This window comes from Tenrec ecaudatus, chromosome 4, assembly GCF_050624435.1.
Source record: "Tenrec ecaudatus isolate mTenEca1 chromosome 4, mTenEca1.hap1, whole genome shotgun sequence".
NCBI classification, from domain to species: domain Eukaryota; kingdom Metazoa; phylum Chordata; class Mammalia; order Afrosoricida; family Tenrecidae; genus Tenrec; species Tenrec ecaudatus.
The window spans coordinates 170766898-171920330 of record NC_134533.1 but is presented as its reverse complement, the minus strand read 5'-3'; the positions used below and the strand labels follow the sequence as shown (position 1 = coordinate 171920330).

Genomic DNA, 1153433 nt, shown 5'->3' with positions numbered 1-1153433 from the left:
AAACAAAAACCATCCTAGTGTGGGGATGGCGGTAGCCAGAGAGGATCAGCTCCTCACAAAGAGAAATCAGTCTCATAAGGAGCTTGTCAATGGGTTGCTCAAGTTACCAAGCTTAAGAATGTTTAAAAGAACAATTCCCACTCGAAGATAACAAATAAACGGGGAAGTTGTGCCACTTTCTTATCCTTAAAATTTGAGTGGACAGCCTTCTTTGCCTTCAACAACTTATAGTCATGCAGTGCAGTACTAAGAAAGTTGGATCGATGCCTATGAGGACACAGCAGAGACAATTACAGGATGAGAAACACTAGCGATGTCTTGTGTGTGATTTTTGCTTCTACTTTGCCCTCATTAACCCTACACTGTATTGAGTTCAAAAGACCCTGACCTCTCAAGTAGGGGTGATAAGTTGGACACTTTTTTCTGCCACATTCTGTCTAGCCTCTGTTGCCTACCTAATGCAATCCCTGTCAGACCTGTGAAATGAATGAGGATCCCACTTGCAACCCTAGGCAAAAACCATGAGCACATCCAGAGGAAGAATACAAAAGGGACCATCATGGAACCCAGGCCTGACATCCTTAAAAGCTTAAACTAGGAAAAAACAGAAATTACCTTAACCAGTAGCTTTTCTTTGATGGATCTTGAAACATATAAGAAAAAAATACAGGCACGCTCAATGCTGAGATGGGTTTATGATGTGTGTAGGTGCATGGAAAGCTTGCCAGATGATGAGGCCTACAGCTAACGATTCCAAGGAGATCGCAAAGCCTCACTTCAGAGCTCAAGAAAGAACCATAGGTCCCTTAGCTACCTGTGAAAACAAACAGTGCACCATACCAAGGCACATAGAATGTCCATTCATTTCTTTACTGGCGATGCTAACTTTGACTGCTTGGCTGACGTTCATGGCAGAGGTTCGTTTCTGTGCATTTCTTCCTCTTCTTAAAAATGTAGTTGTTGAAAAAATAGAAATATCTCTATGTCTGTATATCTATCTAACCTACTATATAAACCAAACCAGTGACTGTGACGTTGCTTTGCCTCCCGAGGGCCCCGTGTACTGTGCAGCAGAACTGGGCTCCATGGAGCTTTCCTTGGCCACGCTTTCTCAGAAACAAGACCTTCTTCCGAGGCGCCTGTGGGCAGATTCTAATCAGTAGCCTTTTGGTTAAGAGCCTAGTGTTTAAGTGTTTGTGCTATTGGGGCTCCTAACTCGTATCTATAGACCTCAAAAACTCTGAGAGCCAGACTGGATGAGATGATGGCCTTGCGTTTCTGGGTCTTACAAGTTCTCCACCTTTGATAGTACATAATCTTAATGCTTTTCCATCGCTCACATTAGTGGAAAATATTTGAGTTTTCTCTGATAGGTTTCCACCATGCACAGTTTCTCGTTTTTGCAGATCTGACTGTGTGTGTGTGTGTGTCCAAAGTGTGATTCCTGGGGTTTCACTGCAGACACACACGGCTTTATTCCTACCAGAAGGTATCTAAATATGTCTCCTGATCAATGGATGGCTGCAGTCAAGTTCTACTAGTAACACATCGTCTTAGTCTCATTTGGGTGCCTTCAAACAAGGTCCAGTCACAACAGTGGCATCTGCTGGGCCATTTAAGTCAAGGCAGAGGAGGTCTTGGCAGCTGTGTTTTGGGAATGGGCACTATCGATAGATTGGGTTCAAACACACGGATGGTCACAGGGACTTCTTGTGAAGATATTTTTTAGAAATAGAAAACTGGGGCCGGGCCGAGGGCTCCCGGCCGCACCTGACGCTCTTGCTCTGCTTTTTGCCTCCGCCCGGGATCTTCTCCCAGACCTTCCTGCGAGTGCGAGCCAACCGGCAGACCAGGCTGAATGCTCGGATTGGGAAAATGAAACGGAGGAAGCAAGATGAAGGGCAGGTATGTCCCCTGTGCAACCGCCCCCTGGCAGGATCGGAGCAGGAGATGAGTAGGCATGTGGAGCATTGCCTTTCTAAGAGGGAAGGCTCCTGCCTGGCTGAGGACGACGCTGTGGACATGGAGCATGAGAACAGCACCCGCTTTGAGGAGTATGAGTGGTGTGGGCAGAAGCGGATACGGGCCACCACTCTCCTGGAAGGCGGCTTCCGAGGCTCCGGCTTTGTCATGTGCAGCGGTAAAGAGAACCCAGACAGTGACGCAGACTTGGATGTGGATGGGGATGACACGCTGGAATACGGGAAGCCACAATACACGGAGGCTGACGTCATCCCCTGCACTGGCGAGGAGCCTGGGGAAGCCAAGGAGAGAGAGGCCCTATGGGGCGCAGTCCTAAATGGCGGCCCTCCCAGCACCCGAATCACCCTTGAGTTCTCTAAGTGGGCCAGTGATGAGATGCCATCCACCAGCAACGGGGAGAGCAGCAAACAAGAGGCCATGCAGAAGACCTGTAAGAACAGCGACATCGAGAAAATCACCGAGGAGTCCGCTGTGACGACGTTCGAAGCCCTGAAGGCTCGGGTCAGGGAGCTGGAACGGCAGCTATCTCGTGGGGACCGTTACAAATGCCTCATCTGCATGGACTCCTACTCGATGCCCCTAACGTCCATCCAGTGTTGGCATGTGCACTGTGAGGAGTGCTGGCTTCGGACTCTGGGCGCCAAGAAGCTCTGCCCACAGTGCAACACGATCACAGCGCCAGGGGACCTGCGGAGGATCTACTTGTGAGCGCACCCCCTCTCCAGCCTCGCCTCCCGCAGCCCCACCTGTCCCAGCCTCTGTGACAGTGAGCCTCTCCCCGTGTACATACTTGCACATACACACACACACACACACACACATACACACAGGACTCTGGAGCCAGAGTGGAAGCTGCGGCCTGGCCCTGCCGGCTGTTCTAGAATGCCCAGGATGAAGCAAGGGGTGGTGGAGGATAGGGGAGTAAGGCTCCTGAGATCCAGCCCCCAGACTGACCAGATGGACAGACAGACATGCAAACACCAGACTGAAGCACATGTAATATAGACCGTGTATGTTTACAATGTTGTGTATAAATGGGACAACCCCTCCCTCCACCCCTTGGTTGTATGATTTTTTTTTTAAGAATATCTGAAGCAGTGCCTCCCTCAGGGCTGGCTGGGGGCTCGGCCCACCCACCTCTTGGGGTGCCTGCCTCCCCGCTCCCCTCCATGGTGTCCCTCCCTCTCCCATGTGCTCGGTGTTCAGTGGTGTATATTTCTCCTCCCGGACATGGGGCACACGCCCCCAGGGACATGGTCCTCTCCTTAGTCTTAGCTCATGGGGCTCTGTTTCAGAGCTGTGGGCAGGGATGGGCACCGAGCTGAAGCCAGGGCTGGCAGTACAGCTGGATGCGGGTGCACCTGGCTGCCCAGCTCCTCCCAAGAACTGCCCCTGGGATCAGAGCTCTGCTCCCAGGAAGTGTCTCCTCTCGGGGCCCCATGGTGTGATGCTGTGTCTGTATATTCTATACAAAGGTACTTGTCCTCTCCCTTTGTAAACTACGTTTGACATGGATTAAACAAATATAAACAAACAAAAAAAAGAAATAGAAAACTATACTGGTGAGGAAAAGGTCAGAACAGCTGTGTCCACCCCCGTGGTGCGCCTACTCATTCTGCAAGGGGATCTGGGAGAATTTTGTCCTAGAAGAATTTTGCTAGGAAAACGTAACCCACCCTACAGCCTGATTTTTTCCCCCTACAGACTTCACTTTGTTCCCTAAGACTCAAAGAACAATGAAAAAAACAGAACTTGATGCCCAAGCTACCATTTGATGTGGTGTAAATCGAAGATGACAGAGTTCTTTAGGGAAGGTTAGAGAATAGTAGCACTATTTTACTACAGGAGTGTACAGGATAGATCTGGCGAAAAGGTAAGTCAATCTCCTCAGAATACCTGGAGCCAAACATCCTAGAACTCTTGATGTAGAATAATACCGATCTTTCTGAAAGACTTACACTTTTAGTTCCTTTACTTTTGATACATTATTACAGTCTCTGTAAAGGAAATAGAGATGTGTATGGAGAGATTCTGGTTGCTGAAGGGAAGAGTTGTTTGATGTTAATAGCTAGAAAATATAACGTGGAAACAAAGGCCAGTTACTGTGGAATGGCCTCCGTCAGGACCCCTTGTGGGTCCCCACCAGGGATTTGATGCACACCTGTTATCTTTATTTCAGATGCAGTAACTGGTTCTTAAGGAAGCAAGCATTTGCATTCCTCATTTATCATTCTTTCTTCAACATTTTTGGCCATAAACTTGTGTTTTCCGTTTGAAGAACGCATCTCACATTAAAATGCATGTACAGTTTTATTTCCACTTCTCACAGAGTCCATAAAAAGTGATCCTGCAAAAGTTATCAGTAGCTCTATTTAGTGTCAAGTAAGTAATTATGTTCTTATCTCTTTCAAAAGAAAGTTTCCCACAGCATGAGAGGTGACCTACATTAGCTACAAAACAAAGTCTTATGTTAGGACCAGAGGCAGCAGCAATAAACCTCGTTCTACTCTGAATTCCAGGGCACTCTCACTGGTCAGGCGGCCAGAATGCAAAACAGCATGTCTTTCTTGCAGAGCACCCTCCACGTGTCCAGCAACCATAAAACATGCACGATTCATTATGCTGAAACATGCAGCACATTATAAAACCCTCTGGCGAGACCAATACATCTGCATTTATTTTCCAACTGCAGCTTCAATTTAATCAAATTCTTTCTCAGATCTAGATCTTCAACCTTTGAATAAAGCTGACAAATCATTCGTTTTCTTTCTCTTGGTAATTTTCTTTGATAGGATGCGCTTGGAAAGGTTTCAGGACAAGAGCAGTCCCTGTCTGGAGAGGCCCAGCAATGGGGTGGGGGGGGGGTGAGGGGGGGTGTACAACATCCCAGGCAGAGCCTTCCTTGATTTTCAGATTTGTTTTCTTTCCTACCTCACACCTTCCCTACGGATCCCTGAGGCTTACACACCGGGGAGCAGGTCAAATACCAGTTACTGTGCAGAGAAAGATGAGGCTTTCTTTTCTACTCTAGCAAAGATTTGTCGTTTTAGAAACCCTCTAGCGGGCTTCCTTCCACCGCGGCAGCCATCGAAGAGCCGCAGCCGTGGCTGTGCGCTACCACCCTATGGCCGTCGCCAAGGGCCACAAGGTGACCGAGAACGTGAGCAAGCCGAGGCTCAGCCGCCACCGCGGGCGCCTCACCCGAGCACACCAAGTTCCTGCAGGACATGATCCGGGAGGTGTGCGGCTTCACACCCTATGAGCGAAGGGCCATGGAGCTGCTCAAGGTCTCCAAGGACAAACGGGCGTCAAGAAGCGGGTGGGCACACAAATCCGGGCCAAGAGGAAGAGAGAGGGCTGAGCAACGTGCTGGCCGCCATGAGGAAGGCCGCTGCCAAGAAGGACTGAGTGCCGTGCCCCCATCTCCCCAACCCCCAAAATAAAGTCTTTCCAGAAACTGGAGAAAAAAAAAAAAAGTAAAAGAAAAAGAAACCCTCTGGAGGATTACTGTGAGTTGGAATCAACTTGATGGCAGTGGATCACGTCTTCCACAGATACCAATAGCGTTGCTTTTAGAAAGTGGATTCTGACTGTAATAGATTGAATAAAAACCGCCAAAGATATCAAGTCTTTGTATCTGGAGATGGTAAAGTTTACCTTAGGTGGAGGGAAAAGGTTTTTGATCAAGTTCAGGATTTTGGTATTATCCTGGGATTGCCCTTCTGTTCCTCCCGGTACCCCCAGTGTATTTTATAGGAGAAGCAGAGGGAACGCCGGTCTGATGGCCACGAAGAGGGAGGCAAGTGGTGACGCTGGAAACCAATGCATGCGAGCAGCCTCCAGAGCCAGAAAGGCATGCACTGCGTGCTCCCCTAGAGCCTCTGGAGGCAGCCCCCTCCTGCTGGCTCCCGGCTTTCAGCCCGCAATAGTGGTTTCAGGCTCTCGATTTGCAGAGGATAAACGTGCATTGTTTTAAGCCACCGACATGATCAGTTGATACAGCAGTCATTGGAAATGCCTACCTGCACTAACTTTCCAGTGACTTTTGTCAGAAAGTTTTTTCTTGCCTGCAAATTCAGAAGGCACTATGATTCTTTCTGAATGATTTAGCAAAACTGGCCTATTTTTAATAATATACTAGAGTAACCCAGATGGACCTGGGGGTCCAACAGACTGACCTTGGCAAATTGTCAAATAGGCAAAGTTTGCTTCCAAATAACCTATTTCCATCCATTGGTTAACACAGGGTTTTCAGGTTGTGTAGATGGAAAAACAAATGTATTTAAAAATATTATGAGACCACTGTCATAAAAAACAAAATCAGGAAAAGATGTTCACACTTAGAGAAACAGACTGCTGGTTCCAGGGATGGGTAGGAAAGAAAGGTAGGAGAAGGAAGTCCTAGACTAGAGACCAGAGAGGTGTTAACTTGGAGGACAGGGAAGGTAATCTTCTACAAGAAAGAGATGGGCAGACAATGGCAGAAACGAGCAAGCCATTGGGAGGATTGGTAAACTGTTGAATAAAAAAAATGATGACCTGCTCTGTAAACTCTCACCTCATTCACAATGAAAAGATTAAATGTGTGTGTGTGTGTGTGTGTGTGTGTGAACTGCTTTTGGTGGAAGGTTACACAACAAAATAGGTTCCCATTCAACAAGTTCTGCCTAAATGGCCCAGTGACATTAGTTATGTTGTCCACAATGTGTCATTCTCTTTTGATGACTTCTGCTCATTTTACTTCCAGTGCTCTAGTTTCCCTGCCCCCTTATCTTCCTGTCCTGGCTTTAGAGTCATTTGTTGACTTACGAGTCTCATCAGCATGGGGAACTGATCACAATGATCTACCTATAACCCCCTCCCTGGGGGATGGACAATAGAAAAGTGGGTGAAGGGAGACATTGGTTAGAGTAAGACATGAAAAAATAAGAGCAATTTATAAATTATCAAGGGTTCATGAGGGAGTGAGGGAAAAATGAGGAGCTTATACCAAGGGCTCAAGTAGAAAGAAAATGTTTTGAAAATGATGATGACAATATATGTATAAATGTGCTTAACACAATGGAGGTATGTATGGATTGTGATAAGAGCTGTATCAGCCCCCACTAAAATGATTTTTTTAAATTAACCACCAAGGAGCACAGTGCTATGAATCAGAATCCACTCAATGGTAATTAGCAGAATGGTAGACAGGATATCAATCTACCTTTGAGTACGGAAATCTATCATTGACCACTGCCTCATTGTGTGACATTAGTAGGACCCTCGTCCTCTTCGGGCTCTGGTTTTGACCCCTGAAAATAACAGGTTGGACTAAATAGTATTGAACACTCCCAGCTAGTTTTATGTCCAACAGTTCCATAATTAATATCAATTTTTATATGCCCAGTGTAATTGTGAGAGGCTGATAGTGAGAACAGATGTGGCTTTTGTTTTGTGAATCTCTCCTTTGTCCCTTGTCTTTACAAATGAGCAGTGGAACTGCGATTAGGCATAGTTGTTTAGAATCCCCCAGTGTCTTTAACTGCTCACCTCTCCTGACATGGTCCATTCCACACTCACATTTTCATCCTAACTTTCCTGCTGACTGTCTTTTGCTACCTACCTCATATTGATCTCTCTGGAAAAACCAGACTGAAGCACAGTTTGTAGAATCTCCTTGGTGCCCAGCGCCAGCTTCTCCTGGAGGCTAGAACAGGACAGATGTATATGGGCCCAGACCCCTTGGATCTTTGACCATTCCTAGACCCATGGAGACCAGAAACTCAGTCTGAATCCAGCCCTTAGACCTCAGTTCCACTGGAGGGAAACTTGTTCAAAGAAACAGACAGTAAATTCAAAATGCCCTCTAAAGCAGTGAGTTCCCACTTGTCTGTTAGTTTGTTGTACCCTGGCTGTGTTATGGGATGCTGTGATACCAGGAACTAAGTCATTGGTATTTAAAATACCAGCAGGATCGCACATGGTGAACAGGGTTCAGTGGAGCTTCCAGAGTAAGAAAGGCTTGAAGGTAAATAAGAAGCCATCTAGCTTGGAAGCAACAAAGCCCACGGGGAAGAAGCACACCAGTCTGTGTGATTACAAGATGTTGAAGGGATCAGGTATCAGACACCAAAGAACAAAAAGCATCATTGTGTGTTCACCTTCCCTATATAAATGCCGAAGACAAATGTGTGCATAAGTAAGTGTGGTGAAGAAGGCTGATGGTGCCTGGCTATCGAAAGATATAGCATCTTGGATCTTAAGGGCTTGAAGGTAAACAAGAGGCCATCTAGCCCAGAAGCAACGAGCCCACATGGAAGAAGCACACCAGCCTGTGTGATCACGAGGGATCGAAGGGACCAGGTATCAAACACCAAAGAACCATATCATCGTGAATGAAGGGAATTGCGGGATTGGGACCCAATGCCCACCTGTAGACAACTGGACATCTCTTGCAGAGTGGTATTGGGGAGATGAGTCACTCAGGGTGCAGTGTAGCATCGATGAAACACACACTTTCCTCTAGTTCTTAAGTACTTCCTCCCCCCACTATCATGATCCCAATTCTACCTTACAAACCCAGTTAGATCAGAGGATGTACACTGGTACAGATAGGAACTGGAAACACAGAGAATCCAGGACAGATGGACTCCTCAGGACCAGTGGTGAGAGTGGTGATACCGGGAGGGAGGAGGGAACGCGGGGCTGGTTAGAAAGAGGAACTAATTACAAGGATCTACAAATTTATTGATTTTTTTAACTTTAATTTTTTTACTGCTTATTTTATTTCCTAAAGCATGAATTTATCCCAAATGTAAATTAGGATGATTACATTAAAATTTCATGAAAATAAATAGTATTTTTAATCAGCTTTACAGAAACTTGAAAAGGATTATAAAAGAAAGAAAATAAGCAAGCTTCACCTTTTATAATAAATAGTAAAATCCTAAAAATGCCAAATTTAATTGAGAAATAATATATAACAATAATAGTATATTATGAAAAAATCAGGTTTCTTTACCAAGAAATTTAGATTGGTTTAAAATTAGAAAGAAAACTAATGTAATCAACTGCATTTACAGATTAAAGGAGGAAAAGCATATGACTATTTCAACAAAGAAGAAAATGATAAGGTTCAATATCTACTTATAAAAATTCATAGCAAACTAGAAATAGAAACCAACTTTTGCAGTACAATAAAAGAGGTCTACACAACATTTGTGATCAGGAAAATTGTCATAATTTGCAAGTGAATGGTTATTTACATATAAAATCCAGAAGATCTTCAAATAATAAGTTACCAGTTATTAAAATAAATATAGAAAAACCAATTGTATGCCTGTATACCACCTATTAGTTAAAAGAAAACAATATTAAAATATATCATTTATAATCTCACTCAAAATTCACTGCCATTGATTCAATTCTGATGGTCTAATGTCTAAAATTAAGGTGTTGGCAGTGTTGTGTCCCCACTGGAAAGTATAGGGGAGACATTATTCTTTGTTTCATTGATTTTCTATCCTCTAGAGCAGTGGTTCTCAGCCTATAAGTTTCACAGAGGTCACCTAAGACTATTGGAAAACATATATCTGATGGTCTTAGGAACCGAGGCACCGCTCCTCGGATAGTCTCCAGGAGCGTTCACCAACATGCAGACACAGCCACATACAAGTACCCAGCTACTTCTATGTGCTACACCATGCTTCAAGACAAAATTTCATTTATTTGTAATTAGAAAGAAATATTTCACAATACATAATTACATATTGTTTTGTGATTAATCCTTATGCTTTATGTTCAGTTTGTAACAATGAAAATACCTCCTGCATATCAGAAATTTACATTACGATTCATAACAGTAGCAAAATTGCAGTTATGAAGTAGCAACAAAACTAATTCTATAGTTGGGGGACACCACAACTGAGGAACGGTATTGAAGGGTCGCAGCATTAGAAAGGCTGAGAACCACTGGTTTAGGCAATTTACCAAAAAATTGAATAAATGCCAGAAAAGGAGGTGGAAGTGGAGTAAAATGCACTTGCTATAGAAATCTCAGGGCTTAGCACAGCCTGCTAACATGTTCATTGGGTACAAGTCTGTGCTTTAAGCTGAAGCCCATTTGCCAAGAGCACAGAGAATACCTGTTACATTCAACTGGAATTGCCTGAAAATATGTCACAACTCTCAAACTATGGGAACATAGAAACACATTATAGTAATGATTTATTTTTAAATAATAAAAATATAAGCAAATATGAAGTATTCATTTTTTCTGTTTTTCCCTCTGGGACAAATAGCATTGTAATAAATCAGTGATGCATGCGGCAGCATATAATGGAATATGCTTGCATGTATTAGAAGGCAATAATAAATAAGACACGTAAAAAATCTGAGGACCTACAGGTACCTGGGTAGTGTTAAGTATTGAATGTTTTCCTGACCTGGAACTCTGTGGTAATAAGCTAGCCCCGAGGAACAGAGCTTCTTTGTTACAATAATGAAGTCATGAGGTTGGGACATGTTCTAAAATTAGTCATTGCTGACATATTTTTAAAAGAGCTGATTTGATATAAATGCAAGCCCACACACGGGACAACAGATACTTCCTGACCTGGGCTGGAAGTTAAGGGGCCATGGGTAGAGGGCAAGGGGAATGGCCAGGGTCTTCTCTGATGAGCCCCAGTGGCCACTGTGGCCACGGCCTGCTCATCCACAAGTCTCTGTGGGCACAGTGCTCAGGCTCCACCAGTACTTTCAGGAACCCACAAAATACTTTAATTTAACAATATAACCTTTTATATTTAAAATCAGGAAGAAACACTAACTTTATGAGAGCTGAGATATTTTAATATACAGCATTCATATATTCATCTTTATACCAGAGCGATGCCAAACATACTTTTCAATATTTCTGCATCGAGAAAGGGACCCACAAAGCAAAAGTCATGTTAGTTGGAATAATCAACTATTTGAGATAAAAAAGGCAGCATTTACCATGGGTAAAGTTCAGAAGGGTTATGAAAACACCAGAATGAAGTGGGATAAATGGCATTATGTTGAGGGAATTGTCATGAAGCTAATGAAACAAAATGTGTATGAATTGTTGAATGGAAATCTAACAATATGCTCTGTAAAGTTTTACCCCATTCATTCTCTCTCTGTCACACACACACACACACACACACACACACACACACGTGCACACAATTTAATTAAAAAACCACAATATGTCCCTGGTTGTGGTTCAAAGGCAGTCCTTTGATCAGAGTGCAAGATCTGAAGTAGAAAACAGAGAGAGATGACAGAGAAATGGCCTCTTTGGGTTTCCCCTATGAGACAAAGGACCAAGCTTCAAAAAGCACCTCCATCAATGAAATCTTCCTACCCCAAACCACAGGGCAGACACGGCTAGATAGGTGTTTCCAGCTCAGGGCGATGGCATGCCTCCCACAGGGGAGTTGGTGGGGCTGGGGAAGTCCATGGGATGCTCAGATGCAAAGGAAAGCCCCACGCAGGGCTTACACTGGCAACATGATCAGAACGATTGAAAGAAGCAAACTGAAGGTGGCGATTTGCCAGAGGAAAGTCTGAGAACTATCTCATTAAGGACCCCCCCCCCCCCCCCCCCCCGATCAGGAAGGCAATGGAGCAGATTAGTGGAGATGCTCCCCGCCGTTGAGACAGTGCTGACTCATGACGACCTCCTGTGGGTTCTTGAGCCTATGACTGTTGATGGGAGTAGACAGTCCAGCCTGTCTCCCGCAGAGCTGCTGATGGTTTCAAACCGCCACCATGAGGTTCACAGCTTGATGTGCCCAACCACCATGCCACCAGAGCTCACTCAGCATATTGCAGACCTGTGTCTCTGGATGAGCTAGTCCATCTTCTCAGAAAGGAGATGAATATCAAATGCTAGCACAGTAATCCAGACAGGAAAATTAAGGCTCAAAGTGGTTAAGTAGCATGATTCACACATTCTGTCGGTAAGTAGCATTGCTGAGATTCAAGCACGGGCAGCCAGGCTCTGAGATTGGTGTGATTACTGGTCACTGAGTAGAGGAATTGGCAGTTGAACTGGAAACTACTTTTAGTACAAGACCTGCCCTAGGGAGCCATATAGGGAATCTGCGCATTTTACTCACAGTGCCATTTGGGACTTCCTCAATTCTTTCCTTGTTTTATAAACGTTTACGGGAAAAATTTAAAAGTTCCACTTCTCTATCATTGAATTCCCAATCTTTAAGTCCTTGGTGGATCTAGCAATTTATCTGGAGGTAACAAAATAGAATTACCTTATTTTAAAAACATCAGCCCAATTGTTATGTAACTAATTTGTTCTTTATTGGAGTTGCCAAATGTGTTGAAATACATTTGGATTGACTCACTTTGTACACATTTACTCTGTGTTTGAACATGTTTTTCTTCTTCCTAGTACTGAGTTATAGAAGTCAGTTGAAGTAGATTTTTCAATAATTGGCTCTGAACATAAGGACTTAGCTCTATACCAACTTTCCCTTAAAAAGAAAAAGATATTAGAAGCCTGTTGCTTTTGCTCTGTTTGCTTCTTCTAGTGCTTTGCTGTGAATGAGAGCAGCCTGTGGTCCCTCCCACCAGCCTCTCACTACGCTGTCTCCAGTTCTGCTCACACACTGCCCTGAGCCACGCAGCTCTTTTCTGTGTCTCCTGACCCTTCCCTGGTCCTAAGGAGAATTTTATTTCTCAAGAAAAATGGCTGTCCTTGTGAAAGCATTGCTCTGTGTTAGGTTTCAGCCATCTGGAAAATGCGGGGGGATGTTTTTATTTGAAGGCTCGCCTCTAAAGAAAACAGTCTAAACATGAATGCAAGAAAGAACAATAGACTATTTCCACTGCTCTGCCCAATTAAAACAAAACAGGATCCATGACAAAAACTGTGGAAGTCTGTGAGGCGAAGTGGAACTCCGGACAGTGCAAACAGCACCATCATCGCTTAGCAAACTTGGATGCTTCCTGCTGATAGGATGAGTTCTGAGTCCATGCAGAGGGGTCAAGCTAATATTTTCCCAAATGTGTTTCTGAACCATCAGTCACCGAAAACCTTGTGGACGGTGGTTTGTCGTCATTGTAACTCCTTGGCAGCTGGCTCCTTTGGGGGAGGGGCAGCCCTATAGTACAGGTAGAAAGGTCACGTGGGTTTCTGAGATGGTAACTCTCTTCGGGAGCAGAAAGCCTCACCTTTCTCCCTCAGAGAGGCAGGTAGTCTTGCCGTTAACAGCCCAACTCATAATCAAGATGCCGCCCGGCCTCCTGATATATATCCATAGCCATACAGGGCCATATCAAACGATCATTTTATAGGTTTGAATCCTGGGATATCAGCAACTGTATGTTTCGTGCTAATTATCTTACGCATTGCTGGATTCTTGGGTGATTTCTGATTTTTAAAATCTTATAAATAATGAGTCAATGAGCATTTTGCACATGAATTTCTTTGCAAAACTCTGTCTGAGCATGCATTCCTAGTAGTGAAACTGCTTGATCAAGGAGGATGGGTGTTTTATGACCTTTGGTACATGTTGACAACTTTCCCTTTATGGAGCACTGACTTCTCATCTCTGGCAATAACACTGCTATTTTGCTACACTCAATATGCTGTTCAGCAACTTTCATAATAATAACATGAAATCACGAGACTGTTGATTACTTGCATAGCTCAGAGCCTTTGCGGGCTCTTAGTTATCTGCATGTGAACCGGCTGGAACTGACTTCGTGAGAGCTGAGCTGAGGAACTGGAGGGACTGTCCCATTTCCTTCGCAAGGCACTCTTTCGAGACTGTGTTCCTGGGCACAATTCCAGACACAGTGTTCTATGTAGGATTGATAGTGATTAAGGACACTTCCACCAGAAGATGCAGATGTTGTCTTCTATTTTGGTCTGTCTCTAGGATGTTGTAGAAGGAGAGGGTGGATATAATCATCAAAAGCAGAGGGACAGGGCGTGGGTGGATGCATGGATCTATAGGTGTATGGAGGAGTGCCTTGGAGGCATTCTTGGGAAGGTGTTAGAGTGAAACTGAAAGGTTGGCGGTTCAAACCCACCAGACTGTCCAAGGGATAAAGATGATGCCGTTTGCTCCTGTAAAGATTTACAGCCTTGAAAATCCTGTATAGAGTCTCTATGGGTCAGAATTGACTCTTGGCAGTCAGTTCGGGTTTTGAGTATATACACCTGAGTGTATATGAGAGAGTCCTCATTTCGTTTGCAACTAATGAGTGGCATAAAGATGTTAGCACCTGCTTCCTTCCAAACACCAAGTGCTTTAAAAAAAATTCAAAATCATACAGGGTCATAAGTTCAGGGGACAGAATCTGCATCTCAAAGACGCCTTGATTTCAAACTCCTTTGTGCTTTGGGAGTTACAGTAAGAGGCTTAGGATGTGGTTGCTCTTGACTTGAAAAATGTTATCCAAAATATTTTTACCAAGTGGACATTCAGACAATTTATACTCAACAGCTTTGCAACAAAAGGAAGCCCAAAGCAATTTCTCTTCCACATGTTGTCTAGGTGAATGGCACTTCAGTTGCCACTTTCAGAGCTCTCAGAAAGTCTTCCTGATACCAATCATATCACTTATCAGCCCTGAAGGTCTTATTTTTGCCAGTGGGCTAGATCTAGTAATTGCTAGTTTTAGAGCTTTCAGCTGCTTTGGGGAAATTGCTTTTAGGATACAAGGAAAGTCTGCTATGATCTTTAGACTCAGATTCAACTACCTAACTTTGAAAGAGAATCCTTCAGTAGAAGGCTTACAATCTACTAGAAAATATATCTGTATGATGTGCTTCTACAGGATAGAGGCAACATGGTTATTGAGTCCAAGCAAGAAATTCCAGTCAACACAGTCTTTCTCACTTCCTGGAATAGGCTAAGCCCTACTGAACATGTTTCTACCAAAGAAATAAAGGTTGGCAATCATCTGCACCTCTCCCCTTTCCCTTTGTAAATCTGAAATAACAGGAATGACTACTGTAAGTTTAAAAAAATACCCACATAAATAATGTACACACATAGAGACCACATAAATAATCCACTTATAAATATAGTGAGGGCAAACAGAGAAAGAGGGCTACAGCTGCCAAAACACTGCCATGTGTGATGAATATGTATCACATGTCTATTGTGTAAATATATGGTACTCTGGTTACCAAGGCAGGAATGGAATGTCTAACTTAAAGTGTGTTAATACAAGACGGAAATAATAATTTCCAACTACATACAGACTTCTTGAAATAAACTAAAATGTTCAAATGAGATTGGCACGCTTAAGCAAGTGTTGGTGATGCTGTGAATTAGTATAACCTTTCTGAAAACAACTCAACATTATGCTTTAGTAAAGTTAAAATGATGTCTTTTAACCTGAGCGTTCCACTAAAGTAAGAAGGCAATTAGATGGGTGGGAAAATATTTGTGTATAAAATAAGCAATCACAAATCATTTTGGTTAAATAATTTGGACGCAATCCAAATGTTAAATAAATGGCTGACAATGTTCTATGACAGAATATAAATACACTATCTTCAAAGAGCTTTGTTTCTTAAAATGGAAAATGAAAATACTAAATGGTAATATGAGGACTGTTAAAACATATATTGTGTATACATAGATTACATATACATTACATATACTAGAAGAAACTAGTATTTGTGTTAGGCAGGGTTCTCTAGAGAAACAAAACCAGGATACTTATGATTATATATGTAGATAGATATAGATACATAGATTTATACAGCACGAAGGAATATAGCAGCTAATTAGTACAAACAGCAGTATAGAGGGCTCAGTTCAACTTACTTCCATGGAACAGTTAATGTACTGGAAGTCCTTCAACTCACACGGGTTGCTGTGTCCAAATTTAAGGAAGCAAACATCTGAGTCTTTCCTCAGGCAATGCAGGTAGTCCATCCACAGGCAGCAAACAGCAGGTCAGGTCAACAACAATTAGCAGGCAGAAGCTTAGCAAAGCAGGCCTGATGGGATATCAAACTCAAGCAATGCAAGATGACAGGATGCACCAGCCTCAAGCTCAAGTGATGTACACACCAGCAGCGTGGTGAAACAGGTCTAGAAGGAGCCTCATGCTCTAGTGATATGATCCACAGGTTGACTGTCCCACAAGTAGTGTAGCTCACAAGGCAGAGAACTAGCTAAAGCAGCTGCAAGCTGATCACCAGAGAGCAAGCGAGAGAGGGGCAGACCATGACAAGCCATTTATCTCTTTGCCCTCCAACGAAACTGTGACCTGATTAATCCCACATGTTCCTATTGGCCAGGTTGGCACAATAAACCTATCTATCACAGTGCTGAAGATGAAACTAAAAGGAAATATAACTCCTTCCCCACCCACACACCCATAAAAAATAGCAACAACAAAACGATGATGACTATTGCTTTCTGTCCTCTATTTTTCTATTTTAGTTCCCATTCCATGAATGTATACTTATTAGTTTTCATAAATAAAAAATATCATGAAAACAAGTAAAACAAGAAAAAATTTTTGGCTTATTGAATGTGGTAGTACAGAGATAAATATTCCTCTTGAGAGAGAAAAACATGACTTGATGGAGAATTAGCACTCACGGTTCACATTTGGTAGGTACTAGTCTCTGTTAAAAACATAAGAGGATGGGATCAGCATGGAAATAGACATGTTTAGTAACTTAAAACTGTGGCTGTCAGCTACTTTGAATGTAGTTCCAGGTTTGCCCTTCAGTGAGGCCCTTATCAATTGGGGTAGCATGCCTTTGCTGAATGTCTGGTTTGGGGTTCTTTGGACAGAGTTTACTCTATGTTAGCTAGGTCACCATTTATATATTTCTGTGCCTGTTACTTAGCACCTACCATTCCAGTTGCTTGATTAAATTAACAAAGCCATGTGTGTTAGCTCAAGCTATTGGTTACAAAACTAGATGATGCTGTTCACTGAGACAGAAAAGGAAATCATTGAGAGCATCTTGGTTTGCTAACCAAACTAAACCAAACCAAACCAAACTCACTGTCCTCCAGTTGATACCAACTCATAGTAACCCTTTAGGACAGGGTAGACTGTGCTGCTGACAGGCTCATGGAAATGCTAGAGATCAAGATACCCTTGGTCGACAGCCAAGATCTCATCACACATATGGTCTCTTAGGAAGAACGTCTTCACTGCTGTCATCAAAGGCATCCACTGCTGGCCAACTCTCATCTCACCGGTGCGGTGTGGCAGACTTTCCACTCTTGATGCTGGACACAGCTCATGATTACAGCTGCACTGATGAATAGCTATCTGAGCCTACCTTGAGAATCGAGTACTGGCCACTCACTACCAGAGACAGGGGTAATGTCATATGCATCTCCCTCAGCTTTGAACATCAAAAGGAGGAGGAGGAGAAGAAGAAGCAGAAGAAGAGAGGAGGAGAAGGAGAAAGAGGAGGAGGAGGAGGTGGAGGAGGAGGAGAAGGGTGCTCAGATGCAAAACAGCCCAAATATCAAATACCATTTTAAACAGTAATGATGATGAAATTGCATATCTTGGGTTTTGCCTCTGTAAAATAATACTGTCTGATTTAACACATTTAAAAGACACACATGAGTGGGGTGGTTGGAGTATCTGAGTGTTAGAAAGATGATGGAGAAGAGAAATCTTAATGCACAGAGCTCCAGTACTGTACCTGGTCATGAACTTAACATGAAGAGGGAGGGGGTCTGAGGTTAGGATATACTATGATGCAATGTCCAGTGGCTTGATTAGTCAGAAATCTGAAAGAAGCAAGATTGTAAAGTTATAATTCAAGAGGTGAGAGGAAGAAGCAAGTAGATTGGGCCTGTGAGAGCATGAGAATTTTTGTTTCCTATGTTAATGTCCACCAGAAAGCATCCATCACTAAAGACACACACACTAAACAAAGAAGTGGATCAGATGATCCAGTCATCCAGCCAATACAGGTGAGCCTTGGACACCTCAAGGCTTCACCGCCATGGTGGTAGAGAGGAAGGATATTCCTGGGCCCAAGAACAGGGACTCCCTTTCTTTAAGACCAACCTAGCTGCTGCCAGCCCAGAAATAAATACCGAACCCTGACATGACACTGTCCCTCAGAGAGATCACCATTCATTGGGGGTGTACACTGATTATGTCCAATTTCTCTTACCCCAGAAAGAGCGATGATTCTTCCTGATTGAATCAGGATTTGGCTTCCTTGTCTATAATAGCCCAGCCAGTGCACCTTCTCAAGAGCTAATCCAACAACACGTATCTATTCATCACATCACCTTGCTTGCACCGAGGGATCCCTGTATAGAACAGCAAGTAAGTTTGTCTGAAAATGAAAATTGGATCATTGGTGGGACTCAAATAATTCAACAACCAATTTTTTTCCCTAATGACTGTTTAAGTATAAAAAATAAAAATAAATGATATACCAATAGGTAGTTTATTATTTCATACAGTTAATACTTAAATAAGAACAATAAAAGAGGTACATACTACTAGATTTGTTGGGAGAATTTTAAAATATTATAGAAGAATATGAAATAACACCTGACAAAAACCAATAAAACAGCTCTTAAAACTATCCATATATCAATGTATCAAGCCTATTTGTACATATGTTGCCATCGTCATTTCCAAAACATTTCTTTATATTTGAACTCTTGGTATCAGCTCCTCTTTTTTCCTCTCCTTCCATCCCCTCCCACTTTATTTTTATTTATAAAAATAAATTTTTATTTTCATATTTTATACCATCAGCTGTCTCCCTTCACCCACGTTTCTGTTGTTCATCCCCCTAGGGTGAGAATGGGGTGTCATATGTCAATCATTGCGATCAGTTCCCCTTTCTCCCTGTTCTCCCCCCACCTTCCCCCTACCCTCATGGTATTACTAATCTCATTATTAGTCCTGGGGGGTTTATCTGTCCTGGATTCTGTGTGTCTAGAGCTCTTATCTGTACAAGTGTACATCCTCTGGTCTAGACAGATTGGGTCATGATTGTGGGAGGGGGGAAGGGGAAGCATTAATGAACTAGAGGAATGGTGTGTGTTTTGTTGGCGTTATACTGCACCCTGGCTGTCTTGCCCTTTCTGTGAGAGATAGCCAATTGTCTACAGACGGGCTTTGGGTCTCCATTCCGACCCCCCTTGTTCGCATCTTTATGATAGTTTGTTTTGGGTCTTCTGATGCCTGATACCTGATCCAATTGACACCTCATGATCACACGGGTTGGTGTATTTCTTCCATGTGGGATTTGTTGCTTTCCTGCTAGATGGCCACTTGTTTAACTTCAAGCCCTTAAGACCCCAGACGCTATATCTTGCAATTGCCGGGCACCATCATCTTTCTTCACATTAGCTTATGCACCCATTTTGTCTTCAGTGATCATGTTGGGAAGGTGAGCATCACAGAATGCCAGGTTATTAGAACAAAATGTTCTTGCGTTGAGGGAGGACTTGGGTAGAGGCCCAATGTTAATACTCAACCTACAAATATATATACACAAACCTGTATCCCTATCATTATGAATCAATATATTTACATATGTATATGTCTGTATTTATACCTCTATAAATGTCTTTTGCCTCCTATTTCTTTCCTCTATTTCCATTTACTTTCTTCCTGTCCCACTGTCATGCTTGACCTTCATTCATCTCTCTGTACTTCCTCTCGGCTACAGTACAAGTGATCAAACCCCACCAGGCATTCTATGCCTTCCTTGCCATCAATTTTAAATCTCTTGTTGTTCCCTTGCTCCTGGGATTGTTGGCTCCCCCTCCCTTTCCTCCACCTCCTCCTCTCTCCTGCCCCTAGAACCATTGGTCTTGTTGTTTTTTTCCTCAGGTTGTTTATCCTGCCTATCTTACAAACTTAGATATGGGGGGCGGGGGTGGGGGTGGGGAGCCTATGATTAGTTCTTGGTCTGTCTGCTGATCCTTATGAATGTTTTCTGATTAGGTCTGAGAAGGTGTCAAGCCCTGTCCTCTGTGTCCGAAGTCTGTTTTCAGAATTACTCAAGGACTTTATTGCTTTGTGCCCCTTGCTGCTCTGTTGCGTGCCCTTCCTGCTATGCACTGGAGTGGCGGGTGGGGGGCGGTGGGGGGCAGACTGGGAACAATTCTCACAGTAAGGGAACATTGTATCTCATGGTGAGGCCAACCCTACCTATGGCATTTTCTTTGCATTGGTTGCTCTGAGCAAGAATGTTGTTCTTGGAGCTTGGTGGGCCAGGATTGCTGTTCTCACTTTCTCTCTCCCTCTCCCTCCTAGTTGTCTCCCATGTGCTCTGGGCAGACCTGCCACTCTCCCTCAGCTGTATCTTCAGTATTGCTCTCTGTAGTACATTCTTCTGGGGAGGGGGTATAGGGGCTGGGCCCACAGACCTCTCTGTTAGTTCACTGCTTCATGCTGGTATGCTGCCCTCAAGGCTTGATGCACCAGGTTAAGGTTTGGTCCCTCTCTCCTTTTCCTGTGGACACATAAACAATACTCCCCCCGTGGTGGATTAGTTCCCTGTTCCCCACAATGCCTTTGTCTTTTCCCTTTTCTTTTTTTTCTCCCCACCTGCTCTGCCCCTCTTTTCCTTTCTTTATATTTGTGTGCTTTTATGCATCATTTAGCTTGGTCTGTCCCTTGCCTGTGTGCCTGTCCCTCAACCCATAAATTACGTATTATATCGTTTTTATTTTGTTCCCACTGTGTTGATTGGACCTACCTCAGTGGACTCATCTAGTACTTGTCCATTTGTGTTTGGCTATCTTCGCTTAACATAATTTTCTCCAACTCTTCCCATGAGACAAGTTGCTTCAAGTATTCATCACTGTTTTTCAGGGATGTGTAGTACTCTAATGTGTATATGTGCCATAGTTTTCTAATCCACACATCTATCTATGGAAATTCAGGTTGTTTCCGGGTCTTTGCAATTGTGAATTAGGCTGCAATAAACATTGGCGGGTAGACACTGGTCATAGTCTATTTCTTACTTCTTCTGGATATATGCCCAATAGGGGGATTAATGGGTTGTAAGGTAGCTCAGTTTCTATTTGCTTTAGATATTGCCAGATCGCTTTCCACAGTGGCTTACGTATCTACAAGACCATCAGCAGTGGATGAGATTTCCTATCTTTCCAGATCTCTTTCAACATTTGTTGCTCTCTTATTTTATGAACTGGTCTATCCTCAGGTGTGTTAGGTGTTTACATCTGCATTTCTCTGATGGCTAATGATTTTGAGCAGTTTCTCATATGTTTACTGTCCATTTGGGTTTCTTCCCTGCTGAAACTTCTGTTCAGGTTTCTGCCCAGCATCTCAGTTTTTGTTGTTGTTATTGCAAACTATTAAGGCATTGTATATTTTAGTAATAATCTCTTTGTCTGATGTGTCATTGCTAAAGATCTTCTCCGGTCTTTGGGTTCTCTTGTTATTCTCTTGGTGAAGTCTTTCAATGTACACAGGTGTTTTATCCTTAGTATATCCCATTTGTCAATTTCTGCTTCCGTGTGTGCACCCTTCCCTATTTCAGTTAACCTATGTATTCCTGTCATATGGTTCTCAGGTTTGTCCTAACTCTTTAGTTGATGGCCCTAATAGTCTGGGGTTTTACGTCGAGGTCTATTATCCACTTTGAGTTTGTTCTTGTACATGGGATGAGATAAGGATCTTGCCCCATTTTTCTGCATGTAGATATCACTTTTTTTCCCAGCATCACTAGTTGAAGAGGGAATCTGTTTCCCATTTGATGTTTTTTGGGCCTTTATTGAAGATCAGTTGTCTATATGCTCCTGGTTTTATTTCTGGGTTTTCTGTTCATATCCATTGGTCTGAGTATCTGTCATTATACCGGTACCACATTGTTTTATCACCGTGGCTGTGTAGTATGTTTAAAAGTCAGGTAAAGCAAGCCCTCCGATTTTGTCTTTCTTCTTGAGGAGTTCTCTGTTAATTTTAGGCTTCTTCCCTCTCTATGTGAAGTTGACAGTCAGTTTTTCCATTTCTTTGAAGGAGGTTGTTGGTGTTTGTATTGGTATAGCATTAAGTTTATATAGTACCTTGGATAGGATTGACATCTTTATTATATTGTGTCTTCCATGAGCATGGGATATTCTTCCATTTGTAGAGGTCACTTTTGGTTTCTTATAGTAGGGTTTTGTAGTTTTTCTTATACAAATATTTTGGGTTTTTTGATTAGATATATCCCTAGGTATTGCCTATTGTAAAGGGTATTGCCTTCTTGAGCTCCTGTTCTGCAAACTTGTCTGATGTATATAGCAAACCAATAGACTTCTGTTTATTGACATTGTATCCAGCCACCCTTCGACATCCCTATACTGCTGCCAGCACTTCTATTGTGGAGTTTTTGGGATTTTTCAATGTATAGAAGCATGTTATCTGTAAATAACAATAGTTTCACTTCCTCCCCCAGATACATGTCTCTAATGTCCTTCCATTATTGTATGTTGTTAGCTAAGACCTCCAGTATGATGTTGAATAGAAGTGGGGGAATTTTTCAGTAGGATTATTTTCACCTTTTCTCCATTGACTATGGTGTTGGCTGTTGGTTTTTCATAGATAGCATTCTCTGCTGCCTGCCCTCTCCCTAGTGCCAATGCTACTATCTGGCACTCCTGCCAGGCCCTTTCCAGCTATCTTTCCCTCCATCCCTCCATTTCTTTCCAAACACCTATTGATTACCTATTAAGTGTCAAGAGCTAAAATAAAGACATGGTCTCTGCTAGTTAGGAACTGACAGGTCTGTGGGGCAGTCAAAACCATACACACCCAAAATGAAATAGAATAAATTTGCACCATTTCACTGAAAACACAGAAATGAAACACAGAGGTTCAGAAAGGAGGGAGGGAAAATGATGGAGCCCCCAAAAGAAGTTACACTTGAATGGTTTTCTTCTTCCTTTCACCAAGGAAAATTCCTTATTTATTATTTCCTCGGGGTCAAACTCCCCGAGTCTCCTAAATCTACTAGCCTTCTGAGTCAAGTACTAATAACACAAGGACTAAAGGAAGGGAACCTTACTCTTACCTCGTTTATATTCTCAAGTCTATTCTGAATGGGGAGTCCTTGCTGCTTTGTGTCACTCTCCATTCTGACTCATAGCAACCAAATAGGGCCAGGTGCAACTGTCCTGCCGCACTTCCTAGGCTATAATCTTCACGGGAGTCATCTGTCAGGTCTAGTCTGTAGAATGGCTGTTGGATTTGAACCCCTGACCTTTCAGTTAGAAGTCAAGTGCTTAACCATTTAATCACTGGGACATATTGAATGATGAGTACTAGTCCAAATGTCAACTTTCAGAAGCAAAATTCGAGATCCCAAAAGTTAACTGAGCTGCCGAAAAACCACACAGCTTATCCAATCTCCTTTTGGAATGGGAGGGGAAAAAAGCAATTAAAGAGTCTTACAGGGCTCCTTTCACACACCCAGCCCTTCCTTCCGACCATGCCCACCTGAACTCAGCCCAGACGAAAATAGCAGCACCAGGTGGGTAGCATCAGCACCTCACTGCAGCCTGGAGTTGGTGCGGGCTCTGCCTGGGTCCAGGGCCAGGTGGGAGGCTGCAAGCATGGACCCAGGTATGCTCCACGTGGTCTGGCTGCGTAAGCACTCTGCCATTGTCCTCAGTCAACCTTGGCACTGTGACCCTGTACTCAGCCTTATCTTAGCTTGTACTGACTCCACCATGCAGCACGAGTCAGGCACCAAGCTCTCAAGGCCTCGGGGGAAGGAGAATGACAACTAGATAAGATTGGATCCCGGCAACCACCAGTAGGGGACATGAGGCCTAGCACTTGCCCACTACCCATGAACTACAGTGTCCTCACAACCTGTGTCACAGGGCAACATAATGTGGTTTGTAATAACAAACAGATACAACTTAGTGATGCACATGGGAAACATTATCATTACTGTATCATTGTGTTCAAGGCTCTTCAGTGTCTAGAAATGTGTCTTGAATGCTTTTATGCACAGAAAGGCATATTATATCTTATAACTAAGCTAAGTATTCGACTCACTGGCTTTAGATAGGAATCATGCCTAACCATGCCTGTGTAGGATAACGTGTAAATTCAATTTCAAGACGGTCTCAAGTACAGAACTCATTTATAGTGTGTGATTTTTCCTGTGTTTGTGTATCAGAATTTTGGTATTAGTGTGAAGTCTAGTTACCTCCCTGGGTGGTGAGACCAGTTAAGCATGCCACTACTAACTCAAAAGTTGGCAGTTCAAACACACTAAGACATGACTTAGGAGAAGACCCGATTATCTGCTTCCAAAAGGCTACAGAGTCTTAAAAACTTATGGAGTGGTTCTAGTCTGTACATGTGGGGTTTTCCTGAGTGGAAACATTTGTGGGAAACTACTCTGTAGGTTAAATCCAACCCCAATCAAAATATCAGCAAGCCCCAGCAGCCACAAGCCTGCCATCTCCCTGCCTGTCTGGCATATATCTGACCCACAATCTTCGAACACGCCTGCTTCTGTAAATGTGTGAGTCATTGCCTTGATATAAATTTCTCTCCAGATAAACATCCTAAAATTCACTGCTTTTACTTCTATAGAAAATCCAGCCTAAGAGAGAGATCACAATATTACAACCACTTACAGAAAATGTTTGTAGTTTCTTAAAATGTGTACATATGTGATCCAACAGTGCTATGATAAGGCATTTACCCAAGAAAAAAAGATCATTTATTCAAAATATTCAAAGTAGCTTTGTTGATAATTAACCAAAATACAGGTGACATTAGTGGCCATAAACAGGAAAATGGCTTAGCCAAATCTGGAGTACTACTCAACAATAAGCCAAATCTGGAGTACTACTCAGCAATAAAGAAAACACAAACAATAATGATGAATACAAAAATGGGATCAATCTCATAAACATTCTATCAAGTGGGGGAAAGGAAGGCCAGACACAAAGGCATAGATACTGTGTGGTTCTTTTCAAGAAATCCAGTAGACAAAACCATGCTTCTAGAGCTCAGAGTTGTTGTCTATGAGGTGGTAGGGTAAATTAGAAAGCTGCATGAGGGGTCTTTCTGGAGCAAAGAAAATGCCCCGTATCTTGGTTTGGGTTCTGGGGATACAGATGTATGCACTTCTTCATCTGAATACTTACACTTGTACATTTATCACTAATGTTAATTATCATACAAACATTCTGTACCTTCATTTGGGTAACATAAACCAGGCACAAGAGAAGGACACTGTATGCTTTCAACGATACCAAGTTCTACACCAAAGGCTAATCCTTGGTACTAGAAATCAGAAATGACTGCTCTGAGCATGTGATGGAAACTGATTGGAAGTGGAGGCAAGATAACTTTCTGGGGCTATCGCAATGCCTGTACTTTGGTAGAAGTGATGGTTACATAATTGTATAGGTCAAATTTATTGATCCTTATACTGAAAATCTGCACTTTGTTATGTTAATTTTATTATACTGAAAAAAAATGGGATGAAGGAGTTGGGATGGTCCACAGAAGCATGCCTTTCTCACTTTCAGATGTGAACAAGAAAGCACAGAGCCTTGATTTGTATTGATGTTTATGATACCACTCTGATAGGAGCAGGTTCAGGGAAAAGCCAACCTATGGAAGAAGAGCATGAAAAGGGAAGAATTTGCCTCTGGATGACATCACAGACTTCCAGGACCCACCACCAAGGGCACTTGCCTGATGTCTAGGGTCAGGTGAGCCAATAAATTCCCTTGTCGGAAGTGGGCACATGTCCTTTGCTTTGGTCGTCCAGTGTGCAACTTTCATCCTGTGCTGGGATTCCCCCACCTTATGTGTCAGAGCCCATGTTTCACTAGAGAAGTTGAAAATGTCATTTTCTCATCTGCCCTTGAAGCTAGAGTGTTGCATATGATGTTGGTAAGCAGATGCACATGCATGGGGACACACACACGCACGCATAAGAAGCTGAAATTCTATTCTGCCTCGTGTGGTCAGTGACCACAGAGACAGCAGAATCTGTACTTCTCATAACATCTGGTGGCTAGCATAGGTGGCACCTCTGGTTCAGCTGTGGTACCTTGATCACGATTACCGTATATACTCGTGTATAAGATGAATTTTTCAGCATATTTTAATGCCGTTTTTGTGGTAAAATTAGGTCCCTCAGCTGATATTCAGGTTGGCCTATACTCAAGTATATATGGTATATTGCCATCAGATGGCTTTGTTGATGGATTTTGGTCTTGTTCCTAAATCTAAGGCTTCCAGGCCCATGTTTCTAGCCATCTCCATTTGCACTAAAGTTCCTGTAACTACCTACTTGTCATATCTTTTTTTATAAATGCTTTTTCTATTTTAACTTGTCTGCACCTGCCTTAGCATCAATTATTTGACACTAACACCACAATTGAGATTTTGTTGAGGCTCTCTGAAGTACAGTTGTCTGTTTACTTTGCATTTCAAAGTATCCTAAATTATCCCCAGCCCTAGCCACGGTCAGTTACTTTTTGCCATAGCAATGTGCTGTAGTCAATGCCCCAGTGACTTAAAATATTTGTTCTTGTTTACATGCCTTTGAGTTGCCTGGTAAACAGCTAGGCTGTATCCAACTGACCATGTCTCCAAAATGTAGATTGGGTCTAGTTAAATTCCATACAATTCTCCTCTTGGATTACCCCAAGTTTTGTTTGTTTTGAGATGTTAGAGTGCAAAAAGTCAAGGTCAACAGGAACAAGTATAACTTAAGCCTTCTCATATCAGATCAGTTGCTGGTCACAGGTTTTCAATGACTAGATCCTCTGAAGTGGGCAGTCTGTTCCTTCTTCATAGTCTGTTCTTCTGTAACATCCATTGAAGCCTGTTCACCTTGGGTGACCCTGCTGGTGTTCATTCAGGGGATATACTTTCCAGCATCTACATCCAAGCCACCACATTACTACAAACTGACAGGGAAGTGGTGGTGCAAAGATCTGGAATTAAAAAGCTAGAAAAAGAACATGCTCAGCATGTCAACCTGAAACAACTGAAAAACAACAACAACAAACTTCAGCCCTTGTGTTGCAATATTGGGGGATTCTATGGGCAGGAATGGGCAGTGTTTTGTTCTGTTGTACAAGAGTTGCTATGAGTCTGAACTAAGTTGACAGCACCTCAAAACAACAATATTGAATGACACAGCAAGCATCAAAAGAAGATGGACAGGATATACATATTCATTGCACCCAAGAGCTGTATCCACAAGAATATTCAAACATTTTAAGAGGTAGTATAAGATTAAGAACCGGGGGACTTGCGGGAAGATGGTGACGGAGTGACACATACCAGAGGGACTCCGCAGAATCCAGCCCAGGAAAGTTGCTTAGAGGGAAATTCAACGCTGCTGGATTGCAGGAGGCGCATCATAAAGATAAATAGGCACAGACCCATGGGATTTTGAGGGGCTGGGGGCTTTTGGCTTACGTCAGTGGAAGCCGGCTGGGGCTTGACCCTAGTCCAGCTGCTGGATCTGCCCAAGCCAGGACCATTTGGAGCCTCTGGCGGGGCTTGGTCTCAGCACAGCCACAGTTTTCCCCTACCTGCTTCAGGGCAGGGACAGGACCCTTGCAGTTCCACTGGCAGGTATGGGGGGTTCAGCTACATTGTTGCTTCTGTTTGCATCTCTGCTCTCTATTCCCACACAGCCTTGGAGGGCTGCGCAGGGGCTTTTTCACGGCACAGCCACAGCTTGCCGCACCACGTTGTCTGAGCAGGGACTAAACTCAAACCCCCACAGCTCCATGGGCAGGGATCAGGGTTCAGCTACACTGTGGCTTCTGTTAACATCTCTGCTCTCTGTCCCCCCACTTCTCTGGGGGCGGCTCAGCAGCTTTCTTTTTACTCTTCTTGTGGTTCAGCTGTGGACTGCCACTGGGCTTGGGGCAGGGAGTAAACTCTTGCAGCTCCACAGGCAGGGAGTGGGACTCAGCTACATAGTTGCTTTTGCTTCCCTTAGTTCCCTATACCCCTGCACAATCTAAACGGTCTTACATTTTAGTTTTTCTCCTTCTCCTTATTCCTACCCTGCTCTCTCACACTCCATTGCAGACTTACGGGGCACTCCCTTTGCCCTAGGGCATTTGCGCCTGAGCCACACCCAGCTAGGTGAGCTCCACCCTGCATAGAGAGCCCAAGACTAGGGAAAGGCCTGCTTTCTCTCCAGGGGATACTCCCCTGACTTCTCACCAGGGAGTTCCTGCCTGTGTACCTGGGAACATAAGGCAGCTCAGCCAACATTTATCAACATTCAAACTAGTAGCAGGAACTTCAGCCAAGCCTCTGCAACACTGGGGCAAGCTGCCGACCTGCAATCTGGGGCACTCCCCTGATAGGGAAGCCACAGGAAGATAAAGTGGTAGGTTAATCCCATAGTAAAATCAGCTGTAGGCAGTTCGAAGAAGCATTCCTATAAGTCTCCCAGAGAGAGCCTAGAAAATGGAACCTGTCCCTCTAAAACAACTCAATGCAAAGAGCGATCAGCCCCAATGACCTCAACGAAAAAACAGGAGAAACAAAAGGCAAAGGCAGAAGATGTCCTGAACATAACAACATACATAGAAGAAGCAGACATTGAGATACCACACAAAGAAATTCTCAGAATGCTGCTTGGAGCCATGCAGGATATGAGGGAAACAATACAGAAAAAGGATGAAACGATAGAGGAGATAAAAGCCATACACCAAAGGGAAATATAGGAGCTTAGTGGGGGGGATAACGAAAAACAATAGCAGAATCACGGTCCTTGAGAATCGATTGGAGGAATCAGAGAACCGCATCAGTGACTTGGAGGACAGCCTAGCAGATTTTAATAAACGTGAACAAAAATCTAATAAGATCATCAGAGAAGCTGAAGAAAACCTAAGAGCTATGTCTGATGCTATGAAGTGGAACAACATTGGAATTATTGGCCTACCAGAGGAACACACAACAAAGAAATCATCTGCAACAATAGTGAGAGAATTCTTGGAGGAAAACTTCCCCAGCCTAATGAATGAAAACCAGGCAACCATCCAGGAGGCTGAAAGAATACCAGCATGACGGGACTCCAAGAAGAAATCACCAAGGCACATAATAGTTGAATTATCCAACTTTGAGGAAAAGGAGAAAATCATGAGAGCAGGTAGGGAAAAACAATCACATATAAAAGTTCCCACATAAGAATATGCTCAGACCTATCAGCAGAAACTATGAAAAAAAGGAGAGTGGAGTAACATATTAAAAAAATTGAAGGAAAACAACACAAATCCCAGTCAAATTATCTACCCAGCCAATACTCTACCCAGCCAAATTATTGATCAAGATCGATGGAGAAGTAAAAGTCTTCCCAGACAAGGAAAAACTAAAAAAAATACATTACAACAAACCCAGCCCTACAAAAGATCTTCGCCGACTCAGTATGGGCAGAAGAACAACACTCACCAAGCACAAACAAGAGACCGTCACATAGAACAACCTCACCCAGAGGACAACAAAGAGAAAACAGACACCAAGATAGCAATGGCTTAAGGATGGAAAGAAGTCAAGAATGATACACACACAAAACACACACTAATGAGAAAAGAAAGTAGGAAAACTCCCAACACAAAAGGTATAAAATGACATCACAGAGTCCGCAGATGGCTATAATAACCCTGAATATCAATGGCCTGAACCCAGGCATTAAAAGACTGAGATTAGCAGAATGGCTTAGAAAACACAACCCATCAATTTGCTGCCTACAGGAGACACATCTTAAGGCTACAGACAAAAATAGGCTGAGAATCAAAGGCTGGAGAAGGACCTACCAAGCAAACAGCAACACAAAAAAAAGCAGGGGTTTCAATCCTAATCTCGGATAAAATTGACCTCAAAGTGCAAACCATAAAAAGAGATAAGGAGGGACACTATATAATGCTCAAGGGAATGATAGACAATGAACCACTAAGCATTGTAAACATATATTCCCCGAATGAGAGACCAGCTCAATACGTCAACCAAACACTCCAAAGATTAAGAAAGAAATCACAGATTCGACAATTAGAGTGGGCGACTTCAGCACACCACTCACTGAGAAAGATAGATCACAGGGAAAGAAACTCAAGGAAACTAGAGAGCTAGACTCCACAATTAGACAATTTGACCTAATAGATATTTACAGAGCTTTTCATCCAAATACAAAAAATTTCATATTCTTTTCAAGTCCCCATGGCACATATTCGAAGACAGACCACATGCTGGGGCATAAGGCAAATCTACATAAATTTAAGCACATTGAAATAATACAGACCTCTCTCTCTGACCACTGTGCCATAAGACTGGAAATCAACAAAAGGAAGACAAAGAAAATAAGAGCAAATAATTGGAGGATGAATAACTCTCTATTGCAAAAGGAGTGCATACTGGTGCAGATCTGAGACGAAATCAGGAAATTTCTAGAAACCAACGAAAATGAGCACACAACGTACCAAAACTTATGGGACACAGCAAAGGCAGTCATCAGAGGAAGGTTCATAGCAATACAAGCACACCTGAGAAAGGAAGAGAGAATCATGATGGATATGCTGACACAAAATTTACAAAAACTAGACCTGAGTCAGCAGGACAACCCTACTAATAGCAAAAGAAAAGAAATTATAAAAATCAGGGCTGAGATTCAGGAGAGGGAAAATTAAAAAACTATGGAAAAAATTAATATCGCTAAAAGTTGGTTCTTTGAAAGGATAAACAGGATCGATAGACCACTGGCAAACCTAACCAAAGAAAGGGGGGAACAAATCTCAATAGCAAGAATAAAGGATGAAAGAGGGGTCATTACAACAGACCCTAATGAAATCAAAAGGATAGTTACACAGTACTATGAAGGATTGTACTCCAATGAATTCAACAATTTGGAAGACATGGACAAATTCCTGGAAAAACAATCCCTCCCTAGACTGTCCTTGGCAGACATCAAGAATCTCAACAGACCCATAGCAATAGAAGAAATAGACAAGGTTATCAAGGGATTACCAACAAAAAAATCTCCTGGACCAGATGGCTACACTGGAGAATTCTACCAAGCATTCAAGGAAGAACCAATACTAATCCTACACAAACTTTTCCAGAACATAGAAAAAGATGGCAAACTCCCGAACTCTTTCTATGAAGCTAGTATAACTCTGATACCCAAACCAGGCAAGGATCCCACAAGAATTGAGAACTACAGACCAATATCCCTAATGAATACCGATGCAAAAATCCTTAACAAAATATTAGCCCACAGAACACAAAAGTATATAAAACAAATAATTCACCATGACCAAGTGGGATTCATACCAGGGATGCAGGGATGGTTCAACATACGAAAGACCATTAGTATTATTCGTCATATTGACATGAAAAAGTATAAGAATCACATGATTATATCAATAGACGAAGAAAAAGCATTCGACAACATCCAACACTAATTCCTGTTTAAGACACTAGTGAAGATAGGAATGGAAGGAAAGTTCCTCAAGACAATACAAGCTATATATGAAAAACCAACAGCCAAAGTGGTAGTCAATGGAGAAAAGACTAACACAATCCCACTGAAAAAGGGGACCAGACAAGGATGCCCCTTGTCTCCACTCCTATTTAATATCGTGCTGGAGGTTTTAGCTAACAGTATAAGGCAAAGAAGTGACATCAAAGGTAGTCTGGGGAAGGAAGAGGTGAAATTATCGTTATTTGCAGATGATATGATTTTATATATGGAAAATCCCTAAAGTTCCACAAGGGGAGTACTGGAAGCAATAGCGGAGTTTGGCAGAGTGGCAGGATACAAGATCAACAAACAGAAGTCCATTGGACTGTCATACACATCAGATAAGGCCACAGAAGAAGAGATCAAAAAGGTGGTACCCTTCACAATAGCCAAACACAACTTGAAATATCTAGGGATACACCTGACTCAAAACAAAAGATCTATACAGGGAAAACTAGAGAACACTATTACAAGAAACCAAGAGCAACCTCAACAAATGGAAGAATATCTCATACTCTTGGATTGGAAGACTTAATATAGTTAAGATGTCAGTTCTGTCAAAAGCACTATATAAATTTAATGCCATCCCGATACAATTACCATCATCTTTCTTCAAAGAAATGGAAAAATTGATTACCAACTTCATATGGAGAGGGAAGAATCCCAGAATCAGCAGAGAACTCCTCAAGAAGAAGGACACCGTGGGAGGGCTTGCTTTATCTGATTTTGGCACATTCTATACAGCCACAGTTCTCAAAACTGCATGGTATTGGTACAATGACAGATACTCAGACCAATGGAAAAGAACTAAAAACCCAGAAATAAAAGCATCAGCATTCACACAGCTGATCTTTGACAAGGGCCCCAAAAATATCAAATGGGAAGCAGATGCCCTCTTTAACAAGTGGTGCTAGAAAAAATGGATATCAACATGCAGAAAAATGAAGCAAGACCCTTATCTCACTCCATGCACAAGAATAAACTCAAGGTGTATCATAGACCTTGAAGTTAAACCCCAAACTATTAGGGCCATCAATGAGGGAATTGGGACCAACTTGAGAACTTTGGCACAGGGAATACACAGGCTATTAGAAATAGGGAAGGACACAAACACAGAGGAGGCACCAATTGACAAATAGGATATACTGAAGATAAAACACTTGTGTACATCGAAAGAATTCACCAAGATAGTAATAAGAGAGTCCACAGACTGGGAAAACATCTTTAGCAATGACACCTCAGACAAAGGCCTTATTACTAAAATCTACAATACTCTGCTAGCTTCCAAAAAGAAAAAAAACTAATAGCCCACTTGAGAGGTGGGCAAAGGACTTGAACAGAAGTTTCACAGGGGCAGAAATCCGAATGGCCAACAAACATATGAGAAAATGTTCCCGATCTTTAGCCATAAGAGAAATGCAAATTAAAACAACAATGAGGTACCACCTGATACCCTCAAAGGTAGCCCAATTAAAAAAATCAGAAAGCAACAAGTGTTGGAGGGGGTGTGGGGAGAAAGGAACTCTCATCCACTGCTGGTGGGACTGTAAGTATGTACAGCCACTATGGAAATCAATCTGGCGATACCTAAAACAGATGGAAATAGAGTTACCATATGACCCAGCAATCCCCCTACTGGGCATATACCCAGAAGAGGCAAGAAACAAACCAAGGCCAGACATCTGTGCTCCAATGTTCATTGCGGCACAATTAACAATTGCAAGGAGCTGGAAGCAACCCAAATTTCCATCAACTGACGATTGGATTAAAAAACTGTGGTATATACATACAATGGAGTACTACGCATCACTAAAAAGCAGTGATGAACTTATGAGGCACATAGCGGCATGGGAAGAACTGGAGGAAATCATGCTAAGCGAAGTAAGTCAAGCACAAAAGGACAAGTACAACATGAGCCTGCTGAGGTAAGTATTTAAAAAATGCAAAAGGGGCATAGGGGAAAAAGCTACTGTATACAAACATTTGTGGGGTGAAGACTGTGTAGTATGGCAGAGACCAGATCAAAACCAGGGATGCACATGGTAGACAAGGGTGGAGGAGGGGGGGAAAGGAAAATAAAAGGATGAATATAAGGAAGAAAAGGGGAGTGGGGGCATGGGGCACTAATCCACCCAAGGGGAGGGTATTGTTTATATCTCCGCAGGGAAAGTGGGACCAGACTTCAACCCAGTGCCGCAAGGTGTGAATGCAACATCCCGGCGTGGAGTAGGGAACCAGTGGAGAGGTCTGTGAGGCTGGCCCCAGCACCAAAAATTATGTGGATTCCGGCCCCTCCCCTGAGAAGAATTTGTTTCAAAGGACAACATCGATTCTGCAGCTCCGGGAGATGGACATATCTGATCAGAGCACATGGGGGCAGATGAAGGGGCAGGAGGAGAGAGTGGAGAACAGCCTGGCCCATCAGGCCGTGAGTATGATGCTCCTGATTAGAGCAGCCAGTCCACAGAGAGAACAACATGGCTGGCCCCACTATGAGACATGATGCTCCTCAGTGACCAAGAGTGATACAGGACACAGCACTGGAGACACAGTGTGGGAATTGCACCTGACCTGACCCCACCACACCGAGGCAAAGCACTGGGGAAGTGCAGCGGAACAGCAAGGGAATGGAGTGGCAAGGTCCCCAGGGAATGCTGAAAGTGGACTTTGGGGCCAGGGCGTGATGCCCCAACAGACTGGACTGGAAAACTTTCCTAAGGGCCAACAAATGATCCTTGAACTAACTACAAGCTTTTCTTTCTTGATGTGTTTTGTTTTGTTCTTTGTCAGTGGTTTGTTGTTGTTTTGTTGTCTGGTTGTATACTGTTGCTTTGTTTTCCTCTGTCTTGTTTTTGTGCATGTTATTGTCTCCACAGGTCTGTCTAAATAAGACAGGCTGGATGAACTATCTGGAGGAAAAACAACGGGACTGACAGTTCTAGGGGGACTTGGGATAGGGGGAGGTGGGGGGGGGGTAAGTAAGTGGTGTTAACAAACACAGGGAAAATGGAATGACATGGGACCCAAAATGGTGGTGAGGGGGGAGTGGCAGGCCTGGTGGTCAATGATCAAGGGTAAGGTTACATAAAGAAGAGGTATAGCTATAACCCAGGTGGGGACGGACCATGGTAGTAGGGCAGGAGGAAAGTCAAGGGAGATGGAGGAAAGAGCTAGGAGTCAAAGGACATTTATAGAGGTCTATACAAAGACATGTACATGCAAATATATATATATATATATATATATATATATATATATATATATGGATGGGGAAATAGATCTATGTGTCTATATTTATAGGTTTAGTATTAAGGTGGCTAAAGAACCTTGGGCCTCTACTCAAGCACTCCCTCAATGCATGAATACTTTCTTTTATTAAATTGGCACACTACGATGCTCACCCTCCCGACGCAACTGCTGAAACCAAAGCGGGTGAACAAGTAAATGTGGTGAAAAAAGCTGATGGTGTCCGGCTATCAAAAGAGATAGTGTCTGGTGTCTTAAAGGCTTGAAGATAAACAAGCGGCCATCTAGCTCAGAAGCAACAAAGCCCACATGGAAGAAAACACCAGCCTGTATGATCACGTGGTCCCAAAGGGATCAGTTATCAGGCATCAAAGGACAAAAATCATATCATTGGCTGCACACCTCCATGGTACGATCACCGAAGACAAACGGGTGCATAAGCAAATGTGGCGAAGAAAGCTGATGGTGCCCGGCTATCAAAAGAGCTAGTGTCTGTGATCTTAAAGGCTTGAAGGTGAACAAGCGGCCATCTAGCTCAGAAGCAACAAAGACCACATGGAAGAAGCACAACAGCCTGTGCGATCACGAGGTGCCAAAGGGACCAGGTATAAGGCATCATCCAAAAATATATATATACCATAGTGAATGAAGGGGCAAGTGCAGAGTGGAGACCCAAAGCCCATTTGTCGGCCACTGGCGATCCCCTCACAGAGGGGTTTATGGGAGGAGATGGGTCAGTCAGGGTGCGATGTAGTACCAATGAAGAACACAGCTTTCCCCCAGATCCTGGATGCTTCCTCCCCCCAACTACCATGATCCAAATTCTACCTTGCAGGACTGGATGGAGCAGAGGTTGTACACTGGTGCATATGGGAGCTGGAGGCACAGGGAATCCAGGGTGGATGATACCTTCAGGACCAGTGGTGTGAGGGGTGATACTGGGAGAGTAGGGTGAGTGGGTTGGAAAGGGGAACCGATTACAAGGATCCACATGTGACCTCCTCCCTGGGAGATGGACGGCAGAGAGGTGGGGAAGGGAGACTCCGGATAGGGCAAGATATGACAAAATGACAATCTATAAATTATCAAGGGCTCATGAAGGAGGGGTAGCGGGGAGGGAGGGAAAAAAAGAGAACCTGATACAAAGGGTTTAAGTGGAGAGCAAATGCTTTGAAAATGACTAGGGCAAAGAATGTACGGATGTGCTTTATACAATTGATATATGTATATGTATGGATTGTGATAAGAGTTGTATGAGCCCCTAATAAAATGTAAAAAAAAAAAAAGATTAAGAACCAATGGTATTGTGTTAGACAGGGTTCTCTAGAGGAACAAAACCAGAATACTAATAATTATATATGTATATTTATACAGATAGATAGATATATAACATAAGAAATAAACCGTTAATTAAATTATAAAGCAATGCAAATGGCTCAGTGCAACTAACTTCCGTGAGGCAGTTGTGAGACACTGGCAGTCCTTCAAGTCTTGGGGGTTGCTGGGAAGTCCTCTGTAGAGAGATTCAGGCTATCCAAGCACAGGCAGCAAACAGCAAGGCAGGTCACCAACAGTCAGCCAGATGACAGGGTCTGACAGTCCCCAGTTCAAGAGATGTAAATTCCAATGGTGTGTTGAAGCAGGTCTTGAAGGAACCTCAAATTACAGCAACACAGTCCACAGGTTAGGTGTCCCACAGGTAGCATAGCTTGCAAATTTAGGCAAAGAGCAAGCAAGGCAATCATACACTAGTCGGATGATCACAGAGCAAGAGACAAGAAAGGCAAGGCTCACCTCTTTACCCTTCAAGTAATCCCACATGCATTTATTGGCCAGATTGGCACAATAACGGAACTACCTCAGGTATATTGGACCTGTTTGGAGCTCACCCTCATGAAGAGATCACTGAAGAAATGGGTGCCATAGCAAAGTATACTGAAGGAACTAGATGGTGCCTGACTATAACAAAGGATAGGAGTCTTATTAAAGGAAACTTTCAGGGGTTTTAAAGTCATCTCTTCAAACAAGTAGCTATTTCCGTGAGGTGTCAACTAAGCCCACAAGGAAGAAGCACACTAGCCTGTGCAATCCATGGGTTATGAATAATAAAATCAAAATCTGAAGAAGTGAACGGTTTCAGAACTTAAAAAAACAAGAAACAAACAAACAAAAACAACACTGGCATTTAAGTCAGAAGTCAAAGGTAGAATCAAGGCATTAGCAAACAATAAAGCTCTAGGAATTGATGGACTATCAGTTGAAATGGTTCAACAAGGTGATGAAGCATGGAAGCCAAAAAAATCTGCAAGCCACTTAACTGACTAACTGTCATGAAGAGATCCATATTTATACCAATTCCAAAAAGGGGGGACCCAACAAAATGTGGAAATTATCAAACAATATCATTAATGTCATATGCAAATAAAATACTGATGAATATCATTCAACAATGGATGCAGCAGCTCATCATCAGGCAGGTACCAGAAATTCAAACTATAGTCAGAAAGAGACATGCACAAGGGATATTGCTGATGTCAGATGGATCTTGGCTGAAAGGCGTTTTCTTGTGTTTTATTGACTCTCCAAAGGCTTTGACTGTGAGAATCCTAACAAACTGGAGGTAACATTAAGAATGGGAATTCCAGAACAGTTCATTGTGTTTATCTGGAACCTGTACAGCACTCTGGCTCTACTTCTTCAATAACAGATCACTTTGTCCCTTTAGCAGTTCATGGGACTTGCAATATTCCTCTCCAGCACCACAATTTTAATGCTTTGGTTCTTCTTTGATCTTCCTTATTCAATGTCTAATTTTCACACACAGATAAGGCAAGTGAAAATATCATGGCTGGGGTCAGGTGCACCTAAGTCCTCAAAGTAACACCTTTGCTTTTCAATACTCTAAAGAGGTCTTGTGCAACCATGGCCGTTACATAAGCTGTCAACTTTTGAAGTGGTGGAGTCTCACTTGTCAACCAGGTCATAGCCAATGAGGCTTCTGTGTGGGCATGGCCTTCTCCTGAAGATCCTGGGGACTCCTGTCTTCCTCCCTGGAGGTGGGACACACACTCTTTCTGTGAGACGTTCTTGTTGACAAGCCACATGGAGCTACACTGATGGAGTCAGAGCCCTGGAGCTGGAGGAACCACCTGGAGACCCACGCCAGCGCTGAGATACTTCCACCACCACTGGATCCACAAGACTTTCCACCCACTGGTCTGTGATCTTCCAGCATTCAGGGTCATTGCCTGTGTCCTGGATTTGTTTCTCCAGCCAACCCAGACTAACACAACAACAGATTTACCTAATGCAACATGTCTTTTGATCTCTTGACTGCTGATTGCATGAAAATTGATTATGGATCCAAGCAAGACAAAATCCTTGAAAACTGCCATCTTTTCTACATTAATCATGATGTTACCTATTGGTGCAGTTGTGAGGAATTTGTTCCTCTTGACAATGAGTTGTAATCCACACTGAAGGCTGCGATCCCTGATCTTCATCAACAAGTGCTTCCCTTCTCCTTACTTTCAGCTAGCAAGGTTGTCATCTGCATCCCTTTGGTTGTTAATAAGCCTTCCTCTAATCCTGATGCCAAATGCTTCTTTGTATTGGAAAGAATAAGATGTCATCCTCATCTCTGTTAAAATGTCACTGATTTTTTTAAAATCAAAAACAGAAAGTATCAAATGCTGGAGAAGATGTAGGGAAATTCAAGCACTTATCTAATGCTGTCAGGATTTTAAAATGGTACAATCATTATGTAGAGAAGTATGACACTTCCCTAAAAAAATTAGTCATAGAGCTGCCTTTGATCCAGCAATCCCACCCCTGGGTATATATTCTAGATATCCAGTAACTGAATAAGCATATGCATATCTGTGTCCATTGTAGCAAAACACCTGTGGTCACAATAGAAAAAAGATGGAAACAACCTAAGTGCCTACAAATGGATGAATGGCTAAGCAAAACATGGGGAATATAGAGATATATGGTCATAAAAATGATCCTGAGTCCTTGAAACATCTAACATAATTTGTCTGATGAACTTTATGCAGAATGAAATAAGTCAATCACAAACACAAAAATTGTATGGTAAAACTTTTAAAAGAAGACAAAGATAGATACTTATAGAGACCAAGACTCACTGGGGGATACCAGGGATGAGGAGTGGTGGAGAAAAAAAACATTCTCAAGAGATTAGACTTTTGTTGTTTTTGGTGGAGGGAATATAGTGTATGTATCTGACCAAGGAAAATGATGTCACTAAGAAGTGCACAAGGGGAAAAGGACATTTTTGGGTAAAGGATGTGAAAAATACAATTTTTTTCAAATTTACTTATTTTATCTTTTAAAAAACGTTTTTATTTTTAAATTTTTTATTTATCTTTTATTTATCTATTGACATGAGATACTCTTTATACAGAGGTTATCCTTTGAGGTCATCTTTTGGATACAGGTTAATTCATAAAATAAATAACATAACTTGTAAGCAATGAAATCCTTAAAAATTAAAAACAAACAAACACCTGTATGAGACCAAATGGTGCAAATTTACTCTAAAGCAAAAGTGAGCAGGTAAAGACAGAATGGACACCAGATACCGGTAATGGTGCAGACAGAACACAAAGAAGGAGAATGACACATGGTCAAAAATGTGACCAGTAGCAGTGAATAATTGTGTTCAGTGGGAAACTCGTTTGCAGTGGAAATTTCCCCTTCAGACTCAAACAGAAATTCCCTGACATGGGGTCCATTCCTACTCATCGCGACCCGTGAGCACACAGGAGAACTGCCCCTGTGGGTTTCCAAGCCCGAAACTCTTCACCAATAAAAAACCCCATCTGTTTCCCCCCAGAAAATTTTACCTTAAACACATAAGACATTGTTTTGGCAAAGTTTCTACAGCAAGACAATAAGCCAGGAGAATACATTTTCCTTACCCATTTTCCCACTTCTGATCACCAAAGGCACAATTAACTGGGAAGTTTCCAGATCATAAGAACTATCTTTGAGTTTAGAAAATAGCTCTGTTTATGATAGCTAGGCCATGAGGCTTGGAGCTCTGTGATAGAACAAGGACATGTCTCAGAAAAAATTGTCAAAGCTCACCTTTCAGTGGCTGAGGGGATTGGAAAAAAGCACAGCACACATACCCCCTCCCACCTTTTAACCTTTAGAAATTGGTGTCTATTTTCTGTCAACCTCATTTCCGTTTTCTAGAAGCCAGTGGGAGAACAGCTTAAGACCACTCAGTGGTTTTGTTCCTACCCACTCAGTGAGCAGAGTAGAGGGGGCTGCAGACCCGTCTTCCTTGGCCACAACTTTCCATCTCTGGGTGTTTGCAGAAGTGGAGATCAGGTGCCCCAAATGTGCGGAACTTCCTGGGTCAGCTGCCACCACAGCACACCCACCAACTGAGCTCTTTTGTTCCTACATGGGATGGCATTGTCCACATAGCATAGAGGAGAATCTGTGTTAAATCTAATGAGAAGCTGGTGGTCAGCCCTGGGATCAGTAACCATCAGAAACCATGGCTTCCAGAAGGCTGCCTGGATCTGGTTAGTGAAGTTTCCTGAAGTGAAGTGCCCAGCAATCGGAGTAGCTCCAGTGGCAGCAGCGAACTTTAGCACCCACCTCCCCTCTCACCCCCAGCTATATTCCTGGAGAATGTCACACTGACACTAGCAGGGTTTTCAGTGGCAACCATGGTGGGATCTCCCAGGCCCCCTCAGGTTTATGAAGAAGATGTAGGTGCACTGCTCCACCTGGAAGTCAAGGTTAGCACCCCCAAAAGGGTTCCTGCTGCGAGGAATTTGAGGACACCCTCCTCTTCAGATTTGCGGGGGGAACCAAGAACTCTGGACATTGTGGAAATTTCCCCTTTAAGTTGCGATGGGAAACAGGGATCTTCTCCTGGAGCATGGAAAAGAACCTCCTTCTTAATATGGTTGAATGATTGCATTGCATGTGTTAATTAATGGTCAATAAAATTAATTTTTTAAATGACTTAAACCCACTCAATACAATACATGTTCTCATGGAGATTCATTCTGAAATCTCATAGGAAAAACCAAAAACTCACAGGCATCAAGTTTACTCTGACTCAGAGAAACTCTAAAGGACAGAGTTTCCAAGTCTTTAAAATCTTTATGAGAGAAAACAGCCTCATCTTTTACCTGCAGAATGACTGGTAGATTTGTACTGCTACCCTTGCCGTTAGTGACTTGATGAATAACCTTCCATGTCACCAGGACTACCACTTTTAACCATGCCCCGAATTTCTACCATCCTCACTGGAAACTGTGTCTTTCTCTCCTCCTTCCTCTTGCCCTCCCCTGGTAGCCGGTAATAAAATTTCATCTCCATACATTTGCCTATCCCAGATAATTCATCTATGTGGGATCACACAATATCTGTTCTTCTATGACCAACATTTTACTTAGTATAATGCTTTTAAGGTTTTTCCACATGTAACATTCTACTGTATGTTTATACCATTTAGGCGGTTTCTACTCTTGGCCTATTGTAAATAGCCTGCAATGAACATTAGTGTCTAACTATTCTTGCTCCTCTTTTGAATTCTTTCTAGTATATGCCCAGGAGTGGAATGGCTGGATCTGATTATCATGAAGAAGAATGTAACATTAGGATCAGAGGAAGGCTGAAAAACAACCTGTGATATGCAGATGACACACCTTGCTTTCTGAAAGTGAGGAGGACTTGAAGCACTTGCTGATGAAGATCAAGGACTGCAGCCTTCGGTATGGATTACAACTCAATGTGACGGAAAACAAAATCTTCACAACTGGGCTAACAGAAACATCATGATAAATGGAGAAAAGATCAAAGTTGTCCAGAATTGAATTTTGCTTGGATTCAATGTTCATGGAAACAGCAGTCAAGAAATCAAATGTTGTATTTCACTGGGCAAATGTGCTGCACAAGACCATTTTAAAATGTTAAAAGGTAAAGCAAAAATCTCACTTTGAGGACTCAAGTGCACCTGATATTTTCAATGACCTCATAAGCATGTGAAAGTTGGACAATGAATAAGTAAGACCACAGAAGAATTTGTGTCTTTAAATTATGGTGTTGGCAAAGAACATTGAAAGTACATTGGACTGCCAGAAGAACAAACCAATCTATCTTGGAAGACATGTATCCTGGATGCCTTTTGGAAATATTCCGTCTCACGTACTTTGGACATGTTATCAGAAGAGACCAGTCCCTGGAAAACAACCATCACCCTTTGTAAAACAGAAGCTCGGTGTAAAAAGGAAGACCTTCCAGGAGATAGATTGACGCACAGTAGGCTCTAACTTAAGAGCAATTGTGAGGATTTGTTCTGTTGTACAAAAGGTTGCTCTGAATCAGAAGTGACTCAATCACATTTACTAACAATTGTGTTTTGTATAACTTTTCGAAGAATTACCAAGGTGACACTATTTTAATTTTACCTACCCACAAGCAATGGATTAGGTTTCCAATTTATTCATATCCTCATCATCTGTTGTCAATACCCACCGCGTTCTAATTGTGTTTGCGCTCTTTTGTTCGTTTAAAATCATAGCAACCATAGTGGTTATAGAGTGGTTTTGATTCACATTTTGGGGGGACTGATGTGCAGCCCAGGCAGTGTAATGGCTACAAGTTGGATTGCTAACCGCAAGGTCAGAGTTTAAAATCACCAGCTGCTCCTCAGGAGAGAGACATGGTTTTCTACTCCCATAAAGAGTTATAGCCTCAAAAACCCACAGGGGCAGTTCTATCCTGTTCTCTAAGAGGTCACTATGAGTTGGAAAACACTCAATGGCAGTGAGTATTTGGAGTGACAAAGGGCATTTAGCATCTTTTATTTTTAATCATTTTATTAGGGGCTCATACAACTCTTATCATAATCCACACATACATCAATTGTGTAAAGCACACCTGCACATTCATTGCCCTCATCATTCTCAAAACATTTGCTCTCCACATTATTATTTTGTCATACCTTGCCCTGTCCAACGTTTCCCTTCACCCAGTTTTCTGCTGTCCGTCCCCTAGGGAGGAGGTTACATGTAGATCCTTGTAATCAGTTTCCCCTTTCCAACCCACTCTCCCTCTACCCTCCCAGTATGGCCATTTACAACACTGGTCCTGAAAGTATCATCCGCCCTGGATTCCCTGTGTTTCCAGTTCCTATCTGTATCAGTGTACATCCTCTGGTCTAGCGAGACTTGCAAGGTAGGATTGGGATCATGGTAGTGGGGGGGGGGGCAGGAAGCATTTAGGAACTAGAGGAAAGTTGTATTTTTCATCGTTTGAACATCTTTTCGTGTGCTTTTTAGTTCTTGGATTTCTTCTTCCATGAAATGTCCACTCAAATCTTTAATCCGGTTACTTGACTTTTTGTTGCTAGAGCACTTTTTAAAAGTATCTGTGTTTTAGTTTCCTCCTAATTCTAGTGGACTTAGCTTCTGGGGTTGAGTGTGGCAATGTGGGTGGTGGTTAAATTCAAGGCTCTGGAGTCAAACCGAGTGAAGTTAGAATCCTGGATCTAGTGCCTTACCATAACAGTGGTGTAGTGGGTTTGGAGCTGGGCTGCTAACCATACGTCAGCACTTTGAAACCACCAGCCACTTGCTCCACAGGAGGAAAATGAGGCTTTTCACTTCTGTAAAGATTTACAGTCTCAGAATCCAGTAGGGGCAGTTCCATTCTGTGCTATTGGGTCACTGTGAGTCAGAATCAACTCAGTGGCAGTTCTGAATGTAACTGTTTAACTTTGGGAAAATTTCAAAACTCTAAGCCTTAGTCTTCCCCTGGATAGAATGCTGTGTAGGAAGACAATCTGTATGAACATGCCCAAGACTTGGGGAGGGCTCTTATGCCATCTATTTATTCATCTATTATTCATGCTTGCTGATAGGAAAATATTTTAGTCATTTTCTGAGATGTAGAACTCCAGAGGTAGGTTGTGTTCACAAAATGTCCTCTAAGAAGGAAAGTCACTGTCACACACTGTAGCTCTGTGTCCATGAAAGAAAGATGAGGCTCTCTATGTGTATAAATATTTAGTCTTGAATATGGTGCTGAGGTACAGGTGACCCTATTAAGAGCTCTATGTGTGATTGCTATATTTGGGAATTGAGAGACTGTGGGTGGGTGGGTCCGGGATGCACAATCAGGCATCACAGATCTCCAGGGCTCTGCTCCAGTGTGTGGGGTGACCGTTTCCACAGCTCTGGTCTGCATTGTCTCACCATCTGTGCCACCAAGCTGCTATGGTTTACAACCTGATACCCTGGCCCCCCTAGCCTGCAGCACCTGCCGAGCCTGAGCAGCCTGCAGATCCATTCAGCATGGCGTATGCCATTCATGCCACTGGTTCCACACAGGGCTCACAACAGTGGCCAATCTCACCCCTCTGCCAGCACCACCTATTCAGCCTGAGCAGCCCATGACTGGTGGCCCCTGCATAGCCCAACCCAGAGCCAGCTACACAGCTGGTACAGCGAGTGACCCATAACTGCGGTCCACCATGACCCTCTCATTTTTGACACCTGTGCTATATGCTGCCTGTTTTCCAGGCCACACCAGCTGACACCACAACACACTGCTCATGCTGCCACACACAGACCCAGCCAGCTCTGTCCCCTGCACCATATGCACTGCATGCAACATACGACCTCAAACTCCACCAAAATGCTACACAGACAACAACTCACATTATCAGCAACTATAAGAAAGCAAGATAAAGAAATTTCAATGTCAGAGAATGACATGAACCTAGCAAAATACATAGAAGAAACAGAGTTTGAGTTGCCACAGTAAGAAATCTTCAGAATGCTGTGTAGAGTCATACAGGATATGAGGGAATCAATACAGAAAATGAGTGAAAAACTATAGGATAGAGCCCACATACAGAATGGAAATACAAGAGTTAAGGGATGATGCAGCTGAAATGGAGAAAACAGTAAAAGACCTCAGAAATAGGTCGAAAGAAGCAGAGAACCAAATCAGCAACCTTGAAGATATCCAATCAGAATACAACAAATGTGAAAGACACTCCAATAAGCTAGTTAAAGAAGCAGAAGAAAGCCTGAGAACAATGAGTGAAGCTATGAAGAGAAACAATATCTCAATAATTAGGCTATCAGAGCAGGACTTAACAAATGAACCAACAGCTAAAACAGCAAAGAAATCCCTGGAAGAAAATTTCCCCAATATAAAAAAGGATAATCCAATATTTATCCAGGAAGCAGAGAGGGCACCAATTAGATTGAATCACAAGAAGAACACACCAAGGCATATCATAGTCAAATTATCCAACTATAAGGAAAAGGAGAAAATCATAAGAGCAGCGAGAGAACAAAATGCAATGACTTATAAGGGTAAGCAGATAAGAATATGCTTATCAGCAGAAATCATGAAGAAGAGGAGAGAATGGAATAGCATCTTCTGAAAGTTGAAATAGAATAACTGTAACCTGAGAATTCTCTATCCCACCCAAAACTCCTTCAAAATAGAAGGTGAAATGAAAGTTTTCTCTGATAAGGAAAAATTCAAAAATAAAAAATAAAATAAATATCCAGCACTACAAAAATCACCTTCCAACTCACTTTGGACAGAAGACCAACATGAGACCACTGCACAGTATAACACTATCCAAAAGGAATCCCACTGAAAGCAATAACCAAGAGTTCATTGACCCAACAGATAAAAGAAGGCAAGAATGAATCCCCCACACATACATAACACACAAGTAGTGAAGTAGGAAAATATTTATCACAAAAGGTACAAGATGACAGTAAAGAATCTATAGATAAATGTAATTACTCTGAATATTGATAGTCTGAATGCACCTATTAAAAGATAAACAGTAGCAGACCGGATTAGGATACAAAATCCATCAATCTGTTGTCTGCAAGAGACAAAACTTAAGCTCACAGACAAAAAGACTTGAGGGTCAAAGGATGGCAAAAAGTACATCAAGTGAATGGCAATCTTAAAAAAAGCATGAGTTGCCATTCTAATCTGTGAAAAAATCCATCTCAAGGAGCAGGACATAACAAGAGATAAACATGGACACTACATAAGGCTCAAGGGATCAGTAGACCAAGAGTCCATAAGCATAATAAACCTACACACTCAATGAGAGATCAGTGAAATTCTTCAATCAAATCCTTCAAAAGATGAAAAAGAAATCACAGGATCAACAATCATAGTAAGAGACTTCAATACACCACTCTCCAAGAAAGACAGATCAGTGGGAAAGAAGCTCAACAAAGAGGTTACAAAACTGAACTCTACAATCAGACAACTCAATCTGAAGATCTATACAGAACTTTCTACCCAACTGCAAAAAAATGCACATTTTCCCCAAGTCTGCATGGTACATATTTTGAAAACAGACCATGTGCTTGGACACAAATCAAGCGTGAGTAAATTCTAACATATAGAGGTCACACAGACTTCCTTGTCTAACCACTACGCCATAAAGCCGGAAATCAACCAAAAAAAAAAAAAAGAATAAAATTACCAAGGCAAAAACACAGACACTAAATAACTTCTCAAATAGGACTGGGTATTAGCCCAAATTAGAGACAAAATTAGGAAGTTCCTAGAAACTAACGAGAATGAAAATACAACATATCAAAACCTCTGGGATATAGCAAAGGCAGTTAACAAAGATGCTTGATAGCAAAAAAATGTACATATGAAGAAGGAAGAGAGGCTTATGGTTGACACCTTATCACAAAACCTTCAGCAATTGGAGCAGAGTCAACAGAATAATCTTTCTAATAGCAAAAGAAAAGAGATCATAAATGAGTATGAAAAAAATTGTCTTAGCAAAAAGCTGGTTCTTCAAAAATATTAATAGGATTGACAAACCACTAGCAAACCTAACAAAAGATACGAAGGGGCAGACGTCAGTATCCAGTATAAGGGATGAGACAGGAAAATTACAATACACCCAACGAAACTAAAAGACTAATTACTCAGTACTACGAAACACTGTATTCGAATGAATTCCACAACCTGGAGGACATGGGAAAATACCTGGAAAAACAATCCCTCCCCCAATGATCTCAGATGGACGTCAAGAACTCGAACAGAGCCAAAGCAAAAGATAAGGTAAGATTATCAAGGAACTCCTAACTAACAAAAGCCCCGGCCCAGATGACTTCACGGCAGAATTATATCAAGCATTCAGAGAAGAGCTGACACTAATTCTACACAAACTTGTCCAGAACAAAGAAATGGACAGTTAACTCCAAACACATTATTTGAAGCTAGTATAACATTGAGGCCAAAGTTGGGCAAGGATCCCACAAGAATAGAAAATACAGGCCTATATCTCTAATGAACATAGATGCAAAAATCCTCAACAATTCGTGGCCAATAGACTATAAAACTACTTTCAAAAAATAATTCTTCATGACCAAGTGGGATTCATACCAGGGAAGCAACATCCAAAAAGCCATCAACATCCATCATAACAAGGAAAAGAACAAGACCAACAAATGCGGAAAAAACACTCTACAACACTCAACACCCAATCACAATTAAGACACTCAAGAAGATAGCACTACAAGGAAATTACCTCAAGATGATAAAGGCTATGTATGAAAACCAACAGCCAACATTACAATAAGTGGAAAAATGAAGAAAATATTCCCAATGAAAAAAGGGATACAAAAGGTATACTTCTTATCCCTACACCTATTCAACATGTTCCTGGAGGTCCTAGTGAGTAACATAAGACAACAAAAGGACATCAAAAGTATATGACTGGACAAAGATGTGAAATTATCTCTATTTGCAGAGGATATGATTTTATGTATTGAGAACGCCAAAGGATCCGCAATAGGGTTGCTGGAAACAAGAGAGGAAGATGGCAGAATGGCAGAATATAAGGTCAACAAGCAGAAGTCAATTGGATTGCTGTATACCACTTATGGGATACAGAAAAATGATATCAAGGAGGTAGTACCTCTCACAATAGCCAAGCATAAATTGAAATATCTATGGGCTATCCTAACTTAAAAAAAAAAGATCTGTACAACGAAAACTACAGAACATTATTACAAGAAACCAAAAGGGCACTTCACAAATGGAAGAATAACCCATGCTCATGGATCAGAAGACACAATATTGTAAAGTTGACATTCTTGTTTAATGAGATCCTGATACAAATTCCAGCATCATTGTTAAAAAGAAATGGTAAAACAGACTACCAACTTCATATGTAAGAGAATATGCCCAGAATTGGCAAAGAACAAACTGGGTGGACTTGCACTACCTGACTGTAAAACTGATTATACAGTCACAGTTGGCTAAACAGCATGGTACTGGTAAAATGATGCATACGCAGACTAACGAATAAGAGCAGAAAATCCAGAAGTAAAAACAGCAGCATAGAGACGACTGATTTTTTAAAAGATCATTTATTTGGGGGCTCTTACAGCTCCTTTAACAACTTCTACATCAATTGTATCAAGCATATTTGTACATATGTTGCCCTCACTGTTTTCTAAATATTTATACTCTGTTTGAACCCTTCATATCAGCTCCTCTTTTTACTCTCCCTTCTTGTGACCCTTTGATAAATTGTAAATTATTATTCACTTCTTATATTACACCAATTGCTGTCTCTCTTACCCTGCAGTTTCTTTCTCCCTCCTTACCCCAACTTCCCCCTGCACTCCAGATATCACTACTCGCATTTCTGTTCTTGAGGGGTTTATCTGACATGGATTCCATATGTCCCAAGCTCTTATCTGTACATGTGTACATGCTCCAGCCTAGCTTGCAGTGAAAGGCAGGACTGGGGTCATGTTATTGGGGGTGAGGAAGCCTCAAGAACCTAGAGGAATATTATGTGTTTCCTGGTGCTATACTTCACCCTGGTTGACTCATCCCTTCCTTGCGAACCTTCTGTGAGGGGATGTCCCATTGTCTACATATGAGTTTTGGATCTCTGCTCCAACCCCCCTCGTTCTCAACAATATGTTTGTGTGTTTGTTTTGTATCTTCTGATGCCTGTTACCTGATCCTAGAAACACTCATGGTCACACAGGCTGCTGTGCTTCTTCCATGTGAGCTTGTTACTTCTCTGCTAGATGGTCGCTTGTTTAATTTCAAGCCTTTAAGACCCTAGATCTATATCTTTGATAGCCAAGCACCATCTGCTTTCTTCACTACATTTGCTTATGCACCCATTTTATCTTCAGCTGTTGTGTTGGGAGGGCGAGCATCAGAATTCCAGGTTGTTAGAGCAAAGTGTTCTTGTGTTGAGGGAGGCCCAAAGTCTGTCCACTTCCTCAATGTATTGCCATATACATATATGTACATAGGCCAATACCTCTGTTTTTATGAATTAATGTACTTACATAAGTGCACACCTATGTTTATACCTCTATCCATAGCTTTGCTTTCTAGATCTTTCCTCTGTTTCCTTTTATCTTCCTCCTTTCCCACCATCACACTCGCCCTTCCCTCACCTCTTAGTAATCCCTCTCAGCTAGATTGCTGTTGCTTCAACACTACCAGGATCTCTTTGTCCTCCTCATTGTTAATTTTAATTCCCTAGTTGTTCCCCCGTCTATGGCATTTTTGCTCACTGCTCCCTTGCCCTGCCTCCTCCCATAAGTCCACCCGGAGCCTTCAGTCCTGTTTCTTTTTCCTTGGGCTTGTTTCCCATGCCTATCTTACATAGGTAGGCAAATCAAAATTAATGTAGAGAATACAAAAAGAAAACAAAAATTGAATAAAAAGAGAAAAAAAGGAATAGAATTTTATATGTATATATGAAAATAATAATAACTAGCAAAACAAACAAACCCCAAATCAAAAAAGCATAGATAATTCCAGGTCTGTCCACTGACCTTTATGATGATCTTTCCATTGGTTCCAGGAACTGCCCCTCCTAGGCTGAAATATATTTTGGGAGCTCCTCAGGGACTTTGTGGCATGACTTTGCTCCTGTTGCTGATCTGTATGTTCCCTTCTTGGTTTGATCTGCTGTGGGGAGTTCAGACTGGACTCGTGCCTGCCGCGGGTCCCCAGTAGTGTCCTCTGTCGTGGTATGCTTCAGCAAGTGGTCGTCATGTCTCAAGCTGTTGTCGGCCCTACAGTCCTCTCTGGGCCTTAGCAGCTCTATGCAGGGACATCGTCCTTTGGGTTTGATGTGCTGATATGGGGTCTAGAACCTCACTCTCTGGCTGGCCCTTCTCCCCTGCCTGTAGAAAAACTGGTCTTTGACAAAAGCCCCCCAAATATCAAATGGGAAGCAGATGCCATTTACAACAAGTGGTACTGGAAAAACTGGATATCAGCCTGCAGAAGAATGAAATAAGATCCTTCTCTCACTTCATGCACAAGAACAAATTCAAGGTGAATCACAGACCTAAAAAGTAAAGCCCCAAACTATCAGGATCATCAATGAGAAAATTAGCACAAAGCTAAGAACCTTAGCATAGGGAATACATGGACTATCAGAACAAAAGGAAGGATATACACCCAGAGAAAGATAAAATAGACAAGTGGGACCTACTAAAGGTAAAACACTGGTGTACACCAAAGACTTCATTGGGAAAGTAGTGAGAGAGACCACAGACTTGGAAAAGTTATTTAATAACAACATAACAGACAAATGGCTTATTAGTACAATCTAAAGAATTTTGCAAGTTTACAACAAGAAAAAAAATGAATATCCCATTGACGGGGTGGGAAAAGGACTTGACAGAAATTTCCCAAAGGAGGAAATTCAAATGGCCAATAAACATGAGAAAATGTTCCCAATCATTAGCCATGTGGGAAATGCAATTCAAAATAATTCTGAGATATCATCTAACACCAGAGAGCAACAAATGATGGAGGGGGTGTGGTGAGACGGAGCTCTTATTCACTGTTGGTGGTCTTGTAGATTCATACAGTGGCTGTGGGAAGCGATTTGGCATTACCTAAAACAGATGGAAATTGAGCTACCATATAACCCAGCAATTCCACCACTGGGCATATACCCAGAAGAAATAATAGACCATGACCAGACATCTGCTCTCCAATGTTCATCGCTGCGCAGTTTACAGTTGCAAAAAACAGCTGAAATCTCCATCAATAGACAAATGGATAAAGAAACTCCTACATAAACACAATGGGATATTACACATACCTAAAAACAGTGATGAAAGTATGAAGCACCTCATCTTGAGGAAACATTTGGAGGATGTTATGCTGAGTGATATTAGCCAAGTATAAAAGGTCAAGTATAACATGAATCCACTGAGCTAAGTTCAAACAACAGAACAGGCACAAGGGAAATTGCACATAACACACAATCCCCAGGCTGCAGACCAGATATTCTGGCGAGAGCCAGACCAGAGTCAATGATCCATCTGCAATCAACACCAGATTCAGTTAACACGTAAGCAGAAAGGCATCTCCCCTCCCCCCCATGCCTTTAAGGCCCACAGAGGTGTGGTGAAAGAATAATGATGGCAATTGGAGTTGGGGGTCAGGGCACTAACCCACCAAAGGGGAGGGTCTTGTTTATATTTTCACAAGAAAGGGGGAGTGAGGGTAGACCTAATTCTGGTGTGCCAATTCACAAGAACAATGTTACTTTGCAGAGATGACTGTGGGGCTGGTCTCAGCTCAAGCCATGGCATCCTTTTCCTAGATGACAGTGCCACAGAGGACAGCTCTGAAGATTCAGGGAGAGCGACCAGTCTAACCCAGCCACTTAGGGCCAAACCAAGATGGGACAGCAACAGACCAGTGATGTGTGTGAAACCATGAAGACCCAGAACAATCCTGAGCATAGACTTCTGACTTGGCGGGGCGAGGGGTGTGGGGGGGGAGGGGGACCCACACTAGACCGCTCCATCCCTGATTGCTGGAATAGCAATGTGGACTTACAGGATGGTAACATTTCAGACATGATTACTGAAGACTAAAAGGATGCATGAGTGGTTTGGTAAGTGGGAGCCAAGACAGGTAACCCTGAAAGAAATGGGGACTGGTAATAGTATTTAACATGTCCTTCTCTTTCTTTCTTTTTTAAAAAAATTATTTTATTTATTTTTATTTTAAAGTTTTTCCTTCTCTTTCTTTAAACATAGAGGTATTTACTTCCTCTGTGTAATTATTCTTGTGAGACTTGTATTAGTATATATATATATATATATATATAGTGTGTGTGTGTGTATATTTAGTGTATATATAATGTTTATATACACGTAATCCAAGATAGGCAACCTTATGGGTACAGCGACTGGACCAGTGGTTCCTGGGGAACACAGGAGGGGAAAAGAAGTTGGGGAGCAGAGCAGGTATCGAATAATGATGGGTACAAGAGAATAGTAAGTGTTCTAAAATTGGCAGCAAGGAGTGGGTAGCTTTTCTTGAAGTATTTGAATAATTGAATTGTATCTGAGAGGAATTACTGAGAGGTGAATGATGGGTAAAAAGAACTGTGGGGTAAGAGGGGGGAAATAAACAAAATATATAGGTAACAAGGAAGCAGATAGGTTTTGGGCTGCTACTGAAATTCAGCCTCAGTACAAGAACAGTTTGTTCTAATAATGTGGCACTGTGTGCTATTTACCTTCCCAACAAGATTGCTGAAGACAAAGCAAGTGCATAAGCAAATTTAAGGAAAACTGATGGTGCCCAGCTATCAAAATATATAGCATCTTGGGTCTTAGAGGCTTGTAATTAAACAAGCGGTCATCTGGGAGGCAACAAAGCCCACATTGAAGAAGCATGCCAACCTCTGTGATGATGAGGTATTGACAGGAAGATGTATCATAAGTTCAAAAGCAAGCAACCAAGTCAATGTGAAGGGGCATGGATGCAATAGAGACCCCAAAGCTACCTACAAGGTAATTGATCAGCCCCTCCCATTCAGGTGTGGCATGGCACTAATGAACCACAAAATTATCCACATGTTCAATATTTTCCCCTTACTATTAAGGCTGTTATTTGTTTTATCTCATAATTCATATTAGGTTTGTATATATTCATTTGTATATTTAAGATGGTTCTGTACATGAACGTCAAGATATATACCACTGTAGAATCAGTACCCTGTTTCCCTGAAAATAAGACAGTGGCTTATATTAATTTTTGCTCCCAAAGATGCACGAAGTCTTATTTTCAGGGGATATCCTACTTTTCCATGAAGAAGAATACAGTATATAATTATTGTTGAACAACAAAAAAGGAAATTTATTACCTGTATACGATATGGTAGTAGTTGTCATCACAAACCAGTATAACCAGACAAACTGTGAATCCTACAGCATCAAGAACTTCTTGTTACTACCATTATTCCCATGAACAACAATCTATGGTACACTTACTCATAATCTATGGTACATTTACTCGCACTTCCTGTCTGCTCTGGCTGCGCTGTGGCCAACAGTGAGCTGTGCGGCGGCACCCGCCCCTACCGTCCAGAGTCCAGAGTTACAGTAGCTTCAAGGGGGGGCTTATTATCGGGGAGGTCTTATGTTTGGGGAGGTCTTATTTTCGGGCAATGCCTTATATTTCAGCGAGAGGCAAAACTGTAAGTAGGTTTTATTTTGGGGGGATGTCTTACTTTCAGGGAAACAGGGTAACAGGAGCAATGGTTCCCTGAGGGTGCGGGAAGAGAGTGTGGGGGCAGGGAGGGGTGTGGGGGTGGAAAAAGGGAACTGATAGCGTTGATGATTGTATAACTATTCAATGGGATTGAACAACAGAATTGTACATGAATGGATATATTGGGTTGTATAAGATATGTCAATAAAGCTTTTTTTTAATAAAAAAAAAGACTTACCGGCTCAGAAACCCTTGGGGCAGTTCTGCTCTGTCTGATGGTGTCACTGTGAGTTAGAGCAGACCCCATGGCAGTGGGCGGGGGTAGTTCTGTCTTTCGCAGAAGCCCTTTGAAGCATATGGTTGAGAATAAGCAGCTCCAGGTTTCCACTTCCCCCAACAGGATCAGTGGTGCTGTCCCCACAAAGGAAGAAGTTAATTAAAACCCTGACAACATGTCAGTTAGCTGCATGCCACCATTTTCAAAGTCAACAGGGAGAGCATAAATGTGAGCCTTCCAAGAGGCCGTGAGGAGCGCAGAAGAACGCAGAGGGCAGCGTGGGGGTGGGGTGCTGTCCTGTTGAAAAGGCTCCCCTTCCTCAACAGCACCTCTCAGTGGTTCTCCTCACCACTGCCCAGCTCTGCTAATCTTCTTTGGAGAGGAGGCGAGAGGAAGTCAAAGATGGCTGCTGCCAGGAGCTCCTATTCTTGCAGGCAACCTACTCTAAGCATCTCTTTGTTCTCCCTCAAAGGCCATCTGCCCCAGTGGCACCAGCTGCCTGATAATCTTCTAGATTTGGGTGGGGAAGAGCATGAGACAGACTGTGTTTGTCCTATGTCCCCACTGTTGTATGCTCTAAAGTAGTGGTCCTCAACCTTCCTCAGGCCACAACCCTTTCATACAGTTCCTCCTGTGGTGGTGACCCCCAACCATACAATTATTTTCGTGGCTACTACATCGCTGTCATTTTGCTACTGTTATAAGTCGGGTGACCCCTGTGAAAGGGAACCCAAAGGGGTCACGACCCACAGGTTGAGAACCACTGCTCTAAAGCAGAAGAGAGAGAAGCTCCTTCCCTTTGCTCCTCCACAGGGCAGCTCCAAACACATCTCTGAGCTTCACCCGAGAGCCTTTGCTGGACTCTTCATTCCGGGAGTCAATCTTTTCACACAAGAGAAAGGTGACGTGTAAGACTCCAGAGGTTGGAAAGAATACAGCCTCTTGGTTTCAAATACTGCCCCAGCTCCAAGCGCAGCAAGATCCTCAGAGATGTGAAATTGGACATGTGCTGAAACAATCCTGACCACCCACGCAGAGCAAGGCCATACTAATCAGCCAACACCACAAGCAACCCAGCAACTGATGTCCGTCCGAGGACCTTAGTTTTGCACTGCCCAGTCCTCTGGTAGATTTGCTATTGTAGTAGTGCAGTGCAGCTGAATAGTGTGGATCAGAGGTGCACATGAGTCAGGGGGGCCAACTCTATGGTAACTCATCGCATGACCACCATGTCTTGGAGGGAAGAGCCTTGTCTAGATACCCCCAGACTTTGGACTAGTCTCACTGTCCTCTTAGCGTCCTGAAGTCTGTGGAGCTCAGCATCTGGGCACTAAAGAGGGAGATGTCTACATAGGAGACTGAGATGTTGAGGGCTTTCATGATGCGCTGAGGACACAGTGGGGGCCTTCAAGAGGTGCCCCAAACCCCCAAGTCACAGTTGGAGCGCCAGGGGGAGGGGACACACGTGCTCACTTTCATTCTGTACCTGCAGACTGAAGAAGTCCATCCAAAGTGCCCCTTAGAGGTAAGGATGGCAAGGCTTTGTCTCACATATTTGGGACATGCCGTCAGGAGAGAGCAGTCCCTGGAGAAGAACGTCATGCTTGGTAACGTAAAGAAAGGGGCAGCACACAAAGAGAGGAAGGCCTGCCATGACATGGATGGGCACAGGGGCTGCAACAGTGGGCTTGGCAAAGGAACAAATGCTGGTCATCCTAAACACAGGGGATAGGTCTTCAGCTAGAGAAATCATTGTCTTGTCGGCAAGACTACAGGGAAGGTTGGCAGCTGTCATTCATTCATCATTTCTCCTTTCATAAGCAGTACTGTCTAGACACCTGACCTAGTGTAGGCACAGTGAAGGACACAGATTCTGGACACCTGCTTGCCAGGCAGGCTGTGTTTGGTACACGCTGCAGGGAGGGGGCTGTTGCAAAGCAGGAGCACCGATCCTATTCATGTTAAGGTGCAAGCCAAACTCAAACCAAACTCACTGCCATCGACTCATAGCGACCCCTGTGGGTTTCCGAGACTGTAAACGTTTATGGGAGCAGAAAGCCCAGGCTTTCTCCAGGTTAAGCAGCAAGGCTCTTAGGAGACCAGCCACAGTGCCAGGAAACCACAGCAACAGGCTGTGTGCCTGGGTGGTCTCTTCCCAGTGATCAGCTCTTGAGGTGACTGGGATACAATGGAAGAACCTAGAGTCTGCCCCAAGAGGGCAACATGCCCCGTCTCCTCGCTCCTGGGAGGAGCTGTTGTGTTCAGTCTCACTTACTTCCTTCCAGTATGTTTTCAAACTCGACTAACAGAGAATGATTGGTGTCTCTCTGGTTTCTCTTTCATTTTTGGATAAACATCGAACGATTCCCTCGAAATGAAACAGTCTCTGAAGTGCTCCTCGCCTGGTCTCAGTTCTCTCACAAGATCCAAAGGCAGCCTGGCTTTGTGGCAGTCAGACCTGACGCCCAGGACTATGACCAGTCAAATCTTCAAAGCTGAGGGGCTCAGTTCTGGGCAGATCTGCCTGCTCATCCTGATCTCCACCGTGCTGCTGCAGTCCCTGTGTTCAGCTGTGACTTACATGTACTTCACCAAGGAGCTGAAACAGGTCAGTGCTGTTCCTGCGCCGCATTGGGGGGACTCACGGCAAGCCCTGACTGATTGCATCTCTTTGAGTTGACTTGGGCAGAAATCCTCCCCTTTCTCTGTTTTGTTAATGCATATCATTGCTGAGGAATTTGCAAAGCTGTACATTCCAAGGACTGTGTGAACCGAGTGCATTTACGGAGCCAGCTCTGCCAGTGACTAGCAAACGCAGGCAATGAAACTCCTAAGGGACTTTGTGGTTGTTGTCTTAAAAGTACATCTATTTTCTAATATTAGCAGTTGCTACCAAGGATTGAGTGCTGTCTGCTAGGTACTTTGTAGCTGTGGTCTCAGTCCCCCTTGGCAGTGTACGCATCTGCACGAGGGCAGGGGACGTGTCTGTTTTGGCTCACTGTTACTCCTCCAGGACCTCACAGATGGTTTGCACACTTCATAACAAATGCTCACTAAATACTTTCTGGATTAATGAGCAACTTTCTCAACAAGTGGATGAGGTAGGTACAGGGACAATGCTGGAAACTACTGAATGCTGGTGCTTGATATATTGGCCAGGGTTAATTCCAGGGATGTGCAGACAGACATCTGCAGACAGAAAACTTCACAGACAGAGAGAAATGCTCTTTAGGCATTGTGTGTTTATCTTCAAACCTCCTACTCTTAACCCCTTCAAGCCTCTTCCTCCCACCCCTTTCTATCTCAAATTATTTGACTGGAAAGACTCGAGGGTGGAAGTGTCAGCTTTGTCTTTTCTCTCTGACTGTGAGCATGAAATGAGGATAAACTCCATCTATGGGAACTATTTTGGGTCTAAGCTGTGACATTTTGGTATTAACAATGAGAGACCACGGGAAGGGCTGGCCTGTGTATGTACCCTGGTCACAGATATGCGTGACATCTGTAGGAAAGAGGTTACCAGATGGATTCAGCAGTCTACTGTTTCAGATGCGATCATTGAGAAGAAAGGTGGCATTGTAGGCTCGACAATGACCCATGACATCTGACAGAGGAGGAAAGAAATGTGTGCCGCCTTAGTTAATATATTTCTCTCTCTCTCTCTCTCTCTCTCTCTCTCTCTCTCTCTCTCTCTCTCTCTCTCTCTCTCTCTCTCTCTCACACACACACACACACACACACACACCTGCAAAAAAACCAAACTTCTGTAACTATGAATGCAAATTGGTTTAAAAGAAACCAATACAACTTCTATTGTACTAGTACATTGACCTGTATTCTGACTCTGCATATACTTATGTTATGTGACTATAACAAGGGATTGCAAACCTGAGAGACCCAGGAAGACCCCCCTCCACCTCCAGTTATTAGATGCAGAGATTGGAGACCCTGTTATATAAGGATTAGATATTTGGGCTCCTATAATATGTACTGGGCTCCTACCCCTCGAACCTGGAGATGTAAACCTGCTCAGAAACAGACTTTTCTGAGTTGTGTCAATGAGGACACACAATGGTAGGATGTATCATAAACAAATCATCCCTAAACTATGAAAAGAGCAAGTTAGATGCAAGATAGAACTCACTAGGATGGACAGATGCCTTGTTTTATTCTGTACAAGGAGTGCTTGGGAGGGCCTCCAGCGAAGGAGTCAACATGATCTAACTCTAGAGTTTGATTTGGATTTTCAGTTTCCAGAACTATAAGTAAATAAATGTCTGGCTTTGAGAGCCACACCTTTGTGATATTCCCGTAACAGCAGTACAGGAAACTAAGACAGTCTTAGAGAAATGACTTACCAACAACGAACTAGGGCTTACACCCAGTCTGTGGGCAACTCTGCAAGCTTCTTCCCTCCCAGGCATGATGGTCATTGTGATTCGTTGCCATTGCTAAGCCCCGATTGCCCATTTTCACCTTGAGATACACCCTGTCTTCTGTTCCCTTGGGATAATGCAACATCCAATCTGCCAGCTGGCTCAGAAATGTAAGGCAAAGGTTCTAGAAAGAAAATAGATACATTGAGCAAAAGCCATAGTGTTTGGATTATCTGTTAAGGAAAATCAGTTTGCATGCCCCATTGGTGTGTAGATTTGGTTCTCTCTATAGGTTGCAAAGTTTTCTTCTGAAAATGGATGAAGAAGACTCCTGTTTGGTTCACAAATAGTTATGCATACTATGTGGATTAGATAATGAATATGAACTTAGAACTATGCACATTAGACAATGAGGGGAAGTCAGCTTTATTTGTGGATCACATTTAGAAAGGCCTGTAAATTTGTAAGGGGAAAACAATGAGCCTAAGTAGAGCCATGTTTTTGTTCTAAGTCTTAGTGAGAAGACTTAGAAAACAACTGTTTTCTAAGAAACAACTGTACTTATTAGATTGGGCTCACTGTACCCTAGCCTTTGGTCACATGGCATCATGGACACCTGGGGCCCCTCAGTTTGCTAACTTTTCAACTTTGCTTCATTTTAAAACTAGATGAGCTGGTTCATTAATGATTCATGCAACCTCTGCATGTTTAGCCAAATGGCAGTTGCAAATCAAGGTTAATATCCTGATTGTGCAATATATTCTTTGATTGCATATTGACATCTGGATACGTGTATGTATAGACATGTAGAGGGATGGGCTGAGCTGGATATGTGTATGTATGGACATGTAAAGGAATGTGCTGAGCGTGCTTCGAAGAGAGGAGAATTGAGCAGCTATTGAGCACCTGCAAAATCCCAGGACTTTCGCTAAATGTCACCCTGCCCACCAGCGTCATGCTGCTAGAATTAAACCAATAGAAGCGGGTGAGTTTAACTTACAGGAGTGTATTCTCTCTGAGAAACGGAGATGGACTACGATCTTGGTTCTTCCTTTATTTGGCTCCGTGGCATTGGGTCACCCACTTTATGCCTCTGAGCCTCAGTTTCCTCACCTGTGAAATGAGAGGAATGTCACTTGTTCAGGAGGTGCGTATCCAAGCGTGGGTATAGGAATGGTTGGTGTCAATGAAGCGCCTATTAATTACGGCCACTCTGACTCCTGTTAAGAAGTCTCTTGAAGGAGCCATTCTCCTCCCCACCAATAATCTCTCGAAGGGAAAATAGATCTGAATTCCCTTGGGTGTCAGTGTAGCATATTCATGGGAGAAATATATTCGATATATTCACCAGCTCCCTCTTAGCTGGTGAAAGGCTACAGATGATAGAAATATCAAGGGTTTTAGGTGTATGAGTCTAAGAAAGCATGCGGGCCAAGAAAGACAAGCAACAAACGGGGAGTCTGAGTGCCACTGAGTCCGCTTTGGTCATAGGACAAGGGAACTGTCTACCTCTGTGAAGCCACAGGTGGAGAGGAAAGGGGTCAAGATGTCCCTTTTTCACCGAATTACACTGAGGATCCTTTATGCCAGTCATTGTTTTCTGACAATGATTGTCTGAGGCTAATGTTTGAGCAGAACAGGCTAACACAGTTAGTCTCCTAGTTTACCCTGACTTAGGCAATTGCCCTGTTTGCAGTTGCTGTTGAAATACACTTCTCAGAAACCAGGAAAGAAAATAGAACTCAGAGGTTCATCTCAGGAAAAGTTTGAGCCCAGGCTAAAAGGTGCAGTTGCAGGAAGCACATCTAGGTAAGTGAAAAGGATGTGGACAGCCAGGTGTGAAGAGGTGGGGGAAGGTACGTTATGCTCATTTTTCTTGGAATAACCACAGCACCCATCCCTGCCAACACCTCCACTGGCCACAGTCCATAGAAGCTAAAATATATATATAATAGTACAAGAGATGGGAGGTGGGACGAACAGAGGTAGTTAGGGCTTCTCTGGGTTCATAGTCTGCAGAGAATCATGTTCCTATCTAGAAGGAGAAAGGTCAGAAGGCTGAAAACTTTGACTCCTAGATGAAAAGTAGATGAGTAAGTTATTCCTTTTCATGTTTCTATTTTTCTTTTACAAGAGGAGGCCCTGGTACAACAGTGTTGAAGCATTCCCCTGCTAACTGAAAAGGTCACCACCAGCAGTCATTCCATGAGAGAAAGTCAACTTCCCTAAATATTAGAGCCGTGAAAACCCTATGGGGCAGCTCTACTCTGTCCTATAAGGTTGCCATAAATGTCAAAAGCAAAACAAAAACATGAAACAACGATATGTTCATGCATATCTGCTTTTCATGCAGATTTAGGAGCGTGACATTTTCCCAATGCTGCACGCACAGTCCGATCTCCACTCTGCAAGCAGGTTTGTCTAGTAGGAGAGATTATTCAAAGGTTAACCAGGAGATTAACCTTTGCTTCTCTAGGAGGTGGCATGATGGTGATTTCAGTTATCTTCCCTTTATTTCTTTATTGACTTCAGACTATCTGTGTATTCCAAATTCATCCAGGTTCAGGACATTTTAGGCTATAATGAGGGCACATTAGCTCCTCAACTTTGCCCAAGCATTCTAGAACCCTACTTGATGTTCAAGTTTCTCACATGCTCTCCTAAGTATTGAAGGAAAATTCCAGGAGGGTGTGTACCAGTGCCAGCCTGCACTCAGTCCTGACCTGAGCTGGGCCCTGCTACTAAAGGCCCATTTTCAAGTCCTTTCAAATTCCATTTGGTCCATGCTTGACCTGGGTGTTTCATAACTCTGCTTCCTCCTGCCTGTGACCCTGTCTTTCTTTGTCCTTGACCCCTTACATGTGGAGACAACTCCCTGCTCCTGTGAGGAAAGATAACAAACGACTTATTTCCCCACAAGAAGTTGCAGAGATTAGTGAGCCTGCTGGTTTATTTTCATCCAAGTCTGAGCCTGACCAATGCTGGCCTGCAACAGAAGCCAGTACACATTAGCAGGCTTTGCTGGAGCTACCTCGCCTCTTGAAGTTGAATCCAGCTCTTCTTTCTTCCTACCTCCCCCCTGCTTTTTTAAAAAACATTTTATTAGGGACTCATACAACTCTTATCACAATCCATACATATACATACATCAATTGTATAAAGCACATCTGTACAGTCTTTGCCCTAATCATTTTCAAAGCATTTGCTCTCCACTTAAGCCCTTTGCATCAGGTCCTCATTTTTTCCCCCTCCCTCCCCACTTCTCCCTCCCTCATGAGCTCTTGATAATTTATAGATTATTATTTTGTCATATCTTGCCCTATCTGGAGTCTCCCTTCACCCCCTTCTCTGGTGTCCGTCCCCCAGGGAGGAGGTCACATGTAGATCCTTGTAATCGCCTACCTCCCCTTATCCCTCCTCTAAGTTCATTAGACTTGCTCACATCCACATCCCAGGAGGTGTCAAAAGCTACTGGAAGGAATACGTACTTTATGGAATTTGTCCAGGAGCTTTGGAAGCACACTGGTATAACTGAGTTCTTTCCTTGCTAAGTTTTTTCAACTCCTAAGTAAACCGTAGGTACAAATGGATGTGTACTCAAACAGAAGAGTTTGGGGAGGGGAGGGACATGGAAGACTGTCTAATTCCATATCTCAACTCAGGTAACCCCATCACATCCACAAAGACAGCACCATACTTTTGTAATTAAAAAGAAAAAGAAAGATGTGACTGTTCTATACCAGGGTTTGTGGAACTAATTCATTAGCTCTGGTTTATATCCTTGTACTTGAGGGTCCCTGATCCAATGTCCAAGGAGCATACTACTGGATACAGATCCATGTGACTCTGGCTATGACCTCTCATAAATGGTTCTTTTCATTTGGAACGAGATTGCCATTTTTATAGGAAAGAGCACATCATCATTCAATTTGATCTCTCCTTTTAACTTTCCAAAATAACCCTTACTGCTATCAAGCCAATTCTGACTCATAACAACCCGATGGACAAGGGAAAATTGCTTCTTGGGGTATCGAGGCTGCACCTCCTTCTAGGAATAGAGAATCTCCCCTGCAGAGCAACTGGTGGGTTCAAACTGGAGGTTAGCAGCCCAACACATAACCCATTAGGCCCCCGGGAACTCCCTAAGATAAAATAATAGATTAAGACAGGCAATTGTGTAACACCTAAAGGGAAAGACCATCTATTTTAATCAAGGTTGCTTTAAAAACAAAACAATAAAACTTTGGCCTTGCATGAGCTTCCTGCTTTTCTTGGCACAAGGTGTGTGTGCATAAAACAACAGTCAAGGATTTGTTGACAAGGGTGAGACTCTGTTGACATTGTTTTTTCCATTGCAATTATTTTCTATTTTAATCAAATCAAATTAATTGTTACTGAATTGATCCTAACTCATGGTGACCCCAGTGTGTCAGAGCAGAACAATGCTCCATGAGGTTACAAGGGCTGAGTTTTTTCAGAAGTGCTGCACCAAGCCTTTCTTCAGAGGCACATATAGGTGGCCTAGACCTCTAACCTTCTGGTTAACAGCCAAGTGAATTAACTCTGCACCACTCGGGTAGTTTCGTTTTCTTAGAAATGCGATCTTTGCAATGGAGAGAAGGGCGTAGTATGCCTAGTGGGGCTCAATCAAGGGCAATTACTAAGCAAGGAATTGCTAAACCCGAATGAAGGCCAAACGGAACAAGAAAAAAGTAAAAGGAAATAGAGGAAAGAACCAGGAGGCAAAGGACATTTATAGAGGTCTAAAACAGGCATGTACATATGCAAATATATATAATGAGAGGGGAATAGAATTATGTACTCATATCTATATGTTAAGAATTAAGGTAGCAGGTGGACATTGTGCCTCGACTCAAGCACTCCCTCAACACAAGAACACTTTGTTCTAACAATCCAGCACTCTGTGATGCTCACCTTCCTGACATGTTCGCTGAAGACAAAATGGGTGCATAAGCAAATGTGGTGAAGAAAGCTGATGGTGTCCGACTATTAAAAGATATAGCATCTGGATCTTAAAGGCTTGAAGATAAACAAGCGATATGGAAGGTGCACACCAGCCTGTGTTATCATGAGGTGTTGATGGGGTCAGTTATCAGGCACCTAGGACCCAGAACAAAATCCTACCCAATGTGAATGCAGGGGCCAGCATGGAGTAGAGACCCAATGCCCATCTGTAGACAATTGGATATCCCCTCATGGAGAAGTCACAGGGAAGAGATGAGCCAGTCAGGGTTCAGTATAGCCCCGATGAAACACACAACTTTCCTCCAGTTCTTTGGTGTTTCCTTCCCCCACCCCCCATCGTGACCTCAATCCTACATTACAATTAGGATTAGACCAGAACATACACACTGCTACAGATAAAAGCCTGCAACACAGGGGATCCAGGATAGATAAACCCCTCAGGGCCAACAAGGACGGTAGAGATACCAGGAGGATTATAGGAGGGTGTGGGGATAAGGAGGGAACCGATCACAAGGATCACTCTATAACCCCTGCCAGGGGGATGAATAACAAAATGGGTGAGGGGCGATGGAGGATGATGTAAAATAGGAAAATGATCATCTATAACTTATCAAGGGTTTGTGAGGGAGGAAGGAGGAAGAGATGGGGAGCTGATATCAGGGGCTCAAGTGGGAAGAGAATGCTTTGGAAATGATGATGGCAGCATTGACACACCGGAGGAATGTACGGATTGTGGTAAGAGATGTAAGAGCCCCCAATAAAAGTAAGAAAAGGGAAAAAAAAAGAAAGAAACGGGACCTTTGAAATCTAAAATAAGGAAATGCCCTTCATGGACTCATGTTAACCCAAATTTCTCTAGTAATTATCATAACCTGGAGGTTTCTAACATCTCAGACAACCAGGCTATTCGGGACGAGCGCTGTAGAATGGCTATATTTTTCTGGCACCTTCAGCTACAAGGGATTTCTTAGACCTTACGTGTGAAATGAGCTTGAATTTTACAACGAACCAGACCTGCACTGCAAATCCTGTTGAACTGTCCAGCAGATAAATTCCTAGCTCAAGTTGGACAGAGTGGCAGCGTGGTCCAGATTCTGCTGTACAATGTAGAAAGCACAAGAACTGGAATTTATTTGAAGCTCCTGCACACTGTCCTTTAGGTTTAGATAAGAGACCGGCTCTTATCTTACATTACTAATGGGTTTGAGGGGGGAATAGATCTGTAAGGAGAAAAATTTATATACAAAAAGGACAGCCAAAGTTAGAGCACAGGGGTTCTCTGCAGAATAGACACTCCAGGACCACAAACTTCATTAGGGGCTGGCTTAAACGCATTTTCTGCATGCAGCCTGCAATACATGACAGGGTCACACAAAAGGTCAGTTCACATTCAAAGGTTTACCAAAAAGCATTAATACATCAGCCAAGTTGTTCACAGACGAGAGGGGAAAATGAGGCTGGGAACATGAAATAACTGATCAGTTTTCAGGCTGCTGCCTTCTGCAGCTTTAGTAGGAGAAAGGGGGGAAAGTGTTTGCTTATCTCAGGCAAAGACAGGCCAGCCACTGGCTGAGCCATCTGAATTGTCCTTTGGGCCATGAATCATGGAAGGTGGTAGTCAGGTCCTGTTTGCCTAAGGAGCAAACAACACCCACCCCCCATACACACACACATACAGTGTCACCACTACCACCAAGGGGGTGGGGGGTGTCGGTCGGTGGTGCATGAAGAGGTATGCCTGGAGGGCTTGACAGTGCTGAACTGACTTTTTGAACTTCTTTTGAAATATGACCTGCAGAAAAGTCCAACACTGAAAGTATACAGGTAGCTGAGCATCTCCACAGTGAACCTATCTGTGGAGCCAGACAGGGAGCCAGAACATTGCTTGCACTCTAGACAGTTGGACCACTTTTCATTTTTTTGTTGTTTAAACATTTTATTAGGGGCTCATACAACTCTTATCACAATCCATACATATACATACATCAATTGTATAAAGCACATCCGTACATTCTTTGACCTAATCATTTTTAAAGCATTTGTTCTTCATTTAAGCCCTTTGCATCAGGTCCTCATTTTCCCGCTCCCCACTCCTTCATGAGCCCTTCATAATTTATAGATTATTATTTTGTCATATCTTTCCCTATCCAGCATCTCCCTTCACCCCCATCTCTGTTGTCCGTCCCCCAGGGAGGAGGTCACATGTAGATCCTTGTAATCAGTTCCCCCTTTCCAAACCACTCACCCTCTACTCTCCTAGTATCGCCCCTCACCCCCTGGTTCTGAAGGTATCATCCATCCTGGATTCCCTGTGCCTCCAGCTCCTATATGCACCAGTGTACAACCTCTGCTCTATCCAGACTTGCAAGGTAGAATTCGGATCATGGTAGTTGGAGGGGAGGAAGAATCCAGGATCTGGGGGAAAGCTGTATTCTTCATCGGTGCTACATCGCACCCTGACTGACTCATCTCCTCCCCTAGACCCCTCTGTGAGGGGGTCTCCAGTGGCCGACAAATGGGCTTTGGGTCTCCACTCTGCACTTCCCCCTTCATTCACTATGGTAAGATTTTTTTTTTTTGATGATGCCTTATCCCTGATTCCTTTGGCACCTCGTGATCGCACAGGCTGTTGTGCTTCTTCCATGTGGGCTTTGTTGCTTCTGAGCTAGATGGCCGCTTGTTCACCTTCAAGCCTTTAAGACCCCAGACACTAGCTCTTTTAATAGCTGGGCACCATCAGCTTTCTTCGCCACATTTGCTTATGTACCCGTTTGTCCTCGGTGATCGTATCATGGAGGTGTGCAGCCAATGATATGATTTTTTTGTTCTTTGATGCCTGATAACTGATCCCTTCGGGACCACATGATCACACAGGCTGGTGTGTTCTTCCATGTGGGCTTTGTTGCTTCTGAGCTAGATGGCCGCTTGTTTATCTTCAAGCCTTTAAGACCCCAGACACTATCTCGTTTGATAGCCGGGCACCATCAGCTTTCTTCACCACATTTACTTGTTCACCCGTTTTGGCTTCAGCAGTTGTGTCAGGAGGGTGAGCATCATAGAATGCCAATTTAATAGAAGAAAGTATTCATGCATTGAGGGAATGCTTGAGTAGAGGCCCAAGGCAGTTGGACTACTTTTAAGGTTAAGATCCTGGAATTAAGCTGACGGGACTTGAAAGGGATCCATAGCTTACCAGAGCAGAAATGGACCTCAGAGATCACACCAAGGAACCGGCTCCACCCTCTGATGACCAAAGAAAAGTGGAAGCAGATTGCCAAGCCAGTGGCACCGTGACCCTGGGTGCCTGACCCGCACCTGTACCCTTCCCATCCCATCTAATTGAAGGGACAGAATACACCATGCTCACTTTTCTTCCAAGACACGAGCTTCTCCTAGGATGCTGAGATGTCTCTGAATCAGTAACTAGTCTCTGCTTTTGTTGTTGTTTGGAAGGCTGTCAATCTTTAAAAAAAACAAAAGGTTGGCAGTCTCTGCTGTTTTAACTTGTGCATGAACAAATATAAAAAGCTCTGTAGATAATACCCTGTCATGTTCCATCCCAACCCAGATGCAGGAGAAGTACTCCCGAAGTGGCATGGCCTGTTTCTTACAGGACAATGACAGCTCTTGGGACCCCAGTGAGGAAGACAGTCCGAGCAACCCGTGCTTGCAAATGAAATGGGAACTGCAACAGATCGTAAGGAAGGTAGGTGCACTGCCAGGTAGCCCAGGCAGTCTTGCCTGCAGGCGTAGGAGGCCAGGTGGCAAGGAAGATCACCAAGGTTAGATCCCACAGTTTGCCAATGAAAAAACTGAGTCCCAGAGCTTATAAGCAATTTTCTCCCACATTTCTAGAACCAAGAAAAGGTGGCACACCACCAAACATGGGTCTGAGTCGGCCTCTCGACTAACACTAACTCTTTATCCTCTTCACCTAGTCTGGCCTCTTTATCAGACCAGGTCGAAAGGAGCCACAGATAAAACAAGGTCACATACGAATAAAGGATGGCGTGTATTTGTTTGTTTTTTAATTCACAAGACACACAAAGTCAACTCATAGTTTTCATTGCTTTATATTGTTTCATAGTTTTATAGTTTTCATAGCTTTATATTATTTTCAAATAGTTAATCTCTGGAGTTAGGCGTATATTAATTTTTGTATGCATGTAGAAATGAGAGAAGCCACGGTGGAGCTGTGGCTAACATACTGCTTGGCCACTAACCCAAAAGTCAGGAGTCCCAACCCACTAGCCACTCTCCTAGCAGAAGATGGGTGAGTTCAATTCCAAAACTATTTCCAGTCTTGGAAACTCTGTGGGCAGGCCTCCTCTGTCCTGCCAGATTCTTACGTGTCCAAAAATGACGTGACAGCAATGAGTAAGAGAGATTAAGAAAAAGAAGAGGAAAGAGTGAGAGAGACTTTAAGAAATTGAAGATGATGACATCCTAACTTAAACTCAGTCAATGATAAATAACATAGGAACATCATTATTTGCGGTAAAAAGCCAAACACTGAAAATCGAGTTGATGCTCCCTCATCCCGACCCTCAGATGTCCCTGAGACTGTCCATATGAGAGCAGACAGCATTGCCTTTCCCTCTCTGAGCAGCTGGTGGGCTGTACCTCCACTTTTGAGGTTATCAGTTCAACACCCATGGGGCAGTTTCATCAGGGAATAGGCATTGATGGAAATACCTGTGTACAGATATCTGTGTATAGACACTGCCTCAACAGAATCTGTGATAGAAATGTGTTGGCTAACAGCTTGTTTCACTAAGCATTCCTTTTGGTAAGATGATATTTAATAATATTTGCTTTCTGCCTGCCTCACAAAGGACAGATGAGAACGCAGTTGTAAAAAGGCTTCTCTTAACTGTGGAGCATCCTCCCTGCCATCATTGTGTTCAATGTGTTGGGAAAGTCCCAGGGTATGTCCATGTGCTATGTCAAAGGCACGTCTTAAAGGCCATGTTTGGCACTGAGGATCTGCTTGGCCTTAACGATGTGTGTGGGTGGTTAGGTTTGTAGTGTATAGCCCTGAACAATACTCACAGTAGAACTCAGGCACCTGTTTCCTTTCCACAAAAAATGACATCACAACTCCAGTACATCGGTTTCTGGACGCGTGGGCTGGGCTGAGCAACTCACTCCCTACAGGCGGTTCCAGAGCAGCTGAGATCCTAAATGACAGGAGCAGCTGGCAAGGACTAAGAAGAGCTCAGGGCTAGGGAAGGGCGCCGAAGGACCTGAGGACGGAACTCCACTCCTCAATGGCGTTGCAGAGACAGTGCAGGCGGCACTGTGGGTTGGTGATTAGGGAATTAGGGAAATAGTCGGAGTAGGATTTACATTCCTCTTCCTGCTATTCTTCCTCTCCTTCCGCAATCAATCGCACATCTTTCCACCAACTACACTACAAGCGAGAAGACACAAAGGAGGTAGGTGAGCGGATGGGAGGGAAAGAATTTCTCGTGGTTTTTTTTTCACACACCATACCTTGAACGAGCTATCTCTAGTAAACATCAACCTATTTAATCCTGTTACCAACATCATCCTATTTAATCCTCGCAACGGCGCTATGACAAAGGATTTGTTGTTATCCTGATTTCGGAGGGGGGGGGGGGGTTGACAGATGAAGCAGACCACTTGACCAAACATTTCACAAGGTCGTGGTGGACAGAGCAGGAGGCAGAGCGCGTTACCACGGTTGCAATCTCTCTCACGCTGCCTCCCACACTGGAAGGGTCACATGCTCCTTTCTGTCGCTTCTCCTATTTCCTTCCTTCCTTTTTCGTCCACGAGGGAAAGAGAAAGGGAGAGACTTCCCCTTCTGGTTTTCCCTTTCAGCACACCACAGCCCTTCCCATGCCTGTTTCCTCCTTATCTAGAATCAGAGAGAGTGCAAACACGTCCAATGTGAGGCACACCAGAGTGAGGGTAAAGGATAGCAGAGCCCTCAGGGTGGCAGAGCTGACCCCAAGGACAGTCAGAAGCCAAGGACGGGCCAAGTCCAGGTCTGCCTGCTCAATAGAGGCTCCACCTCCACTAGTTCTCGCTGGTTTGTTATGCTGCTTAGTAGAAAGAGGAGGTCTTCCTAGCACTTAGCCCAGACATAAGAACTTGGCAAAAGAGGTTTCTATGGAAAACGCCTAAGAATCTCTTGGAAATGAAAGAATGGCACAGTGTGTCCTTGTGCACAAGGAATTGGGGGGGGGCTGCAATTACTCGTTAGGCATCGTGAGCTGGGGTGGCAGTGCAGGAGAGTGACTGGGGACTGGATTGGGGAGCTTTCCAGTAAATTAAGGTTAGTGGGTCCTGTTACATGCTACATGAAATATGTACATGCATGCAAAGGAGCTCCTGTGTGGACAGCTGCCCCCCCCCAACACACACACACACACACACACACACACATACACACACACACACACACATACCCCAAACAGCAAAGAAAGTGAGGTGAGGTTGTTGCCAGGTCCGTCAGCCACATGGAGGCCTCCTGAGGAACATTCAGACGATAACTTGGCAGGACACCTGGCTCCCACGCTGCTTGTTCCTTGGTGCAGCCTTTGAAACCCTTCATTGTGAAACAGACAGAGGACCATCCTGCTGTCGCATGTAAAACAGCTGTGTCCACATGCACCAAGGCACCCACTCCACCCCACCCAGCCCCTAGTCTTGAACAACTGAAAGCTGCCCCCATCGATGGCAAACATAGAAATTGCCCCTTAGATGCCAAAAAGAAGAGTCAGAGACAGTCTATGGCCAGCTTACATTTTCAGGGAAATTAACAAGCTTTATTCAATACTGTTTGCAGATGTTTTTGAGAGCGTATGAGGAAACCATTCCTACAGGCCCAGGTATTGTTTTTTGTTGTTATTGTTACTTTCATCTTCAATCATCTATTTTGTGATAAACAGCTCTACCTCCTCCTTCTCTCTCCTCCAGTCACTCACCGATCTCGGAACTGTCTCAAGTCCCTTGTGAGTCTCTTTCCTTGTACACTGGCAGCTGGAAAGTTCAGAAGCCAATCTGTAGCTTACTAATGACCAGAACTTTATTTCTGTTTAACCTTATTCTGCCAGTCTGGATTTCCCTTTTATCTCAGTCGGTCCACTTACTTAATCCTCTCATTCTAAAAGCTGTAACATCTCTGGCTGACGCAAACCATTTGTATTTAACTACTGGCCTAACAATTGACTGTTCAAATCCCCAGCCCTCTGCCTCTGCAAAGATTGTCCCCATGAAAGTCTGATGAGATGGAATTGACTTGACTGCTGTTTGTTTATTTGGGGATTGTTTGGGGAGGTGGTGGTGGTGGTTTGGTTTAACATGGAATAAGTAAGTCACCTTAAATCATTTCAGGAATGTGGCAGAAAACAAACTAAGGTCACCCCAGTTACCACCTTCTCTGCTTCTGGGCACTATGAGGTGGTATGCCTTTCTTTTTGCATACGCTCCCAGCTCCATCATGCCGCTCCCATTTTCCAGCCCACTCCCAGTCCTCATCCTGGGCTTCCCACAGGATGGCATCCTCCTGTCTTTTCTTAACCCACTCCTTCCTTCAGTGGCCTCTTCCTGCATGCATCACCTCCTCACCATCTCTTCCGAGAGACTGTCCCTGATCACCTTTCTAAGAAAGGTTTCGCTCTCCATTATTTCTACCATCATTTCTTTGCGTGATTCTTCCCTTCTTTTTTGTAATCTGCATCCTGGTTGCTCCCCTATTATAGACCCATGAAGACAAAATTCACATCCGCTTCCAGGGGTGTCGTTTGTGGTGCTCAGATGGCACAGGGAATGCTGTTACAGATGTCATACCGAAATGATTGTCTGTAAATTTTGCGTGCTGCGTTTCAGCGGAAACTTATTATTCCTATGAAAACATCACTATGGTTCATCAGAACAGCAGAAACATTTTTCCTAAGCTTATTTGTCTCAATATGCCTCCAGGGATAAAAGTCTAGGCTGATTGACATTTTAACCTCTTAATGCATTCCAGTCAGAGCTGCTATAATTGTCAAATTAAAGTGATACTCAGACCACATGGCTTCATCCGCATGTGCTACAAGCAGCCTGTTATCTTCATAGTGCAGGTGTGTTCTAATCACTGACTTGGTTCGATTCTCTGGTTTTTTAGCTACTGTACTGTGGTAAGTAGTTTCTGTGAAACCATGTCAATACTTTTTTGGAGAACAAAGTAGTAAATAAAGAAAAAAGGAGAAATATTAAAATGACTGCTGCCCCTTCTTGATACAATTCAATGTAGAAATATTTCACCAAAAGAAGTTAGTGTGCATATAATCTAAAAATTATTCTTTAATCAATTTCTAAATATATTAATCACATATTATCCTGTGATAAAAATTGAAAATAAATATTATAAAATATTCTGTATGGTCGGATATAAGAAGAGGTCCATGGGGGCAGAGGAGAGAGTGACAGCCACCCTCGTGGCATTACTGTCTCGCTCACCTTTCTGTACCCAACACCTCATTTTATCATTCACTGCCATTGAATCGATGCCAACTCGTGGCCACCCTATAGGACAGACTAGAATTGCGCCTGTGAGTTCCCAAGACTGAAACTCTTTATGGGAGTAGAAGGCCCACTCTTTCTCCTGAGGACAAACTGGTGGTTTTGAATTGCCAATCTTCTGAACCACAGCCCAATGCATAAACATTATCCCACCAGGGATCCTCACCTAATTCTACAGTAGATTCTCACTATAAGTCTTTGGAATGACTAAATAATTAAGCAAATAAAAGTACTGACCAAAATTTGCTATTGTTTAGCATTTGACTCATCATCTCTCTCAATATGTTTTCCCAAATCAATGGGTATACAGTCCTGGGGCAGAGAAAAAAAATTAGCTATTTGTATGTGTGTGTGTAAAACTCATTCATAATTTACAATAGTCAGATGACTCCTTGCTTGCTGAAAGCCAGAGGACTTGAATTACTCCCTGGGGGGGATCACAAACACTACAGCTTTCAGTATAGATTACTCCTCCAAAATCCCCACCACTGGGCCCACAACCAACATCATGATAAATGGAGAAGAGGATGAAGTTGTCAAATATGTCATTTAATTTGAGTTCACAGTCAATGCCTATGGAACCAGGAGTCAAGAAATCAAATGACGTTGCATTGTGCAAATTTGCTGCAAAAGACCTCTCTTCAGTGTTAAAATGTCGTTTTGAAGACAAATCAATATATTTTCAATCATCTCATATACATACATACCATAGCTGGGCAATACAAAGGGAAAATCTAAGAAGAATCAATATCTTTGAATTATGGCATTGGCAAAAATATCGAATATACCATGAAATGCCAAAACTACCCCATAAGGATCGATGTCCCAGAAATCCTCTGTAAACTTTTTACAAGTCAAAATTGATTTGAATGGCAGTTGGTTTGGGTTGTCGTGGAAGAAACAAATTTGTCTTGAAAGAGCACAGATGTGAAATAGCTAGACTTCAGCTCATAAACTTTGGACATGTTATTTGGAAAGGCCAAATCATAGAGAAAATATCATAATTGGTAAAGTAGATAATTCACTGTCATTGAATCTATGCTGACTCATAGCAACCCTATAGGGCAGTCGTTCTCAACCTGTGGGTCACGACCCCTTTGGAGGTTAACAACCCTTTCACAGGGGTTACCAGATTCAAAACAGTAGCAAAATTCCAGTTATGAAGTGGCAACAAAAATAAATTTCTGGCTGGGGGGTCACCACAGCACGAGGAACTGGCATTAGGAAGGTTGAGAAGAACTGCTATTGGATGACAGGGTAGAGCTGCCCCTGTGAATTTCTGAGACTGTAACTCTTAACAGGAGTAGAAAGCCCCATCTTTCTCCTGCAGAGCAGCCAGTGATTTCAAACTGCTGACCTTGTGGTTAGCAGCCCAACTCGTAACCAGTACACCACTAGGCTTCTTGGGTAAATTAAATGGATAGTAAAAAATAAAGAAGACCCTGAAGGAGCTAGCTGGACACAGTGGCTGCAACAGTGGACTGCAACGTAAGAGTGATTGTGAGAAAAGGACAGGGCCAGGCGGTGTTTCGTTATGTTGTCAGGACCAACTCAAGGGCACCTAACAGCCATTGTCAAAGATGCTTTCCTACACTTTATATTCTCATCTGTCTTATGCAGGCTTCTCTAGAGGAGTGTGTCAGTCTGGGTACTTTAGAGAAACAAATCCACAGAAACTCATATGTATAAGAGCGTTTTATATAAAGGGTAAGTGCACATCAAGAAAACATCCTAACCCAGTACTACCCAAGCCCACAAGCCCAACATTAACCCATATGTCCAACACCAACCCACAAAGTCCTCCTCCGTCTCATAAAACAGACGCAATGATGTTGACTGTAGGAGGAAAGCCAAGTCAGTGAATGTGTAAATATCTCAGTGCTGGCAGGGGTCTCCACACGGCTGCTCCAGCACTCAGGGCTGCATTGGGGTAGGTCCGTGTGGCTTTTCCTCAGGGATATCTTGCAGGAAGTGAGCCTTGCTATCTAAAACAGGGAACTGGCTTAGGCAGCTGCAGCCTGGTCCAACCATCAGAAAGCAAGAGAGCCAAGAACTAGAAAGGCGAGGTTCACCGAGCCATTTATCTCTCCACCATTCAATTAACCCCACATGTATTCATCAGCCAGGTTGGCACAATAAACTAACTACCTCAGTCCACCACTTGCCAACTTTGCACCTCTACATAATTCTTTAGCTTCACAATTACAATTAAGTAACACCCACACCTCAATCCTATAATCCTGTGAATATGTTCCCCCACCTATAAGTTTGTAACCCAACCACTTTTTTTTTTACTGCTCACTTACACCAACCCAGTTCTCTGAGAAGACAATCATATTCTTTGACACGAAGAGTCTTCATTCCAGTTGGAACCTTGTGAAGGCTGCATCCATAAACAAAGCCAAATCTGGACAGGCCATCCATGAAGTCAGCAACAATATGCACCAGTTCACAGGCTCAAAAATCTCTATCTGGTTGGGTTTTGGTCAACTCAATGTGGGCTGCCTCACTCAACCTCCACAGGGTGCCCATTGGTCACTTTGCCTTTAGACCATGGGCTCTCACCAATACTCAACAAGCCTAGCCCCCTCGTGCTAGGTCATGAACTTTAGACCAGTCCACCCACTCTCAAATTCTCCTCTTGTTCCTGTAAACCAAGTCCACAGGTGTCAGTGGCCACACTCAACCGTCTCTTTATTGCTGCATTTCTCCCACTTCCACTCAACAAGTAAATCCAGGTGGTCACCTAGCAAGCATTTTAGCCTGCTTTCAGGCTCCCTTTAACATTCAGTCCTAGAGGGGAGTTTTCTTCATGGTTCCAGATTTTTCCAGATTCTGACAAAGACTATTGGTTTCTGAGTACTCCAAAGTACTGGGCAGTGCATATATGTTCAGCATGACCTAAACCCACCTAAAGATCAAATTTTAGTGGCTGAAGCAAGTGGGCTTACAAACTTTCTATTTTCATACTTCCAATATTTTTCCCAGAAAACAACTGAGTAAATAGTGTGGCTTTATCTGACCTCTGGCTAGGCAAAGGAGGAAAACTACTTTGAGGGAGAGATCAAACAAACATCTACTCTCCATCTTATGATTTGTTTCTCCCGGACCCCACTCCTGGTACCATAATGTGTTAGTCTGGGTCCTTTAGAGAAACAAATCCACAGAAACTCGTGTATAAGAGAGAGTTTTATATAAAGGTTAAGTGCACATCAAGAAAACATCCCAACCTAGTGATGCCCAAGCCCACAGTCCAACATTAACCAATATGTCCAGCACCAATCCACAAAGTCCTCCTCCATCTCACAAAATAGATGCAATGATGCGGACTGCAGGAGGAAAGCTGAGTCAGTGAACATGTAAACATCTCAATGCTGTCAGGGGTCTCCACATGGCTGCTCCAGCACTCAGGGCTGCATCGGGGTAGGTCCGTGTGGCTTTTCCTCAGGGATGTCTCACAGGAAGTGAGCCTTGCCAGTTGAATCAGGGAACTGGCTAAGGCAGCTGCAGCCTGGTCCAACCGTCAGAAAGCAAGAGACCCGAGAACTAGAAAGGCAAAACTCATCAAGCCATTTATCTCTCCACCCTTCAATTAACCCCACATGTGTTTATTGGTCAGTTTGGCACAATAAACTAACTACCTCAAGGAGCAAACCCTATGGAATAGATATAGCTATACATAGTGATAAAGATTTCAGGGGAAATAACTCACACAGGTGTGGAGGCTGACAAATCCTAAACTCACAAGTCAGGTATCAGGTTGGAGGTTTCTCTTGACACACATGGTTGTAGGGACAGGTGAATTCAAAATCAACAGGTCAAGTGAAGACTCCTGGCTCATGTTCCAAGAACGATAGGTCAGAAAATGAGGAGGCAGATGCAGAATTGAGTGAGGGGCCAGCTTTGCCACAACATTCAACCACAAATTGTATGAAGGCCACACCCCAAAGGAAATGCCCTTACATCTGCTCACAGCTGGGAACAATTACACAGTACTGAGAATGTGACCCAGGCACGTTTACACATATCATTAACCATCACTGCACCTGGTGCAATAAACGTCCTCAGCATTTGACAACCATCCTTGTCCTTTGTAGACATTCTACTGAAAGAGAAGACTTCCCTAAGGATTCAAGCATTCTCTGTGATCATTTTCCATAAGGTGACATTGGTTGAATGCTCTACACACCAGGTCCAGCCTATAGTACATGCATGCATTCCTTTCAAAGTTGGAAGAATAATGTTTTTTCTTCTTTGTGTAATAAGACATAGAAATCGTGAACATCTCTATGCTAGGGTGTATTCAGACATCATATACACACATTTTCATATTTCTGACTCAAGTTTACTCGAGCCAGCAAGGTATTTCTTTTCTTTAAAATTTGCTTTCAAAGCAAGCCTTTCCCATATTCTTGCTATGACTCCAATGCAAGGTAAGTCTAACTGGATTCTGTTCTTGAATATTTTAAACATTAAGTATAAATGTCTAGGGGAAGGTAAGATATTGTGAATTATTTAACAACAGAGATTAAATGCAAATGAGCAAACTAACTTGGGGAACTCATTTGCTCATTTATATCCCCATGCCATGGCTAGTCTTCAGTACACTATGCATGAATAATTGATTCCAGATAGATGAGGGAGATCCTCATTGCCCATTCATTCCTTCTCTGTGGAATTTTATCACCTCGTTTCAGATCCTTCTTCTACTGCTCTCAATGAAGGTCTCCTTTCTTCAATCTCAACCAATCATACTAGTCTTATAACTTACCTGCCCAGTCTCTCACCTTACCTGCTTTCCAGCCATCAAATCTTACTGTTAGATTGTCCTAAAAGACAACCTGTACCTCTTCACCTCCCTGACCAAAACATGTCAGAGCATCTCCTGTCCCCACAAAGTTCAGACTTCTTAGCTTTCATTCAAATTATTTTACCATTAAATTTTTTTCCATTTACCTCTTTTAGCTCAGAACTAAATTCCTGCTATACCTGTGTCCAGGAATTACTCTGTGCATTCTGTCTCAGCTCTTGGGGAATACCTTTCTTGAGGCCCTGTGGTCCCCAAACTGCCTGTCCTCCTCATAGTCAAGCATTTATCCTTGCACTTTGGACACTTTCATTTGTTGGTGTTGTTTCCCCTGGTTTCTAAAGAGTGCTTGCTTACTGCAGATTTAGTAGGCACTTCAATTGGTTGACTAAGGACCTTAGCACCATCTTCTTCACAAACCCTCCTCTGACCTTCTCTCCTTCCTTTCTCCAAACAGCCATCACCCTTATTTTTCTTCTTTGTCGGTAAGTGTTCACTTTCTAAGTCTTCTTGTTGCTGAGAGACTGCTCAGCTGCTTGAACGCTCAGCAAGTGTACTCAATGTCTGATCCCAGCAGTGTTGCTTCATGGGAAACTATGCTTTATCTGGCTCCTGAGATACTTACCTGATTTCTTTATGATTATAGCTTGATGGATTTATATAAGTAATTTATATAAGTAATTTTTATAAGTAAATGTTCATTGCTTATTTTGTTGCAGCGACTCAGCAATTTATATGCTCCTATATTGAACATTGTGACTAATGTGTCAACCTGCACTCATTTGGGGAGGGGAAATGGCAGTTGAGTAGCAATTTGTAGCACAGATGGTCAATAGTTATCATTGTTGTTCCTTTAGAATCCGTAGTAGTCAAAAAAGAGGAAATAATGATTGAGATGACAAAAAATTAATAGTATTCTGATTGTGTCTATATAAAATTCAAAGTAGGATTTAACCAATAATTGGTTATTTTAGCATTTTAGAGCAGTAAGCATGACTACTATAGGTCTAAAGTTATTTTTTTTAAGAAGCGGAATCTTCACTTTGTCAATATGTTGTTAGCCTCTAAGATGTGGATATGTTGTAATCCAGATGATGGCTTATCCTTTTCATCTTTAAAATGTAAACAGAAACCGAGTACATTGGTCATCATATTTAAATGTAGGTGCATGACAGCCTATCAGTTTGGGGATCTCATCATGCTCATACAGCTGTGCATATCTTCAGAAAGCAGTCTAGCATGTGTTGGTGATACTCGATCGTTTCTCTTTTAGAAATGCAAAAGGACATCCCTTACCTAGGGAGGGAAAGAGCTCTTCCCAGAGTAGCAGCTCACCTCACTGGGAATAATCAGCGATCCAACCCATTGTCAACACCAAGTAAGAGAAATATCAAATATATACTTTAAGAAAAGCTGATGGGAAAATTATTCCAAACTGTCTGTTTCACTTTTACCTGAACTTGAAACACTTATGTTGCAATTGACAAAACAGTCAGTGGTCATCAGAGTTGCAAACTGATTATTTTCAGGGGCAATCACGTCCATGGACTCATTGGCCCCAGAAATAACCAAAGAAAGAACTTTCCTTTGTGGTTTCCAGGGTCCATTTTGGCATGTCTTCTTCTCTAGGTAGTTTTATCTCTCTTGTGACTATTTCCTTCATTGCATTCCCTTCAATGATAATAAAAATAAATAACTCATTTACTTTTACCATGGAACACAAAATTATACCTGAGTCGCATTTGTGTTAAGATGCACAATAGGAAATTACTAATATTTGACCACTTTCCCTTGCAGATCTTGGTTTCATGTCCAACTCAAACAAATTCACTGCCATAGAATCAATTACAACCCACAGCGACTCTGTAGGACAGGGTAGAACTACTCCTGTGGGTTCGTAAGACTGTAACTCTTTACAGGAGTGGAAAGCCTCGTTATATCTCATTTTAACTGTAGAGTGTTTTGGTGATGTGGATGAACTTTTCAGTCTGAATATTCAGATTTAAATCAGTTCCTCCTCAACTATAAGTTTTGAGTCAATTATTTGATCAAATTAAGCTTCAGTTTGTTCATTTACAAATGGAGATAACTTTTAACTCAAAAAGTGGCAAAGATTAATAATAAATATACAAAATATGCAGTAAGTGCTCAATAAACACTTCTTATTGTTATTGGAGGGTTTGTCCTAAATTCTAAAATAATTAAAAATATTAGCAAGTAGGCAAAAGGATTTATTTCTAGACAGTTGTCTTGTGGGTATTCATAAACTCATGTTTTCTAAATGGTTAACTGATTTTATCTGTGATTAAGATCATTATAGCTATGTGACTTTTGGTCATGCGTACTCACTGTCACTGAATCAATTCCAACTCAAAGTGACCCTCTGGGACAGGGTAGTACTGCCCTAGGTTCTGAGACTATAACACTTTATGGGAGTGGGGAAAACAAACAGAAAAGCTCCTTGTCATTAAATCAATGCCAACCCATAGTGGCCCTAAAGGACCAGCTAGGATTGCCCCTGTAAGTTTCTGTGACTGTAACTCGGTCTGGGTTTTGAAAGCCCCATCTTCCTCCCACACAGTGGATCATGCTTTTGAACTGTTGCCCTTGTTGTTAGCAACCAACACATAACTACGATGCCATCAAAACTCATTAACAAATTTATTAGTTGTTTCAAGTTCTTGAAAAACTATACACATATTATGGAGATGGACTCAAAGTTTACGCAGACATACACACGATTGTTTCATTCAGAGTCTCTGGAAAAAAAATTTAATAATCAAGAATCTGGAGATTTTTAAATCTTGGTAAGATTTTCCAAACATATGCTTTCCCTTATTTTGGACTAGGGATCCTCTCTGCTTTGACTCTGAAAATTTGAGAAAGAGCAAGGAAGCATCCTAGAGAATAAATAGCATAAAGCCCCAAGCTCTGGGCTCGAAGCATTAGTTAAATTTATTCCTGCTTCCTTCTAGGTTCATTTCAGAAATCCATCTGTCAGATGTGACATAATAGCAAACAAATTATAGAAAATCAAGGAACTCCCAATAGTTTGCAGTGATACAGAAACCAACCAATAGATTATGACTAGAATTTAGAATCAACCTAAGATAGAAAAAGCAAGAAGCTTTCTATTAGTCTGATATGCTTTGTACACACACACACACACACACACACACACACACACACACACCAAATACTGACCACAGCTGCTAGGAAATTCTTTGCTTTGTTATAAGTTCCCTTCTGATCTGTTAAAATAGATTTCTTTTTCTCTCTAACCATGATCTAGCTTCCAGAAACGAAAAGGCTTTCGGCAGGAAAATCAGGATCTGGGAGTCATCGAGGGAAGGACATTCATTCCTGAAAAATTTTCACTTGAGGAATGGAGAATTGGTTATCCATCAAACTGGGTTCTATTACATCTATTCCCAAATATATTTCCGATTTCAAGAAGAAGAAACAGCAGCAAACAGAAGGAAGAGTAAACAAATGGTACAATATATTTACAAATACACAAATTATCCTGACCCTATCCTACTGATGAAAAGTGCTAGAAATAGTTGCTGGTCTAAAGATTCAGAATATGGACTCTATTCCATCTATCAAGGAGGAGTTTTTGAGCTTAAGGAAAATGACAGGATTTTTGTCTCAGTTACTAATGAACAACTAATTGACATGGACCAAGAAGCCAGTTACTTTGGGGCCTTTTTAATTGCCTAACTCATTGAAGCGAAGTGAATTCAGTTAACAGCCAAGTCCCCACTACCCTGCATTTCCTGGAAAGTAGTTCAATCTCTTAAGAGTATCCTTGTAATGGAGATGCAATGAGGGTGAATAATGGCCTGGAAAAGTTATAAAGGAAAGAATTTCTATGGCTCAAAGTTCAATTCAGTGTCTTGAACACTAATGTTAGTTGATATATTCAGCAGACTGCTTGTTTTTATTATCCACATAACACTTCTTTCACAAAAGGGAAACAGTTAACAACTGAGACCACATACACACTATGAATGTAAGTGATTTCCAAACTGTCAGATGTTAAAGATCACCTCTGGGCTATAAGACACCAGCCTCCCTGACCTCCCCCACTCCAAAAAAAAAAAAAAAAAAAAAGATCAATTCCACTGTATTGGATTATATTTAACTTCAGAATAGAAGATTTATTTTTTTTACTCACTATTTTTGTATTTAAGTTTTTAAAAAATCCCATTAAAATCTGTACTTTGGTTTTTATTTGTGGGTCATGGAACGACTTGTGTTGTCCCCAAATATGTATCTCTTGACGGAGCCATGAATTTCAGTTGTTTGACTGTTTGCTATGTAGTGATGTGGAACGTGTCCTTTGGCCTAAGGATATCTGTGGCAGTTACATAATCTCCTGTCAAATTGTGAAGGGGTGAAGTCTAGCCTGTCAATCAGATCATAGCCAATGAGGCCTTTGTGTGGGCATGGCCTTCTCCTGAGGACTCTGGGAACTCCTGTCTTCCTCCCTGGAGGTTGGACACACACTCTTTCTGCTTGGACTTCATGCTACATGGCACTACAGCTGATGCAGCCAGAGCCCTAGAGCTGGAGGAGCCACATGGAGAATCCTGCCAGAGCTGAAATGCTTCCATTGCCACTGGATCCACAAGACTTTCCACCCACTGGCCTGTGATCTTCCTTTATTCAGCATCATTGCATGTGTTGAGTGGGTCTGAGGAAGAATTTATAGACTGTTATTGGACATAAGGCCTAATATGGAACTCATGGACTTGATAAGGACTGAGCTGGGATGTTTTCTTTCTTTCTTTCTTTTTTTAATCATTACATTGGGGGCTCGTACAATTCTTATCACAATCCATACATGTCCGGAGCTATGAGGCCCAGCCATAGCCTTGATCTTTGGTGCCTGAGCCTTGTAAATTTCTATTTCGCCATTTACTAGTGCTGCCTGTTTCCTTTTAGAGAAGGGGCTGAGTGGTTTTTGCTGACCTTCCACTCACAGGAAGCAACTCACTTCGCGGTTTCTCACTTGGGAACACTTTGTTACTATCTCTTGCTCAGTCACCTATATCCTGCTTCCCCTTGACTGGGTAAAAGATTGTCTTTTCCCTATTTACATATCTAGCACCTGCACTTGATTTGCATAACATGATGTCACTCTGCATACCTGGTTGAAGACTGAAAGCCGTTACTGACGTCACCGGCAGGGCGTGCTCCTCCGAACTCCCTGATTGGTCTATCACAAAAGTGGCCTGATTTACATGTGTGATGGGTGTTTCCCTTTTCCTGGCCTATATAAACTGTAGCCTTTTACTCAATAAATGAGACTTGATCAGACTACTGTCTTGTCTCCATTTCTCGTGTCTCTTGTCTCCTCAATTCCCACTCCATCCTCCAGGGTCCGCGATGAAGTTCCTGCTGGTTGGGACACATACATACATCCATAGTGTCAAGATAGGATATTTTCTTAATTTACAATTACTCTTTGATATAAAGTTCTCTATTACATGCATATGTGTGTCTATGAATTTGTTTCTCTAGTCAACCCGGACTAACACATCCCTAAACTCTGAGAGAGTAAATTTCTGTTTATTAAAAGCATCCACTTGTATTTATCTTATATCAGCACTAGATAACTAAGAAATATGGTTACCAAAAATGGGGAAAGGATTTCTAATCTCTGTCTTACTATTGTTTATCTACTGTATCTCACTGATAAGTAAATGGTTTACTTTTTATTTAATAGGGAAAATTGTCAGAAATTTTCATATCTCGTTCAAGACATCTTTCTCTATTGATATCATGAAATATAAGCATACATTTTTATAATATGTTAAAAGATGGACCTCTCATAGTTTTAATAGTGTTATTCAACTGTCATTTAGATTGTATGAAATAAAGATTCAGTTTTATTTTTTATCCTTTCTTTAACCACATGTCCACCACTGTGTATTGGATAAACCGATTGCCACTGCGCTGGAATTGTCAAACTCATAACAACTCCCTAAAACAGAGTAGAAAAGCCATATTAGGTTTCAAGGCTTCCATAACATTTTTATTGCAGGAAACTGGAACATGGCTCTTCCATGAAGCAGTTGATGGATTTCAACTGCTTGCCTTTCAGATAGCAACCAAGCACTTAACCAATGCACCACCAGGGTCCTTTCGTTTAGGGAATAGTTCATCCTTTCCCCCACTCATTATTATGTCTCTCCTATTATATACCAATCTCCTCTAATTCTGTTCTGTGCCCTTCCCTCCCCATCTCCACCCACCCATTGATCTAGTTGTCTATCTTTATGCGGAGACCATCTAGTTTTCTTGCTTCCTACTTTATTACAAATCTTGATGTCAGGCATGCCTTCCCCTTTGTTAGACCGCTGTTTCAAAATAATCTGGGCCATTCTCAGGCCCATTTTTTCCTACAAGTTTCAAAGTTGCTTGATATATTCTTTGTCACAACAGCTCAACTTCATTATTTTAATAAGAAGACAGCCTTAGGAAACACCTAAGTGAATGGTCATGTTCCAGTAAGCCTTATTTACAGGAAGAAGAACTGGCAGGATACAATATAAGCAGTTCTATTCACCTATCCTCCCACAGAAACTCCAAAAAACAAGCAGAAACTGACAGAAACAATTTTGTTGGAGCTCTGGAAACCAGTCAAAGTTTTACTGCAATCAAGCAAATGCCAAATCAAGAGAAAAGAAACAGAAACTTTAAAATAGTAGAAAGAATAAGTGGTATTTTCCTAATAACCCATGTTTCATTCCCTCTCAGGTCAAACGGTGGTCTTAAAGCTACAGTGGAACTATTGAGAGGGATCCCATGAAAGGCACCCTGGTCCCTGACTCCAGAAAGAACAGAGTTGACCATTTCTGCAAATTATTGTGTGTATTTTTTTCTAACCATTCTGTAGAGTACCTAAAGGACTAACCTCTCACTTATCTCAGACCTCATGCAGGGAGAAAGAAAGAAAGAAAGAAAGAAAGAAAGAAAGAAAGAAAGAAAGAAAGAAAGAAAGAGAGAGAGAGAGAAAGAGAGAGAGAGAGAGAGAGAGAGAGAGAGAGAAAGAAAGAGAGAGAGAGAGAGAGAGAGAGAGAGAGAGAAAGAAAGAAAGAGAGAGAGAGAGAAAGAAAGAGAGAGAGAGAGAAAGAGAGAGAGAGAGAGAGAGAGAGAGAGAGAGAGAGAGAGAGAGAGAGAGAGAGAAAGAAAGAAAGAAAGAAAGAAGGAAGAAAGAAAGAAAGAAAGAAAGAGTAGCATGTTTTTCTCAATTCCTGAAACCAGGAGCAGCTGTGTAGGAACTGGTAGAAGAATACGGGCACAGAGGTTCTTAGGGAAATTAGGGTGTTCAAAAATACTCGGGTAAATGAGGAAATTTAGAATGTCACCACATGTCTAGGGCAAGATGCATGCCCCGACAATTTGATTTTCTTTTGTTTATTCTTGATACTTTCACCTTGGGCTGATTCCTACATGTCTACCTTAGTTTGATCTCTAGGTTCAGTGTAGTCTTGGCTAAGTATTGAAAAGTGCCACACCACGAGGACTTCCAGGAAGATGGTGACTGAGCAACACATACCAGAGGGACTCCGCAGAAATCAGCCCAGGAGAGTTACTAAGAGGGAAATTCAACACTGCATCATAAAGTAGGCACAGATCCACAAGGTTTTGAGGGACTGGGGGCTTTTGGCTTACCACAGTGGAGGCCGGCTAGGGTTTGAACATAGCCCCGCCATTCTTGTCTGGAGCCAGGACCATTTGGAGCTGGCACAGGGGCTTTATTTCAATACAGCTACAGCTTGACACTGCCTCCGGTCAGGGACTCAATGCTTGCAGCCCCACAGGCAGGGGCTCAGATACATTGTTACTTTTATCACCCCCCCCCCTCCAAGTCTCAGCTGGCTTACTTTTAATTTTTTCCCTCCTCTTGTTGTCTTCCCTGTTTAATCACACGTCACTGCAGACCTCCAGACCACTCCCCTTAGCCTAGGACATTTATGCCTGTCCTCCACACAGTTAGGTGTACTCCAACCTGTGCAAGTAGCCCGAGGCTGGGGAAAGCACAGCCGACCTCCACCAGAGGATACTCCACCCAACTTCTTTGGGAGGAATTCCTCCCTGTGTGGCTGGGGGAGCACATATTTTCGCTCTGCTATCCCACATTACCGAGGGAACTTCCTCCTGCCTACCTTAATGCCTCACATGGCCTAAGGCTGCTCAGCCAACACTAACCAATGCTCCAAGCTGCTGCAGAAACCTCTTCCCAACCTCCACAGTAATCTACCTGGCCAGGGAAATCCCACCCACCATTCGTGGTGTTCTACACCAAAGCAGGCAACCCACCAGCTTTCTGGGTCACTCCCCTTGAGAGTGAAGCCACAGGAGGATAAAGTGGTAGGCTAATTCCATAGTGAAATTAGCTGTAGGAAGTTCGAAGAAGCATTCCTAAGAGTCTCCCAGAGAGAGCTAGAATTCTTTGACTCCCTCAAAAATGGCACCTGGCTCCTCTAAAACAACGCAACACAAACAGCAATCAGCCCCAACTATCTCAATGGGAAAAAAGGAGCAACAAAGGGCAATGGCAGAAGGTGTCCCGAACATAATGACATGCATAGAGTAAGAAGACAATTGAGCTGCCACACAAATACATATTCAGAATGCTGCTTGGAGTCATACAGGATATGAGGGAAACAACACAGAAAAAGGATGAAACGATAGAGGGGATAAAGGCCATACGCCAATGGGAAATACAAGAGCTTAGAGAGGAGATAACAAAAACCAGTAGTATACTCACGGACCTTGAGAATCAACTGGAGAAAGCAGAGAACCTCACCAGTGACTTGGAGGGCAGCCAAGAAGACTTTAACAAACACGAACAAAAATCTAAACAGATCATCAGAGAAGCTGAAGAAAAACTAAGAGCTACATCTGTTTCTATGAAGAGGAATGACATCAGAATAACTGGCTTACCGGAGGAAGACATAACAAAGAAGTTATCTGCAACAGTAGTGAGAGAATTCTTGGAAGAAAACTTCCCCAGCTTAATGAATGAAAATAAGGCAACCATTCAGGAGGCTGAAAGAAAACCAGCTAGACTAAATCCCAAGAAGAAGTCACCAAGGCACATAATAGTTAAACTATCCAACATTGAGGAAAAGGAGAAAATCATGGGAGCAGGGAAAAATAAGCAATCACACATAAAGTTTCCCAAATAAGACTATGCTGAGACCTATCAGCAGAAACTATGAAGAAGAGAGGAGAGTGGATAACATATTCCAAAAATTGAAGGAAAACAATGCAAACCCAAAATATTCTACCCAACCAAATTATTGATCAAGATAGATGGAGAAGTAAGAGTCTTCCCAGACAAGGAAAAACTCAAAGAATATGTTAGAAGAAACCCAGCCCTACAAAAGATCCTTGTCAACACAGTATGGGCAGAAGAACAACACTCACCAAGCATAAATAGGGGACCTTCACATAGAATAACCTCACCCAAAGGGCAACAAAGAGAAAACAGAACCCTTAGCACTGGCTTAAGGATGGAAACAAGTCAAGAATGACACACGCATATACACATACAGAACACACTAATAAGAAAAGAAGGTAGGAAAACATCCAACATAAAAGGCATAAGATGACATCAGAGTCCACAGATGGAGATAATAACCCTGAATATCAATGGACTGGACACAGGCATTAAAAGACTGAGGCTAGCAGACTGGCTTAGAAAACACGACACATCAATCTGCTGCCTTCAGGAGATATATCTCAAGGCTGCAGACAAAAATGAGCTGAGAGTCAAAGGCTGGAGAAAGGAATACCAAGCAAACAGCAATAAAAAAAAAGCAGGGGTTTCAATCCTAATCTCAGATAAAATTGACCCCAAAGTGCAAACCACAAAAAGAGATAAGGAGGGACACTATATAATGCTCAAGGGAATGATAGACAAAGAGCCACTGATAATTGTAAACATATATTCCCCAAACAAGAGAACCACTGAAACACCAACCAAACACTCCAAAAGATGAAAAAAGAAATCACAGCCTCAACAATTATAGTGGGTGACTTCAATTCACCGCTCTCTGAGAAAGATAACTCACGTGAACAGAAACTCAACAAGGAGGCTAGAGATCTGAACACTACAATTAGACAGTTTGACCTGATAGATATTTACAGATCTTTTCATCCAAATACAAAAAAAAATTCAAATTCTTTTCAAGCCCACATGCACATATTTAAAGATAGACCACATACTGGGGAATAAGGCGAATCTACATAAATTTAAGCACATTGATATTATACAGACCACTCTCTCTGACCACTGTGCCATAAGGCTGGGAATCAACAAAAGGAAGACAAAGAAAATAAGAACAAACAATTGGAGGATGAATAACTCTCTATTACAAAAAGAGTGCATTACTGGCACAAATCAGAGATGAAATTGGGAAATTTCTAGAAACCAATGGCAATGAGAACATGATGTACCAAAACTTATGGGACTCAGGAAAGGCAGTTCCGAAAGGAAGTTTCATACCAGTACATACACACCTGAAAAAGGAAGCGGGACTCGTGATTGATATGCTAGCACAAAATTTACAACAACTAGAGCAGAGTTATCAGGAAAATCCTACTAATAGAAAAAGAAAAGAAATAATAAAAGTCAGGACAGAGATCCAGGAGAGAGAAAATAAGAAAACTGTGGGAAAAATTAATTCTGCTAAAGGTTGGTTCTTCGAAAGGATAAACAGAGTTAATAGACCAGTGGCAAACTTAACCAAAGAAAGGAGAGAACAAATTTCAATAGCAAGAATGAAGGATGAGAAAGGGACATTACAATAGACCCTAATGAAATCAAAAGGATAATTACACAGTTCTACGAAGGAGTGTACTCCAATGATTTCTAAAACTTGGACGACATGGACAAATTCTTGGAAAAACAATCCGGACCTAGACTGTCCCCAAAGGATGTCAAGAATCTCAACGGACCCATAGCAATAGAAGAAATAGACAAGTTTATAAAGGGATTACCAACAAAAAATCCCCTGGACCAGATGGCTTCACTGGAGAATTCTACCAAGCATTTAGGGAAGAACTAACACTAATCCTACAGAAACTTTTCCAGAACATAGAAGATGGCAAACTCCTGCACTCCTTCTATGAAGCTAGTTTAACTCTGATACAAAAATCTGGCAAGGATCCCACAGAATCCACAACTACAGACCAATATCCCTAATGAACATGAATGCAAAAATCCTTAACAATATACTGGTCAATAGAATCCAAAAGTATATAAAACAAATAAATCACCATGACCAAGTGAGATTCATTCCAGGGATGCAGGGATGTTTCAACATATGAAAGACCATTAGCATCATTCGCCACATTGACATGAAAAACTAAAGGAACCACATGATGATATCGATAGATGCAGAAAAAGCATTCAACAACATCTAATACCAACTCCTGTTTAAGACACTTGAGAAGATAGAAATGGAAGGAAAATTCCTCAAGACAATACAAGCTACATATGAAACACCAACAGCCAATGTGTTAGTCAGTGGAGAAAAGACTAACAAAATCTCACTGAAAAAGGGGACCCGATAAGGATACCCCTTGTCCCCACTCTTGTTTAACATTGTACTGGAGGTTTTATCTAAGCCTAAGGCAAAGAAAATACATCGAAGGTATCCGCCAGGGGAAGGAACAGGTGAAACTATCATTATTTTCAGATGATATATATTTTATATATGGAAAATCCCAAAAGCTCCACAAGGGGAGTGCTGGAAGCAATAGAGGAATTTGGCAGAGTGGCAGGATACAAGATAAACAGAAGTCCATACACATCGGATAAGACTACAGAAGAGGAGATAAAAAAGGTGGTACCCTTCACAATAGCCAAACACAAATTTAAATATCTAGGGATATACCTGACTAAAAGAACAAAAAATCAATATGAGGAAAACTAGAGAACACTATTACAAGAAACCAAGAGTGACCTCAACAAATGGAAGAATATCCCATGCTTGTGAATTGGAAGACTCAATATAGTAAAGATGTCAATTCTGCCCAAGGCACTATATAGGTTTAATGTAATCCAGATACATTAAAGAAATGTATCTCAAAGAAATGGAAAAACTGATTACCAACTCCATATAGAGAGAAAAGAATCCCAGAATTAGCAGAAAACTCCTCAAGAAGAAGGACATAGTGGGAAGGCTTGCTTTACCTGACTTTAGCACATACTGTACAGCCACAGTTGTCAAAACCGCATTGTATTGGTATAATGACAGATACTTGGACCAATGGAAAAGAACTGAAACCCCAGAAATAAAATCATCAGTATGTAGACAACTGATCTTTGATAAGGGCCCAAAAATATCCAACGGGAAGCTGATGCCCTCTTCAATAAGTGGTGCTGGAAAAAATGGATATCTACCTACAGGAAAATGAAGCAGACCCTTATCTCACTCCATGCACAAGAATAAACTCAAAGTTAATCACAGACCTTGAAGTAAAACCCCAAACTATTAGGGCCATTAATGAGGGAGTTGGGACCAACTTCAGAACATTGGCACAGGGAATACATAGGCTATCAGAAATTGACAAGTGGGATATACTGAAGATACAACACCTGTGTACGTAGAATTCACCAAGAGAGTAAGAGAGTCCACGGACTAGGAAAACATTTAGCAATGGCAAATCAGACAAAGGCATTATTACTAAAATCTGCAATACTCTGCTAGCTTTGAAAAAGAAAAAAACTATTGCCCACTGATGAGGTGGGCAAAGGACCTGAACAGAAATTTCACAGAGGCAGAAATCCTAATGGCCTGTAAACATGAGAAAGTGTTCCCGATCTTTAGTCATAAGAGAAATGCAAATAAAAATTACAATGAGATCCCACATAACACCCTCAAAGATAGCTCAATTCAGAAAGCAACAAATGTTGGAGGGGCTGTAAGGAGACAGGAACTCTCATCCACTGCTGGTGGACTTGTAGGTATGTACAGCCACTATGGAAACCAATCTGGCGATATCTAAACCAGATGGAAATCGAGCTACCATACGAAGCAGCAATCCCCCTACTGGGCATACACCCAGAAGAGGCAATAAACAAACCAAGGCCAGACATCTGTGCTCCAATGTTCATTGCGGCCAGGTTCACAATTGCAAGGAGTAGGAAACAACCCAAATTTCCATCAACTGACAAGTGGATTAAAAAACTGTGGTACATGCATACAATGGAGTACTATGCATTGCTAAAAACCAGTGATGAACATATGAAGCACATCACCACATGGGAAGAACTGGAGGAAATCGTGCTAAGTAGGCCAAGCACAAAAGGACAAGTACAACATAAGTTTGCTGAGGTATGCTTTAAAAAACAAACAAACGCAAAAGGGATATAGGGAAAAGGCTGCTATATAAAAATATTCCTTGGGCAAGGACCAGGTGGTATGACAGGGGCCAGACCAAATCCAGGGATACATGTGGTAGCCAACTAAAAAGGAGGTGGGAAAAAAAGAAATAGGTAGCAGGGACACAGGGCTGTAACCCATCCAAGGGGAGAGTATTGTTTATATCTCCACAGGGAATGAAGGGCCAGACCTCAACCCGGTGCTCCACGACGTGAAAGCAACATGCCGGCGTGGAGTAGGACACCAGTGGAGAGGTCTGAGGGGCCGGCCCCAATCCCAACTACATGGACACCTGTCCCTCCCCCCAGAAGAATTCATTTCAGATGACAGCACTGAATCTGCAGCTCTGGGAGAGGGCCATGTCTGATCAGAGCACATGGGAGCAAATGAAGGGAGAGGAAGAGAGAGTGGAGCACATCCTGGCCCACCGAGCCTTGATGATGAGATTCCCGCTCAGAGCAGCCAATCCAGAGAATATCACATGGGTGGCTCCACTATGTGATATGACATCCCTCACTGACCCAGAGCCCTACAGGGGACAATACTGGAGACACAGTATGGGAATTGCAGCCGATCTGATCCCACCACACCAAGGCAAAACACTATGGGCATGCAAAAGAACAGCCAAAGGAACAGAGCAACAAAGTCCCCAAGGAATACGAAAAATAGACTTTGGGGCCAGGGCTTGGCACCCCATCAGACTCAACCAGAAAACACTCCCAAAGGCCAACAAACAGTCCTTGAACTAACTGTAAGGTTTTCTTTTTTTGTTCTTGTGTTGTGCTATTTGTTTTGTTTTTGCCATTGGCTTTTATTTGTTGTTTTGTTTTCTTTTCCTTTGTTGCTTGGTTTTGCTCTGTCTTGTTTTTGTGCCTGTTATTATTTCTGCAGGTCTATCTACATAACATAGGCTGGTTGAACAGTTTGGAGGAGAAAACAATGGGACCAACAGTTACAGGGAGACACTGGAGAGGAGGTAGTTGGGGGGAAAGAAGTGGTATAAACAAACCCAGGTACAAGGGAACAACAAATGATCCAAATCGGTGGTGAAGAGTGTGTAGGAGGCCTGGTAGGGGCATGGTCAAGGGTAAAGTAACCAAGAGGAATTACTGAAACCCAAATGAAGACTTAGCATGATAGTGGGACAAGCGGAAAGTAAAAGCAAATAGAGGAAAGAGCTAGGCAGCAAAGGGCATTTATACAGGTCTAAATAAAGGCATGTACATATATAAGTATATTTATATATGAGGATGGAGAAATAGATCTATATGCATATATTTATAGGTTTAGTATTAAGGTAGCAGATGGACATTTGGAGTCCACTCAAGTACTCCCTCAATGCAAGAATACTTTGTTCTATTAAACTGGCATTCCATGATGCTCACCTTCCCCACACAATCGCTGAAGACAAAGCGGGTGCATAAGCAAATGTGGTGAAGAAAGCTGATGGTGCCCAGCTATTAAAAGGTATAGCATCTGGGGTTTTAAAGGCTTGAAGGTAAACAAGCGGCCATCTAGCTCAGAAGCAACAAAGCCCACATGGGAGAAGCACACCAGTCTGTGCAATCCCAAGGTGTCGAAGGGATCATGTACCAGGCATCATCAGAACAAAAAAATCTTACCATAGTGAATGAGGGGGAGAGTGCGGAGTGGAGACACAAAGCCCATTTGTAGGCCACTGGACATCCCCTTACAGAAGGGTCTCGGGGAGGAGATGAGCCAGTCAGGGTGTGATGTAGCAACAATAAAAAATACAACTTTCCTCTACTTCCTAAATGCTTCCTCCCCTGCTCCCCCACCCTATCATGATCCCAGCCCTACCTTGCAAGTCTGGCTAGACCAGAGGATGGACACTGGTACAGATAGAAACTGGAAACACAGGGAATCCAGGGCAGATGATCCCTTCAGGACCAGTGGTGTGAGTGGAGATACTGAGAGGGCAGAGGGAGGGTGGGTTGGAAAGGAGGAACTGATTTCAAGGATCTACATATAAGCTCCTCCCTAGGGGATCGACAACAGAAAAGTGGGTGAAGGGAGACATTGGACAGGGCAAGATATGACAAAATCATAATTTATAAGTTTCAAGGGTTCATGAGGAAGGGGGGAACAAAGGGGGAAGGGAAAAATGAGGACCTGATGCCAGCGACTTAAGTGGAGTGCAAATGTTTTGAGAATGCTGAGGGCAATGAATGTACAAACGGGCTTTACACAATTGATGTATGTCTGGATTGTGAAAAGAGTTGTATGAGCCCCTACTAAAACAATTTTTTAAAAAGCCTGTTAGATATTTTTAAGAGGAAAGGGGGAAAATGAAACTAAAATAAATCGGGAAAATAATATATGAAAAAAGAGAATAAAACGAAAGAAAATTTTTAAGTTAACAAAAAGAAACCTTGGAGCTAAAACGTATAAAAACTAAAGCAAAGAATTTATTAAAGGAATTCAACAGCAGGTTTGAGCAGGCAAAGAAAAAAGTCAGCAAATTTCAAGATAATTAAAATTATTGTGTCTAAGGAGTTAAAAAGAAAACAATCAAGAAAAGTTAACAGAAATTAAGGAGTATATGAGGTAATTATCAAGTCTACCAATGTATACTTTAAGAGAATCCAAAGACAGAAAGGGGAAAAATGAATACTCGAAAAAAAAATAGCCCAAATCTTACTAAATTTGAGAAAAGACACGAATCTACCCATTTAAGTGTTATAGAATTTCAGGTTCTTATCTTTCCAACAAAATGTTTATTTGCAAGATATAGAGTACTTGGTGATAATTTTATTGAACTGACTCCTAAGAAGAAGAAACTCTTCCAGCCAACATGGTTGGCCTCAGTATTTCTTACTTCCCACAGGCAGCCACAGCCTTTTAAGCAGTGAATCCCACAAGAGAGTCGCTGAAAATTTCCCTGGGGATAAGCAAGGGGTTCTGGGAAAATATTGTCATCGGCTTCGCCCATGAAATGTCCAAGTCTGCCTTGCCCTTTCTCATTTTCCCTCAAAGAGATTTAATACTTACAGTTCTTTCTGGGATCAGGGACAGGGGGCTCTTCTTCTGTAGCTACGTTCTGCTTATATGGAGTGTAGCGTAGCACCACCTTGAGTGGAGATCTCTCCCAATTTCTCCTAGCTCTTTCAGGTGGAAATACTGGAGTGGTGTCTGTGAGTCAGCACAGGCTTGTTCCTGGTTTATAATCTCGGGTTCTTCAGTATCAGGTGGGTCTGCTGTTTCGGAATATTCTACTCACAGTCAGCTGTGAAGGTTGTCCTAATGAACCAGAGGAAAACAGAAGTGAGGAACAGATTGGCACCCGCTAGTGTCATGTCTGTCAAAGAACAATACAAGACTGAAAGCACGTGTTGCTATATGTTTCTCCCTCTTCTTCTTTGCTCTTATGAAGTCCTATTCAGACTCACAAAACACATGTAGATGCCAAATGCAGGAAGATCACAGGCCAGAAGATGGGAGTCTTCTGGGTACAGTGGTGGTGTAAGCATCTCAGCCTTGGCAGGGGTCTCCATGTGACTTCTCCAACTCCTAGGATTGCATCAGAGTAGGTCCATGTGACTTCTGTCAGGTGGAGGCGGGAGTTAGCAGGGCAGGCAGGTGAGGAGGGTGAGGAGATACCTGAAACTGGTGAAAACACTTCAAGGAAGTTGCAAGAGGCCAGCCCCCTCCCCCCGCTTCAGTGGCCTTCAAGCCCAGATGCAAGGAGCTGGCAGTTTCAGATTACATTGAACATGGTTGCTTAGCTCTGGATTTGCAGACAACAAAGTTGTAGTGGAAAATTCCCCAGCGACCCCTTTCTTCCAGACTTAAGCTATAAAACTCCTCACCTCTTGGCCGGGACTTCTCAGGCCCCCAGCTGAGGACCTGTGAGCCTGGCCTGGGAGCTCAGGTTGCTCCCATCCCTTTCTTTGCTTTCCCCTCCCTCCTGGGCAGTTCGACTTCTCTGGCCCCAATTCAGGGACCCGTGAGCCTTGTCTGGGAGCTCTGAAATAAACCTTTGAAACTGTTTTCTATCTTTGCCTTCTTCCTTTCTTTCTTCCCATCGCCAAATCAACCTTACAGCTTCTCCTCAGGGATGTCTCATAGGGAAGTCAGCAAACAGAAAGAAGTCTTCTGCCTCCATGGAGGGAAAACCAGATTTCCCAGAATTCTCAGGAGAAAGCCATGCCCACACAGAGGCCTCATTGGCTATGATCCCTTTGATGGACTAGACTCCACCCCTTCACTCTTAATCTTCTCATGTCCAAAAATGACACCAGATTATGTAACTACCATATTAAGTTTTAAGTTCGCAGACAGATATTGGGCCTCTACTAAAGTACTCCCTTAATGCAAGAACACTTTGTTCTAATAACCTAGCATTCTGTGATGCTCACCTTCCGACACGATCGCTGAAGGCAAAATGGGCGCATAGCAAATGAGGTGACAGAAGTTGATGGTGCCAGACATCAAAATACATAGTGCCTGGGGTCTTAAAGGCTTGAAGATAAACAAGTGGCCATCTAGCTGAGAAGCAACAACGCCCACATGGTAGAAGCACACCAGCCTGTTTGATCATAAGGTGTTGATGGGATCAGGTATCAGGCATCAAAGACCCAGAACAAAAAAACACATTGATATAAATGAGGGGAAGTGTGGAGTGGAGACCCAAAGCCCATCTGTAGGCAATTGGACATCCCCTTACAGAAGGGTCACAGGAAGAGATGAGCCACTCAGGGTACAGTATAGCACTGATGAAACAGAACTTTCCTCTAGTTCTTTAATGCTTCTTCCCCCCACTATCATGACCCCAATTCTACCTTACAAATCCAGCTAGACCAGAGTATGTACACTAGTACAGATAGGAACTGGAAACACAGGGAATCCAGGAGAGATAAAACCCTCAGGACCAATAATGAGAGTAGCAATACCAAGTGGGGAAGGGGAAGGTGGGGGAAGAAAGGGGGAACCAATCATGATGATCTACATATAACTCCCTCCCAGGGGGACAGACAACAGAAAAGTGGGTGAAGGGAGACAATAGCTGGTGTAAGATATGAAAAAAAATTATTAAGGGTTTATGAGGGAAAGTGTGTGTGTGTGTGTCCTGATTTTGTTTCTCTAGAAAACCCTGCCTAGCACAATGTGCAATGGCACTATGCAGAAGATGGTGACAAAACCACAAAGAATAGCCAGCGAAGCCACTGGCTGTCACCAGCTTCACATAACTTGTGGGCAATGCAGATACAAGCATAATGAATATCCCTGAACATGACGGCAATCTGACAATAAACTCTTCTTTCCCACATGGTCTGATGCTTCATTTTTAGTTATATTTCTGTCTTAAAGCATTAACCCTTTCCCCGGAACATTTATGGGAGTTTTTTCATTCAGGAGTTGATATGGCAATGCTCCCCCCCCCCAAAAAAAATAGACTCTTTATCTGGTCCTGAAAAGGACCCTCTGCCACATCATCACCAGCCACAACCAGTGACAAATATGGGGCAGCATTGGTCTTCATCCCCATGCCTTTCCCTCATTTTCTTCTAGATTCCATCTCTGTTTTGTAAATATAAGCTGGGGTATGGTTTTTTTTCTTTGCTTATTTATTTTGTCTACAGTTTTTCAAGCTCATTTATTTATTGAGACATTTAAAAATATTATTTTATGGTCCAGCGTACAAAATGTACATGTTACTGTATACAAGTTAAAAACAACATGAGTTGTTGTATGACCTGGGTTTTCAGTACATGTTCTTAAAAAAGAAAGAAAAAGAAAGAAAACATTCGCCAATAGCATGAGGAACATGACATGACAGCATGCAACACTTTAATCTTCCATTTCAGTGGAACCATCCGTGTGTCCCTGCTGGAAGCATGCCTCCTTTAAAAGGAAAACAAACTTCTGACCAGTGAACATTCGAATTCTTTGGAAAACTTGTTAAAACACAGATGGCTGTGCACATGTTCAGAGTGTTTGATTCCATTGGTCTGATATGGGCCTAAGAACTTGTCTTTATGACTAATTCTGAAGTGATGGCCATCCTGCTATACCTTTTGCCAAAAAAACCCCACCAAAAAAAACCCCAACAACAACTGTAAATCACTGTCAAAAGGCTAGACTGTGAGACATTTGAGAGCGGGTCATTAAACACAGCTCAAGCCATCTGACCTTCTTTTCTCTGAAAAATGTATTTACTACACCATCATGGCCTCTGAAATACCATTACCTGTGATGAATAAAGGCACTGAGAAACGAGGTAAGACAACAGGGTGTGTATGTGTGTGTGTGTGATCACCGGTCTTATCATATGGCCCATTGTCTGAAAACAATGGACTCTTCCAGCAGTGAAATGACTTATGGAAGACCCCAATATTGGAGCAACCCGGCAAAGTCTTTTGAACATGGATTATAGGCTTGTGGGAATACAGGACAAGTGTAGGCGCTGACTCAGTAACCAATCTAGGAGTCTGATGCTACGATTCCAACATGTGGTGTGGAGCTGCTCATTCAAATATAGGTACTGTGGGAAAGGGAAGGGAGGAGAGGAGAGGAAGGAGGAAAGGAGGAAAGAGAGAGAAAAAGAAAAAGGGGAGAAAATAAGTTTGAAGAAGGAAATAATAGAAATGGAAAACAATAAGCATAAATGATAATTTTATTGGCTCAGCAAGTGAAAACCCTGAAAGAGCCTAAGTTGGTCCTGGGTCTGCTACCTTTCTCTGGGTCTGAATCAGAAGTGAGAATAATGTTTTAAGATCTGTATCTACTTTTCATACAACATAGCTGTCAATGCTAGTCCGCTCTATAGTCCGGTTCCTTTGTTCATTAAAACCTGTGACATTCAAAAGCCTGTTGCAAGAAGAAAAGTTCCAATGCTTTTGCACTAGATAACAATGGTGACGGCATCTGGTTCAAAGCAGAAAACCTTCAACACCCGGAAAAACAAGGCAACCCCACCAAGGTCTTGCTCTCAGGGTTTTCGCTGTACAAGGATATTAAACTTTGAAGGTCAATGTGTGAGCCAACACCAGTGATATTCAAATTTACCACTGAAACCCCCCAACAATCTTGTTTAAATCATTATGACCTGACGTCTTAGAGGCTGAAAAATAAGAATCAAGTTCTTTTTTTAGCATCTCCATTTTCCTAGGGAAATGGAAACCCAGGCTCACTATGCACTGAAAATAGCCATCGCCACCAGCTGCCATCAAGTCGTTTCTGACCCCTGGAGACCACGTGGGTGTCAGGATAGAACTGAGCTCCATGGGGTTTTCAATGGCTGGTTTGTAAAATGCAAATCGCCAGGTCTTTCTTCCGAGTTGTCGTTGGATGATCTCAGACCTCCATCCTTTGGTTAGCAGCCAAGTGCACCAGCCACACACACCACACAGTTATTCTGGGACTTGTAGAGGGCTTGGGTGTGGTAGTTAAATAATCTGTCATCAATTTGAGACTTAAGGGTGAAGGGGTGGAGTTTAGCCTGCCAGTCAAGTCACAGCTTGATGACCTTATTTGGAAGTTCTAAGAAGATACATAGCTCACTGAAGGGAGGGCACATGCTCACTCCCTGCAAGACATTTCTGTTGACAAGAAACATGGAACTACGCTTGAGCCTGGAGCTGGAGGAGTCACATGGAGACCCCTGTCAGGACTGAGAGCATTACAATGCCACTGGATCCACAAGACCTTCCACTCAATTGGCCTGTGCATTCGGCATCATTGCATGTGTTTTGTGAGTCTGAAGAGGACTTTATAGATTGGTATTGGACATATGGGCTAATATTGGACTTACGGACTTGATCTGGACTGGGCTGGGATATTTTTTTCAATATTCAACTGCTCTTATATATGAGGCTCTTTCATATACACATATGAGTGTCTATAAAAGTTTTTTTCTGGTCAACCCAGATGTGTTAGTCTGGGTACTTTAGAGAAACAAATCCACAGAAACTCATATAGAAGAGAGAGTTTTATATAAAGGTTAAGTGCACATCAAGGAAACATCCCAACCCAGTGCTGTCCAAGCCCACAAGTCCAACATTAACCCATATGTCTGACACCAAGCCACAAAATCCTCATCCATCTCACAAAACATACACTATGATGCTGACTTCAGGAGGAAAGCTCAGTCAATGAACGTGTAAGCATCTCAGCACTGGCAGGGGTGCCCACACCGCTGCTCCAGCACCCAGCGCTACATTGGGGTAGGTCCATGTAGCTTTTACTTGGGGATGTCTTGCAGGAAGTGAGCTTTGCCAGCTGAGGCAGGGAACTGGCTAAGGCAGCTGCACCCTGGTCTGACCATCACAAAGTAAGAGACCCGAAAACTAGAAAGGTGAGGCTCACTGTCTCTCCGCCTTTCAGTTAACCCCACATGTGTTTATCGGCCAGGTTGGCACAATAAACTAACTACCTCACCAGCCTAACACAATGGGCTTCTCTCCCTTCTTCCGCAGCCCACTTCTTTTCTATCCCTCCTCCTCCTTTCTCTCCCGCCCTGTTTTCCTCTCTATCTGCTTTCTTCCTGCTGCTGTTTGTCTCACACTTTTTTCACACCCTCCCTCCAAGGTGCACAAAAGACAGACAGACAGATAGAGCAATGATTTGCCTTCACTGGCATAGACATTTTCCTGCTTTTCCTGACCACAATCCCTGTGCTGGCAACAGCTTAGCATTACAATGTATGGTGTTAGACACCCTGCAGTGAACTTGGTGAACTGTACCCTGGAGAGATGTAGATGGAGACAGACTCAGAAACAGGACTAGAGGTGAGAGAGAGCAGTGATAATAATCTTGCTGGGTAGCTACAAGGTCTGCCCAGAATGTTTATTGGAGTCAGTGGTGATGTCCAATTCGGTCTTGAAGAAAATGAGGGTTGACTTGATGCAGAAATATGAAAAAATGATAGAACATAGAACTTGATTCCCAATAAAAGGTCTACTACTTTTTTCAGTGTTTGACCTAGAGGCTTACAAAATAGACGTCCTACACCCATTGACTGAAGTTCCATCATCAGACCTTATTTTAGCTTGATTTGTTTCCTTCCCAATCCTTGCCAAATTTGAGTGTCTATACATAATCATCTTCTTCATAAACATTAGTAGAAAGATTATTCAATTAGATATTAACTTTAGTCATCTAGCTTAACAACTGGTTGCTCACAGATGTTCTGTTGAGTCTGCTGAACTTCTGAGAATCAAGTTACTTGAACGACTGGGGACTAATAATGGGAGTAGCAAGTATTTACATCCTATTGTGAATTAGTTTCTTCTCATGGTAGGCGTTGATGGAAGCTCAGGGGGGAAACCGTAAAGAACTAGGCAGGTACAGAAGAATGCTTGTAACCTGCGTGAAGAGTCAGTTTCTTTCATTAGACTGATTTATTGGCAATGATACAAATGTTCTGTTGTTATCCACAATAAAAGCTGAACTGATAGAAGAACTGACACATTTGAGCTGCGATGTTGGAAAAGAATATTTAATATACTGTGGGCTGCCAGAAAAACGAACAAGACAGTTTTAATGAAATACAGCCAGAACACGGATCAGAATCAGGATGGCCATCAGGAGAAACGGATTGCTAGAAAAAGAACTATCTCAGTGAGTTGGTTTGACACAATGTAACAGAGAACTTTATATCAAAGAGTAATTGAATATTAAGAAAACATCCCAGCCCAGTCCAGATCAAGTCCATAAGTCCAATATTAGCTGCATGTCCTATACCAGTCTACAAATTCCTCTTCAGACTCACACAACACATGGAATTATGCCAAATGCAGGAAGATCACAGACCAGTGGGTGGAAAGTCTTGTGGATCCACTGGCGGTGGAAGCATCTCAGTGCTGGCGTTACTCTCCATGTGGCTCCTCCAGCTCCAGGGCTCTGATTCCATCAACGCAGCCCCATGTGGCTTGTCAGCAGGAAAACCAAGAAGAGAGAGCATGTGTCCCACCTCCAGGGAGGAAAACAGGAGTTCCCAGAATCCTCAGGGGAAGGTCATGCCCACACAGAGGCTTCATTGGCTATGACCTGATTGACAGGTTAGACTCCACCCCTTCACAAGTTGACAGGAGATTATGTAATTGTCACACGCAATTCCTGCAACCATGGACAAGCATATCAACAATTGTGAAGATGGGATGGGTCTGGGGAATATATCTTTCTGTTATACATTAGGTTGTCATGAGGTGACGATATCTATGGCAACAACAATCATAGCAATTGCATGTGTGTTTAAGCACATGTAATTGTAGCTGTAAAATAATTCATTCCTCTCTCCTTACGTGCTTGGATGGGCCCTGGCCGTGCTGCAGTCGTTCCTTCAATCACAAGTTAAAAGGTGGACAGGTTGAACCTACTAGCTACTTCACGGAAGATAGATGTGGCAGCTTGTTTCCGTAAAGATCACAGCCTGAGAAACTATGTAGGTTCTTCTTAGTCTGGCGAGGTCACCATGAGCTGGAATCAATTCAATAGCAATGACTTTTGAATGTGCCAGGCGTTATTTTAAATGCTTGACAATTACTAACTCATTTAATCTTCCCAGCACTTAACCTCAGTTTCTAGAATAACCTAAAGTGCCCAAAGCTACAAAGTGAGTAACTGGCAGAGCTGCATGTGAGCCAAGCAATCTAACTCCAGAGTCAATACTCTTGACCCCTGCATGCCGTACATCAACACCCGCGTCTGCATAAAGCAAAAGCAACAGGGGTTGACTGAGGGAGAGAGGCAATCCCACTACAGAACACATACAACCAATTCACTCTGCCCCACAGTGAGGAAGAAAACATGTTTGTGTAATTGGAGCAGGAACTAAAAGTTATAAAACCATAATTGGCTGAAAAACAGTCAGGAGCATCAAAGGCAGGTTATGTAAGCAGAGATAGGTGGATAGCATTTTTCTGGGATTACATGATTGATTACGAGTATTGATTGCCAGCATATGTGCTCTTCAGTTTAGTACAAGTTGGTCTCAGACAAAGGCAGGTCAGTGTTTTGGGTTTATTTTGGTAGCCTGCTGTAAAAATGGCTTTCTCAATCATGTCTGTTTCTGGGGTCCATTAGAGAGGTTGACTGAGAACAGTGTGCATCTAGATCCTCACAGGCTGTCACATCTTCCATCTATTTGATCATCACAAAAAGCTCCCCTGGGAATAGATTGTGATGCCTTGCATAGTTTGACTTCAGAGCACAGGATGTCTTCTTTGGGTTATATGGTTAGGTGGACACCAAGGTTAAAGGAACTGTTATTAGAAAAGGCAGCTTTTAAGATACAACCTGGGTTCTAGGCCCATGTCGAGGTTTTAAAATGGAGTTAAGGCCCTGCTTTCTGACTGCTCTATTTACACACCCCTCTGTTTTTTAAACATCTGCACAAAATCAAAGAAATAAGGGCAAATAAAACAGGACAATAATTAGTGCTTCACGTCTGAGTTTAGCCTATCCTTTATAATCCCAGCGGCGTTGGTAATGATGTCAGCTGAGAGATTGGGGGGAGAAATATGAGAATAAGTAAAAGAACAATTACCAGGATTCCAGTTTGTACACACACGAGTTTATTGCAAACAAAGTGAGTTTGGATATGTCTGTCTGCTCAGTAGATGGCCACAGGCAACCTCTCTCAGCAATACACTTCTCTTAGTCTTGTTAGGCTGCCTTCCGACAAAAGTTCTGTTCCAAACAGTGACTTCCCAGGGGTTCTCCTGGGGCGATTAAATTCAAGGCAGAGAGGTCAGCTCAGAAGGCGATGGTAAGTGGCTGTTTGGGGAATTCTGAAGGCATACTCTTGATAGATCTTCTTTAAGGGCACAAGGTGATCATGGGGGCTTATGACGTTTTAAGAATATTGAAGCTTCCTCGGCAAATACAGCTCAGGAAAGTTTCACTCGGGATTTTTTCCCATCGTGACAATGCACCTGCTTCGTTCTTCAAGAGGAGCAAAGGCTCTTCCTTGAACTTCACTGGGAAACCCAACTCCATTCACCCCACACCCTTGATCTTGCCCCGTCTGCATCTTATCAGGAGCTCACAGAATTCTTTGGGAAGCAGGAGGATAGAAACACTGCCTTAAGAAATGTAGAGAGGAAAAAGAGAGAGCAAGGGACTAGACCTCGCATTGACACACCAAGCCCTGAGGATGACGTCCCTGCACGGAGCTGCTAAGGCACAGAGAAGACTGTAGAGCCACCAGTTCCAGACATGATGTCCCCTCCTTGCAGCATACCAAGACAGAGGACAATACAGGGCATACATGGCAGGGAGTGAGTCCGGTCTGACACCTGCCCCCACCCACCCACACACAGTGGGTGAACTACGAAAAGAACATAACAGATCAGGAATGGGAGTAAAACAAAGCCACAAAGCCCCCGGGGAGCCCCTCAAATAGACTTCAGCTCAGGAGGGGAAGTTCCCCCAGGATCGGTAGAGAGATCATCATAAAGGTCAGCAGACAAACCTGGAATTATTACGCTTTGGGATTTGGTGGTGGTGGTGGTGGGGGGGGGGGGGTTAGCTAGTTTCTTTTTTCCCTCCTTTTATTCAATCTTTTGTTTCCTTTTGTTTTGTCTCCATTGTTGTTGGTTTCTCTACCTGTATAAGATAGACATGGAAGCAAGCCCAAGGAGAAAGCAATGGGACCCATAGTTCTGGAGGGACTTGGGGGGAGGAGGAGGTGGGAGAAGGGAGCAGTGAACAAACAACGTCATAGACAGGGGAACAACCAGGGAATTAAAATCAACTATGAGGAGGATGTAGAGATCCTGGGAGTGCTGGAGCAGCAGGAATCTAGCTGAGAGAAATTACTAAGAGGGAGTGTGATGGTAGAGCAGGAGGAAGGTAAAAGGAAGCAGAGGAATGATCTAGGACGCAAATCTATGGATAGAGATATAAACATAGGTGTGCACATATATTAATACATTAATTCATAAAAATATAGATATTGACCTTTGTGCATATATTTGTATGGCAGTATACTGAGGAAGTGGATGGATTTTGGTCCTCTGCTCAAGCTCTCCCTCAATGCAAGAATACTTTGTTCTAACAACCTAGCATTCTGTAATGCTCACCTTCCCAATACAATTGCTCAAGACAAAATGGGTACATAAGCAAATGTGGTAAAGAAATCTGATGGTGCTTGGCTATCAAAAGATATAGTGTCTGGGGTCTTAAAGGCTTGAAGTTAAACAAGCAGTTATCTAGCAGAGAAGCAACAAGCTCATATTGAAGAAGCGCACCAGTGTGTGGATCATGAGGTGTCAATGGGATGTGGTATTAGAAGACCCAAAACAACAAAACAAAAAACCATATTGTTGAGAATGAGGAGGGTCACAACAGAGACCCAAAACCCATCTATAGGCACTAGGACATCTCTTCACAGATCAGTCATCAGGAAGGGATGGGTCAACCAGGGTGCAGTATAGCACCGATGAAACACAAAATATGCCTCTGGTTCTTTGAGTGTCTTCACCCACCACTATCATGACCCCAGTCCTGCCTTTCAGTTCTGGCTAGACTGGAGCATTTACACTGGTACAGATAAGAGCTTACCACAACACACGGGATCCAGGTCAGATAAACCCCTCTGGAGCAGAATTGGGAGTGACAATGGAGGGAAGGTAAGAGGATGAGGAATGGAAGGGAAACCGATTGCAATAATTGATGCATAATGCCCCCGCCCACCCCAACCGAGAACAACGAACAACAGGAACTGTGGATGAAGGGAGATAACAGTAAGTATAAGATGTGAAAATGATAATAATTTATCATGGGGTCATGAGGTGGATGGGTGGGGAAGGAGGGGGCTAAGGGGAGCTGATACCAAGGACTCAAATAGAAAGTAAATGTTTAAAAAAAATGATGATAACAACCTATGTACAAACACACTTGATCTAATTGATGTATGGATTGTTATAAGAGCTGTAAGAGTTCCTAATAAAATGATCCTTCAAAAGAAAGAAAGAAATGGATAGACCTAAGTAGAAAATATATCAAGAAACAATAACTTCACAGTTTGATTTTTTTGCTTAACAAAGATTTCTGTTATGTTGCAGCAATGCTTTGGGACTTGCTCTAAAAATGATGTGGTGGCAACACAAGGGTGTTTTGTTTTTTTCCCCCCACAAGGTTGAAGGATAAACCAACTCAACATCAGCCGAAGGCCAATCCCTATGAGGCGGGAGCCAGACATGCCTCCACTCCCAACCTTCTTTACCAATATTGATACCAGCTATCCCTCCTATGGCACTGTCTTGGGGTTGAGAATTCATTTCAATGAGCACATAAAACTCACAGACAATATTGACTATTTTGAGGTTAGGGAAGTTATCAGGTTACATTTCAAGATGAGGAATGCTTGGTGTACAGTTATTCTTTTCAGGACGGTCTGCTCTCTCCGCTGTGTCTGCAGGGATGACTCCCTCTGGTCCTTAGCCACTCAACCCATTGGCTTCTGCCCTGCTTAACCAAATGTTAACAAACTCCTTCAGTGCTGCCAGTAAATATCCCAAATAGGCACATCACTCCACCATAACCCTCAGCCCAAAGGAACTTGGCACTAGCTCCATGGTTCAGTAATTAAGTGCCCAGAGGCACCCCACTCCAGTATGCCTCAGCCCAAAGGCACTCAGCTCCACTTCCGTGGGTCAGCAAGTCCTACTTCCCCTTCAAGCATCCACAGCACTTCACTCCCCAAACCAGCCGGCGGCACAAAAACCCTGCTTTAATTGCTCTGTGGGTTGGGAAGTCCACCACTCTGTTTCATGCGGTGCCCTCTGGTTCTGCTGCAGCTCCGCATTTGGACCCAGGAGGTTCACTGCACAGGAATCTCGAGTCCAGAGGATGCACTCCACTCCTGGTTCTTGGTGGCAATGAGGTCCCTCTTTCTGCTTATCACAGGGCTCACTCTACACAGAGTAAGATGCTACTGCAGAGGCTCCTACGTGAAATTACTCACAGGGGAATACTTTCAGTATCTTTCCCTCGCCTGCTTACCAGACGCATTCAGGGAAAGGTTGTTTGGTGGGCAGTAGAGACTTTGGCTAGACAAGCCACCTTCAGTAAGTCACTGCCTTGGCTACAGCACTGTCTCCTGGATTAAAGAGGTTCAGAATGCCAGAGGATCCACTCAACTCTTGGGGCTTTCTTGAAGGCAATGAGGCTCCTCCATTCCTGCTTCTGAGATGGTTCACTTAACACCCAGTGGGGTGGCAACACCGATGGATCCTCTCGTTAGAGAACCAGACACCTTATTTGCATAAACCCACTCAGTCATTTGGTGGGAGTTATAGACTATGGCTAGAGGAGCCATGGCAAGTAAATTCACGGCACTGTTCTAAATGTCAATGGTGTTCTTTAACCTCCAAACATTTTCAAAAAAAACAAACCTGAGGTAGTTAGTTTATTGTGCCAACCTGACTGATAAACACATGTGGGGTTAATTGAAGGGCGGAGGGATAAATGGCTCAGTGAGCCTCATCTTTCGAGTTGTCAGGCCTCTTGCTTTCTGATGGTCAGACCAGAGTGCAGCTGCCTTAGCCAGTTCCCTGCTTTTGATGGCAAGGCTCACTTCCTGCAAGACATCCCTGAAGAGAAGACACATGGACCTACCCTGATGGAGCCCTGGGTACTGGAGCAGCTGTGTGGAGACCCCTGCCAATGCTGAGATGCTTACACATTCACTGACTCGGCTTTCCTCCTGCAGTCAGCATCATTACATCTGTTTTGTGAGATGGAGGAGGACTTTGTGGATTGGTGTCGGACATATGGGTTAATGAGTTAATGTTAGACTTGTGGACTTGGGCAGCGCTGGGTTGGGATGTTTTTATGATGCACACTTAACCTTTATATAAAACTCTCTCTTATACACAAGTTTCTGTGGATTTCTTTCTCTAAAGTACCCAGACTAACACAAAACCTTTATTGCCTCTTTTGTTAGAGATGAGGCAAGAAGGAGGAATGGAAATGACAAACAGGGAAGAATGGAAATGGCAATCCTCCATTGCGGAGATGGCAGTGAGTGGCTTGAAACAAAATGCTTATAAATTATTGAATCGAAAACTGGATTGGTAACCTTCATACCACCCACACGTGAAAGCAAAATAAATAAATAGTTGAAGAACAACATGCTGCTTGTGATGAGTCAAAGGTAGAATTGTACAAAGAAAACAACCACTAATCAGTAATTCCCAGAATGCTTCCCTCGCCAGGACATAAAAATGTTAAGATTATTGTATGCACTTTCACATTTTCCTTCCTGCTCACACAGCACACATTCTTTTCTTTGTACAAATGGCAGACAGACTTTACACAGCTACTTATTCTTTTCATTAAATAGTATATGCCCCCCCCCCTCTAGACCAAAATACCTAGGTCTAACAGATTCTTCCTAAATAGGCATAGTATCTTGTTGAAGAAACAGATCATAATTTATTCTACCAAGTTGTTGTCTGTAAATGTGTTATAATTAACCTCTTTGTCTTTGATCCTTGTATTGCTGTTGTGTGCTGTAGAGTACAGTAGAATGAAACTTTGCCTGCTCCCATGCCATTTGAGTTATGCTCAGTGAATATGGTGCTTCTAGCCTTATATGACGTGGCTTCCTTCCTTAGAGGATATACTATGGTTCTGGACTTTATAAGCCTGTGGCTCTCATCCTACTTTGGAGGACCCTCTCTACTATGTTGGTGGACAGGAGTGGGGTCACGTTGAGATCTGACCTTGGTGGAGGGTGTGGGCAAAGCCACACCCTTTGTTTCCCTGAGGACATGCTTGATTTTACCTTGGCGGAGGGTGTAACTGGACATTTGTGGGGCATAAATCCTGGCTCTAACACACATAGCCGCACTTCACCTGGGAACCAGGCCCCTATTTCCCAACAAAGCAGGAAGACGACCTGCTATGGCTTCTGGCTCCGGACCCTGCATTTGGTTCCCTTCTGCCTGATCTTTGGATTTGGGACTGAACAGCCCCCACCCCCACGAGACATTTCCTCACATTTTAGTGTGTTTCTGTGGGATGTTCCAGCGATTCACAGAACCCAGCATGTCAGGGAACACACCCAAGGGAGGAGTTGCAGGGAAATGGAGCAGAATAGCGTCTTAGAAGAGTTGGACTTTGGGGACATCATTGATCCCCAATCCCTTGGGACTAGTCTGGTATTTCTTCTTACCAAGCAACTTATAACCACACCTTCATGATTGTTGCTATGTTTGGCTCCACTGTTGTGACTATTGTCAATCATCTCCTAAAAAGTACCCTCTTTTTAACTTGTCCTCTAGTTTACTAAACATGATGTCCCTTTCCTGTCCTGGTTAGAACCAAAGGTGATACCCGTGTTAAACATACCTGTCTGTTCACTCTCTTATCATCTTCTAATGTTAGGTATCCAGGAACAAGGGGGCTGTCCTCCCATGCCTGCAAAGGCCCACGTGGAGGAGGGTGGGAAGGAACCAGGTGACCATTAAGCACCTATGAGGACACCATAATTGAGCCAAATTCAAGCCGCTGAGCCAGGTGGGAGGCACACCTGGGAGGCCCAAACTAGACCCAGGCCCATGACATCACCCTTCTGGGCTTAACACAGCCAATGGGGTCGAACAATGCCATCAACCATGCCTCCCCCAGGCAGGGGGTGGGCCAGAATAAAGGCAGGAAACATGCTCCAGGACTTCCTCTTAAGCCTTTGACGCTGCTCCTGGTCAGAGGCGGGTTGGAGGCAGGCCTGCGTGGGAGCAAGAGTCTCTTGCTCTCTTCCCCATTGCTCTCTCATGCCCTGCCCCTACTCGCTCTCTCTGGCCTCAGGTCCGCACACGTGGGTGCGCTGTTCCACGAGGTTGCTTGTGACCAGCTGCAAGCCCCAGCACAGCTTCTGAGCGGCTTGGCGAGTTTCCCTAAAATAGCATGCACCCTTTGAGACTGTAAAGCCTGAAACTTCTCCCGTCCTTCTTAAAAACCCACTTGGATCACAAACGGGCTTCAGCATGAATTCTTTCTCATGCAAAGCCAAGAACCGAGGAGTTGCCCCCTCGAGAACCCTTGCGGCATCATTTCATACTCTCAGCAGTACGAAATCAGACTGCTCTGTCCCTCGCATCCTCACTGGAAGAGAACACTTACAACACTTTCTTTCTGTTTGCCATTATGATGAGTAAAATTATCAGCTACAAGACGTCTTGTTTTAGTCGCCACGATCTTTATCTGACGGTGTTCATAAGGTCAGCAAAGGTGGTGTAGACACAGTGGTGCCCTGAAGTGATCGCTTCTCAAGTTCTTCTGTGGAACATTTACAAATGCCGAGGCCAGGGCTTCATCAAAGACCCATTGAATCAGAATCTTTGGAGAAGGCCCGGATCTTGCTAGGTTTGCTTTCCTTTTCATTTCTGTAAGTGGTCCTGATAACAGCCAACTGGGTACATGGCCACAAACTAGCACTGGCAAATCATGAAATCGAGCCCATTTAGATGAAAAAAAAAACTGAGATTAAAAAAAAAAGATTTCAGTATTAAGTTAAGAAAATAATGAACATGGATAATCAATGTGACTCAACATTCAAAATGAAATTTCCATGCACCATCCAATTTCATGAATTGTGTACAATAAGGGATATCTGTGTGTTGCTTCCCTGTTTTCGAAATAAACCCAAGATGCAGGAGATGCGGAGTGGGCGTGTCAGAACGACCATTTTCTGGTCCCTGGTGAAGCCTTTCTTTAGAGGGCATGAATACAAATATCTGATTGCTTTGACAAGGAGCCCTGCTGGCGTGGTGGTACGCAGCGGGCTCTCTATGCCGGGAAGAGTGCCAGTCTCAGAAGCCCACAGGGCCGTTGTCCCCTGTCCCTGTCCCGCAGGGTTGCTATGAGTCAGCATCCACTCGATGGCAGGGAGTGGGGGTGGGGAGGGGGGGGTGTTGGTATTCTGACCTCTTGTTGCATGACTCTGTTCCAGGCAACCTCCTCAATTAAGAAACTAGAGGGGGGGAATGCAAAATCGACTGCTCAAGGTTTTGCCGGTCTGGAAATGGGTAGAGCGACGGGCTTTAAGAGACCCGCTGAGGAAGGTCCTCATCTCGGAGACAAGCCTGCTGAGGTGGAGGGTGCGAAGCCTTTGCCTCTCCTCCCTGCTCAGTGTCACACACGCGACAACCACCAGGTGGCAAAGTTTTCTTATTTTCCTCAAAGCCCAAATCCGCCGGAGGGAATACAGGACTTCAGCATCATTCTTTGCTTAAAACAAACGTGAAGGCGAATGGCTTGCATTTGGACCATAAGTAACCAGGGGCCCCAACAGAAAAGAACGTGTCCTGGTTGAATCTCACTAGTATAACCACAGCGGCTAAGAGTGTTGGGGCCAAGGGGGATGCTTTGGACAGCTCCCTGGGCTCCCTGTGCCTACCTAAAGATAAGAACAGACCCTCACAGTGAGCTCATGAGGTAATGATTCGTGTCTGGGAAGTGCCAAGACCTGACCTGGCGGGTTCTAAGACTCCATATGCTGTTGCTTTTAGAAGCAACAATTCAGAAGACGGCTGGCACTACAACTTTGTTTTAGCTATTTTTACTTCGAGTTCTATTTCCAGTTTGTCTTTATTTTATCATAACCCTCTTGCATCAAGTCAACTCCAGCTCAGCGCAAGGCTACGTGAGGTTTCTGAGACTGCCAGTCCCATCCCCAGGAGTTGAAGGCCTCACCTTCTCCAGTGGAGTCGTTTATGACCTTGAACCTTGCCCTTAGCAACCCCACGTCTAACCCGCAGTGCCTCAAGAGCACCCGACTGCGTTTTCTTAAAATCCTTAGAAACTCCTACCTGTGTACTTCCGAATGTACTTCCTATTTTGAGCAAAATCAGCATACAAAACTCCTGATGTTTATCAAACGGATGCATTTGAAAGATTACAAATGAGACTAAAAGAGATTCATCATAGGATTGGTTAGAAAGTAAGTTTCATTTCTGCACCAAGAATTTTAAAAATAGTTTCATTGAGATATAGTTAATATAGTATGCAATTCCATAGCTCAATCACATGAAGCAGGGTTGTATAATCATCACCGCAATCAGCTTTGGAATGTTTACTTCCTGTTTGTACCCTTGGGTGTTGCCTCCCCATCTGCTGTTGCCCCCACTTCTGTGCCCCCAGGTAAATATTAGTCCTGTTGCTGTCTTCCCAGATCCACTCGTCGTGATTGTCTTATACAGAAAGCATAGGAGACAAAGACAAAGACCAAAAAAAAAAAAAGGGATCTGGCAACAAGACCAAGTAAAACAGAGAAAAACTTATATTGAGGAGAAAGCAAGAAACATTTTCAATGCTCCTGATACTATCCACATTCCTAGACCATAGTGTGGGGGATGCCTGGAGACTTCACCCACATATGGATTTTGGGCTTCCACTGGCACCCTTAATGTTCTGTAAACCAGCTGTTACATTTGAGCCTCTGGTACCATTCCCTCCTCCAGGTTTGGATTTTATTATTTATAATCTGTGGCAGGCACAGGATAGTGTACTTTTGTGTGGGCTTTAGCTGACGCCTCACTTAGATGACTGTTTGTTTTGAGACCAGAGTATAAGGCCTCAAGTGCTATTTTTCCTAATAGCTGGGCACCATCTGATTTCTTCACCACTTTGCTATGGCACCCATGTCTTCAGTGAGCTCCTCGTGAGGGTGAATACAAACAGGCCATGTTGAAGAACTAATTTTTCTTAGATTAAGGTCACGATCAAGTGAGAGCCCCAAATGTATTCATCTATCTATAATTGACATATGCCCCTGGTTCACTTTAAGGACACCATTATCAGTTTATTGGAGTACATCATCAATCATCTCTCTGAGGTTATCCTCTTTTCTCCAAAGTTCCATGACACCCACCAGCCATCAGGTGCCTTTGTTTTCAAATCTCGTCAAGGGAGGGTCTAGACAATGGATGAAAACTGGGGGAAATCTAATACATTCCATTTTAAGAGTAGACAAGATAGAATGTTGCCCTGTCCCTGCCACCACCACCCTATAGGATTGGGACTCTGGAAAGTGACTGGCATGGTGTTGTTGATACTTGGCCCTCCTTTTGGGGGGCAGGGTGCCTTTGACTACTGAGAGATACTGATTATGTGAAAGATGAGGAAAAGGCAATTATTGAACACTTCCTTTGAACTGAAGTCACAGAAGTTGTTGATAAAAGAGTCTTGGGTTTGTCTAATTCCACAGCTCAAGGGTAAGTCACTAATTCACAAGCATGTAAAGTTCCTCTGGAAATATACCTTTTTAAAAACTGTTTGCAACAGTACATTGACAGGGAACTGCCAGAAATGGAAGCCGTATTTAGAAAAGATCCTGCACCTAGAGGTACCATTGCTGATATCAAGTGTGTCTGGACTGAAGGCAGAGAATACCAGGAGATTTACCTGTCTTTTATGGACTGTGCTAAGGCACTTGACTGTGTGGATCATCAAAAATACGGACACCATTCTTTTTTTAATTTTAACAACTTATTAGGGGCTCATACAATTCTTATCACAGTTCATACATATACATACATCAATTGTATAAAGCACATCTGTACAGTCCCTGCCCTAATCCTTTTTTTTTCTTTTCTTTTTTTACATTTTATTAGGGACCCATACAACTCTTATCACCATCATACATATACATACATCAATTGTATAAAGCACATCCATACATTCCCTGCCCCAATCATTCTCAAAGCATTTGCTCTCCACTTAAGCCCCTTGCATCAGGTCCTCTTTTTTTTTTTCCCCTCCCTCCCCTTTCCCCCCTCCCTCATGTGTCCTTGGTAATTTATACCTCGTTATTTTGACGGACACCATTCTTATGAGAAGTTCAGAACTTAACTGTGCTCAAGTGGAACCTGCACATAGAGTGAGGCAGGAGAGAGAGCAAGAAGATACGACATGGTTTAAATTCAGGAAAGGTCATGTCCGGGTTGTGTCCTCTCACCATATCTATTCTGCATGCTGCGCAAATAATCCGAGCAGCTGGACTATGTAAAGGGGAGGGCCCTGTCGGGATTGGAGGAGGGCTTATTAACAACCTGCGATATGCAGATGACACAACTCTGATTCCTGAAAGCCAAGAGGTCTTAAAGCACTTCTTGATAAAGATCAAAGACTACAGCTTTGGTATGGATTGTATGTCCATGTAAAGAAAACAAAAACCTCCACAGCTGGATTAGTAAACAAAATCATGATAAACAGAGAAACTATTGAAGTTGTCAAGGATTTCCTTTTGCTTGGCTCCACAATCACTTCCCTGGGAAGCGGCAGTCAAGAATTCAAACAATCTATCGCACTGGGTAAACCCACTGCAACAGACTATTTTAAAGTGTTAAAAAGCAAAGGGATCACTTTGAGGACTAAGGTGTCACTGCCTGAAGACATTATAGTCCCAATCATGTCATAAGCTTGAGAAAGCTGGGCAATGAATACAGATCACTGAAGGATGTATGCCGGATGTATTTTCATTGTTATAAACTGAACATAATTAAAGCATAGTGATTAGTCACAGAAACAATATGTTATTATATATTGTGAGATATTTATTTCTAATTAAAAATAATGAAATTTTGGCTTGAAGCATGGTGTAGCATGGGTAACAGTCTTAATATAATAACAGTAAACTACATTTTGCAACAGTATGCGTAAAAAGCCAACGTCAGTGCGAAGGTTGAGATAGCTTCCTTCTCAGCAGATCAGAAATTCTCGGGACAGTCTTTGCAAGAGCACAACGAAGATCATCTTCCACAACAAGTCTACTTCTGTATTTAGACTTGATAACCAAGAAGCTGGAAAACCCTGTTCACAAAGATATGCTGTTGGAAATGGAAGAAGAAGGCACAACACAGTCTCAGACAGAACAGGACGTGACTACAAACACTTGATCCAGAATTTTGTAACTGGCATTGTCAAGAAATCAGTTCTTGCTGCATCGCTGTTACTAAGTTCAATGAACTCCTCTCATGCTGTCTCAGGAACATCTTCAACTCTGACTGTGAATGGGCTCTGGCAAGTGCAAATGGGATGTTAGATAGATTTGGAAAGTACGATGAAATTTTGTCTGCAAGCATGTGCAAGTGTTCTTTCACAGAAATTATCATCGTAAACCTCTTGTCTGGTTCAATGTCATTTCTCTCCAAGAAAACAGATAAGGTAAGCAACATGTAATTTTATTTTCATCCAATATTTTTTTTTTTGGCCAAAGCTGAAGTTTCATTTGGAATGATCAGATCTTTTCAGACAAACCGAGGCAAGTTGCATTTGGTCCTTGCAGTGATAAATTTAACTCATTCAAGATGGCTAAGTTGTCAACCAAGTAAGCTATTTTCTGCAGTTCACTTTTATTGCTGAAAAGTGCTTTGAACTGCGGTCTTGCTTTTTGATTAAAAAAATGTTTTGAGTTAATCTCGAAGCTCAAAAACATGTTTTAAACCTTTTCCTCTTGACAACCACCTCACTTCAGTGTGAAATAGCAGAGCATCATTCGGCACATCCAACTCATTCACAGCTGCGAAAACTGTGGACTGTTTCAAGTGCTCGCCTTTACAAAATTGACAGAACTTATGATGCTTTTCGTTACTTCTTGGAACTCTTGTGGCAGCGTCTTCACTTCTAATATTTGCCAATGAATCATACAGTGAGTTCTGATGACTTTTGGTGGCTCATTCAGTACCCAATGTTGAAATACAGATTGACGTCCTAGCATAGTTGAGCACCATCTGTGCAAACACCACAAACCTTTTCTCAAGCAATCTTATGTTCTTTCAGAAATGAACTATGTCAGATACATCACATGCAGTAGCTATCGTTTCAAGGTTTGCAAAAAAGAAACATATCTTTAAAGTCACCATCATTAATATATCTCACGTAAACCAATAACTGTGAACAGTTTGCAATGTGTGTAGATTCATCAAGCTGGATGCTAAATATGGAAATGGAGCAGATTTAATTTCCTGGATTATCTGATCAAGAATATCAGCAGACATGTCATCTATTCTTTGCAGACTGTGTCGCTAAATAAGGAAATTGCACTCAGTTTTGATACAAATTCGTCTATGATCGTAACTTGAACAATGTCTTTGACCACTGTCAACAGTACATCCTCAGCGATGGTGTGAGGTTTCATAGCTCTGGCGATTCTGAGTGCCATCAAATATGAAGCTTCAATGGCTGCTACATTTTTTCTGTGACACTTGCCACCAGTGTCAAGTCTGGCTTTCTTGAGTCCATCAGCTTTGCTTCTAAAATAGTTGGTATCCTTGATGGCAAAGCTCAGATGCTTGCTATCAAAATGGCATCTTAGTTTGTTCGGCTTCATATATTCGGCTGATAGAACTTCACAACAAATAACACATTGCAGTTTTTCAATTCCTGCTGTAATTATTGAGGTAAAGCCATCCTGTAAAAGATACTCATTATATTTTCTTAATGTTCTTCTCTACACAATCGATTGTCATGGGATGGTGTGCTAATAAAAATCATATATAACAATAGCTTTAATAATACAAAAGATGATACTTGGCATAGTTCAGTCACTGCAGTTCATGAAAGCTTCCTATGATTTACCATTCTGTGTTTTTTTTACATTCCTGTTACTATCACAAGGGGGCAGTATTCACATCAACCACAGCTGAATATAAAAAGACCGATCAACATATAGATTAAGTTCCCATGGTATAGACATATATATTTTTTCAGTAGTTAATGATTTTACAATAAATTATTTTACATTTACCCAGTAATTATAATTCATAAAGTGTTGTTTTACCTCTAATACTGCTGCTTTCAGCACAGTAGCTGCTTTTAACAGAGTGGCTGCTTTCTACACAGTAGCTACTCTCTACACATGTGTGACTGGTTTACATAAGTACACTATGGCGACAACCCTGTCACATACACTTGTATTTGTACGGGGTGTATGCAATGGGGTTGGCACGATGACATTATCACGCCAGGTACTCGTATGTGGGTATATCCACATGTGGGCAGACTCACCCGGAGACTGATAGAGGAGCAGTGTCTTAGTTCCTAAGACCATCAGAAATAGTGGTTTCTGATGGTCTTAGGTGACCCCTGTGAAAGGGTTGTTTGACCCCCAAAGGGGTCTTGACCCACAGGTTAAGAACTGCTGTGGTAGAGACTATGGCTCTGCTTACTTCCTTCTGAGCCCTCACTAAAATTGCCTAGGATGTCCATAATTCTACCAACAGTGTCTTCAAGGCAATCTAGTCTTTTACTACTACTGTTGTTGCTGTTGTTACATGCCATCGAGTTTCTTCTGACCCACAGCCGCCCTGTGCACAGCAGAAGGAAACACTGCCAGGTCCTGCACCACCCTCACAATTATTCTGTGCTTGAGCCAGCAACACTGTTGCGGCCACTGTGTCAATCCATCTGGTTGAGGATCTCCCTCTCTGTCACTGCCCCTCTACTTTACCAAGCATGATGTCTTTCTCCAGGGACCAGTCTCTCCTGCCACCATGTCCAAAGTATGTAAGACAAAGTCTTGCCATCCTTGTTTCTAAGGAGCAATCTGGCTTCACTTCTTCAAAGAGACTTGTTTGTCATTTTGGCAGTCCATGCTACTTTCAATATTCTTCTCCAACACCCCAATTCAACTACATCAATCCTGCTTCAGTCTTCCATATTCAATTTCCAATTTTCACATGCATATGAGGCAATTGAAAATGCCATGGCTTGGGTCCAGCACACCATAGTCCTCCATATAGCATTTTTGCTTTTCAACATTTTAAAGAGATCTTGTGCCACAGATTTACACACGGCAGCACATCTTTCGTCTCTTGACTGCTTTTTCCATGAGCATTGATGGTGGATCCATGCAAGACAAACTCCTTGACAACTTCAATCTCTTCTCCATTTATCATATTACCCCTTGGTCTAGTTGTGAGAATTTTGGTGAGGATACTGGATTCCAGAAAGAAGAATGTGGCATCAGGATTGGAAGAAAGCTTATTAGCAACCTGTGATGTGCAGGTGACATAACCTTGCTAGCTGAAAGTGAGGAAGGCTTGAAATACTTGCTAATAAGTATCAAGGATTGCAGCCTTCAGTGTGGATGACAACTTTCACTATTAGATGCCTAAAAATTCCCCCCCCCTCGCCCCATCCCATTACTCAATTTCAAAATGACTTCTGCACTTCAGGTATTTGTTAGAACAGCACCCCATCCTCTGGTACTAAATGATCACACTTATCTAGTGCTGCAGTAACAGAAACACTGTAAACAGGTATAGTAGGAAACAGTAATCTATGTTTTCACAGTTTAGAGGCTAGAGTTCAAGTTCAGGGTGTTGATGTAGAAGTAGGCGCTCTCTGTCGGCTCTGGTGAGAGGCCCTTGTCTCATTTAAGCTTCTATTCCTAGATGATCTCCGTGTGGCTTGGCATCACAGTTTGCTCAGGCTGCTTCTTTTATGTCTGAAAAGAGGTCTCAGACACCTTCTACGCTAATAAAGTCTCCTTCACAAAACAATGAAAATGCATTCCCCAGTGGCGTGAGAACCACAGGTGGACGATTGTTTCTAGTTGCTGTCCAGTGGGCTCTGACTCATTGCTACCCGACGCACAGCAGAAGGAAGCCCTGCCCAATCCTATGCCATCCTCACAGTGGCGGCTATATCTGATCCCATTGTGGCAACCACTGTGTGAAATCCTCTCCTTGAGCGCCTTCGTCTTTTCCCCTGACTTCTTTTTTTAACAAGAATAATGTCCTTCTCCAGGTACGACTACCTCCTCACAATATGCCTAAAGCAATTGAGATGAAGTCTCGCCACCCTTGCTTCTCCTTTCTATATGTTTTGTTTATTAAAGAAATATATACATTCACACAGCACAGCTCAAGAAATGAAACCAGCAACTATATCCTATTAAATCCTGCATATGTGTGGTTCTTTTCCTACCTCTGCCCCCCTGAATCTCTCCTCCCTCCCCACTCAACATCACATCCCTTACCTCTTCCTGTTCCCTACTGCCTCCCTAGCAAGAAATCCTTGTTTTTCTTTCTTTCTTTCTTTCTTTCTTTCTTTATTTCATTCGTTCTTTTTATTAAAAATCACTTTATTGGGAGCCCAAACAGCTCTTATCACAATCCATCCATCCATTCATTGTGTCAAGCACATTTGTACATCTGTTGCCATCATCATTCTTAAAACATTTTCTTTCTACTTGAGCCCTTGGTATCAGCTCATTTCCCCCCTCCTCCACCCTTCCTCCCTTATGAACCCTTGATAATTTATAAATTGTTATTATTTTTACATATCTTACACTGACAGATGTTTCCCTTCACCCACTTTTCTATTGTCTGTCTCCCAGAGAAGGGTTTTATGTAGATCATTGTAATTGGTTCCCTCTTTCTCTTCCAACCTTCCCCTTCCCCTCCTGGTATCACTACTCTCATTATTGGTCCTGAGAGGTTTATGGGTCCTGGTTTTTCTCTGTTTCAAGCTCTTATCTGTAGCAGTGTACATGCTCTGGTCTAGCCAGATTTGTAAGGTAGAATTGGGATCATGATAGTGGGGTGGGGATGGTCACACAGGCTGGTGTGCTTCTTCCATGTGGACTTTGTTACTTCTCAGCTAGCTGGCTGCTTGTTTATCTTCAAGCCTTTAACACCCCAGGCACTGTATCTTTTGATAGCCAGGCACCATCAGCTTTCTTCACCACATTTGCCATGTACCCATTTTGTCTTCAGTGATCGTGTTAGGAAGGTGAGCATCAAGGAATTCCAGGTTATTAGAACAAGTGTTCTTGTGTTGAGGGAGTACTTAAGTAGAGGTCCAACATCTGTCTGCTACCTTAATACTTAACACATAAATATAGTACATAGATCTATTTCCCTATCATTATGCATAAATAAATTTACATATGTACATGCCTGTATTTAGACCTCTATAAATGCCCTTTGCCTCCCAGTTATTTCCTCTATTTCCTTTTACTTTCCTCATGTCCCACTATGATGTTCAGCTTTCTTTAGGGTTTTAGTAATTTCTCTAAGTTACATTGCCCTTGCTCAAGCCCTACCAGGCATCCTATGCCCTCCTCACCATCGATTTTAGATCACTTGTTGTTCCCTTGTCCCTGGGCTTGTTGACACCCACTTCCTTTCCCCACCTTCGCTCTCCTATGTCCCCCTGGAACCATCTGTTCTGTTGTTTACACCTCTGAATTGTTTATCCAATCTATCTTATCTAGATAAACATGCAGATACAATTATAACACAAAAACAAGGCAGAGCAAAAGAAAACCAAAACCAACCAAACAACAACAAAAAAAGAGAAAAGCCTGTAAATAGTTCCAGGTCTGTTTGTTGATCTTTAGGAGTGTTTTCCAAAGAGTCTGATGGGGTGCCACACTCTGGTCCCAAAGTCTATGTTTGGTATTCACAGGCACTTTATTGCTCTGTTCCCCTTGCTGCTCTGTTGCGTGCCCTTAATATTTTGCCCTGGTGTGGTGGGGTCAGAGAGAGCACAATTCCTGCACGGTGTCTCCAATGCTATCTCTCGTAGAGATATGGGTCAGTGAGGACCATCTTGTCTTATGGTGGGTCTGGTCCTATGATCCTCTCTGTGCATTGGCTGCTCTGAGTGGAAATATCTTCTCAGGGCTTGGTGGGCAGGCAACACTTTTTGTACAGTGGCCAAAGACATGTCTAAATCATATTTAAATACTTTGTGGAAGGTAGAACTTGCGAGGGATGAACTTGGATATTTGGCTGGGGAGATTTCTTAGCAATATCTTACAAAAGCATCATGGCTCCTCCTTGCTACTTAGAGTAAAATTGGGGGAGGAAGCAGACTTAAAATGCACTATGAAAAATGAAAAACAAAACACAATTTGGAATATCCAGTTGTACAAACTAAAGACACATGTTCTAAAACTCCCACCAATGACTTGGTGACCAATATTTTACAGGAGAGGTTAATCGTCTGTCTGATGGCAATTACTGGGGTAGGAAACTCATCAGCTTAGACTAAAGGAGACAGCTAGTATGATAGGAAGGGAAGTTGTCGGCCGCTTAGAATTCTACAAACCTGAAATAAACCAAAGGAGCAACATCGATTGTCCATCAGAAAAAAAGGAACCTCCCTGTAGAGGTTTGGAAATCCAAAGAATCTTTCAAAGCAGTATGGAAAACAGGAATGTTCCGGATTCAAAGAACATTCCTGACATCTAGCAGCTCTGCACTAGACCAACAAGTACAGTGTATGCAACAGCACAGAGAAGAGGCTCTGCACAACATGGATGACATGCCTTTTAGATTTCAAAGAGACAGATCTTCACCATTTGGGGCTCCAGCCTGTAGGACTGCCAGTTAAGAGTGCCAAGAAAATGGGGCCACTCAGCTTATATTCGAGTATATATGTATTCATATAAGATATGTCCATCTTTTTTTGAGATGTAATAGAAGATTGAAAAAGTAGAGGTGAAAAATAGAAAAAGTAGAGATGGAGAAAGGGGGAACCAATCACAAGGATTTACATATAACCCCCTCCTTGGGGGTTGGACAACAGAAAAGTGGGTGAAGGGAGATGTTGGACAGTGTGAGACATGACAAAATAATAATAATTTATAAATTATCATGGGTTTTGGAGGGAGGGGAGGGAGGGAGGGAAAAATGAGGAGCTGATACCAAAGGTTCAAGTAGAAAGAAAGTGTTTTGAGAATGATGATGGTAACAAATGTCCAAATATGCTTGACACAATAGATGGATGTATGGATTGTGATAAGAGTTGTATGAGCCCCCAATAAAATGATTTTTTAAAAAAAGAGAGACTCAGAGCCAGAGTGCCTAGATGTGAAACCTCACCCACTGTGTATTACCCATGCGAATTTGAGTGAATTCCCTAATCTCACTATGTCTCAGTTTGTAGAACTGAATCTTTAATGGTTAAGTCAGTGATTACATGTAAAGTGTTCTCCAAAAGTACCTGCACATAGTACATACTCAATGAATATAAACTAGTCATGGAAAGCTGAAACAAGAAAGAGAGAGAGAGAGAGAGAGAGAGAGAGAGAGAGAGAGAGAGAGAGAGAGAGAGAGAGAGAGAAAGAAAGAAAGAAGGAGTAGAGATGGGAGAAGAGATATGAAAAGTCACATGAAAATCAGTCCAGGAAGAGAAGCTTAAAAAAGACCAGGACCTTCCTCAAGAGCCAACAGAGACCGAAAACCTTCCCCTATAGCCCGCAGCCTAAATTTGGGCTCCTCGTCATGGGGACACTGTTAGGGTAAGCACTGGATTACTAGCCTCAAGGTCAGGAACTCAAAACACACCAGCCACTCCATGGGAGAAAGATGAGGCTATTTGTTCCCATAAAGATTTATAGCCTTGGCATTTATAGAGGTCTAAACACAGGCACATACATATGTAAATATCTTTACATATGAAGATGTGGAAATAGATCTATGTGCATATATGTATAGATTTAGTATTAAGGTAGCATATGGATATTGGGCCTCCACTGAAGTACTCCCTCAATGTAAGAACACTTTGTTCTATTAAACTGGCATTCCATGATGCTCACCTTCTAGATACAATCACTGAAGACAAAGTGGATGCATAAGCAAATGTGGTGAAGAAAGTGGATGGTGCCCAAGCATCTGGGGTCTTAAAGACTTGAAGGTAAACAAGCAGCCATTCAGCTCAGAAGTAACAAAGCCCACATGGAAGAAGCACAACAGCCTGCGTGCTCACAAGGTCCAGAAGGGATCAGTTATCACGCATCATAAAACAAAAAATTTATATCATTGTGTTCTCATATCCCCGATATAATTGCTGAAGACAAATGGGTGCATAAGCAAATGTGGTGAAGAAAGCTGATGGTACCTGGCTATCAAAAGATATAGCATCTGGGGTCTTAAAGGCTTGAAGGGAAACAAGCAGCCATCTAGCTCAGAAACAACAAAGCCCACATGGAAGAAGCACACCAGCCTGTGTGATCACGAGGTGTTGAAGGGATCAGGTATCAGGCATAATCAGAACAAAAAATCATATCATTGTGAATGAGAGGGAGTATGGAGTGGAAAACCAAAGTCCATCTGTAGACAATTGGACATCCCCTTACGGTCGCTGGGTGCAGACGAGTCAGTCAGGGTGCTGTGTAGCAATGATGAAACACAACTTTTCTCTAGTTCCTAAATACTTCCTCCCCTGCCCACTATCTTGATCCCAATTCTACCTTACACAACTGGCTAGACCAGAGGATGTACACTGGTACAGATAGGAACTGGAAACACAGGGAATCCAGGGCGGATGATTCTTTCAGGACCAGTGGTGAGAGTGGCGATACCAGTAGGGTGCAGGGAGGGTGGGGTGGAAAGGGAGAACCAATTACAAGAATCTATATATAACCTCCTCCCTGGGTGACGGACCACAGAAAAGTGGGTGAAGGGAGACGTTGTACAGGGAAAAATATGACAAAATAATAATTTATAAATTATCAAGGGTTCATGAGGGAGCGGAGAGCGGGGAGGGAGGGGAAAAATGAGCAGCTGATGCCCGGGGCTTAACTGGAGAGCAAATATTTTGAGAATTATGAGGGCAATGAATGTACCAATGTGCTTTACACAATTGATGTATGTATGGATTGTGATAAGAGTTGTATGAACCTCTAATAAAGTGATTTTAAAAAGATGCATAGCTTTGAAAATCCTATGTCGGGCCACTGTGATTCTGAATTGAGGAACATAAATTTCTGTTGGTTAAAGCCACCTTTTTGTGGGGTTTTATTATGGTGGCACTAGATAACTAAGACAACATCCAAAAATTTTAACACACTGAATGCTTTTTACATTACGGCAAATTTACATTACATACCATACTGAAGGTTATTTGGATTCAAAATACATTAGTGTTCATATTTTTGTCAACAACCAACTATTTTGTATTTTAAAGCTGTGACTTATCTTCAGTCCTGTAATAAACACAGTCCGCGGCAAGGATTTACGTTTTCTCAAGAGACTTAATCCCACAGAAGCCAGAGAAAGCAAGGAAAGCAGGGTGAGCATTGTAAAGGAAGCATTGTTGAGCTGACTGACCACCGTAATAAATGGAGCTCGTTACTTCATTGTGCGAATTATCCTCAGAAAGCCTATAATCGGAAACAGTCTGGGGACTGATGAGGGACAAAATAAAAGGATAATTTACCTGCTAGCTCCTTGCGCATCCATTCTATCTCTCACTCATCAGTGGCTGTTCTGTCCTTTCTGCCTGGGAAGTGAGGCAAATTGCCAAAGGCCAAGGATGAGGACCAAGGATGCAGAACAAAAGCTGCATGTTTCTGAGCTGGGTACATACACTGAGTTCAGTACAGGGCTGAAATTCTGGGTTTCGTTTTATTTTAAGGCACATGGGTACCCAGAATTCAGTTGATCATATTCTTGGCATCCTTCCATCTTTGGATCCTAGGCTATTTTTCATTTTACTTTATTTTTTTCCTTTTCACTTCCATTCTTAATCCCATGTCCTTTCCCACCCTACAGTGCGTTTCTACAATGTTCTTTCCATTCTACAATGTGCTTCTAATTCTTCTACCATACAGTTATCTGTATATATACTTATTCATAAAAGTGTATATGTTTTAATTTGCATATATGATGCTGTGTAACATATCTCATTCTGGTCTTACTTTTTCAGCCCAACAGCTGTAGTTGAGATACAGCCATGTAACTATTTGTAATGGAGTACATTACTCAGGTGCACAATAATTTGCCAAATGCATATAGCATCTTTACTTATCTTTGGTCTATAAATAATCTTTATCTACTTATTTAGTGAATCAATTTAGTAAACTTATTTTTGTTTTATCTTTAGAAACAATTATGTATTGTTAAATTCCTTAATTCATTAAATTCACCAATGTGAATCACATTGATAGATTTATTTAAGTCAATTTTGAGTCAACTTTGTATTTCTGACTAAACCCTATTGGTCATAATTTTTATTTTTGATTTTACTTACTTATGTTATTTTACAAGTACATCTATGCTGAAAATTGAAATTGGCCAGTATGTATTATCTTATATCGCCCCTATTCCTGTGGGAGATCAAGCATATGCTAACCAGAAAATAAGTTGGTGAGCTTTCCAATGTTTTACATTTTTTTCTTCAATTTTTTAGTATTTTGTGGGCAGAGGGGACAACATAAAAATTATTTGTCCTTTCATAATTGTCAAAAATCCAGGCATTAAAGTCTGCTGTTCCAAAATACTTTGGGGAAATCATTTCAAATTACTTGAAGTCATTTGTCTGGTTTTATTTCCGATACCTTCTTGAGTTCTTTTGGCATTGCAAAGTTTTGGAATTCAGCCATTTAATGTAGATCTATTTGTTTGTTTTTCTCCTGTATAGCTATAATTATTTCTTCTTTTTGTTTTATTTACACTGGCTCTTATTTGTCTTCTTTTTGTCACAGGGTATCTATCTCACTAAGCTTTTTAATTGTCAAGATTTTGGTTCCATTAATTGCTTCAAATTTTTTTCTGTCTCCTATTTCATAGCTGACTTACTTTATATAATTTTCTTTTTTGTTTTTTCTATTTTCATCTTTGTGAATTGAATATTTAGTTAATTTGTTTTCATCTTACCCTTTCTTTAGTAGATGAATTTGATCATATAGTTTCTAAGTGATTTTAAGTGTTCACCATACAACTTGACATAGACTTGCTATCACTGGGCTCATAATTTGCTTTATGAGCTACTCTTGAAACTAAGGATTAAATATGAGATATTTCTAATTATGAGCCAAATTAAAATCTTAAGCTATACTTATTTATTTTGTTTCTAAGTTAAATGCAATGAGATCAGAAATCATTATTTATGATATTGATTATTTCTAATTTTTTGGTGTCTCTTGTGAGCTAGTATCAAGTTGACTTTTGTGAATGTTCAAATTATACTTTAAAAAGATGTTTGCCTCACTCCCTCAATGCATGAATACCTTCTTTTATTAAATTGGAACTCTATGATGCTCACTCTCCCGACACAATGGCTGGAGCCAAAGTGGGTGAACAAGTAAATGTGGTGAAGAAAGCTGATGGTGCCTGGCTATCAAAAGAGATAGTGACTGGGGTCTTAAAGGCTTGAAGATAAACAAGCGGCCATCTAGCTCAGAAGCAACAAAGTCCACATGGAAGAACACACCAGCCTGTGTGATCAAGTGGTCCCAAAGGGATCAGTTACCAGGCATCAAAGAACAAAAAATCATATCATTGACTGCACACCTCCATGATAGGATTGCTGAAGACAAATGGGTGCATAAGCAAATGTGGTGAAGAAAGCTGATGGTGCCCGGCTATCAAAAGAGATAGTGTCTGGGGTCTTAAAGGCTTGAAGGTGAACAAGCAGCCATCAAGCTCAGAAGCAAATAAGCCCACATGGAAGAAGCACACCGGCCAGTGCGATCACGAGGTGCCCAAGGGACCAGGTATAAGGCATCATGCAAAAAAAAAAAAAGATATAAGTGTGTGTATGTATGTGTATATGTATATATGTATGTGTATATGTGTGTATATATATATCATATTAAATGAAGGGGGAAGTGCAGAGTGGAGACCCAAGGCCCAAGTGTCGGCCAATGGAGATCCCCTCATAGAGGCGTTTAGGAGAGGAGATGGGTTAATTAGGGTACGAGGTAGTATCGATGAAGAACACAGCTTTCCCCCAGATCCTGGATGCTTCCTCCCCCCAACTACCATGATCCGAATTCTACCTTGCAGGGCTGGATAGGACAGAGGCTGTACACGGGTGCATATGAGGGTTGGAGGTACAGGGAATCCAGGGTGGATGATACCTTCAGGACCAAGGGTGTGAGGGACGATGCTGGGAGAGTGGAGGGTGAGTGGGTTGGAAAGGGGGAACTGATTACAAGGATCCACATGTGACCTCTTCCCTGGGAGAGGGACAGCAGAGAAGCGGGGAAGGGAGACTCCGGATACGGCAAGATATGACAAAATAATGATGTATAAATTACCAAGGGCATATGAGGGAGGGGGGAATGGGGAGGGAGGGGGAAAAAAAAAGAGGACCTGATGCAAGGGGCTTAAGTGGAGAGCAAATGCCTTGAGAATGATTGGGGCAGGGAATGTATGGATGTGCTTTATACAATTGATGTATGTATATGTTTGGATTGTGGTAAGAGTTGTGTGAGTCCCTAATAAAATGTAAAAGAAGAAAAGAGAAAAAAATGATTAGGGCAAGGACTGTACAGATGTGCTTTATACAATTGATGTATGTATATGTATGAACTGTGAAAAGAATTGTATGAGCCCCAATAAATTGTTAAAATAAAAAAATTAAATTAAATTAAATAAAAAAAAAATGTTTGCCTCAATGTTTTAAAAAATTGACACTCAAGCTGAAAAGGTGTGGTGTGTTAGGCTGGGTTCTCTAGAGAAATAAAACCAGTAGCACTCATAAATGTGTCAGACAGACCTTTATATCAAGAGGTCATTTTATATCAAGAAGGCATCCCAGCCCAGTCCAATTCAAATTCATGGGTCCCAGGTTAGCTCTCTCCAGACTCACATAGCTGCAGGTCGATGAAATAGAAAGGTGAAGCAGGAAGCAGGATGAGCACAAGCCAGAGAGAACAGATTCATTAGATCCAAAGTTGGTGAGACTGTGGCTTCCAGGGTCAGCTGCCTACATGGGGCCAGCCCTGGAGATAGACACAAAAATTCAAACAAGGAACAAAGTGACGGGCAAGAGAGAGCAAGAGAGTTTCCTAGCGTCTCACTTCTAAAAGTGCCACAACCCAATCAGCAGGCTACCACATGATTGACAGGTTGGACTCTACCACTACCTCCCTAGGGACCATCTTTGGCATAAAATATAATCACCAAAGGTGGGGAGGCAAATGGGATGAAATCCACAGATTTGTATGTGTGTGTGTGTGTAAGTTTGACAGAATATTTCTACGTATGCATTGGGCATATGTGCTACAAATATACTCATAAATATAGTCAAGCATATACAAGGCACTGCTATAAAAACCTCTTTGCCATAACCAAACACCTTGAGCTCAAGACCATAGTCTCAGTGGACACCAAGGTCAATTGACACTCCATAGTCCACAAAGATGGTGCTCTGTAACCTACTTTGGTGCATAGCAACTGGGATCTTGTGTTCGGCCGAGTTGACTAGATAAACAAATCCAGAGACATTCATATATATGTAAGAAAGAGCTTTATATCAAAGAGTAATTGCATGTCAAGAAAACATCCCAGCTCAGTCCAGATCAAGTCCATTAGTCTGATCTTCTCCTGGAAGTCTGATATTAGTCCATGAATCCCTCTTCAGACTCACGCAGCACATGCAATGATGCAGAATGCAGGCAGATCACAGGCTGGTAGATGAGAAGTCTTGTGAATACTATGGCAGTGGAAGCATCTCAGCACTGGCATGGATCTCCACATGGCTCTTCCAGCTCTCCGAGTGTGGCTCTTCAACAAGAAGGTGAAGCAGAGATAGAATCTCTCACAGGGCTCAGTAAGTCTCTTCATGGCTTGTCAATAGGAAGGCCAAGGCAGAGAGAAGGGAAGTTCCCAGAATCCTCATGAGAAGGTCACACTCAGAAGGTGGCATCATCAGGATGTGACCTGATTGACAATCTAGACTCCACCCCTACACTCACTTATCAAGTTGACATGAAATTGTGTAACTACCACAGATCTCAAAAGCCTGCCAGTGGCCACCGAATATACCACCATTGGTCTTTCCCTAGCTGGAGCAAAGCAAAGAGAAGAAAATCAAAGACTCAGGAAAAGGATTAGGGACCACCTGAAGTCAGGTTTATGACCTTGAGATCGCAAGAACTACAGAGTACCAGTCTACCACTGCCAACCACTGTGAAAGGATCAAAATAGGATGTCTTGGATACAATGGGGGGAAATGTGGAACAAACTTCAATCTAATAAATTTTAAAAGGCCAGGCTTACTGGCCCAAAAAAGATCAGTGAAACCCCAGAGACGATGGCTCTTTAGACACTTTTCAGACCCAGGACTGAACTCATACTCCTGGCTCAACTTTCAGCCAAGTCACGGTCCTTTAAAGTAAATAATAAAGGCAGGGTGGTAGGCTGAGCTCATTAGAAAAATCAACACATGAAGTCAAAAGGTCACATTTATCTGGGCATAAAGTTCAAAGGGCAACAGGAGACAGGAAGAATGATAAAGGGAAATGGAAAAGACAGGAGGAGGTGGGAAGGGTGCAGCTACATTGTGGGAATTGCAATCCATGCCACAAAATAAAATGTGTAGGAACTGTGGAATGGAAAACACAGTCTCTGTGCCTTTTTGACCCAAATTGCAATATATATATATATATATATATATATGTTCATTGAATCTTCTTGTTCCTTTAATCAATATTTAACAACCCTGCTTGTCCTTTATTTTTTCATTTGTTAAATAAAACTGATGACTTTTATTTCATGTTTTACCTTTCCTGGTATTATAATTTTTCAATTCCCTTATTTTTAACCTTTCTTTATATCCTTGTTTTAAATATATATATTAATTGAAAACTGCTTTTTTAAGCAATCTGATAATCACTGCTAACTTGATTAGTGAGTCTAACTCACTTCCATTTATTCTAACACTATAATAACACTATAATTCTTACACTATAATTCTTACTTCTGGGTTTCTTGTTACTATGCTTGTTTAAGTCTTTCATTCTTTTAACTTCCACTGGATAGGTTTTTGGGTAAGATATGAAATTAATAATAATTTAAAATTTATCAAGGACTCATGGGGGGAGAGGATAAAAGGAGGAGCTGATACCAAAGGCTCAATAGAAATTAATTGTCTAGAAAATAATGATGGCAACACAGGTACAAATATGCTCGATACAACTGATGATGTATGGATTGTCACAAGAGCCCCCAATAAAATGATCTTTAAATAATAAAAATGACTAAGCATTATGTTGATATCCTCAATTAAAGTTTAAATACTACTCATCTCTGAATCTTTTCCACCTGTACCCCAAAGCTAAGCATTCTAGCAAGTTTCCCATGTTTGTACCATATGAGCTTGTCATACTACATCACATTTTTATTCTGTTGTTGGGGTTGTTGGGCAGTTGCTTATCTATACTTTAATAAACATTGACCAATTTTTCATTCTTGCCGGTGAGAGCAGCAGATTTATCTAGCTAGCTCCTGCCTACTGTTGCCCCACCGCGTTGGGCCGGCCTGGAGGGTTTCTGACCCAAAGTGGAAGGCAATTAAGTGGCCCTCTCAAAGTGGGCTCTTCCACTGAATCCCTCATCTGTGGTCCCAGGACCTCAACTCCGGGCCTCATTCCTGGATGCTAATTCCCCACCTCAGACCCCAGTCACCTTCTTTCTGTCCCTGTAAGAGTTTTTACACTCGTACGTTGATTGCTAGACGTGGCTGATCTCCACAAATCTCCCTTTAACACCTCAAATGTTGGTGTGGGCAGTGGGGTCTGGGAGGAGGGTCAGGTGGTCTGTGCTAGTTGCCATATTTTTGAAACTAGAAGTTTTACCTCTGTTTTATGTTCATCGTATGGCTATTGGACTCGAGATAATATCTATGAACGTTCTTGAAAACTATGTTACACAAAGGTTCACTATGTATTATTGAGTGGTACTTTTTTCTGTAGACTTCTGAATGGACAAGGAAATTGAAGGGGAAAAAAGCAAAAAGGTAACTAGTTCATGATGGCAAGTTTGCACTTTTGTCATCTGGCAGACTTTGAGGTGAGTGACATATTCATGACTGTAATATTAGAGAAAGCCTTTCCCCTTTCGCTCTTCCCCATTTAGAATTCTAATTTGGAATAATGCACAATGGACTCAGGAACACGTGTCTTCACCCTGAGGCTTCAGAGACCTGTGGAAAGGTCAAAAGTCAATGTGACTCTGCTCTCCATGTTCCAAACTTGCTCTCTCCCATGTTGCATTGACAACACACTTCAGAGAGAAATTAGGATGGATATGATCTTAACTTGAGGATGGATCCTGCTTGTATTCGTCAGGAAGAGAACTAGACCCTCCCTCTCAGTATTGTTCTGGTCCTTTCTAGAAGAGGCTTTCTTTCAAGCTGAAGGAACAGCACAAGGGAGATGGCACATGTACATCATCTTGGTAATAATCCATCATTCTATCTAATTTTTAATATGTGTAAGTATTTTTAGAAAGTTTCCCTAAAGAATTAAACCAAATAAATGTAAGAATATTCCAGCATATCTTTACTTTTCCATGAATTATCACTAAAATAAATGGTGGTCATTCACCATTCTTTTCAGGTGTTATAGAGAACCATGATCTTTGTCATCTGTTATGCTATTGATGGAATGGGAGAAAGATGGCCTTTCCACTCCTATAAAGAGTTACGGACTCAGAAACCTACAAAGGCAGCTCTACCCTGCCCTATAGGGTTGCTATGAGTCAGCACTGCTTCAATGACAGTGAGTTAGTGAAGGAATAATATTTTTATTAGTCTCTGTAATAATTCAATACAAAGTCATAACCATCACAGTTACCAACTCTAAAATACATTCCATCATAAAGAATAAAAGTAAGATTTTTTTCTTTTAATGCTAAACAATAGAAATAACAGACCAGCTCAGAGGATAGATATATTTTTAAATAGGCTACATCAAAGTAGGTCTTAACTAAAAAACTGACTGCTACTTCTAAGGTTGTCTTGCTTTGCTAATTAAAGATTGTGTAGCTAAATAAAAACAAACTCCCTGAGGATTTGAGTGAGGCAGTAACAAAGCCTCAACTTCTCTCATAATACATTTTCTGTTTATTGAGACGTAATTATTATTTTAAAAAATCATTTTATTGGGGCTCGTACAGCTCTTACACAATCCATCCATCCATCCATGTGTCAAGCACATTTGTACATTTGTTGTCATCATTTTCAAAGAGTCCTAATTACTTTTTTTAACTTAAAGCATCTTATTGGGGGCTCGTACAACTCTTATCACATCCAAACAGACATCCATGTGTCAAGCACATTTGTACATTTGCTGCCATCCTCATTCTCAAAACATTTGCTTTCTATTTGACTCCTTTATATCAACTCCTCATTTTCCCCCCTCCCTCCCTGCTCCCCTTTCCCTTTATGGACCCTTGATAATTTATAAATTATTACTGTTTTGAGAACTAATTAATGCAGCCTCTGGTGCAAATCCACCACCACGACCACCCCACCCCCTTCCCCCCACACACACACACTCACACCCCTTCACCTGCCCCACACCCACACAGTGCTCATAGGAAACTAATATGGGAAAGGGCTCTTTCGTTTACCAAAACCATATTAGGAGGGTATGGTTAGCATTAAAATATGCCTTAAATTCTCATTTGTCCTAGATTGAAAACATGTCTTCATAGATTTCTCTAAATCGTTTATCGGTGCCTGGCATACCATCGCAGAGAGAGATCAGTGCAGGAGGAGCTGCTTACTGATTCTTCTTAACCTGCTGAGACAAGTGACGGGACCCAGGTGCAGAGTGCCCAGGGGAGCATGTCAGTGAGAATTCCCGCTGGTATCATTCCAACAGCATGTAACGAAAGCCCCAGCTTAACTGACACCAGTCACTTAAAATGCCAGAAGGAGGGTGATTCCAGGCTTGGCTAAGTCTGTGGCTTTATCGTCACCATCTTGATTCTGTTCCAAGGTGCCCCTCCTGTTGGCTTCGGACCTCGGGCCTGCAGCATGGCTGCTGTAGCGACAAGCACTTCATGACATGGAAAGGCTCCCAGGCATTCTTTCTCTAGTGTGAGAAAGACTCTCCCACACTGTCTGGTCAGAATGACAGCCATGCCCATCCCTCAGTCATTTCCTGGCAAGGAAAATGGAATGTCCATGATTCCTTTGAGTTAACCAAGACTATGCTCCCCAGGGCTGGGAAAGACCCAGCCTTTCCTACAGTGCACAGTCTCCTGAGAGATGAGCACAATCACGGTTCTGGTTACAGGGAAGATGGGCAGGCAGGATGGCTGCTGGGTGGGTGGTCCCCAATGTCTGCTCAATTGAGTAGGAAGGGGGAAAACAACCCACAGTAGGGCTGAGGATTTCAGAATATTCGTTTACTCCAGGGAGAATACATATTAAAGAATAACTAAGGCGATGCTTCCTTTTTCCTGGATTGACAGAGCAGCCATGACCCCGAATGATCAGGAAAAGGTAAATTACCAGGGAAATTCAAAGCATCCATGGGGAAATGGATAATGGGACTTTTCCATGAACTTTTTGAAGCCTAGTCGTATGGTGATCACCCCTCTTATAACTGGAAATAAATACCGAACTGTCTACCATCTAGTTGATAGCAACTGATACTGACTCTACAGGGCAGAGCAGAATCCCCACCACCCCCAAGCCCCCTGTGAGTTTCTAAGACAGGATATCTTTATGAGAGTAGAAAGCCTCATCTTGCTCTCCTGGAGCGGCTGGTGGTTTCAAACCGCTGACCTTTAGATTAGCACCCCCAAGCATAACTCACTACGCCACCAGAGCTCTTCATGCCTCTTATAAAAAATGAGAAATTCCCCGCATGGAGGATCCAGTGGTTCAGTATTCCATTTGCAACAAAAAGAAATCGGCGGGTGGAAGCATAGTTGAATCTATGAGGAGGCCTTCAGCTTCAAGTTACAGGTGTCCATCCCCAGCAAACGCACCAATAAGAGCCTTCATCTTCCACCACAGGCATCAGTGGTAGTGCAGGCTACAGGGCAGTTGGTTTGGCTTTTTCCATCTCTTGGCTCTGCCTTTCTCAGTGTTGGATCCATTATCAGGCTGGAGGCTAGAAAGGTGTAGTCAATGTTGGCAATATCCAAAAGACTGGCAGCTGCCATTAGGTATGGGAGACTTCCCCAGAAGCTCATAGCATGTTTCTGTTTTCCTGGCCAACGTTGGGCAAAATCTTCATTCCCGAGTCAACCGTTGCCTGGAGGATTAGCTTCATAAAGATCTCGGTGTGAGGATTCCTTCGACAAGTTTGTTTTATTGGTGATTGGGTTAATCAGCTACCCCTTACATCAATAACTCTGGTGAAACTAGAGGGCAGCAAAGGTGTCTGGGCCTCCCTGTGTTTTCGTACACGACGTTTTCAAAGCTGGAACACTCTGCCATCCATTTCTTTATGTATTGCTGATGGCTGTCGTTGGCACACGGAAGAGCTGATTAGCTGTGAAAGACTGTATAACTTGCAAAGCCCAAAATATATTCCACCTGGTCCTGTACAGAAAAAGTTTGCACACTCTCATCTAGCATCACCTGCAGTCCGCCCTTGCTTGAAAGCACATTCTGAAAACGTGCTTTGTTATTCTAGGAAGAAGGAAAGCTATGTATCATCTTATCTGTAGTTGGATGACTACCTATGGTAGCCATTTCCCCGTGTGTTTTTACAAATTGAAGAAACCTAATAGTCGTGATGAAATAGCTGGGGGTGGGAAGTTGCAAACAGTTCCTTGTTAATCAAATGGTTGGAAGCTGGAGTTTCCCCAGAAGAAAGACCTGACAGGCCACACCTGAAAATCAGCCGCTGAAACCCTCAGTAGCAGTTATCCTTTTGACACATACAGAGTCCCCAGGTGTAGGACTCCGACTCGATAGCAACTGCTTTTCTTTGTGGTACACCTACCCAGGGAAGGCATTGCCCTTCCCAACACATTCATGCCGCTTACTCTGTGCTCCAGCCAGGGGAGTGCTGGCTGCAATTATCACCACCGTTCACAGATCTAGCTGCTACCTGGGATAACAAACAAAGCCTTTAGGTGATCCAGACGTTGCCAGTCCACTCGTCATTTGAAATGACTTTGCATTCTAAAATAATAAACAAATAACACCCTCTTGCTAGTCATGCAAATGTGAATCCCATATTTTAAATATGACCTGGTCTTAGATTCATACAGGATATTTTTCTTTCTTTTTTTAAAATAATCATTTTATTGGAGCCTCCTACAACTCATCACAATCTATACATGCATCCATTGTGTCAAGCACATTTGTGCATTTGTTGCCATCATCATTTTCAAAACATTTTCTTTCTATGAGCCCTTGATATCAGTTCCTCATTTCCCCCCTCCACCCCCCTTCCTCCCTCATGAACCCTTGATAATTTCAAAATTATTTTTTTTCATGTAATACACTGACCGATGTCTCCCTTCACCCACTTTTCTGTTGTCCATCCCCCCCATAGGGGGTTATAGGTAGATCATTGTGATTGGTTCCCACTATCTCCCCGTACCTCCCCCTTCCCCTCCTGGTATGGCTACTCTCAATATTGGTCCCAAGGTGTTTATCTGTCCTGGGTTCCCTGAGTTTTCAGCTCTAATCTGTACCAGTGTATATGCTCTGGTCTGGCCAGATTTGTAAAGTAGAATTGGGGTCATGATAGTGGGGGGTGAGGGGGATGAAACATTAAAGAACTAGTGGAAAATGTTATGTTTCATCAGTACTATACTGCACCTTAACAGGATATTTTTCTAAGTAAATTCTCACTGTTAGGGAGATTTTTTTCCAGTAGAAAACATTATCTCTTGAAAGCTTCTAAAGCCACTGGTGTGCATGCATTGTTGAATTTATGTAAATAACTTGCATGAATGTGAAGTAGGAATCTACCTATTGGTGTATGAGGATCAAGCGCTCTGAATACACTCATTGCTGTGGGCGTGGGCTCACTGAGATCAAATTAGGATCTGTAGGCATGCGGGGCTGCTACTCGGTGAAAGGCCCAGCTTGAACTGCCTTTATCGAAAAGTAAGGTCATTCATTTAACAAATACGTATTAAGCATCCATGAAGTTCTACAAAGACTTGACTTTTTACCTGGGCCTTGCATTTCAGTGGAGGAGATCAGCATTTACAAAGTAATAACATTAATGAGTACATCACTGCCAACTGAAGGAATAAAACCCCAAAACCCAAATTCGAGCAGATGTCGACTCACAGCAACCCTGAAGGACAGGGTAAAGCTGGCCCTGCGCGTTTCTGAGACTGTAACTCTTAATGGGAATAGATGGGCCATTCTTTCTCCGGAGAAGCAGCTGGTGGTTTCCAACAGCAGGCGCTGTGGAGCTCAGGATTTGGCAAGCATCGGGAACTGACACAGCCTTGGTGAGCACTGACGTCAGCCACTCCATGCGGAATGCAGTGGGTTCTGAGTGGAAGTCTATATTCCAGGAGAATCGATTTTTCGGGAAATTCTGGAAATTGCCCGTCGTTTGAGGGAGGGAGCCATTGCAGTGCTTAAACCAGGCGGATGCCTGGTCGGATTTGCACCTAAGGTTGCAGAGTGGCAAACCGGCTGTGGAAAGGGAAGACTGTACCGAGGGGAAGCCAGAGCCTTGGCCGCTGCGGTGGATGGGTGATTACAGATTGGCGAATGGAAAGCGTGAGAATAGTCAGGGGAAGCTACCTCTCAACGGAGTTGGCTGTCCATAAAATATTTAAATTGCCTTCAAGGCAAGTTTCCTATACCTGGGCAGGGGTCTCAGAAGTGCAAAATCCCAGAGATCATGTGATAAGGAAGTAAACTGTGAAGTTCAAACTCTGATGGCATAGGGATTTGAGCAGGCAATCAGTCTGCCTTCTCGTGGTTAGGATTTGGATAGAGGGGACAGAAAAAAAACAGGTGGCAAGAGCTGCCTCATGACCCAAAGCGCAGGCCTGGGCACTCATGCTGGGTGAAGGCCGGAGGTCATAAAAGCAGAGGCAGCAGGCATGTAGAGAGGAAGAACAAGTATCATTGGGTGCCAAAGGTAAGAACTCTGAGAAAGTCAGTGTTTAAAGGCTTGATATGTTATTTTTTAAATGAGCCAATAGAAATGTTCTTCATAGGAAATATATGAGGAAAGCAATATTCAAAGAAGTTTAGGTGGGCCAGGCTCTCGTGGTTAAGTTAGACTTGGAAGAATTATTGTCTGCATTGCTGTTGAATAAGGGATCGGGCTTAGCTGGTGGCAAGTAGTCATGGAGAAGCAGGATCGATATGAGAAACACCCACCAGGATAGGATAGTCATGACAGGTTCTCCTTCAGTCATCGCATTGAGCTTGGAGGATGATGAGTTCTCTAATACTAATGTCCAGTAGGTCACATGGACCGGATAATTTTATTTTATTTCTCTGCATTGTTTTTGTTACTGGGAGCCCTATTCCCAAGCCGACACTGTAAGAGAGGGATCTTACCATTGATGAGCAAAAAGTCTAATCGGAGAGTCTGCAGATGGGATGGATGGGTCTCCCCAAACTAAATATTGCTATAGTTTTTAAAGGTTTTTGGTGTGAAGGGACATTGTGCTTGTCGTAAGGTAGATAGTGATTCCCAGGACAATAGCGTCTTAGGCTTGGCCATGTTAATTAGGGGTGCACACAGAGGTCTTTTCAAGGTGAATGCTGTTGCAGGTTCTTCAAGAAATGATGAACAAACTCTATTCTGGGATGTCATGTCTGTGTGGTTGGGTTCAGCGGTGGCCCAGGTTCCAGAGGATCATGCTGGTGGGGTTGTACCCTCCGGGCATACTCTGGTTGCTGAATCAACTCAATTGTCTGCAAGTCACCCTAACAAGAAGTTCTCCAAGCCACAATGGATATCATGAGTATTGCCATTTGTATAAGCCATGGCCAACTTCCTTCAAACTGATCCATCGTATAGAGGCCGTTCACAAGGAAGCTGAATGCCACAGTGTATGTCACAAATATCATCATTCATATAGGCAGCAGCTGAGTTATTTCTTATTTGATTTAATTGGCCCGGGGAATTGGCCAACTCTTTCAAAGGGGGATGAGCTAGCTCTGGTCACCTGGCTCACTGTCAACAAAAGAGGTACCCCAATGTTAAAACAAAGATCGTTAGAGTTTGATTGCTCCTTGAATATAATTTTAGATTGTTGGTCACCTTTCTCACTTAAACCAAATGGAAAATAGGATCAAAGTGACAAGGAGGAGTCAGCCAGTCCTGCTACCATGTCTCCTTTCCAGTCTCCTGTTGTCTTCTATCATGGTTGCTGCTGCTGTTGTTCAGAGTCATTGCGTTAGCCCCTTGCTCATGGCAACACCGTGTACAACAGCACCAACCTTGCCGAGGCCCGTGCCATCCCCATGACTGATTTTCACAGTGTTATTTTTGATAGTAGATTGCCGACTGTTTCTCCTAGTCTATCTTAATTGGTAAACTCTGTTGAAACTCATACAAACCTCCATTGGCGATGAGGTGGCTGGACATGAGATGCATTAATGGGAGTCAAGCCTGAGGCTTCAAAATGGAACGGAGCGCTCCAGCTCTCCACCAGCACCTGCCTTTCCCCAAAGGACTGTATCATGAGTTGTCCGAAGGGGAGAGGCTGCTTTCTCCAGTGCTTGGTGACACAAAATAAAATATTTGGGTGCATTCTCTTATATTAAACAACATTTGAACACAAAAATTAATTGACAAAATTTCATAAATGTGTTTAACATCTTTTACCAGTTTCAGAAAGTGATTGCTGTTGTTTTACAAACTCTGAAAATAGTCATTTTAAGGACTAAAGTTAAAATCCCATTTTAATGAGTTTTGTGAGAAGAAAAATCATTTATAGTGTTTAATTCCCATCAAAATTAAGATATATTATAGTATATAATAAAGAAGCTTTAGGAGGTACGAATCATTTTTAATCAAAAGTTTACTGTGTTTTCAGTAACATTTCACACAGCAGGTAGGTTTTCATTTCACAATGTCTATACAACTTGTTTGATGGCATTGGCTACATTTCTCTTAATGCTCTAAAAGAAAGCAGAAAATAATAAAAACTAGACCAAATTAAGAATGGGTTAAGCAAGAAAACAAATGAAACTATATTAAATTTTAACCTAATGATATCTGCAACAGCCTAAACACAACAACAAAAATTTCTTGGTGTTTAGGCCTGTCCCTGGGGTTATTTTGGGGTACTGATTCAGACAAATGAATTGAATAGACAAGATCAACTCAGGTTCGTTCTATATAATTGAATTTATGAAATGTTAGTCTGCTCTTTAAAGGATCTCCTCTGCAGAATCGGAATGTCATGACAAGCTGTCTTATTTGAATGAGAAATTATGTATTTAAATGACTCACGTTTTTGGTGTGTCGAATGCATTTTGCTTTTCAGGACAGCTCATCTCCTTTCTTTCCTACAATGTCCCCTGCTCTGCACTCACATCCTGTACCTGGTGCTCCTTTCTGTGAACTGCCACAGCTCTCAAAGGATGAGTCTTGCATGTTCCATGTCCCACAAGGTCAAGAAAGTGCGGGCAGAGACAGTGATTTCCAAACAACTTCACATATGAGCACTTTGACCCAAATGAATTGAGCAATCTGATCAGGGACCTAAATCTTTCCAAGGAGTCTTCTAAATTGCTTATCATTAGACTAAACAAAAAGGACATGTGGTAATTCAGTCTGGAACAAAAATTACATTTTGTCAAAGGAGACAAAGGGATTTGCTGCCATCCTCTACCAAAGACAACAACTTACTATTCGGCAACATCAGAAACCTTCTCAAGAAAATTAGTCTTTCAAAATAGAAACCAAGTGAGTTTCATCTTTTCACAGACAGTTCAAAATGTAGTTTGAAATGTGTTCTTTCAAATAATGGCAACAAATTTGATTCTATTCCGATTGGTCAGTCGACTGGGATGAAAGAGGAATACAAGGTCAACTCTTTAGCCTTGGAAGTGATAAATTGCCAAGAACATCATTAGGTGGTTTGTGCAGACTTGAAACCGGTTACTTTTCTTCGTAGTTACACAAAGAATCCTTTCTTTTTATGCCTTCGAGACAGTAGGGTCAAGCATACACACTGGGCCAGAGAAGATTTGCCTCCCAGGGACTCCCTGGTGGGTGAAAGACAAAATGGAATCAAGGAAGCTTGGGTAGTATGAGATGGCAGGACACTGCCACCGCTGCACACAAGTCTAGGCCTGCGGAAACAATCTGTAAAGGCTCTGAATAAAGATAGTTGATGCATTGAATACACAGTGCATAAATTACCTGGACTTACCATGGAAAAACCAATGATCCACTTGATCAGACAACGTATAAAGGACCCACACTTCATAGCATCAGTGAATGAAATCAGATCATGTGCTTGGTCTTCATTTGTTCTTGTTGTGAAAAACGTCCTTGACAACAAGAAGGTGGACAACCACACCCGATTAGTAGAGGATGCGCTTTCCTTTCCACAGCCTTGCCTGTGACATGAGTGTTGACGCTCATCATCTGCAGTCACTTCGATCGCTTGGTGGCTTAAGCCAAGAGCAAGGTGAAAGGTTTCACCAAGACATAAAAACAACGGAAACCAGGTGCCAAAGCAGACGGGATACACACATGATGGCCAACGATTGTTGGAATCTTATGCAAAATTGGATTGCCAGATCCCACTTTTGCAAGTTTGACAAAAGGGGCTTGGTGTGCCAGATGACTGGAGAGCTTATATCAGAAATATGAGCTTTTGGCATGAAATACGTAGATTTTCATGTAGTACGCTTTTATTTTATTTTTTAATATCTCCTTCATGCTTAAAAGCCATTCATTTAAACACTACGTTAAGATATCTTGATGTTTTTATGGGGAAGCATAGGTATATGGCATATGTTCTTAGAAACTAGAGCTGATATGGGAAAACTGGTGCCATTTTTGGAATTAGCAAGTCAAATATACCGGCAGGGGGGCTGGGAGGGAGCCTAACATTTAAGTCACCATAATGTGTGTTGGCCAGTGGCTCGCTTGCTGATGAACTCTGTGGGCAGGGCTTGTCACATCCCTCGTCAATGCTCTGAGGGTAGTCAGCGGAGGTTTACTCCCCACGGAGTCTCAGCAAATGGATTTGGGTTTATTATTCACTTTTGTAAAACAACTCAGACACACACATTCCATTTGGGAATATTCTCGGGGTTGTTAATGACCTCCCCTGTGCCTTTTTGTCTGAGAAGAAATTATTATTCTTATGTCTCCATCTTCCTACCCTGAGATAATGCTATCACCAAAATACTAACATAGCTTTGTGTAGGACATCTGAAATTTCAAGGTTTCAAAGACACCATAAATGGAAAACACCAAAATAATGATATATTGATAAGCGATTAGCTTCAGAGAGGGTAACTGCTGTAGACATCTGCTAATAAGATTTTTAATTTAATAGAATGTGTTGAACTCTGTATTAGCCAAGTGTAATTGTTATGCACCATCTGTTGAGGTTTCCAAACTGTCTTACTTAAATAAAACTGATTGTAACAATTGTACCCATTAAAATGACCATGTTAGATGTCTGCCCTAGTTTTGTATGTTTATCTGTATAGAGAAGCCAAGATGGGTGGAATTGGACGGATGGAATTCCAAAGACAATCGTTGGACTGGTGATAGCTTGGGGGCACAGAAGGGGAAAGCGGGGGGGGGGGGGGGGGGGGGGAGGGGGGGGAGGGGCGTGTAGGTGTCAATGGTTACAAAAACAAAGAAAGGTTCTAAAGTTGATTGTCCTGATGACTGCACGAACTGTCTTGATAGCATTGATCTATTGAATCGTGCTCTGTTAATTGAGCCTCAATAAAGTTTAAAAATAAATGGGCACTGTTGGTTACCTAATGCTGCTGTAAGAGAAATGTCACAAACAGAAAGCTTTAACAAAGAAAAAGGTCTTCTCGCACAGCCTTTGTTGCTCTTGTTCGGTGCCATCACATCAGTGCCAACTCATAACAACCATATGTACACAGAACGAAACACTGCCCAGTCACGTGCCATCCTCACAATCTTTATGCTTGAGCCCACTGTTGTAGCACAATGTCTGTCCATCTCCTGCTGGGCCTTCCTCTTTTGGCTTCACCTCTACTTTATTAAGCGTGATGTCCTTTCCCAGAGAATAGTCTCTCCTGATAACAGGTCCAGAGTACCTGAGACGAATTCTTGCTATCCTCACTTGTAAGGAACATCCAGTCTGTACATCTTCCAAGACAGATTTGTTTGTTCTTCTGGCTGTCCATGGTACTTTCCACCTTCTTGACCAGTGCCATAATTACTGCCATCAAGTCAGTTCCGATTCATAGCAACCTGATAGGACAGGGTAGCTGTGCATGTGTGGACTTTCGAGACTGTAACTCTGGACAGGAGTTGAAAGCCTTGTCGTTCTCCTGTGGAGTGGCTGGTGGTTTTGCACTGATGATTTTATGGCTAACATCCTAGTGCATAATCACTATGCCAACAGGGCTCCAAAATTCAAATGAATCAATTCTTCTTCAGTCTTTCGTATTCAATGGCCCACTTTCACATGTAAATGTGGTGATTGGAAATACCATGCTGTGGGTCAAGCATACCTTAGTCCTCAATTAAGATCCTTGCTTTTTAACACTTTAACAAGGTCTTGCTTGAGCAGCCGACTTATCCAATGCCACATGTCATTGAATTCTTGACTGCTGCTTCCATATACATTGAATGTTTATCTAAGCAAGATAAAATCATTGACAACTTCAATCTTTTCTCTTTTGTTCATGATATTATCTGTTGGTGCAATTGTGAGGATTTTGGTTTTCTTCACATGGAATCACAATCTAAACTGAAGGTTGAAATCCTTGATTTTCATCAGCAAGTGTTTCAAGTTCTCCTCGGTGCCATATTCCTCTTCAGAGTCCAGCTCCTCGGATTATTTGCTTAGCACACAAACTGAATAAGTATGGATACAAATACTTCTTCTGATTTTACATTATTCAATATTCACAGTTTAGAAGGTGTGCATATATATATGCTGAGAAGGAATATTACAGCTAATTAGTCCACACAGCAGTACAGAGGGTTCCATTCAACTCACTTCCATGGAACAACTCACATGGGCTGCTGGGTCCAGGGTCAAGGAAGCAGAGAGCAGAGTCCTCCCTGTGGCAAGGCAAGTAAAGTCTGCCCACAGGCAACAGGGTGGATCACCAACAGTCAGTATCTCAGGAGTAGGCCTGGATGGGATATTGAACTCAAGCAGTGAAAGCTGACAGGATCCACCAACATCAAGCTCAAGCATTGTATGCACCACCAACATAGCAGCAGGTCTTGAAGGATCCTCAAGCTCTAGCAACATGATCCATGGATTGGCCTGACCCACGCATGGGTAGTGTAGTTCACAGGTTGAGGCAGAGAACTAGCTAAAGCAGCAGCATGCACGCTCTGATCACCAGAGAGAAAGAGAGAGGGGATGGGCCTTGCAGAGCCATTTATCTCTTTGCCCGCCAATCAAACTGCAATCTGATTAATCCCACATGTTCCTATTGGCCAGGTTGTCACAATAAACCTACCTATCACAGAAAGCTAGAAGTTGGAATTAGGAAAATACTGAAACACCCCAATCGGAGAGGGAGCAAAGAATGACCACCCCACGACTGTGGAAATTGTGGTCGTTGGACACCTTGGGTGGGAAACCTAGCTTAGTGGGTGTCAAATGAAAGGGGACCCAGAACCACCATGTACTTAGTATCTCAATGCACTGCATTAAAATGACAGGTACTAATCTGCTAGGCTAAGACCTACCCTTGTAAGGAAGGTTACAGGAAACGTTTCCCCTAGTACCATCTCCCATACTCAATGTAAATGGAGGTCAATCAATTAAAATATCAAACTTGGGCCCATAAACTTCATACTTCATTCTCTCTTCCTGTTCTCCATCATGGCACAGGATCAAGGTGAAAAAGGAGCCCCACATCCTCACATCTACATGGAGGAGAGTGGAGACAGAGTGACCTGGGCAGCCAAAGGCAGCTCACCGACCAGGCTCCCGTCTTCTCCAAAGCCAGATACAGAGTCAGATCCTTTGGCGTTAGGAGAAATGAAAAAAATTGCCATCCACTGCACAGTCCACAAGGCCAAGGCAGAGGAAATCTTGGAGAAAGGTGCAGGAGTAGGAGTTATGGAAAAATAACTTCTCTGCTACTGGAAACTTTGGATTTGGGGCCCAGGAACACATTGATCTGGGATCAACTATGACTCTAGAATTGGTATCTACAATTGGATTGGACTTCTACATGGTGCTGGGGAGGCCAGGTTTCAGCATAGCGGACAAAAAAAGAACAGGCCGCATCGGGGCCAAACACAGAATCAGCAAGGAGGAGGCCATGCGCTGGTTCCAGCAGAAGTATCATGGGATCATCCTTCCTGGCAAATAAATTCCTGTTTCCCGTAGAAGTTTACAGTGAGGTGGGGAAAAAAAAAGAAAGAAAAGAAATCAATCTGCACCTTGCTATTGGACTATATATAGTCACATAAACTGCTCATATCAACAGTACCTTAAATTCTTAGTCATTTGATAACTTATTGATGCTGTCAGTGTGATCGCCCTATGCCTCAGGGAGATGATTGACAGTGTTTTTTCTTCTCTGTTTTTTTTTTTTTTTGGCAATTTGTATATGTGTGTGGGTGGGGTGGCATTCAACCGTGTTTATTTGTTTTATTGTTGTTCTTCTTCTTCTCCTTCTTCTTCGTGGTTTTTGTTTCTGTCATAATATGATGGCCACAGTAAACCACAGTTGTTCATAACTTGTGGACGAGCAGATTGATCCTAGGCTCCCATAGAATTCCTGTCCCAATCCAAGAACATAGTTCTTTTATTTCCCCCTTTAAAAAGAGTTGTATTGGCATATAATGCACATGTTTAATCACACTGAGTTGTACAGTCATCAACACCATCAGTTTCAGAACATGTTAGTTCTTATGACATGGCCCTGCTCCGTACTCGCCTTCACTAAAGACAAGGTGCTACAGCAAAGTGTGGTGAAGAAAGCTGACGATGCCCAGCTATCAACTGGAATAGTGTCTGGGATCTTCAAGGCTTGTATTCAAATGAGCTGCCATTTAAGTGAGGCTTCACCTAAGTCCACGTGGAAGAAGTGCACTAGCCTGTGTGATCCAAAAATGACAATAACAAAATCCGATTTGATGAAGAGAAAAGGACCAGAGCTTAAATTGTGAACGCCCAATTTGTAGAAGGCTAGGGAGGACTCTGGGAACCTAAGATCCATCTGCACAGTGCCTGGTCAGAGAAAGCCCACGGGTGAGGGACTCAAACATCTTTACTAGCAGACAGAGATGATTATAAACGTGATTATGTTGGATTGAACCATGATATAATATGATATTTGATCAATTGATGTCCCTTTTGACCCGACCTGAATATGCGGTAGGCTTAAAAAATTTCTCGCTTGTTCCATGACAAAAGTTTCTTCTCTGGCTTTTTAAGTATTTGTGTATTTATATTATTATTATTTTCTTTCTGTTTCATTTCTTTGTTTTTCATTGTTTCTCTTGGCTTTCCCAGCTTATGAAGCACTGAAGGAGTAGTTTAATAGAGACAATAACTGATATGGTGGAGGAAGATGGGGTGGGAAGACTGAGGGGAATCAGGGAGCAAACAATGGATTTAGGAGGGGGAGGGAGCACTAGGGCTGATTGTGAGAATATGTATACAACTCTTCTTAAAAGCAATTTAACTATGGAAGTATATGGTAAGTGAATATTATATCCAAAGAACTACTTTAAAAAGAAGGAACCAAAGTTGACCAGTGGTTCCCATGGCTGAAGGAGGAAGAGTTTTTGCTTAGGGGGCACTGAGTGTATGTTCATGGTGGTGGAGTAATTTGAAAAAGGAGATCAATAGGGTTGTAAAACACAAAGTGTGTAATCAATGGCACTGAAATAAACATTCAGAAGTTGCTGAACTGGAGAATGTTTTGTTGTGTATGTTTTTGCTGCAATTAAAAAATAATAATTACGCAAATAGCAATGAGTCCAAGAACGAAGATGTTCTAGAATTGATTGTGGCAATGCTTGTACAACTCTTCTCGATAGGTTTGAACTGCTGAATTGTGTGAGGTGTGGATGAAGTGCCACTAGAATAAAAAGGACACAGGGGAAGTCCGAAGACTGAAAGAACCAAAGTAATGGTGAGTAGGAGCCAAATTATTTGAATTTGCCGTTCTCTGTACCTCTACATCATCAGAGACGGAGTCTCCAGCATCCATGGCACGCTCTGGGACGGCCTGGAGTGTGCAGGTGGGAGCAAGGAAAAGTAGGTGCTTCAGGCAGGTTCAGAAGGTGGGGGTGTACAGATCATCCTTTTTTCTCCCCACATTTGTCCCAGAAAGTCACCTAGAGAAGTGGCCAAGGGATCCTTCAGGACGAAGGCTTCCCTAAAACAAGCAATCTCATACCAATTTTGTCCTAAAGGCACACATTTCATGCTTAACACCTTGTGTTCATTAAGAAACAGGAGAAAGTAATTCAGGCAAAAATCCAAATCTTCTGCCATTGAGTGGGTTCTGACTTATGGTAAACATTAAAGAGTTTCCATACATCGTTACAGGAGCGTACAGCCATCTCTTTCTTCCATGGAACTCTAACTGTGCATCTTGTAGTTATCAGCCCAATGTTGAACCCACAGTGTCCCCAGGGGTCCTTACACTAGTTTCATCTGTATGTTATTATAAATGCTTCGTACACGTTTCAATTGCCCAAAATGGAAAACTCAGAAGTGTCGAATCAAGTTCATCGTAAAGATGTTTGAAGCCCAAACTTTGAATCAGCTGTAAGTTTGACTTTCCCCCCTCCACTTGTCTTCTCACCTTTTTCTCAAACTCGCTCTTCCTGCAAGATGGCAGCTCCAGCCGGCAGTTGCACCTCCAGTCTTTAACACCGGGGAGTCTTCCACTCACTGCTCCATTCTGGGCTTGAGCAAGATGAATTTGAGCAAAGCGTTGGGACAACAGTCAAATTAGAAAGGGTTAAAATTTGAAAAGGGTGGAGACAAAGAGGTTGGATCAATTTGGGATTCAAAGAACAAGGAGGAGGATGTGTTATTTTCTACTTGGAAAGTCTTGAGATTCTTTTAAAGCAGGGGGGAAGAGAGGTAAGCTATAATAAAAATCATATTAGATCATGTATGAGTTTTGAAAAGAGGCAGAGGATGGGTTTCAAAATAAAGGTAAAGGAAATGGTCTCAGAGAGGACAGGGGACAGTGTGCCTAGTGACGGAGGAAAGAATAAGGTATCAGGGTACGTGGAACTAAGTCTACATGTGAATAATTAAGAGTTTGTGTTTAGTGACTTTCATTTTCTGAAAGTATCAGACTTAGTCTTCTGCTGATTAGGGTGGGGTGGGGGGAAGAAGGTGGGAAGGAAATGGTTGGAAGCCAGAGAAGCATGAAGTTCTTTCAAAGTAGTTAAAAGAATAACAGAGAGTGAATGGGTGGGTAAAATGTAGTAAGATTTATAAATAGTGTTGAGGATCTACTTGGAATCAGTGACTACAAATTTAGGTAGGTACCAATCTGTCCTTTACTGGAACATTTTCCATGATCCCTGGGATGCTTGAATATAAGGAGGAGAGAGAGAGAGAGAGAGAATTATTTCTAGGCTCATACTCTGGCCTTTTACCAGAGGAGTAAGAGGAAAAGATGGTGAATCAGTGAATGTAGGATATTGATGAGAGTGTTATTGAAATAATGAAGCATGAAATCCAATCACAAAGTGAGGGAAATAGGGGAGAGCAGGTGTGAGGGATTAAGAGGAAGTGAAGAGGTCAGTGGCAAAGCAGTATCCAATCAACACAGAGAAGTTAAAAGTCATAGGGCATGCATGTCAAAATATGATCACTGAAATTCAAAAGCAAACCATTTCCTTAACGGCTGACCTTGAGGTTAGCTGCCCAATTTATAACCACTACGGCATTCCTAAGTTAACACATCCAACCTTGAGCTCTTAACCTTCCTTTCAAATTTTTTTCATGTCCAATCTTTTCCAGGTAAGTTAATAATACCTGAGAACTTACAGATGCAAAATACTTGTATTTCTGTTACAGAAGCGTAGCCTGAAGACACCACCTGCCAGAAGTCAAGAATTAAACTTTTCACCACTTCCACACCACTGCTTTAGTCCAGATAGCTAACATCTTTTGTCACCATGGCGTTTTACCTGAGTCATTACAATCCTTTCCTAAGTGCTCTCTTGCTTCTGCCCTTGCCTCCCTCCAGCCTATGTTCCAAACAGCAGTCGGAGGGATAATATTAAAGTCTGAGCCCAATCATATCATGCTTCTGCTAAAAATTCTCTGGTGACTTAGCATCTCAGAGTCAAGGCCAAAGCCATCCCCATGATCTTCAAGACCCTCATGCTTTTGCCTCGTTAATTCTCTTAACAGACCCCTACTTTTCTTGCTCTTAATCACTCCACTACAGACATATTGGCCTCCTTGCCATCCCTCCAATAAGCCAGCCCCTAGCCCGCTGTGTGAATGTGTGTGCTCAGAGTAGCAAATCTACTAGGGGTGGTACAAGGGGAAGAAATATATTTTATGAAATTGACCTAACACAATTGAGGTAGTTGTTAAACGGATTGAAAATGATTGTTCACATCTGGGGCTACGTCTGAAGAAGACAGCAGAGCAGAAAGCTGGGAAGAAAATATAGGCATCAAGTGGAATGATCAAGGGCAATGAGGGCCTATTGGTGAAGAGCTATGACCCATGAAGATGAACTAGAGCCAACATGTGTTTGAACATACTGAGCGGAGGATAACTTGATGAGAGTTTCATAGAAACTCGGCGATTGTTACATGAGTGGTTATAACTCCAAGGTAAACCAAGAGGAATTCGGAAAAGGACCAAGGTTTGGTTTTACTAAGATCTACACTAGCCCAAAAATGTGAGATGTTGAAGACAGATCCAAAATGATGGCATTTAGAAGATGAAGGGACAGGAAGTTGTGTGTGTGTGTGTGTTGTGCACACGCAGGTTATCCGGGAGGTAAGATAAAATGTCAGTTAGCCTTCCTTCATGAACAAGTTAGCGTGGGCCTGGTCCAAGAAACCTTGAATAATTTTTGAAATTATGAACTTGCATATAACTTCCATAATGTTAAAGATAACTTTTGAGACTAATTAGTTTGAGATGACGAGGTTGAAAGTAAAGCTGGCCATCAGATACTCATTGTATTAATTATTAGTGGTACCATAATGTTAAAGATAACTTTTGAGACTAATTAGTTTGAGATGACAAGGTTGAAAGTAAAGCGGGCCATCAGATACTCGTTGTATTAATTATTAGTGGATATGTACCACTTGGCATATATCAATGGAATATCTAGAGGGGGGAAGTGGGAAAACTGGATATACGGAATTTTTTTTAACATATCAAAGTTTTTAAATATACATTTTACTTCTAGGATAATAAAGCCATAAATATTTTAAAATTAATGTCTAAACTTTATAATTATATATTTATTGTAATCGCATGTGATGGTGTCTAATTTTCTAATAAGAAAATGTCTTTTTAGGTGACTGAATGCTAAGATCACTTTTTCTCCCCCAGAAATATAATCTTTCTACTCCTCCGGATCGTTACAGCTTATTGGTCTGAGAAGAGTGATATTTTTTTCACTTTGAAATATGTGCATGATTTTATTTAAATGAGGATTCATGATGCGGTGGAAAGAGTATGAGCAATGGCATCGAACACACTAGCACACGGCGTACCCGCTCTGAGTGGGGCCTTAAAATCCATGATGTCTTTTATTAGAAAAGCACAACGTGCCATTTAAATATACTTCTGGTGTTCTTATATGCCCTGTTTATATTTGTAACTTTAAATGCAATATAAATTTGACTAAATGAATACACGCTTATTTTATATGCTTTACTACCTGTGAGACCCTATATTTGCTTTTATGGTTAATTTCAAGAAAAAGCATTTTCGCTCTTAAGCTGCTTGCAGTCGATCTCAGAAAACAGAGTAATATGATTTAACCAAATCCCAAACTCTGGGAGTGATTGTGTGTGCTGCTCTCATCCAGCCTCCCGTCGGGTTGGGACTGACCAGTGGGATGTGCGGGAGTGGTCTCTTCTCCTTTGGCTTCCTCTTTGCATGACACACCTGGATCACTGCACCTGCCTTGGATCATGACGTAACCTTGGGATGGAAGCTATTCACGAAGACGGGGGAGTGGAAGGTTAGAAGGATCATGCCATAGGTTTCTGAGGACATCATACCAGCATTGGTCACCCTATCTTCAGATTCCTTTCAGAAGAATAATAAATCATAAACTTCTCTCTTGATTCGGTCTCTATTTTAAAGTTCCTGATGTATGTCTCCAAATGTTTTCTTCATTAATACAAGAAATAAGGCACAAGGAAATGAAAAGTTTAAGTTTACGAGGAACATGATGATATAGTTTAATGGCAGTGTATCATTCTTTGGCAACTACAAATAAAGTATGGAGTAATGGCATAAAGTTGTATATAGAGTCTACGTGTCGAGTCTGGGCTCTGAAAATATACATTGAAATTTAGTGTGAGATCCAGCATATGTAGAAATTGAGTATAATACTTTGAGACATTTCATTATTTAGGAAAAGGTGAACAGCTCAATAATCATTTGGAAAATGGTAAAAATTGAGCCACATATCATTCCATATACTAAGATAAACTGCAACTAGATCAGAAATACAAATGAGGAGGGGTGAGAGCGGTTCATGGAGACAGCTGAACAAGATGAGGAATATACTTTATGTCACTAAAGTATACCTATGAACATTGTTTAAATGGCAAATGTTCTGTTACTTACATATTTGCCACTATTAATAAGCTCCACAAAATAATAAACCAACGTATGGGTCCATTGCTTCATAACTTTGTAATAGCAAAGTGCATGTGCTTATGATTCAAAATCCAGGGAAATAAAAATAACAATCACAACTACAGGAAAGACTGATATCCATTTTATGACATAAATATTTTAAGCCATTGCATGTAAAAGAATAATGAAGTTGAAGAGACAAGGGAATTGTTAGGGAAAATGTTTCCAATGTATATTATTCTAAAGGGCTGTCTCCCTGACTCAAAAGAGCTTTCAAAAATTAATTTACAAAGTAGACCATCAACTCAATAGAAAAAGTGAAAGAAAGTCAGAGCCAGGAGTTTACACAAAGGAAAAGCAAGTAGTCTTTAAGCGTATGAGAAGACATGCTATCTCACTCATAATGAAAGGCTACAAACAAAAACACAATGAGAAACCTTCTCTCGCCCAGCATATTGTCAAAACTCCGATAGTGGGACCCCATTCTCAAATGCAGAGGCTAGACTCTCGCCCATTGCTGGTGGAGATGCAGTTGGATACAAACGCACAGAGGAAAGTGTGGTAATATATGAGCAGAACAAACGTACAGGTACTTTTGCCCTGTTCAACAATCCTATACGATATGATGGATCTAGTGGAACAATATACGTGCAGAACTATAAAATGTAATGCAGTGCTTTTTATTACAGTACAAGACTGTGTCAGTAAATAAATATCCGTTTAACTTTTTCCCAGAGGAGTCTATTACTCACATTTTCCCCATCGGTTTTCACATGAAGGACCCCTGGGGGGTAGTGGCGTATGCACTCGGCCTGACTGCCAGGAGGAAGATGAGACTCCCCCCTCCTACAGGTAAACAGAGTGGGAAACTCACAGGAGCAGTTTTACTTGAACCTGTATCATTGCCATGAATCGGAATCGCCTGTTGGGCCGGCGAGCTAGGGCTTTCCGGAGCGTGATCATTCGGTGTCTCTAACTAAACCCGCAAAGTCACCAGCAGCCAGTCCTGACGGATGGTGAGTCCTCGTGCCCCGGAGTGGAAGTGCACTCTGTGGTAGAGGGGTGTTGGCTGTAGTCCGAACAGAAGCAGATAGTCACACCTTGCTTCGTGGGTTTGAACCAACGCCCTACCGGCTCCAGGTGGCCACGGAGCTTCTTAAACTGTGGTTCATGACCAACCCCACACAGGTTTGTGCAACTCTATTTAACATCCAGCGACCGAAAGTTAATTCCGCATCAACAGCGCTCACTTGGAATCGTGGCAATCACTCCAACACCGTCCTGTAGCCAGGCTCTCTGCCAATCGCTAAGCTTTCGCTTTCATTTGTTTGCATTTTTCACCCGCATGGCCCACACCCTTTGCTACCAGGTCCACTCTCATGCATACCCCAAAGCCTCTTAAACTCTTCCCCATGCGTGACCTCTTTTCTCAGGAAAGGGAAATTTTCACGCAACCCGTACAACAGGTATGTAAAATACGTATAGAAACCAAACATTGAGTTTAGTTGACATTAATGATAACGACATCATTGTGAAGCACAGCATCTAATTCGGTGATTTGCTGTTGTTTGGCTAACAGCGCATATGGTGTGTTCTGAACAGACAGTTCAGGGGTAGAAACGTGTTGCATTCGTTAAGCACTTGATTTTGAATTATTTTGGGGTGATTGTGCGTTCAGAGGTGTCCTGGTGGCATGGTGGTTATTCACTGGGCTGCGATCTGTTAGCTCGCAGTTTGAAAGCAGTTCTGAGGGAGAAACACGGGGCTTAAATCCTCCTCAACAGTTGCAGTCTCAGCAACCCACAGGGGAAGGTCTTCCTGTCCTACAGAGTCCCTATGGGTCAGAATCGACCTGCTGGCAGTGAGTTTCCTGGTGCGTTCCTTGTACTGTTGCCAAGTGCTTCGCCACCCCAACATTTAGCTCCTGGACCCCACATGGGATCTTGAACCACGGGGTAAGCAGGTGGCCCCCTGTAGGCCTCTTGTGCCACCCCAGGGCCTTGTATCTAATTATCCACACACTATTTCCCCCACCCCCTGAACAGGCTGAGAGTAAGTGGCACACGCACATCATAGTTCCGTAGGCATTGCATTTTTTAATTAAAAGATTATGCATGGCATTTACAAAGAATAAAAATATTATCTTTCATACCGTTACCAATTTCAGACAGCTTAACACAGATTTAATACCCGTATCTAATATTCTGAATATATATTTGGTTCCTAATCTAAATGTGTTAACTGATCCACAATGTCTTACCCGCTTCAGGAGCCAATCTAAAATCAAGTATTACATTTAGTTGTGATCTATGGTTGAGTGCCTTTGATCTGGAACATTTCCTCAGTTTTATTTTGGTCTTATGGAATTATTTTTGAAGGATATTACAAATAAGCGTACTCCTCATTTTGAGTCTATCTGATGTTTCCTTGTTTTTGAGATTGTGGTTGTGCACTATTAGCTGAAATACAAGTGACAATTGTATCATCCTGGTGATGTTAATTTTGACCATTTGATCAGGGGGTTTCAGATTTAAAATCAGAATAATCATCATAATAAAACCCTCACGATTAAACAAAGGCACATAGCTTGGCACTGTCCACAGAAAAGGCCTAGTGGACCATAACCCAGAAGCAGTAACTACTGCCGAAATTTAGGTCTCCAGATGCCACCTCAACAAAGCACCAGAGATCCCTGGAGCGCTGACGGCCTTCAGGTCTGAAATAGGGAAGATTCAAGGTAAGTGCCGGTATCTTATGGTGTCCAAAGCAAGATATGGGACATACATGTAAGAAAATCATGTCCAAGTGACTGGAAACCGCTGAAAGAAGATTCCATTGGCCATTGCTGGGTCGACGTGAGCAGTAGAAAGAAAAATGGTCATAATTGATTGGTATACAACATTGATGATGTAACAATCCATACACAATATCCCTCATATCATATATAGCCCATCAAAACATTCCCCATATAATACACAGCCCATCAAACATTCCTCACATCATACACAGCCCAGCACAGTATTCCCCATATCATACACAACCCATCAAACATTCCTCATATCATACACAGGCCACCATTGCATTCCCCATATCATTCACAGCCCATCACAATATCTCCCACATCATACACAGCCTGTCACAATATCCCCCATACATACACAGCCCATAGCATTCCCGTATCATGCTTTTGTGTTCCTTTTCTGGACATCTGGGCATGCTTTGCTTCTTTCAACAGGCAGAACTCAACTTTCAAGATCCATTCATATACCACTTGTTCAGAGAAGCCTTTCTTACAGCTTCCATGTAGCTCATTGTTCCTTTTTCTTCAATCTAGTAGAACTTGAACATTCCTCTTTAAATGCACTTATCATACTATACTGGAGCGTTTTGTTGACTTGCACTTTCTTTCTGGACTATAAGCTCATAAATACCGAACCTATCAGGGTCTTACTTATTTTTGTATTTTCAGTACTTAGCATATATGATATGCTTTAAAAGATAGTAAAATATATAAAGTGGCATCATTATTTGCTGGTAATTGATGGATCTGTTTCTTTTTGATCACACAATACTATTTTGTCTGTATATGAGACAATGATTGAGGACTCCCAAATAGCTGTCTACTTTAGCCAATATGTAGATGTTAATCACAATAGGGTTTTCCAAATAAAGATTTTCATCATTTTTCAACCTTTGGTTTAGGACACTACAAATGTGCCCCTTAAATGTTTCTGATATTTATTCTTAGTCAGGAGCTTCAAATTTCTTGGTTTATCCAAGTACCATATATACTCGTGTATACACCGAGTTTTTCAGCACAAAAAATGTGCTGAAAAACTGGGGTTTGGCTTATACATGGGTCAGTGGTACCCCAGCGAGGTGTAACATCTCACTGCCCGCCCCCCTCCCCCAGGTAACTGGACGAGCACCCTTTATCTTGCAGGTGATTGCCATTTCTCAGCTGTTCATTCAAAGCTCTGCTGACACTGCAGGGCTTTGAATGTTTGTTTACTCACATCTAACCAATCAGAGCCGTCCTATGACGTGGATGGCTCCAATTCGCAGAAGCACCTGTAGTGATTCACTTGCTGGCAACTGAACTGGTAAGGATGTGTCTGTGGCTGCGCTCAGTTTCTCCCCTCTGGTCTCTGTGTTAATTCACATCCTGCATCCCCCGCCTGCATGGACCCCCCACCTCCTCCCGGCTAACACGTCCCAGGGGGAGGGGGGAGCATTACCATGAAAGTTCTTTTTCAAAGTCTTGTTTTTTAATCCTTTTAGTTATGGATACTCTTGAACCAAAACAAAAACGCCGGTCATATGAGGCTGGTTTCAAAATGAAGGTTGTGTCAAGAGCAGAAGAGAGCAATAACAGTATTGCAAGTAGGGAATTCTGTGTTGACGAAAAGCAAGTGAGGGAGTGGCGGAAAATGAAGGCTGACCTGGAACAGATTCCAAAAGCTATAAAAAGCTCGTCGTGCTTTAATGTCTTTTTATGGGGCTCTAGAGAGTGAATTGCATAAATGGGTTATGAAGTGTTATCAAACTGTTTACTGCATAACATGCATGGGAATCTGCCTACATGCTCTACAAATGGGTAAGGATGACAAATATAAAGCACCAGGCATTGAAAAATTTGCTGCATCAGCAGGATGGTGTACCCGCTTCATGAATAGGTTTGGCCTATGTTTGAGACAAAGAACAAAGATTTCCCAGAAATTGCCACAAGACCTTGAAGAAAAAATCAATGTATGTCATTCCAGTCATTTATTATAAAACAAAGAAGGATGTATAATTATGACCTGGCAGATATTGGGAATATGGATGAAACTGCCATGACTGTTGATCTTCCAAGCAACAGAACTGTGGCAAGTTTAGGAGAAAAAAACATTTTCCTCAAAACCACAGGAAATGAAAAAAAACCACTTTACAGGTGTTCTATCATGTTTGGCTAATGGAAGTAAGCTTGCGTCCTGCCATTATTTTTAAAAGAAAGACCTTGCCTAAAAAATCAATTTCCCACCAAGAATTACTGTGCATGCACATGTTAAAAGATGGATGGATGAAGACGGAACAAAAAAAAAATGGCTGGAAGAAATTTGGAACCGACGACCAGGAGCAGCCTTAAAGAAAAAGCCATTGTTACTTGTTTGGAATATGTTCAGAGCCCACCTATCAGATGACATTAAAAAAATTTGGCAAAATCTAGTAAAGTTACTTTAGCCATTATTTCAGGTGGGTTTACATCTGTACTGCAGCCTCTGGATGTATCTTTGAATAAGTCTTTTAAAGACTGTGTGCGAAGGATGTGGCATGAATGGATGTCATCTGGTCAAGCCCGACTAACAAAAGGAGAAAATCTCATGAAGCCTGACATAGAGTTAATAGCAAAGTGGGTTCAAGATCCATGGGAAGACATTCCAGAAGACATGGTGTGACGTGCCTTCCAGAAATGTAGTATTAGTAATGCTATGGATGGCAGTGAAGACTGCGCTTTGTATGAAAATGACAGCAGTGATGGTGATGATGGCGATCTCAGTGAGGGCAGCGTCTATGATGACCTCACACCAGCTGAAGCTCTGCTTTGGGATACGGATGATGATGAGGAATCCAGTTTTGAAGGATTTTAACTCTTTACATTTTAGCTTGGTTGCTGATTGAGCTCAGGGAATAGTAAGTACTCTTAAGGTATCATTGTTGATACCTTATTGTTTTTGTTGAACCTATTTTCTACTTACTGTGCTGGTTTACTAATGTTAACTGAGTTGTCCTTTTATTTATGTTTTTATTTAAAATAAATATTTAAATACATTACCCCACTGATGTCTCATTTTTTAGTAAATTTATTTTCATTTGTTTTATTGTTGAAACTCACCAAGCGCTTCTGCATTTTCCACCCTAGGCTTATACTCGAGTCAATCAGTTTTTCTGGTTTCCCAGGTAATAATTAGGTACCTCGGCTTGTACTCGGGTCGGCTTATATCCAAGTATATACAGTATGTTTTTTCTTCCTAAAGATTTGTTTACAGAGTGGGAAGTGTTAGATCAAATCATTAGCTTAAACAGCCAGTTTGTAACTCTTGATTTGACTTAGTTGTAATATTAAATTAGTTTGAAATAAAACATTTAAGTAAATTCAGTTCTTCAAAAAGGTAAGCATACAATAACCAGGTGATCCAGCAAGCCCAATCCTAGCAAGATACTGACAAGATACTAACGTTCACAATAGCCCCAAATTGGGGGTAGGGGGAAGACTAAATGTTTACCAATAGATGAATGAGTAAACAAAATGTGATATGTCCTTACAGTGGCATATTACCCAGCTATGAAAGAGATAAAGCCCTGGTATGTTGCTGTAACAGACTCTGAAAGCATTATGCTTGGTGAAATTAGACAGGCACAAATGGACAAATATTTTATGATCCCGCTTATATGAAATAAGCCAGGGCAGAGAAAACAATGTTCATTAGTGGTAACAGGACTGGAAAGGAAGAGGTAAGGAGAGTCATTGTTTAGGGAGCATTGTTTTTCTGTTAATGGTGGAATACTTGGGAAAAGGTGATGATTGCACAGGATGGACTTAATTAATGTTACTTAATTGTTCACATTAAAAATGGTGCATTATGATTGGGACAGGGAATGTGCGGATGTGCTTTATAAAATTGATGTATGTATAGGTATGGATTGTGGTAAGAGTTGTATGAGCCCCTAATAAAATGTAAAAAAAGAAAAGAGGAGAGAAAAAAAAGAAAATGATTAGGGCAAAGAATGTACAGATGTGCTTTATACAATTGATGTATGTATATGTATGGATTGTGATAAGAGTTGTATCAGCCTCTAATAAAATGTTTTTTAAAAAATGTTGCATTATCTAATGGTTTTATATGTTTGTATTTTTTACCCCAGTGAAAACGTCAGTTTAATCTAACATCTGCTACAGGCCATCAGCACCCACAATACCCAGTAGTGTGCCGATGTCGAAGCGTGTTCATGCAGTCGCTGACTGTGTGTGGAATCTTAATATATGCGCGCGTGCATAAAAGCAACCCTATGTCTTGGTGGACTTTGGAGCGTTCGTAAATTCAACTGGCAGAGATGGTATAAGCCATTTGTGAACGGCATTCAAGCATGGGAAAGCTCTCTCACCCAGTAAATGGATTCTCCTAGGAGAGGGGCTTGGAGGTGCAGGTGGGTGTGGGCACTCGCTCCCTGTCTATGATGTAAGCGAATCCGGTCTTTCAGGCGGAGCCGGACCACCAGCAGCAGGAGGCTCTACTGCAAACAGGTAATTGGCTGCGCCACCGCCGCCTGGTGCTGTAGGAGGAGCCGGGCGCTGGCCAAAGTGCTGAACCCCCCTCTGAAGGCTTCATGGAAGTTGGCAGCCCTTGGGTTTGTGTCTTAGAGGGCGGTCTCCAGTCGCAAGAGTTCTGGCGTGGATTCCTGCTCCCGGAGGAAGTCGCCATAGGCGCAGTCCAGGGACCTGGCGAGTGGAACAGCGGCCTGCGACGCATTTCCACGGAGCGCCGCTCGGCACCGCCCTCACCGTGCTTATTTTTTGAGCACCTACTCTGTCCCTGACCCTGGGCATCCCCTTCCAGGTATCTTCACATCGGCCTCACAACGCATAGTCAAGAAACTCTTTTGAGGAGAGAGGCTAGGGAAGGCTTTGAACCAGGGAAACCTGCTATTATCTAAATGGATGATTTATTTCCATGGTTACTTGAATATTATTACTGCACTCCCGCGACGTGCCAGTCTCCAACCTCTGCCTCTCCCTTCAGACCGCTTTTCTTTTGCCCCTTGTTCCTGAGGCTTGGGTCAGCAAAGGAACCTTCTGGGCAGAAACCCATGCGCCACCACTAACTTAGGGGAGTTACCAACAACTTCGACCCGGGGCAGGGACATTCACAAATCACCCTCTTGTCTCTTTCCGCCCCAAGTGTTCCCAAGCCTGAAAACAGGTGGGAAATCGAGTCAGGTCCTTGACCCCGCGACTATTTGCGAGACCTTTCGAATGTGACCCTTCTTCTCGGAGTCGCGGTTTCTGCTCGCTGAAAGACCAGTCGATGCTTGATGGACTCTTTCCTGTCGCACACCTGTCTTCTCTACCGTCCCCCAAACCAAACAAGGGGTTCCACTCTCTCTCCCTTGCTGCTTTTCCCAGGCAAGGTCCTAAGCTAACTCAATCTCTCACCCTGGAAGGACGCCCTCGTGTACCCCTTATAACTCGAGCCCCCGCGGTGACCCGAATTTCTTGGCCACTGTGGCCTGGCGGCGCCTAGGCTCAGGGTGCAGCGCTCGGAGCTCTGGGCTTCCGCGCGCCGGTTCTCCGCTGCGCACCACCAAGCGCGGGATGGCGCGGGAGCGAGAATGCGCACTGGCGCGGCGGCGGCCTTTGCGACCTGTACGTGAGTGGGAGCCGACCAGATGTGCCCTTGGGAGAGCAGCACTTTAGGGGGGAGGGCGGGGTCGAGGGGGAGGTGCCAGAGAGGGCGGTGATAGCCACTGGGTCACTCTGTCACTCGCTCCCCTCTCTCTCCCTCTTCCCCTCTCCTGCTACCCAATCTCTCGCTCTCCAGCGCGCGTCTCCCTAGGCTCCTGCCCCTGGCTTCCCTCTCATCGCCAGCGTCCGCCCTCCTCGCGCCCCCAGGCTCCATCTCCAACTCTCCCGGGAACGTAGAGCAGCCGCGGGGTGCAGCCGGAGCTCGAGCCCCGAGCCTGCCAAGCGGAGGCAGCAGTATGTGGAACGAGACGCAGAGCGAGGAGCCAGGCGCCAACCTCACTGGGGCCGACCTGGCATGGGACACGACCCCCAGCAACTACTCGCTGCCCAACGACCTGCCGCCTCTTTTCCCCGCGCCGCTGCTGGCCGGGGTCACGGCCACTTGCGTGGCGCTCTTCGTGGTGGGCATCGCGGGCAACCTGCTCACCATGCTGGTGGTGTCGCGCTTCCGCGAGCTGCGCACCACCACCAACCTCTACCTGTCCAGCATGGCCTTCTCCGACCTGCTCATCTTCCTCTGCATGCCCCTGGACCTGGTCCGCCTCTGGCAGTACCGGCCCTGGAACTTCGGGGACGTGCTCTGCAAACTCTTCCAGTTCGTCAGCGAGAGCTGCACCTACGCCACGGTGCTCACCATCACCGCGCTCAGCGTCGAGCGCTACTTCGCCATCTGCTTCCCGCTGCGCGCCAAGGTGGTGGTCACCAAGGGCCGGGTGAAGCTGGTCATCCTGGTCATCTGGGCCGTGGCCTTCTGCAGCGCCGGGCCCATCTTCGTGTTGGTCGGGGTGGAGCACGAGAACGGCACGGACCCGCGGGACACCAACGAGTGCCGCCCCACCGAGTTCGCCGTGCGCTCGGGGCTGCTCACGGTCATGGTGTGGGTGTCCAGCGTCTTCTTCTTCCTGCCGGTCTTCTGCCTCACGGTGCTCTACAGCCTCATCGGCAGGAAGCTGTGGCGGAGGACCCGCGGCAAGGCGGCAGCGGCGGCGGCGGGCGCAGTGCTCCGGGACCAGAACCACAAGCAAACCATGAAGATGCTCGGTGGGTCTCCGCGCAGGCGGGGGCTCTCTAGGACCCTCGCCTTTCCCCTATCCCGCCCCAGCCCCCACCTTGTTACTTCCTTGAGTCTCCTGTCTTTCAGTCCTGGGCTTGCTGTGTGTCTCTCTTAACTGTTCTCCCTCGCTCTCGCGCTCCTGGCTCCTGCCTCTTTTTCTCTGCGTAAAGAGCTCTCTGTGGCGCTGTTGGTTAAGGGTTGGGCAGCTGACCACAAAGTCTCAGGTTCAAGCCCACCAGCTGCTCTGTAAGAAAAAGAGGAGCCTGTCTGTAGTGTTGAGGAACACTTATAGAGGTGCCAGGGGCTCTGTGTTTTGTATGTTGGCGTTTCCCCATCTCTTCGCTTTTCACTCTCTCCTTGCCCCTCCCCTTCTCTCTCAGAGTGGCTCCCCAGTCTCTCTTGCTTTCGGCTGGTGGGTATCTCTGCTTCTCTCACTGTTCTGACTGTCCATCTCACTCCCTCCTTCATTCTTTCCCTCCCTTTCACTGTCTGATCTCTTTTGGTGTCTAACTCTGCGTGTCCTTTTACCTGCCTATTTCTCTAAAATGGGGGTTTTTTATATCCCTAAAACTTTACTTCAAAACCGAGAATTCCCTAACAGTAGAGTGTTGCCTTTCAGCGCCAGTGGGAGTTCAAGCTTCCTGCCTCTCCCAGAATGCGGCCCTGTGCATTATGTTGAGAATAAAAGAGTGTTCAGTGGAAAATTTAACCAAAGACATAATCGATTTGGATAATTCTGTCAGAGATGATTCATTTTTCTTTCAATATTGCGATTTGTCTTCTGCACCACAATTCTCCCCTGCCCCCCCCCCCACCAAGATTGCATCAATTGCTTACCCTGGCTGCTATTTATGTACCTTTGGGAGGAAATCGGTGATAAATCAGCGCAGGAGTTTCCTGATCTGTTTTCATGACCCGCCTGTCTCTTCAGGTAGTATACACTAGGATGAGGTAGGATAGGCAGGCTTTCAAAAGAGACTTGGTGGAAGTTGACAGTACATTACCAAAGGCCTTTCAAAGATCATTCAGGGCAGTATCACAGATAGGGTATGCTGAATATTTACTGCTTGAATTCAAGCTATTTTAAGTATACGTGTTTACTCCAAATGAATACCAAATGTGCTCTCCTCTAGACAAAATATTAACTTTACATATTGTTTCAAAAACAAAAGTTTCAACATTTTATTATTTAGGCATTAACATAACCATTGTTACTTATTTGCATATTTAATTCTTCTTAGTGGTCAATCCAGGATCTTCTTACATTTATAATTTTTTAAGTCTTAGAATCCTACATATTAAATTGATAGCACTTACTCAAGAGATGACAAAGGTGCTCAGTGTCTAGGCCAGTGATTTTCATGAGATGACTTGTGGCTCTCACCTATAGAGCCTCATGCTGTTACTGTGAAGACACGTTGCTACTGTGCATCTTAGGTGTTTTTAGTTATTTTTTCTTGTGAATTATCTCTCCTAGATATTTACATTTAGAGGAGCTATATCCATGGTGGTGGAATGGGTTACAAAGTCAGCAGTTCAAAACCACCAGCTGATCCACAGGAGAAAGATGAGGCTTTCTGTTCCCATTATGATTTATAGCCTCAGAAACCCACAGGGGCAGTTCGATTCTGTCCTGGAGGGTTGATATGGGTTGGAAATGACTCCTTGACAGTGAGTTTGGGCATTTCTAAAGTTAAGTACATAGAATGTATATTTTTAAAAGATGTTTAAGAAATTTTAATACATAATTATGGTTAAGGACAACGATTTGTACCTCCTCTATAGTTGGTTCCAGCTACACACATAAAGTGGCACGATGTTGTGAATAAATAGTTTATTCTGTTGGGCCAATTCGTTTACTCAGTCAAAGCAATCACATCACCTAAATAATTGCTAAAGATAAATGACTAAGAGGCTCAGTAAAAACAGATAAGCAGCTGATCCAGAGAATGTCAATCTAAGTTAAAATGTAGAAAGAGTGTTTCGCTAAGTCAATGGTTATACCATAGATCACCAAAACAAAAATGATTTGGTAGAAACAGAATGTCATTTGCTCTGACATTTCCCAAACAGGAGCTCACTCTCTCTGTCTCCCGTTGTGTTTTTAGCTGCCGTGGTGTTTGCTTTCATCCTCTGCTGGCTGCCTTTCCACGTTGGACGATACTTATTTTCCAAGTCCTTCGATCCCGGCTCCCTGGAGATTGCCCAGATCAGCCAGTACTGTAACCTGGTGTCCTTTGTCCTCTTCTACCTCAGCGCTGCCATCAATCCCATCCTGTACAACATCATGTCCAAGAAATACCGGGTGGCTGTGTTCAGACTTCTGGGACTCAAACCCTTCTCGCAGAGGAAGCTCTCTACTTTGAAGGATGAAAGTTCTCGAGCCTGGACAGAATCTAGTATTAACACCTGACTGAGCACACAACTGAGTCAAGTCATCATTTACCATTCTATTCTGGAAGCCATTGACAGCAGAACTTGGGAGGAAGGAGCAGGTTCACTTTGGAACTAGGGAGACATGGATCTGGAGTCCACTGGAAGGGAATCGAGGATAGGGTGGGATGGTGCACGAAGTTTGATCTGATTGCACACTTATCAATGCGCTCATCCACTCACTACCCGTGCATCTTCACTGCCTATGTTTTGCATTCCGCAGTTGCTGTTGGCAAGAGATTTGAAATTTGGAGAGAAACTTGCAGAATAAGGCATTAGGGTACCTTTTTTGTGAGTAAATATTCTGACTTCCTTAGCTATATTGATAAAGTTAGCTAATTAAAAGAACATTAAAATTAAAAATGTTAAACATGAGTTTCAAATGAACAAGTTTTACATAGCTCTACAGCAGTGCAGTCCAGGAAAAGGATAAAATGAGCCCTGTAGGCCATTGATCTAGAAATTATGAATGAGATATTTTGCTTTTTTTTTTCATATGAAGTCCTTGAAATCTGTTATTTTTTCTTCTACTCCATGTCAATGTGGGCATTAAATCTTTATCAATAATATGTGGTATATTTAGAGTTCATAAACTTTGAAGAAAGTAGATTCATGTACCATACGTTGTGCAACAAACAAGCAACAAGAACAACACAAACCCATGCTGTTGCCATCCAGTAGAACTGCCCTGTAAGTGGTCCGAGGCTCAGCATCTTTGTGGAAGCGGACAGCCCCATTTGCTCCCATGAGCGTTTGAACCGCAAAACTGTCAACCACGTAAACACCGCAACCCCGGGCTCCCTCTTGTTCAAACACACAATTTTCCAATAAATGAAATGATTCTACATTGAACTTGTAATTACTATTTAAAAATTCAGCCGCTTGGTCAACGGTAGCCACACATCTGGAATTCAAGAGCTAATTGCCTGGTGGCTGTCATGTTGCAGTATTCCTCTGGAGTATATGCAAAACGATTGTTTAAAATGACATACAATTCTTTAAAAGATGTGCTTTCCAGAAGTATTTTTATAATGAAATCGGCATAATATGGTTTGAGAGATAGAAATCCTAAAAATAATACTTATATATTCTGTGGTAGAAAATGTACATGGGATAGATGATCTATTTTAAAATTGCGTTGAATTGCAGGCACTGATATTCAGAAAATGAACTGCTAATAAAGAAGTACAGGTAATTGCAAACTGCCTTCCTTGGCTTAACAGAAATATTTAAGTCAGCCCGAAGGCTATAATTCATGATGTACTCTGGAAAGTTTACAAGATTTATGAACACAAAGATCCTGGAAATTGTTGAAGGTATTCCCATGTGAAAAATCCAGAATCCCTTAAATACCACTGCTCATTGATATTCAAGACTTTTCACAATCTTGTAATCATTTATTTCAAAATGTCTAAGGCCTTTCCTGTCTTGAGATTAGTTTTGTGTTTACCATTTCCCTGCTTATCTGATAGATATGCTTACAGGGCTTTCCAGTCTCCCTTTTAGTCATAATTATGAATGGTTAGACACCTTCAACGAATATTAAACATTTGATCTAAAATCTCAAAATCTCATGTATCCTGGCATTGCTCTGTGCATAGTCAACAGCTTACGTATTAAATATATTATTCCAAAAAAAAGATTTTTTTAAAATCCTGCACACTACTAAATTAGTTAAGTAGTTGCAACTCGGCAGTTTGGGTTCTACTATGGATCTGATTGAGAGGAATCATATCAAATCTCCAAATTTCCTCAGCGAAGGATAAGATTCATGGACACAATTGTGACAATAACTTTCTGTATAAACTTCTCTGAAATGCATCTGACGATAAACCTTCACTGTCACTTTTGTTTGTCTAAATGCAAAACTTTCACAAGCTGATTATTCAGTAAACTCTTGTAACACCATACAAATATGTTTTAAAACTTACCCTCATGCACTTAAGTCCACAGTTCATTAATTAGGCATTTAGCACTAATGTCAAATAATGCTTCGCAATGCACAAAGAAGAGATTCAGCTTCCTAAAGTCTTAGAAAGTTAGTTGCAAATATGAATTGATTCAAAGAGGTCATGAAAACACTCCATTGTCTTTTAATTCAATGTTTCCAGGGGCGTTCTGAAGGTCCTTTAAACATCTAACTTGGAGGAAACAAGCTAAAATAACTGTTACCGCACAACTGATTGCTCTGGATACAAACAAACCGAACTCAATTAGTTACTTAGCCTATTGCATAGTTTCCCTCTCTGGTGGGTTCATGTTTGTAAACTTGTTCAAACTCATTTCCAGGAAACAGTTGATAAAGCAAGGTTCATCCTTGTTCTTCACTAATGTTAACCTGGGATTTCAGGGGGATGTGCTTCAATAAAAGAATCATTCATTTGCCCTCTTTTAAAGCCATTGCTTTGTTCTTTGTAGTTTTATTTATAGCCTCATGTTCCAAAAATTATCTAAGACTCGGGGAAAAGAGGACCTAGCACTAAGAAAAAATAACAGTTTAAAAGTTCATCACTACAAAAGCGTGTATGATATGTCAGGCACGTATGTGGGACTGACAATCCAAAGGCTCTGGACTATGTGTGTGTCCATGTCCCTGATGATCCAGAATGAAGTTCGCATCACCCCAGCTCACACTGTCTCACCAAGCAAGCGCTGGGTCATGTTCATTACAAGAACTCACTTCTAGGTGAGCAAGACATTTCTAATAATTGTTTTAAAGAAAATACTCATTGTCCTGTGCTACTTGGAACTGGATGTTTGGAGTAATGGGACAGAGAGGCAGTTCTAGTGTCTGGCTGGGCCCTGAAAGGCTTTACTGAGACTGAGGGTTTCTCTGGTGGAACTTTACCCAACATTTCAACCTTTCACTCCACTGCTTTTGCTAAGAGCCCAAATTACTGCACAATTGTCGTATGTCTTTATTTCAACATTGACAGTAGGCCTTAGTTATATTGTTTTGCTGCTTTCATCTATGCATAAACTTGAATTTAACATTAAAAAAAGAATGATGGCAACATAGGTACAAATGTGGTTGACACAATGGATGAATAGATGGATTGTGATAAGAGCTGTAAGACTCCTCAATAAAATGATGAAATAAATCAATAAACAACAGATTCGAAGGGGGCAAAGGGCATACATAGAGGCCTAAATATAGGCATGTACATATGTAAATATATTTACATATGAGGATGGGGAAATAGATCTATGTGCATATATTTATAGGTTTAGTATTAAGGTAGCAGATGGACATTGGGCCTCCACTCAAGTACTCCCTCAATACAAGAACACTTTGCTCGATTAAACATTCCATGATACCCACCAGGCCAACACAATCACTGAAGACAAATGTGTGCATAAGCAAGTGTGGCGAAGAAAGCTGATGGTGCCTGGCTATCTATAGATATAGCGTCTGGAATCTTAAAAGCTTGAAGGTAAACAAGCAGCCATCTAGCCCAGAAGCAACAAAGCCCACATGGAAGAAGCACACCAGCCTATGTGATCATGAGATGTCTAAAGGATCAGGTATCAAGCATCAAAGAACAAAAACACCACATCATTGTGAATGACAGGGGATTCAGGGTGGGGATCCAAAGCCCATCTATAGGCAACTAGACATCCCATTTGCAGAGGGGTAGCAGAGAGGAGATGACTCACTCAGGGTGCAGTGTAGCATCAATGAAACACAATGTTCCTCTAGTTCTTAAATGCTTCCTCCCCACCCTCTATCATGATCCAAATTCTACCTTACAAACCTGGCTATACCAGAGGATGTACCCTGGTGCAGATAGGAACTGGAAACACAGGGAATCCAGGACAGATGAACCTCTCGGGACTGGTGGTGAGAGTGGTGATACCAGAAGGGTGGAGGGAAGGTGGGGTAGAAATGGGGAACCGATTACAAGGATCTACATATAACCTCCTCCCTGGGATGGACAACAGTAAAGTGGGTGAAGGGAGACATCGGGCAGTGTAAGATATGATAAAATAATACTGATTTATAAATTATCAAGGGTTCATGAAGGAGGGAGGAAGTGGAGAGGGAGGAGGGAAAAGTAAGGAGTGGATTCCAAGGGTGCAAGTGGAAAGCAGATGTTTTGAGAATCATTAGAGCTACAAATGTGCAAGTGTGCTTGACACCATGGACGTATGTATGAAGTGCGATAAGAGTTGTATGAGCCCCCAATAAAATGATTAAAATAAAAAATTAAATTCCGGACCAGTAAAGAAAAGAAAAACATACAACTGTGAGTCTTTTTTTCTCAACAAAACAGATGCTTGAAAGCACTGCTTTTTCTTTAAAAAGTAGAGTGTTCATGTTAACATATGAAATGCATATTCATGTGTAGCAAAATTTCTCATCACAGTTGCTAAGTAAATAGAACAGAGCTTTCTGTTTGAAAAGACACAGATCATCTGGAGTAAAGAATGTAAATAAAATGTGAAATATCAACCAGACTTAACACTAGAACTCTGAAAACTATTGAAAAACAAGGATGTTACTTGGAGGACCAAGGGGAAGCTAACCGAGGCCCCAGGATTTTCCGTCACCTCCTAGCTGGGTCTGTCTGGGTACTGTAGAGAAGCAAATCCACAGAAACTCATGTCGAAGAGAGAGTTTTATTTAAGGGTGCACAGCAAGAAAACATCCCACTTCAGTGCTGCCCTATCCCACATGTCCAACATTAATGTCCAACACCAATCCACAAAGTTCTCCTCCATCTCACAAAACAGACGCAATGATGCCGACTGCAGGAGGAAAGCCAAATCAGTGAATGTGTAAGCCTCTCAGTGCTGGCAGGGGGCTCCACACAGCTGCTCCAGCACCCAGGGCTGCAACCAGGTAGGTCCATGAGACTTCTTCTCAGAGATGTCTTGCAGGAAGTGAGCCTTGCCAGGTGAAGCATGGAACTGGCTAAGGCAGCTGCACCCTGGTCTGACCATCAGAAAGCAAGAGACCCGAGAACTAGAAAGGCAACTCACTGAACCATTTATCTCTCCGCCTTTCAATTAACCCCACATGTGTTTATCAGTCAGGTTGGCACAATAAACTAACTCACTCACTATCCTTGTGAGAATTGGACATTGCACAAGGAAAGCTGAAGAATTGCTGCATTGGAATTGTAGTGCAGGTGGAGAATATTGTAAGCACCACAGATTGCCAAAAGAATGATCCGAGCTGTCTCGGAAGAAGTACAGCCAGAATGTTCTTTAGAGGCATGGATGGACAGACTTCTTCTCACTTTGCCTTCTCCAGCGAGACCAATCCCTGGAGAAGGACATCATGTTTGGTAATGCAGAGGGGCAGTGAAAAGAGAGGAAGGCCCTCGACAAGACAGACTGACACAGCGACTGCAACAATGGGCTCACACATCCAACCATTGTGAGGCTGGCACAGGACCGGGCCGTGCTTGGCTCTGTGGCACGCAGGGTCGCTGTGCATCTGAACAGGCATGACAACAACGAAATGGCTCTCCATTATCCCATGATCCCCTAGGCTTTCTTTGCCATTTAAATTGCAACACAAGCCCGGATCAGTGAAATTGTTACTTAACTAGGTCATCATGACTAATAATGGCGGAAACAATTTTAATCCAGGTACAGAGAGCAATGTGCCCTGAAGTACATCAAGTTCATGTGACGTGTATGTTCACATTATGTGAATTCAGTCATGTTAATATGGGGCAATCACATGCGTTTGAAGCAGGTGTGCAAGCAGGGTTAGCGGAAACTTGTATTTATGTTTTATGCCTTTCCTGCTGAACTCAAACTCTTGCCGAATGATGGAGGCTAGTTTAATCAACTGGCAGAATTTTCATCGCCTGAACAAAACCAGGGTTGTCATTTTACTTGTCCCTCCCAATTACCTGGATATTTGCTGGAATTCTAATGAATATGTTAGGCTCTGAACCTTTTCCTGAGAGACTTGGCTTCCCTAAACACTGGCAAACCAAAAGAGGCCTCTCAAAGTCTGCCTCATGGGAATACTCGTAAAGATCTAACAGAATGTTTAAAATTGCTCTTTCCAAAAAACTCCTCGCCTCCTTCCCTGCACAGAAAGCACCGGAGTAGAATCATTTGCAAGATTTTTCTGTGGTCTTATGATCCTTAATCCAAAACATTTCTCTGGCTCAAACAACAAAAATGCTGAAGTCTATTTTTAATATCTAGCCCTATAGGTTTAGTCTGCACAAGAACACTCACTCAGGAATATATGCTCTTTCCCTAGCATATAATCTATATAGTCTTGGTCTATATGGAAGTTAGTATTTAATGTTATAGCATGCATAAATATTGATGATAGTGTATAGGCTCACCATTCTCCTCACTGAAGGTTTTTGTGAATGTTCAAGAAGAGATTGGTGTCTTATGAAATGAGGTGTTGGTTTTCCTTCCTTTGGGTGGGCTTGACAAAACAATGATCTAATACATATATTTTTAAGGCGTATAGCTCATTTCATCCACTTACTGCTAACTTTCTGTCTGATACTTTACTTTTCATTGTGCCCTAGAATCGATTCTATGTTTTTTCCTTTTAATTTCTGAAATATGTGTCTTGAGGATTTGTGTGCTTTGTCATCAACTCAACACAACCTCTGCTGTAGAATCAACATAGACTCACAGTGACCTTGTAGGACAGGGTAGAACTGTCCCTTTGGGTGTCTGAGATTTTAAATCTTCACGGTAGTAGGCAGCCTCATTTTACTCTCTCAGACCAACGGGTGCTTTTGAACTGGTGTCCTTTGGATTAGCAGCTCAATGTACATTGGGTCAATTTTGACTCCGAGTGACCCGGTGTACAACAGAAGGGTCCTGCATCAACCTCACAATTGTTCCTCCGTTTGGGCCCACTGTTGCAGCCACTGCATCAGTCCATCTTACTGAGAGCCGTCCTCTTTTTTGAGCCCCCTCTACTGGACCAAGCCTGTTGTAGGGCTCCAATATTTTTCCATGAGTTTAACAACCCCTCTACATATTAACAAGTGCCAACGACCTCATGGTGGGCTGTGCTCCTCCCACCTTTCCCCACAGAGCACATACTCCCTGTGGGATGCTACACTAATGTCTGCCTTATACTCTTTGAGACAAGGAGGATCCCTGTTCACATGTTGCTGTCACTCACAGAAAAGTGGCTGGACAAATGGCCATCCAAAGACTGTCTGTGTCCTGAGCATTAGCTTCCAGACACCAATCAAATGGACAGCGAAAGTGAGGGAACCAATAAGATGGCCAGCTGTTATTTGCCCATGAAGGGACTTGAGAAGAAGCCCCACCTCTCATTACCACCAAGAACATGAGGCACAAACAAAAAGAGAAAAAGCATCAGGTTGGAAATGATAGTCACAGTGCAAGCGTTCAACATATTACAAAACCGTGTATGTAAACGGTTAACAAGGCGCCCTGGTGGCACAGATGGGCAAGTGCTTGGCTGATAACTGGAGTTAGCAGTTTGAATCCACCTAGTAGCTCTGCAGGAGAAAGACACGGCAATCTACTTCAGGAAAGAGGACAGCCAAAAAAAAAAAAAAAAAACCCATGTGGCAGTTCCGCCCTGTCATACAGGCTACTATGCATCAGTTCAACTCAAGCACACCAAGTTTTCATGTCCTGGGAGGCCTGGGTCATGCACATGATTAATGTGCTCAGCTGCTTACCGAAAGGTTGGGGGATCAAGTTTGCCCATAGGCACCTTGGAGAAAAGGGCTAGAAATGGCAGAAGATCTGAAAATAGTGGGATGAATTAAAACATTTTAATTAGAAGAAAAAGCAGGAAAACAATTTCATTTTCCCTGAATCAGCTAACTTTATGAGAAGGAACCATCAAAGATGTCAGGAATTTCTAATTTATTCATCACCAATGTTACATAGAAGAAGAGGAAAGGTAACTTCATCAAAATTAGACAATAGATTATGCTAAAGATGCATCTTCATAAATTACCAGTAATAGAATGTAAAAAGTAGATATGACAAAAATGCTTACATTTTTCTCCCCTTAGACTTCCTCTTTCTTCCCATTGCCTGTAGCTTAGACATATCTACCAATAAGTTTTTTAGTTACGTAATTTTTAAACCTTCAGAAAATCAATATAGAGAAAATTTTTTGTTTTGCTTTAGTATGATGGCTTTTATTTTTAGAAAGAACTTGGAAAGTAGTTTATGAATAGAACTGTTTTGTAGTTCTTTCAATATAACAAAACCAATTTGTCAGTATATAAGTATATATTTCAATAATTATATGTTCTATTTATTTTTAATATGTCCTTTCCCACCCCCAAAGAGTGAATGAATGCAATGAGTGGATTTCATGGTCCCTCTAACTCTGAAGTATATCTGACTGCTGCAGTAAAAACTGCCATTAAACTATTGGGGACATTGGCTGTGAGTGATGGCAACAGTTTGCAGGCATTTTATAAACTTTTTTAATCCAGCATGTACTCAATGCACTTCTAAAATAATACTTGATCCTGTTTGGTGTGAAGGTCTACATAGCAGTGACATTAATTAGATCCTCTACCCTGTGTGGTGTGAACATTCTCATGATTTCTAGTCTGCTTCTTTCATTTCTAATCATCTAGTAGTTTCCATGGCTGCTTATATTTTCATCTTTGTTTTGTGATTTTTTTAGGGGAGCAAGTATTTATGGGTGATATTTATTTTGTGAGTCAATCTGTTCTTTAGCTACAAGGTAACCTTGGGAGTTAGTTTCAGTTCAAGGTCTGAAGAGCATTATCATCAGTCTAGGCAGTCCACCATCTCAACCAGCTCAGTAGGTTTAGGTTGTTGTTTGTTTTTTTTTTCCTTTTGTAGGAATTTGAGGTTCTGTTCCTCATATTCTCCCCACACCCCAATTTCATCAGGCCCCATCCATTATGGCCCCGATTAAATTAATTGACCCTGGTGGCTAGACTCTTGTAGTTTTTAAGGTCTCAGTAGATGAGGCCTTGTTTCTAGTGAATTATTTGTCATGTAGATTAGTTTCTTCTTAGAGTCTTTGGACTCCTTCTTTCTCTTTTGCTTCAGAGGACTGGAAAACTATTGATCTTACTTAGTTGACCAATTAGTTGATTGCTCACAAGCGTCTAAGACCCTAGGTGCTATTCACCAAACTATGAGATAGAGCATTACTTTACAAACAATATTATGGCAATTGACTGAGTTGTCCCTTGAGACTATTGTCCTCATCCTTCAAACCCAAGCCAATCTCAGGAGATGTTTGGTTTTGTCTAAGTAGCATCCATAACTGTTCTTTTCATGGGCTTTATTATACATATGATTATATAGTCACACAGATGCATGTCTGTATACATAGAGACACTTTCTAATTGTGATGACTCTTTCTGTAATAATTACTGTATATTGACCCTGTATACTTCCCTGTATGAAGAAAAAATGCTTACATGTCAGTAGCAGATCCTATAAATGGTCTCTCATCACACAATTATTATAACAAATACTTTCATTTAGACTCTGGAGCCAGGACCAAGAGTTAGAGATCATACAAATGTCTATGCCATCTGAATCCTTTTAGTTCAGTGAGTTATATAACCCTTCACACTGAATGTGAAGAAACCCCTCAGTTCCTTGATTCCTTTATTCTGTTTATCTCATACCTGTTGGAAAGAGCCTCAAGAAATAGAGAGTTGATAAGTAAAGAGAGAGCGAAAGAGAGAGAGAGACAGAAAGAGAGTGAGAGAGAATGAGAAACCCTTCCCTGTGGTACCTATGAGGTAACTGTGTGGGGAATCACTGCTGTGATTCAGGGAAGCCTGAATCCAGTAAAGGCATTTGTTTACCAAGTTTGGCCCCCATTCTTGTCCCCCCCATCCCAGACTGAGCACCACAACCCCACTTCAGCCACACAAACCTAGGACGCTGAGTTGAACTGTTGTGTGCATGGTCCTCCCAGGGAACCTTGTAGTTAGATATCAGTCTCTGGCTACAATCTCCTACCACGCCAGGACGCTCAGCAGTATTCCTTTCAAGGAGAATTGTTCAGGCTCTTTACTTCCTCCCAAGGAGTTCGCTCCTGTTTCCACGAGCTTCATTCAATCCACGAGCCTTCATATAACTGGCTGCTTTTTGGTCAGTGTTCTCAGTTCTCCCCCCAGTGGTCCCAGACCAAGCCAGTTACCCTCCTTAGCTTTGAATAACAATGGAGAAACATTTTTTTACCCAAACTCTGGGTTTCTCCAAAACATCCTGGTAAACCAACTCTCTCGGTCCTTAGTATTCTGTCTCCCAATCAGCTCTCTTTCTTATTCTCCACAGAATAGATATACTTCAAGCTTTTTCCCATCTCTTGGCAGATACCTTTGTCTCCTACTTAAAGGAGTAAAAATGAAGACATCAGCTGAGAACGCTGATGGCATGGTCACCTGGAACCACACCTGTCCTCTTGTCACCATGTCAGCTGACTACGCAGAGCCCACTCCTTCCATCCCTGCTGTGCATCCTTTTTCCTCCCTGTACTTATAAATGAGCTCCACTGGGTCCTGCAGCATCATCCTCTCTTTAATGTCTTCTACCTATCAGAATTTAGCCTGCTTAGGATTTCCAACACAGAGATCTGCTACAGGGAGGAACAGTGAAAGCACTATGCAAAGTCAAATAAGAATGACACAAAAAGGACAAATCTTCCATAATCCTGCTGGAAGCACTTACTCATCTATGTCCCCCAAATTTGGAAAACAACTACCTGGCCAACCGAGTTGAAGACATCATATTTGTGTCCATTCCAAAGAAAAGTGACCCAATAGAAGATCAAGGTAATGGGACAAAATCATTACTATCACACGCAAGAAAACTTCCTCTAAAAACTCTTCAACGATTGTTATAGCAGAACATCAACAGGGAACTTCCAGAAATTCAAGCTGGTTCCAGAAGAGGACATGGCGTGAGGGGCACTGCTAATGCCAAATGGTCTCGGCTGAAAGCCAAGAACACCAGAAAGGTGTTTACTGGTGTTTTACTCACTAGGATAAGGCACTTGGCTGTGTGAATCAAGAGCGATTGGAATTCCAGACACTTCACTGCATTCATATGGAAGCTGTACATGGAAGAAGAAGCAATACAGGGGAATCCTGCATGGGTTAAATCAGGCAAGATTTGTGACAGGGCTGTATCCTTTCACCATGCTTACTCAATCGGTGTGCTGAGGAAATAATCAAGGAAGCTGCACTATAGGAAGGACTTGACAACAGGATTGGAGGAAGGCTTATCAACAGCCTTATCGATGGGCAGATGATACAACCTTGTTGGCAGCAAGTGAGGAAGACTTGAAGCACTTGCTGATGAAGATAAGGAACTGAGACCTTCAGTATGGATTACAACTCAATGTAAAGAAAACCCAGTCCTCACAACTGGACGAAAAGACATCATGTTAAACAGAGAAAAGAGTAAAGTTGTTTTCATATCACACACCGACCGCTGTCTCCCTTCACCCATGTTTCTGCTGTTCATCCCTCTGGGGTGGGGGGTGAGGATTATGCATCGATTATTGTGACCAACACCCACCTTCCCCTTCCCCTCCTAGTATTGCTACTTCTATTTCTGTTCCTGAGGGGTTTACCTGACCTGGATTCCGTGTGGTGTGAGCTCTTATCTGTACCAGTGTACTTGCTCCGGTCTAGCCAGAACTGAAAGGCAAGACTGGGGTTATGATAGTGTGTGTGTGTGTGTGTGTGTGTGTGTGTGTGTGTGTGTGTGTGTGTAAAAGCCTCAAAGAACCAGAGAAATGTTGTGTGTTTCATTGGTGTTACACTGCACCCTGGTCGACACATCTCTTCCTTTTAACCCTTTTGTGAGGGGAAGCCCTATTGTCTATAGATGGGTTTGGGGTCTCTGCTCCAGCCCACCTCGTTCTCAACAATATGGGGTGTTGTTGGTTTGTTTTCGGTTTTCTGGTGCCTGTTACCTGTTCATTGACACCTCAAGATAGCACAGGCTGGTATGCTTTTTACGTGTAGGCTTGTTGCTTCTCTGCTAGATGGTCCTTGCTTAACTTCAAGCCTTTAAGACCCCAGATGCTATATCTTTTGATATCCAGGCACCATAAGCTTTCTTCACTCCATTTGCTTATGCACCTGCTTTGTCTTCATCGATCATGTCAGAAGGGGAGCATCACAGAATCTCAGGTTAAAACAAAGTGTTCTTGTGTTGAGGGAGGGCTTGAGGAGAGGCCCAAAGTCCATCCACTTCGTCAATGTATTGCCATCTAAATATATGTATATACGCCAATGCCTCTACTTTTATGAATTAATATACTTACATAGGTGCACATTGATGTTTATACCTCTATCCATAGCTTTGCTTCCTAGATTTCTCCTGTTTCCCTTTACCTTCATCCTGCCCCACCATCACACTCACCCTTCTTCTGCCTCTTTGTAATTCTTCTCAGCTAGGTTGCCTTGCCCCAACACCTCAGGAATCTCTACGTCCTCCTTGTTGTTGCTTTTAATAACCTAGTTGTTCCCCTGTCTATGGCATTGTTTGCTCACTGCTGCTTTCCTCGGCTTCCTTCCCCCACCCCACCAGATCCTTCTGGAACCGTCAGTCCCATTGCTTTCTCCTCGGCCTTGCTTCCCATGTCTCTTAATTTTCTGATGTAACAACAGGAGCATAGGGCAGGTGATTCTACCTGAATATCATCTTGACTCCCCCCTTCAATATATAATTACTTCTTAATACAACACTCTCTCTTGTAGATGTGTGGCTGTCACTGGATTTGTTTCTCTAGTCAACTCAGCCTAACACACTCAGGACACAGTTTTCCAGTCAGGTCATGCTACCAAGCTCTTTTCGGGCTGCTACTCAATGTCGAAGGGGCACGTCGCTGTGATGTAAACCTCAGTCAGCAGCCACTCAGTCCTATGACGCTGAGGTGAACCCTGCCCAGGCATTTAGTGTCCTCAGGCACTGACCTCCAAAGCCAACCTCTTGCCCCAAAGCACTCAGGGTTCCTGGGAAGTCCACCGCTCTCATGCGCTGGCTGCGTCTGCTGCTGCTTCTCTGCCACTCCTCTGATAGCAAAGGGATTTTCCTGGATCGAGGAGGAGAGCTCTGGAGGTCCAGAGGATGAGGTCCACTCTTGGCTCACTGGTAGTGAACCCTCCTCGCGCTTATGAGATGACTCATTTATACGCAGCAGAACGGCAATTACTCACAGCTGGTTAGTGCAGTCACCTTCTCACCAGACCCATCAGAAACACGGCTCATCTGATGGGAGTGAGAACGCTGTGGCCAGGTTTCAGGCATAAGGAAGAGACCATGTATAGGAATGAGCTAGGGAGGAGCATGATAGATTTGAGAATCCGAAAGAAGGATACAGTGGGGAATAGGAGGCAAGGGGGAGAGTGGGCAAAGGTGGACACTGCCCAAGAGATAGGCAAGGTCTTGACATAACAAGAACTTTGATAATCACAAGAGCTACGTAGAGGCAGTTTATATGGAGGGGTGTTAGTAGGAGAATGGAGGGATAGCGTTGACATTTAAAGAGAGCTATCTCTCGGTTTGCATCTCATGTACTTTGAAGATAGGTCTCTGGAGAAGGACATCATGCTGGGTGAAGTAGCAAGGCAGTGAAAAAGAGGAAGAACTTTGACAAGATGGATTGATGTAGTGACTGCACCCATGGGCTGAAACTTAGGAACAACTGTGAGATGGCGCGGGACCGGGCAGTGTTTCGTTTTGTCGTGCATGCATGTTCCGTGCACCAGAACCAACTTGGCGGCTCTTAAGAGCAACAGCATTCTATCATTTGATGGAAATGGTTGAAGGAGTCAGGAGAAAGTACCAGAAAAGCTCTCTTTAATAAGAAGTAAGCTCCTACTTATCAGGGGGGAAAAAGTCTTTTGACAATGCTGAAGTATTTTTTTAACACATGATGAGATTAAGGCTTCTGTTGGTCCCCAGTATAAAAAGTGCAAAGTAGTAGCATCGCCAAAGACAAATTATCAGGAGGCAGTTTCTTCTTCACCTCGGGCGGTGAGCCTATCTGGAGTCATCTCAGAGCCGTCCGTCTTCCGCGGTCACCATGGCAGCCCCGGGAGAATCAGGACAGCAGATGGTGGCACACAGATTGCAATGGAGAAATGGAAGTGCGTTTGCTTTGTATTGGGGGCCTCTATCAACCAGGGAGTGAATTTCAAGCCCTGGAGCTCTGGCTGGTTTTAACTTCCCCATCCATTAGAAGCTGGGGAGCTGTCTGAATGTCTTCTTTATGGAGAGCATTTTCTTTGTTTGTTTTGTATTACGAGGTGGGGAAAGTCATTCTGAGATCTTTCTTTAACTGCTCATCCCACTGAGCAACGGCTACCCGCTGCCTAAGATGCAGTCCAGGGTGTGGTGCTGGTGTTCAAGGCCCTGCCCAATCAGATCCGTGCAGTCTTCTCCAGCTCCATTACTTCCCTGTACGTCTCTGAACTCCCTGCGGGAGCTACTTAATCAGTCCTTTGTATTATCTTCTTTCTTTTGCTCATTCACTAGTTTAACAAATATTTATTGCACGCAACAGTGTATCTAGGCAACAAACCACTTAGGGGTAAAGTAGTGAACAAGCCACCGTCCCAGACCTCACAGAGTCTACATCTAGTGAGAGAGGCAAGCAATACGTATCATTCCATCATCTCTACTTTCTGGTGTTTTTTTAAAACACTTTTATGGACATCATTTATATATTGTGCAATTCAATGGGTTAAACATATTGCAATCATTACCATCATTAATTTTATCTCTCTCTTCATTCTTGTACTCATTATTATTAGTTCCCCTTTCCCTGCTCGGCCCCCTCCCCCCCCCACCGGCCAACCACCCCTGCAATAACTCTACGATACTATTAATCTAGTTACTGTCTCCATTGACTTACCTATCTTGGATTTCATATCAAATTAAACATCTAAAACTGATTGAACTATTGAGTTGTATGATATGGAAACTACACTCCAATAAAACTGTTGAGGGGTGGGACCCAACACCAATGACACACAGAGGTAAACAAAATAAAAAGCAGAAGATAATAAAAGTAGAAGAAATTTAAAATGAATGGAAAGGGAGATCAAATGATATGGTGTTGAATCTTCACCTACCTACCTCTGCATGAATCCGCTTTTCAGGGCACTGTCTAATAGGAAGGCTAGGCACATCCCTGGCCAATGGTCAGAGGGGATTCACTGGAAACTTAATCCACATAGGGACCCTGCAAATGGATTTGGAGCTGGCCTTGTCATTCACAGCCTTCTGCAAACCGAGTGTTCAGAATTTAAACTTTAACACCATTCTCTCCTCCACTCTTGAATTTCATTATTTACAACCCTTGGGTCACATAGGCCGTGGGCTTCTTCCACATGGACTTAGCTGACTCCTCACTTAAATGGCTGTTTGCTTTAGAACAAGCTTTTATGACCACCGAAGTTACCTTTCTGATAGCTGGGCACCATCTGAATCCTTCACCACACTTTGCTATAGCACCCAAGTGTCCAGTCATCGTTTCATGAGCGCACGTGTCAAGTAGAGCCTTGTCCTAAGAGCATTAGATTAGGGTTGTGACTCAGTAAGTACAAGCTAAAAACAAACCATCTACCCATGGTTTATTTATGTCTCTGGTATACTTTAAAGATATCCTTATCATTTTATTGGGGAACATTATAAATAATCACCACAAGGCATATGATAATTCTCTCGATAGTATCATTCATGTAGCCAATGGTATAGAGTTTAAAATACTGTTGAGAAAAGGAAAGTATACATGCATAGGACAGCTTTTATGAACTAAAATACATGGAGAGTTGACTTGTACAGGTTAAAACTTACCGTAAGTGACTGGACACCATTACAAACAATGACTGTTGGATATAGGGCAACACTTGATACAATGCTCACGCACAAAGACAAGAACAATGCCTGCAAGACTATCCAGGGTGGATGATACCTTCAGGACCAGGGGTGGGAGGGGCGATACTGGGAGAGTAGAGGGTGAGTGGGTTGGAAAGGGGGAACCGATTACAAGGATCCACATGTGACCTCCTCCCTGGGGGACGGACAACAGAAAAGGGGGTGAAGGGAGATGCCGGATAGGGCAAGATACGACAAAATAATAATCTATAAATTATCAAGGGCTCATGAGGGAGGAGAGAGCGTGGAGGGAGGGGAAAAAAGAGGACTTGATGCAAAGGACTTAAGTGGAGAGCAAATGCTTTGAAAATGATGAGGGCAAAGAATGTACAGATGTGCTTTACACAATTGATGTATGTATATGTATGGATTGTGATAAGAGTTGTATGAGTCCCTAATAAAATGTTAAAAAAAGAGCTGTAAGAGCTCCCAATAAAATGATTTTTCAAAAAAAAAAAGCAAAGAGTATGAAAATAGAAAAATACGGTAGTCTGAAGTTGCCATTTATTGGGCACCTTTAAAGCAGGGCAATCATCTGTACTTTGGTGTATGTCTGAAACTAAAGTCCGTTGAAAATTGCACCATTAACCTCAGATGTGTCATGTCATTGGAGTCACCCTATAAATTTTTGTTACATATTTTTCTGTTTTCCAATATATATAACCCAGGATTGATGAACCTATAGGGACAGCATGTAGAATAAGGTTGTCTGGGGGTTCAGTGGTGATGTTTGGGGGGTAGAAGGGAGCTGATGTCAAGGAGTTCAAGAAGGAAAATAATGTTTTGACACTGATTATAGTAGCGATTGTACAGTACTGCTTGGTGTAATTGAACTGCAGAATGATATGATATCTGCATTAACTAGCAATAAAATGGGTGTTTAAAAAAAGAAAGAAACCATCAGGTGAACATTTACATGAACATTTTTAGATGTTTCTATTAATGTATACGGCTCCCAACACACACACACACACACACACACACACACACACACACACACAGAATTTTTCATAAATAGGATAAATTACACACTTGCTTGCTTTCAATTCAAGAAACTATCAAGGAACCGTCCCGTCACTGAGTCCTAATAGAGACCCTCTTTTAAAATGCCTATACCAGCATAGTAAAGTCTATTAAAGAGATCAACTATCATATTCTTTTTATATTAAATTGTTTTGGGGGACATATATTTCATATATCTTATAACTCAGTCATTCAATCATTTTAATAAGAGTTGTACAATCATTTCCACAGATAACTTTAGAATATTTACTTCTCCCATGCAACCATTGTCATAGGTCACCACCTCCCCAAAACTTCCCCTCTACACCCCTAAAAACCATCAGTGCTCTCCCCCTCCCAGGTTTCTTACATGGAAAACCAAACCCAAGTGCAGGCCTGCACTGTGCATGATAGCAAGGCTATGCACAACACTGGACTGTGGTCAGCTGTCATTCATTAGAGTCTTCATCCAGGTGGGGACCCTGCAAACAGAGTTTGGGCTCCCCTTGCCATCCATAGCCTTCTGATCAACTCCCATTCTCAATCCTCTCTAATTAGTCTTTATGTTGTTCATTTCTTTTATATATATATTTTTTTAGCTTCAGAAGATTTTATTCATTAACGGATGTCCATATGACTTATATCCTTAGTTGCTTCATCTCTCTGTTCCAACATTATCTTCTCAGAAAAGCCTTTGCTGAGCAGTCTATGTGAACCAGCGCCTCCTTATTCCTCTTGCTCCCAGCCTTTGATGTACAAACGGCATAATTTTACTTCCTGAACACAGTGACGTGAAGCACGCACTAGAGGTGGGAACCCTCAGGGTGGCTTACACTGGAAAATCTTCCCAACTACTTAACATCATAAACTGTGACAAAATGGGAGTTATCGACTCCCTGCTATTTGGATCAATAACCAATGACCATAGAAGCAGCTGTCAAGAAATCAGACACCTTTGTGCACTGGAAAAATCTGCTGCAAGAGACCACTTTAAAGTTGAACGAAGCAAAGATGTCCCTTTGAACCACGTCAGAGTTCTTAATCACCTCCTATGTGCACAAAAGTTGGGTCATGAAAAAGGAAGGCGAATTGAGGCATTTGAATTGTGCGTTGGCAAAGAAAGCTGACTGCCAAGAGGACAGCAACAAATGAGTCTTAGAAGGAACATGACTGGCTTGTTCCTTTGATTCAAGGATGCAAGACTTCCACTTGCTTGCTTTGCACATGCCATCAGGAAAGACTGCTTTCCAGGAAAGGACATTGTGTCTAGTGAAGTCCAGGGTCAATGCAGATGCAGAAAACCCTGAAGGAGACAGACTGACACAATGGTCCCAACCAGGAGCTCCAACACACCAACCATCATCAAGACGGACCAGGCGACACGCTTCTGTCATACATTAGGTCACAGGAGCCAGAGCCCATGTGACAGCAACTAACAACACCAACATTCCTTCCTCTGCTCGGTTTCACTTCCCTTCAAAGCAGAGACCTGAAGGCACCAAGGGTTTGTGTCATAGAAATATCTGCTAATAGGAATGAACGCGCACCTGGGGATGGAAACATCTGGAGAAAACTGTAGAGAAGCTGCACTCTACAGAGCGGCTGGCACGTAGCCCGGGTTCCTTCTGACGTGGACACATTCCCCCTCTTTAAAAGTGGGGAACTGAGTCTCTGCCAAGAAAGAGCTCACATCTCATAGGACACACAACCACCCCGCCCACGCTGTCACGTGGACAGTGTTCTTCACATTCGAATGTGCACGTAATCACCTGGAGCTTTGGTTACAATGTATCGTTCTCATCCAGAGAGCCTGAGGTGAGGTCGGACGGTCTGCATTTCTAAAAAGATGTCAGGCGTTACTAAATGGCGCAGTCCGTGGACCATTTGTGTCGTAGTGGCAAGAATTCAGAAGTTCCTAAATGGCCTAAGTTTTAGAAAGATGCCCAGGTTGCAGCGGTATTGCCTCTCTCATCAAAATCTCACCAAGCAAAACTCCCTTCGGGTTCCACTGCTCTCTGCTTCGTAGTGCGGGGCCCGGCTGACGTGAGCATGACGTCATGCTCTCGGTCCGTCGACCTTCCCCAGTGCTTCCTCCAGTCCTGCCCTTTCCAATGCACGGGACTTCTTTGCCCAGATCAAAGGTTTGCACATGTACCTTCCCCAAATGCACTCATTTGCCACTAGATGTTTTGTTTTGCTTTTTAAAAGATTATTTTATTGGAGGCGTTTACAGCTCTTATAACAAACCATCCATCCATCGCATCAAGCATATTTGTACATGTGTTGCCATCATCATTTTCTAAACATGCACTTTCCACTTGAGCCCTCGGTATCAGCTCCTCTTGTTTCCCGCCCAGCACTATACGCTTATTGACAACCATGCGTCTCCACCTTGACTTCACATTAGAGTGACCCGAGGAGACTGAAAAAGTACCATTGCCAGGATCACAGACCGAATCGATGACATCCATACTTTTAGAAGAACCCACGCACTGATATTTTAACATTTCTCAATGATTCGAGCATAGAGCCAGCACGAACAACCGCTGTGGAATACGGCTACGAACGGAAAGGTCAGTGGTTCAAATCCACCCAGTGCCACCCACGAGGAAAGTTCTGGTGTCGACTGTTGTGAGAGCACAGCCACGGGAAAGGCCGCGGAGCGCCGTTCTCTTCTCGCTCGTGGGTGTCAGCATGCACTCGTGGCAAAGCGCTCTGGTCGCTGTGCTTAGCTCAGCTCTAGGTCACTCTGGAATGTCACCTGTCGCTGACGTGTCTCACTGAAGCTCCCCACATGAACTACCCGCACCCCAGCTTTCGGGAAGTTGCACAGGCACACAATAAACTACGCATATTTACAGTGTATAATTGGATAAAATTTGAAATACATAGGCACCCATGAAAGCGGAATCACACACAAGATAATGAACATAACCAACACTCGCAGACGTTTCCCCGCCCTTGGTACTCCTTTTCTCCTCTGAGCCCAGCAACGGCAGACTGAATTATTTGGATTTTCTCTAACTGGATTTTCTATCATTTTAGATTTTTCTCTAACTGGAATCAAACAATGTGCGCTGGTCCCCTCTAGGCTCTTTTAATTATCTTAATTTTTAAAAGCGTAATCCAGGTTGAAAGTATCCATTGTTCATTCCTTTATATTGCTGTGTGGTATTCCATTGAGTGACTATATCATACTTTGTTTATTTATTCACTTGTTGATGAATGTATTCATTGTTTCCAGAGTTTGGGCTACTATTGTAAATGAGGCAGCTATGAATATGCATGTAGAAATCTTTATATGGGCATATACTTCTATTCTTAGGAGTGGCATGACTGGGCTGTTTGGATGCATATATAACTTTTTAATAGTTTCCAAACGGTGTGCTAAAATACATGTAACATTCCGTATTCCCATCAGCAAGATAGGTTAGGTGGCTCCTAGTTGCTCCATCGGCTCACCTGATCTGGCATAGCCAATCCTGCATAGGGAATCTTGGTGTAGGCAAAGACGGGCACCAAGACCATACAATAATTTGCCTCAAATCAAGTAGCTGACAGGTGATTTAACAATCCATGAATAGAGGTTTTCTTGGTAAAACCCCCAAGTTGTCCCTACCAGAACTGAAGCCCCTTCTCCTATAGGTGTCAAGGATTTTGTCTTGATTGGCTCCATCCAAACTCATGGAAGCAGTAGTCAAGAGATCAAACATTGCCTTGCATTGGCTAAATCTGCTGCACAAGACCTTTCAAGTGTTGAACAATGAATATGTTACCTTGAGGACTATGGTGAGCCTGACCCAAGCCAGTGGATTTTCAATGGCCTCACCTGCAGGTGGGAGTTGTACCATGAATAAGGAAGACCAAAGGACTGATGCATTGGAATGGCGGTGCTGATGAAACATATTAAACAGGCCATGGACTGCCAAGACAAAAAATGCATCTGTCTTGGAAGAAGTAGCCAGGATGCCACTTGAAGCCAAGATGACAAGACTTCATTTCATGCTCTTGGGGCATGTCATCAGGAGAGCGACGGGACCAGGCAATGTTTTATTCTGTTGTATATGCGAGGAACAGGTTGCTCTGAGTCCAAACAGACTCAAGGGCCCCTACCCACCACCACCACCACCACCACAGCTGCCCCCACCTCACCACAGCATCAGCAAATCCAAGCCAATGCTCAGGAGCCCCATTCATGCTGTGTGGGCCACTTTGAGCATAAGGTGCACTCAGTGAGCACCCAATTGCACCGAGGAAAGCCGCTCTTGTTTCAGCGTGTACATAAGAAAGTCAAGCTATCCTGTGTTCTCTCTTCCCAGAAGTTATCCACGCTCCTGGACGCCATCGCGTCCCTATGTTTAAAGAACCTGTCTTCTTGTCCCTACCTGTCTCTGCTGTCCCATTCCCTCCAATCACCAGTGGTAAAAATGACTCCCAGACAACCTGCCCATGACCAAAGCCTCGGAAAGGCAGTGCAGAGAAGGAGGAACACAGCGACTCCCTCGGGGTGTCCTTTCAGAAGGGGTCCCTCTCTGGGGGGAGAGGCATCAAGAGCAGTCATTCTGAGAATAATAGGTTTGGGTCTTGTGGTCTTTTGTCATGAAAGACACCTTTAGAGAAAAAGAAGTGTTCCTTTCTCCTATTTGTTCTTAATAAAAAAAAGTAAATTACTTCCACTGTTTCCTCCTGTACTTGGAACAATTTCCACAGCAAGAATTCCTGCATAACAAGCCAATAATAATACAGTATGAGTGATTGATTTTAATTGTTATTCTTGAATTCTGAGAATATATTGATTACTTATTTTATAAAGAAGAAAGAAAATTCAAGAGTTGGGAGATCGGTACACTACATGATTACAAAAGGCTTCCTAATACATGGTATACGTCTCCTGGGAAAGAATTTGAACATCTTCAACATTACACAAATAGGGTTATACATAAAGCCCCATAGAAGGTATGTTTTACAGGCTTTGTTTGTGCTGTGAGCAGAGAGGAGTTTCTCCCACCAAAAAACTCTTCAAAAAAACCTAGTTTGAGCAGCCATTAATTCTAGCCACAAATGATTGGCCCAGGGTTAATTACCTGACCCACGAGTAATTAATTGATAGAAAAGGGAGGATCAGAGAAGGAGGAGGCAGAGAAGAACAGGGAGAAGAGACTCAAGGAAGAGGAGAAGGGAGAGAAGAATGATGCCCAGAGAGATGCCCTGGCTCTGAGCATTTTCCTACCTCTGTTTTATTTGAGGCATAGCTGTCCTGAGCTCTTCTGTCCATGAGATTGCATATTGCATCCTGATTAGTGAGCCTACTTGAGAATATATCTGATTCTCACACTGCCAGGTTGAAGTTCACCTTCATGGCCCCTAAAATTGCATTCATTACTGTGAGAACACTCTGCCTCTACGGTGCATGTTGACAGGCAGTGAAGTAATCCTGAAGGAGCTTATTGCTCTTTGGTAGACCAATGAGATTCGGTATTACTATGTGTACCTTTTTTAAAGCACTGTGTTCTGGTCTTGATTCCGTTACTGTTTGACCCTCCTTTCCCTTTTTGCCAAAATGAGACTGAAAATACTAGATTGAATACTTAACAGCATTAGGATGGTGTTCAATAAAATGGTGAGTCATAGCACTTTTGAAACTATAAATTGGTATGACAAATCAGAGGAGTGATAGGAAATGGCCGGAATACGAAGATTATCGGGAACAGGCCACCGTGAAGAATGGGTGGATTTCTCTGAACAAGCCATGTGCTTATTAAAGTCAATCTTTTCCTCAGTGACACAGCTGTCATATTTCCTCCTGCGTCCCCCTGGACTACAAGGTTAAGGTGGCCTTCATTTCTGTGGTCCCCTCAGTATCTACAAAAATGCTTTTCACATCGTGTGCCCAGCAGCAGTCTCTTGATGGGTTGGACAGCATTGGCCACGGCAGATCTGTATTAGCGACATACAAGTAGCCCTTGGAGAAAGGCTGATCATAATTAGATGTTCATTCCAGTTCTTCTGTGAACACACAAATGTCAAAATAAAACTCCTTTGTAGAGGAAATGTTTGAATCATCATTCCTAGGGAAACATGGGGAAATCAGTGGAGAACATCTGTCTCGAGTTCTTTTGGTCACTTCAAATTATTCCCATTATTTTAAGGATTGTAATCTAGAGTGTCCATCTGAACTAAAATATCAATAGTCAGTTCCCCCATGTGTCAGTCTTGATGGTCTAGAGAAAAAAATCCAGAGAGATTCATGTATGCATAAGAAAGAACTGTATATATAAGAGCAACTGAATATTGAGAAAACATCCCAGTCCAGTTCAGATCAAGTCCATAAATCCAGTATTAGCCCATATGTCCGATAATAATTCATAAATTCCTCTTCAGACTCACACAACACATGTAATGATGTTACGAATGCAGGAAGATCACAGGTCAGTGGGTGGATCCAGTGGTGGTAGAGGCATCTCAGTGCTAGCATGGGTCTCCATGTGGTTCCTCCAGCTCCAGGGCTCCAGCATAGTTCCATGTGTCTTGTCCACAGGAATGTTTCGCAGGGAGTGAGTGTGTGTCCTGCCCCCAGCAAGTTACTTGTCTCTGTAGCACCTCCAGATGAGGTCATCAAGCTGCGACCTGATTGACAGGTTAAACTCCACCCCTTTACTCTTAAGTCTCCAATTGACAACAGATTAAGTAACTACCAAGCCCCCTCTCCACTGATTCCTACATCTTGTAAGAAGATGTGGGGCTCTTGGTAAAAGGTTAACATAATTCTTCATAACGTGAGGAACCCTGAGTCAGTTCTCCTTCATTTTCCTCCCCCGTTCAGCATCCTACTTGGCATTCTCACAGCCAATGTCTTTCCTCCTCATTCCTGGCTGGAATCTTCCCTCCAGGAGCTCTAATACCAAGTAGAATGGGATGAACTCCCTCTATTCACTCATAATAATTTTTTGCCCCATAAAGTTGAGGAAGAGGTTAGGCTGTCTTATTTCACCACTTATCTTCTATTTAGTGTTGTATGGGAAGTCCTACCCAGTATAATAAGGGGAAAAAAGGAGAAATATAAAGCATATATATTGTCAGAAAAGAAGTAGGACTATCCTTATTCACAAGCAACGTGTTCTTTCACATAGAAAAATCCCAAAGAATTTAACACAAAATAGCTACTAGAATTAAGAAATTAGTTTAGCTAGATAATGGGATACAAAATCAATAGAAAAATAATCAAGTGACAAGACTAATAGGTAAGCAAATGTTTTGAGAATGATGGTACAAATGTGCTTGACATACAATAGGTGCATGTATGGATTGTGATAAAAGTTGTATAAGCCCCCAATAAAATGATTAAAAGAAAACCAAACCAACAGGTGTATTTGGTTAAAAAAATACCATATATACTTGAGTATAAGGTAAGGCACCTAATTGTACCACAAAAAAATGGGGGCTTTTTCAGCATAAAAAATGTGCTGACCACTGGGGCTACAGCTTAGGAAGAGGGATGTTTCTGATTAGAGCATAGGAGAAATGAAGAGGGATGGAGAGGGAGAGGCACACATCCTGGCCCTTCAAGCCCTAAGGATGATATTCCTGCTAAGAGCAGACAATGCACAGAGAGGACCATAGGGCAGGCCCCACCACGAGACACGATGTCCCTCACTAGACCTGAGCTCTGCGGGGGACCATAAGGGAGACACAGTGCGGAAATTGTGCACAATCTGACCCCATCACACTGGGGCAAAACACTAAGGGCATGCAACAGAGCAGCAAGGGGAGAAAGTGATGAAATCCCCAGGGAATACCAAAAATAAACTTTGGACACAGAGTGTGGCACCTCATCAGACTCAACTGGAAAGCACTCGTAAAGGCCAACAAACAGACCTTGAAGTATTTGTAGACTTTTCCATTTTTGTCAGTGACTTTCTTTTTGCTGTTGTTGTTTTATTGGTCTTGACTTCCGTGGTTGTTTTATTTTGCTTTAATGTATCTGCATGTCTGTCTAGATAAGATAGGCAGATGAATAATTTGGAGCTGAAAACAGGACCAGTGGTTCTGGCGGGGGCGGGGGGGACGGGGAGGGATACAGGAGAAGGGGAGGTGGGAGAAAGGAAAGGGATGGGAACCAATTCAGGGACAAAAGACCAAGTGAACTAAAATCAGTGAAAAGAAGGGTGTAGGATGCCTAGTGGGGTTTAATCAAAGGCAATGCAGCAGCGAGGAATTACTAAACCAGAATGAAGGCCAAACACGATGGTGGGACAAGAGGAAAGTAAAAGGCAATAGAGGAAAGAACCAGGAGGCAAAGGACATTAATACAGGTCTAAACACAGGCATGTACATATGTAAATATAGATATAATGAGAGGGTAATAGAACGATGTACTCATATCCATGTGTTAAGAATTAAGCTTGCAGATGGACATTGGGCCTCGACTCAAGTACTCCCTCAACACAAGGACACTTTGTTCCAACAATCTGGCATTCTGCGATGCTCACCTTTCTGACATGATCGCTGAAGACAAAATGGGTGCATAAGCAAATGTCGTGATGAAACTGATGGGGCCCAACTATCAAAAGATACAGTGTCTGAGTCTTAAAGGCTTGAAGATAAGCAGGCGGCCATCTAGCTCAGAAGCAACAAAGTTCACAGGGAAGCAGCACATCAGCCTGTGTGATCATGAGGTGTTGATGGAATCAGGTATCAGGCATCTAAGACCCAGAACAAAATCATACGCAATGTGAATGGTGTGGGGGCATGGAGTGGAGATCCAATGCCCATCTGTAGACAATTGGACACCCCCTCCCAGAGGGGTCACAGGGAAGAGATGAGCAAATCAGGGTGCAGTATAGCACCGATGAAACACAACTTTCCTCTAGTTCTTTGATGCTTTCTTTCCCTTAATATCATGACCTCAATTCTACCTCATAAATCAGATTAGACCAGAACATGCACACTGTACAGATAAGAGCCTGAAACAGGGAATCCAGGATAGATAAACTCCTCGGGGCCAACAATGAGAGTAGAGATACCAGGAGGATTAGGGGAGGGGTGGGGAAGAAAGGGGGAATCGATCACAAGGATAAATCTAGAACCCCCTCTAAGGGAGATGAATAACGGAAAAAAGTGGGTGAGGCGACGGAGGACGATGTAAGATATGAAAATAATAATCTATAACTTATCAAGGGTTCATGAGGGAGGGCAGGTGGGTGAGGGACGGGGAAGAAATGGGGAGCTGATATCAGGGGTGCAAGTGGGAAGAGACTGTTTTGAAAATGATGATGGCGGCATATGTACAAATGTGCTTGACACACTGGATGAATGTATGGATTGTGATATGAGATGTAAGAGCCCCCAATAAAATTATTTTTTAATTGTGCTGAAAAAAACTTGGCTTATACTCAAATATATAGGTAGTTAAAAATCACTTAGATCACAAGCTACAAAATCTTGAAAGTGTAAAAAATCCAGGTTATGTGCGGGTGGTAGGGAATTTTACAAGCGTTACCACGTGTTAGGATTGCCTGCCAATCCAGCTCTATGTCCTGTAATGCTGCATTGTGTGCGCATGGCTTTTGATGACTCTCCTTTGTATTACAACTGATGCTTTGATTTCCTGAAGTGGCAGTTACTTTCATTTTTCTTACACCAAAAGGTATTCAACAAATCATAAATTTCAAGGGCGTAACAATCTAAACGCATGCTGCTCCATCCTGAAACTTCCAGCTCTGTCTTTTTAGCACTGGCTGTCCGAGACGTCGACGCTCTCGAGTGTCAGCTCAGAGATTTGGGTTTTTACCAGCCTGTGGGACCACACTTTTTCCTGAGCCTTCTCACGGGCCTCTGCTGGGTCCTCTGAATGCAGCTAATAATCAGAGAGCTGGGAGAGGCTCCCAAGAGATATTCTATAGCCAACTGTGAAAAGGACACATTCCACTTGCTGATGTTCCATCAGCTGTTCACAGGTCCCGACTTACTTGTAGTGCAGTCTTCTAAACATGAGCAGGAAGAAGCATCAGGGTAAGTGAGTGGCCATCATGATAGTGGGCAATAGTGCAGAGAAAGATTCCGATCTCCAAAGCATGATTCATGTTTTTGCTCTTGGTCACCATGCCTTGCCGTGAAAACCCAGCATTCTAAAACGCAGTAAAAGGAAATATGAAAAATCAAGAAATCAAGCAGGAAATCTGGCATCCAGCGCCCAAGGGCATCTTTGAAGAACTGAAAGCAAAACAAGACTCATCTTTTTTTTCTTTTCTCTTTGATCATTTTATTGGGGGCTCTTACAGCTCTTATCACAACCTATACACACAGCCATTGTGTCAAGCACATTTGTACATTTGTTGCCCTCATCATTCTCAAAACATTTTCTTTCTACTTGAGCCCTTGGTATCAGTTCCTCATTTTCCCCTCTCTCCCTCCATCCCTCTCCCCTCTCCCTCCCTCATGAACTTTTGATATTTTATACATTGTTATTATTTCATGTCCTACACTGACCACTGTCTCCCTTCATTCACTTTTCTGTTGTCTGTCTCCCTGGGAGGGGGTTATATGTAGATCATTGTGATCTGTTTCCCCTTTTCCTCCCCACCTTCCCCTTACCCTCTTGGTATTGCTACTCTCATTATTGGTCTTGAGGGGTTTATCTGTCCTGGATTCCCCGTGCTTCCAGCTCTTATCTCTACCACTGTACATCCTCTGGTCCAGCCGGATTTTTAAGGTAGAATTCTGGTCATGATAGCGGAGGGGAGGAAGCATTAAAGAACTAGAGGAAAGTTGTGTGTTTTGTCAGTGCTATACTGCACCCTGCTTGGCTCACCCCTTTCTTGTGACCCTTCTGTAAGGGGATGTCCAACTGTCTACAGATGGGCTTTGGTTCTCCACTCCGCCCTCCCCCTCTTTCACATTAATATTATTAACAAGACTCATCTTATCATAATTAAAACAGATAAATCAGAACTAGCCCAAAGAAGTCACATAACCTGTGATATGTTGGCCCCAAATCTCAACTGGTGACAGAATAAACATCTAATAATCACGTGTGAGAAAAAAAATACATCTGTGAATTTTCCTCAAGATTTATTTTGTTGATGATTATCAAAAGATGTTTGCTATTGTGCAATAATATATCGATCACACCTTAAACAACTGATTGGTAAATCCGCTGCTATCCAAGGACGAACAGGGACGAATGACCTATGGATTCAAGGAGAGCCTCGTTTTCTTATCTCAGTAGAAACAAGCAGGCCCTTAGAATGCTGAAGCAAACCAGATCTGTGTACAAGCTGCCTGATCTCGGTGTGGCTTAGATTTCAGTTCAGGCTGTGTGACTTCGCTGGGCGGTGCTAATGAAACAGCGGGCACATCGACTCATTTCTGCTTGACATTTCATTTGCGTCCTGAGTCCTGACGGGTAAGTCCTGCTAGCTGCGGAAAGCAGGATTTTCTAGGTGAGTAGCGTCTTCACAGGGCTGCTTTGCTAGTTAAAGCAATGTCATGCTGATGAGCACGCATTTAAAGGCACCTCGAAAGTATCAGGTCTAGCTTCTGTAAAAACCTACACTTTCTACTCTCTTTAGTTCACGACTCTCTCAGTCATAATAGACCACTCCCAGTCTCAGTGTCTATTGTAATTTTGGTCTTTTTAAGTTTAATATGCCTGATTCAGAACAAAAAAAAAGGAGGGGGGATAAATAAGAAGATTCGGGTAATTTCTAGTTAATAAGTATCAAAGGAAGATGTGATAGTCTTTTTCAAGACTAGAACTTGGAGTCTTCTTTACTTCACAATGCACAGAGGTAAGTGTGCGATTGAGGAGAAGGGGGCTTCTGCTCCCATAAAGATTTAGCCCCCAGGAACCTTAAAGAGGGTTGCTAGGAGTTGGAATTGACTCAGTGGCAGTGGGGTTTGGGAATGTGATAAAAAAATCTTTACATGCTAATAATTTTACCAGTGTTGAATATGCTATATCATGTAAGTGTACTAGGCAATGAAGAGAAATACGGGAGCGGAGGTGAAATGTTTATGCAGCATCTCCTCAGAGGTAGGAACTAGGCTAGATGCAAGGGATATACAAAGAGGAATATCATGGATTTCAAAGCTTTTGGACGTGGTGGAGGCAGCAGACCCACCAGAGGCCACTGCACCAAGACCATGAGAAAGAACAGAGGAGCCACACAGAGACCATGAGACAGGTGAGAAGAGACCAAGGGAATACGTGGCTTAGAAGTCAAGGACCAGTGAGAAATGCACCTACAAGCATGGTTGAGATGAGGAAGTACAGACAAAAGAGCTGTATCCTTAGCATTTTGTAACCTATTAGCTTCCCAAGTAAACTCTCATCAGCATATTCCCTGTGGGTTGTGGGTGGCCATTGAAACAGATGGACCAAGTAGAGTGTAGTGAGAGAGACAGACGGTGTCAGACTGGGATACAGAAAGGTGGCGGGTAGAAGGATGTCTAAGCTCTGACTCACAGGACTCTTCCTTGGACAGGTGGTGAATTGGATTCTCTTCCCTCTTATGTATCCAGAGATCAGACACAGGCCCCATGCCATTTCCTCACTACTCCATATTGTTTTCATTTCATTTTCAGATTGTTCGGCAGTATACAGAAGCACACTGGCTTTTGTATACTGATCGTCTATCCTATAGCCTTGCTGCAATCATTTAACTACAATGGGTTCCACGGATTCCCTAAGATTTCCTAGCTACAAGATAAAGTCATCTTCAATAAGATGGTAGTCAAAGAGTTCTAAGAGACTAATCCATGATCAGTAAAAGCATTGTCCCCTCTATCCACGCTCAGTCTACCTGTGCGTGCTAATATGTACGTGAGGCTTCATCTGGAGCACTGCCTGAGGCAGAGGCCTTACAAGACATTGCTGCAAACTCCCAGAGAACACCACTCACGATTGCGTCTAGACATATCACTAGATTTAAGTCACCGCCAATCCCCAAAGATGAGTCCACATGGTGATCCAGGTAGAGGTGCACTATACGCCTAAAGCGTACGTCCCGGCAGAAACCTAAGGACTATGTGGGGGAGTGGTTATCAAAGGGGTGGGGTGAGGTCAGGACCATAAGGTTGGATCCGTCTGAGTTCCATGGTGTGGGCCCACTGAGCACAGCTTCTTCATCCAGTGCGTCCGCTGGAGAAATGAGACTTGCTAAAGCATGGTCTGCTTGATCTCTAATAAGTCATTAATGTGCTAGATCTATCCTGGTATACTGTAGAAGGTCACAAAACCTTAGGGGAATTGCCATGTTGAATGGGTTTATTCCGTTGAACCGCACATCGGAGTGCTTTGAGGACACACCTTTTATTCAAAACGGTAAGGAAGGCATCTCTGAAGATTTCTTTGGGTGTTATTTTATATCAGCCAAGTTTGAGAGTGGGAACTGTCCTAAATGCATGAAAACATTTGTCTACAATAGGGCGGTTTGCTCCCACGATCCCATCCCACCACCCCACCCATTCCCGTGAAGGTATGAGCCAATGGCAGCGCTGAATGAACACACTCAACGTGAGCAAGGTTATCATGATGAAGAGCAGAGTCAAAGTAGGCATCAGAATAGCCTAACTCATGTAGAGTTATGGAACTGGCTGCTTAGGCAGGGTGTCCCTAGGAATGAAATAAATGGGAAACCTACTAGATATTTACTTGATGTATAAAACTGGAAGAATTCTAAATCAGGTGAATGGCCAAAAAAGGCCCCCAAAGCAAAAGAAAAAAAAAACACCCCACACTCACTGCCATCAAGTCAATGCCAACTCATAGCAACCACATAGGACAGGGTAGAATTGCCCCTTTGAGTATCCAAGACTAGTTGTTTACAGGAGTAGAAAGCCCTGACTTTCTCCCACGGAGCACCTGGTGATTTCGAACTGCTAACCCTGTGGATTGTGCAGCCCAATACATAACCAGTATGCCACTACCAACAGTGTAACTCGAATTACCTGATTGCAGTCATGGTCCCCAAGTCAGACCCCACTTGTTGTCAGTCTTTTACAAGAGTGACTTCACTGTTCACTGGGGAAAGGAAATCATCAGAATTTCCAGGGATTACTTTACACTGGCTCAGAACTGGCATTCATTCCAGGAGACCCAAAACGTTTTGAAGGCCTGCCAGTCCTAGGGGGGACATATGGTGATCAAATTCTTAATGGAGTCTTGACTCAAGTTTGTCTCCCCATGGCCCAGTGGGTGCCTGAGCTCATCCGATGGTAGTTTCTTCACTTCTGAAATGCATTATTAGAAGAGACACACTCAGCAGCTGGCAGAACCCCATGTGGAATCCCTGACGTGTGGAATAAAAGATATTATGGTAGGAAATGCCAAGGAGAAGCCATTAGAACTGCCTCTGCCCAGGGAAATAGCAAACCCAAATCAATACCACCTCCCTAGAGTGTTAGTGGCACTCACTGCCACCGTCAGGAATTTGAAGGATGCAGGGGTGGTGATTCCCACAACATCCATTAACTCACACGTTCAAACATCAGCTGGAGCTTAGAGAATGAGAGATTATTTTTAACTTCACCAGGTGCTGACTCAAAACTGCAGCTGTTGTTCAGCTGTGGTTCCATTACTGGAGCACATCAATACTCCAGTACCTCGTGTGTAGCTATTGACGTGGCCAACGCCTGTTTCTCCATTCCAGTTTTGAAGGAGAACCAGACACAGTTGGCTTTCGGCTGGCCAGGGCAACAGTACACTCAGTTTTATCAGCTTGAGGTAGTCAAAGTTTATTGTATCAACCTGGTCGAAAAACACATGTGGGGTTAATTGAAGGGCGGAGGGATAAATGGCTCGGTGAGAATCGCCTTTCTAGTTCTCGGGTCTCTTGCTCTCTGATGGTCGGACCAGGGCGCAGCTGCCTTAGCAGTTCCCTGCTTCAGCTGGCAAGGCTCACTTCCTGCAAGACATCCCCAAGGAGAAGCCGCATGGACCTATCCCGATGCAGCCCTGGGTGCTGGAGACGCCCTGTGGAGGATCCCTGCCAGCGCTGAGATGCTTACATGTTCACTGATTCAGCTTTCCTTCTGCAGTTGGCATCATAGTGTGTGTTTTGTGAGATGGAGGAGGACTTTGTGGATTGGTGTCGGACATATGGGTTAATGTTGGACTTGTGGGCTTGGGCAGCACTGGGTTGGATGTTTTCTTGAGGTGCACTTAACCTTCATATAAAACTCTCTCTTATCCATGAGTTTCTGTGGATTTGTTTCTCTAATGTACCCAGACTAACACACAGCTCTCCAACGCTATGCCATAATGTAGTGGACAGGGAGCCCTGGTGGCATAGTGGGTTATGTGTTGTCTGCTAATGACATGGTCAACAGTTGAAAACCACCAGCCTCTCCATGGGAGAACGATGCAGCTTTCCACTCTCACAAACAGGTACAACCTCAGACACCCACAGAGGCAGTTCTACTTTGTCGTATCAGGGCACCATGATAGACTCCAGTCAATGGCAATGGATTTGGTTATTTGGATTAGGGACCTTGATCACCTTTCCCCTATTCAAAATGTCACACTGATCTATGACGTTGGTGACAGTGGTGATTACACCTAGTAAGGAAGAAGTATGAATGGCTTTAGACTTATTAGTAAATCATCCATATACTAGATGGTGGGAAATTAACCAGATAAAAATTTGGGTACCTTCTTTCTATCTCCGTGATTAAAAAAATCATTTTCTCTATTTTAAATTAATTAAATATGAAATAATTAATTAAATATGCCAGTCTTTTCCTATCTAGCTTCTAGCCTTTGTTTTATGCCTAGTATGCTAACCCAGGGCCAGATTTTTACAAACATCTACATATTTTAGAATAGTGTATTTATTTTCTGTTGCCATGATAGAAATGACCACAAGCCCCTCCCCACAGAGCAAGTTGCCTGAGCTGATCCAGAAAGATGCTTACAAGTTCTGCTAAGAAATCTGATCACTGATCGAAAGAAAGAAAATCTAGGGACTAGTTCTAGAAGAATTGACAACGAGACCTTAGGAAAGGCAGGCACCTGGGTGAACAAGTACTTTCCGGAGAATAGCGTTCCTTTGCTACAACCTAACAGGGGATGAGATGCTTGTCCTTGCCGTGCATCTTCCGAACTCCATCTCAGCACCTTGCTTACAGCTACCCCTTAGCGTCTTATAGGTAGAAGCCCGAGTAGTGTAGGGGGTATGCATTGGGCTGCTGATTGCCAGGTAAGCAGCTTGAACTCCACAGCCACTCCTTGGAAGAAAGAAAGGGCATTCTAGTCCCGTAAAGAGCTACAGTCTCAGGCACTCCCAGGGCAGTGGTTCTCAACCTTCCTCCTACTGCACCTTTTCATACAGTTAGTTCCTCATGTGGTGGTGACCCCCAACCATAAAATTATTGTTGTTGCTACTTCATCACTGTCATTTTGCTACTGTTATGAATTGGGCGACCCTGGGAAAAGGTCAGTTGACCCCCAAAGGGGTCGTGACCACAGGTTGAGAACTGATCCTGTAGGGTTGTTCTGAGGCAGTGTTGACTGGACGGCAGTGAGTTGTATCTTGTTTATGGAGCCCTGGTGGCAAAGTGGGCCATCGGTCGAGTGTTGACCTCCAGATCAGCTCTTCAACATCACCTGTCACTCCATGGGAGATAGATGAGACTTTCTACTCCCATAAATACCTTAGTTTCAAAAACCCACAGGGGCAGTTCTACTTAGCCCTGTAGGGTCATTATGAGTTTAGACTGAGATTTATGGCAGTGAGTTTGGTTTTATCCTATGTGTACCCTTTTCTAGACTATTTAAAATTTTTTCTCAATCATAACCTTGCAGCATCTGAAGTAGGCTTGTAGAAACATGGTGTGTTTCTTGGGCAGTGGAAGGACTGGAGTTGCTGGCCAACTCTGCTACCTGGCATTTTAGCAATAGAAAAGCCAGCTTTTCACCCATGCCCGGAGCCAATCTCCTTGTCTGCAGTTGAAGACTGCGCTGTGAGGAAGCACAGGCAGGCAGCCCACCCACTCTTTGGTCTCCCCTCTTCCCTGCCCATCCACTCATTATCTTTTGCTACTTTCCTTTTCCTCATGAACTACATTTCCATGGAACCGATTAATTCTGAATATCCTTCTTAAAATACATTTCCCCATTCTTTTCACAGCTCTGTTGGCCTACGCAGACATTCACGTTTTATGACGACCACTGCTTTCATTTTATCCCTTCTTCTTCCCCAGTTTAATCCCCAATACCCATCTCTTTCCTGCTTCTCCATTTCGTTACAGTACGTCTTCCTGATTCCTATAAGACACCGCCACTAGACAGAGCCAACTAAGCTTTCAAACGGCACTAGCTCACACACCACTAAGGGCTATGCCATGATGCAAAGGGCACAGCGGGCAACCACAGAACACGCCCCAAATCAAGAAAAACAAACACGGACGACGGACAATCCCCCAAACCCAATGGACGGCTCTGACTGAGGCCCTGCAACGACTAGGAACAGAGTTCAGAAGAATGGCATTTAGGTCCTTTCAAGAGGTGTAGGGGGCACTTGTGAAAACAACAGAGGAAATTAAATACTAAAGCTCGTGAACCAAAAGGTATTCCAGAAGATAAAGAGATAACAGAATGGGGTGGCACAGTAAGAGACCTAAGGAATATGAATGGAAAAAGGGGAAGGACCAAATAAATAAATGGGAAAGGGACACGCTCTTCAACAAATGGTGCTGGAAACATCAGATCTCCATCTGCATAAATGAACCAGGAATCACACTGTTCCCCGGCACAAAAAGAAACTCAGGGTGGATTAGATCTAAATGTAACCCAGAGCAAGAAGGACCATCCATGTGAAAACTGGGACAATTGCAGAGCCTACACAGACGACCGACTATAACGACGCGCACACAAAGGGAGACAAAATAAATCACTAAGACCTATTAAAAAGAAAACACATTAAAACACATGACGGGATTCATTAGAAGCATAAAACTAGAGCCCAGAGATTGAAGAAAAGAATTAACAATGACACGAGACAAATTGCTAAAATCTATAGACTTCTTTAACACCTCAGTAAGAAAAAAATCCAAATAATACAATTAAAAGGTGGGCATAAGGCATGGATAGACACTTCACAGGGAACAACATTCGAATGGCTAACACACACATGAGGAAATGTTCACAACCACTACCCCCTCCCCAAGAGATGCAAATCAAAACAACGATGAGCTACACCCACAAGGATAGCTCAATTAAAAAACACAACAACAACACAAAAACCAGATAACAACAAATGCTGGAGTGGGTGTGGAGAGGTTGGAACTCATACATTGCTGGTGGGATTGTAAGTGTGTATAATCACCATGGAAAGAGATATGGGGCTACCTAACATATCTGGGAATGTATCTTAGTCTTTGCTGGGCATATATCCCCAAGAAGAGTTCGAACATGAACAGACATATCCTCTCTCATGCTCACTGCAGCACACGTCACAATACCAAGAAGCTGGAAATAGCTCAAGTGCCCCTCAATAGAAGAATGGATTAAGAAATCTGGTACAAACAGACAATGGGCTACTATGCAGCCCTGAAAAACCGTGATGAAACTCGGACACACCTCACGACATGGAAGAAGTTGCAAAGTCTTATGATGAGTGAAGTTAGTCAATCTCAAAGAACAAACATAGGATAAACACTAAGACATAAACAGTCTTCTGCTTTTAGGTCACGTAATCTAATCTGGTCTCCCAGGCAAAAAGGCCTGCCTAACATCCATAAGCCATCCATCACCACTTTATATGAACATCTTTAAAGAAACCACTTCAACAGAAGGGACCGTACCTCAACGGGGGTCATTTTTTTAACAAATGTGCATGGGGTGGTAGGGAGAGGCAGATCATTCAGTTACTGCCACCCAACATCATGCTAAGGGCACCCTAAATCAACAGACACGCCCACAAGAGTGCAAAGGGAACCATACTGAATATACAAGTCAGGATGGGGGAGCGGGACATGTATGTCTCAGAGAAGACGGCATACTCAGATTGAATACTGCTGGTAGATAAACTGAGAAGGGCAACCTCCCACCCAGAAAAAAAAATGCTTAACAATGCCTATGGAGAACCCAAGGGGAGAAACGGCCCAGAATTATGTTCCTAATTGGACACTTTGGATCTAGTTTCTATCCAGCCTTTAGTGACCCAGACCACGTGCTATAGATTACTGGGACGTTAGAGGCCGTCCTTGGAGGCATGCTTCTTCCACAGGCCATAGAGATGTGGGAATCTCACTAAGCGAAAGGAGCTTCACCTCAGACTCACCTGTAGTGGATTTAAGGAAATGACACACTCCTTTGGACTTGGGCTGAACCGTCCTAGTGTGAGATGATTGTTATCCCAACATTATGACATCTGGGGAGCTCGGCGTTGGCTTTGATTTCTTGCTTCAAGGGTGCCCGATGAATGGTAGCCCAGACTACCATGTATTAAGTCTTCTAATGCCGCCTTTGCTTTCGTATGACATGTATTAGTCTGGTGGGCATGGTTCTGCCTCTGTGAATGAATATTATTGAAAGTTTTGCCCTATCACAATTCCCCATTTTTTGTGAAGTATCCAGCAGCTTATATGTTTAATTTGTACAAGTCAACAACGAATGGACTGTGGTCTGAAGTCAGCCTATCCTTGTGTAATTTCCTTTTCTGAAGTGTTTTAAAATTCTATTAAAAATTCTATACCATTGGCTAAACTGACACTATCAAGAAAATTACTTTATGCCCTGGGGAATGATTTAAAATGTTCTCTATCGTAAAATGATAATGCTCTCTCTAAAGTGAAATATATTATATATTATTATACTATATATAAAATATATAGTATAATAATATATTATTATTATACTATATTATATATATAATCACTCCCTAGGTGCCTGAATGGATTTTGGGCATGCACTTAATTCTAGCCCCCATCTAAGTACAATTAGTTCTTCTGACATGGCCCTACTCAATACTTGTCCTCAGGGGGAATCACTGAAGATCTGGGCAGTGAAGTGTGATGAGGCAGTCAGATGGGGCCCAGCTATTACAAAGAATAGCATCTGAGTTCTTAAAGGCTTGTCTGCAAACACGCATCCATCTTCAGTGAGGCATCAACTAGGTCCATGTGGAAGAAACGCACTAGCCTGTGTGATCCAAGGATTGGAAATAATAAAACCAAATCTGAAGGAGGGAATGAGCTTAAATTCCGGAGCTTACATTGTGAATGCCTGGCTTGCAGAAGTCTAAGAGTCTCAGGATGGCAGTGGAGGCTCACATCCCATCTGCAGAGAGACTGGCACAGTGGCTGCAATAATGGGCTCAAGACGGTGCAGAACGGAGGGTCGCTATGAGTATGAGTTGGAACTGATTAGATGGCACCTAACAAACCAACCAAAAACACATAGATCAAACCTCCGATGAGTTCCCTCTGGCCACAATCCAAGGATGTCAATAGCCTTGCTGGCAGGCAAGAGAAGCACCGTATAGTCCAGTGCAGTAGCTGTAATTAAAAATGTAACACCTTACACCAGCCTGTGTCATCATGAGGTGTTGATGGGTTCAGGTATCAAAGACCCAGAATGAAAAATCTTATCAATGTGAATGAGGGGGAGAGCGGAGTGGAGACCCAAAGCCCATCTGTAGACAATTGGACATCCCCTTACAGAAGGGTCACAAGGAAGAGACAAGCCAGTCAGGGTGCAGTATAGCACCGGTGAAACATACAACTTTCCGCTAGTTCTTTAATGCTTCGTCTCCTCCACTATCATGACCCGAATTCTACCTTATAAATCCGGCTAGACCAGAACATGTACACAGGGAATCCAGGACAGATAAAGACCTCAGGACCAATAATGAAAATAGTGATACCAGGAGGGTAAGGTGGGGGAAGAAAGGGAGATCCGATCACAATGATCTATATATAACGCCCTCCCAAGTGGATGGATAACAGAAAAGTGAGTGAAGGGAGACATCGGTCAGTGTAAGACATGAAAATGAAATTTATGCATTATCAAAAGTTCGGGGCGGGGGGAAGAGCTGATACCAATGGTTCAAGTAGAAAGAAAACATTTTGAAATGATGGAAACATATATACAAAGGTGCTTGACATAATACATGGATGTATGGATTGTGGTAAGAGCTGTATGAGCCCCCAATAAAATGATTAAAAACTGTAATACCTTATCATTTGATTACTCTGTTGGAACATTTTCAAGTTGCTTTTGATTTGATGGTTTTCTGTTTTATCTAGTCAATGTTGTTGGGTTCTCTGGTTTACTTCCTATTTGTTTCATATGATTTTCTATATATGAAATTCCGGATAGGTAAATCTATAGACAGTAACTGATTTAATAATTACCTAGGGACGTGGCAGGGGAGGTTTTGGGTAAATGGCGATCTGAAATATGAGAAGAAAATGTTCTGAAGCAGATTGTCATTTTCGTACAACACTTAATTTGATTGAACAAGTAAATGGTGACATGCGCAGTATATGCCAACAAAATTGATTTCTAAAAAGTTAAAATAGGGAAAACAAACAAAAAATAGAATCTGTCCCTTGTTCCCCCAAACAATGAGTAGGAAGCAAATGCACTATTCAATTGACTCCGAGTGACTCCATCTAGGGCTTTTTAGCTGCAAATTGGAAGGGAACGTTCTGTTGGGTAGAGAGCAGCGTCAACAGGACAGTGTGACAGGCGCTCCTTCCCCAAAGTAAACTGCAGATTTAGTGATTAGGCTTAATTAGTCTGAGGCAAGCTATCCTGTGGGGGTTTGTTTCAAATAACCGTTTGTGTGTGTGTGTGTGTGTGCGTGCGTGCGTGTGCGCGCGCACGCACGCGCATGAGCAGCAGAGGGAAAAATCTTTTCCTTTCAAAATCTTGTATTGCTTTAACTGACTTTTGGCTTTCAACATTCCAGGCTGAGGAGTCTGAAAGCCATCCTGATTCCGCATGTGTGCCCTGTTTATTGTTTTACAGTTTGGGAGCTTCTCCTGGCCTACGGTCTGGAAGTTTCCAGATGGCGGATCCTGGGAGAGGTGGGATTTTCATCGATGGATGTGTTTTCATTCTGGAAATTCACCTTTTCCCTTTGGTTCAGTAGTTCTCCTCTGGGTCTGTGGTCTCAGCCTGATCTTAATCTTTGCATTCTCCCTCCCTTTCCATTGTTAGGGTTACAGTAATTTTTAGTCCGTTGAAACGGAGCACTGGGGGTGGAGGGTGGGGGTTGGGGGCTGCTGCGGCCATGTCAGCAGTTTGAAACCACCAGCTGCTCCTCAGGAGGAAGGCGGGGTTCTGGACCCCTGTAGAGTTAGCCCTCTCAGAGACTCACAAGGGCAAGTTGTAGCTTGTCCTATAGGGCAGCGGTTCTCAACCAGGGGGCCGAACGGCCCTTTCACAGGGGTTGCCCGACTCATCACAGTAGCAAAGTGAGTTTTGACATAGCAATGAAAATAATGTTACGGTTGGGGGGCCACGACCACATGAGGAACTGTACGAAAGGGTCTCAGCACGAGGACGGTTGAGAACCACTGCTCTAGGGTCACTGTGCGTGGGAACTGACTCGATGGCAGGGAGGGGTCAGCATTGGCTTTAAATCCTACGGTCCTTTCGTCCCCATTTCGTCTTGTCCAAGTGTCCCTTTTCCATGGCCCATCCTCAACTACAGAGGGGTCTCCTGCAGCTCTGCTGAAGCGGCTTCTCGCTGTGGTCTCTCGACGCTTCGATGCGGCTGGTCTGGGTCTTGGCACGCCCCTTCGCAGCTTCCATCAGGCGCCAGCTTAACCTTCGATGGCCGACTGAGACACTGACTGGGATTGCGGCTTGCTTCTGTTCAGGGCAGTGCCCCTCAATCATGGCTCTGCGCACTCTCTTGGGAAACTACAAACACAGACACCCCAGAAACTGTCCCTCGGGAAACTACAGACACCCCAGAACCAGCCCTTACTCAGCCTGCGTTCAGCTCGGGTACAGTACGGTTAACGTGCAGCTAATGTCACGCAGAACTCCCAAGGGTGATTGGCTGAGGGACTTCATGGGCGAGCTTTTTGGTACCACCAGGTTCTTGGGGTGAGGTGCTTGACGCCCCGTATGCTTAGGTTCCTGATGCCCTGTGGTCTAGTACGGAAACGACGGAGAGCGTCTCCCAGCACAGGGACCTTCTATGGTAGCTTTCCCTTTCAAAGTCACAGGCTTCTGCATGTGATGGGGGCGAAGCCGTCGGTTCTGGGACTCTGCCGGCTTCAGCCATTTGTTTGGGCCCCTTGTGGCACCACTTGAAAGGGACGGGCTGCCGGGCGTTGAGCCTTCTGGGTATCTGTGTTTAAGCGGAAATTGGTACTCAGTTTTTCCTCTGCCAATTTATCATTCAGCTTTCTTTGGTCACGGTTCCAAAATCTAGTGCAAACGACTCCCCTCCCATTTCTATCACCTTGAGGGCAGTTGGGACCGGAAGAAACAGTTGTCTGTAGAGGAATGTCAGGAGCAGTCAAAATCTCGTGAGCATGCTGTGTTTACAGATAAGAACGACCACCAATCTCTACACGTGAGCTTCAAGTTATAAGCAGTACATTCTCCAATGCTTGGGGGTGGGGGCGGGGGCGGGGGGGAGAAACAGGATTTCTAGCAAAACCATCTAACCTAATGGTGACATAACTCCGGCCACTGTGGAAATGGTTTTAATGCTGCTGCATCTGGACTGGGCCTCAGGTGTACAGAGGGCGCTGTGGACACCTGAGTTGTTATAGAGATGAAATGCTAGGCAATGGGGAACACAGACCCTCCACACACACGGTGTGGTGATAAATGGGCAGCCCATCGATCGGCCTGTGTCGTCCACGCCACGTTAGTGGGCACACAGTTGGCGAAGTGTTGCAGATTATGTACGTATGCCCTTAGGAGATTTTACAGAGAGATCTGTAATTGAAGTTCCTTTTGAAATATCAGTCCATGCGATGATGGGCATCGGCTCTGCCATGCCTCAGCCAGCAGGAGGCGAGTTACGGCTGCTCCTTGGATGGCAGCTATGTTACGTTCTGCGAGGTCCCTAAAGGTCTGTCAATTTGCAAAGCTGGAGGAGGGTGCTCCAGTGTCTAGAAGCTAACAGTAGCAGTCAGTCTACAAAAGGCAGAAAAACCCAGTCAGAAAGAATTAAAACATTTATTGGGCATAAATATATTACATATACACTACAGATACAGTTAGGTATTACATAGAGCATAATATTTGCAAAATCTATACATTAAAATTGATACGACAGTTTTAATACAAGGTATAGGAAATAGTCTTAAAATTTACAATACAGGAAAGCATGATTCTTTATCTTTCTTTCTCCCCTAAAGTTGAAAAGCTTGGAATGTGCGTCCAACAGTGAGGTAAAACATTCTGTTTTTCCATTTAAAGACCTGTGCAAACACATTCTGTTAGGGCACTTTTCAATTCTGACATGAACACTGACGTACTGTAGCCAACAAAACAAGGGTAGAAAATGCCAACGTTTCAAGTGGATAAGAACAAGGCATATGACAAGGAAAAAACAAAACGTTATTTCAAACAAGTTTTCTTTATAAAAGGTTTCTTGGAGAACCCAAGGCCGTTAGCATCACGTGATACGACTGGAGTTTCTGGGGCCAGGGGTGAGCCGGACACGGAGAGAAGCCGAGCATAAAAAGACAGCTGCTTCCTCCTATTGACCACGAGGAAGAAGTTAAGATTCCTATAACACTTTATTTTATTGTTCATGTGTAATGGCAGTGTATAGTCACAGACCGATATCACATCTGCGTGACAGAGCACAGTGCCACATACAGCAGTTTTCTGAAGAAGGGATTCGAGCAAATACCAGAGTGTGGAGAGCAATGAAATAAAGTGCCGTCAGCTTGTATTTCACACGCTTCCGCTTCCTGCTGGTCGAACAGACAGTATGAAATCTCAGAAAGATCAAATCTTCCTAACAAGGTTGGTGTAATTTCACGTTAGGAAGGGCAATCACCAATTCAGAGAATTCCTTCACAGCAGCCATGCTGAAGCGCTCCCCAAAGGGCTATTTTTCTTTGCAAACAGTAGGGATTTTGTACTCGGTTGACTCTTCATCCCCTAAAACATGCCCTTTTCCCGAAACACCTGCGTGAAATCGTATCTGAAAACGCAGATGCTGTGTCAGAGAGGGTCACACCACACATTTCCTTAAACAGATGGGTGAGTTTCAGAAGAACTTCCGCAAAAATATATTTACCTTGGTGCCATTAGTTTGCAAGGCGAATTAAACCGATTATAGTCAGTAACAAAATACAAAATTCTCTATTATTTACTACATCAATATAGGCACATGGAATAATTCATTGATCTAACCACTTTCAAGAGATGATTATGATTTTTTTTTGGGGGGGGGTACATGTAAACGTTTCAATCACCGATAATGGATTTTTATTTTTGGCATTTAATGCACTAGATGCTCTTCTCCTTAAAAATACAAGAAATTGTCAGGTGATTAATACTACTACAGATGTTGCCAAAGAACAGAGTGACCTAGAATTACAAAAGTATAAAACACATACCAAAAACATAATAACAATAATAACATGCTACAAGGGAAAATTAGTACATAAGTACATTTTAAAAATTTTACAATAAATAAAGATTGCACTGTAATTGGCATTTAAAGTACTGTATGCAGAATATAGTATAAATAAACCAAAAAAACCCCCAAAATAATGTTGGTTTCCCCATGACTTTGGTATGGGAATATTATACGCTAGTACAGGATACTGCATCTTAAGACAACATAGACCAAGCACAAAGGAGCTATGATTGAGAAAAACCAAAGAGCAAAAATAGACAAAACTGACGCAGGGGGATACACCGTGTCTGTCACACCCTTTTGGAATATGTTTGCACCTCCAACTCCATAGTGTCCCTGAGGTACGCGGACATCATGGTCTTCGTTCAACTAATCCAAGGACTTTGGGTTAAAACGGATGATCTCGTGACTCCAAAGAAACATGCAAGAGGGACATTGACACTGCAATAGCACCTGTGGGTCAAGGATCTCAAAGCACTTACAAACATTTAGAATCCCCATTTTTACTGTATCTTTTTAATGCATGGGAAAACTGAGGCACAGAGGTAAAGTGACATGTTTTGGTCACGCAGCAAGTTAGTGACAGGTCCAGGGAGAGAATCGAGGCTTCTTCACCCCCAAACACCCTGTGCTTACCGCCTAATGCCGTCCCTCGCCCTCTCCACACCTGGCCTGGTCAACCCCACACGCAGAGGAACTAACCCTTTAGACGACTCATTTTGGGGGCGTTATCCGTTTTTATCTGCTGTCACGTTAGCGTTTTGTGCACTGAGTGAAGGTACTGAAATCCAATCACTGCATTGATACCTCAAACAACGGCCTAGCGGCAAATCTTTCAGAAAGAAGGAGCTGACGTGCAGGAAGCTCACTCATCCTTAGTGTGAATTGTGGACAATGGGCAGAGGCACTAACACCGTCACCAGTTGTCATCACATCATTCTGGTCAAACATAACAGACTATAATTAACTCTAGTGATTAGATTAGAAGCCGTTATATACAGAGACACATACACAAGTTAAAGCAGCGTTTAAAGTAGCGGAACAAGGAAAACAACTAACTATTGCACAATGCCCTCAAAGTTACTGCTAGGAATCGACGCGGCCAAAACCTACAATGCTCCATCACCTAGAGGTGCATTTTGGTTACTTGATTTTGTAGACAGGCAGCTCATAGTGTTAAAATCATAAGAAATACAGATTATTAAAACATTTTCGGGTGAAGTACACATTTTAATTTAAATGAGCTAAACAATTCAACAACTGAGTGACATAGCACGGAACGCGTTTCAGGCAGTCGTGTCTTAGTAAACTTGAGCTTCTGTAAGGTACGGCGCTGGCAACGCTCCGACACCACTGAAGTCCCAGCCCTTCACTACCCAACTGTGATTCAGGTCTACACATACACATGGCCACAACCTAAGTGACTGGGGAATATAAATTACTAAACATTAGAAACAAAAACCAAAAAACCCCCCAAAGGCTTGCAAAAAAGACATCAGTGAGAACAGAAAAAACAAAAAAAGATGAATGTGAAAACTTAAAAGAAAGCTAGCTTTTGGTATCTGGCTTGTTTGTGTGTGTGTGTTTTCTTCTTTTAAAATCCAGTTTAACCTCTTCCTAGTCTTGCATTTCAAAAAGGTGCACCAAAACACTGATATATAGATATAATATATATTTCTCCTAGCTAAATCTGTAAAACAAGAGAAGCGTATAAATCAAACAACAACAAAAAGACGTAAAGGGAGTAGCCGAATAAATGTGTGTACTAAAATGTGTAGCATTAATGAAATCCATACCTCTAAGTTTTGTTGGGTGTGTTTACTTCATTAAGAAGTACTGTAATATAAAGGCAAATAAAATAGACAAAGTTGCGAAGCCAGCCACAATGAGGGCTGCAAACTGTTCATCAGTAGGCATCATGCTCTTCATTTTGGGGTCATCTAAGCTCCCCATGTCCCCTGTGAGCATGACCTCACTTCGCTGTAGTACAAAAGCCGCAGAGGGGCTGAAAGCTCCGCTTAGCTCCTGAGAGGTGTCTAAACAGCGACGGCTCACGCACACACGGAACCTGTAGTCCACGTTGCTCTGGAGGCCTGAGATGTGGAACGTGGCGTCTTCTCCCTTATACACCTTCAAGAAAAGGGAGAGTCCGATCAATGAATTTATTACAAGGCTTTAACATAGCAACACTGGGGCGTCGTGAACACTGGCTTGGTTTATGAAGGTTGGAATAAAACATGACATACAAAGTCAGCGGCTCTGTTGACAGTCAGTCACTTTAAATAACAAAGGCATACCTAACTGTAATAATTCAGGCTATGAAATCAGGAGATGATTTAATACTTAAAGGACTCGATTTGGTCTCCTGAGCACAGCACCATGTTAAAGGATTGAAGTATAATGTGTAGACAATAACAAAGTGTCTGGCTAGATGGTTTCTAGCAATTGACTACACCAGGCAACACTCCCCAGTCAAGACGCCACACCTGCATCCCCCCTCTGTCCCTAGCTGGTCTCCCTCGCCCTAAAACGACATACAAATGGACTTGTACAGGACATGGTCTTTGTGACGAACTTCCTCCGGGTTGCTGAGTGGCTGAGAAATTCATTCCTTTTTTTGATGGGCAGCTTCACTTCATTCATTTTCCTTTTGGCGAATGCTTGGTTATTTCTCGTTTAGATTTTTCCTACGAAGACTGCTAAGAACATTTGGGGATAAACCTTTGAGGATCTGAGTTTTTCTTTTTCTCGCGCAAATACGGAAGAGAAGTGCCGAGTTAGAGGGAGGCTCTATGTCCAACTCCATGAGAAAGTTTCCCCAGGTGACCGGAGTGCTCTGCACGGCCATCAGTGAAGGTCAGATCGCACCTGCTCACATTTCACCTGCACCCATTCTGCCAGGCTTCTATAAGGTGAACGGTATCCTCTGTATTTCCCTGGACACCCACTGATACCGAGCACATTTCAGGGGCAAATGGGTGATCCGTCTCCCTCCCTTTGTTAATCTTTTGTTCGTCTTCAAATTGGACATTTTATCAGGGCTGGCTACACATGAGCGTTGCAGGAGTCAAGTGCAGCCAAGCGCTGGCGCTGGCTGGCGTCAAGGGCCCGATGTGTGGCGCTCACAGCCCAGCGGTCTGGAGGAGCTGCTGCTTCTCTGGCCACATGTGGTCACCAGGCTGTGCACAGCCGCACCACCAACGAGGGGGGACTTTCCCGGGACTGTGCTGCCCTCCGCATCGGGGTAGTGGGCCATCCTACCTCTGCCTGCATGGTCATTCATGTCCACGGAGGACCTCTGTGGGGCTTTCCCTGCCGCCCCCATCCAACCCACTTTAAAAGGCTAAGTTCAGGTAGGAGGGTTTTTTTTTTTTTAATTGAAGTGACCCATTTTAGCATCACAAGAAGCATATAGGCAATATTATTTTTTTCAATTTGTCTTTGATCTGATGAACTATGTAATTCAAAGTAATTCTGACACGTCCATTCCAGGGTATGAAGTCAGAGCCAGATGACGGAAAACGAATAGTCCAGCATCCTCCATTCAGATTAACACTCTGCTGGAGAGGGTCGCCGGGGAAAGGACACACTGAATTTCTGGAGGGCCACGGCTGCAGCTCTTCACGAAGGCTCCCCACCCCCAAGAGCTAGCAAGGGGCACATCAGTGCGCAGGCCGGCTGTTGGCTTAGCAGTGCCTCCTCGTTGCTGAAGCGCTGTCCTGAATGGTACAAGGAGCGAGTCGAGGCTCGGCAAGCCCGGCATATGCCTCCAATGATTATAGGATGACAGAAGGCAGCAGGGGTGCTGGTGGCACAGTGGCCACGTGCTTGCCTGCTGACTGGAAGGCCAGCAGTTCAAATCTACCTGTTGTTCCAGGGGAGAATGATGTGCAGGCTATTTACACAGTGATTACCGCCGAGGAAGCGCCCTCTGTCCCAGAGGACTGCTGAGCGTGGAGCCGACTTGACAGCATCTGCCACCACCGCCCCCACCCTCCGCATTATACAGGGGTTCTAAAAAGTGATACAGTATTTGTATTGCAGCACCTTTCCTAATTGCCAGGAAGTGGAAACAAGCTAAACATCCGCCCGAGGATGGACAGAAAATGGAAATGCAGCAGAGATACATACAGTGGAATATTCCCCAGGCATAAAGGGATGTGAAGGTCCTGATACATGCTCCACATGGTTGAATTTTGAAAACATGACAATGAGTCACTTAACGGCCAATCCCCAAAGGGCTAGCACTGTATGGGCTGGGGAAAGGGGCCCATGTGGCACTGAGGGTGGGGTGGCGATGAGCTTGCTGCAGCGGAGGGAGAATCACGGGGAGGGCATCAGGGCCGCAGAGTGAGGAGAGCAACCCATGTCGCTGAACGCGCCTGTGTCAACTGCAGCCGCTGCGGGTGTCATGCTGTAGGGACTCGCATCCCGCTAACGCGGAGGGATGCCACCCGGGTCAATGCAGAACGCGACAGATTAGCAGACGCTTGGAGGGCTTTCTTCTTAAAGCCATAACGCTAAGATGAGCCATCTGTGACAAAATTCAAACTGCCAACACGATGCAATTTCTTCACGTTTGCTGACTCTTTTTCCACCTTCAAGGCTTCTATTTCTTCTTTTTGGATTAAAATTACTGTGGTCTGTGTAGGGCTATGGAGTGAGTGTGTGTGTGTGTGTGTGTGTGTGTGTAAAACACTGTCTTTACCCTACACCTTTTATCAGATGATCAGTTGTAAGCCTGTAGGCAAAATTAACATTTTTCAAATAAATGTTTTACAATGAAAATTCCTGGGAGGCAAGGGGGTGGGGGTGGGGGGAGCTTGTGCTTGGAATATTTATGAGTAGTAGAAAAGTCAAATCAACATCTGTACGCATTTTAATGCCCAGTAATATTTTATGGGTAGATTTACGATTTCCCCACAAGTGGAGTGAAATTCAGTCAATCAGCAAGAATCAAGGCAAACTTAGCATCAGCATTTCAAGCAGCTTCTTCAGGCTCAACCTTCTGCAGAGAGCTGCATCTCCCGCCACCCCCACCCCCACCCCCACCCCCACCCTACTGAACTAGTCTCTTCATTTTAACAAGATGCCCAGGTGATACAGGCTCTTTAAGAATCCCCGGGGATTGTGTTTAACTGCAGATTCTGATTTAGTGTCACCGAGTTGGGAAAGGGGAATTCTTCCAGGGAGCTGAGCCAGAATGAATTTGGAGGCCTGGTTTCATTAAAACACAGAAGACAAAGCGAAACAGAACAACACGCAGAGTCTCGACTTTTGGGGAAGAGGATGGTGTTTACACGGAGGTTACACCCGTCACCTGTAAATACAATCCACGGCGACGTCTATTTTCAGTCCCAAAGCAGCCATAACCCCGTCACTTTGAAACTCCGTACTGCATGCAAGCCGCGCTTACAGAGTGAGTACTACAGGCCGACCAGGGGCGGCGAATCATGAATAACGAAGCTGCATAAGTGGGTGCTGTCTGATTAGAACCGTAATTGAGCTATGCGCCGAGCACTCCCAGAGAGCCATTCGCTCTGCTGGGGCAGATGCACAAAAATGATAGCTCCTCATTTCCCTCTGCTCACTATCCCTGGGCTATAATAATTATTTTAACCATTGCTTTGCACACATGACATCAATAGGCTTCGTTCCCCATCTCGTGTCCAGAGCAAGTGAACAAGGTACTCAAAACACCATGTCGAAGTGACTGTTTACTGAATCGGGCGAAGCAAAAACACAGAGTACAAATTGTCCCTGACTCCACGGTGGCTTTTGATGAGCCACGACTTGCCGTAACCATTTCTGGGTAAACATAGGGAAGACACGGTCATGTGAAGAGCACTAATCCCCGGCGACTAAGCCTGCCCTGCAGGGTGGTTGTTTTATCTCCAAGCGTTTCCAACAGGAAACAGAAAAAATAACCTGTAAGGCCTAGATTTAATTAAAAGTGATGATATTAGTATTTAGATGAGAGGGCTTCAAAAAGTTTGTCCAAAAAAAGCCCCCCAAAAATTGGTGGCATTTTCCCACAAACAAACTTGACTTCCCTGATAGGCCCATTAGTCTAAAAATATGTAACATTAAACAGCAGATTCGAACACAGCCAATCTTGCCAATAAAAACCAGACTGAACGAAACTGTATTCTATAGCAATGTCTGCATATAAACATACTGAGCCAATCATGCTTTTTCAATGCATGGCATCAATCACTGGACTCCAAAAAGCAAAACATTTACTCCTCAAAGGGTAGAACTAGATGGTCAGAAGAAGAAAAGGCTTCAAACACACAGTGATTGTGCAGTGACTGTACTACGAGGAACAAATTCTTGTTACGTCCAACAGCCACAATGTACGTTGTCGTAACGGTTCATCTTTTCATCATGTTTACATGGAACAGAACAAATGCTACTCACACTTACACGATGACTAAGTCTCGTGGGAGAGCCCCCTACTTTCTATTTGATTTGGGAGCTGCACAATCCTCTTATCTCTAGGGCCGTGGTTCTCAATCTTCCTAATGCCACGACCCTTTCATACAGTTCCTCATGTAGTGGTGACCCCTCAACCATAAAATTATTTTCGTTGCTACCTCATAACTAAGTTTGCTACTGTTATGAATCATCATGTAAATTTCTGATATGCAGGATGCATTTTCATCGTTACAAATTGAACATAATTAAAGCACAGTGATTCATCTCAAAAACAATAGAATTATGTCCCGTGAAATATTTATTTCTAATGACAAATGAAATTTGTCTTGAAGCATGGTGTAGCATGGGTAACAGTCTTCACGCCAGGTACTCGTTTGTGGGCGTAGCTGCGTGTGGGTGGGCCTGCCTGGAGACAGTGGCTCATTTCCTAAGACCACCGGAAATACGTGAAAGGGTCATTCGACCCCCAAAGGGGTGACGATCCACTGGTTGAGAACCGCTGCTCTAGACAGGATCTACAGCACAGAATGGACTGTGGGAAAGAGAGGGAGTTAGGACGTCCTCACTCTGACGGGAAGTGTCCTGTGTGTGGCTCAGTGAGTACAGCACTCAGCTGCTAATCATAAGGTTGGTGGTTCACATCTACTAGCGTCAGGAGAAAGCTGAGACAGTCTACTTCTGTTGGTGTTTACCATGCGGCAGCCCTCTGGATGACAGCTCTGGCCCGTTCTACACAGTTGTTTGCAAGTTGGCATTAACGACGCAGCAGTGCGATTGGTTTGGGTCACCAGGGAGCGCCTTTCAAACTTTACAACTGAGGCATCTGGTATGACTGTGACTTCAGACTCCATTTTGTCTGCTTGGCTCCTGCTCAGAAGTTTTTTCCTGGAAATTCTCAGGAAGGTTGTTAATATGGTTGAATAGGCAATAAAGTTCTTTAACAACAACAACAAGCGGGTTCAGTAAACACCTGGTTACTCTGTGGTCAGCCATTTTACGAAGATCTCAAATCTAACCAGTTAGAACCACTTGCTAACTTCGTACATGTCAACCCACCAAATGCGTATCAGTTTTGATCTCTGAGTAACTCTTTCCTATCTCTTGACTTTAGAGTACTTCGTGTCCCTTGGCCAGATCGAGCTTTCCCCTGGTTCAAACCGGGCAATTCCTTTAATAAAAACGCTTTCCTTTGATTCCGACAGAGATCCCAGTACTGTTGTTCACTGATAGTTTCTTGGTGTCAGAAGTGGGGTTTGAAGGTGGGTTGCCTGCAACCACCCCCGACGTCTTGGGGACTGTTTTCACGCCAACGGAACTGTCCAAATAGATTGTTCTGCAAATATTTTGGGAGACACAGCCAGGTACATGAGCCCTTGGATTTTGAGATTCCTCTCTTTGCGTAGAGCACTCTGATGCTGACTAAATAATCTGGCTTTGTGTTGTCTTATCTGTTTTCAGTTTGGTCTCAGAAGAATTAGTCTCCTCTACTACTGGCAATAGCGGAGATATCCCGGATTTGCGTACATTGTTGTCCTAGCAGTTTTTAGGATCGTGGGTCACATAAAGCCACGTCTCAAGAACGAAGGATCCAGGTTTACTGAAGAAACGCTACCAATCCTTTCTTAACATAGTCAGCCAAGTCCACACGGGACTATGCCAACCAGTGTGATCACAGGATTATGAATAAAACACATGGGGGGGGTGTGTGCGCACACACACCTGTATCAGAGCTTAAATTCTCACCACCCAGTTTGAAGAAGGCGATGGATCACAGTGAAAGCCCAACCTATATTGGCAGAGCCGGCATGTGGATTGAGCCCCTCTACTGATTCCCTGGGTCCACTGACAGATGAGGTGACGCGTCCTCCCCTCCAACAGTGTCCTGGAGGGTGGATCACTGCAGATACAGTGAACAGCTTACTGATCATTTTCCCTTTTGACACCTTTATAACTTGTTCTCCTTTTAAGTATTTTCTGCTTCCTTTTGCATTAAGGTTTTTCAGTGTTTTATTTCGTTGCTGTCAGGCTTCTTTGGTATGCTTTTCTTTATATGAAATTCAATGAACTATTCAGACAGTTAACGAGACCCGTCCTTTGTTAGGATGATGATGGGGAAAGCTGGGGAGGGGGAATAGGGAGCTAACGATCATGAATACCAGAATGAGGAACATGTGCTAACATTGACTGGGGTGGTGCTTATATAACTCTTTTACACCTATTTAAACCATCCAGTTGTATGGTACATGAGTTATAAGTCCATAAAACCGTCAGGGTAAAAGCAACTAGGGGTTCCTGTTGATTTCCAACCTCAACAACAAAAACAAAAGAAAGAAGTTGTGAATCACAGAAAGGGGTGAAAGGATCCTGTGGGAGGATATGGTGATTCAGAAAATGGACTAGAAGCCATCAGGTTGCCTGCCAATCACAACACAACACCTCTGCTACTTTCAGGAAGGTACTGGTTGAAGCAGTTACCTGTCCAAACCCTGTTAGAATATTTCTGCATCTGAGAATGATACAATTCACATAAATGTAAACCTTCTGTGAAAATGTGGGATGTCTGGGATCCTCGCATAACATACAAACACCGCTCTGCCACCTGTTTGTACTCACCTGCTTGTGGGGGAATCTCACTCAGCAGAGTATGACAAATACGCGGCTACTTTGAAATTTTGGGTTTTTTAAAATAATCAAAATTAAGTTTTCTGAGCAGCAAAATAAAAAATGGAAAGGTGCCTGATTTATGCAAAAACAATGGGACACCTATTTTAAATGATCCTTTGAAATTTCTAGAAGATGTGATGAAAACAAAATTGGTTCCCTGCAGGATAATGGTTCCAAACTGACTGAGCAGAAGAAGGATCCGACATCTTCTCTCATAACCCTGCAGTGGTGATCTCTCGATCTTCCCCATTTGCTATTCCTCTGTGAACTCTCTGAACTCTCTTTCTAGTCTTACTTAAAAATACAAACAGAAAAGCCTATCACTGTTGCCTTTTCTGAGATGGCCTTTAAGGGAAACCCAGAGAACCGGCAGGACCTTTACAAACTTGATTTTACCCAAGGTCTAAATGAGAGCTTCATGCCACCGTAAAACAAATTCTCGGGTCTCACAAAAGCCCTCATGCCATTTTAAAATAATCTAGATTTTCAAGGAAACCTATAAAGCTTGGTTGTCAGATTCCATCAATTAACAAATGTTAGTGGGAGACAGGGAATCCAATTGTGAATAGAAAAAGCACCCAGAGAGATGTCTTTGTGGGAGCAAGCGTCTTTGGGATGGAATCGGCGAATATAAGTCAAGAATATACAAGTTATCTTTTAGAGGTCACACCTAAAGTGTTTCCTGGACAAAGGAATTTGGCAAAAGATTAAAGTTATAAACAAGGAAAGGATGGGAGCATTTCTAATTACTGAGATTGTTTGACAAAAATTTCTGCTGAGCAGCCTATTAGTCACGGAAAAGGAAAAAACCTTAAACTCCATGTTTATAATGCAGTACACCGAGAGCTGCCTGAGTTGGCTAAACGCCCCAGATGAGCCTGAGAAACCATCCCATCACGGAATGAACTAACCTGATGTATAAACTCGCCCAGATTTTACAGCAGAGGAAACAGACTAAACAGCAGTCTCAAAAGTTACAACAGTGACCGTTTCCTATTTGACTAAATCAACAATGCTTTTAGGGCTCTCGAAACCTAAATGATTGCGAGAAGCCCGGGGCACTGGAAAAGAACCGGTACCAATTAAAGAACTACCAAACCTGAGGCCCCTCAATCACACCGGGCGTTTCATCCCTGAAGGAAAAACACAGGAGCTTGTCTCTCAACTAAACTCACGATGGACAGCTGCTGGGCACATCAGTGGAGGGCGTGGCAATTTGTAATTTCGAATCCAGGACAAACTTCCACTCATTCTAAATCTGTTCCAATATTCCTGGGACCCACTCAAGATTTACATCCACCCAGCCTCCACACGCCTGTCAACTCGCTGGGGCCACCGACTCACGCCTGCTATTTACACTTGTCGGCGATCGGGCAAGTAGCACTGCGGTAGTTTGAGCTGCCATTTCCCCTCGTCTGTCATCACCCCACTAGTACTGTAGTTTTCAAATACACAGGTACTCTGATGCGTGTAAACGTCATTTCCAATATAAAAAATAAATAAATACAGGACTTGAAACCTAACTTTTTTCAAAGCAAGCTCTGCTTGAAAACTGAGCATGGAAGGTGAACGCCCGTGATACAAATGAAGTGGAAACTGGGGCTTCGATAAGCTGAAGATGCAGGTAGCACCTTCAGGCGGGTTTTTTGGAGAACGAGAGCTCACTGAGAGCCACTTGTGTCCACGAACAGAGGCTTGCAGTGTGGTCAGCGAGATGCGGGGAAGCCACCTCTCTGCCATGCACAATGGCTCTTTCTTACCTGTTTATATTCCGATTCTCTTCCAACCAGTACCTGCAGGATGTAGTTGACAGGATCGCCTTTCATTGGTGGTACCGTCTCCCATAGAATTTCACATGAATTTCCTTCTAACTGGGTCACTCGGGGTGCTGAAATATAAACCCACAGGCAAAGGGTCAGATTTCAGAGTATCTTGTCAATAATTAATATTTCAATCGCATGACGTGAGATCCCAGAGCCAGCGGGGAGCACATCTGTGTGTCCTTCCCGAGAGGGGAGCTGCTTTGCTGAGGCTCTTGGTGAACCGGAGGGTGCGGTGTTGGCATGAGAGGCTACCCCCAGAGTAGTCGGCTAACAGCTACATTGGAGGAAGGGGAAAATTGGTTAAAAAAAAGAGAAAGAAACTGTTTCAAAGAATTTAAAATTAGTTGATAAACAGAACAAAAATAGGAAACAAGTAGTAAAAAAGGAACAACGTAAGCAGGTTATTAATATGAGAGGTGTACATAAAGAACACGCTAGGAAGCTCCAGGTAAGAGAAAACCACATCCAGTTAAAGACAAGTTTGCAGAACAGGTAACACTTTGAGGGAAGTCCCAGAGGACGGGCCTCACCGACAGCCTTAAAAATGGAAGTATCTTACAGGTGCTATGTAAACGTCTGAGCTCCGTACTACTTAAGATTAATTTGTAGAGACACATACTTTCTCCTTGTAGATTATTTCTAGGATACCGTTTCAGCGAAATAATAACATCAGCAATAACAAAAACTAGTCTGCTGTTATCACTTGGCCCAACCTCCTCATAGTTTATGGGAGAATGGAGCAAGAGACCCTGTCAGCCTCAATAGGGCCCCGGCTGAGACAAGACTTCCCTGAATACCCCAACAGAAGAGGAAGAGGGCGGACCACGTGGCAGTGCGAGCACCCGGGCCCCCCTGGAATCAACGGACGTGCTCTCAAAGGCACGTTCTAGTTACTCTGAATGAGCCCACCCCCCAAACCACCTTGAGAAACAAAGTTAGGGCTCCTCGTACCCGAAAGACCCTCGAAGTGTCATTGGGAAACGTGGTGGCTTTCCAATGACCAACAGGGCAAGCAACATCAGTGGGTTCAGGAATCTTTTCTGATCGGGCAAACACTCGAAGCTGTATTCAAGGGCTGGGGGGCTCTATCATTACCAAAGTGACCCCGTACTACTGTCTTAGTTGGACAGAGACTCGATGACTACGCACCAGCTATGATGTATTTGCAACGTTTCTGCACAGGTGTCATTCTGTGATCCGTAGTGCTTTGTTACTCAAATTACAGTCCGTGGGCTGGCCACATTGGTATGAAGAGTGGGAGCTTGCTAGCACTATGGCTGGGGCTGAACTCACCCTCCACAAGGCCTGCTTCCTTCCCTGCCTCTCTTTCAGTTCACCAACCCCTTACTCTCTAAGAAGCAGGCAGAGCACGCCGTCCACGCACCTTTGATGGCAGGGGGGACACTTTTGGTGGTGCTGAAGGTATAGGGTTCTGAGAAGGGCCCTTCGCCGGCATCGCTCGCTGCCTGGATTCGGAAGGAGTAGCCCATGAACTCCGTCAGCCTCTGGACCTTGTAGGTGTGGCTGGGCCCTCTGTAGATTGGAATAAACCTGGAGGAAGGAGCAGAATCCATTAGCCAGCTGCACTTTTAATGATGACAAGAAACTAATGATGATGACACGTCGCGGCGTGGATGAGGCCAACTCGGTAAACATTTCCCCCCCTATAGTGGGGGTACTGCGTCCGTTGCTAGGTTATGGTTAAGTTTCAGTATGTCGACTAGTGCGTGTCTACCTAAAAGGAAAATATCCACGTAGGCGCATACAAAGCTGGGAATGCAATTCCTTTCATTGTAGCCTAGGGTCCGTAAACATCAGTCGCTTATGTGTGTGTTTGCTACTACAATCAGGTATGTCACCTTAGCGTTGACAGCTGATACTGCTGTGCGTTAGGGAAGGAAGTTAATGTGCGTTAGATACTGACAAAATAAAATATCTCTTTACCTGACTTTTCTGTATCAAATTTTCTATATCAGAACAGTATTTCAAAGTTTGACCCCCTTATCCATTTTTCTGTGAGATTTCTGTGAGAAGAAGGTCCTTTTCCTAAATAGGTAAGAAATAGGGATCTCGGAGGAAAAATGAAAGCTATGGAGCTCAAAATCAGCCATCCGATCAATGCAGTAACAGACGGTGGACTGGTCCGCTTGGACGAGGAGCCTCTGGAGCCCCTCCCATGTGACCCACAGGGGGACTCTGCCCTGTGACACCGTCTCAGTAAGATACATGAGGGCCAGCCAGATGAAGCAAATGATGATCTTCTATTTCAGGAGTTTCCTCCTAGGGTTTGGGAAGGGAACACGTTCACAATGGAACGGGATTGTGAGTCTTCTAACTACAAAGCAGTAGATATAACAGAATTTTCCATACTTCACTCAGGATTTTCAGCAGTTGCAGGATCTGATTCAGGCTGGGCCAGAGACAAGCTGACCGTGGCTGCATTAGTCCATGCAGCTCTGTCAGTTCTCCCTGCTCCTAGGGCTCTGTTATATCCAAGGACAATTCGTTTCTGCAGCCAAGTAGAAGTCGGTTGCTGACCAAATCATGATTCAAAACGCCTGACTCATAGGCCGCTTTGGCTGACGGAGTCAGCGGAATATACACGTGTGTGCTAGCAAACATTTATTGAACATCTCCCGTGGGCTAGGCACTGTGGATTCACAGACGAGTAGGCCTGCTGATGTGGCTGGTACTGTTTGTGGACAGGGTCCTCTTAGGGGCAGTAGTAGCTTTCCCAAGTGCCAAGGAGGGCCTGGTTGTGTGGGGTGTGCTGGGTGGGCATGCATGTGCGGAACAGCACCAATTCCCCTTCCCTTGTAAGCTCAGCCGGCTCTTTCTGCTCTTGTCCCTAACGCACGGCTGTCTTCCTCTGGTATCGGTTAATCAAAAACCAAAACCAACCATCCAAACAAAAAAACCCCACATTTACTCCTTTCATTAGCAACTACGGTTTGTTGGAGGGAAGGGAGCCCTGCTGGCCATATGGCTATGTGTTGGGCTGCTAAGCACGAGGTCGGCAGTTCGGATTCACCAGCTGCTTCTCTGGAGCAAGAGGAGGCTCTCTATCCTGTGAAGGTGACCGTCCCAGATGCCCACAGGAGCAGTTCTACGCTGTCCAAAAAGGTTTCTATGAATCGGGATTGGCTCGATGACAGGAAGAGGTTTTTATTTGGTGGGGAGGAGGTGCAAAGTGAAACAACTATATATATTTTTTCTCTCAATCTTGAAACATCTTCTCTTCTAAAACTTGTCAGCATCCATCACACTAATTTACAATATCCCCGTGTGCCATAATCCTTACACTCAACTTCCTCAGCCCACTCGTTTCACCTATCTTATGTTCTTTCAGCTTTTCTGTGTCAGGAAAGGCCTTCGACCGGTGGCTGGGCAGTTTTAATTCCCGGGAACATCAAGAGCCCAGCTGAAACTCTCAAATACCATGGCAACCTATTTAGCGCTCTCGACACAAAACCACCTTAATGAAGATACCCTGGCTAATGTCAGAGGCACACAGCTACTTATTAACTCAGCCCCACCTGGGCCAGAGTCTCCGAGGGGAGTCGCTGCCCTTGGCTAGACCACACGGTCCACGCGGCACCCGTCTTCATTAGAAACGCCAGAGAGAGCCCGGCTTTTAAAGCAACCTCCGAGGACCAGGGTCAGGGCTGGCCCCCTTGTCCTGCCGCCCTCTGGGCAGAGGAGTTCCTTTTGACAATGAACTTGGCGTGTGATCTAAACTTGGCAAATAGCAGAGAGATGGATTCTCAAATACATCAAACCTCTGTTTTCTTAAAGTTCTTCCAGACTACTCCCGTAAAGCTTTAACACTCACAGGGGCAGTTCTACCCTGTCGTGTAGGGTCACTCTGAGCCAGCAGCGACTCAATGGCAGTGCATATAGTGTTGAAGCCCCAGTCCCCCCCAGAATAGCCCTCAGATACGAGTCTGAATGTCCTGCTGGGAGGCTGTCACATCAAATGTACTTTCTATGTCCACTTCCCTCTGCTCCTCGGATGACCAAGAGACCCATGAACCTAACAAAACACACACACGGCAGTGCCAAAAGACGACCGACTCGCTTTTAATGCCACTTCTCAAACGGTTTCCCATCATTTCAAGAAACCGAAGAAGGAACGATCTTTCCTCAGGAGCCTACGAGGTTGTGGCCAGTGGTGGTGTGGCCTCTCGGGGAGGCGCCTGTGGGTTATTGGCCCCCCTCCCCCTCCACCCATGGCTACATCTGCTCTGGGAGAAATTAAAAATATTTATCAAATATTTGTTCTACGAAGATGAACTGAATTACTTTAAAAGTTCATGCTCATTTTAAAATTCATTAATAAGCCAGAGGCCTTTTGTGGTGGAATTAAGCATATTAAACACTCAACGATTACATGGTGGTGAGTTCATTTTAAATGGCAACAAACCAAGGATCCTGAGTTTAGAACAGGCTGTCTGGTGAAGCGCAGGGTGGCCCCATTCAGGGCACCCTTCCCTCACAATTAGAGCACCCGTGGTCTTTGTGGGGATCCCATGCACTTACCCAGCAGCCTCTGGGGTAGGGAAGCACAGCCCCCTGGAGCAGGCCCTGTGATCTAAGGGCCCTGATCTGGACAGAGCTAGGAGCAACTCCACTCCCTATGTAACCACACTGTTGGGGGGAGGTGGTGGTGGGCAGCCTGCCCCTAACTGCCCACTCACTCACCTCTGCTAAGTGCCAGCTCTTCCTGTGCCCGACAGCTCTACCTGAGGGCTGTTTTAGGAGTCCTAAGAAATAAGGTGGGTCCATGGCTTAGCAGTGCGCCCAAGGCTCGGTGAGAGCGCTGCAGGTGATGAAGGATTAGCATTGCTCCAATGCCTCTGAATATGCCGACATCAGGATGCGGCCTCTCAGGGGCCTGAGCCCAGGTGAGGCCTCCGCCCACCACGGTGACTCTCGGCTCCTGCCACGCGGCCTCTTCATGCACACCTGCAGCTGCTGCCGCCTTATGCTCCAGCAGGTCAGGGGAGCCTGGAGGTGGGACACCGTTTGTACCAGACATTTGCTCTCCCTCACATTAGTGACCAGTCTCATTTGATGGTCAAGCAGTGGGGTGACATGCTTGCGGTTACCGGTTTCATCTCCCCTGCCCGACGAGCAGGCATGGGGACATGCACATTCCTGTATGTGTCCAGGATGCATTCGAGTAAGACCCCGAGTAGCTCAGACTCAGTGAGGCCTACGCAGTCTCAGGCGTCACCAGTGGGGCCCTCTAGCTCCTTAAAGGGAGCCCAGGAGCCCATACTGGGTTCCATACTGGCCAGGGTGCCTAGGGCCCTCTGTGCCACCCACGGCTCCTGCACCTTGCCGGGGCTAGAAACTACACTGCGGATCTTATGTCGCTGGCACCGGAGTGCTGCCAGAAAGGGCGTGGAGGATGAGCATGGCACATCAAGCCAGGCAGCTCCACTGCCCACCCTAAGTCCTGAACGCTGAGCCAAGCCAATGCCCTTGTCTAGAGACAGGCGTTCATATGGGTCCCCCTTCCTTTCAGGATGACTGTTAGCGCCTGGGAGAGGACAGATGACCCTGGGGGGGCCTCACTTATGTGCCGACATGGGTTCGCGGCCACTTTGTGGGGACTGCAGACTGGGTTAGCATTCAGGCCCGAGAGCCGGGCAGTCTTGGGCTCTGCAGTCAGGGAAGGGAATGCTTCCTCTCTGAAACTGGTCTAGTCACCGTGCCTGCCTCACAGGGCTTTGGGAACTGCAGGGAACACCCGTCGCCCAAGGCCTCGCACACTTGTCTGTGCTCAGTAACTATGAGCGGTTACTGCCCGTCACCACGCCTGTTAGCTGTAACAGAGCCCCCCGGCTGATGAACGCTTCCACTTTTTCAAAATGAGAGACACCTTCGCGAGGTCCCCAGAATGGGACTCCTCACCACCGAGATTCCTAGAGGCCTCCTCGAATTGGGGAGAAAGCTGGGCACATCGCCAGCATGCATCCCCCTCGTCCTGGGGAACGCTGGCCGTGTGCTGCCACGGGAAGTAGGTGGCGCAGGCAGTGGCAGGCCTGGATAATAACTGGCATCCATGGCACGGACATGTACATTTCTATAAAAGGAAAAGAAAACTGGGGCGAAGCGCTCCCTAGTGCTCGGAAAGGGGCAGCGCATCAGGGCAGGTGGTCGGTGGACCACTGAGCGTTTACTGACAACACGAGTTTCTATGGCTCTACTGCCGTGGCGCTGTCTGCTAAGCCGGTCATCTCTTGCCCTCGAGGCGGGTCTGACTCCCAGCAACCACCGAGGGCAGAGCAGGACTGCTCGGTCGTCCTCTCAGAACTGGGAGGCTCAGGCAGGAGGCCTTTGGTTAGCAGGGGAGCACTTGAGCCTCGGCACGACCAGGGCTCCTGGGTATACGGTGGATCCCATCCACCCTGACCATCAGATCGAGGCGGACTCATAGTGACCTTACAAGCTAGGGTCAAACTGCCCATGTGCTTCTGAGGCGGTAAAGCTCTCCAAGGAGCGGCTGGTGAGTGTGAGTGGGTAGTGCAGTCAACAGTCCGCGGTGTCACGGACTAGGTCACATGAATATCAAGCTGCCCACTAACACGAACTCCTCGGAATGACCTGGCCTGCTGACCTAAGATGGCCCGTAGCTCAGTAACGGCCTACACGGGGCGTCTTGCAAAACACGCTACCAAAGATCAGAAGCCGACAGCTGTGATATGCTCAAGTATGACTATATTCATTACCAATGACACAGCACTGCCTTTTCCTTTCCCCTTTAACGTCCTGGGGCGCCACGGCTCGTGCCTCCCCCCTCCTGTGAACGGCGGATGCATAGTCCGCGTCCTCCCACTTGGCCTTTTACACACAAGCCGGCCAAAGCAGATGGCCGCCTGGGGACCCCCGACCCAGGGAAGATGCGCTGTCTCAGTGGATTTTTATGTCGGTGACAGGTTCCTTGCTTGCATGGAAGTGCTAAGGGCTATTTACACAGAGCAAATGTAAAAGGGGTTCAGTTCTTATCCCCCTATCTCCACCGGCCTACACAGATCTTTCCGTTTGTGACTGATCAAGCTGCAACGCGTTTTGAGTCACAGGTTGCATTTTTCCAAGACAACGAAACCGCAGCCATTGGCGAGCAAAAGCTTACATGTGAAGGAATAAGAGAAAACTCATGCTGTCAATTACACTCACACTTCGGGAATTGATGCGCAAACAAAAGTTTACCCAGTAAACGTTAGGTTTCCATGTAGTGACTACTACACCCCTTGTCACACTTTCACCATGTGGACACATTCTTGATTCCTTCTTCCATCCCAAGCTTCATCACAGTAGCAAAATGACAGTTATGAAGTAGCAACCAAAATCATTTTATGGTTGGGGGGGGTCACCACAACATGAGGAACTATACTAAAGGGTCCTGGCATGAGGAAGGCTGAGAACCACTGGTTTAGATAGCAGCTTGATCATTTGGGTTTCCTGGAGGTAAGTTCTTAAAGGTGAACTTACAGACGAGGGCTCTGAATCTATGAATCTTTATGGGAACGGCAACCCCCTCTTTCTCCCAAGGAGTGGTTGTTGGGTGTGGTTGGTAAGCAACCGTTTGTCAATTTGAGAAGATTAAGAGTGAAGGGGTGGAGTCTAGCCTGTCAATCAGGTCACAGCCAATGAGGCCTCTGTGTGGGTATGGCCTTCTAGTGAGGATTCTGGGAACTCCTGAATTCCTCCTTGGAGGTGGGAGACTCTCTTTCTCTCTGCACACTCCCTGGGGAGCGACAAGACACAGAACTACACGAGTGCTCGAGCTGGAGGAGCCATGTGGAGACCCCTGCCAGTGCTGAGATGCTTACACGCCTGCCACTGGATCCACACGACTTCCCACCCACTGGCCTGTCATCTTCCTGCATTGTGTGTCACTGCATGTGTTTCGTGAGTCTTAAAACAAGCAGTCATCTTTAACCGGGTGTCAGCTGAGTCCACACAGAAGCACACTGGCCTGTGTGATCCAAGGACTATAAATATGGTAATAAAATCCATATCCAAAGGAGGGAACCAGGTTTGCAGAAGGCTGTGGGTGACAGCGAAAGCCCCAAATCCATGGTCCACACCTAGATGGAGCAGAATTCCCCCTGTCCACACTCCAGGGGTGTGACCCCCAGCTTTGCGATCAGCCAGCGAACACCAACACGTCCACTATGGCATAGACAGTTAGGGGAAAAGGCAACAGCTTATCTTTGGGTCTTCCTTTTGACCCTTTGTAAAATTGTTTCCGTTTTTAATATTTTCTGCTTCCTTTTGGGTTGAGGTTTCCCCCTTTTTGTCCCCATAGTTGTTGGATTTAGTTTGTTTGCTTCCTGCTTAATTTTGGAATGATTTTCGGTCTATGACATCGAGGATAGGAAAATCTGTAGAGACAGTCACTGGATTTCATAATTACCTAGGGGCATGGCAGGGGAGGATAAGGGAGGATGGGGAGCTAACCAACCATGAGTCCAAGAAGAAAATGTTCCAGAATTGATTACAGTGATGACTGCTCAACTCTCAATATGATTGAACATTGAACTTACACGGTATGTGCACTGCACGCTAACAAAACGATCCCAAAGAAAAAGAAGGCGAGGGATGGAATGGTTAAAAAGTGCCTCCTTGATAGTAGGGCGCGCTGGTGGCATCATGGCCAGGTACTGGGTTGCAATTGAGGTTCAAACCGCCAGTGGTACCAAGAAAGACGGAGTTTTCTCCTCCCCCATAGTCTCAAAATCTCACTGGGGCAGTTCTACCCTGCCCTACAGGGTCACTATGGGTGGACATCGACTTGTTGGCAGTCACTTGGGTCAGTCTTTGATAGCAGGGTTTTATTATGCTAGTGAAGCCACATCTGTGTAGCTCTTACTTTCACCCAGTTGATTCTGACTCAGAGGCCCGGTAAAGACCCAGGATAACTGCCCCTGTGGACTTCCCAGGTTGGACACCTTGCCAGGAACTGTTAGTAGAAAACCTCATCTTTCTCCCTTGGCGCATCTGGTGGGTTTGAACCACTGATCTTTTTAACTATTACATCCCTCGCCTTCTTTTTCTTTGTGATGATTTTGTCAGCAGCCGAGTTCCCATAGAAAGCATCTACACTAGGCATGAAAATTCACTTCTTCCTTCGTGCTCAGTTATTGGAAGCCCTGTTTAAATTGTTATATATCACTCACTGCCATCGAGTAGAATCTGACTTACAGCAACCCTGTAGGGCAGAGTAGAACTGCCCCATGACTATCTGAGGGTGTAAGTCTTTACAGGAGCAGACAGCCTCATCTTTCTTCTGCAGAATGGCTGGTGGTTTCGAACCACTAACTTGAGGTTCAGCATATAATCCACTTTGCCACCAGGTGACTCTAAGTCAACATTCCCCAATGCGATGCCTACCACATCTACCAGTTTCCCTTTCAGAGTGACTCCACACACATTCCCTGTCCTTTCCACAACCCCCATTTTCCTGGAGCTTGGCTTTAAAAGGCATTGGTTGTCTGAGTGAACCCTCAATAGCAGATTGACTATATCTGAATTCCTGGAATTTAAGTTCCCCTGCCTCAGTGCTACATACAATTATGAGGGAGCACAGGACCATCAGGGCCAGGACCAGAATCAACATCCACTCAAAATGCTGCGAGGGCAGCATACATCTCAGAGTTCACTAGCACAGGGCTACACGACAATCGTAAAACACGGGAGCTGGCCTTGTTTTTCTGACCCCTGCATTCGGCTAATGCGCCGTTATGAAACACTTACTTTGCCTCCACGGGAACCACAGACATCAGATTTGCTTGGTGTGCCATCTGGGAAGAGCACCACCCTTCATCACGCTAAGACCAAACAAATCTGAGCTGTGCTTACACGTTGGAATTAAATAAACGCTCGCGTACGGTTTGCTTATCACTTCACATTAAGCTGTTTCCGTGGAAAAGCGGGTTCCTTATAGATGGGCTACAGGATTCACATGGCCTGCTGCATAGTAGAAATCCAGGGGAAAAAACAGCTGATTGGAGGCTTGCAGTCTAATTTACCAGCAATGAACCCGTTCCTATGAATATAGAGCACTGCCCGGGGGATGCTACATAAATATGCATCCAGTGCCCTTGGCCTAGGACGCAAATGAGTCAAAGCCTGATACAGGTAAACAAACATGGGGGTGGGGAAGCCCAGCGACTCTAGATGATCTGGACCCATTCCACATGGAATATCTTGAGGCAAAGGGATAAGGAAGATGTCCTTTGGGATTGCTTCTATTCTTATGAAATAGGCCCAAATTTCAGGCAACTGAGTCAGAACAGATCATGGTATTTACTTGGAGAGAGGCCAAGCTTTGTGTTATCAATAACATCCCTCCTGAGACTCATCTCCACAGGGCTACAAGACTGGGGTCCTTTTTTAAGACACATGGAAGCTTTTAAGTGTCCCACATCAAAACAATGGCTGCCTCCCCTGTCTACATGAAACCAACTCTCCTTGTCCAACACCTCCTCTCTTCTTTGGGGCTTTTGCCTTTGTCAGAGCATCAGATTGAACACTACAGACGTGGAAGGTTGTTGTAGTAGATACATAACCTGCTGTCAATGTGAGACTTAGGAGGGAAGGGGTGGAGGTTAGCCTGTCAATCAGGTCGCAGCTTGATGACCTCATTTGGAGGCGCTAAGGAGATAGCTGGCTGGAGGTGGGTCACGGGCTCATTCCCTGGGAGTCATTTCTGTTGACGACACATGGAGCTACACTAGAGCTCTGGAGCTGGAGAGCCACGTGGAAACCCCTGCCTGTGCTGAGATGCTTACACCACCACTGGATCCACAAGACCTACCACCCAAATGTGATCTTCCTGCATTCGGCGGCATTGCATGTGTTTTGTGAGTCTGAAGAGGACTTGGTATCAGACATATGGGCTAATACCGGGCTTATGAGTGTGATCTGGAGTGGGCTAGGAGGTTTTCTCAGTACTCAGCTGCTCTTGTATATAAAGCTATATATACACGAGTGTCTAAGAGTTTGTTTCTCTGGTCAACCCAGACTAACACAACTGCTCAATTCGAGGCCCATGACACAACAATACTTGGTGTTTTGACCAAACCTATTTTTTCATGGCTGCCCCACCCCCACTCCCTGCCGTGATCCTTGGCATAGTATTGGGTGGGAAAAGGGAGAAAAGAATGGAGGTGGCACTCCCCTCCCCATGCCTGGGAACCGTTCTAGGGGGTGGGCTCCTGAGCAGATGTTACAGCAGAGGGCAGTATTCCTGCCTGTAGGAATTGCTCTCCTTGCTTCTGGTCTTCTGCTTTTTCTATGGTCAGCCAAGACAACGTGGCAACGAAGAAGGCCACCTCGGGATGTCGCAGAGCCTCCCAGAACTTCCTGTTGGAGTCCTCAGGGGGACTGGAATTTGCCACGTCATATTTACTTGGGTAGGGTGTGCTGAGGCCGAAAGCCTATTTTAGTATCTCTTTTAAGAAGAGCTGTGGGTCCAACTCCATTCTTATGAAACGTGTGACTAAATGTACAGTTTGGACATTAAATGGGCCCACTCTGGAGTGAACTTAATTAACCTCTCATTATTTCCTAACCAGTTAAATTCAAAAGCTCTCTATCTCTCTCTCTCTCTCTCTCTCTCTCACACACACAATGTCCACCCTCATCATTTACAAGGGACACATTTTTCAGCAAAGGATTGAGCTCACAAATGAGCTACAAAGTTTCTTCCCTTTTGAGTGGAAATGGAGGCAGGAACAAGAAGAACCTTCCAGTAATTCTTTTGCACTTGAAGCAAAAAAAAAAAAAAATGAGGGCCTCAGTTTAGCAGCCCAAATCTCTCCAGTTCTTTCATCCGACCAGCATGGGCTCATTAATTTTCAGTGTGCTGATGGCTGGCTATAGGACAGCTGTACCACCCAGGCACCGCCCTCCTTTGAAAGGTCCCCGGCATCCCCTTGGTGAAGTGTTCATGGCAAAAGAGATGCTCTGAGAGCTGACAGCTATGAAGATAAATCCAGGATTCAATGTCTCTTTGGTGCTCACTTTGGACCCAATGGGATGTGTATCATGTTGGGGTCAGATCTACACTTGCATCCATAGGACGAGCAGTTGAGGAAATTAACACATCTTCCCAAGAATCGGTGCATTTCCCCCAAGTGGAAACCGTGACGGCAAGACACATGCAAGGGACAAAGACAGCTGCCATTTTGAAAGATGACACTGCCCCTCTCAGTTGGACAGGTCAGGCCCAAAGCCTTAAAGACATTCAGGGTACTAGGATTGACCAAGACTGCCTCCCACAAGGGCTGTGGTGTAACAAACTCAAGGAGTTTCCACTTAGACTCCGGAGTCAAGGCCCAAGTTGCCATTTACTACCAAGCTCAGATGCAGGACACCACGGAAGGTCACCTTCAAACTGACATCGGGCCATGATGCCATCCCATTAAATCCCGGGGAAATGATTCTACAAATAGAACCAGAATTTATTATGATCTCTTGTCTCATCACTTTAATAACTTTCTGAGAGCATGGACAAATCTAATTTTGACAAGATAAATGTGAATCGCAGCTTCTGAAATTAAGAAAAATATTGTTCCTAATGGTAAGTTTCCTTAAATGGCCACTTACATTTAGGCAAGTGATTGTTTTGATCAACAAAGCGGTCCTTGGGCATTGCTTAGGGAAGGGAGGGCAGGTATTGATTGCTAGATTCGGCATTATTTTTTCGTGGCATATTTATGTCTCATTAGAATCTGCTCATTTGGTTAAGTGTGAGCCCAGGAACCACACCATATCATGTAGCTACTTGGGTTGGACCTGTCTGGGGCACTCTGGCCACTGCCCCCACTAGGGCTGAATGCAAGGGGGGGTTGGGTTGTTTGGGGGCCACTGCTCTCCCCCAGGTCCTGGAGAAACAGTAGCAGCAGCTCCACTGTGAGTCGGGAGGCACTGACTCTCCAATGGTACAACTACAAGATAACCTCTGTAGGTCTTCTCTACCACCGATGGAAGCCAAGAGCTGAGGGGGAGGGGAAAGGAGAGGAAGAGATTGGTTTGCAAATTTCTCCCCATGGTAGTTTTCGGTCATGATCATGGTTTCTGTTAGTCCACACTGCCTCTTCTTACCGGTTGGCTGCAGGTAAGGAATCCCTTTCCCACGTCAAATGGACAGTCCATGAAAACTCAACCAAAGGTAGGCGGCGCAGCACAGAGAGACGCTCTGTGGGTGGGTATGAATTCAGCCCCTAGTGGACCTTACTTTCGGTGTTTTCTCCACCAGCACTTGTTCCCCAGAAATGCGGTGTGCCCAGTCCTTCAACATCAAGTTCAAATGTCACATACTTTAAGTCTTTCCTGAGTTTGGCAAACAGATGGTCTCCGCCTCTTCCAAACTCCCAGAACATTTTCTACAGTGGCTAGAATGTCCCAGAACTGCCTGTGAGTCGATAGGCTGCTCCCCAGAGACAAAGCCGTGTGCTTCCTTGAAGCCCGGTCCCTCTGTGAGCCGCCGGGCCTCCACTTGCAGGAAATGGATCCAAGCACTAGGACTGGAGTGGAGACTGGGCAGAAATGCTCTAGTGCATCAAGGGAAGACAAGTATTTCCACATGAACACTTGTATCACCTTAGTAAGCAGTGTGTGACTATCCCACCAGCTGTCCTGCTTTTATTATGTGTGACTTTTGGTAACAGAACATTCTGTCACCTTTAACTTCTGCTCTGCGTTTAAATTATTCCTAAATACAGTTCAGCTGCCCATCTTCTGGCTGGCCATTCTCAAAGCAAACGAAGTTAGGTTAAAAAAATACGAAGTAAAAGGCCGGGGTTGATTTCTAGAGCCAAGAGTGTTTCCTGGGCAGGGAGCCTTCTGAAGAATCTCCTCTCCGCTCTGGCTAATTTGATAGCACATTGCCCATAGTTACAGAGAACAATCCCCATCTGTACATCACCCACACCGATTTCAGATGGGTAAACATGTTTGTCCTGAATGGTTACTGAATATTTAAAGAGGTAACATCGCTCCCAAGTCTTCTTTTCCTCCACTGCTGTGACTAATCAGATCCTACGGCACAGCACGGTCTTGAATGTGCCCATTTTCCTTTCAGATGTTCTCTCTCCATTGTCTGGCTTTAGGAAAAGGAAAGGAGGTGGGGGACACCCATAAACCAACACACACACACACACAATCTCACACATGTAGGGAAAAGCAAGGAGTTTCCAGAGTGTTTAGTTTAGAGACTCCAAGTGGAACATGGAGGGCTAGCAGTGCTTGGGTCTAAAAGGCAGGACCCCCAAGCACAGAGAGATTTTAGCAGCCTGGAATGGTGCTTCCAAGGAGAGGGGAGCAGGTGACACTGCGTCCCGTGAGACACAGCCACGGCATTCCCGCCTCACCTCTTGTTCCGGTCCTCCAGCTGCAGCGTGTACACCACGTCATCGGCGGCATGTGTCTTGGCGTTACCGTCCCCCCACTTCAGCTTCAGGCTCTGAGGGCCAGCTGCAGCACACTCCAACTTAGGAGGCAAGGGTGGTAACGGCCGGGTCTTTGCCTTAATGAACTGACTAAAGGGTCCAGCTCCAATTTCATTGATAGCCTGAATTCTGACCCTGGAAAAACAAAAAACAAACAAAAAAATTGAAACTAAACAAAAACAGCGCAAGTTTCAGATGCAGCCTAAATGCTCTATGGAGTCTTTCTTCCCTGCAGTCCTGGAGGATGAAGAAAAACACAAGCGACTCAAAACCGAGGGGGACCTGGGCTGCTTGCAGGACACTTTCCACGGAACATTTAAAAGCAGCCCCCCGTCCCCTCAAAAGCACATTAGGAAGGGACCCCTCAGTTCTTTAAATTAAAAATTAAGCATTGTTGTCTGCAAGAAGGCACCCTGGAACGTCTTTGCATTTTGTTTCAGCCTCCCTCCGACACCCCCGAACCTGCTGTGGTTGCGTGGATTCTGACCCCAGTGCACCTCTACGGGCTCCCAATGTGCACATCTCTGTGTAGGCCGCCACCTACGTTTGTCTCCCAAAGAGTGTTTAGTGAGTAGGTTTCAACTGCTGACCTTTCGGTTCATGTCCAAGTGCTAACCGCTGCGCCACTAGGGGCCTCATACATGGCTTTGGAGGTAGGTGAGGAGGAAGGCAAACATACTGGAAGGGAGTGGATGCGTCGCATGGATGACGGATCGATAGGCCCTTTCCCCTCCCCTTCCCTCTCCCGGCCTCACTCACCGACCGCAGGTTGCTCTTACCCACAGCTACGTGGGCTAGTCCCAGGGTGTCCCTCAGACATCCAGACAGCTGAACGGGTTATTTAGTAGACTTATGGGTAATAAAGACACAGCAACATGACCATACGGTCTTGGGGAGCTAAAACAAATAGCTTAATTGCATGTGTAAAGTAACATCTGATGGTTACCCTCTGCATGCCCTGCAGCTTACGTTCATTTTCTACATTGTCATTAATTGTCACCAAAAAGGAAAAAAAAATATTTCCCTGCTCCAGCTTTGTCCCCAGTTCCCTTCCAGCAGTGACGGCATGTTCCGGACACCTGCTCTTTCTGACATCCTTTGGGAAGCCCCAACAACCCCGCCACTTCCTGTCTCCGACCAAAGGCTTCAGCCCCCCCTGCTGGTGGTTCCTCTGTTTGCGGCACGATGCGGTCATTCAAGGCACCTGCCCCATTTCCACAGATTCCCTCCCGTGGAAGGACATAGCTCCCTTCTAATTTCTTCTTGCCCCGTGTCCAGCCCTCGCGCAGAAATGGCCGTGGATGCTGAGTGTTTAAACTTGATGTGAATTTAAAACAGAGCTTCAAGACATGATAATCAACACGTTGGAAAAGATGGTCAACTGTTAGGCAAGAGGTCAGTTAACATATTCTCCCCGTTCTGTTTTACAACAGTTCTCACTTAGATTAAATAGAAAATATTAGTATGGTAATTAAACTTATCATGCAATCTCCAATTAGCCTCCATTCTTCCAATGTCACCAATTTAAAGATTACATCACCCAGCTCTGCAGGACACGGTAAGGCTTTCTGCATCCATAACAGTTATAGTCTTAGAAACCCACAGGGGCAGTTCTACCTGTTCTACAGGGCAGATCTAAGACGTACCTAACCCAATAGCCGTGAGTTTGGTTGTAATTTATTTATCCACTTTTGGGTCTCTTGTTCATGTGCTTTCTTTTCTCCATTCTCTCCGGCGCGGTCCCTAGGCAGTGCCACGATAGCAACCATCTCAAGGAGGAAACCACAGGATTATCAATTGCTACAGATACTGACAACATTCAACATCTGTTCACGATTACAATTCTCTGGCCACTAGGGCTGAAAGGGAACTTCTGTAACCTGAAAAATGCCACCTACAGGAACACCCACAGCTAAACGCATTCATCACGGGAAGAGACAAAGTGCTCCTTCTTTAGGATCGAGTTCAGCTGAGAGGTTCTGCTGTCACCACTCCGTTCAACATCCCATAAGACAAATTCTAATGAGCACACCCCCCAGAAAAAAGGCCAGATGAAGGGGGGAGCAGGATAAACAAAAAACCTAGCAAACACTGGTGAAAAACAGCAAAGAAAATGTACGTCGGCAGAGACCTATGGGGCTTGCGGACAGAACATCTTTAATGGTAACAATGTCAATTTTCCCCCCAGATTAGTCTGCAGTCACAATGCGGTTCCACTTAGTCGTAGGCAGAGGCAAGAGCTGACTCGGAAAGCCATGTGGAAAAGCAACGGAACTAGGAGGGTTACAGCAAATTGGAAAAAGCGAGAAGAAAGTCCGACTTATTGTAAAGCCGCAGTAATCAAGACAGTGTGGCTCTGGTGGAGAGAGACGCGCGTGCACGATCAATGCAGCCGAGTGGAGACTCCCAAAATAGACCCACACAAATACGGCCCATTGATTTTCCTGGACAACGGCGCAAAAGCAATTCGCCGGAGGGAAGGCAGTCTTTTCAACCGATGGGGTTGGGACACTTTGATATTCATAGGAAAACAAATGAATAAATACAGAAGCCTCAACCTGAATGTCCTGTTTTCTATCAAAATGAACTCAACATGGATCAGAAACCTGTGTGTAAAATACAAAGCTTTGGGAAGAAAGCATAGAAGAAATCTTTGTTAATTAGGGACACGGTTTTTAGCTACGGCACCCAAAGTTTGATCCACAAACGCAACCGGGCTTCATCAAAGCCAGTCACCTTGGCAGCGGAGAGAATGGTGGCAAGCTGCAGTCTGTAAGGAAGCATTTTCAAATTTCATAGCCGACAAAGATTCACACCCCAACCCCAGCCCCCGGGATACATACAGATGTCTGAAACCCGAGGAGTATGAGCAGCCCACGTCTGAAAGAAAAATGGGCAAAAGATCAGAAGAGACACTCCATTGAAAAGACACACACACGGGAAATAAGCAAAGGAGGAGATGTTCAGCACTGTGAACCACTCAGGAAAAGGCAAATTAAAGCCACCACGAGAAGAGCACTATCTCCCAATTAGGGAACCGAAAACGCCCAGCCAACGGAACAACAGCAAATGCCAGCGAAGGACACTGAACCACTGCCAGTCTCCTATCTTTCCGGTGAGAAGGCACAATGGTGCCATCTCGTTGGGGAGCAGTCTGGCCATTTCTTACAAAGTACTTGCGTCAGGTAAGACCCAGCAACCCCACTTCTGGGTAATTGCCCTAAAGAAACGAAAAGGTATGCTCACTCAAAGTTTGCCTGCAAATACGTAGCGCAGTTAGCTTAGTTCTGGTCACAATCTCCCCAAACTGGATCCACAGCTGCCTCCCAGGCTGGAAAACGAGCACTTACTTCTGATAAAGTCCACCTGAACTTCCCGCCCCAGGATCTATCATACAAGGGCCCCACAGGACCTTCTGAAGAAAGTCAACGGTAGTCTCTCCGCCCAAGACTGGAAAACTAAAAGAAGCCCTTCCTGCTCTATCAACATAAGTCTTATAACTACAGCTCCTATGGCATTGATGGAGTAGGGCTGTTTCTTTTCCCTGAGATTGGAAAGCGAACATTTTTCTACACAAGGTAGCCATCTAGATTTAAAAATAAACTTAGCTTGAATGTTTTACTTATTTTGCAAATTTACACACTGCTCCAAAGCCTTCAGTGCATTTTAATAAATATGAGGGGCTTCCAAAGCCCTTGGCATCGGTTCAAAAAAAATGCTATGGCATTCTCAGGAAAATTATCTAACGGTGATAGTGTTCTTATCAATAAAAATGGGATAGGAACATCCTACTGCCTTTACAAACAGGATCGCTAAATTATGATAAGGGGGTATAGGAAATGCTTTGTAATGTTACATGTTTTTAAACTCTTACCACCCAACCAGGAAAAGAAAGAGCCAGTGTGCTAAGCATTGTGGAGAACGCGCACCTGGTCACTCCTCCTGGGCCGTCTGTTGAAGGCATGTGCCGACATCCCATCGGGAAGGGAAGCACAGGGCACCCCAGCCTCGTCTTCCGTATTATGAAAGGACTGTCACCCATCTTATGACTCCAGTAACTTACTGATACCATCCATGTCTGCTCTTCCTCTGCCCGTGGCCCAGGGCCCAGGAGTGGTCAGGGGACTGGCTTACAGTGACTTCCTTTTACATGTTAGGAAAGAGGGTGAAGCAAGGAGCTCTGGAAGACGTGAACAGGCTATCAACAGAGACACGCAACATGGAGAGCTTGCTAAGTTCAAGAGTGTGCGCTATGGGAAAGGAAGTATTGTCATCTTTGATTTTTGAGATGCAGCAGCTGGAGGTAAACCAAACAAGGTCAACGAACCTGATCGAAACGGCATGAGGGAGATCAGCCTGGAATGGGTGTAACATTAGTACCTCTGATTTCCACATGGACACCAAACCCAACGCCAACCAACTGCCATTGGGTTGCTTCAGATTTATAGTGGCCTAAGGATAGAGTGGAGCAGATTCACAGGGTGTCTGAGGCTGTAAATACTTACAGAAGCAAACCATGTTCTGTCACCTTTCTCCCACAGAGCGACTGGTGGGATCCAACAGGGGACTGTTCCCTAACCCACCGTGCCACGAGGGCTTCTTAAGTTAGGAGTTACTCCGTCTACTGTACAAGCAAAGCAACTAGGTCTGTGTGGGCTCCCCACCTGTGCTGATGAACACAGTGGGGAGAGAGGTCACACAGGTACACCAAGCTCCCGGCACTCAAGTAGGATCAAACAGCCACAGACTCAACAAGATCTTTTACTCAAACTACACTTCCAATTCAACAACTGCCTCCTCTCAGGGAAATAAGTTGTTAAGTCAACCAAGATTATTTCCATGTTATGCTGTTTGGGATCTTGGAATCAACTACCTAGTTTGACACTCACTTCATTCTGACTTATCTTACATGATCACAAAAGCACAGTACTGCCGTGGGAAATATATGATACCACCAGCATTAGTTCTAATGATAAAGCAACACTCAAAATTAAAATAGAACAATGGACCTGATACAAGAAAATTAGAGGGCCTTATTGCATTCTAGTAAAACATGAAGTGTGCACAGAGTAGGAAACTGAGAAACTTGAACTAGGACTAAGGAGTTACTGATTGTGTGGTAGTGGTGAAAAATATAGTGTGAAAATAATTTCTAATTTTAGGGAAAAGGGACACATGAATAAACAGAACAGGCAAAATAAACACTAACTCATGGAATAATTTTTAAGGATGAGCAAGAAAAATTTTTAAGAAAGTCAAGAAAAACTGACTTTCAAATATTTTATTAATTTAAGGCTACTTCAAACCCACACTTGAGAAGTTTTCTTTTTAACCGAATAAAACAGGTAAACTTGAAACCGAGATAGAATCTACAAGGTTTTGTTTTTAATTCGGATCGCATCAGTCCCTGAATTCTTACGTTCTACAAATTAAGGGCAAGGTAGGCGTGGGTTACTCTACGTGGGCCGGGATGAGATGGAAAATCACTTCAAATTGCCAGAAGAATCGTATATACTAATGATCTTAAGTGAAATAAGCATCTTCTTTACAAAATTTGAAAGAAAAAAATCCCGCTATTAAAATATCGACGGTCTGAGAGTCCCCAGGTGACGCCAATGGGTGAGTGAGTGTGCTTGGCTAACAAGCGAAGAGGACGGTGGTTCTAACCCACCCTAACCTTCCAAGGTGTCTTGGAAGGCAAGTCTGGGGATTTGCTTCCTCAAGGCCAGAGCTTTGAGCACCCTACGGAGCAGTTCCATTCGGCACACACAGTCAGCACTCCACGCCAAGTCACAGCTGTGTAACTCTGGAGCCTAACACATTCCTGCTTCAGAGCACCGTGCAACACACACACACACACACACACACACACACACACACACACACACACACTCCACCCCCCCACCCCACCCCGACACTACCTATTTTAAGAATGACATTCAAAACGACAGCTCTTCAATGTGGAAGACCACTCTCCTTCAACGCTCAGGGTGTTGTGGGGTGGGGGGTGGGGGTGGGGGTGGCTGACAAGAGAACAGGGGTCTCCAGGCTGCAGGGTTGGGTAGGAAGAGGCCTACCATGCAAAAGATGAACTTTATTTTTACACAGTTTCTTTCATCTAAAGCCCACCATCTAACTAAGGAGAGAAAAACACGAGAGAAGAAAGCAGTCAGCTAACTTCGGAAGTAAACAGTTTAAATATAGAAAACCCTTTCGCAAGGAAATGATGTGCTCGGAACGATGCTGCCCGGGGAAGGCATCCTGGAGGGATGGCCTGAGCTGGCTCTGGCCTCATCACACACTTCAACCACGCACCTCATCTCGGCAGCTCCTTGCTTTCTAGTGCCACCAGGCAGTAGTTTGCTTTTCTCATGCCCTGCCTTAATACACACGCCCTGCCTGAGACACAGTTAGCTCTGGTGGTTAACGAGTTCAGTTGCAATCAGCAAGGTCAGCAGTTCGGAACCACCAGCTGCCCCTTGGGAGAGAGATGGGGCTTCTCTCCTCTGGTAAAGAGTGACAGTCCTGGAAACTCACAAGGGCAGCTCTGACCAGTCCTATCGGGGCACCGTGCGCCAGCAATTCACCGAGTCCTTTATTCCTCACAACCATGACAAAACAACCAAACTCACCACCAACGCTCCCTCCCCCTGTGGTGAACAGCCCAACGCCTACCCACTGTGCACCCGAGCTTCTCGTTAACGACAGTATGTTCTGAGTGTTTTCTGAGTGGCAGGCCCCATCCTCAGCACTTGACGTCTTACTTAAAACAACACAGCAACTCTGTCATGTAGTTAAAACTACTACCCCCACGGTGTAGATCAGGAATTGGAAGCACAGACAACCCACCTAACTTGCCAAGAGGGACAATACATGTGGCGCTGTTTGCCCCCAGGCTGCTCCTCTTGGAGCCCCTCTGAGCATTCCGAGGAAGGGCTTACCGCTCACTTCCTGGCAGTCTAACAGAGCCTGGCTTATCGTGAGGGCGGCACATGATATTTTCCTCCCTTTTTACCTAGCTGCAGCAAGAGGACAAACGAGCAAAACAAATGTACCTTAGGCTTTCGCTGTTTGCTAGCTCAGTATGAGTCAGGCATATAATGAGGTTGCCAAAAAAAGGTATCTTCGGCAGCCTTACCAACTGCTCACTAAGGACAACAAGCAAGGTGACAGTCTTGCTCTGCCCCGAGCCAGCCAGCCAGACTATTCCTGGAGGTCTGGGCACCACCTGCTGAAGAGGCCATCAAGAAACAGAACTCGCTCTGTGAAGAACTGGACGGAAGGAGTCCCAGCACACGCAGGGGAGTGGAAGCGGATCAGGCAGATCCGAACCAGGTGGAAATGCCCAGGCAGCGCACACAGGGCTTTCTAAAAGACGAGCATCTGCATTTCCTTACAGGCTTCTCCAGGGCATTATAATAAGTACTCACGCATTAGTAATATCAACCACAGCTTTAGAACAGAGGCTCTCACACTTAACAGGAACCCAAATCTCCTAGAGCAGCGGCTCTCAACCTTCCTCATGCCTCGACTCTTTCATACAGTTCCTCATGTTATGGGGACCCCCCCCAACCATAAAATAATTTTCATTGCTACTTCATAACTGTAATTTTGCTACTGTTATGAATCGTCGTATACATTTCTGATATGCAGGATATATTTTCATTGTTACAAATTGAACATAATTAAGGCATAATGATTAATCCCAAAACAATATGTAACTATATATTGTGAAATATTTATTTCTAATTACAACAGACATGAGTGTGGACCCAAAGTCCACACGCAGCCTCCTGGAAGGAGTGTGGCATTTTCATAGATCTCCTGGCCCGACGGATCAAGGTCAGGCGGTATTTTGGAATGCTAGTCTCCGAAACAGCTGGGTGATGACATTCACTCAGCCTCTTCCCCTCGAGGTCTACCTCAGGGCCCGGTTCTCACAGAGCATGCTCACCAGGGAAAGTCCCAGAGGCTTAATCATGTCCGAATTTCCTCTGGGCACAAGCGGCACTCAATATTGGTTTAGCCAACAGGAACAAAGAACACTGGTTCTGGAGGGGCTGGTTTAGAAAGCTAAAATGATAACATGCCTTTATATGGTCTCTTTGGCTAATGTTAAGCCATAGCTCCTTTAACCCAACCTCCTCTTCCAGTCCCTCGTCCTTTCTCCTTCCTTCACCACTTTGAACCAGGATGCTCTCAAATTCAACAGAACTTGGTACACAAGTGACATTTTCACCCCGTGAGGTCATGACCCCCTGCCAGCTCGGATCGACATCTAAGTGTTCCTTAAATCTTGAGTACTCTGGAGGAATGAATGCTTTATCATTATTTCATATTCCCATGGTGTATGCTCAGTAGACACATCTTAAAGAATGAAAAACAAAACAACTCTCATTGTTTTAAAAAGCGGAATTGATACCAACTTATTCAAAAGAGATGTGGTAATGGAGAAGAGAGCAGAGATAATGTAACCTGTCAGGACAGAAGCATTTTTATAATACAGCTATTCTTTCTTGAGTCTCTGGGAACAAAGAGAGTACTCACTCCACCAGACTACGATTCGACAACACTGTAGAAAAAAAAAAATCCCATGGACTAACACTCGTTTTAGGCAGCGAGTTTAGTGGCTAGCCTTAGCCGGACCCCAGAAGGAAACCGGTTTCAGATTCGGATCTGGAGGAGGATGAAAATGGCAGACATTGCTTATCGTGGCTCTGCTGCACGTGCTTGTTACGCACTATGTGCTTCCTCCTCATGGCACCCTTACGAGGTCCCTCCATGACACAGAAGAAAGTAAGACACAGAGAGGCGATGGAAGCGACCTGTAGACACGGCTGCGGACTGCAAGGTCAATCTGGGCTTTGGAATTTCCCCCTTGAGAAAAAAGAACTCAGCTAACCAAAAGGAGATGCCCCAATGGTGCACACACCCTGGTATCACTGTAGGTGCTTTCTGCACTGTATCCCCAACCAATGATCATCTTTTATTTTGAGTGGGCCGAGGCAACATGGGGGACGAAGCTGAACCATTTGAAGTTCTGAGGGGCCACGCTGGGAGAACAAATGGTGCCAGAGAAGGAAGGTGAGCTGTCTGGATCCTGGGCGGAACTTGAGGGGGGGAAAGAGAGAGGTGACAAATGTGGGAGTCGACTGAGTTTTTGTGGGGGTGGTGTGTGATGGAACTTCTCTGGCCCCCCGTGGAATTCTACGTCAAATCTACCAGACAGGTGTGTTGTACAGTTGTCCCTGCTTTGGGGCCACCGGAAGGATGGCGGGCGGAGCCCTGCTTCGAGGTGGGGAAGCACACAGCCAAAACAGCAGCTGTCCGCTGAGTGACACGCTCCCAGGGACAAGACTGAGTGGCTGTCAAGGGGAAGAACTGACCCCCCAAGTGGGAGGCAACACTGGCCCATGCAAATCAGGAAGTGTGGAAATTGCAATGGCTTCCTATGTCTACAGCAAGCACACCCTAAGTTTCATTTCATTCAGCAGTGTTTCATATGATTAGGAGTGGCTAGATCTCAGCCTACTAGCCTTTGGGAGCTGAAAGGAGTGTCGCCGTGTGTGCTGGGATGTCTGAGCACTGCCGGGTCTTTCTCCCCTTGCCATGGACTGCACTCACCTGTAGGTGGTTTCCGGAAGGAGATCTCTCACCACGTGCGTGGTGGTATTGCCCACGGAGATGCACGTGTCTCCAAGGTCAATGTTGTAGGCAAGGATCTCCGACCCGTTACTGCACGGCTCTTCCCAGGTCAGTGCAAGGCACACAGAAGGTGAATCAGGACAGGCGCTGGTGGGCCCCTCCTCTAAGATAGAGAGCGTGGAGACAGGATCCGGGGCAGACGCTGGTGTCTGGCAATGGATGAGCTCACTGTACGGCCCTGCACCAGCTTGATTGACAGCCTGGGAACAAAACAGCGAGGCAAAGTCCCCATTACACCCAGCATACATGCTGATGAGTGCCTCCATCTCTGTGAATGCTATTAATAACCCTCACGTGAGACCCAATCTACCTCCAACATAGGGATCAACCCTGGAAATGGTCCCCTGCGATCTGAAGCCTACCTTGCAGAGAATGGCAGACACATTTCATCAGTAAAGCCTACGACAACAATGTGGCGATCACCATCTCTTTGGAAGTGCCATTCTACATGAACAGTGTGTGTCTGCAGGGCCAATATCAGCTTATTGATTGTGGTAACAACCCGGAGGCAGGCATTCTTATGCATCTCACCGCACCGGATGGGAATACCACAGAGTAATTAAGCATCGGATGACATGCTGCAGGCCCCAGATTTGGTGGTCAAGATGGCTCTGGAAATTTGTTGTCCTGAATTTTAAGCCAAGCGCTGCACGCGGACAGGGATTGTTCCTTAAACACGAGCCAGAATCATCTCCACAAATCCCTTCCACGTCCTTGTACTTCATGCAGCACAAACGTTAAAGTGTTTCCAATAACCTACAAGACCAGTCTAATCTCACTACCTCCATGCCACCAAACCTCCATTACCATTGATTTCCATCGCCTACTGTTCTTCCCTGTGACTCACTCTCTCCACGAACCGGTTCTTGACATTGCCCCCTCGCCAGGGCCTTTCGACTGGCTCCCCCTTCGTCCAGAGAGCTTTCAGGCCCTGACGTCTTGCGGAATACCTCAGCCACCTGCTGCAGGCCTGGTGTACCTCTGTAGTGAGCTCTAACTGAACACAGTGTACGCTGTCACGCCTCTCTTGTCCAGAGCCCCGCAGAGCTCATTGCTATGTTCCTACAGAGCATGTATCACCGACATGACATCTCGTTTCTTTGTTCGCCGGATCACAATGCGATTTCCAGAAGGGCAAGTTTGATGGTCTGGCAGGTTCGCTGTTGTCTCCTGAGCACCTCGAGGAGAACCCGATACAGTTCAAAGAGTCGTTCACATATATGTGGAAGGAAGAGAAGACCCGGCAGTGTTCCAGCACAGCGAATGCCCTGAAACTCGTAGGCAGAAGGGCAAAAGGCAGACTTACAGGAATGTTGCTCGAGTTCTTCCACCGAAGGTCTTCAAAACCTACAACGCCTGCTTCCGATGATTCATTTCAAAGCAGCCGGAGAGCATTGAAATCAACTTTGAAACGATTTTGTAACTTTTTTGGTCCTAGCCGTGTCCTGCTTCAGGATGAAAGTTCTTTTTGGTAACACATTAAATATCACGAATCATTTTAAGTGTGTACAGTTGGGGATTCCCCCCCCTAAGTCGCAAGTTTATCACGGGAGGAGAAACGTAAGCTCTGGTGGCAGCCAGTGGTGCCATCGTCTCCCGCCTCCCATCACTGCACCAGGGGAGGCAGCGGCTGCGGCCACGGCTTGAAGAGGCACAGTGCTCGTCTTAGTTCCATCATTTACTAGTCATGTGATCTTATGCATGTTCGCGTCTCTGCGTTTATTTTCTCAGCTGCAAAACAGGCGTCCAAAGACCCAACCCCCCCGCCTTCAAGTCAATTCTGACTCACAGAAAGCCGAGATAGGGCTTCCGAGGCTGTAAGTCTTTACGAAAGCTGAGAGCCTCATCTTTCTCCCCTGGAGCAGCAGGAGGGTTTGAACCGTCGACCTTGTGGTTAGCAGCCCAATGTGTAAATAACATCAAAGACTAAACTGGCTAATATGTAAAACTCGGGCCAAGTGTCTGGCCAACATTAGGTGTTTTGCTCCCACCTTCCCAGTGGGAAAAACCTAAATACAATACAGTGAGACCCCTGAGCACCAACTTTGGGCAGCACTGCCCTGGAGAGGGAGGGTGCAGTCTTGTCACTGTCCGTCCCGTGTTCCAGTGGGAAATGTTTGAGCTTTCCTCCTTGGACAGGTCCTGGCTTTCCAAGCTTTACTCTAACATTCGTCGACTTAAAAAAAAAAGTTTACAACTACACAAATTTTCAACTTACAAAGATGTAGCAAATATGTCCTACCACATAGGGTTCTTTTTGGGTTCCAGAATCGGACGCAAGACTTACTTCCTTTTACCAGCTTGTCTATACGGAAAATGTTTTCTTGCCTTAACCGCTCGTTCAAAGGTATGCTTCGTTATGTAATACTATCCCTATCGTACACAACACACCTCATGGGACTAGGATTATTTTAGCATCTCCTCGTCAAAATATTTCCAAGGAAAACTGGAAAAAAAATTTTCTGGGTAAACCTACTGAACAAGTCTTCGTTCCTTTTTTAGAGAGCCAAATTGTACGTGTTCACACGCTCCAATTTCTAAAGTGTGACGCGGTCCAAGGCACATTTGGGCTTCACCTGACTTTATCATAATGGCAAATGAAAATAATTCGCCTTGGGTCCGTCATGGCAAGAGATCAATCCGGGTTCAGGTCTTCCTCCTGGGAGCATTTCCTTAGCAGCGTGAGTAATGGCGGTCTCCTAGGCACTGTCCTCCTCACACTGTCTGCCTGGTTTTAACGGCAGGTATAGGCCTGTGAAATTCTTTTTCAACTCCTGGATGTAAAACTAGGGGGAGGCGAGAGTCTTATGCGGACGTCATTTCTTTTCAGGACGTTTCAGGTGCAATTTGGGGAAGAAGTCAGTGCTCAGCAACAACGTAGCTGGGGGCAGGAAGGCACAGAGCAGGCGAACATTTGGGAGACTCAAAATGCAGAGAGCAGAAGACCGCGCGGCTACTCCCTGTGGTGGCAGGCTGCTCTTCCATTCGGAACCTGCCTTGCGCCACAACAGGGCAACCTTTTTTCCCCAGTGACTCTGCTCCACGATGGGAAAGATCAGGTCAGGTGCAGAGGCCCTGCCTCGGCGACACAGGATTAATTATGGCCTGTGTCATCAGATCAAGAAGGGAGGAAGGATGGTGTAAAGATGATAACGCAGGCTCCATCATTTAACAGACAAGCTTCAGTTACCTGGAAAAATGAATGGATGGAGGGGACGCTTTCTCTGCAGAGGACAGAGAAATGGAGCGCTGTACTTGGAATGGGCAGTGTGAGCCGGGCCTTAAATCAGGTGGAAACCAAAATCTCGCATCTTTGTTTCTTGATGGAGTTGGAGGAATTATGGGTGAAGACAGACTATTTCAACGCCAGGCACCGCATCTGAGATTCATTTGTGTCTCCTGAGCATCTTCAGCATCCTTAGTTCCTGGCCCAAGGCAGAGCTCAGGAAATGTTACCGGGCATGTGCAAACAAATGGGCAAAGACCCCAATTTTGTCACCGGAGAGGAAGACGACACAGAGCGGGGAGAAGTCCTGTAGCCAAGCCTGTAAATGAATGACCAGTAAGCCCACGATCACTGTCGTTCTTAAAGGGTAGGCAGGCGGATAGGGCGGTGAGCCAGCAACTTTTATTCTTGACCGGGCTGTTTTGCTCTCCACCATGGAAGACGAAAGATGACGAGCCTAGATAACAGTCGCTGGGTGTGAGGCGGGGGCCAGTCCAATTTAGTGTCTGTTTGGGGCTCTGCTTAGCCAGCTGGCACATGAAGCTTCCTTCCCTGCCAGTTCTGTCTCAGAGGCTCCCACTGCAGTGAGCATCTCAGGGGGGATCAGAGAGAGGCCCCCATCCCGGGTAGAACTGGGCCCGTCTTTCCCCCGTGGGGGTCAGCATGTTATTCAGTGACTTGACGAGCCAGATGAAAGGACACTTGGATGTAAAAGAGGGAAGAGCAGGGGGTGGGGTGGGGTGGGGGTGGGGCTGTATTGGATTTTCAGGATAAAAAGCGATGAATGGCAAGAGATTAAAACAGCTGAACTTCTCCTAAGTGTGAGGGGATGCTTTCCCCACTCCTCCTAGCCTGTCAGGGGCCTGAGAGTCAGGCTCCCAATGGGTCCCTGTGAGTAATCATGCCAACCTACCTGGAGTCTACAGCAGTACTGTGCCGCAGGCAGCAGGTCCCGGATTTCGAAGCATGTCTCCGTCCCTTGATAAACGAGTTCTAAGGAGTCTTCATCTTCTCCCCACTCCAACCTGTACTCGGAGATGTCGGCTCCAGAACTTTCCGGGCTCTGGAAAGCAGACATTTAAAGCTGTTGATAAATCCACCTGGTGGCCATGCCTGCGTTGGTGTTCAACTAGGGACACCGGAGAGAGATATTGTCTGGGATATTTCAGACACATACAGACGGAGTGAGAGGGACACTCTATTCTCTTTCAGGAACGGCGGCCAGGGGTCACGCGGAAGGAGCAGAAACAGCTGCCGAATGAGGGCCCGACTTACCTCCCAGCTCACCACGATCCATCCGTCTGGCGTCAATGAAATACAAGGCGCTCGGCATTGTCCGGGGGGGCCTGCAGCAGTGGTGATTTCTGACACGTCCGAATAGGGACCGTACTGGAAAAGACACACATACACACACACACAGCTTTGTATGGGCACCTTTGTCAGTTCCTGTGAATACATTTGCATGTAAAGAGCTCATAATCAAATCAGGGTGGGGGCGGTGGTCTGCTGTCACCTCGCTGTCCTCCAACACACGGGGACGCCATGCGCAGAGGAGCAAAGCGCTGTCCTGTCCTGCGCTAGCCCGGGTAATGACCGGTCATCAGGCCACCGTTCCGAGTCCATCGTAGTGTGGACATGCCACTGCGCGAGCCCCCACTCAGAGGGCTGCTGGCTGAGCTACACTGGTGGGGACTTGTGCACGCACAGCGAGGAAGAGTCCCACGGCACCATCCAAACCGTCTGTCACAAAATACCGCCTGATGACGTTTTACGGGGGGAAAGGGCGGGCTTTCCAGTCTCCGCGACACTCAAGGGGCAGCTCCACCCCGCCTTATGGGGCAGCGATGAGTTGGTTTTGACTTGTAGCAGTAAGTTTGTTTTAACAACTTTTACTTTCAGCTGACTGTGTATAATTCCCTGTGGGGCCACAATTTATCATATACGTACGGGGAGGCTTCAAAAGATCATGGAAAAATGAAAATGATACCCATCGATTTTTTTCCCCCATGAACTTTTTGAAGCCCTCTTGTGTACATCTGTTTTTATCCACAGTATAAGATTAGTTGGTTCGCCAACCATTTTTCCTTTACTGTGACATCAGAAACAAAAAATATGCCCATTCTGATAGACCACAGCATCCTATTTTAAGGTTTTATCAAAGGGTATCAAAAGAAATGAAGTCAGAGGCAGACTTAAGTTTAATTTTATCATGCACAAAATCTACCGGAACTGTCAGCAGATTATCAAATTCTGGATTTCCTTCTCAGGATTGGTAGCGCCTATGGTGAAATTGAATGCTCTGTTCAGATTGTTTCAGCGTAGTGTCTTCAGCGTCCTGGGTATGAAAGGTGTAAACTTTCACTCGCTTAATATAACCGAGCTGCCCACTGCTCAGAACCAACAGCCGCTAGAGACTCACACCTTCTCCAGGGACTGGCCTCTCCTGACACCAGGTCCTAAGGATGGAAGACAAATTCTCACCACCCTTGCCTCCAAGGAGCACCTGTGGGCAGGCTTCCAGGAGGTCTACTTTCCTAAAACTGATCAGTACACTCAGCTGGAGGACAGGAAGTTATCCTGAGCACGGCCCAGTGTGCCTTCAGCGGCGTGATGCTCTTATTGGCCTTGAGCTCTTATTGATCTTGAGCTCTTATTGGTCGAAATGAGGACAACAGGAATGCAAATTTTCTAGGGCCGCGTCTTCGTGACATCACCATTCAGAAATAAGATTTCTAGGCACTTAATGGCTGTCCAGTTTGGACAGGTGACCGACGATCAATGCTCCAGCGGGCATTGGCTCAACCTTGACAGTCGGTAAAGAAGTGACCGTGAAACCCTTTGGGAAGCCCCGGGGGCAGAGGCTCAAAAAGTGCCTGGCTGCTCGTGTGAGAGCGGACCTCGCAGCTGTTCTGCGGGAGAGAGGGGTTACAGACATCTGCTTTGGAAAACCCGCTTGGCAAACCCTACTGGCCAGTCTGCTCTTGCCCTCTGGGGAGCAGTGAGCTGGCAGTCGTTCAAAGGCAGGGGTTTTTGCGCTTTTCTTATGAAGCACACGTCAGGCCTGGGACTTACCCCTCCATCATTTAGAGCCCTCACCCGGAAGCGGTACACGGTCCCAGGAAGCAGGTGCCCCACGGTGCACTCCAGGTCGGGCCCGTGGTACACCTCCGAGGCCACGTCCTCGGGCTCCGTCATCTCCACACTGTACTCTGACACCTCGCAGCCACTCTCGGAGGCAGGGACATCTGGGGACGGAGAACGACTCTTCAGAACATCGTTGTGCTTCCAGTTAACCACAGCTCACCTGGCTCGCTACACCTTTTACAAAACGGAGGCGCCCTGCCCTGGGTCTCTCTCTTCCAAAGGCAAGCCCGCTCTAGCAAAAAACGAAACGAAACCCCCAAAAACAAAAAAAAGGGAGGAGAAACAAAAGTAAAGGCCCGGATGGTTCTGTTGTCCATACGTTCTCCGAATCACGGGTCACTTTAAAAAATGAAGTATATGTATGAAAAAAGTGATTCCAAAGAGAACAGCAGCATTCAGCGGGTGCCCTCTGTCCTCAGGGCACAGACGGGGCAGGGCGGGGAGGGGGGAGGATGGAGGTAAGAAACGCCTCCCTTTCACTCGAAGCCAGAGGTCGCTCACATTGTTTTGTTACACGAAGCTACTGGCTACCCAACTGGCACAACATCTCAGTGTTAGGCAGGAGTGCTAGTGCCCTGTGGGTTTGTACGTACAATTCCCCATGATGGAAGCTGCCAAGAGGCCAGGATGGCAACGATCCCGGGACCCACGCCACAGCGACGCAGGGTCGCTGACCGAGGCAGGGAGGACATGAGCCGTGCACCCTTCCCAGGCCTAATCTCCACATGGAGCACAGCTCCCCCTGGATGAGTAAGACGATGTCATCCGGAAAGGGGGCTGGCTGGGCTGCTCCGCAGCATCCTCTTGCCAGGGGAGGGGGCAATGGCTGTGCCTGACACTCTCAGGAAGGAGGAGCAGCAGAGGACAATACAAAGCCAAGGCAGCCCAGCTGCACCTGACCATGAGCGTTCTCAGTCGGGAACCAATCCCCCCGCCCCCACCCCCTCCAAAAACACCACTGCCAAAGCAGGGCGTCTTCAGCACGAAGGTTTGAAAATGAACGAGACGCCACTGAGCCTTGAGCTCAAAGGCCAAGGGGAAGATGCGTTCACTCACCCCACTCTAGGTGGACTTCTTTGTGCTTTGGTCGACCCGACACCCTCGGCGGCCGACACTGCCCGGGCGCAATGCTTAGTGTGCGGACCGGGAGACTTTCAGAGCACTGCAGGAGAAACACCGGAGAGAGAACCGTCTCTTAGTGCTGTGACCTCGTCAGACTGCCACGTGCCGGGCCGATCCCACCTGTCACTGCACATGTTCCCCAAGGGGCCGGTCCTGAAGACGCACGCACCTTCAGACACCCGTACCCTCTACCGGGGCCACACACACTGCGTGTGCAACTCGCGAAAGTCAGAAACGATGGCGGCTCAAGTCAGGCCAGTGTCTAGGGAGGTTACAGCCCAGGCCCACAATGATTTTTCCTCCACACGTGAAATGGGAAAACCTTCAAGAAGAAGGCAAAGGACACCCCAGCCAAGGCGTGACATTCTGAAACGGTGTCACACTGGCCAACCAGCTGCACAAACGAGAAAAACCAACTCAGTATGAGTCGACCGAGTCTAGCACTAGCCAGCAGGTTGGGTGACAAATAGGGAGGCTTCTTCTCTGGGGGTTCTGGCTCTACTCCCCCAGAAGCTGACCACGACTGACATTCTGAGATGGGAAGACAGACAGCCCTCAGGAACTCAACCCAAACCAAACCACCTTCCTCCCCAGGGGAGGCGATGTCGAAGAGATGTGTTTTTAAACACGCAAGCGATGCACACCCCCTGGGTCACCTCCCACAGGCCCACCTACCCAGCAGGGTCTCCCAATAGCCCTTGGGCTTTGCGTGGGTTTGTCACAGCCTGGGGGAGCCTTTTGCAGAGCTCAGGGACCCTGTGAGAACAGGACAACCGGACGTTCCCTCAAAGGTGTCTGTCGGTCTAAACGCGCAATCCTGATGCCACCGCCCCGCTGCCCGTGGCAGCGACAGGCAGGAGCAAAGCAAGTCAACGAGAGGCAGCGCCAGTGTGTGACTGGTCAGGCGCCCAGGTAGAGAGAGAATGGTTGGGAAATTGATGGTGGGAACAATTGTACAATTCTACCTGCCCATGATGGAAATAGGAAACTATTCGTGACAGGGATTACATCCCGATGAATAAAAATACACCAACAAGGAAGCTCAAAGTGCAAAATACAAAGTAGATAGCCCACTTTGTGCCAGGCACCCTCCTGGGAAGCTTAGCCAACGTGTGACTAGAAGCCAGCTGTTCTCTCCCACGACACAGCGACGATTCTGAGACAGACGGCTAACTCTGTCTACGGCGAGAATGTTCTTTCACCTTCTTGCCTTGTACCCTGTGCTGAAGCGAAAGCCGTTCTGAAAACCATCGCCTGCTTCCAGTAACCTCATGAGGGACTCAGGACTTGTGGTCGGCATGGGGGCGGCAGCTCCCGCATGTCATCATGGGCTTAAAGCGATTCCGGTGGCAGACAACAGACGAAGGCTTGCTGACAGAACTCCAGGAAACCCCCACAGATGGTCTACCCTGGGACAGCTTTGACCTTCCTCCCCCAGATGACAGTAAGTGACCTCCAGGAGCGTAAGCTCAGATTCTCACGCAGGTGCCAGCTAAGGTACCTGCAGAGCTGGGCAGGAGGGCCTACGCTCGCCCTTCACGGCAGTAACTCAGCGAGCCACCCCACCCCTCACCCACCCCCTTTCCTTAGCTAATGAAAATCCCAGACAACGCAAAACTTCCCAAGGCCAAGCCATAGTCTCCCGAGCCATGCCTAAATGACAATTGTATCTAAAAAGTACCGCAATTCAGCGGAGGATCAGTGGGACCTATCTTTTCTGTTTTCTAAGGTGCAGTTGCAAACAGCTCTTATTTCCCACTCCCTGCTGTGGTGCCGGGGGGCAACTGCATCTTCCAGCTGACGGGCTAGCCCACGATTCTCCGTGGCTGCTAGAAACACGACCAGACGCGTAGGTCCAGGCGATGACCGATGCGGTTCACCTTAAGGGAAGCAGGACCAACCTGACTGTGTCCGCCAGTACTGATGCAGCACGCTCGGAGCCGGTACAAAGTGCCTGGCTTCAACTGGGTGAGGGTGTGCTCTGTATCCGATCCACTGTAAGCCACCTCCCACTGACTCGCTGTAAAACAAGACGCGAGTGTGAGTTTGTGCCTTCTGCAGACATGCAGCAGGACCAACAACCCATTACAGATGCGAAACAGCCCCAAGTCATTCCCGTGAAAACCAGTATTCTCGACTTGGGGCTCATCCCCCATGTCCTTGACTGAGGTCACATGGGGCCATTTTTTAATACTTGGGACTATGGGCTGGATTACTTAGTACAGCAGTTCTCAACCTGTGGGTCTCGACCCCTTTGGGGGCTGAACGACCCTTTTACAGGGGCCACGCGATTCATCACGGTAGCAAAATGACGGTGACGAAGTAGCGACGAAAATAATGTTATGGTTCGGGGGTCACCACCACAGGAGGAACTGTATGAAAGGATCGCGGCATGAGGATGGATGGTTGAGAGCCACCGACAGCGTATCAATGGTACTGCACTTGCTGGCTCAGAGGTCTCTCTGAGGAGGGCCCTGGGCGTGGGTGGTAGAGGGGAGGGGAGCGGAGAAGGAATGGTGCTGAGCCAAGGATGACCGGCTCATGGGCCCCAAAGCTAGCCAGGTACACTGGTGCCTGCTGGGCCACGGGCCTGCCATCGGGCAGGTGTGGAATACTGTTCTCCCTCCACCCGAACATCCACTGTGTGGACGCCTCCCATCGTTGACTCTATCCTTTGGGTATGGGCCTGCCATCTATGGGGAAACCCAGTTAAAAACTCGCTGAAAGTTTTACCTTCGGAATTGCCATTGGTAAACTCCAGCAAATACTTGAGGATTTCGGACCCCCCATTGTCCTTCGGAGGCTCTGCAGAGGAAGCACAGGTGTCATGAGTTTAAAAAGAGCATCGATTTCCTTGTTGGCGAGAAAGCACTGAAATACGGGAAGGAGTACAACATTAAAAGGTCTTCACTCTGGGTATGAATCAAAAGGCACAGTAACTAATTTATCACTTCACCCAACTCCTTGCTTAGAAAAGCTAAACACCACACACACACACACCCCGCCCAACCTTGAAAATGACATTATTCAAAGTTCTCTAGAGCTGGAACATTCAAGGCACTAGTATCGAGTTAATAAACATGACCGAGTTTAAAATGCGAGTGGATTTTTCTACCAGGCATTTGGATGAATTATTAACTGAGAATTTTAAGCGCTTCCTTTTAATATGCGGTGATTCTCAGAGATTGAATTGTTTAGATATTTCCTTTTCTTCTTGTTGGTTTTTCTATTTCACTATTTCACCCGAAAAGCTGGCCAGCTCATTTTATTTTAAGTTTATGTTTTTAAATAAATTTACTTTTTATTTTTTTGTTTCTTAAAGATCGTTTTACTGGGGGCGCTTACAGCTCTTCTACCAATCCACACACCCATTGTATCTAGCACATCTGTACGTATGTTGTTGGCCAGCTTGTTTTGAGGACTGGAAAAAAGAAGCAAAGGATGAAATTCATTTGGGGGGCGGTGGATGAGAATGAGATAAATCTATTTCATCATCACGGTTTTCAGTGAAGCAATCGGCCCACCCTACGTGAGCCTGCCGTTCACAATCAGAAACGGGAGCGAGCGCGCAAGGCCGTTTGAGACAGGAGGCTCCGGCACAGGACGAACACCACAGCTCCTGGGCTGTTCACGACCTCCGTCAGGCCGCTGTCTGCCGGTGTACTTTCTAAGTGTGGTGGCGCAATGGTCCAAGTGCTTAGGCTGCTAACCAGAAGGTTGGCGGTTCGAATCCACCAGTGGTGTTGAGGTGGAGGTGACTTGGGGATCTGCTCTTAGAAAGACGGTGTCTCATGAGACGGTGTCTCGTGTGGGGGCAGGTCGACTCCTCATACAGGTCGCTACAAGTCGGAACAAACCGGTCAGCATACAACATCGAGTGCCCTCGCGGTTTGGCGCACAAAGCCGGCGGCGTTCTGTGCAACAGAATGGCACGCTGCTTGGGCCGGCTCCGTTCTCATGATCCTTGTTGGGCAGCCAGCGCGTCCATCTTCCATCTGTTCAGGGACCCTCTCCCACGCCCGGTGTCCCCCCGCAGGGCTAGGCCCTCCTGGCAAGATGCGCACAGGGCCCGAGAGGGTGTCTTTCCATCTCCCCTTCCAAGGAGCACTCTGGCTGTAGCTTTTCCAGGACAGCTCTGCCGGGCCTTCTGGCAGCCGTGGCACATTCAGCCGTCCTCACTAACACCGCAATTCCCGAGCATCCTCCTGCTCCAGCCTTCCCATGTGTACGTGGTGGACGAACACACCAACGTTCTGAGTCGGGGGCCCCGGAGGCCTCAGTGTCACCTGTGCTGTGAAGCACTTTAAACGGGCCTTTCGCAGTAGACGTGTCCCGTGCACTACACCATCTGCTATTCCACCCGCTGCTTCCAGGGACACTGTAACGTCCTACATCCCAGCGACACGAGACCACCGACATGCTCAGTCTCTTGCTGTCGTGAGGTTGTTCGACTGTGAAGACGTTGTTTGCTTTGGGCTGAGCAGTCTAAAGGCGTTGATCTTCATCAGTAAGTGATGCTTCAAGACCTCTTGGCTGTCTCCCCTCCTGCGATCGAACGTCTCCAACAGGGCCTGCACTTGCTTGGGTAACGGATATTTTACAGTGGCCGTTATATAACTGAATAGCAATAGCGTATGGCTAATCAAAGTCTTCCTCCGTGCAGGCAGCCATTTCTAGGATTTTCTGAGACCGAAGCCCTACAGCCCAGGGTCAAAGACATACTGGAGCCTGCCGTAGTTCTTCTTCACGATTCCTGTATCTCCCAAGTGGAGATGTCCCAGACCTCTGTCTTTATGATTATTAGGTGGCTTCAGTCTTTGATCTTTAACGAGTTCACCTTATATTACTTGACTGCTTGGTAAAATTTCTCTTTTGAATTTATATCTTTTTTTTTTGGGGGGGATGCGAGTTAACATTGCATGGCATTAATGATAATTATACATATCAGAACAACCTGACATACCATGGCAAGTGTGTATCAATATTTAATCACGTTCATTTCATGGAAATAATCCACGAGGGAGAGTTGAGGACCATTTCCTTCTACCAGTTGTCTGAAAACCAAACACCTGCCGCCCCATGACGTCAACCACAAAAACAAGGATAACACAGAGCAAAACCCAAATGCCTCTAACCCATGTCACCATCAGTGCTCTTCACACCCGAAACCACTGGGGCCGACAGACTTCACTTTTAAAATTTTAGTTTCAAGCACATGTTTTGAGACTGATGATGGCAACAAACGTTCCAATGTGCTTGACACAATGAGTGGATGGATGGCTTGTGATAATAAAAAGATTTTTTTAAAAGTTTAGTTTCAACCTTGACTTGGCAAACCCATCTTTTGGAATATCAAATGAGGTTACATTTCTCGAGAGTAAGCGGCAGAAGGAAACAACATATAGTCAGAGATTGTTACAATCAAATCAATAAGTAACTTAGAACACGGAGATAAACACGAACGACAACAAAGTAAGAAAATAAATGAAACGACCCTAAAATTCGCTGCCCTTGTTACTCACTGGTGGGAAGTCTTAGGGTGGTTCTAAGCCATAGGATCCAACTGTAAGACACTCACACAAAGGGGTCGTCCCGCCCCCCCACCCTGCGTCACTCCTGACATCAGCCCCGGTGCACCGAGCAGCGGCCAGGAAGCATACCCCAGGTGACACTGAAGCCTTGGGATGTCACCGGTCCTTTAATCAGAGGTCTTGTGGGAGGTCCAGGCCTGTCGGGACTTGTCGTGCAAACCAGGACTTCACTCGGGCAGCTCTTCCCTTCCGCATTCGAAGCAGTCAGCTGTAGGGGCAACCGAGACGGGGTTAGCTGACACAGCCGACAGAACGCGGACAACTTCACAAAGCACACCCCTCGCCCGGTGGACCCGAGGGCGGGGCTGCACCGTGCCGAGTGAGGCCAGTTAAGCATGGAAGGGCAAATAGTGCACGGTCCCTCTTTTACAAGACGGCAAGAAGAGAGGAGGGGAGTGAGATGGATGCTTACTGGTGGCTACTTTGGTGAGGGAGTGGGGTGGGGAGTGGGCTTTAGATGGCAGAAGGGTGTTATGTTGGGTCACGAGAAGAATGGCATTGCATGTAAAAGCTGTGAGCCTGGCACAAGCCACGCAAAATGCCGTGTTGGTGCACCCCGAGCGGGTAAGGCACATTGGTCTGTGAGCTGGTACCGGTGTGGACATCGGTGAGAACAGAAGTCTCTCTAGAAGAAAGGAGACATCCAGCAGCAGCAGAGACCCTACAGCACAGAGGAGAACTGCCTGACAGGGTTCCGGAGGCAGCCATGGTTAGCAAGGTAGATTGCTGTGTCTTTCTCCCTTGGCATAGCGTTTCCTTAGCAACAACAGCCTCGTCTTTCTCCAGAGCTGGTGGGTTTGAACCACTGACCATCTGGTTAGCAGTCGCATGCTTTTACCCCTGCGCCACCGGGGCTCGTCAGGGGCACAGTGCTGGTGTCGGCAGGTAGGTGGCAAGAGCTTTATCCACTGAGCCACCAGGGCTCCCCAAAGTATAGACCAAATCTAAACCACACTCACTGCCACTGAGTCGATTCGGACTCACAGCAACTCTATGGGGAGGGTAAAACTGGCCCGTGTGGATTTCTGAGACGGTAACTCTGCAGGAATAGAAAGTAATCCTCTTTCTCTGGAGGAGCAGCTGGTGGTGTTGAACTGATGACCTGGCAGTTAGCACCCCAATGTGTCACCACTACGTCACCCTGGCTCCACGGAAGTATAAACCAGTGTGCATGCCAACACGCCTAGGCGGTGCAAGCACACACTCACTGAAGACACAAATGCAGACACGCCTCAGCTACAACCATGTCCTCTCCCAGATGGGCTTTCTGGGCTTGGAGGCCCAGGGCCATAGCTTCCAGAGTTGACTCAGTCAGTGAGTGGGCTGACTAGTCCATCAACACCAGGATCCGTATCCAAGTGCAGCGTGGAACTCTTTGAGACGCAGCCAGGGCACTCTGCTCCCCAAGAACCAAGAGTTCGTGGAGGAAGGCCGTCTGCACAAGCCACGACCTTCTCTCCCGAGAGCCCAGAACCAGAGGGCCACGCTCCCACCGAGAGCAATGGGCACAGGGTCCCAGTAGGAGGTCGCGACAGAATGGGAGAAAATGTGGCACGGCTCTCCACTTCTTAAAAAAGGAGGAAATCCCCAACACCTTGGAATAGTAGAGAACAGAGGACTCCCCAGGAGAATTGCCCTGGAATGCTCTTTAAACCTAGAACACGAGCTATCCCGAGACCGCCTTGCAACGGAATAAGCCAACGGGCATCCTCGACAGAACACGACTGACTGGAGGGACCGCGGGCACCCTGCCGTCAATGTAACTGCTGTCCCGGGACGGTGGGGGCAATTGCTGAATAGGAACCCCTCTTACTGTGTAAACTTGCCCCCGGAACTCAAGAAAATAATAGGTTTTCAAAAATCAACAGACTTCGGTATCAGGGACTCAATTAACATTTACATTTTAACATGACAAACGTCAAGGCATCCACACACACACACACACAAACCCAGAACTCAAATTCAAGTACTGAGTCACAGCACTTCTCTTACCGAGCATTTACTTTCTGCAGAGTCAGCAAACGAGATCATAAAGTGAGTTGTAGCTCACGGCACTGCCAGCACGTTGCCAAGCAGGCTTGTATTGCTGGATGAGTACAGCAATCTCCCACGTTTACGAGTGGAGAGCATTGCCACCTTGTGGACAAATGCTAGTAGTACAACCGTGTGCTCACAGCCAGTCACTGCTTTTCTCGAAGCTACATAACCAACGGGGCAACAGAGTCCATCTTCAAATATAGGGTCACAACAAGTTAACTAAGGTCAAAACTCTCATGCTCACCCGCTGGGTGTGACAAACTGATAGGTACTGATTAAAATCCACGGTGGCGGAATTGATTCTGACTCACAGCGACCGAGAGCAGATGGTCTCACATTTTCCTCCCAATGGAGCGGCTGGGCGGTTTTGAACTGCTGATCTTTGGATTAAACCGTCACCACCAGGATCTCTCGGCTACTTATGACATGGGCACTCCCTACACAATGACACGACCTGGTGCTCAGGTGGCAGGAGCAGGGTGAACTCAGAGAACGTGCCCCTCTCCCGGGTACACACAGCCACCTGAGACGGCCCCCGGGTCAGCAGGCCGAGCTCGGCACACCAGGCAGCATACTGCTTTTCTCCCCTAGTGACAACCAGCATTCTTCTTGCGTCCTGCGTATCGTTGGCTTTCAACCCGGGGCTCTGAAACAGAGGCCTTGTGGTGGCATCGGTGGCGGCTGTGTAAGAGTTGGCATACTCCTCAGCTCTTACGGGAAGGCTGGAGGCTCGAAGTCACTTAGCAGAGCCTTCAACCCCCCTGGGGAAGCCAGTTAGCTTTGGGCATCAGTGCTGAAAGCCGGTCACGCAGTTCTAATCTGACGCACATGGGGTCGCTATTGAGTCGGAACCAACTCCCATGGCTCCTGGGCTTGTGAGATCACAGCACAGTCTAAATAGGGGGCACGGAGCATGGCGGGGGGAGGGGAAGAAGGGGACTGGGGTGAGGAGGCAGAAACGGGTGGGAGGGCAACGGAAAACAGAGCGTGAAAGAGATACCTGATCTGACAGAGAAGTGCTCAAGAGATAGGTATGAAACCCAAGTGCGAGATAGGTATGAAGCCCAGGAGAGAGACAGGTATGAAGCCCAGGGGAGAGAAAGATATGAAGCCCAGGGGAGAGACAGGTATGAAGCCCAGGAGAGAGACAGGTATGAAGCCAGGTGAGAGATAGGTATGAAGCCCAGGGGAGAGACAGGTATGAAGCCCAGGTGAGAGACAGGTATGAAGCCCAGGGGAGAGACAGGTATGAAGCCCAGGTGAGAGATAGGTATTAAGCCCAGGTGAGAGATAGGTATGAAGCCCAGGTGAGAGATAGGTATGAAGCCCAAGTGAGAGATAGGTATGAAGCCCAGGTGAGAGATAGGTATGAAGCGCAGGGGAGAGACAGGTATGAAGCCCAGGGGAGAGACAGGTATGAAGCGCAGGGAAGAGACAGGTATGAAGCGCAGGGGAGAGACAGGTATGAAGCGTAGGGGAGAGACAGGTATGAAGCGCAGGGGAGAGACAGGTATGAAGCCCAGGGGAGAGACAGGTATGAAGCCCAGGGGAGAGACAGGTATGAAGCCCAGGTGAGAGATAGGTATTAAGCCCAGGTGAGAGATAGGTATTAAGCCCAGGTGAGAGATAGGTATGAAGCCCAGGGGAGAGACAGGTATGAAGCCCAGGGGAGAGACAGGTATGAAGCCCAGGTGAGAGATAGGTATTAAGCCCAGGTGAGAGATAGGTATGAAGCCCAGGTGAGAGATAGGTATGAAGCCCAGGTGAGAGATAGGTATGAAGCCCAGGTGAGAGATAGGTATGAAGCGCAGGGGAGAGACAGGTATGAAGCCCAGGGGAGAGACAGGTATGAAGCGCAGGGGAGAGACAGGTATGAAGCCCAGGGGAGAGACAGGTATGAAGCCCAGGTGAGAGATAGGTATTAAGCCCAGGTGAGAGATAGGTATGAAGCCCAGGTGAGAGATAGGTATGAAGCCCAGGTGAGAGATAGGTATGAAGCCCAGGTGAGAGATAGGTATGAAGCGCAGGGGAGAGACAGGTATGAAGCCCAGGGGAGAGACAGGTATGAAGCGCAGGGGAGAGACAGGTATGAAGCGCAGGGGAGAGACAGGTATGAAGCGTAGGGGAGAGACAGGTATGAAGCGCAGGGGAGAGACAGGTATGAAGCGCAGGGGAGAGACAGGTATGAAGCGTAGGGGAGAGACAGGTATGAAGCGCAGGTGAGAGATAGGTATGAAGCCCAGGGGAGAGACAGGTATGAAGCCCAGGTGAGAGATAGGTATTAAGCCCAGGGGAGAGATAGGTATGAAGCCCAGGAGAGAGACAGGTATGAAGCCAGGTGAGAGATAGGTATGAAGCCCAGGTGAGAGACAGGTATGAAGCCCAGGTGAGAGACAGGTATGAAGCCCAGGGGAGAGACAGGTATGAAGCCCAGGTGAGAGATAGGTATGAAGCCCAAGTGAGAGATAGGTATGAAGCCCAGGGGAGAGACAGGTATGAAGCTCAGGGGAGAGACAGGTATGAAGCCCAGGGGAGAGACAGGTATGAAGCGCAGGGGAGAGACAGGTATGAAGCGCAGGGGAGAGACAGGTATGAAGCGTAGGGGAGAGACAAGTATGAAGCGCAGGGGAGAGACAGGTATGAAGCCCAGGGGAGAGACAGGTATGAAGCCCAGGTGAGAGATAGGTATGAAGCCCAGGGGAGAGACAGGTATGAAGCCCAGGGGAGAGACAGGTATGAAGCCCAGGTGAGAGATAGGTATGAAGCCCAGGGGAGAGACAGGTATGAAGCCCAGGGGAGAGACAGGTATGAAGCGCAGGGGAGAGACAGGTATGAAGCCCAGGTGAGAGACAGGTATGAAGCCCAGGTGAGAGACAGGTATGAAGCCCAGGTGAGAGACAGGTATGAAGCGCAGGGGGAGAGACAGGTATGAAGCGCAGGGGAGAGCAGCATGTGGCCCAGGCATTCCTGGGCTGGGTCTCAGCTGCGCTAGCATGCACTCTCTGACAGCGGGCTTTTCTCTCGGACAAATCTCCCCCAATGAAAGCACTTTGGAAAGATCGTTTTGAGAATGTACAGTGCTGTGGAACTTGGAAAATAAAAGCTATATATATATCTTATACATCGATACAACTGCTTGAGATAGGAAGTGCGTGGAACATAGAAACAGCTTCAGGCTTAAGCGGTTCGGGTACCCAAATAACTGACTCACCCTGAATTTATACTGTGTGCTTCTTTTGAGATTTTTCACAGTACAGGTTAAATCCTCTCCAGTGTATTTTGAGTGGAAAAGGTTATCCTGAAAAGGCAAAGCCAGAAAGAAAAACAAAAACAAAAACAGTATTATCAAATCTGGGCATGAAGTACCTCAGTATATAGGATTTTAAAAAAAATTTGCCTCTTCCCACGATCACCCAGCGGCTAGAGGGTGGGTCGTTACTATTAAAAAAGTAATAATTAGTTTCAGAGGCCCATGGTGCTGTGGATAGCACTGGCTTCAGGTAAAAATTCAACTCTCACCACACTGCTATTGCCCTGGGCCGGGCCCACTGGATGGTAGGCGCTGGGTCCAGAGGCGCGTGGTCCTCTCTGTGAACGTGTGGGTTGCTTTGGAACCGATGCCACCACGTGCTTTCCTCCCAGAGCAGACTGGCCAGCCCACCCAGGAAGCGTTTCTAAGAAGAAGCTAACCACCAAGTAGTCCTATGGGACAAAGCAGTATGCGTGGCCGTCACGTTTGCTTGCCGGGGCCGCCTGCAGGCAACGAGCGAGCAAGAAACACCCCTCTGCTGTGGAGGTCACCATTGTCAAGCTGCACCGGGCTCTGCAGTGACCGGAGGCTGAGGGACCCCACAGCGGCCTGCCTCTCTTCGGGGCCACGGAGTAAGGGCAGGCTGAGCAGAGGAGGCGCATGTCCTGCTGGAAGATGGAGGAGGGCATTCTTTGCCATCCGCCCTTCACGGGGCCACTTGGGCATCGAGGCGCACACAGAGCACTCAGCACTGCCCAAGCCAACCCAGCCGGGTCCACAAGCCATGTGCATGCCAGCAGGATGCAGCAATTTTAAAAAAATGAAAACAACCACAAACAAACAAACAAGAAACATCCTGTTTTCTGAAGCGCTGTGCAGTGAACAGAGCTGCAGATAAAGCTGAGTGACGTGTAACTCCCCCCCCCACCCCCCTGGGGGACGAAAAACAGAAATGTGGGCGAAGGGAGATGGTGGAAGCGTAAGATATGAAAATAACAATAATTTATCATTTATTCGGGGTCTATGGGGGTGGGGAAAAAAGAGGAGCTAAGACTAAGAGCTCAAGCAGAAATAGAATGTGTTGAAAATGATGGCCATGGATTCACAGATGAATTTGATATACAATCATTGTATGGACAGTCATAAGAGCTGCAAGAGCTCCAAATAAAGCAATAATAAATAAATAAATTAAAAAATAACAAAAATAAAGCCAGGTCAGAGGACAGTGTGCTGCAATGGAGTGAGGGGCTGGGTTCTGTAAGCAGAGGATGAACCACAGTGGCCACCGGCAGCTGTTGACATTACATTACGGTAAAATCTCAGCCACAGAACAACCAGGTAATACATTGCAAGTGCTCCAAAGCCACACGTGGCTGGGGGGCTCTAACTGACGAGACAAATGATAGACTCTTCTCCATCATCGCAGGAAGTTCTTATTGGACAGTGTACTGTTTGTTCTACAGGCTGGTCAGGGGTTGGGACTGCCCCTGCGGTGACATGTGACAAGACACCTGAAGGAAATGAGGGAAGCGGGTCAAAGGTATCTAGGAGAAGAGCGTTCTTCCCAGGGGGCATAGAAGTGCAAGGGCCCTTTGGCCAAAGCATGCCTGGTGGGGGCCAGCAACCACCACGAGGCACACGAGGCTGTGGTGGAAAGGGAGGGGCAGGGATGGGATGGGCAGACCAGGAGGGCTTGGTGAGAGCTTTGGCTTCTACCCTGGAACATATGCCAAGGCACGGAGGGAAGGGCTGAGCACAAGAGTGGCGTTATCTTATGCATACGTTGGCGAGACCGCCGTAGTGAATGAGCACCGGCGATAAAGGGCAGCGCACTGTTCAGGAGGCCGCCGGAATAGCCCTGGGGAGGGGATGGCGGCCCGTGAGAGCTCAGTGGCTCTGGAGGTGGTGCACACGGTCAGACACCTGGATGTTTCTTTGAGAGATGAGTTGTTGAAATGTTGTGGGTTCTATGTCGGGTCAAGGATGGAGTGCAACTTCTGGATATGGCTCTTCTACCCACGATCCCTTTAGCCATGAGCTGTGAATCCGAGCCTCCACGCCGGTGGCGATGACCCCCGTTTCAGAGGGAGCTCACTGTTAGGCGCTACTGGCCAGGGCCAGGGTGGGAGGCATTCCGAGTCTCCACCTGACCAGAGGGGGTGCATCGAGCCACCGCGCCCCTTTGTTTCCTTGGGGGTTCGGGTCAGCGGAAAGATAGAAACCCTGCCTTCCCTCCACGCCTTTCCTCTGTGTGTGAGAGAATCAGGGTAGAGGCCGAAAAAAGAGCCTTCCCGGGGACATCCAGGGAGAAGGGCCACCAGGGAAGCAGGCGCAGAATCGCTATGTGAAGTGGAGGCAGCCGCAGGGGCTGTGCCAGGCTGAGATCGGAGGGAGGTCACGTCAAGGCCATCCTGAGACAGAGCACAGAGAAGCCCTGAGATGCAGAGACAGGGAGGCAGAGCACCGAGGGGGCTTCTTGGCCCATGGCATCAGAGGCCAGGAAGCCCATGGCTGAGTGCCTGAGGCCCAGAAAGAGAGACTTGGCTGCTGGCTAAGGAGAGCTGTGTGTGCCTGAGTATCTGTAACGCTTTCTGATCCTGGCTTGTGGTCCCACCTGCTAGCTTCCCTAATCAAGAACGACGTGTGTTGCCTGTGAGTTCCATCTGCCCGCGGGCACACAATGTGGGAGCACGGAGACCAGGGGCGTCTGCTTCCCCAGCTTCAAGGAGGAGGAGAAAACGGGGCAGAGGAGGGACACCGGTAGAGAGGCACAGTGTGGTCTCGGGTCTGTGGCTCGTCTGCTCTCTCGGGGCCCGGCAGCTGGGGCAACACGGCCTCATTCACGCAAGGCGAGCGCACCAGCAGAACTTACATTCTCATCTTCCTGAATTTCCAAGGTGTAGGTCACCACTTCCTCGGGCGAACAGCCTTCTGGTTTATTCCACTGCAGCGTGACCCAGGTGACTCCAGCTCGCACAAGCCTTGGCGCAGAGGGCACCTGAGGAATGTTTCCTAGGGTGTAGCACACGACCTCTTGGCTGTAACCACTGCAGGGGGAGAGAGAGAGAGAGAGAGAGAGAGAGAGAGAGAGAGAGAGAGAGAGAGAGAGAGAGAGAGAGAGAGAGAGAGAGAGAGAGAGAGAGTTAGGCATACGGTTCTTGGAGGCATTACCCAGGGCTGTCTCGGAGTTCTAGGAGCAGGAAGGATAAGCCGACAAGCTGCTCGGCTCGGGGTTGACAGTGGTGCCAGGGCAGGATCCGTGAACAACGATGGGCAAGACGCCTTTGGCTGGCATTCCTGACCACAATCTCCCCTGCCCGGCTCTGCTACTAGGGAAGCCTCGTCCGGGAAAGCACACGGGATCACAGCGCAGGATGTCCTCAGAATTTAGGTCCCTCCCCAGAACCAGCCAGCAGCAAGCCTGGCACAGCCCAATGCTTAGACCACATCGATGAGGGTAGAGAGAACCCTGCTTCGAGGTGAGGTTAGCACTAACTAGAGACGATGCTGCTTTTAAAGTTTGTGGATAATTCCCATTCCGACAGTCACAGAAGCCTTTTATCAGAGGCCTTCTCGACCAGCAGACTCTCAAACCAGGGTGACTCCTGTGGGCAGGGGGGCGACCTGCAACAACTGTGTGATGTTCAAGAGACCACCTTTAGGCGAGAGGAAAGGCTGAGCACTAAGGTTTGCGACGAGCAGTGTTGAGAGCAAACGCTCTCCCCTTCCCACAAGAGTGTCGCCCAGCAAGTGACATTGGAACGCAGTCTTCTCAAAGCACTTTCAATCCATCGGCACTAGCCCGTCGTCCGCCTGGTCTCGGCTTCTCCTGCAGCGGGGAGGCCCGCGGGCCCTCTCCTGATTCGGGCAAGTGTTCTCTGATCTTGTGGTGCCTGCCCTGACTTGAAGCCAATGGCTGGCCCAGCACCCGAGTCTCTGTCTCAGGAAACACACGGGGTCGTTGAAAATGTGTTTAACGAGCAGCTTGCTCAGGGGACTCCTGAAGGGAAAGGCCCGTGTTGACATTAGGGCATCCCGGGAGGGAGGGAGGGATTTCTTCTGAAAATCTGTACCGATTCCTTTGTCTTCATGCGCTTCGTCCCCAGGGAGCCCAACTGGGGGCCTTCGCATTGCTGCGTGAACGACTGCAAGGGGGGGTGGGGTGGGGAGGGTGGGGTGGGGGTGTGTCAGGCCCTTTGCCCCTCAGAAATGCCTTCCTCCTTTCCTCCGAGTGGGATTCCCTCCCGGAAAACCTCTCATTGATTTGTGGAGCCAGCGGGTTTCCACAAGCCCGCCAGCACCCTGAGAGAAGGCCCAGGATCAGCGCCACCGCTTCCTGGCGAGGGCATCGAGACGCATCCTACCTGGTGCCGATGTCGTTCCGAGCAGCCAGCCTGAACGTGTAGCCCATAGCCGGACACAGCTTTGTCAGCTTGCAGTGTCTCTGGTTCCCAAAGAAGCACTGTCTGAAGCCACCGTTCCGTTTCCCCTGAAAGAAAACAACGCAACCATCAGGGACTCTCTGCAAACCGCCGCGGGGACATCGGAGGCGTCCTGAACCGCATGGCTTCCTAGATCAGATGAACCAAACCAACAGCGTGGCTGTCTAGAGGGCTTCAAACTGGTTCAGCCGTGGCCAACGCGGCCACGTCGTGGAATGGATGACAATTTGCAAAAGGTGGGTGTGTCCTCGAACAAGAATTGGGCAGAAAAATTTTGGCCGATGTCCCGGGATGGGAGATTCCCACGAGGAATGAGGGAGCCCTTTAAGAAACCAGTGCAGGAGACTCCACTATAGCTAGCCCTGTGGGAGGGCTTGGTTGGCTGCCAGTTTTGAGACGGGAAGTGCTGTTTCTGACCCTGCTGCTCAAGAGCTTTGGGTGTGATGTAGTACTCCGGCTGCCCTTGTTTTCTCTGATGGAGCTGTCATTTCCCCTGTTCTGCCACACACCCACATTCTCCTGGTCTGGATCTGTTTTGGTTCGTTTCCTCGGCTACGGGTGACCCGGGAAGTACTAGGCTGTTTGCCCGTTTATGGGACGAGCTCACGCTGCACGCGTGGTGCTTCATGGTGAAATCTCACCTCCACCTAGAAGTGCTACAGAAGGCAATGCGTCCTGTGCACGTCCGTCACTGACTGCGGTGTTCCCAAAGGGGCTTTGGTTATCAGGAAAATGTAGGTCTTTTCAGATTCAAGCTAAGGAGGACAGCCCAAGGCCTTCTTCCTGAAAGCCGTCAACTTTCACTTGTGTTACTCAAAACTGTCTAGTCCAACCCACCAAAAAGCACGCGTTTAGCCAAGAGGAGCAGCCAGCCCGTGAGCAACGGCTGGACTAGTTGAGACAACCTGCATCACACCTCGTGCTCACGCACGCCTGGCTTTTCTCCCCCCACGTGGCATTGCCAACGGGGAGCAACATGTTCCCGGATCCCCAGTGATGCCAAACAACTGTGCATCCTGTAACCGGGCTTTGGACAATCTGGGAGGTCAGCGTACCCTTGCAGACCTGAACTGTCTACCAAGCATGTGGAACACAGTGAGTTCATCTCTGCACATTAAAGCCACTCTAAGCTACGTAAGAAACAGAAATGGTATTTTCACGGCCCTCCTAGGCCTGACATGACATCTCTAGCTCCTTAAGGTGAAATGGTCCCCCTCCAGTGGGTGCTCTAGACAGACCCCGTGAATGAAGGAAAGGCGTGGCGGACATCGTATGCGCTGCCCCGGGGATGCACTGCTCAGCAACTTGGGAACACAACTACGTCCTGCTCAGAACTCACCTGTACTTGACCTGTGTTCCCACGGAATAGAAACCCACACCCCAACAGTCCACGGATCTCAGCTCTCTGACCAGCAGCAGACTTATGGACCCATAGCATTCGGGAATATGTTCCAAGTTCTGTTTCTACTTTAAAAAAAGAGGAGCAAGCACACCCTCCTGTGCACACCCCTCTGCCCCTCCCCCACCCACAAACAGTTAAGCGTTTCCTCCCTTTCAGCAGGCGTCCAAATGCTTACAAGTAACACACAGCTCAGGTGAAGTGTCATTAAAAATAAACACCCAACTAGCTGAAGAAGTGTCCCCAGGGACAACAGATGAAGAGAAAGTACACCCACGCCACATTCATCTCCTCAAACTAGGTCCTCTCACTCTTCCCTCTACAACCCCCCTACCCCACCCCCTACCCCGCCCCAGTCACTTCTCTGTGCCCGGGTGGTGCCTTTACCAATGCAAGGGGAGTGAGTGGAAGTCCGAAGACTCCAATCCCTTCGGGTGCAACGATGAGCAATGGGCAGTGAAGCTTAACATTCTGCAGCTGCTGCTCAGGTGCAATCACTGCATGGTAGGCATAGCACGCCCTTCCGTTGATTTAACCTTGAGCGCGAAGGTGGATGTGGATGATTTATTCATAGAAACCCACTTATGCACACATTTGCATAATTACATCCAGTGTGTCTGATTGCACTCCAAGCCGAGCTCTGGGATGTTGTGTATCCATTTGGGGGGAGTAGCAAGATCTAACTTTTTTCCTCCTCTATTTTTTTAAAATTCAGAGTAAACAGCAAGAGAGACGCTTCATCCCTTCCAAACCCGGCGTGGGCTCTCTTTCTGAGCTGCGTTTTCTTTCATTTGGTCTCCTTTGCCCTTCCCCGGTGCAGAGAACTGGAACCAATAAAGAGCATTCAGTCTGTTCCCTACTAGGCTGATTGACTTGAATAGGATGAACACCGGACTGTCTGTGACTTCAATAAGAGATAACAGTTACTAGGTTTTTTCATTTGTGTACTTCAAACTAAAAAAAATATATATTTTTTTAATTTCCCCCTCCTCTTCAGTATCAGGAAGAGTTCCTGAGTAACTCCAGTTCATTGCAGGCAAAGTATGCCAGCTTTCTCTTCTTTCCACCTGATCAAAGGTACCCAGGCCTCAGGAACACAGTCAGGGATGTTGGAAGCTCCAGCCAAGCTTCAGGAAGTGTCTACAGCGTCTGGTATGGGTAAGAGAACCAGTATTGCTAAGAATGACAGGAATAGAGGCTTTGGGCAACATTTTAGACGCCCCTGAGACTAAAATCAAAGACAGGGGGATGAAGTTGAGCTGAGCATTTGGGGGAAACGGCAGAAGCTTTGAAATAAAATATTTATGTATGACAAGGCATTTAATATCGAAGGGAAATCTGGGAAGAAAAACAATGAATATGCACAAAGCTCCGGTAGTGAGACATGATCTATGGTCAGCGAGTATGGACCCAGACGTCTTCTGTCCCCAGGATCTGGGCCGCACTGCACAGTACCCTGGTCTTCCCCCAAACACCCGTGCCTGGCCATGCTCTCAGGTGGCTCTGGTTTGTAAGCACTGGAATAAAGACTCAAAGGTACACAGTGGTCTGGAGAATCCGTTCATAAACCGGAATCTCAGCTGCAGATAACATTTATAAATAAAATACTACCTACCCAGCCAGGCATTGGTAAGACACACACACACACACACACACACACGCACACACAGGTGATGCTTTAGAAGATTGAAGAGAGTGCTAGGAAATGATAGTGTGATGATGTGAATGTTTATCATGAATTCACTATGCCTGAGTGGTTACTATCAGTCAAGCTGAGTCTTGGATGAACGGCAACTTTCAGATCCTACACAGGCAGCACAGCTCCAAGCGATTTAGAGAGTACAGTCCGGGCTGGGTTTCTTCTTATAAGATCTCACTGAAGCTGCCGAAGATGACTGCATGGTACTAATTCTACTTAGGAAGGAAACTTCTAATCCCACCTACTACCCACAAGCTGATTCCGACTCAGAGACCTTGCTTAGGGTGTCTGAGACTGTACATCTCTCTTGGAGCACACAGCCTCCTCTCTCTCCCCGGGGAGCAGCGAGTGGGTTTTAAACCCGGCCCGTGTGGTAACCAGTCCCAAACTTAGTAGACAGTGCCACCGGGGCTCCTGTGGCCGTAGCAGACACGAGTAATGTCCTGATACTGGGACGGTCTGCTGGCACCCACAGGGGGCCAGAGAGGGCAACACCAGGGCCCAGGCCTCATCGCTGGCAGCTCACGCTCCTGGGCCAGCTGGGGCACAGAGCTGAGCTGGGGCACAGAGGAACCATCGTCACATCCTCTAGGTGCCCAAGAATGCAGGGGTTCCTGCTCTCGGCGGGGAGGGGCAGCACACACTCCCCCCTCCCTTAGGCAGTGGCACTCTGGAGCAGGTCTATCTCATCAGCTGCTGACCTTGTCCGACATGATCTGACACAACCCCCAGCTGGGTTCTCACCTAACTTCCTGCTGCCCGCATCCAAGAGCTACAAAAGGGGCAGCGTTTTCAGGGTTCGCAGGCTTGTTTCCACTGAGCAATCCTGGGCATGCCCAGACGCTGGTCTCCACAGCACTCGGTGAGTTCAGGCGGGGACAAGGTTCATCTGGACTAGGATGGGAGGAGCTACTTGGGAGTAAACACCCAACCATGTGGAGGGAAGCCTCCAGGTCTCCATCTGGCCCGGGGTGGGCAAATCTATCGTCTTCCCACACCCACCCAGCCCTCGCCACTGGCAAGCACCACGCTGGCACCCGGGGCTTCGGGAAAAACGGCACTGCTCTCCTCTGTCCGGAGGCCCAGCCGCTGGTCCTGCGCTCCCGGTGAAACGCATCCGCAGTGCAGCGCTGCCCTGTCTAGAGACTCGCTCCTGTTCCTGGCATCGCATCGGGGAGATGAATCCTGTCCAGTCCCTCCCTCGCTCGCTCGCCGCCCCGCTCCATCTCGGCCCCCTTTCTTTTCAGTGTACACACACACAGTGGAGACCCTGCCGGACCAGCTTCTGCCCCCTGCCGCCCCCCCACACCCTGGGTCCTGTGACTCTCGGCCGCCCCGTGTCCCTGCATCAGTAAAGCCCATCGAACATGGGCCCTTGGCAATGAAATGTGGGGACGGACTACAAACACGACAACTTTCCATCTTCTCAGGAACAGCTTTTGCTTTTTTACTTTCATGTTCCCTTCTTTTTACTGCCTCCTTGGATCCTGTTCCTCCCCCCACCCCCTACCCATCTGTAGTTTAAAAACGAGAGGAAGAAAAGCAAATGCACTAGTGAGTAATGGATATAAATATATCGATTACCCCCCTCCCCAGTAGGAAAAACACTTTAATGCACCGGGTGAGTCACTTGACAGAACAGGACATCTTCTCCCAGGTTTTCGAGCACAACAACTGAGGCAGTCAGTGTTTATCTCGTGGGTTCCTTTCCCTAATCGCAAACCGAGCAAGAAGGGCAATTTCTCCCGTCTGGTAACAGGGAATAACAGGGCCAGTGAGTTACATCCTGCTGCCTCACAGAGCAGCCCTAGGTGAAGGTTCCGCTCTGTGCCCATCGCCGCCTCTCGGGGGTCAGTTTTCTGTCTTCTCGCAACACTCAAAAGAGAAACAAGGGCACGCAATGTACCAAACAACAACAACAAAACAAAGAAGCACACCAGCCTGTGTGATCACGAGGTGTTGATGGGATCAGGTATCAGGCATCAAAGAACAAAAAACGGAGTGGGGACCCAAGATCGATCCTGTAGGCAACTGGACACCCTCTTACAGAAGGGTCACAGGGAGGAGATGAGCCAGTCAGGGAGCAGGTTAGCAACGATGAAACGTACAACTTTCCTCTAGTTCCTAAAAGCTTCCTACCGCCCACTATCATGATCCCAATTCTACCTTACAAATCTGGTTAGACCACAGGATGTGCACTGGCACAGATAGGAATTGGAAACAGGGAATCCAGGACAGATAAACCCGTCAGGAACAATAATGAGAGTAGAGATACCAGGAGGGTAAAGGGAAGGTGGGGGAGAAAGGGAGAACCGATCACAAAGATCTACATCTAACCCCCTCCCTGGGGGACAGACAGCAGAAAAGTGGGGGAAGGGAGATGTCGGACAGTGTAAGATATGACAAAATAATAATTTATAAATTATCAAGGGCTCATGGGGGATGGTGGGCAGGGAGAGGGCAACAAATGAGGAGCTGCTACCAAGGGCACAAGTAGAAAGCAAATGTTTTGAGAATAAGGACAGCAACAAACGTACACATGTGCTTCACACCATGGATGGATGCATGGATTGTGACAAGAGTGGTACGAGCCCCCAGGAAAAGGATTTCATAAAAACAAAACTGGGCGGGGTTGTGTACTGGCCAACAACTGAACCAGCCGCAGGCACAGCACCTCTACAACTGAAGTGCTACACAGACACACACACACACACACACACACACACACACACACGCAAAGTGGCTACACTGGGCAGAGGGCTTCTCCACAGAGATTCCAAAGCAGGGCTGAAAATTCCGACACCTTTCCCGTTTTGAAGAGTGGAGTCTGCTCCATCCTCGCCTTTGGGCCTCGGTGGGCTTGCAACTCCTCGGTAGAGCAGAGTGGGGCCTGGGAAGGCCATGTGGTTCTGCCTTCCCCCAGGCACTCACTGAGGGCAGCCAGGTGTCCCTGAGGCCGCCCTGTTATGAGGGAGCCCAGGCCATGTGAAGGGGTCAGATGGGGACAGCTCCCCAAGAGGTCCCATGTGAAGCCTTTGATCACTAGACACTAGATGTGTGTGCAAAGACGCTGCTGGGTGAGTCTGGCTCCCAGCACAGAGAGTCCCTCAGCTCAAAGGCTCCAGACTCCGGAGCTCAGCCCAATCACTCCCACTGGGCTGGGCTCAGATCTGAACCCTGGAGCCAGGAGCATCATCAAGTGGTCGCTTGAAGCTGCTACATTTGGAGTTAATGTGTTACCCTGGTGAATCTGTTACCCTACATTACGCTCCTGTTTAGAAATACATGCACACTGGGGACATGAATTTCACTCTGGGTTTCAGTAGTTTCAGAGGAAATCCCTCCTAGACTATAACTAGACCGGAGGGGAGGGAGGGGAGGTGTGTGCGCCAGCACAGAACAGGATAAACGCTCCCCCCCCCCCATTTGTGTTCCTTTCCCTCAAAGCCATCTATTAAACTGGAGCCTCTTTGAAAATCCTTTAAAAGTTATGTTTGTCGAAGCTGAACACAGGGCCAGAATCCTAGACCATAAAAATTGACCAACTGCTAATCAATTGCAATGCGTTGACTTAAATCCTCCAGAGAGAAAATTAAGCTTTTTAACAAGACTGTCCCAGGTTGTTGAGAACCTTGTGGAGATGTCAGAACAGACGGGGTCGTCCTTTAGGAACAGCTTAGCTACGGCATGACCTAGCCCCCAGAGTGAGCACATTAAGTCATGTTCATAAAGAGGCGCATTTTACCCTCTTGGTATTTGCAAAAGTATGTTAGTGAAAGATTGACTCCCTACCACCTTCACCCACCCCTCCATTCGCTCTTTACCTACTATATTAACTCAAGTGTCTTCAGGGAGTTGTCCTCAGGACTTGCATAAGTCGATCCTCTAAGTGAGCTGGTCTCCCCTTAAGGCACTGAACATACCCACCTGCCAATCCTACACACACAAGCCACGCACCTCCGGGATGAAGCCAGACTCCCGTGTTTTCCTGCCAGGAGTAATTCTGGAGCCCGTGGGGGCCCTGCTTGCTCTGGCAAACATTTCTAATTACCCTGGCACTAACAACCCTGAAAGCTGGCATTTCCAACACGACTGGCACTAATAGATGCGAGTTGGCTGATATTTTCAATTGCCTTCAAATTAATAGATTGGAAATGATCCTTCCTGTTCCCCTCTTTACAAAAACAACAACAAAGTAGTGCCTCATTCCTGGCACGAGAGAATGAGCCTGGCCACCACACAGGTACTGGCATTCAGAGGGGGGTGGTGAGCTCCCTCCGGCCCAGTGAATGACACTCTTCCCAAAGTTTCACCTGTGGCCTCCCCCACATAGTTCTTTCGCCATCACACTTACTGTCCGTCCGAGCTGCCCTTCCAACGTAACAGCTGCCTGCTAACTAGGCTACGCGTCTGTGGTGTGGTCCCAGGCCACTCATGGGATGAGTGCTTTGGGGCTGGGCAGCATGTGGGCACGCTCTGCCTACCAGAAACGGCAAGGATAAATGAAATGAAAGAATGAAGTTTTACTGCCCAATGCAACTATGGCCAGACTCAAAAGATTTGGTCGGCAAGTACGTCTATGCTTAGAAGCTGTTCTGGCACCGGCCTATCCTCGGGCAAATCAAAGACAAGTGCTGGCCTGAGAAACACACGGGCATCTGCATGCTCCACATAAACATCTGGTGAGGGGTTTACACAAGGAGGTGGGGAGGCTGAACATCTGGGTAGATTCGGATGTCCCTCACACCAAACACCACTCTGCCCACCACCCCCGTATCCCCTTTCCTTTTCACAGTGCATTCTGGCACACGCAAGTCTCCAATGCGAGAAATAGAGATGAGATGGGTGTACGGTTGCATGCGACTAAATCAGTGTTTCCCACAGTGGGTGATACTGCCCCCTGGAAGGTGCTGGAGTGACAGGGGAGGGGGGAGGGAGAGAGGAGAGGAGGCACTTTATCCTGGATTATGGGCTACTACATACAAGTTTGTTTTTTTTTAATTGAGAGGAGTGTGCTGTACTGTGTGTGCGCGCACATGCTTGTGTTTGTGTGTGTAACTGAAAATGGGGCCATAGGCCCCAGTACACTTGGGAACTTGTTTACTAAACAGAGCATTGTTTGCACGTTATCCTCCGGCATCTTAGTTTGCTCCCATCAGAGCCTTGGCTACCTGAAAAAGTCGAGGATGGTCTACAGTCTTCCAATGGCGGAGGGAAAAAAAAAACACCCCAAACCCATATGTCACTTCCCAGCTTGTTAATATTGTTAGCTGCTACCAGGTGGAATTAATCCACGGGGTCACGGGGCCCCAGGTGCAGTGGGATCACACGGCTGTGATCCAGTTGGTCTCCAGTGGTTGATTTCCCCACATAGACCACCAGGCCTTTCTTCCTAGCCTGTGTTACTCTGAATGCTCCCCTGCAACCTGTTTAGCACCAGTGGCTGGGAACTGAACCCAGGTATCTTTCTGGAAGGCGAAAATTCCATCCATGAGCAATTTTCTTATCAATTCCTCCAAACGGTAGATAGGTTAGTGAGATTGTCTTTTGAGAACCAATCAATGCCCCTGGAAGCAGAAGCTAACAAATCAATCGATGTACTGAAATGGGCAAATCTGTTGCAAGAGACCTCGTTCAAGTGTTAAATAACCAAAGATGGCCCTTTGGACCAGCGGTTCTCAACCTGTGGGTCATGACCCCTTTGAGACTCCAATGCCCCTTTCACAGGGGTCACCTGATTCATAACAGTAGTAAGATTGCAGTTATGAGTAGCGACAAAAATGGTTGGGGTCACCACCACATGAGGAACTGTATTAAAGGGTCTCGGCACCCAGAAGGTTGAGGACCGCTGCTTCGGAAGAAGGTGACAAAGTCATGGCACTTCCAATTACCTCACGTGCATGCAAAAGCTGCACAGGGAACCGGGAAGAGCCAAGGAGAAGGAATGCCTTCCGATTGTGGTGGCAGTCAAGAACGAGTTGTTAACTCAGGACTCCCGAAAGGAGGAACGGTATCTGACTTGGTAGAATGCTCCTGAGACTATGCAGGGGACCAAAAGCAGATGGCGAGATCAGAGACAAATCTTTTACACACGATACTGCCTCAGAGACCAAGAACTACATCTGGCCCCCAGCATTACCCTCTCCAGACCTCTCTGCCCTGGTGGCATCGAGTGAGAACAGAATGTCCTGTCCCTCAAGTCCCTAGAATCTTGCACACATCAAAGGAACCAACATGCCTCTGCACACATGTGCCAATATGTTGACTGTACTGGTTATGGCTCTCCCTCCCAGAACTCCCTGATAAAATACCCAGGACTGCGTCTGAGTCTGACCACGGGACTCCTCCTCATCATCAAAGACAAGGACTTAATTCCACTAGCACATAGTTGGAGGTCCTCTTTCATCTGAAAGAGGACAGGGAAATCCGGGGGGCTCAGACTCCCACGACAGTTGTTTGAGGTGCTCTCATCCCGTTCAATTACGCAAGGGAACCCTTCTTGCCCGTCTCTTGGTCTAGCGACCTGGACTTATGCTCCAAGTTGATTTAGCCACACCTACTCAGGGCATGTTCCCCGGAGGGACCAGGCCCCAGAGGAGGAGAGGGTCAGTGGCGGCCAGAATGGGCTCAAACCTAAGCTTGATTCTGGGGAGGCCCAAGGTGGCTGTGAGACAGGACTGACTCACGGCACCGAATAACCCACACCTCGTGCCCCAACTGCCCCGACAAACAGGCCTTTATTTTCATTCAGAGCTCCGATGAGACCAGCGTGCTGACGTTGCCCCAGGAAAGGGGGAGATAGGGGACTAGGAGGGGTGGTTTTCAAATAGGCTGCCCATTGGCAAATGGATGAAAAGGATGGGCTCTCTCTTCCAGCTGGCAACCAGCAGGCATGACAAACAAGAGCAGATAATCAGGTGCCAGAGGCTGTGGGAGGGCCGAGTGTAGCTTCGCCTTGGCCAGAAGCTCCCCCAACAAAGTGGGCTGCCCAGGAGCCTAACTCCTTCTCATACACGTTGATAAATGGTAACAAAAAACAAACAAACAAAAAAAAAACACGAGGAGAGAGCTCTCCACTGGAGCGTGGCTGTCTGGGGCTATGATCTCTAGAGAGGACTCCGTTTAACTCAGTCCTTTGTGACTGCTGGCCCCACCGGGTTCTCAATCTGTCTGGCCTACTTTCCTTGAATAACGTGGCTCAATGACAGACTTGTGGGGGGAAGCTGTTCCCCACACTCTCTGAAATCACACGAGTGTGGCCAGGATCTGAGGTATTCCAAATCCTCCTGCCCTGCCAGGTCCCTATCAGTTCTGAAGGCAAGTGCACAGAGGACTGTCTCTGCCCACCGCTCCCCACCCTGCAGAAGGGCACGGCCGGAGAACAATCTCCTGAGTAAGGAGGCCTGGGCAGGTGGCAACTTCCCACGACACATCAGCCAAGCAGGGGGAGCAAGCAGGCGTGTCCTGGTTTTCCTCATGCTTTTAGGTTAGACCAGCATGTGTTGCTGGTGTGACACCTCAGAGATGCAGGCGCAACCCGACCCCTACAGGTCCTTCCCAGGAGGTCCTGCGCTTTCTGATGCTGCGGCTCCTTTTATTCGAGCAGAAAAATCACGGGCAAATGCTTTCATGCAGGTGGGAAATCTGCAGGACGATCCATACTAACTATTGAACATTTGGGCTACATAGTTGGATCAGGTTATCAAACAGATATTGAGGGTGCCTCTGAATGGGCCAATTTTTCAATGAGCTAACTTGGCCTCTCTTGGACTAGATGTCCCAGAGCCAACTGGAGACCACTGGCTTCCAGGAAGATGCTGCAGCAGCAACTGCTGGGCGTGACCTGTCCTCCCAGTGAGACCCCAGCACCTCCTGGGTGTGACCTGCTACTTGCTTCTTTGGATGTCTGTGGCATTCCCTTCCAAGTTCACTGCGTTTTACAGCTGCGTGGCCTCGTTAATCACCAGGGGAAACAGATGTGAAGTTCCCACTTGGGTGAGCTGAGTCACGCATGAAGGGAATTTGTGGGAACTCGACCGGTCATACTCTCAGAAAGTTCTTTTCCCAGGTGCTTCCCTGAATTCCCTACAGAGCCATGCCGGAAGCTACATCCATGGCAAAGTAGCATCTACATATAGCGTAGCCATCAATTTTCTCTACTCTCCAAACAGAAGGATGTCCTATTACTTCTACACAACTCTTCTTCGTCTTTCTCCCACAAGCCCACATCTTGACACCTGATTAGGGGGTTCCCACTGACTACAAGGAATAATCACTATTGTCTCTTATAATCCTGGGCTGTCCAATCATCCCAGAGCGTGCAGCACCACCAGCAGGAGGCTCTTGTCCAAGTGTATCTCATTCAATCCTCACATATCTCCCAGACAGCAGGCTCTGTTTCTCTGGAGGAGGTGGGGCTCTATGGCAGTTACATAATCTCCTGTCAACTTGCAAAGGGGTGGAGCCTAGCCTGTCATTCAGGTTGCAGCTTGATGACCTCATTTGGATATAAATAACTCACTGGAGGCCAGACATACTTTGTCTGCTTTGTATTCCTGCTGAAAAAGACACATGGAGCTATGCTCGAGACCTGGAGCTGGAGGAGCCATGCGGAGACCCACGCCAGTACGGAGAGGCTTACACTGCTACTGGATCCACAAGACTTTCCACACCCACTGGCCTGTGATCTTCCTGCATTCACTGTGATTGCCTGTGTTTTGAGTCTGAAGAGGGATTCAGATTGTCATTGGACGTATGAGCTAACATTGGACTATGAACTTGATCTGGGTTGGGATGTTTTCTCAACATTCACTTGCTCTTGTATACAAAGCTCTCTAATACATTTGAGTGTCTGTGAATTTGTTTCTCTAGTCTACCCAGACTGACATAGGCTCGGCGCTTAGGGGACATGTTCTGGGTGCCATGACTGGGTAGGAACGGCGCAGACACATGAACCGAGGTCTCCTGAGTTGTTCCTCACAGTCTCACAGTCACGGTTTTCTCACGCATTGCTTCCAAAAGCTAAGAAGGTGTCTCACTGCACTTACTCACTATGACATACAAGCAGCGAAACCTCGTGCCAGACTGTTTGTGAGTGATATCCAAGTGCATGTCATGCAGCAGTGGGCGACATGAACAACCCTGAACTTGGAGAGGTGAGGCACAGGCTCTGTGGGGCACTGCTCCAAGACCCTGCTTTCTGCTCTCCACGGAAGCCTGTCTGCCCTCGTGCTTCCGATAACACGGGCAGGCTGCTGGCTCCTGGCTCCTGGCTCAGGTGGTGATATCCAAGCAGGCGAGCTCAGGGACAGCATCCCAATCCCCCCCTTGAAACCGGGCTGGGCACTGACTTGCCTCTCCGGTGATACGCTTCGGTTCCCGATGGCTGTCTTCTAGAGGCAGGGAACCTGAGCGTCAGTCATGCCCTGGGCTGCGCTCACCCTTCACTGACCCTCTCCAACATTTACACCGATCATTTTACTGCCACGGTTTCCTCAAATGGAACAATGAAGTATCCCAGCAACGACAGCCACTGCTGTGTGCCGCCACAGATCCAGGCTTCAGCTATGGTGTGTGTACATGCCAAGCAAGGAGCCTCAGAGCAGAGACAAGGCTGGGGAACGCGGTGGGGGCACTACTGCTTCTGAGACGCTGAGTGGGCCTTCCCAGGCTGTGAGGTGCAACTCTGGGTAACCCACCTTCTTTGCCCTGAACTATGAATTTGCTTCTGCAGTTTCCTGGGTAACAGTGAATTTATGCTGTCTGCATGGGGCAGATGGGCTTAGAGGAAGGTGACCAGATTTTAACATTGGTAAAGCGGGACACCAGCGGGACACCATTGATAAAACTCATATCCTGGCAAAATAGCCACACGGCAGCCAAAAACCGCATACCCTAGCTTGTCATGCATTCTTTCCAAAAATTGGGACTTTTTAAAAACGCCACGGGACGCGGGAAAAATTGTTAAAAAGCGGGACTGTCCCGCCAAAAGCGGGACGTCTAGTCACCTTAGCTTAGAGGGAAGAGTCAAGGGCAGGTTCTCTCTGGGGAAGGTGGGCAAGAATGATGGCAGCAAAACGCTCCTTTCCACCCTCCTGCCCCATGGCACGCTACCACAGCAGGGTCTGAACAGTGCCCGGGACCGGGTACACCGGGTCCCACAAGTTACCAGCAGAAGGCTGGAGAAGCACAGCCAGAGTCCCGCCCCACCCCACCCCCAACCCGGGGTCCACCCTTCCTGCAGGTCTGGCTGCGGGGACTCCCCTATGGGTACTTCTTTTTTTCGCCCCTAAATTCGAGGCCTTGGGTGACATGGAAATGAGGGACACAAAGACTGATTCAAGCGAGCTCCCCACAAAAACCAGCTCACTGACTGAGCCTCGGACTTAGAAAACTGCAGCCTGCTAGGCTGTGGTGTCAAAACCCCATTTATGAAAGAAGACCTAGTCGGCGGGGATGAATCTGTGGCTTCTTGCTGTTTCCTCACTGGCATGAAACCCAAGCAGTTCTTCCAACAGTTAAGTGCCGAGCTGCTAACCAGAGGCTGGTGGTCTGAATGCACCCAGAGGAGCTTCGGATAAAAGACCTGGTGAACTCTTTCTGACAGATTACAGCCAGCAAGTGTCTGATGAAGCAGTTTTCTCATACAACCATTTTTATTTTTAAAGAGATGAGAGAGGTATAACATAAATCCTGGAGGTTGCAGTGTGCAGGGGGGAGGGGGATGAAAGAAGCACCTGGTTCAGTTTGTTCCACTTTATGGACCACATCGGCTTTTTTTTAAACTCTCAGAGCTAACCTAGTCACCATTTCACAGGTGGGCAAACCATGGACCAGAGAGGTCTTGGTCTCAGAACTGCCCAACAGGAACTCAGAACTAGAATCCATACGGCCCAGTGTTTGGTGAAGATTCCGGCAACGTTCAATGCCGCGCTTGGAAGGAGACCCCACTTCTCTTAACCCTTGCCCTTGCCTTTGATCACACCCCATTGACAGGAAGCTTGCTTGCGGGACCTGAAGGCAAGGGAGCTTTGGAGCCAGTTTTTCTTGGAGGTGAGTCTTAAAGCCAGAGGCCAGAAGGATTTTGTGTGGGTGAGGAAAACCCCATGCCTTCCTGGGGTGTGTGGGGTCCATTAACAGACTCCCCAGCAAAACTCGGGTGAGTGAGCAGGTGCAAGAAGTTCTAAGTTTGGAGAGAAAATGGGGTGTTAAGGGGAAGGCAGAAGACCTACGCAGAGAGTAAGGGAGAGAAGACGGAGTCTAAGGAAAGGCCCAACGGAAGGTAAATAGCAGGGGGAGGTGCCAAACACATCCCTGAATGCTTTCTGAGCTCTGCTCCACAGTGGGTCCCACTGGCTTTAAACGGCCTTCAGACCTGGCTTCACCTACTCACTGACACTCGCCCCCCCCTCAAGAACCAGGTGAGGGCGCTTTCATCTCAAATTCAACAGGAAAGGGGGCCAGCCACTGAGTCATCGCCACCATCATTTCCTGCAGCACCTGAGTTTTCCTTGGACATTTCCCATTCAAATTCTCAACCTCTCTGGTCCAACGGATAAACACCTCGTCCAAGGCAGACAAGCTGTTTTTAAAAAAATAAAGCCTCTCCCCACTGTTTGGTTAACCTGATCTTCGTATAACCTACCCCCCCCCCCCCAAGATAGCAGGAACAACATCAGGTCAGTGTTTAACAAACCAACACTCTGAATGTCAGACTCCAGGACCCTCTTCCTCGGCCTTCTGAGAGCTGGTACCGGGTGCTTTACAAAGGTCAGCCAAGTTCCTTTCCAATTTCCTTGGCTGTTGACAAGGATCTTTTCCCCACAGGGGCCCAAGAGGTGGTTTCACTGTCCAATCAGACCACCTTGAGATGAAATTCACTTAACGTATAAAATGTTCTGGCCAAGGCTGAGATTTCTCCCTTCTATCCCTCTATCCACAAAAAGGGCTCCCAAGAACAAGAGACCGTGGTCGTGGGTCACTTGCAAGTCAAGCTGTGCAGGCACCACCCAGAAGGCAAAGCGCGCTTCGGCAGATCGAATCCCACTCTCACTTCGCATTGGGCTGAAATCCTTTCCCCGCCCGACAAGTAATTGGTTCCTATGCCTTCCTTCCTAACCTTCTCTGACCTCCTAAATTTAAAGTCTACGGGATTACTTCACTTACATTTCGCCCCCACGCCTACCCCCAAGTCTTCATTTCCTATTTTCATGCCCTGTGCCTAAGCACAGAGAGGACACAGCCAGGAACCGCACCCCCACCCCACAAGGGCAGGCTCCTGCATCAGCCTTTCCTGGAAGCGACTCCGGGGGCACTGACAGGGCGGAAATGCACGGAGTCACCACCCTGCCACGTGGCCTTGAGCATGAGGCCACTCCAGCTGGACAGCAGCCAACCCTCTGCCGTGGAAATGGCTAAGGTGGCAGCTGCGTGGTCAATCAACAGGCCGATCCCACAGCGGGGAGACTGAGACCTACACACACTGCTCCACTCTTGGATGTGCAGCACCGGGGCACACCCAGGACAGCCCCCGAGGAAGCAATTTATGCTTCCCAAGCCACCACACTGCTTATCTTAGCAGAACACGCAATGCAAAATGGCCCCGGGGAAGTGATCAGGTGACAAAGCAGCTGATTTTTTAAAAATTTAAACGTAGAAACGGAATGGCTGGTTAGACCCTGATGGATCCCGACACATGTAAGATACTTTCTTCTCTTTCGGTAGCATTTCTTGCAAGCAAGCCAAGGACATAAATATATTTTAGTGTACAATTCATGACCCGACGTCAGTTTCCCTTCATCTTACCCAGCCAATAGCCACTGGCTCCCCATTGCTTTCTCCACATACAGTCCTTGGATCTGTTCTCTAGCACACCTTACACACCTATAAAGTGGACTTTTCGCAGCAATAAATACCATTATTTACTCTTGAAATGATATTTTTGGGTGAATGGCTAAAAAGATGCTTACCTCATCCCATTCTAAAAGGTAGTTGGTGATTTTTGAACCATTGTCAACTGGTGCCTAAAATAATCATAAAATGAGATTAGAAAAAAGCATCCATAAACAACATTTGACATATACAAGGTCCCAGCAGTTCTGTGTCCCCCCCTTATGGGGACGGACCTGGATTTCCTTCATCAAGCATTATCACAAACCTCCCGACACAGCTCGACTGCAGGGCGAGAAATCAATTCCCACAGACAGCCGCACATGCCTTCCCCATCACTGCTTCATGGGGCCCTCTGGGCTATCGGTGTGAAGAGGCATTGAAATTCCAGAGGTGAGGGGGTGGTTGGGGGAGAGAGCCACAGTGGTTGCACCCCCAGGCACTGCTGGGGGTCTGATGAGGTGAAGCAGACCCAAGGAGGTTCCCAGTCAAAATTAAGCAGTTTTCTATATACCATTTTGCACGTTTGTTTTTTCGGTTGTTTTTAAGTGACTAAACTGAGAAAGCCATTTGTGGTGGCACTGAGAGCTGCCCTACAAACACACTGCCACCGAGTTGATTTCGGCTCACAGCCACTGTCCCTGTGGGTTTCTGAGACGGGAGCTCGTTACGGGAGTAGAAAGCCACATCTTTCTCCCACAGAGGGTTTCAAACTACTGATCTTGAGGCTGGCGGCCCCACGTGTCACCGCTTTGCCAACAGGGGCCCTCTAAGAGCCGCCCTGCTGGTGGTGGTGGTGCTGGTGGTGTTTGAGGAAAATAGGCTCCTCAGGGGATGAACCAGGGAATATCAGCCCCTCATGTGTTGACATCATGTAGTTTTATCATAGCAGGCTGGGGTCGGCTTCTCAGAGGAAATGGGTTTTAAATGATGGAACAGAAGGAGAGAGCTGTGGAGGACGGAATCTTTGTGGGAGCAGGTCTGCCAGGGTGGGGTGCATCACAGTGGGCTTGTGTTGGCACGGGGGTAGATGAGAGAGGTTTAGAGGCTGGGGAGGCCAGAGAAAGAGGAGCAGGAGGGGGTCTCCCAGGCCAAAACTAGCTCTGGCTCTCCCCAATGAAAGCACAGGAGATCGACCGATAGCCCAGAGCGTTGGCCCAGCAGAGGCAGCACAACAACACGGCAGCACAACAGTTCTTCCTGTGTGGTCTGATGCTTGATACTGACTTGACCAGTTAATGCCCTGCCATCGCAAGTCAATTCTTCTGCCCTGTAGGACATGGTAGAACTGCCCCTGTGGGTTTCTGAGACTTTAACTCTTAATGGGAGTAGAAAGCCCTGTAATCTTACCACTGTCTGATTTCTTATTTCGGGAAAGGATGTGTCATAAATAACTGGGAGGTTATACATTGAAGTCGTCTTTCTCTCAATATAGATAGAATACATTTAGTTTGGTAAATATATGGTACATATTTTAATAATATCAATAAATAAAACATAACCAACTCTATTTCGCTGACCATATATCATTTAACAAACAGGAACTGTTGCTATTATTGTTAATAATATAACATTAGGGGCTGGTTAAATGTTAATAAGTTCTTTTCTACCTTCTCCCTTCTTTCTCCCATTTCCCATTTGAGTCGTTTGAGCTCTGCATCCAAGTGCCTCCCTGCTCCCTGGGAAATACTCCACATTCTCCGGAGCTGTAATGATAGGCTACTGTGGGCTGGCTTCAGGGGACAGGGAAACCGACAGAATCGAAGCGCTCGGCAAGAACTCATTTCTAACACGAGAGTTGTACTTAGTATGGCTGAGAGAGTCCACCAGGATCAGGAGTTTCCTCAAAGGTAAGGTTCTAGAGGCAACCTGCTGTCCTGAGTCCACTCTGAGCCAGTGACCCTACAGGATGGCCTGGGACTGCCCCGTTAGGTGTCCACAGCTGTTGCCTCCAGGGAAGCAGACCGGTTCATCTTCCGCCAGCAGAGCCCTAGTGCTGTAAGCCACAGACCCTCGGTTGTCAGCCAGGCGTCTTCACCACGGCACCATGAGGGTCCGTCTCTGCCCCGCCAATTAAACCCTCAGCTCCTTGAGGGGGAGATGCCGAAGGAGGTGTTGGAACAAAGACCTTTAGCTCTCTCACTGTCTCCGTGGACGCAAGGGCAGGTGACGGGCAGAGAATGGCTTCCCTGTCCTGCTAGCCACACCTGGAGCACTGCGCTCAGAGAAATTGCTCGAATGACATCCAGGTTAAAACTGAAACTGCACCTGGAAGTTTTCCTCATGACTACATGCACCCAGCGTGTGCTTCTGATTTATCCGCACATGGAGAAAACGTGCGATGTTCTCAAGAGACCCGAATTCACCCAGGAGGTTTTCAAGCAAGAGTGTGCAGCAGTGATTCCCGGAGTCCTGCCCACCACCCCAAGAAGATGGTTTAATCTTTTTCTGTACCGAACGGATTTCTCGCTATTTCCTTAAAGAAGGGTCTATTTCTGTGTGCACAGGGGACGTGTTTTTGAATGAGTGCATGTGCACCAGAGAACAAACTAATTAACCGGTTGGGTGACTCTGAAAATGTGGGGGAATCACTGACCTGTATTAACCCTGGAAGCCAGAAACGAACATAAGACAGTTGCGTTTTCACGGCAGTTTCCACTGGGTCTGCCTCCCACACTCAAAGTTGGCCTTCTGCTACGACAATGCAGCTGCCCACCGAAGGGCTGAGTCTGGGCTCGGCTGCTAACCACTCTTCGCCACTTCCTTTATCAGCTCCCTGCCTCCATCTGACACTCTTGTTGACAAACTAAAACGCCAAAATTCTTCTTCAGGATGGATCTCCCTAGCCATGGTTTTCCTTCCCCTAGCGAAGCTTTTCTATCCTCACGTGTATGCCATTTGACATGTTACATTGTACACTCTATTTCAAATTTTGTATCCGGAGATGTAATTTCTATAGGATGAACGACATACAGCTGCTACTTTCTTGCACACAAGATGTACACCCGTACATGGATGATACAATGGAAGAGAGGCTCCATGGGCCATCTCAGGGGCAGCAGTTAGCCAATGGAGACTATCATTGAACTTGGTTTTTTCTTTTTTAGATACTTGGTAACCCTGACTTAGCAAAGGCCTAGTTATTGAACACTCCTGAAGCCCAATCAGAACACTCAACACGCTAGGCAGGTTTAAAGGTTGCGGCTCGCCAGTTACTGCAGCCCACGGGGCCACACCGCTTCTGCTATCGAAATCGTTCTTTATAGAACTTGTTTCTGAAGCCCTCAAATGCTGGCCGAACTGAACTATTAGGCAATGGTGAAACATGAGCACTTTCGGTATTTCTACCACATATCGAGCGCTGCTAGCTGGGAGCATTTACCAAACAGTCCCACTAAGAGGGTGAGAGTTGGATCTTGAAGTTCTCTCCTCCCACCCTGTGGCCCAATTTGACCAGAAAAGTGACATTTGGTACCATAATGATTTGTTTGATGTAGTGACTGTGTAGAAGGACAGGCGATAAAAATGTTCCAAGCAGCTAGAGACCAGCATGACAGTACCTGCAGGCTGTTCTTCACACACACGTGAGCCACTCACCTTCCACTGCAAGGTTAGGGAACTTTTGCTCCTGTAGGTCAGCTTCGGCGGAAACGGACAGTCGGGCGCACAGCTGTGCGTGGTGAAGCTAACTGCCTCGGAGCAGGATCCCCTTACAGAGTTGTACATGGCGTAGACCCTGAAAAGAAAACCAGCTCGTTCAGTGGCAGGGACTCGACACAGAAGAGCGTGATTTCCAGTGCCGCTTTGCCTCCGGGCTTTCTGTACGCCAGGAGAACTCCGGGTGTGGCGTGCTACCGGGTTAAAGGGGAGCTGATGTCACGGGGCTCAAGGGGGAAGAGAATGCTTTGAAACTCAGTGTGGTAGCAACTGCACAACACTGCTTGATGTGAATGAACGAAGGAACGGTACCATGTCTGTAATAGCTCCCAATAAAGTGGTTTTGAAAGAAACAAAAGAAAATGCACCTTAATCCTCAGAATGGTCTCCAAATACACATTCTGAAATCTAGAATGAGTACGTTGGGCTAATTAAATTACAAACTGAGCTGCTCTTGGTTTGGCTTTGTCTGGGGGGAAAAGAAAGGCTCAAGGTCTAGAGTTAAGAGTTAGATGAAGAGGGATATGAAGCAGTAACGAGAGTCTACACACTGGAGCAATACTACACACGCACACAGAGCGGAGCGCATCTTTCAACTGTTTATTACACTGCATGAATTTACACAGAAATATGGATGCACGCAAGTGTGCTTCTGCCAACCACGTTTCCCATTAAAGCAACAAGAAGTTTATCTACGTGAACGGTTCACTATTGCACATGACGTCCAGATTACAGGTGTGAGGTCTGCGCATCAGAATGCCTGGCTCCATAGTACACACATGTGCCTGACTTCTGCAGAAAAAGCTGTTAAAAGCGTATGAAGTGCTACCATAATACCACACCCTTTCCAAGCACCGTAACATAGGATTGTTGATTTTTATCAGTTTCCTTTCTACTCTTCCACCTCTTTTCTATTGGTCCTTTAAAAGATGATTTGGAAATATATGCTTTAAAATAGGCAACAGAGTATCTTTGCTCTGCGATGGAAAGATTAAGCTAGTCACAGAGCTGGTGGTGTAAGAAGACATGGGTGGAGCTTAGCCTGTCAATCATGCTGCAACCTGATGACTTCTCTTGGAGGTGCCACTGAGATAGATAGTTCTCTGGAGGCAGGACTCTCTCTCTCTGCCTTGACCTTCCTGCTTGCTGACCTTGAGGCCTGCTAGAGCCCAGTGATGTTTTCTGCTGACTACGGCTCCACAGGATTCTGCACACACCGGCCTGGGATGTTCTGTATCTTGCATATGGCTGTGGCGGTATGAGTCTGAGGAGGGACTTATGGACTAGTATCGGACTTCTGGAGCTCAATTGGTCTGGGCTGGGATACTTTCTTTATATCTAATTACTTCTTAATATAAAGTTCCTTCTTACACATATATTGGCTGTACCTAGATTTGCTTCTTTAGGCAACCTGGCCAAACATATATAGCTAACTCTTAATTCTTAATTCTTATAGCCAATTCTTAATTCTTATGAGGCTGGAAACTCTTATGACCCCATTTCTGACAGAATGAAACTAAGAGTCAGAGAGGTAAAGTCAATTTCCAAAAGTCACATAGCTAGAAGTCAAATCAACCCTATTTGTCTCGGAGTATGTAATTTAATCTGAAACTATAATCACTATATTCTACTGTCTATTGGCCTTGCTTATCCTGCAATTATATTTCTCTACAAATCCTCTCAATTCCAATCGGTGAAAACATCAGCTAAGGCAGCGGTTCTTAACCTGTGGGTCACGACCCCTTTGGGGGTCGAAGGACCCCTTCACATGGGTCTTCTGATTCCTAACAGTAGCAAAATTACAGTCATGAAGTAGCTATTAAAATAATTTTATGGCTGGGGGTGTCGCAACAACATGAGGAACTGTATTAAAGGGTCATGGCATTAGAAAGGTTAAGAACCATTGAGCTAAGGATACGTGTTGGATTTAGAAATCCTTTCTCTTCAATCAAGATGAACCGTCCAGCACAGAAAATTTTCCGGAAGCTAGTAAAATGCTTACTTTCTATTCCCCAAAGTGAAATGCACAAGTAGTATGCTTGACTCAGCAGCCTTGCGGAAGGACCCTTGGGCACCAGAGCCAAAGGAACAGAGCTTATGGTTACTTATGGCGGTCTCCAGCCTGAAGGGAGGCCTCCCTTTCGATGCACTGAGGCTAAACAGGGCATCCTGTCTGCAGGCCAGTAAGAGCAACGCGCTCCAGCAGATGGACCGGCACAGAAGCGACCACACTACTGACGGTGATGAAGATGCCGCCCTGTTTCGCTGTTCAACTTGAGGCTGCCAAAGCCAGAGCCGCCACCACAGCACCCAAAACACTGCCACCACCGATGTAGGCACGCAGTCATACCCAGCTCCAATGGCAGATCCAGCAAGATCGTTTCCAGGTGTACAGAAGGGCTCACTGGGCAAAGGTTCTGTGAAGTGAACCTTTGAACATCCCAGTCATGAGCAGGCCGCCTCCAGCCTGGACTCTGACCCAGCGGGATTTGCCAGCTGGTGGGTGGGTGGGTCACGGGACGAATGTGGCCCAAAGAGATGCTGATGTGTGCTTGTATGTCCTAAGTATGTTTTAAACATGAATGGGAGGATAGAGGCAAAGTTCATCACAGAGAGGAAAAAGGCCCGGCACGGAAGGACCACGCTACCGTAACCTATGAAAACACACTCCTGCCGGCAAAATGGCCCTTGTATCTGATGAAGCCTCCTGTAGCCCAGGGGACAGAGGAGGGAAATGCTATAGGGCCAAGATGTTCAGCCAAGTTGTAAATGGGTTAAGAAAGAGATGGAGGGGAATCTTAAAAATGGAAGGAAGGAAACGAGAGAGAGAGAGAGAGAGAGAGAGAGAGAGAGAGAGAGAGAGAGAGAGAGAGAAATTATAATATGCAGATCATGTTTGAGTTCCAGTGACAACAGATCAATTGAGCAAAGATCTTTCATTTACAGAACAAAGAGGAACTGAGAACCACCTCTGGGTTTTCAAAATGCTAATTCTTTATTTTTATATTTTTTGGGGTGAAGAACATTGAAAGTACCATGGGCGGCCAAAAGATTAAGGGATCCATTTTGGAAGCAGTTCAGCCAATGAACATGCTCCTCATGTACTTTGAAAATGCTCTCAGGAGGCCAGTCCTTGGAGAGGGACCTCGTGTTTGGTACAGTAGAGGGGCAGTGAGCAAGAAGGCGGCCTCCCGAGGAGCTGGAATGGCACCTTGTCTACAGAATGGGCTCAAGCGTCGGAACAATTGTGAGGATGGTGTACGTTTGGGCTGTTTTGTTCTGTTTCGGTCATTCTGAGTCAAAGCTGACTCAATGGCACCTAACAGCCACAAGATATTTTTGGATGAATGTGTACTGATGAGGTTGCAGTTAGGATTAAGAGACGATGGAGGAGCCTTGGGTTTTACAGAGACTTTCTGAAATATTTGCAGGTGAGATGAGGTCAGGTCTTCAAAATAACAACGGTGAGGTCGAAAAGAAGATGGGCGATGAATACTTGGAAGCTCACCAAAATTACCCGTCCACTTTTGAAAGTAACAAAAATGTTGACATGAAATGATGCTAAAAACAGTAACGACCCACAAACCCCCCAAGATGGAAGGCAGCCTGGAGATGGGTAACTGAAAAAGAAACTTGGCTTCTCTCAAACTGGAAGCTCTGGAACGTTAGCATGCACAGGTGCACTGTGCTCCACCGCTGCCCCGTCACTGTCTCCCTCGCTGCCCACAGGGGTACAGTATGTACGTGGAGGGTGGCAACCACTGAAGAGACCCAGAAATCTCTCAGTGGTGCCAAGGAAGAAGGGCTGTTCACTGGGAGCCGTGAAACTAGAACAGCCTGAACAAGAGCAATGACGTGTCCATTTACTACAGGAGGGGCCTTCTACTTGAATTACCTTCCTTTTATCCTTTATTGTCCCCTTTCACCCTACCTGTCCCCTGGACCTGCTATGTGCCATGCAGACACAGCTGCCAGAGGGCCATTTAATCCTGAACCCAAGGCCATAGCTCATCTCATGCCTGACCGGTTGATTTCGTAAGTGATTCAGGCCTATTGATCACGCCATTAGAAATGCCTGGTCCAAACTCAGACCTCATCAAAGAGTGAACACGGTGGCGTCGCAGGAACAGTGAGCCCACAGGCGTACATTATAATGACTAGATAGAGCCCAGGGCCCTTTCCCCTTTAAATGGGGCAGAGGCTGTGCCGCTGTTCACCAGACTCTCCATCATTCCCTACCCCGCCTCTGCAGTGACACTGCTCACCCACAACTCAGACGCTCCTGACCGCCAGGCAGGATGGTATGTGGAGGTGGGGGTGATTTTGTGTGTGTGTGTGTGTGTGTGTGTGTGTGTGTGTGTGTGTAAAAGCAATCCTGATAACCAAGTGAGAATTTGAAGTCACTGACGACAAGCAGCTGATTAGGTCACGTGGACGTAGGACTTGTACCTGGATCAAGAGGCAGTTATATACTAACAAAACAAGGGAATACTGCTGGCTTAAAGTCAGGAAAGGTGTGCATCAGGGTTGAATCTTCTGCCCATACATGTTCAATCTGTATGCTGAGCAAAGACAGAAGCTGGATTAGATGAAGAAGATGGCATCGAGATTGGAGGAAGGCATATCGACAATTTGTGATATGCAAGTGACCCAACCTTGCTTGCTGACAGTGAGGAAGACTTGAAGCACAAGCTGATGAAGATCAAGGATCATAGACTTCGGTATGGACTACAACTCATGTAAAGACCAAAATCCTCACAACTGGACCAATAGGTAACATCACGATCACTGGAGAAAACACTGAAGTGGTCAAGATTCTGTCTTGCTTGGATCCACAATCAGTGCTCCTGGAAGCAGCAGTCAAGAGATCCAAAGACACATCACATTAGGCAAATCTGCTGCATAAGACTTCTTTAGAGTTTTGAAAAACAAAGATGTTACCTTTCAGGACGAAGGTGTGCTTTATTCAAGCCAGGGCATTTTTCATTGTGAAGGTTGGACACTGAATAAGGAAGACCAAAGTAGAATCTCTGTGTTTGAATGGTGGTGCTGGAGAAGAATATTGAAAGTACCAAGGACTGCTCAAAGGACAAACCAATCCGCATCAAAAGAAGTTGGACCAGAGTGCTCCTTACTGGCACAAAGATGGGAAGATTTTGTCTTACATACTTTGGACATGTAGTCAGGAAAGACCAGTCCCTGGAGAAGGACATCATGGTGGGGAGAGTGGAGGGGCAGGGGAAAGGAGGTAGACAACAAGAAAGACATACACCGTGACTGCAATAATGGGCTTCAGCACAGGAACAATTGTGAAGATGGCTCAGGACGCGGCCGTGTTCCGTTGTGCTGTACAAAGGTTCGGAACTGACTCAAGGGGAACCTCGTAACAACAACAATCCCCAGTTCCCAGGGATGTCCATTATGCATCCATCATCCTGCCTGTTCAAAGCCACCCAGTGCACAGGGAGCTCAATGCAACCGAGATGGAAGCGTGACCTTCGAGCACAGAGAATGAAGCAGGATGGGAAGATCTAACATGAAGTGATGTATAAGGATAGAATGAGGTGTCTAATGCAGACTGCGGACTAAGAAAAGAGCAAGACAGCTAAAGTTTCACCTGCAGGTACTTTTACGCGGATTACAGGATGGACAAAACTTTAAAAAATACTAAAATAGACCATCTCCAAGGGGAAGCCAGACTAAATCAATCCCGGCTGCCTCCTTGGGCTTTACGCGTGTGGTGCCACCTATACATTTTAGGTTCCATACATGCTACCTGTGGTCTTAAATAGTTTAGGAGAAATCCTGGGTGCAAACCCCCCTACTGCCTAAGTGGGATCCACTTGCCTGGAAATCCAGGGAGCTCACACAATCTGAGAGCAAAAAGTATTGTTGAGCAAGTTACCTTAAAATTTACCTTTTGGAAGAGGGGTATAAGAAGGCAAAAAAACTAAAAATAATGGGTAAGAGTCAACTAAATACTAGTAGGAACATAAAGAGCAGGCTTTTATGACATCTCAATGTCTTAAAAATGGTATCGCAAGCATGTGGATGGGCGGAAAATAAACTGGAAAAAAACCAAACCTTTGGTAAAGCAACACCCAGAATTTTTCGAAACATTATGGAGGGAAAAGGACAACAGTTAATATTAACGTGGTTCCGAACTACATGTGTGTATTTCTTTTGGTTGGCTGTTAAGTCGACAATTGTGAAGAACGGTTAGACCCTTTTTATGATCCCCTAAGCTTCACAGATGGCTGGTAGAGGTTGTGTGAAAAGTTCAATGTTTGGGTTGAAGCTAATGGAGTCAAATTCAAAAGTTTTGATGGAAAAAGGAAGAGACTGCAAAAGGGTGATTAGCTAAATAATCCAGTAACTAAGTTGATGTGCACTTTATGGCTGACTATAAAACACCACCTTGCTCTTACATAGTTAGTGCTTTCAATACCGCTTGAAGCACAGTGCTTGGAGTAATACAGCCCGAGCACGGCCTGGCTTCCCTGCATTCCTAACTGAGAAAACTGTGGCTGGAGCAAGGGTTCCGGGCACCCTCTCAGTAGGGTGTGCTCTTCCTACTGCGCCATCCTGCCTCCAGCCCGTCACAGGGAATGGTCGGTGAGAATCAATCTTCGAAAGGTGTAAGGAAGGGCAGGTGCATGGGGCTGCCAACCTTATCACACAGTCTTGATGGACACACAAAGAAAGGCACAAGAACTGTGTACTCCAAAAGATAAAACTGTATCTTCTGATAAACTGAAACATGAAATAAAACAAAAACAATTTAAGAAACGGTTATGAGCTGTATCCAAAAGCCTGCCCATTTGCAACTGAATGGATGTACCGATCAGGCACTGTTAAAATTTTTATTATAGTTTCCTCCTCACATGTCTAAGGTAGGCTGGATTGCCTCCACAGGTAAACTAGCTCTGTGCCTTCCAAAGGCATCTCCGTAAAGGTTCTGGATTATGTATTATACCACACGAGTTCACTGTTTGGCCAAATTGGATTAAATTTATGTCAGAAATTATGTGCTTTCCATCACTTGCTTTATTTTAAAAACTCATTGGCATTTAAGCCCATAGGTGTTATTCTGACTGAATAGTTTTTATATAATATATACTCCAGTCTAAGTCGAGGCACCTAGTTTTACCACAAAAAAATTGGAGAGCTTTTTCAGCATAAAAAAAAAGTGCGGAAAAAAACCTGGCTTATACTGCAGTATACACAGTAAATGATCTCTAAGATGAAACAAAAAAAATCCTTGCCAAAAAGCGTTTCTTTTAAAAGCACGTGTATGTATGCAATATTAAATATTAACTCACGCAGTCCAAGTCCTAGAATACCACATGAAATTAAAACAGCTCAAGATCATTAAAAAGCCCACTCAAGTATCACCTCCAGTTCTACGCCCCTAGTCACTATGGCCTACCGTGAAGACACTATGAGTGGCCTAAGAGCCACACTGTAACTTTTAATGAGACAAGTGCCACTAACCAAGACCTTTAGCAAGGCTCATAGGACTCATGTCAGCGGGTCTGGCTTCTCGAACACAATTCCGTTCTGATAGGCTGAGCTTACCTCACATGATAATCAGTCGCTGGCCTCAGATCTCTCAGGCTGCATTCTAATTCTTCTCCACTGCAGACAGAGAGAAGTCAACCATTAGTTCAAGGTACTTCAAAAGGAGAAGGGTTTCTGGATTTGGGTCTCAGAGCCAAGACCCAGGAATGAGTCAGGAACTATCAGGTCTCTATTCGACTGTAAGCCAGAAATAAACTTTCTTATTTGTTCTTACTGTATTTTTCGGACTAAACAAAACAAACAAAAACAGATTCCTTTGCATGATGTCAGTCCGAGTCGTAGACAATGGCATGGTGAACCTACTCATAAAATGTCAGAGCATAAGCAATTTAACGGGTTCTCCTTCCCTGGGAGCATTTGCTCAAACCGGAAGTCAAAGGAAAGCAGCATGCCAGCCACCAGCCGTCATTCGAGAACTCTCGCTCACTTACCTGGGCAGGGATTTCGACCGCCAGACTCTCCTGGTGAAATCTCAACCTAATTCCCTGGCACACCAGGGTACTTACAATGAAATTATTTAGAAGATGTAACTGAACTTCTACCTAATCAATCACAAGGAAACAACAAATATAGATAAAAATATTCCATTAAAATTTTTAAAAAGTGTGAGCGCGGGGAGGAGGTTGTGGGCTGTGGGCTGTTCTAGAGAATGCACACTCACTATTTGGTATGCACACTCACTATTTGGTAGTGAGGGACCGTTACTTCCACAGCTCGTGGGACATAAGATACAGGAAGAGGAAGGAGGGAGGCAGTCAGAAGCTCAAGCCAATAGGGCAGAATGTTTCTAGATAGAAAGGTCTGAATGAAACCGATACAGGGATCCCTGGATCTTTCTCTCTCTCTCTCTCTTTTTTTCATCTTTTCATGAGTTTGAAATTATTTCCAAATAAAAAGTTGTAATAAAAATAGGTACAAACTAGGGGCTCACTGCCCACACTTCGCCTGCAGCTCTGTTCTTTGAGCTGCACTGTAGCTTGTAAATATGTTTCATCTGCTGACACAGTTTATTACCAGGACCCTTTACATCATCATTCAGAATTTTAGTGTCTCTTGAAAAAGAAAAAAAAAATCCAAATACTTGGCAATTCGAGGCGATATTCCAAACCCATTTTAGCCGATTATCAGCTGTCCCTGGAAGGTTCAACTCACTCACAGACTTCCCTTGCTTGACCTGACTGGTCCCTCTTATCACATGGGACCCTAGCTCCTTCCACCAACGCACCTGTTGTACTAACAGAATCTACCGATTTGTTTCTTGGTGTGCGGGGAGGATGTAGCTCTGTATTTCCTTAAGGTTTCTACTAACTCAGATTTTTCAAAATAGAACCAAGTGGTCATATGCCAAAATAAGAAGTTTGGGATTTATTCACAGTCTGATGGGGCTCACAGGAGCCCCCTGCAGAGGCCGAGGGAGGAGACCACGGACGGTAAAGGCTGCGAGAGGACAGCACATCGAATGGGCTTCCTTCATCCTCTCCTTTTGGCAGGAAGACAGCACAGAGCTGGAGCAAGAGAACCAGCGACGCAGGTCACGGGGCTGCCCACTGACGCAGCCACGACGCCAGAGGACAGCAATGGCAGGGAGGGCAGTGGGTTTATGTGACCACGTCGCCCTGGGCCGGGCCCGTCTTCCCTGGGGCCACTCACAGGAAGGTCAAACAAGGAGTTACAACAAAACTCACTTCCTGATTCCCCCCCCCCCCCGGGCAAACCTGAGATATGCCCAACAATGGAGGGGGGGGGGGAAAGGACCTGACCCTGAAGAACATTTTTGGACCCCGTTTAGAAAATGAACAGAAGTCATTTGAAGAGTGAGTAGCTCGGAGTTCACTAAACGGAAGGGGCAGTTTAGAGGCTGATTCTGTGTTCTGTGCAGTACAGTTTTTGACCATCTAAGAAAGCCTGGGCACAAAGCTTTTGAAGTAAACCTTTTGAAGTTGCACGATGGGAAACTACTTAGAAAGTAAGAAGGTGAATTGAAAAGACTGACACATCAGAGACTTAAAAAAAAAGTAGTCACATTTTACCTTCATAGGCATGAATAGGAATGAATTTTTTTACCAGTGAGATATGACAAGTTAACAGAACCTAGGGCTTTATTTCACCAAAACCAAACAGCGCTACAAAGTTGTTATTGTCAGTTGCTGTAGGGACAATTCTGCCTCGTGCACAATACTGATATCTACTTAATCATTACATTGAAATTAACAGCATTATGTAATTATTATGACTGTTAGTTCTTCAAATGAGCTAATTAAAGGAAAAAAATCATAAAGCTATTAACATTTTCCTGTTTTTTAAAAATTTTCCTAGCCCAACATCAAAGCTCAGCAGCTCAGAAAAACACATGGAACCAACCATAGGTTACCTGTAAATGATCTTGTACTTTCCATCTCGCCCTTTGTCTGATAAGGCTACCTCATAGCTGTAGGGGAAGGAGAGACTGCTGTGGGGTCCACAGGAAAGCCCCACTGGGGGAGCCCAGGACAGCACAACCGCTCTTGCCTGAATATTGGACACCTGAGGATGAAAAAAAAGAGGGAGGGGAGTCAAATGTGTTCAAATTCATCTCACCTGGACCAGATGCTGCTTCCTCCAATGGTATTTTTGGGACTTCTCTGTGGTGGCACAGAACTGATGCACACTTAATCCAAGGCCAACCATTTCACTCAAAACAAACGATATTCTACATGGTGCTCTCTTGTCAAAACCCTGAGACCCAAAATACAGCTCCTGTAACGTCTGCCAGGATACTGCAAACTGGCATCCAAGTCTAATGCAATGCCCACTCAGTCCTCCAGAAAGTGGGCTGTCCGTCATGCTGGGGCTTAAAAGCAGTAATCATAGTAAGGGAGGAAAATTACTGCATGATGCAGGGATCTCCAAGATAACCACTGTAGATGAGGAAGGCGTTGCATTTGGTGCTGCTTGCTTGGTCTGTAAGTATTGCTCAGCACCGTCACGCCACGCTCCTGGAGTCCTGCAGGTGCCCAGCACAGCTCCATGGGGAACTGTGGAACCCAGCGCCAGGCTGACGTGTGGGACAGGCATTTATGGGCCGCACAGGGATGTTCCACCCCCCAAGCGCTGCTTGAGTTTTTGGTTTTGTTTCTTGGTCAGGACTTCATTCGAACAAAGGGGTCTGAGTCTTAAAAAAAAAAAAAAAAAAACTAAAAACTGGAGTTTGAAAACCCAGGATTGCCATGTATGAACATTGACCATAAATGTTTCCTTCGCCATGTGGTAGCCGACCGTTCCATTGAAATCCTTCATCAGCTGACAAGGCATCATGCCACGAAGCAATCTCCGTTCATTTAGATGGGGAAAATGCCAACTGTGGACAGGCCCCCCAAATAACCCACCAAAGCATACCAAGTAACACATAAACCCCCCAATAACAGGGAATATATAGGATCGCAGACAGCGTTCAAAGCTACAGGGGGCTGGATGCTGAGGGACGGAGGGAGGGGAGCTCGCAGGCCACTCTTGTAGCCAGGTGGACGCCGCCCCTCTCTCCAACCACTGTCTGCCAAACAAACACTGAGCACCTGTGCATCTCTCCTCTCTGTAAAAGTGAAAATCCTCTCCAGATTTCCTCGGCTTAGCAGAAACAGACACGAATGTGGAGCTTACGTAAAATCCAAGCGCCACAGAGAAAATCGGGGTATACCATACTACCTCTAACGCAACGCAAAACTCAGATGCAATCACAAGCAAATAATAAGACAAGAATTCCCTTGACCTGTGCTTGGGACAGACAGGCACGTAACCCTCCAAGGCAGGGGCTGGTGAGGAAGTCTGCATACCGTTACGCAGTCCCATCCTCAGGGAAGGCTCTCTAACACCAAAGCTTCTTCAGCTGTGAGCTGCGATTCCATATGGGGTCATGGAACCGGATGTGAGGTCCCCACATGATGACCGACAGTGTAAGGTTTCTGAACTTAGTTCAAAGTCACATGTGCATTGATTTTGAGGTCCTTCTGGCACTGCCGCAAGCCCTGGATGCAAATTCCTGGTGCCAAGAGGGCTGTTTAGTATCCCTGCTCCCTACTCTCCGGGCGGATGAAGGCCTAGCTGGCCACGGCAGTGCCAGGCTGGTCACAGACCGAGCAATGGCTTCATTTCCTGTTTCAAGACCCACTTTACAGATGCCGCTGCTTTCTAGGACACCCCCAGGGTAAACGCAAACCTTAGTTTCAAGGCCTGTTTCTGGAGAAAGCCAACCTAAAAGCGGGTCCAATTCTTTAAAGCACACGGAACCCACCAAACCGAGAGCAAACTTGCTCCCATGGAGTGGATGCTGGCTCAGAGCAAGCCTGGGAGGAACTGCCCCCGTGGGCTTCCAAGATGGTCACTCCACACGGCAGCCGGAAGTCCCAGCTTTCTCCGGAGGAGCGGCTGGTGTTTTCGAATCGTTGACCTTGCAGTGAGCGGCGTAATGGGTAACACTTTCAAAACATTTTCTTTCTGCCTGAGTCCCTGGTATCAGCTCCTCTTTTTTCCTCCCTCCCTCCCCTCCTCTTCCACCCTCGTGAGCCCTTGATAAACTATAAACCCGCGGTTTTCAAGGTATGGGTCCCGACCCCCTCGAACGTGCCTTTTACAGGGGTTGCCTGATTCATAACAGTAGCAAAATTATAGTTATGAAGAAGCAACAAATATAATTTTATGGTTGGGGGTCACCACAACATAAGGAACTGTCTTAAAGGGTCGTGGCATTAGGAAGGTTGAGAACCCCTGCTCTAAATTATTTTCCTATCTTACACCATCCGTTGTCTCCCTTCACCCACATTCCTGTTGTTCATCAGGGGCTTAGATGTCGATCACTGAGATCAGTTCTCACTCTCTTGCCCCACCTTCCCTCTACCCTCATGTTATTGCTACTCCCATTGTTGTGTCTGAGGGGTTTATCTGTCCTGGATTCTGTGTGTTGAGAGTTCTTATCTGTACCAATGGACATGCTCTGGTCTAGCCAAATTTGTAAGGTAGAACTGGGGTCATGGTAGAGGGGGGTATTCAAGAACTAGAGGAATGTTTTGTGCTTCGTCAGTGCTATACTGCACCCTCTTCAGCCAATTCATCCTTTAAGACCCCAGCCAGGCCTTTCTGCCATACAACCTCCAAGCAGCCTAGCCTCTGTAACGATGAGCTAGACTCCACAGAAGCACTGCATGGGCCTTACCCTCTCTGTGACACACACCTGGTTGGAATTGCGGTCACCGTGCAGGACATTATAGCAACAGACTGTAAGACTCACACAGGACAGGGCCCAGGCGTGCTCAACGGCAAGGAGAGGCTGTAAATCAACTGCTTACTGAATGGAAAATAAAACTTAAGAGAGAGGACGACAGTCTGAGTCTCTGAATCAGGCAACACAGTGAGAGGTAGGTGAGGGAGGTAGGGGAGAGGAAAAATAGCATTACACCCTTCTTTTAAAATCTAAAGCACCCATGTTCCTGAGTCAAACCCCACACTTCTTAATATGGCCCCAGGCTAGCTGCTCCTGGTCACCTTCCTCTCACTGATGTGAGCCCTCTGTAAACACCCCTTTGGGGCGCCATGCCCTCCCACACTCCTCTGACTTTGCTTTGACTTCCCTTGTGTTAGACTCTATTCAAATGCATCTTTGTTCATACCTATAATCACCACCGCTCGGCCTGTACAGCGGCTGTGGACACATAGTGATTAAAATAGAATTTCTGCTCTTAGGGAGCGTAACCATGGTGAGGGGAGACGTGAGCGGGACCACAAGTGGTCTGATACGCCCTGGTCGGGACTCCATTGGTCACTTCCCGGCGCTCAGGCCACACGTTACTGGTACAGTGATGGGAATGAGCAGCACTAAGTTCCCTGTGCCGTTCAGTAGGATCTGCTGAGCTGCGTGCAGCTTCCCTGGCTAGATTGTAAGGTGTCATGACGTGGGCACACCGCTGTCTTTGCACAATGCCTTCACACATATTCTGGGGTGTCATGTTGTTGGATCATTCACTGGAAAGGCAAACTTCTGCTATGAGAAATTCCATTTGCGTGCAATTGAAAACAACAAAAACAAAAAACTGATTAGGTATTAAGGTGGAGACGTGGTCACCCTGATTCTGTGCTGCTACATCACGTCTCAAATAGCCCAAACCCTAGGAGTCTAGATCCCAAGCGCATCTCCCTAAATGCAGGCTCCCCTGACACCCCACCTTTTTCAACAGCTATTAGGATTTGTTTTGCTCCTTGCCCCTTAAACCTAAATTATCAAACCGAACTAGAATGCAAAAAGCACCCACTAAAATTGCTTTTACTGTCCCCCCCTGGACTCCCAAAGCAAAATGTGAGCTCGACTGTCATCAAAAACAGCTACCTGGACAGACGCAGATCTCTGATATGCTAGTCTATCAGGAACGCATTCAGAACATTCGGCATCTTCACCAGAAGACAGCAAGCGCTCTCTACAAACTCTGAGAACAACAGGCCACCGAGATTGCTACCAGGGCCCAGGGGCCCAAATCCCTACCCTGTGTCCTACTGACAAAACTCACAGGTGCTGCCATCAAGTGCATGTCAGCTCGTAGCGACCCCGTAAAGACAGGGCAGACAGTCCCCTGGGAGTTTTCGAGACGACCCCTCTCTACGGGAGTAGAAAGGCCGTTTTCTCCCTCGGAGCCGCTGGTGGTTTTGAATGGCTGACCTTCCGGATTGCAGCCCAGTAGTTACCCATGACCCACCCGGGCTCCCTTTCACACTCTGCAGTCTCAGGTTTCCTTTCTGCAGCAATGGATTCCCGAGAGAAACCGAGCTTTCTCTTTGCTGAGAACTGGGAAGCCCCTCCCCTTTCTGGGCCGATTCCAGGAACTACGTCTGTCCGCAGCGCCTTCCGAAGGCGTGCCAGGGAAAGGTGAGTTTGTCCTCAGCACTCGACGCTACAGTGAGGGACTCAGGACTGCAGGGGCTCTGCCTGGGTTGAAGCCTATTTCTGAGTGAGCTTCAGTGGGACGATCTCACCCCTTGGGACCAACGAACTGAACTGGGGCACAATCAGCTCAGCACCATGGCTGCTGTCCCTCCCCCAACCTCGCCACCCCCCCCCAAATCGAAAGCCATCAAAGGACGGACTTTTTCATGTCTGATTAATCTGTCAAGACTAGAAGTGTCTTTGTAAGGATGATAAACCTGAGGATTTCTGAATTAGTGATTTACATGGGCCTGTTGTGTAAGATACTCCTGGGAGGCTGCATATTCATTACTTCACACTGAACTGTCTGAGTACCTTCAAGATCTCATAAAGCCAGTCTAGATCTAGATCAGTGATTCTCAAAGTGGGTGATGCCAGTCCCTGGGGCTGCTGGAATGATGGGGTGGGGTGGGGGGGCGTGTTGCAAAAGCAGGCAGATACCTATATTTTATCCTGGATGATAGACTCCAGTACAAACATTTGCCAGGATGGAGCCGAGTAATGTCGGTTTGTTTTTCCCCGAGAAGGGGGCGTTAGGCCAAACAAGTATGGGAATCTATGGTCTAGAGCAGCGGTTCTCGACCTTCCTAAGGCTGTGACCCTTTAATACAGTTCCTCATGTTGGGGCGACCCTCCACCCCACCCCCCAACTGTAAGATTACTTTCATTGTTACTTCTTAACTGTAACTTTGCTACTGTTATGAATCAGGCGACCCCGTGAAAGTATTTCGACCCCCCCAAGTTGAGAACCGCTGGTCTAGAGGATTATCCACTGATTAGCAGCCATTCCCGGAAGTCTCGACTACATTCCAACTTGAAAAATTCTTTTGAGTTAAGAGCTTATATGTGCGCGCGTACTGAAACATGGTAAGACAATGACGGTGCTGCTTTCTGATGCAGAATCTTCATTCTTCATTCTTCCTCCCCATCACAGGAGTTTAATATTACTCTGTGAGATTCTCCTATCATTATTCTCATAGCGTTTTATATGCAGATGGTATTTGTTATTTGGAACAGGTCAACTAGTTCGATTATAAAGTTACTAGACTGTTGTTCTCATGCTCAAAAATAGGAGCTTCTAAATTTGGCCTGGCCTTTGGACTGAACTATGTGGGAGGTCTCTCATCCAGCTAGAGTCCGTTAAGGAATTCCAGCAGACCAGAGAAAACACAGCTTCCCAGGATGGCACCACCACGAGAAACAGTAGGACAAAGAAAAACAAACCAGAAAGGAAAAGGTCACAGAGCTCACTGCTCAAGGAAAAGGGTACCCAATGGGGGCATGCCACAATCAATTGCTTCAATTAATTCTGTCAATGCTCACAGCTTCAAATTGGTTCCCAGATTTATTACTGTTTGTCTTTTAGGAAGTTGCTTGTTAGGATTTACTCACTTCTCCAGTTGTCTCCACAAGTTAAACATGAATGATGGAAACAATCCTGAAAACAAATGCTCCAAGTAGGTGTGAGAGCACTTCTAGCACCACCACAGGTGGCTCCGCTGACAAACCTCCCTAAGCACCTACCCGTGAGAAGTCCCGGGACAAACCCGTAGCCTGGTAGCCTGGCTGCCCCGGTTTCATTAAAGGTCTAAGTATGCGAGTCTCTGCAGTATCTGGGCCGCTCCATAGTGAGCAGACTGTCCCAAGTCCTAAAAGATAGAGACGTGGGGCCTGTGCGTGATAGCTTCATCACGATCATCAGACATGGCAAAGAAGACTGTGCGTGCCATGAACCGACAGAAGAATCCACCATCTGTCTTGGAGAAGTACCGCCAGAATGCAGGACGCTCCTTGAAAAGGCGATTTTGTCTCACATACATTGGACGTGGTATCCAGAGGGACCAGTCTTGGTCGCGACCCCCTTCAGGGGGGTGCGGGGTGGGAGGGTGTCAAACGACCCTTTCACAGGGGCTGCCCGATTCCTAACAGTAGCAAAATGACAGTTATGAAGTAGCAACAGTTTTATGGTGGTGGGGGGAGAGGGTCACCACAGCATAAGGAACTGTACTAAAGAGTCGCAGCGCCGGCAGGTTGGGGACCACTGCTTCAGAGAAGGGCATCCTGCTTGGACTATGAGAGGGTCCGAGAAAAAGACGAAGACCGTCGATGGAAAGATGGGCCCAGTGGTTGTAGTAATGAGCTCTCACAGCGAGTGATTGTGAGGTTGGCACAGCAACGGACAGTGTTTCATTCTGTTGTGCACAGCGTTGCTCTAAGTTAAGCTGGGGGGGGGGCACTAACAACAACAACAAGAACAATGGAGCTCTAGGGAGGTAACTGGAATCCAGGAGAACTGCTTTTGCACTGCAATAGAACTGCAAAGGAAATTGTATGCATTTTATTTGCCTTGCTACCAGATGTCCTTGAGAGGGGGGTGGGGGCATTGGACAAGAAGGCAGCCATCCTTTTTCCAATCGTGTGCCCAGCTTCTGGTTCTGCTCCTGGAAGGTGGCTTGCTGGTCCTTCCCATTGCAGAGTCTTGATATGAGCTTTTGCTTTCCCTTAAAGGCACACTACCAAGAGAGAGGCGAGCATCTTCCCAAGTAGTCTATCAAAGTATATCATTTACTTCTCAGGGAGAATGTGCTCTCACCCCACCATCACGGCTGCGGGCATGAGGGGACTGGGGTTCAAGGAGGTTATGCAACAGGTCACACAGATGTGACAGCTGGCAGGCTGGGCGCCCCGCCCAGAAAGACCAGGTTGTAAAACATAAGGCTGCCTAGTCCTGCTGCTGCTGCCTCCAATTCTAGTATCAGGGCTGCCTACCCCAGCATTCCACCTGCCTGTGCTGGCCAGCCTTTGACCCCCCCCTCCCCTTTGCCCCCCGCCTAGCTCCTGCTTACAGCCACTTCAGTCTGCCATGCGCTTATTCAGCAAGACTGTGCCAGGCAGAGTGCTCAGTATGCGTTAGGGGGCAGAGATGAGTAAGACACGATCATAAACAGGAAATTCCATGGGGGAGGGACAAGATGAGAAGGGGAAAGGACAGGGAGAGAAATAAGGGGAGGTTTAGAGGGGATGGAAGAAGAGGAGACTGGCAAAAGAGGGGAAAACAAACAAAACCACCCTAAAAGCAGTCAAACAACTACCTAGACTGGTCTGAAAAAATGAGTGTATTGAGGAGGCTGTATCAGAGGGGCAAGAAGCCAAAGCATGGCCCTGGACCCTGTGACGATGTCACCTTACCTGGTACAGGGGACTTTGCAGATGTACTTAAGGTACGCATTGTGGGATGGAAGACCCCAGCCCGCTCGGGGGACCCCAGTGAGCCCACAAGGGTTCTTAGAAGTGAAAGGGGAGCGGAAGCGAGCAGGTCGGGGTCAGAGAGGAGGTGTCGAGCTGCGGGCATGGAAACAGAACTGAAGACTGTACTCTGCTGGCTTGGAACCCGAGAACAGGGGCCGCGGGGGAAGGAATGAGGGCAGTCTCTGGAAGCTCAGTGAGGAAAAGGAAGTGAACCGTCCGCCGCCTTGCTGACACGTTGATTCAAACCTGGTGGGGCTCCGTCTGGACCGTTAGCCTCAGGAACTTTAACATCACACATGTGTGTTACAACTTTGTGGTTGTGTGCAAGAGGAGGTGGCCTGCGGGAGCCGGGCACTAAAAGAGCTTTGCTGGTCTGGTACACCTTCTGCCCTGACGACACTGCCACCCGCTGCCTGGAGCTACCTGCAGACCGGTGAAGCCACGCCGGTGGGTGCAAACTGGCAACCTTTCAGTTAACCCCAGCACCAGGGCTGCTGACTGCAAAACACATCCACCACCAAATCCCACTGCCATCGAGTTGACACAGCAGGCTGAGAAGTGTCTCTTTTGGGTTTCTGAGGCTGTAAATTAGTAAGGGAACAGAAAGTTATCTTTCTCGTCAGGAGCACCTGGTAAGTTTGAACTGCTGATCTTGTGGCCAGCAAGCTGACGCGGAATCCACTAGGCCACCAGGACTCCTTCTGCTGGCTATAGGTAAGCTGAACGATTAAAAGGCTTCCGAGTAGATGCCATACAAGAATAAAGGGGCCTAGCCTACATGATGAGAAGGTCTTCAGGTCTGGGCCAAGATGCATACAGCCAAGCGTCGTGTGAGAAGGCAAAACTTCTCAGACAACAGACAGCCTTAGAGCTGGGGTAAGCCGCCTTTTTCCTGCCAAGGGACATGCCGATATCTAGAACATTAATCTCGGGCCATACAAAATTAGCCACTTAAAAATTAGCCTTCTGTATTTGGTTTCACTTTTAACGAACTCCGCCCAATGGGACGGCTGGTATCGCTGGTTTGGCGAGCGTGTGAGGTTGTAGCTGGTATGGATGACTGCACGGGCCTTACCCAGTCCTCAGGCTGGATAGTCCCCACCCCGCCTTAAAGCCTCACCAAACCCACATCAGTCTGTCTGCCCTGCTCTAAAAGGAGTACCTTACAAAGAGCTAAGGGCCCAGTCAACTCCACATCAAGGAAAGAGCGCGTGCATCTGAGCACAGGGTTTGTACAATGTCTCGGAAGCAGAGATGCGATCTCGTGTGTGTGCGTGTGTGTGCAGGAGCAACACGCACCAGGAGAAGCTTCATGCCTGTATCGAAGACCCGGGGCTCTACCTTCTCTGATAATGCCTTCCGTTTTCCTAGTGCTATTTCTGCCTCCTGCTGCGTTCATAGTGCTAGCTTTATCTTTGAGTCCGACCTCAAGCCTCTTTCCGAATCCCTAACGACACTCCTCTACCATCCCCTCAAAGCTATCACTCTGCCTACAGCTCCCGACGTGCGCGCGCGGTCTCCCATCACGGCACTGTTCTTTCTCTCCGGACATCTGGGGCGGCCACTGTGTTTACATCTCCCTGAAGGCTCGGCTCGGAAGACAGACCAACGTGTGCTGGAAGGGCACTGGCAATGCAGCAGGGCCCGGGGCATGAATGTCCTGGAGGGGTGCTCACATGGAAGTGGCAGAGACCTAGAAGCAGCAGAACGACTCCACAGCAGGGGGAGAGGCAGGGAGGACCAGGGGGAGTCCACATGGAAGTGCTGAGTGGACAAGCATACTGGGTGGGGGTGGATACCTGGGGAGACATTCAACAGGAAGCAACGACCGGATAGGGCATCTAGATCTCAACGGCATGACCTGATACGCCTTTCTCGCTAGAACAGCGGTTCTCAACCTGTGGGTCGCGACCCCTTGGGGGGGGGTTGAATGACCCTTTCACAGGGGTCGCCTAAGACCATCGGAAAACACATAAATATTTCACTATAATTACATACTATTTTGTGATTAATCACTGTGCTCTAATTATGTTCTATTTGTATCTATGAAAATACATCCTGCATATCAGATAGTTACATTACAATTCATAACAGTAGCAAAATAACAATGATGAAGTAGCAATGAAAATAATTTTAGGGTTGGGGGGGTCACCACAACATGGGTCGCGGACTTAGGGAGGTTGAGAACCACTGCTCTAGAAGGAGAATGAAGTTCCCTAGGAGCCCGAGTGGGAGGGTGGTTTTACACTGGGATGCGAATCCCAAGATCAGCGCTGGAAATAGCCAGCTGCTCCCACGAGGCCTCTACTCGCGAATGAAGAGTTGCTGTCCGGGGGCCACGGGGGCAGTTTCTGCCTTGTCCTATGGGGTCGCTGTGAGCTGGCATCCACTCGATGGCAGTGAGACTGGTCTTTTGGCTTATCTTCTCCGTGCCATAGCTGAGGCCCCTGCCCGAATGCTAGCTCCCCGGTCCTGTGCTTCTCACCCAGAATGACAGCCACCTGTCCTGTCGCTTCTCCAAGGCCCATTGCTGTCATTTCCCTGCCTTTCTTCTGCCAACGAGCCTGTCAAAAACGCAGCGCCGAGGGCGGGAATTTCTTGCTGGAGAACAGCCCATGGCAACTGGCTCTCACCAAATTCAGGACGGACTTCCCGGCACCAACAAGCGCCCAGTTCTTCTCCATCTCACCTCATGTTGTCATCGTCTGCGCTCAACTAAGAGTGACCTCGTGTTCATCAGGGAGACACTGCGCAGTCCTTAACGGGTTACGGTGCACTCAGCCCCCTGCTCCCAGGCCTCGCGGAAAAGAGCCTCAGGATTAGAAACCCAAGCAGACGCCAGGTTTCCCACCCCGCTCTGCGACCGCGGGTGAGAGGGCGGAATTGCCACCGTCAAATGTTCACTTGGAACCCAAAGCACGTGGTGAAATCCAGCTTAGCCTCACCATGCCACCGCTCCGGGCCATTTTCCCCCTTACTGCACCGAGTATTCGAGACTGACTTTTCTCAGCTAATATTTAAAGGTTCCTGGCTTTATTTTTCATTTTACCCGAAAAATTGCCTGGGAGTACTGAGGTTTTCAAAACTTATTTTTACTATGTTCGCTCAGGTAAAAAAGAACCTTACCAAAATAAAACTGCTCTGTAGACCCGAGAAAAAGGAAAAACAAAGTCATACCCCAGGAAGCTGCAAAGACTAGCTACCGCGACCGCAAATTAGGACCAAGCAGAAGGCTGCTTCCATTCTGATTTCATTCACCATGAACGACCAAAGAACCGCCCAAGTCGATGAATAATCGGCAGCAGGAAGAAGTCTTTCTGCATACCTACGGCCACATGGCAAAGAGAAGCCAGCAGAACATACCGAAGTGCCATTTGTGCTGAGAAATCGGAAGACGTACCTGTGGTTTCTCTATTCCTGACAGTAGGTCTTGCACCCTCTTTACTTCCAACTCATACTCTGCATGGCAAAAGAGAAAAAGCACAGGAAAACCAGTTAACACCACTTGATAGGCTGCCATGTTTCTCCCCCCGAAGCCTTGGGCGAGGGCCACCATTGGGTCTGTTAGTGCGGGCTGCTGAGGTCATACATAGGATGCAAATCAGGACGGGATGTCTTCAGCAGACACCTGACAGGTGGTTGCGTCCACCTGCCACGGGGTCGTTGTGGTCTACACAGTGTCAATCAGATCAACACTTGGTCTCTGTTTACGAATTCAACACAGGGAGCTATTTACCCGGCACCTGTCACATTCTCCATATTGTGTGAGGCTCATCAGAGGAGAGAGGAGCACATCCAGGGCCTGCCCTCAGGGAGCTTCAGGGTGAGCACAAGGGGGTCAACCAGAAACACAAAGGCAAACACAGCTTCTGAAAGGACCATCCTGGTCTCCATTTGTTCAACCAACACTCACTCCGTGCCTTTTTATGCCAATTTCTGGATGGTGAGGAGTTTAACCCTCTTGTGACTTGTTTCAGCAGAGAGAATCAACAATAAACAAACCAACAAGTAAGTGAACAGATAAATAATTACCAGCTAGAGGGTAAGAACAGAATGGAGGTGTGGTGAAGACTGACTACCTGTGGGTTAAGTGCTAACAAAACAGTTAAAAAAATGACTTCAGATAAGACAATCAATGCAGATTGTTCTGAGAAAGAGAGAGAGAGAGAGAGAGAGAGAGAGAGAGAGAGAGAGAGAGAGAGAGAGAGAGAGAGAGAGAGAGAATAGAGAGAGACCCATAAAGCAAGCAACGTGGTTCAAAGGGGGAAATAAAGGCCCCTAAGGGGGTGCGGGTGGGGCAGTGCGGCTGGAGGCTGAGGGGAAGAAAGAGAAGCAGTCAGTACTCAGTTCATTAGGCAACTGTGGTGGCCAGACCACAGAACCCATTTGTATTCTGAGTTCAATGGGCAGGCACACTAGAGTGTTTCCGTGGGGAGGCGAACAGGATCTTATTTTGAGTTTGGTCTGTGTGTGAATGACAGATGATAAGAAAGGTCAAGGGCAAAAGCAGAAAGATCGAGGCAGTCCCATCCACTGTGCTGTAGGAGGTCGTGACGGGTTTAATTGGCCCGAGCTACAGTTGGTGGTAGAGATGGTGAGGACAGGAGAGACCTCAGCTGCGATGTTGGTGGGCAGATAAGTGAAGGAATGAGAGTAGAGGGGGCTCCTAGTTTGGGTCTGAATCCACTAGAGGATGAGTGTTATCTTTTACCAAGAGAGAAAATGGGTATTTAGGAGATGGAGCAATAACCCTATTTTAGAAATGAGAGGGAAAGTGCTAGAAGCAGAGAGAATTGAACAGGACTAATATGTACCCCTACCCCCTAAAAATATATTTTTAAAGACAAATGGTGACCGGATGAATGGAATCTAATATTCAGTTTATAACTGTAAGTAGTGGCTAAAGACACATACGTCCTAAGACAAGTCCTGGCTCTCAAGTAGCACAAATCTAATGAAGGAACATGGAAGTCCGTAACAGGCAGTGATAACATCAGGTGGAAATGTGGTGTTAAAGGCAATGCAAGAGAAGGCCGGGAACAGGCTGCCTAAGAGTTCTCATCTGGCTGGGGCCTGTGGAGGTGAAAGAGGAGGAAGAAGCAGAGAGTGAGGGGTTAGTCGGCCCAGAGCTGTACAAGGTCAATCATTCCCTCAGCTATAGTCTAATCTCAAAGTCACCAACTTCAAGGAATCCCATTCCAACTCTACCACTCTCCCCAGCCTCACCCCCGTCCTTATCAGTTATCAAAAATCTGAACATTAATTTTCATGGGTTTTGGGTTCCCTGGTGTATGATGGTCTTTCCCACTAAATGATAAACTTCAGGAGCATACAAACTTTCTGTAATGAGTCAGAGAGGGAACATTTTTAATTCTCCAGGCCATTTATCTTCTTTTGCTTGTTTGCTTGTGCTGTTTTTGCAACGTTTCGCAAATGTCAACACCACCTGAACTTGTGAGTCCAACAGTGAGAAGAAGTTCGTAGGGCTGGCTGCAGTTTGCTGACCCCTTAGACTCACGCTACACTAAGGAGCCATGGCAGCTGCTAATTCACAAGGCTGGTGGTTCAAACCCACCTGCCACTCCATGGGTTACAGAAGAGGCCCTCTACTTTACTAAAGAGTTCCTGCCTCGAGGACCTCCAGGCCCCAATTCTATCTGCTCCACGGAGGCACTCTGAGTCTGAAGGGGTTCAGGGACAGTGGGCTGTTTACGTTAGCATAGTCCAGGGAGTCTGAGAGTTCAGTGGGAGAATTCTCCCTTTCCAGGTGGGAAGCCTGGGATTGATTCCCGGCCAACACTGAACCTCACGTGCAGTCACCGCCTGTCCGTCAGTGACAGTCTGAGTGCTGTTATGCAAGGCCTGAGCTTGACTTTCAAACGTCAGCCAATGCCAACACTGAGGATCACAGAGGTCTGATCTGCAGTCCAGCTGGGGCGGGAAGAGGGCTGAACAGCATTGCGCTCCCCAGTGCACGGGACACCAAGAGTCAGGGGCCGGCTGGAGGGCAAGCAGCAAGGACGACTGTAGGCCACGCAGGTCACGCACACTGTCTAGCCTGCAGCTCCGAGCACACGTTCCAGCATGCCCTGAAATGAACCGGTGAACAAAGCCCATCGAGCAATAACAAAACTGTCTGGTTTGTAAAACTTCAAACTAATAGATTAGCTTTTTCATTTTTCCCTGTCTGGTTTGCAAAATCCCCAAACTTAACAGATTAACTCTTCTTTCCCTGCTTCATTATACTCTGTTTAGTAGAACATGTTCACCTTTATTTTGGTAAGTGGGGGAAAAAGGTGGGGGGGGCGATAAAAAGATTGTGGCAAGATCTTATTTTTAAAAACTCTAATGAAGATCCAGGCTGCATTCAAAAATGCCAAATTCAAAAAATGCCAAATGCTACAAGTTCATTAAAACTGTGCGTTCACCTAAACGCAAATACACAATGGCCTACCCAGTAAGTCAAACGTTTAAGTTTTCTGGAAACCCCTTCCTTAAGTAAACATCATGTACCCCAGAAATTAACTTGCATGAATCACACGCCATTAACCCCTTGTTGTGAAAAGGTAGCTCAGTCTCTGGTTACGCTAGACTTTGAAGGACTCCACGTTTCAAAAACTCACATGGTGAACGGAATTCACACAAGGAGCCGAAGGAGGTCATTGTGTCCTCTGCCATCACTGACACAGAGGGCCTCGGAAGGACAAGAAGCCAGGCTTATCCGCGAGGTCATGAGGAGGCTTAGATTAGACCAGGGGTGACCGGCTATTCAACAAAAGAAAGAGGAAGTGAATGAGTCTGTAAAGGAAGACTTCTTTAGGATTATGCAGTGGACACAGGGCATGAAAGGAAGGAGAGTTTTTTTTTAAAAAAAGCATTAAGCTGATGCACAAAAACTGGAGACCGTCCACCTCCCTGGGCTTTCAAGCACAGATGATAATAGACATGATTGTGCTTTTGAAACCGAGAAGAGGCTGGCTTAGAAGGGAAAAAATTCTGTTCAAAACCGAAAGGAACGGGTTTCAGGTCTGAGGCAAAAATACAATGGAAAGGTTCTGACCGAGGGAGAAGCAGTGGTCTTCCAAGGGAGGGCAGGCAGGGCTATCCCTGTCGGCCTGCCTTTGATTACAGTGGGAGAGGATGGGGCCTCCTCTGAGCTCCCAGGCCCACGCTGGTCAATGCACCTCACACCCACCCCCCTGCCCCTTTTGGCTAATCCCTCTGCCAGCTTGACAGACACCGGGCGCTCTAGTTCACAGCCGTGGGCAGCACCAATGTCCATCCTGCACGTCAGTTTTCATCCCCACAGCAGGCTCCAGCGCCTGAAGGTGTCTTTGCGGGATGGATGAACGAATGGCTGGAGCTCAGAGGAGGCATGACCTCCATCAGGTCACACGTCCCGTCCAACAATGTGAGGCAGGGATGCAAGACATGGTCTAGGTGGCCTCAGAGCCGCTAAAGCTTTGGGCTGTATAGTGGAAAAAATGAACGAATGACATCCTGGGGGCCATGAGCAAAACATGTGGAGCGAGAAGGGAGGGTTGGGGGCGGGCGGGGTAGTGGCACTGAAGTAGCTCTGAGACTGAAGGTAGCAGGAAAGACTCTCTAAGTGTCCTCTGAGCCATGGAAGGGAGCTGTTGTTGCTGCTGCTATATATTTTTTTTAACTCAAAAGAGAGTCGGATGAAGGTGGCCCATGGGCTGGAGAGGAGGCATGAGCAAATCGTACACCAGAGCACATGGACTATGAATGGGGACGGATGGTTCTGAGGAGGTATTAAATATTAAAAGGGTGAGATGTAGGGAGGGAGAGTGGTGACCGGATGGACAATCACAACCGTATTATTAGGGGCTTCCAAAGACAAACCAAAAAGCTTATGGAAACAAGGATTTAAAAGGAAATGGAAAGCTTCCCACTAACTTCTTGAAGCCTCCTTGGCTATCAGGAAAAACGTGAATCCGAGCTAGAACTGGAACGTTTTTCTGTTTTTGCAAGGTTCTAGATTAGCAGTTCTCAACCTGTGGGTCACGACCCCCTTAGGGCTCAAAAGACCCTTTCACGGGGGTCGCCTGATACTAACAGTAGCAAAATGACAGTGATGAAGTAGCAACGAAAATAATGTTCTGGTTGAGGTCACCACATGAGGAACTGTAGGAAAAGGTTGCGGGATTGGGAAGGTTGAGAACCACTGTTCTAGATGGTAAATACTGAAAAAGATGGGGGAAATGAATTTGTAACACCATTATTTAATGGCCTAGCCACAGACTAAAGGGGGGGAAATGTAAGTAAATTTCAGGTACACGCTTTTTGCAAACAAGGGAGAAAATAAAATCTGTTGGATGCAGCCAAAGTGGCCGTTACCACACATAAAACAGCTCTGAGTGGAACGCTAACACTGGTATGGAAACATCAGAATTCACATCTCATACTAGCTAAATAACGGATTAGCTCAGCCCAGGGCCTGCCTCTCCCCCAGCACGCTCTCAGCGCGCCCGGAGCAGGCTTTGAGAGATCGCCTTCTTTCCCAGAAAGCAGCTCTACGGCCCAACTACGCTTAAAGGATTCGGGAGCCTGTGCCGTGCATCTGTGTGTGCATTTTTGAGCTCTCTCTCTATACACACACATTATACAGTCTTCAGGGGAAGACAAAACGCCAATCCTCTCAAAAAACTGACAAAAATACAGAAAGAATCATTCTGGAAAGTTGCCTTTAGAAATTAAAAAATTTTTTTAAACCATCAAGTTTAAAAACAGTAAGTAAAGCAAACAGACATACACTATCAGTTTTTCTCCTCTAAGACCTTAGTGTGTTAAAAAAAAAAAAAGACCTTAGTGTGTGTCTGGCTCTCCTAAAAGAGGCAAAATACAAGATTTTCATGCAAGGTCTGAGGTAGAGATCCTTGTTTAAACTTTAAGAAGAAGCTAAAAGGGCTGGTCTCAAAGACTCTGTCACACCTCTATCTTGTTAGCATCAGAATTATCTTCTCTTGTCATTAAAAAATAAACCAAGATCAAGAACTCTGAGGACAATTAGGGGGCAGCAGGGAAGAGGACATTTCCTGAATAGGAGGGAGGATAGGAGCCTTTAGTTTGAACACGCCCTAAAAAGTTCAGCTTAGCCCTGGGGGCATAATGGTTCCGTGTTGGACTGCCACTTCAAGGTCAGCTGTTCAAAACCACTCGCTGATGACGTTTTCTACTCCCACAAAGAGTCACAGTCTCAGAAACTCACAAGGGCGCCCTATAGAGTTGCCATGAGCCAGCATGGACTTGACAGCACTGAGTGGGATTAAAAACAAAACAAACAGAAAACACAGTTGTTGAGAACCAGCCTATTAGAGAATGCCAAAAAGGGGAAGGATGGGGGAACAGAAGAGGTGGGGGTGAGGTGGGGGTGTGGTGGGGGGTGTCAGCTCAGTGACTCAAGCCATTCCTTCCCCCAATAAACTAATCTCCTGGAAAGAAACTAAAGCTTATTTGGCAGAAGAAAGGTTAAAGTGAAAATACACAGGCAAAGCAATGTATAAAAGAAGAGAGAGAGAAACCACACACATAGAGGGGAAGATGTGTCATATGAAATTCAAACTTTCCACAAATAATGGTTTTCGTGTTTGCTTCAAAAAAGAACCATAAGCTCAGACTGTTTGAATAACTCTCAGGCCTAACCTAATTAAAATAGCCCTCTTTATAAACACAATCTGCTTCTTTGGGTTTGCATGGGTTTGCTTCACATTTTTCCTGCTTGAAGGAGGAATGCAGCTAGACACTGTATAGCTAGCTGCTAGCTACAGTCACTCTTCCAGCAGCCCCCTCATTCCAAAGGAATGACATCAGCATTGTTTCTCTGTCCACCTTCTGTCTAGCTCCAGTCCGGGGGGCTCCCTGCTTTGCAGCTATCCCCGCCACAGCAGATTGTGCTTCCCGGGATGTGCCAAGGAGCTAGATGCTCTCTCACAAGTCACGGGAGATACAACACGGAACACGAAAAAACTACACACTTCAGACCAAGCCTATTTCTGGGACACGAGGTTTAAAGTCGGTTTAGCATATTATCCAGGCATCCTCAAACTACAGCCCCTGGGCCACATGCGGCCCTCCAAGGACATTTATCTGGCCCGCCGGGTGTTTTTGCCCCATTTGCTTTTTTACTCCAAAATAAGCTATGTGCAGTGTGCATAGGAATTTGTTCATTTTGTTAAAATAAACTATAGTCTGGCCCTCCAACAGGTCTGAGGGACAGTGAACTGGCCCCCTGTTTTAAAAGTTTGAGGACTCCTGATATAATCAATTAAAGAACTACCGTATATACTCGAGTGTAAGCCAAAATTTCAAAACATTTTTAATGCAGTTTTGTGGTAAAATTAGGTGCCTTGGTTGATATTCGGGTCGGCTTCTACTCGAGTATATACAGTAAGTAAACAAAAATACAGACTTTGAGGTGAAAGGCAAAAATACATCTCAAAGACTGGATAACTTCACAGTCCTTGCTTACTGATGGCAGTGAGAGCGAAGTGGGGGAGAGAAAGCAATGGGAAGAGCGCTCCGCGAACAGCTGCTCCACTCAGAAAAATAACCTGGGTATTTTCATTTCAGAAATATGACTTATCTGGTGGGGAGAGGAGGCATTAATAAGTGCACGCAACCTTAGGATCAATTACCTAAGCTACTCCATTTAGTGAGAAGGAGTCCCAACTAATGGTTCTTAATTGCAAACCTGCAAGATGTCTAAATTCACAAGGCAAGGAATGCATCTGCATAAAAGAGCAATGCTGTTAATCCAAAAATATATATATTCCAGGAATATCTCGGGCTAACAATCATCTCGGGACTGCACATGCTACAATAATATCTTGTTTCGCCCTGGAGCTATTTTAAACGGGGATGGCCATTTGAAATGATGGAGGAGTGCCAGCAAAGTACCAGACGGTGAACACTGAAAACGCTAGCTGCTAACACAGTGTTTGGGGAGGCGCGCCCACCCACAGGGGCCTCCAGAGGAATGCCTGCCAACCTACTTACTCCGGAAACCCAGTCCCTGAAAGCCCCCCCGGAGCACCAGGCCAGCACAGGGTCAGCCTGAGGCAGAGGTCACCTGATGGCAATGATTTTAACACAGGAAGGCGAAGTGTTCTCCACAGAGCAGCAGGCAGGGGACCATAAATGCTATGGGAAGTTGCCTTCCAGTCGAGGAAAATAATTTCACAAGTGATCTGCGGTTCTAGAATGTTGGCTAAAGGAGAGGCAAAGAATGCATTTTCATGTGCAAGGAGAACTCCCTGCTGGACGGGAGGGATGGCCAGAGAATGCATATGGGGCTTGATCTCCTCTGCGCTCTGGCTGTGGTTCCTAAAGTGCAGCAGGAAAGAATGACTTTTCTTTCTTGCTCCAAGAGTTGAACCAAGTCTTACCATACGCGTTCACAGTAATCCACCTGCAGAAGGCAAAGCAGGTCCCTGGAGGGGACAGATTAGGTAATAAGGCAGATGACATGGGAGGGGCTAGATCTGTGCATTTGATAAAAAGACCAGCCAGCCAGCCTCTTGAGTCCTAGGTCAACCACCTTTCTGAATCATCCTTGGGTTCCATCTGAAATAGGATATTAGATTCTATGCTCATTTAAGTCAAACTCTCTAAGAAAATTCCTTGTGTTGAACTCACAAGACAAGAATCATGTATGTGCGTGTGTGAAAGTGCACAGACACAGCGAATATTTGCTAAGAGCATCAAAGTCAACAGGATGCATGGCTGTTGGGTAGATGTGTTTGCCTGACAGGCACCAGTCTTTCCCCTTTTTCTTTTTTTCTGCAAGTTTGAACTGTTTCACTGGCTGAACCCCAACCTGTGCCAAATACAGCTCTTTGATCTGGGGGTGGGGTGGGTGGGAGGCGTCAGTTCAACTCCATGATTATGGAGACAAGAGCTGGGACCCTCCATGGGTGTGTAACAGGGAGGCAAGCACTTAAACACAGGATAGACAGACTTACAAAGGTAATCGAAGTTTATACACCACCGTCTGCACTGACATCTATAAAGTTTCCACACAATCTTTTTTTCATTAAGATTTGGCATCGCACATTGAAAACTTTTCAAGCCGCCGGTTCAATAGTTTCACAAGACTGACAACGGATAGGCAGGATGCACAACAATACAACACTAACATTTACCTTACTTGGAATGAAAATTTTATGATCTATATAGCATGTTTTCACATCTACACGTCTTAATTTGGGTCTCTTATGACTACATTGGAATCCCTGGGCAGAACAGCTAGTTCATGTCCTGGGATGCAAAACAAAAGTTTGGTGGTTCACATCCACCCAGAAAAGCACCTTGGAAGAAATGCCTGGTGATCCACACCCCTAAAAATTAACCACGGCAAACCCTAAGGAGCGCAGTCTGACTCCCACAAACACAGGGTGGCCACAAGTCCGAACATCAACTTGAAGGCACAGAATCGGCTTCTGCCGCTGAGGACAGACACTCATCTCTGGCGGAAGAACTGGGTCACAGCATCAGCTTCTCAGAGCCACTGCCTCCAGAGCGAACTTCACGGGAGCTAGCTCCACGGAAGTCCCGGGCTTTCCAGTGTATGGAGGGGAAAAATCATTACCGTCCGCAAACAATTTATCCTCCAAAGGAAATTAGTCAGCGTGGCATGTATGGGCACATATTTAAATGCCTACTGCTGTGGGCAGGGAGTGAAGCCGCTGAGTTATAGGGCAAAAGGAAAGGGGAAATTCTGGACAACTGATAAAGGGCCCATTTAAAGGAAACGGGATCTAGTCAACTATTACCAGGCTGAATCATAGGTCTAAGATGAATAGTCTCATTTTCCCGAAGCCTCTGGACATCCGGACTTTTCCATGAAGTCACCAGCTTTGCAAAAATATTTCTTCTGGAACACTTTCAATCTATAGAAAAGTTGAAGCAGTAGGACTACAATAACCTTTATCCCATTCACCTAAATTCTATCCACCGTTAACACTCTGTTCTCTTTGCATACTTTTGCTCACGCTAATACACACACGATTCGAACCTTGGGCATTGTGGAGGGGATACTTCACTCTAAGAGCTTCTCCTCCACACATAAGCACTCTAACACCAAATGCAGCACCCACAGAATACCGTAGGCACTCGTGGATAAGCCACGTTTTTCCAGCACATTTTTAATGCAGTTTTTGTGGTAAAATTAGGATTTGGGGATCGGCTTATACTCAAGTATATAAGGTAAAATAAACTCTGATGTGCAATAAAGATTCCATATTTCCAAATGATCCCAATAATGTGTTTTGTAAAAAATACTGTGTTTGGGGTCAAATTTTATACAGCCAACCAGACTTTCATTCAACAATTCATTTACGACTGGTTTCATGGTACTGGTTCCAATTACCACACACCCGTCCCGTAGCGCCAGCCCCACATTTCCACTCCAACAGGCTTTCTTCCCATCCTTCCACTGTTTCTGCCTTCTCAAACTTGCTTTGGGGTGCATGCTAGCCGTTTAGTGGCTTCCTACAGCTGATTGTTTAAAGGAACACATTCTTCATGAGCCTCACTGTGAAGTTTATAAGCCAAGATATTAAGTAGCTGGTTGAGAGGTGGCATCTGGGAGTGACTTTAGGACCAGGTTCAAAGGGGATGTTGGGGCGGAGAGTCTTGAAGGGTCCTCTCTTCTCCAACAGTCAAGTAAGTATGGTTGGTTGGTTTGTTTGTTTGTTAAGAATTTGAGTTCTGTTCTCTGTTTCCTCCCATCACTAAAGGACTTTCTGCTGGGTATATCTGTATTTAGTTCTCCTGGTCTCAAGGCAGAAAAGTGTGTGGCTCATGTGGACCACCAATGCCAGGACTGATTTCTTGTCTTCACTATCCTTAGCTCCACATGGGAAAAGACCAAGACATGTAGCTTACGTGGCCTCTTGCACACTTTTGAGGCCCCAGATGCCACATATCTAGGATGTAGGACGTTATTTCAGGTACTATGTTGTGCCGGTTGCCTTGGTAGCTCCCCAAGACTAGGGACATGAGCTTCCAAATCTAGCAAATACATCCTCTAAGGTGTTTGGGTATGTCTCATATGTATCCCTAACTGCACCCCTTATGTGCTTGACTATATGAATACATATGTAGCACAAACCAACACCCATAAATACAGACTGCCAATCGGGAGTACTGGGCTGCTGACCACAATAGTGGCAATTCAAGACCCACCAGCCACTCTGTGGCAGAGAACAAAGACTGTCCACTTCAACATGGACTCAATGGCAGCGGATACACACACGTACTCTCACACACCTTCCTACAATTAGGGAGCACACATATCTACCTATATAGCTGCACACACATTTTTTTTGCTTATTACTACTATTGCAGAATTGTATATGGTACAGAATTGAATAAGCACCGCTATCAAGTCCATCTGAAGTATATCAACCCTACAAGGACAGAAGCCAAAGTGTCCCTCGGGGTTTTCTGAGGCTGTAAATCTTTATGGGAGCAGACAGCCCTGGTCGTGATTCCTAGGAGCAGCTGGTGGTTGAACCACTGACCTGCCAGCTCCCCAAAGGGATTCTGGGTGACTCAACAACACTGGGTTTCGTTTGGGCCACAAGATCCAGGATGAACTTGAACTTGCCCCATGCTTCGACTCAGCCAAGGCAGGAAATGGGATTCAGAAACTAAGTAATGGGGACAAAGATTTCTCTGGCTTGGGACCTACCACTGGCTCTCGGTCACTCTACTGGCCTGAGCTAGAAAAGATAACTTAAAATTCGACCACATCTTCTATCATTCCATGTTTGCATTTGTCACATCCTTCAACAAAAAACCTGATTCTTAAGAAAAAAAACACCTTGATTGTTTTTGCAACCCCCTAAAGAAAACTGGAGAAAACCCCAAACTATTACTGCTGAGTCTGCTCCAACTCAGAGGGACAAGATAGGGCGGAGGAGAACGGCCCAAGGCTGTAACGTTCATGGAGGCCAGCAGCATGGGGGAGCTCATGAACCAATGTCCCTCCTCCGGCAGCACCTGCACCACCAAGGTTCCTATTTTTAAGTACAGTCATTTTACAAAACAAAACAGTCATGAAATCCCATCCTCTTTTGTGAGATAAACACAACACCTCGGCAGACACAATCTGACTAGGAAATGCTGATTGGTGACTTTTCTTTCGGAAGTATCTCAGAGAGATCCTTGATCACTATCACTCGGTTAAACAGTCATAAAACATCAGCTTCTACCTTTTCACTCTACTCAAGGAATTTCTTACTTAAATATGATTAGAACATTCCCCCAAAGTGTAAGACACAGTCAACCAATAATCCAAGGGCCATTCTTAAAGGACATCGTTAAAGGCAGTACATTTAAATCCTAGGACCTCAAAGATGAAGAGTAGCAAACTTTAAGTAGAAAAACAGAAAGCATTTGGATTTTCCTGGTGTTTAAATTCCGCTCTCAATTGAATCTGGTCGAGTTCCACTCCTCCTCCTTTCTAATCCACATGCCCCTCCCCCTTTAACAACAGCTAATCAATACAGACAGCACCATCTGCCCCAGACAAGAAAATACATGCCTTCTAAATGCATTGAACTGAGAAATGAACTAAAATGAGAAGTTAAATCGAGCCAGTCAGCAGGAAATGTTTACATGAAGGATGCTATGTGTGAGAGATTTGTCTTCTTTCTCTCTCTTCAAAATGGGCTCTACTCTGAGGGCCAAAAGCCATGTACTCCTACCTTCTCCCATTTCATTTTCTGAAACATCTGGAATAGAACAGATATCCACAAAGCCACAATCAAGCTGGAAGAAGTCTTGCATTAGTTTCAAAGAAGCTATTGTACAGCAATGTCGTAAGAAGCCTTGGTGGCATAATGGGTTACATGTTGAACTGCTAACCACAAGGCCAACAGTTCGAAACCACCAGCTGCATCGAGGAAGAAAGATGAGGCTTTCTACTATTGTAAAGAGTGTCTTTGAAACCAGCAGGGCCAGTGCTATTGTATCCTATAGAGTTGCTGAGTTTGAATCGACTTGATGGCAGTGTTTTGTCATTGTTCTTATATCCATGTCATGTACATTGATTTAGCAGCCTCATGCTGGAGTTGCATAAAGATTTAGAACTTAAATTTATTTTTTTCCTGAATAAAATAAAGGACTCTATTTTATTCTAGCTGGTTACCTCTGTTGTCCAAAAAGATGGTTTTTCAAAACATAATTATAAACCTTGGCAATGTCTTTTTATAAGCATGTTTCCTCCTTAGAGTGAAACTGGTGATCTATTTAAAAATCAAGTACTTTCTGTACAGGTATATTACATTTGATTTCAAAAACAGCTCTGTAAATGGTACCTTTGACCTGACACCTTCCAAAGTCTACAGATGCCAAAACGCGTTCACCTGGGGCCACGGGGAGCCCACCAGGCCTGGAGGAACTGTATGGATTGAACTTGAGGAGAAATAAGAAGGCACAATCACAATAAGAAAAATGTGAAGGATAAGGGGGTGCAGAAATAAACAGAGGCAAGCCAGCTTCTTACCACACAGAAACTCGAGGAGGAAAGCAAGGAGTGGTGGAGAAGATTCGAAAGGAGGTTCTTAGCAAATACCCCAAGCTGTGCACTCCAACCAAGGAAGAGGCTTTACCACAACTGTATAGAGTTTCCATAATGGTCCAGTTTGTTGCGGCTCCTGCACATCCACCCTCCACCCCCCATGTAAACACACATCGCACTGTGTGAAAATCCCGGCTTCCCTGTGCACTTCCCACGCCGTCATAAAAAGTAAGCTTCCCGGGTCCAGGAGTCAAGCCCATGCTGGGTATCCCTGGATCTCCCAGGGACCGGCAGGCACAGGGACGCTCACTGAACGCCTGGCTGAACAGACGACAGAGAAAGACTACTAACAGCGCCTGCTGGGCTTTCACGCCTCGGTACTTGGAAACAAATTCCCCACCTCCCGTGTGCTGGAGTGGAGCTCAGTGGTGGTGTGACGGGAAAACATACCCCACCCCACCACACTACCACCACCACCACCCTGACTGTCATGGAGTCAATTCGGCCTGACAGTGACCCTGAAGGACCGGGTAGAATGTGTGTGTGTGTTTTGAGTATTGTATTTATGTGAGGATGGGTGGATGAATCACCCACTGTGCACAGGCTGGTACAGGGCAGGCTGTGGAAGAGTGTTGGCAGAGGACTGGCGGGCCAGCAAGAGGGACGGAACTCACAGCCCTGCCCTCCTCCCCTTTGGTTACTTTTCATGAGAAGATCTCAGAAGCAAACCAAGGTTGGGGTGGGGTGTGTGTGGAAGAAAAGAGGCAGGTAAGTAGGCTCGAGAAGCTCAAAGGCCCAGCCAGGGCTTGGAAAAGCAAAAATTAACAGTGGAATAGCGTGTGGACAAATGTCGGCAGCCTTCTGTGTGACTTACCAGGAGCCCGGTGGTTACAGTCCTTGCTTGCTAACCAAAGGTTGTCATTCCAAAGTCACCAGTCCCTCTGTTCCCAGTTCCTGCCATGACACTAGGGCTCGTGACGGGAATAGAAAGCTTCATCTTCCTCCCAGGGAGTGGCTGGTGGATTCGAACGGCTGAGATTGGGGTGAGCAGCCCAATGTGCGGTGGGTGACACACCAGGATGGTACAGGGAAGGGCCTGGTAAATGAGGATGGTGCGTTGAGAGGAGGAGTCCTTGGGTGGCACAGTTAGGCGCTTGTCAGCGAGTCAAAAGGCTGAAGACAGGCCTAGGGCTCAGCTTCCAAAACGTCACTCCCAGGGAAACCCTCTGCCACTGTTCTATTCTGCACCCATGTGGTCACCGGGAGTTGGAATCGGCTCCACAGCCCAACCGCACGCAGTGACACCGGATTACACTGTCAAGAACGTGCACCTCTCCATTTCTGCACCGGCAACGAGTAGACACTCTGACTTCAGCAACAACCCTGTATTTGGTACGGATCAGACGAATATGCAGGCTGCTAGTGCTGCGTGCGCATGCCAGTGAACTCCGGAACGTCAGCACGTTTGCTCCCAAATTGAGAACGCACCTGAGCGCGTTAAAAGGAAACAGCAGGGAATTCTCAAATCCCACTCCCCAAAGTATCCTCAAAACGAATGGCAGAATGGCACATTGCAGGGCGCAGTCGAGAACCGACAAAACACTTCGGGTGGGGGGGCGGGGCTTCCTTAGCCTCCACTGTCAGGACCCCAGTTCCTGCCTTTCACTGCGGGCTACACGAGGGCATGTGCACAAGTACAGACAAGAGATAAGAGCTCAGGACACAGGGAATCCAGGAACAGGGAAGGGAGTAGTGATACCAGGAGGGTAGGGGGAAGGTGGGGAAAGGAGGGGAAGAAGGGGGAACTGATTGCTAGACACACACACACACACACACACACACACACACACACACACACGTGGGGGAGGGGGCGAACACCAGAAACCATGGGGAAAGGGATACAGTGGTGTCAAATATGAAATAATTTATCAAGGAGTCACAGGGTGGGGCGGGCAGGAGCTGATACCAAGGGCTCAAATTGAAAGTAAATGTTTAGGAAATAATGACGGCTACATGTAATCCAATATGCTTGATACAACTGATGTGTGGATTGTTGTAAGAGCCCCCAGGGAAATGATCATTTAATTCAACAACAAAGAATGGCGCATTTTGTTCACCTCCTGGAGGTAACTTTTTAATTCCTTGCAGACTGATTTCAGAGAGTTAAGCGGAGATGCACAGTGACTTTGGCTGCCTTGGTGCTGTTTAGCTAAATCCGTGTTTTCCAGCTCTCCTGACCCGCCCACAATCGGTTCCATGTTTTCCAGCTCTCCTGACCCGCCCACAATCGGTTCCGTGTGTGCACAACACGTGTTCTCTGAAGAACGATTGGAGATGACTCTATTATGCCTATTGAGCAATTAATTACTCAGCCAGAAAGGAAAGTTTGACCAGCAAAAAGGACTTCTGTTTTTTTTCCCCCCTGAGTTTAATGCATGCTTCCAACTGCCCTGGCTACCCCCTTTCCTTTCTGCCTTGGAGTCTGTGACCGTCTGAGAGCCTTTCTTCCCATAATTAACAGTCCGCCAACTGGAATCCTGGCGGACGAAGGCTCAGCATTCTCCATTGTGGGACCTCATTCCTTACACTGTACCCTACATGCCCAGGCCCACAAAGCCTGACTTGGCTTTACTTGGGGGCTTGATGCAAGAGTTGTCCTTATGGCTCAACTCCTTGCAAGTTAGACGCTGGGTATCAAGCAGCCCCCGGCTTAGGCTTTCAGCATTTATATGCCCTCCTGCGGAATATTAATTTACCTTTCTCTGGCAATCAGCAATTTGACTCCCTCAATCCCCACCCGCACTCAAAACATCCCAATAAACTCTAGAAGAGTCACGCAAAAAAAAAAAAAAAAAAAAAAGCTACGAGACAGGCACCTGTGACGTGGACACAGCAGCTCCATTTTATTGACAGGGCTAATGAAGCTTCTTTTCACTTGCAAATTCATTTGAAGGAAGGGAAAAAATGAGCTGAAAACCCCGGGGTTTTATAAAGGAATGACTTTAAAAGAAAAAAAAGCAATGTATCCATTCAAATGAAAGTTTCCTAAAATATTTTTCATAGTAATTCAAGGAATAATAAACCATAGGAATAGAAAGAATGATTTTTCTATTTGGCTAGTCCTCTATACATACAACTGCAAATACACAGCGGGGGGGGGGGGGCTTCCAAAAGTTTGGGGGACTAAAATGAAAACATACCGAAAGTCTCCCACACAGTTCTTGGAGCTGCTGCTGGTCTGCTGGGTGGCAGATTGGCTGCAAAGGGCAGGCTCCATAGTTTCCACCAGACCGACCCTCAGCAGGGGAGATACCCCTTCTGCTCCCGAAAAGGTTTAATGCCTCTGATGCCCACAGGGCATGACACTCTAAGGTCACCGTGAGTCAGCACTGGCTAGATGTCTCATATATATCTGATATTAGCATGCCCATTTACTAGACAGGCCCTCCCTCCAAGAACCAAACCAAAAGCCGCCATGATTTTGCTCAGTCAGACCCATCTGGCAGATGAGACGTCTCAAGAATGTGCTTAAGGCCACACTGGGGAGAGAGGGTCTTAGCGCCTTGGGCCTTCCGGTTCCCAGTCTGCCTCCACATCTTCTCTGTGAGTGACCCTTTCGAGTCTTCATCAGGGGAGCTGGGGACGAGGGGTGGAGGCGCAATCTTAAATAAGCAAATCTAGTGGCTAGAAAGGGAATGCTAGACTACTTGGTTCGGGACAAAACCATTAAGCTGGATATTAAACCGTGTTTATACACTACTGCTTCCATCAAAAGGTCACATCCAATTTCAAAAGATCGACTTGGAAGTCCAATGAGAAAGGCTACTGAGATTCTTTTAAGAAGCTAGTTAAAACAAAAAAACAGGGTGTGTGTGCTATTTTCTACGGTAACTTTAAAAAGTAGTGCTAATGAGTCAGCCAAATTTCCTCCCTCCGCCGCCCCCCCTCCCATGTAGAACGCTAACATTCAGACTGTTTTGAGGTTAGAACACTGAGTATTAGGCAGTAATTGCTTTCAAAACACATGTTAGGATATTTTTGCAGCCGACTGCAGCTTTGAGAGAAGCAGCCCACACGATCCCAAAGCACAGGGAGGATCCTGAACCATGAACTCCAGCTGTGTGCTGTTGCCCCACCTGAAATCTCCGCGTTTTCTTCCCCAGCAAGCTAGTACAGAGTGTATCCAGACCACTTAACATATTTATGACTCCAGCTGGTTGGTGTGTGTGTGTGTGTGTGTACGCAGCCAGTCAGCGTCAGCTTGCAGGAAGAGCAGCCATCTCTTTGAATGAGGGTAAAGATGTGCTGCCCTGTACAGCGATGCTCGCCTGGTCTTACATATACTGAAGTACAAGGGAGCGTCTTTGTCTTGGCAAACTGGGGCACCTAGGTGGATCGTCTTAACAACTGCTGGACAGAAGTCTTGCAAACACCTTCCCTGTAGAGGAAACATAAATCCACCAAGAAATATGGCCCAGTAAGTAATGGAACTCCCTGCTTGTCAGACCTGCCAACTAGCCTTTGTTGTTCACATTGAAAATACATTTCTAGATCTTGAGTTGTAAATGTTCTCTCTTCTACCTGGTGCGCTTCTCGCATGATTAAACAGGGGGTTACTCAGATGCGATGCTGAGTGAGAAATTGTATGACCATCGAAAGGAATGGCCGATTAAACAGCCCACCACTCAGGACAATTAAAGCATAGCAATTTTCTCCTGGGTGATATTCCAGCAGGATAGACTGAAATGGACTGGAGGAGAAAACCCCCCAAAATAATTAACAAAAACCAAGCAGGCTTTGTGCAAATCTTGAGTTTATAGCTACCTACGATTGTGAAATTGTAAGCATTCCATCTGCTCACCAGCTGTGGACCCTAATCCTCCTTAATAACTTCAGCTTGCACGACTCCATGAGAATCCAAGCGTCTTCAAATTCCACTTTCTATTAGTTGCCAGGATTGATTTTTAGACCCCAGTCTGCAGTGAGAGCAGAATACCATTGATTGTGCTGGCAGGTGTTAATTTTCAGGGAAGGTGGGGTTGGTTTGGAAAAAAAGTGGGACGAGAGGGCCAGAGAGGGAAGAAAGACATTTACAGGAGGCTCCAAGGTCATCCAAGGGAGTCCTCAGGGCACCGGATTCTCAGCAAAGCCCAAAGGCTGCAAGCTGGGAATACAATGAAAAACACTGCCGAAGACACAGGAAAAGTATCATCTAAAGGCACAGGGGACATCCAGTCATGTCTAAAACCAGGTGGTGACTTCCTCTAGAAGTCCCTTCTGCCCCACTCATTTGTCGCTGCCCACTGGCCAGAGACAGGCACCGTGCTGTGAACTGTCTGTGAACCATTCCTCCTTGTCACGATGCTCCGCTGGTTTCCCCTGAAGATGTTTGACGGAGTTTCTAGCTGGGCTTCAAAACAGGGGGTCACCAAAGCCTAGAGCAGAAAAGTTAAAAGGCAGAAACAAGAAACCAAACTCACTGCCACGGGCCCCTAAGGACCGCCAGTGGGTTTCTCAGTGTCATGGTTTGGGGGAGTAGAAAGCCTGCTCTTTCTCCCTGGGAGCTGCTGGTGGTTTGAACTGCTGACCATGTGCATTACAGCCCAACCTGTAACCACTGTATCACCAGGGCTCCTGGAAGGAATAAAGTTCTATCTTAAATACCCAAACTGCAGTGACGACGCGAGCATGATGCCTGGCTCTATGTTTTACGACACTTAAACTCCGAGTCAGTTTCTCCATACCCTCATACTATAGAGAGTACTGCATCTAGGAAGAGGGGGAAGAATTCCTTTCTGACACGAGGGAGCTCTCCGAACCAAGAGAAGTCGTGCTGAAGAATGGGTTCCTCAAGGTGGGAAGTTCAAACCCACCAGCTGGCTCCTCAGAAGAAAGAGGAGATGTAAATCCCAGAAAGATTTCCAGCCTCAGAAACCCAATGAGTCCGCGAGTTGACCCCTCCTGTCGGGTAGAACTGACTGCGAGGTAGAATTGACAAGACAGCAGTGTGGTTTTGGTTTCCTCAGAACCAAGACGGCAGACAAGCGTCTACTCTTACTACAAATGGTCTATGGACGAGCCGAGTTAGAGAGCTTTCCTGTGCTGATGGTGCTTTCTACCGGCCATTCGCTTCAATTAGAAATTCTCACCTGCTGCTCTGGCTCCCGCTCACCATTGGGAAGGGGCTGCCCTTATCTGCAGCACAGACGTGAAGCTTCCGTAAGAACGCCCTCTTACGCACACGGCAACCAGGTCAGGCAGTCTAATGGGAACTGAGTGGGTTTTGTTGTTGTCTTCTCTCTTTTCCGCCAACAGGGCAAGAAGATGAACAGGCTGGGTCCTGCACACTGCTCCACGATTAGGTTCCACTACTTCCAAGTCAGCTTTCGCCAGACTTCGAGCAAATGCAATTCTATGTTTAAAAGGTGCTGAGTACCATGAAAATGATGAACTATTTCTTTAAAGATGCTTTTATGAAGAACGCTAAAGTAATCCGAACTACAGAGAGCTATTGTCTGAAGGTGTCTTCAAACTGTGGGGAAGATGTCACTCCATTAAGTGAAGACTTACACTACCAGTCATCATTTGCCCTTTGAGTAACACATGGTTTTAACCGGGCTTCCAGGAAATGCTGACGGGTTAATGGCATTCTCTGGAGCAACATTCCACCAGAAGATAAATCTTCCTGAAGACTAAATATTAATTTTTTTAAATGTGCTTGGCAAGACACGTAGGCAAATAGTTTTCAGGAACTCAGTGAACCTCAAATATGGCATTTTGCCATCTCTCTTGATTTCCAGGATCTCGTTCCGTGTGCAAATTTGTGTCACTTGAAATAGTGGTGGTGGAAAGGTTACTATAGGAACAGTGGCAGGAATACACATCTGCATACCTTATCTATGACTTAAAATTCATAAATGCCTCATGCTGATCTCATACCCGCAGCTGTCAAGTCGATGCCCACACTCTGTGGCCTCATGGGATAACACAGAACTAACAGCTCCCAAGGGTTCCTGAGACTGTCGGTCTTTCAGGTGACTCTCTTCATCTTTCTCCCTTGGAGCAGCTGGTGGGTTTGAACTGCGGGCCTTGAGGTTAGCTGCCCATGCCAAAGCCCCTGGACCCCCAGCACTCCTGCGGCTCTCAGAGAGGAGGTCTACTCAGCAGCAGCCAGCCAGCCTGGCGGGCGTTCATAGACCTGCCATCCATACTCCTGTTCTTCATCGAGAAGGCAAGTCAGCATTTCCTCATTTGTTCCTCTTCGGAAAGAGCTGGCTGCATTTTCAGATAAGCTCGGTGGTAAGAGGAGTCTCCAATGGAAGCAGTCTGTTGTAATAAAGGCACAGCATCGCCCAGTGGGTGAAGGGAACATGGGCCCCTTACAGGTTTGTTTTATTTTTGCTTTTTATCTGAACAACCCCCTTCTCAAAATAAAGGAAAGATTTCAATTCTTAAGCATGTGAAACTAAAAAACTACAGAGCGCTGAATAAAGCATACTACTGCTACTTCCTCCCCCCCTTCAGCCCCCCCCCCCCCCCAGCTCTATTTAGGAATTCACGTGCTCAGCGAAGACCTCCTGGGAGTTTACACCAGCAGAGGAGGAAGATGAAGCAACAAGAGGCCCACCTAGGAAATGCCATTCCCATGGACCGCTGTTCAAAGTGGACCAGCCGGTCAGCCCTCACAGACCACAGCAGGCACGATGGTGGCCTAGTGGGCAGGGTGGTGGCTATAAATGTGGGACCACAAGGCTCTTCTCTACTGCCTCTGACTTTTTCCCCAGAACCTCTTTAATCTCGAGTCCATTTAATCTTCCCTGCCCGCTGTGTTTTTCATCCCGTCAGCCGCTGGGTTTCCTGTGGCTGATGACCAGTGTCTGTTTCCACAAGCCACCCCCCCTCTGAAGTCTGCTTTCTTTCCCCCCTTCTCCAGTTCCCTCTGAACATCCCACCAATTTCCCCATCACCTGCTCTCTCGGAGCACACCATCCACGGCGATGGGAAGTCCCATTCCTGGGACGCTGGAGAACAACAGTAACAGGCTGGGGTGAAAGCATGTGTTCCAAAATGTAAATTCAGCAGGACTGGGACAAAAAGAAGGCACTTTCCGAGTCAGAATCGATGGCAGGGAGTTTGGCTTACTGGTTTTCTGCTTATCACGAGCACTGAGATTCTATCACAAGGACTTCCCACCCAGGGACAGTGCCCATTTCTGATTTGTGTTCTCCGCTCCATCTTTAATAGCATGTCAAGGTCTTATTAAAGCACTGACCATCGAAAAATATAATGTAATCCGCTACCCTGGGTGCTTGGTTGGGCAAGCTTAGTCTAGATTTGGTTAGGTTTCTGCTGATCACACGGACCTAGAATGCGAACATTTGCAAGACTGCCTACAAGGATCATTTCCCAACACACAGAAATGCCGTGGTTTTTCACACACTGGTTACATGTCAGATCTCAGAGCACCAGAGATGCACAAACAAAGCCGGCACTGACCTAAGAGCCTGGGGCATTGCCAAGATACCATCACAAATTCTTAGAAATGGTAGCTGGGCTCCATGAAACTCCCGGCTGCTCCTGTTCTTTTACATCTCTGTGGGATCCATCCACAGTGTATCAGGATGAGCTGGGCAATGGATAAAATGCAAATAGACTCCTGTAGAAACGGCGGTGGATCTCCCCAGTGAAAGCAAAAAATGGGTAGGGACCTGTTTGGCCCGTGATGTATTTTTGTTTATTAATTTCAGCATTCCTTTCTGACTATAAATGAGTGGAACAGTTTGAGTTCTCTTCAGAGCCCCTTCACTGACTTTGGCCCAAGTCCACTGCATATCTGTATACACGGCACAGTGTTAGCCTTTCGTGAACTGAGCTTTAAGAGATGGGAGTCAGGGAAAGATTGCAGCTTCTTCTTGTTCTGGGACAGCTCACTCTGGGGGACAGAAGAAGGCATTCGGAGGATGCTCAAGCCAGTGGGGCGGGGGAGGGGAGGGTGGCACCCATCTACCAAGGGACCACAGCCTCTTTCCAAGTGCCAGGAACGACCCTGAAAGTGGGTTCTACAGCCCAGGCAAGCTTTCAGGTGACTAGTTCCCACTGTCCTCTGTCCTCTGAGACCCCAAAGCCAGAACCATTTGACTAAGTCATGCCCAAATCCACAACCCATGTAAATCTAATTAATAAATGTTTTTGTTTTGAGCCGCCATGTTTGGGGACTAATATATTTACACAGTAGCAGTTAATTCAGGAAGAAGGAGGATTTTCTCTTATATCCAAATGCAGACTCACTGCCACTGAGTGGATTCTGACTCACAGAGAACCTGTCCCTCTTACACCAGTGCGACTTAAAAGCGGGGTCCAGCTCGAGCAGTCAGAATAGGTATCTCCGAAACTCAGTAAGGCCCTCCAGCTAGGAAGAAGGGCGTCTGTAAGGGACAGAAAAGTCGGTGTTTACCAAAATCATCTCCAACTAACCTTTATACATTCTCAACACTTCTATATCTAGCAGACGAAGTCAAAGCGTCAATAACGATGAGTCATTTCACAGACAGAACCGAGGTAGCCTGTAGTCTCCACTCCTCGACGTCACCCAGAGATTAATCAGCCCGCAGAGGAAACGGAAGGGAAATCAGCCAAAAGGAGGAGTGGGGATTTTATTCTTGCCTCCAAGTCAGCGGGTGTATTGGTGGGACAGGCAACAGTCGGTGAGTCTGCAGAACTTCCTGCATCTCCTCGGACCTCTAGAAATTGGCATTTAATGTCATAGTGCACTGCTCCCTTCAGCCTGGGACTCTGCTGGCGGCAGCCCACTGACAGGCAGCTCTCATCAGCTGGAAAATATTCTCTAACAGGGGAAATTTAAGTGCGGGGAATATTAATAAGGGCTCGTGATAACCATCTGAGGAGACATCGGGGCAATTAATTTACCTCCATTTTATACATGTATGAAGAAACTGAAACGTTGGGAGATTAATTAACTTGTCCAAGGACCAAACAGCTCACAAGTGCGAGGGCTGGGACAGAGCTTGGACCTGCCGGGTCCGAAGCCTGTCCTCTGTACGTCAAGGTGTGTAGCTTACTTCTGAGTACGGCGCTATGGTGTTGACGAGCTGAACCCAGGTCCCATCAGACGGCAACTTATGAGGGAACATGACAAAGTCTCAATGCAATAAAATGGAAAGTTAGAGAACACACACCCCCCACCACCACCACCCCCCAGAAACCAACCCTGTCATCGCTCATGCCGCTGTTTAAAAGGGTTCCTTGGGATGACACATATTTTACCAGCGTGGATTTTGATGTCATCTGAACAAGCTCTGTGATCGTTTCCCAAGAAAGCAAAACGGCAGAGAATACGGGTTCACAGAGCTAAGTGCCATGTATGGTCCAGGAAGCTCATCAAAATGCTGGCCTCCAACCTCTGGTGAGCGGTCATTACGAAAGGAAGCACGAGGGGTGTGCTTCCGGTTCCCCTCCTCCTTCACAGACTGTCTCTTCACATGGAAGTGAAAAATGAGACTTCGTGGGTTAAGCTTTCATAAATCAACAAGGGGAAGCAGTATCGCATCCTGCCTGTTGAAGGAGGCACACACCTTAAAAATACTCCTGAGCGCAATGAAGTATAGGGGAATGTCAACAGGCAGGGTACTCCACATGACCTGTCAGAGACAGCTGCACGCCCTACTTATTAGGGACACCCTGGGGGCCACGGGAGTTTCTCCCTCATTGAGGTACAGAACCTATTTGTCTAAGGATGAAGCCAACCCCCTGCGATTGGGGTAAGGGGGTGGGGGCGGGGGGAGGCTGGTCACAGTGTGATTTTCTCAACCCTGGGACCCAGAGGGTCATGCTCAAGTTGAAAAGCACGTGCTGGGGAGAAGGGCACACCTAGTGAAAACAGGCCCCAGGTGGCCCCAAGCTCGCTCCGGGCTCCGGGCTCCCTTCCACAAGTCCTCGGTTAGAGTCCATGGCTAAGGGCCCCTCAGATTGGAAGGACGGGACCGCTGGCAGCCTACCTTTGGAAAACAAATGGAAGAGAGTGTGCCAATGGCCGTTTCCTGCCCAGGAGAACGTTCGTTGCTTTCTGACCCCAGCCTCTACACTATTCTTTCCCAAAGTACAAAGTTACACGGCCCGCTTGGCCCATTTTCACTGTTCAGACTGTGCTTAGCAGCCAGGTGAGTGGATTCCAAAGGCCTGAGCTCACTTTCCATTAGAGTGTGTGCTTTCTTCTTACACTCCCGGGACACTAGACTCAGGCGCGGCTGGAGGGAGGCGACCACCCCGGGGGATTTATCAGGAGCCGCACGCTGGAGACACCAATGCCATCAAGTCTGTTCCCACTCACAGCGACCCTCGGGATCGCTAGGCTGCACATCTTCCCAGGAACAGACCACCTCCTCTTTCTCCTGCAAATCAGATGGTGGGTTTGAACATCTGACCTTGCGGTTAGCAGCCCAACGCTTACCTGACCAATGCCATCTAGTGATGACACCGTTTGCAACATGGGAAGGAGAGCTCACCCCCTCTTGGTGCAGAGAGGTACCCTGGCCCTTCTACAAACTGGGACCTACAGCCAGACCCTCTCCAGTCTTGCAGAACGGCCTGCCTAAGCATCTTGGTAGGAATGCACCCAAGACAGAAAGCAGAGCAAGTGAGAGCCAAGATCACCCACTCCTGCCATGAAAAGCCCCCTGAATACCCGCCTTTCAACCAGAAAGCTCTGGGCTTCTCTTAGCCGGGAGCCAAGACCTAAAGAAAATCTGTCCTGACTCCCAGCATTCCAGATCTTATTAGCATTCATCACGTTGCTGCAAACAAAGGCCACCGCTGTCTGCCTGCACAGGTGGACACAGCTATTCCCTCCCCACCCCCGGTCCACCCACGCAGCTGCAGGACAGGCTCCAAGGACCCGAGAATGTTCACAAGCTCAGGTCTCCCGGGGGAAGGTGCCATCACAGATCTAAGCACCGCCAATCCTTATCTACAGCATGAAGGGGCACTTGTGCTAATTCTGGGCACAGCGGAGTCAGGGGTCAATGCCTGGCTCCTGAGCAAATGATAGCAAACTCTTGAGAGGAAGGGGGGGGGGAAGCCAGGGAGGGGCACCTAAGGAAAAATACAAGGGGTGCAGAGGGTACCATGCACTGTTGCATAGCGCCTTCCTCGTAGGCTTCAGAGTGCCAATGACTCCGTGCACTGGAATTTGACCTAAAGTGTAACTGAATTTTAGGATTGTCAACAATTCCAAAGGCCCAGCACCGAAAGTATGTTGTATCTTCATTTTCTTCTATATTTGGGATGCTGACCATTTTATCCCAAATTCCTTCGTGCACGGCCCTGCAATTTGAAGAGGTCTGCATGCAAGCTAGTCCTTAGTAGAGGAGGGCGACCGGAAAGGAGCTCTCCCTCCCAGGGACAGGGACAGCATGGCTAGGCTTCCACTGGCAATGCCTGCAAAGGCCCCTGGCGATGGCTGGTTCGGCACACCGCTGTCGAACACTACTGGCTGCTCCAGATGCGGCACTTGACTTCCACAGAGACCATTACAGGCTGAGAGCTGTCCGACAGAGGGGCTAGGGGTCAGGGTCAACTCAACAGCAACGGATAAACATTTTAACGGGACGGTTCCTCTTCACAACCCCGGGTTCAAAATCTCCGTTCACAACTGGGCAGGTGGTTCTCCAGCCAAACCATCACCTGGATGGGCCGACAAAACACACCGACGGTGGGGCTCCACGTCCAGGGGCGGCTGGTTCTTCAGCAGGTTGGAGCAATCACGAAGGCAATATTGGTGTGTTGCAGATGCTGCTGGTCTGAGAGCGTGGAGCAGCCAGGGTGGAGACAAAGGCTTGCGCCCTGGAAGAGCCTTGCGGAGGAGACAAGGGGCCACCACTTCCCCACTCACGAGGTGCGTGTGTGGGTAGGGGAGGAGACCACAGGGAGGACGGAGAACATGGGAGGACAAAAGCGTGAGACTGGCATGGAGGGAGGAGGGAGAGCAAGAACAGGAGGGAGGAGTGTTGGTAGGAGCAAAAGGGTCGTGTCTTTAATTGGGGTCACAAGTTACTTGATGGATCAGATTTAGAAACCGCTCACCCTCACCCACCCATTCATTCGATGAGAAGATTCACTGAGGCTTAGTGAAATGATTTATGAACCAGGTCATGTTAACGTGCCCAAGTAATGCACACAAGAGACATCTGTCCTCCTCTTGGGACAAGACTCAGGAATGAGGGAAAGGTTAACAGTGGATGTCATGCACACAGAGGCCTTTAAATGAAAGACATTTTTCACATTTTTGACTTCGTACACTTGATGTACTCCCACTTCACCATCCCCTCACCTCTCTCCACACCCCCCCCCCCCCATAATTAATGTGTACATACTGGGCAGCATGTCCCCATCAAAGTTTGGTGTGCACCCCTCCCTACCCTTGTGCCGTAAGCCCCCTCACCCTTGCTGGACCCAGAACTACACGTAACTGTACCCTCTTCTTAGCATACATGACACCTTGGCCTGAGAGATTGGGCAACTCTAGTTACAGGCTTGGATTTTAACTCACTGTGCCTGACTGGAAACTCAATGGTCGATGCTTTCGTGGTGGCTAAGGATAAAATGGAAAAAATAAAACTTTCTTAAACTCAGTGAAGACCAACAGAAATGTCTTAAGCCCGTGTGATGAAAAGCAACCTGAGAGATCTGACTGGGCTTTCACTACACACGGGCTCCAGGCCCGGCTCTGGAGGAACCTTGCCCCCCATTCCGATCCCTGAACTCAGACTACTGTGGCCGTGGTGCCCAGGGAACCCATTTAAAGTCCAACACTGGGAAAGAAACAGAACAGAGAAGGGGGGAGCCCTGGAATGTTTTCACCTGTCATTCCTATGTCTGGGTGAAACACCCGGGCGTCAGAGGATGGGATATTGGAAATGGCTCCGGGTGGTCACGTTGGAGTCTGCAGAGCAGAAGAATGTGGGAAGAGCAAGCTCCAAAGAGAGACTGAGGCACGTTCTTGAAACGGGGCGACCATGGCAGGGCTGGTGGGGAAATCTGGAGCATCGCGAGCTGAGCAGGGGCTGGTTTCAGTGGTTTAGACATCGGGGAACACAGGGCCGTGGGGGAGAGGAATGGCAGGCTCAGAACTGCTTACACTTCACCACAGGACAGAAGACGATGGAGGAGAAAATAGATGGCACCTCTTTAAACACAGGTGCTCCCTCATGAAGCTGCCTCAGGAGTCAGGCTGGGCAAAGGAAATCTTGACTCGGGCTTATCTGGCAGGTAGGAGCAGCAGCCTAAGAAGAGGGACCAGGATAGAGGATACCCAGGAAGACTATGGTTCAAGCTGTCTTTGTGAATTTGTGGGTATCCCATCAGGAGGTGTTCATTGCCTCTCGGTACCTGTTCACCAGAGAGGGCCCTATGTGCAAGCTTCAGAGGCTGGGATGAAAGGTTTAGCTGTTCATGGACAGTGGGCTGAAGCAGATGGCAACCCCTCTGGGCTTCCATGAAGAGTATGAGGGCCACAGGAGGAAGAGGGAGCGCGATCTGAAGGGAGGGTAGAAAGGTCCTAATTTTGAGACGGGAGTATGTCTTGGAAAAGAACTAATTAAAAGAAAACAGCAGCACTGAAGATTAGGGAGACAACTCCCCAAGGCACACCCATCCCTCATTAACCCACGTGGCCAGGTTCCAAATGCCAGGGCATTGGGAAAAAACAAAAACAAAATTGGGAGAAAAATGGAAGATAACCACATCAGCTGACAGTACTTCATTACATAACCAACCGCCAAAGCCTGTCATTCCGTGACCGACGAATCGTGGAGCATCATGGCCTGAACCACGACAGCAGTCATTCTGGGGCTCACCCTTGAGCAGCTGCCAGGCGGACGGACATGCTGATGGACAGAAATGATAAATGCCGGCTAACAAGGTGTTTGATAAGTTTAAAGTCAGTGCAGTAAGGGCTACGACTATGTGTAAAGCATATGTAAGGACACCTGTCCGAGGTCTTGTAACATGACCTATGAACTATGACCTATGACTGTGAAGAGCCCAGGTCCTGTGGAGTACAGGTTACACACGGGGCTGCTGACCGCTCTCACTTGGGCAGCACTTGAACACCGGCAACAGCTCCACGGGACACGGTGAGGCGCTCTACTCTTATAGAGCTGCAGCCTCGGAATCCCACGGGGCGGTCCTACTCTGTCCTCTGGAGTCGCTGTGAGTTGGAATGGACTTGATGACAGAGACAGAGAGAGAGACAGAGACAGAGACACACAGAGAGGGGGGGCATAATTTTGAAGTAATGAATGGTTTTAGAGAGCACAACCTGGCCTTTGTTCTTGGTGCGTGAGGCCTGATTTCCTCAGCCCTGGAGGGGCTGCCTGGTGTCACATGGTCCTAGAGATGACACTAGAGGATCTATGCTAGCAAGTGGTGGGGCTGGCCAACCCCAAAGGAAAACCTCGCATGGCCTGGCCTCAGCTAACCTCTGGGAGAGAAACATGATTCAATAATGCACATAGGCAATGAAGCACCCAGCATGACTGTGTGAAGCCAACAAAGGCCGGGCAGGTAGAAGGTGGTGGTATCCCCAGGGTCATTGGAGCGCGTCAAATTGGTGGCCGCCAGGTCCGATGTTAGGGTGCCTGTGGCCATCCAAGCTTGCAGCTGGCTTCTGGCCAGTGTCCTTTTCACCTGCGAGGGCTGCCGCAGCTCTGGGTGGTTAGACTCAAAATGCCATCCATGTAGACTGCTGGCCACACGGAAAACTGGGCACGTGGAGCCTTTATTAATCCTCACAGTTTGGAGATCAGGATTGTATCAATCTTTATATAAAATTATACAACATCAATCTATTACATACTACTCTGTAGTACAAGATTAACATACCGCTTTAAAGACAGAAAGGTTCAGGGTGTGGTAAAGTGAGATTTCTTAATTGGCTCCTCTATCCATTTCTTTATACAAATGATTAGGTGGGCCCACGTGAATTAGGTTAGAAACCTCTAACTCAGGGATGGATTAGCCAGTCCAGGATCCCTCGTGACTTTCAGAAGGAGACATCTCAGAAGCAGGAAGAGAGAACTCCTGGGGGCCATTCAAAGAAGAGCAGCCACCAGGGAAACACAGTTGAAAACGGCCCGAAGTGTCAGAGGCAACCGAGGCCATGCCACCCAGGGTCGAGAAGCACTACAGCAGAGGAGCGCAGCACTGTGGCCAGAGGCCGTGCCCCTGTGAGGCCAAGCAGCAGGTGGGCTTCCCAGCCCAGAGAAGAAGTACAGCCCAGGGCATCTATTGGCTGAGAGGCCGAGGACCAAAGAAAAGAATTAGCTGCTGGCTAAGAGGTGCTGCTGTAGACTACATACATGTGCAAATGCGCTTGACACGATGGATGCATGCATGGATGGATGGATGGATGGATGGATGGATGGATGGATGGATGGATGGATGCATGGACGGATGGATGGACGGATGGATGCATGGATGGATGGATGGACGGATGGATGGACGGACGGATGCATGGACGGATGCATGGATGGATGGATGGATGGATGGATGCATGGATGGATGGATGGACGGATGGATGGACGGACGGATGCATGGACGGATGCATGGATGGATGGATGGATGGATGGATGGATGGATGGATGGATGGATGGATGGATGGATGGATGGAAGAATGGATGGATGGATGCATGGATGGACGGACGGACGGAAGGATGGATGGATGGATGGATGGATGGATGGATGGAAGAATGGATGGATGGATGGATGGATGGATGGAAGAATGGATGGATGGATGCATGGATGGATGCATGGATGGATGGATGGACGGATGGATGGAAGAATGGATGGATGGATGGATGGATGGATGGATGGATGGATGGATGGAGGGATGGATGGATGGAAGAATGGATGGATGGACGGACGGATGGATGGATGGTGATAAGAGCTGTAAGAGCTCCCAATAAAATGATTTTTATAAAAGCAGAGGAAATGCAAACCATAGAATAAAACGATGGATGTAAATCCAAATATCCAAGGAATTATTTTTATAAAAATGAGCAGAATGTTCTAATAACAGACTAACTTAAGTTTTAGAAATATAATAATAATAATAAAAAATACATGCTTAAAGTTTTCTAATCCTGGTTTGTGGTAAAGTGTTAGTGTCCCTAATAACCTCTCATAATTATGAAGGTTACCTGTGAGTTGTGCGTGGCACGGAAATGGATTATTGAGCCCAGCAGATGACTAGAGTGGCAGGGGGAGGGGATAGTGAGTGTCAGAAGTCGGAGAGCGTGAGAGGGGGAGTGCGGGCTTAGCTGACCTCTGCCCAAAGGCTATCCTGGGCCAGTGTGGAGATGGACTCGCCTCCTCCCTACTCAACCTGGATGAGGAAACATAACATCCACCCATGAAACAAATCAGGTCTGTTTCACAGGTTTTTAAATCATATATACATTATAGATATTTGTATGATTAAAATGATTTCTCATATATAATTTACAACCTTTATCAAATAAATATATGATTTGTCTTCTATAGCAGTGGTTCTCAACCTTCCTCATTCTGCAACCCTTTATACATGTTGTATTTCTCGTGTTGTGGTGACCTCCCCAACCATAAAATTCTTTTCGTTGCTACTGCATAACTGTCATTTTGCTACTGTGAAAGGGTCAATTGACCCCCAAAGGGGTCGCGGCCCACAGGTTGAGAACCACTGATCTATGTGATTTAAATAGTAAATCATATATACAATTTGAATAATGAATCATACATATATGATACAACAGGTTCTGTGAATCAGTATTTTTTAAAACTTCTGATGTGTATATTGCATCAACCAGGTCTCAAGAGCATATGTAAAACGCCTCTATCTTTTAATATATTTGTTTAGATTTAAGGAACCAATTTGCAGATTTTACACATGTTCTGTTTCATCACAGAACCAGGAACCAATGGAAGAGTTCCCCTTTGTTTTTTAACATGTCTTTTTCATGTCACAATGCAAGGAGATTCCCTCCAAACCTAGACAGGAGACTGAGGTTGAGCGATTGGACTCCACTAGAAATGTGGGCGCTCAAAAACAATACAAGCCACGCTGCCTGGTTCGGTGTACATCCTATTAGTGTGCAAGTCACAAATGGACGCCAACAAGTCAGCCAGGTCGGCCTTAACCCCAGTTTAACATTCATCAGATGGCTTTGTAAACCAAGAAGCCTTCAAGAAGCTAATTTCCCGGGAGTCAGAAATCAGATAAAGTAACTGCAAGCAAGAGAGACTAGAATGCTCACATGTACGAGAAGGCAGAAGGAAGTCTTGGTGTCATTTGGTGCAACGAGCGTATTCCGAGGCAGTCTGGCTTGGAACAGGAGCGCAGAGAAAGGAGCAGACAGGCTCCATGAACAAGCCATACTTGACTGTTCCGGAACTTTACCGATCATGTTTCCTCTTTGCTTTGGCACCCAAAGCTTCCTATGAAGCGCTCTGCAGGAACCTGTTACGTAGACCCTATTCAGGGCCTCACCTCTTTGGCCTCAATTTCTTCACAGATGATCTGTATAAAGGATGCATTAAATGCTCCCCCACACCCCCAGGCCCGCCCCTCCTATTTTCTATGTCATGGTTCAAACACACGGTAAGTTGCACTGTCTGTGATTTTTCAAACCCAAACCAAACTCACTGCCACGGCCTCGATGACGGGGACTCAGAGCAACCCTGAAGGACAGAGCAGAATGGCCCCCGTGCCTTTCCCGGATGAGAACTCATAACAGGAGTAGAAAGCCTGGCCTTTCTTCCAAAGAGAGGCTGAGAGTATCAAACTGCAGAGCCTGCAGCTCACAGCCCAATAGATAACCACAGCCGGCCGCAGGAGGCCAGATGAGGAAAGGCACCACACAGAGCAGCAGGTGTGAATACAGATGTGTGTCTGGCTCTTTTCATCCAGAAAATCTGTGACTGCAAAAGCAACCTCTCTGCTACCTAACACAATCACGTGTTTTTTCCACAAGGCCAAGAGCTTAAGATGCTCAAAATAATATTACTCTCTCTCAATCCAGGCAGGCACTCGAGGGGTGGGGTTCTGAAAAGTTCGTGGGAACATTCCATTTGTCCACCTTTTGAAACTTCTCATCTATATCTACACTTACCAAATATTTCATGATAAATGTCAATGAAGATCTTTTCACCCCAAAGCTGTGGAAATATTAAAATACAGAGTTGCTTGCATATTTAGGCCTGCGTGATAGGAATTATCTGCCTATCTGAGGAAGCCTATTTCTGCCATGACGAATCCTTGACTGCGTTAACTTGAGGTGCTAACGCTACTTCTCCATCATTATTTCCCATGCTTTATTATCACTCTGCCCTTTTAAATCTCCTATTTAGCTTATCTGCTTCTACTACCATCTTCTCTGGAGCAGGCATAGGAGGAGTTCAAAGCTCATCAACTCTCTGATGACTGCTAAGCGTTCTGATTGGTCTTTTCTTTGGACTAACACTCTCCTGAGGAAACTAGGTTGCACTGTGTGCACATGCGCTTTCCAAGGGAGACTTCAAAAAGCGTGTGAAATTCCACTTTTTATAGCAAAGTTTTTGACAACCCCGCTAAGTAAACGAATTTTGAAGACAACGTATAGTATTGTTTCGCTATAAATAATTTTATATGGCAGGCCTTTAACTTTCAAGAATTGTTTTAAAGGTCCTGATCCTTGGCTCTGACTTATGGTTCTTGCATATTAAATAATAATGCTAATTCTAAGAGGAAGAGGCCTGATCAGAAGACCCATTAGATTTGCCTACCCAGAAAAACAACTTTTCACGTTTTTTCTCAATTTTGTCTTTCATGCCACAATCACCCCTGAGCATCAGCATCTGTTTTCCTCTGCCCTGCCAGAGGCCAGTCTGTCCTGCAGCCAGATCTGCACATCTGCACTGGCACAGTCCTCCAGCAAATCCAGCTCATGGCACCAACTGTGCCAACCGGCCTCAAGAGACTATGAACATCTATTTCTGATACTGAATTGTGTGGTGGGTAGCAAATCCCATTCCACATTCCTTCCCCTATTCAGTTCACACCCAATGCCCACACTTACTTCTCTTACTCCAGCCACCCAGAGCTGGGTCAGTGGGCACCAGCTGCAAGCTCAGGAGGTGTGCAGGACTGTCCCCTGGTGCCGACTGAAAACCCAAGTATCCCACTTTCTGCCATCTAGTCTATTCCTGTAACAGTGACCCGATGGGACAGAGCAGAGCATCCCCATAAGGTCTCTAAGACTGTGGTCTTCATGAAACTAGACTTCCACATCGTTTCCACATGGAGTGGCCGGAGAGCTCAACCTGCAGACCTTTCCAAGAGCGGCTAGGTGTTCACCACCAACATTCCTTCCCTTCAGACGACACAACCCCACACCTGGAGTTCTCTTCTCTACCCTCGGGGTTCTGGTCCACGTGACTCCTTCTACTTCAAGCCGCCCATCGAGCCCTCTGCTCTTTGGATCCCAAAAATTCACCTAAAGAATTCACAGAGCAAAGAAACGCCATGCTTTCAAGGGCAGCCTGATCGAACAAGACAGGACACCTGTCCAACCAGTCCTGAGTGAGGTCTGCTAAGGTCCACAGCATGAAGCTCCCAAACCCCGAGGAGGAACTCACTGCCCTCTCCCACACATGGTCACCCACTACCTGGCGAACTCCCAGACAGAGCCTCTATCAAGCTCATCTCATGGCCATGATCTCACACGTCATGGCTGGGAGGAGGAGTCAGCATGGGCACCCAGAGGCTCCCCCAGCACTCTTCAGCCCCTCAATCATTAGCTTCACCAGTGGGTCTGGCTCTCAAGCACCAAGACAGAAAGCCAAATAGCTTTCTGAAAGGTGAGTCCACACCAGACATTTGCATTTACAACCCCGGTCTCATAGACGTCGACCCCCGTTTCTATCCGGATGAGGCCCCATAAGGAAGCAGCAAGCTGAAGGAGGGTCAGAATCAGCGCTAATTCTGCCTATCACCGTGGTTCCCGCCCTCGTTCTTCAGTCCGTTTGTCTCTGGGGACTCACGGAACCCCTCGAAATGTTGCCCTCTTTGGCTTCCCTGGCGCCAGTTTTCTTCGTGTCTCTGGTCTTTCTTCCTGTGACATCAGAATAAACTCGCACTCACGGTCACGAGTCAATTCTGACTCAGGGAGACAGGTCATCTCTAAATCTTACCCTGAAACTTCTGCCCGCCCAGTATCAGTAGATCTACAGCCCCAAGAGTCATCCACCAAAGAACCCCATCCCTTCTGAGCTGATGACGCTCTACGTGCGATGACCGTATTAGTCTTCCCGGGAAACGTAGCTTGACATTCCATAGAGTGGTGTCATTCCTAAAACGGATAACTCTAACGAACGCAAGCTCGGGCTCTTGGAGATGAATCCTGCGCCTCCAGGATGCCGAAGGCAGCAGGAAACAACGGTGTCTGAGATGAAGCAGAAATGTATTCTTACGAAGACAAATTTCACTACCGAATGGAATTACTTTGGGATTTAAGAACAAGAATGATCGTGGGACTTAAACTGGCCCCCCACTTCTTAGAAAGATTGCTTTGCTTTGAATCTCTTCCAAAGCTATTCAGAGTAAAACAACAGGCTAATGTGGGAACACTTTCACATAGTTGTTAAAGAGATAAAAATAGGTAGAAAAATACAAACCATATTTTTAGAAAAAAATGTTTAAAAACCCTGCTAAGAAGTTTCAGTAACAAAAATTTAGAAACAGATTGTGGTAGCAATTGTACAATACTCCTTGATGTGACTGAACTATGGAATGATAGGATAGCTGGATGATCTCCCAATAAAATGGTTTCTTTGAGGGGGGGTGGGGGGGTAATTTAGACAAGGCAATATTCTTTCCCTATTAAGAAAGCGCAGAGAAGTCCTACTCAATCATTTCTAACAAACAAAACAAAAAACTTCCACCACAAAGCCTGATGGCCACGAAATAACGTTCTTATATAGACGCCGTGCCCTCTCGGATATGCCCTGTCTCCATCGATCGATCACTACGGCAAACAGCTTGGGCATTACCTTGCAAGTCTGAGTCATTCGACCTCGGGCTGCATCTTGCTCGCCGCTCTGTTTTCTTAATTCCCGGCCCGCCACTGCTGCCGCCTCCCCCGCCTCCGCAGCCGCCACCACCGTGGCCCTTCCCGCAGCCATTGTACACTGATGTGCAGTTGCTTTTGTAGACAGAAGAAGGAGGGCTATTGAGGCGGTTCTGGCGGTCAATCTGGCGGTCTTTCAGTTTTTTGTGCGGAGGTTTGCTGTATTGGTCTTCCCGGGTAATGTAGCTTGACATTCCATAGAGTGGTATAATTTCTAAAATGGATGATCATGACAAATGCAAGCTCAGTCTACAGTCTCAATAATAAAGAAGAAGTATATGGTCAAATGCCCTGAACAATGGAGGGAGAGTGTTAAAGTAGTATAAAAACACAGTACAAAATGGGTTGTTTAAAAAGTAGTATACATACATTTGCAAGTATTGTTTAAAATATACCTCTGCATTTCGCATCAATCGAGGAATAATCCATTGCGATAAACTGAATCGAACTTTCTGAAATGGTCCAGAAAGTAAGGGTAAAATTGGAGGAGACAAAGAGATTGTCCTTACATTGTTCTTAATTCTAGTGGATTTACATCTAAACTTGATTCTGCCTATCAAAATGTTTTCAGGAGTTCCAATTTGAACCGCACCCACCCCTCCTCCCCAAATAAAACAAAACCCCCAAGCCTAGCCTCTTTAAACATACAAAGCACTTAAAAAATCAAGATACTTTAAAAAACATTACAAACGGAACACTATCCCTAAGAGAAAGGATGCAGGCATCCAAATAGATGGAGTTACTTGTGGCAGCCGGAAGAGCCAGTATTTGTGCAGACGTACTAGAATAATGAATGCGAATGATGGACTCTAACAGAACTCTGGGAGCTGCCCAAGGAGCGCCTGCAGGGCAAAGCCAAGGCCTGTCCCGCCCTGGCGCCCAACGGTCAGCTCCCGCCTTACACTGCTCTCTTGGAGCCATCCGAGGCAAACAGACCGCCTAGCAGAGTATCATGTGGCTTTACACTGCATATTTGAAAGTGTTTGTTTAAATTAAAGCCTGAGAAATAATCTTACTATCATTTCAAAGTTCTAAATCAGTTAAAATAACCCCTAAGCATAATACTCAAATGGTAATAACCAATACAGATGTTGACTCCTTAGATCGTTATTTAAAAAAGAGAGATCCCCTAACATGGGGCCCAGGTAAACCTTAACATGTTAGAGGTGCAAAGGGGCGGGATGAAACATCTTTCCGAGGTTAGAGAGGCCCTGACACACCCAGGAACACATGCTCACCCTGCATAATTTAACATGGGATACCTGAATTACTCAGTGGTAAAGCAGTGCGTTCTATGTTCTTATTCACACTTCTTAAAGAAGATCTTTAGAAGAAATCCATTCCCCGGTCCCGTGAGAATGTGCAAAAACACCTTCCATTCCAACAGAATGCCCAAGTACATGGTATCAAAATATACAAGGAGGTTTCGAAACGTTTGTGGGGAAACTCCATTTTGTCCCAGGAACTCTCTGAAGGACTGACTGCTTGTGCATGAAGCAGATTTGAGTTTTCAAGTGATGATTGACAGCACATTGCTGGCTTATGTGAAATTGCCAGGGGTACAATTTAGAAAATAGTGGCTAGTTGGGATACTATTAACACAAGCCAAGTCTGATACTCCTGAATAAAAGATACATAAGTAGCCAATGTGTTCCCCAACAGCATCATAACTCGGATCCTGAAAACCCGGGCAAACAATCAACTATTTACTGTAACTTGTGTCACACTGCTGATTACATATTTTAATTGCTCGCTGATTTTTTTTAAGTTTTTATACAAATATTCTCATGGTATAGGCACACTACCTGATATTCATGGGTGTTACATTAGGCAAAAGAGATCATCTTAATAAGTGAAGCCTCCACAAGTCATGAAATATTCATTTCATACCTTTGCTATTCTCTCCCTGCATCCCAATATGATAACACCTCATTATTCTAAATTGTGCTACATTTCTTTCCGATTACTAAAAAAGCAACCAATGAAGTTCTGTAACTAGATTACAACAGAATACTGCTCCGGACACACTCATCTCAAAACTGTGTCTGTTAACGAGACAAAATGTGAGCTCAGCGGAGGGCAGGTCAGTGAGTGAGTGAGTGTACGTGTTTGATAAGCTCGATAGTAACTGTTCAACAATTCTATAACAGACCTTTCAAATAGAGAGTATCTAAACAAACATAAAAAATGTGCAAAGCAGAAAAATGTTTCAATTCACAGAAGCTGAGGAAAAGTTGACTTTTAAAAATCCTATAGGGTAACATTTAACTTTTAACTTCCTTTATTTGGTTTCTCTGTGTCCACTTGGATGGAGACAAGATTGAGACTAAACTAATACCACAGGCAAACTCAAAAGACCTAAAATAAGTGGCTCTGCAGCTCTTTTCCCTTCAAGGTAAGTATCTGCTTCATCACCAGTAAAACTGTGGCTGCCATGATGGCTATCGTTCAAACTAAATACGGGGTTCCGAAGGGCCTAATCCACAGCGAGGGGATTCTGAGTTCTGCCAAGACTGCACCATGGAACATTCACATCCCCCAAAGGCTACTGACACCTCCCAGCACGCTAATGGTGAAAACGGGGCACTTCAGACTTTATGCCTCCCTTATTCTGTTAGACCAGGTGGATGCCCAAAACGAATATGCCAAGTTGGGTCTCAGGCTACTCTCATGTAAAAATGGTTACAAGACATGGGAACACATGACAGACCATGTTAAAGGGGCGAGTCCACTCCTTGATGTTTGTGGCTTTGGGTGGGGCTACAGAATCAAGAAGATATGAGAGCAAGATAGAAAGAGAGAGAGAGAGAGAGAGCTGGAACCCACAAAGTAATCTTAGAAGAGAGAACCAGACAGAGGAACACCGGGGACTTCCCATGAGGTATGTACCACACAGGCCCTTTCCTGCCATGTTAGTACAGACAGACATGGGGAGCTCTCTCACACCCCTGCCTGCTGCAGCCATCTTCCACGGCTCCGGATGAAATACTCTACTCACCTTGCTCGCCGTAAATGGTGGGGGGCAGATGATGCTGAGGAAAGAACTGAGGTGGCATATCTCCAGGTCCAGTCACAGGAGGGTAATACGCGGTGTGTGAGTTATGAATAAAATGCGGGTGGTGAGTCATGTAGGGGGGAAGGTGATGGGTTGGCGACATGGCGGAGGGGTAGGTCGGGGGATAACACTCAGGAGACTGAGGTGTGACCACCACCCGGCGGACTCCAGTATTATCTTCAATCACCTAAAGAGAGAGCACAAGGAAAGAGTGTAATCTGTGTTATCAGCAAGCATCCCGGGAATGTACCATGTTAAAAAAATTCCTCCCGCACTTTCCTTTCTTTCGTCCCCCATAGAAAGGGGTCTTTTGAGTGCTGGATTCCATGTGCCTGATTCACCAGCAAGGAGCCGGGCACATCGGGCGACAGCACATCGAAATGCACAGTGCTAGAAACCAGGCGGCATAGTTCCACTCCATCCTACAGGCCCCCAGAGTGAGAAGCCACTGAGGGTAAGGGGGTTTACAGTGAGCTCAACCAGCTCCAGTCCTCGAGTCCTGTACGTGACAACATGTAGCCATGCGAATTCCGGACACCACGAAGTGTCGACCAACCGTTACTTTATAACCACTTCCTAAAACGTTTTTGGAAATACTGAAAGTGCATGATCACTCTCAACATCCTTTTCTCATGGAAATTTCACCGGCTGCATCCAAGACAAGTAAACAGCATGTACGCTTAAATGAATTTCGGGGATCACCTTAAAAACTCATGATCGGCTCAGTAGTGACCTGGAAAGAAGAGATGTCCTGAGTTTCTGGATCTGAGTGGGAGACACCACCTCGCCCCTTCTGGTGCCGGCACGCCTGGCTCCATCATCACAGAACTTTAGGCACGACAAGAATAGTAGCACCAGAAGCCACTCATGTGTCTTAAGTGCCACTTCCTCTGGGGCTGGAACGTACACGAAATGAGGGGATTGGGGCCAATGCAACGCTTGGGCAATCTTAAATCAGAATGGAGCTCTCTGCTTTCAGGGTGTCCTTTCTGACCGTGTGCAGGGTGGAGGGGGCATGATTTGGGTGTCCCTAGGGCGTCCAAACTGCTGTTTTGTTGTGGTAGGAATTGAAGAATGTAGAATTTTGGAGGACAGGGTTAGGGAAACGGAAAGACCATCTTGGGCAGTACAGAGAGCGAGAGGAAGGTAATGTCAAGAAGGAAGAGGTTCAGGTTTCGATGGTTTTGTTGAGAGCGGTTCCTATCACTTTGTAGCCATACTTTTGGATGGACCCTCACAGATCTAACAAACATCTGAAGACACAGTCAAGGAGCAGCCAGCCCAGTAAAGGGAGAGAGTAGGATAGTGGGTGCATTGAGGGGGCTGTAATGAATGAATGCAAACAACATGCGTGTGCACTGTCACACATACAACTGATGATGTAAGTTGGGGGTCCTCAAACTTTTTTAAAAGGGGGTCAGTTCACTGTCCCTCAGACCTGTTGGAGGGCCGGACTATAGTTTTTTTAAAAAACTGTGAACAAATTCCTAAGCACCCTGGTCTACCAACTGGTATGCATGGATTAGTTTGCTTCAGCAGTTGGGAAGTGGATGCGAGCACCCCTGGGTTGTATGCAAGGAGCCCAGTGGTGCTGCCTGGTAAGCCTGGACCTGTGAATTCCAAGAACTGGGTGGGACTGGAAGGCTGTTCCAACCGACATCCACCCGGCCAGAGAACGATGAGGCTGTCTGCTCCCGAGAAGATGCACAGCCTCGGACACCCACGTCAGAACGCGCTCATTCCGAATCGCCCTGAGGACAGTGGGTCCAGGCTCCTGTGAAGGAAACTAGGCAGGGTGTGGCTGCGTTACAGTTAAGTGGGACAGCTGTGGCCTTCAAGACTGGCCCACCTCCTACGTTTCATTACGTGGAGAATTCCATGAAGGTTAGGGACGCAGAGAAACAAATGTAGAATCCACAAACACGAACTGGGCTAGGAAGAAGTGATAGAAGTCTGTCCCCACCCCCAGCCAGTCCAGGCTCCAGGGGAGTCCCTCTGGGACATGGGGGTACAGTGAATGGTGTGACTCTTTGCTGGGCAAGCCTACACAGTAGGGGATGCTGCCCCCCCCCTAGGTTTTCCCAATATGGGCTCCAATAAATCTCTTCCCTTTTGCTTAAAAAAAAGAAGTGACAGAAGCCAGGGGACACTCCACACGTACCGAGTGCCTGCTTTAAGATCGTCTCTCAAAGAAAGCCACCACAAATTACGTGCCAGGAAGAATTGGACACGTCGTCCCAGACAAGTAGTACCAATATCTTACTCGGCCCCACTCCTGTTATCATTAATTCACCTCGTGAAACCCCCCGACGACACTGTGTTGCATACACACGGCTATTCAGAGAGAGAGGAGGGTCAAAGGCCATCAACATCAAACCAGTCTACCCAAAGCTAGAGCCGGCACAAGGGGGTGTTGAGGGTGAGGAGTGGGTGGGGCAGACGGACTGTACGTTTAAAAACAAAAACATAGCTCATAAAAAAATTCATATTTATGAGTGGTTTTCCGCTTAGTCAACAACGAAGAAAGACAGTCCCCCTGGACTGAACTGAAATGCTCCACAGGAATTTTCAGTGAAAGTTTTCAGCTCCTGAAAAATCTTTCCTTAAACCCTATGGAGCTGTGAGCCACAAGAATCAAAAGAGGAACTTAAAAGGCAAGAGACAAAGGGAAAATGAGAAAGCGCTGCGGCGGATGGGCAGGGACCATCCAGGAAGCGGCAGCGCTGACGGTGCACAGGGACACGCGGGAGCCCACATCCATGTCCTCCCTCGAAAGGGAATGCGTGGCGGTCAGCTTGCTGCGGTGACCAACACTGAGTGAGCTGGCTACGCACAGAGGGCTGGGACCGCCCGAGTTTGTGCACGTCCGGCTCGAGTTCAATTGTCTCACTGCTGTCGCAATGTGACAGCCCGCAAGCGGGCTCCTAGAGCATTCTGGGAAGGGAAAAAGTCTTGGGGATAAACGGATCCCACAAGCAGTGGACAGGAGGGAAACTGGCCAAATGAAACAACTAAAGAAGGGATGGGGAGGCAGCGAGTCCAGATTGCTCAGACCCAGGTGGGTGGTTCGCTCTTCCACTTGAGACCGCATCACCCCACTGCAGGTCCCTCCCTCTGGGGCAGACACTCAGCAGATGCTGGGGGATGCAGATGTGAATGGGGATGCGGCAAGGAGGAGGGAAGAGAGATGAAGAAAGCGTATCATAATGTCTGCTAAGAATATTCACTCACTATCAAACCGTTCTCCCCCCACCCCACCCCCAACTCGGGCAAGTACCTGACATCTGAGTTTAATTTTCAGACACTTGGAATCTAATTAATTCCGATTAATTCTCAACCTTCTTTTAAAGACACCCTATACAAATTGAAGTCGACTTTTTTTTTTTTCCCTACTTCAATCCCAAATGAAGCTGAGAGGCTGGAATGCCTTCCTTGGCAGTCAGTGATTACAGAAGCACTTGCTTTCTCTTTCTGGACGAACTCCTCACAGTGCCACTGTCTACACTAGGAAACCAAACTGGGAGAACGGGTGCAGTCTGTGCATAGGCTACAGATCCAAAACACAACAATGGCACCTCCCCTCCTCGATCGCTTTCTGCTGCGATGGATGAAGGTAACGCTGCCGTCACCATCGCCCAAGGAGGACGCAGAACTAGGAATAAAGGTCGACAACAGGAGTAGTAGAACTGCTACAGGAAAGTTAGAGGTTTCCTCTAGCTCTTAAATGCTTCCTCCCCGCCACTATCATGATCCCAATTCTACATTACAAATCTGGCTAGACCAGAGGATGGACACCGGTACAGATAGGAACTGGAACACAGGGAATCCAGCAAGGATGACTCCTCCAGGACCAGTGGTGAGAGTGGCGATGCCTGGAGGGTGGAGGGAATGTGGGGTAGAAAGGGGGAACTGATTACAAGAATCTCCGATTGCCTCCTCCCTGGAGGATGGACAGCGGAGGAGAAGGCAGGGCAGATGGACAGTGTAATATATGACAAAATAACTTGTGAATAATGAAGGGTTCATGAGGTAGGGGGGAGTGAGGAGGGAGGGGGAAAGTGAGCAGTGGATATTACGGGTTCAAGTGGAAGGCAGACGTTTTGAGAATGATGATGGCAACAAATGTACATATGTTCTTGACACAATGGATGGATCTATGGATTGTGATGAGAATTGTATGAGCCCCTAATAAAATTATTTCAAAAAAAAAAGCAAGAAAGAAAGAAATGCTACAGGAGCCGGTGCTCACGCTCTATTTCATGGATGAAGTTAGGCTACTAGACTGAACCATGGTGACTAGCCTACACACATCACACACCCAACGCTCCTCGCTTTTCTGTCTTTTCAACTAAATGATTCACATTGTGGCTGAACACCTCTCACATGAACTTAGCAGTCTCGTTGCTTATTCCATCTGTAACGGTTAGCAGCTTTTCTCCCCGGGATTTCCTGATCAACACCCTGACACAACACACCATTCTATGGTTAGGGCCTGGGTGGATCTGTTGCCATATGATGTGGTTGCTTCTGTGCTCAACTAGAAAAATACAAGATGATTTTAAGCTTCTAAATATCCGTTATTTAACATCAAAAGGGTTATAATGAACAGAAGTTATAACTTGGCTTTATGATAGATACACTTTTACTTGCATTAAAAGAAAGTCCTTGGAAATTCCCATTGTTTTCCTCAAACAGTTCTTGCCAATGTTTAAATCCAACCACAGAACTCCACCTGCTTTGTGGGTAACCAAAGCAACGCTCCAGGTAAAGGATGATTCATGAATGGACAAACCATCCTCACACTTTACCTGCACAATCACCTAAACCAGCGGTTCTCAACCTCTGGGTTGTGACCCCTTTGGCGGTCAAACAACCCTTTCACAGGGGTTGCCTGAGATATAACAGTAGCAAAATAACAGCGATGAAGTAGCAATGAAAATAATTGTATGGTGTGTGCGTGGGGGGTGGGGTGGTCACCACCACAAGAGGAACTGTATAAAAGGGTTGCGGCATGGGGGGTGGGGTGGTCACCGCCACATGAGGAACTGAATGAAAGGGTTGCGGCATTAGGAAAGTTGAGAACCACTGATCTATACAAAAAAAAAAACAAAAAAAACCCCAAACCCTAAAAACCATCTCTCAGTGCTGAATTTGAACCCAGAGGCCGACCCTAGGCAATGAGTAGGACACAATCGGACGGGAGATGCACATCACACATCTGGTGCTGCTGTGTAGGAGGAACGTGTTAACAATGGGGAGGAGTCAGTAGTCTTCAGCACTCTTTAGAATGAAATTGTATAGCCTATTCCCATCTAGCCGAGATCTGAAAAGGAGACACCACCATAAATGGCCATCTCCCCAGGCTGGCTTCATACATGCCCAAACATGTGGGACAAGGACACACATGGATGTCCAAACAGGTGGGACAGGGCACACATGGATGTCCTTAGGTCGCTCTTTCTTCTGACAAAAAGAGCACATCTTGGGTATACAGAGATGAAACTGCAGGTGCCCTGGTGGGTCCACGGTCAACACACTGGGCTGTGAATGACACGCTCCTCTGTAGGAGAGAGACAGGGCTGTCTGCTTCCAGAAAAACTTCCCATCTTGGAACCCTACAGAAGGATGATTTCCAAACAGGCACTGTGGCAGCGAGTGATTTGCTTTTGTGTGTTTGGGGGATTTTTTTCCCGGGGGGAGTTGTTGAGTGGGGTACTGGTGGCCATTTATTAAGACCACTCAAATTAGGGAGGACTCGCCTCCATGCCCAGAGCTGCAGACCCAAGCCTGGACCTGTTAGCTGGCTGCACCCGGGCCGTTTTCGCCGCACGCTCCCTGCTTCAGCTTGGGGATTCCATAGGGAGAGGCTTCCCCCAAAGAGCAACGGCTCAGCTTCCTATGATAGAGCATAATTTCAGAGGCCTCTTTTTCTGAGTATGGCATTACTGAGAAATAGACTGTAAGACACTACAGTTAAAAGCCAAATAATAATTTGATTAATTTTGTCAAACAAGGAAAATAGTAATTTCCTCATTTGTGTCTCAGGTAATAGTCTATAAAGTGGGAGCCAAGGAATTTAACGTGCTTAGTACTCAGAAGATCCACTAAACTAGGCAACATCATATAAACTAAAGATCCACTAAATGAGGCAACCCTGTAAGTCGCTATCAGTCATCTTGTGGAATAATTAAGGAATACAACCTAAACTCAAGCTAAAAGAGTGGACAGATGCATGCCTACATCCTCTGACCAGAAAGCCTGTGCTTTGTCCTCCCATTCCTTATTGCATATGTATATGCAATATATACATATATTTATATATATATAAGTTGGGGGGGGGGGTCAAATCCAATCCTCCCAACATGTGTGCAGCATGGAATAAGCTGCATCCATAAAGGTTTCAGCCGACGAGAAAACCAGCCAAATTGTTATTTCCGACTACAACGAAATGCCCTTTTAGGGAACAGATGATCAGGAACAGATTATAAGTATAGATACGATGGTTTCATTTGAGCGAAACCATGCTGCCTCTGAGAAACGAAACAAGTTAAAACCAGAGGGAATCTGCGGAAAAGAACCTGTTTCTCTCTAGTACCCGAAGCTGTCCCCCCCACAATGAGCCAACATCAAACGGCTCAACTGCATCTTCTCAGTCACACCATGCTCAAGGAACCAGGTGAGTCACTGTAGTGTACTGGCTCAGGGGACAGAGCCTCCCGTGATTAGCCCACTGGGCCACTAGCATAGGCCTCACATGAAGTCTTCCCTTGCCTTTATAGAAAGCATGTTCCACCCTTCCCTCCCCAAGTCTCACAGACCTATGAGAAAGGCAGTCTTCTCCCCACAGTAGATGGCTACATCTTCCCAGATTAAGGAGTTGGTTACTGAACTAGTTAACCTATTCCTCACTAATAATCAACAATGTTATCTGGCATTTCACATGTATGAAGATGCTGATAAAAGTCTCAGCACATCCGAGAGAGAGTCTGGGCAAAATGTGAGGCTGCAGGCAGGCCCTGGGTGCCCTCCACTGAGCACTCGAACCCAATACCCCAGGCCACGAAGGGAGAGTGGCCGAGTGGCCAGGGGAATGCTTTCTCAACATCTTGGACCAGCCGTGAAAGGCACAGGTCTATGATGGGACAATGTGAGGACACAGGAGAGCAAAGGTGATGGGGTGAGGACCTAAAGGTGCCAGCCAGGTTGCTGGGGAGAGGCAAGAAGCAAAAGGGAGGGAAATGGGCCATACAGGGCTGTGAGCCCTCAACAGAAAGAAGGCAGGTGGTAGAAGTGGATGGGCAGGCAAGGGTAACAGCTGACCACGAGCATAGCACACCCCCACCCCTCAACCCCTACAGGCTCTGCAGTGGTGGAGCAGGTGTGGTAGAAAAGGGGAGTCCAGCCCTGCCTCTTGCATAATGCTGATTTCCCATCACAATCAAGTCTTTGGAGCCTCACCATGTGGGCAAGTGGATAGGGCCAACCCTAAATCCGGGCTACTTTGAAACCCCTGTGGTTTGTACTCCTGCACTATCCTGCTCCAATTATGTGAGTTGGGTCTGAGCATCCAGAAGGCGTCACACCAATGACAGAGCCGTGGTTCTCAGTTTCAATACACCCCACCACTCAACATCCCACCAGGCTCTGGAGCCCCAGCCCCAAGGATAAGCTAGGCAGACTTAAGGGGGCCATAAACTCAGGTCAGAAAGAACATGGTTTAGTTACAGTTATTTCCAATAGAAATGTAGTAGTTAATTATAAATGTGGAAAGCCAAAGACAGGAGTACTACACCTGACTTTGTTTTTAAAGAAACCGGTATTCCCCTTATCACATTAAGATTATGCAAATAGTAACATTTGCACTCATAGCTATTTAAAAAATATTTCAGTTATTGGACCTGCTGCTAGATACAGATAATAGGTTAATAAAGAAGCTATCACAATTGAGGTCCTATTTAAAAGACTGGGGCTATTTTATGGCAAATTAATTGTACATATGAATTTTCTATTTTAAAATGCTTGAGAAATATGCCTAGAGATTTTATATCATAAAAAAGAACTCATGCATTTGTGCCAACAAAAATCACATTGCAACTAACTTCAGGAGGAAACACTTTTTTAAAAACACCTCTGATTCCCAGTAAGTCCAAGTTGGTGATCCAGATTTCAAAGAATGCATAGAAATATAAAATGAGCCTACCCTTGGTGAAATTTTATTATTCGGCGGGTCCGATGTGCTTTCCCTAATTCATATGCCAAATATAGGTTGCTAGTTTAGAAAAAACAGAATAAAATCAAAGGCAATGTGGGTGAGTCAATCCTCAAGGGGTGATTCAAAGTCGCACTTGCTGGTACACTACCTCAGTATTATCGTCGTAAAAATTAACTATCAGTTCTATGATTGAAGACCTGGTTTCTGTCAACAGAATGTCAACCACCACTGCAGTGCGCCTCGCTGTTTGGTATGGATTACCTTAGAAAACTTAAAACTGAGGTCCCCACTTTATCTCTTTTCTAAGGTACAAAAGGAACCGGAAAAGGGAATCCCAAATTTTAGGTCAAAGAACTTCAGATATCATCAAACATTTTCCTTTTCCCTCCTCCCTCCACAAGGTGAAAATTACTTAACTATCCATCCATCCGTTCATCCAACCACCCACCCACTCCCCTTTTCTTAAATGTCTATTAAGTGCCGGGCAACATTCTGGACACTGGGGTTCCCATGATGAACGAGAATAAACAGTACATGGAGTTCCTGGCCTTGGGGAACTTAAGTTCTAAAGGAAGAAAGCCAATAAATACACAGGTAACAGTCCAATCAATAACTCGGTAATATTCCTAAAACCACAATAGGAAGCTGGAGGCAGTGCCCCATATGAGCCGGTTTTAACCTCCTGTCAATTCTACACTCTGCTAGGTCACAATGCCAGGATATCAGAAACCAAGAGATTAACCCAAGAAAAACTTCAAGTTGTGGCGAGAGAGACCAAGCTCAAAAGTACATAATAGAAACTAAAACAACAGAATGCACATCTAAATGCTACGCTCTTTTCCACGGCCCCTCTCCAGCCTGCACACATTTATGCACTCAGACCCTTTCCCTAACTTCCAGTTGAAAAAGTATCCAGCCAGGGGCCCAAATTCAGCCTTGGAACCGATTCTCTGCCAAATGGATGTGATGCTCAGTCTGTCTTGGCACAGGGTAATCCCCAGGCTCCTTCCTGCGGGCCATTCACACAACGCCAATGGCAAAACAAAAGCATGGATTTAATCTTAGATCACAATCATGCAAAGGAAGCAGTTGAAGCAAATGTTTGTAATTCAATTGGCTTGGCCAAGCAAATATGGTGAAAAGTATTCCCTGGCCTCCAATTAGCAGGCCCCATTGGTTTCTCACAAGAACTTTTGCTTTCTGGCCTACAGTCCCTGTGGCAGCTACATAATCTTCTGTCAACTTGAGAAGGGGTGGAGTCTAGCCTGTCAATCAGGTCATGGGCAATAATGCCTCTGTGGGCCTGGCCTGCTCCTGAGGATTCTGGGAACTCCCTTCAGGCGGGACACACACAGTCTCTCTGTCTTCCCTTTCCTGCTGTTGAGTCACTCAGATCGCTGGAGGAAGCACGAGGAGAGCCATGCCAATGTTAAGATGCTTCTACTGCCATGGGATCCACAAGACCTTCTACCCACTGGCCTGTGATCTTCCTGCATTCAGCGTCATTGCATGTGCTGCATGAGTCTAAAGAGGAATTTATGGACTAGTATCGGACATCTGGGCTAATATCGGACTTATGGACTTGATCTGGGCTGGGCTGGGATGTTTTCTCAATATATAATTGCTTTTATAAAAAGCTCTTTCTTGTCCATATATGAATGTTCTATGAATTTGTTTCTCTAAGCAACCCAGACTAACACAGTTCCATTGGGGAATGACCAAAAAATTTAAGTGCATTTTTCACTACACTACCTGCCACTCCCTGGGTCAAGGGAGATGAGATATCTCTATCACTTCAACAAGTCCTGCTCCGTAGCTAATCCAAAGACCAATGACATGAGGTAATGTGTCCCACTGGTAGAAGAACAAAAACATATTTGAACTCCTATTCAAAATGTTTAGATTGCATCAATAAATCTGGAAAAAGTTTCCCAGATGGTCAGAGCATCAACTTGTATGTTCAGTTTTCTATGTTTTTTCCATCTTTGAGATCAACATGAAGTTTTTCCTATAACATTTGAAAAATGTATCACAAACCTAGCATGGAAAATAAAACTCAAGGCATCTGCTGAAGAGATTTTTACATACAAATTATTCTAAAAGTTAATGACCATGTTTCAAAAATAGTTTGAGAAGAGCCATGGCTGGTATATAGGGAAAGGAAAATTTTTGTTCATATTGAGTGATCTCAGTCTGTATTCAGGGAGCCAAACCTTCACCGAAATTGCTCTTTCAGACAGTCATTTCCTGCACTATAAGCGCTATCGCATAATTAAATGCCTTCTCAAGTAGGGGAAGCACCTCACTTTACATTTCTTTTCATCTTTATCCAACTAATTCAGATTGGTTTCCAGGTTTATCCATGTATACTATGAAACTTACTTACACAAGGGGCCCAAGAAGCAGAAGGTGAGCCTGGGCCTGTCCAAGAACACCCATGCTCTTCTTCCCAATACCACTCCTAGGGTGTGGTAACCACCTAATAAACACTGCCAAATGTAGTTCCTAACAGATGGAGACCCAGCTGGTGAGGACCATAAGACAATTCAACCTTGCCCCATTACCCAGGTTTTCACCGCTCAAAAAAGACGATGAAAAATAATCCCTTTTTTAAAGCCAAAACAAATCAAGCTACTTTCCCCCAAAACCTTTCTGTTTCTCCAAAGAATGAAATACAGCAAACATACGCTTATCTCAATTCAAAAGGGCTTCCAATATCAGAGCTCCTCAATTTGAAATGAGTTCCCAGCGACTCCCCAAACGGAAGTCCGCAGGACCTTCAGCCCCAGGCCCAGTCCTCTCAAGTACGAACCCAGACTGTGCTGCAGGCGGCATGCCGTGAGCTGTTGGTTTTGATCTTGGTCCAAACGTAAGATTATATTACTGGCATTTCTGCTCTATCAAGTTTATTTGCTTCATTTTATCAGTTTTGCATGAAAGCCCTGCCAGCTATTTATTTTATTAATCATTTTATTGGGGGCTCGCACAATTCTTTTTTTTTAAGTTTCTTTCTTTTTTTATGCTCGTACAATTCTTAGCACAATCCATACTTACGTCAATTGTGTCAGCCAGCTATTTAATTATATAATGAATTTACCACAATCTAGCTTACTCCACCATCTCAGCTGCGTTACGGCTGTTCAATCTTTGCCTACTCACCTGTCTCCATCAACTGACTTACAATTTCTCTTAAAATGGGTCATCCTGTAAGCAATTGGAGCTTTGCTATTGGAGAGGCATAGATAGGTAAGCACACTTATGCGGAACCTGTCATAAAGTAATGCAAATGCACCCACCAGGACAGGTGTGTTTGGGCCAGTGCCTGAGAAACCACAGCAGGGTGGGAATTAGGTCAGAGTAAATGAGACCTGACTTGCAATTCTGGCCTGAAGAGGCGCAGCAGCTTCTTTGTAGGTAAAATGTGACAATTGTGAAAATTGGAGACACCAGTCAGTAATTTAGCACCGCACATACCATACTGAGCAGGTTTTAATGTCGCCACCAAACCCAACAAGGTGGACCCGCTATCCTCCCCCCGCTGTTCCAATCACAAATATTGTTTGCTGATTAAGAACTGGGGCTGTTTTTCCTCTCTGTGTGTAACTGTTCCAGTGAAATATCATTCACACACCATCACATTTACCAACTCAGTGGTTCGCAGGATATTCCAGGATTTAGTAACCGATGTCACTATCTAACTCCTTAACATTTATACCAATCCCCTCTCCAAAACACACCATGCCCATTAGAGCCAGTCCATTCATTAACTTTTAGTCCCTCCCCCAGAACCTGCAAAACACTCGTTCTTTATCAGTGGTCACGGAATACAATCAGAGTCCCTTGAAGATGCCAAAATTGTAGTTTTTGACACGAGGTAAATAAAAAAATGCAAACTTATTTGGGGGAAGGTTGAGAGGGGGGAGAGTCCCACTTTCAGATGTGTTTGAGACCTCTACTGAGGGTGTGTTAAGAAGCAGGTTTCACATTTGAATCTGTCTACTTAATAATGTAGCACGGCAAGACTTTTTAACACACAAGGACCTTAGACCATCACTTACATTTAAAAACATTGTGAAAGTACATACTATATCCCAATCAGAATTCTAGATGCTGGCACACAAACCCCAGAGACACAAAGAGATCTGGGGAAATGGTCAAAGGCACAGTGCTTCATGACAAAAATGGGGCCAGAGGGCCAGAAATGCAGGGGAGGAAAAAAAAAAATCAGAAGCGCCATTGTTAGCTTAGAAGTTCTAGTGGAATCACAGTGAGGAGGACACTTAAATGGAAGAAAGATGCAAGGGTCAAAAAAGGGGTTCTAGAGTATTTGAGGCAGTGGGGCATAATGTCAACCAGGAGAGGTCTGGGATATGGGTCAATAGAAGTTCAACAAGGGAGCACTATGATTTTTTTTTTTTAAGAACATGTGAGGCAGGCTGTAGAAATACCTAGCATGGGGCCAGACTAGCAATTGACACATTTTTACAGAAGCCCAGACTGGAGGACGGGGGACGGGGAGAGAGAAATTCTTCCCACAATTACAGGCGAACCATAGGCTCTGCTCCTTAGACTGCCGAGTGATGACAAGGCGAAGGCATTTCATGGTTGGCTCCCCCTCCTAATTTCTTTAAAGATGCTGAACACAAATCTTTTCTGGTTTTCAATTAGATTTTCTTCATATATCCTCAGACATGTCATGGCCACATTCTCGTTAAAGACGTCATGCCACCATCGACCGTCCTTTAACTCTGAGCTCAGCATCTGTATGGGAGCCCGGTGAATCGGAAGGTGAAAACAATCCCTTTAAAGACTGCTCCTTTCTCTCTTTCCATTTAGGCTTCTTCTTCCATAATTCTCAGTTCCACCAAGTGGTCATCACTCGTTTTCTCAGAGTGAATTTATAGCTTGCCTTTGCCGTTCCCTGACTTGACTTCTCTATACAAGTTTCTCAGAACCAGAAATACACCAAAGCCTGTAATTTTCCATTTTCCCCTTTTGGCTTCAAAATAAACACTTTGCTGTTAATAGAATCACAGCAACACAACTGGCACGAAAAAGCACACTGCCGTTTCTCCCCTAGACTGTTAACTCAAGCACCACTGGGAGGGAGTGGATTTGGACACAGAGCTACGCAACACTGTAGGACTCGCCCGGGCTCCTTTCGCATAAAAAGGTGGTGGCATTTCCGCTACTGCAGTGGTGAGAACTGCACCCTGGCTATTCAACACCATGAAACACTTCCTCAAAATAAAGGAATCGGAGACATAATGAAATTCTACAGTCCCTTTCTCTTTTCTGTTCATGGGTGACACGAATGTGATCCATCATTGTGTCCCTGCCGGAAGGGCCTGTTTTATACACCCTTTCCTCCCTCCAGTGATTCTGAAGTACAAAGAGACTTGTGTAAAACAAGCCGTCTCTTTACAATAATGGGAAGACTGGCCAACAATCTGACCAAGTTAGGGGAAAAAAAACGATGTCAAATTGGCTCACAGAAAAGTAGGGGTGGAAAAAATGAAGCCATAGAGGCGATACATGCCGGAGACAGGAAAGAAATGGGTCCGCTTTTGCTTCAGAGAAGGATAAATCTATGATTCTTGCCTGCACTTTAGCAAGTTTTCCTATGAGGCTTCCAATTTTTTTTTCCACTCTAGCAAAACTGTTCAAAAGTGACCATTATAGATTCATAAACCACTTTGAAAATTGAAAGTATTTTTAAAAAATCTGGAAGGATAAAACCTTTTTTAATAAGATAACCAGGGAGATCATCTATCTCTCTGAGTAGTAAAATTAAACACACTGTTTTTATAACTTTTTAAGAGGGGCATACAATGCTTTCATAATCATAATTTTAAGAGGGATCATGAAGGTGGTGAGGGCTGGTGGGTAGTTCCTTGGGGAGCTGGCTGCGTGGGAAGCATCAAGAAGGTGCGGGCACTGAGCTGAACCTTGGGCAAAAGCCAAGGGAGATCAAGGCAGCAAGTACAATGCGGGCATCGCTGAGCACTTTATCCCTTATCTACGCAGGTGAGTGTAACTTTATCCTTAAGGGGAAACAAAACAAAACTTTTTTTTCAATCTTTCCAACATACCTCTGAGATAACTGTTACCATTATTCGACTTAAGAGAAAAATCCAAGTTCAGAGAAATTAAAGTAGAAGAATCAGGCTTCTACGCCATGCTTGGTAATTCACAAGGCCCGGCCATCCTACGTGATAAAGAAATGGGCCTCCTGCAGCATGAGCGAGCCCTATTTACCCAACAGTGTCTTCCTCTGGTATTTTCATGAGCCTATATGATCCGAGTGTGGTACAAATGTAAGGAAATCCATGAGAAACCCCATGAACAAATAGCAAGCAAATGGTCAAAAGTGTGAAACTCCCTGTGTCTGAAAGCAGAGCCCTCCCTCCCTGGCTCTGTGGCATGCCGAGTGGCAAGGTGCAGGAAGAAGAGCTCAGTGGTGTTCTTTGCTGTAGGCGGACTATGAAGTGCAGGGTAAGACAGTGATTATCTCTCTCATCAAAAACAAGATGTCAACCCTAGCATGGGACTAACTAAATTAACTCCTAGCCAATGCAGAGAGTTTAAGCCTTGACCGATCATCTTTAGGAAAAATAAGAGCATGCATGGCAAGCAGAGGTCGGGTGTAAAGCTCACCTGTGAAATGTAACCTGGAGGTACGTGGATAGGAGGGATGGATCCATTGGGTGACATCATTGGGACTTCGGCAGGTCCTAGATGAGGTAAAGTGAGGTGTTAATAGTTGAAGAAACGTACAGTATAAAACAATCATGGCTGCTTCTAATTTAATATGAAATGGAAGAATAAATCCCTTTTACGATTTCCTCTTCAGTAGTCGGCACACGTAGGCTTCAAACTGGACCTGCAATCCTTGATGAAAAAGAGTTCCCCAACTTTGGAACCCAAGACAGAACTTTTCCCCCTGAAAGAACTATGCGCATCCTCATAAATAGTTAGTGTTTCCTATAGCCTCAAGGTGCATACATCCAGTCTGCTCAGCCACTGGGAAGATTAGATGTGAACCTGAGGAGGGAGCAGCAACTCATGAAAAGGTGTGAATGATTATACCATTCAAAGCATCATCAATGTCACTAACCTGGTACAGGGAAAAAGTGTTACACTGCAGTATATTTTGCTATGAAAATTCTCAATGACATCAAAATAGTAAGTCAATGTATGGGGCCGGGGGTAGTGTCATGGTTTGCATTTAAGAGAATGTATATATCCCATGGTGATTCTAGACACCCCCATCCCGCCCCCCTCCAGTCTTGTTACAATTAAGGTTCTGATTCCTGGAGAGCCCTGGTGGGGCAGTGCTTATATAACCGTAGGGTTGCTAACCGCAAGGTCAGCAGTTCAAAACCGTCAGCTGCTTCACAGGAGAAAGATGTGGTTTTCTACTCTGGTAGAGTTGTGGTCTCAGAAATCCACAGGGGCAGCTCTCCCCTGCCCTCAGGGGGGCTTCTCTGCGTCAACACTGACAGGGTGGCAGTGATTTCTTCAGGATTCTATCTGGGGTGGAAAGGCACATTCTTTAGCAGGAGGTCAAACCGGGAACGATCAGTTTCATAACCCTGATTTTGAATTGATTCCAAAAGCTCCTAAAGATTTGGGGCCTGTAATTTTAATTTAGATGGCAATTTTCATAAGTTTCTATAACATGCCATTAATTTGAAATAGCAGAGCCTTTCAACTGAATTCCGCATGTGTCTTACTGCAAAGAAGCAGGGAGAGATTTTAAAATTAAGCACTATCAGAACTCTCAGGTCACAATTTCTGAATTGCTTCAAAACAGATGGCTAAATTAATAATAAAATGTTAACTTTAAAATGCAAGTACCTCCTACTAGTTGCCCCTTCACATTTACAAAAGATCTACCTTAAGGACGTATTCGCTCTACCCATGAGAAATCCAAACAGGATTTTCACTTTGACAAAAAAATACGCAAAGCAAACACTAGCGTCTGTTTCTTGGTTTTACACCAAGCTGTTACAGAGGCCAAGCACGCCTAGGCAAAGTGGAGCCCATGCCAAGTGCCTGACCCTGGAACTATATGCAGCGTCTCAGCACTGGGCCCCCATCGCTCTGAGCTCTGCTATGCACACTGTGTGTTAAGTGTTATTTTCAGGCTGTGTGTGTTACTTGGTATGACTTCATAGGTTGTTCTGTGGGGCCTGAGAACACTCAAATTTTCTTTCCCAGATAAATTAATCGTAATTGCTTCTTTATGCCATTTCTTCTAAACACTCTACTTTGGGACAGTGGGAGAAAGCAACATTAAATTCAAAGAATGTTAATCACATAAGTAAGGCAAGCCAGTTAACACTCATAGTAGTTACCGAAGACTGGTTTGAGTTAATGAATTATAAAGAAACTGTAATGTTAACTTCTATTTATGACACCGTTCCAAAAATTCTACGATTAAACTTAAACAACTGCCGTTTCTAGAAGTTCCCGGACCGCCTAGCCAGTGGCTTTTCCTTTGGTAGCTGGCAACCCCCAGCCCAAACTCAACTCAAGGCTAAGGGTTTCTGGTTTGAGATGAGACTTCATGGCACCAAAGTCCCCGTGTTGTTTATTTGCTTTCTCAGGATGTACACTGGGCTGTCAGCGATGAAAATTGCAGACTTGTGACGAAAACCAAGAAAAACACAACACTTTTCTTGGCAACAGAAGACAGATCCTGCCCCCCTGTACTAATTAATTAACATCATGTTGTGGAGACACAACATACACAAGGAAAAAAAATAGTCCCAGGAGAGAGACGGGAAAGCTAATATCCCCATCATAATCTAAATTACTCGTGTCCCATATAACTTCATAAATAAAGCAAAGCAGCAAACTATCTGCGAGTCTTCATGCACTGACAAAACCAGAGGTCCCTGCATACCAACATATCGGCAATCCTTTAGACAAAAGCGTGTCAGGGGAATGGGAAATGGCATGATACCACTTTATTTACGTGTAATTTATATCTCGATCACAGAAGGTACTAGTTTCTAAACCCAACTTTCTGGTCAGCTGTGGCATTTCGCTACAGCCAAGAAACAATTGTAGAGGTATTCACTTAACCCAGCCAATGCCCACCCACTCTCAAGAGTACCATATCTGTGAGTTCGCCTGCTTGCAAACATGTATGGGTAAACCTCAAGATCGATACCTAGCAGCACTTTCACAACTGTTTTCAGACACACACATACACACACATTTGAATTATCGAACTGTAATCACGTTCATTTTTGAGGTCTATTTAGTGTCGTGTTTATCTCATTTTGTGCTTTTTCTTGGTGATCTCACTGTTACAAACCCCCATGCCCCAAGTGTCGTGTTGAAATTCAGCCTAATGTTTTCAGTCACAACAAAGCTTATGGAGAAACTAAGCATTTTAGAGAAGCTTTCTTCGGGCCTGAGGCATAATTGTGCTACTGGGTATGAATGCTAAATTGATGAATAAAAAGGAAATAAGATGCACTGAAACAAAAACACACAGAAAACAAAGTTACATATCTACTAACTGAAGGGAGAAAACTTCTACCACCAGAGGCTTGCAGGCCCCAACACTCTATTCCCCTAAGAGCACCGGTTCATCGCAACTCGACGGAATCTCCATGTAAAATCAGTGTCAAGAACAAAACCAAAGCATAAATGACCCTTCTGGCTCAGCTTGAGCACTACCAAGGGTCCCTACAGGAAGCTCAGTGGAACAACAAGCACCAGAAGCATGTGTTCTGCTCAGGACGCACACCTGCTGTGTGACCTTAGACCACTCACTCAGCTTCTCTGAGCCTCGGTTTTTTTCAAGGGGAGTATCTGGGAATAATTATAATTTCTACCTCAGAGAGGCATTTAGGGATAAATTTGATAACCACGTGAAAGTGTTTAGAGCAATGCCTGACATAATGATCACTCCTCATCAACATAGGACTGATTATCCAATATGATTCTTCACATTTACTTTATATTTTACTTGTAATGTGTTCCTTTGTTATGACTACATTTCAACTACTGTTTTTGTTTTGTTTTTTTGGAATGTCTGTGTTGTCTCTATAAAATAAAAAATATATATATATTGTCAAATATTGACTTAAGAGGCAAAAACCTTACTCAGGTTAATAAAAAAAAATCCATTATTTCCCAGTTCACAGTGTGACCAGAAATGCTACTAGTTCAATGAAGTATTGTTTTTTAATCACCGAAATGTATAACAAACAAACAGGCTCTTAACCCTGGGCATAACCCCTAAAACTGGTAAAGTCATTTATAGAAAATGCTTCAAAGAATGTAGGGCAAGGAAGTGATTAACAGTTAAAAAATGTTCTCTTCCCTACTTTGACGTCCAGAATAAGCAAATGACTTTACCGTGCTTCTTCCCGCCATCAAAGTCCTTTCAAAGTCCTTTCAAATACATACAGCAATGGCTCCTGAACCTTCACTCGCAAGTCAGAGACCTCCGATGGGCACCTCCTCTCTGAAATAAGCCACTGCACAGGACTTTCAACGCTAGCAAAATACAACTTCATCCTCAATGCTGGGAACAGAAAAAGTACCACCTCCCTCTGAGCAAAGGGCTTCTCTTCCTAAAGACTTACCACCCAAGCAGAATGTTTACTGCTTCTGATCAAGGATGTGGGGATGCTCTGGTGTTACTGGAATGGACCACAAAACTCCTCCTTCCTAGGATCAGCTTCCTTTTGTTTTTATGAATTGAGACACACAAGACTAACAGAGCTCAGCTTTTAAAACATGGTGAAAGGGTCACTTCCTACTGAAACTGTTAACAAGGGCTAACAGTCACTGCTGCCACTGCAGGGAGGTAGGAGCAAGCCACATGGCTCCCAACGCAAACTTCCTCCTCAACTACCTTGGGGAATCACTAGGCCATTATATTTTGGGGAAAAACAGTTTTTGTTTTGTGTGTGTGTTTCTTTCTAAATCTGGAACCTCCTTTAATCGAATGCATTGGTTACATATAGGTAAATGGATCTATGCAGATCTATGCATAGATTTAGACAGTTTGAAAACGAAACTACACAAATATATACTTTCAAAATACTGTCAGTGAATAAGATATTACTTTTGAGAACGATATTAAGGAGCTCAGCTAGAGAACACATGAACCCTTTCACAGGCAGATGAAAAATGTCAGATGCACAATTTCTGGAACTAGAAATAGAATGTTTGCTACAAGTCCAAAACACCAGTCAGGGGGTTAAAAAAAAAGTCTTGGGCAATGTCAATGTCAGCTTCAGCCTGTGAACGGTACATTCAAGAACGCCCAGTTCCATGGAGCAAGATGTGAAGCAAGAACTCCGGTTAGTTTTCTAGTCATTAAAATTTTTTAACCATATATGGAAGCTGACTATTTGTTAATGAATTCATTTTTCATTTACCTAGGCCCGGCGAGATGAGCCATTCACTGGGAGAAAGACCAGGCTTCTTCTCCCATGAAGAGCTGGTCTCAGAAACCTGCAGGGTAGCTCCACCCTGTCCTATAGTGGGGCTACGAGTCGGAATCTACTGGATGGCAGTGGGTTTGGCTGTTGTTTTAAGTAGCAAACCCTGAACCACAAAGGTTACAGAGCAGCTTCATTACTTGGCCAACTGTAATTCATGCGACAATCCTACGATTTCATTCCCACATCAAAGGAACGGAAGGCAGGTCTGCCACTCTGCATCTCTAGTTCCTCTTGAGCTCCGTAATGCCCCCTGGACCAATCTGCTCCCCTGTGCTGCTTCTAGCTACCCCACATCCGGGCAATTCTTGCTCCAGAGGGAACTGATGCAGCAATTGAAATCACTCATCCCTTCTGGCTGGAGACAAGACTGGATAAAAGCAAACAAATGAGGTTTACAAATATCAAAGCAGGGGGCACTGAGATATGAACTGAGCTCCTCACCAACCACAAGGTTAGCAGTTCCAACTCAGGAGCTGCTCTTTGGGAGAAAAATGAGACTGTCTGCTCCTGTCAAGATTTAAAGTCTTGGAATGCCAAGGGGGCAGTGCTACTATTATATACTGGAGGGTCACGATGAGTCGAAATCGACTTGATGGCAATGAATCTGTTTTTCGGCAAGATGATTAATAACAGCATGCGCTCGGCATTTTTAAGTGCTGAGTATTCGCCACTGGCTAAGCTGCTATGAAAGTGAGCACAACTAATGTACTCATTCATAAGCTATTTTCCAATAAGAGACTTTAGCCGCAGATCATATCCTTGTGAGCTTTGTGTAAACCATCTTATTCAAAAAGGATGAAAGGGGCTCAGAATGCAACATCGGATACAATAAAATTAAGGAGAAAAGAAAGCAAAGGTAACACAGCATTATAATCAAAACCAGGATACTCTATAAAAGTGACCCCTGAGTCTTTAATAGTGCTCCAAGAGAAATTATGTTTGGAGAAAAAGACACAAGGAAAGGCCAGAGCCAATAGGTAAGCTGATAATTAAAGTAAGAACAATAATCAGAACAGATGGTCTAAATAGAGGCGCACGACTGCTGTTCACTCGCTGTGGGACCGGCGCAGAGTAAGAGGGCCTCTGAGGAGACTGGTGAAGGCCCAAGAGTGGGCCTCTTACTGTTTACCTGAACCTGTTAGGTAGGTACTTGGGGAACCTGGATCTTTCTTTTTTAGTTGAATTGAACACCAATGCACCCCACAAGGGAACTAAACGGAACACAAAGATAATAAATCATTGGTTCTGCCCTGAGTGCACTGATTCTCAAAGTCAGTGTTCAGCAGAAGCACGTGGAAGGATTGTTAAACTTACGAACTACTGGGCCCTCCCCTTCCAGGAGTGTTAGAGTCAGGTGGTGTGGGCTGGGGCCCATGATTAGCATTTCTAGCAATTCCAAGAAGACCTGCTGGCCAGTGCACGTTGGAGAACCATACTCATGCAGCTGAAAGAGGCGCGCCATCTAACCAAGGGCAGGCCAGGGCCTTACTCGCCTTTAACCAAGGTTAGGCTAGGTTGCTAATAAAATACCAAAACGCGATGGAGTCGTGCACATGTACATTCAGATGTGGGGAGAAGCTATTTCCAGAATCTGCCCTATGGCGGGTCTGGTTTGGTCCACTGCCGACCTTCCAGGAACGAATGGTGTCACCATGGGGATGCACACATATTAACAAATAAACACCAAGCGGCATTTCAGGCACTGTGTACATTTAGCAAGATTGTAAAAGATTAACATTTTGTAGCAATGCTAATGATCACAGGCCTGAGCAGCGACAAGTAAATTCAACCCAGGGACAGAATAGAGGGTGCGTTCTCTTCACATAGAAAGTGGGGTCCAGAGCAAGCTGACCAATCCAAGGACTGCCAGGCGGAGGACAAAACAACGGGGACAGGAATTCATCTCTCCCACCTTTTTTAGCCCAACGTTGGCTTGAATTTGAAGAAGGATTGGTATGCCGATAGGGACAGCCATTCGAACCCCCCAGCTGCTCTGCAGGAGAAGGTTGGGGCAGCCGGCTTCCACAATGACAGCCTAGGAAACCCTGTGAGGCAAGTGCTCCCAGCCTCCGAGACTCAGTAGGAATTGGAATAGACACTAAGGTAGAGAACGGGTTTCTCATTCTACTTTCCTTCAACAGGATCCGCCGTTCCTTAAAACAACCGACTGTCCCAAAATCCCTTGGTCCCAAGATGTCTTGTTGACGGAGATGTGGGGTATAGGTGGCACATGCCTTCTTCTGGCTCTGGTGAAACACTAACAGTACACTGGTCCCCCTAGCCTAGTGGTTCTCAACCTTCCTAATGCTGCAACTCTTAAATACAGGTCCTCATGTTGTGTTGAAGCCCAACCCCCCCCCTTGTAAAATTATTTTCCTTGCTACTACATCACTGTTATTTTGCTACTCTTATGAACCGGGTGACTCCTGTGAAAGGGTCAATTGACATCCCACCCCCCACCCAGAGGGGTCGCGACCCACAGGTTGAGAACCTCTGCTCTTGCCTGTAATTGCCTCCTCTCCCACTTGTTTGCTGCCAGAGGAGCCAGGCTGGGAACAGAAGGGCCTGGAGTAAGTTGGAGAAAGGGGCAGGCACGGGTCTGACTCTGGACTGTCCTACCTTGTAGCATGACCTTGGCCAAGTTACTTAAAACCTCTCTGGCTGATAAAAATGAGTAACAAAATCATCATCGCAGGTTTCTTTTGGGAACTGTACCCCTTGACCTATGAACCCTGCTAATCATTTGCCAAGTTTACTGAGATCCTGGCGAACTTCCAGGGCTGAGAAGAGGTGTTCTAGAACGTTTCCAAGCAGAACTGATGGCGGGTTCACACTGCAAGCTCTTCCGCTGGCAGTCAAGAACTTAACAACAGCACCACCAGGGCCTCTCCGTGCCTTGACAGACAGTAGTATATGAAAAAGAACTTTATCGTGGTGCAAATGGAACAAAAGTACAGAAAGAACAAAATTAAAGTGTGACGATTTACCACAGAGGCCAAATGAAGAATTACTGCTGCGGATGGGGCTGCCAATTCGATTTCTGATTCATAAACACCCCGTGTGAGGAAGAGAACTGCCCCAGAGGGGTTTCTCTGCAGGTATCATCATAGAAGGAAGCGACTCAGAAATCTTCCTGTGAACCGGCTGGTGGGTACAATCTACCAGCCTTCCCGTTAGCAGCTCCGTAAGGCACCTTCTGAGACCAGGGCTCCTTAAACGATGGATTACATGGTTATCAGTGTGTAAGCTGTTTGGTCAGCATATTGAAAGAAAACAAAAACATGTTCCCACCTTCTAGCTTGGCAAGAGTAGTCTATTTCGGAAAATATAATGATAAGTCAAAAAGCATGGCCAACAAAATGACAGAAGCCGTCACTGAACAATGTGAAAGTATTCTGTTTCAACATTTCTATCCTCCATTCCTCCTGAAGCCCAAGTTTCCTATCTCTAACCTTTTCCCAAAGAACTGGGCACTCTCCCGTTTACTCCTGTTGGGGTTTCTCTGACGGATGCAAACTGTGTTCCTTTTCAATGTTCTTTGAGTTGGGGTACCAAATAAAGAGGCCTGAAGGGGCCAGACCAGGACTGTGAGGTAGACGGGGTAAAGTTTCTTGACCAAATGTTCTGAGGCCAGCCCTTGCTACTCTAAAAGAATGAGCGGGCGCACAATTCCCCCATGTAATTTTCCTGGCCCGTCACACGTACAGCTCTCAGTTCCATTAAAACGTCTTCTTAATAAGCCTCGTGATGGTCCTTTGGGAAAAACGTCTTTCGAGACCACCCCGGCGCAATTGCCAAACACTGTCACACAACTTTCTTAGCTAACCTCTCAGATTGGAATTGACCTGGTCTAGCCGAGCCCTTCGAAAGCTGCAGTCAGGTTTGCACTTTCCTTCGGAAGGCACCCTAATGGGGCTCAGACAGGTGCACACCGGGAGACCACGTCTGCAGCCACCTCTGGTTGCAGAGACATAAAGAAATACACACATATTGTTTGGCATAAACTGGCGCGAGTATGGGCTGGACACACAGCAGCAATACTCTGACAGCGTAAGATATGATACAGGACACACGGATTTGGATTTTAGAGGATAGGACATGAAAGGGATGGATGGGATTTTGCCTGCTTCCACATTCCTACTCCCAGCCCTCCATCACTCTCCCAAAATTACCTGTTAGCTTTCCCCCGGTTTCTAGGAAACCTTAAAAAGCTGGGTTTGCCTAATTTACAAAATGTCCCCAGGCAGCTCTGAGTCAAAGGATCAGCTCAAGATGAAAATGGGCCACTTACATCTCTCGGAGGTTGAGACAATTATAAGAATTTCTAGTCCAGCCCAGCCATTGTCTTTAACAGTAGCAAGTGAGCACAACAACATATTGTACCTGGGCTCCCCACACACAGAGGAGATGGGACCGCCCTGCAAAACACGACCAAGGACCAAATGGTAGCTGGGACTCCTGTGTAATAGTTCACTGTGACCTTATTTGAAAATACAGTTAACGCAGCAATGCATTGGATAACGAGGGTCTTGCCGATTCGAAATGCAAGCCTTTCTAAGTGCTATTCTTCAAAATTGTTTTTGCAATATTGCTGTTAAAAGGACATCCGGATTAACGTGTCACAGGAGGTTTAAACCAACTTAAATCCCAATTTCCCCCAATTAAAAACAATCACACACACACACACAAAGTTTTCTAAGCTAGCTACCCAATCTACTTCATCAAAGGTTTGGAAGATTTAGAGGTCAGTAATCTGCACACACACTATGGGGATAGATCGTGCGATACTTTTACGAGTGACTATATTACTGATTCAAGTTCAACAAGTACTCACTCGATACCTGCGCTGTGGTAAGGAATTAAAAGCCACACAGAGGAGTTTACCATTCACTGGAAAAGGACAGATAGAGAACTATGACTGTGTAAAGAGCTTTCATCTTCTTGGTGGCCAACAGCCTGGGAGCTGGGCAACGGGAATTAGCCGACAGTGGGACAGGGAACATACTGAACAACCTCAGCCACAGGAGTGGATGTTTAAATTTTTTTAAAAGTTGGTGAATCCACTCACAATAGCCTTGACTAAGCTCACGCCATCAATTTTTAAAGGAGCGTAACATGCAGGGCAATAAAATGCAAGCCCCAAAGTTGCTAAAGAAGCTGGGTGCCAAGAGAGATGCCCGTGGCATAACGTGTGACTGTTGATTTTAGAACTCTGGGCAGTCGCTTTGTTCAGTTCAGCAAATCTTGACCGAGTCCTTCTAGCTGCCCGACCCTCATGCGGGATGCCAAGGACACAACACATTGAAGAGACAGAGCATTTCTGTCCTTAATTACAGAGTGAATGGCATGCAGAATGAGTAATGCACAGGTGCACTGAGTTGCCCGGGGCTGGGCACAGAGCCGGAAGTCTGGGTCCTGCTTTGGCCCAGGGTTTGTGTGACAGGCGGTCTAGCTCAACAAGGAGTCACATGGGCGCACAGCCCACCCGTCTCAAGCAGTAGGAGCATTTGGAGGAAGACTTGTCTAGCAATGTGAGAAAGGGGCGTGAGAGAGGTGTCTGGCCACCTCTGACTTCAGGGGACAGAATCACCAACAGTTCAACAAGGCTAATGCCGAAGATGCTCAAGTCCGACACACCTTCTCCCCCCAACCTTTTTACCCATTCTGAACCCAGCCAAACGTTGCTACTTCTCTGCGGGCCACATTGCACTCACAGACAATACTCATATTTATGGAATTTATGAAGGAAATAACCGGCTACAATTCAGGATCAGAGATGACTCAGCATTCCATTCTTCCACAAGAGGTCTCCCTCCTCAGCCTTGTCCACAGGTAGTCCTCTTTCTGGCTTTTGCACCCACCCCTCTGAGGCAGCCTGGCCTCTGCCTGCTTGGGCAAATGCTCCAAGGCTCTTTGGCTCTGCCAATAAGTGCCTTCAGGCCTTCTACTCCACCAGCAAACCTTCCTGAAGGGATCCAGCCCTCTCTCTCTCTCTCTCTCTCCAGGAAGTGGCAATGCCAGCCTCCTCCTCTTCCTTCCTCGGTTTCTCTGCCTTGCTGCTACTTCTGTTTCTTGTTATCTCTGGCACTACTGTTGTCTCCTGTATCTAGGAAATTCCCAGGCCAGAGACTCTAAATCCCAAAGATGCACCCCACTCCACGCCAGTCTCTCCTTAGGGGTGGTAGTCAGGTCTCTCCTTCGCACCTCTGTGATGGCTTTTTTCAAGCCTAGTGGGATGGCACACCTGACCTGTCTCCTATGGAAGATCCATCTGTGGGTCTTTTCCCTCTTTTCTGCTGACCCTCTTATTTTACCGAGCATGGTGTCCTTTCCCAGGGGCCCCCTAACGATACGTCCAACGAAAAAAGCAGACAAAGCCCTGCAGGCTTTATGTCCAAGAACATTCCGGCGGTTGTACTTTATCCACACACGCTTGTTCATTCTTCCGACACGCCACGTTCAACATGCTTCCCCCACATTACAATTAAATGCACACATTCTTCTTTAGTGTTCTTCACCATGCGGTTTTCAAAGCATATGCGGTACCTGAAAACACCATGGCTTAGGGCAGGTGCACTGTAATCTTCAAAGTGACATCATTGCTTTGCTACCATCTGCTTAATGTAATACACTGCTCAGTTATTTTTTGATTGCTCCTCTCAGGGCAGTGATCATTGAGCCACGTAGAATGGATTCCTCCAGTACTTCCATTTCCTCACTCTTTAGCATGATGCTGCCCCTAAGGGTCCCAGGGTGAGAATGCACCCCCCTCCACTCCCCACACACAATTTTCAGCTGAGCCTTTCAGGTGGTCCACTCTTTTAGAATAAACATTCCCACAAATGTTCCTAATTGGGATAAAGGCTATTTTACATTTCCGTTTAAATGTCCTGGGTTGAAACAGATTGACATTGCATGCAACTCTGACAAGGGCAGGGAAAGCAACTGAGGAATGTGCCAGGGGCAGAACTTGTTGACCACGGTGTGTTCAGTGGGGTGTGCAAACCCACGCTCTCCCAGTCTTCTCAGCTTTCAGAACAAGGCGTGGAAACCGAACCAGGAATGGATAAACCCTAGGCCCTTTTTCACTCCCATTCCATTGGCCTGGCCTGAGGCCCACTCCTCTCCAGGTTAGACTACTGAGTTAGCCAGGGAAGAACGCCTGTATCCTCCTAAGGATGCTGTGCAGAACCCAGGCCCAAACACCTGTGGTTCTAGTTTACATTGGCAAAGTCATGCTCTACGGAGACACATTTGAAATTTAGCTCTGAAATTATTAACCAGAAAACAAAATGTGATCACATTCCTTCCAAGGCCTGTGTTGTTGTACTGTGCTGTCCTGGTCAGTTCCAACTCTTAACAAGCTATGCACAACAGAACAACTGTGCAGTCCTCCAGCACCTCCACAATTGTTGTTTGAGTCAGTGTTAAAACCACTACGTCAATCCATTTCCTTAAAGGTCTTCCTCCTTTACTAGCTCTTTTTCACTGAGCACAATGTCCTTTTCCAGGGACTGACCTCTCCATAGCATTCTGTGTGGTCATCTTCCAAACGCTACATTATTCGTTACAAAGACATGAACACTCAAAACACCGACTATAAAAAAAGTATTACAGCAGGGATACAACAAACTCAGGGATGAGAGAACAACAGATTTCTAAAAATGATGGCGAGGAGGCCTGGTAGGATTTGATCAAGTGCAATGTGTCCAAGAGGAATGACTGAGAGTCCAGTGGAAGGTGAGCATGACAGTGAGACAAGAGGAAGGGGACAGGAAGAAGAGGAAAGAAGTGGGAAGCAAAAGCTCTTTACACAGGTATAACTATAAGCATGCATATATGTAAATATATTCATTTATAATGAAAGGGATAGAGGCCAATGCACATATATTCATATGTTAAGTATTAGGATAGCAGACAGACTTTGTGCCTCTACTCAAGGACTCCCTAAACACAAGAACACTGTGTTCTAATAACCTGGCACTCTTTGATACTCACCTTCCCGGCACAATCACTGAAGACAAAATGGGTGCATAAGCAAATGTGGTGAAGGAAGCCGATGGTGCCTGGCTATTAAAGATATAGCATGTGGAGTCTAAAAGGCTTGAAGTTAAAGAAGCAGCCATCTAGCAGGGAAGCAACAAAGCCCATGTGGAAGAAGCACACCAGCCTTTGCGATCAAGAGGTTATCAGGTATCCAAGGATCCAAAACAAATTATATCGATGTCAATGAGGGGGGTTGGAGTGGAGACCCAAAGCCCACCTGTAGACAGTTGGACATCCCCCACAGAAGGGTTACAAGGAAGGAACAATTCAACCAGTGTACAGTACAGCACCAAAGAAACACAGAACATTCCTCTCCAGTTCCTTAATGTCCCCTCCCCACCCCACCCCCCGCCGCCCCCGCAGCTATCATGCCCTGGTTCTACCTTACAAATCCGGCTAGACCGAGTACATCCGTTGGTACAGATAGTGCTCTGGACACATGGAATTCAGGACAGATAAAACCCTCAGGAACAGTAGTGGGAGTATTGATAACATGAGGGTAGGGGGATGGTGGGAGCGGGGTGGGGGAGAAAGGGGGAACCTATCACAAAGTTGAATATATAGCCCACCCCCAGGGGGACAAATAACAGAAATGTGGGTGAAGGGAGACAACAGTGTAAGACATGAAATAACAACAATTGATCTATAATTGATCAAGGATCCATGAAGGTGGAAAGGTGGGGGAAGGAAGGGGGTGGAAAGAGCTGATATCAAGGGCTCAAATAGGAAAAAAAAAGTTTTGGAAACGTTGAGGGCAACATATGTACAAGTGTGCGTAATGCAATTGAAAGATGCATTGTCATAAGATTTGTAAGAGACCCCCCCCAATAAAATGATTAATAAAAAAGGTTTACATATAATAGTAATAATGACAATAGCTTGTCGTTATTTACCAACATACCATCTACTCAATGTCTTGAGGGGGCTTTTAAAACGTTTGTGGAAAAATGGGATTAAAAGGTATTCAGATTCCCGCCCCCCCTCCACACACACACACACACACACACACACACACACTTTAAGTCCCCTCCTAGCTACACAAGGTCAATGCCTTGTTGCATGAATGAGGCTTACAAACCAGAGGATCCCTGACCACCTGAGGGCTGGCTCTTCAGCTGTCCCTGATAGAGTGCTGGGCACTGCAGTGAAGCCCTTGATCTGTCTCAACGGCCTTTTATTGACAAGTTCCCAGCACGGTTCATGCATGTACTGCAAATCCAAAGGCAAACCGGAAATGCCTGGGGTTCACAGAATAAAACAACTAAATCAGAACAGTTAATAGGGGAATGGAAAGCAACTGAACCAAGCTTCCCAAGAAACACAAGGTCGCAAATTATGTATCCGAAGTTGTTTCTTCTCTAATTCAGAAAGCTGCTCGCTCACACTGACAACCTTGCCACTGTGTCGGGGTGCAAGTTGTCAACTCTGAACCAAGGCCCGGCAAATGTCTGAAATTAACTTGAACTTGACAAAGGGTTGGCTGCTAATAAAAATCATCTAAATTGTCTGGTGGCAAGGACCTAATAATCAGCTTTGAAAGGACGCGTTCAATGGATAGTTCGTCTCTGCCTTCACTAATCCGCACGGCGGAGGGCGGCAAGGAAAGCCAATAAAGCCGTTCCCAGAGATCAATCATGTTTGCACAGCCTGTTGCCGTCTTGGCTCTTCTGGTCTGTCCGTGAAAGGCAACAGGGGGGCTGAGGACCGCCAATAAACAACAGCTACACACAGGTTTGCCTACCCCCCACCCCAGCTCCCAAGCCCTTGAAGTGTGATCAAGGGTGGTCAGTAAACAACTGCAAGTTATGGGGGCAGGCTGTGTCCACATGAACTTTTTTTTTTAAGCTTTGAAAATGAGCTGAAACCGGTACTGTTGAGGGGCTGCAGACTGGTTACGGCTGGACTTTCTAATCTGGGCACACGGGTTCCCCAGATACAAAGTTATTGAACAGGGTACTACAATAGTACCGAGGGTACCGGGACAGCCGGAAACGGAGGGTCTGGTCTACATTTCAGGGAATGGCTAACAGGCAGAGCGATGTCCCCAGATTCCGTGTTTCTCTCAAGCTGCAGAAACAGCAAGCTTTTCATGAGAACACAGACACTTCAAACATATTATATCCAGGCACAGGCCCTTCGCATGCTAGTCGGCTAGTCAGGAATGGCCAAGACTAGACGGGCACTACTGACTAGGGAGCTGACAATTAACTGAAAGGTTTGGGGTTCAAACCCAACCTCAGGCTGCCCCGAGGACGATCCCCGGGGACCTGCTTCTTAAAGTCCCCAGCCCTACAAACCTCATGGAGGGAATGGCCAAGAGCCAGAGTGACCTAAGGAAACTGGTCAATGCCCTGAACTACACTCAAAACATCAATTACCAAAAGTATTACATCTACAACTACTAACAGTGTATAGCTTGTTGTTATTTACCAACACACCATTTACTCAATATCCAAGGGGGCTTTAACCAGTTTGTGAAAAAAATGGGATTAAAAGGTAATGATATATATTTTTAAGTCCCCTCCTATCTAGGCAAACTCAATTACTTACTTGTTGCTCAAATGAGGTTTACAAAGCAAACCAGAGGATCCCTGACCACCCCTCAGGACTGGCTCTTCAGCTACGTGTGCTAGAGTGCTGGACACCGAAGTTAGAGCCGTGCACTGTCTTGGAGGAGGTTACACCATTGACTTTATATTCCACCCCATCCGCGATGCCACTATGCCAACAATCATTGCCTCTGAGAAACATCTGTCTTGCTTTATGACTTTTCACGCCTGTCCATCCCCATGTTCATCTCTTCTAGATCTGGGGGGCAAAGGCGACTCACTTTCAGCTTCATACTTAGCTACGGGAAAGCAGGGCCTTTCAGAAAAGTAAAACAATGTCAAACTATCTCATAAAACACTGCCTAGCCACAAACTTGAGGTCAGACCTCAAAAGACAATAAAGAGAAAGAAGGGTTCGGGGCTGAACATCTCTGAATCCAGAGTAGAACACCCGGCCTTGTTATTCGCTTCACAGCTGTTGTCCACGCGTCGCTGAGATGCACGCACGCTCATCAGAATGACAGCTCAGGAAACACACCGCAGGAGCCAGAGGCTGGCACCTGGTAAACTTCAGCCCTTCTCCTTGACCCTCTCCTGTCTTTAGCCCCAGGCAGGTAGTTCAGTGAGGGGTGGGGTCTAGTCTGTGTGGTCTCTGCCAAGTCATTTTACAGCTCCAGTGAACAGCATCACATTCGACGTGAAAGCCAAGGAATCGGAAGATTTCGTGCCGCTTGTCGAAGAATATGCTACCTAGTATTGATGTCACCTAAACCTGGGCTTACCTATTCTAGAAAAGAGCTGTGAGCAGACAAGCAGTAATCTTTCCGGTGGTGATTTTCAGATACATTAGAATTCCTTGAGCCTGCAGATTTCCGGGCTCTCAGATCTGTCTGTTCTTTTGCTCTTTAATCTCATAATATGTCCTGTATCATGATCTCCCCAAACACACACACACACACACACACACACACACACACACACACGGGTGTGTTTACTACACAGGGTCTCTGCATTGAAGTGACTTGAAGGCCCCTAACAACAAAGCAGCATAAAACCACATGACCCGAGTCTTGGTCTCATGGGCAATGGATACAAGATGAAATAAGTAAATAGAACAGCACCAAGCCACAAGAGTTCTACAGATTTCTGTTAACAAATCCTTAAATGAATGTTTCCATGAACAAAGATGATTTTAATAGACTGTCATCAAAAAGCAGCAATGATCGGACTTCCATGGCAACAAAATGATCACCGGATTTTGTAGGATATAGGATAATAAGCACTATTAAGAAGCAGTAAGTGCAATGGTGACATTTATTGATGATCACTGGCCATCAGCCTGACCGTTCAGTATTGAAGTGTATGCATCTATGAATCGGCAAATAGGTAGAACGGGAATGCAATCCGCGAGTGCAGCAGCAGAAAGCCTGCATGAGGGCCGATGGGGTGAGGGTGGTGTCAGGGGCCAGCAGCGGCAGGATTTAAAAGGCATCCAGTCTTATTCTGTTTTTGAAGGTTCGAATGGTTGAGCAAACTCCTTAAGCCAACAGGCACATTTCAGAAAAAGGACAGAGTTCACTTTCCAGGCAGCACATTTCTTTCTTTTTGATACAACCCTAATTGGTAAAGAATATAATCAGCAGAAGGATGTAAATATTTATGTTTTCTCATAGACAAGGTATTAAAAAAATTTTAAGCCATAAAAATCACAGAAGTCTTTACCCAACCAAAGCATGAAACAGAGGAAACAATTGCTTCCTGGCCTGGCATCTGCTCTAACAATCCTGAGGGAAGGCTGGTTTCCTTTCCTCTCATCCATACATTCCCAGGCGGATGTGGCCTACTGCCTCCTTTTAAGGGGAAAAAATCCACTCCGTGTTCTTCTGACAATGACAACTCTTGGTAGCGCTGCCCACATCCAGGATAAAGTGTAGGCAGCTGCTTTGCAGCCCCTAGATCGGCTCTACCCAGGAGGCAGTAGGGCCCCGGTGGGAAAACACTGCAGTCCAAGTCGTCCCTGAAGACTCCCGGGCTCTTCAAGTTACACGGAGCCAAAACAGCAGTTTTGGTTTCCTCAAGGGACTCCAAAATAATGTCTTTACACTGTGGATTTTTTTTGGGTAGGGGGTGCTTTGTTTTAGTGACAAAAAGAGTAGCGCTTCCCCACAGTTTTCTTTTTATTTTGAGTTGGGTGCACTTGCAGAGTGCGTAGTTTTCATTTGGCTCCAGGCCACTGATTACACTCCCCCCAATGTAACATCAAATAGCCCACCTCCACCTGGGGTTCCAGATTCTCTCTCCAGCTCCTTCCTTTCTTATCCTTTAATTGTGTCCTTTTGATCTCAAGTGGTTGTCAATTCTCAGTTGTTACTATTCCCCCTATAGACCTGTTCAGTGTGAGACCCGAGGGGTGAGATGAGATGCGCTGAAGAGTGACTAAGGACCAAGTCTCTTCTATCTTCTACCATTGATCAGTAAGCCTTGTCCATCGAAATCAGTCCTGTTCGTGATTTTGAGTTCGGTACCACATTTTTCTGCCGCTCTCTCTTTTGAGTTCTGTGAACCACCTGAATTCTGAGCAAGATCAGGGCTGTAGGGTCAATGAGCTAAGGCGTCCCATCAGGATTCGCCTACAGGACCTCGAAGACTGACCAGGATTCCTTGTCTGGGTCGGAAAAAATGACTTTGTGCAACGTCCCTGGCCCTTTGTAAAATCAACAATACAGATTTCAGTTTCCATAAAATGTCTTTCTAATAAGCCCACTGTGAGACTATAATTTTTCTTTCAAGAAATTCTATAAAGATTACCCCTTGGGACTAAAACAAAAACAGAAAACATTTACCATAACCTTCTAAGTCAATACTTTGCCTTGGATTTGGCAAGCCAGACAGATCTCCTTGGAAACCACTGTTTGGACTGGATTTTCTCAATGTTTCTGAAAGTACTCTAAGGACACTGAGGCAAGTGTATGACTGAGAGAACTTGTCGGCAGCTGTCCACTGCTAACAGAGACCTGTTGAAACACATCTTGCTTAGACTAAGTCCATGCATGCATGCATGAACTTGGACCCTGGAGCAATTTTTTTAAAACTTACCCTGTAAATATGATGAGTAATTTGACTGTGCTACGTAACAAATGGTGGGGCTGCGGGAGAAGTACTGGACAGCTAACTACCTAGTCAGTTTCAAATGCATTGGCCGTTCCATGAGTTTTGTCTGCTCCCATGAAGATTGAGTCTTAGAAATGCTAAGGAGCAGCTCAACTGTGTCCTATAGGGTCATGATAAGGTGGCATTGGCTCAATGGCTGGGGGCTTTACATGAAATCGGATGGTACATTCATGTTTCCACCTGGGGACACGTATACTATCGTGTGAAATCCACATTCACTTCCTATTAATGGTTCTATTATCTGTGGATCGAATCCATGGTTTTTCATAACAGTAAAACAGTCAAGCATTAAAGAGCAAGACACAAGCCACATATTTTCTAGTTTGGAACCCACTCTTGAAAAATGTATCAGAAATAAAAATCTCAGTTCAGAGGGTGAATTAAAATAACGCCTATGATTCTACATTTGGGTAGTACATCCAAAGCAAACAGACTTCTCAGTTGATAACAAAGCTCACACTTCTGCCAATAAGACATTTCACCCCCTCTAAAATAAACCTTAGCATCTTCTTCTAAACATTTATGCCTATTCATTACTCATATGTAAATCTCATTTTACAGTTGCTAAAATGTTGGAAATAATTATTCCAAATATCAGGACTCAATAAAAATTAAGATGTATGTCTCCCAAAAGTCTAAAAAATCTTACAGAAACATTAATTTGTGGTAAACATGACAGCCTTTAACTTTAAAAATAATAATGTAGCAGGTCATAGCCTAGAAAGAATGTTTATAAGATATATACTCCAGAAGTCAGAATCAGTTCAACAGTAAATAACAACTCTCTCCTCCTCAGTTAAAATGTTATTAAGAAAAAAACCTGTCAAAAAAGGGCAAAAGAAACCTGTCAATATAATTAATGAAATATTCTAGAAAAGGTTTACTCAGCAAGGCTTTTTTCTGCTGGCTTTTGCGGTTTTATGATAATTTCTCTTTGTGCCCATTTTCAGGGGCACTATGGTGGTGTACTGGTTATTTGTTGGACTGAAATCCTCCAGATCGGCAGTTCCAAAGCACGGGCTCTGCAGGCTAACCTCAAATGCATCATTTCACCACTAAGCCATCAAGGAGAGCGTTAGTATCATCTTATCATCATGGCCCTGGAGGCACAGAGGTTATGAACTGAGCCGAAGCTCCCAAGGTCAGCAGTTTGAAACCGCCCATAGCCTTACAGAAGACATCGAGGACTTTCTACTCCCGGTTCCAGTTGCAGTCTTGGAAACTCGAAGCTTGCACACTCAAAGTTCCCACACTTCCCAACAGGGTTGCTATTTGTGGGATCATCAGAGCACTGGCTCCAGAGCGCTTTCCCACTGGGCTGCAGTTCGAAGCACCAGTTCGTTGCTCCTCAGGAGAAAGAAGAGGCTTTCTACTCCTGTAAACCATCTTGGAAACACCCAAGGGCAGTTCTCCCCTGACCTATAGGGTCTCTCCGAGTCAACATCAACTCAATGGCAGTGGGTATATGATTGAGATGAAACGGTTTTGCTACAGGCTTCTAAGATAGGTGGACTGCCACAAGGATTACCCACTCAAAAAAAAAAGTGTTTCTTAGAAGTGACCAGCCTTGAGATTCTTACTGTGATTCAATAGAAGGCCAGGAGGGAGGATGTAAGAGGAACCTGTGTTAGTCTGGGTAGACTAGAGAAACAAATCCAGGGAGACTCACATATATATAGGAAAGAGATTTATAGCAAAGAGTAATTATATATCTATATATTAAGAAAACATCACAGCCCGGTCCAGAGCAAGTCTATAAGTCCGGTATTAGCCCATATGTTCTTCTACAGACTCACGCACACATGCAATGATGCCTAAAGCAGGAAGATCCCAGGCCAGTGGGTGAAGTCTTGTGGAAGCATCTCAGTGATGGCGTGGGTCTCCATGTGGCTCTGGCTGCCATCAGTATGACTTCATGTGGCTCGTCAACAAAATGTGAAGCAGAGAGAGAGAGAGAGAGAGAGAGAGAGAGAGAGAGAGAGAGAGAGAGAGAGAGAGAGAGAGACCCATCTTCAGGGAGGAAGACGGGAGTTCCCAGACTCCACAGGAGAAGGCCACACAGAGGCATCATTGACTCTGACCTGATTGACAGGCTAGACTGCATCCCTTTGCTCAAGTTGACAGGAGATTATGTAACTGCCACAGCATCTTTTTTATGCAAAGTAGAGTCATGGTTTCACAAAAATTATGTTTCCTGACCTGTGCCATACAGTCGCACATTGTCAACATAATTTTGTACACGACTGGGGAAAAAAATCAACTAACCAACCAACCCATCAATCAATGTTACATTCATTCCACTGACTTTGTAGTCAATGAATTTTACAATCTACCCACTGAGAAGATGTTATATGAAATGGAGAGCTTGGGAAGAAAGAATCCTGTAGCTCACCTGTCCAATGGCCCCAGGCCGCAGCCCGGTGGGTGAGAACGAGTTGATAGAGTCACAAAATTCTCATGAGCGAGCCAGTAGGGATCTCCCGCCTCCATGCCCCAATCGAAATCTAATATCTTAAAATCTGTAAATATTCCTTTCCTACACAAAAATTCACGATTATAATGAGAAAGTAGCCGATCGAAGGGAATGCATGCTATTCCTTACTCCATTTCACTCCACAATTCATACCCTTTGTACCTTCAAATGACTCACTCATTTCCTTTACTTCAAGCAAATTCTGTACAAAACAACGGGAGCACTGTCGCGGAACTTATCCCCAATTTGCCTAAAGGCAGGTGACCCCTGGCCCCTTAAAGAAACATGTAATACTGGGGACAATTTCTAAAATCAGCCCTGTGTCAAGCCCCCTCGGCCACTCCACATCCCAAAAGCATACAGCCACTGGCACAGAAAATTTACTTTTTTTAACATTTTATTAGGGGCTCATACAACTCTTATCACAATCCATACATATACATACATCAATTGTATAAAGCACATCTGTACATTCTTTGCCCTAATCATTTTCAAAGCATTTGCTCTCCACTTAAGCCCTTCGCATCAAGCCCTCCTTTTTCCCCTCCCTCCCCGCTCCCACCTCCCTCATGAGCCCTTGATAATTTATAGATTATTTTGTCATATCTTGCCCTATCCAGCGTCTCCCTTCATCCCCTTTTCTGTTATCCGTCCCCCAGGGAGGAGGTCACATGTAGAGCCTTGTAATCAGTTCCCCATATCTAAACCACTCATCCTCCAGACTCCCAGCATCACCCCTCACACCCCTGGTCCTGAAGGTATCGTCCACCCTGGATTCCCTGTGCCTCCAGCCCCCATATGTACCAGTGTACAACCTCTGCCCTATCCAGCCCTGCAAGGTAGAATTCGGATGGTAGTGGGGGCGGGGGGGAGGAAAGCATTCAGGAACTGGCACAGAAAATCTTGGGGGACATGCTCAACCACCTGAAAAAACTCACTTTAAGATAAGGAGTTTCTGCACAGACTGTGCACAGTGCTAGCAAAAGGCAGGGGTTCAACCCCACAAATGTGAGTATACACCTGATTTGCATGACGATACTGAGTCTAACAGATACATGTTCTACAACATAGCCTCAACAACATAAAATAAATGGCTCTATTCTGTGTTGTGAAGAAGTCCACATTCACCCTAACCTCAATGATTCTTGGAATGTAAACCAGCAAACAGTTAACTTTCCACTAACAAGAATATGGAACAGACCCATACATGCACGCAGACATGTAAACACTCTACCATTTTTCTCCTATTGATCTTATATCCCTTCTCCACCTTCCCCTCCCTCTGAAAAGGCTGTATCAGAGCGGCTTAAAACCTATGAATGTATTGCTATGCGAGTATGAAAAGCCATTTCTAACAAGTATTATAAGTACATCACAAATGGAAACTTCAAATTATTATTGTTCTCTGGAAGTCAGAGACTTCTGTACTTCATCCCAATCTTTTATTGACTTTTCTTTACGTGCAGTTGTTCACATCACAACAAGTAAATCAGCTCCTCCTCCCTGGGAAAAGGAGTATTGCTAATGCAGAAGTTTCAATGCGCTCTCTTTAGAGGTCCTGATTTTACAAAACTCACGACTCTCAAAAAGGCTTAATAGATCTGAAGAGTCTAACCTAGAAAAACCCAGCCCAAAGTGACCCAACCCGACCAACACCACCCTGTAGGGTGCTCTGATCATGTTTTCTCCCTGAAAAACCTATTATTTATTTGATACCCATGTCCATTTACTCTCAATGGTTGAAGAACAAATACTAATCATGCAATTTAAACTCCTAACTTTAAACTGGGTATCATGCAAAAATAATACCAAACAAAAAGTTCAAGTTTCCCCACAAATTAGTATTTTGGCTCCTTTTACAAACTCTAAGCTAGATAGAAGATACTACCAACAGCTAAAGACTACTCGGAGTGGGGGAGGGGGGAGTCCCAGAAAACTAAGAGCAGGGAATTCTCGGGGTGTGAAGCCAGCCACTCCTCTGATGGAGTCTGGGAGGCCTTCAAAATCTGGTTCGAAACAGTCCCAAAGATACCCACAACCAACAAAAACAAAAGCCCAAACAGAAACTTCTATAAACAATTCAGAGAGTTGGAAAGGAGAGCTCTTGTCTGTCACAATTTTGCTCACAAAGAAGGGACAGGCTTAACCAAACACCTCGAAACTCAATTGGTTTCCTGGGTCTGGGGCAATGTAGTCTCGTGGGCGATCTCAGTCAGCAAGCATCACATCATAGATTAGGTTTAGGTTTTACATCTTTACTTGACAGGGAGTGTCTGGGGTCTTCAAAGTTCACAAATGACCCCGTGGGACACGAAGAGAAGAAATACACAACTTCATGGTCTCTACTCATCCGGAGCAAAGAGAAAGAAGGAACTAGTCTACAGCACTCACAGTTGGCATGACCCACTGCCGCCTCTTCTCTCCTGAGACCAGAAGGTCTGGATACCTGCCTAGTGACCACGACTGAGCATTCTGAGGGAGTGACGTCCGATGGACCCCGAGAGGACACGAGGAAAATGTGCAACAGAACCTCAAATCTCTACAGCAAAAACAAAACACAGATGCTCTGGACTGGCTGAGATTAGGCGGCTTCCAAGATTATTGTTCTGAGACACTCTAAACCCTGAACTGAAATTAATCTCTGGGGTCACCCCTTAGATAAATAACAGACTGGACCACACAGTAAAAATATATGTAGAACTCATGAGTACGGTGCATGATTTTAAAAGTCATCTACATGAGACCAATGGGCCAAGGATTACTTTAAAAATGAAATGAGAATGTGAAATGGCAGGGAAACTAGATTAAGGGAAACAGAACCACCTGAGGAGAAACAGTGAGCATGTTCATGTACCGTGAACAAGGTAACCAATGTCATTGAACAATCTGTATAGAATCTGAATAGGAACCTAAAGTTGCTGTGTGAACTTTCACTGAAAATACAATAAACCGTTATTTTTTAAAAGAGAGAGTGAGTGAATGAGAGATAGACTTGGTCACTTTTATTTTAGAGCAAGCCCATTCTTGAAGTTTTTCCAGTGATTATTATATTTGCAAAGATTTTAAACTGAGTTGGTGTTTACAAATTGCCTATACATCACAATACAGTGCCATCTATTTTTATGTAATAACGGATTTTTCTGGAATCTCCTTCTAAAAAAGCTCTCATTTGGTTAGGGATCTTGACATAAATGACAGAAGTAGGTGCTACATTGTAGCATTTATGCAAAATTATTTTCGGTCCTACTTCTCCAGCAATGGAGTCAGACCACCTCCTCCTCTGCTTCTCTTGGTTTATCAGTTCAGATGGCCCTCAACTACTAAATCTAACACTAATGATGATTATCCTGACATTTTAAATCCTCAGCTGTCCAATCTCAACCAGCCCTACAGTCCTAAAGAGAAAAAAAAGTATGTCTTAGTATCTTAAAACCGATCTAAAAGCATTGCCCAAAACACATACACCTTCACCACATCACTGCGAAGAAATGCACGAGTGGATTATTAGACATCCCCCTTTCACGTGAAATCCACGTATATTTAAAGCACGCCCGACGCCATGCTGCTCTGCCACAGTGATTCACTAGCCCCAGTTTTAAATCGAGCTGACAACAGCGCTGCGCCATCTTTCCGAAGTGACCTCAGCGTTGCTAACGCTGACTGTCCACAGCTTTAAGCACTTCTCCAAACACCAACCCTCCACAAGACAAAAACCAAGAAGCCAGACTTGCTGCTATCGAGTTGACTCTGACTTACCAGTGACCCTGTAGGACAGATTGGAACTGGTCCTTAAATCTTTAAGAAAAATCTCCTCTCTCTCCCCCAGGGGGGCTCGTGAGTTTGAACAGCCAGCCTTGTGCTTAGCGGCCTCATGTCTAACCCACTCCACCCCCACAGCTCCTTCCAAAAAAAATGAAAGATAAACTCTGCATAGAACCCAGGTTCATTTGCCCGCCCAGTGAAATAGTGATGACAGCTTCCGGGCTCCCGATCTTCTGGCTTCAGTGCCAGGCTCTGTCAATTTCTCCTGGGGTGATCTTGGGCGCACTGAACTCTGAGCCTTAAAATCCTGACCCATGATGTGAAGACAGGATTAGTACCTATCCCACAAGCCTGTTTAAGAAGTAGTTAACTTAACCAATGTAAACTGCTTAGAAGACTGCCTGGCACGTGCTTGCACGCTGGATGGATTTGCCGGGCCCATTACTCTTATCCCACCGCTCCCCAATGCCGCTGAGTTGACTCCTATTTCGAGGGACCCTACAAGCCAGAAAGAACTGTCTTCTTACACAATCTTCTTACGGTGCTCCGACTACCAGTCGTTACTGGAGCAGGCAGCCTCACCTTTCTCCCCTGGAGCAGCTGATGAGTTTGAACCAGCTCCCTTGCAGGGCTACAGCAAGCTGGGCTCTAGGTGTCAGGAACCGGCTCCCCACTCAGCCCTTGGTTCCCCTCTCCACTCCCCGCTGCCCTTCGACAACGTACACAAGTTCTGACCTCAAGGCACAGCCCCCACCCAGCTGCACACCAAGCACAGCCAGCCTCCTGCATCCAGTCACTATGGCTCTTGGGCTTTGTCCAGCAGGGTGCCGTAGGTTTTAACGTTTTTGGCTTTCTGGCCTTTTAACTACTGACTGTCTGAAGTATGGATTGCAACTCAAGTGTAAAGAAAACACAATTCCAAACCACTGGATCAATAGGTAACCTCATGATAGAGAGAACAAAACCGAGGCTGTCCAGGGCTCTGCCTTGCTTGGATCCGTATCAACTGCTCACAGAGGCGGCAAGGCAGTCAAGACGTCAAAGGACACGGTGCATTAAGAACGTCTGCTGGAACAAGACTTCTTTAAAGTGATGAAAAGCAAGAAGGGAACTTTGAGGACTGAGATGTGCCTGACCCAAGCCACGGCGCATTCTATCACCTCGTGTGCATGCTGAAGGTGGACATGGAATAAGAACACCGAAGCAGCAGGGGCACCGTGGTGCTGGTGAGGGACACGGGAAGTACCACCGACGGCCAAGGAACAAACAAATCCGTCTCGGAATGCCCCGTACGAGGCAAGGATGGAGAGACTTTAGGCTCACATACACTTTAGACGGGTTGTCAGGAGAGACCAGTCCCTGGAGAAGGACATCATGCTTGGTAAAGTGGAGGGGCAGCCAAAGAAGAAGACTCCTAACGAGATAAATTGATTCCCTGGCTACACGCAGGGGCTTCAACCAAAGAACAATTGTGAGCGGGTTGCAGGACTGGGTGGTGTTTCATTCTGTTACATGTACACAGGGTCACAATGAGTCAGCATATAATGTGGTGGGCACACAACATCCAGGGCACGCACAACACTCACCATTATTGAATGGTGCATATACTTGTATTCCTGAACCATCAGTTTTAGGCAATAAGGTTAAAGATCCAGATTATCCCCCCAGGACTGGTACCCCAGGAAGGAGAAACTGCCCCCCTCCGGAATTAATCATGGAGAGCTGGGGTGGTGGTAAGGAAGTGAGGGATGCTGATGTTTTTTAAGCCTTTATCGGGTTAAGTCAGAAAATCATTAACTCCATCTGAGCTAATCAACGTTGATTTCTCATTTACTGAAGCAAGGCAATATAGTTTATTGCTGCATGGAAATCTCCATTTCCACCCCTTAAAGCATTCCACCCTTCCCATCAACTACAACAAACTCTCATTTCCCCCACAAAGTTTGCCCAGCCCCTCGCAGACACTTGATAAACAACTCATGGATCAGGGCCTTGTCCATACCAGTCTGACAGTGGCCCTATCAGTCAGTTTGCTTCTGGTCTCAACCAGGGTTTCTAAACCTTAAAACAAAACAATCCGTTATTGCAAGGAAGGCCTGCTCTCCTGCGAGCAGGGTCATCGGCTTCTGCCGCATATACCGAGGCTGGCCCCAAAGTACAATGCACTGTCAACTTACAGTTCATAAATGGCCCAAGAACATCACACACAAACGTCTGTTCTATGCTGACTTTAATAAGAGTAAGCTTGGAATCTGAAATTCAACGGCAATTATACAGTAATAGAAATTCCAGCATGTCAATTAATCTTTTCTTAAAGAACTATCTGGGTGGAACAAAACGATCATCCATTTAGTAACCTATTAGGAATGCGTCGGACTTGATGGACCATGGATTGGATGGAAATCCCTGCCCAAAGAGTTTCGCTGGGGGTGGGGGCATAAAAAATCAGAAATATTCTCACACCTCTCTCTATTTACCAGGGCGGCCTGGCTTGTTTACGAAACCTGGCCACGAGTCCCCACAAGAAAAGCATTTGAATGGGGCTGTCTTTTACTGCATTCCCTTTGGCTCTGGCCCTTTCTCACTCTCCTTTAAGAAGCGTCTCTGGTGCTTGCCTGCTTTCTAAAGGTCGGATGGTGCTCTCTGGACGGACAGTGAATGCTGCAGTCTGAAAGAACTATCTCTTCCTCTGTTTGAGTCAGAAAACTCAGAACACAAGAAGATCCATTCAAAGCATGATGGAGTGCCTCACAGAGGCGCAATATGTTCACAGTTGGCAAACAGAGATCTATTTGGACAGTGAGTACAGCCATCCGCTCGGCAAACACTAGCGTTCCTATTAGTTCACAGCAGAACGACCCTTCTTTCAGAACCCAACACCACGTTGGGGCAAACCTTCTATACAAAATGCCTTTGTCCGGCAGTCACAAATCAGTGGGTCCCAGCGGCTTTCCTATAAGCTATGCCTGTTCGTGATTGCACTTGGGCCCCCAAAAATCGTTTGTAAAGGTTTAGAGGAAGAAAGCGATAGGAAATATTCCCGTCTCCATGTGTAACAGACTCCGAGAGACTGGGTGCCTTTGTAGCCATCAGCAAGGGCAGTGCACCAAAGGCTGCATGAAGCGCCTGGTGCTTCTCCGAGACCCTTGCTCCCCAGAAGATGCTTCTGGGCACCCGGAGGTTGCTTCTACTTCAGTCTGGAGGAACACCAAGCATGATCTTTCAAAGGAACCCAGAGAAAGGACAGAGCAAATCGAGCGCAGGCGTCCTGTGGAAGGCGATATCCCTCTCCATCTTTTGTCTAAGCCAAATGCTTAAGGTCAGTGGTGAGAGGCAGTCAAACCGATGTTCCCTTAAAACCAGACTCCACCAAACTCTCCACGTCACCAGTGAACACAAGGACGTAGAGACAAACCTGGCTGCCTTCTCCTTGAGGGTCTGAGCTACCACCGGATGTCACTGGTCTAAATACAAAATCAAGTCTTTCTAAAAAAATTTTTTTAAAAACAGTACCCAGAGAAGGCTGGGTGAGGGTTTCTTCCAAGATATTTAAACTCATCATAGCTCATTATACAAACATCTTCTTATTCCAGGTAGTCCCCGACTTACAACGTCCACCAGGACGCCAAACCTCACTTAGGACCATCTGTTTCTGTTTGTTGTTTCCGTACAGGGCATCATCAGTAATGTGTGCACTATATACGGTGATGAAGTCTGTAGCTGGCTGATGCGTCACTGTCAGTTATCCACAGCGTTCAAGTTTATGATTTATTGCTCAAAGCACTGCTCTAGTGACTTGGTTTTCTAAACTAAATCAGGGATTTCAGGTGCCTGAAACTATGGTGGATCCAGATGCTAACCACTCTGCCAAAGCTGATAGACTGACTCGGTGAGGAAGGAGCTGACACCCGGAGAGCTGAAGGCAGCTTCAAAATGCTCTTGGGGAAACTCCCATTGCGTTTCAGAAAACATTTTCTCCAGACGGTTTGAAGCTTCCTTGTATACAGAACAAGCAAACAGGAAAGGGGCCGTACAGATTGTTTTTATTAATTTTCAGCCTTGAGTCACTATCCTCCTTCTCAGGGGTAATCCAGAGGGCCCAGAACCTTCTACAGGTGGAGCTATGAGGACCACTGAGAAAGTGCCAGTCATTGTCGGAGTAAAATTTTCAGGTGATTTGTGTTAGCTTGTATGTGTGTGTTAAAAAAAATGTATAAGTTGATATCTCTATAAATTTTCCAATGCCCAAGGACAAAGGGAGACCATGTTTTTAAAAACCAGTACTAATAAAGGGCAATTAGCAATAACTAAAACCCTATTTAGCATAGGTTCGGGAACCTTTGGTCTGCCATGCTCTTTTTTCGGGGGGCAGCCGTCTGACAATTAAAAGTTTTGCACGACAGCCCTCCTGGATTGTCCCAATGCCCCCCTCAGCGGAGCAGGGGGGTAAACGTGCACTTTGGGAAGCACTGCTGTTTGAGTCAGAATGAAATTGTTAGCAATGGGTAGACTTATGTCACAACTGACGATAAAGTCTTTGGAACAGAACCCCATCATAAGTCAGGGACTGCAATCTAAATATTCATTAATATCTATACATATGTATTACCTAATTATGACCCCTCCCACATGTGGAATCTCAGAATGCAAAGAACTCTTCAACTCTTACATAGGGAAATAGTGCATACTCGGGGAAATTCATGCTGAGCCCTGGCCGACCTGTGTACAAAGCATGAGCTCAGAATTGCAACGGCTTCCATGGAGGGTAAATCAGATTTGGTCGTGTTGTCTATAGGGCTCCTCTGAGTTACACCAGTGACAGTGAATGTGAGCCCAACTACAATCTTTCCCTCTACGGAAAATCCTTGCTGAGACCTGCAGTCCAGGGCCTCGGGTCTTAACACCTGGTTCGAGTCCAATAGAGAATATGCAGTCAAATCATAAATCTGCTTTCAAATCGTCCCTTTCCGGCACAGGAGCCAGAGACTGTGAGGAAGATGCATGAGCGCGCGGGGCAGAAGGCCCTAGCACATCCTACTCAGCAACAAGACGGAGATCATAATTCTAAGACTTTCCAAGCAGCCTGGGTGTCTCCGTGGCAGAATTCCTGCCACTGATGAGGGAGACCTGCGCCTGAGGCCAAGTCAATGAGCCTCTTGTGAAGCCACCTTCTATCAGTCAGAAGAGGTCTCTGGGCTGCTATGATGCTGTCCAAGAGTCTGTGGAGCTTCCAGACTCAGATGGACTAGGAAGGGAAGCCTGGGGATCTATCTACTTCTAAAATCCAGTCCATGAAAACCCTTTGAATCACAACAGCCCCATCTCTGGAGCTGTTCATCTCTGGAGCTGGGGACCGACAGTTGGTGACCGGCCTTGCTGTTTGCTGCCTGGATATATATAGCCCAGCTCTCTCTACAGAAGGGGACTGGCAACTGGCGGCTCTCAAGCCTTAAAGGACTGCTTGTGTCTCACTGCTTTATAATTTAACTGTTAATTTCTTATATTATCTATCTGTATATAATTTAACAGTTCATTTCTTGTATTATATCTATCTTTATAAATATATTTATATATAATTACTAGCAATCTGGTTTGTCTCTCTAGAGAACCCTGTCCAACACAATGGGCGTCTGGTATCAGAAGCGGGTCTTTCTGTAGAATCTGCCAATGGAAATGCTGATCAAATGAATGGCAAAGCATGGAAGACGGCTCTATTACATGTTTCCCTTTTTATCCCCATGTGCACAAATATGATCCCAACCAGACTAGTCTGCATGCTTTTAGACACCATACATTTTTCAAGGAATAAAGGAAAGAAATTTTTTAGAACACCTAATTTTTAGCCAACAAACTGAAAAGTCATTAAAAGGCGAGTGGATGGGGGAAATAGGGAAAATTCCTTCTGTAATGTGAGTTTAAAGGGGCACAGTCTGAGGACTGGCTTTGGTGATTAACCCGCTCAACTGCAGTTCAGCAGCCTTTGAAAGAAGGTTAAGATTAAACCCTCAGCTCAAGAACTCACTTGTACTTCTTGAAAGCAACATCATAAAGGTCGCCGATTATGGTTTGAAGCCCGCCCACATTTCAGGAACTGCAAACACCAACATGGTATCAACCAAGACAACAGGCATCCACGTGACTGCATCGGGCACAAACCCACGACGCTCCAAGGCAGGGTGCGGCCAGTTAAATATGAATTTCAGACACACACACACACACAGTAAGCTGTAAGTGAAGGATGCCTCTGCAGCAGTAAGCACGGCATACTAAAAATTCTTTTTTTTAGCTAAAATTCCATTTCACTTGCAGCTCTATTAGTCTAGCTGGTGAGCTAATGATGACAAACCAAAACATTGCCAACAGACCAGTGAAGCTGAAGTCACATAACGCTATAGGGCGGCGTAGAACGACCTCGAGGTCGTCCAAGCTACAGCAGTCCCAGATGCAGGCCACCCCATCTTTCTGCCACTGGTGCACCGCCAGGGCCCAAGGAGGGACCCCAAATCGGCCAAGGGGTCACCATTATATAGCACCCCCTTATGGCTCATGAGCGGGAAACTGGCACACATGCCTTCGGGGTTTTCCATGCGTCAGAACCCTGCTCAAAGATGAATCACGGGGAACTAAGGCCTCCAGGGGAAGTTTTCTCCGGGAAGAGATGCATCTTAGAGTGCGCTGTACTGCTTTCTGCTCGCTCTCTCAGACAACCTGCAGGAGAAGCCCATCACTGAGCAGCTGGCTAAGGACACAACCGCATCCCTAAGAGGTCCAAGTAGTCGTGGGACAATTTTGTTCAAAAGGGAGGAAGAAGAAGAAACCTCACCCACGTGCACTAAAAGGCTTGGAGAGCAGCCAGAGCAGGGATGGAAGCGCCCCGCCCTGCGCTTTCCCCACTGGGGCTGGGCTTTCTGGAGAGGGGCATGGGCCCCGGCCACAGATCGCCTGTGGAAGCACGAACAGGACTTCCCAGTGGGAGCTTTCAGAGAGGAACTCGGAAGGCATGGCCGCCCGAATGTCCTCCAAGGGATCGATCATCGGCGCAGGAATGCTGAAGCACTGCGCGAGCAGGCCACGGGGACACTGACCTTCGTGAACGCGTGCTGTTGAAACGCCAACTCTGTCCACGTACGCACATGGCAGCGATCGGGCGCAACCACGGCTCCAAATTTGGGCGCTTTGTTCAACACTAAAGGACGAGGTATTTAGGTGTACTTAAAAAAATCTTTCTTGAAATGACCCCCTTTCCTGTGCAACCCAGAAGATCCCTTCCTTTTGGGGGGCCCAGATCCCTTCCTTTTGGGGGGCCCAATTTTCTGACATCACTTTGTTTTACGCTCTAAAGCCACTGGACTGATGGGTCCGTATACCAGTGGCTGTTCAAATCCTGGCTCAAATCTCGAAAGCTACATATACTATACGTGTGTGCATGTGTTTACCTTTCGTCGTGATTAGCACCAGCGTGTTCTCAAAAAGGGAACATTGCTAACCACGTCTACTCCTTCACTCGGCCTGTTAAAAATGCCTAAGTGGTCCTTCCCCTGCGTCTTTTCTTCCTACCCCCAAGGCTAGATGCTGGGGCGGGGGAAGGGTAAGAAGTTACAGGTAAAAGGGCAGTGTAGCGTGGGGTGTCTCTACACAGGGGTGTGCTAGCATAAGGATTGGGAGGGCAGGCAGGCTGGGGAAGATATCACACCTGGGGACAACCAGGCATTGAGAGCCAGAGTCTGAGCAGGGGAATCCAGGGAGAGGGGAAGTCTAGGATGACTCTCAGAGCCCCAAGGTGGCATGGGGGATGTACTGCAAGTCGGCAGCACCTAATGGAGTCATACTTCTCATGGAAAAGGAAATTGTACAAATACAGAAAAAAGAACTTGAGTAAACCCCTTAGCACTAGATTCGAATCTAAGGTCTCAGTGGCAACTCCCTTTGATATGTATAGGAAGAGAGAGACAAATAAGAAATAAAATGTGTGTGTGGCTCACCCAAGTTTGTAGACATGTTCAAATATATATAAAGTATTTTCCAACTCTGTTACTGGAAGTCTTTGTAAAGGCAAACTCACTAGGGATGGGGTGGCCAAACCACCTAGATCTTGGCTTCCAAAACCATCCTTGAGTGTCGGAGTTTCTCAGTGCTGCTGTAGCCAAAGCGAGCAGCGGGGGCTAGTAGACAGGAATTTATTTTCTCACAATTTAGGCTAAAAGTCTGAATTCCGGGTGACAGCTCTAGGGGAAGACTCGCTCTCAGTGGGTTCTGGGGGAAATCCAATGGTCTTTTCAGCTCCTATTCCTAGGTCCCGTGGCGGTGGTCATTTCGGGAACTTTCTTACCTCATCCATACTTCCTTGTTTCTTTGCCTGATTGGCTCTTTTATAAATTATCAAAGTGATTGGCTTAAAGCACATCCTACACCAGGGGTGGAGAGTAAGACCCTCCAAAAGTCATCAATACCTGCTAACATCACAGGCCTTGCCAAAGGGATCCCGTCCCAGCCATCACATCAGCAGTGAGTCAATTAAAAGTCTGACCAGTGTGGCTCATGAATAATGCTAGAAATGTGCAAATGGCCCTTGGCAGAAAAAAAAGGTTCCCCACCCCAGAGAATGACATCGTCACCATCAATGAACCATCTGTTCTCATGTTCCTTGGAAGCCACAAGCAGAGGGGTTGGGATTGACAACACATTCAATCTCTAACATCTACAGAAAGAATCTAACACGTCTTGTGGAAATGGTTAATCACAGAACCAAGCCAATAAAGGTACAAGATAAGCCTGGAACATCTTTTTGTGTCAGAAAGAAAATGCTAAACGAATGATATGGGCGTGCCAAAAGAACACAGAAAATAACCCCAAGGCAAACTCACACCTTCACCATTAGTAAAGAGGGACAGAAAAGCAGCAACACTGAGCCATTGAGAGGCAGAACACTGGCAAAACCCAGAAAAATGAGAACACACACACACAAACAAAAACCAACAACAACCAGTCCACTGCTATCAAGCTGACCACTACTCACAGTAACAGTATCTATGAGTTTCTGAGGTTGTATATCTTTCTCCAGAGGAACAGCTAGTGGGTGTGAACTATTCAGCCTTACAGTTAGTTAACAGTCTGATCAGATTCCAGTTCTCACAGGTTTCACTGTACCTCCCAGTCAAATACTTAAGAATGACAAAAAGAAAATGAGGAACGTTAAGATGGAGAAGTTGGGCACGGTCACAGCTTCATCAAGTGGTCAAGTGGTGAGATGAATCACAATGGTGAGCATTTAACAGGATGCCAGGAAAACACAGCATCGTGTATGTGTGCATGTGTGCATAGGCACATACACACCCTATATGTAGGCTCCTGTCAAAGGCTCATAACCTGAATCTAAGGAGGATGATCGGCAAAACAAAACAGGAAGGCATTCTACAAAGTAACTATCCAAGACACGCCAAGGTTAAAGCCCTGTGAGAGAGAACATATACATGCTCCAGTCTGAAGATTACAGAAACAACTGAAGGCCGCTCATGACTCTAGACTGGATTCTCCTCAAATTAAACCCAAACCAAAGCTACTGCCTTTAAGTCCATTCTACCTCGTAGCGACCTCACCCTCTAGGCAGGGTAGTGCTGCCCAATAGTTTCCATGACTACAATCCCCCTCACCCCCATGCTTAAAGGGTATTTTTATGGGATTTAACAAGCTGTAATACCAATGAGAAATTCTTAGGGTTGAGCTGTTTATCAGGACACGTTACAAAGTTCTTTCAGGTCTGCTAAGAAACGTCCCAAGAGGCACATCACTCTACACTAGGTCTCAACCAAGACATTCTGTTCAAGCTCCGTGGGTCAGCAAACCCAGCTGTGGGGGACCAGCCTCCATAACCCAAGGAGGGGTGGTTGTGTCATGGAGACAAGGCAGAGCGTGCAAGGGCTCACCTCCGCCAAGACGTCAGGAACCAGGTCCGCACAGATGACAATTCGTACCTGGCAGAGGGTGGTTCAATCTGCTGATGTTTCAGTTAGCAATCTAACCATTTAACCACGGTGCCCCCAGGACTCCTTCCTTCTGCTAGCAAGGTGAAACCTGAAGGACGTCTAGGATTAGGTGGTTAAATAAACAAACTGTGTGTGTGTGTGTGTGCACACGTGCGTGTGTGTGCGTGCATGAACCCTGGTGGCACTATAACTACCTGTTGTACCGTGATCCACAAGGCTGGCAGTTCGAAACCACCAGTCGATCCTCAGAGGAAAGGCGGAGCCTTCTACTTCCATGAACAGTCACGGTCTCAGAAACTCACGGGGTAGTCCTACCCTGTGCTCCCTGCGGCAACACCAACAAGACAGTGGTGAGTTTAAGACTATGCCAGCATCCTCACATACAGACGTTTCCTAACTGTGAGTGTTTTATGAAGATGGTGTTGTGGGTTAGGCGCTGGCCTGCTAACTGCAAAGTTGACAGTTCAAACCTACCAGCTGCTCCAGTAAGATGAGCCTGTCTGCTCCCATAGAGATTTCCCATCTCAGAAGTCCCAGATGGGTTGCTATGAGCCAGAATCCATTAGGTAGCAATGGATTTATCGCGGTTATGCACGAGAACATGTTGAGTGTAAGGAAAAATAACTGACTGCTCTGTGAAAGGCATTCGCAAGTTCATGGGAACATTCCATAATCTTTCCATTCCAATTGTCCCCAAACTTTTCGAAGCCCCCTTGTGTAAAGGTGGGTTGGTATGCATCTGCCCACGTTACTCTCCAGAGCTCAGGAAGACAGTTCTCGCCCTCAAATGTTGGTCTGAGACCACAAGTACTATACTTGTTCTGTAACGTGCAACGGTTCCAGGGGTGTGAGACTGCCCTTCTTGAGAAGGGAAGGGAGGCATCTTGGACCACTTGCTCACGACCGGAAACGGAAGCACCGCTGCCTTCCAGAGTGTGCAAAGAGAAAGCAGCCTTCAGGCCTCGGCATGGCCCCTTCTGTTGCGATGAGGGGTGAGGGGCTTCTCGTCCAGAACTAGTGCGTCCTCTGACTCTCCGTGTGGAAACACACGTCACATCCCAGGGGGATGTCCATTCTTCACATCTGAAGTTTCCCTCCTACTGCTAAAACGCACGTCACTGAGCTGCACACGACCTGAGAGAGACGTCAGCCAAATCTCACCTCTCACCCCTCCACGTGGCAGATGAGAAGACTTAGGTCCCTCCCGGAAGTCTAACTTACCAAGAGTAAGGACTGATACCTAACCCCCCCCCCCTTTCAAACCTAAGGAAAAAGGAAATAATGACAAAAGAAATTGAATGCAATGAGTTTTAAAAAAAAACAAAAAAACTTTGTAAAGGATCATTTTAAATTTGATAATACTTTGCCGAATACAATAGCTTTTGTGTGAGAGGCATAAGTCAAATCCAAGTAACTGAAAGTTAAGACTTAACGAAGCAACTTTAAAAGCTCACCTTGAAGTCCCTGAAACCATGTTATGCATTTCATATCACCTAATTTAATCCGCCCAACTTTTAAGAGGTAGAATGCGCTACTGTCTTTCTTTTATTGCAGATTGAGGATTAGAGTCATTATGTAAGAGATTTAAGGTCAGAAAGTTTCAGGTAGAAAACCCAAAATTTAACCCCGTCTAGCAAAGCCCCAGGTGTTTCTGGCTGCTACTCACTCCTGTAGAAAGCAAACTGCTCACCCAATTCTATAGACAGGCTTGTGATTTAACTGAAAACCCAGTTTGAAGGGGCCAGCCTTTAAAGAAGGCACCCTGGTGGGGCTGTGATTTAGGTGACTGACTCTAAACAAAAGGTGGGTGGTTCAAATCCACCAGGGACTCCAGGGGAGAAGGATACAGCTACTTGCTCCCAAAAAGACTGACAGCCTTGGACCCACCCTAGAAGTTACTCTGAGTGGAATCAACTTAATGGTAATGGGTTTGCAGTCACGCTTTGGAAGATGAGTTTTTGTGACACGCAGAATACCTACTTCAAGATCTATGTGGGCATTAGAAGAAAATAGCAAGGTAGAAATCTAAAGTTGAAGCAACTATTACATAGTTGCTACACACCTTCTCAGATCCCTTCCTACACTAATGCACAGATGTGGTCTGAGAGCCATCAGTGATGTCAGACTTCTGACTTAAGGCGGCTAGCATGGAGGAAATTAACAAAAGAAAGTTCCCAGCCCTCATCAGAATTCTGGACCAAATACCAAGTCTTGGTGCCGTAAATTACCAAAGGCTACACAGTACAGTGATTGTTCGTTTTTTAAAAAGGTTGAACAATGGTCTTATAAGAATAGTTTATGTCAAGTAAATAAAATAATTTTACACCTTTTATTCTCAGTCACACATTTCACTCTCCTATAGATTATAAATGCACGGCCAAAAATCAATCATTCAAAGAAAGACAAAAGGGAGACGAAGGTATTACTCTAAGGGGTAAAAATGAATGTGAAGTTAAGTTAAAGAAAATACCAATCAACACATTTATTGTTCTAATTTAACAAAAATATAGTAACTTTTGGCTTGGTTCACAACATCGTTTTATAACTAATTTAACATAACTTGGGACTTTCTTTTTATGTCAGTGTATAGAGACCCGGGTTTGTGACACATTAGTCATAAGCTGGGAAACAATTCTAACAGCCCCCAAAAGCTCTAGCTAACAACCTCACAGCAGGGCCAAGGAGTCCTAAAGAAGTAATTTCTTCACCAAGGCAACCTGGTAATGTAACAGGTTTCTTAGCAACCTGGTAGTCACAGTAACCATTCACCATGGTATTAGTATTAGGTTACCCACCAGGGTAGAGGCCAAAAGAATAATTTAAACTTGCTACGTCTAAGGCTGAAGGTGTGTGTGTACACACTTATGTGTACTTGAACATACACACAATGTTCTTATGGTTACCTGTGAAATGAGGTTTGTGTGTGATCTCCAGTAGTGGATGAGTAATGGGAAGACTTCAATTACTTCATTAAAAAAAAAAAAACTGAAAATTTTCTACAAATCCTTTGAAGCCACCTCAGGCTTACTCCAAATTCAATCGACCCTTAACGCTTTTAGAACTGTTTTTTTTAATAACTTAAAGATAGGTACATGCCATAATTCGAATCTTTTCAGCAGACTATTTTCATCCACACATGTAGCAGCTCCACAGGCTTTCAATGAAATAATTTTATGGAAACAAGTTAGAATTCAAATATAGAAAAAGAAACTTTGGGAATATATGAAGCATTCTTAAATTCTACTGGGGGAGAGGGCAGGGGCTGGTGAACAAACCACAATGATTTCTGATTAGCTAAAAAAAATGCCAAAGACAGAGAAGCTAGATATTTTTGGCTTTCATACCTGGTTTTTATACAACAATTTGCTCACATCACTATAGAAGATGTACAAATCATCTATCTATGAGAAGAAACAAATTTAGAACCTAAGTGACTATCACTTTCCCAAAATCTAAAGGCAGATTACAGTTGGTTTGGAAAAACACATTTAAAATGGCGAATCTCCACTCCACATAAAGACCATCCCACTGGAGGAGAAGCCAAAGGCTTTCTGCAAAGACTATGCTTTCTCGGATCTCAGCTGCCTCTGTTCAAAGGAGATGAACACTCCCATAGAAACATAGGCCTGGTTATCCAATCTGTCCTTGATTGTAATCGTGACAAATGATCTCACGTCTTATTACATAGTATCACACCTGCCCGTAATGTAATTCAATTGGCCAATAAGTTCATTTAAAGAATCGTGAATACATCTTTTTAGCTTTCGGAGTAGCTATGAGAGTGCCAAGCGGACATCAAGTCATCGATAATAGCTGCTGATGGAACGAATATTCGACCAAGTAGCCGGCAACATCATAATTGCCGTACACGTCTAGGCATCTTGGCTGCTAACGCATGACTGAAGCAGCTTGTTTCATTCACCTTTCCATGAAAGAACCTCAGATAGGAAGCAGATAATCGATGCCATTGCTGGAAAGTTTTGTTGATTTTTTTCTATTACAATGATTCCTTAAGCTATTACGGGTTACTCCGAAGAGAACATTTCTAGGCATCAGATGCATCTTTCCTGTCTAACTGAGAGTGTTAAGTACAAGATGAAACAGACACCAGGCCAAGCAGATGCCACTGAACGCCGGTCTTGTCAGCTAGCGGGTCAAGTCCAGCAGCAGTCCAGGACGGCACTGTCAGTGACCACCACAAAACCGGTGGAGCCCTGGGGCACAGTGGAGAAGTGTTCTGCTAAGCAAAAGGGGAGCAGTCAGAATCCACCAGTGGCCGGGAGTGGGATGGAGTGGGGTGTCAAGATGTGGCACTCTGCTTCCATAAAGATGACAGCTTTGGAAACCCTTTGGGGAAGCTCTGCTCTGTCACACAGGGCTCCTCAGAGTCGGAGTCTATTCAACAGCAGGGACCTCTGGTGTTTACTCTGATTTCCTAAAAGGTGAACGGGTAACCATGATGCTAACGCCATATGATAAGAGCATTATTCTGCAATGTAAAACAAACCAAAAACCAAGCTCTGAAAATAGATTTAGTATTAGGTGTATACACACACACATCCCAGAAAAATAAGAAGCATGATGTGAACATATGCACACCCATGTTCGCCGCAGCATTACTCAAAACAGCATAAATCTAAGTGCTCAGTGATGAGTGAATGAACACACAACAACAACAACGGTATGGACACACAAAGGATACTATACAAAGTTCGTAAATAAGAGTGAACCTCAAGAAACATCTCATAAAATGAGGAGTGAAGAACCACAAAAGGATACACTGTAGGAGGCTGCCACCAGAAGAATTACTGACAAGGTTTGCACGCAGACAGAAACAGTATTTGAAAGTTACCAAGGATGGATGTGGAAGCAAGGGCGAATGACTACCTAGAGGATAGATACATAGTAACTCAGGTGACAGGTGGGAGGTCGGGAGTTGGGGTGGGGATGAGTGGAGACAATATCTCATAAGGAAGAGATCAACACAAAATGTTCAACGGAAAGGAAGATACTGGGAGGGGCAAAAGTTAAAGTCGTAACCAAAGTCAATACTATTTATGACATACCCAATTCAGCAATAACAGTGAGGGACAACACAAGTGGATACAGACACCGACACTGAGCACGGGGTAGAGAGGAGAATGGAACTGTTCCCACACCTGAGTGTGTGTGTGTGTGTGTGTGTGTGTGTGTGTGTGTGTGTGTGAGAGAGAGAGAGAGAGAGAGAGAGAGAGAGAGAGAGAGAGAGAGAGAGAGAGAGAGAGAGAGAGAGAGAGAGAGAGAGATGGATATGTATCTCTTTAGAGGAAAGGGTTTCAAAATTTCAAGGAAAACAGGCTTCAAAAATGAACTTTCTGAGCCCTTTGGATGTAACAAGGCTATGTCAAACTATATTGCTACTAGAGGTTCGGTTCACACACATGCGGATTCTCTAAATAAAACCTGTTGCTGCAATCAGTGGATGGCTGCAGACACGTTGTTTCCAGTAATAAGTTTGCTTTAGGCTCCTTAGGGTGCCTTCAGACAAAAAGAATCCAATCTAAACACTGGTTTCCAAGGATACCTACTGGGATGCTCGCAAAGAAGACAGACAGGGTAGCATGGGAGGGCAGAGAAATTGCTTTGTGGGATTCCAATAGGGCAATCTTGATAGATGTGCTCTAAGGACACAAGATGATCACGTGGGCTTATTATGCAGAGGTTTTAAGAAAATGGAAAACAATTTTAATAAAAGGACCCAGGAATCCTGATACTGCACCTGCTCAACTTTTAAGGTAGCAAGGGCTCTCCTACAAGAACTGAGAAGCCTTACACCATCCCCTCACAAGTCCTGACCTTGCCTCTTTGGACTCCTTTTTGTTCCCCTGAAGAGGAACCTAATGTGAATTCCTCACGTGCTCGTTGCTATGGAGTTGAAAGGACTGAGAGGAACCCTATTCTCTGGAGACGTCCTACTTCCAACAGTATAGCAGGTTATGCGTCAGGCTGCTGGCCTCAGGAGAAAGGGGCGGCGTTCTGCTCTTGTACAGATTGAGTCTCGGAAAACCCAAGGGGCAGTCCTCTCTCTGCCCAACAAGGTCATTATGTGCCAGAATCGACTTGATGGCAGTAGGTTTCGTTTTCCCTTCTTCCTTTTAAGTTTGGTTAAAATGACTTGGTTTTCTAGAACCTGATTGCCCAGCCTTCTCTTCCACCTTCTCATACAAACGTTCCAGATCCGTGAAACTGGGAATCAAAATGTGTTACTGAGCAAAACAATGCATCTGGTAAACATAAATGTCACGCGGATCACTTCCAACCCAATCAGCGATGCCTTTCTTACTAAGCCCAGAGACTATCTTGACACAGAGTTCCAGTCAACCATAGTCAACTGGTTAAGAGTCAACGGAAGCTTTGTCCCTGCTGCAAAATAAACACTACCTTAAGACTACATAGGTAAGAATTTGTAACCTAGTCCTTCTTCTACTTAAATAATTTGCATACCCTCTGAGAAGCTGAACCTTTCCCAACTCTAGAGGGGATGTTGGTGATGACGACGATGATGAAAAGGATAACATAGTTGCCATGTCACTAATCAGTATCAATTGAGAGTGAAATCTACACAGCCCACTGGATGGTACAACCTTGAATATCTACTAAGTTCTAGTCTATGAAGGCGATACCAACTGCCTCCAATATACACCACTGTGTTGACATCAAATATAGTGTATGCACGAAATACTAACACAAGAATGAGTTTGTGACTTGAACAGCTGAGAACAAGATGTAAGCTTTAAAAAATAAACAAATAAATCTGTGTGTATATATGCATTTATGTGATTAACTTTTTAAGAAGGGCACAGGGGTCAGCCATAGTTCTGTGCTGTGTTACTTTAAATAAATTACATGGCTTCTCTGAAACTTAGTCTCCTCATTTAGAAATAAGGAGGGTTAGTGCTAAGTTCTTCTTGACTTTTTCAACTATTTGGTTTTATAAGTGAGAATAATTTCTCAAGCTCTTCAAGAAACAAAACACAATGGATATGTAACAATATAGTTTTGGATATTTAATCACTCAAAATTCCTTAAATATTACACTAACCCATTGATTTAAGCCTATTGATATTCACCAGGAAGGTAGGTAGGTAGGTAGGTAGGTAGGTAGGTAGGGTGTGTGTGTGTGTGTGTGTGTGTGTGTGTGTGTGTGTGTGTGTGTGTGTGTGTGTGTAGGGAACGGAAACAGACTGAGAAAAGGAACATTCATAACATAAATGGTGAGTGGGGCAGATGCTGCCATCAGATATATTCCTACTGTTCAGAGGGCCACTAAAAGCATTTCTGCTTCACCTTGTTATAACTCCCATTGCTTCTAAGCCATCTGCAGTCTTTATTAAGAAAGTTACATTTGGAACTGTATAATTTTTAAAAATCAGTAGCAGGGGACATCACTCTGTGACTATAAAGGGTGTCTTCCCAACTTGTCCCCAATTTCCGTAACACTGTGCCATCACCCTTTACTTCCGCTCACCCTAGTCTGATTGGCTTGGGGCCACATGCCTTCCAATCAGGATTTTTATACGGGGCCGGCTTCTCACAGTGGACTGGCTTCTCAGCCAAGAAACTACACGGCTTGGAGTGAAGAATCTGAAGCCATGCTGCATGTACTGGATCTCCAACCAACTCATACCACCACCCCGCTGCACCCACCACTGGCACTGCTAATGCCGCTCAAAAGTCATTTAAACCACTTGACTTTTCAGAGGTTCAATTTCCTTATCTGTGAACAAGAGCAAAAATAGCATACTGCCAAGACACAGTAAACAGCCAGTGAGGGGTTAGTTGCTGAGAGTTGGAAATAGTAAAAGATCACAATTAAACTAGTTTTCTGGTGTATTTCCCTGGTGGAAACAACATTAAACACCTGACTCAACAATGCCATCTTAAACAAAATGAACATCAAATTTACTTAAAATGTTTTCTGGGACTGTCACGTATTATTAGATTGAAGCAGGAGCGACTCTCATGAACTCAAAATGGAACAGACCATCTCGTTGCCATGGTGACCACCTGTTGCCGTGAGGGTCCCTCATCCCAGGAAATTTAAATGAAAAGCAGGATGCAGTCAAAAGACAGTACAGAGGAGACTCCGGCAGCAGGTGGGATTGGATGGTCTCTAACACATTTGACTTTGAAAATACAATGGTTTTCTTAGTGATAAAATTTAGATTGGATGGCTTTCCATGTTTCCCTCTAAGATGGTACTATGCAAGCGGATTGTGTTTGGTGAGAACAACTGTGCATGCCTTATGATGATGCTTAAAATGCATTAAATTTAGGCAAGCCCAGCATTCCGTGGAAGCAAATATGAGTGTTAAGGAAAATGTTCATAGTTCCACAACTATGAAAACATCATCGATACATTATAATGCTTCCCTTGCCACTGAGATCACTCGTTTGTCGAGCCTTTCCTCCAATCGTGGGGTCAACATCTTGACCATCTAATGCAACAGAGGACGCATGATGCGACGATGCACAAACATGCACCCAATGACAGCGCGACCATCAAACCAAACACGATGATTCGACTCTCACTCACCATGACCCTAGAGGGCAACAAGGCCGTAATCTTGAAGGAAGGAGCCCTGCTGGTCTCATGACCAGCTGTTGGAAACGACCAGATGCTCCACAGGAGAAAGATGAAGCTTTCTGCTCCCATAAAGATCCATTAGCCTTGGAAACCCACAGGGGCAGTTCTGCCCTGTCCTACAGGGTCCCTGAGTGAGAATTGCCTCTGGTCAAGTTTATGTGGTCTCTCAAGTCTTTATCTAAGTAAGACGAAGAGAGCGAGCCAATGAATCTAGGGGCGGGTTTTCTAAGACAGCAACCATGAATGTTTCCTATACACAAATCTTTACATTCTTAGCTGGTGGGTGGAGGTGGGTGGAGAGGTACTCAAAAATCCCAAATTGTATCTAGACATCGTAAAGAAACATCATTATGTATGATCCCCAAATTTTAACTTACCCAGTTCCCTTATACCAAAATCATTAGTAGACAGAGTATCATCATACATGTTGTTAGAGCATGAGGAAGTAATTCTAAAAATATTTGAAATTCATGAAAATCCCGTCAGCATCCATCGTGACTATTTTCGGGGCCAGCTTGTACGGTTCCCCTTCCTGTTGTAGGTTCTCACTGGAGATGTGTACGTGTCTACAGCCATCTCTCTCCTCAGACAGATCCTTTCTCACTGTAGGGAAGTCAATGGCCACATGACGGCCACCAAACCCACCGGCCTGTTGACTGGCATCGGTCCTGTTGTGCTGTACGTCTGATAAACATACTATATATAAAAACAAGCAAACATGACCGTGCAAAACAGCAAGGAAGTAAGTTTTGTTCACCACATCCTTAAAATGAAAAAGTTCCTCTCCAGATCTCATTCCAAAACAGGTTGTGGATGGAACAGAATGGTTGTGCACTTAGAAAGCAGAGCTCAACACATTCAATTGGAGAACTGACTGGGGCTAGTTCTCCCAACACTAGAATCAAGGTATATAGAGAAAGGAGAAAGATCCAGTTGGGAGCACAAATTCTTTTTCAAATGTGAAGCCACCTTCAAAATTAGGTGCTGTGTTAAGAACTGAAATTCTAAACAGTTGGTGGAAGACTCACGTTTTACAGAGGAAGCCCAGGCCATTGTAGGTTGTCACATATATTCAGTCATTCTGACCAGTAACCAGCCATGTAAAAATGTTGTCCTCGGGCAGAGTGTGTTTGAAACTGGATTACTGTGACTCCCTGAGGAACTTGCATGGGAAATTGGGGCACCAGGGTCCCCCGTGCATAAGCTAGACAGAATATGGACCAAGGTGGCCGGAGGGACCCAGAGCCACAGCTGTAAACTTTACTAATGTGCAAGAGCATTCGTATCCCAATCAGTCCCTCAATCCTACTCTCAGAATCCTGCTGCAACTGTGAGGAAGCATCTGCTGCCAGTCATGATTCTGTGATAGCACTGTTCTGTTTTCTATTCCTTCATTTTTAGCCACGTGCCATGAATTCACTGGATATTACCATATATATTCGAGTATAAGTCAACTCGAGTATGAGTCGACCCGAATATCCGCCGAGGCACCTAATTTTACCACCAAAACGGCATTAAAAACTGCCTCATGCTGACGGTCTTCCCTCTATCAATCATGTGTCTTTGGCTTGTCTCTGTGCTAACACTTAAAGGGGTCTCTGAAATACAGTTGAATTCTGTGTTGCCTTCTCTCCAATGGTGGCTTCTATGTCTCTGTGGATGGTTTCCGATGGCTGGGGGTTATCACAACACGAGGAACTGAATTAAAGGGGACCAGCATTAGGAAGGTTGAGAACCACTGCTCTGGAGGATTTTCCATGGCTTGGTAAATCATGACGGGAACAGTCTTCTCTTTTTCCACATGAGCACTGGTGGGTCCGAACCACCAGCCTGGAGGTTAAGCAGTCCCTTCCTCACCCCACAGCGCCCAGCAGGCTCCTCAAGGAGAGGCATTCCTGTCTCTAGTCTCTGATGCATGCAAAGGTTATCTGTCACATGATAACCAAGATCCCTTCTCCCCCCTTCAACAAAAGCATAGCTAATCTTCCAGGAGAGATCGTTTTCAAAATTACAGTTTTGATACAAACTGTCACTACATTCCTGCTTACTATCTGAATTCCTTCTCTTCTGAATCTTAAACAATTCATTTGTATGAACTATCAATAGAGATTAAAGGGTAGGGGGAACTTCCTCAAATTAGCATTTCTTGGTTCCATAAACCGCTTTGATTAGGTTCTGCCAAAAATTTCATTAGCATCTAACTGTGAAGTATTTTCAGCAGCTTTCCCTACAGAAAAGGCAAGCTCTGAAAGGAAATTCCTCACAAGGATCCCTTTAAGGACTGGCTTTGTTACTTGGGAATAACTCAGAATGTTGATGTTCCTAAAGTTGCTGCCAGAACTTCCTTAATGCTTGTCCTTGACTTGTCACATGTAAACAACCCATTTCCAGCCTGGGGGACTATCAGTGGAGTCATCATTCCAAAGAAAAAAATCAAAACTTTCTATATCCTGGTTTTGGGGTTGGGTTTGGTTTTTTAGCTTATTTATGTTTTTGCCCATTCATCATTCCTTTCTATCTATGCTGGAAACCAAGGCGCCTGGTCCTCTGTAAGCAGTGGACCGCTAGCCCCAAGGTGGGCAGTTGAAACCCAGCAGCCACCAATCCTCAGGAGAAAGATGGGGCTCTCTGCCCAGAGACCCTACCCAGGGTCGCTGGCAGTGCAAGTGCCTGGAGGGACCTGGAGGCTGTTGACCAGAACCACAGGCTCCAATGGCATGTCATATTATTAGATTTTTTTCAGAACCCCATCCTACTACCCAGTATTTTTCATTATAATGATCAACTTCAGTGATACAGCTTTTAATGTGGTTATGGTCTACCCCCCACCCTCCCACCCACCCCACCCTCACCCCGCTTCTGTTATGCTTACTACTGTCTTTCTGTGCTTACTGTGCCTGGCATGAAACTCAGACTCACTGCCGTCTGGTCGATGTCAATTCTGGTGACCCGACAAGACAGGGTGGACCGGCCCGGTGGGGTTCCAGGACGGTAACTGTTTGCAGGAGAAGGGCTCTTCTTGCTGCCTCGGAGCAGCTGGTAGTTTTGAACTGCTGACCTTGGGGTTAAGCAGTCTAACTTGTAACCACTATGCTACCAGGACTCTGGCATGGTAGGTACTCAAAAAGATGAGTAGAACAAAGGAACAACGTAAGGGGCAGCAGGACAGAAGAGGCTAAAAGTGAGGGTCAATAAGAACCTGGGTTCCAAAACTCCATTCTTCTTTCAGCAGCTAGTTGACTTTGGGTCAATTACACCACTTATGCTGGTGTCTTCACTTGGAGATTAAATAATAGCATGTACCTCATACAGTAATCCTGAGGATGGGAGGTAGGTAACACACCGATAGGGAGTAAGAGTGAATAGAAGTTAGCTAGCAATCCCTATGGAGAAACGTCGGGATGCAAAGAACACGAAATGCTTACTCTCAATAAAACAGGTTGAAATACTGGGAAGCTTTAGCCTTCCCGCTCACAAAGGGAGGAAGACAGGTAGGAAGAAAAGATCCCTCCTACAGTGAATAGCCGTACAATCAGGCGAGTTCCGTCATTGTTCAGAGGGCTCGCTTACTGGAGAAGTAAACGGCTCTGTGGAGCAAAACCCAGATACCTGAAACCATGAAATGGTTATCAATGATTTAAAGAATGTAACGTTTCCTTACAAAATACACAGGTAAAGTAAGACCAGTAAGCCACTTAGCTAGCTTGGCAGCAACAGCCAAAGGTGGATTAATACGGCACAAGTCTTTGCAACTAGACATGCAATTAAGTAACACAAACCACGGGAGACAGCTTGCTAGAGAAGGAAGCCTCGGTGTGTGTGTATTTGTAAAGCAAAGTAGATGTTCCAGGTTTAAATATATGAGAACTGTGTACCTCTGGAAATGAAACTGGGATCAAGAGAAGAATTTCAGTGCCTGTCTTTTTATAGCTTTACTTAATTTTTTTAAAAATAACGATTGTTTTCAACTAATCGAGCGTACAAGCTATCATACAGAATTCTGTGTTATTCATCAGAAAGTCTCACTTCTTAAAAAGCACAAAGAACTACAAGCCTGACCTGGATCCATCCATACAAATTCCAAAAAGCTCCCGCCCTGGGGGCTTATTTTTAGAACTTTCTGGTCTCAGAGAGTGAAAGCATCGTTAGATACTCATCTCTCCGCATGCTGGGTCTTGCCCTGACTTGCCAACCAGCTCGATCATCTCTCTCTAAGTTCTCTGCCAAGGGCGCAGCGGAGAAGGTGGCGCTTGAGAGCGGAAAGCGGGGCGCAAAATGCAGAGATCCCTCTCCTCCCTTTGTCCAAGCGAGCAAAGTATTTCAGCTCCATTACACTTGCATGACAGCCTCGCACCCCATGGAGTGGATCCAGTTAGAAAGGGAGTGTCGTCGAATTTATACCAGATAGCACGGCCTCCGTCCTCCTACTGGCATGACACACAGGAACGACGCTCTTGTTGACGTACAGAAACGGTCTCAAAAGTCCCCGCTTAGAGGATAATAGCCTGATCTAAATAGTTGCCGACAGCCTGCAGCTGGATGGGGCTGACCAGCAGCTCCACAGGAGAAAGACCAGGCCTTTCTTCTGCTATAAATGGTTACAGTCTAGGAAACCCACAGAGTGGGTGGAGGCGACTTTGGTTTCAGATTTGGATGAGCGTGGCTACACTGAGCAGTACACTAAATACCAATCGCATCATGGCCCTTTCTCTTCCAAATCTCCTTAGCAAAACCGGGCCTAGCCTTTGGGGACTGGCACTCTGGATGAGAGACTGGCAACAGCTCACAAGATTCTGGCCATTGTCACCAGCACACCAGGAAGAGCCGGACTCCAACTTCGGCAAGTCCTCTTGGCGCCTCGCTGCCCACGCTGCCGGCCACGCTTGGCTCCCTATTCTCTAGCTGCTGGTGAACAGAGACCATGGGCAGCAGCCCGCCTGGCTCAGGTTTCTTTCTTTCTGACCTCTGGGCCCTCTACCCTTCCTGTGAGCACACCAGCTCCCAGGACTGTTCTCTGCCACTGACGACAGCCTTCGCTTGGTGCTTCTGATCCTGGTGGCAGGGGGGCTTCTCCAAACCCACTGCAGCGTAAGCACGGGCTGCTAACGATTGATCCCCAACCAGAAGACTTCTTAGGGAGGGTGGCCATCGAGTCAACGACTTGATGGCAGTAGGTCTGGGTTTGGATTTTAAACCTGCCGACTCTGATGAAACCATTGGAAGTCAGAGCCACAAGGGCAAGTGCAGTTCAATGTGGACGCCCGGCAGACAGCAGTCACTAATGGCGAGAAGGGAACATGGGTCTGACATTTTTTAGGCACAGATTCTTGACACACTATAAAACCCAAAAGGTACCACCCTCCACTCGCACCACCCAAAGGAAATCCACTCCGAAGTCTATTGTGATGGGTCTATTCTCAGCCCAGAGGAGAGGAAGGTACCCAGGAGCTGTCTCTAAAAAACAAATATGCCAACAGGAAAAAAAGAAAAACCTCTCCCGGCAAATATGCCCCTTGAGGAAGAAATGCCTAGGGATCTACTTCTGAAAACCAATCCATGAAAACCCTCTGGATCACAAATGATTCATTCCATCTGGATCGATCATGGGCGTGGCAACAATCCATTCACTGTGCTTGGGCTTGCCCTGAGTCAGGAGCTAACTTGACAGCTAACAACACTGCCCTTAACCAGAGGAAGTGAGCTCTAAGGACATTTAAAAACAAAAACCAAAAACCATCCATAACTAAATTGGCTTAAAGTATCTTTGTCATTCCAAATCTTATTTCTGATGTTGATTCTACTAGAGATTCAAAACCAAGGAGCGGATGTTTTTATTATGGAAGCCAACCTCTCTTAAGCCTGAGACGGCCCATCTTTGGCTTAAACGACTTCCCCCGTTACGGTTTTCCCCAACTTGAACCATCTAGCCTCCAACTGAAGCCAGTTTTCCGGCTTCTGAGAAACAAACAGAATCTAGCCGTCCTCTCCTAGCCCCCAAATACTCTGACTCTAAAAGCAGTACCAGTCTGACAACTAGTTCTACAAATTCCAGCATATTTTATATCAGACCTTCCTCGGGATCCATCACATGAGCCACCTCTCCCCCAAAGCTTGTCACGTGCCCATTTCTTTTAAGGGCACGGCAAGACTCCAGCACCCATCTGTTCACATACCTGTTAGTCACCTTTTCCCTCTCCCTCATAACCTATCAGTGGTCCAGAGATGTTTGCTCTCCCGCATCCTCGGACTATTTTCTTCTCTCCTTTCCCAAAGGGACTAACACAGGCTGTATATGTGACGGGGCTTCAAGAAGTTCATGGGAAAATAAAATTAAAAGGTTAAGGGAAATTATTCTGTGAACTTTTTGAAGCCTGTCACTAAGCATGGATTTGTTATGCAATTAAATTGAATGATAACCTGCGCATGCGTGTCGTAAACACACAGCACACACCTAACAGCTATCCTGAGGTCTAAGCCTCCACAGGTCATTATGGTGGCTGTACCTGCAGTTAAGCTTTAGCCTCTGCCTGCCTCTCCTCACCCACTCCCATCCCCGATTGACTGTGAGCGCAGACACCGACCAAGAGCTCAGGCTTCACACTCAGGCCAAAAAAAGAGTTCAAGTTCAGGTCCTTCTTACCAGCTAGGTGGGCATGGGCAAGTTATCTCTGCACTTTGACCCTTAATTTAGTCCTGCAGAGAATAATGGAGGAAATAAGCACCCTTGATGTGGGGTTGTTTGGGAAATTGTACGGTAGAAGGCCATTCACTAAGAACAACACACAATAAGCTTCAGAAAGACCCGAGTGCTTCGCACTGATTTTCATCCCAGACCGAAGAGATGTTTGGGAACCCCTTCCCTTGGCCATCCTGTGACCGTCTCCGAGTGGCCCCGGCCACAGTCCTGGATACTTGAAGGGGAAGCTTCACAACCGGCCAGTGCTTACATGTGACAACACAGCCACTATTGCATGAGCTGAACTGAAGCAGAAGAAACTCCTAGGGTGACAACCAAAGTGCACATTCTCAGACTCTCGAGTCAATGGACCCATTTAGTCATCACCATGTCCAGAAAGAACTCCCAAGGAATGACCCAACATAGTCTCCAATCACTGCTGCCTCCCTCACTCTACCACTGGCAGGAGCCCTGGTAGCACAATGGTTAAAGCAGCCGGCTGCGAACGACAAGGCTGGCCATTTAAACCCACCAGCTGCTCTGTGGGAAAAGGATGGGGGTGGGGTAACCCCCTACTGAGCAGGGTGACTGCCTTACTGGGTCGCTTATGGGAACCTGTTTCCTTACCTAATTCAGAAATTGGCTCTATGTCAGACCAACTAAGAAAAACGCCTCACATGGCTAACGAACAGTCTCAGATAGCCCGTGGAAGGTTATATCTCTGAAACCATAAGTAGAAATCTTGTTGAAAATGGCCATGCTCTGAAAACTCTCACATCTACTTTTTGAAGTATTTCAATTGTATTACTATGCAGACCTATCTCTGAGAGTTGCCCTTACTTTTCAAAACTGTTCATTTTAATTAGATTTGGTTTGAGAAACCGTGAGCTTTGGCGGAACCACAGAAAACGGCGTTTTCTTGGACTCTAGTGCAGAGATGAAGGGCTCATTTTTTTAGTCCAATGCATACACGCTTCAGGGTTGGCACAGTCGAACGCCAACTGGTTAGTGAAAGGCCTCTTAAACCAACTGCCAGGCTTGAATACCGAATTGTGTGTTCCTTCAACTGGTATTTCAGCCAAGTGGAAACTCATACTAAGCTTTCACCTAATACAGGGAAACGTATACTCTATATAGATATTTAATATGCAAAAACCATACACTGGCTTGCAAAAGTTTCACTGATGAAACTATTTGGTACGGAAGAGCCTTGATTTCCATAGCCCCTGGCACAACCTTGACCTTTCTGTTCGCCCTGGTTCCCCTACCGAGGAGGAGAATGCAGTCCCCCTTCTTTCTCTGGCAGTCCAGCCACATGGCACAAAAGTTTCTCGTGGGCCAGGGGGGTTTGGGGGTGAGGGGTACTTGAAAATATCATGGAATTTTTTGATACATATTGAAAGGCCCCTCATGTTCTGATCATGCAGTATTTTGTGGATATGACTTAGATTTATGGTATTCCGTAATAGATTCCTTTCCTAAGACATATGGTCCTAAGACGTACAGGTCTCTACCTGGTGGCCGCCAACAAGGGGCTCAAGCAATTGAGAGGGCGGTGCAAGCTGCGCACTGTTGCATCCTGTTGTCCGCGGGGTATTGTGAGCTGAAACCACCGTCCCTTCAGAACAAAACGCAGGACCTGGGCCAAATCCATTTTAGTGCCTCCCACGGCAAGTCAAGCCCAGAGGACATTTTTTTAAAAAAGAAAGAATAAACTAAACATCTGCTAAATAAAGACTATTCAAAGGTTGTTTTACTGCATAGCTGCATGGAGGGCCACCCAGAGTTAACTGGTCTCACATAACACAACTCTGCCCAGTCCCTTTCTGCAAGGGGAAGGAGGCTCTCCAGGCTGAGACAAAGGCGACGGCAAGGACAAGGATAAAAAGGGTATTTAAGCATCTAGAAATCCAACACCTCCCCTGCCACCAAACACCCACCATGAGAACCATACAATCCTGAAGAGACCCCTTAAACAAGGTACAGTCCCCTATACACAGTCCCCCCATTCCATCGCTCATTTAAAAAACGGCCCAAAGAGGAGGAGGAGCAGGAGGAAGCCGTGGGGGGGAGCGGACATGTTTGCTTGCTCACAGGCCTGTCTCTGACAAACACCTCTTCTCTATTACTGCTCAGAGCTACCTGAGGAACAAGGGTAAGCTGCCAGGTATGTCGGGGGTGCATATCTGAACAAGCCAAGCGGCAGGAGCAAAACAGGGACAACAGTGAAGTGCAGAGAGCAGCTGAGAAGGCCCTGTGACCAGATGGACAACACACTTGGGGTGGAGGGGGGACACACAAACTCCATAACGAACCGGCAATTTGGCAAAGGCACGTAGAAGGAACTGGGAATTAACCGTGTACGCAGTAGACTTCACCTCGTCCACCACAGCAGCCAGCTAAACGCCGTCTGAACTCCAATAAGAAGGCTGCTCACCCACCACCGTACCAAGAGCATATTTGTCTCGAAGCTCGGCTACAAGTTGCTAGAAGGGGCAACACCCCCTCAATCCGTGTAAGGCTTCCGTGTGTGAGTTCGTTTGGAAGAGGCTTCTCATGGTGGATTCACCCAGATGCTCCTTGTAGACATGGTTCGGTTCTCCAGACTCCACACAGTAACATGAAGACACTCGGGAGCAGCTGCTGCAGTGAGCAGCTTGCTGACGCTTGCTCCTCACTTGGCTCGCAAGGAGCAAGGATCGTAAGCAAAATGAAGACTGTGGCTCAGGCTTGGGAGTGTGGAAGAAACGGTTTCTGTGTCTTGTTTTGTTTTCAAGGCTAAAACTAACGGACTGTATGTTAGGTTGCATGTTGTATACACAAGTTTCAGTTTACAAGACCAAACCAGCTGGGGGGTTGGTGAGGGGGGAGAGGTTGGGGTCTCACCATGCATTAAGAAAACAAAGCAGCCAGAAACCGAGCAATTTCTGGAACAGTGCCTTAGAGCGTGAATTTGCCTTTGGGTCAAGGAGCAGGGCAATGACTACCATCTAAAGCTCTGAGAGCTGCCACCATGGGGAATCCCCCCCCCCCGCATTCCTCTGGTCTAAGGAGGTACCCACAGAGTGCACTCCTTCCCCAATGGGTAGCTCTCACTGCACCCATGACTGGGTCCTAAGTTCACTGGTGCACTGGAGAAGTTCCCCTGGAAATTACACATTCCTGCAACACACTAGACCAACACTGAAGGAGCTCCACGGTCATTTCTGCCATTCCCATGTCAGCAGTCCTGCCACGGCGAGAGCCCCCTCATCCTGGGTGTCAAACATTTCCACTACGATTGAGAGTAGTTCAAATAGTGTTGGCTTCTGCTAGAAGGCATGCGTTCAGAGACACCATCAGAAGGCCTGAGTCCAGTTGTTTATCTGGTTGTATCTTCATAGATAAATTTCTGTTGAGGTGTCTGGCAACCACTGGGATTAATGTGAAAGCAGTCGAGTGTACAACCTTTTTGGTAAAGAATCTGTGACACAGGCTTGGGGATCCCTGCAGGGAAATGGAGGAAAGAGGGGCCTGGAGAGAGCCCTCCTTAAAGGGACGCTACAAGCTGCCTTGTGCTGAAGTCCGGAACTAAACAGCTCCTAGAAATATTCCCCCTCCATTTCATTTCCAGCATCACAGGCTAACTCCGGTTTCTTGTAACCAGACTTCCGATAAGAGAGAGGAAAGGGAACATCTCCTTCAAGACTCCTTAGGAAAAGTTCAGTAGCTTAGCTTTAGGAATTTTCTCTAAATGATATATTATTGGGATTTTCTCACAATAAACTTAAGAATCGCTTCACTGCCCACGTTGTTTGTGTGTGTGTGTGTGTGTGTGTGTGTGTGTGTGTGTGTGTCTGTGCGCACGCTTGGGGAGGGCAATGCCCACTATTTATATGAGTCCCATGTCACCACGGGGGAAGATGGCGGGGGGGAAGGGAAGCAAAGGTAAAAAGTTCTACGAAATGGGTGCTACATACTAGTGACACAGACGGCAGTTAACTATCTCAGAGTGTGTTTTCTGACCTGCGGTTGCTCAAGCCCACGTCGTCAGCACATTGAGCCCAGCCTCACACAATTACATGAAACGCACGTACTTGTCTGGCACGCTGCTTTGCTGCCTAAATGGAGGCGCAAATGCCTTTGGAAACAATCGACGCTGGGGCTGACCACCGCCGAGAGGCCACACCGCCCTGCAGAGGTCCTTTGTGTGTGGGGCTCCGCTGATCTCCCTGCAGCCACTGGCAGAAGTGGCCACAATCCCTTTCTCTTCTGCCTGAACACAAAGGTTCTATCTGACAGTCCACAGGGAGACACGGAACAGGAGAGCCACAGCAAGGCCGCAAGGCCCTAAGAGTGGCTCGGAGATTTGCATAATGAAATCCCGTGAGCTAGGTTTGAACTCAAAACTTCCTGTTACAAATGGGGAGGGCTGTTCTGATGTGATGACAAAGAGCATGCTTCGCCGCCTGAAAGTTACAGTTACCAAACGGGCATCGTCTGCACTCATAGCTGCCTCGTCGAGTGCAGACAAGACAACCAAGGCTAAGGGTTGGAGCCTCATTCCCTACAGCACTTTCAAAGAGTTTCCATTCGATTCTGGAAGACCCACTGCAAGTTCTCCACCAGGCCTAATCTACTCGGTGCCTGAAGCAAGTCTACGGTTTCGGAGACTGGATTTTCGTAGGAGCTGTCAACCTCGTCTTTCTCCTGCAGAGCACTGGGTGGGTTTCAACTACTTACCTTGAGGCTAGCAGCCCAACACGGAACCCAGGGTCAGCGGGGCATATTGGCAACAGGTAGAAGGACCAATGAGAGATAACGCCATCCACTCTCCTCATCCATGGCCACCTGGAGCGGAGGATGGGGCCGCTACCAGTGGGTGAGATATGATTCATTTATAAGCAATGACTGATACAACCGTTACAGTCCCTAAACTCCACCTTCATCCAACAAATTGAAGCTTTGCTATCAGCTCCGACAGATGCTGTTCTAAAGAGGCTCGCTCTTCTATGCAGGAAGGAGAGGGGGGAGCAGGAGACAGGAAGAACACAGTATCTGGTCTGTCTACCATGCTCCACACAGCCTCTCTGCCCTTGTGACATGTTTAGGTTCTGAAGATCAGGTTGTAGTGCAGAATTACAAGTGAGCCTGGAGCCTTGAAACTGCTGTCCCTGCACTCTGGTCCCCAGGGCCTCACTGTCAGGCTGGTGTTCATGGGGACTGGTGGCCCAAAAGATGGACTTGAGGCACAGTTGATAGCTCTGAGGCTCAGACACAACCAGGGTCCAGGCAGCCAGTAGGGGGTGCGGCCTGCCCGTGGCCCCAACACCCCTCCACAGCCCCGGCCACCTGCTGGCACCACGAAGGCTGGGAGTGCCCATGGAAGAGAGTGATGAATTCCTGGTTTGATGTTGTTTGCAGCACTGCCACGGTGGTTCAAGCAGCCACGAGTTCTTCCGGGAGAGCTGACTGCCTCTGCTCCAAGCCTGACAGACGGGAGATGGACGCCACGTGGGATCCCAGCTCACACACTACAGCAAGAGGACAGATCTGCTCCCACTGCGGCCAAAGCTGGACGAGGAAGGTGGGGAGCAGGTGTATTCTACAGTCAACGAAAGAGTGGCCGATGGGGTGACACTAGCTTCTTTCAAAGACAGAGTCACAGGAACTGCTACCGATTTAGGAGAGGATTGGCCTCGCTGGTGTGCATCCCCACCCCTACCTCTCACCCCCGCCCAGGTCAAGATGGGGAAGGCACACATCTTGGGAATATAGTTTTATATGTATCAATAACAAAGAATACGATTTAAACAAAAACTAGGGGTGAATGTTAGTCATTCTAATTGAAGGAAGGTAAGTGGCAAACCTGGACAAATCAAAGCAGCCAATCAAAAGAGAAACTCAAGTGGCTTAAATCTTTAAGCTGAAGCTTTCTGTTTGCCTAGCCTATCTATCTTTCTTGTTTAAAAAGAAACTTCTTAAAAATATACCTTAAGTTTAATTAAGAAATTAATCTCTTCGGGATGACTTAAAAAGGTGAAAGGCACTAAGTGAGAAAGTTTATAAAGCACGACCAGGGCTGCTGTGGGACAAATGTTGAGATGCTAACCACAAAGCAGATGACAGTTCAAACCCACCTGCTGCTCCGTCAGACAATGGTGAGGCTGCCTTGGGTCTATAGACTTACCGTCTCAGAAACACTATACGGCAGTGGTTCTCAACCTTCCTCATGTCGCGACCCTTTCATAGTTTCTCAAGTTATGGTGACCCCCAACCATAAAATTATTTTTGTTCCTACTTCATAACTGTAATTTTGCTACTGTGATGAATCGAGAACCCCTGTGAAAGGGTTGTTTGAGCCCCCAAGGGGCCGTGACCCACAGGTTGAGAACCATTGCTGTACCGGGTTCGTATGAGTCAGAGTCAACTCGATAGCAATGGGTCTGGGTTTGATTTTGGGTTAGTGCCGGTATGGCTTTGAAAACAGGGCATTCACTTCACTAAGAGTGAATGGGCAGAGCAACGTGCTTGGCATCGTGAGGGTTAGGTGGCATGCTTCCGAACCAGATGAAGTCGATTCAATCTGGGTATCATAAAGTCGGTCCCTGAAGGCTTTTCTGGCCCTATCCATGAAATCATTTTTAATTACTTGATAGTGGAAAAGCAGCCAGGAAATTTATGACTCATCTCTACTGTGCTACAGTGTTGCTTTCCAACAGTTGCTGTAATAAACAAAGCTGGCCTGATTAAAAGGGAGTGTGTGTGTGGGGGGGGGGAGGTCTCCTTATGAAGTGCTGAACCCCTGTGTGTATTCTGACATCGTCTCTAACTTTCCAATTGCACAGGAGCCCCAGCGCCCCAACCTCCGATCGACTTGGTTCTAGACCCAATGCTCTCAGTGTGTGCATTCAGCTCAAGGTTGCCGGCATTCCAGGGCTCTGCTGGGGCGACCCCTTCAGGGGTTCAAAGGGCTGCCGTCCACCTCTGCCAACACCCACACCGTCTCCAGGTCTCCAGTGCTCTGCAAGTGTTCGAGTTAGCCCCAAACAGACGATCAGCTTGCTGAGAAAGAATCTCACTTCTAGGGATGCATTCTGGGCACGCACAACATGTACGTCTGGCATTATCAAAACTTCTGATTCAAAGTTGTTGTTTTCCATTTAAGCTCATTCTGATGCACAGTGAGTCGAGGTGACAGGGCAGAATTGCCCCACTGAGTTTCCCAGGCTGGAATCTGTATGGAAAGTGCTGTCAGGTCTCTTTTCCCATAGCTGCTGGATGGGTTTGACCTACCACCTACTTTGAACCCTTACACCACCAGGGTCCATCAAGGTAGGAGTGAACAATCCGAGCTGGGAGCTGAACTGCCAGGACCATGAAGAGGATCTGCCAATGAGCCAAAGTGATGAGCTGCTCGATGACACAGCCACCAATAAACCCATCAGCGCGTAGAGAGATGACCTACCCCCTAGCAGGGAAATAGGGCTAGGCTCAAATCCTACTCAGGTTGTAAGATGGAGATAAGCACAGCGCTGAACTTGAACTGTTACAGCACAATTCCAAATGACTTCTGAGAACACTTACATGAGCTACAGGGAGCAGAACGTACAGCCTGCAGAATGCGTGAAATTACAAATAAATCTCACTGTCCGGTCAGTCATGTGATCTTCTCAAGCAAAAAGCGAAGCCAGCCGGCCAAGTGCCGGGCACTCTGTGGCCCAGTAAGGGGACAACGGTGAGCAGCCCGCATGGGCCTCTGGGGCCATGACTTTCTCATCAATACAAAGGGCTCGTCACAAGCCTAACCTGCAGGGCGTTGGGGATGGTGCACACAGAGAGGACAATTGCTGAGACTGACCACAGCACAGGTTCTGATGCTTCGATCATTGCCTTGGTCAATCAGGAAGGTCCGATCTTAAATGGGAGGTGAAGGGGGGCTTAGAAAGTAAGAGACCTACGGATCCAGATTCTAGAGAAGCTGAAGAGACCCCCCCACACACACTCTTCAGAACCTTCCCACCAAAGTGGCAAGATGCTTGAATTCTGAAAGTATCAGAGCTTTTTTGTCATGGGAATGATTCTGTAGGTATGACGGTGAGAAGCATCCAGAGGGCACTGAGGAAGAGCGTTTAGCTAGTGAGGATATTGCTCCACTCCTGGGAACCCTAAAAAATATACTTGTAAACCCAGAGACACGCAACAGTGTTCACAATAACAAAGCAAAACAACAGGAACAACACAAATCAAAGGGAATGCAAATATGAGAAATCATGACATATTTACACACTTATGGTAATAAAAAAGGATTAGACAACTAAGCACAATATCATTGAAACTCCTAAACTAGTTAAACAAGATACTACAGAATGCATAGTTTGCTTACATTTATATCACATTCAAAAAGAGGGCACGCAGCAGGACATTGCTTATGAACAGACGCAGACACACGAGCATGCACGTAGTAAAACATAAGGGGAAACAAAATAATAAAATCATTTTGTTAAGAGGTTATTGGTTTGTCAGGGTGGGGGTGTGATAAGCAGTAACAAAAAGAATGTTTCATGTTAATGCTTATCCTTCTAATAATGTGCATACATTTTTTCAGTCAGATTCATTATTAAACATTATTTAGAAGAGATTTCAAATTTTTATGTCCAAAACCTACACAGGGTTCCTATCAGTCAGAGTTGGCTGGATGGCCGCATGCTTGTTATTTTTTGTTTGTTTGGTTTGGTTAAGTAAACTTAAATAGGCATTTTTTTCTAAAAAATCTTTTATTGGGAGCTCTTACAGGTCCTATCACAATCCACACATACAGCCATTGTGTCAAGCACTTTTGTACATGTTGCCAGCATCATTTTCAAAACATTTTCTTTCTCCTTGAGCCCTTGGTATCAGCTCATTTTTAACCTCCCTCCTCTTCCCTCGCCCTCCCACATGAACCCTTGATAATATAATTTCTTTTTCAGGTCTTACACCGACTGCTGTTTCCCTCCACCCACTTTTCTGCTGTTCATCACCTTTGTTTGGGGGGGGGGGAATAATAATATCAATCACTGTGATTAGTTCCCCTTTTGTCCCCACCCCCACCTTCTCCCTATCCTCCTGGTATCACTCCTCTCATTATTGGTCCTGAGGGTTTATCTGTCCTGGATTCTGTGGATTTCCAGCTCTTACCTGTACCAGTGTACATTGTCTGGTCTAGCCGGATTTGGAAGGTAGAATCCTCCTGTGCTGTACTACCCTGTCTCATCTCTTCCATGTGACTCTTCTGTGAGGGCATGTCCAATTGTCTAGAGATGGGTTTGGGGTCTCAATTCCACCCTCCCTTTTCATTCCCATGATTTTTTTTGCTCTGGGTCTTTGATACCTGATTCCATCAACACCTCATAATCACACAGGGTGGTGTGCTTCGTCCATGTGGGCTTTGTTGCTTCTCAGCTAGATGGCTGCTTGTTTATCTTCAAGCCTTTAAGACCCCAGACATTGTATCTTTTAATAGCCGAGCACATCAGCTTTCTTCATCACATTTGCTTATTCACCCGCTTTGTCTTCAGCCGTTGTGTCGAATTGGCATTCATCTTGTGATTACTCTTTATACACTTAAACCCTATCAACGCCAGAACCTGTATATGGCAGAAACCTGTCAGAGCAGGAAAAGTCTACTATGTTCTATGAATATAGAGTCATATGGCTCAAGGTTAAAATAAAACTATCCCAGTTGAGCTTCTGAAAAATCATTATTTTGGGTGATACCATTGTGGTGTAGTCAGTGATGTGATTCAGAATCAAGGTAAGAGATAAGTGAGCATGTTTGTGCTAGCATGGAACTTTAATACAGCCCGCAGCTGTCCCACAGCTCACCACACCCTACTGCTTCTGGAGCATAAATATCTACCCCTGAAGGAACAAATGTCAACAATGGCAGGAGGGGGGTCATAAAATTGTCAAAGATAAAAAAGCTCGTAACTGCTGGTGAGGATATGGAAAGGTGTAACCCCCCCCCCCCCCCCCCCCGTGTACTGCTGGTACGACTGTCAGAGGGTGTAACCCTCTTAAAAGACAGGCAGTTGCTCAAAGGTTATAGACAGAGTTACCCAACCATCGAGCAGTTCCCCGGGAGACATAAAATCTTAGGCCTACACAGAAGCCTGTACGTGAATATTCAGAGCACCACTGCTGGCAACAGGAAAAGACGTTGAAACCCAAATGGCAGGAGGTTTTCAAAACATTCATGGGAAAATGTCATGATCTTTTACTCCCACTGTCCCGTAAGTGCTTCATTCCCACCTCCTCCGTAGGCACCGGCTGAGGTTATGCATATACTCAAACATTACTTCCAGGTAAAATTAAGTATTCAGACTGCTGTTTGTGTGAGGTCTTCAGATGCTAGCTGACAGGTAGGCGGTTCAAACATCAGCAGCTCTACAAAGGAAAAGACCCGCAGCTCTATTGCCATGGATTAAAACCAAAACCTGCCATCAAGTCCGTTATGACTCATAGCCATCCATGGAACAGAGTAATAATATGCCTGTGTTAGCCCGCGCTAACGACAGAAACAAATCCAGAGACACTCATACGTATACGAAAGAGCTTCACATCAAGAAGTAATCATCTATCAAGAAAACATCCCGCCCAGTCCAACTCAACCTCTAAGTACGATACCAGTCCCTAAGTCCCTCTTCAGACTCACGAGCCACATGCGGTGATGCAGAATGCAGGAAGATCACAGGCCGGTGGGTGCAAAATCTGGTGGAACCAATGGTGGTGGCTCTGGCATCAACCAGGGTATGCCAACAGGAAGGTGAAGGCAGAGAGAGGACAGGTTCCGAGGCCCTCCGTATCAGAAGGCCATGCCCACATGGACGCACCATCAGGTGGTATCCGACCTGATTGACAGGCTGGATACTGCCCCTACACTTTTCTCTTCATCTTCACGTTGACATGAAATTGTTTACCACACTCCCCCCTTTGAGTTTCCAAGACAATACATCGTTACGGGAGCACACAGCTCCATTTTGCTTCCTTTAGAGCAGCAGGCTGGGGAGTTTGAAACCACCAGCCACTGTTACTCGGGCCAGGGAAAAATAAGCTCTGGTCTGCACTAGAGGGTCACTGTGAGTCATAAAGAATGCCAGGGCGTGAGAAGAATCGAGGGCACGCAGCACAACTGCACCAAGTGAGAGGTCTGGACCACCAGGGGTAGCTGCTAGTCTCTGTGGGTTTCTTTGGGGAGCTTAAGCAAATGTTGTAGAATTGACTTGTGATGGTTGCACAATTGGAAATAGAGTAAAAAAAACACATTGAATTTCCCTTTTTAAGGGAATTGTATTAGGTGCTAATTACTGCTCAATAAAAAAATAAAACGATGGATTATGGAAGGGGGAAAGTTGCTTTTGAGGTGATCCCTGCCATAAATACATCTGAGTCCCCAGAAAGCTTCTGGGAACAAGGACCTGTGTCACGTGAACTTCGAGGCTCCGCTGCAAGTATGAGGGGAACCCGACTTGCCTGAAATGAAATTGCTGCGCAAAATGTCTTTTTTCCCAATTCTGTGCACAGTCATCGATGGGCTGTCATGTCCTTCGCCCACAGGCTGGACCAGAATCCATGGGAAGCTAGAGAAAGCCGAGTGTCTTACATGCATGAAAAATATTAAGTGCCCCATACGCTCTTTTTCTTAAGTGATTTCCCAAGACTCTCCATGAAAGGGGTTTCTGAAACCCACTAGAGCTGTTGACCAGAAGGCTTCCTTGTGCTTTCTTGGCTTTGTATGCAGAGATCACACACACACACACACACACACACACACACACACACACACACACACAAATAAAACCACACTGGAAAATAACAGGGTTGGAAAAGTGATCAGTCAGTTCTCATTCCACCCCACCAACATCCACCAGCCTGCCAAATGCAGACGTGAACATCTACCACATCCAATGTTGGTCAGGCCTGTTTCTAATAAGAGTTCTACCAACAGTTACTAATGAACACAGCTAAAAATATTAATAACGTACACAACTAAGAAAGGACAGAGCTACAGAGACAGCAATGGGCTAGCAGTTTTTTAAGCGTTTCTTTGGGTTACAGCAGGTGAGGTAGGTGGGAAATAGGGAGCTAATCGTAAGTCTAAAAACAGAAGAAAATGTTTTCAAACTGATTGTGGTGAGGCGGACACAACTCTTTTTCCATGTGTTTGCACTACAGAATTGTAAATTGTACAGGTGGGCGATTTCTATGGGAATAAATTTAGAGGACAGTGTGATTAGCAAACTCAGTCACTCTTACAAAGATAAACATTGAATATCCTTTGTTAGAAAGAGAAAAAAACGAAGAAGACATGTGGGTTATACTGCGATCGACAAGACCGGACTAAGACGAGGCAAGGATGGGGCGGAACAGGGAGAGCGGGAGGATGGGAACCAAAAGAGAGTTTAACATGGAAACCATAAATACAAACAAATGAAGTGAAAACTGCTTCCTGAGAAGAGAAGAAGAAAATCCTTTCAGGTTCCTCGCCTTTCAGATGTCAACAGTGGTCTGGGTGGCCAGAACACCAGAGAAAGTAACACTGAAGTGGACTTGGGAGTCTTTAATGACATACAAGGTCTGGAGAAAAATTTTAAAAGAAATGATAGTGATCTCATGGATTTAAAGAAAAAAAAGAATGAGAGTCATTTTGAACAACTTTCTAAAGGTAAGAGAGGCCCTGCCAGCAGAGAGAGAGAGAGAGAGAGAGAGAGAGAGAGAGAGAGAGAGAGAGAGAGAGAGAGAGAGAGCGAGCGCGCGTGCACGAAGTTCTCAGCTCCCAGTAAGATTTTCCGTGTCTGGAAAACCTTAAGGTTTCCGTCACTGTAAGTTGGAACCAACTCAATGGAAATCGGTTCCAAAGGCAAAAGATCAATCTCCTGCCTGGCTCCTTATTTTGCCAACTTTTTTTAAAAAAATCTTTGCCCATTTTTTGTTTTTATTTCATCTCGATCTCTTTCAACTCTACACTTTGCCACCGAGTCGATACTGCGCGTGGTGGCTCTATAAGACAGAGTAGAACTGCCCCTGTGGTGTGCAGCCGCACTGGCAATCCTCTCAACAGTGTGGGATCGGAAAAAGATTAAAATCCAGAAGTGCAAATACAGGCTCCTCCCCTGATTCTGACACAACAGGGGCCATGGCCAATACAACTGCCTGGTAATAATTTACTGTTCTGCGGTTTCCTTATTTTATAAACTTAATGAGAAATAACGAAGAGTCAACATTTAAAAAAATAAGTTAATTCGCTTTATAGACAATGATTATACTTTAAATAGAGTTAGAGATCTTTCTATTAAACATGCTCCCCTATTGGATCATGCCTCTCTTTTCCAGTTATTTTCCATGACAACTCTGAGAGGAGCTGGAATAGGGTTAGTTATTTGGAAGGCAGTTTTCATGACTTTCATTGTTAGCGGTTCTTGTATAAGGTCTAATCCTAGAAAGTGTTAATATAAAACACAGTCAGATCCAGTCTAGGAATGGCCTCTCTCCCAACCCGCAGCACCTTCCCTAAAGAATCAAAGTCTCCTTTCCAATTTACGATCTAACAGAGGTCCCATTACGCAAGAGAAGCATGGGCTTACTTGTGCTTAATAATCTGCAATGACCAGTCTCACATGTTTTCCACCACATCGGATTAGGAAACACAAATAGGGCCAACCCAACACACTTACTCTTCACAGACAGCGGTGCGTCCACCTGACATCCATCTCTGCCAATCTGCAGACAAACCACCCTGTCTTCAGAAAGATCCTGCTTCCCACCTGTAAAATGTGCACCTGACACTCCTTGACCTCTACTTCCCCTCCACGCCTAAAACGTGGCCACACACCTGTGCTCCTGAGGCGACAGAACATGATGAAGGTTTCGGGGCAAGTGAAGGAACTTCAACTAAATGACTGAATAGCCCTCTAGCTTTTGAAAAGTCAATCGGGGCCCCTAACTGTCTGTTAAGATCTTCTACTCATGTAGTTCCTATGTTCAGTCACCAGCAGCTGTTATTTCAGAACCAAAGATCTAGACTGGAGGATCACTCTTTACTTCAGTCTCTAGGGACCTCAAATGACAGCTGTACAGAATGCAAAAGACTAAGAAGTCAATGTTCTGTTTAACTTGTCTTCATTTTCTACACACTTCCTTTGCGGTTTCCTTGCGAATAAATTTTCTGAGAAAGATGTCAGAGTTGAACTCCTAGATGGTAATGTATATCCACAAGTACTGGCTTAAGGAGTATGTGGTGCACCTCCTCTGGATCCTGTATCTTAAATATCTATTGCAAGAGATCAGTTTATTTTAAATACTGGGGCCTAATGTAAGGGCTTACGATACAGCTACAGTCATTGAGGACATGGTGTTGATGGAGAAAGAAACAGGTAATGAATGGAAAAAGACAGAACCCGGAAATGCTGCTGCTGTCGTCAGTTACCAAGTCTGCTTCGACTCACAGCAACTCTGCACAACAGAACAAGAGTGGTCCCATGTCGCCCCTAGTTGCAGCCACTCTGTCAGTCTATCGCCTCGAGTGTGGCTCTTACTGCTTGGCATGTCCAGGTACTACTCTACCAAGCATGAAGTCCTTCAACCACGGGCCCCTCCTGATCTTGGCAGCCTTGTTTCTAAAAGTACTCCCTCCATGCCTGATTTGTTTACCCTTCTGACAGTCCCTAGTACGGTCGATATTCTTCACCAACACCAACATTCAGATGTGTCCATTCTTCTTACGGATTGATTGTTCAGCTTCTACATGCATGAAGGGATTCAAGAAAAGCCAACGTCTGGGGCAAGGCACACGCTAAAGCAATGGGAAATACCACATCTTGGGGTCAGGCACCCCTTCGTCATCCAAGTGACATCGATGCTGTTCAAGATCTCAAAGAGACACTATCAGCAGATCAACCCCGCACATCATTTGATTTGACTGCTGCGCCTCCACGACTGGGGACTATTGATCCAAAGATGATGAAATCCTTGACAACTTCAATTGCTTCGCCATTTTTCATGATACTGCTTATTGGCCCACTCGATTCTTTTTCACAAAGAGCAAATGACAATTGAATAGAGGAAGACAGCCTTGTCAACATACGCTGCTGGTGCAGTGGGGCGTTCATTCCTCCCTTCCCCACCAAAAAGGAAGGGTAGCAAGAAGCCTAACTGAACCTGCACACCTGATCATACAAATTTACTCAAAATGCAACAAGACTGAACTGTAAAACTTGAAAATATGAAACTTGTAAGGGCAAAGAAAGCAATCCCGAGGACCTAGGTTAGGCAAAGGGACTGAACTGACAGTATAAGTATGATCTGTACGAGAGAATGGTCAAACAAGCAAATCTCATCAGTGGAAATATTTTTCTCTGTAAGTAAACCTATTAAGAAAATGAAAAGATAATCTATCAACCAGGAGCAAGAATTTGCCAACAACACATCCTAAAAAAGCGTTTTCTATATTCGGCATATATAAGCTCTCAGAACGCAACAATGAAAAAAAGGAAACAATCTAGTTAAAACTTGGGCACAAAGAAATGGACTGCTGTTTCTGCGATGTATATTCTCGATAACAGCACAGCGAGTTAATTTTGAAAGAACCGGCAGGAGGTCTCAGGAAGACACACAGATGGCAAGCACGCATGTGCAGAGATGGAGTTCTACATCACTAGCCCTTGCATCCCTAGTACCCCACACATCTGTCAGAATACGGCTAAATTTAAAAATAATCGTCACACCAAATGCTGGCAAGGCTGGGGAGAATCTGGAACATTCAAACATTGCTGATTGGAATATAATGTTCTGGGAAAACTGAAAGTTTCTTATAAAACCAAGCACACAATTACAATACGACCCGGCATTTTCACCACCGGGCATTTTTCCCAGAGAATTAACACTCTTGCTCATGCAAAAAGTTATACGCAAACATTCACGGTCCACTTACTTGGAAAAGCCCAAACCCGTAACAAATGAGCATCTTTCACCAGGTGAAGGGTTAAACTCCACGCTGTAGGAACATCACACAAAATACCACTCGACAACTAAGAGGAATGGCCTACTGCTAGATGCAGTAACGTGGACGGGTCCCAACCAAATTTTGCTCAGTGAAGTGAACCTATCTCAAAATGTGTTCTCGTGTCAGATTTCAGAGACATGGCATTCTTGATGTAACCAAAGCAAGGCGCCCTGGTGGCACTAGCGGGTCGGCAGTTGAGCCCCGCAGCCATTCTGAGAGGAAGACGTGGCAGTGGCTTCCCTCAAGATTCGCAGCCTTAGCATTTACCCAGTTTCAAAGTTCAGAGGGTTAGGAATGGAGGAGGAATGGAAGCGGCAAACACAGGAAGGAAGTGGGAGACGCGCTGGGGTGAGTCCTGAGAAGACTGCAACGGATGAGTTGAGCCAGAGTATATATGAATTACTGGAAGGAAAGCTACGGTCTGTTTGGTAAGCTGTCATCTAATCCTCAATAAAAAGTAAAAATAAACATTCTAAAGGTTTACTGCCATGGAAATCCTGTGGGGGAGTGCGTTCTACCTTGTCCTAGCGGGTAGTGATGGGTCAGGGGCAAGTGGAGAGGGTAGGGCACAGAGGTGGAGATGACAGGAGACAGCTCTCAGGACTAGAGCATCTCTTGGTTCTCAATCTTGATTATTGCAGAGGTTGCACAAGGCTATACATGCTACAAGTGCATAGAACTACTCTACGTACACACAAATGAGAACATGTAAGAACTAGTAAATCTGAATAAGCGTGTAGATTGTACCATGTTAACTCCTGGTTTTCGTATTACATGCAGTTATGCGAGATGTTATTATCAGGCGTAATGGGGTATTTTCAAATCGATTTCCTGTGAATCTCTAATGATCTCAAAGTAAGATTTAAAAAGAACTATGGGTTTTGGAACCATCTTGATTTCAAATTCTGATTCAGCTACTTAACTATGCGTGGATAAGTCAGTTAACAGTTCTGAACCTTTGTTTTAAAATAAGAAAAATACTAGCTGGCAATTTTACACTTTCAAGACCAAATTATTTTCTGGTTTGATTTTTTGTTGTATTGACACCATGTGTTTTCAGTAATGGAAGGCATTTTTATGTAAATGGGAAGATGGCCTTTTTAAATATGGATTTTGATATAATTGTGGGTGCACATGTCCCAAGGGGTCTCTGGAGCTGGAGTTGGTGGGCGCAGGCCCATTTCTTCAGATTCCCAGTTATGCAGACCCTTGTCAGATAGGAGCATGCACTAAAAGTGGGATAAAACTGTCCCACCAGACCCCACAAAGGGAAAGTGCAGGTGGGAACAATCAGTCTCAAGTGTCATCATATGGCTGATTTTAACTTGTAACAACCAAATAAACAGGAACTCACCTCAGACAAATGGGACCACGGGGCAAGGTATTGCTCAAGAAGGGCACTATATAGTATAGACTGTTTATATGATTAGGTTACAATCATACCTACATGTCTTACACAAGTATACATTGTAGCTTTTACCAATTGGTAGACAAAAACATGCTGCCAGGGAAAGTGAAGTGGCCTGGAATTCGATGTGGTTCATTTCCACATCAAGGTCAAACAGGCTCATTAGCAGCTTTTTAACCAAGTATACGCAGAGTGAGCGCTGAAAATAAATCAGGAGTCAGCACTGGAGACTGCTCCCACAGTGAAGTTTCCTAGGGTTCAAGGAAGAAGACAGTACAAAGACAGACTCGGGTACACTCTTGGCTGGCAACGGAACACCCCAGGCCTAAGTGGGTAACTCTGCCATGGGATTCCTTGCCAGCCCAACCAAAGGCCCAACCAGAGAAGCCTTCAGGGCAGCAATCCACTTCACTAAATTCCACATCCCCCCAGCTCGCAGACTCCCTTCCTCTAGCCTGGTCCAACACCAGGTTGAACTGTCACTTGACCGGGGAGGGAGAAGCCAGTGGGGGTGGGGGGCGTGGTTAGCAGTGCGGCTCATTGCCCACCCCCCACCCTTAGTCAGACCTGGTCAAATATTTTCAGAAGAAAGAAGTCAAAACACAAAACAGATGAAGGCTGAAGTTCTGGTATTTGAAACATCTCTATTATTTTATACAGCAGATGACAGCAAAACATGTGAAATTAATATTAATCTAATATGAATATATACTATATAGATTTGGTGAAGCAGAGAGTCTCAAATGTGGCTTCGCAAGCACTCTTATACTTCACTTAAACAAAGAGGGTCTTGAAAATTGGTAATGCAGAAATGATCTCATTAGCATCACACAAAAGAACGATCATTCCCAGTGCTGCGGCTTCCGACTCAGCGTTCTATTTGAAGAACAGATTTACCAAGAACATTTGGGAAAACAGTCTCTGGGCATTCTCTCTCTGCCACCCAAACCACCAGTGCCCTCCCCGTCCCATAAGGGGTGGGGCCGGGGGTGGCATATAATTACATATACGAAGGGATCTAAACAAGTTCGTGGAAAATATCCATTCTTTCCATTCCTACTTCCCAGGCACTTTAGGAAACGCCCCCACCTGCCCCCCCCCACCCTTCCTGCAACACATTTTCCATTAGAACAGGATTAACAGACAACAGTTTCTCCCCTTCGAGCTCTCATGAAGCGTAAACCTAGCCAAGGAAAAAGCAAACCAAAACTCACTCACTGCCCTCACGCCGCTTCCAGCTCCACCAAAACACCACGAAAGAGAACTTTCTGATTCCACCCGTCCACGGTCTCTGGCGGTTTAAAGGGCCTCCTAAGGACGTCAGGTGATTTCGCTTAACATGTAAGTAGGCTTATCATAACATCCCATCCTCATTATTCCATTCCACTTTTATTTGCATTCCCTCAAAATCTGTTTGCTAGGGGCAGATGCTTCTGCTTACTGAGCTGAGGGCGGCTGTCCATTTGGGAAGCAATTGAAGGACGCTACAAAAGAGGGAAACACTAGGAAAAGAGATATATGATTTCCAAAATGTGTTTTTGAAGTCCAAATCCAACTAGCTACTAGAATTGAAGTAGACCACACAGACCAAACTGAACTAGGAAGAGATGCACACGCTAGGGCCAGAATCTAACCCCGCTGTCGTTCTGCGATTTCAAGTAAGCAACCCAAGCCCAGCCAGGCGAACTCACTGCCATTCTGACTTGATTCGGAAGCATGGTGATCCTGCAGGACAGAGGAGAGTGGGCCCTTTGGGCCCCCAAAGCTGTAAATCTTGACAGAGGGCGAAAGCCTCGTAGTTCCCCCTCAGAGGGCTGGGAGATTTGAACTACTGACGTGGCTAACAGTTACTGCATTACCAACTACACCACTAGGGATCCGTAAACAACCCAAAGTGGGAGGGGCGTGTGCTAAACAACCGCGTGGATAAAGGGGACCTAGGAACTAAGGACTCCATCACAAGCCCAAAAGCTACCCAGCAGCCTCGCCGAGGGTTGCTATCACGGCCATGTAACCCAGGGAGTCCAGTGTTTGCCATCTCCAAAAGAGGCCTTCAACGGGGCTCCCCGGGAGGCACAAAGGCTAAGCCAACCCTGGGGCACGAACGGAAAGGCTAGTGGTTCAAGCCCCCGGGTGTCTCAGAGAAAGGCCTGGCTAAGCTGCTGCGAAAGGTCTCAGCCATGGAAACGCCAAGCAGCACCGTTCCACTGGGAAGCACAAGGGCCTGCCAGGAGTCAGAAAGGTCTCGGTTGCCGCTCGTGCCGGTGTTCACTGCCCCTTAACAGAAGCCTGAAAGGCCTTGCCAAGTGCACACAGAGTTGACCCAGTGCTGGATGGGCTACCGTCTCCGGATCACCTTGGTTGAGTCTTGTGGGGATCATCACGGACTAAATTCATTCCGTGGTTTTCCCTATCCCATTTCTGTAGCCATGCTTAAAAGTACGGAGGGCTCTTCCTTTCAAGAGCCTGCCTGCGCCTGCAACTGCACACTCACTGCCACCTGCCTGGCCCCTCACACCTGGAGCAGCGAAACCCTCTGCCTTGTGCTTCCTTCCCCGCCCCCTGACAGACACCTGGTGCATCCTCTGACCACACCCCTGGCCCCAGAGCTCTGCGGGCGGGACACACTGACCACGGCTGGGCGAGGTTGTGGAGGCTGGGAAGGAGAAGACGGCCTACAGATAAAAAACAACTTTTACTTTAAAACAAAGAAGCTGCACCTTTAAGTTATCATTAAGATGCTTATCAACAAGGTGGCCTCCCAGAGGGAGAGCTGCCAAACCTCCCCCTGTAAAATGAGAGCGGTGGATTACACCAACCAAAGGAGGGGTTGCGGAGAACGAGCATGCATACACTTTGGGGTCTTCTCCCTCAGTGCACACTTCTTGCACCTACTTTGTTTTGTGGGCTTCCATGTGACCTTAACTGTGGGGGGTGGGGGAAGGTTCTGTGGTGCCTTTTTAAGAAACAGATGATGTACAATCAACGTGGAAAGGCATACAGTGCTACTTCAAAAAACTGGGAATAAAAACTCCCATGTAAGCCAGCAATACCTCTACCGAGTAGCTACCCTAAAGAAGAGCCGTAACACCAACAGCCAGAGGCTGCCCCGCGCCCCGTGGCAGCACCGCTCCACACCCCGTGAAGGTGGAAACTGCCCAAAGGCCCACCAGTCGCTATGTGGATCGAGACACGCACGCACGCACGCACGCACGCGGGGATGCTTCAAAAGTGGTGAAACACAAAGCACCTCCTTGGGACATGGAGCGGAGTGAAGCCAGTCACTGACAAGGGCAAGTACTGACTACGACCACTACTCTGAGGATAAAAACCAAGACAAAGAGGTGCCTGACTCTGGAGGTTCCCCGTGGAGGGAAGATAAAGCAACAGCCCCCACGGCTGGTAGACATTGACCTCGGACCTCGGGGGAAGGCAGGACGAAGAGCCAGAGGGAGAAGAGAAATTGGTGCACAGGTGTGTGTGTGTGTGTGTGTGTGTGTGTGTGTGTGTGTGGTGTGTGCACACGCGTTCATGCTCTCGCAGGTTGATGCGTGCTTTGAACGCTCCAGTGCTCTGAAATGTAAATCCCTTCGGCTCTCCTTGCCAAGCCTCTAGAATTGCCACCAAATGACGGAGTGGGGCTATGCAAACGGGGTGTGTGTCACACTCAGGGTTAGCCCTTCCTTGGTGACAGGGATAGGTCATTTTTGAACGGTGAGGCAGCAGCAACAGCAGGGAGAAAGCCCTGGAACCTGGAAAGAGCATGGTCAAGACCCCTGTCTGAGGTGGCAGCGGCCACTGGGACCAGATGCGCTGTGGTACAGACTCTGGAGCAGCACCCAGATCATGGGGGCCCTTCTCATCTGGCCTGCGGCTATGAAACTGGGGGACAGAGGGACCCAGGGACCATCGCCCCAGTCTATGGCAAAGGCCAAGAGACCACATACTGAGAGACTGAAGCCCAGAGAAAGAGACTTGGCTCGCTGGCTGAGGAGACCAATGACTGCATCCTTAGTTTTTTGCCAACCCGGACTTGTGTTGTTAACCTACTGACTTCCCTAATCAATCCTCTTAAGTGTGAGATTGCCTGGGGATCCTGTGGGCCATGCAATGCACTCTCAAGTCCAGTAGGGAGGAGAGGGCGTAGGCAAAGGTTGCTGCCAGAAGAGATGGAGCATGGCGGCACATCTGATCCCTGCCTCGTGGCAGCTGGAAGTCACCGGGAATCGAATACGGCACTCCATGTCCACTTACTGCCCCTCCCACCCCGATTTCCAATAAAAAATTCAAAGGAAAAAAGATCAAACATATGAAAGGCACTAACAGCCCAGATCAGAATTAAAATTCTGCCAAGCAAGTCGAGTCTAACCCACAGAACACCACGGAGCACAGTACAAATGCCCTGTCGGTCTCCGAGGCTGTTAATCATCACGGAAGCATAAAGTTGTCTTTTCCCCAGGATCAGTTGGTGGGTTTGAACAGCTAACCTTGTGGTTCACACACATCACCAGATGCTTTCAATTTCCAGGATACCAAGACCTTTAGATCTGTGCTCAGACCTTTTCCAGTAAGGCAAGTCTCCGTGAAAACTGAGCACTACAAGGGACACGATGGAGAGAACAGGTGCTCAGAGACCCCCTCTCTCCTGTTCCCGCCAAGCTGAAAAAGCTTCTTCCCTTGCGCCACGAGCCACAGATTTTCACTGGAATGTCTGCCTGCAGGCTGTTTTCAGGAGGTGGCCTAGCATCCAGGAGTGTGGCCCAGGCCGGCTCCAGGAGGCAGCCATGAACTCCTGCTGCTATGAGGCTTTCCTTGGGCCAAACAAATCAGCACTGCTTGAGTCTTCTAGCATCTTCCATCTTGTTTCCCCCTCCCCCCTTCCTTCTTAGAAGGGGCGGGGTGTGTATCTTAACGTCTATCTACAAGGAAACCTGAATGGTTAAGCGCTTTCCTCTCAGTCTGTTCCTTATCCCTTGGATGATTCATCCCCTCGCTCAGCACACTGAGGTGGCTCTGTTCTGCTGGGCTGAGGCTGGGGGAGGCCACGTCAGCAGGAAACAGAGCCGGCTGCCAGGTCACATTCAAGACTGTCTGGGTCAAGTCGGCGTGCAGCGCATGCAGGACAGAGGCTGCCGAGCTGGTTCCCAGGGAAGAGCCATGTTTAGTCCTGAGGAAAAGCCAGCCTCTGAGCTCCACAGCCTGGAGACACAGGCACCATGGGTTCGTCTCCCCACGTCTCCGTGTGCGTTCCCTGTGGTATTTCAAGCTACAGCATTTGGGAGTGTCCGGCCTTCCCCTCTTCTTTTCTTAGAGGGTTTGCTGTACCACATCCAAATGCATATTTGGAAAAGGCTGCCAGAAGCCAAGTCAAACTTCGCCCTGGCTTTCCGGCTCCTGGTTCCGACGGAGGAAATTCTGCACACCCAACCCATCCATCTCACCACTCCCCACCCCACCCCCCACTAACCCCGTGAGTCAGATTGGAAAACTTGGATCACCGAGGGGCCTGCCTGCCTTCTAAGCACGTACAGTAAGAGTAAACAAATAGGGTGAGCCAGATGCCGTCCGGACAGCTCACAGGATGGACCTGTGACAATCAGCACAGGACCTGCCCTGGGCCAAGAGATGGAGTGGATAAGTGACAGCATCCTCTGTGACCTGCCGGGTCCAGAATGTACCAGAGACCAAGCTTGCTCAGATAGCAGGACTCCTATGCATCTGGGATGCCTGAAAGTTTCATAAATCGCTGCATTATCATTTGGACGAGGGAATCCTGTGAAAAGAAACATGATTTCTCAGAAACTAAGTCGACGGCTTTTCCCTCGCTTCCAGGAAAACATCTCCCAAAGATAACTACCTGAAACCAAGACTGTATATACAAGGGTATGGGGGGGGGGGGGGAGACGCGCGAGGGCGGTGTGGAAGCCAGAAACGTCTCACTCTCCCGTGGAGGATGTTAACAGGAACGAGGGGAGACAGTGCGGGGTATAAGAGAGAGGTCTGCAGAGACTGTGGGAGAGAAAACAACACGGAATAAAAGGTGTGGAGCCGCAGCAGAGGCAGTGTGATCGTTTATGCTATCTAAACTTGCCCTTACTTTGAAGCAACTGAACCAGCCCCCTACTAGCAAGCAACACCTCATTCCAATCACCTTCACTTGCAGCTTTTAAGTCACTGCGAAGCTTTCTAAAACCAAACCAACCCACTGCCATCAAGTGACTCAGACGGGCAGTGACCCTAGAGACAGAAGCAGAGCTGCCCCTGTGGGCTTCCCAGGCTGCCCTTTCTCCTTCGAGGGGCTGAAGCATTCAGATCATGACCTTCGGGCTAGTAGCCGGGTACTCTAACCACAGCACCCCCTCTTACATCGAAAGTCCAGCTAAATAAAAACGAGATGCACCCATTCCGACTGACCTACGGATTTGACTTCAAGGTACACTTTGGAACAGATCGTGTTCGTAACCCAGGGACTGCCTGGCCCATCCATACTAAGGGGCCATTACGGCAAACCTGGTCCTCAGACAGGAGGGACCGTCAGTAGATTTTGCCAGCCCTCTGTGGCGAAGAAAAGTTACTGGATTGCCTGTTGATTTGCTCCCCGCCCCCCAAAAAAAAAAATCAGGCTTACTTAGCAACGGCAGGGCTTTCCAAAGAGCAGTGTGGGCACAGTGGTTAAGCTGTGAACTGAGGTCAGTGGTTCAAATGCACGAGCGGTGCTCAATCCTGTCTTACACTCAGAGTCGATCTGATGGCTGTGAGGGTAGCTTTGCTTTAAGATTTACATAAATCCATCACCTTCTCATGGCAGAGACATACCCTGATGTGCGACACACTAGAATACCGCTTAAAAAGAAAAGCCGCTCGAAAGATTAAAATTACCAAGTCTCATCCACTGCCTGTACATCTGGAATAAATATAGACTAGTTATTATGCAAGGGAAGCTTTGAGAGACAGATGGTCTGGATCCAAAGGTAATACAGCTCTTGGATAACATTGTAGGCACCACAAAAGGAGGGTCAGAGAGAGGAAATAAGTAAGGAAAGCTAAATATTTTCCATATAAATGCTAGAAGCACATCATAATATTGCTGAACTGGGTCATGTTAATTTTAATAGGATAATACTACAGTAGTAAACACATGAACAAACAAAGGAAAGGCAAGCCAAGAACGAAAGGGCTGAACCAAACGGCATAGATCCAAGCATTGGTTTTAGTATCGGGCAACAACAAAGGACACTTATACATAGTGTGTGTGTGAAATCAAGGGCAGTCTTTTGGCATAATGAGACAGAGGCACTTGATAAGTTAAACTTATCAAGAGTAGCTATCCCAAGATCCTGCCTTGTATCTCCATCTTCAAGGGCATATTGTAAAGAGTTGTTTAAACCAATTAGACATCATATTTCTAACAAATAAAAAGAAGCTAGAATGGAAAGCTATTTCAGCCCCCTTTCCCCTGCAAACAAACCTTGATACTCCAGTGCCATCCAGGCTTGTCTGACTCATACACACCCATCAGATAAGGCTTTCTGCTTCCATAAGGATTTACAGTCTTGGAAACCCTAAGGGACGGTTCTACTTTGTCCTACAGGGTCACTCGATGGAAATCAACTCAAAGACAGCGAGTGGTAGAGTTATACATATGAAATTATATTGCAGGGAGGAGAGAAAGATTTGTGCCTTTGAAATGCCTAATTAGATCTGTGGAATTAAAAACTAAATGAGTGGTTTTCATTGACTCCTATGTGCATTTGTCCATTATGTCAGTATCACAGAGAAGGGGCTACATCTTAACCTGTATGTAAAATCAATGGATTATGTTTTCTGGTCTTGTACAAGCATTTTAAGTCATGGTAGTTTGTCCCATCCACAGGACACCAGGTTTGATGACACGACACGGTAGCAATCATCCTGCGAAACCAACGCCGAAAGGATAAGCCTGTGTGATGTTTTACGGATGAGAAGCCAGCTGCGAAGGAATCTCCTCCAGTTTGCGGGACGGACGAGAGGGTCAAACGGGACACAGCAGCCAAGACACACACAGGCCTTCATCTGAAGCAAAGCCCCCGGGGATGAAGAATGACCCATTTTTGTGTTCATGGACTTTTATTCACAAATAACCCAATACCATAAATACTAGAGGACACAAACGTAAACTCCACCACGTTGTTTCATTAAAGTGCAATGTAAACTAGACACGCACGGCAACGTGATTCTTAAAAATAAACTGGGTAATTCTCCTTCCCTTTTTGGTACAAGATTCATTTATGCTAATAAAATCAGAGAAATTCATGCCGGGCTTAAATTAGAACTCCAATGGTAATCTAACAATCTTAGTTTGAGATGGGAAGGGGGGAAAAATAGCACTCAAACAGAAATTCCCAGATAATTAAACCCTTGAAATCTGCCCACACTCTAAACATAAAGCTTTCGTCTTTTCCTGTGAATCGGGGACATATAAATGCTGGAGATTGTTAGAGGAGTCATAGGGGAAAGAGAAATTGGGAGGCAGAGAGAATCTGAGCGATGAGGTGGTCCACCCTCTTACATTGAAAGACAGGAAGCCAAGGGCCTGACTAGCTCAGTCTGAGTGGCCAAGAATCTACAGGCACCTCCTCCTACCAGAGTTGGAAGATTTTGTTGTGCTTCTTTTTCAGTGAAAAGGGAAAGAGGCGTTAAGAATACCATCAGCTGACTTTTGCTCTATGAGTTCGAGCCCAGGAGCCTTTGATGGGAACAACAAAAAGGGTGTGCAGAGCAGAGGGTCTGTGGGAGGTGCACAGTGAGGGCCTTGTATCGTGAAGGGAAACAGACTTGAAGTCAGGCCAGATCAGAAAGACTACTTTGCCCTTCCTGTTGAGCCATTTCCTCCGTCTCTCTATGCATTAACCAGAGCTGCCTTCAGCACTATGGCTCCAACTCTAAAACTCACTTTCTTCAAAGTCTGGGTTTTTTATTTGGGGGGGGAGGAGGGTTTTGATGGCTAATTACTTGCCTTCTGACTACTCTTGAGAATAGCCTGGTGCAGGTAGAATACACCTGTTGTTCTTCAAGTCCATCTGATGGGGGCTGGCATCCTATTCACCGCTGAGGAATGCTAATTGCTGCTGCCTGCATGACAGGTGCACTGAGGAGTCGAGCAAACCATCAATGAACCGAGCTCATGGAAGCAAGTACCCGGTGATGATGGCCAAACTCAAGAGTCGTACCTTTAATTACTGATAGAGGGTTTAGACATCAGTCATACGAACCGCGACACACAATTTTACAACGGCCCAGCAGTCTTGACTTTGACAATGGTTTCCTATCCACGGAGAAGATAAAAAGAGTTCAGAAGAATCCTATTGTCTGCTTCCGTGAAGTTACATTCTGGAGCCTCGGCTCTCTATCACTGCCTGCTCCCCTTGCTTCTGCCGCAACGGTCAGTCCTGGTGTGGAATCCTACCTGCTTTGAACTCTGAACCACTTCCTTTCCCCCTAGCTTTAATGCTTTAAAATTTTCCTGTTTCCACAGAATAGTGAAGTCAACTTCCCTATCAGTATACATATTTTTATAACCTCCCCCACTTTACGGTGTTTTCTTTCATTATGATGGGGCGGTGAGGGGGTATTCTATTTGCTCACTAAATAAATGTCTGTAAAATTGTATCTATTTAGAATATTTTAACTAAAGTGGTCAACTTTCCTAACTCTGCAAATCTCCCCAAAATGCCACACAGTGCAACTGATTGGACTTGGAAACATTGCTAGGATAGTCTTAGCAATCACATGTATGCCCATTATGCAGAACACCAGGCTTTCAATAGTTCCTTGTGGTTCAGCCCACTGCAGAGAATTTGCAGTCCCACCCCCAGACATATCTCAGCATTCTAAGAAACCACAGGAGCATCCTGTTAAAATGTAGATTTGAATTCACTATCTGTTGAGGTGGAAATAGAAATTCCCAATAGGGGGTGTCACACTGGGAAGAATCAATTCAAGGCCCTGGCAGAAACTGAGTGAGGAAGAGAGGTTTAAAAGAGAATTCCTGATGAAATGGCTAGTGAATTAGAAGACAGCACAAACTCTTTGAAAAGAGAGCTCCTTCGTGTCTATCTGTATAAGATAGGCAAGATAAACAATCCTGAGGAGAAAACAATGGAACTCATGCTTGGGGGGAGAGGGGGGCATGGAGACAGGGGAAAGGGGAAAGGGGAAAAGGGATGGGGAGCCAATAAACCCAGGGGCAAAAGAGCAACAAGATATCTAAAATCAATGGCGAGAAGGTGTAGAATGCCTGGTGGGATCTGATCAAGTGGGGTGTAGCTGAGAGGAATTACTGAGAGCATGGTCGAACATGGTAGTGGGAAGAGGAGGAAAAGAAAAGGAAATAGAGGAAAGAACTAGGAGACAAAGGACAGTTATAGAGGTATCAATACAGGCATGTACGTATGCAAATATATTTACATATAATGATAGGGATATAGGTGTATGTACATATATTTATATGTTAAAGTATCAAGGAAACAGACGGACATTGGGCTCAATGTCCTTCCTCAACACAAGAACACTGTGTGCTAATAACCTGACATCCCGTGATGCTCACCTTCCTGACATGATCCCTGAAGTCAAAATGGGAGCATAAGCAAATGTGGCGAAGAGAGTTGATGGTGCCTGGTTGTCAAAAAGATATAGCACCTGGGGTCTTAAAGGCTCTAAGATAAACAAGCAGCCATCTAACACGGAAGCAACAGAGCCCACATGGAAGGAGCACACCAGCCTGTGTGATCACGAGGTGTCCACGGGGGCAGATATTAGGCATCAGAAGACCCCAAACAAGCAATCATAGAGATGCAAGTGGAGACCCACAGCCCATCTGTAGACAATTGGACATCCCCTCACAGAAGGGTCACAAGGAAGGGATGAGTCAGCCAGGGTGCAGTAGAGCGCTGATGAAACATACAACATTCCTCTAGTTCTCTAATGTTCCACCTCCCCCCACCCCCTATCATGATCCCAGTCCTACCTTACAAATCCAGATAGACCAGAACACGTATACTGGTACAGATAAGAGCTTTCGACACATGGATTCGGGACAGAAAAACCCCTCACGAACAATAACACGAGTAGGGGAAGGTGGCAGGCGAAGGGGCAACAGAAATATGGATGAAGGGAGGCAGCTGATGATGTAAGACATGAAAATAATAATTTATCAAGGGGTCATGAGAGTGGGAGGGTGGAGGAGGTAAGGGAATAAGAGAAGCTGATACCAAGGACTCAAGTAGAAAGAAAATGTTTTGAAAATGATAGCAACCTATGTACAAATGTGTTTGATACAATTATTGGTTGTTATAAGAGTTGTAAGAGGCTTCAATAAAATGATTTATTAAAAAGAAAGAAAACAGAGCTCTTTGTCCAACTGCAGTTCACGAAAGCTATCGTCACACCAAACGCAAATCCAATGGGCTAGACGGAGACAGTTCAAAGTGGGTGCCCCCAGAGGGTGCCCCAGGCTGTCGTCCTCACGGGGGCTGCCACGCATTCAGCCACGGAGCAGCTGAGAAGGCGGCGGGAAACAAACCGAGGCCCCAAATATAAATAAACGGACACAAATTATACCTTTGAGTTTATGACTGAAGAACGTTTTCAGCCAATTCCTTTTCTTTTTAAAATCATTTCCATGGAAGGCCTACCCCCTGGACCCCAGTCCATTTTATGGCAAAAGCTAACCCTGAGAGCTTTCTCCTTCATGTTATGGCTCCACATAAACACCACACACACACCACACACCACACACACCACACACACAGACACACCACACACACAGACACACCACACACAGCTAATCCTGAGAGCTTTCTCCTTCATGTTATGGCTCCACACACACACACACACTCCACACATACCACACACCACACACACCACGCACACACCACACACACACTACACACACCACACATACCATACACACCAGCCACACACACACACACACACACACACACACACACATATATATTGGGGGGGGGAGTGCCTCCTGCTCCAATCATCGACTCCACCTCAGCTTTTCTCAAAGCATGGTCTCAGGACCAAGACCACCAGGATGGCCTGGGAACTTCTGACCCTTTTTAATAACCGGGTCAGGCCTTACCCAGATCTGAATCTAAAAACTACAGGGATGGAGTCTACGATGTTTTTAACCTTCCCTTCCAGTGATACTGACTCTTGCTAGTAAGTGCATACCACGGCTCTGCCTTCGGGTCATTGAAAAAGTCTGACACACAGCCCCTTGGGCCAGGTAAACCTACAAGGACCACCTGAGTCAATCATCCAAGTGCTTGCGGGGTACTTACTGCATGGAAAGGGCTGGAATCTTCAAAAGCAACAAAGAGGGAAACAAGAGGCAGCCGCCAGCCGGTTCTTTCCACAGTGTCATGTGGGAACAGAGCTAAGCAGCTCACCAGCTTCCACAGCAGTCAGGTGTCATACTCTCAAGTTTACCTATTCTAGCCATCTACTTATGAGGTGGAAATAGGTGAGCTTTTGTGCTTATATCCAGGCAGAAGAAATAAATCTGCTGAGAGTGGTCAAAGCAAATGCCCTTCGTGGCCCTTTCTATGTGTTGCTTTTGGAAGTTTGTAACAAATGCTAATGAGCCATTTTAACAAATAAGCTTGACACAAAAGGACAGCATCAAAGGCTCGCTTAATAAGTATATGAATATGAGATGAAAGATCTCCAGACACTTAACAAAACTGCAAAACTTCTTAGAGCGGGCCTGGATGATCAGACACAGGTATGAGGAAGAAGCCAAGGCCAGCAACAGGCTCAGGAAGCAGAGCTTGACACAGCGAAACTATCCTGAAACTGTGCCTCGGCCTCTGGGGCAAGTTAATTACCATATACACTCGTGTATGAGCCGAGACGTTTCAGCACAATGCCGTTTTGGGTAAAATTAGGTGCCTCGGCTGATATTCGGGTTGGCTTATACTCAAATGTATATGGTACCTATGAATATTTTAAAACAAACAATCCCTATCCCAATGGGGGAATCTGCCTGGGCCTAGATAATCACACATTCCCCTACAATTACTCTGGGGCTAGGTTTGGTTCTCCCAGAGAATTCCAATGTACAAAGTACTAGATACAACTTAGTGGGATACACCCAGCTCTAAGGCGCATTCTTTTCTTGCAACAAGAGAAAAATGTCACTCAGAAGGTGAACTCTTGGCCTACAGAATAAGGATCCCCCCATGCTAAATGAATTAATCAAATTAATCTCATGTTTTGATTTCTAACCCTTGGGGTAAGGGCACCGATCTGAGAATGTTGTACTAACATTCTTTGATGAGGTCACGCCTCCCTGGGAGACAACTGACTACCAGCCTTTGCCAGGGGCCCTCACACTGTTTAAACAGGGGCCAGGTCACTGTCCCTCAGACCCGTTGGAGGGCCTGACTATAGTCTAAAAAAAAAAAAACTATGAACAAATTCCCATACACACTGCCCATATCTTATTTGGAAGTAAATAACAAAACAGGGCAAACACACCCGGCGGGTCATAGTTTGAGGGCGCCTGCTTTAGACGTACCCCGCCGCCCTGGGTGCTGCTGCTCATTAGGACAGGACGAGAGCTGGCTGTGACCAAGTACTGCTTCTCCACACTGCTCAGCCGCAGTGCAGCAGGCACGCGAAACTGGCGCCGTTGGATCTAACAGCACACACGGGCAAGCTGCTCAAAGCCACCTAAATAAGCCAACCCTAGCTATCCTGGCACTTCAAAAAAGAAAGAGAACACTTTGACCTTCCTCTGTGTGAGTGTGTAGACCCACTTCAATGAGAATTTCAAAACAAAATGGCATAAAGCAGGACTTCATTCAGATAAAGGCAAACTCACTGTCATCGAGTCAAAGCGACCCTACTGGGCAGAACTGAACTGCCCGTGGGCGTTTCCAAGACTGTGAGTAATCTTTACAGGAGTAAAAAAGACCTTTCTCTCAAGGGGCGGCTGGTGCTTTTGAACAGCTGACCTTGCAATTGCAGCCCAACACGCGTAACCACTACGCCACCATGGCTCCTCCTCTCTTCAATACATGCTTCCATTTTGATCTCCACACCTATCCCCCAAGCACTTTTCTTCCTCTTGTCAGTTTGAAACAGAAGTTATAAATTAATAATATCCACAGTTTTATTTATAAAGTGAAGATTAGTAAATTCAAATAGCCAGAAAGAAACCAGGTAACTGGACTTTATTCATTTTCACTGAGATGGAAGATCTGAATTGTTCATAAATTGTTAAAATTTAAAAAAAAAGAAAATGATTAGGGCAAAGAATGTACAGATGTGTTTTATACAATTGATGTATGTATATGTATGGATTGTGGTAAGAGTTGTATGACCCCCTAATAACATGTTTTTTAATAAAAAAAAAAAGATCATAGCTATTGAAAAATTTTAAAAAAAGAAGAAGAAGAAAGCTCACTTTTCGCTCCAAATTACAAAAACAACGTGCAGAGGAAAGTTCCATAAGAAAGGTAGGACACCGCTGAAAAGCCCGAGCCAGGATCCCAAAGAAAACCTGGGATCCACTGACGTGTGGGCAACCTTTGACTCCATTTTAAATGAACCCCGAAAGAGAAATCTCACAACCATAGTCCCCACTTACCCAACCATCTTAACATCCTCAAAATTCCGCTTAAGGTCACTTTGAAATCAGGGGGAGTTCTCAAGAAAAGGAACAGATTTTTTGAAATTAATAAAAACATCACTCTTTATTGTTAGCTCTAATATGCTCATCCCCTAAGGGTTGTTTTTTGTGTTCTCCTAATTCCTGTTCCCTAGCTCTGGGATTTAATATCCATTGCGATGGCTAACTCACAGACAACACTCGGGATTAAAGAGTTTATTAAGGAAGCTGACAAATTGTAATTGCAGTTGAGAAATGCTCAGGACACAGCTGTTCATTCGCATATGCTACCAAGTTCTTCTAGGTCTGCTAATAAATGTCCCAAAGGGCATACTACTCTACGGTCAACCTCAACCTGAAGGCATGCAGCTCAAGCTCAGTGGGTCAGCAAACCCAACTCCTTGAACTGAGGGCCCAGAGGCACCCCGCTGCAGTAAACTCCAGCCCAGAGGCACTGAGTTCCACTCCCATGGGCCACAGCAAACACAGCTCCACCAACTAAATGCCCAGAGGGCACGCCAGTCCACAAACTAGCCTCCTGCAAGAGTTCTCAGCCTTACATGCTCCGTGAATTGGGAAGTCCACCAATCGGTTCCATGCTCTGTCTCTTGTTTCGCCTGCTGCTCCTCTCACGTCACAGCTGTCTTCTGGAGTCAGGAGTTCCACGGCACAGAGATCTTGGGTCCAGAGCACAAGCACTGGCTTCTAGTTCTTGCTGGTAATGAGATTCCCCCCTGCTTCTCTGAGGGCTTATTTTATACCCAGCAGGGCAGCACTGCGAGGAATCCTGTTTGCAACCACTCATATCTTCCCCTACCTTCTTACCAGATCCATCCAGAGAAAGTTCCTTTGGTGGAAGTTAGAGGCTTTGGCTGGAAGAGCCAATTAAATAATCCACTGTGCCTGCAGCTGTGAGCCTGGATTGAGTCAATGGCAATGGGTTTGATTTGAGTCCAATTACAACAGTGGGCATGAAATGTTTAGTAACAATAATTTACACTGCAGGATGAAAATTTCTCTCCAAGATCTTATTTCACTCTTCTTAGGGAAGTGCCCTAAGCAGGTAACTCAAAGTATCCAAGACTCACTCCTGTCTCTCTTCAGTGAATACCCCCTCCCCACTGGTCACCAAAGTCATGACATTCTTCTGAACAACTCTTAATACCCATTCCCGCTTCCACATCTACCCGGCCTCCCAGAAGGCTGTTAGCTCTTGCCTGTCCAATCCTGGCATCAGCAATTTCACCTTCCATCACATACTAGGGAAAAACAAAATCAAAACTCTCCAGACTAGCCCCGTTTAACTCAAGAACCAGACTAGTTGACTACTTAAAAGGGTGTTCTACACCTAGGTTTGATATAGGCTCTTGCTAGAGACAGATGTCATAACTAACAACAGCAAGGAAACGTTACGAAAATATCACAAAGTTAATCTAAAATAGTTACTACCACCACTGCCACGGAGTCCATTCTGACTCCCAGTGGCCCCGTGGGACAGAGGACCACCCCCTGCACCCCCCCCCCCCCCGTTTCCCAGATGGTGCATCTTTCTCCTTGGGAGTGGCAGGAGGGCTCGTTTCAGTGAAGTGCTACGGATTTTGCAGCTCGCAGCCTGGCCCTTAATCTACTGTGCCACCTGGGCACCGTGCTGATAGTGGAAACTAAAGGAAAGAGAGGCTGGCAAGAAAAAGTTGGAATACCTTTTTCTATTAAATAACCTGGAAAGCATTTTGCAGATTGTTCCCCAGCACACTGCTCGGTCCAAGGAGGGACTATTACAGTGATGATGTCCATGCTTTTCAGAGACGAGAAAAAAGCACGTCTTGAAGGAAGGTCTTGAAAAAACCACTGCTTCCTGAAAAAGTTTCATCCAAAACCGTGAGGAGCCAAAAGTAGAAACAGCCCTAGTTTACTACCTACACAATAGTACAGAGAGAGAGAGAACCAAAAAATCTCTAAATTCAAAAGAAACGTAACATGAACCACGAGTGGCATTACTAGGCTAGGGCTTGACCCTCCAGTTAAAGAACTCAAGTCTGTTTGCTTCAAAGACACTTCCAACGGCTCTTCCATTTCAACGGGTAAGAAGAGCAAGAGCAAAAAAATTTTTAGAGATGACAAGGTGTAAATACCATATGGCACACAACTCAGGTCATCAGGGATACGACATTGTCTGCTGGTCTTAATTATCTGACACGCAAAGATCGGGGACATTTAAAGAACTCCAAGAAATGGCATCTTCAGAGACGCCTTGTTATGACACTGTTTAACAGGCCTGAAAAGAAAGGTGTAGGAGATAAACTCTTGAATAGTTTTAAACATATTATGTTCAATTAGTACGACTAAATGTGAAAACATTTTTAAAAATTCTTAACCAGCAGTTCAAGCTCATAGAGGCTCTCCTGAAATGCTTTAAAATGATTTTTTAATTGCTCTCAATTTATAGACCCTATAGAACTGCTTAACAGGGTTTTCACGGCTACAATCTTTATGGAAGCAGACAGTCTCATCTTTCTGCCATGGGCTGGCCAGTGGATTCTAACCGCCACATTCTTTTGTTTGTTTTGTTTTGTTTCTTAATCGTTTTATTAGGGGCTCGCACAACTCTTATCACAATCCATACATACATCAATTGTGTAAAGCACATTTGTACATTCATTGCCCTCATCATTCTCAAAACATTTGCTCTCCACTTAAGCCCCTGGCATCAGGTCCTCATTTTCCCCCTCCCTCTCCGATCCCCCCTCCCTCTTGAACCCTTGATAATTTATAAATTATTATTTTGTCATATCTTGCCTTGTCCGACATCTCCTTTCACCCCCTTTTCTGTTGTCCGTCCCCCAGGGAGGAGGTCACATGTAGATCCTTGTAATCGGTTCCCCTTTTCCATCCCTACCCTCCCCCTACCCTCCCAGTATCGCCATTCACACCACTGGTCCTGAAGGGATTAATTGCCCTGGATTCCCTGTGTTTCCAATTCTTATCTGTACCAGTGTCCATCCTCTTGTCTCGCCAGACTTGCAAGGTAGAATTGGGAACATGATAGTGGGGGTGGGGGAGGAAGCATTTAGCAACTAGAGCAAAGTTGTGTTTTACATCATTGCTACATTGCACCCTGACTGGCTCGTCTCCTCCCCGAGACCCTTCTGTAAGGGGATGTCCAGTGGCCTACAGACAGACTTTGGGTCTCCACTCCGCACTCCCCCTCATTCACTATGGTAAGATTTTTTGTTCCGATGGTGCCTGATACCTGATTCCTTCGACACCTCATGATCACACAGGCTGGTGTGCTTCTTCCATGTGGGCTTTGTTGCTTCTAAGCTAGATAGCAGCTTGTTTACCTTCAAGACTAAGATCCAAGACAAGGGAACAACAAGTGATCCAAATTGGTGGTGAGGAGGGTGTGGGGGGCCTGGTAGGGCATGGTCAAGGGTAATGTAACCAAGAGGAATTGCTGAAACCCTGGTGGGGACTGAGCATGAGGGTGGGACAGGAGGTAAGTCAAAGGAAATAGACAAAAGAGCTAGGAGGCAAAGGGCATTTATAGAGGTCTAAATAATGACATGTACATATGCAAATATATTTCTATATGAGGATGGGGAAATAGATCTATGTGCATATATTTATAGGTTTAGTATTAAGGTAGCAGAAGGACATTGGGCCTCCACTCAAGTACTCCCTCAATGCAAGAACACTTTCTTCTATTAAACTAGCATTCTATGATGCTCACCTTCCCAACATAACTGCTAAAGACAAAGCAGGTGAATAAGCAAACATAATGAAGAAAGAAAGCTGATGGTGCCCGGCTACCAACCGCCACATTCTGGTTAGCAGTTGAACATTTAGACCCTTAAGTCCCAGGGCTCCACTGTAAGCAGATTATAATACAAAACTTTTTAAACACCGTATAGCTCAATATCTACCCCAAATGGACATCTGGCGAGTATTACTAATACTCCGGTCATTGTCAAGCCAATCCCTGACTCTGGTCGACCCATGTGTGTCAGAGCACAGTGTGCTTCAGACGGTTGTCAGTGGCTTTTGGTCTGTCCAATGTAGGAGCTCCTTCTGGGGACCCAGGGAACAGGTCCCACCTCCAACCTTTCAGAAGCTAGCAGCAAGAACATTATTTGCAGCCCCCAGGGGGTCTGGAGCTTATTAATAGTTCCTATTGATTGGGCTCGTACTATGAACCACATCTTGTTCGAAGTGCTTTTGATACTCTTTCTTATTAAATTCTCACAGCAATCCTTCAAAACAGATATTAGGATTCCAATTGTGCAGATAAGGAAAGGGGGGTTGAAGTCGTTAAGTAATTTTATAACACACAGTGAACATACCAGAGACTTCTACGCCAATTATCACTCTCACGCCGAAAGCCGCAACGAGCTTACCAAGATGCCTACCGCTGCTCGGCGCCGCCTAAGAGCAGGGTATATTCAGTGCAGATGAAGGGAAGGAAGGAATTTAACTGACATGTAAACGAAAGGCTCAAAGACCAGCAGACCCAGAAGAACCACTACAGCATGTTAACAATACACCTATTGTATCTCCATCCGCAGAGGATGAACATTCCCCTTAACCATCATCTGAAATGTTTGAACTGATGCCACGCCCACTAGCAAGCCTTATTCAATGGACTGGAATCTGGAACCACAACAGACTTCCAAAGGCAGGCGGAAATCACAGCCTCTAATGAATCAGGAAACGTCATTTGGGAACAAGACACTCAACTCAACTTGTGTCCACTCAGCTTGTGTCTACTTGTAGACTACGACAGTCAGGATCAGGAGGGCCCTTTCCAGAGAGTCTCATCTGAGAGCCTAAGCACTGGGGAGAAAGCAAAGACCAGGGATCTCAGACTGCACAGCTGGGAGCCCCACGGTGTAACACCACTTAATCTTTACATCTTCAAACCATGTCGCCAAAGGTCTAATAAAAACAAAAACATTAGATGAAGGGTTTTTTTCCTTTTAAAAAAATCATTTTATTGGGGGCTCGTACAACTCTTATCACAATCCAACCATACATCCATTGTGTCATGCACATTTGTACATCTGTTGCCATCATCATTCTCAAAACATTTGCTTTCTGCTTGAGCCCTTGGTATCAGCTCCTCATTTTCCCCCTCCCCCCCTCTCTCCTCCCCTCCTTCCCTCCCTCGTGAACATTGTAACCTTCCCGGCTTAACATCCCATAATTACAGAACCCTCAGAACAGGGAAAAGCCCCAGGATAACTGGAAAAGGCAGGTGGAGAAAGCAGACAGACTCGGTAGAGGAGCAGGCCTTGGCAGAGGGGTTTGCCACCTTCCGGAGCGCACCAGGATGGAAGCCAGCCTCATAGCACGGCTCTCCCCAGCCTCAAGATAGCTACACCTGAGGGGGGGGGGGCTTCGAAACACGTGCGGGGAAAGTCCTGATCTTTCCATTCCCTTTCCCCCTCCACTGGCTGACAGGATTCCCTCTCACCCCTTCCATAAAGTGGCCTCTCTGCCGTGGGTCTCAGGAGAAAGAATTGGTTCTCTACTCCTGTAGAGAGTTTTCATCTCATTCACCCTGTGCTATATAGTCGCTGTGAGTCAGAATTGACTGCTGGCAGGGAGTGTTTGCTTGCTTGTTTTTTTGATTGTTTGTTCTGAGGGGTAGCAGTCTGCTTGTGTGCACAGAAAGCCTGGAAGGCCAATGGTGTCATTTCACCATTCTATAAGGGCGGGTCCCCAACAAGGGGGAATTGACTGAACAGCAGGGGTCTGGTTTTGTTAATGTAAGAAAAGGCTTTAAATGATTGAAAAGGTACATGTGCAGCGAAATGAAGGTAAGTGTAATAAGGGGATTGTTATTAAATGGGTGTGTGTTCAATCCTTCAAGGGGAAAAAAACAAAACAAACTCACAGTCATTTCTGATAGTAACCTTCTCTTTCTTCCGCTGAGTAGCAGGTGGGTTCGAACGGCTCACCTTGCCGCTAGCAGTCCAATCCTTAACCCACACCTTCACCAGAGTCCCTTTCAAAAGTGAGGGCATGTGAACTTAACAGAAAGGCGGAAGTAGTGGTCAGGAAATCAGATGCGTGTTGCTCCAGAGACTGACTGAATGTCCCCAATGTAATGAAAAATGTTCAAAGATTCAGAAGGACTTAGTGCACTCACACAACACTAATTTCACTTTCACACCACCCACATGTTTTATTTTAGTCATTTTCAAGTTCAAGGCAAGGGTTCAATTCCCTCTTGGAAGACAACCTTCATTGGAAAGTGCTCCTGATCCTGGGTTTTAAAGCCAGTAAAACAAAAATTCTCGTTTGTAGGCATAGGGTTTGCTTTAAGAGTGGACCGGAGGAAGGCTCTGCTTTTGAAATTAGTGCCTACATTGTCCGTAACATCATTCGCGCCATTTCTCAAGCAGGAGACAACACTAGTTCCTTAGGATTGGTCATAAAATTCTTAGGAAGGATGACAAGTTCATGTTTAACGTGCCAAACAAGTCTAATAAAAGCACCAACCGGCTGGGAGGTTAGCATGAAGGTTCCTGAAGCACTGACTCATCATAGGGGACTGGGGGATAGAAGACAAATGGGGAGATTCAGACCCCAGCACAGCTCTCTGAGCTGTCAAGCACAGAGCCTCGGGGCAGAGCACGGGGTCTGTCCATCAGTGAAGGGGCTCCCAGCCACTGGAGCAGGGGGAGGACTCAGCACCAAAGGGACCGAGGTTTGAGAGGCAAGTGGTGTCACTTTCTGCTAGCCGGAGCCCTCTCAGTGCAGGGCCCTCCTTCCATACAGCCTTCTCTCCTAAGGCAAGTCTCCAACCCACTGAACACAAGCTAGCAGAGTAAGCCGCCTCCCTAAGAGACATCTCCATCACTCTGGACAAACAGTTGGTGGTGGCTGCCCCTGAGCTGCCTCTGGCTCACAGGGAGGCCAGGTATGAACACTGCAAACAGTGCTTCCCACAGGGGTTCAAGGCTGGGGCCTTTCCTTCTGCAGCGGGTGCCTGCTATAGGGGTTCAAATCTCTCAATTTGTGGCTAACCGTTGAAGGCTTCACAGTTTGTGCCACCTGGAAATGAGCAACGAAGTGCTTTTAGAAATTAGTAAAAGCTGAGGATTTTCCTTCCATCTGTGTGTCCTTTATCACCAAACATGTACCCATTTGCTTCAGGCTCCCCGCTTTTATAACGCAATGTGAAAACACAAATAAAAATGAACTGCAACACCAATACAGGGTCCGTCTGAAGAGTCCTGCAGCCTGTCACATGTCTTTTCTAGAGGGAATGGGCAAGCTCCAATTATCAGTGACACGGGAAAGTTCTTCAACCGATATCAGAGAGACCACTGAAAGCATTCAGCTAAACATCTTGAAGCTCTCCGAAGAACAGCAAAACTTCACAGGATGATCCTGATGTAATCGCCAGAACCAGTCAGAAATTAACAGGCTGGGTGGAGTGGGGGATACACTGTCCTGTCCCAGTGGGATCCACGTTCTCATTCAAGGGCTCAGGAAGGGGCTGCACATAGGACCAGGGCTCTCTGCTTTACCTGCTCCTCCAGGAATTCAGAGAAAGGCCTGAATGGGCGGAGCAGCCTAGGGCTCTGGTGAGAGACCGCCTTCGAGCCTAGGAGGAAGTGTGGTATTTGTTTTGGCTGAGCGCAGGCCTGGGGGATTTTAAAGGGATCAGATAAAAAGATGGCATGTGTGAACAGGAAGGAAGGCGGCCTGCCAGGCCCTCAGCGCAGATGAGGAGGTGAAACACTGGAAGAGGCCACAGCAAGGATTCCAGGGACTGCTAGCAGACTCTGCCCCCACTAACAATCAGCCCTCTATCCTTGCATCTAGCCCTTTGTCCAGCATGTCAGAGGTGTAAGGGCTGCCTCCTCCGAGGGGGCAGGAACCGGGGCCTCCTGGGGGCCCTGCTCAAGACCTGTGATTCATGTCTTGCGGAAAATATTGAGAAATATTCCATTTGAGATGAATTCTGCTTTCACAGCACATTGTATGTTTCCGGTGCTGTTTTCATTATCACGAAGCATTCCCCTGAAAACAGGATCTTTGCTTTCCCCCAGCATGACCATGGCCACTGTCTACACTGATTTTCAATTCCTAAGGGGTCTCTTTAATGACATCACAATGAACTTCTGGGGTCGTCTTTCTGGTGATGGCATGCGTGCCCTCTAGAGAAAGCCCTGAGGCTAACAAAATCAGCTGCCAGCCTAGGGGGGGTGGTGGTGGTGACCTCACATGGCACCGTTTCAAGTTTCCAGGAAGGCCCTGCACCAAGCTCCACCCCGACACCTCCTGGCCCTCCCCCCCAGCTGGCTGGCGAGTCCCGAAACAGCGAAGCTATTAGCCTGACAGTTTCAACCAGAGGGAGCGCTGTCTCCGTGACTTCAGCATTCCCAAATGCCACCACCGACCCCCATACCAAACCCAACGCACTGCCATCGCGTGGATTCCAACTCATGGTATCCCTTCACCCATGGAAAGGCCTCCCTGCCAGAGGCCTGGTGTTGAAAGGGCACTCGGAGAGCTGGTTTCTCTGCACTGTGAGCTCTACAGTGAACTGTAAAGGGCACTTTCAGAAGTTTCCATCACAATGACTCAATGACTCAGTTTCAGATCCCTAACAAAAAGGGCATAGAGTTGGGGGGGGTTCTGATAACACTGCCTCCCACTACACTGCTCCTCTCTTACCATCTCCTCCTGCCAGTGCCAACTAGAAGCGCCCCCTAGAAGCTCGGCCGCCACAGCCCTAAAGCCCTGCCCAGACCTCAGGCAGAAATCATTCAAGCAGCCCACACGCATGCTCTTGCTCTGCATGGTCCGCTGGGCCACTGCAAACCCGCTCAGTCTAGCTCTCAAAACAAGGTGTGCCTGTCTTCGCAGTCCCCACGTCCCAGTCTCCAGGGCGCACGCTTGCTCCGGGAAGCATCTGTGTCTTATTCAGGCCACCGGAGTTCCTACCCTGGTCTCCTGCCCGGAATCCTGGCCCTCCAGGAATGGAAACACACCTTGCTTTGGTTGAATGCCCAAGAAGAATGAAACCCTGCTATTAAGTTCATGCTTCCTTAATGTAAAGCCACGGGGCTGGGCAATCAGGAACTTGAGCTCTGGAGGCAGGCGCACCAGACAGACCGGGCAAACCAGGCTCTCCCCGCCTTCTAGCTGTGCGATTTGAGGTGCACGGATTCATCTCCTTGTGACTCATCTTCCTCATTTTTACCCGCCGTCCCCATTACAGCACCGCGTAAGAGCTGACTTCTGCTACCGTTCGTGGTATTAGTCACAGGGAGAGCAAAGGTGATCATATTTGGTGCTGAGATGTATAAATAGACGGTTTCGTCCCCCATTCGACTGTGCTACGCTCCACTGCTGGGGTGAGATACCACCGTGAACTTGAATCAGAGTCTAAGGCTGGCCCAGCACGCATACGTCAGTGGCCGTCACAGGTAGTCCCTTGTCTCCTTGAGCAAACTGCTTTGGCTCCAGGTCCTTGTTTTCCTCTGTCCTAGTTCCGTCAACTGGGCCACGTGCCAACCACCACACCACAAAGAAAGATACCTGTAGTTGGGTGTTCGGAAGAGATCAAAGCCAGCTGAGGGAAGTCGAAGATACATGGCAGCGTGATTTTGCTCTAGAAAAAGGCATTCTGTATTTTTAATACACTGCAAGGGATGTTCCCACCACGTATCTGCGAGCATCATCATTCCTAAATACAAAGCTCTCATTATGAGCAGAGCAAAATGCTTGCAAGGCTTCCTGCGGGTACGCCGGTTACTGACAGGGACTCAGAGGACAAGCCGGGGAGAGGCTACCAAGACAAACACACAGAGACGCCTTAAAGGCCAGAAAGGAAAAGCCAGGTGCTGTGGAAAGGCGGATTTTATCTATGGTGATCTATTCAGCAATTTGCTTTTATGAATTCCCCTAAATCTGGCTTGGGAGACCTGCAGACAGAATGTGCCTTGGAGGCAAAGAGAGACTGGTGTCATGGACTTTGGAGATGTTGTCCAGAGAGGCCGGTCCCCGGAGAAGGACATCGTGCTTGGTAAAGTACAGCAACAAGGAAAAGGGGAGGGCCTTCAGGAGGTGGGCTGACCCAGTGGCGGCAGCAATGGGCTCAAACAATCAGAGGGTGGTACACGACCAGGAGTCTCACTCTGTTGTACATGTTGTCCCGATGAGTCAGAAGTGACTCAACAGCAAACAACAACAGCACGTACGCAGTGGCGGAAGGGCATGGCCTACCTACCAGCCAATTCATGGGGCTCCAATGTTAGGCCCAGAGGCTCAATTGCTTTCTTATGGGACTTAAATCCTCAGCTTCAATCTATTACACATGAACTGGCTCTTCGTGTCTTATTTTTCTTTTTTTTTTAATCCGTGATATTTTTAAGTTCAAACTGCAATCACGGAGAAATCAGTTATGATTTTAAAGAATTCCTTTATTGTAAATTAAGCGGAGGTTTACATTTCACATCAACTCGCATTCACTAGTCCAAACCCCGGATCAAGCCCTCCAGCCATCCTTTCCGGGGCTCAGTCCTTTATCGTGAATGGGGTGCAGGCACACGGAGCAGGGAGCGCACTTGTACGTCCAACAATCCACACACGTTTTGTTAGCGTGACATTCACTGCACCTCCCTCCATGTCCTCTCCTTTTTTGACGTGTGATGGGTTTTTAGGATACAAATTGGATTTTCAGGTTTTGTTTCTAATATCCTTTTATCATAGTACTGCTAGTAGGTGGGAAATTTTGTATGCCATACCATTTATATTCCATACGGAAAAAAAAATTCAAACCAAAATAACTACCAAAAAGTCAGCTTATCGCCTAGTTTCTTCATCTTCTTCATCAACAAAACCTAGATTTTGTCTTTAAATGACGTAGAACACCAAAAATAATTTACCAAGACAGGGTAAAGGAACACAGAAATCGAATTAACAACAACAAAAAGGCATTTATGGTAGTGATTGTACATTTCTTGATACTGAATTGTATTGTGTCTGAATTATGTCCTAATAAAATGGCTTTTTAAGAAAGCATTCAGGAGTGATTAAATCATTTCACATTAAGTATAATTGACAGTTCATTAGTCTTGATTGTATGAAAACAAATTCATTTCTCAAAAATAATTTCCCCAAATTTTGTTCCTATAGGAAGGAAGGGAGGGAGGGAAGGAGGGATGAAGGGCAATAAACTAACTCGGAATGATCTGCTACTTTTTCAGGCCTCTAATCAGATTCCCAGTGATCTCAAGATATCAATTTTCCCATTTGCTCCACAATCACTGCCAAAGCAAGCTGTCGCCAACAGTGCCAACAAAGCAGGACTGACAGGCTCACCACAGAGCTGGATGAACCCTGCAGAAGCTGCAGGTGGATTAGAGGACCCCTTAGAGGACTCCTCGGTAACCTCCTAACACAACGATCTATGGAGAAGAGACGCTGGTAGGACAAAGACCAAAATTAGTTGAAACGCCCAGAGTTGGAGGAAGAACTACGCTGGACAAGTCTCACCTACTTTTAAAACCTATTTAGGTAACGAGATTCTGAACTTTCAGCTGGCGCTGTAATGAGAGAGACTTTTTTTTGGGGGGGGGGACCATGAGAGGTGGTATTCTACATGTAAAATGACATGAATCATCAAAGGCCAGAAAGGGTGACACAATAGGCAGCTTTGTAAACTAAGACAGAAACAAAATATCAAATTCATAGCAGCCAGGGCAGGGTAGAAGCTAAGAGTGAGGATCATTCTTCACAGGGATAGAAAGCCTCATCTTCTTCTTGTGGAGCGCCCGGTGGTTTAGAACTAGCTCACCATGTAGTGAGTAACCCTATGCATAACCACTATGCCACCAGGGCTCCTAGGCAGCTGGCTTTCTAGGATGGCCCCATATGATCTCTGCCCCCTGGTGCTCACACCTTGAGAAGCCCCTGGATAACAGGCTGTCCCTCTTCCCCTCTATTTTTTCTTTGAATTTTTTAATTTGTTGTACTTTTTCACTCGAATGAGCCAGGCGCCGTGTTGCAGGCTGCCCACATGGCAAGAACTGCAGGAGGCCTAGAGAAAATTAAATTCTCACAACCACTTGATTGATTTCCCACACAGGTCAAGATGCAAAGCACCTGCAAGCCCTGGTTCACACCTGGATGGTGGCCTCCCAGGAGGTCCTGGGCAGGGGAAGTGCCACCAGAATCCCTGATATGTGGAAACTGTGAGATAATAAAGGTGGTGTAAAGCTGCTACATTTTGGAGTGATCTCTTACTCAGCAATAAACAACTAATAAATACTAGCTTTGAGTTTACTACCGAGAGCATCCTTTGGACAGTCTTACAACATACAATGGGATAAATATCTGAAAGAAATCACTAGCTGTTCTCAATTGGAATTGTAAGTTTCTTTAAAAACCAGCTTTCATCGTTATTAATACCTCTGCATTTTCCAGCCTTATCAAATTCTATAATGCATGCTATAACTACAAAGCTTTTCCAAGTTAAATTAGTTTGCTTAAAATGCAATGGCCTAGTATTTAACTAGTATTTAACTATGTCCCTTGGGTCAACATTACGCCAGAATCCCTCAAAAGAAAAAAGAAAGCCCGAGATATACTAAACGTCTCGAAAACCACATATAGACACAGAGAAAAAGCCATTTCCTAAAAATAACAAATAAGGGAAGCCCTTTGGGGTAGAAGTTTTACCGAACGTTTCCTTACCTTGGATGCACTGAAGTGTTCCATCCTCCGCTCTAATCGTGAAAGTCTCACCTGGATTAACTTGGACGAGGATAACCTGCCAAAACAGCACAGGGATTTCAAGTTAGTATTCGAGCGTCTGGGAATTTCCTTCCACATGAGGGTTTGTTACCTAAATGCACAGACTAGACAGAAAGTATGCAGCATTAAGCCTGGGTAAACACAAAGCTCAGGACAGAAGCCTTAGATATCATTCAAATTGGAGGCCCAGAAAAAAAGCCAGTCATTTTTGAGTGAATTCTCCTTTGTTTCGGAGGACATGCCAGACTAATATTTGAAAAGTTAAACTCTTCCGTGAAAAGGACATCATCTTTCTTGCTTTCACCCATTTGGAAACCACCGTTAAGCTAAAAGACCAGAAATTATAAAGGAAAATTGCACCGAGCAATGGCGTTTTGAGGCAACACTCCTGAATGTTGTTCCCACGTGTGCATTACTGAACTGAGTTCCGTGAGTCTAGTGTGCAACAATACAGAGCAAAATATGTGGAGGAAGTATCGGGTTATAAAACTAAAAAACCACTGCCATCAAATCAATTCTGACACATAGCGACCTTATATACTGTTTCTCAGGCTGAAACTATTTACAGACAGGTATGAACAATTTCTCCCTTAGAGAAGCTGGGGGAGCTGAACCGCTGACCTTGCAAGGTCAAAGTCCAATGCTCAGCTAACAGCAAGCACCACAATGGCGCTGTCTCTGCCCACCACTGACCTGCTAAAGTGTGTTCGCTGTTCTTGGCTTAAGACGGGTATTTGAGCTTAAGAAGTAGTATCTGAGTATAAAAAACAAACTCACTGCCGTTGAGTCAGTTCTGACTCACTGCAACCCTACAAGACAGGGTAGAACTAACTACGGGATGAGAAAGCCTCGTCTCTTTCACACAGAGTGACTGGTGGCTTCAAACGACTGATTCTGCAGCTAGCAGTCCAACGTGTGACATCAGGGCAGAGTTCAATAAAATCAATTAACACAACAAGTTGTCCCCACAAACACTCAAATGTTCAAATCGATGGCCTAAATGCCAGTGTTTCAGTCTCCTCAATTGGTCCACGGTACGTATTTAATATTGGAAGACAACCTCCTCCTGACTGGACAGTGAGTGGCAATGACAATTGTCAACGTAGTTTGAATCACAGGATTGCAAAAGGAAAACAATGCTCATTTATATCCAAAGACAAACAATCCAAGCTTGAAAATGGTAGCTAACAACAGATCACCTGCCTGACGCCTTTAAATGACAGCGGTTGGTGTCACACATGTCACATGCCTTGCCCAGGTCCTCCCCTACCTTGGCACCATCAGCTGACTGGCCCCCTGCCAGACAACACACACACAAGACGGACAGTCCACCTCTGCTCATCATAGACTGACCTGCTAAGTCTAATCATTGTTCTCAGCTTATGAAGTGGTATTTGAGCTGCCTGACACATCAGATCCACCATTATATCCTCTCAAACAACCAAACCGCCTCTCTTGTGGAGAATAAATCATTGCAGCTAAGCACGTACTTGATTGTGTGTCTTTCTCTATAAGATAGCCTCTATATGGAGGAGAGCTCAGTGCTTCACACAGCACCTGAATCAAAACCATGTCATCTTTAAGAAACAAAATTTTAATAGCCATGTCTTTTGCCTCTTCTAAGAAACATAGTTGGAGTATTAAGAACGTTTAAATTAAAAAGAATACACTAACTGGGGTGGAGGGGAACCCAAGATAATTCAAAGGAAAAGAAGTCCAAGTCTCACCTCATTATTGAGCTATTCATCTTTTCAAATATTTTTGTCATAGCTTACTCTTTCCAATATATCCCTTCCCATACAGTTCTGTTGCTCTATCCCATCGGGGGTGGCTATACAATCAATGCCATCAACTCCCCTCCCCCACCACCTCACTTCCCAGACCCTTGGGGCACCCTGCTGTCAGTGTCGCTGAGCGGGCCTCCGTCTAGTCTACCATGGACCAAGTGAACATAAGCAAATCTAACATGACTAATGAGGCATGATGTACGGAGAGGAAATCTTAAAGAACTGGAAGAGCGCTATGTGAGTCATCAGTACCACATCACTCCCCGGATCTATCCTCCACTCCCTGAGGCCCTTCTCAGAGGGACTGTCCAATTGTCTTGCTGGTGGACTTTGGGTCTCCACTACATCCAGTCCCCTTCCTATCCATTTGGATGCATGTTTTGTGACCCTGTGATACCTCTTCCCATCGACGCCTGATGATCACACAGGCTGGTGTGCTTCTTCCATGTAGGCTTTTTTGCTTCCCTGCTAGATGGCTGCTTGTTTAACTCCAAGCCCTTAAGACCTCCTCATTATTTTAAATATTAACTATCTCTGGGCAATTTATACTGTGCAACTATATCAATCATCTTTCACTCTTCAATTGCAAATTCTCACCAATAAATACAGTGTCCTTTTAAGAGCCTTCAGATCTTAAGACATTAGATTATGTCCGTAAGCTGAGCAGTTCAACTGATGTTTTTTTACCATAAAAATCATTTTAAGCTGTTTATTTTTACATAAATATGGAACATCATGGGATTACGATGGAATGAAGCAACACTTCGTCAAAGGAGATTATTGATGTCCTTGTAAAATAAAATGTCTTTGGGCCAAGTCTAACATCACTGTAGTGAGCAGACACCATCTGCTTTTCATTTAAACCTCTAAGGATAGGCCTGTAGTCCACGGACGGCTGTGGAATTAATTAATTGATTGAAGAGCCAGAAAGAAACAAAAATATCAACGGACACAAAGACTCTCATGTCCCCGATTTTCCTTGATGATCCTAAATTCATACGCTCTCTTCTACCACATTCATGATTGTCAGACAATGTGCCCTGACCACTTTCTTCTGAAACTAAAACCCACTATTATTCTGGAAAATTCCGGGCAAGAAAAGGGATTTCTGGTTCTGTCTATGGTCCAGATTCCATCATCTGATTATCAGATTGCAAGGAAGCTGCCGGCCATCGTTCCTTGGTGGTTCCTTAGTTCAAAGAAGGGCCTGAAGTGTCCACCCTCCAAAATCCACTTAGGGCTCTGCCCACGCCCTCTTACAGGGGTCACTTCCTGACCCACAGCCTCCTGCTTCGCGAACAGATACGCGGGGCTTTTAAGTACCCCACTAAAATACCTCTCTTCAGTCTAGTTCCCGTAATTTTCACTGCTGCTCAGTTGTCATGGCAACCAGATGACAATCTACCGGGTTACCTCAGAAACCAAGCGAATCTCCTGTGTCCCAGTATCAATTTTTCTTAGTGAGAGTCAAAGTCATTATTTGAACAAACTGTGTTCACCTTGGCACTGAGACGTTTTAAAGGAAAGCATTTTATCATCTGCTGCTTTCCCTGTCAATAGAGATAAAAATAGAGTTCTGATGGACAGCAGGCCAGTGATCAGTCCCTGACATCAGACATGAATGAAATGGCAGCAACAGGCCTGGCAGCGACGTCAAGAAGGCAGCCGTGAGTGGCCTGAGTCACACCCTGGCCTGCTGGGTAGAGCCTAACCTTTTTCTTTTTTCTTTTTTTATCATCCAAGTCAGTCATTCGGTCAGTCACTCCCTTCCTTCTCTGTAGCCACAGAACAGACATGTCTGTCACAAAGTCTCCTACATCCAGAATGTTGAATATCTCTGTCCAGACCTGCTCCCGCTTTGTCCAGTCACTACGCATGTCCTGCTTTTCCAGAGTGGGCATAAACTGATGAGCGCTGCCCTCTTCTCGACACAGAAGGGTGGCAAAGAAAGCTCTTAGCCTGTGATAAATGTTTTTCCTCCAAAATGTTGAAATCGAGCCATGTGAAGTCAAACTTCAAGCTACTATTGCTTCATCAGATCTGTTTCGAATCTTAGTGGTACCAGAACCAAGAAGCTTGAAATAAACAGGGGCAATGCATCCAAAGCCTAATGAATGAAAAATAAACAGCCCCTCTTCCAAGGTCCAAAGAAACAATAAAATAAGGGTTGGGATTTACACAATTGAAAAGGGTAAGCACAGCACCCTGGGAATGTTTTAGTCCTAAGAGAACGGAAGGACCTGTTAACAGAACTCTCCTTACAGGCACAGATGGAAAACCAACTCAGGGTTTGGCTCATTGAACAAAAAAACAACAACCCTCAAAACTTAATGCCATTGAGGGGATTTCAACTCCTAGGGGACCCGCAGGACAGGGCAGAACGGCCTGAGGCTGGTCTCTGTGGGAGCAGAAAGTGGGTAGTGGTGTCTTGAACTTCGGACCTTGTGGTTAGCTATGCAACGCTGGGACACCACCGGGGCTTCTTGGAAGAGGAAAACGAATGCTACTTTGCCACTTCAATCCTGAGTGGATGATTAAACTAGAAGACCCGCAATCTCTGGGAAGCAAATTCCTAATGTGTTTTCCTCCAAGCTACCACCCCTCTGGGCTAAGGGATCGCATCACGGCATCAGTCCATCAGGGCCCTTCTGCTGGGTGGGAGGACCGCTGCAACATTTTAAGAAGTCAAGTCCAATACAGACAACCAAGCTGGAAAGTGCTCAAAGAAGAGGCCTCGCTTCACTTCAGGAGCTTTTACCACTCAACGCTCTGCAGGGGCTTCTCTGACATCTATACTGTTTCCCGTGCAGATGTGACCACTCGCTCCCAGTGCTGCCGAGAAGATACCTTTAGGGGCTGGGAGTGATACAACCTGAAGGTTGCAGAAGATTTCCTGGCAGGGTAGGGGAAAAATTTTAAAACGATAACTTCAGGTAGAAGTAATTCTCTCTAAAAGGAGTGAGGGGAAACTGTGGCACGTCTCATCTGGTTTCTAACTCACAGGCACGCTGGCACACACCCCACAGAAATCTTTGCCAAGTCTCTTCCTAAGCTCTGGGCATCCCAAGCGTCCACCGACCTTGCGAGACCCTGGTCTTCCTGTCAAGGAAGACCACAAGGGAACTGCAGCCAAACAAAAAGCGGGCATGTCTTAGGAGGCCTCTCCGTTTTTTGGAGGAGGATGGTACAGAATGGACTACAAATTACTACTAATAGCTCTATCTCTGTGGAAATAGCATACACAAAGAAAATAACACAGGATTAGAAGTCTGAGTGGCTACGACAGAAAGGCAGTGCGAGTGGAAGGTGAAAAGAATTATGGATTGCCTCAACTTGCCCTCCTGGGTCGCTGGAGACTCCAACGCTGGCAGGGGAGGAGCCAATAAAACGGCAGTGCCCCGAGAGCACGTAAGCATCAGGGCATACACAGAAGGTTGGCAAAGCCCTTCCCTGGGCTACACAGAGGAAAGGGAAAATGCGCTGATTTTATTTCTTCCCTAGCATTCTGAGTCTTTCAGCTTAAAACTAAGGGAAAGAATGCTCCAGTGTTCCAGAAATTTTAAGCAATCTGATTTTGTCAAACAATACAGGTACAAAGTGGCTCCTCCCCCGCAACTGACCATTTCAGATCTGATACATCTAATTCAGATTTGCCAACTATCTTTTGAGAGTGATTATGAAAACAGCCATCATTGATTGAACCCCCACCATCCTGGCATATACAATGAATCCTTAGTGGCGCTGTCGGTTAAGCATTGGGCTGCTAGCCACAAGGTCGGTAGTTCAAACCCACCATGGGAGAACAAAGAGGCCATCTACCCCCATAAAGACTTTGCAGCCTCCGACAGCCTACACAGGATTGCTGTGAGTCCGGAATGAATCAGATGGCAATGGGTTTGGGGGGTATAATCTATAGTGTCATCACAGATACGGAATTGGCCAATACCCAATACGAGGTTAGGGCCCTGCAAGTCTACGATCAGAACATTTTCATCAACCGATCAATCTATGAAATGTCTTTCATGCTATGTTGCCGTTGCCAGGTGCCATCAAGATGCTTCCAACTCAAGGAAACCCTAAGCCCAAGAGAACTAACCACTGCCAGACCCTGCGTCACCCTCCTCCCTCTTCCTTGCCATGTTTGGGTCCCATTATTGTTGGGCTGGGTCAATCATGGTGTTGAGGACCTTCCTCTTGCTCGTTCTACTTCACCGAGACCTTGCTCATCAACAGCCTACAGCTCCTTTTGGCATCTGTAGGTTTAAAACTCCCTGTTGAGTGGGGAAATGCAGGTCACAGGGTTAAAGGCCTTGTCGAAGGAGATGGAGGAGCAGGCAAGTTCCCTTCTAGGAATCGGTGCACACACCCCAAGGCTGGTTTCTCCACGTTTCCTAAACTGTGCAATCAGATAGCGAGCCACCAATAACTAAAAACACACAGATGACGTGCTCATCGTGTCCCATCAAGAGTTTGAATGCTCCTAGAATCCTGAGGTGAAAAAATGACCTAACGACTCCACAACATCACAATCCCCATCACAATCCCAGGATGCCAATCCCAAGCGAGGCCCAGCGGAAAATCCGTGACTCCCAGGATGATTGCTATAAGCTCCTCAGCATTCTGAAATGCATCCATCGTTAACAAAATGTTGATACACATAAATAAGTAACAATGCTGAGTGCTAGTGATGTAAGCAGATTACTTCCTAGGCTGTTAACCACCAGGTCAGCAGTTCTAAACCACTGCAGGACATAGATGAGGCGTTCTACTCCAATAAAGACTTACATCTTCAGAAACCTACAAGGACAGTTCAACCCTGTCTTGACACGGGGTTGCTATGAGTCAGAAACAATTCAGCGAGGTGGGTGGGTGAGTAGCAAATAAATGGCCCAAAGTTAAAACTTCTAAAACCACCCGTGCAGAAAAAAATATGTCTACAGAGGAGTTAAGTCATTACATGACATGAAACAAAGGCTCTTAAGAGAGAGGGGTTACTACTATCTCAGTGCTAATTTAGCATATTTATGGAGACCCCACAGTGGGCTAGGCATCTCTCTAGGCCGCAAAGGTAGAATTCTGCCTGCTTGGGATTTACACCCAAAAGAATTTTACATGTAGTGTTAAGGGCTATAAAGAAACTACAAGGCAGCTTGTAAGAAGTTGTACGCTTCGACATCGTCTAATTGCCTTGAAGAAAGAGATTCTGTTCAGAAATGGGCTGCTGTGTCCCAGAGTGAAAGCGCAGCAATAACTCCCACAGGGGGAAAAATGTATCTCAACTGGAGCCTCGGTGGCCCAAACGAAATTAAAAGGCTCTTTTGAAAGCACCACAAACATCCAAATCAAACATTTCAATTACAGGACATTTAAGATAAAATTTGAAAAACCACAAGAGGACTGGGAGCAGAGAAGCCAATGAACAATCGGCCAGGCAAATGCAAGGGAGCTCGAGAGTCCAGCAGAGGGCAGCTGGGATGGAAGTGTGTGACGGGCTGCAGCGGTGGGCTGTGTCTGTCCCACTTAAAGCAATGGACGTCATCTTTTGAGTACTGGATTTCCCAGCAAGAAAGCAGAATGGTTGTTAATGAGAAACTCAGCACTAGCAGGAAGACACGGCCCACAGAGAGCAGCAGAGACGTGACTGAAACACCCATCTATGACACAATTTTTCAGAGATTGCAATGATCCCATAACTGTTGGCTTAACCTTTCTTTAAAAATGGCTATCCAGATTGTAGTGTTTGCTACAATTATACCTTACCGTACCCCTTGCTAAGATTATGGAGGGGTAGCGATGGACCTGGCTCTCCAACACATTAACTCATGGTTTCCTACTTCTGGACACACTAATGCTGCTGTCTAACTACGCTGTCACTGACATGTGTCTACCATCTGGCATTATAGGGTCTTCTATACTTTCCCTGTCCCCGTTAGACTTCCTCTCGGGTTGCTTGGTTTTGCTCCAAAAAAAGAAACCCCAAAAAGCACTGAACAGACAACGTAACACTCCTGTATTTCCAGCCCATTCACCAAGCAGCCAGTGGCTTATTGCGCCCATCCACTAAATGTCTGGCTGTCAGGAGGGAGTACTGGTGGATTTCCTGGGAAACAAAGAGGAGTCGAGGGAGAATTCCTGCAATATTTCTCATCAAGAGTCCTACATTTACAGTATCCCATCAAAACATCCACTTTCATCTAATTCCATTTCAAACCAGCTTGCATGTTGAAATTACAGTTTACCTTCATTACATACACACAGAGAGGTCCAAAAACGAGGCTGAGGGCCCATAATGATGGAGGGGAAAAAACAAAACAGTTTCACCTTCAGCTCAATCTGCCTTCAAATTTTAGTGCTTGGAAGAGATTTCAATACATAAATAGTACACACATCTCTTATATAGGTTTGTTCTTTCTCGAGCCAATGTAGCCATTTGACATATTAGTAGAGCCTGAGATGTCTTTTGGGTAAGCATATAAACACTCAGTAATTAAACTACTCTTTGCTAACATCACTGTAATTTCGATTCATCGTCGAGCTAATAGAAGTTTCAAGTCAACCAGAAACCCAAGGTACACAATGCAAAGAGCAAATCACAGGACAAGCCATTTTAACATTCCTAATCCCACATTTCCCGATCAGTAAAATCGAAAGCAGACCTACCTTCATATGTTTACCTAAAGAACGGGGAGACAATGGCGCGTGGCCTCGATACAGGATACAGGGCCTACCTCATAATATGTGCTCCATAAATGATGCTGCTGATGCCACTCCACCTCCTTCAAACTGCCGCCAATGGCAGCCTCTCAGCTCATTCCGCCATAATGAGTGTCTCAAGAGGAACAAAAAAATCATCTACCAAGCCAAGCATCTGTCTCGTGTTCTCAGTACCCCCTAAAGACAGCCAGTCTCACCTCTGACCACATTTTCTGTTTGGGAAATATTCCACGCTTTCCTGAAAAGCTCACCTCCCGACTCATTTGCATCGTGGTGTCTGTCAAGATCCCAGCAACCACAGTAACTATGGAGTCCCTTCCCAGAAGTTCTGAAGTCTAAGCTCTCTGCAGCACGCAAAATGGTTTGAATTAGTTGGAAATGCTTCTAATTACGAGGATCACCACGGAAGTCCGCAATAAAAAGGAATGCAGCAACCTGACTGCGTGTGGAGATTTCCTGCTGACAGCACAGAACTCGCGGAGAGGAGCCGCTCTCTGGCTCTGCGTGCTGACCCCTGGCTGTCGGCTGCCCTCTGGAAGCCCGGGCGCAGGAAGCATTCGCCCCATCTAGCGCTCTGGAAGGGGCACAGGGCATACGCCTTGGATACACTTCATGCAATCCACGAAGACAGACTTAGAACGCTGGATGCTTAAGGCCATTGAAGGGTTTTTCTTTAAAAACTGCCCAGATTTAAGACTTCAAGACAGACAATGGTCTGTAAAAACGCCATGCCTCGCTATTTTCTTCTCTCGCTTTGTCGCTGCTCTGGGCAAGTCAGGTGGGCCGCCTCCTCTCCGTCTTGGGAGAAGTGCATCCCTGAGTCCAAACACCCGCCGACTTGTCACAGATGAGGAGGCAATTCCAATCTTTCCCTCAACCTGCACCAGGTCCAAACTCAGAACTGACACTCGCCTCTGCAGACGGCAAAGGAAAAAGATGACAAAGATTTTCCAGCGGGCCCCTCCCCTCCCCTCCTCGCACACCCTGCGAGCATTCGAGCACACAGCAGTCTACTGCCCGCCTTTAATTCAGGGCCAGTGTGTGCACCATGACATCAGTGCGGTATAATGAGCCAAGTTTAAACTCCATCTGGGACAAATAATGTCCAGGCACACTGTGACTTCTTTTGTTTATATACACTGACTAAATATGTCTTGGTGGTAAATGAACTAACTCTTAAGATTTATTTCCCAGGGCCTCCAAAACCATATTCTACACCCTGAAGCAACTCCAGCCCTCTGAAATCTCTTTCCAAGGGTATACGTAAGTGATTTTTAACAGAGCATATGATTTTGAAACATATAATTAACATCTTGAAGAGAGTCAAAGTCCATGCAACCCTTCATCAATCTAAAACAAAGAAAACTGAGGCACTTGCTAGGGAGTGGGTGTGGCTCTGGCTCCCGGGGCCAGGGCTGTATGACACTTAATTCTGGGCCCCATCCCAGGGGGCATGGGAAGAGGGGTGAAAGATTGATGAACTGTTCATGTAGCAAAGTGGCCATTTTATTTCTTTTGGTAGGAAAATTAATTAATTAAAAATCAAATTCTGGCATAACTTGAGAGAGATCATTATAAATTCAGAATGAAAATTCAACCACCTAATAGGCTCAAGTTTTACAATAAGTTTTCTGAGATTTCCCAAGTCTTGAATTGTGTTCCTGGTATGATGTAATTTTAAAAATGGAAATGAAGGGCAGGGTTTGGGAAGAAAAGACAAGAGACAAAAGGCCCTCTACTTAATCTCAGAATGACAGGTGCTATAGGGTCAAGGAGTGCCTGCTGCCCAGCTTTCTCTGGTCACCTATCTCTCAGTAGCAGGGAGGAGAACCATTTCTTGAAGACAGAGAAGATACCATGGTGGCCTGGGTCTCAGGAGACTCCCTTCCCAACTGCTCCTCCAAACAGGTCGCAGTGCCTTCCATTCAAGCCTGCAGACACCACCACTAACACATACACAGAAACTCTCGGAAGCCCCACTGTACAGTTACTGTGAAGATCACACAAAACGAGACTCAGAACGAACAGTGGACCCTGAGCAAGTCTAATGGAGATAATGCGTAACGCAGGCCGCCCCTGACCTTCATGGAGTTTCAGAAGAAGACAGAAATGGATCCAAAGCCCAATTCGATAATTTGCCCACGGCAAGTACTTATTAACTTTCCTCGTCTCCATTTGGTCAGGACCAGCGGTCAGCACCTTATCATTAACAGGATGTACGACCGGAAATGAAAGGTACGTGCGCACTTAGGACCCTGTCTAGCAGCTCGTAAGCCCCCACATCACGACGCTCATGGTTTCCACCACAGAAGGAACAAAGAAAATATCAATTAGCAGTCAATCTTTCCAGAAATTTATCATGCACAAAGACCCACTCAACCCATACACTTCAGGTGATTATAAGATACCATGTTATATTTGAGGCAAATGCCAAAAATGTAGTCAGATGCAGGCATTCTTTTGTCAAAAACCTGACCCTCGATATAAATCCATGGCAGGACTTTAAAAATAAAAAACATGGAAAAATGGAATGAGAAGTAAATTGAATTTTTCCTTTTTTTTCCCCACTTTTCCCACAAACACAACAAAGATTTGAAGCCCACTCACATCTCCTTTTTACTGGGAAAGCACTGAAACCCAAGGAAGAATGAATCTTACAGAACCATATTCCTCTGTCTTCTGCACCCCCACCCCATTGGCGCCCAGCTTTGATGGCGCTTTGGGGGCTGACAATTTGCCTTCTGATTCCGAGTGACGCCATGTCAACAGGACGATCCCACTGGGCTTTCCAGACGGATCTCTACTGAAGCAGGCCACCAGTCTCTTCTGAGTGCTTGATTGTGGTGCCACCACCCTGCCCCCTGGGCTCTGCAGTAACTGGGCCCCACTCCCTCTAACTCACACCCACCATGCCACCCACTCTCTTCTTTAAGGGAAGCTCCTGAGAGCTGGTGTGGAGAAGGATTCTGAAAGATGCCTGATAACTCTTGGCGTCAATCCCGATGCAAAGCGTGTTAAACCAAAACAGAAACACAAGTGACTGAGGCCGAGTCTCAAACCAAGCATGGAGACCCAGCAAGTAAAAGAGAAAATGCCCTCCTATCATCGCAGAATTCCACCCAATTTCAAGTGATTCCCTGGATCTTTACAATGAATACTCTTTATGGAAAGGGGTGGGGAGGGCGGATAGGGCCTTAATTCCATCCCAGCTCTGCAAAGAAAAATTTAGAAACCATTCCTTTGTAATTTAGACAATTTTTTTTCCTTTCGGACAGTTCAAACAAATACGTTCTGAAAAAACACCCACTATGCAGGGGTGTATGTCCTATGTCCTTCGGGCCAAGGTCAGTGAGCTAGCATGGGTTTTGAATGGACCTCTTCTGGCACCGCAAAACAAACATTAATATGGCGCAATCAGAACCGATGAGTGCGCTACCAAACCCCGGAGCGTTCCAAGGCAGTGTTCCTCCCTCCCACAGGCAGAAACGCCAGTCACAGACACCAGCGCTGACTTTTCCTAACTACTTAAAAATAAGAATCACAAGACTATCTTTTTTTTAATTTATTTTTTTATTTTATTATTTTTTTTAATCTTTTTATTGGGGCTCATAAGGCTCTTATCACAGTCTGTACATACATCAATTGAGCAAAGCACCCTTATACATTTGTTGCACTCGTCATTCTCATAATTCACCTTCCACTTGGGTTCCTGGAATCAGCTCGGTTTCCCTTTTATTCCCCCGTCCCCCTCCCTCCCCGATCCCACCCCTGGTCCCTTGATAGTTTATAAATAATTATTATATCTTATCTTACACTCCCTGGCATCTCCCCTCACCCGCCTCCCCATTGCCCATCTCCCAGAGAGGAGGTTACACATAGATCTCCGAGATCGGTTCTCCCTTTATATACCCTCTTCCCTCCTGGTGTCGCCACTCCCACCGCTGGTGTTGAGGGGTTCATCTGTCCTAGATTCCCTGTGCCTCCAGATCCCCATTGCACCGCTGTACATCCTCTGGTATAACCAGGTCCGCAAGGCAAGGTAGAATTGGGGTCATGATGATTGGGAGGGGAGGAAGCGTTCAGGAACTAGAGGAAGGTTTTGAGTTTCATTGTTGCTACACTGAACCCTGAGTGACTCATCTCCTCCTCACTACCCCTCTGGAAGGGGTGTCCAGCTGTCTACAGGTGGGCATTGGGTCCCTATCATGCACTCCCCCTCATTCACGGTGATGTGATTCCCACCACCACCCCACCTTTGTTGTTGGAGACCTGGTCTCCTCTGCCCTTCACGATCACCTATGTTGGTGTGCTGCTTCCGTGTGGGCTTGGTTGCTTCTGGGCTAGATTGCCGCTTGTTTGCTTTCAAGCCTTTAAGTCCCCAGACGCTATATCTCTCAGTAGCCGGGCATCATCAGCCTTCTTCACCACACTTGCTTATGCACACTTTCATCTTCAGTGATTATGTGAGGAAGGTGTTCACACAATGATTGTTTTTGTTCCTTGGTGTCTGCTACATGGTCCATTCAACACCTTGTATTCGCTTAGGCTGTGTGCTTCTTCTCTGTGGGCTTTGTTGCTTCTGACTATCTTAATGACTACTGTTAAAAATTCAAAGCCATGGGTCCTAATCAGACGACGGCACCAGTCCACCTTTTTCGGAATCGAAGGCTTAACTCGGCCGAAAGGGTTTCCACGTTTGGGGCATCAGAAGGCACGGACCCCCGAGAATCTGTGTAAAGTGCAGCTAATGGACAGAACAATCTCTAGGCAAGCCCCCAAATAGATTAGTTGTCCAATTTTTGGCAAGGCAGAAACCCTTGCAAAGGCATTTGCTACGGGAAGACTGTTCATTTTGTCTGCGAGGCAGCAAGAAGAAAGGAGATGACAAAAGTTTGACTGCAGGAGAGGCAGGGTATCACGGATTGAATTGTGACGCCCTCCAAAATATGGGTCAACCTGACGGAGCCAAGACCCGAGGCAGTTTGTCAGTGGGGTCATGATGTAATTTGGCAGTGATGTAATGATGTAATCACCCTGCAGCCTGGTGTGACGAGCCAATCGCTTGCAAGGAGACTATAAAGTGGAATGCAAAACACACGGTCAGATCACAGCTCTAGGATCTGGCTTAGGTCACATTTTCATCTTATGATAGGCAAGAGGGCAAGTCCAAAAAAGCACCGCGAATAGCTTCCAGTTCCTCTAGGCCTGGGTCCGTTCCAAGCGGTGGCTGCAACACAGGTGTCTCTGGAATTCGCCTGTCCTGGTCTCACGAGGGTGCATCCAGAGAAAAGGTCCCCTCAAAAGTGTGGCTCAGAGGGCAGCGAGCTGGGTTCAGGAGGGTTTGCAACTGTTGTGGGGGATGCCAAGAGGATAATCTTCGTAACTGATTTTCTCCAAGGCCACACGATGGCCATGGAGGTTTTGTTTAGGAAGAATTTTAAAATTACAAAATGTACTGCCAATTAAAGTTCCAGGAAAGTTGTACTAAGAAATGTCCCCCTCATTCTTCCAGGGCAACAAGGGCGGCCCCAGGCTTTCTTTAGGAAACCTTCCCCCATCCATCCAACAGCCCTGATTTTAACCCCTCCGGACTTCTTTTTGTTCCCCAAACTCCAAAATCACGGAAAAGAAGCAGGATTTGAGTCCCTTGAGGATGTCAGAGCTTATATTTTGATCGGTTGAAATGCACTGAATTACTCAGCAAAGTCTAAGAGAGGGACACGTCTCCTACCAAGGCATGTTCACCTAGATGCAGATTTGTGAAGAAAACGATGGTCTCACGCTTGATATTTTAGTTTAATAAAGGGTTTCTATGATTTCACGGCAACGTGTGTGTGTGCACACGCACATATAGTTTACTGGCGTTTCAAACCTACCCAGCAGCTGTGTGAGGGAAAGGCCCGGTGACCTGCTCCCATGAAGATCTCAGCCTGCAAAACCCTAGAGGGCAGCAGTTCTAGTCTCCCACATGGGGTCACTATGAGCAAGACTGACTTGATGGCATCAACAAGTTCTACTATGCTGCGTCCGTATGAAGGACATACACAGGAGGTTCAAAGCTGGGCTCAATTATTCAGCTGCAAGCTGAGGGTTCAACCGGAACCAGCAGTGCCACAGGAGAAAGGCCTGGTGATTGATTTGTTCATATAAAGCCTACAGGTGAGACTTCCATTGTGGCCCTGGCTTGATACTCGCCCTCAGGAAGGCAGCACAGAAGATAAGGGTGCTACAGCAAAGTGTGGTAAAGAAATCAGATGGTGCCCAGCTATCAGTGAAAGCAGCATCTGGGATCTTAAAGGCTGGCTTCCAAACAAGCAGCCATCTAAGTGAGATGTCAACTGAGTCCGCAGAGACGAAGCACGCCACCAACAATGACGGAAGGATTGTAAAGCATAGAATCCAAAGGCAAAGGAGGGATTAGTATCACAGCCTAAATTGTGAGAGTCGGGTTTGCAGAGGCTATGGATGACAGTGGAAGGCCTGGACACGTTTGTGAGATCTACCGTAAGCCTCTGGTGATTCCCCTCTCTCCACAATAGAGGGATGGGAAGAAACTGGTTACCAAACAGTGCATTGGAGAGACGACTACAGGAGATGAAAATGATAAACCAGACCTGAACAGTTAAAACCTTATCAGCTGATCCCTCCCCCTGATGCATGTTGAACTTGGTCTAGTTTTCAACATTTTCTGCATTTCTTTGGGGTTTGGAGTTCTTATTGGGGTTTCTCGAAGATGAATTTTGCCATTGGGGTATCATCTTGAATTTTTGTTACATATTTTTATGTTGATGAACCTACTGAGACAGCAAGTAGAATAAGAGTTCCCGGGCAGTACGGGGGTGGGTGGTGGTGGGGGGCACGGAAGAAAAACTGGTGTCAAGGAGTTCAAAAGGAAGAGAATATTTTGAAATTGACTGTGGTAGCAATTGAACAATACTGCTTGATGTGATTGAACTATGGAACTACATTTATGTATTTGCTCCCAATAAAATGTTTTTTTGGGGGAAAAAGATTACAGCTGAGGAAACCCTATAGGGAAATTCTACTCTGAAATATGGGGTCGCTATGAGTCACAATCAACTCAATGGCGATATGCCTGGTCTGGTTTTAGATGAAGAACACACATCAACGATTACAGATGAGGTACACGGCGAGGGCTACCACACGGTGTCCAACAGGACAAATAAAACCTGTGTCAAAGAAAAACCGGAAATCCAGGACCAAACATCATCATGTGCAAAGAAAACAGAAATGTTTCCCAAAAATGCCTGGTGGAGCATTCGGGGGACAAAGTTATACACACTTCTGGGGCAGAAACAAACACCCTGAAGGACAGTCACTGGGCCTAGGGGATCAGCACCTTGGAGTTTCAGGGTGCATCAAGGTCGACTGCCTTAACACAGTTCACCGCTCCTGAGCAGCTGCTTCTGAAGTGTAACTACTGGTCTCCCCCCAACCAGAGGAACGAAGAGGGATGGAAATCAAAAGACATATGGAAGCCATCAGTCCAATGGGCTACTGGAGCATGCAAACATCAGTTCCCACAACCCCAAGTCCAGAACCAGATGGGATCCAGCTACCACTATCAAAACTGTGCTGGAAAGGAGCATATTAGAAGGTCCTGGGTCGAGTAGGAGAAAAATATAGAAGAGAATTCAAAGTCATAAGAGGCAAGGCTTAATGGTCAACTAGAGACTGGTGGGACCTCCAAGTAGATTGTCCTTAGTCACGTCACCCTTCAAGACTGGAACTCAAATCACCGCCATGTTAAAACAATCACCCAGAAAGGAGCCCTGGTGGAGTACTGGCTGGGCAGTGGGCTGCTCCCAGAGAGGTCAGCACTTTGGAACACAAGCCGCTGCTCGGGAGAAAGATGAGGCTTTCTACTGCATCCCAGAAACTCACAGGGGCAGTTCCGCCCTGTCCTGCAAGGTCGTCATGGGTCAGCACTGACTTGATGGCAGTGACTTTAAGATCAAAGGGGCAGCATTTAACCAAGGGTACAGTCCAGCGGGTCAGGGCAGGAGGAATGGGAACAGGAAACACAGGGAGGAAGTAGGAGAAGCCATGGTACACTGAGGGGGTTGAAATGGAAGAGCTGAAACACAATGCATGTACACTGTTGAACATGAAACTCTAGAAAAACTATAAACTGTCATCTAAATCACAATAAAAAGTTTACTTTCAAAAACACACCGATTTCAGTAAATCCTTAAGGAAGACACAATTCTTGGGGGTGGTACACAACATTGTAAACTGAAGGATCTGTAGGTAACGTTAAAATCTCACATCTGTACTTGACATTCCCTATCATGACTGTAAATAGTCAAACAAAGGCCCTTGGCTTCTTTCGCCTATTGAGTCCCACCAGGAGCCCCGATGGCGTGGTGGTCACGCATGGGGCTGCAAACCCCAAGGTCCGGAGTTTTAAACCACTAGATGCTCCGTGGGAGAAAAAATGTGCCTTTCTCCTTCTGTCAAGGGTCATGGTCTCAGAAACTCACTGGGGAAACGCTACCCTGTGCCACAGGGTCGAGGGCAGTGCATCACTGGGCAGGGCAAAGCGCTAAAGTGCTCCTAAACACCTAACGGGAACCCACCCAGAGGCACCTTGGAAGGGAGGCCTGGTAGTCTGCTCCCCAAAGGTCACAACCTTGAAACCCAATGGAATTCTACTCCATGCAGATGGGTCCAATGGGGCTTTAGGGCATCAACAGCAAACGCTGGCTGGAGGCTCAATGTGACATATATCGGGGGCTGATTCATCCACCCAGAGGGGTGTATTGAGTGCCATCTCCGGCCCAATGCACACCACGAAGGAGACAAACACAGCCCCGCTCTCCCAAGCTTGAAGTCCGATCCGACGCAGCCAAATACTGCAGCGAGTGGGAGACGGTCAGCTTGCCATTGTTCCACAGGGCAACCTCGCCACACCGATAGTTTCTCTTAATTCTCTCTCTCTCTCTCTCTCTCTCTCTGGCATTTCCATTTCTACCATTTGAAGGACACTGACGACATCTTGTTTCTCATCACAACTGCCTTTGGCTAATTAAATTCTAAAGTGTCTCTCAACCCAGACAGCGCAGAGGTGTCATAATTATATGTCATGTGTCGTAATTACTGGGGGTGCCACACCTAACAACACCCTCTGATAGCACAGCATCGGCATTTTCCTTTCTGAGACAGAGTTTCTGCCTGGCTATGCCTTCTCAGAAGCCTCTGCAGTGCTCAGAATTGGTAGCCCTGAGGGAGGAGGCTAGAACATTCGGACCACAGGCCTGGATGAACATGCACCTTTCTAAAGGTTAGAAGGAAGCCTTCAGAAGCCAGGTGCCTGCCTCTGCTACTGCTGGAAGGTGGCTCTGGTTCAGGCGTGCTCTCATCTACCCGCCGGCTGAGTGAGCCTGAGGGACAGACAGCAAGGGGCCACGACTCGAGGCAGAAGAGAAGAAACCGATCCTCTTAACAAGAATACTGAAATAGAGAGGCTCAGGAAGAGAGCACAGAAGAAGTGGTACAGGCCCTGAACATTAGCTCTGCCTTGCATACAATACTCCTACCAGAGGTTGTTCTTTCAGTGAAAAAGACAGCGGGGAGCCAGTGTGCACACTGCATCAGAGCCCTGGACCACAAGTCAAGGGTCCTTCCTCTCTGGGCTCGACAGCCTCCTGGCACACACTTTCTCAGCCTGGTCTGTAACCCAGCACCAATCCCCATCCCTGCCCTGTGGTCACTCGGCACTCAGGGGCCCAACAGGTCCAGGACTTCGAGGACCCTCGGTGTAAAGACGGTCTTTCCTCGCTTTCTCCCCCCTCCCCACCACCACCCAGTAAGCCAGATTACTCCTCCCAACGCAACTGCTCATTCCTCTGGGGCAAGAACAGCGTCTTACTCATTTGTGTCAACTTCATACAGCGTTGGCATAGTCAACATTTGATAAATGTGTATTAAAACGAGTCCATTAAAAATAAAACGCATCTATTGTTCAATCACTCTCTGATATCGACACATGTCCTACCCTGGCCTCCCCCTTCTAAATCTCAAAGCAGAGCGGATGATAGCCACTTGGCCCGAGAGGCCTCCATAAGTAGCGCAGGGCTGGAAGACGGCAGCTTGCAGTGATACCTTGTCAGTGTTTGCACAACTTGCACACTTCCCAGACACCTCGATGCTGAAGAATCTGAGTCGAAACTTAGCTTCCTTATACGTGGATCCCCAAACAACTCAGCATTTGGCCAGAGTCTAGTAGGATTGGATCATAACAGAACCCGCCACCGAATATTAGTCACCAAACTGCACCTGCCATTGAAGTCCCAGTCCCAGTTTTTTTATCAGCATCCGTTTAATTCTTTTTCTAAACTGTGCCACCGGTATGACTTCCCTCTGTTGGAACTGCTGAGAAATAGGCTGTGTCTGTGCATGTCAAACAGTACTGCTACAAAGGCGTAGGCGTCAAGATTGAACAAAAATACCAAAATGTGAAACGTGTTCCTTGAGAGAGCACCCACCAATGTCTGTACACTTCCAAAGGTGAGTTTCCGTCGCACTAACCCTTCTCAGGAGAAGGCGATGCTTTTTGGTTTACACCACATCAAAACAGCATCCTCAAGGGACTCAAATCCGGTTCCCGTTAAATGTTGACTTTTAGAGACAGTGAAAGGTCAAGGGGCAAGATTAGGGCTGTAGGGTGAATGGGGTCAAGTTCCCAATCAAATGTTTACAGAAAAGCCCCCACAATCCTCCTGAAGCCTGTGAGGCCATCTGCCAAGTTACCCCTTTAGAGACACAAAAACCACCACCATCCTCTTCTGAGCCATGACCTCTCTGCCTTGGGCTGAACTGGGTCAGCGGATCCCTGGGAACTGTCTGACTGCACAGGTTTGCTTGGTTGTTTTTCTGAAGGCACTCTAAGGAGACTGAGCCAAGCGTATTAACCAGAGAACTTGTCTGTGGTCATCCATCAAGGGCAGAGACCGGTTTAAGCCTGTTCTGTTGGGAATAAAGCCATGCATGCATGAAGTAGAAGCCCATCGCAATACTTTTTGACTCACCCTGATCTATGGAAACCTCTGCAAGGGTCTCCCTGACTGGGTGGCTCCCAAGGTGTCTGAAGAGCAAGACTGTGCAGGGAGAGGATGTAAACGTACCATCTGCATGAAAGCCCTGACAGGGAAATCATTAATAGGAAATAGCAGCCATCACCCAAAAGGCCACCGGATTGGGGAGAGACACACGCGTGGAGCCAAAGGCAAGGCAATCAGGAGCACCACCTGAGAGTGGAAAGTCTAACGTGTGGTCTGGAAATGTGTGCTCAAAGAACACACCGGGAATGCACTGGCTATGTGGGCCCTCTGGGGAGACGGAAGCTTTCAGATGGAAAAACACAAACGAGAAGAGAAAACTAACTCTCTCTTTGGGATGACAGGCTAATTGGTAATCAACAAAATAGACTGAAGACAGAAGCTGGTTCGGTTGAGGCAACTTCAGCTTCATGGCTTCCGGGGTAAACTTGTTGACATGCCTGTGCTGAGCTAGGAGAAGACATGTCTTCTGTTTTTATTTACAGAGATCTACTTTCTGAAGAAGAGGCTTGAAGACCACCTATGAACAATTTGGAACACTTGAAAGAAAAGAACAATGAAAAAAGAGTCAAGAAATATAGGACGGCAGACAGAAAATGCCAACGAGGTACTCCATGGGAGAGGTGTCTAACTCAGACCAGGCTCACCCAGAGAAGATCCCTGCATCAACAGTAGGAAGAAAGCCAGGAAGAATGGAAGGAGGCGGCCATATTCCCTCGTGTCGCTTGTTAGGTTATCACAGGATGAAAGACCAAATCAGTAGACCCTGCTCCCCGACGTGACCATTTCTGTCTTTCATCCTTATGGAACTGGTGGCTGTTGGAATTCTTCTTCAAATATTATTACTAAAACACTAAGCCAATAAAGAAATGTCTCACACTGGCCTGCTGCTTATTACTCTTTTGTGCTCAAAGCTAATTGCTACGTTTTTTTAAGTCTCTATGATGGGCTCTAGGTCCATAATAAAGACAGCTAATATGCCACTGGCTCAGAAAAATGTCAGCACAGGCATCAATTTTCAAATTACTGAAGGGCATTATTGTAATTTATATAGTCACACATAAAAATCCAGCTCAAAGCTGGTTTTACAGCTCAAGAATGGGATGGTGTTTTAAAGGACGCCAACTTTTCACTTGGCTGGGCTCTAAACTTTCAAACATCTACGAGCCGATACCCTACCACAGCACAAAAGGTTACTCATGGAAGCCAAGTTCGGGCTCAGGATTAGGAGGGAAGAATTTGGAAATGTACCAGGGGACCTCACAAAGTTCATGGGGAAAATGGAATTAAAAAGCAATGGGAGTTTTCCACAAACTTTTTGAAGCTCCCTTGTACGGTATATAGCATTGTACCTCAATTGCCTCCCAATTACCCTCCCCCCACCCAAAAAAAATAGATTAAGTAAAGCTGTCAATTGTAAGTTGCTTTCGCCTGCTTGGGTCATTGTTGGTGTTTTGCTTTGGGGCTATTACTACATAAAAAGATCTGTTGGGTCATGACGAGGAGGACACTTGGGTTGGTTTATTTTTCAAATCATCGTTCTCGCTCTCTTTCCCGCTTACTATATAAAATGACAAGGCTTCCTTTCAAACTTAACGTGACTTCAGATGATGGAAATTAATAGTGCCTCTTATTTCGATTGCCAGGACACAGCGGAGAAGCCTGCCAAGAACGATCGCTAATGCAAGCCAGATCCCATCGGAACAGAAATCGGGAGGAAGGCTGTGGGAATTGCAAAGCTTCCTCCGAACAGTGGTGGGTCTTTTGCATACGTGGAGATGTTTAGAAATGGCCCTTGCACAGCTGCAAAGTATTAAGAATACTGTAAACACATACCTGGTAAGACGCCCCATCCACCCTCCCACCAGACACTCAGAGGCAGAGCCCACGGCCAGTGGGTGGCTTCTGACGAGAGGCTTTTGAGAGGTGGCTGACATGCCACCTCCCTTAAACTATCTGCCCCCAGGGCCTGTCACTTGGTGCCCGCAATGCCACTGCTGAAGTCAACCCAGTACCTCCACAAGGTGCTTCTTAATAGGAAGCGTACGGTCTCAGAGAGAGGGCACGACACAAGCCCAGGAAGTGTTGTGGCGAGCAGCTGTTGACATCTGCCCCATTTCATGGTACCCCATGCACAGAGGAACAAAACGCTGCCCGGTTCCCTCCGCCACCCTGCTGGACCAGTGGTGGACGTGACCACTGAGACCTGCAGGCTTCCAATGGCTGACGTTGGGAAGTTGATTGCCAGATCTTTCCTCCTAATGCACCTTGATGTGCAAGTTCCACTGACACCTGTTCGGCACCGCAGCAGACAAGTTTCCGCTGACAGATGGGGGTGGGGGTTGGGGACCGCACGTGAGGTGCACCAGCCAGCAATGGAACCAGACTCCCCCCCACCCCCCACCCCGCCGCCACCATTGAAGGCAAGGATTCTACCACAGCCTTCCAGAAAGCATGTGGAGTGATCATTTTCTCTGATGTGTCCCTAGTACACAGGGACATCCAGCACCATGCCTCTCCAAGCTGTGACCAGTAAGCAGCAAATACCAACAGGTGCGCTGGTGAGCACTCAACAATCCATGCGGTCCCCGAAGGCTGGGTCCTGTCGTGGATTCTTTGGTCTTTTTATCCACTCTTGGGGTCCTCGAGCTTTCCCCTTTCCCCTCAGCCTCTCCAGTCTGCCTCCACCATTTTTGGTTTTGCTCGCTCTAGCTATCTTCGCTGTGTGCCTTCGTCCAGGTTCCACTTACAGGCCTCGTGAACTCTGCCACACGGAAGTAAGGCCGGGCTATAAGGCCAAAAGGGACATGGGGGAGGGACTTTCACAGAATGAGGGAGGCACAAGACAGGGACCCCGAGGGCAGGAAGGACAGAAAACTGTCAGACACAGGGGTCACTGCCTCAGCAGAGCCACAGGGACATAGAGGCATCATCGGCCAGGACAGAGCATCGTGTGATGACAGAGCCTGATGAGAGAGACCCTGTTCTCAGCACGAATGTGCACTGTCATGGGAAATGTGGAGTTAATACCAATCAACAGTTTGTCCTGCCATAGTCTGTTAATAAATAAATGTCAATGCTTCTCACACAATCTAAACCTATTTATTACTCTGGTTACTAGGAAAGAGGGAAATATCTTTTTCCCTTTGGAAAAATCTTGATTTTCACCTGTCTACAAAACAGATAAATTATTAGATTTATCAGATTAGCTTTATGGATAAGTTTTTTCCAGGTGGAATTAACATGCTAGTTTCTTTATCAAAATGACGAAGGCATATCTGCATGGAGTAGAGAAGTGGCCACGTGGCCGTCGGAGGACACCCCCAATCCGGGCGGTTTCTATGCATTCTATGTGCAGAAGAAATTTACTAATGAAGAGAAACTGGGGGCAAAAAAAGTAACCAAAGGCTCTGCACACTGGCTGGGAAACTACAAAAGGCCCATTCTCTGTCGATCCGGCAGCAGAAATGAGGAGGCAGAAACCGTGCACAACAAAACGGAGCACTGGCCTCGGGGCTCTGGGCCACGCGCGCAAACACCAGTCAGGCAGGGGCATCTGGGAGCCCCAAGCTGCTTTCTGAAAGCCTTGCTCTGCTCGTTCTTTTGATGGGTAAGAGAGAACGGGCAGCAGAAACCATACCCTGAAGCCTGTCCATGCATGGCCAGGATACAGCAGGCAGAGGAGCGAGCAATGCAGGGGGAGCAAGGGAGAGAGGGGAGGTCACACCAAGGCCGGCATGCCACCGCACTACACTCGGGGTTCATTCAGGTATCCTAAGAAGGTTCTAAGCCAAGAAGTGACAGAAGATCACTGAGGCTGCTGCATGGAGAATGCTTTCTGGGGAGGGCAAGAGTAAACGCAGAGGGTCCAGTGGGAAGGGCCATCCTCCCACTGGTGTGAGATGATGGTGTGGACTCCAACAGTGGCCGTGGAAGCTGTGGATAGAACGATGTGGGGATTCAGGGACTGCTCCTGAAATAAAGCAAGTCGGGCTTGCTGGCAGACTGGAAGAGGCTTACGGGAAGACACGCGTTAAGACTGGAGTCGATGAAGAATGGTCTTCCACCTTCCTCATGCCGCGACCCTTTCATACAGTTCTTCCTGTTGTAGTGACCCCCCCACCCCCAACCATAAGATTATTTCGTTGCTACTTCGTAACTGCAATTTTGCTACTGTTATGGATCAGGAGACCCCTGTGAAAGGGTTGTTTGACCCCAAAAGGGGTCGTGACCCACAGGTTGAGAAGGGCTGCTAGGCTCCCCTTAGGAAGAAAGGATGAAGCGCCTGCCACTCACAAACCTGAATGAGCATCTACGAGGTATTCTTTGATGGTAAGTGCTTCACGGTTCAGTAGAGGAGACAACCAGAGGAGCAAATTCGTAAACAGTGAGGAAAGGTGAACAGAGGTATACCTGAAGGATTAATGTACTAGGATGAATGGAGAGTGTGGTTATGATATTAAGGGATAAATGAAAGGCAGTTTGGGCTTCAAATAAATGATGGATACACTTATTTGAATCATAGTACATTAGGGGAAAATATTCTAAGGGATTGTTCCAATACTACCCCTCCTCTAGAAACCTGTATGCTTCTAAGACACTGCACTAGGACCAAATTACATTTATTTAGCACAAGGCTGAGTGAACCCAGTTTTTTGAGTCAATAAGAGTTCATGTATGTTATCAACAATAATAAATATTTCGATCTCTAACAAATGCTTCGAAGTTTCACTCATCATTTAATTTTCTTCCACAGGATATATGAATGAGCTCAAAAATGATCTTTCCCAACCCCGTAACATGAGCGAGAACTAGTGAGAAAGGAGTCTGACAGGCACAGTTTAAGTACCACTATTTGCTGAGCCCGAGGCTCTGCACAGGGAGGCCCTGTCGGTCCAGGAGTTGGGGATGCGCCCTTAGTCCTGCATCTTGTTGAGGTCACTCTCCTTGAATCGGATCAGATCCTGACCCTCTGAACAGTCAGTTCGGGCAAACCAAGCAATCCCTTCAGGCCCGGTATCTGACATGAGTACACAGTCCTGATTCTAAAGATGTGTGTGTACGTGTGTGTGTGTGTATCTCAAAAGGATTCACTTCAGATATAAAAGAGCTTTTGATGCTTCCAGACCACGAGCTAAATAAGGTAAGGTGGCCTGTTCGGAGGGGCGGAAGGAAGGGGCATGAAACCACAATCCCAATCGTTGAATGAAAAGCTACTCGACAATCAGATTTTGTGTTTACTTCACCAACCTGCTGAGCTGCATCTCCATTTACCAAGTGCGGCATCATGGCTACCTCTCCATTCAGCAATGGTGGCAGTTCCAGAGGGATTTGGTCGGTCATCATCATTGTGACGTACATTCATGGAGAATTGCCCTCAACTGGCTTCCTGCAAAAGAACCAACATTTTCTTTTTAATCACCTACAACGTAACATACCATCGATCTAGAGGTCAGCAGAAATTAAAATCATTCTACTTGTTACTGTCAGGTCCCATGAGGGATAAAGAAAAGATGAAGTAATTAACCAAAGACCTGCATCCCCAAGCCGTCACGTGATTACAACTGCGTACACTTCTAGATACACTTTTCTTGGTAAACATGTAGTAGAGCAAGCGCTTAACAAATACAGCTGTTAATGGAAAGGTCCGCAGTTCGATTCCACCCAAAGGCACTTGGGAAGAAACACAGGGCAATCTCCTAAAAATAACCATCCACTGAAAACCCTATGGAAAACTCTTCTACTCTGCGTAGCCAGCCGTGAGTCGGAATCAACTCACGGACAACTGACTTTGGGCTTGAACAACAATGACTGCAGTCCTTCCGGGTCTTTCTTGAGATAAAGTGAGGCGGCCTTATGAGACGGTAAAGGGGACTGTAGTAGTTACATAATCTGCTGTCAACTTGAGACTATGAAGAGTAAAGGGGTGGAGTTTAGCCTGTCAGTGAGGTTGCAGTTTGATGACCTCATTTGGAGGCACAATGAAGATAAACAGGCCACTGGAGACCAGATACTCTCTGTTTCGTCTTCCTGCTGACAAGCCACATGGAGCTACACTGATGGAGTCAGCACCCTGGAACTGGAGGAGACACATGGAGACCCACAGCAGCTCTGAGATGCTTCCGCTGCCACGGAATCCACAAGACTTTCCACTCACTGGCCTGTGATCTTCCTGCATCCAGTGTCATTGCATGTGTCACATGAATCAGAAGAGGACTTTATAGATAGTTATAGGACATATGGGCTAATATCAGACCTGTAGACCTGATCTGGACTGGGCTGGGATGTTTTCTCAATATACAAATTGCTCTTTGATATAAAGCTCTTTCTTATGCACATAAGTGTCTACGAATTTGTCTTTCTAGTCAACCTGGACTAACACAGGGATGAACAAAAAGTGTGTAGTAGAATTATTTCTAAAGTGACTAACAAGGCAAAAGTCAAAGCACAAGAACTTATAATGGGCCTTAGTGCCAAGAGCAGCCCTCCATACCACAAAGCAAACAAAACACTGCCCAGCCCTGTGTCACCCTCACAATTACTGGGTTTGCACTCATTGTTGCCACCAACGCCGTGTCAATTCATCTCATGGAGGATCTTCCTCTTCCTCACGAACCCTCTCCTTTACCATGCAGGACCTTCCTCTCCCGGGATAACGAGTACAAAGGACAGGAGACAAAGTCGCACCAAGCTCCCGGCTAAGGAGCATCCTGGCTGTACTTCTCTGAAATCCAGTTTGTTCGTCCGTCGGCAGTCCATGCACATACGCTGAGCATTCCTCAGCGCCAACCTAGTTCAACGGCAGCAAGTCTTCCTCCGTCTTCCTCAGTCACTGGGCAGCTTCTGCTTGCATAGGAGGCAACGAAAAACCGAAAACACCTTGAGTAAGGCACACCTGCGTCTGTAGGGGCCACATCTTGCTTTCAAACACTTTGAAAGGTCTTTTGCAGCAGATTTCCCCATTCCAATCCATAGCCCGATTACTCGACGGATGCTTCCATGGGCATTGTCTGTCAACCCAAGTCAAGTGAGTGCAAATCGGCTGGCACTTCCAACTTTTCTCCATGTACCATGATGTCCCTAGCGGTCCGTCCAGTTGTGAAGACCTGGGTTGGTTTTCTGTACACTGAGTTGCAATCCACACTGAAGGCACACAGTCTGGTATTTGATCAGCAGCAGCAGTTTCCAGTCATCCTGGTGTGGTTGTGTCACCGGCATGTCCCGTCATAAGTTGGTAACAAACCGTCCTCCAATCCTGCATTCTTCTTCATACAGTCCAGCTGCTCAGACTAATACGTGCTCAACATATGGACGAAGCCATGAAAGGACACAGCCCCGACACGGGCAGGAGTCCCTGTTCTGTTTGAATAATTGCCTCAAGTCCCTCTGGAGCCAAATTAAGTGTGGTAGAATGCCTATTCTTGGCAATATTTTCCATCATGTGTTATAATCCGCTAAAGTCAACTGCAGGTGTAATCAATGAAACCCAAGTAAAACGCCTTGCTGGCGTACTCTGCTTTCGGCCAAGATCCATCTGATGTCAGTGACCATATCCCGCATTGTGAATCTCCCTTGGGTTTCTAGAAATGCCCTCTTCAGGTAGGGCTGCAATCTTTTTCTTTTTTTAAAAAAAATTATCTTCAGCAAAATTTTACTTGAATGTAATATTCATGGTTTTTAAAAAATAAGTTCCAGCATTCTGTTGGGTCACCTTTCTTTAGAATGGGCATCAATCTGGATCAATTCCAGTCGGTTGGCCAGCTAACGGTCTTCTAAATCTCTTGACCGAGACGAGTGAATGTTTGCCTCCGGTCGTTTACAATGTTTCTCATCAATGTCTCCAGTGCAACTTGGACTTTTTCCCTCAAAACCACTGGTTGCTGATTACACGCTACCTCTGGAAATTGTTGAATGTGAACCACCAATTCGTTTTTGTGCAGTGACTCTGTATATTCCTGTACTACTCATTATAAACAAGACAGACAAAATAGTGGGATCAATCCTTTAGGGTTGCCTCAAATTTCTCTTAGAGATACAGGGTAGAAATAAAAGATTTCTTCACACTTAATGGGATCGAATAGCGGAATTGTTTGTGAATAGATATATTGGATTGTTCTAAGATCTGCTCCCCACCCACAAAAAAAAGGAATAAGGGTTCCTGCAGAGTATGGGGGGGGGGGAAGGGGATCAAATATCAAGTTCAAGAAGAAAATGTTTTGAATGTTTGTGGAATCAATTATACAACATTGCTTGATATGACTTAGCTACGGCATGTTTTATCTGTAAGACCTCCGAGTAAAATTATTTTTTAAAAAAAGATTTCTCAGAAACACCTCCATTCTTAACATTAAATATATTCCCTCTTTCCTTCCAAAAAACCGTTTGCCTAAAAATATCAAGTGATGCATAAAGCCCACCCAAGAAATTATAAACTTTTTCAATTTTAAATGGGAAAAATGTTATACATCATTAATAACCCCATTTGGAGAAAAATAATTATCTTGAGCACCCGACAATGAAGTTTTGTCCCATCTAGGGAAGCAAGTTCTACATAAGAAGTCTTATAAGTCAGGGTTCATAGTACTATCGTGTTGTTTTATGAGCCACTTACTCAGTTTCTAGAAAATTAAAAGCACAAAACCCAAAGTCCAATTGTCTCCTCTGATGAAGAAAGCCGATTCTTCACAGTAAAATTAGCAAAGACAATTCCACTGACACCGTCATGACACACACCACTGTGATTTGGGGGAGGTCCAATGGTGCATACAAAGTACTGACTGACTAACAGCTCCTCTCATTTTATTGTGGGGTATTTTTATGCTTACTAGTACGTAAGGAAGGGGCATTTTTCTTTAGCTTTACGGTATTAAACAGTCATCTCTGAAATTTAAATCTCTACATTTCCTCAAAATGACAGGCTGGGTAAAAAAAAAGCGATAGTGTAGACTGAGCCCGAGTCTATGCATCAAGAATGGAAGGCACAATCTGGCTCTCTCCCCTGTTACTTCACTTGTCCCAGAGGACAAATTGAAAGACACTTCCTAGTGATGCTCTCCTTCCTTGCTTCTTAGAGGAAGTACAGACAGAATGTTCTTTGGAAGCAGGGGTGGGGAAGACTTTGTGCCCGGTGTTTATCAGGAGGGATGGGTCCCCGAAGAAGGACGTCATGTTTGGTGAAACAGCAGGTGAGTGAAAGAGAAACAGAGTCTCAATGGCTTGACCAAACGGCTGCCACACGGCAGCAGAGATGAAGACGGTGCCGGACTGGAAAGTGTTTTGCTCTGCTGTACAGTGGCTCCCTGAGAGTCGGGCTTGACAGCACCTCACAAGAGGCAAGGAGATGTCTGCTAAAATGTCTATGAAATGAGCCAGCACCTGCCAACCTGCCCCTTAAAAGGATCATAGATTGAAAACCAACGCAGTGACATGGACAAGAAAGGACAACAGCAAAAGACAGGAAGGAACATCAGAAAAGCAGGGAAGACAGAGAGGAGGGACATAAAATGCGAGAGCCATCGTGAAGGGTTTTATGGTTCAATTGCTCTTTCCCAAATCTAAAGTAAAGACCTACAATTCCCTGGGAACTCTGTTATTGGAAAACTCATGACCCAAACTGACAGGCAAGCTGGGCACAGTCATCAATCACTCCACAGTGACAGCGCCCCACCCCAGGTCAGTTGGACCCGGGCAGAACCGCACACCCACTCAACGTCACTCCGTGGATACCTGGGCGTGCAAGGCCGCCAACTCCAGAAGTCAACAAAACTTTCCAGACGCTAAAAAAATAAAGCAATGAATATGAATGGCATGGCAGCCATGCAGTTAACGTTGAGGATCAAGGTTGACTTCCCTTTTAGGGATTTAAATCCACTTAATAATCATCAGAAATTATCGATCGTTTCTTACGTCACCAAAGAACAAATAGGGTATAGCTTTATTTTTTCTGGGGGACTTGGCTCACTGTGAGCAACAATTTTGTGTTAAGCCAGAGTGAGATACTAAGAAACTGCTTCCTACATGTACAAAGAAATTCTTATGTTTAATCTCAGTCTCTCTCTCTCTCTCTCCCCGCCCCCCCCCCAATCAGGCAGGTCTGATCATGTTTCCTAAAATCTCAGGGCCACGTCCTAAAACTGCTGTTGAGCATGACACCACATAAACAGATAAAGGAAGCGATGGTCTCTGAGTGAGGGTCTCAGGAACTCCCACGCCCCTAGCACCACCTTGCTCAGCCACTTAGTGTGTCTCCGCTGGGAGGGTCCCAAGGTTGCTCAGGTGTGTGATCTCTGATGGTGGCGGCGACGAAACGGTTTTCATTTCTGTCAGAGTTATCTCACAAGACATTCCTTTCCTTCGAACCCTGTCCCTTCTCCCCTCTACGTGGCATGGTCAAATGTACCACAGAATGCAGGTGTTTTCTTCGGGGCTGCACTACACCCCCACTGCCCACCCTGGCCTCCCCTAGACACACCCACCCACCCACCCCAGAGGTCTTGTAATGAATCCGCTGGTCTTTACCAAACGCCCTAGGTTTAAGCTGTTCCGTGCCGAATCAATGTGCCGCAAAACGAAGCAGCATCGGGCAACGGAAAAACTGACGCCCTCTTCCAGGATGCATTTCTTCTGCATCTCGAAACGCCTACGCCCTCTTCCAGGATGCATTTCTTCTGCATCTCTAAGCTGCTCTTCTTCACGCGCGTGCTCCAGGCTTCACTCCTCATTCTGCTGCTTTGACCCACATTTCCAAGTCACAGAACCTGACAACCACCATGGGCCTTCCCAGCTCTCCCTAACCACACATCGCAACACGGAAACCCTACGTGCTTTGGGCCCAGCCTGCTCTAGTCTTTGGATTGACAGTGGGCAGATGCCACTCGAGCACTTGTGCACGCCCCTGGTTACCTCCTAACAGGAACCCCCGTGCCAGGCTGTGGCTGGGGTGGAGGGCAGGCAGTCTGGAGTCTCAATGAAGAGATCCTCACTGTTCGTAAGACATTTAATTCTGTCCAAATATACCCCCAAAGCTTTGAACGAAACCTAGTTTTAAAAGAATATTACAAAGGGTTTTCACAAATGAGGCTGAGCATGATAGTGGGACAAGAGGAAAGTAAAAGGAAATAGAAGAAAGAACTAGGAGGCAAAGGGCATTTATAGAGTTCTAAATACATATATTTCTATATGATGATGCGGAAATAGATCTAGGTGCATATATTTCTAGATTTAGTATTAAGATAGCAGATGGAAATTGGGCCTCTACTCAAGTACTCCCTCAATGTAAGAATGCTTTACATTGGCATTAAACTGGCATTCCATGAAGCTCACCTTCCCGACACGATGGTTGAAGACAAATGGGTGCATAAGCAAATGTGGTGAAGAAAACTGATGGTGCCCAGCTATCAAAAGATATAACATCTAGGGTCTTAAAGGTTTGAAGGTAAACAAGTAGCCATCTAGCTGAGAAGCAACAAAACCCACATGGAAGAAGCACACCAGCCTGTGTGATCACAAGGTGTCGAAGGGATTAGGCATCAAAGAACAAAAAAAAAAAATCATATCATTGTGAATGAGGGGGAGTGCAGATTGGGGACCTAAAGCCCATCTGTAGGTAACTGGACATCCCATTACAGAAGGGTCCTGGGGAGGAGATAAGCCAGTCAGGGTGCAGTGTAGCAACAAAGTAACATACAACTTTCCTCTAGCTCTTAAATGCTTCCTAGGGAGGGTGGAGGGAAGGTGGGGTGAAAAGGGGGAACTGATTACAAAGATCTACATATAACCCCCTCCCTGGGGGACGGACAACAGAAAAGTGGGTGAAGGGAGACATCGGACAATGTAAGACATGACAAAATAATAATTTATAAATCATCAAGGGTTCATGAGGGAAGGGTAGCGGGGAGGAAGGGGGAAAATGAGGAGCTGATACCAAGGGCTCAAGTAGAAAGCAAATGTTTTGAGAATGATGATGGCAACAAATGTACAAGTGTGCTTGACACAATGAAGGGATGTATGGATTGTGATAAGAGTTGTACAAGCTCCCAATAGAATGATTTTTTTTTAAAAGGGGGTTTTCAGTTTTTACATTTCTCTAGGCAACCAGCTTGTTACTTTTTCCTCACTTTGCATCCCCTATTCCAAGTCTAAGAGATTTTCCGTGGTATTTTGGCCAAAACGGGCCAAATTTATGAAAATCCTAATTCTCAGGAGTGAACCTCTGATCCATTTCCAAAAGCCAGAGAAAGCAATTATACAAAACGAAGAATTTCTATCTTACAGGGGGAAAAAGAAAGAAAAAAACAACAATCACTGCTGGGACAGTTTTTTAAGTCTGTGAACTTGGCCTTCCAACTAATAACAAAATGTCCTTGTCCTTTACTCTGTGGGCTGATGACCCAAATCTCCTTACATGAATTCAAGATGTGAGCTAGCAGTACAGGACACAAATTCATTTCAGATGAGGAGAGAATGACGCCTAACAATACCAAAAGGAGCAAAGGTTACCCATCAGAACCAAGAACCCAAAGGCCTGCCCAGCCACCAAACACAGTCCCTACCCGACCCTTTTCAGGGCTGGCTCCCAAGCTCGCTTTCAGAACAACCCCCAGGTCTTTTGACTGGGCTTCTCCTAGCCTACCCCAGGGAAATGGCCTAGCCTATCCCAGGGAAATGGCCTAGCCTATCCCAGGGAAATGGCCTAGCCTTCCCCAGAGAAATGGCCTAGCCTTCCCCAGGGAAATGGCCTAGCCTTCCCCAGGGAAATGGCCTAGCCTTCCCCAGGGAAATGGCCTAGCCTATCCCAGGGAAACGGCCTAGCCTATCCCAGGGAAATGGCCTAGCCTTCCCCAGGGAAATGGCCTAGCCTTCCCCCAGGGAAATGGCCTAGCCTTCCCCAGGGAAATGGCCTAGCCTTCCCCAGGGAAATGGCCTTAGCCTATCCCAGGGAAACGGCCTAGCCTATCCCAGGGAAATGGCCTAGCCTTCCCCAGAGAAATGGCCTAGCCTTCCCCAGGGAAATGTTAAAGAAGTAGACGCAGCGAAGGAACCAAACAAAAAATGCAGGTGGTCGGTTTTCAGCTTTCTGTTTCCATGCATCAATCCAGAAGGCACTTTCAGAAACCCAGGGGGACATAAACGGTGGTTTGGTCAGGTAAACACTGATGTACTAACCGCAAAGCTGTCCCTTCAAACCCACCAGCCGCTCTGCGAAAGAGAGAAAAATGGGGCTGGCTTGTCAGCTCCAGTAAAGATGCCCGGTCGTGGAACACCCTATAAAGGGTGTCGGAACCGTCCGAATCGACTTGACGACAGTGAGTAGAAAGTAAGCAGGTAGGTAAAGAATCCCCAGAATTCCACTCACTGAAAGTTCTCCATGATGTCATGTATTCCGAAAGCTCAGTGTCTTCCCAAGCACAACACAGAATAGCCGACCGCCTTCACATGACCTAAACAGCAGAGACGCATGTGTGTACAGCATGTTTGTTCTCAAGCTTGAGAAACCAATGTTCTAGTAAAGCCACAGCGTGATACATCAAGAATAGGTCCGTCTCGACTAAAATACCAGCTGATTCCCAACACCGACTATCTCCGGTGGGTCAGATTTCAGAAAATATAATCACCAACACACCAGAAGTGGCACTCCTAATCTTTTATACAATAATACACATGAAGATATGAAACGCTTGGGCTGATCCAATAAAAGGAGGGGAGAAAGATCTGTAGTCAAATTGACAACCCCCCAGCAAAACAAAACAAAAAAAAAGACTGGATTTTTTGTACTGCGTTGGACGAGGCAGCTTGAAAATGTTCGCGGGAAAAATTCCATTACCTTCCAATTAAATTTTCCACGAACTTCTTGAAGTGCTCTTGAATTTGGGAGAGGGGAGGAATAATCAGGAGGGACCTGGAGGGGGACATCAGGCTTGGTAAAGTAGAAAGGCAACAAAAAAGCTGGCTCTCAGTGAGACGGATCGACACAGTGGCGGCGACACTAGGCTCTCACCGAACAACCGGGAGGATGGCGCAGGACCAAGGAGTGCATCTTTCTGCTGCTTACTGGGCTGCCCACCAGCCGCCACGGCCCCTACTCACCACAGGATGAAAGTTACTACGAAATGACTACATCGAGCTATCAGCTAGCGGCTCTGATGCTAAGACTATCTTCTAGATGGTTTATAAGCGTAACTGAAACTCACTTTATTATGACAAATAAACCTTTCCACCACTGACCGCCATTTGTTTATACCACGGGTGCAATTAAAAGGCTAAATAAATCCACAAAAGTCCAAAATTCAACAGAAAATGGCAGAGCACGGCAAGGGAGGTAGGGGGTCGGAGGGAGTACATTTTACGGAGCAGCCTCCCCCCCCCCACCCAACGCAGGTGTCTCTAGGCCATCATAAGGATGGCTAACACCCTCGAACGTGTACTCTTCAGATCTATGCTCTACGTATGATTAACACTGCAAAGACAGAAGAGAGGGGGGAGAAGAGCGGGAGGGAGAGAAAGAGCAAGCCAGTTATACACCGTTCTACAAATAATGGGATGTCAAGGTCGCCTTTGCGATTTTATTTTCCTCTCCAGAAAAGCTGGCTTTGAAAGGTTAACTGCCTGACTGATCTTTCAAGACCTAAAACCCTGAAAATGTCGTTCGAACCTTCCCTGCCAAACAAGAAACAGCCTTCTGACAATCACTATGGAAACACCAATGGCATCCATCAAAGGGAAAGATGGTTAAAATGAAACAGGAACACAAAGGCGTCTTTACCTCTGAAATTCTAGGGGAAATCTGCTCCCCCATCAACACACCACCTGCCCTGCTCCTGGGCGAACGGGGCTTTGTACCTTCCCGTGCCAGCAACAGTACACCAGCACCCTGGGGCCTGCCTCTGGAATTAGCATGTGGCCGTGTGGAGCCGGATGTAGAGCGCTGCCACTGGACACCAGAAACTCAGGGGTGTGGGTGGAGTATGTGTGTGTGTGGGGGGGGGGGGTGTCTACTGCTTTCTCTCCTGCACATTTGGTCAGCCAGGACAAGGTAACTGGCAGCAGAAAACACTGCCCTCCCCGCCCCCCCCCCACCCCCCCGGCCACTGGTTTGAAAATTGAATTAAACAGGAGAGGGGGCAGGCTGGGGAGAGACTTAGGATTTTTATTAGCATGTTGGACAGCCCCTGTATTACAAGTCACTCAAAGCAGCAGCATGATACTAGGGGTGAGGGTGGATTGATTGGCCAGACTGAGCACTGGAAACATCTTGAGCTCTATCCCAGGGTTATCAATAATTAGCTCTAAGTTGGTGTGATTCACATCTTCCTTCTGAAGTGCCAGGATCATAAATTGACCTTTAAAGTTCTTTTCTGCTCTGAACAGGCTTTTTCAAATAACAATTGCCTCCTTAATACAGACTAAAGTAAAGCTGAAAAAGAACCGTTTATTCAAACTCTAAAACTCTGTTGGTTTCCCTTATGTGTATGAATGTAGCCTGCCCTTTATTCCTAAGAAAAAGGCCGGGGAAATATAAGAAAAATGCTGGGGGGAGGGAGGGGGAGGCTGGGGCAGGAGGGACACACTGAGTAATCACTTATTTTCTATGCCAATGAATCTGCTTGTACAGCTGACTCCTAGACAGTCGTGCGAGCAGGGCACTAGCTATGACTTGCCACTCGAGTGAAACAGGAATGGTGACCATTGTTCACGCAGAGAAACCTCTTGAGACATGAGCAGTACCTGGAGGTATGCGCCCAGCTGGCTGGTCGAGGCACAAATAGTCTGGAATTTCTCTTCTTGTCTGGTATGCGTTCATTAGGAAAGTTAAATCACAGTTGTCTGCGAAGTTCTAAGCTTAACAACATTCTTGCTTTCTGCCTTCACTGATAAACACAGGAGGCTGACGTGGGAATGTTTAAATCCTCAAAGAACTCCTATGAGATGCAACACTTCAACTACAACCAAACAGCAACGAAAACCGTTGGGATTAGAAGAAGTCAATAATGAAACGCTCAGGCAACAAGTCAAAAAAAAGACCTGACTATGCTCTGGACAGCAGAGAGAGAGGACGCCAGATAACCCTAACTCGGCGCCCCGCCCTCAGGAATACGCACATGGATGGTTTATTTGCTGGTGTTCAGGACTGCAATCCAGAAAGTCTCCATTTAGAAAGGCCATGTTCCAAAGGCACTGTCCTCTGAGTGGGGGAAACACCAGGCAGCTAAGAATTATACTGTACCAGGAGGTCATTTTCATACTCCCTCATTAATATGCAAAGGTTGCTTTCCTGGCCCTTCAAGACAGCCCAGATCTTTGACTCACTCACTGCCAACCACCGAGTCAAGTACGCATTGAGCTGACGCTAATCACAAGGTCGGCAGTTTGAAACCACCCGCGGCTCCCCAGGAGAAAGAGGAGGAAAGAACCTCTGTCAAAGCGTTAGTCTCAGAAACCACAAGGGCAGCTCTACTCTGTCCTACAGGGTGGCTACGCGATAAATCCTTTCCAGAAACCTAAAAACTAATAAATAAATCACTTCACTACACGGACCTACAATTTCTTGACCTACATCCTCATTCACACAGAAACCCAAACCTGCTTTCATCAAGATGAGTCGGACTCACGGCAACCTCCCACAGGTTTTCGCAGGGCAGCCTCATCTTTTTCCTGAGGAGCAGCTGGTGAGTTTGAATCACCAACTCTTTGGTTAGCAGCCCAAACACTTAAATTCTACAAATACTTAAAAGGAAAGGGGGTTATCCCCCAACAAGTTTACCAACCAAAAGTTCTTCTGCTTTGCTCATTGTGTTTTTAAACTGTGTTTAAGTAAGTTTGCAGGCCTAATTAGTTGTATGTCTATTAGAAAACCTAGATTCAAGGTACGCTCGTATAAGGTGCCGTCACACCTTACTGACGTCATCTAGAAGAAGCCATGCCCAAGCTCTGGCCATAGCCTCACACAAACCCAACCTGCCTTTACCACATAATTTAAAGGAGGAGAGTTCTATAAAAATCTGTTTTTTCAGGGGGAAGTCTGAATTCTCTAAGTTTTTTTTTTTTACATTATCTTTTTTGACAAGGTAGTAAAAAGTCACGTCCTGCTCTAAACTCCCTTCCAGCTCTGCCTGGTCAGTTCTACCCTGTCCTGTAGGGTCACCTGGAGTCAGAATCAACTCAGAGGCAAAGGGTTCCCCTTCTATGTCAAGTGCATGAGGAGTGTGTTAGACAGGGTTCTCTAGAGAAACAAAGTGAGGACACTTGTGATTACAGATATGGATAAATGGAGCACGAAGGAATATGACAGCTAATTAGTCCACACAGCAGCACAGAGACCCAGTTCAACTCACTTCCATGGAGCAGTTACTACACAGGAAGTCCTTCAACTCAAGAGGGCTGCTGTGTCCAAGGTCAAAGAAGCAGACAGTGGAGTTGAGTCTTCCCTAGATCAACGCAGGCAGTCTGGGCCACCAACAATCAGGAACTTAGCAAAGCAGGGCCAGATGGGATATCGAACTCAAGCAATGCAAGACGACAGGATCCGACAGCCTCCAACTCAAGCAATGTACACACCAGCAGCGTGTGGAAGCAGCTGCACACTGGTCCAATCACCAGCGAGCAAGAGAGAGGGGGACAGGGCCGCTCAAGCCGTTTATCTTTGCCCTCTAATCAAACATTGACCTTATTAATCCCACAGGTTCCTATTGGCCAGGTTGCCACAATAAACCTACCTATCAGAAGAAGTAAAGACTCAGGAGTAGGATGATAGGCTCGCCTGTCTCAGCACCAGAAGCCCACTTGTCACCCAGACCCTTGGGTACTACCGCTTGTCTGGAGTCCCCCCAACACTGTGACAGGCCCCATGGTTTGTCAGAGATGCAGTTCACCATGTACATTTGGCACTCTGTCTGGGCTTCTTCATCTGTAGAAGGACGGGCTTCCAAAGGACTGTGGAAACATGAACTTGGAAGACAGTGGAATTTTCCCCAAAACTTTCTGATGCTCCCACGTACAGGTGCTCAGACAGATGATACCCAGATTCCCACTAAGTGGAACCCAAAATAGATTTTACTCTTCTGTTTTAAATACTGCATTAAAAATTAAAATGAGTCCAGGTAGCATAGGGGGCTACACGTCGGGCTGCTAGCTGCAAGGAACGTCAATGTTTCCACCCACTAGTTGCTCCATGGGAGAAAGACGAGGCTGTCTGCTTCTGTAATGATCTGGAACGCCGAAAGCCCAAGGGGTTAGTTCTAGTCTGGCCAGTGAATCTGAATCAACTTGGCAGTGAGTTTGATTTGGGGAACTGTGGGTTAAATTTACATTGTGCATTGACCTTGGGTACCTAATTATCCTGCGTAGCACCCACCACTCACTAGGGGAAATAATTTGGTGCAAGCAAGTACCAGGCCAGTGACTGCCTTCTGGGGAGGGCTTGGCACAAGAACACCAAGGCCGGTATCTCAGCCCAAACGGGTAGAGCCAACAGTTGAGGTGCTTGCACATCTAGTCTCACGGAACTCTGCAACATTCATGCAAACAAGGTGGGGCTCTCCTGCTACAGACAGGGGCGTAAACTAAGGCAGGGAGAGGGTAGTTGGGTGAATTTCCCAAGAAGACTCAGACTGAAAGTGATGGTAAGAAACCCAGACTGGCTCACTCTCTTAGCAAGCTGACCATGCCATCGAGGAATGTGGAAATGAAGCACAAAATTGGAGGTGGTGAAAATTTTACACGTGATTTTATTCTTTTCCTTTTTGAAATAAGCACATGGTCCAACATTCAAAAGATATATGTAAGATCCCCTCAGTCGAAGTACATCTCTCTCCTACTCATGCAAGCCTCAAATCCCAGCCACAAAGGCACCCCTGGGAATTTAACAGCATGTTTTAAAGTAGCTGAAGCAAACCTCATTTTATCACAGAGCAACCCTATCAGACAGAGACGAACTGCTTCTTACACTTTGAGACTGCAAATCTTTACAGGAATAGATAATCATCAGTCTCCCTAGGAGCGGTCGGTGGCTTTGAACTGCCAACCTTGAAGTTAGCAGCCCAACACTTAACCCACAACTCTGCAAGGGTGCCATAATTAAGAAACTAAAAAAAAAAACTAACAATATCCCAAAAGAAACTTAGCTGGAAAGCAATATCAAACAAAATAACCCATTGTATATACCCCAAATACTATGTGCCAAGCACTGTTCCAGATTCCTGGGCGTCTGAAAATAAAGGCATGATGTGAAGCCTTACAATGCATGGCAGTGAAATAGTACGCCCTAGCTAAAAGCGAAGCCACGCTGGGCACCTCGGATGAAAACCACACAAAGTGAACAAGCCCTCCAGGGTCTACGGAACCCTTCGCCTGAGGGAAGTCCCAATGCCTACATGTGGTCCCCCAGCTGGCTCCTCTCCCCTCGTCTTTAAAACCGGATAAGTGCCCAGAAAGTGAATGTGGCTTTGGAACATGCCCCCTTGTCTCACTCACCGTTTCTGATGAGCAAGGAAGACATTAAAAGTATTTCTTTAATAGGCTTGTGTAGAATCTAGTCACGCTTATTTTACAGTCTTATTTCACTAAGTAAAACTCAACTCACCGCCACGAAGCTGAGTGTGACTGGCAAGGACAGAGTAGAACTGCCCCTGTGCTTTCTGTCCAGGAGCAGACAGGAGCCCTCGGGGCGAATGCATTACAAACTGGCCGCCAACTCCAAGGTCAGCAGCCACTGCACAGGAGAAAGATGAGGCTTTCACGCCCACGGGCAGTTTCAGAGTCTCAGAAGCCCACAGGGACAGTTCTCCTCTGCCCGACAGGGTCTCCGGCCACCAGGATAGACTCCACGGCAATCAGTTTTGAGATGGGTGCAGAAAGCCTCATCTTTCTCATGAGCAGTGACCGGTGGGTTTGAACTGATAACCTGGCAGTCAATCACCAGGCCTCCTGATTTAACCGAATGTGGCAAATACAAGTAGGTTTCGGATATTGTAAACGATCAACTTCATTGAGCTTTTTATAAGGAAATGAGGGTTACCTTTTTTTTTTCCCAAGTTACGCTTACTCAAATGTATACTTTCCCAAATTGACAGATGTTGATTCAAACATCCCCACCCCCCACATAAAATATGATTCTCTCCCACACATTTCACTCCTCTCCCTACACCTGAGGGAGGGAGGGAGGGGGAGAAGAAGCCACGAGGCCGCGTATGATACACTGAAAATCCATTCACAGGCATGTTTTCAAAAAACAAGTTATTTCTTGAAGAGTTGACGACATTCTTCTAAGCAGCTTTACATTCCACTTAATGTGACGAAACAAAAAGCAAACACCAGGTGCTACTTTGAGCTTATAAGGGACTGAAACAGAAAATTTGCAGGAAACCACAACCCTCGGCCAAGAAACAAATGAGCAGGTGCAAAGACATCACGAAAGGTAGACTCTGGTCACTATTTCAGATTTACCTATGACAACAAAATGCCCATGTCAAATATGCATGTGATCGCACTACTAACTCAGACCAGTATTTTAAGAAACAACCCGGAAACATGCAGCAGAGTGCCAGTGGAGATGGGATATTCTTTCAAAGGGAGGGGGAAAAAAAAGTCAGATACCTTAGAAGAGTTGGATAAATGTGAATGACAATGTGTACATATAAACACATGTATGTGAATATCTATATATATAAGCAATGAACCTGTGGGAGCGGGCTCTGTTCTAGGTACTCCTGGCTCGTCTATACGGACTAAAGGGCGCCCTGGGGGTCACTCGTGGGGCTGTGAATGCCCGTGGACCGCAGTTTGAAGCCAGCAGTCGACCTGAGGGAGACAGGCAGGCTTTCTACTCCTGCAGAGAATTACAAACCCAGACACTCATCGGGGCAGTTCTACCCTGTCCTACCAGGTCACACAGAGTGGGCATCGACTCAAAGGCAGCAAATGTTTTTGTCTGTCTCTTTATTACATGATAATATGAAAATCACTCCCAGCCTCGTGAACACCGTGTTGCAGGATCTCAGGATGCCCAAGGTCCTCCAGCCACACCTCCAGAGCCACGCTCTACACCGGGCAGTTGGTCAGTGAAAAGACACAAAAAGGTTAAGTTTAAATTCTAGTAGACAGAGACGACTCTTTTTTCTGGAACACTTTGGACATGCACAGTTCACATGGCAGGATGTGAAGGAAGAACAACAATCATCTAAATGCAGGGACATTCATGAGTTTCTCCAAGACGTAAAGGTCCATTTGAAAGCATTTCGGTGTAGTCAATTTGTTTGGCAATACCTTGTGGGAAAGACAAGAAAATGCAGAGTGCCAGGCCAGGTGCTCACTGCCGAGACTGAAATGAGTCTGGGAAAGTGTGTGTGTGTGTGTAAGTGTGTGTGTGTGTGTGTGTGTGTGTGTGTGTGTAACAGCAAGCCTCTGGTGACCCCATGATGAATGGGATTAGATTATTATGATCCAGAGAGTTTTCACTGGCTGATTTTTTTTTTTTTTTTTCAAAAACAGATTAATTCTCTGGCGAGTCTCATTCAACCCCCCATGGAATCAGACTCCTACACTCTGGATTCAAAACAGAATGATCAATAGCAGTGAAATAATGACAAATAATTTTTGCATTGCCATTCCCAGAAAATCTGATCTGCCCTGATCTCTTGATCTCAATTAATGCTGTTCTCTAGTTGAACCCAAGCCCCTTTGATTAAATCCAGAGATGACCTTATCTAGCATTTCCTGAGGTCCCCCATTTAGTCTCCTTTTCCACAGTCTAGTCGTCTTTCATCTAAGAACGGGAAGGGGAGCTTTCTACAGCATTTAGGGAGAATTCAAAATGAAGACCTCCAGTATCAAACACAGCACAATTGACAAAGGCAGTGAGGTTCATGTCCTAGAGCAACGGATCCACAAAATTGATTCGCATCAAGCAAACACAGTTAAGATGAAAGACTTTGCTTTCATTTTTTTTAAAAATAGATTTAACAAGCATATTAATTTTTCCACTGGCCACTATAAATAAATGGAACTCCAAAATATCTTTCTTTGCAAGGGCGTTCTGGCCAGTCACTGCTCAGTGTGACCTCAAGTGGAATGTGTATTTACATCTCCTAGAGGCAGCATTGTGTGCCGGTGGGAAACCACTTCTCCCAGGCCTCCCATTCAACCAGCAGGCTCCACAATAGGTATTCACACAGGAAGCAGGCCCTACACACAACACCTCTGGCTCTGGCAAGAGAGAGCTTTGCAGGGCAGTGGGGGTGGCCACTGGCTTTAAATGCCAAGTTCACAGGCCCCCAAACAGCCTCCCCCCCTCCTCAACAAAGCTTGTGTTGTCTCCAGCAGTCCCTCTCAAGGTGAAAGGAAACCAGTCAACAAATTCATTTCAGTTTGCTAGATTAAAAATGAAAACTAAATGATGCCATGAGATGCTGTTTCCGGGAGGGGGCCGGGGGTGTGGGGGTGTGGCAAGCATATCGCAAAGCAATGGTTTTAAGGTAGTTTCTTTAGTCGGAAGCATGCTAGGTACTCCCAAGAAGCAATTCCATTTTTAAAGTAATTGAAAAGTGTTAGTATTGTACTTGCACTTTAAAAAAGCCAAAATGCCGACCGTCACCTCATTGGCTCCACCGAAAGCCAGGGTGCCTTAACTACTAACCATTCTGTTGGACCACAAAGCAAGTACTGTCCCAGGTATCACATCAGTGGCATCTGAAGAGGGAAGGTGGGAAATGACTTACAATCTGGGGGGGGGGGGGGGGAAGAGGTACTGAAAATAGTTAACAAACAGGTTTTTTGACATAATGCTAAACTATGGGTTTGATTTGTTCTTCTGTAGTTGAGCTTGTAAAGAAACATAAAACATTAAATTCTCAAACTTAGATTCTCAACCACCAAACGTATTGAACTTCTGACGGTGATATTTTAAGTCCATTAAAATATTTCATTATATGGGACCAAAGAAAATGATTCTGACTTATTTTCCTCATGTCTCAAAAAGGGCTAGGGTCCAGAACCAAAGCCTTGCCTAGACCAGTTGTAAAAACCTTCTCAATTTAGGTATCTATCAACCAAGAATATCACAACTAACACATTAAGGGCCAAGGGTTTACAGGAAGGCCTGTTAGACAGAAAATGGTATCATTAACTAGTTTCAGGAAGTTAACTTTTGTAATACAGAAAAACATAACCAAGAAACAGCATAAATACTCAATGCACAATGTTTCTGAAATGTTCAGTCAATTACACATGTACATATGGTTTGTATTTGTTTTGTTGTTTTTTTTTAAAAAACAACCTTGCACTGCAAGAGAACCAAAATGCCAGTACTGGCTAACCCACGGATAAGAGAGTGAGAGACTCTCCTGGGTCCTGTATGCATTTTTCAAATGTCTTCAATAAGCATCCATAATTTTTGTAGTGATGGATGTGAACTTTTTTTAAAAATCACGCAATTTAATTCAATTTGCATCCTACAATAGCTTAAATGTGGGCAATTAAACACTTTCAAGGCACCATGCAACATAAAGGGTTCACCCAAGTCTCACAGAACTCAACGCCACCGCTCAGCACTGACTGCAGGACACTTCAGTAGGACATCTGGTTAAGAAGTAGATTCCACAGCATTTCCGAAACCAGCCCCTGAGGTCCTCCAAGCTAAGTACACCCCAGATAAGGCATGCTCAGTAGGACCAACCCAAACAGTTGGGGCGGGGGTAGGTTCCCAAGTTTTACTCCTTTATAGATACCAAGTGCTGTATACAAGCCTCTTCCAACTGCCAAAGTAAATCAAGCTTTCTGGGTGGAGACCTCTAAGTCAATCAATGAGAATCAGCGAAGATAAACTAATAATAGGCACTGGTACATACATTCTTAGCTGCGCCAACTACGCGAGTCCCTCACCCAGCACAAAGGACTTCAAAAGCTATCACGATGCGAAGGACAGGGTGGGTCCGCGTTGGCAGGCCTCATTCCTGCAGTTCGGAAAGGTGACTATTCACTCTTGGCTGTGTGGGTTCCCTTCTTCGGCCCACCGCGTCTAAAAAGATCTGCCTCATTGTTAATCTATTTTACATACCAACATTTGCCTCATAAAACATATAATCCCTGTTCACAAACTCAAACGCTCACGGCCATCGAGTGGATTCTGACTCACAGTACCCCAATGAGGGCAGGGTGAAATTGCCTCATCTTTCTCCCGTGGAGCAGCTAGTGGATTTGAACTGCTGACTTTTTGGGTTAGCAGCCCAGCACATGTAACCCACTACGCCACTGGGATTCCATGTTCATGCTAGGGACCTGGAAATCTGGAAAAGCGAAAGTTCTACTGCTATTGACCATCACTAAGAGAACTAATGCATTTTGATATTCTTCTTCATTGTACACATTCAGAGAGCTACAGGCTATAGCAGAGTCAATTCCTGAACCGTACAAAGGGTTATGACTGAAAGGCTCACTGTTAACCAGAAAGGTTGGCCGCTCGGGTCCACCCAGAGGCACCTGGGAAGAAAGACCTAGTGATCTAATTCTGAGTAATTGGTCACTGAAACCCCAACCCCAGGCACCCCATCATGAGTTAAGAGTTGACTTGACAGCTAACTAGTTTGGTCTTCTGTTTGTTTTTTCAGTTTACACAGCACAAGTCATTTGCATATTTTAATTGTCATTATTTGATGGCTTGAACCATGAAACTGACAGCTCAAAAGGAAACAGGAACTGTTGCTAAAGAACACTGTACTTCAGAGATGATGGCAAAATCCTCTAGGGTCCCTGGTGTTGGCAGAAAGACAGAAAGACGACTGGGGATACTTTTGGATTGCGCACATGTATTTTAAATAGGATTATGAATGATCTCCATAAATTAATTAGCATACAACCCTTTGTTTCTGTGAATTTATGCCAAGTTTCTGCCAAGTAAAAGGTTTCATCTCTGTCTCCCAACAGTGACAAAGTGTTTTATGTCAACCCGTCACAGCACTTCTTCCACAGCCAGGCTGTCGTTGGGACTAGGTCCCACCAGGTCCGTTCCGACCCATGGCAATTCTGTGTGTTCGAGAAAGAAACATTTCCCAGTCCTGCCCCATCCTCAGTCCTTCCCACGCTTGGGTCCATTGTTGTGGGCCTCCTTATCAATCCGTCTCACTGAGAGGTTTCCTTCAGCAATCACGTCTGAAGGCACTTCATCCCCAACACTTCATCCTGAGCACAGCTGTGCTGCTGCCAGTGAAACAATTCCCAATCCGAGGCGCACATCCTAGAAAAATAAGAGGCTCGACACAATAGATGCCCACACCCCCATTCGTGGCAGGACGATTCACAAGAGCAAGAGGCTGGAGACAGCCTACAAGGCCAGCAGCGTAAAAGACTGAACCGATCGCCTTGGTGCACGCAGAGACACTCCTTCCAAGAACAGGGAGGTGTTTGTGAAACACTACCTTCACATGGGTGAACTTGGAGGACGTAACGCTGAGGGCCCTTCAACCGCCACCAAAGGGAAACGCTTCTGTGAGACCAGCAAGATTGTCTTTCAAGCCAAGGAAAGATTGTCAGACATTCTCTGATGGCTCCAGGGGTACAAAGGGAAAGGAGGGAGGGCGGTGGGGGGAATCGTGAGCAGAACCCAGTAAGAGAAAGGATGGCAACGAATGATGGCAGCAGACGAAGCCACTGGGAAGTTTACAAGCGTTACAGGCAACAGAGGCAAATCCTGCTATGCATATAATCCTGCCACAGTGGCAACTTAAAGCAGGTGCATGGACAGGCTGGACAGGTGGAAGAAGGAAAGTGTGAGTACACTCAAGAATGTGTATACGTATATGTTCGTGTGCCTGTATATGTACTAGTATATAGAGTTTCCATACAACAGTTATACGTGTGTAGTTTACCTTTGCTGTAAACCTCTCTACATATGTGGTAGAGCATGCAGGGGGCAGCATTAAGAAAACTTCTTAGACGTAATCTAACTCATTGAGGGAATGAGTCACTGTGCCTGGTTGGGGTGGGGGGGGTATCAGCCTGTATACTCCCCTAAGATCCACAGCTCCCCAAACTACAAAACAGTTCTGCTCTGCTCTACAGAGTTGGAGCTGGCGCGATGGCAATGGGTGTGGGGTTGGTTGGTGAAAGCTCCAAGCCTTTTCAGTGATTTAAAAGCTGAACACGCGGCAAAGCAGAAGCAACTGTGATGAATCTGCTCTGCGTGAGGAGCGGTTCAATCGTCTCGAAGTTGAGTGAAAATTTACGTGTGACGGCCAGGTCACGAACCGGCCGAGTGTCGACATAACAGAGCGCCACTCAACGATGGCGGCCAGCCACAAAGCTTTGCATGCAAGTGGCTCTCACAGACCTGCCAACAATCCAGCCTCGTGTTTAAGGCTCTGGCAGGTTCACCCCACCCTTCCTTAGGAGTCCCTGTTACTGTAACCTATCACCAACACTGTAAGAAGTCGGCTCCGTTCCTGTTTCTCTTCTTGGCTTTGACAAAAACGGGTATGAAAGGGCTTGACGTTGTGCTTAAGGGGCAACTGTCTGGAAATCTCAGGTTCACTACCTGGAGGCTGCCTGTCTTATGTACAGAGGCTGTCTGTTTCCCATAAAGACTTACAGCCCCAGAAACTCTATACTGCAGGGGTTCTCAACCTGTGGGTCGTGACCCCTTTGGGGGTCAAGTGACCCTTTCACAGGGGCCGCCCGATTCGTAACAGTAGCAAAATGACAGTTATGAAAATAATTTTATGCACAGAGAGAACAACATGGCTGGTCCCACTATGAGAAATGATGCCAATTAGTGACTAAGGGCGATACAGGGGACAGCACCGGAGACACAGTGTGGGAATTGCACCTGACTTGATCCCACCACACCGAGGCAAATCACTGGGGGAGTGCAGCGGAACAGCAGGGGAATGGAGTGGCAAGGTCCCCAGGGAATGCTGAAAGTGGACTTTGGGGCCAGGGTGTGGTGCCCCAACAGACAGGACTGGAAAACACTCCTAAGGGCCAACAAACAATCCTTGAACTAACTACAAGCTTTTCTCTTGTGAAAAAGAAAATAATTTTATGTTTGGGGGTCACCACCACATGAGGAACTGTATGAAAGACTCGCAGCCTGAGGATAGATGGTTGAGAACCACTGCTACAAGGTCACTACGAGTCAGACCGACTCGATGGTAGTGGGTCTGGGTTGGGCATTCATGTGTACAGGCAGTCACAGGCTACATACATATAACCCAATGTTATGAACCAACCCTCACGAAAACTCAAAACTCATTGCTAATGAGTTATTATACAATCCTGGTGACATGATGGGTTAAGAGTTGGGCTGCTAACGGCAAGGTCCGCAGTTTGAAACCACCAGCCACTTCTAGGGAGAAAGATGAGGCTTTCTCCCACCATAAGTATTGCGGTGTGGCAACTCACAGGGAAGTTCTGTTCCGTCCTACAGGGTCGCTATGAGTCAAAACCCCCATAAAGCTTGTAAATAATGGTAAGAACAAGTGGGCAGTTCTTCATCCTATTCAAGAAACCGATGCGTGCCGCGGTCTGTTCCTATCCTTGGGGCCCAAAGTATAACACCACCCAAACGAAAACACCGCCACCCTCACAATCGCTCCTTTGAGCTTATGATTGTTGCTGCCTTCCTCTATTCACGATCTTTTAGGGCATCTCGACGGGCCTGGTGTTTACACACAGGAAAGGTACACTAAATCCTAAGACACACATTTCACGGACACAGATATGAACCAGACCTAACTACATACAAAGTAATGGCTGAAAGATGTGTGAATGGAACTTGGTCATAATAAGTGGACTACCTGTTATTTGTTATGAAGCATCTAACTCGCCACAGGTGTTGACGATGTTCATGTACACTAGTCCGTACAATGCTCTTCTTCAAAGAGCTGACTTTTATCAGCAGAAAGCCCCCTTTAAACGTGCATTGCATCTGTCTTGACACGAGTAGCCAGTGAGAGTGCTTCTCAAAATTGCAGTGTTCCGGTTTGCACTGCCCTCCGTGTTGGGCTGTGCTGCGCCGTGTTGCGTGCATGCGTGTAGGAAGTGGAGGGGGCCTTCAGAGAATAAGGTGGCAGAGTGGATCTCAGGTGGGCCAGTGACCTCAGTCTAACTCTTGACCATGGAACACAGCTCTGACCTTAACACATTTTCCCCGAGATGCTGTCATAAACCCATCATTGTGGACAGAAAGAATAGCACTTATTACAAGTCTTTTTAAAAAAATAAGGATTGGTAATGTCATGTTGGAAAAAAACAGCAAACTTCCTCCAATGCCAAAAACAGCATTAGTACCGAAATGACACATCTTGCCCAGCAAAGGACCTACGTAGAAGCCTCAACGAACTTCCAGACACCAAGCCCACTGCCACTGAATCAATGCTGACTCATAGGGGAGGTTTTCCAAGACTGTACCTATTTATGGGAGTAGAAAGCCCAGTCTTCCTCCTGACAAACCGCTGCTAGTTTCAAACTACCAACCTTGCGGATCACAGCCCAACACGTAACCACAAACAGAACTCCACAAACACTCAAGGTAAAGGACTGGTTTCCAACGTATCAGTTAAGGAAGTCATCAAATACTTGAACCTTTACAACATGCCAGATCCCTGTAGGGTAAGGAAAAAGCGGCCAATGCCTCCCCACCCCAAAAAAAATCGGCGGTTCAAATCCACCAGCCGCTCCAAGGCACAAAGATGAGGCTGGCTGCTCCCATAATAAATGAGAACACCCTACCTATAGAGGGTCGTCCTAAGTCAAAATTAGCTCAGCGGGGGTGGGCTTTGTTCTTGGGACGGATGGCTGTGTATCACGTGTTGCTATTGTGACCCAGAGAGTTGGTTCTGACGCAGAGGCCCTCGACGACAGCAGAACTGCTTCATATAGGAACAGGCTGGCAGATATTCCCTCCTGTGGCGTGTCTGGTGGCCAAGCACCTCATCTGTGCACCAGCAGAACTCCTATGGCCCAACCATTAAAAACAAACAACCTAGTTTGCTGCTCCCACGTCGATACTGACATACAGCGAGCCTATAACACAGAACAGAATCACCCCGCAGTGTTAGTGAGGTTGTAAAATCTTTACAGAAGCGGGCTGACTGCCTCGTCATTTCTCCCAAGGAGCGGAGGATGGGTTCAAACCAATTAGCAGCCCTTTGGTTAACCTGCCATGCCACCTGGCTCTGCGCAGAGCCACCCCACTATCTAATGCCAGAGGCTTTTGTTTCTCTTCTGAAAGAAACCTGCACCCATGAGTGGTCATGACCGTTCCCATTCCCAATTCCGATCCCAGTCCTAGACAACCACTAATCTACTTTCTGTCTCTAAACATTTACATGTTCTGGAAATGTTATGCCATCCGGTTTTCAAGGTTCATCTGTCCTGTAGCATGTATATGTATTTCATTCCTGTGATGTCAAATAATCTGCCATAACATGAACATACCATATTGTGCTTATCCTATCTAAAGTTATCGATAATTCTGTGGAGAAACTGTGTGGAAACGATGTCTGATTGGCAGTGATAACAAGAGGGAAGGGGAATCCAACTCTACCGCAGCCGAGAGCTGATTTCTAGAACGTGCCCCCACCCTCCTTCAACCTTCTTGACCCTATTCAGATACCAAAGGCCCCTCCCAAGGCATGTTCCACCTCTTTACCGGGGTGTCATCCGTTGCAAGGGCACACAGAACCCACAGATTCTACTCCTGATTCTGGGGGTTATTTGAAAATTTAGTAAGTCACCTCAAGTCAGGATCAGAAAATATGAAGGATATAGTTCTTCACGACAAATCCAAAGACCATACCCCCAAGGAAATGATAGGCAGTGACTTGAGTTATATACCCTCTAAGAAGATTTTCCAAACTCCTGCCCCATTCGCCTAACAAAGAACTCACTCCAACATGGAATTATAATCACATGTGTAGAAGCATCACGGGTACATCACAGCACAGAGGACTGTGGCTAGACAGGATGCTAGGAGCCTGGGAGGCCTCAGCACTTCTGAACCAGATCCTCAAAGAAGGCTGCTGCAGGGGCAACACAACTACCTGGAGGGGTTTTTTGAGCAACATCCGCACCCAGGTGAAGTCCTCTTGCACGTCTCTAGCTCTCCGGCTTCCACTGGGAGAATCAGGGATGTGTGAGTGAACGAGCAGCTTAACGGAAGTAATGATTACAAGGCCTGAACGTGCTGGGTCGGGTGGGTGGACGTGAGACGGCAGGCAGTACGCATGTGCGTCAGACTTCCCCAAAATGCAGAAGTGATCGGGTCAGTTCCTGAACTAGGGTGCTAACTGCTGGTCACAACGGAAAGGATGGGGCAGGCTTGAGGGGAGGCGGAATCTATTCAACAGCAGTAATTTAAAAATACTCCACCATTTATATTTTTCACTGAGTCAGACACAGCTCTAATGCTGATCTTATCTAGTCGATCATCCTGTTATTCCAGATAAATATTTTTACTGGCTCTCCGAGAGAGGAAATCCTGGGATAACTAACTGAAACATATAATAAAAAATCCTGGGTCATATTCTGAAGTCTCTGATCTACCAGGGATGTTTGGATAGTGCGCAAGGCTGAGTCAGAACTGAACTTGTCACAATTCATTTTTAGACTTAGGATTTGATGGTCTTGAAACTGAAAATAACTTCTAGGACGTTCGTAGTCCTGACGGGCACAGCTGTGCCTAGGAAGAGGGGCAGCCACCCCCCTTCCGTGTGATCGAATGCACTGATGTTGAAGGGCGGGTTGTGACAGCCACTGGTGCTGAGCAGGATGCCAGAGAGGTGTGTTCTGTCTTGCAGGATTGGCTTTTATCAGATAGTCGTGATCGCGTCTGCACCTTCTCCTTATGATCTGATAGCGAGGATGTATTGCTCTGAAGCTGCTCTTTGTTCTATCACCTCCTTCCCCTTCATAACGAAAGTGTCATTTTTTAAATATTAGAAAGTATTGGGGGGGGGGAATCCCTATCGCACCTACTTCACCCTCCTCACCATGAACCCCAGTCTTCTAGATTCTTGCTCTATGACAAGAAGAGGATGGGTTCCCGTTACTGTACACCAAGAGGATCACACCATAGAGCAACTGGGGTTGGCCTGCGGTTCCGTATAAAAAGGGGCCCGGTGCCACAGGGCTAAGTGCTTAGCTATACCTGAACGGTTGGCGGTGCCAACCCATGAGCGGCTCTGCGTGAGCATGGCATGACAGTCTGCTCACTTAAAGATGCACGCCCCGGGAAGGGCTGCAGGGGGTGCGACTTCGCTATCCAGGATCGCTAGGAGTAGATGCTGACTCCCACATGCTGGGCGTGGCTGACAGGGTGTTTTCCTATTAACAAGACATAGTAGACATTTTCCATATCCCCATGTTAATGATCAATTTCTACGACATTTGAAAATCCAAATCTATGGTCTTCCATTGTGTGAATGAGTTTGCGGTCAACGCTTCACTCATTCTTAGTGATGTTTTCATAAAAAAACGATTTCTGCTAAAACACTGCACAGAAATCGTCGTCAGTTTTGTTTCTGTTTGTTTAAGTTTTATTGGAACATAATCCACATATCATAGGGTTCAACAGTTCAAGCGCTTCAAGAAGAGTTGGACAAGCATTACCACACTCACCTTGAGAACATTTTCTTTTTCCTTGTCCTCAATTGCCACTCGTGCCCCCATCCTCCCTTGCCATACCCCAATAAGCCATTCATCCACTCACCTTGCTGCCACTCCTACTGACAATACCACCCAGTGGGTCCGCATACGTCACTGGGGGGCAGCCCACCCTGACACTGCACCCCTAGGGACCACACCAGCTGGGCTGCTAAGTAAAACAGCAGCAATCGGAACCCATCAGCCACTGCGGAAGAAAAGACCTGATAGTCTGTCCCCCACAGACACTCTTTTTTAAGTTTATTTTATTTGTTTGTTTTGTTTTCTTAAAAGATCGTTTTATCGGGGCTCTTATAACTCTCATGACAAAGCACACATCAACTATCAAGCCTATTTGTACATACGCTGCCACCATTCTTTTCTAGACACCTACTTTCTGTTGAGCCCTTGGTATCGCTCCCGTTTTCCTGCCCGTCTTCCCCCACGTCCACACACATCTTTAAAGAAGAAATAATCTTTTGCCAATGAGTCAATTCTAACTCATACAGGGTTTCCACTGGCGTAATCTTTAGAGAAGCAGATTGCCATATCATCCTCCTGACGAAGTGTCTGAGAGCAGCCCAGGGCTTCCCCCTCAAAGCAGGATTGCAGCCCGTGAAGTCCTAAGGGGCAGTTCTGCTCTGTCTTACAGGGCTGGAATCGACCTGACAGCACAAAACAGTGGTGCTACACAAGCAAGGGACAATGAACACCACAGCTGCAGACTCCACCAAGAACACTCCCTGTGGCCCTTGAGCACAAACCTCTCTCCCGCTCCCTCATCAGTGGTATCTGGGGATGGCCCTCCATTTCTGCTCACCGACTCCCCCAGGGGTCTCAGAGGCTGCCCAGGGTGCAGGGTTGAGAAACATTCACTGCCCTGGTTTACAGTAAGTAGAGCTGGCTACCAAAGTTGTGGGCTTCAAGTCACAAATTTGTCAAGATCCCCGATGGTGCAGAGGGTTATGCATGGGAGCTTGCTAACTGTGAGGTTGGTAGTTCAAACCCACCAGTTGCTCCAAGGAAAAAAGATGAGGCTGTTTGATCCTGTACAGATTTACAGTCTCGGAAGCCCTATATGGGCTCACTCTGCATCAGAATTGAGTTCGTGGGAGTGGGATTTAGGGGCTCCTCTAGAAAAAGCACTAGGGATCCTTCCACTCGGGTATTTCTCATCTTCAACCAAGAACAGCGCTCGTGGAAAAGAGGAAGCAAGTGTGATCCTGTGCCAATGGTAGACACAAAGTCTCTGATTCCACATCTAACTCACTCCACATTTCAGAGGCAATAGCGATGATGTACGAATTCACGGATTAAAAAAAGGTACATCGACAGCTCATAATTAAGATATTAGGGTTCATATCTCCTCAAGTTTTCTTAAAACCACATCAGTTAGCTTAACTAGTAAAGAGTATTTGCTTCCAGATTTGTGCTTTTAAGATCTACATACGATCCATTGGTCAATAGCAACTCAAGGGTTAAACGGGGCAGTGAGTTTGTGTAAAAGAGTAGGAAAAAATCAGGAAAGGGGGACAAGGATGGCTCCACAACTGAAGAATAAGATAACATAACAGAAACAGAAACAGAATACAATCAATGTCACTGTATTGAACATGCAGAAAGCGTTGGATTGGTTTATGTTCAGCCTTGTATATTGTTCCCAACCACAAAAAAAACAACTTAACTTATAAATAACAATAAAGCAAATGTTTTTGAAGATATAGAATTTAATATACACAACTAATTTAATAGACATCATCCATGGATCGGTATCACATTCAGAGCCCTAAAACATGCCGATTAATTTATGCTAACGTCCTGTGTGAGATGGCAGTTATAGACCCCAAGTTGGCAAACCTGGAAATTCACTCCCTTGACTGTCCCAATATTTTTTGGGTGTCTTATGCAGCAGGAACGGTGTAAACGCTGGAAAAACAGTTCTTCCCTTCTAGCTAACAAGTTTGTAACTCTGCTTAGAGTTCAGGAAACCTTAGGATAAGGAGTCAATTGTGAGATTTCCTGATCTCCATGTCCTGGAACTTTGACAAACAGCTTTTTTCTTTTCTTTCTTTCTTTTTAAGCATTCCGGGATCCTTCCGTCAAATATATTGTTAAAATTGAAATGATGGCTTTGGGTCTCCCAGTGCTGGGGGTTTAATAAACCTAAGGGTCAGCTTGTTTATGGATTGTGCTCCGCATCCCAGTCTGCAGGCGATGAGTCAGGCTGCCTTTGTCCCAGGGAGCCCCTCCAACCCTCTGCAGACAGCTGTGCCACATCGCATCCTGTTTCCAACATTCACGAAGGAAATTTCCTCACCCCTCGTGAATTCTTACTGGCTTTTTCCAAGGTCTGAAAAACCCCATGGTAAACAAAGCACTTTGCCTCTGACTTCAATTTGTACTCCTCTAATAAACATTCTAGAGAATGGTGGGTTTTTGCTGTTTTGGGGTTGGCTTTTTTTTTGCAGGGCGGGGGGGACCCGCGGGGGGAATAAACTCTTCATTCGAGTGTGCAGTTCAGAAATAAAGATCAGTAATGTGTTCTACACCAATGATCTTATTTTACAAAGTCCTACAGGCATTACTTGCTTGCTCTGAGTTCTAAAAGTTCACAGCACATTTGAACAATCCTATTTATGCAAAGCTAATGGGTGTGAAATTCAACGCCACAAAAAAATCACTTCTCTCTCAAGGCCATGTCTGCCCCCAAAAGAAAGTTAATGTTCCTATCACTTAACCCTATCACTGAACCTTGAATATTACTTAACCAGTGTGCTTAAAGTCCTGCACCAGCCCCTCCCCTGGAGAAAGATAAGGCGCATGCTCCAGTAAAGCTTTGTAGTCTACTCAAGAGTAAGACGCTCTCCATCCAATAAACACAACTAATTGCCTTGGTATCAATTCTGACCCTACAGGACAGGGTAGAACTGCTCTGGGTTTCCAAGACTGTAATTCTTTACATGAGTCAAAAGCCTCATCCCTCCTGCCATGGAGGGACTGTGGGTTCGAACTGCTGACCTTGTGGTGAGCAGGCCAACTCCTAATCCACCATGCCAACAGGGCTCTGATCAACTCGATGGCACGATTCTTTTCCACACACATCTATATACGAAGGGACGTCAAGAAGTTCATAGGAAAACTCCATTTCCTCCGGACGTGTTTAAACTCCCGTGTATATAACTTTCATTCCTAATAATACGTCTTAAAGATCACATTTCAGGGAGAATGCTGGCAGCACGGATAATGATAACATACTTTCTTCACAATGGCTACTTTCCATACAACTTATATTAAACATCGTTTTGAAGCTATCCGCTACTTTTCAAAACGCCAGGCTAAAGCGAAAAGGCCTGGCTAGTAACGGTTCTAGTTCAAACACACATGGGTTTCCTCCAAGCAGAACATTTTAACACATGTCTCTGGAATTCAAGGATGGCTGCGGACAAGGTGTCTCAGTAATACACTCGTCTTTCTCTCAGTTAGGGTCCAAGCAGAACATTAGCTTCTGAGATGCACGGAGCCAGTTCAGCCCGTGGCGGTGGTCAGCTCAGAAGGTGATGGTGACTTCTTCGGGGGGTCACTCCAAATGGGTAATCCTGATGGATTTTCCAAAGGGACACAGGATGATCGTGAATGGGTAATCCTGATGGATTTTCTAAAGGGACACAAGATGATTGTGGGGGTTGATTAAAACAAAGCTATATGAAAATTAAAAACTACATTGGTGGAAAGAGTTTTTCATTGTTGATTTTTTTTTTTATCTCCCACAACAAGGCACCTAGTCATTCTGCCAGGGTAGCAAAAGCTGTCCTACGATATTTTCCCTTTGTTGCCAAACCGCAAAGAACATTGACAAGGCACGTGATTGGAGGACTCCCACAACTGCAGGACTGTGTGCTGTTTTCCCTGCCTGTGGTGTCAAAATCAAGGAGCACAGGGGTCTCCAGGGAACCCGTAGGGACAGACCTAGCTGGAGGCTATCTGACAAAAACAATAGATTCGCATTTAAATGTTTTTTAAAAAGAAAGCTTTCTTAGATTCTGGTGCCATACTTTTGAATCTCTTATCCTTGGAAAGGTGTGGATTGGTGACGTGAAGCTGTTTCTTAAAACATTTCCATTGGAATTCTAACACATTGCCTGAAATCACCATGCAACTGGGGAAAGAGACAGAGAGAGGGGGGTCATCCAGAGATTCGGGATCAATTTCTTCTCGACATTGAATACCAACTCTGATTTGGGCTCTCCCAGTCTGGGCTGAATGTAACCCGAGGGGGGTTGGGGCTGGATTCCCTCCAAATTCCTTCCTAATTCTAAATTACAGGGTGCTTGCAGAGGCTGGAGCCATTGAGAAAGAGTGAGAAAAAAAACATTCCCTAGAAAGAAAGTGCCTTGCTGAGCCACCTCAGATGGCTAGAGAAAAATTATGATAAACTGCGTATCGTTCAGGTCACGCCTTGCACGGTAAGCATGGCTTAGGCCCCCGGCTTCTCCAGGAACAAGACGTGGCAGGCCACTTCCTGGTTGCAAGCTCCTCTGTACTTACTCTGAAAAAATGTGAATGGCTCGGATGATACAAGGGAAAAGCTTCCAGAGACATTTCTTGTTGAAGGAGCCGGTCTCCACCTGCTACAAAGCTCATATCAAACCGGTGTGGGCAGAGGATGCCAAAGGGGGAGCCCGGGTAATTCCTGTGGCCCCTGGCAAATACCAAAGATGCCACAACACATTTTGACATGAGCATTAGCTTTGCTACCAGACGATTTGATTTCCCTTCCAGCGCAGTCACCATCTAAACAAATTTCAACACAACGCGGTGTCAGCATTTGAAATTTGCAATGAGATTAAAATGTTTCCTTTCGGGAATTTTTTTGTTTTGTTTTGAACTCAGCAGTCCCTTTTCAAATCCATCCCTTTCGTTTTTAGACATTGCTGATAAGCAACAAAATTCAGTTACTTGCCTCCCAAATCACTTTAAATTTCTGAATATTGTAAAATTTACCTAGTTATACACTTTTTTGAAATACACACACACAATCAAATTCCAAAATGTGCTTCACACATTTTATCTGCAAAGCACCCAACCTGGCAAGTAGTAAGGTCCACAGATAAAACTCTGCTGATCTGTGTTATCTGTGTCGATGCCAAAAAAAATTCCCAAAACATCAGCAATGAACGAAAAAGATGACCACACCTAAGATCCCAAACCAAAAAGCCTAACTCACTGCCACCGAGTCCGTGCCAGCTCTCAGTGAGGAGGAAGGGCAGAGTGGACACTGCCTGTGTGTTTCTGAGACGGGTACCTCTTCAGGGGAGTAGAAAGCCCGGTCTTTCTCCAGAGGAGCAACTGGTGGTTTTGAACTGCTGACTGTGTGGGTAGCAGCCCACCACGTAACCACTACTCCACCAGGGCTCCTCCGCTGCCATCAGAGCAACAAATAAGAAAGTAGGAGGGAGACAAACAGAAACATAAAAGCCTCTCTGCTACGCAGCAGATACAAATAAGCACAGAGGAAAGGCACAACTTTGGGGCACTGGTGGTGTAGTGGGCTAAACAACAGGCTGCTGAAAGAGAGGTCAGCAGTTTGAATCCCCCAGCCGCCCCTCAGGGAAAAGATGAGGCTTTCTACTGCCGCAAGTGTTACCTCTCCAAAAGCCACAGGGGTACGTTCTACTCTGCTCTACAGGGCCAGGAAGAGTCCGAATTAACTTGGCAGCAGGGGGGTTTTATTCAGGGCTCTTGTGAAGTTGTATCTGGACATTCTCAATCTCTGGCTCTGCTATGCGCTAATTCCTCAAAGCAAGCATTTTCCCCAGATTCACATTCATTCCATGCGCCACAGCTTCCATAGTCCAAGCACTAAGGTTAATTCCTCTGAGTCTCCTCCCTACCATCGGCAATCTTCACCCACCCTTATCAGACACTCTGCAGCTCAGAGAGGCTCTTAGATCAGCACCCAGACAAGGAGATACATGACTGAAATGATTACCAGGGCCAAAATGGTGATGTCATACCTGCTCCCATGTCTCCACCTTGGTAAAACAAGCTCAAACTTACTGCCACCAAATGGACACTGACTCAGAGAGAGCCTATAGGGTAGACGGATAGGGTAGAACTGCCCCTGTGAGTGCCCAAGACTTACAACTCTGTATGAGAGTAGACAGCCTCCTCTTAATCTTGTTGGTTGAAGAAAAAGCTAAGAGAAATCATTCACTCTTAAAAACAAAGCAAAAACAAAAGAGAATGTGAGGCGATGGCACAAAACTGGCATTCTGCTCCGGGATGAAGGGTTGACCAGGAAACCTAAAAAAATAAGCCCTCTCAACAGTGATTAACAAGAGAAACCAGATATCCTGGCTTAAGCGAAATTCCCCAAGTCTTAACTCGTAGATACATTTTTAAAACATATATATATTGTGCATAGCCAAAGCAAACAAAGACAAATCTGTAGGCTGCCTTCTTAGCCTGGGTTTCAAGTCTGACCTCATCAAAAGGGGGTGTTCAGTATCCTGAGGTTTGCAGCCCTCTACACAGAGCACACCTGGTGGCGCTGTGGGGCAGGTGTTGGCTGGCTAACTGCAATACTGGTCTGAATGCACAGGCGCTCCTGGGGGAACGAGGAGGCTGTCTACGTACACAAGATTTACAGTCTCTGAATCCATACACAGGGTGGTCCGCTCTGAGTCAAAATCAATTTGGTGGCAATGAGTTTGGTTGTTGGGTTGTTGGTTTTTTTTTAAAGTAAACCTGGACACAAGTCCCTTCTACTGGTTATTGTTGTTGTTGCTGTTGTTAGCTGACATCAAGTCACCACCCACTCCAAATCATAGTGACCCAAAACATGACCAAACACTCCCCGTGATCAGCTACAGACTGAGCCAAGGGGTTTTCATTGACCAGTTTGGGGAAGTAGATAACCAAGCTTGTTTCTTTCTAGCCCATCTGGGTCTGGAAGCTCTACTGAAACTTGTTCAGCATCTCATGGCTGGTTGCTGTTGAATTCATTTCAACCAGCAAAACACAGGCACCACTAACTGAAGGCCCCTCACCACCTCCATCTACGTGCCATATGTCACCCCATTTGGTCACCAAAAGTAATGGATGAAACCCATAAAAGGATGCGTTAAATGTTCTACCTTCAAATTTCACTGCAGAAGGAGACAGACACATGATAGACAGACAGACGAACAAAATTCTCTGTGCTTATAGAGCTTACATTTTACTAAGGGGGAAAAGCAGTGAATTATATAGTAGGTAATAACACAAGCAGAATGAGTAGAGGCCAGAGTATCACACTCTCAGTCACAGATTTTAATAAAGAACTATTTGGGAGTCAAAATATTTTCAGATCAAAAGCCTAATATGACTAAGGGCCCATTTTGTATGGCTCAGTTTTCTCATTTATAAAATAATGTTACCTGATTTTCTTAACCCCCGCTATTGTTAAAAGATATGCATTACAGAAAAGTAAACATAATACCATATATACTCGTGGGTAAGCCGAGTTTTTCAGCACATTTTTAATGCAGCTTTTGTGGTAAAATTAGGTGCCTCGGCTGATATTCGGGCCGGCTTATACTCGAGTATAATACGGTAATCCCAGTAGTACTTTAGTACTAGAATCATAGTATTGCTTCAAAACACTTTTTAGGCTTACAGAATTCCTCTTTGGTGGTCCAAGCCCTCCCTCAAGTCCAGGTGCTACAGGAAAGGGAAAAAAAACCACAAACAGCTCACTGCCATCCAGTCGATGCCAAATCACAGCCACCCTGTAGGACCGGGTAGAACTGCCCCTGTGAGTTTCTGAGGCTGTAACTCTTTACAGAAGTAGAAAATCCCGTCTTTCTCCATTTCAGAGGCAATAGGGAGCCACTAAGACCCAGGGCATATTCCGCTTAGCTTCTGATGCTGTCTGATCAACCCGTGATCCGTGGTCGGAGGCAAAGGGTGGTAACGGAAAGGCTTTTACCTCAGTACTGTCAGAGATTTCCTGCTGTACCAAGAAAATAAGTAACTTTGTGATTCAAAAAGAAAAATAAAGCCAAAGCAACAAGACAAACTACACTATTATCCTCTGGCTACTGTCGCTATTTATCTACACAAATACATATGGACCTGTACCTCTACATAAACATGCATCTATGTACATGAATTGGAAGAGAAAGAGGAGGGATTCTGTTCCTGTAAAGCGCGCCAGTCTCGGGGAAACCCACAGGGGCAGTTCTCCCGTCCTGTAGGATGCTGTGAGTCAGAATCCACTCTGCGGCGGCAAACTGGGTTTGCTACAGGCATTGCACAATGTGAGGAGATTTATAATCCCTGACATTTGAGAGTGGAGATTTTTTAATATGATCTAACTCCGTCCTGAAATCCTGGTAATAATATGTCAAGTTACAGGAGAAATCAAATGAACGTTTTCGGTGTTTTCACTCTCCTAATGACCCCGCGCTCACCATTTCCTCTCATTGTAAATTTGCTTCTTGACAACCCCCGAATGGTTTCACTCCCTGTGAAGCAGCAAGTAATAGGCTTTACTTGATCACCACTTTCTGACAGCACATAAATGGGCAGACATTACAGGATGGACGGCTAGGAGAGGCTCCCCTCTGGTGTTCCTACATGTCTCGCCAGGTACACTAAAAACCCACGCCCGGGCTTTCTGTACCCAGGCAGCCTCTCAGGGTCGCGTCTGCAGTGCCCAGCCTCGGTGGATGAGGCAGGCCCTCTAGCCCCACCCCACAGTCCCAGACAAAGAGCAAGCTCACTTACTGCCTGCTCTAAAAACATCGGGCTCCCCAAGCTTAGTGTTCTTCAGCTGTAACGGCCTGCACAGCCTCTATCTGGGCCCCCACATCACCCCTTCCTTCAGCAGGTGGAGGCACTGGGGAACTGACAAGCATACTTTTCCGTTCAGGTGGCTGGGCATGCCAGCGTCAACTAAATCCTTCTGTCTACAACCTAAGAGTCTCTCGTCTTTTGCCCCCTTCACCATGACAGTAACAGGCTCGCTAATTCCCTTACAGATAACATACAATCAAATCTTACACCCCACATTCAAATTCACACAAAACTTTCCAGAGCATGCTAATATACGAAGCATGCAAACCTTCTAGCCCTAAAGACATGCCAGCCCAACATCCAGTCCACAGCACACAGTACACATACGTGCGCTCATGTGTACATGTGCACGCGCACACACTACTGAAATATCTCACTCCGTGATCCGGTTTTAGAGAGTAATAAGTTCCAATGGAATCTAGCTATCAGTGAGCCAGTACTTCTTAGACCAAATGAAGTTAAGAGGAGCTACGTCTGGATCGGAAGTCAGCGTCTCCAACTAAGGCTTCCACGGTCTCTCCTTTGGTCCAGGCCGCTTCCCAAGCAAGCAGAGTGAAAGGCCTCTGTGGAGAACCCCAGAGGCCCGATCAGCCATAGCATCCGTGGGCAGAAGGAATGAGTCACACAACCCGCCGAAAGGTTCCCAACAGGAGATCCTGGGTAGAGTGTGTAAACATGGTGGAACCAAAATCAAAAAATGTTCCAAGACCGGGTGAATTTGGACTGTCAGCGCCTGACGGAACCTTGAGACCCAAAAGCCTTTAGCGTCCCTTCCAACAGGAACTGAGCTCATCGGCAGAGCTTGACTCAGAGCCAACGACAGAGACCTCGCAAGGTGAGAAAAAACACCAGCGAGGTCCACACTCACGGAACCCGACCATCGGAGATGCCAGGGCAGCAAGAGCTAACGCTCAGACGCTCCGGAGGTGGGAAGGGCTGGGAAAGAAGCGTGAATGAACACAGTAGCGCAGGCAGGAAGGGGGAAGAGGGCTGTGGGGGACTGCATCGATGTCACAACACAAAATGTGTATGAATTGCTGAATGGGAAACCAATCTGATCCATAAACTTTCACCCAAATCACTCACTCACACACAAACAACACACCCACACAAACTTCTGTGGACAGAATCTGTTCATCCTCATAAAACGAGAGTGCTGGGTCTAAGGGATTCATCTTTATTCCAATGAGTCTACGGTTCAGCCTATACATGGGTGGAAAAATTCGTTGCCGCTTTGTTCAGAGCTGGTATGGTTTATGAAGCGTGGTCCCGCTGAAAGGCTGGGGAAAGAACTAGATGTCCTCTCAAGACCCCTCCCAGCCCAACAATCCCATGATGTGCTTATAAAGGAATTTGGCTATCCTTATAATTAGACATGTAGCTTGCTGGTCACACATCTGGAGCAGATAAATCTGCACAAATAGCATTTCACCAGGAGCAGAAAGCCCAAGTATTTAACAGCTGTGTGGTTACATCAGCCTTGCGAACAACAAGGAAGACAACTTATCCATAAAAGTGAGTGACTCAGAATGATAGCAAACTGAGTTTATCCCAATGATTTTAAGGCGGGAGAAATGTTTATTAAAGGAAAAGATAAATAAGTAGATTGGCAAGGCTCCCATATTGGCCACAGAAAAGGATCCCTATACATCAAAGATCGCAAATGCCAAAACACCATTTCATTGTTTCCTACTGACCAGGTTAACGCTAATTTTCTTGCTATTTCAATTTTATAAACGCAATAGCCTCCTGACTTGCATCTCAAGTTATCAAAGGGAACCGCAACCTTAATCCATAATTAAGCATTATCAAAGTGTCGAATGAGCGCCAGGAATATTCGCATCCATAGAAAATAAATGTGTTTCAAGTTAACAATTAATTTTACGCAGCCACTGTGCTGGATAATGTGGAACAAGAGGAAATTATTTCCCTTAAAAGAAACTAAAACCTCTTCCCAGTCTATTGGGTAAGCATTAACTACCTTACACTTTGAAGCACATTTCTTCAACCCCTAAGCTTAATGTGCTGATCTAATTGCTCTGAGAAATAACGGACAAAAAAGGCATGACTAATGACAAATAGGTATGAATCTAAAGCCTTTTACCTATTGCTAACCTCACTGACAGAGTCACTCAAGCTTTTAACTGACAACGCTGTTCACATAATTCTACTTTCCTCATTCAAAATGTATTCAGTATATTGGATGTTAAGGAAAATAAAATAAAACCTCTTGGTCATTGCCCTACTTTGAAAGGGAAGCAGGAGATATGATCCCGAGATTAAGCCTATAAAATGTAAATCCAAATATTCCCTTTACACATAAAGCACAGCATGGGGAAAATGTAGCATGAGCATAAATCCCCTTTGCCTGAAATTCCGGGCTCATGTCAACAATGAGTCTGGATAACCCCACAAGCTGGTCATCTTCATAAGATAATCTTTGGACAAAAGAATCAAAGGGGAGAAAATGCAGAACAGAATTCAAATTCTTCTGAGTTGCAAAAATTCTGAAGTCAGAGAGGCTGGGTGAACTTCCAACAAACTTACTGCCGCGTGAGAACCTGAAATCTTAAACCTAAAATATCCCAATAGTTGGGCTTAATCAGAACTCAGAAGAGGAACAGAAGAAAGCATGGACGCGGTGAACAGTGCAAGCAACGTCACAGAACTGCGCACCCAGCCGACCCCACTGTGCGTGTTTGCGGTGCCTCGCTCAAGAACAAAATTAGTTATTTTAAAAACCCCTAAAACAATGCATTCATATTATTTAAAGCAAAACCGAGAACAAAGATCTCTAATCAAACAAAGGAATTGCCACAGAAGAAGGTGAACAGAAAATGGTAATGACTGGACAGGTGAACTCACTGCTATTGAAACAATTCCAACTCACAGTGGTCTCACAGGACACGGTAGAACTGACCCTTTGAGTTCCAGAACTTTCTGTGAAGTAAACCCACAAGAAATTTCAGTGTGGGAATTAAATGGGAGAAACCAAAATCAATGTCTACGAATCAATCCTTGAAGGGAAAACAGTAAAGAAAGAAACAAAGAAGAAAGGACTACGGGGACAGGAAACTGGAATGGTGCTGCTTGGGGCAAGTAATATTAATAAATCACAACTCTGAATCTTTGTACGTTAGCTTTTAGTATACTAGATGCTTAAACTAAAATTATACCCTGCTGATCAACAAGGAGCTCAACCAACTTTCAAACAAGCATGAACTATTTCCAAGCCCTGGGGAATCATTTAAGTAGCTGAGATCCTTAATACAGATTCCTAAATCAGTGATGATCAGGAAGGTGAGTTAGGTACTTCAGAGACCAACAGCTAGATTCAGAAAACCTCATCTCCATGAACTCTAAGAAGTTCTCTTGATAAAAACCATCACCAGGAGGTTGCTGATATTCTAGCCTCTCTTTGGGGGCTAACAGATTTTGACCTAGTAAACATCAACTTTCAACCAGTGATGGGCACAGTAGGGTACTGCCATGAAATGACCCGAGAGCTGGGCCTTCCAGCCCTGGGCCAAGGTTAAACTCTATGGATGGCTTCCATCCCTTCCTGGGGAAGAGCCCAAATCCCAAGGCACGAAAAGTAAATAGGCCTTCAACCTGAAGGGAGAGACCCTCCAAGACACGGCAGTGGCCGAACCACGTTCAGACCTCAAGAGTTCATTCACAAAAATGCAAGCGCTTCCAGTTGTGAAAAGCAGCCCTGGGCTGGTGCCGTGGGTAAGCGAGGCTCACCCTGGGAGAAAGCAAGAGTTGGCTTCTGTAAACATCCGAAACTCGGGGTCCCCCACCCCGAGGCAGGTCACGCCATCGTATAAGGCCACCATTGGTCAGGGCTGACTAATAGCGATGGTGGTTTGGGGTTGCTGATTATTCCCCAAGTCCTGAATGCAAGGCAGTTAGTTACACCGGGTAAGGGACCATCCTTAGCAACTAGGCCTAAGAGCGAAAACCACAGTGGTTGAGGCAATTCTGACTCAATGACCCAGCAAGACAGAGAAGAACTAACCAATCGGGTTTCCAAGGCAGTTAGCGTTACAGAAACGAATGGCCCATCTTTCACCCACTTAAATAAGACTGAACGATGGCTTTCTCTAAGATGCACCTGCTTTTTCCTTTGAAAACATAACCGCTGAACTGAAAGAGGAGGGGATTTCTCCATAAACTTTTTGACGCCCCCTCACACACACAACTCTTTATTTATGAACCTGGAATATCCGACCAAGTCTTAGCTCTTATGTAAAAGAACAGGCTTGCGTATCCATCTTTTGCTCTTTCCCCAGGTTCTACATCATTCCTTCGGTTTTTGAATCCTGTTTACGATTTCCGTCCGCGTTGAACCCAAGCATGTGAGGTTCCGCACAGCCAGGAGACACAGCATGATGGCGGTCGGCAGAGCTGCCAAAGCAGTGCTGATCCAGCAGAGCAACGATCCAATTTCCAAGTTACTTTTAAAGAAAGAGATGTTCCGTCTCCACGCTTACCAGAACAAGACTTCTCTCCTGACAAGCAGTGACTCGCAAAAAGAAAGTCAAGGGGGGGGGGGGGGGGCGGCGGCCGCCAGCACTTATCAGCAATCTGCCTCCTTCCCATCCTCTCACCCAATTGGGAAAAAATGCACTCAACCCTAACTTCCCTTCCTAGAAATCGAATTCCATTATTTAAAAGCTGTTGGCCATTTTCTAGATTGTGGTTATCTAGGCTCCACAAATGTCAGGGTGCACCGATGACGACACCTCAGCCAATACACCTCTCAACCTTTTTCGCAGGTGAAAAAAGTCCCGACGGTAAATGGCCTTTCAGTGATCTCAAGCCCTGTGTGTGTCAGCCTTTCCAGAATTGAATCACCAGTTTGTGCTCTGTGGCCCTTCCTGCTATTGAAGCCAGCCACAGCTTAACTCTCACAGCTCCCGCCACGGAATCTCACCTCCAGAAGCCGGCAGCTTCGCAAGAAACCGAGGGCCGCTTTGGGATTGGTCAGGCATGAGGACCAAGCTGGATCCTGTGCCTCCCTACAGATTTATCCCACTTCCTAGTCAGCCTAAGACAAAAGACTGAAGCGTCATCGCAAATCCCAGCAGCGTAGTTTAGTGGTATAATCTTTCCAGCACGTCATGTTTTCCTTAATCGTAGGAAGACGCTGACTCTTTAAAACTAGGGCCGGGTGAAGAGAAGTCGACTGACATGGACTCTGTGGTCGTTGGGTGCATTCAGAGTCATGGGGGCCCGCTGTACAACAGAATGAAACACTGCACCGCCCCGCACCATCCGCACAATCATTTGTTCTGACGGTTAAGGCCATGATTGCAGTCGGTCCATCAATCCATCCTCGTAAGCATCCTTCTCTTGATCTCTGACTCTGCCAAAGATGATGCCCTTCTCTAGGGACTGGTGTCTGCAGACACCACAGAAAGACAAACTCAGGGCCCTCGAGTCCATTCCAACTCACAGAGAGAGACCCTGCGGGAGAGACTGTAGCTCTTTACAGGAGCAGAAGAGCCTCGTCTTTCTCCCTTCTCCCCAGATGGCATGCCCAAAGCACGAGAGGCAAGATCGCATCGTCCGCCCTTCTCAGGGCCATTACGGTAGACTTCTGGCGGTCCAGGGTCAGTAAGGTCCTTCCCCGACACGGTACCTCAAAGACATGGGTTCTTCTCTGGTCTCCTGCATTCCTCCCCCAGCTTTCACAGGCACAGGTGGCTTCTGGACATGGCCCTGGGAGCACTTGGGAGTGCCTGAGTCCCTACACGGCCAAATTTGCTTTGGAACATTTTCACAGAGATCTTTGCAGCTGGTTTCCCCAGTGAACGCATCATCTGATTTCTTGACTTCTGCTTCCCCGGGTCTTGACAAGTGGTCCAAATTCAGTATTTTCTCCCCTTTATCACGATGGGCGTGACTGGTCCAGTTGTGAGGATTCTTGTTTTCCCTGGAGGTGTAAGCCATACTGAAGGCTGCACTTGATCTTCATCTGTATGGGATTTCCCTGTGAGCTTCTGAGGCTGGAACGCTTCATGGGCACAGAAGCCCCTCTTTCTTATCAGTGGTTGGTGGTTTCGAGCCCCTGAACTTACAGTTGGCAGCCTAAACTCATAACCACCACCTACCACCAGGGCTAAAAGCCTACAACATCCGCAACTGCTACAGGAAACCCAAGCCAAATCAACCTCCTGCAATTACAATAATATCTCAAATACTCCAGCGTCTTGCAGCTCATAGTGACCCTAAAAGGCAGCGTAGGAAGCAACCCCTAGTGAGTCCAAGAGTAAAAATAGCTGGGTTTTTGTTTTGTTTTGTGGAGCAGCTGGTGGGTTTGAATCTGTGACGCTGGGATTATAGCAACCCAACACTCAACCCCACCTAGGCCCCCAGGCCAGGACTCCTCCTATTATCTCAAAGGTGGCTTAAAACGCTGACAGGGGAGTTCAGCAACCAGTATCTCCGGTATCTCTATCTCGGAGTCCACAGACCCCTAGGTCAACACATTCCCCTGACTATCATGAGGCAGTTAATCACCAGGAACCTCCCTCAGAAGGGTGCCTGGGGCAGGTACTTCCCAAACTCCTGAGCTGCCCTTTCATTTTAGAAAATGACCTTCAAAACCTCTGACCAAAACTCGTGGCGGAAAGCTATCATTCAACCCAAAAGCAACCAGCATTTTCATTGGGAGCATCCTGAACGTTTGAGGATCGTTAAACGCTTCTTCCATTTAACATGGTGGTGGTCCACTTCTTCCCCAGCAGATGGGTGCCACTCTCTCACGGAGGAGAGCAAATGTCAGCTACGGAGGGTGGCATGCTGGTCGAATACTTCCTCCCACATTCTTCTCCAGAACAGCAACCTACATTCGCTCACCCCCAAGCCTCCAGCACAGCCACATCATCAAACAGCTATTTCCACATAGTTTAAAAAGAAGGAAGAATGAGTTGTAGGAATTAGTGGAAACATACCATCTCGCTTAGAAAACAAGTGGAAATTCACAGAAAAAGAATTTACAGTATAGCCCCTAACTCAAATGTCTAAAATCTTATCATCACACATGCACCCCTTTTGCTATGTTGTTTCCTTTGGTTATGATTTCTGGTTTCAAGGCGTGGATTTCATCAAAAGCACCCCCCTAACCCCCAAAAAAGTTCCTTCTTTAGGCGACTTCAACGCTAGTTGCTCAAACATTTTTCCAGGCCATCTTTGTAAGCTTAAATTACTAGGCAACTATAAAGTATTCAAGTTTGCTTCTTTGGGAGTTTTTTAAGTCAAATATTTCTATAGTGGGACCTTTCTACATGAGATCACAGAAAAGAATTCATTAATCTGCTCTCAGACAACCACACTGGCAGCCAAAAATCTTTGTTCGGGGAAGGGAGAGAGCATTCATCAATTAAGTGTAGTAATGTTCTAAGGCTTTGTTTATAAGCTCAGCAATCGCCATCTGTGCACTTGGACTAGAAAGCTTTAATTGATATTTATGTCGTCCAGAAGAAAGTCAAGGAAGAAGCCTGTGTGAGAAATGCCACCCCATAATGCCTTTTCACCCTCCCGGAGCAAGCAATGCCATTCACGCTAACTGAAGTCAGACTGAAGGCTTGTTTCCCATGCTCTTTCCTTATCGAAACATTACTTCCCCGTGTTAGAAATATAATTCTGTCTCTTATAATAGATTCCTAATTTATTTTTTCCAACAACAAGAAGGATAAAATCAGGCTGTTGTTTTTTAAAGGTATGTGAATTGCAACTTCACCTAAATACACATACGACTTTTAAAATGTTCAGATTCCTCCATGACATGCAGCTGACAGCAGGCCTGGTCTTCACCAACCCATTTCCAGCCACTTCGCGTGGCAGGGCTCCACAGAAGCCTTCCTTAGTTAACTCTACTTCCCTAAAATCATACGCAAGTTGAGCAATGATGAGACTCGATTACTAGTTCATACAACTTCTCTTGCACCGAATTCACGTGCTAAGTGAAATGCAAGTTTTAAAGGTAAAGCCAATGCTTTCTTTTTATTTATCTTGCACACTCAAGCTGCTTTCTTTGAACCTATTACCTTAAAGCCAACTCAACCTCCAAAATTGGTTAATATTGGCCCAAATTTGCCCATGCAAAGTCACTCCAGGTGTAACTTTTTAAAAGTAAAATTCACAGAGCCAAAAAGTTAGACCCCTCTCTGTATGTCCTTCTGACTTGAATAGTATCTACATGCTTTGATCGTATATAATGGAAACTTTTTACCCTCTCTTAACCATGCTGCAAAGTAATTTACTGTTACTTTTTTTTTCCACTTTGATAAGTTTTAGCTTTCTCATTTCCACTTAAAGAGTAAAAAGTAATCAGGAAAAACGTAATACATCAGCTCCACCCCTAGAAACTGACTTTTCTTCTTTGCCGGGATGTGCACCGGAGGGGAAGGGCAGGAAGAAGTTCCAATTTGGAGGGGAAATGCCAACCAAGCCTACAACAACACAGAGCTGCAAGAGACCACGTGCAACGGGACACGAGACACGGAGGTGGACGAGAAGGCCTGGGTAGCACTCCCGGTCAGGCACTGGCAGCTAGCACATTCATTAGAGGGACACTCTCTGACACTGCTGGGTCCTCACACACCCAGGGCAGTCCGAACACAGAGAAGTGCCAGTGAACGTGTGTGGATTGAGTCACTGCAGAACGAATGCCCAAGGCATAGTCAAGATTGACAGGAGAAGAAAGTGGAAGAAAGTCCTGGCCCGCAACTTCACCCTGAAACCACTTTTCTGTCTGCTCATCACACTGTAAGTGGGACACAGACAAGCTATAAAGGTTGAGGGATGGGTGACCGAAACGGTAAAGTTAAAATATTCAGGCCATACAGAGAAAAGCTTAAGAAACTGGAACCATAAGCCCATAGGAAAAAAGGTCTGAAGGCAAAATGGTTGGTGATTGTTGAGGCTGACTGGTTGTCACGTGAGAGAAGAAACAAACTTGATCTGGGTTGCTATGGAGCAGTATTTCTTGAACTACAGGTCAAGCTCGTTCTTGGGTCATATAATCAATTTAGTGGGTCACTGGCTGGCAATCTTTTAAATAAAATAGAAGAGAATTGAATTGCACCACAAAAAAAATAGAGGTAAGCATTGACTTGTAGAACACTTGATTCCGTTATATGTAGATAAATTTTTGTGTGCCTGTGTATTTACTAGTTTACTATGTGAAAACACGTTTGCTCAATGTGTGTCCTGGTCAAACCTATATAGAAAAACCAGGCTATGAAAACCATCTCCAATCATGATCATTTGGATTCAATTTAAAAAAATTTTTCTCCAGAAAGTAAAAAAGATGAACTGATGCCCTGTCAAACTAGAAGCTCCTTATCAGTGGCTATTCAGAGACCCAGAACTAGAAATCACCTTAGTACACATCTGGGCCAATCCTTTCAGTTCACTCAGTCATAAAGGTGAAGACATCTAAAACCAAATTCATAATTAGGGACAAAAATCAGGACTGGAAGCTGCTCTCCAGTTTCCTAGTCTAACAGCCTTGTCAGTGAATCATCGTGACTCTGGGGTGATGACCACGTCATATGGGTGGTCAGGTGTCAACCCTAATTGGAGCGGACCTCCTTGGTTCCTATCCATTAAACTTCTTTTATGTAAAATCACATGTACTATATAGTTATCTTCCGACAAGCATAGTTGCAAGCTGTTAGGGTAAAAAGATTCTGGGGTCTAAATGTATAGACCTGTTGCTCTTTACATAGTTCCCAAAGCTCTAAACTCACCACCGTAGAGTCAATGCTGGCTCATAGGGGCTCTACAGGGCAGGGTGGAACTGGTCTTTCAAAACAAAAAGACATAAAGGAAAAATCACAGACCTCGTCTTTCAGAGTGTAGGAGGAAAACCACCTTTTAGAGGCAATATGTAACTGAAACAAAGAAATTCTACCTTGAAATTAAGTCATTAAAAAACCTTAGAAGCTTTAGAATTGGAATTCCATTTGCAACCTTTGAGCCCACAAGAGAAGTTAACCCTAGTTTTCTTCAAGAATATGTGGCAAAGAAATGAAATCATAAGGCCTGCTTAGATACTTGGATCCAGTTCCTCTCTACCTTTTGATACCTTCACACACCCTTCGCATGAGCAAGCGCCTCCCGGTATAATACCCCGCAAAAGCCCGCTAGGAAGACTAGCAAAGAATTTTATAGATTATCTTATTTAAGGTTTTCCAAGTCATTGTCTGTTTGGGGAACCTGTGCCTGTATGTGGTAGAGTGGGTCAGAATGATATAATGTTCTCCTTCCTCAAATGTTTTATTAAAATGATCAAATTCAAAAAACTACTATTAGATCGTGTTCTAAATTTTAATTCTCGACAAACCTCTATAATCACACAAGCAAAGAGCAGGCAAGGCAAGTACCTTTTGTTATTGGAAGGAAGTTGGCAGAACAGCGTGAGTAGTTAATACTGGATGACAACATCAATTATGCCAGATGTAGTTTTGCAATCATCTAACTGGTAATCAATCTTGTGACTGTGGCCAAGCGTGCGCCCATTTTCATGTGCTCAGCGATTACAAAGCCATTTTCTTTCCATATGTCTCTAAACAGGCTTACATGGACTTTTTAACTCAGCCTTTCATGCTGGTGAGTATGCCTATGACACCTTCCACCATGAAATCACCCTTTACAGCCAGGAGACAAGATTCTTTAGTCCCAGGCTACAACTCTCGCTGGCTCTAGAATAAGACATCAACCCACCGAGGCTGAAGTAAGCGGCTGTTCTGAAACAGAGCTGGTCTAACGTCTGTGAGTGAGGCTTTCACTTTGCACCAACGTTTGCTTTGTATAAAACTCAAATCTCGATGGCCAATCCAAGTGCCTGGTACGGGTTATCTCTGTGTGAGTGCGTGTGCACACATACATGAGAAAGCCTCACACGTTCACGGGAAAAGTCCACTCTTCTCCTACACAAACTTTTAAAAGTCCCCTCGTGTCTGTAAATGGGAGAGAGCAAGGACTTTTCTGCTCCGCTGAAGACTGACAGCCTCAGGAACACCAAGAGGCAGTTCTACTCTGTCCTAGAGGGTCGAGGTGAGTGGGGAGCAACTTGATGGACGTGAGCTTGGTTTGGTTTCTGGTTTTCTCTGCTTAAGGTCCCTTCTTGAGCCACAGTGGGTTACATGGTGCATGCTACGCAGTTAACCGCAAGGTAAAGAGTGATCTCCGAAATCCTCAGCAAAACAGCCCTCGTGGTGTGCTGGGTACTCGGCAGTCCACAAGGTCAGCCCTTCAAAACCATGAGCAGCTCTGAGGGAAAGATGGGCTTTCTACTCTGTCAACAGTCTCGGAGACGCAAGGACAAACCTACCCTGTCCTGTGAGGCAGCATCGACTCGATGGCAGTGAGTGACAACCCCTAAGGATCCGTCCTACTCTGTCCTACAGGGTCACTATGAGTCAGAATGAGTTCTGTCAATAGGTTTGGTTTTCTGGATTCTAACGCATGGAATCCACAAGATGCACAAAAATAGAGCATTAGGTCTGAATACGGTCTTGCGAAATATTGAAACTGTTACTCCTTGTGCTACCCATTACAATTTCCGTGGTATTTCCTCAGAAACGGGCAGCCTATTCCTTGCTGCTTGTCTGTTCTTTGTCTGATAGCTCTGCTGGAACCCGTGACCCTGCTGGTATGTGAAATGCTAGTGGCCTATCTTCCAGCAACTGGGTGGAAGAGATTCATATTTGTACCCATTCCAAAGAAAGGTGACCCAACAGAAGGCTCAAATTAAAGGATGAGATCACATGCAAGTAAAAAACCTTGCTGGAGATCGCTCAACAGTGGTTGCAGCAGTACATTGAAAAGATGCTTCCAGAAATTCAGGGCAGATTCAGACACGGGTGAGGAACGGTGCCGACGTCAGGTGGACCTCGGCTGAAAGCAATGAATAACGAGGTGTGTAGTTGTGTTTCACCATGCAAAGGCTGTGTGGCTCGTAGCAAACGATGGACAGCCTCGAGCAGAATGGGCATTCCAGGAGACTTCCACTGTGCTCCTGCAGAACTTGTACATGGAAGAAGAGGAAGTTGTGCAAACAGAACAAGAGGATAAATCCACATTGTATGGTTTAAAATCGATAGGAGTATGTCAGAGTTGTATCCTCTCACTACACGTATTCAATCTGTATGCGGATCAATAATCAGAGAAGCTGGATTCTCTTAAGAAGAATGCGACGTCAGGATTGGAGGGAGGCTTATTAACAACCTTTGGTATGCAGATGACACAGCCTCCTTACTGAAAGTGAGGAGGACTTGAAGCACGTACTGATGAAGATCAATGACTGCAGCCTTCAGTGTGGATTACAACTCAATGCAAGGAAAGCGAAAAAACCCTCACAAGTAGACCAGTAGGTTATATCATGATCAAAGGAGAAAAGATTGACCTTGTCTTAGATTCTCAATCAATGCTCACGGAAGCAGCAGTCAAGAGAGCAAAAGACGTGCTGCATTAGATAAGCCTGCGGCACATGACCTCTTTAGAGTACTGAAAAGCAAGGAGGTTATTGGAGGAATAAGGTACTCCTGACTCAAGCCATAGTACTTTCAATGGCTTCATATGCATGCGAGAGTTGCGCGCTGAATGAGGAAGAGCAAAGGAGAATGTATGCCTTTCGGTTCTGGTGCAGATAAAGAAAAGTGAAGGTGTGCGGACTGCCAAAAGAAGAAACACATTTGTCTTAGGAGTACAAGCAGAATGTTCCTTAGAAGCAAGCGTGGTGAGACTTCACCTCACGTAGCTGGGACAGATTGTCAGGAGCAACCACTGCCTGGAGAAGGGCAGCAGGCTTGAAAAAGAGGGGCCGCCAAACAGAGGAAGGCCCCCACAAGATGGACTGACCATGGCTGCAACCACGGGCTCACTCACAAGAACAGTTGTGAGGATGGTACACGACCAGGCAGGGTTTCATCCCCACTATCGACCTAACAACACAATACCTCCTTGTGCAAGCGGCTGCCCACCTCGGAGGCCCCCCGAGCAAGAGCACCAGGGTGTACCAATTGTGTAAAGACCCCTTCCCAAATAGCAAGACAGCCCTGGTGGCAGTGGTTACACATCGACAAGAAGTCAGCAGCTCAAAACTGCCATGTGCTCCGAGGGAGCAAGACGGGCTTTCTACTCCCGTAGAATCCCAAGTGGGTATCGGCCCGACGGCAGCGAGTTTGTAAGGGTTAGGCTCTAGGAAACCACAGCAGCGGCTCTCCCGTCCTCTAGGGTTACTCTGAGTCACCATCGACTCGATGACCGTGAGTTTGGGGTTCGGGATTTTCAAGACAGAAACGCCCTTTGAAGTGATGGAAAACTCCTCTCCGACATACGTTCGTTTACCTGACAGGCAGCTGAGTTGCAACCCATCTTTGGAAAGTCGTGAGCAGCGTTGGTTTGCCTCTGTGGCTGTCATCCTGCAGCACATCCCTTGCTGGAAGATAAACGTAGCCCCACAAGCTCTGGAGAGAGATGGCCTGGCTGCCCGAGAAGAGACTAGGTCTGAGAGGCAATCGAGTGGGGAGGGGAACAGGAAATCCGTGTGCTTGGATTGCTCTAACAAGGACCGAGAGGTCAGCGAGCGACCACATGCGGATGTAGCCCCACTGGCACAGGCTGGTCGCCCTCGGTGAAAGGAGGAACTATTGAACACGTGGCATAGTGGTCTGCACAAGAATAATCTGTCACCCACAGAAATACTTTATCACAAATGCCTTTCAATATCCCACTTGTGGCGCCTTTCATTGTCATCAAAGGTGTCCATGGAGAGCCTACGGGCAGCAGGGAGTGACAGGAACATGTGCACTCATAGCTGCCCTGCACGCCACAAACGAACCCGAATTCTCTTTCCAAGAACTGAGAGTACCTTCTAGTGATAGGTGGTTTCCCATCCCAAAAGGCGTGTCGTCAAGTAGAAGAGTCAGAGTGGGCAAGAAGATTTTCCCAGCCTCCCAAAGAAGTCAGTACCACAACTGAAGGGTGGTGGGGGGGTTCACCTGTCATTTACACTTGGTGCCCGGAAAATCCCCAGTCCAGGTCTATGTGCCGTCCTGGTTCTGCACCTTCCCGTTGTGCTATACTGAGAATGACCCATAGGAAGAGGCATCTCACTGCCCAGTGGAATCCCAGTGTCTGGAGAAACGTTTCTTCCTTCCAGGGAGCTCCAGACCGCATACCCAAAGAAAAGAACAAGGGACCCACACAGCCACTGAGTGAAACCTGACGCGCCGGGACACGAGAGGACAGAGCAGGGCTGCCCCCATGGACTTGCCCCGGCGGAAATCTTCATGGAAATCGATTGCCAGGATTTGCACCCACAGTGGCTGCTAAGCTCCAGCAAGGGACCTTTGAGTTAACAGCTGAGCGCTGGTTGAGCCTGGAGCGGACTCCTCAGTAGTTCCCGGCTATCATGCTCTGCAGGAGCCCTGGGGGCGTCGTGGGTTACTCACTGGGCTGCTCTCTATCAGGTCCGCAGTGGCTTTCTGCTCCTGTAAAGATGTACAGCCCTGGAAACCCACAGAGAAAGTTCCTCCCTGTACCACTGGTCACTGTGAGTCGGACTGGACTCCAGGTTGGCCCCGTGTTTGCAGTTGGATAGCCCTCCCAGCCCTTCAAATGCTAATGATAACTGTTTGATCCTATCAACAAAGAAAATGTCTGTTTTATAACTGTTAAATAAGGGGCTGCAGACGTGCTTAATTATATCTGCTGAGTGGCGACGGCCCCACACCCGCCACCCTATGGATGGTCTGTTTGGCTGTGCCGCCGATCCCTCCCACAGCGGGTAGAAACAACTACTCAGGCCCTTTCTGTCGACATAAAGGAAAAATTAAAATAATTGGGCTTACGTGTCTTCTAAAAGCTTAGAAGTACGTTATGAGACGCATCAGTGCCACCGTCCACGTGGTCTCATCTGAAATGAAATGTGGCTTCACTGGACTGCGTTTCCTTGATGTCGTGTCACTGATGGAGCCAGGTTAAAGGTGGATGAAAACATGAGCCGCACACTCACAGCTTAACGGCAGCTTTGGGCCCACAAAGTTCATTTTACTACCTTACCATCACTCCTTGACGGGAAGCTTGTCCAAGGCGCTGGGCTCCTTACAACCCTGAACCTCTTCTCCGCTACGAAGGAAGTCATGAGGCGGGCGGCCTCCAGACGTGGGGGCTGCAGGCTCGTAGGTTGGTGATCCAACAGGATTTTGTTAGGCATGATGGTTTGAAGCATTCAAGTACCCGGTGTGTGAAACTGCCTCCGCCCTCGTTAACATCAGGACGTCTCCCTGACACAACCTCTGACTACAGAGAGGTCAGGGACATCAAAAAGCCAAGATGCTGCCATTCCCCCAAGGGGAAATGTAAATGTCTCGTTCTCCCAGGTCTCTGGAACGCTCCATGCTGGCTCCATCCTACACTGTAGTCATTAGCGACGTGACAAATTAATCTTTAATAGACAAATTTAATTTTAAATTCTGTCATTAGTCCCACCAGCCACATCTCAGAAGCTCTGCTAGTGTAGTGCTTACAGACGGGGCCACACTCCACATGATGGGCAGCTCAAAACCATCAGCTGCTCTGAGAGAGCAAGAGTGGGCTGTTTACTCTCATAAACAGTCAGTCTCAGAGATCCACCGGAGGTCGCTATGAGTCAGCACTGACTCGGCGGCAGTGTGTTCCGGAGTATTTCTGGAGCCCTGTCTCATGCTCAATACCGAACACTGTGCCTATCATACACTGCAGATCAGATATTTGCATCCTTTCAGCAGTTCTATTGGGCAGCGCTGCTCTAAAGTGGCCTCCATTCAAGCGGGAAGAAATGGGAACAAGTTTTTAGCGTGTAGCTATTATTACACCTATAAAACAAATGAGGCACTAGAATTATTCGGCACCAACTGCTGAATTCTAAGCATGGTGCGATCACTTGCAAGCTCTGGAAGCAGGGGCAGGTGCTGTATCAGAACTTAAATTCTGCGGGCCCTGCTTTAGTACTTAACTTCTAGAGTCCCTGGGTGATGCAAATAGCTAACACATTCGGCAGCTAACCAAAAGCTTACAAGCTAAAGTTCACCCGGTGTTCAGTGCCCAACTATGTCGTTCCTTCACATCTACAGTTTCCTTGTCTCTAAAATAAAGATCGATATGCCTATCTCGTACGGCTAAGATGAAGACTGGAATGGTTACTATGCATATTAGCTCAGAACCGCAATCATTAAGGCAAATATTTATTGTCCTTATTACAATTCAGTTCTATGCTTCTGGGCCACACAATATTCTCTCACAGCCTTTTGTACCTTTTTTATTCCTTCTCCAGCCCCTCTACAAACCTCCATCGGTTACTATCTCTATGCATCCACTCCTTCTGTGCTTCACAAGCTGGTAAACCCAAGAGAAACAATAAAGAACACAAGCTAAATGAAGCAGTAAGGATAAAACAATAGTAATATAAATGCAACAACTGTATAAAAATACAAACAGTGAGTAACCAAAAAGGATCAGCATCGATAGCTAAAAAGCCAGGGAAGAAGTTTTGTCATGGAACAAGCCAAGAGATCCTCACACCTGGAACAAATTCCAGTTGGGTCTAGAGCAGCGGTTCTCAACCTGTGGGTCCCGGCCGCTTTGGGGGGTCGAACGACCCTTTCACGGGGTTGCCTGATTCATAACAGTAGCAAAATTAGTTATGAAGTAGTAACAAAAATAATTTTATGGTTGGGGGGGGTGTCACCACAACATGAGGAACTGTATTAAAGGGTCGAGGCATTAGGAAGGTTGAGAGTCACTGGTCTAGAAGGAGGTCAACTGGCCAAGTATCAAGTTTGATCCAGCAGAATCAGGATTGCAATGATCTATGTTTGATAGTAAAACTGGTTCCAGACCTTTGCCTGTGGCTTAAAGGGGATCTGCCAGCAGCTTAATTTGAGTAGATACTATGCAGATGGGTTTCGGGTTCCCACTGTCCTCCACAGCCTTGCACAAATTAGGTGATCACAATTTCAGCCCCGATACTTTTCCATGCATCATAGTTGAACTTTATAATTATCATCTTTGGATCTCACAAGCTGGTGTGCTTTTTCCACGTGGGCTTAGTTGACTCCTTGCTTAGATGACTGCTTGTTTGAATACAAACCTTTAAGACCCCAGACACCATCTGCTTTCTTCACCACACGTTGCTCTAGCACACTGATCTTCATGATGATTGCATGCAGCTGAGTATGGAGCAGGGCCATGTTGTCAGCACTAGCTGTTCTTGGATCGAGGCTAGAGTTCAGTGAAGGCCCAGAATCCATCTTCTGGGCCCTGGGATATCCATGACTTAGGGTTACTGTGGTGGCTGTACTATGGTGAAATCAAAACCGGTCTTACGGGTAAGACCTGTTACCCAACAACAGCAAGCCAGCTAGCAGACAACAAAAGACAAACAAACAAAAACAAGCAACCTAAAGGTAGGAAAACAAAATCTCATAGGAACAGCAAAGTAAAACCTTGACAATCACCCTCCTGGGATTTAAGGCGACTGCACTTGTAACACCAAGTTTTCCAATGGCACATCGCTCCGGACCCTGTAGGTAGGAGTCCATGTAAGTACAGGTCTACCTTGAACTGCAACCCCTGAGTTGCTGCTCCACACAGATCCATCTCCCATTTGATTGCAGTGTATCCTAGGTATGGGGTTTGGCGCCAAGGAGAAACTCCCTGGATCAGTTCTTCCAAGTGCAAATCCCTACCCAACAACTCAAGGGGGGGCCTCAAGGGGGACATCAAGATACTAATCATATGGTGATTCTGGCTCCCTTTCCATTAGACACCCACCAAACCAGGAATTCACCCCAAGGTCCAATGACTGCCACTTCCACGGGTCCTGAGCACCCACTCTATATTTCCTCTCCCATCTGAGTACCCCAGTCCTCAGTCCAAGGATGTGGGCAGCTTTGAGGCAGGGCTCAGTTCCTTCTGCCGATTAAGTCTTTCTAGTGTTGCCCCTGGATTATGCCATGCTGCCCTCAAAGTCAGCAATCAAGGTCATCATGGTGTTTAGTCCATGCCTTTTATACTTTCTGGTGCAAGACTATCTGCCTCCGAGCTATTTTGAGCGTTAAGTAAATGGTTAAGAGCCATTTGTCAACCACACTTTCATTTGACCCTTTAAGTTTTGTCCACTTCCAAAAAGTCAGTTTTTCACCTATGAAGCTTAATTCTTTTCTAGTTTTATTCATTGGATTACTTGTCATAAAAATGTTGATGAATCAATTAATTAATTATGTGTACCGCTATGTATCCCTATGTCCACAGCACATTCTGTGAAGTAGGAGTTCATGTGATTTGGACTCTGTGCAAAAACAGCATTATATACAAGCCGTCCCCACTGTACCAACCAGTTCCATTCCCAAGTCTGGCTTTCCACTGAATTTGTACAGAAATGGAAGCAGTTAGGTATGGTTCTTTCAGTCACATGTTTGTCTTAGTAGGTACTGTGCAGTGCACCTTCCCATGCATAAAGAACATTAAGTAGACACCTTCAGACATAATCATGTAACAATTATCTTGTGGAATGTGCATCACAAAAGAGTACTCGTTTGTTATTAAGAACTAGCTTTATACAAGCCTTGACTTTACAATATAATAGGCTTTATGAGGGACGGAAGGAACTACAGGGTTATATATGGTGGGGCATCACCCCAATAGACGTAATGCAATGCATTACTGTAGCCAGGTTAGTTTCTCTCAAGTCGGGTTAAAGTTAAAACATTAAGCTTTATCAATATATGTAACTAAAGATAAATAACCCATTAAATCCATTTCCTTATTCCATATAACTTTGTGAATTCACCATAATAACCATCTGTGATTACAAATATAGTACTTGAATGGAAACCTATTAAAGTTATATCCAACTTACTGAAAATTCAAATCCATAGAGTGTAAATTAATGATTTCATACACTTAAGGCACATGATATTTATCTTGTTAGGAATAGCTGGGAAATGTAAAACTCAAAAATGTTTAAAACTGAAAATCATGCTTACACAATCGTGTAAAAGTTAATGGAACGTCTTTTTTTTGCCCAGTAAGAAAACATTTTCTAAGTTTAAAAAAAAAGGCTAATTTTTAGCGTGACCCAAACAAGGCATCTAGTTTGTCCCTATGCATAATTTTTTCCCTGGTTCAGAAAAAAGCAGTGAGTCAGCCAAAATCAAACTTAACTTGAAAAGTGCTGATCGGTTAGAAATTGCATAATCCTAACCACCAACTTCAGTAACAAAACCGTTTTCTATATTCCATTTGTTAGCACTTTTGTTTTGAACTGAAAGAAAAGGCACTTCTGAAAGCCCTTAACCGGGGCGGGGGGTGGGGGCGGCCTAGGGTTTTTACAGATGAAATGGTATGGTATCTGAGATTTCAAAATATTGCAACAGGGAGACACACCAAGAGGTACAGGAACCAGGCCTGCCTGGGTTGAAGGGTTTGGGAGGCCGTGTAACAAAGCCGTGGGAAATCACCACCACTCGCTACTTTGTGTAAGTTTCAAGCTTTCCATAATTACAATCCTAAAAGAAAAACACTCCTAAAATAACTAAGGTTTTGTTTTGCCAACCTTGAAAAAGAAGGTAAAGGTAGGAAGTCACCCTCAGTGTGTGTCTTGTTCAGTCAGTCAGTTGCTGGAGAGCTACATCTCTGCTACTTTCCATCTCCAGCACGGCGGAAGAGAATGAATCTCCCAAACACCTGCATGCCTCAAACCGAGTGTCCAATCGTGGTAGCCCTCTTCCTACACTGCATTTTTGTTGCTAACATGCAGCGAAATATCGACCCACTCAACAATTTCTACGTGCGCAACACAGTGAGATAGGGTATTTGATTCAACATTGTAAAGCCATTCGTGCATATTTTTTCTAAGCTGCTCCTCCTCATTATCATCAACTTGCTGTGCTCTAAGGTTCCTACTAAAGTTCTGGTGGTGCTGCTGGACTGCGAACCACAAGGTCAGTGGTTCAAACCTACCAGGTGTTTCTAGAGAGAAAGTTGGGCCTTCTGCTCCCATATAAGGATATACAGCCTCAGAAATCCTAGAAAGCATCTATATGACTCAGAATTAACCCTTGGCAGTGATGGTTCTTTTGTTTGTGTTATAAGGTTCCCTTCAAGGTATTGATAGGGTGATTGACTGCAAGGTTGGTCATTCAAATCCACCAGCTGCTCTTTGGGAGCAAAATGAGGTTTTCTACTCCTTTAAAGATGTAGAGCTTCAGAATTCCTCAGAAGTGGTCCTACTCTGTCCCACTCGGTCATTCTCAGTCACAGTCTTGTTGGCAGTTCAGTGATCTAATCTATCAAATTGCGGTTGTCAATCTGATCCCATATTAAAAGAGCGCAATGCTCAGAATAAAGCTTTTTTTTACTAGTGAAATCAAGCTTTTTTTTTTTTTTAAGAGGACTGTAGGGGTGTTTGGGGGTTAGAGGCTTGAAGATTATCTTAGGGTAATCATTTCAGGAATGCATCTACTTCCTCCTCCAGACTCCATGACAATCAGAAACCCAGCTGTGCATTTCTCCTGTGATAAAGATGGAGTCTTTGATGGGAAAGTACCTGGGGGGCCCAGGCCTTGCTTCAGGTCTCCAGACAAAGGAGACAGTTGTTCTGGGAAGCAATTAGCCACACATTCCTTCCCTCCTCTGATTCCCAACTCTCCTTTCTCTGTCGCTCCAGGTGAAGTGGGGGGGGGGGCAATTGTAGTGCCTTGGGTGGGCAGTGTGCAAGCTTTTAGGATTCCAGGCACTAAGCAAAGAACTTGGAGGTAGAAGCCCTAAGGAGGCTACTAAGATCATTAACCTACTAAGATCATTAACCGGGCTGTCCCAGGAAACCATGACCCCTAACCTGCAAATCAAAGAAGCCAATCTCATGATGGGGTTGCTTGTATATAAACAACCTCAGCAGAGTCTCTTTAGGAATGTTTATTTCTTCATGGGACTTGGTTTTGTCTTTTCATTACTCTGCTTCAACAGTTGGGGGGGGGATGAAACATGCAGGAGACTATGACAACACTCCAAAAGGAAGCCTGGGTCTTATTTTGACATCTTAAAGCTCAGATGTACTCTTTTGGTTGAGGTTTTCAAGGCTTGGCCGTCTGTTGATGGACCCAGTTTCAGCACGGGAAAATCTAAAACTACAAGTACACGGATCGTTTTAAGGAAGAAGAAAAAAAAAGGAGGACCGTCTCTTGATGGACCCAGTTTCGGCACGGGAAAATCTAAAACTACAAGTACACGGATCGTTTTAAGGAAGAAGAAAAAAAAAGGAGGACCAACATCCGATTATATTGTATAGAAACCCCTTCACAAAGCCTTGAGCAGACTCAGAACAACACAAAAGACCCAAAAAAGGAAGAAATGCTTTGGATCAGGAAAACCAGCCTGAGGTCATACTGCCGTCCAAGGATTTGCTGTCACAGGGCTACTTAACTCAGATAAGGAAAACCAAATAAACTGCTCCACAATCATGAGTGGCCAAAAAATCAATTTATTATAGTGGTGGGCAAGACACTGAAGTGGGAAAGGGACCATGGTAGAGACACAAGCAGACAGATAATGTACAGGCTCTGAGGCTCCTTGACCGTGTAGGTCAGGGCCTATCTCAAAACCAGGCAACACAGGTACCACAATTTCCATCAGGAGCCTGCTCCTTGAAGGTGAGACTGCCCCTCTCTCAGCTGGCCAGAGGGCAAAGGTCTTTCCACTGCTGGGCAGTGGTCAGAAAGGACAATTGGACGTGGACTCCGTGAAGACTAAAAATGGCTTTCGAGCTCTCAGTAGAAACCCCGTCTTTCTGCAAAGGGCTCAGAATTTAAGCTCTACTTATTTAGCAAGTGACTTCTCACGAGATTCTTGAGCTAGAAAAATGAATGTCAAAATATTCCAAATATGCAGTCTGGGAAATGTTGGCATGATAAATGTTAACGCTTGTGTCATTTCAAACGTTGAGAAAATATGCACCTACAGATTTTCAGTTCAGAGCCAGTCGATGTTGAGCTGTAACTTTGCCGTGTAAAGAAAAACAGGGCCTGCAGTTGGGAGACTGAAATCCCTGCTTGACTTCTTCCTTGATTTGTCCAGAGACCCTTAGAAAGGGCGCCCTGGGCCTCAAGTTGGGATCTATCTGTTTACTTCTTCTGAGCGCTAAATTTTGGAAAGCTACTGTTTATATGGGAGCCCCAAATCCATTTTGAGTTTCCACACAATCTTGGCCTCCACTGAGTTCTTTCTGACTATTTGCCAAAATGTAAACAGCTTTGCCCTCAGGCAAAATGTCAGGAAGTAGATTGCCACTTCCCTTGCGCAGCGGGCTTGACCCTCAGGGGACTTGCCTTGGGTGTGTCCTTGATGGAAAGTGAGTACAAGGCCACACAGTCATGAATCCTATCTGGAGTGCCTTGGTCAGAGGGGTCCTGAACCAATTTTGTAACATCTTCTCATCTGCAAGAGTGCCTGTATCCCAATCAGAGTCCCTGTCCCACTTCTGTCGTCCTGGCTGGAACGTCAGTGAATTGAGAGCCCCCCGATCATGGTTTTGTTCGTTTCTTATGACACCATGTGGCTCATAATGATGGAGAGATGGTCTCTCCCATCTGGATGATTTGTGTTCGTCTTAATTTTGTAATGCTTAAAAGACTTGAAAAATGAGTCTCTATAAATTATATGTGAATTTCCAATCTCCCACCCACCTCACAGGGCCACTGTACAAAGAGCAAAAAAATATGGAAAAGGTGCTTGCTACGCTTAAAAAATAACCAAACCCACCGCCATCTAGTCAAGTCCAAGTCAACTCAAAGAAGAGTGTAGAAGCTGCTCCCTTGGGTCCCCAGACCATACATCTTTAGGGGGGCAGCGAGCTTTGAGTAGCTGGTGTGTTTGAACTCCTGATGTTGTAACTAGCAGCCCCACGCATAATCCATTTTTAGGTTACCAAGGTTCCTCCTTTTATAAATAAAAACAACTGCCACTGAGTCGATTCTGACTCAGACTGACCCTACAAGGCAGACAGAAGTGGCCCCGTGGTTTCCACAGATCCACTTGTAACCGCGAGGGCCCCTTTATGGAAACAAAGTGACCACTAGTAAATGGCTTGTCTAGTTTGTCGAGTAGCCCCCACAAGGGCTGTGGGCCATTTTCCTAGTAAAATGAGAAAGAAGCCCATTCAATGAAGACCAAATGGAACAATCTACCAGAGTCTACAACTCCCTATTAGGATGGAAAGCCCCTGCCAGAGCACGTAGGCACGATCTAGATAGAGCGGTCAGGGTACGTCGTCCGTACTTCGACCATTTCCTGTGCCTCGGACGTGTTGCCAGGAGAGACCAGTCCCTGAAAAGGGGCATTCTGCTTGGTGGTAGAGAGGGTCGGTAAAAAACATGCATTACCCTCCACAAGGAGGGCTCAACCACAAGGGCCATCGCGAGGGTGGCCCAGGACTCCCTTCTGTAGTGCCAGGGGCCACTGATCAGAACCACTGGCGATGCCTAGCCACAGCAACGTCCAAACCAAGCTCCCGGAGCTGAGAACCGGAACAGACCGGGGGAGGCGCACAAGGACGACTTGGGAAAGCCACCGGGTCTTGGAAGACCTGAACCTTTCCCTAGCAGTGTTCACACTGCATTGGTTCCCGCTGGCCACCTTAAGAAAAGGGGGACAGGGGCACTCTGGTGGCGGGTGGGGTGGGGGTTACAGGTGGGCTGCTAACTGAAAGGCTCAGCAGTTCAAATCCACCGGAGGCCTCCGAGGACAAAGAGGAAGCTTTCCCCTCCCATAGCAATGCGGAGTTAAGCAGGAAAGCCACCGAGGCAGGGCCCATTCCACTGTCCAGGTCCCTAGGAGTCAGGGCGGACTGACGGCACGGAGAGCCACATCCAAGTCACAAAAACATTTCACAACATGTTAAAACGTAGACTCGGCTACAAAGGGACCTGCGATTTGGTCTCATGAAGATACTTCAGAGGAGCCCTGGGAGTAATTCTGGTAATGCCCCACACAGTAGGCTTCATGAAGATACTCCAAGGGAGCCCTGGGAGTAATTCTGGTAATGTCACACACAGTAGGCTGTCCCCCCAGCCTCGGGAAGCCAACTACAAGGACTTGAGGAGACCAAGAAACCGGATAGCGACATTATGCAGCAAAATTACAAGTTAGTCTAAATAACTCGACGGGGATAAAGGAATGTATGGCACAGACCAGAGTTACCAAAGGGAGTGCTTTTACATCCTCGCCTCCTCTCACCCAAACCCAAACCAAACGCACTGCCACGCCGCTCACAGGGAACCTACAGAACCTCCGGCAGGACTTCCCCTGTGGGCTTAGGGCTGGAAAACCTCATCTTTCCCCCCAAGGGCTGTGGGGAGGTAGTCCCCGCCCCCCACCACCAGGTTTCCATCCTGCAATTTCCTAGCTTTTTACCTCAGACAAGTCTGTGCCTCCATTTCTTCATTAGCACGATGGAGTTGATAAAGCGCCCCCCCCCCTCGAAGCTGTTCAGATGGAATTAAGAACTGCAGGTAAAGGACCACTTAGTGGTTGAGGCAAACGTTCACAGTCGTGATTCCCAAGGAGAGACTCGCTGGGTTCAGAGTTCCTTTCAGGAACTTGGTTAGGGACACCCGGGAGTGCAGAAAGCAAGAGAAGCCAGGCCGGGAGGCATCCATTGCCAAGTCTGGTTCCCTCTTTCTTCCTCATTCCGGGGGCCGCAGCAGAGTTCTGACCCTGGGGACGTAAAAGGTGACCCTACAATCCTCAGAAGCTGTGTAGTCCAATGAGGGGTGGGGCGGTGGGGCCCAGCACTCCAGGAAGTGGGAATACAGGAGAAGGGCTGAGTGTCCCGCGGACATGCACAACGGAAACAGTGACAACACAATGGGGGAGAGGGGAGGACACACACGATTCAAAATAGTCTACCGTGACACACACCCCGCCGCAAACCCAAAACTCATTTCGTCAAGTTGACTCCGACTCTCAGCAACCCTAAAGGACAGAGAGCATAGGGTTTCCGGAGGGCCGTCTGGCCGCATGTGGCTGTCACCTCTTTCTCCCACAGAGCGGCAGGTGGGCTCAAGGCTCCAAACTTTCAGTCGGCGCTTAATCACTGCGCCATGAGCACTCTCCTCGTAACGGTAATTTCCATGCAACATCTCTTCCAAACTGACACACACACGAGTATATTTCCTTACTCATGGAAGGGAGCAACAGGGGAAAGTGACTGGTTTCCTGTTGGCCTAAGAAAAAGCAGGGGGGAGGGTGTTCCATCCAAATGATCGGCAGTCCAGGACCACCGGTAACTCTGCAGGAGAAAGACTAGGCTTTCTACTCTCAAAACAGTTCCAGTCTTGGAAAGCCACAGGGGGTCACTATGAGTCAGTGCTAGTTCCACGCCAGTGAGTTTACTGCACTCCACAGAAGCACACACCTTTGTGTAAGGCGGGGAACGTTAAGTGACTCACACCTATGTACACCACCCATTATACACGTATATGCATTTATGCTGCCGCTGTTGTTAGTTGCCATGGAAAAGATTCAGATTCCGACTCCTGGTGACCTCATATGCGTCTACCTAAAATGCAGTGTTATATACACCTATAGGAAGCATGTCTATACAGTTCACTTATAGGGGAGGGAAATATAAAGTACACACATATTAAAATATTTAACGTGATAGAGAAAAATTATGCTACAATCTGACTTATTTCTAAACAGCAGAGATTTTAAGAGGACATGGCAGAGACGCCAGACAATACACACTACACAGCGTGGAGGAATGTCTGCTGGCTCGCGGTGGAACGGCCCAACAGTGGGAATCAGGAAGAATTACAACCCAAGAAAAGGCTGAGCTGGCACAGCCCTGTAAAATGACAAGAAGTGAAAATTACATCCCTGTTACCGAACAACAGCAAAACCCTTCGCAATAAAAATGCTCTGAAAAATCCTACCTCTGTCAGCTTAGATTCAACCTGGAAGGACCCAGGGGAACTGCCCCCCTGGGGTTCCCAAGGCTCTCAGGCGTCTCGATGGAAGTGGCCTGCTCGTCATTCTCCCTCTGAGCAGCACTTAATCCACTGCGCCATCAGGGCTCCCTGGTCAACAGTATGGTCATTAATGGGCTACATTTTAGAATGCTTTTCAATGATATACCCAACTAGTAGAAGACAACTCTATGTCACTTCTCCATGTGTCACATTTTCTTCGAAAACACACAAAACTTTGTCAATAGTCTTCCGACACCCCAAGTTGCTCAACAACCACAAGATCAACCGGAAGCAGCGTGTGACCAAGCTTGACTGCGACATTCAAGTTGGACGACCCATGAGGTTCGCTCAAGAAAGGAGCTTTCTTTCCTGGGGCCTGGAGTCACTTCAACCCAAAAGGGCAGGAAATGCAATAAATGTCCCCAAATGGCCCATGTTGCTGTTGCCTCCACAAGCCCCAGTGTCCTCCGAGAGCCTGAGTGAGTGTGTGTGTGTGTGCATGTGTGTGTAATGTACTGAACTTGAAGCTCCAGTGCTCAAACTGAAAGAGCCTTATAAATGCTGGTTCCTAGTAGGGCCCCTCCCTGCTTCCACCCTCCGCTCCAATCCCCAACCCCTACAAGACACCAGACTTCATCGTCAGCCTAGTGACCACAGAACGCTGGGGAAACAGGAGAGGGGATGAAGTAATGCTTTGCTCCCCATCAGGGGATGGTGGGCCAACAGGCTAAGGAAAGCCACTAAGTAGCAGTTGTGGGTTCACAGGCAAGGTATCCACTAAGGACATGCACCCAAATGAAGCGAAGCTGCTGAGCCCGTTTCCAAGCCAGCTAGAATGCTCTTGGCCTAGCTCTTCATTGCCCATCTCATGCATCTTTTTGTGACACCAAATACAGGGGGGGGGGGGGTGTCTGACAAAGCAACTGCACTGGCCCCACATCACAGCAGAAACAAAAGGGTTCAAGTCTTATGCTCTGTCACTCTATAGCAACACTTCCCACGCCTGACTCCCTGGCGATGGGAGAGAACCGCCCTACCAAGGGATAAAGCGGGAAGCCAACGTTGTAAGATAAACACGAGAAGCCCAATTCTATCACAGCAATAGACGGACTGACTTCAGTACAAAAAAATCTTTTCTAACCATCTGGAGCTACTCCAGGCACCAGGCCAAAACTTAGTAATTCCTTTTCAAAGTAAATGACAGATCAGTAAGTGCCACGTTGCTAATGCGCAGCCAAAAGGAGCACCTCATATCCTATTCAGTGCTTCCTGGAGTTTTGCACGTGTAGCAAACACAAAACTTCCCAATAAACCTGCCCACTTTTCAATAGGCCACACCCAACGGCCACCATGTCACCTCGGCACAAAGTCGGCATCTTTCTGCTGCCCTATTTCGCACGCAGGAAGCAGGACCTTTTCCTACAAGTGCCACTAGACAACCCATCTTTAAACTAGAAATGGAGTCTATAGGGCAGCCAGTAAGTCTGGGGGGAGCCCATCCCCTGCAGCCCCTACGATGTCCATAATACTGCAAATCACATGGGCTCACCTCATACACAAGGCAACACGGGCATGACCTACAAAGCCAACGGGGAATTCTTTCTTCCTCACCAGGACCAACAAAATCACGCTCCCCATTCACCCAACGAACTATCATGGAAAGTTTCCTCCATGCCAGGTACTGCACCGATGGTAACAGAAAACCAAAGCTCTGGACAGGTCCACCAAAAATATCAATCGAGGAAGTCCAAAGCCAACTCCATGGAATATATCACGGAGAGGAGGGGCAGTTAGAGTCGCAAGGCTTACACATTACGAGTCTCCGTGGGGGCACACTAAGCCAGCAGTGGCTCTGGACTTCCGGTAGACACTTTCTTTCCAGATTTCAAAGACATGACCGCTATCTCGGAAGTCACTCTGCCCATTATCTGACCCTCTTAAGTGTTTTAAAGCTTCCAATCTGAAAACATTCATGGTAGCCAACTGTTGCTTCCAAAGACAAGTCATAAGGAGCTTTCCAGCTGGGTAAAGCCCTGAGTTAAAAATTAAATGGCAGTTATGTTTCAAAACCAAAAAGAGGCAGTAATGGGTCTCATCTTTCTGATGAGCAAATACCTTCTGAAAGAGAAATCTGCAGCCTCATCAGCAATCAATTGGCCATTCCCAAATCCACGGGTTACCCAGCATGCCCCTTAGAGAAGCTACTTTGTGTTGTGCTTGTGTTGTGTTTGCCTCCAAATCCTCACGTAAACATGACTAAACTAACAGCGTCTGAAGGTCGTAAACCCACTCAAAATGGCACAGTGGTGCTCCCCAAGAACAGGGCAGGAGCTGTGACCTTGTCAGGCAAAGTCACAGGGGATCCAGACCCCTGGGGAGTGGGGCAGAAACCGGAGAGCAGATTCCCCCTCACAGGAATGCCTTCCCAGCATTCTTACAAGGGAGAAGAAAAGAGCGCGGGAATCACCTTTCCCAAAGTTCAAGGGAGGAATCCACGACTGGCAGGCAAGCCATCCAAGAGAACTAGCTGTTGGGAGGGCGGAGGGGGTGGGTGGGAGAGGGCAGCAGCCACATTGGCCCGATGCTGAACAGAAAAAAGAAATGGAGAAGGAAAGGCAGGAACTCTCTGAAGTTACTGACAGGGCGGGGGCCGCGGAGGGAGTGCGATCCAGTGAACAGCAAGGAACAATAAAGACCAAGAATACAACGCACAGTGACGGCCTCTGGAACATTTGGAGAGAAAAAAAAGAAAATCAAAAGTATGCTTCCACAGGAAAAGGAAAATAGCGAGAGAGAGAAAGGGCGTCCAAGAGGCAGGTGAACACAGGGGAGCAGTGGATCGTTCCCTGGACAGAGAAGAGCGACCTTCTCTCATCCAGGGGACAAAGGTGCCTATGGCACCGACAGCTACCGCCTTAAGGCAGCAAACTACTTCCGACTTGGCTCTTCATTCATTCTCTTCTCGTTGTCCTCGGATTATAAGGATTCCCCTAAGATGACACAGGGAGCTTTTCACAAAGTTCATGGGGGGAAATAAGTGGAATGGTCTCCACACGCCTTTTAAAGCCCCCTCATACTTTCTCTCACTCATTCAGGCTTCGGGAAATAGCCAGCAGAAGCCAAAACTGGGGTGGGGGGGCGGAAGACGTCAAAAAAGTACTTAGGAATACTATATACAATCAGCTTTGCCCACATGGCCAAAATGACCATCACTTCAAACGGCAGCTGTGAAACAAACAAAAGAACAAAATCCCACTTTCAGGAGGGAAAACTAGCAAATGACTGGGGTCCTGGCCATAGGAAACGGGATAAAGTGTACCTTGCCAAACCTAGAAAGAAATTTTCGAAGAGCCCGTGGAGCGAGAGGGGAGTGGGGGCTGACAACGTCATGGCAGTGCAGGCAGGGCACAGCCTCACAACCTCTCCCTGTATTGCGCACATCAAAAAACACGATCCAGAAGGAAGCAAAACTGCAGAGACCTAACCTCCACAGCAGCATGATCAACTCATGCGGTCCCTTTTCTCAGGATCCCAGAGCTGGCAGCCAGCCTGACTGATAAAATAAATGACACCCTTTGCGTACGTGTCCCCCAGTAACCTGGCCCATGATTCATATGTCAGTTTGTGGAACCGAACTGGAAAAGAGATCAGAGATCTCTTTGGTTCCTTGGCCCGACTTAGTTAAGATTGTGTAACTTGTACAAACATAACCATTTCCTGTCCCCTGAACAAAGCAACTAATGGACTGGGCTCGGTTTCTGAGTTGACTTAAGGGAAGAAACCAACCTGGCCATGTCTCACTGCAGTTCATTTGAAAGAAAGCAGGGAGACGGGGGAATGGAGACTATCACTATTTTGTCCAATAGCCAATATTCTCACTTTATAGTGCGCCCCCCCCAAACGTTGTAAACGGTTGTCTCCGTTGTCTAGTGCTGCAGGAACTAAAATATGACAGCTTAAACACGGAGAAACGTACTTTCTCACAAGTAGGAGGCTAGAAGTCTGAATCCAGGCTACTAGCTTTTGCGGGGGGGGGGGGGGGGGGCAGTTCCTGGTTAATTCTAGAAGGTTCTTAGCCCTGGGCTCCCGGGTGATCTCCATCTGGTGTGGCTTCTATCCTGGCCCATCTCTGCTTGCTTGCATATTTAATCTTCTCTGTCTCAAAAGATATTGATTCAAAAGCAAGGGACGCTAATCCTGCCTCGTTAGCATGATGAACATAGCCCACTCCAATATGGGGTTATAACCACAGGCAAGAAGGTTAGGATTGGGGGGACACACAATTCAGTTCATCACAATGATACACTGGGAAAGGAATCTGCTTTACCCTGGCTCTCAGACACTGCATCGACCATGCAGTCCCCTCGATTCGTCATTGCAAAGAGCGGGAGTTCGGCCAGTGTTGGAGAGGAAGACAAACTGCTTTAACGTTATGAGCTTAGCTGGTGAGCGCACATAGAGGCCGGGTTCTTCTGAGGAGGAAATGTCAAGGAAAAGAGGGAAAAAGAAAAGCAGCCTAGGTTGGCCCCCAACACTGCCCTTCCAACTAAAGACACCTGGTGTCAGCTAGATTAAGTGTGTTTGCAGTCTTTGCACCAGGGTGGTGATTAGGGAGCACTCCACACCGTGCAGAGCCCCTGGGCGGCACACGTGGTTTAGCATTCAATGACAAGCCCAAGGCTGGTGACTCAGACCTACTCCAAGGTGCTCGAGAAGGCACGTGGCAACCTGTTTCCCAAAGGGCACAACCTTTAAAACCCTGGGGAGCAGCTCTACTATGCACTGATGGGGTTATCCTCCCCTGGGGTCAGAACTGACTAGATCCCAACTAACAACAAAAATCTTTCACTCTTAACACCTTTGGGGCAGGTCAACTTGTTTTCATTAAAAATAAATAAATGAATGAATGAATGGATAGATCGATAAATGAATAAATAAATGCATGAATGGATAGATACATAAATAAATATGTTATCAACTTCCAAGAATTAGAATTAGAACCCAGCACTGAAAATCAAATCAAATGTAACAAGTTTCCTCCTAGCTCTGACACTTGGCATCTCAGTGCCAAAACAATCTATTGCTGGCTCTCTCATTGGGGTCTTCACTCCACAAACATTTATTGAGCAATTACTGTTTGCCAGGCTTTGTACAAAACAACTCCAGAAAGGCATGTTCCCTGCCTAAAGGGATTTATGGTTCAGTAAAGGATCGATAAAGAATTAGAAGTCTCTCTACTCCGTCCCTTGCTACACACCTGTGTAGTTCGACTCAACCAGTACTTCTGAATGCGCTGAAGTCTCCCCTAAACAGCACCCTACTGGTTAATGCCATCCATCAGGTCCAAGATCGTCTACCTTTTCTACTGGGGAATTCACAGGTGTGGAGTGAGTTGCTGGGGCGATCTTTCTCCCCAAAGGGTGATCGGCATCTTTACTTGGGAATGGAGGGGGAAATTTGGTGTGGGTCCAACTCATTAGTGTATCCTGTCCTCTGCCCACCCACCTGTCACCTGCAGGCCATCTACACCTGTGAACACACCCCTCTCCCAGAAGAATGGGACTGCCTGATATCAAAAAGAAGCTGTTACGTTCACATTAAAATCCACAACCCTGTATTACCTATGCTTAACCAGATTCCAGGAGCCCCAATAGCACAAGGGTTAAGTACTCAGCTGCTAACTGGTGAGGTTGGCAGTTCAAACCTACCCAGCTGAGATCTGCCTCCATGATTATAGCAAAGAAAAGCCTATGGGGCAAATCTGATAAGTCACACAGGGCTGATGTGCGTTTGAATCAATGTGAGACAGTAACACTCAGCAGTCCCCTAACAGGTCTGCATCTAGAACTCTACAGAAAACATTAGAGAGATTAAGGATCATCTTGGCCCCATTCACAATTCACTACGAGGCTTTCCCCCCCCTTCCTGGGCCAAACACAGTCGAAGGGCAAAAATAAGACAAGTATTTCATAAGCACTAAACAAAAGAAGCCAAAGACTTCTCACAACAAATCAGAAGTGACCACCTGGATACACCTTCAAATTCCTGCAAACCCTAATATGTACTCCCTAAAACGGAAAGCCTGCATGATACCATGACGCTGCACAGGTTTCAGGAAGATGTGCAGAGGAAGATGAGCTAAAAGGTCTGGAAATCTACTTTCAAAATCCAGTCAACCGTCATCGGCACGGTCCGGCAGATCCTACACCATCATTCCCCATCGTGGTCACCTTGTTTGGGGGCCACTTGAGAGCAGCAAACAAGGCTGAGGGGAGGAGGATGAAAAGATGCCGAATGAGATTTAAACATTTCAAAATGAAGGTATATTCACTAACTAAGCCACTTCACAGAACAGTGCTGAAAACAAGTGAGACGTGCCCTCAATTTGTCTAAGAGCTTTAAATCACTGACCTCGTAGATACACATCCTTCTACGCAATCAGCCAGGCAGCATCCTGGAAAAATATTATGCTAAAGGTTAAGCAAGTTGACGTAGGCTATCAGGTGTAAAACTTTGTTAATTGCTTTTCCATTGTAAAACTCGAACTGGACAAATGCACGATAATACCTGACGTGCATGTGTGCCTTCTTGCTAAACTTAAATATTCCAGATAGAGTTAAAATAAATAGAGCAGGCAATCTGTAACAGATTCCAGCTAGTTACTTATTAATCTGTACCACTACCTTCAAAGTTGAGTTCCCAATCAAGAAAATAATGGTTCAGATTAAAATATTTGGCTGCCAAACACTGAATATCAGGTGAAATTTCTGAAAGTCCTTTAAGTCTGGTTTTTTTTTTTTTAACATATAAACTGAAATGCTCCCTGTAATGGGGTACAATTAATGTCAGGAGCCCTGATAAGCCATAAAAGCCATTGGATTTAATAGATCCAAGCCCTCTTATCAGAGACAAAGTCATTTGAAAGCCTCATAATTTTTTAAGTCAGTGAAATATAAATTTGGAAAAAGTTGAAAAAGCAACTATGAATCTGTACATATATGTGTATGCCATGTTATGTACTGCCATCCAAATGTTTTTACGAACACATGTACTGTAGTTATACAATAACCAATAATTCTATGCTTTCCTGTTCACAGATGCCTTAAACTGTTTAACAGCAACCAAAAACAATATAGAAAAAAATGCTATTAAAAACCCTATCGCTGATGACAACCAGAAATCAAATGTCAGTGGCAAAATCGCCAAAGACAAAATACTCACAGTTCTAGAAAAAAAATTAAGATACAGCGGGAAGGGCATAAAAACTTTCATTGTCATCTTCGTAAAAAGAGGTTAGAAACACCTCATTTTCCCAGCACGTCATTTCAAGAAGCAAAGAAAAAGCCCTATGCCTTTTTTTCTTCATTAAATTGCTTGAATCGATTCCAACCAGGATTACCTCCTGAGTTTCAGAGTAGACCACTCACTGACCCAGAGGGCTAGGGGTGGCTGTGCGCTTTCAAAAGAACCTTGCCACGTTTTCTTCCAAGGGACGTCCGGGTGGATTTGAACTTCCAGCCTTTCGGTTAACAGCCAAGCACTTAAGTTTGCACCATCCAGGGATTCCAAACCAATAAGATGAGCCGGCACTGAGGTGCGGAAGCCAACGCTGCAGGTCCTGTTCAATAGGAACCACACCCCACAACGACAGGATGCTTTATTTTACCTCCTCTAGCCCCGCAGATGGACACAGCCAGCCTGCTAGCAATGACTTTAAGCCAGTCCCTTCAATTTAAGATAGTCCTCCCACATGTACTTCATGAAAAAAAATCTGACAGATGCTGAGTCTCTGAAACAAACTAATTACTTACTAACTGAGACTCTGTAGCACAACATTCCTGTAAATCAAGTATATCCAAACAGCAGGAAAGATCTTTTTTGCCTCATGACAAAAGGCACCAACTTGCTAAAAAAACAACAGAAATCACTTTTTTGAAAGACCTCTCATTCCTTAGCAAAGGACATTAAAAAAATTAAAAAGTAGTGGAAAGCAAATCCATCATCAACTTTGGAAACGCTGGAAGGCAATACAGATTATGATAGGCACATCCCCACCCCCAGCCAGTCTTGGGGCTTTGGGGCTCGGCTCAAACGGAGTCCCTCTGGGACATGGGGGTACAATGAATGGTGTGACCCTTGGCTGGGCATGCCTACACAGTAGGGGATGCTGGGCCCCTCTACGGTTTTCAGTATGGGCTCCAATAAATTTCTTCCCTTTTGCTTAAAAAAATACATAAATAAAGATTATGATAGGCACAGGCAGATCGCGTATTTTCTCCATAACACTTAACAAATGCCAATTTTCCCTTCTTGTAACTGAAACCACAGGTAATGGATTACCCTGATGAATACACAGATTTCCTTCATCGTCAATGTTTCATTTGAAAAGCAAATTAATCTTTTGAGATATATCTATGAGAAAGCCTCCTTTCAAAAAGAAAAGTTTTCTGCCAACAGGATAAGCAAAGAACTGGGCGACCTGCAGTTAGCCAGAGAGTCTGGCATCTTCAACCAGACATCAGAAGGGTTCATTCTGGCTCAGCCCCTGCTGAGAATCCATCATCTCCATCCCAGGTAGACTCGGTCAGAATCTACATGCCAACAAGATCCCCAGGTGACTCTCAGAGATCCTCAGATGATTCTCATGTATACTTACGGCAGCGGCTCTCAACCTTCCTCTTGCCTCGTTCCTTTCCTACAGTTCCTCATGTGGTGGTGATCCCCCAACCATAAAAATATTTTCGCTGCTCCTTCATCACTGTCATTTTGCTACTGTTATGAAAGGGTCATTTGACCCCCAAAGGGGTCACAGGTTGAGAACCACTGATTTAGGACAAAATGCATCCTGACAAATTAAGTAATACCTAAGGATCTTGTTAGCATGTCAGTTCTGATTCAGTATATCTGGGGTGGAAAGGCAAATCCTCAGTAGGGGATCAAACCAGACCTGGAAGCAGTCTGAAGCCATTTTCTACAAAGAGAAGTCCTGACATGCACGTAAGTCCATTCATGATTTCGGTGTGGACGCTGGCCAAATATGCCTAAGATCAAGATTAAGAACTTCTAGTTGTTGTTTTTTTTAACACAACACTGCCCTTATTCCAGCCAAAGAATCAACAATCTCTATGTGGAATGGCATTTTTTGTTTCCCTTCCCTGCAGTTAGAAAATTAAATTTTCTTCATTTCCAGCCAGGGGCCACTCAAACAAATCTAATGGGTGTAGACAGCATTTCCTGTCTCCTGCAAGAAACTAATAGGATTGCCATTATGAACATGGCCTGAGGCATGCACTGAGGTGGGGCACTGAAGAAATTGACCTTTAATTTTCATCAGTTAGCCTGCTTTGACAGCCAGGCTTTGGGGGGGGGGGATAGAAGTTTTTTGGGGTTTTTTCTCCAACATTAAGGTTTAACACAGGCTCATTTACTCATTGACCAGGTCAGGCTCCAACCCTGATCATCCTTTCCATTCAGCTCTGTTTATGTCTAGAAAAACCTGCCAGTAAACAACCAACTGGATTTCAATTTGCTTCTTTTCTACTTTTTCTGTAGTGTCACGAGGAGTTGGTGTGAAGTTCAGGCACTTCCAGAGCAGAGCAAACTATTCAATACACGGTGGCACTTTTGCTGAATAGCCTAGGTCATTTAAAAGAACTGAGCGTGCAAGCAACTGTGCACAGCAAAAGTGGCGAGAGTGTCTACAAACACACTTCAAGGTCTTTGCCTTCAGTGCAGTGCTCCCCGGCAGAAGGCTGCCTGAGGTGGTGACCCAGAGATGAAAGGCAGGCTTGGAAGGGAGCCCCACAGCTTCTCCCACTAATGCCAAGGCCTGATCTTCCCCCTTAAACACAGTTAAAACAACATCTACAGAAAGGGAGAAGGGCTGGGAGCGACTCTCCTTTATTGCGACCTCCCTTTGATCCTAGACTTCGAGAGGAAGCAGGACTGTCATATATCTACTTACAAAGGGACAGCCGCTCTTTAAGGGGGCAGGGAAGATGGAAAATACTGGCAGAAGTAGGTAGTACTTGCAATAGCTAAATACTGCTCAATATGAAAACATGCTTGTTTGCCCCCAAAGTGCATTGTGTTAAGGGATTTCTTTCTAGGCCCACACCTTACTGAGGATGAATTCGGAACAAAGACAGCCCAGGAGGTGTGGCAAGGCCAAGACAAAGGCAATGGGCTAGCATTCACACACTTTTAAAGTAAATGGGAGGGGATTAGAGATAATTCCAAACCATTGTATCTCGGTAAGAAATGTCCAATAATTGCATCTGCCAGTAACCACTGGATAAAGCAATAAAATGGTAAAATAGCAGCTTTCACTTATTAAGCACTTGTTCAAAGTTTATAAGGAACAAAATAACCATAACAGCAATTTCTTTTTACAGAGGAAGATCACGAAGTTTAGAAAGATTCTGTTACAGTAAAAAGGCATAGAAATCATACTTGAGAAATGTGTATCCTGGGGTCTCAAACCCCAGTCTGTCTCCACCCCACTGCAAATAATGATTAACAATTTACTTCCCTTCCAAAAACATTCATTGCAAACTAAGGGAGCCATTTTCCCATGCCCTCCAGGCATGCACATCCTACAGGGCAAACTGCCATTACTTCTATGCAAAGGTTACAGAATTCCCAAGAAGAGTATTTTGCCCAAAGGAGGTACACCCTTTTATTCTAACACCCCTCCTGATCAAAATCTTTCTCCACTTTTTCCTTTAAAAGGCTACGAAAAATGTGTTCCGCAGCTAAAGTGCAAACGTGACTGAAGGGACACAAGTCTAGCAATCTCTTCAAAAGATTCTGGAATGGGGGGTGAGGAAAGAAGGTTCCTCATGAATGTGCCAAGCGAGCTAGCACTGTCCCTCTCTTGAACTCAAAGATGACTCAGTGGAAACTAGAATTTGGAGAAGTTGCCATCCCACGTGAACTCGAACCGGAACAAACTCACTCACCTCCGCTGGTGCCACATCCTTCCCAAACACCTCACCTCATCCGTCCACACACTCCCACTGGCCCTGCTGCTCACAGGAAAGCAAGGAAGAAGTCATCTTCACAAAACTAAGAAAACCACCTGCTGGCAAGCACGTGGGGACCCCAAGTGACAACCATTGAAACAAAACTAAGGGATTAAGAGGAATTCATCAGAATCCGCTTTTTCCCACCCCTCTCTGTGTCGCGAACTGCTCTGCCCTGATAGGTTCAAATCAAGTCTGGAAAACACTGAATTTAAGACCATTGAAAAATGTTCACATAGCCAATGGGAAGGGACGCTGTGGCCATGTTTAAACAGATTACACAGAAAGCTACAATATGAGGTTCTAAAATGACTCCGCCCCAGGTGTCATGAAAGTCTGGATACAAGTCAGGAGCCACATTAAGAACCCACTGCCATCGACCCAGCGCTGTCTGTGGACCGCAGCAGCAGAGGCACACTGCTCCTGAGGGCTTCCTTCCTAGGTGTACATCTTTAAGGCCAGCTGGTGGGTTTGAACCTCCGACTTCGGGTTAGCAGCCTAGGGTTTTACCCACCTCCCAACCAAGTAACCTCTGCTCACCACAATGTAGGATTATAACATGCCCAGGGTTAGGCATCTATAAAGGGCTAAAACTGTTCGAACCTTGCGGTTTGAGCATCTTATGTCCTTAGATATGTTTAATCGGCTAGATCTTCTTCTGCGGAATCTTTCATGGGGTTTCACCACCATCACCGACAGGTGCAACTTTGCAGATGTGATTAATTCACGTCAAGGGAAGAATATTATACTTCCTGGGTATGTACAACCAGTTTTAAGTAAACTATTCAAAAATTAGTTTCCAGTCTCTTAAGAAAGAAGCAAGTTCTTTTTCTCTTTTGCTAAATGTTTTTGTTTTTCAGAAGGTGAGGGCCGGGGAGAGAAAAATCAGGTGGCATTCTAACGTTTATGTTTTACTCCGTGGCACTTCTTAAGTTTGTGTTTTATGTTTGGCTTCGATTGGCAATAGACCGCTTAATTTAACATAAAATTGCTCACGTTAATGAAGAAAGCGTTATTTCTGGATTCATTTGATTTCAGACCTATTTCGCCCTACGATGTGGTTACTGAAATATGGTCATCAGTAGGGCCAAGAGGGGAGCCCGGGTGGCATAGCGATTATGCTCTGGCCTGCTAACTGCAACTTTAGCAGTTCCAACCCACCAGTCACTCCAAGAGAGAAAGTCTGGACTTTCTACTCCTGTCGGAGTTACAGTCTTTTTAACTACCCAGTTCTACCCTGCCCTATAGGGAGGTTATGAGTCAGAATTGACTCGATGGTAGCAAGTTGGGTTTGATTTTGGAGGGTCATGGGATCTACCACAGCCATCCCTGGAAGTCCCCCTGAGGTGGCCCCTGCCTCTGACTGCACAAAGAGAGCCCAGGGGAGCCCAGTGGTAAGGATCGGTGGGCGGGGGGAGGGGGGGGTACCTGCTCATGGACCACTTGCCATTCACAGCTTCTCTCCTGAGGCAGAAGAGAAACCAGAGAAGGGGGTCCTAGCAGTCCCCAACATTCCAAAGCCACACAATCTCCACCGGAGTGCACAGCTCCCTCGAAACCACAGGAAATCGTTCTGTGAAGCGGCAAGAGACCGAGTCTAAGTGTCACAGCCTTGAGGGCGACAGCTTCATTCAGTCTCTTCGTCCGCACCGGAGTCCCACAGAATACCTGAGAAAAAAAAGCACGTCAGGTCCCACTTCGGAGCCTTGTCCTTAGCTCACCTTCAGTGAACCCGCTTTCTAAAGACGGAGTAGAGAGCTAAATGATTTCTAACAAAGGAAGCATTTAGGGTTGCCAGCTAGCCAGGTTTAGCCTGGGCCGTCTGGGAAAGCACGGGTCTCCTCGGGATCCTGAGTTCACCTTTAATTAACCACAGGAGCTGCTCTTGGGAGTTCTCCGAGAGGAGACACGCTCCAGTCATTCCGTGCTCTTCCCAGCCCTTGAGACTGCCTTTGGGGCGGCCTGAGCCCCTGTAAACTATTAACCTTAGAAGAGAAAGGGTTAGTATTAGGCATGGGGGTATTTGCTTTTCCCGGTGCAAATTACACGCACAAATTACACGCACAGGACCTCACTCTACGTAAGATGGCTTCAAGGAGGGGCACTGAGGGCTAGGATGTAAGAGGAACAGAAGTTTCATTACCAGCTGAGCGATAAGGTCTCTATCAGAGAGCTCTGCGGGAAAAGATCATTACTAATTTTTTAACCAAACTGCTCGGCGTTTGCCCATTCGTTCTCGTGCGTTTCTAATACATTGCTTTGGATTGCATTTCCTTTTATTCTGTGGTTTGTCTGAGCCCAATGTCAAGTTGCTATCCGGGAAAACAATCTAGGAAAATCTCCCTCTTGAGAGATGCCCAGACTTTTACTGCTGCAAAAACAAAGTTTAGGTTTCCAGACAGGTTGAGCACAGGGAGGACATTCAGCAAATACCAAGCCTCAGCTCCCTGGGACAAAACAAAAATACAGACACTGTACCGTGTCCGCCGACACAGACAGTAGAAGACGGTGGGAGTGTTTCAAGAATCAGACTAAAGTAGATGGCCTTAGTCTGGTATTTTAACCTTCTTGAATAAATCTATTCACTGATTCACTCAACAATCACACAGGTATGAGGTGCCCCAGTATGCACCACGTTCTGATGTGGACACTGAAGACGCATGTAGCAAAACAGCACTACATACATGCATACAGAGATGCATGCGGTGCCCGGCACGTATTCAACCCTAGATGGCTGCTGTTATTTTCCATCAGACTTGTGATCAGAATGTTTAGAATTATCCTCACTGCTAGAAATGAACTTCCTTCCTCCCTACAAGACTCGAAATTGCCAATACTGCTATCGTTTAACCCAAAGAGTATGATAAAACCCTAAACCCTTCAGGTCTGACCAAGTTCATAAGCTCCGCTTCCCATCGCACTTCTTTCCAGCCATTGGCTCAAAAACTAAAGAGGGGACGCTACCAAGAAACCAATTTGCCAACCCAGGGTTCCCCCAAACTTGTCTGATCACACCATTCACCTCAAATCCTTGATAGATTCTGAAGTCCCACCAAGACCTAATGAATGATTCCCCATGTATACCCTCCTCTGACCGCACACACCACACGCACGCATCACCCACTGCCACTGAGTCAATTCCAGGACACAGCAGAATTGCCCCAGAGGGTTACCAAGGCCGCAATCCTTGCGGGAGCAGACTGCCTCACTGTTGTCCTGCAGAACTGCTGGGTGTGTTCTAACCGCCAACCTTCTGGTTAACAGCCTAGAGATTTGACCACTTCGCCACTGAGACTCTCACACACCTCTCGTTCCCAGGAGAGTCTTCTCTGGTCAGCCATGCCTTCATCCTGCCTTCAGATAGCTCTGGTCCTTCCCCTGAGGGATCTCCAGCGACAGCACTCTGACCCCTTCTCCACAGCTTTTTTCGGCACTAAAGGGCACTCTGACCGTGAGAGAGTCTAGCAGATCAACTCTCGCCATCAGGGCCCCAACATCCCAGCACAGCACATTTGGGTTTGGTCCTTCCCTTCAGATCACCCTTCCGGAACTTCACTATCAACGGAGCATTTAAAATCACCACAAAAGCAAGTGTTTTGAGAATGATGAGGGCAGTGAATGTACAAATGTGCTTTACACAATTGATATATGTGTGGATTGTGATAAGAGTTGTATGAGCTCCCAATAATTTTTTTTAAAAGGAGAATAAATCAAAAATAGAACTACCGCAAAGCTCAGAGAAGTCACCTCTTTTTAAAGAAGAATTCTCTCAGAACACAGCGGAAGGCTACATTTTTACAAAGATAAGCCACTTGTTCAAACTTCTTCACCCAATTAACAATCTACTATAAAAAATAAAATAAACACACTGCCATCGAGTGGATGCCGACCACTGTGACCCTACAGGGCAGGGCAGAACTGATGCTCTGAGCTTCCAATAAGGGAACTCCTTTCGGGAGTAGAAAGCCCTGCCTTGCGGTAGGGTTGCAGCCCAACAAGTAACAACGATGCCACAGGGCCTACAGACTGAAAAAGGTCCGTATATTCTCTAGAGGAAACCCTTGGTAACTGGTGAATGCACCCCATGGTTAACCAGAAAGCTGGAAGTTCAAGTTCCCCCAGGGGCCCCTCAGGAACAGGAATGGTCATCTACTTCCAATAAAACCAGCCGCTGAAAGTCCTATGGAGCCCAGGTCCCCTCTGTCCCACGTGGGGTCGCCATCAGTCCAAGTCAACTCAGAGGCAATGGCTGGATTCTCCAGAGAGATTTCATTTCTCATAAATCGCAATAAAAACTTGCATTTGCACCACAGGTGGCTCATGGCTTTGTCTTAATTAATGAGTTTAATTAAATATCTATTGTGAGAAAGGGAAAACAAAAACACTCAGGCTCTAACATGTCTCATGCTTCAAAGGACTCACCTGAAGTAAAAGGATCGTGATGGACTGAGTGCCTGAGGTGTGGTAGGTAAAGCTTAAAGGGCACATTCAGTTTGAGAGTTCATCCCTCCATCCACCCATTTACCATGGAGGACCCTAAGGTAAATTAGTAATCAACCCCACTCAAGGGAAACAGGGAAGGAATCAGACACAGCTTAGAAGGGCAAGTGTTCTAAAGAGTATAAATAAAATACTACAAGAGTTTAAAAGAAAAGCAAATTCCCTGAAATGATGCCCCAGAGCAATAATGAGTATATCCAAAACAGAAAGGAACACTACTCTAAGTAGTCCAAAATCAATGGTGGGTTCTCTGGGAATACAATGTAATACTTCTGCATCTTGCTGCTGAACATAAAAAAGCCCTAGACTCTCCACACCTTTTACAATCAGCTGGTCATGATCCTGCCTCCAGAGAAATGCCGTGAGGTGTTCACCGAGTCAGTTCCAATTCATCGAGACCCTATGTACAACAGAACGAAACATCTCCAGTGTCATCCTCACAATTGTGCTTATGTGTTAAACCTATGGTTGCAGCCACTGTGTCAATCCGTATTGTTGAGAGCCCTTCCTCTTTGTTTCGCTGCCCCTCTCCTTGATGATGTCCTTCTCCAGTGACTGGTCTCCCACAACGACATAGACATGTGCAAAGTAGGGGAGAAGTCTTGCCATCCTTGCCTCTGAGGAGCATTATGGCTGTACTTCTTCCCAGACAGAACTTGTTCTTCCAGCCATGTCTATGGTACTTTCAATATTCTTTTCCAGCCTCCTCATTCAAATGCATCGGTTCTTCTTCAGTCTTCCTTACTCAATGTCCAACTTTCACACACATATGATGGAAAACACCATGGCTTGGGTCAGAGGCACCTTAGTCCTCAAAGTAACATACTTGCTTTTCGACATTTAAAGAGGTCTGGTGCAACAGATTTACCCAATACAATCTCACTTGAGCTCTTGACTTGCTTACCAAATTGGCCAAAACAACCTTCAACAATTTGTGTTCAGTCACTAGTCATCTTAAGCCACTTGTATAGTCAACAAAGAAAATCTATCCATATACAAGATGATGAAAAAAATGTAATTATCAAGTCAATTCTGATTCACAGTGATCCTACAGGACCGAGTAGAACTGCCCTTCTGGGTTTCCAAGACTGTACATCTTTACAGGAACATATAACATCTTTTCTTAAGGAGCAGCTGATGGATTTGAACTGCTGATCTTGTGGTCGGCAGCCCCACTTTCGCCAGATGATTGAAAACTCCTAAAATTGAGATTTCACCAAATGAGTACAAAGAGAACCCACAGAAATGGAAAACGTTGTTGGCAAAGCCCTATTGTTCGGAAGACTAATCTCTAAAATGTATAAAAAACTCCAACATCGCAACAGTAAGAGACAAATAATCCAGTTAAAAATGGGCAGATACATGAATAGACACTCCAGCCCAGGTGACATGTAAGCAGCCAATAAGCATATGAAGAAATGCACGTAATGACCAGTCACTATTAAAGGCAACTCACTGCCATCAAGTCATTGCCGACGCACAGGAGCCCTCTGGGACCGATCAGAAGAGCCCCTGGAGTCAGTAGGTTTCTGGGACTAACTCTTTAAGGAGGAGAAAGCTTCCTTTTTCCCATGGAGCAGCTGGTGGTTTTCGAACGGTTGACCATTCGGTTAGCAACCTAGTGTGTAAACACTATGCTACAGAGCTCCTCCTCCGTCATTCCTAAAAGAGAACAACGAGATGCCTCCTGGCCCCAGTGACAACCGCAAAGGTCAAGAAAACAGCAATGCTGGTATGAGCACAGAAAGACCGGAACCCTCATGCGCTGCTAGTGGGACTGCGAACGGGTGCAGCCACTGTGTGAAACACTGGGAGTACCGTATGATCCAGCAAGCCCACTCTCTCTCTCTCACTCCCCACTGGCGACCAAGACTGACCCTACAGGACAGGGTAGAACTGCCCCAGGGAGTGGCCAAGTCTGCAACTCCTTTTTTTTAAGACCGTAACTCTTTATGTGAGTAGAAAGCCCTGCCTTCTCTCCCTCAGAGCTGGCTGGTAGTTTTGAACTGCTGACCTTGTGAATCACTAGGTCTAAATGCTAGAGAAGAGCCCAAACACAATTAGGTAAATGCACACCCATGTTCATCTCAGCACTATTCGCAGCAGCAAAAAGATGGAAACAACCTAAATAGCCATAAGTGGAAGTAGGGGGGAACAAACGGTGGAGCACGCACACACAGTGAAATACTATGCAACTTGAAAGATCAGTGATGAATCCGCAAAACACTTCACATCGTGGATAAACCTGGCCATCGTGCCGGGTGAACTAAGTCCATCACAAAATGACACAGGTTGCATGAGGCATTAGAAAACGCCATGGTAAGCTTTTTACCCTAAACGATACATTCTTTGCCTTCTTGGAGCATTACCAGGAGTAGATGGGGGGAAGGGAGGGGAAATTACTAACCACGTAGAGATCAGACAATAACACGCATGTTGGGTGAACAGGAGTGCAATCTACGATGAGAGAGGTTGGCGAAAAATATGGCGACCGGGAGGACACTGGGAGTCGTCTACAAGTGGACATCCTGTTCTACACCCAATCCTCCAACTGTGATCTCTGAGAAGACGTGTGCACAGACAGACAGGCCGCAGAACAGGTGTGGGAGTGGACCCACAAATATGTAAGGTCTGACAGTGTACTCACAAACATGCGTCTCGATGGAGAATGTTTGTACCTGCGCAAATACCTCTTCAGCAATCATATGCACGGGTGTGGACCGAGCCAAGCTTTGTGAGCTTCTTACACAAGACCTTGAGGGAATGAGTTACTGGGTCGGGCAGCCCAGGAAGAAGGCCGAGTGGGGTGGCAGCAGAGTCCAAGTATCAAGCTCAATTAGCCTAGCACAGTCCAGAAAGACAATGTAGCTACTGGAATCTTCAAAGCTCCAGAGTGGCATCCAAGGTACAGCTATTGGTCTCTCTCCATCCGCAGTAGACAAGAAGCCAAGGACACAGAGAGACAATGAGTCCAATGGCCCACACAAACATCAGTACTCGCCACTCGGAGATCAAAAGAACTAGATGGTACCTGGCTGCAAATTGCTCCGGAGAAAATCTTGGATAGAGTGGGAGAAGACATGGAAAGGAAGCCAGCGAGATCATAAAAAAGACCATAGTTACTGGGCAGATAGAGTCCCGCGGAACCCTCCAGACTCTGGCCCTTAGTCGCCCTGCAGGTCTGGAACTGAACTCATTCCTGGTCTGTTTTTCTCAAACAATCGATAGGTCTATAAGGGAAACTGTTAGCGCCAAGGAAGTATGCACACCTTAGAACAGTCACCCGTTTCGGGTTCAAGGGGCAGAATTTACACAAGAACAAAGTTCAGAAGGGTGAGGAGAGGAGGAAGAATGGAAATGGTAAAAACAGGGAAGAAGTGGGATAAGCCATGTTCCCACAGGGAAATTACAATCAAGGACACAAAACAAGAGGTGCGTGCATTACTGAATGTAAGACCCACTTGCTCTGTAGACCATCACTGGGTTCACAATAAAATGTTAAATACACAACACATATCAAAGAAAAATAATTCTTAAAAAGAAAATACACAAAGACAACCCTCACACCCTTACAACTGAACACCGTTCTTCGAAGAGATTAATGAATTAATGTGACCAGCAACTACACTACAGACCTTTGTTAAGTAAATTTTCCTATAACCCCCCCTCCCCCAATACGATTTGCCTTTGAACTTCTATCTGTACTTTTGAAACTGTGCTGGTACTTCCAGTATGCCTCTAGGGGTCACTAAGAGGAAACGGACATTTGTCCTGAAAGACTAGAAAAGACACTCCACTGCCTGTGTGGATACGGTAAATGGAGATTAATCATTGCAAGGTACATATTTTTTAATAGTTTTTTAATTCAGAAATTTACTACGTTTTAAAATCTCCTCTTAAATTCACGTCAGTTGATAAAGAAATCCTCTCCTCTCCAAAGAAATTTTTAAAAGGCCAAGTCCTTTGTAGTAAATGGATGGTGGAGCAGGGGAGGGGGTTGGCAGACCGGCCCTCCCCCTTGCCCTCAACCCCAACTAAATAGAGACGATGTGGGAATAATTTTCACTCTTGTTTAGGATCCTCTGATTTGTTCAGTTCATTTAGGCTAATCTCTGTTTCTACTGAATCCGCTCAATGGCAGTGAGTTTAGGTTTTAGTTACTTCTACTCTAAATTGGAATTGTTTTGAGTTAAGGAAGACCAATTTGAAACACCAATATCTAAATAAGGTCTCTTAACTCATCAATAGGAGATACAGAACGGATAAAAAAATCTATTAAATACAAGCAAAACAAGAGTTTAATATCTAAAATCCTACCACAGGGCAACAAATCTGACTCCCTAGTCACCTACTAGGAAACCTCAGGTGTGAGTCATTGGGTATAAAATCCACCTCACTAGATAGGCCTGCATTATAAAATATTTGTCTTAAAGTTATTCTTTTATCCTCTAAATTCATACACAGACTGGAAGCAAGCCCCAAGGAGAGCACAGGAAGAGGGCGAGTGAGGAACGAGCTTGTCTCGGGACTTGCCAAAGTCGGTCCAAACCTGGAGGCAGGAGCTGAGCAACTAAAGATGTTCTTTAACGTCTATCACCTGCTCCCACCAACCTGCCACCGAGTGCTTCCAGGTGATGGAGAAGGAGCAAGCAGAAAAACGAGGTCTCAACAGAAAAACTCCAAAGCAAACTGACAGGCTTTGTTTGACTCTAGGACTGGAGATGAGGGGCAACAACGTTACTTACTGCTCCCATGAGTTTTGCATGCAGACAAGGACCTAACTTTAGCCGCTAAGGTGGCCACAGTTCCAGTGAGAGCAATGGGGAAAGCAATATTCATTTCATGGTGGGCTCCCAACAGCTGCAACCCCCAGGCACCCTGCACCTCTGGCCCAAGTGCCAACAGCGTCGATCCACACTGCAGTTTTCCACTGCTTTCCAGTAAACGGCTTTTACACGTGGTTTATTCTATGAAGCAAACAGGTTCCTATGATCCATATAACCTCCTGAAGGATGCTCTAAAACCTTTCCACGCAGACCAGAAAGGCAACCTGATCCCAGACTGGATGGATAATTGCAAATACTTGATTAGGTACATCTAAAACAATGGTGTTTTTCAAGAGACCAGCTTTCACACTGTGGGATAAGCAGACAAGAGAGCCCTTTATGAATAAATTAAAAACCATCCCACTTCCCAGGATTTTAGAATCTTCAATTCTTTCTCCAACACAGGCTACAAATAAAGACTATGCTCTTGGAAACCATTTCAATGGAAAGTTTTTCATAATTGAACACTAAGAGTTGGTATTATGCCAATTTCATTCCTGTCTTTTTTGTTCTCCCTCCTGAAGGGGGAGCGTGGGGGGGGGAGCTGGTGGTTAAAGTGCTTGACTGCTAACCCAAGGTCAGCACCAACCCAAAGGCAACCAGCTCATTTTTTCCAACTGGTGGCCTTTATAAGAAAATTTTATCAGCTCTTCCAAAACCAAGACACAATTGAATAAGAACCCCTAAAATTATAATATTGATTCCGTTTTAGCTATATTCTGTGGGTGCTACAATTTTTAACACTTCTAAAATTTCATAAAACCACAAAGTGGAGTTGCCACTCTCCTGCCCTGGAGTTGGTGGCTGACACCCTTCCTGATAAAATAGTTCAAAAATAGGAGCAAGTAGCCGGGTGTGAGATGAGAAAAATGCCTTTCCTTGGCACACATGCACACAAAAGTCAGAAAAGAATATTCCACAAGCAAAGATCCTCGTCCTTTCTAACACCAATGTAATCATTTAATACAAGGCACCTTTTAAACACTACTACAACCTCAATCAAAGCTAAAATTAGTCCAACACCAACTCATTCAGGCCCCACCTTCCCACCCCACCCTGAATGGCCAGTCACCCAAAACAGTCCTTTTAATGATGGTACAGAAACAAGACCTATCCAGAACTGATGCCTGGACCATATTGCCAAGGGCATCTCATCAGCTAAGGGCATCAGAAATTACAAGCCAGTATCTCCAAAATGCTAACCTTTTACATCTCAACTAGGAGCCAAGAAAGGGATTAAAGAATTGATTGGCTGTTAAATTAAGATGCTTCCCTCCTGTAGATGGCAGATCGTTGCAGTCTCTCTTACCCCTCGTACACATATCTCAACACTCATGGCAACCCTACAGGGCAGGGTATTACTGCCCTTGTGAGTTTCTCAGACTTTACCGGGGTACAGAACTTCCTCTGATTTAAAATGTTGGTTTTTTTTCCAAATCTCACCAATCACTGATTTAAAAGTCTCACAGATCCCAACCTCAAGTCACATGCCTTTGGTCTCCAAGACCTGATCAGTGGCCTAAACAACTGTCCAGATTTGTCTGAGGACTCTGGTATCAAGCTGTACTTTGCAAACCACTCAAGTACTATGTAAGACTGCTTGGTTTCTACAGAGCAGAAGACACCGGTCTCTATCTGGCCACACGAGTCAAGTACTCTGCCTTTTTAAAATACATGATGTAACATCATACTGTATATCTCAACGGGAAAATGCTTATGAGGATATTTTCATATATTCAAAGGCATTCCGAATAAACTAAAGAACCAAACTGCTCTACCATCATCTAAGTGCACCCCAACAGCTGTAAGAATTAGCATTAATGTTTACTTGGAAACACTGGCTGAGCACCTAGAACTGTCATTGAATGGACTAGCCTTGAAGGGGGAGACACGATTTCTCTAAAGGAGAAACCCAAAAAGGTTGCAAACATCCCCCTACACTTTAAATATGGTCTCTCCCTCCATTCTGGGCTGGGATCATTACCAGCTCAAATAATAGGCTTATTAAAGTAGCATGGGAAGACTAGAACCTTTTATCTCCATCAGTCAGTATTGGAAGCTTCTATGAAACTGCATCTTTCCCCATCCACCCCGAGAAACGCACTGCATCAAGTCAGTCTAGCCTGTTCATGTCAGGGCTGCTAGGGGAACGGTGACAAAAAGAGATAAGACAATGTATGTGTATTATAACCTTTTGTGTGTGTGTATCATGACTTTTGAAGACGTGTCAAGTGACCATTCCACTAGGAATGCAGAGAAAATGAAACAGCAATCAGAGTCCAGCTTGAAGCTTTATTTATTCATCATAGAGAGGAAAGAAAGTGCAAGCATAATTTGGAGATGCCCTGTACTGACTGAAGAGTACAGCCACAGAAAGCCCATAGGGCAGTCAACTGGATTCCACAAGGTTGCTTTAAGTGAGAATCAACTTGATGGACGGAGTATAATAAACCCTTGTATGAAGACTTAGCAAACACTTTTCAATCATTCCCTTGTAACAACCATTTGAAATGGTGCTTTTTCTTTATACTAAAACTCAGGAACCGAGGCTAAGAGATTCCAGAGCTTATCAAGAACACATTAACCCTTTGATTTCCAAGTGATACTCAGATTCAGCCTCTACTCAGGCCATGGGTTTCTAATCTCTGGCATCTCTTAAGATTATTGTAAACCTCTCCTTTGTTTCAAGCATGTCAACATCCTACAAAATGAACCCACACATCATGGGCTAAGCCATGTTTCCTCTAAGAGGGAGCTTCCAAAAGTCCATGAAAAAAAAATGGAATTAAAAGATGATTCTTCTTTGAACTTTTGACACCCTCCACCCTCCCACACCCCCTCACACACACATTTGTTTCACTTACTAGGATATTATAATCTTATTGACAGCACAATTTTTGGAAATAGTACAATGCTCTCAATGACCAGAAATAGGTACAGAGTATTCCAGCTATCTAAATAGTGTCCTTAACTGGGGCCTTACCTGAAGTTGAATTTGCAATTGCCGAAGAGCTAGAGGTAATGCAATTCACGCACCCCTCAACTAACAGAATAATCTAACGCTAACTGATGGTAGGCCTTTCTGGGACATATGACGCAATTTTCCCCCAACAAAAGACTATCATTTCTTAACTGTGGCATGGGGGGGGGGGAGGGGAGGAAGTACCAAGCTGTTTGTGGAATTTAGATAAATGCTTACTTTTACGTAAGTTGGAGTTCTTTTACAATTTCACACAAAATCAGACCGTTATAGCCATTTCTCTACCAAATAAAATGCTAAAATGCACTGGATTTAAATTAAGTTCACTAATCAGAAAAATGATTTGGCCATTAGTCATCAAAAGGCCCTAGTCAGTTGTTTAAGTCATAATCAATCCTCCTAATTCATGGGTAAGTCTAGACTAGAGTGTTGTACACTTAAACTTTATACTTTGATAGTCAGTCAATGATTATAACTTCAAATAAATTTTGGAAGGACAAAAGGGAAAGTGATTGATGACTTGGCTCTATTATCTGTCTGGCATGTCCACGTCTCACAAAGAACAGGTAAACACGCATGTGAGGGGACTGGTTGGTTCCTCACCGTCCCAGGAGTAAGCTGCTGCAGAGAACTCTACCAGCTACACTGGTGAGAATGGCAGAGGACTGGGGCAAGCTTCCATTCTGTTGGTAAACATTAAGGTAAGCTGTGAATTGGAGCCAACTTGATGTCACCTCACCACGTTAGTGACTTCCCATATTGCCTCATTATACAATAACCCACAAGCACTGACTACTCTTTTCAGCGGTTGCTATATAGACAATGTTTTCAACCAAATAAGAAAAAGTCACTTAAAACTTTCTGTCCATCAGTCTTAACTATAATGCGTACACATTTTGAAAACAAATAATGTGCCCCGTTGTAACCATTCCACTTGTGAAAGCGAAGACGAACTACAGGTAGCTCAGCATTTATACTCCATTTATGGACTGAATCTGAGCATCTTCTGGTGGAGCGGCACAAAGAAAACTGCGCTAGTTAGTTCCAAATCATTGCAACTCCAGAGGGCAGAGTGCAACCGCCCCGCTGGACTGCCAAGGCTTAGGGAAGCAGGCGGCCATAGCTTTCTCTCACCAAGGGGCTCTAGCCGCTGGGGGGGTGTCATCTGCCGACCTTTCTGTTTGCAGCCATGTACTTCGCCGCTTTCAGCGTGATCCCACTGAAAGGCCTCCGGTGTGGTACCCACGAACCACAAAAGAATACCTTTAAATTTAAAATAAAGGTAAACGTGTAAATGAACTTCCTCAGTCACAGCAGCCAGATTTCAGATGGTCCAACAGCTGTATGCAACCAGCAGCCACCATACTGGGTAGTGCAGATAAAGAAAATTTCTATCCAAAAAGCTGTACTGGAATAGCTAAGGGAGCGTTGGTCAAGTGCCTTCATTTCTGGGAACCTTAATGCCTATCATTTCATTTGAAAGACTATTGTATAAAAGGCACACGATATGCTTATTCCAATCAATCAATACAACTCTATATTAGACGTAAAGGAAGTTCTGGCAGCAGAGTGATTAAGCACAGGACTGCTAATCAAGAAGTCAGTAGTTCGCACTCACTAACTGCTTGTCAGGAGAAAGATGTGGCAGTCTATTTCCATAAAGTTTAAATTCATTAAAATATTTTCCAAACCAATAACCCACTTGCTTTAGAGTCATCCCATTGAAAGCAACCCCGTAGGACAAGGCGGAACTTGTCCCTCTTGGGGGAAAGATGTCGTAGTCAGCTTCCATGAGGATTTGCAGCCTTGGAAAGTCTGTGAAGCAGTTCTACTCTGTCCTAAAGGGTCACTATGAATTCAAATCCACTTGAAGGCAAGGGGGTTAGTGTTTGGAGGTACTGTGGGCGAGGAAATGGGATGCTTTATGGATGCAGACTGCAACCTTTTTCTCTCCTGGACCAAATGGAAGGTTCAAATCAATGACCTTGCCACTGGGAGTACTTTATCACTGCACCCCTGGGCTCCTGTCATAAAAATGGGAGCCAGGAAAACACAGTCCTAGAAGTTTGCTAAGAGTCAAAGACAACTCAACAGCAACCAGTTGATCTTAAGATTTTCATGCATGCTGGTGACCTGTAACAAACAAATAACTGCTCTTGGGGTCTTGTCAACTGAAAAGTTTGGGAAGTTCTGGCCAAAGTCTGAGGACCCTGCCAGTGCTCCCAAGTTAATATGGAACTCAAAACTACTGCCCAGATTCCCCGAACTTCCTAACTGATCCCAAACATTCTTCCAGAAACCCCAGAAGACTAGGCCCATGGTCTGACGTGAGCTATTTATAAAGTCTGTTTTAAAAGGTTACCGGAATTTCTTTCTGAAATTGTATATACTGTAATTAGAAGCTACAACCCCCTATTCTATGATGATATCTTGCAGTTTTAACATCTTTTTAAAATGAACACTCTGCTTACAGATGGATTTTTTCCCTCAAAAGCACTTAAACCAATTCACTTCAAAAGTAAATAATAGTTTAAACACAATATTTCAATGACAAAAAAAAATTTAACCTGATATGCCTCATTGTTAGGCAGCCAGCGAGAGCCCCTCCAGTGTCTAAACAAAGTGAGAATTATACCCTCCTGGGTGAGGTCCCCTTGCAAGGCCAGAACCCTGCCCGAGACTTTACCCTCATTAACAGCTGTTCCCAGGGAGCCAGGGAAATGCTGGGTCCACAGAAGGGCTCTCCGGAGGGAAATCTGGAACCCCCACAAAAAGGACTCAACCAGGGTCAGGGGCTGCTATGCGGTTGGCTGCGGGCGTTGTCCACCCCGTCCGGCAGTTGTAGTTGAAGAACCCGGCGGTGCAATGTGGACTACTGCCCCAAACCTCCGAGAAGTGTGATCCCTGAGCAAATTCCCAGTCTTCCGCGTCGGTCTGTTCCCTAGACTCCTGGCTCACAAACATCTAGCCTCCCCCATCCCGACACCGCCCCACCCCCGCCGCCCCTCCCCACTAGCCCTTTCCCAGCGCCTCACCTAACTCCGCACTTAAAAGGGGAGGCGGACGAGGAGGATGCATTCCCTCCCCCTTAGTTTTCTCTAACAGGGCCTGGAAACAGGAAGAAATTCTAATCACATTAGTTGCACATTAAAAAAATAAACAGACAACCAATCAAGGGGTGCCCACCCAACAAAAGACCTCGCCGTTTCCAAAATATGATTAAACCAGAGAGTGGGGGAGTGGGGGGGGTGGGAGGGGGAAGACGAGGAACCCAGAGGAACCCAGGGGATGGAGAGATGAACGCGTGTGTAGGTGAGGTTAGGGCCCCAGCGTCCTCCCATCGCGGCCAAGTTCCCAATTTCGTTTCCAGAAAACGCTCGGCTGCAGAGAAGATAAAAGCAAGTTGCAACTTTTGAGAAAGTCCGCCCGCGTCACCGTCTGGGTGCAGCCAGAGCTCCGTTTCGTCCCGGATGGCAACCTAGGAGTCGGGAGCCCAGAGCTCCAGCTCCGGCTCCAGCTCCGGCTGCAGCCCGGCTCCGGCCGCACACTCCTGCAAGCCTCCCCGCCCGGCGGCCCAGCCCGGTCTCCCGGGACGCCCGGCCCTCGGCCTTGCGGAAAGTTCGCGGGCACTGCCCGAGGCCCCACTTTCCACTCCGGGTGACAGGCCTTGCCCGAGACTGCCCCCGCCCCGCCGCGGGCACCAGACGGTGCGCCCGGCCCCGGCCCGCCCGCCCGGCCTCCGCCCGGCCGCCTCCGGGCGCGGATTCTGCCCGCGCGCCCCACCCGCGGCTGGGGCGCCCCTCGGGGTGATCGACTGACCCGAGCAGCGCTGGGCAGCACTCCGGATCGCCCGCTCCTTCCCGCCGCGCCCCGCGCCCCAGCCGCAGCGTCCAGCCGCACAGCTCGCCCAGTCCGGCCGCGGCCGCCGGTTCCCGCCCCCAGCCCGGGGGGAGCCCGGGGGGCAGGACGGGGAGGGAGGACGTGGCAGGCCCGGAGGTGGCCAGCAGCGAGGCGGGGAGTGTCCCTAAGAGGCCGGGGGCGGGGGGCCGGAGCGGTGCCCGGGGCTGCGGGCCCGGACCCTCCCCGCACGCAGCCACCGCCGGCCCGCAGCCCGGCCCGGCCCCCGCCGAGCGCGGAGGGGCGGCCCCAAGTCCAAGCCCACCTCGCACGCACGCCCCCCTCCCGCCACCAGATGGAAATCTACAGGCTCCGAAAGTGACACGTCGGAGATTCCTCAGCCCCCCGCGCGCCCTCCCCCTCCCGCGCAGCGTGGCGGCCGCGGGGATTCCGGGTGGGGGAGCAGATTCCTGGGGCAGAATCCACTGGGGAGGCTCGGGGGAGGGGGCGCGGGGGGAAAGCACTGCCCAGATTTTTTTTTAATCGAGAAGAATCTACCCGTTTTTTCTTCCCTCCTGCAAACCCCGGCAAGTAGGGGGGCCGGGCTGGGGACCCGAAACGCAACCGCCGGACGGGGGCCGCCCCCTCCCCAGCCCCGCGTCCCCGGAGGGCGCAGGCGAGCTCGGGGCGCACCAGCACTCTGGCGCCAAGTTTTCCCCGGGAAGCCTGGTGCGCTCCCGGGACAGGAACCCACTTTGGCGGACTCGGCGTCCGGCCGGGGCTTTTCGGCGGGCCGGGACCGGGCGGTCCAGACGCGGGGTCCCGGTCTCCCCCCGAGCTCCCAGCTCCAGCTGCAGCTCCAGCTCCAGCTCCAGCGCACCTTACCTTGCTCGGGCTGAAACGCAGGGTCTGGACGCACCACCCACGGGAGCGCCCACGCCTTCCCGGCCAACAGCCTGGAGAATCCCTGCCGCCGCCTGCGCTCTTCCCGCCGCCGCCGCCGCGCCGCGCCTCTCCTCCTCCTCCTCCTCCTCCTCCTCCACCACCACCTCCTCCTTCTCCTCCTCCTCCTCCTCCTGCAGCCGCCGCGCTCAAATAACTACCAGGAGGGTTGGATGGGGGATTCCGCCATGTCAATGATGTCGGGACCACATGGGGCGCGGGGGCCCGCCCACTGTCGTAAACCACCGAGTACAGCCGCCTGCACAAAGGCTTGCTCGCCAGGCCGGCTGGGGCCTCTTGAGCTCACCCCTGCCTAGCTCAGCGGAGCCCGCTCGCTTCTAATTCCACCAAGGGAAAGTCTGGGGCGTCGGGGATTCAGTAACTCCTGTCCTGCGAGTACTGCTGCGTCAAAAGGCCAGGCTCAATGCAATGTTTGTTCAGTGGTAACGGGAGCTCGGTCTCCCATGGCATTGTTCCGTTCACATGTGTAGGTATTGCCTTTCTTCTTCAGCTCCGCAGCCACCTTTTGAGCACTTTTGTCAATCCCTCGACTATTTCCTACAGCACTTCGTCCCTCCTGCTAACAAACAGGTTTTCTGCGCGGATTTCATTGCCCCTGGTTTAAAAGGTCCACCTCCTCCTGCACTCCCAGGGACAGAAACGTTGCTAAACAGAGCGGTCTGCACGTTCCACAGTAGTCAGAGAAGAGTTCAGTTCATATAAATTAAATAAAATTTAAGGTGTGCCTGTTGTACAGACTCAACAAAGTTAACAGGCTGTACCCCTCTTCAAACCCCCTCAAATCATTCTGGAGAAAAAAGCAGAACTTTTTCCCAGGGAGACTCCTTCCTGTCTTAGCTGCCCAGGTGTTCTGAATAACTCCCTTCAGCCTCCTGGCTTGTGAGCTCCAACGCAGTACTCAGTAGTGACCAGAGGCCGCGCAGGAGAGAGCTTTGTTTCCAAAAGTTAATGGGGGGGCGGGGGTGGGTGGGGGTGGAGGCATTATCTTTTCATTGTTTCTCCACGAACTTTTTAAGCTCTCTTCTAGTACATTTTATTAGCCCAGAAAATAATCATAACCCATGTGGATCAGACTAGAACTCTGCTCCAACTATTATCAGTGGTTGATTTTTTTCAGAGTGAAATCGCCACGCCTTTTTATGGAGGGAGGAGTCCTGCTGGCCGACCTGGGGCTGCTAACCAGGACACCCTTTTAATTGTAATCTGTGCAGGAGAAAGAGGGGGCTCTCTGCTCCTTTAAAGATGTGCACCCTCAGAAACCCCCAAGGGCAGTTCTACCCTGTCCAGCGTCACACTCTGAGTGAACTTAAAGCTCCAGCTTTTCAGCTGGCAGTCCAGCGTGTTAGCCGTTATTAACGCTACCCAGGACCCCTTAGTGTGCCTACCCTAAACCAAAACCCCACTGCTGTCCAGGGGTCCATTCTGGCTCACGGCCACCCTAGAGGACAAAGTACAACAGCCCAAAAGAGTTTGTCAGGCTGTAAATCTTTACGGAAGTAGACTAGCTCATCTTTCTTCTGAAGACTGGCTGGTTAGCAAGCAACAGTGGATGTATTAAAAAACCCGGAGAACGCAAAGAGCACATTATTACTGAGCACATAGTCCTTTTCCGGGGACCGATCTCTCCTGGTAACATAGCCAAAGCCTGTGAGAAGTGTCCCACCATGCTCACTTCTCAGACCCATTCTGGCTCTAGGACTCCAAGAAGATTTTTGCTACTGTTGTTCTTCTGGCAGTCCGAGCGCCTTCGGTCCTCTTGACAAGCCCCATAGCTCAATGCACCTGTTCTTGTGCAGTCTTTCCTCGCCATTGTCCAGCTCTCACATGCAAGTGCGTTAATTGCAAATATTATGATCTGGGTCAAATGCCCTCAAAGGGACATCTTTGCTATTTTACACTTGATCATACCGTTTTACTTTTTATTGTGAGTTAGGTGATGGTGTATGGAGCAGATCATCTATTTTATATTCAACAATTCCTACACTTTTGTTTCAGCTCATGCCTGGTCATCTTATCAATGTTTTGGGGAGGGGGGTGTTGTTTGTTTGTTTTTAACACTTTAAATAAGCCTTGCACAGCCTGTTGGCCCAGGGCAGTACGTCATGTGATTCCATGACTGCTGTTTCCATGAAATCATTGACAACATCCATCTTTCCTCCACGTAGTTACCCTCATGTTGCTTACTGGATTGGTGTTTTCTTGATGTTGAGCTACAATCTACAGTGAAGTCGTTGACCTTTATCAGGAAATGCACAGCCCTCTTGGCGTCACCTGCACACCCTCACTTCTTAGGGACTTCTTCCAGTCCTCGTGTCAACCTCTTCACGCAGTCCAGCTTCTCAGAGCATTTGCTCCGCCTACAGCTTGAGTAATGATGGCAAAAAGATAACATCCTGACACACACCTGGCCGGATTTAAAACGATGCCGTTTTTTTTCTTATACTGCCTCTAGGTCTATGTACAGGATCCGAATGGGCACAATTAAGGGTCTGGAATTGCCGTTCTTCTCAGTGTTACCCATAGCTTTTGGTGATCACATAGCTGAATGCCACTGCATAGTCAATAAAACACAAGTAGACATCTTGCTGGTGTTGTCTGCTTACAGCCGAGATATATTTGGTGTTAACAATCATATCCTTTGTTTCACGTCTGCTTTTGAACCCCCCTGGAGTTTCTAGCAATTCCCCATGAAGGCCGTGCTGCAACCATTTAAAAATTTTTCCAATATTGTTCAAAAATTTCCACATTTTCTTGGGTCAGCTTTCTTTAAAATGGGCACGAATATAATTCTCTTTCAGTTAGTTAGCCAAGTAGCTCGCTCCCAAATGGCTTGGCACGGAAGAGTGAGTGCTTTCAGAGCTGCCTCCGTGTTTTGAAACATTTCAGTTAGTATTTCATACGTTCACGGAGCCTGTTTCACTAATGTCTTCACTTCAGCGGGGACTTCCTCTGCAAATCCATCGGGTCTTGATCATATCCTTTGACATGGTGGAATATCAATCAAATCTTTCTGGTATATTAACTCGAGTTTCCCTTCCATTTCTCTTGATGTTTGCTGCATCCGTCACCATTTTGCCCATAGTATCTTTCAATATTGCAGCTCAATGCTTGATATCTCCCCCTCCCCCCCATACCAGTTCTTTCAGCTTGAGATGTGCTAAGTGTATTCTTACCACCTGGTTTTCCAATGCCAGGTCTTTGCATATCCCATGATAATACCTTACTTTGTCTTTCAAGGGTCCCTTTGAAATGAGCTGTGCAGCTCTTTGACGTCATCATGGATTCCATTTGCTTCAGCTACTCTGTGTTCAAGAGCACGTGTCCCCATTGAAGATGGTCGGAGGAAGTTCAGTATTATCACAGAATGCACAGATTTGTCGACCCTTGGTTTGCCCATTCAGTGTAGGTTCAGCCACATAAAGGCAAAGACTCCAAACCATGACCTCCAGTGACTTCAATTAGTTCAGAACAAAAGAAATGGACATTAACCCATATGCAAATATGTGCATATTAAAGCTAGAAGTGAAAAAATTTCAAACCAATGAACTTCTGCACACCTCTATAGTCTCAAATATTTTAAGGTGAACCTCTATCCCAAGGAGCACATAATATTTTGGAAGACTCAGTTCTCCTTCTCTGTCCTTCCCCTGCTCATGGCTAAGGTTTCTAGATCATCCGTGTCAGGTTTGCTCATCTTGCTTCTAATCTCAGAATCCAATCTTGACTTTAGGCTGTTGTTGATGTTTGTGTTGTTGTTGTTGTTGTTGTTGTTAGGTGTCGTCAAGTCAGTTCTGACTCATGTTGACCCTCTAGGCAACAGAAAAAAACACTCCCCTCTCCCAACTAACAAGAGGAGGAAATCTCATGAAGCCTGACACAGAGTTAATAGCAAAGCGGGTTCGAGATGCATGCGAAGACATTCCAGAAGACATGGTGCCACGTGCCTTCCAGAAATGTAGTATTAGCAATGCTGTGGATGGCAGTGAAGACTGCGCTTTGTATGAAAATGACAGCAGTGATGGTGATGACGGCGATCTCAGTGAGGACAGCGTCTATGATGACCTCACACCAGCTGAAGCTCTGCATTGGGATATGGATGATGATGAGGAATCCAGTTTTGAAGGATTTTAACTCTTTACATTTTAGCTTGGTTGCTGATTGAGGTCAGGGAATAGTACTCTTAAGGTATCATTGTTGATACCTTATTGCTTTTGTTGAACCTATTTTCCGCTTACTGTGCTGGTTTACTAATGCTAAATGACTTGTCGTTTTATTTATGTTTTTATTTAAAATAAATATTTAAATACATTACCCCACTGATGTCTCAATTTTAGTAATTTTATTTTCATTTGTTTTATTTTCAATAGCTTCTGCATTTTCCACCCTAGGCTCATACTCGAGTCAATCAGTTTTTCTGATTTCCCAGGTAATAATTAGGTACCTCGGCTTATACTTGGCTCAGCTTATATTTGAGTAAATACGGTACTTCTTTTTCTAATGTCCTAAGCCAGACCTGACACCAGCACCAATATTGACAAAAAGCCATTTTGAATAGTGCTCAGAATTACTAGAGCACGGACTACAGTAATGGTCACCCAACTCAGTGAATAACACAACCCAAGGACAACACAGCAACTCCACTTTATTATAACTTAAAAAAAACAATGTAAAAAGCCAAAGTGATGGTATCACTTTTTTCCCTATTGCTTTCAAGAAAGACAAAATTTAACCCACTATGTAAACTTAAACAAAAGAAACCTCACTGTTATTCTGTTGATGCTGACTCATACTGACCCCATAGCACAGGGTAGAACTGCCCCCTTATGAGATGCCGAGACTATAATTCTTTACAGAGGTAGAAATCCCCATTTTTCTCCCTAAAAGTGGCTAATGGTTTCAAACTGCTGACCTTGTGCTTAGCAGTCAAACATGTAACTATTACCTCACCAGGGTTCTTAATTGTCTTTCTTTCTTTTCTTTTCTTTTTTTTTTTTTTGCTCTTTCTTTTTTAAAAATCTTTTTACTGGGGGCTCATACAACTCTTATCACAATCCATACATACATCAATTATATAAAGTACATTTGTACATTCGTTACCCTCATCATCTCAAAACATTTGCTCTCCACGTAAGCCCCTGGCATCAGCTCCTCATTTTTCCCCTTCCCTCCCCGCTCCCCCCTCACTCATGAACCCTTAATAATTTATAAATTATTATTTTGTCATATCTTACACAGTCCGATGTCTCCCTTCATCCACTTTTCTGTTGCCTGTCCTCCAGGGAGGAGGTTATATGTAGATCCCTATAATCGGTTCCCACTTTCTACCCCACCCTCCCTTCACCCTCCCCATATTGCCACTCTCACCACTGGTCCTGAAGGGATCATCCATCCTGGATTCCCTTTGTTTCCAGTTCCTATCTGTACCAGTGTACATCCTCTGGTCTAGCCAGATTTGTAAGGTAGAATTGGGATCATGATAGTGGGGGTGGGGGGAGCATTTAGGAACTAGAGGAAAGTTGTATGTTTCATCATTGTTACACTGTCCCCTGACTGGCTCAGCTCCTCCCTGCAACCTTTCTGTAAGGGGATGTCCAGTTGCCTACAGATGGGCTTTCGGTCCCCACTCCGCACTCCCCCTCATTCACAATGGTGTGATTTTTTTGTTCTTTGATGCCTGATAACAGAACCCTTCAGCACCTTGTGATCACACAGGCTGCTGTGCTTCTTACAGGTGGGCTTTGTTGCTTCTGAGCTACATGGCCACTTGTTTACCTTCAAGTCTTTAAGACCCCAGACACTATATCTTTTAATAGCCGGGCTCCATCAGCTTTCTTCACCACATTTGCTTTAGCACATGCTTTGTTTTAAGAAATCATGTCAGGAAGGTGAGCATCATGGGATGCCAGTTTAAGAGAACAAAGTATTCTTGCATTGAGGGAGTACTTGAGTGGAAGCCCAATGTCCATCTGCTACCTTAATACTAAACCTATAAATATCCGCACATAGATCTATTTCCCCATCCATATATATATATATATATATATATATATATATATATATATATATATACACACATATATATTTACATATGTGCATGCCTTTATTTAAACCTCTATAAATGCCCTTTGCCTCCTAAGGTTCCTAATTTTCAAAAATATAAATAAAATAATTTTCACACAAGGACAGCAATCCTACAATTAGCAGAACCACTCGAGATTTCAGCCAGGGCTCTGAACCCACAGCATTGAAGGGGAATTGGACATTCTGCTCCTTCTCTCCGCCCTCAAGTAGTTTCTTGGACCCTGTGCCTAGGACCTGGGCCCGGCCCCGGAGTGAGCATCCAAGGAAAGGGAAACACTGCTGCCCCAGGCAGTCATTTATCATCACCTCTAACTCACTCTAACTCTCTGCAACTTCCCCAATTGGTTCTCTTTGGGTCCTCTGGAGGCACCCAAAATAAGAGCCCTCACTCTTTCACGTGGCTTCTTTTCCAATAAGTTCACCACCTCTGTCGTTACTTCCCAAAGATGCTCTTGTCCCGGATAAATGTCTCTTGCACACCCAGTACTCCATCTCATGGCGTGGCGTCAGACTTCTGCACATCCTCTGTTTCTGCTACCTCGGGGCTACTTGCACAACCTCTCTGAAAGCTCGGGTTCAGTTCGTATTACTTTAAGCACGATCAGCACAACACCAAAAGGAGTGGCATCTTTTCCTCCTTGGATGTGGACACCACACTTCTTTCACTACAGCTTCATATTTGTATCTGTCTGTCTGTCTGTCTATTTTTTAATAAGTCATTTTATTGGGGGCTCTTACAGCTCTCATCACAATCCATCCATCCATTGTGTCAAGCACATTTATACATGTGCTGCCATCATCCTTTTCAAAACATTTTGTTTCCACTTGAGCCTTTGGTATGAGCTCCTCTTTTTTCCCACCCTCCCCCACCTTCCCTCCTCCTGAGCCCTTGATAAATTATAAATGATTATTATTTTCAATATCTATATTTTAATAGCCTATTTACTCTATTATCTCATATTTCTTCTCCCACACACACACAAAAAATTGTCAAGCTGGATATATATTAGCTATGCAGTAATTTAATCTGCACTGACCTTAGTTAATGTTAATTGAATATTTAACTTCATTTATAGGTTTTCTCCTCATATTCCAACCTATCTGGGGCTTTTAAGATATTAACGCTATCATGAAATGACCCAACTTAGTGACATTGGTAAGCGTGATAAACATGTTTTCTATGTTTCCTTCCAAGTCACCAATACCAGCAACAACATTGAGACAAGACCAAAGACATACCACCAGTCATTTTTCTCCCATTGGAGGCAAATTTGAGTCATACTTAAATAAAAGTTATCAATCTGCTAATCACATTGACTAATCCCAAACCACACCACCACAGGGAGCAGATTTTGTCTGACTTTTCCATACTAGTGTCACTACTCTTGCTCATTCTCATACCTGACTCATTTCTATGATTCTTTCTGTTTCTAAGAGGTCAAGACTTCTGAATGATAACAGTTTCTTCTAGAAGCTATGCAGAATACTATGTTCCTTGGATGCAGAATTCCACCTGGATAAGTCAAATATATATATAGATAGATATATATAGATATAGATAGATATATCTCTCCTTTACAGAGAACTGAAGCAAAGAAGCATGTTCTCAGATTCAAAACATTTTGGTCAAGGGACAATTTTACTAGAAAATAGTAAATGACCTCCAGAGACAACCGAGCCCATTCTGGTTTCTGAAGAGAGAATATGATATTTGATATGGTTTCTTTCTTTTTTTAAAAAAATATGGTTTCTCATCATTTCAGTAGTTACTACAAGATTTCTTCTAGTTCTGGAAAACATATCTTTTGGTATTTCCTACGTAAGGTGTGTCTCAGACCTCAGCAGCTGTGGGTGGGGGCGAGGACGGGGCGTAAATTTGGATGCCATCATTTACAAATACCATTTGTCTGACTCTGACAGTCACCATTATCGGTGGACTATCCATCAACATATTTCCACCGGTATATGGTTACATAAAAGACTATTCTGGCTTCAAGTGACTAGGAACCAATTTAAAACCAATTAAGAGGGGACAGAGAGCTGGTTGGGAATCAAGTTTAGTATGGAACATCGCATGCTCAAGAAATCCTGGTTTAGAATTCCGGAACCATAATGATTCTAATATAAGTGAAACCGTCTGTAATCTGGTTTTAAATCCTTCAGGTTATATATCATGGATTAAAAAACACGGCGCATATACTTAGTCTTGCTGTTGTTAGTTGTCATTAGGTCAGTTCTGTAATTATCACCATTTGATAGATGAGAAAACTACCTGGAGAAGTTAACTGACTTACCTTCTGTGTCACAGTGTAAACAGGCAGCAGAGTTAGAACTTGAATTCGGGCCGGAATGAAGGGTAAATAGCTCCTTGGGGCTGCCAGTCATAACAGAAACAGCACACAAGCGTAGCTCTGAAGAGTAGAAATGTGTGAGGAAGCTCAAAGTCTGGATTTGGAGTACGGCTCTTCTGAGGGAGGTGGTCTTCCCTGGGTTTTCATCTTCTGGCAGCTGCCGGCTGCGGCTGCATCGATTCTTGTTGTTTATCTTCTCCTTCCCTCTTCTGTCTGCGTCTCTGTGTCCATTACACTCTTCTGATAACTCTGAAGTGATTAGTTATAGGGCGCATCCTACTAAAGAAGCCATGGTGGTGCAGTGGGTTAAGTGTTGGGCTGCTAACCACAAAGTTAGTAGTTCAACCCCCCAGCCGCTCTACCGGAGAAAGACGAGGCTAGCCACAACCACAACAACAGTGTGCCTTAATCAATCATAATAAAGGGAAATAAACCCCTCTTCCAATCAGGCTTATGTTTACATATAAAGAAGTTAAGATTTCCACACATAGTTTGGGGACTCAGTATAATCCATGACAGACGTTAACCCCTGCCTAGTTGAACAAATACCGACATTCACACCATACAGATTAACACTTGTCTGTCAGGTTGTCATACGGTAGTGGCTTGAATATTGCTGTGATGCTGGAAGCCATGTCACTGGTATTTCAAACGCCAGTACAGTCATCCAAACTCAACAGGCTTCAGTGGAGCTTCCAGACTAAGAATAGACTATGAAGATGAAATCGTCTGTCTACTTCAGAGAAAATTCGTTGCTGAAAACCTTATGCATACCTTGGAAACACTGTCAGAGACTGAAGGCCTAATGAATATACCTGAGGAAGGCTGCCCTCTCAGAGTGGACTTGACCATAATGATGTGAATGGAATAAAGCCTGTGGGAGTAAAGACTTCAGGACCTTCATCTGCTGATGGGGCAGGACTCAAAATGGGAAGTAACAGCTGGAAAACTCTACTAACAATCAGAACTTGGAATGCACAAACTATGAATCTAGGAAAATGGAAGCTGTCAAAAATGAAAGGGAATGCATGAAGAGCTATGTCCTAGGTGTAAAGTGAGCTGAAATGGAGTGGTTAGCCGTTTTCAATGATAAAATATGATTTGCTCTTTGGAGAATGACACAATCAAGAGGAATAGCATTGCACTTCTCACGGAGAAGAACGTTTCCAAATGGATCTTGAAGAACAATGCTGTCTGTGACAGGATTGTATCTAACCACATCCAAGGAAATCCAATCAGTACAACTACTGTTAAAATGTACGCAGCAAACACTAAAACCAGTGATGAAGAAACCGAAGGATTCTACCAATATAGTCGGTCTGGATTTGATCAAACATGTAATTTAGATATATTGATAATTATTGGCAATTGGAGTGTAAAAATTGGAATCAGAGGAAGAAACAATATTTGGAAAAATGGTCTTAAGTGACAGAAATAAAGCTGGAGATGACATGATACGATTTTGTAAGACCAGCAACTTGTTCAAAGCAAATACATTTTTTCTTTAGTTTTTTTTTTATAAATCACTTTTATGGAGGGGGTCTCAGAGCTATTATAACAATCCATACACCAATTGTATCAATCACATTTGGGCATATGTTGCCATCATCATTTTCAAAGCAATTTCTTTCTACATGAGTCTTTGGTATCAGCTCCTCTTTTTTCCCTCCCTATCTCACTCTCCCACCCTCATGAACCCTTGATAAATTATAAGTATATTATTATTGTCATGTCTTACACTGTCTGCTGTCTCCTTTCACCCACGTTTCTGTTGTTCATCCCCCTGAGGGGGGCTGGTTTAAGTACATCATTGCAACTGGTTCCCCCTCTCTCCTCCCTCTCCCTCCACCCTCCCCCTACCATCATTGTATCGATACTCCCATTACTGTTCCTGAGGGGTTTATCTGTCTTGGATTCGGTTTACCAAGAGTTTTTTTTTTTTCTGTGCCAGTGTACATGCTCTGGTCTAGCCGAATTTATAAGGTAGAACTGGGGTCATGATAGTGGAGGGGAGGAAGCATTAAAGAATAGAGGAATGTTGTGTGTTTCATCCCTACTCTATTGCACCCTGGCTGACTCATCCCTTCCTTGTGACCCTTCCTTGTGACTCCAACTGTGTACAGATGGGCTTTGGTTCTTCACTCCAACCCTCCTTATTCATGGTATGATTGTTTATTTTAGGTCTTCTGATGCCTGATACCTGATCCTGTCAACACCTGACAGGTGTGCTTCTGGTGTGCTTCTTCCATGTGGGCTTTGTTGTTTCCCTGCTAGATGGCTGCTTGTTCAACTGCATTCCTTTAAGACCCCAGACACTATATCTTTTGATAGCTGGGCACTATCAGCTTTCTTCACCACATTTGGTAATGCACCCATTTTGTTTCAAGAAATCATGTTGGGAAAGTGATATCACAGAATGTCAGGTTATTAGAACAAAGTGTTCTTGATTTGAGGGTGAGCTTGAGTGAAGGTCCAATGTCCCTCTGCTACCATAATATTTAACATATAAATGTATGTAAATAGACCTATATGCTTATCTTTATATATTAACCTATTTACGTATATACATACCTATATTTATACCTCTATAAATATCTTTTGCATTCTACTTTTTCCCTTTATTACTTTTACTTTCTTCCTGTCCCACTATCATGTTCGACCTTCATTTGGCTCTCAGAAATTCCTCTCGCCTACACTGCACTTGATCAAATCCCATCAGGAATTGTATGCCCTCCTTGCCATCAATTTTAGCTCTCTTGTTCCTGGGTGCAAATACATTTTTTTCAACAACACAAACAGTGACTATAAACATTGGCTTTTTCAGGAGAAGTACACAGAAATCAAATTGACTACATTGAAGAAATGACGAAGCCAAGGAGCTAAACAGAACATCTTGAAGGGCACCTTAAGAAGATAGTCAAATCGCCCCCAATTATCATGATCCCAATTCTACCTTGCAGACCTGGTTAGACCAGAGGATGTACTGCGGTGCAGTAGGGATCTGGAAACACAGGGAATCTAGGATGGATGAACCCCTCAGGACCAGCGGTGAGAGTGGCAACACCGGGAGGGAAGAGGATGTAGAAAGGGAGAACCGATCTCAGGGATCTACATGTAACCTCCTCTCTGGGGGATGGGCAACAGGAAGGTGGGTGAGGGGAGACGCCAGGCAGTGTAAGATAAGATAAAATAATAATTTTTAAGTTATTAAGGGTTCATGAGGGAGGGTGGAGTGGAGAGGGAGGGGGAGGGAAAAAGGGAAAATGAGCTGATTCCAGGAACCCAAGTAGAAGGCAAATTTTGAGAATGATGAGGGCAACGAATGTCTAAGGGTGCTTTACTCAATTGATGTGTGTATGGATTGTGATAGAGTTGTATGAGCCCCAAATAAAATGATTAATTAAAAAAAGAAGATAGCCAAATATTATAATAAAATGTGCAAAGACCTAGAGTTAGAACACCCAAAAGCAAGAACATGTTCAGAATATCTTAAACTGAAAGAGTTCAAGAAAAAAATTCAAGCCTCAAGTTGCAAAATATTGAACGATGCAGGAAGCATCAAAAGAAAATGGAATGAATGTAGAGTCACTGCAGCAAAAAGAAAGTCAACATTCCACCATTCCAGGGGGTGACATATGAACAGAAACCAGTGATACTAAAGGAAGAAGTTCAAGCTGCACTGACAGTATTAGCCAAAAACAAGGCTCCAGAAATTGATGGAATACCAATGGAAAGCTGATGAAGCACTTACTTCATATACGTCGAGAAAATTGGAAGACAGCTACTTGACCAACTAGCCAGAAGAGATCTATGTCTGTATGAATTCCAAAGATAGGTGACCCAACAGAAAATTCAAATTGTAGAACAATATCATTAATATCACATGCAAGTAAAATCTTACTGATGATCATCCAACAACAATTGCAGCAGTACCTTGACAGGGTTGTGGAACAAGGCTTATTATTGCTAAAGGCAGATGGATCTTGGCTGAAAATAGAAAATATCAGAAAGATTTTACTTGTGTTTTATGGACTATACAAAGCCATTTACATGTGGATCATAACAAGCTATGGATAGCCTGAAGGGTAGTGGGAATTCCAGAACATTGCATTGTGCGTGTGTAGAACTTGGAGAGGTCAAGAAGCAGTTGTGGAAAAAGAACAGGGAATAGTACAAGCTTCAAAATCAAGGAGGATATGTGTCAGGGTTGTCACTTTTTACCAGACTTATTCAATCTGTATGAGCAAATCATCAAAGGAGCTGGCTTATATGGAGAATAATGTGGCATCAGGATTGGTGGAACAACCTGAGAGATGCAGGTAACACAACCTTGCTTGCTGAAAGTGAGGGGAACTTGAAGCCCTTGCTGGTGAAGATCAAAGATCGAAACCTTCAGTATGGTTACCACTCAATGTAAAGAAGACCAAAATCCTCACAAGTGGACCAATAAATAACATTGTAATAAATTTTTTAAAAGGTTGAAGTTATCAAAGATTTTGCCTTGCTTGAATCCATAGTCAATGCTCATGAAAATGGCAGTTGGGAATTCAAATAACAGATCACATTGGCTATTTCTGCTTTTAAAGTGCTGAAAAGCTAGGATGTTACGTTGAGAATGCAAGCCATGGCACCTTCAGCCACCTTGTATGCTTGTGAAAGTTGGACATTGAACAAGGAAGCCTGTGCACAAGTGCCTGCGTCTGAATTGTGCTGGTAAAGAGGACTGAACGTACCAGGAGCTGCGAAAAGGGAAAACAAATCTGCCTTGCAAAAGTATGGCCAGAATGCTCTTTAGAGGCAAGAACGATGATTATATCTTTCATACTTTGGACATGTTGTCAGGAGGGACCTGGAGAAGGACATAGCGTCTTGCAAAAGTATGGCCAGAATGTTCGTTAGAGGCAAGAGTGATGAGACTTTATCTCTCGTTCTTTGGATCTGTTGTTAGGTGGGACCTGGAGAAGGACATAACCTGGAACGGGTGAAGCAGAAGGGCCGTGAAAGAGAGGATGGACATAGTGACTGTTTCAATGGACTGAAGAACAGGAGCAATTATGGGGCTGGTGCAGGACTGGGTAGCGTTTTGTTCTGGTGTGCATAGGGTCGGATGAGTTGGCACCTAACCACCACCACCACCACCACAATAGAGCAATAGAAAAGTAGTGAGACGGCATCCTGTCAATGGGGGGAATTTTGTGAGACTCAGAAAAACAAGGCAGATCTGTGAGGTCTTCAACTGCATTTGATGTGTTCCGTGGAGGATTTAGTGTGTCTCTCCAATCTAAGGTTATGTATTATTTCACCAATTCTAGAACATTCTCTGTCATTATCACGTCAACCATTGCCACTTCCATTCTCTCCAGTCTTTCTGAAATTCCTACATTAGATAAAAGAAAGAACTTAAATTTTGATATGTTCTTCCCTGTGCTTCCTTCTGTTAATTTCCTGTGTTCCCGTTCTCTCTTTGCACCGGTTGTGGCGGCTCCCCTCCTGATTAACTTTCCGACTGAGTTTTCAGTTTCAATGCCTATGTTTTTGCCTCTAGAAGTTATATCTGATTCTTGGTCAAACCTGCCTACTTTTTTATCAGAGTACCTCATCATTCTTTCAAAAAACTTTATTGAACCATAATTCATATGCCATAGAGTTCATCCATTTGAAATGTATCATGGATTTTAATATATTCATAGAGTTGTGGAAGCATTACCATAACCAGCTTCAGAACATTTTAATTGCCCTTTAAAGAAACTGTATTTTTTAGCCATCATCCCCCAACCCTCCCACTTACTCAAGCCTAGCCAACCACTTACTGACTTTCTGAATCAATAGGTTTACTTATTTTAAACATTTTATATAAATGAATGTATATAATATATGGCCTGTGTAACTGACTTCTTTTACTTTGCATAATGTTTCCTCCATGCTGTAGCATGTATCAGAACTTCATTTCTTTTTATTGTTGAATAATATTCCAATGTAAGCCACAGTTTATTTCTCCATTCATCAGTTGATACACATTTGGGTTCTTACTATTATTAGACTATTTTAAACAATGCTGTTGTGAATGGTTATACAAAAGTTTCTATATAGATATACATTTTATTTCTCTTGGTTCTTTTTTAAAATTAAATACTTTTAGTGGGGGCTCTTACATCGCTTATCACAATTCATTCATTCATCCAGTGTGTCAAGCACATTTTCGCATATCCTGCCATCATGATTTTCAAAGCATACTCTTCCCACTTAAGCCCCTCATATCAGCTCCCCATTTCTTCTGCCTCTCACCCCCATCCTCCCTCCCTCACAAACCCTTGATAAGTTATAGATTATTATTTTCATATCTTACATTGTCCTCCATTGGCCCTCACCCACTTTTCTGTTGTTCATCCCCCTGGGAGGGGGTTTATATGTTAATCCTTGTGATCGACTCCCCCTTTCTCCCCCCACCCTCCCCCAATCCTCCTGGTATCTCTATTCTCATTGTTGACCCTGAGGGGTTTATCTACCCTGGATTCCCTGTGTTGTGGGCTCTTATCTGTAGCAATGTGCATGTTCTGGTCTAATCTGATTTGTAAGGTAGAATTGAGGTCATGATAGTGGGGGGAAAAAGAAACACCAAAGAACTAGAGGAAAGTTTTGTGTTTCATCGGTGCTACACTGAACCAAGACTGGCTCATCTCTTTCCTGTGATCCCTCTGTGAGGGGATGTCCAATTGTCTACAGATGGGCACTGTGTCTCCACTCCATGCCCCCACCCCCATATATATTGGGTATGGTTTGTTTTGGGTCTTAGATGCCTTGTACATGATTTCATCGACACCTCATGATCACACAGGTTGGTGTGCTTCTTCCATGTGGGTTTTGTTGCTTCTCAGCTAGATGGCCGCTTGTTTATATTCAAGCCTTTAAGACCCCAGAAGCTAAGTCTTTTGATAACCAGGCACCATCGGCTTTATTCACCACATTTGCTTATGCACACATTTTGTCTTCCTCAATCGTATTGGGAAGGTGAGCATCACAGAATGCCGGATTATTAGGACGAAGTGTTCTTGTGTTAAGGGAGTACTTGAGTTGAAGCCCAATGTCCATGTGCAACCTTACTTCTTTTTTGTGTGTGTCAGTAATCATTTTATTGGGAGCTCTTACAACTCTTGCTACAATACATCAATTGTATCAGACATATTTGTACATATATTCCATCGTTTGTTTCTAGAAATTTATTTTCCATTGAGGCCTTGGAATCAGCTCCTCTTTTTTTCCATCCCCCCCCCCAACCCTTGTGGCCCCTTGATAGATTGTAGATTGCTAATTATTTTCAAGTCTCACATAGACTGTATCTCCCTTCCCCTCTGGTTTCTGCTGTTCTTCCCCCTGGATGGGTGTGTATGTCATTCATTGGGATCTGTGTGCCCCTCCCTCCCCAACTTCCCCCCCTCCCCCCTACCCTTTTGTTATCTCTATTCCCATTCCTGTTCCTGGGTTCCATGTGTTGTGAGTTTTATCTCTTGCCTATACTTATGTACATGCTCCCATCTAGTCTAGATTGGGAAGCTGCTCTGGGGTCATGATAGCGGGGGTGGGGGGGAACATTCTTCTTAACATATAGATATAAGTACATATTTCTATCCCCCTCTCATTATATTTATATTTATATATGTACATGCCTGTATTTAGGCCTCTATAAATGTCCTTTGCCTCCTGGTTCTTTCCTTTATTTCCTTTTACTTTCCTCTTGTCCAATCATCTTGTTTGACCTTCATTCAGGTTTAGTAATTCCTTGCTGGACATTGCCCTTGATTAGACCCCCTAGGCATCTTACGCCCTCTCTCCTTTGATTTTAGTTCACTGCTGTTCCCTTGTCCCTGGATTGTTTCCCACCTCTCCTTCTCCTGTATCCCCCCTGGAACCATTGGTCCCATTCTTTTATTTACCCTGCCTATCTTATCTAGATAGACATGCAGATACATTAATAAGCACAAAAACCAGGCAAGGCCAATTAAACAACAAAGGAAGTCACCGCCAACAAAACAATAACAACAACAAAAAGAAAGCCACTGATAAAAACGGAAAAGCCTATAAATTGTTCAAGGTCTGTTTGTTGCCTTTTACAAGTGTTTTCCAGTTGAGTCTGATAGGATGCCACACTCTATATCCAAAGTCTATTTTTTATATTCCCTGAGGATTTTGTCACTTTGCTCCCCTTTGCTGTTCTGTTGCCTGCCTTTAGTGTTTCACCCCAGCCTGATGGGGTCAGATTGTGCACAATTCCCACATTGTGTCTCAGTGTTGTCTCCTGCAGAGCTATGGTTTAGTGAGGGATGTCATGTCTCGCAGTAGGGCCGGCCCTATGGTCCTCTCTGTCCGTTGTCTGCTTCGAGCAGGAATATCATTCTCGGGGTTTGGTGGGCCAGGATGTCTTCCCCTGCCTCTCCATCCATTTTCGCTTTTCCCGTGTGATCTAATCAGACGTACCCCTTCTCTTGGTTCTGTAACTAGAAATGATACTCTATGTTTAACTTTTAGGGACACTACCAAATTGTTTTCAACTCCATTTTGCATGAAATTTTACTCTTGCTGTCTTTTTTGAGTAATTCCTGTGTCTTTCATTTCTGTGCTTAATATTCAAATATACTTATTTTGTAGCCTTCTTCAGATTGTGTTACATTATTTCCAGTTCTTAGAGGTGTTAGTCTTTCTGGGTGATGCTTTTTCATGTGATACAGTACTTCCTTGGGTATTCTATCATAATTTTAGTTCATAGTTGGTGGATATTTCACTCTGAGAATAATGGGAGAGCTAGGATGTGGCAAGTCTACCTCTAGATGAATATTATATTTGTCTTTCTCAAGCACCTGGGACATTATCATCTCAGGAGCATCTTTATGATACTTAGTCTAATTAGTACCATGGGAATAGTATAAATTCCAAATCTAATCCCCTTAAAGATAAAGGATCTCAATTTCTCAAAGCAGTTTCTTTTGCTAATCCAGAGTGGCTCAGGCAGAGACAAGTTTCATGTTATCTTATTGGATTAATCAGTATACACTCAGTACACATTCACACACACACACACACACACACATTTTAGCAACCCTTTGCGTCCCAGCTTAATGTAGAAATCTCATTCCTCACTCTGTACTATCCACAGACCCAAGGATTCCTTCCTGTTCTGTGTGTGGTTATGCAATTGAAGTCCTGAAGCATTACTGACAAGTAATACTTCCCTAGCAGAACCAATAAGACATTAGCTTACCAAGTTCCCACTTTTCAAATATGGCATATGTGGATTTATATTGTTCCTCCAAACTCAAATATGCATAATTTTTAAGTGATTTTTTAATTGATTACTTTTAGGTGATGGTGATAAGTTTTTATCATTAGCTTAGCTCATTGCCTTTCTCAAACTGGGAATCTCCAATTGTCAAAGGAACTAAAGCCAATAGAAAGGCTTCAACCAGGTGCGGCACCTCTGGAGGTTATTGCTAGTTTATGCCAAGACCTTTGGAAGACAGCTACTTGGTCAACCAACCAGAAGAGATCCAGGTCTGTGCTCATTTCAAAGAAAGGGGACCCAACAGAATGTGGAAATTGTCACTAATATCACACGGAAGCAAATTCGCTGAAGACAAGTCTGAACTGATTGTAGAATGGGTATTCGAGAACACTTCCTTGTGCTCGTGTAGAACCTGTGCATGGATCAGGAGGCAGGCATTCACATAGATCAAGGAGATAGTCTCACTCAGTGCTGACTCACAGCTACCCATGTGTGTTTCTGAGACTGTAACCATTTACCTGAGTAGAAAGTCCAGTCTTTCTCTCAAGGAGCTATTGGTGGTTTTGAACTGCCCACCATGTGGATAGGAAATGATTTAAAATTGGGAAAGGTGTGTATGTGTCAGGGTTGTTTCCTTTCAGCACACTTAGTCAATGTGTGTGCTGATGAAACCATTTACGAAATTGGGTTGTATGAAGAGTATGACATCAAGATTGGAAAAGGACTCATTAACCTGGGATAGACAGATAACACTCCCTTGCTTGTGGAAATCAAGACTTGGTGTACTTCTTAATGAAGACCAAAGCCTTCAGTGTGGATTACACCTAAACAATACCACAACACATTGAGAAAGCACTAAAGTCACCAAGAATTTCAATTTTCTTGGATCTACCAACCAGTGCTCGTGGAAGCAGCAGCCAAGAAATCAAGTGCCATATTGCATCGGGTAAATCTGCTCTGTAAAGTGTTCTAAGCAGAGTTGTCCATTTGAGGACGCAGGTGCACCTGACATGGTCTTTTCAATCGCCTCCCATGCATGTGAAAGCTAGACAACAGATGAGGAAGACTGGGGAAGAGTGGATGCCTTTGAGTGCTGGCGATGGTGACGTGTATGGAATAGAACAAACAAAAATGAACAAATCTGTCTTAGCAAAAGTATAGTGGAATGCCTGTCAGACGGACGACGAGACCTTCTCTCATGTACTTTGGGCATGTTATCAGAAGGGACTAATCCCCAAGAAAGATGTGGTGCTTGGTAAACTAGAGGACAGGGTGGGGGGAAGAGGGGGAGCGAAGAAGACCATAAATGAAATGGACTACAGCTTCCAATGAAGGGCTACAAGGATGAACTCAACCATAGCAACAATTGGGAGGCTGGCACAGGAATGGGCAATATTTCTTTCTGTCATACATAACATCGCTGTGGTGACACCTAACAATACAATGCACTGTTATTGTCCCCACATCATTGGTGAGGAAGAAGAAGTATGGAAATTTAAAGAAACTTACTCTAGGTCATGTATCTTGCAAGTCGATTGTCAGGATTTAAATTTATGTCGTATGTCTCTAGAGCCAGTTCCCTTAACTCCTGTGTTCTATTGACATATGATATTGATTAACAACTATCCCATTATCTGGTGATATCATTTAGTACCAAATACTAAAGTCTAAGGCAAAGAGAAATAAGATATGAGGGGTAAACGAAAACAAAAACAAAAAACGCAAAAAAGTTCCACTGGGCAGAGTTTTCGTAGTATGCATTTTTTCTCATTAGGAAAGTGTGTTAGACCGGGTTGACTAGAGAAACAAATTCATAGATATTCATATGTGTGTATGAGAGAACTTTATATTAAGAAGTAATTATCCAAAAAACATCCCAGCCCAGTCCCGATCAAGTTCATAAGTTCAGTATTAGCCCATATGTCCGATATTAGCCCATGAATTCCTCTTCAGACTCACACAGCACATACAATGCTGTGGAATGTGGGACGATCACAGGCTGGTGGGTAGAAAGTCCTGTGGATCCAATGGCAGTGGACACATCTCCAGGGCTTTGACTGCCAACAGTGAGACTCCATGTGGCTCGTCAAAAGGAAAGTGTAGCAGAGAGCTAGTGAGAGTGGCCCAACTCTTCTGATGGCAGAATCAAGGGGGTTCCCAGAATCCTCATGAGAAGACCACGCCCACAATGAGGGATCATCAGCCTGTGACCCGATTGACAGGCTAGACGCCACCCCTTCATTCTTTTATCAAGGTGACATGAAATTGTGTGACTGGCACAGTGAGCATCAAGCAATTCACGCTGAGTCAGTGCACCCTGTGGCATTGCCTCGGAAAGTTCTTTCTGGTCACAGTGAAATTTTTCATAAAAGCAGTTTCACTTGAATGTCGATTTTTTGGATGGCTGATTGAAGAGAACAGTGTGCAGCTGTGAAATTTTGTTTCCTGCTCGGGAAACATGTTGCAGAAACTGTTATGATGTTCAACACTGCTTATAAGGACAGTGCTGTGGGAAAAAAACTCAAGTGTACGAATGGTTTTCTTGTTTCAAAAAAGGTAAATAGGCCGACTGATGACAAATATGGTTCTTCCTGTCTGTCAACTTCCTGAACAGATGAAAATGTCGACCCATAGTACATTTGGAGTTTGTTCTACCAGGTCAGACTGTTAATCTTTCTATTTAGATGTTCTGAAAAGATAGTATAACAGTGTGAGACAAAAAAAGGCCTGATATGATTTCTGATACCTGATCCCATTGACACCCCATGATCACACAGGTTGGTGTGCTTCTTCTATGTGGGCTTATTTGCTTCCTTGCTAGATGGATCCTTATTTAACTTCAAGCCTTTAAGACCACAGACTCTATATCTTTTGAAAGTGGGGCACCATCTGCTCTCTTCACCACATTTGCTTATGCCCATTTTGTCTTCAGCAATTGTATCAGGAAGGTGAGTATCAAAGAGTGCCAAGTTATTCAAATAAAGTGTTCTTGTGTTAAAGGAGGCTTGGTTAGTGGCCCAAAATTTGTCTGCTCTCTTAATACTTAACATATAAATATATGTTCATTGGCCTCTATTCCTTTCTATATAAATTAAAATACTTAAATATATGCATGCTTATAGATATACCTCAAAAATAGCTTTTGCCTCCTATTTATTTCCTCTACTTCCTTTCCCTTCCCTCCTTTCCCACTATCATGCTCACCCTCCATTTGGGTCCCAGTAATTTCTCTTAGATACATTGTACTTGATCAAATCCTACCATGCATTATATGACCTCCTTACATCAATTTTAGTTCTCTTGTTGTTCCCTTATCCCTGAATTTGTTGGCTCCCCACTCTCCCTCCCCAAACAAACTTAATGTATGTGAATGAGGGGAGTTGGAGTGGAAACCCTAAGCCTCTCTGTAGACAATTGGATACCCGCACAGAAGGGTTATAAAGAAGGGACGATTCAACCAAGGTGCAGTATAGCACCGAGGAAACACACATCATTCCTCTAGTTCCCGAATGTCCATTCCGCACCACCACCACCCCAACACACACACACACACACACACACACACACACACACTACCATGGCACAGTTCTACCTTACACATCCAGCTAGACCAGATGACACACATTGGTACAGATAAGAGCTCTTGACACTTGGAATTCAGGACAGGTAAAGTCCTCAGGAACAGTAGTGGGAGTAGTGATATCATCAGGGTAGGGGGATGGTGGGGAGTGCCGAGAAAGGGGGAACCCATCACATGAATGGATATATAGGCCCCCACTCCCACTAAAGGGGAGAAAAAACAAATGTAGGTGAAGGGATACAGAGGACAGTGTAAGATACAAAATAATAATAATATATAATTGATCAAGGCTTCCCGAGGGTGGGAGGTTGAAGGAGGGAGGGGTAAAAGGAGCTTATACCAAGAGTTCAAGTAGGAAGAAAATGTTTTGGAAATGACGATGGCAACATAAGTACAAATATGCTTGATACAATTGATGTATGGAATGTTATAAGAGTTGTAAGAATTCCCAATAAAATTCTTATTAAAAAAAAGGTGGGGGCTTGATTTTTGGCAGATGTGGGGCTGTTTTGCCACCACAACAAGGCACCTGCTCATGCAGCCATCTCAGTGCGCTGGTTTCTGGCAAAACCAGCCTGCCTCTCTTGTCCCAGGCACCTCGCTCACCTGACCTCACGCTGTGAGCCTTCTTTTTGTTGCAGAAATGCAGAGGGACATGAAAGGACAGCGATTTGAAGATGTAGAAGAGGTGAAGAAAACAAACAGACAAGGGAGGTGGTGTCAGCCATCCAAACAGATGAGTTTGAAAAATGTTTCCAAGAATGGAATCGCAGATTTGACAAATGTATTAAGTGTAATGGAGAGTACTTTGAAGTGATAAGATTGTTTTGTAAAATAATGCATAGCTTGCGGGGGGAGGGGGGGCGGGGGGGGGAAGGTGTAGCTCTTCTGGTCATGTATGATCAATCGAACTGTATCTGAAAGGAATTACCAAGAGGTGAACGACAGGCAAGCATAATAGTAGGGTAGGAAAAAAAAAAGCAACACCATGTGTGTATGTGCATGCAAGTACCCATGTATGTATAAGTATGCATATATGAATGTGTGTTTGTTTATGTATGAATGTATATGTAAATGCATCAAGAAAACAGATGGACTTTGGGCCTCTACTTAAATCTTACCTTTGTACAAGAATGATTTGATCTCATAATGTGGCACTAGATGATACCCACTTCTCTGACAAGATTTCTGAAGACAATAAAGGTGCATAAGCAAATGTGGTGGCGAAAGCTGATGGTGCCTGGCTATCAAAAGCTATAGCATCTGGGATCTTAAAAGCTTGGAGTCAAACAAGCGGCCATCTAGCATGGAAGCAACAAAGCCCACCAGGAAAAAGCACACCAGCCTGTGTGATCACGAGGTGTTGACAGGAAGAGGTACCACAGGTTCAAAAAACATGCATCCAAATTAATTTATACGAAGAGGACTGGATGTAGTGGAGACCTGAAGTCCACCAGAAAGACAACTGGCCCTCAGATGGGCCTCAGGGAATGGAGAATAAATCCAGGGTGCGATGTGGCACTGATGATCCACACGACTCTCTTCTAGTTCTTTAAGATTTCCTCTCCTTACTATGGTGGTCCTTAAGTGCTATACCTCATTGGTCATGTTAGATTTGAGTCTGTTCATTGGTTCATTTAAGATCGCTCGGTACATGGCAGTCAAGATGATTGACCCCTCAGAGACACTGACAGGAGTGAGGATTCCCAGAGGGTACAGGAAGTGAGGTGGGGTGGGGAGGAAGGGAGGGAGAGGGGAATTGATAGTACTGATGGTTGTATAGCCCCACTCAATGGGATGGGGTGGAACCACAGAACTGTATGGGAAGGGAAGGGATATATTGGAATGAACAAGATATGTCATAAAAATATTATTTGAGAAAAAAATGGTCATTTTGGGGGGTACCCCCTCATCGTGTTGACTGCATTAGACAGCTGATTCCTCTCCTGGCAACAAAATCCCAGTAGCAGTTCTAGACTTGGTGTCTTGCTACCACCTTGTCCAAGCAACGAGAGATTTGTTGGCCCCAAGAGAAGGCAAGCGTCTCTTTCCTAGAAGCCCTGGGAAATACATTCTAACTTCTCTTTGGCTCAGATTAGGTAATATGTCCTCGTCTAAGTCAATGTAGACTGCTCACATTAAGGTCTGCAGTCCCAATGTACCTGCTGGTGCACGGCAGAAGGATGGTGCTACCTGTTCCTGTAAGGATCTACAGGCTCTGACGTCCTTTTCAGGATTGCTGTGCATCAGAATAGATTGCTGGCAGGAGCCGTGACTGCCCTGCGCCGATCTGAGCCCTCCCCTAGAGCTCAGAGTGGACTCCATCCCACGCAATCCAATGACCAACAGCAGGCGAGGAAGTTTCTCAAAGGAAATTTGAGGACATAATCCAGAAGCAAGGGAAAGCGGCTGGGCAGCAAGGATGTCAGGTGTGTTGCTCTGCACAAGAGGGCATTCCATGATAGCTAAGCGAGGGGATAAGCACAGAGTGAGCACGATTGTGCTAAAGTTGAGCGCAACAGGCAGTGCATCTTTCATTGTTCTACGACACAAACATTTTTCATGTGGAGAGCCAAGCTAAAATATTTTATTTTTTTGATTATTTTTTTTCTTTTTTAAAAGAGGACAGATTTTACTCTCAGCGCAAAGAATGTGCTGTAGAGCCATGTGCTCTGGGATCGCAATCATTCCTCATTCTCAATTTACTGCAATCAGACTCTCCTCTCACCACATGGTCTCAGACTCCCAATCAAAGCGTCTCAGAGGGTAAGAGAGGTTCACTCCCTGAGGCTTTAGCCACGGGACAGCAGAAGCAGGGATCTTCTCCCGAAAACATTCTTCCAACGTGGCATTTCGGAAATGGTGCAAGGAGGGGACTGTACCTCACCTTCCCTGGCTACATAAGGGAGAAGGAGAATCCAAGTCGCCACAAACCCAAGGCGGAGTGCCACAAGGCAGAGGTCAGACAGGTGTCCCCCTCCATCCTTCTTTATGCTGACACCAGCAATGCCTCCCATGACACTCTACCTTTCTGCTGGATTCTAAATCTGTTGCAGTGGGCACAGAGAACGGAGACAAAGCTCACAGGGAATCTAACAAGTCAGGATCGGTAAGCAATAAGGATATCGGCACAGGTCAACAGCAGGACCTCTTCTCAGCCAGCGACCAAACCTATCTCAGGTCCTTAGCATTTTGGTCATGGTCCCTTGGTTTCTGCTTCTGTGAGCCAGGAAGTCTGCCAGCTACTCTGCCTTACTGCTTCATCGTCCCGGGGCTGCTCTTGTGTTTTGTCTTAAAATCTCACCTGGCCCTGACCCTCTTGGGCTGGCTCCTGTGTTCTGTCCTGTGGTCCCCATGCCACACCCCCTGGTGCCTCTACTTTCAGCCCCCTCCACTTTGGACTTGCTTTTCTGGTAGCAACTCTTCCGGCAGTCGTGGGATTTCTCGAGGCTCCTCCTTCCGAGACACCTCACTGTCGTGTGGACGTGTGGTTTTTGTCTTTGAGCAGATCACACTCCCAAGGAAACACGGGTCACACACCCGCTACTAAGGTGCCAACTCAGCGCACATCGCACCTCAGTCTCATCTCTAAAATGGGATTAAAGCCATGGGCAGAGAGGCTACAATTTACAAAACATTGCAAAGAGGATTATGGCCAGAAGGGTCATATCATGTCCTTGCCTGTATCTCAGGCATCCTTTGATGAAAGTGCTTGCTGGACCCGTGGAGAAGGAGGAGTCTGTGTGCTCATAATGCAGCAAACAAGGCTCAGAGGGTGAGCTATAAGGCAAACATGGGGTCAGGAGGAGGGGGAGGCTTTTCAAATGGAGTGATTGCTCCACAAACTAATTGTACAGCTCTATTCCCTAGTTCAGAGCCATGATTCTAGACTTGTACCATCAGATAGTAGAATTTAGCTGAACATCGGAGTATTTATGTCTAGTAAGGACTTCATGACTATATATATATATTGGGGGCTCATACAACTCATCACAATCCATATATGCATCCACTGTGTCAAGAACACTTGTATATTTGTTGCCCTCATCATTCTCAAAACATTTTCTTTCTACTTGAGCCCTTGGTATCAGCTCCTCATTTTTCCTCCCCCCTCCCCATCCCCCTTCTTCATGAACTCTTGATAATTCATAAATTATTATTATTTTGTCATATCTTACACTATCCGGTACCTCCCTTCACCACATGACTATATTTTTAATTATGGAATCAAACAATAATTCCCCTCTTCAGTTTACACATAAAAACATGGAGAATAAAAACTATAAACATGTACTGTTACACATGTGTTCATAGCAACTCTATTCATAATAACCAAAAGGTCGAAACAACCCAAATTTTCATCAATGACTGACGGAAAAATAAAGCATATTATGTACATTCAATAGACTATTGTTCGGCTACAAAAAGAAGTGAAGTCCTGGTACCTGTGACAGTGTGGCAGACCCATGAGAATATCACACTAAGTGAAAGAAGGCAGTCCTGCCCCTCCCCCCAGGAGAATTTATTTCAAAGGATGGCATTGAATCTGCAGCTCCAGGAGAGGGACATATCTGATTAGAGCACAGGGGAGCAGATGAAGGGGGAGTAGGAGAGAGTGGAGCACATCCTGGCCCACCAGGCCTTCAGGATGATGACCCCAATTAGAGCAGCCAGTCCACAGAGAGGACCACATAGCCAGCCCCACTATGAGACATGATGTCCCTCACTGACCCATGGCCCTGTGGGGGACAGCACCAGGACACAATGTGGGAATTGCACCCGAACTGATCCCACCATACCGAGGCAAAGCACTGAGGGAGTGCAGCGGAATAGCAAGGGAATGGAGAGGCAAGGTCACCAGGGAATACTGAAGGTGGACTTTGAGGCCAGGGCATGGTGCCCCAACAGACTGGACTGGAAAACAGTCCTAAAGGCCAACAAACAATCCTTGAACTAACTACAAACTTTTCTTTCTTGTTTTGTTAATTGTCAGAGGTTTGTTGTTGCTGTTGTTTTGTTGTATATTGTTGCTTGGCTTTGCTCTGTCTTGTTTTTGTGCATGTTATTATCTCCACAGGTCTGTCTAAATAAGATAGGCTGGGTGAACAATCTGGAGGAAAAAACAACGGGACTGACAGTTCCAGGGGGGACATGGGAGAGAGAGGGGGAGGTGGGGAGAAAGGAAGTGGTGTTAACAAACCCAGGGACAAGGGAACAACAAGTGATCCAAATTGGTGGTGAGGTGGATGTGGGAGGCCTGGTAGGGCATGATTAAGGGTAATGTAACAAAGACGTATTTCTGAAACCCAGGTAGGGATGAAGCATGATAGTGGGACAGGAGAAAAGTCAAGGGAAATAGAGGAAAGAGCTGGGAGGCAAAGGGCATTTATAAAGGTCTAGATAAAGACACGTATATGTGCAAATATATTTATATATGAGGCTGGGGAAATAGATCTATGTGCCTATATTTATAGGTTTAGTATTAAGGTAGAAGATAGACATTGGGCCTCCACTCAAGTACTCCCTCAATGCAAGAATAATTTCTTCTATTAAATTGGCATTCTATGATGCTCACCCTCCCGACACAACTGCTGAAGACAAAGTGTGTGAATAAGCAAATGTGGTAAAGAAAGCTGATGGTGCCCGGCTATCAAAAGGTATAGCATCTAGGATCTTAAAGGCTTGAAGATAAACAAGCAGCCATCTAGCTCAGAAGCAACAAAGCCCACATGGAAGAACACACCAGTCTGTGTGATCACGAGATTCCGAAGGGATCAGTTATCAGGCATCAAAGAATAAAAAATCATATCATTGGCTGCACACCTCCATGATACGATCGCTGAGGACAAACAGGTGCATAAGCAATTGTGGCGAAGAAAGCAGATGGTGCCCGGCTATCAAAAGAGATAGAGTCTGGGGTCTTAAAGGCTTGAAGGTAAACAAGTGGCCATCTAGCTCAGAAGCAACAAAGCCCACAAGGAAGAAGCACACCAGCCTGTGCAATTACAAGGTGTCAAAGGGATCAGGTATAAGGCATCATCAGAACAAAAAAATCTTACCATAGTGAATGAAGGGGGAAGTGCCTAGTGGAGACCCAAAGCCCATTTGTCAGCCACTGGAGATCCCCTTGCAGAGGGGCTTAGGGGAGGAGAAGAGCCAATCAAGGTGAAATATAGTACTAATGAAAAATACAACTTTCCTCTAGTTCCTAAATGCTTCCTCCCCCCTCCCCCCTCCACTATCATGATCCAAATTCTACCTTGCAGGACTGGATAGGGCAGAGGTTGTACTCTGGTGCAGATAGGAGCTGGAGGCACAGGGAATCCAGGGTGGATGATACCTTCAGGACCAGGGGTGTGAGTGGCAACACTGGGAGGGTAGAGGGAGAGTGGGTTGGAAAGAGGGAACCGATTACAAGGATCTACATGTGACCTCCTTCCTGGGGGACGGACAACAGAAAAGTGGGTGTAGGGAGACGTTGGACGGGGCAAGATATGACAAAATAATAATTTATAGATTATCAAGGGCTCATGAGGGAGTGGGGAGCGGGGAGGGAGGGGAAAAAAGAGGACCTGATGCCAAGGACTTAAGTGGAGAGCAAATGTTTTGAAAATGATGAGGGCAATGAATGTATAGATGTGCTTTACACAATTGATGTATGTATGGATTGTGATAAGAGTTGTATGAGCCCCTAATAAAACGTTTTAAAAAAGAAAGAAGGCAGTCATACATGATTACATATTTTATGACTCCATTTATATGAACTATTCAGAAGAGATAAATCCATAGAGAATGAAACCAAATTGGTGATTGTAAGGTCTGGAAGAAGGGAATGAGGAGCAATGGTATAGCAGCTGAAGGATTTCCTCTTGCAGCAATAAAAATGTTCTGGAAACAGAAGTGGTGGAGACACAATATTGTGAAAATGCAAAAGGAAAAACCTATTACATTATTCATCTTAAAATGATTAATTTATGCAAATTTCATCTCAGTAAAACTATTTAAGAGATGAAAGAATAGCAAAAGAAGTTACAAAGACTGGGAGAAATTTAATATATTTACATTGAACAATTTAAGGCTTAACACTCATTATAGGGTATGTACAGGGAGCTGGGTGGCACATTGGTTATACATTGGGCTGTTAACCAAAAGGTTAGCAGTTCAAAACCACCAGCTGCTCTGTGGGACCAAGCTTTCTATTTCAGGAAAGAGTTACAGTTTTGGAGGCCCACCATGGCAGTTCTACCCTGTGCTCTGGGGTCTCTATGAATCGGCATCGATGTGAAGACAGTGAGTTTGAGTTTTGAGGATATGTACACTCCTTTGCTGTCTCACCCACAACCCCCTTCTCCAAGCCCTCCTGCCTTAACTTTAGCATCTGAAGCTTCTATTTGATAAGCCATGAGAACATTTTATTTATGCTCAATGAAAGCAGATGGCCATACACAGCCATATATTTTATGATTCTATTACATGAACCATTCAGAAGAGGTCAATCCAGAGGGACATTCTCCTACTTCTCTTGCTACCTCTCACGCATTGTGTCTTTCTCCATCTCGTTCCTTTAATTCAACAAACGGACATTGTTGGGCTGAATGCCGGGATGTCAACAGTTGCTGCAGTCATCTAGCACTGCTGCAACACAAGTACCGCAAGTGGATGACTTGGACGAGCAGGACTCTATTTTCTCACAGTTACAGAGGCCAGAATCTGAAGCCAGCTCTATGGCAAGGCTTTCCCTCTGTGCTGGGTCTGGAGGAGGTGCTTTGATGCTGAACTTCTGCTCCTAGGAGATTTTTATAGACTAGGCATCTCTCTTCTGTCCCTGCTTCATTCTGATCTTGTTTAATCTCTTGTATACCTCAAAAGAGATTGACTCAAGACACACCCTATCTGTCTCATTAACAAAATAAAGACAATGTACTCCCCCGAATGGGAAGACAACCACAGGGAGAAATAAAAGAAAGCAAATCCACTGCAGGGAATCTGTAGAGTTGACTGCCACATCTTTCTCCCAGGGAGCAGCTGGGTGTTCCATCCTCAGACCTCTCCGTCTGCAGCCAGACTCTTAAACACTGAGTGACCAGGGACTCCTGACCAGGCATAGAAGTTAAGATTTGGAATACATATTTTGGGGGGAACACAATTCAACCCATCACAGCAGCCAACAAGACAGCTATATAGACCTGCCCTCGAGCACCAATTCCCTTTACCTGGCATCCAGGGTGTGTTACATTCCAGCTGGTTCATTTTCTTTCTGCTGCTGGGTTCCTCCGGCCGCAAGCTTCAGCAGTAAGTAGCACCCTGTGTGGGGTGCTCCGAGCACCCCAGGATGCTTCATGCCTCTGTGTTCCTACGTTCCTCAAGCTTTGTCCAGTTAGTATTATCCTATCCATGCAACCTGCTCTTTGAAGTCTCTGACCTGCTGAAATGACAACCTCCTTATTCTGTTACTTAAAAACAAAACAAGTGAACAAGTACAACCACACAGAAAAAACATTTTATTGTGAATTGGAGGAAGATTTACAGAACGAACCATCAAATTCCTGCACGTCCTGCTACAACCCATCCATTGCCACCTCTTCAGGGTACCATCACTTGTCCCATTCCCTCCCTCTGTCCTTTCCTAACTCGGGAATTTGTCCTCGGGTAAATGCTGTCCTTTTGATCTTATCAATTGCATTATTCTAAGGGATGCATACCACACTATTGCTATTAATCTCCATCTAGACCTGTTTTTAGTTTGGCTGAAAGGGAGCTATTGGGGGTGAGTTCAGTTCTAGTTCTGAAGGGTGCTTATGGGCCATCATCTAGGGCCACCAGGCCTGGTCTTTGTATGCATTTGAATTTTGTTCCACATTTTTGTCTCCCATTCTAATATGATGCTGTCAGAGAAATTGGCAGTGGTACATGGGCACTGTGTTAGTCCGGGTAGACTAGAGAAACAAATTCATGGGCATTCATATGTGTATAAGAAAGAACTTTATATAAAGGAGTAAGTATATATTAAGAAAACATCCAGCCCAGTCCAGATCAAGTCCATAAGTCCTAATAAGCCCATACATCCTAGACCAGTCAATATTTTCCAATTTAGACTCATGCAACACATGCAATGGAAGATCAAAGGCCAGTGAGTGGAAAGTCTTGTGGATCCAGTGATGGTAGAAACATCTCAGCACTGACGTGGGTCTCCACGTGGCTCCTTCAGCTCCAGGACTCTGGTTCTGGCAGTGTAGCTCCATATGGCTTGTCAACAGGAATGTGTAGCAGAGAGATAGTGTCTCTGGCCTCCAGTGAACTATATATCTCTGTCACACCTCCAAATGAGGTCATCAGGCTGTGACCTGATTGACAGGTTAGACTCCACCCCTTCCTCAACTTCACAGGAGAATATGTAACTGCCACAACCACCATCTAGTTCTTCTGGTCGTATGATTGTGAAGACCGATGCTTGCATGATTCATTAGTCCATTGGACTCATTGTTTCCATTTGTCTTTTGATTTTTTATTCTTATTTCCTACATGCGGGGAGAGGCTATGATGTCTGCTAAAAGCACTGCATGAAGACCAGCTGTCTCAAAAAGCTGACCTTTCCATCAGTCTTTCAGCAAGATTAATGCTAGTGAAGATTTTATGGGATGAATCGTAGCCAGGAACAAGTCTTGCATTGATCAAAATGGTCCAGAGAACAAGGTACAATAAAAGTAGGGAGTTCTGAGGGAGTCTGCCTGGCCAGTTAAATTCAAGGCCGAGATGTCGGTTCAGGAGGTTATTTTTGGCTGAATTTGGGGATTCTCAAGGGGTAATCTTCATAGGTATTCTCAAAGGATGATAATGGGGACTTATTAAAAAGCAGTTTTAAGAAGATTGAAAACTCTTTTGGTGAGAAAAGTCTAGGAACGGTGCCCTGAGGAATTTTTTCCCCCATCACGATAATGCACCTGCTCATTCTTCAAAGGTAGTAGGAGCTGTCCTATGAGACTTTGCACAGGAAACCTTACACCCTATAGCACTGACCTTGTCCTTTCAGACTGCTTTTTGTTCTCAAAATTCAAAGAACATGTCAAAGGATACCCAGATTTCAGAGTGACACTGTAGAAATCTAAGAAGGCAGAATTGTTTGGGAAAAAGGGTTAGACTGAGGTGGAGAAACCATACCTTCATATTTTGATATTTTTGCTTAATAAAGGTTTTTATGGTTCTTTTTCATTTACCCATGTAAAATTAATTGTGTACTGTTACAACACAGCGAGCTCCCTGAGGGTAGGGGGCAGCTCTGCACTCACAGACTTGAGCACAGAGCTATCATAGATGGTCCATATAAAAAACCTCAAACCTCACTCCCAGTGAGTTGATTCCAACTCATAATGACCCTATAGGCTTCCGGAGACTGTAAATCTTCATGGAAGCAGAGTGCCTCATCTTTCTCCCACAGAGGGCTGGTTTAAAACTGCTGATCTTGTACTTAGTAGTCCAACACGATGCCACCAGTCTGGAAATAGTGATCAATGGGATTGGAAAACTCATAAACCATTATTGGCAATTGTAATCCTTGCACAATATTTTAAGTTCACTTAATTTGTTGACTTGCTAAAATCCATGAAGGAAAATGATTGCCATTTTGTTATAAAGAATGAGTGGGTTTATGTAGCACTATTGAAAAGATTGTTGTCATTTATTTAACATTTTATATTTAAGCTTGATTAAAAAAACCCTTTAAATCAGTACTAAAAGTTACATGTCACTGAGTAAAATACTGTTCATAATTGTCAAGTAAGATGTGAAATAGCTTCAAGATGTGATTATATATCGTGGTAGTTACATTATCTGGTGTCAACTTGTGAAGAGGTGGAATCTAGTCTGTCAATCAAGTCATAGCTCAATGACCTCATTTGGAGGTGTCCCAGTAATAATAGCTCACTGGGGGCCAGATGCACTCACTCCTTATGAGACATTGCTGACTAAGGGCCTGATGGAGCTATACTGATGCGGCCAGAGCCCCAGAGCTGGAGGAGCCATGTGGAGACCCACACCAGTGCTGAGATGCTTCTACTGTCACTGGATCCACAAGGTTTTCCACTCACTGGCCTGTGATCTTCCTGCATTTGGCATCATTGCATGCGTTTTTGTGAGTATGAAGAGGAATTTACAAACTGATATCAGACAATATGGGCTAATATTAGACTTATGAACTAGATCTGGACTGGGCTCAGATGTTTCCTTAATATTAAATTGATCTTATATATATAGCTGTTTCTTTCAAATAATTTTATCGGGGCTGTACAACACTTATCCTATCACAATCCGTATGTCCATCCATTGTGTCAGCACATTTGTACATTTGTTGCCATCATCATTCTCAAAACATTTGCTTTCTACTTGAGCCCTTAGTATCAGCCCATTTTTCCCCTCCCTCCTTGTCCCCCTTCCTCATGAACCCTTGATAATTTATAAATTATTATTTTGTCATGTCTTACACAGTCCGACGTCTCCCTTCACCCACTTTTCTGTGGGTGTTATATGTAGATCCTTGTAATTGGTTCCCCTTTTATACCCCACCTTCCCTTCACCCTCCTGGTATCGCTATTCTCACTACTGGTCCTGAAGGGTTCATCTGTCCTGGATTCCCTGTGTTTCCAGTTCCCATCTGTACCACTGTACATCCTCCGATCTAGTCAGATCTGTAAGGTAGATTTGGATTCATGATAGTGGTGGGGTGGAAACATTTGAGAACTAGAGGAAAGTTATATGTTTCATCATTGCTACACTGCACCCTGACTGGCTCATCTCCTCCCTGCAACCCCCGTGTAAGGGGATATCCAGTTGCCTACAGATGAGCTTTGGGTCCCCACTCTGCACTCCCCTTCATTCACAATGATATGATTTTTTTTTGTTCTTTGATGCCTGATATCTGATCCCTCTGACACCTTGTGATCACACAGGCTGGTGTGCTTCGTACATGTAGGCTTCGTTGCTTCTGAGCTAGATGGCTTTACCTTCTGAGCTAGATTATTTAACTTCAAGCCTTTAAGACCTCAGAAGCCATATCTTTTGATAGCCGGACACCATCTGCTTTCTTCACCACATTTGCTTATACACCCATTTGTCTTCAGTGATTGTGTCGGGAAGGTGAGCATCATGGAATGCCAGTTTAAAAGAACAAAGTGTTCTTAAATTGAGGGACTACTTGAGTGGAGACTCAATGTCCATCTGCTACCTTACTATTAAACCTATAAATATATGCACATAGATATATTTCCCCATCATCATATATAAATATATTTATATATGTACGTGCCTATATTTAGACCTGTATAAATGCCCTTTACTTTCTAGTCCTTTCTCTATTTCCTTTTACTTTCCTCTTGTCCCACTGTCATGCTCAACCTTCATTTGGGTTTCAGTAGTTCTTTTTGGTTACATTGCCCTTGATCAAGCCCTACCAGTTCTCTTACACCCTCCTTGCCACTGATTTTGGATCACTTGTTGTTCTTTTGTCCCTGGGTTTGTTAACACCACTTCCTTTCCCCCACATCCCTCTCCCCTATGTCGCCCCAGGAACCATTGGTCCGGTTGTTGTCTCCTCCAGATTGTTCATCCAGCCTATCTTATCTAGACAGACCTGCAGAGATAATAATAGGCACAGAAACAAGACAGCTCTTTCTTATACACATAGGAATGCCTCTAGATTCGTTTCTCTAGTGAGCCCAGACTAACAGATATACTTTCCTAAAGCTTTTGTTAAATGTAGTTGTTGTCTTTCAAGTTGGTTTCAGCCCCTTGCTCAAAAGAACACTGTCTAGTCCTGTACCATGCTCGTAGCTGTTGCTGTGTTTGAGCCCATGGTGGCAGCTACAATGTGTCTCAATCCATCCTATTGACAACCTTTCTCTTTTTCACTGACTCTCTACCAAGCATGATGCCCTTCTCCATAAAGTCCTTACTCTTAAAAGTCTTAAATGCATTTTATTATATTAAAAATATATCCTCAAAGTAATATATTCACTATATTAATCAGGAGCATGTGAAGTGCAAGTAAAGTTTTTTCCTAAATAATTTTATTGGGGGTTCATACAATTCTTATCACAATCCATACGTACAACCATTGTGTCGAGCTCATTTGTACATTTGTTGCCATCATCATTCTCAAAACATCTGCTTTCTTCTTGAGCCCTTAATATCAGCTCCTCATCTTTTCCCTTCCCGCCCTCCGCCCTCATGAACCCTTCATAATTCATAAATTATTATTATTTGTCATATTTATACTGTCCTATGTCTCCCTTCACCCACTTTTCTGTTGTCCATCCCCCAGGGAGAAGGTTAGATGTAGATTATTGTAACCGGGTTTCTACCCCATCTTCCCTCCACCCTCCTGGTATTGCCACTCTCACTACTCGTCCTGAAAGGTCATCTGTCCTGGATTCCCTGTGTTTCCAGCTGCTATCTGTACCAGTAAAGTTTTTATTGTGTTCACCTCACCCACACTTTCATATCTTTCTTTGGAAGTAACCAGATTAGTTTTTTAATGTATGCTTCCAGACAGTTTCTGTATATATGCAAAATATAGAATATAAATACTTTCATTACACAAACAGGATCATATTACATTAAGTCTATTCTTAGGCTTAATTTAATTTTTCAACCCATCATCCCAAAGTGATTTCATTCCCACACCTAAACTAATCAACCCTTCCTTTCCTGAAGTCAATACTGAAAGTCAGATCTATTTTCTTCAGACACTTGCATGTGTTTTGTATCTTCTGGGCCTTTCTGTCTGTGTATTTCTAACTTGACCTTGTCTTTCTGGATCTTCAGAAGTGTATAGGCTGGTCAAAGATGCAAACAAATTTGTTTGGCCTAAGCTATCTAACATATTGATTCCGTTCTTGAGTCTTTGCCAGTAGGGTCTTCACACTGATCTCTAACATTCTTGTTTTAGTTGAACTCCTTTCACTCTAAAGCCACACTGACATCTGTGCTATGTAATTTTGCTTTTTCCACATTCAACGTGTTATTCCAACCTCTATTTTATTTAATTTTACAAATCCCACAATTCTTTTACTGGACACAACCTTCGAAACCAGGTCATCGATTTTACCATATGTGTGTTCATAAGCTATTTCCATTTGCTCTGTACTATTTCTTAATTTATTTCACATCTCTTTTTTTAAGTTGGGCAGGTTTATAATAGTGGGATGAATATACACAGAGCAAACAGACCCTTTTGCTGGGCAACTGAAACAACTCCTACCGCCTACACAACATACGGTCAGAAATGTCGCCAGTGCTCATGATTTCAGATTAAGTATTGCTCTCTTCCTGCTGCCCTCTCCTCAAATATAAATACCCTTAGGACGTGGAACACATTGTAAGCAAAGCTGCTGTGAGAACATTCATACGACTGAAAGTAAATTAATAGTCCCAGTGGACAAAATCCGAGTGGAACAAGAGTTGTAATTTTGACTGATGAAGAATAGGACGTAGAAAGGAGGATATAATGAAAATGTGCTACGGAATTCCTGCTCCAGAAGCCCTGGTGGTGCACAGGGTTACACATTAGCTGCTAAACACAAGGTGAGTGGCTCAAGCCCACTGCTGCTGCAAGGTTGGCTCCTCCTATAAAGAGCTGAAGTCTTGGAATCCCAAAAGGCGTTTTCCTCGGTCTTACAGGATCACCCTGAGTTGGTTTGAGTGTTGGCAGTCCTGGTTTTGTCCAAGGTTCACCTTGTTTAGATTTTTCCTTTCAGTGAAGTTGAGGTGTTTACTCAGTGTAGACAACACCAGGTAGTAGAAAGATCATTTTCTGAGGGACAAGGGATTATCCCCTCTCTTTGGCTTTGATGTTTTCTTGTGATGAATCTTTGAGTTCTAGGCCCTGGGGCTAAAGTAATAACCAAGACAGACAGGGGACCCCTGCTTTTATAGGATAAAAGGGAAAAAGACATACAATAGACTACAAGGTTAATAAATAAGTAAATGATATACTGTATTAGCAAGTGACAAATTACACAAGAAAAATAAATCAGTAAGAGAGATCAAGTGTCATTGTGTGTAAATGGGCAATTGATAATGTTAAAACAAAAAGGTAATCATAGACTCGTTGAGATGGTGTCTTTTAAGCAAAAGAGGTGAAGAAGTGAATTAACCACGCAGATATTGAGAGCAGTGGTTCTCAACCTTCCTAATGCCGTGACCCTTTAATAGTTTCTCATGTTGTGGTGACCCCCCCAACCATAAAATTATTTTCGTTGCTACTTTATCAATGTCATTTTGCTACTGTGATGAATTGGGCGACCCATGTGAAAGGGTCATTCAACCCCCCCAAGGGGTCGTGGCCCACAGGTAGAGAACGGCTGCTTGAGAGGAATAGCATTCCAGGTAGATGGGAGAACCAGTGGACCATTCTTGGGTAAGAGTAGGTCATGCTTGTTCAACGACTGCTGCTGTTGTTGTTGTCAAGTGCTATCACTTTGGTTCCGACTCACAGTGGCCCTGGACGTGCTACGCCACCTGCACAATTGTTCCTATGCTTGAGCCCATGTTGCAGCCGCTGTGTCAGTCCATCGTGTCTAGGGCCATCCTCTTTCTCACTGCTCCTCCACCTTATCAAGCATGCTGCTCTCCTTCAGGAACTGGTAATACTACCAAAATGCCCAAAGTCTGTAAGACAAAGTCTCACCATCATTGCCTCTAAGAAGTGCTCTGGGTACACTTCTTCCAAGACAGATTGGTTTGTTCTTATGGCATTCCACGGTACTTTCAATATTCTTGGCCAGCACCACGATTCTAATGCATCCATTCTTCGTCGATCTTCCTTAGTCAACCCTGCTCACAAGACTTTAGAGTGTTGAAAGCCAAGGATGTTACTTTGAGGATAAAGGAGTACCTGACCCCCATGTACATATGCAACTATATTTATATATGATGATGGGGAAATAGATCTATGTGCATATGTTTGTAGGTTTAGTATTAAGGTAGTGGATGGACATTGGGCCTCCACTCAAATGCTTCCTGAATGTAAGAACACTTTGTTCTATTAAACTGACATTCCATGATGCTCACCTTCCCGACATGATTGCCGAAGACAAAGCGGGCACATAGGCAAGTGTGGTGAGGAGGGCTGATGGTGCCCGGCTCTCAAAAGATATAGCATCTGGGGTCTTGGTGGCTTGAGAATAAACAATAGCTCTCTAGCTGAGAGGTAACAAGACCCACATGGAGGAGGTGTGCCAGCTTGTGTGATCACGGGGTGTTGATGGGATCAGGTATCAAACATCAAAGAAAAAAAATCTTATCACTGTGAATGAGGGGGAGTATGGAGTGGGGACCCAAAACCCATCTATAGACAACTGGACATCCCCTTGCAGAGGGGTTGCCAGGAGACTAGCCAGTCAGGGTACAGTGTAGCTGTGATGAAATATACAACTTTCCTTTAGTTCTCAAATGCTTCCTCCCCCTCCCCCCTCTACTATCATGAACCCAATTCTGCCCTACAAGTCCAGCTAGACCAGAGGATGTACACTGGTACAGATAGGAGCTGGAAACACAGGGAATCCAGGACAGATGAACCCTTCAGGACCAGCGGTGAGAGTGGAGGGAAGGGGGTTACAAAGGGGGAACCAATTACAAGGATCTTCATATAACCTCCTCCCTGGGAGACAGACAACAAAAAAGTGGGTGAAGGGAGATGTCAGACAGTGTAAGATATGACAACATAATAATAATTTATAAATTATCAAGAGTTCATGAGGGAGGGGGAAATGAGGAGCTGATACCAAGGGCTCAAGTAGAAAGCAAATATTTTGAGAATGATCATGGCAACAGATGTACAAATGTGCTTGACACAATGGATGGATGTGTGGATTGTGATCAGAGTTGTATGAGCCCCAATAAAATGACTTAAAAAAATAAAAAGGTGTGTCTGACCCATGCCACGTTTTTTTTCAATGGCCTCAGCTGCATGTGAACATTCGAAGAACAGCAAGCAGATAACTATATTTGGAATGCAGCAAGAAATTTGAAAGGTGGGGTGAGAGAGGAGTCGGAGACCAAAAGGTGGGGCGCTCTAGATGCCCTACCAGAATGAAATGAGGAGTGCTCGCAAGGTACGGAACAGAGGACACAACTGCCCTCATCTGACAGGTTGAGAAGGCTCCCTGTGGTTGCTCCTTAGAAACAGAGTGCTCTGGGCACGAGCAAAAGCAGGAAGTGATAAGACTGTGCCTCGTCTGAAGATGGAACAAATAGGAATTGTTGATATATTGGATGGGGGAATGTGAAAGAAAGACAAGTGAGAACAACGCCAAGGTGACTAGCCTATATTACAGCCTAACCCCTGAGCAGGAGGTTTGAAGGTGGTGGTTGACAGTGGAAGCCCAAGTCCATGTTCATGCAGCCTCCATGGCTTTCGTTCTTGACCATTTACTGGCCGGGTGAATAACTACCTGCAGGCACAGTGTGTTTGCTGCCACTCCCGGGTCACTCTTGCCTTTAGAAACATGCATGGAAATTGATGGCGTGGGGCTTGCATAGTTAAGAGTCATGCCCTGGCCAAGATGGTCAGAGGGCCTCAGAACCAATCCTGGAAACCTCTGTAATCTGCAATCATATATGCATCCAGATCCTGGTCCCTTTCCCACTCTGCTGTCCCACCTTCACTGTGCTGAGTGGATCTGTGCCAGTGACCATCTCCTCTGTTTGCATATCGTAATTCAGTGGTCCTGGGGCTGTGAATGCTCTGGACACCACTATAGCCTCCTGCTGATGATCTCCCTCAGCCAGAAGATGCACGCTTGTCTTTGTCATGCCGAAGACTCAATGACGCCTAGCAACAATGATGTCGTTCATAAAGGTAAGCGAGTGTCTAATCTGAAGGAAGTCACTTACCTTCCTTCCATCTCTAAATGTCCCTTGGCTGATGGCTGTGAAAGAGAGAACATTGGACTAGAAAAATGTCAAGTTTATTGAACAATTTTTTTATCCTAGTTGTACTTGGCTTAGTTGTCTTTGTGCCCATTTAAATGGCTACAGGTGTGGGTGTTACAGATTAAATCTCAATTTTGTGATTTTAAGTCCATGATACAGCGAGGCCTCATGGAACAGGTGGTTCTTCGGCAAAGGAGATCAGCAGTGAATGAAGGCTTCGATGTTATGACAATTGCCATGCCTATGTTAAGAAGCCCTGGTGGTCCAATGGGTTAAGTGTTGGGCAGATAGCTGAAAGGCTGGTGGTTCAAACCAACCAGTTGCACATGGGGGTAAATCTGCTTCCATAAAGATTTACTGCCTGGGAAACCCGGTGGCGCAGTTCGACTCTGCCCTCTAAGGTTGTTAGGAGTTGGAAGCAACCAGGTGGCAGTAGGCTTTTGTATCCCTGTTTTACAGATGAGAAAGCAGGTAGAGAGAGAGGTTAAACAACTTGCCTACGGTCACATAGTAGTCAGCAGACCTGGGGATGCAAGGGAGAGAGTATAGGAGGTAAGATGGGCTATAAAGGCTGTTTTACAGACACTGTGTTTCATAGAATGCTGGGATTTTGAGAAGGAGAAAGTGTGTCGAAGCTAGAATCACTTAGTGCCATGATAGGCCCATCCAAAGGGAAAAGCAATCGAAGAAGAAATTCCTGTGGGCGTAATGCAGGGAGTCTGCAGCATTCAAGCTCACACCCCTCTAAAAACGCATAGTTCTCAGAAAGAAGAACACAATCTCTCCTTGGGTGATAAGATTTGGGACCCTGAGCACCTCCCCACTGGACATCCTTTGAGCTCCCTCTCCCCCTGGAACTTCTCTCTTGTGTTGGAGACAGCGTCACCCTCCAGATCCTGCCTTCTACAGTCGCCACACAGCTTCCCGGATCCCGCTTCTATCTAGAGTAGAGGCGACATCAAACGGGAATCAATGTGTAACTTGCCAAGAAGAGACTTTGCTTGCGGGGTGGGTGAAGGAAGGCCTTGATAAAGACCTCTCTAAATATTTGGAGAGTCGGCAAACAAAAGAAGGCTGTGGCTTAGAGCAGGGATGGGTGTGGGAGCGGAGAAGGAGAAGTGTGGGGCGGAAAGGGAGATAGCCGGGCAGGGGGAGGGGAATAATGCTAAGTACATTCCCCAAAAACTAACATCTACAAGTGTTAGAAAGCTATTTTATCGAGGCATAGTTTACATATAATAAAAATGTATCAGTGTGAAGTGTACATTTTTATGTCTTTTGACAAGTTTGTGCATCTAACTACTGTAAGACTATTTCTATCACCCCACAGAGTGCTGGCTGCTCCGTTCCGGTGACCAGGAGCACTCACAACCTCGGGCAAACACTAATCTGATTTTGGTTATTCTAGATAACTTTCTTTACAGATTCCTGGAACCAAATTTGATGATAGAGTCATTAAACAAAACGAACTTGTTAGCATTCAACCATTTCAAGAAGTAGCATATGATCACAAAACAATGGTCCCCAAGGAAGATGCTGCACTGAAGACATTAGTCAAAAACAAGGCTCCGGGAATTGGTAGAACACCATTTGAAATGTTACAATAAGCCGGGCAAGCACAGGAAACACTCGCTGTCTATGCCAAGAAATCTGGAAGACGGCTACCTGGTCAGCTGCCTGGAAGAGATCCACATTTGTTCACATTGCAAAGAAAGGTGACCCAACAGAATCTCAAATCATAGAAGAATAGCATTGATATCACATGCAAGTGATTTTTTTCCTATTTTTTGCTGAAGATTATCCAAAATGGTTGCAGGAGTACCTTAACCGGGAGCTGCCAGAGGTTCAAGCGGGGGGATTCAGAAGGGGCTGTGGGCTAAGGGATACCTTGTTGATATCAGATGGATCCTGGCTGATTTCCGAGGATCCCAGAAAGATGCTTCCTTGTGTTTTATTGACTACACCAAGGCATTCGACGGTGTGGTCCCTGGCAGACTAAGGTAAGCCTTGAAAAGAATGGGAATTCTTCATTGTGCTCGTGTAGAACTTGCACATGGATCAGGAGGCAGTTGCGTGAACAGCCCAAGGGGACACTGTCTGGTTTACAAGCAAGAAAGACACGTGTCAGGACGGTATCTTCTCACCATACGTATTCCGTCGGTGTGCTGAGCAAATCATCCGCGAAGCTGGATTCTGTGAACAAGAATGAGGCATCAGGATTGGAGGCAGAATTATTAACAACCTGTGATATGTAGATGACACAGCCTTGCCTGCTGAACGTGAGAAGGGCTTGAAGCACTTGCTGATGAAGATCAAGGACTGCAGCCTTCAATGTGGATCACAGACCAATGTAAAAAAAAAACAAACCCCAATCCTCACAACGGCACCAATAGGAAGCGTCATGATAAATGGAGAAAAGATTGAAAGTGTCCAGGAGTTTGTCTTGCTAGGATCCACAATCAATGCTCGTGGAAGCAGCAGTCACTAGATCAAACAATAAACTGCACTGGGTAAATCTACTGCACAAGACCTCTTTACAGTGTTGAAAAGCAAGGATGCTACTTTGAGGCCTATAACAAGTCGGAGTGTTTTCAATTGCCTTGAATGCTTGTGAGACTTGGACATGGAACCAAGATGACCGAGGAAGAATCGGTGCATTTGACTACGGTGCTGGTGAAGAATGTTGAGAACACCATGGACGGCCCAAAGAACAAACACCTTTGTCTTGGAAGAAGCACCGTCACGCTCGCTCGCTATTCCTTAGAAGCGAGGATGGTGCGACTTTCTCTCGTGTACTTTGGATGTATTATCAGGAGAGAGCAGTCCCTGAAAAAGGACATCACACTTGGTAAAATAAAAGGTCTGTGAAAAAAGAAGGCCAATAGGGAGATGAAGGGACAGTGGCTGCAACAATGGCGCCAGCACTTGGAAGAACAAGTGTGAGGATGGTGCAGGACGGGGCAGTGTTCCGTTGCTGTGCACACGGCCACTGTGGCTGGGAATTGCCTTGATGGGACCTGACCGCCGTGGATTGCGTTCACCTTTTCTGCCCTTTCACGGGAGTGTGAGGATACACCTTCTGTGCCTGGCCACTCTTGCTCAGCATATTTTTGAGATCCCTCACTTCTATGGCATGCTTTTTAAGGGACAAAAAAGGACCCCAAATCTCAGATATGATTTCAGAACATTTGATTCAGAACATTTGATCTCAAATGATTCAGAACATTCCAAACACTTATTGAGTTATAAAGAGGAAAAAGACAAGACAAAGACATATTCCCCGATGAGAAAGATCATTAGCAGGAAGTCATTGTGACACCCAAAGATTTGCTGAGACACAGAGCTTTCAAAAAGGCCATGGGAGAGCGAAAGAAACTGTCACAAAAGCATGATTGGTGGCAGATCAATACATCACAGTTACCAATGGGGCTCCAGAAGGGGGAACAGACCCATGACTGGGGTGTGCATTCCTTCAGAAAGAAGTGCTTACAGGTTTGATAATCCTTCCAGCCACAAATCATAGAGCATGACTCATGACCATGCAGCCCCCAAGATGGTGATCTCCACCAGGGGTACACTCAGTCAAGACCCTGGGGAGACTGCCTGTCCCTGGATGCCTGGAGGGAGTACAGATAATGTGTACTCCAATGCACTCTCTCTGAGCACAGATGGGTCAGCTCCCTAGTTAGAGGTCAGAAAGAGCTCAGTGTAAGTTTAGTCCACGTGGGGGTTCTGCAAATAGATTTTGGCTTTTATGGACATCCATAGCCTGAAAACTAGGTGCTCAGAATTTAAGCTCCAATACACCTGTGATCATAATTCATTTTCTACATTGCTGTGTTCTAGCCCATTGAATAGACACATCGGATTTGTTGGTTGTTGAACACATGGCACTTCTCAAAGTGTTGTCTTGAAGTTGCTACGAAAGTTTATGTACAAATATCTGCTTAGAAATAGGTTTTCATTTCACTCAGGTAAGGAGGGAAACTACTCGGTTACCTAGGATACAATTACCTTTTTAAGAAACTGGCAAGTTCCGCAGCGTATGACATCCTCAGTTGCTCCATATCCTTGATAACATACAGAATTGTAAGTCTTTTCACACTGCTATGTAGCCTGCTTCTTAGAGATGCAATGGTATCTCCTGGTAATTTTAATTTTTCCTCCTGGATGACTGATATCAAACTTTTTTCTATGTGGTTAGTTATTATTCACATATATTGTTTTAAAAAATCATTTTATTTGGAGCTGTTACAGATATCAGCAATGCACAATTTGATGGGATCAAGCATAATTGTACAATTGCTGCCACCGTCAGCGTCAAAACACCCTCCTTCCTGAACAACTCAATATCAGCTTCCCCCGTTCACATATATTTTGGGGGGAAACATTTATTCAAATCTTTTCCCCACTTTTCACAAGTTGATTGTCTTTTTATTGAGTTTTAAGCATTCTTTTTATATCCTGGACAAGACTTCTTTCCAGGTTTATGTTCTGCAAATATTTTCTCCACCTGTGTGACATGACTTTTAATTTTCTTAATGGTACTTTCTGAAGGCAAATATCGTTATTATTGATGGCACCTAGTTGACCAGGTTCTCTCTTCTATGGTTCATGCTCTTTGCAGCCTATCAAAAGAAAATATTTGCCTAAGCCAAAGCACACATATGTAGTTCTCCATTTATCTCGATTTGGTTTATTGGTCCAATTGTGAAGACTTGTTTTTAGTGGCGCACGCCTTCTTTGGTCACCAGTCTTCACACGGCTTCTTTGCTTTCTGAAAACAAGTTTGTATTTTATGACTGTCTCAGGTTGTTTATGAGCGTTCCTCTAATCCTGAGGCCACATTCTCATCATGTAAATTCACCTTCTGGGATTATTTATTCAGCATCTCGACTGAATAAATATGATTAAAGAAAGCAACCCCGGTACCCAGCCTTCTTGGCTTTAAACCACATACTATCACCATTTAGTTTTTTGATAACTTCCAATTTTCCTAGAATCATGCTTTGTATATTCCAAGTTCTGATTAATAATGGCACCATGCTGCTTTTTCTTCTCACTTGAGTTGTGATAATAATTTCTTTGAGTAGTCCCAAGAAGTTGGAGATTTAAGATGTCCCTTTGTCCAACTCTTCTAAGATGCTGCTCTGCACCATTCCCTGTCTTCCCACTCTTCCTTGAGTATATTTCCTCCTGTCCCTGGGTCCTGTAATTCACTGCAACATCCCACAGAAACTCCCCAAATATTGATGAAAGGTGTCACATGGTTGTGGGTGCTATTTAGTCCCAAATCTGAAGGTCAGGCAGAGGCAAGTCCAGTGTAGAGTCCAGAGCTAGAAGTCAAAGATGTCCCAAAGTCATAGGTCTTGCTTCTACCAAAGCGCAGTCAGGAAGTAGGTATATTGCTTTCCAGGTGTGCTAAAAGCAGCACATATCCCCAACAAAGGATGATGTCTTCAGTCACACCCTCTACTAAGGTAAAAGCAGTGGTATCCCCCAAAGAAACAAAGGGTGTGGCTTGGTTCATACCTTCTATTATAGTGGGGTCTTTTGTTTCCCCACCAGTTTTATTGACATATAATTCACATGCTGTACCATTGAATAGTTCAATCCCATCAAGAAGAGTTGTACAATCACAACCTCAATTAGTTTTTGAACATTGTCTTCACTCTTACTGTTATTAGCGCCCCATTTCACCACAACCTCCCCTGCCATGCCCGTCAGGAGCAATTAATGCATAATTTTCCCTCTCTAAATTTACTTCTCCGGGATTTCATATACAGAAACAAACAACTAGCAGCTGTAACAAAGTACAGCAGAGGAAAAACCTCAATCAGAAGAAAACAGAAAAAATAAGAACTAGAACAAATGTAAATGCACCATGTTGTCGTGGTTAGGTGCCCCGAGTTGGTGCCAATCCACCGTGAGGCTGGAAGGAAACACTGCATGGCCCTGTGCCACCCTGACAATTGAGCCCATCGTTGCCGCCATGGTGTCAATGCACCGCCTGGAGGACCTTCCGCCTTTTCGTTGCCCCTCCACTTTACTAGGCATGATGTCCTTCTGCAGGGACTGGTCTCTCCTGACAATATGTCCAAAGTCTGTAAGATGAAGTCTTGCCATCTTTGCCTCTAAAGAGAACTCTGGCCATACTTCAAATGGATCATAGGGGAGATCCAATGATAGGGCGCTGCATGTTAACCCAACTGCATCTGTATCAATCCAGTTTCCAATGTATTCTGTATGCGAGCAAGGCTTAGTCCCATCCCTGGTCCATGGTCGGAGGGTCCTCAGCAGAGGCTTCATCCCTTGTAGATCCCCTTCACTTGTTGTTGTTGTTGTTGTTGCTTAACTGAAACGGCTATAAAATGAGTCCAAAGGGAGATCAACTGATAAATTATTACCAATGCAGTTTTTGAAAAATGTTTCCTAATAAACCCACATAATCGTCCTGCGTCCTTTGAGAAAAGTCTATTCAGATGACTCCTTCAGAATTCCTGAAACACATCATGATCTTCTTAAGCAGACCTCTCGGCCTTACACCTAACTGCTCCAGCAGATCGCCCAGGAAGGCAACTGTTTGATTGTACTGGGATTTGATGGCATTCTGAAAACACAGCCATCACTTGTCTGTCAGGCTGTCATTCTATGGTGACTTCTGTTTTGCTGTGATGCTGAAAGCGATGTCACTGGGATGTCCATTGCCAGCAGGGTGACCCGCAGAGGACAGGATGGACAAACAAGGACTCAGCTGCCCCCGGCAGAGGAAGCAGCCCCGGAAAACCATATGGGTAGCATGGAACCATTGTCAGCTATGGAGGGCGTCATGAATGGAACAGAATGGCGTCAGAGCAGGCCAGGACGACTGGCCTGTGTGTCGTAGGCACTGAAACGTGGCTGAGGAGGAGTTGCCCTCGCAGCGTGCAGTCCCTTGGTTGTCATGTTGTTTTGTTGTTAGGTGCTACCGAGTCTGTTGTAAATCACAACAACCCTATGTACAACCGGACAAAATCCTGCTTTGTCCTCCGTCATCCTTTGCATTGTTCTTATGTTTGCGTTCACTCGGGGACTGGTCTCTTCTGATGACATATTCTAAGTAGATGAAACAAAGTCTCGTCATCCTGGCTTCTAAAGAACATTCTTGCTGTACTTCTTCCAAGACAGGTTTGTCTGTTCTTCTGGCAGTCCATGGGACTTTCAATATTCTTTGCTGACACCATAATTCACATATACAGATTCTTCAGAATTCCTTATTCTATGTCCACCTTTGACACACATATGAAGCAATTGACAATACTATGGTTTGGGTCAAGTTCTCCTTAGACTTCAAATTAATATTCTTGTTGATTTTCAACACTCTGAAAAAGGTCTTGTGCAGCAGAGTTACCAAGTGCAATGCCTTGTTTGGTCTTTTGATGGCTGCTTCCGTGAGCACTGATTGTGGATCCAAGAAAATTAAATCTGGACAACTTCAATCTTTTCTCCAGCTATCATAAAGATTTGTACAGTTGTGAGGAGTTTAGTCTTTAAAATTTTTTTTAAACGAATACACATTTTTATTATCAAAGATAATATTTAAAAATAATTTTATTGGGGGCTCATACAACTCTTATCACAATCCATCCATCCATCCATCCATCCATCCATCCATCCATCCATCCATTGTGTCCAGAACATTTGTACATTTGTTGCCATCAACATCCTCAAAACATTTTCTTTCTAATTGAGCCCTTGGTATCAGCTCCTCGTTTGTTTTCCCCCCCGTCCCACACCCTCCCTCCTTCACGAACCTTTGATAATTTATGTCCTTTTCTGAATCTGGCCGGAATCTCTGGCAGCTCCTTGTCAATGTACTACTGCAACCCTGTCGGATGATCATCAGCAAGATTTTACTTAAATGTGATATTCACAATATTCTTCTCTAATTTTGAGCATTTTGTTGTGTCGCCTTTCTTTGGAATGTGACAAATATGGATCTCTTCCAGTGGATTGGTCAAGCAGTTGTCTTTCAAACTTCTTGGCATAGACAAGTAATATCTTTGATTTTAGACTTAGTGTAAGGTTGGCTTCCTTTAAAAATTGTATTGAATTTATATGATTTCTTCCTTAATTATTTAATAGGGCCATCATTTGAACTTCAAATATCTTTTGGGGAAGGTTTTTAACTGTACACTCAGTTTTTTAATAGATGAAGGCCACCTATTTCTTCTTGAATGACTTTGGAAGTTTGTGCTTTTAAAAGAATTTACTTGTTGAGCCTAAGCTGTCAGAATTACTAGAATGAATTGTTCAGAATATTTGGATGACTATAATTCTTTTATCTCAGAGATTTGTGGAATATCCCTCTTTCACTCCAGATGTGGAGAATTTACGACTTCTCTCCTTCTTCAACCAATCTGCTCAGAAGTTTATCAATTTCTTGAAACTTTTGAAATTAACGGTTTTTGTTGTCACTGATTTCCTTTGTTCTATTTAATTGATTTCTGCTTTTAATTCAGTTACCTTTCCCATCTGCTTACTTAATGTTTAATTAATTACTTCCTGAAAGTCAAACTTACATTATTGATTTGAATATTCTATGTCATTCCTTTCTCTCTGCCTTCTATATTAGCTGCCTCCTATGCATTTTGATATGTTGTATTTTTCTTAAAATTTTTTTTCATTCTATTGTTACTTAGAAATGTGTAGGGGATTTTCCAAAAATATTTTTTGTTTCACTTACAGTTGAGAATAAGTACTGTATGTGTTCGATACATTTAAATGTACCGAGTATTATTTTAAGAACCAGACTGTATTCAAGTGTGTGGGCACTTGACTATGTACTCACGTTGCTCAGTGGAATAGTAAGCTGTCGTCAGTATCGCTCTAGTTGTCAGTGCTGTCTACTTCTACCAATTACTGAGAGAACAGTACTTCAATCTTCAAATGCAATTGTAGACCTGTGTGCTTTCCCCACCATTCTATCATTTTCTACTTCACTTATTTTAAATATCTATGTTTAAGTGCATAAATCTTTAGGATTGTGTCTTCCTGAGGGATTCACTCTTTTGTCATGAGGAAGTATCCTTTTTTTATCCTTGGTAATAGTTCCTGTCTGAATTCTGATTTGGCTGATGGAAATAAAGCCATTCTAACTTGCTTTTTCTAACATTTTATTTTCTTTTTGGTTCTTTAGATTGGGTTTATTCTAGGTGTCACATATTTCGAAACTTGCTTTTAAAAAATCTTGATAATCTCTTTTTGGAGTGTTTAGACTGCTTGCTGCCAATGTACTTAGGTTCAAAGCTCCTCTGTTTATTTGTTTATTTTCTTGTTGCTTCATTTAATCTTTCTCTCCCCCCTCTCCTTTTTGTTTATACATCTTCAGGACTCTTTTGGGTTAACTAATGAATCATTATTAGAGTGTTCTTTTATATATAGCATTGGCTTAATGAAGCTGGCTTTTTGTTTTAATATTTTAAATGTGATTTGTGTAGGGTTTTCAATATGCACCATTAACATCACATTATCTTCACATAGTATACATAGAGTGTATACTTCATACGTAGAGTGAACCTCCCAACACATATTTCCATTTCCCTTCCTTCTTAAGTGCTACTGCTGTTATGTTTTTACTCCTATTTGTATTAAACACAGTATGATATAATCTTCTAATACTTTTTGGTTTAGGCAGTCAATTATATTTTAAAGGAACTTAAAAAACTACTCAAATTTACATATAGTTATACCAACTTCTCAGATTACTTGCTGAGTATACTTATGAAGTATGTTGAAATAACACAAACTTGCTGCACACCTTTCCAGATGCTAAACCATACAGCATCTCTTGGTCTATTACTTGGATTCACAATCAATACTCATGGACCCAGCAGTCAAGAAATAAATGACTTACTGCATAGGAAAAATTTGCTTCAAAAGACCTCTATAAAGTGCTCAAAAGCAAGTACACTTGACTCAAGCCATGATATTCATAATTGCTCTTGGCACATGTAAAGCTATGCAATAAATAAGAAGGACCAAAGAATAAGGTTTTGGTGACAGATGTTGGCTATATTATGGACTGCTAGAAGAAATGGATAAATCTGACTTGGAAGAAGTAAAACCAGAAAGCTTTATAGAAGTGAGCATGGCAAGACTTCATCTTCTGTCATGTGGGCATGTTATCAGGAGAGCTCAGCCCTGGAGAAGGACATCTTGCTTGATTAAGTAGATGTCCGTCTCAATTAGATGGGTCGACACAGTAACTGCAGCAATGGGCTGAAACCTAGCAATGATTATGTGATTGGCACTCAATCGGCAGTGTTTCATTCTGATGTACAGAATGTCTCTCTGCGTAGGAGGAACTGACTCGATGATACCTAACAGTGACACCTGTACTATTTCCCCTGATCGTCATTTCTTTTGTAGAGATACAGACTTTCTGTTTGTTATTATTTGCCTTTACCTATAGTGATTTCTATGGAGTCCTGGGTTCATGGCCTTGGGGGTTATACATTGGGCTGATAATTACACGGTAACTGGTTCAGACCCACCAGCCACTCCATGGGAGAAAGATGGAACTTCCTGTTCCTGTGAAGATTGACAGCCTCCGAAACTCACAGGGCCAGTTCTACTCTGTCCTACAGGGTTACTGTGAGTCAGAATTGATTCAGTGACAGGGAGTTTGGTTTTGGAAATCCATTTCCTGTGACACAGTTATGCTGGTGATGTTAAGCTCAGCTTTTGTTTTGATGAAAGGAGATTGTATATTGCCTACATTTTCAGGTGATGTTTATACTTAGTACAGAAACCTTGAATCACTTGAATTACTTGCTGATGAAGATCAAGGACTGCAACTTTCAGTATGGATTGCTCTTCAGTGTGAAGAAGACCAGCATCCTCACCACTGGCCTGAGAGGGAACATCATGATAAATGGAGAAAGGGTTGAAGTTGTCAAGGATTACATCTTGCTTGGATCCATAAGAAATTCTCATGGAAGCAGCAGTCAGAAGATCAAACAATGCACTGCATTAGGTAAATCTGCTGGATAAGACCTTTTTGGCTTTTCAAAAACAAGGATGTAGTAACATCCTTGAAGAATAAGATAAGCCTGACCCAAGCCATGGTAAATATCAATCTTACAAAGAGGTAGAAACAAAATAAGGAAAACCACTTTTTTTGGGTTTAAAAAAATCATCTTATTGGGGGCTCATAAAACTCATCACCATCCATCCATCCATCCATCCATCCATCCATCCATCCATCCATCCATCCATCCATTGTGTCAAGCACATTTGTACATATGTTGCCATCATCATTTTCAAAACATTTTCTTTCTACTTGAGCCCTTGGTATCAGCTCTTTTACTTCCCCACCCCACTCCGCACTCCCTCCCTCATGAACCCTTGATAATTTATACATTTTTTTTCATGCCTTACACCGATGTCTCCCTTCACCTGCTTTTCTGTTGTCCATCCCCCTGGGAGGGGTTTATGTAGATCATTGTGATCAGTTCCCCTTTTTTGCCCACACCTTCCCCTTCCCCTGCTAGGATCACTACTCTCATTATTGGTCCTGAGGGGTTTATCTGGCCTGGATTCCCTGTGTTTCCAGCTCTTATCTGTACCAGGATACATGGTCTGGTCTAGCCTGATTTGCAAGGTAGAATTGGGATCATGATAGTGGGGTGGAGTGCAGTGAAGCATTAAAGAACTAGAGAAAGGTTGAATGTTTCATCGGTGCTATACTGCACCTTGACTGGCTCATTTCCTCCCCGCAACCCTTCTGTAGAGGGACATCTAATTGTCTACAGATGGGCTTTGGGTCTCCACTCCGGACTCCCCCTCATTCACAATGATATGATTTTTTGTTCTGGGTCTTTAATGCCTGATACCTGATCCCATCAACATCTCATGATCACAGGCTGGTGTGCTTCTTCTATATGGGCTTTGTTGCTTCTCAGCTAGATGGCCGCTTGTTTATCTTCAAGCTTTTAAGACCCCCAGATGCTATATCTTTTGATAGCTGGGCACCATCAGCTTTCTTCACCACATTTGCTTATGTGTCTATTTTGTCTTCAGCAATCGTGTCGGGAAGGCAAGCATCAAGGAATGCCTGGTTAATAGAACAAATTGTTCTTGCATTGAGGGAGTTCTCGATTAGAGGCCCAATGTCCATCTGCTACCTTAATATTTAACATATAAATATATGAACATAGATTGATTCCCCTATCATTATATAAAAATATGCTTACATGTGTTCATGCCCATATTTAGACCTCTATAAATGTCCTTTGCCTCTTAATTCTTTCTTCTATTTCTGAGGAAAACAGTTTTATAAGGACATGGCCATGAGAAAAAGGGAAGAAAGCTTTGGAAGTTGACTTCCACAAATACAACACCAAAAGATAAAGTTACCAACCTGTGATAGAAAGTAAGTCTTATTTTCTAGCTCATTTTGTGGCCAATCTCTTAGCTTTTTGTTGCCTTTGAGCTTCGATGGCCAGGAATGTACTTTTACTGGCTCTCCATGACGTGGGAAGCTTGATCCATCTTCTCAGATTCATTTCTGTTGACTCCATCTCTTCCAAAGGCTGATTGTTATCCATTTTGTTTCCAGTTACCAACCCATTCTGTCACCTTTGATGACAAACTTGCTTTCAGTTTTAATGACGAGTTTATTCATATTTGGCCATTGGCTTGTTCAGTTGCTTTGCAAGCTGCCCTCAATTCTGTTTGATTAGTCCATCGTGCAGAAGCCTCTCACTCACTCTCAGTGGGTTGCCGGTTCCCCAGCAAACTCTGCATCCAGCTCGTGTACCATTTCTCCCATTATGGCTGCAGCTACAGCAGCCTCAACTGTGGGAATGTGCTCCCCACCCGGCCAGAGTCCTGTCCTCCTGGGTCCCTGGAACTCATGTCGGATTTTCCACCAAGGTCACGACTCCCTTAGGCCCTGTGTCTTTAGTTGAAAGTTGGATATTGAATAAAGAAGTTTGAAGATGACTTGATGCATTTGAATTGTGGTGCTGGAGAAGAATATTGAAAGTACCATGGACTGCTAGAAGGACTAACTTATCTGTCTTGGAAGAAGTGTGCTCCTTAGAGGTGAGGATGGTGGGACTTGGCTTACCTACTTTGGACATGTTGCCAGGTGTGACCAGTCCCTGGGAGAGGGGTTGGTAAAGTAGGGAAGCAGAGGAAAAAGAAGGTCCTCCAGGAGAGGGACTGACACCCCGGCTGTTACAAAGGGCTCGAGCACAGGAACAATGGTGAGGGTGGCTCTGGACCCGGCCGTGTTTCATTCTGTTGTGCAGAGGGTTGCAATGGGTTGGAAGCCACTCAATCGCATCTACAACCACAGCAACAACAACCCAAGTCTTGGCTTACTTCTTTAATCTCTTAGGATGTCATTCTGACCAGGATAAAATATCATTCTATCTTTGTTTCTCTGCCTGCAATGGCCTCTTCTTATTCTGACTACTTTTATTAATTTTTTGTAACAATATGTTTTTATGCACTTTGACTATGACATCCTGTCATGTATTCTTTTTTGGGCAGGGATAGCACCGTTTATTTAAGAAAAACCAAGACAAAGACCACAGAAGGGTCCTGTCTAGGACATGGGGGGCGGGTGCCCTGACCCATGGGCTGGAGCTGCTGGTGGAAGGGTGCTTGCCCCTAGCTGCGCTCTCAGGCTCCCACAGATGGGACCTGGCTGTCATCCCCCCATCAGCCTCCTAGTCACGGGCTCTGGCTTCCCCCACCCAAGGCCCAAACACCTCCTGACCACCAACACCCTCTCCCATGGTCCCCTGGGCCTTCACTTCCAGATGGGTCGTGGGACATGGACTGGTGTGAGTGGGGAGACCCCCCTCAGTGCTGGGCTGTCATGTGTTCTTATCATGTTAGTCTTCTTATGTTTCATTAAGCATCTTAGATCTGTGGGTGTATAGTTAAAAATGGATACATTTCTTTCCTTCCTTTTGCTCTTTGGGCACTTAGGTATATAGTAGACCACTTGATGGTGACTAACAAGTCACTAAGACTATATTAATTTATCTCAGTCTTTTTTCTTTCTATGCTTCATGTGTTGTTTCCATGTCTGTCATTAAGATCACGGATCTTTGTTTTCTGTAGTGTGCAATCTACCGTTAAGCCCATCTAGTGTACTTTAAAATGGAAAGTGGTGTATTTTTCTTTTTTGAAAAAAGTTCCATTTGAGGTTTTAAAAACATGTGGTGGCTTCAAAGTTTGTGGGGGGAAATTCCTTTCTCTTTTAATACCATTTTTCTATGAACCTTTTGAAATCCCCCTCATCTATTTATTTTCTTATCTTCTTGTGCTCATGGAGAAGCCCTGGTGGCAGTAGTGTCGGGTGCCAATCACAAGGTCAGCAATTCCAAACCCCCAGCTGCTTCCACAGCAGAAAGGCAAGGCTTTGTGCTCCAGTGACGGAATACAGCCTTAGAAACTCGGAGGGACAGTCATACCTTGTCCTTCTAGGATTGCTGTGAATCAGAAACAGCTTGGTGGCAGTGACTGTTTTGTTCATGCTTTAGTTTATATTTGTTTGGGGTTTTTTTTTTGGTATTCATGGGAGATTGGTTCCAGGAGTCTTGAAATCCATAGGTGTTCAAATTCTTTATATAAAATGGTATAGTACTTGCAGCTAACATGTGCTTTTCTTTGTATATTTTATATCATATCTGGATTACCTGTAATACCGAATGCAATGTAAATGCTATGCAAGTAGCACTTTATGCTCCCTTGTAGCATATGAGGGATTGCTATAGCTACTTATTTGCTTCCCCCCGCATCCCCTTCCAATTATTTTCAATCCACCATTGGCTGAAAGAGCTCTTGCAGCGTAATCATTTTACAATGGGCTGCTAACCAGAGGGTCAGTGGTTTGAACCCACCAGCCACTCCGGGGGTTAAAGATGAGGCTTTCTACTCCCTGAATGAGTTCCAGTCTTAGACACCTATAGGGGCAGTCCTGTCCCCAATGACCACAGTGTCATCGACTTGATGGCGGCAAGTTTAGTTTGAGTTGGTTGAACCCACGGATGCAGAGCCAGTGGCCCACAGTGCATATTTATACTCGTTCTTTTGACGGACCTGTCTGCTAAGCCCAGTATCTGTCATTTTGGGATCTTCCTCTATTTTGCCTGAGTAGGGGGGTCACATTTTTCTGTTTCCTTCTATGTGTAGTGATTTTAGTAGATTGGATAATAAACAATGAAAGCTTTTCTTTAGGATTTTTCTGAAAGCCATCAGGTTACTTACAGGTTAGCTTATAATTTTGTGGCTTTTAAAGCTGTTTGGGGAAAATTTCAAACTTGACTGGAATCTAAAACTAATTGAATGCCTCCTAAAAGGGATTGAGCTTCTAGGTTCTTTACGAGGCGGTCCCATCTTCAGCTCAATCTCTCTACTACAAACGAAGGAAACTCAAAGTTTGGGGCTTTATGTGATGTCCGGTAATTGTTCATGTCTAGTTCCTCAGTAGTTGATCTTTTCTCAAAAGCTTTTCTTGAGCAGGAACAGGGGATTTCTCCTTACAGACACACAGAGGAGTAAAATACACAGAAGAACCACCGCCTTCTTTCCCTGCTCCTCTTGTTTTCTCTCAACTTCTGCTCCGAAAGTCACCGCTGCCCTGGCCTGCCCAAACAGCGCCCTGATTCTTCCACTCAGCAAGATGTTCTTTCCTTTCCCAGAGCCGTTATTTGGGAACTACGTCAAGGCTGTGATCTGGTATAATAATAGGGCTTCGCCACGCAGGTCGCTGTGCTGTATTGCCTGTGTTTCGTATATTTTATTTCAATTTTCTAGTTGTTTACGGTGGAAAAGCTATTTCTGGAACCCTTCATCTTTTATAGGCAGAACTGGAAATCCCTCTCTCAACAATTTTAAAGGCATTAAATTCACTGGCTGATAAGGCCAATGAAAAGACTTTAGAGGAAGCAGCGTGGAAAATGAGATAGAAACATCTGAGGTCAGTTGGAGGCACACTGGAAGTAAAGGCAAAGAACAGCACCTTGGTGAGGGCCAGCTAGGCCCACCCCACTTCCCCACGAGTTATTGAGACCACTTTCTCCTCTGTGCTCCAGGTCAGGTCTAAGGTCCTTCTGACCTAAAAAATCCCTCTCTGTCTCATGCCTTTGGGATTACATTTTTTAAACTGTCTAATAATATCATGCTAGTTACAAAGATGAGTGAACAAACTTGATCTTTTTAGTGTTTACTGTTTCCTCCATGGAGTCACACAGACTATAGAATTTACTCTATGATGCACTGAGCATGGGCACTTTATAACTATTCTGAAAGCCAAGAATCCAGAGCCAAAAGCAATTAAAAAGGTATCTGAAGGCAATGACATGCAAATGTCCCCCATTTACTGCAGGCGCATTTCATTGAAACCAGCTAGCTTATTTATTTTGAGAACTCTTGGTCTACGAATGTCCATCTGTATTTCTTGATTTGGTGAAAGACAGTATTCTTCAGTATAAATGCCTTTATCTTACAGGATAAATACTTTTTTTCCTGTAGGGTGAATTAGAAAAGACAAAAAAATTAATTTTTCCCCTAGCTCGTGTGCTGATTGAAGCGCTGAGGCTGGTCTCTGTCTGTAAGCTGACAAACCGGGCAGGTCATGTTTTGCATGGTTTCAGGCCATGTCAATTTTTCTAAATAAATGGTTCCTGGCTGCCAAGCCTCAGACAGCAACACTGACATTTTCCCAGTTCATGCAGCTTGCCACATGGATTACATAGACGCATTCCTGACAGCACGAAATCATTGGCCCCTCTGCCAAAATGCAATATGATTTTACAGTTGCTTCTAGAGCAGAGACAGCCAACTTCAGTGCCACATAGACAGAGTCAGAGTTATGGTGTTTATTTTCTTACGTAGACGCAAACACATTGGCCTGATCTAGGAGACATATTTGCTCCATAGGCTAATCCATTGACTGTAGAAGCGTATGTCTTTTCAAACACTCTGCTACTTTGGGGGGTGGACAAGGGGAGAGAGAGAGAGAGAGAGAGAGAGAGAGAGAGAGAGAGAGAGAGAGAGAGAGAGAGAGATCTATTCGGTACTGTTTGTATTGTTCAAACTTACAGCAAGTCTGAAGAGAGATGTGTCTTAGCAACCCCTCACTGAACTGTTTCTGTGGAACAGCTGGAGGTGATTGTGTCCAGTTGTCCTGGTCGTACTGTCCCTCCAGGAAATTCCTAAGTCAGTGGTTATATCCCCAGAGTGTCTCTGAAGCAATCTTCACAATGCTCAGTTTGTATACTCTCTTGCCACTCCAATGAATCAAAACAAAGAAACAACGTGCACACACACACAACTCCAACAAAACGAAACAAAACAACAGAGATGAGGGGAAAAGGGAAATTGAAGTTTAAATGGCGATGTCTTTAAAATACACCAAACTGTCTTCATGACTGCTGCCCTTTCCCCTATTAAAAATGACAACAGCCGTATCACATGTATATATTGATGGATGTGTGTCTGTTGCTTTCAGAAACATTAAAAATGATGCTCTGGGAAGTTCATCTGCTTATTTTAAAATTTTTATTTGAAGGAATATGTGAGATCAACTATTGCTCCCTGGACTTCAAGAATTGGACTTTAACATTTCATGTAAATATATATATGTATATATAATATATGTATATATATACATATGTCCCCCTATTCCACCTGCTTCGCTCTCCCTACCCTTGGCATGGTTCAATAATGAATGTAGTGCTGTCATTGGTAGCTTGATTGTCCATTCCTTGTGATTAAAGATAACTTAAATGTATGCTAGTAGAATGCTTTTAAATATACTTCAGGAAAGCTGATGTTGCCCAGCTATCAAAAGTTATAGCGTCTGGGGTCTTAAAGGTTTAAAGATAAACAAGCAGCCATCTAGCTCAGAAGCAACAAAGCCCACATGGAAGAAGCACACCAGCCTGCATGATCACAAGGTGCCGTAGGGATCAGTTATCAGGCATCAAAGAACAAAAAATCATATCATTGTGTGCTCACCTCCCCGATATGATCGGTGAAGAAAAATGGTCGCATAAGCAAATGTGGTGAAGAAAGCTGATGGTACCCGGCTATCAAAAGATATAGCATCTGGGGTCGTAAAGGCTTGAAGGTAAACAAGCAGCCATCTTGCTCAGAAGCAACAAAGCCCAACCAACCTATGTGATCACGAGGCGTTGAAGGGATCAAGTGTCAGGCATCATCATAACAAAAAAATCATGTCATTGTGATAAAGGGGGAGTGCGGAGTGGAGACCCAAAGCCCCTCTGTAGGCAATTGGACATCCCCTTACGGAAAGGTTGCGAGGAGTTGACGAGCCAGTCTGGGTGCAGTGTAGCAATGATAAAACATACAACTTTCCTCTAGTTCCCGAGTACTTCCTCCATGCCCCAATATCATGATCCCAATTATACCTTACAAAGCTAGCTAGACTAGAGCATGTACACTGGTAGAGATAGGAACTGGGAACACAGAGAATCCAGGGCAGATGATCCCTTCAGAACCAATGGTGAGAGTGGTGATACTGAGAGGGTAGAAGGAGGGTGGGGTGGAAAGGGGAAAGCGATTACAAGGATCTACATATAACCTCCTCCCTAGAGGATGGACAACAGAAAAGTGGGTGAAGGGAGACATCAGACAGGGCAAGATATGACAAATAATTTATAAATTATCAAGGGTTCATGAGGGAGGGGAGAGCGGGGAGGGCGGGGGAAAAATGAGGAGCTGATTCCAGGGGCTTACGTGGAGAGAAAATGTTTTGAGAATGATGAGGGCAATGAATGTACAAATGTGCTTTATACAATTGATGTATGTATGGATTATGATAAGAGTTGTATGAGCCCCTAATAAAATGATTATATATATTTATATTTATTTTCAGACCAGCTGGGTTTTGTAGGCTTTCTAATTCTTTCTTGAGCAGCTTTAAAGGAAAGGAGGGGTGAGGAAGCATGATGAGAGCTGGGTGGTGCTAAGGCTATCTGTCCTCCTCCTCCTAAAGACCCTACCCTGCCTGAAGTCCATTCACTGAGCTAGGAGGCGTTCACAGGGGGCTGGGCTGGTGTCTGTTAGCCTCTGAGGAGTCTGCCCCCCAATGCATGGCAACCAATGCATGGAGGAATGAAACCCTCTTCCATCCTGTGCCATCCCCATGATCCACTTGAACAAGACACACGAGAATCATACATTTCAGAGGTTTTCCTCTTTTTTTTCCCCCTCCGCTTCAGTATAAGGATTTCTCTCTTTTTTTTGTTTGGAAATATTTTTTATAGTTTTATTAGGGACTCATACAACTCTTATCACAATCCATCCATACATCATTCTCAAAACATTTGCTCTCCACCTAAGACCCTGGCATCAGCTTCTCATTTTTTCCCCTCCCTCTGGTTTTCCTCTAAAAATAGGTCTGTACATTGGTTATAAGTACACGTTGGGTTCTTCCCGTTCCAAATTCTACATGTGATATTTCTGTAACCCACTGTGCTGCGGTGGCGTGCCTGTTGCCGTGATTCTGGAAGCCATGCCATTGGTATCTCAAGTAACAACAGGGTGAACAGATTTCAGTAGAACTCTCAGACTAGGACAGAGTAGGAAGAAAGGAGAGGTGGTCCAATCAGAGGGATTGGTCATGGAAACCATTAGGAGACAGAAGGTTGGCTGATGCAGTCTTGGACAACAAGCCCTTCATGTTGGACGGCACTAAACATATAGCTGGATGAGAGCAGCCTACTGGAAGAAGAGTTGACCCGAATGACAAGGATGGACTACAACTTTGGGGACCTTCATTTACTGAGGGGGCAACACTCAAAATGTGAAGAAGTATCTGCCAACCCCCCATCATGGACTAGTGTCTGTCTCATAGCAACCCTGTAGGACATTACAGACGACTCATGAGGGTTTCCCAGACTGCAATTCTTTATGGGAGTAGAAAGCCTTGTCTTTCTCCTGCTCTAAGTAGATCTTCTACTTCTGTAAAGATCTCCAGTCTCTGAAACCCACAAGGGCAGTTCTGCCTTGTCCCATAGGGTTGCTATTACTCAGAAACTACTCCTTGACAGTGAGCAATAGCTTCAAACATCCATTAATAAAAGGATCATGGTATTTACAAAATATGAATCTGGAAAAATTTGGAAATCATTAAAAATGAAATAAAACACATTTAGATCAATGTCCTAGGCACGAGTGAACAGAAATGGCACTGGCCAGTTTGAGTTGGACAGTCCTATGGTTTTACTATGCTGTGAATGGCATATCGAAAAGAAATGGGGTTGCTGTCAGCATCAAAAAGAATCTTTCCCCAGAACAAAAAAGTTATATCAATGTCAATGAGGGGGAGTGCAAAGTGGAGACCCAAAGCCCATCTGGAGACAATTGGACAAATCCCTTGCAGAAGGGTCACAAGGAAGAGAAGAGCTAGGGTGTGGTATAGCACTGATGAAACATTCAACTTTCCTCTAGTTCTTTAATGCTTCCTCCCTCCACTATTATGACCCCAATTCTACCTTACAAACCCGGCTCGACCAGAGGATGTACAATGGTACAGATAAGAGCTGGAAACACAGGGAATCCTGAGATAAACCCCTCAGGACCAATAATGAGGGCAGGGATACCAGGAGGATAAGGGGAAGATAGGGGGATAAAGGGGAACCTGATCACAATGATCTACATACAACCCCTTCCCAGGGAGACAGATAACAGAAAAGTGGGTGAAGGGAGACAGTGGTTGGTGTAGGACCTGAAAATAAAATTATCAAAGGTTCATGAGGGAGGGAGGGTGAGGAAGTGGAAAAATGAGCGGATACCAAGGGCTTTAGTAGAAAGAAAATGTTTGAAAATGATGATGGTAACATATATACAAATGTGCTTGACACAATGGATGGATGGATGGATCATGATAAGAGCTGCATGAGCCTGGAATAAAATGATTTAAATTGTTAAAGGGGGAAAAAAGAACATTTTATGGTCTATTCTCAAGTATAAGTCTTTCTGTGATAGAATACTATCTATAGGCCTAGAAAGAAGTCTAGTTAATACAACTATTACTCAAATGTAAGCACCAAACACTAAAGCTAATTATGAACAAATTGAAGAATTCCACTAGCTTCTTCATTCTGAAATTGACCAAACTCGCCATCAAACTGCATTGATAATTATGAGTCATTGGGATTCAGAAGTTGGAAATAGAGAGGAATGAGTAGCTGGATGATGCTGGAGATCACATGATCGAATTTTGCAAGAACAACACCTTATTAACTAACTACAAATACCTTATTTCCCAACATCTTAAACCCATTTACATAGAAATTAAATCAACTAGATCTTTGGGAATAGATGACAAAGAAGCTCAATAAGATTAGTCAAAACTAGACCAGGGGCCAACTATAGAAAAGACCACCAATTGCTCATATGTAAGTTCAGGTTAACGTCGAAGGAAATTAAAACAAGGTCACAAGAGCCAAAATACAACCTTGAGTCTCTCTCCGCTGAATTTCCATATCATCCCAAGAACAGATTGGACTCAGTGAACCTTCGTGACAGACAACCTAATGCCATGCTGGATACCGCCAGCAGCATTAGGTGTGAAGAAAGCAAGATGCCATTTAAAAAACAGGAAGGAAAGACAAGAGAAAGTGGATGTCCGAAGAAGAGACTGAAATTTGGTCTTGAACATAGAGTAGCTAATGGAAGAAATGCTGACTTGCAAGAGCTGAACACAAAAGGGCAGTTTGAGAAGGTAGAACACTGTAATGAAATGTTCAGAGAAGCAAAGTTAGAAAACAATAGAAACGACGTGCTCACCATATCTCAAGCTGAAAGAATTGAAGGAAAACAAAACAATAAAACAAGACTTGAATAGAAATATTGCAGAATTCCATGGGCAAAATATTGAATAATTTAAAAACCATCAAAAGAAGGTTTAAAGATACACAGACATAGTACCAAAAAGAACTGATTGACATCCAACCATTTCAAGAGGTAGGTTATGACCAAGAACTAGTGGCAGTGAAGGACGAATCCAAGCTGCACTGAAAGTATTAGCAAAAAACGAGGCTCCAGGGATTGAAGGAATGCCAATTGAAATATTTTTAAAACCAGTTGAGCACTGGACGCACTCACTCATCTATGCCAAGAAATTTGGAAGAGAGTTATATGGCCAACCAAGGGAAGAGAGCCACACTTGTGTCCCTTCCAAAGAAAGAAGGGCCAGTAGAAGCAGAAATGATTGAATAATGTAATTGATACCACATGTAGATAAAATTTTACTGAAGATAATTAAAAAATAATGTTTGCTGCAGTACACTGACACGGAGTTCCAGAAATCCAAGCTGGGTTCATTGCTGATGTCAGCTAGATCTTGGCAAAAAGAAGCGAATACAGGAAAGATGCTTACTTGTGTTCTATTGCCTGCGAAAAGGCATTTGACGGTGTGGATCATAACAACCTATGGATGGCAGAGAGAGGAATGAGAATTACAGAACACTTCGATGTGATCGTGCAGAACCTGTGCATAGAAGAAGCAGCAGTCTGTTTACCAGAGCAAGGGGATGCTGCACGGTTTAACTCAGGAAAGATGGGCATCAGGGTTGCATCCTTCCATCATACCTTTAATCAACCTGTATGTTGAGCAAATCGTTTAAGAAGCTGTGCTATAAAAAGAAGAATGCGTTGATGGAAGGCATATTAACAACTATATGCTGATGACACAAACTTGAGCGCTGAAGTGCTGGCGGTCTTAAAGTACTCCATGATGGAAATTGAAGACTGCAGCCTGCAGTAGGAGTCTGCAACTCAACGTAGTGAAAACCAAAGTCCTTACAATTATATTTATATTCAGCGTCACGGTAAACTGAGACAAGGTTGAAGTTATTAAAGATTGAAGTTAAGCAAGAATTGGTTCATGTAAGCAGTTCTCAGGACATCAGATGGCATATTTCTGTGGGCAAATCTGCTGCTTTAGAGTGTTGAAGAGCAAAGATGTCCATTTGAGGCCTAAGGTAGACCCGAACCGTGGTCTTTTCAGTTGTCTTTTGTGCATGGGAAACATGGACAAAGAATAAGGAAAAGTGGGAAAGAATTGATGCATTTGAATTATGGTGTTGGTGAAGAATATGGAAAATACCAAGGACTTCCAGAAGTGCAATGGAGTCTGTCTTGGAAGAAATACAACCAGAATACTTCTTAGAATCAAGAAGGGCAAGACGTTATCTCGTACTTTGGACATGTTATCAAGAGAGACTAGTCTCTGGGAAAGGACATTATGCTGCGAGGAGCAGCACAAGGAGGTGGCTCCTCAAGAAGATAGAATGGTTAGTGTCCACAGCACTGGACTCAAACATAACATTAGCTGTGAGGTTGGTGTAGGGCCAGCCAGTGTTTTATTCTGTTTTCTATAGGGTTACTACGAGTTGGAATTAGTTCAACAGCACCTCACAACAAGGTGGATGACAGCTAGTAACATTCCTTGAACCTATGGTGCTGATGCTTTTGCTGTGTGTGGTCACCAAATCCATCCCAACTCCTGGCTGTTGCATGTGCCCAAGTGGAATTGCTCCATAGAGTTTTCAAGGTCGTGACCTTACAGAAGCTGACTGTCAGGAGCCTCAGGGAGGGTGCAAACCAACAGTCTTTTCAGCTAGTAGTTGAGTATTAAAATGTTTACATATCCAGAGACTCCCAACATTTATTACCTAGATATACTAAATATATCCTGATGCAAATTTGAGCTCTAAAGTTAAAGAGGGAAAGAATATCCTTTTCTTCTAGAAGTATCTATGCTGTTTTATGAAGAAGGAGGGATTAGACTCCCTGAAACTCTCCTTTGCTGCGGACTGTACTTTTGCTTTTAGCCGTTTTGTTGAAATGTAATTCACCTATGTTTAAGTGTATGAAAGTGATGTGAATTTAGTGTCCCAATTATATAACATTTTCTTCATCCTTGCATTATTATAAGCTCCTCCTTCCCCCCAACATACTCTGTCATAACCAGAGGAAATCATTAAGCTAGTTACTGTCTCTATAGATATACTTATCAGATGAGACTTTTAGAAGATAGAAGAGTACATCTTTAATTAAAAAGTATCTTTATTCTCTTAAGTGAAAGAGAGTTATTTGTGCCTATGTAAGAAACCTGATAATGCCACACACTTTACACATTTGGGAAAAATATTAGAGAGAAACTTCGTAATAAACCCCAACCACCATAAAAAACCCAAATAAACACCCATAAAAATGACAAATAAAATAAGGATCAAAAGAAGTTAGGAAGTCATAGTTAACCATGACCTTGTGAGCTCTAAATGAAAAATAAGTAGACGATGCTAGAGCATGTGTTGTTGTGAGGTGGGGTCAAGTAAGTTTAGACTCACAGCAACCTACATGTAACAGAAAGAAACACCGCCTGGTCCCATCCCACGGCATCCTCACAGTTCTTGTTCTGTTGGGCCCATCATTGCAGCCACTGTGTCACTTCATTAACTTGAGGAGCTTCCTCTATTTTGCCAAGTTTGAGATTCTTTTCCAGCATTGATGTGCAGCAAATGCATGTAAAGATCCTAGAAATTGAAAAGCATATTACAATGAAAACTTGAATGGTAACAATCTGGAATTTAAAGAACAAAATCATCTTAGAAAAATTGGAGAATTGTGCTAAGGATGGGCTGTAGAGGGAAGGAAGCAAAAGTATCCCAAAGGCTAACTCCTGGGAGAAGAGCAGGAGGCAACGGAAATAAAGTCTCCTTCAAGCTGTACCTCATATACGAGCAGGACCACTGGGAAACCTCACTCGACCAAAAAATGATGATCTCACACAATACCAGGAAACTACTTGGTCATGTGTGAGGTCTAGGAAAGGCTAGGCAACAATAAATTATGAAAATAATACCAAAAGCTCAAGACAGGCAAGTACCACAAAACGAGGAGTGTACCTTAAAAATCTCCAAATGGAAAAAGAAAAAGGAGTGCAACATAAGGATAACAGACATAATTTATGAGAAAATAAGAGTTATAAGCTTGTCTGCATCACACCGGATAGCTGCTGCTAAGCTCAGATGGGTCTTCGGGGCCAGCCTCAGTTCCAGTTACATCAACCCCCCTCCCCAGAAGATTGCACTACAGAGGATAGTACTGAAGATGCAGCCCAGGGAGAGCGGCTGGTCTGTCCAGATCACACTGGAGCAAACTGAGAGGGGGGCAGAGGGAGAGAAAGAGAGAGAGAGAACTGCATCCTACTCCCCAAGCCCCAAGGACTACGCTCCTGCTCAGAGTAGCCAAGACACAGAGAGGACCATAGGACTGGCCCCACCATGAGATATGATGCCCCTCACTACCCCCTGGTGCTACAGAGGACAGCACCAGAGACTGAGTGTGGGAATTGTGTCTGCTCTGACACCCCACTCCACCCCCACTGGTGTGAAGCATGAAGGGAACATGACAGAGCACCCAGGGAAGCACAGCAAAGAAGTCCCCTAGGAATCCTGAAAATAGGCTTCAGACTTGGAGGGCAGGGCTTGGCACCTCATCAGACTCGATCGGAAAACATACATAAAGGTCAGCAGACAGACCTGGATCTATTTATAGGCCCTTTTTTTTTTTTTCTTCATATCTATCTATATCAGACAGGCAAGATAAACAATTCCGAGGAGAAAACAACAGGACCAATGATTGGGGATGGGAGGCATGGGAGAGGGGGAGGTGGGGAAAAGGAGATAGGGAGTCAAAAACCCAGGGACAAGGGAACAACAAGGAATCTAAAATCAATGGCAAGGAGGGCATAGAATGCCTGGTCAGGTTTGATCAAGCGCAGTGTAGCTGAGAGGAATTACTGTGAGCCAAAGGCAGGTCAAACATGATAGTGGGCCAAGAGGAAAGTAAAAGGAAATAGAGCAAAGAACTAGGAGACAAAATACATTTATAGATATAGGCATGTACATGTGTAAATATATAATATAATATATAATGATAAGGATATAGGTCTGGGTACATATATCTATCTATATGTTAAGTATCAAGGAAGGAGAAGGACATTGGGCCTCTCTACTCAAGTGCTCCCACAATGCAAGAACACTTTGTTCTGATAACCTGCCATTCTGTGATGTTCATCTTTCTGACACAATTGCGGAAGACAAAATGGGTGAATAAGCAAATGTGGTGAAGAAAGCTGATGGAACCTGGATGTCAAAAGATATAGCATCTGGGTTCTTAAAGGCTCTAAGATAAACAAGCAACCATCTAACAGGGAAGCAACAAAGCCCACAAGGAAGAAGCACACCAGCTTGTGTGATCACAAGGTGTTGATGGGAGCAGGCATCAGTCTTCAGAAGATACCAAACAAGCAATCATATAGATGCAAACAAGGAGAGGGCAGAGTAGATACCCAAAGCCCACCCGTAGACTATTGGACACATGAAGAAGAGTCACAGGAGGATCACAAGGAAGGGATGAATAAGCCAGAGTGCAGTATAGCACTGATGAAACACACAACACTCCTCTAGTTTTTTTAATGCTTCCTCCCCTCCCACACTATCATGATTCCAGTTGTACCTTACAAATTTGCCTAGACCAGAGCATGTACACTGGTCCAGATAAAAGCTCTTGACACATGGACCCTCCAGGGACAGTAATGGGAGTTTTGATACCATGAGAGTAGGGGGAAGTTGGGGAGACAAAGGGGAGAAAGGGGGAACCGATCACAATGATTGAGGTATAACCACCCCCTCCTCCAGGGGGATGAACAATAGAGACGTGGGTGAAGGGTGCAGCAGACAGTGTAAGATATGAAAACAATCATAATTTATAATTTAAAAAGGGTTCCTGGGAGGTGGGTAAGAGAGGAGCTGACACCAAAAGCTCAAGTAGAAAGAAAATGTTTTGAAAATGATGATGACAACATATGTACACACATGCTTGCTACAACTGATGTATGGATTGCTATAAGAGCTGTTAGAGCCCCAAGAAAACAATTTATTTTTTTAACTGCTAAACAAACAAATATATTATTAAACATGCAACTTTTATACACATGTCTCTATTATGATAAACAACTTGAGTATCATAATTGGCCAACTTCGATAGATAAAGACATAAAGGAATTAAGTAATAACAATCTTAAAACTTGATTTTATACATAGTAAAAATGTGAAGTTTCTCATATATATGATATCCATTAAAAATGTGTCATGGGAAATTTCTAAAACTTTGTTTTCCAAGATAAAACATTATATAGGTCACACTTTCTGGTCATTATCCCGAAAAAATTAGAAATTAAAAGAGGATAAAAACACCTTTATTTCATGGAAATAAAAATTGAATTGGAAAATGTGGTTTTCTCTATATTTTTACAACTATAAAATTTCCAAACCCCAAAACTAAAAGGTCACATATTTTACATATAACAGTTGATTTGTAAATTCTACTAGCTTTTGCTCCATGAGAAAAGGAAATTTCAGAGGGCATATATATTCTAATTTTTAAATTGTCACCTTTGTATCACACAAGCTGGTGTGCTTCTTCCACATGGACTGAGCTAACACCTCGCTCAGATGATCGATTCTTTGAATGCAAGCCTTTAAGATCCCAGACACTAGTCTGATTGATAGCCGGGCACCATCTACTTTCTTCCCCACACTTTGCTGTAGCACCCTTATCTTCAGTGATCCCTTCATGAAAGTGAGTATTGAGCAGGACCGCTCTTCTTGAATTGGGGCTAGAGTTAAGTAGGAGCCCATCCTTAACATTTCTGATCCTAACATGTGACTGTTAACTTTTCTAATAAACACCATTAATTGTGAATATTGTCTGCGGCCATTGCAATGGATGATCGAAACCAGAGTAATTATAATGGTTTATTGGACTCTGCAGAGAAATAGAATGCCATGGGAGGGACAGTGAGTATCAAAATAAGGTAAAGAGGGTTGGTGGACGGAGGTGGGTCTGACCTCTGCATCATCGAAACCGGCCTTGGCCTGGTGCAGATTGAATTCTCCTTCCGCCTTGTGAAACCAGCAAAGGTCAGATGCCATCTCCAGGCCACAGTTGGAGTGAGTGTGTGATAAATATGCATATTTTTGTGTTTTACCAGTCTTTGCTTTATAAAGGTAGTTTCCTTTTGAAATCAATGATCTATGTGATGCTGCTTTGAGGCCCAATGAATATTTTGTCCTCAATTACTTTCCATCCAGTGGACTTTGTATCCACTGATGGCCCTTATTTGATCCGGTTATTACATTGGTTGTTGTAAATGAATCTTTGTATTATTCAAAGTAAACTTTGTTGAGATCCACTGAATCATTTGCCCTGCTTTTCCACCACAGCAGGTCTGGAAGGCTGAGTGGTCTACACAATGGTTTCCTTTCTCTTTCACTTGGCAAAAATAAAGACAAAAATAAAGAGGCTTATTCCATGCTTGCTAATTTTCTCCATGACTAAATGAAGTACAGTTGGCATTTCATGTTTTCTCTGAGGCTATTTGACACTTCTGAGATGAAAAATTAAAAAAACAGATAACACACTAGCCAATGAGACAAGTAAATTATACTTTTGATCTTAGCGTCTGCATTAGGAGTGTCAATTAGTCACTTTACCAGAATAAAAGTTCATGAATCTCGTCTCTGTTTTGCTGCCCTTGATAATTACTTTTTTTTGAAGTTTCTGCTAAAGGTTGGTTCAAGGATATTTATTACTGGCAAGTAGTATTTTTCAGAATATGACATTAAAACTCTGTCTCCATTAAATGCATTAGAAAAGTTCACAGTACTGCTTTCCAGTCTGGATTTTATATTAAATACAGGTATGTGGTACTTAACGTTTATTAGACAACGTTCAACCACATGGTGCTGATACACCTTCAAGGTCCCGTAAGGTTTTCTTTTACTTTTTAAGGAGAAGCAGCGATCTTTTTGTTCTTTATTCCTCTCCTAATAGTTTTAAAAGGCTGAAACCCAGGCTCTTGAAGAACCAGGCCACAAGTGCGATAGGCAGGTGTGCAGCGGACGTGGCTTCGAGCTTCGGCTCTCGTGCTTTGCCTGTTGGCGGGGGATGGAGGGGGTGTGGGGGGCCTGCAGCCTGGGCTGTGCCTGCTGCTGTCACCGTGGAAGAGCAGGCAAGGCTTGACAGCTTTGTTCCTCCTCCACCTGCTTACTCGAGCTCCTTTGCCACCCTCTAAGCCTCCACTGCTGTCGCCATCATTCCCCTTGCACGTTACATAATGCCTTACTGCGCAGAATGTATATGTGCCTTAATGGTACACACCTGCACGTTGATTCTTTTAAAATAAGCTAGACTTTGTTGGGTACAGGTGACTTGAACAACATAAACTCATCTCAGTTAAATTGCATCGTCTAAGATAGTTTTCTTTCAAGAATGTCACCGTGCGCATGCAATAATTTTGTAGCTTGTTCCAAGGATAAGATTTATGTTTCGTTGGTCTCTTAAGGAGTTGATGGAAAGAATCAAGCAAGGCATCCTTTCGCTTGGGGTGAATTACTTTGGAAGTTACTCATGCAGACTTAGCATGATTGCAGCTCCTCAGTATTTTATCAGTAAGAGCATTGATCTGAAGAGTTAAAGTTTTAATTACAACGTTTACACAATTTAACTTATTGAGCAGTTCTAAGAGATCTTACTGAGGAACTAGTATTTTGACATCCTGAAAAAAATTTATTTTAATACTTCTTCATTTTGAACTGAAGGTGATTTTGGGATCATCGAGTTAAATAAAGCCAATGTTTCATATACCGAACTGAATTGTAGAAAGAAGCTATTGAATTATGGAGGAAAATTATGATCTCGTCTTTCTTAAAATCTCATATTGTTAGATATGACAAATATGCACGTACTTTGGTCCTACGCAATGTCGTCACTCAAATGTATGCACGGAGCACAAACTGTGAGACAGACGTTGTTGTCTGCGTGCAGAGGCACACAGGAATTTCCTGCCTTCCTTCCAAGTATGGAAGAAGTGCAGCCATATCCTGCACGTGTTTCTGCTCTTGGTCCGTCTGCTCCAATGTGGCTCCGACATTGTGCCGTCCTTCACCACCTCCACAAGCTTTGATATGTCTACATTGTTGTGGCCGTTGTGTTAGGCCATCTCCTTGAAGGTTTCGCTAGTTTTTGCTGACCTTGTACTTTACCGCCCATGGTGTGTGTCCTTTACTAGTGATTGATCTTTCCTGATGATGTGACCCAAGGAAGCAAGCTACAGTTATGCCGTCCTGGCTTCTAAGGTTATATTTCTCCTGAGACTAAATTGCTCATTCTCATGAACAGTTGGCTCTATCATCAGTATTCTTTGCCAACCTCATAATTCAAACACATCGATTCATCTCCTGTCCTTTTGTTCATTGTCCAGCTTTCTTTTTTTTCTTCTTCTTCTATTTTTCAGCCTTTATTATTTTACTTGGAATGAGTTGTCCTCTTCTATTTTATTTTGTCTTTCATTGATTCGAGGTTGGCTTATTCTATAATCAGAGTTCTGCTCCAGGTGATTTCAGTTGACTTATTTCCTGTGCAAACATAATCTTGCATGTTAGCACTTTCCTTGCATTGGGAGCTTGTATACACATTCACAGGGCGTGTTCTCCATCATCTATTCAGTAGTAGTCTTCAATCTTCTTCTTCTTTTTTGCTTTCCTATGCCTGTGAAGTGATTATAAAGACCATGGCTTGGGTCGAGTGCACCTTATTCATCAAGGTCACTTTTTTTTTTTTAGTATTTTGAGGTGTCTTTTCCTGCAATATGTCATCTGACCCCTTGACTGCTGCTTCCATGGATGTTGATTCTCGATCTCAGTAAATTAAACGACGGACAATGTTCACTTCTTCATCATTTAGTGTGTTGTTGTTTGTTGACCCAGTTGCAAGGTTTTTTGGTTGCTTTGCTCCTAGGGCTCCAGTTTAGGCATGCACAGTTATATTCAAATGCATAGACAAAACATTCTTAAACGCCTCTGGATGGGTCACAGACCAGTTCTCTTTTAGTATCAGTAGAATAGCTTAAAAAAAAAAGAGTAGAGACTTCTAAGGGGATCTACTCGGTCAGTTAAATTCAAAGCAGAGAGGTGTTTAATAAACATTACTTTATAGGACGTTTTATACTCATCCAAGACATTAGATTTTTGTCCTCATCATTCTACTCCAAACTGCCCTTGCCACCAATGGCGTCCCTGCTGTCGAAGGGAATGCTTAACTCACAGTTTTCACGATCTCAACCTGTCCACAGTTGATCAACCCAGTTGGTCATTTCCTCTTTCCTTGTAGAACTTCTTTCTCTCGGTTAAAGGATGCCACGCCTTCATTCTGCTATATCAGCAATTACATTGTTTCAATATAAGGAGCCATTGTGGTGTAGTGGGCACTCACTGGGCTGTTAACTGCAAGGTCAGTAGTTCAGAACCAGCAGCCAACTGTGTAGGAGGAAGACGGGGATTTCTACTCCTGTAAAAAGTAACTGATCCGTGGAAACTCAGAGGGTCAGTTCTACCCCACCCTATAGTTCTACCTCACTATGAGTCAGAACTGATGACAGTGAGTTTGGTTTGTAGTTTTTTGTTCTTTCAATCTTCTTTGATGAACCTTCCCATTATTCCTGGTTTCTCAATGTGGATGGCTTAGAATTTCATCCTCTGACTTCTTTTATTCTCTATTTATATTTACTTCCAGAGTAATTTCCCCCTTCTAGTCTTAGGGTTTTAACCATCACTGATAGCTTCCAAATTTATACCCTGAACCTCATCTTTCTCCTGAACTCCCATCAAATATCAAGTATCTATTTACCTCTCCTCTTCAATCACAATCCAAACACTATCCTCCCCTTTACTCAATCTAGAATCTAAGACTTCTATGGGCAGGTTCATGCAGAAGTATATTTGGGACTAATCTCACTGATGCAAAAGGATGAGGAGTGGGAAACATTGAACTGTGGTGCAGTTAAAACCGAGACCGGAGCTGATCCTGTGCGGTGCTCTGGAGCAATGGGGATCCCTCAGAACGATTCCAATTGAGGCAAGGGATCTCTGCACCACTGCATGAAATCATTACTGGGTACAGGCTCCTCTAGAGTGAGGGATGACCTTGGACCAGGCAACTTCCTTCTATCAGAGGCAGATTCTGGACTGTTGCGGGCTCAGCTGTGACCCCTCCACAGCTAACATTCCTGGCAGGTGGAACAATGAGCACCTAGTCTTGAAGGGGCACGTGGGTGGTACAACAGCTTCTGCTACCCCCATGCAATAAATGTGGCAATCCCATAGTCAGATTCATCTCATCCCCGTTGCTTTCCAACCCTCACACAGTTTTTGTTTTCCTCTCTCTCTTGAAAGCATACACACACACACACACACACACGCACATCCTATGTGTTCTTCCTGATAGACTATATCGCAATGAAAAAAGAAAACATACTCTTTCTTTTTTCAATCCTATATCCTCAACATCTAGAGACAGTTTCTGAAATACAGTAGATAATAAGCATTTGTCATTGAGTACATAAATGCATCACATTGACTATAACTCAGATTCTCACTCGCTGTCACTGAGTTGACTCTGGCTGGACTCCTAGCAACTCTCCAGGACACAGAACTGCCATAGTGGGCTTCCAAGGCTGCAGCTCTTTACAGGACTGGAAAGCCCGCTCTCTCACTTGGTAGTTGGGAACTGCTGAACTTGCCTTCAGCCCCTCAACATGTCACCCATTATGTGACAAGGGTTCTTAAATCAGATTGTAGGAATACCGAAATTATATATATCACATGTGTGTAAAATATGTGTGTATATGTACACTAGATTTAAAAAATGTAATTAGAGCCAAGCACTCTTATCCAGTACCAACTAGGAAGTGCTCTATTTGTCATGTCTGATAAACTTCTCACTGGGTGACCATGCCTGAGGACTGCTAAAACAGTAGACACTAGTTAAAGTTGTTTATTGTTCCTGCTCATTTTTAGGAAGAAAAGGTAGAAAACTGGGAGAACAAGAAATGAAATAAGAGAGACTCACCCAGAGCACACGAGCACTTACTTAACTGACATGTTTATTAACAACATCCTGTTCTCTAAAATATTAACATAGTTATTATGGTAGATCAATAGATAAGGATATATGGCTTGTGATGAATGCATAATTTATAGTTCCTTCAAACATACAAAAGTAATTTTTCTTGAGTGTCACTTTAGTCGAGTGTCAGTGACGGTTGAAATGTAATAAAAACAAGGAAATAACTCTTCACTTTCTATGTCATTGTCCAGGAACGCAGGCTCATCTTTCACAAAGCAGCCTATCTGCCTAAAAGCTATGTGTTCTGTTTTCTATAGCATATTTCTTCCTACTCGCAGCCAACTAAGTGACTTTGCTTTGTAGAGTCCTTACAAGATGAAGTGCTTTATCTCCTTTGCTTATTTCTTTTTTTAATGTGAAAAACCTCTTATTCCATGCTTTCTATGTGGTAACAAACAGACTTTTTTTTTGAAAAAAGGTCATATAAAATCTTCACCAGCAAACATTTCAATTCTTGGTTTGTCATAAACAAGATACTTCACATTTCTAGAATAATTTGGATGGGAGATCTCAAGTGGCTTTATATTTATAAATTCACTAGTCTCTGCTTCCTGGCCCCACTGTGATCATGCAGCACACAAGGTAAGGCAGCTCTCAGCAAGTCAGTGGACCTATCTGCCATGCTTCATTTCATTCTCTGAGCAGCATAAGTCCTGACAACGTCTACAATTTCTTCTTTAAAAGTGAAACAAGGTTTGGAAAAAGATATCATGGGAAATAAAGCCACTAAACAATGGGACCAGTGGTTCCCTGGGGGACATGGGAGAGGACAGGATGGGGAGGGGAAGTGAGGAGCCAACAAACTCAGGAATGAGGGGTCAACAAAAGATCTAACAAGGATGAGGAGGAGGCCTGGTGGGATTTGATCAAGTGCAATGTATTCAAGAGGAATTCCTGAGAGCCAAGTGGAGGGTGAGCATGGTAGTGGGATAGGAGGAAGGTGAAAGGAAATAGAGGAAAGTAGGAAGCAAAAGCTATTTACAGAGGTATAGCTATAGGCATGTACATATATAAATATATTAATTTCTAATGAAAGGAATAGAGGCCAATGTACATATATTTATATGTTAAGTATTAAGATAACAGGTGGACTTTGGGCCTCTATTCAAGACCTCCCCAAACATAAGAACACTTTGTTCTAATAACCTGGCACTCTTTGATACTCACCATCCCAACACATTCACTGAAGACAAAGCGGGTACATAAGCAAATGTGGTGAAGAAAGCTGATGGTGCTGGCTATCAAAAGATATAGCATCTGGGGTCTGTAAGGCTTGAAGTTAGACAAGCAGCCATCTAGCAGGGAAGCAAATAAGCCCATATGGAAGAAGCACACCTGTGTGATCATGAGGTGTCGACGGGAGCAGGTATCAAGTATCGAAAGATGCAAAACAAACAATTATATCTATGTGAATGAGGGGGGTTGGAGTGGAGACCCAAAGTCCACCTGTAGACAATTGGACATCCACCCACAGAAGGGTTACAAGGAAGGGACAATTCTACCAGGATGCAGTATAACACCGATAAAACACACAACATTTCTCTAGTTCCTGAATGTTTCCTGTCCCCCCTACCACACCCAGTTCTGCATTACAAATCTGGCTAGACCAGAGTGCATACATTGGTACAGATAAGAGCTCTGGACACATGGAATTCAGGACAGATAAAACCCTCAGGAACAGTAGTGGGAATAGTGATATTGTGTGTAGGGGGATGGTGGGAGCAAGATGGGAGGAAAGGGGGAGAGAAAGGGAACCATCTAAAGGTTGGATATATAGCCCACCCCCCAGGGGGATGAATAACAGAAATGTGGGTGAAGGAAGACACCAGACAGTGTAAGACACGAAATAACAACAATGATATATAATTAATCAAGAATTCACAAGGGTGGGAGGGTGGGGTAAGGAGGGGAAAAAAGAGGAGCTGATACCAAGGACTCAAGTAGAAACAAAATATTTTGGAAATGTTGATGGCAACATATGTACAAGTGTGCTTAATACAATTGAGTGATGGACTGTCATAATGTTTGTAAGAGCCCCCCTATAAAATGATAAGTGAAAGTATAAATAAATAAACTTTTAAAAAGGAAATAAAGCCACTAGGTACCACTGTTCTTTAATTTAGACAGCTTGACGCAGTGCGCTCTTAAAATATCAGCTCTCAGATGAATATCTCAACTGACAATTTTATACTGACTTCCTGGGATACCACCTCTGCCCCTGGAAATTCTTTTGAGAAGAAAAGCATCCTCTGGGAATTTAGCAGCCAGGTCTAGCTGAATTCTATCATTTGTTCCAATCACTAGCGAGTAGATGGCCAAGTCTTTAGGTCAGGCCTTCTAGGGCATGATAAATATTAGAACTCCATTGTTGGGCAATGAGTTGTCCTCCTCACTGATGATTTATAAATCAAACCATCATTTTACAATTAGATGTGGCACCAGTGCATCTCTGGGAACAAAAGGGTCGCTGTAGCCCCTCCGCCTAGCGGTTCTCAACCTTCCTCATGCCATGGCGACCTTTTAATACAGTTCCTCATGTGCTGGTGACCCACCAACCATAACGTTATTTTTGTTGCTACTTCATCACCGTCATTTTGCTACTGGTATGAATCAGGCGACCCCTGGGAAAGGGTCATTCAACCCCCAAAGGGCTCATGACCCACAGGTTGAGAACCAAGTCAACGTATTGGATAAAAGGTTGAAGAGCTACAATGAACAGGAAAGTGCTGCAGAATGTTATCAAAGAAAGTGACAGGAAATTATCTTTTCCCAAGAACTCAGTGAACTGTCATGTGTGGCAGAATATGCTCTTACTTGCCTAATAGCTTGTACACCACTGCATCCATCTACCTCAGACTCTCTGTCCCTCTTCCTGTCGTACGTCCATCTCTCATAGTCTCTGCTTTGTACCTGTGGTACATATTTAATGTCTCCCAAGATCTTCTCATAATATTGCATCCAGGTGTAGATTCGATCTTAAGACCACCCCCGGAGATGAGAAGGAAAGAGACAGTGCTGGTCCTTGAGCAGTCTGAGTGCAGGCCTCCAGCTTCCAAGTGTTGAGATGTTTGGGAAAGTTTACCCTACTCCTTGTCTCAGGGGTCTCATGGTGAGCCCAAGGGCTCTCTGCCAGCCACCCTACCAAGAGTCATGTGGGGACTTTAGGACCCCTTCCATTCTGCACAGGAAGAAAAGTGTTGAGGGTCCTTCTTTGGTTCTCATTCCACCAGCAGCTGTCCTTAGACTGTTTCCAGCCAGCTTGGATATTGTTGTTTTCAGGTGCCAGTAAGTTAATTCTGACTCTTAGCTACCCTAAATACAACGGAATGAACCACCACCCGGCCCTGTACCATCCTCACAGTCGTTGCTGTGCTTGGGCCCAGGGTTGCAGCCCCGGCATCCATCCATGGCAGAAAGGGTCGTCCTCTTTCTCACCGACCTTTTAGTCTACCGAGCAGGAGGTCCTTCTCCAAGGGCTGGTCCCTGTTCACGACATGTCCAAAGTATGTGAGACAAAGTCTTGCCAGCCTTGCTTCTAAGGAGCACTCTGGCCGTGCTTCTTCCAAGACAGATTCATTGTTCCTTTTGGCAGTCGATGGCACTTTCAATGTTCTTCGCCAGCACCACATTTCAAATGTGTTGCTTCTGCTTCAGGCTTCTTTATTCAGTGTCCAACTGTCACATGCTTATGTGACCATAGAAAATACCATGACTTAGGTCGGGTGCACTTTAGTCCTCAAATAACCTCCCTGCTGGCCAACATTCTAAAGAGGTTTTCGGCAGCCAAGTGACCCAATGCAATGTGTGGTGTGAGCTGCTGACGGCTGCCTCCAGGAGCACTGATGGTGCCTCCAAGCAAGATGACATCCTTGCCAACTTCCATCTTTTTTTCTGTTTACGATGAGGTTGCCTATTGGTCTCATTGTGAGGATTTTTGTTTCATGACATTGAGTTGTAATCCACACTGAAGGCTGCAATCCCTGATCTTCATCAGCAAGGGCTTCAAGTCCTCCTCACTTTCAGCAAGCAAGGTTGTGTCATCTGCATCTATCAGGTTGTTAAGAAGCCTTCTTCTTTATAGGTTTCAGTTTCATATAATCCAGTTATCTCCCATAATAACAGGGTAAAGGGGGGATTCCTGTTGTGGACTGGAAATAGCTCCAGTTTGTACCCAGAGAAGAAAGGCCCCCTGCTCTACCTAGCCTCTTATCATATAGGAATGTCACTGTCTTCCCACTTTTCATTGTTTTGATCCAAAAGGACAGAGAGGCTACGCGCCCATATAGGCTATATATATTGTGAAAATGAGAAACCCTTAAGGTGAGTGGAAAAATATTTATGTTTGCATTCAAACTATCAGCATAAAAGTTTGACTGTTCAAACTCATCCAGTAGTACCATGGAAAAACGGCCTGGCAATCTTCCCATATAAAGATGAAAGCTGGAACTGACCCAGTGGCAAAAGGTTTGGGTTTTGGGTTCAGGTGGGTGTACTCCAGGTTGAGCCAGATTTCGTACAGTTTGGTGAGTGGATTTTCATCCCCACTTGGCTCCTGAGTTCTGTGGATTATCTGAAGACGTCCTTTTCTTCTCCTGTCATCACCCTCTCACCGCCTCCACAAACAGCCCCAATGCCCTCTTTCTCTTCAGAGAAGTGTGAACCTCACATAGGTCAAGTTCCTATAGTTCATGCTAAAGCTCTATGCACTGAAACTATTGGGATGGAGGTCAAAGCTAGTCTTGCTATGAGCTAAAGATAGATAAAGAGATAGATTTGCTAGTCCAAACTAAGCCATGAGTTCATTGTTTATACTGGTTATTTTTAACTACTTTACAACTTACCTGGAAATTTAGCCGCTTAAAACAATAAATATTTACAAATCTTACTAGTTCTAAGGGACAGAAATGCGAAAGTAGCCTTGTTGCATAGTTCTGGCTCAGGTCTCTCATACAGTTGTAGTTCAACTGTTACCAAAGGCAACAGGCTTTGAAGATTGGACTGGGGCTGGAGGAGTCATTTCCAAGCTCCTTCATGGGGCTTCTGGCAAGAGGTGTCAGTTTTCACCACATTCGCCTTTTTATGGGGCTGCCTCCAGAGCATGCAACCAAGAGTTGACTAGCAGCCAGGACATAGTTGTAATCTTCCATAACTCAATCTCAGAAGTGGCATGCCATCCTTTCTCCCATGTTCTATTTGTCACACAGATCAACCCTGGTGTGTTATGGGAGGGAACGGCATGCAAGTTGACTATCAAGGGATAACTAGTACATTGATCTATCAGTGTTTCTCAATGAGCACACCCTTGACATTTGGGGTGTGACCATTCTTTGTTCAGTAGATTGTCCTGGGCATTGGTGGCCACCTCACCTTGCATAACTGTACCCAGTAAATATCAACAGCATTCCACATTGACTGGAATACGGTATCAAAAGGACACACTTCCAAAAGTACAACTAAATGTGCAGTATTCACTCCTGCTGAGGTGAGTTAAGAAACTGGGTTATGGAAGTTAATTTGACTAAAAAGTTTATCTGTTTATTATTTTTAAAAATATTATAACTTGCACTAGCATTTCTCCATAGGTCTTAAAGTAACTCGGGATTTGACAGTCCTGATATTAATAGTATCATGCTATTGAAGAGCTCAACTCACTGTTATGGAGTCAATTCTGACTGATAGAGACCCTTGAGAACAAAGTAGACCTTCTCTGTGGGTTTCTGAGCCTATAAATCTTTATAGGAGCAGGGGGAGGGGAGGAATCTCATCTTTCTTCCAAGGAGCGGCCAATGGGTTTGAACCACAGGTCTTGCCATTAGCAGCCCAACATGTAACTCATTAAGTCACCAGAAGATCTAGGTTGAAGATCTAGTTGGGGACAACGAAAGAACACTGAACTCGGACTCTGAAAGTCTACTCAGTCTGACTTCTACCATTTGCTAATCAAGACACTATAGGAAGTCTTTGCACTCTTGCAGCCTGGTCTCTAACTGGTAGAAGGAGCCCTGGGGGTACAGGGGGTTACACAGTGGGCTGCTCATGGCACCTCCCAGGTGCTCGATGAGAGAAAGAGGAGGCTTTCTGCTCTCAGGAAGAGTTACATGGCTATTGTTGCTAGGTGCCATCAAGTTGGTTTTGGCTCTTAGCCACCCTATGTGCAGTAGAACAAAACACTGCCTGCTCTGGCACCAGCCTCACAATTGTTCATGTGTTGGCGGCCATTGTGGTAGCCACTGTGTCAATCCGTCTTGTCGAATGTCCTCCTCTTTTTCTCTGCCCCTCCAATGTTTGGGACATAGTAAAAAACAGTACTCCTAAGGAAATCTATGGTCGTAAATGCCTACATGTCAAAGAGAGAAAGATCCCAAATCAATCATCAAATGGACAACCCAAATAAAAAGAAATGGACAAGCAGAAGACCATAGGCACCGTTAACACTTTGCCATTTGATTCCCCCTCTGATGCATACTTGACCTGTTCTGGTTTTCAACAATGTCTGTACCTTTGTTTTGTTTTGTTTGTTCATATGAGGGTGCATCTCAGAGGTGTTATGTCATTGGAGGTCACCCTCATGAAGTTGTGTTATGATGTTTTCATGGGTTTGGGTATATGAAACCCAGGATTGATGAACCTACAGGGATAGCAAGTAGAATAAAGGTTTTGGGGGAGGGAAGGTACAAGGGTGGTGGGGGGCGGTAAAAGGGAGACAATGTTGAGGAATCCAGGAAGAAAAAGAATGTTTGGAAACTGTGGTAGCAATTATACAATACTGCTTGATGTGATTGAACTATAGAATGATATGAGATATGTATTAACTCCCAATTAATAATACATTAAAATCAAATGTAAAAAAAAGTGCCAGCAGACAGAAACCAATAGTGATCTGAGCATCAACTAATGAAATGAAAAGAGTCAATATATTCAACTTGTAGTCTGCTGTCAGTCTGGAAACTTCTCTGAAACATGTTCACTTTGAGTCACCCTGATGCTCTTTGAAATACCAGTGACATCGCTTCCAGCATTACAACAATAAAAAAGGAGTGGTAAAAGTTTATAGCCTTAGAAACCCACAGAGACAATTCTACTTTGTTTTATCGGGTCTCTATGAGACATAGTCAACTCCGTGGCATTGACTTTTCTTTTTGTTTTGAGTTTTGACTGGGCAATGTATGAGACCTTAAATTCTGAGCAGAAGACTGTGGTTGAGAATGGAAACCCAAACTCCATTTGCAGAGTCTCTCCATAGATTAAGTCACCATTGAATTCCTTTGGATCATTTACCAAGGATGTAGATAAACTTGCCCTTAGGCAGAGTGCATTGGAAAGTAGAAGCTGATATACTAAGAGCTCAAGTAGAAAGAAAATGTTTTTTAAATGATGATGACAACAAATGTACAAATATGCTTGACACCATGGATGGATGGATGGATGGATGGATTGTGATAAGAGTTAAATGAGCCCCCAATAAAATGATTTTAAAAATATTTGATTGCTACACACACACACACACACACACACACACACACACACACACACACACACAAGGAAAGTAGATCTCTTCCATCCCTCTCCAGTTAGTTCATGAAAGTGCAGTTTTTTTGTTTTAATCATTTTATTGGGAACTCGTACAATTCTTATCACAATCCATGCATACGTCAGCTGTGTAAAGCACTTTTGTACATTCATTGCCCTCATCATTCTCAAAACATTTGCTTTCCACTTAAATCCTTGGCACCAGCTCCTCATTGTTCCCCCTCTCTCCCTTTCCCCCTCCCTCAGGAACCCTTGATAATTTATAAATTTTTATTTTGTCATATGTTACACTTTCTGACGTCTCCCCTCACCCTCGTTTCTGTTGTCCATCCCCCAGGGAGGAGGTTATATATAGATCCTTGTAATTGGTTCCCCGTTTCTACCCCACCTTCCCTCCACCCTCCTGGTATCGCCACTCTCACCACTGGTCTTGAAGGGATCATCCATTCTGGATTCCCTGTGTTTCCAGTTCTTATCTGTACCAGTGTACATCCTCTGGTCTAGCCAGATTTGTAAGGTAGAATTGGGATCATGATAGTGGGGGTGGGGGGGAACATTTAGGAACTAGAGGAAAGTTGTATGTTTCATTGTTGCTACACTGCACCCTGACTAGCTCGTCTCTTCCCCATGACCCTTCTGTAAGAGGATGTCCAGTTGCCTACAGATGGGCTTTGGGTCCCCACTCTGCACTCCCCCTCATTCACAATGATATGATTTTTTGTTCTTTGATGCCTGATACCTGATCTCTTTGGCACCTTGTGATCACACAGGCTGGTGTGCTTCTTCCATGTGGGCTTTGTTGCTTTCGAGCTAGATGGCCACTTGTTTACCTTCAAGTCTTTATGCCCCCAGATGCTATATCTTCTGATAGCCGGGCACCGTCAGCTTTCTTCACCACATTTGCTTATGTACCCATTTGTTTTCAGTGATCGTATCAGGGAGGAGAGCACAGAATGATATGACCTTTTGTTCTTTGATGTTTAAGACCTTTCCGAAAGTGTCCTTGATGGACAGTACTGGGGTTTCATAGTCATTAATCATGTCCTATCAGTCATGCCCTGTCTGTTTTGATTGGATGGCTCTGGACCCATTTTGTAAGCTCTTCTGTCTCACATGATAGATGTGTGTCAATCATTGGCCCTTTCTAAATTCTGTAGACCTACCTGTAACTGTAATGTATTGATCTGCCACCAGTTATGAATTTGTGCTCATTTTCTTTGTTCTAGAAAATTTGCATTTGCATTGTGGTACTGGCGAAGAACATTGAAAGTACCATGGACTAGTATAAGGACAAATGGATTTGTATTGCAAGAAGGAAGACCAAGTGCTCCTTAGAAACAGGGATGGCAAGACTTTGTCTAACATACTTTGGACAGTCTGTCAGGAGAAACCAGTCCCTGGAGAAGAGCATCATATTTGGTAAAGTGGAGGGGTGGCGACAAAGAGGAAGGCCTTCAATGAGCTGGATGGACACAGTGACTGAGTCAATCGGCTCAGGTCAGGGAATGGTTGAGAAGATGCCGCAGGGCTATGCAGTGTTTCGGTCTCTTGTGCGTGGAGAGGACTAAGGTCAAAGTCCACTCAGTGGCACCTAACAATAACAAGTGTCTGTGAATCCTTAGACGCCATTGTGACCTCATGCTAATGACACTGCCCCCCTCCTTACCCAGATGGTGTGTCTGTGTCTTTGGCCCCTGTAAGATTTAATAAATGGTCTCCATTTATATTTGCGATTGGGGTCTCTTTTGTACCCTAAAGCACAAATACTACTATTTACTTCAAAGTGAAGAGAATGAGGCAACCACAGAGGACATGGCCTTGCTCTTTCCAGAGAAATCGAGTGTCTCAGTCACTAATGGCTGTTGCTGTTTCCAGCCGGAGAGTCTAGGAAATTGGGAAATCCCTGTAGGTCGAGGTCATTAGTCCAGGATTCCTTTAGCAGAACAATCCATGTAAGCCTGACATGACTCCTTCATAGGGGGTCTCAGTTTCTCTTAGCTGGAAGAGGACCACTGGGGTTTGCTTTCAGGAGACTGTCTCATCTTGCTCACTGGCCAAGGTGTTGGGACATCATTTGCTCCCATTTCATGTCTCTGTTCTGAGTTTCCTTTGCCTTTCCCCACATTCCCGCCGTTCCTCTCCTCACAGCCCGGGTTTCCATTCTCCTCTTCAGAAGCTCCTGTCACTACCTTTCCCTGCTCTTGGGATGCTGTCTGCGTTTCTGGCAACCTGGATGCTTCCTTCGTTTCCTTGCAACCTGGATGCTTCCTGCATTTCCTTGGAACCAGGCTCACTCCCTAAACCTGGCTCCCTCTGACAGCATCCTCAAGTTGGCTCTGCAACACAGTTTTCAGGTAACCACCCCCATGCCCCCCCCGCTGACCATCATCTTACCTTCATCGTGCCCAGGAGCCCATCCTGAGAAAATCCCCCACCATACCTGGTTTGCAGCCAGGATGGGAACGTGGCCCTGGAGTTCTGTAATTCCAGTTTCCCTGGTCAGGTCTCTTCCTTCCACACTCCCAGCCTCTCTTAGGAGTCTTCCTCACTTGTCTCAAGCCTGGTCCTTTCCTCCTTCACATTTTTCTTTCTGATGTCCTTACCTGCCGGTTCACACAAAATGTAAGTCATCAATGGACAGGCCCTGTTTTCTGCTGCCTCCCCCACCACCCTTACCTGCTCTAATACCCATGATTACGGTGCCCACTTTCCCAAAGGACCACCCCTCCACTGGAGCCTGAGCTGGCATCTTGGCCGTCACAGGCACCTCTCTCCACTAAGGACCAACTCTCACGTACATGCTCAAGCTCACTGTGTTCATCGGACCCTTCCCGTCTGCACGATCCTTGAGAGTGGTCATCTTTCAAAACAGAACTCCTCCTTCCATCTCCTCCCTCTCGTCTGCCCCTCTCCTCCCCTCTCCCAATCTTGAAATTGCTGCTCACATTCTCAGAGTCTTCCTCACCTCTTGCCCCTTTCAATGGATGGCAGTCCGCTCCTGCCCACACTTTCCCTCCGAAACGGCTCTCCCCAAGGTTGCACATCACCTCCCGTTGCTCAGTCCAATGAAAAGGGGTCTCATTTCTTACCTGTCTTGGCCCCTCAGTATTCGACACCCTTTCCTACTCCCTTCTCTGCTCACACTGCTCTGGTCTTTTGCCTTCTGTTAAACCTCATTCTGTTAGTCTCCCTCAGACCTCTCGCTATCCCTTCTCAGTCTCTTTTCTACCAACCTTTCCTCTGCCCTTTTACGAAACTCTGCTCCAAAACCTCTGATCCTAACCACCTTTTCTTCCTCCATTTAGTACTCTCCCCCGGCGATCTTAATTAGACTCACAGAGAGCTGCACTGGATTTTCATCAGCCGATGAGTCTTGAGTTTCTGGGTGGCATCAATGGCCAATGCCTGCCTGCTAAAGGGAGGTTCGATCTACCCAACAGCACACATCTGGCCTTCCACCTCGGATAACCAACAGAAGTAATTTCTTTCAGGTCGGTCTTCAGAACTGGGGTGGAGGAATCTTGGACTTGGCAGGCACTGAGATGGGAAACATACTCAAGCAGTGTTGTTGCTTCAGATGATCTTTGAGGCCAGTAACACTTCCAGCCCCAGGGAAACGTCTGTTCCAACCTTTTCCATCATTCCACAAGGGAGTTCTGTTTGCAGAAGGCTTTGGCTGTTTCTGAAGCTTTCTCTCATTTTGCCTTAAAAAAAAAACCACACCACTGCTCTGTGGTGTTGGAACATTGCAGGATCCTTTCCTCCCTGTTCACCCAGATGTTTCTGGTTCTCAGGATGCACACCTGTGAAGCCAGGCCACTTGGGAGAAATGGGGAGTTTTATTTACAGCAGAGAAGAGCGTGATTCTCACATGCAAGTGTTCAAAATGGTCATTCTGTTCTCAGAGATCAATTCTACAAGACCTGGTAGGATAGAATTGAGAAAGAAATAGCAAATTTTAAAATATCAAAGTCAAAACGAAAAGAGTGAAGTAGTCAAAATTAGTTGATCACGAGAGATGTTTTGAATCCCTACTCTGGTTCCCTGGCAGTGTTCTAGATGCACAGAATACAGCTGGGGTGGGGGTGGGGGGGGCAGCGGGGCGGGGGGGGGTGTGTGCAGATACAAAGGGAGGAGAAGAAGAAAGAAAAGGAAACAATAAATGGCTCTAGATAGAGCGGAAAGTTAGGGCATTGGATGATATATAAAAACAACCCGTGTGTATATCATTTGTTGGGTGAAATTGCCCTGAACGTTGAGAAATGCACTGACATGCCTGTTGATTTTGTTTTTGTTTTGTGTTTACCCCTTGTTGCCTGGCTGAGATGATATGCGAGGTGTTTATGTAGCTCAGGATCTGAAACACAGTACGGTATGGGATAATAGCAGTTCCTCTTATCTTACTAGTTTGAGCTCCCGTTCCAATGAGAGTATTTTTAATACTGATAATAATGCTCCGTCTAGAGTATTTAATAACACATAGTGATTCAGTAGTGACTGCCGACCGATCCCAGTGACGGCAGCTGGGTCTTGAAGGTATCGGCTCCCCACACTTGCACTCCCAGGCAGTCAGCTGAGCGAAGGCGGCAAGGGCTCTGAAACGAGCCATGTACGGGAAGGTGCAATAGATAGATAGATACAAGTCAAATGTATGGGGGGGATCAAATAAGCAGACATTACTTGGTCTTTGGAAAGGAGTTTTCTAGAGCTGCCGTAACGAAATACCATGAACTAGGTTGCTCATAACTACAGAAATATCTGGCCTCCGTTCTGCAAGCTGGAAGTCTGAAATCAGTGCATTGCAGAGCTGATTCTTTCTGAGAGCCGAATTGCCGTCAATTAGCAGAGTCCCTCTGGGAGCCCGGGTGGGTACGAGTTGGGCTACTTCAAGGCCAGCAGTTTGGAAACACAGTCTCTCCAAGGGACAGAGATAAAGCTTTTTACCCTCAAAAACAGTTACAGGCTCAGAACCCCACAGGGGAAGTTCTCCCGTCCTGGAGGATGGAGATGGGTCAGAATCGACGCAATGACAGAGAGTGAGACGACAGCATGCTAGCCGTAATTCCTTATGTGAGGGATGATCATTCCGGACTCTACGCCTGTGGCGCTAACCCCACTTTGGGAGGGCCTTCTCTGCTAGACTAATGGACAGAAGGAGGGTGGGATTAAGAACAAACTTTCATAGCGGGTGTGAGCCAAGTCCGATCCTTTGTCTTGGGGCAGCTTTAGGCTCTACCTTAGAAGAGCGTATGGACCAGGCCACACTCTGTTTCCTTGGGGGCATCTTTAAGACTGCCGGAGGGTGTGACGGGAGACCCCATCCTTGGCTGTTATCACTGTACACTTCTTCCGCGCATACACTTCTTCTGGAAACAAGAAGACCTGCTGGGACTTTTTGACATTTTGGCTTCTGGCTCAGGACCCTGTATTTGGCCCACCTCTCCCTGACCTTTGGATCTGGGACATCAGCACCTGAGTTATTAAAAGCTTCATGAGTTTCTACGGGATGTTGCAGTGAATCGTAGATTCCAAGGACACGAGGAAATATATTCAAGGGAAGAGTTGGGGGTAGGGTGGGGTGATGGGTGGAGCAGAAGAGCTGGACAGTTGAGACCTCTTTAATCACCAACTCCTTGGGACTTGTCCGGGATTGGTTCTTCTAAGAGAAAGATGACCATGAGGACTGTGAGGTGCAGTCTGTTGCATGCCTTCCAGTGATGCTCCTTAGCTTGACGAGTCGCCCCTCTAAGCCCTGCTTACGTGTTCCTTTGGGACTCTCTGTCTATGCTCTGTTTTTCAATGGTTCATTTCACCTTAACTAATTTTATCTGAAAGAACCCTGTTTTCAAATAAGGGGGACAGGTACCAAGGATCAGGACCTCAGCATATCTTGGAGGAGATGCAATTCAACCCATAAACTGGGAGACAGGAAGTAGAGCACCAGAAGGGGACCCCTCAGGGAGATAATTTCTGATAATTGGATTCCATGCAGGACTGAACAGAATTTGAAGGTCGGCAGGGAGGGGGGCGAGGGAGCCAGGAGATCCTGCAAAACACATAGGCCTCATAGTTGTTAAGTTTACACAAAGCAGAGTGCATGAGGGGTTTGGTAGGGGATGAATGCGGAAGGGTCAGCTGGGATCATAACATGAGAGTCTTCATTAATAGGCTGAGAATTGGCATTTCATTGCTGGCATGGTGATCCATTTGGAGTGTTCTGAGCTGGAAAAGAACACACAAGGTTGATGACCTTTGATCTGATTGGATGGAGGAGGAGGCGGCGGAAACAGGAAGACTTATGGAAAGTAACTATAGTCATACAGCTAAGAAGGATGGAAGAGCATGCATAGGAAAATAGCTATGGGAATTTTAGAAAGTTCGGATCCCACAGATCAGAAAGCCTTGCTTTATTGTCCTGTGGCACCTGTAACAATATAAAATGACCTTGTCTCTGTTCACCTGCTCAGACTTTCTCCCTCATTAGAGTATAAACTACACAAGAGCAGGGATCTCGGCTCTCCCCTTCTTTGTTGCCTTCTTACTGCCCACAATGGTTCCTGGCAAACAGTTGAGGCTCAGTGAGTATGTCTTAAATGAATGCATAACTATTGTGGAAATGGAACTGATCTGATTTCACAAATGGCTGATGTGGAACAGGTGAAGGCAGAGGTGTTAAAGATGCTTTGAAGAGAATTTCCAGCCCGGTCCCCAGAAAAATCTTAACACAAGATCTGGGCTAATTTCCCACATATCAGCTAACTTCATTTCACACTTCCACTGGGTATTTTTAAGAGTTGACTCTGTCTTTGCAGGGCTCTGGGGGGTGGTGTGTAGTTGATTAATTGACTTTTGTGGTTGGGTTTGTTGGTTGTCGTTCATTTGAAGATTTAAACGTACTAGCTTCTTTTCCTTTTCTGAGAGTTGAAGTATGTCATATATATGTATTTATCTAGAGAGTTTGTAAGGTAAAGTATAAAGGATATTGGAATTGTGCTCAATGAGTCGTAACAACTCATCCACAATTGGTAAGAAAATAATCTAGACTTGGCTGTCCCACATGTAGAGAAAGTCTCTCGTCTTGATAAACATGACTTCTGAGAGTTCAACTACATTTTTGGAGTCAGGGTCCATTTTCTCAGATTCCATTCCATAAGAATCAGAGAGGAAAGGTTGAATTCCCAAATTCAATCTGGACTGAAAGGGCAGGTCACAAGAAGCTGGAAAAAATCGAAGAACAAGTACTGGGATGTTGATTTTTGAGACGGGAACCCATAGCTTTTAGGGAAGTGGGCAATGCAGGGTTTACGAGGGTCGAAATTCTGGAGCCAGGAATTGGGAGGGAGAAAGTTGTCCCCATCTGCAGTGAGAAGTGGATGTGCCCCACCTGGGGTAAAGGATGCTCTGTGGAGAAGGCGATACCTGATTGTACGGCTCCTGGAAAGGAGATCGTGAAGGTATAGTCTCTTAAGAGTGGGTTTAAGAAAAATAGTAGAGGTGTGGCCAGAACGGCAGTGCTAGGCAGGAAGTTCTAGAAGACGTAGATTTACCCAACCCTGAGCTGCACTAGGTGTGGGACTAACTGCTGATACTGGTTGTTGCACAAAGGAAAATTGATGATCCCCGCCCCCCTTACATCCCATTGCCCAGCTCTGTGGGACAGCATGCACGATGTTCATGGAGATGGGGCTGTGTTCCAGGGGGCGAATGTCCCTAGACAGTACTCTAATCTCATGAACGGTCCTCCTGAGGGGTCTCCTCCTGGCTGGCGTACCCTTAAATTGTTCAGTGGGGAGGACGGTCCACCAGAGACCATTGGGGATTTGGTGTTAGAATTCTTTTGGTTTCAAGCGACGAAACTTTGACTCAAATAGCTTAAACAAAAAGGAGAGGTTAGCAGCCCGCTGCCAAGCAGTCTGGGAAACGGTGTCTGTTTCCATTTCTTGGCAACTCCTTCTTGTGTATGGTAGTTTCATCAGCACCTATTGTGGAGTTTCTTCTATGCCATGTCCTTCCATGTCAGGGCAGGAGTGCGCACGCTCAATCTGAGGTCATATTTTCCTCAATAGCCCCATCAGCATCGTAGGAACAGGGAGCTAAGGACTGTATCTTCTAGGGAAGGGGGATTGTTAGCTCCGAGGTAGGGAATGGTGTGAGCACCACACAGGAAATGTCTACCAGAGGGCAAATGAGGGCCGTGAAGGAACACATTTGATCTGTTAAGTCGTATGCTAAAAGCTACTTCCTCAAAATACTTGTTTTGCCTCCTTGTTGAAGTAATTCCATTACATTCTTCAAAAAATCCAACATGAAAAAATCTTGTTTTTTTTAAAAAAAAATTTCCTTTCAGGTCAATTTGCAAGCTTAATTAATATGGATTTGTGAGTTATTATGAATTCTTCTGCAAACGACTGTCGCTGGACTGGGCTGTAATAAGCATTCTATACAGAAAGGCAGTAGGCGGTGTATGTTTTCAGGCTTTGTCCATCTGGTTCTATTCTCTGTTTGGCAACACGGTTTTATACGTGGCTCAGTAGTTGCAGCCAAAAACTTCACATACTCTCTACACTTGCCACTCTTGTAGAAGATTTAGTGAGAGACTGAAGTTTATAGTACATGTTGCTGGATTAAGCATCTAAAGTGAGAGTCTCGGGGGCCCAAAATATCTCTGTACCCACACATTTCCTGGCAGGCCGAACTTCACAAAGTAAACACGGATGACCTCTCGTCCATCCAGCCTTCCGGAAAGTTTCGAAATGATGCAACCTTTTGGCAACACGACGTGACACATGGCTTCCCTTGTGCAGCGCCTGAACTTCCGCATCCCGCACCTCCGCTGGCCACTCAGGCGTTTACATTCACACTGCCTGGGCGTCCCAAATTAATCTCATCCATTGTAATGAGACCAGACATTAAATAAACGGCCTCAGCTTTAGGCGAGGGAGAACAAGCCGGCCAACAACAACAGGGCAAGTCTCATGGATGCGTCCTGGTGACATCGGAGACACTTGAGAAAGTCGACGTTGGGTTTTCTGTCAATCCCTTGGGTTCCTTTCATCCCCTCTGCTTGCAGTAGGAGCAAAATCTGGAATCAATCGCAGGCTCTTCTGCGAGGCGCAGCGTGCTTTCCCACACGGGGAGCCGGCCGGCCTGGCCCCTTTCCTCTGTGGTAGCAGCGTATTAGAGCTGCCACCGTCCCCAACGCTGTCCTGCTGGTCTCCTCTGTCTCTCTCCCGTTAACCCAGTTCTCAACTCAGGTTCTCTGGTTTCTACGTTGCCTGACCGAGCACACTTACCTTTGAAGGCTTATCTTTTTTTAATAAATTAAAGGGAGAAATGTTATACATAACACCAGCAGGATTCTTTGAGCATGTGCAAACCAGTGGCTTTTAGTGTATTTACAGAGTTGTGCAACTGTCACCGCTATCTAATTCCAGACCATTTCCATCACCCTAAAAAGAAACTTTGTCCCTATTAGCAGACACTCCCTTTCCCTCCGCCCCTGAGCCCTTGGCAAGCACACTTTCTGCCTTTTCTTGACATTTCACACAAATGGGAGCAGGCCACGGGTGGCCTGCTTTTTGCCACTGCCTTGTTTCAGTTACCATGATGTTTCCAGGTTTCATTCACGTGGGAGCATGTATCAGGACCTGGGTTTTCATGGCGGAATAATGTCGCCTCTGTGCGTATGTCACAGTTTACTGACTCATTCATCAGTCAAAGCCTGTAGCTTGCCTTTTTGGGCTGTTTATGAAGCATGCTGCTATGAACATGGGTGACTCCGTTTTTTCAGGCAGATGTCTTCGTTTCTTTGGGGTATATACCTAGGTGTGGACATGCACAGTTACCAGTCACTCTATATTCAATTTTTTTTTTTAGGAACTGCCAAGCTAATGTTCATAGCGGTTGAACCATTTTTCATTCTCAGCACAGTATGAGAGCTCTGGAAATTACTTATAGTTGTCTGTTTGATTTCATTAGAATAACTAAAAATATATATTAAGTGGGCAACTTACATATTTTTCTTTTGTGAACTCATCTCCGATCCGTGTACTCAAAGGAAGAGAAAGCCCTTTGCTCCTCTCCGTGCCCGTAAGACCACACAGAGACAGTGCAGTCATGAATGCTGTCGTTAGGACCAAGGGCTCCGTCCCAAGCCACAGCGTTTGATGCTCAGCAGAAGGAAACACTACCCACGACTGTGCCATCTTCACAACTGTTCCCGTGCCCAAGCCCGTTGCGGCAACCACGGTGCCCAACCATCTCCTGCAGGGTCTTCTGTTTTTTGCTGCCCCTCTACTTTACCAAGTACGATGTCCTTCTCCAGGAACTGGTCTCTCCTGACAACATGTCCAAAGTATGTGAGACCCAAGTCTTACCATCCTTGCCTCTAAAAAGCACTCTGGTTGTACTTCTTCCAGGACAGATTGATTGGTCCTTTTGGCAGTCCATGGCACGGTCAATATTCTGCTCCAGCACCACATTTCAAAGGCATTGATTCTTCTTTGGGCTTCTTTATTCAATGTCCAGCTTTCACATGCACATGAGGCAATTGAAAGTACCAGGGCATGTGTCAGGCACATCTTAGTCCGCAAAATAACATCCTTACTTTTCAAAACTACAAATCAGTAGATTTACCCAGTGCAACGCATCTTTGGATCTCTTGACAGCAGCTTCCATGAACATTTACTGTGGATCCAATCAAGACAAAATCTTTGTTATCTATTGGCCCAGTTGTGAGGACTTGGGTCTTCTTTACCTTGAGTTGAAAGGACAGCTGCAACCCTTGATCTTCATTAGCAAGTGCTTCAAGTGTTTTCAGCAAGCAAGGTTGTGTCATCTGCATATTGCAGGTTGTTAATAAGCCTTCCTCCAATCCTGAAGCCACATCTTCATTATATAAACAGCCTTTCTGATCATTTGCTCAGCATACAGATGGAATAAGAATGGGGAGAAGATATAACCTTGACACACGCTTTTCCTGATTTTAAAACATAAAGTACTCCCTTGTTCTCTTCATCCATGTACAAGTTCCCTAGGAGTACAATGGCGTGTTCTGGAATTCCCATTCTTCTCAAGGTCATCCGCGCTTTATTATGATCCATACAACCAAATGCTTTGCATAGTCAATAAAACACAAGTAAACATTTTTTTCTGGTAAATTCTAATCCGCCAAGATATCTGACATCAGCAATGATATCCCTTGTTGCACATCTTCTTCTGAATCTTCTTCTGTCCATGCAGTGCTACAGCCATTGTTGAATGAGCTTTAGTAAATTTTATTGGCATGTGATATAAGTAATATTATTTTTAGTTTGAGCATTCTGTTGGGTCACCTTTCTCTGGAATGGGTACAAATATGGATCCCTTCCAGTCAGTTGGCCAAGTAACTGTTTTCAAAATGTCCTGGCATAGACAAATGAGTACTCCCAGTGCTTCCTCTGCTTGATGAAACATTTCGTTGGGTTTCTATCAATTCCTGGAATCTTATTTTTGGCTAATGCTTTCAAGGAAGCTTGAACCTCTTCCTTCATCACCATTGATCTAGATCATATACAATCTCCGGAACTGGTAGAATGTTGACTATTTCTTTTTAGTACAGTGAATCTACGTATGCTTTCCATCTTCTTTCGATGCTTCCTGCATCACTCAAAATCTTGCCCATAAAATCTTTCAATATTGCCACTCCATGCTTGAATTTTTCTTGAGTTCTTTCCGTTCTAAATGTGTTCTTCCCTTTGGGTTTCCTAAGTCTAGGTCTTTTCACATTTCATTATGATATTTTACTTTTTCTTTATCTGCCCATTGAAACGTTCTATTCAACTTCATAATTTCTTCTATTTGCTTTAGCTACTTAAGATTAAGAGCAAGTTTCAGAGCTCTCCTGGCATCTACTTCAATCTTTTCTTTCTTTCCTGTCTTTCGAACAATCTTTTGCTTTCTTCATGAATGATGTTCCCACAGTTTGTTAGGTCTTTTGTCATGAGTGGTCAATGCATCATCAAATCTGTTCTTCAGATGGTCTCAAAATTCAGATGGGATAGACTCAAGCTTTCTTTTGGCTCTCATGGATTTGTTTTCACTTTCTTCAGCTGTATCCTGAACTTAGATATGAACAATTGATGGTCCATATTCATCCCCTATCGTGGTTCTAGCTGCTCATATTGGGCTTCTCCAGCGTCTCTAACCACAGATGTAGTCAGCGTATTCTGTGTATTCCATCTGGAAAATTCACAGTTACGTGTTGCTGAAACATGTATTTGTTCTAAACAATTGGCTGCTTTTGCAAAGTTCAATCATGTGCTCCGCAGCTTTGTTTCCATCACCAAGTCCACATTTTCCCATTATGGTTCCTTCTTTTTGTTTCCAACGTTTGCATTCTAATCACCAATAATTATCAATATATCTTGATTGTGTGTTTGATCAATTTCAGACTGAAGTTGTTGGTAGAATTATTCAATTTCTTCATCACGAGCTTATGTGGTAGGTGCATTTGTCTGAATACTAATTGTACTGATTGGATTTTCTTGGAGGGGGAAATTGATATAATCCTATCACAGAAAACTTTGTACTTTGGGATGGAGTTTGTAATGTCCCTTTTGACAACGAATGCCCACCATTCCTCTTGATTTATGTTAGTCCTGGCATAGTAAATCATATGATTTTCTGACTGTGGTAGTTACATAATTTCATGTCACCTTGATAAAGAGAGTGAATGGGGTGGAGTTAAGCTTGTCAATCAGTCTTAAAGATTCCTCCTTGTGGGTGTAAACTTCTCATGAGCAGGATTCTGTGAACTTCTTCTCTCTGCTTCACCTTCCTGTTGAGGAGCCACTTTGAGCCATGCTGATGGCAGCGGCAGCCAGAATCCTGGAGATGCTTCCACCATCAATGGATCCACAAGACTTTTCAGCCACCCGCCTGTGATCTTCCTGCATTCACCATCATTGCAGGTGCTGTGTGAGTCTGAAGAGGAATTTATGGACTAGTATCAGACATATGCACTAATATCGGACTTATGGGCTTGAACTGGACTGGGCTGGGATGCTTTCTCAATATACAATTGCTCTTTGATCTAAAACTCTCTGACACACATCTGTGAGTGTCCCAGGATTTATTTCTCTAGTCAACCTGCACTAACATGCTGGCTCTAAAGGACTGATATCAGTTCATTTCAGCTCACTTCTGCCTAGGCTATTTTTATCCAGTCTATTCTATTTTTGAGGACTTCCATTTTTCCTAGATTCATAGTTCATACATTCCAAGTTCCAATCATTAGAATTTTGCAGTTGTTTCTCCTTAGCTTGAATCATGCTCCTTTAGCAAATGAATATCCTGAAGGCCCTCATCCTATCCGACTCACGTCACCATGGTTGAGTCCACTCCAAAAAATCAGCTCCTCTTCAGTCACATTTCAAGTGGCCTCAGACCTGCGGGTCCCATCTTCTGGCACGCTCTCTGATGATGCTATTTAGACTGTCGCTCATTAGGTGCTCAGTATCTGCCAGTGTTTGAAAGCTCTGCATAAGGTTTTCAGTGGCTCCTTCCTCTGACGTGGGCAGCTGAGTGCTTCTATGTTTGCTCTTAGTCTGGAAGCTCCACAGAATCGTGCTCGCTTTGGGTGGCCCTGACAGTCTGAGACACCAGTGACGTAACTTCCAGCAGCACAGCAGCACGCAGGCCCCCATCGCACGACAAACTGACAGACAAGAGGTGGGCAGTAATTCTATACGAATACTCCATCTTTATGTGATCTCAGTAAGTCCTCACATCTATGACAGGTCTGTTTTGGCATCTTTATTTTACACATGAGGAAAGAGTATGTGGTACAAAGCTACAGATCCATAAGAACCAATAGTGGGATTGATTTCTAGGTACATCTGACTCTAAAATCAATGTTCTTAATTGTTAAACTTTCAATAAAGAGAAGCTACTACTATTGAAATTTCTTTTTTTTTAGTGTGGCTATGCTATTCCACAAGAACTAACAATATTTCACTTTTAAGGATTTGATGAAACGTTATCTTTGGTTTACTCAAGAGGATTTCTACAAAATGTAGTCAATACTTATCATTTTTCCATTTGAATGGGTCTTACAAAAAGAAAACAAAGCTCTCTCTGCTCCTAAAGGTTGAAATGATGAAGAAACACAATATTATTAGCTGACACAGGCCAAGGGCTGCCTATAGAACAAGCTTGCAAAGTTCAGGTTTAAGCTGGAAAAAACCCCCCAAAAAACTAGTTCAGGACCATGAATATATCCCACCTGGATTTAGAGGCCATTTCAAGAACAGATTCGATGCATTGCACACTAATGATGGAAGAACAGATGCACTGTCGGATGACATTGAAAACATCACACTCAAAAAAGCAAAAGGTTATTAAAAAGATAAGAAAGACCAAAATGAATGCCAGGAGAGACTCTGGAACTTGTTCACAAATATTTAGCAGTTAATGGGAACGGAAGGTATAATGAAATAAAAAAGCTGAGCAGAAAATTTCAGAAGACGAAGTAAAACAGTATAATGAAATATGCAAAGGCTTGCAAATTAGAAAGCCAAAAAACAAAGGACATTCTTGTGTTAGGCAGGGTTCTCTAAAGAAATGAAATCAGGACACTTATGATTTCACACACACAAACACACACACACACACACACAAGAAGGAATATAACAGCTAGTTAGTCCACACAGCAGAATAGATGGTTCAGTTCAACTCACTTCTGTGGAACAGTTAATATACTGGAAGTCCTTCAACTCAAGTAGGCTGCTGGGTCCAAGGTCAAGGAAGCAAACAGCAGAGTCCTCCTTGGGGCAAGGCAAGCAGAGTCTGCCCACAGGCAACAAGCAGCAGGTTGGTCACCAACAGTCAGTAGCTCAGGAGCTGAGCGAAGCAGGCCCGAATGGAATGTCAGAACGCAAGCAATGTAAAGGTACAGAATCCACCAGCTTCAAGTTCAAGGGATGTACACACCAGTAGCGTGTTGAAGCAGGTCTTGAAGGAGCCTCAAGCCCTAGGGACACAATCCACTGGCTGGCCTGGCCCACAGGTGGTGTAGCTCACAGGTTGAGGCAGAGAACTTAGCTCCGCCAGCGGCACAAATATTCCAGCATGCTCTGATCACCAGAGAGCAAGAGAGAAGGGCGTGGGGGGAGGGATGGGGGCGGAGGGCGGACCTTGCAGAGCCATTTATCGCTTTGCCTTCCAATCAAATTGCAACCTGATTAACCTCACATGTTCCTTTTGGCCAGGTTGGCCCAATAAACCTATCACAACTCTCACACACAGCTCAAAGTGAAGGGACTGAAGTAAAAACAGTCAAGCCTCCAGTTGAAATATTGAAGCCGTCTACAAGCAAAATCTTGAACGCCCCAGGCATTATCAAAATGCGATAGACTAATTGTGCAAGGTCACTGTACCAAAAAGAATTGGTGGACATTCAACCATTTCAAGAGGAAGCATATGAGCGAGAAAGGACGGTCGTGAAGGCAGAAGCCCCCGCTGCACTGAAGCATCGGCCCAAGACAAGGCCCCGCGGAATGGAAGGGATGTGAATGGAAATGTTTCAACAAACGGATGCAGTTCTGGAGGCACTTACTTTATTTATGCTATGTTTGGTGGCATGGTTTCTTAAAATGGCTCTTCTGCCCAAGTCTCTTGGAGCCCTGGTGGTTTAGTGGTTATGTGTTGGGCCGCTAGCTGCAAGTTCAGCAGTTCAAAATCCCCAGCTGTTTTCTAGTCTCTAAAGAATTATATTCCTAACCCGACTGTCCTACAGGGTCGCTAACCCAACTGTCCTACAGCATCGACTTAACGGTCACATGTTTTGGAGGTACAGTCTCTGTAACCCCCACCGAATGAGGGGGTGGGACCATGCAAATAGGGCTTGTATAACCCCAATAGACGGATTGGTGGTCTGGTTTCGTGATTACTTTGCTGGCTTCAAAGATGAGCTCTCTTGGAAGCAGCCGCCCAGAGAGAAACCCCAGGGGATCTTGGAAGAGCACATTCAAGATATCTGAAGTGGTAGAGGCTGAGGAGACTCAGGGGAGCAGCGCCAAGGCCACGGGGTGCCTTCTCATCTACTCTGCGACTGTGGAACTGTGGGACAGAGCAACAGGTGAGCTGGTCTATGGAGGCAGTTGTTTCAGTAAACAAACAAACAAAAACAAGTTAAAGGGAAATACGCATGGATGAAGCTCCTAGTGAATCCCCTCTGACCGCGGACCTGGGATGTGAATAGTCTTGCTATTATGCAGAACACATTGGAATATTGAATTGTATATGTGAATTATATGCCAATAAAGCTGTTGGAAAAAAAAGCGTTACTTGCTTATCTCCAGACACGAGATTTTATTATGCAAGTGAGGGCCTGAGGGCACTTGATCTTGAAGAAAACGATTTGAGATTCACCCAACACGTATTTATTCATACATTTCTCATGTGGAGGCATGCCGCAGAGACAGTCTCTTATTTCTCTTCCTGTTTCCCTCTGGGACATCAGAGGATGCAGTATGCCACTTCACTTCTAGGCAAAACTTTGTCATTGCCGGATCTTGCATTTCCCTTGCTTCGCTCGCCGTTCCCATCATTGTGCTGCTGGCTGACCCCTGGCCACAGGCACACAGGCACACAGGCTTTGGCACTTAACCAAAGGGAGATTTCTTCTTATTGAGAAGTAATTTACATAGGATAAAATTTACCCTCTCAATGTGTACAACCTAGAGACTTTTATTACATCGACAGTGTTGTGCAACTGCCGCCACTATGTGATTCCGGAACATTTCCGAGTTTTTAAATCTCTTTTGTTTTTCTCTCTGTAGAATGGTCGCAGTAAAACACGCCTTGCATCGTGGTCCATGTTCAAGATTTGTTAAGATGTTGCTATGGACGCATGCTCTACATAACGATGAAAAGAAATTAACGTGCCCATTGCAGGAAAGGGCCTGCTTCATTTTTATCATGGAATCCCGCCCTCCATGTTTTAAAAGCAGAATTTTTATAAAGAAGTCAAGAGTCAGGATAATCCCTCCCTCTTCTTTCGACACCCTTGCGAGGCCTTCCCAGAAGGAGCTAATCACTTCCTCCTCCTCCCTGTCTGGCTTTTGAATCCCAGCTCCATACAGAGGTACAATCTTGGGAAAGCTCTTTTTTTAAAAAAAAAAAAACACAGCGTTTTATTAGGGGCTCATACAACTCTTATCACAATCCATACATACATCAATTGTGTAAAGCACATCTGTACATTCATTGCCCTCATCATTTTAAAAGCATTTGCTCTCCAATTAAGCCCTTGGCATCAGGTCCTCTTTTTTCCCCTCCCTCCCCGTTCCCCCCTCCCTCATGAGCTCTTGATAATTTATAAATTATTATTTTGTCATATCTTGCCCTGTCCGACATCTCCCTTCATCCCCTTTTCTGTTGTCCGTCCCCCCAGGGAGGAGGTCACATGTAGATCTTTGTAATTGGTTCCCTTTTTCCAACTCACTTTTCCTCCACCCTCCCAGTATCACCCTTCACACCCCTGGTCCTGAAGGGATCATCCGCCCTGGATTCCCTGTGCCTCCAGCTCCTAGCTGCATAGTTTAAAAGAACTCTTTTAAACTCTCCTGAGCGTTAGTTTCCCCACTTGTACAAGGAGGATAGTCATAGTACCTCTCTCAGACTTGCTGTGAGTTAATAATAAGTAAAAAATTTAGGAACCAGTACCAGGTACAGTTTTTGTGCTCACTAAATGCCAACAATTATTATTCGGGGGTTATTGCTCTCTTTCAGTTCGTGATTTTTTTTCTTAGAAACTCTTATTCATACAGTCGTGAGCCTACCCGGCTAGGCATGCTTTCGTATATGCATGTATTTTTGTTGAATGGGATTGGAACTCATTTCCTAAAAAGTCTCAGAATTCTTTGTGGGCTCACTTCTCTTTTTGTCTTTTGTGCCCCTCCCCCCTTGGAACCTGCCCAGAAGGAGTTAGTCACTCCCTATGCCCCCTGGAGTCCTACCTCTTCACGGGGGTGGTGGGGTGTGTGCGAGCGCATGCGCACTGTTGGCACGGTGCTGGGTTGTAACTTACGTATTTGCTTACATTTCTGACTCTTGCAAAGGCAGGGCCCATGTCTTGATTCTCTTTGTATCCTAGGTGATACGTGAAACTGAAACTGTTCACCCCAGGTTTATTGGCATGAACGTCTGTCCCTGCTCTCCCTGACGTGTGCACATTGCTCAGAACTCCACGGGAGGACAGTCCCTCTTGTTTCTCTGAGACCAGGAAGCAAAGAAGGAACCTCATGACTTCCTAGTTCATCTTGGGAATAAAATTCGGCAAGTGTCAAGGGGCACTTTTTCTCACCAAATGAATTAACTAAGCAGAAGAATTCACTTATTTGAGTAGGCAAGTGTCCTCATGGCGATAAACATATGCTTTTGGGTCACCCTAGTGGCATCGCATTGTTTAAAAGAGTCCTTTCTAGATAAGTCTAAACTTTAAAAAGCTTGCTTGTTCTGGCTCTGCATCATGCCGGGACAAAGCTGTGTTGGGCTTTGTTCCTTCTTGGTTTTGTCTTGACGATTCCTTTCTTGTTGACATGTCCCCGGGTGCATGACCTAATCCCCTCCTTGTCCCAACCTCTGCCTTTTCCCTGGTCCCTCTGTGTTTGCTACCAAATGTCATCCATGCACGTTCCTGCGAATGAACGCGACATTCCCGTGCAGAACAACAGTTCGTGTAAGTCAATTGACGCTCCTCAGGTCACACATGAAGGTGAAAAGTGAGCCCCAGAATCTAGATTTCTGGTCTATAATTCCCTCTGGTTATCCCTCTCACTGGACTTTTGAAAATTTCCTATTGTTAAAGTTCCGCTCCCCTGTGACTCCCCACCAGGAGGTGTCCATGTAGAGAGGGGCGAAAAAGCTTTCTTTTCGTGTTAGGCAATAGAAATGATGAAGAACGTTGAGAAGAACTCTCAGGTCACATTCATTGTTTACTCAAAGGGCGAGTGCTCTAGCCCAGGAAAGGGTAGCTGTCGGCTATGTGAGGAGGCCACCCTCTGTCCAGCCCTGAAACCCAGGCAGGTGATGAGCTCATCGGTCTGCTTCCTTGTGGTCATTACTGAAAGGGCAACCACCCTGCCCCCACCCCCCGGGGAGCAGGCGATTGGGTCCAGGATGTGGGGAGGGTGATTCAGCAGGTAAACAGCAATTTCTTTCAAGCTGTGCTGCAAAAGAAAACGCCTGCCCCTCAGACTCACACCCTCAAGACAAGTTCCAGAGGAGACACACGAACCTCCTCATGGTCCACACGGTTTCCCCCAAGAATTAATTCTTGGTTCTTCCCTGTAAGGGAAACATATCATATCCTAATTCTGAGAAATCAAAAAATTCCTTATGAATTTGATCATTGCAGTATCATCGCCCCACTTTTTTTTTTTAAGATAGGATTGTTCCCAGATGAACTGAGGATTGGAGAAACCACCATAAAGCAATGAGCTCGTATTCGTACCAAGTTTATGTTAGCTCTCGAAACCTCGTTGAGAGGCTGTGGGTTGAAGAGGCTGATCTCTGCTTGTTGAGAGAAGCAAATGAGGGAGGGAAACTTTTTTAACTCCCTCATGTTACTCAATGGAGCCTTGATGGTGTAGTGGTCAAGTGTTGCTCTGGGATCCTCATGGCCAGCAGTTCAAAGCCAGCAGCAGCTCCTTGGGAAAGACTGGGCTTTCCACTCCCTTAAACAGTTACAGTCTTGGAAACCCACGGGGGACTGCTATGTGTCAGTCTTGACGGCGGTAAGTTATGTTACTCAGGCTTTAATAAGCATACAACTATGTTTTAGTGAAACTCCAAATATAACTATGGATCTCTGAAAGCTTGTAATAAATAATACTAATTTGACATGAATTGATGTCATTTTTCTAACTTGAATCCTAAGAATGGAAATGTTGCCATCTTGAAGCATGTATTAGTGTGTGCTCTTTTTCTCTCTCAGAGAATATTTTTAGAACAACATTTACATGCAAATTATATGGGTAAATTTCCGCTTCTCAACCTCCATAATAGCCATGAGCAATCTGACCATAGAGGCACAAAGATGGTCTTATTACTTTCAACCTTTGGGAAAAGCAGCTACTTGGGTAGCAAAAAAATGGCGCAGGCTATGAACGACACTGCCTGATAGCGTGCTCACATTCATCTCAAGGCGGTGTTTGGACTTGCCTCTAGAGACAGATGGGAACTCAGTGGCATGGGCCAAGAGGGACAAAGAGAAGGTAGACAGGTTTTCTGAACTGTCAGGGAGTCCCTCCTTGCAGACCCTTTGCCAACAGCTTGTCATGGGTTTTTCTCAGTGGTCCCGGGACTGTGTTTTCCCACAGGGAAGCCAGTGCTTATGTATCAAAGGCTCCTGGGAAATTCTTGATGAGGTTCGAAACCCATTGGGGAGCCAGCTGATGATGTGAGTTACTCTAAGTGCAAGGCTATGGCCCACCTTAGGAGTTGATGTGGGAGGCCAGGTTTGGGGAATTCAAGGGTTCCTGTCCGCCCAGTACACTTCCTCTTTGCCTCTCCTGGGAGCCCTCTGACTCCTGTCACTGCCCTGCTTTAAAATCAAGCTGAAGATAAAGCCTAAATGATGTCACACACAAAACTCTTCAGAAACTGGCTCCAACCTACCTTTCCACTCCTATCTCTCTTGCTTCCAGGACACCGCCCAGCAGCCTTGGAGCCCTGTTTCCAGATCACAAAGGGGCAGATGTAGGCTTCCTGCCTATCCCACACTGCTTCTCAGCACGTCCTCCTGCAATCCCTCCAGAGTCCAGCTGGCTCCAGACTCCTTTCTCCGCTTGCCTACAGCCTCCATTGTGAAACTCTTCTTAGGGGAAGATTTGCTTAAAATTTTTTTTTTCCAATGTGCTTGACACCATGGATGTACATATGGATTGTGATAAGAGCTATACGAACCCACAATAAAATGATTTTAAAAATTTAACAGTTTTTTTTGGCGAATCATTTACCTGTCATATAATTCAATAGTTCAGCAGTTCCCAAACTGTGGGTCGCAACCTCTTTGCGGGTCGAATGATCCTTTCACAGGGGTCGCCCGATTCATAACAGTAGCAAAATTATAGTTATGATGTAGCAACAAAAATAATTTTATGGTCAGGGGTCACCACCACATGAGGAACTGAATTAGGAGATTGAGAAACACTGCAATAGTTCAATCATTCAGTCATATCAAGAAATGTACAATCACCCCCACAACAATTTTAGAACATCCTCATAAACACACACACACACACACACGCACACACATGCACACACACGCGCGCGCACACACACACACACACACGGTTAAATCGCCATTAAGATGAGTTGTGCAACCACAGTCCATTCTGGTGCCCTCTCTCCCATCCCGGCTTCATTATTTACTCCCGAAATCCCCTTCCCTTCCCTATCATCTACCCTCCACCCCTGAATTCCCTGTATCCCCTTGTATCAGCTATTATCATTATGCATCTACTCCTCCTGCGCTTCAAAGCTGGGAGACCCAATAGAAAACAATAAAAAACAAAAAGAACACTAGGGTGGTAACGATAAGAACATAATACTATACAGACAAACATACAACCCCTCATCAACATTCAAAAAGCCAGGGAAGAAATTTCTGTCACGGAACCAATAAGAGAAACTTGCACCCAGAACAGATTCAGGTCTTGTCTATGGGTTGGTCAACTGGCGAAGCATCCAGTTGGATCCAGCATCATGAGACAGAGACTCTACTGTAATCTGGTAATAGGCAGAGACCCTTCCCTATGGCTAGAGCAGACCGGCCAATGGCTGGAAGAGTTGCTTCTTTTCTTCCACAAGACTAGGAACTCCTGGAAGGCCAGTACAGCATTGAATTTCTTCCTGCATTTCCGTTTCCCACACAAGGGCTGGCAAGGACAGATTTTGTTACAAAACATAATGTGCTAAAAAGGGTAATTTAGTTTCACCCCAAGGGCATAAGTCACTTGGAAGGGGCCTGTTACTAGGGAGTAACAAAGGGACAGTCCCGGGCAGGGCTGTCAGCACACCTGAACACGCTGCTTTGGGCTTCTTCCCCCTAGGAGGTTCAGTGTTAACCAAGGTTGATTCATGTCCCAACTGCAAGCAATGTCAAGTCAGATAAGAAGACAACTGTGCAATCAGCTGAAAGGGAATAAAACCCAAATGGAGTCTAGTCCTCACTCAAACACCAACTAGTTGTACATCTCTGGCCTGACTGCTGGCCCTCTCTGACCTTTAGTTTATCTCTAGGGTTAAGAATTTGGCCTGGGGGAGGCTGTTTTCTCCACAGTCTGCTCCAGGACAGAAGTTCTCAGGAGGTTGAGCCGAGAGGAAAAGCAACCGAGTGACCTGGCTTTGGATGCTCCATGGCTGTGAAAGTGCACATGTGCAGGAGATGAGCGGTGCCTTGGTACCTCTGTGTGCTGGAGCACTGGCCTTGCCCGGGTGTTCTCCGACGTACAGGGCTTCATGTCTCTGGAGGACAGAAGCACGGAGGCGAGAGCTGCTGCGCTCTGGGTGGGCTGCAAAGAGACAGAATGCGCTGTGTGTTATCTGAGGGCCGTTTACTTCGTGTCCACCCTTCTCCACTCCTGGGAACCAAGGGTAATGCCATTGGTCAAAAAACGACTTCAGGTCATGACTAGGTGTTGTCTGCTCCCCTCTCTGCCCTTTCTTCTTTTCTTGCCCAACTTCCAATCCTTCCCGTCCCTCTTCTCTCCAGCCTTGCATCTGCTGCTTTCTTTATAAGGGACACGTTATTCTGATGTTTACTGAGCAAAGTCAGTGCTAGGAGATCTGGCCCGTCTGCAGAGGCTGCTGAGCGAGGGCGGGAGCGAGCCGCAGTCCTCCCGTTTGAAGATTGGAGGGACTGTCAAAACTGTGGAGGCCCCAAGGAAGGGAAGCCAACTAAGGTAACCCCCTGGCTCTCCTCTCCTTGCCACCGCTCCCCCTCCCCCCCAATTCCTAAATCCTCTCTGCCACACTGGCATAATAGGAGCTGTGTAAGAACTCCTCGGAATTCTCCCCCCTGGAATCTTCAGGGTGCCCGCCATAACCCTCACCTTCAGAGCCGGGGAAGGCAGAGAGGCCCCCCTCTGTGTGCTCCATCACTACTTTCCACTGAAGCTGGGTTTGGGCTGCTTCCTTTGAATGGAGGATTGTTTGGCTGTGGCCACTGGCCGGTAGAGCTGCCAGCTCCAACATTTAAGAAATACAGTGCTGCCTTTAAAGTCGAGTAGCAGGGCATTGAAGCAAGGATGCAGGGGCTCCTTGTCAAAGACACTGCCCATCTGTCCTGGCCCTCCTTGGAGGGCAGAGCCAAGGTTTCCTGAAGGCAGCAAACAGTGGCCCCAGCCTCCACCTCCCAGCCAACGGAAGGAGTGCTCCAGATGTGGGCTTTGTAACAGACCATTTATTGGGCAGATTCTAAACGATAGTTTCCTTTCCATTCACTCACTTACAACGCTGGCATTTACAGATGAACTGCTGGGCCACGTGGGTGCCACAGAGAGAGGGTAGGCACGCCAACCCAAGTGCCATGAAAGAGCTCTCATTTCAGAGACTGCGAGGATCGTCCCATCCTTTAAGAATTGCCGTGAAAATGAGGTTAATATGCATACATTAATTATTGGAAAGCAATACAGTAATGAGCCACTGTTGACGTATCTTCCATGTGGAGCCAAGTAGCAGGACACCCTGAAGAGCTGCTCTTTTCCGTTCTTGTAACGAAGAAACGTCATTGTTCGCTGTGGCAGGAACATTTTTATACCAAGCACTGAAAACCTGTCCCCTTCTTGAGTGATTTGACCAGTACAGAATCAAATCTCCTTGCTAGGAAGCCAGACTGCTACTACTGGCCGGCCTCAACATTCTTTTGTGTGTGCTCAAATACCAAGAAAACGGAGAGTCTCCAAAACTGGCAGTTGGGTTTGACTGGTGATGGGCAGAGGGTGAAATGGAATGGCTTCTGATGGTTCTCTGGTGAACCAGAAAAGTGATTTTTTTTTTTTAAAGAAAAAAACAAAACCACCAACCTGAAGATACTTCGCATGTTCTCATGCAATGTTGGGAAGGAAGTACCCGCATGACTGAAACGGACATCTTTCTGGTCCTTCTGATAGCATCTGTCTTTCTTCAAGTGGATTAACTGAAACATAGCAATGCTTCTTTTGTCATCACCAGAGGAAAACCAAAAAAGCCAAGATTCAGGAAATACCCATACTGACTTTTCTGATGAATCCCAGTGGCGGTAGAAGGGATGTTCCTCACCGTGTGACCTAGAAGTCATGTTGAAGTGAAGCAAGCATGTGCCGGGGGGGAGGGGGTGTCGAGGCCCAATTATAAGACCCCGAATGCCTTGAAGAAGAGTTGCATCTTCCCATTGTTCTAAGTATTCTGTGGAGCAGGGAGATGGGGACTAATCATCAGTGCTCTGGCCAAGGATACCGACGGCCACATCTCTGCATTCGGTGACCTTGTCAAACAGCCTTCCTGCCTTATTTACCAAATAAGCAGTGTCTCCCAGCTCTTTTGCAAACTCAAGCCCTGCCGCTCCACACAATGGGCCAGAGACATTACATTTACCGAGAAAATAACTACCGGAAGAAGTGATTTGCCATTTTCTTATTTTATCACGTCAGAAAGGGCCATGATTACACGTAAGACCTAATTCGTATTGCCTTATTGATCATGTCTGAATGCGGACTGTGCTCTTTCTACAGAAACAGTGCTATGTTCTCAGATTCTCAAGTGAGGAGGCCAGACTTACTTAATCAAATCTATAGCAGGAAGTCCCGAGCTGAACAATGCACTGGCTGCTGTGTTTTACCTTCACGGTCGCCATGGCAACATGCAAGAACAAATTAAGAAAAATAGGGACCATTTGTCTTGAGGGTTGGATTTGCCAAATCTTTTGCAGTCTGATTGGTTTTGAAATTAATGACAGTTTAGGCTATTTTAAGTGGTTACGATGTTTTCATAGGGATTCTTGCATTCAAAAAAATAATGATTGTGTTTACTAACCAGTATAATTGAATGTCTGTATTTTTAGAATAAGCCAATTGTGAACTAAGAACTACTAACTTGCATAAATTAAAGTGATACGCATTTCAACAAAGACTGTTTTGGTCAGAAGCCAAAACAATGTTTTAAAAGGTGAACATTTTAGCCCAGCTGGTTATTTGACATCATATGGACACAGATTGTAAAAATATGGAAATAGCTTCTTAATTAGAATTTCTTTCTGATTTTAGGCAGATCATCCTAGACTGGGCAGGCCCTGCATCAGGAATTAGCTGGGCGGCAACAAAGGGGAAAGTGTGGGAATCCAAGGGGCATTAAAAGTGATATTCAGGAATACTGAAGTCCAAATACTCTCTCCATTCACCTTCAAGCAGGGAAATCTGGAAACTTCTACCCAGCCCTTCCCACGGAGGCCCTAGCTTAAAGAATGGAGCAGAAAGCAACGTAATAGCTCAAAAATGAAGTTGTTGTCCTGGGAGCCAAACAAAACAAAACAAAACAAAACAAAACAATCAGCAGTAGGGACTGTACGGCGGCTGCTAAAAGCACAGTAAGAATTCTTTTGCTGTAAGATTAATAACTACGGTAAGATTGGCCAGCATTAGGGAAGAGAAGATGGTAAAGAGCAAACAAACAAAAGGTGAAGCATCTCAACTCTGAGTTCCGGCACACAGAAGAGGCAGACGGAGCCCCTCCGTCATTGGGGCCCTATGAGTGAGCACAAGGAAGTAATTGTTCTAGCACCAGCTCGTTCAGGATTCCAGAAAAAGGACCAGTAAACAACGCAGGACTGGCAGCATGGGAGAGGCAAGAAAACCTGTCCGGGGAGAGAATTTCCTGAGGCTGACGAGAAGGCTTTTCGTTGTTCCGCGAGGTTGGTCGCTGAAATGCATCTGATGCTCTGGGTGGGGAAGATGTGGTTTGTCCGCTCTGGGAAAGACTTACGCCCTCCGAGGCGGGGGAGCTATGAGTCAGAATACAGTCAAGGGCAGTAGTTTGAGTGTGACTTTTGGTTTTCATTTGGCAAGATGGTGCCGTGTATTTTCTTGTGAGTGCGCGCGCACACACTCTCTCTCTGTCTCTCTTTCTCTGTTTACAAAAAACGACTGTGCCTCCATCATTTTCTGTGCATAAAGCTCTTGACTTGAAGACCATCTTGTTAAGGGTACACATATGATCCAGGGAGACGGTAGACAGCAAGTTTCCTCAAGAGTCTGATATGCCAAGTAGGCCAGCTAGCCAAGCGCCTGTTTTAAAGGCACTGAGAGGGACCCTGGTGGTGCAGTGGGTTAAGTATTGGTCTTCCACACTGAAAGGTTGTGGCTCAAAGCCACCGCCACTCCAAGGGCAGGATGTGGCAATCTGCGCCTGCTCTGGTTTATTGGGTCATTGGATCGCACTCGAAGGCAGAGGGTGGATCCTTCAATGACTCGGGTTATGGGGCCTGTGTCCAATCTGGAGAGAGATCCTGCTCCCCAATAAGCCCACAGACGCTGACACATTCCTTTCACAGAGTGACAAGACTACACAATGGATTTCCCCCCACACATTGGGGGTGAGCAGAACTGACGTCTTTTCATCAACGACAGCATTAGTGATTCCAGCTGAATTTACAAATAGAAACAATAGCTCAAGAAAAGAATTAGCCTAAGACAATCAAGTTAGCTGTGGGGCTCAGTTGTCTAAATTGAAGGAAAACCAGGATGTTGCCATAGAGTTGAGTTGGGCTCATGATGACTTAGATAGAAGTCATTATGCCCCCACGTGTGTCACATGAGAGCTATGCCCCACAGGGTGGTCAGGGTCTGATTTCTTGGCCGTGCATCGCAAACCTCCATCCTCTCCGTTAGTAGGCCAGCACCTTACCCATTCAATACACAGCCATTCACTATATAAATTAGCTGTCCTTCCTTCCTGGAATGCAGAATATATTGTTGTTGTTGTTTTTTATTAAGACACTGTGCTCGATGTAAAAGATGAAACTATAATACAGAAGAAAACATAGGAGAATATGTGATATGGGAATTGGCAAAGATTTCTAGGCAACAGTACAAAAAGCATTAGCCATCAAGCATTAATAAATGGGGCTTCCTTGAAATGAGACTTTCTGCTCATCCAAAGATGCTGTGAAGAGAAAGAAATGGCAAGCCCGAGAGGATATATAAATAGTTTTTACAACCCAGACATACACATATACACCCCCCTCCCCAAAGACTTCAATATTCCACAAAGGAACGTGCATGAGTGGATCAAAAGGACACATAAGGGTCCTCAATATTATTCGTCACCCAGAAAGTGTAACTTAACATTACATTAACATGCCATCTCGCACACAGTCCATGACTAAGTGCTTGGCTGCTGACAGAAGGTTGGCAGTTCTACTCCTCCCGTTGCCCTTTGGGAGAAACACCTGGCTGTGTGCTCTGTCAAGATGGCAAGCAAGAAAACCCCAGGGGCTCTAGCTAGTCTATCATATGAAGGTGCTATGAGCAGAAAATTCCACAACAGAGAGCTAAATTTAAAGACTGACTATGTTAAGGGTTGACAAGGATGGGGACCACCTGGAACCCTATACGTTGATAATAGGGATGCAAAATGGGATAACCACTATGGAAACCCATCTGCCAATCACAGTAAGTACACGAACGAAGAAAATGTTCTAAAATGGACTCTGGTGATGATTGTACAACTCACCTTACTGTGATTGAACTATTAAATTGTATTATATGCCAATACAACTGTTAAAATAAACAAACAATCTGACAAAACCGTTTAAGAAAAAAAAATCTGACAAGTTTTAGTAGTGCTAAGTGTATAACTACCTTATGACCCACCAATTCCACTTCTAGTTCTCCCAAAGAAAACAAAAATATTAGTGTAATAAAGTTTATATCACATTCAGTCATGAAGTTTATACCAGGCTTAGTCATATTAGTCAAAATGTGAAAACCACCTGTTTCCATCAAGACGAAAATGGCTAAATAGTTGTAGTATTCTATTAAGTGGAATATAATTTATCATATAATAATGCACTGTTTGTCCATGTAAAAGTATGGGTTACTGTAAAAATAATATGTTGAGTGAAAGAAGTCTTTTACCAAAGAGCATGTAATATATGTCCCCATTTGTATAAAGTTCTAGAACAGGAAAAACTAAGTCATAGAAAAAAATCATCAAAATGGTGGTTACCTGTGGCAGATGGAGGTAGCGCTTGATAAGGAAGAGCTTGAAGGCATCTTTTGGCAAGATAGAAATGTTCCACGTCTGATGGACTTTGCGTTATGTAGAGACATAAACTGGAAAATTCCCCGTCGTTGAGTCCGCGCTGACTCAGAGTAAGCGTAGGACGGAGCAGACCGTCTCGGTAGGATTCGGAGACTGTGGCTCTTTACAGGAGCAGCAAGCCTCACCTTGTGCTTAGCAGCCCGAAGTATAGCCCACTATGTCCCACGGATCTGCTTCTCAAACTTCATGAGATGATTTGTGCATTTTGCTCTATGTAAACGTTATCTAAAAGCTGCAAACAAATATTGAATTCTAGCTGGTGGTAGGCATATTGAAGCGTTCGGGGTTCGTGTGTGTTGCTCTCTTCCAGTTATTTAGAAACACAGTCAAAATGGGTGGATAATGGATAGAGGAATCGATATATGGTAATAAAGTTAGCAAAAGTCTATTAGAATTTAGGTACTGGAACTGTGGTTGTTTATTACATCATTCTTTTTCCTGTGTGTTTGAAACATTTCAGAGCAGTATGTTGATAAAAATTCCAAATACGTACCTAGCTTTGGATTCAACAATTCTACTTTTAGATATTTTACTCCAGAGAATAAAAATGTGTCTGTTCAGAGACTCCAACAAGACTGTTTATAGCAGCATTATTCGTAATAATTCCAAGCTGGAAACAACACGGGTGTCCACCAATAGGAAACTGGGTATGCAAATCATGGCATATACATATGCTAGAATATTACTCAGCAATACAAAGAAGTGCATCCATGATACATGCCACCAAACAAAAAAAAAAAAACTCAACCTCACTGCCATTGAGTCAATGCTGGCCCATAGTGAACCAATAGGACAGGGTAGAACTGTCCTGAGGATTTTCTGAGATCGTAACTCTTTACAGTAATAAAAAACCATGTTTTTCTCCTGAGGCAATGTGGTTTTGAGCTGCTGACCTTGCAGTTAGCAGCCCAATGTGTAACCACTACACCACCATGACTCCTTTGGTATATGCCACATGATGGCTGAATCTGGAAGAAAGAAAACAAAAACCATGGTGAGTACAAGAAGCCTGAGGGAAGATTTGGGCACAGGCAAAAGTTCCAGCAATTGCCATGAGGAGTGAGAATTGATGGGAAGAGGCATGAGAGGACTCCCTGGGGAGATGCACTGTTTTATATTTCGATGGATGCATGAGTACTTAGGTGTATTCTCAGTAAAGCTCATTGAATCCTACATTTCAGTTCTGCGTCTTTCTGTATATACATTTTACATCAGGGCAGGAGGAGGGTGGAAGAGAAAAATCTCAACTTGTTCATTACAGTTGTCTTTTGTCCGTGTGATGATAGATGAGGAAGGGGCCTTAGTGGGTTAGCTTTGGACTTGCTAACTGAAAGGTTGGTGTTTGGAGCCACTAGCTACCCCATGGGCGAGAGATGCGGGTATGTGCTTCCATAAAGATAAATCATTGTTAGGTGCCATTGAGTGAGTTCGTACCCATAGTGACCCTGTGCACTATAAAATGCAACCCTGCCCAGTCCTGCGCCTGTCTTAAAATTATTCCTGGGTTTGAGCCCATTGATGCAGCCCCTGTGCCAATCCATCTTGTAGAAGGTCTTCCTCCTTGTTGTTATCCTTCTCCGGGGATAACATGTCCAATTGGATGTGAGATGAAGTCTCGCCATCCCACCTCTAAGGAGCATTCTGGCTGTATTTCTTCCCAAGCAGATTTGTTTGTGCTTTTGGTAGTCCATGGTACCTTCAATCTTCTTTGCCAGCACCATAATTCAAACACATTGATTTTTGTTCAGTCTTCCTTATTCAATGTCCAACTTTCCCATGTATATGAGGCAATTGAAAATATCATGGCTTGGGCCAAGTGTACCTTAGTCCTCAAAGTAACTTCCTGGCGTTGGAACATTCTAAAGAGGCAAATTTACCCAATGCAACATGTTGTTTGATCTTTTGACTGTTGCTTTCATGAGCATTGATTGTGGATCTAAGCAAGATAAAATCCTTGACCCCTTCAATCTTTTCTCTGTTTACCATGATGTTACATAATTGGTTCAGTTGTGAGGATTTTGGTCTTCTTTACATTGATATGTCATCCATACTGAAAACTCCAATCCTTGATGTTCATCAGCAAATGCTTCAAGTTCTCTCCACTTTCACCAAGAGAGTTTGGGTCATCTGCATGTCCCAGGTTGTTATTACGCTTGATGCTGCATTCTTCATATAAGTCAGCTTCTCTGTTTGCTCGGCATACAAGTGAATAAAAGGATACAGCCCTGACACACCTGTCCTGATTTTACACCCTGCACGCTTTAAACCTAACCTGTGCTCTTCTTACAGCTGTCCCTTGATCCATGACCAAGTTTTATATAAAAACAGTGCAGTATTCTAGAATTTCCATTCTTCTCAAGGATATCCATAGTTTGGTTTGTTATGATCCACAATAGAATGCCTTGGCCTAGTCAATAAAACACAAGCAAACATCTTTCTGGTATTCTCTGCCCTCAGCCAATATCCATCTGTCTTCAACAGTAATATCTATCCCTGGTTTACATCCTCTTCTGAATCAGACCTGAACCTCTGGCATCTCCCTGTCAATGGACTGTAGTTGGGTGATTTTCAGCAAAAATTTACTTGCATGTGGTATTAATAATATTGTCCTATAACTTGAGCATTGTGTTGGGTCACCTTTCTCTGGAATGGAGACAAATATGGACCTATTCCTGTCAGTTGCCTTCCAAATTTCCTGGCACAGACAAGTAAGTGCTTCCAATGCTTCATCAACTTGTTGAAGTATTTTAATTGATATTCTATCAATTCCTGGGCATTTCAGTGCAACTTGTACTTCTTCCTTTAGTACCATTGGTTCTTGCTCATATGCTACCTTCTAAAATGGTCTAATGCTGAGTAGTCTGTTTTGGTACAGTGATTCTGTTTATTCTTTCCATCTTCTTCTTTTCCTATATTGTTCAATATTTTGCCCATAGAAGCTTTTAATATTGAAACACGAGACTCGGTTTTTGTTTAGTTCTTTTAGTTCAAGATTTGCTGACAATGTTCTTTTTGTTTTTCTAACTGTAGATCTTTGCATATTTCATCATAATGTTTTACTTTATCTTTCTGAACTCCCATTTGAAGATTTCTGTTCAATTCTTTGATTTCATCAACCCTTCCATTTGCCTTGGCTACTCTGATTAAGAGCAAGTTTCAGACTGTCTTCTGACATCCACTTTGATCTTTTCTTTCTTCTCTAATGACCTCTGTCCTCTTCCTTTACGATGCAGCTCCTCGGGTCTTCTTTCATCAGTGTTCAATGCAGGAAATCTCGTCTTGAGATGTTCTAGAGATTCTTGTGGGATGTACTCAGGGTCATATTTTGACACATGTGGACATAAAAATTACCCCCTAGGAAACTCTGCGGAATAGTTATACTCTGTCCCTATAGGTTCACTATGCGTCAGAGTTGACTGACTGGCAATAGATGGGTTTTTTAATTGATGAAATAGAAGAAAGGTTATCCAACATGCTTGAGAAAAGAAGTCAATGGGAACCCTATGGATTGCAGCCATGCGATGCACAATCAGATAACGTGTCATTGTGTGTGCGGGGGCAGGGCTGGGGGTTTGCCATGAGTTGGAGAGCAGCTCAACAGCAGCTAGCGACAATGCCGACGAGGCATTCTGATTGAGCGGTTGGAGCCCCACCTTCCATTTAGGAGGCCTGGCTTGATTGGTGCATCTCGCGTGCAAGCACTCCCTGCCTGCCAATGGAAGCTGCAGGTGACCTTGAGGTCTAACAGGTTCCAGTGGAGCTTTCAGACTAAGAAGGACAACAAAGAAAGACCTAGTGGTCCACTTCTGAAAATCACCGAATGGAAACCCTACGGATCTCCAGAGCCCAATCTGCAACTGATCATTAGAATAACACAGGACTAGGCAGTGTTTAGCTCAGCTGTGCACAGGGTCAGCGAGTCAGAGTTAACTTGAGAGCAGTTAGGAAAATGACAAGTTAGAGATAGATAGTAGAGAACCCTGAACTGCAGGAGGCAAAGTGAGTAGATTTCATGTCTGGAATCCTACCCTCGTTAGCACGATGAGTCTGTTCCTTGAGATGGCCCGAGGCAGCCTCTTCCCTCCCTTACTCCTGAAAATGAATCACTTCATATTTCAAAGTGCTGAGATGCGAGACCCCAGTAAACTCTTGGACAGTTTGAGGACAGTAGAGCTCAGCTTCTACTTAAATTGCTCAGGATCATGGTTGCCCTGGTACATTTCCCCTTGTTTTTAGAAAGGAACTGTACAGATCCAGTTCTAGTAGGGAACCCAGATGTCAAGATTGATGGATAGAAGTTGCTGCCCTTTATACACAAAGCAAAAAGGGGAGACTCGCTGCTCTGCTTCTGAGCCCCCAGCTGATTAGAGCAGCAAATGGGAAATAGGGAAGAGGCAGTGAAGTAGACAGAGGCTGTCACTCAGACAGAAAGCAGAAGAAGAAAAGTAAAAGGCCAACCTAAATAGTCCAGAAAGCATGGGGACTCCCACAGCTTCATTCATGCAACTAGCTCCTCAGTGCACCGTGGTGTTTTACGGACTGGACCGATACTTCATCGCTTCAAAAAGAACCTGGGATTTGTTCTTGTGTGTGTGGTAAATACATAAATCATGAAACATTTGCCATCCCAACAATCTTCGCAGGTGCTGTGCTCAGTGGTGTTCAATCTGATCAGCATGCTATTCAACCATCACCATGAATGCTTCTTGAATGTTTCCATCACGGTTCATAGAAATTGGTGGTCCCCTTAGCCGTGTGCCTTCCTTTTATCATCCTTGCCCCCACCCCTGGTAACTGGGAATCCACCTTGGTTTCTATACACTTGCCTTTTCTAAATAATTCATCTGAGTGATTTCTTTTTCTTTTAAGATCTTTTTATTGGGTGCTCTTACCTCTTTTTAAAAATCATTTTATTGAGGGCTCATACAACTCTTGTCACAATTCATCCATCCATCCATTGTGTCAAGCACATTTGCACATTTGTTGCCATCATCATTCTCAAAACATTTGCTTTCTACTTGAGCTCTTCATTTCCCCCCTCCCTTCCTGCTCCCCCTCCCTCATAAATCCTCGATAATTTATAAATTATTATTATTTTGTCATATATTACCCACTCCTTTCACTCACTTTTCTGTTGTCCATCCCCCAGGAAGAAGGTCATCTGTAGATCCTTGTAATTGGTTCCCCCTTTCCATCCCACCCTCCCTCTACCTTCCTGATATCGCCACTCTCAGCAATGGTCCTGAAGGGATCATCTGTGCTGGATTTCCTGTGTTTCCAGTTCCTATCTGTACCCCTGTATATCCTTTGGTCTAGCCAGATTTGTAAGGTGAATTGGGATCATGATAGTGGGATGGGGAGGAATCATTTAAGAACTACAACTATGTTTCATCGTTGCTATACTGCACCCTCACTGGCTCGTTTCCTCCCCACCACCCTTCTGTAAGTGGATGTCCAGTTGTGTAAAGATGGGTTCTCAATCTGCCCACCCCCACATTCACAATGATAAGATTTTTTTGTTCTTCGATGCCCAATACCCGATCCCTTTGACACCTTGTCATCACACAGGCTGGTGTGCTTCTTCCATGTGGGCTTTGTTGCTTCTGAGCTAGATGGCCGCTTGTTTACCTTCAAGTCTTTATGCCCCCAGATGCTATTTCTTCTGATAGCCGCGCACCACCAGCTTTCTTCATATTTGCTTATGCACCCATTTGTCTTCAGGGATCGCATAGGGAAGGTGAGTATGGGCACTTGTAGAGGTCTAAATAAAGGCATATGCATATGTAAATATATTTATATATGAGGATGGGGAAATAGATCCATGTGCATATATTTATAGGTTTAGTATTAAGGTAGCAGGTGGACATTGGGCCTTCATTCAAGTACTCCCTCAATGCAAGAATACTTTGTTCTATTAAACTGGCATTCCATGATGCTCACCTTACTGGCACTATCGCTGAAAACAAATGGGCGCATAAGCAAATGTGGTGAAGAAAGCTGATCATGCTCGGCTATCAAAAGTTATAGCGTCTGGAGTCTTAAAGGCTTAAAGGTAAACAAGCGGCCATCTAGATCAGAAGCAACAAAGCCCACATGGAAGAAGCACACCAGCCTGTGTGATCATGAAGTGCCGAGGGTTCAGGTATCAGGCATCGAAGAACAAAAAATCCTGTCATTGGGTGCTCATCTGAGTGATCCTTATATCACTGATTCTTTTATGACTGACATATTTCACTCAGTATTATGTGCTCAATGTGTATGCATGCCCAAGAATCTGGGATTTAATGGTAACAGGATATAATGTCTAAAGAGTCAGAATTGGAATATTTTTATAATATTTCAATATAATAGAATTAAACCCAAACCAACTGGCATTGAGACCATTCTTACGCATAGCAACCCTTTACAGGGTATCTGAGGCCTTGAAAAATTTTATGAGACTCGATATCCAGAGAGCCTCCTTTTCTCCCAAGGAGTGACCGGTGGGCTTGATCTACGACCTTTCAGTTAGCAGTACATTTCTTACCTGATATTAACACCCCCCACCACCACCAGAACAAAAACAAATTCAGTGCCATGGAGTTGATGCTGACTCAACAACCCTATAGGATAGGACAGAGCCACCCTTTGAGTTTCTGAAACTGTAACTTGTTTTGGGAGTAGAAAGTCCCATTTTCTCCTCCAGAGCAGCTGGTGGTTTCAAATTACTGACTTTGCGGTTAGCAGCCCAGTATTTAGAGTAACATCTAGATTGCTTAATCAGAAAGAAATACTAGTTATATAAAAAATGTTCAGTGTGCATATATATTCACTTTTTATTTTCTAGCGAAGGTTGATTAAAATTATATTTTATTTCAAACGAGAAAGCATCCACCCTTGCTTATAAAATTGTTGTTTTCAGCTTTTCATATTCCCAAATTCTATGAAATACTAGTCTACTATGCTGATAGCAGTTGCTGTGGAGTTGATTCCAACTCACCGTGACCCATGTGTATCAGAAGGGAACTCCATGGGGTTTTCAGTGGCCGTTTTTTAGTAAGTAGATTGCCAGGACTTTCTTCCTAGGTGCCTCTGGTGGGCTCAGACCTCAAACCTTTGGGGAGCAGTGCAGTGAGTATTTGTATCACCTGGGGACTCCATTTCTGAATAAAACTCACTGCTATTGAGTAAGTTCTGACTCAGAGCAACCCTATAGGACAGTCACTGTGGGCTTCAGAGATTAACTCTTTTATTTAAAAAAATAATTTCACTGGGGGGCTCGTACAACTCTTATCACAATCCATCCATCCATCCATTGTGTCAAGCACAATGGTACATTTGTTTAGAGACTAACTCTTTATGGGATTAGAAAGTCCTGATTTTCTCCTGCTGACAAACTGGTGGTTTTGAACTTCTGATCTTGAGGTTAACAGCCCAGTTCATAACCCCTATGCCACCAGCGCTCCTATCCATTTCCAAACAGGTCTTTATATAGGGATTTGTATATATTAAAAAAAAACTCCTGGAATTTTTGTTCTCGGGAATATCACTCATCTTATCAGACCAGACTTTGACAGTTTTGGAAGGCTTATGAAAATCCGATCTTGTTTTGTTAATGTATATCCAGCATTGTAAACGCCAACTCCTCCCAAAGCTTGAAAGCAGATCATATCCTCTCTTTCCAATTGTGGGTCCGCTGAGCCTGTGTTTTTGGCTTGAAAGTGGCTGTAGTGACAGCATTCGTGCCGTCACACAACAAGAACTCGAACCAGCGCGGTCTCGTTTCTCTTCAGGGAGCTGGTCATCAAACATCCACCAGCACACCACTGGTTGCATCCGATGGTTTAGACACTTCTGTAGACACAATGGACCCGCTTGTCAAATTTTCTGAATAACACCATTAAAAACTTGAACTCAAGTGTTAGATGTCATTGCCATCTCCTGCGGCTCCTCTATTGACAAGAAATATACCGCATATACTCGAATGTAAGCCTGCCCGAGTATAAGCCGAGGTACCTAATTATTACCAGGGAAACCAGAAAAACTGATTGACTCGAGTATAAGCCTAGGGTGGAAAATGCAGACGCTATTGGTGAGTTTCAATAATCAAAACAAATGAAAATAAAATTACTAAAAATTGAGACATCAGTGGGGTAATATATTTAAATATTTATTTTAAATTAAAAACACAAATAAAAGGACAACAAGTCATTTAACATTAGTAAGCCAGCACAGTAAGTGGAAAACAGGTTCAACAAAAACAATAAGATATCAGCAATGATACCTTAAGAGTACTATTCCCTGAGCTCAATCAGCAACCAAGTTAAAATGTACAGAGTTAAAATCCTTCAAAACTGGATTCCTCATCATCATCCGTATCCCAATGCAGAGCTGGCGTGAGGTCATCATAGACGCTGTCCTCACTGAGATCGCCGTCATCACCATCACTGCTATCATTTTTCATACAAAGCGCAGTCTTCACTGCCATCCATAGCATTACTAATACTACATTTCTGGAAGGCACGTTGCACCATGTCTTTTGGAATGTCTTCCCATGCATCTCGAACCCACTTTGCTATTAACTCTATGTCAGGCTTCATGAGATTTCCTCCTTTTGTTAGTCGGGCTTGACCAGATGACAGCCATTCACGCCACATCCTCACACACAGTCTTTAAAAGGTGTATTCAAAGATACACGTCATAGGACGGCTCTGATTGGTTAGATGTGAGTAAACAAACAGTGTCTTCAGGGCTTTGAATGAACAGCGGAGAAACTGCAATCACCCGAGAGATAACGGGCATTTGTCCCATTACCTCGGGGGGGGGGGGGGCAGGGGGAGCAGCGAGATGTTACACCTTGCTGGGGTACCACTGACCCAAGTATAAGCCGAACCCCAGTTTTTCAGCACACCTTTTGTGCTGAAAACTCAGCTTATACCTGAGTATATATGGTAGATTGTTATAGTTTGTCAGTCCATAGCACAGTTGGCAAGGTCAGAAAACTCATTTTGTTGTGGTGCTTACATTTCAATGTTTCCAGACAGCACCATTTAATTATTAAATTATTTAAGCAGCAACGACAAACCGGACGGGGAAAATGCTGAGACTTAAAAGGAAAATGAAGTTTCTGTGTCAGCATTGCTATACAATGTCATTCTAATAATATTTGTTTTTCATATATTTTTGTCAGATCCGTTTACAGCAGCAATTCTCAACCTGTGGGTCGAGACCCCGATCGGGGCCAACATAATTCCGATGGTCTTTGGAACGGAGACACCGCTCCTCTATCCGTCTCCAGGCGGTCTGCCCACATGCAGACACGGCCACATATGAAGACTGTTACCCATACTACACCATGCTTCAAGACAAAATTTCATTTATATGTAATTAGAAATAAATATTTCACAATATATAATTACACATTGTTTTGTGGTTAATCACTATGCTTTAATTATATTCAATTTGTAACAATGAAAACACATCCTGCATATCAGATATTTACATTATGATTCAAAATAGTAGCAAAATTAGTTATGAAGTAGCAACGAAAATGATTTTATGGTTGGGGGTCACCACCACATGAGGAACCGTATTAAAGGGTCCCAGCATGAGGAAGGTTGAGAACCACTATTTTAGAGCCTTGGAAGACAGAGACAAGTTACCTGTGGTTGTTATATAATTTCATGTCAACTTGATAAATATGTACAGGGATAAAGTCTATCCTGTCAACCAGGTCACAGCCTGATGATGCCTCCTTGTGGGCGTGGACTTCTCATGAGGATTCTGGGAACTTCCTCTCTTTTCCCTGGAGGCGGGCCACATACTCTCTCTGCTTTCATTTTCCTGTTGACAAGCCATGTGGAGCCATGCTGAGACCTGTGAGAGCCCTGGAGATGCTTCCACCACCACTGGATCCACAAGACTTTCCACCCACTGGTCTGTGATCTCCCTGAATTTTGCATCATTGTATGTGCTGCGTGAGTCTGAAGAAAGATTTATGGACTAGTATTGGACTTAGGGGCTAATATCAAACTTATGGACTTGATCTGGACCAGGCTGGGAAGTTTTCTTAATATCCACTTACTCTTTGATATAAAGCTCTGTGTTAGTCTGGGTTGACTAGAGAAACAAATTCATAGACACTCATATGTGTATAAGAAAGAGTTTTACAAACAAGAGCAATTAAATATTGAGAAAACATCTCAGCCCTGCCCAGATCAAGTTCATAAGTCCGATATTAGCCCATATGTCTGACACCAATCTATAAACTCCTCTTCAGACTTAGCAACACATGCAATGATGCAGAATGCAAGAAGCTCACAGGCCAGTGGGAAAAAAGTCGTGTGGCTCTAGTGGCAGTAGAAGCATCTCAGCATTGGCGTGGGTCTTCACAGTGGCTCCTCCAGCCCCAGGGCTCTGGCTGCATCAGAGTAACTCCATCAGGTTCATGTCAGTAATGTCTTGTAGGGAGTGAGCATGTGTCTCACCGCCAGTGAGCTATTTATCTCCATCGTGTCTCCAAATAAGGTCATCAAGCTGCAACCTGATTGACAGGCTAGACTCCACCCCTCCACAAGTTGACACCAGATTATGTAACTACCACAAAATCTTTCTTACACATTGATGAGGGTCTCTGGATTTGTTTCTCTAGTCAACCTGGTCTAACACAGTACCCAAACAAACACTGTAGTGGCAGACTTTATACTTAAGACTTGACAGGGATTGTAAGTTGACACAGAGAGAGTTGCTTTTATCATGGAAGGCTGAAGTCACTTCATTATCTGGCTGCTTGATGCATTTGAGATTGATAGATTTACTTAGGGTCTCATTGCAGTTGTGATTTTAAGGAATTTTAAATTTCATTGTTTATGTAAATCCAACCTGCTGAGATTTATGACTGTAATCCAGTCAAGGCTGACTCATCATGACCCTACAGGACAGAATAGAACTGTTCCTGTAGGTTTCTGAGACTGCAACTTTTCATGGCAGTAGAAAGCCTCTTCTTTCCGTCACAGAGCTGCTGTTGGTTTTGAACTGCTGATCTAGTGGTCACCAGCTCAACTTGTAACCATTATGCCACCAGAGTTCCTCTTCTGGAAGGTCACTATGAGTCAGAATTGACTTGATGCCAGTGAATTTGATTGGGACTTTGGTCTATAGGCACGGATGTATTTTTGATCTGATGCTCTGCTTTGCAGCAACTCTGAACTTCTCAAAGGGATCAAAGCTGTCATTATAAAGAAGCGAATGCCACTTTTCCTTTTCTTCTCAAGGTTGAGGGAGGCCTAAGTATATGTTTTCAAGGAGCTGGACCTTCGCTTCACTCCAGTTTCAATTTTGAGCCTGATGTTCAACAGGAAATTTAGGATGAAAAATATCTATTTATAGAATAGATTCGACTACTGAATCTGATCAGTTCATCTAGTTTTCTGAATGATTCCATTCAAAACTTGAACTCAAGTTTTGCCTATTTGAATGCTAGTCACTGTAGGAATATAAATGGATGTCCAATGGAGGGTTCTCGTGCTCAAGGATAGAAAATTACCGTGTCATAATCATTTGCTAATTAAAAAAATTAAAGGACTATAATGAAATAAATATGCAGCTCTCAAACTGCAAATAGACTGCATACTTCATAATCAGAAAATGTTTGAGAAAGCATTGCAATCTTTGAGGGTAGGAGCGTGTCTGTTCAATTCTCAGCCATGTCCAGTGGTTTCTTATCAGGTGTGTTTATTGAAGGACTCTTGTCATTCTTATAGAGAATGACAAAAAAGAAGACCTGCAATCAGATTGACTGACAGAGGGACTGCGACCTGACATGGTGAGGATGGTAAAGGACCAGACAGTAGTATTACGTTCTGTTGTGCATATGGTTGCTATGAGGTAGATCCAACTCCTTTGCTCTTAACAACAACATGATCCTTTTCTACAACAAAACACGATGCAAGGCCCTGGAGTGGTAGGAGGTCAAATAAAGGGCTTGTCTTGTGAGGCATATGCTACCATGCCATCGCCTAAAGCATCATTATTTTCGGTTCATTTTTAAATTTCAATAGGATGGTTATTATTTCATCTGAAGAAAAATCTGATCAAAATCGTATGGCAGAATGGTAAAAAAAAATTCTACTTAAATTACAAAGTGTTAATATATTAAAAAATAACTTTCTGCTTTCCAGATAGTAACTATTATCGGGGTGTCCTCAAGGAATGGGAAATCTGAATTTCATATGTAACTGTTTTCATAATTTGCCACACATTTCTAAATTGGAATTTTATCAGGAAAAGAGAGAGAGAGAGAGAACAGGAAAAAACTGAAGCCAAAAAGAAGGCATATTGAAATCAAGAAAAAATTGGGTGAGTCCCAAAAATGCTACTTGTGAGTTTGCCAAAAGGTTTTTAAAATAAATCATGTGAGATTTTGTTTGCCTTTCAGTTTGATTTACTAACTTTAGCCCAACAAATGTTGCTGGGAACACAGGCAATACATCTTTGAAGCCACAGTTGACCAGAAAGCAAAGAAGTGCATTCCACTCTCAGAGCTTCTTCGTTGCCCACTGCCCACACTCAACGGAAGCTACTTGAGATTATCCCCACCTCCACTCCTCCAAGAAAAACAGAGCAGATTACTTAGAATCAGCCTACCAGGTCAGGACACTGTTTACAGCAGATTGAAGAAATCACTACCTCACGAGGCTCAGTTTCCTCATTTGTAAAACAGGGGAGAGGTAAAAAAGACCTTATCTTTCTGACTCTCCCAGGTTTTCCTTTGACTCAAATGGCAAATGTATGAGAAAAGGAAACGGAAAAATCCTATGGAAATGTGATTACTATTCAATTCAGATGATCAGCTCCCGAATACATTAAAGAAAGCTTAAATTTATGAAACCACATTATCACAACCCTTTGGCAATATTGGGAAGTTCCAAAATTTCCCATGTTTCACCCATCACTGATGTTACTCCATTATGGAAAAGGTTGAGTGGGTTAGTGGTTAGCTGTGGGGCCCAGGCACAATACTTCCTGCTGTCTTATCTGACTTGGCCATTGTTTTGTTATTGAGGGAGGAGGGGGGGGAACTCTTAATGCTTTAATTTGCTGTAAAAACAAACACACATCAGGGATATTTACTTAAAAAAAAACAATCAGGGGACTTTGAATGGATTCCTATGAGAGGGATTTCTAAGTGAATTCTGGTCTTTGGAGCCAGCTATTTCTAAAGCAATTATGTATCAATAGAACTCACTTTAATGGGAGAATTAGGGTGACACAATAGTCAAGCTCCACTAAGGGAAAGCCCCCCAGTTTGAATCTACTAGTTGCTCCAAGTGAGAAAAGACCCGTTTACTGCTTCTGAAAAGATCACAGCCTTGGGAATGCTATGGGGCAGTGCTACCCTGGAGAGGGGCTATGAACGACTAGGTACTCTATAGCCGACCAGAAGAGCAATAACTTTAATTGAGCTGTGCTTTGTCTTGAGCCTGGAAATGACCTACTTATTCAACTTTTACAACCAACTGTATAACGTGTATCATCATGGCCATTTTTGCATAAAAGGAAGCTGATGTGCAGTAAGTTAGCTGAAGTTCTTCAATAACTACAGAAGAGTCAAACCGCCCCACAGCATTTCTGTGGCAGGAAATCTTTCTGGCCAGCTATGGAGGGCTTCACCCATTGTGCTCCCAGGGCGCCCACAATAATTGAAGCCCCAGGGAAAATGAGTCATTGTTTCCCTACATATCCTCAAAATCTCTCAACCTCACTGCCATCAAGTCGATTCCCATTGCTAGTGGCCCTTCAGGGCAGAGTAGAATTGCTCCTATAGATTTCTGAGACTGAATCTGGGACTAGAAAGCCTAGTCTTTCTCCTACAGAGTGGCTGGTGGTTTCAAACTGCTGACTTCGTGGTTAGCAACCCAGTGCCTAAGCCTTTTTGCCACCAGGGCTCTGTGTTGCATATCTGGCACTGGCCTATTTCACCACTATAACTCCATACTATTGTGTCATAGCTCATTGCATATGTGATCATTTTCTGTGCTGGAAGCCGGTAAATACTCTTGAGGGCAAGATCTGTTTTGTCTCTGTATTTTGAATGAATGCATTCAGTGGCACGTCCTTAGTGTGTGTTAAGATTTCCCTTTTGTGATCTCTTCCTTAAATGTGGGAGCCCAGGTGACTTAGTGCAGGCCACCGGTCCTGATAGTCCTCTTCCTAAGAAATACACCTACTCTCCACTGGACAAGTTTGTAATGCATTATCTGGGCTGGAGCTTCATTCAGTCCAGGAGAAATGCTGCATCATCGCAGGACTCATTGGCACTTTTAATTGGCCTCAGAACTTTTGGCAAGTCCCTTCAACTCCCCGAGTTTCCATTTTCTATCAAGACAGATAAAGTATGAGTGCTAAAATATAGGGGGGGGGGGCGGATTTTAACCTATGCTACTCTGTTGTTTATATTTCTGTTAACTTCAAACGTGAAAGTCCTAAACCGATGGAGTAAAACAACAAAAACAATCAGAGTGTAAGATTGATGTTCCTTAACTGATTTTAGTCCTCAAAAAAGAGACCCCTGTGGAAACCCATTCACACTGGTGAACTTTGGAGAGGTGTTCTTAATCATGCCGAAGACATTGAATTGGCCAGTTGTGTGGAAAAGTGTGTTCAGCTCTGGGCAGTAGAGAGAGATAGGAACACTCTCTCAACTTTCCACAACAAGTCTCAGCAATGTTGTCTCAGTGACCTGGTTGTAAGATAATATCTGAAATCTTTGTTATAAAGAGTTGCAAAAAATGGAAGTTTGCAAATGGCTTTAAAAAAGAATAAGTCCTAAAAAGAAAGAAAGAAATACAAATAAAATTCTGGTTTCCTAAATTGTCTGTATCTGTTTGGTTTTTGCTTGTTCATATTAGGATGTATCTCAGAGCTGTCATGTCATTGGAGGTCACCCTCTTAACGTTGTGTTATATGTTTTCCACTGTTCAATATATGAAACCCAGGATTGGTGAGTCTATAGAGACAGCAAGTAAAATAAAAGGTTTCAGGGGGGCAGGGGGTTCAGATGGTGAAGGGGAGATGATGTCAAGGGGTCCATATACAGAAAGAATGTTTGGAAACATTGTGGTAGCAATTGCACAATTCTGCTTGACATGAGTGACCTGTAGAATGATATGATATTATATATTAATAATAATAAAAAGAATAAATACTCATTGTAGATCCAAATTAATCTTGATCACTATCACACATTTCTATCACACTGTGGTCCTCACAGTGGAAAACGGTGAGACTTAGACGTGCTTACTTTGGACATGTCATAAGGAAAAGTCTCTTGCTAGAACAAGATATGTTGGGTAAAATTGAGCCTCAGCAAAAATGAATGAAATCTTAAGAAAAACCAATGAAACCTTTAATAAAATAGGTTGACACAATAGCTATAACAACAGAGTCAAAAGTATGAATGACGAGGATGACGCAGGGTCAGGTAATGATTGGTTCTATTATACATCAGAGTGCTCATCAAATGACTACTCACAACAATGTTTGTTGTTAGGTACTATTGAGTCAACTCCTACTCACAGGGACTCCATAACAGAAGGAAATGCTGCCTGGCCCTGCATCATCTTCACCGCTGTTGTTTGGGCCATTATTGAGACTACTGTCAATCCAGTTCACTGAAAGTCATCCTCTTTTTCACTGACCCTTTATTCTACCACGGATGTTTCCCAGCTCCAGGGACTAGTCTCCTGAGAACATGTCCAAAGAACATGATACAAAGTGTTTACATTCTTGCTTCTAGGGAGAATGAGTACTTTCTCATGGACGCCTATAATCAAGAGCTTATCTTTTTCACCGCCTTGACATCTAGGTGTGACCCCAGGCTTTTGTGGTTCAGCTACACCGTGAAAGGCATTCCTCCTGTGTGGGGAAAAAGGGCTGAGAGGTGGTTCCTTTGGAGATGTTGGTGATCAGAGAGTTTCCTTATGAGGCTTCCATGGCCTATTGAAAAGAACAGCATATTGGGAAGGTAACTAAATAAAAGGGTTGGGTGGTATTTATTTTTTTTTAATTCTTCATGGATTAGAGAGGATTTAATCATTGTGGGTTTCCCGCAAATGTTAGGCAGGGTTCTCTAGAGAAGTGGTTCTCAATCTGTGGATTGTGACCCCTTTGGGGGTCAAATGACCCTTTCACAGGGGTCACCCGATTCATAACAGTAGCAAAATTACAGTTATGAAGTTGCAATGAAAATAATTTTATGGTTGGGTGGTCATCACAACATGAAGAACTATATTAAAGAATCACAGCATTAGGAAGGTCGAGAACCACTACCCTAAAGAAACAAAACCAGGACCCTTATGATTATATATACACATATATAAAATGATAGGTTTATAACCTATAAGAGCTGTAAGAGCCCCTAATAAAAAGATTTATTAAAAAAGGGATAGGTTTTCATAACGAGAAGGAATATAACAGCTAATTAGTCCACACAGCAGTACAGAGGGATCGGTTCAACTCACTTTCATGGAACAGCTAATATACAAAAAGTTCTTCAACTCATGCCAGTTGGCAGTCTGTGGTCAAGGAAGAAGACGACAGGATCTTTTCTCAGGCAAGACAAGCAGAGGTGGGTCGCAGATAGCAGATGGCAGGGTGGGGCAGCAACAGCCAATAGCACAGGAGCTTATCAAAGCTGGGCCTATCAGAGTCTCAAACTCTAGTGATATATGACAAGACCACAGGATCCATGGGCTGGCTCTGCCCACAGGTAGTGCAGCACATGGTTCAGGCAAAGGACTAGCTCAAGCAGCAGGAAGAGGCATTTATTTCCATCATAGATCCATTTATCTCCAGTGCCCTCTAATCAACAAATTAACCATAGTGTATATATAAAATGATACACACACACATGGACTTCAAAAAATGCATGGAAAAATTGAATGAAAAGATAATGGAATTTTCCCACAAGCTTTTAAACACCCTCTTATATGCATGTATGTGTCTGTGTGCTTGTGTATCTCTAATCCTTCCCTGAAGGATTCTTTTTGATTTCCGTCATGTAACAGTAGTAGTTTGGGCATTCCCAAGGGACCCAAATTGTGTCCCTTTTGAATGTTCCTTGCATTTTGGTAACAAAAAGAAGTCTGCAGCAGGACTTTCATTGTGGTGTGATTTCCCAATGAAATTCCCAGGACGGCCCTTGTTACTCACATTGTGAAAGAAAAGAAATCTCCCAGTGCAGCACTCTTAGACTTTTTCTCACCAATATAGTTTTCAAAAAAATTTTTTTGGTAAACTCCTGCTTCTGTAAAGATTTACTGCCTTGCAAATGCTGTGGGGCTGTTCGCCTCTGTTCTTGGTCTTTGAGAAAATGAATTTCAGGAATCAATTACCATGTAATGGGCCCAGCAGATCACCTCAGAGATCAGTTTTAATTTGGTCTTTTTTTTAAGGCACCTTAAGGAGACTTATGACAGTAGATCACTGAGAGAACTGGTCGGCAGTCATCCACGGTTTAAACATGTTTAACCGCTGGAATAAGTCCATACATATATGCACTGATTCCCTAAGAGGCAAACCGCTATTGTTAAGTCATTCAGAAAATATAGTTCCCTACTTTATACATGAGGAAACCTCAGAAAGTTCTTGAAAAAGATGGAATTATAGATCATGGAATTTTCCTATGAAATTTCTGAAGCCCTCTTACATGTATCGAGCATTGTCATTGAGCCCATTCTGACTCATAGTGACCCTCCAGGACAGAGTAGAAGGGTTTTCAAGGGTGTAAAGCTTTACAGAAGCAGTCTGCTACATATTTCTCCCTAGGTCAACCTTTTGGTTGGCAGCTGAGTGCTTTAAACATTGCACTACCAGGGGTCCTCAAATATGATGAGTTTTAGTAATATATATATAATATATATATATATAATCATCCCCTTATATGTATATGTAGACCAAAACCCTCAAGCTCATTGCCATCCAGCTGATTCTGGATCACAGTGATCCTAGAGAACAGAAGAGAAGAGCCCCACAGCCATTTGCAAGGCAGTAAATCTTTACAGAAGCAGGCTGCTACCTAGTTCTCCTTACATGAACCTTTTGGTTGGAAGTTGTGATGATCAGGGATTAAGTCAACTAGACACTCCTGGGTAGAGTAGGATGGAGCCCAGCCTATCAATTGAGTTGTAGCCTGATGACATCTCCTTGGGGGTGTGGCCTTTTGTGTATAAGAACGAGAGAAAAAGCAGAGACAACTCCTCTCTGGTCCTTCACCGTCTGCCAGAGCTGGATCTTGCGTCTGCTTCCTTGATCGCTTGCTGTGTTGACTGCTGATCAGGAGCCATCAGCAGCAGACTACTGATGGTGGATTCATTTGGCTGACTTCAGATTCTAATTACCTCTGCATCTGCCAGCCTGTGCCCTCCCCTCCTCACTGCCACCCTGCTTTCTGTTTGTCAGCTTTCATGAGTAAGGACACGCTTGCCTTGAACAGGACTGGACTTACCTATTCCTACAACTGTGTAAGCCATTTTTGATATAAATCTCTTTCTGTACATATCACATAAAAGTGTCCCTGGTCATATGATTGGCAGTCTAAACCTTCCTACAGGCCTCTTGGAAGACAGACTTGGACATCTGTTTCAGAGAAGTCTTAAAAACCCTATGAAACAGTTATACTCGGCGTACAAGGCTTGCCATCTCAACCAACATGAAGGAAACTCACAAACACAACAGCACACACATATAAGGGTCTACTAGGTTAAGTCAAAAAGGATTTTCATTTCAAACTTTTATGAGTTTGTTCCAAACAAAACATGATGAAGGCTGTTTCTGCAATCAGTGGGGTGGCTGCCAACGAGATCTCTCAGTAATACACATGTCTTGGTCTCCTTAGGACATCTTAAAAAAATAGAAAACAGTCCGATGAAAACAGCGGCCTCTGAGTAGATCTGTTGGGCTAGTTCAATTCAAGGCAAAGTGATCAGTACAGAGATGATGGTGATCATTGTTTTGAGATTTCAAAGGGATACTCTTGGTAGATTTTCTCCAAGGATACAGTCGATCCCAGGGGCTGGTTAGGAAGAAGTGTTAAGAGAACGAGACGCTGCATTGGTGAGGAAAGGGCACTGAACGGATGAGGAAAATGACACAGGGGTGTTTCCCCCTCCTAATGCACCTGCTTAGAGAGTAGCAAGGGCCGTCCTATGAGAATTTCACTGGGAAATCTCACCGCCTCCACCCTAGAGCACTGATCATGCCCCTTCAGATTTCTTGTTGTTTCCTACAATGCCACGAACATTTAAGGGCAACAGTATTTGAGTCCCTTGAGGATGCTAACACTACCGTTTTGACATGATGTACATCAAAGAACACAGAGTCTTTTCAGGGGAGGGTGAGAGAGATGGAAACATCATTTCAGAAGTGTACAGGAAGAGCTGTCAAGAGACAATAGATTCATAGTGTGGTATTTTTTGAGATGAGAGAATTTGATGAGAATTTTTATGATTTTGTAGCAATACTTTTTAACATACCTTGGTTTTAAATACACTTAAAAGTTCCACAAAACCTCACTTATTTTTACGATGTGTTGGGCACCATGATGGTTTCTATTCTATTTCAATTTTCAAAACGGGTGGTTACAAATACTGAATTGATTATGTGCCTACGAATGGGTCACAGTTCAGAGTTTAAAAATATCACTTTAGAAGGATGTTCATTTTTTGACCTTGAGTAGTTGCTTATTAAAGATTAGCTGAAAATAATTGATCTGGCATAAACTTTCACAGATAGGGTCTGTATTGTATCATCTTAGCTAACAGGTCACGATGACTACCTTAGCAGCAGTAGATAGATAAGTGACTTGGCCATAGCAAACAAAATGAAAACACTCCTTTCCATTGAACAAATTCTATGAACCCCACAAAACATTCAACCAAGCAGCTGTTGTTGAATGATTCATAAGCTTATTACTCAACTTTATCCCACATCTATGAATCAATTTTATTAATCATGTTGGTTAAGTACTTGAAAAGATTAAACAAAATCTAATTGCATACATTATCTTGACATACATTTAAAAAAAATAATACAATAGCTGGAATCTTGAAGTTATTTTTCTCTAGCGTATGCTGAAATTCAAAATAAGAATAGTGGATCTCTTCAAAGTCTTTCATTGGCATTTCCATGCAGGAAATTATAGGACAAAGGTTTGTGTTTCCAGTTTTTAAAAGCTTCAAATTCTATATCACTAAGATGGGCTTTCCCTCCTCCCCCACCCAGCAGAATGCACTTCAGAGGACAGCACTGGGGCTACAGCTTGAGGAGAGGGGCCACGTCTGATTAAAGCACACGGGAGAAACAAATGGGATAGAAAGGGAAGGGAGGACATCTTGGTCCACCAAGCTCTGAGGATAATATTCCTGCTTGGAGCAGTCAACCCACAGATAGGACCATAGGGCCGGCCCCACAAAATGTCCCTCACTAAACCATAGCACTACGGGGGACAATACTGGAGACACAGTGCAGGAATGGTGCACAATCTGACCTCATCACATTGGGTGAAACACCAAGGGAATGCAACAGAGCAGCAAGGGCAGCAAAGTGATAAAATCCCCAAGGAATACCAAAAACAGCCTTTGGAGACAGAGTGTGGCACCTATCAGACTTGAATGGAAAAGACTTGTAAAGGCCAACAAACAAAAATAGGCTCTTCCATTTTTGTCAGTGGCTTTCTTTTTGTTGTTGGTGTTTTGGGTTGTCACTTTATTGTTTTGTTGGTCTTGACTTCCTTTGTTTTATTTGGCTTTGTCTGGTTTTTGCGCTTATTAATGTAGCTGTATGTCTATCTATATAAGATAGGCAAGATAAACAATTTGGAGATGAAAAGAATGGGACCAACGGTTCTGGAGGGATACAGGAGAAGGGGAGGAGGGAGAAAGGAAAGGGGGTGGGGCAACCCAGGGACAAGAAACAACAAGTGAACTAAAACCAATGAAGAGAAGGGTGTAGGGTGCCTAGTGGGGCTTAGTCAAGGGCAATGTAGCAGTGATGCATTACTAAACCTGAATGAAGGCCAAACATGATGGTGGGACAAGAGGAAAGTAAAAGGAAATAGAGGAAAGAACCAGGAGGTAAAGGATATTTGTAGAGGTATAAATACAGGCATGTACATATGTAAGTTTATGTAACGAAAATGGAATAAAATGATGTACTCATATCTATATGTTAAGAATTAAGGTTGCAGATGGACATTGGGTCTCGAGTCAAGTACTCCCTCAACACAAAAACACTTTGTTCTAACAATCCGGCATTCTGTGATGCTCACCTTCCTAAGATAATTGTTGAAGACAAAACTGGTGCATAAGCAAATGTGGTGAAGAAAGCTGATGGTGCCCACCTATCAAAAGATATAGCATCTGGGGTCTTAAAGGCTTGAAGATAAACAAGAGGCCATCTAGCTGAGAAGTAACAAAACCCACATTGGAAGAAGCAAACCAGCCTGTGTGATCATGAGGTATCGATGGGATCAAGTACCAGGCATCTAAGACCCAGGACAAAATTATACCCAATGTGAATGGGGTGGGGGTGGGGTGGGGAGGAGAGCATGGAGTGGAGGCCCAATGCCCCTCTGTGGACAATTGGACATCACCTCACAGAGGGGTCACAGGGAAGAGATGAACCAGTCAGGGAGCACTGTAGCACCGATGAAACACACAACTTTCCTCTAGTTCTTTGGTGCTTCCTTCCCCCCACTATCATGACCTCAATTCTACCTCACAAATCAGATTAGAACAGAACATGCACCCGGCTACAGACAAGAGCCCGCAACACAGGGAATCCAGGATAGAGAAACCCCTCAGGGCCAACAAGGAGAGTAGGGATACCAGGAGGATTAGGGGAGGGTGGGAGGAGAAAGGGGGAATCAATCACAAGGATCAACCTATAATCCCCTCTCAGGGGGATGAACAATGGAAAAGTGGGTGAGGGGCAAGGGAGGACAATGTAAAATATGAAAATAATCTATAACTTATCAAGGGTTCATGAGGGAGAGTGGGCGGGCAGGGGAGGGAGGAGAAAGAAATGGGGCTTGATGTCAGGGCCTCAAGTGGGAAGAGAATGCTTTGAAAATGATGGTGGTGGGATATGTGCAAATATGCTTGATACACTGGATGAATGTATGGATTGTGGTAAGAGATGTAAGAGCCCCCAATATAAATATTTTTTAAAAATAGAGAGAGGTGGGTGTGAGTAAAAGAGTAATGGAGGAGGCTGCAGCCTCTACCCATGTAAAATATCCTTTAAGATGTAAATACTGACACAATGGATGGATGTATATATTGTGATTAGAGCTGGATGAGTCCCCGGTAAAATGATTTTAAAAAAAAGATAGGCTTTCATGTGTAATATCATTTGTTTACACTACTCCTAAAATGTCTTTACACTACAAGAGTTTTCCCAGATATTTGTGAAATGTCCGTTAGTTTTAACGATTTGATTTTATACTTCTTAAACAAAAATAAGGTGGAGACAAAGAAATGCTACTTTTAAAGTAAGAAATAAATGTTTCCTTTTAGCCAGTTATTTAAAAATCCATTCTGAAATACTGACTCTGCTGTCAGATTAGAATTCTGAAATCAAATGAATTTTGATTTGGGCAAATCAAATCAAATTTTTCATCGGGAAAATCTGCTACACAAGAGACATCCTTTGAAATGTCGACGAGCAAGGCTGTCACTTTGAGGACTAAGGTGCACCTGACTCAAGCCACGGTATTTTCAGTTACCTCACATGCATGTGAAAGTTGGACCATGAATAAAGAAGAGCACAGGAGAATTGATGCATTTGAGTTATGGTATTGGTGAAGAATGTTGAAAGTTCTACAGATGACCAGAAGAACAAACAGATCTGTCTTGGAAGACGTACAACCAGAATACTCCTCAAAACCTAGGATGGCAAGACTGTCTCACCCACTTCAGACATGTTATCAGGAGAGCCCCGTCCCTGGCAAAGGACACCGTGCTTGGTAAGGTAGAGGTGCAGTTTAGAAGAAGAAGACCCTCACAGAGATGGATTACAAGAAGTGGTTACACCAACAGGCTCACACATAGCAACAATTTTGATGCTGCTAACGGGTTAGGAGGTGTTCTTTTCTGTTGTACAGAGGGCAGCTGTGCGTCAGAACCATCTCAATAAAGCCAACATGAGTGGAATATTAGAGAGAGGGAATGACTTTACATAAACTCAAGGAGCTCAGTAGAAACAGGACCTTGAATTTCTGAAATAACCCTGTTGCTCTTTGGGAGGTGGCAAGTAGTTTCTGCATGGTAGAGTGGAAACAAGATCCTTTGTGTTTTTAGGCAAATTTGTGTTTGCTTTTGGGGAAGTACTGAGTGCTGGGAAGTAATCCCAAGAAATGTTGAACCGGATGTTGTTGCTTAACCTAAGAAAGTTTTACCTGAATTTTGATGCATGCTGACCTCATGGGGTATCAGAGTAAAACACAGAGTTATTAAGGGCTAATTTCCAAGAAGTAGATCTCTAGGCCTTTCTTTGGATACACTTCTGGTTGGACAAACCTCCAATCTTTTGGTTAGCAACTGAGATGTACTTAATTACTTAACATGGCCTTCCTAGCCACAATCTGCTTTGTAATGCTTTGTAAATGCCACTCCCGATTCCTGAGGCTGTCATCCCGTATCGGAGGGAGTTCTCCATCACAGGGTTAACGTGAGATATATTGAGTCTACACCTTAGTAGAGAGGACGAGCCGAGTCACACACTTGATTTCTTTTGGGAAATGGTCTGCTGAAAGATAAAACTACACCTCCATCAAAGCCATATGTCTGGGTATCAGAGCCATCTTGGAAGAACAGAGAGAACTCATCAATGCAGTAGAACCACCTGTGGAGCATGTTCAAGATCCCTGTCGAAAGTGTCAGAGGCAGAGACCGGAGGCACCCGAGGCTGTGGCACAGTGACCGTGGGACAGAGCAAAGAAGCTGGGTCAGAGCCAGAGGCCGAGGACCGGAACCATGGGACAGAACCGAAGAGCAGGCTGTGACTGTGAGGCAGAGCTACAAGTGGGCATCCTGGCCCAGAGAGGGACAAGTCAAGGGACTACGGCGGAGAGGCTGAGGACGAGAGAGAGACCAGGATGCGGAGCGAGGAGAGGCATGGCTGTGAACCAGTGGCTGCACTCTTAATGGTTTCTGGATCTGAATATAGTTACTGGGTAACTTTCCTAATAACCCCCCAAGACTGTGAGTTTGGTCTGTAAGTTCTAGGTGACCAAATGCAACACACGATCAAACCCAGACAGAAGTAGAATGCCATGGGAGGAAGGATGGGTGTCAGAAGAGGTAAAGAGGGTGCAGAGCAGAGGCACGTCTGACCTCTGCTGTGTAGCAGCAGGGGCGGGAGAGGAGGTCAGATCTGGCCCTCTGCTCGTTTCAGCCCATCACTCATTGAGATGGCCCAGGGACTCTCATTCTTGAGAATAAGCAGTTGAATGTCCCGTCTTCTCGGCATCCTCCGGAGGAGGCATGGATTCAAGAACTAGCAGCCTCAGCACCCCGCGGAAGCTTTTTCTAAATGCAGACCCAATGAATCCAAGTCTGCATGTGAGCAAGATCCCCAGGTGATTTGTATGCAAGCTATGGTTTCACCTGCTGAAATAAACACAGACAAAAGTCACTTACTTGCATGAATGGTTGCCATGTGAACCAAACCAAACTCAGGCTACAGTGTCCATTGTGATGCACAGCAAGAAGGTCGACCTGCCCAGGGAGCTTCAGAGACCGCAACTCTTTACAGAAATGGAGTGCCCTGTCTCTCTGCTTCTGAGAGGCTGGTGATTTCGAACTACTGACCTTGAGGGTAGCAGCCCAATGCTTCAGCCTAGCACCACCAGGACTCTGGCTTATAAGTAAATAAAAGCAAGATATGAGTATATAACCAAAATATTTCTTGGGACCTAGTTTAATACTTACAGTTTATTCTTTTTTAAAAAAATTTATCTTTATAAACTGTGGGTATATAGCCCATCTGTTATGATCAGATATACATTTTTTTTTACAATTACAGTTAAGTATTCTTCACCAATATATTTCAGGAGAGAAAAATTTCTTCCTTAATTAAATAAGTTACTTAGGTTTGTCCGCCCTCCTCTTTTTTTTTATGATCACAGTGAGAGAAAGGTCTTAGGTGATCAGTCTGGTAAACTAAAGGTCTTTTAATTTTGGAAAATGCTATTCTGAAACAGAAAAGGATACCAACTGGAGCATATTAGCAAGTTTAAAATTACATAAAAATGTGGTGCCGTTTGTAAAGTTTGTTGAAAAACCTTGACACCGGCCCTCATTTCTCAGCAGGCCTGAACTGAAGACAATTTACAAGGCAGTCTGTGGTCTCGTTGGCAAACCGTTCTGGAGTTTAGACAGGTTTCGCTCCCTTTTCTGATTCCGCAGCCTGCCCTGATAAAAGCGGGAAGGCAGGAGAGCCTTCTCCCGTTTTCAGACTCCAGAGAGATGAGACTTTAACTTCTGAGTTAGCAGGCACGCCCAGGACTCAGCGGAGACAGCTTTGAGAAAGAGATACACGGCCCCAGTGGCAGACACAGATGAACTTGTGGTTTGGAAATGTTAGTGACGCTCTGGCTGGCATGAAAGTGGTGGGATTTCTTCTAAATAAATATTCCCAGTGTACTTATTAAACTTAAAATATGCTAAAGGAAAAAGGGACACACACACACACACACACACACACACACACACACACACCCCACCCCCCCTTCCCCAGGTGGAGCCCTGCATCTGGAAGCTTTTTCTCCCCGTAGAGGATCTTTGTCTCTTTGTTCCTGTCCAGGAGGAGAATCGAGCTTGTACATTTTACGGAGAGGAAGCACATCTTTGGGCCCACAGCACTCGGAAGTACCAGATACTCCCTACAAACACCCCCTCCCTCCCCCCTCCCCCACAAACCCAGAGACTTGACCCAAAACACGGGGGATGGGGAGGCACAGAGGGGATGTACAAGAAAAGCAAACCCTGGTTGGCAGAAAATATCAGTAAGGAAGTCTCCTGTGCCAGCCTTGGCCTCACAGAAAAACAGTCCGCCTGCTTCAAGCTGCTGTTGGCATGGGAGGCCAGGGCATCGCACCCGTGCACAGCCCCCTAGACAAATGGATCCCTCCAAGATCGACCAGACAAGCTTCCAGCTTCACGCCGGACACCTCTCTCTGGGCAGAGGCTCGCCGTTTGTGTGAGGCTCGTGGTGTCCTAGGCCGGGGGCCCTCCCTGATAGTCTCTGACTGCCTGGCATTCAGTTAATCTTGGTTCATTTATGGCACTCACTCTGACATTTTCTTGACATGTTTACTAAGCCCAGGAGGAGGTATTAGGGTTTCCTCTAAGGCCTTTTTGTAATCAACCTGACTCACTCCTACATTCCAGAACCCCTAAGTTACTGATTCACAGGAGGAAAAGCGACACATTTCTTCTCTATTACCACCATTCTCTCCTCCTGGTTACCATTTCTTCAAAGAGATGGGAAATGTCTTCCGCCAACACAGTGTCAGTGCCACCCAAAGGGGAAGCTGGATGCACCTAGTTCCCTCGGAAGCAGTCCTGGGGGCGCGCATGGCTCAGTGCTCGCCGGCTGTGAACAGGGTGATTGGTGACTCACAACCACATGCCTTTTTGCGGCACCAGAAGACAATCTGGCGATCCGCTCCCATAAAGATTACAGTTTAGAAAGCTGTGGAGGGTGGAGCTTTCTACTCTGTCTCAGGGGATCTCTGTGAATCAAAAATCAACTCAAAGGCTACCCTGAGTTGGTGAAAGAAGGTGGCTCGCTTGGAATTCTTTAGAACTGACCAGGTGACTGGGATTTAAAGCTGTCTGATACACCGGGTGGGCCCATAAGGGACCTTCTCTGGTGACAGGCAGCAGGAGCATCCAACTCCACACCAAACCCAGAGCCACTGGCTGCAAGGGAGAGTCCAGACACGGTTCCACCCCCCACCTTTTTAAATGCTATTCTAACACCAGCTGTGCTGATCACAGCCCTCTACTTCTCTGCTTGTGATGGAAGCACCAGGAACTACCTTGCAGGGCACTGAACTACCTTGCAGGACTCTGAGCTACCTTGCAGGATGCTGAACTTCCTTGCAGGACGCTGAGCTACCTGCAAGATGGGGAACCATGCCAGACACTAGAACAAGAGTGACTCCATATTGATTGAAATGACTCAAAGTAGAGCATAAAAATGCTGACTCACTGAACTGAAGTAAACAACCCACAGGACATGCGCAACAACCCGAGCAACATGCCCCCCAAGACGCTGGGCGTACCCCTCTCCACCCCCAAGATATTGGCTGCATGCCACGGAATTTCCTGAATGATGTTAAGGAGCAAGCGGGCTGCCTATAAAAGACCCCGATAAAGAGACTGAACTAAAGGAGCTAGGAGCCAAGGAGGAGAAATCATCTCCTGCTCTCTCCAATTCTACCCGGGTGAGTACACTGACAATGGCAATGCCTAACGGGACCGAGACTTTGATATAATGCCTTATATGATGCCCGATCAAGCTTATGTTAAAGAGTGTTATACTATTTGGTGTGGGTTTGAAGTGAATACACAGCATTCACAAATGTCAAAGAACGTTAAGCAAATATTCTTCGCGCCCCTCGTGACGGCTCGGTTCCATTGTCCACTGCAATGGCTACACAGAACTCAGCGTGTAAGATCATGGAGGTTTATAAGGGAGTTAACAGGTCACACAGCTCAGGACCAGAAACATTGAGCCCTTGCGTTCACAGCAGCAGCTGTGTCTGTCAGCCACATGGTCTCTTGGCTTCTGCCTTGTTCTGTGGAGCCACCCAGGGAGCCACCCCTCTGCCTCACAGTCTCGGCATTGCTCCCCTCTTCTGCCTCATGGTCTCAGCACGGCTCCTCTGCTCTGTCTCATGGTCTCGCTTGCGGGGGCCTCTGAGGTGTCTGCTAGCTTTGCATCCGAAGCAGGAATCTCACTCACGTCCCCCTGGTGACTCTTCTTTGGTGACGGTCACGAGATGCTTCCTTCTTGCTTCTGAGATGGCTCGCTCATACTCAGCAGAATGGCAATCTTGACCCAACCCCCCTATTAGTGTCTCACACACCTTACTTACATGGTCCCACCCGTCCTTTGGTAGGAGTTACAAAGCCATGCATAGAAGGGTCACAAGTAAGTAAGTTCATGTCACCACTCTGTCAAAGTGTCCCCCATTTGTTGTGCAAAACCACCTCTGGTATGGGGGATCCGAGAGAGACATCAACTGTTGCCTTACCAGTAAGAGACACAGCTGCACCTGAGGTTTGCGTGGGTGCCACTCAGTCTGTACAGTTTACATGCCTTCTCTTGCAACCTACTCAACCGAAATACTTTGTACTCTTAAACCCTTCTTGAGGGATGCCCAGTGTCTTGAGCAGAAACCTCAACAGAAACATTTGTTGCATAATTTTAATGAAAGACTCATACTTAATAAAGTTTGTCATCTTGGACATTCAATTCCTACCAATACATGCTTTAATGATGCCTTCAAACCATTTGTGTTTGGTACCGTGGCTTGGTGACTGTCTTTTCTGATTCTTTATTATCTTTTCCCAGAATGATCTTCGTTCTTTAAAATAAAAACATCAGTATCACCTCCAATCCAAGGGCTCGACCATTGCTTCCTCTGCGATTTGCAGCCAGAGAGGAGACTCTCTGTGTCAGTGGGAGGTTAGGAAGTGGCACAGAAAGGAAGACGGGTGCCCTGGGAAGCGTTCACTCTGGTGTCCCTGGCTGGGGCAGGTAGTTAGCTCACCGAACTGGTCAAACTGGACAGGTGGAGATTCACATCTACAGATGACCTCTGTGGAATACAGGTCGACTCTGAGCCATTGGACTGGAATCATTACGCTTCACTTTGCCTGAGTTGAAGGGGATGCGGGTAACAGGACATCCTTCTGGGCACAAGGGCCTGGGAGGGAGATGGAGAGGAGGAGGAGGAAGGAATCCTAGGTCTTTTCCCAGTCAGAGCTCCAGAGCGACGGAAAGCTGTTAGAAGGTGCTGAGGTGTCTCTGTAAGTTAGGGGGTCTACTTGATGACATCAGTCTCCCCACCTCTTAATCACAGTCATCTCAGACTCGTGTACATATTCCCCAACAGGTACAAACCACCCGTCTCCCATCAGCCCCCTTTCTCCATCCATCCTTCATCTGAATTTCTAGTCTAGCTCTCCCCCCTTACAAGCGTGATTATAGCCACCAATCTTTTTTTTTTGGGGGGGGGGGACTTTCAGTTTACAAAATATAGATGATTACCTGAAACCCAAACAACCCTGTAAAGATTATAATTATCCACATTTTAAGATAAAACCCTAAACCTGAGGGGATTGAGTGTGACTCCCAGCTCGTCCGCTAGACTACTATTGGGTGACCTGGGGCAAAGGATTGTTTTCTGAATCTCAGTTTTCATCACCGGCAAAATGAAAAAGTGATATTACCTCATAAGGCTGGTATGAAGATGAAATGAGAAAAACAAAACAAAATCCATGTAACTCTTGGAACATGGTTGCTCTGTGGGCTGTGAACCACAAGGTCAGCATTGTGAAACCACCAGCCAATCCTTGGGAGAAAGATGAGCCTTTCTTCTCTCTTAAAGATTTGAAGCCTTGGAAATCCCTGGAGCAGCTCTACTCTGTAGTTACAGGGTTGCTATACAAAGTCAGAATTATGAGGTCAGCTTGTAGGTTAGAATTAACTTCATGATAGTGAGGTTTCTTTTTTTAAATAATTAATTGCCTTCATGCTTATTTATAACTGAGCGAACAAGGCTGAGCTAAAAGTTATTGGTCTTATCCCATACTTATTCCAAGATCATTTGGATTTTAATATGGATACAATATTTGTCACATGGAATCTTTGTCTTTTTGTTTAGCTGTGCGTTAGTCTCAGTAGACTAGAGAAATAAAATTCATAGACACTCATGTGTGTAAGAGAGAACTTTGTATACAAGAGCAATTGAGTATTGAGAAAGCATCCCAGCCCAGTCCAGATCAAGCCCATAAGTTGGATATTACCCCATATGTTGATACTAGTCCATACATTCTTCTTCAGATTCACGCAACCATGATGGAAGATCACAGGCCAGTAGCTGGAATGTTTTGTGGATCCAGTGGTGGTAGAAGCCTCTCAGCGCTGGCGTGGGTCTCCACGTGGCTCCTCCAGCTCGCAGGGCTCTGGCTGCATCAGGGTAGTTCCATGTGGCGTCTCGTCAGGAATATCTCTCAGGGAATGAGCATGTGTCTCACCTCCAGCGAGCTATTTATCTCCTTAGCACCTCCAAATGAGGTCATCAAGCCACGATCTGATTAACAGGCTATAAACTCCACCCTTTCACTCTTAAGTATTGTCAAATTGACAACAGATTATGTAACTACCACAACTAAATCATAGATCACTTGAGGACTGGGACCGTGCATGCGACAGGGCCCAGCACATAGTAGGCTCTCAGGACATATTTATTAGATAAGTTTAGACATTGACAAAAATGGATGTTTAGGGCTTATGACTGCATGTAAGCTAAAAATTCATTTTTATATCTAATGTTTTAATCTACCCCTGGCCCACTTTAGGAGTAGAATTATCAGTTTTTTGAGAAATACTTTGTTACCTCCATGAGACATCTGGTAATTCTAATCATAGTATTATGAAGCTAGCCAAGGGTATAGATTTTAGAGTACTATTGAGAAAAGGAAAAATATATAGGAAAATATATAGGAAAGCTTTTAAAACTAAAATACATGGAATTTCTACAGGTTAAAAATTTAGTTTCTGGACATTATTCAAGAAAGCAATGAGGCTAGACACAGGCACAAATTTCAATCTTGTTTACACTGTGACAAAGACATGTCACTAAAATCAAACAAAGTATGAAAATAGCAAGTATATGGTGGTATTAAGTTGCCACTTATTGGGCAACCTCAAAAGCAAGAGATTTAACCCTGTAACGCTGAGTATGATATTTTCATAACACTTAATCAGACATATATATTAATATATATATTGATAACTATGAAAGTAAAGAATGAAAACCAAATTTTCCCCCTGTAATTAAAAATTCAGGTGTTTTGGGTTAAATAGTCCACTGAGATTAATAGTACAATGACTTCCAAATCCATGACTTTTGGATAGCAGTCCTTTGTTTCTTCTTAAACTAGAGAGTTTCAGCTTTAAATCCAAAGGAATATTTCAGTTCCTTGAAACTGCAACAGGTGTGTTTAAAGTAAAGCCTGTTTCCCTTCATGGGGTTTCCAAAGCACTTAATCATAAACCCTAGTAGAAGAATTAGTTCTTTTGATTTGACCCTTGCTCAATAGTAGCTCTTATGATGTGATCGCTGAAGATATGGATGCTGGAGCACAGTGTGGTGACGAAGTCACATGGCGCCTGGCTATAGAAAGAATAGCACTGGGGGCCTAAAGGTTTGTTTTAAAACAGACAATCATCTAAATGAAGTGCCAGTGAAGTTCGCACAGAAGGAGCACACCAGCCTGTGTGATCCAAGGATTGTAAGTAATAAAATCCAAAACCAGAGAAGGGAATTGTATTAGAGATTGAATCTGAACACCAGTTTGCAGAAGGCTATGGTTGGCAGGGAATGTCTGAAATCCATTTGCAGAGCCCCCTCTAGGAGTAAGCCTCCATCAACTCCCTCAGACCCTTGACTGCTCTTGTTAGATGCCATCAAATCAGTTTCCATTCATAGTGATCCTATCCACAGCAGAATGAAACACTGCTGGGCTCTGTGTCATCCTCACAATTGCTCTTTTGTTTGAGCCCATCATGCAGTCGCTGTATGGATCCATCTTGCCAAAGGTCTTCCTCTTCTTTGCTGCACTGCTACTTCACCAAGCATGATTATCCCTCTTAGCAACATGTCCAAAGTACACGAGACCAAATCTCGCCCTCTTTGCCCCTAAGGAACACTTTGACTGTACTTCTCCCAAGACAGATATGTTTGTTCTTTTAGCAGTTTGTGGTACTTCCAATGTTCTTCATTAGACCCATAATTCAAATGCGCAGATTCTTCTTTGGTCTTCCATATACAATGTCCAATTCCACGTTGAGATGGAGCAATCGGAAATACCATGGTTCGGGGAAAGTGCACCTTAGTTCTCAATGTAACCTCCTTGCTTCTCAGTCCTTTGAAGAGGTCTTGTGCAACAGAACCTCTGGTAGCTAGCTCCCTGTCATTGGACCGCTGAGACTGCTGTTGGGTGATCTTCAGCAAAGTTATACTTGCGAGTGATATTCATGATATTCTTCTCATTGGGTGGTCCTGCTGGCATTTGAAATACCAGTGACGTAGCTCCCAGTGTCACAGCAACACGCAAGCCACTACAGTATGACAACCCGATAGATGCGTAATGGAAGAGCATCCTAGGACCTTCAAAACCCTAAACAAGCTAGTCACAGTAGAAAGTACACAAACACATATTTTCTTTTTTTTTTTAACATTTTTTTAGGGACTCATACAACTCATCACAATCCATGCAATTATGTAAAGCACATCTGTACATTCTTTGCCCTCATCAATTTCAAAGCATTTGCTTTCCATGTAAGCCCTTTGCATCAGGTCACAAATACACATTTTCAAAAGTTCTGTTATCTCTTTACCATATCTTTCCCAATTGTTTCTAAGTAATCAATATCCTGTGCCCATTCCATATTAAGATATTAATATTGCTTTTGTGACTCACTATTATGCAGACATTTACAGGACCTCCCTGCTCAAAACAATCCCAAACTTCACAAGTTTTTGTATGCTTGCGCTTTATTTCTTCCTTTCCGGAATGAATCCTTTCTCTTAAGCAAAATGTCTTATTTTTGTAAAGGAAATCAACCCCTCCCTCAAAGTTAGTGATTTTTTTAGAATCTTGTCTTCCATTAAGAGAATGGTTTTTCCTCCTTATTTTATTCTCCAGTAGTTTTCAAACTTGTTACCCAGTAATAAATAGCTCTTTATCCGTAGTTGTGGCCTGGAATGCCCCCCGATGGACTTTCACATGAAAGAGATATGTGGTGATATTACGGAGCACTGAGGGTTTAATAGAATTTCCCCCTTTCAAGTGGGAAACCCAGGATAAATTCCTGGCCAATGCACACAAGCACAGCCACCGCTCCACCCTATGTGGAGACTTGCATGTTGCTAGGTTATATAGGGGTCTCTGTGCACCAAAGGTTCCCATAATCTGGCACTGATTCATTGGTAGTTAACAAAATGATATCAACTGCCTCCCGATTCCACTTAACCTTTTGAAATAGATGATGGCTTAATACTGTGTTATTCTAAGAAGACTACATTTAATTTTATTCACTGCAAATACATTAATAGAGTCATTCCAGCACCAAGTTTATTAAAGAAACATTTCTTAATATAGGCTATTTATCTTCTTAGCAATATGAGGGGTTATAGGTAGATTATTGTGATCCTGCTTTCTCCCCGCACCTTCCTCTTCGCTTCCTGGTATGGATACTCTCAATATTGGTCTTGAGGGGTTTCTCTGTCCTAGATTCCCTGTGTTTCTGTCTCTTATCTATACCAGTGTACATCCTGTAGTCAAGCCAGATTTGTAAGGTAGAATTGGGTCATGATAGTCGGGAGAGGAGGAAGCATTAAAGAGTGCAATGTCAGCCCCAGGATCAAAGGTAGAAGAGTGGGGGTCACTGTTGGAGTTACAGGAGACAACGTGGTCCTCAGTGTAGGATTCCCTTTAGGAACCATCAGACGTCTGCTTCACCACCTTCTTGATGTCATCGTACTTGGCAGCTTTCTCTAAATGGTAGGTGGGATCCATGACAGACACATTGGGAGTGGGGACACGGAAGGCCATGCCAGTGAGTTTCCCATTCAGCTCCGGGATAACCTTGCCCACAGACTTGGCAGCGCCAGTAGATGCAGGGATAATGTTCTGAGCAGTCCACGGCCATCGCGCCAGAGTCTTCTGGGTGGTAGCGATGGTGTGGACTGTGGTCATAAATCCCTCCAAGATGTCAAAGTGGTCATGGATGACCTTGGCCTGGGGGCTAAGCAGTTGGTGGTACAGGAGGCATTGCTGACAATCTTGAGGAGGTTGTCATACTTCCCTCATATTGTTCATGCCCATCACAAACATGGGGACATTGGCAGAAGGGGCAGAGATGACCACCCTTTGGGCACTGCCCTTCAAGTGAGCCCCAGCCTTCTTTAGGGTTGTGAAGACACCAGTGGACTCTACAACATACTTGGCACCAGCCTCACCACCCTCGACGTTGGCAGGATCTCACTCCTGGAAGAAGGAGATGGCCTTCCCATTGAAGATAAGCTTCCCGTTCTCAGCCTTGATGGTGCTATTGACCTTGCCATGGGTGCAATCATACTGGAACATGTAGACTGTTCAGGTCAATGAAGGGTCATTGATATAACAATGTCTACTTTGCCAGAATTGAAAGCAGCCCTGGTGAGTAGGCGCCCAATGTGGCCAAATCCATTGACTCCGACCTTCACCATAGTGCCTCCAGGATGCGGCTGCACCTGCACAGGAATGGAGAGAGGTGGCTGACTACCTGTCACATGTGGAGGAGTAGAGATCCCTGAGAAGGTTGATCCCTGACAAGGTTTTAACCATGAAGAACATTTCTTACGGCTGAAGGAGCTGAAGAAAAATGCAAGCCCTGGCTTGGAATATTGAAAAATTCTAGGGGCAAAACAGTGAATGACATAGGAAGCTTCAAAGGAGGATGGAAAGAATACACTGAGTCATTGTACCAAAAAGTGGGGTCACCACTCAATCCTTTCAAGCAGAAGCATATGTTCAAGAACTATCCAAGAATCAATGTCCTGGAAGGAAGAAGTCCAAGCAGTATTGAAGGCATTAGTGGAAAACATGGTTCCAAGAATTAACAAATACCAATGGAAATTTTTCTGTATATGGATGTAGCTTTGGAGTTACTCACTCATATGTGCCAAAGAATTTGGACAGTTTCCTAGCCAACTGGCTGGCAGAGAGCCATACTTATGCCTGCTCCAAACAGAATGCAGAAAGTATTGACTCATATCTTTAATATGACATGTAAGTAAAATTTCACTTAAGATAATAAAAAAATAGATGCAATAGTACATCTACAAGGAGCTACCAAAATTTCAAGCTGGATTCAGAGAAGGTCTCAGAATGTGGGTATATCTTTGTTGGCATCAGACGGATCTTGGCTGAAAGCAGAGAAAGTTACAGGATGTTTACTGATGTTCTATTGACTATGCAAAGGTATTTGACAGTTTGGATTATAATGAACTAGGAATCCCATTGCCAAGAATAGGAATTCAGAACACTTCACTGTGTATTAGAAATGTTGACGCATTTGATCAATTTCAGACCAACAGCCAGTCATTTGAACAAAACAAGGGAATTGTGATAGTTAGGTTTATTGTGCCAACATGTCCAATGAATACATGGGGGATTAATTGAAGGGTGGAGAGATAAATGGCTCAGCGAGTCTTGCCTTTCTTGTCTCTTGCTCTTTGATGATCAGACTAGTGTGCAGCTGCCTTAGCTTGTTCTCTGCCTGTTTTCAAGCTACACTATCTGTGGGACACCTAACCCATGGACTGTGTTGCTGTAGTTTGAGGTTCCTTCAAGACCTGCTTCGCCACGCTACTGTAGTATACATCGCTTGAGCTGGGGACTGTCGGACCCTGTCATCTGGCTGACTGTTGGAGACCTGCCTTGCTGTTTGCTGCCTGTGGCTGGACAGCCTGAATTGCTTTACAGAGGTCTACCTGGTGGCCCTAATACTTGAAGGACTGCCAGTATATTAGCTATCTCATGTAATTGAGTTGCACTGAGTCATTTATACTGCTTTATATATTAATTGTTTATGTCTTATATATATCATCTATCTATCTATCTATCTATCTATCTATCTATTTATCTATCTATAAAATCCTAGTGTCCTGATTTTGTTTCTCTAGAGAACCCTGTCTAACATAGGGATACTGTATGATTTAAAAGCAGTAAAGGTGTGCAACATGGTTGTATTCTTTCATCAGAATTATTCAGTCTGTATGCTGTGTAAAGAATCAGAGAAGCTAGACTAAGCACTTGGCATCAGGACTGGAGGAGGACTTTTTAGCAACCTGCAATATGCAGATGACATAACCTTGTTTGTTGAAAGTGAGGAGGATTTGAAGCCCTTAATGATGAAGATCAAAGGCTATAGGCATCCCTATGAATTGCAACTCAATATAAAGGGAAAAAATCCTCACAATAGGACCAATAAACAACATCATGATAAATAGAGAAAAGATTGAAGTTGTCAAGAAATTCATTTTGCTTGGATCCACGATCAATGCTCCTGGAAGCAATATTCAAGAAATCAAAGGGTGTGTCATTGAGTTGGACAAATCTGCTACACAATGCCTCTTTAAAGTGTTAAAGATCAAAGATGTCACTTTGAGGACTAAGTTGTGCCTGACCCAAACCATGATATTCTAAATTGCCTCATATGCTTGGACCATGGATAAAGAAGAGTGGGAAAGAATTCATACATTGGAATGATGATGTTGCCAAAGAATATCAAAGTACCTTGGACTGCCAAAAGGACACACAAACCTGTCTTGGATAAAGTACAGCCAGAATACTCCTTCAAAGTGATGATGGAGAGACTGTGTCGCACTTCATGTAGACAAGCTCTCAGGAGAGATGAGCCCCTGGAAAAAGACCTCATGCCTTGTGGAGTGGAGGACCAGCAGAAACGAGGAAGAGCCTGGGTGAGAGCGATTGGCTTTCCCAATAGACTCAAACCATAGGAACAATTGTGAGGAAGGCCCAGGACAGGGTGGAGTTTCTTTCTGTCTGCATAGGATTGGTATAGGTTGGAAAGGACTGGAAGGCTCCTAACAACCTCAGAGTCTTCTGAGTGACTCCATTCATGCCCTGGGTCTGGGGAAACTTGAGTTTAATAAAATCCAGAGTTCTGTGCTGGGCACAAGTAAGGAATGCCCGATGTAGAATTAAGGAACAACTTGGCTTTATGTAGGGCTTTTTTTCCATATCAAAATGGAATAGTTGGATGGGAAGTAGATTTAAACTACAATCTACTTTAAACTACAACTACAACTAAACTACAACTACAATCTATGAGTAACATATGCTTTTATATATTTTGACTGAATACACATAAGGCAAATCCAAGATGTTACCTGGTGACCTAGCATCTCCACCAAAACTTGTAAATTAATTGAAGAATGTATAGTTGCAAAAGCACATTTTCCTCAGTTCTTCTGGCTACATATTTTTTACTCTCAAATCTTGTTAACTTCTAATATACTTTTGATGTGGATTCCTTCTTAATACAGAACATGTTTTAATATTCTTATTTTTGGCAATATTTTACATAAACATGTTACTTCCAGAAAGTGATTTAGTAACAAATGTTAACAGAAGCATCTTTGCCATGTTTTTGTGCAAATAATGTGCATGTTATACTGTTTTTTGCAAACTGTACAACCTCCTCTGGTGCCCGTTATGCATACTATGTGTGTTGTATGAGAGAAGATATAGTAGAATATTTATTGATGTTTACTCTTTAGACTATATGGACTCAGGTTAAACACACCCCCATGATGGCAGTGCAAGGGCAGTGAGTTATTTAAGGTGGTTCTTCTAGCCAAAGTTTTTGGCTCCCACCAAATGACCTTTCCCTGCATGGGTCTGGTTGAGAAGGCGGGGGAAGATATTGATGGGATTCACCTCTGAGTGACTGCAGACAGGATTCCCTGACGTAGCATCCTGCTGTGTATACAAGGAGCCCTTTGAGAAGCAGGAGAGATCTCATTACCAGCTAGAACCAGAAGTATAGTGTGTCCTCTGGACCTGAGATCCCTGCTCTGTGAACCTCCTGGATCCAAATGACCGTTACCTCATCAGAGAAGCAGCAGCAGAACCAGGAACCAGAGGATAGAGCAGAGGGACGGACTTGCCAACACCCTCCTCAGATTAAGATGAGTGCCTTCGTGCAGGGGGCTGGCTTTTGGAGTTGGACTCGCTGACCCACGGAAGGTGTGCTGACTGCTTTTGGACTGAGGCTTACTGAAGTGAGGTGCCTCTGGGCATTTAACTGAGGGAACAGGTTTTCAAGATCCACCGAGCTTGAGCTGGATGACTTTCAGTTGAGGCTTACAGAAGAGTGGCACGCCCCTTTGGGCATTTATTAACAGACCTGGAACTTTGTCCTGTGTCCTGGTAAACAACTACCCTGAGCACCTCTCACTGGCATTGCAACATGTTCATTCCTTAGTAAACCCTTTAATTATGAATTTTGTCAGTTTTTGTGTAGCGATTGCAATGGATATTAGACTCCAAACAAGTAATATAGCAAACATCAATCAACACACTACAATATGCACCCTGAATGGTATTTGACTTTTATACCAAAAGCAAGCCTGTTGGCATTGAGTCAATTCTGATTTGTACTTTGTAGTAAATGAGCACAGTGGAAATGCATAAAAGATGATGAGAAGGGAATAGTCCTTACATTTTAAATTTTTATTAGCATTTGATAAAACATCATATTCTATTTGTGTAACATTTAGTAAATTTGGAAACATATTAAATTATAAAACCTATGTAAAACTTCATAATTCCAAGTTGTTGGACATAGTTTTTAATTTGCACTATATATTGCATGTACATATATTAAGAACAGCACCATTGGTTTCTCTCAGACTAGACCCAAGAAGAGGGAAGAACATCCAAGCCTCCAGGGAACAATTAGCCCAGGGGCAAATGGACCACACAAGCCACAGTTTCCACTACCTGAGACCAGGAGAACTAGATGGTGCCCAGCTATCATCACTAACTGATCTGGTATGAGACAGAGTGTGCAAAAAAATGTAGAACAAAGTTCAAAATCACATCAAAGATATTTATTGGTCTGATAGAGACTGGTGGGACTTAAACACACTTTCCATCTGAAATTGAATCTACCCCTAGGGATCAACTTTTAGCCAAACAGTAGACAGGATTATAAAATGAATAATAGCAATAGGGAGGGAAATATTCCTCTGTGCAGTCTCTCCTAGATGACCAAAGCTCAGAAGGCAAGAACGAGTAGGAAAGGGTAAATGAAAATGAGGGACATTGGGAGGACAGGGGAACAGTGAGGGGATTACACACGTCACAAACAAAATGTGGATAAATTGGAATGGAAAGCTGGTTTGCTCTGTAAACTTTCACAGTTTAAAACTTAGGTTTTAAACACTCATAGTTTTTATAAAAAGTTTAACAGTATATAATAATTTTCATATTCTGTTATAGTCTCATTAACAGTACTTTATTAGTGAATTAATGTCATTAAAAGCATTTTGAAGTCCCTTTCTGTTGCTTATCAAAGACAACTGTGTCAAGTCGTGATGTTTGCAGGCTTTTATTTTCCACACTGTCTCTCCTACTGTCAGAATTGTGAATGATGAAATTTACATGATAATTATTATTTTATTTTACTAACATTTTTTAGTATATATTTTTTCTTTCTTTTTAGTAAAAACTTTTTGTTGAGGTAAAATTCACAGGACATAAAAATGAGCCATTCTAAGGACGGGATGCAGGCATTGATATTTTTGAAGGCATTGTCTGACGTTGTCAATATTGATGTATTTATTTCCTGAAACTTTTCATTGTCAATTGGGTGGCTGCATGCTATGTGATGTAATACTTCCTGTGGTGTTGCCTATAGGAGAGCATTAACCTTTTCAAAATATGACATCTTCACTGAGTCCATAATTACTTCCCTATTCAGCTTGGGAGCCAGTCTCTGTTGACACCCTCTATTTAATGCTTTCGATGAGTAGTGAGTTCACCTCGTAACTGAAAGGTTGAGTCTCATCAGAAGTACCTCAGAAGAAAGGTCTGGCAAATGACTTCTGAAGAAAATCAAGTCAAATTCTGTGGAGCACTGTCTACTCTGACACACATCGGGTCACTATGCGTTTGAATCCTCTCATGGCAACTGGTCAATCTGTTGTTTGCGTAACTCTCTGGAGGAGAAGTCTACGGATTTGGCTTGGGAGCAGTGGTTCTTAACAATGGCTGCACATTAAAACCACTGGGGAAGATTTTAAAAAGTCAATGTAGAAGCTGCATCTCAGAATAATTAGATTAGAGGCCCCAGGGATAGAATCAGATGTGGGTATGTTTTAAAATCTTGTCTGATAATTTTAATGCTTATCTAGGGTTAAGACCTACCGCTGAAGTATTAAACTTATATTTTCTGCCTGGATCTGCTAGAATTTTTTTCTTCTTTAGTTTGAAATCTTGAAACGTTAAACAGAATATGTCTAGGTACCTAGACAGCCTCATTAATTTTGCCTGATATCATTTAATTCTATAAATTCTACAATCTCCTTTCCCTTAATATTCTGTTCATTGCTTCCACGATACACATTTTGTTTTCCATTAATTATACTTCCTGGATCTCTTTACTTAGTTTCTCGCATTAATTTATCATTTTGTCTTGTGATGTCAGCAAGAATTTTTTACTTAGGTTCTGATAAGCTAATTTTTTTCCTAGGGTATTCAGTCAGCGGTCTAGTAACTTGGACACAGTTTGTAATTCTGCAGCTGTACTTCTGTCATATAATCTTTTTTTATCAGGATATTCTTTGCATGAGTGTCTTTTTTTGGCGTAACAAATGCAAAATACATTTGAATCTTGTTGAGATTGTAAACGAAAAGTTGTCTACAATTTCTTCCTGTTATTTTCGCCACACACTCTCACTGATTCATCAGGATGGAATCCCCTGCTTTTAATTGCATTAACTTGGGTCCGTTATGCTTTTTATCTAGGTATTGTACAAAATAATCATCATTGATTCTTAGTCTTTTCTGGCTCGAAGGTTCCTGAAGACTTTATTGGGGTTTGGTCTTGTTCTCTGAAATATGGTAAAATAATGAGTTCAATTTGTATAGAACTTAACAGGCTAACTCTTAAACAATGTGATCTCTGCTTAGAGGCTCAGGCACCTTCTCATCCCCCAACTGCACCCCTGGGTACCTTCACTGTTTGGATCTTGCTTTGTTGAAACCAAGTGTGCTGACCAGTTTTATTTAATTCTTCAAATGGTTAATGCACTTCACTGTTAATCAAAGTTCAGAATCATCTCAGAGGAAAGGCATACGATCTATGGAACAATCTGTTACCGGAAAACCTTATTTAGCCTACTGACCTTGGTGCCCCCTGACAATGAAAAATGTTTTGTACTATAACCCATAATACAGGATAAGGTGTAGGCATCTGCTTTTGCAGTCCTCCCTGGATTTTCCATCACTTCCAGAAAGCATTATCGCCCACTTTAGGAATTACTGATCTAACTCTTTCCTGAAAAATTCCACATTACTCAATTATACCTTGTCAAACGGAAGTTTGGAATCCTTGAGAGACTGAAATTATGTTCCTTCTCAATGTTCTTTGAATTTGGGGAACAAAATAAAATCCAAAGAGGCAAGATCGTGGCTCTCCTGGGGTTAGGATAGTTTCCTTGTGAAATTATCCCAGAACATCCCTCGATGCCCTTAAGGATGTGCAGGTACAATGCTGTGTTGAAAATTTTTTCTTGAATTTTGGAAAAAATTTCTTGAGAAAAATTTCACCTTTTCTGACCCGTTTGTCACCAAATCAAATTTAAAGTTTCTTAGAACTTCTTCCTAGTAAGTCTCTGCGATTCTTTGGATTCCCCCTGATGCCCCATACTAGTCTCCATAACCTTCCGAGCCAACTACTCTGTCTGAAACATAAGTGGCCCAGTGTATCCCCTTGGGAGCAACTGTTTTGATCAGTCCTGTTTGGGGTCAGTGCTTTAACGGAACACAAAAATGTATACTACGTGTGTTACTGACACAACTTGCCTGCAGCCATCCTCTGGTGGCAGAGACAGTTGAGCCATACTTTGTTTGGAATAAAAGGGTGCATGTAAGAGCTGGAACCCCCATAACAATGTGTTCTACTTATCCTCACATTTTTGCCTTATAAACATTTTTTTGTGTGTGTTCTTAAATGTTCTCCCTCTTCCATTTGCTCAGAGCTTTTCTTCAAAACCACTACTAGTCACGTAAGGAATCTTCATGATTTGAACTTTTCTTAAACCTACTTGTCTGTCTTTCTTATCTATTTCTACTCTCTTATTTGTTACTGGAAACATTGAAAACTTTGTCAACTATAGTAAGGATTTCATTTCCTGAATGATAAATTTGCTCTTTGGTACAGTATAAAATGTCATAATGGTGTAATTAATTTCAAATTGTTCTTTCCTTATTCATCTGGTTAATTTTTAAATATCCATCTCTCAGCTAACTTCCTCTTCACATCTGTCGCTAACTAACTTATCTTTTGTCACTCTTGAGAGCGTAAAGGGACTTCTTAAGTTGTTAATTAGTAAAGGTGGTGTTTTCTAGGGAAACTAACTAGTGACATTTAAATATGTATAAGCAAGGACTTGACATCAAGAAAGAATTTTATATCAAGGATGCAAACCAGTTCAACTCAATTCCATAGCTCAGATGCTAGCTGAGGTCCTTCAGGCTGACACAGCTGCTTTGGAAGAAGCCAAAGGTGATGTAAGAAGCTTAGAGATCACAGACTTGTGGGTACAGAGTCACAGAGACCCAAGGTCTGCAGGCTCCAACAGCTGCCAGGGTGGGTGGGCCACATGTTGCTGTCAGCCCCAGACATAAAGTAGAGGACCTTGTGAAGTAGGAAGCGCAGGGAGAGAGGGCTCAGTTCTTGTTAGTGTCTCTCTTATAAAAATGCCACACTCCCAAAGACGTGCCACCAGCCTGCTACCCGATTGATAGTCTGGACTCCATTCATAGCCTTTCGTGTGTGTATCTGTGTGTGTGTGTGTGTGTGTACGCAACGAGGAAACATTCCGATGTTTATTCATAAAATTAATAAAATTGCAAAGGCCAGTTACAGAGTCACGCATCCATCAATAAACAAGAGGGAAACAAAACATTCCAGACGTCTCTTGAGAAAAGTTCCCAAGAAACATGCACCAGGCTGGACATCGACTGCTCCGCCGTGGTCTCACAGCTCACAGCACACTGTGCTCCTTTCTGCAGTTTCTCAACAAGCTCTTCCTTGTATTGGCCTTTCTCTTTTCCAATCAATTCAGTTTTGTGTTCAAGACATTTTCCAATCTTTGTCCAATGTCAGCCTGATGACAACCTCCTTGCTTGGATGAATGTCCACTTGGACAGTTGGGCCATTGGCTTTCTTGCGTGGCACTTGCTCCGTGCAGAAGATGTACTTCTTCCTGTGCACCTAGACTACCTTGTCGATTTGCTGACCTCTCTAGTGTCCTTGAATCACCTGGACCTCAGCGTCCTTGCTGATGGGCATGGGGCACTAGTTATACTTCTGTTGCAGCTCCTTGGAGCGTGGGGACGACATGACCTTCCTGTGTAAGTTCGAGGGATCATTGAAATGGCATTTGTGGTTCATGTTGTGGTCGGAGGTCACAAAGGGTTTGAGCTTCATGGGGACCGTCAGGCGTCTCAGATCGCCTACACGCAGCTCCACTCATCTCTTCTTACAAGTGCCAGGATGACACAAAAACCTAGTCCACCCTTGTCAACTGGCGCCTGTACACACTTTTATTTCCACCCCACACACACAACTTTTTAATCACACAAATCTCCTCCTAAAAAGACTCCAATACAATCATACTTGCACCAAACAGATATAACAAACATGGAGACAACCAAAAATGCACCAGGCCCATTCACATCTTATATCTTACATGTGAAAAAACAAAAATATTTGATGCCCAACAATTGCAGTTCTGTGAACAATTACCTACACCTGAATCTTATATTCCTGTCAACATCTTTCCTGAGCCGCTCCTCCCTAGAACCATTTGGAAAACAGAAAACTATGCAGTGGGGATACTCCTTTGTTCCACTATTTGTGACTAAAGACACTCATGAAAGTTTATAAGCCAGCTACTTCATGCTATTATTTCCCCCAACCCCACCCCAACTCATTTTGGATATATCATTTCTAAATTGTTCATTCATATGAACCCAGTGATCTGAGGAGACAAGCACGTTGTTTGATGTGTAAAACATTCTTTCCAGTTGGAACCTTTGTGTCATAATCAATAAGCAGAGTCACATCTTGAGCAAGTGTCCCCTCAAGACTGCAAGCAATGTGCACCAGCTCACATGGTCAAATATCTTTCTTTGTATCTAGTCATGATCTGGCCAATTTAGTCCTAGCCATTGAAGCTAGGTCAGTGGGTACCACTTGTACTTACCAACCTTAGACACCGCCCCCCCTCCCTGGCTAGTTTATGCCATAGAGTCAGTTTTGGCTCAAGTTTTTAAACTTTAGACCAGCCAGCCTTTCCTTGTGTCTACTCTCTAGTGTCCATGGAGCAGGTTTCAGTGGCCAGACTCAACTTGTTTGTTTATTGCTGAGTTTCCCCAACTTCCACTCAACAAGTGAGTCCAGATGGCCACTTAGCAAGCACCCCAAGCTTCTTACAGGTTCGCTTTAACTTTCAGTCCTGGGGGTGGAGTGGTTGGGGTGGGGTAGTGGGTGCTGTTCTCTCATGGACACCGATATTTTCAGCCTAGTGCATCGGCAGATGACTGCGTGCATCCACTCCAGTTCATAAAGCCAAACTGGTCACTCTTTTTCCTCTTCAGTCTCTTAGCAGTTATATGTGGGTCTGCATGTCTTTTCAAATACAAACATACCGATGCACAATGTCCTGGGTGGGGCATAACTTTCCATCTAGGCACCTTACTCTACAATGACTTAAAACAAAAACTTGTTTCTTCTGGGAAATCTCTAATTCCCAGCACCTATAATTATAAATGTTGAAGGTTTATGAGTTTATAAGATCCCTCTAATCACAATTTCAAATATTCATTTCTAATCCCACATTATTTCTATAGTGGCGAGTAGGAGAAATCAATATAATCCTAGTGTTAACAAATCTTAGCAACATTAAAAAAAATTCAAGTTTAAAATTAAAGTTCTCTTAGACCCGTGATTCTCACCCTTCCTCATGCTACGACCCTTTAATACAGTTCTTCATGTTGTGGTGACCCCCAACCATAAAATTATTTTCATTTATACTTCATAATCATAATTTTGCTACTGTTATTAATTATAATGTAAATATCTGATATGCAGGATGTATTTTCATAGCTACAAATTGAGCATAATTAAAACATAATGATTAATCACAAAACAATATGTAGTTATATATATATCTGTGAAATATTTATTTCTAATTAGAAAGAAATGAAATTTTGTCTTGAAGCATGGTGTAGCATGGGTAACAGTCTTCCTGCCAGGTACTCCTATGTGGGTGTATCTGCATGGTGGTGGACCCACCTGGAGACCAATAGAGGAGCAGTGCCTTGGTTCATAAGACCATCAGAAGTATGTGTTTTCTGATGGTCTTAGGTGACCCCGGTGAAAGGATCGCTCCACCCCCACAGGGGTCACAACCCACAGGTTGAGAACCACTGCACTAAGGCTTTTCTGACTCATGTAGCTAGCAGGACTAAGAAACCAGGAAGCAGGACAGCAAACAAGGAAGACCACAGGCTGGTGGAGGCAGAAGTGGATGAGTCTAAGGTGAGCAAGTCAGGCTCATGCTGCAGAGTTGAATGAACCTATAGTCAGCAGGTAATATGGCAGGGTCCTGATAGCTCCCAAGACTGGCAAGCAATATGGTGGGGTGACAAGCCAGATGCAGGGTCCAGACCAGAAAGACAGGGGATGTATTCTCACAGTCCTGCTTAAACAGGAGTAGGCCAAACCTGGAGGAACTTCCTTTCAATTAAATCAGGGTTTATGACCTGATTAAGCAGGAAGCACACTACCCTGCTTACCACAGTGGCTTGACCACTCAGAAAAGATCCTATCCTGAAATTGATTAAATTATGTTAGATGATGGCATGGCGAAACATTAGCAGCAAAACTACTGAACATTCTGGCTCAGCCAAATTGGCACAAAGCCTAACTATCACAGTGGGTGAATGATTATATATATATTTAAAGGTAAATGATTATATATATAAAGATACACAATCTATATAAATTGAATATATATTTAGAGGTGAATTATATATGTATGTATGAATGTGTAAATATATGCATATGTGTGTATATATAAGGCAAGCATCTAAAATGGAATTGTACAAAGGCATTCACTGAGGGACCTGCTGAATACGTCAACCACACTCCAAAAGATGAAAAAAGAAATCACAGCCTCAAAAATTATAGTGGATGACTTCAACACACCGCTCTCTGACAAAGATAGATCACAGGAAAAGAAACTCAACAAGGAGGCTAGAGATCTAAACACTACAATTAGACAATTTGACCTGATAGATATTTACAGAGCTTTTAATCCAAATACAATATAATCACATTCTTCTCAAGCCCACATGGCACATATTCAAAGATAGACCACCTGCTGGGGCATAAGGTGAATCTATATAAATTTAAGCACATTGACATCATGCAGACCTCTCTCTCTCAGCACTGTGCCACAAGGCTGGGAATGGACAAAAGGAAGATAAAGAAAACAAGAGCAAATGTTTGGAGGATGAATAACTCTCTACTGCTAACGGAGTGTACTGGCCCAGGTCAGAGATGAAATTAGGAAATTTCCAGAAACCAATGAGAATGAGCACATGACGTAGCAAAACTTATAGGACACAGCAAAGGCAGTCATCAGAGGAAGTTTCATAGCAATACATGCACACCTGAGAAAGGAAGAGACTCATGATTGATATGCTGGCACAAAATTTACAACAACCAGAGCAAAGTCAGCAGGACAATCCTACTAATAGCAAGAGAAAATAAATAATAACAATCAGGGTCGATATTCAGGAGAGGGAAAATAAAAAAACTATGGAAAAAATTAATGCTGCTAGCAGTTGAAGCAAGACCCTTATCTCACTCCATGCACAAGAATGAACTCAAGGTGGATCACAGACCTTGAAGTAAAACCCCAAACTATTAGGGCCATCAATGAGGGAATTGGGACCAACTTGAGAACTTTGGCAGAGGGAATACATAGGCTATCAGAAATAGGGAAGGACACAAACACAGAGGAGGCACAAATTGACAAATGGGATATACTGAAGATAAAACACTTGTATACATCGAAAGAATTCACCAAGAGAGTAATAAGAGAGTCCACGGACTGGGAAAATATCTTTAGCAAAGACACATCAGACAAAGGCCTTATTACTAAAATCTATAATACTCTGCTGACTTCCAAAAAGAAAAAAACTCATTGCCCACTTAAGAGGTGAGCAAAGGACCTGAACAGAAGTTTCACAGGGTCAGAAATCTGAATGGTCAACAAACATATGAGAAAATGTTCTGGATCTTTAGCCATAAGAGAAATTCAAATTAAAACAACAATGAGGTACTACCTAACACCCTCAAAGATAGCCCAATTAAAAAAATCTGAAAGCAACAAGTGTTGGAGGGGCTGTGGGGAGACAGGAACTCTCATCCACTGCTGTTGGCCATGTTAGTATGTACAGCCACTATGGAAATCGATCTGGTGATATCTAAAAAAGATGGAAATCGAGTTACTATATGACCCAGCAATCCCCCTACTGGGCATATACCCAGAAGAGGCAAGAAACAAACCAAGGTCAGACATCTGTGCTCCAATGTGTATTGCTGCACAGTTCACAATTGCAAGGAGTTGGAAACAACCCAAATTTCTATCAACTGATGAGTGGGTTAAAAAGCTGTGGTATATACATACAATGGAGTATTATATATCACTAAAAATTAGTGATGAATGTATGAAGCACATCACTGCATGGAAAGAACTGGAGGAAATCATGCTAAGTGAAGTAAGCCAAGCACAAAAGGACAAATACAACATGAGTCAGCTGAGGTAAGCTTTAACAAATAAATGCAAAGGGGGCATAGGGAAAACGCTACTGTATATAAACATTCTTGGGGTGAGGACCCAGTAATATGGCAGGAACCAGACCAAATACAGGGATACACATAGTAGACAACTAAAAAGGAAGTCGGGAAAGGAAAATAATAAGAATAAAGAAATGGGTAGCGGGGCACAGGGCACTAACCCACCCGAGGGGAGGGTATTGTTTATATTTCCACCGGGAAAGAGGAACCAGACTTCAACCCAGTGCCCCCAGATGTGAATGCAACATGCTGGTGTGGAGTAGGGTACCAGTGGAGAGGTCTAAGGAGCCGGCCCAATCCCAACTACTACGTGGACACCTGCTCCTCACCCCAGAAGAATTTATTTCAAAGGACAGCATTGAATCTGCAGCTCCGGGAGAGGAACATATCTGATAGGAGCACATGGGAGCAGATGAAGGGGGGGGGGAGGAGAGAGTGAAGCACACCCTGGCCCACCAAGCCTTGAGGACGATGTTCCCGATTAGAGCAGCCACTCCACAGAGAGGACAACATGGCAGGCTCCACTATGAGACACGACGTCCCTCATTGACCTATAGTCCTACAGGGGATTATACCGGAGACACAGTGTGGGAACTGTGCCCAATCTGATCCTGCCACACCGAGGCAAAACACTAAGGGGGTGCAACAGAACAGCAAGGGAACAGAGCGGCAAGGTCCCCAGGGAATGCTGAAGGTGGACTTTGGGGCCAGGGCGTGGTGCCCCAACAGATTGGACTGAAAACTCCTCTAAAGGCCAAGACACAGTCCTTGAAATAACTATAAGCCTTTCTTTCTTGTTGTATTTTGTTTTATTGTCATTGGTTTGTTGTATAGTCTTGCCTAGTTTTGCTCTGTCTTGTTTTTGTATATGTTATTACCTCCACGGGTCTGTCTAAATAAGATAGGCTGGATGAACAATCTGGAGGAGAAAACAACAGGACCAACAGTTCTGGGGACATGGGAGAAGGGGAGGGGGGAAAGGTAGTGGTGTTAAACCCAGGGAAAAGGGAACAAAAAGTGATCCAAATTGGTGGTGAGGAGGGTGTAGGAGGCCTGGTAGGGTATGACCAAGGGTAATGTAACCAAGAAGAATTACTGAAACCTAAATGAAGACTGAGCATGATAGTGGGACAAGAAGAAAGTCAAAGGAAACAGAGGAAAGAGCTGGAGGGCCAAGGACATTTATAGAGGTCTAGAGAAAGACATGTACATATTCAAATATATTTATATATGAGGATGGGGAAATAGATCTGTGTGCATACTTTTATAGGTTAAGTATTAAGATAGCAGATGGACGTTAGGCCTCCACTCAAGTACTCCCTCAATGCAAGAATACTTTCTTTTATTAACTTGGCATCTATGATGCTCACCTTCCCAACACAACTGCTGAAGACAAAGTGGGTGAATAAGCAAATGTGGTGAAGAAAGCTGATCGTGCCCAGTTATCAAAAGATATAGTGTCTGGGGTCTTAAAAGCTTGAGGATAAATAAGCGGCCATCTGGCTCAGAAGCAACAAAGCCCACATGGAAGAAGCACACCCACCTGTGCGATCACGAGGTGTCAAAGAGATCAGCTATCAGGAACCATTAGAACAAAAAATCTTATCATAGTGAATGAGGCGGGGAATGTGGAGTGGAGACCCAAAGCCATTTGTAGGTCACTAGACATCCCCTTACAGAAGGATCTTGGGGAGTAGATGAGCCAGTCAGGGTGTGATGTAGCAACAATGAAACATACAACTTTCCTCTACTTCCTAAATGCTTCCTCCTCCCCCACTATAATGATCTCAATTCTACCTTACAAAATCTGGCTAGACCAGAGGATGTACACTGGTACAGATAGGAGCTGGAAACGCAGGGAATCCATGGCGGATGGATGATCCCTTCAGGACCAGTGGTGTGAGTGGTGATACCAGGAAGGTAGAGGTAGGTGGTTTGGAAAGGGGGAACCGATTACAAGGATCTACATGTGACCTCCTCCCTGGGGGATGAACAACAGAAAAGTGGGTGAAGGGAGACGTCGGACAGTGTAAGCTATGACAAAATAACAATAAATTTCAAGAGTTCATGAGGGAGGGGGGAGTGGGGAGGGAAGGGAAAAAAATGAGGACCCGATGCCAGGGGCTTAAGTGGAGAGCAAATGTTTTGAGAATAATGAGGGCAATGAATATGCAAATGTGCATTACACAATTGATGTATGTATGGATTATGATAAGAGTTATATGAGCCCCTAATAAAATGATTAAAAAACCCCCAACAACTTACATTTAAAAAAAGAAAGGCATTCATACACAGTATACAAAAATTCCAACATTCTATGTAAAATAATCCTAATTAAAATTAGGGAAAAATCAAATCCAGAAGAATACATTATTCAGTAATGCTAAACACTGGTTATTTAAATTTTTATGCTAATTATTCATATTAAAACATTTTCTTTAACAGGCTTAAGTTTACATGGCTTTTATAATCATGTAAAAATGGTAAATAAATAACAATTAGTCAGACAGTTCTCAAACCTGGTTGTTAGTGCCTTCTCTGGGAGGACAGGAGGGGTGGTCAGTAATGTGCTACACACTCTGTTCCACTTACAGAGACAATTGTTGCGATAGGAACCTGTACTTTACATTTTAAGTTGGTCAAAGTAATCTGTGAATTCAAAGTGCTTGCCATTTTTTTTTGTACTGTTAAGGGTAAGAGTCAGGGTGATTGAGTGTTCTGTTTAACCAGCGGCACAGTGTGTTTGCTCCTGGTACACCTGGGGCCACGGCCTGGACGTTGGAGGTTGGAAAAAGGGAAAGAATAAGCACACCTGGAGTCGAGCCCCGAAAACCAAGAAGAGAATGAGGAGTCTGTGTCCCCACTTGACCCTGGCAGAGGGACCCTGGAAATACTCCAGGTCTCCTGGACCAAGGGTGTTCTAAAGAATAATCTTACAGTTTTCTTGTTAGGTTAAATTATTTAGATTTTTAGGACTGGACTCCTGTAAATTATTGTGCTTTATCAATTACTCTGGTGGTTGAAACAGAGTGTAGAGTAGTCTGTTCTCCTGGGTTGAGGAAGTTGAGGTTTCTATAAACGAACGGAAATTCTTGTGAAGACTTGAAAGGTGACATTCACTTAGAGACATTGTGGGTGTATGAACTCAAGAGGTGGTCACAACAGGAACTAAAGTATGCCAAGACTGGAATACTATAAGAAATTCCTTTATTTGGATTCTGGTAACAATGATCTCTGTAGCAGCCAGGATTTTATCTTTTTAAATTTTTATTTTTGAGACAGTAATAAATGAACTGAGTACAAAATGCATACGCCATACAATGGTTATACAGTCGAAAGAAGTCCCCCTCTCCCTGCTTTGTCCAGCCGTGTAGGTCTTGTCCCCTTCATTACCTACTGTCTCCACAAGCATCTCTATAGAGATAGATTCCTCCAGCTGAAACTTTGGTAATTTCCTCTCATCAACCTCAAATCTTGATTAGAGAACGTTCCATCCAACAACCTTACGTCAATGGTGGTGTGAGTACGGAAGTGCTTGGCTAGAGGAGTGTAATCTTCTTAGCTCACCCCTCTCCTCGGAGGTCAGCTCTGCAGGGGCAGCACTGCCCTATGTGAGTGTGAGGGGTGGGGTGGGGTCTGAGGAAGGAACAGGCCCCAGAGTGAGCAGAAGATCCTGGCACAACTGGAGGAGTCTTTACATTCTACAGTAAAGGTGCAAGTGCAGTGTGTGTGGACACCAATCTGGCACAGGGGTGAAGCTTCGCGGGGTGGTGGTGGCGGGACAGACTCCATCCTGCTTTGACAAGAGTGGGAGTGAATCACTTGGAAAGCGTGTGCGTTAAACCAGGAACCTCTGTCACTTTGCCAGTACCAAAAGCATTTTCAGTTATCATTGTATTGCTGAGACACTCCATTGTATTGATGAATCTATTTTGACTCATAGTGCCCCAACCGGACAGCATAGAGCTGCCCCACACGGTTTCAAGACCGTGAATCTTTAAGGGACACACACTGCCTTATTTTGCTCTCTTGGATTCAAGCCACCAACCTTTTGGTTAGCAGCCCAACGCTAAACCACTGCATCACCTGCCTGTTGTGACCAGGGCTAGAAATGATTTATTTCCAACCTATTTTGGATCTGTCAATTTCCAGTGCTCTTCTCAGCTTCGTTCACCTCACTCTGTCTGCTGGCACACCGTCCACCCCTTCATTAGAACAGCACATGTGCTGCTTCATCACTGTGCTGCGTTTCTTACCCCAAGAAGAGGGTCATTTTGATAGAAGAGAGCGTTCTCATTTGATTCTCCAATGATACAATTATTTGACATTTAAGGTGAGTCATTTAACCTTTCTGAACTCTAATTTCCATTTCTACAAAACTGATCACTAATTACATATGTCCTAGGCTTGCTGATTTGAAAGCAATTTGAAAACATTCAGCAATGTAAAATATAATATGGAAAGGCTTGTTAACCAATGTGTCAAGTGACTTATAATACTCTTAAAAGACTGGGAGGAGGAGTCCTGAAATTAGAATCAGGATACTAGGCTCTGTCCTGAAGCCTTCTTTTTAAAAAATTTCCCCTCACAAAGTGAACTGAGAACACATTAAATCACTCAAGGTTTGGTGTGCTGGGCATGTGGGCTCCAGCAGCACAGCTACCAGCACCCCAGTTCTGTAGCAAGCAGCAATTTCCCCAGGCTGACACCCTACAGGGGGCATAATCCCAGATATGAGGAGAATCTCTAAAGCTCGTCACAGGACCCCACATCAGAGCTCCCCTTGCCTCGCTGTTAGCTGCCTTGAGCTCATAGCCTGAGGGTTGGGGTCTGTGGGTAGCCTTGTAATTGAATAAACATAAGGAAATTTACCTGAGTCAGATCCCGGTGTGGCACAAAATAGGCGGGTAGTCATAGTACAGGTGGCGAATTCAGGCCAAGAAGAAAACCACCTCTCTGATAAGCTAGATCTGCTCCTCTGGGGGTCAGCATGATAGCCCTGAAATCAGGGCACCCCATAAGTCCAATACAAAAAAGAGAGAAAAGGTATTTTCTCGGTAAAAACAGCAAATCCCAGGCTCATTGTTTAACTCCAAGACAGCTGAAGTTAGCTACAGAGCCCAGAGGCTTTCAACATAGCAAAGACCTCCTGGAGCAAGGCTCCGTTTCAGAATAACTTAAATCAATTTCAGTTGGCCAAAGAAAAAACAACCTCTGAGCTATTAGGGTATCAGTGGTCTTGATACAAGCTAGGACAACTCAGAAAGCTCAGTGGGGTGGGGTGGGGGCTACTGTCTGCCCTCAGTGATCCTGCATGCAGCTGGGGACCCTCTACCTGTCCTGGGGCCCTACAGGGGACTGAGGGAATTCCACTGGTGCAGTGGTGCGCACAGCACACTGCAGCTATACCAGTCATCTCCTGCCCTCAACACCGCTGCGGGAACCGCTGCCTGGCCTCTGCTGGGATCTTGCCTTTGAGGGTAATTCTGTGGGACCCTACACCAAGCAGGCACACCACCCCGCTACCTTGAGGCAGGGTTGGAACTCCTCCAGCCCTCTGGTCAGGTGATCAAACCTCAGTTATCTCCTCACTTAGGACTCTTTTTCTTTTCTCTTTAGTCTCTCTCCCTCCTATCTTTCCCACCGCAGTCGGTCTCGACAGGCTCAGTTTTGTTTTGTTTCTTTTTTCTTCTTTGTCTCGCTTTTCCCTCTTCTCTCCCTCTCTTTCCTCTCATATGCCAATGCTGGCTTCTGGGCCACTACCCTCTCCTTAGGGCAACTCCACCCAAATAGGAGGGGGAACTCCAGCCTTCCCTCTGTGGGAGCAGTGCACACCACTCAAGGCAGCTGTGACAGCCCTCTACAGTGCTCCACGCTGCTGAGGAAACCTCAGTCTGTCCTCTGTGGTGGTTGTGGGACCCAGCACTAAAAGGGCCCACCAACCTGCCACCTTGGGGCAGGGTTTAAACCCATCTCTTTATTTTGTTCTCTCTTTCCCATCACAGTCCATCTTACCAAGCACAGCTGTGTGTTATCCCCTTCTTTTTAATTCTTCTCCTTCTTTTATGTTTTTCTCCTCTCCCTCTCCTTTCTTCCACATGCCACTGCTGGTATCCAGGCCCCTACCCTCTGCCTAGGGCAACTCCATCCACTCAGTGGGGAGAGCCCCAGCCTGCCCCGTGTAACAGTGCTGCACACATCACGAGGCAGTGCCACACACGGCATGGCACGGGGCTCAGCTAGCTCTTTATCTATTTTTCTCATTTTTTTATTTCTTTTTCTTTCATTTTTCTTCTTTGTTCCTCTTCATCTCTCTTCTCTCTTTACCGCTGCAATCTCAGCAGGTTTAGTTTTTCTTTTTTGTTGATTTCTTTTTTGACTCTGTTTTCACTTTTGTTTTGTCTTTGCATTTTCTGTGTGTGTTAGTTTGTTTTTTTACTATTTTGCTCTTGTCTTTGTTTTCTCCATTCTTTCTTTTTCTTCTCTTCTTCCTCTCTTTCCTTTCACAAGCCACTACTGGCCTCCAGACCACTCCCCTCCACCTAGGGAAACTCTGATGGGCCAGGAGGGGGAGCACTCGCCTGCACTTGATAGCTTTCCATGCAGCTGGGAAAATCATGCCTGTCCTCCACCATACCCCAGGCGACTGGGTGATCTCCACTTCAAATGTCTGGGGGAACTCCCACCTACACCCCCAAGACCTTTTATGTGACTGGGGAAAATTCTGCCCACCATCTGTGGTGTTCCACGCTGCCGTGGGAACATCTGCCTGACCTCTATGGTGATCTCTCTGACTAGGTTAATTCCACCTGCCATCTATGGTGCTCTACACCAAGGAGGGTACACCCACACGCCCTCCATGATGCTCCATTTGCAGAGGGAAACACCACATGAAATCTGAGACACACCACTATGGCTCACTGGGAGATCAGCCAGTGAAATGCCATCCTTGTGGGCCCACAACCACCCAAACAGCATCCCATGAGAGGTCTATCCAAGTCATATTCCAAATAACAGAATACTGGTTGGCTAGGGTAAGAATGAAACCACAGGAAGATACAGCAGTAGCTTGACCCCCTAACCCCAGTGCTACTTCATGTAGGTAGTTCATAAAAGCACTCATACGAGTCCCCCAAGAGAGAGCCCAGTGCTCTTTGACTCTGGAAGATCGTGCTGGATTCCTCTAAAACAACACATAAACAGCAACCAGCCCCAACAGCCTCAACAAAAAAGCAGGAGAAACAAAAGACAATGCCGGAAGATGTCATGAACCTAACGACGTGCATAGAAGAAGCAGCTATTGACCTGCCACAGAAAGAAATTTTCCAAATGCTGCTTGGAGTCTTACAGGATATGAGGGAAGCAATACAGAAAAAGGATGAAGTGATAGAGGAGATAAAGGAAACACACGAAAGGGAAATACAAGCCCTAAGGATTGAAATAACTAAATCCAGTAGCAAATTAACAGACTTTGCCAGCAGACGTGGGGAGGCAGAGAATTGCATGAGTGACCTAGAGGATAACCAACCAGACCTCAACAAACAGGAAAAGCAGTCAAATAAGACAATTAGAGAAGCTGAAGAAAACTTGAGAGCCATGTCTGATGCTATGAAGAGGTACAATGTTAGAATAATTGTACTACTGGAACAATACACAACAGAAGCCAACAACGAAAACAGTGAGGGAATTCTTAGAGGAAAACTTCCCCAGCTGAATATATGAAAATCAGGCAGTCACTCAGGAGGCTGAACGAACAGCAGCCAGGCTGAATCCCAAGAAGAATTCGCCAAGACACATTATAGTTAATTTATCCAACTCTGAGGAAAAGGAGAAAGTCATAAGAGCACTAGGGAAAAACAAATAGTCCCTTATAAAGGTACCCAAATAACAATATGTTCAGACCTATCTGCAGACACGATGAAGAAGAGGAAGGAGTGGAGTAACATTCCAAATACTGAAGGAAAATAACATAAACCCAAGAATACTATACCAAGCCAAATTATCTATTAAGAGAGATGGAGAAGTAAGAGACTTCACAGACAAGGAACAACTGAAAGAATACATAAAAAGAAACTCAGCCCTACAAAAGATCCTTGCCAACCCAGTATGGACAGATCAGCACTCACCGAGTACTAATAAGAGACCGTCCCATAGAACTCCACCCAAAGGGTGACAAAGAGAAAACAGTCCCCAAGATAGCATTAGCTCAATATGGAATAAAAGCAAGAATGAACCCTAAACACACACAACACAAACTGTTAAGACAGGTAGGTAGGAAAACACCCAACACAAAAGGTATAAGATGACATCACAGAGTCCACAGATGAATGTAATAACACTGAATATCAATGGACTGAACTCAGGCATTAAAAGGCAGAGGCTACCAGACTGGCTCAGAAAACATAACCCATCAATCTACAGCCTATAGGAGACACATCTCAAGCGTGTCAACAAAAACAGGTTGAGAATTAAAGGCAGGAGAAATATATACCAAGCAAATGGCAATGTAAAATAAGCAGGGATAGCAATCTTAATCTCTGACAAAATTTGATCTCAAGATATAAGCCATAACAAGAGACAAGGGGGGCACTATAATGCTCAAGGGAACAGTAGACAAAAACCAGTGAGTATAGTAAATATACACACAACCAATGAGAGAGCTGTGAAATTCGTAAATCAAATACTCCAAAAGATGAAGAAAAAAAAGACAGGCTTTACAATTATAGTAGGCGACTTTAATACACCACTCTTTGAAAAAGGGATCACAGGGAAAGAAAATTAACAAGAAGGCTACAGATTTAAACAGCACACTTGAATGAATTGACCTGATAGAATTTTCAGAGTTTTCCACCCAAATGTAAAAAGAATTCATTCTTTTCAAGGCCAAAAGGCACATACTCAAAGATAGACCATATACTGGGACACAAGTTGCACCTGAATAAATTCAAGCACTTAGAGATTATACAGACTTCTCTCTACCACCACTGTGCCATAAGGCTGGAAATCAGCAAAAGGACTATGAATAAAGCAAGGCCAAATAATTGGAGTATGAATAACTCTATTGCAAAAGGGGTGGGTATTGGCCCAGATCAGAGATGAAATCAGGATGTTTCTAGAAACCGATGAGAATGAAAATACAATGTACCCAAACCTTTGGGACCCAGCAAAGGCATTTATCATAGGAAGTTTGATAGCAATTCATGCACACAGGAAGAGACTTATGGTTGATATACTGGCACAAAATTTACACCAATTAGAGCAGAGTCAACAGAACAATCCTATTAATAGCAAAAGGAAATAAATAATAAAAATCATAGCTGTGATACAGGAGAGGGAAAACAAGAAAAGTAATAAAAAATTAATGTAGCTAAAAGTTGGTTCTTTGAAAGGATTAACAGAATTGATAGACCACTGGCAAACCTAACCGAAGAAAGGACGGAAAAAATTTCAATAGCAAGCATGAAGTATGTAACAGGGGACATTACAATGGACCCTATAAGGCCTGTGCTCTAACAAATTCAAAAACTTGGAAGACATGGACAAGTATTTGGAAAAACAATCCCTCAATAGACTATCTCAGATGGATGTCAGGAACCTCAACAGACCCATAGCAATAGAAGAAATAGACAAGGTTATCAAAGGATTACCAACAACAAAAAAATCCCCCGGGCCAGATAGATTCACAGGAGAATTCTACCAAGCATTCAGGGAAGAACTAACACCAATCCTAAACAAATTCTTCCAGAACATAGAAAAAGATAGTAAACTCCCGAACTCCTTCTATGAAGCTAGTATAATTCTGATACCAAAACCAGGCAAGGATCCCTCAAGAATAGAGAACTACAGAGCAATATCCCTAATGAACATTGATGCAAAAATCCTTTTAAAATACTAGCCAACATAAGACAAAAGTATATAAAACAAATACTCCACCATGACCAAGTGGGATTCATACCAGGGATGCAGGGATGGTTCAATGTGTGAAAGACCATTAGTATTATTGGCCACATTGACATGAAAAATTATTAGAACCACATGTTAAAATCAATAGATGCAGAAAAAAGCATTCAGCAATATCCAACACCCATTTCTGTTTAAGAAACTTAAGAAGTTATGAATGGAAGGAAAATTCCTCAATATTGTACAAGCTATATATAAAAAACCAACAGCCAACGTGGTAGACAATGGAGAAAAAACAAAAACCATTCCATTAAAAAGGGGGACCAGTCAAGTATTCCTCTTGTCCCCACTCCTATTTAATATCACACTTGGGGCCCTAGATAACAACACGAGCCAAAGAACAGTCATCAAATGTATTCGTCTGGGGAAAGAAGAGGCAAAACTATCATAATTTGCATATGAAATGATTTTATATATCAAAAATTCACAAAACTCTACAAACGGAGGGTTGGAAGCAAAAGAGGAATATGGCAGAGTGTCAGGATACAAGATCAACAAACAGATGTCCATTGGACTGCTATACACATCAGACAAGATCACAGAAGAGGCAATTAGAAATGTAGCACCCTTTACAATAGCCAAGCACAAATTGAGATATCTACAGATATACCTGACTAAAAAATGAAAAGATTTGTACAAGGAAAACTACAGAACACTATTATAAGAAACCAAGAGTGACCTTAACAAATGGAAGAATATCCCATGCTCTTGATTGGAAGACTCAATATAGTAAAGATGTCAGTTCTGCCCAAGGCACTATACGAATTTAATGTTGTCCCAATACTAATACCATCATCCTTCTTCAAAGAATTGGAAAAACTGATTATAAACTTCATATGGAGAGGGAAGAAGCCCAGAATAGCACAGAACTCCTCAAGAAGAAGGACAAAGTGGGAGGGCTTGCTCTACCTGATTTTAGCACGTATTATATGGCCACAGAGGTCAAAATGGTGTGGTACTGGAATAACAATGGGTATTCAGACTAATGGAAAAGAGCTGAAAACTTAGAAATAAGAACATCAGCATATAGACAATTTATTTTTTATAAGAGCTCATAAAATATCAAATGGGAAGCAGATGCCTTCTTCAATAAGTGGTGCTGAAAAAAATGGATATCTAACTGCAGATAAATGATGCAAGACCCTTACCTCACTCTATGCACAAGAATAAACTCAAGGTAGATCACAGACCTCGTGGTAAAACCCCAAACTATTAGGGCCATTAATGATGGAATTGGGACAAACCGGAGAACCTTGTTGCAGGGAACACATAGGGTATTGGAAATAGGGAAGGATACAACTACAGAGGAGTCACAAGTTGACAAGTGGGATATAGTGAAGATAAATCACCTGTGTACATTGAAAGAATTCACCAAGAGAATAATAAGAGAGTCCACAAACTAGGAAAACATCTTTAGCAATGACACAGCAGACAAAGGCCTTATTACTAAAATCTACAATACTTTGCAAGCTTACAATAAGAAAAAATCTAACTGCCCACTAAGGCGGTGGGCAAAGGCTTGAAAAGAAGTTTCACAAGGGCAGACATATGAGAAAATGTTTGTGATCATTAGCCATAAGAGAAACACAAATTAAAAAAACTATGAGATATCACCTAACACCCTCAAAGGGAGCCCAATTAAAAAATAAGAAAGTAACAAGTGTAGGAGGGGCTGTGGGGCGATAGGAACTCTCTTTTAAAAATCATTTTATTAGTGACTCATACAATTCTTATCACAATCCATACATACATCAATTGTATAAAGCACATTTGTGCATTCATTGCCCTCATCATTCTCAAAACATTTGCTCTCCACTTAAGTCCCTGGCATCAGGTTCTCATTTTGGGGTGGGGAGAAAGCATTTAGGAACTAGAGGAAAGTTGTATTTTTCATTGTTGCTACATCACACCCTGACTGCCTTGTCTCCTCCCTGAGATCCTTCTATAAGGGGATGTCCAGTGGCCTACAAATGGGCTTTGGTTCTCCACCCAGCATTCCCCGCTCATTCCCTGTAAGATTTTTTTGTTCTGATGATTCCTGATACCTGATCCCTTTGACACCTCATGATCACACAGGCTGGTGTGCTTCTTCCTTGTGGGCTTTGTAGCTTCTGAGCTAGATGGCTGCTTGTTTACCCTTCAAGCCTTTAAGACCCCAGGCGCTATATCTTTTGATAGCCGGGCACCATCTGCTTTCTTCGCCACATTTGCTTATGCACCCATTTGTCTTCAGCGATCGTATCACGGAGGTAAGCACACAATGATATGATTTTTTGTTCTTTGATGCCTGATAACTGATTCCTTTGGCACCTTGTGATCACACAGGCCGGTGTGCTTCTTCCATGTGAGCTTTGTTGCTTCTGAGCTAGATTGCTGCTTGTTTACTTACAAGACTTTTAAGACCCCAGATTCTATATCTTTTGATAGCCGGGCACCATCAGCTTTCTTCACCACATTTGCTTATTCACCTGCTTTGTCTTCAGCAGTTGTGATGGAAGGTGAGCATCATAGAATGTCAATTTAATAGAAGAAAGTATTCTTGCATTGAGGGAGTACTTGAGTGGAGGCCTAACGTCCATCTGCTACCTTAATACTTAACCTATAACAATATGCACATAGATCTATTTCCCCATCCTCATATATAAATATATTTGAATATGTACTTGTCTTTCTCTAGACCTCTATAAATGCCCTTTGCCTCCAAGCTCTTTCCTCTATTTCCTTTGACTTTCCTTTGATCCTACTATCATGCTCAGTCTCCACCAGGGTTTCAGCAATTCCTCTTGGTTACATTACCCTTGATATGCCATACCAGGCCTCCCATGCCCTCCTCACCATCGATTTGGATTACTTGTTGTTCCCTTGTCCCTGGGTTTGTTAACACCACTATCTTTCCCCCCACCTCACCCTCTCCCATGTCCCCACTGGAACTGTTGGTCCTGTTGTTTTCTCCTCCAGATTGTTCATCCAGCCTAAGATAGGAACTCTTATCCACTGCTGGTGGACCTGTAGGCATGCACAGCTATTATGGAATTCGATTTGGTGAGATCTAAAACAGAAGGAAATTGAACTACCATATGACTTAGCAATCCCCTGATTGGGCATATACTCAGAAGAGGCAAGAAAGAAACCACAGCCAGACATCTGTGCTCCAATATTCATCACGGCACAGTTCACAATTGGAAGGATTTGGAAACAACCCAAATTTCCATCAATATATGAATGGATTAAAACTACATTACATACATACAATGGAGCACTACGGGTCCCTAAAAATCAGCGATGAACGCATGAAGCACATTGTTGAATGGGAAGAACTGGAGGAAATCATGCTGAATGAAGTAAGTCAAGTACAAAAGGACATGTACAACATGAGTCCCCTGAGGTAAGCTAATAAAAAAAAGAGGGGGGCATATTGGAAAATCTACTATGTACATACATCACTGGAGTGAGGTCCAGTAAATATGGAAGGGGCCAAACCCAATTCAGGGATACATACGGTGGTCAACAAATAAGAGGGGGAAAAAAGAGAGAAAAAAAAGACCTGGGTGAGGGGAGCAGAGCACTAACCAACCTAAGAGGAGGGTACTGTTTATATATCCATAGGAGAAGGAGAGAGCGACCAGGCTTCAACCCGATGCAAAAAGATGTGAATACAATATGCCATCATTTATCAGGGAACCAATAAAGAGTTCTATGGGGCCGGCCCCAATTCCAACTATATGGATACCACCCCACCTCCTCAGAAGAATGCACTTCAGAGGACAGCACTGGGGGTACAGCTTGGGGAGAGGGGCGCGTCAGATTAGAGTACACGGGAGGCATTAAAAGGGATGGAGAGGGAGGAGAGGACATCCTGGCTCAACAAGCCCTGAGGATGATGTTCCTGCTCAAATCAGATAATGCACAGAGAGGACTGTAGGGTTGGCCCCACCATGGACACAGTGTCCCTCACTGAACCATGGTATTGTGGGGGATAGCACTGGAGACACAATGTGGGAATAGTGCATGGTCTGGCCCCATCACACTGGGGTGAGACACTGAGTGCATGCAGCAGAGCATCAGGGGGAGCAGAGTGATGAACCACCAGGGAATACTAAAAGTAGACTTTGGAGACAGTGTGGCACCACATCGGACTCGACTGGAAAACACTCAAAGGGCATCAAACAGACCTTGAACTATTTATAGGATTTTCCAATTTTGTCATTGACTTTCTTTGTGTTATTGTTATTTTGTTTTTGCTTTCTTAGTTTTGACTTCCTTTATTGTTTTACTTGGCTTTTCCTGATTTTTGAACTTATTAATATATCTGCATGTCTATGTAGACAGGGCAGGAAAAAGAATCCAGAGATGAAAATAATGGGACCAATGGTTCTGAGGGGATATGGGAGAAGGGAGGTGGGATAAAGGAAGTGGAGGGGGTAACCAACCCAGGGACAAGGGAACAACAAGTAAACTAAAATCAATGGGAGGGAGGTCATAGAATGCCTAATGGGGTTTAATCAAGGGCAATAAGACAGCAAGGAATCACTAAACCTGAATGAAGGTTGAACATGATGGCAGAACAAAAAGGAAATAAAAAGGAAATAGAGGAAAAACCAGGAGGCAACGGACATTTATAGAGGTCTAAATACAGGCATGTGCATATGTAAGTATAGATATAACAACAGTGCAATAGAACTATGTGTTCATATTTATGTGTTAAGAATTAAGGTTGCAGATGGACATTGGGCCTCGACTCAAGTACTGCCTCAATAAAAGAACACTTTGCTCTAACAACCCAGCATTCTGTGATGCTCACCTTCCCAACACGATTGCTGAAAACAAAACTGGTGCATAAGCAAATGTGGTGAAGAAAGCTGATGGTGACTGGCTATCAAAAGATATAGCATCTGGGATCTTAAAGGCTTGAAGATAAATAAGCGGCCATCTAGCTGAGCAGCAACAAAACCCACATGGAAGAAGCACACCGACTTGTGTGATCATGAGGTGTTGATGAGATCAGGTACAAGGCATCTAAAACCCAGAACAAAACAATACCCAATGTGAATGGGGGTGGGGGCATGGAGTAGAGACCCCATGCCCATCTATAGACAATTGGACATCCCTCACAGAGGGGTCACGGGGAAGCGGTGAGCCAGTCCAGGTGCAGTGTGGCATCGATGAAACACAAAACTTTCCTCGAGTTCTTTGGTGCTTCTTTCCCCCCACTATCATGACCTCAATTCTACCTTACAAATCAGATTAGACCAGAGCATGCACACTGCTACAGATAAGAGCTTACAACACAGGGAATCCAGGATAGATGAACCCCTCGGGTTCACAATGAGAGTTGAGATACCAGGAGGATTGTGGGAGGGTGGGGGGAGAAAGAGGGAATCGATCACAAGGATCAACATATAACCCCCTCACAGGGGGACAAACAACAGAAAAGTGGGTGAGGGCCAATGGAGGACAATGTAAGATATGAAAATAATAATCTATAACGTATCAAGGGTTCATGAGGGAGGGAGGGAGGATGGGGGTGAGAGGCAGAAGAAATGGGGAGCTGATATTAGGGGCTAAAGTGGGAAGAGAATGCTTTGAAATGATGGTGGTGCATGTGTAAATATGCTTGACACACACCATGAATGTATGGATTGTTATAAGAGATGTAAGAGCCTGCAATAGAAGTATTTTTTTTAAATACTCTTAAAACACCTTTCCTGTACTAATGCATAAAGCTAAAGAAAAAAAATCAAATCTGTATGTACAAAACTTCTGCCATGGAGTCTATTGCACTCATAAAGGTCCTATAGAACAGAGACTGCTTGCTCCGCAGTCTGAAGCTATAAATCTTTATGGAAGCAGACAGGCTCAGCTTTCTCCAGCTGGGTGGCAGGTGGGTTTGAACAGTTGATCTTGTGGTTAGCAGCCTAATGCTTAACACACAGCACCAATAAATTCATCTATCTATCTATCTATCTATCTATCTATCTATCTATCTATCTATCTATCTATCTATCTATCTATCTATCTATCTAGCTATCTAGCTATCTAGCTATCTAGCTATCTAGCTAGCTATCTAGCTATCTAGCTATCTAGCTATCTAGCTATCTAGCTATCTAGCTATCTAGCTATCTAGCTATCTAGCTATCTAGCTATCTAGCTATCTAGCTATCTAGCTATCTAGCTATCTAGCTATCTATGTTAGCCTGAGTTGACTAGAGAAACAAATTCAGTGACACTCATATATGTGTAAGAAAGAGCTTTAACTTAAGATATTTTTTTATCTATCAGGAAAATAGCTCAGCTCAGTCCAACTCAAGTCTATAAGCCTGTTACAGTCCTTAAGTCCCTTTGCAGACTCATGCAGCCACATGCAATGATGCAGAATGCAGAAAGATCACAGGCCGGTGGGTGCAAGATTGTGTGGATCCAATGGTGCAGCTCATCACAGGGCCCTGGCTTTTTTCAGAGTGGCTCATGGCAAGAAAGCAAAGGCAGAGCAAGGGGGAAGTCCCCAGGATCCTCCTTATGAAAAGGCCACACTGACCAGGAGGCACCATCAGCCTGTTACTTGATTTTCAGGCTAGACTCCACCCCTACACTTTTATGTCTTCAAGTGGACAAGAAATCATGTGACTCCCACACTGTATCTACTGCTGGTAGGTGCTGTCAAGTTGGTCATCACTGTGTCCCTGTGTGTAACAGATGGAAAGAAGCACTGCCTGGTCCTGTGCCAGTCTCGCAATTGTTACGTTTGAGTTCATCGTGGTAGCCGCTGTGTCCATCCATCTCCTTGAAGGTCTTCTCCTTTTTCGCTTACCCTCTACCAAGCATGATGCCCTTTCCCAGGGACTATTTTCTTCTGATAACATGTCCAGAGTAAAGGTAAAGTCTAGCCAGGCTTGCTTCTCAGGAGCATTCTGGCTGTACTTCTCAGACAGATGTGCTTGTTCTTCTGGTGATCCATGGTGTATACAGTAAATCACAATTTCATGCACAAGTGATTATTGTTATCTTCTTCATGCTCCAAACTTTCTACAGCTACTATATTTACTTTTAGAAACAGAAAAAAGAATGTAAAAGCATTTTGTTGTGGAAGCAATCCCAAAGCTTAAAATATGGACACAGTAGTATACTTTCTGGCACTTTATGAACTGAGTGTCTTGATGGTGTCAAGGGTCATGTGCTCACTGCTAATCCAGAAATTTGGTGCTTCAAGTTAATCCAGGGGTATCTTGCATGAAAACACTGAAAACTCTACATCGGAAACACCAGCCCCCAAACACATGGGGTGTTGAGCCATTTTCCCCTGACTCACATCCGGTGGCCAGGTCTCAGAATTGAATTGACAGCAACCGATTGCTTACAAGGACAATGACTATAAAAATAACTGTAAAAAAAACAAACAAAACAGAAACCAACCCAACCACCACTGAGTTCAACTCTGACTCATAGTGACCGGGTAAGACAAGGCAGAACTGCTCCCTAGAATTCCCCAGACTGGAAATCTTTCCAGGAGGAGAGAGCCTTAGCAATGGGTTCAAATGCAATCACAATTGCAAGGATGGCCCAGGACTGGACAGTGTGTCTGATTCTTTTGTACTGATGATCGCTTTACGTCAGAACCAATCTCAACGCCCCTGACAACACCCAAGATGATGCTGTTTGAAATTTTGAAAAATAAAAAATGTTCAATGGCCACTGAGTAGATTTTAACTCAAGGTGACTACATGTGTGTCAGAATAGAACTGTGCTTTACAGGATTTCCAATGTCTGATTTTATATTTTTTTGAACTACGTCTCTAGACCTTTCTTCTGAAGCACTTCTGGTTGACTAGAACTTTTTGGTTAGAAGCCAGGCATAGGAGTTGTGTGCCAGCTAAGGTCTCTTTTAGTAATCTTCAAATTATGCTCAAGCCGTCAGTCAAATCTTCTTTTCGTGTACTCACCTTGTTTCTGGTTGTTGTAGAGCAAAAGGGAAGATCTCCGTGGAGGTTCTTGGGAAGGACCAGACTCCAGGGAGTTAGGAGGGGTGCAAGGAGCCATTGCAAGAAGATGAGGAATCTCAGGTACCAGTCAGGGGTTCTCAGCTCCACTATTCTCTTCCTAAACAGGAAAGTGTCTTCCCAGTGAGGATCTGGATGCTTCAGTACTAGTGAGAGGCATTTCCCAGCTGCTGACAGGTGGCTTGGGTGTGGGAGTCAGAAGCATAGCATGCCTGTAGCTGTCACATGAAGTGGTTATTTTGCAGTTGCTAATTAAGTGACCATCATTCATTAGCAGTTTTGAGTTCTGTCCAGTTTCAAAAATAACATACAAGCTGTTCAAGCCCATCCTAAAAGCACCAGCTCCTACAAGCAGAGGTAGAAGATGTCATCTTTCAGGGTCCTTCTGAGTGACACTTCCACCCACAGAACTTTCATTCACTAAATTGTTGCCTTCAATAAGTTCGCAATAACCGAGGTTATCTGAACAAGCAGCCAGTTCTTTCTAAAGACAAGGAAAAAGAGGAGATGCATTTTTACTTTACATTTCTAGATAATGAAAAAGGATGTTGATGACCTTTCTGTTTAATGCACAATGCTTCTTTCGCTGCTTATTAGAACTACTCCATGAGAATAACAGGAGTCCTCGTGGCACACAGGTTGATGCTAACTTCAAGGTCAGCACTTGAAATCCACTAACAGCTCCATGGAAGAAAGATGATGCTGTCCACTGCTGTAAAGAGTTGCAGTCTTGAACACCTTATACAGGTTTATAGAGTTCTTAAGGAGCGCGGTTGGCACAGTGGCCCAGCCCTTACTGGGGTATTAATTCAGCAACAGAAAATCCAGTGGTTCAAGCCCTCCAGTTGTTATGTGGGAAGAAGATGTGGCAGTCTGCTTTGGTAAAGATTTATAGGCTTGGAAACCCTACAGAGCAGTTCCATTCTGTCTTATAGGATCACTTTGACATAGGACCCTAGACCTCCTTCTCCAGACTTTCTTTTTTTAAACAATTTATTAGGGGCTCATACAACTCTTATCACAGTCCATACATATACATACATCAATTGTATAAAGCACATCCATACATTCCCTGCCCCAATCACTCTCAAAGCATTTGCTCTCCACTTAAGCCTTTTGCATCAGGCCCTCTTTTTTTTCCCCTCCTTCCCCTCTTCCCCCTCCCTCATGTGCCCTTGGTAATTTATACATCGTTATTTTGTCATATCTTGCCCTATCCGGAGTCTCCCTTCCCCCCTTCTCTGCTGTCCCTCTCCCAGGGAGGAGGTCACATGTGGACCCCTGTAATCAGTTCCCCCTTTCCAACCCACTCACCCTCCACTCTCACAGCATCACCCCTCACACCCTTGGTCCTGAAGGTATCATCCACCCTGGATTCCCTGTGCCTCCAGCCCCCATATGTACCAGTGTACAACCTCTGCCCTATCCAGCCCTGCAAGGTAGAATTCGGATCATGGTAGTTGGGGGGAGGAAGCATCCAGGATCCGGGGGAAAGCTGTGTTCTTCATCGGTACTACCTCGCACCCTAATTAACCTATCTCCTCTCCTAAACCCCTCTATGAGGGGATCTCCATTGGCCGACACTTGGGCCTTGGGTCTCCACTCTGCACTTCCCCCTTCATTTAATATGGTATATATATACACACATATATATACACATACACACACATATCTTTTTTTTTTTTTGCATGATGCCTTATACATGGTCCCTTGGCACCTCGTGATCGCACTGGCTGGTGTGCTTCTTCCATGTGGGCTTTTTTGCTTCTGAGCTAGATGGCCGCTTGTTCACCTTCAAGCCTTTAAGACCCCAGACACTATCTCTTTTGATAGCCGGGCACCATCAGCTTTCTTCACCACATTTGCTTATGCACCCATTTGTCTTCAGCGATCCTATCATGGAGGTGTGCAGTCAATGATATGATTTTTTGTTCTTTGATGCCTGGTAACTGATCCCTTTGGGACCACTCGATCACACAGGCTGGTGTGTTCTTCCATGTGGACTTTGTTGCTTCTGAGCTAGATGGCCGCTTGTTTATCTTCAAGCCTTTAAGACCCCAGTCACTATCTCTTTTGATAGCCGGGCACCATCAGCTTTCTTCACCACATTTACTTGTTCACCCCCTTTGGCTCCAGCAGTTGTGTCGGGAGTGTGAGCATCATAGAGTTCCAATTTAATAAAAGAGAGTATTCATGCATTGAGGGAGTGTTTGAGTAGAGGCCCAAGGTCCTTCCGCCACCTTAATACTTAACCTATACATATAGACACATAGATCTATTTCCCCATCCTCCTATATATATTTGCATGTACATGGCTTTGTCTAGACCTCCATAAATGCCCTTTGGCTCCTAGCTCTTTCCTCCATCTCCCTTGACTTTCCTCCTGCCCTACTACCATGCTTCGTCGCCACCTGGGCTAGAGTATACTTCTTCTCTAAGCAACCTTACCCTTGATCGTTCCCCACCAGGCCTGCCACTCCCCCCTCTCTACCATTTTGGGTCCCATGTTTTTCCCTTGTCCCTGTGTTTGTTAACACCACTTCCTTACCCTCCCTACCCCCCCCACCCCAAGTCCCCCCGGAACTGTCGGTCCCGTTGTTTTTCCTCCAGATAGTTCATCCAGCCTGTCCTATTCAGACAGACCTGTGGAGACACTAACATGCACGAAAACAAGACAGAGGAAAACAAAGCAACAGTATACAACCAGACAACAAAACAACAAAAACAAACCCCTGACAAAGAACAGAACAAAACAGTTCACAAGAGAAAAGCTTGTAGCTAGTTCAGGGATCATTTGCTGGCCCTTAGGAGCGTTTTCCAGTCCAGTCTGTTGGGGCACCACGCCCTGGCCCCAAAGTCCACTTTCAGCATTCCCTGGGGACCTTGCCACTCCATTCCCTTGCTGTTCCGCTGCACTCCCCCAGTGATTTGCCTCGGTGTGGTGGGATCAGGTCAGTGCAATTCCCACACTGTGTCTCCGGTGCAGTCCCCTGTATCGCCCTTAGTCACTGATTGGCATCATTTCTCATAGTGGGGCCAGTCTCCAGACTTTCTGCACAAAACAGAGGTGGCCAACTGATTGGAAGTGGGTAGCGAAATAAATTGAATTATTTTGAAACAGGATTTACACATAAAATTCTGAATTTTTACTTTTAGTATTCATTAAAATACAGCCCTTCCCCTTCCTTCCCCATATGTGATGCAACCTCTATGGGTTTTCTTTGTTTTGTTAATGAGATGGAATTAATGTAGGGGAGCTGCTGAGTCAATCTCTTTTGAAATATAAAAGAGATTAAACAAACCAGCAAGCAGAAATGGAGGAAGAGATGCCAAGTCAGGTGATGACATCAACCAAGAGGAGAAGTTCATCAGAAAACAAGGACCCTCCTCCAGAGCTGAGGGGAAGCAAATGCCTTCCCCTGGAGCCTGAATTAGAACTTCCTGCCACAAAAATTATGAAAAATAACTTTGTTTGTTAAAGCCATCCACTTGTGGTCTTTCTGTTATAGCACCACTAGATAACAAGACAGTTGGATTATATATTTGAGCTGGTGAAGAATGGGTATATGGGGTGGTTTCAATTCCATTCATTTTGTCTACTCCAGATATACTGAGTCATATTCTACATCGTCAACAAGATCCTTAGGTGATTCTTATATGCTGTTGTTGCTGTAGTTAGGTGCTATCAAGTCATATCTGACCCATAGTGACTTTATGCACAACAGAATGAAACACTACCCAGTTCTGCGATATCCTCACAATTGTTCCTATATGTGAGCCCATTGTCACTTCCATGGTATCAATCCATCTCCCTAGGGCCCTCCTCATTTTTTGCTGCCTTCTACTTCAGCAAGCATGATGTCCTTCTCCGTGGACTGGTCTCTCCTGACTACATTCTTCCCCCCACCCCCGCTTTTAAAATCATTTTATTGGGGGCTTGTTCAACTCATCGCAATCCATCCATTCATGCATTGTGTCAAGCACATTTGTACATTTGTTGCCATCATCATTCTCAAAAAAATTTTTTCTACTTGAGCCCTTGGTATCAGAACATTCTTATATAGACATGGTTCAATGTAGAGTCGGGTTCAGTTACTTAGGGAAGAAGGACAAATTCTCAGCACGGATTGAACACAGAATGAACCCGTTCAAATGCTTGGTGTCAATCCATATCATCCTCAAAGCCTCTTCCATCGAATGACTCCTTTAAACAGCATACATGCCAACCGAAGTTCTTACTCTTGTCTCCATGCTGATGACAGTGCTAACCTGAAAATGGGCTCGCTGTCCTAGGAATGAAGATTCCTCAGGAAACTTGTGTGCTCAGTCAAAACCCCCAAACTGAACCCACTCTCATTAAGCTGATTCCAACTCATGGTGACATCGGACAGAGTAGAACTGCCCTATAAAAACTCACTGTCATGGAGTCGGTGCTGACACACAGTGACCCCAATAGGTTTCATAGACTGTGTATGAGAGAAGAAAGCCCAGTTTTTCTCCCAAGGAGCTGCTGGTGGTTTCGAACTGCTGACCACGTGGATTGCAGCCCAACGTGTAACCACCACACTCCTAGGGCTCCCTATTTACAGATGCAACCTCAGTCTCCCTGAAAGGGACTGGTGGATTTGAACTACTGATCTTGAAATTCGCATCTCAGCATTTAACCTACTGTGCTGCCAAGGCCCCCATGCTCAGGGGGCTTCTATTTTTAATGCTTTAGGAGAGGTTGGGGGAAGGAATGACTTCTTTTGACCCTGGTGGCTTTATTTGTATTCTTTGTGTAGCACCTACCAAGTTGTTTGCATTGTGATAAGTCCTGATGGTAAAATGGAGAAGTAGAGGGACAAGGCCTTTGTGATACTTATGTGTAGTGGAAATAGACCTCAAACAAAGAAAAGGAAAGAATTGTGAATGATGAATGAGAAGCTGCAGGTTGTACTCCAGTAGGTGAGGGCTTGACTGAAGAAGGAACCCAGGCCAGGACTCGGAACTGGGTTTGATGCCATGTGCAAATTGCTCCCAGAGATACCTACTCAGAACTCCAGTTTTACAAGATCCGCTGGTGATGCTCCGATTAGAAGTACCTGTGGAGCTGTAAGAATCACCCGGGTGTCTAGTTACACTGTAGATTTGGGTTCAGCACCTCTAGGGTGAAATTGCACATTCTCAGTAGCAAAGTGAACCAGAATGAACCAGTTGAGTCCTGATTTAGGCACAGGGTCTGGAGATGAAGTTGGAGAGCCCACCATGCCAGATACTGCAGGACTCAGAGACTGGGTGGAGGGCCATGAGCTTGATTTGAAGAACAGTGGGAAGGCCCTGGAGAATTTTTAAGCAGAGGTGAGATATGATCCATGACTGGTTTATAAATACCTTCTATGTTCATGTCAGTCAAAAAAAATGTGATCGTTCATATTACCTCCCCCAAAATGTTGTTGTATGAGTCAGCAAACCCTGACTCATTGGTGAATCAAGAAACACTGCCTGGTGCTGTCCCATCCGTACCATCTGGTGCAGATTAACCCATGTGATCCATATGGTTTGATGGGCTTAGAAATCAACCAGCAGGCCTTTCTTTCGAGTTTGTCTGAATCTGAAAGTTAGTTCAATGCCATAGCAACGTGCAAGCCTCCAATGACATTCGTGGGGCCTGTGCCTCAGCTGGATTGACTAGAAATTGAACCCAGGTGTCAAGCAGGCAAGGCTTGTACCACTGAACCAACATTACCCCTGGAGACGTTCAAATGCAAGGGAACACGTTTCTAACCTCAGGCATCATCCCCGGTGTGAAAAACCCTTCTCAAGCTACCGTCTGCCCTCTATTCCAACCTGAGATGCTCACCTCTTTACTGTTCTAGCAAATATTTACACCTGGAATTTCTTGGGATTTTTCTACAAGTCACACAGGTCAAGGTGCATCTCTTGGACCCTTCTGACGTTTGTTGAACTAGGTTTAACTCTCTGTCAATTTAGAATGTCCCCTGACCGCGAGTATTAGAATTTGAAACCATAGTCACCCTTCTTCGTGGAATATTTTACTTTCCCATGTCATGTGCTCGAGAACGGTTCGGGAAGCTCCGTGTCAAGCCTGACAGAGGGAATCCAACAAATATTTGAATTGTGAAGTGTGTCTCCCACCAAGATAAAGCTGTTCTCTCCAAATGATGACCTCGGAAGACAACCTAAGCCCCTTACGCTTAAGTGTTTCAGACCACCCAGTGATCACTCAGCAAACACAACGTGCCAAGGAACCCCAACCACAATGTCGAATTTTAGGCAACTTACCGCCGGGGATCTGAAGAAAACCCTGGTCTTTCAAGGCTCCATTTCTCACAGGAGCACATGCAATTTCTTCTCCAGGCTCTCACGAGTGTGGCGAGATATACTGCAGCTTTAAGCTTCGATTGCTTGACACGAGAGAAGGGGAAGAGCTCTTTGGCGTCCCTGTGGATTGTGGGCACCCAAAGTTGATGTTTGTAGCAGCTGGTAAGCAGCTTCAAGATTCATTGCTCTCCTTTGCGGAGTCAGATTCCAGCACTCGGGTGTACACTGATGAAGAGCATGCTAAGCTACCTCATTCCTGTCTTGTCTCAGTGGTAACGAGAAGGGGAGCACGGTGGAGAAGCCTACCTAACGTACAGGTGGACTGCATTTTTAAAAGTTAAATCGAAAAGTCTGCTGCGCATCCAACTGAAACACAGGAGCCAAATGAAAGGATGATTTTTGTCAGGTTTTCTCATCGTTGGAACAATCTAGAATAATAGCATTGGATCGTTAGTTTAGAAATGCGAGCAATCATGTTTGAGCCATGCCCTAAGAATGGTTGTAGTTATTGAACAGGAATTAAACAAACAGGAAAGTAAAAAACCAAATTCCCCAAACCCTAAGAAAACTCAAACAAAAAAGCTAGTCTCCTTCTTTGCTAAAATGCCTACTTTGCTTTATTCTTGTAGGATTATGTCTAGGAGGTGGTTATTATTAAGAGTCTGTCTCTTCAGCATTATCTGTTAGTTTTATTCCCTCCCCCCCCTTCTAGAATGTTGAGTCCTCCTGGCAAAGCCTGACAATCTGTTTTCCTTGAACCTGTGAGGACCCTGTTAACTATGCGATATGCCGTAAACCAAACATTTGTGTAGTGTCTGTCTGCCTGGGAGATAAAGCTGTCCTTGCAATTAAAGTCCTGGAAGACATCAATAACCCCTTTTCTCGTTAAGCAGTTCAGGACCATTCATGGCCTTAAAAAAATGGAGAAGGAAAAGAAAAGACAGTTGTACAGACTCCTTAGAGATGTGGAGAATGTAAGATAGGGAGCATTCTCTGGGATAAATAAGTGTCTTAAAGAAATGATTGATAGTGACATAGACAAGGTGACATTTTTTTTATTTCTCAGCAGTACCATACTAAGAAAACTTCTTCAAAATAAGTTATCTTGTCATCATGCTTTTAAAATCAACATATAGTTTGATCAAATGTAGCCATTTCTTAAATCCCCAAGTCGTATGTATAACTGTGTACTGAATTTTTCTAATATAATTAAGACTGCTCATTCTAGTAAATGATCTAGTAAGGCATGTTAATTTATAACAGTGCCCTTAGTTTTGGCCGAAGGTTATGAAAATAACCAGGCCTAATTCCAGATCTCAATAGACTATTTTTCCAAATGTCATAAACTCCAATGGATGAAATTTTGTTTTGAGAGCCCCTATACATCACCGCAATGGGCTCCGGCATACACCGTGAGCCTGGCGCGGGACCAGGCAGTGTTTTGTTCTGTTGGACGAGGGTGCCTCCGAGCTGAGACCAGCTGGACTGTGCCCAACAACAGCATCAACAAGTCACTGACTGGGAGAATGGCAGCGGTCTGCTTATGGAATGATGTGCAGCCTGGGAAGCGACTCTACATTGTCCTATAGCATCCTGATGAAGCAGAATGGACTTGATGGCAGTGGGTTCGTTTACTTTAAATCACAGAGTTTACTTCAAAACTGTCCTCAAAGCCACAAAGACCCATGGGGCTATAGGGGAACTAGCTTGCTGGAGGAACAAAGGTTTGTTTTTAATGGAAATCTTGTAAAGAACAAAATGATTATAGACAGTGACACCTATTGTTTTGTGAATTCCAGTGTTTGGTGTGGATGGGTGGAGTGGTGGAACAGTGACTAGTTTGTTATGGATTAAATTGTTCCCCCCCCCAATATATCTTGGAATCCTAACCATCACTATCTGTGGATTTAATTCTGTTTGGAAAGAGGATTTTCTTTGTCATGTTAATTAGACGATATCTAATCGCCGCCGCAGCTGAGCTTTAGAGACAGATTAGACTAGATGCCATGTGTCATCATCTATAAATGGAGGCACTGAGGAATGCCTAGCACTCTGGACAAGAAAGAAACCAGCATGGCCAAGATCCACTTTTTTGCCTCCATAAATGTAATACATTTCTGTTCCAGAACACCTGGTATTTCTGTTCTAATAGTACTAGGAAAGCAAGACAGTCTGACCTAAGTAATTGCTTTGTTTGAAGGGAAAGAACACAGTAGAACTCATTAGACAGTTAAACCTACGCAGCCAACTGCCCTTCCCTTTCTTTCAATAGCTAGCAATGAACTTGGCTGCTGTTTCTAAGCAAACCATAATATGAATCTGAAACAATCAACAAGGACTCCTTTTTCTTGTAATTTCCAAGGTCTCCTTTTCAGCTCCAATCCCTTCTGTGTAATTTCCTAGGGCACCTCCTCAGGACAGGGCTTCCCTTCTCTCCTCTCTCCCTCCTGCCCTGCTCCTCCTCGGTGCCCGCTGGACAGAACCGGAGCAGACCCCATCACATCGGGGCAGCTTGTTTCTGTTGGCCCACGCATAGCCTGCACTTGAATTTGGCATTAGATCTTCAAAGGAGCATTGTCAGCATTTTAACCGAATGCTTGGGAGATGTGTAATAACTCATTTAACACAAACAATGCTTGGCCAAGAATCCATCACAAGCCGAGAGATTTAGATCTAATTCCTGAACCAAATACATGGAAGGAACCCTCCCATCCTCACCCAAAGGTTTTATAGTATCAAAGCCCAATTAGGAGTGGGCCAGAAAGGCCTGTGATGGCTGCAGAGAGAGGTGCAGGGTCAGGCTTGTTTTAGGGGAGCGTGAACTCAGTGGCTTGTTGTGCTCCTTTATTGATCATTTGCAGTGGTTTGGAGCTACCCCCAATCTAGAATCCGTCTGAAGCAGCCACACGCATTTCCACATTTTCCATAATGCCCCAGGATGGCGGAAAGTGGTCAGTAACCAATTCCCAAGCAGACTAGGGTTAAAAATAATTTTTTAAATTGTTTAAAAACTAAAGGAAGAAGCAGGGAGGATTAAAGAAAAAGGGAGGGAAAACCATGACAATAAACGTTTATATAATATTCAGAGGCCAAAAAGGATGTTATACTTCATACCTCTGAGCATATATATGAGAGAGAGAGAGAGAGAGAATTACTCCTTTGAAAACACATATGGGCAGTTCTACTCTATCAACTCGATAGCAGTGAGTGAATGAATGTCAGAGAGAATAAACTGTTGCCTTTGACCTTCAATCTTATTTAATTTACTTCACCCAACTGTCTGGTTTAGTTCTCCTCGTAGCCCAACAACCCATCCTTTTTAACTATCTAGGAAATGTCTTGTTCCTACAGTCCAGCAAGATCCTATGCTTCTCCTGCTTGGTCTCATATATTAGCCTGGGCTGGCTAGAGAAACAAATTCATAGACACTCATCTAGGACAGAGCTTTATACAAAGGAACAATTACATATTGAGAAAACATCCCAGCCCAGTCCAAATCAAGTTCATAAGTCTGATATTAGCCCATATGTCTGATACCGGTCTAAAAATTCCTTTTCAGACTCACGCAACACATGCAATGATGCCGAATGCAGGAAGATCACAGACTGGTGGGTGGAAAGTCTTGTGGATCCAGTGGCGGTAGTAGCATCTACTGGAGTAGGTTTCCATGTGGTTCTTCCAGCTTCAGGGCTCTGGCTGCTATCAGTGTGGCTCCATGTGGCTTGTCAACAGGAATGTAAAGCAAAGAGTGCGTGTTCCACCTCCAGGGAGGAAGACAGAACTTCATAGAATCCTCAGGAGAAGGCCATGCTCAGTATTAGCTGTGACCTGATTGACAGGGTAGGCTCCACTCCTTCAGTCAAATTGACAGGAGATTATGTAACTACCACACCTCAGAGGTTTTCACGACCACTCCAGTCCTGAGCAATGTTGTCACCTTAGTCTCCCACCTGCTCTTCCAACTGGTCATTTGGCCCATACCAGTGCCTGCATGGAACTGCCACTTAGCTCCTCCCAATAAATTTCTTATCTGTCCAATTAGACTCCGAGCTCTTAAAAATAAAGACTATCATCTTTCCCTCTTCTCCTCCCCACTATGTTCCACAGAAAAACCGAGGCAAGCTGCTTTAGACCTCTCACTGCCATTCAATCCTTTCTAACTCACAGCAACCCTGAAGGACAGAGGGGAACTGCCCCTGTGGGTTTCCAAGGCTGGATGTCTTCAGAAGAGCAGAAAGCCTCATCATTCACTAGTTGAGTGGTTGGTAGGTTTGAACTTCCAGCTCTGTGATGAGCAGCACAACCCGTGGTCCACTAACCCACCAGACCACTAAACATTTGCTGATTTGAGACTGTAGCGCGATAAAAGACCATCTTGTGGGTTAAAGCACAAGACTTGACGATCTTCATGAGAAAGAAACATTTCTTTATGAAATGAACTCCTTCAAGGATCAAACTGTGTGACTTTAGGCTGAGGGTAATTTCATCTTTGCTCTTAGAGCAAAGCCTTACATTTAATAGACAAAATATTCACACTTGCTGTAGTATCCACTTCTGGGCATTTATTTATATAAAAACATATGTCTGAGATGTGTGTTGTGCTAAATAGAAGACAACAGTTGGTTGCTGCGGAAGCATTGTTGTGCTCTCCCCTCTCCCACGTCCATACAGCAAACATTCCATCTCCAATTCCCCCACCCAGAAGCACCATTTTTCACCGTAGCCCAGGATCTACTTAAGAGTAATTTTTCCTTTCAGCTGTAATTTTGCTCAGACTGTTCAGTTCAGATTAGACTCATATATATATATATATATATATATATATATATATATATATATAAATATAATTTCCTGGACAGGTCTGAAAATACAGTTTGTCACAACAAGCAGTAATTACAGAGCACTTAATATTTGCAAAATGCTTTCTGCTCTTTAACCAGTTTGCCTCTGAAGCAGGATTGTTGCTGCAGACCACGTGTCTTCTGACTTTCCAGGCACAGAAAGAGGCCGAGAGGTTGAGTGGCTTGCCTGAAATGGAGTCGTGGGGAACCAGTCATGCTACAGTGTTCATGCTGCATGGTCCTCAGTGAGAAGTGTCATCCATGTTTCCTTTATGCTTTTGAAGAAATATATGACCCTAGAGCTACCCATTAGCCACTGATGCTATTGTGGGCAGGTATTTGGCTAATGGTAATTATTTGTAAAGAGATTAGATGGTACTTGAGCAAAGCGAGACTGAATACAGAAGTTTTAAGTAACTCAGTGAAGGAAGAAAATCACTTTCTGAAATGGAGGTGACTATAAAGTCACATGGGTGTCTTTCACCGCAGCAGCCAAATAGCCAACAAACTCAATTTAAAAAACCAAACAAGTCTCATGGGGAGTTAGGTGAAGGTTCACAAATGGTCAGTTTTACACCCAAAGGTTCACACCCATTCTGTTTCATGTCATTGATTGAAATCCCCTCAATGTAACATCACCCACCCAGCCTCCTCCGTGTGTGGCCAGTCTTCATTCCCACTGCTCCCCGACCCCTTCTAAACTTTGTCCTAAGCGAAATGCTGCCCTCTTGATCCCAAATGATTGATTATTCTAAGGTGTGTGTGCTTCGCTTGTGTCTATTGTTTGGCTGAAAACTGAGCCACAGTGATGAGTTCTATTTCAGACCTGAGAGGGTGACCCAGGGCCCCAGACTCAGGGGTTCCACCAGTCAGAGAACCTGCAACTTAAAAGCTAATGATAAAGAGACTCCTTCATTATCTGGTTTGAGGCAGTATGCTTACCAGTATTGATTTACAATGATTTTACACATGGGGAGGAGCTGAAGGATGGGTGGTGGGTGGGGCTATCCTGATGGTGTGGGGCAGAGGGGGTTGGTGAAGGTGGCCTCCTCGCATCTGATCTCAATGTCCATCCTATCAATTTGCTGTTGAACTCAGTGAGCGACCTAGAGCCTTGGGTTTTCTTTATTCTCTAGATGCATTTAGATGACCAAGGTCAGCAAGATCCTTCTCTGGAAATGACTCATGAAAGCCCTCTAGGGATGGTATTTAGCTCTGAGAAGGCGTCTTGTATTGAGATTGGTTTCTCCTTAAGGAGGTGAATCCCCACTGGCATGCAGCTGTTTAACAAAACAGATCCATATTGTGTCTACTCTCTCTTAGTATTTAATTTCTCGATGCACCGGCCAAATAGGCAGAGAATCCAGGGTTTCGTCCAACTACTTAAGAATCAGCTTGATGAGACCTGGTGGAAATCCGGTCTTTGATGGGGCTCTAGAACAGCTGGATGGAGAGTTTCTGTTTCCTTTCCTGTATGTCTCTACCGATCAAGTCCCTCTCCAGAAGAAAGCGGTGTCTGGATACTACCTAAGTCTCTACAGCTCTGAAATTCTTGGCCTCGTCTTGGAAGTTGCTCATCATGTAGGTGTTGGGAACCCTGACAAATTTGGGAGGTGAGGAATCTAATCAACCAATCCACCCAAAAGTGGCTTCTGTGGAAGAGAGAACACTCTTATTTGAGCTGGCTAGTCTCCTTTCTTCTGAGAGAAAAGAGCTCTTGGTTATCTTCATTAAACAAGTTGACAACAATCCTTAGAATTTGTGTCAAAGAAAAGGTAGAAAGGTCTTATCTTTATCCCTTCTGACAACTACAGTCATCTTATGTCTTTATAAAGCCAAGTCTTTAGAAATAAAGACTTTGGTCCCTGTTACGGTGGAAAAGATTTTGCAATGTTAATATTGATTTATTCTTTATGACCTGTATTTTTTTCTACTATACTATTAAAGGCCTATTAAACTAGAGAGATTTTTATGTCTTACAAAAGACTAAAATTTCAATTAAAAAATCATTCTTGAAATGACATCCCAATGCAATGCCACTATAATAATCCAAGGGGAACATAATCACAGAATACGTTTCTCTTTCATTTCATGGCTGGCATGCTTATTACCTATTTATGCTACTCTGTTTATCTCTAAAAAACCCTCTTACTTTAACAATATTTCCCCTTTTCCAAAGTATATATTTGGACTGTCAAGAAGGACCTTGAGAAGCTGATATCAGGGGCTCAAGTAGAAAGCAGATGTTTTGAGAATGATGACGGCAACAAATGTACAAATGTGCTTGACACAATGGATGGATGGATGGATTGTGATAAGTGTCATACGAGCCCCCAATAAAATGATTTTTTTAAAAAAAGAAGGACCTTGCGAATCCATGCTGGGGCATTGGGGATGGCACCCTGGTGGCCACGCAAACATTGGACTGCTAACGTACGATGCTAACCACAAGGACAATAGGCTGAACACCACCAGTCATTCTGCCGGAGAGAGGAGTCTTTCTACAGGGGTAGTTCTACCTTGTCCTATAAGGTCGCTACAAGAATCATTTTGATGGCAGTGAGTTTCAGCTCTTTCACTTCATTATTTTTGCCTTTCATTTTATCTATTGTACGCTCAAGAGCAAGTTTCAGAGTCTCTTTTGGCCCCCACTTTGATCTTTCCTCTCAGTTCCATTCTTAGGGTTTCTCTACGTACGATGTTCTTGATGCCGCCTTCAACTCATCTGTCTTCATCTTTCGGGTTCAGTGTGTCACATCTGTTCTTGAACTGCTGAATTCAGGTGGGATATACTCAAGGTTGTATTTAGGCCACTGGTACCTTGTTTTCATTTCCTTTAGCTTCAATCTGAACGTGCACATGAAGAATTGGTGGTCTATTTCCCAGTCGACCCCTGGTCTTGTTTTAGCTGATAATACTGAGCTTCTTCACATTCTCTTCCCACAGATATTCCATCTGCAAGACCCACATGTATTGGCATCATTTGTAAGTTGTCAGTACTGGAAGATGGTGTTATCTGCGCTGAAGTAACTATTGGTCTTCTGAATTCGATCATGCAATTTCCATCTTTCTTTCCCTCACCAAAGTCGTGTTTTCCAACCATTGGTCCTTCCTCTTTGTTTCTAACCTTTACCTTCTAGTCATCACTGGTTATCAATGCATCTTGATTGCATGTTTGATCAATCTCAGACTGAAGAATTTGCTAGAATTTTCAATCTCTTCATCGCTGGCTTTTGTGGCTAGTAAATAAATTTGAATAGTATTTTTAGTAATCAGCCTTCCTTCTAAATGTATATACAGCCTCCTAATACAGACAGCATTGCACCTGAAGATAGCTTGAAATTTTCTTTTTAATAATAAACACGATGTCGTTCCACTTCAATCTGTGTTCTTGGCATAGTGAACCATATGACTGCACAGTTTAAAATGACTACTCCAAGTCCTTTTGAACGCACTAATACCCAGCATATTGATCTTTATGTGTTCCGTTAAAATTTTCACTTTATTTTCTAAGATCCATACTTGTACGTTCCATGTTCTGAATATTTATCGATGTTTGTAGCTGTTTCCTCTCATTTTGAGTCATGTCTACAGGGGCAGTGAATTATTTTACATGCCTCTTCTGGCCAAAATCTCCAATTTCAACCGAATGACCTTTCCCTGCATAGGTCTGGTCAGAAGGTGAGGGAAGATACTGATAGGATTCACCTGTGAGTCATTGTGAATATGATTCCCTGGAATACCACCCTGCTGTGTATAAAACAAACCCTCTGAACCTTGAAGCATGAATCAGCCACTGTGCAGTCAACCTGCCGGATCCAGAAGACAGCTGTGACATCAGAGGAACAGCAGCAGAGCCAGGAGCCACAGCATGGAACAGAGTGATGGGCTTCCCAATCCCCGGAGCAGGTACAGCTGAGTGCTTTTGTGCAGGAGGCTGGCTTGCAGAGCAGGGTGCCTCTGGACACTGAATCTGGGAAGTTGGGCTAGCTGGCATCAAGAAAGTGGAGTGGCGTGCCTTTGGGCTACGGCTTACTGGAGTCGGGTGGCTTTGGGCACTTAATTTAGGAAGCTGGATTTTTCTGACCCACCGAGCTCGAACTGAATGTCTTCAGATCGACACGTACAGTGGAGTGATACGCCTCCTTGAGCATTTATTAGCAGACCTGAAAAAACTCTGTGACCTGTCCTGATAAAGAACTCTACCCTGAGCATGTCTTGCTGGCATTATAACTTAACCTGTTAACTTCTTTAATAAACCCTTTAATCATGAATTTTGCCTGTGAGTTCTGTGTCGTGATTTCAATGGCTATTAGATCCTTGAGAGGTAAAGTAGAGCACATTAAGAAAACTCAATGCCCATCAGCAAATGACAGTCTGGAAAGCCTGTCACCATCCGTGTCATTGAGTTGACTGTACTGTGAGAAGACTGTTCTTTCCTGTGGTATTCTGAGTGGTTTTTGATCTGAGGGGCTCATCTTCCAGTATTATATGTCAGTCTGGGCTGACTGGGGAAACAAATTCATCAACTCCCATTGGGGTATAAGAAAGAGCTTTATAGACCAGAGCAATGGAAGATTGAGGAAACATCGCAGCCCAGTCCAGATCAAGCTCATAATATTAGCCCATTAATATCAAGCTCTGATATTAGCCCATATAGCCTGTACCAATCTATAAATACCTCGTCAGATGCATGCAACACATGCAATGATGCCGAATGCAGGAAGATCACAGGCCAGTGGTGGTAGAGGCATCTCAGTGTTGGCAGGGGGGTCCACGTGGTTCCTTCAGCTCCAGGGTTCTAGTGTAGCTCCGTGTGTTTTGTTAGCAAGCATGCCTCACAGGGACTGAGCGTGCGTCTCGCCTCCAATGAGCTTTTTGTCTCTTTAGCGCCTCCAAATGAGGTCATCAAGCTGTGACCTGATTGACAGCTAGACTCCACCCCTCCACCCTGAAGTCTCAAATTGACAACAGGTTGTGTAACGACCACAATCAGACAATGTTCTGTTGCTATTGCTAAGGGTTGCAGTGGTTAATCCCTTACAAGAGGACCACCTGGTCCTCATTTCTAACCTCTTCTTAGACTAGTTCCACTGAAACCAGTCCCCAGGACTGACCCTATGGGTACTTGAAACACCAGTGGCACACTGTCAGCATCACAGTAACAAACAAGCCATCAGAGTGTGGCAAACGGACAGATGGCCGAGGACAGTGGTTATGTAGCATAATGTCATTTACTCTGACGGACACACCTCCAACAAGGCTACCTTCTCTCTGAAGCTTTACCTGATGGTCTTGCCTTTATATCATTCTGCTTGGCTCTACAATGAGTTTATTCACGTGTTTCCTTACTGTCCCCCTTGCCACCACATACACATGTTCTCAGACAGTTCCCCATTTCATTCAAGATATTTACACAGTCACAAGGAAGACTAACCTTAAACTATTTACCGATAAGCCCAACAATTAAAAAAAAGCTTCTTATGGATGTATAATATACATATTAAAAAGTGCAAATATCTTAAAAGTGTGTGAGTTCAACTAATTTTTACAAAGTGAATAAAACCCCCAAACGTGTTGCGGTCGAATCCGTTCAGATTCAGAGGTTCCACAAGGTTCCCAAGGCTGGAAATCTTAAAGAGGCAGACTGCATTCTCTTCTCACTCAGAACAGCTGGTGCACCCAAATCCCTGACTTGTCAGTCGACATCCGAATGCTTCACTACCAGCCTCAAGGGCATGAAAGGGGAATAACCGTCCATAGTGAATCACAAAGACACAGAACTTTTCAGCACCTCAAACGTTGCTCTTGCAAAACCAACACACCTTCCCAAAGCCCACATGGTTTGTTCTTTCCGCCCAAGCGGGATGGACCTCCGCCCCAATGCGGCTCACACGTCAGGACGACTAGTGCACCTGCCTACACACCACGAGCACACAAGGAGGCTTATTATTCACATAGGGAGGCTTCCTGAGGAAAGCCTGGTGCATGCGGCAAGGGCCTGGGATGGTTTTCATCTCTCTCTGGCATCAAAGACGCTTTCTCGTCAGCTTGCGCATGCATGGAGCAGAAGGGGCGAAGGAGGTCGGAAGCAGTAAACCTCAACATTTGTAGTCAGGTTAATTTTTTTTGTGTGTGGTTAAAAACAACCCCAAACCTTATCACTAAAGTTTGCCATCTTTGAAAAACAGCTTTATTGACATATATTTCACATACTATACAATTCAATAGTTCAAACATACGTTTGAAAAAGAGCTGTCTAATCATCCACACTATCAATTTTAGAACACGTTTTCCTTCCTTGTACTCATTATGATTAGTTCCCTATCTCCCCCTCCAGCTCCCCTGCCACACCCCCATGCAACCATGAAGACCGCTACTGACTGTACATTCACCTATCCTGGATTTCATTTGCAGAATACACAACACAACAACAACAAAGTGAAACAGAAAAAAGCCTCCATTGAACAGAATGCAGAAAGTATTAAAATCTCGAGCAAATTTAAAATGGGTCAAAGGGAGATCAACCTGACTGCATCGGCAGCCATCATTTTCCCAGCGCACTCTGCATGACAGCACGCCTATTCCCATCCCTGATCTGTGGTCAGCGGGGGTTCACCAGAGGCTTCGTCCATGTGTGGTCCTGCACATGGATCTTGGGCTTCCTCTGTCATCCATAGTCTGCAAATTGTGTTCACAATTTCAGCTCTGACTCCCTCTTTTGGATTTGTATTGCGTTATTTGTAATCCTTGGATCACACAGGCTGGTGTGCTTCTCCCATGTGGACTTAGTTGATACCTCACTTAGATGGCTGCTTGCTTGAAGACGAGCCTTTAAGACCCTAGATGCTATTCTTCCTGCCAGCCAGGTGCCTTCTAAGTTCTTTGTCACGCTTGGCTGTAGTGCTCATTAACTGCAGGGATCTCTTCATGAGGGTGAGCATCAGGCAGGGCCATGTCATAAGAGCTAATTGTTCTTAGATTGGGGCTAGAATAAAGTGTGATCCCCAAATCCACCCATATAGCTCTGGTTTATATACGTCTCTGGCACATTTAGAGACATAATTGTAATTTTATTTTTGAGACCATTACCAGTCATCCCCCAAGGACATAAGATAATTCTATTGATATTGTCAGTAATTTAGTCAATGTTAGAGAGTTTAAAACACTGTTGACAATAGGAAACTATACAAGTATAGGCTGGCTATGCATTTATACGTACATGATAATATATGGATTGCTGACTTGTACAGATTAAACTCTTAAGTGATTGGACACTATTTATATGAACAATGGGGGTTGGTAATAAGGCAAGACTTTTTTCTTTAATAGTTTTATTAGGGGCTCATACAATTCTTATCACAGTCCATACATACATCAATTATGTTAAGCACATTTGTACATTCGTTGCCCTCATCATTCTCAAAACATTTGCTCTCCACTTAAGCCCCTCATCAGCTCCTCATTTTTTCCCTTACCTTCCCTTTCTCCCCTCCCTCATGAACCCTTGATAATTTATAAATTATTAGTTTGTCATATCTTGTCCTGTCCGATGTTTCCCTTTACCCACTTTTCTCTTGTCCGTCCCCTCCCTTCACCCACTTTTCTATTGTTCATCTCCCAGGAAGGAGGTCACATGTAGATCCTTGTAATTGGTTCCCCCTTTCCAACCCACTCTCCCTCTACCCTCCCAGTATCGCCACTCACACCACTGATTCTGAAGGGATCATCTGCCCTGGACTCCCTGTGTTTCCAGTTCCTATATGTACCAGTGTCCATCCTCTGGTCTAGGCAGACTTGCTAGGTAGGATTTGGATCATGACAGAGGGGGGGACGGGGGGAGGGAGCCTTTAGGAACTAGAGGAAAGTTGTATTTTTCATTGTTGCTGCATTGTACCCTGACTGGCTCATCTCCTCCCTGAGACCCTTCAGTAAGGGGATGTCCAGTGGCCTACAAATGGGCTCTGGGTCTCCACTCCACACTCCCCCCCTCATTCACTTAAGGCAAGACTTTCAATAACACTCATTCACAGAGGCAGAACCATGCCTTCCAGACTAATACATGTCATAATAAAGCAAAGAAGGTATTAAAGTAGTAAATATAAGCCATCTTAACCATTTTTTCAGTGTGTAATTCCATGACATATATTCAAAATGTTGTATTACAATCATCACAAGAAGCCAGGCTTTTTAAAAAATTACTGAAACAGCCTACATTTATTATTATTATTTATTATTTTGCTCAGGCTATATGAGCAAAAATAAATGCTCATCGTTTGGGCGGCTGCTTTGGTTCATATCATCTTTACTACCCTAGTCTGTCCAAGTAACCTTTATCTGGAGAAAAGAGCCTATGCAAATACATATCTTCTCATACTAGCTCATATAGCCTCTGCCAGGCTGGGGCACATGTCAACATCACATGTATCTCATTGGCCAAAGCATGTCACATGACTGCCAGAATCCAGAGGAGCAAGGCAAGTGCAATCTACCATGTGACTGGAAAGAGGAGAACCAGAAATATTTGATGAACTGCACGGGGATCTATTCTGCTGGATCTTAAAGGATGTGTCGCAGATTAATAGGCAAATTAATGAATGAAGAAGATGAGGTACAGACTCAAGAGGAGCCAATCAAGATCAACCTCAGGGTTGTGGCTGAAGCAATCCTGCTGCGTTTAGCAACTGACTGGCTCTAAGCTGCCAGGGACCCTCTCTTCCATGACACGTACTGAGCAGCAATGAGAGAGACAAAGCCAAAGTGTAATCTCACCTTTACTTTTAGCAATGCCTGAAGCAAGATCTAAGTTTGTATTTTTTTTTAATTATAGAAGTTATTCGATTCGTTCTCCATTGGTTCAAACTACTTTTATTTGGGCATTCTGCCATTTGCAATGGAATGACACAACATGACCGGAAGTCATGTGCACAAGTACCTCCCCCCTTTTAAAGGCATGGACATTGGTTCAAGGAGCTCTGGTAGCAGAGTGGGTTATGCACTGAGCTGCTAGTCACAAGTCCATTGGTTCAATCCCCGCAGCTGCTCCACAAAATATAGATGAGGCTGTCTACTCCTATAAAGATTTTAAGGTCTTGAAAATCCCAAGGGGCAGTTCTTAACCATCCTATGGCATCATGGTGATTCAGAATCAACTTGGTGGCCCTGAGAACATTTGTTAAAATATAGGAAGCTGGGATTTTGAGAAATTAAATAGAACTGAGTTCAGCCTTTGCTTTCCTTCAGATCCGTCACGGGTTTAGCAGTGCTGGTAATTACCACTGAGCAGGCTCTGAGTCATGACCACCCCACACATCACAGACTGAAACACTGCTCGGATCTGTGCCATCTCATGACTGCTGGCATGCTGGAGTTTATTCTGGCGACCATGCTGTGTGCTGAATGCCTTCCAATCCAGGAGACCCTTCCCCCATCATACGCCATCTGAGGTTGTGTTGAGATTAACCAGGTTTTTACATTGACTGATTTTTGAAGAAAGTGGGCAGGACTTTCTTCCTAGACTTCCTGAGGGTCTAGTGGGTCATGTATTTGACTGCTAGCCACCAGGTCAGCAGTTCAAAACCCACTGGCTGTTCTGTGAGAGAAAGATGAGACTGCTTGCTCCCATAGCGATTTTCAGCCTCGGAAATCCAAAGGGTCTGTTCTACTGTGTCCAATAGGGTGGCCATGTGTCTGGAATCTTGGCTGACCCTGCTGCTATTGGAAACACTCATAGCTGGTACACTCACAGACAGGTGGGAGGGCTTCCTTGGCTGCAGGAAGAGGAAGAAGGTCACAATCAGATCAACATTCTTTTTCTTTTCCAACATTAACCTGGAGCCTCTGAGTCCGTTGGTTTCTGTGAGAGAGGGTGACAGAGAGTGCATGCATCAGATTACCAAGGAGCTGCCTCCCTGAAAGGGAGCCTGACAACAGATAACGACCTTGCCTCTTACAAGAGGAAAAGATCTTTGATCTTTTTAAAGGAAAAATGTTTCATCTTAATGATATTATTGCAAGGTTGGAAGATCTAAAAGGGTCTTTCTGCCCCTCCACACACACTGGGCAGGAGCGGCTCTTCTTTATTTGTCTTTGTATTAGTTCCCAATGGGCATCACACACGGAGGTGCAGGCCTGTCCTCCTTTGTGGTATTAGCACCATCAATTTGTGAGTTGTAAATACCCTAACTCTCTCCTCAAGATTAGCCTTACCTAAATTGCCCCGAGGACCAGAGATGAGGAATTCTTCCTCCACTGCACAATTAAAAGAAGAAAAAGAAGGGGGGTGGGGAATCTAACTTTCCAAAGGAGCAGGAAGCAGCTTGTCTGCAATAAATCACCAGCAAACAAGTGTTCTGAGGCCGAAAAGGTTGATATTAATTGTGGCAGCATTTTTCTTTCAACGAAAAGATCTCTCATTGAATGAGAAAGGGACAGCCTTCGAAAGCCAGGAAGCTCAGAATGGAGGGGCAGAGGCTTAAGAAGAAATGCTATTGTGGTTTGGACACTTCAGTAGATTGCTCCCTCTTCTAATTAGGAGGTAGTTGCCTTCAAATGTCAGAACCATCTACTGCGCCAGGAAAGCCCCCCACATATAAAGCCCCAGTCCACTTCTGTTTATATATCCGAGCTTGACTCATCCATTTACTTCTCAGTGGGAACGAAAGGATCAAAGGGGATGGAATTGTGGCATGACAAAGGACCCTGCATATATTTTTATAGAAATTTTTTTCATGCATTGTCATATGTTAGAGAGAAGAGGGCAATGGCTTGGGAGCGAGGAAGCTTGGTCGCAGTCCTTTCTTTACCACTGACCATGGATAAATTAGTGAATCCCTGGCCAGGATCTATGCCAGGATATTCCTGGGGAGGAATCTATTGAGACTTTTGTTGATATCCCTAGTAGAATTGTCCCAAGTTATTATTGTAACAAATAACCCCAAACTTACATAAGACACCAACCAATTGACTACAGGTCAGAAATTCAGGCCAGGCTCGCCGGAACAAACTTTTGATCCTGAGGGCATTTGCTCAGGTCACCTAAAGATGCTCCCATGGCAGATGAGGGATGGTCTACGCAGGCGTCCTCAAACTACGGCCTGTGGGCCACCTGCAGCCCGCCAAGGACATTCATCCAGCCCGCCGGGTGTTTGGGCCCCGTTTGTTTTTTTATTTCAAAATAAGATATGTGCAGTGTGCATAGGAATATGCTCATAGTTTTTTTTTAAACTATAGTCTGGCCCTCCAACGGGTCTGAGGGACAGTGAACTGGCCCCCTGTTTAAACAGTTTGAGGACCCCTGGTCTGGAGAATCCAAGACAATTTCACTCACATGCCTTGGTCGAGATGAACTCTGTAAACTGGAACATCAGTACGTAGCTAGTCCAGCATCCATGAGTGTCTCGGGAGGATTTGATTCCTCAGAGCAAACATTGCAAGAGAACCAATTTGTTCGGCTCTAGAATTGAAACTGATGTACCATCACTTGTCCTGCCCTTTGTGTGTCACAAGACTGGCCAGAGTGAAGAACGGAAAGGAGCGAGAGTCTACCTTTTCATGAGAGCAATAGCACAGAGTGCTGCTGCCATTTAAAAAATTTAAAAAAAGCAAAAGCTCAACTGCACCGGTTCATTAGGTTTCTGATGTCTTTTGTCCTCATTCTCTCTCATGCTAGTGTTTCGATTCCCATATCTCATTACTTCACTCATTCATCACTTATTTTAGTCCCTGTTCTGGGTCAGGGGTCAGTGGAGGCGTGCATATTGCCACAATACTGAACAGGTTTTAGGATCTAGACCAGCGGTTCTCAGCCTGTGGGTTGCGACCCCTTTGGGGGTGGAACGACCCTTTCAGAGGGGTTGCCTATGACCATCAGAAAACACATAAATATTTCACAATATATAGTTACATATTGTTTTGTGATTAATCACTATGGTTTAATTATGTTCAATTTCTAACAATGAAAATACATCCTTCGTATCAGATATTTACATGACGATTCATAACAGTAGCAACATGACAGTGATGAAGTAGCAACGAAAATCATTTTATGGCTGGGGGGTCACCACCACATGAGGAACTGCATTAAAGGGTCGCAGCCTAAGGAAGATTGAGAACCGCTGATCTAGACGAAGAAAGTCTAGGAAGAGAAGCCTGGCGATCTACTTCTGAGAAGCAGTCAATGAAAGCCTTCAGGATCACAGTGATCTGATTCACAACTGACGCAGTGGGGGTGGAGAGGGCGATGGAGGAGTGGGGGCGGTGGTGCAGGGTTGAGCAGTGAAAGTGTTTAAGTGTAGTCAGCAGTGTGGGAAACATTTTAATAGGTAGTGGGATGATCATAATTAAGTTAAAGATGGGGTCACTGTCAGCTTTGTAACTTTTGACATTCCAAAATGTGAAAATTATGAGGCAAGATTAGTGTCTTCCAAAGTTGCTCAGATATTTTTTAACCTTGATTCTAGGCCTATCATTGTTCTCTGTGATATGTGAATATCGGGTAGATAGGCATACACAGTGTATAAGAATTCGATTTAAACAGTTCGCTGTGGATTTCAATATGTGGTGAAGGAAGTGGAAATTAATAAACCCAACCAGCCAAGTTTCTGGCATAGCTCATGAATCCTTAAGCAGGTCTCCATCTCATCCTCAATGCCGCCACTATCCCAATGTTCCCATTCCATGTGTTGAAATACTATTATTATGTATGACGAGGGTGACAATGATGACTACCTGTGGGGGTGGAGATGGAAACTGGCATTAGAATGTGTCGTCCTAACATCATCAATGATTAGAGCACAAAGAAGCTAGATGACTGATAAGTGAGTCCGGTCTCTCTTTCTCCCTAGGAAAAAACAGAGCTCAAGTTCCGACGGCGGCCTGAGTACCCCAAATATTCATGTATTGGCAGCCTGACATAGAAAAGATGATCTCACAGATGAACATTAGCCCACAATTTGTTGGCTCTTTTCCTGCGCAGTGGCCCTCTCCACTGTTCCTGAGCACACCTGCTGGCCTCTCGTCAGAGCTCAGTCATGCACACTTATTTATGCCTCAGATGACATCATCCATCCAGCTCGGAAACCATCCAGCTTGCCCCCCGGGGGGCTCACAGTGATTGTTTCCGGGGTGTCCCGGGTTTCATTCACCTTTGTGTGGCTTGGATCCTTGCCTCTAAGTCTCCTGGTGCCAGAATGGCTGCAGCTGTAAGATCATGGCCCCTCAGGGGAAAAATTCATTCTTAACTGAGATGAAGATAGGGTGAATTATTCAGAACACCAGCTCCGGGGCCCCAGAACTCTTGTTCATCTCCAAAATGCCTAAACTGTATCCCAGATAGAAACAGCAAACCTTAAAGTCTAAACAGAGCGCACAACACGGAGTTGAGACTAAGGCTTGGGTCTCCTGCTGGCCAGCTCCAGAGCCATATTCCATTGTAGTCCATCTGTCCTCTTGCCACAGACACCACGTGCCTGGCACACTGTCCGTGCCCAAGAAGTATCTGTGAGCAAGAGGAACGAATGAGATGGTGTTGAATGGGGGGGGGGGGGAGGGGGAATGGATCCAACAAAAATCGTTCTAATAAGAGCCAAAGATCATGTGTAAAAGTTACAAATAAAGAGGAGGGGGTTTGTCATCTCTGTATGTTCCCAAGAATTGAATCTACAGTCCGTTTCCTGCTTGCTGGCAGGCAAGGCAGAAGAGGCAATGAAAAGTATTTCATCCAATTCTCTTGGTCCTGTGTAAGAGAACACAGTCGTTCAGAGCATGCCAGGTCTTCCCTCTTGTGAAGAAAGGGGTGTGTGAGCCATCTTTCCACTACACCAAAGGGCTGTGTCTATCGTAAGGACAGGAGAAGATTCTTTTGGTTTGTAGCCAAAGTGATTGGGAGACCTTTTCAGTCTCCCTCCCAAAGGGTGGCTGAGTCTCTGCTCAGAGGATAACTCCATCCAGGTCACCATCTCAGGCCGCCTGCAACTGCCTTTGCCCCAGTCCTCCACCAGGACCTAGTCTTTGAAGTCAAACCTCAGAGCATTCTTAAAATATTTTCTAAGCCCTGGCTAGTTTCAGATGCCTTTCTGCAGCTAGTCTTACAAAGCTCGATGCTGGGGGAGTTTCACAATCTACTATACTTAGCCTGACTTATCCTCCTTGGCCATGCTATCTCCGGCACCCCTTTAGGAATCTCTTAACACATAAAGTAACCCGAGTAGAACGAAATCCTTGCTGATGAATTGAGCTGATGTTTGCAGTGTGCTCAGCTTCCCAGCGCTCCCCTCTGCTCCCATTCCAGGAAGGCCTCTTCTCCTTTCTATAGCCACGCCTCTGAGTTTTCCTCTTCTTGATCGCTCCTTCTGTCCTAGTGTTCCTCTCCCCACCTGCCATCATAATTCCCCCTCGAGTTTATTTTCCTAGTGAAATTTAGCAAACACAACAAGGAAAGGTTTGAGCTCTTTAAATCCACGCTTACAATTGGCACACACCTTTGGACAGTCTCAGCAAAAGTGACCTTACAAATACTTTTGGTAACTCCTGCATTTGGTAGAGAGGACAACAGACTTAAAGAGGCAAGATGATTTGCTTTTCGGTGCTTAAGCAGCAGGCATCCCACCAATCCAAACTTCGCCTGAGAGCTAATTTGCAGTATCTATAGGGTGAGTTTTGTGGGCTGGGATCATTCATTGTCCTGTTTAGTGCACCCCGCCCCCTGGCTGGCAAGCTGCTTGGTCTTAATTGAGAATAAGTTTACGAATGAAATGAAGTAATATTATTAGCATTCTCTGTATTTGACTTCAGCCTCCAAAGAACGGGAGGGCTAGTAAATAAGTCAGAGTCACTTCAAAGTAGAAATTAATTACATAAAAACACTTTGGTCATTTGTTTATTTTAAGGAGCCCTGGTGTTTAGTGGGTAACACTTCGGGCTGGTAACCACCAGGCAGGTAGTTCGAAACCACCAGATTACGGTGTTGGAAACTCACAGAGGCCCTTCGACCCTGTGCTAGAGTCGCTGAGAGTCAGAATTGACTCCAGGGCAGTGAGCTGAGTTGGTGGCACAGTGGGTGAGTGCTTGGTTGCTAGTTAATAAAGTGACTGTTGGAACCCAGTGGTCCCTCTGAGGAAGGACAGTGAGACAGTCGCCTCTCGTCCGGATGGCAGCCTTGACAACCCTACGGGGCAGGTCTACGCTGCCCTAAATGGCTGATCACTGTGTGTCAGAATTGACCAGACAGCCATGGTGTGGTGACTCTGGCTATTTCAAGGTAGAATTGATAGCAGATGGGTTTGTCGCCTTCTTGTTGTCTTATAAGTAGTGGATTTATGGAATCGGAAACCAGTTCAGACTTTGCAGAAGCAAAGGGGGTGTGAGAGGTGTTCAGAACAAAGAGGGGGTCATCTCTAAAAAAAAAAAAAACCAACAACAACCAGGAAGCTTTCATCTCTCTCCTTGCCTGGAGCAAGGTGAAAGGGGAGAATCTTAAACAAGCCTGATCTGTGGATTTGAGCTAATGACACAACATGTATGGGCAAGCAGGAAGTTACTTAAGTGGCAAAAAGAATACAGCCCCTAGATTTTGTGACTGTACAATATATATATTAATTTAAAAATAATTCCCTACTTTGTCCTCATAGGTTCAACTTTAGGAAATAAAGCAATGGATACTTGAGTGGGATTGATAGAATGGTGTAAGAATATAAATTTGAGGAGACAAACCATGCAGGAAACATGTCTAAAAAAAAGAATGTAAATTTGACAGATAATAAAACTCTAATAATTTGGACCTTAAAAATCTTGCTTACACCAGCCTGTGTGATCATGAGGTGTCGATGGGATCAGGTATCAGGCATCTAAAACCCAGAATAACACTATACCCAATGTGAATGAAGGAGGGGGGCATGGAGTGGAGACCCAAGGCCCATCTGTAGACAATTGGACATCCCCTCACAGAGGGGTCACAGGGAAGAGATGAACCAGTCAGGGTGCAGTATAGCACCAATGAAACACACAACTTTCCTCTAGCTCTTTGGTGCTTCCTTCACCCCACTATCATGACCTCAATTCTACCTTACAAATCAGATTAGACCAGAGCATGCACACTGCTGCAGATAAGAGCTCGAAACAGGAAATCTGGACCAACAAGGAGAGTAGAGATACCAGGAAGGTTAGGGGAGGGTTGGAGGTGGGGGGAGAAAGAGGGAATCGATCACAAGGATCAGCCTAGAACCCCCTTCGAGGGGCATGAATAATGGTAAAGTGGGTGAGGGGCGATGGAGGATGATGTAAGATATTGAAAAAATAATCTATAACTTACCAAGCTTTCGTGAGGGAGAATGGGTGGGGGAGGGAGGGGAAAGAATTAGGGAGCTGATATTAGGGGCTCAAGTGGGAAGAGAATGCTTTGAAAATGATGATGGTGGCATATGTGCAAATGTGCTTGACACACTGGATGAATACATGGATTGTGATAAGAGATGTAAGAGCCCCCAATAAAAGTATTTTTTTAAAATCGTGTTTAAAGAAATAGAGACGTTCTATATATCTTTCTAGGCACATTACTCTTCTTAACCTTTATTAACTGTTGACATTTGTACACGTCTTGGCAATCGGCAGTCAGATGAAGACCCGGGAGGTGCGATGACTGCCCAGTGAGCACTCCTCCGGGGGGCTCGTTCCTCCAGAGATCGCATATCTGTCGTCTCAGAGGCTCTGGACCGTCCAACTACTGCTAGGAGCACTCCCAATGGTTGAGTTCTGTTTCAACAGTTCCATGGAGTTTCCCTTACACCCAACTACTCCATTACCATCGAACCAGCAGGCCACTTGCCTTACATAGGTCCCAGCTCATGGAGACTCCGTGAGTGTCTGCGTAGAGCTGTGCTCCAGAGGGGTTCCAATGGCGGCTTCCCTTTGGAAACAGATGATCAGAGCTTTCTTCTGAGACTCAATGGGTGGCCTAGAACCTCCAACCTTTTGATTAGTAGCTGGTGTATAATTGCAACCTGGGCAAACCCAGCATATTATCTAGAAACATTGCTTCTAATAGCCGCAAGATCTTTAATGCTGAATTCATACTGGTTATTTTTTAAATAGAAATTTTAACTTCTCACCCCTGTGCCCCGTCCTCCACTTCAGTAAAAGTGACTTACTGCTAATTCTGTTTTGAAATAGCCCAAACAAATAAATAAAACATACAACAACAACAAAGCTATTACAGAGATGATCTCTTCTGTCTCAACTGTAGCCTTTGTGTGGCAGATTGTGCTAACTCCCCACAGGACCAAAGCAGAGAAAAGTAGGGAGAAAAAATGACAGGAGGGTGTGGTATAGACTTGACGCCTCAGTCCATGGACCTATAGCCCCTCTGAGGGAAAAGGTAAATGTGCTGGAGACCGAGTCCCAGGTGGCAACTGCCAGACACCCACCCCCTGGAACACAGGTACCAAGCAGAAGAAGCCCACTTATCTGACCTGAGTCATGGGACCAGAAATGGAAGGCAGAATAGGTAGGTTGTATGAGGTGATGGCTCAAACCCTTACTTTCCTCTTGTCTTGCTTCTAATCAGCACATCTGTCTGTGCATGGAGTTCAGAGCACGTGGTGGCATTCAATGCATAGACTGTACACCAAAGCTTCTGGCCAGGCTGCCGCCTAGCCAAGGCTCTTAGGCTCCACACCAGGTGCAGCGCCACCGGTGCCGGCTCACTAGCAGCACTTCTTTGCAAATCCCCAAAGGCTCCCTTCCGTGCTGGAGTCAACTCCGCCAGAAGGCTCATTTGGCATAGCACTCACATTCAGGCAGGTTCTCAAATGTCCCCGTCTGAAGTTACCCCAAAGATGGTTTACTGACAGCTGTCCTGACACACCCAGCCTGTGGGTGAATCAGACTGCTTCATTACTCACCTGAATTATGTACCCCACCAGACTATCGTTGGGTCCTGTGACATTTGTGTGAGTTAGAAAAAGAGACGAAGCCCTGCACATTCAAAAAGCATCAAGGGTGTGCTGTTGACATGGGACAGCAAGTTAGGGTTTAACTATGGCCAACCAGCAGGATACTATCCAGTGGCTTGATTCATCACTTTAAAAAAGGCATCCGGAAATTCTTTTGTAAATGGAGTCACTGGATGGTATACGTAGTTAGCAGGCTTGGCTGCTCACAGAAAGTTTGGACATTTGTGTGTACTTTAAAAGGTGCCTCACAAGAAAGGCCTGGCGATCTAGTTCCACAAAATCAGTCCCTGAAAACCCCGTGGAACACCCTGTGCTTTGACACACATGGGGCCACCATGAGGGGAAGCTACTGGATGACAGCTGGTAGGTGTATATCGTACTGGGTGTATTTTCCTTTGACTAGGATTCAAAAATGTATTCATATTTGAACCTTATGGTGAATTAGGGGAAGGCATATAGAGCAAATCATCAATTTTACGTTCAGTAGTTCATACATATTTTGTCTCAACACTGCACTCCCCTCAGTGAAGCATCACTCATCCCACTTCCTCCCTGTGGTACCTGTTTCCATTCCTCCTCCTTCCTAACCCTTGGGCAAAGGCTGCCCCTTTGACCTCGAATGGCGGATTGCTCTAACCTGGGAGTGAATCAAATGCCAGGTCTGAAGGGTGACTACAGGTCATAGTCTTGGGTCCCACAAGTCTCCTCTTCTTTTTTTTTTAAAGAGAACATTTATTTAGTCTTAAATGAGACAAAGACAGGATGACTATAAAGACTTATCTGGTCGAGGGAGACCAAAGCCCAGGGTCAAAATAGTGACCCAGGGTTTGCTGTGATACACAGTCTAAGTAGGACATGCGCAAGAGGTCAAAGAAAACTGTCACACAAACAGTTGGCGACAGATCAATGTAACGTAGTTACTGGTAGGACTCCCAGAATGTGATTGGGGTCCTGATTGGGACATGTGCATTATCTAACACAGAGGAGCTTAACATATGGGTCCAGGGGTGTCCCTTAGGCAGCCAGGGCATGCTCGAGACCATGAAATCCCTGGTACATTGATCTCCATCAAGGACACACCCAGGTAAGCTCTTAAGGGAGAGTTCCCCTCCTGGGCTTCTGGGGACGTGGAGCTAATCCACTTCCCACTGCGACGACGTGTGTGTCTGAAGACAATGCTACTCACATTCCTCGTCAATGGGCCAATGGTCATTGGATTTAATGAAGGCTTAATCTACATGAAGACTGCAAATGGATTTTGGACTTTCACTGCCATGCATAGCCTTCTGTAAAGCGGATGCTCAGAATTTAGGCCCTAACAGGAATTTTATTATTACCACCCCTTAGATCACACACACCAGTGTGCTCCTTTCATGTGGACTTAGCTGATAGCTCCCTTAGGGGGCTGCTTGCTTTAAGATAAGCCTTTAAGATCCCAGATGCTATTCTTTCTGATTTTCCGGTACCATCTGATTTCTTCACTGCCCTTTGCTATTACGCATTCCTATCTTCAGTGGTCACTTCCTGAGGGCCAGGACCGAGTAAGGCTACATATGTCATAAGAACTTAGGCTTTCATATTAGGATTTATGACTAGGTGCTAGCTCAAAATCCATTTATATATTTAAGGTTTACATATACCTCTGGTCTACTTTAGAGGCAGTATTATCAGTTTCTTTTTTTTACATTTAAATAATTTTATTTTAATAGCATATAGCAAAAACAGATAGACTGTACACAGTTCCGCACTACAAACATCTTGTACACAACCACCTGTTAGGAGGCAACTCCCATCCAGCCTATGTCATGACAAGTTCATGATGCAACATGTGTTTGTAACATGGGTCACAATCGTTGTTACAGCGCTATCTGCAAAAAGACACTGTATTGGATCCAGGAGTGTTTCCTAAATGATTTTCACTCATAACAAGGTATGCTGTACACCAAGACCGACATTAGACTAATGTGCACTAGATCCAAAATTGTGCCTGACGTATGTCCACAGCGGCGTTAATGACAGAGAGGAGGAACTCATGCACAATGCAAGGACCGCCTGTCATAGAGCCAGGCTTCAGGCCGCAAATTTCCTGAAGGACACGCTGATGAGTCCAAACGTTTACCAAGAACATTTCCCTTGAACTGCGGAGTTGTTTATAAAATGGTACTTGAAAGATGAGCCCCACGAAGGAAGGTAGGGTCTGGTCAAGGGAGGCTGAAGCACAACATAGAGACAATGTTCCAAACGCTACAGCTCCCTCCCCAGAGGAAAAGCAATAAAAACAACTTCATCTGTCTGGAACAAACAAAAAGTATTTCACAAAGTGTAATTGCACAAAGACGAATTCAACGGGGAATACATTTTGCGGAGAACATTAAAAAAAACCAAACCAACAAAGATTATGTACTCTTTGAATATGCATACATCAAACCCAAAATGTTAGGTTTTACTTTTGTCCTTTTTTGGCAACTTTTGAGGCTATTTCAGGATTGGGTTCCCAGAGGGCGTTCTTGACGAATCTCGTGGCAGCGCCTTTGTCCAGCTTGCCGGCCTTCTTCTTGTCGGTGATCTCCTTGACCCTGTTCATGTGTTTTCGGATTCGCTCCAATTCCTGCTTTACTGGATGTTCTTTGGGGTTAACTCCCTGAGTGGCCAAATACACCCAAAACATTGAGTTTAATGTGTAAACAGAAACTAAATCCACTTTTGCTTGTTCGAGGGGGTCCAGCTTCTGAACAACTCATTTCTGGTAACAGACATCATGGTCTTCAGCATCTCTTCCACGGCACCAACGGAAGTCTCGGAGGTCGACAAATAGTCGTGAATTTCAGTTGGGTAGTCTTCATTGACTTCCGTACTTGCCGCCATTTTGAGTAACTCGTTCGCCTCAGACGCCGTCCCCGGAAACTGTCGCCCGGCGGTGACGTCAGACGCGCCGGCTCGGCCCATTATCAGTTTCTTGAGAAGTAATATAAATAACCTATACTGGATATTCGGTAATAATAATAATTGATCTAACCAGTGGAATAGCATCTAAACTACTAGTGAAAAAAGTGAAATATACATAGGATGGAGAACTTGTTAGAATAAAATGCATGACCAGTCATTATCACCGATTAGTGACTGAATCTATGATGGAATACTGCTTAAGAAAACCCCAAGGGTTAGACACAAGGCAAACATTTCAGTAACACTTATCTACTAAGGCTAAACTGTGTTTGCAGAAATGAGCCATATCACAAAAGGCAAAAGAGAGAAGAAAGAAATGACAAAAGCAAATATATGTTGATCTTAAGTTGCCAGATATTGGGAAACCCCGAGAGCAAGAAATCTGAACCAAGTCCATGGACTTCAGAGTGCACGACCTGGGGACAGCTGCCCCTGCTTTTCACCCTGGTGGGCTTCCGTTTTAAGCCCAATGGAGTCTTTCTGTGTCCTTAATCCCGTATTCCATTGAAATTCATGGAAAACCACTGTAGGACTAGCTATTCGATTGAGATGGCCGTGAGATGGTCATTGATCTGTGCGGATTTGTTGCTGTTAATTTGCTGTATGTTTTGTTGTTGTCTTTCTTTTTCCTCCTCTGTTTCTGTGTTGTTTGGAGTTCTGTTTTCAATGAGCTGATTGACGGAGGATGTCATCCTGTATGTTACTCCCAGGTTTGTCTGCTGATACTCACTTTAATATTTTTAATATACTAGTCCTATTTTCACAAATTCCTCTAAATTCTCCTTTTCTGAAAATACCCATAGTTCTCCCTCATAGTTGAGGGATAGTTGTGTAGAAGATACAATTCTTAGTTGTTTGTTTCTTTCAAGATTTTGTACAGGTCACTCCATGATCTTCTTGCCTGCATAGTTTCTGCTGAGAAATCTGAACTTATTTTTTACTGGTTTTCCTTTGTAAGTGACTTATTTTTCACTAGTTACTCTTAGGATTGTCCCTTTTTCCTTGAAATTGGAGACTTTTACTAAAATACATTTCAATGTATTTCTTTGGGGGGGGTGTATCCTGTTTGGGGGTCTCTCGGCTTCTTGAACAATTATTTTATTACTTTGCAGACATTTTTGTGTTTTCCTGCTCTGGAATTCCAATGAGACAGAGGCTATTCCTCTTGATAGCATCCCATATAATTCTTAGGCTTCCTTCAGACTCCTTTGTTCTTTATGAAGATTTTTTTTTCTTCTCACTGGTCATTAAGCTCAGTGTTTCAGCTTCCCTTCTAAAAGGAAACGGGGATGTGTTAGGCTGGGATAACTAGAGAAACAAATCCAAGGACACTCATATATGTGTAAGAGAGAACTTTATACCAAGAAATAACTATGCATCAGTAAAACATCCCAGTCCAGTCCAACTCAAGTCCATAAATCCAATACTAGTTCACAAATCCCTCTTCAGACTCATACAACCACAAACAATGGTGCAAACTGCTGGAAGATCGCCAGTTAGTGGGTGAAAAGTCTTGTGGATCCAGTGGCAGTGGTGGTGGCATCACATGGCTCTCGCAGGTCTCCAGGTGGCACCGACAGGAAGGTAAAGGCAGGAGAGAGTGATGGGTGGTTCTTCCCACAAGGAGGCACCGTCAGACTGTGATCTGATTGACAGACTAGACTCCACCCCTACACTACAAGTTGATACAAACAAATGTAACTCCCAGAGGGAGCTAGAAGATGAGAAAAGGAAAGAAAGTGAAAGGGGGAGTTTGATAGAAAGAGAAGAAGGAAAAGTAGGGAGTTTAGGAGGAAAGAAAAGGGGAGAGCTCTTGATTAGAGGAGAGAAGAAAAAAAAGGATTGCTTTCTGTGGAGTCTTTCCTCAGCCAAGGAACTTAGTAGCTGTCGTCAGCAAGAGCTGGGTGAGCCACAGTGAGAAGGTCTTGGGACCAGGTGTGCACCTGGAGTGGTTGGGGGTTGGCCCTAAGGACCCTGAAGTGCAGAAACCTGCTCAGGACTCCTTCCTGGTGCTGTCGGGGGCTGTGCAGCTCTGGAGAGGGGAGACTGAGCAGAGGCCTGGACACTAGGTCCTTGAACGTTTGCTCCCCAGCCTGGTTGCTGGCGCTGCGTAGGCAAGCAGAACCTGGATGCTGGTGCCACGGATGTCTGTTCTCCAGCCTGGTTGCTGGTGCCAAGCCCCTCCAGGAGTGTGGTTGCTTGGGAGCCAGGGTGTGGTGGGCAGGTAGTGCTGGGGGCCTCATGTGCCAGTAGGTCTCTTTCTCCACTTCCTTCCTTGGTCCCTCAGCTTTGGGAGGCTGGACTTTGGATTCAGTTCACTTATTTTCCCCCTGGCTGTGCAAGTTTTCAGTAGGCTACCTTGCCCTGGAAGTCTGATTTTTTTTTTTTAAGTGCCCATTGCTCTTGCAGTTGGAATATCCCACAATTTTAGCACATGGTCACTTAAGCTATATCAGGACTGCCAAATACAAAAGGGCCCCGGGTTCCTGGCTCTTGCTTCAGAGAAGATCCAGGCCAGGGACAGGAGGGAGGAAGGGAGGCGCTAAAGCTAGGCCGCCCGACACCTTCCGTTGCAGACACTGAGGCTCACTGGGACGGTCAACTCCAGTGTTTTTCTAAAGAAAAGATTACTGCTTCATTGCCTTGCAAGAAAATGATGTCACAGTGTGGGGTCCTGACTCCATTTCCTGACGTTCCACCTGAGTTTTGTAACCTTTGTCAGCTGTACAACACCCAGAGAAAATGAAACACGTTTCAATGTGAAGGCCAGCATCGAAGCCCCAGGGTGGGGTTCACGTCTTCATATATATTAATGTGCCCAATACAGGTTTGTTTGGGTGTCACATCCTGGGCATAATGTGGTCCCAGCACCTTGAAGAGTAAATGGGAAAAGGAAATCGTCTTCCGATGTGTCTGTCATGTCTTGGCAGGAGCCCTTCCCTGTTCTATCGGGGGCTTAATCAGTAGTGACAATGTTAAATTGAATTTGGGTGCCTTGCTTGGCTTGCCTTGTGGTGGTGGGGGTCACGCTGTGTGTAAAAATGAATCGTGGTCCCCGTGTTGCTTTTTAAAAATTCTTACGTACCCTGTTTGTGTGCTGTAGCTTAGGATAGCTTACAACTGCAGCCTAAATGGCATTATTAAACTATTTCCTGGCATGTCAAGGGCTGAAATTGCCCTGTCAAGAGCAAGTCTGTTCTTTCAGGGGTTTCAGAGAGCAAGGGCTCGGGTTACATTCTTGTTCTGTTATTCTAAGTTTTTCCCTGGCAGGAAATCGCTGGGTCTCAGATAATTTGCATATATCCAATCAGCATGACCTACTGCTCTATGGAGGTTTTCAAGATTGTATGACAACACTGTGGAAGAATCTCATATGGGAAAAGAGGATTTCTCCCCCCCTCGCTCTCCCTAAGCCCTATTTTAAATAGTTTCCTTCCCACAAGCTGATGTAGCCACATTCAAAGCATCATAAGCAACTCAGCCCATTTTCCTGTCTCGGCCTCTGTCCAGTCATATCAACAGCCACACAAAACTGGAAGAATGCTTAAAGGGAAGATGCCTTCTTCCTTCCGGTCTGTAAAGCAGCCTGTCCTTGGCCTGTGACAGTGAGTGTTAACTATGAAGTTCCCCCAGGCAAGGACATGCGCAAAATGTCTGGTCATTTCTTTGTGACTCACAGAAAACCAACTCATGGCCATTGAATCAGTTCTGACTCATAGGGCCCCTACAGGGCTGGGGGAATTGCTCCTGTGGGTCCACAGCCTGCCAATCTTGATGGGAGCGGGAAGCCTCATCTTTGTCTTCCATTGCGGGGGGGGGGGGGGGTAGTTTCAAACTGCTGTGCTCAGCAGCCCAGTGTACAGCCTACAGAGGCACCAGGAGGATGACAATCGGTATGAACTTGTGTATTTCTAGATCTCTGAATAGACGTGTTAGCAGGGTACTCACATGAAGCATTTGGCATTGGACTATGTCACATGGCACCATAAGAACAATTATGCATTCGTTGGAGATCTCCAGAATTGTGCAGGTTTGCCGTTGGTAAAGTTCTAGGCAGCAACTGTTGAACATGACCAGTTCTACAATCTGTCTGATGCTTGATCAAACTCCCAGCATAGATTCGGACTCACAGTGACCACGTGAGCTGTACACACCAGAGCTTCCTTTATTTTGTGCTCTTTATTTATCTGTAGTTTTGAATGAAGTTTACAGGAAAAAAACGTTTTCCATTCAGCAATGTGCACCCATGTTTCATTGTGACACTGGTTGCAATCCATGAGTCTGTCTCAGACCAAATTCACTGCCATCAAAGGTGCCTATGGGACAGAGTAGAACTTTCCCTTTGGCTTCCTAAGATCTCAATCTTTCTTTTTTAATTTAATTTTTATTGGCTTATTTATTTTTTAAAAATCATTTTATTGCGGGCTCATACAACTCTATCACCATCCATCCATCCATCCATCCATCCATCCATCCATCCATCCATCCATCCATCCATCCATCCATCCATTGTGTCAAGCACATTTATACATTTATTTCCCTCATCATTCTCAAAACAGCTGATTTCTACTTGAGCCCTTGGTATCAGGTCCTCATTTTTTCCCTTCCCTCCCCGCCCCCCTGCCTCATGAACCCTTGATAATTTATAAATTATTATTTTGTCATGTCTTACATTATCCAACGTCTTCCTTCACCCACTTTTCTATTGTCTGTCCCCCCAGGGAGGGGGTTATATGGAGATCCTTGTAATTGGTTCCCCCTTTCTAATCCCCACCCCCTTATGGGAGCAGACAGCCTCATCTTTCTCCTGCGGGATGACTGGTGGGATTAAACTGTTGACCTTGCAGTTGGCAGCTAATGAGTAGCCCACTGCCACCAGGATTCCTCAGTGGGTTTTCAGTAGCTGATCTTTCCACCTTTCTTTCAAGGCATCTCTGGCTGAACTCCAGCGGCCATTCTCTCAGCAGCTGACCACATCCACCGTTACACCACCCAAAGTGACAACAAAACGAAAACCAAGCCAGCTGGCCCGGAGTTGGTTCTGACTCCTGGCAACCTCACACGTTGTAGTGTCGAACTTCTCTCCCCACGGCTTCCCAGGCCGTGCCCTGTTGGAAGCAGAGAGTCTCAGTCCTTTCTTTCAAGGCACAGCTGAGTGGGTTAGTTGTTCAGGAAGGGGCATGGACATCATGGCAGAGCTCCTCCATCTTCACGTGGGGAAAGGAAAGCCCAACTCCACAACCACTCCAGGATGATCCTATGAGGCAGAGGCCAGACGGGCCTCCACCCTCCATTCTTTTGTTCCCTATTCTGGCACCAGCGGGAAGGAGCCTGGGTGGCAGAGTGGCACTTTGAGCTCTGACTGCAAGGGTGGTAGTTAGAACAGACCAGCAGCCCCAGGAGAGAAAGAAGAGACTTTCTCTTCCTGCAAAGGTCTACACCTCAGAAGCCCACACACAGTTCTACTCTGTCCTATAGGGTCACTTTGAGTCACAATTGACCCACAGCAGTAGTTGTTTCGATGCCAACTGCCTGTCCCCTTGTACTCGACTTCTCGGCTGGCTTCCATAACCCACCACAAAGGACACACCAAACTCATAGGCAACAGGACTTGGGGAGGTTAACAGGTTGCCACAGTCAAGATGAGAAAACACGATAAGGATGTTGTCCGTTTGCCCACAGCAGTGCCTTTTCTCAACCACGTGGCAGGCACTCTCCCTGGTCTCTGCCTGGCAGTCAAGGGCCCCTTGACCTTTGCCCTGCTTGGTCAAAGCTTGCAAAGTGCCTTTCTCAACCACTCAACTCATTGCTGTTGAGTCCCCGCTGCACCACAGTGCCCTTATAGGGCAGGGTAGAACTGCCCCTGTGAGTTTTAGTGCTGTCCATGCCCAAAGGGCACCTCAGTATGGACATCAGCCTCCTGCCTGAAGGCAGAGAGCATTCACTGCCCCGTGGTCCCCATTGCCTCCGTGGCTCCTTCTTCACGGCTCTGCTGCTGCAGATCCTGCAGGCCAGAAAAGCTGGGTGAGTGTGGCACCTCCTGCTGGTTTTAGATTTCTCTGATCCTGCTTCTGAAATGGCTTCCTTTATACTCAGTGGAATGGTGGAACGAACCAATCTTCTCCATGAGAGTTTCACATTCTCTTTGTTCGGTTCCAACCAATCAGGGGGTGGGAGTCACAAAGGCTGTCAATAAGTGAGACCTCCCACGTAATTTCATTTCACCACAGTAGTCAACTGCTTGGCCCTTGGCAACCCTGAGGAAACCCATCCTCCAACTCTCTCTCCGCACCCTCTCTCTGTGTATATACATAATGTATAGTTTATACATAATACAATTTAAAAAAGCAAACTATGAGTAGATAAAGGAATAAACAAGGTGTCCAATGCCGAGTGGAAATGATCAAATCATATTAAAATTAATTCAGACATTACACAAACACGAAGTTGTGACTTGTTTCATCACTAGATAACTCATTACTCCATTAAGTGACAGATACTGTGTCGATTGAAGAATCTGGGTCTGGGATGAATGTAGAGGCCTTCCTGACATCAATAGTTGAGATGTGTCCTGATACCCATTACATATCCTCTCTAAAGACCAGCTATTGCATCTGTAAAGCGAGGGTATTGATGCTGTCAGGTCTACAGTGTAGGTCTTATGTTTCTATTCTGTACCATTCTCAAATGAAGCTCTCCATCGACCAAGGTTCAAAGACACCCAATAAGTCAACATTGATGAATCCTTCACCCAGAGATAATTCTGAGCTCTTCAAGCAGCCCTGGTGTTACAGTGATGAAGCGTTTGCTTGCTAACAGAAACGTCGTCATTTCAAACCTACCAGCTGCTCAATGGGAGAAAGATGTAGGAGTCTGATTCTAAGAAACAAAATTCATAGACATTCATATGTGTATAAGAAAGAGCTTTATATAAAGAGTAATTGTATATTAAGAAAACATCCCAGTCCAGATCAAGTCCGTATGCCCAATGTCTGATACCAGTCTATAAATTTCTCTTCAGACTCACCCAACACATGCCATGATGCTAAATGCAGGAAGATCACAGGCCAGGAAGTAGAAAGTCTTGTGGATCCAGTGGTGGTAGAGGCATCTCAGAGCTGGTGCGGATCTCCATGTGGCTCCTCCAGCTCCAGGGCTCTGTGAAGCTCCATGTGGCTTGTCCACAGGAATAGCGAACAGAGCATGTGTATCTAGTCTCCAGGGAGAATACAGGAGTTCCCAGAATGCTCTGGAGAAGGCCATACCCACACAGAGGCCTCCTTGGGTATGACCTGATTGACAGGCTAGACTCCACCCCTTTGCAAGTTCACAGATTTTGTCACTGCCCCAGATGTTTACTTGTGTTTTATTGACTATGCCTAGGCATTCGACTGTGCAGATCATAACAAACTGGGTAACTTTGAGAAGAATGGGAATTCCAGAACACTTCACTATGGTCATGTGGAATTGTACATTGATTAAGGGGCATTGTGAGAATGGAACGAGGGAATAACTACATGGTTTACAATCAGGAACGGTGAGCGTCAGGGTTGTATCATCTCACCAGACTTATTCAATCAATATGCTGAGCAAATCACTTGAGAAGCTGGGTTATATGGAGAATGTAGCATCAGGATTGGAGGAAGGCTTAGCAATCACTGTGACATGCTTGTTGACACAACCTTGCTTGCTGAAAGGGAGCAAGGCTTGAAGCGCTTGCTGATGCAGATCAAGGATTGCAGCCTTCAGTATGGGTTGCAAGTCAATGTCAAGAAGACCCAAACCCTCACAACTGGACCAACAGGTAACATCATGAAAGATGGAGAAAAGGTTGAAGTTGTCAAGGCTTTTGTTTCCCTTGGATCCACAATCAATGCTCATGAAAGCAGCAGTCAAGAGATAAAAAGACGAGCTGCATTAGGAAGGTTTGCTGCACAAGACCTCTTTAGAATGTTGAAAATCGAAGATGTTACTTTGCAGACGAAGGTGTGCTCGACCTCAGCCATGATCTTTTCCATGACCTCATATGCATGTGAGAGTTGGACATTGAATGAAGACCGAAGAAGAATCAGTGCATTTGAAGCATGGTGCTGGAGAAGAATCGTGAAAGTACCTTGGACAAACTGATCTGTCTTGGACGATGGCCAGAGTGCTCCTCAGAGGCAAGACTTTGTCTTACATACTTTGGACATGTTGTCAGAAGAGATCAGTCCCTGGAGAAGGACATCATGTTTGGTCAAGTGGAGGGGCAGCAAAAAAGAGGAAGGGCTTCCAGGGGATGGGTGGACACCCTGGCTGCAACAATGGGCTCAAGCATAGGAGCAATGATGAGGATAGTACAGCACCACACAGTGTTTCATTCCGCATCTAACAAGAAGAATGGGCAGAGAAGAACTGCCCTGTGTGCATTTCTGAAACTGTAACTCTTTGTGGGAATAGAAAGCCTCATCTTTCACTGTAGGAGCGGCTGGTGATTTGGAACTGCTGTACTTGTGGTCGGCAGCTTACTGAGTAGCCCACTATACCACCAGGGCTTGGTCTGGGACTAGTTTCCCAGAATATCTCATTCCTACAAGTTCCCAGGAGATCCTGGATTGCTAGTCTGAAGACCAGGTTTTGAGAACCACTTAATGGCATTAGGAGCTGCAGATGCAGGACCAAGAGAGAGAGGATATAGGAAGCATCGGTATAGTCAACCTCCCAAGGATGATGTTCAACAAATGAAAGAGGTTGCTTCACAGGATGGGTGAGCTGTCCAGGAATTTATCTTGGGATATGTGCCAAGAAGCTGACCTAAAGACTTGGTTTGCCTGAAGCAGCAGAGGACGAAGGAGACCCAGAATTTGGAGAAGGAAGTAGACTGTGCGTCTCATTAGTTTCATGAATTATCCCTTCCTTACTCAGGAGACCAGAAGAACTGGATGATGTCTGGCTACCATTCCTGAGTATTTTGAGCCAAAAATTAATAGATGGATTCAGATCAAAAGGGATAAATCTGTGAAAAGGAATGTCAAATTCTTACAGACTCCACACTTACCAAACCCATTGAGACCTGAGGAACGAACTCCCAGATCTCTTAATCCGAGGAAATCTCCAAATTGTGAATCAAAAACAATCTTCAGAAGTCATCTGTACACTAAATACAATGATTAAAGAATGTCCAATCTGAGCCATGTGCTCGTTTAAAGAATCGTCTACAGGATATCAAACTGTCAGCAGGAACTCTAAAGCGCAGACAAGGAGTTCAAGGAGGAGTCTAAGTCGGTGGTGGTGACAAACTGTGGGTAGAGGTCATGAGAATGGTGACACCACATGAGGAATGTAGCCAGTGTTCCTGGATCGCACACAGAGATGAATGTATGTCTGCTCTACTGTGTGTACTTTCACCAAAATCAAAGAGGGAGAAAGGGGAGGCCTGTAATGGTTTTTTTTCTCTCATCATTAAGCTTTTTGTTATGGGTGCCAAAGACCAGATTCAGAGAGACGAGGCCAGCCTCCACTCAAGGAAACCTCTCTCAAACCAGTGTTTGAATTGTGCTTTGAAGACTTAGAGTCACTCTGGTAATGGTGAAACGGAGCCCTGGTGGCGTCATGGGATACACATTGAGCTGCTAACTGCAAGGCCAGCAGTTGGAACCCAGCAGCAGCTCTGCAGGAGAGAGCTGAGGCTGTCTGCTTCTGTAAAGATTTCAAGTTTCAGAAATCCAAAAGCGGCAGTTCTACTCTGTCCTGCGGGGTTGCTGTGAGTCAGAATTGAGTTGATAGCAATAAGTCAGTTATTTTGTGTGTGTGTGTGGGGGGGGGGGTTAGGTAATGGTAATGAAGAAAGGCTGAGAAAAAGTTAGGGTTTTTAAATATATATATATATAGGTAATATGGAATTAAAATGTAATAAAATCCCATGCAGAGAACAAGGGGGATTTAAAGAAAACACCCATTCGCTGTAAATTTATATTTTAGATATGAAAGTTTCTATGGCAAAAATGATATCATTTCCATTTTTATATGATAGTATATAAATCAGAAAAGACAAATGTAACAATCTAAAATGTGTAATGCTTGGTATGATAGCAAACCAGAGAGAAAAAGTTTAGGGAGCAAAATCCATGTGCAAACATTGTAAGAGAATGACCACCAGGAAGGCACATTGAAGAGGAAGGACCACGCTTCAGATGGACTGTTCGTTCTTTTGACCCTAGGAGGAAGAAGAAGAAAGCTTAGTTTTACAACGTATCAAAGAAGAGTGGGTCCTTCTGACATTCAGTTTAGCCTTCGCTTTATGGTCATGGCATCCAGCGAAGGATGACTGGAGATGCGACTTCATGTTCCACTCATGGTTTCCGAGGAATCATCAGAGAACCTGCTGCAGGGTGGTGCTGAAAGGTCCCGGGAAGCAGATGTGTGGGTGTAATAAACTCTCTGGCAGAAGCATAAAACAGTCGGCAGGAGCCATCATTTCTGTGGGCTCAGGCAGTCTGAGGGAGCGAGCTTCTCTGTCCAGGATGGCTCTTGGTCACTGGGGTGAGGGCTTTTCCATCATTAACAGAGGCTAAAGGGCACTTTCTAAAATCTTTGATCAGGAGCTAAGGATTTAAATCTGATTAGAAGTCAAGGGAAAGTAGAGACCTTTCTTGAGCACCTACCAAGTGCCATGCCCTGTGTGTAAGTCTCCTAAAACGATGATGTCATTTCCAGTTTCCCACAGTGAATGAAATAGATGTTTTCGCCATTTTTCAAACGAGGAGCTTTTGGCTGGGAGAGAACATATTGATTTGCTCAAGGGTACTCAGATGGTAAGTGATAGAGCGGATGATTAAACCTCAGACTGTCTGACTTCAAAAGTCCCACAGCACAACAGGTTCTCTCCATCTATCCTAAGTCATGGTCAAAGCAATTCTTCAATAAGCCATTGCTCTTTGATATGGAAATGCAAGCCTTCTGTTCCTCTCTGTTCCTTCCTCCTTCCTGCAGATTCTGCTCAGATTCCACAGCCACAGTGATTTCCCCATGACTCGTGAATTGTTTTTAAATTTGAAATACCCTGGTTACCTTAAGTAAGGACTTTAGAACAAGGTAAGACTTTTAGTTACAGCAAGGGAGACCTAAAAATGAAACTTAATATTGCGACCTGCAGCTCTTCAGAGCCCCGGGTGCCCCATCTCATGTTTTCTGTTTACAGCATTATTGTTACAAAGCACTTACTGTCTTATAACATCTGATTTCATTTGGTAGATTATGTTTATTGTTTCTTCTCTGTCCATCCTGCTTGAGCAGAGACTCCACCTTGTTTTCTTCAGCTTCTCCCACAGGCCCAATGCAGATCAAGTCCCTAAAACATTGGCCAGCAGCTACTTCTGGAGAGTCGGACAGTACTCTTTTAGGTCTATACTGTCTCTGTCATCATGATTTTACTATGCTGTGGTAGGCTGGACATCGTTGTAGACAATATGTAAATAATTGAATTTCATATCATTTTCACACCATGGAATAGGATTTTACTGTTGATTTATTTCATCCATTAAAAATTTTTTTATAAACAATTTGAAGCTTGCAGGCCATTCAAAACCAGGCAGCTGACTGTGGTATGCTAGCCATTAGCCTAAAAGTGAATGGCTAGAACCTGGTACGCATGTGTTCATTCAACTAAACCTACTGGGATTGTCCCAGTAGGAAATATTCTATTTCATTATCCCCACAAATCTCTCACTGATTCCCCTTCCAGTGAAAGCCAATATCCTTTAGGCAGTGCTCTCCCTCTCTACTCCTGCCTGTGGGATGGCCACGGCTACACAGCAAGGTCCAAATTAATGGGACACGGAGGGTGAGTCTCTGACAGTCCAAGAGCATATGACTGACACTGCCCAACTGGTGACCCTGAGTGTGCCTCAGGGGGAGCACACAGACTGACGCTCTACAAAGAGCCCATTAATGACATCATTACAAGCTTTAAGATGTCCATCTATCTCCGCTTCCATCTACAACATGAACATTCAGAGTGGAAGGGGTCTCTTTCAAATGGAAGTGTTTGGGAGCTCCTGAGGGAGGGTGGGTTTAGCTGAACACCACTTGGATTGTGACTGTCAAAATGATGTAAACTAAACGATCATGCATTTTTAACTATGTGCATCACTTAATTCCTATAACCATAATAACCACGGGACAAAGATAGATGGCATAAGAAACACCGATGCTGAAAAAGCCAAGTACCAAATACCTAAAAATGAGTCATCATTTTGCACATATGCCTCCAGATGGTCTTTGCCAGGTCCCTGAGATACATTCATCTATTCAATGTTGGTATGTAGTACATTGACATTTCCATTTCTAGATACACTTTAGTCTTTTAAACCCAACACAATATGGATCACCTTAAAATTTCATCTCAAAAATGCTTTTTAAATATACGCTTAATTTCATATCAGATAAAATATTATTTGTTAGATGGGAAAATTAGAAACTTGCATATGAAGAATATGTTCAAAATTATATATTAAATTCAATTTTGTAAGATATTCTTTAAAAACAGCTCTAAAAATGATGTTCACTTTTTCATTCTTAAAAAGCCCATCCTGAGGGGGCTGAGAGGTGGGAGACTTAGGTGGGGCCTTAGGCAGCTGAGAAGGATATTGCCTCAAATGACTGTAAAATGTGGGTGCAGTGCTTCAGCAGGAATCTCTTATTTTTCGTAAAATACTCCCATAGTGAGTTAGAGCAACAAAACATTTTTATAAGCCCAGCTTAATTGTACAATATACTTACAGAACTAAAACCCTATGCTAATTTACCTTTCGAACCTTCTAATGCGCTTGGGTCTGAGCTGCCAATATTATCCAATTACACCGATAGTTTGAAGGTGTGTTGTTTTCATTGCTGCCAAAGCTGTTATAGTCACTTATTTGGCGGGGGGGGAGTTCAGATTTCCTGATGTCTTAGCTTTAATATTGTGTTAATTCAAATTTGTACATTTATATTAATACATTTTTGAGAATGAAGTAATGATTTAAAAGAAGGAAATAATGCCCCTCCACCCCTATAAGCTTCCACTTAGTTACCAGTCGTGTTGTAACTCAGTGTCGAAAGATTTCACAAAACCATTTTTGTTCTTAGTATTCATCTAACCTAGAAAATTACATTCAAGTAATTTATAACCAGATTTAACACATATTGTTTGATGTGGAGAAATGGATAATACGCCTGGCTAAGAATTCTGAAAGGTCTGGACAGGAGGATGACCATGGGGGAGGTGACCCTCAGCTTCCACGCTGAGCGATACTGACCCCAGGGGCACCACTGCGTATATGGCAGCGAGAAGGGCCTGCTTCGTGCACCGTCTAGAGGGGAGCTGAGAGGATTCCCCTGCTCTGAAGAAGACAGGGGTGTGCTCTTCCCTTCGGGGGACAGGGGGTTTCCAGCATTTGCCTACATACTTCCTGATCCTCATGAGCTGTAGCCTATTGTGGGAGTGACAGATGGTGTCAGAACTGGCCATACATGTGGGGCACGGAGGGGTATATCTGACCTCCATCTCAGGATTTGCTTTGGGCCACTCTGAATTCTCTCACCCTCCACTGAAGTTAAAGGACGGTAGGCATTACTACCAGTCCAAGAGCCCACAGGAGAAGGGGTTTGTAGTCCACAGGAGGCTGGAAAATACTGTTCACAAGTTCACACTATTTTATAGAAGATGAAACGCAGGAGGGGCCTCCAAGGGGGAGCAGATGGGCCCAAGTCAGTTGGTCAGAATTAAGGGTAGACTTCCGGGCCCGTTAGCAAGAACTCTGCATTGCGTAACTCGAGCAGGCACCATTCAGATAGTTGTGTAACGTACAGCGACTTTAAGTCCCGCACTTGGGCAATACAATGGCGCTGACTTCCAGTTAAAATCTTGCTGAGACATTTCTTGAGGTCTTCAATATAGTCAGTACCCACCAGGTAGGTGATAAATGTCTGATTTCTGGACAACTCCTTGTCTTTTATTATTATTTCCATATATCCTTTGGCAATGTATTGGTAAATATATTGTTTAGAAAGGGTTGAACCAGCTGTCACTTGTAACAAATGTTCACAATCACCTTTGTTTGCTGTGTGTGCAGTTTTAAATGAGGTAAAAGAATTACATAATGGAGTCTTTTCTTGCACTGAAGAAACCAACCCACTGCCATCTGGCTCCTAGTGACCCTTTGCAGGGCTTCAACTCTTCAGGGGAACAGACAGCCTTCCCTTTCTCTCCCCAAGTGGCTGGAGCTCTGGGACTAATCCACAGCACCACCAGGCCTCCCTTCTCTTGCACTAAAGTGCGCTTAAATCAGAACCCACAGTACCCATTCTGACTTCAATATGATTTCTAAAAGACACAAGGATGGATCTTATCCATACCTCAAGGACTACCTCTATATTAGTTACAAGAACGTTGAGGTTTCCATTTTCTCTCTCTCTTTCAATTTAGGCCCAGATTAGAAACAAACAAGCAAAGAAACAAACAAAAAAATCATTCAAAGCGACATTAATCCATCGAGCAATTACTGAGATAGAACCGGTTTTTAATATCTGGCCTCAGAGTCTCTGCTCTCAACTGGCTTGAAATCTATGTGGAAGGGAGGCTCAAGCAAATGGAAAGTTGTGATAAGAGGGGTCAGCAGGAAGGAAGGAGTAGTCAGTTTTATTCAGAGCTGGTTGAAAGGCAAACTCATCTAGAGACTGTAACACCTGATCTTAGTTCATTGTTCTCTTTCTCTCTTCCTCCCTCCTCCGGCTCTCTTCCCCACCCCTCCTCTGTTTCACCTCCCTTTCACTGTGTGCCCAGTCAGTGCCAAGTGCTACATACAGGACAGACCCTGGCACGTCCCGGCACTCAAAAAGAAACTGCTGACTGAGGGAAGATCGTGCCTGCCTTCTGAGAACTCACACACTTGGGAAGGATTTGGACACAGGTGGGTGCCATGCACAGGCGTTTAAACCTCAACTTGGGTGTGCAGGAGATCTCCCTAAAGAATGAAAGTAGGGAAGGACAAAGACCAGACCTGGACTTCAGAAAGCTCCAGGTGGAACCTGCATGAAGATCATGTCTAGAGGCACAGGCATCTGAGTGAGGAAATGGGAGATCAGAACCAGAGGCATCACAGTTGGAATGGAAAGTGGGATACACTGAAAGACACTTAAGAAGTGTCATCATCTGGAAGTGGCAGTTGACTCAATAGTGTGAGGAGTCTGGGAGTCTCCGGGGCTCCGGCTTGTGGTCATGAATGCTGGCGGCAGAGCTGGACATTCAGAAAGAGGTGTTGTGGGAGGGGCGCGATCTCCTGTGAACATGTCGCTCTTTCTATGTGTGCAGGATACCCAGAAGAGGTGTCTGGAAGATAGCTGGCAATGGAGCCCATAAGATCAGGAGAGGGACTGTCCACAGATGTGCATATGCGAAGCATCAGCTCACAGGCAGTAGCTGAGAAGATCAGCCTTTCAGAAACGGGAAGTATAAAAGGAGTCCTTAGAGGAATCGAAGCTCAGAGAAGAAAGAGCCAAAGAGAATGGTGCATTCTTTTTGGAAGTCAAGGGGGGAGGGACTTTTATGGAGCGAGTGGTCGGCAGTCTCTAAGGCTGTGACGGGGTGAAGAAAGATGTCCACTGCAAAGAGTCCATATGGGCCATTCATGGGTGATATTTGCCGTGGTAGTTTCAGTAGAAGAAAAGAAGAGACAATTGATAGTAAAATTGGCCTAGATGAGAACAGCCTTGTAGCCTCCGCTCTTCAGAACTGGATTCACCATGAACTCAAAACAAGGCCTCATTTGTATCAGACATGTGGCTAATTTTTGTCATAGAATATCCAGTGGCAATCTTTAGTAATTCTTAGAATTCTAGAAAGGGGGTCTCGGGTTTCTTCTACGTTCTTACACAGTGGCTTTTTATTAGTGACGGGGCACAAAATGAAAGATTTGCCTATCATTGCTGCCTGCTTCCGATCTTCTTATTCCTCATGTGGACCACTGAGCCGCTTAGTCTCCTTCTCCTTCCCCTTTAACCTCGGTCACTAAGTGAAAGGCAGGGACATACTTTGCATACCTTTCCCACTCCATCCTTTACCATAATTGTGGACACATAATATATTCTCAATAAATCCTGAAGAACAAGAGTAAATAATAAATATCATCTTTAGGGCCTTGGGTTCACAATTTGAGGCAGGTGATGGAAAAAGTCAAACATTAGTGAGCAGATCTATGTCTGGTTGAAGAGGATAAGCCAATCTATGACTGTCGAATTGATTCCACCCCATACTGGCTTTATAGAACTATAATTGCCCCGTCATTTCCAAGGCTGCAGGATTTCATAAGCAGATTGACACATCTTTTCCATGAGGATCGGCTGGTGGGTTTAGACTGCTGAAGATGAACTTGTTTATCACTAGGGTGCCTTAATTTCAGTATATCTCTGCCATTGAAGTGATCCTAACTCACAGCAAACTTATATAGGATTTTCAAGACTATAAATATTTATAGGAGTGGATAGCCTCATCTTTCTCCTGCAGTTCAGCAGGTGGGCTTGAACCACCGACCATAGAGTTAGTGGCCCTATGCTTACCCCACAGAGCCACCAAGGACCACTCACTCACTCACTCACTCACTCACTGCTATCTAGTTGATTCTAACTCACAGTGACCCTCTAGGACAGAGTAGAATTGCCCCTTTGGGTTTCCAAGACTGTAACTTAAAAAAAAATTCTATTGAAGTAAAACTAATTAATGTATCACATAATTCAATATTTCAATCTTATTAAGAAGAGTAGTATAATCACTACCACCATCAACAGCAGGACATTTTCTTCTTTCTTGTACTTGTGGTTGGCTGTTTACAGGAGTGGAAAGCCTCATCTTTCTCTGGTTTTGAACTGCTGCTCTTGCAGTTAGCAGCCCAACACATAACCACTCCACCACCAACGCTCCCACCACTAGGAATAGCACGTCGTCACTCCGTTGCTCTGACCAGAAGCTTTCCTTTCCAACATGACAACAGGTCAGTTCGCTGATGTAAGGAAGGCAGAACATTAAAAACATCCCCTTTCCAAATGAACTGGGATTATACATTCCTTTTTCATTCCATTTCAGTGGGGAGTTTTTCAGAGTCCCGGGTGGTGCAGACAATTACCGTACTTGCTTGCTAAGTGAACATTTGGAAGTTTGAGTTCATTCCAAGCTACCTCAAAAGAAAGACGTGCTGATCTTCTTCCAAACACCCAGCCTATGGAGCGCACGGCTGCTCTGACACACCTGCAGTCAGCTGGTCACCGGGGGTCAGAGTCAACTTGATGGAAGCTCGCTTTTTCTGGTGTAGGTTTGGTGTTTCTGTTCTTTGTGGAGATGGCTGACAAGATCCTTCAGGTGACTTGATATGGCTGATTAAATACTGGGCCAAGAAATGTGTTTCTTTAAAGTCATTCAAGGTAATCTGGGAATCTGTGATATAACGCGCTGGGTGAGACGAATCTGCCATGAGCTAGCATGGTAAAGCAGCCACGTGGTGTTCCCTGCCACACATGCGTGCGACTTAGGCTATGTCAAGAGCCGATCATTCCATCGCGTGGAACTCTCCTTTTTCTTCTTCTACGTACAGTGCTCCCTTCGAGAGGCTAGACTTCTCAAATGGCATGAAGATTGACTTCAAAATCACAGTCTGATGGACCTGGGAAGCTGCTGGGAGGTCCTAATTGCTGGGGTCGTCTGGACGACAGACAGGGTACCAGCTTGTGTTGGCTCATGTGTGCAGTGGTGAGCGGCTGCCTTCTCCGGCAGACCCTGCTGCACAGACCCTCAGCCCAGCCAGGGAGAGGAAGTGTCATTGAGTCATTCTTTGTCCCCACAACCTGTCCCCCACACCCCCACCATTGTTTTTCACCCTAATTGCTTCCTCCATTTCTCTTTCTTTTTTCCTGTGGGCATCTAAGAATCACCATTAAATAGTGTCTTTCATTGATAAAAATGAAAACAGCTAACCTTGTAATATCCCCGAATGGTTTCTGCTTACATATTAATGTTGGGATTGCTTCAAAATAGTCACCAGTATAATTCAGTTTGCTCTGCAGTTTGCTCTGACTATAGAAAATGGATTCCGTGGAAGTTCCTGTCCTCTGGGGGCCCTGGAGGCCCAGTGGTTCAGCACTCCGCTGCTAGCTGAAAGGTGGGCAGTTTGAATCTACCAGCCACTCCTTGGGAGAAAGCGTGGAAGTCTAGTTTCATAAGAACTACAGGCTTGGAAACCCTGTGGAGCTGCTCGCCCCTGTGCTGTAGGATCGTCTTCAGGGGAAATCTTATTTGCTTTTAAATAAAGTACAGTTTGTGTCTGTTCAAAAATGTTTTCAAAAAATATGTTAGATTAAGAGTGGGAAGGGGGGGTGCTAGAGTATTTTATATTAAAAGATTAAATTGCCTGTATGTCCAGGGGAAGAGCTGTTGATGTTCATGATAATTTATTAAAATTATGTACTACCTCCTCACCCTTGACTGCCCCTCTTTGACAAAATATCACTTCGTTTAATACAGTAGGACACACCCGCAGTCAACACTCTAGGCTTATTTCTTCTAGCAAGGGGTGGCAACCTTGATGTAGTTTCACTGGGCGACTGGATTGACACTTTTCTCTTGAAATAGCTTCCACTTCTAAAAGAAGAGCGCTACTTTTTGTCTGTGAGAAGCAGAATCCTCTCTAGATTTAGATTTTTCTACCGACCAGACTGAGAAGCCTACATAAAGGAGTTTGGGAGGAAGATTCTGTGTTCCGCATGAGTTCTACCCGCCCAAAGGAATAGAGTTTCTGAAAGTACCAGCCAGACGATGACACCCCAGATCCTTAGGGAAGGCGTCGTCGCCTGTGAATTTGTTTCTAAACACATGTTATTGCTGTGAGAGGGCAGGAATCTAGTGGGAGAATTGGAGCCGATAAGAGGGTTTCCAAGACACTCATGGAAAAATGTAATGAAAAGGTCATGGAATTTTCCCCACAAGCCATAGAAGTCCCTTCATCTTGCTGCTAATTGGTTGTGTGTTTTGTCGAAGATGGTTCACCATGGATAGATCGTTTTATCCTGGTGGTGTATTGGTTCAGCGACTGACTGCTGACTAAAAGGACAGAGGTTCCTAAGCAGGAGATACGATCTTGTCATCTGCTGCTATAAAGATTCCAGTTTATCGAATCCTACGAGGCAGCTGTACTGTCACATGAGGTTTCAGGGGACCAAACAGTCATCGCGATACGATCGATCACCATGATCCTGAACAGTGTAGACAGGGTTTCACAATATTTTTAGGGGGGTTGGCACAGAGGGACTTCATTTCATTCAAAAACACAAACAAAAAATATTCAATGTATCACATGAAAAGGGGAAAATATTTTCTTTCCCCCTTTCATGCAAACAAAAGCAAACATTGAATAATGAAAGGAAAACAAATGGAGCCATCCCACTCAGAGGAGGAGGAGAGGGTAGCAGCAGAGGACAACTGCACAGCGTCCAGAGTCCCCCTTCGTTCCTTCCCTTTATGACCCACTGGACTCAGGGTGTCAGCAATTCCTACCACGGTTGTTTCACATTTTTGTCTGTCGACTCCGAAGCTCTGTGTTCGCTAGTTTGTCCCTCGCACCGAATCTTCAAGGAGCTGTGTCATGTTGGGGCATTGCCCTGGGCCTCACCAGTAGGGCACTTAGTCCTCTCTCACCTTTTCCTGAGAGGCCCTCAGAGGAGGACGGGCTCACCCGTGTCCCTTGCGTGCTGATCAAAGCCCTCCGGGTGCTGTGGCTTTTTCAAGCACTTCACGAAGGATCAGGTTGACTACTCCTGGACCATTCAGACACCCTCACCATGTGACCTTGAGCAAGATGGCCTCAATTGTACAGAGCCAAGAACATAACAAACCAAACCAGACACAGTTTTGACTCCTGGCCCCGCAGTAGGGCGGAATAGAACTGCGGAATAGAAGCGTTTGCATGGCGGTAAATCTTGATGGCCACCTCGCCTTTCTCGGAAGGAATGACTGGTGGGTTCAGTTGGACCTTGTGGTTGGCAGCTGCCAGGGCTCCTTTAAGAGGGCCCAGGGAAATAGATAGATAGATAGATAGATAGATAGATAGACAGACAGATAGATAGATAAGGAGGCACTTGAATCGTATTTGAAAATGTATCTTTGGGCCTATCAGGAGAAAAAACAACATCTCTTACAAGTGGATATTTTCCCCTCCTAATATGGACCTCTATAGATGGGTCTTAACCAGTGAATTAATGTAATTCTCTGACTCCCTACTGCCACCAAGTCAATTCCAACTCACAATGACCCTGCAGGGCAGAAGAGAGCTTCCCTCCTAGGGTTTCTGCAAATCTTTACAAACACAGCCAGCCTCATCGTTCTCTCATGGGTTTGAACTGCTCACCTTTCCATTAGAGCAGGGCCGTGTTTAGCCTCCTGGGCTAACAGATGCCTTTCCAGGATTACAGCTTTCCCATATCTCCTTCCAAACCACTACTCTCTCTAATAAGAATCCTACTGGCCCTCACACGTCCTGATCTGTAGTGTAGTTACTGAAGAGAGGTTTGTCTCCAGTCAGACACTTAAAGAGCAGCTTAAAAGATAGCCTTCATGTTTTGCTTCTTTATAAAAGGAGAGATAGGAATTAATAGCATACGTTCAGGGTTACTGTGATTTTTAATAAAAATTGAAACCAAATATTGGCTAACTCTATCACCCTGTGGGAACTCTAGCCTCATAAGTGTGGGGCGTCCGAACGTGTAGAGCCTACAATATAGAATTCTGGCTTTTGTTTTTGTTTATTGTAGGTGGGGGACGTGAGAAGACAATTTATCTACTCTTCCTACTCACAAAGCTTAAGTGTTTTCTGAGATTTTAATAAATTTTATTGCGGACATTTGTGTCTAATCAGCCTGAGAGTTCCGCCTTACTAGGTAGGAACAGGAGCTGTGCTCAGGTTGCCTGTGCTCCTGCTGAGCCTAGGCCACTAGTGGCCCCTTTATTAATACAAAACACCACATACCTATTTGTTCAGTTGCTCACCCTGGCTGATGGCACGTGATCAGCTGCGATCACAGATTAAGTGGTGTGAAATCATCCAAAGATGCTCACTAAGGAAATGCTGGCTATTAAATTAAATGAATCTCCAACTCATGCAGAAGGGAAAAATGAAGCTGTCCAAAAGTGACTCTCAGCCAGTCTTGGAATCAAGTAATGCTTCTTAAACCAGACTCTCTTGGGGAAGTGTGCCAAAAACCCACTCCCTGCCTCTAACTCCATGGTAGTAAGGCTTGGAAGTGACCCAGAAATCTGGTTTAACAAGTGCCCTGGGTCACTCTGGGTCATTCTGACAGCAGTGGTCCACCTGGGGCCATGCATTCTCATTGCGTTGGCCCCACACCTGGCTCAGAACCCAGGCCCGGACAAGGTGTGTCCTGAGCAGACTAGGTACCGGTAAAACTCTGAAGTTGGAACACTCTGCATTTCTGTTTTCAGTTCATTTCCTCTTCCCCAAGTACTGTATCCTACACGACCTTCCTGTTGGGTCTCGTGGAGCTGGTTTGTCAAACTCTGCATGTATATTCCCCCCTTCCTTTCTCTCCGCCCTCTATCACACACTGAATCTGCATGTAGGAGGTACCATCCTAAGGCAGCATCCACACCAAGATGCTAGTGCTTCTAAAACTGTGGTGCCAACGGTGAGTGTCTTAGGCATGTGCCCCTTTAACAACACGGTTCTAGAAGTGAGAGCTGTTCACTGCAAGGGAGGGCTCTCCAATGCTAAAATTCCAAATATCTAGGCACTTACTGTGGGAAAGGTCACTTAGGTCTTCCCTCACTTCTTGGCAGACCTTCTTGGTAAACTCTACTCTACCAGAGAAAGCACAGACCTATGTAGATGTTGAAGAGGACAGGAATGACCACCCAAGGCATCGAGAATGTGGTAAGCACGTCTTCCATTTTGATCTGCAAAACAACAACTGGCTAATGTTACCCATATCCACCAGAGTCTACTAGGATGCTAGGTCAAACTGTCAAACCCATCCAAGAATTGGTAGTGGAAAATTTCACTCCTGGGGAGAAGTTGTTCAAACCCCAACCCCCCTTACCAAAGTCACACAGAGTCCATCATAGGACGTTATAAGGCAAGTCATTTGTGCTCTTCTTTCAGGGACTCAGCTCCAGGCTTCTAGAGTCATGCATCTCCCTGGTTCAGCAGAGGGAGAAGGGTTACAAAGTATGTGTTGAGAGTTAGAGTAGATATGGCTTGATGAAGAAAAACCACTCATGCTTTGCAAGCACCCTGATGGTGCTGTTGGGTAAGTGGTGTGTGGCTACAGCCGTGGAGACCCTCTATGGGGTTGCTACGTGTTGGATGGGAGAAAGATGAGGCTTTCTGCTTCCACAAAGGGCCCCAGAAACCTACAAGGCGAGTCCTACTCTGTCCTCAAGAGTCAATAGGAGTTGGAATCGACTTGATAGCAGTGAGATCAATTGGAATCAACTCAATGGCCATTAATTTGGACCCAGGACCCTGCTGGCACTGTCAGCCAGGTGTTGGGCTGCTAACCCCACGGTCAGTGGTTTAAACCTACCAGCAAGAGAAAGATGAAGCAGTCGGTTCCTATAAGGTTTTACCCTATCCTGGGTTGCTCTGAGTCAGAGGGAATTCAATGGCAGTGGGTTCAGGTACTCATTAGCCGTGTGACCTTGGGCAAATTATATAAGCTCTTTAGCCTCATTTTATCATCTGAAAAATGAGCAAGTTGATAGGCATCAAATAAGCACCCTGTACATGGAAGCATTATTACCCCAGTGTCAATATTAGCTTTAGCTCCCTTACAAATGTTCGAGAGTTGAACATGATGTCGGAGTATGTCAGATTTTCTGGTGGGGTAGTAGCAAAACGAGTGGGAGAATTTCTTCTACATCTTCTCTAGGCAAGAAACATGTCTACCCTTCTGAATTGATGGAGCATAAGTGAAATTAAAATGTCTGAACTGGACTACTAGGGAAAATATTAAGGATACTGCCTTTAATTTTCACAGACTCTTAATATGTGTCTCTATTAGGAATTTTTTCCAATTGTGGATTCGGGTACAAATGGGCAGGCACTATCGCCAGTCATAGCTCTGGGTGTCCTAGTGCCATGTTTCCATTCTGTCTTTCACAAACTATTCTTGAGCACCTATTATGTGCCAGCTATTGGCTAGCATGGTCATAAAGAAGGCAGTGGAAAATAGAAAAAAATATCAGACCTTCCACTTTGAAGCCTTTGAAGTGTGGTACTGGGGAAGCACATTGAAAGCACCACGGACTGCCCAACGATCAAGCCAATAATCTGTCTTGGATGAAGTACAGCCAGATGGCACCTTCGAGGCAAGGATGGTGAGACTTCATTTCATGTACTTTAGACATGATGTCAGGAGAGGACTTGTCCCTATTGAAGGACATTATGCTTAGTTAAAGTGTGGGGCAGTGAGAAGGCGGAAGACCTTTGATAAGATGGATTGACCCAGTGCCTGCATCAAAGGGCTTAAACATCAGAACAGCCAGGAGGACAGGGCAGGACCGGGCAGTGTTTCATTCTGGTGTATGTAAATATGGTCGCTAAGAGTCAGAACCAACAGGAAAGCACCCAACCACCACAGCCAAACAAGGACTTCATTGTTCGTGACAAAACAAAAACCTAGCTCCCCTTTTGTGACGCTTACATTTATGTCTCCGTTCCGGACAAGTCTTGCAGAAAGCTTGCCAAGTGCCATGAGGGAGGCACAGAGCATGGCGAAGCTCAGGCCCAGGTCGAGGACTTGAAGCGCCAGGTGGTATTCTTCATAATGTGGGGGGTCCACGCAGACCGATGAGAATTTCGCATACGGAAAAGGAAAGGCCACTGCATAGCCAAGGTAATTGGTGCCTGCGATCCCTGCGAACGAGTAGAAGCAGTACGGGCCCAGGAGGGCTGAGTCCAATGCTATTGCAAAATGGAGTGGGCATCCCATAATGCTGAGAATCACAAAGGTGAAACTGGCTTCCCACTAGAAATGAAGCAGAAACAAGTTGTGACTTTGAAGAATTAGATATCTCAAATGCTTCCTAAGAGTATGAAAGGACAGGGATGCTGGGAGCTCATCTCTCTTCTGGGATAGCGAAGGAGAAATAGGTTATAACCGTCCCATGGGTGCCTCCCTCTGCCCTCTGATGTACACTAGATGAGAATAACAAGTTGGGGCGAGAAGACTAACAGTTCCACTCAACACGTATTTATTTACTTATCATCTCTCCTGTGAAGAAGAGTTAGTCTACAAAGGGAAAAACCAAAAATGGCTACCAGCGCCTGCCCTGTTCTAAGCCCTTGCTCCTCACAGTGAGAAGCAGGGCCATTAGCATCCTCTAGAAGCTGGTTAGAAATGCAGAATATCGGGTCTCACGGGGAACTATTGAATTAGAATCTGCATATCGCCAGCTCCCTAAAGGGTCACATACGTGTGAACGTTTGAGAAACAGTACCCTAGCCATAGGAAGAACATCTGTAACCAGATCAAGGTCTGTGTCTGGGTTGCCTGCCTGGATGCTGTCAAAGTATGTGAGATCAGAGTCTTTTCACCCTCTTGCGGAGGAAGAGGTAAGAGGCAGATGGGAAGGACACCTTAATTGGAAGGCTTGAGACTTAATGTACGTTATTAAAAGCAGAGGAGTTTATAGAGCCACCCTTCAACGTGATTGCATCCATGTCATTTAAAACATCAGCACTCGGTCGTCCTCAAGTATGATAATCATAGGAATTTGAAGAAAATTACTGGAGTAGGAATCAGATAAAAGACATTTCTTTAAAACTCATTTAGTTGATTACTGAAATCCATCATAGTAAGGCATTAATTAAAGATAGTTCCATTATAATTGGAATTCGTGCTTTTTTCTGTTACATCCTAAAATAATAGTGATTTGACCTCTGAATTCACTCTATCTTCTGATGCGATGTCTATAGATTTACCAGGTATCTCTTGGTCCGCTCCCTGTGAGCCATTAGCAGAAATGTACCAGCCGTGATGGCCTGTGGGAAGAAACATGGAAAAATGACCCCCACGATAGAGCATACCACCAGAAAGAGTTCTATCCCTTGCATAGTGTGACAGAAGGAGCAGTGTATAGCTAAAGTGTGGTAGTTGCATAATCTCATGTCAACTTGTGGATATTAAGAGCAAAGGGGTGGCGCCTAGCCTGTCAATCAGACCACAGCCTGATGCCTCCTTGTAGGCATGGCCTTCTCCTGAGGATTCTGGGAACTTCCTCTCTTCCTGCCTGGTGGTGTGAGGCACTCTCTCTCTCTCTGCCTTCCCTTTCCTGCTGTTGAGACACTCAGAAAGCTGGAGGAGCCATATGGAGACTGGCATCAGCTTTGAGGTGCTTCCACCACTACTGGATCCACAAGACTGTCCACTTACCAGCCTATGATCGTCCTACATTCAGCATCATTGCATGTGCCGTGTGAGTCTGAGAAGAATTTATGGACAAGTATGGGACATATGGGCTAATACCAGCCTTATGGACTTGATCTGGACTGGGCTGGGATGTTTACTCAATACACAATTACTCTTTGATATAAAGCTCTCTCTTACACACATATGAGTGTCAATGAATTTGTTTCTCCAGGCAAGTCACTCTAACACATAAAGGTAGCTAAGACTCTCATTGCCACCTCGGCCACAGAAGAAACTGTGATGACCATGAGGAAAATAAGCCATCAGGGCCACAAAGACAGAATTTACTACAAGCTTGTGCTTTATTTTTCTGTGTTGTGTTTGCCATAGAGTGTGGGAAACAGAAGGATTTCTCTCAAGTTGTCTCCCCCAAATATATGCCAAACTTAACTGCTTGGGAATGACCATACACTTGGAAGTCATCAGAAGTAGATCAGGGGTTATTCTCCCTAAGAGCTATCAGCCATCTAGAGCAAGCAGTCACCACTGTTTATCCCACAAGTAGGCCCACTCCCTTCTGATACAGTTAGTAGTTGTCTGTTTCCTTGTAGGAGACCCCAGAGAAGTCATGCCCACCCAAGTCTGGCCAAGGTTAGGCCACCATCATGAATGTAGGGTCTGCCCTTCTTGTCACATGTATGCCTCTACTTCCTCCCCTTCCTATCATGTGTACAGCCCGAGGCTCATCCCCTTCCTGCTAAGCCTATGCCCATTGTACATCCACTTCCTATAATGTGTATACCTATCGTACTGCCCCTCCCTGTGACGTGTGGTTACCTGCAATCACGGCCCCCAAAGTAGATATAATCTTTGGTTAGCAATAAACGGGGGCCCTCCAGCCTCCTGCCTAGTTGCTCGAGTGTCCTGTGGGTCGCTGCTCTACCTCGCCTCGGCCCACGCTGTGCGCAGACCTGGCCGGTAAGATCACGGCCATCCAGGAGGTGAGCAAGCTACCATGAAATGTGTCTGACTTCTTTATTTGACTCTCTTTTCTATCGCCCATGCTCTCTATGACTATATTTATCTCAACCATACAATTGTGCCTACTGAACCCGTGATTAGTGGTGGGGGGTTGGCAGCCTCTATTAAATACAATCGAGATTATAATCTCCACAAAATAGAAAGTGTCAGCGAAATAGAAGTCTGGCTTTATAAGCCCGGCTGTGTTTTCTTTGGACCCATTGCCCATCGTTTATGCCTCGCACCCGTGGCTAAAACTGCAAATGGGAGGAACCAGAATCCAAATCTGGTAGAGGACTCTAAACACCACCCAACAGCAGTGTTTCCCTTTGCTGTTGGCTCTCTCTTGAGATGCTGCACCCTCGGCCTGCTGGTGGGTGACCACTGCACGATCCCTGTTTCTTTTGAAGTAACAAAGATGATGATTACAATAGATTCATGATGGGGAAGTCACTGTTCTGGGAGAAATGGTGTCTCACTTTTCAAAAGAAAGCCTTTCTTTATGGTCTCTATTGAAGAGGAACAGGCCCAAAGCACAGAGCAAAAATAGCTAAGGAACGGAAGAAATGGCATCACTAGGACTGAGCAAAAGATAATGCTTAAAAAAAACAAACCCAAATCTCCTGGCTCTCCTTTGATTCAGCACCTGGTATGGTGTAGGAGACCACTGTGATCCTGGAGCCTGGAAATTGCTTATTCCCATTCCATAAATCACTTGTTCTTAGCCAAGGAAGGTCTTGATGTTGAGAGAGCAAACCAGGAAGAGAGGTGCTTAAAATAAGATAGAGACTGTGGACAGGTCTAAAAATAGCACAATTTAGGTCTCTGGCCAACAAATCTGCACGGCTCTATGAATGGTATCAACAACCTCCAGGGGAAAACAGCAGGGCTCTGGCCACTACGGTCTGTGGTGTGCTGCTTTTGTAGCTAGCTCGGGGCCTGGCATCGTGATTGTTTTGCAACCTAGCTTTCCATTTTCCTGGCATATTTTATGTTTTGGATTGAGAGGGTTTGAAAGAGAGGCAAACACACACACACACACACACACACACACACACACACACAACTTCTCATGTAACGGAGCCGGAAATCCCAGACTCGACACTGCCACACCATAAGCTCCCATGGTTAAAAACAGGGACCATCTGGAGTCAAAAGAGGTTCCTGGCTCGAGTCTGCAGGAGGAAAGTTCCAAAGGAACCTTATGGATGTTGAGCCAGCATACCTAACACAGCAAAAGAGGAGCGTTATTGGGGGCAATTGTAACACTAGTGTTATGGTGTAAGCCTGGGCCTGTCTCTGCTTTCAGAGGCGAGGTCCACAATTTCGATGTCACTCACATCTGGTTCGTCAGACAGGCACGGAAAAATCAAAGGAGAGGCAGCTGATGCTCCTCGGTTGGGGTAGCCCGGGAGTGGGGAGCAGACACGATCGGCGGCTCCAGCCTCGGCAGTCTGAACTGTTTTGGTGCACACTGTCTCTTTCTTTCTAGAAGTTGGAACATGCTATCGACTTGCCTTGCCTGTCATTTGGGTGGTGGCTGCCAGCTTGGAGTCTGTTTTGTTTATACCAAACGTTGAACAAGAATCTCCCAGGAGTAAGCAGGAAAGAGAATGCAGCTTAGTAACTTGTCGAAACCACTGCGGGTGGTGCTGGGGGTGGGGAGGGGGGCGGGCAGGATTCCAGAGTTGAGAATCTTCATCTTTACTGGTACCCCACCATGCAAGGGAGCTAGGCCCTGCACGGGATCTCCCCTATACTCAAGCCTCACAAGATGGCCCCTTGTCTTCCATTGCTTTACTTTACATCAGAATTGCTGTACCGTGGGGACGTCATGTGTCACGACATTTGCTGAGTCGACATTTTGTACGTATCCAGTTCAGCGACACCCACGGTATTCAGCATGATGTGCAACATCCATCACGGAGCTCAGTGCAATGGCCCTCTCCTTCCCGCTCCCGCCAACTCCCGGGCAATCCGAGCCAACCTGGTGTCTATACATGTGCCGACTTTGTATGTGAGGGGCCACACAAGGTTTGTACTTTTGTCATTAACTATGTCACTCAGCTTGGTCTTTTCAAGGTCCGTCCCTGTTAAGAGCATTTGTCAGGGGTGCATTTCTCTTTCGGGCTGAGGCGTATTCCATGGTAGGTGCGTACCACAGTCTGTTTATCCAGTCATCTGCTGCGCGTGGCTCCCCCTTTGGGCTATTGTTACGAACGCTGCTAGAAATATTGGTATAGAAGGCTCTGTTCCTGCTTTCCAGGTTTTCATTACTGTCTTTGAAATTTCTTTATGTTTCCCCCTGGGATGAAAGAATGATGAGAAAGAAATGATTGGAGGGTGGAGAAGACAAGTCAAGTGGAGACAGAAAATGTGAGCAGGGGTGTCTGAGAACACAGCCAGGGCAAAGCAGAGGAGCCAGATCGAGAGGGGAGCATGGCAGGCCTGCCCGCTGGTCCCTCAGCTCACTTGACATGCCACTGACATGCTACAAAACTTTGTGTAGCCCAAGAGTTCCCGCTAACACTGTTATCCCTTAATGATTTTGAACTTTCCCACGGCGTCTAAGTAAGGGATGTGGGTCTCTGAAGCAGATGAATTGAAGGAAGCAGGCAGCGGTCACAACAGAACAGAAACTTTTAGAGGAATCATGAATCACAGTACTCAGCTGACTCCCTTACAAGCCTCCTGAACGCAGGATGCAATAGGCACTGGGCAGGTACAATGATGATGACAAGAGCTCACGTTGTTCACTGAGTGCTGGCTACATGCCAAGCAACCGCTGTACCCTGTGTGCATGTGAACTCATGGAGCCCCCATAAATGACCCTCCCTTTCTGATGGAGAGTCTGAGGCACGCAGAGGTTCAATAACCCGAGCAAGGCCCCCAAGTGTGAGTTTCAAACTCTCAACAGTCCAACTGCGACAAGAATGCATATGTAAGAATGTCCACAAACGAAGACAAGAAAATGAGTGTTTTGTTTTGTTGTTGTTTTTAATGTAAGATGAGCTCGGTGACAAGATATCTCTTCCAGGGAGAACAGTAACTGATAAATGGCAGTAGAAGTGGGGGGTGGGTGTGATTGCAATGGGAGGTGCCCTAGAGAGGGAGCGTGAGCAAAGGAGGGGAAGTGGCGTTCCTGCCTGGGGACCAAGGAACACAGTGGCAGACTAGCAACTGTTTCTTGGTGGAGAGGGGCAGGAAACTAAGCGAGAAAGCCGTGTAACACCAGGATGAAGAGGGCATCGAGATTCAGGCTAATATGTTAGGTGCTTAGAGATAAGAAATACAGAAAGTGTTTCTTCAGAAGGAGCTAACCTGACTTTAAGAAATGTAGAAAGATTAGCCTGGCTGTCAAGTACATGCTGGCTTAGAAGCGGGCAGTTTCCCCTAGAAGTTGATGTAGGACCCTGTCCTTCAGAGTTTTTTTGTTAACCTCTAGCCACAGTGCTGTAGTAGTTAGACATTGGGCTGCTAACCACAAGGTCAGCAGTTTGAAACCACTAGCTGGTCTGTGGGAGAGAGATGAGGCTTTTTGCTCCGGTAAAGAGTTTCAGTCTCAGAAGCTCACAGAAGCAGGTCTGTGAGATTGGGGCCTGTGAGCAGGGTCTGCTCACTCTGCTCCTTTTATAGAGAAGCTAGGAGTCGGAATCGACTCTACCAATGAGTTTGGTTATTGAGTTTGCATCCACAGTTCAGAATAAGATTTCCCTCATGACCTAGTTACATGCATTTTTAGATATAACCACAACAATACCCTTACTATCTGCGATACCTCCCAACTCTTTCTAGTCTACTTAATTCTTTTTGTACATGTTGGTAGCGTGGTAGATTGATTTTATGACGGACAAGTGGATAGATCCCCATGCTCTGGCTAGCAGTTACCTTGGGATGACTTGGTGAGAGGTAGAGACTGGCAAGCGCTGAAGGGTGGAGAGTACTGTATAGAGACCACAGAGAAAAAGGAATGTGTAAGGAGATACCGCTTGGGGAAAATAATCATTTCCGGTCAACTGATTGGATATAAAGGTGTGGAGACAGGGATGGGGGTGTGTGTGAGTTGGCTGAGGTCACTGGTGTCCAAAATGCAGACCTAGGACCAACAGTGTCAACATTCACTTGTTAGAAAGTCAGCATCTCGGGCCCCATCCCAGACCCCCTGGACCAGAGCCAACGTTTAAACAAGATTCCTAGGGGATTCATACATAGTTTAAAGGCTGAGGTGTACTGATGTTGAAGAAATAATTTAGTCAAAAGTCAGACCAAGGCTTGCAGTTGGGTGCGCGGGACAGTGACAGGGAAGTCAGGAGGCGAAAGGATTGATGTGTGTGTGTGTGTGTGTGTGTGTGTGTGTGTGTGTGTGTGTCACACGATTCATGTTTTTGGACAAGCTGAGCTTAAATACACATAGGACACAAGGGTGAAAAACACGATCTTTGTTACACAGACAGATAGAGGAATGGATGGAGAGGCAGACAGATAGTTATTGCCAAATTCATTTTCATGGCGACCTTACAGACAACATCCCCATATGTTGCCCAATCCTACACTTCCCAATGATGGCCATGTACTAGTCCATCGCTGTAGTGATTGTGTCCATCCATCTTGCGTGTGGGGGTGGGGGTGTTCTCCCTGTCCCCGTGGATCCCTATTCTTCACCAAGTATGAGGTTGTCCGTAAGTGAACGGTCCCTCCTAATGATGTCTCCTATAAGAGCAAGTCTAGCAATGTCCCTGTTTGCTTGTCACTACAGTTCAGCAAGCTGACAGATTGGCGCTAGAACTGGCCATTACAAAAACCTCAAGACACCCTACCCCCAGACAGTTACTATCAATTCTGACTCATGGTAAGCCCATATGTTGCAGAGTAAAACTATACTCCATAGGATTTTCAAGGTTGTGTCCTTTTCGAAATAGAATGCCAGGCCTTTCTTCTGTGGTGCTTCTGTGGAAAGTGGAATCACCAGTCTTTCAACCGGGCTTAGCCACTTGTACTACCCAAAGTCTCCTGAGATGACCACCAGGTGGTTGAAAGTCAGAGGCTGTGAGAATTAGAAGAGACTTGGATAATCGTTTAATCTAGACATGTCTTTAACAGATGAAGAAATGGAGGTGTACACAGGGAAGTCTGGACCCTTCTTCCAAGCTCCTGTCTCCACCCAGGTTTTGGACGCAGTGTTGTTGTGGTCATTGCCCAAGGCCCCTGACTGGACCTTCCTGCACTGAAGCCTAATGCATTCCAGGTTCTTCATCAGAGTTAGATCTGCAAGTCAGGCTTTCCAGGACGGAGTCAGACCTTGGTCCTGCATACAGCCTGATCTCCCTGCGGTATGCTTTGCAGCAGCTGAGGTCTTTAAATAACCTCGCTCAGAAATTCTAGGAACACAGTTGGTCACGTGAGGGTCAGAATGAAGCTGGGAGAGGGTGAGGACCAATTCTGCGAAGAACTTAGGACAGTGGTTCTCAACCTTCCTAAAGCCGCGACCCTTTCATACAGCTCCTCATGTTGTGGTGACCCCAACCATAAAATTACTTTCGTTGCTACTTCATAACTGTAATTTTGCTACTGTTATGAATCGGGTGACCCCTGTAAAAGGGTTGTATGGCCCCAAAGGGGTCGCGACCCACAGGTTGAGAACCGCTGACTTAGGACGCCTCAAAGGAAAAATCCTGAAGAGAAGCAAAGTCCGGAATCACATGCGAGCATCGACATGTCCCCGGTGCGTAATTGAATATTAGTAAAAGGACATGTCCATGGGATTGAAATGCTTGGCTTTCTGTCAGGAAAAGATACATTTTTTTTTGAGACTGGTTCAGAAGTGATTGACAAGGAAGGTTGTGGAATAAGCTAGACACCTTTTGAAGTTGAACCTGAAGGGACAGAGTTGTGGGTCACTAGGAGAAACAAAACAAAAGATGATATAAATACATATTCAAACTCAAACTCACTGCCATCAAGTCAATGCTGATGCACAGTGACCCCTGTGGGTTTCTGAGACTGTCACTGTTTAGGGGAGTAGAAAGCCCAGTCTTCCTCCCCAGCAGCTGTTGGTGGTTTTGAACTGCTAAGCATGTGAACCACAGCTCACCCTGTAACCACTACATCACCAGGGCTCCTAAACCTAGATGTGATTTAAAGAATGAGAATTCTTACTGTTTTCCCTTTCATGAGGATTTCCCCGCGCCCCCCCTCCCCCCAATGTAAAGAACCCCAGCAGTGCTGTTGGGTAAGCATTGGACTGGTAAGCAAAAGGTTGGAGGTTCAAACCCACCAGGTGTTCTGTGGGAGAAAGCTGAGGCTCTCTGCTCCTCTAAAGATTTACAGCCTCAGAAACCCTATATAGTTCACTAAGAGTTGGAATCAACTTGATGGCAATGGGTGCTTTTAATATAAATAATGGCTGAACTTTAAGTTCTTGTAGCCTAACTAGAATTTAATTCTGCACCATCAGAATAGAGATCATGGGGTGTGTTCACTCACTCAACAATATGTACTGAATGATATCTACTGGAGATCTATTATGTGACTCACTTTGCTCGAGATATTGGAGATGCAGCAGTAAATAGAAAAACCATTCTAGCTCTGAAGTCAATAGTAAATGTGGTAGTTACATAATCTGTTGTCAATTTGAGAGGATTAAGAGTGAAGGGGTGGGGTCTAGTCTGTCAATCAGGTCGCAGTTTGACTGCCTCATTTGGAGGCACTAAGGAGATAAATAACTAACTGGAGGCGGACACTTGCTCACTTCCTGTGAGACATTCCTGTTGACAAGATACATGGAAACAGGCTGATGGCAGCCAAAGCCTCAGAGTTGGAGAAGCCACATGGAGACCCCTGCCAACGCTGAGATGCTTATACCACCACTGGATCCACAAGACTTTCCACCCACTGGCCTGTGATCATCCTGCCTTCAGCACCATTGCATGTGTTTCATGAGTCTGAAGAGGAAATTATGGATTTGTATTGGACATAGGGGCTAATACCAGACCTATAGACTTGATCTGGACTGGGCTGGGATGTTTTCCCAATATTCAATTGCTCTTGTCTACACAGCTCTTTCTTATGCAATATGAGTCTCCCTGGATTTGTTTCTTTAGTCTAGCCAGACTGACACAGTAAATGACTAAATTATGCCGTATTTTAGAAAGTGATCGAGGCTGTGGGGAAATAAAACCCAGCAGGGCATAAGAGATTGGGAGTATCAATTGGAGGGAATGGTATAAGAGGCTGATACCAAGGGCTCAAACAGAAAGCAAATGTTTTGAGGATGATGATGGCAACAAACGTAAAATGTGCTCGATACAATGTATGTATGTACGGATTGTGATAAGAGTTGTACCAGCCCCCAATAAAATGATTTTTAAAATTGGAGGGAATGGATTGGGAAGAGTTGGAATTTTAAATAGGGGACAAGGGAAGGGCTGGGTGAGAGAGTGGCCTTTGATCAAGAATTGAAGGAAGTTGGGAAGCCAGCCTGTAGAGTCTTCAGGAAGAAAGCAGACCTGTGCAAAGGCCCCGAAGTAGAAACACAGCCTGGCACGTTTCAGAATTGGCAAAGAGGCCAGTGAGATGGGAGAAGAATGAGAGCTGAGGGAAGACTGGTAGAAGATAAGGCCCAGGAGATCTGCAGGATCTCAGCAGGCTACTAGAGAGTGATGGGAAAGAGAGGCAAGTAGAAGAGTCTAGGACCCAGGGGATTGGACTGAGAGTAGAACGCAAATCCATGGCACCACGTAAACTGGCCTTTGTGTAGAGCTTCAAAATTGGCAAGATGTTTAATCATGTAATCTTTGTTCAAATCGTGTTTATTCTTTCTGAGTATCTTGGGGTCCCACAGTCCTATATAGGTGCTTTTTACCTACGAAATCCCCCTGTTTTAAAAGTAAAGGGTGTGGGGTACGAGTTGATTCAGGGTCCTGCTCTTGACTGGCCACATCTGGAGAACAGCAAAGTTAGGGCTTGGGCACAGGTCTACCGCTACAAGTGCTACCTCTCTGACTCCACTCCCTGATGCTGCTTTTTCTGAAATCGAACCTCCACCCATCAGCAATGAGTTCAAGACCCATCCTATCATTTCTCTGGGCCTAATTGGTAAGACAGATCTGTGGCCTAGCTTCCGCTCTGTGCGCCCCTAAAGCAAACCATCACAAGCCGTCAGAGAAAGAAACTGCTGCTGTTTTCCACTGATCCAAAAGCCAAACTCACCGCCATCAAGTCAATGCTGACTCATAGCAACCCGATTGTGATCCTGTGGCATACATTGAACTGCCAACTGCCAGGCCAGCAGTTTGAAACCATTTGTTGCTCTATTGGAGAGAGACAAGGCTTTCTACTCCTGTGAAGTATTACATGTTACAACCTTAGGGCTCCCCAGGGACAGTTCTATGCAGCTGTATGGCTTCCCTATGAGTCTGAGTTTCCACTCACAGAGATCACTAAAAGGCTGCCACTTGTCTGTCAAAAAACCCCAAACTTGTGAGACCCAGAAAAACAAGGGCGTCCCATTGAGTGCTGCCTCTCCCGGCTTCATTGTCTGATGATAAGCAGAGCATGAGACAGGAATGCAGGTCTGATGGGAATAAGGGTTAGCAGCTGGACACAGCCATTCGTACCAGGAGAGCTCCCTATTTGATCACATTTTAAAAAAAGGATATCGGATCAAACAAAATTACTTAAAGAAGTATCCTATCTTCAAAATGCAAGAAATAGAAATCCAGGATCCAAGGTGAATTCAAAGAACCTGGTGGCACAAAGAGTTAAGCCCTTGGCCGCTCCCAGAAAGGCTGGCAATTTGAAGCCTCCCAGCGACTCCACAGGAGAAAGACCTGGCCGGCTGCCTCATCACATGCAAGCCAGCCAAGCTCTCTGAGGTCGCTCTGTCCTCACACTTGGGTCACTGTGAGTGGGAACGGACTCTGCTGCTCTGAACAACAAGGTGTATTCTGATCTTTCATAGAAGTTGGACTTCTTCATACTGTTGGGTCATTCAAAAGAACATTGCAAATTGTTTCTCACTGTAACCTCCTTCCCTCCCTCCGTCCCTCCCTCCCTCCTTCTTCCTTCCTTCGTCCTTCCTTCCTCCCTCCCTCCCTCCTTCTTCCTTCCTTCTGTCCTTCCTTCCTTCCTCGCTCCCCCTCTTAATATAGGCAATGAAATCTTTTCCTACCAAAGCCCCATTCCAGATGGGACAAGCGATCCGGACGCTCCATCCGGTGAACCAGAGCTTGTAAGAAAAGACGGGGAAGAAGGCGCTGACGCCAGAGAACACACTGAGACCGCCGAGAGAAACCAGCGTCAGGCCGGCGGCCGGGAGCAGGCCCTTCATTTTCCTCTGTCACTTGAGTCCTTGGCGTCAAGGAAGCTTGGTAACCACAACAGGAGGCGAGCACGGTCTCAATCACAGAGGTCTCCTAGAGATGGTGGCCATGGCACACATGGGCTGTTGCCCTACTTGGAACCACTATCCCACTGGTCCTTACCTGCCACGCGTCTGACACAATAACATCCGATGCTAGATTTGGAGGGGCGAGGAAGGGGGGGCCATTCCTTGTTTGGGAGATGCTGCCTTCATTCCCTTCATCTGCCTGCTCTGGGGAGGGGCCACTTCCTGGCTTAATCAGAGTCAAAGGACTGCTGATGGAGCTAATTGTTTCTCAACCCAACCTGCCTGGTGGTTTCAGCACACAGGCCAACAGACATCCTTTGTGCACAATAGAGCCGCAGTCCCAGCACAGTTTCCCACGAAGCAAAGTAAAAAGAAAGACTTCGATCACTTTTAATTTAATTTCAATGATTTAAAGCAAACCCCACCCCCGCAGCAGCTCAGTCCAAAATGTAATTCTACTGTACTTATTTTTGAATTTTTAATAAGGACCTTTAACAGGGCTTCATTCTTAAACAGGCCTAAGGTTCATTATGTTTTCTTCTTACTCAATACGTTGCACCGTAGTTGTTTTATTATTAATTCAGGTAGAGTGTCGTTATTACTAATTAATTATTAATTTATTAATTCAGTATGCAGCTGCAAAACAAACTTGGAGGAATCATTTCTTGGTTGAATAAAATACAGTTCTCTGTTCATTCTCGAATCCTAATTGTAATTTTATCTGTTGGGGCTTCTGTGTGTGTTAAACAATCGCCAAGAGTCCTCTCTTAATTTCTGAGGCGCGGGGGACAATGAAAGCATTGCTTTTGACAGATGGGACATGTTGGGATGTCCACTTCTGAGATAAAGACCTTGAAAACACAGAACTAGGGTGGAAGCTAATAGAATACTTTGCCTATTTAATAGTAATCCCTCGTGTCTCCCTAAACCAAAGGATAAAATTTTTATTTTGTGGGAGAAAGTTTAGTGATTTAGGATATGGACTTGGGAGTCAGACAGAACTGGGCTTCCACTTGATTGCCCGATGCCAGGTCTGTGCTCCTGGGCGACAAAGCCAAGTTGCTTAGCTTTTGTGGGTCTGCTTCCTCATATGGACAGCAGGAATAAAATTAGTGTGTATCTCATCGTGTGGTTGGTTGAGAGGATTCACCGAGGCAACACGCTTCAAATGCTAAATTAGCACTGAGTTAGGCAGAGCCACAGTAACGCACCTGTCGGTAAGTCCACTAGGACATGCCAGCTTTGGGCTTTTTCTGGGGTTCTTTTGCCCCGGCGAAAATCCATTCTTGTCTCTTTTCTTTTTCTTTTTATAAGATGGCAGCTTAGTTCTTCTTGATCAAATTGGTAGAAGGTCCCCAAAGACCCTCAGCTGCAAGGTGGAGAGAAAAGCTTCTCGTCCGTCGGCATTATCCTTTTGTCTGGTGTGGCCAGAGGTGGAAGCAGTTGTGCTCTTGGATGTACAGACTCCAGGAAACCAACCCAGACTTGCTGGCACAGCTGTTTTCCCCGATCCTTCTCAGCATGGGCTGGCGTGAGAGGGCTCATCTTCTTTGATCCCTAACTCCACTAGAAGATCCTACCCAGGCCGAGAGTTTGGAAGGCTTCTCTAGTCCCAGGCTCAATTCCTAAAGCCATGTCTGGCACACAGAAGACACTTCATAAACATTTGTGGAATTGCTCCATAAACGGATACCTCAGACTTTCCAGAGACACGTCGGGGGCTCGGGGGCTCCACACAAGGGTGGGCCTGCCTGTGCCCACCAGCACCACTGGGTGCTAGCTAATTCTCAGAGGGAAGGGATCTTGCCGGAGGGGAGACTTGTTTTGTTATTCGCTTTGAACTGTTTTGACTTCCTCCTTTCCTTTTTATCTCAAGGTTATAGCTACTTGCATGTCAATATATCACGGGTCAGATCACTCTATCCTGCTTGCAAGTTTGGAAAATCACGACTGTTGAAATATGCATGTCAAACAGCAGAGACCGCCGACCAAGAATAGTTTGGGTTTTCATTTTGGGGGTAGAGAATTTTTAAGCGCTTGCAGCCTTGGCAGGCTAACCCAGACTCGGCCAGGGTGACTTTTGAAGCCCGACACTATCGGCGATGAAAAGAACTGATGCCCCTCAATCTAGCAGAGAGAAGGGACAGAGAAGACTAGGATGTCTCCTTCTGCGTTTGCCTGTAACACCACGTCCAAGTGGATCCCAATAGGCTTGGGCGAGGAGGTAAGGTCTGCTCCCTCCCTAAAGAAGGGTCTGAAGTCGGCTGCATCACACACTCTACCATCTCCCCCATTGATCTGTCTCCCACATACTCTGCTTTTCAGCTTGGAATGATAATTCACAGCGTTGGCAAAGAATAGTGGAAATATTATGGATGGTCCAAAGAATGCACAGATCTAGCTTCAAAGAAGTTCATCCAGAATGCTCCTTAGAGGCCTGGAGGGTGAGACTTCATATGACGTACTTTGGCCATGCTATCAGGAGAGACGAGTCTCTGGAGAAAGACATGATGCCGGGTGACAAAGGAGGGAGCGCCTCAGTGAGCCAGATGAACACAGTGGCTGCAGCACTGAGGATGGTGCATGGCCAGGCCGGGCTGTGTTCTCGTGTACACAGGGTCCCTGTGAGTCAGACTGACAAGACAACCCCTAACCACCACCACCAACATAGTTAACTATTTTGCAAGGCCTAGCGGACTACCGTGCTAACTACAAGGTCAGTAGTTTGAACCTACCAGCTGTTTCTCAGGAGAAAGACAGGGCTCTTTGCTCCCATAAGGATTCACAGCCTTGCAAACCTAAAAGGGCGGTTCTTCTCTGTCCTATAGGGTCAATATTAGTCAAGATGGACTCAGTGGCAGTGGGGGCTTTTTGTTTTGTTTTTAAGATGCAGTGGTGGTTAAGTGGTAGAATTCTCTGCTTTGGATGGGAGACCTGGACTTGATGACCATCCGCCAATGATGGTCCTATGCCGCAACCATCTGTCTGCTCTTGGAGGCTTGCCTGCTGATATGGTGGGGAACAAGTCTGAACCGGTCTCAGCCGAGTTTCCCATGAGGACAGACTAGAAAGGCCTGGGTATGTCCTTCTAATGGTCAGTCCTTGGCTTGCATGGCGCCCGGGGTTCGTAGGAGCAGGGGCTAAGAACAGATCATCAGAGTCTGTGTCCAGGTGTGGTTGGTACCGATCTCTCTTCCAAATCCACAGCACCTGCCTACATGTAGATCCAATGCTTCCTTTCACATTCACAGTCCTTGGCAGGGACAGCGAGCCCAGTCAAGGTCAGCACAGGTTTCTTGTCTGCAGTGAACAGTTTCACATGCAGAATCTTTGATATCATGAAAAGCATGAGCAATGGTTCTCTAGTGATTAGTAAGCACACATAAGTCCATGCTTACCTTGTTTATTTGGTCATCCATTCTTGTTTGTGATGCACATTTTCCACTGGGTTTTTTTTTTTTTTTATGAGTGATTCAACTTCAAAGTTCTAGTCAACCTTTTGCTCTCCTAAGGGTTTAGGGTTTAAGGAGCGCAAAGTTCAATGTTTATCCCCCACTTAACTGGGAATTGTCAGATTTAAAGCCTAAGAGATGTTTAAAGCTACACAGAGATTCACGCCTCCGCTTGTACAGTTTTTCTCTGCCCTTTGTAGATCTGACCCTCAAATGGGCTTTGCAATCATCTGGAGTTTATCAGAATTTTCCCATGAGTTTGGAAAGCAAAACAACTGGCGTGTCCCTGGTGAACTTCAGCCGCAAGCTGTCCGTGCGCTATTCCCGGGCCTGCAGCGGCTTCGCCACGCCAGGCTACGACCATGGAGATTGTCGTTTTCTAAAGGCCGCTGCTATCTCGCTTTATCGTGGAAATAGAGGAGCCACGGACAGAGCTGTGATGGCTGGGAGTAATTGGTGCCTGGGCCACCAAGGAAAGGGAAAGAAACTGGGAAAACAGGAAGAGAGTAACCGTGGGGGCGTCTGGCGAAGAGAGGTGGAGAAAAGATGGAGAGGAAAAGGACAAGAGAGGAGTCGGAACAGAGAGGAAAACATTCCTGAAGCCAAAAACAGCTTCTTGCGTCACACACAACCCAAAGCCCGAGTTCCGACAGGGTTGATCCGGGGACAGAGGCGCCCTGGAAGCCACGGGCTGTTCATGTACCTTTTTTCACCAGATGTTTGCAGGGAGGATACACTGGAAATCAACAGAGGAAAGGAGTGTGGGGGAATGATAAAGGAGAAGTGCTAAGCATTCTCAGAGGTTCTCAAATTGTGTCTGTTTTTAAGATTGATTTTAGGGACAACGCACTGCGCTCTCTCAAGCAGGAAATGGGTAACTCCGTTCCATTTCTTTTCTTGGCATATTTGGAAAACGGGAAGAACCAAGTTGTATAATGAGAAACTAAGCACGCCTTTGGACGCCGTGATACCCAGGCAGACACCAAGGGGCTGGAGAGGAGTGTGGGAACCCGCCCTCTTCATTATCGTTCCCATTTCACAGATAAGGAAACTGAGGCACTAAATAAGCAAGATGATACAACGAAGATGAAGCAAATGCTGGTTTTGAGCTTCAGAATGCTTGCCTTCCAAGTGTATGCATTTTGTTTTTTCTCCACTAGATTAGTATGAGGAGGCTTCATCAAGTTCATGGGGAAATTTCACTCTCTTTCTTTCCATTTTTCCAAGACCTTTCTGAGGCCTCTTAGTGCCAAGGTGTACTAGATTTGATTAATATATGTGTGCATGAAAATTGAGCCATGAAAAGCTAATCTGAAATTGCTAGGGCCTTTGGGGGCCTGGGTGGGATCTTAGGTTATTGTTTTGTTTTTATGTCTGACTTGTGATCGTGATGCAGCCTTTGCTGAAATTCAGCCTTGTTTTCACTCCACTTCCTCCCCCCACCCTTTTTGACAAATAAACATTTCTAACACTTGAGTAAAAAAAAAAAAAAAGAAAATTGAGCCATGAAGCATGCCAAATCACGTGTTAGATTGGGCTCTCTGGAGAAGCAAAACCAGTGACACTTATATATGTTTGTGTATTGAAAGAGATTTATATCAAGAAATGGCTTGCACCATTTTCGAAATCCAGTCTGGTTCAGTCAGGATTCTCCTGACTTATGGAATCAAATGAACAAGAAGCAGGATGATGCATCAGAGGCGATGGAGGGCCAAGGCTGGCAGATGCAGAAGTAAATGTATCCACCATTAGAAGCCTGCTGATGGCTGCTGGGATTACCTGGTGATGCAACAGGAGACTGAGGAACCTGATACGAGATCCATCCCCCCCTAAAAGGTTAAGTGCCAACGAAGATTTGACTCTGTTTGGTCTCTGTCTTCTACAAAAGCCCCCCCCCCGCCCCCCCAGAAGTGTCATCAGGCTGCCAACGGTTGGGGCTCCACCCCTCCCTTTACCCAGGAATGTCTTATTGACACAGTCCCTAATCGCCAGACCTAGAAGGCTGTGTTTCACCAGGGACATTGCAGGTGTAAAGGATGCTGCTGAAGATTCACAGGAGAGACATTTTCAGAATTGCAGATTCTATGTCTAGCTATTACAAAAAAAATCACTAAATAAAAAGATTTCTTATTTACTGCTTTGGATTAGGCCAAATAAGAGCAATAAACCAAATTTTGCTTCCGTGCATTGACATAAAAATCCCACAACTCCGGTCTAGAGAACTGCTGAGGAAGGTTTTCTGTTTGTCCATGCTTCCTGTGTGGGCGCTTGCCCTTTGTGTGGAAATGTGCTGGGGTGGTTGGGCTGGGCAGTGTTTCTCAAGACCTGCTGAAGGGAGCATGCACTAAAACACATGACATAAGATGAGGAACAGTCTATGCAGTAGAAAGAGACCAACGCTGTGTGAGTCAAAACCTCTTGCTGCTTTGAGGTGGAGCTGCATGCTTTGCTTTCTTTTTTCTAATATGATTTTGCGCTGTGAATTGTGGGAAGGGATACAGAGCAGATAATCAGTTTTCCACTCAACAATTCAGACACATTTTGTTTCACCAGGGCATTCCCCTGAATGGACTGTTGCTTAGTTCAGGGTTCTCAACCTGTGGGTCACGACCCCTTTGCAGGCCATACGACCCTTTCACCGGGGTCACCTGATTCATAAGAATAGCAAAAGAACAGTAATGAAGTAGCAACAAAAATAATGTTATGGTTGGGGGGACACCACCACATGAGGAGCTGTACTCAAGGATTGAGAAGCACTGGCTGAGCTCATTTCTACCTGTCTCTTGTTCCCAGCCCTCCTTCCCTAACTCTCTGAAGCTTGCCCTTGAGTGCATGCTGCCCTTTTGCTCTGTAATGGTTGGTTGCTTTCACTGGGGTAGACGGCATCATTTCAAAGACTCCCCTAACTCTAAGATTCTATGACTGAAAAGAATTCTCAAAGAAAGTCAAGTGCCCAAGTGACCAAATGGTCTGGGTGCTGCAGATGGTGATGGCATTTGGGCTCCTAACCCAAAGGTTGGAGGTTCAAGTTCACTCAGAAGTACCTTGGGGAAGACAACAACAACAACAACAACAACACATGGCTTTCAGAAAAAGCAGAGATTGGAAGATTTGTGGATGAGGTGGTTAGTTTATTGTGCCAACCTGGCTGATCAACACGTGTGGGGTTAATTGAAAGGAGGAGGGGTAAATGGCTCAGTGAGCCTCACCTTTCAAGCTCTCGGGTCTCTTGCTTTCTGATGGCCGGAGCAGGGTGCAGCTGTCTTAGCCAGTTCCCTGCTACAGCTTGCAAGGCTCACTTCCTGCAAGACATCCCTGAGGAGAAACCACATGGACCTACCCCGATGCATCCCTGGGTGCTGGAGAAGTTGTGTGGAGACCCCTGCCAGCACTGAGATGCTTACATGTTCACTGATTCAGCTTTCCTCCTGCAGTTGGCGTCATTGTGTGTTTTGTGAGATAGCAGAGGACTTTGTGGATTGGTGTTGGACATACGGGTTAATGTTGGACTTGTGGGCTTGGGCAGCACTAGGTTGGGATGTTTTCTTGATGCACACTTAACCTTTATATAAAAGGTTATATATGAAACGCTGTCTTATACCTGAGTTTCTGTGGATTTGTTTCTCTAAAGTACGCAGATTAACACAGTGGAGTACAGTTCTACTACACACATGGGGTCACCAGGAGCTGATATGGATCCTGAAGCACCTCACTTTGAAAGAATGGCCTGATGATTTCCTTCCAGTGAAAACCTTGTCCATCACAGTGGTGTCATTCCCAGCCCATCGCGAGGCTGGCACAGCACCAGCCTGTGTTCCTTTCGCTGTGCACGGGTTGCCATGAGCTGGGGCCTTACTTGATGGCAGCTCATGAGAGTTGAGAAGCCTTTATTAGCTGGCATTCAGCTCATTTTCCCCGTATATTAGGTACAGCCAATAGGTACTAATGAGCACTGCCAATTATGTTTTGTTGCTCGAAGGAGCTCATCTAGATTTGCTCTTTTAGTTGCTGGTGTTGTTAGGTGCTGTCAGGTCAGTTCTGACCCATAGCAACCCTATGCACAACAGAACAAAACACTACCCAGTCCTGTGCCATCCCCACCATTCTTCCTATGCAGGGACACAGTGCTACAGTGACTGCATCATTTCAGCTCCTTAATGGTCAAATATGATTCTTAGGTGACCCAAAGAGATGGTCATTGAGTTAGCAGTTACCGGTGGAATCATTAACTGCCCACGAGTAACATATTGATGATCCCAGCCCAGCTCCTGGTGGCTTGTCATCAAATAATCACAACTTGTCAACAAGCACAGCAGAGGCCAAAGAATGAAGGAACTGAAAAACCCAATCAGCTTCTGGCAGAGATGAAAATCTGGGAGAAAACTGGTAACAACCGTAAGCCACGGAGTTCATGGTTTAAATGAGTGACAAAAGAGATGTGAGTTGGTCCTGACAGAAAAGTCAAAGGCAAATCTTTGGGCTCCCCATCTCTTGGCCAAGAGTGATGATATCGGGCTGGGTTTTCTAAGCCATTTCAGAATGAGCAAGAAACAAAATATTTTTGTTGTGGTTCCCAAGCAGCATGTAAAACAGTAGGATTCTCAATCTTACCATCCAAAGCTAAGTCAAGAATTATCGCTTCATTTAACAAAAATATCAAAATGCGAAGGGATTATTTCCCGACTCACCATCCATCCAGGCCTATATACTTCTGAGGACCATGCTTCCATCTCTTTAACTCTTTCTGCAGATCTCTGAGCTGCTAACATAGCCGTTTTGGAATACTCAAGGGACTTAAATTCTGTTCCTTTGAAATGTCCTTTGAGCCTTAGCAACAAAACGCAGCCTAGATGGCAGCATGGGGCCTGTAGGGTAGATGGGGCAAAGTTTCCCAACACAGTTCTTGTAGACAGCCTTTGTCACCCTCAAAGAATGAACACATGCATTTTCATGACGGAAAGCAATTTCTCAGTACAATTTTTGCCTAGCCTTTCCCTCATCCATGCAGTTTTCAATAACTTTTTCATAATATGCCCCCTTGATCATCCAATGTCACTTGATAAATTCTGTCAATATTAGCCTTTTGAAGTTTTCTCAACAAATCATTTGTCATAACCTTCTGAGCGATCCTTGACTTTAACTGGACTAACAGACCCCTCTCTAGAGGCTACCGTGTTGATCAGACCTTGCTTCTGGATTACATCGATCAACGTAAGAGTCATCCGCAGTTACAATTTGTTCAATACAATCATTTTTATTCTCTCTGATTGTGCTTAAAAGTCGATGGAAAGATCAGCTCTTTGAGCTAGCTGAGCTTCATGTGATGCTCTTGGCACTGTTGACCTGAAAACTTGCTGAAGCCAAGATGTTTGTTTAAACTTGAGAAAGATGAAGTACGTGAGTGCCCAGCTTTAGTCACGACAACATTAAAGGCAATTCTGTAGTGCCTGTTTCTAAATGTCAGTTACAGTTTCTTCATTTGTTAAGCAGGGTGGTCTTCCCTCTGTTGGCTTGTCTTTGAAGTCTTTCCAATCTTCCTTAAAAAGTTTGATTTATCTAAAACCTGTTGCTTTATATGGGGCAGTATTCCCATAAGCATGTTGTAAAGTTTCAATGATTCAGGATCTGGTCTGTAGCCATCCACTGATTCCAGAGACCTATTGAAGGACATTTGTCTGAAATACACCCATGCGTATGAACCGAGGCCAGGTAGCAATACCTTTTGACTGACCAACACCTTACTATAAAGGAAATAAAGAAGTATTGCTGTTTGAATTCCAGTTCATACATGCACGAGTTTATTCCAAATAAAATGTGTTTACACATGTCTGTGTGACCGGTGGATGGCTGCAGACAAGCTATCTCAGTATACACACTGTAGTCTCATCGAGGTGCAAGTAAAATATCCTTCAAGTAAAAGGTTATTTTCTGTGCCATTAAACAACAACAACATCTTCGAGGGCAGGGCTAAAATAAAAATTTTAACTAACCTCAAGGGAACATCTTCCCAAATCTTTGGAGCTTCACAACACAAGGTTAAGGGGATTTGGGCCCACATACAAGTTTTTAGATTAACCAAAAACTTGTATGGAAGACTGGGGAGACCTCAAAGATGAATTCAAGGCAGAGTGATCAACTCGGAAGTCTATGATGACTTCTTATGGGGCCATGCTCAAGGGGCAATCTTGAGAGATGGTCTTGAAGGATCTAGGACAATCACTGGGAATTATTATGAAGACATTTAGGAACATGGGAAATGGCATTGGTGCACAAAACAGCCAGGACATTTGTGCCCAGTGGAAACACTTGTTTTCCATCATGGTGGTACACTTACTCACTCCTCACTGGTAGCAAGGACTCTCCTATGAGAATTTCTTTGGGAACCTTTACCCTATCCACTCTACAGTCCTGATCTCATCCCTTCCTAAAACTCACAGAGCATTGAGAAGCGACATGATGTGAGTCCCTTGAGGAGGCCCCGACTGCCGTCTTGACACAGTGCGAATGAAGCGTGTAGGATTTCTCTAGGCAGGGTTAGAAGGATAGAGCGTGGTTTTCCCAAGTGTAAAGGCATAGTGGGAAGAGATACATCAGGAACCTATAGCTTCACAATTTGGACATTTTGTTTAATAAAGCTTTCTATGTTCTTATAGCAGTAATTTTTTTATGTAGCTCATCTACAAAATCCAAGTGAGTGAAGTGTGGTATGAATTGTTGATTACACATCCTCCCTTCACCTGGATCTCTGCTCAAAAGGCCCTTCATCTCGATGATTTTGCCTCATCGTCGTCTTCTGCTTCCACGCCGGTACCTTCCGTTACTGCTCTGGATGGTCTCACTTTCCATAATTGTTGGTGTGTTTCTCAACTAGAGTGAAACTCCGTGCAGGCAAGGACTTAGCTTTACTCACTACCACCTGCCACAGGTAAGAACAATGCAGGGAACATGACAGGTGCTCAGGAAACACTGTGAATGGATGAACCAGTGATTGATTGAGGAATGAACTTATTAGATCACCATGTACCACGATTGCTTGTCTAAGCGCTTTTGCCATGAGCACTAGCTCTTGACCGTGTTGCCTGAATTCTCTCCAGGACCCCTGAGTGTTCCCCCTCCAAATTAATGTATCCACTGTTGATCTCTGCTGAATAAGTAGCCAGTGAAAACTCTATAGAGCCAAGCCCTACTCTGGCACAAAGTGGTTGCTATGAGCTAGAGAAAGCCAGCATCTGCTCGTTTTAAATCTCCCCAAGTCCTGCCCATAAAAATCCACACTGAAATGCGAAGATCTTTCAGGTTAGCTCAGCCAGTTGTTAAATTGCGCTCTCCCTGTATGGAGCATTGTTTGTGGACATAGGGGAGAGGGCACTGAAGCGTCTCCGTGACTGGAAGTGTCTTGACTTGCTGTACCAGCACATGCTATGCCATCCAGTGTGTGATGCATGTTAAATAGAGGGAGACACAAGGTCACCTATTATTCACATTCTTGTCAGGCAAGGACTTCCGCGGTAGAGGACATACCCGATATGCACACCTGGAATCCACTGGGAGAAGACTTTTTAAAGCATTTCATGTTCATCAAGGTCTAGCTAATTTAATACATTTTCACTCAGCCCGTGCCTTTGTGTATCTCTGCACTTTCAAATATTTTGCCTAGTTCTTTATCTGATCACTCTGCAAAGCTCTCTCTCGCGCTCTCTCTCTCTCTTTCTCTCTCTCTCTCTCTCTCTCTCTCTCTCTCTCTCTCTCTGTAGCTAATGCTCCCCCTCCTAATCCTGCAGTAAAATAAAAGAACAAAAATATTAAAATCTTAATTGCAATGTGCCTCTCTGCAGATTCATATTCCATACAGAAGATAGTGGAATCTTTACTGAAAGAGGAAAACTGATCAAAATTAGTTGCCTCTTTATGGCATGAGAGATGAAGTAAACCAAACAGGTAAACAAAACCCCAAACCCAATGCCGGCATGTTCATTCAGACTTAGGGAGAACTCTCAGGCTGGCGTAGAGCTGCCTAATGGAATTTCCGGACTGCCATCTCGACAGGAGTAGACTGCTACATGTTTTCTCGTGGAATGACTGGTGGCATCCAACTGCCCAGTTGGTTCGCAGCTGAGGGCTGGAGCGACAGGGTAGCCTATCAAAAACATCAATGACACAGATATTGTGCACCCTTTCTTCTTCTTTCTTTCTTTCAGCAAGTCTAGAGGACACAAAGAATGTTTGTGAAACTTTCCCAGCACATTGTCCCAGTGCATGGGTCCTTCTGTTTCTTCCTCACAGGCCCGCAGAGAGCTAATTGATATAAAGGATAACAGTGAGGTCTAAGGAAAGAATCAAAGCGAGGTGTGGACATGTTCCCTGAAAACAATGTGGGCAGTAACAATGAAGAGCACGGAGTCCTAATCCGGCAGGAGAATCCCACACCGTTAGAGCCGGGAGGGACCGCTGAGATCAGGCAGCCCAAGCCTGCCATTTCACAGAAGAATTCAGCAGTTAAAATGCAAAATACATGGCCAAATATCATGGCATCCAGTTACGACAACCTTAATCTAAAATTTAATAGCCCCTGTGTCAAATTATCTCTCTGCTATATCTGTGTTTAGCACTAGGTGTTGCTATACTGCTGTTGATAGAATCGCTTTTCTCTGTGCGACAGTAGCTGCATCCCCTGCTTCACTGCAAATACCGAGTTTTAAAAGTTACACGCTGCCAGAACGATCTATGTTAACACTGCATTAGCTTCTTGTCAACGGTCCAGGTCTGACATGCAATGCACTGAAACAGCTACCTCGGGAAGAAGTAATCAATACATGCTAGGGAAGGCTACTCCAAAGTGAAACGTTTCAAATAGTCCCAATTCAAATTCCCCAATGCAAGGGGAATGACATTGTTAGCTGTGTGCTTCCTGGAACTAACTGGGTGCTACAAGGCCACTGATAAAGTTTGTTTATTAAAAACAAAACAGAATACCAAGGAGAAAAGAAGTTTAGCACTGTTCTATTTGGGGTCTAATACTCCCCCGACCCCCCCACCCCCCTAAGTTGGAGAAAGCACAACCTCTTAGAATCTTTCTTTCTCCATTCCAATAGAGAACGGAGATGCTTTAACCCCGTCTAGTGGAGCGCTGGTGGTGCGATGGTTAAATGCTTGGCTGCGCACCAAACGGTTAGTAGTTTGAACCCACCAGCTGCTCGGGAAAAGCGAAGTGGGAGACATCTTCGGGAATGATTGCTGCCATGACAGCACTCTGGGCTAGTTCAACCCTGCCATCTAGAGTTGCAATGGGTTAGAGTTAGACTGGAGTAGAGCTGATGGCAACGGCTTGGTTTTCGGTTAGTTACACAGGAGGACTCACTCAGCTTGATCCCATTGTTCCACGTCTGAGTGATAATATCAAAGGAGGAAAACACTTCGGGATTCAAGGGATTTCTAGTTTAGGATGAAAGCAAATTTTTAATGTTCCTTTAAGACGTGTGGGTCTTTGTATTTGTTATTGTATTTTAAAGGTTGTTTTTGTCGAATCTATACACGAAAAGCATACATCAGTTCAACAATATCTACATGTACAATTTGGTGAGATTGATTACGTTCTTTCAGTTGTGTTACCTTTCTTAATAATTTTCTTCTGAATTATTTCACCATCAACACAAACCCCACTGCCCCACTAAGATGCTCACCGAACCTTGGGTTTTGCTATTGTCAGTTTGATGTCCTATAGACAATTCTTTTAAAAAAATCCAAACCATCCCCAAACAAACCTACAATATTCAAGGCAGGCATTCTTTGCTAACAAGGCTTAGCTATTGCTTCGTTAAAGAACCTGAGTGGGGCACTGGTTAAAGGGTTCACCTGCTAACCTAACACAAAGGTAGGCAATTGTAACGCACCAACCTCTCTGTGGGCAAAGCAAGGTGGGGGCAGCTCTACTCTGTCCTCCAGGGTCAGCCTGAGTCAGAATGGACTCAGCAGTGTGGGTTTTTGTTGTTTCATCTAAAGAAGACTAACTCCAGGGGGTAATTTTAGTTTAAAATTTAAAGAGCGATAGTTTCCTTGAGTTCCACAGCCTCAATCACTCCAGAACCACTGCATTCTAATAGAATTTGAAGTTCTGTTCCACATTATACCCCTCCCATCATCCACCTTTCTGTGTTAGAAGGTATTAAATTCAGCTATCAAGTTTGAGTCTTCAGCCCCGTTATTTTAAAAAAGTGGACATACTTCCTGTAAGCTCAGCATAAATATACAAATTCTATAAGCTGCATATCTGACTAATACAGCATGTAAAAGCAATCTTCTGGTTACAAGTAACAAAAGGAGGACTAGTGAGTGTATCATGGCCAAATATGCTGGGGTTTTTTGGGTAACAAAACCATGACTAATCATTGCTAAATATGCTGGGGGGTGTTTCCTCTTTTTTTTTTTAACCAATAACCACTTAGAGTTAGAGTGATAAGGCAATGGCTCCAGTCACAGTGGTTGGATATAGCGAATGGAAAGGGGAAGCCTGAAGCTGAGAGAGGAAACATCACAACCATGTCACAGAGTTCACAGTTCCGAGAGGCAGAGGTCACGCACAGAGGTTGCTAAGAGAGAGCTTCCCACAAACCCTTCAATCTTGTCCGATGGAGAAGATTCCATCTAACTTTCCTGCCGTGGCCTGAGGTTGACACAGCACCAAGTACTTGGCTGCAGTCTGACTTTCTCACAGAATGTTCTTCTCGGCGCTTGCCCTAGCACAAACTCAGCTCTTCTTCTCCGGAAATCTTATTTCCTGTACATCCTTTGGAGGATAAAACTGGGCTTTGTGGTTTTTGTACAGTAATCACTTAAGGTGTTTAGAACCGTGTGAGCTCTTCCTTCCTGAGTGCTCATCTCCCGTCTCCCAGGGACCCCCCTTTCCCTGTTGTTTCGGTACATCTTTTGTTACGCTCCATATCAGAGCCGGGCAGTTTCTCATAAGCACCAGACCCAAATCCTGACCCAGGTGCATGTACACTTGGGGAAAGATGTGTGCCTGTGTGTGTCTATTTCCTAAAATGTTGGGAGGAAACAGTTTCCTAAAAAGTTGGGAGGAAAGTATCCATGTGGGAAAGGCAGGAAAGAGGAAAAACAGTGTAGTAGGCATCAAGAAAGTTTCTACCATCTTCAGTCAAATCGACCTTGATACGGACCACCTGTCAGTCAGGCTGTGGGTAGATGTATAGAGGAAAAGATGATAGCTGTTGTCAGCAGTCAACTCGTAATGATCCCATGTGTAACGAAACAAAATGCCAAGCCATTCCCAGGACTGGTTGAAGACGATACCAATATGATCCTCAGGACTTTCCTCGTCCAATTTTCACAAGTAGATTGCTAGGCCTTTTCCTCTAGTCTGACTTCGTCTGGAAACTCAGCTGAAACCTGTTCAGCATCAAAGAAATTCAGATGGCTCCACTGATAAAGGGTCTTCCCATGGAAGGAAGAAATACTACCAGTGAAGGACCATCGAACATCATGGTCCTTTAAAGAATGAGGCCTAGGAAAATAGACTTACCATGGTAGCTGGGTTCTCTAGAGAAACAAACCAAGGCACTTATGATTACACATATTAAAGGATAGGTTTATATAGCGAGAAGCGATACAATAGCTATTAAGTCCACACAGCAGTCCTGAGAGGACTCAGTCCAACTCACTTTTGTGGAAGAGTTTATACACTGAAGGTCCTTCCAAGTCACCTGGACCACTGGTCCAAGGTCAAGGAAGCAGTCAGCTAATTGACTGCTGGGAGGTATGGAATTTGCCTGCAGGCAAGATAATCTGACAGCAGACCCAGCAAGGTGGAGTGTCAATAGCAGGAAGATGAGGTGTCCAGGTGTAACAGAAGCCAGTAGCGCAGCGGAGCATCGAGAAGCAGGTCACGATGGAGCCTCAGATGTAACGATGCACGACATAGAGACATAATCCACGGGTTGGCTCAGCCGCCAGGTGCTGCACACAGCTGAGGCGGAGCAGCTAACTTCGGCAGTAGTGCTTTGGTCTGATCACCAGGGAGAAAGAGGAAGAGGCCTCGAAGAGTCATTTATCTCAGTTGCCCTCCAATCAAGCTGCGACCTGACTGATAGGCTAAACTCCACCCACATGTCCCTATGGGAGCCATATTGGCACAAGAAATTTAACTATCACACCACCACACACACACACACACACACACACACACACACACACACACACACATGCATGCACACAAGTCACCAAATAATATCCACCCATTCCTTTTTCTAAATGCTAAATTCATCACAGTTTTAAAAACACCATTTTAAGTTTCGCATATTAAAATGGGAACCGATTTTCTGTAGCTGAGGTTAGGTTGTGTCCCCCTAGCAAGACCCACAGAAGATGTTCAGTTGACTCCATATGCAATACAAAACACTCCCCACCCCCTCTAGAAAAAAGATAGAAAACCAGAAAACATTATACAACCCAATCACACAACTCAACAGCTTTCCTCTGAGGGTCCCTGGAACCAATAGACCCTTGATATAAACAATTACATCAACCAATTCTGACAGCTGGAGCCTAGTCACGTAGCAGTACATGCAGAGGCTACCAATTTGATACTGCAGGGCTGGAACACCGCTTGGGAAGAGCTGAGCTGAGCTGGAGTCTGGGCGTGTACTCACAGACTTACACATGTAACAGTCACAGTCAGAAAGTACAGCAATGAGGGCAAGCGGTATGGTTACAAGATGCCACCAAAAATCATATTAATATCTCACACTGTTAAAGTACTAGACATGTTCACTTAGGACTGGCTAAGTCATAGGACACACCCTGGAGACTTTATTTTGGATGTTTATTTACAATCACAGTAATAATCCTAGCAACAAAACGTTTCCAACTATGCTTACTCATCTTGTTAACACCAGATCGAAAAAACAAAACAGAAAGCATATGCACTTTTGGCAAAGAAAAACATTTTACAATATAGATTTAATGATCACTCATCTCACCGCCACAGAGGCAACCCATAGCGACCCTGTCCGATAGGGTGCAACTGCACCTGTGAGTTTCTGAAATGGTTACTCTTTATGGGAATAGAAAGTTCTGTCTTTCTCCCGTCAGGGTGGGAATTATATCAGTTAGATAAACTTGAGTTTTAATTCCTTAGAGGAGAGATTTACAGCATATTTAGTGTACTCACAGAGAGCAAAAGCAACCCTTTAATGCTCACACGAGAGTAACTTTGGGAAGAGCAATCAGTTGGTACTCTCTAGAAGGTGGTGTGGTAGTTACATAATCTGGTGTCAATTTGAGAATTAAGAGTGAAGGGTTGGCGTCTAGCTGTCAATTAGGCGATGATAGCCAATGAGGCCTCTCTGTGGGCATGGCCTTCTTTGAGGGATGCTGGGAACTCCAGTGTTCCTCCCTGGAGGTGGGAGAGTCTCTCTCTCTCTCTCTCTGCCCGGTCATTCCCTGAGAGACTCTCTACTGACAGGACACATAGAACAACCCTCGTTCCCCGAGGGAGAGCAGCCACATGGAGACCCCTGCCAGCGCTGAGATGCTTACCACCCCGCAGGATCCACAAGACTTCCCACCAACTTGCATGTGATCTTCCTGCATTTGGTGTCATTGCATGTATTTCAGGAGTCTAAAGAGGACTTTATAGATTGGTATCGGACATATGGGCTAATATCAGATTTATGAACTTGATCTGGACTGTGCTGGGATGTTTTCTCAATATTCAATTGCACTTGTATAGAAAGCGCTTTCTTACACACATATGAGTGTCTATGAGTTTTGTTTCTCTAGTCTACTCGGACTAACACAGGTGCTGCTGGTCAACTGTGGGTTCTACTCTGGCACAGGGGAAACTCTTGCCATCAAGTCAATTCAGACTCATAGTGCCTGGAAAGGACAGGGTAGAACTGCTCCTGTGGGTTTCTGAGACTGTCACTCTTTACGGAAGTAGAAAGTCTCGTCTTTCTCCCATAGAGCGATGGGTGGTTCCAAACTGCTGACCTTGTGGTTAGCGGCCCAATTCATAAACCACTGTGTAACCAGGGTGCCTATTACACAGCTCAACCTCAAAAAAATTTTTTTCAAATTTCTTCATAAACACCACAATTCAAGTGCATCATTCCCTCTGTGGTCTTCCTTATGCATGGTCCAGCTCTCATTTGCTTATGAGGTGAGTAAAAATACCAGTGTGGGCCAGGGGTACCTTAGTCCTCAGTGACAACCTTGCTTGCCGAAAGCCAAGGGGATGAAGTTTAAGGATTACAGCCTTCAGCACAGATTGCGACTCCGTGTAAAGAAAATTATTTCTCTTTAACACTTTTAAAAACGAAATCCTTGACAACTTCATTCTTTTCTCCGTTTATCCTGATGTTGTCTATTGATCTAGTTGTGAGGATTTCATTTTCTTTACACCCAGTTGCAATCAGTGCTGAAGGCTGTAGTCCTTAAACTTCATCTCCTTGGCTTTCAGCGAGCAAGGTTGTATCACCCACATACCACAGTTGTTACTAAGCCTTCTTCCCATCCTGGTGCCACGTCTTTCTTCTTGTAGTTCGGTGTCTTGGGTTATCTGCTCATCGTTGCGTTTGAAGAAGTATGGTGGCATTAAACTCTGACACCCACCTTTCCTGACTTTAAATATGTAGCTTTCCCTTGTCCGATCAAACAGGTGCCTCTCTCTTTGTTTATATTCAGGTTCAGAATGAACAAAATGAGTGCTCTGGGATTCCCATTCTTCTCCATATTATCCATAGTTTGTGGCTTGAATAATACACACAATCAAATGCCTTTGCATAGTCAATAAAACACAAGTAAATATCTTTCGGGTATTCTCTGCTTTCAGCAAAGCTTCATCTGATGTCAGCGATAACCTTCCTCATTCCATGTTTTCTCCTGAATTCAGCTGGAATGTTTAGTAGCTTCATGTCAATGCATAGCTGCAGCTGATTTTGAATGATCTTTGACAAAATTTTACTTTCATGTGATATTGATGATATTGTTTTATGATTTTCACATTCTGTCGGGGCATCTTTCTTTGGAATGGTCACAGATCTGGATCTCTTCTAGTCGGTAGGCCAGGTAGTTAGTTGGCTTCCAAGTTTCTTTGCATAGACTAGTGAATGAATGCTTCCCGGACTGCATCTGTTTGTTGAAACATTTCCATCTGCATTCCTTCAATTCCTGGAACCTTAGTTTTTTGCCGATGTCTTTAGTGCAACTTGGACTTCCTCCTTCACTATTAGCAGCAGTCCTTGATCTGCTCCCTCTTGAAATGGTTGAACATTTGTCCTTTTGAGTTGCCCTTTGAAATTTTTCGTTCATTTTTTACTTGTGCCATATGCTTTAGCTACTCTGCATTTAAAAACAAGTTTCAGTCCCTTCTGATATCCATTTTGGCCTTTTCTTTCTTTCTTATTAGTGAAGCTTTTTGTTCTTCATGTATGATAATTGTGATGTCATCCCATTGCTACCCTGTTTCCCCCCAAATAAAACATCTTATATTCATTTTTGCTCCCAAAGATGCGCTAGGTTTTATTTTCAGGAGATATCTTATTTTTCCATGAAGAAGAATACGGTACACATTTATTGTTGAACAACAAAAAAGGAAATTTATAACCTGTATATGGTACGGTAGTAGTAGTCATCACAAACCAGCATAACCAGACAAACTGAATCCTACAGTATCAAGAATTTCTTGTTACGACCATTATTTCCATGTACAACAATCTATGGTACATTTACTCATTTATTCAATGATAGTCATGTCTTCATCTTCTGGAACATCATCATCACAATCCAAACCCTGAACTTCCTGGTGAATTTCTTATGACTACATTTCTTTCAGAATCAGTGGACCAAATCTCTCATGCTTAGCAATAGCGCTGTCCTTAAACGAGGACCTCTTGTCAAGGCAGCCTGCTCGCAGTGCATTTGCAATGCGACTGTCAGTGATGTTCTCCCATGAATCCTTCACCCAACTCACAACCTCTGCAGTTGAGGTTTCACAAAGTTTCCACGCTGATTTCTCTCCATTCTATTTTCAATGTAGTCATTAATTTCCATGAGCAAATTGTCCTTGAATGGCTTATTTGTTGCAATATCAAGAGTCTGGAGATAGGCCGTCATTCCGGCGGGAATCATGATTTGATCTACTTTTCTTCTGTGAAGAAATGTCTTCATGTCTTCAGCACGGTGAGTGCCGGCTGCACCCCAGACTAGCAGACCTCTTTGGCTCCCTCGCATAACAAGCAGCAGCATTCAATCGACCCACGTCCTTATAACTGCTTGTGTGGCCCAGGCCTTTTCAGTTTCAAGAATAAAAATGTCCCAAATGCTATTCAATCTTTTCCTTCTTGCCCTTAGAAATGATTAAAGGTGGGATTTTACGGCCGTCCAGACGAATTGCCAAAATACAGGAAACACGTGCACTTTCGTGAGCAGTGGAGGGAATGTCCACTGAGGAGGCACCCCACTGTTCAGTTGTTGTGTGAGATGATTGGCCCACAAACACAGCGGTTCCATCCACACAATCATGTTGGAAAGACTGCATTTAGACAAGTCAACATCCCGAATAAAGGGTTCAATGCCAGTGCTCGCTTAATAACGTGAGCATCTTCCAGCCCGAACAATGCTGTGACTCTTCCTAAAGACAGTGCGCTTCGCTGAAGGAAATGATCCAGCCAGTGCTGGGATGCTTGACGTCTTCGGGGCTATGTCCAACTGGGGTGCCATTGCAAGGGCAAACTCTTGAATCTGAGCCCTATTCACAACCAAAGCCTTTGCTCTCCTGCCAACAACCCATTCACAGAGCAGGGCTTCCAGCTCGGGAAATAATGGTTGCCGACCTGATCCACACTTGTGCTTTTTAGCGTTTCCCTGGTCCACTTGTTCAATGAGGTGACCATACTCTGCTCGCCATTTTCAGACTAACCGGACACTCAACATCTTCTCTTTGCAGAAAGCAGTAAGATTTTGGCCCCAAGGGTCTTCCACGATTCCTTTCTTATACTCCACGGAGTATCTTTTTCTTTCTGCGCTCATGTCTAGGGGTAAAAAACAAAACAAAAACAAAACACTGGGGTATCAGGGTGGGGGGAGGGGAATCACTTAAAATGACACAAGAGGATCAGAAGGGGGGGTATTACCATTTTGTAACCCCTTCTGATCCTCCTGTGTCATTTTAAGTGATACCCCAGTGCCATTTTAAGTGATCCCCTCCCCCCACCCCTGTGCCAGTGGACACCTTCACCAGACATCCCCCAACCCCTTTATCAGACATTTCCCCCCTACCTCAGTCACCTCTGTGTGTCCACACAATGTGCCCGACTCCTGCCCTGCGTGACTCACTCTCTAATTGTGAGTCAGCCAGACTCCGTCAGGACAGATCGAGCAGCAGGAGACAGCTTGTCCTGGTGGCTGCGTGGGCTCTCTGATTAAAAGAGACCTCACACTTCCTGTCTTCTCCGGCTGTGCTGTGGCCAACAGGGAACTGCACAGTGGCGCCCACCACTACAGTCCAGAGTCCAGAGTTACGGTAGCTTTGGGGGGCTTATTATCCGGGGGGCCTTATTATCGGGTAGGTCTTATTTGGGAGGGGGCTTATATTTCAGCGAGAGGCAAAACTGTAAGTAGGCCTTATTTTCAGGGAATGTCTTACTTTTGGGGAATCATGGTAGTTAGGTATTCTGCCATTAGTGTTCAGTGTGTTAAATCGGTTATAAGATGTTCTCTAAATTTGGGTGAGATATCTTCAAGGTTATATTTTGGCTCTTGTGGATTTGTTTGAATTTTCTTCAACTTCAACCTGGGTTTATGTATGACTAACTTCTGCTCTGACCCACAGTTGGACCCTCGCCTTGTTTTGGAAGTTGATATGAGTTTCCCTACTGTCTCTTCTCACAGGTGCAGTCATTGTACAATTCACAAACTGTCTCTCTGTTCTCCCCACCCTTTTCTCTACCACATCCACGTATCAGCTAGTACAGGCCTCTCCTTGCACTCACACCCTACCTGTCCTTCTAGGGATAGGTGGGCTAGCCTCCTCTGCAGTCCCATTGCACGGATTACTAAACAAGCGGGGTATTTATTCATCTATAGATCTCTGTCTCCCAGTAGAATATAAGCTCCTTGTGGATCTCACTCAACTCACTGCCATTCAGTCGGTTCCAACTCAGAGCGACTGTGGTAGTTACATAATTTCATGTCAACCTGAAGATGTGTAAAAGTGGTATTTAACCTGTTAGGCAGGTCCCAGCCTGATGGCGCCTCTTTGGGGCGTGGCCTTCTCATAAGGAGGGTACCAGGAATCTCTCTTTCTCTCTCTGCCTTCACCTTCCTGCTGGCTGACCCTGGTTGCTGCCAAAGCCCTGTAATGCATCCACCACCATTGGATCCACAAAACTCTGTACACATCAACCTGTGATTGTCCTACATCTGGATCATTGCTTGTGACGGTGTGAGTCTAAAGAGGGAATTATGGCCTATCAGACTTATCAGACTTAGGGACTTGAGATGGACTGGGCCGGGATTTTTTCCTGATATATAATTTCTTCTTGATATAAAGCTCTTTCTCACACATAGATGAATGTCACTGGATTTGTTTCTTTCGTTAACCCGGCCTAAACATAGCAACCCTTTAGCACAGAATTGAACCTCTTTGGGGTCCGGAGACTATAAATCTCTACAGGAGTAGCAAGGCAAGCCTCCCTCATAGAGTCTAATGTTCATACTGCTGGCCTTGTGGTTAGGAACCCGACATACCAGGCTCCATATTTTCTTATCATTGTACCCTGCACACCTGGCTCCATGTTTGGTATATGTTCACTATTCAATATACTGCAGCTGAATAAAATTCATAGAAGTATGTAGAGTCACATTTTATCACTTTCTAAAAACTCAGACATTAGAATTTGATTTGATGATCTGGTGATTCTCATTTTTTGCATAATTTCTCAAATATTACCAGGCACAGGCTTTATAATTATATAATGCTTTTAGTGTCCTGGAATGTCACCCATCTGGGATTCGAGTGGGCACTGACTCAGAGGATCTCAGGGTTCTCTCCTGGTCTGATTCTCACGTATCTCAGGCTTAATCCTTGTGACTGTTCTCAATATTTTAAATTTAAAATTATTCTCTTTAATAAAGCTAAGATTAAGAATAGGAAATTAACACTTCTGCTTTCTCTTTACCCTGTTTGGCCCAGCAATAGTTCTTTTCTTCTTCCTCTTTTTTGTTGTTCCAAATGTTTGAATTTGAACTTAATATTTGTCATAAGCTTCCCTTTATTCAGAGTTTCAACCTTTCTCATAAAGTTCTTAATGACTGGAGTTACTCTTTGAACTTCACTTTCATTCTGAGTTGTTTTTCTGTTTGTGCTTCAGAGGTTCTGGAAGTTTCAGAAAATCCTTTGGAGAGCCTCTTGCTCTCAAAAACAAAACAAAAAAGGTCTGTTGTAGTGTTTAGAGTTTATTCACAGGCAAGTCAAAAAAGTATTGCTACTCACGGTCCAAGTTTATTCACGAGCAAGTCAAAAAAGTATTGCTATGCACGGTCCAAGTCTTCCATGCACGGGATTATTGCAAACAAACCGCGACGGCGTGTGCGCAATAGTGAATGGTTGCATGCGAGTCTTCTCGGCATTCGCTTGTCTGGTGCTTAGAGCACCTGAAACAACAAGCAAAGGCCAGATTAGAGCAGTGGCTTCTGCGGGAATCTGCGGCCAGTGAAAGTCAAGGCAGAGGTCAGAGGAGTTGTCTTACAGGTTGTCGTGAAGGCCCTAGGGTGATTACATGCGCTTATTATGAGGAAATTTTAATTTGTGGAAAATTGATTTCATTAGAAAATGGTCAGAAAGGCACACCGAGTATTTGTTTATTTGTTTGTTTCTATCCTGATGATGCACCTGCTCATTCTGTGGGTGTAGCAAGGCGTGTCCTGTAGGAATTCTGCTGGGGAACCTCACCCCAGCTGCCAACAGCCAGGATTGTGCCTATTCAGACTTCTTTTTGTGCCCCAAACTCAAAGAGCATTGCAAAGGAACATGATTCGAGTCCTGAAACCCCTGGTTTGACATGATGTCAATAGAACAGCACCAGAACCTTTGGAGGGAAAGACGGTTGTGGTTAGCTGTCCTCGAGTCAGTTCCAGCTCCCTGTGACCCTGGGTGTGAGAGAACCAAACAAGGCCCAGTCCTGCACCAGCCTCACACTTGTTCTTATGTTTGAGCCCATTATTGTAGCTGCTGGGCCAATCCATCTGGGTGAAGTCTTCCTCTTTTAATCTGACCTTCTGCTGTACCAAGCATGATGTCCTTTTCTGGGCACGAGTCTCTCTTGACATGTCCAAAGCACGTGCTATGACGTCTCACACCCCTCATGTGTAAGGAGCATTCTGGCTGTACTTCTTCCAAGACCGATGCGTTTGTTCTCTGGCGTTCGCAGCACTTGCAGTATTCTTTGACAACATCACACTGGAGTGCATCGTGCCTTCTTTGGTCTTCCTTATTCATTGTCCAACTTTCACATGTGTATGAGACAGTTGAAAACACCATGGCTTGGGGAAAGGTTAGTGACATGGAAATACTGCTTTCACAAATAGCTGGAGGCTAGGTTGAGAAACAATAGCTTCACATTCTTATTAAAAGTTCCTCTGATTTGGTAACAATATTTTTGTAGTTGTCTTTGTATGTTAGTACGGTCATCTTTCACCTTGTAAGTTTTAAGAAGAAATTACGTATCTTTACATCTTATGCCAAGCTTCTCCACCTTCCCACTTTATCCACCTGTCCTTCCTTGTGGGTCAGGAGTAAAACCTCAAGATTGAGTCTCCTCAGGGCTGTTCTAGCTTCTTACAGATGAATATGAGTGAGGCGAGCCAAGAATGTGTTGGTCACATGACTCTTAGCAGAATAAGACCCAGAGATGTCACCACTATGTCTTGTGTCTTGCTCAGTAGCCATGTTTCTGTTATTTGTGACAGGAAAACATTACCCAGTGAATAGCTACCCAGGTGATTTATACTTTGCTCCTAAAGCAATCGTCTTTTCTTGATCTCTCTGTCCGTTTACCCTCATCACCTCCTATGGCTTCAGTACTCCAAACCAGTGCTTTCATTTGTTCTGTTGCTTTGGACAGATTCTAATACATTCATCACTGTCATCAATATTCACAGGCAACATTTCACTGGTACATGTGCAACTGGTGTAAGACCACACGTTTCCACTGTGTTTTAGCCATATCCTATAATTGGTGTATGGCCAGCTGAATTGTATGAAGATAAGATTCAAGAGAGAAAACAATGAAAAGAAAATGAGTGATCTGATTTCTCTATTGAAATGGAATTACATTTCGACATTTGTTTAGAAAGCTGAACTTTCTTAAGGGGCTAGCATAATATATATTTTAAAGTTCCTAAATTTGTAAACAAAGCTGCCAGGAAGTTTCCTTAGTTTGTATATATTATGTATTAAACCAACCCACTTTGATGACCAAAAGAATAGAATAATATAAGACGCATCATCTGATTAGAATTTAATTCTCTTTCATATGTGTAATTCAGAATTTCTCAGGGCAAATAACCAGCTATACAACTCAGAGGCTAGAGCTGGTGTCCCCATGTTCTATAGTATGGGGAGGAAACAGTCATTCTTTTCTTTGTTAATTTAAAAATCAGAAAGAATTTAAGGTAATAGACTATTCTGATGGATACATTGTTCCCTCCTTCAAGCTGATCCTGTTAAAGTAAAAATAATTAGAATTTTATTTGGGAAGCAATAGGAAGACCAAACAGCAGCACATAACGCTGGCTTAGCACAGATCACAACTTGGAAGAATTTAAGAAACAAGCGTTTGAATCATCTACACAGCATGGGAAGGAGGCTGTACCGTTAGAAGGGAAAAAAGCGAAATGTTTTTATAATCTCTGAGCTTGTTGTGCTCTAATTAAACATGAGAAGGATTTTTTGTGTTTCACTCAAGCAGCGCTAATCAGCAACAGTCCTGCTGACCTTGCGGGCTATTTTAATTGGGGTCACTTCCTGGTATCTTGCGGGTGGAAGCGAGGGAGGCTAGAAGTCCTGCTATGTGTGGGATGGTCCTGCACAAGAAAGCACTGTCTCTCATCCCACACGACTTCCAAAGAGAGCTTTCATGTAAGTGAAAATCAAGTGAACCCTCTGAGCCCAGAGTTCAACTTTTTCACATGGAAGTAAAAATTATTCTTTGTCGACTTCTCATCCGCACTGAATTCTGGGAGGAGAGTGGTGACAAAGTGTAAGAACGGTGTACTTTGTCTGGAGCCTTATCGAGAGCTGTTTATGGATAAACCAGGTAATGACATGGTGGCAATCTCTCTATCAGTCTGCAGTGCCTGCTGTCGCAGGCCACCATGAATAACAATAAAAAAGCGCAGCTGCTTGCGACTCCATGTGTGGTCTACAGACCAGAAACTTTGGAATCGCCTGCGAGCTGGCGATAATGGCAGAGTTTTGAGTTCAGCACCAGACCTCGGAGAAAAAATCCATGATCCACAGGTAGTTGGCTCACAAACCAAAATTTGAGATGGAAGGGTGTAGATACTACTTAGATGAAAAATGTAGACCTCAGTAAATACAAGTGGATTTCGTATTGAGAGCACAGCATTTGACTCCTTCATTGTGTCTTGCCGTGTGGTTTGTTCAAGCATTTTCCACATTGAGAAATATTCTGTTTTCTTATAACTTACTTTCATTTATTTCTCCTTAATTGCTGGTGATTGGATATATATATTTAAATATGAACGAATTTTATTCTAATAATAGAGGGTGTGTTGAAACAATAACCCAAGAAGTGTATTCCTCTTTACGGAATGAGAAAGCTGTTGAAGGGGACAGTATGCTCCCAGCAGGGTGTAATTTCTGTAACACCAGCAATGCTCTCTGGGTAATCTGTCAGTGTCGGGACTGAAGGCACAGCTGCGTTGGTTGGAATAGAGCTGTGTTGCCCTGGAGAAGGATGAGGAAATGGGCCACAAGTGCACCCACTGCATCACTGAAGGCAAGAAGGTGCTGAGTTGTTGCTCTTGTCGCCACTGCTGTTGGTGCTAGGGGTGATTGAGATCATTTTTGACTTATAGGGGTCTTTTAAGAGTGGAACTGCCAATAGGGGTTCGCAGGCTGTCATTTTTATCGCACCAGGTTGACCTGTCTTTCTCCCGTGGAGCAGCTGGTGGATTCAAGCCCCTAACTTTCAGACTAGCCCCCAAGTACCTCACCACTGGGAAACCGGTGTTCCTGAGGTTGGCGCTAGTGAGGCACGCACAGCTTGCTATTTCTGTGGATGATGTGATAAAAACCAGCACTTTAGAGGATTGTAAACTAATGTCTGTTTTTTGTAATGAGATGGTGAGAATGCTTTTGCCCTGTGGTCACGGTCAACAGTGACACCCTGACAGAATATGTTTCAAACCTATCAAAAAGCAGAGGAACGACATCGTCTTGCATTCTAAAAGGACTGGCGATAACAGTCCTACCTACTCTGTGATAACTAGAGATGTTATTGACTCCACGCTGGTAAAGCAAAAGAAGATTTAAACAGCACAGAACAAAGCACTTTGTCTCAGAAGACATGCCGTTTTAATAACAAGTGAGAGATGATCTACTTTTTAGACTCCTGGGCTGTGGCAAGCAGGCATTTGGTAGTGCTTCCTGGTTCACTGATTGATTTCTGAAGGTATGTGTCACTACACAAGCTCTCAGACCTGCCCACTTTGAAAAGCTTAGAAAAGGAAAGTTCTAGTAAATTAAATAAAGTGAATCATAAAATTCCCCAATAGTGATTCACAAATGGGCTTTGGATTTACTTGTTAAGTGCTGTTACTAAAACATAAAAGTCACACCATGGATTAGCTGACGGGAGATGGCAATGGCTAAGATATGGAATACATTTGTAGGGATGAAAGTTTTGAAAATCAAGGTTGTTTTTTTTTTTTCTGTAACTCGCTGGGCAGCAAACTTGACCATAATTGATTTGAGGTGGTTGCAGCTTATGTCACACAGTATTCTTACCCACTTCTTTTGCTGCAGAAACATGGGGGTGTTTAATAAAAGAATGGGGTGGTGCCCCAGACTCTGATGGGGTGTTTCATAAGATAGGCTACGTGAATTGTATATTTCTAAATTTGTAAAATTTCCAATATTCTAAATTCATCAGACTATAGAGATTAAGAGCTTGTCAATTCAAAACAGAACTCAAACTCTCTGCCACTGAGTCAATTCTGATCCGGAGCGACTTTATAGGATAGGGTAGAACTGCCCTCGTGGGGTTCCAAGATGGCAAATGGCTATGAGTGTAGAAAATCTTATTTTTCTCTCTAGGAGCCTGTGGGCGTGTATCAATTCTTAGTAGTGCGTTTGGTAGAGGATTGTAACATGTCCTTCATGATCCGCAGAGTCTTTGTCATTGTATTTTAATGTCAAAGCTCTTTAATTATGAAACTTGTTCCGAGATTCGTGTGTGGTGATTAGGAGAGCGGAGTCCTATTGCTGGGCGAAGACCCACAGGCACTCCGCAGGGGAAAGGAGAGGCTACCAACTCACATGCTAATTTCATCTTAGAAATCCAATTGAGCAGCGCTACTCCATCCTGTAAGGTCACTGTGAGTTGGAATATACTGGAGGGCTGTGGGTGGTGCTTGTTTATCACGAAAAGGATATTTTAAAATCTATCCTCAAGCAAAACTCTCTCAGTGAGAGGATAATATATGTATGTCTATAGCCTGATTCTCAACCTTCCTCATGCCGCGAACCTTTAATACAATTCCTCATGTGGTGGTGACCCAAGAACCATAAAATTATTTTCGCTGCTAATTCATAACTGTAATTTTGCTATTGTTATGAATCGGGTGATCGCTGTGAAAGGGTTGTTTGACCCCCAAAGTGGTCGTGAGTTTGAGAACTGCTGGTCTCTATGGTTGAGATGAGTCATTATTGATTCTATAGCAAGAGTAAGTTTATAGGAAGAGTGATTAATATGACTATTCAATTTATGCGCCAACCACTAAACCCAAAGATAAAAAATTCAAATATTTTACCATTCTGCAATCTGAAATGGATCAAATATATAATTAAGATGCACTGATAATTACTGGTGATTGTAATGTGAATCTTAATTACACGGAATTTGGAAAACCAAATATTCAGGATGAACTTTATTTGGCAAGGGCATCATCGTTCTCTGGCAGCATAAACTTCAGCTAAACCAGTGTTCTATTTATTTATGGGCCGTTAGATGAAGCCATGGCAGGTTTGTCCTATAGGACTCTGCTCTGCTACCCTTAGGCTAATTCCTTTGTCACACATTGAAGGTGACCAGCCGTCCCGCTTTGGGCGGGACAGTCCCGATTTTTAATGATTTTTCCCGTGTCCTGGGGCATTTTTAAAAAGTCCTGGTTTTTGGAAAGACTGCACGACAAGCTAGGGTATATGGTTTTTGGCTGCCATGTGGCTATTTCGCCAGGATATGAGTTTTATCAATGGTGTCCCGCTTTACCAATGTCAAAATCTGGTAATATGTGAATATTTATAATATTTGAATTTATAATATGTGAATATTTATAATATGTGAATAAAATCTGGTAATATTTAATTTCAAAATTAAAGACAAATTTTCTTTCCCATCAGGCTTTGTCTCAGCCTCTGATAAAATAAACACACATCCAATTCAGACGTTCAGCTTACAATTGCAGTGCTGGCTGAAATTAAGTATTTTTACACCTTTTGTCTAAAAGCCACCTAGCTTCAGAATCCATTTATTACTCATTAGCACTAATCATAACATTTCCAAGTAAAATGGTGTCCCAAATATTTGTTTGGTTTTACACCCTCCTAGTTTAGAATTTAGAAGATGATACTTGTTCTATCAGTAAATGTTTTAAAATAGCGGGACTTGCTACAACGGTCTCTTTAATGACGGTAGGAATGATAGAACATCCCAGGGTGAGAACTACTTGGATTCTTGCCCAGGACTTTCCGATTGTTTAGAATCTCCAGAGAATTAGGGAAGTGTTTTTTGGCAAACATTTGCTAACAGCAGGTTTTGAAAACACTCTAATCTCCCTGCATCATTTTTCATTTTCCAGTGGAGATGCAGCCCTATGGAACTCCCACACGAAACTGTTGCTGCTGTAACTTTTTCACCCTTGCACAATCTGTTTCTTAAGGCTGTACTTTCAAACTGATGACTTCAACTAGTCTGTGAGGCCAAGTAGTAGAGATCTACCTCCAGGTATAAAGAGTGCTTCTTAGATAACTCTCAGCCTCAGTTAAGTTCAGGCTATAGTCAGAATACCATATAAGGTCACAGTGAAGATGCAAAGTTTTATATATATATATGCACATATATGTATATACACACATTTATATACATATACATACATAATACATATGCTTCAAATGTTTATATAAATATTGAACTAAAATGTTATATAAACATGGAATTAGAATATAAAATATATTTATATAAATATGGAATTAAAAGGTAATGACATTTTTCCATGAAGTTTTGAAGCCCTGGGGGCTCTGTGGGTGTCGGGCAAGGGCAGCTCAAACCCACCAGCTTCTCTGCAAGAGAGAGATGAAACTGTCTGCTCCCATAGCGATTTCACAGTTACATATATGTAACTATATATAATTATATACGTACCATTTCCCTGAAAGTAACACATTCCCCCAAAATAAGACCTACTTGCAGTTTTGCCTCTCACTGAAATATAAGGGATCCTCCTAAAATAAGACCTCCCTGAAAATAAGCCCCCCGAAGCTACTGTAATTCTGGATGGTAGTGGTGGCCATCACCATGCAGCTCACTGTTGGCCGCAGCACAACCGGAGCAGACAGAATGTGCGAGGTGTCTTTTAATAAAACAATAAATGTGTACCATATTCTTCTTCATGGAAAAATAAGACATCCCCTAAAAATAAGATCTAGTGCATCTTTGGGAGCAAAAATTAACATAAGCCACTGTCTTATTTTCTGGGAAACAGGGTATTGCCCATCTGCTCCTCTATTTTACTTCATCATTCCTTTCATAGACTTTATCTATTTTATGCTTCAGAGAAAAATTCAGAGTTTTGGAGACTTCCATTTTCATCTCTTCTTTCTTTCTAGTCTTTTTCATGATCTTTTGCTTTCTTCATGCATGTCATCCCACACTCATCTGGTTTTCCATTGCTAGTGCTCCTCGTGTCAAATCTATTCTTGAGTTGGCCTCTAAATTCGGGTGGGATATACTCCAGGTCATACTTTTGCTTTTGGAGGCTTGTCTTAGTGTTCTTTGCCTTCCACTTGAACTTGCATTTGAGCAATTGGTGATCTGTTTCACAGATGGCCGTTCTGACTGATGATGTTATCTCTTTCCACAGATGGAATCTATTTGATTCCTGTGTATTCCATCCAATGATGCCCACTAGTGTTAATGTTGCTGAAAATAAGATATTTACAATGGAAAAATTGTTCATCTTGTAAATCTCTGGTGTTGTTTCAAAACCTGGGCCATATTTTCCAACTGCTGAATACTTGGTTTCCCAAAATATGAGATAAGTGGAATCTGACCACAATTAATAGCTCCATGTCTAATATCTGTAATGGCTTTATCTCAAGCAACATTAAGCTCAAACACTTTACCCTAGTGAGTTTTCTTTTGCCTACTCCTCTGACTTCATTTTAAATCATTTTCCTCCTTGCTTGTACCACTATGGGCATCTTGACGTGCGTGGCAATTAACCCCAAAGTGGGTGACTGGAACCCGCCCAGTAAATCTGTGGGAGGAAACTGGGCAATTTCCTCCTGTAAATAGTACAGCCTTGGGCGGTGGATCCAGGCTAGCTGAATAGGCAGCTACACCATCCAGACCATCTGCAACAATGACACAAGAAACCAAGTAAATGAGTGTGGATGATGATCCTAGACCCCAGAGCTTCAGAGGACAGGATAAAGAAACAGAGCGTATTCTGATAAGAGCTCTGGGACTAAGTGAAAATTTGGCAATGTAGCAGGCTAGACTTTCAACATACAGAAATCAATTGGATCTTGTATATTAAGGAAAATGACACCAAAAAGGAAATGCAAAGAACACTATCACTAACAATACCCCAAAGATCAATTCTCTGGGAATAAATCTTAGCAGAAAAATAAAAGTCTTATACAAAGAAAACTATAAAACACTTCTACAAGGAACTCAAAGCAACTTACACAACTGGAAGGATGTTCCATGATCCTAAATAGAAAGACTAAACATAGTGAAAATGTCAGTATTATCAAAAGTCCTTTATAAACTCAATTCTGATTCAAATCCCAGCATATTCCTAGAAGTGGAAAGTTGAATCACCAACTTTGGGAAGGAAAGAAATGAAGGATCAACAAAACATGATTAAAAAGCAGAAACAAAGTTGGAGAACTTTCACTCCTAGGTTTTACCTCCTACTGTGTAGCCATGGTCATCCAAACAGCACAATGAGAGACATGTGGACACGTAGTTTAGAATGGAGAACCCCAAATACTACCAAGCACCTACAGCCACCTGATCTTGGGGAAAGGATTAAAACATAACAAATGGGGGAAATGATGGCCTTTTAAATAAATGGTGCTGGAAAAATTGGCTCTCCACCTGCAAAAGAATGAAACAGGACCCATACCTCACACGATGTACAAAAATGAACTCGAGATGGACAAAGGACCTAAACATAAACCCTAGAGCCATAAGGGCAATCAATGAAAAACTAGGGCACTAATACTAAGCATAAATACTCTACCAAACATGATGGAAATACCCGCAGCACAGAAGACAAAATAGAGGACGGGATCTTCTGAAAATACAACATTTCTGTACATCAAAAGACTTCATTAAAAGGGTAGAAAGAGAATCCACAGATTGGGGGAAATATTTGGCAATGATATATCTGATAAAGGGTTAATTTTAAAAATGTATAGAAAACTATAACACCTTACTAAGAAAAATGCAAATACCTTAAAAAACAGTAGACATAAGACATGACAACAACTTACTAAAGACAACAACTTGGAGACCAACAACCATATGAATAAATGCTTTAGTCCATTAGCCAGAAGAGTAATACAAATTACTTCGCAAATTTAAAGAAGCAGAAAGAAACAAAGAGAAATAATAAAAGCTGGAGTGGCTATGAAGAGGTTGGAACCTCATACACTGCTGGTGGGATCACAAAATTATACAGCCGCTATGGAAATCAGTGTGGCATTTCCTTAAACAAATACATATGCAAATGCCTTGTGATCCTGCAGTCTCTCTACGTGGGATATGCCCTAAGGAATAAAGAACACAACACAAACAGGCATAGATACACGCATGTTTATTGCCAAAATTTCTATAATAACAAACAGAGGAAAACAATATAAAAAACTCATCTGTAGAGCAGTGTGTAAACAAATTCTGGTACATTCACACAATGAAATATTATTCGTCTTAAAAAGCAACGACGAGTCTATCAAATATATTAACATGAACAAAATTAGGAAACATGCTTAGCAAAATCAGTCAATCTCTTAAAGATAAATATTGTATGACACCAGTATTATGAAGGAAAAAAGAAAAAGAGAAACAGTTTTCACATCCAAGAATAAGACCAGAATGAGGCTATGATGGAAGGGGTGGGGAGGCCGAAGGTTACTAGAAGGTAAGGAGGGAGGGAAAGTGGGAAACAAACAAAAAACAAACAAACCACCTGTGGGGCGGGGCGGGATGGGGTGTTAATGGGATATTATCACTGATTTGAGGAGATGGACTGTGCAACTCCACAGAATATTTTTCTTTGTACATATATTCCACAAATAAAAAGAGGAAAAATCCCCTCAAATTAAATAAAGTTACAATTAAAAGTTAAGGGAACATCCCCCACAGAGGGGTATCAGGGAAGGAATGGGTCAATCAGGGTGCAGTAGAGCACCGCTGGATCATGCATTATACTTCTGGTTCCCTGAGGTTTCCTCACCCCTCACTACCGTGACCCCAGTGCTGCTTCCCACTCTGACTGGACCAGAGCTTGTACATAGGTATGGGCAAGAGATGAAGCTCACAACACATGGAACCTGGGAACAGGAATGGGACTAGCAATACCAAAAGAATAGAAGGAAGTGGAGAGGGTGGGGGAGACGGAGAACTGATCACAATGAATAGCACATAGCCACACACCCCCCTCCAGGGGGAAGAACAACAGAAACCAGAGGGGAAGGGAGACAGCAGTCCGTGTGAGATATGAAAACAATAACAATCTCTAATCTATCAAGGGGCCACGAGGGGGTGGGGGGAAAGGAGCTTATCCCAAGAGCTCAATAGAAAAAAAATGTCTAGGAGAGAACGATGGCAATAAATGTACAAATATGTCGGATACAATTGATGCATGGATTGTAGCAAGAGTTGTAAGAGCCCCCAACAAAATCATCTTAAACAAACAAACAAACTTGATTTTATCTGTTGTAACACATATCTGTGTGTCCATTCCTTTATCCAACCACCACAAATATGTTATATTTTTAAGCATTTAGGATTAAATATATCACTAGATGTGCTCCTAAATATTCCAACATGCGTGTCACTGTGCATTTATTTACATTTTACTTTCTTCTAATGTGAAGGTGATATGCAATTAACTATGCAAATCTTAATGAACATTTACTGAGCTGTGTTGAATGCCTACACCTATAACTACTATCCTCTGATCTAGAACATTATCATCAAGTCAGAAAATTCCGTAATGTATTGCCAATAAATTTCTGACCCCACATCCAAAAGTTGGATGACTACCTGTTCTAGGTTCTTAAACACATGGGATCATACATATTCATCCATGTTGTGCATGTATATGAAGTGCCTGGTTTTGTTGTTGAGTGGCATTCCATTGTATGACTATGTCAGATATTTTTTATCCATTTGCAGACATTTTGGGTGGTTCCTATTTATTAAAAACTGTTATAAATAAAGCATATATATATATATATATATATATATATATAGGTTCAAAGAGAGAGAGAGAGAGAAGGTTCATCACTTAAAAACAAACAACCCTCCAGACTCCTTACCCATCAGCCCTAAACATTGGTTTGAGTGCTTATAAAAAGAGGAAAAGTGAAAATGACCTGGATTCTTTTGCGACAAACCAGTTAGTTTCAAACAAAGATTGTGATCAGAGGGAAAGAACGGAGTGGAAACAGGGAAGAAGGGGGCAGCATAAGTCACAGTGAGTTGCCGAGGGGCACAGGTCGTGCATTTTGAACGCAAGCAGCACTGCTCAGAGCAGGACCTATAACCAACTCCACCACCCAGGGCCGCACCAACACCCACGTTGGTGATCAGCTGTCAAAGAGATGTGGTGGGCCCCTTACCTTGCATGACCTCACTGCGTCCAGAGGCACATCCCTCTCATTCCAACCTACCAGGCGCTGGTCAACCTCTGCCTGCCTCTGCTTTCTGTGGGGGTGATGCTTTATAAAGTCTTTATTTCTTTTTCTTTCTTCTTCGTTTCTTCCTCTCCTCTCCTATTCTTATTGTTTTTCCCTTTTCCTTTGATAGTATTTCTTTTTCACCCCTCACAATGGATACCTGCCCTCTCCTGCCTCCTTCATGAACAGTCCCCTCTGCTTCGTCTTCCCAGTCCGTGGAGGTACTCTCATGGAGTGACTCTGTGTCCCCAATGTTGTGGGTTTGGGAGCTAGCACTTTCACCAGCCCTGGGCTGCCTTGCTCCCCATGGACTCCCACCCTTGTCTCTCTTCTTCTCTCTTAAAATTTTTTCACAATATTTCCTTCGTCCCACTTATTTTCCTCGTTTCTTCTCTTCTTCACTCCCCTGTTTCTTTTATTAAAAAAAAGTCCCATGAAGCGAGCTGATGTCCTCACTGGCTGGATGCTCAGCCCTCCCCACCTTGCACCATGCTTGTTTGCTCCAGTGCTGTGCATTGGATAAAAACACATCAATCATGTGCCACATGCCGATGGCACACCTTGCTTGCTGAAGGTGAAGAGAACGTGGAGCACTCACTGATGGAAAGCTATGACTACAGCCTTCCATATAGACTACACCTCAGGAAAAGGAAAAAGAAAAACCCTCCCCAGGGGACCCGTAATCAACATCAAGATACATGCAGAAAAAGTGGAAGTTGTCAGGAATTTCCTTTTTATTTGGCTCAACGAGCAATGTTCATGGAAACAGCAGTCAAGAAATCAAATGGCATATTGCAGTGGGCAATTCTGCTATAAAAGACCTCTTTCAAGTGTTAAAGAGGAACAATGTCACTCTGGAAATAAAGATGTGCCTGACGCAAGCCTCACTATTTTCAATTGCTTCATATATATGTGAAAACTGGACAATGCATAAGGAAGACCACTGGAGAATCGTGCATTTGAATGAGGATGTTGGCTAAGAATATTGGAAGTACATCGGTTTCCAGGGAAGACACAGATCTGTCTTGGTGGCAGTGTCACCAGAATGACTCTTTGAAGTGAAGACAGAGAGGAACCAGTCCCTTGAGAAGGACACTATGCTTGGTCAAGGAAAGAGCCATCAAAATAGAGGAAGCCTTCAAGGAGAACTATTGATCTCATGGCAGTAACAACTAGACATGTATGTGCAACAAGATAGTTCACTGAAGAGTAAAGCGTGTACCTAGAGACTGGGGTTAAAAAGAGTAAGAGTAATGACATACTGAGCAAGGTACTACCTGCTAAAACACCAACAACAACAACAAAACCAAACAATTAAAAAACAGGCACATGACAGGAACAGACATCTCAAGCACCCAACGAACACATGAAGCAGTTGCTTGTGATCATTGGCTATCCCAAAGATGAAAATCAAAACAGCAATGAAATATATCACCCTAGCATTCGTAACAATATTAAGCTAACAAACAGGAAACACCAAATTGTGGCAAGGGTGTGGAGAGATTAGAACCTCCGGACAACTGCAGGCAGACCTGTAACACAGTGCAAGCCCTGCGTAAACCAGTGTGGCTCTTTCATTATTAAAAAGTGTGAACAGAAGTACTGTATAATCTAGCAACACCACTAATAGGCATCCTTGTAATGGACACATGGAGTCCATAGGCAATATTCATGATTACTGGGTCTATTAGGGAAGTTTATAATTTAGGATCAGAATACAATCCAGGATCAGAAGTGTTCAGGATACAATTCTGGTCAGGACAGCTTCTTCTCAGTTGTGTCCTCAAGTACATCTGTCCTTCATCCTCAGCCTCTCAGCCACATAGTGCCTTGGCCTCTGCTCTGCTCAGGCATGTGTTACAAAGCTCCTATACTGCTGCAGATCAGTGCCAAAGAGACACACACCCTCACTGTGCCATAAGCCTCAGCCCGAAGGTGCTGGGGCCTAGCTCTGTAGAGCCTTGATCTATATTCCTTAAGTACGTGAAGTGCCTTGAGGCACCCTGCTGCACCAGTAAGCCTCCTGTCCAAAGGTACTCAGCTTTGCTGGCTCCATGGACCAGGAGACCCACAACTTTTCTGTCCCGTCACGGCAGTTTCTCCAGTAGCCTGGCCCCAAGTCTCCTGGAAGGAGGAGGTTCAGCACAGATGTCAGAATTCAAAGGAGGCACTGCGCAATTGGTCTTCTTTCGTTACCGTCATGAGATCCCCATTTGCTCTTCTTAGAGAGCTCCTTTTATGCCAGCAAGATGGCAAAACCGACCAATCTCCACGTTGGAGTTTCATACCCCGATTTGTCCAATCAGTCTGTAGAACAGTGCTGGCTTGTGTGGCTGTGATGCTGGAACCTATGCCACCGGTATTTAACATACCCAGTAGGATGTTGGAGAGATGATGATGGAGAGATTTCAACAGAGTTTCCAGACTATTAACAAACTAAAAAAAGGGAATAGACTATCCGATTTTGAACGATTAGCCACGGAAAACCTTTGGAATAGCAGCAGCACATGGTCAGACCTAGTGCTGGAAGAAGGCACTCAAAATACGACTGAGAAAGAGTTGCCTCCTGAAAGTGGAGTCATCTTCAATGAGGGGGATGGGGTAAAACTTTCAGGACTTCCATTTACTGAGGGAGCACAACTCAAAATGAGCAGAGAAGCGGCAAACATCCACTAATAATCATGACATGAATTTATGAAGTATTAAAAAGGAAAATAGTCAAAAACGAAATGAATGCATAAAGCTCCATATCCTGGGTATTAGTAAACTGGAATGGTATTGACATGTTGACTTAGATAATCAAGGCTTGCTATACTGGGAATGACAAATTCAAGATCAAGGACAGCATATTCATCGTCAAAAAGAACATTTCAAGACCTGTCTTGGCGTATGGAGCAGTTTGTGACAGGGTGATCCAATCTATATACTCACAAGGAAGTTCAGTTAAAACAGCTGTTATTGAAATTTCGAAACCAACCCACAACCTAATGCTGAAGAAGTTGAAGAATTCCACTAATTTCTTCACTCTGAAATTGATCACACATGCAATCAAGATACATTGATTGTTATGGTGATTAGATTGTGAAAGTGGACAACCAAGAGGAAGGGTTAGTAGTTGGAAAATGCGGCTTGGTGGTGATAGAATAAAGCTGGGGATTGCACAAAATAATTTTTCAAGGCCAATGACTTTCTCATGCAATTACATTTTTTCAGCAACATCAAAGACAGCTATCTACATGAAACCTCACCTGGACTCAGAGTACATCAGTGGGAGAGATGGTCGAGAAGCTCACCTCATCAACCAAATACAGCCCTCAGATGACGGTGGAATAGACTGGTTTGCACATATGTAAGTTCAGGTTGAAGTTGAAGTAAATTAAAACAAGTCCACAAGAACCAAAACACAACCGCGAGGACATCATGCCTGAATATACAGAACATTACAAGAACAGACTGAATGATAATGAAAGAAGACCTGACAATCCACGGGATTACACGCAGAACATCACACACGAAGAAAGCAAGATGTCATTTAAAAATTAAAAAGAAACAAAAGACCAAAGTGGATGTCAGAAGAAACTCTGACACTTGCTCTGAATCAGAGTAGCTAAAGCAAACAGAAGGAATGATGGTGTAAAAACGCTGAATGGAAGACTTCAAAGGGCAGTGTAAGAAGACAAAGGGAAGTGTTATAATGAAATGTTCAAAGTTCTAGAGTTAGAAAGCCAACAAGGAAGACTGCCTAACTTGTGTTAAGCAGGGTTCTCTAGAGAATCGAAACCAGGACACTTGTGATATATATACACCATATATTAATATTTATATAGTTATATATAGTTAGGTTTATACAGCGAGAAGAATATAACAGATAATTAGTTCGCACAGTAATGCAGAGGATTCAGTACAACTCACTTTCGTGGAACAGTTAATATGATAGAAGTCTTTCAATTCATGTGGGCTGCCGGGTCCAAGGTCAAGGATGTGGAGTCCTCCCTGGGGCAAGGCAGGCAGAGTCTGCCCACAGGCAGCAAACATCAGGGTGGGGCACCAACAGTCAATAGCTCAGGAGCTTAGTGAAGCAGGCCCGGACAGGATATCTAATGCAAGCAATGCAAGGCGATAGCACCCACCATCCTCAAGCTCAAGCCATGTATGCACCAGCAGTGTGGTGAAGCTGGTCTCAAAGGAGCCTCAAGCTCTAGCAACACAATCAATGGGTTGGCCTGACTCATAGGTAGTGTAGTTCACAGGTTGAGGCAGAGAACTAGTTACAGCAGCAGGAACACTCCAGCACTCTGAGCACCAGAGAGCAAGAGAGACGGTGGTGGGCCTTGCAGAGCCATTTATCGCTTTGCCCTCCAATCAAACTGCGACCTGATTAATCCCACATGTTCCTATTGGCCAAGTTGGCACAATAAACCTAACTACCACAACAGTCAACATATCTAAAGCTGGAAGAACTGTAGAAATTGTTCTATCCCTGAGTTGCAATATAAAAAGATTCTATGGGCAAAACATTAAACAATATAAGAAGTATCAAAAGAAGATGGAAGGAAGGCACAGTCACTATACCAAAAGGAATTAGTTAACACTCAACCATTTCAGTGGATAGCATGTAATCAATAACTGATGGCATTGAAGGAAGAAGTCCAAAACTGCACTTGTCATAAATAAGGTTCTAGGAATTTATGGAATAACATTAGAAATAGTTCAACAAGGTGACGCAGAAGTAGAATCACTCACTCATCTGTGCCACAAAATTTGGAAGACAGCTACCTGGTCAACTAATTGGAAAAGGCACATCTTTGTATCCATTCCAGAGAAAGGCGATCCAACAGAATATACAAATTATTGCAATATCATTAATATCACATGCAAGTACAATTTGACGGAAGATAATTCAATAATGGCCACAGAAGTCCATTCACAGGGAGCTGCCAGAAATTTAAGCCAGATTCAGAAGAGGACATGGTATGAGGGATATCACTGCTGAAGTCAGATGGGTTTGACTGAAAGCAGAGAATAACAGAAAGATGTTTACTTATGTTTTATGGACTATGAAAATGCATTCAACAATGTGCATTATAGCCAATGATGGATAAAATTAACAAGAGTGGTACTTCTAGAACTCTTATTGTACTCATGCCAAACCTGTACATAGAGCAAGATGCAGTCATTTAAACAGAACAAGGGAATAGGGTGTGGCTGAACATCAGGGAAGGGGAAGGCATGTGTCAAGACTGCGTGTGTCAATACTCAGCAAACATACTCAGTCTGTATGGTAGGCAGGTAATCTGAGAAGCTGGACTATATGAAGAAGAATGTGGCATCAAGGTTGGAGGAAGGTTTATTAACTATCTTTGATACACAGATGACACAGCCTTGCTGTTGAAAGTGAAGAGGACTTGAAGCAGTCGCTGATGAAGCTCCTCACAACTGGACCAATCGGTAATATCATGACAAGCAGAGAAGAGTGATGTTGCAAAGGATTTCATCTTGCTTAGAGCTGCAATTAATGCTTATGGAAGCAGCAGTCAAGGGATTCATGATGCATTGCATTGGGAATTCTTCTACATGAGACTTCTTTAAAGGGTTGAAGAGTAAGGATGTCACTTGGAGGACTAACGTGCACCTGACACAGCCATGGTATTTCCAATCACCACACATGCATGTGACACCTGGACACTGAATAAGGAAGAATGGCCAGTGGATTGATGCACTTGAATCATGACATTGGCAAAAATGATTGAAAGTACCATGGACTGCCCAAAGAACAAAGCAATCTCTCTTGGAAGTACTTCCAGAATGCTCCTTAGAAGCAAGGGTGGTGAGACTTTGCCTGATGTACTTTGGACATGTTCTGAGGCAAGACCAGCCCCTGGCACTCTTAGAGAAAAATAGGGAGGCCCCAGGACCAGATGGATTGATAGGGTGGGTGCAAGAACAGAACAATTGTGAGGGTGGCATAAGACTGGTGCTGTTTCGTTCTGTTGTCCATTGGGTTGTTATGAGTCAGAACCAACTCGGCACCACCTAACAACAACAACAATAATTCCATTGTATGCATGTGCTATATTTTGTTTATTTATTCATCCACTATAGGGCACCTATCCTGTGTCTGCTTTTTCGCTTTGGTGAATAATGCTATAATGAAGTATGCATATGTCTATGCATATTTATTCCTAGATCTCTAGGGTACATACAAAGAAGTGGGATTGCTGCATCATGAGGTAGTTCTGTTACACATTTCTGAGAAAGCCTCGTGCGATTTTGCATGGGCATACCATTTCATAGTTCCACCAGCAACAGATAAGAGTTATCTTTATTTTCTTTATTTTGGGGGGAGGAGGGGCATTATATTGTATCTCTAAATTTGAAATGCATCTCTGGAATGGCTAATCATTTTGAATATCTTTTCATGTATTTATTGTCTGCTTAAGCATCCTCTTTAGTGAAGTGCCTGTTCCTGTCTTTTGCCCATTTTTAAATTGGGTTATTTGTCTTTTTGATGTTGAGCTGCTGACATTTTTAATATATTTTAGAGACTAGCCCCTTATCAGAAATGTCATTTTTGAACTTTTTTTTTCTTATTCTGCTCTGGAAAATGATCCATGTGCACTGGAAAAAATGTGTATTGTTGCAAAGGAGTGGAGTGTTTTATGTATATCTATTTGGACCCCTTGAGTCGTGGATTAATTTAAGCCTTCAATGTCCTCAGTGACCTTTTAAGATAGATGTTTTATATAGAAATGAAGATGATGTATGAAGGCCCTATTATTGTGGAATTATGTATTTTTCCTTTCATATTAGCCAGTATCTTTTTCAGGCCATTGAGGTTAGGTGCATATATGCTTATAATTCTTATGTCTTCATGATGAATTGACCCCTTTTTAAAAATTAAAAGATCATTTTATTTGGGGCTCTTATACCTCTTGCCTTCCTTTCTCTCTTGTAATAAATATTTATTCAAAATCTATTTTACCAGCTATCAGTACTATAAATATTCAATCTTTATTTCCATTAAAAAATCATGGTCTTTTATATAAATGTACAAATAAAAAATGAATATAATTTTAGAATATGTGTAAACATTGAACATACAATGACATCTCAAAAAGTTTGTGGAAAAGTTGTATTACAAGATAATGAAAATTTCCCACAGATTCTTTCAAGTCCTCTTAGTGAGAACTGTTTTAGATCAGTCATTGGATAGGGGAAGCTGGATCTGTTTTGGCTGGATGAACAGGAAAAGCTCCCCGAGGACTGGTTACAGTCACTGAGGAGGCTCTTGTAAGTGCCAGAGCTCCCCCTTTTTACGGAGTCATGTGGTTGACAGCCCACAAACTGACTGTTGCAGGGACAAATGATGAAACCTATGAATAACACAGGAAGCTAAAATGAGGATATAGAAACACAGTGTGCCTGATGCCAGGGGCTCAGGTGGAGAGCAAATGTTCTGAGAATGATAAGGGCAATGAATGTACAAAAGTTCTTTACACAATTGATGTATGGATTGTGATAAGAATTGTATGAGCCCCTAATAAAACAATTTTAAAAAGAAAGAAAGAAAACACAGTATGACTTGGAAATAGTGCCTCTGTTTCTCCTTTTTGTTTGAAATTTCTGATTCTAGCTTCTGTCAGACATTAAAGTAAAATTCATTTTTACGTTTCATCCCATCTTTCATTCTGTCACTGTTATGATGTGTGAAGTGATTTATGTCAGCAGGTGACTAGGGATTAAATATCATGCTTCATCCTCTGTGTCTCTCAAGTAGGATGTATGCACTGCTTAATGAATTGACATTAATAATTTATTGTTTGTGAAATAAAAGGTTGTTAACTGGGAACTATCAGGATGCCTGGAGGATAAAGGTATCATGCAGGTTATGCCAATGAAGGTGCTTGGGGGAAGGGATTACAGAGTCAAGGCAAGGCTGGGAGGCAAGGATAGGCTAAACAGGAGGAATGGAAATAATGACAGAAATTTAAAACAAAAACATAAAATGGGATGTCGGAAATAGTCTTCTACTGGCTCCTCCTGGTCAAGGCAGGGCTGCTGCTGGGCTACCAGACTGTTCATGGCGCCAAACACCTAACATGGCGAGCTCCCTCTCTCCTGGAAATTCAGTCCGTCTGGCCTGTAGGGTGCTGGGGTTGTGGAGGGAATAGGCTTCAGACTGGTGCCTGAAACCAGCCTCTGCACATTGTGCAGAGGCGAATCCTGGGTGTTACAAAGAGTCAACACACTTGGCTGCCAACAGAAAGATGGACTATTGAATCCCACCGAGAGTTGTCTCAGAAGAAGGGCCTGGGGAATCTACATAAACATTTAGTCCCTTGGAATACTTTTCTATGCTCTGCTGGCATGCATGTGTCTTCCACGAATCAGAATTGACACAAAGCCGACTGGACAATTCTCTGTGAGTATACAGCACTATCCAAAGATAAGAGATGCCAGACATCTTTAGAAAAATGACCTAAGTGGTCTAGAGGTTAGTGTAAGTATAAAAAGTACCATGAGGGAAAACTGAGGCAGGTGGTAGGAGTAGATACATCAGTGTGTGTTATTTTCTAGTGTAGTCCTGTTTCCATTAAATGTATTAGCGCACATTAACAAGAAATAATATATTGCCATGTTAGTTGTTGTTAGGTGCCATCGAATTGGTTCCAACTCATTGGCACCCCCTGTACCACAGAAGGAAACTCTCCCCAGTGCTGCACCGTCCTCACAATTGCCATTGTTGCTGAGCCCATTGTTGCTGTCTTCTGACCCTCCGGATAACAGGTCCAAAGTAGAGGAGATGAAGTCTCACCATCTCACTTCTAACTCCTGTGGTACTTCTTCCAAGACAGTACAAGACAAGACTTGTTTGTTCTTCAATATTTTTTGCCAATTCATCTGCAGTCTTCCTTGTTCATTGTCCAGCTTTCACGTACACATTAGGCAATTGAAAATGTGCCTGGCTTGGTTCAGGCACATCTGCGTCTGCAACATGACATCTTTCCTCCTTAACACTGTAAATAGAAGAAGATTTGCCCAATGTGATCATTTCTTTGGTTTTTTGACTGCTGCTTCTATGAGCATTGAGTGTGGATCCCAGGGAAAAATGAAATCCTTGATAATGTCAACCTTTTCTTCACTTATTATGATGCTGTTGATTGGTCCAGGTATGAAGATTTTTATTTTCTATTTACATTGAGTTGCAGTCCATATTGAAGACTTTGACCTTCATCACCAACTGCCTCAACTCTTGATATTCAGCAAGCAAGGTTGTGTCATCTGCATATTTCAGATTGCTAATGAGCCTTTCACAAATCCTGATACCATGGTTGTTGTTTTATTTATTTTTTCATATAGTACAGTTCCTCAGATATGTTCAGCATGCAGTCTCATGGACTTGTTTTAATTTTCTTAACCTTCCACCTAAACTTACATATAAGCAATTGATGGTCTGTTCCACAGTTGGATGCTGGCCTTGTCTTAGCTGATTGTATTGAACTTCTCCATCATCTCTCATCTAACCTACTCAATTAGATTCCTTTGTCTTCCATCTGGTAAAATCTGTTTGTGCGTATGTTGTATTAATATGTATTAATAACATATTAATATTCTCTATTATCTCTAGTCTCTACTATTCCTTGCCATGGTTACACAGACCTCACAGACAACATTCATGAATAAAGGGGTTATTAAGGAAGTTCACAAGTTGTAATGTCAGTGAGATGTTTGCCCAGGGTAGTTGTTTACCAGGGCAATAGCCAGAAGATGAAAGTAAACACCCAAGTTGATATAAAACCCATCACTGTGAGTCTCTAGGTGATGGACAAGGGTGTGCATATATTGGCTTGGACTTTGTTCTTGGTTCTTTAGGCTGTCTACTGAGAAGCAGGCTGGTTGGTCATGTAGTGTTTCTATTGCTCCTTATTGAGGAAATGCCATGCCACTTTGCCCAGTGGCTAGACAGTTTTAAAGTCCCATCGGCAATGTATAAAGGTTCCAAGCCCACCACACTCTCTTCAGCATTTATTATTTTCTGTTTGTGGGTTTAAAAAAAACATTTTCTATCACTGCTGGTATGATGTAGTATATCATCATTATGATTTGGGTCACTTGAATGGCTAGTGATTGGTTGCCTGGATGTCTTCTTCGATGAGCTGTCTGATCATGCCCTATACCTATCTTTAAGTTGTGTTGTTTGTTTTTTCTTGTTGTAGGTATTGCAGTGTTCTCTAGATTTCAGAGCTTACCCCCTTCTTGCTATTGTGAGAAATGTTTAGTGTCGAATTTTTATCAGTATATGTTACAAATATATTTCAGGTCGGCTAATAAATGATCAGCAGAGCAATAAATTCCCCAAAGGGCATACGACTCCATTGGAAACCCCAAGCCAATGGCATTCAGCTCAACTTCAGTGGGTCAGCAAATGTAGTCTGATGAATGAAGTGGCCAGAGGCCCCCACTCCAGTGAGCCCCAGCCTGAAGGCACTCAGCTCCACTTCCCCAGGGAAGAGCTCAGAGGCATCCTACTCTGCAAGCCAGCCTCCTGCACCAAAGCACTCAGCAAGACCAAGGAGAGGTAGCATGCGCTTCCCGAACCTTCCCAGCACACAGAAGATCCCATCGTGGGGTTGATTATATTACGTTAGATCACATGGTGGGAGAATGCTGGCCCAGGCAAGGTGACACTAAAGCCTAACGATCACAGATGGTAAGAGCTGAATTTCATTAACATATGTATTCCTCTGGCTTCCAGATCATATGTGCCACTCTTACACCAGAGGTGGAGGGATTAGAGGCGATTTAGAACATCATTTGTCTGATAAATAAGTCGAATGTGTAAACATATGGATATGTAATAGGATAACTTAGTAATTTTTTCTTGGTACCTCAGAAGTTATGACCGATTTTGGGGATGGGGAGCAAGTCTCTCAAGAAAATAGAAATTGCATCCTTCTAAAACTTGTCTTTGGCCATGTATGCCTTACGCTGGTCTCTAAAGAACGCGGGCCATTTCCCCACTGCATCCCTTTAGCTTAAGGACCCAGCAAAGAAGACTTTTTGGAGGGCAGAGTAACATTTAAGTGAATCCAGATCTATTTATAGCTCATAGAAAAGATCCATGAATGTTTCAATGATGACACTTAGGAATTGGGGTTGCAATTTTATAGCCTGCTGCTTTTCCACCAAAAGGTCGTTGCAATTTCTAAAGGCAACCTTGTAAGAGCGCGGTTCCCTGTGTGCAGAATACTCATGAAACCATCTGTGACTACTAAAGTTTGAGAAAGAAGGGGACTCAGACTTTCAGGAATATGCTTGCCGTAAGCTTGCCAGAGTCTTCTTAGGCAATACTCTGTTTGCTCAGAGGACCTTGCGCCTAATTGTAACAACCTGTCAGTATCACAGGACTCAACGAGCATCAATCATTTCTGTCAACAGCAAAGAGGGATGGCTGTGGGACTCTTCTATCATTAGAGAAAGATGTCCTCACATGAAAAAACGTTATCCACAGCGGGCTGGGAACACATCGCATTCCAGAAAAGCCGAGGGCCAGACGATAATTTGTACCCCCTTCCATACTTTGGGCTGGGGCTTTCTATTTTTCATCTCATGCAGTTCCACGTGCACAGCAAAACATTGTGTAACCATCATCAGTCTTGGCTGCCACATCCCCTGGACGGTTTAAAGGGACCAACGCTATTCACAGTTGGGTGTCTGGTGGCGCCTGCATCCTTGTGGCCTTGGCAGGGACACAATAGTGTGGAACGGGGTTGGAGCTGGCCTGTTTTCAAACGTGTTCCGTTCAAACCCATAACAATCTTTCCTTAAGACTTTTTGTGTCCTTTCCCAAAGTGAATGCAGAGATTGCTCTATTTGAACAGGGTTTTTTTTCCCCCATTTCCTATTGCAGTCCTCATTTCTTAGTGGATTTGCATTACATACAGTTTGGGCTCTTGGAGACTTCAGGCACGATTTCTAGTGGCCTGGGAGTTAAACTGGGCCACTTTGGGTTAGTTACTGGACAGACTCTTTATCTGTAAATTGGCAAAGCGCCGCCCCCCGCCCCCCAGTGAGGCAAATGGTTTATAATAGACTGCTAACTTCCTAACCCAGAAGGTTGGTGGTTCAAAACCCGCCAAGCCGCGCCCAGACGAAAGGCCGGATACTCCGGTGTTGTAAAAGGGCGTAGACAAGAAGACCCTATGGAACTCCGGTCTGCTCCGCAACACGTGGCTCCTCTCCTGGTCACAGTGGCCTAAGAGCAGGGTTTTCTTTGGAAAGAACTGAACCCCGCAGCCACTTTGCAAGCAAACTTTTAAAGCAAACCCAATTTAAGCCCTTGCTTTGCCACTACTTCTTCATTGTTATTTCATCTCTGAGCCTCTGGTTCGTTCTGCTGTCCACGAAGCCGGTCCCGGCTACCAGCGGCCCTGGGCTAGGATCCCATGCTACAGGCCAAGCTCAGCAAAGGGAGCCCTTGCACTTGACAGCTCCAGAGACCCTGACAATAGCCCTGGCTGGGCTGATGGACTTAGGCTGTCACTGTTGGAGAAAGGCGCCCAAGAGACCGTCAGAGGCCGGCCCCCCTGCCTGTGTGGGGCAGCACCCCCCCTCCCCCCACCCTCCTGGACCGGACCCGGCGCCGCCTCGCTCCACCCCTGCGTGGCCGGGACGAATCCGGGCGGCGGGTTCCAGGCGGTGGCGCAGGGCCGAGCCCCACTGGCCCTGCCCCACTCCCTCCCTCCGCGCCTTCAGTCCCCAGAGCCCGTCTAGACCGCGCAGGTGCCCGCCCGCGGCCGCCTGGCCCTGCAGGTAGGAGATGCGCTGCGGCCCCGCGCGCTGGGCTCCCGCCGGAGCCCGCTTTCCATTGCCCGCCCGCCCCCCCCCCCCCCCCAGGCTCCTCCAGCCGGCCGCTCCCCGCCCAACTTGGCCGGGACCTTGGCAGCCCCGGCGGCTGCGGGCGCCAGCACTGTGGCCGCGCCGGGCGGGGCCGCCTCCTGGGGCCTCCGCGGGCCTCCAGCCACGCCGTCGGGCCTAACTTCTGCGGAGCGGGGGACACAACTTCCGCGCCCACTTCTGTCCGCGGGCAGCAGGCGCCCCAGCGCAGAGCACCGCTGGGCGCCGGGGTGTGGGTGTGGGAGGGGTGCGGACCGGCAGGGTGACCCTGTCGGAGAAGGCGACACCCACATGACTCTGTAGGAGATGTCTGTGCAGGACTTGGGTCGAGTTGTGTTATTTTCATACAGATATCGTGGTTGGAGTTCATGTTGATGAAGGTGCGCAGCCAACCCAGTTTACCTCTAGCTGTGCGCGCAGGTGGCATTTACTTTTGGAACCTTCTAAAGCGCTTCAGCCGGAGCTGTCAGGACTACCCGGTCACCTCGGAGTCACCCTGAAGCTTTGGGTGCTGCTGGTGTGGTTTTTGAGAGTTGGTCCCTTCGTCAAACGTTCTGGCGTGGGAGCTGAAATCTTGTGGGGATTAGTATTTGCGAATCGACATCAATCACTTTTTTGGAGAATGAACTTGGAATGAAAAGAAAGGGAGGAAAAACAAGTTAGAAGTCATCCGACTCTAAAACGAATCATGGTGTAACTAATGCAATTCCATATAGACCACAAAGCAATTTGGGGTTAGTATTCATAATTCATATTCAGAAATCACATTTAAGCAATTTACAACAATGGTGCACACAAGGGGGCTTCAGAAGTGTGTGTGTGTGTGTGTGTGTGTGTGTGTGTGTGTGTGTGTGTGAAAAATCCATGATCTTTCCATTCAAAATTTCCATCAACGTGTGCAACCTCTTGGTGTGGTTCTGTGATCACAGTGAATCATAGACAGTAGCAAGGACGTCTGTGGATGTGTAGTCTGGTGTGACGCCGTGCGTTACAGCGCAGGGTGAAACCCACTGTGGGGGTGTCCACAGCAGCCTGCAACTCCCTTCTTCCCGGAGCCTGTGCTACCGCATGTCTGCTGTTCCCAGTCCGTTCATGCGCCCTTGGCTCTTCCTGGAGCTGCTGGTGGCTGACTAAAGGCCCGGTACCCTCTGTGAGCTGTGGGATGTCAGGAGGGCAGGTAAGATGGCATCAGCAAGTGCTGTTTCCCAGGCTCCCAGCCAGCCAGATGCACTGCTCTGGGCCCCTGGCCACACGGCTGCAGTGCCCAGGGCTCGGGGTGTGAGGAAACCAGATGGGGTGGGGTGCAAGACGCCGGCAGCAGGCATGTGTTAAGGGGCTCAAAGTATTGGAAACACATGTTCCAGGAGCTCCCCACTCCACGCCCCAGTCAGGATTTGAGATGCCCTTCGGAGCTCCCCTCAGCTGTTGCTGCCTTCTCTTAACCTCGGTTGTGGCCTTTTAAAAACTGCCTCTGCGAAACGTTATATGCCAAGTACATTCTCAAGGACCAGCCAATGACTACATTTGATCATTCTTCATCTTTCTAGAACGGGCAGTTTGCAGTTCTGTGAACGTTACCAGCTAGGCCGCCCATTTCAGTTTAGGTAATAACCCTTTGTGGTCCTTAAGACGAGGTGCCCAGAGAGCTTGGTGGTGAGTTGACTGGGGTTAATTATGGTGGAGTCCTGACAACTGAAGTGAATAACAAGCGTTTATGGGTTTTTTCTCTCTCTTTCTCTTACAGTTTTTAAACTTTATAGTTTGAACTGTTATCAAATGCCGCCTGTACACACTAGTATTTGCATAAAAATCTAAATCAGCATTGTGTGCTTTGTTACATACCTAAAAGGAATTTCTGCACAACCTTTGTTATTTTAACTTATTTATCAGCTTCTATGCGGTTTCCTCAGGATCCCTGTACAAGTCTCAATTCATATAAAATTGATAGCTGAGGCTTTGGGAGAAAATGCGTCTTTATAGTGTTTGTGCCCAGGTCACAGTACCTGGGAACTGAGGGATGAGAGTCGTATGTGCCGTGGAGGCTTGCTGACTCACTGATTAGTGACCAGGTGAGACTGTGCTCCCAGGAAAGCTGCGTGGTTATTTTGTGTATGCTTTTTTCTTAAACATCATAGTTTAAAGTTAAGAATCTGTCACCCACCCCCTCAGGATTGTAATGATATTCTTTGAATGATAATGATCTTGTTGCAGGTTTAAGTTGTCTCACGCAGTGTGAAGAAATCCTCCTTGTGCCATTTAGCGAAATGCCCTTTCACTGAGGAAAGGCAAAGCTCTATCTACTAGGTTTAGTACACCACATCTCCCTCAAGAACGTTCTAATACATGGTTATTTAAATTTGCATCCGAAGGCACTGTGAAGTTTAGCTTTCAAGGGGAGACACAGGTAAGGGGGTTATGATTACAGGATGGTTACCTCCCCTGACGTGCTAAGTGAAAAAGACACCAGGGCTTTACTTCCTCCACTAAAACCGAAGCACTTATCTAAATGAAGCGTGGGGCTCGGTTTGTGGGACTTTTTAGCAACCAAACATTTTCTTTGAGCTCACTGTTGAGTGTAGCAATTTCCCGCCCACTCCAATTATTTACTGAAAATGGATGCTAGAAGACCAAGCGTGTAAGATATGGCTCTTTAAACTTGGAGTGAGGCTGAGTCACTGTGTTTGTGAGAGAAGCGGTAGCCAAGTAAGGTCTGTTTTATGTTTGCAGTCCACTAGCACCACACAGTAAAATGTATTCTTCCGTCGGGGTGTGGTTAAGCATTGTAGAGTTAAAATAGGAAGTCATAACCTGGCTTTCCCCCACGCCTCTCGCATATCTGATTAGGAAGGGGCTCGCACAATGGTATCCTACGCTGCATTTCAATTTGTTAGTTTCTCCAACTTGACAGTCCAATGTCAAATCTGGATTCCAGATGTTTCAGTGGACATTATGTAAGCGTTACATAATGTCGTGGCTTCTCCCCACCCCCTTTCTGTTGTAAAACTTTTTTTTAAAGTTCTAAAAAAGTTATTCTGTTGCATCAGTAAAAGAATAAAATGACTTACTTACTTATTTAACATACATGTAAGTGACGTTTATTCATAATTCAACGCCATCCTACCAGGTCTGTTTTACAAGCGTGAACACATTTAATCCTCAAAACAACCCTATGCAGTAGGTAATCTTCTTATAAACAGTCCTAGATGAGGCTCTTTGAGGCACATGAAGCCACATGCTTGGCAAATGGCGGGCCTGGGACCCCGTCCTGGACATTCTGAAGCCAGGGCCCCAGGCCCTCGCCCATCAGCTGCTCCCAAGGCTTTCTAGTCCCTTCTGATCCTTGTCCTCTGGCGTAAATATTGCGGATTGTAGTACAATTCAGGCCATCAACTCAACTCCCTCATGTTTGCAAAGGTGAAACAAGGGGTGTGCCGGGATGTGTGGGGCAGGGGACCCCCAGCTGAACCAGGCCTGGTCTCCTGATGGCGAGGAGGAGAGATGGGGCTCATGAAAGGGGTGGGGCAGCCAAAGTCTGTGTTTCGGAGCAGAGCATGTGTCTGCCCATCGGAAAGCGTCTCCGTGCGGTAGTCAGTGTTGTGCCCATAGCCAGAGCTGCTTGCTTAAATAAGGGTCCCGGTTGTGTCCTTGGCAGACAGTGGAGTGGGTTGTGGTTGATGCTGGGGCTCAGGAGATCTTCCTCCCTTCCCAGATGGCTGCTGATGCCTGTGACCCTGGTCTCCCCTCTAGTGAGAGAAATATTTCAATCTTCTCACACACACCCCCTCATAAAACCCCAAAACTTTTTGGATGTAAAGTTGGGAACCTTTGGGAAACCTCTCATGAACAAAAAAACCAGCCCAAAGCAACATGGACTTACAAATAACCTTGTTGACGTGATTCTTTGGTTGGAAGAGAGACTTGTACATTTTATATTAAGAACAGGAAAAGGGAAGATTTGTACTCACCTGTGCTGCTTCCCCCCTAAAATAGCCTTTTCCGGGTAGCTTGTCTGGATGAGGGACACTGAGGCGGAAACACGGAGAAAGGGAAGGAGGCAAGAAACAAGTGCAGAGGGAAGAGCCAGAGGGAGGGGTAGGGGGCGCAGGGCCAGAAGACGGGGTTTACAGCACTTGCCAGTTCTTTATAAAGAGCCTTCCAGATTCAAAATGCCTTTTGAATGTCAAAAGTGGTTGAAAATGATCTTTCGTTGACCTTGAAGTGATCTTACTGTTGCCTGCCAAACAAGCAAAAACACCCCAACCCGTTGCCACGGAGCTGATTCACGGTGACTAAATCACTAAGCGCGGAGGCAGTGGGATGCCAGGCCCACGGACCCTTACTTGGTGGTCTGTGCATAGAAGACAAGCACTCTGGCGCTGTCTCCACGGCTTCCCCATTTGGGCCGAGTGTAGGATGCCCCTGTCATCACTGGGTTCACAGTGGTGCTGTTTACTAGCCTGCCTTCCCTGCAAGAGGCAAAGACTGTGCTTTTGTTCCGTTTGTGTCACCAGTGTTCATTGTGCTCTGTAGCTGTGAGCTGCATGAAAGGGTACATTTAATGGATGGAGGATGATGGGGCGATCCATTTTATTTGCAATACATCATCTGCATTTTTGTATTCTTGTTGAGATGAAAATCTCAGCCCTTTACTGTTGTGAAGTAAAAGAGTGCAAGGTAGGTAAAGGCACATAATTGGATGATGAACATATATTTTTTAGTAATGACAGAATTGGGATGTCAAAAAGATTTTGTACAGAGAGGGTGGTGACGGGAAGAATCCAGCCAATATCCTATAACCCTACGGGAGGAGGGGCACCTGTTAGGATAATGTAGGTTTTAAATATTTCAGAGATAGGAGCATGGAACAGAGCCGTTATCCCCAACTCACATCTTAAGCCCAAACCTGCTGCCATCTTTCCTGGAAATTCTGGGTGAGGCTGCGGTGACTGAGCAGGGCAGGACGGTGAGATAGGTAAGGAGCAGGTGGGTCTCCCAGAGTGCTCACTGGGAGATGTAATGCCTTCAAGCCCGGGCATAGCAACCATAGAGCTTGAGTTCAGATCCTGAGGGCACTGATGTGGTGTGGCCGAAAACAAGTTACTGAAAGCTCAATGCCATCCAGGGGAAAGGAAGTGAGTGTTAATAAACCCAGGGACATGGGAATAACAAGTGATCTAAAATCAATGGCGAGGAGGGTATAGGAAGCCTGATACGGCTTGATCAAGGGCAATATAACCGAGTGGAATTACTGAAACCCAAATGAAGGTGATGCTCACCTTCCTGATATGGTTGCTGAAGACAAAGTGGGTGCATAAGCAAATGTGGTGAAGAAAGTTGATGGTGCCCGACTATCAAAAGATATAGCATCTGGGGTCTTAAAGGCTTGAAAATAAACAAGTGACTGTTTAGCTGAGAAGTAACAAAGCCCACATGGAAGAAGCACACCAGCATCAAAGAACAAAAAAATCATATCTTTGTGAATGAGGGAGAGTGTGGTGTAGAGACCCAAAGCCCATCTGTAGGCAACTGGACATCCACTTACAGAAGGGTCTCGGGGAGGAGACAAGCCAATCAGGGTAGAGTATAGCAATGATGAAACATAAAACTTTCCTCTAGTTCTTTAATGCTTTCTCTCCCCCCACCCCACCCCCCACTATCATGATCCCAATTGTACCTTACAAATCCGGCTAAACCAGAAGGTGTACTCTGGTACAGATAAGAGCTGGAAATATAGGGATTCCTGGACAAATAAGCCCTTCAGGACCAATAATGAGAGTAGTGATACCAGGAGGGTAAGGGGAAGGTGGGGGAGAAAGAGGGAAACTGATGACACTGATCTACATATAACCCCCTCCCTGGGGGACAGACAACAGAAAAGTGGGTGAAGGGAGACATCGGACAGTGTAAGACTTGGCAAAATAATAATAATTGATAAATTATCAAGGGTTCGGGAGGGAGGGAGGATGGGTGGGGAGGGAGGTGAAAAATGAGGAGCTGCTACCAAGGACTCAAGTAGAAAGAAAATGTTTAGGGAATGATGATGGCAACAAATGTACAAATGTGCTTGACACAATGGATGGATGGATGGATGGATTTTGATAAGAATTGTGTGAGCCCCTAATAAAGTGATTAAAAAAAAACTCAATGCCATCAAGTTGATTCTGACTCATAGTGACCCTATTGAACAGATAGAGCTGCCTCTGTGGGTTTCTGAGACTGTAAGCAACTCGTTACCAGAGTAGAATGCCTCATCTGTCTTCCACAAAGCAGCTAGTGGTTTCGAACTGCTGACTGTGCGGTTACCCACTACAAAACCAGGGTTCAGCGAAGTTACTTTCTGGGGATAAATGGGATCAAGTAGAAAGAAAATGTTTTGAAAAAAATGATGACAACATACGTAAAGATTTGTTTGACAAAATGGATAAATGTTTGGATTATGGTAAGAACTGTAAGAGCCCCCAATAAAATAATATAAAAAATTTTAAAAGAAAACAAACTAATACTCTTCTGACAGAAGTGGCATGAAAACCAAAACATACTTGGAACATAGAAAATACATGGGAAGTGTTAGGATCCCTCCACATATCCACTGTCCCAAATCCAGAGGGATTAGAGCAGGAGTACAGTGAGATTAGTTTTAGAACAGACTAGAATGAGTGAAAGAGAGTCTTAGTGAGGTGCTGTGGAGGAGGGAGCTAATCAGTGTGCCTGGGAGGTTTCTTGGGTGCGAATGGGTTCCCTGAACTCCCAATGGTGAGAAGCCATAGGAAGGCTTTTGGTAACAAAGCTGGTTACACCCAGAGAGGATGAACTGTATGCCTCTGGGAATTATACTTTCAGGTTCTGTTTTGTCATTTTCCAGATAATTTGATCTCATGAAATTCTCCATGTTTTCAGCTTAGTAGTGAATAGGGGAAACACCCATCACTTCTATTTACCAATAGGTGGGTGTGTAGACTTGTATTTTAAAACATATTTAGAATTAAGAAGCAACAGAGTGTACTCTCAATGTACAACTGAACTAGCACAAGACATGCGCCATTGGAAAGGCGCTTCTGCGGTGGCCTTTCGTAGCTTCCCTTGAAGCAGGAGGAAGACATGAACTTCATAAGGGTGTGGATCACCCATGTCACAGGGCCTGAGCTCCTGCCTTCTATGCAGGGGACCAGGTCCAATTCCTGAACGACGCACCTCTAGGAATCAAGGTTTAGCCATCTCTTCTGCAGGTCCACCAGCAGAAAGCAGGCAGATGGCAGATGGTGCTGTTGAGTATGAGTTGCCATGAGTGGGAAGTTGGCTCCACGTCGGCAAACCTCAGCAATGCGTGCGCATGTGAATCCTGGATGGAAGTACAGCGTGTTGGTCAACAGTCTAGACTAGCCATTTAACAAAGCCATTACACATTTTTGTGGTTACTGTTCCCCATCCTTACCCTCCAGGGTCCTTTTTCTGAATAAATTCTGCCATGAGTTCTCAATGTGCGAGGCATTTAGAGCCAGCGCTGTTCTGGCGGGTTCCCAGATGGAGGACAGTGAGTCATTCTCCTCCCCTCTCTTCCCATCAGTTGCTGGAACGTAGGGCTCCGAAGAGCAGATGCAAAGTGCTGCCGAACACTCAGTATGGAGAAGAGAAGATGAAGAACCAAAGAGCAGGAGAAGAAAAGGGGCAGCCAATCGTGTGTGTGTGTGTGTGTGTGTGTGTGTGTGTGTGTGTGTGTGTGTGTGCTTGGTCATTATGGTGCTGGAACTGAGACATACCGAGAGCTCACTTTTTAATTGTTGGGAGTTTTGTGAACCAGTTGTTAAATCTAGCTGTTACTAAAAAGTAAATGATGTAATGTTTAGGCTCTAAACTCACATTAATTAAATATTATTGGAAACAAAGATAATAAATACTTGAACCTATGGATGACAGTGGAAACCCCAAACCCATTAGCAGGGTCCCCACATGGATTAAGCGTCCTGTGAATTCCTCAAACCGCAGTCCTGGGACGTGAACAGCCTTGCTAGGGGGCGGGGGGCATTGTTAAGACAGAGCATCACCTCCTCACTTGATCTCTCCTTTGACCTGTTTTTAAATTGTTTCAGTTTTTTTTATAGTTTCTGCTTTCTTTAATATTTCTCTAATATTTTCTTTCCCACTTTCAACCTTTTGAGGTTTTTCTGCTTTGCTTTATCACTTCTTTTATTTCTCCCTTGTTTTTGTGTTGTATGACTTTCTTTGAAACCCAGGATAGGTAGATCTATAGAAATAGTAATTAGATTAGTAATTACCTCGGGGCATGGCAGGGGAGGCTGCGGGAACGGGGAGGGGGCCAGAAGACGGGGAGCTAACAGTGAGTTTAAGAAAGAAGAGAGAAAGAAGTAAGTGTTCTGAAATGGATTGTGGTTCTGATGGCCAACTCTTCTTGATATGACTGAAGGATTAATTTGTACGATATGTGACTCATATGTCAATAACATGATTAAAGACGAAATAGCGAAACCATCACCTCTCATTTACTATGATCTGTGTTCTTGAGGCTATTTGTATTGGTTGAATTTGATTGATAGATGAATGATGCCCTACTGGGCATCTCTTTCAAGTTCTCACTTAATGACCTCACACTGCTGGTTTGGAATCAGCCTCAGTGAGAATATTGAGCCCAGGAGGCTTGGCCTAACACAGTTATGGCTTCTTTCTAATTCTCAGCCAGCTGGTAAACAGTTATCAAGGGCATGTGCCTATCCACGCTGTCACAGCTTCTCCACCGCCCGTCTTTCACATTGAACCCAGCTTTCTTCCTGTCACTGGCGCGGGAGCTCTGAATTGGGGGGCCGCTCTCTCAGCAAAAGGAGCACGCCGGGTTGTGAAGCGTTCTGATCTCTTATTTACTCTCAGTCGGTAAGGCTGTGCCAAATGTTTTATCTCTCAACCGTGCTTAACCCTTGGTGGTGTTCTTTTGTGGAAACAGGGTTTGTCTCGTTAACTATTAGTTCCATTGGAATTAACTGTTCCCTCCCTCCACCCCCTCGAAGTTCCTTCCATCCCAACTCCAAAATCTTAATAGTTCTATGGTCTGGCTGAACACATCAACTTGGTAACGTGTTAACCCCCCAGGCTCCACCTGGTAAATTAAGATACCTGGGGAGGGGTATCAAAGAGCATTTTTGAAGAATCCCACTCAACCCCTTCTGTGGGTTCACTGCCCTGTCTGGGTGCCACGTACACTTTGCTTGGCATCAGTCAGCCGGGCTGCTGTATCCTGATGACACTGCCTGGGACCTTGGTTTTTTAAGTCTGGCTTCAAGTTTGGGTTGTGTAGGTCTTGGAAACCAGAGGCTGGCTCTTTGCCTCATCAGCCTGTCTCAAGGCAGAGCCTAGATTCCTACCCAAGGGGACGATTCTGTGTGGCAGAGACAGATAGCAGGTGTGCTGGGCTTGATGTCTTCGCGAGCTTCTGCCTGAGCGCAGTACAAGTGGGTGTTCACCTTTCTGAGTGACAGTTGCTCACCTCTGGTGCTGGCAGAAGTGTGCCGTGTTCATGACAGCGCTTCCTTGCTGTGGGTCAAGGACCACTTGTTGGGATCAAGGACCACTCTCACCTAACGGGGATTAGCAACAACAGCTTCCTATGTGAATGCTAGCTTTCATGTGTTGAGATCTCATGAAGACTTGACTCTGTGTCCTCATTTTCCCTGTTGGTGAGCAATCTGTGACAATGGGTCAGTTACACATGACAGTAATGTAAAATACATGTGGTTGACTGTGGAAAATTCCTGTTTCTCCCCCTACCCCTTTTATTTTCACCCCTTCCAGGGGTGTTTTTAGCAAGTGTGTGTGAGTGTGAGTGTGTACACACATCACTTTGTGGGACAGTTCAAGGCTTGAAATGTATGTCAGAGGAGATGTTTGATCTAACTAGACAGTTAGCATATACACAGTGAACTAGTTGGTGCTAACTAAAAGGTTGGAAGTGTGTGTCCACCCAGAGACACACTGGAAGACGAGCCTGCGGATCCACATCTGAACCGTCAACTGTAGAAACCCCTGTGGAGCAGAATCCTACCCTGACATGCATGGTGCCGCCAGTGGTTGGCATTGTAGCAATGGCAACCAGAGGTCGTGGTGGCTGTGGTTGTGGATCTCACCAGAAGACATGGGATAACTCTGATGGGTGTTGAAGGAATTGCTGCAGCTCTGTTCCCAGGGAAATCAACAAGGCTGGCCAAACCCAAATTCGCTGCCATCAAGTCAATGCTGACTCACAAGTGACCCCTGTGGGTTTTTGAGACTGTACCTGTTTACGGGAGTAGATAGTCCGGTCTTGGAGCTGCTAGTGGATTTGAACTGCCAGCCACGTGGATTGCAGCCCAATGTGTAACCACTATGCAACCAGGGCTCAATAAGGCTGGCAGTGAAACCTTTTCCTTGTATTTGCAGCGTCTCTGACTAAGCTGGAGAGTTTACTGAACAGTCTTCTAGTGTCAACACACATGTGCTGGTGAGTGTAGGAGATGGGCACTCCTACACAGAGCTTATGACCTTGTGTCGTGATGGTGGTGTGGGCAGTGACTCACTGATCCTGGGGGAGGAGGCAGGGCTGAATGGGCAACAGAGTCCTTCCTCCAGGGCCATCCGAGGTAGGCTGGGCTTTGGCAGTGATAAGATCCTTTAGTTTTTCTTGATAGGGATTTTCAAGTTGTTCTGTTTCAGGGACAGGCGGGGTGGTGGTGGGGCTGGGGGTTGGGGGAATGATTCCAGAGATGTTGAGAGTAGAGTTCTTCTGGAATTCCTCCTTCTCCACATTTTTATTTGTTTGTGTGACTTGTCCTTCTTCTTGAAAAAAAAAAATCATTTCATTGGGGGCCCGTACATCTCTTATTACAACCCATCCGTCCATTGTGTCAGGCACATTTGTTGCCATCATCATTCTCAAAACATTTGCTTTCTACTTGAACCCTTGCTATCAGCTTCTCATATTTTCCCCTCTCTCCCCAGCCCCCACTCCCTCATGAACGCTTGATAATCGATCAATTATTATTATTTTGTCGTGTTTTACACTGACGGATATCTCCCTTCACCCACTTTTCTGTGGTCAATCCCCCTGGGAGGGGGTTATATGTAGATCAGTGTGATCAGTTTCCCCTGTCTCCAAACCATCTTCCCCTTAACCTCCTGGTATGACTACTCTCAATATTGGTCCTGAGGGCTTTATCTGTCCTGGAATCCCTGTGTTTCCAACTCTTATCTGTATCAGTGCATGCTCTGGTCTAGCCAGATTTATAAGGTAGAATTGGGGTCATGATAGTGGTGGGGGAGGAAGCATTAAAGAACTAGAGGAAAGTTGTATATTTCATTGCTGCTATACTGCACCCTGACTGGCTTGTCTCCTCCCTGCAACCCTTTTGTAAGGGGATGTCCAGTTGTCTACAGACGGGCTTTATGTCTCCAATATGCACCCCCCCACACACACACATTGATATGATTTTTTGTTCTGGGTCTTTGATGTCTGACACCTGCTCCTATCAACAACTCGTGATCTCACAGGCTGCTGTGCTTCATCCATGTGGGCTTTGTTGCTTCTGAGCTAAATGACCGCTTGTTTACCTTCAAGTTTTTAAGGCCCTAGATGCTATATCTTTTGATAGCCAGGCTCCATCAGCTTTCTTCACCACATTTGCTTATGCACCCATTTTGTCTTCAGCAATCGTGTCGGGAAGGTGAGCATCGTTGAATGCCAGTTTAGTAGAACAAAATATTCTTGCATTGAGGGAGTACTTGAGTGGAGACCCAATGTCCATCTGCTACCTTAATACTAAACCTATAAATATTTGTACATATATCTATTCCCCCATTGTCACATATAAATACATTTACATATGTACATGCCTGTATTTAGACCTCTATAAATGCCTTTTGTTGCCTAGTTTTTTGTGTGTATTTCCTTTTACTTTCCTCTTGTCTTACTATCATGTTCAGCCTTCATTTGGGTTTCAGTAGTTCCTCTCGGTTACATTGCCCTTGATCAAACCCTACCAGGCCTCCCACACCCTCTTCGCCATCGATTTTAGATCACTTGTTGTTCCCTTGACCCTGGAGTTGTTAACACCCATTTCCTTTCCCCCACTTCCCCCTCTCTCATGTCCCTCTGGAACCATCAGTCTACTGTTTTCTTCTTCAGATTTTTTATTTCACATATCTTATCTAGATAGACCTGCAGAGATAATAATATGCATGAAAACAAGACAGAGCAAAACAAAGCAACAAAAGAAAGCAAACCACCACCACAACAAAGCCAACGACAAGAAAAAAAAAGCCTATAAACAGTTCAAGGCCTGTTTGTTGACTTTTAGGAGTGTTTTCTGCTGGAGTCTTATGGGGTGCTACGCCCTGGCCCCAAGGTCTATTTTTGGTATTTCCTGGGGACTTCGTTGCTCTGTTCCCCTTGCTGTTCTGTTGCGTGCCCTTAGTGTTTTGCTTCATGTGGTGGGGTCAGATTGGGCACAATTCCTGCACTGTGTCTCGTGTTGTCCCCCGTAGCACTATGGGTCAGAGAGGGACGATGTGTCTTGTAGTGGGTTCGGTCCTATGGTCATCGCTCTGCATTGGCTGCTCTGAGCAGGAATACAGTCCTCAGGGCTTGGTGGACCAGGATGTACTCCACTCTCTCTTCCTCCCACTTCATTTGCTCCCCTCTCCTTCTCCACATTCTAATGACATCTTACTAGAAAACCTGTTTATTCTATTTGGCCTTTAAAAAATATTTTAATGTTAGCTTTATAAAAAATTTGAAAAGAGAATACAGAGTTCTCATGTTTCTCATACATAGTTCACTCTATTCTAATCATACATGAGTTTGGTATGAATGAAGTCTATTTAAACACCAATGTGTCATTAATAAAGTCAAGACAATATTTGACTTTCACTAGTTCTTCCCTACTGTCCTTCTTTCATGCCAAGACTCCACCCAGGAAACCACACTGCATGCATTCAGTTGTCCTGTCTCCCTGGATGCTCTTGGCTCTGATAGTTCCCCAGGCTTTCCTCCTCCTTTTATCGCCGTGACAGTTTTGAGGGATACGGGCCAGGCGTATTATGCCACTCATCTCAGTCGTGATTAGACTGGATTCCGGCTTCGGAGGAGGAGGAGCACAGAGGTGAAGTGCCAGTTTCATCACTTTGTGTCAAAAGTTCATCCTATGAACATAGCTTGTCCCTGTTGATGTTCACCTTGATCATCTGACGGAGGTAGTGTGATCGGGTTTCTCCACTGTAAGTCCACCGACTCATAGCGACCCTACAGGACAGAGAAGAACTGCTCCATGGGGTCCCAGCGCTACAGATCCTCACAGATGCAGACAGACTGCCATGTCCTTCCCCTCCTCCACAGCGACTCCTGTTTCCCCCTTTTCACCCCTGTGTTCTTTAGGAGGAAGTCCCTGTACACCCTGATGGGGGTGTGAAGTTAGGCTCCACCTCCTGCAGGGGGAGTATTGACATACACTGTTTGGAAATCTGCACCAGTTTCCCTTCTAAGTGGAAGGGAATTTATCTATTCTCATCCATTTATTTATTCAATCATTTATTTATATCAGCATGAACTCATGGAGGTTTGTTTATACTTTGGGTTATTATCTAGTGCTGCATTATTTATTTGTATTGGGCTTTAAAATGATTTTATTTGAACAAAGGTTTCTGCTTTTATGGTTAGAGAACTACTGTTCTGTATTCTTGAAAAAAAAAGTTTCCCCTTTCTACTGTATTTCCCTTCTTCCCCTCCCCTTCCCCCTCCCCCCTCTTTCTTCTCTCCCCCTCCCTCCCTCCCTCCCTCTCTGCTTCTGTCTCTCTCCCCCATCATTCCTTAGGGGAGAGCAGTAAATAAGAAGTAAATTAGCATTTAGGATTTAATTTTGCTTTCTGTGCCTTTTCCACGGAACCCTGGTAGTGCTTGACTTTGTGCTCTTCTGCTCCCTGAAAAGGCAGCAGCCAGAGCTCAGGGCTACTCTTGGAGGAAAGATGTGGCGGTCAGTTTCCACGACGATGTGCAGCCTTGGGGCAGTTCTACCCCATCCTAGAGAGAGCACCATCATGTGCTGGCATCAACTCAATAGCAATGGGGCTTTCTTTATGTCTTTAAAGAAGTCAAACGTGTATTTATGTTTGGTGTGTGTGTGTGGGGGTGGTGGTGGTGTTGGTGTTTGGTAGCGATAAAAAGACATTTCCCCCCTCCTGACCCCTTCACTGAATGCTGAGCTTGTGCTCAGCACTGAAAATGATTGCTGAGTTCACCTAGAGGAGTTGATTGTCTTTTCAAAAGAATGCAGGAAGTTTAATAACAGAGATTTGGGAATACACTCCTTCCCTCAGATTTTCCTTTAAATAAGCAACTTGAAATGCTGCTATGCTTCCTTTCTTAACTTCTGCAAGTTGGCATCCGTCTTACGTGGACTCGAGTCTTATTGGGCTTTCTGATTTCTAAGATGAGTCTTCCTGGTGCAAGTGTTTTTTCTGAAAAAGAATACCGTAAATGGGTATGTCTAAACTTAATCGCTCATCTCTTTCTAAAGTGCCTGGCAGTGGAACTTCTGGTGACTTCTGACTTGCTTACCACCAGGTCTGGCATAGAAGAGGGGGATCACCCTCATGGGAGCAAACATTGCCTTGGTCTTTTTTAAAATTACATTAGAAATTCGTTTTAGGATTTTATCAAATAATTTTAGCCCGAGGTCTTGTGCTTCTCAGACCATCTTGTTTCGGCATCAATGTGCAAGCATCAAAACACTTCAGAGGGTCGTTTTAGTCACAGACAACTTCCTTTTAAAATTTGTTTTCAAAGTTTTGAGTAGATGCTTCTAGTCCGAGTCCACATGACCTGACCAAATGGCCCAGAAAACTTCCGCGGAACCAGCTGTTGGTTTTCAACTTTGCACTAGGGTGCGTTGCCCACGTAGCCTCGTGCTGATGGTCATGAGGACACAGTGCTCCCCTGGGACATTTCCTAGCAGGAATGAAGCTATAATTGGCTTTCCTAGCTTGGGGGTTGGGGAAGTCATCCATATTGTACTCTAGGAAGGGTCCCCAGAAGCAGATTTGAGGCTACAGGTCAACTCACTTGTGGGAGCTAGGCATTGGAATCTGGCCAGCCTGGCCTAGAGTGCTTACTGTTGCAATTAAATAAAGGATAACTGTTAATTAGTAATATGTTGAGGGGTCATTATTGTACTGCATGGCAATTAAACACAAATTAAGCATCAAAGCTAAGCACTTCACACAATGGACTGTAATTAGGATTATTTTAACCCAGCCAGAGCACAATTTTAATTCTCACTCTTTCTCAGTTAAAATCAGGATTAGGGCTTCATTAGGCTCCTGCTGACACTGTCTCCTGGTTTCATCCAGCATATATTTTCCAATATTTGTTCACTCACTAGTTGGTACTCCGGTGACTTCTGTGCAACACGGTCTCATTCTACTCCGATTCCCCGGAGCCAAGCATGCAGGAAGGCTGTGAAGCCACCCATAATTCAAAATGACCATCAGCTCAATGAGCTGGGATGGCCAGAAAAGATAAGCATAGTTTATTTCTCTTTTTTGCCACGAGACACAAACCACACTAAGTCTAGGACAGGGAAGGAAAGCATTGTTTCAGATAAGACGTGGGCTTCATTCAGCCTTTTGATGTCCCTCAGCCCCACAGTCCCAGAGCTGAGACGGAGTGAAGGAGGTACTGTAGTCCCAGGGCAGACGATGACGATTCCCAGCCTGTGAGGTGGACTCCTTGGAGCATCAGCTGACCCAGTATCTCAGAAGGGGCTGCCTGGAGGGTATTGCTTCCTAACCAAAGGCGTGCTTTTCTACAAGGTGTACACTCCTCGCTCAAGACTGCAAAAATGAGCTTGGAATTAATTTAGTAAAGGATATTTAAGTGACTGAAATTTTCTGAACACAGCCCATAATTAACTTTATATTATATCCCATGGTATATTAATTAGTCTACTTTGGTCTTGTCCAACCCACACTTCTACCATTGCTGGTTATGGAACAATGGGACAGGCATACTCAAATATGGGTTAGTTTCACCTGGACCAAAGGGCCTTGAGACATTTTTCTTTCCTTCAGTGTTTAAGTTTTTCAATTTAAGGGTCAATGATACTTACACTGATCTATTGTTTTACAAATGAGTCATGAAAAAACCGAAAACTGTGCTTGAAAAAATCCTCATCTAACAGCCATTGTGAAGTTATAGGAAAGCATGTCATTTAAGAAGTGATTGCCAAACAATTCCAAAGAATTACTGAAGGAATAACAATAAAGAATAAAACTTGGGGAAATCACAATAAGGAAAAGAAATAAGAAAAAACAAACACTTAAAGAATTTAGCCAACTTCAGTCAAGGTTGTAGCATGTCCAAAATAAATAAGCAAGAAGTTAAAAAAAGTCTTATTCCTATTAATACATGCCAGATTGTTCACATGATTGAGATATTTGCATTTATTTTGGTCTTAAATATATGTGTATATACATTTTGGAAAAGATATTCACAGTATGGGTGAATATGTTTTTAAAAGGGCAACTTTCTTAGTTTGCCTCTGAAACCGTCCTATGATTTACTATTTTTGTATTGAATTCTGTGAAGTTTGAAGAACATAAATTCATTGGCTCATCATTCTTCAGTCCTTAAAGAGCTCTGCTTTTCAGACAAAAGGAGTGTCTCTAAAGCACATCTTCTTTGCCATCTTAAAGAATAAATTCATCCAACTGAAGTTACAGATTGAAAATGACCTGGTGTGTTATCTGACAAATCCATCACTACTTTTTTTTTTAATCCATTTGCCATTGCCTGCTTTTTGATGGGAGCATTTGGTCCATTTATAGTCACTATAATGACTGATAAGATGAATGATTTCTGCCATTTGTTTTAATCTATATTATTATGTGCGTGTGTGTGCCTTAAGCCTTCTTTATCTTTGGCATTTGATACTGTTTGTTTCTCTGTTTTGTTGGTTGATTGTGATGGGTCTTTTTGGTTCCCTTCTTTCCTTTCGTGTACGCTTTAAAAATACATTTTCTTAGTGATTACCATGACTCTTCCATCTAAGAGCACGCATTTTTCACATTGTAGGGTAAGTTGTCACTAACTTAATTTCACTAATATACAAGAAGCTCACTCTACCATATCTGTCCTCCTACTTTTGTCACTAATTACTTCTTTATAGTTCATGTGCTCTGTAGCATGGTTTTATCCTTGAGTGCGCATTAACTCGACAGTGAGTTTGATTTGATATATTTGGTATTAAAAAAAACATGAAGGACCAAACATTTAGAATTATCAAGCATGGATACCTATGGATAACCCTTTCCTAGGTATCTTTCTTGTTATTTATAGCTTTGAATTCATTGTATCTTTTACCTTCCAGCTACAGAACTATTAGGATTTTTTGCAATATGCGTTAAATTGCGTCTTCCTTCCCCAAGAATATGTGTCAAATTGGCTGGATCATGATTCTCTGATTTGAAAGGTATGCAATGATGTAATGTGGCAAATATTTAATGACCCCCCTTGAGGTGATCTGATGTGATGAGCTAATAAGATAATTAAGTGTGGGATGCAACATTCTTAGTCCTGTCCCGGCCCTTCCTGATCCAAGGTAAGGGGAGTTTGTCTGGGTGAGGTCTGCAGTATCTTTGATCTCACAAGAGATAAAAGGAAAGAGAAGCAAGGAGAGATCAGAGGGACCTATTACCACCAAGAAGAGAGCTGGTATGGAGTGTGTCCTTTGGACCAGGAGTTCCTGCACTTTGAAGCTCCTAGATCCAGGATAAGATTGATATCAAGATGCGTAGAGATCTACAGGACTGTTGGATGTTGAAAGGAGTCAAAGGCCTTCCCACAGAGCTAAGAGAGAGGGAGAAAGCCTTAGAGCCGGGGCTCTGAATTTAGACTTCTAGCCCACTAAACTGCCAGAGAGTAAGTTTCTGTTTGTTAAAGTCACTCACTTGTAGTGTTTCTGTTACAGCCACACTAGCAAACTAAGACAACTTGTTTGGTGGTCATGGATTCTCTCAGTTTCTGTTGTCTGGGGACTATTTTAATTTCAACCTTATTCTACATGGCTAGTTTCACTGGGTATAACATTCTGTTTGACAGGTTTTTTTTAAAATTTTTTATTTCAACACTTTGAATACTCTCATTGTCCTCTGGCTGCCAAAGTTTCTGAGCAAAAATCAGCACTTGATCTTATTGGAGATCTTTTGTATGTGGCTGTTTGTTCTCTCTCACTGCTTTCAGAATTCTCCCTTTACTGTGGTATTCCAGCCCACAGTAGAATGGGTCCAAGGGTGGTGGTGTACTTGAGGGACAAAATTAAGGAGACATCAGACAAGATAAAGCATACGAGTGCTCACCTCTGGGACCTCCATGAGTTCAGGCGCCAGATGCTCACAGAGAGAGTGAATATATTTCCAACCAAGGCTTATAGACACACAAGGGGTGTCCAAGCCCCTAATTACAGATCACCACATACGTGACAGGAAGGGGTTGCACAATAGGGGATATGCATGATGGGAAGGCATACATGAGACAGACAGACGGGCTCCAGTGTCAAGAAGGCAACCTAACCTTGGTCGTTCCTGAGTTGGCTTCATGTTAGGTGTCTTTGGGATCTCCTTCAGGGGAACCCTCCATTCTTATCAGAAGGGGGTGGGCTCTACTTAGGGTGGGACAGACTATAGGGTCTGATTGCTCTAGATGACTGATAACCTCAGGTAGATAACATTTAAGTCAGTGGTTCTCAACTTTCCTAATGCCTCGACCCTTTAATACAGTTCCTCATGTTGTGGTGACCCCCAACCATAAAATTATTTTTGTTGCTACTTCATAACTATAATTTTGCTACTCTTATGAATCATAATGTAAATATCTGGTATGCAGGATGTATTTTCATTGTTACAAATTGAACATGATTAAACATAGTTAAAGCATAGTAATTAATCACAAAATAATATATAATTATACATTGTGAAATATTTATGTGTTTTCCAATGGTCTTAGGTGACCCCTGTGAAAGCGTCGTTTGACCCCCAAAGGGATCACAACCCACAGGTTGAGAACTGCTGTTTTAGGCAGTTGACTGCCCAGTGTATTGTCACTGACCATGTGATAGCAAGCAGCACCATTAGGTTTAGCATATATTACAGGGGGACGACCTGAGGAATAACTTTTCTGTTTCTATTCTTTGTCTTTAATTTTTGAGATACTAATTATGATATAGGACTGCTATGAATCAAGATTACATGAGGTTTGTTTTTTTTAATTATGATATATCTTGGAGTAGATGTTTTTGGTTTTATCCTGTTTGGGGTTCTTTGAGTTTGTTGGATTTGTAGATTCATGTCCTTCACAGGACTGTGAAATTTTTATGTTATTATTTAAGTATTTTTCTGTACCTTTCTCTCTCTCATCTTTCGGGATTTCTCTTTCTGCTGTTCCATAATCCCATTGAATCATGGTCAGCCTTCTCGTGCACTGTTATCGTTCCTCTGTAGCATCTTTAATTTTCACTGGCCTATTCCTTTAATAAACTGTTACAGTCTTGCAATCTCCCAGGGGACAGTTCTGCTCTGTCCTATTGGGTCACTATGAGTCAGCACCAGCTCAATGGCTGTGAGTTTGATTTTCAGGATCCTCTAATTTTCTGACTCTTCTTCCTGATTAAATCTGTTTGTTTGTTTTTTTCCGTTATGGGGTGCACAGATAAAGTACAAATGAAGACACTACTGCAGTTTTCAACAGACTCGCTTACTGCCATGTAGTTGTTTCCGATTGTTAGCAACACTATCGGTCAGGGTAGGACTGCCCCCGTGGGTTTCTGTAATGTTTATAGAAATGGTTACAAGAGTAGAAAGCCTCATCTTCCTCCTGTGAATTTCATACCTTGTGGTTAGCAGCCCAATGCCTCCAGGTCCCTGACTGGCAAACCACACTTACCAGGTAGGGAGAAGTGTCGCACTCTGGTCAGAGCCTCATAGAGTTCTGCTTGTTGCTATAAGAGTTCTGCTGGTAGAGTTCTGGCTAAGAGCAGGCTTCCAAACACGACAGTCTCAGAACCAAGTAGAAGTGGGGCATGGCAGCCCTAATTGACCCCTAGAGAGGTTTGTCCTGTTGGTTTCAGAGATTAGGGCCATGGGATGCACCGGGGTTAAGTAGACTACTGACGATGGGGGCAAACTCCATAGCACTTCACAGAAAGCTGACAGGTGGCAAAGTCCAGGAGGGGGAGATGCTGGCCAGAGATCAAAAGGATCTCTGGGCAGATTTGCCTGGTTGCTGTCAGAACCCTCCTTGTACTACGCCGTGGATGCAATTTCTAGGAAAGATTCCTGCTTCTTAGCACCCAGCAGCCTCAGTTAGCAATCCCCAGTCCCAACTGGGGAGGGGCAGCAAATGAGCTAGAGTTGATTCCCTGGGAGGTCTGAGCTTTTGGGTTCTGATACTTGAGCTTTGAGCTATGGGTTGTGTAGGGAAGCTGACTGAGCGTTTATGAGAACAGATTTAACCGCACAGGCCTTCAGTAGCGATTTGCAGTAGGCTTGCAGCTGGCAGTGCCTGGGTCGGGGAGGAGCTGGCATATTCCAAATGGGCCACTGGAAGGTCTCCCTTTTTGATTTTAGAGCAGATGTTTTGAGGCCCGTCTCTTTAGACAGGGCGTGTGGTGGTTAGGGCAACAGGCTTTTTTTTTTTCTAGGAGCACGTCCCAAGTTCACGGTAGCTCTGTGGCTGTGGGGCGGGACAAGGACAATGAGAGAGCCATGTTTTCTACTGTACCTGACTTGTTGATGCGTTGACTCTGTAGGCAGTTCCCTGCTGCTCTCCTCTGCCTCCCAGTGCAGAGCCCTCCAAAGCCAAGCAGCGTTTCCTTGTTAAATTCACAATAATGGTTTGTTTACGCCACCCTTTCTTCCCAGAATTCCTTTTAGATGATCTTAAAAGGCTCTTTCAGATCTAACATTTACACTCTTTGTATGATTGTAATAAGTGTTTTGAGTGCTGCTATTTGTCTGAAGTACTAGGAAATATATTTGTACAAAAAGTAAATCACAGCATGTAACAGGGACCTATGTGCGCATATTTACATCTGCAAATGGATTTCTTTCTTAAACTCTTCTTAATTTTGCTTGTAGGTTTCTTAGTTCCTCTTCCAATTTTATGCATATGAATGTACTGGGGGAGTATGTATTCCATGTATATATTTCAAGTAAGTACAGCACATACTTAAACTTCCCTTTGGCCCTCTTCTATGCTGTGTATTGACATATTTGTGCACACTCTTACCTTTCTCACTGAGCTGTGCAGTCCTGTCTTGGGTCTTACTCAGTCTCGTGTCCTTCACTGCAGCCATCCTAATTCCAAGCTCACTGCCTGGAAGTCACTGTTGACTCCTGGCAACCTGTAGGACAGGATAGACCTGCCGTGTGGGTTTCTGGGACTGCAGTTCTTTACAGGAACAGAAAGTTTCATCTTTCCTCTTCAGAGTGGCTGGTGGTTTAGAACTGCTAGCCTTGAGCTCGACACATCACCACGACTCCACCAGGGCTCCATCCCTGTAAAACGTGACCAGCAACGTGTTTCATGGACCGGATTCAATCTCTAAATAAGAGTAACTTACAATCGATTCTTCCAGAGCAGACCAAATGGGCCAGGTGATGGAGAGTAATCGTTGAAAGGGAAACGGAAAGCCATATCTATTGGGAGGCAGAAAGAGGAGGAGCATTTCATTTAATAGACTCTTGAGCTGGAAAGAGAGCTATTTATTCATCGACTCTCCGGGGATGAGAAGCAGAAGCTCATGAAAACGAACAGCGTTCAGCTCTGTCCTGAACTGGCCACTTAACACTTTGGGCGAGGCCTTTCCACTCCGGCTCTCATCTCTTCATTTTTAAGATTGAGGTTGTAGTAACTTGCAGGGTGTTTAAGTTCCAAGGAGTCCCTGGGTGGTATCCATGGTTAATGCACTTGATTGCGTCACGGAGAGGTTACACTGTCTCCCTGAGGTTTGCTCTCATCCAGAGGGGCCTCAGAAGAAAGCCCTGGCAATGGAATCTTGAACATCAGTCATTGCGAACTCCGGGGAGCACATTCCAATGTGACATACTTGAGCCTGTCATATGATGGTGTTGACTTCAGGGTGACGGGTCTTATGAGTGGACTGCCGAGAGTGGGTGGAGAATTGTTTCAGGAACTGAACACACTTTGGGGGAGGTTGGGTAGAAAGGGAACAGTGGGAGGAAAGCCTGAGAGATAGGGAAGTACATGTGTGTCCTAAGGATCACAGTGTGATGTGACAGGCATAGAAGGATAGAAATTGAGGTGGGAAGGGCTGGGGAAAGTGGCATCTCATCTCAGCAGGCATTTATTTGTTGATGGCTTATTTATGAGAACAGTGTTGCAGCTGTGAAATTCTGTGTCCTGCTTAGGAAAAATGCCGCAGACACTGTTGTGACGTTGAACACAGCTTACAGTGTTACGGTTTTCTTGTTTCAAAACAGATGAAGTGTCAATTGAGGACAAATCTCGTTATGGAGACCCGTCAACTTCCTGAAAGGACAACAATGTCGACAAAATTCATGCACTTGGACTCAAAGACTGACGAGGAACCATTGAAGAGATGGAGAAGTTATCTGGACTACCTTAGAGCTCGGTTCAGGAAATTGTAACAGAAGATTCGGGCATGAGAAGGGTCCCTGCAAAATTTGTGCCTTGGGTTCTGACTGACCAGGAAAAAAGAGCTTGGAGTGGAAACATGCTGTGCTTTGAAAGAACAGCTCTGAAGTGACCCAGACTTTTCCCCAAGGTCATCACTGGTGATGAGACATGGTGCTATTCTTTCAACTCTGAAATCAAACATCAATCAAACCAGTGGAAACGTCATCATTGCCTCCCCCCAAATAACTTGTTAAGTCAAATCAAAGATCAAGACGATGCTCCTGTGTTTTTTTATGTGAGGGGGTTAGTGGATTTGGAGTTCATTCCACCAGGTTGGACTATTAATCAAGCTTTCTATTTAGAGGTTCTGAAAAAATAGCGTAACCGTGTGTGACAAAAAAGGCCTGATTTGTGGCAGAGGAGGAACTGGTGTTGCCACCACAATGCACCTGCTCACACAGCCGTCTCGGTGCGCCAGTTTTTGGCAAAAAACAGCCTGCCTCTCTTGCCCCACACACCTTACTCACCTGACCTCACTCTGTGTGACTTCTTTTTGTTTCTGAGAATGAAGAGGGACATGAAAGGATAGTGAGTTGATGCCATAAATAACTGGGGTGGAGGAGGGGAAGAGTGATGCTGTCAGCCATCCAAACAGATGAGTTTGAAAAATGTTTCCAGTAACGGAATCACAGATTTGACAAATGTGTTAAGTGTAATGGAGAATACTTTGAAGGTGATAATGTTTTGATAAAAAATCCAAACACATAGATTTTGGGGAAAATTCTGGGTTTTTCTGGGGGGTACCCCCTCATATTGATAGCACCCCAGCCCGGTTCATCTCAAATTGATGGGTCCAATGCTATCCAGGGCCCCTTTTTAGATTCACACAGCTGTGGGTTGATGATGCTGAAAGGTGAAGGGGGAAGCAGGGAGATCACAGACACCTGAGTGCAGAGTCACATGGATCCAAGGTTGGGGGCAACGTGGCAGGGTGCTGACAGCACTCAGCATCAGGCAGCTCACATAGGGCCATCCCTGGAGGCAGACACACTGTCCCAGGAAAGTCCCGGTGAGGGGGACGGTGAAGTGGCTGAGAGAGATCAGCTCTGTTCGACCTTGTTTTTATACAAAAGGACACAGCCCATGTCATTAAGCTACCACATGATTGACAGGTTGAACTCCACCCCAAACCAGGACTGTCTAGTTGACTTAATATCTATGACATCATAACAGGAAGAGCCATAGCCTGAAACTTGTGCAGAGACTTTTACCAGGGGTCTACTTATATAGGGAATGAGAAAAAAGAGCCAGGGAGAAGCAAGCAAGGAAGGAAACAAAGCCAATAAAATGCACCATTGAGTTGGGCACTGCTACAGGCATCTGGCTGCACATTCTAAGAGATTGAGGAAGTCTTATAAAATGCACCTCAGCACAGTCCACCCAAGAGGGAAAAGGAGCAAAAAAACCCACAAAACATTTATCCATGTTTCTCCCCTTACTTAGATCAAAGGCACTAACTATCCCCCCCCACCCCCGCCCCTGGTCATAGGCACCACCTGGGGCTAGAGGGGGCAGTCAGGTTGGGCCTGTGTGAAACTAGTAGAAGTCTTCATTGTTGTGATAGCATTGGAGGCAGTAAAAGGGGACTTTGAAAGAATTTAGTAGCCCTCATGATGTAGTGGTTATGCTGGACTGTGATCACAAGGCCAGCAGTTTGAAACCACCAGCTGCTCCGAGAGAGAAAGGGCTCTCTGCTCCTGTGAAGAGTCACAGTCTCAGTCTACACTGTCCTATAGGGTTTCTATGAGTCAGCATCAAGTCGGTCACAGTGAGTTTGAGTTTTGCACGGATTTGAAGGTTGGCTTCAGAGGTGGCTGATATAGCAAGCCATGAGGGATTTTGAGTAAAGAGGCCACATAATCAGATTTATGCAAGAGTGCTGATAAGTAGAAGGCCTGGTGGCGCAGTGGTTCAGCACTCAGCTGCTAACTGTAAGACTGACACTTTGAACCCACCAGCTGCCCCAGGGGAGAAAGTTTGCTTCATCAGATTTACAGTCTTCATGTGGATTAAGCCCCCATTGAGTTCTTTCCTCAGACCAGGAATGTGAGTAGTCTTGCCCTAAGACAGAGTGCATTGAAAAGTGGAATTCTTCCGCTCCCAGGACCAACCTAGAGAGGCGCAGTCTCCTTGGGGGCTTGCCTAGGCGTGTCTTTGGTGGAGATCACTACACTGAAGATCCCATGGTCATGAGCCATGATGCCCTTACTTCCTTGGGAAAGCCCCCGGATCAGTATCATAAGATCTTCTGTCTTACATAATACACGTGTCCCCATCATGACCCTAGTCCCATTCTTGGACTCCCACCAGTGATGACATTATATTGATCTGTTGTCAACCATGTTTAGGTGGCAGTTTTCTTTCACCTCCTATGTCCTCTTTAAAGCTATATATCCCAGCAAATCCTCAGACACCATAATGAACTCATGCTAGTGGACTCCCTCGGTCAGATGATGTATGTCTCTGTAGTTGTCTTGTCCTTGTTCCATTTGAGGTGCCACCGTCTTTCAAATGGTATGGGAAAGTTCTTCCCTGCCCTGTAGGGTCATGATGAGTCAGAATTCACTGAATGGCAGTGGGTTTGGGTGCTAATAAGTGTTTAACACCCAGTTTTCTAGTAAAGAAAATCTGTATATGTGTGCATGAATGTGAGTGTGTATTTAAGACTGTCATACATTTTATTGATATAAAGGGGGTGTAGGTATAGTACACAGTTTATAAGTAACAATAATATATGCATTATTCAACATTGAAGAGTCTGTACAGCCAAATGACCCTCAAGGAATATTTTTGCTGGTTTATACTGAACTCTTGTGTTCAGAGCCAGCTTAGAGTTAGTTACAAGTGAGGAAAGAAGGTAGCTGTGATCGGGCGGATGGAGGTTTTTCTTTACAGGATGGAGTAAGCTGAAAGTGAAGCAATGAAATTGTACTTCAGCATCTCCCTTATTCATTAAGCATCTTTATGAACCAGATCACTAAATTAAAATCTCTTTTGGCATCTTTTAAAAACATAACTGTATTGGCACAGAATTCACATACAATTAAACTGTTCAGGCGTACAGAGGAGGGTTGTGAAATCATCACCACGATCAGTTTTAGAACATTTTCTTCTTCCTTGTCATCTTTGAAGTTCGCTTCCCATTTCTACCCAACATCCCTTGCCATGCCCCTGGATAATTGCTAATACCGGTGCTCTTTATAGAGATTTATTTATTCTGGATTTCCTACACAGAAACACATTTAAAACAAAAACAAGACAGAAAGAAGCATATGAAAAATGCAAAATTAACATCGGCAAAATATGAACAATCTAAAAGAAAGCAGAGCATATTAATGACTGGAACAGCAGAGCGACCTGTGGGTTCGAATTGCCAACCTTTTGTTAGCGGCCAAGCATGTAACCATTGTGTCACCAGAACTTTTAAACTTTCACATGTATGTGAGACAATTGAAATGTTGACTTGGCCCCGGAAAACCGTCGTTGTCAAAGTGGCATCCTCCCTCTTGTCCAGTGCAATATGTCATTTGACTTTTTGACTCCTGCTTCCATGGGCAATGATCGTGGGCCCAAGCAAGCTGAACTCCTTGACAACTTCCACGTCATTTCCATTGATCCCGATGCTGTTAATTGGTCCAGTTGTGAGAGTGTTTGTTTTCTTCACATTGGGTTGTAATCCATCCTGAAGGCTCCAGTGATCTTCATCACAAATACGTCCAGTCCTCCATGTTTCCAGCCATCAAGGTTGTGTCTATTGAGTCTCCCGTCCACCCAGATGTCATTGTCTTTCTCAGATGACTCAGCTTCTGGAATTACTTGTTCCGCATACACATGGAATAAGTATGCAGAAAGGACACAACGCTGGCGTGCACCATTCCTGATTCTAAGCACGTAGCCTTCCCTTGTTCTGTTTGAATGACTCTGTCTTCCTCGGTAGACAAATTCTCCATGAGCACAATTAAGTGCTCTGGAATTCCCATTTGTTTCCATGTTATCCATAGTTTGTTATGATCCACACCGTTACATTTCTTTCCATAGTCAGTCACGTACAACTAAAGATCTTTCTGGTCTTCTCTACTTTCAGCCAAGATCCTTCTGGAAACAGCAGTGGGATCCCTCATGCCACATGGTTTTCTGAATCTGACTTGAAGTTCTCACAGATAAGCAGTGGAACTGGAACTCTCATAGGGATGATAAGTAGGAGACCCGTTTTAAGAAATGTTTTCAGACTCTGTCTGCGTGAAGTTTCAAATGAAATCAGCTTATTGGAAACCATGCAAATTGCACTGGACCTATTGACCAAAGCTCACTGCCATTGAGTTGATTCCAACTCAGAGTGACCCTCCACTGGGTTTCTCAGGCTGCCAGTTTCTGTGGGAGGTGATGGCCTGATCTTTACCCCACGTTACAAGACCTGCAATAAAAATTCCCTCCAGGTATTCTTGGCATCTCTGGAGAAAGGAGAACTTGGGAGCACAGGTTTTCTGCTTTGGTTTCCTTGTGGACGACTATCATAGTTACTTAATGCTTCTGGACCGGAAGTCCCACAAATGGGTGCTTTTGAAGAATAGAAATTTGTTATCTCACAGTTCTGGGGCTAAAAGTCCAAATTGGGGTCTTGGGCATGTCCCGTCCTTCCTAATAGTAGTCACAGGTCTTTCTTGGCTCCTTTACCACCATCGAATGGCTTCTGTCTTCCCCCGTATGATTGAGCAGCGGTGTCTATTCTGGTCTTTTCATAACTCTGAAGCGATTGTTTAGGATCCAGCCTACACTGGCGGGGCCTCATTAATGTAACAAAGAAGCCCTACTTCTAAACAGAAGTGCATCCACAGGTATAGGAGATAGGTTCCAACACATATATGTTAAAAAACATATTTTCTTGTGAAGCAGGTGAAGGCTTCCAGAGCAGGCCATCAGTTTTACACTCAACAGCTCCCCAAACCTCCTAATGTCACATTCTGTTTCCTTCTTCCTTTTGTAAAATATGGTCTTCTCATTCACCCCACTTAGCACCTGTCTACTCTCAGCGGCTAGCAGCGCTAGCTTCTGACATCCTTTCCCTCCCAACCCTGGTCATCCAAGTTTATTTCTTTTGGTCCAATACACATATTTTGGAAGACGTAACTCAATTCAAAACAATGCTCATGGGCTGAAGGGGTTTGTTGGTGAAGTCCTCCCAGCTGTAATTGCAGGTGTTCACCTGCAGGATGGGATTTGGGTCAAGGAAGCCAGACCTTTTCCCCCTGGTAGCTGAATCTTGGGGAGGAGGCTCTCGACCATTGCTGGAACCAAGTATGTTCTTGCTGAGATGTCCTTGTCTCCCTGTGTCACAGGAGCTTGAGCTTGCTGGTTTTGTTTTTCTGTGACGCACAGAGCCAAGGCGGGAGATACCACTTTGTACTACCTTCTGCAGCCTCTCACCGCAACCACCTCCCAGTCTGGAGTTGGTCGGGGAACAGACAGCCCCTTTTCTCTCTCCTGATTTTTCCCTTGCTGCTTACAAAAATCTCTCTGCCCAAAGCCCCTTCTTCCCTTGCGATTCAGTTGGGGCAGAAGGTTGCTTGAACGCCAGGAGACCCCGGATCCATCTGCACAGCCAGCGTGTCTGAATCCCATTCCAGGCCCATCCAGCTGCCTAGACTCTTAGTAGACAACATTGGATAGAGCCAATAAAAGGATAGGAGGGGTACCTGTGGCAGGGCTGGGCCCCTAACAGAGCTGTGGAATATAGACGGCGGCTCACATGTGGCTGAGCTGTGGGACAGGGAAAGAGGGTGGAGTTGAGGTTTAGAGTGAAGTTTAGTCATATTTTGTTTTGAACCTAATGAAATAGGGATTGTAGCATCCAGGAGAGAGGGACGTCAGGAAAGGTGGTGCCCAGGAGATACTACCTGTGTTAGTCTGAGTTGACTAGAGAAACTCATAGACACTCATGTGTATAAGAAAGAGCTTTATATACAAGACGAATTGAATATTGAAAAAAAATCCCAGACCAATCCAGATCAAGTCCATAAGTCCGATATAATCCCATATGTCCAACACCAATCTATAAAGTCCTCTTCAGACTCATGAAACACATGCAATGACGCCACAGGCAGGAAGGTTACAGGCTAGTGGGTGGGAAGTCTTGTGGATCCAGTGGTGGTTTAGGCATCTCAGCACTGGCATGGACCTCCACATGGCTCCTTCAGCTCTAGGGATCTATGGTAGTTCCATGTGAGCCTGTGTCCCATCTCCAGCGAGCTATTTATCTCCTTAGCACCTCCAAATGAGGTCATCAAGCTGTGACTTGATTGACAGGCTACATTCCACCCCTTTGCTCATAAGTCTCAAAGTGACAACAGGTTATGTGACTGCCACACACACACACACCCCTTCCCCCAAAGAAGATACATAGACTTGGAAGCATTGTAGTGGACAGGTAGACTTAGAACCCCAGGGAACGCTGTGTGTAAAGCATGAAGCCAAGAAAGGTGACCTAAGTCCCTGACTGGGGAAGGTCCAGAGAATTTTGAGGGAAAGGAAATGGCATGAACAAAGAGGCCCAGGAACAGACAATTGTGTCACACACTGGGAACCGTTTGGAGCCTTGTGTTTATGCCTATAGTTTCCCGAGTTTATCTAGTCGGAGTCCTGCTTATGTTAACACAGCTTCTCTTCCTCCTTATAAAGAAAGCAGTCACCCAGCCGTCTCTCGAATGGCCTGGGTCAGGAGGACATTTGACACTTCTGTACTATGTTCATATTTTGATCCAGCCTTCTGTATTCAGGGTGAAAAGACATCACATTTATGTGATGCTAAAGGCATGGGACATGGCAGCTTTTCCTGGCTTGATGTCTCTTGCTGTGTGTTCCATATTAATCATTCCATTTTCCCTGCAGTCACGACCTGGTATTTCTCTCTCTTAGAGTTGTCAGCTGCCTTTTGTATTAAGCGGTGTTTCACCAGGATACAATGACACAATAAAGCTCCCGCTGGCAAGGTTACTGCCCAAAGTGTGCGTCTCTCTTGGTGGTGATGTTCGTGAATGTCCAGAAATCCCAGGGTGACTGAACTGAATCAAAGGCTCTATAATGACCATGTGGTTTGCTTTCAGCAGAAACACACACCCCAGACATGTTCAAGGGTGGGTGGGTGGTGGCGGGGGAATCTAACCAACAATATCTAAAGAGATAGTAGAATGTACTTTCTACATCACAAATCTGTTGAGTAAATAGATTTGGATGCAGCCACAAACTGGCTGTATGAAATACTATTCCATGGGAATTGAAGCTTGTGGCTTTGTGAAGGAATTTACCAGACTGTGAAAACCTTTCTCCAACTCTTTTGCCAAAGCACAGAAGCACAGAGAAATAAAGATGGGTTACTACTCTGGCTGTATATCAGCTCTAATCCTCTTAAACCCTTACTGCGGACCCAGGCACATAACAGGAAAAAGGAAAGATAGCTACGCCTTACAACAGGGAACCCTAGTGGTGCTGTTGGGTAAGCGTTGGGCTGCCAACCACAAAATCGGCAGTTCAAACTCACCAGCTGCTCTGAAAGAGTAAGCTGAGGCTGTCTCCTCCCACAAAGATGCGCAGCCTCAGAAACCTCCAAACGGTTGCTATGAATGATCGGAATTATCTCTATGACAGTGGGTTGGGGAGCTGTGGTGAGACAGTGGTTAAACATTCATCTGCCATCTGAGAGGTTGGTGTTTTGAAGCAACCCGCTGCTCCTTGGGAGAAACATGTGGCAGACAGCCTTGGAAACCCGATGAGGGGCAATTCTTTTCTGTCCTATCATGCTATATAGATAGGAATCAACTGAATGCAATGGTTTAAAAGAATTATTTAATACACTCCAAGAAGCTGGTGGTGTTGTGGCTGTGCATGGGGCTGCTGACTGCAAGGTCTGCAGTTGGAACCCAGCAGCTGCTCCTTGGGAGAAGGAGGGGGCTTTCTACTCCCACAGAGTCACAGAGTTGGAAACTCACAGGGGCAGTTCCTCTCTGTCCTACGGATCACTGTGAATCGGCACAACCTGATGGCAGTGAGCTTGGCTTTTTGGTAGGAGCCCTGCTGGTGGAATGGGTTATGCATTGTCTGCAGTGCTCTGTGGGAGAGAGAGGAGGCTCTCTGCAGGAGTGACAGCCTCGGCCATGCACAGGGGCAGCTGTGCTCTGTCCTGCAGGGTCTCTGAGTGTTGGAACTGGCTCCACGGCAGTGGGTTTCATTTGCTTTAAGCATGGCAGTGAGTTTCTGGTCGTTTGTTGTACTATGGCAGCTGGAATGTTGCTACAAGGCTGGAAGTGATGCCACTGCTGTTTCACATGTGAGTAAGGTAACCCATAGTGGACCTGCTTTCACTAAGCTTGCAGATTAGGAAGTAGGAAGAAAGGCATGGTGACCTACTTCGGAAAATTAACCAACAAAAACCCTATTGTTCGCACCAGAAAATGAACTGATAATTTTCTGGAAGATAAATCTCATCGTGGGTCATGAGGTCAGGAGAGACAAGCCCCTGGAGGAAGGACAGTATGTTGGTAAACTAGAGGGGCAGTGACAGAGAGGAAGGCCCTCAAGGAGATGGACTGGCACAGTGGCTGCAGCAATGGGCTCAAGCAGAGGAGCAATGGTGCGAACGGCACAGGACCGGACAGTGTTTGGTTCTGTTGTGCACAAGGTTGCTATGGGTCGGAACGGGTTCGATGTCACCTAGCAACAACAATAACAAACCTGCTTTGGTAGGAATTCAAAATACACAGAATCTTCAACAATGAGTCTGAGTTTACCAATAGTCATGAAGATGCTGGAGGGCCAGGCATCATTTTAAAACGTTAATTATTTCTTTTAAGTTTGTTGTTTTTCTGTGGATTGTGTAGAAGTGTACAGAGTTGATCAGTTTTCCATTAGACAACGCATGCACATTTTGTTTCATCTCATTGACTGCAGTCCTCACGATGAAAGCCCTTTTATCTCTAGTCTTCGCTATGTTTGTGTTTTCTATTCCTCCTGCTTTACCAACCCTTCTAAACTTTGTTCCCGGGCAAATGCTGCCCTGTGGATCGCAAGTGGTTGATTGCTCGACGGTGCGCATGCCTCCCTGGTGTTACTGCTCCCACTATAGACTCGTCTGTTGTTTGGCTGAAAGTGGAGCCAAGTAGGGGCACAGGGTGGAGAGGAACTGAGTTATTTCCAGATTCCAAAGTGGCTAAGGGCCATAGCCTCAGGGGTTCTTCCAGTTTCTAGCTGAGCAGTCAGCCTGGATCCGGCAACCACTTTTCATTGTCTTGTTCATACAGTTGCCATGAGCGGGAACTAAAATTCAACAGCAACGAACAACTCATTCACTGGCACCGAGTCCATGCCAATTCAGAGCAATCCTACAGGGCAGGGTAGAACTGCCCCTGTCTCTAGAACTGTAACGCTTTACTGGAGTACAAAGCCCTGCCTCTCTCCCATGGGGAAGTCGGTGGTTTTGAACTGTTGTCCTTGTACGTCAGAGCTCTACGTGTAACCAATATAGCACTAGGGCTCTGCAACTCACAACAATCCCCTGTAATGGAGTACATTGGGTGTAGAAGCCTACAATTAGGAAAGAAGTTAATTAAGGAAAGCAGTCCTTAGATCAGTTAGGAATTGTTTGGCAGAGACCCCTGAGCTTGTGGCTTAAACACACAAGGACTTACTTTTTCATATATACACTGTGGCAGTTACTTAATCTCCTGTCAACTTGAGCAAAGGGGTGGAGTCTAGCCTGGCAATAGTCTATGAGGTTTCTGTGTGGGCACGGCCTTCTCCTGAGGATTCTGGGAACCCCTGTATTTCCTCCTTGGAGGCGGGACACACACTATCCCTGCAAGACATTCCTGTTGACAAGCCACGTGGAGCTACGCTGATGAAGCCAGAGCCCTGGAGCTGGAGGGACTACGTGGAGATCCGCCCCAGTGCTGAAATGCTTCCACCACCACTGGACCTACAAGACTTTCCACCCACTGGCCTGTGATCGGCGTCATTGCATGTGTTGCGTGAGTCTGAAGAAGAATTTATAGACTGACATTGGTCATATGGGCTAATATTGGACTTTCGGACTAGATCTGGACTGGGCTGGGATGTTTTCTTAGTATACAATTACTCTTTCTTATGAAGCTCTCTCTTATGCACACATGAGTCTATTTGGATTTGTTTCTCTAGTCCGTCTGGACTAACACAACACTGTCTGGAATTCAACAGCTCAGAGCAGCATGATGGTTTTAGGAATCATTGGCTTTCCCCAGCTCATGAATCTGCCATCCCCAGGTTGTGGCCCTTGTTCAAGACGGCTGCTGGAGTCTCAGCAATCATATTGACATTCCAGGCAGTGATATGTCCTTCTTTCTTAAGGGCGTGTTTCAGAATTACAACACCCACACTTGCATCTGATTGGCTACCGCATAGTCACATAGCTGTACCTAACTGTAGGTTTTTGTGTTAATTGACTCAACATCTCTAATTTATCATAAATTAATTAAAAAAGTAAGCCACAACTTTCTCTTCTGGTCATTTTTGCGATCTGTAAGGAGAGAGTTTGTGTAAGAGTGAGAGTCTCCGTTGTCTTACTGGATAGTTTTGTCTCCATTGTCCAAAGCTAAGAGGTTTTCTTCTGTTCCTTCAAAACAATAATAATTGTAACACCTGTTGGGGTTAAAAAAATACAAACAGTATGTGCTAGGCTAGGTTGACTAGAGAAATAAATCCAATGACATTCATATATGTGTAAGAAAGAGCTTTATATCAAGAAGTAATTATATATCAAGAAAACCTTCCAGCTTAGTCCAACTCAAGCCCATCGGTCTGATACGCGTCCCTAAGTCCCTCTTCAGACTCACCCAGCCACATGCAGGGGTACAGGATGCAGGAAGATCACAGGCCAGTGCGTGTCAAGTTGTGTGGATCCCAAGTCAATGGAAAACATCTCAGGGCTCTAGCAGGGTGGCCATCAAGCCAGAAGGTCAAGGGAGAGAGAGAGAGAGAGAGAGAGAGAGAGAGAGAGAGAGAGAGAGAGAGAGAGAGAGAGAGAGAGAGAGAGAGAGGTTTTCTAGAGAGCCATCTATCTTGGTTACACCTCCAGCTGAGGTCGTCTGGCTACGACCTGATTGACAGGCTAAAACTCCACCCCTACACTTTTATATATCTTCAAGTTGACATGAGATTATGTAACTACTACACACTTGAATGTACATTAAATTCAAAGGATCAGTCATCAGGAATGGGCTTACTCAATTGTCCAGGCAGACTAAGGGAGCGTGGATTTCCTGGGGCAAGCATCCAGGGAGGTAAGATTGCAACCAGCAGGCTGCAGCCCTAAGAGCGTTAGCTGCCACGTGGAGATCGAGCTCAGGGTGATATTGAGTCAGCTCCAACCCACAGTGGCGCTGAGTGCAACAGAAGAGAACACTCCCTGGGCCTGCGCCGTCCTCACCATCGCTGCTCTGCCCGCGGTCGCAGCCCCAGTGGCAGTCCATCTTGTTGAGGAGCTTCCTCTGCGTTCACTTGCCCTCCCCTTGGCCAACCGTGGTAGTCCCTTTTCAGGGACTGGCCCCTCCTGGCAACATGTCCAGTGTACAGAGGATGAAGTCTCGCCACCTGTCATTTTGACTGTGTTTCCTCCAAGTTAGGTGTATTTGTTCTTCTTGCTGTCCAGGGAGCTTTCAGTAAGCTTTGCCAACACTGCCATTCAAATGCGTCCGTTTTCTCTAATCTTCTTTATTGACTGTTCAGCGTTCACATGCATACGAAAAAGTAGAAAGTACCAGGTGATGCTGGGTTATTAGTGGTAAGGTTTTCAGCGACTAACTGGTTCTTCAATAGTAGACAGCCTATTCATTCTTCCTTGTCTCTCAGTCTGGAAGCTGGGCTGAAACCTGCCCACGATGGCTGACCGTGCTGGTATTGTGAAATATGGGGGCCTAGCTCCCTGCATCACAGCAACACACAAACTACCACAGAATGACAAACAGACTGGTGAGTTGTGGTTATTTGCCTTCTCCTGGCACATCATGCATGGCTAAAGAGGTTCTCTTAACTGATTCACTGCATCACACTAATCGAAGCGCAAGCTGTTGGGAAATCAGAGGCAAACTGTTTTACTGAAGCATTGAGTGATTTCACCTGTACGAGGGAGCCAGGAATCCTGCGCATGAATGAAAAATGCACCCCTACTGCCTCGCTGGTGGTGGTAGCTTGTGAACTGTGGTTTTCTGAGCAGTTAAAGAGGCAGGTACTCCTGTCTCTCTCGCTATCTCCTGTCTCATCAGTTTACAGGTTTACTATCCTCTTTGGTCCTTACAAAGGGGACATTCAGGTTCACGCACAACCACAAAGGCTCATTTTCTTCTTGAGGCTGACAATGAGCCCACCGACGGAACCAAACTCCCTGCCATCGATCGAGTCCATGCTGACTCATAGCGACCCCGTAGCACAAGGTACAACTGCCCTTGTGGGTTTCTGAGACTTTTAACGGAGTAAGAAGCCCCCGCCTTTCTCCTGAACAGAGGCTGGTGGTTTTGAACTGCTGACCTTTCGGACCGGTTCACAGCCCAACCAGTAACTACTACTACTAGGACTTATTGACAATCATTTAAAATAGTTTCTAAAAATCTCCCTCCTGCTCACTCCTCCTCCTCCCCCTCCCCACGATTTTAATGCTAAATTTCAGGCTATCAGAGAAAAAAATAGTCCCCCTGTCCAAATGAGAATCCAGGTTTTTCGTCGAGGTCTGTGTCTTTCCACTTGCTTCCATCTACCTTGCTTGTGTGTCTCCCCCACACTCTCCACCACCTCCATACACGCCGCAGCACACATACTAAAAAGGAAAGGGAAGAAAAAAATAGTCTCATTTCATGGCAGCTTCCAAACGAGCTGTAACAGACACAAGTCCATTTTCGGTTGCTTGCCGGGTACATACTCCAGTGCTTTCTCGTAGGTTCATCGTGCGCCTGCGAGCGTCTCCTGTATTCTGTATAGCCAGCTATTGCCATGTGAGAGGAGCATCGGCCACATGGGGGCACCCAGGTTTTGATGTAACGAAAGCAAAACAAAACAGGAATTGCCACAGACAAGTAATTTCATCTCCCGGAAGGAGGAGAAGAGAAAGGCGGTGCAGATGGGCCATCCCAGCGTAACTGCTCAGGAAAGGGGGTGAACGAGGAACACGGCTGACTTCCACCCCCAGGAAGGGAACTCACCAGACCGCCTGACTTACTGTTCAGAGAAGGCAAGACCCGGTGCACCTCTGGGCCTGATCGTCAGTGGAGTTCTGCCCTGGAGCACAGTTTGGGCATCTTAGAGGGAGGGCAGTGTGCAAAACCAAAAGAGATGGTTGCAGAGGGTAAGCCTGGCCAGCAGCAAGCTTTTCAAACACAGAGAACCCATGTCTCTTGCAGCCAGTGTGTGAGATGTCTGAACAATCGCACAAGCTCTGTAGGTCTTAATTTTTTTCCCCACCCCAGTGAATCAAACCCACATCTTTGAAAATTACTTTGAGGGACCTGAGGTTGAAGAGCGTCTCTGGGTTTTGGAGAGACCGAATGCGTACCCAAATTGCCCACGCACGGGGCTTCCAGAGGCCAGGAGCTCTGGAAGTGCTGGGGAGGGTCGGCAGAGAGAATGGACTTTGGAATCGGACTTCCCAGCTTTTCCCCTTGCCTGCTGCTCCACTCGCGTTTAATATATCCGGACAAGCCGTTTTGCGGCTGCGTGGCCCTTTCACTCTGCCGCCGACTTCCCCCACGCTGTAACTTTCCTCACCACTCGTGTCCTCAGTTTAGAACCCACGGTTCAATGCTGTGCCCACTGTACTCTCCTGCAAAAGTCAGCTCTAGTTAAAATCAGCTCTCTACTCCCTCAGCACTTTACTGCCAGTAGCTGAACATTTACACACACACACACACACACACACACACACACACACACACACGCACACACACACACACACCCGCCTCTGATGACATGAAGTAGACCATACACACACACATGCCTTGCCTTCCCTTCCCCTCACTGGCCCTCACACTTGGACACTCTTGCCACTCTCTAATCCCTTTATCCCCGTACCCTCCACTTTCCCCTCTCTCTTCAAACCTTAACCCCCCACCGCCCCCATTTGATCTCTCTCCACTACAGATCTTGTTGCTAATTCCACTGAGAACTAGGAGCAATCAGAAGAGACTAGTTCATCTCTCAGCAACGGAATCCAGCGCACCTGTGTGTAAGTCTGCTTGCCCTTCCCCTGCCCTTCGCGAGACACCAGTTCCATCTCAACCCAGGGCGGCAGAACTCGGCGCCTAACGCAGCTTCCCCTGGTCTCACTCATGCGCCTTTCTTTCTTCGCCGCCAATCTCATATTCAAGCATTTTGCATTTTCTTTAAAGTTAGCCCCCTTAATTCTCTGCCTCCCTCCAACTTTGCCCCATCTTTCTTTCTCATTTGAAAGCTCACATTTTAAAATAAAGAAATGGAGAAGATAATGGTATGTGACTTCAAGGCATGTGTAAATATCACATAATAGATCATATGTGATAAGACGTTGTAGCAATAGGGTTGACATTTTATAATAATGTTGACTGTATTTATAACAATTATTAAAGAGCACAATATTTTAAATCTTTTGTATTCAATCAACACACACATATATATACATATATATATACATATAAGCTATGTACGACAGATTTTCCTTGTGCTTTGTGCTTGCAATGGTTGCTTTCACTGCTCTAACTTGTGATCCATCGTTATTGGTCCATAGATACAGGCTTATGAAAAGGAAAACATCATAGAATATTTAAATCACCAGCTCAGACAACAATAAAGCAAATGTTACAAGTTAGTTGTCTAACACTTATTCTGGGTATTGAGAAACCTGCCTCTCGAAGGATGGAGAGGACTGGCGGAGCATTGCGATTGGTTCCTAACGACTAACTGACAAGGCGGGGGGGGGGGGCGGGGGCGGTTGAAACCCATTTAATAGCACAGCCAAAGAAAGGGCGGGTGGTCGGCTTTCACAAAGATCACTCTGATCAGCACGGGCATTTTGACCTGCTCCGTTTCCAACATGGGCCGGTCCACCCCTCCTTAGTCAACCTGGTGGTCCCTTGCTCCTGGGAGGTAACCCTATTAGTGTGGCCACCTGATAGACATAGCCCACAACAGTCCAGAATTCATTGGGTTCAAGTGATCTCCAGTCTCAGCCTCCAGAGAGCTGAGCATTGGCTAGCATCAAACCTAGGAACTGAAGTCGGACGGGGCTGGCATGTCTTTTTGATATAAGATGACTTCTTGATCTAAAAGCGTTTTCTATGCATTATTATTTTTTTACTCTGTAATGCATGGGATTGCCATGAGTCAGAGTGTATTTGATGGCAAGGAGTTTGGGTTGGGTGCTGGAGAGGAGAGGGAGAGGCAGCGGGTAATTGGGGTGTGGGTAGGGTACAAGAGCACAAACCCCAAAGGGCGGAAGAATTAGGCAGCTTGAAAGGTAGAAGGAACTGGTTTGGCTGGCAGGGGAGGCCTTGTGAGGAAGCAGTTTGGAATGGGGGACAAAGGAATCCAGTTAACAAGGAAAGCAAGTAGCTTCAGGCTAAAGGAAGTCCCAGGGAAACGGGAAACACATTTTCATTGAATTGGATAGGCAAGGGAGGGTGTGCTTCTGTAGGATCAGGTCCAAGAAATCTTACTGCCATCGAGTTGATTGGGACTCAGAGAGTGGATGGTTGTGTTGAGGTTGGACTTTCTTTTTCCCTGCAAGAATTCTCACTCTAGTTTGTGGGAGATGGTGACAGAGTCTTGGTGGAGCAGTCAGGTAAACATGACAGTGCCAAACCCAAGATCAGTGGTTCAACCTACCAGTGGCGCTGTGCAAGAACAATGAGTCTGTTGGCTCCTACCAATGTTTGTAGCCTTGGAGACTCTGGTTAGGAGCCAGAATCAACTGGATAAACTCCCAAGCCAAACCCACTGCCACCAAGTCCCTTCTGACTCTTAGCAACCGAAGAGGACAGGGGTGGAACTGCCCCAGTGGTTTCTGGGACTGTAAATCATTATGGAAGTAGAAAGCTGAGTTCTTGTGACTGGAAAGCAAGTGACAATCTTCACCGTGGCTTTTTATTGGGAATCTTGGAAATGCAAAGCCAATCCATAAGCCTGGAACCAAATGGCACTTTAACATGCATATTAAGAAATGGGTCTGACTTTCAGAAGAGTATATTGTGTCATACTTGTTCCGTTTCTTCCTATAAAGAAGGGAAACATGACATGTTTTATATGGAACAGGACCAACGCAATATGTAAACAGACCAGAGTATACAAAAAAAAAGACACATTATCTAGCTAAGCTTGAGATAATATTTGCTTGGAGTTAAACAATTTGTGTACACACTTACAGTAACTTAAAAAGGTGCTGGTTCCTGGACCTTCCGTTTTGCGTTATTACGCTGTTATAAAATGTTGTCCCCTTCTGTAGGGTTGGGATAGATTTCAGAGCAATTGGTAGCGGTTGAGAAAAGGACTTGTCAATGTCAGAGGGAAAAAGCCTCACTGCCATCAAATCGATTTTAACTCACAGGGACCCCACAGAACAGGGTAGAACTGCCCCTGTCGGTTTCTGGGACTGTCACTCAAGCCTCGTAAAATGTAGCTCTTGGCGGCGAACGATGTTGTAGAACAGGATGTGGCTGGGAAGACAATAGGTGACATTGTCACAAGCACTGGCCCCGCTTGTCCTACGGTAAGCAGCAGTCAGTTCCATTGGCGGGCTCTGCAAACGCAGAATGAGCTCATGAGCCTGTGTGTGAAGGGACTTTGTGACTTAAATGATGGCATTGTTGTCTTGGGATGTGTGGGAGGAGGTCAGAAAAAGCAGGTGGCGGAAGTGCTGGGTTAGGATTTTGGGTGCGTGTTTTGTGCCAGCACCAGTGGCCTCAGGTTCACTCTGACTTTTGGGGACTTTGTGTGTCAGTAAAATTGCTCCATAGGCTTTCCAGTGACTGGTGATTCAGAAGGAGGTCAGTCACCAAGCCTTTCTTCCATGCCGGCCCTCAGAACCTCCATCCTCCTGGTTAGCAGCTAGGGATGCTAACTGCTGGCACCACCCGGAAAGCCCGTCTGGTACTCAGGTCCCCCTTTCCAGAGTGCATTTTCTGTGTTTGTCTCATCCTTTCAGTCAGCCATTCTTGACTTTTTTGGGTGAGACAGGGACCCTTTTAAGAGTCCAGTGAAATGAATGGATCTCTTTTAGGAATAATGTTCTTAAATGCATGCATTTAAAATGCAAAGGGTTACAGAGGAAATCAATGAAGTTATCAATAAAAAGAGTAAATGGTGATATCGGGACTCCCGTTCTTCTGTATTACTGGGCTTCATAGCAAGATCTAGTCTAAGAATTTCGGTCATTTCAAAGAATCAATGAAACCATGTATATGTTTCCTGCCCCTCCCAGCCAGCCTCCCCTTTACTCTGGAGAGCTCCAGTCTGACTTTTATTTATTAATTAAATACTTAATTAAGGGGGGTTTTCAGCTTTTATCACAATACTTACATTCATCCATTTCGAAGCATTTTCTTTCTACTTGAGCCCTTGATATCAGCTCCTCATTTTTCCCTCTCTCCCTCCCACCATCCTCCCTCATGCACCCTCGATAAATTATAGATTATTATTTTCATATCTTATATCATCCTCTGTCTCTCTTCACCCACGTTTCTGTCGTTCGTCCCACTGGGAGGGGGTTATCTGTCTATCCTTGTGATCAATTCCCCCTTTCTCTGCCCATCATCCCCTTATTCTCCTGGTATCTCTATTTTCATTGTTGGTACTGAGGGTTTGTCTGTCCTGGATTCCCTGTGTTGTGGGTTCTTATCTGTAGCAGTGTAGATGTTCTTGTCTAGTCAGATTTGTACATAGAATTGAGGTCATGATAGTTTGGGAGTGGGGAAGGAAACATTAAAGAACTAGAGCAGGGGTCCTCAAATGACGGCCCGCTGGCCACATGTGGTCCGCCGAGGATATTTACCCAGGCTGCCGGGTGTTTTTGCCCCATTTTGTTTTTTACTTCAAAATAAGATATGTGCAGTGTGCATAGGAATTTGTTCATAATTTTTTAAAAACTATAGTCTGGCCCTCTAATGGGTCTGAGGGACAGTGAACTGACCCCCTGTTTAAAAAGTTTGAGGACTCCTGATAGAGGAAAGTTGTATATGTTTCATTGGTGCTATGCTTCACCCTGACTGGCTCATCTCTTCCTTGTGACCCTTCTGTAAGTGGATGTCCAGTTGCTTACAGATGGGCTTTGGGTCTCCACCCCCTCATTCGCATCCATATGATTTTTTTGTTCTGGGTCTTTGATGCCGGATATCTGATCCCATCAATACCCATGGTCACACAGGCTGATGTGCTTCTTCCATGTGGGCTTTGTTGTTGCTGCTCAGCTAGATGGCCGCTTGTATATCTTCAAGTCTTTAAGACAGCGGTTCTCTACCTTGGGGTCATGACCCTTTTACAGGGCTCACCTAAGACCATATTTTTGATGGTCTTAGGAACCAAGACACTGCTCCTCTGTCTGTCTCCAGGTGGGTCTGCCCACATGCAGATACGCCCACATACAGGTATCATCCCAACATGAGAAACTGTATTAAAGGGCCGCGGTATTAAGAAGGTTGAGAACTACTGCTTTAAGACCTCAGATGCTATATCTTTTGATAGCTGGGCACCATCCGCTTTCTTCACCACATTTGCTTATGCACCCAAAACCATATTTTGATTGACTTGCAACTGTAATGTATCTTTGGTTTTTTATTTATGCCAAGTCAGGTGACTTCTACTGTGGATTGATATCTAAATTTGTCAGCGACGGAAATGTTGATTTTTTTTAGTTTGCGGTTAGTAAAATCAGAGGTGTTTTTTTTTTTCTTTTACCCTCCAAGTTCATGTTGCAGTTAGATCTTGTCCCATCAATTCTGACTCTAGTGACCCCATGTGACAGCAGAGGACAGCCCCCCCCCCCGCCCCCAAGGGTTTTTAGGTTGTCATCGTCACAAGAGCACACTGCCAAGTCTTTTCAGTCAAGGAGTGGCTGGTGGATTCAAACCACCTACATTTCAGAGGGTAGAGAGCTCTTGACCACTGTACTCCCAAGGACCCCTGTCTTCCTCACCAGTGTTTTCCTCAGCCAATATCCTAGCTTTACTTAGCACCCCCAGATTCCACCCATGACCCTAACTCTGTCAGCCCTTGGCTTTGGCAGGTTGAGTGTCTTCTGCTTGGAGACTCCTCCTTACCTTCTCTATCTCCTTCAGCTCTGAGGTCTGTGGTTTCCTTCCTGTGACACAGCTCTAAGCTGGACCCTTCACAGAGGACTGTCCACAGTGGAGCCCCTGTCTATGCACAGCACACCCTCCTCATCCAGGGTCCGGCCAGGCTTCTCCTACAGGGAAGGTGCTCAGAAATGTCTGTGTCTCGGATGACAGGGTTAGGTGGTTAGGAGCATGGACTCTGGAGCCCAAGACCCTGGCTCCTGATCGCTATTCCACGACTCACACCAACACCCGAACAGACTGCCACCGAGTTGATTCTGATGCATGTACAGGCCAGGTGTTTATACTTTGGTTCATCAGTTTATTCACCTGTGAAACTGGCATTATAATACCTTTGTGAGGTGTGGATGCATCAAACTTTAAGTCCATGCTTGGTTCATGGTGTGAGCCCCTTAACCATGACCTATTCAGATGAGTTCTGCTTTCATGGCATGGACTCCTTCAAGTGATATCCAACGACCTTTGTTTTTACTGCTGTTCACACAGTGCCCCTGAGTCAATGTGGAGTCAGGTCCATGACCATCATTTTATTCAGCATGTGGCATCATTTAGGGCCCAGCATTTATTTAACCGTGTCACTGTTTTCCCCCTCCACTGAGATGGATAGTGAATGTTTCTTTTAGCAGGAATAAAATGTATGAGACAGAAAAGAAATACAGGGTGACAGAGATATGGGAGAATGAACCCTGGGGACCATGGACTTTAATAGCTCCATCCAGACCCGGCTAGCTGCTCTGGGCTGCTCTCAAGGCTTCTACCATTGTGGAGATGACCTTGGCCTCAGGAGAATGTTCTTTGAAGCTCTGGGCAGAGGAACCAACAACTATTATTTGTCCCAGGGTTTCTTTGGGAATGCAGATCAGCATGCATGTCTACAAACCAGAGCCACATCAAAGAGATGGCTTTGAATGGAAGAACCTCTTCTTTTTCCTTTTTTGCATGAGCATTTTCTTATCCTCCAGAAACATTCCACTCCTGTTGGAAAACTGCAAACCGTGCGTTGTGGGTCGCTTCCTTGAGGTCTTGTAACCAATCCTCTCTTTTCCCTTTTGGTTTTCCTCCCACCATCAAACTATTAGGACTTCCCCTCTGGAGAGAGCTTTGGTGGTGGAGTGGATGGATTTCACTGTGAGGTCAGTGATTGGAAACCACCAGCCGCCCCCCTGGGGGAAGATGAGGCATTCTAGTCCTGCCCAGAGGTCCAGGCTTGCAAATGCACTGGGACAGTCCCAGCCTGTCCTTTAGGGTCCCCATGAATCCCCCTGTGAGTGTGGGAGGTTTGTTTAACCAGCCAGCCTTCCCTTCATTTTGCCACCAGGTGGGGTACTGGCACCTTTTAAGGCCTCAGGTGCAGGCTGACTAAGAGGTGCGTGACCCCCTTTTTCTAAAATAAGGGCTGGGGCAAATTCTGGTCCTGATGGGAACTCGCGGATGGTGAGCAGGGGGAGTGTGAGGATCTGAGAGAGTCCCCTGCCTTGGCAGGCTCGGCTTTGAGGCACCAGTACCCTAAGGATTTCTATTTCATGTTTTGTTTGTAATTAACTTGATTTTTTTTTAAACCAGAAATACATGTAAAGATATTTGTAAACAAATGACCCAAGTCTGCCTTGGCATATGTGATACCAATGTTTGGACTCGCAGACATAATAAATTACGTTTGGAAGGATTGAGCCGTGAGTTAAAATCGTCTTATTTGTCTGACCTGGAAGGCATGAGGACGAGCCCTTAGACAAAGGATGTATTCTGTGAAGTGCGGTGCTCTGAAACAAGCACGGGGACTCTCGCTTAAGCAAGCTGCTGGCCTACTGATGGTTCTGTTTCAAGGTTTAACATTTTTAAGGAAATCAACATTTATATTTTTCTAGAATAAAACACATTGAATTTCTTATTTTGAAATCATAGAATCTGAAAGACACGGAATCCTTTAATAGTGTAAACAGATCCCGAGGTAGAGGGTGAAACTGAGTTACAATGGCATTTTGTTCGTGAAGTCAAAACTAGAAGTCAGGCAGTTCTTGGATGAACTCTGATTTTTAATCTTTTTTTTTTTTAACTTGAGTGACGGATGAAGTATTAGGCATGATTCATGGAATCAGCTCGACAGCGACAACAACAGAGTGCTGTAACCATCTGAAAAGAGTGATGTGTCTGCTTCTCAGAAACAATAACTTCTTATGTCTTTCGTGGGCAATGTGAAGTTGCAGTTCTACGTGTTCTCCCCCCCCCCCCCAATAACCCTCAACTTTGACAACAGTCTAAGTCCCGCCAGGGCCCTCACAGAAGGAAGGCTACGTTCGCCTTGCTTAAAATCCATCAGTGACAATAGGACAGCAGCTGAGGGGCAGGGAGGGCGTGAGATTTCTCTTTGCTGAAGTCAGTTAGTGTTTTTTCTTTTCTTTTTTTTTGAAGGCAAGCTGAGAAATGAAATCTCATGCCTTCGCTCGGTCTCTCTGTGGGCTTAATTTCTGACAGTCCTGCTGCGTCTATTTACCATATGGGGAGTGGTTTCAACTTCATTACTAAAGCTTATAGGCTACCGTGCTTTGTGGGCTTGGCTAGGACTTCCATTGCCTTTAGGGAGTCTGCCTGCCCTGAGCCAGAGAACAGGATTGTGTTTCTGTGGATTCTCAGGATAATCAGAAAAAGAACTCCCCCTCAGCCAGCCCCTGGCTGTCAGCTACTTTGGAGATTAGTTTGATAGGAAGGACTCTTTCTTTAAAGCACCATGCAGCGGCTGCTTCCACAGGGGCGCCAGGTTAGTAAATAGCATTTCGAACTTTGTGCGGTAGATGTCAGATCCTCTGCCTGCCTGGTGAGCTGACAGACCCGGCTGCAGCCACTCCGGTGCCGCCTTCATTTTAGAAAACGACGTGAATTTGCTGGCTCTCTGGGCTTGGGGAGGCCGGGGGAGGGCATAGCCTGTGTGCCTGGCTTGACAGTGCAAAGGACAAGTGGACGCCAAGAAGCAATGGCGTGTCTGCTGGGGAAGCACAGCCTGGAGAGTTGTAATCCGTCTTGCAGTTCCTTTTTCGGCATGCCTTGCCTGGTGTCTTCTCGCACAAGCTCCTCCACGTCCTGGGTGGCTTTCTGTTTGGAACGTCAGACAGCAGTGCGTGGTGGCCCGGCCTGCACTGTCGCCCCTCTCCTTGTTTGTGCAGGCTTGTCTCATGCACGGTCTTCCCTTGGGCCCACTGCTCTCGGTGACAGCGCCCCTTCGGCAACTGCTTTAATTCTCTGTCTGAAAAGTCAGATTCTTTTTTTTTTTGGTAATGCCTCCTAAAAGGCCGGCCTAAGAATCGATTTGGGCAGAGCATCCAGGTAGCTTAGTGTCTTGGTCCTTTGAAGACTAGGTCCGAGGAGGGGTAAATCATGACTGTAAAACTGGAGTTGTGTCTTATACAACACCAGAGCCTTGTTGATAGTGGTAAGATGAAATGAAGGTGAAAGAGTGAAATGCCAAGATACTATCTCCCTTAATTTGAAGATCTACAGAGCAATTCACTTTCTGTAACCCAAGCAGTCCTATGGGCATGTGTGTGTATCTGTGTGGTGGTGGGTGGGTGTATGTATGTGTGCACACAGTGGAGTCTGGTAGGGTTTGAAAGTTTGCACCCCGTCTTGAAACGTAGCTTCTCCTTCTTCCTCGTTTCTTCCCAGTGGGCTTAGCTCACGGCAATTTAAGGCAGCATTTGAAATACGCTCACAGGCTTCTGCGACTGCCTTTACTTCTCCTCTGTTCTCCCCACTGGGGCCTACAGCATTAGGCAGAATCTGTTCCTTCCTGTTATCCTCTGTCTGAGAAGGAGAAAGAGAGAGAGAGAAGGGAAGAAATAAGCACTTAAAAGAAATCCGTACCTACTGCGGTGAGGCAGTCATTCTTTAAGGACCCCTGTGTCCATCTACTCGGAGGCCGAAGGGATAACATTATGGCTCCACGGTGAGGCGAGGAATACAGAACTGACGGTAATTAATCCCCCCAGGACACAAGAAACAGTTATATGATTGACCCTCACCTTGGAGCTGTTTGCTTTACCAGCAGATCCATTTGGTCAACTTGGCGTTCCCAAAGCAAGAAGGGCAAAGGGTTGAGGCGATCGACTTTACATAGGGTATTACTGAGGACATGTGCTGCTGTTATCAGTAATTCTCAATGTGTGGACAATTGAAATTTTACAAGAAGACTTCTTTGTACATGTCCACCTGACGGTAATGGGTCCCAGATTTTAAAAGACAGATGTTGAGACATTCTACGTGTGGATGGTGCTTTCATGGGCACAGATGAGACATTTTCCTAAAGCGCAGTGATGACGTGAAGGTCTTGTTTCTGTGTTCCCAAAGGCTTCGTCGGCTCTTTCCCTTGAGATGATAGCAAAGTAGAACGCCGCTCATTAGAGACGGAAATACGGAGTATGGCACGGGATTAGGGGAAAGGGAAAACACCCTAAAAACCGGATTTGGGGTTTTCCAGAGACTATTATCTTTAAAATCAGTTTCTTCCTAAAGGGAGCAGGTGGTGGTGGTGGTGGTAAAATTCCGTCATTTGAGGAGGCCTATGAGCATTTCTGATGCGGATGGGACCCACGTTGTCTTTCCCAATCCCATCTCACCGAGCTGGTTTCATTTCATTACAACCGTGACTTTGGGCTAAAGTAGAGACTGGCATTTTCCTCGTTCCGTGTCGTCGGTGCTAAAGGTAATCCTTGATATGGTTAATTTTTATCCAACATGACTTCTTGCGGATACGCTAAGTGCTCAAGTTGTCTCATGAATCTCAGAGGGTGGCTCAGGAAGCAACCAGGGTGCCCCAGAAGCAGGTGATCTGACTGCTTTGAAATGGTTCTGAGTTTCAAAGTTGGGAGACAAATGCTTAGATGGATGATTTCAACTTGCTTGCTTGGCCCACACCGTACACATCAGGAACATGGAATGGCCATGGAAGGCAAGGAAGGCAAGGAACAACTTGGAGTCACTGTGTTAGTGGAGATGGGCTGAACGATCATCGATTTTCACCCCATTGGTCTGCTCTGCTCACATCGAGCTACACTGACGCTCCTACCACGGCCTCTCTCTATGTCTTTCTCTCTAATAAATAGCAGATAACAAATGGTTTATCACTTCAACAACTCTCACATGTACAGGTCAGTGACATTGTGTTCATTTGGTTCAACCATCACCAAGAACTATTCCTGAATTTTTTCCATCACCCTCAACAAAAGCCCCATGACTCTTAAGCGCACATCTTCCTTTCCCCTCTCTCCTGCCCTGGATAACTATTGGAAGGTAAACTTTGGCCTCAATACATTTGCCTATATCTGACAACTCATATCTGTGCTTCCAAAGTTCATCTGAAGTTATGCCAAGTGTCAGCATGTCATGTCTCTCTCTCTCTCTCTCTCCGTGATATATATTACTGCATTAATGGTGACTCAGAGTGACTCAGGAAGACTAGGTAGAACTGCCTCTGTGAGTTTCCAAGATTGTAAATCTTTACAGGAGTAGAAAGCCCAGTCATTCTCTGGAAGAGTGGCAGGTGGTTCTGAACTGCTGACTTTGCAGATCATAGCCCATCACCACAGTGCCTCCGGGCTCCATTTCTCTGGATGGCAGCGTAATGTTCCCTTAGTATGTATGTACTGCATTTGGTCTATCCACTCATCTGTTCATGCACAGTTAAGGCTGTTTCCACCTTTTGACTGCCCATAGTGTAGTGGATGGCTTAGGAGCGGAAGGTACTTGATCTGCAGTTTATAGCTTTGCCATCTTTGTCCAATGGGCTCAATGATCAGTGCCACTCCTGCCTCTCCCAGGCGTAACACCCCTGGCTCCTGCCTTGACCTGGCCTATTGAAGGGCCGTACGCGGGTGTGTGTGTGCTATGTATGTATCAAAATGTGAGTGAGGACAGGAGCTTGCCATGGCCCCACCGTGGAAATTCACTCTGAGTAATGAGCGTACATGCTGATTTATCAGGGGTATTGCCAGCGCTGAGGATCCAACCATACATTTCCCCAGCTCCCTGTTTCCTTCTGAAGAACCTCATCTAACTTTGACCTCCTGGCATTTCTGAGGTTGGTAGTAATAGTTCCGACTGATAGAAGAGGTCATAGTAACTGTTGAGGTTGTAACAATAATAACTATCACTTAAATAGCATTTCCAAGTGCAGTTATTATTCCGAGTCTCTCCTTCAAGACTCACAACAATCCAAAAGGGGGAGGATTTTTAATATCCCCAGTGGCAGTTGAGGAAACTGTCCCAGAAAGTTTTGGTTAAAATTCTCAACTCATTGCAAGTAGCAACAGCAGTATTGTACCTTAGAGGAGGGCTGTGGTGGTGAGAGAAAAACAAAGCAAAACACAACCAATCACTAAGGAGTGGGCTTGATGACTAAGCAGGCCAGTGTTTACCATGAATGAGAAGCAGCAATGTAAATATCGACGCGGAACAGTTCTTCGTGAACAAATGAATTTCTTCTCTTAACCCACTTTTAACCCTCAGTAAGGTTCTGTCCTTTGTGTTGCATTTCTGCTGGGGAGGATAGTGGTGAGCATTTGCTCTGCTTTCTGTCTCCTAGTGACCAGTGACCTGACTCTGGTGACCGACTGGGGTCACCATGTGGGACCAATGGTGATCGATCCATATGGAGAGCAAAGCCACAACATGGACTACTGGTTTCTCATGAATTAAGTCCCTTTTGGAACAATTGAGACTTTTTAAGGCTAAAACAATACAACTACAAACACTAAGAACTTCCTGATTGGTTACTTTTAACTTGGCCTGTGCACATGTCCTCTTCATTCCTGCCCAGTAGGGCTGCCTGTGGATAACCAAAGCCCTGGTGTCTTTGTTCGTCCTGAAGGCTTTCCCGGGCTCAGTGGAAAGCCAGGAACAGGGAGCATGCACTTCTTTTAAAACTATGCATGTGCGTGTGAAAAATTCTGGACAGATTGTTTTCACTCGATTTGACTAATGCTTAACTGTATAATAAATGCATTTAGAATCTTTCAAAGTGTGTAGAGATATGGCCCTGATATATTAAGTTGTCAAGGTTGTTTGTTTTAAACAACAAAGGACATGAAAGAAAAGAAATCAAATAATATCAGTTCCGATGTTTGTATGGAGATACGCTTATTTTCCTTAAAGCCAATAGAAGAAATCATAAAAGAAAACAGGTCAATAAATTTGAATATTCTAAGTTAAAACACAAGAGCTTTAAGTACAAAGATATTTATTGAAGCATTATTTATAAAAATGAGAGGTTGAAAGTAAAACATAAAATAGTAGAAGAAAATTCAATTATGTATCATTGTTAAGTTAGTAAAGTTATACTTCTGGAAAGTTGAAAAAATTGAAATGTAATGATGTAACTATAAATTGAAAAACTGGGGATTAAACTATTTGTAAAGCATGTAGCTGACTACATTTGAAACATATGCACCATGTATGAACTATGCCTTGAGAGACAGCAGGTAAAATGGTTAACAAGTAATATTTGATGGTAAGATTTCTGATGGCTTATATTTTCTTCTTTATATTTTTCGACATATTAGTAATTTTGAGCAAGATGACTTTACATTCAGAGACATTAAGGGGAAAAACTATTCATGAAGTAAAAATTAGAACAAAATCTACTAAAACTTTATAGTAGGTTAATATCAGTGATAATCAATTTGACATGACTTTCAGAATGATTTGATTGTGAACAAATAAGTACCTTTTCACTGGAGAAAAAAAATAATGATTTTAATTCCTCAAAAGTTATGTATATTTAAGCTTCCTTAATAAGAATGTAGCTTTTCATTTAAAATTTAAATTATATTAGGAGTTACAGGTTAGAGTTGAGGCATGCATGTTGTTTTGATAAAGCACAGGATCCTTTGACTTTGTACAACAATTATTTTGCTGCAGATAGGCATTATTTTAGGCTACTGCCTTTTGATTTTCAGGCACCAGGTTTAAGATTTTAGCCAGCTGCTGGAGCCAGTCCGATTCGAAGGTAGATGTTTTAGTTAATTAGAGATTGACGGAGGAAAGGTCAGCCCAGGAAAGACAATGCTAGGACTTGTCTATGTGTTCAGCTGCCTGGGAGATGCTTCCTTGGTATAAGATGATATGTGGAGAGGAATAAGTCACCATACTGATATACTGAGACAATCCTTAGAAGGAAGAATGAGACTGGAATGGTGAAGACGGTAGAAAAACCATTGAGGAGATGATTTTACTCTTCCCTCCTCAGAGGACACTGAGTTTTGCAGAATACTTGATCGAGAAATTCCCCAGGCCACAAGGTTCAAAGGGGCCTTCTGCTTCTCCTGTTGTCCCCCTTCCTTCTAGGCTGCCCATTTAAAATAATAGTAACAATGTATTCAATTATTTCCATTTATCCAGCGCTGCTAAAAATCAGGAGAGAATAGTCAGCAGGTACCTATTGACATTTGAGAATGAAGTTGAAGGCTGATTATTGCTTCCAAAGAAAGCCAACCAACTTCACAGGCACAAACATCATTCCCAGCAGGGCTGGTTGAACATTTTGTTCTTGGGCACAAGGTTACTTAGTCCACATCTGTTTTTCATCTTTGTTCTGGAAGACAGCAGCTACCTGGAGTGACTAGATATCACTTGATACTACATCCTTGAGAACTTTTTTAGACAGACTTACTGATGCATAATCTACAGATCATACATGCAATTTCCTTAATGCACAAGTTAGTGATTTTTCAGTGTATTTGCAGAGCTGTGCAGCCATGGGAGCCTTGGTGGCATAGCGGCGTATCCACAGGGCTGCTAGTTGGATGGTCAACAGTTCGGAACCAACAGCTGCTCTGCAGGAGAAAGATGAGGCTTTCCACTTCTGTAGGGTTACTGTCAGAACAGAAGAGAAAAGAGTCACCGTCTTGGAAACGCACTGCGGCAGTCCTGCCGGGTCCTCGAGGGTTACGATGAGCCCCAGTGGGCTTGATGGCCGTGGGTGCAACTGTAACCACAATCTAACTTTAGAACCGCTTTTATGACTTCTAAAGGGAACCTGGTACCCACTTGCCCTTCCGCTTTCTCAGCCACAGGCAACCACTAATTTACTCTTCCTTTCTCGAGACTTGCCTATTCTGGCTGTATTGTATGAATGGAGTCATATACTACATGAAAACGCTTGGAATCTAAAGTTGATGCTCACAGGCTGCCGTGTTTTGATGCAAACAGCGTGTGCTTCACATGGGTGTAGAACATCGCACAACCCCTTCCATGTTTGTTTCTTAGGCACGCCATGCGCATTACATGCGCGTGCACGTTATTCACATGGGCATATCTCGTGTGGAAACACTGAGCCTGCCAAGCACAACTTGGTTTCTGTGTGGCTCCTTCTTCCTCAATACTATCCGAAGTGGGAGGTTAAGACGGAATGAATCAGTATTGGCGCCTGTTTTGTTAGATTGTGTGGTTTGTGTTTTGATGTCTAGAGCCTCTAACTCGGTATTGAGAGTTTAGAAATACATTTCAGAACATGTACGCATTCGTGTGAGATTGTTTTAGGCTCTGTAGGAAATGTTTGGGGTTGGACTACTGCTTATTAGTAATAACCCAAAACTAACTGCATGGCTCCTTTCTGACTCGATTTCCGTATCTAGAAAGTGGGGTGCTAATTTTAGTAATATCTTATAGGGCTCTTGTGAGGAGTGAGTGAGATAACAGCTGTGAAATACTTACCACAGCGTCTGGCACATATTAGGTGCTAAGGGAATGGTAGCTATTAAAAACCTTAAAAAAACAAGCCATTGTTACCGGCTTGATGCCAACTTGTAGTGATCCTACACGACCCAGCAGAACTGCCCCGTGGGGTCTTCAAGGTGGTAACCCTCATGAAAGTTCATTTTCATGTCCATCTGCCATGGAGTGACCGTCTTCAAACCACTGGCCTCTTGGCGGTCGCTGAAGTGCTTACCTGCTGGGCCCTCGGGATCCTTTTTGTGATTATTAGTATGGTCAAGAATAACCTATAGAATATTATCTTATACCTACTCCTCACTTTTCGACACGAATAAGTTCAAAAGACCAGGTCATTAAGTGAAAACCAACATGATGTGAAAATTAGGTAGCCTATGGGGAGCCTGAAGGAGGCTCGGTGGCATTGGGCTCTTAACTGCAAGGTCAGCACTTCAAAACCACCAGCCGCTCCCTGGGAGAAAGATGGGGCTTTCTACTCCCATAAAGAATGCAGTCTTGGGAACTCACAGGGCAGCTCTCCCTTGTCCTAACGGGTTGCTATGAGTCAGCATCCACCGCTCAGTGGCAGTGAGTTTGAGGCGAGCCTTGCTATTTATATTTATAGCAATAGTTATCTAATATGACATCTATTTATATTAGATGCAAGGCCCATCCGCAAAGAAACTATCTTTTTGACTCACCTGCCAGATTACGTCAATATATAACTGCCATGTGGTGGACACATGGATGGCCCAGCCAGGTTAACACAAACCCTGGCTCATCACTGCCAGAGTTCATCTTGCCTCATCCCCTGGTGTTCACTCTTTCCAGGCACACAGTGGTAATACGCAAAATAGTTATAGAGTAGATGCTTTCAATGGTCATAAAATGCAAAATGTCAGATAATGAGATAGTCTGTAAGTAGTGGGTGGGCGTGTGTTTTTTAATGAGTTTATTTGTGCCCTGTTGATGATTTGCGTGGGCTTAGACGAATATTTGTATACCATTAAACCCTTATTTTCTATGCCCACAAGAGAATAAACCACTATAACTAGGGATCATAAAATGACTAGAAAGGAAATCGTAATAGCAGAAGTAAAGGGTTATAGAAGTTACTATCTTCAGGAGGGAAGTCGAGGGAAATAGAGGAAAGAGCTGGGAGGCAAAGGGCATTTATAGAGGTCTAGACAAAGATATGTACATATGCAAATATATATATGAGGATGGGGAAATAGATCTATGTGCCTATATTTATAGGTTTAGTATTAAGGTGGTGGAAGGACATTGGGCCTTTACTCAAGTACTCCCTCAATGCAAGAATACTTTCCTCTATTAAATTGACATTCTATGATGCTCACCCTCCTGACACAACAGCTGAAGACAAAGCGAGTGAATAAGGAAATGTGGTGAAGAAAGCTGATGGCGCCTGGCTATCAAAAGAGATAGCGTCTGGGGTCTTAAAGGCTTGAAGGTAAACAAGCGGCCATCTAGCTCAGAAGCAACAAAGCCCACATGGAAGAACACACCAGCCTTGGCGATCACGTGGTTCTGAAGGATCAGTTATCAGGCATCAACGAACAAAAAATGATATCATTGGGTGCACACTTCCATGATACAATCGCTGAGGACACACAGGTGCATAAGCAAATGTGGCGAAGAAAGCTGATGGTGCCCAGCTATCAAAAGAGATAGCATCTGGGGTCTTAAAGGCTTGAAGATAAATAAGCGGCCATCTAGCTCAGAAGCAACAAAGCCCACCAGCATGTGTGATCATGAGTTGTCGAAGGGATCAGGTATAAGGCATCATCAGAAAAAATATATATACCATAGTGAATGAAGGGGGAAGTGCAGAGTGGAGACCCAAAGCCCATTTGTCAGCCACTGGAGATCCCCTTGCAGAGGGGTCTAGGGGAGGAGATGAGTCAGTCAGGGTACGATGTAGCACCGATGAAAAATAAAGCTTTCCTCTAGTTCCTAAATGCTTCATTCCCCCCCTCCCTCCCACTATCATGATCCAAATTCTACCTTGCAAGTCTGGATAGAGCAGAGGATGTACACTGATGCAGATAGGTGCTGGAGGCACAGGGAATCCAGGGCGGATGATCCCTTCAGGACCAGGGGTATGAGGGGGCGATACTGGGAGGGGAGAGGGAGAGTAGGTTGGAAAGAGGGAACCGATTACAAGGATCTACATGTGACCTCCTCCCTGGGGGACGGACAACAGAAAAGGGGGTGAAGGGAGATGTCGGACAGGGCAAGATATGACAAAATAATAATTTATAAATTATCAAGGGCTCATGAGGGAGGGGGAGCAGGGAGGGAGGGGAAAAAGAGGACCTGATGCCAGGGGCTTAAGTGGAGAGCAAATGTTTTGAGAATGATGAGGGCAAAGAATGTACAGATGTGCTTTACACAATTGATGTATGTATGGATTGTAATAAGAGCTGTAGGAGCCCCTAATAACACTTTTTTTTAAAAAAAAGAAGTTACTATCTTGTCCATTTCGATTCCTAGTGACCTGGAGGACCGAGTAGAACTCCCCGAGAGGGTATCAAAGTCTGTCCGCAGCGTGCAAGCAGCACGCATGCGTCTCTTGAGGGCGCTGGTGAGTTTAAGATGCTGAGCTTTCAGATAGCTGAACTCCGTCCGCACCACCAGGCCTCCTTAGCAGTAAGGACAGCGAACATTTCTTTAGACGGCTCTAATAGATATTTCTTCAGGGTGTTTGCCCGTGAGTCGCGGGAATGATGTCAAATCAGAGTGGACCAAATACAACCAAGTAAAATCCCAGGCTGGGAGGGACCTAGGCCGATGTCGAGGCCCTGATATATGTGAGACTTTGCCACGGATGTCAACTTGGCTATCATTTAGTGAGCCTTTACCTCGAGCTACGCTCTTCAGGGAAAAACAACCAAACTATCCTTATAATCCCCACCATACCTCTCTTCTCTCCATTTCAGAGACGAGGAAGCCACAGCTTAGAGAGTTGCAGCAATTTGAGTAAATAACAGAGCCGGAATGAGAACTCCAATTGACTGCAACATGATATAATTATGATGCAAAATTGCTTATTTAAGGAGTTTCTTGATTAATAGTCCTGTCTGTGGAAATGCCCTTACGCACACTGAGCTGAAGCGCACCCTCTTGTCCACCACTCCTCTAGATTCTCCGGCCGACACAAAGGTATTTATTTGGAAGCATTTATCATGACCCTAACTCTGCCCCACTCTTTTGATAAACATCCAGGGGATGGAGATATATATATACACATATATATATATCCCCCACATTATCAGGGTGTTTCTTTTACATATGCTCAGTGAGCTAGAGATTCTGCTCTTGTCCAGGAACAGCCTTCCGTAGTGCCCACATTGAGCACCCCTCTTCTGAGCTCCTGTTTATCCACACCCTGGGAGCTAACTGTTACAAAGCTAGTCTCAGCACGCAGACAGAGAATTTGGTTTACCTTTATTCTCCTCAGCCCCATCCTAGCTTATGGTGACTGCTCAATAAATAGTGCAAGAGAGAATTTTGATCTTCTGTCATATGATAGTAGTGCCGGGGTGGCTTATACGTTGAAGAGCTGGGTTATTAATGGAAAATTTGGGAGTTCGAGTATACCAGAGGCTCCTTAGAAGAATTCCTTGTTACTGAATCACTGACTCACAGTGACCCTATAGGACAGGGCAGAACTGCCCTTGTGGGTTTCCAGGACTGTAAGTCTTTATAGGAATAGAAAGCCTCATCCTCCCACAAAGTGGTGGGAAGAAAGTCTTGCTGTTATACCCTGGGAACCCTGCAGAACACAGTTGTCCTCTGAAAGTTCATGGCACATGGTGATCATCATTCTGTCAGAAAGCTACATCGCGGTGTCTCTAGGGCCCAAAGGAGCACCGGCCAGGAATGAGAGTGTGAAGATCTTGTCATCATTCTTGGGCCACTCACTCTCACTTGGAAAATGATCCCCTAGTACAGGTTATGGAAATAAGCAAAGTGTGTTTTTGCTAGGCATGATTGATACCTACCACCTTTACTCCAAGGGATTTAGATAAAAAATTGTCATATAAACAATATGGATGTGTAACAAAGTTCACAGAAGACTAAGTTCAAATAAATCCTGACAAGAAGACTCAACCCAAGCTATGCTTCTCTTTGATTGTGAGATCATGGAAGTTTTTCATAGACTCTGGATAGTAATTTTTCATTTAAGTATAAATTGAGGTTTTAAGAATCAACAACCAAATACCCACTTGCTATTTGCAATGAATATGCCCTTCATCTAGCAAAATCCTATCATATGTTCTCTGGTGTCATTTCTGTCACCAAGGCCATATTTTCTGAGTACTGATTCTTCTTTGTTTCCAAGTATCACATTCTAATCACCAGTAATTATCAGTGCATTTTGATTACAGGTTTGGTCAATAGGAGACTGCAGAAGGTGGTAAAAAAAAAAACTTCAGTTTTTTCAACTTTGGCCTTAGGGGTTGGTGCATAAATTTCAATAATTGTCATATTGATTGGTCTTCCTGTGGGCACAAGGAAGTTATCCTATCCCTGACAATGTTGTATTTCAGGATCGATCTTGACATGTTCTTTACAACACTGTGTTTGATTGATGGTGACATGGCAGTTTATTGTGTGGATCATAACAAATGATGGGTAACATTGTGGAGAATGGGAATTCCAGAGTACATATTGGTGCTAATGTGGAACTTGTGCATAGAACAAGAGACTGCCGCACGACATGAAACAGGGACCCTGCATGGTGCAGGGAAGGCCTGCCTGAGAGTTGTGTCTTATCTAATTTGTATTCGAAGCAGCCAATCTGGAAGCTGGACTGTATGAAGAACTCAGCATCAGGATTGGAGGAAGGTCCACTAACCATCTGTGATACAAAGGCAATACCACCTTGCTTACTGAAAATGAAGAGGACCCAAAGCACTTACGGATGAAGATTGAAGACTAAAGCCTTCAGTATGGATTACGGCACGATGTAAAGGGAAGAAACACCCTCCCACGTGCACCAATAGACAAGGTCACGATCAGTGGAGCAAAGGTTGATGTTGTCCAGGATTTCGTCTTACTTGGATCTACGCACAATACCCACAGCAGCAGCAGCCAAGAACTCAAACTGTGTACTGAGTCTGGACAAACTGCTTTTGCGGTGAGCAAAACAAAAACCCAACCAACCAACCAAACAAACAAATAAAAAATCTTTTAAGTGTTAAAAATCATCTGTATCACCTATAAGACTGAGTTATGACTTGCAGCGGACACCCAATGGCTGGTGAGTGATTGGGGCAGGGGTACAGGTGAGGCATAGCCCTGGACTTATTAAATGTGACACTGATTTCCCTTGGCAACCTGGTCTTTAAAATAGCCCTGTCAGTCATTGCAGCCTGGCTGTGCTGGACAACACTCCTTGTTGTTCCATAGGGTGTTTTTCATTGGCTCATATTCAGTGGATCTCTTTCTGTCCTGCTCTCTTTTGGTATGGGAGCTCCCCTAAAATCTAGCCACCATGGGTAATCCTGATGGGATTTGGAATACCTGTGGCATAACTTCCAGTTACATACAAGCCATCAAAATATGACTCATCAAAGCCCTGGGGCTTTCTCAGTCGAACAGCCTTCAATCTAAGCAATTCCCAGCCTGTGTTTAAACCTATATGCAGCTGTCTCTACTAAACCTGTTAAATGTCTTCTTTGTTTGACAATGAACAACTGTATGCAGGTAACATTCCTGGTAATTTGAAAGCATGCTTCCAGTGGGGGGGGGGGGTATTAACTCCCAATGAATAATAATTTTTGGAAAGTTGTTATGGGCTCTATAGACATATTGCTGTTTTATTTCCTCAAAGTGTCCTGTCCGCAGTATCAACTGCTCTGTGGTTAACGTCATTGTGATTGGATTCACATGCCATTCATTCGTGTCACATTTCAATCAGCAATTCGGGTCTGTTGTTGGAAAGCCCTGAATCTGATGTCCTTGGCCTTGCGAAACTCCCATCCTAGGATGACTTCGGCCTGCGAGTTAACCAGTTAAAGGTGCGTTGTGTTGGCCCATGGCTGCTGAACTCAGCAGAATCTGCCTCTTGGGGCGGTACTGTTCTCAACTCTGCTCCACCCCCCGGCTCCTCGATCTTCCTTCTTTTTCTTCACTGTCAGACGTGGGCTAGTGCTGCGATTTGTGGATAAAGCTTTGAATCGGGAGGCTTCACGCATGAACCGAGAGGCTGACGCTCAGCATACGAGGGCTGGTAATGAAAGCCATCCCTCTCAGAGGTCGTTGAAGGAGAGCCGTCTTGTCAACTTCCTGGGATATTCACGTGGATGAGTCATTAGGAAGAAAGCCATTCTAGTTCAAATTCTAGTTCTGAGATGAAGACAGGATAGAGGTCAAAGTCTCAAGACTGCAGTATTTAAGGCTCTAAGGAAATGTCTTGCCTGAGAGACTTCAAATGACAAAAAAGGGTAGAATCACAGAAGAGAATGAGTTTCTGTCAGTGTGCTTCCGTGACCGGGAAGCACAGATCTGTAACTAGGAAACAAACCGTATTTATTATTGAATGGAAGTAAAGAGAAAAGTCCAATATGCAGTCCCTTTACTGAGACTGCTGTGCATGAGACTTAGAGATGAAGTGAACGGGGCTTTAAACGGTCCTATTTAAACAAACAAGAAATACTGAATAATCATTAAATTCATCAGATATGATTTAGGATCCCGACTCAAGGTCTAACCTAACTCATACTGCTTCTGAGAGGGCAGTTACCAGAAACTTAAAATATAGGTCACTTTCTGTCTCAATAGACATGTTATTAAAAAACAAACCAACCTTAAGCTGTAGAGAACTACCTCGTTTAAACTGACTTTAGAGTCATATACGTGTGCTCAACAACATGTTGTAACACTCCAAGAGTAAAGTGATCTTAATCAGAAGTGACTCCTGGCTTGGGAAGAAGCTTTTACTATCATATAGAGCTTGAATTTATCAAGTGCTGCGCTTTGCTTGGTGAGTGATTTGTATTTTCCAAAGACTTTAATGTATGTTTATGTGCTACCTGATACATACTTTGGAGATGTCATTACTAACGACAGATTTGGGAGTTTTAAGAGGGAGTGGAGCCGTAGAGTCATGCCCCACAGATTCAGTTGTGGCCCGCCTGTATCATCGAATCCCTAGGAATCTTTATAAGGCTTTTAGCGATGTTCCGTATCAAGTGGACAAAGGTCCTGATAAAGCTATGCAGGAAGTCCCCTTTTCTCTTTTTGGGTCTCATGTTGATGTGATATTTTTTCACCCCAGACTTTATCTCTGCCTGTCAAAGTAAGCCTATCATTTGGGAACTAGTCTAAACCAGTACCCTTGCAGGCTGCCATGCACACAGATCACCTGGCTCTCTTGTTAAGAGGCAGGTGTGGCCAAGATGAGGCATGCCCTTGGAGCTCCTGTCTGATGCTTACACAGATGATCCACACCATGAGGAGAAAGGCTCCTAATTGAAATGAAGAAGCGAGTGAAAACATTGAGGGGAGGAGCGTCCTATGCCCACTGATGACTGGTTACTGAGGGTAGTGCCCAGTGGAGTTCAGTAAAGCAGCACACGTTAAGAGCCTGGGCCTTCCCAGCCTCACCCTCGTACCCAGCAGCTGAGTCACATGGAGCAAATTCGTAATCCCCCTGCACTCAGTTTCCGAGTCTGTGCCCTGCCAGTCATATGCAGATCGCCATTACGAGGTTATTGTGACGATTGAGTGATGCAACCCAGGTAAAGTCCTTAGTAACTATTAAATGTTACCTGTCAATAGTAATAATTCAGAAGCATTCATTGTATACTGGTTGCATTCCTGGCATGTTAAAGCAGGTGTGTAAAATATTAAAAGCCAACTCCTTAAATTCAACCAGGACTGAATTGGTTAATTTGAGAGTCCCCAAATTGAGGTTAGACTCTCAAACTTTTTCACTCAGGCCTTTCTGCTTCATGCCAGCTGCTCACCAGCTGTTATGTACATTGGGGTAGTCACGTTAATGCGAAGCTCGTATCAAATCATTTCATCAAGTGAAACAGCTGTGGAGGTCCAGTAGAAGCAGCATGTCCTACCTTTTAAAGCCCGAAGTCAGTCGGTTTGTTCCTTGGGCTTGAGGAAGTTGGCTCAGAGTTAACCAAAGACTCTTCTTCTTCTCTTTATTTTGTTCATTAGCGTAACAGTTCGCTTGGATGAGCTGGACCAGAGTAATAAAGGCATAACTCCACACCAAACCCATGGGTGGGGAGTCACTTCCCACTCACAGTGATCTCCTAGAGAGTTTCTGAGGCTGCAAATCTTTGGTGGAGGCGACAGTCTCATCTTTCCCCCTCAGCGCAGCTGGTAGACTCGAACCATAGCGTTTGCACTACAGTTAGCAGATCAACACAATTCTAAGCATACACCTGCCTTCCACTCTGGGCACCCACCTTTGAAAGTGGTTTAAAAAGGCTTCGGTGCACAAAGTTGCTTTGATAAAGCAGGCTTAGGACATTTGCCCTCTGTTTCTTTTCCAACCATTCTCTGTCGCAAATGTGTGTGTGACAATGGGACTCCAGGTAGTCCTGAATTGAATCATCCTCTGTACATTTCTTTGGAACTCTGTCCTGAAAAGGCAATGATTCATCTGCTAGCTTTTATCACTCTTTTCATTGCTTTATATTTAAGGGATTTGCATACATTTACTGAGCTTAGAAGGAAAAAAATCTTTGTGATAAATTTGCATAATTTTTACAGCCGATACTGTTTTTGGAGGAGACGCCCCGTGTGAATTTTGAGTTTGGGTCACCGTAGTTTCTTCAACATGCGAGACTTCAGAGAGTGGAGGCTGGGACTCAAGCTGTGCTCAGTGTAGGCGTCGACAACTTCCTTGCTTTGCGTGTTTTGACCATGTCATTTCCCTTGCTCTTTGGGGTTGTGAAGTAGCATGATCCCTTTTTGCTATAAGAAATGTAAAATTAATTTTTGCCTCTGGTTATTTCTCTGTAGTATCCAGGGAACGGATTGGTTCTCTTTGAGTGTTGATATAGGCTGACTGATATTTTTACAACTTTGCTTAGTATCCCTATGCTATTGAATTAAAAACAATTATTGGGATCTAATTTATTTATCATAAAGTTCACTTTTATGAAGTGTATAATTCAATAATTTTAGTTCATACCATTATTTTTTTGCAGTTATTTTAGGCCAATATATTTTTCTCCTTTTCTTTTTTATATGCTCAGATGCCACCAAATTGCCATTCTTGAGTGATTTTTGTTCTTAAATATTTGGATTGATATAGCGACCACAATAATGAATTTTTAGAGACTATTAAATAGAGGTACTTTGATTAGATTACGACTTTTATTTATTTTGGGAGCCCTGGCGGCATAGTGGTTGCAAGTTTGACTGACAACTGCAAGGTCAGCAGTTTGAATCCAGCAGCCACTCCTTGGCTTTCTGCTGCCAAAATGAGGTACAGTCTCAGAGACTCATAGTGACAGTAGAACCCCGACACAGGGTCACTGTGAATCAGAATTGACTCGATGGCAATGAGTTTGGTTTCGGTTTTTAAAATTTACTTTATATCATCACTGTTTTAGTGCTGACTCAATAATCCACCAATTAATCCCACGTGTTCTTAAGCCTGGCTTCTTCCTCCTTCCTCCTACCCTTCCTGCCCCATGATCTTCACACTCCACACGCATCTAGCTTGTTTACCTTACACGCTGCATTGTTTCTCAACTGTAACACAGCTGAACTCAGATAGCTCCTTGATTCCGCTTTACTCAGCTGAAACCTGAGTTCACGTTAGTAACTTCATAAGGAGGGACTAGCTGGTTTTCTATTGATAGAACTATCTTTTATATTTGTCTAGCTAGTTAATAAAGAACTGATTGAAAGTGAGCCTAATTATCCAATAAAATTCCATTTTGTCTTGTCCAAATTTCTTGTTATTTACTGCTTTTTAGCCCCAGAGCTCCAACATCAATGGGACTCTGGGGATGGGAGAAAGACATTCGAGAGAAAGTCCAAAAGCCTTAGCACGACCTGTAAGATCATTTGTGACTGACTGTTCCAGTCTTTTTATCACCAGCTGATGCCGTAGGTCAGCTACACTCTATCGATTTTCATCTCTTCAAACTTTCCATGGATGTAGAGATAGAATATAGTAATCTGATGAGAGAGAATATTAGAATGTGGCAACTGTAGACGCTGATTGAATGGACAGAATTAGGGAAGGAGAATGGAAAGGACGGGTCTCAGAATTCTTGTCTATGCAGCTGGAATTCATCGAGAAAAACAAAACAGGATGAAGTTTTGAAGATGATGAATTTTGAGCAAATCAATTAGATCTTATCCATGAGAACATCCAGTGGGAACTTGATAGAGAGTTGGATTTTTCGTTTTTTAATACTCACTGGTGGTATCACCAGGGAGCCATAGACACACGGAGGAAGAGACTCATGAGTGTGTACTGTAACCATTCCAGTGGACAGGATCCCTCTGAGGGGTGAGTAGAAGAAGAAAGATCCCACGACCCTGAAGAGTAAGTCAGTGTCAAACAGAACAGCCTCAAGGAAGAGGCTCTTTTAGTAATCAGAGAATTATCAGGGACACGTGGTCATGTGAGGACGTGGAAGCCCAGGGCAGAGACATGCAGGTCAGAGTTATGCAACAGAAAGGGTAGCGAGATAAAAATGGGAGGTGTGCTTTGCACGTCACAATACACAGGTGGGCAGTTAGATGGAAGCTATTTGGGGGATTGGAGGCCAGCGACAGTGGGTTGAGCAATGAGGGAGAAATAATAAAATAGAGGTCGCAAGTAGACCACTTTCTGAGGAAGTTGGCTCTGAGGAGGGTTTAAGAAAGAGAACTGGGAAGTCTTAGATGTCTCGGAATTTTTATCCAGCCACATTTAGAAGTTTTAGGGTAGGGACTAAGGAGACCGGTAGTTGGATTGCCCATAATGGATATTGCCAGGTGATTGCAACACAAAAGAAATAGGGTGGGAGGTGGGAAGTGGAGTTAAAAGTGAGGGCCAGAGTTCTCAGCTGAATCAGCAGGGTAGTGTGAGGTCTGGGAGGGGCTGATGGAGACTTCACAGATTGTTGGAGATGCAAAAATATGCTCTTGGGAAAAAGTTGCACAATTGCCTCAACAGATAGATGGTGAGTGAACCACGGGGAATTTATTATTTTTTGGTCATAATATTGAGATGTTCTTGCAGATTTGGGGGAGTCTGCAGGACCATGAGCCTTGGTGGGCATCCGCCCCATCTGGGGAAGAGAAAGTAGCCCTATCGTTTTGACTGTGTCATTTCCTTTATTAATTGTATTTCTTTTGTTAGAATGAATCAGGATCCATTTATGGTCATTTTATTAAGTAGCTTGGTTAGCCACAAGCAATCAACGGACTCCAAGATATCAAGTTTGATGAGTGTTGTGTTTGCCTGTCTGTAGAAGTAGTCATGGAGAACAAATGGAGAAAACAGGGAGCATGAATTTCCGGGTTGGGATTTGAGTCAAAAGTCTATCAATTATCCAGGATTACCCTGGTGAGACCTTCTAATAATGTACCTGTTGCTTCCTGACCTGAAATGAGGGTAAAAATAATATTGTTTACCTTGTGGGGTCATTAGAAGATTCGAATGTAGTATCCTTGTATATGTGAACAATGCTTTGTAATCTGTTCATGTGCATACCATTCTGTGTTTTCTTCATACTCAGCTGTTCTAATTCATATTCAATCTTTTTTGTCCTTCTCTCCACAGTTACTGATAATTCCATAGACACGAGTTACTGAAAAAGTAGAGTCCCCCACCCCGCTTCCTTTCAGGAAACCCTTAGGATTCTAGAGGAGCCAGAGCCTGAGTAGAAAGGAAAGTATTCCGTAATAGACCCAAATGCAGTAGACAAATAGAAATATGAAATGCACAGCCATTGACTCAGTGCTGACTCACAGGACTCTACTTACAGAACAAGGTAGAACTAGCTCTTTGAGTTTCTGAGACTGTAACTCTTTATTTCCTGAGGAGCGGCTGGTGGTTTTAAGCTGCTGACCTCGCTGTTCACAGCCCAACGTGTAATCACCACACCATCAAGGTTCCTCCTTAAAAAAAATAAACAACAAAAAAACAAAACATTCTATTGGGGACTCTTACAACTCTTAGAGCAATCCATCCATCCATTGTGTCAAGCACATTTGTACATTTGTTGCCATTATCCTTTTCAAAACATTGTCTTTCTACTTGAGCCTGCAGTACCAGCTCCTCATTTTTCCCTCCTTCCCTCATCAGCCCATGCTCATGAACCCTTGATAAATAATAAATTATTATTTTCATATCTTACACTGCCCACTGTCTCCCTTCACCGATGTTTCTGCTGTTTGTCACCCCAGGGTGGTGGCGGTTATAGTCAATCATTTCGATCGGTTTCCCCCTTTCTCCCTCCCCTTCCCCCTACCGTCATGGTATCTCTACTCCCATTATTGTTCCTGAGGAGTTTATCTGTTTTGGATTGTGTTGAGAGATCTTATCTGTTCCAGTGTGCATCCTCTGGTCTAGCTGGATTTGTAAAGTAGAAATGGGGTCATGATAGCAGGGGAGAGGAAGCCTTAAAGAACTAGAGGAATGCTATGTGTTTTGGCGGGCTCACCCCTTCCTTGTGACCCTTCTGAGAGGGGATGTCCCATTGTCTACAGATGGGCTTTGGGTCTCCACTCTGCTCCCCCTTGTTCGCATCTATATGATTGTTGTTCTGGATCTTCCAAAGCCTGATGCCTGATCCTGTTGACACCTCATGATCACACAGGCTGGTGTGCTTCTTCCATGTGGTCTTTGTTGCTTTTGAACTAGATGGCCACTTGTTTACCTTCAAGCCTTTAAGACACCATACACTATATCTTTTAATAGGTGGGTACTGTAAGCATTCTTTACCACATTTGTTTATGTACCCATTTTGTCTTCAGTGTTCGTGTTGGGAAGGTGAGCATCACAGAACGCCAGTTTATTAGAAGAAAGTGTTCTTACATTTAAGGGGGGACTTGAGTGGAGGCCCAATGTCCATCTGCTACCTTAATACTTAACATATAAATATATGCACATAGACCTATTTCCATATCATTACATATAAATATATTTACATATGTCCGTGCCTGTAGTTAGACCTCTATAAGTGTCCTTTGCCTCCTAATTCCTTCCTCTATTTCCGTTTCCTTTCCTCCTGTACCACTATTATGCTCAACCTTCATTTGGCTCTCAGTCATTCCTCTTGGCTACATTGCACTTGATCAAATCCCACTAGGCATTCTACACCCTCCTCACCAGTGATTTTAGGCTACTTGTTATTCCCTTGTCCCTGGGTTTGTTGGCTCCTCTCTTCCTCTCCCCTACCTCCCCCTCTCTCATATCTGCCCAGAACCATCAGTCCCATTGTTTTCTCCTTGGGATTGTTTATCCTGCCTATGTTTTATATAGAGAGATATACATGAAAAAAAGAAGGGGAAATAAAGGGGGGGGTGCTTTTCCAGGTCTGTCTTTAGTCCTTTATGAATGTTTTCTGATTGAGTCTGATGAGGTCCCAAGCCCTGCACCTGAAGTCTATTTTTTGGATTCTTTGGGGGACTTCATTGCTTTGCTCAGCCTTGCTGGTCTGATTTGCTCCGTTTGTGTTTTGCCCCGATGTGGGGTGGGGTTAGACTGGGCACTGTCTGGTACTGTGTCTGCAGTACTGTCTCCCGTAGTGCTGTGGGTGAGTGAGGGGATGCTGTGTCTCATGGTGGGGCTGGCCCTATGGTCCTCTCTGCATTTGCTGCTCCAAGCAGGAATATTGTCCTCAGGACTTGGTGGGCCAGGATGCAGTCCACTCTTTCTCTCTCTCTCCTTGCCCTTTAGTTTTCTCCTGTGTGTTCTAAGCAGACCCAACCCTCTCCCTGGGCTATATCTTCAGTGCTGTCTTCTGGGGGAGAAGGTCCATGTAGCTGGGATTGGGGCCAGTCCCACATACCTCTGCTAGTTCGCTGCTTCAGCTGAGGCTCCCTTTTGAATGCTTTAGAAGCACCGAGAATTAGCCCTTAAAACATCTTGGACAGTCAAGGGATTCTTCCAGGAGTTAGTGGTACCTAAGAAGAATGGTAATGGTTGATAGGAGTCAACTAGGCAAAGAAAGGGGCTTGAAGAAGGGTAAAATGAAGTCGGGAGTTGCCTGTTTGAAAGCTGAGAGGTAGGAGAGTATGAGGTAAGCTTGATTTGGTCCAGGTGGAACTGGGACATAGACTTCCGAAAGCTCGATCAAGAAGACACACAGAGAGGAGTGAAAGGGAGAGGGCCACATGCATATTGAAGAAGCTTCCGAAGGATATATAAGAAGCTTTTAAGTAGCAACAGGAAATACAGTACAAAACACAAGAGCCAGTGAGGTTCATGAGGGCACAGGCTACTGAAGAGGTGGAGGAATGTTGGGAAGAAGCTCAAAGAAAGGGAGCTGTAGAAGAAACGGGGGGTATGAGAGGTGGGAGGAGCCCTCCTCTCAGGCTCTTGTAAGGAAGGAGACAAGTACATAAATACCACCAGGGGCTCGTCTCTCGTTCTAGCTCTCTAGAGAGGTCCTAGCCCCTTTTGTCTCTTGGTGATCCCCATGCAGCATCCTTGCTTCTGTGCCTGGCTGCTCCTTTCTTGTCCCAACAGTGATTGATTTAAGACATACACCAGTGGTTCTCAACCTTCCTGATACCACGACCCTTTAATACAGTTCTTCATGTTGTGGTGACCCTTCCCCCACCATAACATTATTTTCATTGCTACTTCATAACAGTAATTTTGCTACTGTTATGAATCTGGTGACCCCCGGGAAAGGGTCGTCGATCAACCCCCAAAGCGGTCACAACCCACAGGTTGAGAACCGCTGACATACACAGTAATGACCACATTAACAGGGCCAAGAAATCCCTCTTTCCAAAAGGAATTGCATCCATTAGTCCAGGAATTTAGGATTGACCACACAAATGTGTACCCATCACAGTTATTGAGAGTTCCTTTTCCAAAGGCCCACTTGCCACGAAAATGCATGAGGCCATTTTAGCTCACCATTGCCTAGCATGTTCCCAGCACATAGTAGGTGGTCAGTGCTCAAGAAATACCTGATGAATAAATGGCATCATCCTTAGAAAGCACCAGAGAAGCCCCACTAAGGTGGTGCTGAATGCTGCCTTCCTCCAGCCCGTGGAGATCTGGCTGCCTGCCTTTCCATGGTGCCTTTTTGGGTTAGCCTGGATGCAATTCCTGTACCTCTGACCCTCAGGGATATCAGGGAGTCAAATGTCCCTGGCATGAGTCTGTTTCTTAGTCGCATGCATGGGGTGTGGCTGTTTTCTGAGAAAGGACCCAACTAGAACTTTCCCAAGCCAGAAGCCTGCCCAACCCACTGAGTGGAGTCTGGCTGCAACTCAGAAACAAAAAGTGGTTTATCCTGCCTGTCTGGTTGTCCTCTGATGCATCCTGGACGTGGTTCAATGCTGCGCTGTATACAAAGAATCTGCCCCTGCAACAGGTGCAGTGGGGACCCAAACCAAATCTCCAAAGTCTGACTCAGAGGCCTGCAGGGCAGAGCGGGGCAGCTTCTTCAAATTCTGAGACTGTAGATGTCTGTGGAAGCAGCCGCCTCACCACATTGGAGCTGCCCACCCACACTGACCTCACTGCACCGTCTGGGGTGGGCCCACAGGATACAAAAGAAGCCTGCATCTTCTTAAACCTCCTGACATTCTCTGAGACGTGGTGCGGCCTCTTGTCCTGTCCTCAAGATGGTACAGGAAGTGGGACCAAGTGAACGCCTAGATCAGCAGTGTACAGTTTTAGGTGCTTCCCACCTGGTTTATATTCGTGCATTTCTCCGGCCTACGGATTTTGGAGGCAGACGGTGATTTTTGTCACCCCTGAGAGGAAAGTGGGTTATGATCGTGCCATTCCAGTCAAAGGGATGTGGTTGAGGAGCTTGGGCACCGGTTTAGTGAATTGTCATTTTGTGCCCCTAGGGAGCTCACAGCGAGAAAGAGAGATACAAGTAAATAGCTCCAATTTAGAAAAAAATGTTGGGTCTCTCTGATGGAAAACAAAGGAGTGACAAATGCACTGAATTTTCTATTCTCCACATCTGGTTTGACATCTAGGAAACTGGTCTGAGGTGCCAGATTCCCTTTGGCTTTTCCTGGCGGATTATCAGTGCTTCAGGATTGGCATATTTTTCCTATAAATGATGCTCACAATAACAGTCAGAGTAATGTCGGCCATGCATTGAGACCTAACTCTTTTGTCAAGGACAGACATGAGTCTGTGAAACGACTCTACCATCCTGTGCAATAGGCTTATCCCCGTTTGACAGATGAAAAGATTGGGTTTCCGGGAGGGTGAACAATAAGTAAAATACGAATTCATGAGTTGCAAGACTAATAAGTGGTAGAGCCAAGATTAAGAACCCATGTTCTTTTTTCTCTAAGTTTTAAAAATATATATTTGGAAAATATTTATGGAAATGATTATATAGGCTAAGTTAAAAGTGAATGCATAAGCAAGAGGCATTTATTTACAGTTTAGTCTCTGTCATCTGTTATAATCAGAAATTTCATAAAATGCTCTTCACTCTGTCCTTTCATAAATCCTGCGTAAATGTGGTCAGATGTCCAACGTAGGTCTAAAGACGTATATTCTGATGACCGAGGCTTTCGGCAGTTAGAGCCCATGTTTTTAACGTCGGGGAGCCCTCGGGGTCTCTACATTGATTGTGGATACATCAAAGGAGTAAAAATGGATTAGGGGCTGAGGACTGGATCGTAGGGATAGGGTAAACCAGGTAGATGAAAAGATTTCATCTAATTTTTAATCGACTAGCTTTTGTTCTTACATAGTGAAGATTTCAGAGTGCCGACTCTATGCATTGTGGTGAGGAGCCAGCTTGTACACACAAAGAGTTTGCATTCTCACGGAGGGTTGAAGCACGCGGTTTGACCTCTTAAGATTGAAATGCCTCCAAAGACGTACAAACTACATGGTGGTGGAAAGGTGCTTAGTCGAGGAAGATGTTTCCACTAGCTTTGGGGAAGAGTGAGGTTGAACCAGAAATCATTTAGTAAGTGATTTCTAAAGGTGTCATCTGTCAGAAGTGGGGAATTTTCAAGTGCCAGGAGAAGATGTACAGTTGGGACAAAGACTAGCGCCCAAACTCCACTGTAATGAGTGACTACTCGGATGCACCATATTCCTCTGTAGCTCGTCCTCAAGCCAAGCAGCAGGACTGCTAGAAACCCACCCTGTGTGCTCCGTCTCTGCCCCATTCCCCTGCCGAATCCTCCCAAGCCCTCCCTGTCCAGTTCGTTACCCACGTGTGCATCCTTAGACACGATAATTGAATCTCGCCCATTTCATTATTTTGAAATTTGATATGTATTTATTTTGAGTCAGTTTTAATCAAATGGTTCCCTTATATTTGTTTCTTTCATTCATATAGATAGATAGATAGATAGATAGATAGATAGATAGATAGATAACGAATGCTAGAGATAGAGATAGAGATTTATATAGTTTCTCTCCCTCTCAGGGACCTAGGTTGTTTGGCCTGTTGAGTTGTGTACGAGATTGGGTTATCATGAGTTGCCTCTTCATATTGAAGTCCAGGGTGTCCCCATTCTTTGTTTCCTGCCAATTGGCAGCTCAGACTCAGGTTCCACACCCAGAACCAGTCTGACAAAAGAGGGAAGAATGAGTGGAGCTCACGTGGGAGGATGGGCTGGCTGTGAAAGCACGTGGGGCAGGTCGTCAAGCACCGTGTGTGCATGCGGCAGTAACAAGTCAAGCTGTGGAAACGTGTGTCTGCCTATAGGGGGAGTGTGAGGAGACTTGAGTGGCCATACATTGTAGGTCTGCTTTCCAATCACGAATGTAGCAGTAATTCTATTGGCCCTGATGTTAAAAGGATAAATGATGAATGATTGTAAAATCCTGAAATGACATGCAGATGATTGGTTGTCATTCTCTGTAACATTATGGTACACCTTAAGATTGCCAAGAATTTCCCAAGCTCAACTGTGCCAGGGGCAATGGTAATTTTGTAGTGTGAAAAGCATTGCACTGTGTTGTGAGTAGCATTATAACTCAGTGCTTCATAGATGAACGGGCTATATTCACTACTTTTAATCCCTTTAAATTGTTCTTTTTAAGATAAGCAAAGAAAATAAACCCTGCTAGTAAATGTAAGTGACATTTTACTAATGTCCTTAAATGGGACACTGGTTAATGATTTTTGCAGTTTTTCCAAACAAATAAAATTCACAGCTCCTTTTGAATTTAGAAGACAGACACTGGTGATCTACAAACAAGACAAAATATAAGATACCTTTCCCCCTTTTTTTAATTATCAAACTGTGCATTACAAATTGAGTGAAGGTTTCCAAAGTAAATCAATTTTCCATTCAATGATTCATATACATTTTGTTTCATCTCATTGATTGAAACCCCTACAATGTAACATTTTATCCCACCCCCTCATTTTTACTGATTTTCATTCCCCTTTTGTTCCAAATCCTTTTGAACTTCAACCTTGAGGTAAATGCTGCCCCTTTGACCTCAAATGGCTGGTTATTTTAAGGAGGGTTCACCTCACTTTATTATTCTCCTGATGGACCTGTCTGCTGTTTGACCAAAGATTGAGTGCGGTGTGGGACTTCAAAGTCTTGGGGTTTCTACAATCTCTATCCAGCCAACGATCCTGGTCTCACTTATGATTTTGAGTTTTGTTCCACCTTTTCTTCTCACTCGATCCAGGAACTCGCTGTCTTAGAGGTCTTTAGAATCCTGGAGCTGGAGCTTCACGTGACCTATTAGAGTCATTGTTTCCATGCGTCTTCATCTTTCCTTACTTTTCGATAGGGCGGCTCTGAGCAATAACATAACTGACTCAATGACAGTGGGGTGCTGTGTTCCTTCCTCCAGACAGAGATGGATAGTTGCACCTTAGGTGGCTGCTTTGAAGACTCCGGTTACTACTCGCCAAAGTAGAGTGTAGAGTCTTGTCTTGGTGGACTCTGTCATGCCAGTTGGTATTGGTGACCCCAGGACAGTGGTCCTGAATCCCCAAGCACTGTGCTTCATTCCCTCAAAATGCTTGATGAGATCTAATAAGTTTTCATAAAATTTCTCCTTTATGCTGCACCACAACAAATGAGTATATTTACAGCAAAGGTTAATACCACCACACAAATATCCTTTCTCCTCTCTCTCTCTCTCTCTCTCTCTCTCTCTCTCTCTCTCTCTCTCACACACACACACACACACACACACACACACACACACATACACATACACACGTGTGCATGTGGACTTTTATCCTTTTTCCCAAACTCATTTGGCCTACATCTAGCCATACATCCACTCATGGATTGCCATCATTGCAGGTTTGAACATATAACAGTGTTTGCCGCTGTTGCTTTTAATGTTTGCAGGCCTCAGTGCTTTTCCTGACCTCCATTATATTTTGCTGACCTCTCTCTTGCATATTGCCTTCCCCCTCACCCAAGTTCACAGGTGTTTCCTGTAATTTACCCTTTCTTCCCTTCCCACTCATACTAGCCATTAAAGAATGTTCCTTTTAATGTGGAAACCTTTTCTTGACTTTGTATAATAGTGATCTATCTCAAACAGTAATTGTCATTTTGTTAGTGACTAATTTCACTTTGTATCATGTCCTCCATGTTCATCTATATTGTTAGGTTTTCACAAATTCATTGTTTTTAAACACTGTAGTGTTCTGCAGTGTGCATGTACTTTAAAAAATCACTTTATTGGGGGTTCATACAACTCTTATCACCATTCATCCATCCATTATGTCAAACACATTTGTACATTTGTTGCCATCATCATTCTCAAAACATTTGCTTTCTACTTGAGCCCTTGGTATCAGCTCCTCATATTTTCCCCTCCCTCCATGGCCCCTCCCTAATAAACCCTTGATAATTTATAAATTATTATTATTTAGTCATGTCTTACATGGTTCTATGTCTCCCTTCACCCTCTTTTCTATTGTCCATCCCCTGGGAGGGTGTTATATGTCGATCCTTAAGATTAGTTCACCCTTTCTCCCCACACCTTTCTCTTATCCTCTTGGTATTGCTACTCTTATTATTGGTCTAGAGGGGTTTATCTGTCCTGGATTTCCTGTGTTCCCAGTTCTTATCTGTACCAGTGTACATCCTCTGGTCTAGCCAGATTTGTAAGGTAGAATTAGGATCATGATAGTGGGGTGGGGGAGGGGAGCATTAAAGAACTAGAGGAGAGTTGTATGTTACATCATTGCTATACTACACTATGACTGGCTCATCTCCTCCCTGAGACTCTTCTATGAGGGAATGTCCAGTTGACTACAGATGGGCTTTGGGTCTCCACTACACACTCCCCCTCATTCACAATGATACGATTTTTTGTTCTTTGATGCCTGAAACCTGAGCTTATTGACACCTCATGATAACATAGGTTGGTGTACTTCTTCCATGTGGGCTTTGTTGCTTCTTAGCTAGATGGCTGCTTGTTTATCTTCAAGCCTTTAGGACCCCAGGAGCTTTATCTTTTGATAGCCTGGCACCATCAGCTTTCTTTACCACATTTGCTTATGCATCCACTTTATCTTCAGTGGGCATGTTGGGAAGGTGAGCATCATGGCATGTCAGTTTAGTAGAACAAAGTGTTCTTGCATTGAGGGAGTACTTGAGTAGAGGTCCAATGTCCATCTGCTACCTTAATATTAAACCTATAAATATATGCACATAGATCTATTTCTCCATTGTCATATATAAATATAATACATATATACATGCTTGTATTTAGACCTCTATAAATGCCCTTTGCCTCCTAGTTATTTCCTCTATTTCCTTTTACTTTGCTCTTGTTCCATTATCATGCTCAGCCTTCATTTGGGTTTCAGTAATTCCTCTCAGTTACATTGCCCTTGATCAAGCCCTACTAGGCCTCCTACACCCTCCTCACCATCGATTTTGGATCACTTGTTGTTCCCTTGTCCCTGAGTTTGATAATACCCACTTCTTTCCCCCTGCCTCCCCCTCTCCTATGCTCCCTCCCCACCCCCGGAATTATCTGTCCTGTTGTTTTCACTTCCACATTGTTTATCAAACCTATCTGATCTAGTAGACCTGCAGAGATAATAGTATGCACAAAAAACAAGACAGAGCAAAACAAAGAAACAAAACCAATGTTAAAAAAAGAAAAGCCTGTAAATAGTTCAAGGTCTGTTTCTTGACCTGTAGGAGTGTTTTCTGGTTGAGTCTGATGGGGTGCCATCCCCTGGTCCCACAGTCTATTTCTGGTACTCCCTCGGGATTTCCTTGCTCTGCTCCCCTTGCTGTTCTGATGCACGCCCTTAGTGTTTTGCCTTGGTGTGGTGGGGTCAGATGATCTCTAGTGTTGTCCCCCATAGGGCTATGGGTCAGTGAGGGATGTCGTGTCTCCTGGTAGGGCCAGCCCTATGGTCCTCTCTGTGCATTGGCTGCTCTGAGCAGGGATATGGTCCTCAAAGCTTGGTGGGCCAGAATGTGATCCACTCTCTCTTCCTCCCCCTTCATTTGCTCCCATGTGCTCTGATCAGACATGTCCCTTTCCCTGAGCTGTAGCTTCAGGGCTGTCCTCTGCAGTAAATTCTTCTGGGGACAAGGGGTTGGGGGCTTTCCACTTATTTGGGATTGGGGTCAACCCCCCAATTGTGTATGTACTATAGTTGGTTTATTCATTCTTGCACTGATAGGCATGTAGGTTGTTTCCATATTTTTGATATTGTAAATTGTGTGAGGAACATGAATGTGTGTATACATACATATAATACATCCATGTCTTATTTCTCTAGCATATCTGCCAAGTAGAGGGACTGCTGATTCAAATGGTATTTCTATTCCCAATTCTTTACGGAAGCACCATACCACTTTCCATAGTGGTTGCCCCGCTATTCTGACAGTCTCGCCAGTGGTGTATTAGGGTTCCAATCTCTCCACAGCCCCACCAACATTATTTTCTGATTTTTGAGCTTTACTATGAATGCTAGGGTAAAATGGTATCACATTGTCCTTTGGATTTGTAACCAATTTGATGGCAGTGAGTTTGGCTTTTCTTTTAAGGTTGTAACTGTTCTCTCTTTAAAATTGTAACTTTATTTTGTTCTTATTTCTGTACATATTATTTTTCCCTTTTGTTTGTGGTAGATGTGTTTGGCTCTGGGGTTGATGTTTGTCGGCCATCTGGATGTCTTCCATGGGGAAGAGTCCTTTGATGGCCTCTGCTCAGTTTCTGACTGGATTATCTGTCCTTTTCCTACGGCAGTGTTGATGTTTGAGAGAGTAGTCCCTTGTTGGATATATCATTACCCAAACTTTTTTTTCTCCTCCTAGTACGTAGGTTCTCCTTTTGCTCTTTTGATGACATTTCTTGATGCACATAGATTTCTGAGTTTTAGGAGATCATCTAATTGATCGTCTTCTGCTTCAGTGTTTGCAGTTATGTGTGATTGTGTATCTGTGTCGTGCGCTATAGCTCCTAAGTCGTGCATGCTATGTTGAAGTATTTTGTCCCCCACTGCCCTGGCATACCATAGGCACAGGGTAAGCATATATATGTAGGAGCTTCAAAATGCTGGTGGAAATTCCATATCTTTTCACCACATTTTTCTACAAACTTTTTAAAAGCCGTCGCATACATATGTAATAAATGTTATCCCCCAGACGGATATCTTTCAGATTCTTATAAGAAGTAAAGACACGATGACTAACGTGTCAACGTCCTCCTTGTGCAACGCGTCCTAATTACTTTTCACTTTCCTTCCGTCGAGGGAAGTCCTCTTCTGAAGCGGTACATACCGTTTCCTCAGCTCACCATGGCATACTTCCACGTATGTTTACGATCACGGACAACATACACGGCTGCTCTGTGTGTTTTTGAAAGCTGTAAACTGGCTTCCCCCCCCCCCCCCACTAAATGTGTTGAGATTTATTCTTGTTGATGGATAATGAGAACTTGTAGTTCTGATTTATTTTAATTATGTTTATGCTGCATGGTATCTTATTTAAAATATGTAATGTTTTGATCCATCCTGTGATAAAGACGCTTGGTCTGTCCAGTTTCGTTTTTTCCCAGTTCAGTTTTGGCACAGAGTCCTCCAGCGACCATTCAGATAAATGTTTTCTTATACTCCCAGGGGGTAGCTCCTTTGCTAATATACTGATTGGGACAATTGATGGATGGTAGTTTATATCGTCTTCAAATTTCTCTCAACTGTTACCGAGGCGTTTTCTAAAGGGGCTACCCTAACCCAGACATCGACCAGTGTGTGCTATGACTTCAGATTTGCAAGCATCTTGTCAATCCAGTGGATGCAAAGCTGCCTCTCAGTGGTGTGTTTTAAAAACAGTTTTATTGGCATAGACTCCACATGGCACACAATGTAATCATTCAAGCGTGTTAAGAAGCGTTGTGCAGTCAGTACCACAATCCCACTTTAGAACATTTTCTCCTCTTACTCCTTGTTGTTAGCTCCCCATTTCCCCAGCCTCCCCGGCTGTGCTATCCAGTTACTGTCTCCACAGATACACCGAGCAGAGCAGATTTGATATACAGAAAACCACACAACACACAAACAAGGAACAAACAGCAATAAGCCAAGAGCATTGACAAAACAAAATAGAGAAAATTCCTCACTCGCAAAGAAAGCAGAAATTATTAAAAACTGAAACAACTTTAAAACGGATCAAAAGAGAGCTAAAAGGAGAAAGTGTTACATTCTATTCTAATCACATTTGCCATAGTTGACCTTGCAATGCTCTCTGTGTAATAGCAAGACTTGGCGTATCCCTGGACTGTGGTCAGATGGGATTCACCAGAGGCTTAATCCAGGTGGGGACCCTGCCAATGGATTTTGGGCTTCCACTGTCATCCATAGCCTTCTGAAAACTAGGTGTTAACAATTTAAGCTCTGCTACCATTCCCTTCTTTGGATTTAGATTTTATTATTTATAATCCTTGGATCACACAACCTGGTGTGGTTCTTCCATATATACTTAGTTGATGCCTCACTTAGATGGTTGCTTGTTTTAAGATAGCCTTTGAGACCCCATATGTTATAATTTCTGATAGTTGGGCACCATCTAATTTCTTCACCATATTTTGCTTTAGCACCCATATCTTCAGTGATTTCCTCATGAGGGGGGAGCATTGAGTAGGGCCATATCATAGGTAATAATTTTACCTTGATTGGGGTTAGAACGAAGTGTGAACCCAACCCATTCATATACCTATGATTTATCTAGTCTCTGGTTCACTTTAATGACATCATTATCATTTTATAATAGAGAACATTATAAATCATCCCTCCTGGGGTATAAGGTAATTCTATTGATAGGGTCATTAATTTAGCCAATGGTATAGAATGTAAAGCATTGTTGAGAAAAGGAAATTATGCTAGTCTTGCTTTTCAGACTGCAATACATGAATTGTTGACTTGAACAGATTAAACTCTTAAGTGACTACTCACATGATCAAAGAGGCTTCGTGATAGGGCAAAACTTCCAATAACACTCATTCACAAAGGCATGCCTACCAGACCAATATATATCATACAAAAGCAAAGATAGCATCAAAATAGTAAATATATGGTTGTTCTGGGCAACCAAATTCATTGAGCACTTCAAAGAAAGTGTTATAAACCAAAGTCCAAGGACTACTAATTCCATAACCTTAGGATAATGGTCATCTACTGCCTCTCACACTATGGTATCACAGCCTTAAGTCTAAGGGAATATGTCAGTTCCTTAAATCTGCTCCAGGTAAGTTTGAGGTGAAACTCAGTTCAGTTAGTGAGTTTTCTACATTGAGTCCTCTTATGGTCTATGTAGGATCTATATGATCATTTATTGGAAAACTTGAACATGCTTAAAAGTTTGTTGGCCACTCACTAATTTTGTAATAAATAAATTCTTCTATCGCCTGTACCTAATTACCTACTTTATATAGTATGTACATTTTTCTTCATATATTTAGAAGAGGTCTTTATATATTCAATGGATGCCTTCTCCAAGACTTTTTAAATTGCGCTGCCATTTATCTACCAGAAGTTTTATATCACGGTGTCTCTGGGTTTCTCAGCCTTTTCTCCATGTATATCAATCATCCCCTGCCCCCAAACTACACTATTTTCTATAGTGAACAATGTTTAGACCACCCCAGAAACCAACCGTTCCTATTACTTCCTATTCCCCGGAAAAGCTCCATTCTGATATCAAAATACAGACTTGGGGCCGAGGTCACAGAGCTCTCAGAACGGTTGGGGCATAGGATCAACTGTATCCCCACTCTAAACCTCCATTTTATATAACTTGGTATGATTTACAGTTTAACACATTAGGACACCGAAGCTGAGAGAACTGTAATTTGTTTTGCATAAGTCGTGCAATCAAGTACCTCCTATGTTACGATGCTGCCTCCACAAACTTTGTTGTACTTGTGTAGCTGAAGAAACAATTGGGACGGTGCTACGTCTATCAGTCTGGACAGACTCCGACAGTCCATTCGCCTCGGAGACTGTCTGGGGGAGTTCACAGTCTCAGGTTGGACAGCTTCATTTCTCTCGTAGGTGAAATGCATGGGCTGTCATCGAAACACCCTCCGTGCTGCCTAAACTGCCACTCCTTGAAACTCTGTGCCTCTTCCTAAGTGCCTTCTTGGCCGCTCTCCTTTCCTGAGAGGAAGCCACTCTTCAGAAGCCGTCGGACACCCTTTTCATTGTCAGCCTTCTGTGTTCATTTATGTTCATAGACAACATGCACTCCTGCTTTATGTGTTTTTGAAATCCTAAAGAAAAGCTCTAGACTGCCTTTTCCCACTAAGTAGTGTGCTGACACTGATTCATGTTGACACATGTCGTTCTGATCTATTTTTATGATGGATGAGATTTTATTAAAAATATGTATTCTTAGAATATAAGTGAGATAAAAGAATAATGTAATTTTAGCTTTCTGCACAGAATATTAATGATAAGGATTATACAAGGAAAGCATGATGATTCTTTGCGAACGAGGCAGCATCAGACTCTGAAGAACAGTGTGCGTGTAAAGAGCCAATGATAGAAGAACTTCAAGCCTGTGTGTCAGTTTCTCTGGCTTCTTGATCAGTTGTGTCTGTGTCAAATGTGACAGTGAAGGTGACTGCACCAATACTCCGAAGAATAAGAAGGAAAAGTTCTAACTCGGATTCACCATGTTTTGCGAATATTACTTTGTTATTCATACATGGGTTAGTCATGGAGTCATGAGTGATCTAAATGTGCGTTAGTGAGAGCAATGTTTGTTTTACTTGGTATAACTCGTCTGCCAAGGTAAAGTGTGTTCCTGTGAGTCCACATGCGGTGAGCGTCCCCTCTTCAATACCCACAGCAATGCATGCAGAGTGTAGTCTGAATTGATAAAGCATACATGGTTCATTCACCACTGAAGGACGTCTGACCACAGGTTTAGCGATGCTGCTTCTCTTTCATAAAGGAAAACGTTCTCGTCGACATCTGTGTTTACTCAGGTCAGTTGTGGTTGTTTGAAGTCTCTCACTTACACCCAATAAACCTACAAACAAGCTTTGGGAATCCCTGCAATGTTTCCTCTTAAGACACCCATCTTTGTAGGCTTGTTGTCATTAAAAGAGGCTGGGACAGGTCTTCCCTGGATGTTGCTTCATAACCTACTCGGGATTTCCTTGGTCTTTGGGCTAGGTCTGCGTCTTCTGAGCGCGGTATAGGCGCTTTTCTCTGCCATTCAGAGATGGCAAAAGAGAAATTTCGTCTTATGCAAATTCATCCACTCTGTGGTCTTACAGACAGACAATTGCATATTGAAGAAGAAGATCATTTTTTGATGAGGAAACAGAACATCGACGTGACTTTATCCAGGCTAGCCATGGAAAATATAGGAGCAAGCAAGCTAGGCATCGACTCCCATCAGGTGACTGTGGGACCTTGGGCAAGTCACCCTGTTTGTGCTCCGTTTCTTTGTCTCAGAAAAGGATGCGAATACTAGCCAGTCACAGACTGTTATGGGGGTCTATAACACAGGCACCATGCCTGGATCATTGCCTGGCCCACAGTAAGCTGTGCACATTTACTTTTTATTATTACTCGGAACTTGATCACACAGAGGGATTCTGTGGGAGGTGGAATGGTTCAACGGAGCAAGCATGGCTTTACAGTCTTTGCTCCAACATGATATGATAACTCAGCCCACAAGTCTGGGATAAATAGGCCTGAGTTAAGGTTGCGTGCTGAGTTTTTTTCTGGGAATACAATGGATCTTCAAAATTCAAAGGGAAATTATCATTCCATTTTTTCCCCAAACTTTTTGAGGCCCCCCCTCATGATTCAACCAAAGAGCTATATAAGAAGGAGGGAAGAAGCTAAGTTCAGGGGAGAGAAATGCAAGCTGCTAAGTTCCTGGGCAGCCAGACCTTACAAGAAAGGTCACTCGGGACATTTGCTAGATAGGCTATGTGGTTCCACGGGGCCTTGGGGGAGTCAGAGTGATGAGAGGAGAGGAGACAAGGACATCTGCCGGTGCCTTAAAAAAATATTTGTCAGTTCTCACTCCACAGCCCCGTGTGTGTCCGAGGGTCCAAGCAGAGCTGTGCTTCAGGTTTCTTTTTTTCAAAATGGCTTTATCAGCATACACTTCACATATAATATCATGTAGATGTTCAGCCATAGTACGATCTGTGCAATTATTGCCCCAATCAACTTCGGAACATTATTGCTAGCTCTCCATTTCTCCCTTTTCTCCCCTGCCGTGCCCTCTTTCAGTGACTGTCTCTTTAAATCTACCGATCTTGGATTTCATATACAGAAAAGCAAAGCGAACACAAACAGGAAGCAAGCAAATGTAACACCACTCCCAACAATGACTAGAAAAAGCACAGGAAAACTTCAGAGGAAAGGACAGCCTAAATGACAAAAAGCTGAAAAGCCTTTAAAACCGGTCACAGGGGCGGTCAACGATAAGGTCTTACATTTTAACCCAACTCATCTGCCACAAATGACCTTTAATGTTCTCTCTCTGAGAACAGCCTATCTATAGCTATGGACTGTGCTCAGAGGGCCTTCACCAGAGGCTTAAGACATGTGGGGACCCTGCCAATGGATTTTGGGCTTCCACTGTCATCCATAGCCGTCTGCACAATTTAAGCTCTGATACCATACCATCCTTTGGATTTTATTTGGATTTTAAATATCCTTGGATCACCCAGGCTGGAGTGCTTCTTCCAGGTGGAGTTAGTTGATGTCTCCCTTAGATGGCTGCTTATTTTAAGGTAAGCCTTTGAGACTCCAGATGCCATCTTTTCCAATAGCTGGGCACCATTTAATTTCCTCACCACACTTTGCCTTAGCACCTATATCTTCAATGACCTCTTCATGAGGGAGCATGTCATAGGTACTAATTCTAATATTGGGGCTAGAATTAATGTGTGCCCTAAGTCCATTCATATTTCTGTGGTTTATATATGTCACTGGTTCACTTTATTGACAACTTTATCATTTGATAATAGAGAACATTATAACTTCTTCCCTTGGGCCACCAAGTAATTCTATTGAGAGTGTTATTAATTCAGCCAATGGTTCAGAATGTAAAACATGGTTGAGAAAAGAAAATCATGCACGTACAGGCCAGGTTCTGACCTCAATACATGAATTTTTGACTGGTACAGATTAAACTTTTATGTGACTGGATACCATTTCCCCAAACTATAGGAGTTGGTGACAAAACCTTCAATAACACTCATTCACAAAGGCAGAACCATGCCTACCAGACTAATACGTATCATATTAACAAAACAAGGTGGGCATTAAAATAAACACGTTGTTGTTCTGGGTCACTGCTCCTTGGGCACCCTTAAAGCAATGGATCGGAACCCAAGTCCAGCGACTTCAACTTCATAACCGAGGGATAGCGTTCATCTTCTCTTCACACTGAGTGAGCTTGAGGGAAAGCCCACTTCACTTAGCGAAGTTGCCACATTTAATCCCTCTGGTGGGGCCTGTGAACAATATCTCAAAAGGTCAGAGTCTAAGTGCCAGTATCTTATAGCACAAGGCCTGGATCACCAAGGACTAGATATCAACTATGTCAAAAGTGTCCAATGAGGAATACAGTACTGGTTATATTCTCATTTGGGTTCTGTATAAGTATTGTTCAACTTGTTGATCATCTCCCTGGGGCATAAAGATCTTCCATTAACATTGTCCTTTATTAATCCTTGGTACAAAAACATTTTAAGCACTCTTGAGAGAGGGATATTGAACCATTGTAGGTGAATTCCATATTGTAATACCTGAATTATTCACTTGTACAGAATAAATCAGGAAATTCTCATAAATCTGTGTGCCTTTAAATGGTCTAATTTGTTTCAAATTCATATATTATGGTATGAGTTTTGGCTTGGAAATCAAAATATGGATAAACTTTGAATATTATGCTGGAAAGGGAAACAAGTAGTAAATTATAATTCTCTTCACAGAATTAATGTTTGGGTTTTCCCTTCTGAACCAGCTTGAAGAATATCTGAAGGTCTTAAAGTCTCAGTATCTATTCCTCCTCCAATCCCAAATCCCATCTCTGGTTGGTCAAGAGGCTGGAATTTGGAGTTAGGTCAAGCAGATGGAGGTTGGGCTGCGTCACTTCCCAACCACGTGGCCTAATCATTGCAAGCGTCTCTCATCCCATGAGAGAAACAGTGAGATGCCACCGGCCTTTGTGAGGACTCAGTCAGACCATGCAATGCATCTCGTTGTACGGTGCCTAGCTATATATACTAGCATATGACAAACACTTAGAAAATATTGGTTAATGCTAACACATTTTTATTAATCACTATAGTTAATGCTACTATTATATTTTTGGTGTGGGCCATGTCTATCTATTTATTTTCAAAGAGAGAAAAATAGCTGCTTCTCTTTGATATTCTACTTCCCAATCGTGCTGAAAATTGAAATCAGGAAAAATAAACAAACACACCAAACAAAACCAACTCAAGGTTTCTGTTTTCATCACTGGATAACTGTAGGTCATTAAACATTCCCTGCCAAGATGTTTAATTCTCATATTCAAAATCAGAGGTAGGGGGAGTAATGTTTATTTGTCAGATATGGAGGAAAATGGAAATAAAAAACACAGCTGCTTTTATCTCTCCACGGGCACCATCTCTTCTTGGTACAGAAAGAGATAATGATCTTGCAGTATAATTTCATAAAGCGACAACAAACTCAATTCCATTATCTCACTGTAAACAGTAGCAGCTTGATCCTATTGCTGCTTAACATAGGCTGTAGCTGTGGCAGCTGCTCCCCCTTCATTATAGATTAGAGTAGATGAAAGAAAACATTGACTAATGAATGAATGAAGGTGAGATAGTTAAGGTTTATTGTGCCAACCTGGCCGATAAACACATGTGGGATTAATTGAAGGGCGGAGAGATAAATGACTCAGTGAGCCTCGCCTTTCTGGTTCTTGGGTCTTTTTTTTTCTGATGGTCGGACCAGGGTGCAGCTGGCAAGGCTCACTTCCTGCAAGACATCCCCGAGGAGAAGCCACATGAACCTACCCCGATGCAGAGCAGCCATGTGGAGACCTCTGCCAGCTCTGAGATGCTTACGCGCTCACTGATTCGGCTTTCCTCCTGCAGTTAGTGATATTGCGTGTGTTTTGTGAGATTGAGGAGGACTTTGTAGATTGTTGTTGGACGTAAGGGCTAATGTTGGACTTATGGGCTTGAACAACACTGGGTTGGGATGCCTTCTTAGTGTACACTTACCCTTTATATACAACGCTCTCTTATAATATGAGTTTCTGTGGACTTGTTTCCCTAATTTAGCCAGACTAACACAGAAGGGTTGACAGCATAGACGTGTAAATGGTTTTAACAGCCTGATATTCACAAATCACACCAGAAACACAGATGTTGGAGGGAAAAAAAACACATAAAACCAGCCATGGACACAAATGAAGTCAGTGGCAGACAAGTAATTTGGTTCCATTAGAAAATAACAAACTTCAAAAGCATAAAAAGCTTTGAAAATGTGTTAAGTCCACGGCTATTCCTTGTGATTTAAAAACATACTCTGACCTATAAAAATGAAAGAGTAAGAAGAAATGCAAAGAGGAAGATATATTATTTGCACAACTCAGGGCGGTGGAGTTATTCTCCCTTTCACAGTCTGATGACGAAGGGAGAGAATGTTTTTAGTGGTCAAGCACTGAAACTTCATCTAAAAGGTGAGTTTATAGGCATTCAAACCCATAAAATAAAATGACTAATTATGAACCTCTATAATGCCCTGGTGGCGTAGTGGTTCCATGTTGGGCTACTAACCACAGGTCAGCAATTTAAAACCATCGGCCACTCTGTGGGAGAAAGATGAGGCTTTCTGTTCCCACAGAGTTAGTCTTAGAACCCACGGGGACAGCTCTACCCTGTCCTAGAGGGTCGCTATGCGTCAGCATCGACTTGATAGGAGTGAGTTAAGTTATAACCAAGTCTGTGAGATTTCAAATATAATTTAAAAACCAACATGATGATTTTCAGTAACTTGCTAGACCTTTCTTGTCATGGTGCCTCTAGGACAGTGGTTCTCACCCTTCCTCATGCCATGACCTTTTAATACAGTTCCTCATGTTGTGGTGACCTCCCAACCATAAAATTATTTTTGTTACTACTTCATAACTGTAATTTTGCTACTGTTATGAATTGTCATGTAAATATGATATGCAGGATGTATTGTTACAAATTGAACCTAATCAAAGCATTGTGATTAATCACAAAACTCATGTAATTATGTATTGTGAAATATTTATTTATAATTACAAATTTTGTCTCAAAGCATGGTAACAGTCTTCGTGCCGGGTACACATATGTGGGCATATCTGCATGTGGGCCGACCCACCTGGAGACAGATAGAGGAGTGGCGTCTCAGTTCCTAAGACCGTCGGAAATATGTGTTTTCCGACGGTCTTAGGCCATCCCTGGGGAAGGGTCGTTCAACCCCCCCCCCCAAAGGGCCGCGACCCACAGGTTGAGAACCGCTTCTCTAGGCGGCCGGAATGGCCAGGCTTTCCGTGATCCATCAAGCTACTTGTTTGCATTACTGTGGAACTCCTCAAGAGAACTTAGAGCCAGGCCACATCTGCTTTATAATCACAGCACCACACAAGTGAAGCTACTTCAGACAAGTGACTTAGCCAATTCTCTCAGAATACATGGTAGGGTAATCGCGATCATTAGACAATAAAATTGTACTGAATTTGCACAATTACACACAGTAGACACTTGGTGATCTAGGAGTTTTCCTTTCTTTTCTTCTTCTACCTTAAGTTAATAGGCCTCTTTTCTCTTTATCTGAAATACAGTATTTCTTTTAGCTTGGTCCAGGGGCTCTGTCCTGGTTATCCTCATTATCTTATAATTTGTAGGTTACTTTCCTCTCGGTGTACCCTCAAGGTGACATACACTTTAACAGTGGCACCTGGTTCAAAATAAGACATTCATAGGAACAATGATATATCTTAGGTACCCTGGTGAATTATATTTCTTAGGTGCTGTCAGGTAAACATCGGATGCTGACTGCACGGTTGGCTGTTCAAACCCACCAGCTGCTCTTTGTATATATTTACAGCCTGGGAATCCTAGGCAGGGTCGCTGTGAGTCACGATTGATTGGGTGAGTTTTGGGCTTGCCATTCTTTGCTATGCTGAGAAAGTTGGCAAGGTTGATGCCTACTTCATCGATGGGAAATACCTAGTGGCTTTAACAATCGACACACAGGAGCATGCTATAATCACTCAATTGTTTTTGTGGTCTCATTTCCTCTGAACGTTTCATTGCCTTGTATTTTAAATGAAGAAAGACTTGGCTCAGGGTTGGCATCTAATAAATGCTCGAGGAAATGGGTATTTTAATTGTGACCAGAGGCAGGCCTCCACAAGCGCTGGTTGACGATTACACCGTATATGGGCAAACACAGTCTGCCACCACGTTCTCGGACCCGTCTGAAAATGTCCGGATGGTTACTTCTTGGTGTAGGAAGAGCTAAATGAACCCCACATAGAAGGCTTGGCTGAGCAGTTTTAGGGCATCTCTTAGCTGCAGTCGGTTCCAGTGTTAAGAGACTGCCAGAATGAGATGGCTGGCCCAATGTGGTTCACCTGCAGGGGCTCAGCTGCAAGATGTTTTCATTTCGGGTGTTTCCCACTAGTGCCAGCTGCTCAAGGAACTTGCCCCAGGTCATTCGCTTTTATGAATGCTTCCATCTGTCCTGTGGGGGCAAAGGACCGAGGTGCTGTTGAGTTCTTCGGCCGCCTAGTGACCCACGGGAAACAGAATGGAGGCCCGCTCTGTGCTGCGCCATCTTGGTCATCGTTGTTGATGTCAATCTATCTCCTTGATGTTCTTCCTCTTTTTTTTTCATGTTCAAGGTAAATGAGACCACAGCTAAGGACCCGTTTGGCTGCTCTTTTCTGCACCAACCCCGCTCTTCTGGCAGTCCCCAGTTCTTTCAGTCTTTTTCATCACCGCCGGCATTCCTGTGTCAGTTCCTCTGTGATAGTCCTTCCTCGTTGGGCAGCTTTTGCAGGCTCATGAGGCCAGTGAGAGTACTAGGGCTGGGCACACCTTAGTCCTCAAAGTGACCCTCTTCAACACTTGAGCGATGTCGTGTGCAGCACATTTGCCCAATGCGATATGTTGTGTCACTTCTTCACTGCTGCGAAAGGGCATGGTGGAGGACACGGGCTACCGGCTATGGGAAACTTGTGATCAAATCCCTGCCGCACCTTTTATTAGCTCTATGACCTTGCATCGATTGCTCTGCACCTGATCAAGTTACCTAATTTCTAGGTCTGTTTCCTTGTCTGTCAGATGGGGATGACAAACTCTTGTCATCCACAAAGCAGAATTCAGAAACCACTGTTGTTGTGAGATGCCATCAAGTTGGTTCCAACTCATAGCGACCCTGTGTACAAGAGAATGAAACACTGCCTGAACCTGCTCCATCCTCACAATTGTTCTTATGTTTAAGCCCACTGGTGAAGGCATTGTGTCCATCCATGTTGTCCAGGGCCTTCCTCTTTTACACTGCCCTTCTCTTGACCACACAAAATATCCTTCTCCAGGAGATGGTCTCTCCTGATAACATGTCCAAAATATTTGAGACCAATTCTCGGTAACCTTGCCACTAAGGAGCATTCTGGCTGTACTTCTTCCAACACAGATCTGTTTGTTCTTTTGCTAGCCCATGGATCTTTCAATATTTTTCACCAACACCCTGGTTCAATGTCTCAATTTTTCTTCAATCTTCTTTTTCAGTGCCCCATCGTCACTTGATGATGAGCCATTGAAAACACCATGGCTTGGGTCATCATGTTCCACTACATCAATCCTTCTGTGCTACGCCTTATTCATCGTGTAACTTTCCGTGCACGTGAGGCCATTGAAAATACTGTGGCTTAGATCAGGCTCACCTGAATCCTCAAAGTAACCTTATTTTCACCCCCTGAAAGAGAGGGATTGTGTGGCAGATTTGCCCAATGCAAGACACTGACCTTTTGACTATGCTTCCATGAGCATTGATTGTGGATACAAGCAAGACGAAATCCTTGGCAACGTTAATCTTTTCTCTGTTAATCATGATGTTGCCTGTTGGTCCAGATGTGCACATTTTGGTGTTCTTCCCATTGAGTTGTAATCCACACTGAAGGCTGCAATCCTTCATCTCCATCAGCAAGCTTGTGTCACCCACACTTCACAGGTTGTAAGTAAGAAGATTTCCTCTGATCCTGATGCCACATTCTTCACGTAGTCCAGCTTCTCTGGTGATTTGCTCAGTGTACAGATTGGATAAGTATGGTGAGAGGATATAACCTGCCTTTCCTGATTTAAACCATGCAGTAGTCCCTCCTTCTGTTTGTACAACTGCCTCTTGATCCATGTACCAGTTCCACATAAGCACAATGAAGCGTTTTGGAATTCCAATTCTTCTCAAGGCTCCAAATTTAAAAAAAATTTTTTTTTTATTTTAACAATTTATTGGGGCTGATACAATTCTTTTCACAGTTCATACATATACATACATCAATTGTATAAAGCACATCTGTACAGTCTTTGCCCTAATCATTTTTTTCTCTTTTCTTCTTTTACATTTTATTAGGGACTCAAACAACTCTTACCACAATCCATACATATACATACATCAATTGTATAAAGCACATCCATACATTCCCTGCCCCAATCATTCTCAAGGCATTTGCTCTCCACTTAAGCCCCTTGCATCAGGTCCTCTTTTTTTTCCCCCTCCCTCCCTTTTCCCCCCTCCCTCATATGCCCTTGGTAATTTATACCTCGTTATTTTGTCATATCTTGCCCTATCCGGAGTCTCCCTTCCCCCCTTCTCTGCTGTCCCTCTCCCAGGGAAGAGGTCACATGTGGATCCTTGTAATCAGTTCCCCCTTTCCAACCCACTCACCCTCCACTCTCCCAGCATCGTCCCTCACACCCTTGGTCCTGAAGGTATCATCCACCCTGGATTCCCTGTACCTCCAACCCTCATATGTACCAGTGTACAGCCTCTGTCCTATCCAGCCCTGCAAGGTAGAATTCGGATCATGGTAGTTGGGGGGAGGAAGCATCCAGGATCTGGGGGAAAGCTGTGTTCTTCATCGATACTACCTCACACCCTAATTAACCCATCTCCTCTCCTAAACCCCTCTATGAGGGGATCTCCATTGGCCAACACTTGGGCCTTGGGTCTCCACTCTGCACTTCCCCCTTTATTTAATATGATATATATACACATACATATATACATATACACATATATACACATACATACACACACATATCTTTTTTTTTTTGCATGATGCCTTATATCTGGTCCCTTGGGCACCTCGTGATCGCACTGGCCGGTGTGCTTCTTCCATGTGGGCTTATTTGCTTCTGAGCGAGATGGCCGCTTGTTCACCTTCAAGCCTTTAAGACCCCAGACACTATCTCTTTTGATAGCCGGGCACCATCAGCTTTCTTCACCACATTTGCTTGTGCACCCATTTGTCTTCAGCGATCCTATCATGGAGGTGTGCAGTCAATGATATGATTTTTTGTTCTTTGATGCCTGGTAACTGATCCCTTTGGGACCACTTGATCACACAGGCTGGTGCGTTCTTCCATGTGGACTTTGTTGCTTCTGAGCTAGATGGCCGCTTGTTTATCTTCAAGCCTTTGAGAGCCCAGTCACTATCTCTTTTGATAGCCGGGCACCATCAGCTTTCTTCACCACATTTACTTGTTCACCCACTTTGGCTCCAGCCGTTGTGTCGGGAGAGTGAGCATCATAGAGTTCCAATTTAATAAAAGAAGGTATTCATGCATTGAGGGAGTGTTTGAGTAGAGGCCCAAGGTCCTTCCGCCACCTTAATACTTGACCTATAAATATAGACACATAGATCTATTTCCCCATCCTCCTATATATATTTGCATGTACATGTCTTTGTCTAGACCTCCATGAATGCCCTTTGACTCCTAGCTCTTTCTTCCATCTCCCTTGACCTTCCTCCTGCCCTACTACCATGCTTCATCGCCACCTGGGCTAGAGTATACCTCTTCTCTAAGCAACCTTACCCTTGATCATTTCCCACCAGGCCTGCCACTCCCCCTTCTCTACCATTTGGGGTCCCATGTTTTTCCCTTGTCCCTGGGTTTGTTAACACCACTTCCTTACCCCCTCCTACCCTCCCACCCCAAGTCCCCCCGGAACTGTCGGTCCCGTTGTTTTTTCATCCAGATAGTTCATCCAGCCTGTCCTATTCAGACAGACCTGTGGAGTCACTAACATGCACGAAAACTAGACAGAGGAACACAAAGCAACAGTATACAACCAGACAATAAAACAACCAAAACAAACCACTGAAAAAGAACAGAACAAAACAGTTCACAAGAGAAAAGCTTGTAGTTAGTTCAGGGATCGTTTGCTGGCCCTTAGGAGCGTTTTCCAGTCCAGTCTGTTGGGGCACCACGCCCTGGCCCCAAAGTCCACTTTCAGCATTCCCTGGGGACCTTGCCACTCCATTCCCTTGCTGTTCCGCTTCACTCCCCCAGTGATTTGCCTCGGTGTGGTGGGATCAGGTCAGGTGCAATTCCCACACTGTGTCTCCGGTGCTGTCCCCTGTATCGGCCTTAGTCACTGAGGGGCATCATGTCTCATAGTAGGGCCAGCCATGTTGTTCTCTCTGTGGACTGGCTGCTCTACTCAGGAACATCATCATCACGGCCTGGTGGGCCAGGCTGTGCTCCACTCTCTCCTCCTGCCCCTTCATCTGCTCCCGTGTGCTCTGATCAAATATGTCCATCTCCCATAGCTGCAGAGTCAATGTCGTCCTTTGGAACAAGTTCTTTTCGGGGGAGGGGCAGGAATCCACTTAATTTATGGTGCTGGGGCCAGCCTCCCAGACCTCTCCACCGGTTCCCTCCTCCACGCCGGGATATTGCATTCACACCTTGCGACACTGGGTTGAAGTCTGGTCCCACTTTCCCTGTGGAGATATAAACCATACCCTCCCCTTGGGTGGATTAATGCCCCATTTCTGTCATGCTGATTGTACTTACCTCAGGGGACTCATGTTGTACCTGTCCCTTTGGGTCTGGCTTACCTCGCTTAACATAATTCCTTCCAGCTCTTCCCATGAAATAACGTGTTTCATGTGCTCATCGGTGCTTTTCAGTGCTGCATAATACTCCATTGTGTGTATGTGCCAAAGTTTGCTAATCCACTCGTCTATCGATGGAAACTTAGGCTGTTTCCAAGTCTTTGCTATTGTGAATTGTGCCGCAATAAACATTGGAGCGCATATGACTGGTCGTGTTTTATTTGCTGCTTCAACCGGGTATATGCCCAGTAGAGGGATGACTGGGTCGTAAGGTAGATCAATTTCCATTTTCTTTAGGTATCGCCAGATTGCTTTCCACAGTGTCTGTACAAATCTGCACGACCACCAGCAGTGGAGGAGGGTTCCTACTTCACCATAGCCCCTCCAACACTTGTTGCTCTCTGATTTACTGATCTGGGCTAGCCTCAGGGGTGTTAGGTGGTATCTCATGGTTGTTTTGATTTGCATTTCTCTTATGGCAAGGGACTTCGAGCACTTTCTCATATATTTATTGGCCATATTGATCTCCTCTCTAGTGAAAGTTCTTCTCATTTCTTTTGCCCACTTCCTTAGGGGGTTAACTGTTTTCCTCTTTTTGCAGGTCATGATGGTGTTGTAGATTTTAGTAATGAGCCCTTTGTCTGACGTGTCATTACTAAAAATCTTCTCCCAGTCTGTGGGTTGTCAAGGCTCCAAATTTTTATCCACACAGTTGGATGCCTTTGCATAGTCAATGAAACACAAGCATCTTTCTTGAATTCCCTGCTTTCAGCCAAGAGCCACCTGACATCAGCAATGATATCCCTTGTTCCACATCCTCTTCTGAATCCAGCCTTAATCTCTGGCAACTCCCTGTCAGTGTATTGCTGTAACTGTTGTTGGATAATGTTTAGCAAAATATTTACTTGCGTGTGATATCAATGATGATGTGCTACAACTTGCACATTCTTATTGAACACCTTTCTTTGGAATGGATACAGATATGGGTCTCTCCCAGTTGGATGGCCAACTACCTGTCTTCCAAATTTCTTGGACAGCCTAGTTAGTGCTTCATCAATTTGTTGAAACATTTCAGTTGGTATTCCATCAATTTCTGGAGCCTTGTTTCTGGCAAATGCTTTCAGTGCAACTTGGACTTCTTCCTTTAATACCGCTGGTTCTTACTCGTATGCGACTTCTTGAACTGGTTGAGTGTCGACCAATGCTTTTTGGACTCTAGATATTCTCTTCATCCTCGGGTGCTTCTGCAGATTTATTATTATTTATTACGCATATGCAATAGTGTGTGTGAAAGATGACTGCCAAGTCAAGCGCATAGTAAGCACTTTGTCTACATTAGCTATTGTAAAGTAAATTAGATGTAGGAGAGACGACGAGTGGGGAGCACCTTAGGCTAGAGAGGCTAGTGCTTTCAGCAGACATGAAGAAAGAAACATGAAAGGGCACACAGCTCCCAGGGATTTAGTGATAGTTGTCATGCATTCCGGCATAACCATAACTGCCTGCCTCTACCCATCTTTGAATTTTGAAACAAGATCTCGTTCCACTCAGAGACTTGTTGAGTTCCAGGGAAGAGCGCTCAAGTTTACTGGAGACTTCTCTGTGGCCTGTCCCATAGACGGAACCAGCCCACTGACTGTACATGTAGGAGAGAACTCAGCTAAGTGCCCCTCACCCCCAGCCATACTTCCTATTTTTAGGAAGGCCAGGACCCCGGGGGTAGTCAAGGATGAACGTTGAGTTAGGTAGCTTATTTCCATCACCCACAGCCGGAGCCTCTTACTCACTGGAACTAGCCTTGTTTCTTCACATACCCATTCACCGCATTGCATACGTGGTAGGTGCTCAAAAACCTTGGGGAGTTGTGATTAATAAGTGAACATGAGCAGAAGAGTTCGAGCAGGAGTTTTTTGTGCCTCGCTGTAACAGAGGGATTATTTCTCTATCAGGAACGATAGACTTTTCATCCAACTCGGATGCCAGTGCTCAGGGCCTCAATCTCAGTAGCTGAAATGAGAAATAAAATCTGTGCGAACTCTTCTTTCCTGGGTACTGATGTGCAACGACTTGTGTTATTAGATGTCAAAGTGAAATAGAACGGGTTTTCTTAAAATGGGAGACGAGCATAATTCTCATACCTTGGGCATCATCGGGAATAGAGAGATTAATCCATTTCCTTTCAGGACACGTACCTCATTATAACTCATGCTAAATCATGGCCCAAACTTCATGTCTCACAAAAGACGGTAATGTGTATCACATACACAGGTGAAATGTAAACAGGTCAGGGAAACATAAAAGATGTTAAAATCACACACTTCAGTTAATGCAAAATAGCCTAAATTTTCTTTAGAAAATAGGTAAAGTTGCTCATCATCCATGATAGTACTGTTCCTCACCTATTTATTCGTTAAGGATCCGTTTTTATCTCTGGCATAGTGCGTTCCCAAACGAGTCGCCTTTGGCCCTCTCATTTACCCACATGAAGATAATTGGATGAAAGATACATTGGCATTCACTCACTGTTGCTTTTATTTTTCTTCATTGTTTATGAGTAAGTTCTGCACTCCAATTAAATTGACAAACTAGGAGCCCTCTAAGTCCTAATCAGGAAAATAAGTTTCGGGGATGGCTTGGGACAACTGGCTCACACACAAATGATTTCTCGTGTCCAGAGGCTCTAGCTGAGCTTAAATTCAAAGGTGTACTGAGGGTGTTTTTCCTTGACTAACGTGTCCTAAGTCTTTGTAACTCTTCTCCCTTCTCAGACCCTTTGGTTTTACGCTGTCCGAAGTCAACATGTCCCTGAAAACTGAGCCAAGAGTAAATACATCTGCGCTGCAGAAAATCGCTGCCGACATGAGCCACCTGATAGAAAACCTGGACACGCGAGAGCTCCACTTTGAGGGAGAGGAGGTGGACATTGACACGCCTGGGGATCCCAAGACACGGGAAGGTAGAGACGAATGAGTAGAGGAGGGGAGGGATGGTGAGGCGATTCTTCAGGGTTGGTTGACAGGGCCCAAGTTGGAAACTCACCTGCAAATGATTGATCTTATCATGACGCTGGGCTGAGGTGGCTTCATTAGCTGATGTTTGGTTTGAACACTTTATGACTCGTAAAAAAAAAGGGGGGGGGTTCTCCTAAGAGGTGAGTATGTTAATAGCATCCTAATTCTTGTAATATCTTGATTTACTTATTTGCTTTTAGTGTCTATCCCTTTCTCTGCTGTCTATAACACGCAAGGATTTAAGGAGCCCAATATACAGACGTACCTCGCGGGCTGTCCAGTCAAGGCACAGGTTCTAGATGTGGAGCGCTTTACTTCGACGACCAAGGTTAGCATGTGTCTGTGCCCCCGGTTCTACCTGCCCCTTCCTCCCACCTAACTCTGCCCACGTGTAGAAGTGTGTGTACGTGCGCGCGTGGACGTCTTTTTCCAAGGCCACGGCACCCCTCACGTTTTGCTTTCTTCCTCAGTTAATTCTTGTCTTTGCTTCTCTTTCTCCATCCTGCGCTATGACTTTTTATTATTATTACTAAGGCATTCAGGACGCTATGTCAAGTGTAATGAATTACATCGCTCCTCCCCTCTTCCTCTTCTCTCCCCGAAGGTCTGTTTCATTTGGCCTCTTTGAGCATAGACATTCCATCTAGGATGTCTGAAGCAGCTGGGGGGACGGGGGTAGGGGGGGGGATGTCTAGCTGTTCTAGTGCTTGTTTAGCAAGACCATGAAGATGTTAGCTGGCTCTTGAAAGAAGTGAAACCAGAATCCCAGATAGCACGCCCCGCCTCTCTGATTGGTTCCCAGAGTGTTGACCTTGAGTCCCCACTGGTGTTGTTGCCTGTGGAGCCTGAGAAGGGTTTGCAGTCCAGTGTCTACATCAGGCAAAGGAAGGGAACTCAGGGCAGCTGTGAGAGATGTGTTGACTGCTAGCAAGCGTGCGTTACCTAACAAGCAAAGTAGGCATGGGCTTACTTCTGTTTACTTACTAATCGGCAGTGAATAACTTCACATGGGTTTTGTGGTAATACAAATGTTAAACCGTTTCTTCATTTGATTCCTCGGTGTATTGATGTCTACATCCTTAGTAGAGTGTTGTACTTTATTTTTGAGCAATTTATAAATGAAAGTTTACGTACCAAATGAGTTAACCCCGTAACCATTCATGCACAAGTTGTCCCATGACAGGGCGTACTCTGCATTCAACGTGTGCCAACACTCTCCCCATTTCCACCCTGTCTTCCCTGTGGCAAGAAGCTCTTGCGGCACATTGTTTGAAGCTAACTGCATGGTTAGAGGTTTGAAACCCAACAGCTGTCCCATGGGAGAAAGCTGTGGCAGTATGCTTCCGTAAAGACCACAGCATTGGAAACCCTCTAATTCAGTGCTTCTCAACCTTCCTGATGCTGCGACCCTTTCATCCAGCTCCTCATGTGGTGGTGACTTCCCAACCATAAAATTACTTTTGTTGCTACTTCATCACTTTAACTATGCTCCTGTTATGAATCGGGAACCCCTGTGAAAGGGTCGTTCAGCCCCCAAAGGGTTGACCACCCACAGGTTGAGAACCGCGACTCTATAGGGTCGGCCTATTCTGCCAGATCGGGTTGTTGTGAGTCCGAATCCACTGAGTGGCCATGGTTTGGAGTTTTGTTTTTTTCCCCCTCATTTCTGCCCTTTCATTTGCCTGCCCCTCCTTGCCTTCTCATCTTTGAGGATGGACAAATACTGCCTATATGATGGCCGAGATGGTTGATTGTTCTAAGGCGCACATACCTCACAGGTGGTGGTGTTCCTAAGTCAGTCTGTTCTTTGAAAGGTGACCTTGGGAAGTCGCTTTAGTTCCAGGTTAAAAGGGCATCTTAGGGCAGTAGTTCCAGGTTTCCAATAGTCTCTATCAATCTAGGGAGTCTCTGCTTTTATGTGAACTTGAGTTTTGTTCCATCCTAAACAGGACCTTCTATGTGTCCCTGTTGAGAGCCTTCAACAATGAGCGCCGGGTACCATGGAGCTCATAGGCTCTCCAACTTGTTTTCCCACCCCTTTCTCAGAAAAACAAAACCACACGCCCCCTGGTGATGAAAAGCATTTACACGGTAGTCCACAATCACGGCTAAAGTGTAGGATCATTCCAGCCCCTCCCCACCCGCCCTGTGTCCCAGGGAGTCAAATCACCCACTTTGGAAAACACTGACCTCCTCCTTCTGGCTTCAGGTGGGAAGAAGCTGTGGTTCAGGAGAACTACTTGTTTTCTGACCTCTCCTCTCCTTTGCTCCAGATAGGGGAAGAACACAAGTTGTCTCTTAGATGGTCACGTGCAGACACTACTCAACAAATAAAAAATTATGAACCATGCTATGCCAATTGACCTAGATGTCCCCCAAGACCATGGCCCTAAGCCCTCAAGCCCAATGACTGTCCCATGAGGTGTTTGCATATGTCTAGGAAGTTTCCATGGCTTTTCCCTCTGTGTACTCTGTTCTGTACAAGGGGGCTTCAAATAGTTCAGTAAGAAATGGAATGAAAAGATGAGGGAGCATACATATATAACACATGCAGCGATCTCTATACAAATGCCCACAACTCTGTGTATACATGTGGGTCCCTGCTAATTTCAAGGTCAGCAGATTGAAACCACTAAGTCAGTGGTTCTCAACCAGTGAGTCTCAACCCCTTTGGGGGTGTCGAACGACCCTTTCACAGGGGTCGCCCAATTCATAACAGTAGCAAAATGACGGTTATAAGATGAAGCTTTCTACTCCCATAAAGATTTACAGTCTCAAATTCACAGGCAGCAGATCAACCCTGTGCAGTAGGGTCACTATGACTCAAAATTGACACGAGAGCAGTGAGTTTGGATTGTGTACCTATGCATGCCAACGCTGGTACTCCCATGCGCTCTCTGACACCTACGTGGTGTCATGACTCTCAGATCCGCGCGTGTTTTCCCTGTGGGTGCACACTTGTAGCTACTCGACCATTTTCAGCGGCTGTCCTTTATTCTAGCGTACCTTGCGGGTGGTTCCTATGCCTTAGTCAGGGGGTGCTGACACCCCCGTGTCGTGCTTCACATCTCCCTACACCAGAAGTAACCCATCGACTTTCTAGTAAATGATTCTCCTCCTTCCTCCTCCCATTTCTAATGTCTATAAAATAAAGTTTGCTTTCTATGTGCATGCCTAATCTTGACTTTGTATCATTTTTCTTATCTACTTCGTCTCATTAAATCGAGCTCATTTCACTCAAACGCAAAGGCCCTGGCCACTCGGTTTCCCTGCACACGGCGATGCAGGATGGTGCCTCTGATGTCAGTCGAGGTGAAAGGCAGCATATTCCACTGAACCCCGGCAACTTCCGGTTGCAGCACCTGTCATGGATCCGGGGTAGAAAGAAAGCAAGAACTTGATTTCTCGATTTGAGTATTTACCTATGACACGGAGGGATGCTGGATTTATATACCACTGCTACACAGAGTGGTCATGCAAAGCTGGGAATGGTAGCTGCGGTGCCTGGACACTGCCCGTCAACATCCACGCTGACATTAGGTCTGGGTAAGCTAGCAGTCAGATGTGTACTCTCTCCACCTCTCATCACCCACAGTTTCTGAGCCTTTTGTCAGGAACCAGAATGTTCTAAGCCAGTGGTTCTCAACTTTCCTAATGCTACGATACTTTAATCCAGTTCCTTGTGTGGTGGTGACCGCCCCCCCCCCAACCATAAAACTGTTTTCATTGCTACTTCATCACTGTCATTTTGCTCCTGTTATGAATCGGTTGACTCCTGTGAAAAGGTCATCTGAAGTCCCAAATGGGTCGCGGCCCACAGGTTGAGAACCGCTGCTCTAAGCGATCCGGAGTAGCATCCGGTGCCTTCACGCCCCACAGGAGCTTCCTTCATGGCCCCCTGTGCTTTTAATGTATTGTCTCTTCCTGACACCTCTTCTTGATCAGAGCTCTTACCTCTTGGGCCTATTAGCAATAACGCTGACGAGTAAAATGACTCATTAGTCACCGAGAGATATTTGCATTTTGAAAGAAGTATTTTGTACCTTGGTTACGTATGTTGAAAAATACTTAGTGGGTGATATTTTTCTTGTTTAATACCTTTCTGGACAGAAGAGGCCCTTTAAGAAGTAGGGGGTGTGGTTCAAGCTGGACGATGAAATGTGCTTCAAATGAAAGGGGGGAGGGCACCAGTGTCATTGTGAAGGAAAGATGGTGCTCCCCGCATCCCTTTTCTCCTGCCTTCCCCCCGTGCCCGCCAATGGACTACACATGGGTCTTCTCGCATAGTGCTTTTTATCTGGCTTCTGGTTTCGGGGCGGGGAGGGGTGTGTGTGTGTGTGTGTGTGTGGAGGTGTGTGGTAGTATGAGAATATAGGATTACTTGAAATTTATGTAAAATTTGTGTTATATAGATTATCGGATACTTACTAGATTGTTATTATTTAAATCAGGATTACTAAAATTCTAAGGTTTGCAACCAAAAAAAGTTTATATAATTCTACAAAATAAACTAGCAGGATTTTAAGAGTTTCCATGTCACTCATTAGCTCTTCTTATTCATTGATTTTGGGGGAAATTTGTGTTGTTTATCTAAAATGCCAACCACTTGTATTTCTCACTGTAGGTGCCAAGTATCAATCTTTACACTATTGAATTAACACATGGAGAATTTAAGTGGCAAGTGAAGAGGAAGTTCAAGCACTTCCAAGAATTTCACAGAGAACTACTCAAATACAAAGCCTTTATTCGAATCCCCATTCCTACCAAAAGGTAACCACTTCCGTATGCATTATGAAGCTGCATCCCTATACAGGTTGGGAAGGAAAGACCATTTCCCTCTCCTGAGAGGTTGACTTATCCATCGCTGCTGGTATTTTCAGTGAGATAGGTTCTTCTGAAAATAAGGCGTCTCCTGAAAGAGACGAGGAGAGACAGGGTTCACAGGATGCCCTAATAAGTGTTGGTTGCATTCTTGTAGACACACATTTAGAAGACAAAACGTCAAAGGGGAGGAGCCTCGAGAGATGCCAAGTCTGCCCCGCTCATCGGAAAACGGGATTCGGGAGGAACAGTTCTACGGTAGACGGGTAGGTCTTTTCACTCCTCCGTTGTTTGGAACAGAATCTGCAGCCCTGTGCACACCCTGGGGTGCGCCGGTGGCACCGCGGTCATGTTTACACCCATGAGAAATCTGTACCCCTGTCACAAGTACGCTCCCTCACTGGGCAGGGGAAAGACGGGAGAGCCAGCAGATTCACTGAATGCTGTATTTCAGGAGACCGAATCGATCTTGTCCAAGAAAACCTGCCTCCCGGAGCAATAGGCTAAAGGGTTTTAATAAGTGAAGGAAATAGGGTTAAAAAAGAATCGGGGTTCAGAAAAAGCGGGCAGTCTCACTGGAGGGGTCTTCTGCAGCAGTCAACACCTTTCAGCAGTCTGACTCGAGACGGGCCAGGCCTCTGCTTCTCTGACGGTTTCTCTGTTGGCAGGGGCTTGCCCACATGAAGCTGCAGGTGAGGTGTGTGAGTTCTTCCCCTCGAAGGGGGTTGGGGGAACTCTCTAACTTTTAAAGCAGTGGTTTTCAACCTGTGGATTGAGACCCCTTCGGGGGTCAAACGATCCTTTCACAGGGGTCGCCTGATTCATCACGGTAGCAAAAGGACGGTGATGAAGTAGCAACGAAAATACTGTTATGGTTGGGGGGGGGTCACCACTACATGAGGAACTTTATTAAAGGGTCGCGGCATGAGGAAGGTTGAGAGCCCCTGTAATCTAAAGGGCAATAGCAAAGGTTTGACGATCTGTCGTAGGTTCTATCAGAAATGCAAGATTAAACCCAAGAAGAGTAAAATACAGGAAGCCTCAGAGAGGCAAGGACAGGGGTCTACTGCGGTGTGAGGTCCCTAAAAAGATGTTTTTGCAAGCTGACAATGGTCCAGAAGGAACGAAAACCATTTCCTCTGGGACACATTTCTGCTGTTTCTGATTACAAGGCAGAACTGATGTCTAGTGGTTGATTTTCTGTGGAAAGCATTCCCTCCCATGCTGTGCGCAGTCCAGTCTCACAGAAGCAGGTTAGGTGCGGGGTCCCTCTGCCCGGGCTTCCTGTCAGACACAGTTTGGTGTGGTTCTACCCCTCCCACACGCTCCCGGCCCATCTACAGTTTACGAATGAGCTCTGATGCGTATTTAACACTGAGTCGATGGCAGTGAGGACATGAGCTACCACCAGTAATGAAGCGAACATCGGGAAACACGATTTTCCAAGGGCACTTCTCAAACCCCTTGAAGGTGACTCACATCCCGTCCAGAGAGTTTCCCACAGGGAAGACAGCTTCCTCGTGAGCTAACTTCTCTTCTGGGAAAGGGCAGCCTCCCAAGCGTCCAGCAGGGCTTAGGAAGAGGGATAAGTAACCAAGTTCCAGAGAACAGGCGAGCGATTGATGGATGAGAGGCGCTGTGGTGCCCCCCACCTCTCTGTGCTGCGTTCCCGCCCGCCATTGGGTGGATTCCAACGGACATAGATGAACCTTTTCAGCCAGAATCACATATGGACATGGAATAACACAAAACTGTAGAATCTTCTATGTTGTGGTATCTGGTTAATCTATAGTCATTAACCCTTAATGGTTCAGCCAAAGAGATTTGTCACACGGCCAGCCTGAATGGCCTGTACGTTCCACTGCCGCTCAGTCAAGAATACATTCCCCAGCCCCCAGCCTCCACTCGTCAGCATATTTGAAATGAAGGCACATCTTCCCTTTCTCCTGAAAAGCTGCCAAATGCATTTATCAATGTGGTGCTAGAACTGAGAAAATACAGGTTTGGGTTAAAAGTCCTTACTCTGGGCTACCCACCTACCTAAGCCGTGTATATATCCTTTCTCCTCATATGCAAGCGGCAGCTGGAGACTGAATAAGGGAGACTGGAGCAGAATATGTGCATTTAATTGTGATATTGACACAGAATATGAAATAAACATGGATTGCCGGAAGAATGAACACATTTGCTTTGGAAGAAGTACAGCCGGAATGCTTCTCCGAAGCAAAGATCGTGAGGCTTTGTCTCAGGTGCTCTGGAGAGGTAATCAAAAGCGGCGAGTCTCTGTAAAAGGCCATCATCCTTGTCAAATACGAATCAGCCAAAAAGACGCAGCAGCAGCCCTGTGAGCAGAGGGGTGCAGCAAGGCACTCGGATATGGCAGCCATGGAGGGTGCACGAGACGCGGGGGTCTTTTGTTCTGTGGTCCATCGGCGTCGCTGTGAACCGGAACAAACTCAGCAGCACCTAACGGTAATGGCAAACTGGGCCAAGCTCCATACTGCTTGTCATGGAGCTCAAAGAGAAATAGAAAGCTCGGCTCTGTCTCCAAGCAGTTTGTGGAAGAACCAAGGACATGGAAAGTCAAATAGCAACCAGAGATTGAAATAGTGGCTCAAACACCAAACCAAAAAACAAAGTCTTTGCCGTGAGGTTGCCGATTCCAACACACAGTGAATGTGCAGGTCAAAGGACAACTGCGTCATGGGATTTCCGACACTGAGACTCTCTAGGAGCAGGCAGCCCCACCTTTCTCCCTCAGGGCAGCCTGTGGGTGAACTGCCAACATGGGGGTTAGCAGCTGAGCCCTTAAACGAAGCCCCACCAGAGCTCCTTAATGGTTCGGGAGAACTGTGGGAATGTTGCCTAAGGCTCTTCAGGATTTCTTGACACTATGAGTAAATAACTGAATAACTTTGATAAGATGAGAATGAAATGGTGGTCACGGCATATTGGTGCGAGCTGCTTAAAAGTGTTCATGCATTGAGCATAGTAACTTTGATCTAATATTTATATTACAGAAGCAACTGGAAGATTATTTGACAAAGTTACTAAAAATGCCCATGTATAGAAACTATCACGCAACAGTAAGTACTCGGTGATTTAAATCTTGAAGTTACTTGTAAAACAACATTGTCGGTTAAACATAGGGTTGCTTTGTTAATACCGTTTTCTCAACACGAGTGTTTGTATCCATTTCTGCATCGGTCTTTAGTTGAAGTAATGAATATAAAGCAGATTTGACACCTAGGATAGCTAGTCTGTGGTGATAGGGTGCTATTTTTTAAATATTGGGTAGAACTTAATATGCCTATAGCAATAGATTGGAATGACCACAGGTGAGATTATCTAGAAATCAGTCTTATTTCCTCAGGTTTCCTGGATAACACCAAAAATCATTCTCAGCTCTGAAGAAAAACTTTTGAGTGCTAAGTGATGAAAACAGTTAAGTAGAGTTGAATACTCAGAGGATATTGTGATTACCATCTGATTGGCCTGGGATGCCTATAAAAGGCTTTATCTTTCCATGTGAAAAGCGAGAGGCATGGGAAAGGCTCAGAGCAAGGAGAGGAGAGGTGGTGATGGGGCCAGAATAACCCTAGAGAGGAGGCTGGGCAGGCAGCAGTAAGGTAGCAGAGGTGGGGTGGACTTTACAGCAGGTTTCAGAAAACTAGGAGCTTCTTCGCCATCCTCGAAGGCCCTTGACTGGGATGTTTATACGTGGTTAACCCTCAGAGGCCCAGAGAGATGGATGACTGATAGAGAAGCCGGTTTCTCTATGTGCAGAAAGACTGTTTTACTGTGGAGGTCGCACAGATGTGCACAAGTTATCATTGTGTCTCTGGCTTACACGTCCACAGAAGGAAGGACAGGCTCTGTCTGTCTAAGGCAGAAAAGCAACAGCAACGTAGGCTGCTGCGTTTTCCAGGGACTTGTGTCTCCGGCTGCTCCTCCGCCTGTCTCCAGTGGAGGTCGGTCATGCACACACCCTGCTGGTCCCTTGTACACACAGCTGACCGCCGCCCCTGCACCCCTTCGGCAGCAGCCTTCCTGATGAGGGTAGTGGCCGTACAGGCGTGTTCTCTGACTTCCTAATTGTGGAGACGAGTTTTCTCTGGGACACCAGCAATTTCCTTTCCACCCGAGGAATTCAAGAGCATGATGGGAGGAATTTCTTCCAGTCTGAGTCTGAGAGCATTCCTTGTTGAGAGAACTCAGGGGTAAGGACACTATAATGTTTTCCCCTCAAAAGGCTGCCACCTGTCGGGCCCTCTGATTTTCTTACACGGAAGGATTAAGCACCAGTGTGAAGTTCTCCACGTCTTTTGCTTTTCTGCCTGCCTGTGACTTACTCTTTCTTTCAGCTTTCAAACTTAGAGCAGTGCGTGCTGGTTCTGCCTTCTGTTTCTTGCATGCGTGATTACATTTGGGAGTCTCCTGTTGAAGGAAGAATATTATAATTTCTCAAACATTAACTGACTTAAAACGTCACTTTTTCAGGTGTAGAAGTCCTTCCAATGTTAAGGCACTGTTGTTTTCAGAAAGTCCATCATGTCTTACAAATATTTCTTTTGGCATAGGAAAAAACCCGTTAGCCACTGAATGAATTGATTTTCCCCTCTCATTTTTGGTGACTGTTCACAGTGGCCCCTTATAATTGAATTCGCCAAAATGCACAATATGAAAAACTCTCCAAAATGCATAGTATGCAATTTTATCTAATACTTCACAGTCGTTTCCTACACTGTTAATGTTATCCGGGCTAGAGACTAGATCTTCAGGCCTCTCCCTCTTAATTTGCAAAATCAGATTGGCTTCTCTGCATTTCCTTTGGCAGATGTGAGAAACATTAAAAACCCTGTGTGCAAAAAGCATGCCAAAAGTTGTTCATTATGTGTACACATCGTTGTCTTATACTTTTAAAGGTCTAAAACAACAGTTTCATACATAAATGAATTGGGATTCTTCAGTCAATAGGCTTCTGGGAACCAAATAGGATTCTGCTTCTAATGTCAGTAAGTCCGTACCAATCTGGGCTTGCAGCCTGTGTTTTTAATGAATAGGTCCAGGTGGTTCTTATTATTAAAAGTTTGGGAAACTCTTGAACTAAAATGCTTTGGTCAAGTTCGAAATGTCTTGGAAATTTGGACCACTTTAAAAAGTGGAGCTAGATAGTATCAGGGTATTTGTGTAATACGATTTACCCAGAAGGAAATGCTTCTAGGCTTCAAAGCATTAGCCCTTCAGCTTTCTTAAACGGCTTTGGAAATGAAATGTGGGCAGCCCTCTTCTCTTACCTTTACATGACCACTGGCCATGGGGCGCCTCAGAGAAACACCTCTTCTTCCAGGATTATGAAAGTCCCTTTGTTTTCCCTCTTTTTTTCAACCTTCTGGTTCTGGAAAACAGAGCATCCTGGTGTCGTCAGGGGCTTAACACTAGGCAGTTTCCTCAGAGATTATCAGTGGTGCCCTTAGTTTCCGTTACTCTTTGTGTGTTTGACCTCTCCTGTACGCATACATGTGTATGTAAAAAACAAAGTGAACATGTAGCGCCTTCGTAAGGTACATCTACAACTCCCAACAAGAATTCTCTTGCCTTCTAATATGTAGGAGTGCAGGTTGTGGCGCGGGCGTTTTCATGAGTAACCGGGAAATGTTTATCTTTCAGGGTATTCAAGGAAGAGGGATTAGGAGCAGTCAGTGTACTGTATTCCATTCTGATGATTGCGATCTAGAAATGGAACCAAATGTACAGTCCAATAGAAAAATTCTCAACAGATTCTGCTCTAATTTCCAGTAAATTATTTAACTCTTCTACCTCAGATTCCTTATCTCCAGGATGATGATTAGCTTGGCTTCATCATCAGGGGTAAATCATTCCACAGATCAATGATACCACGTTGGGCGCTTCCTCGTTTTGTCTGATGAATCACCTTAGCTTGAGGTGCAGACGGACACAGAACAAAGATCTGCCAATTGCTTCCCTGCCCAACAGAGAACTGTATTGACTCAAACAGCAATAGCCTCTAATGAAGAGAAATGCCCTTATCTCTTCATAGTGAAGGACAAAATAGAATGTCTCCCAGGCTGTCCAAAGCCCCAAATCTTTCCAGAAGTAGACGCTCACATCTCTCTCCTGCGGAGCAGCTGATGGGTTCAAACCACCTGCCTTCAGTTGGAAGGCACGTGCGTCCCACCAGGGGTACTGTGCGTTGAAATTGCCCGGAGGACACCGGGTTTAGTTTTCAGTGTTTGTCATTATTAGCGTTGAATCTTAGGCATAGTCTAGACAATCTGTTTCCACTACAGAGCTGATTAAAAAAAAAACCCACACAAACAAACCTCAAAACAACAATGACGCAAAACTCGAACTTACTGCCATCAAGTTGATAATGATCAGCAGCGACCCTGTAGGGCAGAGTAGAATTGCCCCAGTGGGTTTCCAAGTGTGTGACTCTTGGTGGAGCTGAGTAACCACTATACCCAGAGCTCCTCAAATTGGAGAGAAGTCTTCCTCTGCCCGCCCCTTCCACACACCCCTGCCCCCCTCACCCCCCCACCCCCCGCCAGCTGTGCTAACCGCTTTACCAGGAAGGCAGCCATTCCTGAGGTAGCGGAGCCTCCTTCCCGCTTTCACTCCCAGGTCATTGCCCAACCCAGTGCTCGTTGCTTCTGACAGTTTTGGACTTGGCCCCTTGCTTGAACTTTTGTTGAACATCACTCTCCTCTTTTAATCCAAAAATGGAGTAGAGCGTGCTGTGTGTGCAGGGTGGCCGAGTAAGCTTCAAGGTGAGCTGTTAGCCCTATGTTTTGTTGCTTGTCAAGTGGTGTGGGGAACCCAATTTGCTTCCCTGTTTTCCTGACTTTGATTATCCAATGTTACAGCTGCGGCTTTGACTTGAGACTGCTTTCCACCTAATCCCAAGAACACGACTTAATTTTACTTTTCACTAATTCCTTTATACGCACCCCCCAAAGCCAAATTCACTGCCATTGAGTCAGTTATGTCTGTCTGTCTGTCTCTCTCTCTCTCTCTCTCTCTCTCACACACACACACACACACACAGAAGATATTGATTAGTTCTTTATTCAAGAGATTAGGAAATTCTATGAAATATTGTCAGCTGATATTTGTCTTCAAATTCTCATTTCTGAGAACTGCTTGTCCACATGGAGTTAGGCACATGGACAGGCAATTCTGTTCTCTTATCACGGAAAAAACACTGAGAAGTTTGGATAGCATAATTGTATTAAATTAAAAATGTTATTAATCAGTTTCATCTATGAGTTGACCTTGGGATCTTTGCTTTTGATTCGGTAAATATGGCCTACCATAATATTTTCTTTCAGCGATTCATCCTACCCAGGAAGAATAAGCCTGTGTGGTCCTTACAGGTTCCCCTTAGTTACATGCTACGAAGCCACGAGGTTGTGGATTGGGCCAGCAGTTCAAAGCCACGATCAGTTCTAGGGAGAGAGACGAGGCTTTCTGCTCCATAAAGATTTACCGCTTCAGAAACTCCAAGGAGGAGTTCTGCTCTGCTCGTAAGGGTCGCTATGAGAAAGCATCCACTCACTGGCGGTGGCTGGTTTGAAAAACCCGCTGTGTGATGGGCATCCGTCTGGTGATGGGCATTCCCTTCGTGTCCGCCTTCAGCTACTGTGGAAGCACTACAGTGAGCACGTTGTACAGGTTCCTGTCTCTGACTGCATACCTAGGACCGGGGTTTCTCGGTTGTAGGTTCAACTTCTGTGTTCGGCCTTTTAGAGGAACTGCCAAATTGTTTTTCACGTAACTACCTTCCCACCAGCAATGCGGGAAAGCTCCATTGTCTCCACAATCTTGTCAACACCTGTTGTTTCCATTTTCAAAGTCATTGCCACGCTAGCAGGCACGAGGGGCTATCTCATCGTAGTTTGGGTTTGTATCTCTCAAAACGGGTTGAGCATCTTTTCTTGTGCTTGTTGGCTGCTTGACTATCCTCTTTTGTGAAGTGTATATTCAACTTCTTTACCTATTTTTTATGTATTTTCTTATGTTGCAGACCTTTCTTTAAAAATTCATTTTTATATGTGTTGTTCTTATTGTATGCATTATCCTCTCAATTTATCTCCCGAGCTATAGGGTGCCCTTTCATTTCTTTAAATAAAGTGGTTGTGTTTTAATTGTACACTGCACTCTTTGAGGGCAGAGCCTGCCATCCCTCTGGGCAGTCTGTAGTTGTTAGGGGCTGGAACATCAGTTCCATCTCACCGTGAACCTTACGTACAACCGAACGAAACACCACCTGCTCCTACACCATCCTCACAACTGTGGTTGAACTCACTGTTGCAGCCACTGTTGAGGGTGTTCTCTTTTTCTTCCCCTGCACTTTATCAAGTCCTTCTCCAGGGACTGGTATCTCCTAACACTACTATATCCAAAGCACCTGACATGAAGTCTCTCCACCCTTGCCTCCAGAGGGCATGCTGAATATACTTCCTCTAAGACCGAATTTGTTCTTTTGGCAGTCCATGTTACTTTCAGTATTCTTTACAAACACCATAGTTCAAATAAATTTATTTTTCTTGGGCCTTCTTTATTTGTTGTCCAACTTTCACAGGCATATAAGACCATCAAAAATACCATACTTGCGTAAGATATGAAATAATAATAACAATATATATAATTGATCAGGGATTCAGGAGGACGGGAGGGTGGGAAAGGGAAGGGAAAAAAGAGCTGAAACCAAGGGCTCAAGTACAAAATGTTTTGGAAATGATGGTAATATATATATTGACGCTATTGCTGTATGTAATGCTGTAAGAGCCCCCAATAAAATGATTAAAAACCATAGCAACCACAACAAACCATGCCTTAGTCCTCCAAGTCGCACCCTAGTTTTCAGCACTTTAAAGAGGTCTTCTGGCCGCAGATTTGCTCAGTGCAATGGGTCAGCTGGTCTCTCGATGGCTGCTTCCATGAGCACTGATTGTGGATGCAAGCTCGATGAAATTCTTGTAAACTTCAGTCTTTTCTCCCACTTATCATAATGTTACCTATTGGCCCAGTCGTGAGGATTTTTTAAAACATTGACTTATAATCCAGACTGAAGGCTGCAATCCTCGCTGTTCATCAGCAAGTGCTTCAAGTCTGTCCTCACTTTCAGCAAGCGCGGTGTGTCGTAGGCCTGTCATAGGTTTTTAAAAAGCCCTCCTTCAATCCTGCCCCCACCTTCTTCTTCAGATAATCCAGGTTCTCCAGATATTGGCTCCGCAGTCTATCGAGTGCTCCAGAATGTGTTCACTTAGCATTACCTTAGAAATGCTTTTTGAATGCATAAATATCATTGTTTTGCCTTCTGAAGAATGAAATATCTGCTTCTTTTCAGACAGAGTTCCTTGATATAAGCCAGCTGTCTTTCATCCATGATTTGGGACCAAAGGGCATGTAAGTTCTGGTGCTGAATCTTTCAAACGTGGAAAGTTGATAAGCATTAACATCGGATGGGCCTGCAGCCCTAGGGAGGTCACGCCCCTGGCTTTACCACGAGCTTCTGGAGGAATTTAGGGGAGTTATTTATACAAAAACAAAGCCTCTTGCTACAATAAACAGTAGAAACTGCACCTTATCCTTTCTCACTTGTTTATAGCTTTGCTTGTCTGGAACCCAACTGTAGCAACTACCACTTCAGACTGTGATTTAAAAATCAGATGCATGAAATCTATCAGATCCCATCTTCTCGTGACTTAAAGGTTAACTCAGTGCACTCTGATTTCTGAGTTAAAAATACTTCTGTGCAAAATGTATGTTAGTTAATAAAAATTAAACTTGCTTAATGATTATTCTCCCCAGTAATCGAGTTGGAGTCTATAAACAGCTCAACATGTAAAACTCATTGCTTTATTTTGTTTATTGTACTTTCTCATTACATGATGATGAGGTTTTCTTGTCACACCTTACAACAGAGTTATTGCTCTTTTCAAAGATAGAGTGGCTCTGCTCAACTTCCTTTGGCACGCCTCACTTGCCAGAACTGTCAGCAAAATATGCAGAAATGCCCAGGAATGTTGAAGATTAATTGCTAGAGTACATAGCCTAATGAGGGAGGATAGGAGTGGAGAGGAAGGACATGCGAGCCAAGGTCCGCTTATTCGGTCACAATTCACTGTGCTATGTCAGCCAGGTGTAGAGTGGACAATTGATCAAGGTGGGTGAATGTCGCGTCTTTTCCAGAGAAGGCATGATAATGAAAAGGTCTGGAGGACACAGGATACCAGGCTTGAGTTGCTGTGCCCACGGAAGAGCCTGCTACCGCTGGTCAAAAAGGTAGGAGCTGTGTGTGTTTATTTTAATCAATTGGGTATCTGGGAAGTTTTCTATATTAATTTAAAATTTTAAATCCTTTCACAATAATAGGAGGATATTTTGATTGATATTTTAACTTCCTAATATCAGCATGCATTCATGTTATGCCCCAAACTGAACGATAGGCAGAGTATACACATTGTTCACATATTATGCACATATGACAAAATAATAATTTATAAATTTTCAAGGGCTTATGACAGGAGGGGGGAGCGGGGAGGGAGAGGAAAAAAAGAGGACCTGATGCAAAGGACTTAAGTGGAGAGAAAATGCTTTGAGAATGATGAGGGCAATGAATGTACAGATGTGCTTTACACAATTGATGTATGTATGGATTGTGATAAGAGTTGTAGGAGTCCCTAATAGAATGTTTAAAGAAAAAAAGTGATCAATGAAGAAGATAAGCCAATGGCTGATAAGTGCATCAACAGATGCTCAGAGTCATCAGTCATTTGTCAAATGCAAACCAAAAGAGTTACAACTTCACATCCGCTAGGAGGGCTACAATAAAAAGATGAACAATAACAAGTATTGGTGAGGACATGAAGAACTGGAAACCCTCTTCATACCCAGTTCCATTGAAGTGTGAATTGGTATGATCACGTTGGAAAGCTGACTGGCGTGTTCTGCCAAGGCTAAACATAGTTACCGCATTCTTCAGCATTGCTTCTGTCAGGTAGTTACCCAAGGGGATAGAAAGTATATGTGGACACCAGAACTTGTATTAAATGTTCCAAGCAGCATCCTGTTAGTCCAGGTAGACTAGAGAAATAAACTCAAGGGAACTCAGATATGTATCAGAAAGAGATTTATATAAAAGGACAATTGTATAGAGAATACATCAAGTCTGTATTTGCCCGTATGTCTGATCCTAGTCCATAAATTCCTCTTTAGACTCACACAGCACATGCAATGATCTCAAATGCAGGAAGATCACAGGCCAATGGGCAGAAAGTCTCTTAGATCCAGTGGCAGTGGAAGCATCTCAATGCTGCTGCTGGTCTCCACGGGTCTCCTCCAACTCTCTGAGTGCCTCAACAACAGGAATGGGAAGGTGGAGAGAGCGGGTCTGGCTTCCAGTGAGTTATTTATCTCTGACACGCCTTCAAATGAAGTCATCAAGCTGCAACCTGATTGACAGGCTAGACTCCACCCCCTTAGGTCAAGGTGACAGATTATGTAACTGCCACAGGCATGATTCCTAATAACCAACTGAATGTTCACCAACCAGTTAATGTATTTTCAAAGTAGTATACCCATACAATTGAGTATTCTTCAGACAGAAAGAGTAATGAAAATTGCTAGAAGGTTAAGGTTTCTTTTGGGGATGATGAAACCATGTTGGAATTAGATAGGAGTAATGGTTACACAATTTTGCAAGCATACGGAAAAGTACTGAATTGTACACTTAAGAACTAAACTATAATACGTGTGTGTACATATATAGATCGATAGATGTATATACGCACACATATATGCCAGATTTCTGGGGTGATAATTGTAGACTTATATTTGTGAGAATGTAGATTATGGTGTGATATGTAGAGAACTTTAATTCATATCTTATGTGCTCCCTAGTTCAGGATTCCTGTAGAGCAGTATTCTCATCCAGTTCTTACATGTATCACCAAAACATTGGGAACAATATTTGACATGGAAAAACCAATACCTGTTTGTTGCAGTAATATACTGAGATTTAAAAAAGCATCAAGAAATTGTTTAGTTGTTTAGTTAAAAAATTATATATTTCATGTATAAATAGAGAGTGGAACTAAACTGAAACCCATTAAAACTAAATCCACTGCCATTGCATCAATTCCAACTCATAGTGATCATATAAGACAGAACAGAACAGAACTGCCCCGTAGGGTCTCCAAGATGGCCAGTCGTTAATGAAGCAGACCACTGCATCCCTCGCTCTTGGAGTGGCAAGTGATTCATTCTGCAAACCTTTCAGTTAGCAGCCCAGTGCTCAATGCACTGTGCCACCAGGGCGCCTTACAATTCAGTATTAAAAGTACACAACTTTAAAATGGGAGTATAGCATTAAACACATTTGTCTAAATTATGGCACCACCAAAAAAAGTTACGCTTTTATGCCATGAAATTGGCCTTTTGCTTTCTGGGCTCTGTACGGATAGAAGAAATCACAAGAAAAAGATCAGAGACTTAATCCAAGAAAAATGAAACTCTCTATGTTACATAAAGCAATTTAATAGCATGAAAAAAATCTTAGAAAAAATAATCACCATAAAATAAGCTTCTGCAACGTGTACAAATGTTCCCATAAACTTGGGGTATGAGTAACAGAAGAGAAAATTCAGAGACACGCCCCCCCCCCCCCCTGCAAGTATGTTGCCAGCACTCTACCCCAAACTGCACAGAATCCTGGGATCTCTTCAGACCAAATGACACACAAGGGAGAGCAATGGGACCCCGCCCATCCTCCTGCATCCGATACATCTGATTTTCATCCTTCTCGTGGTGACTCATCTTCCCAGCCCTGGTGGAATTCCTGTGCAAATGTTGGCTGACCACTCCGCCCCACACCATTATCTTTGACTGAAGCCGCTCCTGGAGTTCTGTGGGAGAAACATTGGACTGCCAACTGCAAGGCCAGCTGTCTCAACTCACCAACTGCTCTGAGGGAGAAAGATAAGGCTGGCTCTTCCCATAAAGATTGATAGTCTCAGAAATGGTAACAACCAGTGCTACTCTACCCTATAGCGTCACCGTAAGTCAGGATCAACTGGCTGGGCATGGTGGAGGGCTTGGGCATTGGACGGTTTGAAGGTAGCTGATACGCACCAACTATCGGGTAGAACCACTACAAGCACCTGTGATTTGATGCTGACCGCAGACTTTCTCTGGGCCGCCAGAGCCCTCTTGGTGAATGGTCAGAATAGGTTGGAAGGATCAATAGTCCCAGGCACAGCCCGGTCAATCCTCTATGGGAATAATTCTGAGATGTCCCCTACACTGTCTCCTGGAGCCCTCGGCAGGATTGCAGCCCAGTTGCCTATGGAAACCAGCACGAAGACAGCCTTCACAGTTTCCCTTCCTGGCCAGGAAAGGGGGGATGCTGCAGGACTCGGCACAGTTCATTCCATTCCACCCAATGTCAGATGAGTCACAGTCGACTCAATGGCGGCTAGCTGGCTATCTTTGCTCTTCCTTCCTTTCTGGCACTGCCAGCCTTACTGCCCATACACTCCTGGGACAACCCAACCGAAGACATTTACTCAAGAAATGGAATCCTGGGTGGCTTCCTGCAGCCTTCATCGAGCGCCTCATGTTTGCTGGGCTCTTCTCATGCACTGTGACAACAGCAATGAGCCACACAGAAGAGACCACTGCCCTCTTGGAGCACCGTTCTAGGGCATATGCGGACAACAGCCAAGCTGACAAGTAATACAAAGTCAGGTGGTGATGAGATCTTCCAAGGGAAACTAAAGACAAGGTGACAGTGGAAGCACTTGAGGCTGGAGAGCATGACTTGAGCTCAGGACGTCAAGAATGGGATCGTGGAGGAGCGAGGTTCGAGTTGTAAACTTTATGCGAAGGGAGCAGCCAGAAGTGTCGTGGGAGAAAGCTTTGTTATATAGAAGGAATGTCCCCTGCTTTTGTCTTTTGGGGGCACAATTTTGGATTGAATCATGCTTACACCAGGGCAGACTAAGGAGATAGGCTCTTACCTGGAATGAAATGTGTCAGTGTAAATTATATAAATATTTCCTTGACAATCTTAGTCCCATATTAATAAGTACCTGCCGAATCACCTTTCTGGGATGTAAAGCTAGCAGTACCAAATCAAGATGATAACGTATAGCTGACAAAATTAGGTCAGAAGATGTTTCACAGTAGATTATTAGTGTTGAAATGGAGTTACTTTTAAAGATGACCAATGCTTATAATTCCGTCTTTTTCCTTGTACACATAAATTTTCTATCATTTTATTTGTTCTTTGTTGACAAACGAAGGCAAGACAAACAGAACGAGTGATCTTTCAATCCAATTTCATCATGACCTCGTGTCAGAGACAGTTGGGAAAAACAAGCACGCACAGCAGACATTGCTTGCCCCCACTTAAAGCACCTTGAAAGCTTGCAAGCAGCTCTCTGAAGCCCAACCACAGATCTCTATCTGCCTTGGAAAAAAAGAGGCAGGAGAGTCAGAAGTAGGAGTAAATGGATGTGTGATTTATTGCTTTCATGAACAACTGCCTTCTTGGCCTGAGAACAGAGAAATCGGATGGTGCCAGGCTAACATTCCTGAGCCTCCTATTCGATTGTATGGCAGAATCCTAGTCAAAAGGTGGGAAATATCGAACTGAATTTAAAATTCTCACAAAATCCACTTTCTGGAACCACAGAGACTAGCTGATGCCCTAAAACCAGAGCCCAGAGATAATCTTTAAATTCTAAACCAAGAATACTAAATTCCACTAAAATCTCTTTAAACTCAAGCAATAGTTTTGCTTAAATCCAAACGAAAGTCTGCCTTGAGCACTGTGCTCTCTTGAGATCTGTCTCATGGGCCAGAGGGACAGCGGCAGCTCAGAAGATTGGATGGGCACTTCGAGGGAAAGTGAATTCGTGTTCACGTGGAAGGAACAGCTCAGACAAGGAGAGTGCGAAGAGCTGTGTAACTGACTGTAATCAGCATCATTGCATAGAACCTGTAGAAACTGTTGAACTGTTGTGTGTGCTGTTGTGTGTATCCTCAACAACAAATTAAATTACTAAAGTAAAAATAAAATAGCTGCTTAGGCAGGATATTAATTGAACGATTTCTCTACTCTGACTAAGGGACCAGAGATACGTGTTTTGTTTTCCTGCCAGGTAATAAAAAGAGGGCAGGGAGGAGGGGGCTTCTAACAGATAAATCGAGCATTTCCTTTATGGAATGATAGGCTATACAATAGGTAATTATTTGACACAGTGAGCATGTCTGAATCATTTTATTTAGTTGAGATGCTTTCTTGCCCTGAGACTCGCTCCAGGCTATTTTTGAATTAGTCTAGGCCCTGAACATAGGGGTCAACACTGAATCCTGAATGTGGTGGGTAGGAGAGACCTATTCTCTGCTCCCCTGGATCTGACTCCCTAATGGGAGATGCAGATGGTAGACAAGCTGACCAAACCAACAAATAATTTAAGATCGGAAAAGTGCTATGAAGGAGCTGTTCCAGAATGGCATGACTGTAGAGCAGGGGTCCTCAAACTATGACCTGCGGGCCACATGCCGCCCGCTGAGGACATTTATCCGGCCCGCCAGGTGTTTTTCCCCTTTTGTTTTTTTACTTCAAAATAAGATATGTGCAGTGTGCATAGGAATTTGATCATAGTTTTTTTTTTTAAACTATAGTCCGGCCCTCCAATGGGTCCGAGGGACAGTGAACTGGCCCCTGTTTAAAAAGTTTGAGGACCCCTGGTATAGAGCACGGACACAGAGGACAGGTTTTTTAGATGTGGAGTGACAGAAGGCCTTATTAAGCACATTAAGGCAGAGGTTCACAAGAAAAGACCATGTGAACCGAGGTTCTGAAAACATTTTCAGAGCACAGGATCTTTAGAAACTGAAAGACGACCAAGCCTGGCAAAGGTGAGAAGCCTTCAGACCAGCAAGGTCAGAGAACGCAGATGAAGGTGAGGGCCAACTCAAGTACACTTGGGGCCCTCTGGCCAACGTGGGGGGACTGTGACTTCATTTCCAGGGCAGTCACTAGAAGTTTCCAGCAATGCAAAGATCTAATGATTAGCTTGCTCCAGAGACAATGCAGATAGGCACCGGTTTCCAGGCAACCAGCAAGAAGAGCGGGGCCTGGCCTCATGAAGTATCCGCCTATGGATGTATTTAGAGGTGAAAGCAAACATGTCTTTCCAGTGTTGGGCTGTGGGGGCGGGGGTAGGAAGGGTGACTCTTGGACTGGAATGTCTGAGTGTCGAGGAAGTTTGAGTCCTTTACTGAAATGGGAAAACTATTTGGGGAGCAGACTGACTGAGGACAATGGGAGTTCTATTGTGCAAAATTCCGGAGTCCTATAGAATCCAGACATTACAGAGCCTCTGAGGCTGAGGCACCTCTGAAACTGCTGCCCGAAGAGAATATTTACATTTTCCAAAACATCCACTGAGGTCTTTAAACCAAACAATAAGCTGGCTTATCTAGTATAGCATGTTCGCCCTGAAGGACTGCCCTGACCGTCTTAGAAGGACGACTTGTATTGAACCAGATGGACAGTAGCAACTTGAAAGGCCACCGAGGAAGCCTAAGGGACAGTGAGTTCTTGTTACTGGGGGCTAGACACGTCAGGACAGGAGGGCAAGAACGGTTGTACAGCGTAAAGTGTGGCATCTTCATAGCTAAATTGTCCAGGTAGAAAGAGTTGAATGGGTATCTGTTTCATTGTGTATACTTTCAACAGAGATAATAGTCATAGCAAAAGAATGACAGCTTTGGGCCATTGGAAGACAACTTTGTCTATATCCAGACTCTCATCTATATTTGTGCATATATATCTCTACCACAATTCAATTATGTGCTTTTATTTTACCAGAACCTGGAAAGAGAGTAGCCCATAGCATGTTTGCTTTCACTGGTTCATTCATTACTAATGGAACCCATTCTGTTGATGCACTCAGATGATTCTAGGGTGACAACTGTACCCAATCATGACAGGGTCTTGCCTGCAAGGGACACAGGATGGCAAAGAGGGCAACCATTGGGTCAGATGACATCTCCCACCGTGACACCAACAAATGATTTCTTTTTGCTGAAACTCTTTTACAAAACAAAGTCTTCCCCACCCTGTTTTTCGAAGTGAGAAATAATGATGATCATATGTTCTTTATAAGGTTGATAGCAATGTAGAATGAAGTAGCACATGTAAAGCACTTTCAGAGTACCTGGTACATCGGTAACATTGTTAAATGGTCGCTATAACAATGGGGATTCAGTAGCCACATAAAAACACAACTATTGCTTTGTTGCATAAAACCATTCTGGAAGAATGAGGCAGACTAGGTGATGGAGTCATGAAATGTGCATTGAATGCCATGGCAACTAGTGGTGTAGGCAGGCCGCATCTTCTGTGAGCGGACCATCATTTCACCTGGTTGGGAACCAGAGAAACCTTAAATGTTCCCATTTATTATGCCAGGCACTGTGCTACACAATTGAACAATTTACACGGACCAGGCCAATTAATCTTCACTGACATTTATGGGCTTGGCATTTCTGTTACCCTCCTTTGATAAACTTGGACCTCAGGCTCCGTTTCCCAGGTCACACAAGCAGGTAGATGGCGGGGCTGGGACTCATACCCAGGGAGGCTGACTTGCGGGCAGCACCTTAACTACTGCACATTCTGGGTTGCCTCCCACAGGTAGTCAATGGGTTCTTTCTTGATACATATCCTCTTGTGGAGCCTAAAATTATATATACCATATATACTCAAGTATAAGCCAACCCAAATATCTGCCAAGGTACCTAATTTTACCACAAAAACTGCATTAAAAATGTGCTGGAAAACCCAACTTATACACGAGTATATTCAATATGTATTTTCAAAACAGAGGAGGAAATCCGAACTTGAACAGATGGTATCATTAAAGAGAATGTTATAGAGTGGTCAGGAATCCCTTTGTACAGTGACCTTCTTCGTAATGGAATGAAATGTCTGTCCTGTGCCAGACCCCTCATCTAGCGTGCATCAGATCACTGTGATTGTCTGAAGAGATCGCCAGCCTTTGCTGCTGACAACCGCTCCAAGCTCGAATGGCAGACAAGCCATTGCCTGCCCACGCCCGTAAAGTGTATTGGCAGGGAATTCAACTCTCTGTCCTCCACATGGAAGGCAAGACCCGTCGCTCACGATCGCTAAAGAGAACAAGTGATCGGTGTCAAAACCGAAACCACTGTCTTTGGTATTTGGTTCGTAAACTCCAGGGCTAATGTCAGTGCTGAGCTGGCACACATTGGAGGGTGGGGCGTGTAGGCAGGGAAGGAACCATTGACACAGGAGAGCGAGTGTGCATGACACGTCCCCGAAAAGGAGCAGTGCCCTGGTCTAACACTACGTCCAGCCACCGCTGGCCAGCCACGGAGCAAGGCCCTTACAGTCTGTATGGTTTCTGAACAGGTTGCAGCAAATGCCCCAATCCTGGAGGGTCCTGGAGCCTCCTTTCAGCAGGGGTCCTTGCAGAAGGCACGCTGGTCCAGGGGAAGCTGGTGGCCTCTTCCTGAAGGCAGATTATTTGCAGCCATTGGTTCTGGTGGTGATGGCATGATAGGGTGCTTTCAGGGTCATTTCTGCGATTTGTTTTCTAATGCCAATGGTGGGAGCTGGTTACGGCCGCATCAGGGCTTTCCTTGTGCCATCCCAGGCAGGTGTGGAGCTGAGAAAGTTCTGAGCCCAGTCAGGTATCCCCGACATCCAAGGAGGGAGACAAGGTCACACTTGTGAGCTGTTTGACTTTCGCTCAGACGCTCAACCCTGCCAAATGTGGTTTCCAAAGCCTTAGGCTCCTTTCCCGGTCAGCAAGATAGCACGCCAACGCCCTGGGCTCTGGCCTGCCCTGTCTGCTCTCCTGTTTACGTCAAAAGCCAAGCTGGGAAATGGGCTGTGCTAACAAACTGTAACAGATGTGTGAGCCAGCAACTCTCTAAGCCAGATGTTGCGACCAGGCAGCAGTGTAGCATTAGGTCCCTAACTCGGGCCCTTCGGATGGCATGACCTCCCTGTTACTCTTGAGGATTGTTCTGAGAATTCTTATGGAGTGTGTACTTTCTCTTTGTCCTGAAAATTGTTCCTAAGAGCACCCCATCGTATTGTTCAGCGAATTTATATTTGGTCTCAAAGGAGAAACTGTCCTTGGAACTTAACCCCACGACAGAAACTGTTATAGTAATGTGGTTTTCACTGTGTTCATTGCAACAAGACAAACAAGGAGAGTCAGCCTCACACTTGTGTGCCATCCCCCCAGTTAGATTAACCTTTGTGGTTAGGTATTTTCAATCTGTGACCTTGATATTTACTCTTTTATTATCTCTACTGCATGTCCTTCACCATAAGTTCTCCTATCTGGAAAGGAGGTTGGCGATGGCCTCTTAAAAGATGGATCACATAGAAGTATGCTGGAATTAAAGTAAATTTGGCTATATTAAATCCCAAATTGAAAATCCGTGAACATATAATGTCGTCACAACTAACTACTTACCCACTGCTCTCAAAGTGGTTCTAATGCATAGCGCCCTATAGGACAGAGTGGAACTGCTCCTCATGGTTCCCAAGGCTGTATTTATTTACAGGCTCAGAGAGCCTCGCCTTTCTCCCTTGGTGGGATCCCAGATGATCTAAAATAGCAATTTCTCCTGGTACATTTATTGCATGGCTTACTCATGTCCATGCATTCAGAACTTACTTATTCCACAAGGGGAATCACTAACAATATTGCACTTTGTCTGATTGGTGATATCATGCCCATTGCGGCTTTGTTTTTTTATCTACGGATTCAATTGGTCACTACATAACTGCAGGCAAATATTAACACGTGGTCTTACGTGCAGCATGATGAACTCACCTTTTGTAGTCACACTTCAATCTGCCGGCTCATTTCCCTCTTGTCCTCCCCACTGCCAGCAGTGTTAAGACGGTCACCGGCATTCTTCCTGCGCCATTGGTGGTCATCCCATGGCCGTTACCTATGAGCATCTTAGGAACGCCGAATCTTGGGCTCGGTCCCAGATCTATGACCATTCTGCATTTTGTAAGATCTCTACGTATTGCCCTTGCACATTCAAGTCTCTATGACTGTAGAGCTGTGGGTTTTCCTAGGTCCCTGTTTGTCTTTATACGTTCCTTTATAAATATAATTAGTCTCCCATTTCCTTGGCCAATTATGAAAAGACACTTCTTTAAAAGAACCCTGATGTTTTTGTGTTAAAACACTACCAGACGTTTCCACTGACTTAGGGGGTCTGGGCAGGGCCATTGTTTTTCATGTACTTCACGGGAGACACTGGTAATCAGATAATACTCATCTGTGATAAAAAATGAGCCACCTGAACATGACCTTCCCTGACTTTTCCTTCTCCTACACCGAGACCACGACTACACTGAACTGTCCTCCCAGCACACAAAGCATTTCCACACCTCAGTCCTATTGTAGTTCTTCCCACCATGGGGTGTCCCCAGGCTTTCCGCGTTGGGATTCTTCCTGACCTTGCGCAGACAGTACTGATGGAGAATGGCACCAGCCCCGCCCAGCAGAGCGAAGGATTCCCCCTTCCTGGCACCTGTCACTCCTTGTTTTTCTCTTTTACTCCCTATCATCTCCTGCCTAGTTCCTAGCTGTATCATTCTCTGTGCTTTTAAATTTGGTGGTATATATAGTAACTTATACACACACACCAAAATTTTGTAACATTTCAACATTTTCATATATACAGCTCAGTGGTGTTAGCTTTGTCTATCATGTTGTCCAACCATTACCATTAACCGTTTCCACTTTTCCCCTTCACCTTCTTTCTCATACCTATCACTGGCCTAGAAAGATCCTTCCAGTACAGATGTGTGTGTGTGATACCTTTGTGCTATTCCACCTAATGTCTGCAATTTCCTGTTATAAAGTTCTTGTGTATATATTGAACTGAATTGGTATACTTTTAAGAATTCATGTCCTCAACAGAAAGGTAGGTGAAAAGAGACATCGGACAGTGTAAGACATGGCAAAATAATAATAATTTATAAATTATCAAGGGTTCGTGAGGGAGTGGGGCAGTGAGGGAGGGGAAAAATGAGGAGCTGATACCAAGGGCTCAAGTAGAAAGCAGATGTTTTGAGAATGAGGATGGCAACAAATGTACAAATGTGCTTGACATGATGGATGGATGGATGGATTGTGATAAGAGTTGTACGAGCCCCCAATAAAATGATTTATAAAAAAAGAATTCGTGTCCTATTGAACATCATTGATTAAAGGTCCTCAAAGTCACACATAATTGTATGTGAACAACAGAGTGTGTTGGATCTAGAGCACTTGTTTGAAGGGCTATTTTACTCGCGGACAGCCTCGCTGGCCTCTCTCACACTCGTTTTTATTCGTCAACACCAACCCGTTCCACTCACCCAACAGCGGGAGCTTTTCTGCATCCCGCCAACTCCAGGGGCTTCTCCCAAGGTTCTGTGATTAATATTTAAAGAGCTAGTGAGTTCTTTTTAACTTTCCTGCTAGCACGTCTTATAAAAACAAAATCTTTCCCTTTTTGTTTTCTTTTTCACATTATATTTAAAAAAAATAAAATCCCTATGTAAAAAATTATATTATGCCCAGTCTGCTTGAATGTTTACTTAAGGCTTGTCATGCTAAATTTTTCTTTTGATGTCAGCAATACAATACAACTTAAAAGTATTCTGTTGCCCCTACAGGTGGTTAATAGTGAAAGACTCCTTTTTACTGTACATGAAACCAGACAATGGTGAGATTGCTTTTGTTCTACTGGTAGATAAGGCATTCAGAATTACAGTGGGGAAGAAGGAGACAGAGACTAAATATGGACTCCAGATTGATAATCTCTCAAGGTAGGAATTTTTAATATCCTTAAATATTTCCACTAAGCTATCTTTAAAGCATTAAATGTTTCAACTTTAAGTGCTATATGTAAAATAATCCAGATGTCAAGAATGGTTATTTAGAACCTATCCTCAATTAAAAGTAATGAAAATAAATTTTCCTTGTGTATATTTCTTAGAGAATATCCTATATAAAACAAACCAAAGTGAAAAATCATGGTACTATCCCATGATCCCAAGTGACCAAAAAAGAGAAAAATTGAACCTTATATATACACATATATCATTCAATCACACAAGTGGTTTTATTTATAAAATGTCGGTTTATGTACCTATTTAAGGGAGATAAAAGGAACAGTCAAGTGTACATTGACTGTGGCTGTGACTAGTGCTTGTGGGGGTGCGTGTGGGTCTTTCCAGCTGCATTGACTTCTGGAAGACTGTAGTTACTGCATGTGTGTCTTTCTCCATATTTACATTTCTGAAGAGCGCAGTCTCATGTAGAGAAACATACACATATACACTCTTCCCTCTGTATCAAGAGAGCACCCCCCAATGCATACACAAGGGAGGGGATCTTCTAAAAGCTTATGAAAAATGTAATTAAAAGATAATGGGATTGCTTTCACTGATTTTTGAAACCCCCGTGTGTGTGTGCACGTGTGTGTGGAAAAGTATTGCTACTGGTGTTTTGGTTTCTTCCAAACAAAACACATGTTCATAGAAGTGTGAGTTCAAGTCACTTGACTGGCTTTATCAGTCCGACTGAGATCGGTGGGCAGCTTCGTAATGTGCTCGTGTTTGTCTAGAGAGAGTGCCTTCCGGATAAAGTCCAATTAAAGCACTGTCTCCTTGCCCCCAACAGTTTTATTGGAATCTAGTTCAATATTTCAGTGAAACAGTATTTTATGAGAGAGTCTGTTATTCAAGTTACATTCAAGGCCAAGGTCAGCTCAGAAGGGTATGTCAGCTTTATCCTTTTTCTTTTTCCTGATTCCAAAGGGATAACCCTCATAGGTTTTTCCCCAAGGACACAGGGCAGGACTCTCATGGGGCTAAGAGGAGAAAGTTTAAGAAAATGGAAGACTGCCTTGGTGAGGAAAAGGTCAGGGAAGTTCCCTGAAGCATTGTTTCCCATCACCACAATGCACTTGCCCATTCTTTAAGGGTATTACGGGCTGTCTTATAAGAATTTCATTAGGAAATATTTTTTTGGCGATGTATAATTTAAAAAAATCATTTTTGGGGGGCTTTTACAGCTCTTATCACAATCTATACACCCATTGTGTCAATCATATTTGTACATATGTTGCCATCATCATTTTCAAAAACTTTTCTTTCTACTTGAGCCCTTGGTAGCAGCACCTCACCCTTGGTACTCATGCCAGCTTTGGTACAAGGGATGGAATCTCTTTCTAAACTATCCTGGGATCCTCTCTCTCTCCTATGTTGGCTCGGACTGGACCGCACTCTCAGCCCTGCCCCAGTGTCTGGAGCTAGGGGGACAGAAGATGCTACTTTGCCTAGCAGTAGTGGGTCACAATAGAAGAAGAATGCTCTTAGAAAGGCCAATTCGGGTGGTGCTTCCAGAAAGCAAGGGAATGAGCCCCAGGGAACAGACAGAGAAATGCCCTCTACTGGAGCTGTCCACTGTCCTCTGTCGACCCAGCTCCTGGAAGTAGGGCCTTGCCTTGCACCTCCTGTGGTATCCTCCTTACGGCGCGCTCAGCTCTACATGTCTGTGCATGTTTGTATGAGTGAAGAAGGGAGTGCGTGAACATGGCACCTGAGATTTGCCTTTGATATATAGAATATCTATAGACGGTCGACCAAAACAAAGTTGAGAGCCAGCTCTCTTGAAATAACCGGGAGATGCTGTTTATGTAGGATTTAAAATGTGCCGCAGTAACCAAGTGGCATGCTGCATCCTTCGCAGTTTGGGGTAAAGACGCCGAACATAGTGTGACCCTTCTTTTCTACCCTCTGCTTTTCTTTGAAGGACTCTGGTCTTAAAATGCAACAGCTACAGACACGCTCGCTGGTGGGGGGGCGCGATCGATGAATTCATCCAGAGGCACGGTGCCAACTTTCTCATAGATCACCGGTTTGGATCCTACGCTGCCGTTCAAGAGAACACTTTAGCTAAATGGTAAGCCCTTGTGCTCCAAGGCTGTTAAGGTGCACCATCTAGGATTACAGTGGACTAAATTCGCCTGGAATCAATTTTCAAAATTGTGAAAACTTCTTCTTAGGGACCTTGCTCTTTAAGGCAATGATAGGACAGTTGAAGTGCCATGGAGGTGCTGGGGGCTAGGTCCTGCCACGTGATGAGACCACCTGCTCCCACAACGATTCCTAGTCCCCGAAACCCTAAGGGGCAGGTTTGCTCTCCCCATCAGTATTGCTGTGGGTCAAAACCAACTCGATGGCAGTGGGTTTGGTTTGATTTGCTTTGGTTTTAGGACTAACTTGCTATGGAGTAGTTTTCCAGTGATTGTTTTTATGAGGTTATTTTTTTTTTTTCACCGTGAGCTCTAGATAGCTTGCCTTGTGAACCTTATTTTGAAGTCTTATTTTTAAAAGCTGCCAGAGACTTTCTAACCTCACATATTTTCTTAATGGTGCAAATGGTAGGCTTGTTTAAGTTATTGGTTGTCCTTTAGGTAAAGGAATTCAACACCTAGCTATTCTTTTTAATAAAACCTGGTTTAGTATGTCTTTCTACCCATGAATTGGAGACTCCCCTGCGTTAAATCTCAGAAGAACAACTATTTGTGAGGTTAACCAAACAGCACCAGCTATTACCATTGATTTGATTCTGACACTTGGTGCTATTGACTCATGGAGAGGCCACAGAAAGCGTGGAACTGCCCCAGACAGTTTTCAAGGAGCTCACCTTTACAGAAGCAGACCGGCAGGCACATCCTTCTGCAGAACAGCTGGTGGGTTCCGACTGCTGACCTTTTGGCTAGCCACCAGATAATGAATCATAACACCATGAGGGCACCTCGTTCTATATGATGGGAAGAGGTTCATTGTTTTGTAGCCACACACAGTCAACCAGAGGTGGTGCATAGATGCGAGGCTCAGACTTCCAGGGTTTGCTTTGCCACAAGGTATGTGTTTCTGTTGCTTAAGAATTTTTTTAAAAAACAACTTGTGTTTTAGGTATGTTAATGCCAAAGGATATTTCGAAGATGTCGCAGATGCAATGGAGGAGGCTCAAGAAGAGATTTTTATCACAGATTGGTGGTCAGTATCTGCCCTTGGGGATTTTGTCTAGTTGTTGCTGGACTTAGACGTTTACCACAAGGTAGTGCTATTCAAGAATTGTACATTTTGAAAGCTGGCCCTGCCCACGGATGGATGGTTTTGCCAATGTCTCAACCAATTAACTGTAACCACATCCAGTGGAAAGCCTTTTCAAAACATTCGGCCTCCAAATATATTCTTTTAAATATTTAGCTTGAACAGCTTGCTCTCTGTCGTTCCATTTGGAAGGAGACTGCCAATATCCATTTTAGTAATGATCAGGCTGCAAGGGAAGTGCGGTTACGGGGAGTCGTGGAAAATATTCTCCTTTGGACACCTTTCCTCCTCTGGGTGTGTCTGTTACCAGGTCCAAGGGACATACTTTGTCGGAGTTGGGTCTCTTTGATGTTGAACTAATTCCATTTGCCTATGACTGTTAAGATGTCCTCTGTTATGACTGGGCCTGGTCCGTGATTCTGGCAAGACACCAGACTTCGACTTACGAATCCTTTTAAAGTTTGTGAGACTCACGGTGCTTATTAAGGTCACCAGAAATCATGCGTGTAAAACTCATTTAGCTCTTGGGAAATTTTACTCCAGGAATTGACGCAGGCTGTGTAGTCTGACTTCAGTTCAGTGCCTGTCTGCCTGAACATTGCAAACCCATTGCAGAGGCCCAAAGGGGCTACAGTGGAAAGTCTACTCTGTTTTTCTTCTAGGAATGCAGTTGTCTCCAGTGTCCCTTACCCCCCACCCCTCCCCAAATGATGATTCTTCTCATTCTAGATTTTGGAGGGAGAGAAGAGTAATAGGAATATGAGCTCATTTTCTTCTACCATCTTACTTGAGTGCTATAAAAACAGCTAATTCCAAGATAATTTAGTATTTCTCAACATTGACACTATCAACATTTGGCTTGGACGTTTCGCTGTTGTGGGAGCTAGACCTTGCACGACAGGTGTTCAGCAGCATCCCTGACCTGGCCTCCACCAGTCATTTTTATCTCAGTAGCATCCTCCCAGGTGTGGTAGCCACAAATGTCTCTAGACGTCTCAATCCCGGGTGTAACAACCAGTGATGTCTCTAGCCATTGTCAAATGTCCTCTGCAAGGAGCAGCCAGGATGTGTGTGTCTGGTGGTAGGGAGGTGGGGTGGTGGGGGTGGAGTTTAACATCTCCCTAATTGACAATTACTGAACTAGGGTCAATAAGGCACTAGATAAGGTATATATGAGTGGCACCATGTCTGTGAAGTTATTTCTCTTGTTTGCAGAAGAACTTAGTATTACCCTTTATAATTATGCTAAATTTGTCCTTTTAGTCAGTCATGCTTAGGGGCATTTTCTTCTTCTGGATATCTTGTAAACACTTATGAAAAAAAATCAAGCTTAATGAAGTACTCTGTTGTTAAAAATATATATATTCCCAGCAAAGACTGAAAATTATTTCACCATCGAGTATATATTTTCATTCTTCGTGCAAGAAAACAACATCTCTGTAGAAGGCCCTGAGCAATAAAACACGACTTTCATGTAAACATCTGAACCCTGAATGTTTTTGCCTCTGTCGGCCAAAGAAGGAGCCGAGGCATTTCTTTTCTGGAAGGTATTAGAAGAGCATCTTGTTACAACATGCCATTGAAAGGAAGGGCCTCACAGCAACTGTTTCTCGTCACAGGTGACGGAAATCCTTAGCTTGTGCGGCATTTACAAAAGAAAGCAGAACTGTAACCTATTGAGATCTGAGCAAATGACAAGCATCATTAGGGATGCACTTGTCCTCAAGAGGCTTCTAATCTAACGTTTTTTTTTTAATGTGGTGATAAGTTTCTATAAAACAACATTCCTTTGTCACCTGATTGGGACCATCTCTGGGGAAGGTCCTATGCTATTTGCCTTTGGCACACATGTTATTCTGTAGCCTTGGTCTGGGCGGTGGGTTGCTAAATAAACTTTCTTTTCCTTTTACAATTAAAAAAAAAACACAACATTCCAGCAAGGTCAAATCAGAAACAAGATTAAATCCTAGGGACCTAGGAGTGCTTTGTTCTGCATGTTGGCGAATTCACATTTATCCACCCATTCATATATTTGTTAATCTGCTTATCCATCCAAGAGCTATCTCATGAGCACTTTGGGTCGGGTACTTCGCTGGGCTGGACGAATATCAAGATGTGTGAGAAGCAGCCCCGGCTTTCAAACAAAGTAGAACAGGAAGTTAAACATAAAAAGGGTGGTGGGAAACTCGGTGTTGGGGACCAATAGAGAAGGCACAGGAGCCCACAAGCATGGTAGGACTTTGGCAGAGGAGAACACCTGGGCTAAGCCAGTGGACCGGATGAAGAGGAGATGGGTGAGTTCGGCAGAGGAATAGCCAGAACCGGGGCGTCGAGGGAGGAAAGCATACATTTATGAGGGCAGCAGTAGCTGTGTGTGACTTCAGGATAAGGTCTAGGACCGTGGGTGGAGATGACACTCAAAAGATAGGTTAGGCTGAGTAGAGAAAGGCATCCGAGAAGTTGCTAAGGAGCTTGGACTTACCCCTGTGAGCAGTATGAGCCATTGAAGAGTTTTTTAAGCCTGGGAGTTTTATTTGAATTTCTTTCTGAAAGGAGCCATCCTGGCAGCCGTGTAGAAGATGAAATGAAAGGGAGCTGAGGAAGGTACGGTGGCATCTAGGAGAGAAATGATGAAAGTCTCAACACAAACTATTTTAGGAGCTCTTGCCCAACAACTACTCACTTGGGGGCAAGTCACATTAACCTTTTGGGGGGTGGGGATGGTAGTTCCTAAGGTATTGTAGAAGTAGCGTCAATAATAATAGCTTCTATTGACTGAATTCTTTTTAGGTTCCAGGGACTGTACTATAGATGAGAAAAGTGGGATATACAAGGGTAAATTAAAAATTACTGCTACTGTGGTTCCAGTTTATACATGAACAATTCCAAGCAAACTGTATTTGAACACACCTTTGTGATCAGCAGATGGCTGTAGACACGTTCTCTAAGTCTTAGTTTGGTTAGGGAACCTTTAAAAATTGGCCCAACCAAAATAGTGGCTTCTGAAGGAATTTGCTAGTCTAGTTAAATTCAAGGCAGACAAATCAGCTCAGAAATGTATATCAACTTTTTATTACTATTATGATTTTAAATTCCAAAGAAATGGTCTTGTTAGATTTTCTCAAAGGACACAGGATGATGAAGGGGGGCTTGGTAGGAAAAACTTTTAAGAAAATTGAGAACTTCAGTGGTGAGAAAAAAAAAAAAAGCCAGAAAGTTAAACGGAGACATTCTTGCCCCTTCTTCCCCCACCCCCCATGAAGACAATGTACCTGCTAATTATCGTCTGTTAGGGTAGCAGAAGCTGTCCTACAGGAAATCTTTATTGGGGAACCCTACTCTATCTACCCTACAGTCTTTATATTTCCCTTTCACATTTCTTTTTGTTCCCCAGACTCAAAGAACATTGAAAGGGAACACAGTTTGAATGCCTCAAGCTTATCAACTTTGATGGGCAGAACTATTCAGGGGAAGTTATAGGCGTGGAAATACTGCCTTCAGACCTAGACGGGAGACTAGGTTGTTGGGATTTGTATTAGGATTTATTGAATCTGTAGATTGTCTTAAGTAGTATTGGTATTTTCATTGTATTAAGTCTTCTAATCCATGAACACGAAGTATTCTTCCACTTACATAGCTCTCTTTTAGTCTCTTGTACTAGTGTTTTATAATTTCCGTTCAATCACTTTTATGTTGCTCATCGATTTCTATGCATTTTATCATTTGATATCACATGGTATTGCTTTTCTTGATTTTATTTTCAACAGAATTTTTGTTAGTGTAATAGAACTCAACTGATTTTCAAGTGTTGACTTGTGCCTGGAAACTGCTAAATTCTTCTATTAGTTCTTCAGTTTTTCTTTGAAATAGAAGAGCATCATTCCATCTGTGTGTACAGAGAATTTTACTTCTTCCTTTCTGATTTGGCTACCTTTTTATAAAAAAAGTCATTTTATTGGGGGCTCATACAACTCTTATCATAATCCATACATACATACAAGCACATTTGTACATTTGTTGCCATCATCATTCTCAAAACATTTGCTTTCTGCTAGAGCCCTTGGTATCAGCTCCTCATTTTTTCCCTCCCTCCCTGCTCCCCTCTCCCTCACGAACCCTTGATAATTTATAAATTATTATTCTTTTGTCATGTCTTACACTGTCTGACATCTCCCTTCACCTGCTTTTCTGTAGTCTGTCCCCCAGGGAGGGGGTTATATATAGATCCTTGTAGTCAGTTTCCCCATTCTACCCCACCCTCCCTCTACCTTCCTGGTATCACCACTCTCACCTCTGGACTTGAAGGGATCATCTGTCCTGGATTCCCTGTGTTTCCAGTTCCTATCTGTACCAGTGCACATCCTCTGGTCTAGCTAGATTTGTAAGGTAGAATTTGGGTCATGATAGTGAAGGGGAGGAAGCATTTAAGAACTAGAGGAAAGTTGTATGTTTCACCGTTGCTACACTACACCCTGACTGACTCATCTCCTCCCGGCAACACTTCCGTAAGGGGATGTCCAGTTGTCTACAGATTAGGCTTAGGTCCCTACTTCGCACTCCCCCTCATTCACAATGAGATGATTTTTTGTTGGCTACCTGTTATATCTTACTCTTGGCTAGGGCTTCCAGAATAATATTAAATAAAAGGAATGCATCCGTGCCTTGTTCCCATGATCAAAATAAAGTGTTCAGTCTTCCTCCCCTGAGAACCATGTTGGCTGCTGGTTTTGCAAATATCCTAATTTATGTTGATAAATTTCCCTTCTAGTCAAACCTTGGTGGGAGTTTTTATTAGGAAAGGGAGTTGATACGGACAGTGTCTTGTCCATATTCTCTAATAGAATCATATGGTACATTTTCTTTGTTTCATTCGTGCGGTAGATTCTGTTGATTGGCTTTCTAATGTTGAATCACCTTCAATATTAGATTGAAGACCTGGTATGGATCTCACTTGATCATAGAATATCATTTTCGTATCGTGCTTTAAATTATTTTTCGGTTAGAATTTTGTTGAAAATGTTTGTATCTGTGTTCAAGAGGGATAGTGGTGTACAACTGTTCAGTTTCTGTAGTGTCTTTGCCTGGTGTAAGTCTCTGTGTGATATTGTCTTTGCAGTAAGAGCTAGAAGGAGATTCTTCCTTTCTATGACTTGCAAGAATTTGAATAGAATTGGCGTTAACTCTCCTCTGGATATTTTTAGACTTCCCCAGTGTATCCATCTGATTCTTTTTATGTTGGCAGTTGGCTTTGTTTTCTCCTTATGACATCCTCACTTTTGCAGGGGGTCTCTATTATTGTCTGTGTGGTCTCTGCAAATGGATTTTTTGGGGGTGCTTTCACTGTCTTTTCTAGTCTTCTCTAAATAGAGTGCTCTGAATTTTCTGAGTACTATTTTGCTGTGTCCTAAAGAATTTGATATGTTTTATTTTCACTTGACTCTAAGAATTTAAAATTTCACGTTGATTTCTTGAACAACCCAATACTCTTAAAACAGTGTCTCATATTCCAAGTATTTGTTTTCTTTATCATTTTCCTGGTTGATTTCTAGCCTCACACTGTTATGGTTTTTAAAAACTTGTTGACTCATTTTGTTTTCTAGCATATTTTCTGTTCTTCCAATTGATATATGTATGCTGGAGAAAGATTGTCTTGTGCTGATCATGGGTGGAGTGTTTTATGTATGTCTGTTATGTCAAATTGGGTTTTGGTTTTAAGATATCAGTGTACTTAATGATCTTTGTTAGATTTTCTCTACAGAATTGAAAAGTGGTCAGTTGAAGTTGCCATGATTGTACAGTTGTCTATTTCTCCTTTCCTATTAGTCAGTACTATTTAATGTGTGTTAGAATATTGCTGTGAGTTGCATGCATTTATAATTGTTACGTCTTCCTTCTAGATTGGGCCATTTATTGTTATGGAATGTTTCCTAATTTTGCATTACAAATTTTAATTGGAAGTCCATTTTTTTTGTTTCTCACATTGATTTCTTTCTTTTTTTAATAAATCATTTTATTGGGGCTCATACAACTCCTATCACAATCCATACATACATCAATTGAGTAAAGCACCCTTATACATTCATTGCCCTCATCATTCTCAAAATTCGCCTTCCACTTGGGTTCCTGGAATCAGCTCATTTTCTTTTTTTCCCTCCCCCTCCCTCCTTGCTCCCCCCTCCCCCATGAACCCTTAATAGTTTATAAATTATTATTTTATCTTATCTTACACTGCCCAGCATCTCCCCTAACCCACCTTCCTGTTGCCGATCACCCAGAGAGGAGGTTACCACATAGATCCTGGAGATGGGTTCTCCCTTTCTACACCCCCTTCCCTCCCTGTGTCGCTACTCTCACCGCTGGTTCTGAGGGGTTTGGAAGTCTGTTTTAACTGATATCCGTATGGCTGCCACTGCCCTTTTTCTGCTTATTGATTGCATGAAATGTGTTTTTCTCCTCTTCCTTTCTTTTTTAATCTAGATTTTCCTCTTTAATTAAGTGTCTTTTCTGTTATTAAAAATAAAATATTAATGACTCAAAATTCTTAGTTCTGACCACAATTTCTTACTTCTAGTAATAGCAGTCCATTAATGAAATAGATTTTAGATGTGTGGATAATTTTATTTTGGAAAAATGTTAGAAAACATTACATAGATGTCCGTCCCAAAGTTTCTAAGAAGTTGGCGAACTCAAATAATAAAAAAGACCCCCCCCTTTTTTTTTTGCTTCCTACAAGAAATAGACTTTACATATAATGATGCAAGCAGACTGGAAATAAAAGGATGGAAATACATTCCAGACTGATGGTGACATTATTATGTGAGTCTGGCATATACTTTTCCATCCATTTATTTTTAGCCTGTTTGTGTCAGTATGTCAAAAATGTACTCTTACAGGCATAAAAAGATGGGTCGTGTCATTTTTAAATCTGTTCTGCCTTTCTCTGACTTTTCTTTGGGAGGTTAAACCATTTATATTCAGGGTCATCACTGAACATAAAGTGTCTCTACCTCATATGTTTTGCTATTTTTTATGTGTGTGTTTTATATTTTCTCTGTCATTTTATTCTTATTTTTCTGTTATTTGCATTTGTCTGCTTTCTTGTGGAATGCATTTCACTTCTTCCCTCTTTTCATTTCTTCTCTCTTCTGTGTATTTTTCTAGGTGATTTAAGACATAAAAAAATAGATCATATACATTAACATCTCTATAGCTGCTTTGTTCTTCTCTCTCCCATTTCCATTCGTGAGTCTCCATTAACATTATAGTATATCCTACATCAATATGAGTTAGGTGTACACGAAATGGCTTCAAATAGTTCGTGGAAAAATTCCATTATGTTTTCATATCATTTTGCTACAAAATTTTTGAAGCCCTTTCATTTTTAACCATCGGTCTGTGTTCTGATTATGTTATTTCCAACTCCCACCAGCAAGGCATGGAAATTTCAGTCCCTGGCATTGCCGGCACTTAGTATATTGCTAATCTCTTCCTGTGAACCATCCCAAAGGTCCATAATCACATCTCACTGTGGTTTTACTTTGCTTTAGCAAAACCTTTTCATAGTGAGCATATTTTCATGTGGTTTTATTGGCATGTAATGCACATATCATACAATTCAATAGCTCAATCACACGAAGAAGAGTTGTACAACCATCACCACAACCAGTGTTAGATACTTTTTCTTCTTTCTTGTTCATTATTATCCGCTCCCCATTTCCTCCCAACCTCCCCTTGCCATACCCCCAAGGGGTCCAATAACTATCGATTTACCTATCCTGGATTTCATATACAGTGTTGAACTTTCTTGGAATCACATGTTCAGATATTTTATCCTATTTTTAAATAGTTTTTTTCTTTTTATTAATGAGTTGTAAGAGAGACGGAGAGTTCAAATAACCAATGCCAACTTCTAGACTCTCTTTCCATTGGCATCCAGTGTCTCTCGGTGTCTTTCTTTAAAATGAAAACGTTTTATTGACACTTTATCCATGTTCCTGTGGCCACTGCTCTTTGATAGGCAGTTTAATAAATAGTACACTTATCAGTTAGAATGCTACTGTATATCCAACTAAAGATGATTTAAACAATGAGGACTTAGTTCGTCTCACTTGATGGGAGAGCTAGAGTCAGGCTATTTTGGGGGTTGATGCAGTGGTTCAGTGATTTTGGGGAGGGGGGTCTAGGCCTTGCTTTAGAGCTTCAATGTAGCTGCTGGTATGCAAACATCATGTCCTGTATAACAACCCTGCCAGAGCTGGGAGTGGGGACAAGCCTTGCTCCTGCTGTGTGTTTCTCTCTCAGCAAGGAGGAAAACATTCCCAATAGCCCTCACTCGTGAAAGCTTAGACATCCCACTGTCCATGAGGGTGCCCATCATGCACTAGTTGCGCAGGGGCCCAGGAAGACCCGTACCCAGAAGAGTCGCTCACTGTAATGCGAAGTGGACTCTGATGACAGCAAGCAAGGGGAGGGTTGAGAATGGCCACTGGGTGTACAATCAGCACTGGGTATCCACATTTGTATGCATAGGTGCATGTGTGTGTCTATCTGTGTGTATAAATTAGAGGGAAATCCATATTGATTTTTTGTATGGATAAAGGCTCTCATTCCTCAATGAAATATAGGGAACAGACTTATAGCAAAACTTTAGGTGGTTTGCCTTAGTGAAGGACAATCATGACATCATTAGAGCGGAAAGTCCCCCATTGCATCCTATGACATGATCACAGCTTTACGTTTCGCTTTAGTTATTTGAAATGTTGGTTTCATGATTTCAGGTTGAGTCCAGAAATTTTCATGAAACGCCCGGTGGTTGAAGGAAATCGCTGGAGATTGGACTGCATTCTGAAACGGAAAGCGGTACGTACTTTATGAGCAGATGCTGATATATGTTTGTTTCCCCTCAAATGTCTTTCTCAAAATTCTTCATACATGCTTACAACTTTTATATTTAGAGTTTGATAAATAGTGGAATGCTTGCTCTTTGCCCTGATTTTTTAAAATTACTCCTAACCACCTGGATAGGTGAGCCAAATTCATAGCATGAATTCTATTATGAACTTTAATTTTTTAATCATTTATGGGAAGTTAAATTTATAAGCAAGATGTTTGATGAAATTCTATCATTGAATAATATAGGATGGCATGAAATACAGCACTTCATGTTCATTATCCTGTAACTTGGGCAAAAGTCAGTCACCTGGAGTGTAGTTTGGGGGAGAATGAGCCCAGCTGACAAGGAAGGTGTTCAAAGAGTGGCAACGGCTGGCGCTCTGGTTCCGTTCGTGAGAAGCCGGGGAGCCAGTGCCTGCGCCTTGGGCCCAGAGGCTCGGTGAGCAGGACGTAGGCTCCTCTTATTATCAAAGTAAATAAATGTAGCATGATAGGCTCACTAACGACCACTTTTCACTTGTTTTCTAAGGAACTGTTTTTAACCAAGTGAAATAAAATGACACTAGTTTTATCATTCATCATGTACAAACCAGGGGTGTGCTTTGTACTGTTATCGAAAACTGTCCGAATAATTCTTTCTTCGGTCCTGAAACTTTCTAGCAGAATGTGCAGATTGCGAGCAACTGTCGGTACGATTTTTCTACTTGTAACCTTCATACATGTCACCTTTCCTAATCTTTTTTTTATAGTTAAAGGTAGTTTATTATTTCACAGTTATTACTTAAATAAGAACAATGAAAGATGTATACAAAATAGATTGTGTTATAGGTTTTACCTAATCCTTTTTTAATATTCTTTTCTTTTATTTATTTTTTGTTTGCTTTTTAATCATTTTATTGGGGGCTCATACAACTCTTGCCACAATCCATACATACATCCATTGTATAAAGCACCTTTGTACATTCGTTACCCTCATCATCATTCTCAAAACATTTTCTCTCCACCTAAGCCCCTGTCATCAGCTCCTCATTTCCCCCCTCCCTATTCGCTACCCCCTCCCTCATGAGCCCTTAATAGTTTATAAATTATTATTTTGTCATATCTTACACTGTCCAGCGTCTCCCTTCACCCACTTTTCTGTTGTCTGTTTCCCAGGGAGGAGGTCACATGTAGATCCTTGTAATCGGTTCCCCCTCTCTACCCCACTTTGCCTCCACCCTCCCAGTATCTTCACTCTCACCACTGGTCCTGAAGGGATCATCTGCCCTGGGTTCTCTGTGTTTCTGGTTCCTATCTGTGCCAGTGCGCATCCTCTGGTCTGGCCAGATTTGTAAGGTAGAAGTGGGATCATGATAGTGGGGAGTGGGGGGAGGAAGCATTCAGGAACTCGAGGAAAGTTGTATGTTTCATTCTACTCTTCTTGTGTTCTCCCCTCCCCCATGACCTCCATTTCTTTTCTTCATGGTTTTATTTTGGTATTTTTAAAGACATCCATAGCTGTAGTCAGCCATCATTGCTGATACTGAAGGTGAAAGAAGTTGATCGTTTTGATATCAGATAGGCTAACCAGCCCAGTTTTCATGGCGAGTCTAATTCCTCGACTCAGCAGAATTTCATTGGCCTATGTGGGAATTCTGATCCTAAAAGTGTTCTTCACCGATTCGTATATTCATTCACTAAGTTATTCATCACGCAGTTACCGAATGTACTCTTTTAGATGAGTGTTGCCATAGTCGAACAATGCCACCCTTCCCCTGAAAAAAAAAAATAGAACAACTGCTGAGCCCGTGCCCCTCCTGGCAGCCCGGTGCGTGTCAGCCAACGGTGCCCGTAGGGTTCAGTGATGTGATCTTTCCAAGCGGGCCGTCAGGGCTTCTCCCAAGATGGTGCTGGGAGGATTCGGATGGCCAGCCTTTTTCCTCCCTGTTTCCACCAACCAGGGACTCCAGTGGATGTCGGAATACCTATGATGTCATCGTGTCCGTGGAAGGTTTCACAAAGACCCCGCGCTCTGTTCCCAGTCCCATCCAGACCTCTTTCTACTCTGGAATTAGCTGTAACCTCTCTCTCTCTCTCTCTCTCTCTCTCTCTCTGAAATGGTACCTTTCTCGTTTCTCAAGATTCCATCTGAGTAACTCTTCCCAGTTTTAGCTAACAATCTTCAATCATACGAATCAATCCCCTCCACATAGCATTGAGACAAACACTTCACTATTTTTTGTTTCACTACACATGAATGTGCTGAATGTCCTTTTATGTGAAGGCTACTTTTGCTAATCAAATGGGGATGTACGTACACTAAAGATATGATAATTCACCTGAAAGTAGAAAAATCTACATTAAGTGTAACACCGGTACAGAGGCAGTGGCAAGATTCAAAGTCAAGAGGGAGAGAACTTGGCACATATGGTCCAAGAGGCCCCTCAGGATGAGCAAAAACTTGTGGAGGAAGTGAAGAAAGACATTTCGAGATGTCGGAAATGTGCGGAGGAAACACGCAGCAGGCTCTGCCCATCAGTCAGGTGACAACTGAATGTTCCCATGGGGGGGATGGGGACCACTTGAAGCTCCAGGCTGATGAGGCAGAGTAGCCTTTGTGTGGGAGGAGGGGAAGTGGGTGATTGACTGGGGAAGGGACTCTGCTAGTCTGAAAGGAGGGAGAACTCACATTCACACACTAAGCTTTAGACCACCGATGGAGCATGAGATGCCAGCAAAGGCCAGCTAAGGAAATGCCAGACCCTTAGCAAATGCCTGAGCAGGGCTCAGGAGGAGGGTTCTGCAGGTCTGACCCTCTAGTCTCCTATTGGCTGGAATGTGTTGGTCCATTTCCTTCAAGTGCCCCGAGGTTGACTGTTGTGTCACCAGGATGGCCTTGCTTTACTTTTAGGCCTCACGAACTCCATTGAGGCCCCGGGTGAACACCGTAGCCAAGTACCTAGTGTTGTCTAATAATGGTGCTTCGTATATATCTCATCCACTTCCTGAATTCTGTACTGTTCAAATTGTGGGTAATAATTTCTAAAATTTCCTGAGGAAAGAGTCATACTATTAAAGATTAGTTCCTCGCCAGGAGACTTAACACAATTGTTGTTCCTTAGTCAACTGACACCTCTTACTAGTTGGGGCCTGCATTTTTTAACCACCCGGATCATTCCGAACGAGAATTCCATATGCTCATAAATCTTATGTCATGTAAATGACTTAGACTTTAGAAGCCACAAAAATACCTTACAAAGTATTGGCTTGAAAAAATAATATGTAGTCTAACACTGTTAGGCCCCTGAAGACCATAAGGCTGACTAAAATAGAGTTTTTATATCTAATTGCACAGGTTTTATTTTGTTTTGTTTTTCGAGAGGAATTTAGGAACTCTACCTTGTACGCGCATCCCACATATAAGCAAACACCTGTTTGGATCATTGTTTCTTAGGGGGAAATGCAATATTTTGTTTCTCTAGTAATAAATATGTTGATATTTTCCTGTTTCTTTGGCTGTCTGATATGCAATAGCATCATTTCAAATATTGAGAGGCAGATGGGTTAAACATAAAGAAAACTGCCTCTCAAGGATTTCCATAGTTCTACCCTTTGTTCCACTTAAACTAGGGGAAAAACAAAGTAAGCACCAGTCTGGCTCACGGCAGCTTTGTGGGTCTAGAGCAGAACTGCGCTGCGCAGGGTTTTCAAGGCCCTGGCCTTTGGGAAGCATGTCACTTGGCCTCTCTTGGTATCTCTTTTGTGTTTGGACCTTCCAGTTAGTTGTCAAGTGATTACTGTGTGTGGCACCCAGAGGTCAATTCACATCATCATCAGGAGAGCTGTGTCCCTGCACCTTGACCAGGCTTATTTTAGCCTTAAAAATATGTGCTGTTTCTGATGAGATTTACACCAAAGCAACATGTAAGTGCAGGGACCAGGAGACGTTCACAAAGAGTGTCTGGATGTCTGGGGACAAAAGTTGTCTTCGGGCTGATTTCTTTCTTTCTTTGGCCTGGAGGTATGTTCTTGAGTGGCAATCAGTGGCTAATAAAAGGGCCAAGTGCCCGGGTTTGCCAAAGGAAACAAATGATCACATCTGAAAACCAAACTGAACCTTATCGATAAGGTTCAATAAGGACGGCTTAGTGGATAAGAGAGATGATCTCTAAACATGGAGAGAGAGGTTTCCAGCAGATTGGTTAGAAGCGAGGGTGGGGGCTGGCGGAGGGGACATGAAGAAGAATTGTTCTGGGGAGCCCTCCTCAGACAGTCCCACTGTCCATTCCTTGCTCTTCCTCTCCCTACAGCCCTGGAGACGTTCCAGTGATAAGATTAGAGATTGGCTGAGGGTGTAGAAGCTAATGGATCTCCAAGCATCTACGAACTCACCTTACCTGCGCCTAGAAACCACTTTGACCCAGTACTTTGAACTAGCAGAGATAATGCCGGCTAAGGAATAAAGTCGCTTTGTTTTCAACTCAAATTAAAAAAGAAATTATTCACATGCGTTTTGTGTTTGGACGGTCTCCGTTTAGAATGTTCGGTCTGCTCCACTTGACGAGGAAACTAATTAGAAAAGAGGACAGAACTTATCATTTAAAAATCAACTTTCACAAAGTTAGTTCTGGGGCACTTTCCAGTTAGTTGAGTTCAGCAGAAAGAAGAAATATGACACGCAAACAATTGGGGGGCAGCGAAAGTCATTCCCCCCAAACTCACTCCAAAAGCCAAACTTGCCGCCATCAAGTCAACTCTGACTCAAACTGCCCCTTTCACTAATGCTGTAAAGCTTTAGGAGAATGGAAAGCCTCGTCTTTCCTCCGCAGAGTGGCTGGGAGATTCGAACTGCTGACCTGGTAGTTAGCAGCCAATGAAAAGACCACTGTGCCTCCAGGGAGAGTCAACAGGTTTAGTGTAAGTTTGCAGTACTGTGATGCAATCCAAAGCTGTCAGTCCCAAGGAAATGCTTCCTGTACCTTTCCAGTGCCACAGTACCTTGCCTCAAAGTAGAATCGATTACTCTATTATCTATCTTGTCACTAATTAACCATTTTAAATATTTACTTATACCTGTATCCACACAAATGGTTAATTAGTGACAAGATACATGACAAAGTAATAAATTCTACTTTGGGGCAAGAGACTGCAACGCTTTCAGAACATTTTTCTTCTATGCTATGCCTTTTCTCATTGACATAAATCCATGCTAAAGGAAACAGAGTAGAGAACTTCCCAGTCTTTTCTGAGAAACACAAATGACTAACCAGGAAGTAATAACATAGAGTAAGTTCATTTCTATGTGGTCTGTCATATTAAAAGAAAGTCAGGTATTAGTACATTGAGAGAAATAACAAGATCCTTTAGTGTTGGCATCTCTATTATTTAAATTATTCGTCTGTTATGCAGGTAATTGGAAAGCTTTAGGATTTAAGCTCAGCTCCTAACTATTGCCTTGCTGCGATCTACAAGGTCATCAGTCTGAAAACCAGCGGCTCTGTGGGAGGAAGATGGGCTTTCTGCTCCCATAAAGTGTTAGTCTTTGAGACCCAAAGGGGCGGTTCTAGCCTGTCTTATAGGCTCACTGTGAATTGGCATCGGCTCAGTGGAAGCAAGGTGTGGTGTGTGTGTGTGTGTGTGTGTGTGTGTGTGTTGTCCTAAAGAAATAATTATATATTAAGCCTAAAATATAATTCCATCCATTTAAAATGTATGAATCATGATTTTCAAAAAGTGTCAGTTGCAATGTTCTATCATTTAGATTGAAATTGGGGGTTTTAAGCTTTGTTGAGTATCTGTCGACGTTAGACTTAAAAAAACCAATGACTATGATTGAATGCTGAATTGGAAAATATCTGAATAGCAAAGTATATCTGAGCAGCAGAGGAGGAGAACGGAGCAGCTTCCTAGCTCCTTTTAGCACCCTTAGTTAGTGGGTCATGTGGGGACTCACTGACAGGACCATAGCAGTGAGTCTCCTCCCTGCTTTTCTTCCCCTTCACTCTCTGAGTTTCTGGCCTCAAATCCATGCTACGTACTTAAGCGAACTCTAAAAGCCGGCAGTTAATCAGAGAAGTGGAATGACATCTATGTGCACTTTTCATCCGAGATGCCTCTGAATAGTCTCAATTTTCTCTCCTCTCCTTTAGCTGCTAGGTACTTCACCGTGCGCACCACTCGGGATCCTAGCAGACACGACTACGACTTGTCTCAAGAGAAATAGGATATTAGAATTTTGACATGATGAGTTATTGAAACTTAGGGAACAAAGTATGCTTATTAGTATTAACAGAGCAATATCACAAAACTATATATGTATGTTTGGTTTTCTCTCACACCCTGTTATTTCCAACTTAGAAAATATTAAATTATATGCTTTTTCACATTTTCATAGCCTTGTGAAAATATCCAGTTCTTATAAATTAGTTTCAACTTAGTAAGATTTCTTATATTTATTATATAAAAATTTCTTACCACTGTAATTTTAACTAATTGAGGTGTGATATATGAGGACTGAGGGTTTCAGTTCATAAGTGCATGGTGTATTCCACACAAATGAGCTTGAATGTGTCTCTACCAGCAGCTTATGCCAATAGACAAGTTCTCTCAGTAATACAGTTGTCGTAGCCTTGATTGGGTGTCTTCTTAAAAAAAGGCCTACTCAAAACAGTGGTATCGCTATTCCCACTCCTGTTCCTGGATTCCATGTATTGTGAGCTTTATCTCTTCCCTATCCCTATGTACATGTTCTGGTCCAGTCCAGAGTTCAAAGCAGCACTGAGGTCATGAGCTGATCCCAAGGGCTCAAGAGAAAGTAAATGTTTAGAAAAGAACGAGGCCAACCTATGTACAAATATGTCCTGATACAATTGATGTATGGATTGTAACAAGAGTTGTAAGAGCCCTCAATAAAATGACCTTAAAAAAACAAAACAGTGGTGGGGAACTGATTACAGGGATCCACATGTGACCTCCTCCCTGGGAGAGGGACGACAGAGAAGGGGGGAAGGGAGACTCCGGATAGAGCAAGATATGACAAAACAACGATGTATAAATTACCAAGGGCACATGAGGGAGGGGGGAGCGGGGAGGGAGGGGGAAAAAAAAAGAGGACCTGATGCAAAGGGCTTAAGTGGAGAGCAAATGCTTTGAGAATGATTGGGGCGGGGAATGTGTGGATGTGCTTTATACAATTGATGTATGTATATGTATGGACTGTGATAAGAGTTGTATGAGCCCCTAATAAAACGTTTAAAAAAAAAGAAAAAAATCAAAACAGTGGCTTCCAAGGGATTCAATTCAAAGTAGGCAGGTCAGCTCAGAAGGTTACAGCAACTCTCTTGAGGTCTCCCAAGGGATAATCTTGATATGCATGGGGCAAGAGAGGCAAGCTGGTTTTTTGCCCCAAACTGGTGCACTGCATGAGCAGGTGCCTTGTAATGGTGGTAAAAACCAGTCCCCCATCTGCCACAAATCAGGCCCTTTTTTGTCACACATTGTTAAACCATATTTTTCAGAACCTCTAAATAGAAAACTCAACTAACAGTTTGACCTGCTGTAACAAACTCCAAATGCACTAACCCCCTCAGATCAAAAAACAAATGAACATCATCTTGACTTTTGATTTTTCTTGATGAACTTTTGGGGGGCAAGGTGACAGTGGCATCTTCCACTGGCTTTATTGATGTTTGCTTTCGGGGTCAGAAAAATAGCACCAGGTCTCTTCACCAGTAATGACCTTGCGGGGAGAGTCTGTGTTGCGTTGTTGCTTTTCTTTCAAAGTGTGGCATATTTCCACTTGATGTGTTTTCCTGGCCAGTCAGAACCCAAGGCACAAATTTCGCATGACCCTTCTCATTCCCTAACATTCTGTTAAAATTCACTGACCCAAGCTCCAAGATACCCCAGATAACTCCCCAACTTTTCAGTGGTCTGTTGTCGGTCTTTGAGCACAAGCGCATGGATTTTGTCAACATTTTCATCCGTTGGGGAAGTTGACAGACGTCCAGAAAGAGGTTTGTCATCAATTGACATTTCACCTTTTTTGAAATGAGCAAGACCACTTGTCCGCTTGAGTTTTCCCCATCGTGCTGTCCTTATAAGCTGTGTTCAACATCACAAGTTTCTGCGGCGTTTTTCATGAGCAGGAAACAAAATGTCACAGCTGCACACTGTCCTCTGAGACTGGCCATCACAGAAAGACGATGTTTGAGTGACGCTGATTTTATTAAAAAAATTCACTGTGACCAGAGCAAATCTTCCTCGGCGATGCCACTGGGTGCACTGACTCTAAGCAAGTTGTTTGACATTCACCTCGCAGGAAAAATCCATTCTACTGATGCTCTGCCCAGTGGAGTTTTTTGTTTGTTTTTTTTTTGGGGGGGGCACCTCTTCACACTTTATGTTGCTTTTCATTAAGTATTTTATTATGCTTGTTTATTGAAGAAATATTGGAAAATATAATGTACAGAAAGGAAGAAGAAGAAGATAATCTTCCTAGAAATACTCACTTCTTCCTGTGGTCTGTTTTACGGCAGCAAAATGGGGTGAGGATCTGCATAATGCTCTACAAGGAGGTGGAACTTGCTCTTGGAATCAACAGTGGGTACAGCAAGAGGACCCTGATGCATCTGCACCCCAACATAAAGGTATTCAGTGTTCTTTCGGTGAACTAAGTTTCCCCTTTATTATTCTGTGAGAAATTTTTTATGTTTTACTCTTAAGCATTGGTAATCTGGTGAAGTTCCTAATGTTTATTTTGAATAATTAACCTTGCACCCTTTCTTAATTAGAAAACAAAAATTATGAGGGACTGGAAAAGTCAGGGAAAATGGAACTAAAAGGTAATTGAAGGATTCAGCAGCAATGTGATAAGGTTCGAGATCAGCATACAAAACATATTTGATTCCTTCGCACTCACAGAGAGAGCTCTGAAAAGAACATCAGGAAAACAATAGCATCTGCCACAGCCACCTGAAGGGTAAAATATTTAGGAATACATCTACCAAGAGCCACGAAATATCCAAACACATGGCATAAACCTGATGAAAGATACACCGCAGGAGAGCAATTAAGGGACTGGGCTCCTAAAAGTCAGACGCTTATGTGCATCAAAGTAGTTCAAAGAAAACTCAGACGGGGGAAAACATGTTGCCAGTTACATATTGGACAAGGGACTCATGTCAAGATTCTATAGAAAACTTTAATACCTCAACAAGAAAAAGGCAAGTCATACAGACAGTGGGCATGAACTAAAGAAGACATTCGGGAAGCCAACAGATACACAAAATGCTCAAGATCATGAGCCACTGTGGAGATGCAAACCAAAGCAGTGATGAAACGCCCCCTCCTCTCAGCATGAATGACAAAAGGCAGAAAACAAATACTAGTGAGTCAGTGGATGGACTCGAACCCGCATGCCCTGCTGGTGGAGCTAGAAAATGATGTAAGCACTGTGGAAAGTAGAATTAGTAGCTGACCCAGCAATCTCACTATTTGGTATGTCCTAAAGGTATACGAGCCACAGTACAGATAAATATACGCACACCCCTGGTCATCAGAGCACATTTCACAATAGCAAAATGATGTAAGCAATCTAAATGTGCATTGATGACATAATAGGTAATTAAACTTTGATGCATCTGAGCAATGGACGAATAATGCAACATTGCAGAATCATGAATCTGCCAAATACCTCATAGCATGGATGAGCCTGGAGGTTGTTATGCTGAGCAAAATTAATCAGAAGAGAACAAATTTTGTATGAGACAACTAAAATAAGAAGTCAAGAAAATGTTTGCACATTAAATGAAACATAGTTTGATCATTACCAGGAGAAGGAGGGAGGAGAAATCACAGGCAAGAGGGATATTCAGGTCTTAATTGAATGAAGGGGAAGACAATCATACAAAAAGGAATGCCAAACCAAACTCAATGTTTAGATAGACACACGGGCCGAACAGATGTCAGAGGGCAAGTGGTGGGAGTATATCTATCTATTCATATAGTTATCAGAGGATATATTATATTTACCTTTATTGCACATATCTCCATGAATATGGTGGAACATACAGGAGGCAAAGTTATGAATAGTTCTTAGACATAACCCAGCTCTTGGAGGGAGTAAATTGTAGGTCCTAGAGGACCAGGAACAGAGTCTTGGGGAAGAGCAAGTACACAGAGATAGTGTTCTACATCTTACTTGAGTTAACCACAACTCGAAATTCATAAGCTCATTCATCATCATCTAAGGTGCAGCTATTGGTCTCTCTCCATCCAGAGGAAAGAAGAGTGATGGAAATTGAAAGGCATGGAAACAATTAGTCCAATGGACGAATCCAGCCAACATATCCCTGAGACAAGAAGAACTAGTTGGTACCCAGCTACCAGTATCGGTTGCTCTGAAATGAATCGCTTTACGAGGTCCTGGATGGAGTTGGAGAAAAGTGTGGAACAAAACTCAGAATCCTAAAAGAAGCCAGGGTACTTGTCAAATCGAGGCAGATGGAACCTCGGAAACTGTGGCCCCGAGTCCCTCTGCAGATCTGGAACTGAGCTGACTCCTGCGGTAGAATAATCAGTCATTTAAGAGGAAAAGGGCAGCATTTTCCTACAACCAAGTTCAGAGGGTTAGTGTGTTAGGCAGGGTTCTCTAGAGAAACAAAACCAGGACCCTTATTGTTATAAATATACATAAAAGAGGATAGGTTTATACAATGAGAAGGAATACAACAGCTAATTAGTCCACACAGCAGGAAAGAGAACTCAGTTCAACTCACTTCCATAGAACAGTTAATCTACTGGAAGTCCTTTAACTCACATGGCCTGCCAGATCCAAGGTCAAGGAAGCAGACAGCAGATCCTCCCTCGGGCAAGGCAAGCAGAGTGTGCCCACAGGTGGCAAACAGTAGGGTCGGCCACCAACAGTCAGTAGCTCTGGAGCTTAGTGAAGCAGGCCTGGATGGGATACTCAACACAAGCAATGCAGGGCAGCAGGATCCACCAGCCACAAACTCAAGCGATGTGTGCCCCAGCAGCATGGTGAAGCAGGTCTCAAAGGAGCCTCAAGCTCTAGCAACATGATCCATGGATTGGCGTAACCCACAGGTAGTGTAGCTCACCAGTTGAAGCAGAGAACTAGCTACAGCAGCAGCAAGCTGATCACCAGAGAGCAAGAGAGAGGAGGGACAGCCTTGCAAAGCCATTTATCTCTTCACCCTCCAATCAAACTGTGACCTGATTCATCCTATTGGCCAGGTTGTCACAATAAACCTAACTATCACATTCCATCCCCTGCCAACTTGGCCCCTGTACACAATTCTTTAGCCACGTATAATTTCCAGACATTCATGAAATCACCCTTAACCCTAACATCATACATCTAGCATACATATAATTGAAAACACACTGAATCTAATTATATCTGGTACATCGTACATGAACAAAGGAAAGATATTCATACAAAGAAGAAATACAATCACAAACCTTGCTTTTGCATTTAATCATGTGGTCCTAACTGATAGGTAGAACTACCTTCTTGTACTGCCCATTCTGTATTACCTTTGCCCTTGGCCAGCACCTCAGCTGGCCGTGGTTCTTTGCCTGGTGGGAAGATTGAGGGGAAATGAAGAGCTAATAAAAATGAGCACAAGAAAGCAGGAAATGTTCCAAAATTAATTATGGTGATTGTACATCCCTTCTTAATTTGATTGCAGTACTGAATTGTATGATATATGAATTATGTCAGTCAAACTTAAAGCAAAAGGCATATGAACATAGGACAGGTCGGAAAAGGATTGTTCGAGGGATTGTATTTGAAAAGAGGACGGGAATAGCTTCCCAAGTTCCTTTCCCTCAAGAGCTGCCGAAATATCTACCTGTAACTGTATGCTTACCAGTTCAACTAAGGGCTATAAAAGTGCTAATATAAGTATTAAAAAATCTTTCTAGAGATAGAGGTTAATTAGAACATTTTCAAGCTTGGTATATTCTCCGTTGTCTGAGATGTTCACCCTCCCGGCACAATTGCTGAAGACAAAATGGGTGCATAAGCAATATGGTGAAGAAGGCAGATGGTGGCCGGCTATTACAAAATATAGCGTCTGGGGTCTTGTGTAATTTCAAGCCGCCATTCAGCAGAGAAGAAGTCTACCTGGAAGAAGCACACTACTGGTGCGATCATGAGTCATAGGTACTGGTAATAGACATCAGCAAACACACAAACAAAAACACATTGAGAACAAGGAGGTTGGAGCAGAGATCCAGAACCCATCTATAGAAAATGGAACAATCCCCCGACAGAAGGGCCAGAGGGAAGGGTTAGTCAACCAGGGTGCAGTAAAGCATCGATGAAAAACACTGCATTCCTCTGTTCCTTGAGGCTTCCTCACCCCCCACCACCATGACCCCAGTGCTGCTCTCAATTCAGACCAGACCAGAACATGTACACAGGGGTAGATAAGAGATGGGAGCTCACAACACACAGGCTTCAGGATCTGGAGTAAGAATAGTGATGCCAGAAGGGTAGGGGGAAGAGAGGGACAGGAAGAGAGAAAGGTGGAACCGATCACAATGATCGACACATAACCATACATGTCTCTCCAGGGGGAAGAACAACAGAAAACACGGGGGAAGGGAGACAGCGGTCGGTGTGAGATATGAAAACAATAACAATGTAGAATCTATCAAGGGTTATGAGAGAGGGTGAGGGAGGGGGGACAAGAGAGCTGATACCAAGGGCTCAAGAGAAAGTAAATGTCTAGAAAAGAATGAAGGCAACATATGGACAAACTCGTTTGATACAAGCGATGTATGGATTTTGATAAGAGTTGTAAGAGTCCCCAATAAAATGATCTTTTAATTATAAAAAGAAAGACGTCTTCCTCTGCTGCATACTGAGAATCAAGCCAGAAGTTCGGGACTTTCCTTGGTCTGTCCACAGCACATTTGGCTGTGGCATTCGACCCGCAGGCGGTGCTGCTTAGGAGAAACAAAAAGCAGACCTGTTTTATCTAACAGGCGGGGTCTTTTTTACCTTTAAAAAGATCACTCCTTTTTATTAAATTTTTAAACATTTTTATTAAAAATCATTTTCCACTCCTTTTAATTAAAAATAATTTAAAACACTCCCTGGAAGCATTGAGAGGATATTTTCCAAAACAAAAATAACAAAGCACCACGCCTCCCCCTAGAGCCATCAAGTAGATTCTGGCTCACAGAGCCTAAGTAGATTCTCAACTCTGTCTAGGGTTTCCAAGACTGTAAATCCTTGCGGGATCAGACAGCCTCATCTTTCTCCCACAGGACAACTGGTGGGTTTGAACTGCTGACCTTGTGGCAAGCAGTCTAGTGCCTAACCAACAATGTCACCAGGGATCTTTAGTGGGTATTTAGCTTAATTAATCACCCTAGTCTCTTACCACTGAAGCTAATGACCTCTCAAAGTTGCCAAAATATATTCCTATGTCCGTGATGTGTGGTGTGATTCTTCCTCTCAAGGTGATGAGGCACCCAGACCACGTGTCCTCCACCGTCTATCTGTGGGCTCATCATGAGAAGCTTGTCATCATCGACCAGTCTGTGGCCTTTGTGGGTGGGATCGACCTGGCCTACGGAAGGTGGGACGACAATGAGCACAGACTCACGGACGTGGGCAGCGTGAAGCGCGTCACTACAGGTCCATCCCTGGCGTCCCTCATAGTAAGAAAAAACACACTTTTATGGAACTGTTGAGAGACACAAATTATATAAGAAGGTGTAAATAGGATGGCAGTAATTGGTTGATTGAGAGGCTGCAAAACCCTTAAGGGGTAAAAAAATGGAATCAACTATCGGATTGAACTGTTTACCAGCCTCACCACCTGGCTAGACTGTGACTATGAACTAGTAACTTAGCATCTGTGGGTCTTGGCTCGTTCTCTTGCAAAATGTGGTAAATCATTGTGAAATTCTTAGCACAGAGCCTGGCAGATTGTACAATGGCCAGTAACGAATGATGCTATGGGATGGTTGTAGCTAGGAAATGAAGGAATGATTGTAAAACTGGGGTTGGTATGGGGCACATAGCAATCATTCAGAATGATCATTTCAATTATTTATTCCTGCCTTAGTCCAGAAGAAAAAATGTACAAACCTGCCTGTAATATAGACAGTATTTTAAAGACATAGTAGCAGAGGCAGCAATGGTAGAATGAGCCCGAGGCAGCGATTCCCTGAGGTACCATCCTGTGGCTTTCCGGTGGCGCTGCTGGATGGGTAGCGCGATGGTGCGCATGGACCAGCATTGAAAGCACTTAGCTCTGACCCCAGTGGAGGGATGGCTTTCATGCGTTTCATTTTAAAGTACATGTTGGCTACTCCTTTCGGCTAGTGTAAAGCTTGATTTGCTATTACTGGAATTTAGGATTTACATGAACTTTTCCTAAATTCAAAACTTTGACTTCTAAAAATGTCTGTGTGTCAATATTTTGATGCTCTTGATAGGTATCTATTAAAATGTTATGCACTGACTATACCACATTTGGCCTACCCGAAAAACCAAACTCACTGCTCTCCAGTCAATTCAGGCTCAGAGCGACCCTATAGGACAGGGTAGAACTGCCCCTGTGGGTTTCTCAGACTCACTCTTTATGGGAGTAGAAAGCCCCATCGTTCTAACTCGGAGGGACTGGTGGTTTCAATCTGTGGCCCTGGTGGATGGCAGCGCAGAGCATAACCACAGCTTCACCACCAGGGTCCTTACACCTCACAGTACTTTTCACATCAAGAGCTGCCGACGCATCTACTTTCATGAAACGCACCGATGGGTCCATCTTATTTCAAGGCTGGAAGCAATGGTGACTTTCCTGGGGAGAGAGTACTTCAGGGAACAGGAACAAAGAGGATACGGGCGGAGGAGGCATCGCATGGCCCATGGTGATCTGAGGAAGATGGTCAGTAGCTTTGGAAGAAATGTATCGCTGATATTTGAATAAAGATTAGTTGATAGGAAGTTTTAGGACGTTGGCCTACTGTAAAAGGAGCCACAATGGAACACCTGGCATTCCTTCAGACGTTGAGATAGCTCTCTGTTTCCCCGTTGCCGACCTCCGGACTTCACCATGTGCTTGTACCAGAGTCACCATCCACGCTCCTTAAATTCAAGGACTGGATTACAGTCTCTCTTATGCAGTGACCTCTTTTTTTTTTGTACTTTTCTCAGGCTGAAGGAGCAGAAGCTATAGAATCTTTGAGCCTCAAAGACAAAAGTCAATCTAATAAAAATCTTCCCATCTTAAAGAGCGTGGATGGCACGGATTCAAAAATGAAAGGCATAGGAAAGCCAAGGAGGTTCTCCAAGTTCAGCCTCTACCGGCAGCTCCACAGGCACCACCTTCAGAGCGTGGATAGCAGCAGCAGCATCGACAGCGCCTCCAGTAAGTCCGGGTCCTCGCTCCACTTTCAGTGCTGGTCACGATGCTCTGCTCTGCTCTTGTCAGGCTGCACACCTGCGACGGGCTGTCCTTCTACAGGGGAATCAAATGTGCCACGCTTGTCGTTCTCCTGCACACCACGCCACCTGATGGCTTTGTTGCCTCAATTTGGGGCAGAGTTATTGTTTGATTCACATTGAGCAGGTGTAACAGCCACCAGTCTTGCCTCTGGTGGTCGCAGAATGACTAAGGGCTCTCATGCTAAGCCTTAGCATGGGTCCTCAAACTGTTTAAACAGGGGGCCAGTTCACTGTCCCTCAGACCTGTTGGAGGGCCGGACTATAGTTTTTTTTTAAAAAAAACCTATGAACAAATTCCTATGCACACTGCACATATCTTATTTTGAAGCAAAATAACAAACGGGGCAAAAACACCTGGCGGGCCTGATGAATGTCCTCTGTGGGCCGCGTGTGGCCCGCGGGCCATAGTTTAAGGAAGAAGAGAACGATCTGATGTACTTTATAGATTTTTCTTAGGAGAAATTTTATGTCTTTTCTCATCCAGTGATACATCCGGTTCACAAAGTCTCTACATCCTGTAAATTTATTACTCTTTTCAAATCTGTTTCAAGCCCTAGAGTTTTCTGTTGCAGCAAATTTATGGCTGGTTTTATAGCTTTTCATGGTTTTCAGAAGGATCAAATTTGCTTTGAGTTTAGAAAACTTGATAGAGATAAATGCACTTCTTTGGTGTAGGGGGGGGGAAACTCTCAACTTTCTCCAGGTAGCTTTCAGCTATTTTAGAAGTCATCAAAATTTGCTGCGTGGCTCAAACCCCCACTTGAAACTCTGCTTGCCATCCCAGTGAACCTGGGCAGGGACTTGTTGGACGTGGTGATGCGGCTGAGCCTCCAGGGACTTCAGCTCTTGCTGCACTGTCTGCTGTGTGGGCACAGTGAGCCTGTTTCTGACCCGGCTTTGCACGCGCTCTTTTCCCGCCACATTGGTTCTTGAGAGTCAATAGAGTGCATTTGACTCCCCAAGAACTTACACTCCAGAAGTGCAGGTAAACGTGCCTAATAAATAGTCTTATGAAGCAGTAATGGGTCCATGATGGAATTCTCATCTTCCACGTGGGAGACCCACGTTGGCCATGCAGCCAGTGCACCTCGGTTAATCTACCACCACCCACACCTGTGTGTGGAAGCTTTTGTGTTGCTATGAAGCTGAACAGGTTTCCATGGGGCTCCCAGACTAAGACAAAGGCCGAGCAGTCTACTTTCTACATCCGTGAGTGAAAACCCCGTTGGGCCACGATGACTTTATCCCTCTGGGCATTGGTCGCCAGCAGTCGGGGCTGCTTGGACAGCTTGGTGGGGTGGGGGGGGCCATCAAGTCTGTTCCGACTCGTAGCCACCCTAGCACAAGAGAACTTAACACCGCCTGGTCCTGCACCGCCCTCACAGTGACGGTTCTGTTAGAGGCCCTGGCTGCAGCCCCTGTGTCCATGTGTCCATCCAGCTCACTGAGCAGGTAACCCCAAAAGCACCGGTACCACGAGTGTCATGAACAGTGCAGACGTGTGTCCGAGATCTGTAGGTGGGAGACCTTCCTCTGTAAAGATCCAGAAAGAGTTCTCTTCAGAAAGGGACAGGTGATTGAGGTCAAGAAAGAATTTGATTGGGATGGTTGAGAGTAGGAAGACAATACAGGTGAAGGAAATGGGTTCAACAAAGGTGAGGACATGGGAAAATGCTGAATATTAGAAGGTAAAATAGATCTGCAGCTGAGGGGCAGCATCAGAGACAAGGCTATGAAGACACAACGGTCACATTTAGAGCCTAGAAGAGTAAGCTGGGGAACGGGACCGTTGTTTAATTAAGAATCTTGAAGGCCTTGGAATGGAGACATAATGCTTTTAGATGTGAATTTTTAGAAAGTTTAATTGATGACCTTTGGGCAAAAAGAACTAGATTCTCAAGGAATGAGTGAGGAAATAAGTTATGGTGGGGCTGAAAAGGAATTTGGTAATGTGTCAGAGCAACGAGGAACGATCATAACAAATCACACTGATGGTAAAACCCTTGGTGTGCCGGCTGTCTGCCCTGAGTTCTCGTGGTGTTTCATAGACCGGCACACCTCGGAGACGCTGCAGTTTGGTTGCAGACCATGGCGATAAAGCTGGTATCACAGTAAAGGAAGTCCCAGGAATCCTTGACTTTCCCAGGGCACATCAAAGTTCTAGTTATGTTATCCTGAAGTGCAATAGCATTATGAAAACGTTTTTTGGGTTTTTTTTAGAGAAAGTTTTTAATATTGTGAGAATTAACCAAAATGTGTCGCAGAAACACAAAGTACGTAACTGCTGTTGGGAAAATAGCACTGATAAACTTGCTAGATGCAGGGTTGCCATAACCTTTAATTTGCAAAACACACACATTATCTGGAAAGCACACTAAACCAAGGTTGGTCTGCCTGGAATATTGTTATCTCCATTTTATGGATGAAGAAACTCAGCCTTGGAGATAAGAGCTTGGCCCAGGGATGACCCAATTTATCAGCCTCCCAGTGCGCATGAATCAGATGTGTGAGTGTGCAGAAATACAGGCCACTGTATTTCACTTTTGGGTGAAATCCCAAGGCCAAGCAGCTGAGGCGAGTTGGCACCCAGCTGACATGGCTGGAGCTGAGTCACTCCTGGCCACTGGAGCTAATAAGCCCAATATATTAAGCTGGACCTTAAGCTGTGGTTCTCTGCATTCTTTCGTGTGAGGATCCACTTGAATATACAAATATCTTGAAGACCTCTATTTTAAAAAGAATACATTGACTAATTTCATTTGTCTGTGTTTTCAAAGCTCCGGTGTCACTGTTAAATGAATTGTTCATTTGTAAATCACACTAACATCAAAATACACTTGTCAATGGAGAGCATGTGTGGGAGAAATACTTTATTCCGCATACAGCTAAGGCCACTCACAGCCGTTGCTTACCTCCACAGAGTTTCTAAGCCCTGAGACTGAGTAACATGCAGGGCAGACGTTCCAGGTAATGAATTTGTAACAGAGCTGGGTGGGGCTCTGTGAATTCCAGTGTGGCCCTGCTGGTTCCGGACTGAAGCTGGTTTTTTGCTTTGGTTTGTTTGATAAGATGGAGAAATCATGCCGTGGAGGGGGCATATTATGGAATGATGACAGGGTCATCGTATTGCTGATGAGGAGGCTAAGTGAAAAGATGTGAACCGGAGCTTGATGTGTTCATAACTCAGGCAAGGTGAGGCTGGCAGCGACGCAGTCAGCAGTGGTGGTCTGAAGAGGCCAGTGGGCATGGTGTGGCAGGACTGACAAACATTTCCCTTGACATCTCTCCATCGCCCCCTCCTTTATAAACTGAAGGCCTTTTGGGTGCAACATCCTCTTGTTAAGATAAAAAAATGTAATGACACATGAATGTCCAGGAGTAGAGAAATGGTGAAGAACACGATATTTGGTTCATCCCTGGTGGAATTGTGAGCCTTCACAAAGTACAAGTGGGGGCACAGAACTAATTGAGTATGTGTTTTTTATTTCATTAACTAAATACTGTATATACGCGTGTATAAGCTGAGTTTTTCAGCACATTTTTTAATGCCGTTTTTGTGGTAAAATCGAGGGCCTCGATTGATGTTCGGGTCGGCTTATACTTGAGTATATACGGTACTTATTAAGCTAACAAAGCAGCTAGAATGAACATTACTGAAATTCTCCAGTCAATAGATAATCAAATACACAGTACGGCAGGTGCAGGTAACGATTGTGGGGAACAATATAGCTGGGTAGGAGAGAGGCAATGGATTGACGCAGTGACAAGGGGCCTGAACCCTCTCTGAGCTGGATTGGCCCCACAGCACTGGGTCTAAACATGTCAGTGGCCGTGAAGAAGGTGCAGGGCCAGGCCGTCTTTCTATGAGCAGTGTTGTAGGTGAGGTTGCCATGAATCCGAGCTGACTCAATAGCCATAACTGACACCAACAAGGGAAGGAGGGTCGGCGAGAGGGGGTTATTCCGGTTTCATGTAGGCTTGTCGGAGGATACTTGTCAAATGGACAGATGTTTCGACAGGCCAGAACTCACAAAGCCACAAACTCCCTGCCTGCAGATCAAGTGACCCCCCTGTGGGATTCTAAGACTGTGCTAGGACCCTTTCCTACAGTTCCCCATGTGGTGGTGACCCCCCAACCTTAAAATGATTTTCTTTGCTACTCCATCACTGTCATGGTACTAATGTGATGAATGGGGTGACCCTGGGAAAGGGTCATTCGGCCCCCAAAGGGGTCGGTTGGTTTGGGGAGTTTGAGAACAGTTGGTTTGGGGAGTACCAAGCCCAGTCTGCCTCCCTGGGAGCTGCTGGTGGTTTCAAGCCGCCCACCCTATGGATCGCAGCCCAGCTGTAACCACTGCCCCGCAGAAGGAGGAGGCGAGTGAGGATCATGGGTTGCCCTGGGGGGTGGGGGGCTGCCCAGGGAGGAGGGGCATTTCTCAGGGCCGATGGTCGACCGTGAGAAGGCACAGCTCAGTACCTGGGAAAGGTCCCTTCATCATCTGGCGATGAGCCGGTTGCAGGGCCCAGCTTCTATCCGCATGGACACCGGGCACCGCCCTAGGCATGAGTCTCAAGAAAACAAGTTTAGAAAGCTCGGAAGGGCTTTCTACGTGCGTGCTGAAGCGCAGTCTGGGCGTCCTTTTTCAGACGCCGGCTCCCTCCGCAGCTTACAGACAGGAGTGGGCGAGCTGCACGGGGAGACGCGGTTCTGGCACGGGAAGGACTATTGCAACTTCGTCTTCAAAGACTGGGTGCAGCTCGACAAACCGTTTGCGGGTGAGTGGCATGCGCGGAGCTCCCAAAAGTCGGGGTGGGGTGGGGGGAGACCACCCTCTCAGTTCCATCTGTCCACGGACTTTTTGACGTGCCCTCGGTTTTGTCCATCGCTTTTCGGCATCTCAAGAAGTGTGCGTCCGTGTCATCTCGTGGTCGGATAGCTGCTTCCTCTGTGTTTGCTCTGCGCTTGAGCCTCTGGGGACACGCTGCCGACTCTGCAGGCCAGGCTGCGGCCCGGATGATCCTCCCTCGTAGTGTAGGGTCAGGAAGGCCATGAAGTTGAACTTCCCTGTTGGGGGCAGCAGGCTTTCTGCGGGTGTGTTTTTGAGGTCTAGTCATTCCGCAAGAGGTGTCCCTTTCCGTTGATCATCTTCTTTGGTGGGTGGTCTTCCAGTGTTAGGGGGCGCCTTTTTTAGATGGTCACAGGGCGCCTAGTGTCCACGGGGTGACAGACATGGCCTGCCGTTATACAGAAGGCCTAACTATAAAGCAACCAGCCCGCATAATTTGTACCAACTCACGTCTTACCTCATGTGATGATTACCTCACGGTCTTTGGGAGGGTGCACGGGGGGAGGAGGGGGCTGGCTGTGGTCCTCAAGGTGAGATCTGGACCCGCATAGGTGTTGCGTTACCCCAGCCAGGAAATGTACATTTGTGGGCATTGGCGCACACACACACTGTTGTGAATCATAATTGGGGGTAGGAATGCAGGGTGTTGTGCCCGGCACGGCTGTGCGTGACCAAGCCTTGCCCCGTGCACCGGGGCAGATTTCATCGACAGGTACTCCACTCCCCGGATGCCATGGCATGACATCGCCTCTGTGGTCCACGGCAAGGCGGCTCGCGACGTGGCCCGTCACTTCATCCAGCGCTGGAACTTCACGAAGGTACGGGGCTGGGATGATCATGGATGACAGCCGCGTGAAGAGGGGCAGGCCTGGCCAGAGGGGAATCGTGCGGGTGGACGCGAGGGCCTGCGGTGTTGCTTTGTGCTGCAGGTGGTCCTAGTGCCTGGACACTTGGACGAAGGGGGGGGGGGGCGTTCTTGAACTGGTGCACCACAGACAATCCCAGTGCAGAGAGATAGGAGCCGCTGCAGGCTGCCTGTGGCATGGTCATCTGAACTCTCTTACTGTCTGCTCTGCCCTGAGTGCTGGGGTAGGCCTTGGAGACCCCAACATCAATAAGATATTTAGATTGCTCACTGCTAGGAGAGGAGCGCCGGGCCTGGGGAAGCTCGGTATGGTTCACAGAGATCTTGATATGCCTTGTGGAATTGTGTGTTCCCTTAGCATTCTCTTCATATTTATTTTGTTTGTTTTATTTGTTGCTGTTGAGAATAGAATCAGCAGCATGTGCATCCATTCAACTGTTTCTCCATGGACAATGTAGTCACATCGATAACATTGTTCACCTTGTGCCAAGATTCTCACCCTCCTTTGCTGGGTTGGTTCTCCCACATGAACAGAAAAGATGATCGTTTCAATTGCCTTCTGTCTGTATCTGAAGGGGAACTGGCGTTCACTGATAGACTTTCCATCTTCCATGCCAAAGAAGACCCATGCTTAATTTCCAGCCAATACCTGTACCGCCTGTGCGGCTACCACCTGCCAGTCAGTGGAGTCTTGTGTGGCTGAACAGGCTTCAGTGAAGCTGCCGGGCTAAGACAGACTAGGAAGAAAGGCCTGCTGGTCTCCTTCCAGGAATTATGCAGTGAGAATCCTTGAGATCACAGTGGTCAGACCCACAGTCCATCGGGTGGATGACAGAGAACTGGGCAATGTTTGCTTCCACGATGCCTGGGATCACAATGACATGGAGCAGTAGGCACTTGCCCATTTCACTTCATGTCCATATTTTATGAAACTATGGCACAGAGTCAGAAAGATGTTATTGAAATGCCTCCTATTGATAGATGCATTGTAAAGGGATGCTCAAAGCATCTGTGTGTACCACACCATTCATTACCTGACGCAGGTGATAAAGGGCCAGCTGTTGCTCTTATTAAGGTTAGGAAGAGGTGGCTAGAATGTGGTTCAGACACCTCGGATTTAGCCATGTAACTGTGGTATACTTCACACGTGTAGGATGAACAAGGAATTCACCTGGCCCCCAGAAGTGGGAATGAGTGCTTCCCATTTCCTTCTTGACCCTTCTAACTTAGCTACCTCCTACTCACCCTTCACAATCTGGCTCTGAGGGCATCTTTCTGGAGAAACCTGTCCTAGGCTGTCAGGTTTTAATTCCTCTAGGTACACTTATCTTCTTTGCTCACCTTACATTTTCTTTATAGTCACTTTATTTAATTCACCCATCGAACCGAATATTCAAATGCATAGCATATCTCCACCATGAACACTGGCAGCAAGATGAGCTAGTACTCAGGTTATTTTATTGAAATGGCACTCTGATTTATTTTCCCAGTAGACTGCACGCATCTCCAGGACAAGAATGTCTCCCTCATTCATTGTGTCTGTAACTAGTCCCAGAAGGAAGCAAACAAGGAAAGAGTCTACCCTTGTGCCTAACGAGAATTCTTTTTTTATTGCCTTACCTGATATGTGTTTTTTAGTCTCTTAGCTGTGCTTTTAGTTTGCAGAGAACAAAATGAAATCTGTGCTGCTTCGATTCTTACCACTATTTCTGTTAGTAAACTCCAAATAATACTGTCTGGCCAAGTACTCTCAGTAAGAGCCCAAACCGCCTCACAATGAATTAAGCCTGACACACACTGACTCTATGGGACAGTGTTCACCTGCTCCTGAGGACTTCTGAGGCTGTAAAACTTTCTGGGAGCTGACAGTCTCATCTTTATCCCGAGGAACAGCTAATGGGTTTGAACCACTGACCTTGTGACTAGCAATCCAATACTTATACCACAAAGCCACCGGAGCTTCTTTACAGTAACACATCACACTTATTTTTCCAGTTTGACATGTTTAAACATAAATGAATAGGTATGTATGGATTTTTTGGGGGGGGGTTCATAATAGTTTGGAATCATCTAGGGATAATTGCTGCTCCATCTTTGGAGTATAGTAAAAACTACTGTGGGTTTGATGGCATGTACACATCATATCTCAATTGAAAACAAATGAACACACAGCAAATATGACTTGGAGGACATTTGGGCCAGAGCTCCCAGCCTGACATTGAGGGGTGTTGAAGGAGCATGTCCTGACTAAGGGAGACCATGGCTTCCCCAAGAGCGCCTTCACTGGCCTTGCCTTTTGGTCAAAGTTCTGGTTTCAGTTCTTGGGGGTGTCCTGGCGACCCAGTTCCCTTCTCTGTGACACGGGGCAGGTAGAGGGAGGATCGCATCTCCCGGAGGTTGTCGGAGAAGGCTTTGCCCTCCACAGGGACAGTTTTACTCGGATCGGAGTTACTGTGAGTTGGAATCCACTTGATGGCAGTGGGTTTGTGTTTGTTGTGGTTACTTTCCTTAAACAAAAGCTACATTCTTATTTGGTATTAAATAGCTTACAAAATATAATCTCTGCATCTTTGCAACATAGAAGAAAGCTATAAAGTTCCCAGAAGAAAGAAAAGTTAATGCCAAAGTAAATGGCTTACTCATGCTTTCCAAGGTTTTTTAAAATATGACTTCAGAAATTATTTTAAGGATATTTTCAGAAATGAATGTTTTTAGAAGGGAATAAACCAAAGCAAACCCACTGCCTTCAAGTAGATTCCAACTCACAGAGACGTTATGGGTGTATAGACCTGCCCCAAAGGGCTCTCAAGACTGAGTCCTCAATGAAGCACATTGTCACGTCTTTCTCCCATAGAGGAGCTAATAGTTTGAACCACTGCTATTTTGGGGAGCAGCCAAGCACTTTAGTCACTGCACCATCAGAGCTTGCTTTTAGAACTGAGTAAAGTTTATTTTTTTAGAAACTCTCATATGCCTCCGGTTTTTGAATTATAGAACAAATCCTGTGACGTCTGCTTTAATGTTTGCGTCTGAACTCCTAAATTGACTCCTCCTACCCCATTTCCATTGTTTGGATTCTAGAAGCAAGTAAAAGCCAAGGGTCAACTACCACTGAAATCCTTTCCTGCAGGACCATGTGTAAATGACTAACTTCCCAAGCTACCTCCTCCTCTTAGATGAGTGAACAGACTCAACATCAGCAAGGAGAAAACGTGATTGAAAATTAATTGGACCCCAGGCAGCATTTAGACAACACATGGAGTGTCTTGCCCTGTCTCGGTGGTGAGGCATGAGAAATTCCATTTTGTTAACAGACTAGAGAGGAGGTGCCTCCGGGGGTGCGTCATTTCTGGGTTTGAATACCACATTTAGGGAAGCCATGCTAGCTCTCTAGGAGGAGAGCTGGGGGGGGGGGGTGGTGGAGGTGGAGGCTACCTGGTTGAAAACATATGGTCCTGGGCTGCATAGGCAGGTGGAGGGGGTGTGAGCCTTGTTCTTGTTGCTGTTAGGTGCTGTCAAGTCTACCTTGTGGACAACAGACCCGGACACTGCCCTTCCTGCTCCCTCCTTACACTTGTTCCTCTACTTGATTGAGCCCATTGTTGCAGACACGCTGTCTGCCCATCTCATGGAGGGGCTTCCTCTTTTCCACCACCCTTCATGATGTCCTTTCCCAGGGACTCGGCTCTCCTAAGCACGTGTCCAAAACACACGAGACAAAATCTCACCATCTTGGCTGTGTCAGGAGCGTTCTGGTCGCACTTCCTCCAAGACAGACTTGCTTCATGTTCTGACATGGCATTTTTTATATTCTTTGCCAGCACTATGATTCAAGTGCCTAGATTCTGCTGTTCAACGCCCAGCTTTCACATGCATACGACGGGAATGAAAATAGCGTAGCTTGGGTCAGGCGCACCTTTGTCCTCAGAGTGATGTCCTTGCTCATCAGCACTTCACAGAGCGCTCTCTCTCTCTCTCTCTCTCTCTCTCTCTCTCTCTCTCTCTCTCTCTCTCTCTCTCTCACTCTCTCTCCACATAGGAAGTAATACATGTGTAGAGAAAGAGGAAAGAAGGAAATAAACAGCAAGAAAGAAAACAGAAGATGGAATGATCTAGGACCTGTTTCCCTAGAAACATCCACTGTTGACGTTTTTCTTTTCCTCTTTGCAGTGAGCCTGAGTCTGGGTCATAAAGAGAACCGCTTTCTCATTTGAGTCCCGTTTGTCTGTTTTTCTTTATTGTAGATTATGAAATCAAAGTATCGGTCTCTTTCTTATCCGTTTCTACTCCCTAAATCTCAAGCAACGGCCCACGAGTTACACTATGAAGTGCCCGAGTCTGTACGTGCACAAGTCCAGGTACGTCTGCCTCTTCTTTCTTACACCGTGCCACCGGGAGAAATGCATCCTGCTGTGCCCACTGGCCACCACATTGGCTTCAGAGTTTTCTAATGAGGACGGACTTTCAATCAGATCCGAATGGTCTCTGCACTGAAATTCAGTCAGCTGTCACACTTTCTAGTGTAAAGGCACTCAATGTGCCCTCCTTTTAGAAGTTTTGGGTTGACGTGCTGAATGCATGTCCTCAGGCACGGCCACAGTCATGGAAGGCTATCCCTACAGCGCCTTCTGAAGTGGCCCTGGCACAACGTGGTACACAGTGTGCCTGGGGCTGATTGCTGTTAAGGACTGGGAATGTGGCAGAAGCTGGCATCCTGGAAGCCACCCGTAGTTCAATCTAATTTTAGTTCTTAATTAACGGAGTGCCTTGTAGCTTGGTAGATACACAGAATTTCACAGCATCCAACCACCTCAATTTATAAATGAGAAAAATCAAACTCCATAGGGCTATGAGACTCCTCCAGGGTAACCTAGCAACTTATTGATGGAGGTGGAACGTGAACTCTTTGTCCATTGTTACCCATTCTGTTCCCTCTACCAATGCCAGCTCATATATTTTGGGATCATGTGGAGGCTGCTTTGGCACTGTCATCTGTTCAGAGTCATGAGTATTTGCTTCAAAGGCATTGTTAAAGATCCAGGGGTCTGCTACTGGTCTTCCCAATAGGAACTGCCATTTCCAGATACAAATTCCAATGAATTTGATAATATACGTGAAATGTCAGAAGGACTTACTTTGTTCCATGTATGTAAAAGCAACAGAAAGACATTTCCAACCCTAGACCGAATCCCCTTGAGAGAAGTTCCTGTAGCAAGTACTTAGTCATCCCACAGGAGGGAGACAACCAATTTAAATGCAGCGGTGCACTAGCTATGAGTTCATATGTAAATTGATGGTAATTTTATGGACCGTTTTAGATTATTCTACTTGGAGGGGATGGGGGAAATTACTCATGCTCTAAATTAAAACAGGAACATTGGTATAGGAAATCAAGAGAATTTAACATTTGATGCTATCTTAAAATTGACATGGTTGGTCAATTTATCAAAATCAGCTGATGTTAGGCAAGCACCTATTGAAAAATGCATATTTTTTATGATCTATAAGGTAAGTTTAATTCCAGGGCGTATGACTGTGTGTGTATATATATATATATATACACACACACACATTATGCGCTTGCCTGTTGACGGAGCTGTGCTTTGCATGTCCTTCTGCCAAAGACAGGTAGATTGTATACCTGCTTGCTTTCCCAGAGACCTCCATTCATTCACCTCTGTGCAGCAGAGGATGCTGCCCTAAAGATGGACATGGATCGGACTGGCTCTTCTGTATGCACGCAAGTGTTTCCAGGGGCTGCCACTGCGGAGGTTCCCAAGGCTTACTCAAGCCTTTATGCGGTCAACAAATGCTCTTCCAGCGAAGTCATCCGCATATGCTGGGATGCTGAAGGGGCAGACAGAGAGAATTCTCTGCCTCTGCAAGCCCATTCAGCTGAAAAGAAAAAGCTTCGTGATGTTAAAGAACTCACTTACTGAAGCAATAAGTACTAATATGATCATGCCCAGGCCTGGGCTCTATGAGTCCAGCAAAGAGGCAGAGCTGCTGGCTTTTGAGTTGGGTCAGTCCCCATGTGCTGAAGTTTAAGGCTACGAGAGAAGGAATCAATGGCTCCCTTTAGGTGCTGGTATTCTTGCCAACTGCTCTGGATTTTAATATGAAGTAGGTTCCTTTAGAATCCCTCACCTCCATAGGTGTGTTCAAGGCCCTTTACCTAACTTTTTATCTGTCAATTAGCATTCTTTTTCTTCAAGCAGGCCCAGTTTTAAGAGTACTGAGTCTCATAAAACCTGGATCCCAGCTGGTGGCTAGTAGTTGATAGTTTAAGTGCTGAAATCACATGAGCTGTATAAACAGTAGGGCTGCAGGGAATGGATCTCTTTGGAGACAGGAAGGCCTAAGATCACCAGAAACTTAAACAAAATGCTTGTTTCTCCTTTCACTGTAATCTTCTTGTAATGGTGTTGTTTTGCTATCATCATATTATTTACTGGTTCAAATCTCTTTTTCTTGTGGTAGGCCAGTGCATTTCTAATGACTTCATTCTCAGATTTTTCACCGCTTCACTCCCTTAACTGTCACGTGACAATAGCTAAGAGGCTGTTACACACGCTGGGGTGACAATTTTAACACAGTAGTCTTCTTTAAGTTTACTGTTTTTCAACGTGAGGCAATGTTTCTCTGAGGCTACACACTAAGTTAATTGTAAAGGAATAACATAATGTCATGATTATAAGACACATCTGAGTGCCAGACCGTTCAAACACTAGCACACCTACAAGCTAGCTATGTCCGAGGGGGGAACCCCGAAGAAACCCGAATTGCACTAGACAGGGCGGGACTTCCATCGTAAGCATTTTTCACTCAAGGCGAGCAGTGAGCAACTCACTCTGAGTCAGTGCACTCAGTGGCATCACCTGGGGAAATTCTTTCTGGTCACAGTGAATTTTTTTTGTAAAAGCAGTTTTGCACGAACCTTGTATTTAAGAGAACAGCATGCAGCTGTGACATTTTGCTTTCTGCTCGGGAAAAATGCCACAGATATGTGTGATGTTGAACACAGCTTACAAGGAGAGTGCTATGGGGAAAAAATGTGGATTGATGCCAACCCTCATTCTGGACGTCCATCAATTTCCTGAACAGACAAAAATATCTACTTGTAATGCATTTGGAGATCGTTCCACCAGGTCAGACTCTTAGTCAAGCTTTCTATTTAGTTGTTCTGGAAAGATTGCGCAACTGTGTGACAGAAAGGCCTGGATCGTGGCAGACGGGGCTGGTTTTGTGGCAGGGCACCTGCTCACACAGCCATCTCAGTGCACCAGTTTTGGCAAAAAACCGCATGCCTCTCTTGCTCCACGAGCCTGACCTCACTCCGTGCAGCTTCTTCTGGTTTCTGCAAATGCAGAGCGGCATGAAAGGACAGACATTTGACGACATAGAAGAGATGAAGAAAAAAAAATGAGGGAGGTGCGATCAGCCCTCCAAACAAATGAACTAAAAAAAATGTTTCCAAGAATTGAATCGCAGATTTGACAAATGCATTAAGTGTAATGGAGAGTACTTTGAAGGTGATAAGGTTGTTTTGTAAAAAAATAAATGCATAGCTTTGAAAAACAATTCTGTATAACCTTTGGGAAGTTATTTAACCACCTTCTACATAGTTCCAGCATTTGTAAAACTGGGATAATGACAGTATCTATCTCGTATCATAGTGATGCTGGATAAGCAAAGTAGTCCATGCAAACACTGAGAAGAGTGCACATTGCTTATTCTAAGTCAGTCTTAGCCATAAGCTTCATGCTTTCCCAAAGTTCCGAGGTTTGGCCACAATGTAATTGGCATCTCTTCAGATGGTTATTAAACTCGTTCTGGATATGAAATCTTCCTGCCATTTATCTATTGAACTGTAAAGGAACAATACTTGACACAATAAATAAATGATAGATGAAAGTCATGTTATTCTTCCTCCTGCAGATCAGAAACAATTATTTAATATTTAATGATATCATTGAATATTGCATCCGCTGCTGATCATTCGACCCCAGCTATGATGCGGAGCTGTTGCAGGGGAATGACACCGCCCACCGTGGATAGTGGAGCTGTGGAAGGGAGGGATGCCCTAGTCTTTGCTTGTGAAAAACCCACCCAGTCTTTGGCACTAGATCTAGTAGCATCCACGGACACTAAAACTGTTTTGGCTGTTCCCTCTCCAGACTTGACATCCACAAAAGTCTGCCAAGAAGGCCTAGCAGGAGAAAAGCATAGAGGTGGGACAGGGAGGGAGGAGGGAAAAGAGGTCTTTTTGAAACCAGTTATGCCCAGAGTATATAAAAGGACTTTTTTTTAAACAAAATGAATTAGGTTGCTGAATGCATCATTGTCATTGTAGATACATCACAGAAATGAGATGTTTCACATGTGAATTAAGATGAAAGGAGTCCGAGTGGCTCAAACAGTTGGTGATTGGTTGTTGACCCAAAGGTTGGCAGTTCAAGCCCACCTTGGGCCTCCACTTTAGAAGAGGCCTGGAGGCTCCCTTCTGAAAGATGACAGCTGAGCAAATGGTTACAGAGTTCTGTTCCGAAAACAAAAGTGGGATTGCCTTCAGCTGGGGCTAACTCAAAAGTGGTTAGTAACAATAACAATGGCTTAAAATAAAAGCTTTTAAAAGCCTAGCACCTTATTAGCAGTAGGGTGGAATCAGCACATGGGAACAGTCCTTCTTATTAAGCCAGGTAGAGCTCGGCAGACATTGTCCCGGAGACTGTTGTTGCTCAGAAACCCTCTGCGGAGAAAACGAAGTCATTGGAGTCTGGCCATTGATCCTTTGTCTAGACAAAAAGTACACAGGAAGGGTGAAACAAAGAGAGGAAGAATTTACAAGCAAGTGGGAAGGACCCCTGAATTACCCTGCTGGATAAAATAAACACTTGGGGTAAATGTCCAAATGATACTCCCAAAGTGGAGATGCCAAAAATAGCCAGTGTTCTGCCTTAGGAAGACAGGTGCGGAAGGATGAGGTGGGTAGCTGGAGGCGACAGGAGGCTGGACTGGACTCAGCTCTAAGAAAGAACTTGAGACGGACAGTATTTTCCTTTTAGGGGCAGGTTTTCTTGCAGGACACACACTTGCATGAGTGGCCGTGAGGCCATGGCTGGGAAAACATACAAACAGGAACACTTGCTCTGTGTCCGACCTTTGCTAGGCCCTCGTTAGAGAAGCTCATTTCATAGTCACGGTCTATGAGCTGTACCCTTCTTGTTGTTAACTGCCATCAAGTAGGCCCCCACTCATGCCTGCTGCATGCACGGGGACAAAGCGCACCTGGCCCTGTGCCAGCCCCAGGACTGATCAGATTGGATCATTGTGATCCATAGTTTTCATTGATTCATGTGAGACGTAGGTCACCAGGCCGCTATTGCTAATATGTAGTAATAGGATGCTTTGCTGAAACCCATTCAGTATCATGGTAATGGGCAAGCCCCTGCTGACAGAGGAGAGGTGGCTATAGGTGAGGTGCATGGGTGAGACATTGAAGCAGTTTCCCATATGAAAGGCAGATATTATACCATTGAACTGCCACTGCTCTTGTATACGTCTCACCTGTTGCCATCAAGTTTGAATTCCAGCTCATAGCAGCCCCGGAGGACAAAATAGATCTGCCCCACAGAGTTTCCAAGGTTGTAATCTTTGGAAGCAGACTGCCATGTCTTTGTTCCAGTAAGTGGCTGGCGGATCCAAACCGTAGACCTTACGGTTAGCAGCTAACCTCTTAACTACTGCACCTCCAGGGGTCCCTATGTATTCTTATTAGACCCTGTGCTTTCATAGAGGGGAAACTGAAAGTTTGAGGACAACAAAAGCATTGGGTTACTGGGTTAAAGAAACACAACTAGTCTGTCATGGGGATGAAACTCAACGCCAGAGATTATAGCTGTTAAGTGTGAAGACTGCTTCCGATAAGACCTGAGCTGGTTGTAACCACCAAGGCTGTAGACAGGGTAAAGCCGCTTGGTAGGTCTGCTTTTTGTCACTCACAATCCATCCTCAATCCGTCTTTTGCTTCTTTCTGATGCCCTGGAGTTCCCCCTATACCTTCCTTAAAAGAAATCTTCTTTCATCAAAATCCACGTTCTACAAAAAAAATGTTCTTTGTTCTCTCTCTCTCTCTCTCTCTCTCTCTCTCTCTCTCTCTCTCTCTCTCTCAGCCTCAAAATTAAAGGCAAAATGATGATCCCTTTGAATAACTGCATGCTGCTATCAGTGAGGTCATTAAAAGAAAGAACTCAATACTATGAGAGGCAGGTGAAATGAGTTCCTTTATGTGGCCTTTAGTCTTCATTCTTCGGAAGGAGTGTGAAAGACTTTCCCCTACATCTTGCGGCACTGCCCCTGCCCTTGTTTTCTCTGGCAGAGCTTGTGCCACCATTGACTGGGTGGATTGGCACTGCGAGGGTAAACGGTAAGCGATTGGTTGGGATCTTCTTGTCTAGTCTCGTGCTGCAGGCTGCTCCTGCTCTGTGATGGGAGCGAACCGTGCACGGGGTAATAATTGAAATAGCCGTGGCCTGCTGGGACAGGCCACCTTGACTATGATAAGGGGTTGTCTATATGTGCAGTCAACACTACAGGTTTGTCAGACAGAGAGAAGCAGAAGGAGGAACCGAGATAGAGGCACTAGAGAAAGAGGAAGCAAAGAAGCTCTTAGAGAGCTGTACTGCAGGTCAAGGTCTGTAACATGGACGACGGTGAGAGGACCAGAGGGCTCCCGCAGCAGTGCAGTAGGCCCAGAAGGGGCTTTTTGGCAGAATCAGTGGTAACAGATGGCAGGGCCCCAAAAGGTCCTCAGGGTTGACAGGAGATCTGTCCTTGTGGTCTGAGTGAAGGCCCGAATGTGGCCAGGAGGAACTGAGAGAGCTGTTCTATACTGACAAAGGGGGACTACCTGCATGCATCCTGATCCTGAGTTGTGGCCTGTGGAGCCTGATCCCCAGTTTCATCCTGTTGCTTCATTCATATCTATATCACTCACGCAACTTAACTCTAAGTTGGTATGTGAATACTGTGTAGCCATTGGAACAAGTCATCCAACCTTGAAGAGAAGTGGCGTGTCATGGGAAGGACGGCTAATGCCAGAATTGGGGGAAAGGCCGGGAAGTCGAAGTGTGTCCTGCCCCTGACCTCCACTTGGGAAGGATCCATGTTCTTGGCCTGATCTTGGTTTACATCATGGCACTGCACTAGACATGTTCTGACGCTGACACCACGGCTGCTCTCGGTGAATTTGTATGTGGGTTCTTGATCCTGATTACCTGCTGTTCAAGTCAAGATGAACTGAGAGAATCAGGGCCGACAACTCGAGCATTTGTCTTCTCTCCCCACGTGGGTGTCTCCCTCCTGCTGGAGGGACATACGAACTCTGCTTTTGTCCAACCGTCTGTGCTGCATGAATCACTTGGAGGCTCTGGAAAATAAAGAGGAAATGCAATGTAGACTGGACGTATTGGGAATGACAGCGTGGAGCAAACAGGAAGAAAGGGAACTTGGGATAAATACCCATAAAGGTGGGAGATTTTTGCTTCAAGAAGAGAGTCTTCTATTCATCAAGGCCTACATTTGACTCAGGCCCATGTATGTAAGATGATTAAGGTTTGTGGCTAAGGAGTAGCCTATCTTTGAATTTAAAATAATAGGATACTAGGCCAAGGAAAATGATGGAGTCCAGTTACAATTTTGAAAGTAAAGCATACCATCAAAAATACACCTTCTGCCTTTTTACATACTTTGAAGTTGTGTATTCGAACTTGAGGTTTGAAAAGTGTGGGCTAGCTTGCTTCCCGGTGCACTTGGGGCTGGATGTCAAGGCACATGGCTGCGTGTGCACGGAGCACTTGAGGCTGGTCCAAACGGCATCGGTTTGATGCAGAAATGCAGGAGTAGATAGGGTTAGGTTAAAAAAGGGGGGCGGGGGCCAAGTTAGACCTGAACTCTCAACCAAAAAGAAGTCAAGGAAACTGTGTTTGATCCATTGCCTGTTTGCAAAACTCTCTCGACCATCAAGCAGTTCAAACACTTGAACTGATGAATGCATAACATCACAGTTCCATGGCTCAGGCGGAGCAGCAGCCCACGAGGGAGATTCAGCCTGTATTGTGGTAATGGGTAGATTCTTCAGCTAATTAGAATAATGGGAAATGACTAATAATCCCCGGGAACTTTTACTGTGTTGCTTGAAAGGTATTTCAAGTGTTACCAAAAGTGATGCTCCTATTTTTACAAAGGGTCAAGGTTTTGACCCGGTGGGATTGATGGATGCCAGGCCACTGGGAGATGGGCCCCTGTCGTGCTCTGTGTCTTTGGTATCTGGGAGACCCCCTCACTTTTGCTAAAGCTCCTGCACTGGAAGATACATGGAGAGCTTCTCTTGGTTCAAATTAACTTCTAAACCGTTAAATACCACTAAGAAGGTAAACGTTTTCCATTGACCTTCAAAGAGAAGAGGGCTTCAAAATGTTGGAAGGAAACAGAATAAAAAGATAAAGGGATAGACTGTCTGACTTTCTTTCCCTGGAAGCTGTGGGTAAATGGCCTTAGATTTCTTACTACACATCGGACTGTGATCTGAAAGGTCAGCAGTTCTAAACCACCGGTCGCTCCTACAGGAAAAAGACGGAGTTTTCTATTCCCATAAAGAATTATAACCTCAGAAACTCACAGTGGCACTTCTACCTGGCCCTGTGTGTTGCTGTGAGTCAGAATTGAGTTGATTGCAGTGAATGAGAGTGAGTGAAGCAGCTACAGTTGTAGAAACTTGCAGGGGCCGTTCTACCCGGCCCTACAGGGTCACTATGAATAGGCATGGACTCAATGGCAGTGAACTTGGTTAGGTTTTGTTTGGCATTAGTTATGCCCAGGTTTTACAGCCCTGTCTTCAGAATAACTGTCCAGGAAACTTTGAGTGGCTAAGACTAGACTTGGAAATAAAAATCTATTTGACACTCCAGATTTATAGTTCATCCTTGAATCAATGTAAATTATGAGTCTGAGAAAAGAGGGTATAATGTTTCTGGACTTGAGGGAAAGGTGACAAAGTGACAGTCAACAGGTGGTAAATAAAACTTGTCCATCACATGCTACCGTTAAAGCACCATATATGGAACAGCTTTGTGCCACAAGCCATGCTTAGCCCTCTGTGTTCATTATGTCAATATCTTGAGCTGGATGTTAGAGAAAGATCTCAAATTTACAGACAAGGAGATGGACCCTCCTGCCATTAAAATGACTTGTCTAAAGTCTAAGAGCTTGCCATTGTGCTCTGCGATTGAATACAGTTTCCACACTGTGTGGCACTAGATCAAGATGTGTGGCCTCGGCATCTACTCAAGGCAGCCTGCATCTACAGAGCCATGCTTCCTGGGAACACAATTCAACATTGATACGAGTGGACAAAAATTAGAAACTTCTGTTTGTCCAAGTTTGGTCCTTCCACCTAATGAACAGGAGTGAAATTCCCTGTGGGTTGTTTAAATTTTCCTGATGAATTCTCTTCTGAGATATTTGACCATTCGTATTCACAATAAAGTTTTCCAATTTTATTGTGCATATCTATCTGAAAAACCTAAGTAAAATGCTTTGAAGGGAGCTAGTTATGAATACTTCAAAATTGAATAAAGATATTGCATTATTGACCTGGAACAATTGTTGGTCTTTAATGAACATCAGGCTTGAATTTAATCAGTCTTATCAATGTAGTTATTAAGGTTATTGATTTTTACCTAATATTGATTATGCACTGAGTCATTGTGTATTCACTTAATAATTTTGGGGTCATTCATTTCAAATGTTTTTCAATTTCATTCAGCTTCTTAGAGGTTGTTTTGATTTTTATTTAAAATTAAGAATAACAAATCTATTTTTATAGTAATTCCATGATGCCATGCGATTGCTTAGGAAAAATCAATAAATACGTAGTGGTCACTTATTATATGTGCAACAGTGTGTGATAGAGTACTAATTAAGATGCTGAAAACATAAAACCAATAGTGTCATTTTTATTACTTTTTATTGTGCGTCATGTGAAAGTTTACAGAGCAAATTGGTTTGCCGGTCAACACTTCACGCACATTTGTCGACTCTCTCTGTTCTTCTTTCACTGCCTTGTCTCGCCTTTCCTTTGGAGCTTTGTTCTGGGCAAATGATGTCTTTCGGATCTCCAAAAGCTGACTGTTCTCAGGAGAGCGTGCAGTAGAAGCCTGGTACTGAACCACCTCAGTACTCGGCATACTCGAATGTCGCACGAAATGTCGAGAAAGTTCTGCACGGGAGCTCGAACAAAACTTTGGAATCCGACCCGACGCAGGTGATTTTTGTCAACAAAAGCAGTTCCTGTTTCGGTCACTGGGCGTTCGTTGGTGGTGTTAGTACAAGTTATTTAAGCCATTTGCAGCTGTGTGCCAAGCGTTTTACTATAATTTTCTTAGTTTTTGTGGCTTTTTCTACTGTTTTTAGATAAAAAGACAAGGGTCCTAACACAGAGTTTTTTGAAAAGAATCATCATGTTAAGGAACTGGTTAACCGTGTTATCGATATTGTTGTTGATAATTTAGTAAACCCTTTTAGAAAACAGTTAAGGAAACGCCAACAGCTGACCACAGTAGACAGATTTTGGTGTTTTTTGTTTTTTTGAGAAAGCCATCCAGGTCCTAGTGAAAAAAGGCAAAGAAGGGTAAAAAGTCCTGAAAAGCAGCTACCAGTTGATTTGATGGACGGGGATTTCCCTTCTCTCTCTCTCTCTCTCTCTCTCTCTCTCTCTCTCTCTCTCTCTCTCTCTCTCTCTCCACATCCATGCCCACAGATCCAGATCCCTATCAATCTCAAAGTATGGGCCATACTGTGGTTGTTAAAAACTTTTTGAATGTTGTGTCTCTTATTTAAATTATATTATTTAACTCTGAACTTATTTACTTTGAAATTTCTGTGCAATGTTTTGTTTAAAAGAGAAGGTTAGGATAAAAACTTAGTGGCCAAGAACCGATGCACTAGTTTTCAGTTATTTCTGATGGGGAAAAATTGACTCAGAACTCGACTGCATTACATCTCAACGCTCCTTCTAGAACAGATTAGCGTCAAGCTCCAGGGTTCTGCTACATTTCCCTAATGTTACTGTTCATCCTAGAAGCCCGTCTATTCTTTGGCTGAAAATTGAGCCATGGGGATGATTTCAAGTACAGACATAAAGGGTGACTAACAGCCACAGTGTACGGGTTCCACCAGACTCCATCAGGGCACTCAGCCTGGTCTTCTTTCTGATTGTCAGTTGGTACCACATTTCCAACCACTGGCTTCTTGTTGAGAATCATGCCATGCCATCTAGGCCATCCCCTAGAGTTCCCCAGTCTCCTTGGACATGGCTTTGACACGATCTACAACAGCTCACATGAGTCTTCTGATGATTTTCCTACTGAAAACATCTCTGTGCCACCAGGCCTCCTCCTATATACTAAGGGGCTTCAAAAAACTCACCCCCCCCAAAAAAAATGGAATCAAAAGATAATGAAATTTGTCCACAAACTTTTCGATGTTCCCTTATGCTTCACATTGACTCATTAAATCCTCAGTGCCCATCTACCAAGTTGGTACTGTTATTATTTTATAGTTGAGAAATCTGAAACACAACAAGATGAAGCAACATCACCATGGTGGAGCCAGCCTTGAACCAGGAAGTTCAATTCTGAGTCAGTGTGTGTCACCACTCTGCTCATGTAGCTGAACTAGAACCTTTTTACGGCGATCCAAGAAGAGTGAACAGAGGAAGGTGTGAGTGATGAGAAAGGGACCAAGCGGGGGTGTCCATCAAAGAGAACTCAGAATCAAGTAGGGGGTTGGATGGGGAGTCTGTGGAGGGGGCATTCCCAAGCATGCCCTCTGATGCCTGTCGGTGAAGAGGAGAGAAGTGAGGGCGGGCCACTGGCCAGCAGGATATTGGAGATGGGACCTGGTTTAGGTGAAGCGATCATGAGCTCAGCATCGACCTGTTTGCTTTGAGGAGGTGGTGTCAAGTCCACACTGCTTGGCAAGTCACACAGACATGATGAAATGGCAAAATGTTTAGTATCGCATGGCTGACAGCTTAGGATGCCGAATGTGGTCCTGAAGCACAGTAATTCTGTGGCATTACAAGTTTCTTCTGGGCCTCAGTTTTCCTCCCTGGGAGAGAGTTAATAGTATCATGACCACTCTCAAGAAAGTTGAAGCTCTGAGAGTGGAGGTTATAGGCTAAGGTCTGATGGTTAATGAAAGGTAAGATTGTATCTCTAAACAAGATGCTTCTTTTACAGTACAGTGTGTTAACCTGAACTCTTTCTATTTGGGGTGACGGAATAATCACATTATGAAGTTCGAGTTAGGGAGACCATCCCTTGTGGCCCAATCAGGACAGTTTTTAGAGTGACAATGGGCACTATTAATAAATATGGTGGGGGCAGTTGTAGGGTCTTCATGGCAGAGAATAAGAATGTGCCGCTCCTGCCCTCCAGCCAGTCATGTGAGAGGCACTTCTCAGAGAGACTGTGGAATTACATCTGGTGGTTTCAGGACACCTTGCTTGCTTGCCTATGGATGCTGTCCCAGACGGGTTTCCTTCCTGCCTTCCCCCCCACCTACTCCCCATTTCATGCATATGTCCACATGGTATACTCAAACCACCATAATCATTCCATGCCGAAGAATCACGGATTGCCTTCAATGCATCTGTTGTATTGTCATTGTCTTATGTTTGCTTATTTCTGATTATGCCTTCTAGTTGCTCCGGTCTGCTGCGGACTGGTCTGCTGGTATAAAGTACCACGAAGAGTCTATCCATGCTGCGTATGTGCATGTGATAGAGGAGAGCAAGCACTATATCTACATAGAAGTAAGTCCTGCTCCTGTAAATTAGGGCGTGATAATCTCTCTTCCCATAAATGCCATATGGAGATGATAGGGTCCTAGAACCCAGTTAACAACAAAACAAACAAGCACAAAAGCAAATCCACTGCCATCAAGTTGTTTGCAACTCGTTGTGACTCCCTGGGACACAATAGAACTGCCCCCTGGGTTTTCTGAGGCTGTAGATCTTTACAGAAGCACATTGCCTCATCTTTCTCTTGCAGAGCGGCTGGTGGGTTCAAACCATCAACCTTTTGGTTAGCAGATAAATGCCTCACTCATTGCATCATCAGGACTCCTGAACTCAGGACCTGCCATGTTAATCTGTGTATGAAGAGAAATGAAGAAGACCCCAGGCTACCTGACTTTCCCCTTTCTTAACATGCCTGAAATGCCTTCTGCATTTTCATTGGCTCAGAATGGTACCTCCAAACTCTTGCTATGAAAACATCTTTAGTTGCTACTAGGTAGCATTGTCCAGAAATGCATCAGCAGGCTGGATGTGCACGTTATCATTTGGTTTGTCTTGGAGGGTTTCAGTGTGAGCTATGGACTGCTTCAGGACAGAGGGCTGGAAAAGACGCCACCTTGCAGGGGGTATGGGAGCAGGGGCTGTGAGGACATTAAACACTGTGTGAACCGCTGTTCATTATTAAATATTTTCAGACTCTGGAGTTCATGTTTAAACCATGGGAGAAAACTGGTGGGGGGACTAGGTTTTGTTTATAACTTTAATTACATCTCCAAGTAGATCAGAAAGTATTGTAATAAATTTAGAAAACTCTGAAAAAATTACAAGTCATAAAATGGAAAAGAAGAAGTCAGAGCCTATCTTCCTTCTTCATCTTTTCTTTCACAGATAGCTCTAGGGAGCTGTGTTAGCTGGGGAACAAACCAAAACAGAACATTCTAGCTTCTTTTCCTTTCCATTTGAATTCTCTTCCGCTCCTCCTCCTCCAGACTGTTATGGCTCATTAAAAGCACACAGGAAAGAACTGGAACTTTATGTATTGGTTTTGTGGGGTTGGACACGGAGAAGGCCAATTAAAGCTGCCAGCAGGCTAGATGCCTTATGAGGAGCCTGGCGGTGTGACAATGGCATGTTTGAGTGCCTTCCCCAAGGTTGGCGGTTTGTACCCATCACAAAGGCCTGGGGATCTGCTCCTTCATCACAGGCTGGAAAGCAGTTCTCTGGAACAAGGGTTGCCATGAGCTGAAATGGATTCAACACCACCTAGCAAGAACAGCCAATGCAGTATGGCATCGGGATTGGATCACGGAAGGATGTTAGTGGGCAAAGCTCCAGATAAAAGTTTGACTAGAGTGGCATTAAAGCGACTCATGCTGACAATCGTACCTCAGCCCTGTCATAGCGGCTCATCTGCTCATCTTCTCACTCACAGCCATTGAGTAAACTGTGACTCGGAGTGACTCTGGGACGGCGTAGAACTGCCCCCTGTGGGTTTCCGAGGCTGTGACACTTTACAGAAGGAGAGAGCCTCCTCTTTCTCCCGAGGAGGGGCTGCTGGTTTCTAACTGCTGACCTTGTGGTTAACAGCCTAACTATGCGGCCAGGGCTCCTGCTTCATCTCTCTTGAGTAGCATTCCTATCAACTTGCTTTTTAATGGCGCCCCGGTATTAAAGGAGGTCATTATCACTGCGTAGACAGATGTGGCTGTCCAGCTGGGTGACCGACCCTGCTCAGGTCAGCAGTCACTGTGCTCAAGGACATGACACGAGGCCACAGTGTGCTCACAGCTGCTCAGGAATGCACTATGATTCTTTGTAAGCGTCTCTGTGGGAGTTTTTGTCATTCGAATTCAGAAAACACGAGTGTGGTTTGGAGTACTTCCCTAAGGGGAAATGCACTCTCAAATGAGTTTTTGCCCAGTGTCTTCTTGTGACTTTGGCTTCTGAAAACATTTTATAGATTTATGTACTTCAGTATCTATATATTTTAAATGTAGTAAAAATGATACATTGGAAAGAGATGATAATCTTATATTGCGATTCCATTTATGTCTCTCTCTACGTTGAGCTGACTAATAAAGGCCGTTTTGTGACGCTGGTTTTTGTGATTAGCTATCACCCAGTCAATTCTGACTCAGAGCAACCAGAGGCACCATCGAAGGACACACTGGCTGATCCCACACCAGCCTCACTCCTAACCATGTGTGAGCCCAGGGTCGCAGCTGCTGTTTTTGTCCATCTCATTAGGGATCGGCCTCCTTTCCTCTGACTCTCTACCAAGCATGCTGTCTGCCCCAGGGACAGCGCTCCCCTGATCACATGGCCAAAGAGCATGTCCATGTGACAGTCTCATCCTTGCCATTAAGCAGCATTCTGGCTGTACGTCTCCATGTCTGATCTGTTTGTTCTTCTGGAGCGTCACAGGTTTTCTGCAGATCGTCATTATGGCCGAAGGATCGTGTCTGTGCAAATAGATCACGTAATGTTTGTAGATTTTTTACCTAGTTCTAAACATTCCTTCGTGAAACAGCTAAATCTTTCACACGGCTATGAGGATAATGTTGAAACCTGGTTTTCCAGCCACCGTTTTGAAGAATCTTTTCTAGATAACGTGGGTAGCAGAAGTCATAAGAGGGGAAAAGAATAGAAACAGTTCAACTTTCCACAGGGTTCGCTTACTTAGATGAGACTCGATGCTCCTGTAAAGATTTACAGGCTGGAAAAGCCCCAGGGGCAGTTGTACTCTGTCCCATAGGGTCACTGTGAGTCAGAATCATCCCCATGGCAGTGGCAATGAGTAGGGGGATTTGAGGCCACTTAAAATAGAAGTGCCTCTCCCCGTCCATCAGTTTGCTGTACTCTGATGACTCGTGTGTTGCTAAGAAACTGCCATCTGTGGTACCGGTACTGACATGCCAGCATGGTCACTCATGTTGGGCAGGTGTCCAGACTAAGAGAGATGAGAAAGAAAGGCCTGGTGATGTATTGCCCGAAACTCAGCCGCTGGTGCTCTATGGATCACCACGGAACCTTGCCCAACACACCTCCTTTGGACACATCAGTAGGGATTGATTGGCAGAAGAGGGCATTCTAGTTTGTGAAGTAACAACTCATCGATGTGATGGATTGGCACAATTTGGCATAAGAGCTCATTGGCACGATCACTGAATGGACATGCTGGTGGTTTTGAGGGTGACGCAAGACTGGGCAGTGTGTGGTCTCATACTTGACGTTGCCTATGTCGACAGCAAGACTCTGCCTAGAGGTCATGGCAACTAACAACAACAACAAAATAGAACATTGGGGGTAATAAGAACTCAAACAAATCAAAAGTAGATAGTAGGAAACTGGTTGAATGGTGTAGAAAATTAAACCGGCTCCAGGTATCCACCTTGTTCAAAAGAGAAACTTAGTGGAGATGGGATATTTGCCAAAATAGAATTTTATCAGACGCATTGGTATAATTATAGATTCGGTGAAGAACCTTGTTCTTCTGTTGATTAAATTTGGAATGTCCCTGGTGTCCCAAGCCGAGACTGTGGAAAATCACCTGCCACCAATTTGCCTGGTGACGCAAGCACCCAGCCTTGCACTAGACATAGAGGAGACCCGGGAAATCATCCGGAAGCACATGAGAGTCGTGTTCATGTCAGAGGAGACGTCTCCTCTCCTCAGCATCATTTCCTTCCACCCCCGGGGTCTTCCGGTGAGCAGAGCATGTCTGCAGGGAGAATCATTTTGGCTAACTATCGAGATCGGCTTGGTTTTACAGCACTGTTCCCTTACGCACATCTGAGGAGGAAAAGAAAGACTGACACGGTTGTCCTGTTATTTCCCACAGAATCAGTTTTTCATAAGCTGCGCCGATGACAAAGTTGTGTTCAACAAGGTTGGTGATGCCATTGCCCAGAGGATTCTGAAAGCTCACAGGTAATATTTGCGGCTTTCAGCAGGCGTGGCGCTGCTCAAACGGCGTTTGGATGCCTGCTTAAAATCACTAGCCTTTCCCAGCAGACGTGGTTAAATCGTGTTCACCCGTAGCAGGTCAGTGATGCCTTACATCTGGCTCAATTGCTGCGAATGAGTCCAGTTTTGAGGGAATCTGACTTCTTCCAGGACCCAGTCATTTTTTCCCTGGAGTGTCGGATCTGATTTATTTCACTGCAGCTCATGAGCTGCATGCACTTAAAAGAACAGTAAAATATGATTTTAATAGATTATATTTAAACTCACATCACCCTTTGGCTTACTTCTTCGGCTCCCAGAACTGAAGAGTGCTCTTGAAATATCATTCAGATACCGCACACATCACTCACTGACAGCGTGACCTTTAGTGATTTTTATACTATCCGCAGGGCTGTGTAACCATCACCTGATCAATTTTATGATGTTTTAATTGCCCCCAAAGGAACCCTCTACCCATAAAGAGGCTCTCCCAATTCCCTCCCAACCTGCCCAGCCCTCATCAACTAATAAGGTTATCGCTATAGATCTGTCTGTTCAGAATCATCATACAATAGATAGTGTGTTGCATATGACTTCAGTGTGGAGTTTACAGGGCTCATCCTTAGTATAAAATGCTTCCATGCTCCGTGACATTTGGTGGCCAATTAAAAGTCCATTGTCTGAGTATACCATAGGTTTTTGTTTTTATCCAGTCAGTAGTTTTGATAGGCATTGTGCTTATTTCCACTTTGGTGCTATTATCAATGACCTGCTATCAGCAATTCTGAGGGAGTTTTTATGTGAATACATGTTTCCATTTCTCAAGGGGTAGAATTCCTTTTTTCCCATAGTTCAATGGTATTTTAAAAGAATTATATATTCATCCCACAATCAGTTCCAGTGCATCGTCCCTCCTCCAATAGTCTTCATCTGCCCCCCAATTTCGCTCAACCTTCCCGGCCCTCATACCCCACACAGGCCATTACATCACTTATTGGCTCTATGCACCCACCCCCTTCTGCGCTTTGTATAATGGAAAACATACCAAAGACAAAAAAAAAAAAAAAAGGATCATTGGCAATATTAAAATAAGCCAGAGAGAAAACAAGTAAAAATATTTAAACATAGAACAAATCCAGAGTGGGTCTAAGAGGGAGATCAGCTGACCAGGTACCTTACTGTACCATATGTACTTAATTCCACCAAAATCAAGTTCACAACAATCTCTGAGTGTAGGACAATTTATGTCCTTCAACTGTGGTCAGAGAGGAACTGCCAGAAGCTTAATCCATAGAGTTACTCTGCAGATGGAGTTTGGGCTCCCACTGTCCTCCCTGGTGGGGTAGTGGTTACACCTTGAGCTCTGATCCATATGGTCAGCAGTTCAAAACCACCAGCAGCTCTGCAGGAGAAAGACTGGGCTTTCTACTCCTGTAAGCAGTCCCATTCTCATAAACCCACAGGGGTCACTATGAGTCAGCACCAACTCGATGGCAGTGAGTTTGAGGTTTTGATTTATTGTCCTCCATAGCCTTCTAAAAGTGGGGTGTTCACAATTTGAGCTCTGGTACCTTTCCCTCAGTTGGACTTAGAGTTTGTGCTTTGTCATCCTCGGCTCACACAGGCTGGCGTGCTTCTTCCATGTGGATTTAGTTGACCGCACACTTAGATGGCTTCTTGGTTGAAGATACGCCTTTAAGATCCAGGGGTAGAATTCTTAAGTCACGTGATAACTCTGTTTAATAGTTTGAGGAACTGCCAGATGGTTTTAAGTGAGTGTGTGGTTTTATATTTCCATAAGCATTTTATAAAGATTTCATTTTTATGTCCTCACCAGGACATATTATAATCTTTTTTTTCTTCTAGACATCTAGTGAGTATGGGAGGGCATCTTAGTGGTTATCATTTCCATCTCTCTGGTGACAAATGATGTTGGGTGAATATCTTTCCATGTGGCTACTTGTATATCATCTTTAGAATGATGTTACTCTATGTTTTGTACCCATATTTAGTGGGCTGCATATCTTTTTATTTTTGAGTTGTAAGATTTCCTGACATATGTGTTCTGGCTATAAGTCCCATATCAGGCATCTGGTTTGCAAATATTTTTTCCCATTCAATAGGTTTTCACTTTATTGAGAGTGTCCTTCAAAGCACAAATGTGGTTTTTGATGAAATGCAACTTACCTGTTTTTTATCCTTTTGCTTCTTATACTTTTGTTGTCACAGCTAAGAACCATGGCCAGATCCAGTGTCTTGAAGTTTCATGTGTGTGTTTTGTCTTAGGCCTTTGAGCCATCTTGAGTTATGTTTTTAATATGGGAGGCTTCAGAACTTCATTGGAAATGGAATGAATAGATCATGGAATTTTTCCATGAGCTTCCTGGAGGACTCGTGTGTGGTGTGAGGTACGAGTCTCAGGTCATACTCCCGCAAATGGATGTCCAATCGTCTCAGCCCATTCACTGACAAGAGTGTTGTTTCTCCAGTCACTCTCTTGGAATCTAGTTCTGCTTCTTTTTGTGGCTAATTTCAGATATGCATAAAACCAGCAAAATAATTTTTTAATTGTTTCATCTCATTGAGGACATCGAGTGTTTTATTAAGTATATAACTCATTTGGGAATAACACATTTTTATCTTTCATTGTCATGTGACTCTTCCACATGTTTCACTTAATGTGGAGATTCATAAATTTAAAACTGTCAACCCTTTATATGATACATAGTTTATATTTTGTTGAATCTTCACAACTCCTCTTAAGAGGAGGACATGTAGATATTGTTACTGTTACTTTTATTAATCATTTTATTGGGGGCTTTTACATATAATGATCCACAATTCAATTGTATCAAGCGTGGTTGTACCTATGTTGTCATCATCATTTCCAAAACATTTCTACTTGAGCCCATGGTATCAGCTCCTCTTTTTCCCCTCCCTCCCCCTCTACTGTTGCTATTATTGCAGTTGCTGCTGCCATCCTCACCGTCAGGGTTAAAAGCTGAAATGCAAGAAGGGATGTAGGACTTGTCCATGCCACTAACAATCATAGGCAGGAGTGGCTTGAGACCACATCTTGGAACTTAGATGTTCTAATGGCCAACCCTTATACCCCCCATATAATTCGAGTCTTTTGGTAGGTAGACTTGAAGACCATCTTGGTATTGTTCCAAGCTAAGTCAAGTGCCTTGGTCCTTGGCACCCTCTCTCCCCATGGATGCTGGCTGACTCTGGGAAGCAGGCTGGCCTGCGATGATGCAGGCCCCTGGGGCCATGGAGGGCAATTCCTGGAGAAGGCCTCTGTGGTGAGTGAGCAGCCACTGCCCTGCAGTCTGGGTGGCAGAGGAAATGCCTCTCTTGAATCCAGGGTGGGTGTGTGTGGGCAGCTTGTAACAACAACGGGCACGTCCTGCAGGGTGTGCAGTTGATCCCATCCTTGATTACGCATCATAACCATCTCAAGACAAAAATGCAGACAACTGAACTCTACTCAGGCTTACAGAATCAGAATCCCCTTGGAATTGGGCCCAGGGACCTGTATTTTATAATGTTCCCCAGGTGCCTCCAGGAGGCATCCAAGATGGGTTTGCACTCACCTAGAACCGTGGAAATGGCCAGGACAAAATGAATGGTGCATTTATATTTACACGGCCTTGATTATCCTTTGCCTTCTCATGTAAGGTTTTAAGAAGGTCACCATAGGATCTGTTTTAGATTACTTAAACACAGTCTTGTTAATCGTCTCACACACACACACACACACACACACACACACACACACACACCCTTGCACACACGTAGATTTCTCACAGACAGTGCCCCATCTCACAGTGATCCTGTGGGACCGAATAGAACTACTCCTTTGCACTTCTGAGCCTGTAAATCTTTCCGGGAGCAGAAAACTTCCTCTTCTCCCCTGAGAAAGTTTGAACTGCCGACCTTGTGCTTAGCAGCCCAACCTGGAACCCACACCACCAACATGGCTTCTAGAGTGTTGCCAGGGGTCAGCATTGTGAGTTGGGCTTCTGAGTTTTGCCAGTGCCTAATTGTATGGGCAATTAATTTATGTCTCCCTGACAAAAACTATCATTGTCCTTTTTCCACCTCTTGCCTTTCATTGATACACGTGTGTCTGCTTTATCTGAAAAGTGCATTTAGTGAACGACAAAAATACTTTTCTTTTTTCTTCCTGAAATTGAAATAAGCCGCAGAAATGCATGAGGTTGCCAGCAGAGTTGCTTGGGCTGAGCGGTGAATCAGGACTCTTAGAACTGTGATTAGATAGTAAGCAGAATGGGCCAAAACTCAGCTTCCCTCCATCCTAGTTATTAGTTGCCTCTAATATGTTGGCTTCTCGATTTGTTTTTCAGTGGGAAGTCTGAACACATATTTTTCTTCAGCAGACGATTTATCTTCAAAATCTTGGCAACACCTCACATCATACGGTCATAAGGGTTTAGCTCTGGCTGGAAGCAAGCGTAAACTGGTTTCTGATTGTGTGCTTCCCAGTGCTCCTATGAGCTGCTCCTATGAGGACAGGGGGCGGGTGGCGAGGTGGCCTGGGGAGGTCACACCTGCTGCAGCGTGTGAGCCACGCCGTGGGGGTTCACGTTAAAGACTGGCAAGTTTGTACTGGCTCTGTGGAAAACAGGATCGGGGCACACAGAAAGTCACACTGACTCGTTCAAGTCAGATCTCTCAATACTCTCACTTTTTTTCCAATCCCATTTCAAAATGGTGTGCACATCTCAACACCAGCCTTTTGATGGCTACATACACGTGTCCTAGGGACACGTTTGACATTTCCCCTTTCCTGTGTCTCCACATGGATGTTCGTGTCTTGTGTTGAGGACCACAGTAACATGTGTCCCCATAGAAGAATTTCAAGTCTATTAACTCGTGTTCTTTAGAATGGTGAAACGCTGGCTCTCTGGCTGATTCTGACCCATAGCCGCCCTGCAGGACAGAGTAGAATTGCTCTATAGGGCTTCTGAGACTTTTCTGAAATATTTTTTCAGTGTTTCTGCAGTCTTTACAGAAGCATGCAACCTCATCTCTCTCCTCAAGGGAAGCTGATGGCTTTGAACCACTGACCTTGTGATTCAAAGCCAAGTGCTTAACACTGTGCTAATGCCGGGATTTTTAAAAAAATGCCTCTACACTGAGGCCCTTCGACTTCATCAAAGACCACGGTGCTCCTAGCATGATGCCAGCAGTCGGCACCACCTCCCCAAACTTCCCCTCTCTCCTTTCATAGACTTCCCTGCCCTCTCTCCCTCCACGGCTCAGAACCTTCCTTCCAAACCTTGTGCCTAGCAACAAGGCTGCTGGACAAAGAGAACACAACACAAAGCAAAGGGAGGCCAGTGAGAGCCAGCATCTGGCCAGGCCTGACCAAGGAACCCGGGCCCTCCTCCAGGTCCTCTCTCCCTGGGGCATCTGAGTCTTTGGATCGCCAACTCCCTCCACTGGGCTAAGCCATGGCTTTCCTGCCAACGCTGGACTCCAGCCCCATACCAGTTCCCCCCAGTGATTTGTCTGTTCCCTCTACTTCCTCTCTATTCTGTCTCAACAGCCATCATTCCTTACAGAAACAGTTGTTGTTCTTTTGAAGCCTCCATGTCCTGAGGCATGACCTAGACCTTTGGACGCTGGGTCCTTCATCCCACGCTGACCTGAGGACAGACGGGAGTGACTCTAGAAGACCAAGTGTCTGCTTGAATAAGCAAAACTGTCTCAGAGATGAGACCGGCTCCCAGCCCACTCAAAACCTCTCTGACAGCTCACATTTGGCTGGGGATCAGAGGGCAATACCACAGTCTCATCTAAAATGAACCAAATACACCAAAAAATGGAATCGGACCAGCTGATCTAGATAGAAAACATTTAAGAAACACTATGATGTAAATGCGTGGTCACTTAGCCTGTGGCAACTTGAAATGTCTCACTTGCTTCCTCGGTTTCTGAAAGAATGGAGCAAGGAGCGAGTGTGGTCACCAGAAGGTGACTTCTGCAGTGTGGTCACCAGAAGGTTGACTTCCACAAGGAAGATGGGCGATTGGTCGAGTGCCTCTGTGTTGTAAGACTAAATGGCATTGAGAAATGCATCCATATGCTTTATTGAAATAAAGCATTCTTCTGAAAGGTACTTGAACCCCTGCTGCTTCCCATCACTCTGGCACCGCACCTGGTAGCATTCCAGTTTGCCCATGAATAAGGGCAATCGTAGACTGACAGGGCACCAAGTACCTAGAAGTCTCGGATCTGCCCAGCTCTATCATCTATAGGTGTGTGACCTTTAAACACATCATTGAAAACACACACACACACACACACACACAGATAATATTTGCTCTAGCACTCTTTCTGTCACTCTGACATTGAGTAGATTCCCACTCAAAGTACCCTCTAGGACTGGGTAGCACTTCCGCTATGGGTTTCTGAGACTGTAACTGTCTAAGGGAGTGGGGAGAAAGGCCCATCCTTCTCCCCCCAGAGCTCTGTAGTTGCTGCAAAATAGCTGCTACATTATCCAGATGCTGGAAGAGACAGCTGGTGGTTTTGAACTGCTGACGTGGCAGCTAACAGCCCCACCTGTCACTGCTACAACCACCACTCCAACTCTCTGCCCTACCTAGCTCAAATGATTCTATGCGGAAGCAACTGGAACATGACAAAGCCCTAATTCATGTAAGCAATGATGGCATTTCTAGGAAATCCTCCTCCCATAAATGTGGAGGTAGTGGTGGTATTTGATGCTGTCTGGTCAATTTTGACTCATAGTAACCAGCCAACCTCAAGTGACAAAGGATAACTGTCTCGTGGGGCTGCCTCGGCTCTAATCTTTATGACCGCAGAAAAACTTGTGTGGCCAAACAATGAATAGTTATATCACTCACGCTCCTTGGAAATAAAGTCGCACTCACTGCCATCAAGTCGATGCCGACTCATAGCGACCCTCTTAGCACAAGGTAGAGCTGACCCTGTGGGTGTCCAAGACTGTAACTCTTGACAGGAGTAGAAAGTCCTGTCTTCCTCCAGGAAAGCAACTTGGTTTTGAACTGCTGACTTTGAAATTAATAGCTTAAATCTAAACAATATACCACTCTCCAGGGATCCTGGAAAGAAGGTAGCTTGCTGTAAATTTAGACAAGAAAAAAGAACTAGAGACATCAATTGTACTGCTTCAATGTGGATCTCTAGGTTAGAAACAAATGTTTTCATTAACAAGATTTCTAAATATGTCTTACTTTAAATGATCTGATGGCTACTGCCGCCAGAAGAAAAGCTTGCTTTGTTTTCTCTGCACTGGTACTTGTTCATCATGTGGCTGATCCTGACACATTGTTAAAACATCTCCTGTCTAGGGCTCTCCAGTTCGAAATTCTGCCAGAAACCTACAGGCTGCTCCACCTAGCTATCCATTTTCAGTTCCCCCACAAGCTATTTAGACTGACCTGACAATGCTCTCCCAAGCAAATCTGTCTTGGAAGAAGTGCAGCCAGATGCTTCTTGGAGGCAAGGGTGGCGAGACATTAGCTCATGTACTTTGGCCATGTTATCGGGAGGGACCGGGCCCTGGAGAAGACTATGATGCTTGGTGAAGCAGCAGGGTAGCGAAAAAGCAGAAGACCTTCTACAGGATGGATGGACCCAGAGGCTGCACTGACGGGCTCAAACGTAAGAACCATGGTGAAGATGTAGGGTCACTCTGTTTGAACCAGCTCAGGGGCACCCAACAACAACCCCCAAAATGAAACAAAAAAATCAATTAAAAATATCTTGAACTGTAAATGGAAGGTGGCTTTTTTATTTGGTCTTAATTTTAGGTACTTTTTACTTCCTCATTCTTTGAACGTGTAAGGCTATTGGCAAACAATGACCATCGACTGAATAGTGTTCATGAGTAGTTTTTAAGTATTTTTCGTGGATTAGATGCATAGCATGTGTTATTTCACTCAATCCTTGTACCAACCTTATGAAATGGGGGTGCAATTATGCTGAAGGAAGCTATATGAGGATGGGCACTTTCCTGGGCCCGTCACATCCTGGAGGTGCCAGTAGGATTCACATTTGGTTTCTAGGATTTGAGCATGTGTGATTTTCCACTAGCCATCAAGTTTCCCTCATTTGAAGAGAAGAGCAGATTTTCTGAAGTTAAGCATCCCCAAACCAATGAGTTTATTTTTTTAAAATAACAGCTGGATACACAAGGTATTCTGAGACATAAAGAAAAAATTATATCCTATAATTACTATAACCCATAATTTTTATGCCAGGTTTAAATGGTATACTAGGTGTGTTACAGAAGCACTGCTTTTTAAAAGAAAAATTTAAGCCTCAGTTAGGATTTTTTGAAAAACACACACATACAGTTTAGCTAAATGCATATGCCAATTGCTAGTTTACACACACACACACTCTCTCTCTCTCTCTCTCTGCTTGTGGGATAAACTCCACGCCCTATAAAATCACCAGAGAAGAGGTTACCCAGGGGCATGGATGACTGCAGATTGTGGCAGGAATCCTTGTGATTTAGATAGATTTGCTGTTGACCCATTCCCAAAATTCCATACTTGGCAATCTCAGCAGATAGAGTGATCGAGAGATTAGCACAGGGCCGGGGCCAGAGTCATTTTGAGAGTGAGCATGTGCCTGGCAGAGAGAGGAAGGGAGAGAGATTCTGAGAGAGAAAGGGAGAGAGAGAAGAGAGAAGGAAAATGAAATGACGGGTGGAATGGGAATACTTGAATGCAGAGTTTTGTATAACTCTATATTGATCCATAATTCAAAAACAGTTGCAACAACATATACAGGGACCTGTGAGAAATTCAGAAGAGGATGTGGACTGACGAATATCCTTGCTGACATCAGATGGATCTTAACTGAAAGCAGAGACTATCAGAAAGATGTGCACTTGTGTTTTACCGACCATGCAGAAGTATTTGACTGTGTGGACCAAATAAACTATGGATCATGGTGCAAAGAATGGGAAGTCCACAGAATTTCATTGTAATCATGGGGGAATTTTTTATGGATCAAGAGGCTGTTATTCAAATGAATAAGGGATAACTGAGCTGTTTAAAATCAGGAAAGGTATGTTTCGGGATTGTATTCTTTCACCCTATTTATTCCATCTGTATGGTGAGACTACCGCTTGAGAAGCTGGACTACATGAAGAATGGGGTATCAGAACCAGGACTGGAGGAAGGGTTTTAACATCCTCGGATGTACAGATGCATAGCCTTGCTGTTGAATGTGAGGAGAACTTGAAACTATTGTTGAAAACGAAAAACTGCAGCCTGCTGTTTAGATGGCAACTCGGTGCAAAGAAAACCAAACCCCTCACTACTGGCCCCACAGACAACACCAGGAGGAATGAGACCAGACTGGAGTTGTCGAGGATTCTGTCTTGCTTGATCCACAATCAGTGCGCACAGGGCAGCTGTGAATAACTCTAAACTAACCGTGTTCTGCTGGGTTTTACACTCACTGACAGCTTCATTTTCAGGCTTGTAAACTTTATTTTCACCGACATGTAAGCATGTTCTTTTATAAATTACAAGGTTCCCGAGTGGGAATTGAGGCCTTAAGTTGTTTTGTTTTTTTCCTTTAAATTTTTTTACCTGACAAAAATGGCATCAATTAAAGGACCCTGGTGTAGTGGTTTAGCACACTTGTTTGCTCGGTAGAGGAAAGAAGGTTAAGTGTGGTATATTTTACTCTAAGCCATGTTTCTACGTTGAACATGGTCTTCAAGTGTTATTTGTACTATAGTTTGCCTTTGTTCTGATCACATATTCAGTTGGTTTTTTGTAGTTCCTGATTTCAGAAAAGTTAAAACCAACATGTTTCTTAAAGAAAACAGAACAGAAAAGAAGCAACATCAGCAATCTAAGAAATCAAATGGTGTCTTGCATTGGGCAAATCTGCTACACAAGACCTCCTTAGAGCTGTCAAGGTGTTGCCTGGATGGGTAAGGTGCACCAAGAGGAAGCCATGGTCTTGTGAATCCCTCAGCTGCATTTCCAAGCTGGACAATGACAAGAGAAGACCGCAGACGAATCAATGCGCTTGAATTGTGGTATTGGCGAAGAACACCAGATATACCACAGACAGACTGCCGGAAGAAGAAACAAAGCAGCACAATCAGAATTCTCCACAGAGTCGAGAATGCTAGTTCTTTGTCTCACGTGCTTTGGACATGTTAGCAGGAGAGACCAGTCCCTGGAAAAGGACAGCCTGCTTGGTGAACTCACGGGTCAGCGAACACGAGGAAGACCCTCAGGAAGGTGGATTGACACCGTGGCTGCAACAGTCAGCTCAAACACAGCAACCGTGAGGATGGCGCAGGACCAGGCAGTGTTGGGCCCTGCTGTCCATGGGGTCTCCGTGAGTTGGAACCGATTCAATGGCACCTGACAACCACACGATGAGCCCTGTCAGAAGTTATTAAGCCAGAGGAAGAGCTAACTCAGACATACGGGCCTAACCAGCAATATTCTTAAATTAAAACAGTCCATTCTCAAATATTAACCAACGGGGGGGGGGGGAGTGCATGTGTGGTGTGTGTGCATGCGCCTGCCTACCGGTACACAGCATATGTCATAATCTGTAAACTCACACATGTACTAAGTCAGTGCTAAAGGGGGTTAGCATTTCTCATGGACTGGCATTATCTTAGCTACTGTCCTCATTTACAAATTAGAAAACTGAAGCACAGGAAAAAAAGTTTACTATGTTGAAAAGATTCACCAGCCCAACACAAAATCCAAAGAGTGATGTCCCGAACCACCAAAAAGACCCTATTCCATCCTATAGACCCTCTTCCATCCTATAGACCCTCTTCCATCCTATAGACCCTCTTCCATCCTATAGATCCTCTTCCATCCTATAGATCCTCTTCCATCCTATAGACCCTCTCCCATCCTATAGACCCTATTCCATCCTATAGATCCTCTTCCATCACAGCTCAAACCATGTGCTATGAAGTTCTGTCTGCAAGCTCACCAACCAGTTCTCATTTCTGAAAATGTTCACGTCTGCAAAACGCCCACGAGGAGAGGCTTGATGCCAGCCCTGGCGGTTCACAGCAATGAAATATCTAGAGATCTCAAAGTCTCGGGGAAGATGCGTTTTGTTGATGGAGGAGCATGTTGCGTTTCCTTGAGGTTAGTCGTCTTTTAGATCCTGAGACTTTGATTTGAATGGACCCCTCTTCTCATAACTGGGACTCCCACACAATCCCCCCCCCCCATGCTGCGGCTTGACTGAGAGACGAAGGGGGAGGGGCTTTCCGGGAAAGGAGAACAAGAACCGTGGGCTCTATGGCACACCTGGGTAGCGCTGGGCGACTCTGGTGTGGGGGGTACATGCAGCATGAGAGCAACCACTCACCCTCAGCCATCAAGTCCATTCTGCCTTTGTGGCAACCTGTAAGAGCAGAACTGCCCCGTTGGGTTTCCACGGCTGTCAATCATTATGGGAGCAGAAAGCCTCATCTTTGTTCCAACAAGCAGCTGGTGGGTTTGAACTGCTGACCCTGGGGCTAGCAACCCAACACACAACCCCCTGTGCAACTAGCACTCCTTAGTTGCAAGCACAGAATTGACAAATACGTGGGGTTTTTTAATCACACTCACCAGTCCCATTTTCTTCTTTTCCAATTTCCTATTTTCCCATGTTAATATACATATTTGTATTTTCTGTACAGGTTTGTTTTCTTTTTCTATAACTTATCGGGAATATGGTCTCAAGGCCCATTTCCACATACAATGATTGACAAGGAAATTTAGCTCAACCATTTCCTGGGAAATGGGGCCAAAGTCAGGGGTTTCTCATTGTTTCTGCTCAGTGTTAAGACGGAGTCTTGTGCTCTCTCTCCCCAACAACAGCCCTCCCCCCTCCTCCCTGCCCCACCTCAGGGTAGTTGTTGGTCCTGAATCCTGGGCAGGTCGCTTCCAGCTCTCAGGCTTGATCTTCCCTCAAGCCTAAATAGAACTTAGGACCTTCTACTACCCATCTGTGAGTTTGTCAGACTGTGTTGACTCAGCTGTTTCTCTGATGCTGGAAGCTCTGCCATTGATAGGTCACATATCAGTAGGGTTACCAATGAGGGCAGAGGCGGCAGCAGAGCTTTCAGGCTAAGACAGAATTGGAAGATGGATGTGGTGATTTATTTCCAAAGATCAGCCAATGAAAATCCCTATGGATCACAACAAAACATTCCAAGTTACCACTGATCCTGACATGGTGCATACAATGTTTCTTTCCATTATATGAAGGTCTTTGGGAATTGTAGCCAACTCAACCGCCCCTAATAACAATGGTGGTGGTGGTGGGGGGGTCGTGATGGGTGGTGGTGGTGGTGGAGGTGATGGTGGAGGTGATGGTGGAGGTGATGGTGGAGGTGGTGGAGGTGGTGGTGGTGGTGGTGTGTGTCTGTGTTTAGCTGCGGGTATGTGTTCAGCTTTCTCCTTTGAGACCTGGCTTTCTGCTGCTACATCCTGTATGCTGGTGGATTATCAGTATCCCTCTAGGGTTTCACCTGGAGGCAAGGCTCAGATGCTCTCCTCTCGCAAGTTCATATGCTTAAAAAGGGGTAGAATCTGTCCTGTTTTCTCCCTGAAATTCTGCCTGAGGAAGGACAACAGGTCTCTAGACCTGGGAGAGTGGACATGGAAGAAGTTAACAGGTTTAAGGAGGCGAGAGGGGATACTTAGTTCGTAGTATCAGTCCGCCACTATGGTAACTGTTCTAGAGGGGAGCTCTACATTAGGGGCATTCCAATACTGTCCCAGACACTTCGTGCTGTGGAGCCATATGATGGCCGTTTTTAGTGGTGGCAAGATATTCATTGCTTTGAGTGGCTATCCCATAATTTAGTTAACCATCCCCTTATGACTGAACATTTCTTTTTAAATCCTAGCTGTTATATTTAGCACTGCCAAGTGAATTGGTGAATGTTGAAATACATGCTTATTTCCCAAGAAGCCAGAGAATGTAATTTTATAAAATTGTTTCAAGCTAATTGAATGATTGCCAGCATGATGGTCACTTCCCCTGGCTTAGTGCCCAATTGCTCCTATCCTGCCTTTAAAATCATAAATAATTCTACGCTCTAGGAGCTCAGGCTCTTGCTCTGAGCTGATTACTATCATTTCTATCACCCAAGGTTACAAGGCTGCGCTGAGGGTTAGAGCTCAAGTCCTCAGCAGCCGGGAACCATTGTCTTGCAGAGGTTGGATAAAGGAAACCATTTGGGTACATAGTTACATAGAATTTTGCCTCTTTGGGTCAATCTTGGCCACAATTTTATGGTTTAAAATGTCAGAGCCATTTTTTCTCTTCTACAATGAAAATTTAAGTCATTTCTACTCGTTTGCCATCTATGCAACATTCTTTTAAAATTTCATGATTCTGTAAATCAAAACCACTATATTGTTAAATATATACATATATACACACATATGTTTTAATAGGCAAGTAAGCTTTAAGAACAAAGCAATACAAGTGCTCTAATTCTTGCCAAACACATTTGCAAAAGAACATTTTATCCGAAGACAGAAGATTTTCATAGGATATTTCTCAGTATCCTACATATAAGTTCTTCTTCTGGACGTCGCTGGTCCTTTTAAAAAGCACAAGGATAAAACGGAGCCACTTCCTACAAACAGAATCATAGAGTTTGAACATCCATAAGAATGGGTTTAAATATTATAGTAGAATATACTCCAGCTGGTTTGTTTGTTTGTTTGTTTGGTTGTTTGTTTGGTTGGTTGGTTGGTTGGTGTGCTCATTTGCTAACCAAGCGGTTGGAAGTACAAGTCTAGCTCAAAGGCACCGAGGAAGAAGGCCCCATGGTCACTGAAGACCTGTGGGTGCACATTCTCTGACACACATGCATGGCCATCGGTCAGTCCATTTCACGGCAACTGAAGAACATGTGTGTAGAAGAAAGGAATGCATATCTAGAGCATGTCTAAAAGAACAGAGCAGAAGCTGGTAATAGGAGTTACCCTTGGGGTGAGGAGCAGGGAGATGACCAAATGAAAGAGGATTTTTTTTTCTCCACCTTATAATCATCTACCTCTTACTTTACCCACAAAGCATGTAATTTTCTTTCTTAGTGTTCTGTGCAGTGTGAGCTCTCCATACTAGAAGATACACAGCAACATTCTCCTAACTTGACCCAAAGCAACGCCTCATTTTATTTCACTTCCAGTAGTACGACGTGCCTCCCGCGTTCAAGAGTCCTCAACCATTGGAGATCAAAAGGCAGCATTCACCCAAGGACAAAGTTCAAAAGGGTTAGCTGGGAGGAAGTGGAATGAGGGATGTTACCTGGTGGGGACTACAGTCAATGACACGAAGCAAACAGTGTATGAATTGTGGAATGGAAAACTGATTTGTTCTGAACACTTTCACCCACTTTGCAATAAAAGTGAAAACCAGGTGGCCTCTGCTGGGCACTGCCAACAGTAGAAAGCTATGTGAACAGAGATGCTGTGCTTCAGAAGAGCGCATCGCAAACGGAGGCAGTACACATGCCTCTCACTCTGGTGTAAAGCAGCAGGGCTCTGAGCAGACGTCCTGGCCCTCTGCCAGCCGGGCCCAGAGATGTAGCCCATGGGAGTACAAAGGTTTTGCCTGAGAAATCAAGGATGGCTTGACAAGAGTAGGTAGCCTTGAGACTGACCCTGAAGGAGAAATTACATGTTGGTAGTTGGAGACAGGCTTCTGAGGTTAAACCGAAAGAGGAGCCGGGCTTCATATGTGGAAAGGTGCTGAGCAAAGCCAGCAGTCTCCAGTCACTAGAGTGGAGGGGATAGTGCTTCCTAGTGGAAGATGGTTCTGGAAAGACAGACGTTGTCAAATTTTAAAGGTCTAGTTTAATTAGTTTGAAGGTTTTGATGCTGGCGAGGATGAATAGATGGTACACCTTTTCTCTTCTCTCCACGGTCTTTGTTTACCAAGTAGGGACATGGCAGGCAAAGAACTTGAATATTCAGCTTACTTTGAAAATATGTTTAATGTTTGATGTCCCCCCCATCTTAAACTGTGTTTGCCATCTAGTGAGTACTCCATGCCATTGCAGCAGCCGACTGAAAATGCCTGGTTTCCTAGCACTGCAGTCACGCCCACAAGTGCCCCGTCCCTGTCATCACGTCTGCCCTGCACTTCCCCTGTCACAGGGCCTCCGACTGCACACATAGTCAGAAAGCTCACAGGGAAACCCTGACCTCTCCAGGAGTAATAATAAGAGTCACATGAAATAAATATGTCAGAGTCCAGAAGAGGGACGTGAGAGAACTCTGTAAGAGTTTAGAGGAAAATGAGCTTTAGAGAGTGGTCTAAAGAGGAGTACAGTGTTCAAGGCCAAAGGCAAATGTTACCACAGAAATAACCCTGCGATACTAATAATCAACAAGTGGGCACACAGACTGACATGCAAGCTGAGTACGTGTGGAAAGGAGAGCGGGGATGTTGTCCTCAACATGTACAGGTTTGACAGAGAACGTTTCTGTATATGAGGAAGCTTTAAAGAAAGAAAATCCGATGGAAATAATTAGTCCAATGGACTAACAGACCATGTGAACTTCAGCCTCTGTGGTCCCAAGACCAGAAGAGCTAGATGGAAGTGGGGGGGGTGCTTTGAATTGTTGAAATCATAGTTGGTAGTGTGAGATGTAAACCTCCCATCTAAACCATAATAGAAATAAATGTACCAAGTAAAAAATACATGCATTTTAGTTATTCTAAAACCAATAATGAAAACTTAACAAAACCCCCTCAAAATCATAAAAGTAATTTTAAAAGACCAGGCTTACTGCAGTATGGATACCAAGGTCCGCTTACAGACCTTGTTCTTGCTGCGTGCCGTCCAAACGGAGACCAATACGTTCACAGCATCGGTCTCCTAGTGGGTTGTACCTGTCTGCACTTAATTCTCCATCGCCCGGGCTGTCTGCACAGAGGGCCAAGGAGGGAGACAAGCTTCCTTCAGCCATTGCTCTGGAACGGGGTTCCCTTTCCCTCAAAGCTTGTCCTCAGTCACCTAGGAGCCTGAGTCAAGAAATAACTCTGTTAGACCCGGGGGCTTCAGAGAGCACCTGAAAACAATCCCGTTATCAAGGTCAACCCCCACTTTTCCACAACTTTTTTGAAGTGTGTGGGCCTGGAATTTAAAAATAAACATCAGTCACTCAGCAGTCTTAAAATTTCCAGGAAAACATTTTGCTGCCGAAATATCAGCGTTTCTACACAGAGATGACTTCTTTCTCTTATCAGATTTAACTGCGGTTGGTGCAAACGAGGGGGCTTCAAAAAGGCTATGGAAATTTTTCATTCTCTTTTCATTCCATTTTTCCATGAATTTTCTCGTCTCCTAGTATATGTAATAAAATACTTGCCACTTCAACATTGTTAAGCATGCAATTCAGTGATGTGAATGATGTCCGTCACATTGGGTAACCCATGACCACTATCTGCTTCCACAATCTCTATCGGTCTGAACAGAAACTCATTGTCCCCTAACATACAATGTCCCCTGCTCCCCCCTCCACCCCAGAAACCACAGATAAACTTTGACCTCTATCCGGTTTGCTTATTCCATAGATTTCATATAAATAGAACCATAGAAAATTCCATGTTGCAGCATGTGTCAGGACTTCATTTCTCTTAATTACGATTTCTGTATTGGTTAACTATACTGGGTGCTGTGTCTATTTCTGCTCTTCAGACTGAGGCTTTGGTATCTCTTTTACTCAGCACGTAGTAATGGAATGCCTGCTGCTAACCAGGCTAATCTGAGCTAGATACCACGGCTACCATTGATGAAAGGTATACCTGCTTTGATAGCATCTTTAAAAACTTTCTATAAACCCCTTCCATGGGACCCCAGCAAGACTTCCTCCCTCTGCGTGTGTCCTGCTTTCAAGAGACAGTGAGAACAATTCTGGCTTGACTGGCAAGTGCAGCTCATTTTTTATCAGGGTCTTTGGAATTCTTAGCTTTGATAGTGGTTTCTGGCCTCCAATCCGATAGGAAGCCCAGTGATGCGGTGGAGACTGCCTCATAGCAAGTCACTTGCCCAGTAAAGCCAGGTGAGCTGCTTGGATGCCATTTTAAACATCTGCTTGATCTCAATGAGTGCGTCTCTCTGTGTTTGACTTTTGCAGGGAAAACCAGAGATACCGAGTGTACGTTGTGATACCGCTTCTGCCAGGGTTCGAAGGAGACATTTCAACCGGTGGAGGAAATGCCCTACAAGCAATCATGCATTTCAACTACAGGTGCGAGAATTCTCCATGGGCTTTTCTGAGCGTCCAGGCAGTGTGGACGGGGGCTTGGGAGGGGAATGCAAATGCTTCTCCGGCTCCATTCAGAGCTTCGAACAGATGAGCCCTCCTTGCTCCGTTCCTTGGACTCTGAGTTGATCAAATAAAAATGAAGTCTAAAGTCATAAGTAGTGGGCCAAGGACTGATGGAGCATATGAAAGAACTACTATGCTCGACACACACACACACACACACACACACACACACACACACGGGAGTTTCAAACTTGGTGGGAATTGAGATGAAAATAAAATGGAATTTTTTGAAGTTGCATGCATGCATACACAATAGTCTTGAATACACAGTCATTAAGTAGCCAAATAGTTACTTGCCATCCCATGTTCTGTGCAGTAAGTAGAGCAAAGGAAAATTCAAAGACCTACAGTGCCATGGCTTGCGGAGGTTGGGTTGTGATTCTTTAGCGTCCTCCCACACTGGTTGTGTCCTGATAGGACACGAAGCACGAAGGTTCTTTCCCGTCTCTGACAATGTTTAGTCTGCTTCAACACTTTGTTAACTGTTCAGGGGAAGTGGGACAACATATTTTCTATATTCTATATTCTAATATTCATAGTCACACAAAAAGGCATCTTTGGGCCTTCACGGGCTGCAGATCTCCCCCGGGCTGGAGGCAGTGCTAGCAGGTTCTAGTGGGAGGGGCAGCCTGGCAATCTCTCAGAGTCACTGAGAAAGAGCTGGAGGCTGCAGAGGTTAGTTTCTAGGCCTGGGTACCAATTTTAGTTCCTCCTGTAGTCTCTAAGAAGTATGGGAGAGCCCTGGTTAGGCGCACACTCTTGATGAATCAGTGAAATCATTATCTCTTAAAAGCCATTTTTAAAAGTATCTTTGTGTTGTTGTATTTTTTCCCCCAGAACACTTGCAGCTTCTCCTCTTTCTAATTAATTCTTTCAGGGGCTGGAGATGTCCAATGAGACCTTGCAAAGAGCCCCAGAGAGGGTCACATGGGAGGCTTAGAGGCCCTTCTCCTAGCCCCTTCCCCACACATGTCCCGACAGGCCCAGAGGGCTCCACTCGGCGCTCTCGGGAATCTGCCTTGTGCAGATTTGTAAAAATAAACTAAAATATTGTATCTTCTTGTTTCTCACTGACTTCTGAAGCTTGTATCAGCTAGTTTCATGTACAAAAGAAATTCCATTTTTTACTTCCTCTTGGGTTGTCTTCTGCTTGTTACAGTGCGAGGGCACATTGACTGCCCTTCGCTCTCCGTCCACGGCTAAACGTTTTGCCCGTTTCTAAGCTGATCTGATTTATAACATGACAAACAAAGCTTTTCGGTGTTAAAGTGCTGTCCTGGTGCTTAATTGGCTTGTATCTATTCTTTTTCCATTCTAATATTGTTCTTGGAATGTTGTCAATTGTAATTATTTTCTATGACTATACCCTTGGACTTGAACCAGCTGAATAAAATAACATGCTTGGCCTTTGTTCAGCAACCCAAACGATAACCCTTTATTAAGCAAAAACCATCTCTGTCTGCTGGCATCCTCGTCAATAATACCCGCGTTTGCCAGGCGTAAGTGTATTTTTAATTACTCTCCTAAAGCAAGCAGATGGAGCCCAGAATTCTTGGTTCCATCAGTCTTTGTCATTCTTCCACCGTCATCAACTCTTGAAAAATGAAAGTCACTAACAGAGACTGTTACTGAAGACGAAGTTACTGATACAGCTCAAGTATAATTGTTTCTCAAATTTCTAAAGCATCCTACGTGTTTGCCCTTTTTGCCTCTGCAAGCAATGTGATTCTGAACGTGTTCACCATTAAATCTTGAGACCTCCTAAATGTACCTCTGGGGTCACTGGGTTTTCTAAGAGGGAAAATTCATTCTTAACCCATCTTTTCTCAATAGCTGCTTTTTCCAAATCCTAATAGTAAAGTTACAGTTTTTCTACCTTCTCACCTCCATATCGCTCCTTTGTCCCATCAATACCATCAAAGTGATCATGTTCTAGCTTTTGAAAATCTATGTAACCTTGTCTCGTGGGAGCCCTTGTCTTTGACCTGCGTGAGCATTGTACTGACCCACTTGTATCTGGGATCGGGACAGACTGTTTTTGAAAACCTCATAATTGTTTCTTTCCTTTAACTGTTTTCAGAACCATGTGCAGAGGAGAAAATTCCATCCTTGGGCAGCTGAAAGCAGAGCGTAAGTAACTGATTCTCCTTTCCTCCACAGTGACTTTATAGATAAAATTATACATACTGTGTGTATAATTAAGGTAACAGAAATAATTAATATGTTCAGATACTGGTTATATGACTTTCTTCACAAGCGACATGCCAGAAAATGCTTAACAGAGAAAAATTATTCTTATGAAAGTGCCCAATCCAGTCTTCAAACCTCTGAGATGTAGAGACATTAAAAAACCAAAAACCACTGTGAGTTGGCATCAGTTCCAGTCATGGCACGGTGGCATCAACTCCAACTCTAGGCTGTCCTTTACAGGACAGACCAGAACTGTCGCTTACGTGTTCCACTCTGACCATCTTTACAGGTGCAGGCAGCCTCACCTTTTCCCCACGGAGTGGCTGGCGGGTTTGAACAGCTGACCTTGTAGTGCACGACCCAGGGTGGGTGCCACAGTGCCCCAGGTGCCCTGCCCACTGCCACCGCGGTGATTCTGACTCCCAGGAACCCTCCATACTGTTTCTGAGGCTGTAAACCTTCATGAAGTTCTTTCTCCCTCGGAGCTGCTGGTGGTTTCGACAGGCATCGTTGAAACAGAAAGGGGGAGGTTTTGTTATTTATTTGCATAATTGGTGATCGTTATGATTTATTTAGCTATAGACATTGCTTTGACAAGAGAGACTTGTAAGGTCCTGCATGGACAGACGCCTCCCCCTTTCTTCCTTCACCTCCTGGAGGGAGGGAGGGTGGGAGGTATCAGCTCCTCCTCAAGGATGGGAAACAGGTGCGACAAGGTCAGCAGGCAGTCCGTGCTGCCTGGTGCACAGAGTTCTCAGGGCCCTCACCGCCCTGCCCTTTAGGATAGGGGAAAGCAAATCCTAGGCACATTTGCCACCAGTGCCATTGGAGTAACAGCCTTGGTGGCGTAGTGATGGCTTGTTGGGCTGGGATCTGAAAGGTTTGAACGCCAGGCCCTCTGAGGGAAAAAGACGGGGCTTTCTGCCCCCATAGAGAGATCACTCTCAGTAGCCCAGGAGGGGCAGTTCCGCTTTGTCCCATAGGGTTGCCATGAGTCAGCATCAATGCGACTGCAGTGTTTGTTTTGTTTATGTATATTCGAGAGAAAATGGTATTAGAGGTAAATAATAATAATTTTTATACCACACTTTCACTTCTATAGTTCTTCATACTTTTTAAAAAACGTTTTGTTAGGGGCTCATACAACGCTTAACACAATCCATATAGACATCAATTGTGTAAAGCACATCTGTACATTCATTGCCATCATCATTCTCAAAGCATTCTCTTAAGCCCTTGGCATCAGGTTCTCATTTCCCCCCCTCCCTGCCCGCTCTCCCCTCCCTCATGAGCCCTTGATAATTTATAAATTATTATTTTGTCATATCTTGCCCTGTCTGACATCTCCCTTCACCCCCTTCTCTGTTGTCCATCCCCCAGGGAGGAGGTCACATGTAGATCCTTGTAATTGGTTCCATCTTTCCAACCCACTCACCCTCTACCCTCCCAGTATCACCCCTCACACCCCTGGTCCTGCAGGGATCATCCGCCCTGGATTCCCTGTGCCTCCAGCTCCCTTCATACTTTTTAAAGGCACTTTCTCAAATACCTTTGTAAAACATTCTTCTATATAATTCTTCCTTGCAATATAAGGGAACTTATATTGACATTATCTTTCAATTTTCTTTTTTCCATGAGCTTTTTGAAGTCACTTCCTATGGTATAGCTATGGATTTGTTTGCTTGTTTATTTATAGCTACCTGAACTGCTCCTAAGGTTGACACCTAGTAGGTGCTCAGTCATGGTGTGCAGCTATGTGACAGGTAGGGATGGATCCACGAGAGGCGAGCAGGACTAGCACCACGCTTAGGAGTCCGTGTGGTGTAGTAGGCTAAGAGTGGGAAGCTGCCTGTTAGCTCAGCCGTTTGAAACCAAATAGAATGGAAGGAGGTCCCGAATGTTACAGCCAGATTGACCATGAGTAACAGTTTAGCTGCACTTCCTCCATCCAGGGCAGGTCCATGCTGCCGGCAGTCTGTGACGCAATGAATAGTCTTCGCCAACACCCCACCTTAAAGGCATCCATTCTTCGCTCACCTTCTTTAGTTATTGACCAACTTCCACGTGCATCTGAGGCAACTGAAAATGGATAAATAATGTGGCACATCCATTCATGAAATACTACTTATCAAGAATAACGAGGAGTTCACAAACTATCTTAACTGAATGAATCTGGAAGAAGTTATGATGAGTAAAATAAGTCAGTCACCAAAATAGAAATATGGTATGGTTTCACTATTATTAAAAAAGAGTAAAAAGCGCTCAGAAAGCAAAGTCTTTGGTGGTCAGCGGGGATTACCGGGAGGGTGAGTCGGAATCAAGTTCTCGATAGTGACGTTTACTGCTGTTGGTGACGGGAATGGCGAGACCGAATATAGGTGAAGTCAGCTCGTCTTGACCGAGGGACATAAAGACAGGAAGAAGTACCTGAGAAAAGAGACCATTTCAGTAAATGCTATAGTATTTTGCAACAACTATGTGTGGAAAAAATATTTTTAAAATAATATATTTTCCCCATAACTTTTGAAGCTTGCCCCCATATATGTGTGGTTACATAAATATATATAAATGCATAAATTGTATAGAAAGGCATATTGGAGTAAATCTATGTGCATTTGTAGAGATATCTGTAGTCATACATGTATATGTGTGCATATGCATGTACTAGATTTATAGCCGTATGTATCATAAGCCACAAAAGTAGCACAGTTGTGGAAGCTTCTTGGAAATATCCAAACAACTCGAGGAAGGGTTTACTGGATTGAAGATCTCGGGTCCTAGTCTTAGGGGACAGCTTAATCAACTGGCATAACAGTTTACAAAGAGAATGCTTTCCATCCTGGTTTGGTGTATAGCCACTGGGGTCTTAAAAACCTGAGTGGCCATCCAAGATGAAATTACTGGTCTCAATGCATATGGGGCAAAAGAAAATGAACGAAAACAAAATTTCAAAAAAGAAACTAGTCCATAGTCCACGTGACCTCCCGTCTCATCTAACACGAGACCAAAAAAACAAAATGGTGCCCAGCTACCGGCCATTGCCATTGCTGACCTTTCCGGTCAAGGACAAGGGCACAATAGAAGGTCCTGGACAGAATGGGAGAAAACTATAGGATGAAACTCATGTTCCTCAAGAAGGCCGGACGAGTAGGTATCCTGTGTGGTAAAGTGGGGGGCAGTGAAAGAGAGGAAGACACTCAAGGAGACGGACGGATACCGTGGCTGCAGCAGTGGACTCGGGCATGGGAGCAAGGCTGAGGAGGGCACAAGACCGGGCAGGCTTTTGTTCAGTTGTGCACAGTCAAGTCATTATGGGTTGGAGCTGAGTCGGGAACACCTCAAAGCAATAACAACAGATCAACAGAGATTAGAGGAACCCCTAGGCTATCGCTCTGAAATTCCTTTTCAACTTGGACTCCCAGGTTGTCTTTCAACCCTATAATAGATTGGCATATGAAATAAGCAAGGTCACCCAGGTGTAATGCCTTCCCTTACACAATTCATCAGTTCAGTGAATTATAGCCTTTGTCACGCCCACCAAATAACCTTCATTGTCCTGATGGTTAGGGACAGGACAGTAGGGGAATATATTGATTGGATTATGTGTATTCATGGTCCATAATGTGTATTCAGCTGTGAGTGATTGCTGACAGGGTTCATTGCGATGGCCAGCCTGCCAGGAATGAAGTGAATGAGCCATCTCAGAACCAGGAAGTGGGGGATTTCTCTCCCCACAAAAGAGCAGAACCAGGGACCAAGCGTGCCTTTTAGACCTTGTGATTCCTGCACTTGGAGCCTCCTTGATTCAGAAGCCCTCTGCGCCACCAGAGGGGCAGCCACAGAACCGGGAGGTAAAACCTGAGCTACACTATGAAACTTGCAGCCCGCAAAGCAAGTGAAGCTGGGTGCTTTGGGGCAGGAGGGTAGCTTGTAGAATGGGGTGCACATAGGCACTTCCCTGAGAGAGCTGGGCTTGGTGATTCATGGAGCCGGAGCTGAGTGCCTTCAAGCTGAGGCTATAGTGGAGTGGCCTGCTTTGTAGGAGGCCTGGTGGCAGAATGGTTACCCATCAGGCTGGGATCCTTGTGGTCAGCAGTTTGAAACCCCCAGCAGCTCTGAGAGAGAAAGACCAGGCATTCTCCTCTAGAAAACAGTTAGTTTTGGAAACCCACAGAGGGCGCTATGAGTCAGCATTGACTTGATGGCAGTGAGTTTGGTTGTTTTTAAAAGAGCCCTGTGACACTGTCCAGACAGGGGAGACCAGGCCAAGAGGCCTGGGGCCAGAGGGAAGCCTGCCTGCTGGAACAACAGAAAAGAAACTGTCGTCACTGAACAACTTAACCTTGAGCACTTCTCCCCTGAATTGCAACTTGTTCACTTTCCTAATAAGCCCCGGCCTCTCCAGCCTCATCTGTGGGTTCTGTGTGGCCATTGCAGTGAGTTATGGGGCCCAGCTGAAAAGCAGAGATAAAGTATACATGAATGCTCAGAGCAGCCTCTTTCGTGATACTAAGCGAAAATGAGTCAAATGTGCATTGGCTGATGAGAGGATACATAAAATGTAACAGCTGTATCCAGACAACGGAATATTATTCAGACATAAAAAGGAATGAATTACTGATTCACGCTACAATGCTGCAGTGTGAGCTGAACCTTGCACCCTGCTCAGTGGAAGACCCAAATGTCCCATCTTGTATGATTCCAGTTATGTGTCATGTCTAGAATCAGCATGTCTACAGAGGGGGGGGTAGGTCAGTGGGGGCTGTAGGGATGGTGGGAAATGGCGATTCCTAATATGCACGGGATCACTTGGGGTGATGAAATTGAGACCATCCTGATGGCACAGCTTTGAGAATGTACTAAAACCATGGAATTAGACACTTTTAAAAGACTCGTTTTATGGTATGTTAATTTTCAAATGATCTGGGTCGTTTAAGAAAATACATTAAATGTTTAGTGTGTGTGTGTGTGTGTATCACATTGGTGTTGGGTGTTCAGTAGTTTCTTCATGGACAGTGCACTCAAGCTGAAATCTTAGGGCCAGCTAGAGACATAAGACATGCCTGTCACCAATAGCAAATATTGCAGGAAGTTATATCGAATTATATACAAAACAGAGATTGGCCAGAGCCCAGTCCCTGTCTCCATCTGCTAATGGCTAGAGGAGGGAGACGGCGGGGAGAGGCTGAACGACAGAGTGGCAAACAGTGTGGAGAAAGCCGAGCAGCACTGCAGTTGGCTCGTGAAGAATACGGAGGTGAAGTCATCACTCTTGTTTGAATGTCAAATCACATTCAGTTCTCCTCAAGAGAAATGTCCCGGACTTATTGTAAATCATTTCCTGTGACTCTGGGCCCCTGTCCTGCCTTTGCCTATTCAAGGAGGAAAATTGGATTTTTACACAAGAAGCAATTTCACAGCTAAGACCTCTTATGAAAAGACTGCTGAGCACCCTGGGTACCAGTCAGAATCAGGCTTCTCAGTAAGGAAACGGTTCATACGCCAAAGATGGGAGAACAGATTACTGACATCATGCCCCCTTTTGAAGTACAATGTTGTATTGTTGGTTTTGTTTTCGTAAATGTGTGGTGGGTTTTAAATACATGTACCAGCTAATCTCTAGTTGGATAGAGAGCCACAGTGGTGCTACTGTTTCAATTATTTAGAAATAACAAAACTGCTTCTTTGAATGCATCACGATTCCTGCAGGGGGGTGGGGTGAGGAGGGACTCAATGGCTATTAGTGAGTAATTACCAGATATTCTAATCTTCTGGGGTTGATTGTTTATTTTAAACCCATTACATTTTTTATAACTCTGTGAATTATAGCGTTTTAGCAGCCAATTTAGTGGAATTTAACACAAGGGCCAGAAGTAGTCAATCAGGATTAGAAATGTACCTAGACCAAGTGCTACAAGTTTTTAAGGAACAAAAATTTGTCATAACTCCAGTAGCTCCTTCATGAAATGTTCTCAACAAATATGAAGAACCTAGTGTATTGGATTTCTCATCCGGCGATACACATGGCCACCACTATTCATAGCAGACACATCCCAGCAACCTGCATAAATCTCCCAATTCTGAAGTCGCTCTGATCTGTGCGGTACTGTACGCCCACCACACCACACTATAAAGGTGGACATCAAACCCCTGTACTTGTCAATATGGCGCTGTTTGAAAATAGGGGGGCTCTTCTGTTATGTTAATGGGGTAGGACCAGAATAGGATGGGTCCTAAACCTAATCACTTCTGAGAAGTATTTAATAAATAGAGCAGACTAGGTGCGCATGCGTGCACGCATGTGCACACACACACAAAGAGATGACAGATGCCCTGTGAGAATCGCCAGCAAGTGAATGGATTCCATTAAACACTAGAGAAGAGAGAAGATAATTCCTACAGAAGAATCAACATGAAAAGATACTGGTTTAGACCTTTAACCCCAAGAAAACAAATTTCTGTCTTTTCACACTACCAACGAGGAAGGCTTATTAACAACCAGTGACTCGCAGACCACGCATCCTTGCTGAAAGTGAGGGGAACTTGATCTTGCTGATGAAGATCAAGGATTGCATCCTTCAGTATGGATTACAGCCCAATATAAAGAAAACAAAAACCTTCACAACACCATGATAGCTTAACACCATGATAAACAGAGCAGAGATTTCATCTTGCTTGGATCCACACTCAACGCTCCTGGAAGCTGCAGATCAGTCCGGAGAACACACCATGCATTGCAGCGGGCCTATCTGTTGCACAAGGCCTCTCTAAAAGGTTGAGCAGCAAGGATGTGACTTGAAGGCCTCAGGTGTGCCTGGTCCAAGCCATGGCGTTTCCATCACCTCATGTACCTGTGAAAACTGTACCTTGAGTAAGGAAGACCACAGAAGGATCGATGTGTGTAAATTTTGATGCTGGTAAAGAATGTTGATAGTACTATGGACTATTTGAAGAACAGACAGATCCGTCTTGGAAGAAATGAAGCCAAAATGCTCCTGACGAGAGGCGAGGATGAGGAGACTTCGTCTCATGTACTTTGGACATATTATCAGAAAAGACCAGTCCCTGGAAAAGGACATCATGCTTGGTCAAATAGAAGGGCAGCACAGGCCCTTAACAAGGTGATATGACGCAGTATCCTCCACAGTGGGCCCAAACGTAGCTCCTTGTGAGGAGGACTCAGCAATGTCTCCTTCTATTGTACGCAGGTTGCCATGAATCAGAACAACTCAACAACAAAGTTAAGCTCCATGATATAGTTTGGAAGCTTCCCTGATGCCTTCTCCATAAATTGCTTAAATATTCCTGCTTGCATACTTTCCTTTCTCATAGTTTTTTTTCCTTTTCCCCAAAAAAGGTTCTGGTTAACTCACTGCATCCTCACACCACAAGCAAACTCAGCCTTTCTCCCCATCACCAACCTTGCGTTCCTTTCTGTTTCCTGAGCCAGCTTTCTTTACAGACTAAAGTATCCGTGGAAACAGCTTCGACGTTTGCTGTTTCCTTGTTGATGGATTCATTCCCTGGGGAGCTGGGTGTCCCCGTGGCATCTGCGAGGCTGCGCGTCCATTCATCCCCAAATGTCCACTTTCTAATTAGCACCCGCCGGGGTCCTTGAGAGCTCTGTTGCTGGTGCTAATGGTCAGCTGGTTTTTAGAAACACAGCTTTTGTCACTTTCCCAAAGTTGATTCATAGGCAAAAATGAGTAAAAAGTCCAACAGATTGTGGGCTGTGAGGAGCTGTCACGTCTGGCCCATTGTGTTGCCGACACCATGCAGAATTAGTGACCACGGAATGGGACGGGCCTATACCATTAGGAACGGGTGACTAACTGGCTGTCTTACTTTCAGTGTTTTACTAATAACAGTGTCACTAATCTTTAAAAGTTTATTTTGAAATAACCCATGGAAGAATTTCTAGAAGCCTCCATATGTCTCCCTCCATGAGTCACCAAATTTTAACTTTTGACCCCCCTTTGTTTTTCTCCTGAGCTGATGGGAATAGGTGGCGGTCATGATTTACCTCTAGATGCTTAAGTGTGTGCTTACAAAAGAAACAAGAACATGCCCCCCCCCCAAAAAAAAAAGGCACGTTCTCCGTCCTCTATAGTTTGGTTATCACAATAAATGAAACGAAGATGGTTATGGCAACACCATGATTACCTAGTCTGGGGGCCTAACGGAAATTTCACCCTTTTCTTGAAAACGTCCCGAGGGCAAAATGGCAGGTGTGGCCCCGAGAGTCTACCTGGAATCCTTTTTACATTTAGTGGATGGAGAGAAACAACAGCTTCACCTTTTGATAGCTGGTTGAAGGCAGGTTTCTATGATTTTAGAGCAATACTATTTGATTTACCTTCAGTAGATGTTGGGCTGCTAACCACAAGGTCAGCAGTTCAAACCCACCAACTGTTCTTGGAAGAAACTTGAGGCTCTCTGCCCCCCTAAAGATTTATAGCCTCAGAAATCCTGAGTAGGATCATTATGAGTCGATGGTCATAGATAATATAAAAGCAAAGTGGTATAATGCCTGGTTCTATAAAGCATGGGATACCTGTACAGAAATATGCACATAGGATACAGGTGGAATAGATGGAAGAGGAGTCTCTAGGTGGCACATACTGGCTAAGCTTTGAACTGCTAACCAAAAGGTTGGCAGTTCAAACCCCTCTAGGTAACGTGGAGGTAAGATGTGGCTGTCTGCTTCTGAAAGGCCTCGGCGTTGAAAGCCCCAGAGTAGTTCTAGTGTAGACGCAAGGTGTGGACACGAGGAATTCCTGGATGGTAACTAACAGCAGCAACTCGTGCTATTTTAAGCATGTGAACAAAAACCCAAACCAAACACCGCCGTCGAGTTGGTTCTGAGGCAACCCTATAGTTCAGGGTAGAACTGCCCCTGTGGGTTTCTGAGACTGTGACTCTTTGTGGGAGTAGAAAGCCTCGTCTTGGGGAACAGCTGGTGGTTTCAAACTGCAGACCTTGCAGTGAGCATCCCAGCATGTAACCCACTGGGCCACCAGGGCCCCTACGTGAAAAACCAAAAGAAAAAAAGGGAAAGACAAACGGGCTGTCATCGAGTCAATGCTGACTCATCGCGAGCCCCCGTGAGTTTCTGCTTGCGGGAGTGGAAAGTTCAGTCTTTCTCCCATGGAGCTGCTAGCGGTTTCGAGCTGCCGACCATGCAGATCGCAGGCCAACGTGTAACCACGACATCACCAGGGCTCCTTTATGTGAAAAAAGGGCCCTTCATTTTCGACTGCCTTTGTTGTTTTTGAAGGATTGGATGCCGAATGGTGTCAAAGGCTTTCAGCATCTGTTGATGCATCGTCTGGTTGTCTTTCTGGATTGATCAATATGATGTCTTAAAATCATGGCGTTCTTCCTATTGAACAGGAGAGCAGAATTCCACCCCAGGAACGGAGTGTTCTTTTCTTGCTGCGTCCCTCTCCTCTGAAATCTATATGTGCCAAGGCGTGGTCGCAATGTGGCCAAAGCATAGCATCTCCTAGGTTGCTTATCAAACTGTGGGATGCTGCTGAAGTAGAATCGGGCGGGAATCCCCTTTTGATAAGTCCCCGCAGAGGCCCAGAGGCACACTGAGAGCCACTGGCCTCCTCTACGGTCCAGTGTCCAATTGTTCTAAAGGAGAATTTACTACCCACCAAATTATTTATTTTAGGAAAATTATGCTAAATTTTTTACTGATTCTAGTAAAAAGCTGCGTTGTATCTTAACATTTTAGACATAGGAGCTTATGTGTAGAGCGGATGTTTTGGGAATGATGAGGGTAACAAATGTACAAATGTGCTTTATACAATTGATGTAGGTATGGATTGTGATAAGAGTTGAATGAGCCCCCTATTAAAAAATAGCATAAAAATTTTTAGATACTAGACCATGACAAGCTGCAGGAAAGTAGAGTGTACAGAATAACCAAAAGGTAAAATATTAGCTGTGGACTGAATATTCACTTAATCACTCACTCATTCATCTTTTTTTAACACTGTACAGTGACTGAGGATACAAAATATATAATAAATACAAAAAATATAATATTTACAAAGTTATGTATTAAGCATTCTATTAGAAATATTTTTTCCAGGAGTTGGGTGGGCGTTGAAGGGTTTAAAAGTGCAAATGCTATTTGGATCAGAGAAGATTTTTTAAAGGAGGGGTTGCCTTAGATGAAGGACCAGATTAGTGTTAACCCATAGAGAAAATAAGATTTGTAAACATCCCATTGGCATGAGCCTTTGCAAAAATGCACATTGCACCTTCAACTCAACATTTGAGAAACACGGCTCCCAGCTTTTTCATGCACACGGAGGATGGTAACCTATTTGTGGAGGAATCTCTGTATATAACCTATGACTGAGTTTCTTTTCCAGGCCATAAACTTACTAGACGCACTGAATAGCATCAACAATCATAGAAAACATTAGTAATAAATGGAAACTTCAATAAATAGAACTATTAGTATGCTTCTCATTCTCAAATGGGTGGTGGTGGGAGAGGGGGAAGATTTATATTCCCTTTCCATTAGAGTGGTTTATTTCCACTCCGTTTGTCTCGGTATCAGACATGGCGTATCCAGGACTACTGCTCTGAGGGAGAGGGGCTGTAATATCCAGAGACTACCACTCTCATGCTGGGGTGGCGATGACTGATCCCTTGGGATGGAATGCATCTTCGCCTGTCTTGCTCACACCTAATACTACTCTCTCTCAGGAGAGTTCACCCAGGCCAAATACAGTGAGGAGTCTTGCATTCCCTTATGTTCGTGATGGAGGGGGAGGAAGAGGAAAGTTTAGAAATGCCCAACGTTTTTATTGACGCCGTGTCTGTAATGTTAACTGCTCTTTGGGGCTGACTATGCCTCCAAGTCTGGATGAAAATGGCAGCAGGTGCCAGGCAAGGCAGATGCAAATGCGGTACTGGATCTTGGACTGTCCACTGTTGCTTAGCTCTCGTCATCATTCTTCAGCAATCGTCTGCCAGGTCACTGAAGTGAAATGTTCATAGGTGGATGTGCTTAATGGCATAATGCGTAGAAAGCATTTCATGATTAGAAAAACAGGTATCTCTGTGTAGTTCACCTATAGAAAACTTTCTAGACAGCAAAACTAGATCCAGGGCGAATGCCGAAATTAGACATCATACATATATATAATACACATTCTGTCCTTAAGAACCTATTTAAGTAGCCTATTAGTTCTGCGCACCGAAACTTCCTGTGCTTTGCTTGAGGTGAGCTGCGTGAATTTAAGAGCAACATTTGGTTTTGTGTCTCTCATGCACAGTTGGCAACCAGTGGATCAATTACATATCGTTCTGCGGCCTCAGAACCCACGCCGAGCTCGAAGGCAGCCTCGTGACCGAGCTCATCTATGTCCACAGCAAGCTGCTCATTGCTGACGACAACACTGTCATTATTGGTAAGTGGAGAGGACCTGGGACTTGAGCCTACATGAAAACCTTCCTTGTGATTCCTACCACGCCCCCTCTGCCGTTGCAAGAGGCAGTCATGGAATAACACATTTCTGAAGCAATCGCTTTCTCTTACATCCTTGCCAACCCCTGTTTGTCTGTGTGAAGAAACAGGGGTGCTGAGCCACCAAATGGCTTTTGTGCACTCTTACAATAGCCGGAGGCAGCAGTGTAACCAGCCAGCCAATCATCTGTCTGCTTTCCTTCTTGGTCTCTGATTTCTAGTTTGATGCCAAGGACCTAGCTTCTGGGCATTAGGAGGAGAGAGAGTGCATCGTAACTGGATGCCCCATGGTCAACTGTGTGTGTTTATACCTCATGGACATAACTATTGCCCCAGCTCTGAAGTCATGCAAGATTCACCCAGTGCCTGTGTTTTCATCAGGATGTACAGCAGACCAGCTTTAGATAGCGTCAGATAAAAGAAAACTCAGGACCATGCAGTGATTTCTGACTCAGAATGAGCTTAGAGGAGGGATAGAACTGTAGCTATGAGTTTCCAAGGCTGTAGATCTTTATGAGAAGAGAAAGGCTCCTCTTTCTCCCATGAAACCACTGGCGGAGTTGAATGCCGACCTGCCATTAGCAGCCCAGTGTATAACTCTTAATGCATCGCCACGAGGGCTCCATGGGACAGGGAGAAATCACACATTAATATTATAGTGGTGTTAGTCTGGGTACTTTAGAGAAACAAATCCACAGAAACTCATGTATAAGAGAGAGTTTCATATAAAGGTTAAGAGCACATCAAGAAAAGATCCCAACCCAGTGCTTCCCAAGCTCACAAAGTCCAACATTAGCCCATATGTCCAACACCGATCACAAAGTCCTCCTCCATCTCACAAAACACACACTATGACACTGACTGCAGGAGGAAAGCTGAATCAGTGAACGTGTAAGCATCTCAGCACTGGCAGGGGTCTCCACATGGGTGCTCCAGCACACAGGGCTGCATCGGGGTAGGTCCATGCGGCTTCTCCTTGGGGATGTCTTATAGGAAGTGAGCCTTGCCAGCTGAAGCAGGGAACTGGCTAAGGCAGCTGCACCCTGGTCCAACCATCAGAAAACAAGAGACCCGGGAACTCGAAAGGCAAGGCTTACCAAGCCACTTAGCCCTCCGCCCTCGACCAAGTTGGCACAATAACCTAACTATCTCAATAGTGTGTTCTTAAATTTTCAATGGCCTATGCCCATTGACAGGTTCAGAAGTGAACTTGGGCGTTCTACCAAGACAAGATCAACTTGGCAAGAGGAGGGTTCCTTCATTTTCTCACCCCTGCATTGCGTTTCCTTCCGGTGCTGTGCTAGCTCACACCGGAAGAGAATGATCATCCACTGGATGATGGAGTGGTTGCTGGAGGGAGGGTGCTATCAGAGTTGTGATATGAATTGGGAATTCGGCTCATCAGATGTCAAAAAGGGGCTTCCTAGTCTTTTAGAAACTAAATGTTCCGGAGTATCCTAAAAAGTTTGTGTGTGTGTGTGTGTGTGTGTGTGTGTGTGTGTGTGTGTGTGTGTACGCTTTAAACATGCCTTTTCTCTCTATTCTCCACTGGAAAAAATAATAACTCACAGTAATGACAGTGTCTCATCAATAGCATAATTTTAAAAGAGAGGAGTGCCAAGTACGTGTACCCAACAATAGTGAGATATTCGAGCGCAGGACAATCAAGACAGATGTCTGGTCCCTGGACTCGCTCGTCCGATCAGGATGGACACCTTGAAAGAGAGTGCAGGGGGTTAAACGCTCCATGGAACAAGACAATTTTTAAAAATCAAGGTCTCATTTCCCTCAAGTTGTTATGCCTTCTTCTCCAGAAACCAAACCTCAGGGGATTTTTGATGATCATTTTGACCATAAACAGGAATGTAAAAGTACTCATGTTTGTTGAAACACAAAAATAAACAAAAAGCCACATATCATATAGACTCGCGGATAAGCTGAGTTTTTCAGCACATTTTGGTTGCAGTTTCTGTGGTAAAATTAGGTGTCTCGGCTGATACTCAGGTCGGCGTATACTCACGCTTCTGCGGTAAACTTCATTTGATCTCTTCGACAAGATTTCAGAACCCTTACAGTAAAAAATTGGTAGATATACCGATTTCCTTCTTAACGAGCATTTTGGCTTCCGGCCCGCTTTGCTGCTCCGAACGTGTCCATGTAAAGTCGTTTTCAGAAGCAAAGCTCACAGTGAAATACGATTGTTGAGTGTAATTGAGTTGTTTTCTCTAAAGGCTACCTGGTATTTTGAGCTAGCAGCGATCAGGTTTGAACACCCTTCCTAGCCTCGGTCAGAAACCGGAGATATGGCTTGGGTGTACAAAGAGGTCAGAGTTGTTAGTCTTTAGAAGCGGACTTGCTTCTTTCTCAAGACCCACGTGATTATAGGACAGAGTCCGCCTACTCCCACCCCTTACCCTCAAATCCGAAGGTGCTTTTGTTCTTATCGCGGTGGAAGGTTTATGAGTCAGCGGGTATGCTGCTGCTGCTGCTGCTCAGCGGCCCTGTTTGCGTTACAACACAGAGAAAAATGGTTCTGATTCTTTGAGAATAGTTTCAGGAGTTAATTTTACAGGTATTAAGCAAGATATTTAAAGCCTTAGTTTAAAGAAGGCTAAAGTAACTTCTGATTGATTTGTCTAACATGACAAACTTACGCCAGAATAATTGACTTAAGAAAAATGAGTTATTGTTTGTTTATCTTTATTTTTTTCCTTCTAAGGAAATCATTTGTCTTCTCTCATTGAAAATCTCTTGTGTATAGCTTTAATTATCTGTGACCATACATGGACCTGTGCATCATGAAATCTGGTACCAAATTTAGTTTTTATCTAATCCATTTTTGAGATTTGAATTTCAGCAAACTAAGATTCGTTTTCCATAATTAAAAAAAATAAACAGCGTATACTTCCCTGAGTCAGAATCAATTTACAGCAACTAAAATCACAGCATACTAATGCCCAATGCACCAGCCATTGAGAGAGAAACTTGGGGCAGGGGGGATGTCTGTGTCCTCCACAGACTTAAATGATTCCTTAACCCTTCTATCTGTTTCTGTGCCGTGTGAGAAATTGGCAAACAAAAGATGGTGTCACCTTTAATTTGGAGAAAAATATTGCCCCAAATGGGAAAGAAATATAAAGAGATTAATGCATGGGCTTGGGGGAAATAAGAACATGACACAGCATCAGAGAAAGTCAAGTCTCTCTCTCTCTCTCTCTCTCTCTCTCTCTCTCTCTCTCTCTCTCTCTCTCTCTCTCTCTCTCACATACACACACACACAAACACAAAACTTTGCAACCTTTTGTGTGGAATGAGGGCCAGAACCTTTTGTGAGATTCAAGGAAAAATGGAAATCAGAGGAAAAGAAAACTTCTGAAGACATAGAGAAGGGCAGAAAGATGGTAAACTAGTTTTAAATTTAGATGTACTTGGAGCGTTTTCAATTTATTTCAGCCTGAGCTTGAACTTGCCTACGAGCAATTGCGGTCCATTCCCCAGTGGCCCCTGGCCTCACCCTGACTGTTAATATTGAGCTTCTCTCTCATCTCGTTCCATAGATGGCGTCAGTTTGATTCCTTTGTGTTCCAACTGGTGAGGTTTGCAGCAGTCTCAGTGGCTTGCACATCTATCATGCTTCTCTTACAGTTATGCAGGGCAAGAGTTCAGCATGGACGCCCTGTGTGTTGGCCGAGCTTTGCTTCTTTTTGAGGCGCTAAGGGGGAAGCCAGGAAGCTCTGGTGATGCTGTGGTTAGGTTGTTAGGTTAGGTTAGGTTGTCTGCTCCTAACTGAAAGGGTATCGCGGTGGTTTAAACCCAGCAGAGAAAGATGAAGCAGTCCTCTTACATTCACACTTTCAGCCCTGGGAGCACTTGATGGGCCAGTGCTAATCTCTCCTCCAGGGGCCCTGCGAGTTGCGATGAGCTCATTGGCACTGGATATGAGATCATCTATTTCCTTACCCTGTCTTGCCTCTAGAAGCTGCCTCGTTCATTGGGCTTTGGCCCTGCTTTTCCATCTCCCAAACCAGCAGCACTGTATCTTGCTAAAACTCCTGCACAGCCTCAACCCATTTCTCTGAGCACATCCAAAAGGAGGCGCTCTCTCCGTTTTAAGGGTCTTTGTGGCGATATCAGGTCCACGTGGTTAGTCCACGCTATTCTGCTTTAAGGTCACCAGCAGCTTTAATTCTATCTGTAACGGCAAGCACCCTTGCCAGGTCACCTCGCGTATCCAGAGGTTTCAAGAACTAGTGTGTGGGCGTCCTTGGGGTCTGTTATTCTTACTGTCGCAGGATTAACAAATTCTTAGACAAGACACACAAGTCTCAAAGGAAAAAGATAGATAAGCCCAACTGCATTAATGTTCACAACTTTATTCCCTTAAACAACAGCAACAACAACTCGTTGCTATGGAGTCGATTCTAACTCATGGCGACCCCATAGGACAGACCCTAGAGAACTGCTCCTGTGGATTACTGAGATTGCAACGCTTTACAGGATTAAAAAGCCTGCCTTTATCCTGCTTATTCATTAAAAGGCACCATCAAGAAGAATAAGGAGATACACCAGAAAAAAGAAATATGCGATCCACTGAATGTTGTCCCGTTCCCCAGTGGCCCCTGGCCTTGTTCTGACTGTTAATATTGAGTTTTTCTTGCATCTCTTTCCATAGATGTCGTCAGTTTGATTCCTTTGTATTACATCTGGTGAGGAGCTATCTTAGTGGCTTAAAACTATCTCATTATTTTTTTCTCATTATATTTTTATAAAACTCATAAGCATCCCTACAAACCAGTATGAAAAAAAATCAACAAACATCCAAAGGACAATGGGCAAAGGACTTATGTAGGACTTTTGTCAGAAGACACACACACAGCCTGTAAATGTATGCAGATAGTTTCATGCTTATTATTGTGATAATGAGACAACAGTGTTTAGAAGTACCTGAGTAGCAAAAGGGTAAAAATTAGGTCTTGAAAGGAGACCCGATGGCCCAATTGTTAAATAAAGTAACTAACAGCTGGTGAACAAAAGATGGATGGACTGAACCTTTTCATGGGAGCAAAGACCTGGATATCTGCTCCCATAAAAATGATGGCCTAGGAAACCCTGGGGGGACAGTTGTCCTTTAGCAGATAAGATTGTTATGAATCAGAATCAACTTGATAGCACACAACAATGACAGCATCCATTGATGTTGGGAATATCAGTTAGTGCAACTACTCTGAGAAGCAGTATGGCATTGTCTGATAAAGTCATACACCCGCAAACCCCAATTCTCTTCCTAGATAAAACCCTTGCCTGTCTATGCCAGCATACAACAGTGTAGGGCAGAATTGAACCTCACAGCACAACTGTGGAAGCGACCCATGCAATTGTCAACGGTACAAGGAATAAATCCATCTTGGTGGATTCCTTCACGGAAAATAAGTGCATTATAATTGCCCACATCAAAGCAGAAAACTCACAAAGATGCAATATTGAACGAAAGAAGCAAATCTACGAAGATCAGCTTTTACATGGTTTCATGAATTTTAAAAGAAATCGAAAGTAAACTAATTTTTGTGGAGACAAGTTTGTAAAGCATGCTGAATGCAAAATCCAACAGAAAGGGTCCCTGTTGGGGAGGGAGAGGGAGGGGCGGGCATGGGTGGAAGGGCACAGGAGAGGAGGGCTTCTGGGAGGTGGTAATGCGTGCTCTCAGCCTGGCCGTCAACTACAAGGGCGCTCCTCTAATCGCTGTTGACGCTGCACACCGTGATTTCTTTGACTGATTTACATTTGCTTCTGCTCACAAATTTTTTTTTAAGTTCCCTCGTAGCAGTCTTAGAAAAGCTCATTTTCTACAAGTGTTCATTTTTTAAATTAACATTCAATCGGCCTCATAAGCATGAGGGATTTCAGTGACGGTGAACAGTAATGCCTAAAAACCAATCCATATTTGCTGTGCACCATGCACCTGTAAGGGGGAATCGAGGAAAGGTCAACTCCCGCTGGTGTCCTTAGGCTCCCCAGGAGGAGTTCACGGTTCAGTTCAGTGCGTGACCCCTGCTCGCTCTCCCCACGGCCTCGCAGGTTCCAGGAAATGAGATACTGCTCTATCTGGCTCGTCTGAGCTTGTTTTTCTGAAGAAACGAATGTAGAGCGATAAAGGGGGTGACATTTACAGTCACCAACCTCTCATTTTCAGCATCATACGTAATTCATCTGAACTATTCTCCTTGCTTCCTATTAAGCCGCAGTTGACTAACTCACTTATCCAGCATGGCTGAGGGGTACCGCCCTGGAGAACTCTAGATCAGCTCTGGGGCAAGAGTCAAACCTTGTCCGTAGGAATTTCCGCACACGAGGCCAGGAACACAGTCCTTCCTTTGGGAGTATCGAGCCCCCCACAGGAACGAGGCTGGGCCTGTGACAGCGTGTGTGATGTGGAGGAGGCTTGTCCGTCTGGCTCCCATCCCACTTTTCCCGACCGTGAGCGCAGCTGCAGGGTCTCCCCAGCCTAGGCAGCCTGAGAGCAGGCTCGCCAGGCCAGGCGGGCCAGGAAGCCCAAGGGGAGAGCTATGGGAACGCTGCTCCTTGCTTCATGCCCGTGGGTGGGGTGAGTAACCCAGAGGAGGAGCTTCTTCCATTCAAATGCTACCATCCAGCAGATTGCCCCTTCCTGTGTGGTCTCTAAGGAGCTCTGTTGGCATAGTTACCCATTGGGTTGCTAACTGCAAGGTCGGTGGTTCAAAACCACTTGAGAGAACAATGAGCCTTTCTACTCTGGTAGAGTTAGTCCTAGAAACCCACAGGGATAGTTCCGCCTTGCCCTATAAGGTCGCTGTGAGTCAATGTTGACTCACCGGCAGTGAGCTTGGGTATTTTGGTAGGTCATAGTTGGTGGGTCAATAAATACTTTGACATGATCTTACTAAATTACTAAATAAATTACTAAATTTCCTACCCAACCACATTATTTTTTAAAATCATTTTATTGCGGGCTCGTACAAACTCTTATCACCATTCATCCATCCGTCCATGTGTCAAGCACATTTGTACATTTGTTGCCATCATCATTCTCAAAACATTTGCTTCCTACTTGAGCCCTTGGTATCAGCTCCTCATTTCCCTCCCTTCCTCCCCCACCCCCTCTCCCTCATGAACCCTTGATGATTCATAAATGAGTATTGTTTTGTCATGTCTTACACTGTCCGATGTCGCCCTTCACCCACTTGTCTGTTGCCCGGCCCTCAGGGAGGGGGTGATATGTAGATCAGCGTGCCGATCACATTATTATCTCACCATACAAAAGATTACATTAAAGCTGAGCAGCACTCAATGAAGCTCAGATAATGCTAGAAACAAGCTTCAGGCTCAAAGATGTAACTGTAAATTATTCTAAAAAAATATATATATGTGAACGTAATAAAGATGATTCATCACTACTATCACAAAGTACTTCAAAGACTTGTACGGCATAGCAATAGCCCAGCCAAGTATCGGCTGGATGCTTCATTCTGTTACCCAAGGCGACCTACACCCCTTCACACCATCTCAGCCACTGCCCATGGTCTCTTTTGGAAAAGACCACTCTTCTGAAGGCAAAGCACCACCATTTGGCCTCATGGCAGGGCTTCTATTCTTTTCGTCTGTGGTTGTCACTGTCACAGAGATCAACCAGAGGTCCCGTTTTCTTCCGGCACAGTGGAAGGGTACGAGTCAGTCAAGGCCACGCTGTGGTCTGTTAGATACCTCGAGCGGTCAGAAGAGTGAGTCTGTGGTGAGGATCGCAGGAGCAGCGTGGGGTTTCCAAATACGCAGCGGAGGACTGACTGCAGGAAACACGGCGAGCTACTGCAAACAACTGGCTGTCCCAGATGAAAGTCAGCATTCTCAGCTCCTTAGGTTTAAAAATAGATGGAGGGACGTTGCTCCAGCAGCTGTGGGCAGGCCACACAAGTGGGGCCCGGGAATGGAAATCCGAGTTTGAGATTGGACTCGCTCGCGAAGTTTCTTGTGAGTTTTGACATCCATATTTATATGACCATGGGGTTCAATCTACAGAGAGTCCGATTCATCTAACAGCAAAGCCATCTCCCCAGTGAGCCAGTGAGCATATTCTCCCTGTCTTTGTAAGTACGTGATGAAGCTATCTGTTAGCATCCTTTGATCTTCAAAACAGACGCTCCCTTTGGCAGTGTGAGAAAGAATAAGGAAAATGTATAGTGTCACCTAACTGACAGTAGGGAAGTCCCCGGGTTTGTGAGTTCAGTTGCTTAAAGGCCTAGACTCTGTCTTCTTACCTCTCTGCCATCCTTGGCTTATCTGGTTGTGACCCGTTGGCTAAGTGATTCCAACTCAGTGATGCTGTGGGACAGAGGGTTTCCGTGGCTGTAATCTTTATGATGCACACGGCCACATCATCCCCCCTTTCAGCTGACAGTGCAGCACTTAATCCCAGTGTCACCAGGTCTCTGCAGCAGCTCCACAAATTCTGTCTTCAGCCAACCCCTCAAGCCCAAGTATCCATAGGCTGGACGAGAGAGCATTCCTGTCTTACATCCCCTGACACCAAGGGAGGAACTGTTTCTCCAGGGTCCCCAACAGACCTTCTTCCATGCCCCCACTGGCTAGATGCCCACCACCATTCCTAAGCCAGAGACTGGCCAAAAGAATAAAATCACCATGGCCGCCTGGGACTCACCAGGATCCGCCCTTGGGTTCAGGAAGCTCTGGTTTTCCTAGAACTCATCTTCTCCTGGTAACTTGTACCGAGCCAGGGGTCCTTAGAGAGGAAGGCCGGAGCGACAGGGCGGCCGGCAGCATCTGCCCCATGAGAAGGTTGCTTAGTTCCCCTGTTTCTCCTTCTAGGCTCCGCCAACATCAACGACCGAAGCATGCTGGGAAAGCGTGACAGTGAAATGGCTGTCATTGTGCAGGACACAGAGACGATCCCCTCGGTGATGGACGGAGAAGAGTACCACGCCGGCCGCTTTGCCCATGGACTTCGGCTGCAGTGCTTTAGGTGGGCCTATGTCGCCGTCTCTCCCACAGAGTGCCACTCAGTAAGCAGGGGCGTCCCAGGCTCAGCCTTTTGCCCCAAGTACAGTGTTCGTCTCCTGACGCTTTGTCTAACACACAAGTTCCCAGACGACAGTAGTTGTACTACCAGTAGCATGGGAAAATATGTTTCGCAGTACACAAATCAATTTTATTTTGATAGCTTTTATTATATTCATATCTACTTTTTAAAAATCTAGCACTTTAAGCCCATTAAATTGATGTAGGACCAGGGCTAGGCAAACCATCTAGTTTCTATTTATGTTTTTTTTTTAAGCGAGTCTGTTTGAAAATGAAAACAGTCCCAGTAACACAAGGATGTGATTAAAGCCATTCGAAGGTCATTCAATGGGCACTGGTGTGAAATGTGTGTGTGAGGACTCTGGGTCTCGGGTGTAAGGGGCCATGGAAGATGCCTGATGTCCTGCAAGAAGAGACGTGAGGTTTAAACGAGTCTGTGATCCAACAAGGACTATCGGGCTGTGAACTTAGGGCCCTGTTACCCGCAGTGAGTCCTTTCAGTAAAGCTGTTTTGAGAACTTTCTAGGTGTGCGCTCTAACCACCTGCCCCTGCGCCCACCAGCCGGTGTGGTCTGCGCTCCACAACACGGGTCCTTCTCGGACCTCACCAGACCGTGATGTCACGCCTCTGCTCTGACACAGACTCCTCTTACTCCCCCTGCCCCCCTGCAGACACACATTTAAGAACCAAGTGCTGCTGTTGTTGTTAGAGGCCATGGAGTCACTTCCACTCAGGGTAACCCATGCCCCGCTGATGGAAACGCGGCCCAGTCCTGCGCCGTCTTCACAACTGTGCTCTCTGAGCCCGTTGGTGCAGCCGCTGGGTCCGTCCACCCCTTTGAGGGTCTTCGCATTTGCCGTGACCCGCAATTTTACCAAAGATAAATGCCCCCCCCCTTTCCTTTTGCCACACTCTGATTCCAGTGTGGCCCCTGCAGGGAAGCCCAGCCCGTCTCTACCCTGACTGAAGTGTGCCGCTTTTCTGTAACCCTTGACGGGTTAATGACCACGTTGGGCTAGCAGCCCGTAGTAACTCACAACACCACCAGGTTCGGGTTTCCCATCGGTAAGCTATTCATTCCTTGGCCATGTTTGTTGCAAATCGGATTCGTTTGTTGCCATCAGCCCTATTTAGAATGATTGAGGAAAGCGCTAAAATTGGTAAAGAGTTTTATCAGGGTTGAGTTTTTTGTTGTAGTTGTTGCGTACGATAGCTTCATCAGCCCCAGGTCAAACATAATTTCTGTAAGTGCTTGCTTCATTTTACTCTTTACATTTCACACCTGAAACTTCTTTTCATGTAAGAAGTGAGGTAGGACTTTCAACTCCACCCCCCACACACAGACTCACCAATACCCAAAGGACCGAGACTGGAATTTACTGCTATCTACTGGAGACTGGAGTGCATGCTGCTTTGCCTATCAATCTGCAATGCCCGTGATGACGCACGGAATCCCATAGACGCTACGGAGGATTTGCTTTGGGTGTCTCTGTTGTGGTCTGTGGAAAGTCTGTGTCTTTGCACACCAGTGTGATTCCACGGTGATTCTTGTAGCTGCACATCTTAGCATTGGGGAGCTGCTTTTGACCCACAACTTCCTCTCATTAGTCTTCTTTTGCAGAATTGTTTTAGTTCCTTTGAGATGTGCATTTTTCTATATAAACTTTAGAATTATTTAAGTTCACTTAAATATTTTTTAAAAATTAAGCCTACAGTGGAATTATAGATGAATATTAAGATAATTGATATCTGCAATATTGAGTCATGCTCTTGAAGAGCAAGGTGTGGGCTTCCAACTCTTCGATTTTTTTAATGTTCAGTAAAACGTTAGAGATTTCTTTTGTTGTTCCTTAGCGCATCAGTAGAGCTGAATCCTAAACCTTTATGTGAATCCTAAACCTTTATTCTGGGATGTCCTGTTTTTCCTGGCAATTTTCAAACTGTCTTAATGAGGTTGTTGTTCTAGAACAATCATTCTCACTTTGCCCTAGTGGAAAGCACGCACAAGCATCGCGAAAACCTTGTGTTGATGGAACCTCTTTTTATTATGGAATGTTCCCAAAGGTAAATATGGTGGCACCGGGGACAACCATTTTCTCACCTGGAAAAAACAAAACAAAAATAAGCACCTTCCATCCATTTTCCATTTGGGCTATTTTTGAATAGAAAGAGAGACGCATTTTAATGTGAAATCAATTCTAAATAGAGACAGAATCTGCCAGCAGGGCACTGCCCTGAATGTCCCAGCTCTGTGCTAAACAGTGCAGCAAGTCCGAGAAAACTCTCCAGACTCTGCAGATGCAGCCGGCACTCAGCAGAACCGAGCGACACTCCACACGAACCGAGCTCGGAACCATTTAAAGTGATAGACACAAGGAATGCAAAGAACAGACACAAGCTTTTACGTTTTCCCTACTGCCTGTGGTGGGCAAAAAAGTTAATAAACAACTGCATTATACACCTCAACATGAAATCGGACTCATTCTCTCTCAAATCAGCTTCTCAAAAGAAAACCCAGAGTACGTTGCTTTGGTTGCTACTGTCCATTTTTATATAAATTTCTTAACATGAAGACACTGAGGGGAGAAGATAATTTACTGCTAAACATTGTTTTACTGAGTATTTTTTGTCTATCAACACGCCCTTCAGTGTGGGCACGTTTGCCTCTCCTTTTGCTCTAATTGAAGAGCAAAGCCATGTAAACACTCTTCTCTGCTCCCCTTTCAGCTGGTTAAACCTGACCCAAATAGAAGTTATTATTATATTTGACTCATTCCATAACTTGCATTGCCCTTCAAATCGAGTGCAAGGAAACCGTGCCTCGGCTCTCCGTCAGTCGTCAGCATCTGTGAACGTGCAAAGCACGGATCCTTTTTAAAAAGCAATGCCCGTGTTATCAGGAGGCATTGTTTGCAATAAGATACTGAGTTTATGCGACTTGGTCCTAATATGGCCATGGTCCAGGTCCATTTATTTTAAACAGTTTTCATATAATGAAAACAATGTAGATTAAAACTAAAGCAAGATGCTCATGTTCCCTCATCAAAAAGCTTGAGCTTTTCCCGGAGCTGAACCTCTTGGGGATGCCCAAGGAGAGCACATGCATTGGGACAGCCTGTCAGGAAAATAGAATGTCCCTATTCTATGACCTGGGAATTTTAATTCTGAAGTCTGTCCTCAGGAAATGATAGTTAAAACAGAAAATATTATATATTATGAATAAGTATTTTGGGTAGCACTATTACTACTACTGATATGCATTGGCTGCTAACCACCAGGCCAGCAGTTCAAAACCACCAACTGCTCAGCAGGAGCAAGACAAGGTTTTCTACTCCCATGAAGAGTTCCAAGTCTTGGAAACCCACAGGGGCAGATCTATGCTGTCCTACATATGGGCTCACTGTGAGTTGGAGCCAACTCCACAATAGTGCGTTTGTTATTTGGTTTTGGTTTTATTCCTCCTACTGGAAAATTAGAATCCACCAAGAGTCTATAATCAAATCATTATTTATTTACATGTAATATAATGATTGGTTAAATTTCACATTGTAGAGAATTGGGCAGCCATTAAAAATAATGATATCAAACTCTGTTTATTTAACTAGAGAGTAATAGTAAAAACAAAACAACAACAACAAAAGCCTTCCACGGTATTACATCAACTGGTCGATTGACAGCCCTCGTCGTGCCCAGTCTGTCAAATTCAACTTTGACACAGTTGTCTTTGACAGACTTGTGCATCTGCTCCAGGACACCGCATCCTTTCGGCTTCTTCAGCTTCCCTGGTTGCTCCTCTTCAGTCTAGTTGCCTTTCTTTCTACTCACTGACCGCTGGATACAGCAGGTCAGCAAACTCATCGAACCCCCGTGGGCCCTTTCTAGCAAGACGTCGTGTGAAGGCAATTCTCAGTCGATTCTTTTAGGCAGGTCTCATCTCCCAGTCTCCAGATTCATTTGTTCAACTGACCACTCATCCATGCTACTTGAATATTCAATACATGTCTCAACCCATTAAAGTTGAACTCCTGAATTTCCTGCTCATAAACTGACTACCCACAGAATCCCCCCCACTCAGTAAAGAAAAACTAGTTTCCTCATTTTTCAAGCCAGAAACCTTTGGATCATCCTTGATGCCTGACTTTTGCTCATGGCCTCGATGTGACCTGTTGCTGACACCTGGAACTCTACCTTACTCTCGACTGCTGCCCCCCAGATCCAAGCCACCATCTTCTCTCAGTGGAACGGCTGCAGTGGCTCAGACTTTGCCCTCTGCAGTTGTTCTCCCTCAGCAGCCAGATTTCCATGTGCAGCTAAGAGGCTGGCATTCTTCTGCTCAAATGCCCGCAATCAGCGTGGCAGCTCTGCCCACCAAGTTTAGTTTTACAGGATCCAACTTTGAGAGGCATATCAGTGTTTGAGCAAGAATTCAAACTGAATCTAAAGTTCTTCTTTCACTCATCTGACAAGTTCAAGTAATGCCAAAAAAAGCCTGTTATAGTGAGAAAAAATAATGTCAGTAAGAATCCCTGGTAGTGCTGGGGGTTAGGCATTAGGCTGCTAGCCTCAAGGTTGGTGGTTCAAGCCCAGCATCCACTCCTCCGGAGACACATGAGGCTGTCCACTAGCATCTCAGAAACTTCTCTAGGGTCTGTATGACTTGGAGTTGAGTGATGGGCAGTGGGTTTGGTTAGCTTTGGTATTTACAGAATGGGAATAATATATCCCATCTACTTCATAGGATTAAAGTAGAAATGCTTTTTAACCCTAAAGTTTTCAGTACATACCATGGTTCTCATTTTCCAATGTGATCTCTAAAACTTATCTGGCTTTACTTGAACTTTTCCTATTATTTCTAGTCCCCTATTTAGATGTGATTAATTAAAACAGTATCTAGTATATGACTTTTTTACTCAATGGACTGCTAACTGTAAGCTCATCAGTTCAAAACCACTGACCTCTCTGCAGAAGAAAGTTGAGGCTTTCTACCTTGTAGAGAGGTGCAGTCTCAGAAGCCCACGGGCAATTCCACTCTGCCTTAGAGGTTAACTACCTGTCAGAATTGACACATGGCAGTGAGGGGTGTTTTTGGGGTTTTGCTTTTTAGACTGAGATACAGAGTAACCCTGGTCTCTCAAGGAATGTACGTTCTATCAGTGGGAAAGAAGCCTGTTGAAACAGAAAGGGTATAGACCTTCACAAGTGCACTGGTGCCAAGCAACCGTGAAGCAGAGTGGGCAAAGGAAGGAAGGAGGCCCGTCTGGACCAGGACTGACAGAGAGAAATGGGAGAGGGGAGAACGGAGACTCACAAAAGGGCTGAGAGGTGACCATGTACTGAAACTGAAAAGGTGGTAAGTGGAGTTAGGCAAACCGGTGGAAGAAGGAAACACTTTCCCTGACCAGCCTCACTGCCTACTCTTAAGCCCACCCTGCATTTATCACCACTTTAATTAATTCATTATTTGATATATTATTTATGCCTCTGATTCATTCCATGCTTATTTATTCACTGTTGGTTTCGCTCGCCGGATTTAACTCCAGTCAGAGAGGCTCCATATGTTTCTTATTTATTTTCCTCTATCCTGGAGTTCAGCACAGTGCTTTCCCAGAAGAAATACAGGAAAGGAAGAAGGAAAGGCCGTGTTTAGAGATGGAGAGTCCTGGTTGGAGTCTCAGCTCAACAGCTTACTAACGTGGACATAGTTGCTTAACCTCTCCCTCCCGTGTTTCCCTTCTCTGCAAAGTGAAGATCGTCTTAGAGGCTAAGTATGGTGTTGTTGGACTTAGTGAGATGATCTTTGTGAAAGGCTTAGCACATTGGCTGGTCCCAGGTTTGAACACCAGTCTTGTTCTCCAAAACTTTCGACACCTTTTGCCCAATCTCAAGGACACTCTCAGAACAAAAGGAAGATTTCTCTCCCTCTCCAGCACTTAAACCTTCAAACATCACAGCAATATAGAAATCAATTTTAACACAATGACTTTCCTGGTTGAGTGCCTGAATTACGTTACCCTTAGAAATGCCAACTGCATTTTCGGTGACTTATTTGGGAGGGTGTTTGTATTTCAGACTTGTCCTTGGCTATCTTTCGGACTCCAGTGAGGACCTTCAGGACCCAGTGAGTGACAAGTTCTTCAAGGAGATTTGGGTATCCACAGCAGCTCGGAATGCTACAATTTATGATAAGGTGACTTTATTTCCTTCTGTCTCCCCTTTTTCCCAATTGAATATCATAACTAACTGCATGTCATTACTTCCACATTACATTGGTACAGTTTTTGTTCACAACAACAAAAAAGAAAGTCAAAAAACGCCATGGATTATGGGTAGAAGGCACCTTGGTAGCCTTCTGATACACATCTGTGGCAGGAAGTCTGTTCTACAGATTCCTAGCACGGGGTTACCAAGTCTCTGAGCGTTTCTAACGATGGCGGGCAGAGAGACAGAGAAGGTTAAAAAGTGTGTGAGACTTGGATTCGAATCCTGCTCAGACACTTGGTGGGGGTGATGTCGCTTAGTGCAGAGGGAGCTGGCATTCTGGGTCTTCTTTGTTTCTCTCTCTGCAATGAAATAGGAGGAAGAGTGCCTCGAGTGATGGGATGGTAACAAAAGAAGTCTCTAGAACGTATAGAGCCCACCGGGTGGAAGAGATGAAGGTTGTTCGTAAAGAGGCACCTCGGCTGCTGGGAAGCCCTGATTTTAGAAGGTGTTTAGAAAGCTCCATTTGATATGGCAGTCACGTGTGTCCCCGGGTAATTTCATCCATTGGTTGTTGGGCATTCTGGGAGCTCAAGATCGACTTGCCCAGCAGTAGAGCAGGTTATGCTCATCAAGTCGTCGGCATTCCATCATGGAAAATACCCATTTGAGATCGGTTGGCATCGATCAGAAGTTGGTTAAAAATGTGTTCTTCATGGGCTTCCAGGATCCCCTCCAGGACTGGAAGTATCTTCCTTCTTAACTTTGACAACTATTCTGCATAGCTTTATTGATGGCCATGATCAATAGGCCCTGGATGTGGGAGTCTATTAAAATGTAAGGTAATAAATGCAGCCTGCAGTCTTTTTTTATTATTATTTAAATCTTTTTATTGGGGCTCATACAACTCTTATCACAATCCGTACATACATCAATTGAGCAAAGCACCCTTATACATTTGTTGCACTCATCATTCTCAAAATTCACCTTCCACTTGGGTTCCTGGAATCAGCTCGGTTTCCCTTTTTTTCTCCCTCCCCCTCCCTCCCCATTCTCCCCTACCCCCTGGTCCCTTGATAGTTTATAAATAATTATTATATCTTATCTTACACTCCCCGGCGTCTTCCCTCACCCACCTCCCCATTGCCCATCTCCCAGAGAGGAGGTTATACATAGATCTCCAAGATCGGTTCTCCCTGCATGCGGTCTTGATTGGATCCGTAAAGGGGGGTGGCTCTATGGTCATTTGGGGGATCATCTGATGAATCTAAGGGGTCATGGTGGTGCAGTGGTTAAGCACTTGGCTGCAAACCTAAAGCTTAGTGGTTTGAACATACTAGCTGCTGTGCTGAAAGAAAGAAAGAGAAAAAAAAGACGTGGCAATCTGCCTCTGTACAGATCACAGCCTTGGAAACCGCCTCCTGGGGTAGTTCTTCTCTCTCCCACCGTGTCACTAGGAGTTGGAATTAACTTGGTGCCCATGAGTTTGACTTTGGTATTAGTGTAACTCCCAATGGACATCAACTTAAAGGAGGTTATGAAACCAATTTTCCAAGGTGCGGTCATGGTAATGTGGTTACATAGACCCAGGACCTTTTCGTTAGTAAATACATGCTGAAGAGTTATAATGTCTAAAACTCATGTCAAATCATCAGAAATAAGTGTTGTATATTAACAGTTGATACTTGTAAATAATAACTGAAAGCAGTATAAGAGCAGAACGTCTTTCAAAATAAAAAATTAGAAATATAGATTTGTGAATATTTCGATGAAATCTTAGACCAGAACTTCACATGAAATTTAGAGAAGATTATTAGCCATATGATGAACCTTCATGATAGAGGGGTAACAACAGAGGGATTCTGTGTCATTAGTTAACTATTGCTTGGGGTAATGGCTTGATTAGATAAGATGTAAGGATGTAATTATGATTTTTAAAAATGATCCAAACCTTATTGGTAACAAATAAGAGAAGTGACTCTTAAATCAGCTCTTTACTGTGACATATAGCCAATATGTTGTATGGTGTGACACCCTTGTAACATGTAACTAGTATGTCACGCACAAAGGTTGTGTCTATTGGAATATTTTTTCACAACGGGAATCACCCTTTCTTGTTCCTTTTCTTTCCCCACTCCCCCCAAAGATACAGTAGAGCATCCAAGGGACAGAGTTCCAAGAACTTCTTATCCATAGCTAAAAACTTGTGGGAATGCGTACCTGGGCTTGGAGAGTTAGGACCACAGAGCCAAGGAGCCCTGGTGGTGCAGTGGTTATGAGATGCCCAGCATCTCCTCAGGATAGAGGCAGGGCTTTCTACTCCTGTGAACAATTACAGTCTCCAAAACCCACAGGGAGGGGCTATGAGTCAGTAAATATTTTGGGGGGGGGGGTTGGAGGGGAGGTATTTGCAGAATTTATAAAAACATACATAGAAATGTCCTCTGCCGAAGTCTCACTCATCTTCCCACATCTGTTCAGTTTACCTATCTGCCTAGGTATCCCTTGCTTGTGTTCTTGGGTATTGCTGTACGTATCATGGGTTAGTACTTGTACAGCAAGCAGTATTTACCCGTGTTCCCTGTACTCTGTGTACCTGCTCCCTCATGGCTTCCTTCGCCTTAGGTTGTGCTGCTTTCCCCTTCATCCCAGTGATCACTGAATTGACCATTTGTCTTCCACGCAGGTGTTCCGGTGCCTTCCCAGTGATGAAGTACACAATTTAATCCAGCTGCGAGACTTTATTGGCAAGCCAATATTAGTGAAAGAAGATCCCGTCCGAGCTGAGGAGGAACTGAAAAAGATCCGTGGGTTTTTGGTGCAATTTCCCTTTTATTTCTTGTCTGAAGAAAACCTTCTGCCTTCTGTTGGAACCAAAGAATCCATGGTGCCCATGGAGGTGTGGACTTAGGAGGAGTGTGCACTTTGGGAGAGTTACACTCTCTTGCAGCTCAACAATTGTCACCCAAAGACCACAGTGCGCTGCACACAGTGACTGTCTAGGAATCTCGCTGTCACAGCCTGCCCTGGTGCCTCCTTGTCCAACCCCTGGATTGACTCTTTGGGGAAGTTCCGAGGACTGATGTGGAATGGCTTGCAAGGGATGCAGCTATACAGATGTAGGGACGGACTGACTGTGAGCAGGGCTACGTAATTACTACAGTCTATCTTTGTGAACGCAGGACTGCAGCCTTGCTGGCAGGAGCTTAGGACACTACCACCATCGATTCAAATCCCACGACAAACACCAAAGTGTATTGCCTTTGCTATTGAGAATTGACCTGTTGTCCAAAGTTGTCTGCACCTCTTTATTCTTTCAGGATCCCCATGCAACAAAAGTCGGCTGGCCTGCCCTGGCCTTGTACCCCGTTACGGGCACTGTTGTGGGTATCATTTGCTGCTGGGAGATCTTTTTATGCCGGTTCTAGGTTACATGAGCTCCTGTGCCAAAAGTAGTGGTGCCCCTCCAACAGAGTCTGCAGGCATTCTTTGTTTACAGTGACTGAAGGGTCAACTTTAGTCTACACAGCGGCCCCTGCGAGGCACTGCTGGTAATATTGGGCTATGTTTAAGTCCACAGAGCAATAGGAAGGAATTAAATTCACTTATTGAGACAGAGATTTCCCTTCACCCCAACGCTACTGCTAAGGTGTGTCTTTGGGAGAGGGCCTAGCTGATCAAATTTGAAAGCACGTGCAGTGTATTTGATTACACAGAAACCTGACACAACTCCAAGACAGAGTGTGCTGCCTTCAGAGACCTCCAAGATGTCAGTGGAGATCTGATCCAGATAAGAAGAGAAAATTCCTTATAGGCCTGTAAATGTTCCTGTCATCTTTAGCTGAAGAATTGATTGCAATGTAAGCTTCTACATTTCAGACGGAAACCAGTGAGCTCAATTTGTCATTCCAGAGAACCAGAGGCTGCATAACTCCCACTAGGTTCATAAGCATGAGTCTAACCTTATTTGATATTCAGTTCTTCGACCCCCATATCTCCTCCAAGAAAAAAAGTCATCGATTGCAAACGAAGTGCTACTCAGCTTGTGCTATTAAATACACATTAACATTCCATGAGAGCTTATTAATTCCCATTGTTCTGGTCTGTGAAAAGTGCTGGAAACCCTACTTGTCCAGTTAAGGTGCTAGAATATTCTTTGCTATACCAAAGCCTGCTTTTACTAAGAGTAGTACCATCAGAGGAGCTAATGCCAGTTCTCCCAGTCCTTGTGCCTGTCAAACGTGGGGCGGAGCCGTGATGTCAAGTGTCCCTGGGCTGCTCCAACAGAATCTCCTTAGGGCTGGTCTAAGAAGTGAAGACCAGCCCCAGTTTCCAGAAAGCTATAGTTCGGCCTACAGGTTAAACAGGAGGATCAAGCCAATGAAGAAGATGAGAGACTATCAAAGCCAGGGGAGGATTTCACAGCCCGATACCATTTCAAAATGAGGTGGATGAGGTCACCAATGATGGAAAGGAAGATACTTTTATAAATAAATAAGTGATTCTCAGAGGGCTGCGAAGGGTAAAACAACCTCTTTCTTTAGCCATTGCCAAAAAGGCATTTGCTAATCATGAACGACATTGAGATTGATCTGTAAAGTACCAAGTGTATGTGGAATGCTTAAGGATTTCTCCCATTTGATTTTCAAGTTTTCCAACCCTACTGATGTCCTCGCAGGGGCTCTTGATTTTGTAGAAGGTGCTCACACGAAACCATGAAAACAAACCAGTCAAAGATAGCTTGTCCAGTCACTTATTCCAACCTCCATCCCATTTTACAGATGAGGAAGTTGAGGCTTCAACTGAAGAACTCACTTAAATCCATCCGATTTCTAGATGGGAAAACAAGGACCACTGCCATTTCTATAATCCATCATTCTCCTTTCACGGAAAAAATGAGGAGATGCTATAAATAGACTTCAGACAAGATGTTTCTAAGTTATTTAGAACCTTGTGATATTACAATATTTATGTGTTTACTGGTCTGCCCCCCGCCCCACACACACACACTAGTATGTAAAGGATAAGAACTTCGTAAGGTATCCTCAGACCAAAATAGTGCCTAGCATATAGCAGGTGCTCATTAAATGTTTGTGGAGTGAGCCTCAGATAGAAATAGAGCTAGTGAAATGAAAAATGTACTGTATCTTAAATAAGAAATCTTGATGCTGCTGTTTTTTTCTTCTTCATCTTCTCAGAGGCAGGATGCTTATCTGCAAAGGTGAAAAATTTCAAGGTTGACCTGGAGCGATTTTATTGAGAATTTTGCCCCTTTTGCAGTACATGAGCATTCTGTAAAATTTACATGTTCTGAACACAAGACGCACTGTCTGACCTGCTGGCCCACCCTTCTGTGACATCAGGACTGCCAAAAAGAGGTTACAAACACATGTTCTCTTTGACATTGAGATGTCTGATGTGAACTTGACAGTGCAAATAACTCAACGCCTCCGAAAGTTATCATGAATCTGTTCAACATTTCAAATGGACTATAACCTTGTGAAATGCCTATTTTAAAAAAATCTTTTCCACGGAGTTAATTCTGACTCTTAGTGACTATACAGAACAGAGTAGAACTGCCCTGTAGGATTTCAAAGCCTATAATCTTTATACAAGCAGACCACCACACCTCCTTGTGGAATTGCTGTGAGCTCACATCTCTGGCTTCCAGGTTATCAGCTGAGCACTCAACCACTACCCCACTGGGGCTCCTTAGCCTATAAATACCATACAGGAAACCTCGATGGTTCCTGTAATAGCATTTTTTGTTTTTAAGAAGGAAAAATTCTAGTATTACAACAAATGAAGGGTAGTAGGTGGAGATTGACCAAGCTCTCTCATTGGAGGACATGGTGGGTCGGTGGGAGGCATTTGTTTTATATCAAGTGTCTGTGACTGACTCTTCAGTGGGGTGTTCTTAATTCTCAGGTTCAGTGCATCACAAAGAAGTTTGGACAACGGGCCACTATATCATTGGGTATCATCCTACGAAACCAACTATGGGTTGATTGTAAAAGCATCTTTGGAGGAATTTGTAGATACATTTGTAGATACTTGAAATATGAGCAGTTCATCTTTTCTGTAATGCTTTGGGAAATGAATGCATCATGAATTAAAAGCCTGCCAGATGACAAGGAGCAAGCCAAGAAATCATTCTGTAGTTGTAAGATGGTAGGATAGATTTGCAAAGACTTGCATAGTAAAGAACTTTCATGTCTCCTCATCCGTTCAATCTCTGCACACAGCCAAAAGTTATAACGTAGTCTATAAACATCAGAGAGTTACAGGAAGCACCTTGGCGAAACCAAAATTAGACATCGACAGTTAACCTTGAGCTTCACTCAGACTTCCAAGTGACTGACAGCATACTACTTTTTATCAACTGTAATATTCTTTTTACCTCCCCTGGTCCGATGTGGCATTTGAGCATTCTCAGATGCCTGCCACCTTTCAGAGCAGGGATGCAGAAATGACTCTTAGGGATCATCATCTTTCTCTGCTCTCGTTTAAAATCGGTGAGTGTTAAAGGATTCTAGATAGGTATGGAGACACATTTTTATTTCCTTGGAAGATCCTGAGGCCAATCGCTACTGGCTGTGTAGAGATTCTAAATGAGTTTTGCCCTGGCTGGGGCTTCAGAAATGTATGAATTTCTTTGGAAGTATTCCTCAGCATCCATCCCAATGATACAGTACTTGAGTTTGGAAGACTTGAACTTGAAGTTAGAAGGATTCAATAAGTGAATTTTTATAAATCATGTTATTTATCCTCTATATCACTCATGAGTTGTAACCGGATAACAAAAGTAATCAGTTGCTAGATAAGTGAAAATTTGTCTCATGAATCATGTTAAACTTGCAAAGTGGAAAATCAGACATTAGCGTAGCTGTCGGAACAAAATGCTGGCTGGTTTGCGCTCTCAAATTTCCAAGCAGTTGTACAATGATTCTTCACTTTATTCTAGATAAGTGCACGTAAGTGAATGTCATTCTGATTCTGCTTGTTTGGCAGGGTGAGCTATGAGATCATGCCCTCCTCGTTTATATTCTACTTGTATGATTGTTCACATGAAATGGTTTGGGTCAAAGGTTCTCCTGTGCCATTATGTAGATGTATGCTAAATTATTGCAGGTGGAGCACATGCACCTCTGGATCAACAGCAAGTACTTGGTAATGAACATCTATGCAGAATATGCAGCTATTCAGAATGCCAGCTCCTACCTCCCATACAGGACCAGACCCTGGTCCATGGCCACTGAGCAAAATGCTACATCTTCCTCCTGAGGAGCAGCTGGTAGATTTGACCTTGTGGTTAACAAGACCATGCCTAACCCACAGGGTCCCTTCCATCCAAGAGAGAGGTTGGCAAACTAAGGTGCATCCCCCTGTTTTTGTAAAATAAAGTTTTATTGAAACACAGCCATGACCATTTGCTTTCATGTTTTCAGAATCCCATGACCCGCAAATCCTAAAATATTCGCTATATTTAAGTAAACACTTGCCTGCCTCTGATCTCCACAGAGCAGCGAATATACGGATAAAATATCTCAACCAAAAAGATTGGAAGAATTTTAATCTCCTTCAGAAATAGTGTTTTTCCTAAGAACATAACCAACTTCTTTAAGGAATGAAAATTACATGATTTGGGCATCCTGGAGAGGTATGGTCAACTGAAGAAAGCTTCCCCTCACCAACCCTCATAAACACGCGTGGTTGAAATCTAACTACCAAGCAGGAGGAATGAAGGCGGGTGGACGGAAATGCTGCAGTCCGAATAAGACGGGTCCTCCTGAATTTCCCTTCTGTGGAGCGTTGAAAATGATGTGTGCACCTATTTTTGTTTGACAACCAGTCCCTTCTATAGCTGGTCCTTCAGATGATTTCTTTGACATGCAAGTCTTCGTGGATTCAGCGATTAAAATAGTGCCATCAACAATTTGAAAATAAGACTTCTCCTTTCAGCACCCTGGGTTTGTTGTTGTTTCCTGAGATGACGTTCAGTACGGTCAGGTCCATTTTGGAAGCATGGCATTTTCCAGTGGCTGTGTGCACCTGTGCTTGGGGGTTTCTAGGCTCTCATCTACAGAAACCAAGCCACTGGGTCTGTCTTCCTTGGAGTCCACGGGTGGTTTCAAATGGCCAAGTGCAGAGGCTTTCCATCAAGGTTCCGTTCATCTGAGACGGGCAGAGAGCTCCTCTGGCTCGGTCCTCTGCACGGGAGTTGTCAGCCCCACGAAGGTGAATAAAGCTACGGCATTCTCTGCCCACTTCAATGAGGTAGGATGATACAGTGATGGCCAACGCCATGTGTGTTCCATGAGCACACCCCGGGAAAACTTCAGGGCCTAGGCTGCCCGTGAATGAGCCACCCCGCTCCCCACCCGCAGGCCTCTAGTACTCTAGCAACTAGTACGATGCTGTTTCCAGTCTCCAAACAAGAACACGCCCAGAATCAGAGGACCTGGTGCCTATCAACGCGGGATCTCGCCCAAGCTGGGAAGAAGGGCAAAATGGGAATGACCAGGGCTGGTCTCTGAAGGGCAGAGTAGAAAGCAGGGAACGACAGGGCTAATAATCACCATGGAGGAGCCCTGATGGAGTAGTGGCCGCATGCATGATTGGCAGTTCGAAACCACCATCAGCTCTGAAGGAGAAAGACTGGGCTTTCTACTCCCATCAACAGTTACTGTCTCGGCAAAGCACCGGGGGTCACTGTGAGTCTCACAGACTCAGTGGCTGCTAGGTTTTGGTTTTCTTTTCTTTTAAATATCACCACTACCAGTAATTGTGCTTGATGGTCACCACCTCACGGTGGCCCCATGTGCATAGAGCTGAACTGCTCCGTGGGGTTTGCAAGGCTGTGGCCCATCAGAAGCAGACGACATAGCCTGTCTTCTGTGGTGCCTTTGGATGGGGTCAAATACCAACCCTCTGGCTAGTGGTCAAGCACTTAAGCCAAAGTGCCACCCAGGGACTTGTACTATCGTAGTGGCTGATAAGGACTGACCCGTGGTTGTTTGAGCAGGTCTTCAAAGCTTTGCCCATGTTTTCATTGAGCACCTAGCTATAGCCGGTGCTCTGTAGCCAGATGGTCCACACTCCTGTTCGTGAGTGGTGGCCCTCGGCCCAGACCGCCTTTCACTCTGTTTCAAGCCCCGCAGCCCCAGCACATACTGCCCGGAAAAGTCGGGGCACCAGCGTTCTACAGGCAGGGAGCTCTGGCGGTATCGTGGGTTATGAGTTGGGCTGCCAACTGCAAGGTTAACAGTCCGAAACCATCGAGAGGGAAGATGGGACTTTCTACTCCTGAACGGGCCGCAGTCTCAGAAACCACAGGGGCAATGCTACCCTGCGCTGTAGGGGCTCCGTGAGATGGAATCCACTCTGGCGGTGAGTTTGGGAGCTTGGGGGGGGGGGGTGGGGGATCAATAAGACGCTGCAGGTGCAGAAGGCCTGCCGTCTAGGAGGTGCCCGGCAAGTGGCCGTCCGCCATCAGAGCAGTGCCCGCTGCAGCGGCTGCCCTGTGCTTGTTCTCTCGAGGTGAGTCCTGCCCACTGGAATGGAGAAGAGGCACATCCACAGCCATGGTCCCCAACTGCGTTTCACACTACCAGATCCAGGACAGCAATCATCAGGGGAGGGGTGCCTGGTGGGACCAAACGTTTCCACACGTGGCTCCTAGCCAAAAGGGTGGCAGTTGAGCCCATCAAAGGTGGCCCAGCACCTGGTAATCTACTGCCCGAATGTCACAGCTGTGAGAAGCCCAGGGATCAATTTTACTCTGCATACACAGTGTCATCCTGTGGTGGTGGCTAACTGACAACAAGGAACAACAACCATTTCTCAGGAAGGAGCTAAGCTGGATGACGGGCAAAGAGACGTGGGCCAGGGAGGAGACCGTGCGTTTTCCTAAAATCTGAATCCCTGGTTTTCTCCCCGTGTTGGTTTACCACAACAAGAATATAAACTAAAGTCAAAAGCAGATGTCCCACGGGCCAAGGAGAGAGGGAGCGAATTTCTAACATTCTGTTCCATTTGGAGAGGTCTGTGCTATTGGAGTCCAGTGCAGAGATTGTAAATTCAAGGCTCATAAACTGCATTTAGCCAACGGCCATGTTGATTTGGCCACATGGCGGTGTTTAGCATTGTGGATTAATTGCCAAATTGGAAAATTTCACATAATATTTTGGTTATCTGATGTTCGTGGCCATTGAGACTGTGGATGCTGAGGACCACATGGCATCAATGTCTGTTGGAGCTCAGCTGCGTTAGTCCAGGTAGGCTAGAGAAACAAATTCATAGACCCACATCTGTGTAAAAGAAAGAGCTTTATTTTTTTTTAAGAAAGAGCTTTATATAAAGAGTAATTGTATATTAAGAAACCTACGCCAGTCCAGATCAAGTCCATCAGTCCGATATTAAGCCATATATGTCTGATACCAGTCTATAATTTTCTCTTCAGACTCACGCAACACATGCATTGATGCTGAATGCAGGAAGATCACAAGCCAGTGGGTGGAAAGTCTTGTGGATCCAGTGGCAGTGGAAGCATCACAGTGCTGGCGTGGGTCTCCACATGGCCCCTCCAGCTCTAGGGCTCTGTCTCCATCAGCATAGCTCCCTGTGGTTTGGCAACAAGAATGTCTCACAGGGAGAGTGTGTGTCCCACCTCCAGGGAGGAAGACAGGAGTTCCCAGAATCCTCAGGAGAAGGCCATGCCCACACAGGGGTCTCATTGGCTGTGACTTGATTAACAGCCTAGACTCCACCCCTTTGCAAGTTGACAGGAGATTATGTAACTGCCACATCAGCCAATGTCCCCTTTAGAGAAAGCCTGTGCTCAACAAGCTACCACCATTCTCTATTTTGAAGCAGGAGCTGGGCTGGTAGCTTGCCTGGATGGGTAGACTGAGGTAGAGATGACGTTATATAGCCGTCGAATGCAGCACTACAGACACCTTACAGCTTCTACTCTTGGCCTCTTTGAATGCTGCTATTGGTGAGGATGAGAAGCCATGCCAATGGAGAGAGACCCCGGTGATAACCGGGCACAGGAGTGAGACCATCGCGATCCAGTCAAACTGCTTAAGAAACTAGCAGAAAACCACTCCGTTGAGCTCCGTCCAAATGGCTAACCTACATAATTCTGAGCCACGTAAGGGTCACCGTCTTGATCCACTGGTTTCAGATGGCATTTTCCAGAGTTAGGGAATTGTCGGGGCCCAGGTTCTTCAGGTATTCGACTTGTCCTGTCCCACACCATGATGTCTCTACAACTTACTACCATCTGGATTCCAGCCCCACCACTCTACCTTTAACTGATCATACTTTTTAAATTCATGTATGCCAAACAGAAAGCACCTATATCATAAACGTGCAGCACGGGGAGTATTCACCAACGGAGCGCGCTTACGGTACGTGCCAAAGTTAGAGTTCAAAGTCAATGCCGCAGTGACTTCTCCTGGGAAGTTACAAGTCCCCTCCTGGCTGCACTAGCCTATTGTTTACGTAGGCCAGCCCTCCCGATGCGGGGCAAGGCTAAGTGACCTCAATACCATCATCCCTTAGAGAGCTATCTGACCACAATGCTTCCCCTGCCCCAGAATCCTGTTTGCCTAGAGTTGTTGTTTACAGATTTTGCTTATATTTGTGAAAACGCTTGTTTCCAGGGAGATGTCCATTGTATTTCTCCTCCTTCAAAGTCCAAAGTGTTCATATCTGTGCTGAGCTTTCTTGGGTCTCTTGGGTCACATGACAGTCTTAAACAAAGGAATCATGAGAGAGGGATTCCAAGTACTTGACAGGGAAACCGTGGCTGAGACCAGGAGTGCTTTTATTCCCTTGAGCCAACCTCAGCTTATCTTTTCTTTTATTATATGCAGTGACATTTGTTCCCACATATTCATGCGTTAAAAAGTGTTATATTAAAAGAACGCCCTCATTAGGGAGATATGGGACTTGACCTTTTTTTTTCCTCTCTCAGAAATCCAAGGAAGCAGAGGAAGGATGCTCTCCCTCTCTGATCCCTTCACGGGTCAGACAGCTGGCATCAACAGAGGGAGGAGTCCTAAAGGAAATGGTTTATTACTAACAACAACCAAAACACATAAAAAGGTCATGATCACATCTCAGAAGATCATAGGCCGTGAAAAAGCTTTGACACGATAAGTCTTCTTGCTGTTTCTGCTCGTCAGCGGCTCTTGCCTCCCTTCACACACGGAGACACTGGAGCTCGCCCCAGAAAACGTAAAAAGCATGTGTGATAGAGATGCAGCGGGAAACCGCATACTCATTTTCCATAGGAAATCTAAAAAGAGGGAGTGTAAGTGTATCACTTTGAGTTTTTCACTTACTAAAGCCAGAGGCCGATGGAGTCATAACTATGCCAAATGGATGCATGCGCGCTCTGAGCAGCCAGTGGGAAGGAAACCCACTGCACCGCAGTACCTCCCTCCTGAAGGTCAAGGACAGAGAATTGACCGAGCATTCCACCTGAGGCTGTCTAATTCCCTGAGGGGAAGCCTCAGCCCCAGAACAGACCCCTGAAGCCTCCGTTTTATTGGGACTCCTCAACCCATTGATTTGAAGTGCCCAGTGTACGTACGTGTCTGGGTGAGGGTGGCAAACAGCTTTTTGTCCTGCTGTGGAAATAGGCACATGACAAGCCCTATTGCCTCCTGTGGGACACCTTTCCCCAGGTAAACTGGGTGTGCACTCCTCGACCCAGGCCCCGTTTGAGGTAGACACAATCAAGGGACCACCTATGTCTTTTGCAGATAGAGCCAGGGTGAGGCAACCTCCAACTACACTCAACAGTTGTTTGACTCACTGAATTTCTCCAAGGTTACAGTTCATGACTGTGGATGGGATTTGGGAGGAATCGAAGGCGCATTGTCACTGAAGATCCATTACAGACCAAGCTGATGATGTTCTGATAGAGGCACTGGGGCCAGGGTTGTAAGGAAACACAAACTCGGTAAACAAAGTGCTTTCACAATTTTAAAGCCCGTGTGCATAGGACGCATGGACCTGCAGCCAGAAACAACTTCAGGAGGATTGCCTCGTGCTGGGAATTCAAGAAAGCCAGCCCCAACCACTAGTGCCCCGGATTTTCTCAGGTAAAATCCATTTACCATACTTGGCAGGCAGGAGTCAGGGGCGGAGGGCGTTTCGACTGCAGATGACCTGGAGGCTGTGGCGTCTCTGCAGACCACCCTGCTGTTTCGTTCACCACATCAGGACCCTCGTGCAGTGCTGAGGAATGGGGACACGTCACAGACACTGATCAGGTGCGTTCCAGAAACTGGGGTGATGCCAGCGAATAGTCCTTCCTTCTCCAGAGAACTTCAACCACTTCAAAGCATGATCTCCATATAGCACTCATGGCAGATGAGAGCAGCTGGGGCCATTTCCATGTTTGGTTTGTGGCATCAGAGGAGCAGAGAACTAAGGACCATGCCATTGGAACGCTCCGAGCACTGGGCAGAGGCACAGGTAAAAAGGGCTAGGGCTGAGTGCTCCCTGAGTGTGCCCCTGTGTCCGCACAAGGTCCAGGGGAAGGAGCTCATGTGATCCAGGTGATGCCGTCGGTAAACTGCTGTGTGCTTCTCTCTCGCTCGTCCAGCTTCTCAGCTGCAGCTTGTAGTGCGGCAGCCCCTGTGAAAACGCCTTGTTGACCTTTCCTGAACGTCTCCATGGCGTTAAAAGTAATTCCCAATGATCTGCTCGATTCGCCAGTCTTATCCTGGAAGCATTTGGGTGTTTCTACAGACATAGACAATTGTTACTCTTAACGAAAATAGATAAATCTATTTACGAAGGCAGTGTGGTACCCAAAGAGATGTGTTTTGAGGAATTGGCAGTCGCGTGAGCTAGTTCCTTTTTTAAATCTCTGACTACAGATCCCATACTATTTCTACTTCTCTGGCTGGCCCTTGACTGACAGATGGATCAGGGGGATCGCGGGATCGAACGTCAGCGGTGTCTTCTGGATCCATTCCCATTCCATTCAGACCTGCCCATGCCCTTCACTAGGTCTGCCAGCTTCCTCAGGAAAACCACTGAGAGTGCTGGCAAGAAGGTCGAGCCTACTCTCGCTCCCTGGTTTCTGGAACTACGGATGCTCGGCTTTGAGAACCTATCGTCCTAATGGTCTTTGATCTGAAATCCATGTCCCACACTGAAGGACAGAGCCTGAGTCGGTCAAGGTCCGACTGAAGAAAGAAGAAAAGGGAAGGTGGGCTAGAGGGAGGATGCCTGATGAACTTGATGTTCTGGAAAGTCAAAAAAAATAATAAATGTCCCTTTGGAGAATCTTTCCTTTTACGAGAGTGAAAAAGCTGGTATCAGCCTGGACAAGAAAATGAGTGTGCTCTGCTGTTCTTCCCAGGGAAAGGAAGCTACTTTTCATCCTCCCTCTTACCTGTTTGAAATGCCAAAAACGGCATTCCCTAGATTAATTACTGCACACCAAATGCTAGGGCCTGTGCCGATCTGGTGCAATAAGGATGCTTCCCTTGGTATTATGGCCATGACTCTGAGCAAGCACTGCTTCTGAAGTTCACGAAGGGTCACCGCTGCTCACCCCAATACACCCTGTTTTGTTTGTTTGTTTGTTTGTTTTAGGTATGAAATGCATGTGTAAGTGCACTACTAATGAGTGTTTATGTGTGATATACCTGTGAAAGCACTCCCCGGAGCAAGTTAGAGAATGTTTCCAGCACCCTTGTCTCTCCAGCATCTCCACCCTTTCTCCATAACTATTATTCCAACTTGTATCACCATTGATTCACTTTGCCTGTTCTTAAACTTTATAAAATTATTGGGCTTCGTATGCTTGACATCATGTCTGTGAGATCCATCCATGATGTTGCATGTAGCAATAGCTCATTATTAGTATTATTACCTTACTGCTCTGTGGCTTTCCATTGTATGAATACATTATGGTGTATTTATGCATTGTGTGGATGGACATTTGGGTTGTTGCCAGCTTGGAGCTATTATTAATAAAACAGCCATGAACGTTCTTGCATTTAAACAGTGTGTGCAAAATAAGCAATGACAGTGCAACTGCTGGCGCTTGCAGACTTCCCGGCGTGGGGCCCGATCAGTTCCGGTGACCCTGGAGAAAGCTCTCAGACAGAGAAGCTGGGGGCTGTCGGTGCAATGTAGGCAGGACGCGGGCCCCATCCACCTTGGCTTTGGGTGAACTTGGCTTTGGGTGAACAAGACGGTCTGGGGTGAGCGATTAGTAGCATCTCCCCTAGGGATATTCCGAGGCTTCAATGAGAGGATGGGTGGCAAAAACTGTTCATGCTTGGCTGCTAACTGAAAGGTTGGTGGTTCAAACTAACCCAGCAACACTGCAGACGGAAAACCCGGGGATCCACTTCCACTGTCAGCAAGTCAACTATGACACAAAGCACCCCTAAGTCGAGTTTGAAAGACTGTCAAAAACCTTTAGAGGTGCAGACAGCCTCGTCCTTCTCCTGCAGAGGCCCTGGTGGGTTCGTACCACCAACCTTGTGGTTAGGAGCCTGATACCTAAGTCACTGCACCACTCAGGCTGCACACATATGTAGGGAGGTAGCCGAACTTCAAACCACTGCCTTCCCGTCGATTCGGACTCATAGTGGCCCCATAGGACAGGGTAGAATTTTCCCTGTTGATTTACACAAGATATCTATGCATATAAACATAGATAAATGTATGAGTAAGTAAGAAATATTGCTACTAGGTGTTCTGTTCACCCATGCATGGTTCATTCTGTGTATCTATGTTCGGTGGATGGCTACAGACAAGTTTGCTCGGTAATACATTTGCTCTAGTCTCATTAAAGTCCCCCTGCCAAAAAAAAAATCTAATCAAATTCTTAGCTCCAATTTAAGAACAAATAGTTTTTCCATCATGGCCCTGCCGAATATACTCGCCCTCAGGAAGGGAACACCGAAGATATGGGTGCTAGAGCCAAGTGTGGTGAAGAAAAACGGAATGGTGCCTGGGTGTCAGATAAAATAGCGCGTGGGGTCTTAAAGACTTGTCTCCAAACAAGCAACCATCTGAGTGAGATGTCAACTAATTCCACATGGAAGAAGCACACTAACGTCAGCGACCAAATGATTGTAAGTCATATCACCTGAAATCTAAAGAGGGAATGGTATCAGAGTCTAAATAGTGAGAATCTGGTTTGCAGAAGGCTATGGATGACCGTGGAAGCCCAAGAAACATTTGTGGGAACAACATAGGAAATAAGGCTCTGGTGACTTCTCTCTGTGCATCATAGAGGGATGGAAGAAGAGTGGTTACTAAATAGAAATCATTGGAAAGATGACTATGGAGAATCAAGATGATTAACCTGACTAGAATGGTTAACACCGGAGCCCCACTCTGATGCATGTTAGGCCTCATCTGGCTTTCAGCTGTTTCTGTATTTTGTTGTTGTTCATTAGAGGGTTTATCTCAGGTGTGTTATGTCATTGGAGGTCGCCTTCTGGAGTTTTTGTTTTATGTTTTTCTGTTTTTCAGGATATGAAATCCATGTTTGATGAACTTGTAGGGACAACAAGTGGAATGAAGGTTTCTCAGGTCGGGGCGGGGTGGGCACAGTGGTGGTGGGTGGTGAAAGGGAGCTGATGTCAAGGAGGTCAGGTGTGAAAAGAATGTTCTGAAACTAATTGTGGTAGTAATTGTACAAGACGGCTCGATGTGACTGAACTATGGAATGATATGACATCTGTACTCGCTCCCAACAAAATGGTTTGGGGGAACAGAAGGAAAGAATGAAATAAACACACACCTTCAAACAAACTAAAAGCAAAACCGTCTCTTCCCAGGGAGTCTGCTGAAACTGGTCAATGCCCAGCACAGCGGTCACCGCAGAAGGCTATGTAGCTATAGTGGATGATGATATCCAAGATGATATCCAAGGGATTCTCTGGATAGATGTTCTCCAAGGACACAGGGAAAGCTTAGGAAATTACTGTGAAAAAAATTAAGAAAACCGAAAACTTCATCAACGAGAAAAGCTCAAGAAAAATTTCCCAAAGTTTTTCTCTTTTCTCAAATCAACAATACGCCTGCTCATTTTTTCAGGGTGATAAGCCTTGTCCTACAAGATTTTCATGGGGAAGCTTTGTATCCATCCTACGTCCCTGATACTGCCCCTTCGGACTTACTTTTGTCCCCCAGACTCACCATCTTACCTAGAAAGGAACATAAGTCGTGCTCCTCCGGGGTGCCATTCTCACCTAGTGCACCCAGGAGCGTGAGCTTCTCTGGAGAAAGGTCAGGGTGACGGGAACGCTGCATTCAAAGGTGCACATGCCGAGATCAGAGGCACAGGGACAAGCAATCCCTGCGCATTTTTCTCTTTTTGTGTAATAAAAGTGTCCATGATTCTGCAACAATAATGTTTAACTTACTGTGTGTGTGACTGAGTACACGTACGAGGGAACTTCAAAAGTTTGGTGGAAAAGCATCACCATTTTTATTTTGGGCAAAAAAATAGAAAGCAGACGGGAGTTGGGTTTTATTATTGTTGGGTTTTTTTAAACAGTTGTATGGGCATATAATTCAGACACCCTGAAATTCAATGATTTAAACATATGAAAAAGGGTTGTACAATCGTCACCATGATCAGTTGGAAACCATTATTTTTCAGTTCTGCTTTCCAACAACTTTTTGGAGCCCGTGTGTGTGTGTGTGTGCGCGTGTGCGCGCGTGCGCGCGTGCGTGCATCTGTGTATAAATCCTATGAGAGAACGGTATGCCTTTGAACCATAACCTTTTGGTTAGCAACCAGTAGCTTAACCACTGCAACACACACACGCACACACACACACTGCCATCGCATTGATTCCAACTCAGAGAAATCCTATAGGAGAGGGCAGAACTGACCCTGTGGGTTTTTGAGGCGGTAAACCTTTGAAGGAGTGGAAAGCCTCATCTTTCTCCAGGGAGCTGCTACACTGGGGCTTTGAACAGCTGACCTGATGGTTAGTAGCCCAACGTGTAACCACTACTGCACCACCAGGGACCCTTAGTTTCATATGTAGCCTCTTATTAAAGCCTCGTACTTACTCTTATTAAAGACATAGCATTACGCCCAGAACAGGGGACACCTACTAGGTAGGTTCGTTTAAAATCTTTCCTATTTAACTGGAAAATATAAGATGGTGGGGGTGGGTGGGTGAAAGAAAGTCATTGCTCTTTTGAAACTAGAATCTAGCATTTAATTCTCATAATGGCTGAAAACACAGGGTTGGTGTAGTCATGGTTTAAGAAGACTAGCTGTTTTGACCAGTAAGACAAAGATGACAGGGAAGGGGACAGTGTGCTTCTTGGGCCAAAAAAGACAGGAGAGCAGGTGTGTCTGTGTAATCAAATTGCCCTCAAGTTCATGCTCAGTAACAGCACCCCCAGAGGGCAGAATGGAGCCAACAGGCAGCAGTTGCCTGGAAGACTTCTCAGCTCTGCCTCCAAGTAAAAGAAGTGTCTTTAACTTTCCTTGGCCTGCTTTAATTACACTTGAGTACGCCGTTTTGCCATTTTAGATATTGTGGCTCTATGGCGACTTTGACATATTGTCCTACAACAGCATATGTATGTTAGTCCTTTGTTTTCCCAGCGACGCCATATGGTTATGACCTGTCCCCCTTACTCCTAATCAGGGCGCAGACGAGTAGGAGGACAGCAGGCACAGCTAGTTGAAACTGGCGCTTACTGCCTTTGACCGAGAGTCTGTGTCCTCCAAATGTCCCCTCATAGGGGAGTTTCTACCTCTGAAAGTGCCCCTCGACTTCACAATGAGGAGGGATTACATGGAGTTCCACTTCCCACCTCTGGCTGGTTACCAAAGTTCAATCTGCCTCATTATCTGGGGGCTCTGTGTTTGCGTTTGCCTTGGCATAATGGTTGCCTTGGCATAATGGTGTTGGGCTGCGTCCACATGGTCGGTAGTTTGAAACCACCTGCAGCTCCTCGGGAGAAAGAATGAACTTTCTACTCCCGTAAACAGTGAGTCTCAGTAACCCACAGATTTGGGTTTTTGTGAGTATTTGCAAATTTGCCTATCCATTAAAATGTCTTTGTAACACACAGTCAAACCATCAGGACTGATTTTGCATCACCCCACCCCCCACCCCTGACCAAAAGCAAAACAAAAAACCTTGCTGCCATCAGCTTGATTCTGACTCATGGCACCCTCCCTATAGGGTAGAAAACAAATTTCATGCTAGGGTTCCCAAAGCTGCACATCTCTGGGGCACCTCAACTTTCTTCTGAGGAGCAACTGGTGGATTCGAACTACCGACCTTGTGGTTAGCCCAGTATGTAGCCACTTATGCCAGAGCAGCAAGATCCTTGAGCGGCCCTTGACCCAGCACTCCAATCCCAGCTGGGGATGCCAAGGTGGCACTCTGACTTGTTTTGGTTCTCAGGATGTATGTGAACTAACTCACAGGTATCCTTTGCTGGGTCTCAGTGTCACTTTTTGGTTTGAGCTTGTTTATGGTTGGTGATTCTGCTGTTCCCGATGGCCACCAAGCACAGCGCTGACGTTCTGTTCCATGTTCCTACGCACACACATGTGAGATGAGCTTTGTTCAGGCACGAGCTACCGTGCTGTCGCCTGTGGGGTCAGCAAATGACCCCAAAACCCATGTTGGCCAAGGTGTCTTTGAATGAAACATACACATAAAACAATATCTCTCTTGGTTGATGAACAAAAATGTGACTGGCAGCTCATGGGAGTTGACTCCTGCATTTCCCTAGAAATAACAATTCGTTGCACACCATTCATTTAGTTCACACTATTCATTGTGGCTTGATAAGATGCTCAGCTGTGAAGTGAAAGGTCAGACCCACAGGAGAAAGACCTGGTGGTATGCTTCAAACCCAAAACCATGGCCATCAAGTCAATTTTGACTAATGAGGACACCATGTAAGGCTTCCCAGACTGTAAATATGGGAGCAGATAGATTCATGTACTCCTAGAGGGCAGCCGTGGGGTTTGAACCACAGGTCTTGCTATCTGCAACTCAATGCCTACCCCACAATGCTTCCAGCATTCCTTTCGCATGGAGAGGGTCTGCACTATCACACAGAGTCGCTGTAGGTCAGAATGGACCACATCAACACGCATCCTGACTGATGTCTGCAGTCGCCTGTGTTTCTGTACTGACGGGGCTTGCAGTCGCCCACTGCTTCCTGCTTATGCACATGAACCCAGGATCTAGATGTCTTCCTGGGGGTGATTTTTAGGATTCTCATGTCTCCTCCCGATGCACAGAGTTTATATCAGCACACTTCTTGCATGCCTTTTATTCCCTGCCCTGTTCACTAAAAGAAGTTTCTGGCTTCTGACATGCTTCCTGAGAGCTCCTACACCTAGATTCTTGAGTAGTCCTCTTTAAATGGCTTACTCTCTGGCCCATCCATCAAGCTCTGGATTTGTACTGCCCTGCTGAATCCCACGCCTTCTCAGTAGAGGGAGGCGGTCTTGTCTCAGGCAGAGAAGCAGGCACCCTTGGAGGTTTGCTTTCAATGCCAGGGCCAACATTTGGGCTTCTAATCAGCAAGACAGTCAAGTTCGGACTCCTCCAGCCATTTCCCTCAATTCTACTAACTTTGCTTTGCAGTAGCTACCAACATATCTTTTTCAACCTTCCTACCTTGCATATTCAGTGGGTTGCACATTGGGCTGCTAACCACAAGGTGAACAGTTCAAACCTACCAGCTGCTTCACAGAAGAAAGATGAGGCTTTCTGATCCCACCAAGATCTACAGTCTCAGAAACCTACAGGGGCAGTTCTATCTGGTCCTGCAGGGTCATACAGATTGAAATAGCCTCAATAGGAGTGAGTTGTGTTTAGTTTTGCTTTATTGTCCCTGCTGGTACTTGTTTGCCCAACAAAATGTGGAGGTCCAAGTCCGTCCACCGTTGACTCAACAGACAAGCCTGGTGACCCTTTGGAAACCAGCGACAGAAACCTGTGGAATAAAGTACAGTTCCACGCTGAAACGAGGGGTAGCCGTGAGTGGGAACGGGCCTGACCGTGACTGGTTTTAGGGCTATCATCATTGCTTTGAAGCAATTCCAGCCCTCTTCCTAGCCCAAGTTATCAGGTGATGCAACCACACAGAGGAGCTAAAATTCAAAAGATTGCCAATACCAAGTGCTGGCAAGGACGTAGAACAACTGCAACCATGTGACTGATGGCATTATAATTGGTCCATCCCTTCTGGAAAACAATTTGCCAAATCCTTAAAAAAAGAATTTGTGCATACATTTGTCATATAACTCAGCGGTTGTACACTTAGGTCTATGTCTCAGAGAAATGAAACTATATATCCCAATAACAACTGCATTGTAAAAATTTATGACAGCATTCAAAATTGCCAACTATTGGAAGTAATCAATATGTTCACCAATTAGTGAATGGGTAAGGAAATGTGACATATACATTCTTGAGTTAGTTTATTGTGCCAACCTGGCTGATAAACACATGTGGGGTTAACTGAAGGGCGGAGAAATAAATGGCTTGGTGAGCCTCACCTTTCAAGTTCTTGGGTATCTTGCTTTCTGATGGTCGGACCAGGGTGCAGCTGCCTTAGCCAGTTCCCTGCTTCAGCTTGCAAGGCTCACTTCCTGCAAGACATCCCTGAGGAGAAGCCACATGGACCTACCCCGATGCAGCCCTGGGTGGAGCAGCCGTGTGGAGACCCCTGCCAGCACTGAGATGCTTACACATTCACTGACGTGGCTTTCCTCCTGCAGTCAGCATCATTGCGTGTGTTTTGTGAGCTGGAGGAGGACTTCGTGATTGGTGTCGGACATATGGGTTAATGTTGGATTTGTGGGCTTGGGCAGCACTGAGTTTGGAGGTTTTCTTGATGTGCACTTAACCTTTATATAAAACTCTCTCTTATATATATGAGTTTCTGTGGATTTGTTTCTCTAGTTACCCAGACTAACACAATGCAAGTGATCGTTGCTGAGCAATAAGAAGGACTGACATACTGTTACATCCTACAGCATGAATAAACCTCAGAAACATCGTGCTATGGTGCAAGAAACCAGAAACACAAGAGCACATACTTCATTTCTATGCTCCAGAAGTCCAGAGAAGGCAAATCTCTAGTGACAGAAAATAGCTTAGTGGTGACCTGGAGCTCATGGTGAGGATGGGGATGAACTATAAAATGGGAAGATCCCAAATGTTGTTAGAGTGATAAAAACATTCTAAATTGGAATTATCTTGTTGTGGTGGCGCGACTCGGTAGATGTACTAAAGAGCATTGAACCATACCACGTAAACGTGGGTGAGTTTTACAGTATATACATTATACCTCAATGTTATTGTTCTTGTTGTTGGGTGCCAACAGTCTCACCGGACCGACCTAGAACTAAGCAGAACATGGACAGGTCCTGAGCCATTCTCACCATCTTTTGGGTTGAGCCCATTCTTGCAGCCACTGTGTCAATCGATCTCATTCAGCGCCTCCGTCTTTTCCACTGGCCCTCTGCTTCACTGAACATTACGTCTTTCTTCCGAAAGCGTGATTCTGCTCACAAAGAACCTGTGTGTCAACCAAAAAAACAGCACAAGGGCCCACTGCATGGCACACCTTCAGAGAAGCTGTGCGCCTGGTCCCCACCTCTCACTGCGCCTAGCCAGTCCGTGCACTGAGAAAATCAGACCAGAAACTCAGCTGTATGCGAAGAGAGTGTCGTTCGGATTGGAGGAAGACTCATCAGCACATTGCAGACTGGGCAGGAAAAGAACGTGGACCACTTGCTAATGAGGATCACACCACTGCCGCCGGCGTGCATCACACCCGACATAAAGAAGATGAAAATCCTAACCACGGGTCCAATAAGCAACATCACGATAAAAGGAGACGACACTGCATTTTCCAAGCAGTTGGTGCCATTTGAGTCCGCAATCAAAGCCCATAGAAGCAGAAGTTGAGAATTCAAAGATCATATTCCATTGGGGAAATCTGCGGCAAAGGGCCTTTTAAAAGCGTTGAGAAGCAAAGATGACAAAGGTACCCTGACACAAGCCACAGAGCTTGGTGGGTGTGCATTGGTCTGCCACCTGCAAGGTTAGCAGTTCAAATCCACTAGTTGCTCTGCTCTAAGGGAGAAGGGGGAGGCTTTTTGCTCCTTGTAAATATTTACAGCCTTGCACACCCACGGAGTGGATCTACTCTGTCCTCTCAGGTTGCTATGAATGAATCGAGTCAATGGCAGTGAATTTGGGTTTGTTTGTTTTTTGGGATTTTTTTTTTCACTCAAATCCTGTTTTTTTTTTCATGCGCCTTATGTGGATGTGAAAGCGAATGAGCAAGGAAGATGAAAGAAGAACCAATGTCTATGGATTCTGTGCTGGAGAAGAATATTAAATATACCATTCCGCAAGAACTATTTTAAAAATCCATTCATGGCTAACAGTCTGGCCTCATGGAAAACCAGTCAAACTCTTTGCACAGCAAAAACACCATAATAATGAATTCCTTCACCAATAAAACGAACGTATAAAGGCTACTTCACAAAGAACTATCTACATGTCATATATCAGATTAATATGAAGGTGCTTTGAAAACTAGGGAAAAAAGGTTACTAAGTAAAAGATTATTTTAACTCAGCCTTGAACTGGAAGTATTTCATTCTGTCCTTTAGGTGGCGCCAGAATCTAAAAATCAGACGTTTCTAGTAAAGCCTGTGGCTTGGCACAAAACTACCTTTCCCTCAGAGGTTTCAGAAACTCTGCTGGGCACAGTGGTTAAGAACTTGACTGCTCCCCCCAAGACCTTTCAGCAATCTAGCTGAGAGGAATTACTAAAATGCAGAAGAAGGGCGAGCGCGATGGTGGGGCAGGAGGAAGGTAAAAGGAAATAGAGGAAAAAAAATAGGCAACAAAGCTATGGATAGAGGTATAAACATAGGTGTGCACTTATATAAATATATTAATTCATAAACATAGATGTATTGGCCTATGTACATATATTAATATGGCAATACATTGAGGAAATGAACAGACTTTGAGCCTCTGCTCAAGCTCTCCCTCAAGAGAAGAACACTTTGTTCTAACAGCCTGGCATTCTGTGATGCTCACCCTCACGACACGATCACTGAAGATAAAATGCGTGCATAAGCAAATGTGAAGAAAGCTGATGGTGCCCAGCTATCAAAAGATATTGTGTCTGGAATCTTAAAGACTTGAAGCTAAATGAGCGGCCATCTAGCAGAGAAGCAACAGAGTCCACATGGAAGAAATACACCAGCCTGTGCGATCATGAGACATTGACGCATGTACACTGGAACAGATAATAGCTCACAGCACATGGAATCTAGGTCAGGTAAACCCCTCAGGAGCAGAAATGGGAGTAGTGATACCAGGAGGGTAGGGGGTAAGTGGGGGGGAGGAGGGGAGGAAAAGGGAACTGATCTCAATGATTGATGCATAACCCCCTCCCCCACCCAGAGGAATGAACAACAGAAATGTGGGTGAAGGGAGACAGTACTCGGTGTAAGATATGAAAAGTATAATAGTTTATAATTTATCAAGGGGTCATGAGGGTGGGAGCTGGGGGAGGGAGGAAAAAAGAGGAGCTGATAGCAAGGGTTCAAATAGAAAGTAAAAGTTTTGAAAATGTTGATGGCCACATATGTACAAATACTCTTGATACAATTGGAGTATGGGATGTTATAAGAGTTATAAAAGTCCCTCAAATGATTTTAAAAAAGAACTTGACTGCTAACTAACAAGTCCAAGTTCAAACCCACCGGCTGATCGGAAGAGGGGGGAACTGGCACCTTGGCACCTCTACTGTGCAGTCCTAGTCTGCGAGCCCGCCTCCTTCCCATCCTCCATGGTGTCTTAAACGGTTATTTTCCAAAGAAGTTTGTAATCCATCTGTCCTACAGTCCAAAACCTCAGGGACATACAACGGACAGACACCTGACTGCCGTTCCAATTCTCCACTGCCCTCACCAGCAGGCGGTGGCACTTGTACAGAGAGGATGCCCCTTTCCCAGGGGAGCATTGCCTCTTCCTCGCGCGGAACTGTGTCTGCCTTTGAACCACCTTCACGGTTCATTTCTTAGCACGTTCGTAGAAATTATGGTCTCCATAGTAATTATGAACTTCTCTTTGGTTGCACTGTTTTTACCACCCTCACTACTTCCATTCTTAATCTGGGATGAGGAGTCACGAACATTCATAAAACATCACAAAACTAAACCCAGGCCATAAGTTTGACCCTGCAGGCAGACAGAAGCATAAAGACCAAAGCTTCCTGGCGGTCACCAGGCGTGAGCGGGAGCCGGGGGTGAGCTCTCAGCTCTTGGGGGCTCTGAATGTCTATGAAAGGAATCTTTGGCACAGGATGGTGGTCATGGTATACAACATGGTTGATGTCGCTGAAGGGTGAGGTTAAAAACTGTTGAATTGATTCACGTTTTGTTAAATAAATGTCATCCCAGTTTTGAAAAATCCTTTCTTTAGATGGCAAATCAATGCAGAAGCAAGTCAGCTTGAGCATCAAAAGATGGAGGGATGGAGAGATGCTGCTGCTGGCTTTGTCGGCTGTCACCATCTGTTGGTGGCGGCAGCAGCTGCTGTGCCGTTGGTCCTTTGCTCGGGCCGAGCGTGGGCGCCATTGATTAGCAGAGGTGTGCATAGAAGACTGAAGGATCTCTATCTTATGTTCAGGACTTCACTTTGAGCCCAGCCTAGCCCTCCAACAATGATGGAAAGACGAGGTTACAAATGGGCTTTTTCCTCTTCGTCCGATAGTTCTTAAAAGCCTGGAGTCAAGTGAGGGGGTCAGGAGTCTTGAGCCTCAGTTCCAGTGAACAGCAGGGTCAACGATTCAAGGACCCATTGGAAGCTGGAGTCACGTGATGGAAAAGGAAAACCAAAGCAGCAGCCCTTGGAGATGCACGTGGGAGAAGAGCAGACAGACAGCCCGATAGAGAGACTTCCTCACCAGTGGAAATATTTTCACACAAGGGAAGGCTTTGAAAAACAGCTCCTGCCTCCTAAAGTCCTCCCATCAGTGGGAACAAACTAGCTTTGGAAAGTACAATACCATAAAAGCTTTAAAAAGTGGCATTTAAACAACATGGGAATAGCCTACAAGAAATTAATGCAAAATCAATTCAGGCACGCAATTTACATCTGCTGCGTTACCCAGAATGGCTGTCTTCTATAACTGGAAATCTATGGGCCTAATTCTGGGATAACTGGAAGGAGTTTTATGTCTTCTGGGATGTAGCTGCACAATCTGTCACCAGAAGGGAAAAATCTGTAACCCTTCTGGGCCAGCAGAAACAGGGGCCCCATGGTTAGAAAATACACCCAGGAGACCTTGGGTGATGCAAACCATGAAGGGGAGGGTTGGTGGCCCTCAAGCGCACCCAGAGGCACTCCAGAGGCACGTTGCCTCCTGAGGTCCACCAGCCACCCAGCCCAGATCTATTCTGCACCAATGAGGTTGCCACGAGTTGAAATCAACCTGTCAACAACTGGTTGTTAAGATTCATGCCCAACAAGGTGGGTGGCCTTCACAGGTCTTTTAGCTCTGCCCACCTTTGCAGTGTTTCCATGCCAATTGGGCTTTCTCCTACCCAAATCTAGTTTCATAGCAAATAATGAACCATTCCTGATTCGAAGGTCATCAGTGAATGCCTGGAAGAGACACAGTCAAGGTCATGGCCACACTGGATGCTCCCATAAATCCCGCTGCAATCTAATCAATTCCGATTTATAGCGCCCCTGCAGGACAGACTAGAACTGCTTCACATGGGAGTAGACTGTCACACTTTTCCCCTACAGAAAGGCTGGTAAGTTCGATCAGCTAACTTCGGCTGGCAGTTGAGCACTTGTCCACTCTACCACCAGGGCACCGTGCTAGGTGCTCAGACCTGGCTTTTCACGGAGTCCTTGTGCTCAAACTGCAGGCAGGCAGGCAGTCTGTCTTCCTCTCTCTGTCTTCACATCCATTCAAGTGGGCCCGACTCAGATTTAGCCGATCCAAACTCAGTGTGAGGTGATGGTTGAAAAGCACCTAGTGGAAGCTAATGATTCTGAATGAGACTAGGAAGGTTCCATCAGGCAAGCGGGAGGGGAATTGGACAAGGGCAGTATCAAGAAGGGCGGACACTGGCAGGAGGGTCAAGGGCCACAGAGAAGATGAGGTTGATACGGCCTGCGCACCCTTGGAGAGCAAGTTCAGGAGGAGAAGCAGCAGTGGGCTGTGTCGATGGAGATGGACGAGACAGCAAGCATTGGCTCTGGGTGCTCTGTCTTGGGAAGGGAAAGAAAATAGGAGGGTCCTGACAAGTGGAGTATTAAATAAAGAGGTTACATATTGCAGAGACTTTATGACCGTGTGCGTCTCTATCCAGTGCTGAAATAAACAGACCGGGCTTCTAATTGTTCGTAAGGCTTCATCTTCCTACAGATGGCTGGCTCTACCGTAGGATCTCAATATATATTGGCAGAAGTAAGCAAGTCCACATCCTTAAACTGCATCTATTAGAAAAAGTAGACATTTCTTTCATCAGATGGGGAAAAAAATCTACCCCCTTACTGTTGTGGTGGTGAGCCCCATCAAGTCCGGCCCAAGTGGACTCTTTATGGTAGAGAGCTGCTCCACAGAGTTTTCTTGGCTAGACCCTTGTGGGGGTAGATCAGTAGGTCTTTTCTCCAAGAGTGACTGGTGGTTTAGAACTGCCAGCCTTTCGGTTATCACCCAAGTACTTTAGCCATTGTGCCACAAGGGGCCCTCCTTCTTTATCCTATAAGGCTTTGCTGTTTCTTGTCCGCATGAGCTTAGTAAATAACTTCCATGGGCTATCATTTTCTCTTGTATAAAAGCATGTGCTGGCGGATGGTTCATGCCTAAGAGTGTCTGGCTCAAAGTAAGCATATTATACTGCTCGCTACTACTATCATTCCATCAATCTGCCGTCCTGAAGGGGAGACACACGGCATCCTTCCTACCTATCTAAATCACTCACAACATTTCCATCAATTCCTTAAAATAAAAAAAAAGTCTAACCGTGATGCCCTGTGTAATTTTCCCTACAAAGGAAACCAAAGGTTCATGTCAGGAACATGACAGCATGCACCTGTCACTTGGCACAGGGGATGCACGGCTGCGTCTGTGATCGACAGTCAGCAGAAGGGAGCAGATAGGGAAACGCATGAGGCTGAGTCACCGATGGCACGTTGTGAGCTGCTGTCCACCCCCACGGAAATATCCAGGGAATGAATTCCCCGCCTGTTAGGACATCGGTGGACTCGCAGGCAAGCGTACAGGTTAGATGCCTCGGACAATGAGTGACAAGTTCCCATGTCCCTAGGGAGGTGACATAGAAAATTTCTCAGCAAACACCCTAACATGAGACAGAAGGACAGTCTGACTGTAGGCTTCATCCATCATTCTTGCCCTGCCTTATGAGCAGGGCAAGTTTCGTTTGCGTTCTGAGTCTCTGGAAGGTCTGGGCCAAGCAGCCTACCTGGTGACCCTTGGCTCCCCAGCCACCAAAGGAGGAGCACAATAAATTGCGAGGCTCCGTTTAAAATCGGAGGATTGGAGAAGCTCCTGTGAGAGGAGAATTTTACGATATCCGTGTGCCCTGAGTTTTATGTGGTTGTTGTTGTCCTTTGTGGGAAGGAATAACAATATTTCTCAAGGTGACTTTCCATTCCTGGTGCTTCCTTAACTCCTAGGAGGAGGAGAGACTTTCTTCCTTGTTCTCAGAAAGATGGAGGATTTGTAGAAATGTGGAAAGTGGTGGGGAAGGGTGGCCGGTGACCTGATTATTGACCTTCTTTCTATAGGTCAGACCCTAGGTCCACACTCCTTTTATTGGTTTCGCTCTGACTCATCTCAGCGCCGAAAGTGAATTACACAGTCTCTGTCTCCTTGTCTGGATCTGAACAGTGGGCTTTAGAAATCATGTCTCCTTCCCTGTTCTTTAGGCAGATTCACTGTCCGTGGAAGCCATGCGAACGTGGACCGCCTTCCAGTTTTGGTCCCCACCCCACCCCTTTTTTTCTCTTTTCAGGAGATGTTTCAGATTGCTTCCCCGCAGCGAGGAAGGAGGCATCGTGGGGCGCAGAATCCGTGCGCGACGGTCCTCCCCAGGGCCAGTTTGGCCCCGTGGATTTTGACAGTAAGTGGGGGCATGTTTGGTTGTCACAACTTGGGAGGGAGAGCAACTATGCCCCCCCCACACACACACACGGAGAAAGTGGCAGAGCTGCTAAGCACCTGACAACGCACAGACCAGACACAGGCAAGGAAGAATCGTCTGACCCCAAATGGCAAGAGCAAGACACTCCACAGGGCACATTGGTGACCAGGTCTGAGTGCCAATGTGTTCACGTTTCTCGCTTCCTTCCCTTGACCCTGCTGTTCTCACTCCTCTCAGTGACTCCCCGCCCGCCCCTCCCCCCTGTTTCCACTTTGTTCCCTCTTACCATTCTTTTATCTTAATTTTTTTCAGTCTCTTTATCATCAGCTCCATCACCGTTCAGCGCTCACCTTGAACCTATGACCCCCTTTCAAAGTTCTCAATCCTTGGAAAATATTCACCAAGTTGTCATTCCAACAGTCACTAACCAAAGGTGGGCTGGTCACACCCCTTCTCCTGGCCATGGTCACACACACCCCGTACACCCTCGTTCAAATGAATGGACACGGCACTGGGTGATCACTCAGGGTCACATGTGTGATTGGCAGCCAGCTTGACATCGTGGCAAACCCCAAAAGAGCATCTCCGTGGGAGAGTTGTGGTGACTGGCTGCCACCGAGTCATAGAAACCCCATGGGACAGAGAACAGCCCCAGATGCTGTTTCTCCACGGAAGGAGCCCTGGTGGTCTGGCTATGAAGTCAGCCACTCCCTGCAAGGTCAGCAGTTCAAAACCAGAAGCTGGTTCTTGGAGGGAAAGTTGAGGCTTTGTGCTCCATTAGACATTTACCGTCTTAGGAATCCCACAGGGCAGTTTGCCCCTGTCCTACAGTGAGTCGAAATCAACTGGATGGCAGTGAATTTGGTTTTGAGGTTGCCTCTCCTCCAGGCCTGGGTGTGTTTAAACTACTGACCATTTATTTGTTCAGCAACTGACCGGCTTTACCGCTGCCCCAGCAGGCTTCCTCCATGTGAGAGAGGAGACGGCCCTTATACAAAAAAGACACGATACCAATGTATTCCAACACGGAGAGAGGAGCAAAGCGGATTCTGCTCTTGGTGACTAGATAGCAACGCCATCCTCCAGAGATAATTGAGGAGAACAAAAACTACAGGTGGTGGGAGACTTCACAGAAATGGAAACACTGATTACAGCATGAGTTGTAATAAGGAAAAGTCGGGGGGTTACCTGGCGAAACACCATGCAGCTCTTGCCGAGCATCCTGAAGCACTCCTCAAAGCACTGTGGAAGATGCTTACGGAGGTAACGAAATTGCCCATGGGTTGTAGCCAGAGTGTGGAAAGGAGAGTACATCTTCTCCAGTGAACACGTCTTAAGTAAAATGTTTATATTTTCTTACTCTAAATGCAATATGCGCTCATTTATAAACCAGTCTGAGAACTCAGGTAGGAAAACAGGAAAAGGAATGAAAAAAAATCACCCATACTTACATCACCCGCTCACCCCTAGCACATCTCCCTGGCCCTTTCTTTACTTTGAAACACAGCAAAGGGGCTGTCTTATATTTGGTAATCAGCACTCCCTTCCTAGTCATTAAACCTTCCTCTGTGGAAGCATTTGCAGCATCCTGGACCTAAGGGCATAGGGCTGTGGTAAACGAACTGGATAGAAAACAAAATGTCGAGTGTGACGTCCCAGCCCAGGGACCTAGCTGCCCTGGTATCACGGATGCGCCTCTTCATTCCCAAGCAATGGGATCAACACGGTGCCCATCATGGCATCATAACATGTCCGGGGGTGAGTGGCGACCACGGAGGGCTTTTAGTGCAACTGCGCCCCGTCCCTCCCTCCACCTGCCTAATTCAGGGATGATTATGTCAAGAGTTCAAACCCACCCTGGCAGTCTGCTCTTGTAAAGACCGACAGTCTCAGAGACCCCGTGGAGCAGTTCTCTTCTGTCCTGTGGGGTCATTGTGGATCAGGGAGTTTTAGAATCCTGACCTTCCCACTAGCGCGGGACCCGATGTGCTTGATCAGCTCAGAGCAGGGGACGCTCATGCTCCACCCTGTTGTCTGACTCCCCCAGCCATTCCTGCTCCATCATCTGAATCAGAGGGCCAGCAAGGGTTCTCAAGCCCTTTCCCCAGCGTGGGGATGGGGGTGGGTCTGGGGAACTCCCAGGGCCTTGTCTGTCACCAGGTTCCCACGACACAGGCTGTCTGCGGCACTCTTCCTGGCATGATTCACTGCCAAGTCTGCATTCCGCTTCTCTGGCTGGTGCTGTTATGACACCAGATTTGTCTGACTCAAGGAAAATTGCTTACCAGCTCAATTCTCTACCCAGACCCAAGAGATACATGGTTGCACTCAGACAAGCTTCTGAGGCAGACACAGGACCTGGGACTGTCCTTGACACAGCCCCTGTCCAAGGAGAGCCTCCAGCACACAGTGGACACAGCTCTGGGAACAAAGCTCCTCAGTAGGAGGATGAAACGTCTTTTGTGTTCTGACTGGTCTGGGCCCATGTCTCACTGCAGATTTCCCTTCCCCACCCTTCCCAGGGTCCTCCCCATCAGGCAGAGGAGACCCGACCACATCCATGGGCTCATACATTTAAATACGGACCAGAGAGCCAGTGGGGTGTCAGAGGAGAGTGGTGAGCTGTGCCCACCTCACTCATGCAGGGAGGGATGCCCGGGGGAGAGGTCGAAGCCTCACAGTGCGCTGGGTAGGGTGCTAAGTGCTTTCAGTGGCTTTCACTGGGATTCCTCATAAGATTCTACGCCAGATCATGTTATCCCAACTTTAGCCTAGAATAACCATGACTTCAAGAAGCTAGGTGATGGACAGAGCCAGGGATTGAATCGAGGACCTGGTGTCCGCCTGGCATGACCATGCTGCCTCTCCCTGACAGGAAAATCAAACTCATTGCCTGGAGTCATGGTCTTACAGAGTACAGCTGATCTGAGGGTTTCTCTTGCCTGTCATCTTGATGGAAGCAGGTGGAGAGGCCTCCCTGGGGTGCACTTGGATGAGTTAGGAGGACCAGCCTTTGGATGGATATTCCATGTAAGCCCAAAGATGCCTTGTAAGACAGCCTTCCCAGAAATTAAGCCAAACCCACTTCCATCGACTTCATTATAACTCATGGTGACCCCGTGTCATTACAGAGTGGAACTGCTCCATAGGGCTTGGGGGGACTGTGGTCTTTATGGGAACTGGTCACCAGGCCTTTCTTCCCTCTGCCGGCCTTATTTTCCACTGGATGGGTCTAACCTACCCTCCTTTTCCCTCCCTCTGAACCACCAACCTTGGGATTCTTAGCAGCGCATCAACCATTTGCTCCAACCAGGGACCCTCCCCTAAAACTAGTGTTAGTCGCTGGTTGCAGTTGAGTTGATTTTAACTCAAAACAGCCTCCTGTGACACAGGAGACCTGCCCGATAGGGCTTCCGTGACTAGAATCTACCCAGAACCCACCAAGTGGCTTCAAATTGGCAGCATTTCAAACCGGCTCAGCTGAGTGCTTAACCATTTGTAGCTGCAGGACTCCTGAGCTGAGCCCGCATGGTTTCAAAGACATCGTCTCCTCCTGTGTTCAGGTCGATGTTGTCATTGTAGATGCCATCAAGTTGGTTCCAACTCCTAGGGGCCTGTGGTAGTGACATAATCTGGTATCACTTTGGTACTTGAGAGGATTAAGAGTGAAGGGGTGGGGTCTAGCCAATGAGGCCTCTGTGTGGGCATGGCCTTCTCCTGAGGATTCTGGGATTTGGGTATTTCCTCCTTGGAGGCGGGAGACATCTCTTTCTATATAGGCTCACTCCCTGAGAGCAGACAAGACACATGGTGCTGTGCCCTGGGAGCCGAGAAGCCACATGGACCTACCCTGATGCAACTAGACCTCTGGAGCCAGAGAAGCCACGTAGAGACAGACCCCTGCCAGCACTGAGAGGCTTACAACATCACTGAATCCACAAGACTTCCAGCCCATGGTGGCCTATGATCCTCCTGCATTTGGCATCATTGCATGTATTTCGTGAGTCTGAAGAGGATTTTATAAATTGGTATTGGACATATGGGCTAATATTGGAGTTATGGACTTGATCTGGGCTGGGATGTTTTCTCAATATCCAATTGCTCTTGTAGATAAACTCTTTCATATATATATATGAGTTTGTTTCTCTAGTCTACCCGGGCTAACACATGACCCTATGTTCAACAAAATGAAACACTGCCCCTTCCTAAGCCATCCTCACAATTTTTATGTTTGAGCCCGTTACTGTAGCTACTGAATCCATTAGCCTTCTTGAGGACCTCCCTCTTTTTGCTCCCCCTTTATCTTCTCCAGGGACTGGTCTCTCCTGATGGTATGTCCCAAATACATAAGATCAAGTCTTGCCATCCTCTCTTCCAAGGAGCATTCTGGCTGGGCTTTTCCCAAGTCAGATTTACTCATGTTGCTGGCAGACAATGGCCTGTTCAATATTCTTTACCGACACCAGAATGCATAATTACGAAATTATTTTTTGCCAGTAGTCAATAAAAAAAATTTAAGATCATTTTATTGGTGGCTCTTACAACTCTTACCACAATCCATACATTAATTATATATTTGTACATATGTTGTCATCATTCTTTTCTAGACATTTACTTTCTATTGAGCCCTTGGTATCAGCTCCTCTTTTTTCCCCCTCCTTCCATGCCCCCACCTCCTTGACCCCTTGATAAATTATTATTTTCATATCTTACACCAACCACTGTCTCACTTCCTCCATGGTTTCTGTTGTCATCCCCCTGGAAGGGGTGGTGGTGGTTGTGTGTCGATCATTGCAATCAGTTTCCCCTTCCTCCCCTCCCCACTCCACCTTCCACCTACCCATCTGGTATGCTATTCCCATTCTTGTTCCTGGATTCTGTGTGTTATGAGCTCTTATCTCTTATCTGTATTTGTGCACATGCTCTGATCTAGCCTGCAGTGAAAGGCAGAGCTGGGGTCATGATAGTGGGGAGGTGAGGAAGCTTCAAGGAACCAGAGGAACATTGTGTGTTTCATGAGTGCTTTACTGCGCTTAGGTTGCCTGCTCTCTTCCCTGTGACCCCTCTGTGGGGGGATATCCCATTGTCTACAGATCGGCTTTGTGTTTCTGCTCCACGTCCCACTAGTTCTCAACAATATGGTTTGTTTCCTTGTTTGTTTGTTTGTTTGCAATGAGTGTTCTGAAGCCTGTTACCCAGTCCTGATGACACTTCATGATCGCACAGGCTGGTGTGCTTCTTCCATGTGGTCTTGTTGCTTCTCTGCTAGATGGCTGCTTGTTTAACTTGAAGCCTAAAAGACCCCAGACATGAAATCTTTTGATAGCCTGGCGCCATCAGCTTTCTTCACTACATTTGCTTATGCACACGTTAGTCTTGAGTGAGCGTGTCGTGAGGGTGACCATCACAAAATGCCAGTTTGTTAGAACAAAGTGTTCTTGCCTTGAGGGAGGGCAAAGTCTGTCCACTACCTCAGTGTATTGCCATATAAATATATGTACATAGGCCAATACCTCTATTTTTATGAATTAATGTATTTACATATGTACACACCTCTGCTTATTCCTCTATCCATAGCTTTGCTTCCTACATCTTTCCTCTGTTTCCTTTTACCTTCCTCCTGCCCCACCATCACACTGGCCCTACTTCTGCCTCTTGGACTTCCTCCCAACTAGATTGCTTTTGGTCCAACACCTCCAGGATCTCTATCCTCCTCGTTGTTGATTTTAATCCCCTAGTTGTTCCCCTGTCTGTGGTGTTGTTTGCTCATCACTTCCTTCTCCTGCCTCCTTCTTCCCCCAAATCCCTCTGGGCTGTCCATCCCATTTGCTTTCTCCTCCGACTTGTTTCCCATGCCTGTCTTATATAAGTAGGCTAACCAACAATAACATAGACCAAATAAAAAGAAAACAAGAGACTGAAAAAAAAGAAAAAGAGAAAAACATACATAATTCCAGGTCTGTCCGCTGACCTTTCTGACTGTCTCCCCACTGGTCCTGGGGGGGTTCCGGGAGCTGCCCCTCCTAGCCTCAAGCTATTTTGTGGGCTCTTTAGGGCTTTGTGGCTTGGCTTTGCTCCCTTTGCTGATCTGTTATGTTCTCTTCTTGGTTCACGTCCCCCTGCGGGGGGTGGGCTCAGGCTGGACTAACTCCTTGCCATGTGCCCCTAGTACTGTCCTCTGGCACAGTGTGCTCCAGTGAGGGGACATGTCTGAGCTGCTGTCGGCCCTACAGTCCTCTGTGCCTTAGCAGCTCCGTGCAGGGACATCGTCCTCCAGGCTCGGTGTGCCTATACGGGATCTAGACCCCACTCCCCCCTTTTCTCTTTCTCCTTCTTGGTTTGTTTCCATGTGGTCGTGGTATGCTGGCCCCTCCCCCAAACCTGTAGGTTTAGTGCTGTTCTCTGTTGCACAGTCTTCTAGGGACGGGGTCAGGTTGACTCTGATCGGGGCTGGCCCTGTAGCCCAATCTTTCCATGCATTTCTCTATGTGGTTACATTGCCCTCATAGTTTGGTGCGCTGCAGTGGGGTCTGTATGCATGCTCCCAATTCTGTGGAGACATAACCAATACTCTCCTCATGGGTGGGTTAGTGTCCTGCTCTCCCCATGCCGTCATTTCCCCATTTTAAATTTTTTCCACCCCCTTTCTCCCTAATTTTTAAAGGTGAATACAGAGGAGCCCTGACAGTGTAGTTGGTTAGCCTTGGGCTGCTAACCATGAGGACAACAGTTCAAAATCACTAGCCGCTCCATGTGGGAAAGATGAGGTTTTTGTTCCAGTACAGAGTTCTAGTTTCCAAGCCCCATGGGCTATGAGTTAGTATCCACTGGATGGCAGTGGGTTTGGTTTGGGTTTTGGACAGGTGAGTACAAATGTCCTTGTATGTTGACATTGCTGTTGTTAGGGGTCGTTGAGTCGGTGCCGACTCACAGCGACCTGTGTGCAACGGAATGAAACACTGTCCGGCCCTGTCCCTCCTCACAGTTGTTCCCATGCTTGAGCCCGTTGCTGCAGCCACTGTGTCAATCCGTCTCGTTGAAGAGCGTTCTTTTTCGCTGCTCCTCTGCTTTATGAAGTATGATGTCCTTCTCCAGGGACCACTCTCTCCCGACAACATGTCCGAAGTACATGACACAGACAAAGCCTGGCCATCCTGGCTGGCCCAGTGCATCACACCACACGCCATGCGAGCTTGTCAAGGAAAAGAGAGCCCTCTTCTCTTTTTTGCACTGATTGTAACTATCACCTGCCTGCCTCCTCTATGTCCTGGCAATTGCGGCCTCAAGGTCATAAGGTTGAGCAACCAGAGACCCGGAGCAGAGATTCTCAGAGTGTGTCCCTGGGAATTGGTTAGCTTGGACATAGGTTGGACACTGCCCAACCACCCCGCCTCCCACCTGAACCAGAAAATCTGAGGCTAGAACCCACGATCTGTGTCTTAGCAATTCCACCGGATGATTCTGATGTGCTGCCATTTGAGAACCCCAGGTCTAGAGAATAAGTCATTGAGGCCGTCCTCAGAGGCAGTCAGTTGCTGAATTCTGTGTGTTCTGTCTCTGCCCCCACAGTCCGCACTAGGCTCCAGGCCTCCTGGCAGCCTCTCTGCTGTTCATCCCTCAGGTCTTCTAATCCATGCACTCTTTGAACCAAGTTCGCTCTCTGGTGATGTCACGCAACTGTTGAAATGAGATTCCAATTTCTTGATGCAATATTCAAGATCTCCCAAACACACACTCGACTTTCAACCCGACCCCTGTGTCTTTCTCAGCCTTTCCTTTATGCACCCGCTAACCTAGTAACAAAACCACGTGCCATGTGCTGGGGTCAGTCTTGCTCACCTCGGCGCCCCTTCGTCTGCCCGCCATTCCCTTCTCCTCATTCACACACATCTTTAGGTCCAACTCAGATGTCATTCCTCCATTACATCAGCTTAGGCCCTCCTAGCTAGAGGCAACGCTCCTCGCTTTGGGGACTGTCCTGGAATTCGTCTTTTTCTTCCCTGCGGCACTGATTAAAGTATTGTCTATATTTGTTTGTGAATTGGTTTCATCTCTCTACTGGAGAGTAGGGAGGGAGGAGTGTGTCCTTTTCCATCTTTGTAGCTCCTGGAGTACCTGGCACAGGGGCCTTGCTTACTTCAGGGTTGTTGCATGGATGAATGAATGTTGGATCCACAAAATAAAATGGAAAGATTTTCCACTGCCTGCCCCCCCCACCTTTTTTTTAACTCTCTTATCAAATCAGTGATACTATTGTTACTTAAACAAAATGGCACTGCACGGTCCAGTTTATCTTTTCTGAAAACCAGGCCAGTTAGAAAGCACAGACTGTGACACACAGTTATCGAGGGCAATGCTGTGTAGAACCAAATCATGTCCACAGTTTATATGACTTGAGTTTGCAGGTGGGAAAACACAATCACAAACGTTGTTGCTAGCCTTCACCTCTAGCGGCATGATGGATGGCGAAGCCGGAGGAGTTTCTCTCACGAAGCAAAGTAAGAATAAAACAGAATCAACTCCGGCAGGAATAGTAGAAGTCTCTAGTAACCGTTGTTGGCCTGGCTTGATTTTAAAACGAGGGAAACAACCTTCTGCTAGGGTCACATTAGTTCATTGGGTAGAGCAATGCTCTCTGCTGCATATGGATGTCCCACTCTCAGAAGACCCCCCTCCATGCAGGCTCAGAAGTATGACGACACGGAAAGTGTCTTCAGGCCCATCAGACCCCAGCAGCAGGGTTTTCAGAAACCAAAGCAGAAAAGATAACCCTGAGTCTGCCATGTGCCTTTCCGGGGAAATCTGTTGCTATGGAGAGACAGAGCATCTGGAGCTTTAAGGGGAGTCATGATTTGGAGAGAGCTGCCAATTTCCCTGCATGTTCACATGTCAGAGCCAGCCATCTTGCTGAGCCCAGGCGCTGGACCTCGAGGCCCAGGTGGTACTTACGTTTGCCCTCTGGCTCCAAGAGTTTTTGTTTTCTTGGTGAAGACTCTCTAAACGGTCTTCCCAGTCACTTTTCAAAGGGCAGTGGGACCTCCGACTGACCTCTGTGTAGGGGAAGAAAAAGTTAGGGAGCTGGCGTAATACCACAGAGTGGTGCTGGCTGGTTCCACGTAATCCAAACAAAAGTAGCCCATTCTGCTTCCATCATCCGCAGCAGGGTCTATCCTGTGAGCCTCTTGGTGAACCGTGGGCATTCTGCTACCTTGGGCTCTGTGGAGGTTTTCATAAGAAGCACGCTTAGTTCCCTGGTCCATATTTTCTATGGACCCTGCCATCGAGTGTTTGAGGTGACTGGGGACCCCTCCTGAGCAGATGATTGAGGATCTTCTCCATCTCTCAAGGGGAGATCATAGATGGGCAGTCATGATGGAGGTGGTGTCGCTGTGAGGCAGCCATCTGGCGATGTCATCATTCAGCAGTACACACGGAAAGAGCCATTTTTGAAAAAGGAATCCTTCATGTCACCAAAGAAAGATGATCACCATTAACTGATACAGATCTTACTTCGTATCATGGAGGCTATAAGGGAATGAACATCATTATACATATACTCAGCCCTGCACACATATCAATATCCATGAATGGAACAGAAAGCATAACTATTAAGGTGGGATAATGGTTTCTCTGTTACATTGATGAAGCCTTTCTCTTTTCCTCCTTCCTCCACAGCCCCTCCTGATTTCTATCTTTATTTTCCAAATTATCTACAATGAACAGATTGCTGGTGTGGTAAGAAAAGACAAGTGAAATGTAGTTTCAATTGTCTAAAAATATCAACATCTCCATCATCAAATCACTAGGGAAAGAGACACCCCTAGGTATCCGGAGGACCCCTGGATTAGAGCATCTACGGGTTCAGATACACAGTGTGATTCTCTGCTCTTAGTAGTACTGGGCACGTGGGCAGGGAGGGACTGCTTAGTCTAGGAACACCCAACCCTGAGGCAGCTGAGCTTTGTGTTCATCTCATGCCAGTCTGTGTGGCATCAAAAAAGCCAATTGGGCTCCAGGCAACTATCCGGAGTCCGGTCAGTGGGGTTTTTGGCATTTAAAACTGCAGGGAGGAGGGAACAGCAGCAGTGCCCACGCTGAACAAGGGGGGCCATTGACGGAGCTGGTTAGGGCTCTTCTGCATTCCCTTGGTTCCTTCAGGCCTGTAGGGAATGAGCGATGCACACTCTTCCCCAGGAAACAGGCAACATTTATGACAGCATCGCTCATTCTCACTGCCCAACTCCTGGTTGAGGCTGCAACTCTTCATGAGAGTAGAAAGCTCGGCGTTCTCCCATGAAGCAGCCGGTGGTTTTGAACTGCTGACCTTGTGGGCAGCAGCCTAATGTGTCTCCACTATACCACCAGGGCTCCTCCATGACATCTAGTGCATACAAAGGGCCTCCTGGTGGTGCAATGGCCAAGGGCCTTGGCTGATAACCGAAAGGCTGGTAGTTCTAACCCACCAGTGGCACAACAGGCGAAAGATGTGACCACCTGTTTCCACAAAGGTGACGGTCTGGAAAGCCACCCAGAGAGGTTGTCCTCTGTCCACTGTGGTCACTATGCATCGGAACTGCCTTGCCAGCAGCAGGTTTGGTTTACCAGACAAAGCATCGGCTCCTGGGCACATAACAGATCCCTCCACGTTAGCGCTCCAAAATGAAATTCTTTATTTTCTGTTCGGGTTTTTTTTTCCATAGTTTTCCAATTTTCAGCAAATGGCTTCACTACCCACCCAGATGCCCAAGGCCCCCCAAAAGCAGCTGAGCCCGACTCTTCTCTTCTTCTCGCTCTCTGACTACAAACTCTCAGACCCTCTCAGCACCGGTGTCTAATCAGAAGCTGCCTCCTCTTGCATGTTCCAGAGCTACCGCTTGGCCCAGGTCACCACTGACCTCCCAGGGTCTCCTGCTGGGTGCCCTGCTCTCATGCTTCAACCCCCATTCCAAACAACAGCCACAGTGAGGAAAGAAACAAGCATGAGTCAGACGCTGTCCCTTAGTTTACACCCCCAATGGCGTCTTCTTGTTGAGAATGTGGGCTCAGCTGGGAAGCTTCCCTACAGGATCATGGTATTTTGACTGCTCGGATATAATCTTGTCCTACCCTCACCCCCTGTCCTTAGCATTCAGGCCCACAGGCCACTTCTTGTTACTCCAAAATGCCAAGCTCCTTTCAGCCTCAGGGCCAGTGCACAGGTTGTCCTGCAGTGCTCTTCCTCCACACAGTGGCACGCTTGACTTCATCCTCAACCGCACCTAGAACGGTGCCGGACCCATACGGAGGAAGCACGCGATCTATGTCTTCAACTCATTAATTAATAATTCACCGAGCAATCATTTATTCACCACCTTGCCAATATTTCTTTTTAAAACCATTCACATTCCCTTCCTGCCTTATCTTGTGCAGTGTTCAGAACCTTCATTTCTGATAGCAGGGCATCTTGTGGTGACCAAAGGTCATGATAACCAGTCATCTGACCACGTGGAAAGGTAACGAATCTTCCAGGAAAATTTGGCTGGGTCATCCTTTCACCTCAATCCATTCGATCTAAATGAGGCGCAGGTATCATCCTACTTACCCAGGGTATGAAGAGAGTGCTACCCGTCTTCCCTCCTTGAAGAATGCACAAGTTAGGGAGGAGACAATTATGTAAATCCATTGTGATATTGTGCTAAAGTATAAACTTTGAAAATGCCCCAGTGCAAAACATGACAAAATAATAGTCTATAAATTATCAAGGGCTCATGAGGGAGGAGGGAGCAGGGAGGGAGGGAAAAAAAAGAGGACCTGATGCCAAGGGCTTAAGTGGAGAGCAAATGCTTTGAAAATGATTAGGGCAAAGAATGTACAGATGTGCTTTATACAATTGATGTGTGTATACGTATGGATTGTGATAAGAGTTATATGAGCCCCTAATAAAATGTAAAAAAATGATTAGGGCAAAGAATGTACAGATGTGCTTTATACAATTGATGTATGTATATGCATGGATTGTGATAAGAGTTGTTTGAGTCCCTAATAAAATGTTTTTTTTAAATGCCCCAGTGATAAAGGTAGCACATAGGAAGTTGGCAAGAACTCTGTGGTTTGTGGGTAAGGGTGGATAGGTGGTGGGGAAATGACCTCAGAGAGAGGCAACGTATGACCCGCAAGACTTTTAATAAAGGAGGGGGCTTTGGAGGGGCACAGGGTGCAAAGGCACTTCCACCCAGAAGCTGTGGGTTTTACACAGAATGGGATTTTTCTTCATCACTGTTGTTTGAGGAAGCAACTGTTTGGAATTGGTGGAGGAGGAGGATGAACAGAGGAGCGCAGGTGATGAAGGCAGATGTGTTGACGTGTGTGCTGTACTAAGGAATGTGGGCTTTGTCCTGATTACAAGAGAGTGGGTAAAGAGGTCAAAACCATTGCACACACATGATCCATTTGAGGGTTTAGCAACTTCCTTTGGACCATCCTATGAAGGATGGATTAGAAGGGCAGGAGGCTAAGCTAATCCACCTTGTTAGATGACCACTGCCAAAGTTAGAGGTGGGAGAGGAAAGATGCAGAATGAGGGAGGGAAGTGATTCGCTGGGAGAGAAGGCAGAGCCCAGATACTTCCCACGGGCCGCCAATAGGCAAGACAAAGAATGTACAAAACACACTTGGAGTAGATGGTTCACTCGGTGTTAGACACATAAAGTTTGACCTCTCGGAATAGATGGGGAAGAGGAGATGGCAGGAATGATCTGTAAAGAAGATCTTCCCTCTAAAGATGTGATAAGGGATGAATGAATGGTAAGGACATGGGCAATGGTACATGAGCAAGAATGAATGGAAGAAAGAAAGCAGGACAGTGACACCTGCATCATGTCCACACAGAAGCCCTGAACTAGGGAAACATTTTTCAGTAAGGGGTTAACAGAAACCAAAGACAAACAATGTCAAGAAGTGGGGAGCCAAATGCATGGGGGAAGGCCAGTGAGATGGGGCCAGAGATGTGGGGGGTATTGGTAAGTGTGAAGATGGCTGACACCTGCTAATACAGCTAATACCGTTCCATCTCAAACTCCTTTCCACTTCGTGTAATGAGAACCTGCCTTATCAACTTCAGATGAAGGTTGTCACACACAATGGGTGAGTGCTGGTCTTCCAAGAGAGGGACACAGGTAGGAGATCTATTGGGGGAAGCACATTTTAGGGACAAGAGAGGAAGTTAGAGGAGGCTGTGAGACTCATCAAACCATAATACAGATCGGACTGTTGTGGAGGAGAGAAGAAACAATCACAGTATGAACAGAACCTACTCTCAGCCACCAGTGCAGCTCTCAGACAACCCAGCAAGGTCGGCGGAGTCCTGCAGCTCCCAGGAACAGGCCGCCCTGAGTGCCCCCGCAGCTCCTTCTTCGTGGTTGGCTGGGCGTCACTGTGGGGCCTGCGGCCTCTGCATCAATGGGTCGACTTTAGAGCATATTAGACCTAAATCGTGGAAACCCTGATGAATAAATTAAATGTCATCTGCCTTCTGTCTTTCTTTAAAGAGATGTCATCGCATCTAAAAATGGAAGATGGGTCTTAAGAGAAGAGACCCGGATGATCTCAAGTACATCGGAGAAGAGACGTCAATGGCTGGGGAAAGTGCTAGGATTCAGTTTCTGGCTGGTAAGCCTACAGGGGCTTGCTGTTTCCCCCTTGGTTTTCCTCAGTGGGCACGCCTGACTTACTCCAGAGGGAAAAAGAACTGTTGTGGAAAAGAACGCTGACTCTTGAGCCACAGTCATATGGCTCATGGAATCAACGTCTTGGTTTTCTAGTCAGGCCAACTCTGCACGTAAGCAGATGGATCTGTCCTCGGGTCCTGCTGTGCCTTGGCCTCTTGGCCAGCAGATGCTTGAGGAGACACAACTGCCTGGCGAGAGTTTTGGCAGCTACGAAAGAAAATGCTACATTGTCAGGGAGCCAAGGCCTATAAAAGGAAAGCCTTTGTGCGAGTGGCCATTTTCCCCACCCTTGATGCGTTCCGCCCCGTGAGCGTGGTAATGGCAGAACGGCTGCGTGCGGACATGTGTGGGGAAGTCTCGATTACAGAGGGCTGCATTGTGCAGAGGGCCCGCATCACCCCAGAGGCCCGGGCAGCTGTGTGACCTTGGGTCAACGTGAACAAATTCCCCTCAGAAAAGCAGGCCTGGCCAGAGAGCTAACGGAAACCTACTCAACGAGGCAAGCATTCATGAAAAATAAACGATAATCCTGGGAATTATCCTTTTTAACTGAACTTCGAAACGAAAATAAAGCAGGGAAAGAAACTAAAAATCTCCGATAGCCTTTACCTTTTCTTCCCCCATCTCTTTTCTCCCATCATCGATGCATGTCTGGCTCCTAATAGACTCTTTGTCCCATCAGTGATAGCCCTTCGCTGGCCTCCAGGAATCAAGGAGAGAGAATTAGGAAATAAGTCAGGGACCTAAGCTGTGTAACTGTGTACTGTCACTCCCTGGGAACACGGGACAGAAAAGGCTAATTCTATGTCTATAATGAGCAGCTTGGCTTTAGAGGACTTGTAGGAAGAGCCCTCAGAGATTACATCATCAACTCAAAGATGGAAGAGTCTGGAAAGGATTAAAACTTAAAAACAACAACCACAGTGCCTCATTGTCCTCTAATTCTTCTCCAACTCGACTGCGGAGGCTCAGTAACCTCTTTGGGAATCAGAGTTAGAAGCCCCTTCGGAGATCATGCTGTCCTGGGACTGCAAGTTCACATGCCCACCGGAGCCAAGAAAGCGACCTAACTTAATGGGGCAGTTGGCTATAATAAAGCATAGTGTGAGCTGTGGCCAAGCAAAGGGTACAGGCACTAAAATACAACAACACAGAGAGGCCAGCAAAAACACAGCTCCTAGGCAGTGTTTACTGTGAGCTGCCTTTTTTGGGACATATGGATCCAAACGAATCCAGACTAATTGGAAACAGCTCAAGGTCGCAGGGTCAAATGGCAGCAGAACCATAACTGGAAGCTTTGATCTTGGATCGTCAGGCCAGGGCTCTTCCCTCAGCCTGTACCTTGGGTGGATGTTAAGTCGTTGGAAAGGGCACCGCGTTCCTATGGCGGAAGCTGGCATGGGGTATTTTAGTGAGAATGAGGGAACCCTTTCAGTCACTCCACATAGATTCCAGTGTCCCCAACTGGTCGTCCTAGTGGTAAATGCCACCAGCATGTTGCAGCAAGCACGTTGGCCTCTCCTACACCTTGAATTTCTTCCTTTGACAGCTTATAAAGAGTCTCACCCTGTCAGGTTTGACTCTAGACACTATTTAGAACGGGTTGCTCTTCATTCCAAGGTTCAGACATGAAAACCATGGTCTGGGCCTAAACCTTCCCCATAAGATATTCTGAGCAGCATTGCGTGTTTTGTTGAAAGATACCTTTCATGTTGTCCTTAAAATGTTGGAAGAGTGAATTATTCGTTATAAATCCCTTTGAAAATTAGGAATGAAAGAATCCATGGCACCATAAAATAGTATTATAATTAATGAACGCCTATCAATAAACTGTGATTAAGAAAAATGGGAATTCTTCACAAGTTATCAAACGGAAGTGGCTTTCACACAGGACTTTGAGGCTCATCTGTTTTGCAGAGAATATTCTCTTCCTAACTTCCTCTGGTCCAGTGCAAAAAGATGCCTTTTGAGCTTGTAAGAGACTATCCTTGACCAGCTTAAACACCACGGATTGGTAACAATGAATGCTGGAAGTGTTATTTCCGTTTAGAAACTTCTCAAATTTTCAGAAAACATCAGTCTCTTCAGAAAGTTTTCCAAATTTTCTCTAGCCCTCCGTTCCCAAACCCAATATCCAACTGGGAAGAACTTTTTAATGTATAAATAAATGAGAGCTTGAGTTCTCCACCTAGTAGATGCTTGATGAACATTTGTTGAGTGAGTGGCATTGTTGTACAATGTTTGGGGAGCGGGGACAAGGTAAGCACTCTGCAGTGCTCCGGAGCCTGCACTGGCGTTCCAGGGAAATAAAAGTTTCTCTGCTAACAGGACCAGAGCCCTGGTTTCTAGATCCTGGATTGGATATTCCCCAAGCTCAGTTAGTAGCCGGTAGTGATCCCACTGCTAAGGGCTGATGGAGACTGGGTTCAGCATTTGGATTCATGTGCTTACTGGATCATGTATAAAAATGCCAGTTATTGAACCTAAGATAAAAAAAATCGTTAGCAGTCAGAAGCCATAGATGTGTGGCTTTGAAATAGACATCCTTGGGTTCAAATGCTAGCGAATAACAATAGCAAATATCTACGTCACAATTGCATTGTGTCTGGCACGACACTATGCACTTTTGCAATGATCTTATTTAATCCTCACAACAGTATTATGAAGGAGGTACTATTATTATGCCTATATTTAGACTGAGAAATAATTGAGCCAAACTATATTGGCGAGAGGCAGAGCTGAGATGGGGTTCAGGCCTGCCCGGTTCTAAAGTCTGGGCTCTTTATCCCTGTCATACAGGGCCTTACAGGAGCACAGCTGAACCCTTCACTACTTCTATCGCCTTAGTGAGCTCTTCACGTCCCTGGAACATGGTTATCTTGTCTTTGAGTGGAAGTCGTAATATCCACGTTGCATGGCATGTGCCCGAACACCAGAGTCTTCTTTGTTCCTCCCTTGGACTCTAACCATCAGGTCCAAAGGAAAATACTTGTTTCTCAGAGTGCCCTTTCCTGGCCCCATTGATTGGTCCAAGGGTGAGCACACGACCCAAAGAAGCCCATTTCGGTCGATCTTCCTGTCCATGAGGACCCTGGGGGGGGCAGTGGTTATAGGTTGGGCTGCAATCCCCATGGTCAGCAGTTGGAAACCACCAGCAGCCTCCTCGGGGAAATACTCAGCTCTCTACTCCCATAAATAGCCTCCTACAGGGAATCACAATGAGCCGGCATTGGCAGTGAGATTTTTTTTTGGGGGGGAGGGTATCTTCTTGTCCATAGTTTTGGGCACTAACCCGTGTCAGCCAATCAAGTCCCTCAGCGAGTTTTAGACGTGGCACCAGAGATAGTAAGCCTCAGCCCCCAGGTAGTGATCAAACATTGAGATAGGATCCTGGCTGTGTTTCCTGCTGTGTCGAGAAAGCCTGTCTGAGAACACGAGCCCAACCCACAGACTGAGCAAAGGAACCTGTGGAGTGAACACACCTAGCCTGAGCGGCTCCTCGCCATTTCCCAGTTATATTATGAAACCAATAAATGCCCATTTTGCCTAAATTTATGAGTCACTGGGGAAGGAACACACCCACACAAGAACACAACCCTGGCGAGTACACAGCACTGGGTATACTACTGATCTCATGCCACAACCCATTTACGCATACATACGCACAGTGTTTGTTGCTTCTGCTTCTGTCCCGACTGCAGCGAGCTCCATGGTGTAGAATCCACTTCAGATTCTCTGTGTTTGTCCCCCCGGGCATGCGGAGACCATCTACATCACGTGGCGTGTAAAAGAAGTTAGAGTGTAAGTGGGCCGGCACAGTGCAAACCCTGCTGTTTGAGGGTCAGCTGATGCATGGATTTCTGACTGCACACAAGGCTGAGCCCCCTGACCCTGGAGTTGCTCAAGGGTCAGCTCTCTAAGGTTATATAAGTACATGTAGGGAAATCCACATGTAAAGGGCCTACCGTTTAGAAATCTACGAGTGGGCGTTAGGGAGGCTTGGTAAGTTGCATCTGTGTAGGAAATGAGGCTCCCCGGAGTTTTATTCTGCAGGCTCTCCGTGTTAGCAGGCCCTAGGGAGGATCTGGCCATCTCCCAACGCTCGATGCCTGCCCTGTCTCTTCCCAGCTTCAACTTGTTGCTGTTTACAAGCCCTTGGAGTCTTGGTTTTATCAATCATATTTTGCCAGAAAGTTCAGGCCACACAGCAGAAAAGCAGAAAATAATTACAGGCAAGACAAAATGAAAAAGTTGACAATATCCTTTATCCAGAATTTCTCAAGATAGCAAATATGAATGCCTTTTTGTTCAGTTCCTTAGCTAAGAATGCGCTAGGTGTTACAAGAGGTTATAGTGGAACTTGCTGGAACTTTGACTGGATGGGGAATTCTAACTGGTCACTGCGGTTCAATCACGTCCTCAGAATGGGCACTTCCACCCTCGGCTAGCCTGAATTTGAGGCCACATAAAATTACAGGAGGATAGAAGATCTCCCCCTGGAAAGCTATAAGGATCACTTGGGGGCATCTTCTTAACATGTGGGTTTCGATTCACTGTGGCTTGGGTCCAACCCCTGACTGTCAGCCCGGGGTCACCAGGATGTACCCATTGGAAGTCCTCGCTCTGCCTTTATCAGATCCTCTCGCATCGGGGAGGCATTTTCACGTTGAGCGTAACTTTATTAGCAGTATCTAAACCGCGTGACTCCTTCTGTGGCTTGATCGAGGCTAAAAAGGGCTCAGTCCTGTTCCTGAAGCTGATGGCAGAGTTCCCAGCGCAGCCAGGCAGCCCCTGGGCAGAGAGTTCCAGGTGGTACTGATTAGCCTTCGTGTCACGAAAGCTACTTCTTGAGGCAACGACTCTTCTGGCTACGAACCCAGACATGCTCAGTTATCTCCTTAGGGGACGTAGCCCTTTAGATCTGTTCTCACAAAGCTTCCAGCATCTTATTCATTTGAAAAATATTTATTGAGTTTTCTTTGTTAGCACTGCAAAAACAAACCAAAAAAAACCTGACAACGCATTTTGAACATCTATTGATGGGGGGAAAATGCATAAAATCTCTGTCTTCTTGGGCCCTTTTACTGAATAAACATTCTGCAGAACAAAAAAAAATCAACACTCAATCATTTTTACTTTTTAATGTTTAACGTATTTGAAATTATGACAACTTGCTTCTTGTAGATGGAATAGACAAAAGAGGGTACTCAAAAAGTTTGTGTGAAGTGGAATTGAAAGACGATAGAACTTTGCCCTTACCTGCTTGCAGCCCCCTTGCATGAGTGTACATCTCTTTTACGTTTGGTGAAAAAATCTCGCTGGCTTCTTTAGAGCTAAGTTTCCTCTCTACTCTTCTGAGTTGCTACTGTCCATTTGATTCCACACGGATAGATCTCGAACGAGTACAAGATCAAGGCAGGCCTTCTGTACTAATTAAGCTAGAGACATTTAAAGAAAACGTCAGGGGTTATTTTTGGTTTAAGGCTTAAAGCAGAGCTTTAAGTAGATTCATTCCGGTTTGATCACCTGTTGAAAATTCAAGTTCTCGTGTGTATATGAGAATCACCTGGGTGTCTTGTTAATGCTGAATCCCAGCAAGTTACATGGAAATGAATAGGTCCAAAGTTTTTGGTTACAGATGATCTCAGGGCAATCATTTCAGAGTTCATCTAGTCTTCATGGCTCCCAAAATTCTGGAGTCCGGGGGTATTTGAAGCTACGTAGCAGTTTGAGCTGCATACATGGGTAAAGTTGAGAGTCTGTGGTGGGTGCCAAACCACGGACGGGGAAATTTGGACCCAGCCTATGTCCTGCCCACCCACTCGCCACATCCCTGGTTATCTGCTGACCTTCCCCTTCTTCTTGTCACCTCTATTGAGACCCTTTCATATTCACAGGGATAGCCGTCAACTCTCTCATGAGTCCCACATCACCCCATGAATGAATCTTCCTCAATCCTAAAACCAAATAACTACATACAATGGAAGTAGTGTCATGCCTCCTGGCAAGCATCTTGTTGAAGGGGATCCTATTCTTTCAGTCATAGAGATGAAAAAGTGTTAGTGATACTTGCAATATCTTCTTTCTTCTCCATTCGATCAATAAACACATTCAGTTAATCCAGTGGTCCTCAACCTGTGGGCCGTGACCCCTTTGGGGGGTCGAACGACCCTTTTACGGGGGTCACCTGATTCATAACAGTAGAAAATTTACAGTGATGAAGTAGGAACAAAAATAATTTTATGGTCGTGGGGTCACCACAACATGGGGAACAGTATGAAAGGGTTGCAGCATGAGGAAGGTTGAGAACCACTGAGTTAACCCCTTCTCTGCAATGCCTGCTTTTTAGCCCACCTTACTTACCCTGACGTAGCGGTGTGAATCCATGATGACTCCCATGTGCTTCCCGTGGCTCTCCCCGCCAGTGCATAGCCTTCCCAAATGCATGCCGCTCAGGGCTCCTCACTGTCCAAGCACAACCAAGTCGGTGCCGTGTCCTCCTGTGGCATTCAAGGTCTCTACAATATGTTATCAACTAGTTTTCCATAAAATGGATGTTCCTTCATATGCTTTGCCATGCTGGAATATGAGGGGTCTTCAAAAAGCTTATGGAAAAATGTAAGGATTTCAATCAATGACATGCAACAAAGTGTGTATGCATTGTTGAAGAGAAAGCTGATCTGCTCTGTAAACCTGCACCCAATTCACAATAAAAATTTAAAAGATAAGGCAATTTCCCCACGAGCTTCTTGACTGTTCCTTAGAGATGCTAAGATGTCTCTGTTCCACACGGAAGTCAGAACCCACTCACTTTGACAAATCAAAGGACAATGGCGAGGCTACGGGGAGAGAGCGTTTTCACTCTATAAAGTCGTGGCAGATCTAGGTCTTACCCTTATGGTCTAGTTTCTCCTGCCCAGTTCCCTCCTGCATCTGCTTTGCCATATTCTCTGCCTAGGAGCATCCTTCCGCTGTCTGTTCCCTTTCACTGCACAGCCCTTTCCTTTTCCACCTGTCTATCCAGTCCCGGATCAAGCGCTACCCTCCATTTCCCAGTTGAAAGAAATTATGTTCTTTGTGCCACCAAGTGATTAAGACAGTGGTTCTCATCCTTACTCATGCGGCGACCTTTTCGTACAGTTCCTTATGTTGTGGTGACCCCCCCCCCAACCATAACATTATTTTCATTGCTAATTCATAACTGTAATTTGCTACTGTTATGAATTGGGCGACCCCTGTGAAAGGGTCGTTCGACCCCCAAAAGGGGTCACAACCCAAAGGTTGAGAACCCCTGGATTAAGGAGATATGTGTTTTATTCACTTTCATGTTCTCCCTTTCATCGGATTAAAACAGACTTTTATTGGACGTCTGTTCCATACTAAACAATCTTATTACTCCACTCGATCTTCATCTATCTTCATCGCAAACTTCGCCCGAGCTGTGGCCATTAGAGGAGTGAGGAAATGGTGCCCTGTGCTGGTGAAGTGCCTCGTGCGGACACTGTTGCTTGTTCAGTGGTTGGCCTGGGGTTCAAGCCAGTTATCTCTGGCATCAGAGCTCTGCCCGCAGAGGAAGCACTCAAAACGCAGTCATTTTAAAGATGAAATGGAGTCAGGTGCACCCAGAGATGAAGGAATCACTCTGCGAAAGAAGTTAAAGCCGAAGAGATCAGAAGCTTTGATATATATACTTCTTTTCTGCACAACAAGGAAGACATCAAATAGTTGATTCGATTTCAAAGATCATGGTGGATAAAGTGGGAAAGAAAGAAAGAAATGTGACCAGCCGGGTTAAAAAGGGGAGCCAACAGACCCACAACAATTTGTTGGAAATGCATTTCCTCTCTTCTGTGTAGAGGTCACGGCGTCCTGGTGATATAGTAGTGCTGGGCTGCTAACTGCAAGGTCAGCAGTTTGAAGGTCACCAGCTGCTCCAAGGGAGAAAGACCAGGCTTTCTACTCCCATCAAGTGTCACCATCGCGGAAACTCGCAGGGACAGTTCTACCCTGTCCTGTCGGATCGTTATGAGTTCAAATCAACTCGATGGCAGTGAGTTTGATTGTTTGTTTGTTATCAGAGGCCAGGAGCCGTGATGGTGCAATGACTAAGCACTCAATAGCTAACCAAAAGGCCAGCGGTTCAAACCCACCTGCCACTCTGTCGAAGAAAGATGTGGCCGTCTGCGTCTGTAAACATGCCAGCTTTGGAAACACAGTCCTCCGTCGCCTAACGGTGTCTCTCGGAATCAGAATGTACTGTAGGCAATGCTTTTGGGAGGTGGATGGGGAGGTTATCAGAGGTGGGCATTTTCCTTTCCAAAACTTAAAGGCAACATCCTGTCAGATATTGAGTCAGCAGTAACAGCAGCCATTTCCATCAAATCTTCAGGGAACCCCTGGGCGCAGGCCTCCGGGCTTTGTCATCCCCAAACACCAGTCACTTCCGGTCCCAGCGTCATCCACTGCTGGGGTCACCAGGGGGGCTCTATGTGCAGGATGGCGAACAGAAGGCCAACCCTGAACACACAAGTCTTGAGAGCCCTTGAATGCACCGTCTTTCCTGCCATGGATTGGCAAAGGGCCTGGCCTTGTCTCACGAGCAGGGACTGACATGGGGGAGGGCCTTAGTGCCATGGATATTACATGTTTGGCTCCCACTTCTTCCAGCCCCTTTTGATGACCTTACAATGGGTTCATCTCAGGTCGGCTAGTCTGAGGTTTCCAGAGCGAGATTGCTTCATCAAATTTGGACTTTCTTGATGAGATGCCCCTGGCTTTGTGGTCTGATCAGCTCGAATTGAAAGCAGAGTGCTATTCCATTTTAATTTCTCTTCTCACCCTTAGGGATTTGGGATAAAACAGTTTATTCACTGGGTTCACTGGCTTGTCTCCTGCGAACCTGAAATGAGGCTTCAGATTTCGCCCCGCCCATCCTTTGGGGGCGTGCCAGCTCTGGAAAGCAGGCAAGCAGGTGCACAGTGTTTTGTTCAAGTTGCCCTTCCTTCAGAAAGTTGGAGAATGAGCATCCTTTTCCTAGCCTGACTACAATTCCACAAGCCATTTTCCACACATCTAATGTAAAACTAATAATTTTAAAAAACCTGACAAACAAAAGTTTTGTTTGTTGTGGATTTGTAACAAGCTCTTTTGGTGGTAAAATCATTCTGGAACTGATTTGAGGCTATTTTATCATCTTTAACTCATTTAGTATGAATATTTAAACATTGTCCTATAAAAAAGAGTTTGTTTAACTATAAAGTGTTGGCCCATCCCTGCTGGGGTGTGGATGTGGGCATGTATGGTGCTGTACATAGTACCATACTACCATACTAACTTTTCATACATTAACATACATAATACCATACCAACTTTTCAAATCTGAAAAATTATAAATCCTTAAATGCACATAACCCTGAGGAATTTAGGTAAGGGGCTGAGATTTAGAGTTTAAAAATTCCTGCTGAGTAATGTAATGAAAAAAATGCATCCCATTTTTGCCTTAAAAATAAATGCATAGACATATATTTCTACACCTCTGGGTTAGAGCTTATTTCCTAGTCCAAGAAGAGCCACATGGTAGTCCTGGAGCCAGCTCGAGGCGGTGCAGTGGAACGCCTGCCAGCCAGCGGAGCCTCTCTGAGCCTCAGGTTCTGTGCGTGTGAGCAGAGGAAGGAGTTCCAGACCTGGCTGTCTTCTTGGGTTTTTAAGACTAAACTGCAAAAGTCCTTTCAAGTGGAAACTCATTGTGGAACTGTCAGGTATGACTATCCCAACTAAACCACATGATCCTTCGGTTGGTGTTCTTTACAAAATGCTTCCCGATTAAAATCAATGCACATCCCATTAGTTCAAGCACACCTAGCCCCGACATTTTCTATTTATTTTGGGTTCTGATACCCTCTTACTCTTCAGTCATATTGGATGAGTGTTGAGTGCCACACCTGAGCCATTTGTAAAGAGCTTTGTGTGTCCTTAAAGGAACGGGACCGTGTGTTTACAACGCAATGTGTCTTTAGCTTTAGAGTTGAAGTCTCTAGAAGAGGACCCCTCATACTTTCATGCCTGGATGTCTTTGGTCCTACCAATTTATTGAAAACAGAAACGGAGCAAATTCTTTTCCACTTTGCAAAGAGAGCAAGACCGAGAGAAAGCGTCTATGCAACAGCCAGGGAGCACTGCTATCGAGGGTAATTAATGGTAAGTGGTTTGTATTGGTGGATCAAAGAAACACCTTAAACACAGCAGATCCTAATCCCAGGCTGAAACCGGAATGGGCAGAAACCAGCCCAACAAAACCAGCTATAACGAATTAGAGAAAAAGACTTACTAGCAAAGGGCAGGGAGCCAAAAACTCCCCAGGGCTTTTAGCTGGTGTATTTTTGCCTTCTGTAAGACAAATATTCCCCTTGTAGTCAGAGTTTTAAAATACACGTGTGTGGTACCAAGGTATACATATTTAATACCAAAACCCCATGCCCATACAAATGATTCGGACTCAGCCACCCTAAAGATTTGAATTAAACATAAGGATAATTTTCCGTTTATTGATGATCTACTTTGTTCTGGGTATTTAGATACCCTATCAGGTTGTTTTCACCCCACTTCCATACAGGAGGTTTATCCACCCCCGCCTCCCGCCCTTGGGCATTCGATCTATTGCTGAACAGCAAGCCATTCAGGAACCCAGGGGCTTCCACACAGCCCATGCGGGTTAACTGGGCTCAGCTGCATGGTTTCCCTTTGGCGGCCCCTATAAGAAATGGCTAGGGCTGGAAGTATCTGATGACTCCACTGTGCTGGATATCCATGGTGCTTCTTCACTCAGGGGACCATCCGCTCAGCTGGGATCGCCAGAACACCAGGGGCTGGCCGGACATCTTTTCTCTCTCCAGATTGCCTCCACAAGGTAAGCTTCGGTTTCCTAAAAGCACGAGCGTCTGACGCTTCTCACACTTTCAGTCAGCAGCATTTTCCCCTTGGATTGAGTGTTCTTAGGGACCTCGGTAGACGCTACAAGATGCCTCATGAATTCACGCAAAGACACTTCCACCAATTGGTCAAACACAATCATAGAGAGGGGCCCCTGAAAAGGTGCGGCTACTAGGAGCTGAGGCTCATTGGGGGACCAACTGTGGAGACTGGATACCCAATCATGTTGCTAATGAATGAGGCTTTGGAAAAGTAACTTACTTGTCCAAGATGAAATAATTTGCTGGTAGTCAAGATGGAGTTCAAACTCATTTACCTTCAAAAGGTTAGCATTTCTTCTAAAGTAAAGAAAGCCAAAAGGAACCTATGCATTTGGATTGTGGTGCTGGTGAAGAATATTAAAAGTCGCATGGGCTGCCAAAAGAACCAACAAATCTGTCTTGGAAGAAGTACAGCCAGAATGCCGCTCAGGCAAGGATGAGGAGATGTGGTTAGATCTGTCGGGGATGACATACTATAGCAATGCAGTGTAAACCCTTGCTGGACCCTAGATTGAACTTCTGTGAACTATTTCTGATGAACGTGGACCAGCAGACCCACAGTTCTGCAGAAAGAGATGGGTGGGATAGGGATTACAATCCATGTGGGGAGCATGAGTGGGGCCTCCTAACCGTGTCTACCTACAATGTCCAACTTTCCCAGGCATGGGAGGTGACTGAAAAAACCATGACTTGGAGTCAGGGGCACCTTAGTTCTCAGAGTAACATCCTTGCTTTTCCACACTTTAAAGAGGTCTTGTGCAGCAGATGTGCCAGTATCTCATAACACCTTGTGAGTGTGAACACTGAACTTTAATCCACAGTTGCTGTACTCACTCCCCAGAGCATAGACATGGCAAGGTCGGGTTCGCACTGCAGCACGTCATCTACGCACAGGGACAAAGGGGTGCTGGGCTTAACCACTTTCTCCTTTCTTCCTGGAACTCCCTGTGCTTTGGCCCAGATAGGCCTGTATGGGCATCATAGGCTACAAAGGAAGGTACAGAGAACCTTTGAACTCTAGAAGTAATGTGACTGCCACCCTGTCTATAAGAATGTGAGTAAAGCCAAATTCAGAGCAGTTGGCTCCTAATGTAAATTTAATTTCTGTACAACGATATTTCTTACCAACCAACACTCATTTTATTATTTCCCTTCATGAACTCTATATGCTTTAAATAATTTTAATCTATACTACAAGTACAAGGGTCTTCAGATAATTCATGAAGAATCCATACTCTGAACAAAATGTGCGTGGATTAAAAATATGTTTTACACCCAAATATATTCAGACTATCTTGTCATAACATATCTTAACAGGAACTAGATTGTGGCAGTAAGAAGGATAAGACATTAGTTTGGAAAGAACCCCTACCAGAAAAATATAAATTTTATTAAAATTGAAGTAAGACCAAACATCAAATTTATTGTGAAGGTTGGGTGGAAGAATGGTGTAATCATTGGTGGTTGAGGGAGTTTCTGAGAAAAATGCCCAAAGAAATCATCAGATTACAAGTGAATAGTTCATGTTGTAAAGGAACAAGATGATGTTGAAGATGAAGCCCACAGGAGCACACCAACTACATCAACTTACAAGGAAAAATTAATCTTGATCATGTCCTACCTGAAGATGACTGATGATTAACAGTAATACACAAAAGAGTCAACTCTATAGCCATCTCAATTGGTTCAGTTTACAGAATTCTACTCAAAAAAGGAAAAATCGCTACTCAGTAAATGCAAAAACTGTTGTGCATATAAGAGTAGAACTTTCTATGGAAATTATACAGAAGTGGAATCAAGATCCTGAGTGTTTCTATGAGGCATCATAACAGGTGATGAAGCATGGCCTGCCCAGTATGATGCTACCGACAAGTCTCAATGGAAGCAATGACTCCCAGGATGGAAGTGGTCCAATCAAAGCAAACGCAAAGCCCATCAAGCAGAGAGGTCACAGCAACAGTTTGGGGAGATTCTCGGGCATTTTACTTGAGACTGTTCTGAGAAAGGTCGCCATAATTTTAGCAGAAAAACACCCAGGAAAGCTTCCCCATAGGCCTCCACTTGACCATGCTCCTGCTCATTCCTCTCATCAAATGAAAACAATGTTGAGTGAGTTTCCTTGGGAAATGGTTAGACAGTCACTTCTCTATTTTTGCTTTAGCTCCGTTTGATGATTTTTCCCCACTCTAATCTGGGGAAAATGTTTTAAAAGGCACCTAATTTTCTTCAGTTAATCATGTGAAAAAAAAAGGTTCATTGACATAGTTAAATTCCCCAGACTCTCGGTTCTTAAGGGATGAACTCAATGCTCTGATCACTTCCAAAAGTGGCTTGAACTTGATGGAATATATGTTGAAAAATAAAGTTTATATTTTGTATTTTTATCTTTTAACTCTACATTTCCACACTTTGAAGTCCCCTCGTGTAAGGTTTTATAGTGAACATTTGTAAGCATCTCATTCCATTGGTCTTAGGAAATTGATGATGCTACAACTACCACCACTATCAGATTTCAGAACAATTTTGCCTGCCTCTTCACTGCTTCCCATTCCTTCCTCAGCCTACTTCCTGACGGCTGCCCATCTATTTGCTCTGTCGGTGGATTTGCCTATTCTGGAAATTCCATCTAAATGGAAATGTATAATATATAACTTAAAAAATCATTTTCTTGGGGGCTCGTACAACTCTTATCACAATCTATACATCCATCCATTGCGTCAAGCACAGTTGCACATCTGTTGCCTTCATCATCCTCAAAGCATTTGCTACATAGGATTTTCTGTGACTGCATTCTTCCAAATAGCATCATATTTTCATGACGAATCTGTGTTGTAAATTATATTAGTACTTCCTTCGTTTTTTTGATTAAATAATATTCCATTGTATGGATATACCCCATTTGTATATCCATTCAATGAATGATTGCCATTTAAATCGTTTCCATTTTCTGGTCATCCTGACTGACGCTGCGCTGAAAGCTTGGTGTGGACACGTTTTCACTCTTCTTGTGTGTGTACGTAGGAGCGAAGCACAGCCCGGACGGCCGCAGAGGGTGGCTATGAGTCGGACAAACGAAGCACATTTCATTGTGGGAATGGCACCGTGCTATTTGAGAAACTGCACGAACATTTGCAATATCGGAGTTTAATCAGTACTTTTCATGTTTCTTTATGAGCCTATTAGACATTGATTAGCACTTCTGATCAGCATGAGATAACTATTGTTATTATATTGAATTCTTATGTTTAGCCCAAAGCAAAGAAATATTACATTTTAAGCAGTACAGATATTTTTTGCAAAATTCATGGGAATTTTGAAATCCTGACACTCGTTCACTCTCGTTAAGGTATCTTTTATCTTTAACATCCATAGAAGTCTAGAACTCTAGGACTAGGAACAGAGACCACGGGGTAAATATCTTATGGAAATGTTTTACAGGAGTTTAGAATAGCAGCCTTCTTCTTTCTCCAACCCTGCCCCCCCAAAACAACAACAACAACAACACTGGACTTCTTGAAAAACAATTTTAAACTCTGGTGTCAATGATTTCCCGATTTAGAGTGGTTTCATAAAAGTTTAAATATATTTAACTATATTTAAAATCTTATCTTGTGGCACCATGATTTCACCGATGGATGACCCCAAAAGGTCGATAATATAATACAAAGATAGTTCTCTACATTCACTTTAAGGACACTTTTACAAATTGACTATTTTTATTTGATTTTTCTCAGCTTGCTATGGACCAATGAAAGCTGTAGCCAAGTGTTTCAGGCTAGTTCAAGTACAAACGCTTCTAGCCTCACCCTCCAAGTTCTCAAGGACAAGCCATGATTTCATGTACACGATTTCTCCTTCTAGCTTCTCCTCTCTGAGAAGGTCAGATTTCTCTGCCTTATGGGTTTCTAGGCTTTCGTGAGACGGAATGAGAGAACAGGGAGAGAAAGTCTGGTGGGACAAGATAGGATGGGATGCCCAAGACAGGTTCCATTGATCTAGACTGGTGGTTCTCAACCTCTCCAATGCCCCGACCCTTTCATACAGTTCCCCATGTTGTGGTGACCCCCCAACCATAAACTTGTTTTCCTTGCTCCTTCATCACTGTCATTTTGCTACTGTTAAGAATCGAGCGACCCCTGTGAGAGGGTCGTTCGACCCCCAAAGGGGTTGAGCCCCACAGGTTTTGAGAACCGCTGAGCTATATGATAAAGAACTGGGAAGCCGAGACAAGCAGTCTCTTCCATTAGCAGTTGTTGTCTTCGTGTGGGCGTCGCATTGGGAAATGACAGGTTCCAGAATAATGCGAGATGGCAGAGAGGGGAGGAGGAACATGAAATGCTATTTGGATAAACTAGGTATCTTTACTAGTTTTTCAATGATATTGAACAAAAATTAGAGTTTCTTTTTTTTAATATAGAGATTTGAACTCTCGCTTGTGATACATAAAGGTCACAAAACATTGGACAGAAGATGATGGCTGGCTTTCAGACTGTCCTCCTAGGATGACTGACATTTCCTTTTCCCTTTCTCCTCCCATACACTTTTGATTCTCTCTACTTTCCCCTGAAGCAAAATGTGCTGACAGGAAATAAGGAAAATGTATTTGTGCAAGGACAGTGTAAACATTGTAGAGGCAGTGGTAGGATTCAGCAGGTTGGCACCTGTTCAATAGAACTGATTCCTATTTTTTTATTTTAATATATCATTTTATTGGGGGCTCTTCCAGCTCTTATAGCAATCCATGCATCAATTGTATCAAGCACATTTGTCTATATGTTGCCATCAACATTTCCAAAATATTTTCTTTCTACTTGAGCCCTGATGGTACCTACCATAATTTTTTGTTGAGTCCGCCAAACCGGTTGAGAATTTGTTAATATTTATTATGTAAATTGGCACTGATATCCCATTGTTTCACATTGAATGGTTGGATTCAGCTGTTTCACACCAGCTAATACCCATGCTTTTGTTGTTGAGTTTAGCGAACAGTTGTTAAAATGCACTTATAATCAGGGTTCCCTCTAAGGCGGATGGCTTAAATCGCAAATGTACATGTCTTATACTTTTCTAAGGTTCATCTGTGCAACAACATATTCTAAGTACCCATAGTAATATTCTTTCCATTCATGGGTATACAAAAATTAGATAGAATAATGCATGTAATATTTATGTATTCATTTCCTAAAACTCACTATACTTTGGATGAAATACTGCATTTTTGCTGCTTCATTGAACAAACAATATAAAGAGAAAAGTGTCAAAAACACAGAGGGCAACCCACTCTCATTTATTTCAGCCTGTGTTACTCCACCCCCACCTCCAGATTCCCACGAGATATTGTGAGTAGATTGCACAATTCCTGAAACTGTTCAAGGAGACACATTGCTGGTAGTTTGCAGAGTGGAAAGGGGTTTTTCAAAGATGAACAAAATATGGTTTTGTTAGTCTGGGTCATTTAAAGAAACAAATCCACAGAAACTCATGTATAAGAGAGAGTTTATATAAAGGTTAAATGTGCATCAAAAAAATATCCCAACCCGGTGCTGCCCAAGTCCACAAGTCCTACACTAACCCATGTCAAACACCAATCCACAAAGTCCTCTTCCATCTCACAAAACAGACACAATGATGCTGACTGCAGGGGGAAAGCTGAGTCAGTGAATGTGTAAGAATCTCAGAGCTGGCAGGGGTCTCCACACGGCTGCTCCAGCACCCAGGGCTGCATCGGGGTAGGTCCATGCGGCTTCTTCTTGGGGATGTCTTGCAGGAAGTGAGCCTTGCCAGCTAAAGCAGGTAACCAGCTAAGGCAGCTGCACTCTGGTCTAACCATCACAAAGCAAGAGACCCAAGAACTAGAAAGGTGAGGCTCACTGAGCCATTTATCCCTCCGCCCTTCAATTAACCCCACATGTGTTTATAGGCCAGGTTGGCACAATAAACTACCTCAGTGTTCAAAGAAGAGAAGTCACCGGCTTCTAAAATATCAAACGCAAAGAGTATTTTCTAATTAACCTTTCTCTAAAGAAATGGCATTCTACTCCCTCAGTGAAAAGATGGTTAGAGATAAATCCTACAGCTGTTGATGTTCAGATAAATGTGAAGAACACTACAAGTCAGGAGGCTAATCAAGAAGCAATATGGAAATATCTTAAATAGTAGCTTTATTGTTTTTGTCAGGTATTTAGTATTTTTTCATTCATATTTTAAAACTCTTTCTAACAAATCATCTATTTTGTACCTCTTTTGTTTTTCTTATTGAAGTATGTCTAAAATAATAAACTGCCTTTGGTATATCTTTTTTTAATGCTTAAAACACTCGTAAGGGAAGAGACTAGTTATTAAATATTTGAACCCCACCCATGTATAGATGTAAGTACATAAGCATATCTCCTACTCTGCCGTGGCCTTGATTCCAACTCATAGCAACCCCAGGTAGGAGTTCTGATGCAGCAAAACTTCAAGGGAGAAGATCAGCACATCTTTCTCAGGGAGAGAGGGTGATGAGTTCGAACCACCGACCTTACAGTTACTAGTGCAGTCACCACTCAACAGTGCCACCATGGCCCCTTGACATAAACATATAGAACTGAAAACCCAAATCACTACCATCGAGTCGATTTCAACTGATACCAACCCTGTAGAACTGCCTGTGGGTTTCCAAGGCTGTAACTCTTTGTGGAGTAAAAAGCCTTGTCTTTCTCCCATACGGAAACTTAGAGGCATACATAACTACACTTTTGGGTCAAAAGATAAAAACAACCTGTTTTTATCTTTTAAGTCATTCATGTGATTATCCATTCAAAAAGCAGTATATTTTAAGTAAAAAGATATTGTTTAAGGACTGGCTAGCAAGATAAAATTAATACCTAGCCCTTGAGTTAGAAAATAAAAAAAATTGCCCCACATATATAAACAAAATTGTAATAATGCACAATAACAGTGTATGGAATGCCAGATGTCATACTCAGGGACGGCATGATCAACTCTATCTTTGATGGGTGGACAAAGAAGCAGCAAAGCTCAATAAACACTTCATAAAAGAGGTGACCCCTGAGGCTTAAGAAGATAAATAGCGGCGTGTCAGGTTGAGTAGGGCAGAGACCATGTTCTTGGAAAAGACAGTAACAAAGAGGGAATGGCCAGACTTACAGGATGAGGCTGGAGAAGTGTGCTAGGACCAGAACAAAAGGGTAAATGTGGGACCTTCTCATGGGACTGGTAGAAAGCTGGAGAAGGGATTTCCTCCAAGAGGCATGAATTGTATTCAGATCATTTATGCTAAGGTTCTTGTGGTAGTTACATAATCTGGTGTCAATTTGAGAGTATTAAGAGTGAGGGGGTGGGTTTTAGCATATTAATCAGTCACTGCTTGACTTCATTGGAGGGTCTATGGAGATAAATAGCTCATTGGAAGTTAGACCCACACAGATTCTCTCTGCTTGGTCTTCCTGTGGACAAGCCACATGGAGATATGCTGATGGCAGCTAGAGCCTGCAGCTGGAGGAGCCACGTGGAAACCCCTGCCAGCACTAAGATGATTCCACCACCACTGGATCCCCAAGACTTTCCACCCACCGGCCTGTAATCTTCCTGCACTCAGCATCACTGCATGTGTTGTGTAAATCTAAAGAGGAATTTACAGACTGGTACCAGACATATGGGCTAACATTGGACGTATGGACCTGATCTGAACTGGGCTGGGATGTTTTCTTAAAATACAATCCCTCTTTATAAAAAGCTCTTCCTTTTAAAAAAATCATTTTATTGGGGGCTTGTACAACTCATCACAATCCATACATCCATCCATAAAGCTCTTTCTTATATACACATGAGTCCCTATGGATTTGTTTCTCAAGTCCACCCGGACTAACACAGTTTTAGAGGTTTCATTGAAGAGGAGGCAGCTCTTCCAACAGTCTTGATGACAGAAAGCACAGAGTTCTGCTATAATGTGCTGTTAGGTTTGCTCGTAGCTACGTAACGTACAACAGAAGGAAACACTGCTTGATGCTGGGCATCCTCACAGTTGTTAGATTTGAACTCATTGTCGCAGCCACTGTGTCAGTCTATCTTGCTGTGAGCCCACCTCTCTTTTGTTCATCTCCTTTTCCTAAGAACTGGCCCCTCCTGATGACCTGCCCACACTATGTGAGACCAAGTGTCAGCATCCTCGCACCTGGCTGCTCTTCCAAGACAAGGATTGAGAAAGTGAGAGATTAAGTCTGCCTGTGAAGATTTGGGAAACCATCTGGGAGATGGGATTTGACTGAAACAAACAAACAACAAAAGAACCCAACCCTGAACTTCATAGCTACATCTAGAAGCAATTGAGAACTCCTCATGAATATTCTGTGTTGGCTCAAAGCCCCCAGTGCTCACCACAGATCGCAACACATATCAGGCTCTTAAGGCTTCTTTGTGAGAAAATGGAAAGGAAACCCGGGGCTGTATGTGATCTCTTGCTGCATATTGTCATTGTTGGATATCATACAGTTTATTCTGATTCAAAGCCAGCAAATGAACAATAGATTTAAACACAGCTATCCTCACTACCATGACTATGTTTGAGTCTATTTTTTGCAGCCACTGTGTCAATCCATCTCATTGAAGGTCTTCCTCTTTTTTGGTGATGATCTATTTTTTCACTCATACATGTTTGCTTTATTAAAACAATAAGCAGCAATACACAAGCTTTTTCTCACCCTCCAAAGTTTGAGAATGTTATTCCATTGTCTTTTAAGTTTTGAATGTTTGTTGTTGTTGTTCTCAGTTTTAAAAATCATTTTATTGGGGGCTCATACAATTCTTATCACAACCCATACATACATTGTGTCAAGCACATTTGTACATTTGTTGCCATCATCATTCTCAAAATGTTTGCTTTCTACTTAAGCCCTTGATATCAGCTCCTCATTTTTTCCCTCCTTCCCTGTTCCCCCCTCCTTCATGAACCTTTGGTAATTTATAAATTATTATTATTTTGTCATATCTTACACTGTCTGACGTCTCCCTTCACCCACTTTTCTGTTGTCCAGGTAATGGTGTATTTTTACCAAGTATTGTGACCTTTTCTAGGGATGAGCCCTCTTGAAAATATATCTTAAGTCCATGAGACTCCATCTCCCCAACCTTGCTTCTAAGAAGCATTCTTGTTCTTTCTTCCAAGGCAGATGTGTGCATCCTTCTGAAAGTCTATTGCAATATTCTCCACCAACAGCATTGTGATAGGTTTATTGTGTCAACGATGCCAATAGGAGCATGTGGGCGGAGTTTAATTGGAGTTTAATTTGGAGGACAACCAAAATAATTAAAAACAGTAGGCATCCATCTCCCTCTGGCTCCCCGATGATCGGACCAGCGTGCTGCTGCTTGAGCTAGTTCTCTGCTTCAACCTGTGCCCTACACTACCTGTGGGTCAAATCAACTTCTCGATCATGTCCCTAGGACTTGAGGCTGCTTGCAGACCTTAGAGTCCTGCTTCTACATCCTGCTGGTGCGTACATTGCTTGAGCTTGAGACTGGAGGATCCTGTCACCATGCTTGAGTTCCAGATCCCATCGGGACCTGCTTCCCTAAGCTCCTGAGCTCATGACTGTTGCTGATTCACCCTGCTGTCTGCACACAGACTCTGCCTGCCTTGCCTGAGGGAAGACTCCACTGTCTGCTTCTTTGACCTTGGACCCAGCAGCCCATGTGTTTGAAGGAATTCCAGTATACTAACTGTTCCACGGAAGTGAGTTGAACTGAACCCTCTGTCCTGCTGTGTGGACTACTTAGCTGGTATATTCCTTCTCGCGGTATAAACCTATCCTCGTGTATATACATATATAATCATACGTGTCCTAGTTTTGTTTCTCTAGGGAACCCTGCCTAACACAACCATCTCTCAAAGACATCCATCTTCTTTGCTCTTGCTTATCACTCTACAGCTTTGGCATGCATATGAAATCATTGGTGATGTTTGTTTTTAACTCTTTAAGTCTTTTGCAGTCTAATTGCCCCGTGAAATAAGAGAAGGCTTCAAAATGTTCTTGGACAATTTCCACTATTTTCATTTTATTTTGCTTTGAAGTTTCTGCTTATGCTCTTCGATTTCTTGGCCGCTGCTTCCATGATTATTGATCCAAGGAAATGAATTTTTTACACCATCAACATGCTCTATGTTTACCACGATGTTGCTCATCGGTCCAATTGTGAGAATTCTTGTTTTCTTTATGTTGAGGTGTGATCAAGAGAATGTTCTTGGAAAAGGCATTAAGAAAGGGTAGACGGCTCTACTTAAAGGCTGTACCAAAGCCCACCGACTTTTGCCTTCATCAGTAAGTGCTTCAGATGCGCTTCTCTTTCTGCAAGGCAAGTTGTGTCATCTGCATATCTCAGGTTGTTAATGATCCTTCCTCCTCCAGACCTGATGATGGATTCTCCTTTCTATAGATTTCCTTTTTGGATTATTTGCGCAGCACACAGATGGGAAAACTATGGTGAAATAATATAATCCTGGCATACACCTTTTCTGATTTTAGATGTGCCTCCTAATAGCTATGTCTTTATGGGCAGATTATTCAAACGCTCTGAGCCTCAGATTTACCACATGCTAAAATGCAGTTGAGAGGGTCGCCTGAGAAGGGTTTAGGGAAGCAGGTACCTCCAAAGGGTCTGGTAAACAGTGAGCTCTCAATAAATATATAAACAGGCAAGTCACAAGAGGTGACAGCCCCAAATTCTGGCAAGTTTGAGGGCTAGCTTACAAGCCAAAAATGTGCAGGAGAGGAAATAGGGAGCAGACCAAGTCCCTTTATGTGCTACCGAGAGAAAGGTGTACCGAGACCAGTTTTCACCAACTTTATGTGCACTGTTTGTACTCCCACCGTCTCACCAATCTCTTCCTTTGCTTGTCTGGGTGGCCTGCAGAGACAGCAACATGGCGTGGCCAAACATGACCTCATATTGCTATGTAAAATGAATACCAAGAATGTAATCTTTTTTTTCTTTTAAAACATCCCCAGAAAATGCTCCCAGGCATTTCCTCAAAAGGTTTCATATCTAGAGAGAGAAAAAAATTCCAGGCAAGGAGCATTATTTAAAGTGTGAAAAGAAGTGGCCAAAGGGTTAAAATAAGTTGCCTTCAAGCTAATTCCAAGTCATATCAACCTCGTGTGTGTCAGAATAAAACCTCTACTCTGGAGGTTTTTCAATGACTGGTGGATTTTTAAGAGGCAACTAGCCAGGCTTTTCTTCTGCGGCATCTCTGGGTGGAGCCAAACCTCCCACCTTTCAGCTGGCAGGCCCCCAGAGACTGCTCATCGGAGTGAAGAAGGAGGGAGGAAAGATGTGAAAGAGCAGGCGACAGAGTGACGAAGTCAGAGCAAACGCCATCATGGCAAACGTGGCTATCAGCAAGACAACAGCTGGCAATGCCAGCCGGACTTGCCTTCCCGCTGCGAAGAGACAAGTGGGGCTGATGGTGACAGTTGTCACCCAGGACAGGTGTTGTGAAGTCAACTGCAAAGGGCACAGAAAGTCAAACCAAAAGGCAGAGTTGGAAATGTCCAGGCCAGGACATTCTTTCCATGCTCTATCCTGTTGGGTGGGTTTGCTTCCCCTTTGGTTATGCTTACAAAAGAGCAGTTTGACATGGAGATGGACTTTTACCTAAATCATTCCTGGGCAGCTATGTTTCCCATAAGTTTACAATACCCATCTGTAACTGGCTTTTCACCAATCGGTCGTGTCTCACCCCGTTTGTGTATTACTTATGGGAACCCTGGTTGCTTCTCTCATCCCTGTCTTCTGTTTCCCAGTGTGTCTTGAGTCGTCTGTGTCAGGGCTCGGAACCCCAGATAAATTGACCCGGTACATGTCACTGAACATGCCCACTTCAGCACAAAGTATTGTTATCGGTTGTGTCTATTAATCTGGACCCGCCTCGCATTGCCTCAAATAAGTGAGAAAAGGCTATGACTCACATTGACTCATACTTCGACTGTGCATGGTGATTTTTGCAGGACTCTGGGCTGAGAGTCAATTGTCAATCTTATTGGAGGATTGTTCTGGAGGGTCCTTCCCGCACAGAACTCTGCACGAAGCCTGTGGCCCTGAGCTGTGGGGCAGAGACGAGCTGGGGCTGTGAAAGGCTCATCATTTGGTCGGGAAGACTCCATGTGAATCCTCAAAGACCAAGCAAGATGAAAGTGTAGTTAAAAGGCAATGGGAAGAAAATAAAAGACGGATCAATACTATGTGCTCAAGTGGTAGCGGAGTGCCTACTCGAGGCCAGGGGCCAGGGAGATAAAGAAAAATAAGCAAGGGCTTTCATGAAGACTGCAGTCAAGGAATGTTCAATACATGCATCCAGTCCTAGTGACTTCTCTCTTCTGCCCTCCTGCTCCACCCGTCCCCTCTCCTTGGTCACTCTGGTCTCCATCCTGCGCCCCCCAACCCACCCCAACCCCCCACGCTACCATCACTCTTGAAAACCAACTCACCCACTTATCTGTCTCCTAGTTCATTGTCTTCTCCTCCTGTGGGACTGTGAGCTCCAGGTGAGCCAGCCACCTGTCTCCACTATCTTTAATCTCTAGAATACCTGACAGATAATGTGTGTTCCTTGGATACTTGCTGAATGAATGTAATGCAGTCCGACAGGTTGCGCCATCCCTCTGGGCGTAAGGGCCACCTCAGAAACCACAACAGGAAGCTGCCATGAAAGAAGATTCCGAGAAAGAAGAGCCGCCCCTGGAGCACGTGTGAGAATCCCTTCCAGAAGTGATGAAGGCCACAGAGGTCCCAGAGCTGCCGCACGGAGACCAGGAGCCCCAAAGAGGACGTGTGCCACTGAGCTCACGAGGAAGTGAGGGGAAGAGGGAGGTGAACAAGATGGAAGCCAAAGAGTCCATGTGGCTTCGAGGCTAAGAGGATCAGAGCCACATGAATGCCAACTGAGAAGATGCGTGGTTAGAGACTAAAGACTGTATCCCTAATATTTTGGAAACTGACTTGTAACCTGTGAAGTTCCCTAATAAGCTCCCCTAATCCTAACAATAAAAGAGAGAGAAAGAGAAAGAAATACAGTAGGATAAGAGTAAGCAATTCAACTCACTACCATTGACTCACTGCTGACTCATAGCCAGCCCCGTGAGTGGGTTTCCGAGACTGCAATTGTTTACGGGAGTAGAAAGCCCAGTCTTTCTCCTGCAGAGAAGCTGGTACGTTAGAACTGTGAGCCATTTGGATCCGAGCCCTCTACACACCAGGGCTCTGGGACAAGAGTGAGCGAGGCCGATACTAAAAGGAATTTCTGGCTCCAGATGACTAGTTTCCAGTTACTGTCGAGTAGGTTCCGGCTCACGACTCCCGGTGACTCCATGCGTGTCAGAGGAGAACAGCCCAGGGAACTTCCGATGGCTGATATTGCCATTGTAGGTCATCAGGCTTTTCTTCCAAAGCACCTCTAGGTGGACTGGAACTTCCAACCTTTTGGTTAACAGCCAACTACATTCACCTTAACCATTTGCACCCCCCAACTCTCCCTCACTGCCATAAAGTCAATTCCAACTTCCCGTGACCTCATAAGGTCAGGGAAGAACTCCCGTGTGTGACTCTTTACTGTAACAGGAAACCTCGTCTTTCTCTTTTCGGAGTAGCTGGTGATTTTGAACTTTCGACCTCAGGCCAGCAGTCTAGGGTGTAACCACTAAGCCACGAGGGTGCCTTTGGATCCAAACTACATTGTTTCAAATTCCAGCTCCTCACTAGCTATTTGACCTTGGTCCAGTCATCTATCGTTCTATGCTTCAATCTTCTCTACTAAAAAAATGAGGATATTAATAGAATCTGCCTCATGGGATCACTGAAAGAATTAAATGAGCTAATACCTAGAAAAAGTCCTCAAACCAATTTTTTTTTCCTTACAGAACCGCCTAGGCAACATTTTAGACTCTGCTGGCCTTGTGATCTCTGTTGTGATGACTCTTCTTAGCCCAATAGCACAAAAGCAGCCAAAGATAATATGAAAGTGAGCAAGTGTGGATACATTCAAATTAAAACCCAAAGAATCTTGACACAACATATAAGAATTATAACACAGATGGCCATCTACTGGCCAGGAAAGTAAAAGTCCTGGGAATTTAGGTTTGCTTTGCAGCACATTCACCAGGTAATCCCAAAGTCTCTGAGTCACAGTTTAATCATCTATAAAATGGAAATAATAATCACTCTTTCTTACCTTGCTGGGTTATCTGGAGGTCATGTAAGATAAAAGGTAAAATGAGAAGTACAAATGGACTATGTACCAATTAATGCAAAGTCCTAAACAAATATGATCCTATACTGCTCTTTGTATCCAAGGCTGTCATGGTCAGTCGGATAATATTCTACTCATTTTTTAAATGAGGAAGCCAGAGATATTAAATGACTCACCTGAGGTCACATAGCCATTAATCTGAAGATGCAAATTGGAGCCCAAGTAGTCTTATTGTAGAACAATGTTTGTCACCAGTACAGCCCACCTCCCCACCCTGTAAACATACGCCTTCAACTACAGAGTTTCTCTTGGACATTTACCTTTTTAAAAATAATATTTTATTTTGGTTTCAGTGGTCTCATACATTTGTCTTAGTTTCCTAGAGCTTCCATAACCAAATGCCACCAACCAGCTGGCTTCTGAGAAGAAAAACAGAAAGAAAGATAATGTCTCCCAGTTCTGGAAGCTGTGAGTTTGAGTCAGGGTGTTGGCTGTGTTAATTATTTCTGCATCTTTGATTAAAGGAGACAGACCTAGGCCTTCCCTCTACCTTCTGGTACTCCAAGCATTTGGGCATCACATGGCACCCTTCCTCTGTCTTCCTGTCTGTGTGTCTTGAAAACAACAAACAGAAACCCCCCCCCCAAAAAAAAAAAACCCATTGGTGATTTGCCAATTCTGATTCTTAGTGAGAGTAGAGCTGTCGCCACTGAATTTCCAAGACTATACGTCTTTATGAAGCAGACTGTCAGCAGTTTCCTTTCTTGGAGTGCCTAGTGGGTTTGAACTACCAACCTTTCAATTAGCTGGCGAGTACTTAGCTACTGCACCGCTCGGGCCCCTTCCTTGGTGTACTATAGAATTAAGGCCCACTCTATTCCAATGTGACATCACACTAAGTCAACATACACATCCTCAAAGGTCCTATTTCCAAACTAGGACCCATTCACGGTATGGGGCTTAGGGGACCGACCTAACTTCTTTGGGGACTAGAATCTGAAATTGTTTTCTTAGGCATCAGGACTCTGTTTTCTCAATTACATTCCAGACCAGTGCAGCAGCAGTTGTTTTCTATCCTATCGCCATCCAGGAATCATTGCAAACCGAGCCCACATGTTATCTTGTCAAGCTGAACGAACAAATGAAAATTCGGTGGCATCCTATTCCCTGGATAGCTTTAATGCAACAGAGAAAATTCCCAATGTAAGCTTATCCCCATTTTCCAAGCTCCAACACACACCAAGTCTGGAAATGTAAAGACTTTTTGATCAGTGGGCATGATGCGGACTGCCTTCACACGTTGATGTAAGAAATAACAGGAGACGACGGGTTAGTAGTTGATGGTGGCGTACCTGGGGCCTAGAGCGAGTGCACGAGGACTTGTGTGCCAGAAACTCCAGACGCCACAACTCCAGAGCTAGGTGCAATGTGGCCGAAATCCATCCTGTCAACTAAATGCCTGTGAATGGACGGTCAACGTGCTGTCCATTTGTCACCCACCGAGGCTGCAACAATGGGCTCTGGCACAGGAACCGCTGAGAGGATGCGCAGGCCTGGGAGTGCTTTGTTTTATTGCGCATAAGGTTGCAGTGGGTTGGAACCAACTCCATGACACCGAACAACCACCACAACGGACACGCTAAAATAAAGAAGACTGACAATAAGAAAGTGTGGGTGGAAAAGCGGGAAAACTGGACCCCTAATCCATTGTCAGTGGGAATGCAAAACAGGCCACGTTGAACAATACCTTCTCAGTTTTCTTTGGGAAAATGAAACTTACACTTTCCACATGGCCCCCAATTCCACTCTTCGGTATCTATCTGATCCAAAAACCAAGCTCATTGCTTTTGACTCATCAACCCTATAGCACAGGGTCAAGAGCCCCTTAACTTCCAAGACTGTGCCTCTTTACACAAGGAGAAAGCCTCATTTTCTTCCACAGAGCTGGCTGGTGATCTTGTGGTTACCAATCCATCACCACCCAAGCGGCCAGGTATCTACACAAGGGAAATAGAAACATATGTCTCCATAATTAGATGATCACATATGTCATAATAGCTAAAGCCTTGAAACAACCCAAACATCCATCAGCTGATGAACGGGTTATTCAGTTGTTCCATACACGAATACAAAATAGCAAACTACTGGTATATGTCACAACCTAGATAAACTTAAAACCTCCCAGGCTAAATGGAAGAATCCAGACACACTAGACTACATTGTTGTGATTGTTTGATGTCATAGAGTTGGTTCCAATTCACAGAGACCCTGTGTCCAAGAAGAGGAGATGCGCTGTGCCATCTTCATGATGGTTGTTATAGTGGAGCCATTGTTACAGCCGCTGTGTCAATCATGTCACGAATGTCTTCCTCTTTTTCACTGTCTCGAATGTACCAAGCATTTTTTCTAAAAGGCAAATCTCTCCTGGTAACCAAAACTATCACAGCTACGTAGTTCCATTCATCTGAAATTTATAGAAAAAGCATAACTCTTGCAACAAAAATAAGATTAATGGGTTGGAAGTAGCAATAGGAATGGACTATAAAATAAGGGACATTTCTGAGTATTAGGAGTACTTTACAATTTTATTTAGTGATAATTACAGGACTATAAATTTACTATAAGTCATATAACTGCATATTCCAGATGGGTGAATTTTAAGGTATATAAATTACACTTCAATTATATTGTGGAACAAATGTGGGTTTTCTTTAGCTCCATTGTGTTTTTTTTCTTTTAAAGATTACATGTTTATTTTAATGTAAAAATGGAAAGCAAAAACCTTAATTTGAATAGCGAAAGATAATCACTGTTATGAGTTAATATTAAAAACAGTATTCTACCCTGAGAATTTTCAGTGCATGTTACATGCTTAGCATTGTACTACATCACCATAAATTCTTCAATAAAATTGGGAATGTTGCATAATATCCCACTGTATTTAGCAGCATACTTACCAATTCCTTATTGTCATAGAGATGTAAATTTTATGCTTGTAAAGTTAGGGTCTGGAAATGCTATCAAGGTTCAAAGGTTATGAGTAATTTTTGAAACTCTTAATAAATATTTCTCAATAGCTTTCCAGAAATCTCATGGAAGCCATGTAATAGAGTTCCCATATTACTGTAACTTTGACAACTTTTTGCTTTCTTCAAAATATCTTAGATTTCCTTGAGGTTGGCTCTTTCTTCAGTGCTGTGACATTGACCAGAGCTGTTGCTACGCAGACCAGCTCCTCTCCTCTGATAGCATCAAAGAGTCAGACTTGTCCTTTGAATTAGATTTTGACATGTGACTTCCTTTGACCAGAGACCTATGGGCGAAGAGACGCAGGACTTGTGGTGCAGTTTGCCGCATTACCCATTCCCTGCTTGACTGAAGGATTATGGAATGATCAGAACTCCCGAGCTGGCCTACTGTGGGAGGTAGCAGAAGTGGGAAATAAAACAAAACATGTTTGCATCTAGTTGAGTCCCACCCACAGAAATCCCGTGCACGACAGTTCTCCAGAGGATTTTCTTGGCTTCTACTGCAATGCTGGGTAGTTTCGAACTACCAACATTTCAGTTGGGCATTGAGTGCAAACCATTTTATGTCGCCTATGGCTCTTGAATGAGAAACAAACCTCATTGAATCACTGAACGCTGGAGTTGATTGTTAGCGCAGCAGAATAGACTATCCTGAGACTGTGCTATATATTCGCTATAAAGTATAAAATTGATGAATGTTCTCTTACGGTAAGAAAAGGCACAAAATGCTATTAATAGTGGATTATAAAACAAGCAAATAAAGTCTGTCTTTGAGGCCAATGATTCACCCATTTGGAAATAATTTTCTAATACATTTCCATAAAAAAATGGAGGAAGGGAATCATTTGCCACATAGTAATAAAAGCCACAAGGTTTTATGAAAGTGTCGTCAATAATTCAGTAAGAAAGGGAAGAATCAGCCCTCAGACACGGAGCTGGTACATGTTTATTTTGCTTTGTGTCCTTTCACTGTTGTTGCCCAGGCAACATCATGCAGAGTGTGACTCAACAGGAGCATCCGTAAGCTGCTTTAATGAGGTGAGAGAGCTAGAGATGTCACACAGGACGTGTTATGACATTCAAGCTGCTGCCAATGGATGACATATTTTGTATTTGGATCCCAAACAGGAAGTTATTTTTCTTGTCAAACGGAAGAGAATAAATAATTTCTTCTAAGGCCATACAAGTAAACACACACAGGATACAGATGGTCAGGTGGAGTCATAGGGGTGAGTAATTAGCGGTCCAAAAGGAAAGCAAACATTTTGCGAGGCTTATTAGAGGCACAAACTCAACAGGTTCTGCCATAGGAATAGAGGATCCCAAGGAAATGACATCTCATGAGGCCCAAATCCCAATAGGATTCCATACCATGTAAGAGAAAAGAAATGCTCACTCACTTTTATGGACTAAGCATTTTCAACGTATAGGATAGCAAGACTCTCCTTGATAGTGTTGTTAGATGTTACACATAAAATTACTTACCTGTGTACCTATAGTATTGGTCAAACTCACTGCCATCGAGTCAATGGCTACTCATAGCGACCCTCTATTGTTACATGGTATGGTTGGTTGCCTTCCAAGCAGATCTGACTCATCGTAACCTCGTGCACAACAGAAGGAAACACTGCTCCATCGGAAGCCAGCCCCTCGTGGCAGCCATCGTGTCGGTCCATCTCTTTGAGAGTCTTCCTCTTTGTCACTCACCCTCCACTTCACCAAGTAGGGTGTCCTTCTCCAAGAATCAGTCCCTCCTGATAATGTGCCCCAAGTATGAGAGATGGAAGTCTCAATAGTCTCCAACAGAAGGAGCCATCTGCTTGTAGGTCCTCCAGAAGAGTTTGGTTCATGCCTCTGGAAATCCATGGTTCATTCGACATTCTCTGCTGATGCCATAATTCCAAGGAATCAATTACTCAATCTTCCTTAATTAATCAGTTTTCCAATTTTTACGTGCATAGGAGGTGATCGAAAATACAGTGGCTCTGGGCTGCTGCGCCATCGTCCTCAAAGCGACATCTATGCTCTTTAACATTTTACAGATGTATTTTGCAACAGATTTGCCCAAAGCAATGCATCGTGTGATTTGGTGTATTGACTGCTGCTTCCATGAGCACCAATTAAGGACCCAAGTAAATGAAAAGTTTGTATGTGTGTGTGCACGTGTGTATGTCTGTGTGTGTTCATCGACATGGGTAAGTTCCTAAGGCCAGGTCATTCTGCAAGACTAGGTAGTATATAAGGGCTCAAGTAGAAAGCAAATGTTTTGAGAATGATGATGGCAACAAATATACAAATGTGCTTGACACAATGGATGGACGTATGGACTGTGAGAAGCATTGTACGAGCCCCCAATAAAATGATTAAAAAACAACAACAACAAATAAACATACAAGTTCAAAACAAACAACAACTTAACTAGGTAGTATGAAAAATGGAGCATGACAGCAACAGGTTGAAAAATGAAAAATAACTACACCATTACATACCTGGCAAATTACATCATTGCGTAACTGAAAAATGACATCATCACATCACTGACCAGCCACTTTAAAATGAAGCCCAAACAAATTGATACATAACCTTCCCATCATAGCCAGCATTGCCTTCACCACACAACTTGGCATTCATTACTGCCGATGTATATCATTAATGTCGGAAAACTCATCAGGTAGTAATTTTTTTACTGCTGTCGTAAGTGAAAAATGTAGATAAAGAGGTATTCTCTAAGTGAGGAGACGGTGTAATGTGTATGTATATACTCGTGGTCTATACATAAGTTCATAGTCTAAGTCCAGTCATTCTTAACAACTACTGTGTGATCTTTTAAAAGTCCTAAGCATCATAATTCTTCAGGCTACATTGAGATATTTGGCTGGTGGACTCTTTATTTGACTATTAGAATAAAAATTCTGATACCCAGAACTGGATAAGTAATGCATGTCGACCACCTCCACAGCCCCAGGTCTCTGATAAACAATAGGCTCTGGTTTACCTTGATTATGTAGAAGAGAACAACCATGGGGAAACTATGAATGATTTGTTCCTTTACTGGTGAAATATTTATAATGGCGTTTCTGTGATTAGTCTAAGTTTCTGTTTTCTGATGAAAGTTAGGCTAAAAATACCAGAATGCAGTTTAATTATCCTCCCCTGTGCATTAAAAAAATAATTTTATTGGGGGCTCATACACCTCTTATCTCAATCCATACACACATACATTGTATGTCAAGAACATTTGTACATTTGTTGCCCTCATCACCCCTGTGCATTTTTATTGCTTTATTTATTTTTGTTTGAAACCAGCTTGTTTGTCACAAATAGTCTAAGTCCATTTCAATTTTACTTTTCAGCTTTTCTTCCTTAGCACTCAGACAAATGTTGAGATCCACACAGTTTTTAATACTGTGAACCCTTTCACTCTCCTTTACCTACTTGTTTATTTAATTTTGTTTCAATTAATTTATATATTTTCCCTTTAATCTGTGCAAGACAATGCATACAAAGAAAAACATATTCTATGCAGTTTCAGACCATCTCATCAAATCAGTGACAGTCTTCCCACCCTTGTCCTGCCCCATATAGGTGGTTCTTGATTCTTCGTTTTCTCTTTTTCCAACCTCTCTCCCTCCTGACTTTCCTGCCCAGCACCCTTTTTGTTTTTAATAGTGTTTTGCTTATACTGTGCTTCTTTTCTTTCTATATAAAGTTGGTGATTAGTTTTCCCATTTCTTTGAAAAATTGTGCTAGGATTTGGTTTGGGATTGCATCTTGTTTATAAAGTGTTGGGCAGAATATTGACATTTGCATTATAGTTAGTCTTCTTATCCAGGAGCATGGGACATTCTTCCATTTGTGTAAGCCTCGTTTGGTTTCTTGTAGAAATGTTTATAGTTTTTTGTTGTAAAAGTATTTTGGTTCTCTGGTGGGATTTATTCCTAGATATTTTATCTTTTGAATAGTTATTGTAAATGGTATTTAATTTCCTTTTCAGTGTCATTGTCTTTTAATACACAAGAACCCAGCTGATTTTTATATATTGATCTTACATCCTGGTATGTTACCAAAATTTTAATAAGTTCTAGTTATTTTTTAATTGGCTCTTTGGAGTTTTCTCTATATAGGATTATATCATCTACAGTTTTGTTTCTTCTGGGAAAATGTGGATGCCTTTAATATATGTATTTTTGATATCTTATTGCTCTGGCTAAGACTGCTAGGACTGTATTACTTAAGAGTGGTGATAAAGGGTAACCTTGTCAGGTTCCTGTTCAAAGGAGGAGTGTTTTAAATTTCTCTCCATTAAGTGAGATGTTAGCCATTGGTTTTGCATATTTGACTTTTATTGCATTGAGGAATTGCCTTTCTATTTTTATTTTACTGATTGTGTTTATTAAGAACGATGTTGAATTTTATCAAATGCCTTTTCTTCATAGATTGATACAACCATTTGTTTCTTATCCTTCACCTTGTTTATGAGATGGATTATATTGATTGTTTTTCTAATACAAAATTATCCTGTATACTTGGTATGAATCTCACTTGATCATGATACATTATTTTTTGATGCTTTGTTGAAATCTGTTGTCTATAATTTTGTTGAAAAATTTGGCATCCATATTCATCATGGATATTTGTATATAGTTTTCAATTATGATAATGTTTTGCCTCATTAAATATTAGAATTATACTTGCTTAATCAAATGAATTTGGTAGTATACTATCTGTTTACATACTGTGAACTATTGGATGTAGGATTGCTTTTAACTTTTCTCTAAGTGCTTGGTAGAATTCCCCTGTAAAACCATCTGGTCCTGGACTTTTTAATGTTGGGTGTTTTTTGTTTTAGTGATCAGACCTATGTCTTCTAATATTGCAGGCTTGGTGAGATTTTCTATATGAGTCATTGTTAATTTAGGTAGGTAATTTAGTCATTGCTAATTTAGGTATTTCTAGAAATGTATCTGTTTTTTCTTGATTTTCAAATTTGTTTGGCTACAGTTGTTCATAATTTTAAAAATCTCAGTTGGTTCTCTTGTTATGTCACCTATTTCATTTCTTATTTGTTATATTCGCTTTTCCTCCTCCTTTTCCTTTGTTAGGTCTGCCAGTGCTTTAGTAGTTTGGTTAATCCTTTAGAAGTACCAACTTCTTAACTTGATGGGTTTTTCTATAGTTAAAAAAATTATTTTTGATTCATTTATTCCTGTTCTAATCTTTATTATTGCTTTTCTTCTAGTGTCTAAGGGTTTGTTTTGCTGGTCTTGTTCCAATTGTTGTAGGTGTTTATTTTAATTCTTTCTTCCTTTTTGATTTGTGGACTTATTCCTATAAACTGTTTTCTGAGTATTGCTTTTGTCATGTTCCAGAGATTCTGGTATGTTGTATTTTCATTCTCATTTGTTTTGAAGAAGTTTTAAAGTTATCTTCTATATTTCTTTCATTACCCAGTGGTTTTTAAGTAGTGTTGCTCAGTTTCAATGTATTTGACTTTGGGGGGTTGATTAAACTTTGGTTGAGTTCTAATTTCATAGTATAGTGATCTGAAAAAAATGCATCACAACATCTCAATAGTTTTTAATTTATTGATGCATGTTTCATGTCTACTAGAAAAGAATGCATATTGTACTTTTGTTGGGTGAAAAAAAACACAACAACTTCACTACTATGAAGTTGATGCCGACTCATAGGAGCCACAGAAGACTGGCTGGAACTGCCCCTAGGAGTTTCTGAGACCGTAACTATTTATGGGAGTAGAAAGGTCCTTCTTTCTTCCGCAGAGCACCTGGTGGTTTTCAACAGCTGACCTTGCAGATCTCAGTCCCTGTAAGTGAAGTGCTCTGTGTATGTCTAAGGATCAAGTTGATCAATTGTGTTTCGTTCTGCATCTTGGTTGATTTTTCTGTCTAGTTAATCTTTTTGTTCAACGTATGGCCTATTTGTCTCTTCATTTCTATAAGAATTTGATTAATGGCTTTTAAAGGTATTCCATTTTTGCATAGATATTAATTATGGTTATAACTTTTATGTTCAGTTGAGTCCTTCGTGATTACATAATGACCTTTTGTGTCTCTTTGTATCTACTTTGATGTCTATTTTGTCAGCAATTAATATTGCTATTCCTGCTTCTTTTGACTGCTGTTAGCGTAATTTGTTTTTTCCCATTCTCTGACTTTTAGTCTGTGTATCTTTATCTATAAGGTGTGGTTCCCGCAAGCAGCGTCTTAAAGGCTTGTGTTTTCTAATCCATTCTCTTAGTCTTTATCTGTTCGTTAGTGAGCTCAGTCAATTTACATTTATGTTGTTATTTATGAATATGGGTTTATTGCCATCATTTTGTTATATATTTTAATGGTAATAATGGTTTTTTTCACTATTTATGATCATTTTTGTGCTGTATTCCTTTGGCTTATATTTTCTTGTCAATAATTTCTTTGATTTTTTGGTTTTGTTTTACTGCTTAACATGATTATGTGATTTTCTTCTGTTTGGTTTTCTTGAGGTTTTAACTTTTTCTTTGAGGATCATTTTTTGTAGTTTTATTTTCAAATTCAAAACAGTTTGTAGTCCTTTGTGAATAAATCAAAACCTTTTCCATTTGGCTGTTAATTATCTACCCGCCCCTTCATTCTTTCTTTGTTGTTTTTCACATCTTCATTGAAGAAATGTTATCTGTGTTTCCTTATTGTGCTTTATATAGTTCTGTTTCATTTTGGTATTACATAAGTAGGATGTTTATTCCATAATAATGTCTTATATGTTAATTTTAGGTTACAGTCTGTCATTGTTGAGTCTCTGGCCAAAGAACTCCTTTTGATATTTTTTGTAAGGATGGTGTTTACAAAATTACTTTAGTTTTTCCATATCTGAAAATAATTTTATTTCTCTCTCATATTTAAGGGATAATTTTCCTGGTTACCGGATTCTTTGTTGGCCTTTTCCTTTCTTTAAAAAAATTTGAATATATAAATCCATTGCTTTCTAGCCTGCTTGGTTTCAATAGAAAAAATTGAACTTATCCTAATTGGTTGGCTTTTATATGTGATTGTGTTCTTTTCCTGTATTGGTCTTGGGATTGTTTCCTTTTCCTTAATATTAGAAAGTTTGACTATAATGTGTGTCTCATGGTTATTTTCTTGTGGAATTCTTGGGACTTCTTGAAATGTCATTTTGTATTCTGTAATAATATCAGGGAAAATCTTTCATATTTCCTTAACTATTTTCTCTGAAGTTAATATTGCTGTTCTGGGATATTTATCAAGTGTAGTGTGTGTGTGTGTGTGTGTGTGTGTGTGTGTATGCGTGTGGTGTGTGTGTGTGCGTGCGTGTGCGTATTTGTGGTGTGTGTGTGTGTGCATGTGTGTGGTGCGTGCGTGTGTGTGTGTGTGTTTTAATAATGTTCCATAGATTCATAGGTTCTTTGCTCCTTTTTATAACTTAACCTTCTTGTATTTTGATCTTGAGGGATTTGGTTTCAAGATCACCGATTATAGGTTCCATTGCTTCAATCCTTTTGTTTTATTTTTTCAAAGTGTTATCCAATTCTAATATTTTTGCCTTTTGAAATTTTATTTGGAGTTGAATTATTTCTAGTTTTTTCACTAATTTTGTTGTATTTGTCTTGCAATGCTTTCCTGAGTTCGCTTATTGTCTCCTCCGTTCCCCACCTCTCCGCCTTCCCCGTTATATTTCTATCAGCTTAGCCCTCCAATCGCCTAAAGGAGCTGGACCTCATTACCCTAAACTCCCTGGTGGGAGGAGCTAAAGCTTCTCCTCTTCTGAGGGACCTCCTCTGGGCCACAGCTGTACGTATTCCAGTTCATTGAATTGTTTCCTCTTGCTTCCGGTATGTGTGGGGATTGACTGCTGCTTTCAAGACACAGCATTGTTGTTGTTTTTTAATGTTTGTCTTTGGCACAAGACAGTCCCCGCACACTTATTGTAGATCCCGAAAAGCCACTGGGGACAAGGCAGTTCAGCAGTCGCCTACTCCCAGGAGGAGCCAAAGGCAGAAGACCATTAAATATTGCCTTTGTTGAAATCCTGATTTCGAGACTGGCTCCCAAGTCCCCACGGAATGTAAGGCAAAGATCAACACACCTACCGTGATGGGGGAGACAAGAGACTATCTAAAATATTATCCATAGGCCTTCTGAGTTACCCAGCTAAGCCTGCATTCAGAGTTTGACTCAGATTCTATCTAGCCAGGAGCCAGCAGGCAGACAGGTCCAAGGAGAAATCCTTAAGCTCCATGCGGATTCCCTGCCCTTACCCAGGTCCACCTACCTCTCCACACCCCAGGGCTTGCCCATCCCCTGGTGCTCTGGAAAAGTTTTGCCCAAGAATTCTAACTGGGCTTTGGGAGATAGCTTAAAGCTATGTCAGTCTCTCCTACCCAGCCTGAATCCTGTGAGTGGTACAGGGCTCTTTCAGCCCCAGGGCACAGGAGCCTGTGAATTTTCCCATCCCAACTTGTACTCAACACCCCCAAAGTATGCTAATGGAAATTTTATTGGCCTGGTGAGGAAGAACAAAATCTCCAACCCAATGCTTCCCATCTCCTCTACCAGAGCCAGGGGGGAGGTGGGCTCCGTAGGCATCCTGCCTGCCAGCACAGGATCTACAGTTCTTTGAAGGGCTCATCGTGTCCATTTCATCCGATACCGACCTGTAATTCGCAGATGTTTCGCTCCTCAGTGGGTAGTTCAGAACTCAGGCTGCTGACGCTTGTCCACTTATTCCAAAGTTCCTTCGCAGAGGGTTCCACAGAGTCCCCAACTATGTGACCATATTGA

General features: G+C 44.7%; 6 protein-coding genes and 2 pseudogenes across 13 annotated transcripts; 4 read left to right on the top strand and 4 right to left on the bottom strand.

The window, feature by feature from the left end:
• The first annotated feature begins 853 nt into the window (after positions 1–853).
• LOC142446122 (E3 ubiquitin-protein ligase RNF220-like) lies at positions 854–3509 on the top strand. Its single transcript, XM_075547885.1, has 3 exons — positions 854–917; positions 1730–1905; positions 1984–3509. Exons 1-3 carry the CDS (start codon positions 854–856, stop codon positions 2689–2691), a joined length of 948 nt encoding a protein of 315 aa, XP_075404000.1. The 3' UTR covers positions 2692–3509.
• A 52264-nt stretch (positions 3510–55773) lies between these two features.
• TNFSF10 (TNF superfamily member 10) lies at positions 55774–81599 on the top strand. The gene is made up of 5 exons (XM_075547038.1): positions 55774–56175; positions 66498–66635; positions 69747–69789; positions 77548–77652; positions 79567–81599. The coding sequence occupies exons 1-5, from the start codon at positions 55942–55944 to the stop codon at positions 79995–79997; spliced, it is 951 nt and encodes a 316-aa protein (XP_075403153.1). The 5' UTR covers positions 55774–55941; the 3' UTR covers positions 79998–81599.
• A 75417-nt stretch (positions 81600–157016) lies between these two features.
• Positions 157017–160247, top strand: GHSR (growth hormone secretagogue receptor). Its single transcript, XM_075548914.1, has 2 exons — positions 157017–157821; positions 159943–160247. Exons 1-2 carry the CDS (start codon positions 157017–157019, stop codon positions 160245–160247), a joined length of 1110 nt encoding a protein of 369 aa, XP_075405029.1.
• Positions 160248–201295: 41048 nt separating this feature from the next.
• FNDC3B (fibronectin type III domain containing 3B) lies at positions 201296–563919 on the bottom strand. 6 transcript variants are annotated; one of them, XM_075547032.1, is made up of 26 exons: positions 563784–563919; positions 474488–474626; positions 449596–449671; positions 354685–354761; positions 339759–340002; positions 336684–336974; positions 301458–301516; positions 290237–290388; positions 287863–287922; positions 280225–280363; positions 276708–276761; positions 260564–260688; positions 259072–259246; positions 256161–256247; positions 250982–251120; positions 248055–248126; positions 247223–247341; positions 245256–245361; positions 244128–244300; positions 242331–242444; positions 241969–242118; positions 237749–238029; positions 228047–228259; positions 215041–215207; positions 213594–213721; positions 201296–204861 (listed from the first exon to the last, which is right to left on the bottom strand). In XM_075547032.1, exons 2-26 carry the CDS (start codon positions 474596–474598, stop codon positions 204550–204552), a joined length of 3624 nt encoding a protein of 1207 aa, XP_075403147.1. In that variant the 5' UTR covers positions 474599–474626; positions 563784–563919; the 3' UTR covers positions 201296–204549. The 6 variants fall into 6 exon arrangements, with proteins under 6 accessions (XP_075403147.1, XP_075403150.1, XP_075403148.1 ...); XM_075547035.1 differs by having other exon boundaries at positions 244152–244300; XM_075547033.1 differs by lacking the exon at positions 563784–563919 and adding an exon at positions 562881–563039.
• LOC142446121 (glyceraldehyde-3-phosphate dehydrogenase-like) lies at positions 562493–706570 on the bottom strand (annotated as a pseudogene).
• Positions 706571–769543: 62973 nt separating this feature from the next.
• Positions 769544–770046, bottom strand: LOC142446120 (nuclear nucleic acid-binding protein C1D pseudogene; annotated as a pseudogene).
• Positions 770047–781931: 11885 nt separating this feature from the next.
• On the bottom strand, positions 781932–805819 carry TMEM212 (transmembrane protein 212). The gene is made up of 4 exons (XM_075547883.1): positions 805661–805819; positions 795045–795104; positions 793765–794088; positions 781932–782021 (listed from the first exon to the last, which is right to left on the bottom strand). The coding sequence occupies exons 1-4, from the start codon at positions 805817–805819 to the stop codon at positions 781932–781934; spliced, it is 633 nt and encodes a 210-aa protein (XP_075403998.1).
• A 47641-nt stretch (positions 805820–853460) lies between these two features.
• PLD1 (phospholipase D1) lies at positions 853461–1080904 on the top strand. Of its 3 annotated transcripts, none has more exons than XM_075547028.1 (26): positions 853461–853594; positions 945982–946169; positions 946425–946552; positions 950849–950994; positions 951203–951311; positions 954066–954131; positions 960419–960477; positions 961264–961356; positions 972827–972979; positions 974970–975119; positions 976139–976222; positions 985057–985138; positions 993688–993798; positions 998648–998848; positions 1000350–1000563; positions 1005288–1005416; positions 1006187–1006305; positions 1010597–1010710; positions 1023118–1023228; positions 1027055–1027143; positions 1044339–1044452; positions 1046614–1046663; positions 1058024–1058158; positions 1067071–1067224; positions 1073351–1073468; positions 1076166–1080904. In XM_075547028.1, the coding sequence occupies exons 2-26, from the start codon at positions 946013–946015 to the stop codon at positions 1076388–1076390; spliced, it is 3111 nt and encodes a 1036-aa protein (XP_075403143.1). In that variant the 5' UTR covers positions 853461–853594; positions 945982–946012; the 3' UTR covers positions 1076391–1080904. The 3 variants fall into 3 exon arrangements, with proteins under 3 accessions (XP_075403143.1, XP_075403142.1, XP_075403144.1); XM_075547027.1 differs by lacking the exon at positions 853461–853594 and adding an exon at positions 898315–898505; XM_075547029.1 differs by lacking the exon at positions 853461–853594 and adding an exon at positions 911365–911493.
• The last annotated feature ends 72529 nt before the right edge of the window (positions 1080905–1153433 follow it).

Excerpts from the sequence above, each read along its gene's own strand:
- LOC142446122 (XM_075547885.1), top strand. The coding sequence starts at position 854 with ATGTCCATTCATTTCTTTACTGGCGATGCTAACTTTGACTGCTTGGCT. Across the intron at positions 918-1,729 it reads GGCTGACGTTCATGGCAGAG|AAATAGAAAACTGGGGCCGG; the intron begins GTTCGTTTCTGT and ends GATATTTTTTAG. Across the intron at positions 1,906-1,983 it reads GGAAGCAAGATGAAGGGCAG|AGGGAAGGCTCCTGCCTGGC; the intron begins GTATGTCCCCTG and ends TGCCTTTCTAAG.
- TNFSF10 (XM_075547038.1), top strand. The coding sequence starts at position 55,942 with ATGAAACAGTCTCTGAAGTGCTCCTCGCCTGGTCTCAGTTCTCTCACA. Across the intron at positions 56,176-66,497 it reads TCACCAAGGAGCTGAAACAG|ATGCAGGAGAAGTACTCCCG; the intron begins GTCAGTGCTGTT and ends ATCCCAACCCAG. Across the intron at positions 66,636-69,746 it reads TGCAACAGATCGTAAGGAAG|ATGTTTTTGAGAGCGTATGA; the intron begins GTAGGTGCACTG and ends TACTGTTTGCAG.
- GHSR (XM_075548914.1), top strand. The coding sequence starts at position 157,017 with ATGTGGAACGAGACGCAGAGCGAGGAGCCAGGCGCCAACCTCACTGGG. Across the intron at positions 157,822-159,942 it reads GCAAACCATGAAGATGCTCG|CTGCCGTGGTGTTTGCTTTC; the intron begins GTGGGTCTCCGC and ends TTGTGTTTTTAG.
- FNDC3B (XM_075547032.1), bottom strand. The coding sequence starts at position 474,598 with ATGTACGTCACAATGATGATGACCGACCAAATCCCTCTGGAACTGCCA. Across the intron at positions 276,762-280,224 it reads CCCTAACCTTGCAGTGGAAG|GCACCAGTTGACAATGGTTC; the intron begins GTGAGTGGCTCA and ends TGATTATTTTAG. Across the intron at positions 247,342-248,054 it reads TACCAATGGCAATTCCGAAG|CGAGTCAGTGGGAGGTGGCT; the intron begins GTAAAACTTTCA and ends CTTGTTTTACAG.
- TMEM212 (XM_075547883.1), bottom strand. The coding sequence starts at position 805,819 with ATGAAGGGCCTGCTCCCGGCCGCCGGCCTGACGCTGGTTTCTCTCGGC. Across the intron at positions 795,105-805,660 it reads CCATCTGGAATGGGGCTTTG|GCCATCACGGCTGGTACATT; the intron begins GTAGGAAAAGAT and ends TTCTTCCCACAG. Across the intron at positions 782,022-793,764 it reads TCCGGAACGGAGACATAAAT|ATGGAAGCGGAGATAGATGG; the intron begins GTAAGCGTCACA and ends TTCATGTTGTAG.
- PLD1 (XM_075547028.1), top strand. The coding sequence starts at position 946,013 with ATGTCCCTGAAAACTGAGCCAAGAGTAAATACATCTGCGCTGCAGAAA. Across the intron at positions 1,023,229-1,027,054 it reads AGCACTATATCTACATAGAA|AATCAGTTTTTCATAAGCTG; the intron begins GTAAGTCCTGCT and ends TATTTCCCACAG. Across the intron at positions 1,067,225-1,073,350 it reads CTTCGGCTGCAGTGCTTTAG|ACTTGTCCTTGGCTATCTTT; the intron begins GTGGGCCTATGT and ends TTTGTATTTCAG.